This window comes from Canis lupus, chromosome 4 (assembly GCF_048164855.1).
Source record: "Canis lupus baileyi chromosome 4, mCanLup2.hap1, whole genome shotgun sequence".
In the NCBI taxonomy this organism is placed as follows: domain Eukaryota; kingdom Metazoa; phylum Chordata; class Mammalia; order Carnivora; family Canidae; genus Canis; species Canis lupus.
The window spans coordinates 33,903,908-35,057,340 of record NC_132841.1 but is presented as its reverse complement, the minus strand read 5'-3'; the positions used below and the strand labels follow the sequence as shown (position 1 = coordinate 35,057,340).

General features: G+C 48.1%; 3 protein-coding genes, 1 long non-coding RNA gene and 2 pseudogenes across 15 annotated transcripts; 4 read left to right on the top strand and 2 right to left on the bottom strand.

Annotated features, from left to right (window-relative positions):
• Positions 1-7,325: 7,325 nt before the first annotated feature.
• Positions 7,326-7,701, top strand: LOC140631404 (large ribosomal subunit protein eL34-like; annotated as a pseudogene).
• Positions 7,702-40,544: 32,843 nt separating this feature from the next.
• LOC140632148 (uncharacterized) lies at positions 40,545-47,129 on the bottom strand. The gene is made up of 2 exons (XR_012029678.1): positions 46,855-47,129; positions 40,545-43,022 (listed from the first exon to the last, which is right to left on the bottom strand). It is a non-coding gene; the product is annotated as an uncharacterized lncRNA (long non-coding RNA).
• Positions 47,130-47,390: 261 nt separating this feature from the next.
• WAPL (WAPL cohesin release factor) lies at positions 47,391-129,250 on the top strand. Of its 3 annotated transcripts, none has more exons than XM_072823842.1 (19): positions 47,391-47,467; positions 50,276-50,796; positions 73,951-74,994; positions 77,116-77,216; positions 103,041-103,136; positions 104,171-104,323; positions 104,569-104,705; positions 105,402-105,513; positions 106,123-106,350; positions 109,881-109,992; positions 110,361-110,458; positions 111,452-111,528; positions 114,537-114,712; positions 115,054-115,169; positions 115,543-115,707; positions 118,757-118,964; positions 121,190-121,278; positions 126,297-126,392; positions 126,886-129,250. In XM_072823842.1, exons 2-19 carry the CDS (start codon positions 50,298-50,300, stop codon positions 126,949-126,951), a joined length of 3,573 nt encoding a protein of 1,190 aa, XP_072679943.1. In that variant the 5' UTR covers positions 47,391-47,467; positions 50,276-50,297; the 3' UTR covers positions 126,952-129,250. The 3 variants fall into 3 exon arrangements, with proteins under 3 accessions (XP_072679943.1, XP_072679941.1, XP_072679942.1); XM_072823840.1 differs by having other exon boundaries at positions 77,098-77,216; XM_072823841.1 differs by lacking the exon at positions 47,391-47,467 and adding an exon at positions 47,697-47,828 and having other exon boundaries at positions 77,098-77,216.
• A 62,024-nt stretch (positions 129,251-191,274) lies between these two features.
• On the top strand, positions 191,275-830,132 carry GRID1 (glutamate ionotropic receptor delta type subunit 1). 3 transcript variants are annotated; one of them, XM_072823839.1, is made up of 18 exons: positions 191,275-191,430; positions 193,396-193,551; positions 323,151-323,435; positions 379,077-379,282; positions 583,075-583,128; positions 601,221-601,277; positions 615,513-615,683; positions 627,044-627,205; positions 628,694-628,813; positions 715,101-715,202; positions 716,618-716,815; positions 721,082-721,406; positions 722,522-722,660; positions 787,219-787,414; positions 813,269-813,435; positions 819,486-819,726; positions 819,978-820,068; positions 829,417-829,555. In XM_072823839.1, exons 1-17 carry the CDS (start codon positions 191,352-191,354, stop codon positions 820,065-820,067), a joined length of 2,748 nt encoding a protein of 915 aa, XP_072679940.1. In that variant the 5' UTR covers positions 191,275-191,351; the 3' UTR covers position 820,068; positions 829,417-829,555. The 3 variants fall into 3 exon arrangements, with proteins under 3 accessions (XP_072679940.1, XP_072679938.1, XP_072679939.1); XM_072823837.1 differs by lacking the exon at positions 819,978-820,068 and having other exon boundaries at positions 829,417-830,132; XM_072823838.1 differs by lacking the exons at positions 601,221-601,277; positions 819,978-820,068 and having other exon boundaries at positions 829,417-830,132.
• On the bottom strand, positions 273,324-276,912 carry LOC140632145 (uncharacterized). Of its 8 annotated transcripts, none has more exons than XR_012029674.1 (5): positions 276,305-276,791; positions 275,117-275,228; positions 274,898-274,999; positions 274,409-274,792; positions 273,324-274,173 (listed from the first exon to the last, which is right to left on the bottom strand). XR_012029674.1 is itself a non-coding variant. In XM_072823835.1 (5 exons), the coding sequence occupies exons 1-5, from the start codon at positions 276,835-276,837 to the stop codon at positions 273,795-273,797; spliced, it is 1,215 nt and encodes a 404-aa protein (XP_072679936.1). In that variant the 5' UTR covers positions 276,838-276,910; the 3' UTR covers positions 273,324-273,794. The 8 variants fall into 8 exon arrangements, 2 of the variants coding, with proteins under 2 accessions (XP_072679936.1, XP_072679935.1); XR_012029675.1 differs by lacking the exon at positions 276,305-276,791 and adding an exon at positions 275,682-275,800; XM_072823835.1 differs by lacking the exon at positions 274,898-274,999 and having other exon boundaries at positions 273,324-273,839; positions 274,033-274,173; positions 276,305-276,910.
• Positions 564,771-566,390, top strand: LOC140632143 (glutamine synthetase pseudogene; annotated as a pseudogene).
• Positions 830,133-1,153,433: the final 323,301 nt, after the last annotated feature.

The window sequence follows — 1,153,433 nt, the reverse complement described above, 5'->3', positions numbered from 1 at the left end:
GGGTTTTTGGAGTTGGCCGCCAATAGACATAAAGGCCTAAGTCTTCTAGAACTTTCCCTTCCTCCTCTTTCTATTTCTATTATACAGTGGGATGTTGGTCCCCTCATCTCCCTGGGCACGCCCCACACCCCTAGGGCTCGGGGCGTGAGGACTGCACCTGCCGTGTTGGCCACCACGTCCCCGAGGCCTCTCCGGGTGCCCAGCAAGCAGGAGGCGGCGCTAAGTGACTTTGATCAGAAAGGATGTCACGGGGTTTCTGTGAAAACAAGTGTGAAGAGTGAGCCTTATCTCAGCCTGAGCACCCTGGGAAACAGAATCTGAGGCCAGAGCTTGGATGCTGATGCTTTCTGAGGAGTGAAGCCCAGGGCAGCAGGAGTGAGGCAAGCAAAGGGGAGAGAGAGCCCGGGGGAGGGCTGACCGCAGAGCTGGGGCAGGCGGAGATGGCTCGTGTGAGCCTCCCTGACATCAGGAGGTCGGCCTCAGACGAGAAAGGGGCAAATACGCTCTTGTCCCCCCGCTGAGTTTCCTGGATGCCCCCCGGGGCCTCTGTACCCCTGCCCTTACTGCGGTGTCCCCCGGCCCCGTGGGACCTGGGAGCCCTGGCTCCCGGGGTGCAGGGGGACCCCTGGGGCAAGGCAGCCGGACCGAGGCCAGGGCACACCCCGACTGCTGGCTTGCAGCCCCAGCCCTGCAGGCCGTCATGCACACACAGGTGCCAGGGGTCTGCAGGTGCCTGCGTCCCCGCAGGGACAGGCCCTGGGACGGAGGAGAGCCGAGCAGCAAGAGCGTGGGGTGGGGGCGCTACAAGGCGGGACGGGGCGTAGGCTGTGCCCTGCTCAGCACACCCCGCCCGCTGAGGACCCACACCTTCCCCGTCCTCTGGGGTGGGCGGTGCCACCTGTATGCCAGGCGGACAGCGGCCAAGTAAACCCAGGGACACCGTGGACTGGGTCGGCCATAAGCGCTCCCAGCAGCTACAGGAGAAGACCGCGCCTGCCTCGGAGCTGCGGGGCTGGCCCCATGTCACTCAGGTCCTGTAACCCCGGTTCCCACAAGGAGGTTCTGGGAAGCGCCCCGAGAGCCTGAGACCTCGGCCGAGGAGGAGGGAGGCCGGGGCGTGGGGCAGCGCTGAGGATCCCGAGCCCACGGCCCGGGGAGTGGGCGCCCTGGAGACGAGAACTACGCGGGTGGAACTTCACCTCGTTTACGGGTGAGCGAGCCAGGCTCAGGGACGCGAGGGTCACCTGCAGGACTAACGTCCCCGAGGGGGAGGGTCCCAGGTGGGCGAGGACTGGCCAGAGGGCTCCCCTGGGTTTGGATCTGCAGCGCGCGAAGGCAGACTCGGGGTCCCAGGGCCGTTAGCATGGGATGCCCCCGAGGGCCAGCAGCGCCACGGGGCTGGTGGCCGCCATGGGCACGACACACGTGCTAGAGCCTTCGCGACGCTGAAGGAGGCCGAACCGGCAGGCGCTGCACCCCTAGGGTGGGTGGGAGGACAGTCGGGGGGAGTGGAGGCCGCGGTCACCCGGGAGGACACGGCGTGGGGGCTGGAGGAGCGGCGGGCCCATCCTTCAGAGGGTCAGTAGCCGGTGGCCTGCAGTGCCCACCCCCCCTGCATCAGGGCCCCGCACGCGTTCCCGGCCAGAGTGCGGCAAAGCACAAGTGGCCCGCGGCCCCGCGACCACGCGGGCAGACCGGAGCAGCACCGATGGCTCAGGGCCAAAGGCCACGACCAGCTCTAGTGACAGTTGGAGGGTGTTTGATAACCTTGGACATGTTTAGCGGTTTCCTGGCCGTGAGCCTGGGGGCTGGGCGGGAGCCTCCCTGCTGCCATGGGGGTGCGGACGGGGCGAGGGCTGCAGCGGAAACAAGGGTGCCCCAAGCCACGCAGGGGCGGACCGGCCTGTCCCCACCCACGGCGCAGGGTGGTGGGAGTCCAGGAGCCCCATCGCCCCTCCAGGCCGCCTGGGGCCTCCGTGGCAAGCACTAATGGCTGGGACGATGCTCTGCAGAGAGAAAGCCACCACCGGTCACACACCCGCCGGGGGAGCAGAGGGGACCGCCGGCCTGCACCTTTGGCCTGAGCATCGCCAGGCGTGCCCGGGGAGGCTGGAAGCCCTGCTGGCAACCCCGGCCCCTGCGGTCCCTGCAGAGCCTCGTCGGCTTAAGCCCGGGGCGTCCTCTAGGGATCAGCAGGTTGTCTGTGCGCTGTGACCAGAGAACCTCTGGGGGGTCCAGTCCGGGTGACAAGATCCTGACGTGGCGAGGCGTCCGTCCAGGGCACAGGAATGCCAGGCTGTTGGCCTCTGCCCTCAGTCTCTGGGGCCCTATCTAGGATTCTGAGGCTAGCGCGGGCCCCAGGCACTGGCACGCTCACACCTGGCTCCCGGGGTGCCTGTTGTGCTTGCCTCGTCCCCCTCCTCCCCAGCCCTGGGCACCACTGGGTCCCTTGGGGCCCTCTCAGGTGCTTCCGACATCCAGGCTAGAGGCCTGCTCTGGGGCTGGGTGCCGGGGGGACCCGCACTGTGGAGCAGCCTCAGGAGCCTCTGAGACGGACTCAACCCCACCCGGCTTCAGCAAGGAGAACCAGTCACGTGGGGCACCCAGGTAGCTCAGTCGGTCAAGCCTCTGACTCTTGGTTTCAGCTCAGGGCAGGATCTCGGGGCTGTGAGATCGAGTCCTGCATCAGGCTCCATGCTGGGTGTGTTAAGATTCTCTCTCTCTCCCTCCCCCACTAAAAACAAAAACAACAAAATCAGGATGCACGTCCCTTGCCAGGCAACTCTGTGTCCCCCTTTCTGTGTAGTTCGTGCAGGCATTCGTCACAGACCCGACCCCATTGTGTTGCTTCTCTCCCCCCACACGGGGCGGCTCTCCAGGTCACGCTCAGTCACGCTTCAGCTGCGGGGAGGGCAGAGGGCCCCACAGGCCACGGAGCAAGGACACCGGACAGCAGGTGTCCCCCCTTGCTGCCTCACCGGCTCGGCCAACGTGGCCCACGGAACTGGAACTAAAGATGTTCCAGAAGCAAAGGTGGATGGTCCTTGTTGATTTTCTTTCAGACAGCTAGCCAGCATGCCAGCACTACCCACAGCGATGAACTACCTCCTGGGTTACGTGTTCCAGTCTCAGGGGGGCTGCAATGATGTCTGGGCTCTCTCTCTCTTTTCTTTAAAGATTTTATTTATTTACTCATGAGAGACCCAGAGAGAGAGGCAGAGACACAGGCAGAAGGAGAAGCAGGCTCCCTGCAGGGAGCCCAATGCGGGACTTGATCCCAGGACCCTGGGGTCACGCCCTGGGATGAAAGCAGACGCTCAACCAGTGGGCCACCTGGGTGCCCCTGGACAAAATATTTTTAAAAGCCAACTGTTTGAAAGCATTTGAGGACAAACAAAAGTAGGCAGAAACTAGAGGGCATATGATTCTTGAAAAAAAGGGAAAAACTTGGAGTGAGATCCCCATTTACTCAGCTTTTCTCCCAGGTTTCTCAGTCTGCAGTGCGGGACCGGGTGGAGCAGGTGTGGGTGGAGTGGGGGAGGGGATAGATCTCAAGCAGAAGGAAGTCAACATACCTGGCTGAGGAATCACAGGTCAGGGCCTCAGGGCATCTAACAGTGAGGGGGGAACCCCAGAAAGAAGGGCATGCTGGAGGGCCCCAAGATCTGTGCACAGACTCCTCTGGAGTCCTTGGCTGACTCCTGTGCTGCGCACGTGCAGGGCAGGACTCCAAGGAATCCAGAGGAAGGCAAAAGCTAAGCGGAAATTTCAACTGCCATCCAATGCTAGAGAAACAGAATTTTGGAGCTCAAATCCTGTCAAGTTAGAAAAGCCTGGTAAACATTCTACTTTCCACTGAAACCCCAGAAGGTCCACACCTTAAAAGGAAGGGTTCCACTTCCTGGAACCAAGGACTACACCCTAGGACTCGGGGCAAAATTTAAATTTAGATGAAAAAGTCTAAAACCAAGGCTTTGTAGGATCCAAATGATCTGCCTGTGGTTTAAGTTCCTTCAAGAATAAAACCTGACATTTGCAAGTGGAGGATAATGAAATTTAGAGTCTCTAAACTGTATCAACCACAATGTTCAGAAGCCAATAAGAATGTGCTGGCCATGCTGAAAAACGGGAAAATGTGACTCATAATACAGAGGGAAGTGGTCACGAGGACCGTACAAACACATGGTACAGATGTTGAAACTAGCAGACAAGGATTCTAAATACATTGAAGAATGTATGGGAAAGATAAACATAAAAAATAAAGAGATGGGGATTTCAGGAGAGGTGTAGAAATTCTAAGAAAGAAACCAAAGGCAAACTCTAAAACTAAGCACAATAAATAAATAAATAAATAAATAAATAAATAAATAAATATAAAAATAAAAACTAAGCACAAACAATATCCGAAGAACTGTATTATAGGATTTCAGCATCTTGATAGATTAAGTTTGCATATTACTACTAAAATACAGTGCAAAGAGCTCTAGGAAAATGTCAAAAAGGAGATGACATACAGTACTAAAAAAAGTGCTCCGTGGGGCGCCCGGGTAGCTCTCGGTTTCAGCTCAGGCCATGACCTCAGGGTCCCAACGTCAAGCCCCATGGTGGACTCTAAGTTTGGCTTGGGGTCGACTTGAGATTCTCGCCCTCCCCCTCCCCGTTCCCCAATTCGTGCACTGCATGCTTACTCTCTCAAATAAATAAATAGGTTAAAAAATAATAATAAATAAAAATAAATAAATAGATAAATAAATAAATAAATAAAATCTTAAAAAAAAAAACTTGTTTGACCCTAAAGAAACCAAGACAGGTGATGCAAAGCATAAATAAGACAAATAATAAATAGGAAGATGGAGTACTTAAGCTCAATCATATAAAAATTACACTAAATAGGGATCCCTGGGTGGCGCAGCGGTTTAGCGCCTGCCTTTGGCCCAGGGTGTGATCCTGGAGACCCGGGATCAAATCCCACATTGGGCTCCCGGTGCATGGAGCCTGCTTCTCCCTCTGCCTGTGTCTCTGCCTCTCTCTCTGTGACTATATAAAAAAAAAAATTACACTAAATAGAAGTTATTAACTCAAATTAATTTAGAAGGCAAAAGGTAAGGGGTGCCTGGCTGGCTCAGGTAGTAAAGTGTGTGACTCTCCATCTCAGGACCATGAATTCAAGCCCCACATAAAGGAGGCCTGGGGCCTACTTAAACAAATAAACAAGCAAACATAAATAGGCAAGGGCACCTGGCGGCTCAGTCGGTTACGTGTCCCACTCTTGATTTTGGCTCATGTCATGATCTCAGGGTTGTGAGATCAAGTCCTATGTCGGGCTCCATGCTGGGCATGAAGCCTGCTTAGGATTCTCTCTCTCTCCCTCTCCCCTCTTCCCCTCTCTAATAAATAAATAAATGAATAATGAAAACAGTAATCATAAAAAATCTGATAGGACTATACTATTATCAGATTAGACTTTAAGGCAAGGAGTCCTACCACGGGTAGGGAGCGACATTTCATTATCGTTCTAAACAATTTGATTCAATCCACTGTATTCGCAACAACGTACCCACAGCTCTTTCTTCTCATCTCCGTCTATCTCTTTAACTCGGGTACCTTGAACCCATCAGGCATGGTGGGGGAGTGTTGTGGGATGAACTGCACCACCCCCACCCCAAATCCGTATGTTCAAGTCCTGACCCCCAGGACCTCAGATGATTTGGAGACAGAATAATTTTTTTTGACATTTTGTTTATTTAAGTAATCTCTATATCCAGCATAGGGCTCAAACTCACAACCCTGACATCAAGAGTCCTATGCCCCTCTGACTGAGCCAGCCAGGCGCCCTGCAGATGGGGTCTTGAAGAGATAATTGAGGGGCACACGTGGGTGGCTCAGTTGGTTAGGCTCTGACTCTTGATGTAGGCTCAGGTCATGATCTCGGGATCATGAGACCAAGCCCCATGTGGGGCTCTGCGCTCAGCAGGGAGTCTGCTTGAGATTCTCTCTCTCTCCCTTTCTCTCTGTCCCTCCTCCTGCTGGCTCATGCTCTCTTTTTCTAAAATAAATATATATATATTTTTTATTTTTAAGAAGAGATGATTAAAGTAAATGAGGTCCTTGGGGTGGACTCTAATCCAATTTGACTGGTGTCTATATAGGAAGAGGCAATTAGGACATAGGTACATACAGAGGAGAGGCCTCATGAAAACAGGGGGGAGAAGATGGCCCATCTAGAAGCCAAAGGGAGAGGCCTCGGGATGGAAGCAAGACCGCCACAACTCACTGCTCCCTGCCATTCCTGCTTAGGATAACATAGTCCGTTCTTTCCTGAGAATGCCTCTTTACGTATCTTGTCTTATATAGTCAATATCAACCAACACAAGCTACTAACATTTGGTTTTTTAGAATCTTCTGGAGTTACAGGCTTACTGGTATCATGATCTACCTTCCAAGTAATTGTAGGTGATGGTTTTATCAATTGTATCAGTGAGAAACAGCTTCCAAAACCAGCCCCATCAGTGGACTCCTAAGTCAAGGCCACAAAAGTTAGTTTGGTTGTTTTTTTTTTAAGATTTTATTTATTTATTCATGAGAGACCCAGAGAGAGAGACAGAGACACAGGCAGAAGGAGAAGCAGGCTCCATGCAGGGAGCCCCACGTGGAACTCGATCCCAGGACTGAGCCACCCAGGGATCCCAAAAGTTAGGGTTTTGTGAAGGCACACTTCATCTCTTGGCATCAGTTCCTTCTTCTTCTTTTTTTAAAATTTAAATTCAATTAGCCAACATATGGTCCCTCATTGGTTCAGACGTGAGTTCAGTAATTCATCAGTTGTGTATAACACCCAGTGCTCATCCCATCACGTGCCATCCTTCATGCCCGTCACCCAGTGACCCCATCCCCTCCCCCCACCTCCCCTCCAGAGTCCCTCAGTTGTTTCCTACAGTTAGGAGTCTCTCGTGGTTTTTCTCCCTCCCTGATGACTGCCATCCAGGTTTCCCTCCCTTCCCCTACGATCCTCTGTGCTGTTTCTTCTATTCCACACCTGAGTGAAACCATAAGATAATTGTCTTTCTCTGACTGACTTACGTCACTCAGCATAATGCCCTCCAGTTCCATCCACATTGATGCAAACGGTAGGTATCCGTCCATTCTGATGGCTGAGGAATATTCCATTGTGTACGTGGATATCACACCCTCTTAGCCAGTAATCTGATGATGGACGTCTCGGCTCTTTCCACAGTTAGGCTATCGTGGGCATTCTCAGCATCAGTTTCTGTGTCAATCAGAGTATGCCAACTGTCTTCTGGGGACGGCACCTGTAGGCATTCAGAATGTTCCAGGGTTTGATGTACGGCCGTAAGCTGTCCTACAAGACAGCCTCTAACAGAACTAGGCTGTGCTGAACCCCTGGTAATAGAATCGTTTACCTTTGTCCCAAGAAGATTGGGAAAGCACCAAAATCTGCCCGTGCAAGTGCCCAGGCGAACCTCGAGGAGTTTGTGCTGGAGACCCCCAGTGCTCAGGAGCTTGTCTAAAATGAAAAAACACATCAGCGGGGCCTGTAATGGTTCCTTGTGTGCTGAGTGTGTTTGTGACAGGATCAAGCGTGCCTTCCTTCCCAAGGATCAGAAAACCGTTGTGAAAGTGTTGAAGGCGCAAGATCAGAGTCAGAAAGCTAAATTTAAAACTGAAGACTTTTTTGAGTAATAAAAAAGGCAAAAGAAAGAAAAAGAAAGAAAGAAAGAAAGAAAGAAAGAAAGAAAGAAAGAAAGAAAGAACGAACCCCAAACCAGCTATGCTAAATTATGTCAAAACCTTAATGTTATGAAACAACGAAGTTTGGGCAGCCCCGGTGGCTCAGCAGTTTGGTGCCGCCTTCGGCCCAGGGTGTGATCCTGGGGTCCCGGGATCAAGTCCCACTTTGGGCTCCCTGCATGGAGCCTGCTTCTCCCTCTGCCTGTGTCTCTCTCTGCCTTTCTCTGTGTCTCTCATGAATAAGTAAATAAAATCTTTAAAAAACATAAACAAACAAAAGTTTTCTTTCTTGTTCATTCTGTATGTCTATTGCTGGTTACTTGGTCCCTTGACTTTCTCACTCTGGGATCTAGGCTGATGGAGCCGCTACCATCTTGAACACTGCCAGACTCACAAGCAGACAGATTGTTCTGGAGGGTGACAAATTGGCAACTAGATGTTCTGGTCCTGAAGTGACACATCTCATCTGATCATAACTGATAGGCCAGAAGTGCCATGTAGTGCCCTACCCAAGCACAAGGAGACAAGAAGTGCAAACAACCAGATGCCCTAAGGTAGACAGCAGGAGATATTTGACCAACACCATCAACCCCCCCAAATAAATACACAATAAAATAAATAGTTTTTTAAAAACCAGCATCACCCAGCTGCATTTGAAATATATAATCCAATGTACCCTAGGTCTGGTGAGTAGAGGCCCAGCTTTACTAGAGTGGCAGCCCCAGGTGAGCCCACTTCCAGAGCGAAGAGGCCGCTGACCATGTTTAACAGCACGAGTGTGTCCTATACACCCTCCTCCTAGTCTTTCACCAGGAACGTGTGGTGATCGTGCCGGGGAACTGTGCCACGTAAAGAAAATCCCCTCAAACTTTCAGTTACAATTATCCTCACTCTAAGATGGAACTAATTCCTTGATACTCAGACCACCAACGTGGCCCACCAGCCACGGCCTTAGCAGCATCAGATGACAACTGAGGCTTTGACCAGAGTCAGCACCAAGCCCTACGAAGCAGTAATCATCCGGCGCATTCCCGGTTTCAGAGAGTATAGGTGGCGCAGATGGCCTGAGTGCCGCAGACTGCCACGGACTTGAAGAGTATATCCATTGTAGGGACGCCTGGCTCAGGGTGTGACCCCAGGGTCCCGGGATCGAGTCCCGCATCGGGTCCCTGCAGGGAGCCTCCTTCTCCCTCTGCCTGTGTCTCTGCTTTTCTCTCTGTGTCTCTCATGAATAAATAAATAAAATCTTTTTTTTTTTTTTAAAGAGCCAGTCTATTATAATAGGAAATACCAGGGAGAGGCCGCGGCATAGCCCTCCCGCGGAAGGGGGGCAACAGAAAGGAAATGAACTCCCCTAAGGTCTGGGGTCCTTGCAGTTGTGTTTGCCTCGCTCGGCACTTGACTAATTGCTCCCATGTACCATGAAGGGTGCATAAAGCTAGGGGAAGTGCATCGGGGGGAAGCCAGCAGAGCCTCACATAAAAGGGGGCACAGCGAGTGGTACCTGAGGATGGTCACGACCAGGGACCAAATCCAGAGCATATTTAGAAAGTTCTCTGTGAAAAAAAAAAAAAAAAGAAAGTTCTCTGTGTGGTCCAAGTGCAAAACCTAACCAAGAGCAATGGAAAGAGGAGTGACTTCGCAAAGTTCAAAAATAAATAAATAAATAAATAAAAATAAAAATAAAAATAAATGTGGAAGGACAAGGGAAGTCAGAGTCTTCTCTGGAAATTACTCTCCTTCTGTAACTGAAAAAGCACCTTATACGACCCAATGCGCGGCAGCTCCTGATCAAAACATCTCTGTTTTTCCTACTTTCGTTCATCGTGACCATGTAAGACTTTTGAGATGTAGGAGAAATAGTTATGTCTGTGTTTATCTAGTGTACTAATTTAGCTAATCATATTTTTAAATGCGTATTTTATAAAGTAACATTTCAATCTACAAACTTTTGCTTGTTGGTTCCATGTGGCATGAAACAGCCCCAGTGTTTTTATGGCCCCTAGAGCCTCTTGGGGAGTCACCCAACGGGTCTCTTTAAAAAACTCATTTCTTGAGAACAACAAAACCAGAAAGCCTTGAGAATTCCAATTCCCTGCTTACCATCAAAAAGGTCTCCAGGAAACAGGTTTTCATATGGTGCACTTATCATAGGTGGAAATGGGGGCCCCCTTGACAGCTCTGCGGAGGTGTGAAGCTGGCGTGACACCAAGGGAACGCCAGAGCACTGTCTCCTAAAGGGTGGGAAAAGCAAACAACCCTGTAACTCGCGACATGGTCACATCAGATTAGGTTATGGACAAAAGGTCCATATGGCTGCCTAGGTGGGAAAAAACAAAAGAGGGGAACTTTGAGAGATTCAAAGAAATATAACAGTCATGTCAAAAGAATGCAATGAGTGACTGAAACAAACATTTGGTGACAATCAGGGAAATTTGATCCTCAACTAGCTATTAGATGTTTTAAACAAATTATTATTATTATTTTTTTTTTGCAAAAATAAGATGATGGTATGGTGTTTGTGTTAAAAGAGTCCTTTTCTGGGCCACCTGGCTGGTTCCACCAGAAAAGAATGTGACTCTTGATCTCAAGACGGTGAGCTCCAGCCCCATGTTGGGTGCAGAGATTACTTAGGTAAAAACGTTTTGTTAAAAAAAAAAATTCCTTTTTTTTTATAGGTATATAATGTATAGAACTTAATTTAAAATAATCCAGCAGCAGAGGTTGGGGAGGAAACAGGGAGGAAGTCTGTGTGTGTGTGTGTGTGCACGTGCATGTGTGTTGGGGGGGAGAGTAAAGAGGAAACAAGATTGGCCACAACTGATAATTGGTCAAGCTGCATGATGAGCACTTGAGGGGTGATTACACGAATCTATTTTTAAGTATGACATCCTCTAATATTAAAATATAGATTAAAATGTTTGCAAAAATTTGTTTTTCTGAGGTAATTTAGAGGGTGTCCTATAACATGAGAGGCTTTTAAGGACTAGACTACTATTTTTTCCAACTAGGCCATTATTCATTAGTTTCTTGAAGCTTCAGGTATGTATAATAAGTACGGAACGCGGCATAGATATGGTCCCTTTCCCTCCCCTTCGAGCAATTTGCAAAGCTTCAAGAGGCTGGTTGACAGTTGAACAACTCTTTACATTTTCATAAGACCTTGCCAGAAGATGTTGTCATGTGTTATCAAAACCACCTGTCACCCCTTGCTAAAATGCTCTGCCACTTAAAATTGGAAATAAAAGTTGAACCTAATAATAATATTTCTTTCTTTCTTTCTTTCTTTCTTTCTTTCTTTCTTTCTTTCTTTCTTTCTTTCTTTTTTTTTTTTTTTTAACTAGATTGAAATTTTAGCTCTAGAATTTTCTACATGTCTTCACAAGTTCCTCCAGGGGCGCCGGGTGGCTCAGTCAGTTAGGCATCTGGTGTCAGCTCAGGTCGTGACCCCGGGTCCTGGGATCGAGCCCCGCATCGGGCTCCCTGCTCGGCAGGGAGTCTGCTTCTCCCTCTGCCTCTGCCCCCCCATGCCCTCTCTCTGTCTCTGTCTCTCTCTCTCACTCAAATAAATAAGATCTTTAAGAATAACTCCTCTAGCAGGAAAGAAGGCCTGCCACTCGTCCTGCTTGGGGACAGGGAGGAAGCCCTTTGGCCCCAGGCCAGGCAGCTTGAAAACTTCCCAGCTTTAGGCCGCGGCAGAGGAGCCGCAGGGCCCCCATCCCGGGCTCGGGTCACAGACATTGCAGGCGGCCCTTCCCCCTGAAGCAAATGAAGTTGTCTTGTGGGCAGGCAGCTCCGCAGCTGGGAGTCCATCCCCTGCCTTGGATCTAAGGGATCGTCCGCCTCCATTCTACAGGCCCCAGAGCTCCCTCGGCATCGTGCACACTCCATCTGGGATCGCTCTCCTTTCTCCAGCTCGGGGACACATCTAGGCACAGATCTTTCCCGTCTCAGGTCACGGTCAAAGGCCCCCATGGAGTAGGACAGGCTGCAGGGTCGTAGAAGGGCCCGTGGTCCCGGGGCCGGTGCCAGCCGTCAGAGGGTCCTCCTGTCCAGGCAGCGGTCAGGACGGAGGAAGTGGAGGGACCTGTGCTGCCACTCCGGGCTGTGGGGCCGTGTCCTCAGCCGGTGCCAGCAAAGTAGCTCTCAGCGGGACCCACCTTCCCGTCGCGGCTTGTTTTTCTTGCCTTTATCTCCCATGGCCAGGACGACTGCTGACTGGTCTTCCCAGTTCAAAGCACAGAACTCTGTCCCAATGGTGGTGACACAGCCTCCTAAATGGCAAAGGGCCACCAGGCTGGTGGGGCCATACGCAGTCACTTGCTGTACACGTTTGCTGGGCAAACCCCACTGGCAGACCTTTTTTGCAGGAATATCCACAAAGAGCAAGGAGCCCCATACAGGACTCAATCCTAGGACCCTGGGTCATGACCTGAGCTGAAGGTAGATGCTTAGCCAACAAAGCCACCCAGAGGCTGAGCATCTGACTCTTGATTTCAGCTCAGGTCATGATCACAGGGTCATAAGATTGAGCCCCGCATTGGGTTCCATGCTGGGTACGGAGCCTGCTTAAGATCCTCTCTCCCTCTCCCTCTGCCCTTCCCTCCCTCTCTCTCTCTCTCTCTCTCAAAAAAAAAATTAAAATAATAAAACAAAATCTTTTTTTTAAAAAGTACAGTTCAGTTAAGAGAGTTGCTATTGTATTTTTGAGGAAATAATGTATTAGTGAGCTCTGATGTGGTAACAAACAGTCCCCCACCCTAATCTCAGTGACTTGCGACAATGCACATTTCTCATTCACACTGCGTGTTGGTATCCGTGAGTCAGTGGGTGGCCCTGCTTCATGCAGCTTCTCATTCTGGAACCAACCTGAAGGATCAGCCCCAGTTTAGGAAATGCCACCTTTATGGCCAAAGAAAACAAACAAGAAACAGACTGCTGACCCATCTAAGGGCTCTTAAAATTTCTGCTTCTGTGGTGTATATCAGACCTGCTCACGTCCCGCTGTCCTGCAGTGCAAGTCATACTGACAGTGGGGCAGGGGGTACACCTGCCTGCGGGAAGGCACTGCAATTACACGTATAATCCCCTTACAGGAAGAGAGCAGGTGGTTGGAATCAATAACCCGATGGCCTGCATCTTCTACTGTTAACTGTTGCTGCGGTAGATCATAGGAATATTGCCGTCATTTTTCTATTCTCATATTTTCCATTTTTGCAGTATTTATATGCTCTTTATAAGTCAGCATCTGTTCTACTGGGGTACACCATAGTGTCCATTACTTGGCCTTTCGTACCTTGGAGACATTTGCTGACTATGAAAATCGTACCATTTATTTTGCATCAATCAATCACTTCACTTGATTTCTTTTAGAACAGAGCCCAGACTGCCCCACTCCTACCTTTACTGCACTTGTGATTGAATCCTGAATCCTGGACACCTACGAGCATTAGGAAAACTATGTGTATGAAAGAAGCTAACAGGTAGTAGATATTCACAAAGTCTTCTTAAATCTGAATTGTGTGTTATTTGTGTAGATAAAAATTTCAATGCAACATAATAAAAATATCTGATTTTATTTACAACACTTTATTTTGTAATTCAACTTGTGTTACAAAAGTAACAAATGTTCATTTTAGGAAGTGACAAAAATATAGAAACACAAAGAACATTGGGTAAAATCACTAGTCACCTCATACCCCAACATAATCACTGTTAACATTTTAGCGACTATGTTTTTAGTGATATTTCTAGTGTATGTTAATATATGAAAAGGGATCATTTTGTGATTGACTAGTCTCACTTTTCGTATGATGTGACTAGCTGTCGATGCCATTAGGTATTATCCTATATTAGCAATGGTTGCACAATATCCTATCCTACAGAAGCACTATAATTTAACTAATTCTCTATTAATTATCAATAATTCTATAAATGTCCTCATGCTCGCTTCAGTAACACATATTTTATAAATTTCTGCATAAATTATTAACTTCAAACAGCCACAATTAAAATTTCCATAGATCAGCTTTCTAGGATCAGAATCCTGGAGCAAATGGTTATATATAATTTTCAGTGCCACGGTATTGAATTTAAAGAAAAATACTCAAAATCATTTTATTTTGACAAACAAACATAGAAAAAAAGAGACAAACCAAAAAAACACACTCTTAACTATAGAGAACTGCTGGTGACCAGAAGAGAGGGGGGTGGGGGGATGCGAGAGATAGGTGACGGGGATTAAGGGGACACATCATGATGAACACTGAGTAATGTTTAGAATTGGTGAATCATTATACTGTACACCTGAAACTAATATGACACTGTATGTTAATTATACTGGAATTAGAATTAAATCTTATTCATTTATTCATGAGAGACACAGAGAGGCAGAGACACAGGCGGAGGGAAAAGCAGGCTCCAGGACGTGAGCCAAAGGCAGACGCTCAATCTTGAGTCACCCAGGTGCCCCTAAAATAATTTTTTAAAAAAATCCTTGTATTTTGGTATCTAATATGTGATTGCAGATCACCTATGCCTTCAGTCTTCCTGCATTCCTCCATCCTCTATGGAGATACCAAGCTATGACACAATTTTAAACCAAGGAAAAAAACTCTCACTTTCAGAAACAGTGAACTCAATAATTCAGAACTAAGCTCCTCTAGAAGACAATGAAGATAATTCATATGAAAAAGTTTTTTCCTAAAACCAGAAAAAAAGCTAACAAGGAGCAAGGAATCACCTTGCCAATTATTGGCAAGAGACAATTGCTCAGAAAATGTGAAAATTCAGAGACGAGAGCTCAGTTTGGGGGACACTTTTGCAACTAGAAGGAATGGCCAAAAAGCTGAGGGAGCTCACGCCATGTAAGTTGGAATCTAGGGCTTTTCCAGGCAGGGTCAACTCCGGAAAACTGCTGCACGCTCAGGCCTGTAATCCTGAGGGGCTGCACCCTGGAGGTAAGAGCAAACTGAAAGTAAACTAGCTAGCTCTCTCCTGTACTTCAGCTCAGTTTCAAGTGCTCTGGGTGATTCAGAAAAATCTCAAGCGCTGACAACACCTAAGGAGCTTCCAGGCTGCTATTGCCCCTACGCATTTGCAAAAGTCAATGAAAACCCTTTCTGTAAGAAGATATTAGTCTTAACATTACCCCAATAATTTTTCAAGTACAATTTTCAGCACACAATCAAAGATAATCAGACATAGAAGGAAAGAAAGTAAGAGCAAGAGCCAGTATAAACATTAGACAATAGAGTTTCCACACAGATAGTCCAGACAGTGGAATTATTAGACATAAACAAAAAAAAAACTATTATAGCATGGTCATTAGGATAAAATTTGAACTTTTGATACAAAATTAGAAACGAAACAAAATAGAAGGTGGGGCACGTGGCTGGCTCAGTCAGTAGTAGACCATGAGACTCTTGATCTTGAGGTTGTAAGGACAAGTCCCATGTTGAATGGAGAGATTACTTAAAATAAAATTTTTTAAACTTAAAAATATATATTTAATTTATTTATTCCTGAGAGACACACAGGGAGAGACAGAGGCAGAGACACAGGCAGAGGGAGAAGCAGGCTCCATGCAGGGAGCCTGATGCGGGATTTGATCCTGGGACTCCAGGATCACGCCCTGGGGCAAAGGCAGACACTCAACTGCTGAGCCACCTAGGCGTCCCACTTAAAATAAAATCTTAAAAAACAGAAATTGAAGATTCAGAAGCCAAATAATATAATGGGACAAACTAAGAACCGAAGATCCAGGTCTAAAAACAGTTCGATGAAGAAGGTAGCTTTGAAGAATCCATCCAGAATTTAAAAACTCGCATGTGTTTAGACTTTTACTCTCTGTAGGTTATCTTACGAGTCACAGGTTTGTTTAATATAGTTTTTCAGCTGCTCAGGGCCCGTATTTCCCCATTTTCATCAGAGATGACTTTCCTCCTTGCCTGCAGGGTGAGCATCTGTCATATTTGCTACCTGTTTCTCATCAGTTCCTGCGGGTTGGGGAAGCCACACCTGGGCTCCGGCACTGCCCACACCAGGGTGCCTCATTCCCTCCTGGGCCCGCTGTGGTGGTCCCCCCTTTTTCCCTCCATCTGAACCCAGACCTAAGATGTCTCTGCTTCTGGCTTCACCTTAGAGTAGATACATCCTTCCCGGGGGGAGCAGAATGTCCCTCCCCTTTGTCCCAGAGCTGCTCCTTCGTCTCTCAAAGCCAGAATCACTCCTTCTTCTCTGGGATACAGCTACTAGGGATAGCTGATTAGGGAGGCCTACGCTTGTAATGAGTCTTGCCAGTCCCAAAACCAAAAAGGCTGGAAGGTAGGGGTGGCTCAGGGAGAGGAAACAGCCTCTTCTTCTGAGATCAGAAGGCCTGGGCCCCCAACAGTATGACCTAGCGCCTTCTACTCCTCGAGGCCCAGAGACGGTGTGACACTCCCAGGACCGCGCCACGAGGCCACGGCAGCCAGGGCCAGGACGAGGTGGCTCGCCAGGCCCCATGGAAGGCTGACTGTCCTCGCCCAGGCCCGTGCTGCGGGGTGAGAGGGACCCACACAGCCCCCATCCCAGGGCTGCAACTGAGAAACAGGGGCGCAGGGAACAGGCCTGGGCGCGCGGCCTCCCGCGTTCAGGCAGCTTCCCAAGGCCACGGTGTCGGTGGCTTCATCACCCCCGTTTTGCGGGGAAACTGAGACCAGGGAAATTCAGGGACCTGCCTGCAGTGTCAGACGTGTGCAAAGCGGGGCTTTGAATCTAGGCTGCAGGGCCGCAGGTGTGTGGGGGCGGGAGGGGGGCGGGGCGTGGGGGGAGGGAGGGGGCGTGGGGGGAGGCGGCGGCTGAGCCTCGGGGAGGGAGAAGGGACCCCGACGGGGAGACCGAGCACGTGCGCCTCCAGACGCAGCAGCGGGGAGCCCGGCCTCCGTGCGAGGACCCCGAGGGCAGCGGGAGGCTCGCCTGGCGTCCCTGCCCCTTCTGGCCTCGGCTGTGGGGTACTGGCAGGCCCTGGGGAGGGGTCCCCGCCCGGACGAGCGCTCAGCAGCGGAGGTGGGGGGGTGGGGGGGCCCGGCGAGCAGCCGCAACACAGCCGGCCCGCCACTGGGTGGCACTGTGACCGCTCGGGGACCGGACGGGCCGCGGGACGGGGGACGAGGGGGGGGGGGACGGGGGGGGCAGGGGGGCGGGGAGCAGGGCGGGGGAGCGGGCCGTGGGGGCTGGGGGGCTGGGCCGCGGGGTGGCGCGCGCGGGCCGTGGGGGGCCGGGGGCCGGGGGGATGGGGGCGGGGGGGGGCGACGGGGAGTGGGGCGGGGGTAGAGGGCCGCAGGGGTGAAGGGCCGCGAGGGGACGGGGGACGGGGGGTGACGGGGGGCGGGGAGCGAGCCGCAGGGGGAGCGGGGAGCGGGCCGTGGGGGGACGAGCCATGGGGGAGAAGGGCCGCGGGGGGGAAGGGCCACGGGGCGGGGTGGGGAGCGGGTGGCGGGGCGGGGCGGGGGGGCGGGCACCCGGCTCTACTGCACTGGGCATCGGGGTTCCACGAAGCACAAGGCCCGGTCCCCGCCTCCGGGAGCCCGCGACGGGACAGACGGGCACGTGGGTAACTAGCTGCCCCCCCGCCCCGGGGCCGCCGCGGGGGGGGCGCCGATGCAGGACGCGCGCCACCCCAGCACCTGGAGGCCGCGGCGGGTCGGCGCCCGGGGCACAGCGCGCAGCCGATGCTGGAGGATGCTGGAGGATGCTCGAGGATGCTCGAGGATGCTGGAGGATGTTGGAGGATCCTGGAGGATGCTGGAGGATGCTGGAGGATCCTGGAGGATGCTCGAGGATGCTGGAGGGTGCTGGAGGGTGCTGGAGGATGCTGGAGGATCCTGGAGGATGCTGGAGGATGCTGGAGGATCCTGGAGGATGCTCGAGGATGCTGGAGGATGTTGGAGGATCCTGGAGGATGCTGGAGGATGCTGGAGGATCCTGGAGGATGCTGGAGGATGCTCGAGGATGCTGGAGGATCCTGGAGGATGCTGGAGGGTGCTGTAGGGTACTGGAGGATCCTGGAGGGTGCTGGAGGATGCTGGAGGATCCTGGAGGATGCTGGAGGGTGCTGGAGGGTGCTGGAGGATGCTGGAGGATGCTCGGGGATGCTGGGGGCACCGGCAACAGCAGGGCACCGGGGTGCGGTCTCCCCGCCAAGCTCCTCTGGGCTCAGCCTGCAGTCCCAGCGCTGCTACCAACCTGCTGTGGGGTCTGGGATCCCACACGCAGCTCTTGGGGCTCCATGACCACCTGTGTACAGGGGTCTTCGTGGGCACAGATATGTCAAAAAATGGAAAAGTTTAGTCAGAGGCCACAGAGTGGGGGAAAGCTGCCGAACAGCCCGAGATTGGGCGTGCTGTACCCACTCACCTGGGGGCACATCCCAGTCTCCTCCCGGCCGGGGGGCAGCTGCAGAGGAGGCCTGGCTCCCGGCACAAAACCAGGCCGTAGCCGTTCGTCCTTGGAGAACGATTTATCTCCACAAAGTCTGTAAGATTTAATAAGCAGAACTCTGCAGCAGGGAAACAATTTAGTATCTGGTAGATAGGTTTTCATTAAAAGTTTAAACATGGAACAAAGAGTCTTTTCAAATCTCCGATTCAGGAGTTCGCTCATCTGGCATCGAAATCCACACGGATGCGGTTGAACTGAAATGAGCTTCCTAAAGCAGGACGCAAGCAGAGGTGGGTGGGGAAGTTTGGGACCCAGGGCTTCAAACCAGCCCTGGTCTGTTGGCCCGGCCCTGCCTGACTCTGGTCCACATGCACCCGTCCCCACAAAGGGGCGCCTGTTGTGCCCCTTATCCCTCCCTGGGCATTGGCGTCGCCAAGGGTGCTCAGGGCCGCAGACCAGGACCCACAGTATCATCTCAAGCCGATGCTCCCCACCTCCTGTTCCCATTTACCAGTGAAACTGGTAAGAGGTGATAAGGTGCTTGGAGGACCCCAGAGCCTGCCAGGGAGGGCGCCCCCCCCCACCAGGGTCCAGCCCCAGAACCAGACTTGCCCAGCCCAGCTGGGAATCCAGTCCTGGCTTAGAGAGATTATTCCCCTCCCCGTGGAGGCCCCAGAGGAGGCACAGAGCAGAGCACGCACAACCTGCTCATCTAAGTGACACATTACAGTTCGGTTAAGTTACAGTTTTCTGAAGATGCTTTTATTTACACATTTCACTGTAAACAACACAAATTTTATGTGATTATTTCAATAATGATGAGGGGAAGAGGACGGAGGAGAGTTGGTGGAGATTGAGGGAGATAAAGCCCTTCCAGCCCCGCCCTCCCCTCTGCCTTGGTCTCTTTGCTCCTAACCAATTCCTTTTTGGAAGAGTAAAGAGTCAGCAGTAAATCCAGAAATGCTCTTGGCACAGGCTTTGGGGTCCCGCAGTATAGTCAGATGGTACGTAATAACATCCCCAAACTGACACGAAGTCAGCTCAGACCAGACCAGGTGCATAAATGCTTCAGCTCTATGCACAGAAAACTGGCCATGGAGGAGGGCAGCTGGAGTTTCCAGAAGGCACGATACGACGCCCACACACAGATTTATTACCTGCAACTGTGTGTCCCAAAAGAGGCTTTTGAGGCACATGGGGAGTTCTCTATCCCCATCTGTCCCCATCTGTCCTGCAGATTGCTTCGAGTCTCCAGCAGGGCGTCCGTCCTGGCTCCACTGCGGTCCTTTGATATGCTCTAGAGATGGAACTTAACAGCAAGTGACATTGTGACGGTTGGAGCTTACTGTTGACTGTCAGCATCTCGGTGGCGTGTTAACCTTAACCCACAAAGAACACATACAAACCAAATTTCAAAAAAATGAGTGCCCCAATTGAAAAAAGGTGAAAAGACATGAAAAATACAATCCATACAAGGCCGAGAAATGCCCAGTGTTAGCGAGATGCCACGATCCCTCTCCTCCTATGCGTATATGTATAATTTCATACAATTAAGAATTGTTTCCAATGTTTCCAACGTGTACACTCTTGATCAAGCCCTTCCATTTGTGCAAGTGTAGCATGTGGAAACACCTGCCCCATAAGCAGAGATGGAGGTAGCAGGATTTTCCTTGTAGCTTTATTTGCTATAGGAAATCTATTATGGAAAAACTGGGACAAGGCATAAAAGTCCATGGTGGGGGTTCCTCCAAGCCTTGGGAGGCCAGTGCACTTCTTTCCGCCTCGCACCTAGGCCCCTGTGCCCAGGCCCCCAGAGGGGCCCCGCCGAGCCCCCCACAACAGACACCGAGGGCGGCAGGGGAGCCAGCTCCTCGCCCACACACCACCCCGCCCCCACCCTCTGTCCCCGCAGGGCAGGCCCGTCCCATCAGCAGGGCCGCTCTCCAGGTCACCTGCCACCGTGGGGCCGTGGCCTGGGGGCGCAGAGCCGGTGCCAGCTAGCCCCACAGTCCACCTGCACCCCCGTGGCCCTCACTGACCTTCCCCACCTGCCAACCTGTACACTCTTTTTTTTTTTTTAAATATTTTATTTATTCATGAGAGACACACAGAGGCAGAGACACAGGCAGAGGGAGAAGTAGGCTCCATGCAGGGAGCCTGACGTGGGACTAGATCCCGGGACTCCGGGGTCACGCCCTGAGCTGAAGGCAGACACTCAACCACTGAGCCCCTCGGATGCCTCCTGTATGCTCTCTTGATATGTTCACCTTCAGGTTTTCTCAAATGAAGTTCAAAGCAACGCCCCCTCCCAAAAATAATAGATTGGTTAAACTATTGGTAAATTATACACGGCCCACGAGACTATGAAAAAGGATAAAGTAAATCCATACCTCTTGATGTGTGCCAACATGTCCTCAAAATATTGTCAAGCAAAAAAAAAAAAAAAGGCAGATTAAAAACCAGTACATTCCCTATGAGTTCTTCTATGTAAACAAGTAAATTTATATAGACATAAAACCTGGAAAGTTATGCAGCTCATTAAGCTTTTATGATTGGCTACCTTTGGGGTGGATTTAAATTTAAATTTTTGTATTCTCTGGGACATCTGAGTGTCTCAGTGGTTAAAGTGTCTGCCTTCAGCCCAGGCCGTGATCCTGGGTCCCAGGTCAAGTCCTGCATCGGGCTTCCTGCAGGGAGTCTGCTTCTCTCTCTGCCTGTGTCTCTGCCTCACTCTGTATCTCTCAGGAATAAATAAATAAAATCTTTAAAAAAAAATAAACTTTTCTATTCTCTATACATCTGGATTTTTAAAAACCTTCTGTATTTCTTAGTATTATGATCAGTAAAAACAATAGGATTCCCAATTGGGGAAAAAACAAATATTCCAACACTTTAATTCCTGTATCCTGTTACATTTTATGAGCTCTCTGCCTTCTAGAGGTCAGGGAAGAAGCCCGTTGCATCATCACAGTCTTACACACGGGCACCTTGAAGCCCCAAAACAGCAGGTAGCTTGGCCAGGACCACACAGAAGTGCATGCTCACTTCCTCAACTGGATGTTTCACAGTGAACTTTGTTTTGTTTTGTTTTGTTCTTTCTGGGAGCCATCCTCTCTGCCCCAAGGATCTTCAGGCACAGCCACGCTGGAATCCCAGAGTTTCCTGTAACAAATGCTGCCAATGCCCTGCGTGTAGCCTCTTAACCTTTATCATTTCATGGCAAGCCGGCCTGACTTCTGAAGGCCAACAGCTGCAGGTAATTGCCTGAGCGCATCTTCTGGCTGCTGGAGCCCGCTCTGCCTTCAGAACAATCCAGAAGTGACAGAGTGTTAATCCCTCCAGGTAGCAGCACTGAACTTAATCATAGGCGGTAGCTGGTGTATAAATACCCCAGCACCCTCCCCTCACACCTCACAGGGTAACACTGAGGCAGGTGGTCTACACTGCCTTCCAGAGTTTTGTCATGGGACAGACCTCCAGATGCCTGCAGTGGTAACTTGCTTGATAACACACTCTGTGTTGACTTCCTTCCCACTTTCCCACACCCTTTTACTAGTATTTCTGGGAATCTCTTCCCAAACAGAACACTTTCACTGAAATCCTTATCTTAACAGTCTTGGAAAAATTGGACAGCCACATGCAAGAGAATGAAGCTGGACCACTATCTTAGACCATACACGAAAATTAACTCAAAATGGATTGAAGACTTGAATGTAAGGCATGAAACCATAGAACTCCTAGGGAAAAAAACATAGGAGGTAAGTAAGCAGTTTGACATTGGTCTTGGTGATCATTTTTTGGATTTGACACCAAAAGCAAAAGCAACAGGGGGCGCCTGGGTGGCTCAGTCAGCTAAACGTCTGCCTTTGGCTCAGGTGCCTTGACTCTGGGATCAAGCCCCGCATTAGGCTCTGTGCTCAGGAGAGAGCCTGCTTCTTCTTCCTCTGCTGCTCCTCCTGCTTATGCTCTCTCTCTCAAATAAATAAAACCTTAAAAAAAAAAAAAAGCAAAGCAACAAAAAACAAAAACATATTGTACTACATCAAACTGAAAAGCTTCTGCACAAAAAAAAGCTTCTGCACAGCAAAGGAACCCATCAACAAAATGAAAAGACAACCTGCTAAATGGGGTAAAAATTTCCAAATCATATATATATATATATATATATATATATATATATATATATATATATACTTTGAATTATATTATATATTATATTATATATTTATATATATAAATGCTTCTCCCTCTGCCTCTTCCACTGCTCATACTCTCTCTCTGAAATAAACAAAAAATATATTTTAAAGATTTTATTTATTCATGAGAGGCAGAGACACAGGCAGAGGGAGAAGCAGGCTCCCTGTGGGAAGGGAGCCCCCCCCAGGCGCCCCTTAACGAAACCTTTAAAAAAAAAGATGCTCAAAATCACTTGTCCATAGGGAAAGGCAAGTCAAAACCATAATGAGCTATCACCTTACACCTGTTAGAATGGCTATTATCAAAAAGACAAGAAATAACGAGTGTTGGCCAGGAGGTAGAGAAAAGGGAACATTTGTGTAATGTTGGTGGAAATATAAATTTGTATAGCTGCTAGGGAAAACAGTATGGAAGTTCCTCCAAACATTAAAAATAGAACTACCACATGATCTAGCAATTTCACTTTGGTATATTTATCTGAAGGCAACAAAACCACTATCTTGAAAGATATATGCACCCTCACACTCGTCACAGCATTACTTCCAACAGCCAAGACATGGAAGCCGCCTGAGGATCCATCAATAGATGCATAGATAAACAAAATGTGATACAAATAATGGAATATTATTCAGCCATAAAAAAGAAAAAACCTCACCATTTACAACAACATGGGTGGAACTTAAAGGTATTATACTAAGTGAAATGTGGGATAGAGAAAGACAAATACTCTATTATTTCATTTATATGTGGAATCTGAACAACAAAGCAAACCAAAACTCACAGAGAACAGATTGGTGGCGGCCAAAGGTAGGGGTTGGGGAGGGAGGTGAAATAGAGGAAGGACGTCAAAAGGTACAAACGTCCAGTTATAAAATAAGTCCTGGGGATAAAATGTATAGCATGGTGGCTAAAATTAATAATGCCATGCTTTATTAGAAGTTGCTAAGAAAGTAGATCTTAAAAGTTGTCATCACACAAAAAATGTGTAACTATGCGTGGTGACAGATGTTGTGGTCCTTTCACAGTGTATACATATATCGACTCGCTAGGATGTACACCTGAAGCGAACTAGATGTCAACTGTGCCAATTATATCTCAATTTAAAAATATAAGGTGGAAAAGAAAAGGCAGAAACAGGACAGTGTAAATAACATGCTACCTATTTTCGTAAGAAAGAGTAAAAGGGGCACCTGGGAGGCTCAGTTGGTTGAGCATCTGACTTCCGTTCAGGTCACGATCTCAGGGTCCTGGGACTGAGCTCCGAGTGGGGCTCTGCACTTGGGGAGTCTGCGTGTCCCCCTTCCCCCTGCCCTCACTCCTCCCCCTGCCCCCCCATGCACATTCTCACTCTTTCTCTAATAAATAAATTTTTTTTAAAAAGGTGGGGAAATAAGGAAAAATTATGTTTTTAAGCCACTTTATTGAGGTATGATTGATATACAAAAAGGTGTACAAATTTAACATGTACAACTTCATGAGTAACAGATACTTACCTATATTTAATTTTGATTGAGTTATAATTGACATATTAGTTTCGGGTGTGCTACGTAATGACTCACTATTTATACATATTGTCAAATGATCACCTTAATAAGTCTAGCTAACATCTACCACCCCAGGGACACCTGGGTGGCTCAGCGGTGGAGCAACTGCCTTTGGCTCAGGTCGTGACTCCGGGTTCCTGGGATTGAGTCCTGCGTCGCAGGGGGCCTGCTTCTCCCTCTGCCTGTGTCTCTGCCTCTCTCTCTGGGTCTCTCATGAATAAACAAATTCTTAAAAAAAAAAAAATCCATCACCACACATAGTTACAAAACTATTTTTCTCGTGATGGAAACTTTTTTTTTTTAGATGTATTTACTAATTTGATAAAGAGAGAGCAGGCTTGCATGGGGAGGCGGGCAGGGGGGGAGGAGCAGAGGGAGAGGAAACTCAGGCAGACTCTGAACTGAACACAGAGCTGGAGGTGGGGCTCGATCCTAGGACCCTGAAATCACTCGAGCCGAGACCAAGAGTCGGACACTCAACTGACTGTGCCACCCAGCACCTCATGATGGGGACTGCCATGGCCATCCCAGCAGGCGATATACTGTTATTAGCTTCAGTCACCATTCTGTAGGTTATGCCTATATTTACTTTCATTTGCATAAACAAACACTGGACGCATTTGCAACAAACGAATAGGAACGGTGGTTTACAGAAGGCAGCAGGAAGGCAACGGGCCGAAGGCGGCACAGGTGCAACCAAGGCTTCTAAGCATGAACATTGTAATACTGTTTTGATATTTGAAACAGGTGTTACCTTTATGAAACTCCCAGCAACACGGTATCATCAAATCCAGTGAGGGTGCAGAGAAGCCGTTTTACACTCAGACACACACAGTCACCCCTGCCCAAGCAGCGTCACTCATTTGCCAACCTCAGAGGTCATTTTTCAGCTGGTTTTTAATTTCTCTCTTTAAATCTTCTAGAACTCTGCGGTACACTGCAAGGAAACGGGACATCGGGTGATGACTGGCCACGCACCCCAGAAGCGGGGGGAACTGTGGGTACGGATGGCAAGAGGGAGCCTCGGCTTCCCTGGAAGGCTGCGCAGCCCTGCCCAATCTCCCCGGGGAAGGCCGAGGCCACCGCTGGGCCCTGCGGCACACCCAGGCCCGGTGCCCTCCTGTGGCCCGGCGCAGAGGGCACTGACCCCCGGCCCTCTGGCCCCAGCTGCACTCTGTGCTGACCCCGCCGTGACCGCCGTGACCCCTCCAGCTCTGCTGTCACTGTGCAGCGGCCCTGGCCACCGAATCTGCGGCTGCACAGCTTGACCTTCCTGCAGCGTGGCCCGCATCTCTGCGGGTCTCCCCCGATCGCCCTTCCATCTGCCCAGATTGGCTTCTGCGGCTGTGGCACCTGGCTCCGGATGGCATTAGGGGTTCTCTAGCTGCGGATCGGAGGAAATAAGGGAACCGACAGCCTATAGCCAGGTCTCCAGGCCTTTACCTCTGGCGGAAAAGAAAGACAGAAGGGGAAGGGGCACCTGGGTGGCTCAGGCGGGTGAGGGTCTGCCTCCAGCTCAGTCACAATCCAGTCCTGGGATGGATCCCAGGCTCCCTGCTCGGCAGGCCTGCTTCTCCCTCCGCCCCCCACTCCCGCTCATGCTCTCTCTCCCTCTCTCTCTCTGATGAATGAATAAAATATTTAAAAAGAGAAAGAAAGGGATCCCTGGGTGGCTCTGGGGTTTAGTGCCTGCCTTTGGCCCAGGGCACGATCCTGGGGTCCCGCGTTGGGCTCCTGGCATGGAGCCTGCTTCTTCCTCTGCCTGTGTCTCTGCCTCTCTCTCTCTCTCTATCATGAATAAATAAATAAAATATTTAAAAAAATAAAAAGAGAAAGAAAGATAAGAGGGTAAAGCAGTCCCATCAATCTTAAAACTGTGCATGTGCATGCGTGTGCGTGTTTGTGCGTGTTACAGGGCAGCATTGGGGGTGGGAGTCAGACTGAGAACACAGAGTCTTTCCTGAGACAAGGCCTCTGGTCCTGGCTCCCGGCTAAGCCAATTCTAAACGTGTGGGGAAACCGTGACAGCTACACACAGGTGACGGCTGAGGCTAATTAACGATTGCAGGTAAAAACCTGCGAGTGAGGTAGGATGAGGAATCTGTGAGAGTGAGCTTTCTGCCACATAGTTACAGTTTGAAATTGTATGATTTTTTTAAAAAGATTATTTATTTATATGATTTTTTTAAAAGATTATTTGTTTGTTTATTTATTTTAGAGAAAGAGAGAATGCTTGAGCAGTGGGGAGGGGTAGAGGGAGAGAGAGAGAGAAGCACGCTCCACATTGCGGGGCGGGGGTTCGAACCCAGGACCGTGAGATCATAACCTGAGCCAAAGGCAGATGCTTAACTGAGCTGCCCAGGCACCGCACATTGTATGATTTTTTAAAATCGTGATCCTGCGTTCATATGGCACATCTGGCCTTAGAAGCCAGAGGGGACAAAGGGCTGCAGGGGCAAAGGCACGATTGCTCCTCCGTGTATATCCAGAAAGACTGCGATCAGATCTGATTCATTTATTCATTTAACACAAGCTCACTGAGCAGATGCAGAGTGAATTAAAAGTGGGAATCTAATTTCACTCCTCTGAAAACCCCAATAAAACTTCAACAAAACTTCAAGGGTTATAACTCCTGTTTTCTGTGGATCTTTATATCTTTTTTATTGTGGTAAAATATACACAATACAAATTTTTATCATTTTAACCAATCATCCCGTATGCACTTCAATGGCACTAAGTACACTCACGACGCGTGTGGAGCCAAGCCACCACCCAAGTCCGGAACTTCATCTTTGCAGACGGGAGCCAACAGCCCTGCACACCCCGGCCGTGGCCCTGGCACCTCCATGCCTGTGACTTTGCCCACTCCGCACGCCTCACGTAAGCGCGACCCTACAGGATCTGGGGTTTGGCTTTGCTCTGGCTTACTTCCCTTGCAGCATGTTTTCAAGGTTCCTTGCGTTGTAACACGTACCAGAACCTCCTTTCGGAGGCTGGCTGGCACTCATGGTCTAAAGCATCACACAGCCTATCGCTCATCTGTGGGGAGGTCCTTGGGTGGGGCCCCCCAGCTGCTGTGAAGACACTGCTGTCGACGTGGGTGCGCACATACCTGCTGGAGCTCCTGCTTCCTGGTCTCCGGGGATGGCGGGAGGCATTGCTGGGTCACAGGGTAATGCTTTGCTCAACGTTCCGGGGCCCGCCGTGCTGTTTTCTACAGCAACAGCGTCTTTGGTTTCCCCACCAGCAACGTACAAGGGTTCCAAGTTCTCCACATCCCCAGCAGCACTTATTTTCCATTCTCAAAAATAAAAGCCCTCCAAGAGAGCATGAAGCGGTACCTCACTGAGGTGTCATTACTTCTTGATGCATAACCTCACTAAGCCAGGGACATACATCCACGCCTGTCAGACCTGAGCTTTCTTACTCCATATCCTGGTCCTTCTGAGGCCCAAGCACATTCGTTTTAATGAAGTAGAACATCCCCAAACTTTGCAGGACTTAACTTAGATATGCAGTCTTCGGTGTTGATGCCGGGTACCTCATCTTCAGGCCCACACGCTGGAGCCTTGCCTCAGGAACTTTGGGAAACTAAGCCTCAAGGAAGACCCGTGCTGGTGCATAAAAACATCCACCACAACATTTTCTTATAAAGGAAAAGAAAAAAAATCTAAAATAACATAAATGTACACTAGAGGAAGGCCAAATAAATGGCAGTGTATGCTCTTCATGGCTCTCACGCAGTGGTTACAGGACGATCCCTACGAAGCCTTGTTGAGCCACGGAACCACTGAAAACCCCATCAGTGAAGAAAGTGGTCTATATAGCTCTACAATAATATGAAGTCATACGAGCAACGTTGCTGTCTTAGGATGTAGGATTAGGGGTGATTTTCTTTTTTAAAAATGTCACTCGTGGGATCCCTGGGTGGCGCAGCGGTTTAGCGCCTGTCTTTGGCCCAGGGCGCGATCCTGGAGACCCGGGATCGAATCCCACGTCGGGCTCCCGGTGCATGGAGCCTGCTTCTCCCTCTGCCTGTGTCTCTCTCTCTCTCTGTGTGACTATCATAAATAAATAAAAATTAAAAAAAAATTAAAAAATAAAAATTAAAAATGTCACTCGTGTCCTTACTTTGTATTTTCAATAACAACAACAGCAACAAAAGGAAGGACTCAGGGCGCCTGGCTGGCTCAGTTGATAGAGTATGTTATTCTTGATCTCAGGGTCTCGAGGTCAAGTCCCACTTGGGCATAGAGCCCACTTTAAAAGGAGAGAGTAAATAATAAATTTAAAAAAAAGGAATGCCTGGGTGGCTCAGCGGTTGAGTGTCTGCCTTCCGCCCAGGCCGTGACCCCGGGATCCTGGGATCGAGTCCCGCATTGGACTCCCCACTGGGAGCCTGCTTCTCCCTCTACCTGTGTCTCTGCCCCTCTCTCTGTGTGTCTCTCATGAATAAATAAATAAATCTTTTTTTAAAAATTGAATGTACTCTTCCTATTTTTTTAAGATTTTATTTATTTATTGGTGAGAGGGAGAGCATGCATAGGGGGCAGAGGGTAAAGGTGAAGCAGACTCCCCTCTGAGCCGGGAGCACCATGGGGCTCCATCCCAGGACCCCGGGATCACGACCTGACCCGAAGGCAGACGCTCAACCAACTGAGCCCCCAGGTGCCCCAAGAACTTGCTCTTTTCACTTAGTGATATATTGTTAACAACTTTCCAAATGAGTAAATATAGCTATTCTGCATTTTAAATGGTGGCTTCATAATATTAAGCCACAGCTTTTACGAGTTTTCCCAAGCTGAATATGCCACCAAGTAACACCCACCTACAGCCGGATAGCTTGTTGGTTCATTCGTTCTCTCACTCACTCATTCAAAACCGCATGAAATGTTCACTAAATGCCTAGTGGTGGTTTTGAGAGCATCAAGAACTTTTTAGAGCTGTAAGCCTAATTTTCTAAAGATAATTTTTGCTTAAGTTAGGGGAAATGGTCATCTTCTCTAAACAGGGTTGATTATTGTGATGGGCAACCTTTAAGATGATTCCCACAGCTCCTCCCCTCCTGCTGTTTATCTGGATCTAGTGACCTGCTTCTAACAAATATGCAAAAAGTACTGGGGTGATTAAGTTACAAATGGCCGGGACCTCCGTCTTGCCCTATGGCCCTCTGCATTTGCAAGCTTTAATGACGCTGGCTGACACGTTAGAGAGGTCCAAATGGCAAGGAACTAAATCCTGTCAACAGCCACGTGAGTGAGCCTGAACACGGATCCTTCCTCAGTCCTTATCTTCAGATAAAACCACAACCTTGACTGATAGCTGGATTGCCATCTGGAGAGAGACCTTGACATAGAAGATGTAGGTAAGGGACACCCGGGTGGTTCAGTGGTTGAGCTTTGGCCTTCGGCTCAGGGCGTGACCCTGGGTCCTGGGATCGAGTCCCACATCGGGCTCCCTGTGAGGAGCCGGCTTCTCCCTCTGCCTATGTCTCTGCCTCTCTGTGTGTCTCTCATGAATAAATAAATAAAATCTTAAAAAAAAAAAAAAAAAAAAGATAAGCTGTGCCTGGATCCTAACCTGCAGACACTGAAATACCAAGCATGTTGTTTCAATATCCTAAATTGTAGAATAATTTGTTATGCACCAATAGATGACTAACAGTAATTGTTTAGGGATGAGACCTTGCAGATTATGGCATGTGGTTTCAGAATAAGTGATTTAACTATTGCTAGGGGTTGCTTGGGATGCAATATACACTGAGGCAAGGCTCTGGGGGTCCTAGTGGCTGCTGTCAGAAAGCATCATAGAGGAAACAAGGAATTCAAGGACTACAGACGGGTGAGGCCATTGCTTTGAACACTGGACAGTGTAAAGAAGAAGCTCGAGAAGCACAAGTTCACAGCTTCGTATTCCTCTTCCACTTCTGTTTATTTTTACTCTTCTCTTCTCTTCCCTTATGTTCCTGGAAAGTTCAGTCCTAAAGGCACTAGGCAGGACAGAGCGAGGAAGGTACACTGGGTCAGAAGAGCACCTGTGTAGGAGAGAGGCCTGCCACAGAAAGGGGGAACCCGAGCTGCCTGAGGAGGAGCAGGGCGTTTACATTGGACGGTGGCTTAGCATAAGTGTCAGAGCTGGAGAAGGGTCAGAAGGACAGCACTGCCAGGGGGTAGCTCGGTGAGGGTGTCGCAACCTGAGCAGGGTAATGAAAGTGCATTAGTTATCTCTCGTTGCATTAGAAATTACCCCCAATCCTAGTAGGGTAGGACAATAGTCTTTCACTATCTAAGAGTTTCTGGGAGTTGAGAATTCAGACAGGACATAGCAGGAATGACTTGTCTGCTGTGTGTTGTCTGAGGCCTAGCCTGGTGGACTCGATGGCTGAGAGCTGAAATAATCTGAAGTCTTGGCTGAGGCTGCAAGATCTGTTTCTACAGCGGCTCACTTCATGCCTGAAAAGTCGGCTTACAAGTTGATTTCTTTCTATGTGGACCTATCCACACATGACCCCCTCCGCAGGACTGTTGAGTGTCCTTATAACATGGCAACCGTCTTCCCTGAGAGCTAGTGATGCCAGAGAGTGAGCCAGGAAGAAGTTATCTTTTCTTAATGAAGTAACACAGGAAGTCATATGGCATCCTTTCTTTCATATTTTATTCATTAAAAGTGAGTCATGAAATCCAAACCATAGTCAAGGAGAGGAGAATTAGGTTAGACCTTTCGAAGGGAAGAGTATCAGAGAAATTGCAGATATGCTTTTAAACCACTACAGAAGACATGGAGGGGCAGCCTGGTTGGGGCTGGGGGTTCTCAGACCTGGAGTACAGGGGGGAGGGCGTGTATGCACAGAGGGGAAGCATGGCATGGGTTTTCAGAGCCTGAGCAGGATGGAGAAGGCATCCACGTGGGAGAAACAGACTGGCTGGGAAGCTGGAGCCCAAATGTATTTGAAGAAGGCATCTGTGCTAGTGTGGGGGTGGGAGTAGTGCTGGAAGATGGTTTGCATACAGGCGATTGATCACATAAGTAAATATATTAAGGATAATTAGAGCCAGGCTTCAGGCTTCTCACTGTCAGAAGAGTGAGTTACAAATATGGAAAGAGAGAAAATAACATAAATCCTGTGATCTTGGATTGGGGACTGTAGGTATGAGTGTGAACTCATGGCTTTCAAGGCGGAAAGATGGATAGACAGACAGGAGGTGTGTGTGTGTGTGTGTGTGTGTGTGCGCGCGCGCGCGCGCGCGCGCGCATTTCCTGTTGCTATCCAGAGGGCCTGGAAGAGCAGAATCCTAATAGCAATGAGTACCCAGAGCACCCAGGAATACCATTTCCCCTAAAAGGAACTAGCATTCTTTAGAGAAATGGCAGATTCCAGACTTAGAGCAGGGAACATACAAGATGAGCCCAGAACCCCATTTTAAACTAGAAAGCAAGGACTTGCTCAGGAATGTTGGGGGCATGTCAAACAGGGCTACGAGCCAGCATGAAGGGGCTCCCACTGGCCAAATCTGGGACAGTGTGAGCCAGCCAAAATAAAAAATGCCATTAAGAAAATATATCCCGTTGACATAAAATAGGAAAGCATGAATCTATATGTACTAATAAATGAGTAAATTGATGAGGAATGCGGTATTTACAGAGTTTCAAAGCATCTACTAGGTACTTATTCATTTCAAAGGAGAAACAAAAAAAAAAAAAAAAGGAGAAACAGTGGTTTACAGTGGAGAAGCAGGTGCCATCTTCATGAGCGGCCAAAATGAACACCACCGGTAATGTGACAAATCAAAATCACAGGCCACCTGACTGGATGCAGACAGAAGCACGTGGTATCACTTCTGTGACAACCTGAATCTGGTCATGAGGAAACAGCAGACAAACCAAAACTGGGGGCTCCAGAATAACTGGAGAACGACCTTCCAGAGTATCAAGGACATGAAAGTTAAGGAAACATCGAATAATTGTCTCGGACTGAAGGGCACTAAACAGACATGAAAACTCAAAGCGAATTGCCGGTGTGAGATGGATCCTGATGTTTTAAGGGACCTGTGGCAAAGCTTGAATGGGATCTGAGGGTTAGATGGCAGCAACACCAATTTCCTGATTGTGATGTGGCTTGATTCTTTGTAGGATGGACATGCTTAGTGTTCTATCAGAGAAGAACAAGGAGCCCTGATACCTGGGGGCACCCCAGATATAATATGCATAATTCTCTCCTTCGCAGGATGCTAATTATGTACCATCTGTGGGAGAATTGGAATAAATGGTCCCTCAAATCCTTTTCTTCTCTTGCCATATTCCATTGAAGAACCCTGGTTGAGAAAGCCTGCACTTTAGTCTTGTAGGATGATCCTGTCTGGGGAGGGGAAAGAAAGAAGTCTGAGGTTGTTTCAAGGTCAAAAAGAAAGAAAGAGAAAAGGAGGAAAATGCTACAGATTCTTAATCCAAGGCACAGCCCAGGGACTCTCTATAATTCTGCTGAAAGAATCACTAAACCTCTTGTAATCACAGGGCTGAGGGAGCTAAAAATCAGATCCAAAGCTTGAGCAGTAATTTAATAAATTACAGTATCAGTTGGATTCATAGCCTCACCATTTTAAAAAAAAGATTTATTTATTTGAGAGAGAGAGTGAGAAAGAGAGCGGCGTATGTGCATGCACACACACGAGTTGGGGGGAAGGGCAGAGGGAAGGAATCTTCACGTGGACTCACTCTGGGTGTGAGCACAGTGCAAAGCTCGACCTCACTACCCACGAGATCGTGACCGGAGCCGACACCAACAGCCAGTCACTGAACCAACCGACTGGGCCGTGCAGGGCCGCCTGCCTCACCATTTCGTAGGTTAAAGTTAAGGCAGCGATGAAGGAAGAGCGGGCTTCTCACAGTTCAGAGAGGGTTACAGTACCTCAGCCACACTCCGTCTCCCGTGTCTGCGGGGTCACCTCGAGCCTGAAGACCCCCTAGAGAATCGAGAGCCAGCGCCTATGAAAGGAAGCCAGTCCCACTGTGCTGGCCCCACACCTGCTGTTGGCCGCTGGAGTCATCACCTAGGAAATCTTCAAACTCATCAGATCTCTGGATTGCATGCCCAGAAATTTTGATTATTGAACTGGTCTGGGGTCCAACCTAATTTGGGTCTTAGCAGCTCCCAAGGAGATCCTAACTTGCAGCCAAGGCTGAGGACTGCCTGCTGAACTAGAGATAAGACCCAGCATGCCCAAAGCTCAGATGACAACATAAAACCCAGGAGCAGCCTCATACGCAAAAGGAATTGCATTACTCGGCTAATTTATGCCAGCAACATACATTAGTTGGAATTTTTCTTCCAAACGGGAGGTTTGTCTTTTTTTTCCCATTTAAAAATTTTTTTCAATTGTTTATACCAGTATGACTCATGGATGTTTATATTTTGGGTTATAATCTAATGCTACTCAGATGGCTCAGATTGCTCCAGTCTTAGCCATTAGGAGCTCTTTCTGTTGGCTTCTGTGTCCCTTTGGCACCCCACAGCATTGTGGGGTCTTGTTTTTCAGTCCTTCCTTACTTTCTGGCACTCTGAGGTGCTCCAGGTTTATTTGTCACCAGCTACACCTTGAGACCTGACCTTCACCGTCCACCTTCTTGTACTCATGGACGTGTCTCACCTTTTCCCCTTAAACTCTTCTTTCTAGCTTACCTCTTAACTCAGGCAGATGGAAACTGAAACAACCCCTCAAGCCAAAGCAACTGCCTTGACAAGACCTCTGGCCAGCCCAGAGCACCCAGACCAATTTGAACTTAATCCTTGACTCATGCCTGTGCAGAGTCACATGGAGTGACCTGTAGAATGACCCACAACTACCTTTACCCCATTATAGCACTAAAATCTCCACCCAAGAAGGAGCACAAGCCTCATTTGTGTAACAAACAGTGTGTATAGAAGCATGTTTCCTTAAGACACACGTGCAACCTTATGCCTGTGTCTACGTGAGGTGACAAGGCTATCTAGCTAAATATTCATCCTAACCCTAAATAAAAGGAATCTTTTTATTCACCCTTGCTCAAGAGTTACAGCTTTGGAAGTCATTCCCTGTGATCTCCTTATTTGCTGCAAATAAAAGTCTTATTGTGCATGACAACTCAGCCTGGTTCAGTTTCTGACTCACCAAGGAGCAAACTCGTGTTGGTTGGGTTACATTATCTTGCACATTTCTTGTCCCAGTCTTAGAGTCAGCTCTTTCTCCAGGGTCCCTGGTTCCTTTTGTTGCAGAATGGTATTTGAAACCAAAATCTGAGAGCCAGGTGTAATTTTTATACCCTGCTATACTACAAGTAAAAAGCAAAACAAAACAAAAAAAGACTCAAATAAAAAAACCTGTTGGAGTTCCCAGGGCCAAGCTCCCCAGATTGGCATACCCAGCCTAGGAATCCTTTCCCTTTCCTGGCTGTCCTTTGGGAGTCAGAGTTGCAGGCTCTCCTGACCATTACTTGTTTGGTGGCCTTCCTTCAGGGGGGCACCAGTCTGGCTCCGGTGGGCACTGATAAATAATAGTGTAGGAAGTGCCCAAAGAGAGGAAAGTAAAGGTTCACAGAGCAAGGAGAAACTAATGTCGTGGGGAGGAGCTGGAACAATTTTTGAGGCTTGAGGGCAGCTCAGGAAGTGCTGCTTGAGAGCAGACGCCACGGCTGACAGGGCCTTGGTACCCAGAACACTCAACCTGCTGCCTGGCCCACCCCCGTCCTACACAAGCACCTACTGGTGGTTCCACTCCACTGAGCTCAGAGCAGCCCACAGGATACTTGCAGGGCCCTCAGTCTGGGATGCCCGAAATAATGCTCCAGCCCTGCTGCTCGTTCTAGGCAAAAGAATTCTGCAAAATTTCTGATGCTTAAAAATTTATTCTAGGTGCCAGGGAGCCTGACTGGTTCAGTTGGAAGACCATGAGACTCTTGACCTCAGGGTGGTGAGTTCAAGCCCCACAGTGGGTGTAGAGATTACTAAAAAACATAATAATAAACTTTGGGGTGCCTGCGCAGCTCAGCTGGTTAAGTGACTGCCTTTGGCTCAGGTCACGATTCTGGAGTCCTGGGACTGAGCCCCACGTTGGGTTCTCTGCTCAGCAGGGAATCTGCTTCTCCAGCTCCCTCTGCTTGTGCTCTCTCTCTGTCAAATAAATAAATAAATTCTTTAAAAAAATTTAAATTTAAATAATTTTTAAAAAGAATTTATTCTGTGTGCTTTCTGAAGGTGGAGGGGAGGAGGGGAGGGTGATTTCATAGCACCCTTGGTGGCACCAAAGCAGCATTTGAGAGATTATTTTGGAGGTGAAGGTATTGAGTGAGTCCTAAAGTCACCTATGCAACCTGATAAACTAGATGGAGATAAAAGGATGGAGAAGGGAAGTCAAGGCCCTGTCCCAGGCTGTGTCTGTTGTGGGGACTGAGACAAAGCCAACCAAGACTTAACGTGGAGCAGCAGGCTCCAGGTCAGAAGGTTCAACCAGGTGCTGTCGCAGTTGGGAGGTGATGACCCGTGGCTGCGGTGGTGGAAGGTGGAGGGTGAGGGGAAGGAGCTCCAAGTGGGGGCTCTCCTGTAGGCAGCCGATGGGAGCAAAAGCACTGAAGCCGCACAGCCCGGATACCTGCCGGGGGATAGCAAGGCAGGTTGGCAAGAGAAAGGAGGACAAGCAGGTAACAGGAGCCTGGGAAGGTCCTGGAACAGGATTCTTAAACCTGGACACATTTCACGGCCTAGAGCCTGAAACCGGGTGCAGAATTGCGCGTGCATTTTCCAGGGCGCAGAGTTAACAGAGCGTTTCCTTTGCCCAAACCTTGACACGCCTGCGGAGCCTCTGCACCGTCCGAGACCTCCTGCAGCTTCTGGGCAGAGCGAGATAAAGCGAGAAGCTGCCTGGGAGCCGACCCTGCGGTTTACCAACAGCGCCAGGGCCTGGGCCGCCCGCCGCCGGGCTCACCGCGCCTCCTAAAACCCTGGGGGGGGGGGGGGGGCGCGGAATTGCCCTCGTTTTACCCAAACTGACAAGTCATCCCCGCGCACGACCCCCGGGGCCCTCGCGGAGGGGCCTCTGTGATTCCAGGGAAGGGGCGCGGTCGGGGCGGGCGCGGACAGTCCGCCGCAGGCCCTGGGTCTTCGGGGGCAGGGACCCGGGCGCGGACCGGGCGGAGAGGCTCGGGGCCCACAGGCAGGTCGCCCGCGCCGGGGGAGGCCTCGCAGCGGGGGTGCGGGCGGCCGTGGACCTGCACCCGGCGGCCGGGCCTGCGGGGGGCGGGGGCGCGGGGCGCGGGGTCGCGGGGGGCCCGGGGCGGGGGGCGGGGGCGCGGGTCACGGGGTCGCGAGGGCGCGCTCGCTGTCGCCCTGGGGCCGCGCAGGCCGCGCCCCGACGGCGCTCGCGGGCAGCCGGGGAGAGGCGCGGGGTGTGCACGCGGGGGGCCGGCCGAGCCCTCGGGCCCGCGATCCCGGGAAAGCGGCCAAAGCCCAGGCTGGGCTCCCAGGCGGGGCCGCGCCTCCTCGGGTGCGCGCAGCTCCGGGCCGCCTCCGTCCGCCGCCCGCATCCGCCCCCCTCACCCGGGCCCGACGCCCCGCTCAGCTCCCCCTACACCCGCATCGGTCCTCTCCCCTCCCCGCACTCAGCCCGCGGGCCGTCCGCACCACCCAGGCGGCCCCGAGCGGCGCCTCCCGTCTGGTAAATGCCAGCCCCGCCCCCGGGCGAGGGGGGGCTGCGGGGGGCTGCGGGGGGCTGCGGGGGGCACCGGCCCGCCCCGCCCCGCCCCCGAGCGCTCGCGTCTGAAATGTTAATGCTGCGCAGCTTCCTTCGGGGCCAGAATCGAGTCGCGGAAAGGCCGCGGAAGCCTCCGGGATTAATGAACAAACCGGCTTTTGGCCTGGGCGGGAACAGGGTAAACATCGTGGGTCCAAGAGGGGCAGGTGCGCGGAGACAGACGCGGGTAAATGATTACACAGCCCGGGCCACGCGCTTTAGAAAGGCGGCTTTGGGGGCGCCCGGGCGGCTCAGCGGTGAGCGCCGCCCTCGGCCCAGGGCGTGACCCCGGGTCCGGGATCGAGTCCCGCGTCGGGTCCCCGCAGGGAGCCTGCTGCTCCCTCTGCCCGGGACTCCGCCTCTCTCTGGGTCTCTCATGAGTAAATAAGAATCTTAAAAAAAAAAAGAAAAAAGCTGCTTTGTGCACCGACCCCAGGATTTGGTGTTCTCCCCACGAGAAGGCCCGCATTTGCACCCTCAGCCCAGGGCCCGCGGGCGCCCCCCTCCGCTCGCGCCGGCGCAGAGGACCTGCGGGCAGGTGGACGCGCGGCGCTCGGGAGGAGCCAAGGCCGGCCCGCCCAGGTGTGCCCCGCCCAGGTGTCCCCCCGTCCCGCCCAGGTGTCCCCCCGCCCTGATGTCCCCCCCGCCCCGATGTCCCCCCCATCCCGCCCAGGTGTCCCCCCGCCCTGATGTCCCCCCCGCCCCGATGTCCTCCCCCACCCCGCCCAGGTGTCCCCCAGGCCCCGCCCAAGTGTCCCCCCCCGCCCCCACCCAAGTGTCCCCCAGGACACGCCCAGGTGTCCCCTCCCCCCCGCTCCGCCCCCCCCCCCCCCCGCCGCAGGGCTGGAGCCCCGCCCGCAGCCCCGCAGCCCCGCAGCCCCGCAGCCCCACCGCCCGCGGCCGCCAGGGTTCCAGCCTCCCGGGGACCCCGACCCCGGGCACCGCGAGGCTGGATGTCTCGGGGGACACGCAGGGCTGTCCAAGCAGGTGCTTCCTAAAAGTCTAGGCGTGCGTTTCCGTGTCCGCAGGCGATAGTTTGTCGGGGTTCTTGCCCGAATACCATGCAGTCGGATCCGCTGCCCAGCCCGCGCTGGCGGTGGCAACAGTCCCGGGCCCCGTGGGGCGTCCGCACCCGCGCGCAGCGCCCGAAGCCCACCAGGAGCAACCCGTGATGCCCAAGTCAGCGACGTGCTCCTCTCCAGAACGGGGGCATCGCACGCTCCCCCCTGTCCTCGCAGAGTGCAAGCAAACGGGATTTGGGGTCCCGGTTGTACAAGTAGGACTCCACGTGCCGCAGGCTCCGCTGGGCGGCCTGGGGGGGGCGCGGAGGTGACCTGGGCACCACCGTGATCCTGGAACGCGGCGGGTGTCTGCACAATTCCCCAACTTCCGTATTTAATCCACTAAATCCTCCTCCCAGGCACAGCCTGGTCTTCCAAAAGCTTTTGCCCCAAACTGGGAAAACCCAATAAAGGAATGATCATTTTTCAGCCATGGGAGCCAGCCTCGCTCATACATAATGAAGCAAGTCACACAAAGGAAATAATTCTTTCCCATTCTCCTGGGAGAGGCCCCTCAGCCCAGGGAATCTTCGGAGCTGCCCAATCACCCAAACTGTGGGCCAGCCCAGGGGGTTAGAGGGGGGTGGAGGTTCACGGAGGAGCCCTCTTACCGCCCCGACCCCCCCCAAGATGGAGTTGTCACCTGAAGAAATGCCAGCCCAGGTTATTCATGAACATTTCTTACAAATCCCGATTCCTGCATTTTCTCTGCCCCAAGTGCCAGTTTCGGATTCCCTGGGCCAGCTGAGTGACACAAAGAAGGGACAAAGAACAGCTTAGAGGACCACCCCTCTGGATAACACCTGGATGCCGTCAGAGGACCCAGTGGACAGGGTGGGAAGAGGTTGCACATCAACCCCTTTGGCCTCGGACTGGTAAATAAGCCTGGCCTCGTACACACCCCTCTGCCCCTCTGCCCTCAGTGCTCACAGATACTTGGTCTCCCAGGCTAGTTAGACCTTCCTGCAGGCACTAGACCATTCTAACTCCAACCCGGTCTCTTCCACTAAACACCCCTGGGGGCTCAACCAGATCCTTACTCCTCCAGGACCTCTGGCTGGAAAGGACAGCAAAAGAACAGGGTGGTGGTAAGCACCCAGGGGAGCTTCTGCTTCATGCCTGTGACCTGTGGAGGAAAACAGTCACCTATTAAGTAGCTGAGTGATCATGGGCAAGTCATTGATCTTTGTTCAGTATTCCTTGAGTTTCCCATTGGCAAAGTGGCCAGAAATAGAACATTCCTGGGATGCCTGGGTGGCCCAGTTGGTTAAGCATCTGACTCTTGATCTCAGGGTCATGAGTTGAAGCCTATGTTGGGCTCCACACTGGTCTTGGAACCTACTTAAAAAATGATAATAATAAAATAAAAGGAAAGGAAAGAAATAGGAGCACCTGGGTGGCTCAGTGGTTGAGCATCTGCCTTTGGCTCAAGTCATGATCCCGGGGTCCAGGAATGGAGTCCTACATCGGGTTCCCCACAGAGAGCCTGCTTCTCTCTCTCTCTCTCTCTCTCTCTGTCTCTCATGAGTAAATAAAATCTTAAAAAGAGAGAAAGAAATAGAAGATTCCTGGAAAGAAGGAGATGTGGGGAAACCTGCATCGTAAGCTCAGCATCTGGAAGCCTTCTCACACGTTCTCCTGAGGCTCCACTATATGATGGTAGAGAGGGAACTGTCACCACCACACTGTCATCTGCCCTGGAAGTGAAATGTCTGAAACTAAATCACCTTGGCATCCTGACTTGGGTGAGCTGCAGTCACAGGCAGATTGGCTTTCAGAGCAGGTGACAGCCCAGTGGCCTGTCTCCTATCACTGGAGGCAGGCAGTCAGCTAACACCGCCTCACTGCTGGGATGGATCCTACTCCCAGCGTGGCACCCCACGGCCGCCTGCCTGGGAGATGAGCCCAAGCCGATCTTCACTGACATTAAATAGCCTTGTTCTGCTCCCACTGTTTCCATCTCAAGGATATCAATCCCTAGCCTGCCCGTGGCTATCAGACTTCTTTTTCAACATTTCCGTATCCATTTTCCAAACTTAGAAAGAGGCACAAAGCTCCAAGACGACTACTTTTATTTATTTATCTGACAGAGAGAGGGAGTGCGTGTATGGCTACAAGCTGGGAGGAGGGGCAGAGGGAGAAGGAGAGGGAGAAGCAGGAGCTGGGCAAAGTAGGGAGCCCAATGTGGGGCTCGATCCCAGGACCCTGGGATCATGACCTGAGCTGAAGTCAGATGCTTAACCAACTGAGCCACCCAGTGCCCCTGTATCTACTTTTTAGATTTTTTTTTAAAGATTTTATTTATTTGAGATAGAGTCTGTGAGAGAGAGCATAAGCAGGGGAAGAGGCAGGTGAAGAGGGAGAGGAAGACTTCTGCTGAGCAAGCCCAATGTGGGGCTCTATCCCAAGACCCTGAGATCATGACCTGAGCCGACAGTTCACTGGCAGAGCCACCCAGGTGCCCCTTAATTTAGAATTTATAGAAACAAGGAATGGAGAATGATTGACTTACGTGGGGGGGGGGGGGTGTATGACTCACTGGGTTCCACAAAGTGGAGAGGGAAAAGGACTTTCCAGGTTGAGGGGGCTGCATGAGTCCAGTGGAGGCCTAAGCCCATTGGCTGGTCTGGTACAGCTGGAGGGGAGACGCATTGCCTACAGGGTGGAGGGGAAGTGGTAACAACTATAAACACCAAAGCCCATCCCAGTGGATGTGAAGTATCCCATAGATAGTGGGGAGTCTTTTTTAAAAGAGGAAACTGGTTTGCTGAATTTATGCTTTAAATCATTTTGGTAGCTGTGCAAGGGTGAAGTAATTTTTTAAAATAGATTTTTTAATAATAGTTTGAGGTTCACAGAAAAATTGAGCATATAATACAGAGAATTCCTATATTCCCTCCCCTTCCCATAGTTTATTATTTTTGTCTTGAATTAGTGTGGTATATTTGCTACAGTCAAAGAAGCAAGACTATGCATTAACTCAAGTCCATAGTTTATATTAGGCTTCACTCTTGTCTTGTACACTTTTTTTTTTAAGATTTTTTTTATTCATGAGAGACACAGAGAGGCAGAGACACAGGCAGAGGGAGAGGCAGGCTCCCTGCAGGGGGCTCGATGTGGGACTCGATCCCAGGACCCCAGGACCACGCCCTAAGCCAAAGGTAGACGCTAAACCGCTGAGCCCCCCTGGGGGCCCCTGTCTTGTACACTTCCATGGGTTTTGACAAATATGTAATATGTACCCACAATTATAGTATTAGAATCATTTCAAATCCCCTAAAACTTCCCCCGCATTCCACTCCTATTATTCCCAGTTGCGCCCTGTAAGCCCTTGGCAACCACCTACTGCGACACTGTTGCCTTTTCCAGGACACCATATGGTACGTGGACTTTCCAGACTGGCTCCTTTCTCTTAGTCATATGTATTTAAGGTTCTTCTGTGTCTTTATGTGCCTTAATAGAGCAGTTCTTTCAGTAAGCCTTTAAAAAGTCTTTTCCTTTGATAAATATTTACTGTACTTCTGTATCAGTACTGATAGAAATATAATACGGGTCACAAACTTGCTTTTTCTAGTAGCCACTTTAAAAAGGCTAAAAAGAGGGATCCCTGGGTGGCTCAGTGGTTGAGCATCTGCCTTTGGCTCAGGTCGTAATCCCTGGGTCCTGGGATCGAGTCCTGCATCGCGCTCCTGCAGGGAGTCTACTTCTCCCTCTGCCTGTGTCTCTGTTTCTGTGTCTCTCATGAATAAATAAAATCTTAAAAAGCCTAAAAAGCAGAGCAGATGAAATTAATTTTAATAACACATTCTACTTAATATATTCAAAATACTGTCATTTCAGCATTTAATCAGTGTAAAAAGTATTGAGATATTTTATACATATATCTTTTGTACTCATCCTTTTATTTTTTTTTATTTTTAAAGATTTTATTTATTTATTTATGATAGACAGAAAGAGAGAGAGAGAGGGGCAGAGATACAGGCGGAAGGAGAAGCAGGCTCCATGCAGGGAGCCCAACATAGGACTCGATCCCAGAGTCGTGCCCTGGGCCAAAGGCAGGTGCCATCCAGGATCGTGCCCTGGGCCAAAGGCAGGTGCCATCCAGGGATCCCCTGCTCAGCCTTTTAGTATAAAATTCAGTGTGTTCTATTTTTTTCAGCACGTCCCCACTTGGACGGGCCATATTTCCAGCGCTTAGCAGACACACGCAGCAGGACACAGCAGCACTGTGCTGGGTGCTGAAGACAGAGCAGGGGACAAAAGGACAACGTCTCTGTCCTCACATAGTTGACAGTCTAGTCAATGATACAGAAGTAAACACACCATTTTGGAGGGCGAGGTGCCCGTCAGTGGTATCATAGGCTGGGAAGCTGACTTAGTTTGCCGGGGCAGTCAGGGAAGCTTTTCCGAGGCTGGGAACCGAGGAGGAGGCATTAACCATCAATTATCTATTGCCACAATAATGTAGTATAACGAACCACTCCAAAATGCACAGGCTTAGCGTAATAACTATTCATCATCACTCCCGAGTCTAAAGTCACCTGGGCAGCTCGTCTGGCCCCAGGTGGGCTCGCACACGCGTCTGTGGGCAGCAGCGGGTCAGGTAGGTGGCGATGCCAATCCTGGCTTGGCTTGAGTGTCTGAGGCCTGCTGGCTGGACTGGCGTAGGATGACCTCAGCTCTTTTCCATGTGGCTTCTCAGGCTCCAGCAGGCTAGCCCAGGCCTGTTCTTACGGTAGAGGCGGGGACCCAAGAGAGAATGTGCAAGCATTCAAGGTTTCCCGAGACTCCAGCTCAGAACTGTGTCACTTGGGCACGTTCCTTGGGCCACGCCAAGCTACCAGGCCAGCCCAGATCCCGCGAGGAGCTGTGAAGTCCCATTACAAAAGGTGTGCACTCGGGGGGGATGGAAAACTTAGGCGATTTCTGTCTTCCATCCTCCGTATTACTTAAAAGGCTTTCAATTCCACCAGGAAGTTATATGTAAAAAAGAATATTCTAAATTTGTATGTGACCAATAAAATATCCTCAAAATATATAAACACGAAAATAGAACTACAGGAAGAAATGGACACGCTCGCTCCTGACGGCGGCTGGTTTCAGGGGACCTTTTGCCATTATTGACAGGTCCAGCACACACACAGTTAGTGAGGACATAGAAGGGCCGAGCACATTCCCGAGGAATCCAGCGGACACATACAGCAGACGTTGTGTGTGAGGCTCCATTCTAGGTGTGCTGGGCATCTGGCAGTGAACAAGTCAACAATCCCTGTCCTCCTAGAGTTTATAGGCTGGTGGAAGGAAACAAATGATAAGCCAGTTAATAGGTAAGACAACTGTGAAGACTACCATCAAGAAAAACAAAGGGGGTGGATCCCTGGGTGGCGCAGCGGTTTGGCGCCTGCCTTTGGCCCAGGGCGCGATCCTGGAGACCGGGGATCGAATCCCACGTTGGGCTTCCGGTGCATGGAGCCTGCTTCTCCCTCTGCCTATGTCTCTGCCTCTCTCTCTCTCTGTGTGTCACTATCATAAATAAATAAATTAAAAAAAAAGAAAAACAAAGGGGGAAGGGGAGATGAATGCTAGGCTGGCGGGGAGAGGGACTTAATTTAAACGGCACAGTCAGGGTAGATACTACCCAAGAGACACCTGAGGCCTAAAAGCAGTGAGTCAGGTAGGTGCTTATCTCCAGGACTAGAGGAGGGAACAGCAGCACAGAGGCCCTGAGGAGGAGCTGGTTTGGCAGGTTCTAGCAGTAGGCAGAGGCAGGCCTGGTAAGGTGTGCGCCCTGCCAGGAGTGCTCAGGGGCCCAATCACCTGTGGCTTCATAGTTCACAAGACCATTTTGGATTTTAGTCTTGGTGATGGGAAGCTCCAGGAGGGCTTTTGTTGGGGGTGGGGTGGGTAGGAAGGACATCGGGAGCATTAGGGGTGAGAAGATGGCTGTTTGAAGACAATGGTCAGGTCGCCAGACCTTCAGAGGTTGCTGGGTATCAATCCTCGTCAGGCAACGCGTTCCCAGGGACCTTTCCTTGCTTTGCCTTTCAACTACCTAGACAGCAGTTTATTCCCCAAAGGATGTCACCATCTCAGGAGAAACATATTCCAATTATTCTGGAAAACAAGGTAATTGTGACTACAGTAGTGTTCATTTTCTCAATTCTCAGAATGAAAACCGATCCAAGGTGAGAACAAAGGGTAGCTGCAGGTAGCACTCCTCTCCCCCTTGGGAAAACCTAGTCAACTATTTATGGAGCTACAGGTTACTGAAACTATTGTCAGTTCCAAGTCACTTGCAAGATACAATCTTACAACAAAGACAAAGGTAAATGGGGGAGCATTTAAGCAAATACTTACTGAGCACCTACTATGTGCTGATTTAGCAGGACAAAGATCCTTCCCCTCATTGGGAAGATAAACATGTAACATAAACACAAAAATATGTGAGTAGTGAGCATTAGGACTGGGGTGTTACAATTCGAAATGGCCTGCTTGGGAGGGGAGACTACTTGAAAAGTCCTTTCTACCTCCTATGGGCAGAACAAAGAGAAGGGTTGGGGAGTGTCAGGGAGGTAGGGGTAGGGCCTGGCCCTTACACAACCACTATAACATGCAAGGGTGCGATTTGTAATTTATAATTTCATTCGCCGTCCTAAGACAAGGAAACATTTTCTGTAACCAGTGTGATCATCTCTGACTTCTGGTTCTCTGAAGTGAATCGTGTAAATTGTGATACATTTTACTACGCACTATCAGAAAAAGTTTATAGGGCTCTATTTAGCAACTCCAGTTCTGACAGTTCCCATGCCTGGGCTAGAACAGAGACCCAACAATGGCAGAACAGATTGTTCTATTAGTTTTCTTTGCAGGATTTTCTTTTTTCAGCCGAAACAAAGTATGAGTCCACCTGAGTGGCCCTGCCTGAAGAAGGCCCAGGGTTTGAATTTCCTCCAGGAGGGGCCTTAGAATAGGCAGTCTTTATTTTTTTATTTTAAATATTTTATTTCTTTATTCATGGGAGACACAGAGAGAGGGAGGCAGAGACACAGGAGGAGGGAGAAGCAGGCTCCATGCAGGGAGCCCGACGTGGGACTCCATCCCGGGTCTCCAGGATCAGGCCCTGGGCCTAAGGCAGATGCTCCACTGCTGAGCTCCCCGGGCGTCCCAAATAGGCAGTCTTTAGTGTGAGATGCAGGAGAGCAGAGAGCCCTAGCACAGTTCCGTTCAGAATAGACTACGCTTCCACAGACTAAACACACACATATCATTTTGTATTAGATTCAACAGTGTCGTAAGTAGTAATGGGTATCCCACGACCGGTGCGAAAAGATTTGATTTCCTCATTAGCTACCAAGGGAGTAGCAAATGCCAACCTCTCAATTTCCTCACTTGTAAAACAGGGATAACAGGCAGGGATGCAAATGAAAAGCCTGGCATCATACCTGTTGTATAATAGGTTCTCTCTCTCCCTTCCCCCATCTTAACAAAGATCAGAGATTAGGCATATCTATAGGCATCCTTTAAAAACTAGGGCTTCTCGATCCTTAATGTGTAGACCAGTTCCCTGGGGCATCCTGTTGAAAGTGCAGATTCTTTTTTTTTTTTTTTAAGATTTTATTTATTCAGTTATGATAGACACAAAGAGGGGCGGGGGGCAGAGACACAGGCAGAGGGAGAAGCAGGCTCCATGCCGGGAACCTGACGTGGGAATTGACGTGGGACTTGACGTGGGACTTGACCCTGGGGCTGCAGAATCATACCCTGGGCCAAAGACAGGCGCTAAACTGCTGAGCCACCCAGGGATCCCCAAAAGTGCAGATTCTGCTTCAGTGGAGTTGGGGCCCGGGGTTCTGTATTCCCGACAAGCTTCCAGGGTAATGACATGCTGCTGAGCTGGGATCACTCTTTGAGTAGCAAGAATTTAACACAATGCAAATTCCAAAAACACAGTTACTGCACAAAAAGCCCCTCAGTGGGCTCCATGGTTTGTCTCTTTCTATAAAAAAATTAACTCTTCTACTGAACGCCTCATGTGGAGTCACTTCCCCAACCAAGTAACCAGGCCAGGTTATAAAGAATACATCTTTTGGCGCAGGAGGGTTCACAGCACTACTTCTGCGGGAAGATCTTGCAATGGTCTCTCCACCGCTTCTGGCTTTTTGATCTTAGCCTTTTCCTCTGATGATAATTACCCTTTAATTAGCACCCACCACTCTGTCATCTGAGTAATTATAGTAAGTGCAGCTTGCACCTCTGCTGGCAATCTCTAAACGAAAAAATGATAAAATAAGATCCTGTATGCTGATGTTTTTTAAAAAGGCCCAAACTGACCCAAATACAAGTTTCTGCACACACTGCCCAACACAGACCTGCTATAACTTCCAGTCCTGTAAGCCATCGAGAGTTGGTTTATTTTGAAACAACCAGGACAAAGTACGGTCATGATATTTTGGAAAACTGTAGATGTCAGAATACAAATTTTGCCAGCTGCTGCAGCAGCAGCAGCAGTGCAAAAGCAAAAACAATTCAGGCATTATAAACTCCACCTTAAATTCCTAGTGGGAAGGGCCGCAGGATCTCAGAAATTACTTTTTTTTTCTTTATTCGGAGTTTCCCCGAATCTATTGGAGGAATCCGGTTAACTCAAAGCAGATTACCCACATTGGAGGGAGAAGGGGCAGGGTTTTCACTAGAAGCAATTAGTTTTCTAATTTCCCAGGTGCACTCTTCCATTCACCACCCACCCAACAGCAGGGCCGTCCAGGCCCGATGAATCATGAGCCTCTCTCAGCACGAACTGCCTGTACTACTTTCTAGAACGCTGTTTTCCCCACTGCAGTCTTAAAAAAAAAGAAAAAAAAAAGACAGAAATCCTCCCTAAATTTCCAATTTCTGCATCGGGGATACATTGACACGGAAAAAAAAGAGCCCAAGAGCACGGAGGAGCGCCCGGTGTAAGGGACATCCGAGGGGCTGGGGCAGCGGGCCGCGCAGGGATGGGAGGCGCGCCGCTGGCCTGCCTTGCCCCCTCGCCCCGCACCTGCAGGAGCCCTTTGCAAGTGCATCTCGGACTCCAAACGATCTGACAAAGCTGGCAAAACTTTTTTTTTTTTTCGTTCTTACGTAACCGCATCACCGTTATCACACCGCGCAAGGTCAACGGTGGTTCGTGTCGCCGGGGTCAGAGCCGGGGCGGCCCGGGCCGCAGCGGGAGCATCTCCCGGCCGGGGTGACGTCATCCGCGGTCCCCGCCGTCGGGCCGCCGCCCGCCCGGCTCCCGAGCTCCCCGCTCCCGGGCAGGCCTGGCGCAGCTGCACCGCCCGCCGTCCCCAGGCTCCGGCGGGTCCCTGGGGGGGAAGCGATTGACACAGCTGCCTGCGCCGCGCCCCCGGGGCCTCTCCCGCAGCACCTGCGTCTGTCCGCGGGGGGCCGGGCGCTGAAAGGGGGCTGCGAGCCGCCTCCCGGGCCGCCGCCGCCGCCGCCGCCCGCGCCTCCCGCCGCCCGCTCCCGCGCCCCGCGCCCCGCGCGCGCGCGCGCGCGCGGCGGCCTCGCGAACGCGGACTACAACTCCCGTCGGGCCCCGCGGCCGGGCCAATGGCGGGCGCCGGCGCATGCGGGGAGCGGCGCCTGCGCGGCGGGTTGAGTAAGCGGCCGCGTGATTGGCTGCGCGGCGCGCCGGCCGCGCGGGGCCTGTGGGAAGCGGAGTGACGGAGCGAGCGGCTGTTGGAGGAAGGAGGTGGGGGCCGGGAGCGCAAATGGCGTTGAGATGGTCCAGGGCCGCGTTCAAACTCCAGCGCTGACCACCCCCCGGCGGAAGCGGCGGCGCGGGAGGCGGCGGCGGCCTCGCGGGGGCCCGTAGCCGGCGCGGCGGCGGCCAGGGAGGCCTAGGCCCGGCGCGGCCGGCGGCGCTCGAGGCGGGGAGGGAAGTTGCGGGGCCGCCGCTCCCCCCCCGCCGGGCTTCCTATTTACCCCGAGCCGCGGCGCGGGCTCCGACGGCGGCCGAGCGGCGCGCGGGCCGGGCTGCTCTGCCGCGCGGGGCCGCGGGGAGCGGGAGAGGCGGCGGCGGCCCGAGGCCCGAGCACCCGCCCGGCGCCGGGGTAAGTGGGGGGGCGCGGCGGGGCGGGCGGGGGCGGCCGTCGCTCGGGTGCCCGCGTTCCGAGTTGCTTCCGGGCCGGCGCTGCCCGCGGGGCCCGGCGGCGGGGGCTTCCGGGGCGCCGGGGGCCGCATCCAGGTCCCGGCGGGGCGCGGCGGGGGGGCGCGGGGGGCGGGGAGGAAAGTTGCGGCCCGGGGCGCCGGCCCCTCCGCGGCAGCCCGGAGCCCGCGGGGGCCGCTGCGGACGCTGCCCTGCGCGGCGGGCGGGCCTCGGCTCCCCCTCCCCCCCCCGCCCTGCGGCCGCCGCCGCCGCACTTGCCTGCACCTCGGACCCGGCCTGGGTCGGAAGCAAGGGCCCAGCGACCTGGGAAGACTTGGCCGCGAGTCCTGCGCCCCTCCCCGGGGCGGCGGAGCCCTGGGCGCCGTGCTCGGGTGCGGGCTCGGGTGCGGGCTGCCCCCCCCCCCCGGGCTTGCACGCGCGCGGTCCGCCGGGCTCCCGCACATGCCATCAGCGCCGTCCCCGGAAAGACGGGGAGCCCTGGAGGGGGACCCGGGAGGATGGGGTGTTATGTAACGGGCGCCCGTGGCTCACGCTCAGCTCGGCGGCCGCCGGGTGCTAACCGAGCGTCGCCCCTGCACACCCTGCCCGTGCCCGCCCCCCCGCCTTTCCAATCCGGGGCACCGCAGGCGCTGCTCTGTCCGCCTCCGAGCATCCAGGGCGCGCACAGGACGTGGAGTCTTAGGGGGACGGACGCGCGGTTGCTGCCACCTTCCACCGCGCCCCGCGCAGCGACCTCCCGTATGCCCAGGGCTGGTTTGCAGGCTCTGAACTCGCGGCAGGGCCGGTCCCGTGGCTCCTGGACACCCCCCCCCCCCGCCCCCCTCCCGGGGCCCGAAGGAGCTTCAGTCTAGGTTTTTGGTCTGGCCTCTAGTCGACGTTTTTAGGCGATGACTGCTGTGTGAGCGTCTGCGAAAGGTTCCGGCTCCGGTGGTGTGTGCGCGCCGGGGCCCCGCGTTCCCGCAGGACTGAGACGACCCGACTGCGTGGCCCCCACATGACCCCGGGTCCCCGGGCGGGTGGGGGCCGCACCCAACAGGCCATGCAGGCATCCCCCAGCCTGAGTCCGCCTCTCTCAGGAAAAGGGTTTGCCACCTGCCTGAAGGGCCTGCACCGCTGTTCTCGCTCCGCGCAGGTCTGTAGGACGACTCAACGGTCACTTTGTCAAGTTAGTTGGTCTCTCACAAAAGGAGAGGGAAAATCCTCCGCTGCACGCGTAGGAAACTCAGTTCACCAGCGACGGATGTTGTAAGAATTTAAGTTAGCAAAGGAAAAATGGGTTTACAGACCGAAATGTATTCCATGTCATTCCTAGTGCTGTATTTTAGATTTCAGAGTAGAAGAAGGTTGGCTTTTCAAGACCTACACAATGGTTTATTTTTCTCCCTAGATATTTAATATATGGATATTTAAACTTCAGAAGGTTTTAGTGTAGGAGATAGACAAGAATGGAGTGTTTAAAATGTACTGCAACTTGCTTTGAAAATGTTTTGCTCTTAATTTACTGTCCTGAAGTTTGTCATAGATGGGTTACTGTTCTGTAGACGCATCAGATGAGTACAATTTATCTTTTATAAAGCCGAGAGGGAAATAAACTTCTGCGTTTCTGTTGCTTCCTTTAATAGTCGGCAGGCCAGTGTAATTATGCTGCAGTTCACCAGCTTCAGTAACTCAGCAAGTGAGCACAGCACTAGAGGGACAAGGGAGACAGAACAAGTAGGGGTTCTTATGCACAGGGAGAGGACCAGCTGGGGAATATTTTTCAAGTCACAGTTCAGACCACATGAGACCAAGAATCAGAATCTTTACGATTGTGTTAAAAAATTTCAGGTTCTAATAAATGAAAAATAATACGTTTTTCTGGCTTTTCCCACTTTTTTTTCCTTTATATGAATAAATGCTCTAAAGTTTCAAAGACCTGATTGAGTCAGTTATTTGATGTTTCTGAGATCCTGGAAAAAAATTTACATTTCGTGCTTAAGATTTTATATTAGGAGTAATAACCCTAGTCATATTATTTTTTTAAGGTAACAGTGATATTTATGAGAATTGTGCATAGATTAATTTTAAACTTAAAAAAATTGATGTTCTGTTACTAAGTTGGTATTGGGGATAAGTTGGTTAGTCATACTTGCTTACTTTGTCAATAGCATATGAATGTGTACTCTTTGAGATAAGGAGATTAAGTTCTGGAAATCTATAGGATAAAAAAAATGAGTCCCTTTCTTTATATGCCCTTTCCATATTTATTCAAGCATTTTTAAATGTTTGTATCTTGCATGTTGAAAAGCCCCATGGGGAGAATCCCTGGGTTCTTATTTTTACATTCAGTGTTAACATTTGTTAAGTATCTGGTGATTATATGAATTCTTACTTTTTTTTCCCCCCCTACAGAGAATATGAAACAGGTGTCAAAATGACATCCAGATTTGGGAAAACATACAGTAGGAAAGGAGGAAATGGCAGTTCAAAATTCGATGAAGTCTTTTCCAATAAACGGACCACCCTTAGCACAAAATGGGGAGAGACCACATTTATGGCTAAATTAGGGCAGAAGAGGCCCAATTTCAAACCAGATATCCAAGAAATTCCGAAGAAACCTAAGGTGGAAGAAGAAAATACTGGAGATCCTTTTGGATTTGATAGTGATGATGAGTCTCTACCAGTTTCTTCAAAGAATTTAGCCCAGGGTAAGGGTTCCTCTTACTCAGAATCTAGTGAAGCTGCTCAGCTGGAAGAGGTCACTTCTGTACTTGAAGCTAATAGCAAAATTAGTCATGCAGTGGGCGAAGACAGTGTTGTATCTGATAAATGCTTACTTTTGGAAGAAACTTTGGTTGGGAAAGAAAAGAGCACAAACCGAATTTTAGAAGATGATGCAAGCAGAAGTAGCTGTGCTAAATTAGCGACTTCAGGTAAGTTTTGAATTTCTTTATCCTGAGCCAGAAGAGCTTTGTGTAAGCTGTTTTGGTAAATGCTTTAAATTCTAAAATACCGTGCTTCTTGGGTTCTCTTTTTGCATTTATGATTAATGGGGACTATAGACACTCTTGTAGAAGAGACCTAAGAACTTTAAAGAAACCAATTGGGGGTTGAAATTTTACTTAAGCAACTTGGATATGAATGTTTCCAGACTGTTTACTCACGGCACATTTTGGGAACAGTTTTTCCTACGTCTCTAACTCCATTTCCATTAAGAAGCATCTCTTTTTGTTGTGTTAGCGTGACACAGTATCTCGTTTCTGCTACTGTGGAGGGTTTGTATTGTTACTGATAATGGAAATAAGATGAGCATTTACAATGAGGATTAAGTTTAGGAGTGTTAGGCTTTCCTTCAAACCTAGTTTGGAAAGATTAAGGGGGTATTGTGGAAACATTGAAGAATTGAACTTCATTGCAATTTGAGATTTATTTGGAGTCTGGTGCTGGTAGCAACTTGTATTAATAGATTTTAATCCACAAGATCAGTTGTAGTTTTGAAGTGTTAATTTGTAAATCCGGCATCTAGCATTCATTCAAAAAAAAAAAAAACCGGTACGTTTTGTCTGTTGTACCTCTACTCCTTTTGTAAAAGATTTGAGACTTAGAGTAAATGGTAAAAGTGCAATTAATTAAAAGACCGAAGAGCTAAGATCAGAGATAGCAGGAGAGATCGCCTGCTTGGTTTATTAGCAACAGGACAAGGATGGCACTGTAGTTGCAAACAGACCTTAGTTTTTGACTTCCTGGCAAAGTTTGGTGATACAAAAAGTTATGTAGATCTCCTATTTTGAAAGGAAGGAAGAACGAAACTTTCCTAGTACTGAATTCTCAAGAGGAGTTTGCTCCCCTGAGGCTTAATGTAAGTGCTTCAAACAGTATAATAAAAGATGTTGCCTTGCATAGTTTTACAAAAAATGCTGAACGTTTTTCACTCTTTTTCTCACCCTTGGATGAGAGGATGAGCCAGCTGTTATTGTCATTCCCTTGATCCTCCCGGTTAATTTCGATTTGGCTGTCCTTATGCTTTGTCACAGTTCTTCTGAAACATTGTTCAAAACTTAAGGTTAGAATAAACTTTTATTGAAAAAACAGATTAAAAACTGTTTCCCAGATCAGCTCCTAAAAACGTATCATAATCGTAGGACTGTTGAACCTAAATGAACTAATGCAGGTCTCTTTACTTTATAGATGAGGCTCAAAGAGGTCGAGTGACTCTCCAAGGTTGGCTAGTGGCAGAATTGGAATGAGGTTCATTTATCGATTTTTAATGTGTTAAGTGCATACTGCGTACCCTCCACTGTGATAGGCTGTGGGAGTGCCGTTGCACTTCAGTTATCCAGCGTTCCTACTGCTTGCTGTACCTTGTCCTCTGGTAGTTAATCCACAGCGCGGGGCACGTAACCTGGAGGAAGGAAGGTGAGGGTGAGAAAGTGGCGAAACTGGTCAAGGAATGCAGACCCAGCTTCCTCAAGTGCTTTTTGAGAACAGGGTATCCCTGGCAGGCAGGGGGTCACAACAGCAGGATGAACATTTGGGTAGAGGGACAATACGAATTTAGAAATTAAAAATACCTAGACAGCAGTTGCTTATACAGTTTTGCCGGTGTTACATCTGTACTGTGTCCCCACCGCCGTTTGAAGTTGTTTGGTGGGAACTGGAAACAGTTTTCTGTAGAAATGAGATATTAGATTCCCAGTCTGATATAGCTACCTTGTAGTTTTGCTGCTGATACCGTGGACTGAAGGGGAGCCCAAACTCCTGTTATAATAGTTTTGTGAGGAGAAAATGTGTGCTAATGTACAGATAAATAGATATTTAAGAACATCTTGTCCCTCTTCCTCCTTCATGAGGTATATGTAGTGGAAAGGGCGTGGAGCAGCACTATGAATATTTTTTTGCCCTCTCTTTTCCCTTGACCACCTAGAGCTGCAGCAACCCACTTGTAGCATAAGAGGGAACTTTGAAGGAATGCTTTTAGTTCTCATGGTAGTCTTATTCTAAGTTCTTAAAAACCATTTATATGGGCAGCCCTGGGTGGCTCAGCGGTTTAGCGCCGCCTTCGGCCCAGGGCGTGATCTGGGGACCTGAGATTGAGTCCCACGTCGGGTTCCCTGCATGGAGCCTGCTTCTCCCTCTGCCTGCCTGTCTGTGTCTGTCTCTAAAAACAAACAAACAAACAAAACAAAACAAAAAACACACATTTATAGATTTGTGTGTTTATGAGTTGGTTATAGTTTTGGAAATACTTCTGTATGTTATGGCTTTCCTTTTTTTTGCCCCTACTCTCTAACATCTGGGCAGTTCCCTGTATCTAGACTCTTCTTGAATATGACTGTCAGCTTGTCATTGCCTTTACTCTCATTCAGAAAGCCTTCTGGTTTTAGTTGAAGTTTAGAAACCCAAATTTAAATTTCTGATAAAGGCGGTTTTCATAAATCTAAAGTGGTTCCTAACCTTTTTTGAGTTAAAGATCCTTTGAGAGTGATAAAATTTTGGACTTAGAAAAAAAAAACGCTTGTATGTGTGATGTTTCAAATCCTTTGCAGGTCATTTTTGCACACTTTATTCAAGAGCCTTTGAGAAATTTTGTGTTAACATTTGTTCAAAGTGCACAAGCTAAATTCCGTAATATCCTTTCAGTGGAATGTTCCTGCTCATTCAGATCATTTTCACTGTAGAATTATATCACATCAGTGAGAAGGGCTTATCCAAATTCAAATTTGCTGTATTATTTCTCCTGGCATTAAGTTTAAAGTGCATCTCTTTCTCTGTAGGGGAATATGTGGTTAATTTTTAACTACTATTAAGATTTTTTCATATATTATGTATTATGTTTTATACCTGGTAGTACTTTTATTTTTTTTTTTTAAGATCAAGCCCAATCCTGGGACTCAATTCCACGACCCCAGAATCAAGAGTCAGATAGATGCTCAACCATCTGAGCCACCCGGGTGCCCATCAACTCACTTGATTCTTAAAACAACCTCACAAGATAGGTGCTATTATCATCTACATTTTTATTTTATTTATTTCTTAACGATTTTATTTATTTATTCATGAGAGACACAGAGAGAGGGAAAGAGGCAGAGGCACAGGCACAGGTAGAGGGAGAAGCAGGCTCCACGCAGGGAGCCCGACGTGGGACTCTGGGACTCGATCCCCGGTCTCCAGGATCACTCCCCGGGCTGAAGGCGGCGCTAAACCACTGAGCCACTGGGGCTGCCCTAACTCTTTGATTTTTAAAAAACAGAAAACTTAGGGGCACCTAGGTGGCTCAGTCAATTAAGCATCTGCCTTTGGCTCAGGTCATGATCTCAGAGTCTTGGAATGGAGCCCTGTGTGGGACTCCCTGCTCAGTGGAGAGTCTGCTTCTCCCTCTCCCTCGGCGCCCCCTCCCCTTGTGTGTGCACATACGTACGTTCTCTCTCTCTCTGATAAATAAAGTATTAAAAAAAACTTATACCAGCTTCAACAGTTGTCAGTATATGGGAAATCTTGTTTCATTTGCTCTATACTCTTTCTACTTCCCATCCTCTACTCCCTGGATTATTTTAAAGATTTATTTATTTATTTATTTGAGAAAGAGATTTGGAAAGGGAGGGAGAGAAAATGTGTGTATAGGTAGAGGGAGAGAAGCAGGCTTCCCTCTGAAAATGGAGCCCAATACAGGGCTTGGGGCTGATCTCCTGACCTTGAGGTCAAAATTCAAGCCAAAATCAAGAGTCAGATACTCAGCCTACTAAACTACCTGGGCACTTCTCCCTGGATGATGATGATGGTGATTATTATTATTATTAGAGATTTTATTTCTTTATCTGAGAGAGCACAACACGCAACAGAGGGAAGGAGCAAGAGAGAGAAGGAGACTCACTGCTGAGCCTGATGTAGGGCTTGATCTCAGGACCCTGAGATCATGACCCAAGCCAAAGGTGGATGGTTAACTAACTGAGCTATCCAGGCACCCCTCCCTGAATTATCTTTTTTTTTTTTTTTTTAAAGATTTTATTTATTTATTCATGAGACAGACAGAGAGAGAGAGAGAGGCAAGGACACAGGCAGAGACACAGGCAGAGGGAGAAGCAGGCACCATGCAGGGAGCCCGATGTGGGACTTGATCCCAGGACCCCAGGACCACGCCCTGGGCCGAAGGCATGCGCCAAGCTGCTGAGCCACCCAGGCGTCCCTGCTCCCTGAATTATCTTAATGCAGATTCAGGACTTATATTTTTATCTGCAAGTACTTTAGTTGTAATTGCTGTTGAAGTGAGTTCTCAAAACAGGTGTGCCACTTAAAACTGACTGTTAGCAGGACCTAAAGGATTGCCTTTTTAAGAGGTCTTGGAATATTCTTTAAAGTGTGGAATCCAGGGCTGTGTGCATTAGGGGCAAAAGAAGGCTTCTCTTGCCTTTTGTATGAGGCTACTTCCATTTTCCATGTTTGTGCTTTCTGCTATACGTTTTTAATCTGGACTCTAGAATAAAGTATGCAAAGACTTATATTTCTACTTGGCACACTTTCCTTGCCAGCCAGCTGGGATTCAGTCTACACATCCTGCCAAACATTGAGATAACTACTGCATAGGCTCTTAATTTGCATGACTGGTTTTGTAGCCAATACATTTTTTCCATTTGCTTAAAGCTGTACTGAGTGTTTGTATGTTAGAGGGCTGTTATTGTCAGGAATTTAAGAACTTTGATTTGGAACTGAAGATGATTTTTAGCAAGGGATGCATTGTTCTATTCCTGAAAGCTTAAAGTAGGCCAGGAACTTGTGATGTGAGATGAGATTGTCATCTGCTTATTGGATAAAGTGTAGGTGATTAATGAGGATTATTAATTCTGAAAGTATAGTATCACCAACAATTCCTAGCCTTCATTTAGGTATTGAATGCATTTGTTTAGAATATAATCAAGTCATAACTGAAATCCTTTTAAGAGAAATAGATAAGAGACCTATTACTTATTTAGCTCCTACTTTATGTCGAACCCTGTATATATCAATTGATTCTTAATCACAACTATGTAAGTCAAGCTTTATTTCCATTTTATAGAGGTAGAGCACATTTCAGTGAATAATTTGAATTACTAATAGATCTGAGAAACATCCAAAGTGTTCTTTTCATGAATGAACATAATTTTGTCATATTAAAAGACTTATATTTAAAATAACAATGTTACTGGGGCACCTGGGTGGCAGAGTTGCTTAAGCGACTCTTGATTTTGGCTTAGGCTCGGGTCATGATCTCAGAGCAAGCCTGAGTCAGACTCTATGCTCAGTGGGGAGTCTGCTGGAGATTCCCCGCCCCCCACACCTTGTGTGTGTGCTCTCTCAAATCCTCTTAAAGTTGTTTCTTTTTTTTTTTTTTTTTTTTTTTAGATTTTATTTATCTGACAGAGTGAGTGAGCAAGAGAGCGCAAGCAGAGGCAGAGGCAGAGAAACAGACTCCCCTCTGAGCAGGGCCTGGTGCGGGGCTTAATCCCAGGACCTGATCATGACCTGAGCTGAAGGCAGATGCTTAAGCGACTGAGCCATCCAGGCGCCTCGATAAAGAAATCTTTAAAAAAATATCAGTGTCACTGTATAATCAGTTTTATCTTGATGTTGGAAATGACTGATGGGAATGGATTCCCTCTTGCCGTTATTTAAATAGTTTTCTTTTTAATAAGAATTGTGTCCTAAGTAATTATAACAGTGAATAAAACTGACCTTATTTTTATAAGTAATAAGTTTTTTTTTAATTTTTTGTGCTGTGTACAAATGGAAATTCAATAAGCAAATTCTGAAAGACTGTAATTTTAAGTTTCGTTTGTTTTAAAGTAGAATTTTTTTAAAAAAACTATTTATTTAGGGATGCCTGGGTGTGGTTCAGCGGTTGAGCGTCTGCCTTCTTTTTTTTTAAAGATTTTATTTATTTATTCATAGAGACAGAGAGAGAGGCAGAGACACAGGCAGAGGGAGAACCAGGCTCCCTGCGGGGAGCCCGATGTGGGACTCGATCCCGGGACTCCAGGAACATGCTCTGAGCAGAAGGCAGACGCTTGGGTAGCCCCAGTGGCGCAGCGGTTTGGCGCCGCCTGCAGCCCAGGGCGTGATCCTGGAGACCCTGGATCGAGTGGGGCCTGCCTTCTGCTCGGGGCATGTTCCTGGAGTCCCGGGATCGAGTCCCACATCGGGCTCCCCGCAGGGAGCCTGGTTCTCCCTCTGCCTGTGTCTCTGCCTCTCTCTCTGTGTCTCTCATGACTAAATAAATAAAATATTTTTAAGAAAAACAGATTTATTTTTTTTTCTAGTAATTTCTGTACCCAACATGGGGCTTGAACTCATAACCCCAAGATCAAGAGTTGCATGCTCTTCCACCTTAGCCAGTTAGGTGCCCCAGAACTTTAATTTCTTGTAAAATGTTTTTTAGTAAAAAAGAGAGTTAGTTTCAAGGTCTAAGTAATAACAAAAGTGCAGTTGGCTACTAAAATTTCTTTTGGATCCAGGTTGAATATCAGCCAGGAGAGGGTAGGTAGTACATAGAAACTATAAGCATAGTCTTTGCCCTTTAGGAATGGAGCTGTTGATTTCTCCTGGTAATAATAAATAACCTTTTTTTTTTTTAAAATAACTGTTTTTAAAACAGTAACAGTACAATTGTATAATACTTGATACTTTTTAGAGATTTTCCATATGCCATATTTTTAAAATTTAAAGCCAGCCGATACATCCATTGTTTTGGTCCAATATCTGACTCCAGGAAGCGGTCTACAACTTTTCCAGATCCCTGATGGAGAGGAGAATGAATTTGTTCATAAGAGGACCTAGGGGATGCCTTCTTTCCAACCATTCAGCAGTTATTTTAATGCCTCTGTATGCTGAGTGCTCATGTATGTCAGTGAACAAGATCTTGTCTGATTCACATTTTTTTTTTAAAGATTATACTTATTTACTCATGAGAGAGACACACACACACAAAGGCAGAGACACAGGCAGAGGGAGAAGCAGGCTCCATGCAGGGAGCCTGATGTGGGACTCTATCCCGGGTCCCCAAGACCACGCCCCATACTGAAGGTGGCGCTAAACCGCTGAGCTACTCGGGCTGCCCATTATTCACATTTTAGGAGGCAAGACAGTGATTGAATAGAGAATAAGAAGTATATGGAAAATCATGGGAAAATACAGGTTCTGAGGTCCCTGGCTGGCACGGTTGGAAGAGCCATGTGACTCTTGATTTTGGGGTTGTGAGTTGAAGCCCCATGTTGGGTGTAGAAATTACTTAACTAAATAAACTTTTTAAAAAAGAAAATAGGGTCCTATGATAGTGTATAGTGGGCTGTTTGCCTGGTCTGAGTGAGGGGTAAGGGCAAGGCTAACATTTAACTTGGGACCTTCTGCTGTACTGAGCAGGGATGAAAGTGGCAGAGCTTAGTGGCATAGGTAGTGAGGAAAAAGGATACATTAAGAATGATTCTTGGGTATTTAATGTGAGCACCTGAGCAAATGGGTAGTATTACTCATTGAAATAAAGGGATATTTTGTGGGCAGCTTCATCAGTTCAGGTTTGGGCACATTGGATTTGAGGTGTTTGTGAGGGGTAGGATATACTAGTATGGAACTTAGATAAGAAACCTTGGTTGGAGATAATACTTTTGAGATTCAGCATGTAAGTGTTATTTGAGGGGTGCCTGGCTGGCTTAGTCAGTTGAGTGTCCAACTCTTGATCTTAGCTCAGGTCTTGATTTCAGGGTCATGAGTTCAAGCCCCGTGTTGGGCTCCGTGCTGGGTGTGGAGCCTACCTAAAATAAATGAATGAATGAGCGAGTGAATGAATGAATGAATAAGTAAATGCTATTTGAAATTACAGGATTAGATGAAGTCATTAAGGAGAATGTTAGAGGAAAAAGCACTGAGCTATGAAGAACTTGCATTACTTAATTGACAGAAGAGGAAGAAAAACTAGATGAGGAAATTGAATAAGAGCAGCTAGAGCACTAAGTAGGAACATTGAGCCAGTGCTGTGTTATAGAAGCCAGCAGAAAGGAGCTCATGAAGGATCAACTGAACTGTAATGCTATTGCAAAGTTCATCAGAATGAGGATTGCAGGGATCCCTGGGTGGCGCAGCGGTTTGGCGCCTGCCTTTGGCCCAGGGCGCGATCCTGGGGACCCGGGATCGAATCCCACGTCAGGCTCCCGGTGCATGGAGCCTGCTTCTCCCTCTGCCTGTGTCTCTGCCTCATTCTATCTCTCTCTCTCCTTGACTATCACAAATAAAAAAAAAAAAAATGAGGATTGCAAAGCTGGTATTGGAGTGTGCAGCTTGGGTTGGAACAGTCTAAATAGTACATAGTGAGGATGGGAGGGTGACAAGTATACACAACTCTTTAAAGATGTTTGAAGGAGAGGAGAGGTTCTGAAAAGTTACGAGATGATGAGTTTTGGAAGGTTTAATTGCATGGGAGAGCTTCGGAGCATAGGCTTCAAATCACAGAGGGAAAGTGGTCTTGGGAGAAGGGATGCCACATTTTCTGGACAGAGGAAAGATGGATGAGAATGTGAGCTTACTGAGAGGTGGAAGATAAGGTGGTTTATGGAGGAAAGCATTATTTCCCCCCATGAAGTGATAGAAGAGGTTATCTTGGAAAGGGAGAAAGAAGGGTAAGGAAATGCAAGGGCTGGAATGAAGGAACAAGAGATTCAAACTGATGCAGAAAATGTTAGGAAGGAGCCATGTAGAGAGATTTTCTGAACATTAATGAGACCTTAGTGAAGTTTTATCGTAAAAACTCATGGTTATTTACTTCATTGTGTGAGTGGCCTCCCCTCCCCTTAGTAGGCCCTGTTAGCCAGAACCTGCACAGAATATAGAATAATTGGATAGTAAAATTGGATTATCTTGGATTGTCATTTTTGTCTGACAAGATGTAGAGTGAACAGATAGAAAAGAAAGAATTTAGGGTATTGTCTAGAGAATGATTGAAATGATGGACTATGGAATTTAAAATGTTTAGGAACTGGACAAGGCTGGTGGATAGGAAAAAGAAGGGTCAGTATATTGAGTCTTATTAAATAGGTTAAGAGTGGGGGCACAAATTGGATATTTGGTAGGTTGTGATTGAGAAATGGGTTATCTCATTTTAATATTTAAGAGGTGAAGCCTTCTAGGACATGACAGGTTTCTGCATCAAACAGATTTGGTGTCTGAGCTGGAATGTAGAAGACTATGGATGAGAGAAGGTTAAAGAACCGTGAGGTCAGGGGATTGGGATTTGGTGGAATTCAGCATGATGGGAAGACTGGCATGAAGGGTAGATTGTAAGTCCTGTGTAAAAACCCTTAAATGAAGAATAAGGTTGTTAAGAGACAGGTATGGGGAAGATTAGAAGGTAACTAGCTAAGTGGCACAAACCTCAAAAGAATGGGCTTTTATAAGAGGATGGAATAATAATAGTTTTATAAACAGGCTCTGGAGAGCCAGCATACCAGTGACCCCAAAGCATCCTTCTCTCAGATACTAAAAGGCGCTGCAGGAGAATAGGCGCGTGTAGTCAGGGTCCAGCTAGGGCATGGAAGTGGTAGAGGGAATGAATCCCCAGGTATATGTGAGTGTCTTGATCACTGAAGCCTGTGTGTTTGGATTTAAGGGTTTGGGTGGTGGTGGCGGCACTCAGTTGTTGGATTATGAGGTTGGAAAGAAGTACAGATACATTTTGAGTATTAGAGTTCAGGAGAAGGTAGATGGCAAGATGTATTTACATTTTGGATCATGACCCAGAGGAACAGATGAGAAGCATGGTGGCTTTATTTATTTATTTTTAATTTTTTTTAAGATTTTATTTATTCATGAGACACACACACACACACAGAGAGAGAGAGAGAGAGAGGGGCAGACACATAGGCAGAGGGAGAAGCAGGCTCTCCATGGGGAACGCAATCCTTGATCCCAGGACCCCAGATCACAGCCCGAGCCTAGGGCAGACATCCAACTACTGAACCACCCAGGTGCCCTCCATGGTGGCTTTATTTTATTTTTATTTTTATTTTTTAAAAAGATATTACTTATTAATGAGAGACAGAGAGGCTGAGACATAGGCAGAGGGAGAAGCAGGCTCCGTACAAGGAGCTGGATGCAGAACTTGATCCTAGGACCCCCAGGGTCACGACCTGAGCCAAAGACAGATGCTCAACCACTGAGCCACGCAGGTGCCCTATAGCATAATGCTTTTAAAGAGTATTCCATGTAATAGTATTTAATTTCTTTTTGATTGCTGAGTAGTATTCTATTATACATGTACCATAATTCATTCATTAGTTGAAGGACATTTGGATTGTTTGCAGTTTGGGGCAATTATGAATGAAGCTGCTGTCAACATTCACATTTAGGTTTTTGTTAGACGTATGTCCTTATTTCTTTTAAGTACTTAGGTGTGGGATTGCTGGTCATGATAACATTGATCTTAAATTTATATGCTTGCAAAGGATATAATTTCCCATAAAATAATATAATTTTAAAATAAAACTAACATTTTTAACTGTTTTATTGTAAAATAAAACACAGATATAGAAAACCACAGAATATAATGTATAAAAATATGTTTAATGAATTATTTATATAACCAACACCCACATTAAGAAATAGCATTTTGGCAACTACTCTAGAATCTTTCCATCTGTCCCTTCCTTCACCCCAAGAATAACTGGTTTCCTATCTTTTATCATAATCCCCTTCTTACGTGCAAGTGCTGTAATTATTTAGTGTTCACCTTCATATATTAAAAAAATTAATAAAAGAACAAATTGTTCTTTAACAGACAGAAGATTTACAATACCCTTTTTTTTTTTTTTTTAAGATTTATTTATTAATGAGAGACACAGAGAGAGGCAGAGACATAGGCGGAGTAGGCTTCCTGTGGGGAGCCCGATGTGGGACTTGATCCCAAGATCACGACCTCAGCCAAAGGCAGATGCTCAACCACTGAGCCACCCAGTTGCCTCTCCCTTTTTCTTTTTGAGTTTGTGTTTCTTTTTCCTTTTTTTTTTTTTTTTTTTTTAATAATTTTTATTTATTTATGATAGTCATACAGAGAGAGAGAGAGGCAGAGACATAGGCAGAGGGAGAAGCAGGCTCCATGCACCGGGAGCCCGACGTGGGATTCGATCCCGGGTATCCAGGATCGCGCCCTGGGCCAAAGGCAGGCGCTAAACCGCTGCGCCACCCAGGGATCCCTTTCCTTTTTCTTTTTAAAGATTTTTATTTATTTATTCATGAGAGATGCAGAGGCACAGACACAGGCAGAGGGAGAAGCAGGCTCCATTCCATGCAGGGAGCCGGACGTGGGACTGGATTCCAGGTCTCCAGGACCACACCCTGGGCTGAAGGTGACACTAAACCACTGAGCCACCCGGGCTGTCCTGAATTTGTATTTCTATTCCACTTCCCTTTCAGAATTTTATCCTAATGAACATATTTATGCTTAGTCTTTTAATGATCATCCTTTTCATAATTCTTTGTGCAAAAATGTGTGTGTGTGTGTATATATATATATATATTTGTTTGTTTAAGCTTAAGCTTCTACGAACTTTCTGTGATTGTAATACCCTGAGTATTTAAAAATTCTTCTAGATTATTATGAACGCAGTTATTAGTGTGTATTTGATCAAATATGAATGCTATACATTTTAAAGGCAAATTTATTGGAAATGTAGGTCTGAATGATGATGGGTGGGGCTTTTTCCAGTTCATGTGTATGACTGTCATTGCTAGGCTAAGAAAAAGCTTTGGCATCAGTCTGTTCTAGGTTTTTTTTTTTTTTTTTCTCTCTCTTTTTAAAAATATTTTATTTATTTATTCATGAGAGAGACAGAGAGGCAGAGACACAGGCAGAGGGAGAATTAGGCTCCATGCAGGGAGCCTGATTTAGAAATGAATTTCCTTAAACCTCAGTTGTGCCTATGTATGTTTTGGAAGTTTTTAGTGTAACTCTAGGGGTCTGTATATTCAATTTGAAGAGTTAATTGTCATCTGGAAGGGAGGACCACTGCTTGAGGAGTGACTGGAGTATATAGTACATTTCCAGTTTCCTGGTGGTCAAGATGGCCAGCTTGAGCAGGAGCCATGGTAGGAAATAAGCTCCTTGACTTGCTGGTGGGTTGTCACAGTTAACACAGGCTGTTGATTTGGGGATGTGGGAGGTTGAGTTGATGTGGACTGCTCTGTGATTTAGACTGTGTAGTGGGCCCAGCAGAATAGGACTTTTTTTTTTTTTTTAAGATTTTTGTTTATTTATTCATAGAGACAGAGAGAGAGGCAGAGACACAGGCAGAGGGAGAAGCAGGCTCCATGCAGGGAGCCCGACGCGGGACTTGGTCCCTGGTCTCCAGGATCACACCCTGGGCTGCAGGCGGTGCTAAACCGCTGTGCCACCGGGGCTGCCCAGAATAGCACTTTTGAAGTTATTTTATGTTTACTGATTTGTTTGTTTTTTACTGTTTAAATTATAAATAAATTTGGTATTTGATAGGTATGCTTTATAAAATATAAAAATGTTTTAAATTATTAAGAAAAGTTTTTTTTTTTTTTTTAAAGTACCTTTTACCATTCAAATCTTTGAGTAAAATTGAACCACTGAAGATGTGGCATCTTTTTCCTTTGGCTTTTTGGGTGCCTCTGATAAATAGCCACATATTCTTGTTACAGTGAAAAAAATCCACTCCCTTCCACAGAAGCAAATGCTGTTGACAGTTCATTTCTTTCTCTCTCTCTCTCTCTCTCTCTCTCTCTCTCTCTCTCTCGCTTGATTTTATTTATTTATTCATGAGAGACAGAGAGAAGCAGAGACGTAGGCAGAGGGAGAAGCAGGCTCCATGCTGGGAGCCCAATGTGGGACTTGATCCCAGGAGCCTGGGATCATGACCTGAGCTGAAGGCAGATGCTCAACCACTGAGCCACCCAGGCGCCCCTGTTGACAATTTCTTATATAGCTTTTCACAGTCTTCAGTATGCATAGCATATAAATCTATCTATCTATATATATTTAATTTATTCACGAGAGACACACACAGAGGGGGAAGCAGGCTCCTTGCGGGGAGCCTGATATGGGACTCGATCCCTGGACCAGGATCATGCCCTGAGCTGAAGGCAGACGCTCAAACACTGAGCCCCCCAGGCGTCCCAAAAATCTATATATTCTTAAACACACAGGCACATACAAATGATAATGCGATATAGATATAGATATATGTATGAATGTATGTATGGCATATTGTGCCTTAAAAAAACACTTAAATCTTTTAAGATGCACACTTACTAGTATTTATAGATCTACTTGTTTTTTTGTAGCAGTTTCATGGTTTTCCATTGTATGAACATACCATACTTTAAAACTAGTCTGTTAGGATTATTTTGACTGTTTTTAGTTCTTTGTTGTTTTGTTTGTTTTTAGTTCATTATTTGTTGTTACAAATAATGGCTATATTGAACATCTCTCCACTTGTGTTTTTGATCATGTCTCAGTATAGTGGTCAAAGATGTTTCTAGAAGTAGAATGAAAGGGCGTATACATTTAAATTTTCAGTTGATGTTGCCAAATTTCCCATTACCAGTGTGGCGGCTTTTTTTTTTTCCTCCTCTTCCTATCAAACTTTGGACTTGGCCTAACTGAAAGAATACTGTTTATTTTGCAGGGGGGCGGGGGGTGTTAAATTTTTTTCATTTTAGAATAGAAATGGTTGAAAGCTTCCTAGCTCTTTTTCCCAGTCACCCCAGTTCTCCTTGGAGTGGCCATTTTTTGTTTGTTTCAGCCTTTCTGACATACACTGTACACATACAGTCAACACAAGTAGTGACGTGTATTTAAATCCACAAATGTTAACATGCTGTTTTGTACCTTGCTCTTTCTCTTAATGTATCTTGGGTGGTCGTGACGTGGGTATAATTCTTTTTTTTTTTTAATTTTTATTTATTTATGATAGAGAGAGAGAGAGAGAGGCAGAGACACAGGCAGAGGGAGAAGCAGGCTCCATGCACCAGGATCCCGACATGGGACTCGATCCCGGGTCTCCAGGATCGCGCCCTGGGCCAAAGGCAGGCGCCAAACTGCTGCGCCACTCAGGGATCCCTGGGATAATTCTATTGTAATACATTAAAGGGTTCTTTCTGGCCTCTCTACCTTTTTTATTTAAAATACTGCTGCATGGAGGGGTGCCTGGTTGGCTCAGTTGTTTGAGCGTCCGGCTGTCCGGCTCTTGATCTCAGCTCAGCTCTTGATCTCAGGGTCATGAGTTTGGGCCCTGCTTTGGGCTTGGCACTGGGCATGGAGCCTACTTAAGAAAAAAAAGTACTGCTGCGTGGTTATGTCAGTATCTGTGTGCTCTAAATTCCTTAAATGGTTCCTCGTTGATGTGAGACTTTGGTTTGCTTTTTGTCATCTAAGTTGCCTTATTTTTCAAATACCACTCTGTGACTGTCAACCAGTAACATATCTATTATGTTTCATCTGCAAAATGAGGTACAGTTTCACATTTCCTTATCTGAAACCTTAGGGGCCAGATTTGTCTTGGAATTTAGGATTATTTTGGAATAGAGAAAGTATATATTTTACATTAATAACCCATCAAAGTCTGAGGTGGCACTCAACTCAAAGACAGTGTTTAGAAAAAGAAAATACATTCCTAAGTAGGATAAATATTCTAAATAGCTTCATTTAGGTGAGGTCAGGTTTTGCTTCAGAATGTATTATGAAAAAAATTTAGTTTTCAGAGCTTCTTGGGTGTTGGAATTGTAGATAAAGGCTTATGAACTTCTAATAGTACATACTTCACATGGTTGCTATGAGATCAAATGAATTAATATGTGGAAAGTATTTAGAAGCCATTGGGGCACATACTGAGGGCTTAGTAAGTATAAATATTGTTCAGCTTTGTTTTACTTTTTTTTCCTCAACTTTATTGAGATGTAGTTAAACTATAACATTGTGTGCTTTTTTTTTTTTTTTTTTTAAGAGGCCGCAGGGTAGGGGTGTGGGAGGGGAGGGCAAAAGAAGAGGGAGAGAGAATTGCAAGCCGACTCCACACCCAGCATGGAGCCACACGTTGGACTGGTCTGATCTCAGGACCATGAAATCATGACCTGGGCCAAAATCAGGAGCCCGGTTCTTAACTGACTGAGCTACCCAGGTGTCCCATGTACTTTATTAGTTTTTGATATTTTTTTAAAGATTTTATTTTTAAGTAATCTCTACATCCAATGTGGGAATTGAACTCACAACCCCAAGATCAAGAGTTGCATGCTCGTTGCTTGACTGACTGAGCCAGCCAGATGCCCTGCACTTGGACTTTTTTTTTCTTTTCTTTTTTTTTACATTTTTTTTTAATCTATTCTCTTTTTTTTTTATTTTTATTTTTTTATTTATTTATGATAGTCACAGAGAGAGAGAGAGAGAGAGAGAGAGAGAGGCAGAGACATAGGCAGAGGGAGAAGCAGGCTCCATGCACCGGGAGCCCGAAGTGGGATTCGATCCCGGGTCTCCAGGATCGCGCCCTGGGCCAAAGGCAGGCGCTAAACCGCTGCGCCACCCAGGGATCCCTTTTTTTTTACTTTTGATATTTAATTGTTAATGAAATAAAGTTTCTTTTCATAAGTTATTTATTTATATTTCTTTTTCTATAAATTGCCTCTTTATGTCTCTAGCTTTTTTTTTTTTTTTTTACTGAGATGATGGATTTACTGATGTGTAGGATTTTTTTTTTTAATTAAAAATTTTATTTATTTTTCATGAGAGAGAGAAAGAGAGAGAGAGGCAGAGACCCATGCAGGGAGTCTGATGCGGGACTTGATCCTGGAACTCTGGGACCATGCCCTGAGCTGAAGGCAGACACTCAACCACTGAGCCACCCAGGCATCCCAGAAGTTAACTAATTTTAATGAAGTACCATTTTATCAAATATTTCTTTTATAACAAAGGAGTACACACTTTTCCCTAGGTATTCTTTTTGTTGGACAGTTCTAATTTAACTTTAATATTCTTGCTCTTAGCCCTTATAGTTTGTATAAATTGAATGATTTCTACATATCGAGTAAGTTTGTTCCCTCTCCTCATGACAACCACTCCAATATTTAAAGGCAGCTTGCATGTAATGGAAGTTCCTCCTTACCCTATAAATTAATTTTTTTAGTTACCTCCCTGTTATTTAATGAGTAGTGATCTCCAAAAGCTGCTTCTGTATCTGTACAGTCTCCCTAGTCAGAAGTGAAAGGTTTTGTTTGTTTGTTTGTTTGTTTATTTAAAAGATTTATTTGTTCATGAGAAACACAGAGAGAGGGAGAGAGAGAGAGGCAGAGGGAGAAGCAGGCTTCATGCAGGGAGCCTGATGTGGGACTCTGTCCCAGGTCTCCAGGATCAGGCCCTGGACTGAAGGTGGCGCTAAACCGCCGAGCCACCCAGGCTGCGCAAAGGTTTTGTTTAAATTTAGGCCTCAGCACATCATGTGATAAATTTGTTCAAAATATTCAATATTTAACCTCTTCGAGTGGACCTTTTCTATTAATGTGGATTAAGATGATTTACCTGCTTTTAATATTTCAGTTTTTAGCAGCTACTACTATAGGTAGTATAATGTAATAGAGCTCAGTATGGGCCTTTTTATGAGGTCTTTTGGACATTGATTTAATTGGTAACTGTTGCTGTCATTGGCCTCTCTGGGCCTGTTTTTCCACATCTGTTGTAACAATAGGCTTGGTGAAAGTAAAAATATCTTCACTTTTTTTTTTACAAGAAGGATGAAGGAAGTATATATGTTAGTATATACAGACTAGCATGCAGTTGCACAGATGGGTATATATGTCTCTAGCTTGAGTAAACAATAATTCATAATCTTGTTTCATGTCTATCCCTACCTTCTTTTTTTATAATGTATTATTTTAAAGCAGAGTCCACACATTGTATTTCATATGTAAATATAGTTCTTTAACTCACCTGAGATCATGACCTAAGCAGAAATCAAGACTCTGGCACTTAACCAATTGAGCCATCCAGGCACCCTGTACCATTGTTGTTACTCTTTAAGGTTCTTAATATGTATCCTTGTCAGATTTTATAAGCTTTTGAACAGACTATTTTTTAAACAGTATATAATTCAAGAGATAGGAAAGTCTTTTTCATCAACGCCACCCCTCTGTACATAATATAGACCTGCCTCATTCTTGACTAGCTACATAGTATTTACATATGTAGCTGTATGATAATTTAAGTAGTTTTTTGTTTTTTTTAAGATATTACTTTTTATTTGACAGAGCTACAGAGCAACAAGCAGGGGGGGGCCAGGGAGGGAGAGGGAGAAGTAGAAGTAGGCTCCCTGCTCACTAGGGAGCCCAGTGTGGGGCTCAATCCCAAGACTCTGGGATGATGACCTGAGCCAAAGGCAGATACTTAACTGACTAAGCCACCCAGGCATCGCTAAGTAGTTTTTTTTTTTTTTTTTTTTTTTTTTAAGATTTTATTTATTTATGAGAGAGGCAGAGACACAAGCAGAGGGAGAAGCAGGCTCCATGAAGGGACCCTGACGTGGGACTCAATCCCGGGTCTCCAGGATCAGGCCCTGGGCTGAAGGCAGCACTAAACCGCTGAGCCACCGGGCTGCCCTAAGTAGTTCTTTACTGATAGGTGTTTTATTGTTTATAAAGGCAAAACCCAGGAAATTATAGTGAGTTTTCTTGTTTCTTACGTTATTTCACATTTATTGTTTGTAGAGTAAGTACATAATAAAGCTGCTTGCTTCAAAAGGGTAAGTTCATTTCTTTGACATGGACATTTTTAATTGTGGAAGATACTACCCAAATGCTCTTTGTTAGTGGTTATAAGATATGCTCCTATAGAAAGGTAGTTTTTAAATTTTATTTTATTTATTTATTTTTAAAGATTTTATTTATTAGAGAGAGAGAGAGAGGCAGAGACACAGGTAGAGGAAGAAGCAGGCTCCATGCAGGGAGCCTGACGTGGAACTCGATCCCAGGTCCCCAGGATCACGCCTTGGGCTGAAGGCGGCGCTAAACCGCTAAGCCCTCCGGGCTCCCCTGTAGTTTTATTTTTATTGCTCTGAAGTATTTCTTTGACCAGACCACTTTATTGACTGTCCCATTAATGAATATTTAGATTTCATTGGTTTGGAATGATGTTGCTATGAGCATACTTCTCATGCTGAACCATTTGGAATTGCTAATATTCAGTTATTTTTATTTTTATTTACTTGAAATATTTATTTATTTTAGAGAGAGAGAACACACACAAGCGGGAGGGGGAGAGGGAGAGAAAATCCCAAGCAGATTCTGTGCTGAGTGTGGAGCCTGACTTAGGGCTCGAATCCATGACCATGAAATGATGACCTGAGCCGAAACCAAAAGTTGGACACTGAACTGACTGAGCCACCCAGGCACCTCTGTCTCTCTGTCTGTCTGTCTATCTATCTATCTATCTATCGAATGCATGATTGGGGGTAAGGGAGAGGGAGAGAGAGAATCTTAAGCAGACCTCACACCCAGTGCAGAGCCCAGTGTGCTGTGCTTGAACTCATGACCCTGACCTCAAGATCTGAACTGATATCAAGAGCCTGCCAGGTACCCTTATGGAATATCCTTTCTTATTGAGTGAATGGTCAAGTCTCTTGATCATTTTTTGGGGGGGGGCATCTTTTTACTAGTGAGTTATATGCATTATTTATGTAGTGTCAGTACTTAGTGTTTTATGGACAGACTTAATTTTTGATGAAATTTCTTTTCATTTATGGTTAATGGTTTTTGTATCTCTTTGAAGTAAACTTTCCCTCCCTGAGGTCATAAAGATATACTCAGATATTTTAAAAACGTTATATTTTTTCCATACTTAGGTTCTCTTAACTCATCTGGATGTGTAGGAGTTCTTTTAATGAAGGGAATTGACCTCTTTTTTGGTAGTATTAATTGCAATTATGTTTTTTACGTTTTATTGTTCCTTTAACTTGCTGAAATTTTAGATTTTATATAAATTAACATGGATTGGGGATCCCTGGGTGGCGCAGTGGTTTGGCGCCTGCCTTTGGCCCAGGGCGCGATCCTGGAGATCCGGGATCGAATCCCACATCGGGCTCCCGGTGCATGGAGCCTACTTCTCCCTCTGCCTATGTCTCTGCCCCTCTCTCTCTCTCTCTTTCTGTGACTATCATAAAAATAAATAAATTAATTAATTAAAATAAATAAATTAAAATGGATTATGGGCTTTGTCTTAGAGAACTTCCCCATTCCAGAGTAATGTATTTTTTAAAAAGATTTTATTTATTTATTCATGAGAGACACAGGGAAGGAGAGAGAGAGAGAGAGAGGCAGACACACAGGCAGAGGGAGAAGCAGGCTCCGTGCAGGGAACCTAATATGGGACTTGATCCTGGGACTCCAGGATCATGCCCTGGGCCGAAGGCAGGCACCAAACCACTGAGCCTCCCAGGGATCCCCCTAATGTGTTTTTAAAAATTCTGTTTTATTTTATAATATGTATATAGTTTCATTTTCCATATGCAAGTCTTTGTTTAATCTAGAATATATTTATTTTATTTTAAATTTATTTATTCATGAGAAACAGAGAGAGGCAGAGACCCAGGCAGAGGGAGAAGCAGGCTCCATGCAGGGAGCCCGATGTGGGACTTGATTCCGGGTCCTCAGGATCACGCCCTGAGCTGAAGGCAGCGCTAAACCGCTGAGCCACCCGGACCGTCCTAGAATATATTTTAATATTCAGTTTATTTCCCCCAGATGTTTCACTACCCTTGATTGAATAATCCATTTTTCCCATAGAAATTCGAAATTCTAGTCAATATACACTGACATACTGCATATATTTTCCTCCTTCTCTTTTTCCTTTAAACCAATAAAAGTATATTTTAGTTTGAAAACTTGCTGAAACTATACATACTATCCCTGAAAAATGTGTGCACATTTTCATACAGTTTCACAAAATATGAAGAACCTGTGAAACTCATTAATAAATCTCTGCTCACAAACTTACCTTCCTTTAAAATAAAAGATTTTATTTATTTATTCATGAGAGAGAGAGAGAGAGGCAGAGACACAGGCAGAGGGAGAAACAGGCTCCATGCAGGGAGCCTGATGTGGGACTCGATCCCGGGGCTCCGACTCGATCCCGGGTCTCCAGGATCACACCCTGGGCCGAAGGCAGGCGCTAAACCACTGAACCATTGGGGCTGCCCTCAAAACATTTTTTAAAATAAAGTTATATCTATAAGTTTCTTTAGCGAATATAATTTACTCATCTATTCAATTATATGGCAAAAACGGTCTTACAGATGAATTATTAAAGTACATTATGTATTTTTAAGTTTCTGAAATACATTACATAGATAAAAGCCAACGTAACCAACAGTTCTGCCTATGATGTCCAAGTTCTTTATAACCATATTCTAATACACAAAATAAACACTTTCCATAGTCCTTCATCATTTAGCTCTGAAACAAATATTTATAACTATACCTTCAGAAGAGAAAACAATACCTTACCCTGAAATGCAGAACTACTTTCAGCTGTCCTCCTCCCTCAAATACCCCAGCCTCTCTGTCACATAAATCCATTTAGCTTCTTAAAACATCAAGTAGCAAAGAACAAGGTTATTTTTTTGTAATTTTAAAAGATGTTACTTATTTATTCGTAAGAGACACAGAGAGAGCCAGAGACCTAGGAGGGGGAAACAGACTCCTCGCAGGGAGCCGGAAGTGGGACTGGATCCTGGGACTCCAGGATCACACCCTGAGCCGAAGACAGATACTCAACCACTGCTGAGCCTCCTAGGTATCCCATAAACTTTTTAAGTTAGAAGGAGGGACGCCTGGGGGCTCAACAGTTAAGCACCTGCCTTCAGCTCAGGGCGTGATCCTGGAGTCCCGGGATCAAGTCCCACTTCGGGCTCCCTGCATGGAGCCTGCCTTCTCCCTCTGCCTGTGTCTCTGCCTCTCTCTCTTTGGGTCTCTCATGAATAAATAAATAAAATCTTAAAAAAAAAAAAAGAAGGATATTTATTACATAAAGCAATTAGAAACAGCCTAAATTAGTTTTGTAACATTAAGACAATAGAATGCTGTACAATTATAAAAGTGATGTGTAGGGGTGACAGGGTGACTCAGTCGGTGAAGCATCCAAATCCAACTCTTGATTTCTACTCAGGTTGTGATCTCAGGACTGTGAGACTGAGCCAGCGCTCTGGCTGGTAATGGAGCCTGCTTAGTATTCTCTCTCTCCCTCTCCCTCTGTTCCACCTCTGTCTCTTAAAAAAAAGGAGGGGGGTAATACAATGTTTAATGACCTCCCAGAGACCTTCGTGTAGTAAGCATACTAAGTACTCCCATAAGCTATTTATTAGGAAATAATTCCTTCAGTAATGCTGTAAAGTACTCTAGGTCAGTGGCTTCCCTTTTGAACAGATGAAGTTGAAGCCCTCAGGAAAACTCCCAAAGTTAGGGGTCTTGCCTGAGCTCTGAAGAGCTAGTTTAGCCAGGGCAACATAAGTCTCCAGACTCCGCTACCATGCTCTCTCTCCACTTGTTAGTAAAAGCAGTGGTGATATTTTTTCTGGTTTGGTTTTAGCCTTGGTTTTGTTTCTATCCCTTTTAAGATATCAGATGTCAGAGTTAGCTTTTAATTTTTAGCTTTTCAGTATTTTAGGCTTAGCAAATGGTACTTCTGAGATTATGAAAACTATAGTTCTTTGCCTTCTGCTGGGGACTGTTTAAGAATAAAACAGGTCAGGTATTAGATTCCTTCTCTAAAGGTAAGTAAATATAAATCTAACAAGTTAAATTATGTTTAAACCCATTGGGTAGCATTAACAGCTGTGCATTGAATTTATGTTATCATTCCTTTGCCCATACTTGATGGCTTGTTAATTGAGATCTGTAATTGGCTTTTCTTAAATACAAGTGCACTTTTTAAGTACTTTTACTGCTTGGCATAAACGTTTTGCTAGTGTTTTTCTACCACTCAATGCTGGGAGAATTAATCATAATACCAATTCAAATCCTATTTTCATCTCTCATTTAGAAAGGTTAACAGAAATGTTTCTGATGATAAAAATTAAAGATAGCAAAAATGAATTCCTCAAGTTCAAAATGAATAGGAAGTTAAGGTTTACTAAATTGCTGGGGTAGCCAGTTATCCACCAGAGCCACTGTTAAAAAAAGAAAAAAAAAATCTTTGAGGTTACATGGCATATAGGATTAGGAGAAAGACTGGAAAGCGGAAATAGTGAAAGAAACCTGACCCAGAGATGGGTTTCTTGACAGAGTGGCATGCCTTATGGGAGTTCTTACTCCAGAGAGATACATTGCCAGAATATTATAATTTATTGTGTTATACTGTTTATTATTATTTTTTAAATTTTATGTATTTTATTTGAGAGAGAGCACAAGCAGAGGGAAGGGCAAAGGGAGAGGGAGAAGCAGACCTCTCTGCTGAGCAGGGAGCCCAATGCAGGGCTCCTGGGATCACGACCAGAGCCGAAGGCAGATGCTTAACTGACTGAGCTACCCAGGCACCCCTGTGTTATACTCTTTAGATTCTACTAAGTAAATTTCAATTTAAGCATTATTATTTGCAAAACCTCTGAGAAGATTTGGCTTAGTCATTTAATTCTGAATTGATCTAGTTGCTTAACAATGTTGAAATCTCTTGAATTAAGGGTAACAATTTTAAGGGACTTGAATGTCTAGGGAGAGTTCACTAAAAGACATGAGAGCTCTGTGCTAAAAAAAAAAAAAAAAAGGCCTGGGTGGCTCAGTCAGTTAAGCATCCAACTCTTGATTTCAGCTCAGGTCTTGATCTCAAGGTCCTGGAGATGGAGCCCTGTGTAGGCCTCCCATGCTAGGCGTGGAGCCTGCTTAGGATTCTTTCCCTTTTCCTCCCCCCACCCCTTAAAAATAAAAAAGGTGGAAGGGGAAATGTCAGATATGTAAACATCCATTAATTTCTTCATAATTTAATGTAACTGCAGTTATTTCAAGATTGATTCTGTACTGTGAAGTAGCCAGATTTTCCTATTTGTTTTTTACCCTTGACTTATTTTTAATTTTTATAGATAAAGTGGAGAATTTTAGTGAAGAATATGAAAAGAATAGTCACCATATTTACAAAAATGCTGAAGACAGTACTAAGAAACCCAGTGCAGAAACAACAGTAGCTTCTGTATACAAAGCTGATGAAATCAAGGAAACAAATGACACTTGGAACTCTCAACTTGGAAAAAGGTCAGAATCTCCATCAGAAACATCTCCCATTAAGGGATCTGTAAGAACTGGTTTGTATGAATGGGATAATGATTTTGAAGATATCAGATCAGAAGATTGTATTTTAAGTTTGGATAGTGATCCTCTTTTGGAGATGAAGGATGAGGATTTTAAAAACCGGTTGGAAAATCTAAATGAAGCCATTGAGGAAGACATCATGCAAAGTGTTCTTAGGCCAAGCAACTGTAGGACGTACTGTAGGGCCAATAAAGCAAAATCCTCACAAGGAGCTTCAAATTTTGATAAGCTAATGGACGGAACCAGTCAGGCCTTAGCCAAAGCAAACAGTGAATCAAGTAAGGATGGCCTGAATCAGGCAAAGAAAGGCAGTGTAAGTTCTGGGACCAGTTTTAGAGGGACAGTTGGACGGACTAGAGATTACACTGTTTTACATCCATCTTGCTTGTCAGTTTGTAATGTTACCATACAGGATACTATGGAACGGAGCATGGATGAATTCACTGCATCAACCCCTGCAGATTTGGGCGAAGCTGGCCGCCTAAGAAAAAAGGCAGATATTGCGACTTCTAAGACCACTACTAGATTTCGACCTAGTAATACTAAATCTAAAAAGGATGTTAAACTTGAATTTTTTGGTTTTGAAGATCATGATGAGACAGGAGGTGATGAAGGAGGTTCTGGGAGTTCTAATTACAAAATTAAGTATTTTGGTTTTGATGATCTCAGTGAAAGTGAAGATGATGATGAAGATGACTGTCAAGTGGAAAGAAAGACAAGCAAAAAAAGAACTAAAACAGCTCCATCCCCCTCCTTGCAGCCTCCTCCTGAAAGCATTGATAATTCCCAGGACAGTCAGTCTAGTGCTAACAATGCAGGTAAGACTTTAAAAAAAAACAAAAAAATTTAAGTAAATGCCTTTTAGGTTTAAATCAGCAGCTACTTAGTTTCTACTTAGACAATTTTAACTTATGTTCAATTTTAGTAGAAGTACTCTTTAGGACTACAGATTACCTTATCCAGATTTACAGCATTTTAAATGTTAATTCCACATTGTAAGGATCAATTTATAGATTTATAACTGATCCTTATATAATTGTGTTTTAATTCCCATTAGAGAATTTTAAGAGTATGTGTGTATAGGAGTATTAGAGAACTTGATGTTTCCACTTTGAAAATCCAAATGCAGTGGAGACTTAAGGGTAGATTTTGGCAGTTTAGAACTACACTGATAATGGAATGTAATAATGGAAAAATTGGAAAATTAAAATTGATAAAAAGCTTTGTATTTGGCTCAAAATTAATGAACTAATAAATGTTTAAAACATTCTCAAGAAATCTTAAGTCTTAATCTTAAAAATCATCCTCTTGAGTTGATTTAATAAAATTGAAAAGTGCTAGTTAAGTATTTATTCACTCTTAACAGTGAAGTTTGTCTCTTAAAATAGGACGGCCAGTAATGACTAGAGGCTCTCAAAGAGTTGTTAGTCTACTGTGAGAGACAAACAAAAGAAGTAGGTTAGCTTTGCTGCAATTAAGTCATTACCTGACAAGGGTTTTGTGAGGAAGAGTAAGTGAAAGCCTATGGGATATAGGGGCTATATTTATATATATTTAACCAAGTACATAGTTTCTTTGTATTGGTTTACTTGCTACGTAAAGTTTTTGTACTGTAAGTCATACGAGAGGTGTCATTATGGTGAATTAGAATTCTGATAGTATTCTTACGTATAGATTCTCTTGTACATCATCATACTTGAGACTACTCTACCATTTTGTTATATTTGGCCTAAAAATAGTTTTGTTAGAGTCGCTTTTCAAAACTAGAATTTTATAGGAATAGTGCCTAAGGGCTCACTCCTTATTCCCAAAATAAATAAAAGTAATAAATAAAGGGTATTGTCAGAATTCATCCAGTGTTGTCTTGAATCTCTTCTGGAGCACTGAAGTTTGCAGCAGCCTTGCTAGTCACATGAGATCTGACTGGGGAGACAGTTTTACAGTTGGTTTCTTGGGAGGATGATAAAATAATGATGTATGAAACCTGAGCTCCTGTCTTCCCGCAGTTTACTTAGCTCTTATCATTTATTAACTTTGATAGCAAGTTATCTTAATCAGCAATTGAAAATCTCTGGCTGAAATTTACACTTTGGGGTAATATAACTTTTAAGCTTTGAAATGTGAAATCATCAGGTTCAGAAACTTCATGGTGATACCAAATAAAATTTAAAAATTAGACACCATTTGATAGATATAGCCAAAGTTGGAATTTGGGTCTTCATCTGATATATAAAATAGCAAACATTTTTAGGGATTGGGCTAGCAAAAGTCTTCCTGTTTTTCTTTTTTGTGTTTAGGCTAGAAAAAAAAATATAGTCATTTAGGAATTAATCTAATTCTTTGCTTATTTTTTGTATGAAGACCAACAAATCATTGAGCTATATTGTACTAGGTCATTTTCTATCTTTTGCTAAGGATAGCTTCTTTTTTTTTGTTTTGTTTTGTTTTCTTTTTTTTTTCTGTTTTTGTAGATGTAAGCAGACATACTTTGAAGGCCAGCATGATTCAGTTTTACTTAAGTTCTAAGAAAATGTTAAAGGTAGATACCACCTGATATAGTGTGTATGTGTTTAAATTAGACCATCCTAATGTCATTGTCCATAGATATTCAACAGTTATTTTACAGAAAAATTAATTTTTCCATTTACATAAAATAAAACTGAAGCACGTACACTGTAACTAGATTTCTGATTTTCTCTTAGAGTAGGGATCTGATTTTTCTCCTAGAGTAGGGAGCAAACAGGAGGGTGAGAATGGCAAAATGGGACTTAATATTGTTAGGAATATTTTGTCAACTGAGTGGTGATTTTATTCCTTTTATTCTTTTCCCTCCCAATAAATCACTCCCCCAAATGTTCATAGTTTGTTTGGTAGTTAATTTGAAGTATTAGAAAGCTAGCTAGTTTTGATTACCATTTCAGAAAACTTGAATTTTACAGAGGACTTGCCTGGTGTGCCTGAAAGTGTGAAGAAGCCCCCAAATAAACAAGGAGATAAATCAAAAGAAAACACCAGAAAGATTTTTAGTGGTCCCAAACGGGTAAGTAAAGCATTATCAGTGATGTGTGTTATTTATTATTACACTAGGGCGCAGTTTTTACTTTTTCTATTTGAAAATTACTAACAAATTTCATCTTTTGAGGATGTAAGTCAATTTTTCAAACATTTTAAACCATTTTTTAAGTGTGAAAGATATACCTATTAAAATTTTTAGTATATATATAGTTCAGTAACATTAAATACATTCACAGTGTTTTGTAACCATCCCATTATCTATATCCAAAACATTTCATCATCACCAGCAAAAACTCTGTACCCATTAAACAATAATAACTCACCCTTTGTCCTTCCAGCCCCAGCTCCTGGTAAACACTGTTTTACTTTTTGTCTCTATGAATTTGCCTCTTCTGGTTAACTCCTGTAAGTGGAATCATACAATACTTACCTATCTGTGTCTTTATTTCACTAAGCATAGCGTGGTCAGGGTCCATCTATATCATAGCACATATCAAAATTTCATTCCTTTTTTTATGGCTGAAAAACATTATATTGTTGGTATATACTATATTTATTGTTGTTCAAGGGTATTCTGTTTATGAGAAGACCCTACTCTGCCATCCACTGGTACAACTCCTCTATTAGCTGATACTTCAAAAATACTGTTTGTATTAGTTTAAGCCCTAAACTGGCGGATTTAAAAACGTATTTATTCTCTTACAGTTCAACATGCCAGAGGTCCAAAATCAAGATGCTGGGAGGGCTATGCTTTTTCAAAGACTATAGGGGGAAATCCTTCCTTACCTCTTCCAGCTTCTAGTGACTCTGGGTATTTGGTTTGTGCTGCATAACTGCAGTGTATCCCTCTGTCACATGGCCTTCTCATCCTTTTCCCTGTGTCGTCTTTTAGAAGAACATTTTGTATATACAACATTTTGTTTATTCATCATTAGAGTTGTTTTCACCTTTTGGCTATTTGAGTCTCTGCCTTCAATACTTTTGGATATATACCTAAGAGTAGAATTTCTGTTTTAAGCGTCAAACTCTTTTCCACCGTGACTGAACCATTTTACATTTCCACCAGCAGTGCTCAAAGGTTCCATTTTCTCTGTCTTCACCAACACTTATTTTCTGTTTTTGTTGTTTTGTTTTTAAAGATTTATCTATTTGAGAGAACATGGGGGAAGGGGCAGAAAGAGGGGGATACGCAGACTCCCTGCCAACATAGGGGTTGAACTCATGACCCTGAGAGCAAGACCTGAGTTGGCATCAAGTTGGAGCCTAACCAGTTGAGCCACTGAGGAGGCCCTGTGGGGTTTTTTGTTTGTTTGTTTGTTTATTTAATTTTTAAATTTATTTATGATAGTCACACAGAGAGAGAGAGAGAGAGAGGCAGAGACACAGGCAGAGGGAGAAGCAGGCTCCATGCACCGGGAGCCCGACGTGGGACTCGATCCCGGGTCTCCAGGATCGCACCCTGGGCCAAAGGCAGGCGCTAAACCGCTGCGCCACCCAGGGATCCCTGTTTATTTTTTTAATAATAGCTATTCTAATGGGTATGAAATGGTATTTTATTTCCCTAGCTAGAGATATTGAGCATCTTTTTTTGTACTTCTTGGTTATTCTTATATCTTTTTTTGGATAAACAGCTATTCGAGTCCTTTGTGCATATTTGAATCAAGTCATTTATCTTTTTGTTGTTGAGTTATAGGGATTCTTTACATATTAATCCCGTATTAGAGAAATAATTTGCACATTGATACCTCATTCTGTGACTTGTCTCTTTTTAAAAAAAAAAAAAACATTTTATTTATTTATTCATGAGAGAGACAGAGAGAGGCAGAGACACAGGCAGAGGGAGAAGCAGGCTCCATGCAAGGAGCCTGATGCGGGACTCGATCCTGGAAATCTGGGATCACACCCTGAGCCAAAGGCAGATGCTCAACCGCTGAGCCACCCAGGCATCCCAGATTGAATGTTTATAAACAGCAAAAGGATAAGCGTGTCTAAGAATGAATAAGGCTAAGTCATACAGCCTCATTTTATTTTTATTCTTTTATCTCTGTGAAGAGCTAATTGGGAATCATTTCAGAATAATTGTGCTATACTTTTGTACCCCCATATGCCCACCTCCTCACCAAAAAAAAAAAAAAAAAAAAAAATGCTTAATGCTAATTTTAATAAGCTCAAGTTGTTCTGGGGCCAGGGCAGTGTGGAATATAGTGTGTATGGCCTGTATAGACTTTAGTCATTAATGCTGAGATGATGTTTTTGACTTATATGAGATTGTGTATGGCATATATTGGTTTGCAGAGCAATAGTTACCAATTTCTTTGGTCTCGGGACCACTTTACAATCTTTAAAAATTTACTGAGAATCACAAAGAACTTATTTATTTTTAAGATTTTATTTATTTGACAGAGAACACAAGCAGGGAGAGCAGGAGAGGGAAAAGCAGGCTCCCCACTGAACAGGGAGCCCAGTATGGGGCTCCATCCCAGGATCCTGGGATCATGACCTGGGCCAAAGGCAGATGCTTAACTAAGCCACCCAGATGCCCCCCAAATAACTTTTTTTTTTTTTTTAAAGATTTTATTTGTTTATTCATAAGAGACACAGAGAGAGGCAGAGACATGGGCAGAGGGAAAAGCAGGCTCGACGCAGGACTTGATCCCAGGACCCTGGGGTCTCAGCCTGAGCAGAAGGCAGAAGCTTAACCATCAAGCCACCCAGACATCTCTAAAGAACTTGTTGGGCAGCCCCGGTGGCTTAGCGGTTTAGTGCCGCCTGGCCTATTTAACTATTTTAATTTTTTAAATTTTTTAAATTTTAATTTTTTAATTTTTTTAAATTTTTATTTATTTTTATTTATTTTTATTTTTTTTAAGTACAAGCTTTTTTTTTTTTTTGAGAATTTATTTATTCATGAGACAGAGAGAGGCAGAGACACAGGCAGAGGGAGAAGCAGGCCCCTTGCAGGGAGCCCGATGTGGGACTCGATCCTGGGACTTCAGGATCACGCCCTGGGTCCAAAGCAAGCACTCAACCGCTGAGCCACCCAGGTGTCCCCATTTAACTATTTTTAAATAAATAAAATCTTTAAAAAAAAAAGGAATTGTCTAAAGAACTTTTGATTATATGTGCAGAGACAATATTTATCAAGTTAGAGGTAAAAACTGAGAAAAAAAAACTGAGAAAAAGTGAGAAAAATAGGGACTGTTGGGTGGCTCAGAGGTTGAGCATCTGCCTTTGGCTCAGGGCATGATCCCCGGGGTCCGGGGATCGAGTCTCGCATCGGGCTCCTTGTGAGGCGCCTGCTTCTCCCTCTGTGTCTGTGTGTTTGTCTCATGAATAAATAAATAAAATCTTAAAAAAAGAAAGTAGTAAGAAAAATAACATTGTTTTACATTTTTTGCAAATCTTTTAAAAGTGGCTTAATGAAAGACAGCTGGATTCTCAGCCTCCTGCATTCAGTATATTTCATTATGATGTTTTAATTAAAATATATGAAGAAAATTCAGCTTCACACAGATATGTGGACATATTTTAAATAGCCTTTTCAGGTAATTGTGAATGTTCTTTGGTACTACACCAAAACTCAACAAATGGGCATTTTTTAAAGATTAGTTGCAATTGGAATCTAAAACCATGCCAATGAACCTTTCATTCTGTTATATTAAAATCTGTTGGTCTTTTACTTTTTTTTTTTTTTTTTTGGTCTTTTACTTTTATTATTATTATTTATTCCTGAGAGACACAGAGTGAGGCAGAGAGAGAGAAGCAGGCTCCCTGTGGGGAACTAGATGCAGGGTTTGATCCCAGGATCCTGGGATCATGACCTGAGCCACCCAGGCATCCCTGTTGTTGTTTTCTTATTTTTTGGTCTTTGATGTTGGGTGGATTTTTTACACATACATGCTTTGTGACATCATACATTGGGTCATTTGGAAAATATTGGTTACACTGATTTATGTGCATATCTTTCAAATGGTGACACATCTCATTATATGGTATCAAAAAATCGCATTAGTATCACTGCCAAACTCCTTAGAAAAGTCTTTTTTTTAAATTATTTTTAAGCAATCTCTACACCCAGTGTGGGGTTAAACTCATGACCCCAAGATCAAGAGTCTCATGCTCCACCAGCCAGGTGCCCCAAGATAGCATATGTCTTTTAAGCATACATATATATGCATATATATGCATATAACCAATTGCAGTTATATGACTACAGTACTTAAAAACACTAGCCATTCTTTTATATGGTGTGATGTCTAGTCCATATTGTTTCCCCCAACTATCTCTGAATTGTCTTTTAGTGTTTTTGTTTTTCTTTCAAACCATAATCATTTAGTTACATCTTTTAAGTCTTGAACAGTCCCCTTGTCTTTTAAAAATTTTCGTGGCACTGATTTATTTTGAAGAACTCATGATATTTGTCTTGTAGAATATTTCACATTCAGAATATATCTGATTTTTCTTTTTCCTGATGGTGTCCTTTACTATATTAAAGTAGTATAGTGGCATAAAACACTGGAAATTAAGTCTGATTAGGTTCAGGTTAAACATATTTTGGCCTGATTAGGTTCAAGTTAAAGGCTGATTAGGTTCAGGTTAAACATATTTTGGCAAGAATAAGTCTAAGTGATAATTGTGTATGTTGCTTTGCATTAGAAGCTACGTAGTACCTGGTTATTCTGCTCAATATTGTTTGACTACCAAATGAAGTTTGTGATCACCAAGTCTCCAATAAGGGCATATTTTTCCTTTTGTAATTTAGTTAGCTCAATTGGAAGTAAACTTCTAGGTACTACTGTGGCACCATGTGAATATACTGTTCCCCGTTATTGTTTCACTTCATCATTTTAGCATCCATTGTTGATCTTTGCATCATTTATTACATTGACAGTTGCAGAATGGTGAGTTTTCTAATTGCTGTTGCTTCCGCATTTAATAACTGGAATTCTGTAAAAAGTTGTCTTCCTCCTTTCCCCACTCGTTGCTTTTTCTCTCTCCTACACTACAGACTCAATAATTTTTATTTTTTAAATATATTTACAGGGGCACCTGGTTGGCTCAGTTGTTTGGGGGTCCAACTCTTGATTATGGCTCCAGTCATGATCTCAGGGTCAAGAGCTCAAACCCCATTTCAACTTCCATGCTAGGCATAGAGCCTGCTTAGGATTCTCTCTCTCCCTCTGCCGCTCCCCTCAACCTAGAATGGTGCGCGCGCGCGCGCGCGCACACACACACACACACACACACACACACACAGGTGTTCTCTCTCTCTTTCCCTCTCTCTCTCTCTCAAAAAAAAAAAAAAAAGTATTTACAATAGATTGGGCCATTGTGTACCATTTCAGCATATCACTTGTGTCCTATTGCTGTAACTGCATCATCTTTTTTTTCCCTTAGGATTTTATATTGTTTTTGTAGGTAATTTCTGCACCTGGCATGAGGCTTAAACTCACAATCCTGAGATCAAGAGTTGCTTGCTCCACCAGCTGAGCCAGCCAGGTGCCCCAACCCCATCATCTTTGAGTGTTTCCCTTGCATTTTGCACAAAAGATGACTGGGACTCACCTTGTATTTTACCTCTTTCAGTCATGGAACCATTCATTTATGCAAGGCTCCTTGGTTCTTTAGATGGGGATAGTACTTAGAAACCCAGATCTGGGTGCTGGGTGTCTTTGTTGCTTCTAGGTTCTGTTGTTGGACAGAGCTATGAAACATGTTGAAAAATAAACTGAGTTCATATTGTGATAGTTTCATTTCAAATTTAAGATTACAGAATTTTGTACTAGTTTACTTGCTTTATCCTACAGTACATATTACTTTTAAAATTATAATACCAATATTACTATGAACAGTAAATATACCGAGTGAAGTTTAAGATTTTTCCAGTTCTTTTTGTCTTTAGATTATTTCACTGAGGGGGTGCCTGGTTGGCTCGGTTGAGTGGGTGCCTTTGGGCTCAGGTCCTAGGATCTAGTCCTGCATTGGGCACCCTGCTCAGTGGAGAATCTGCTTCTCCCTCTGCCCCTCCCTCTGCTTGTGCTTACACATGTGTGCTCTCTCTCAAATAAATAAAATCTTAAAATTATTTCACTGATGATGAAGTCATGAAGTAACGTGTTCATAAATTCTGAACTCATTTTATCCTATGTGCTTATGTTACCTGATACTCATTTACATTCATTTATATTCCTTAGTGTTCAGTTTTTATTTATTTATTTTTTTTAATTTTTTTTTAAGGTATTTATTTATTTATTTGTGATAGTCACAGAGAGAGAGAGAGGCAGAGACACAGGCAGAGGGAGAAGCAGGCTCCATGCACCGGGAGCCCGACGTGGGATTCGATCCCGGGTCTCCAGTTTTTAAACTTAGTTTTAAACTTAACATTGGAGTCATTTCTTTGCTACTAATGTGGCTTAGAAGACAGCAGTGTACATGTACTTGACCCGATTATGAAGCAGTCTCTCTGGCCTAAAGTAAATAGGTCATACCAACCTAGTATGCAGAAGACCTACTTACTGTTGATGGATAGTGTCTGAGAAAAATTGAGAAAGTGATTGCTAATTTATAAAACCAAGAGAGCTATGAAATTGAACTTACTTGAAAAATGTAATATGGGTAGAGCCCTGCCTTAAAACAATAGTCCTAGATAACATTTATTCCCTGAAGAGGCTCAACTTCAGTAAGTGTTGTTTTAACTTCCTTTTTAACCTCCTACTGAAATATTTGCCAAAGCCCTTTAAAGTGGGATTGTGTCAGAATCTTTTTACATATATTAGTACTATTTAGTTGGATCAGTAATTTTCAAAAATGAAACTTATCCATGTGCTATTGTACTTTTGTACTTTTAAAAATAATAAAAAATGCTTTAGATCCAATGGAAGATATGTATCCTTTCAAAAGTATCTAGGTAAAGAATTTAGAAGTCTACTTCAGGACGAGAGCAACAAGAAGTTAAGCAGTATAAAATAGCTCATAGGAAATAGGTCATCCATTTGCCTTCAAGACACTAAAAGACTACTTCAGAGTTGTTAAAAAGGAGAAAGCCATTGAGAAATAGAAATAAGGGATATTTTACCTGTCAAGTTTTGATGAGTGTAAAGGAAGAGAGGAAATAAATGGATCAAAATTTTAAGCATTTTAAATTATATGTATAAAGTAATACAATGACAATGATAGATTTTTATATATAAGAAATTAGGATTCATGTTGTCTTTGCAAAAAAAAAAAAAATAGAGAAACTCAAGTCTCAAAGGAATTTTTATGTAGGTTACCCCCAAATCTCCAGAGAGAAAAGAAGGGGGGGTAAGTAGGTAGGTATAAGAAATGTTCTCAGCAGTTGTTCCAGTTCTCCTGGAACTGATAGGTCAAGTGGGAGTATCTGGGTCTTCTCTAATCTGATTAAAGACTCTAATGACCTCATTTCCGAGCAAAGAGGTAGTAGCCCATGGCTTGTGGTGGCAAGAGTTTCCCTCCCTACCTTTTGGGAGAGAATACTGTAGATATTTTGGACTGAATAAATCTTTATTTTGGGGTGGGCCCTAGTAAATTGGAGGCTATTTAGCAACACATCTGGCCTCTACCCATTAGATGCTGGTAGAACCTGTACCCCCACCCCCACCCCCAGTTATTTCAACCAAAAATGTCTGCAGATGTTGTCAAATGGCTTGTGAGGGTCAAAGTGGACTTCCCTCCCATTGGGGTGTGTGTGTATCTTGAGAATAAGTTGCAGACCTGATGCTCATTACTCCTAAATCCTTTAGTTTGTACTTTTTTTCTTTTTCTTTTTTTTTTTTTTTTAAAGATTTTATTTATTCATGAAAGGGGCAGAGACACAGGCAGAGGGAGGAGCAGGCTCCTTGCTGGGAGCCTGATGTGTGAGACTCAATCCTGGGACTCGGGGATCATGCCCTGCACCTAGTCTGTACTTTCTAAACACAAGAGCACTCTATAGCTGCAGCATTCCCATCAAAACCAGGGATTTGTTTTGAAATTAATAAAGTAATAGAGATCCCATTCAGATTTTACTAATTGTCTCAGTAATGGCTTTATGGCAAAACAAATACACTCCTCCCTCCCAAAGAAAGAGCTCATGATCCAGTCCAGAATCACATGTTGTGTTTAGTTGTGACAAGTCGCTACTCCTTCAGTGTGGAACATCTGTGTCTTTCCTGGTCTTTCCATCGCGTTGACATCTTTGAAGAGTTAAGATCAGTTATTTGTTGTGTTGTGATTTAGTTATTTGTATTTGGTGGAAATACCACAGAAGAGGTACTACGTTCTCATTGCTTCATATCAGGTGGCACACAGTTGTCGCTTTGTACCATTACTATTGATGTTAACTGATCCCTTGATATCTATCAGGTTCTTTAGCTTTCCTCATCAAACTTTCACCCACTAATTTTAGCATTCATTTTTACCCATGTCAGTTGTTTACTATGGTGGTTGTTGAATGTTTTTTTCTAATTTGCATCATTCCTTCTACGGTTATTAGCAGTTGGCCCTTCTATTTTAAGAGAAATTTTTCTCACCTTCCTGTAAGACTGTGTGTATTTATATATTCATTTCTTTATGTCGGTATGAACATGGATTCCTGTTTTATTTAATCATTTATTGTTGTTATTTAAATAATAATACTATTGATACTTCAGTGCCCAGATTAGATTTGGCGTGTGGATGTTCTTCAAACTTCTTTTTAATGTGTCTAAGTCTTGTTTATTTCTTTACTTAATGACATACTGAGATGTTCAAGACTCATAGTGGGGCACCTGGGTGGCTAGGTGGTTCAGTGTCTGCCTTTGGCTCAGGTTGTGATCCCAGGGTCCTGGGATCAAGTCCCACATCTGGCTCCTTACATGGAGCCTGCTTCTCCCTCTGTCTGTGTCTCTGCCCCTCTCTCTGTGTCTCTCGTGAATAAATAAATAAAATCTTTAAAAAAAAAAAAGACTCATCATATTACTTTCTCAGCCCTGGAATCAACCATTTACCCAAGGACCCCTGGTTGCTTCTTCTTCTTTTTTAATATTTTATTTATTTATTCATGAGAGAGAGAGTGAGAGAGGCAGAGACACAGGCAGAGGGAGAAGCAGGCCCCATGCAGGGAGCCCTACCACGTGGGACTCAATCCGGGGTCTCCAGGATCATGCCCTGGGCTGAAGGCGGCACTAAACTGCTGAGCCACCCAGGCTGCCCCCTTGTTTTCTTTTAGTGGAAAATGGTATTTAGAAATAAAGACTTGGTAGGGGTGCCTGGGTGGTTTAGTTGGTTAGGTGTCTAACTCTTGTTCTCAGCTTAGGTCTTGATCGTAGGGTCCTGAATTTGAGCCCCACGTTGGGCATAGAGATGAATGAATAAAACAAAAAAAGTTAAAAACTAAGAAAGTCTGGTGATTAGGTATGGTCATTTCTTTTGCATTGTCATTGCTTTGAGGAGGACTTTGAATTAAAAGGTAGGAAACATAAATATATGCATCTCCCACCCCCCCACCCTCCACTTACTTTGTATCTATATTTAGAACCATGAGTTCACACGATACCTAATTCAGGTTCAGTGCCATGTTTTATTCTAGGCTTTCCACATTTTGCTTCACTTTGCTGAGAAATCTGGTTTCCATTATCTTCAACATATTTATGTATTTTTTCAGTCTCATGTATATAACCAATTTCCTGACCACACAGGCCATCTCCTTGGCTTTAGTGCAACTAGCCAAGAGGTCCCTCTTGCCTCTCCCTGCCTCCCCATGTTAGAGAACATTACCTTTTTTAAGGATGCTACTCTGGTAATCTCCCCAGCACTTAACCAGGGATGCCAAAAAGGGTTGTTCGTAACAGGCTAGGGGAACACATGTGGCAGAAAGATGAGAAGGGTGAGGAAAACTTCTGGGAAGAATGTAGTTGAAGACACCTGGCTGGCTCAGTTGGTTAAACATCCCAACTCTTGATTTCAGCTCAGGTCATGATCTCTCAGGATCGTGAGTTTGAGCCCTGCATCAGGCTCTGCTCAGCACAGAGTCTGCTCGTCCCTCTCCCTCTGCTTCTCCCCCTGCGCTCACTCTCATTCTCATGAATGAATGAATGAATGAATGAAAAAAATTTTTTAAGATTTTATTTATTTATTCATGAGAGACACAGAGAGAAGGCAGAGACCTAGGCAGAGGGAGAAGCAAGCTCCATGCAGGGAGCCCAATGTGGGACTCTGCCCTGAGCCAAAGGCAGATGCTCAACTGCTTAGCCACCCAGGCATCCCTAAATTTTTTTTTTTTTTTAATGAATGTAAAGATGATTTTAAAGAACGTTGAGATGATTACTCAGAAAAATTTTAACTCGCTAGGGAGAAAATTAGAATTTGAGGGATTAGGTTGGAACATATCGGTATTTAAGTGCCTGTTTCTCCTTATGGTTTTATTGGTCATTTGATGCCTTTTTTAAAAAGTGCCATCCTATTTTTGATAGCTGGGTATAGTTTCCCTCAATTCTGTTATTTGCAGTTGTCATATATGTGCTGAAATACTTAAATCATTTCTATTGCCTTCCCTGCTTTTTGCTTTATTTCTAGCTTCCATTCAGCTGCTGCCTTTCTCCTCTTTCTTAAGGGATTATCTGTGTGACCCTCAGTGCTTGGAGGGTTCTATTTTACCAGAGACTTGGGTCAACTTACTTTGCTAATTAAAACTGCTGCTGGGTCACTGATGAAACTAATAACCGTATTTGTCAATCTCTGTTTCTTTTTTTTTTTTTTTTTTTTAATTTTTATTTATTTACGATAGAGAGAGAGGCAGAGACACAGGCAGAGGGAGAAGCAGGCTCCATGCAGGGAGCCCGACGTGGGACTCGATCCCGGGTCTCCAGGATCGCGCCCTGGGCCAAAGGCAGGCGCCAAACCGCTGCGCCACCCAGGGATCCCCTCAATCTCTGTTTCAATTCCCAAATACTTGTATCTTCATTTTTATCATTTTCCTGTAGTTCAGTGTTGGGCCCATCTGACATTATCTTTTGTCTGACTCTCATAGGAACATTCTGGACTTTAGTTTTTTTCTACCTATCATTAAATATGACACTGGATTGCAGGCTTCTGGATAATTGAATTAAAATTTGCTTATCATTGTAAATTACTTGTTATTACATATTTATTATATTAAGATTACATGAAGCTGCAGTTTCACAGTTCAGTGTAATTTTATAGTTTCATAAACTCATTATTTTGTTCCATAAAATGAATTTAAATGGGTTGTCAAAAACAGAATCTTACAATTGAAGAGATTTTAAAGGACAACTCCTACCCAAGAGCAGATGTTCCTTAACAGTATCCATCATTAGCAGTTAACTCATGAAGCAGCTTATTTTTTTTGTCAGATTATTTTACCCACGATTACCTTTGTTGTTTGGAAATTCACTGACCATCCTGGGACCCAGTCATCAAGATGGCAGTGTGAAATTTACTGTATTGTCATGGACTAGAAACCTGAGATAACAGATGGATGTGCAGCCTTAAAAAAAAACAAAAGAGACTGGCCATTGATTTGCAAATCGGGGATACTGGCCAAAGTATAGGAGTAAAAAGCCATAGCTGCCCATTTATAGTTCCTAAGGTGCTGATCCAAAGAGTTGTCGAAGCTGAGCATATTCTGGCTGAGCCAGGCTGTGGTAGAGGGTCAGTTGTAGCTGGCTTTCTTTAGGATTGGTTTTATTCAGTATATACTACTTGGCTTTCCCAGGGCTAGGTGCTGAGAATTTTAAGCATCTTTAAGAGGCTGTCCAGTGAGGAAGAATATTTTTCTCCCTATGGAAGCTTTTTGGTAGTCTTAATATTTCCTCAAATGCGTTATTTCAAAGCAGAAGCATCTGTCATATTTTTTGTTTTGTTTTTTAAACATTATTTATTTGAGAGCGTGGGCCTGCACCAGCGAGCGGAGGGGCAGAGGGAGAGGGACAAGCAGACTCCCTGCTGAGCATGGGAGCCAGGATCACAAGATTGTGACATGAGCCGAAGTCTATCGCTCAGCTGAGCCACCCCGGTGCCCGTTATCTTTTTATATAGATAGAATTTAACTTAAATAGTAAATCAGGTACTTAAATTGTGGATCTGATTTACATAAAGGTTTAGGGAAGTGTGAATTCTTTTCTTGATTAATTCTTGAGAGGCGTTTTCTTGTAATATTTTTTAAAGATTTTAAAAAATGATTTTATTTATTTGAGAGGGCGAGCATGCAAGCAAGAGAGAGTGAGAGAGTACAAGCGGGGGGAGTAGCAGAGGGGGAGGGAGAAGCAGACTCCCCACTGAGCAGGGAGCCCAACATGGGGCTTGATCCCAGGACTCCGAGATCCGAGATCATGACCTGAGTCGGAAGGCAAATGCTTAACCAACTGAGCTCCTCAGGTACCCTATAGGATTTTTAAAAAGATTTATTAGGGTACTTGGAGTACCTTTAAAGTTTGAAAGTTCAAAATATTTTTCCATAACTTACTTCCCAGAAAATGAAGTTTGAAATGAGGAAATGAAACCATAGGTCAGTCAAACCTGACTCTCAATCAAACCTGAGAACTTGGGCAGCCCCAGTGGTTCAGCGGTTTAGTGCTGCCTGCAGCCCAGGGTGTGATCCTGGAGACTCGGGATCAAGTCCCGTGTCGGGCTCACTGCATGGAGCCTGTTTCTCTCTCTGCCTGTGTCTCTGCCTCTCTCTCTCTCTCTCTGTCTCATGAATAAATAAATCTTTTAAGAAGAAAAAAACTGAGAACTTTGGCATATATTTGAAACTTTGCTAAAGCATGTGTACCTGAGTATATTAGGGTGCTTAGATTTTGGATTTTGTTTTTCCATTTTATGATATATTTTAGTTAGAGTTTATTCAGAAATACAGAAAACTCACTAGGCTTTCTTTCCTTTTTTTCTTTTTCTTTTTTTTTTTTTAAGATTTATTTATTTGTTTTGTTTTAAAGATTTATTTATTCATGAGAGACAGAGGCAGAGACACAGGCAGAGGGAGAAGCAGGCTCCATGCAGGGAGCCTGACGTGGGACACTATCCCTGGTCTCCGGGATCAGGCCCTGGGCTGAAGGTGGCGCTAAACCGCTGAGCCACTTGGGCTGCCCTTATTTATTTGCAAGAATGAGAGCATGCACATGTTGGGTGGGGAGGAACAAAGAGAGAGAATGAATATCTCAAGCAGATTCCCTGCTGAGCCCACCACAGAGCTGTATCCCAAAACCCAAAGATCATGCTATGATCATTATTAAGAGTCAGATGTGTAACTGAGCCACCCAAGTGCCCTTAGACTTTCTTTTCTTGATACTCTGATGACTTCATGCTAATGATTACCACAAATAAACATAAGATGTGTATTTTTTTTGAGGATGGTGACCCTATATATATTAGTTTTACCTTCATATTTTCTGAGATAAAGGAGGAGTTCATAAATGTTTATTTCTGGGATTCTTAGAAGTATCTTTCAGCAAAGAATATGTATTTAGTACTAAATATATATATAATATTTAATGGTTGCCAACCCTATCAAATTTGGAAAAATTTCAACCAGTATTCTTCAGATACTTTTGTCTCTTTGTTCATCTTTTGGTACTGCAGTGACTCTTGTCCTACCTCAGTCAGCCAAAAATCAACTGGTAAAACCTGTCGTCTGACAGAAACAGGCTTATTGACTTAACTGCAGTAAAGCGTACTGCGTAACAGAGGAACGATGAGACCTCTTACCAAGTAAAAGTTTTTGTAGGACAGGGGAGCTTGAGTGAAATTTAAATGAAACACTGAGAGGCTCAGAGCAAAGCGGTGTTATCTACAGAGGGATTGGTATCAGGTCTGGGCTGCAAAATGGACTAGGGTCTGGTTTACTTGAAACTATGAAGTTGGGCAGCCCGGGTGGCTCAGCGGTTTAGCGCTGCCTTCAGTCCAGGGCCTGATCCTGGAGACCTGGGATCGAGTCCCATGTCAGGCTCCCTGCATGGGGCCTGCTTCTCCTGCTTCTTCCTCTGCCTGTGTCTCTGCCTCTCTCTCTCTCTCTCTCTCTCTCTCTGTCTCTCATGAATAAATAAATAAATAAAGTATTAAAAGAAAGAAACTATGAAGTTAAAGTAATTAGGGATGTTGTGTCCAGAAACTGTTTGAAGCTGTCTCTCTCTTCAAAGTAGCTTAATTCTCCAAGTGAAAATGGGATATTTTTAAAAAATTAAAAAAAATTTTTAATATTTATTTACTCATGAGAGAGAGAGAGAGAGAAGCAGAGACACAGGCAGAGGGAGAAGCAGGCTCCACGCCCGATGTGGGACTCGATCCCAGGACTCCAGGATCACGCCCTGTGCCGAAGGGAGATGCCCAACCACTGAGCCACCCAAGCGTCCCTTTTTAAAAATTTTTTTAAAGATTTTATTTATTTGAGAAAGAGCATGAACAGGGGGAGGGGCAGAAGGAGAAGCTGACTTCCCCCTGGGCTAGGAGCCTCAAGTGGGGCTCAATTCCAGGACCCTGGGATCATGACATGAGCCTATGTCATATGCTTAACTGATTGAGCCACCCAGATGCCCCCATCTTTTTTTTTTTTTCTTAGTGAATCAACAGTCTATTGCCTTTTTAGTTTTAATTTCCTTATAGCTAACATACAGTGTTGTATCAGTTTTGGGTGTATAGTATAGTGATTCAACAATCCTGTACGTTACTCAGTGCTCATCGTGAGAAGTATTGTCTTTATCCAACCCTTGCCTATTTTACCCACTCCCCACCACTTCTCTTCTGGTAGCCATAATTTCTCTGTAGTCTTTTGTCCATTGTTTTTTGGTTTGTTTTGGTTTTGGGGTTTTGTTTTTTGTTTTGTTTTGTTTTTTCTGTTTTATTTTGGATGGTTTCTCTTATTACATTTTGAAGTTGTTCTGCAGTATATAGTCAGCTATTAATCTCAACCATTAAAATTTTCATCTTGGGGATCCCTGGGTGGCTCAGTGGTTTAGCACCTGCCTTCAGCCCAGGGCTTGATACTGGAGTCTTGGGATCGAGTCCCACATCAGGCTCCCTGCATGGAGCCTGCTTCTCCTTCTGCCTATGTCTCTCTTTCTCTCTCTCATAAAATTAAAATAAAATAAAATAATAAAATAAAATAATAAAATAATAAATAAAATGAAGTAAAATAAAATAAAATAAAATAGAAAAACAAAATAAAATAAAATAAAAATAAATAAAATAAATACAGACCACAAAAATTTATAAAAAAGTTTTCATCTCTGTAAGTTTAGGTCTGTTTTATGTCTTCATTGTTTCAGTGTTTCCTCTACCTTAAAAATGTGGGATATAGCTACAGTTATTTTTAATGTTCTTGTCTGCTCATTCTGTCATCTGTATTGTTTCTGGGTCTGTTTCTGTGGATTGGTTTTTCTTATGGGTTGTATTTTCCTACTTTGCATGCCGGTTAATTTTTAATTGAATCCTAGTCATTTAGGCTTTTACTTTGTTGGGTGTTGGATGTTTCCGTATAAGATTTGACTTATTCTGAGATGCATCTAAGTTATATTTGATCCTTAAGAAGGTTTTAAATTTTAGGTGAGTGAGAGTCTTTAGGGATCACCCCTCTTCCCCCCAAAATAGATCACCTGATTCCCCTGAATTACAAGGTTTTCCACTATGGCTAGTGGGACCATGAACTTTTTCTAGCTCTGGGAAAGAAGAGTCTGGGGATTATTTCCTTGCTCTTCTGGGGGAAGTTCATGCCCTGCTTCAGGTCCTTTTTTCACGCATTCGCTCATCATTACTCAGCTACGTATTTGATGGGGACCCCTCTGTATGTCCAAAGTACTTTGAGCAGCTCTCTCCTCTGGTACTGTGCTCTACAAACTAGCCACCTTCGTCTTTCTGGTTCTGTCTCAATAAGAGAGAATGCTACTGGTTGAACTGTACTCCCTTCTTGGGCCATTGCCTGGAAACTCAGGCAATTATAGGATTTAGTTCATATTTTTGCCTTCTCAGGGATCATTGTGCTGTGCTGTCTGATGTCCATTTTCCAAAAATGGTTTCATAAATTTTGCCCAGTTATTTTCAGATGAAAAAGTGAATTTGGTCCCTGTTTCAGCATCAAATCCAGAAATGGAAACCCTAGATTCATGTATGTGTTAATGATAATCATTACATTTTTGTACCCTTGTAGTCTAATCATTTTTCTTCATGAGGACTTAAGAATATAAGGATTACCTCCAAAACTAATGGTCCATTCTTATTTCTCTCTCTTATGTTTTTTTTCTCTTTTATCCTTTTAACTGGACTTGATCTGGAATTTTGTATTAAGTTGAAATACAGTTGTATCTATTTATGTTTAGCTATGATTTCTGTGTTGCCCATATAAAAAACATTTGAGAAAGTATACAGATAGAAATTTGGTAGAACCAGGTTGAAAATAAATGAGGAAACTGTTAAGAAATGGTAAGGAATAGAATGAGGTGAAGTCTGAATTCAAGCCTTTTTGTCTTGATGGATTTCATAAGGCCTACCGCGAATAGAACCTTGAGAGTCTTAGAAGCTGGGGCAGAGATGGTTGTCAGTGGCCCCTTTACTTTTTAGGAAGAACCATTAAAAATAGAAAACCCTTACCATCCTTGGGTCAAGTATGTGGGTTATGTTTTAATCATCTTTTTATTACTCTTTGGTTTTTTAGTTGTCTTATCTAAACAACTTTGTCCTTTTTAGTTGTCTTATCTTGTCTGTATTTGATACAGTTGCTTCATGGAAATTAAAATATTAACTGATAGAATGATAAAAGACTTCTATCTTTTCAATTTTTTAAGTTTTCTAAGAGAACTTAAATTTTTAAAAACTGGTTTTATCTGGAAATACTTCGAAAATTACAGGAGAATTGCAAAAATAAACTAATACAAAGCACAGTTCTTATCCTGATTATCTTAGTATTGGGTTTTTCGTTTATTTTTTCTGTCTCTTCTTGTGTGTATGTATACTCATATATGTGCATACTTGATTTTTTCCCCTGAATATTTAAAGGTAAATTACATATATCATAGTTTTTTACCCTTAAATATAGTGTATATTTCCTAGTCAGGTATAGGTCTCCATCTGTAGTAATCAAACTGCAGTAGTAAATTTAACATCGTTCCAATATTTTTACCTAATCTGCTGTTTCAGTTCGGTCATTTGACACAGTAACGTCCTTTATAACATTTTCTTCCCTCCTGGTACAGGGTCCAGTCTAGGGTGAGGTATTTTATTTAACTGCTAAATCTCTTTAGTCTCCTCTAACCTGGAATATTTCTATAATCTCTGTCTTTTATAACATTGGCATCCCCTGATCCCATTAAAAAAAGCATCTCATTTTGGTTTAGTCTCAAGTTTCTCTTGATTAGATTCAAGTTATTCATTCTAGGCCCGGTTACTGTATAAGTGATGATGTGTTCTTTTTTTTTTTCAGTGTATCACATCTGGAGGATATTCATTATGATCATCCAGTCAAGGGGTTGTCTCTTTATATATATATATATATATATATATATATATAAACTATTTTTTTCCCTTGCAACTCAAAAGCAGTCTTTGAAGAGATACTTTAAAACTATTCAAATACCCTATTTTTCATTAGACTATACTTTTAGATTTAGTATATGTGAGGATTCTTTCATGATCCAGTGTTTATTGTGCTGGTTGCAAAATAATCATTTTTCATCTCTCATACTCCCTCCACATTCACCAGTCAGTTCTTAGTACTGCTATAAGCCTGAGCCAACCCTTCTCCCTACTTTTTCTTTTATCAGTATAGACTCATGAATCTCTGTCCCTCTTTTTAAAGGTTGTATTTATTTGAGAGAGAGAAAGTGCACAAGTTGGGGGAGGGTGGGCAGCCCGGGTGGCTCAGCGGTTTAGTGCCGCCTTCAGCCCAGGGCCTGATCCTGGAGACCCTGGATTGAGTCCCACGTTGGGGTCCCTGCATGGAGCCTGCTTCTCCCTCTGCCTGTGTCTCTGCCTGCCCCCTCCCCCCCCCCCCCGTGTATTCTCATGAATAAATAAATAAAATCTTAAAAAAAAAAAAATCACAAGTTGGGGGAGGGGTAGAGGAGAGGGAGAGAATCTCAAGCTGACTGCAGTGAGTGCGGAGCCCAGTGTGGGACTTGATCTCACAACTCCCAAGATCTTGACCTAGGCCACAATCAGGAGTCAGATCCTTAACTGACTGAGCCACCCAGGTATCCCTCTCTCTCTTTTTTAATGGCTCATAATTCATTACTTATTTTGGAGCTAATTTATCTTGATTTGGCTGGTTAAAAGCTGGAACTCTTGTATCTGTGACATGCCATCTTCTGTGAGCACTTCCTTATTTTCTGGCAGAACACAATGTTCCAGGTTCATCTTGTACCTCTGCTCCATCCCTGGAATCAGGCCCATTCTCTGATGAGTCTCTCCATTCCCTCTGGGGAATGGTATTAGAGGCCAAGATCTGGGCACTAAATGTGTTCTCATTGCTTCTTGACCCTTTTAGCAGATGGCAGTAGGAAGCATGCATGTATATGCATATATGTTCACATACATGTATAGGTTTCTTTTTTTTTTAATTTTTTATTTATTTATGATAGTCACAGAGAGAGAGAGAGAGAGAGAGGCAGAGACACAGGCAGAGGGAGAAGCAGGCTCCATGCACCGGGAACCCGACGTGGGATTCGATCCCGGGTCTCCAGGATCACGCCCTGGGCCAAAGGCAGGCGCTAAACCGCTGTGCCACCCACGGATCCCCATGTATAGGTTTCTGCATGTGCACATACCTGTTCTAGAAATCATGAGTTCACAGTATCTCGAAACTGAACTATCTCCACAGGGTTCTTTCTTGCTTTCTCTCTAACCTTGACTCCCAGCAACATCAACACATTCACTCACCTATAACCTAAAATAGTTAGAGAATTGTTTTGTCCATTCTGTTAAAATAAATCTCATGTGTTCAGGATTTTGTTTTACTTTTTTGTTTTTGTAATCCTGTACTTGCCCCACCCTATGTTGCTACCTACCGACTAAGGGTATGAAGTGTAATACTGTGTTCATAAGTTGCTTAGATTAGTTCTGCCTGCCTCTTTGTCTTTCTGTCTTTTCTTCAGTGTTTGCTATTCATTTGAATTATGAATAAGTTTATTTGTTCTGGCTTGCTTTCAGTGTTAGGGTTTTTCCCCCTTTCATTCTTTCTAATTTGTTTTTTGAATATTTACAGCATTAATATGCTTCTAAAAATCACAAATACACAAAAAGTTCAGTGAAGAGTCACTTCATTGAGGTATGTTCCAGCCCATCACCCACCCCTTGTAGGGAACCAATTGCATTGTTATCTCCTTTATCCTTTTTGTGTTTCCTTTCTTATTTTAGGTATATGTGTGTGTGTGTGTGTGTGTGTGTATTTCTTAAAAGTAGGCTCCACACCCAGTGTGGAGCTTGAACTCACAACTCTGAGATCAAGAGTCGCATGCTTTATCAACTGAGCAAGCCAAGTGCTTGTGTTTCCTTTTTAAAAATAAACATGAATTTTCTTATTTTTGTTCCTTTTTATATAAAAAGTAGTATCTATATGTGCTCTTCTGTACTTTGTTTTTTTAAATTTAGTAATAACTCTTGGAAATCACTCTATAGGTTTATCATATATATATATATAATTTTTTTGAAAATTGGATTTGGATTATATTTTTTCCTTAGTTTCTTTCTTCCTCCATTCTCTTACATGTTGTATACGTCCTTTAAATTATAGTTATATATGTATGGATTATGTAAATATATACAATGTTGGGACAATTTTGTATATTCACATTCTTAAAATTATATGTTTTTTTTTTATTTTAATGATATCATTCTAATTTCAGTTGCAGATTTTATTTACATGTTGCTTTCTTAGCATTGGGCTTAGCTACTATAAAAGAAATCCCAAATAAGTTTTTAAACAGGTAGCTTCTTTTTCTCAGGCTTACCAATCCTTGGCTATTTATCTCCAGACTGATTTCAAGTTGCTCGGTTGTTAAGAGTCCAGCTTCCTCTGTGGTGGTGGTCTATCATCTCTACACTATTAAAGAGTATAGAAGGAGTGGGGAGATGAGGCAGCCATCCATCTCTAGGAGGCCAGGACCCATAAGGTGTACTGTACTTCTGTTCACACATCATTGACTAGGACTTAGTCATGTGCCCACATAAGCAGTAAGAGAAGTTGGAAAATCGGGACAAGCTTGTGTCCAGCTTAATATTTTTAAGAAAAAGAAGAGGAGAATGAATATTCTCTAATCATGGGTATCTCAAGATATTTACAGCTTCTCTTGCAACTGGTCCATTACATACTTAATGGCATTTTTAGTTGTAAAACCTGATACCTATTTTAGCTGATATTTTCACTGTGGCTCATTCTAGCATTTTTAATAGTTGCTGAATTGCAGGCTAAGATATATTAGTTTTCATCAAGTGCCAAATATTGAATTTATCTTTTATCTGGATGTTTTATAGTTTATGCTCAAATTTTGATTTTGAATTCTGATGTGATAATGGCTTGCTTCTATAAAATCATTGCAACCAATCATACTTTTGAAGTTACACTCACAACAATCGATTAGTAGTATGCATTGTTCTTCATGTAGATAGGAGTTAACACAATTTTTTATAAAAATAGCCTATTTCTTTAAAAGGTTTATTTGTGGAGTTTAATTGAATGAGGCAGAAAAGATCTTGAGCTCTTTCTCCCTTGTATCTGTGGATTACATTCTCTGCATAGTGCTCTATATTAACCTATTCTAAATGTCTTATTCTTAGCAGTTCATTCTTTTTTTTTTTTATTTCTTTTTTTTTTTTTTTTTTTTTTTTAGCAGTTCATTCTTGATTTTAGTTTAGGGCATGCTTGCATTTTCCCCTTTAAGTAATTTAATAATTTGAATATTTAACAAATTATGAAGATTTACTTAAGGATTCTTTTGGTCACAGGGTGGGACAATTTGAGATTATATAATTATGTTTAAAAGAAATTTCTTAAAGAACTAAAAGTTCTTCTAATCTTGGCAAAACTTTCTCCCTTGAACTCCAACTCCTTCTCCCATCCGTCTTTTAAAAAATTCTTTGTAACTTTTTTTTAAATCAGTAATGTTATTTTAAAGATTTATTTATTTATTTATTCATGAGAGACACAGAGAGGCAGAGACATAGGTAGAGAAGTAGGCTCCCCATAGGGAGCCTGATACGGAATTTGATCCCAGGACCCCCGGGATCATGCCATGAGCTGAAGGATACACTCAACTACTAAGCCACTCAGGCATCCCAAGTCAATAAATTTTTATTTAAGGAATTTTACATATGATTCCTTTCACTACTGATCACCATAGTTCCTCCAAATTAGAATCATAATCTTCAAAATAGCCCTTTTAAAAAGAACTTTAATTCAGTCCAGTTGTCACTGTCAGTCCAGAGTTCTTCTGGTTAGGCTTCTTTGATCTCCACTTGAATATGGACAGACTTTAAATATTCTCCACCTGTAATCTTCGGGATCCAATTGCTTTACTTTAGCGCCCTAGAAATCAAACTGTGGAAGTACATGGATTGCTATTTTGGCAAGTGATCTAAAATTATTAGTCCTTAATTGTTTCTAATATTGAAAAGTCTTGTCATTTCTGCTCTACTCCATGAGCCTAACAGTAAATGCTACAGGTCTCATTGTCATTACTGCAGTAACTTGTGTCTCAGTGTAGCCACATTAACAATTTCTGGACACTGGGACGCCTGGGTGGCTCAGTGGTTGAGCATCTGCCTTGAGCTCAGGTTGTGATCCCGGGGTCCTGGAATCGAGTTCCGCATCAGGCTCCCAACAGTGAGTCTGCTTCTTCTGCCTCAGATTCTGCCTCTCTCTCTGTGTCTCTCATGAATAAATAAAATATAATAAAAAACAACAAAGAGCAATTTCTGGACACTTTAATTTTTTTTTAAAGCCAAATTTAAATTAATTTTCTGCCTTTTTGAATTGCCACTAAAGCCCTGCATATGCACTTTGATTTTTTGGAACTCATTTAGTTGTAGAGCATGCTGATTGAATTACTTGTGAGTGCAATTCTGTTATGATACCCTTGTGTGGGTAAGGCTAGATGAATTCTAATCAATGTACTATATTTGTCTTCATTTAGTACATAGTCTTCTTTAAAACTCAGAAATAGATTTGGTACTGTTGTTAAAAAAATTCATATGGCTTAAAAGCAGTTATTTCAATTTTTTTTTTTCCTTTTAGGAGCCAGCTCAATGAAAGATAGCATAATATTATCATTTCTTCTTAGCTTTTGATGAAGGAGTTCTTTCCTCTGCTTTATAATTGTGATTCAATAAGCCAATCTGTTAAGCATGGTCTTGGCATTAAAATTGTAAAACCCAATTTTATTCATTATTCTCTTAGAAACTGGGTTCTCTGTCATGGATAAATGCTCCATAGGTTTGTTACTGGCATGTTTTTCCTTTCACTGTAATAGAGTGTTGTACTTGGGTTTTTTTCTTTTTTGTTAGGCCCCTGGAGAATTAAATAGAAGAGAATAGTATGTTTAAGATTACTAGGACTGAAATATGCTAAAATAATTCGAAATCATTTTTTAGACTGTTATTCAGGAGCTTTCTTATTTTGTTCTAAATATTCTTCTCATTAGGTTAGATTAGAACAAGCAGAATCCACAAATATTTTAACACTGAGAAAAGTTCAGGAATTTGGTTAATGTGATATGTCTGCTTTTTAAACCTGAACAGAATTAACCAGATTAAAAAGGTAAGCCTAGTGCAATCTGGATGACCTGGTTAAAACTTAGCTGGGCTGCTGAATGATAAGGATGATTTTCATCTCCCTTGAAAAGTTGATTGCTATATGGCGTATTTACAGATACCGTACAGTGATTTTTACTAAGTGACCATAGCATGTAACATAGTATTTTTGTGGAGTCTCCATATACAAATCACTTAGGTGTATGTGGAATTTGGAGTGATGTAAAGAGCTCAAGAATTAATATCACCCTTCTTATCCACCCCCATCTCTTGTGTATGCGAGTGCATACTACATCCAAATGTTATTTTTTATTTTAATTTTTAATTAGTAGTATGTATCTTCATCTTCTCCCCCTCCTTATAATAAACCCTATATTAACCATGTAGAACTTTGAAGTAATAGTCAAGGAACAGTTCTAATTGGATCCACTTTCTTTTAGATGAGCATTAATATGATAAATCATCAAAACCTTTTAAAATAACAGTATTACTAAATTGCTTTATTCAACAGAGTAAACAAAGTTCATTGAATAGGTCCTTTTAACATAAGTTATTTGGTTATTCTATGTACTGTTAGGCTAAATCCATTTTGAGTTGATTTTTGTGTATAGTGTAAGATAATGGTCCAATTTCATTCTTTTGTGTATGAGACCTAGTTTTCCCAGCATCATCTGTTGAAGAGACTATCCCCATTGTGTGTGTAGGTTTGGCACCCTTGGTGAAGATCATTAGACTATGTACATTTATTTCTTAGCTCTCTGTTTTGTTCCATTGGTCTTTATATCTGTTTATGCCAGTACCTCACTGTTTTGCTGGGAGAGACACAGGCAGAGGGAGAAGCAGGCTCCATGCAGGGAGCCCGACATGGGTCTTGGTCCCGGGACTCCAGGATCATGCACTGGGCCAAAGGCAGGTGCTAAACTGCTGAGCCACCCAGGGATCCCCTCCATCAATCCTTTTTAAAAAGAAGTAAAGCACTTGCACTTTGAGGCATCTGTTCTTTCCAAATGTCCTTTATCTTTCTGGGCTCATGACTGTGCTTTGGGTATTAAAGTTGCTTAAATGAGGGATCTAACAACTAGTAGGCATATATAGCTGATGTTTGAGAGAAAAACAGGAATAAAGAGCTGGGTTTTAAAATTTATGTTGAGTCTGTTCTATGTGGTTGTGTCTTAAGAGGCCTGATCAAGTCATTGCCTGGATATATAAATTGCGTTAGATTACCATTGTATCCTCACTTTATGTAAATGTGGTATGTAAGAAAAATGGGTTTATATACATAATACAGGTGAGAGACTTTATGCTCCTACTTTCATAGTAGGATTCCTTTTAGTATTAAGCATCTTCTAACATTTAATATGCAAATCAATTTAAACTTTTAGCTTTTAATAAACCAGTTCTTATGGAGCTTACACTTGTTATCTTCATGTCACAATGTGGTTATTTAAAGATAATATTTGAAAAAAGATAACTTTGATGCTTAATTCTAGTCTGTTAACTGCAGCTGGTAAGGGAAGATGGTTACATTTTTGACGTAGACTTTTTTTTTAAAGATTTATTTATTTATTTATTTATTTATTTATTTACTTACTTACTTACTTACTTACTTACTTACTTATGATCGACATAGAGAGAGGAGAGAGGCAGAGACACAGGAGGAGGGAGAAGCAGGCTCCATGCCGGGAGCCTGATGTGGGACTCGATCCCGGGATTCCAGGATAGTGCCCTGGGCCAAAGGCAGGCGCTAAACCGCTGAGCCACCCAGGGATCCTCTTGACGTAGACTTTTGGCCTATCTTAAAGTATGTTTCCCCACTTGTACTCTTATTTTTTGTAGTACTGAAAATGTGAAGATTATTATACTCTCAAAATCAGAAAATCTCTAGGGACACCATTTCTTTGAAGCTTAAAGGATAAAATTTTTGTTTAAAGATTTTATATATTTGGGGGATGGGGAGAGAGAGCGCAAGCATGGGGAGAGGGAGAAGCAGGCTCCTTGGCTGAGCCTGAGAGCCTGACTTGGGGCTTGATTCCAGGACCCTGGGATCATGACCTGAGCCTACGGCAGGTGCTTCACTGTCTGAGCCACCCAGGCACCTCTTTTTTTTGTTTTTGTTTTTTTCAGGCGCCTCTTAAAGGACAAAATTTAACATTACTTTTGTAAAGGATAGAAAAAAAATGTTCTCCATTGTTTAATCAGTCTCCTTTGGAAAGTGAGGATTTTTTGTGGTTTTTATGCAGATTTAATTCTTTGGATTTGATTATAAAGGTTCATGGTTCTTTATTCTCAATTCTGAAATTCAGAGTGTTAAAACTGAAAATTATTTTCATTAAGTTTGCATTAAATTGATTTGCTAGTACACTGACCTGAACTGAGATGGAGCAGTTTACATCTTTATCCCACTTCATGGAAATATATATTTTGCTGCAGGAATCATATATGTTATTACATAGTACTGCTTTAGATTCCCCTGTGTTATGTAATATATGCTGTATATATACTATAACTACTTTTTAAAACTTTGAAAACTTCTTAGTAATGTTACTCATCTGGCCCCAACAGTTTCACTGAAAAATGAATAATATGGATCTTTGTTACTTTTCATAAGCTGCCTTAACATTATTGGAAGAATAAACAGCATGAATCAGTAGTATGTGGAATAAAGTATATGTTGAATTAACTATCTTTTTTTTTTTTTTTTTTAAGATTTTATTCATGAGAGAGAGGCAGAGACACAGGTAGAGGGAGAAGCAGGCTTCCTTCCTGTTGGGAGCCTGATATAGGGCTCAATCCCAAGACCCTGGGATCACGCCCTGAGCCAAAGGCAGATGCTCAACCACTGAGCCACCCAGGGATCCCGAATTAACTATCTTGATTAGTAAGTTAGTACAGGCTGGTAATAGTTGCCCACAGCACCAATTGTTGATGTGATAGAACACCACAGTGATTCCATAGGCGTGGGGGCACATGCGAATACAAGCCAGGTATGGTCTATCCTGCTCTGTCTAGGATACGTGTTTAAGTATTTAAGTTATTCTTTGTGATTTTATTTTGTTTAGATGAGACACTTATATAAGGATGCAAAATGAGAAGGAAACAGTTAATCTTTTTCTCATTTCTCTAGTCTCCTACAAAAGCTGTATATAATGCTAGACATTGGAACCATCCAGACTCTGAAGAGCTGCCTGGGCCACCAATAGTAAAACCTCAGAGTGCCACAGTAAGTGAACTAAAAATTTTAATTTCATTTTTTTAAAGCTGTTGCTTTTTATTTACAGTTTGAAAATCTTTGACTTTAACAGTTTATTTTGGACTCCTCATTAAAATTGAGCAGCTTCAGTTTAATTCATGGGAAAAGTGAGGGTTGTGGACACGATTACTGAAGTTCTGATGCTACTAGTTTATAGATAAAAGCCTTAAAAACATTGGAACATGTTTTTCTCCTGACCCAGATCTTATGGAATTACTGTACTTAGTGTTTTAAGGGTAAATTATTCCATATTTGAAGTTTATGTTAGCTATTAAGACTATTATAAATTATATCCTATGTAGCTTTGAGTGGTTAATTTACTTTTTGGAGGAGAACTTTTTCCTGCATTCCAGTAATAGCTTTCAATTAAAAGCACATATGAAAAATTCTTATCAAGTTATTTTCTTTAGAATAACTGGAAGGACCATAGATTAATACTTTTAAATTATTGGTAATACCTCAGTCACAGTATGTCAAGGAATGAATCTTTATAACGACAAAAGAATTAGGGATAGAGCTCTTTCTAAAATATAATAACATACAGTTCCTTGTCTTCTTAAATTTGAATATATTAAACTCTGTATACTAGTATAAAATCATCCTTGTGTATATTAGTAATTATATACCAGGCTTTTATTATGATTATTTATACCCTACATTACAGATTCTTTATTTTAAAAGTTCTCTTGTCTATCTGTTGTGATTTTCTTGTCCCATTCCTGGCCTTTTATCAATGCTATTTATGTGTGTAATTGTGGTTCTTTATTCCTTCTAATGGTCTTGGAGACAAGTAACAAATCATGTCATGAGGTTCAAAAAGACCAGAAGGAATTCCTGAGCGGTTCTTTTATGAGTCTTACCTAGCAGTGCATAGAATTTTAAAGTAGCCCTTATGACCTTTCAGAGGCCTCCTTTTTTTAAATTTTTAAGCCAAATTTGCTAGGTAGATGAGATGTTACTATTTTTATATATTTAGAACAATAATTTAATACCTTTATTAATAGGTGAGGCTGTCTTCAAAGGAACCAAATCAAAAAGATGATGGAGTTTTTAAGGCTCCTGCACCACCACCCAAAGTGATAAAAACTGTGACAATACCTACTCAGCCCTACCAAGATATAGTTACTGCACTGAAATGCAGAAAAGAAGACAAAGAAGTAAGCAGCCATATACAGTTTTACTGCACGTGGATAGATTTTTGTATGTAACATTTAGCCTTTAAAAATGTCTTGAACAGATATCCACGAACTTACCTTTCCTAGTACTACCAGTGTTTTTAAAACATTTCTTTTAGTTGCCATATAATGAACTCTTCTATACACTTCTAAATGAAATACAGCTCATAGATTTTAATGTGCTGGTTCATGGTTACCAAAGAAGTGGACTTATTTTTTCTTCGCAGTTGTATACTGTTGTTCAGCATGTGAAGCACTTCAATGATGTGGTGGAATTTGGTGAGAATCAAGAATTCACTGATGACATTGAGTACCTGTTAAGTGGCTTAAAGAGCACTCAGCCTCTAAACACACGTTGCCTTAGGTGAGGTCTTATTTTTATATTTGATAAATGTATGCATGCTCTCACTAAAATTTTCCAACCAAAGAGCCAAACATTTGTGATTTTGTTATCATGAATATAGTTTATAGCCCATGGTAGTAAGTTAAAAGTGGCTGATTTTTTATATAGGGACTTGATTCTGCATGGACAGAGGAAAGGTGGATGCTTGTACCCTATTAGCATAGTATATAGGCTTTAATTTAGAGATGCTTAAAAGAAGTGTTAGGCTAAAAAAATCTTTTTCAGTCCCAGATTTTAGACAAATGATAAATGTGTTTGATTTAAGCATGTTTTGATTTGGATCATCCTTCACATACTATAATGGATTGAATATCTTAATTTGATTGAATTATCCAGTCAGTTGGAATATATCCTTTCAAGTATTATCTATAGTCTTCCATGTATCAGAAGCATTATGAAAGGTAGTTGAGACTTTTTGCTTTTAATGGTAGTAGTAGTGTAAGGAATACAATGATGATCATTGTTATTTATACTAATCACTTAACTATGTATGATTTTTAATAATTAGGTTTGCCCGTGTGTTTTATATTGCTATCCATATGGGCAAGTGGCTTGACACCCCTTCCCTTCCCCATTTGCTTCTCTTGGTATTGTGCTAACAAAAAACTAATGACTACTTATTTTCAATACCCCCTAACCTGGTCTGTTTTCTCCTAGTGTTATTAGCTTGGCTACTAAATGTGCCATGCCCAGTTTTCGAATGCACCTGAGAGCACATGGAATGGTAGCAATGGTCTTTAAAACCTTGGATGATTCCCAGCACCATCAGGTATTTTTAAGTTTCTGGTTTTAGGAAGCATTATTTAAAAATTTTTAGTCTATTTGGCAGCACCTGGTGGCTCAGTCAGTTAAGCGCTTGACTCTTGATTTTGCTTGGGTCATGATCTCTTCTTGGTTGTGGGATTGAGTCATCCTAGCTTTATATTTTTGACAAATTTAGCTGTGTTTATTTTATAGAAAAAATAGCTAAGTGTCTGATGCAGACTTTAAGACCCCTATACATTATTGATTTAAGATTAAAATTCAACTTTATTAACTATATCATAAAGTGAGGTAGAGTATAAAAAATTTTGTGTGTATATGCAAAGCTGGAACAATGGTCTATAAATTCAGCATAGAATGGCTAAAGAGAAATGTATTGCCACTCACATTCTTCTAGTTTGGGAGTTTTGATATGGGGAAGACGTCTAGAAAGGAAAATTTTAAGTAACAGCTTTATTAAATTCATGTTTTCCTAGAGTATTCTAAAGGAGGGGGGGGCATTTTCATTGAATAAAACATTTTCAAGGCTTCCAACATGTGAACAAATGTCAAAACAGTGTCATTAACTGAAATGTCACCAATTACTCACATTAACTTTTATTTTTATCTTTTGAAGAATCTGTCCCTTTGTACAGCTGCCCTCATGTACATACTGAGTAGAGATCGTCTGAACATGGATCTTGATAGAGCTAGCCTAGATCTAATGATTCGACTTCTAGAACTGGAACAAGATGCTTCTTCAGCTAAGCTACTGAATGAAAAAGACATGAACAAAATCAAAGAAAAAATTCGAAGGCTCTGTGAAACTGTACACAACAAGCATCTTGATCTAGAAAATATAACGGTGGGTTCCTTCCACTGTAAAATCTAAAATTACTTTCAGAAATTTTATATTAGTCACAGTAGGTGTGTGACTTTGAGAAATCATTTAACCTCTTGGTCAAAATTGGGAAGCTCTTCTAAAGTTTAGCTCTGAGCATAATTCTGTTCCTAAATTCCTAAACTATCCCGTGTATATTTAGATGGTTTGCCAGTAAATTTTCTTACATTTTGTCTATCCTTTCTCTTGTGTGTGTGTATATATTAACTATATTTAGGCTATTAGGGATTTTAATTCTCAGTCTCTGGGTTTCAGGAATAAAGATGCAGAGGATTTGCAAGGGCCATTTAAATGAGTAATCACTCCAGAGTATCTCAAGGTGTCTGGTTAACTCCTCCAGGGTCCAAGACCCAGAAGGAAGTTTTGTAGGCACCTGCCTTCCCTGGAACAGTGTTTGTCATAATACTGGGGTCTCTTAGGCTCAGCCCACCTCCTGAAGTTTAATCTGGCTGTCTTGCTTCTGGTTGATTCCAATTCTCCTTTCCTCTGGCTTTTTTTACTTATAGAATCAGTAATATCCCCACAGGTTACTAGCCAGTAGAAGATGATTTGCCTTGTCATTTTGAAAAGATAAGATTATTTATTTATATATAACCTGACTTTCAGATATTTCCAACATCAAAACTGTATAAACATTGTTTTTTCTACTGCCTCGTAAACTGAAGATTGCAGCATTTGCTTCAAAATTTATAGAATGCTTTTTGCTAGCCAACTATGACTTAGGGATATTGGTCTGTTTAAGGTAGAGTAAGATATTTGTATAAAACAGGCTTGAGGGAGAGAAGAGCAGGTTAACATTAAAAGGCAAGATACCAAATTGAATATACTCAGTACTTATTAAAGTTGAAAAAATACCTGCTAAGCTCAGGTGGTGTATAAAGATGCCTCTATCTCACTAGACTATTTGTATACTGTGTTTAAAATATATTTCTAGAGCAGCCCAGGTGGCTCAGTGGTTTAGTGCCGCCTTCAGCCCAGGGTGTGATCCTGGAGACCTGGGATGAGTCCCACGTTGGGCTCCCTGCAGGAAGCCTGCTTCTCCCTCTGCCTGTGTCTCTGCCTCTCTCTCTGTGTGCCTCTCATGAATAAATAAATAAAATCTTTAAAAATATATATTTCTAATTTTTAACACTTTTGCTGCCTATACAGATTTTTATTTAATGATATGAAAGAAGAAGTTTGAGATAATTTTTATTTGCTGCATCATTGAATAAATGTACCTTTTTTGCAGAGGTTTCCCATGTTCTTTTTTTTTTTTTTTTTTTTTTTTTTTTTGTTTCCCATGTTCAACATTTTAGATTCTTCCCAGGCATTTGCTGTTAAAATAACATGGTGATAAACTTGTTCACTGAATTTTCTCCATGGTTTGTTGAATTTATTAGGATGGTAAATAGTGATATAATAACTTTCTTATATCATGTTAAGTAATTTACTTACTTGATTAAAATGAGAACACAGTTGCTAATTGCCTCTTTTCCCTCCCAATTTCGGTTTTCTTGAATATTGTATTTGTTTTAAATCTTACAAGAGATGTTATTTTCTATATTGATTATCCCTCTACTCATTAGGGTTTTTTTTTTATTAATTTTTCCTTGATATATGCTATTTTTGAAGTGCCATGGAAGATAATTTAAAATAGTTTTCTCATATAGAATTCATGTAACTGAGAGCTAACAATTGCTGATTAGTATTCTGATTAATGATTTGACTATGCTTTAACTCTCTGAGGACAAGTCCAATTTTTATATAAATTGAATTGTAGGTTATTTTTAATTGCTACCTTACGAGTAGGCTATATCAATATAGCCTAAAACATCAGACAATTCTTTTTATGTCTATAGGAGACAAACTGAAATCCCTTTTTAACATACAAACTTTATGATTTTTTGCTATTTTAACATCAAATTACTGTCCCCTTTCTATAACAAAGAAAGCCTCATTAGGCTTCAGCTTTATTATTACTGTGAGTTAGTATACCTGAATTGATCTCATTAAATTACTTTTTCCGGGACTTAGAATAAGAATTGGGCAAAATAGAATCTTTTTATAGTGACGTTTTCTAATTCTTTGTCACCTTGGACCGCATCAACCTTTTCTTTTTTTTTTTTTTTTTAAGGAATAGACTAAAATAGTCTAGATCTCTTCTAAGTCTATAATACTAAGATTTTTGCTGGTAAGCTCTGGTTTTTACATTTCTCTCTATCTAATCTATCTTCTAAATAGGCCAGGAGGACTTAATGTAAACTTGTATCTTTGAAAGGAAAGATGGTTTGGAAAGAAAACCAGGTCTTATCAGCTTTGCTAATTTTGTTATGCTGTTGTTCCTTATTGCAACAGGAACCAGATTGTTCTTTGTTGGAGGGTGGCCATATGCTTTTAAAAGGAAACACAGTGAGAAAGAAAAATAATAATTAAAGTCAAATCAAGAGGAAGAAAACCTCTAGTCCAGTTGTAACTTACTGTTCTATGTTTCTTCTAGTGGTAGTTCTCAATCATTATTTACATATACTTTTGTCATGATAACTACAAGCTGCTAACCCTGCATATAAAGTTAAAGATTGGTGAATCTGAACCCCTAAAAGTAACAGGGTATTTATTTATTTATTTATTTATTTATTATTATTTTTTTTTTTAGGGTTTTTATTTAGAATAGATAAGAAAATCTACAGAAGAGTAAGAACAAAACAAGTAGCTTTACAAGGAAAATAATGATTGATAGGGGACTCACTTGTAGTAGGAGAAATACAGTTAGTTTATAAATATGTGAAAAAATATACAAGTTTACTGTAGTTAGAAAAATTCAAACCAAAGCAAGAAGAGATCATTGTTTAGCCTTTGGCAAAAATGTAGTGATAATGAGTGCTTTTGAGGATTTGGAGCCACTGACATACCTGCAGTTTGCTCCTGGATTTAAGTGTTACAGCTTTTGTGGTGAATTAATCCAATATAGTGATTTATAGTTAATATACATTTGCACTTTGATTCAACAGTTGTATTTTTGTGCCTCTGTACCAAAAAAATAACAGCACCAATTATTTTATTGGATTGACAAATGATAGACTACTTTAAATAAGGGGTTTTCTCTGTGAAACAAGCCAGTGGTTAAAAATGTTTCTTCAACTTAGACTATTCTGATAAAAATTAGTTCCATTTTGCTTATAAAAGTACTTACTGTATTATATATATATTTTTTAAAGATTTATTTTTATTTATTTATGAGAGAGAGATTGAGAGGCAGAGACACAGGCAGAGGGAGAAACAGGCTCCATGCCGGGAGCCCGACGTGGGACTCGATCCCGGGACTCCAGGATTGCGCCCTGGGCCAAAGGCAGGCGCGAAACCGCTGAGCCACCCAGGGATCCTTACTTACTGTATTATAAAGAATACTATGGGCTGGTCGCGTGCAGTGAACTTGTCTAAAAACAATCTCCAGAAGTGTTGCCTCAGAATTATTGCTAAAAGTCAATATTCATTAATGGTGCCTCTTGTTTTAGACTGGGCATTTAGCTATGGAGACCTTGCTGTCCCTTACTTCTAAACGAGCAGGAGACTGGTTTAAAGAAGAACTCCGGCTTTTGGGTGGTCTGGATCATATTGTAGATAAAGGTATGACATAAACACATACAACATTTTTATATGTTACTTAAAGCCTGAAGAAAATATTCTATGTACATACTTCAGAAAAATTACTGCATTATTTTAAAAGATCTGTTCTTTTTAGTAGCATCTTGTAAAATTTGAACTTTTAAAGGAAAAGCCATTAGATTAGCACTGTGATATTGGGGAATTATGGAAATAATTACAATAAAAGGCTCATATATTTCAACATGTCAGAGTTTTATGAAAGTCAGAATAAATAATGTTCAGAGAGGTTCTTGCATACTCAAATGTATACAGATATCTTTTAATGTTAGTTAAGGGGGCAAATATTGTGATGAGACATACTAATTTTATATCCATTTCATTTCTCCTAGTGAAAGAATGTGTGGATCATTTAAGTAGAGATGAAGATGAAGAGAAACTGGTAGCCTCATTATGGGGAGCAGAGAGATGTTTACGAGTTTTAGAAAGTGTAAGTATGGACAACTGTGTTGAGAAAATTATTTAATTATAACTGTGTGTGGGACACTGTCAAATATTTTATATTAAATGTACCCAAAGTTAGTTAGTTTTACTTCTGTAATCCAAATTGAAACTATTATGCATTCTTTGAGCAGCCAATGTTAATGAACAAGTTAACCAGTTTAGTTTAAGAACATGTATATTGTCACTCTTTGGGAAGCCTTGCATGTTCAGGTTTCATTTTTTTTACTTCAGAATGTTACTGTTCTTCCTTAATGTGGAATTCTGCTTACATATATTAACTTGTTTGTGGAAAATGATAGTTAAGAGGTGTCAGGTTTTTGTTTTTTAATTAATAAGGATTTCCATAACTTAGCTATTTGGGTCACATTGTAATCACAGCTTATATTTGGCTTTGAAGAATGATACTTTTAAACCGCGTGTGCTGTAAGTATATTTGTCCTTTGGCTTTTATGAGTGATTTAACCTAGTTCAGTGTAGGTTACAGTTTATGCTGCCAGTACATTTCAGAATGAATAGATTGGATTAGCTAGGTACTTTTTAAACCTCTGGGAAAATAACCTAGTGTACATTAAAAGTTCCTGGTGTGGGCAAACTGGAAATTGTTCTTCTCACTTTTAGAGTGCTTCAGGTGAATTAAGCCGGTAGTATTTTTTTTATTCTAAATGAATCCACTTAGGAGTTTATTAGTTATAAATTAGAGACTGCTCTTTTCTGACGTTCGGAGTGATTGGTAATTCGTTACAATGAATGTGTAGTGCAAAATTTGTTACTTAATGAGGAAGCAATTATAACAGTGTTTTAATTTTGTAATAAAGGAATAGCTCTCTACTGTAAATTTGGAACATGCTGGTTATTTCCTTAGATGACAAGGGCTGATTCTTTCCTATCTTTGTCTTTTACAGTATAGGGGATAGTATATTGTATGTGAATGAATGATAGCTATGGATTGCCACAGTTATTTCACATTTTCCCCTTTTAGGTAACAGTGCATAATCCAGAGAATCAAAGCTACTTGATAGCATATAAAGATTCACAACTCATTGTTTCTTCAGCTAAGTAAGTTTTTCTTAAATATCATGCTATTTACTCTGGTGCCTGGGTGGTACAGCTGGTTAAGTGTCCAGTTTGGCTCAGGTCATGATCTCAGGGTCCTGGGACCAAGCCCCTGTCCGGCTCCGTGTTCAGCAGGGAGTCTGCTTGAGATTATCTCTCTCTCCCTCTGTCCCTTTTGTTGTGTGCTCACTCTCTCGCTCTCTAAAATAAATAAATTTTAAAAAATAATAAATCTTGCTGTTTATTTAAGGCATTTGAGTTGACCATAAAGGTTTCTACTTCGTAAAATACTTCTGTCAAGTTCTGTGAACCAGAACTAGTATAGTGTAGTACAAAAGTTAGGAATACACATTCTGGAGCCAGAATGACTAAACGTAGTTCCCAGCTTCATGACTTCAGCCCTGTCACTTTGGGCAAGTCATTTACTGGGCTACACGTTCTCTAGAAGGGGGGGTAATAATTGCATCTACCTACCTGGTTTTTTTTTTTTTTTTTTTTTTTTTTTAAGATTTTATGTATTTATTGATGAAAGACAGAGAGAGGCAGAGACACAGGCAGAGGGTGAAGCAGGCTCCCTGCAGGGAACCTGATGTGGGACTCGATCCTGGGACCCCAGGGTCACACCCTGAGCCAAAGGCAGACACTCAACCACTAAGCCACCTAGGCCCTAGGCATCCCTACCTACCTGGTTGTAACAATAAAAAGAAATTTTATATATATGCTTAATATGTGTTAAACTATATACATTTTCAAAAATATGTATTAAATATGTGTATATGTAAAATATTTTAAGTGATTTTTAAATGTCTCATATACTGTGTACAATATGTATTAAGGTGTTAAAGTATAAAGGCCTAAACAATTCTTAGCATATGGTAAAAACTACATATTAATCCTTATTTTTACTGTATATGGTCTTTTTCTTTTTTTTTTTTTTTTATATGGTCTTTTTCTAACCCTCTTCATCCTTCGTACCTGTTCCTGCTGATCTCTGTTGCAGGTCCCCCTCTTTCACACTCTTTGTCCAGTTTATATGACATCAGGCTAATGCTATCACCTCAGTTCACGTAAAATTGCCAGTTTTTCTCCAGCCTTGGTTCAGGCTTACTACAACAGTCTCTTCCTAATATCTCCGTCCTAGTTCTTGGTATCTCTGCCCTAGTTCTCTGGCCTCCAGCATGTCCGACATGATACCACAGGGGCTCCACTTTTTAAAAATAATCCCAAATTCCAAATCTCTTATTGTCTTTCAGTGTGTGTCCAAAGTCCTTGGAATAATATCAGAGGCCCAGTGTTGCCTGACTCAAGTTCGTCTGTTTTTTAATCTCTTATTTTGGTGCATTTCAAACATAGACAAAAATAGACAAAATAGTATGATAAATCCTGATGCACATGCTATTCATCTTGAATAATCATCACCCATTGGCAGTCTTGTTTCCATCTGTAAACCCTATTTCTATATTATTTTGAAGCAAATTACAGATTTCATATAATTTAATCCATTAAAAACTTGAGTATAATTTCTTAAAAGAGGACTCTTTAAAAGATGTAACCACAGCACTATTTTCATACCCTATAAATGACTGATTGCTTAATATTATCATATGTCTAGTCAGTATCCAGATTTCCAATAGTCTTAAATTTCTGGTAGTCTTTAGTTTTCATTAGATCTATAGGTTTCCCCTCTTTTTTGGCCTTATGTTTATAAATTTTGTATCACACGTAGTACCCTAACACTCCTCTCTCTGGCTTTTTAACTTTTCAGTAGGAACCTGATAAATGCAGGGATAGCATATTGAAAGATGAATATACACCCCCACTGTTCTCCTCTCGTTTACCAACCCAAACCATGACAATAACAGCATGGTAGTTCTGGTTAACATCTTCAAACATCTGAACAACAAATTATTTTAGATTAGATATGAGGAACACCTTCCTAACCGTATGGTCTGTTTTAAGGAGAAGCCTCTTAGAGAGGGACTAGATAACACCACAATTTTCTTTAAGGGTTTTGTATAGTATATATAGCACATGAGGAATCAACTGACAGAGTCAGCTTACTTCATCTCTCAGAGACTTTTTTAAATTAACAGACTTGATGATTTAAAGAGAGGCTTCAGGGATCCCTGGGTGGCGCAGAGGTTTGGCGCCTGCCTTTGGCCCAGGGGCGTGATCCTGGAGACCCGGGATCGAATCCCACATCGGGCTCCTGGTGCATGGAGCCTGCTTCTCCCTCTGCCTGTGTCTCTGCCCCCCCCCCCTCTCTCTCTCTCTCTCTCTCTCTCTGTGTGACTATCATAAATAAAAAAAAAAAAAAAAAAAAAAAAAAGCCAGATTATGGAAATGTTAAAAAAATAAATAAATAAATAAATAAATATAAATAAATAAATAAGTAAATAAAGAGAGGCTTCAGAAATACTACACTCACTTAAGGATTACATTTCCTTGTTATTTTGGATAGCATCTTGAGAATCTTTGGGATGCAGCTGATACCCTTATATGGCTGGCAGGAGACATGTCAGTTAAATGACTTCATGTTAAAAAATATGATTTGCTCTAATTTTTATGAACTATTTAATACCATCTATGCAGGATTATTTTTTTTATGCAGGATTATTTATTATGTATTATTTACCTGCTAAGAGCTTGCATCCTAAATAAAGAACATCTGAATGAAATTCAGAAATGTCCAGTGTTAGCTTTTAGAGGTTTTACCTTGTTTGGGGAGGCATTGTTTATTGTGTTGGAGAGATTGGTAAAATGGGGACTTTAGTACAAATGTAAACTTCTGCATTGACTTTATAATTTTAGCTTTACTTAGAAAAATTTAAATTAATTGAGTTTTCTTAAAATTTAATGCTTAGTATGGTATTAATATATGACTAAATAGTTAATACATTATAACTTCTGGAGTAGAAAGAGAAATTAATTTGGCAGCATTTATGACATTTAAAATATTTAAGGTACAAGTAGTAGTTCTTAGTGTATAACTAAATTTGTTTTCTCTTAAGAGCATTACAGCATTGTGAAGGATTGATTCAGCAGTATAACCGTGCTGAGAACAGTATATGCTTACCTGACAGTAAGCCTCTGCCTCACCAGAATGTAACCAACCATGTGGGCAAAGCCGTAGAAGACTGCATGAGGGCCATCATTGGGGTATTGCTCAATTTAACTAATGATAATGGTAAGTAATATTTTCTACACATATTCTCACTGAAATAATGTATATTACATGTAAAAACAAGTTATTACCCTTGTTTCTTTTTTTAATGTAGTGATTTTTTTTTTTTTTTAAATCTCCATCATGTAATTCACTTATGTATATCGGTAGAGCTACTTATAGGGGTGATACTGTCAGGACTGGCCCAGTAGCTTGGTTTACAAGTACAGCCAAAAATATATTTCAATAAAGAAATAGCTATACATTTCTAACTTTTAATATCGATGTTAATGAATATTGTTTAGTATTGTCATATAGAAGAATCCCATTGTATAATTTTCACGTTGTAATCATCTTTATTGCAGAGTGGGGCAGCACCAAAACGGGAGAACAGGATGGCTTGATTGGCACAGCAATGAACTGTGTGCTTCAGGTTCCAAAGTACCTACCTCAGGAGCAGAGATTTGATATTCGAGTGCTGGTGAGTTAGAGGGACTGTTCCAGAAAGGAACATTTGATCTATTAAAATGATAAAAACATCATCTTAGTTTTGGGTTTAAGAACCAGCTGTTTGATATACTGTGGATTTCACTGGTTCCTTGTGAACATAATTCATATCGTACAAAAGGGAGCCATGAGGAGCTCTGTAAAAAATAAAACTGTAGGAACTAAAAGTGGCAATTTTTAAAAAGCGGTAAAATCATCGGAAGCACCACTCTCTTACATACTGGTTTTTAACCTTTAGTGGATGGTAGAGTACTGATTAGTTTTTTAGCTGAACAAAAATTATGTGTGTTGTGTTGCTATGCTTTTAATTCTCACCTGTAGTAATATGCATGTTTTGATTTTTGTAGGGCTTAGGTCTACTGATAAATCTAGTGGAGTATAGTGCTCGGAATCGGCACTGTCTTGTCAACATGGAAACATCATGTTCTTTTGATTCTTCCCTCTGTAGTGGAGAAGGAGATGATAGTTTAAGGATAGCTGGACAAATTCATGCCGTTCAGGCCTTAGTGCAGGTAAGCAGCAACTTAAAAAAAAAGCTAACATCTTCAGGTTGTTGTATTGTCCAACTTGTTCATCAGCTGCACCTCTCCCCCTTCGTCCTCTCCCCCTCCTTGTTTTGTGTGTGTGTGTCTGTCTCTCTCACCATTACCAGTTCACTGAGAGGTACACTGGGTTAAAGTGTATACCCTTCCTTACTTTATTCCACTGACAGTTCAACTGTAATAATCACTCCTTAGGCGTTGTTAGTGAAAAGTAGAAACAAGGTGTATTTGTTGATGAATCAAAAGTTTATTTTTTTCAGATTTTATTTACTCATGAGAGACACAGAGAGGCAGAGACATACATAGGCAGAGAGAGAAGCAGGCTCCCTGTGGGAGCTCAATCCTAGGACCCTGGGATTAATGATTAACTCACTGAGCCACGCAGGTCCCCTCAAAAAAGATCATTAATGACAAATTGTGAATCAAATCTCAGCCCTGATCCCATCCAGTTTCAAATCCTTCAGCATTTATTTCCTGGTCTGATCTAGGTCTAGTACTTTGTGTTCCTGAATATCGGGCCATACCTTTCTGCTTCTTTGGGCAGTGAGAGGGGAGTTACTTTTCAAAGTATGTCTGTGGAGTAATATCCTGGCTTAAGAATTGTGTCAGAGGGCACCTGGGTGGCCCAGTCAGTTAAGTGTCTGCCTTTAATTCAGGTCATGATTCCAGGGTCCTGGGATCAAGCCCAGGAATGGGCTCTCTGCTCAGTGGAGAGCCTCCTTCTTCCTCCCCCTGTCCTCATCCTGCTCACCACCCCCTTGTGCATACATGCACTCTCCCCCACCCCAAATACATAAATAAAATATTTTTATTTATTTTTATTTTTAAAAGATTTTATTTATTTATTCATGAGAGATAGAGGCAGACACAGGCAGAGGGAGAAGCAGGCTCCATGCAGGGAGCCCGACGCAGGACTCGATCCCAGGTGTCCAGGATCAGGTCCTGGGCGGAAGGCAGGCGTCAAACCGCTAAGCTACCCAGGCATCCTGAATAAAATCTCTAAAAAAGAATTGTGTCAGAATATGTATATTTAAAAATTGATGTCTCTGTGGGGTGTCTGGATGCCTCAGTTGGAAGAGCATGTGGCACTTGATTGCAGAGTCATGAGCTCGGGCCCCACGTTGAGTACAGAGATTAATAAATAAACGTAAAAAAAATAAAATTAATGTCCCCAATTCACCTGATCCTAGCCACTAAACATACTCCCTCTCCTCAATTTACATGTCAGTCTTTGTTTCTTAACAGTGGTGGTCATTGCAGTTTTTACTTCTTTTCCAGCCTAATAGGTTCCTAACTACCTTTGTTATTTCTTTCCTTAAATAACAATTGGCTTGTGTTCAGAACTGATAATAAACTATTTCATTGTTTCTGAAACCTTTGCCATTCTGTTAATCCTTTTGGTCTTTTTTCAAACTAGTAATACTTAAAAGAAGGTAATCCACAACAGTTTGATCTTTCCCTGAGTCATAACTAGGACTCCTCATTCTCTTCTCAAATATTTTAATCTCAGGAGTTCTTTTACACTCTTGAAAATTATTGAGGACTCCAGAGAATTTTAGATTATGTGTGTTCGAACAATTGATATTTACTGAATTTGAAATCAAAACAAAATTACAAAACAAAGGCACTTGTTCCATTAGCCATCAGAGCAATATCAATCACACAGTATGTAGATCCTGGAAAACACTGTACACTTTCATTCGTGAGAGAATGAAAGAGGTCAGTTGACCTCTCAGTATTATTATGAATATGATTTTGACCTCATAGTTTTTCCAGAGGGGTTTTGGGGACCACTAAATTTTTAAAGAAATTTAAAAACTACTTTCATATAAGCTCAGATTTTATTTTCTTAAGGGGTTAATAGCTTAAAATCCACTCTTCCATATACTCAGCAAATTTTTGAGATCTAGTTGGCATTTGATTTTTGGTAGTTGTTTTTAGTAACTTGGAGTTTTTGTCAAATCGTAATATAGTAAATGCTTTATATTCACTCAGAGCACTGTATCAGCACAAGGAAGATAAAGCACATGAAAGCAAGGAATTCAGTGTGTTACCTTTTGACTTAAAAGCTTTCACTGTGTACTTCAAATGTTAATAATATTAGTTGGGGTCCAGTTCTGAGTCTGAGACCTTTTGCTTTTTAATTTACTGGTGCTTATTTATCTCTGTTTTTATTTAATTTTTAAATTTTTATCTATTTCCGTTAGAGAAAGCAAGCAGGCGGGGCGGGGGTAGTGATGGTGGGGAGGGGTAGAGGGAGAGAGAGAATCTTAAGCAGGCCCCACACCTACTGCAGAGCCTGACACAGAGCTTGATATCATAACCCTGAGATCATGATCTGAGCCAAAATCAAGAGTCCAACACTTAACCAACTGAGCCACCCAGGCATCACTTATCTCTTATCTTCTTTCTTTTTAAAGAAGTTATGTTGCTTTTTCCCAATATTATGTAGTTTTATTTAGTGTCCTTTCTTAATTTATTCAGTCTGCTTAGGCTTTAAAAACATTGTTTTACATCATTCGTATTTTTTGCTTGATCTATCCGGTCATTATTATCCAATTTAAAGGCAAGTGTCGAGATTTGCATTCTTTAAAACAGAATGTCTGTATTATTAGATACATATAATTTATTTGACTCCCAGTAGCATTTTTTTTTTTAAAGATTTTATTTATTTATTCATGAGAGACACACAGAGAGAGGCAGAGACACAGGCAGAGGGAGAAGCAGGCTCCATGCAGGGAGCCTGACGTGGGACTTGATCCCGGGTCTCCAGGATCAGGCCCTGGGCGAAAGGCGGTGCTAAACTGCTGAGCCACCCGGGCTGCCCCCCAGTATCATTTATACTTCCTTTTTGCCTTCATTTGGATGTAGAGTAAAACTTTTTATTGTAATTTACCCCTTTTAACCAGATAGCATGCTTCTTAGGGTTAGTGATTGTAAAAGCAAACAGACTTTGTATTTGAGTACATACATGTTAGTTGGTATTCTTTTAACGATCTTCAAAAATAATTTTTATCAGCTATTCCTTGAGCGAGAACGAGCAGCCCAGTTGGCAGAAAGTAAAACAGATGAATTGATCAAAGATGCTCCCACCACTCAGCATGATAAGAGTGGAGAGTGGCAAGAGACAAGTGGAGAAATACAGTGGGTATCAACTGAAAAGACTGATGGTACAGAAGAGAAACATAAGAAGGAAGAGGACGATGAAGAACTTGACCTCAATAAAGGTACATTTATTTTAAGTAGTGTATTCGAATTGAAAATGTTTTCTCCCTCTGCAACATATTTTTAATTTGTGTGTTGTCCTAATCTTGAAATTATTTTCCGGTCTCTCTAGCTCAGTGCAGACAAGCTTTAGTATCTCAGTGCACGTAGGAATTCTTCGCCAGCTCCCTTGCAGTGAGGAAGGCACACTCTAGTGCAGGAAAGGTCTGCCTTTCCTTCCTGCTCTGGCCTTTCTTTACTCACCTGAAAAGAGAGTGATGGAAAAATAGGATTCCTAAAGGTTTTCACGGTTTTGACATTTTGAGATTCTTTTATGAGCCTCACTTTATAAATTGAGATCTATTATCATAAATTATAGTAATAGTTCTCAAATGATATGTAGAAGCTTGCAAGCACAGTAAGGAAAACACTGACGGAGACATTACATTTATTATCTGTTGTTAGCAACTGGTATTGGATTTCTGTTTATGCAAGTACTGCAGGATAACCATTTGTAACCTTGTCACTCAAGTTATGAAATTAAATAATATGTTTAGCCTCACCAAATTAGGAAGCAAGTCCCAGCAAATGTCTTTCTGAGCCTAGTCTCTTTCTTATGCCCACTGTTCCACTAATGCCATTAGTTCTAATATTGTAAGAAATTGCCATTCTATTTTCTTATCAAGTATTCATGTTTTCTTTGGCATAATATTTTTGGTTGCTTAGCAGTTTTTTATACTAACAGTTTTATTGGGGTGTTAGCTTGTGAGGACTGCTATAACAAAGTACTATAGACTGAGTGGCTTAAACAACACAAATGGATTTCCTCACAGTGTCAGGGTTGGTCTCAGGCTTGTCTCTCCTTGGAGTGTAGATGGATATCTTTGGCCTTCCCTCTGTGTATATCTTTGTTCTGATCTCCAGTTATGAGGATAGCAGACAGATTAGGACCCACCCCAGTGACCTCATTTAAACTACCTCTTGAATTAAACACCCTAGCCAAATGTGGTCATACCCTGAGGTACTAGGGGTTAGGAGCTCAACATATGCAGGGGGTGGGGCCAATGTTCAGCCCATAACAAGGTCAAATTCACCCTTTTAAAGTAAACAATTGAGTAGTTTTCAGTACATTCACAAGATTGTGCAACCATCACTACTGTCTAGTTTCAGAACATTTTATCCCCGCCCCCGCCCCTCCCCGCCAGAGAAAACCCCTACCTGTTCAGTGGCCATCACCCCCTGTTCTCCCCTCCCCAGCCAGTGGCAACCACTAATTTTGTCTCTGGATTTGCCTATACTGGACATTTCATGTAAGTGGAATAATCTGTAGCCCTTTGTGACTGGCTTCTTTCACTTAGCCTAATGTTTTTCAAGGTTCATTCATGTTATAACATGTTATTAGTACTTAATTCCTTTTTATAGCTAAATAATGCTCCACTGTTGGTATGTACTACACTTTGTTTAGTCATCAATTGATGGATGTTTGGGTTGTGTCCACCTGTGGCACTTAGGATGCTGCTGTGACATGGCATGCATGTACAATTTTTGTGTAAACATATTTTCACTTCTTTTGGGTATATACTTAAGAGTGGAAGTGTTGAATTATTTCTTAACTCAGGATTTAGCGTTTTAAGGAACTACCAAACACTTTTCCAAAATGACTGCTTCATTTAACATTCCTGCTGGCCACGTATAAGGGTTCTGGTTTCTCCAAATCCTTACAAATAGTTATTTGTCTTTTTTATTTTAGCCATCCTAGTGGGTGTGAAGGTATATGTCACTTGATTTGCAGTTCCCTGTTGAATAAATTGTATCAATATCAAGCATGTTTCCACGTGCTTATTGGTCATTTACATGTCTGTCTACGTTGTCTCTTCATTTTCTTGATGTTGTCTTTTGAAACACAAAAATTTTAAGTTCGATGAAGTTCAGTTTATCTTATTTTGTCACTTTTGGTTTTGGTATGGTATCTAAACAGCCATTTCCTAACCCAAGGTCATAAAAAGTGAGTCCTGTATTTTTGTCTAAGAGTTTTATGGTTTTTGTGCTTATATTAAGATCTTTCTTCCCATTTCAGTAATTTTTTGTTAATTTATTTGGAAATCCCATTTTCTTAGTACCATCTATCAGTGTTCAAGCAGTTCTGAAGAAAAGATAGCTAACAGAATTTTTGGTGTTATGGGGTGGAATTGGTTTTTTATTTGTTTAGGTGGTATACTGTTATAGTTCTTTGTTTAAATATTCTCAGCCCTTCAGCATGCTGGCAAACACATGGAGGATTGCATTGTGGCCTCATATACAGCACTACTTCTCGGGTGTCTCTGCCAGGAGAGTCCAGTAAGTAATAGTTCTGTGTTGTTTTATGTGTCTTAATAAGATTCCATTGTGACTTCATACCATTACCTAATTAACTTACATTTTATGTATTTTCCGCCCTCATGTTAAAACTTTCACATATTTGGTGAATTTTTAAAAATTTATTTAATTATTTGGTAAATTTTAGAAGTACATTCCAAAATAATAATTTGGTTTATTTATATATATTTTTTAAAGATTTTATTCATTCATGAGAGACACAGAGAGGCAGAGACACAGGCAGAGGGAGAAGCAGGTTTCCTGGGGGAAGCCTGATGTGGGACTCGATCCCAGGACCCTGGGATCACGACCTGAGCCAAAGATAGATGCTCAACTTCTAGGCCACCCAGGTACCCAAAAGTAATTGGGTTTAATGAGAAAATTTTTTTAAATTTTATTTATTTATTTATTATATTTATTATGATAGTCACAGAGAGAGAGAGGCAGAGACACAGGCAGAGGGAGAAGCAGGCTCCATGCACCGGGAGCCCAATGTGGGACTCGATCCCGGGTCTCCAGGATCGCGCCCTGGGCCAAAGGCAGGCGCCAAACCGCTGCGCCACCCAGGGATCCCGGTTTAATGAGAAAATTTTTGATTGATGGATGAATCCAGTTACATGGCTTCAGTTGAAGTAAAAACATAAAACCTGTGCTCATCTGGCTTAAGATGGAAAAGTCTAGCAGTCTCAGTGATACTGTCAAGGAGTCAGAAAATTTGTCTTTAAACCCTACTCTTGGGGCGCCTGGTGGCTTAGTTGTTAAGTGTCTGCCTTCGGCTCAGGTCACGATCTCAGGGTCCTAGAATCTAGCCCCACATCAGACTCCCTGCTCAGGGAGTCTGCTTCTCCCTTTCCCTCTGCCCCTTCCTTGTGCCCACATTCTCTGTCCTAAATAAATAAATAAAATCTGTAAAAAACAAAACAAAAACATTCTCTGATTGTTGTCTTGTGCTAGGTCTCCTTCTGGCCCCATGCTGGCACTGGCTACATGTTAAATAATGTCAGATGAAAGTGGCCTCCTCTTGTCTTTAAGAGCAGTGCTTTTTTTCCCCCCTAGAATCCCTCCACACCCACTGTGCCAAGTAGACTTTCCCCTTATCTTGGCCAGCATTGGCTCACCTGGCTTTTGTTTAAACCACTTACTGGCAAGGAAAATGGGATTACTATGTGAGATTTAGATTATGATGATTTAACTAGATGTATTAGTGTCCAGATGGTGAGGCTGAGTCAGCATGGAAGTGGATAGTTCTGGCTACTAGGACAGTCATTGGGAAGACTTTTTTTTTTTTAAGATTTTATTTATTTATTCATGAGAGACACACAGAGAGGGGAAGAGACACAGGCAGAGAGAGAAGCAGGCTCTGTGCAGGGAGCCCGATGTGGGACTTGATCCTGGTTTTCCAGGATCACACCCTGGGCCTAAGGCAGGTGCTAAACCACTGAGCCACCCAGGGATCCCCTAGGAGGACTTTTTACAGGAAAGGTCTAATGGAAGAGCCAAAATTTAAAATAAAGGAGGTTCTTTTCCTTAGGAGCCAAGGGTATTCAGGAGGCAAGAATGGAACTCTATTCTATAGTTAAAGGGTTAGCTTCTCTTCTGTGTTAAGTTTTTTTTTCTTTTTGTCTCTTCCATATTTATATTATAGTCAAGCTCTGATCAAATGCATAGTAGCCTGCTCCATTATGGCCCTTGCTGACACCATCGCTTTCAAGAACAAGACCAAAGTTCTCATCATGATTGTGGAGGGCCCTGCAGGATCTTTATCCCCTTTCCTGGAATCTTTTCAGTTCAGTCCTTTTCCTTAAATTCAGAGACCTTTTTTTTTTTCTTTTTTTTTTTAAGGTTTTATTTATTTAGTCATGAGAGAGACAGAAAGAGGTGGAGAAGCAGGCTCCCTGTGGGGAGCCCGATGCGGGACTCATCCCAGGACCTGGAATCATGCCCTGAGCCGAAGGAAGATGCTCAACTGCTGAGCCACCCAGGTGGCCTAAATTCAGAGATTTTAAGGGCAAATGAGAAGCACACATCAAGCAAAGGGGAAAGAGGAAGAGGCAGGTGTCCAAAAAAAAAAAAATAGGCATACTATTTAAATTTAATGATTTTTAGATACTCTGTTTTGCACACACCCTAGTTTCAGTTATGTTCTTTCTTAAATATTGGGTCTAGACATTAACTTGTGATTCTAGCACATGTGATTTATTTTTGGTCATTTTTCTCATGTTAATAAATTCCTATTCGTGTATATCTCTTTAAAGAGATCATAAATTGTCTTTAAGTTCTAGGCAATGTGAATTCATAGAACTCTAATGTCTTTATTGCCTTGGGGGGGAATCATTATGATTAACCCCAGAAAAACTAGCTGATACACAAAATGGAAAGGAAATTGATTTGCCGAATGTATAAGTGGAAGAGAGATGAGACAAGAAAGCAGATGGTTGGGGATCCCTGGGTGGCTCAGCAGCTTAGCGCCTGCCTTCGGCCCAGGGCACGGTCCCAGAGTCCTGGGATCAAGTCCCACATCGGGCTCCCAGAATGGAGCCCGCTTCTCCCTCTGCCTGTGTCTCTGCCTCTCTCTCTCTCTCTCTCTCTCTCTCTCTCTCTCTATGTCTATCATAAATAAATAAATAAATCTTTAAAAAAAAAACAAAAAAACAAGCAGGTGGTTGTACTATAGTAAATGATGCTTTATGGTAAAGGGCTGCATGCTTATGCCCAGGATTCCCTGTGTCATCTTCCATTGCACATCATGGATCTGGTGAATTGCATTGGTCAATCTCCTCACTGGTCTTTGTCTTTCTTGCTTTCTTGGTTCCGTTCCTAAAATCTTGGACACTGCCACCATAGATAACTTCCTTAAGAGCACATCTGACCACTACTCTTCCCAGTCTTTCTTAGCTGACCATCGTTTAGGGAATCATGAACCTTGTTTTAGTACTACAAGTAAAACTTAATAAAACTGCTTCTGTGTTTTCTAAATCTGTCATACCCGTTGGGTACTTTCTAAATTTCCCAAATAGGCCATGCCATTTCTCATTTTTCTTTTTCCTAAGTTTATTTAAGTAATCTCTATACCCAACATGGGGCTCAAACTCACAATTCTGAGATTGAGTTGCATGCTTTTCTGAAAGAGCCTCTCTCATTTTTTTTTTTTTTAACCTGCTGCTGTTTAAAAACACGTGCTATGACTGCCTTTCCCATGCCAGCCACTGTATGCTGCATTCTGTGGAGTATTGATAGGAAAAGGGTTTGCTTATTGAGGATTTCACTCGAAACCTAGGGTCTAATTTATTCTGTATCATAGCAATATACTTTTCTACTGAGCAGCCTCCATGGTCACCATAGCTACTGCTCTTCCCACCACCATGCTGTCATGCTGCCTTCCTGGAAATTGGCTAAAGACATTCTTAAGCCCAACTTTCCTTTAGCTCTGTAGTTTTCATGGGGACTGCCCTTATTACATTCACCTCTTTGGCATAATTTTTAAAGCATTTTGTAAAATCTGTGTGCTTGGGGCACCTAGGTGGCTCAGTCAGTTGAGTATATCTCCTTTTTGCTCAGGTCATGATCTCAGGGTCCTGGGATCGAGCCCCCTATCTGGCTCCCTGCTCAGTGGGAAGCCTGCCTGTCTCCCTCTCTCTCTGCCTGCTGCTCCCTCTGCTCGTTTTCTGTCAAATAAATAAATCTTATCTATATATACACTGTTTTAGCTGCAAGATTAACTCTGTAGGAATAAATATGTACTCTAGCTCACAGCTAGGGACTGGTAGTGGCTTTAGATGGGAAGGTGGCTCACTTAGAATATGGGTGATTCATATTGCATAATGTAGTGTATGGTTACTTTAGTAACGTTGATTAGGTCTTTTCTGAAACTGTATTCTTACTATTTTGTTTCTTTATAATTTCAAAAGTTACCTGACATTTTTTTTTTTTTTTTTTAAAGGTATAGAATGGGCGCTTGGGTAGCTCAGTCGGTTAAGCATCTGCCTTCAGCTCAGGTTATGATCCCAAGGTCCTAAAATAATAAAATCCTAAAAAAAAAAAAAAAGAAAAAAGAAAAAGTGAGGCAGGGAGAGGTGCCTGGGTGGCTTAGTCATTTGAGCATCCGACTCTTGATTTTGTCTCAGGTCATGATCTCAGGTGCAGATCAAGCCCCCTATTGGGGCTTGATCTGCTCTGTAATGGAGCCTAAGATTTTCTCTCTTACCCTCCTCCCACCCCACCCCAACCCCCGTCAAAAATAAATAAATAAAAAGGGAGAGAGGGGACTGGTGGCAGATATCTTAAAAGCATAATATGTTATCTTCCTCCATGCCCCTATCAACAACAATCCAAAACTCCTCCCACCTTGTGGCCTGAAACTCGGGATAAATTTTCTTTTGTGCTTTTTGTTGTAGGTGAACATGCTTAAAAGAGCCTTTCGTTTTATTGTTTATGAACCTTTAAAACATTGAAAAAATATACGGAAATAGAAGAGGTTTTTAAAAGCAAGTAATATATTTTCCTTTAGCAGATTGGTTATAGATGTAGTTTGGCTGCTCCTCCTTAACCATGAAGGGCAACACCTAATGTCCTTTATTGACATTGCTGACTTTCTCTCATGAAACCAGTGTATCTTTGAAAATACCTAGTTAATTCCTAGCCTACATAGGAACATGAGAAGTCCATAAGCACCTGAGTACATCTCAGTTTCCAAAACACATACACTCAACAGTGCATTTTCTGATCTCAGGCATTTTTCTGTATATTTACAAAAATAAATATGGACACAAGTGTACCTTTTGCCAGTTTTACCTTTCTGAGGATGGGATGGGATAGAGAATGGACACACACACTTGTAGAGTTTTGGAGGGTGGAAAGGGAAATAACATGTTAACCAAGGAGTTCAAGGACCTCATAGAAGTTTGAAACAGGGTATGTGCCCAAACCAGCCACATTGTGCAGGGTGCAAACTCCTCTGTTTTCTGCCTCCTGACCAATATTTCTTTCATCTATTTCCTCAGATCAATGTGACCACTGTGCGAGAATATCTGCCAGAAGGCGACTTTTCAATAATGACAGAGATGCTCAAAAAATTCCTGAGCTTCATGAATCTTACTGTAAGTAACTTCTCTTGCAGTTTCTGTGGTCATAAATAGGATACATTAGTAACCATAGAAATTAAAATACTGTGTGGCCTTCGTGACTAGAAGCAAAAACAGGATTCTCTTTTGATGTGTTCTTTTTAAGATAATTTTTATTTATTTTAAGATTTTATTTATTTATTCATGAGAGACACAGGCAGAGGGAGAAGCAGGCTCCATGCAGGGAGCCCGGGACTCAATCCTGGGTCTCTAAGATCAGGCGCTGGGCTGAACGCAGCGCTAAACCGCTGAGCCACCCGGGCTGCCCTCTTTTTAAGATATTTTTTAATACAATATCACTATATATGACCATAGTAATTATCAAAGCCACAATTTAATCTTAGTGTGTTTTGATTCATAGTGTTCAGTTTAGTGAAGCTAAAGAATTTAAGCTTTGATTTGATGCTTGTTAAAATTTGTTAAATATTAACTGTTACTTCCTCTCTACCCCCCCCCCCCCCCCCTTCAGTGTGCTGTTGGAACCACAGGCCAGAAATCTATCTCTAGAGTGATTGAATACTTGGAACATTGCTAGCTGCTTGCTTTACCTTTGCTTCAGGTGCTCGGTAATGCTGGAGCTATTCTTAGACAAAGAAAAGTCATGAAAGAAGTCCTTGAAGATATACCAAGAACATTCATCAGTATCATTCATGTTTGGATTTTTAAGGCCACCTGATTTCTTCGTCATGCATTCTGCATTTGCTAAATGACAGTTACTACATCAATCTGCAACTATCAAAAATGAGGGAAAAGGTTCAGGCTGTTAACAATTCCATGCAGTATTTAAATACACTTACTTTGGCAGAGTTTATACTCTCCCCTTGTTCTCTTGCTTTATTCTGGGCAAGTTGTAAGGGGAAAATTTGTGCTGCTGTTAGTGCAACTGCTGTGTATGTTGAGCCACTGTTGTCATGCCAGCCAGGTGCAGAGGCAGCTTAGCTACTGAGGTATCGAATGTTTTGAGGACATTCTAGACAACAGCTTAGTTCCTTTTTCAGGCTCATTTGCTTTTGCTTTTTGTTGAATGATTCCAATCGTAAATAAAGCTTTTAATAATTTTGTGAATTTTTTTTCTTTGTTGTTCCCTGAACTACTGTCTATATTTAAAATTAGATGGAATCCAAAGACACAAGGGATTAATAGTATATTTTTTTATTTTTCATTTGGTTTGGGTTGTTGAACTATTTTTCACTTTTGAGACCATGACCATATTATCATGCCATGATGAGTCATAGCTGTAGACACAAGAAAACCAACAACAGTTTGAGGGAATATTACATAAGATGATGTGCCCTGTTAAAGGATGAAGCAAAATAGACAAACCCAGGGTAGTTTCAGCTTAATGCTAGAGGAGGCTCTTGAAACATTGTGTTGAGGGAGGACCCTCTAGATATATTTTCTAATGTTCAGTACAATAAATATAAGGAAGCTAAAACACCAATGTGGAATTCATGTTTCCAGAAAATGTGTATATTCTTCTATAGAGTGACAGGATCAAATGCAAAAACGCAAAGCCTTAAATTGCTGGTTCAGAGAAAATCCTTTTTTTTCCCCCCCATTCAGATTCTTAGTTCATAGAACAGTGTGTTTGGAAAACAGTCATGGAACACACAAAACACATTTTATATATTTAATTTCACAACATTGCAAATCTTTCTTGTGTTAATTATTGTTCAGACCACTGGTAAAACTTTTCTTTTTTTGTTGATTGGGCCTGAATACAGGCTTTCCAGAGATCTCTTTCATTAATACTTTTAAATACCTTTCGGGTAGTTATGTCATGTTTCTTCATTGGATTTGTAAAACTTGAAGCCATAAAAATATTAGTTTGGTGTGTATTGAGGAAAATAGCTAAAAGTCTAATTGTTACTCATTTAGACTTTGTTATTTCCTTGTATAAAGTGACAAATCGGGGCTCTTGTATCAGTGCCAGCTGTAATGTTTTTTAAATGCAGTGGCTGCCTTCTATTGTCTTCCTATTTTTGATAATGCAGATTGTTGGGAAATCTATAAGGAAGTAACTGATTCCAGGCAAATTGTTTTCTTCCTCCTACCCACCCAACCCCCACCCATCACCTTCTAACAGCATAGTTATGCCAGTGTAACTTGGGAAAGATTGAGGTCTTATTTGCCCTGAGTATAAAAGCTAGCTTAGCAAACTATTTTAAAAGTATATCAGTAAATGATATTCATAAATTGAATTAGTTAGATATATTTTGTTTAAAAATTTAAAGTGCATTGATATTTATTAATCATTGGATTTAGGAAAAGGAACAGATTTCTGGTAAAACTGACATGCGGCAGATGGTAAAGAATATTATAAAATGTTTGGATGAGAACAATCAGGGCGAACTACATTTTTCTGTTACACTGGTAATCATTTGAGAATTGATTTACCTCAGTGTTTAACAGTTTTTTGTTTTGTTTTGTTTTTTAAATAATAACTAATTGTCAAGCACTGATAGAGATGCAGACTTTGGTGGGGGGGGTGGGGGGAGAAATCACCTCACCAGCTGCAGTGCATTTGTGTGTTTTTAACCCTCAGAGAACTCTGCATTTTAGGGTACTTGAGGCTGACTTGCAAATTAAAGTTTTAAAGTAACCTTTTTTTCCATTGTAAATATTTCTGTAAATACTACCAATTGGAAATTAGAACAGTAGAGTACTTTTCTGAATCCAATCCTATTTTTATTTTATACAGTATTTCTCAGCTGTGATCTTTGGAGCAAAAGCCAACGGCAGGAAAAAAAAATAGTTTGTACCAGTTTCATGAAGTATGTCTTTGGGTTTTTGTAAATAATTTTAACTCAAATAAAATTGCTACTTTCAATACACATGTTGTCTTTAACATAATCTATTGAACTGTTTTTGATGAAGAAATCTCATGAACTTGATATAAATAAGGGGAAACGTGATGTGTACGTGAATTTCCCTTCAACATACATAAAAACCATTTTTTGTTAAATGTTATGTACTTCTCCATGTTTTTAATACTTCTCTGAATATGTTGACTCTCAGAAACTCAGGTTTATTAAGGATGGTGATTTTCTGCTTGTATAGTTATGCCCTTGATGTGTTAAGTTAGTTGCCTTAGTCTTTTTGCCCCTCTGAATATGACCCAAGACTTCTTTGTTTTTTATTTTTTTTTTACAGCTGCTTTTTAGTTTTTCACTTTTCTTGTCAGACTCTTAAGTTTCCCGCACGGAATACAAGTACATTCCTCGACCTCTCCTCACTGCTTTTAATCATAAAACTAGATTGAAGGGCGTCTCCTGTGAGTTCCCCTCCACTCTCCCTTCTTCCAGACGTAAACACAGTGTATCACCATGTTTTAAGAGTGCAGGCTGTGGATTTACAAAGACCTAAACCACACATACATTTGGAAAGCAAGTGCCGATGTGTTAGAGCAATTTCCCAAACTAACTTTTAACCTGCCTACTCAGCTAGAAGATGGGGTTCCTGCTTGCTTCAGAGTTGTGAAGACTCAAACTGCGTGAGAAGCAGTAGCACCGTGTTCCAAATGCAGGTCTTGGTAAATGTTAGCTTTCACCAAACAATTGTTTGGACTCTAAGTAGTTTATACTTGGTAGACTAATAATTTAGAGATAAACATAATAATCCCTAGAGCCAGTTTAAAAAAATGCAAAGACGTATAGGTAGAGCTACTTACAATAAAAATTCGACAGTGACAAATATTTCACTAACAAAAGGAAGATGGGGCAAGAGTAACAATGAGAAAAATAGGAAACAAAAGTAGCAAGAGCAAATAGATTTTAAAAGAATAAAAGCTTTCCTGCAAGACAAACAATATCCACTAAATCGAACAATACCAATAATTATATTAAATGTAGGTATACCAAATACTCCAATTACAAGGCAGAGATCATCAAACTGAAAAAGAGACCTGCTGCATACAAGTAGTTTGAAAGAAAAAAGGATGGGGAGAAAAAGACCATACAAACACTAATCACAAGTTGGAGTGATTATTTAAGACAAAAGATGAATATTAGGCCTAAAAAGCATTTCGTAATAATAATTATGTCTGTGTACCTAGTGGAATTTTAAAAATACAGCAAAAACTAAAAGGTAGAACTAGACAAGGTCACAATCAGATATTTTAACTCTCCACCCCACCCCCCACGGCCCCTGGGAATTGCTAGGATATATATATATTTTTTAAGTCTGTAGGAAACAGGGACGCCTGGGTGGCTCAGCGGTTGGGCATCTGCCTTCGGCTCAGGGAGTGATCCTGGAGTTCTGGGATCGAGTCCCACATCGGGCTCCCTGCATGGAGCCTGCTTCTCCCTCTGCCTTTGTCTCTGTGTCTCTCATGAATAAATAAATAAAATCTTTAAAAAAAAAAAAAAAGTCGGGATCCCTGGGTGGCGCAGCGGTTTGGCGCCTGCCTTTGGCCCAGGGCGCGATCCTGGAGATCCGGGATCGAATCCCACGTCAGGCTCCCGGTACATGGAGCCTGCTTCTCCCTCTGCCTGTGTCTCTGCCTCTCTCTCTCTCTCTCTGTGTGACTATCATAAATAAATAAAAATGTAAAAAAAAAAAAAGTCTGTAGGAAACCGTGATCTGAATGATCACCTACCTTGATATAACTGAAATTTATGGGACACTATTCCACAGTTCTTGGGATGTACCTGAAGCTTTCAGCAACACAAACTGCATGTTGAGTCCTAAAGCAAATCTTGACGTATGTATTTCAGATGACTGGAGCCTTGACCACAAGGACTTCTAGGAGACGTGTCAACATGTAGTACAATATGTAGAAAATAACATTTGAAAATCAAGTATACGTCTAACCTACGACTTATCACAAAGGAAATTCGTAGTTTGAGTCGAATGACAAAATACAAATTAAATCTATGGGATGCAGGTGAAACTGCTTAGAAGAAAATTAGCTTTAATGCTTAGGAAGAAGGCTTAAAATCTAAATACCTGAGGAAACTAGGGGGAGGACAAAAAGCAATTACACCCAAGTAAGCTGAAGGGAAAAAAAAAATAAGTGGAAAGCAATAAAAAAAGTTAAAAGAAAACCCAGAAATTTGGGGCGCCTTGGGTGGCTCAGTCAGTTAAACATCTGCCTTCGGCTGAGATCATGATCCCGGGGTCCTGGGGGCCCTGTGTTGGCTCCCTGCGCGACACGAGTCTGCTCCTCCCTCTGGCCCTCCACCCTGCTTATGATCTATCACTGTGTCTCTCAAATAAATAAAAGTCTTTAAAAAAAAAACAAATTTTACCAAAGCCAATATTCAGTTCTTTGAAAAATTAAATGGATAAACACTTAGCAGGACCAATCAAGAAAGAGAAGTCCCAAATTGCCAGCATCAGGAATGAAAGATGCAATATCAGTATAAACTCTATAGAGACATTTATTATTTAAAAATATATATTTTAGAGCAGAGCTATGGGGGGAGGGGCAAAGGACGAGGGATGGGATCTCAAGCCAACTCCTGCTGCCGAAGGGCTGAACCCATCGGGCTGCTGGGCTGGATCTCACCAGCCTGAGCCGAAATCACGAGTCAGAAGCTCCACTGAGCCTTCCAGGTGCCCTGATCTACAGACATTTAAAAGGATAATATTCTGAGTTAAGCAATCAAGTTTTACAACTTAGACAAAATGAGCAAACTCCTTGAAAAACAAAATTTACTAAGATTGACTTAAAGAACCTGGGGCGCCAGGGTAGCTCAGTTGGTTGAACTGACTGGGTTTCAACTCATGGGTCCTGGGATCAAGCCCACCTGGGGCTCTGTACTCAGTGGGGTGTCTGCTTGATGTTCTCTCCCTCTGCTCCACCCCCACTCGCAATGTACTCACTCCTTGAGTGAATAAACCTTAAAAAAAAAAAGGGGTGAGCAGCCCCGGGGGGCTCGGGGTTTAGCTCTGCCTTCAGCCCAGGGCGTGGTCCTGGAGACCCGGGATCGAGTCCAACATCTGGCTGCCTGGAGCCTGCTTCTCCCTCTGCCTGTGTTTCTGCCTCTCTCTCTCTCTCTCATAAATAAAAAAAAAATATTTTCTTAAAAAAAAGGGAAACCTGACTTGCCCAATATCTAAAAAAAAAGCAAAAACAAAAAAAAATAAATTTTAAAACATACAAATAGAAGTCAGATCAGTGACACATTGTAAAACATTTAAGAAAAATTATTATGAAAAAAACAAAAAAGAAAAATTATTATGAATCTTACATAGACTTATTGAGAAAGCATAGAAAGGATACCAAATCATGGTATAAGGCTTACCCATAAAACCCCTAATATTAAAGGAAAAGGGGAAAAAAGAACATATAGACCAACATTCCATGACTACAGATGCAAAATCTTTAACAAAATATTTAAAAATAAAATCCTTTAGTGTATATACAAAACAATACATCACAACCAAGTGAGATTTATCAAAGGAGTACAAAGTTGGTTTTACAGTCAGAATCAATGTAATAAATTATATCAACAAATTACTAAAATTTATGTGATCATGTTTACATAGAGAAAACGTATGACAGTGCAGTACTCACTTATGATCCTAAAACCTCAGCAAACTAGTATATTGAAATTAAGATAAAAATCTAAAAACCATTTAAAAAAATCTAAAGACCAAACTGGGATTATAGGAGAACTACTAATCAGATAAAGAACATATATAAAAAGTGCTATTATATAATGTATAACATTTTACTCCTAAGATCAAGGCAAAGATATTCAATCTCAACACTTCTATTCTTTGGTTTTCTTAGACTAGAATTGAGAAACTGACCTAAAATTCACATGGAAATGCAAAGGGCCTAAAGTAATCAAAATAATCTTTAAGAATAACAAAGCTGTGGGGCACCTGGGTGAACCCAGGATCAGATGAGTTCCCCATGAGCCCCCCCCCACCCCCCCCCCGCAGGGAACCTGCTTCTCCCTCCGCCTGTGTCTCTGCCTCTCTCTCTGTCTCTCATTCATACACACATACTGATTTTTGGCAGAGGCACCAAAGCAATTTAATGTAGAAACTATTCTAATACATGGTTCTGAAGGAACTGGATGTCAATTAAAACAAAAACGAAACAAAACCCTGACCGCCTACACCTCGTGCCAAACACAAACGTTAATAGCAGATGGATCATACAGACCTAAATGTAAAAGCTAAAACCATGAAGTTTCTGGAAGAAAGGATGAAGGACATATTTATTCATGATTTGGGGATCGGCAAAGATTTTTTTCAGATAACCAATAAAGGAAACAATGGGTTAGACTTCATCCAAATCAAAAACTTCTGCTTTTCAAAATATACCATTAAGAAATGAAAGGGCAAACCTCAGACTGGGAGAAAATACTCACAGATTGTATGTTTGACAAAGGACCTGCGCCCAGGAGAAAAAAACACAACTCAATAATAAAAACCAAACAATCCAATTTTAAAATGGGCAAAAATCCTGAGGAGGTGCCTCACCAAGAATGATATATGAATGACCAATAAATACGTGTAAAAGGGCAAAACATCTTTAGTCATCATTGGAGTGCAAATTTAAATTAGAAGATACTACTTATAAGAACAGATTTCAAAAAATATTAATACTGAATGTTGGCACAAACCAGCAATTGAAACTTTGGTGGGAACGTAAAATAACACCATTTTGGAAAAAATTTGGCAATTCCTTGTAAAATTAAAGATGCAACTGTCCCTCAATCCAGCATTTCCGTTTTGTCCTGAAGAAATGAAAACATTCAGTGGAAAAACTTGTGAAAAAATATTGATATCTACCATATTAACAATACCTACCACTAGAGGGGCACCTGGCTGGCCCTCAGTAGAGCGGGTGACTCTTCATCTCAGGGTCATGAGTTCGAGCACCATGTCAGGTGTAGAGATCGCTTAAAAGCATATGGCTAACACTGGAAAAAAAAAAAATATCTGTCGACAGGCAATGTATAAACAAATTGTGATATATTCAAGCAATTGAATACTACTTAGCAATAAAAAAGGAATAAACTCCTCTTTCAATCAGCAGCATGGATAAATATTTATAATGCTGAAGGGAAGATGAGTAAGAAAGTGAATATGCTTACAGTCTGAATCAATTGAGGCAAAGTTGTAGCGTAGCCAAAACTAGTCTAAGGGAAAAACATTCACAAGTTTATTTAGTAGATAAAAAGTTTGGTGGAAAATACTACATGTTTAGAAATTTTAAAACCCATCTTAATAATTCATAGGTTAAAATGAAATTTTTTAAAAATGTAGAACTCAATAATCGCACAAATAAAAAGGATAAAAAAATTACAGGATACAGCAAAACAGGACCTAACAATAGATGTTAACGTCTATATTTGAAAAACAGAGGAGCTGAAAAAGTCTAAAATACAAACATTCCATTTTAAAGAGAGAATAAACCATTGATGAGTAGAAAGAAGGTAATAGAAATATTTTAAAATTTAGCCTCAAATTGATTATTTGAAAAGGATAACCTAACTTTGAGGACACTGACCAAGAAAGAAGAAATCAAGTATAATTTAAATATTAAATATAAAAATGCATAAGTGCAGGGACAAATTAAAAAGACATTAACTAAATGGTACCTGGCTGGCTCAGTTGGTGGAGTGTGCGACTCTTGATCTCAGTGTCCTCATTTCAAGCTCTACATTGGGTGTGGGGCCTACTTAAAATTAAAATTAAAATTAAAATTAAAAAAAAAAAAAAAAAAAAAGAAGAAGAAGAGGGACATCAGGGTGGTATAGTTAAGTGACTGATTAATGGTTTCAGCTCAGGTTGTGATCTCAGGGTCATGACCCACATCAGGCTCCAGGCTCAGTGTGGCATCTACTTCAGATTCTCTCTCCCTTTCCCTCTGCCCCTCCCACCTATTCTCTAATAAATAAATCAATTCTTATAAAATATATTAACTGAAATAACAAAGATTAGAGGAGAAATAAATGAAACAGAGACTTTGCTTAGGGTTTTCTCTTTCATTGTAAGTAGGCTCCATGCCCAACATGGGGCTTGAACTCAGGACTCTGAGATTAAGAGTTGCATGCTCTACTAGCTGAGCCAGCCAGGCGCCCCTGAAACAGAGACTTTTGTTTTAATTCATTAACTAAGAAGATTTATTTATTTTAGAGAGAAAGAGAGAATGAGTGAAGGGAAGCGGCAGAGGGAGAGGGAGAGAATCTATGGTAGACTCCCTGCTGAGTACAGAGCCTGACACCGTGTTTGCCATGGTGCTCAATCCCACAGCCCCAAGCTCACTGCCCAAGCCAAAATCCAGAGTCAGATGCTAAATGGATTGAGCTACTCAGGTGTCCCTGAAGTAGAGACTTTAAAAAAAAATAGAAAAGATCAATGAATCTAGGAGTTTGTTCTCTGAAAGGATAAACAAACAAATAAAAAAGGACTTGAATAAATAAAATCAACTATGGAGGAGGAATAAGCACTAATACCACAGAAATGTAAATGATTATAAAAGAATACTCTGAAAAATTATATGCCAACAAATTGAACAACATAGAAGAAATGCATAAATTCCTAGAAACCTATAAACTACCAAGAGTAATCAGGAAGAAATAGAAAATTGGAACAGACTGATTATCAGCATTGAAATTGAATCAGTAATCAAGACCAGGACCAGATAGATGGCTTCACAGGGGACTCCTACCAAACATTTAAAGAAGAGTTAATACCTACCTTTTTTTTTTTTTTTTTTAAGATTTATTTATTTGAGAGAGAGCATGCATGCACACAAGGAGGGAGGGGCTGTGGGAGAGAGAGAATCTCAAGCAGACTCTTTGCTGAGCATGGAGACCAATGCAGGTCTCAATCTCATGACCCATGAGATCATGACCTGGGCTGAAATCAAGAGTTGGATGCTTAACTGACTGAGCCACCCAGGTGCCCTGAGTTAATATCTATTCTTAAACTATTCCAAAAAAAAATGGAAGAGGAAGGAGACCTTCCAAATTCATTCTTCAAGACTAGCATTACCCTGATACAAAACCAGTCAAGGAAACTACAAAAAAAGAAAACTATAGATTAATATCTTTGAACATAAATGCAAAAATCCTCAACAACATATTGGCAAACCGAATCCAATAATACATTAAAAAATTGTTCACCATGATCAAGTACGATTTATTCCAGAGATGCGAGGGTACTTCAATATTTACAATCAACAGGATACACTGTGTTAGCAATAGAAAGGATAAAAAACATATGATCATCCCGATAGACGCAAAGGAAGCATGTGACAAAATACAACATCCATTTGTGATTAAAAACTCTCAGCAAAATAGGCTTAAAGGGAACGTATCTCAACATGATAAAGGCCATTTATAAAAAACCCACAGATAACATACTTAATAGTGATCAGGAACAAGACAGGGATGTACACTGTCACCACTTTTATTTAACAAAATCCTGGAAGTCTAAGCTGCAGCAATAAGACAAGGAAAAGAAATAAAAGGCACTCATTTTTTTTTTTCAGAAATAGGTGAAACTGTCACTATTTGCAGATGACATGACACTTTATATAGGAAACCCTAAGGGCAGCCCGGGTGGCTCAGCGGTTTAGCGCCGCCTTCGGCCCAGGGCCTAATCCTGGAGACCCGGGATCAAGTCCCACGTCGGGCTCCCTGCATGGAGCCTGCTTCTCCCTCTGCCTGTGTCTCTGCCTCTCTGCCTCTCTCTCTGTGTCTCTCATGAATAAATAAATAAAATATAAAAAAAAGAAAACCCTAAAGCCTCCACCAAAAAAACTATCAGAACTGATGAATGAATTCAGTAAACTTGTGGGATGCAGAATTAATACATAGAAATCTGTTGCATTTGTACACACTAATAACAAAGTAGCAGAAAGGGAAATTAAGAAAGCAATTCCATTTACAATTGTGCCAAGAATAATAAAATACCTAGGAATAAAGTTAACCAAGGTGGTGAAAGACCTGTACTCTGAAAGCTAAAAGGTCCCAATGATGGAAATTGAAGATGATCAGAAAGGGAGACAGAACGTAAAGACTGCTAACTCTGGGAAACGAACTAGGGGTGGTGGAGGGGGAGGAGGGCGGGGGGTGGGAGTGAATGGGTGACGGGCACTGGGTGTTATTCTGTATGTTAGTAAATTGAACACCAATAAAAAAATAAAAATAAAAAAAAAGAAATTGAAGATGGCACTAACAAATCCAAATCCATGATTATGGATTGGAAGAATTAATATTGTTAAAAAGTCTGTACTACTCAAACCAATCTACAGATTCAATGTAACTGCCATCAAAATATCAATAGCATTTTTCACTTAACTAGAACAAAAATACTAAAATTTGTATGGAACCACAAAAGACCCTAGATAGCCAGTTTTAAAGTTATTTATTGATTTGTTTGACAGAGAGCGAGAGCAAGCGCGCACAAGCAGAGGGAGTGGGAGAAGGAGAAGTAGGCTCCCCACTGAGCAGGGAGCCCGATGTGGGGCTTGATCCCAGAATCCTGGGACCATGACCTCATCCAAAGGCAGATGCTTAACTGACAGAGCCACCCAGGTGCCCCACAGCCAAAGCAATCTTGAGAAAAAAATAACAAAGGTGGAGGTATCACAATCCCAGATTTTGATCACTGCTCGGCCTTTTGGCTAAGATCAAGTGTACAAGTTTATTTGAGATCTACTGCACAGATGTAGTCATCAAAGCACACAAACAGACACATAGATCAATGGAACAGAACAGAGAGCTCAGAAATAAAGGCATGCTTATATGGTCACTTAATGTACGACAGAGAAGGCAAAAACATACAACAGGGCAAAGACGGTCTCTTCCTAAATGGTGCTGGGAAAACTACGTGTAAAAGAAGGAAACTGGACCACTTTCTTACACTATATAGAAAACGTATACACTATACCCAAAAATAATTTCAAAATGGATTATACACATAAACTTGAGACCTGAAACCATAAAATTCCTAGAAGAAAACACAGGCAGTAATTTCTCTGACATTGGCCATAGCAACACTTTTCTAGATACGTCTCCTTGGGCAAGGGAGACAAAAGCAAAAATAAACTATTGAGACTACAGTTAAACAAAAAAAGCTTTTGCACTGCGAAGGAAACCATTGGCATAATGAAAAGGCAACCTTTTCCATCCTGAGTGGTAAAGATATTTGCGAGTGATATATCCAATAAGGGGTTAATATCCAAAATATTTAAAGAGCTTACACAAATCGACACCAAAGAAACAAAGAATCTGACTTAAAAATGGGCAAAAGGGGATCCCTGAGTGGCTCAGCGGTTTAGCGCCTGCCTTTGGCCCAGGGCACGATCCTGGAGTCCTGGGATCGAGTCCTGCATCAGGCTACAGGCATGGAGCCTGCTTCTCCCTCTGCCTGTGTCTCTGCCTCTCTATCATCAATCAATCAATCAATCCATCTATCTATCTTTAAAAATAAAAATAAATAAAAATGGGCAAAGGCCCAGAATAGTCGTTTTTCCAGAGAAGACATACAGATGGCCAACAGACACGTGACAATATTCTCAAAATCACTGATCGTCAGAGAAATGTAAATCAAAATTACAATGAGATAGCACCCGTCAGAATGGCCACAATCAAAAGGAAAAGGAATAACAAGTGTTGGTGAAGATATGGAGGAAAAAAAAAAGCAAAAAGCCCACCTTTGCGCTGCTGGTGGGAGTGCAAACTGGTGCAGCCCCTGCAGAAAACAGTGTGGAGGTTCCTCAGAAATATTAAAAATAGAAATACCACAGGATCCAGTAATTCTACTACTGGGTATTTACCCAAAGAGAATGAAAACACGATTTCAAAAAGATCCGTGTACCCCTATGCTGATTGCGCATTATTTACAATAGCCAAGACGTGGAAGCCGCCGAGGTCCGCGCTGTTCTGTGGCCATGAAAAAGAATGGGATCTTGCCATTTGCGGCAACACGGGTGGACCCGGAGGGCATTACGCTAAATTAAAGAGAGACAGTCAATTGCCACAGGATCTCACGTGCAGAATCTAAAAAACAAAACAAATAAAACCAGACCCTTAAATACAAGGAGCAAACTGATGGTTGCCAGAGGGAAGGTGGGTGGGTGGGGGGGATGAATAAAATAACGGGGATTAGGAGGTGTAAGCTTCAGGTTACAAAATAAGCTGTGGAGATAAAAAATACAGCACAGGGAATAGAGTCGATAATTTGTAATAATGTTTCTTGGTGACACATGGAGACTGCACTTACGGTGAGTAATGAATAATATATAGAATTGTTGAATCATTATATTGCACATCTGAATATAGATGTTGTTGGTTATGGCCGAGCAGTGATCAACCTATGACATTGTAGGTTAATTATACTTCAGTAAAATATATCAATAATATAAAAACACTGAGTCATATAAAATCACTGACTGAATCATATTTCCACCATAAGTAGACTCTGGAAATAAAGGGATAATAAAGAAATTATAGGGGGTCCAGCTTATACTAAGTCTTTTCCAACTTTCACTGGCAATACTGGTTTCCTGGTAAGACTGTTTAAACTGCAGTCGTTCCTTTTCTTTTCTTTTTTTTTAAGATTTTATTTATTTATTCATGAGAGACACACAGAGAGAGAGAGAGGGAGAGACACAGGCAGAGGGAGAAGCAGGCTCCCTGTGGGAAACTCAATGCGGGACTCGATCCCAGGACCCCGGGGGCACGACCTGAGCCTGAGCTGAAGGCAGTCGCTCAATCCCTGAGCCACCCAGGCATCCCTGCAGTCATCTCTTTCAATTGTTAAAACGAAACCAATACTTCCTTCGCAACAGCAGAATTATGCAAATGTATTTGAAGTACTTTCTGGAGCTATTTATTGTTCAGATATTGCCAGAAACTGTAGCAAAGGAATTTGGTAGCTCTCTACTGAAAGCTCTTACTGGATGGGAGGAGAAAAAAAAAAAAAATTAACCAATTACTCCAAGTAAATATATGCTAATGAATTCAATAACTTACATGAGGTGAATAAATTTCTAGAACAATAAAGTGAACAAAAATTGACACAAAAAGAAATGGAAAGAAGAGTTTTTTGACTTCTAAAGAAATTTAATTAGCATTAAAAAAAATTCCATGATGCATGTAATGGAAAGTTCACGGTTTTGAAAGTTGTTACCAATTTTCCAGATGTGGGTAATCTCAAATTTATGCAAATTATTCTGGAGCACCGAAAAAGAGAGAAATCCTCTACATACTCAATGAAGCCTAGGTAAGGTGGATAACAAAACAAGGACAATAGGAAAAAAATGGTAAGGTTATCCCACTCACAACCACAGGCACTAAATTCTTTTAAAATATGCTAGCAAATTGAGTACAGCAATTTTATAAAATGTATAAAAAAATACAACATGTCCACATAGGAGTTGTCACAGGAATGCAATGATAAATTTGCATCAGAAAAACCGGTAACTCCAACTCACCACATTAACAGAGTAAAGGAAGGACACCCATGGGTTCTTCTCAGTGGATGTACAAAAGGCATTCAATTGAATTCAAGTAATAGTCAAAGATCAATATTCAGAATAAACCAAAAGAGCAGCTAAAAGAAATCTTTTAAGATTTGATATCAATAAATCAAATGCAAGGATATATGTATATATATTTCTATTATATATAGATATATATTTAAGGTTTTAATTCCAGTTAACATACAGTGTTCTCTCAGTTGCAGGTGTACAACATAGTAACTTTTTTTTTTTAAGATTTTATTTATTAATTCATGAGAGACACACAGAGAGAGGCAGAGACACAGGCCGAGGGAGAAGCAGGCTCCATGCAGGGAGCCCTACGTGGGACTTGATCCCGGGACTCCAGGATCATGCCCTGGGCCGAAGGCGGGGCTAAAACCCTGAGCCACCTGGGGATCCCATAACTTAACACTTCATATATCACCTGGTCCTCATCACATACGTGCACTCCTTAATCTCCATCACCTATTTTATTTAACCTATCCCCTCTACCCCCTCAAAAGCAAAGATTTTTAAAGAAAAAAAAATCTTTTAACAAAACAGGAATGGGATTTCTTTGAAACAATTGAAGGTATTTAGTAAAAACCTACAGAAATTGACGTTAATAGTAAGATCCTAGAGGCATTTGCTTTAAATGTAGGGACAAAACAAGGATTTTTTAATGTTAATACTTCTTTTCAATATTACATTAGAGGTCCTAACTAGTGTGAAAGGACAAGAGAAATTGTTATAGATGCAAAAGTTTGAAAGGAATAAATAAAGCCTAAAAACTATTTGTAGATGATATGATTGCCTACAAAGAACATCCAAATATCTATAGATGATTGCTTTACAAATAAAAAGAGTGGCGCCTTGGTGACTCAGTCAGTTGAGTGTCAGAAACTCTTCATTTTGGCTCAGGTCGCGATCTCAGGGTCGTGATCTCAGGGTCTTGAGATCAAGCCCCCCGTTTGTCTCCTTGCTGGCCATGAAACCTGCTTAAGACCCTCTCTGCCCTCCTCCCCCTACCCTGCCCCGCACCGGTCATGCACATGCTCTTTCTCTCTCAAAAAAATCTTATACAAAAGCATTGAAGAGGCGACAGGATGAGAGGTCATCGGGCCTGAGAGGCGGGGAGGAGGCAGCCAGCACTCACGATCACTTTTGCCCTGAGGGATTTGCTAGTCCAGAAGGAACAACAGTGAAACGTCAAAGCAAAAAAAAAAAAAAAAAAAAAAAAAAAAAAAAACCCACCACAAATCATAAGCATTAGACTGTCACTTCCTAATGATAAAAATGGTCAATTTACAAGATACAAAAATTTAAAAGTTGGTTTTTTACCTAATATGACCTCAAAATATGAGTACTGATTTCCATAATTCTAATGATAAATTGATAAGCTAGACTTTATCAAAATTAAGGACTTCTATTCTTAAAGCATATTTATTCTTTTTACGTTATCTCTGCGCCCAACGTGGGGTTCAAACTCACAACCCCGAGATTGAGAGCCTCACAGTCCTTTGACCAAGTCAGCCAGTTGCCCCAAGAACTTCCGTTCTCACAGGGACTGTGCTCGGAGAACCGGCATACAAAACCCACCGACTGAGGAAATATTAGCAAATCTCCCATCAGATAAAAGATTTGAATCCATAATATATAAAGAACTGTTAAAACTCAATAAGGAAACAACTCAATTACAAATGGACAAGGTATTTCAATGGAACTTTGAATTAAAGTTTAGTATTTAGAATGTCGGAAAGCATGAGGAGCAGGGATGTGACCCAAAGCCATTCGCCACGGGTGGGAGGACAGGCCCACACCTGCGGGAGGAAAGCAGGGGCAGGAGCAGGAGAGCCCAGCCCAGGGAGGAGCCAGAGGGGCCTCACACCTTCAAAACTGCTCCTTCAGTTTCGAGCGATTCTAAGTGACATTTGGTTGAAAGTGTTTCCTTCCCAGGGCACCGGGCTGGCTTGGTCAGTAGAGCGTGCAACCCTTGACCTCAAGGTTGTGGGCTCCAGCACCGCACTGAGTGTAGAGGTGACTTAAAAATCTAAAGAAAGTCTTTATTTTTAAAGATTTTATTTATTTATTTATCCATGAGAGACACACAGACTGAGGCAGAGACCCAGGCAGAGGGAGAAGCAGGATCCCTGCAGGGAGCCCCATGCGGGACTCGATCCCGGGACCAGGGTCACGGCCTGAGCTGAAGCCAGATGCTCAACCATCAAGCGCCCCCCAAAAAATCTTTAAAAAGAAGTGTATTCTTCCCTTAGAACATGAAACACCAGGATTTTTTTTTTTTTTTTTTTTTTTTTAACTGGGGCTGGTTTTCTCAGCCACCGCGAGGAGTTCCTGACATACAAAATTTGGGTCGAGCTCTGACCTGGGCACAAACTGAAATGAAATCATCACCTTCCAGCAAAATTCAGCTCATCTCTCCCCCAGCCACAAAGCTGTAAAAGTGCGCAACAAAGTCGCGGTGACCTTGGGGAGGAGGCCGGCCGATGTGGGGAAACCCTAAACAGTAAGGGAGGGACCGAGTCCCACAGGGCCGCCTTGCAGTGCTTCGGGGGAACAGGCTCAGGGTGTATGGAGGAGGATGAAGGGAGCTAGTGTTTCTCATCGTAAGCTTTCTCACTTTAAAATTCTTTTTAAGGGGATTCCTGGCTCAGCAGTTGAACACCTGCCTTCAGCCCAGGACGTGACCCCAGGGTCCTGGGATCGAGTCCTGCATCGGGCTCCCTGCATGGAGCCTGCTTCTCCCTCTGCCTCTCTCTCTCTCTCTCATGAATAAATAAATAAAATCTTAAAAAATATATACATTTTTTTAAAGATTTTATTTTTAAGCAATCTCTTCACCCACCGTGGGGCTTGAACTCACAACCCCGCAATGGAGAGTTGTTTGCTCCCCCAACCGAGCCCACCGGGCACCCGTCACTGTGAAACCTTTGACTTTTTAAGGTACCTGCACATATTGCTCTGGGAGGGAGGAAATCTAAATTGTGAAAGCGAGTGGCAGCCGAGCCTGGCTTCCGCGTGGTAACCACATCCTGAGTCGACCCTTTAGACCATGGAACAGTTTCTAAAGTACTTGAGCATGAATTCTTGCATGATGGGTCACGGGGAAAAAATAAAAGGGTCAGGGTCTCCGTACTGTAGCGCCCGCACTCCAGCTGTACAGCGCATCACGGAGAATAAAGTCACGTAGAGCACACAGCCCTTAGGCACATATCGCGGCTCCGACTCTGTTTTCTGCCGCTGCCATCCGAGGGGGAAACACAGGCGTGTCTTCGTAAAAACAGCCCACCTGCACGGAGCGCTCACTATGTACGACGTCCCAGACCCCGCCCCGACCACATCCTGCCCGAAACCTTGGCATCCCTCAACAGTTTCTGAAGTCGTGAGCGTGAGTTGCTGCACGGTCTACCGTGGCCAGCCAGAAATAGTTTCGGTGGACTAATATCAAACACAACATTTATTTTTAGGGTTTTAGGAGTGAGTGACATAGCAAAATCACATACAAGAGAAACTAAAATAGCATAAAGTAAACCATCTATTTAAAGCACCTGTTATTTTTTTTTTTTTTTCAAGCACTACCTCCTCTTCCCTTCCAACCGGGGATGCTATTTTGGAGGATAATTTATTTTTAAAAGGATTTATTTATTTATATTGGGGGAGGGGGAGGGGCAGAGGGAGGGAAGGTCTCAAGCAGACTCCGCATTGAGCTCACAGCCCCATGCGGGACTCGATCTCAGGACCCTGACACCGTGACCTGAGGCGAAACTAAGAGCCGGAGGGTCGGCCAGCTGAGCGCCCCTGGGCGCCCCTGGAGGAGCATTTTTAATAGGGACTGCTAATGTCCGCCCAGCATCTAGGAGGGGTCTGGCGTGGCTTTTCAATTTTTGGAGGCTTTCAGAAGAGCTGACGAGCCAGCGCTGGCGCTCCGGGTCTGTGCCTGAGGAGTTCATAAAGCGTGGACAAGCTATCTTTTAACGAATTTTCAAGGCAATGTAAAGAGAAAAAAGGAAGGAGGAGGCACCTGGCTGGCTCGGTCAGTAGAGCATGTAACTCTCCACCTTGGGGTTGTGAGGTCAAGCCCCACGTTGGGCATAGAGCTTACATTAAAAAAAAAGAAGAAGAAGAAAGGAAAATTAAAAAAAAAAGACAAAAAGAAAAAAAGCTCTATTTTGAGCCTGGCCTGGAAGCTGACGAGGTATTTATGATGCAGGGTGCACATCTCGTCCACACATCACATTCAAGTCTTGGAGCCGGTCAGACGACTGGACGGAGCCGCGCACGCTGGCCAGGGTGTGGAGGGGGTGGGAGCCCCAGGTACAGGGTGGGGGTGGCGGGGCCGGGCCGCTCCACGTGGCCCCTGGAAGCCAGCGTTTTCTGGGCACCTGTGAGGTGCTCGGGAGGGTGCTCGGGGCTTGGTGGGCGCCGTGGGGGCTGTGACCCGGTTCCCAGGCCTGTCCTGCAACAGCGGCCGCTCCCGGGGCTGCAAGCTTCCGCTCGGCTCCGCGGGTGTTTCCTGAAATAAGCGGCTGCATCAGAAGGCCCGGGCCCCCTGCTCTGCGCGGCTGCCACACGCGCCGCTGTCTTGCTCCACCCACGTTTGCACCAAAGCTTTATTTTATGAGGATCCAATGGGCAGAGCAGCTGAGGAAGTGGCTGGGTCCAGGGCAAGAGCCTCGAGGGGGGCCTGACCGGGTTTGCCCAAGACAGTCTCGGCTCTTTCTTAAAAGAGAGAAAAGGAAATCTTTTTAGGCCCATCTGAGTGTCCTCACTGTGGGACGGGCAGGGTCTCAGGTGTCCCAGGCGGGTGGCTCAGCACACACATCGGTGGGGGGCCAGCCCGGGGCCCTGGGGTGCGTCCGCGTGCCTGTGTGCCCCTGCTGCCGCCAGCCGGTGTACTGGAGCCGGTGGGCCTTGAGCCCAGCTGCTGCCTTATGTGCTGCCCTAGGTGCTGCCCAGGGCGGCCAGGGCCCTCCGCTCCAGCTGGGAGGTGGCTTGGGTGCCCGGCCTGAGCCCGCGGGGTGTGCGTGAGGCTGAAAGGGCGGGTGCAGGTGCAGGTGCGTGCGGCCCGGGCCCAGGTTCAGGGAGCCTGGTGCCTGGACCAGTGACTCCATGGGCAACGGGCTCTCCCCTCCGCATGTCCCCACGCCTCTCCACGGGCCTCCAACGACACCCGCTCGCGTTGCTGTGCTGGCGGCGGGCACGGGGCACGCGGGCCAGAGAATCCGGCTGGAAGGAGACCCTGGACGATTTTTGAAAAAAAGGTTTTACCTGGACACAGACTGAATTTAAGCGTCTGCCGATGACTACACTGGGCGACCACCACTCAGACCCAATCTGGAACATTTCCACGGCCAGCAGCACCCCGCGTGCAGTGCCCTGCCCTGGGCACCACGTGGCCCGCCCTCACCTCTATCCTCACTCCGTCCTCACTCCGTCCTCACCGGCTGACTGCGGCCTTGGACTGCATATACACGGGCTCTCACAGTACGCGTCTGACTTCTGCTCAAGTGAGGCCAGAGGCCCATCGCACGGCTGCACCAGCCCTTCCCCGGGACACGGGTGCCCGGATCCAGCCTGACGGCAACACGTGGGTTGTCAGCAGAGGCGCAGCCGGGCCCTTGGCTGCACGTCCAGGGGCCGCGCTGCGGCCCGCGAGCTCCACTGCTGCCCTCACCTCCGGAGGTAGCGCTCACCGGTCTTCAGAAGCGGGGGGACCCGTCGCTCATGCCCCCCGGGGCCCCTGCCCAAGCGCCTCTGGTCCTTTGCCCATTTCCAGTGGAGTTGTCGGCCCTCCTGGGGGCCTGTAGCTGTCCTAGTCCCATAAGCGCCTCGTGAACCCCCCAGTGCGGTTGCGGGCGGGCTGGCTGGGAGGGGGTCTCTGGCTTCACGGAAGCCCTTAACAATCCAAGGCCTCAAAAACCAGACCACGTATATGTACGTTATAATGATAATAAAACGAACACCTACACACTGCCCCCAAGTAGAACATGGGCGGGCTCCCTCAGAGATCTCCTGCTCCTGCCTTCATGCTTTAAAAACAGTGTTAGGTATGAATCCGTCTCTAAACAACCTGTTGCTCAGTCTTGCTTCTTTTTGGGATTTATAAAAATAGTGCCTTACAGTGTTTTTTGTTTTTTTTTGCCTTCTGAGGCCTTCTTTTTTTCCCACTCACTTTTTGCTTTCTAGGATCCATCTTTATTGCTGCAGACAGGAGTAGGTTCATTCCCACAGCTGGAAAATATTCTATTACACGGATTTTTTGCATTTGTACATTAGCGCATCTTTGGAAACAGCGGTCGTTCTCAGTATTTTTTTTTTTTTTAATTTCGAAGAATGCTGTTGTGATCCATCTTGCAAATATCTCCTCATTCACCTGTGCAAGACTTCCTCTAAAGTACATCCCTGAATGGAAAATCCTGCTCATGGGATACGTACATATTGGGTCTTACAAAATAGTGAATTTTCCAGAGCGGTTTTCCAAATGTCTCTGAATGTTTTCCAAAATCCTTTATACTTCCACCTGCACTTAACAGTTGCTCCCACGGCCCCATGTTTCCCCCAACACTGTGAACTATCAGATTTAAAATTTTTTTTTCTGATTTTGTGGGTATAGAATGCCATCTCATCATCTTTTAAAGAAATATTATCTGCTTTTATTTATTTTATTTGGGATGATTTATCTTTTATTGGGCTAAGCATGGAGCCCAATGCAGGACACGAACCCACAACTCCGAGATCAAGGCTTGAGCTGAGATCAAGAGTCAGATGCTTAACCAACGGAGCCTCCAAGACACCCGTTTTTATTTTTAAAAAAACTGTCTTACATAAGCTCTATACCCAACATGAGACTTGAACTCATGGCCCCGGCATCAAGAGTCCTACGCTCTACTAACTGAGCCCACCAAGTGCCCTGCATCATCTGAACCTCCATTTTCCTCATGACTAACGAGGTGGAGCATGTTTATGGACCACTGGTCTCATGTCTGTATTTCTGTTGGGTTATCTTTTCCTTGCTGGCATTATAGTTATTTGTCCTCAGTACTGTTCCTTTGTTGGTTATGTATGTGGTGAATATCTCCTCCCAGTTTGGGGCTGGACCTTCCACTTTCTTTACAGTATCTTCCAACAAACAGAAGTTCTTAATTTTAATGTAGTTGCATTTGCTAATCTTTTCTTTCATGATTATGACTCTTTAATATTATTTAATGCAGGCATGCTCAGGATATATTGGGGGTTCAGTTCCAGACCACCACAATAAAGTGAGTCAAATGAATGTTTGGGGTTCCCAGGGCACATAAAAGATATGCTTATGCTATACTGTAGTCTATTTCGTGTGTGACTGTGTTGGGTCTAAAAAATGTGCCTACCTGAATTAAATACTTCACACTTGCTTTCAGCAAATCGTAATCTTTTTGCTTGTAGAGGGTCCCACCCCCATGTTGATGGCTGCTGAATCCCCAGGTGGTGGCTGCTGAGGGCGGGGGCGGCTGGGGCGTCTCTTACAATAGGACAACAGTGAAAGGTGCTGCACCGGTTGGCTCTTTGACAATTTCTGTGCAGCAAGCGGTGCTGTTTGACAGCATTTTACCCACCGTAGGGCTCCTTTCAGAACTGGAGTCAGTTCCCTCAAAACTTGCCACTGCTTTGTCAAATAAGTTTCTGTAATATTCTAAGTTTTTTGTCATCATTTCAACGATCTTCACAGCATCTTCCCGAGGAGTGGATTCCCCCTCAAGAGACCATGTGCTCCGAGAGGCTGGAGCCGTTCAGTTGCACCTTCAGCCTCCGCTTCTCATTCTAGGTCTCGGGCCATTTCCAGCTCATCTGCAGGTACTTCCTCCACTGAAGTCTCTGCTCCCTCAAAGTCATCCAGGAGGGTTGGAATCCACTTCTAAGTTTTGTGAATGTTGATACTTTGGCCTCTTCCCAAGGATCGTGAATATTTTTAATGGCTTCTAGAATGGCGAATCCTCTGCAGAAGGTTTTCGATGCACTTCTCCCCAAGCCCTTAGAGGAATCACTACCCATGGCAGCTGCAGCCATAAGAAATGTATTTCTTAAATAATAAGACCTGAAAGTTGAAGTTGCTCCGTTGTCCCCAGGGTGCAGAATGGGTGCTGTTAGCCGGCATGAAAACATTAGCCTCGCTGTACATTGCCAGAGCTCTTGGGTGACCGGGTGCCTTGTCAGTGAGCAGTAGTATTTTGAAAGGAATCTTTATTTCTGAGCCCCATGTCTCAACAGTGGGCTTAAAACACTCAGTAAACCATGTTGCAAACAGATGTGCCATCACCAGGCTTGTGCTTCTGTTCACACGGCACAGAGTGGGTGTAACGGGATTCTTCTAGAGCCCGAGGGCCCGCAGGTGGCCAATGAGCGCTGCCTTCAGCTCAAAGGCAACAGCTGCACCAGTACCTACAGAGGGACCCGGCCTGTCCTTTGAAGCCAAGCGTGGACTTCTCTCTAGCTCTGAAAGTCCTGGAAGGGATCTTCTTCCAATTTAAGGCTCTTTTCTCCATATCTAAAATCTGTTGCTGAGGGTAGCTACCTTTGTCTATTATCTTGGCTAGATCTTCCAGATTACGGGCGCTTCACCTGCACTTGCACGTTCTGCAGGTGGCCTCTTTCCTTACGCCTCGGAACCAGCCTCTGCAGCTTCCTCACCTCTCCCAGCCTTCATGCAACGGGAGAAAGCTAGGGCCTCTCCTTGGCCTAATCCATGAAGGAATGTTGTGGCTGGTTTGATCTCTCCAGCCCAATGTTGTGGCTGGTTTGACCGCTCTAACTTTCTCCGTTTCACTCTCTTATCACGTACGTGTCGCTGGAGTGCACTTTTAATTTCCTTCACAGACTTTGCCTTTGCAGTGACAACCTGGCTGTTTGGTGCAAGAGGCCAAACCTTGGCCTGTCTTAGCTTTCGACATGCCTTCCTCACTAAGCTACGTCATTTCCAGCTTTTGATTTAAAGTAAGAGACATGCAACTCTTTCTTTCCCTTGACACTTAGAGGCCATTGTAGGGTTATTAACGGGCCTAATTTTAATATCGCTGGGTCTCTAGGAATAGGGAAGCCGAGGGAGAGGGAGACAGATCGGGGAATGGTCAGTAAGGGGAGCGGTCAGAAGACACACAACATTTGTCAATTGAGTTTACGGCCTTAGATGGACGCGGTTGTGGCATCCCAAAACAATTACAGTAACATCAAAGATCACCAATCACAGATTATCACAATAATGAAAAAATCTGAACTATTGAATTACCAAAACGTGACACAGACACAAAAGTGAGCAAATACTCTAGGGAAAATTGCACCGATAGACTTGCTGGATGCAGGGTTGCCACAAAATTTCAATTTCTAAAAAACACAATTTCTGCAAAGCACAATAAAGCAAGGCACAGGATATGATGGGATATGCCTGTAAATCATTCTCGACCTAAGTTGATAGACATTCTTCTATATTATCTTCTAAAAATATTAAGCTTTCCTTTCCACATTAAAAAAAAAATTTTTAGAGTACGCCAGCCCATGTAGGGGGAAGGACAGACTCCCTACTAAGTGCACAGCCTCACGTGGGGCTTGATCCCATGACCCATGAAATCATGACCTGAGCCAAAACTAAGAGTCCATCTCGCACGACCAACTGAGCCAGCCAGGTGCCCCCTTTTTCACATTTAAGGATGTGATCTATTTGGGATTGATTTTGTGTCACGAAGATCAGTTTCATTTTTCCGTACGAATAACTGACGACCTCGGCTCCATTTCTGCCCTCGCTCTGTCCGTCTCTGTGATCGGCTGAGTAATGGGTCCCCAGAGATGTCTGCTTCCTAATCCTTGAGACCTGCGAGCATGTTACCTGATACTGCAGAAGGGAATCGGCAGGGGTAGTTGGGACCCCAGGGTGGCTCAGTGGTTGAGTGCCAGCCTTCGGCCCAGGGCGTGGTCCTGGGGTCCCAGGATCGAGTCCCACGTCAGGCTCCTGCAGGGAGCCTGCTTCTCCCTCTGCCTGTGTCTCTGCCTCTCTCTCTCTGTGTGTCTCTCATGAATAAATAAATAAAATCTTAAAAAAAAAAAAGGGTGGCGAGGATGGGAGATGATCTTGGATTATGTGGGTGAGGCCCATGCAGCCAGGAGGGCCCCCCAAGGAGGGAGGAGTTAGCGCAATGCTGTGCTCTGGAGAACAAGGAAGAGGTCACGGGCCAAGGGTGAGGGCAGCCTCTGGAAGCTAGAAAAGCCGTAAGACCACATTCTGCCCGAGAGCCTCCAAAAGGAACACAGCCCTGTAGACACACAGAGAGCCCTGCCTTCCAGAACCATCTGACTCAGTGTTGCTTTAACCGCTTAGTGGGTGGCGATTTGTTGCAGCGGTAACGGGAACTATGCAGTGTTCAGTGTCCCCTTCTGTCCTGTGCTAAGGGTTCACACTCCTCGGAGGCCGTTGTGAGCTCTTAATCTGCCCCGTTAGCCGTTAACTGTTCCTCCTGCTCACACCCCACTGTTCTAGTCAGCAGCAGCTTTGTAATAGATACTGATGCCTGGTAAAGCAGATCCTTCCTTTGCCGCCTCCGTATGTCTGGGCCACTTGACTCTCTTAGGCCTCCGCATTTCCAGATAAATTTCAGAATCTGCTTGTCAAGGTCCTTCAAAAGACCCTACTGGGGTTCTGTTCAGAATAACATTAGCTCTACAGTCAATCTGGGGAAATAGATCTCTTTAAATATTGAGTTTTCCTAAGAATATGATATATTCTTTTAAAAAAATATTTATTTGACAGAGAGCGAGCGAGTGAGGACAAGCAGGGGGAGTGGCAGACAGAGGGAGAGGGACAAGTGGGCTCCCCACTGAGCAGGGGCTCAATCCCAGGACCCTGGGATCATGACCTGAGCCGAAGGCAGATGCTTAACCAACTGAGCCACCCAGGTGCCTCTGTATTTCTAGCTTTAAAAGAATTTCACCATTTTCTCATGACAATAACATCTGATGTGGATTCTTTTTAAACTACGGCCTGGTGTTGAACATCATCAAATCGTCCTCCACATGCTTTCCTTTTCAGTGAAATATAGCAACGTTTTCCAGTAAGAACGGACTGTCCCTGCTGTTGTCTTTGATGGCTCTCCCTGTCATCTCTATGAGACACACTGTTCAACTTCTGACCTCATTTGCTTTGCCAAAGCTCAGGAAGGGGCAGCCCTGGGTGACCTCAGCCAAGAGTAGACCTATGACCCTACGCACCTGTGGCTCAGTGCTGGCCAGGTATTCTGATGTCAAGCCCCCAGCCCGTGTTCAAAAGTAGGGAGCGTGGGAGCTTCCAAAGTACAGAGATGAGGAGTCAGAATTGGTCACGGCAACCCTGGATCGTTGCAGGATGAAGTCACAGGGAGCAGAAACCTGGAACCGTGGGACATGGGGTGGAGCCACAGAGAGGAGATACGTGGACCCCACACACATGCAAAGAGCTGCCTCCTCTGGGGGCGCCCGGGGGCTCAGTCTGTTAAGCATCTGCCTTGGGATCAGGTCGTGATCTCGGGTCTTGGGATTGAGTGCCAGGTCTGGGTCCTGCTCAGCAGGAAGGCTGCTTTTCCCTTTCCCTCTGCCCCTCCTGCGCCACCCCCCCCCCGTGATCCTGCCTGTGCTCTGATAAATAAATAAAATCTAAAAAAAAAAAAGTTGGGATCCCTGGGTGGTGCAGCGGTTTGGCGCCTGACTTTGGCCCAGGGCGCGATCCTGGAGACCTGGGATCGAATCCCACGTCGGGCTCCCGGTGCATGGAGCCTGCTTCTCCCTCTGCCTGTGTCTCTGCCTCTCTCTTTCTCTCTCTGTGACTATCATAAATAAATTAAAAAAAAAAAAAAAGTTGCCTGCTCTGTCTGATCTTGATTCCGGTCCCCTCGCCCTCGTCCTCCCACCCGGTCCTCCCGCCCAGTCCCCCCACCGCCGTCCTCCCATCTGGTCTTCCCACCGCCATCCCTCCACCCGGTCCTCCAGCCTCCATCCCCCCACTCCGTCTTCCCACCCGATCCTCCCGCCTGGTCCTCCCAGTCGGTCCTCCCACCGCCATCCTCCTGCCTGGTCCTCCCACCCGGTCCTCCCGCCCGGTCCTCCTGCCGCCATCCTCCCACCCCGTCCTCCCACTTAGTCCTCCCACTCAGTCCTCCCACCGCCATCCTCCTGCCCGGTCCTCCCGCCCGGTCCTCTAGGCGCCATCCCCCTACCCAGTCCCTCCTCCCAGTCTCCCTACCCGGTCTTCCCATCACCATCCTCCCGCCTGGTCCTTCCGCCCACGGGGTCCGCAGCGCCCCCTGCACGAGGCAAGGCCCAACACGGTCCCAGCGCGGGGAGGCAGCCGCAGGGCCTCCCCCTACCTCGCCCTGCATCCCACCCGCAGCTCCCGGCTCTCACTGTGGATCCGACCTCCAACCCCCAATACACAGGGAACAACACCAAGACCAAGGTGAAGCCTAGAAGTTGTGATAAAATGAACGACCTCGCCGTCCCCATCCGGGCCAGGCGATAGGACTTCTCCAGCCTCTCCGGAGCCGCCACCCTAGGCCCCCTCCCAGCCTCAACCACCTCCCTTCCTCCGAAGGTACCCACTGGCCTGACCTATAGTAGTCACTCTCCTTGAGTTTCTTTAGAGGGGCTCCATTTATTATTATTATTCATGAGAGACACAGAGAGAGAGGCAGAGACACAGGCAGAGGGAGAAGCAGGCTCCCTGCGGGGAGCCTCATGTGGGACTCGATCCCGGGACTCCAGGGTGTCACGGCTTGAGCTGAAGGTAGACGCTCAAAGGCTGAGCCCCCCAGGAGCCCCCCACCTTCCTAAAATTCATTCCCGTGTGCCTCTCTAGGTGCTACAGGTTAGTCTTGCTCAGCTGTCTTTCAGGCCTTTGAACCTGCGGGTTCCTTATGCATCTCTCTTTTCCTTACAACATATCCCCGGGGAGACAGTGAGCCATTCCCCCTGCAGAGTTTTCCAGGCCAAATTTTGCAGACCGCATTCCCCGTGAGGTTTAGCACAGCCCTGTGTTCCCTACAGCTCCTGTAGATTGACCCCTGGAACCAGAGGCTTCATGGGACTCAGGATCAAGATTTTTTGATGATGTTCTAGGTGTTGATGTGCTTTCATCAGGGTCACAAAGCGCCTGCTTGTCTCTCTTTTTCTAAGATGCTAGCAGAGAGGATATTCAACTGTTCGATGCTTATATTCATTAACTCGTTGTGAAAAACGGTCAAATTCTAATTACATCATTTCCTTTTCATCTAGAAGCTGGATTGATTTTATAAGGACGACACCTCCTTTCATCTGCTACTTGGTTACCCAGTGAAGCAGTTCATAGAGGAGAGGCAGGACAGAGGTTTCTTTTCATTTATTTACCCATTTTCAAGATAATCAATTGCCACAGTCTCATCCTCCAAAGATGATAAATTAGTTTTTAACAATACCATGAGGGGGTGCCTGCGTGGCTCTGTCCGTTAAGCCTCCAACTCTCGTTTGGCTCAGGTCATGACCTTGTGGGTGGGGAGATCGAGCCCCACATGGGCGGGGAGTCCGCTTGAAGATTCTCTCCCTCAACCCCCCCCCTTGCTCAGGCTCTCTCAAATATATAAACACCATGAGAACCTTAAGGATTTAAATATACTTGATGAATTTCAGTATATTCCAGTTATTATCATTACTGATGTTCAAAATATCCCATCTCTGGCCAATTGGAGCCTCTTCAGGTTAACTTCTAAGTCCTTCTGACACGACCTTCACGGGCTGAGTATTTCCTTGCTATTTGGTTTGGCAAGATTTTTTCCCAGCTCATCTTGTGTATTTTCTGCCCAGGGCTAGGAACAGTCATTTCTCCAAGAAGCCTTGATTTCTTTTAGTGGAGAAATAATAGTGAAGACCACGACTGGGATGTTAGAAATCTTCCTCACTTCTGGGTGGATCATTTTTAGGTCTTTTCAGTGGGAAAAGCTAGAAATGACATATATGACAAAATACTCTGGGAGTTTAGGCTGCTCCATCCAATTCCAGCTGAGGACTGCAGGGTTTTTACTTAACCTCTTTTGTGAAATGTGATTTCCTCTCTTCCACAGTGGGATACCTGGTTCTCAAGGACACAGTGAATAACTGCATTAGAATATGCAATTAGGGGATCCCTGGGTGGCGCAGCGGTTTAGCGCCTGCCTTTGGCCCAGGGTGCGATCCTGGAGACCCGGGATCAAATCCCACGTTGGGCTCCCGGTGCATGGAGCCTGCTTCTCCCTCTGCCTGTGTCTCTGCCTCTCTCTCTCTGTGACTATCATAAATAAATAAAAATTTAAAAAAAAAAGAATATGCAATTAGTCGTTTGTTTTTATCTCATCTTATGCACACATGGGTTTAGAATAACAGTATCAATAATATCACAGAAGACATTGATGATGAAAGAACTTAAAGAAGACACAAATAAGAAAAAAGATATTTCATGGAAGAATATTATTAAAATGTTCATTTTAGGGACGCCTGGGTCACTCGGCAGTTGAGCATCTGCCTTGGGCCCAGGGCGTGACCCCAGCCGGGGTCCTGGGATCGAGTCTCACGTCGGGCTCCCTACATGGAGCCTGCTTCTCCCTCTGCCTGTGTCTCTGCCTTTCTCTCTGTGTCTCTCATGAATAAATAAATAAAATCTTTTTTAAATGTTCATCATACCCAGAGAAATCTACAGATTCAATACAATCCCTATCAAAACTCCAATGGCATTTTTCCATAGAATGAATAATCTCAACATTTTATGGGAATATGAAACACCCTGAATAGCCAAAGCAATCTTAAGAAAGAGACACAAATTCTCTGTAATTTCAAACTGTATCACAAAGCTGCAGTAGTCAAAACAGTATGGTATCAGCATTAAAACAGACCCTTTCATCAGTGGAACAGAATAGAAAGCCCAGAAATAAATCCCTGCATATACAGTCATTTAATTTACAATACAGGTGCCAAGAACATACAATGGGAAAGACAGTCTCTTTAATAAAATGGTGCTGGGAAAACTGAAGAGCCACACATAAAAAATGAAACTGGATCACCAGCTTGCACTATTCACAAAAATTAACTCAAAATAGATGAAAAAATTGGATGTAATACCTGAAACCATAAAGCTCTGAGAGGAAAACATGGGCCATAAACTCCATGACATTGGCCTTGGGAAGATTTTTTTCAGTCTGACTCCAAAAGCAAAGTAAATAAAAGCAAAAAAAAAAAAAAAATCAGACTAAGCTTCTGCAATGGCAAATGAAACCATCCACAAAATGAAGAGGTAACCTGACGAATAGGAGAAAATACTTGCAAATGATTGATAAGTGGTTAATATCGGTGATACATAAAGAATTCATACGAACAACTCAATAGCAAAAAGAAAAAAATTCAATTAGTGGGAAGAAGATCTGAATAGATATTTTCCCCCAAAAAAGGCACACAGATGGCCAGCGGACACACAAAAAGATGCTCAGCATCACTCATCATCAGGGAGATGCAAATGAGACACAATGAGATGTCACCTCACACCTGTTTGGAAGGGCTGTTACCAAACAGACAAGAAATAACAAGCGCTGGGATGTGGAGAAAAGAGGACCCTTGTGTGCAGTTGGTGGGAATGTAAATTGTGCAGCCACAGTAGAAAACAGTACGGAGGTTCCTCAAAAAATTAAAAATAGAGGCATCAGATGATCCAACAATTCTAATTCTGGGTATTCATTGTGAAGAAAACAAAAACGCTAAGTCAAAATGATCCCCGCACCCCCACGTCCACTGCAGCATTATTTACAACAGCCACGATAATGGAGGCCACTGAGTGTCCACAGATGGATGAAAGCTTTACAAAAATGGTGTGTATACACACACACACACACACACACACACACACCCCAACATACCAACACGCAATGGCTGTAAAAAAAAGTTGTAAAAAAAGTTGTAAAAAAAGAATGAAATCTTCCCATTCGCTATAACGGAGGTGGAAATTCAGGGCATTCTGCTGAGTGGAACAAGGGAGACGGAGAACGACAAACCCCGCACCAGCTCGCTTGTGTGCGGCAAGTAAATAAAACACAACAGAACACCGAGCTCACAGATACAGGCCATAGGCTGGTGGTGCCAGAAGCGGGGAGGGTGGGGTGTCGATAAAATGAGTGAAGGTGGGCAAAGTACAAACTCCCGGGCAGCCAGGGGGCTCAGCGGTTCAGCGCCGCCTTCGGCCCAGGCCGTGACCCCCGGGTCCCGGGATCGAGTCCTGCTTCGGGGTCCCTGCTGGGAGCCTGCTTCTCCCTCTGCCTGTGTTATTAAAAATAAAATATTAAAAAAAAACTATTGCAGTAAAATCTCACTTACCTTGATTACTGAGTTGTTTGATGCTCCGTAAATGCTGTGCCCGAGGCTCGTGCCTTCCCCCTCACTCCAGTTCCAGCCTCAAGCGGGACACTGTCCTCGTCTCCGTCATCCCCGTCCTAGTTTCCATCTCCCCCCGGCCACTTGCTGTCTCGTGTGAGGCCCACTGCCAGGGCGGCTCAGGCCGGGCAGGGCGACAATCCCCAGGCCTTCGGACCCTGCCCCTTGCCTCCCCTTGCTGGCTGGCTGGCGAGCCCCCCGGGGCAGCGGCAGGTCCCCACTCAGCTTCCATGCTGTGCCCAGCATGCACAGGGCCCTCCCAGCGACGCATCCTGCTGCTTCCTGCTGCTTTCCCCAGTCCTCACGGGGAGGACAGGTGTCCTGGCTGTCGCCCACCCACCTCTATTTTGTGGTGACAGGGTCATCTTACCACCTAGTTCCGTAAAGACTGTCCACGTGTTTCGGTTTTAATCTCTCACTACTCAGGTGCGTGGGTGGCTCAGTCAGTTGAGCACGTGCCATTGGCTCAGGTCGTGGTCTCAAGTGTCCCTGCTGGCGGGGGTCTGCATCTCCCTCTGCCCTTCCCCACCTGCTCATGATCTATTTTTTAAAAATTTTATTTATTCATGAGAGACACAGAGAGAGGCAGAGACACAGGCAGAGGGAGAAGCAGGCTCCCTGCAGGGAGCCCGATGCGGGACTCGATCCCAGGGCCCCGGGGTCACACCCTGAGCCAAAGGCAGATGCTCAACTGGTGAGCCCCCCAGGAGTCCCTCTTTCTCTCAAATTAAAAAAAAAATCTTACTGCTCTGTGTTTATGTGCAAATTCTGGAAGGCACAAAACTATATTTCCACTACCACCACCGTCTTCCTACAATTCTTATATATTTTTTAAAAAAATTTATCCATTTTTTTATTTGGGAGAGACAAAGAGCCAGCAAGCACAGGCTGGAGGAGGAGCACAGGGAGAGGGATAAGCAGACTCTGCCCTGAGCCTGGTTCGGGGCTCCATCTCACGACCCCCAAATCATGATTTGAACTGAAATCACAAGTTGGACGCTCAACTCACTGAGCCACCCAGGCGCCCTGAGAATGCTTCTATTTTTAAGGGGATACTTTACAAGAGAACAATGGAGAGCCAGGATTATCTTTTCATGTACAGAAAGCATTAAAAAAAAAAAAAAAAAACTATGTAAAAAACCAGACTGCCGTCTGCTCAAGGCCTAGGTCTGGTCTCACTGCTAGGAAGGGCACAGCAGCTCCGAGGGACGTCCGGGGTCCTGGGCCCGGCAGCCCAGTCCCGGCACCCTTGCACCACAGACACGCAGACACGGGATGGCCTGGCTGAGCTCAGATGAGAGAAGAGCAAAGGCCCCTTGAGTGAAGAGCAAGGGGAAAAACCAGGGTGCAGGTGTGCAGGTGTGCGATCCAGTATCTCGGCTGTCGGGGGGGCTCCTGCACCGGTCTACGGAGCCAGGTGATCAGGCTTCACTGCCTTGTGATGGGAGAGCGGACAGGGCCTGGGGACAGAGGGACACACACTGCCAGGTGCCTGGGTGCCCCGCGCTCCTGACATGGGGTCGGCCAGACAGCATTCTGCTCCCCGAGGAAGTGTATTTTCTGGGCTCCGGGTAAGGAAAAGGCCCCCCCCCCCTTCACGGGGGTAAAATTCCTGGGTCCGTGTCACGGGCTGAATATCCCCCAATTCACATGCTGGAGCCCTAACCCCTCTGGTGGTGACGGAAGAATGAGGGGCCTTTGGGGCGTGATTAGGCGGTGAGGGCGAGTCCTCACGAGTGGGGTGAGCGCCCCTGCCCCCCACCCTGCGAGCCCAGCAGGACGATGGCTCCCCGCGCACAGAAGGCGGGCCTTCCAGACTCCAGTCTGCAGGCACCTTGATTTCGCATTTCTGAGCCTCCAGAACTGTGAGAAATACATTTATTTTGGTTTATATGCCACCCAGTCTGGTGGTTTGTTAGAGCAGCCCCAAGGGAGAGAGCCTGTGATTTGGACGGCTAGTGTCTGGGAAGTGTCATGGATATAAATAAAACAGAGGAAGGAGGTGGGGGACATTTTATTTCAACTAGGGTGAGAAGTGAAGCCTCTGTGTCAGGAAGAACATAAAGGAAATATTTAAGAAGAATACTACTTGTTCGCCTCCCTGGGGCCTAGACACGCATTTGAGAAGGTTCAATATCCTTTTTCTGATTGAAACCCCTTTAAGGAAATGTCAAGAGGGAGGATTAGATCCGCGCCCCCCCCCCCATTTTCAGAAATAGAATAATCTGATAAAACCATAAACTACATTGCTCTAAATCTGACCTCAAGGATTGCGGGAAACCACAAGTGAATAAGATAATACGAGAAGCCAACAGGAAAATGGAAAAATATAAACAATAGAAAAAGAATTTCTAAAACTCTCCTCTGCCCCCCAGAAAAGCCCGGGAAGGAGGACACCACAGCGGGATGGGGGAGAACCAGGTTGGCCACAACTGAGGAGAGAGTCAGGAAACCGGAACGCCACGGGCTGTGGAGGGACAAAGTGGTGAAAAATAGAAAGAGATCACTCAGGAGAAGGACAGAATAAGAACATTTTTAGACAAGGAAAGACCGAGTTTGCCACGGCCAGGTTCCCACTGCGAGGCCGAAGGCACCTGCAGGGAAGGAGCCGGAGAGGCCCTGGGGGAGGAGCGGAGGCCAGGACGCGGAGGCAAGGGGTGGGTGAACGAACGCCCGGCCCGGCGGCCCGTCGAGGCCAGAGTCACTGTCGAAAACACCAACCACAGTAGTAATAAATAGCGGTTCCCTTAGAAGGCGTAAAAATAACTCCTTCCTCACATGTTTTCTTTGTTCAGCATTTTTAGTTCTACTTCATTTCTATACCTTCTCAATTAGCCCCTGTTCTTGTATTACTCCTGCTTTTATTGTTGTTTCGCACAGTCAGAGCCGAGTGGGAAGGGGAATGCCAGCCAGACAGCACGTGGGAAGAGTGAGCGGTGCTGAGGCTGAAGCTCTCCTCAAGCCGTGGAATCGTGTGGGCAGCTAGAAATGCTGCGGACTTTCAGGCTTTGCTACCTGCACGTGTTTAAAGTTTAAGGACAATCACTACAGGATAGGAATATAATGTACAACCCTCATGAAACATAAAAACTCATCACATACGACCTGACCAAGCAAATCCCAACAAATCCCAAAGGACTGAGATCATGAAGATTATGTAATGCCAATAAAAATTTAAAACACAAGGGAATCCTGGGTGGCTCAGTGGTTGAGCGTCTGCCTTCAGCCGAGGGCGTGACCCCGGGGTCCCGGGATCGAGTGCCACATCCGGCTCCCTGCGTGGAGCCTGCTTCTCCCTCTGCCTGTGTCTCTGCCTCTCTCTGTGTCTCTCTCATGAATAAATAAATATTTTTTTAAAAATTAAAAATATGAAGTTGTAAAAAATTCCCATACATTTGGAAATTCAAAACCTATTTCTAGAGAGGGGAAGACAGCAGAAGAGGAAGATGCTGAGCTTACCTCCTCCCATGGACACACCAAGGCTGCAACTACATACAGTGCAAATCATTCTAGAATCATCTGAAGACTAGCAGAACAGTTCTTCCATGGCCAAAGGTAGAGGGGGAAAAAAACCCCACATTGAGGCCAGGAGGGGCAGAGATGAGGTGAGGAACGAAATCCCTGGTGTGTTAGCCCCTAAGATTCCATGGCAGAGATCCTCTGCGAGGCGTGGGAGCTCTAAGGTCCATATTGAGCACTCCTGCTACTGGGCATCTGCACTGGGGAGACAAGCCCCACAGTGTCTGGCATGAAAACCGGTGGGACTTGGCTCCAGGAGCACCAGGCTGCGGAGGGACAATATGGCTCACTCCAGACTCAGCCCGGAGCCACAGGTCAAAAAGCACTTGTACTCTACCTGAAGGAGATTTGCCGACTGATTGTAAGGCATGTGCCGAAGGGGCAAGGACCTGTGGGAACTGTCTCTGGGAATGGAAGTGCTGGAAGGTGCCACCCCTTCAGCCTAGCTGGTGTGACGCTGGTGGCTGCTGGTTCTGATGCCACCTGGCTAGGACCGCTTGCTCTGCCCTGCTGTGCTGCTTCAAATCTACGCCCCCCACCTGCCCACCCCATCAGGTGTCCATCCAAAGTGGCTCCCACATGGCCACACCTGATAGACAGCCTAAATCAGGACTCCTGTCCCCACAAAGCAACTAGCACCTTGCCACACCTAGTTGGGAGCCCTCGCTGGGACGGGCACCCTGCCAATGTGACTTCTGCCTTAGGGACAAAGGGGCCAGCCCCACCTACTAGGGTACACATACCATAGCTACAGATAGAGAGAGCTTATAACCTGGAACTTTAAAAATCTGCAGGCTTAGGGGGCCTGGATGGCTCATTCAGTTAAATGTCCAACTCTTGGTTTCAGCTCAGGTCGTGGTCTCATGGGTTGTGGGACTGGGCCCCATGTCAGGCTCCCTGCTCAGCAGAGAGTCTGCTTGAAGATTCTCTCCCTCTCCCCCTCCCCCTACTCATGCAGGTGTGGGCACGTGCACATGCTTGCTCTCTCTATCTCAAATAAAATGAATCTTAAAAATCAGCAGGCTCTGCTCTGGGAGAGCTGGAGGGTGATAGGAAATGGGAATCTCTGCCCTTAAAGGGACAGCATAACAAACAGCTCTGCTGAGATACAGCATCAAAGCATCGGTTTGAGAAATGCCTGGAGTGTACAGAAGGGAGATTTGTGTACTAATCTGAGCATGTGCTGGAGGGGCAGAGAACCTGGGAGACTTCTCCAGGCATAAAGGCTGGTGGGTGCTGTTTCCCTCGTCTGCCCTCTAGCTTAGATTCATGGACACCTGTAAGAACCAACTCAGCTCGAACATTCTCCACCTAACTTGCTAACAGAGTGTTCCTCTCCCATGCTCTCAGATGGATTTGCCCCCTCCAACCTGGCCTCTATAGTTTTCCAAAGTGGTGCCAGTGTGCGAGCAGTCCCTACTGGGATCAGCACCATTCCAAGTTGCTCCTAGCCCAGGAAGAGAGGAAGATAATCACACAGAGCAGTCAGACTGTGGCTTCAGCCATGGGCTAGGACCAGACATCTAGTTTGACTGCAGGCCCCATCCACCAATGAAAGCTTCTCAGGGGACAACACAGGGAGAGCATCCTGCAGCTCAGTGCTGTTGCAGCTTGGGCAAATGCCAGGTTTGACCCAACTCAAGCCCACAGTGGCCCCTGACCAGCCCACTAACAACATAGGGACCAAATCCTGCCTATAATAGGCAAAGAGAGTCATTGCAGATGGCTGGATGAGGGCAAACACAGCTCAATCACAACAGCAGGATGCACACAACACATAGGAGAGATGCCCCTGAAGTGCCAGATTCTGGTGAACAGGCAACATTGCAGTGCGGGGCACTATAAGGCACTACTGGGACGCCTGAGTAGCTCAGTGGTTGAGCGTCTGCCTTTGGCTCAGGGTGTGATCTCAGAGTCCTGGGATCGAGTCCCACATCGGGCTCCCTGCAGGGAACCCACTTCTCCCTCTGCCTATGTCTCTGCCTCTCTTTGTGTGTCTCTCATGAATAAATGAATAAAAAAAAGGCCACTACTTTAAAAAAAAAAAAAAGGGTCACTACTTTCAAGAGCAAGACATGCAGCTGACTTTCACAACATATGGAAACAGACACGACAGGTAAACAAAATGAGGAGACAGAGGAATATGTCCCAAATGAAAGAACAGGACAAAACTACACTGAGAGAGCTAAATGAAACAGAGATAAGTAATATGCCTGATAGAGAATTTAAAGTATTGATCGTAAAGATAATCACTGAACCTGAGAAAGAATTGAGAACCCCCAATGAGACTCTCAAAAAAGAAATTGAAAACATAAAAAAGAATCAATCAGAGGTGAAGAACTCAATAACTGAAATTAAAAATATGCTAGCAGAAGTAAATAGACTAGAGGAAGCAGAACAAATAAGTGATGTGGAGGTCAGAGTAATTGAGTTATGAGCTTTTATTTAAAGAGGGCAGAATAACTGAAAGCAATCAAGCTGAACAGGAGAAAGAAAAAATAATAAAAAATGAGAATAGGGATCCCTGGGTGGTGCAGCAGTTCAGCACCTGCCTTTGGCCCAGGGCATGATCCTGGAGACCCGGGATCGATTCCCACGTCGGGCTCCTGGTGCATGGAGCCTGCTTCTCCCTCTGCCTGTGTCTCTGCCTCTCTCTGTGTGACTATCATAAATAAAAAAAAAATGAGAATATATTAAGGGAATTCAGTGACACCATCAAACATAGTAACATTTGCATTATAGGGATCCAGAAAGAGAAAAACAAAAAGGGGACAGAAATAATAGCCAAAAACTTCCTGGATCTGAGGAAGGAAACAGATATCCAGATTCAGAAGGCAGTGAGAGTCCCCAACAAAGTCAACCCAAGGAAGTCCACACCAAGACACATGGTAAGTAAAATGGCAAAAAGCAGTGATAAAGAGAGAAAAAAAATTTTTTGACAAGTTTTATTTATTTATTCATGAGAGACACACAGAGAGGCAGAGACACAGGCAAAGGGAGAGGCAGGCTCCCTGCAAGTAACCTGTGATGTGGGATTCGATCCTGGGACCCCAGGATCACACCCTGAGCCAGAGGCAGATGCTCAACCACTGAGCCACCCAGGCTTCCTGATCAAGAGAAAAATTTTAAAGTAGCAAGAGAAAAGAAACCAGTTACATACAAGGGGAAATCCCATAAGGCTATCAGCTGATTTTTCAGTAGAAATTTTGTAGGCCAGAAAAAAGTAGCAGGATATATTCAAAATGCTGAAAGGAAAAAAGGTGCAACCAAGAATACTCTATCCATCAAGGCTACCATTCACAATAGAAGGAGAGATAAAGAGTTTCTCACACAAATAAAAGAGGAATTTATGATCTCTTAAACTGGCTCTATAAGAAATGTTAAAGGGGACTCTGAGTGGAAAGGAAAAAGCATAAGCAGGAGAAAGAAAAGTACTAAACAAAAAGCAGTAAAATTATGTAGATCTATAAAAATCAGCCAAAGGTTTCACAAAGTAAAAGGATGTAGAGAGTATGAAACCATACGCCTAAACTGTGGAGAGGGAGAGGAGTAAAAATCTAGTGCTTTTAGAATGGGTTCAAACTTGAGAGAATATCGACTTAATGTAGACGGCTACATGCAGAAGATGTTGTATGGAAATCTAAGTGTAACCAAAACGGTACCAAAAACTGATAATAGATATGCAAAAAAATAAAGAAACACAAGCCTGTCACTAAAGAAAGCCAGCTGACTGAGAGAAGAGAGTAAGAGAAGAAAGAACAGAGAGGAACCACAAAAACAACCATAAAACAAATAACAGAATGGCAATAAGTACATACCTATCAATAATTACTGTGAATGTAAATAGACTAAATGCTCTAAACAAAAGACACAGAGTGATGGCACAGATAAGCAGCAAAGGCCCATCTACCTGTTGTTCATGAGAGTTTCACTTGAAACCTAAAGACACATACCGACTGAAAGTAAAGGAATAGAAAAAGATACCCCATGTAAATGGAAACAAAACAAGACCTGGGGTAGCAGCACTTACATGGGACAAAGCAGACTTCAAAACAAAGACTGTAACAGGAGACAAAGAGGGGATTTACATAATGATGAAAGGGGAGCCCTCCAACAAGAGGACAGAACAACTGTCATTATCTATTCACCCAACACGGGAGCACAAAAATACATAAAGCAAATGTTAACAGACATAAAGGAAGACATAAAGGAAGAAATTGAGGCTAACACAGTAATACTTAACATCCCAAAATTAATACTTTAACACCCCAATCCCATCCATGGATAGAATCATCTAGACAGAAAGGTGATAAGCAAATTGACTTTGAACAACACCATAGACCATATGGACTTAACTGACAAACATAGAACATTCCATCCAAAACAAGCAGACACCGGTTTTTTGTTGTTGTTGTTGTTTGTTTGTATTTTTTTTCCCACATGCACGTGAAATAATCTCCAGGACAGATCATATGTTGGGCCACAGAACAATTCTATAAAAATTTGAGAAGACTGAAATTGTGTCAAGCATCTTTCCCAACCACCACGGGATGAAACTAGAAATCAATTACAAAAACAAAACAAAACATGGGGCACCTGGGTGGCTCAGTAGGTTAGGGTCTGCCTTTGGCTCAGGTCATAATCCCACGGTCCTGGGATTGAGCCCTGTTTCAGGCCCTAGGCATGGTGGGGACCTGGCTTTTCCCTCTCACTCTGCCTGCTGCTCCCCCTGCTTGTGCGTGTGTGCATGTGCTCTGTCAAATAAATAAAATTTTAAAACAAACAAGAAACCTGGAGACAAATGAAAATAGAAACCCAATGGTTCAAAATCCTTGGGATGCACCAAAAGCAGTCCTAAGAAGGAAATTAATAGCAATACAGGTTACCTCAAGAAACACGAAAAATCTCAAATAAACAATCTGACCTTACACCTCAAAGAACTAGAAAAAAGAACAATCAGAGCCCAAAGTTAGTAGAAGGAAAAAAATATTAAAGGGCAGAGTGGAAATACATCAAATAGAGACCAAAAACCAAACCAACCAAAACCAAAATCATTAGGAACGATGAATGATACCAAGAGCTGATTCTTTGAAGACATAAACAAAAATGATAAACCTCTGGTCAGACTCTAGGAAAAAAAAAAAAGGAGAGAAAGAAGACTTAAATAAATAGGATCAGATATAAAAAAGAAGAAGAAATGACTGACAAAGCATTAAAGAAGAGTGCTATGTAAAAGTATATGCCGATGAATTAGACTACAAAGAAGCAATGGGTAAGTTCCTAGAAACACACAATATTCCAAAACAGAATCAGGAAGAAATATGAAATGAACATACCAATTTCTAGACATGAAATGGAACTGGTAATAAAAAAAATTCACAGCAAACAAAATCCAGGACCAGATGGCTTCATAGATGAAATCTACCAAACATTGAGAGGTATAGCATTACTTGTTCTTCAAAACTACTCCAAAAAATAGAAGAGGAAGGATAATTTCTACACTCATTCTTCAAGACCAGCATTACCTTGATACCAAAAACTAGGCAAAAACCCTGCAAGAGGGACACCTGGGTGGTTCAGTGGTTGAGCATCTGCCTTTGGCTCAGGTTGTGACCCCAGGGTCCTGGGATTGAATCCCACATTGGGCTCCCCACAGGGAGCCTGCTTCTCCCTCTAGGTCTCTGCCTTTGTCTCTGGGTCTCTAATGAATAAATAAAGTCTTAAAAAAAAAAAAACACCCTGCAAGAAAACTACAGGCCAATATCCCTCATAAACATACATGCAAAAATTAGCAACAAAGGGGATCCCTGGGTGGCTCAGTGGTTTAGCACCTGCCTTTGGTCCAGGGCACGATCCTGGAGTCCCGGGATCGAGTCCCACATCGGGCTTCTGGCATGGAGCCTGTTTCTCCCTCTGCCTGTGTCTCTGCCCCTCTCTCTCTCTATCATGAATGAATAAATAAAATTAATAAAAAACAAAAAACAAAAAATAAACTAACACCAGAGCTATCTTAAAAAAAATTAGCAACAAAATATTAGCAAACTGACTACAACATATTACAATGTGTTGTAATGAATCAACAATACAATAAGAAGGTCCTTCACCAAGGTCAAGTGGGATTTATTCCAGGAATGCAAGGATGGCTCAATATTTGCAAATTCATCAACATGATATATCACATCAACAAAACAAAGAAAACCATATAATCTCAATAGATGCAGAAATAGAATTCAATAAAATTCAACATTGATTTATGGGAACACTTTTCATAGCAGTGGGTTTAGGTGGGACATGCCTCAACATAAAACAGTAATATTATACTTATTGAGAAAAGATGGAGAGCTTTCCCTTAAGATCAGGGATAAGACAAAGATATCTACTCTCACTGTTTTGATTCGACATAGTACAGGAAGACCTTGCCATGGTATTCAAATAAGAAATAAAAGGCATCCAAATTGGTTTCTATTTGCAGATGACATAGTATTAAATATAGAAAGTCTCAAAGACTCCACAAAACCAAATAAAACGTACTGAAAGTGATAAACGAATTCTGTAAAGTTGTAGGATACAAAATTAATATACAGAAAGATGAAGTATTTCTATAAACTTTTAACAAAGAAGTAGAAAGAGAAATTAAGAAAACAGTGCCATTTACAATTGTATGAAGAATAATAAAATATGTAAGAATAAAGTTAATCAAAGAAGTCAAAGACCTGCATTCTGAAAACTAGATGATACTGATGAAAGAAACAGAAGACTACACCAACAGAAAGGTATACCATGCTCATGGACTGGAAAAATTAATAATGTTGAAGGGTCCATGCTATCCAAATTGATCTACAGATTCATTGCAATCCCCCAAAATACCAATTCAATGCATTTTTCACAGACTAAATAACCCTAAAATTTGCATGCAACCACCAAAGACTCCAGATAGCCAAAGCAATCTTGAGAAAGAACAAAGCTGGAGGTAACTTAATGTCAGATTTCAAGATACTTTACAAAGCTATAATAATCCAAACATTATGGTACTGACACAAAAATAGACACCTAGATCAATGGAACAGAATAGAAAGCCCCCAAATAAACACATGCTTATATGGTCACTTAATGTATGACAAAAGAGGTGAGAACATACAGTGGAAAAAAGGCTTCTCTCCAATAAATGGTGCAGGGAAAATTGGACAGCTAAATGCAAAACAACTGGACCACTTTCATAAACCATATGAAAATAACTCAATGTGGATACAGACTTCAGTGTGAGACTTGAAACCATAAAACTCCAGAAGGACAGGAAATAATCTTTTGACATTGGTTGTAGCAACATTTTCCAGGATAGATCTCCTTGGGCAAAGGAAGCAAAAGCAAAAATAAACTACTGGGAATACACCACAATAAAAGCTTTTGTAAAGCAATAGGAATCATTGACCAATGAAAACACTACCTACTGAATGGGATATTTGCAAATGACATAGCCAATAAGAGGTTAATATCCAAGATATATAAAGAATTTACACAACTCAACACCACCACCCCCACACAGATAAACAATCCAATTAAAAGTGGGCAGAGGACCTAAATAGACATTTTTCCAAAGAAGACAAACGATAGCCAGCAGGTATGTGAAAAGTTGCTTAACATCACTCACCATCAGGAAAATGCAAATAAAAACCACAATGAGATATTACCTCACACCAGTCAGACTGGCTGGTATCAAAAAGACATCCAAAAACAAGAGCTGGCAAGGACGCAGAGAAAAATAGCCCTTGTGCACTGTTGGTGGCAATGTAAATTGGCGCAACCACTGTGGAGAATAGTATGGTGGTTCCTCAGAGTTAGAAGTATCATAGAATCCAGTAATTCCACAACCGAATATCCAAAGAAAATGAAAACTTTGAGTAGATAAATGCACTCATGTTTATTGCAGCATTATTTACTATAGCCAAGATATGGACGTAACCTGATTGTCCATTGATGGATGGATGAAGAAGATGTGGATGGAAGATAAAGAAGATATGGTATGGGGGGTGCTTGGGTAACTAGCTTCGTTAAGTGCCTGCCTTCAGCTCGGGTCATGATCCCAGGAGGCTGGGATCAAGCCTGGCACTGGGCTCCCTACTTGGCAGGAAGCCTGATTCTCCCTCTGCCATTCCCCTTGCTTGTGTTATCTGGCTCTATCTCTCTGCCAAATAAATAAAAGTCTTAAAATAAAATTGTTGACTCACTAGTTGCATATCTGAAAGTAATATGACATTGTATGTCAAGTATACTCATATTTTAAAAACTTGGTTCTAGATAACCTGGGGGTCAAAAAGTAATAACTTATATTAGAAAAACATTTAAAACTAAACGATGCTGGGGTGCCAGGGTGGCTCAGTGGGTTGAGTCCTACTCTTGATCTCAACTGAGGTTTTGATCTCAGAGTCCTGAGTGGAGGCCATGTTGGCCCCACGCTGTGGAGACTACTTAAACAAAGAAACCTAAACTACATGGAAAGCACTGCATATCAAAACTTGTGGCACTGAAAGAGTATTTACAGTGACATTTCCAGATGGATTCAAAACTTAACCATGAAAAGGAGAATTGTAAGATGTTTTATAAGAAATCTAAGAATGAAGGGCACCTGGGTGGCTCAGTCAGTTAAGTGTCTGACTCTTGATTTCAGCTCAGGGCATGATCTCAGGGCTGGGAGATGGAGCCTGCTTAAGATTCTCTCCCTGCCTCTCCCTCTGACTCTCCCCACATTCCCCTCCCTCAAAAAAATATGAATGTTTATTATGCTATTAGGGGTAAGAAGATATAATAAACTGAATGCGTAAAATAATGATACATTCGATATTAAATTTATAAATCAATAATAAACAAAGAGAAAAGTCAAAATACAGGGCCAGGGAAGGTATTTCCAATGCCTATAATAGACCATTAGCCTACGTGTGACAAACTTCCACAAAATAGTAAGAAAAAGATAATCCAATCAAAAATATGTGAAGGATAAGAACGGGCATTTCCCTAAGCAGAAAATATGATCGGCTATGAAGCACCACTTTACTAATAACAAGGAAATGCTAATTAAAAAAAAAGGGATAGATACTTTTACACACCCACACATCTTGCAGAAAAAAAAAAAAAAAAAAAAATCAAGGAGCCTGATAACAGGCGGAGCTGGTAAGAAGTGATGGAGTCAGGGAGCCCGGTACGTTGGTGGCTGAATAAGTGATGGGTCACTTGGAGAGTGCCTGGCCAGGCCCTGTCGGTCTCTGCACTGCCCGGATGGAGCCGCCCCCTGGTGTTGCTCCAGAGAAGTCCTTTCCCACCCTCGCTGGGGCACTCGCACCACGGTGTTTACTGGGTCACTGGTCAGTATGCGGAGGGGAACGACTCCACTCTTGCCGGTAGGGGAGGGGGGACGGGGAGGGAGGAAGGGGGAGGGAGGAGGATGGGGGAGGGGAGGAGGATGGGGGAGGGGAGGAGGATGGGGAGGAGGAGGGGCTGAAGTGCTGCGAGGCCGTGGAGCCAGGGGCAGAGCTCCGCCTGCTGCGAGCAGGAGCGGCGGCAGCACGGAGCACTTCCCACCCGCTAGTTGCCCAAGAACAACTGAAACCCGACGTGGGTGCCGCGGATGGACGCACCCAGCCCCGTGGGCACACGCCCTTGGCTCGCAGCGCCTGCCCTCCCGGCGCCCCTACCGCCCGCCCGAGCCGCGATGCGCACCCCTTCTTTCCAGGGGCGCCCACAGGCTCGGCCCTCTGTTCCCGCAGCGACCTGCCTCCCCGCCCCCGGGGCCCGCGCTGCGGGAAAAACGGGCCCAACTTCCCGTGCGCACATCCCCCTGCAACTGCCGCGACTGCCTCCCTTCTCTGCACCTAACGCTTCCTTTTTAAAAAAATTCATTCATTCATTTCATTCATTCATTCATTCATTCATGAGACACACAGAGGCAGAGACGCAGGCAGAGGGAGAAGCAGGCTCCCTGCGGGGACCCGATGCGGGACTCGATCCCGGGACCCCGGGGTCACGCCCGGCGCTGGGCCCCCCAGGCGCCCCTACACCTACAAGCTTCTAAGGGAAACCGTCTACACCGGCCCGCTCCCCGCCCCCATCTCCCTCTGCGCTTCTACTGCCCGGTTATGGCCTCTATCTGCAACCGGCGTCCCCCGTGACCTCTGGGGACCCCGTCCAAGCCCTGCCGTCACCCCCCCCCTCCCCGCCGCTCTCCCTGCCCGACCCCCTACACCGGAGCTCCCCAGCCCGTGCGCTCCAATCATCCGGGAAGCTCGGTCTACGCCGCGGCCCAGGCGGATCGCGTCGGGTGGTTCCCGAAGCCCCAGGGGGCGCGCCGCCCGCCCCGCCGCCCGCCGGACCCGGGAGAGCGCCCGCGCCGGTGCGACAGCTCCACCTGGCGGCTCCCGCGGGACGAGAGCGGGGAAGCCGTTACACCTGTCACACCTGGGGGAGGGCGCTGAGCTCAGTTAAGGGCACCTGCGGGCTGTTAGGGCGGCCCCGCAGGACACGCCCCCCGCCCCCGCCCCCGCCCCGGTTCTTCCCACCCCAACAGCAAGCCCTTTACGAGAGGCGGGCGCTGTCTGAAGGGTTGTGTCGACACAACCCCGTGCACAACATCGTGCCCATTTCACAGACAAGGAAACGGAGGCACAAACCCTTGGCCAGGGCTGTGCAGGCGGCCGGAGCCGGTGACCAACGCAGCGGGCGCGGAGGTCCGCAGGGCGGGGGCAGCGGGCTGCGTCCTTCCCCGGCTCTGAGGGCGGGGTCACCCCTGGGACGGGCCCGTACTGGGGCACAGGGACAGGCAGGCTGCCGGCCTCGGCCTTTGGGGCACGCGCCCCCGGGCAGGCACCCAGAAGGGGAGTGAGCCTGCCAGGGCGCCCGGGTCGGTAAAGCGCAGTCGCACCCAGCCGCTCCGCTAGCGGACTCCTCGCGGCGCTTGGGGACACGGCCCGGGCCGCCAGCTGGAGCCTGGGCCGCTCCTCCCAGAGCCCTCGAGCCTCGCTGCCTCCCCTCTTGTCCCCCCGCCCCGGCCTCGAGCCCCCGGGCTGCAGACGGAACGCCGGCCCCCTACCTGGACGGCGCCCCATCCCGCGCATCCTCCCGGTGCCTGCGGTCGGGGTCCCCGTCGCTGCGGGTCCAGCAGCCCGGGCCCTGGCGCTCGCACCCAGAAGGCGCGGCACGCTCCGTCGGGCGCCCAGGTGCGCCCCCTGGGGCTCCCCGGCTGGAGCAGCCCGGCGCGGCCCCCACCTGGATGGAGGCGCTCGCAGGTGCTCCTTGCGCCTGCCCCGCCTTCGGACGCGTCCATCAAGCCAAGGGGGCGGAGCTTCTGGACTCGGGCCCCGCCCCCTCCGCTCCCTGGGAGGCTAAACAGGTGCTGGGAGGCGAGCCTCACCCCTGCCTGGCGGGTCTGTGCGGTGGTGGCACCTGTCTTCCCTTGCTGCCCGAGGGCCGGCCCCTCCTGGGTGGTGCCAGGCGCTGTTCCAGGCCCTGGGAGCCCCACGGCGAGTGAAACCTGCGGAAGGCCTGTCTGCTCAGGGCCCACGGTCTAGTGTGGGGAGGCGATGATTAACAAATAGGCTTTAAAAAACAGTTTGTTGGGGCACCTGGGTGGCCCAGTCAGGTGGAGCCTTGGGCTCTTGATTTCCACTCCAGTCCTGAACTCAGGAGTGTGAGGTGCAGCCCCTTGTTGGGCTCCATCCTCTGTAGGGAGTCTGCTTGAGATTCTCTCTTCCTCGCTCTCCTTTTGCCCCTCCCCCCAGAAAGAGAGGAAGAAAAAGAAGAAAGAGAGAGAAAAAAAAAGAGAGAAAATAGTACGCTAACGATAAGTCCTGGGGAGAAAATGAAGCTGTAAAGGAGAACAGGGACTGTGGGAAAGAGGTTGTGAGTTTAGGCAGGGTGATTTGGGAGAAGCTTCCCTGACAGGGAGGAGGGATTAGAATTTGGAGAGAGGTGTGTGGGGGAAGAGCATTCCGGATAGGGCAAACAGCAAGTGCACAGGTGTGGTCAAGGAATTCAAACAGGCTGGGGTGCCTGAGGGGAGGGGGGCATCAAGGACGAGGCTAGGCCAGGGAGGTGAGCTTGTGAGGAGGTGACCTTTTTGTCTGAAAGAAGGAGAAGTGGAAGGGTGGGGAGAGGAGGAGGAGGGAGAGGGAGGAGGGATGGGGAGGGCTCCTGCCCAGGAGGAACTCGATTGACATAAAATTATTGAATCCCTGTGGCTGCTGCTGCTGGGAACAGACTGCTGGGCACAAGAGAGGAGTAGGGGGACTGGTTAGGAAACCAGTGAGGCAGTGGGGGACGCCTGAGAAGCAGGTGGATTCCAGATCTAAGCTGAGGCTAGAGATTTGTATTGGATCGGGCATGGGTTTGAGAGAAGGTCACGAGTTTCTGAACATCAGAAAGGATGGAATTACCTGGGGTGGGGAGGGCTGTGGGAGAAGCATGTTGGGGGCAGAGAGATGAGGAGCTCATCTCTGGACATGTCCAGTTAGAGCTGAATTTTGACCTCTCAGTGGTCATGCTGGTTTGATGCTGGTTGGTTCACCAGAGGATGGGCCTGGAAACCAAGATTGGGAGTCATGGTGTAGAGATGGTGTTTAAAGCCTTGGAACTGGGTGAGCTCATCCAGAGGGTCAGTGAGGAAGGAGCAAAGGCATGTGTGTAGGGATGGAGGGGGAGTGGAGGAGACTGAGCAGGAACAGTCGGGGTGGTAGGGGAAAACCCTGAAGGGAGGCTCCAAGGCCAAGTGAAGACAGCATTTCATAGAGAAAGGGATGGTGAGCCGCCCCACATGCCGATGGGCAATAGAGGACTGAGAGGAGACCCTACCCTTGGCAGCATGGAGGCCGTTGATGACCTTAACAGAGCAGTTTGGGTGAATGATGGGGGTAAAGCCTGGCTGGAGTGGGCTCTAGAGTCAGGGGAGAGCAGTTGGAGGTGAGTCTAGACAGACCTCGGACAGTGTTTGCTTTAAAGGGAAGGAGAGAGATGGGGTCGTAGCTGGAGGGAGACGAGAGGAACAACAGAGAGATAAACATACTGATGCAAGAGAGAGAAAAGTTGCTGGAGGAACGTCCCCTGGTAGAGAGCTTGACCTTCCAGGGGCGAGTGCACTTTATTCACAGCAAGGAGAGAGAGAGCGGATTAGGCGTGCGCAGATGCAGCTGGGGGGGGGGGGGGGAGCTTGTGGATGTTCCCCTCCCCACCCCATTTAACTTGTGAAACATATTTACAGAAAACCACACAAAACACGTGTACCATTTTGTGAATAAGACAAGTACCTATGTAACCATCACCACGGCAAAAAAAAAAAAAAAAAAGGACATTATTAACACCCTAAAAAGTCTTTTTCCAGTATTTCTCTCCAATCGGAATCCTTTCTTAGACGTAACCACCATCCCGGCTTCACTGATAATAGTTTAAAAAATAGCTTTACCACCTAATTGCCTTCCTAAGTCAGTTTTGGTGGATATTTAACGTCATTTGGTTGTTAAAGACCTAATTTAATTCCCTCTCCAGCTTCACTGAAGTGTAATTGGCAGGTAAAATTGTAGGATAGTCCTTTATTTATGTACTTGTTGACACGCAGCGTTACATTAGTTTCAGGTGTTCAACACGAGGGTTTGACCATTTTATACATTACTCAGCGCTCGCCACGTGAGATATTTAAAGTGCACAACATGATGATTTGATACATTGCGAAAGGCTTCCCTCTGAGTTAATTAACATATCCATCACCGCACATATTTATTTTTTCGTGTGAGAACGTTTAATTCCAGTCTCCCATCAAATCTTAATTAGGCAACGGAGGGTTATCAACTATAGTCACCACGTTATAAGTTACGTCCTCAGATCTTAGTCATCTTAAAACTGACAATTTGTACCCTTTTATCACCTGCCCCATTGCCCCCACGCCCAGACCCTGCCTGGCAACCACTTTTCTATTCACTATTTCTAGGATTTCAATTTCTCTCTTTTTAAAAATTTCACATAGAAAAAAGATAAAAAAATAAAAATTTCACGTAGAAGCGATACCATGTGGTATTTATTGGTCTTTGTCCGTCTGGCTCACTTAACTTCATTTCAGTGGAACCCTACTACATAGAGTCTTCTTTGTTTCGTCTAGTTTCTGTCTTTTCAACATTACGCATGTGGCCATCATTCATGTTTTCTGTAGTTTTAGCTTGTTTCTGTGTCTGTCACTCGTGCGCCTGTGCAGGTGTCCCTAGCAGACGGTGGAATGCAGGGCACGTGTGTCTTCAGCTGGAACAGATGCTCAAACTGTTTCCAGAGTGGATATAAGAATGTACACCCCGATAGTTTGATGGGTATCTACCGGTTTCTCATTCTAGTCTGAATTTGCGTTTCTCCCATCGTTCATGGGTTTTCTCTTTTGAAAAGTGCTCGTTCAAATTTTTTGCCCATTTTTCTCTTGGGTCGCTATCCGGGTTCTTTACTGCTGCATAAGGAAACCACCCCAAAGCTTTATGGTTTAAACAGCACCAGTGATTCACTTTGCTCGTGAATTGCCAACGTGAGCAGGGCTGGGCTCCCGCTGGCACGATTCAGCGGCTGCCTTCGGAACCAGCTGGAGAAGGGCTTCCTCGGAGCACGGCTGTCTTAGGGGAGTCAGACTTCTCAGGAGGCAGCCGGTTGGTCTCTCCCCCAGCAGGCCTTGCAAGAGGCGTGATGGAAATGGCCAGGCTTCTGACCTAATCTTGCACACCCCAGCTGTGTTCTATTTGTCAAGTGCGGACTTAGGTGGCAGAGCATGCAGCTCTTGATCTTGGGTCCATGAGTTCAAGCCCCACATTGGGTGTAGAGTTTAATATTCATCAAATGGGTCATAAGGCCAGATTCAAGAGAAGAGGAATTGGATTCCATCTTTCAAGGAGAGGAATAGGAAAAATTTGTAATCATTTTTCGTCTCTTGTGGTCGTATAGCTTTTCCTTATAGTTTGTAGGATTTCTTTATATGTTCTGTATTAGTCCAATGTCAGTTACATGTTTGGGGATGACCTCTTCTATCACGGCTTTCTTTTCACTCATTTTAGGTCTTTTCCTCTGCTTGGTGGCTAATGCTTTTGAATCTTGTTTAGGAAGTTTTTCTCTCCCTCAAAATCATGAAAATATTTTCTTAAAAACTTTCTAAGTTTCAGGGCACCTGGGTGGGTCAGGCATTTATTTAAGTGTCTGCCTTTGGCTCAGGTCACGATCTCATGGGCATGGGGCTCCCTGCTCAGTGGGTAGTCTCCCTCTCCCTCTGTGCTCCCACCCTGTTCTCTCTCTCTCTCTCCTCTCTATATATCTCACTCACTCTCTCACATGCTCTCCCCCCATCAAATAAATAAATAAGATCTTAAGAAAGACCTTTCTATCTTTCTAAACTTTTTTTTAAAAAGATTTTATTTATTCATGAGAGACACACAGAGAGAGAGGCAGAGACACAGGCAGAGGGAGAAGCAGGCTTCATGAAGGGAGCCCGACGTAGGACTTGATCCCAGGTCTCCAGGATCACGCCCTGGGCCAAAGGCAGGCGCTAAACTGCTGAGCCACCCAGGGATCCCCTCTTTCTAAACTTCTAAGAGCTTTTTAATTTTGTCTTTCCTATTTAAGTAATTAATTTACCTGGAATTTCCTTCAGTGCTTGTTGGTCCAGTAGTTTTCCCCGTATGGGTGTTTAAGCACCATCTACTAAGAAGAGAGAAGTCTCCCCTTGCTCTGTGCTGCCACTTCTTCTGGATGTCAGCTGTTGGTGGATGTGAGCATCCTCTCGGGGCCTGCATTCTGTTCCACTCTACTTGTCTGTCCTTCAGTCAATACTACACCAGTGAATCCTGTTGAATTTCTGTAGCATTGTAATGGGTCTTGCCCTGTGGTAGAGTGAGTTTTCCCACCTTGTTCTTTAAGAGTGACTTAGCGATCTTGGCCCTTTACACTCCCCACAAATTTTAGAACCACTTGACACATTCCATAAAAATGTCTGCTGAGGTTTTGATTAGGATTGTCATCTATCCCATACTTTGTTTTCTCATATTTAATTCATGATGTGTTTATTTCCCCAATATTTAGGTGTTCTTTTTTTTTTTTTTAAAGATGTTACTTGTTTATTCACGAGAGACACAGAGAGAGAGAGGCAGAGACACAGGCAGAGGGAGAAGCAGGCTCCATGCAGGGAGCCGGATGCGGGACTTGATCCCGGGACTCCAGGATCACGCCCTGGGTGGAAGGCAGGTGCTAAACCACTGAGCCACCCAGGGATCCCCTGGGTGTTCTTTTAGCCTTATTTATAGTTTTCTTCTTGCCCACTTTTGGTCCCATTTAATGCACAAGTTTTTCATGATTTTTGACTTGACTATAAATTTGATCTCTTTTTTCTCTTTTAATCCAGTACAATGTGGTGAATATAATTGATTGATTTTATTCTTTTTTCTTTCTTTAAAAAGACTTTGAGAGAGGGAGAAGCAGACGCCCCACTCAGCAGGGAGCCCCATGCAGGGCTCGATTCCAGGACCCGGAGATCATGAACTCAGCCCAAGGCAGATGCTTAACCAAATGAGCCACTCAGGGGCCACCACCTCCACCCCCACTAATATTTCTAGGATAGACCAGATTTTGTCATAATGAACTGTCCTCTTCGTATATTATTGGATTTGGTTAGCTAATGTTTTGTTTAGGATTTTTGTGTCTATTGTCATGAAAGTGATTGGCTTGTAATTTTTATTTCTATCTTTGTGAAGTTTTAGTATTAAGGTTAGACTGTTTTCATAAACAAACTGGGCTGAGTTTTCTCTTTTGAATTCTCTGGAAGAGTTTGTGTAGTGTTGATGTTATTTCTTTCTTAAATGTTTGGTAGAATTCACCAATGAAGCCATTTGGGGCTGGAAGATTTACATTTCTTTAATAATTATAGGACTATTTAGATTTTCCATTTCTTTTGGTGTGAGTTTTGAGAATTTGTATTTTTGAATGAAATTTATCCATTTCATCTGCATTTTCAAATAAATATTCATAACATTTTCTCATTATTTGTATTGTCTATAGGATCCTTAGTTTCTCTTTTTCCTTTTTTAATTAACACATGGTATATTAGTTTCTCTTTTTCTTAGACTTGGTTATTTTTGGGGTTATTTCTCTCTCTCCCTTTTTGATCAGTCTTGCCAGGGGCTTTCAACTGTATCAGTAATTTCAGAGAACCAACTTTTGGCATTTTGTTTTGATCTATCATATATATTCTATGCTTGCTTTATATATTTTTAATTTATACTCTATATATTCTTTTCTTTTTTGAGCTATTTTCTTTTTCTTTTTTTACTACCTGAAATGGATACTTCCTCATTAATTTTCCACTTTTCTCTCTTCAAGACCATATAAATATCTAAGTACTCTAAGGATTGTTTTTGACAAAAGCATGTATTTTGATACATAATGTCTTTGTTATTATTCTGTTCTAGGTATTTTCTAATTTCCATTTGTCATTCTCTTGTTCACTGAGTTGTTTAGGAAAATATTTCTTAACTTTCAAATAAGATGGAGATTTTCTAATTACCTTTTTTCTATCAGTTAGCAAGTTAATTACATTACTGTCAGAAATAATTTTTTGTTTGTTTTTTAGAAATCATGTTTAAGGGATGATTGGGTGTCTCAGTTGGTTAAATGTCTGCCTTCGGCTCAGGTCATGATCCTAGGATTGAGCCTCATGTTGGGCTCCCTGCTCAGTGGGGAGCCTGATTCTCCCTCTCCTCCCTGCTTGTGTTTTCTCTCATCATCTCTGTCTCTCTCTTAAATAAATAAATAAATAAGCAAATAAATAATCTTTAAAAAATCATGTTTAATACTTTTGTTATTAAAAAAAAGATTTATTTATTTATTTTAGAGAGAAAGACAGAGGGAGATGGAAAGAGACTCTCCAGCAGACTTCTGGATGAGCGGGGATCCTGATGTGGGGCCAATTTCACAACCCTGAGATCACATCCTGAGCTGAAACTAAGATTTGGGCACTTAACAGACTGAGCCCTCACAGGCACCCACACGGAGGTTTAAAAAAAAAATGTTGCTATTATGTTTATTAGTGGTAGGAAATAGAACTTTTCTGAGCATGATTTACTTTTGGAACTTTCACATTACTTACATATACTGGGTTGGAATACTCTAGATTATTCAGTTATGTGTTTCATATCTACGTGTAGTGAACAGTGTTCTATGGGCACCTGGGGGGCTCAGCTGCTTAGGCCTCTGCCTCTTGATTCCAGCTCAGGTCATGATCTCCAGGTTGTAGGATCGAGTCCCGAGTTGGGCTTGGTGCTCAGTCGGGAGTCTGCTCCGGATCCCTCTCCCTCTGTCCTTCTCCCTGTTCACAAACTCACACATGTGCTCTCTCTCTCAAATAAATAAATCTTTAAAAAACCCAGCATGTTATATGATAAAGTATAAAAAATTTATTTTTTGACTTTTTAAAAAGGATTTTATTTATTTATTCATGAGAGACAGAGAGAAAGAGGCAGAGATACAGGGAGAGGGAGAAGCAGGCTCCTTGCAGGGACCCCGATGTGGGACTCGATCCCGGGACCCCGGGTCACGCCCTGAACCGAAGGCAGATGCTCAACCACGGAGCCCCCCAGGTGCCCTAAATATAAAAAATTCAAACAAATATTTCAAGTCAACTTTGAGTGAGACAGCTGTCACAAAACTGCAGAATTGTACATTTTTCTGGAACTTTTTGATCTTCCCAAATGGAAATTCTGTGTCCATTAGGCAGCTCCCTGTCTCCCTCCCCCAACCCCTGCCAACCACCATCCTACTTTCTGTTTCTATTAATGTGACTCCCCTAAGAAGCTCATTTAAGTGGTGTCGTATGGTGTTTCCTTTTTTGTGACTGGCTTGTTCACTTAGCGTAATGTCCTTGGGGCTCATCCATGTTGTGCCACGTGTAAGAGTTCCCTTCCATTTTAAAGCCAAGTAATATCCCATTTTATGGATGTATCCACCACATTTTGTTTATCCGTGTACCTACTGATAGACATTTGGGTTGCTTCCTCTGTTGGGCTATTATGAATGCCATGAACATTGATTACAAACATCTTTTTTAGATCCTGCTTTCAATTCTTTTGAGTATATACCCAGAAGTGGAATCGCTGCATTACGTGGTAATCTTTTAAAGATTTTATTTATTTATTCATTAGAGACACAGAGAGAGAGAGAGAGAGAGAGAGAGAGAGAGAGAGAGACAGGCGGAGGGAGAAGCAGGCTCCATGCAGGGAGCCTGATGTGGGACTCTATCCTGGGACCCCAGGATCACGCCCTGGGCTGAAGGTGGTGCTAAACTGCTGAGCCACCCTCTTTTTTTTTTAGCTTGTATATTGCTAAGATTTTAAAAATTGAGATACAATTGACATATAACATATTAGTTTCGAGTGTACAATATGATCATTCAAAATGATCACAAGTCTAGTTAATAACATCACCACGCATAATTACAAAGTTTTTCTCTTGTGTAGTAATACTATTTTTTAAAAATTTATTTAATTGAGAGAGAGGGAGAGACTATGTGAGCTTGGGGAGGGGCAGAGGAAGAGGGAGAAGCTTATGCAGCTCCCCCCGCACCACCCGGATCCCTCAGACTTAGGGCTTGATGGGCTTGATCTCACAGCCCTGAGGTCACGAGCTGAGTGGAAATCAAGAGTCAGATGCTCAACCCAATAAGCCACCCAGGTGCCCCTGTGGTAATTCTATTTTTATTTTTTGAAGATTTGCTGTGCTATTTTCTAAAGTGCTGCACCTTTTTACATTCCCATCAACACCGCAGTTTCCAATTACTTCACATCCTTGCCAACAAGTGTTATTTTTTAATTTTTTTGATCCTATGGGTGTGAGGTGCTATCACATTGTGGTTTTGATTTGCATTTCCTTAATGACTAAAGATGCAGAGCATCTTTTCACTTGCTTAATGGCCATTTGTGTATCTTCTTTGGAGAAACATCTGTTTAAGTCCTTTTCCTATTTTTTAAATTAGGTTTCTGTTTTTCTGTTTTTGAGTTGGAGTAAAGGTTCTTTTTTTTTTTTTTAAGATTTTATATATTTATTCATGAGAGACACAGAGAGAAGGCAGAGACACAGGCAGAGGGAGAAGCAGGCAGGACTCGATGCCAGGACACTGGGGTCACGACCTGAGACGAAGGCAGACATTCAACCGCTGAGCCACCCAGGCGCCCCTGGTGTAAAGGGTTTTAAGCAGGGTGTCATAATTCGATCTATGGTTTAGAAGCTTAAAACTTCTGCAGTGACCAGGGTGAGAGAAGAGAACCAGAGCGCCAGCTGTGGAAGGACAGACGCTACGCAGGGTGCTCTTCACAAAGGCCCTCCTGGACCCCCTTCCTGCCCTGGATTTGGGTGGCCCAGGATGAGGGTGACCCAGGTCATTTCCTTGATTCTGGGGCCTGCGGAGATCCTAGCTTTTGAAAGCTTCCAGGGAAGGGTGGCAGGGATCCGGGCTCTCAGCCCTCCACACGGCCCGGGGAAGAGGATTCATAGCTGGGGCAAGAGGACACCTATCTGCTGTTCTGCGGCAATGGCCAGGCCAGGCCATGGGGTTTGGCCTCTAGAAGCCGCAGAACGTGACCGTCTGTTGGGTATATGAAGGCAAACTCTCCCAGTCCCCTTTCTGAGCAAATGGAGCAAAGGGCATGGAGCCAGACAGCGTGGGTCCGAGTCCTACTCTGGCACTCACTAGCTGGGCGGGTGTCCGGGCTTGGAGCATCTCAGGGTCCTCTTCTGCGAGATGGGGATAGTTGGCACAGCGCCCTTCCTGAGGGGTGGGCCGGGTCAGGTGGATCAGAGCGGCACAGGGTCAGAACAATGCCGGGGTCGCAGGTGTTGGAGGGGGTCGTTACTCTCAGGGAGACTAGGACGCGACCGGCTTGGACCACAGCCGATGCCGCCGCTCCCCGCGCCCCGGGGTCACGGTGGAGCCCTGGGGTGGGGGTCAAGGCGGAGGCCCGGGGTCGAGGTGGAGCCCCAGGGTCAAGGCGGAGCCCCAGGGTCACGGCGGAGCCCCAGGGTCACGGCGGAGCCCGGTCGAGGCGCCCGCCCCGCCGCCAGGCCCGCTCCCGGCGGCCGGCAGGGGGCAGCATCGCACCGCGGCTGCGACCCGGCGGCGCGGCGGGTCCCGGGGCGGTCCCTGGTCCCTCGGTCCCCGCGGCGGGGCGCGGACAGGTCGGCGTCCGCGGGCGCCCGGCGCCTGCCCTGCCTCCCACCCCGCCCCCGTCCCTCACCCCGGGCGGTGCAGGTGCCGGGCAGGAGCGGCTGGGGGCCTCCGCGCGGCTGGTCTCGGGGCGGGGCACGGGGCGGCTGCCCCCAGGTGGGGCGGGGCCTGACACCTGCCTCCGCTTCCTGGGCGGGGCCTCACCTGCTCGGCTGTGCCTTGTGCTCCGGGAGGGCGCGCTTGTCCTCTGCTCCTGGGACCGCCCCCCCCCCCCCCCGCTTGTCCTCTGCTCCTGGGACTCCCCCCCAGCTTTTCCTCTGCTCCTTGGGACGCCTCCCAACTTGTCCTCTGCTCCTGGGACCCTGTCCTCTGCTTCCTGGGACCCCCCCGACTTGTCCTCTGCTCCTGGGACCCCCCCCCCACTTGTCCTCTGCTCCCTGGGATGCCCCCACTTGTCCCCTGCTCCCTGGGACACCCCCCCCGCTTGTCCCCTGCTCCCTGGGACGCCCCCTGTTTGTCCTTTGCTCCTTGGGGTGCCCCTGCTTGTCCTCTGCTCCCTGGGACCCCCCCCACTTGTCCCCTGCTCCCTGGGACACCCCCCCCCCCCCGCTTGTCCTCTGCTTCCTGGGATGCCCCCTGCTTGTCCTCTGCCCCTGGGACGGCCCCCCCCCGTTTGTCCTTTGGTCCTTGGGGTGCCCCTGCTTGTCCTCTGCTCCCTGGGATGCCCCCTATTTGTCCTTCTAAGGGAGCTTCTGCCTCTCAGAACTAGGGGTGGTAGAAGGGGAGGAGGGTGGGGGGTGGGAGTGAATGGGTGATGGGCACTGGGGGTTATTCTGTATGTTAGTAAATTGAACACCAATAAAAAATTAAAAAAAAAAAAAAAAAGAACTTCTTAGCAGCCTCCTAGGTCTCTCAGGCGTGGCGTCAGCTTCCCTTGGTCCCCCCAGGCAGCCCCAGCAGCAGTCCTGTCCCTGTCTGTGCTAGCTCGGGCTTCACACAGGGCTCCTGTTGGTGCCACCTTGGCCCTTTGCAGTGAAGCACGGGAGGGGCCTGGCAGGAGTCAAGGACCGCCTCAGGTCAATCCTTAAGATTCCAGGAGTCTAGCCCTTGGCTACCCTCCAGCCCCCTATAACTCCTGGAGGGGCTTGAACGCTGGCCAGGGGGACCCCCACCCGCCCTTCACATCTGTGCTCGCACGCCTCTAGCAGATGACGGCAGATGCAGCCACCCTCTTCAGGAACCTGGGACAGGAAGATGTGTCAAAGAGCCAGAAACTGCCAGAGAACACCCAGTGGCCCCAGTGAGCAGGAAATGCACCTTAAAACAACTTTGAGATGCAACTTTTCACTTACCAAAGTGAGCAAAATGTTAGAAATTAATAATGCCTAGTGTTGTGAAGGCACAGAGACACATTTTCATGAATTGTTCATGGAGATGTAAATTGGTTTTAAAAAACAGCTTTTGAGGGCAATTTTGGAAATACGTATTAAGAGATTTTAAATTATGCATAACCTTTCTAGGCATTTATCCTAAAAAAATAATTGCATAAAAGCTGAATATGTCTGTATAAGTATTTTTACAGTTGCATTGTTTATAATGGTAAAAGTGGGGAGAAGAATGTCCCACAGCAAGTGACTGGTTAAACGGTGTGTGGTAGGGCCGGGAACCGGAACCGCAATCAGCCCTTAAAAATCATGTTTTCTGAAAACGGTTGCGTGGCGTGGGGAAGCGCTCACATGAGAATGTTCATTCACTCATTAATCCATCGATTTAACTCACATTTATTGAACACCCAGCCATGCCCGACGTTGTTCTAGATACAGAGAATCCAATTATAGGCGAGGTAGGAACCCTCCTGCTTCTCGTGAGGCTCGGCGTCTCTCACAGGAGACACACCACAAACAAGCAAAAATTAAACAATTTCAGGTGGTGGTGCTTTTGTCTGCTTCTATGTAAAAATGATATATATATATCTCCGAATAGAAAAAAGCCCGGGGCATCACACCATGGTGTCCACTACAGCTGCGTGTGGTGGGGGGACTTGGCTAGGACTGTGTGACGGTGACGGGTGACGGGACAGTCCCCGCAGCCGCTCAGAGTGGGGGGCCTGAGTGTCTCCCGGGCTGGAAGCTGGAAAAGCCTGCCGCTTTCATCCGGTGGCCCTGCCAGTCCCAGGCTTGGCTTCCAGGGGTCACAGGCTGGCAGCCTGGGTTCTGAGCTCCCGTGCACGTCCCAGGTTGGCGACAGGGCAGGGGACAGCACATCCCTCCCCTCCCGAAGCGTTGCCTCTTGTTCCCAGGAGCAGAGCTTCAGCCAGGGTCTCATGGGTCAGAAGGAGTCACACGGGCGCCCTTTGGGGAAGGAAGGTGCGGGGGGGACATGGAGGTGGTGTTAGGGGTGATTGTCATTTCCTTCTCCACATTTTCTGGCATTTTCTAAATCACACCAGACACTAAAACGAGCTTTTGCATACAGAAAGAAAAAAAGCGGGGGGGGGGGGGCACTTTTTTTTTTTTTTTTTTTGGTTTTAAGGCCTAGGGTGGGGGTGGGTTGCTGCATGAGACACAAGAGCAGAGCAAAGGCAGTGGCACCTGGGTCCCCGAGGCCTCTCCACCCATCCCCGCGGCTCCTGGCTTGCTGCCCAGGTGAGGCGAGGGCAGGTGCGCGGCCGCCCCCTCCGCCTCCACCGCTGGCCCGCAGGGAGCCAGGTGCAGCCGGGCTGATGCTGGGCCGGGCCGCTGGAGCCGTCCCCTGCAGCCTGGTGGCCCAGGCCGGCTGCCTCAGGCTGGCACCCTGGCTTTCCTCGCTCTGTTCCCATCCTGGGGCTGCCCACAGGGCCAGATCCGGCTGCCCTTGAATTCTGGAGGCCAGAGTGTGAAATCTGCTGGGGCCTGTTCCCTGCGGAGGCCCTGGGCAGCACCGGTCCTGGTGGCTTCCCTCACCTGGCAGGGGCCGCCTCTCTCCCATCCCTGCCTGCACAGTCGCGTCGCCTTCCGTCTGTGTGTCCACCTGTCTCTCTCTTGTAATGACACCTGTGACGGCATTTACTGTCCACCCGGGCAACCCAGGGCGGTCTCCTCACCTTGAGTCCCTAACTGACTCGCATCTGCAAAGACGCTTTTTCCCAATAAGGTCACAATTACAGGTTCTGAGGACTGGGATGCGGATCTTTCAGCCTATCACACCCCTTCCCTCACTGACCAGTGGTTTGACTGCTCTGAGCCTCTGTGATGGAATCTGTAGATCGGGGTGAGAAGCCTGTTCTCACAGGGTCTTGTGATGATCACCAACCACATGAATAGGAAGACGGGGCTTCTCTGTGGTTGAGCCCCCCCGGCCCCCGACCTCTGAAGGCTATTCTTAGGGCCTAGGGCAGCTTCTCCTTCCCTCCCTTTTATCTTTGGCCTGTCCTGATCCTGGAGACATTTGTAGAGCACCTGGGAGGTACACACCCTGCGGGGCCTCCGGTCTGCAGACTCTTGTCTCCGTCGCCACTCGCTCCTCCTCCTTGCATTTGGGCCCCCCTCAGGGTGTGCGGCGTTGAGGTGCCCAGGCCTGGAACTGTGAGACATGTGCAGGCTCCCTTCCTCCCCTGGGGGCCCCCCTGTGGGGCTTCTGTGCCCTCCTACCCTCTCTCCCATTTCTCCACTAAAACCCTGGGGCTCTCTATTTTTCAGATGAGTCTCTGGGAAGTTAGGGACCTTGCCCAAGGTTGCACAGCACATGAGGAGTGGATCCAGGGCCCTGTGCCATCTCCCCACCTCATCCAGAGTCACCCTGGGCCACCCCTGTTCCCAGCCAAGTCCCCAGGAACATCCCCGGGGAGGTAGCACCTTCATCCTTTGGGTTTACAGGGTGCTAAATGCGTCATGACAACCAGACTAGGAAAAAATCAATCACAACTTCATTTCATCTCCGGATAAAAGAAGAGGTTTACAGGCCAGAAAACCTCCTCGTGGAAATACGCGTGTCCATAAGCAGGTGCTCTGATCTGTTGGGGGTTGTTTCTAGCGAGGATGCCTAGATTTGGGAAAGGGGTTATTGGCCACCTGAACCAGGGCTGCAGGCAGATGCTCCCCTGGGAAAACGGAGGGGGCTCAGCTCTGGCTGCAGGCCCGGGTTGGTGGGAGCGGCTAGGCTGCACCTGGCTTAGGGTGGGATGAGGGGGGATGTGGCGGGCCTCTCACATTCATTTTACAAAGGGGCTGGGGTCTCCATGGTGTAGTTCCCTGTCGGCCACCCAGGGTGTGGGCTGACATCCCATCGCAGATCTGGAGCCGGCCAGGACTGGGGTCTAGGGAGCCTCACCTCACCTGTGGGCACCTGCTGCCCTTTCCCTGGGGAGGGAACAGAGTGTCCTCTGTAGAGCCAGCCCTGAGAGTCTCCTATGAGCTCCCTGGAGGCCAGGGGGACAAGGGTCTCCCTCACCCCTCTGTCATGACCCTCCATTGCAGATCAGTGGCTTTCTGGCTTCCCTTGGACGCTCACCGAAGACACGATGGTTGGCACATATCTGGCCAGGGCGCCACCCCAGGGTGCTGCTCTGTAGAAGCGTGTCTGGGAACCAGCGGGTCTTGGCCTCAGCCTCTCCTACCAGGACCATTCTGGCAACCTCTGCCCTGGCCACTCCACCCATTCCTCCCTCATGTCCCTTCCCCTCTGCATTCCTTATGTGCTTCTCGCTCTTTCCCTCTTGCTGTTCTCTCTCCTTTTCCCTTCACTCAGCTCCAGTCTCGCTCAACCTGCATGGAGCTCACTGCAGCAGACAGCAGGGGCGGGAAGAGGCGTGGGCCGTGGCGGGAGGGCTGAGGGGCATCTGTGGCGCTCCATGGCCTGGCTCTGGGGCCCTAGACAATGGCTGGTGGAGGTATGGAGACTTGAGTTTGGCTCTGGGGCAGATGGACAGGCCAGGGTGCAGTTCCCTGCTGCTTAGTCCTGCCTGGGGAATTGGGAGCTCCCCCAAATGTAAAGAAGCTGGGTGCAGGGGCTGGGGAAAGGGGGAAAAAACCTTCCCAGGCCTTGTCGTCGGGGAGCAGGGATTCCAACAAGCAGCCTGGCAGGGGCTTTGTGCTCAGGGAGAGACTCCTTGGGGAGGTGGTTTTCACATCTTGGACTCTCAGCTGCAGAATGCTTTCCTTACACGCAACGGACCCAGAGCACCCACCTGCAAGACCCAGGAAGGGAGGTGGAGGCCCTGAGCCTCCCCTGAAGAACCTCCAGGTCTAGGACAGGGAGCACACACCTGGAGAATCACAGCTGTGGGGGAGGTTGGGCTGCCCCAAGGCCTGGGACGACGATGACGGGTCACAGAGATCCTTCCTGGGAGCCTTCCATCCTTCCCTTTTTCTCCCGCGGCATGTGCTCATGCTTTGTGCCAACTTTGGCCTGATCTTCAGAGGGCCTGAGGAAAGGATGGACCTTGTGGGCCTCCCAGGGGGGCGGTGGCAAGGGGACCCTGGATGTCAGTGTGAGAGTCCCAGATGGGCCTGAGCCGGCGTGTGGTTCTCCACCCACCTTGCCTAGACAGTGTGGGTCGTCCAGGGACCAGACCTCTGCGGTCCAGCTCGTTTTTTTTTTTGACGGAAGCAGCTTTTCACGCAGGTAACTGTTGGGACTGAGCACCCAGGCCTGGGCCCCAGTTTCCTGACAGTAAATGGGGATAAAGATGGGTCCTTACCCTGCAAAAATAAGGTGCTCTATCCATCTAGGGAGGACACACTGTGTATGATTTTCTTCCTTGTCACCAGGCAGGGCTCCAGCAAGCAGCAGCCCTCCCCTACCTGGGCTGCCAGCCACGGGCGCCTACACTGTGCCATCGGCAGTGGGGTGGCGAGGGTCCCTGGAAGAGGTGCAGCAGCTGAATGTGGGTGGGGTGGGGGGCAGGGGCATACCAGCAGGTCCGGCCCTGGCGGCTCCACTCCCCCACCCTCAACCTCGGGGGGAAAAGCAAAGACCAAATGAATAGAAGGCCCGAATAGTGGAATGAGCGATGCAAAAGATTGCCAGCTTGGGAAATTGAAAGTAAAAACCCATGAGGCTACCCAAGAGTAAAAATAAAATAAAAAAGATGGCAGTATAAAAGGAGATCAAATAAAATAAATACAAGCTGAGAAACAGTGAGAATGAGATGAGAGAGGTTGGCAAGAAGGGGCAAGGAAGACCAAGTAGAAATGGACAACGGACATACAGAGGGAGGGCCAAAGCCGCCCGCGGTGGAGGGAAAGGGGGAAATAGGTAATAAATAAGGTGTTTTTTTTTTTTAAAGATTATTTATTTATGATAGAGAGAGAGAGAGAGAGAGAGAGAGAGAGAGATTGTGGAGCGACAAAGCTTTCAGTTTTACAATGATCGGGCTTCCCGGTGAAGCACCCCGGCCTCTCCCTCCGTGCTGCCGGTTCCTCCGTAGCTTCAGCAGTAAACTCCTGGAGCACTCTGACGGAGATCCCGATGGGCCAACGGATCTTGTTGCGTCCTTCTTTATTTCCTTGCAGGCAAAACGGGAATGCCACCTCATGGGTAAGACGCAGGGTGCCAGGCACAGTGCCCACATGCGGGCCATGCTCAACAGATGTAGTTAGAATCAGCATAACGGAAGATCTTCGTAAAAGTGGGCACCTGTGCTAGCTGAACTCTGCCAGAGGATTTTTGGACTCAGTTTTAGTTTCTGTGAACTCATCGTTGTGTAGTTAGGAGCACACCAAGAAGGTCGAGTCCTGAGTCTGCCAGCAACTGACCTGGTACCTTGGGGGGCATGTCACTCACTCCCTTCACTGAGCCTCATTTTCCCTCTCTGTGAAAGGGGTATGCATTGTAGGACCCAAGTTTGCCAATCTATCTTTTTTCAGCCCAGTTATATGAATGTAAGGGTGAACTTGCTCATGAGGCAGGGTGGCTTCCCCAGCAGGCAGCTTTTGCAGTCCCAGAGGTTATCAGGGCTTAAGGGGACCAGGCTGGCTGGGATCGATAAGTAATTAAGGGTTCAATGGACCTGATAAAACCCCCAGTCATAGCCCACGTCCCTGGAGCCTGGCAATCCCAACCTCAGGTGGCAGGGAAAACTAAATGTCTGGCCTAGAGGTGGGTGTGCATAGGGACAGGTGTCTTGGGGCCCACCTCCCAGCTCTAGGAGAAATGTGACCTGTGCAGAGTTCCCCCGTGTGGCTGGGCAAGTGCAACCCAGGCCATTCCAGTCTGGCAGGGAAAGCTGGCTTGGGAGTGTAGGCATTTGAGCACCAGGAGATGAGCATTTGGGGATGGTGAAGGACCCCCCCCCCCCACTGTGGGAGGTAGAGGGGGAGGGGGCACCTAGGATATTGCCCCCAGGCAACAGCTTCCAGGGGATTCCAACTGGAGTCACAGCCCCCAGGTCCCAAACCAGAGGGGCCTCATCATCCAAACTACACACTGGTAGACGTCTCCTCAAAACTCTTGGGGTTGGCAGGTTGAAGGGAGTCTTGAGGGCTGTGGCGCTGCCATCACGCCGGCTCTACCTCCCGCACGACACACATCAAGACAATTTCCAACTGGGTCAGAAGCATCACGGGCTTTACTAACACACCGCGGAGGCCCCGACAGGTGAGTCTGGGCATCCCTGACCCTATGGCTCTTGACTTCAGATTTGAGCCCCTCTTGGTGATCACACCCACTCTCTCTCCAAGGCGGAGACAGTCCCATAGGGAGGGACCAGATCGACACACAATAAAATCCATCCTTTATTTCTCTTCTTTCTACAACTTTTTGGCCAGTGAAGGGTGGACTTTTGAGAGAATGAGGATGGGGGAGTGGCGGGGAGGCCGGGTGGGGAGTATTTTAGAACTGGAGGCCCCAGGATACCTAAGCTTCCCCGAGGAAGGGCGTTTGCGCGGCGGAGCACCCAGCTCCAGGCCCAGCCTCCTCCCCGCGCCCGCATTCCCCTCCTCTCGCCCGCGGGCCCTCCTGGAAGCCACCGCGTGCGCTCAGGTGGTTGGGGCCACCCGGCTCTGCCCCCCGCCGCTGAGTCAGCCCCATCAGCCACTGCAAGGGCTGCCCGGCTCGGCCCTGTCTGCACAGCCGCTCCCCCACCCTCTCCAAAGTAACATTTGTCAATGACTCCTGCGTGGTTGGCAGCTTGCGAGGCACACGCGCGCGCACACACTGCATCCTTTACCTCCCTGCCTCGGCTGCCCGGCCGGCGTCAATGCCCCGAGGCCTGTCTTCCTTCTCTCGCGGTGCGCCTCGTTCCCCCTCCCCGCGGCGCCGCTCCCGCTAAGCTTTTAGAGCGGTCACCTCCTCCAGGAAGCCCTCCGGGCTCCTCCTCGCCGGCCGGGCCGCGTGCGTACGGGGCGGCTCCGGGGGCCTCGGCTGCGCCGCGCACCTGTGCCCCTGCGCGGGGAGCTCCCGCCGAGGTCTGCGGCTCGGCCCCGGGCTTTCCCGGGGGGCCCCCGCGCGAGGTGCGCCCCCCCGACCCCGGAGTCTGCGGCGCGGAGCGGGGCCGGCGGGGCCGGGGGCGGCGGGGGCGCGGGCAGGCTCGGCCCCGGCAGCGGGCGCTGCGCCCGGGCCCGCGCGGGAGGCTCCGGGCGCTTGGGAGGCTCCTCACGTCCAGGCGCCGCGGCCACGGCTGCGCCGGTTTCCGGCCATGAATTAGGCTTCAGAGCCCGAGCCTCCGGCCCGACTCCGGGAGCCGCGGCCCGCGGGCGGGGGATGGGCGGCCGAGGTCCGCGCCGCGCCGCGCGGGGGTGCGAGCCGCCCGGGGTCCCCGCGCCGCCGCCTTGGGGGCCCCCGGCCCGCGCCCCGAGGGCAGCGCCCCCGCCCCCGCCCCCTTGCCCCGGGCCCCCCCCCGCCCCCGGCCCGGAGCGCCGAGCCCCGGGCGCCCCCTGCGAGCCGCCGGCCGCCGAGCGCGCGCGGCGGGGCCGAGGCTCCGCAGTCACGTGGCCGGGAGGAGGGCGGGGAGCGGCGGGCGGAGGGGAGGGGGAGCGGCGCCGAGGGGCGGGGGAGGGGAGGGGGCGTCCTCCGCAGCTCGCTCCTCGCCGGGGCTCAGACGCGCCGCGAGCCCGGAGCCGCCCGCCGCCGCCGCCGCCGCCGCCGCCTCCGGAGCCTCCGGAGCCCCGAGCCGCCCCCGCCTCCCGGCCTGGGCCCGGGCCGCCCGCCGCCGCAGCCGCCGCGCAGGGGAGCGCAGGGGAGCGGGAGCCGAGCGCAGGGGAGCGCAGGGGAGCGCAGGGGAGCGGGGCCGGCGGCGGCGGGCGGGCGCGGGGCTGGGCGCGGAGGACCCCGCGGGCTCGCGCTGCACCCGGGCCGGCGCCTCCCGCCGCGCCGCCCTCGGCCTCGCCCCGGCCCGGGCGCAGGAGCCGCGCGCCCGGGGGACATGGAAGCGCTGACGCTGTGGCTTCTCCCCTGGATCTGCCAGTGCGTGTCGGTGCGGGCCGACTCCATCATCCACATCGGTGAGCGCGGGCGGGGGGCGGGGGGCGCGGCGTCCCAACTTGGCGGTCGGCGGGCCCCGCGCCCCCCGCGCCCCCGCGCGCCCCGCGCGCCCCGCGCCCCCGGGGCTCCGGCCCCTGCGGCCTCCTCCGGCGCCGGGGGCCGCGCGTCCACACCCGCGCCCGGGCTCGGGCTGGGGCGGCGGGGGGCGGCGGCGGGCACGGCCCCGGGCGCGCCAAGTTGGCGGGGCGGCATCCCCGAGGCCCGGCCGGACCGGGCGCGGGCGGGCGGGCGGGCGGGCGGGTGTCGCCGCGGGTGTCCGGCCGCTGCCCTCGGAGCCGTGCCGGGCGCGCACGACCGTCAGCCTGTTAGAGTGGACACGGCGCCCGCCTGCCTCCCCGCGCGCGTGTGTGTGCGCGTGTGTGCGCGTGTGTGCGCGCACCTCGGGGGCTGTGTGGGCGTCTGTGCACCTGCCGTGGCCGCCGCAGCCCGAGCCCGGACGGTCCCGGAGTTTCCCGCGGCCCCGGTCCCGGTCCCGGTCCCGGTCCCGGTCCAGGTGGCGGCGGCGGTGGGGGGGGAGCGTGGGCGGCGGGGGGTGGGGAGGACTGTGCGCGCCGAGCGGGAAGGGATGGAGGGAGGGAGGGAACAGGGAGGAGGTGGGGCGAGGCGGAGGGGGCGCGGGGGAGCGCGTGGGAGTCGGTGGCAACAGGGGGGGAATCCCAGGAAGTTGGGCCGGAGGGGGGGTGCCGAGGGCGGCTGCTCTGGGGGAGCCCCTCTGCAGTCGCCTTTCCGGAAGTTAGGAAAGACCAGCGAGCACAGAGAAACTGGGGGCTGGGAGGTGTGAGGAGGCAGGGATGATGGGACAGACGGGAGGGGAAGGGGGGAACTTGGGGGGAGGGGTGGTGAGGCACTAGGACCGGGCTTGAGCTTCGTGAGCTGCATCGCACCGCCCCCCCCACCCCAGGGCCCAGCACCGAACCCGCTTCCCACTCCGGGGAGGGGGGTCGGATCTGGCGGTCAGCATTGCGGCTCTGGGTGTAACGTGGAACCCGGGCCTCCCTCCTCCCAACCAGCCCCCAGCTCAGGGGGATCAGCGGGCCCACCCTGGGACCCTGGGGACCCTGGCGCCCCGGCGAGGGTGGGGAAAGACTCCTGAGTTGCCCAGGCTGCAGGGCTGGGCTCTGGCGAATGGGACGATCTCCCCTGGAAGCGCAGAGTCGCCACCGAGGCGGTGCTAAGCGCGTAAAGGGCCAGCGGGAGGCTGCCCTGGAGATGTTCGTGGTTCTAGAAGGCCCTTTCAAGAGCTGTGCCATAGGAGCTCCTCAGCCCCACCAGGTCCAAAGGCGAGGGGTCTAGGGTACAGTCTCCTGTCCTCCCACATACACGCAGGAAGGAGAGGCGGGGAGGGATGGAGAGCAGGAGGTGGAGCCCCCGGAGCCAGGCTGGGAGCGACCTGCTGGTCATCCAAGGCCCCTGCGCAAACAAGCCCCCAGGCGCAGCGAACTCACTGTGGACCTGCTTGCTCAGCTTCTCTCGAAGGGGGATTTCAGGGCAGAAGGAAGTCATTCCATCGTGGGTTCGGGGCCGGGGACATTGCCCTGCAGGGGAACTTTCTGGCTCCTGCTGTGGGATTCACAGGGCCGTATCAGGGCATTTGGGTGCTGCCCGAGGCCACCCCGGCTTGGCTCAGTCCGTCGTGTGGGGCACGGCTGGGACATGAGGTGGCTTGGTTGCAAGACACGTGTGTGACCTGGTGGCAGCATGTGCGGTGTGCATGTGTAACTCATGTCAACCGCGTGCACATGTGTGCTGTGTGGGGGCTGCACTCCCGCTGTGGTCGGCTGAGGCGAGCTGCAGCCCCAGCCTGAAATTCCCACCTGACAACCAGCTAACCTGCTGGCAGCGCGACCTGAGGGCCAAGGCGGGCTGGGGGGGTGGGGAGGGAGAGTCCCTCCTTGGGCTGAGTGGTAACCCCTCCTCTCCCGCAGGTGCCATCTTCGAGGAGAACGCGGCCAAGGACGACAGGGTGTTCCAGCTGGCCGTGTCCGACCTGAGCCTCAACGATGACATCCTGCAGAGCGAGAAGATCACCTACTCCATCAAGGTCATCGAGGCCAACAACCCGTTCCAGGCGGTGCAGGAAGGTGAGGCCCCAGGTGGCGGGGACACACAGGGGGTGGCGACCCGCTCAGCCGCGGGGAGCCCCCGGTGCGCCGGGGCAGGGTGCGCGTCATCCGACCCACCCCACCAAGTGGTGGTGAGCGGGGCCCCCTGCGGGGCGCGTGGCGCTGAGCGTGTGGGTGCGAGGGCGCCCCGTGCTGCCCGCGCAGGCGTGTGTGGCGCAGGCCCGTCTTTGTTGCCTGTTTGCGGGTGGGCGTGCCTGCGAGCGGGGTACCTGCGTCGTGCACCCCGACCTCCAGGGGCCGCGGGCTTGGTGTGTGAGTGGGGAGCGCCCGGAGCTGGAGCCCGCCGTCCCCGAGCCTGGAGCACCACCCCGGGGCGCGGTGTGTCGTGCCCCGCGGCCCCTCCGGGCTCCTGGCCCTGCTCCTCCTCCCGCTTTGGAGGAGCCGCTCTCGGTTTCGCCGTCCCTGCCGCGGGCGGAGGCGCTGTCGCCTGGGCCAGAGGTGGGCGCTGTTTGACCAGGAAAGGAGCGCAGCTGGGCCGGGCGGCTTCGGGAATCCTGGTCCTGCCGCTGTGCCGCCGGGCTGCAGCCTCTGCCTCGGGTCCAACCCCTGGTGGGGCGACAGGTGTGCGGGCCGCGGTCGCCACAGCGGCACCCTCTGTGGCACCCTCTGTCGTCCCCTTCTCCTTCTCTCGCTGTGACCAGGCTCGAGGCCGGGCTCTGGGACCCGAGTGTTTCCTGCCCGGTGCCAGCCACCCTCCCGGTCAAGGGCCTGTGGCGCTTTCCACTCCTGGCACCTGCTGCCTTTCCCTCTTGGCCTTGCTCCCCAAATCCCTAGGTTGACTCAGGCCCTGACCTGGGAGGGTGGAGATGGGGGACGCAGCTGGTGGCACAGGACTTGGGATTCCTCTCAGGAGGACCGGCAGGACAGTGGGTGTAGGGAGGAGGGGGGCTAGCTCAGGGTTCTAGGCCAGCTCCCCATCCCCAGCCCCATTCTCCGTGTCGCATCCTTCTGCTGCCTGGGGTCATATGCTGGCTGCTGGGCTTCTGGGCACCTGCAAGGGTAGGGCAGTCCGTGTCCAGAAGGTCACAGCTGGTGCTGGGGAGAACTTTGTGCTAGAAGGAGGTCTGCGGGAGTCTCTGTTGTTGGGTGCAGAGGAGGGGAAGGCTCACCTAGCTGTGAGCCCTGCAGGCCTAAGGAGGTCTTGAGATGGGGGTACAGACCTGTGGGTCTGAGTGTTTTTGGAGCAGCCGTGAGTGGGATGAGGCCAGCGGTGCCTATTGTGGGGTCTGCTGCTTCCAGCCTCAGGAGATCTCCATTGGCTGATGTCCACTGAGGTATGGGAGGGAGGATCTGTGTCCTTTGGTGTCTGAGTAGCCTACCAGCAGTCCCTGTCCCCCCCTCAACCCCGGGACTTCTCTTCTGTGTGCCCCCCTTGCATCTCCTTGCAAGTGTTTGCTGGGGGCTCCAGCCAGGGCGAGTGAGCCCTCCTTAGGCAGAATGACCCTAATTGGGGTGGGGATCGGGGGTGATGGACTTCCCCAGTTACATGCCACAGTTTTTACACTGCCTCCTGCTTCCTTTGACACTGTTTTGATATGTTTTTCTCTGTGGACAGTCAGTTTTTGTGCTTCAGAGTTGAGGACACAGGTGGACATATGCATTTCTGTGCTCCCAGGGGCTCCCAGCTCGGTGGAGATCTTGCCTGTGTTTCCCACATGCTGTTTTGGCTCCTCCTCATTCCCTGTTGACATTCCTTGCTTCCTTTGACTTCCCTCTGCCGTGTGGAGTACTCCAAGCTCGTTCATTTTGCTTCTGGATGATGCCCAACCCCCGCCGTCCTCCCCCCACCCCATCAGCAGGTCCCCAGGGAGTGAAGATAATGCTCTTGCCCAGGGTTACAGTCTCAGGCAGGTAACACACATAGGCGAACCGGGCAGCTGGACTCTGCAGGGCCTGGAGTGCGGGGTCTGGAGAGGTCATCACTGTTAAAAGGAGCAGCTGTTACACGGCTTTAGATGATTTTACCATTTGGGAATGAAAATCCTAGGGTTGTAGATGAACTTTTTTTTTTTTTTTTTTTTTTTCCTGAGAGGAGCCCCAAATCTGAACCTTTTTGTAAAATCTGATTTCTAACGGTTGTCAACTAATCAAGCAATTTAAGCAACACAGTGCAAACCAAGCAAAACACACTTACGGCAGCCTTCAAACCCCAGTGTACCTTTGTCCTGGAGACACAGGGCTCCTCTGAGGGCCCGTTTGCGGTTGACACCTTGCTTTTCCGGATCTCTATTTTTATGATTGGAAAGATGTTTCAGGCTCCAGGGATGGCAGGTTGACAGCCTCAGGGGGTGTGAGAGGGAGGGTACGTATCTATCCAGAGGTATGGAGCTGGATTCTGATGACCGAGGGACATCTGAAGCCATCCAGGTAGAAGGATACTGGCCAGGTGTTGCTGGGCTGCCTGCTGCCCATAGAGTGCGTGCTGGTTAAGGCTGGCATGCGCTTTCCTCTGACTAGCCGTGTGGGCAGAAACCCATGACCTTGCACAGCCCTTGGGTATCTACAAGGGATGGGAGCACGCAGCCCCTCGAGGGCTCAGGGAGTGCAAAGCCGTGCTCAGCGGCTCCTTCTCCCCAGCTTGCTGGGGAGGCCCTCAGCTCTCCGCAGGTCCCTCCTTCTGCGCTCTGGGATGCTGTCCATCTTGTGGCCTGGTCCTGCTTGGTGGGCACCTTCTCTGTCTCCTGGACCTGGACAGTCATTGCCGCAGGCTGTGGGTGGTAGACATGGTTTGGGTGGCAGAGGAAAGGACTTCTGGGTGGAGGGTGGACGCTGACGGAGGGCAAAGGCACACCGGGGCTCTGTGTCCATTGTGGACTGGACAGGCTCCCAGTGGATCCCCCCAGCGGGCTTTGGATTGAGGTAATGCTGCCTCCATTTGGCCGGAGTGGCAGCGCCGTGCAGGGACAAAAGCTTGGTTGCCGGAGCCCCAGAAACTGGGTTAAAATTCCTCTTGCCTCATTGGTAGTATGATCCTGGGGGGTGGCCCGGCCCCGCCTTGAGCTTCTGTTCACGTATCTGTTAAAAGGAACCAACCATAGTATCTGGCTCCTGGGATCATCGTGAGGATTAAATGAGATGAGACATGTATAAATCGTCTGCAGATCGCCTGTGAAAGGTGTTCAGTAAACACGAATTCCCTCTCTGTCCCTTGACCCAACTGTGAATCCATCTCGGCTTCTCTTGAGGCTGTTGATATTTCCAGCTGCACCACTTCTTAAGCTGCTGAATTCCTTGAGAGCAGACTCTCGCTGACCTTTTCATTTTCAGCATTTTGCTAAACGCCCCCCCCCCCCCGATTATAAAAGAAATGCATCGCTACAGTGAGCATGAATCAATTAAAGAATGGAGAAAAGGAAAAGGCTATGCACGCTCTTTATATAAAATATGGAAAGTACAGAAGAGCATCATGAAGCAGAACAGAATGCTTCAGAATTTTACCAGTTAGTTCCTTCTAGTCTTTTTTCACTCCCTGTATTTTGTAAGTGCTGAGAGCTCCTGTTCTGTGTCACCGGATAGCCTGTTTTTTTTTTTTTTTTTTTCATTTAACATCTTACTGGGTTTTTCTGAAATCGCTGTAAAGTACGTGTAAACACTACTTTTAGCGGCTGCATATATTTTACGATATTCAAGACAATGTATTTTTTTTTAAAAAAATAGAATCATTTCCATGCTGAGATATGCTTAAGTATTACCGAAGAGAACAAGAGAATCTGCTTTGTTGGTCCTGAGATTTACACCTGCAGTTTCTTTGGTCTGATTTTTTTTTTTAAGGTTTTATTTATTTATTCATGAGAGACACACAGAGAGAGGCAGAGACACAGGCAGAGGGAGAAGCAGGCTCCATGCGGGGAGCCTGACATGGGACTCGGTCCCAGGACCCAGGATCACTCTCTGGGCCGAAGGCGGCGCTCAACCGCTGAGCCCCCCGGGCTGCCCATTCGGTCTGATTTCTGTACAAGCTCCCAACAAACTGCCTTTTGAGACACTTGGTCAGTTGATGTGAGAGAATGGGTCCCGTTTAATAGAAATATGAGTTTGATGAGGATTTGAAGTTAGCAAGCGGTAACACCGCAACAATGTTTAAAACGTGTCTTGGATGGAGCTGGCAAAGTCCGTCTTAACAGTCAGTGAAAATTTGCCTTCTGGGTGCGAGAAGAAACACTCGTGTGTCAAAAAAATTTCATATTGTCTTAAACCGTTTGCCAAGAAGATTATATGAGCACGTAGATGCATCGAAGAAGTGGCTGAGCAGGAGCGTTCTCCGTCCGCGGCATTACCTTCTGGAAGTAAAGGGCCTGGGTTATTGGTTACATAGTAGACATGTATCCCTCATAGGAAGGAGAACAATTTAGGGAAGAGGAAGGAAGGAGAAATGTACGCGAGGCACTCTTCCTTTTTTTTTTTTTTTTTAAAGATTTTATTTATTTATTCATGAGAGACATAGGGGGAGAGGCAGAGGCAAGGCAGAGGGAGAAGCAGGCTCCCTGCGGGGAGCCCTACACGGGACTGGATCCTGGGACCCCGGGGTCACGCCCTGGGCTGCAGGCGGTGCTAAACCGCTGGGCCCCCCGGGCTGCCCTGCACTCTTCCTTTTAATGACAATAAGCACAGAAGTGTTTTAGGGAGACAGGGTCAAAGATTACCCAAGTATAGCTTTGGTGTTCGTAGAATAAAACAATGACACCAAGAAATAAGATGAGGATAAAATGGGAGTGAAGCCCGGTGAGGTTGCCGATGTCCGCCTGACGGTCTTGGCCACTTTGTGTTGGTCCCTCCTGTGGTCAGCCTGCCCCTCCCGGGCCTGCTGCTGCCTGGACACTCTGCTAGGTGTCCCTCTCTGAGCTTTGATGCCCCTGGCATCTTCCTTGGCTTCTGTTCAGGGGGGCACAGCCAGTGAGGCCAAGTCCTCGCAGACCTGCTGGCAGACCCGCTTCTCTCGGGGGGAGCCTACTCGGTCAGTGCCCCGGGGACCCCGGCCTCCCTGGCGTGACGTTAGTGATGTCGTAATGGTGCCCCGAGGCCCACGCCATCCTCCCGTCCACTCGGCTGTATTGATCTTCCCCGGGTGCTGAGACAAGCTTTGCCACTCGGTTAGCTGGTTAAAAGCAGAGATTCCTTGTCACGGTTCTGAGGTCCGAGGCCTGATGGATGGAGGTCTCGTTGGGTTAAAATCCGGATGCCGGCCGCGTGAGTTCCTTCCGGAGGCTCTAGGAGGGTGTCCGTTTTCTTGCCTTTCCAGCTTCCAGCGGCCGCATACCCCCTCAGCCCCGCGCCCCTTCCTCGGCTCCCACCTGCAAGGGTGGGCAGGGCCCTTCTCGCAGGTGTCCCTCGGCCCCCACCCTTCTTCCTCCTCCTCGCCAGCACCCTGTGACTTCCCTGGGCCCGCCTGGACCATCCAGGATGCCCTCCCTGCCCTAAAGTTGGCCGATGAGCAGCCTTGATTCTCCGACATGAAGCCCAACGTATCCCCGTGGCGGGGATCAGGATGTGGGCGTCTTTGCGGCCACCGTCCCGCGACCACGCTGGCAGAGCCGGCAGTGCCCGTCGTCGCCAGGGTGCGTCGTCCCCCTTCCCTTCCTTCTGCACAGCGGCCTGCTCTCCAGCCCTGCTGGAGTCGCGTGGGCCTGTGGCCACGTTTCCACGTGGGCCACCTTGCCCTGGAGATGGCCTGCTGCGGGCCTGTGGCCTTACTCGAGCTCTCTGGTGACGTAGTGACGTCCTTCCTGGGCCTGGAAGCTGCTTGTGCCTGAGGAAGTCCCAGGGAAACCTGCTTTCCCCAGAGCCGGACGGTGAGGCCCCAGTGTGTGCCGCCACGCAGGCCTGTACCCCCTTCCTGTCCGGGCACGTTCTCAGGCCCTCCCGCCTCCCTCACGTCATGCCTGGGCCCACCTGGGGTCCAAGGCGGTGCCTGTGCAGAGGCCATGGGCTCTTCTCGGCCCCAGGCGCGTTCTTGTGCGGGACAATGGCTGTGGCTGCAGGTGGCGGCAGGTGGTCACTAGAGGCAGCTGGGGCAGGGAACCATCTAGTCCCCCTGACCACTCACCAGCCTGTGGCTTCAGCATTCTCCTTCACTCTGGGGTCCACAAATGCTCACTTCGGAGACCCCGCTCCTGCCTACCCACATCCTTGTGGTTTGGGTTCTGGGGGCTTCCCCTTAGCATCCCCGTTGCTGTGGCCTCACCCTTCCTGCCCCCAGATTGGGTGGTTGGACGTAACTGGCAGCGAATAGATGGGCACCTGATGCCAGGCGAGCGGGTTGGAGCCATGTGGGTCCGGGTGACACGCGTGTCCTCCTGCTGCCTCCAAGCTGTGGCAGTCACCTCCCCTGGAGACACAGGAGCTGTCCCGGCCTTCCCGCCTGGAGCCGTGGGCTGGGTCTCCAGGTGTTTTGCAGAGGACGGCGGGCACCCAGAGCTGTAGCCTGTAATGGCAGAGAGACTTTCCCCGCATTCTTGTAGTTGTGAGGTCCCCGGCTTTGTCCCTTCCTCCTTCTCGACTTGGCCGTGCTGCTGCCGCCTAAACACCTGGATCGCGTAGCCTGTATTGCTTCCCCCCGAAGCCCTTATGACCCAGGTGGGTCCCTGAATGTGACTCTTCTGAGGCTCGGCTGCCCAGGCCCCTGCCCGCTGGGTGTTCTGCGGTTCCCGTGTATCAGCTAGGAAGACCGAGCGACGTTGTCGTGACAGACAATCCCGATGTTTCAGTGGCTTTAACGTAACAAAAACGTGTCTCCTGCTCGTGCTGCGTGTCCAGCCCTGGTCGCTGTGGAGTTGGGCTTGTCGTGGCCGCTGGGCTTGAATATTGCCAGTTGCTGTGCCACATGGAAAGGGGCCCTGGGGGGTGGTTCTCAGGCTGGAGGGGACGCCGGTCACTTCTGCTTTACAGCCTGGTGGACAAAGCGAGTCATGTGGTTCCACTGGGGGTCTAGGAAGCCCAGACCTACCGTGTGCCCGGAAGGAGGGACAACTAGAGAGGTTTGCTGAGTGACGGAAAAGTCCTCGTGTTTCCTTGGTGGCTCCGTAAAACAACAACAAAGACACAAAACACCCCAGACAGCTTTGGGTATTGGGTCCTGGTGGGGCCAAAGCCGCGGCTCCTGTGGCTTCCCCTTTGCCCATGCACTCAGCTGTCGCCTGCTCTGGAAAGCTCGGGCTTCGGCATGTGGGGTGAGCGGGGGTGGCCAGGAAGCCTGGGTTCCCGTCCCCCCCAGACTCTCAAAAGAGAGCCAGTCTCGTGTGTGCCCATCTTGTCGTCTGTGAGCCGCGGATGGGACGGGCACAGCCTCAGAGGACTTGGGTCGCTGCCTCCTGAGTGGCCGGGGCAAGATGGGCGAGCAGGCCTGCTCGTTGCCGGGCCCACCCCAGGGGCCCCATGCAGCCGACCGCCCCTTTGCCCTCTGCCCAGGCCCCCCTGCCCGCGTCCTCCCCCGGGGGCAGCTCTGGCCGGCTCCAGCCCTGGGCTCGGGCCAAGGGCACGGCTGCCGTGGGCCGGGCATCCTGACAGGCCTGGGGCCCAGGGAGGCATCTGGGGCCATGTCCAGGGTCCCATCGGCTGGGTTCTGAGACCTTCCTTCCCACCTATGAACAACCGCATTTCTGGCCAGTGGACATGGATGGGGGCGGGGAGCCGCGATGCTCGGTTCCGGGCCGAGGCGTGGGCCGGGTAGTGGGCGGTGGCGAGACGGCCCTCTCCGGCTTGTCTCTGGGTCCAAGCTGTGGGCGAGGCGGGCTCCCGGGGGTGGCGCCAGGACTGCCTGCTGGGCCCCAGGGTGGTCTTCAGCGCGGGCTGCAGCCCCTCCCGGCAGCCCTGGGGCACGTGGCCCTGGCTGCTGCTGTCCATGCGTCCGCGTCCTCACATCAGTCTTTCCCTGGCCCCAGACAGGGGTGGCGGACCCCCAGGTGCGCTGCTGCCTGCCCGGCCTGCTCCCCGCCGCTGCCCAGCCTGGCCCTCCTGCTCCCCACGCGGGAGTGGACGAGATGCCCTGGGGCCACGGTGGGCATGGGGGCCTCGTGCTTCCACTGCGGACCCGGGTTCTCAGCCCTGCTGTGCCGCCCGACCCTGGGCAGGTGCCTCCTCAGCAGGCGGCGGGGTTGATGGCGGGGAGGCCAGCTGGACGGTCAGGCGGGAGAGGCCCCGTACTGCCCCGCCAAGGGCCGAACAGAGGCGCGGTCCCCGCGTGGTCCCACGGGGAACCAGCCCCCTCCTGGTTCCGGCCTGGGTGGGGTGGGCTCCCCAGGCCCCGGCAGCGCTTGGGCAGCGTGGAGCTGGGGTGGCCCTCGCGGGCGGCCCCGGAGGACGCACGCAGACCTCTCGGCTCCCATGGAGCTCGCTGGGGCCATCTCCGTGGGCCAGGGCTCAGGGCTCTGCAGACCGCCGTCCCACGCTGTCACTGTCGCGCGGCAGCTCTGCTCCTTGGCCTGCAGCCTGCCTGGCCCGGCCGCCTGCTCCATGTGGGCGGACAGGGGTCAGGCCGGTCCCAGTTCAGATCCCGGCTCTGTGACTCCCTAGCTGGGTCTTGAAAGGTCACTTGCCCCCATCGGAGCCTCAGTTGCACACCTGTGGAGTGGGGCTGCCTGGCGTTGTGCAGACGGGTGTGGAGGGGTCTCGCCAGCAGGGAGGGGCTATGACAGGCCCAGCCCCACGGTGGCCCAGCAGGAGCGCTCAGCCTTGCACGGGGTACTTAAGCGCGGGCGGGCACGTAGGGTGCGCGGGTGGCCTTTGCTTTTCCTGTGTCCTGGCACCGTGGTGAGGGTACATGACACCCCCTGGTCTCTGGGCCCCCTGGGTGCTGCCCCCCATTGGGGCAGGGACGCGGGCCCTGCAGCCGGCCCCTGCCTCTGCTCCTGGCCTGGGGCCGGGGGCTTTCTTGTGTTCTGTGGTCTGGGTGCGGGCAAGACAGGGAGGGCCGTCTCCTAGGCCCCGGCCTGGGCTCCCCGGGTCTGCCTTGACCGTGTCCTTTCGGGGGGCTGGCGCCCCAGCGGGGTGACCCGACCGAGCTCTGAGCTAGGTTTGGTGGCCTTCTGTCCTTGCCAGGCCTGCGGACGCCTGATGCTGCTGCCCCTCAGCCCCTGTTGGCTCCCAGGGTGCCTGCCATCGCCCGCCCCTCCCTGGGGCTCTTGGGGTCCCAATGAGCCCGTGGGCCGCCCCTGAGGCCTGCAGGCTGCCAGCCTGTGGGTACGTTTGTCCCTGTCCCTGAGCCCCCAGCGGGAGCCTTGGCTTGGGTGGCTCAGGGCCTCTCCTGTGCTCCTGTGTTTGGTGACATCCCCTGGAGGCGGTGGGCCGTGGGAAGGGATGACTTGGTCTCGTGCCTTATTATATCCTTAGTTCCAAGGCAGGGACGTGCGTGGGAAGCGGTCAATAAGCACCATTTTCCCTCCGTCCTCGGGGGGAGCCCTGGGTGGGTACGTGGTCCTGTTCCTGGGACCCTGGACGTCACCCCAGTGGGCGCTTGTTGTGGTTGGTCAGGAGGAGGCTGTGGGTGGCTGCCACGTGGCCCCTTGGTGTCATGGCAGTGGGGTGAGGAGCAGCCCCCCGGGGTCCTGGCCATGAGGGTCGGCAGGTGTCACCGGGTTCTGGTGTCTGGAGCCGGAGGAGGGCAGGCACGGCCGAGGCCAGGGGAGGTGCGGAGGGGCAGGGCTGCGCGGGCACCCGGAGATTCGTGCAGCGGAGACTTCACCCCCGGTGTGGCGGGTTCTGGAATAGGGTTTTGGGAGATGGTCAGGTTAAGATGAGATCTTGAGGGTGGGGCCCTCATGGTGGCATCAGATGCAAGGCCGGAGAACTGGCTGTCTCCTGCTCCTGGCCCCGCGCCCGGCCCCTGCATGCTCCCCGCCTATGCCCCCGCCTCAGCCTGCACCCAGCCCTCCGCGCCCGCACGCCGCTGTCCAGGCGGCACCCGAGCCACTGGAAAACAACCAATGCTGTCATCTCCCCCTCTGGCTGGAACCCTCGGGGGCTCCAGACCCTCGCCAGAGGTGCGGCTCCCAGGACCCCGGCAAGAGCGGGCCCCGGCTGCCTCCCTTTTGCGCTCCCCTCGGCCTCTCCGCTTCAGCCGTGGTGGCTTTCCTCCCGTCTCTCCAACGGGGACGCCTGCCCCTGCCCCGGGGCCTTTGCACATGTTTGTGTCTGGCATCCGGAAGGTGTTTGAATGACGGGCTCTGTCTGCTCCTTTCGGTGGCCTCAGGTCTCAGGGTCCTGGGAGGCCCCTTGGGCACCGCCATCCCCGATCCAGGCCTTCTTCGCGGGCTTCCCACCTGCACCTGGAGGTGTCTGTCTTCCCGAGCGTCGTCAGCTCTGTGGGGGCAGGGGAGCGTCAGCCGGGGCCAAGCCCGGTGCCTGGCCCTGCTCGTGGGTGCTCGGCAAGGCTCCCTGGGTGGCCGACGGGATGGGGGCCCAGGGGCCCTGCCCTCCGACACCCCTGCGAGCTCACAGCCCTGCCTTCAGCCTTGACGCTTGTCGCGTCTATAGCAGCCCCCAGCCCACTTGTGCCAACGCATCTCCTCTGCTCGGCTTCCTCCTGCCAGGAGAAGGGGGGGCCCATGGCACAGCCTCTCCGTGGCCGCGGGCGCTTCTACGGGGTGTCCAAGGGTGCGGTGCAGGGGGCCCAGTCACCAGGAAGGGTTCTTGCACTCACTGGCCAGAGCCAGAGGCCGTGTCAGGAGAAGGCCTTTCCTGACCCGAACTGCTGGGGCAGGGGTGAGGGTGTGCACAGGGGCGAGGAGGTGGAGGGGGCTGCGCAGGGGACTGGAGGCGGGAGGTGGAGACTGGGCTGCAGGTGCCGGCTGTGAGGCCCGTGGCTGGCAGGGTGTGGGGGCTGAGCCAGAACCCGTGTGTTGTTATTATTATTTTTTAAAAAGATTTATTTATTCGAGAATGAGACAGCAGAGGCAGGGGGGGTCTGCTGGGCCAGGCTGTGGAGCTCCTGCCCAGAACCTGAACTTCATTGGGGGCAGGACAGCAGGTGCGCGGGGCTGGTCAGGACTGGTGAGCGCCTGGGGACCTTCTGGACGGTGACATGCGGCTGCACGGGGACCACAGGCCTGCCCTGTCCTGGAGCCTCCCCATGCCCCCTGGTGCCTCCCCGTCCCCCTGGAGCCTCCCCACCCCTGGTACCTCCCTGTGCCCCCTGGAGCCTCCCTGTGCCCCCTGGAGCCTCCCCGTGCCCCCTGGTGCCTCCCTGTCCCCCTTGGAGCCTCCCCATGCCCTGGAGCCCCGCCATACCAGCAGAGAAGGCCGGCTCTCCCCCCTGCCTCGGGCCTCGGTCTCCGCGTCAGCTTGCAGTCCCAGCTGGGCAGGTTCTTCAGGAGGCCTCCCTGGCTGCTCTGCTCCCCTGGCCTGGGCCTCCTGTCCTGTGACCCCTGTTGCGTCGTGCCGCCGCCTGGCAGCGCTGCCTGCGGGGTTCCTGGCATATGTGGGGCTGGAGTCCTGTCCTGCCGTGTCCGTCCCTCTGGTATCACACGTGTGGGCCGCAGACACCTGCGGGAGTGCATACACGTGCGCCCTGCTGAGCTCACGGACATGCGCCTGCAGGCTGGCTGAGACCCCAGGGGTGGGTGGGCCCAGGGGTTGCCTCCCCAGGGAGCCCCGTCCTGGGGGAGCCTGTCTGGGGGCCTGCTAGGGGTGTGCTCGGGGTCCTGGTGGGACTGTGGCAGGGTGGCTGAGCCCGGGTGCCCCCGGGGGGCTGTGGAGAGTTCCTGCCTCTCTTGGCCTAGAAGTTGTTGCCCTCACACATTTGTGGGAATTCTAAGCCGAGTTCCCTAACCTCCTGTCAGGAAAGCCTGCTGGGGTCTGAAGCCACCCTTCGTATTAGCCACGTTCATCGTGTGGGCGTTAGGAGCCCCAGTGCTGGCCTCAGCAAAACGGGGATATTTACCCACCCAGAGGTCATGTAGCTTCAGGCGTGGCTGGATCCAGGAGCTCTGTGGTATCCTGGGACTCTGCTTCCATGTCTGTATCCGTGTTGCTCCCCCAGTGCTGGGTGGGCTTCCTTCCTGGGCTGCCCACCCGATGCCTCACCAGCCCAGCGCCCCCATCCTGCCCGTGGGGAGAGGCTAACAAGAGGCTCACAAGAGTCCCTGGATGGCTGCTCATCGGTCTGGCCTGGGGGTCGGCCCCTCCCGGGGTCCGTCCTGTGCCCATGGAGTGGGTGTCCTGCCTGGCCCGGCCTGTGGCTGCCCCAGCCCCTGTGCCAGGAGTGAAAGGGGTAGAGCGGGTGTGGCGGTGCAGCCCAAGAGGACGATGGATGCCGGCCCTCAGCAGCCTGCTGCCCCAGGGGCTCCCCACACGGAGCCTCTGGGAGACCCCAGACCGCGCTGCCTGGAATCCTCTCTGGGGCAGGTGGGACTTAGAGGGGCAGGAGCCGGGGTCGGAGCCCTGGGCTATGCCCACGGTGGGCAGGGGGGAGAGGAGGCCGGGGGTCCTGGGGGTCCTCCCGTGCTGGCCCGAGGGAGGAGGAGGGAGGCCGTGGGTCAGGTGTGTTGACACGTAGGACACAGCCATCTGAGCTGGGGGCGGGATTTGGGCCGTGGCGTGAGTGGGGGCCAGCCTGGGGTCAGTGCGGCGGGGTGGGAGGGCAGCAAGCGTGGCTGGGCCTTGAGCCCCCTCCTCCCCAGGGTCGCGAGGCCCCCATGGGCCTGGTGAGACCTGGGCTTCCCCATCCTGCCGGGAGGCAGTGCCTCATTCCCAGGAGGTGGCGCTCGCTGCTCCCTGGGCTCGTGCAGCTCCTGGGGTGACTGCGGTCCTGTCCCTCCCGCTGGGTGTGATATGAACACCCTTCCCTGCAGATGGGAGCAGGGGACCCATCTTGGCCGGATACCCTCGACCCCTGCTGTTCATGTAGCCGCAAGCTGGGCCTTGGCCCTAGATGCAGAATCGCCTCCCTGGCTAGTCTGTTCTATCCCCACGTCACCCGTGGCCTGGGCTCCCGCTCCCTTCTCCAGATGGCCCATTGGAGGCCACCCCTGGGAGCTGCCTCCTGGAGGGAGGGCGCCCGGGCTGGCGGCCAGGGACCCGGCCTCGCCCCATCCCCGCCCTGGCTCTGCTCATGCTTCTGCCCAGTGGGGCCGTTGCCCCCGATGTGGGGCCGCCGCCGCAATACTAGGAGCTGGGGGGTCCTCCCGGCCAGGGCTCCTGTGGCCTCCAGGCTCACCTCTGCCCCGCTCTGGATGACCGAGGGAACAAGACCCTCTGCACCGTGAGGCATGGCCCTGGCCCTGCCCGATCCCCAGGGGCCCCCGACGGTCTCGTTAGGCGGCTGGCTGTGTGGGGAGGGTGACCCCTGCCTCAGTGGTCAGGGCCCTGGAGGCTGGACCCGGGAGCAGGCCTGTGCCCCACTGCCCTCCAGATACAGGCCGGGGCGGAGGTGAGGCCGGGCGGTACCTAGTGGATTACAGTTTGCTGCACTCAGTGACAGCTGAGTGATTAACTCAGCTGGAGGAAGCAGGTGGTGGGGTCAAGGAAGACCCACGAGGCCCCTTAGGAGGTGCGGGGGCCCGCCCCGCCGAGGGAGAGGCTGTGCCATCCTGCCTGCTGCAGCCGCGGACCTGGGTTTACGACGTGATCCGGGCTGCCGGAGAGTGAAGCCAGCCCGGGAGACTGCTGTGCTGTCCAACCTGGCCTGGCCTTGGGGGCAATCACGGGAGGCTTTCTGGAAGCAGTGACTCCCGGGCCAGGTCTGAGTAGGGAGCAGGGGGCTGGTCACGTGAGGAAGGGGAGGCCCGCATTCCGAGGGGTGGCTTGGAGGTGAGGAAGAGTGGGATCAGTGAGCTGAGCAGGGTGATGCACAGCGTGGAGGAGGGTCTTGATGGTGCGGTGGGGTCTGTGGGGGGTCTCAGAGCTTCCTCTGTGGTCCTGGAAGTGGCCCAGGTTTGGGGACTGAGCCCGCAGGGCAGGCCGGGAGTGTAGGCTGTAGACCTTGGGGCCCAGAGCCACACTCCTACGTCCAGCTGAGCCGGGGGGAGAGATGGAGGGGGTCGGGGAGCACGAGGGGACAGTCCGCTCCCTGTGCCCCCTGCCTGTATGTGCTCTGGTCCCAGGGACTGAGGATGGGAGCCTGTCCTTGAGGATCCCGCATACAGACCTGGCCATTATTGGAGATTTCAGGGTCGCGGCACGGTGTGGCCCTGCCCCATAGCCCGGTTCCTGTTTCCATGCCCACCGCTGCCTGGACACCCGTGGGGAGGACAGGAGGGTGCTAGGCTCTTCTGGGAATACACCGCCTGGCCCCTTCTGGGCTGGGGGAGCGGGGCCCAGAGCCCCAGATTCCTGCTGGTAGGTGAGGTAGCTGCAACCCAAGCTGGGCCTTGCTTGATGACACTACTGTAGGTGACGAGAGTCCCTGCATTTCACGGAGTCAGCCTGAGGCCCCCCTGCCCAGGACCCAAGCAGAGCCCAAGATGGGCAGACGCATGGCAGCGTCCTGGGCAGTGGACCTGAGGGGATGGGCGGTGTGGACCAGGGAAGGAGGGAGAGCTGGTCACCGCCATGGGCAGCTGCGGTCCTCCCCATCGGGACCGTCCAGGGAGCCACGGAGACTAGCTCTTGGGTCACCTCCCTGCCCGGGGGAAGGCGGAGGGGAGTGTTTATCCAGTGGCCAGCCCCCCAGTGGTCAGCGTGGTCCAAGGGCATCCGTCCCCAGGTCTGTGCAGCAGCCTGGCTGGCTGGGCTCCTGTGGGCGCCTCATGCAGTGCCGGGGGGCGGGGCTGCAGGGGACGTGACCTGGGCCACCAGCATCGTCTGGATACTCAGATTTGGTCAGACTTTTTAGGATGACCTCGTGGTGAAATGTCAGGTGTCAGGTCAGAGACTTTCCTGCAATCATTTCCCGCCAGTGTCCCCGTTCCTCCCGCAGCCTCCGGCCTAGTGGGGGGCACACGACAGCCCTTGGCCAGTTCTGATGGACACGGTCAGGGAGGAGGGGGAAGGATGATGGCAGGTTCCAGAACGGCCTTTGACACTGGACTGTAACCCGGTTGGGCTTGAGTTCCTGCGGCGCTTCCCATCGGCCTGCGAGCCTTGGCACCTTCGCTCCGGTTTCCTGGCTTCTGTTTCCTTGCACGTGAGACGGTGACGCTCCTGTCTACCGTGAAGACTTGTCCACTGTGTCCCGCAGAGCTGCATCTGAAGAGCACAGGCACGCAGCAGGCGCCCGTCACGCCTCGCTTCCCCGCCCGCCGAGCCTTGAGCCCGTGTGGGGCTTGGAAGGCCGACGGCTGGACTCCTTCCTGGCCAGCAGGTGAGCTGACGGGTGCTTGGCGCCACTGGGGTCCTTCATCGCAGCTCTGGGCCGTGCTCCTCCCGGTCCTGCGTTTCCCTCCCCAGACGCTGGGCTCCGATGGCAGGTGCCCTGCTCACGCTGCTGGCGAGGAGGCCTTCGCGACATCTCATCCAGAATGTGCAGCAGTGGAGGGTGGGTGCGTGCGCGTTCTAATTCGTCATTTTACGGTAATTCAAAAAAAAAAAGACCTCAAGATACTGGTTTTCTTTCCATTAGTGAGCTGGTAGCAGACAGGAAAGCCCACTGTCTTTTTATAATCGGATTTAAATTGTTTTTAATTACACAGCCCATATTCTCCCAGTAACATACCATCTCTGTGAGTTAATGGCCTTTGAAATCTCTCTTTGTTCCTTACCCTGTAGATACAGATTTTTTTTGTTGTTAAATGATTTATTCGATACATAGAAATTTAGAGGATTAGCTGTGGGGTCGATTCGGAGGAGTACTGGGCGGTTCGGTCACTGTAGAAGAAGGTCAATCAACGCCTGCGGAAAAGGCCACCCGGATCCTGGGTGGGGTTCTGGGCACCCTGGGGCGGGGCAGGGCTTCGAGAGCACAGGTGACTGCGGAGCTGCCGCGGGGGGACGTTCCTGTGAGTTGCTCAGAGCCCTGCAGCGGAGACGGGACAAGGGCACGTCCGCCCCTTTGTTCATTTCCTGGGCGCCCGCGGGGGGCTCGGCCCTGAATCTGGGGACGTACAAAAGGGGCCAAAAGGGGCTCAGGAATGGTGGGATCTCTGGGGTGGACCGTGTCGCTCCGTTTGACTTCCTTATTTTTCCCCCCTGCCAGGCTTTCTGAGCATAGGGATGTGGCTCGCCCGCCTTAGCAGAGGCGCCAGGTGGTGGACACCTGTTCCCGCCACCTGCTCGGGGGCGGGGCAGCTCGGAGGGCTGTGATTGGCCGGCCGGGGGTCATGTGCCCATCCACGACCCAATCAGGTCTAGCAGGGCTGGGGGCGGCTCAGCCCGAGTCACGTGCCCGCCTGTGAGCCAATCAGCGCTTCGGGGGGCGTGGCATGTTTCCGAGGGGCCAGGTGCTCGCGCCTTTTCGACTCTCCATGGACTCGGAGGGAAGCAGGTGCAAGGGGAGAGGGGAGGCTGTTAGGACGAAGGGACAGGGTCACCCAGGCGGTAAGCGGCACAGTTGCCACCAGCATGGGACTGTGTTGTCCTCACCACGCTGTCTTGAGGGCTGACCTGGGCTCCCCTTGGCTCAGGACAGCACCTGCTACCCTTACCGCTCGGGGGAGGGTCCCAGAGGTGGGTTGGTGTCCCCCCCCCCACAGGGGTTCTGTGCTGGTCCAGCTGGGGCCCAGCTGTGGGGACCTGGCTGTCCCTTACAGGGCAGCGGCCCTGGGGGCATGCCCTCGCCACTGGCTCCTTGGCACACAGGTCAAGAACTGGGGCCCCCCCAGGTCCTGCCCGACTGTGGGGCTGCCTCGGTGCTGGCCTGCCCACACCCAGCTGGGAGGGGTGGGCCGGCTCCCTGGGGGCCTCTCTGGGGGGCGTGGGGACACGTTCTCGGTGGCTGGGCTTGTGGTCACCCTGTTCACCGATTGGTCAGGCGGTGTGCACTGGAGTGGGCCAGGCCGCCAGCCGTGGTGTACGACAGGGTCTTTCTAGAATGTGTACAGATCAATGGGCCACACTCGCATGAAATAAAACAACTGTCAGAAATAATTTGTAGACACGTTCCCGTGGAGCCAGGCCTGGTTATGACTTTGCATGTTGCCTCCTGGCAAATGAGGTTTGTCATTTAATCATCACACTTTAGTACCTATTACGAAGGTCGGCCCTGAAGCCGGGCGGGGAAGGAGCACCGCTGGGCTCTAGGCACCTAGGGGGTGTGGGGCGGGGGGTAGCTGGCCTGTGTCTGGGAAGGCAGGGAGCTGATGTGGGTGGCAAGTAGCCCTAGTTGTCACAGTGGGGATGTCATCATGGGGGACCAGGCTGTGGACAGACTCGGATTTCTTCTTCAGCTGCCTGCTTGGGCTCTAGAAGAGCACCTGAGCCACCGGGCTCCATGTGCTGTGACTCTGCCCAGGATCAGCGATGCTCCCGGAGGTGCTCAGGCCCTGCCCTCCTGTCTCAGGTGCCACAGTTCTCTGTTCCATCACCAAACCCTTTCTGAAGCCTAAATGCGTGCTTGGCCTGGAATTAGGGGCCAGGGATTACAGGGAGATGAACCTTTAGCATTTGCACCTGCTATCCTGATCACCACTACTGTTTACTAATGTGGGCACGTATACGTTTTATTTTTATTTATTTTTATTTTTATTTTTTTAATTTTTATTTACTTATAATAATCACACAGAGAGAGAGAGAGAGAGAGAGAGAGAGAGAGGCAGAGACAGAAGCAGGCTCCATGCACCGGGAGCCCGACGTGGGATTCGATCCTGGGTCTCCAGGATCGCGCCCTGGGCCAAAGGCAGGCGCCAAACCGCTGTGCCACCCAGGGATCCCGATACGTTTTATTGTGAGCATGGTGACACACACCTTCCAGACACGGCCTCGGACTGAGAAGCCCAGTGGCCACAATCCTAGGAGGGCGACTTAAAGTTGTCTGTGGCCGGCATAGGCTTCAGAGAGATGGTGCAGCCCCTGCCACCTTCCCGGCTCTGTTGAGGCTGACATTTGTGATCAACAGTTGTGACAGTCACGTGACCACTAGATTCCTGTCCTTCCACTGGCTGGTGAAGACTCATGGAAACCACGCTCAGCCTAACCCGGGGTGGCCTCCCTCACAGTTTGCTCTGGGCCAGGAACCGGCCAGGTGTCTGTATCTCTGTCCCATTTTATCTTTGTAGGCCCCCATCCCCCTGGGGGGACAGGGAGGGGAGGGCCCTCCTGTCGTCTTCGGAGAGGCAGCTGTGGGAGGGGCAAGGAGTTGGGAATCAGAGGCTTCTAGAGAGCTGTTCCTGCTCTCTCCCCTGTGTGCCATCCACTAGGCATCTCTCCTCAGCTCCCATCTTGGGTGGGGGCCTGCCGTGTGGGCGGGGCCCCTGCGCTGGGTGCTGGGGATCCTGTAGTTGATGGACTGACTCATGAGCTCGTGTCATTTTTCTCCGTGTAGACAGCCATAGCTGCTTTCCAGGGCTGATGAGGAATCAAATGAAGGATCTCTGCACAGCTCGTTCCGTAAACTGTCATGGGAGAAACAGGCTCGGCAGTTGCACACACTGTAGCCCAGGTAGATGCTTCCCCTGGAGACATCACTGTATGCGTGGGTTTCGTTAAGGCTCTGAGAAGTCCTGCAGTAAAGGGGCCTGTTGGCCTGTGTGAACTCTGCGTTTGTGGGCTCGGTTGGATGGGACTTTCTTTGGCAACGCCCTTGGTAACAGCCTGAGTATCTGCTGCTTCACGGAAACCCGTCTGGACATGCAGGCGGCATATGCAGAATACCGCCCAGAGTGCTCTGTGCCTGGAGGTGCTCGGTCACCGTGTGCCGCCCCCACCTCGGTGTCCGGAAGGCGGCAGAGGGACATAGCCGGCCCCGTCTGCCCCCGAGTCAGCGTGGTGGGGCCCACAGTGGCTGTCACTCCGATCTCAGTGGCTACAGCTGCGGAAGGCGAAGGCAGTTGGATGCTGGGAAGGCCGGGGGTGATTTGCCCGCGCTCTGAGCGGGACTTGGGCAGCATCGGGGTGGGTGGGCCGGGGGCCGCCGGTTCCTGGCTGCGAGGTCTGCGCACCGCGCCGGAGCAGGGCCCGCGGAGCTCCCAGGCCACACGCCTGTTCCGGTTGGCAGCATGTGCTGCTTGGCGGTTGCCCTGTCGGTGCCACTGGCTGGGGTGGGATGGCAGAGGGGTTAAAGGCCCGTGCGCTGGAGGGGACGTCCCCGTGGCCACTGAAGTGGGAAGGGACTGAGGGCCCGGGAGTTTCAGCACATGCAGCCACCTCCACACGTGCCCTCCAGCCACGGGGCACGGGCAGAGAGCCTCAGTTTACGTCTGCGGAACACGGGACCGCCGTGCATAGATACTGCATTGACCCAGGGTGTCCCCGAAATCCTGCACGGGTGAGAATCAAAATTGGGCTTTGGAGCATGAGTAGGAGTTTCTGGTGCACGTACAGCAGGAGGAGGGCGTCCAGGCGGGTGGCGCTCCACGTGCAAAGGCATGAATCAGGTCCGAAGGACCCGCCCCGTGATGTGAGCCGCTTGGGACGAGGCACAGGGGCAGCAGGAGGGCTGGGTGAGGAACCGAAAACCCTTGTCCCTCGGGTCGGTGAGGGCAGCCTGGGGGATGTGTTCCCGTAGGAGAAGACACACCAGGGAGGGAAGCACGGTGTATCGGGAGGCGGCGGCGCCTCTGCCCCCATCCCGCTCTGAACAACTGGTTCACTTCATCCTGACAGGCAGTCGCGGCAATAAATGAAGGAGATGGAACGTGTTATTTTAATTATATACTCTCACCACCTAATTATAATTTTAATTGATATGTGAGCAGGTGCTGTGCTCTTCAAAGCAGTTTAAGGCGGGCACGTTCCCTGGAAAAGGAGCACAGGTTGTTCTGTTCATTAGTCAGGCAGATGGATGGGCTCCAGGGGCTGGGAGGGGGCCGTGGAGGCTGGGGGCCAGGGGAGAGCAGCTTTTGCCCTAAGGGGTGAGGGGGTGAGGGTCCTGCCCTGCACAGGCTGAGAGGAGGTGAGAACAGAGGGGAGGGCAGGAGGAAGGGAGGGAGGAGCAGGAGAGGGGATGGCGGGGGAGGGGTAGGGCAGGAGGAGGGCACCTTGGTGGTGCCTGGCATGACATGAGAAAAGGGGGGAAGGAGAGGGGAGAAGGGAGGGGGAGGGGAGAGGGGGAGAGGGGAGGGGAGAGGAGGGAGCAGAGGGGAGGGCAGGGGGAGGGGAGGGCAAGGGAGGAGGAGAGGGGAGAAGTGGGGGAGGGGGAGGGGGAGGGCAGGGGTGAGGAGAGGAGAGGTGGGAGAGGGGAAGGGAACCTGGGAGTGCCTGGCATGATATGAGAAGGAGGGTGGAGGAGAGCGAAGGGGAGAGGAGGGCAGAGGAGGGGACCCGGCAGTGCCTGGCATGACATGAGAAGAGAGGGGAGGGGGAGAGGGAAGTAGAAGGGGGGAGGAGAGGGAGCAGAGGGGAGGGTAGGGGGGAGGAGGGGAGGGGTGGGGGGAAGGGAGGGGAGGACGGAGGAGGAGGAGGGGGAGGGGACCTGGAGGTGCCTGGCAGGACATGAGAATAGAGGGGAGAGCAGCAGGAGGGGGGAGAGGGAGAGGGAAGGGCAGAGGGAGGGCAGGGCAGGGGAGGGGACCCGGCGGTGCCTGGCACTGGCAGGACTTGAGAAGAGAGGGGAAGGCAGAGGGAGGGGAGGGGAGGGGAGGGGACCCATTCATTCTGTCTACTCAGCCGATGTTTCCAGAGAGCTCCCTGGTGAGGCTCAGTGCTGGGCGCAGGGGATGCCAGGCCTGCGGGACTCCTCCCCTCTCCCGGCTGGTGGGGGTGTGGGACTGAGTCACTGCAATCAGGGACCACGTGCGAGGTTGCTGCAGGAGGGCACCGAGCGGGGCAGAGGCGGTGTCGTCTGGGGTGCAGGGGAGGCGTCCTGGAGGACCCCTGACTTGGGTCCTGACGTGCGGTTGCAGTTGGCTGCCGCCTGGCTGTGGTGGCGGTGGTGGCCTGGCTGGGTGGGGCGCCGCGGGCTGCGCCTCGGCTGCGGGGATCGCTGGCACCACGGAAGGTCTGGGACTGGGACCGGGGGGTGCGCAGAGTTGGGTGGTGGGGGTGCCTCACGGGTAGGAGTGGTGCCTCCACGTGGCCACGGACACCTGCGGGGCGACGTCATGGGACTGGTGTTTCCGGGAGGTCATCCTGGTGGATGGCAGGAGGGCAGAGAGGGACTGCTGCATCACGTGGCAGTTCTTCGTCAGGTTGTTCAGGCTCAGCCCTCCCGTGAGGCGGCTGCACCCGCTAACGCTGTCAGGCTTGCAGGGTCCGCCCCTCACCTTGTGGCCTTTGTTTTGGTAATGACCATCCCACCGGACATGAGGTCTCATCGGTGGTTTTCGCTTGCCTATTCCTGCTGACGGACGACGTCGGGCACCTTTTCATGTACTTGTCGGCCCCTTGTCTTCCTTGGAGCGATGTCTAGTCAGGTCCTGTGCCCACTTTTCTGGGTTATCAGTATTTTGGTCATTGTCCATGTTGTTTGTTGGCTCCTGAGACACACAGACCAATGGGACGGTGCAGAGAGCCTAGGATGAGTGTGTCCCCCTACGGTCACCTGGTTGACGAGGGTGCCAGTGATCCGCAGCGGGGAAAGGATAGCCTGTCCGGCCAGCAGTGTTGGTAAAACTGAGTGTCCACACGCAAGACAGTGACACTGGGTCCTTATGTTACCCACACACGGAAGTCACCAAATCAACTCACAATGGGCTTAACCGTAAGACCCAACACTGCGGAACTCATGGAAGAAAGCAGGGGGAAAGTTTCGTGACCTGCGTCTCGACAGTGATTCATACACGTGACCCCAGAAGTATGGGCAACACAACGAAAGATAGACAAACGGGACAACATCAAAACTTACAGACTTGGACGGGAAAGGAAGCCGCCACCAGCGGGGAAGAGGTGGCCCATGGACGGGGAGAAAATATGTGCGCATCACATTACCTAATATGGGGTTCGCTTCGGAAATACATGCAGGGCATGGCTTCTGGGAGGCTCAACAGCAGGCAGTCTGGGGGTCCACACCCGGCACGGGGAGGCCCGGCCTCCATCCCCGAGTCAGAACGCCTCGTTGGGTCTGCTGGGCCTCGCCTGGAAAGGCCTCCCTGCTGGCCCTGCCCCGGCCCAGGCGGGCCCTGCCCCTTTCCTTCCCCTCCCCAGCCTGGTTCACTGGGCGACTGAGCCTCTCCCTGGGTGGGGGTGGGGGGACTCAGGAAGCCACGGAGGTCGTGTCCTGAGGGGGCTCACGGGCACACCCCTGATGGAGGCTCTGATGCCCGACTCCCCCGGGAGGGAGGGGAGGCCTGCCCGCTAGCTTGGGGGCCGGGGGCCAGGGCATCCTGCAGGGGCTGCACGGGGCCGGGGTGGAGCCAGGGGGAGCCATGGAACTGAGCCCACGGGCGGCGAGCAGTCCCCCATGGTGTGCTGGTTTGCACTGGAGGAGGTTCCCTCCCAGGGCTCTGGGCCCTTGGGGCTGGATCCTGCCGTCCCAGGACCTGGAAGGCGGGGTCCACCAGTGAGACTCGGCCTTGGGACAGGTCGGGGCACAGAAGGTGGCACGCACAGGTGGGGCGATGCGCCCTCTGACCTCTGACCCGAAGGCAGGGCCCAGAGCTCGGCCCTGGGGGGCTGGGGGGGCATGGCAGCCCGCGGACCCTGGTTCTCAGGGTGCCATGTCGGGCGCTCCCTCTCCGTCTCCCCGCCGGCGCCCTGCACGCGTGGTGGGGGACGCTCAGGGACGTGGCCCAGGGCGCGGGCAGGTGAGCCGGGCAGCCGCGTTGCTGTTTCACTTCAGAGGTGGGGGGGGACGTTGCCGCGTGTGTCCCCGCACAGGGAGGAGGATGGGCGGCCACGGTCGCTGAGGCCTCGGTGCTGGGGCTCGCTGTCTTGAGCGGGGGCTCTGGGACCCGCCTGGCGGTCCTGGCGGCAGGACTTCGGGCCGGGGGGGCGGTGCTCGGTCCTCGGGGGCTTGGGGGCCTGTGTGGTTCATCCTTGATCCCAGGCCCTGCTCTGTCAGCGCTTGGCAGCAGGAGGAGGTCGGGGCCCCCGACCGGTGGCGGGCGGGGGGCTGGGGTGAGAGGGTGAGAGCAGGGCGGGGGGTCTGCAAGGGGCCACACCCACAGCTGCGGGCCTCGCGCCGTGTCTCTGGGCCCCACAGAAACGGCGTGTCCTGGGCCCGGGTAGGTGCCGAGAGCCCTGGCGCCCTCGGTCCTGAGTTCATTCTCAGATTGTGAGAGAACCTGTGGGGACTCTCCTAGTGGGATGACGGGGCCCTGGCCGTTTGCACACAAAATGTTTCCAGAAATTTTCTGGTTGTAAAAGCGATACATCGGCTTCAAAGAAAAATTAGGACCTAATGAAAAGCACAAGAAAGTAGAAAAATGTTGCCAGGACCCCGACCATGCAGAGAACTGCTGTTCACACCTTCTGGCCTCCGGTCTTCGCAAACTTCCCTGCTGTAGGGTCGAGCTCGTCCTCTTAGTTTTGTCTTGGACCTCAGCACCTGTTTCTCTGACGGTCACAAATAGCACACAGATACGTTTCAGTATAAAGGAGTGAAGAATGATGAAAAGAAGTAAAAGTCCCATTTCTCTCCTCGGAGGGGAAACTGAAGTCCATTTGCTCTATATGCTTCCAGAACTTTCTCTTGGTATTGACATGGATGCACACAACAGAATGGAATACAGGGCGGGCATTTCTAGGAAACCTTTCAAAGTCCTATAAAGCAAACAGTATCACCTGTTTTTCGAAAGTCCGAAGGACACCGTTTTGCTGTTTATGAGAGATCGACGTTAGTATCTATTTTGCTGAGCTAAAGGAGGATTTTCCCCTTTACGAGAACAAGCCATAACTGTACTTACGTAGGCCTTGGGTGACATCGAAGTGACATTCTGGGAACTTTTGGAAACTAGGGATAACTGCATGGAGTTTTGTGTGTTTGGAATATATGAAGAATGCTGATGGCCCATATTCTTGCTCATTTTCATTCCCTGGTGTGTATGTCTTGGTGAGCTCACCGTGCTATTTCCTATAAATCTATCGCTTTTTTAAACAGAGGCTCATAACATGTTCCCCCGTTAATAAATATTTATTGTGGATTTTTCACAGTTACAAACCATATTGTGATTAAAATTCTTACACATGCCTCTGAGTATTAATCTAGGTAGATTCCAAGACGTGCAGTTGGTTGGCTGAATGGCACGCGCAATTAAATTTTTCAATGCTTCTGCCAAATTGCGCTCTAGAAAGCTGAATGAATCAATTTGCACTCCCACTCGGCAGTGTGAGAAGAGCACCAGCTTCCTCACATTCTTGCCAACACTTGATGTTATCAGCCTTTTGAGTCTTGCTAATCTGATGGCTAAGGGGTGGTGCTTCATTGTGATTTTAATTTGCATTTCCCTAATTACTGTGAGTCTTTTTGTAGGGCGGGTATGACGCATGACATCCTAGTAGATCTTGTTAATAAAAATTTATCAGTTGAGTTTACGTATCCAAATAGTTCATTGCAAGTACAATCAGCAGAGGCGCTGTCCTCTGATAGGGCGCTTGATAAGCTTCGGGTCGGGGCGGGGGGCGTCCTGTGCCGCTCCAGGACTCATAGTGCTGCTGACTGGGATGGGGCCCCCTGTTGTTGCTGCTCTGGATGTGCTGAGCATTCTTGCTGCTTGTGTAAGTTCTTTGAGACTCGATCTTGGAAGCCTGGGTTCTCCAGCGGCAGGCCGGCAGGCCGAGTACCCGGGACAGATAACTAACGTGCACCCGGGGTTACATGCAACCCCTGGAATCTCTAGGCCACGGGATTTTAGGCCCCCCTACCTTCAGAGCTAATTCAAAATAAAAACAGCACCAACCTGTAACATAAATATAAGGATGTGCAGCAAAGGTATTATTTTCTCAGGATGGCTTTGAAACCCCTCAAAGGGTTTCAATTCGTTTCATTTTCATTTGAAAATAAATTATTTTCATTTATTTATTTTTACATTTAAAAAAAAGTTTAAATTCAATTTGCTGACGTATAGCATCACACCCAGTGGTCATCCCATCGTGTGCCCTCCTCAGTGCCTGTCACCCAGGCACCCCATCCCCCCACCCACCTCCCCTTCTGCAGCCATTTGTGTTTCCCAGAGTTAGGGGTCTCTCGTAGTTTGTCTCCCTCTCTGATTTTCCCCACTCAGTTCGCCTCCTTACCCATCATTTGCTTCGACGTGTATGGAACTGGAGGGTATTATGCTGAGTGAAGTAAGTCCATCAGAGAAGGACGATCATCATATGATTTCACTCGCATGTGGAATATAAGAAATAGTGAGAGGGATTATAAGGAAAAGGAGGGGAAACCAATTGTTTTTAAAATGTGTTCTTGTTTTGGGGCTCCCTGCTTTGCTGGTTGCCTGCTGGGAGTCTAGCACGTACTTGACTTTTGCCTCCAGTTTTTTGTTTTTTTTTTACATTTTTAAAAATTTAAATTCAATTTGCCAACATATAGAATAACACCCGGTGTGCATCCCATCACGTGCCTCCAGTTTAACCCATGACGTGCCTGCAGTCCCCTGTTATGCGTGTCCCAGGGACTGTCAGCCCACTGGTAATTGGAGCCTGGCACTCCCACTGGCCTGGTCCACTGTGCTCCGTGACGGCTCTTCAGGGACCAACCCTTCTCTTTCTTTTATGCCCTTTGGTGTCATTGTGGCCCTAGATTCTAATTTTCATCCTCTGGTCTATTTGAATTGCCTTTCATTATTTCATTAATGCTCTCCTGTGACTTCGCAGTGTTTGTTCATATGGTTCAGACCATTTTGCCCTTCTTAGAACTTTCAGACATTTGATTAGGTAAGTAAATGCTCGGGAAATGAATGCAGTTCTTCTAAACGATCATCTACTTGTCACCCACCGGTGTCAGCAGTTACAAATGAAACGGTGTGTCTGTCACCGAATGCTTTAAATATATAGGTTAATAAAGGAGGAGCTGTCATTTTCACATGCTGATAGTTACCATCCAGAGGCACAGTGCGTCTCTCCATTTAGTTGGAGTCTTTTAAATGCTTTTAGTAAAGTTTTGTGCTTTTCTTCCGATAGGTCTTGCACATTTCCTATTAGGTTTATCCCCAGGGGTTTTATAGATTTTTTTTTTCTAATATGAATGAGCTTTCTTTTGGATTACATTTTCTAATTGGGAATGCTGGCATACACGGAAGCTATTGATTTCTGCGTATGGATTTTTTTTTATCCGGGAGTTTTGTTGGACTTTCATGGGAGTTTTAACAGTTTATTAGTTGCTTCTCTTGGAGCTTATAGTTAGATGCTCATATTTTCTATAACATGCCGATTTTGTATCCCTTTTCAACGTTTGTCCCTATTTCTTTGTCTAGGACTGATAGTGGTGGAATATTGTGAAATTTCACATTGAAGTATGATGCTTGCTGTAGGTTTCTATCTAGGAGATGGCCTTTATTTGGTTAGGGTAGTTCTTTTTTTTTTTTTTTAAATCTCTTCTTTACTAAGAGTTATCAAGGATTTTACTAAGAGTATTATTTTGGTCAAATACCATAGGTGCCCCAATTCAAATTCATTTCTAAATACTTTGAATTTTTTTTTGGCTGTAATATCATAAGCCAGCAGTTATGAGAAAAAAAGAATGCTTTAAATTTTGTAAGTAGGTAGATTGAAGGGTAAGGTAGTTTTTTTTTTTTTTTTATTCTTTTATTGCCTTGGACTCAATGTACAGTGGGCTTCTGAATAATTTCTCCTCTAGGGTTTTGCCGAGATATCCACTGTTGGAGAGTTGGGTATGCATGGGAGAGGTTGCGTGCTCCCTGTTGGGTCCCATGAAAAAGCGTGGAAGTGTGACATGAGAGCAGATTAGGGCAGGCCTGGGTCCCAGCCTTCCTTCTGCTGGTTGCGCGGTGGTGAAAGGTGGCTGGGCATCAGTTTCATCGTGTGTAAAATGGGCTTGATGTAGTGCCAATGCTGTAGCATCATGGAAGGACTAAACTCAATAAAACAGAAGCTGGGACGCAATTCAAATGTTTAGTAAATAAATATTAATAGGTAAACTTAGAGGTGCGACACGCACATCTTCCATATTACTGCCTTCCGTATTTTTGCCTGCTGAATCAAACGAAAGTGGTGAAGTCACCTTTAGGATCACGGATTTGGCCGTACCCTCTTTAATGATTGTCAGTTTGGCCTTACTTATTTTGAAGTTGTGAGGTTGATAAAATGCCACAACTGTTCTGTTTTTTTTTTTTTTTTGTGTGTGTGTTTTTTGTTTTTTTTGGTGTGGCTTTTATCTTTTATCAATATGGAGTTTCCGTGGCTCTTCCTTTTTTTTTTAATTATTTTTTTATTTTATTTTATTTTTTTCCGTGGCTCTTCCTTTGAGTGCTTTCCACCTGGAATTCCATTTTGTCCGAGAAACAGCTTCTTTTTCTGGCTTATCTTTGGCTTGATATTGCCTTTCTCAACCCATTATTTTAAATCCTTTGGAGAGTTTATCTTCGTATCTTTTGTAAAAATAATTTAAAAAATCTGATCCGTTTATTGAGGTAGTAGGCAGAGTGACCCTATTTACATTTAATGAGATGACTGACACACTTGGACTTTTTCCTTGCCATCTTACGTTGTGTTTCTTATCTACCATGGTTTCTTAGGCAGTTTTCCCCCTTTCTTTCCTCTTCTTGGTTTGATTGGGTTTCTCTTGTCCCAGTTTTTTGTTCCTTAAAGCAATGTTCTCAATAGGAGCACTGCTATCATTTTGGGCAGGACTGTCTTTTGGGATGTGGCACTCTTCCCTTTTTGGAGGACATTTAGTGTTCTTGGCTCTGAATGCTGAATTTTAGTAGACCCCTGCCTGTCATCGTGGCAACCCAAAATGCCCCCTTCCCTCTGTTCCCAGTGGAGAGCCATCTGCTAAGCACTCAAATAATACATTATATTTTTGCTTTCTAGCGGTTACTTGTGTTTTAAAGATATATTGTGGCTCGTATTCATCCCTCACCACATAATCAGGGTTTCCATGGTTTTCCCAAACAAATCAAGAACTTTAATATGCCTTAACGCTTCCACACCTGAGTCTTATCACCACTTAAAAATGAGGCCAACTGGGATTTTTGTTTCGAATTTTAATAACAGCCAATAAATGGTTTTAACAGTAAATTTAAAATTTTTCATGCTGCTGCTTTTGTGTTCCCCATTTTGTTCTTGGATTCATTTTTTTTTTTGCTGCTATTGAGGCAGATTTCACATAAATCATAAGTCATAAACCATAAGTCATGATTTTGACCATTTTAAGGTGTACAATTCAGTAATTCCCAGCGTATTTGCGATGTTGTACAGCCCATCACCACTAATTCCAGAACATTTTCATCACCACCCCCCAGAGAAACCCCTTTCCCCTTAGCAGTCACTCCCTGTTCCTTGCTCCCCCAGCCCCTGGCGACCAGTCATCTGTTCTCTATCTGGACTCATTTTTGCGGTTGCTGGAGCATACCATTTGGTAATCCTTTCCAAGAGGGTTTGTGGGGGATGAACTTCCTATGTCCTCACATGTCGGAAACGTCCTGTTTTCTTTCCAAAGGCTGTGCATTCAAGGTTTATACCATTTCTCCCCTAAGCACATGTTCTGAGATACTGTCTCCCTGGCTTGTGTGTGTCTCACGTCCACATACAGCAAGAGCGGAGTCTTACCTAGTGGGCACTCCGTGCCAGGGCTTATGCCCAGCAACCCACGTAACTCTGGCATCAACGGTGGGAGACTGTTGTGGGCACTGTCCCCCCCCACAATGGACAGGAAGAGTGAGGCAGAGTGAGGAGGAGCCCCGCAGCTGCGGAAGAGGGGTACCCTGCTGATGCCTGGCTCCCAAGAAGTCGACACCAATCACATTGACTTGCGTTCTGCTGTAGGCAGTCTGTGTTGTGTCTTCCCTGGAAGCCTTTGGCATTTTTCCTTTTTCCCTTCAGAAATTTCACCACTTTGTGCCTAAATATTGTCTTTTTTTACAGACTCTCACCTCGCGTGCGATGAATCCTTTCAAAGTGAGGATTGTGTCTTTCTGCAGTTATTTATCTTCCTGGTTTCCTGTGTTTTCCCAGGCCTCTCCCAAGAATTCCTTTTAGGAATTTTAGGGGGTGGTTGAAGCTTATACCCCTCACCCCACATTGCCTCTCCTTTCCTTTCATTCTTTCCATTGCTGAGCTTTTGTACCACCATCCAGGAGAATTCCTATCTCAGTCCTCGGTCAGTAACTGGATCTTCCGATGCTCCAAGCTGCTGCTCAGCCTGTGTTTATACTTTAACAGTGGAGTGTTTGGTTCCCACATCTAGTCCATTCTTCTTCTTCTTCTTTTTTTTTTAATGGATGGTATCCCATCGGCCTCTCCTGTTATTCTTGTTCTAAAGCGTCATCCTGTCTGTCCTGATGTTTCTCTATCCTCTGGTGTGTGTTCCGGTAGGCGCTGCGTTTGGTGTGCCTCTTTCAAATATAGGTGGCTGATTCTGGGTTGTGTTCTCCTTGGGTTTGAAATTTCTGGTTGGAGTCTCTGTGAGGCTGAACCCAGCCTCAGCAATGCGGGGCTGGGTTGGGTCCCTGGGTTACTGTGTTGGTGCTACCAGATTCCAGTGTCTGGGGTGTAGGGATTCCACTTTCCTCCTGGATGTTGGTGCCACTCTAGGGCTCCTGCCCCCGGGGAATCAAGGGCTCCTACTTCTTGCTCCTGTGGGCAGTCACTTTTATAGTTTGCTGCTTTACTCCATGGGAAGGGGCACCTGGATGCATCTCCCAAGGCCCCACCATCACCACCCTCAAATGTTCTTTTTTTTTTTTTTCCTGCTCTCAAATTCCATCATGGATTTCTTCCATGTCTTCATGTCCTCAGCCTCCTGGCCCAGAGCTGCCACCTTCATGGCAGCTATTTCTTGGGTGTCTTTGGGCTTTGGTGCCATTTCCAATCTAAACCCATCAGCCTTTGGCCTTTCACAGATTGCTGATGATTTTCTAGCCTTGTTACGGTTTTTTTTTTTTTTTTAATTATTTACGTTTTATGTCATTTTAAGAGTTTTGTATTGGGAAGGAGAAGAACATGTCCTTAGGCTACCATTTTGATCCAATCTGTGTTCATTTTTTTATGGATGACCTCGTATCAGAGGGCCTCATGATGATGTTGCATGCAGTTCCTTCCATATAATTGCTGTGAGGTGGTAACCATTCCCCAGGTCACTGAGAGCAATCACTAGTTCAGTGATTGCATAACATTTCTTTTAGTAGCTATACCTTAATTGACTCAAATGTTTCCTTCTACTTCCCAACATTTTACTATAATAAAAAATGTAGCAACCAGCATCTTGTACCCGAAACTTTGTCCACATCTGGGACAACACACAGTCTCTGACTAGCAATGGTTTGACTTAACGACTGTTTGATTTTATGTTGGTGCAAAGGCAATAAGCATTCGGTAGAAAGCGCACTTTGAATTTTGAATCGTGGTCCTTAGGCCGGTGGCATGCAGGACAATACTCTTGTGATGCTGGGTGGTGGCACTGAGCCTCAGCTCCCATCAGCCTCACGGACCATTCTGTGCTTCACTCTCAGTCCAGTATTCGATAAATCACAGGAGATACTCAACACTTTATTATAGAATAGGCTTTGTATTAGATGATTTTGTCCAGTCGTAGGCTCATGTAGGTGTTTTGGGCATGTTTAAGGTAGGCTAGGCTAAGCTGTGATGTTCGGTAGGTGAGGAGTATTCAATACGTTTTTGACTTATAATATTCTCATCTTAAAATGGGTTTATTGGGATGTGACCCCATCATATAAGTCAAGGAAGATTGGTGTTTTCCTGGGAGAGAGTCCTCAGAGGATCATCATCGTTTCACACCCGGTAAACAGCTTCTCGTCCACCCTCGCCGCAGCCTGTGACCTCGACCCGTGTACTTGCAGCGTCTGGTTTTCACTTCCCAAGGTGCCTCGTGTAGAGGAGTCGGACGCTATTTGTCCTTGGGGGACCAGCTTACTCACTCAGCGTGTTTCTAGGGTTCGTCTGCGCTGTTAGCGTGTGTTTCACCACGTCCCCACGGTCTCCCCGTGCCCCCAAGCCCGCGCCCCAGCCTGTGTCCGGGAGCCCATGGTGCTCTCCCACGAGGTGGCCTGGGGGTCCATCTCCCTTCACCCATGTGCGGGGAGAAGGCTCAGCCGTCCTCCTCCACGCAGGGCTGCGTCTCGGAGCCAGAGCGGGGTCCTGGCTGGTCCCGAGTCCATGTGGCGGGCTGGCCCTGCACTCCCGCGTCGGTGGCGCCCCGCCGGCCACCCTGCCTCCCCCGCCCCCGCGAGGGGTCGCGACCCATGCTCCAAGGCCTGGGCCCAGCGGTGGCTGCGGTGGTGACAGGGCGGTGGCAGGCGCGGGCGTTTCTGTGCTCACCGCGCTCCCGCATACCGTCCGCCCAGGGAGGGGACTGGACAGGCACCAGGGCGCCGGGTGCCAGGCCCAGCAGGTGCTCCCCGCCCCCTGCGCTTGCACTCAGGGAAACCGAGGCACCTCGGCGGGAGCGGGGCTCAGGTCGCCTCGGCGGGGTGCGTGCCTTCTTGGCTCTGGGACTGATGGGCTGGCGGCGGCCGGGGTCCCGGGGGCCCTGGTGGGGCACGAGCGGTAGGGAGCGGCGGTCCTGGGCTCCGGGGCCCAGCTTGCAGGCCTGGCTGCGATTCGGCCGGGTGCCCTGACTCGGCGCCCCCCCTCCCCCCGACACTGGGCCTGGCGGCCGTCGCTGCTCTGGGGGACCATGGCAGGTCCGGTCTCCAGGCTCTTCGCTGCCTCCTTGGCCGGTGGAGCCTTGGAGAGCGTGGCCCGGGTGCAAGCTCTGCGGAGGGAAGGGGCAGGGCGCCCAGAACGGGCAGCGGGAGCTGGGGCACAGCCCGCAGTCGTGGGACGAACAGCGCCGGCCGGAAGCCCCATGTGAGGGGCCGGGTGACCACACTCGGGCCGTGTCCCTAACCTGCACGACCGTCGGGTCTCTGTTGTGCACCCGAGGATGGCGTAGCGTATGCCCACTATGCTTCGGTAAAAGAAAACGCCCCCCTCAAAACAGACTGAGAATGAGTGACGGCAAGGTCCTGGTCAGTCATCCCGGATGCCCTTGCGTCCCGGGGGAACGTTCCTTTGAGCCTCAGGCCCCTTCCAGCCCTTTTGCACAAGTACTCAGGTGTGTCACTTACATAAAGACACTTTAAGGACCAAAACACGCACACACACCAGAGGCGGCTCACACTGTCCTGCCCCCAGCCTGCCAAGGCTCCCTGCATTTCCCTTGGAGTTCAACCGGGGGGTCCCCGTGATCTGGTCCCCTGTTACCTCCTTTCCCTGTGCTCTCTGCACTCCAGCCACACCAGCTTCCTCCCTGCGCCTCACGCTCCCGGTCATGGTCCCGCCCCAGGGCCTTTGCACTCCCCGTTCCTTGTGTGCGGGGTGCCCTCTACAAGACCCTCCCATGGTTTGTCTCCCCATCTTCTCTGAGTATTTGCTTACATGCCACCTTCTCTGGGACACCTACCCTAACCCTCTGTTCTCAGTTAAAGCCCTCTCCCCAGTCCCTCTTTCCTCTGCCCTAATTTTTCCATAGAACACTTACCACCACCCCATCCTGTGTGTAAGCGTTTGGTTGTTTATTTTTGACACCCTCTTTCCTGCTGGACTGCAAGCTCCATGAGGCTAGGGTTCTAACTCTGTGTGGTTCTCGGTTAAATCCCAAGCGCTGGGTACACAGTAGAGGCTCAGCCGAATGGATGAGTGAGTGAGTGGATGAGAGCATCCAGCAGGTGGTCCTGCCCATGATAGGGCCTCAGGGAGAGCGGGGCCTTTTCTCTCCCACACTCTCTTCTTCTGGCCTCACACCAGCCTCTTGACTCAGATGTGTCCCCAGCAGGGCGTGGGCAGGGAGGACGCGAAGCCTGGCCTGGTTGGGTCCTCAGGAGACGGACCCCAGAACACCCGTGGGATGTGGGAAGTGGGGTTTTCACAGCAGGAGGAGCAGCGATGAGAGCTTGACCCTCAGCTCACCGACCTGGTGGCCTTGGCTGTGGCTGGCCCTGGCAGGCCGGGGGCTGGGGCCTTGGAGCCGCCTTGGGAGCAGAGCACAGAGCTTGACGGGGCGCAGAGGAGGCGTTTTCCAGCCCTGGTGGGGCTTCTGTGGGGCAGCTGTGGCTGTGACCATGTCCAAATTAAGTGAAATGTGTAGAATGAAAGCCAGAATGAGAGATGGTTTCTGGGGTCAGCCTTGTTCCATGGCAGAGAAGGACTTTGGTGGACGGCTTGGGGGCTGGCTGCTTAGGTCCTGTGTGTCCCTCGGGCCCAAAGCCACTGCTCCCTGCCCCTCTCGCCCTCAGGGTCCTATTGATGCCCGACTGTGCTGACTCCTGACAGGGGGCACGGCCCTATGGGGAGCTCCTGCCCCGATGTTTGCTCAGGAATAATAGAACAGCTAGAGAGAGGGGTCAGGGTCCATTAGAATAGTGAAATGCCGGGTCCCTCATGGCCTGAGAGCGGCCCTGACTCCCTGCTGGATGACAAGCAGAAGGAGGCTCAGACCACCAGCAGGGTCGGCAGGGAGGAGCTGTTGAAGACACCTCTGCCCTTGGGTTCCTCACCTGGCAGGTGAGCAGCCCCACCTGGCACCAGCACTCAAGTACCGAGTCAGTGCTAGCACCTGCCCGCATTGAGGTGGGCCGCAGCCCTTCCATGCCTCTGAAGAGGAGGCGGGCAGTGGATGAGGTACTCTCAGCACCGGGGGCCTTCTCTTTCCACCTGGGCAGCCCAGTTGGGCCTTTCAGCCTCCATGAGCTAAACAGACACGGCCCGGGAGGGACCACCTGGCCTCCGTGTCCCTGAGGCACAGCCCAGGAAGGGGCCTGCTTGCCTTTGTGGTCCAGCCGGGTATGCTGGCTCAGATCACCAGGTACAGGGCTCCCAGTGCATGGGGCCTGCTCGCCTCTCCTCGCCGTCCCAGCAGAGGTGGGGCACAGCAATGCCAGATGGGTGCCCCCACGGAAAATGGGAGTGTGGAGATTGCATTTTCAGGAGGTGAGATGTAATGGTGGGTAATTGAAAACACTGTCGAGCTATTTGTCATAATTTTTGCAAGTGCTTTCTCCCCGGGTCATCCATAACACTGGCGGAAGCTTCCAGGCCACAGAGCACACAGATGCTGCATCCCTCTCTCCCGTAGGGTCTGTCTCGTTCTGAGTGGGTGCTTGTGGGTGGGCCAGTCCCTGGGTGGGGACTCGGGTACTTCTCCTCTGGGGTGATTCAGATGTGTAGTTCTTTAGTGGGTGGCCCTGGGGCCGTCGGTATTGGACTTTACAGGGCTGCCTGCGCCCACCTAGCCTACCGAGTCTCTTGGGGAAGGACCTGGGATTCCTGCCAAGGTGGGGCTTGTGACTGTGCACACCACAGTGTGAGGAGCACTGGCTTGGAGTAGGGTGTTCTGAACTGTGGCCTGTCCCTGCCTCGGGGGGAGCCACACAAGACTGAGACGGGCCCCTTACCTGGGGGTGAACAGGTTGGTAGTAGGGGGATTATGCATTACGAGCGATGCCGCAAAGATGATCCTGGAGTGGCCGAAGCCTGGCGTCCAGGAGCCCTCAGGCTTTGCGCGCTCATTGCTGGGCCATTCTCTGCTGGGCTCTGCGTGCCTGTCTCCTGCCCCTGCCAAACCTGAAGGTCTTGCCTGTGCTCTTCTGACGTGGCTGGAGCGGTTTTGAAGGGCCTCTGGGTTAAGTGTTGGCGAAAGTTTCTTTCATCTGGTTTCAGGAGTGTGCAGAGCCTTCGGGGCCAGACTGGCCTTGCCGCATGTGGCTACTCAGCTCTGGAGACTCTGGAGGGGGCAGTGAGTGACACATGATCTGACTCACTTGCAAGTCAGGGCTCCGAAGTCCCTGACACAAAGCAGCTGGCAGTCCTGGCTTATGGGAATGTGCGGATAGGATGCAGGGTGAGCCCGGGGTGATCCTCACAGGACATGCTGGGGGCACAGAATTTGCCTGGGGGATTAGGGGAGTCTTCCAAGAGCGCAGGGCCTAATGGTTGTGAGGAGTGTTGACTGAGTAGAGGGTCCCAGGATCTCCCAGAGTGGACAGGGTTGCCATGGGCTGGGTCTGTGGCCATTGCTAACCCACCGTGTTGCATTCTGTGACACGTTTGCTCAGGCTTAGGAGAAGAGCAGAGGGACGGAGGTTGGCTGGATGAGTAGGTGGGTGGATGATGGTGGATGTGTGGCTGTGTGGATGGGTGGATGGGTAGATGGGGGTTAGATGGATGAGTGGATAGAGTTGATAGATGGCATTGAGAAAGATGTGAGCTGTAGGTGTGTATGGATGGATGAATGGGTGATTGAGTTCATGGCTGGCTGGCTGGGTGGGTGGCCAGTGGGAAGATGTCTAGAGGGAGAGTTGATGGGGATTGGAGTTGGATGGGTAGATGGATGGGGATGGCAGGGTGGATGGAGAAGAGATGGGAATGGACGGATGGCTGGATGATTGGAGGGACAGATGTGAGATGACTGAAGAAGACGGGTAGGTGAGGCTGTAAGTGCGAGTGGCTGGGAAGATGGGTGGGTGAAGAGTAGGTTGAATGGATGGATGGATCTACGGGTGGCTGGTGAGTGGGCATGGAAGAATGGATTGCTGGGTAGGGTAGTAGGCAGCTCAGGTGGGTGATGAGGCTAGATAATACAAGTACATAAGAAATAATATAAAATTAAGCTGCAGCTAGATATGCAAAAATCAAGGTTCAGAGAGGCTGTGGGGGTTCTGGGAGGAGTTGCCCAGCCTCAGACCCATTAGGGGAGGTAGCCCTATACCCCTCCCTGGGCCACCCAGGCCATGTTCCTGCCCTGAAAGTCTCTCTCTTCCCTGTGGCCTCAGCCATCCTTCCTTGGTGGTTGGAGCTCCTACCCAGGATGTGGCTGTGCCTGGCCCGGGTGACAAGGCAAGAGCTGTGACACGGGGCCTGGGGGACAAAGGCTGAGGGCAAGGCGTGACCTTTGCTCAATGGAATTGGAATCAGGTATGCACACTTGGCCTACATTGCACATTTCGTCCTCATGACAGCTGAGGAGGTGTTGGCCCCGCGGAGGAGTCAGAGCTCAGGAGGTTGAGTGACCAGCTCAAGGCTGTGCTGACGGAGACAGAGCCTGGAGGCCTTGCGGAGGCAGGCGGCTCTGGACTGGAGACCTTGCAGTGGGATCAGGGCAGCAGGGGGTCAGTCCTGAGGGACAGGTCGGGTGGGGAGCCCTGGCTGCAGGCTGGGGCAGCAGGTGGGTGCCCAGGAGAGCTCCCTGGGGGGCGGACAGACCCAGGGGCCTGTGGGCTCAGCCACGGGGCCCTGGTCCTCCGTCTGGGCTCCATGCCCACATGGCCTTTCTGGGGCGCCTGGGCAGGGCTATGGAACGGCCGCACCACGTCCCTGCAAGGACACGGAGGGCTGGCGGCTGGCGTACCTGCGAGAAGTGCTGGGGGGAGGGACTGCGGGCCCAAGGGTCCAGGTGGCTTCCTAGGAGGTGCTACGTCCTCAGGCCTCTGGTGAGCAGCAGGTGCCTCCTGAAGCCCACCCCTGGGCCAGCTCCTGCTTTCCCCTGATGTCTTCCCAGGCTGGGCCCTCTGGGCACAGCTGGTGGCATCTCGGGGTGGGACGGGGGGACAGACGGCCCTGGGCAGACACACAGCGATGGGGCGAGCCCTGCTCCCGGAGCCACTCTGGGCCGCCCGGGTTTCTGGGCTCCTCATCACTTAGACCCGGGGCCCAGCTGAAGCGGCCAGGCCCCCCGTCTTGGTGGAAGAGAGCGGAGCCCCGGGAGCCAGGAGCCGAGGCCCGGGTGTTAGGGAGCAAGGAGGGAGGAAGCTGGACCCGAGCTGGCTTTAGCAAAGAAAGATAAAGTAGGAAAAACAGAAGTAATTTGAGTGCATTAGGCTAGAGATGTGAGAATGTTTACGGATCATTTAGTTTACGGATGGTGATAGGTTAGTGGTTAGATTAGCAGGAAGCCAGTCAGCTTGAAAGGAGGGAATTAATTTATGAGATTGCAAAGGGGAAAATTGTTTGCAAGAAATACAGGAGTTTTGTTGTAATAGCATCAAGTTTAGCAGAAACAACAAGCGCTGGCAGGCCCGGCTGTCCGTCAGGGAGCCAGCCACCGGGAGGGCAAGTCCTGGGCTGAGGAAGGGGAAGCAGCCGGCACCCCCCCGCCCTCCCCCCCCCCCCCGGGAGAAAAGGGGGCTCCTCTCCCGTGGATTTCCTGGGCTTTGGCATTGAGGTTGTAGGACCTGGATCAGGGTCAGGGTTGGGGGGGAGCCTGGGTAATATGTGCAGGGCAGGGGACGGCAAGGCCCAGGATGCGACTCAGTCCTGGGTCATCAATACATCGGGGCCAGGTCAGGCTGTGCTGCACGTCCAGATGCGGGCCCTCCCTGCCTGGAGACCTGGGGGGAGGCTCCTGCACACACGGGGAGACCGGGGGGCTGCACAGGGAGCTCTGGAGACCTGGAGGGGAGGCTCCTGCACACGTGGGGAGACCGGGGGGCTGCACAGGGAGCTCTGGAGACCTGGAGGGGAGGCTCCTGCACACGTGGGGAGACTGGGGGGCTGAGGGCTGCACAGGGAGCCCAGGAGACCTGGGGAGGAGGCTCCTGCACACACGGGGAGACCGGGGGGCCGAGGGCTGCACAGGGAGCCCCAGAGACCTGGGGGGAGGCTCCTGCACACGTGGGGAGACTGGGGGGCTGAGGGCTGCACAGGGAGCCCAGGAGACCTGGGGAAGAGGCTCCTGCACACGTGGGGAGACCGGGGGGCCGAGGGCTGCACAGGGAGCCCCAGAGACCTGGAGGGGAGGCTCCTGCACACGTGGGGAGACTGGGGGGCCGAGGACTGCACAGGGAGCCCCGGAGACCTGGGGAGGAGGCTCCTGCACATGTGGGGAGACTGGGGGGCTGCACAGGGAGCCCCAGAGACCTGGGGGGAGGCTCCTGCACATGCGGGGAGACCGGGGAGAGGCTGGGGAGGCCTCTGCTCCTTATAGAGACGCTCCTACCCTCAGCCGAGACCCAGGAGATGGGCACGGAGGGAGAGCCTGGGGCCAGGCCTGGGGCAGCGGCGGGGCCTCTCAGAACCTCTGTGTCCCCCTCTGTAGGCGTCTCCTGTTGGTCTCCTGGCCTGAGACAGTGTCAGGAGCCGGATGCAGTCGGGGCACACGGTTAGTGCAGGGTCACGGCAGCCGTCGCGGTGACCCTGTGCTCTCCATGGCAGGGGTGCTAGTGGGACCCGCTGCAGCCCAGGCCCTGCCGCCCTCCAGCGCTGCCACCCCCGCCCTGCTTTCCTGCGCAGGACGTGCCTCCTGCCCGGCCCCTCGTCCCCAGGCCTGCCCAGCCTGTTGCTGAGCCCGTGGCTTGCGGTGTCGCACCGCTGCTGCGGCGCCCTGTGGTCTGGGGGCAGGAGCTCTTGCGTTCTGCCTCCTCCGTCGTGGGTTCCTGTCCCGGGGCGCTGCTCTGAGGTCCCTGTCCTAGGACGGGGCACAGCCCTGGGCACTGTCGCTGACGTCACCGTTCTTGGTGCCTGGGGCGGTGGTGGGCAGCAGCCCGGACAGCAGGTCACCATTTGCAAGGAGCTCCGTCTCCCTAGTCCCTGTGTGGGCTGTGACCCGCAGTGACGTTGGGGCAGGAACGGGGGGAGCTGGCGAATGACCGCGCGGGGCTCCTGTGCGGGCAGCGCAGCGCCTGAACCCACTGCCCGAGGCTGCCCCGGAGCCCCGGGCTCCAGTGAAGCAGCCGCTCCCCCTTGGCCGATGGCTGGAGGGGACGTGGCGCCGCCATCGGGGCAGGGCTCGGCCGCCCAGTGCGCCTCCTCCGCTCCCCGTCAGCAGCGTGGGAAAGGGTTTCCCCAGGCTGGGCATTGCCGTGTTGAAGGTGAAAGGACTCTGACGTCACCGGGCTTGACGGAGCCACCCCAGCTCGGATATCTGGAGACAGCTTTGCTTTGTTTCCGCGCCCATTTAACTTAGCGGAGGCCAAGGTCACGTGGACCTCACCAAAGTGCCCCCATCAGCAGGAGGCGCCCCACAAATCACAAGGGCAGGGAAGCAGAGGCCGCCCTCGGGAGGCCCTGGGGCCCCCTTCCTCCGTGTGGGGAGGGTGCCCCGGGCTGGGTCCTCGGGGGCCTCAGGACTGTACACCCGTGGGTTTTAAAACTCGCTGATTAAAATAGTGGTGCTGCTCGGGGGATCTGACTCCGCTTCTGAACCGCAGCTCGGCTGGAGGGCCGAGGGCCAGGGAGAGGGAGGCGGAGGCGGAGGTGGGCCAGGCGCCTTCCTTCTCCAGTGCCCCGTGTTCTCGGGGGCTGGGGAGCCCCTGACACCATGTAAGGGGCCTGTGCTGCCTTGGGAGGGGAGGTGCGTGTGGGAACCGGTAAATCTGTGAGGCTTGGATGGAGAGGCGGCCTGTGGACCTGGGGAGGGGGCACAGCCCATGCCTGGTTCGTGGAGCATTACGGGGACTGGCATGGGGCGGCCCAACTGCCGGCACCAGCCCTCCCGGCTGCCCCGGGGCTTTCTCCCCCTGCCCCTTGGCCATGGCCTGGTGCAGTGGCGGGAGCACGGCCCTCACGCCGGACAGTCTGCAGCTGTACGGGACTGGCTGTATGATTTCAAGGACGTTTCTTGGCCTCCCTGAGGCTTGGCTTCCTCGCTGGTAAACAGGGAATAGTTCGTACCAGGCTCTTGGGGGATTGAACGACATAGCAATGCGTGACGACTTGGCTCCCTGCTGGCGCCAAGGAGGACTCTGGGAACACTGGTGTGTCCCTCCAACCCTCCCTGCCTGCTGCTGCTCCTCTTCCCACCACCTTCTCTTGCTCCTCCTCCTCCAACTTGACCCATGAGGCTCTTGCAGGATGGATCAGCTGGGATTGGGTCTCACTCCCCTTCCTGGGTCGATCAGCTGGGGTTGGGTCACGCTCCCTTCCTGCAGCCTCTGCTGTCTGGGCCAACAGACCTGGGCTCAGAGGGTCAGCCTATGGACTGTGCGTGGTGCCGTGCGGTGCTAGCAAACCTGGCCGACTTGTGTGTCTGACTTTGGCCTTTTGGAAACTCCCCGAATAAACGTAGGAACATTTCAGGCTCTGGCCATTGGGAGTGCATGTGGAGTCTGGGGGACAAGGTGGCAGAAGGGCGGCAGGTATGTCTGGCTGAGGCTGAGTGGGGTCAATGGCCTCCTCTGGAATTTCCATCCTCTTTGCAGAAACCACGAGCTACGTGGTGGGAAACATAGATTCTGGACCCACACGTGCACAAGGGTGCACATCCTGTGGGTGCCTGGGGTCCCTGCACGTGCAGGGCTGGCTGCCGCAGCAGACTGTGGTTGAGGTCCTGGGGCCTCCCAGCTCCTTGGTGGGGTCAGGCACGGGCGGTGAGTGGATGCAGCCCTGTTTCTACCGTGGCGCCCTGCCCAGGCCTGGGATACAGCCGCCGCAGATGCTGGCCCTGGCCCTGGTGAGAGTGCTCGGCAAGAGGGGCCCAGCGCACGTGTACGTGGAGCCCTGTGGCTCTGTCCAAGGAGCCCCTTGGGGTTCAGTCCGTTGAGAAGGGCGTTGAAAGCTTTGGGGCATTGGGCTGTGTCTGTTCACAGTGAGAGCTCATTAGTGGCTGTGGGCGTGGTAAGAGGGGTGTCGGTTTGAGGATGGGGAGGGGGGTGCGAGGGCTGCCACTGGATTGCTCTGGATGCGGTGGAGGCCTCAGGAGAGGAGGACAATGGGGCACCGCCCTGGGCCCTGGGCTCTGGCGTGGGGAACGGTGGGAGCAACCTGCAGCGGTCCTGGTGGGAGAGCTGAGGCGGGCACCTGAGGGCTGGGGTAGGCTTGAGCCGCTCCGGCTGCCAGTCCTCAGAATTCTCTGGGGGTGGGGGCGTAGGGTGGAGTGGGCCCGGTGCTAAGTTTGTGCACAGCGCAGGGGTGGGGCGGAGGGCAGGGGTTTAGAGGCTGAGCTCGTGGAGGACGGGCTTCAAGGGAGCCCGGGGAGGACGGTCTCTCCTAGCAAGGGGGCTTTGCAGGAGGGACGTCAGTGCAACCTTCACATGCAAATGGTGCAGCGGTGTCTCAGAAGGAAGGCTGTCATGGGTATTGATCCTCTCCCACTTACTGGGCTCCCCTTGGGGGAAATCTTTGATGGCGCTAACTATGGAGTCTGGAGTTTCCAATGCTGGTAATTCAAGCCCCTCCCAAGAGTTGCCGGGGGAACAAATGCTGCCCTCCCTGGCCCAGGCTTCCTCCCAGCGAGGGGTGCCGTGGACAGAACAGACAGCGCGGTGTGGATGTCTCTGATTCTTCACCCTGGTTCAGACAGGGCCCACAGGGCTGTGATAGACAGATGCCAGGCCCAGAACTCTCCAGAACACAGGCTCAGCCCATTCCTTTATGGATCGCCACGGTCATCTTTGTGGCTCAACGTGTCCCAGCTCCACGCTAGCAGGTCCCCCAGGGTGGTCTGCGGAGGACCGAGTGCCGTTGGTTACTTCAATGCTGTGGCTTTGTGAATTGTCGCTCGTTGGCATGAGTAGGGGCCCCGCTTTGGTCTCAGGGTCAGTTGCTCCTCTTTGTTCACTTTGTCAAATGCAGCTGTTCAGGGCTCACTGTCGTCTCGAGAGCACCGATGCTCTGCAGCTTCCCACCCCTTCTCTCTCCTGTGACTTGATAAATCTTAAGTTCTAAGACAAGTTCTCCTAAATCCTCTAATTTTTTGTATCATCGTCCTATTAACATAAAATACGGACTATTTCCAAACGTAAATAATGGAACGACTGTGTGTTTAGAATCCCTCTAACCGAGAAAATTTCTTATGCTGCTCTCACACCGAATACCTTTTCCTTTTCCTTTTCCAACGGGTTTCTTCTTTGGCCCACAGCAGCCCGTGGGAGGATTTGTGATGTGGGCCTGGGTGTTTTGGTTCTTAGCCCACTGATACACTTGGGCAGGCGTTAGACTCCCACGCTTGTCGGGAGCGATAGCCCACTTGAACCCACTGTTCACAGATTCTGGAAGCGGGTTCTCAGGCTGCTGCCAAGGGCCAGGGCCTCGCGGCAGAATCTGATGGGCCCTGGTGCAGGTCTGGGGGTGGAGGAAGCCAGGGGGCCTCAGTTCACAGGGCTGTGAAGCCAGAGATTGGCTGCCTCTGGGGCAGGGTCCCGCTGGAGAGTTAGCTGTCCGGGGAGGGGACCCCAGAAGGGCAGGGGGGCGGGAAGTGAGGGCAGACCTGGCTCCCGAATTCTGGACAGCACGCTTCACCCCTCGTGGCAGCCAGGTGCGGGTCAGGGGTGTCCCTCCCCATCCTCATGCTCATCGAAGCACTTCTGAGGTGGACCTTCCGAGTCCACGTTGGGTGCGCTGCCCTCTCTGTGGGACTTCCATTGTTGGAGGACCTTAGGTCCCTTTATGTCACGTGCCTTTGGGTTTGGGATCTCTGGTCGGGGGAGGTCCCGTCTCCTGGCCTGGGAAGTGGGCCTCCTTCCTCCCTGTCCCTCTCCGTTTCTCCAGCAACACCCAGACTAGGGTTGGAGCAAACAGCCAGCCGCCACGGCCTGGCCAAAGTGACACCTAGAATCAGCCACTGCTGTTGGGGACAGGGTCACCCAGGGGCTTAAAAATGCTCCTTTAGCTCATGTTTACTTTCAAGGGGCTCAAGTGTGAGGATACCCACACCCCGACCATGGGAACGGCGTGGCCTTTTTCTTTTTTTTTTTTTGTTCATTGCTTTGACTGTTGGCTTCTGGGATCCAGACTCATGGCAAGGGCGGGAGAGGGAGCATGGGGGGAATGAGGCCCAGATCTAGGGAGTCCGACTCTCTGGGAGAGCCTTTGTCTTCTGAGCCCAGATTGCCGCAGGTTTATGTTTGGGCGTTTCTGGATAGCGCCTCTGTCTTTCCCTGGGATTTGGAAGTCTCCTAGAAGGAGATAAGGCAGTGCCAGATGTGATTAGGAGCGATTTTAAATCAATCAGAGGACAGTGTCGGGGAAGGTTACCCAAACGAAGAGCCTTTTCCATTGGCCTTGGCTCAAGAGAACCCTCGACAAGCCATCAGGGCCCATTAACACTCACAGGTCTTGCAGAACTCGGGGCCAGGGCGGGGGGTCAATGGGGATCTGAGGCTGTAGCAGGAGAGGCCCGACAGTGGGCCTGGCAGGGGGAGGACTCTTCCTTTCAAGTTGTGGACTAGAGGCTGGGATTGCAGCTGGTTGAAAGGTTTGTTGAAGGGGTCTGGGGGGGGATGATCCCCAAAGGCACTTCTTCTCTACAGTCTTGTGTTACGTGGAGTCGGCATTTCTCTTGACCAGGAGACACATGAGGAGGGATCGTTTTACTTACTATTTTTAAATTTTTATTTTATTTTTTTAAAAAAGATTTTATTTATTTATTCACGAGAGACACACACACGCACACAGAGGCAGAGACACAGGCAGAGGGAGAAGCAGGCTCCATGCAGGGAGCCCGATGTGGGACTCGATCCTGGGTCTCCAGGATCATGCTCTGGACTGAAGGCGGCGCTAAACCACTGAGCCACCTGGGCTGCCTGAGGGATCGTTTTAAAATGTGGTCAGGGTAAATGTTGGGGGCACTGTGCACCCCCAGGTGTTGGTGGGAGGACCTGGGCTGGAACGCAGAAGCGTGCATTTTGTAAAATCCGTAGAAGCGTGCATTTTGTAAAATCCGTAGGCCTGGCTTCCTACCGTCTTGTTACAAGATCTTCGGAAGGAGGGCTTGTGACAGGTCTTGTTGAGGCTTGTTCCTCAAGCGTAAACGGGGACAGTGTCGCTTACCGAACTGTCATTGTGAAGGTTGGAGACGAAGCAGACAGTGGGAGTCTCAGCCCTCCCTTCCCAGAGTGTCCAAGAAATGTCGCACGATCCTGCTTTCTCAAGTCTTCGGGGCGGCCGTGGTGGTCTGGCCTTGGGGGGAGACCTCAATGGAATTTCCAATTCCCATAGTTTCTGGGAGCTGATGCCCAGACTGCTGAAGACCCCCACCGCCGTCTGTCTGCGTGGAGACGCCTCACAGAGGAGCTTCTCTGCGCAGGGGGTTCTCAGCCGGAGGCCCCTCCCCTTCTGTTCTGCTCCCGCAGCCTTAGGGGCCCCTGATGTACATGCTGGATCTTCTATTGCTTCTGAGGGCAGGAGGCACTGGGGGGGGGGGGGTTGGAGGTCTGAGAGCCACATGGTCGTAAACTAACTCAACACCGTTGAATTTTACATCATCGTAAAGACCAGATCAATCCTTAGCCATTTTACTTTCCGGTCACTTTAAGGGAAATAAAGAAAGCTTTCCGGGGTGGCTTCTCTGCTGGCCCCTCCACACCCCCATACTCCCGACTGACCGGTGGCAGGATCCTGGGCGAGGGCTCTTTCCTGGGACGCGGAGTGTGAGTTAGGGGTTTCCAGAGAAATAGCACCGCCAGGCATGCACGTTTCCCTCTCTCTCTTCTCATCATTTATTGGGAGAAACCGCGACACACAGATATAGAAACAGAGACAAACAGCAAGTGAGAGCGGGAGAAAGATTTATTTTAAGGGACTGGCTCATGTGATTCTGGGTGCCGGCTAATCACAGCATGCAGAGCAGGCCAGCAGGCTAGAGACCCAGGGCTGAGTTGAGGTTGCAGGCCTGGATGTTACAGCCGACTCAAGGCTGAAGCTCTGGAGAGACCTCACTCGATCTTAGCTCTTTTTTTTAAATTTTATTAAATATTTTATTTTATATCAATTTTATTTTATTTTTTTTAAATAATAAATTTATTTTTTATTGGTGTTCAATTTGCCAAGATCTTAGCTCTTAAGGCCTTCGACTGATTAGGTGAGGCCCACCCACACTATGGAGGATGATCTGCTTTGCTCAGAGTCCACTGCTTTAAATGTTAATCACATGTAAAAAAATACCTTTGCAGCAACATGTGGACTGGTGCGTTTGACACAATAACTGGCCACCCAGGCCTAGCCGTGTTGACACACAAAAGTAGCCATCACAGAGAGGGACCATGCCATCCAGTGGCTTAAAAATGCTCCTGTGGCCGTGTTTACATCAAGAAGTTTGGAGGGGATCCCTGGGTGGCTCAGCAGTTTAGCGCCTGCCTTCGGCCCAGGGCATGATCCTGGAGCCCCGGGATCGAGTCCCACATCATGCTCCCTGCATGGAGCCTGCTTCTCCCTCTGCCTCTGTCTCCGTTTCTCTATCTCTCATGAATAAATAAATAAAATCTTAAAAAAAATAAATCAAGAAGTTCAGGTCTGGGAAGTACCCTGCACCCACCACAGAGAGAATGTGGATTTCCGCACGTCCGTCTGGATGCCGATCTTTGCCTCCCCACTTTCTTGGCAATGACAACAAGACATCTCGTCCTTTTATTTTATTTTTCTTGTCAGCCCAGGCCCAGGGAAGACAACGGGCTGTGTTTTACGGGAGTGCGGAGACTGAGGTCACAGATGCGGCAGGGCCAGGCATCGCGTTGGCTTCCTCCACGCTTTCCTGCCTGCCGCTCTGGCACCTGTTGTGCCGCCTGGGCTGCGGGAGGGCGACCAAGCTCCGTGGGGCTCAGCACATGCCCGCTGGGTCCGGATCAGGGGTCCAGGAGCAGGTCTGTGGGACTCCAGCAGCAGACACGACGCACCAAATGCGGCGGCTGAGGATGGGCCACGCGAAGCATGAGTTCAAGTGTGGGGAGTGGGGAGGAGGTCCTCCTGCTGGTGTCCTCACTTACTCCGGTCCCTGCTGGTGCCCCCTCTCTGTCTCGGTGCATTGTCAACACGCCACGTCCGGACTCCCCAGCAAAGGTCACAGGTGGGCCAAGGGGCAGAGCACGTTTTGAAGCAGGTTCTCGAGGGGTCAGGATACGTGGTACGGAACAGTGCCGTGGAGCGAGCTGGGAATTGGGCCCGGGGGCCCCCTCAGTGCTTCCTTTGGTGGAGCTGAGAGCGGAGAGGGTCTCCAGGGTCAGGGGCCTACCAGCTGCCGGGGAAGAGTGGCTGAGGACATTCGGCGTCGCACGTTCCCCCGGCACGGCCTGTGGCTACCCTGTGTGAGCATCCGGTCAGGGGAGAGGTTGGAGACCAAGAAGGCAGTGAGCAGTGGTGATGTGAGCCTGGAAAGAGGTGACTCGTCAGGGCTTCACAAGGTAGTGGCCATGAGCTCGATTACCTGGAGATGCGGTGCCGCGGTGGGGCTGGGAGCATTGTCCCCAGGGCACTGGTGTGGGTCGGAAGCAGCTGAGGACAAGCCTTGGCATCCCTCCTCCAGCACCGCAGCGGCCGGCAGGGAGTCCAGGGGAGGCTTCTGAAGGCCTGTGGAGCCAGGTGGGGAGGACCAGGGCTGCTGCCCAAGTCCTGACCTCTGGGGTGACGTGGTGTCCAGTAGGCAGCTGTTTCCTTACCTGTAAGATGGGGCTGATAAGACCAAGGTCGCGGGGGTGATGTGAAGATAAGTGAGGAGAACAGGTACCAACTACTCTCATGCCTGAGTACGTAGTCAGTGCTCAAGTCGGTGTGTTTGCCTGTTGCCTGTCCCTTCCCCACGCGCCGCCTACCCGCCGAGCCTAATCCCTGCCCAGAAGGGAAGTCACCTGAGCAGGCTCCTACCTGAGCATACTCTACTTTTTGTTTAGAAAAATCCCTCTAATGAAGTAAAAGATTATTTCTAATTTTTATTTTACGAATTTTTCATACACATGGAGAAGTAGTAGAATAGTATCACGGGCGCCCACATGTGCATCACCTACAATCTAATAGTTGCTGCCGTTTTGCTGTGTATCTGCTTTATCTGTTTATTTTTCTTTCCTATCTTTTTTTTTTAATAATAAATTTATTTTTGCTTTATCTGTTATTTTTTTGTGGAAATATTTTAGAGTAAATTACAGGCATCGTGACATTTGGCTCCTAAATACTTTCGTATGTAACCCTAAAAATTTAAGGATGTTTTCCTACGTAATCATACCCCATTCTCATACCTAGCAGAATAATCATAATTTCTTGTTATTGTAATCTAATAGTCCCCAAGTTCAAGTTCCCCTAGTTGCCTCCAAAGTTTCTCTTACAGCCGATTGGTTGAAGTCAGTATCCGATCAAGGACTATCCATTGCCATTGGTTGTTATTTCTTCCAAGTCTCTTCTTATTTAGACCAGTGCTTGTCAGACTTTCATATGTACATATGGTCACCTGGAGTTCTTGCCAAAGTGCAGATTCTGGGGTTGGCGAGGAGCCCAAGCTTCTGCATTTCTAGCAAACTCTTCTCCTTTTTCCTCCTCTTCCTCTTCCTCCTCCTCTTTTTCTCTTCTCCTTCTCCCTCTCCCTCTCCTTCTTCTCTTTTTCTTCTGTTTGTGGATTGATTTATTTAAGCAATCTCTATCCTTGACATGAGGCTTGAACTAGCAACCCTGAGATCAAGAGTTGCACAGCCTGCTGACCGACCCAGCCAGGCACCCCTTTAATGAACTCTTAGGTGATGCTGCGGGAAGCCCATGGAATACAGCTTGAGTAACAAAGATCTAGAACAGGCTCCTCTATTTCTTTCCTTGACATCGACTTCTCGAGGGTGGGCCAGTCGTCCTGTAGAATGGTTCCTCTACTGCGTCCGGCTGGTTGCTTCCTCATGGTGTCATTTCACTTGTTCCTCTATCCGCTTTATTGCCCGGAAACTGGAAGTTCGGTCTGGAGGTGAGTGTCCTCAGTGTAAGTACATCACTGGGCACACTGCATGCTTCCTGTTTTATCACAGCAAGAGGTCCATAAAAACATCTTTCAGTGTGAGTCATGGTCTGGCATCCAGGGGCCCTTGACCACTTGGAATTGCAGGTAGGTGCTGTTGGGTGTGAGTATTACACATCTGGGGAGGAGGGGGAAGGGTTTATCAGTTGTGGAAGGTTCTCAAAGAGGTGTTAGAAGTTCTCACTCATGAAAGATGACCTGGAGTACTTCTCAAAGCCTTGAGGAATGTCAGCGCTGTTCCTGGCTCCTCTTTCTGTCCCCACCTCCTCGCCCATAGAGTGTCTGTGCAGGGTGATGACACAGGGTGACACCTCTAGCAAAGGTGTGTTTGCCTCTGTGGAGTGAGTCCCAGGGAGGACCTTGGTCACAGGTGCTGCTGTTTGTGTCCACGATCTGCCTGCTGGGACCCTGGCTGGCCGTGGTCCATCCTAGGTGCTAGGAAAGAGGCAGACGGTCCAAGAAAGATACGCAGGCAGAGGTGAGGCTTTCAGCAGAGAAACAGGTGTCAGGCCAGGAACCAGGGAGGGTGGGAAGTGGAGTTGGGGACCAGTGGGGTGTGTGACTTAGAGGTGGTGAACCATGCTCTGAGTCAGAAACCGGCTATTTTTGGGGGCGGGTGTGAGGGCTTAAGGGGCTCCTTCAGGTACTGGACAGCCAGAGGCTTCAGAATGTGTTCACTCTGTTCAATCAGAACAGCTGCTCCTCGAAGTGGTACTGAGGCCTCAAGAAGGGGACCCTGGTCTCTGCTACTGGTGATACTTGTCAACCTGGGGGCCAGTGATGCCAGCAGTCCAGGCAAATGCTGCCCAGAGGCCAGGTGAGACGAGGGCTGATGTGCTGGCTCGCTCCTTCCCCAGCCATTGGGGCCCCTCCTGCTCCTTTCCTTGGGAAGGCTGGGATACAGCGTAGGATGCTCTGTGCCTGGGGGCCCATCTGCTGGGCCAGTGGCAGTGGCCCCTTGAGAGATGGGTCTAAATCTGGTTGAGATTTGGCGTCCACTCCCTTCTCTAAAGCGTCAGCAGAGCTGGAGCAAAAAGCACATGGGCTTGGGCTCAGGGGAAAGATAATGCTGTATAATTTTATATCTCCTTTTATGCTGTGGCTTAGCCACACACCATTAGCACAACAGGAAGGAAAATGAATGGAAATGAAGGGTGTCAGTGGCAGATACAGACAGACGGGGCTGATTGATTTTGGGTTTTTCTTCAGTGCAACCCGATGCAGAAAGTCAACGAGCTGCCCTGAGCCTGAGTCAGCTGGGGCCCCGGGCACACAGCTGAGCTAGGGCATCGCGGCCCCGGGTCGTGGGCCTGTGGGCCTCCCAGCTGGTCTGTGACCCCGCAGGGAACCTCTTCAGCTGCCTCTTTTCTGCGCCTTTCGGGGGAGCGGGGTTTGTTTTACTTTCCAAATAAGGATTTATTCCCTTCACCTGCTGTGGACGGTGGGCGGACGCTCCGGGTCCCGCTTGCGTATTTTCGCCCTACAGGATGGACCGGCCATACAGGGCAGCGGGGGCGCCGCGCTCTCACACGATCCCCCCGTTTCAGTGACGTCTCCAGGACCACCCAGCTGGTAGATGATACAACTTGAACTGGCTGCCTGCTTCCCAAGCTCCTGCTGTCCTGGCGCCCCTGGAGGCCGTGGGCCTGTCTTCTCCTAGCTTTTCCTCCTGACACAGACCTCGAGGGCCCCACGCTGGGCTCTGAGCCCATTTCCCAGGTTGAGGTGGGGAGGTTAGGGGTTGGGGTCAGTGGTTGGCTCCAGTGGCGTGGAGCCCAGGCCTCAGAGGCTCTACTGCAGATTGCTACGGCTCCATGCACCTGTTTGATGGCTCTGCTGGGACCTCTGAGAGGTCGGCCCATGTGGCCTTAGGGCACAGGGCAGGGTCTGGCCAGCGGCTGGAGCCCCTAGAGGACTCCATATGAAGAAAGGCTGCTTCTAGGTGAACCAGGGCACTGTCCTGTTCCATCCTGCCAGGGCTGCCGTATCGAATTATCACAAACTGGGTGGCTTAAAATAACAGAAGTGCACTCTTCCCCCAGTGCTGGAGGCTAGAAGTCTGAAATCAGGGTGTCAGCAGGGCCATGCTCCCTCTGAGGGCTCAAGGGACGAATCCTTCCCCGCCTCTTTCCCTAGCTTCTGGTGGCTTCCAGCAGTCCTTGACATTCCATGGCCGGTGGGTGCACCTCCCGGTCTCCACCTCCATCGTCACGAGACCGTCCCTTTCTGTGTTTCAGGCTGTGCTCTCCCCTTCTCATTAAGACCCTGGGCCATGTGAAGACCCAGGATGATCTCCTCTTAACTAATGACATCTGCAAACATCCGATTTCCAAAAATAGGTCACGTTCTGAGGTTGCAGTAAATGTGACGTTTTGGGGGGAGACCGCTGAACCCACCACATGTCCGGTGTGGCTGGGGCAAGGCAGATGCTTGGTGGACCCAGTGACTTGGCGGTGGCCGCACGTCTTGGCAGCCGTCGGGCCGCGGGCGCATCCCTGGTCCCCACACCGCCTCGGGGGTGGGCACAGCTCTCCTAACGACACCGCCGGTGTTTCTCGCCGCAGCTGCGGTTGTCCCGGTCGCCACCTGGGGCCACACGGTGGGTGGTGGCGGCTGTGCCTGGCTGCGAGATCGGCTGTGCCTGGGGTGTCGTCTGTCACGCTGCACTGAACGTCTCGAGGGCACCCATCCTTTCCACCTGTTTTCTCAGGGGACGCGAGCTTGGGCGGTGGCACGCCTGTGGGGCGGCCCGGGGCGGGGGGGACCCTTCCCGCCGCACCCATCGGGGGCCCTGTTGCTGTCTTCATAGACGTGGGCCGACTCCCTGCTCGTTCCTGGGAGCTGGCGCATTTCTGCTCGCGGGTGGCCCGGCCCTGCCCTGCGCGGGTGGCTGTCACCCGTGCACCTGCCGCCATCTCCAGGTGCTCACGCCATGTGTGGGCCCTTCTTGCCACGGCGCGGCCAACACTCAGCCTGACGCGTAGCCGCTAATATTTCTCGTAGACTCTCTTAATTTTAGTCATCTTGTTCCTTTTCTACAAGGCTTTTGTACTTCTGTGATGTTGAATCTGTTCCTTTTTTTTTTTTTTGGTACTTCGTTTTATTGGGCGTGAAACTTGAAAAGTTATCACTCCCTCCAGAGAACACATAAATATTTCCCGAGAAGTTAGTTTCTTTCTTTCTCTTTCTTTCTTTCTTTTTTTTTGCCATTCAACTTCTACATCTGCCTCTCTCATCCTGCTAGGGTTTATTTTTTTGGTGTGAGAGGTAAAGTGCGTTTCTGATTTAATTACTTTTCTTTAAAACGTTCCAGTTATTGCAGCACAGTTTATTAATCACGAATTTCTCTCTGTGTTATTTGGTGATGCCGACTTTGTGATACATTATCACGTGCAGTTGGGTCTATTCCTGGATTTTAAAAATCAGATCCATAGTCTGTATTTGTGCCACTTAGATAGGACTTTAATTATTACTGCCATGTAGTATATTTTTATATCTAGTTTCCTTTCACTTTTTTCCTTTACAGAATTTTGTTTAATATTCTCATCTGTTTTCAAAAAAACGATTCTATAATGATTTTGATTCCTTTAGGAAATCCTTTCAAGATTTTGATTGGGACTGAATTAAATTTATAAATTAACTTTTGGGAAAATTGACATTTCTATAACAAAGTCTTCCCAGCTGGGAATGGTTATTTTCTGTATTCATTCAAATCTAGTTCAAATTTGTCTTTTATAAATCCCGGCAAAGTTTGCTAGTTTTCTTTAGTAGGTTGCGCACATCTCCTGCTAAGTTTATTTCTGGATAGTTAACATTTGTTTTATCTGTATTGTACTTGTTCTATTTTGTATTTGTTACGTTGCTTCTGTGAATGGGCTCTCCTTTCCCTTTATTTTACAAACACGCCTGTCTAGAATAACAGTAGTAGAAGAATTCATTTTAAAAAGTTAGACTTTTTTTTATTTATTGTATGACCAAGATGGCAATAACAATTGCAGAATTTAAAAAAAAAAAAAACCAAAGAAAAGAAAAAAAACCCCAAAAAAACCCCAAAGCAGCAAGTCATAACCTGCAACCTCAGCATTTTACCAGGTAAATGATTTTGATTTTTTTTGTGTGTGTGTGGCTCCTCCTGGAACTCCCCGCAAACAGACGTGCACAGCTGTGACCACAGCGGTGATCGCTCGACAGCCCGTGGCGTCTCTTATGTTGTATCAGAAGCGTTTCCCCCTCTTGCTGAGGAATCTTGCTCGTGATCCCATTGAATGGCGAACGGTGGGGACGGGATGTGGGCTTTCCACTGTCTGGGGGCATGCGGGGCGCGTGGGAGACCGGCTGCGGCTGCCGGAGTGGACACGGGATGGGTGGCCTGGGCCCCAGGGAGGCTTGCCAGGGCCAGCCCAGCCCCACGAGCCTCCCCGGACACCAGAGGACCTAGGAATCGGAAGCCCAGTATGCGGAAGTGGGGGCGGTGACTTTGGAGTCGACCGATCAAAATTGCCCCCCACAGTCCAGATGGACAGGATACGCCCCAGATCTCCTTGGCTTTGGCGCCAGGTGGGCTCAGCGTCTGTCTCCTTGGGGCATCTGCCTCCCCAGCCTTCCTTGTCGCCAACGTCTGCCGAGTACGTGCAGAGTGTTGTTAGGTGCAGAGGACACAGATGAACACGACGGGTGTGACGTTGTCACTGGGAGAAACCCCAACCTTTGCTCCTGGTGGAGAAGAGTGGATGTCCGCGTGGGCGGGCCAGTCTCACCGGAGCCACCATCGGGGGACACTGGGACTGCCGGCCACTCCCAGTGGGCTTCTCTGGCCCATTCACTCGGCCACGGCTCTTGGCTTTCCTTCTCTTCCCTTTGAGACCCTCAGGCGCCTCCCCCTGTGTGCCCCCTGCCCCCGCCCCAGCAGAAGACTTCCTATGAACTTCATGGACCAAAGAGCAGCCCGAGGGATGGAGCTGTTCGCGCTCTCCAGCACTGTGGCAGCCCCGCCTGCCCCGCAGTCCGTGCCCGGGGTCCCTCCTGATGACCGTGCCCCTGTCTGGGAGCCCGTCCCCTGGGGCAGCAGGTGGCCCTGGCTCACTCGGGTCCACTCCCACCTGCAGGGGTGTGCGGCACTCCCGTTGGCTCTGCAGCGGGCCGGGCTGTCTCCTGCCCCCGCCAGCGCCCCGTGTGGCCCCCTCCCTCCACTGCTGCCCTATGTCCTACCCATCTACGGCCAGTCTGTGTGCCCTCGGCTCTGCCCTGGGTCCCGCGGTCAGGGCATGGCCTTGTGACGCTGGGAGAAGGGCCTCTGTCCACTGCACGGTCACCTCAGTCCTCACCTGACCCAGCGGCGTCTGGGGGCCTCGCAACACCGCCCCCCTCTCTCTGGGGCTTAGGGCAGCAGCTCCCTCCTGGCGGCTCTGGGACCACCCTCCTGGCTCTACTGCTTCCTGTCCTCCCGTCGCTGCACACGGTGCTCCCCACATCTCAGCCCTTGAAGCTGCCCTCCCAGGGACCGATCTTCTCATACCTTCACACACCTGTGCGCACCAGGGACCCCTCACTGTCCTGCTCCGGTGGCCTCTGTCCTCAGCTCCTGACTGTCTTGCCACTTGGGTGGCCAGGCTGTCCACCTGGGTGGCTCATGGGCTTCTCGGAGGCGCAGGTGCCCAAGCAGGAGCCCAGATTCTCTTTGCGTGCTCCTTGTTCCCGGTGCTTGTGTTCAACCCCTTGGGGTCCCCGCCACCCTCCTCTTGTCTCACCCTATCTGCCCACCCTGCCTGCGGGGGCCCTCACCTCCGCACGGCCGAGCCTGCAGCGTGGCTCACCTGGGCTATCAGGACGGCCTCCAGCTTCTGTCCTCTGGCTTCTGTCCTCCAGCTTGGTCTGCGTCGGCCTGGTAGCCTGCTCCCACCCCTCCCTGTGCCTCTGACCGATGCCCCTCACCTCACGGGGCAAAGCTAAGGTTGGGGAGGCCAGGCCGCGTCGCCCTGCCCCTGCGCCCGCCCCACAGGTCCCTCCCCCAGCTCCCGAGGCTCCCCCTTGGGCCCCTCTGTCTCCGACCCTTGGCCTACAGGATGCCCTTCTCGGGTTTAGCTCACCCCCCACTGGGACCACCACCAACCCCATCACCTGCGTGGTCATTTTCTACTGTGTTAGCGGGAGCGCAGGCCTGAGACCTCAGAGACGTGTGACCACTGCGACTCGACGGCCCTGGCGTGGCGCTGGACGGGCTGAGTGCTGCGGTGCTCGTGGCATGGATGAGGGACGAGTGAGTCCTCCCCTGCACCTGCTGCCCAGGCGGCTCCGCCTTCTGAACCCTGATGATGACACTCCTCCTGAGGGCTGCGGCTTTGTCCTGCGAGCGTTGTACATGTGCCTTTGCCAGAAGGCGAGGGGGAGACAGTACAGCATCCCCCGAGGTGAGGAGGTGCTTTGAGACCAGGGACCAAAGCAGGCCGCTCTGTGCCGTCTGCACCGAGTTTTATGCAGGGTAACTTACCGAGCGGGGAGCTCGGGTGGAGGACGACGCACGGCAGCTGCATCATGGTTTCTGCACAAAATCCAGACCTCAGTGCACAGACTTGATAGGGTGAGGGACGCGCAGAAGGGCCTGTGGGACTCTCGTGCACCTCGGAGGACTTGCTGCACCTGATGGACTGCGGACCTTTAATGAGGTCTCAGGACACTGCGTCAGGAAGGGGAGGACTGTGTCATCTGGAACAGGACCCTGGGAAGCCAAGGCAGGCCTCCCCCACCAGCCTGGGCTCGGCAGGCATTAACCTTGCAGGGGCCCAGAGCATGTTGCCCCGCGGGAGGGCACCGAGCACACAGGGCCAGGGTGCAGGCCCGAGGTGGAGTCCGTGTGGCCAGCCCCTCTGCAGGGTTGACCCGCGGCGCCCCCTCTCCCGCTGGTGCCACGTGGTGCACCTGGGTCCTGCCGCTGCGACAGCAGCCTGCCTCATGGCAAACGCAGAGGGGTTTTGCTCTGAGCACTGGTTTGGGGCTTTTTTGAGATGTAACATAAAGAATAATGACAATAGGAGGAAAAAAGTCTTTAACATGTAAGTGGCTCTATTTGGAGGAGCCAAGTCATCAAATCAAGTGGCGCTTCTGCTTCCTTTCTGTCCACTGGGGTTCCCAAGGCATTTGCTAGCTCTGGAAAGCTCCTGTGGGGGCGGCCGTGGGGGCGGGGCAGCGGGGCCTTAGGGGTGGCTGCCTGTTGGGGTCGGGGCGGGACATGGGGCTGGGGGCTGCCCCTCCCCCCGTCTGCTGCTGCGCGTGTTGAGCTCCAAGGGACCATGTGGCGGCCCCGGGGGGGCTATGACTGCACGGCTGGTATCGGAGCTTCACTGGACCTTCCCGGTACGATGACGAGTACTGGGCACCGTTGTGGGCTGAGAACTCTGCACGTCCACTCACAGAGCACCTTGTCCCCCCCGAGGAGAGGCAGGAGGGGGCCGGACCAAGGCCTGGCACAGCTGGGCTCCCTCTCAGCCCTGAGGCCCAGGGGAGGAGCCCACGCGGACACTTGTCCCCAAGCCATCAGCACAGCTCACCGACCCATGCACTGGGCTGTGCATGCTGTGGGCTCCGCCATCCTCAGCAGGGAGCCTTTCCTCCTGGGGACCCGATGCTTCCCGGGGGCACGTGGCTGCAGGGCGACGTGGCACTCCATGGTTCTTGCCGCTGTCACCCTGTGCATCTTGGCTGCCGTGGGTCCTGACAGGTCTTGTAGTGGGGCCTGCGGATGAGCAAAGAGCTCCCTGCGGCGTGGGGCCTGTCCCGGCAGTGAGGCTGCTGTGCAGAGCCGGGGGCGCGGTGCCGCTGGGGGTGCTGGGGCTCAGCCTCCTTCCCTGGACGGGCCTGCAGCTCTGCTCCCCCTGTGCCTGCCGGGCTGGGGGCGTCTGTGCGGGGGAAGCAGAGGCCACCTCGCTGCTCTGACGTCTAGGGCTGCAGCCCACACGCCAGGTGATGGTGACAGCGAAGGGGATGAAGAGGCTCTGGCCAGCTTGGAATCCTTCCAGTGGTGGGGTCATTGTCCTGGGTTTTCTTTGTCAAACTGGCATGCTGACACTCCCCTCCCCGCCGCACGCTGGGGCTGGAGGGTGTGGGGCCCTGGGATCCCCTCCATTCTGATGTGCTTACATGGGTTGTGGCCCCGGGGCTCCTGTGCCACACCTGCTGCCCCGGCCGCACCTGCCACCCTCCCGGACCTGTGCTCGTCGCTGCTCTGGCACCGGGACTCCTGCATGTGGCTCGGGGGGCCACAGTCCTGGGGGGCCCTGAGCCTCTGGGCACAGGGTGCAGGGGCTCCCGGTACCTTCATGGGCTCCCCTGGTCCTGGAGACTCATAGGGACAGGTGCATGGTTGCTCTTCGCCGTGCGTTGCTGGACTGGGCACGGGTTGGTCGGGCCCCACGCCCTCCCTGGGGGCTTCCGTCCCAGAGCGGTTCTCCCGGCCGGGGCCTCGGGGATGCAGGGCGGTGGGAGGGCAGGTTTCCTGTCTGTGGTCCAGGAAGGGAGGTATCGGGGCTTCCCAACTGCCCCTTGCCCCGTTGCCCTGGCACGTCACGGTGGCTTTTCATGCTTTGTCTTTGCTGTTCCCTCTCCTGGAACATCTTTGGAGAGATTACTTGGAGGGGTGCCAGGGGTTCGGTCAGTCCGGCGTCCAGCTCCTGGCTTCAGCTGAGGTCGTGATGCCGGGGTCCTGAGCTGTTGCCCCCGCATAAGGCTCTGCACTCAGTGTGGCCTCAGCTCGTGCCTCTCCCTCTGCTCCGCCCCTGCGCGCCCTCTCTCTCTGTTTTATAAATAAATAAAATCTTAAAAAAAAAAAAGACACACAGCTTGGAAGTTTCGGAGCCCCCCGCAGCTCTCAGGGCGTTTGCTCCATCTTCAGTGCTCCCAAGTGCACTTTGCGGTCTCCTTGCCGTGTCAGGCGTCCAGGTCAGGATAATTACCTATTTGTCTCTCACTGAGTCCACTGCCTTTTGGAGTCGTAGGAATCCGTACTCGGCCGGACTGTTTGAGCTATAAGTGACAGAAATCCATGGTAAACTGGTTTAAGAAGGGAAGTCTTCGAAGCTTATAGACTGGGTGGTGTATGGGTATGTCTGGCTTCAGGCCCGGCTGGATCCAGGGGTTAAATATCATCCTGAAGACCCAGGCTTTCTCTTTCTTGCCCTTTCTATGTGTCTTGCTTCTCTCAATTGTCTTCGCTCTCAGGAATGACCTCTGCACCTGGTGACAGATGACCAACGGGTGCCCCAGCTTATCTGGTCTTTGGTGTCCGTAACCCCCCCATGGTTGAGGGTTTCCATCCTGAAAGCTGCAGCACAGGCTCTGGGGGTGTTGTGGTGCCTCAGCTTGGTCGCTGGCCCATGTCTGAACCGTTCCAGGACGACAGGCTCTCTGGGGGGGTGGGTGGGGGTCACCGCTGAGTAGGGCAGTGGGAGCAGCCCACCAGAAGCCTTGGACTGGGGGTGGAGGTGTGTGGCCCTGCAGAGGATGTGGGGGAGAGGAGACTGGGCGGGGGCAGCCCCATAAGAGCCATGGGAGCTCAGCAGGGGATCAGAGATGCGTCTAGAAGGACTGAGCTGGCAGCGGCTATGAGAGCGGGCTGGTCCGGGCGGGCCTTGGTCCACAGAGGCCGGTGGAAGAGGCGGGGGTAAGAGGACTGGAGTGTGGGCTGTGCCGATTCACGAGGGCAAGGAAGGGGGAGGGGCGGACTGCGAACGACGGTGGTTCTGCTCGCCTGTGTGTTTATCAGGGCTCCAGACAGAAGCGACATGATGCTCCCGGTGGCCTCGGAGGCCGTCCTGCCTCGCTCACGCAGCTGCATGCCTCTGGGCCTGTACCTGGCCTGCGGCAGGCCGTGGGGAAGCAGAGGACGCGGGGCCTCGTGGGCTGCATGTCCCCGTACGCAGGGGGCTCCGTGGGTCTCTCCGTCTGCTGACCTCGGGCGACAGACTTAGGCGTCGGCCTCTGGAGCTTCTGGTTCTGCTGAGACTGGGCTCTGGGGCCCAACGGGAGCAAGGGCGTGGGGGGCAGAGCATGTTTCCGTTCACGGGCGAGCTGGGGCGGACGGGAGGGGTGCCAGGCGCGTGTCGGGCCAGCTCCTGCACCGGGCGACTAGGTCCACGCGGCCTGCGGTTTGCGTGTTTGCGTGCTGCGGTCTGGGGCCCCGGGTGGCGATGGTCGCAGCGGAGCTTGGGGGAGCCTGGAGACCCGGTGCCACCTTGAAGAGGCTGCCTTACAGCCGGTCCCTGAGGGGCGGCGGGGCACTTGGCGGGGTGTCGGCGGCCCTCCGGGTTCTGTGAGGCCCTGCCTGCTTTCCAGGGTCTGCGGCGACTGGGAGCAAGGCTCCAAAGTGAACGGGGACCGCGCGCTGGAATCACCCGCCCCCCCGACGCTGCTCAGGGGCCTCTTCCCCCGCTGAGCCGAGTGTTGCTGCTTCACACGTGAGTGACGCTCGCTCCCCACGCCAGCGGCACCGCTGTTATCCTTGTACCGTCCTAGCCGGGGACACAGGCTCTTGGCCTCCCGGGTGCGGTCCCGGCCGGCAGCGCCGGTTAGTGCTCAGGGCGCAGCTCTGGCGGCAGGGAGCGGCCTGGCGGGGCTTCTGAGCTGGGCAGCCCGGGCACTGAGAGTCCTGCCCTCCGCCTGCAAGCGGGCATGCAGGCCTTGCCATCCTCGTGGCCTGGCGCCCGCGAGCGTCTTCAGGCTGCCGGGGGCACCGCCTGGGGCCTTCCCCAGGAGGCGACGGTGGGGCTCAGCAGCCAGCACCGCCAGTGGGGGCAGGACCCGCAGGGACAGAGCGTCGTGGCAGGTGGCCCGGCTGCAGGATGTGAGCCCACGTTTGCGGCCCCGGCTCCGTGCGATGCTGAGCAGGAGCTTCCTGGGGTTTGTGTGCTTCCGCTGTGGCTCAGACTGCAGCCACCCTCACCTCTGGCTTGGGGTCTTCGGAGGACCCTGGGGCGACAAGATTCTCAGCCAGATGCCAGAGCTCAGAGTGAGGCCCATCCGGTTAGATGGCACCCAACAGGGCGCTTCTAGAGTAAAGGAGGTGCCATGCATAGCGACGCCCCGAGGGCGAGCACACAGGCTTGGCCCTGCGGCCTCTGTGGGCCCACCTGTTGGGCTCGGCGGCTGCCCGGTCGGCCTGAGGAGGGAGGGTCGCGTCCTCAGGACCAGCCCACTCGGCAACCCCCGTTGGATGCGGGCGTGGCCCTACAGCCCCTCTGAACCGCTGAGCAGTCATTTGTTTGCATCTTTTCCCTCTGTTGCAAAAAGCACTCGGGGCAACCATCGCAGCTGCTGCCCTGAGGGGGGAGATCCGTGAGGCGGGGCTCCCTGCCTGGTGTGCGGGCGCTGGGCGCTGCGTTCGTGAGCACCCAGCCCGCTCTTGGGGGATAGCAGGGTGTTGGGTGACCCTTCCTCCGCCCAGCATCCTGTGCGGCGTGCCTGCCTTCCGTCCTCGCCCGCCCGCAAGCTGCCTGTGCCTGTCTGCGGACAGGCCCCAGTGCATCCTGCTCCCCGCGCCCCCAGGGCACCAGCAGGAGCCCCGTGTCACGGGGCCGCCTCCCCCCGGCCCGAGGGTGTTCTGAGAGCCGAGAGCCTCCCGGAGGCTGGCTTCACTCCGCGAACACACGCGGCCAAGTGTGCGGCCCAGGGCCTGGGACCTTGTGGGTGCCCGGGCAGCGGTAACCCCTCCCAGGGGCTTCCTGCTGGGGATGGGCCCCAGGGCCCCGAAGTGTCCCCCGATGGCTCTCTGCACGCCCCCTGAGTGCCTCCCAGGGATGAGGGGAGCCAGCAGCACGACCCGGCGTTTGCTGAGCTGAGAGCCATGCGTCCCTTCGGAGGTGTCACGGCTGTCATCCCTGCCGCCCAACCGGGAGCAAGGTTAGGCGTCAGGTAACTTGGTCCCGTAGCTGGTGCTGGCAGGGCCGTGACTTCACCCCGTGTCCTCAGCTGGATCCCGGGGTCCCAGCTGCCCGGGGAGCTACTTAGGCGTGTCCGCTGCCTGCCCTTCCCGGGGGCCTTCCTGCCGCGAATTCCCTGTCGTGCTGAGGCCTCCCCGCAGCTGAGCTGGCGCCTGTGGAGCCCGTGGTGGTTTCTGCAAACCTGGTTAAAAGGCAGGGAGCCCAGGCTGTGTGGCCAGGGCTCTTCCCTGATGACAGCGTGGTGACCTGCCTGCCCGTCCCTGGGCCGTTCAGAGATGGGGGCACACGGGCTGCCCCCCAGGGGTCTTTCCCAGGTCCTCCCTCGACGGGGGCCAGGCCTCCAGAGGCTGGCCTCCAGGCTGGTGGTGGCCCGGGCTCGCTGCCAGCCTGCTTCCTCGTCTGTGGGGTACCTGTCCTGTGCCGGGGCTGTGCTGAGGGTCAGGTAGAGCCGTGCGCCTCGCCCTTGCCACGCCTGATATATGCCTGCATCCGCGCGTGAACACACCCCTGACCCGCCCCACACCTGCGCTCGCCTGTACCTGCCTGCGCCTCTGGCTGCCGGCCCCAGAGCAGGCTGGCCTCGGGCACGCCGTGCACGTGGGAGCAGACCCATGATCATTGTTCCCCCAAGGCCAAGTGCGGGCCACAGCGCTTGGTCTCTGTGAGGGACTGGAAGCACGCTCACCCTATGCCGCCCACCCCACGCTACCCTCTGCGTCCACCCCAGCCTGTGCTGCCTCAGGCCTGACCTGCGGGTTACGTGGCACCTGTGTCCTGTCTCCCTGGATGCATCCCCTCTGGGGGCCATTAGGAATGTCACATTTGGTTTAAGCAAGCAAGTCACCGTAGGGTTTCTCTGCGAGCGTCTCATAGAGCAATCCTGCGGGCACCGCCCAGGAACCGCCGCACCGCAGCCCGAGATGGTGCACGAAGCCCACGTGTCATCCTGGGGGCAGCACTGCCCTGGCTTGGGGGATGCAGGGCCTCACCGGGTGCTAGCGGCTGGTCTGCGGGACCTCCCTGGCCTCTTCCCAGGTCTTCTTGTGTCTCCTCCAGCACGTGGGGCTGGGTAGGTGGTGACACCCCCTCTGTAGCTCTGATGGAATCAGACCTGAAGGACCACAGGTGGGCTTGGCTCCCCCTGAACCACTGCACCTTGCTGGCGGCCTCTGACCTCATCCCTGTGCTGTGATGCTGCCCTTTCCTCAGACTGACCTGAGATGCTGGTGCCTGACAGCAGACGATGTCGTGTCTGGCCTTCTCTGTAGCCTCCGCTTCTTCCTAGGGGGCTTGCTTGGCCTTTCTGCTTGCCCCACTGACACCCCTTGTCACCCCCTGGACCATACTGCAGCGTGGCCTGGGGGCCCACGTCATCATCAGGCCTGCTCCGTCCCGGTGGTACCGGTGGGTGATGGTGCCTGATGGCCTTCTGGCTCCTCTCCCTACCTCGGGGGCTGGCGGAGGGGCTGGTCCATTCCAGCAGCGGGCAGGGGGCCTCAGCTCAGCGGGGGTGGAAGTGGATGCAGTTACACCAGCTGGTTTGTTCAAAGAAGAGCATTTGGAGTTTCTTTGGCTTGGAGAGCGAGCCTCCCAATGTCTGTGCTCCTATGAAGCAGAACCAGGCTACGGGGTGGCTAAGCTGCTGGAGGGGCCTCCATCTGTAACTCCAACATAGTGGTCATTAGAGGCACAGGCCGTGTGCGTGTGTGCATGTGAGGGAGGGAGGGCAGGTGTGTGAGGGGTGTGTGCAGGTGTGTGTGTGAAGTGTGTGTGCAGGTGTGTGTGAGGGCAGGTATGTATGTGCAGGTGTGTGTGAGGGCAGGTATGTGTGTGTGCAGGTGTGTGTGTGTGCAGGTGTGTGTGAGAGGGCAGGTGTGTATGTGCAGGTGTGTGTGCAGGTGTGTGTGAGGGCAGGTATGTGTGTGCAGGTGTGTGTGTGCAGATATATGAGAGGGCAGGTATGTGTGTGCAGGTGTGTGTGTGTGCAGGTGCATGTGCAGGTGTGTGCAAGGGCAGGTGTGTGCGCACATGGGTTATGGGCAGGCCGGAGAGCTGTAGCCTGTTGGGAGAACCCGGTCTGCCCAGGCCTCCGTAACGAGGCAGGTTCCATGGAAACGGCTCCGGGGCCCTGAAGTCTGCCCGCCGGCCGGGCACTGGGCGATAGGCCGCTGCCGCCTGTGGCGAGTGGAGTAGAGTGCGGCCCTGGGCCATGAGAGGCTCCACGGCCTCTGCGGCCTCCCCGGCCTCCGCAGCCTCCCAGGTCCTTCCCGTCTTTGTAAACGCCCGACTGAGGGGACAGCATAGGGCCTGGGCTGGCCCACGGGTCCCCTAACCCAGCCTGGGGAGCGGTTTGCTGACCAGGCTCCCGGGTGGAAGGGGTGGCTGAGTGGGGCCTGGGAGGAAGCCGCTAGGCACACGGGCAGGGAGGGCGTTCCGGGCCCAGGGACAGTGCGGATGGGCACGGGGTGCCCAGGACGGGGGCCCCTGGGCCTCAGAGGAAGAGGAAGCATTTGGAGTTAGCATGGTGTGGGAGACGGGAAGACGTCGGGGGTGGTAGGCAGGGCTCCGGTCGAGCACCAAGGGTCCCGCCACCGCAGCCGACTGCGTGCTCTGAGCAGTGTAGGCTGGGGAGTCACGTGTGAGGCGTGGATTCCAGGAGGACCCCCTTGTTGGCGGTGGAGCGGGGGCTGGAGGCAGGGTTGGTTTGAGCATCTGGGTGGGAGGCGATGGCTGATACGGGCCGTGGCAGTGGGGAGAAGGGGCTCAGAGGTCCTGGGAGGGGATCCTCCAGGGAGGGCTTGGGCCTGGAGAGGTGAAGCAGACGAGGGAGAGGCCGAGACGCCTGCGGTGGGGTGTGTCTGGGGACAGGAATTCGGTGCCCCCGCGGTTGTCCTGGAGGTCCCCCCATCCTAAACAGGATCGTTGCTCACGGTGACTCCTTAATTAGGCACAGACATTCTCCAGGAACCGTCTCTTTTCTGCCTCCACTGGCAGAGACTTAAGAGCTTGCTGACAGATCCTGCTCTTTGAACTCCTGCCCGATGGGCCACAGATCCCCTGCAAGGGTGGGCCCAGGCGGTACCTGGACCCACGGGAGGGCTGTGCCCAAAGGCTCCCTGTGCCTGATTTCCCCGATGCAGCGAAGAAGGGCTCAGATAATAATAATAATAATAATAATAATAATAATAATAATAATAATAATAAAAAAGTCTTGGCTACTGCTTTTAGTTACCTGCATGAAGCCCAGGGAGGTCTGATGACCAATACAGGAAGCGAAGGGGACGCCTGGACATCTGCCTCTGTGTTTAGAGGCTAGGCTGACAGTGTGAGCACTGCTTGAACATGTGCGTGTTCTGGGGTCTCTATGGGGCTCCTGCAGTGTACCTTCCCATTTAATGTTCCTGGCAGCCACGCAAGTGAGGATTGTCTTCTCAATTTGCTGGTGAGCCCACCAAGACTTTATGTGGTAGAGTCGGCGTGCAAGGTCCCACCCTGTAGGATTGGGATGCAAGCCCCGATGACGGATTCTAGGGCCCTTCTACACCACTAGGCTACCTGGCTTTCCACGGAGGGGCCCGGGGTGGAGTGGTGTTTAAGCAGGCCTGGCAGAGAGTGGCAGGTGCCTTCCCTCGGCACCTGTGGGCTGGCTCAGCGGCTCAGCCTGCTCGCCCAGCAGCAGCACTGTGGGAGCTTGTAAGGCGTCATACCTGGGCCCAAGTTCTGATCAGTTAAGATTCCATTGCTGGAGGTGGGACACGGGCAATTATATTTTAAAAACTGCCCCGGCGAATTCTCGTGCCCAGGTAAGGCTTCAGACGTATGTGGGCAGCAGGAGGCCCAGAGTCCGTGCTGCTTCTGCCCTCTAGCTGCTGGACGTGGCTCTCTTGAATCTGGAAAATCTCCTGAAGGACAAAGTCACTTTTCATGATAGTTTTTTTGTGCTGGATTTTCAGATGAAATCTGAAAAGGCCGCATTGAAGCCAAACCACCTGGCTGGGGGGCAGGAGAGGAGAGTAGATGAAGAAACCCGAAAGGCCGCACTTTTCCTCAGTGTAGCACAGCCCCGGCAAGAGACTCCTCGAGCAGCCCCCCTCCCTTGCTGCACCTTGTAACCCCGTAGCCGCTCCTGGCTGTGGTGAGGGCAGCTCCTCTGTGTCCCTCAACCTCTGCAATCCCGGCAGCGCGGGGCCAAGAATGAGACGAATGTCAGATCCCCTCCCACCACCATTTGCTGCCTCCCTTTATCCACGTGTTTCATTTTCTTCCTCCAGAAGGAGCTGCCTTCCGCCTTTCCTTCCAGCACTGACTGATGGTTTCTTCTGTCTGCGCCGGGCCCTGCTGGAGGTGCTTCGGGGTTGTAGACATGAGCCAGATACAGTGTCTGCATCTGCATTTTCAGTACAAGGATCTGACAAGAAACATGTCCCAAAGGGAAAGGTCTCCTGGCCTCCGTTGAGGGACAGAGGGCCTTGGGAGCTCAGAGGAAGTGTGATCCCCTTGACTGGTAGTCAGGAAAGCCTTCTTAGAGGAAGAGGCATTTTCAGCTGGTCTCTGAGTGCAGGGGAGAACAGCGATGTGAGCAAAAGGAGGAGTATTTGAGGTTGGGGCGGGGACCATCCAAGGGCAGAGGAGAGCAAATACTTGGAAGTTTTATGCACTGCTAAGGGACACTCTAGGGAATGTATGGGGAATAGTGAAGGGTGGAAGGGTCAGCGAAGAGGGGAATAATGTTGGAAAGGTGGGTAGGGGCTGGATCACGGCCTTGAAAGCTGTGGTGGTTGGACTTGGTTACATGGTGGGGGGATATGATGAGAACGTCTGTAAAATTAATTAAGAGAGGAGAGGTGGGACATAGGGAGAGCCACTAGCTCATTACCATCCAGGTTACCAGTGACTGAGAGAGGAGGGCTTTGCTCCCTTGGCTTTCCTGAGGGTTCTTATCGTGAAGACTGATACCAAGTAAACTGTAGAGTCCCGTTGCATTCAGTAACATTGATGTTCTGAGTCTGCTGACCACGCTGAGGACTTGTTGGGTTTGGCCTTGACCCCGCTCCTGACATGAAGGAGCAGCAAATAGAAGAGGGAGAAGCAGGGAGGAGTGAGGGCTGAAACTGTCATGGTGGAGCTTTCGTCAGATTTGTCTCTAAATCATGATGCTATGGTGAATCATATTGTATTTTTTTAAAAAAAATTTTGACTTCTGATTGCTCATTGCTGGTATGTTGATAGAGTGGACTTTGTATATTTATCTTGTATCTAACGATGCTGCCAAACTCCCTTAGTTCCTGTGTGTGTGTGTTCCATCCAGTTTTCCATATAAATTATCACATTGTGAATAAAGACCGTTTTATTTTGTCTCCAATCTGGATGTCTTTTATTTCATTTTCTTGCCTTACTGCAATGACTAGAACTTCCAATAGAATATTAAATAAAAGTGATGAGAATGAACATCCCTTTTTCCTAATCCTAGCAGAAATCATTTAGTTTTTTAGGATTAAATATGATTATTAGTTATAGTTTTTTTTCTAGATGTCCTTTATAAGTTTCTTTTTCTGTCTAGTTTTTTGAGAGTTTTTATTATGATCACTGTTTGAATATATATAATGTATATACTTTTGAATCTATGTTGAATATAATGTATATATATTAGTTTGTTAATACGGTGCATTACATCAGCTGATTTTCAAATATTAAATTACTCTTGCGTTCCTGGGATTAAATCCTCCTTAATCTTGATTTATTATCATTTTTATATGTTGTTGGACTTGATTTGCTAAATTAAAAATATCTGTATTCATGAGGGATATTGATATAGTTCATTCTTTTTTTCTTGTAATGTCTTCAGGGTTGTCAGGGTAATTTGTTATCAGGGTAATTTTGGCTTAGCAGAGTGAATTGGGGGAATATTTATTCCTTTAAAATTTTCTGGAAGAGTCTATGTAGAATTGGTATCTTTCTTACATGTTTGATAGAATTTACCAGTGAAGCCACTGGGGTCTAGAGTTTCCTTTATTGGAAGTTATAAGCTAAAAATTCCATTTCTTCAATGCACATTACAGCTGTCTAGGTTATCTATTTAATTTTGAGTGAGCTTTAGTAGTTTATATATTTCGAATCAGTCCATTTCATCTATGTTGCTGAATTTATTGCTGTTCATAATATGCCCTTATTCATTTATTATCTGTGGAATCTATAGTTATGTCACTTCTCTCATTCTCAATACTGGTAATTTTTATCTTCTGGCTTTATCCTGATCAGTGTGGTAGAGGTTTGTCTGTATTATTGATTAAAAAGTTAGGTTTTGGTTTCATTGATTCCCCTTTTGTTTTTCGGTTTCATTCATTTTTGATCTGAACTTTATTATTTCCTTTTTTCTACATATTTTGGATTTAGTTTGCTCTTTTTTTTTAAAGTCATTTTTTTTTTTTTTTAAACAGCAGACTTAGGTTTACAACAGAATCGAGAGGGCGGTACAGAGAATTCCCATATATCTCTGCTTTCACACATGCATAGCCTCCTCCATTAGCAACATTACTCACCAGAATGTCAGCATGATAGTTGTTTTTTTTAAACTGGGGATGAACCTACACTGACATGTTATAACTACTCGGAGTCTGTAGTTTAGCTTAGGATTCACTCTTGGTGTTGTACATTCTGTGGGTTTGGACAAATGTCTAATTAAATTACATAAACAGTCATTATGATGTTTTATCAGTCATTATAGTATACAGACTATTTTTCACTGCCCTAAAACTTCTCTGTATTCTCGTACTCATCTCTTCCTCCCTACCTCTGGCAAACACTAATCTTTTTATTGTCTCTGTAGTTTTGCCTTTTTCATCATGTCATGTACTTGGAATCGTACATTATGCAGCCTTTCCAGATTGGCTTCTTTCACTTAGTACGGAGAGACTTTTATTGTGCTTTGCTTTATTGGGTTTCACAGATAATGCCTTTTTTCCCCTTACAAATTGGAGGTTTATGGTAACCCTGTGTTGAGCAAGTCTATCGGTGTTATTTTCCCAACAGCATTCGCTCATTTTGTGTCTCTGTGTCACATTGTGGTAACTCTTGCAATAACTTTCTCATCATTATTATATCTGAATTGCTGCAGTCTCATGATAAAACTAACAGATGAGGATTTGCTTCTTACGGTTGAGCAAGGAAAGTGGCTTACAGAGATGGAATCTGCTCCTGGTGAAGATGCTGTGAAGATTGTTGAGATGACAACAAAGAATTCAGAATATTACATAAACCTAGTTGATAAAGCAGTGGCAGGGTTTGAGAAGATTGACTCCAATTTTGAAAGAAGATCTACTGTGGGCAAAATGCTAGCAAACAGCATCATGTGTACAGGAAATTTGTTTGTGAAAGGAACAGTCAGTTGATATGGCAAACTTCATCTTGATCTTATTTTAAGCACTTGCCGAAGCTGCCTCAGCCTCCGGCAACCACGCCCCATCAGTCTGCAGCCGTCTGCTTGGAGACAAGACTCTCCACCAGCAAAAAGATTATGACTTGCTGAAAGCTCAGATGATACTTAGCATTTTTTAAGCAGTAAAGTATCTTTAAATTAAGGTATGTGTTTTTTTTTTTTTCTTCACTTGATAGACTGCAGTATCGTGGAAACCTAACTTATGTGGACTGGGAAATCAAAAAGTTTATTTGATTTGCTTTATAGTGATGCTCGCTTTTTGTGGTGGCCTGGCACCAAACCTGTAATAACCTCAGGGATGCCTCTAAAATTTATTTAAAGTTCCTTCGTATCTTTTCATGGCTTGACAGCTCATTTATTTGTAGCACTGGATATTATTCCTTTGTCTGAATGTACCACAGTGCACTTCTCCGTTCACCTACTGATGGACGTCTTGGTTGCTTCCAAGTTTTGGAAATTATGAATTAAGCTACTATAAACATCCTTGTCCAGGTTTTTGTATGAATATAAGTTTTTAATTCTGTCAGGTAAATGCCAAGGAGTGTGATTGCTGGATTGCATGGTAAGAGTATGTTTAGTTTCGTATGACACCTCCAAACTGCCTTCTAGCGTGGCTGTGCCATTTTGCGCTCAATCCCATAGTCATTAGGTGAGAGTTCCTTTTGTTCTGCAACCTTGTCAGCATTTGCTGTTGTCAGTGTTTCAGATTTTGGCCATTTTCATAGGCATGTAGTGGTATTTCATTGTTGTTTTAACTTGCTGATGTGTGACGTGGAACATCTTTTCATATGCCTATTTGCCATCTGTATCTCTTCTTAAGTGAGGTTTCTAGTAAGGTCTTTTGCCCATTTTTAAAAATTGGGTTGTTTGTTTTCTTATTATTAAGTTTTAAGAGTTCTTTGTACTTATCTAAAGCGTACTTTAGATAACAGTCCTTCGTCAAATGTGTCTCTCTTAAGTATTTTCTCCTGGTCTGTAGTTTTTAAATTTTTAAGATTTTTTTTTTTAATTTTTAAGATTTAAATTCAATTTGCTAACATATAGTATCACACCCAGTGCTCATCCCGTCAAGTGCCCCCCTTCACTGCCCGTCACCCAGTCACCCCCACCCCCGCCCTCCTCCCCTTCCACTACCCCTTGTTCGTTTCCCAGAGTCGGGAGTCTCTCATGGTTTGTCTCCCTCTCTCTTTTTTCCCATTCAGTTCCCCTCCTTTCCTTATAGTCCCTTTCACTATTTCTTATATTCCCCGTATGAGTGAGACCATATGATGTTTGTCCTTCTCCGATTGACTTACTTCACTCAACATAATACCCTCCAGTTCCATCCATGTCAAAGCAAATGGTGGGTATTCATCTTTTGAACTGAAGATTTTAATTTTGGTGAAGTCCAGCTTATCAGCTATTTCTTTCATGGATCATAATTTGTATCTAAAAAGGCATCACTAAACCCTAGGTCATCTAGATTTTCTCCTATTTTACCTTCTAGGAGTTTTATAGTTTTGTGCTTTACATTTAAGTCTATGATACATTTTGAGTTAATTTTTGTGAAGTATGTAAAGTCTGTGTCTAGATTCGTTTTTTCTTTGCACGTGGACTGCCAATTATTGAAGAGACTATCTAAAGATAGTGCTTCTTTGTCAAAGATCAGTTGACTGTATTTATGTGGGACAATTTCTGAGCTCTCTGTTCTGTTGATCTATTTGTCTGTTCTCTTGCCAGTACCTCCCTGTCTTGATTACTATAGTTTTATAGTAAGTCTTGAAGTCATGTAGTGTCAGTTCTCCAACTTTGTTCTTTTTCTTCAATATTGTGTTAGCTATTCTGCAACTTTTGCCTCTCCATGTAAACTTTAGAATCAGTTTGTCAATGTCCATAAAATAGCTTGCTGGAATTTTTATTAGGATTGCATTGAATCTTATAGAGCAATGTGGGAAGAACTGATATCTTGATAATATTGAGCTTCCCTATCCATGAACATGGAGAGTCTCTCCATTTAGTTCTTTGATTTTGTTCATCAGAAATTTGTAGCTTTATTCATATAGATTTTATATATATCTTGTTAGGTTCATACCTAAGCATTTCTTTGGGTGCTAATATGAATGATATGTTCAATTTCAAAGTCTAATGCTTATTGTTGGTATATAGGAAAGCAATTGACTTTTGAATATTAACCTTATATCTGGCAAACTTATTGTAATCCTTTAGTTTTGTCCATTCTTTTAGATTTTCTACATAGATGATTATGTCATCTGTGAATAAAGACAGTTTTATATCAATCCATATACTTTTTTTAATATCCTTTTTTTTTTTTTGCATTTTGGTATTTTTAGTAAGGACTCCCACTATGATGTTGAAAAGGAGTGATGAGAGAAGTCATCTTGCTTTGTACCTGATCTTAGTGGGAAAACTTTGAGTTTGATGTTAGTTTGATGTTGATAATTTTTAAAACTTACAAATGGGTGTTGAATATCGTCAAATGCTTTTTCTGCAATTGATGATATGATCATGTGATTTTCTTCTTTAGTATATAATATGATGGATTTTGCTAATTGAGTTTTTGAATATTAAATTAGCCTTGTGTACCTTGGTTAAGTCCCAGTTCATCATGGGGTATGGTTCTTTTTATACATTGTTGGATTTGATGTGCTAATTTGTTGGGGATTTTTGCATCTCTGTTCAGGAGATGTATTGGTCTATAGTTTTCTTTTCTTATAAAGTCTTTGTCTGATTTTGATGTTAGAGTAATACTGGCCTTATAGAATCAGTAAGGAAGTGTTCCCTCTGCTTTCATCTTCTGAAAGAGATTATTGAGAAATGGGGTAATATTTTCTTTATGTTTGGTAGAATTCACCAGTGAATCCATCTGGGCCTTGTACTTTCTGTTTTGGAAGGTTATTAAATATTGACTCAATTTCTTTCTTTTTAAAAAGATTTTATTTATTTATTTGAGAGAGAGAGAGAAAGGGAGAAAGAATTAGCAGGTGGGAGGAGCAGAAGCGGGGAGAGAGAGAGAGAGAGAGAGAGAGCGAGAGCAGACTCCTTGCTGTGCAGGGAGCCCAACTCAGACTCGATCCCAGGACCCAGAGATCATGACCTGAGGTTTAACCAACTGAGCCACCCAGGTGCCTCTCAAATTTCTTTAATAGATATAGATGTAGTCAGATGATCTGTTTCTTCCTTTGTGCAGTTTGTCTTTCAAGGAATTGGTCCATTTCATCAGGGTTATCAAATTCGTGGGCATAGACTTATTCTTAATGTTCCTTTATTATCCTTTTAATTTCCATGGGATCTATAGTGATGTCCACTCTTTCATTTATGATATTAGTAATTTTTGTGTCTTACCTCTTTTTTTTTTTCTAAATTATCCTAGGTAGAGACTTATGGATTTTATTTTATTTCTTTTTTTCAAAGAGCCAGGTTTGGTTTTGTTGATTTTCTCTATTGATTTCCTGTTTTCAATTTCATTGATTTCTGCTCTGATTCTTATTAATTACATTCTTCTGCTTGGCTTAGATTTAATGTGCTCTTCTTTTAGTTTCCTAAAGTGAAGCTTAGATTATTGATTTTAAGTCCTTCCTCTTTTTAAATTTATGCATTGAGTGCTATAAATTTCCCTCTAAGCACCGTTTTCCCTGCATCCCAGAAATTTTGATAAATTGTGCTTTCATTTTTATTTAGTTCAAAATATTGTAAATATTCTTTGACTTATGTTATTTAGAAGGGTGTTGTTTAGTCTAGAAGTACTTGGGATTTTCCAGTTCTCTTTTATTAGTTTCTAGTTTAATTCCATTATGATCTCAGAGCAGACATTGTGTGATTTCTATCCTTTTAAATTTGTTACAGTGTGTTCTGTGGCTGAAAATGTCTGTCTCGAACGTTCCCTGTGAGTCTGAGAAAAATGTGTATTCTGCTGTTGCTGCATGAAGTCGTCTATAGATGTCAATTAAATCCAGTTGACTGATGGTGTTGTTGAGTCCAACTATATCCTTATTGATTTTCTGCCTGCTGGTTTTGTCCATTTCTGAGTGAGGGGTGTTGAAGTCTCCAACTATGATAGTGGATTCATCTATTTTTTCCATACAATTCTATCAGCTTTTGTTTCATGTAATTTGATGCTCTCTCATTAGGTGCATACACATTAAAAACTGTTATGTCTTTTTGGAGAATTGACCCCTTTAGTCATTATGCAATACCTTTTTAAATCCCTGATTTTTTTTTACCTTAGTTTCATGTCTGCTCTGTCTGAAATTAATATAGTTACTCCTGCTTTCTCTTGATTAATGTTAGCACAGTGTATTTTTCTCTACCCATTTTCTTTTGATCTATGTGCATCTTTATATTTAAAGTGGATTTCTTATAGACACCATATAGTTGGCTCATGTTTTTTGATCCACTCTGACAATCTCTAAACTGGTGCATTTAGACCAGACATTCAAAGTGATTATTGATATAGTTGAAATAATATATATTTGTTACTGTTTTCTATTTGTTACCCTGTTCTTTTTTCCTGTTTTTATCTTCTACTCTTTTTCTGCCTTTTGTATTTTTTTTTTTTGAAAGAGAGAGCCCAAGCAGGGGGTGGGGAAGGACAGATGGAGCAGGAGAGAGAATCCCAAGCAGACTCAATGCTCAGCACTGAGCCCACACAGGGCTCAATCTTGTGACCCTGAGATCATTACCTGACCCAAAATCAAGAGTTGGATGCTGGGATCCCTGGGTGGCTCAGTGGTTTGGTGCCTGCCTTTGGCCCAGGGCGTGGTCCTGGAGTCCCGGGGTCGAGTCCCACGTCAGGCTCCTGGCGTGGAGCCTGCTTCTCCCTCTGCCTGTGTCTCTGCCTCTTTCTCTCTCTCTCTCTCTGTGTCTATCATAAGTAAATAAATAAATAAATAAATATTTAAAAAAAAGAGAGTTGGATGCTTAACCAACTGAGCCACCCAGGCATCCTTGCCTTTTGTGGTTTTAATTGAACATGTATTTACATTTTTTCTATTATGTCAATCACATTTAAGTTTTGAGAATTTGTATTTACAAATAGAGCTCAGTACATTTCCAGGAGAATATCTATATCTATATCTATATTTATTATTTTATTTTTTCAAAAATGAAATGAAAGCAAAATACAATTATTATGATAATTAATTAGGTAGCTTAATGAACATCTTGCTTGGTGTCTGATTACTCAGTGTTTAAATGAAAATTCGGATTTTCCTTTTGGTTTTCAGCTAGAGCTGAGAGAGTCTTCCCTTTTCCCAAACTTTGATTTTTTTTTGCATTTTTGAAGGCTAAATAATCCATTATTTAGTGATTTTTCAAACTGCTTTTGAAAAGACTGTATACTGTGTTTTATGTGGTTACTGAAGTCTATCCTTTAGTTTTTGCTCAGGTAATGTTTTGAGAGAGATTTCCTTGAATTCCTGGAGTTCAGAACAAAACAAAACAAGATAAGTAACAGCAGCAATACAACAAACACAGATACAAACAAAACAAAAACTCCAAACTTTTTCCCCAATCTTTATAGGTTGACTTTCTGTTGGAGAACTCCTTCAGCACTTAGCCAGGCTTGCACTGAATCTACAGATCAGTCTGAGCTGAAATCTTAGGGTCTTCTCAGGTCTCTTCTGGGCGTGCAGCTTTCCTTGGGTGTAGTGTGGCTTTCTAAATTGACCCCTATCAGTGGGTGCTTTTGAATGTCTTAATTTCCCAAAAAATCCCTCCCAGATTCTTCTCCTGGGTCTCAGGTAGTTTATTTTATGTCTTGAGTATACCTTTTTCCCCAGGTATCTGGGGGTTCATCTTGCAGTGTTTCAACCAACACCTATGAGTTTCAGTTTCAGTTCTGAGTTGCAGAATGCAGATGAGTGCCTTGCATATGTCCTTCAGGTAGCCTCCAGACAGCCTATGACACACATACAAAATGATTTGTGAACAAAGTTTATTCTACTTTCTCTAGAGTCAGGGATTAAGGTCTCTGTCTGGGAACATGAGCTGTCACCACTTCAAGACTGCTGTCATGCTGGAGATTAAGTGGAGCAAGTTCAAGTGAAAATGTCACAATGCTTTCCTACTGTTTTTAAGGTCCATTTTTTTCAAAACAGATTATTTATTCAACAGAGAAGGAGAGAGAACACAAGCAGGGGAGCAGCAGAGGGAGAGGGATAAACGGGCTCCCTGCTGAGCATGGAGCCTGATGCAGGGCTCCATCCCAGGACCCCAGGATCATGACTCAAGCAGAAAGCAGATGCTTAAACGACTGAGCCACCCAGGTGTCCCTGTTTGTTTGTTTTTAATGAACTGTTCTCTTGGTTGTTGTAAACCTTTGACTCTTTCCCAGAATTCTGACAAAGTTGGTTCTGGCCACTTCTCTCTCTCTCTCTCTCTCTCTCTCTCTGTATTTATCTTTATAGGTATAAGAGCTTAGAGCTGCTTACTCTGCTCGTATTTACTCCACCTTCAGTTTTTTGGAAGATATTTTTGCTGGGTATAAAAATCTAGGTTCAGAGTTTTTCTCTTTCAGAACTTAATGTTGTTGCTCCACTTCTCTTTTGCGTTGTGTCTGATACTAAATTTGTTGTCATCTTTATCCTTGTTCCTCTGTAATAACATGTCTTATTTCTCTGCTGCCTTTATGATTTTGTCTGTATCCCAGTTTTGAGCATTTCAATTATGATGATGTACCTTGATGTAGTTTCCTTCTTTGTGTTTCTTGTGCTTGGGGTTTCTTAAGATTCTTAGATCTGTGGGTTTACAGTTTTCATAAAACTTGGAGATTTTTCATGAGTTATTTCTATAAATATATTTTCCTTTCCCTCTCCCTTTCCTCTCCTTTGGGACTCAAATTACACATATGTTATATTGTGTGAAGTTGTCCCACAGTTCACTAATATGCTTTTCATTTCCTTCCTTCCCTTTTTCTTCTCTTTCTCTCATTCACTTCCTTCCTCCTTCCCTTTTTCCTCTTTTCTACATTTCATTTTGAATGCTTTCTTTTACCATCATTTTAAGTTCTTTTTTCCTGCCATATCTCATCTGACACTAAACCAATTCAGTTTATTTTTTAATCTCCTACATTGCAGTTTTTATTTCTAGAAGTCTCATTTGCATCTTCTTTTCAATTTTTCATGCATTTGTTTAACTTTTGAACATATGGCATATAATAGTAATGACTGTTTTAATATTGTGGTCTGTTAATTCTGACATCTTTGCCAGTTTTGGCTTAGTTTGGATTGATTGATTTTCTTTTCATAGGGGCCATATTGTTGACCCTTAAGCAACATGAATTTGAACTGTGTGGGTCCACTTATTCATGGATTTTTTTTCCCCAAATAAATATAGTACAGTACTGTCAGTATATTTTTTCTCTTTTATGATTTATTAATGATATTTTCTCTAGCTTACTTTATTGTAAGAATACAGTATATAATGCACATAACATACACAATATGGTCAATCAACTATTTAAGTTATTGGTGAGGCTTCCAGTCAACAGTAGGTTGTTACTAGTTAAGTTTTGGGGGAATAAAAAGTTGTATATGAATTTTTGACTGCACAGGAGATTGGCACCTCTATCCCTTATGTTGTTCAAAAGTCAGTGATATTTTCCTGCTTCTTTACATACCTCATGAGTTTTGATTGGGTTACAGATATTGTGATGGATATTTTTGTATTCCTAGAAAATATTTTTGAGTTTTATTCTGGGATGAAGTTAAGTTACTTGGAAGCAGTTTGATTTTTTTTTTTAGGTTTTATTTATTTATTAATGAGACACACACAGAGAGAAGCAGACACACAGGCAGAGGGAGAAGCAGGCTCCCTGTGGGGAGCCCAATGCAGGACTTGATCCCAGGACCTCAGGATCACGCCTGGACCAAAGGCAGACTCTCAACCACGGAGCCACCCAGGCTTCCCTGGTTTGATCCTTTGAGTCTTGCTTTTCCCACTTGTTAGGCAGGAGCACAGCTATTCCTGCTGAGGCAATACCTTTCTATGTACTCTACCCAATGTGAATCATGAGATTCCCATTGAAAATACCACTGTTCTTGGCCCTATGAAGTACTAGACCCTCAAATTTCTGGGGGTGTTTCTTTACCTGACCTTGGAAAAGCTCAACTCTGCTAAATACTTCAGTGAAATCTTTAGAAAAATCCCTAGGTTTCACCTCCTTGGTACTCTGTCTTGGTTCTCTGGCTGCCTTGATCTCCCTGATACTTAGATTCAATTCCTCGACTCAGGGCATCCCCTCCCCCAACACCTGTGTTGTTTTGGAAGCTTAAAGCAGTAAGCTGAGGCAATCGTAGGGTTCACCTTGTTTTATTTTAGTCTCCCAGGCATTGCTGTCCTTTTTTTTGCCTCATCTCTAGTATCTTGAAAAACATTATTTCATATACTTTACCATTTTTTTGAGTTGTTTTGGAAGGAGGGTAAATCTGCCCTGTTATTCCATCTTGATCAAAAGGAGAAATCTGAGGTGTTTTTTAAAATATGGATAATTAAAAAAAATAAAATATGGATAATTTGAGTTTATTTAATGATTGAGGGAATGGAGAGGATGATGATGTGAAGGATGATGGAGAGGAGGCAAATGTTGGAATGAGATGAGAAGGGACAATTTAATGTTTTAATCTGCTATTGATCTTTGCCAGGCTCCTGTGGGTGTTGGGTAGGATAATTCATAGCCCCTGGCTTCAAGGAGCCCATGATCTGAAGGGGCAGGAGAATGGTTTATAGTTGTTTTAATCAAGAGGTACAGTTGCTGAGACAAAGCAGATGTTTCATGTTTCCAAACTATGAAGAATTAGATTCATTTAAAACATTTTTCACCGAATGCAATTATAAATGCTGTTTCAGGAAAGCCTACAAATCAGGATAGATTTGTTCAGCCATTAAGGGAAGAGGGTTGTTAATTTCGTGAGGTTTCTGTAGGAAGGAGCTTGAGACCCACGTGTGAGCCTCCTTGGTCCTTCATCTGCAGGAGCCACGGTGCCCCCACACAGGCAGCTTGCAGAGTTCTTATGGGGTGTGCAGGTAAGGCACCCATTAGGGTGCTGGCACCTAGGAAGTGATCAGCAAATGTGGTTCCCATGTCTGTGCCAATGAGTCCTTGGTTTGTGCCTTTGCACAGTGTGATGTTGTGATGGGCATTTCCTCGTGAGTCCCAAGTCCCTGTGCCCATCAGGGTTGGAGCCTCCCCGGACAGGAGCTGTGGTGGCTTTCTGCATTCTGGAAGATGCCCTTTCTGGCTCCTATGGGACCCTTTGTTAGGAGTCACTTACCCTTATGCCCCTTAACCAGATAAGTCAGAAGGCTTAGAAGGACAATAGGAAGCAACAGGATGTGCCCCTATCCCCAGAAAGCTGCTGCCAACCTGCCTCAAAATTGTCTTCTGAGTTGAACCTGAGGAAAGGGCCAGCTGTGGTCAGGGAGGAAGAGAGGAAGGGCTGAGGACCAGAACAGGCATGAGGATGAGGACAGGAGGACCCCTGATGAACAAAGGGTCCGTGCAGGCCAGAGCTGAGGTGCCCCAGAGGAGGCAGAAATCTCAGGATGCTGCCCTTGTGTGCCCGTGGGGTGGGGGTGGGGGTGGGGATGTAACCTGAGCACTGGCTTGGCGGCCTCCCTGAGTGCAGCTCGCTGGGAGTCCGGGGCCTCTCTGTGCCCTGCGTAGGTGACAGCATCTCTGATGCGGCCTGTCCTGAGGTGGCTGGCTGGTTACCCTGCTCCTCACCCCCCAGGCATCTTGGAGCTAATGTGAGGGACTGGCAGGCACAAGCGATGGAAGGCTCCCAGTGTGCCCCGCACTTTACAGGCAGTTTGTACTCCTGACATCTCAAGAACGCCCTGCGGGGGTAGGTATTGATTTTATGAGAAGAAAGCTGAGGTTCCCAGAGGCGAAGGGACTTGTTCAAGGTCATGGGTGTGTGTTAGCTCGGCTATGCACTCAGGTGTCTGCCTCCAAGGCTCAGTCTTCCTAACATGCCCCACAAGCTTTCTTCCTGTTTTAAACATTTGTTGTGGGGTCGTCATGATGTGACAAGCCTACTTAGAAAGCCAGCTGGGGCGTGCGTCCTGGGCAGGTGCACGAGGCATTTGTTGCTCATTCCTTGCGTCGCTGGAGTAGGCCAGCCTGTGTGGCAGTCGCAGCAGCCCCTGAGCCCACGCAGGCCGCATGTCCGTCCTGGGCTGGCCCGGGGCTGCTGTGAGCCTGTGGTCATCTCCCCCACTTCAGGAACCAGGCTGAGAAGCGAGTGCTCTCCAAAAATGCTTTCAGTGCTATGGGTGGAGAAGCGAGAACCGGCTCAGGCTTCTGCTTGGAATAAACGTGTCTCAGCGGCTGCCGTGGCATCGGCCGGAGCAGGCCACTCACCAGGCTTGACCAAGTAACAGACTGTAACAGTCCTCAGGGGACACTCTGTGCCGTCCCCCCAGTGATGACTTCCTGGGAGCTCCTGTGGGTGCTCCCCCACCCCCTGCTGGGGCTGGAACCGCTTGGTGGAGAAGGGCCCTGCTCCCTGCCTCCAGGGGCTCACCATCCAGTGGAGGGATGGCGCAGCCCCAAGAAAGGGAGGCCTCTGGGAGAGATGGTGTTGTGGGGTACATGGCAGCCGTGACACATTTTGCTTAAAGGGGGAATTACTGAGGGCGGGGCAGGGGCCACATCGGAGCCTCTGGTTCAAGGATGAGAGGTCTCAGCAAGGGATGAGAAAGGAAGGGGCTTTGCAGGCTGAGGGACCGGGGTGCAGAGGTACAGAGAGGGCGTGGTGTTGGGTGAGGGCCTGTGGCCAGGTGTTTGGAGCCACCAGGTCCTATGGGAGTGTGGTGGAGAGCAAGAGGCCCAGCAGTGGGAGGGCCAGCAGTGGGGCTCGCCCTGTGGATCCCTGGTGTGGGGTTCTGGCCAGCGGTGTGGACAGCACTGGGAATGCTGCTTTGGAGCCCAGCTGGGGCATGGGGGCTCCCCGGGGGCATCAGCTGGGCCTGGGCCACTCCTGGCTGCATGGGGTCTAGACCCTCCTCTGCTGCTGCTGGCAGCCCCTGCTGTTCACCCTTTGGGGGGATGAATCAGCTCCATTCTTCAAGAACAAAAGCTCCTGGGTTGCCAGGGAGATGCAGGGGCTGCTGCCTGCACTTCCTGGAGTTGTGGTTTGGAGTCAGGAGGAAATGGGTCCTCCTGTGCCTGGAGCCTGGAGCTGCACTCCGTCCGGCTCTGGCCGCACAGGGCAGGGCTGGGCCGAGCTGCCCTAATGCGTCGTCCCTGTTGCATGGGGCTCTCTGGGGGTCAGCACTGAGCAGAGGCCCTGGACCGGGAGTGCCCTGTGTCTGTGCCTCTGCTGGTTGAGGGCTGCGGGAATTAGGCCTCGTCTGCTCTGTTTCCTCTAATCAGTACCTAGCTTGCGGGGCGGCGAGGGGATTTCACAGGAGCACAGGTCCAAAGGCCTCTGTTCATTTATTCAATAGATGCTTCTTGCTCTCCCCGCATGCCAGGCACTGCTCCGGGGCTGGAGTCCATGCAGTGACGTGAGGCTGGCCTGGCCCCAAGATGGACAGACAGCCTGGCGGGCACCGTGCTGTGCACACGGGAGCACTCACTACATGGTAGTGTTGTTCTTGGGGTCAGGGGCTCCGGGGAGGGTGGGACTAGGAGAGAAGCATTTGGGGAGGTGGAGGGCTGGAGCAGGGTGCAGCCCTGGGTGCCATAGCCCTGCAGGAAAGGGGGTGAGGGTCACTGGAAGACCCTCCCATGAACTTAAGCTTCCTCGTGGCTGTGAGTCCTAGGGTGCAGGGGAGCCCTTGGGGGGTTTCCTGAGCCAGGCTGCTGTGTTTGGCTTTGGGGCCCCCCAGCGAGCCCCAGTCCAGGGCCGGGCTGGCCTTGCTGTCCTTTCTCTTAGCAGGTGCAGAGCTGGCTGTGGCGAACTGCACCTGGTGACTCTGAGCTGAGCCGACGGCCCAGCAGAGATCGGAGGTCGGGAGAGTGGGCAGAGGGCCTTCCTCTGGAGAAGGCTCCATCTCATCTGCCTCTGCCCCCCGCCCCCCCCCCCCCCCCCGCACAGATGGGGGAAGCCTTGGGTGGGACTCAGGGGCTCCCCAGCTGTGTGGGAGTGCTGGGAATCTGTGAGGTGCATTTGGGGGTCAGACATGGTGTTGGGGTTGATGATGACATTGGAGGTGGTCAGGGGTGCCAGGTATTGGAGTGCTCTGCAGTCGGGCCTGGGGACGGAGAAGGGGGTGCTTGGGGGACTTCCCGAGAGCGTCGTTGGTGCTGTGCCTTGAGGGTTGATGGCAGGTGCTGGGGCCAGAGGCATGTTGGGGGGTGTGTGATGATGGAGGTGGGGGTGCGGATCAGTGAGGATGAGGGAGCCATCAGCGCCTGTGCCGGTGGCTTCATGTCTGAGCTCTGCAGTGTCCCAGGGAGGGCGGCTCGGGCTTGATGCCCTGCGACGCGTTCTTGGGCAGAGGGGTGACTCTGTGGGCTCGGTCTGGGGAGCGAGGGGCAGGGGGCTGTTGATCAGGCACAGAAGGGTGGGGGGCGCTGAACCAGGGCAGCCAGGAGCCAGGGGTGTGGGTGGCTGGGCTGCTGCTCCGCGACTTTGCAGATGCCCAGGGTCGTTACCTGCCGTTGTCACCAGGGAAAGTTGCAAAATGAAAATTAACTGTCAGAGAAGATGGATTCGTTTGATGTCTAACCAGGAGCGGCCTTTTATTGCTGCAAAATGCTGATTTCCATTCGCGCTGCCAATGACAGGTGAGTCTTAGCGGCCCTGAAGGAAGCCAGACCCCCAGTTAGAACGCCCAGGACACACGGCCTGCAGGGCCCAGCTCTCCTCCATCCTGCGTGGCTGTGGGAGTGAGGCTCCGTGTCTGATTTCATTCATGGGGAAGAACAGCTGTGTGGGCGGGCTAGCCCCCGCGGCCTGCTGGGAAGGCTTGGGGCTCTGGATTCACACACATCTGGGTTTAAATTCAGGCTGGGCCACTTAGAAGCATTGTGCCTGGGGGCCGGCCTGTGTCCTCCCCTGTAAGACGGGAGGCGTGTTCTCCAGCCGAGCCTGAGACTGCAGAGCACTTGGCACAGTGCCTGGCACGGGGTATCAGGGGCTGGGGCCAGCTGAAGTGGTCCGAAGCCGCTGCGACTCAGGATTCAGATCACTTTCCCAGGAGCAGCACTGGTCGGGGTGCCCATGAGCTGCAGGGTGGACAGGAGTCAAAAGAGAGGGAGCAGCCAGGGAGGTAAAGCAGGGGGCTAGTGAGGACAGTTATTTAAGATGAGACTGTGCTCAGGGCAGGGGTGTCAGGAGCACGAGCCTGCTGGGACTGCTGAGCGGCCCCAGTCTGCCCCACTCTGCCCCCAGTGGGTGGCCTGGGGACTTTCTTCTTGCCTCCAGCACTTTGATGTTCTCCGAGTTGGCTAGGAAGGAAAGGGCTGGGCTGGTTCGGGTCTCGGCAGGCCTCAGGAGCAGATGGCAACGGTCAGAGGGTTTCCTGGAGGTTCGGAGGCAGCCGTTCTCCTCTGGGAGCTTCTGGTTGGCAAAGGGTACAGTTGGTGACAGGTCGGAGGGGCTTCCCCCTCTGTGGGGCCGGGAGGAGGGGGCAGATAGTGACACAGCAATCGAGTGGGAGGTCTCTGTGGTGGGCGTCTGTCTGCCCGCATGCCTGCCTCTTTGTTGCTCGGAAGGAGGCAGGGGCTGGGCCTGCAGCTGCCTGGGCAGAGCGGCTCCTGCGTGGGACAGAGCTTCTCCCTGGTTACAGACTCACCGCTTCACTCTCCACTCGCCTCAGCAGCCTGCGTGGGGCCTCGGGCTGCCTCTCCCGGGCAAGAAGACTGTGGAAGCGTCCTTCTCCAGGTGGAACTCCCGGCCCTCTGGGAGGTGTTTGGGGCTGGGCCTGGCTGGGGAGAGCCCCAGAGGGGTGCGGTGAGCTCAGGCTGGGTGCGTGCGGGCCAGTGCCGCATCCAAGGCTCTGGTGGACGTGGTGGCTGGGCGGGCGCAGCAGGCCCCAGGTGTCACCTAGTGCTGGGTTCCAGCCTGTAGGGCAGGGCACAGACTCAGCCCTGGGGATGAAGGTACAGGGTGCCAAGGGGCAGACAAGATCTAGAGAGGACACATAGGAAATTCCAGCAATTTCTGGGCCAAGGAGATGCTGCAGAGAAGCAGAAGATGAAATGAGAAATGAAGGATATATGTGCAGGGGTGGCCAGCCCCCCGGGGTGTGGGGTGTTAAAGTCTGAGGGTCTCGGGGTTTCACCTGCCATAGGTTAGGTTCTCAGCTCCTGGGGTGGGGGGTGCTCCAGCTGCTGGGAGGGGAGAGGAGGGTGCCCAGCTGGGCATCGTGATGGGTGGTCCTGACCTGGTGATAGGTAGAGAGGCTGCTGAGCTCCTCACTGAAAATGGGGTGAGTGGGCAGGAAGTCTCCTGCTGCAGGGAAACAAAACCGAATCAAAAAGCCCAGAACCAAGAGCTGGACCTGGGGGATAGAAGCCCTGGATTCTCCTTCCAGTTCTGCTGTGAACTTGCTGAACGCTGGACGGGTCCCTTCCCCTCTCTGGCTTTCAGTTTGCTCCTCTGTAAAACACAAGCTGTGGGGCGGAAAAAGGGATTTCAGACACGTTCAAGCAGTGGGACCTTTGCTGGAATGAGCTATTCCATGACCCTCCTACCATGACCACCCTCAACTGAGTGAAGTGGGTGGAGGTGGGTGGGGGGGCAGCAGACCAGTGCCCTACGCCCCTTTGTCACATTTAGGACCCAGAACTGTGGCTCCTCTCCAAAGCCCTGCTTACAACACTTATGTGGATTTTAAACATTATCTATATTTTAAACTAATTTTTATGCAACAACAACCATGTGCCAGGCACTGTTCTAAGCACCTTAAATACATATTAACTCTTTCATTTCTCACAATAGCCCTAAGTAGGAGGTGGTGAAACTGAGGCACAGAAGGTGGTGATATTTTAAGGTCACCCAGCTCCTGAGTGGCACAGCCGGGATTCCAGCCCAGACAGTGGGGGTCCGGGTTTGAGGTGTCCTACCTCTTCCCTACCACCTGTAGATGGTGGCGGAAGGAGGTGGCTTGTCTCCAGGTCCGCCAGCCAGGAGAGGGTCCGGGTCTGGGTGGGGCGGGGAGAGGGGTTCGGGTCCGGGTGGGGTGGAGGCGGGAGAGGGGTTCGGGTCCGGGTGGGGCCGAGAGAAGGGTTTGGGTGGGTCCAGGTGGGGCTGGAGAGGGTCAGGGTCCGGGTGGAGCTGGGTCCGGGTGGAGCTAGGAGAAGGGTTCAGTTGGGGTGGGGCGGGGAGAGGGGTTCGGGTCTGGGCGGGGCCAGAACAGGGTCAGGGTCCGGGTGGGGTGGGGAGAAGGTCCGGGTCTGGGTGGGGCGGGGAGAGGGGTTCATGTCTGGGTGGTGCCGGGAGAGGGTCTGGGTTCGGGAGGGGCTGGGAGAGTGGTTTGGGTTCGGGTCCGGATGGGGCTAGGAGAAGGGTTTGGGTCCGGGTGAGTCGGGGAGAGGGGTCTGGGTCTGGGTCCGGGGGCGTCTGGGAGAGGGGTTCGGGTCCGGGTCCAGGTGGGGCTAGGAGAAGGGTTCGGATCCAGGTCCATGCAGGGCCGGAAGAGGGTCCGGGTCCGGGCGGGTTGGGGTCGGGGTCCGGATTGGGGTCCCACCGAGCGGGCCAGGCGGGGTGCGGGTCGGGGTCCGGGTCGGTCCCGTCGAGCGGGTCGGGCCGGGTCCGGGTCGGGTCCCGCCGAGTGGGTCGGGCCGGGTCGGGGTCTGGGTCGGGGTCCGGGTCGGTCCCGCCGAGCGGGTCGGGCCGGGTCCGGGTCGGGGTCCGGGTCGGGGTCCCGCCGAGCGGGCCGGGTCGGGGTCCGGTTCGGGGTCGGGGTCCGGGTCGGGGTTCCGCCGGGCGGGGTCCGGGTCGGGGTCCGGGTCCGGGTCCGGGCCGGGTCCGGGTCGGGGTCCGGGTCGGGTGCGGCCGCGGCCCCGCAGAGCCCCAGGAGGGTAAGGCGAGCTGGCGAGGCTCGGGCGCACGCGTTGGCGCGTCGGAAATGGGACGCGCGGGTTTCTCCGCCAGGCGCACACTCCACCCACCAAATTTATTTAAGCAGATCAGATGCAGGGGGTGTAATGTCAGATTAATGGATAAATAACCGTCCTGGCTTTTGGCAGGACGGCGGGGAGCGGCAGTGAGAAGCCTCATTATGTGCGGCTCCGCCTCGAGGACCGAGCCTCGCGCTGCCGCCCCACCCCCGGGCCCGCGAACAGAGCATTAAATTGTTGCAAAGGGCTCCCCTTCACTCGCAGAACAAAGATGTTTTCTCCAGAATAAATCGACTCCCTCTCCGCGCGCGGAGCCCGGCTTCCCACAAACGCGGCCTATGCTCGGGCTCCGCTCGCCGGGGGAGGGGGCGGCGGGGCCTGGGAACGCGGGGCGCTTCCTGCCGGGCGGGGGCGGGGGCGGGCCCCGGGGCGCGGAGGGCGCCCCAGCCGAGCATCTGGGCGGGGTCTCTAACTCCTCGGAGCTCCAGGGGCCGCTCCCGTGGACGCGGGTTAGAGAGCGCGGACTGGAGAGCCGGGTCTCTAACCTTGGGGGCGGAGCGGCGGGCGGGCTCCGCCCAGGCCACGCCCACCACAGACCAGGCCACGCCCATTCCAGTCCAGGCCACGCCCACTCCAGCCCAGGCCCCGCCCGTGCCCCTGGAGCCTGATGCCCAAGCAGAGGAGAGGTGTGGGGGACTCTGGAGTCCGGGTGCTGCTGAACCCTGACCCCGGGCCTGGACCAGGGGCCTGGGCTGAAGGACCCAAGATCCTCAGGGTGGCTGGGCCCCCTCCCGGCTCCCCAGGGGTGGCCCAGTGCCTGGCAGGCTCCTGGCAGGGTGGGACCAGGATCTCAGGGGAGACTTGGCTCTGGCCTGAGCTAAATTTTGGCAGATTTGGAGCAGCTGCCCCGGCTGCCCTGGGCTCGGTAGGCACAGGGCTCAGAGAAGCTGCTCGGGGAGAGTAAATACTCTCTCTGTTCCAAAAGAGCCCCTTTCTCGTCCATCCTCACCCTAGGAGGCACGTGTAGCAGTGGAAGGAGCATAGGCCAAGGCCGACTCGCTGCCATCACCCCCTGGCGGTGTTAACTCTAGGCAAATGGCTTCTTCCCCTCTGAGCCTCCCTTTTGCCACCTGGCAACCCTGGTGTAATGCTTCCACTTTGCCCAAGGAGCCTGGTTATGAAGAGTGAAGCTCCTGGAGCAGTGCCCCGCACCCAGTAGGCTCCTTGGGCAGTGATTTCTGTAACAAATATTGATGAAATGCCTACTCTGGACTAGGTCCCGTGCTGGTCTCTGGAGACGTGATGGTGAGCGGGGCGGCCGTGTTGTGCTTCCTGGGGGTCGGACTGGGGAGCAGGGCTGGCTGGTGTGCTGGTGCCGCCCGGACACATACGTCCCCTGGATGCTGCTTCTGTGCGCCCGCCCGGGGCCCTTGAGTTTGGGTTGCCCGTGGTGGGGTCTGGCCTTTGGGGCGGTGTGCTGTCTGCATCTTGCTCTGCCTCCTGCCTCCTTCGTCATGTCTCTTCCCCGCTCACTCCTCACCTGCCACACCAGAATGTCTGACTGATCAAGCCAAGAGCTTGGAAAAGGAAAGTTCTGAAAATGTTCTGGGCTTGGGTCTGGAGTGTGGAGCCTGTCGCAGAACCACAGAGCATCCGTGGGGCCCAGATCCCTAGTTGCTGAGCATCTCCTGGCAGGGCCACCAGGCACCCTTGAGGCCCTGGCATCCCAGGGGGGCAGAGCAGATGAGGTCGCTGCCCTCATGAGGCCTTCAGCCTTCGGGGTAGTGGCAGTTACTGAGCACTTCCCTGGTGCCAGGCTTGGTGCTAGTGTTTTCACACCTAATCCTTGCCACGGCGTGGGACCATCTGTGGCCAGTTTCGAACCCTACCCCCTTCCCATGCTGGCAGGCCCTGTCTGACCTGCCTGTTTCCTGGGCTCCTGCAGGCCCTACCACCTGGAGCTCTGGGCTCTCACAGGGTGACTTTCAACTTGGCTCTGTCTGTGATGCTGCAGAGTCACATGATCCAGGTGAGCCTGTCTCCTCATCCACAAAATTGGGATAATATTCGTACCACCTCCCATGGTGTGAGGAGGAAGCCTCCACGAACAGAGCCTGGACCCTTGTGGGGCTTGCCCGAGGTGGCCACGTGTTCCGATCCCCAGGACGTGGGCCGGGAGGTCCCGGGATGGGCCCTTCCAAGGACGACAGTGATGTCCCCTGCAGCCCCAGCTGTTCCGCTGGTTTCGGAACCCTGTTTGGGAGGCATGGATGGGCTCCCTGGGCAGCACTCCATCTCCCACCTGCCAGGTCTTTGTTTAGCTCAGAATTAAAGCCGAAGCAGAAAACACAAAACATTTCCTGCATCGCAGGCGAGGGAACTGTCTGTCTTGTCAGCTCCAGAGCTGCCGGCGAGCGGCTGGTAATTGTGGAGTCTGGCCGCGGGGCCTCCCCTGGGAGCTCGCCTTCCATCACTGTCCGTGTCTGTTATCATGGTTATCACACTCCTGAGCGGGCTCTGGGGAAGTGGGGCTGACCGGTGATTTTCCATTTTCTGGAGGTGCCGTGCCCACCTCCCCTCACTCGCTTATTCCTTGGGCCCAGCTCCTTGAACACGGCCTCTCCGGCCTCGCGTTGGGCCCGCCGTGATGTCACTTGCTATGGCGTGCTTCATTTCACTGTGTCTGTGTCCCCGCTGGGATCGTGAGCTCCCGGGGACCTTGCTGGGGTCCAGGCTGAAGTGCGCTGCAGGGACCGTTTAAGCAGTGCCCACGAGGAAGGCAGCGGGGCACCTGCGGGTCGCTCAGGCCCCACCTGGCTTCTAAATCTAGCCCTGTCACTTGCTCTGTGACCTTGGGAGAGTCACCTAACTTCCCGAGCCTTGCTTCCTTCATTTCTAAGATGAGGATGATACTGGTACCCGCTGGCTGTAAGAGATGCTGGGAGGATTGTCATGAAGTTGTCTCCACAGCGTGGAGCTTCATGCCTGGCATGTTGTCAGTCTTAGAGGTCACACGGGCCGTGCTTGAATTTCCCCGTGGAAGATAGAAGGGAGAACGGGGCACTGGGGAGGAGGGCGGTTGTTGCCTGGGCCGCCCCACAGGCTGTGGGGTTGAGGGGTGCAGACTCGGGTGTCTAAGGATTAGGTGGGGGTGACTCACAGAAGCTTAGGAGAGACTGATTTTGGTTGAATACATGCCAGCAGGTTAAGAAACCACTGCCTGGGTTCTCACCTCCCCCAGGAAGGACTCATACGGGGAAGTCCTGTGTTGGCCAGCTTCTCCAGGAGCCTGGCGGTCGGGGGCCTCCCACGGCTATGTCCCCTGGGAGGGCCCTACTGCTTGGCTCCAGGGAACAACTACTTCTACTACTACTACTATTAATACTACTACTACTACTATTCTTCTTCTTCTTCTTCCTCCTGGGAAGGCCCTACTGCTTGGCTCCAGGGAACAACAACAACTACCACTTTTATTACTACTACTACTACTACTACTACTACTACTACTACTACTACTACCTCTTCTTCTTCTTCTTCTTCTTCTCCTCCTCCTCTTCCTCCTTTTTAAGATTTTATCTATTTATTTATTTATTTTTTGATTTTATCTATTTAATAATGAGAGACAGAGAGAGGCAGACACAGGCAGAGGGAGAAGCAGGCTCCCTGCAGGGACTTGATCTCGGGTCTCCAGGACCACACTCTGGGCCGAAGGCAGATGCTCCACTGCTGAGCTCCCCAGGTGCTCTAGGGACCTTCTTGCTCACCATCTGCTCTGGATGGAGGTCAGGGCACGGCCTCTAACCGGCCTGCTTCACTTGCTCCCTTTCCTTTACTGGATTCTTTCCATCCTTCTCCTTCCTCTTCTCTCTGCCTCCATCTCTGTCTCTGGTCCGCCCCCTGCTCCCATCTGTGCCCCCACGCAGACATGAGCTCTTAGGGATGCGATTCCCTGGGGGACAGGGGGAAGGAGGGCTCTCAGCTGGATTACATTTGAAGTAATTAACTTTTTCTCTGATTTGAAGATGATTTCACCCGCATGGTGGTGGTCCCCATGCTTCTCCTGTTTTTCTTTGTAATTATATATTCATGTTTTTATTTCTATGCATTTATGTGAGTTCATCATTTTCAATATTTCAGAAACGTTTTGTTTTCTGCATGCAAATAGTTTACAGACGCACCTGAGGAAGGATGGGCCCTAGAGTGTCCTCAGTGAACGTGGGCGGATCCAGATTTATGGGTGAGAGGAGAGAACAATGCTTCTGGGGTCTGAGAGCAGCCATTCTGGTCTTTATGCCTCCGGGGTGGCCTGGGCCGTCTGCCCATCGGCAGGGGCTGAGCTCATTAAAGGAGGCACATCCCATGTTCTTACGGGTTCTCTCCAGGCTTTGAGGCCATGGCCGTGAAGGACGTGGGACGCACTTCCCCTGTCAGCACGCGCCTCTCTGAAGCCCACAAGTGCACCATGTCTCTCATCAGGATACCTCTTTCTCTTTTTCTTTGAGATTTAAACATTTATTCAGTCATGAAATTTAGCATTCCTTTCAGTGCATCAGCGTTTCCTTAGGTGGGTTGTGTCCTTCTGATTTCTAATGTGGGTTCTTTGTTCAGCTCTGGGAACTCTTCCGGTAGACTGGGGCCTATAGCTTCAGTCTGTTTCTTGTGTCTTCTTGGGGAATCAGAGCCCCTACCTTTGGGTTCTTCCAGCATTTTCTCTTATATTTATCACCTTTCCCACGAAACAAAGCTTCTACTCGCTGATTCTGTGTCCTGGCTGGATGTGCTGGGCTGCCTTATTGTTCAAAATATTCAGTGCGGCTCTCAGGGGGAAGCTGCACGGGCTGCTCTGATGGTGTCGTCCCTGCCCATCTGACTTGCTCAGCCGGTGACGCGGGGGCGAGCGTGCCTTAGGCCTCTCCTGGATGGAGGCCTGAGAGCCGTCACACGGTTCTGGCATGTTTGGTTTCCCTTCAGCCAGGAGCGCTGGGGGCTGCTTCCTCAGACCAAGAGCCATGGCCCACCTGCAGCTAACGTGTCGGCCCCTGAGACCTTGGGCTTGCTTATCGTCACAGCGCATCTTAGCTTAAACTGACTAATGTGCTACTAATACTAATTGTCACAGATTTCTTTGTGTGTGTGTGTGTGTGTGTTCCTGGCACGGGTCTGGCAATGTCATTTCTGTTTTTTACTGTTTCCAACAGCAGTCTTATTCAGGGCATAGAGATTATACTGATGTAAAGGTTTATTGGGGTGCAGTTAACATGCAGTGTCCCATTAGTTTCAGGTGTACAGCGTTTGAGTCAGTCATTCTGCGCGTTGCTCAGGGCTCACCACCGTGAGTGTAGTCCCCATCCGTCACCAGTCATTATTACGATATTATTGATTATATTCCCTGTGCCGTACTTTTCATCTCCGTGGCATATTTATTTTATTTTTTATTTTTTAATTTATTTATCTTTTCATATTTATTTTACACCTGAAAGTTTGTACCCTTAATCTCCTCTATTTCTCCCACGCCCCCTCCAGACCTCCCGCCTGGCACCCACCGATTTGTATAGAGATATTAATTTTGTTTTAACCCCTGTTATTCAATTGATGCGTTTCTTGTTCTCTTTGAAAACAACTGGTAGCATTTTCCCAAAGTCTTCTTACGCTCTGTGCTGGAATCTATTTTCAAGTTGGCTATTCCTCTGGAATTGTACTGTTTGCTTTCTTTTATTTATTTATTTATTTTTTATGGGACTAAAGACATTTTACTTCCTTTACCTATTTGTTCATCTTTGCGTTCTCTCTGTTGTTCCTTCCTGCTTTGCCGATGGATTCGGGGGCCTCCTTGGGGTGGGATGCTAGCTTGAAGGCCTGGAGTAAGACCCCCTGCCCCGAACCCTGGCTGGCGGTAGGAAGCTTGTGGTTTGAGGCTGGGCCCGTGTTCTGCGTGTGACTGTTGGTGCTGCTGGTGCTCTTTTTTTTAGTGGCTGCAGACGACTTTAATTGGATCAGAGGGAGAGAGTCCTTGGCACTGCTCCCCTGTTCTTTATCTTCTTGGAGATAATCCCTTTAGGTGTCTGGAGCTGGCTCTCATGTCACCTTCTCACTTGGCTGGCCGCTTGCCAGGCTTTTCTCTGGGCTCCTTAGCCACACTCGGTGATGCGTGCCTGTGTCCTGCACCCTGGCCTGGCTGTCCCCTCCAAGCCTTTCCCAGGGTACCGCTGCCTTTATTGAATTTGAGCACAGAGTGGAGCTCAGCTCTACGCTGATGTCTGGTGATCTTTCTGGATCCCAACACTGCCATTCGGGGTCAGTAGCTGTCACTATCCTCTATCAAATCCCTCTTAAAAGTTGAATGGACAGACCTGAGGACAGGGCCAGCAGGCATCCCTAGGGACACTTTGCTGGTTGTTGTGAATCGTCCTGCTTTGGACCTGGTTAATCCCCGAGTCCACCTAATGGTAACTGGCACCCAGCCCACCTTGGAGAAGGTTCTGGAATACTTTGCTGAAACCCAGCTCTTTAGGCTTTAGCCTGAAGGTGCCGAGTCTCCACGTGAATCAGCCAGCGTTGGGCGAGAAGCAGATCACACATCCCTAAGGGCCACAACAGTTGATGAAGAGGAACCGACCTGGGATAGGGGACCAGCCTTCCCTGTGGGCCGGAGGGGCAGGGGAAGGGCTGTGTTGCTGAGCCTCTGAGGAGGATGCAGCGGGCGGGGGGAAGCTGCGTCCTCAAGTGGACCCACAGCTGTTGCCAGTCTGGGCCCAGCTCAGCTCTCTGTCTGCTGGTGCCTCCGGGTGGCTAAAGCCAAGCAGGAGCCTGGGGGTTAGGGCAGCCCGGGGTGGGGGAGTCCCCGGGGACTCGCTTCATGGGAAACATGCCAGGGTGAACCTGGAGGTGCCGCTAGAGAAGCCGACTGCCCAGTCGGCCGTGACTGCACCTGCTTCTACAGAAGTGCGACCTAATCTCCGTGCGGTTCCCCATCGACGCCCTCCCACCCGATTCTGTGAATGAGATGCTTGTTAGGGAGCTGCGTCCCTGGAGTGGAGACAGGGCTTCTTTGTCTGTCATCACCTGTAGATTCTCTTGCCAATAGGGTGAGTTTAATTATAGTCGTGGGCATGTGATGACACATTTAACTTTTGCAGATTAAATGCCGTGGGAGTAGAGCCCCTGCCTTGGCCAGACGAGAGAGGGAAGCACAGCCGGTCGAGCCCCCAAGAGGGAGAGAGGTTTGGTGGGTGCCTGTGGAATTGCCCCTCTGCCGAGGGCTGTCCTAAGCAAGACAACAGACACACCCGGGGGCGGTAACTTCTGAGGACTTGGGCATTTCTGTTCCAGGCTTGCTTCAAGGGGAGGCAGGGCTGCGGTCTGAATGATCCTGTTTGTCCAGGAGCTCTGGTGACTGACTGTCGTGTGCATCCTGGGGCCAGCTGTATGGTGCTCCAGGGGCGGGTGCGTGGGGTGCAGAGAGCGGAGAAGGAGTCTGTGCTGGGCTGAACAGCCGAGGTGAGGGCCCTGGAAGTCCCCTCGAGTTACCTGTGTACCTGTCGACCCCGCCCAGCACAGGTGAGTAGACGGGCCTGGTGTCCTTAGCTGCCACAGCCAGGGCCTCTGCCCAAGAGGGCCAGGTTATCTTCTTACGGAGACAGTGCTGAGGTACCCCAGGGCTCCTGGGGGCCGTGTGGGATTCCTTTGAGGCCCGAGGCTGGCCGCGGGGTAAGGGAGCTGGTGATGGCCGGAGGAGGAGGGCCCCTAAGCCGTGGGTGCTCCGAGCTCAGCCAGGTGTGCACACAGATGTTGGGAGCTCAGCCAAGGCATCCCAAGGGTGCAGAGGCCAGGGAAGGTGTGCGGCATTGACCTAGGCCCTGAGGTATAGGGAAGATTTGTTTTAATTATTAATTTTAAAGTATAAGTGTAACATAAGAATTATAGGACAGGATCTTTGAAAATGAAAGAAAAGAAGAAAAGCCCACATCCACTTTGACCAGTTGGGGTTGCATTTCGGCTTGTTTTCTTCCGGGCCTTTCTCAATCAAGTTCGTGTTTGTGGGTGACAAGGGAAGAGGGCAGGGGTCACCGTGGGGTGACGTTCAGGTGGGGCTGGAGATAAGGCGGGGAGCATCAGGGAGAGATGCTGGCTACCGAGGATGGGCTGGGTCTTGGGTTTCAGGGTCCCAGCCTAGGCAGGACTTGTCACATGGGTTCCCTCAGGCAGCCTGCCCTGGGGGCCAGCCCTTAATCTGGGTCCTGGACGCTTTCCCATTACTGCAGCCAGCCGTCAGTGGGGTGATGAGCAACACCTCTGCAGGCACGGCTGTGGGGTACCCGGCAGCTCAGGGACACCTGGTGGGGGGGTGGCACACGTGGGTCTGGGCAGGTCTGCTGCCAGGTTCTCTGGTCCCCTGGGCATTTTTGTGGCCTCGAGGCAGCTGTTGGACATCAGACAGGTGATGGCCAGTGTCAGGCATGGGGTGGGAGCTTGTTGGGCCCTAGCTGCCATGCTAGACACGCGTCCGGGCCAGAGCTTGTGCTTCCTGGGGCCGGCTGTGTGGCTCTCCGCTCCAGCTGCACAGAGAGCCACGTGGGAACTTGCACAGTCGGGGACACCAGGGCCCCTGCAGTCTGGGGGGTGCAACCTGGGTCTCAGGGTTTTTGAAAGCTCCCCAGGTGATTTTTTTAAAAAAAGATTTTATTTATTTATTAGAGAGAGCGAGAGAGCACGCAAGGGGAGGGGCAGAGGGAGAAGCAGACGCCCTGCCGGGCAGGGAGCCTGACGCGGGGCTGGATCCCAGGACCCCAGATCATAGCCTGAGCTGAAGGGAGCCGCTCACCCCACTGAGCTGCCCAGGCGCCCCTTCCCCAGGTGAACTTAAAGAGCAATCACTGTGGTTGCATGAGAATCACCTGGAAATCTTGCTAAAAACCACAAATTTCAGGGCCCCACCTCCAAAGTTTCCGACTCATTAGGTTTGGGTGGGGCCTGAGAACTTGGAAGACGTTGAGTTCTGACAAGTTCCCAGGAGACGCTAATGCTGTCGGCCCGAGGACCACGTTTTGAGACCCGCTGGCCCAGAGGAAGATGACTGGGGAAAACCCTGGTCCTTTGCAAGTGATGAGGACAGGCCCGGCGTCTCCTCTCCCGGGGGTGACAGAGGGGCTTGCTGTCACATCCCCAGGTGCCGGCTGACACACGTGTGGAGGAGGGTGTGGCTGGTATCTGGGAATGAGGACGGCTCTCGGCCGGAGGGGTAGGAGGCCCAGGGGGCTTATGCTGTGACAGGTGGCAGCAGAGCGTGTTCGTGTTCATGGGTGACAAGGAAAGCTGGGGGCTTTGTGTGGGGCCGGAGAGGGACGGTACCGGGCCGCCAGGTGCTGGAGAAGCCGTCGCTGGTCACGCACATGAGATGAGGGAAGGTGGTGCTTGTCATAGATGTGAGGGAAGGTGGGGGCAGTTCCAGGTGATGCAGGGACATGCTGGCCCATCTCGCTGGCTAACAGGCTCCTTCCACCAGTTTCACTGCCCCTGAGGCTTCCGGAAGTGCCCCCCAGCCCCTGGGCCTGCTGCGCGTCCTCCCGGTTCCCGGAGCCTTCAGGTGCTGCCTGCACCTGGTGGGTGTGAGCAGCCAGGAGCTCCGAGGCTGCTCTGCGGGGAGGGGCTTGTTCCCTGGTCTTGGAGGGAGGGCTGCGAGGGTCGGGCTGGGAGCCGGGAGCGGGCAGTGTGGGCCCCTGCGTGGGGAAGTGCTTCGCACCACAGAACGCTGCCCGTAAATAATGCATTTGCCTCAGCCGGGGAAGAGGGCCCGGCACCCGTTCTGGAGGCACATTCCCGTGCGGAAGCCACAGGACGAGCATCCTTCCTCGGCTCTGTCTTGGGTCATTCGTTTCCAGTGGAGGATCGCAGCAGCCCGGTCGTGGGGCCCGTGGGGAAAACAGTTCCCCCAAGAGCAGGCTGCTGGGATGCATGACTTAAAGCCTGGTCTTTGGAGACGACAACGTGCAGATGAGCCGTTCTGGGGGGTGGGGTGGGGGGGGGACCGAGATGCCAGCCGGCTCAGCCTCCCGTCCCGTGTTTCTATAGCTACAGGAGATGTAATTACCAGAGAGTAACCCTTTGCGGATTGCGTTGTAACCTCGGATCGCTAATGACATTTACTGGGTTTCTAGCAATCTGGGACAAAATGCTCATTTTTGAATTTAACATGAGTAATGCCATTTTCCATCTTAGTTAAGTACTTTGTGTCATAAAAGAGTTATCTGCACAGAGCCCCCGGTCCTGTCAGTAAACATATTACAAATATTATCACCGCTTCTTCTCTGGATGAAAGATGCGGTGAAGGCCGGGAGAAACGTGCCTCCTTTACGTTTATGACTCTGCTCGGAGACTCAGCAAATTCAGCGTGAAATCGTCGTGGAGGTAACTCAGACTGCGCCAGCGTCTGGCACGCGGCTGGAGGCGCCCGGAGACGCGCCGTTATTTCCAGGGAGCACGGACTGTGCAGACGCCCCCTCCACCTGCGTGCACGGTGGGCGTCAGACGGTGTCCCTCAGCTGCCCCACGGCTCATAAGGCGAGCGTCTCGGGCCTGGGAAAATGGAAGCCTTTGGCTGCAGCCTGTTAGGGGAAGGCTCATCTCGTCTCTGTTCCCAGACTCACGAAGAATGCACGCACCAGAGTGAGTTGGTGCCAAACCACATATATCCGTTCGTTCATCCCTTTAATCTCGCACCCTCCCGATCCATTCGCACGGCCCCGTCGGTGATCAAGGCGCGGTGTGCTCGGTGTTGTGAGGAGGGAGGGGACCGGGAGTGCTGGGGTGGGGGGAAGCTGAGGCATGGGAGCTGCCGGGGGGAGTCCAGGGCGCCCAGGGTCTGAGTGGACGTGACAGCTGTGGGCAGCCCGGGGCTGGAGGCAGATCCTCTGGGTTGGGCATGATGGCAAACGTCTTCGTGGACCAAGTCCAGTGTCTGCCTCCCCGTAGGCCCATCATTGCTTCAGAGGTCTGTGGGACCAGGGGACAGCCCCAGTGGGCTTGGGGCTCAGTAGGGCCTGGACTCTGCACCGGGCTCTGCTGCTTAGTCATGGGGCTCCTGGCGGTCAGCTCACAGCCTCTGTTTCCCTGCGTATAAAACAGGGACACTGACCGTCATCCCCCCGAGGGGCGATAGAGATGACATGAAGCAGTGCCCAACAGGCACATGCTGCCCAAGGTCTTGCTGGAGGCACCTGCTTTAGGACATGAAAGGCCCGTCAGGACGTTCCTGTAGGAGGTTTGGCTCACGGGGCTTTCCCGCACAGCCCTTGGCCCAGCTGGGCCTCGAGAAGCCTCTGCAGGTGCCTGGCCCTGAGCTGTCACCTGCATGCGCAGGTGGGTGGGAGGTGTCCGCGCTCGCTGGTGCCTGGTGATACTGCTGAGTGACCGCAGAGGCAGCTGGGTAATCGAGGGCCTGTTCCCTGTGGCCACCACCTTCCCCGGCTCTGATCCTGATGGCAGGCAAATTCCAAAGCGTGAGGCCTCTGGAGGAGGCCCTCCTGTGGCGCCCTTCTGGGTCGTGGATTGAATAGGCTCGGGGGGCAGTGCCCGCCCCCGACTCCAGACCCGCAGGCCTCCCATCTGGGGCCTGCTGTTACAGGGCACTGCACAGAAGGTCACATATCTAGGATTTTGCAGGAAGAGCTGGGTGGTGACCCTTCAAGGGCCTTCAAGGCCTGATGGCACCAGCTCCTGGCGGAGATGAGGGGCCTGTGAACTGCAGGTGCAGGAGTTGGTGGCAGCCCCAAGACCATGTGTGGTTGGTTGTGATTTTGTCACGTTGCATGTAAGACACACAGAATTCTAAAAGGGCCCCTGGACACGCCTGCTGAGCATCCCTTTGGGAAACTGAGGTGCAGCATACCTGTGTGAGCTGGGTCGGCACCCTGCCACTTACTGGAAGCATCTCCCTTGGCCCACGAAGACCCCCTGATGCTGTGGCCTCCGCACGCCACCCTCCTAGAGGGCCTGTGCACTGAGAAAGTAACTAGAAGTGAAGGGGCTGCTGGCAGGTGGTGGGACGGGGGAGCTCACTGTTGAGGTGCTGCCGGAGAGGTCGCCTCGTCCAGCCCTGAGCCTCTGCACAGAGCTGCCTGAACGCCACGGACAGAGCAAATGTGCTGGTTCTCCCTGCGCTGGGGCCGCTCTGCATGGACGCAGTCTTGGCCCCTGGAGACACGTCCGTGTTGACTCCTGCCTTTGCGGCTTCTTCATGTGGCATCCTTAGTGGGACAGTTCGTCCATCTTGTGCAATCATTCCCTTCTATCTGTCTGTCCATCCATCTATCTCTCCATCCAGGCATCTGTCTGTTCATCTATCTGTCCATCATCCATCTATCCATCCATCCGTCTGTTCATCTGTCCATCATCTGCCCATCCGTCCATCTATCCGTCTATCCGTCTATCCATCATCCATCTATACATCTGTCCATCAATCCATCTGTCCATCCGTCTATCCATCATCCATCTATCCATCCATCTGTCCATCAATCCATCTGTCCATCCGTTATCCATCTATCCGTCCATCCCATCTCTCCATCCGTCTGTCCATCCATCATCCGTCCATTCTCTGTCATCCGTCCATCCATCCATCCATCCATCCATCCATCCGTCCATCCATCTGTCCATCCATCATCCATCCATTCTCTGTCATCTGTCCGTCCATCCGTCCATCCATCCATCTGTCCATCCAGTTATCCATAATCCACTCCTCAAACGATGATGGGCCTCTGTAACTGAGGACTGGAAGAGTCTGTTGTGCAGGGACAGACGTACAAGCAAACTTGTGTGAGGGGACCTGGTGGCCCCGTAACTGGGTGGGATTGGAGGTTTCCTCAGGGAGGGGGCAGTGCCCTGCGTCTGAAATGAAAAGATTCATTGGCCAGATGGGGCGGTGGTCGAGGGCAAGGAGCCCCAGGCGCCCCCGCCTAGAACGCCTCTCTGCTTGCGGCAGGGAAGGGGGGGGGGACGGGTGGAGGTGAGTCAGGGTCAGTGGAGGACAGATGGGGGTGCAGGGTGGGAGAGGAGCCTGGGAGGTGGGCATGGCCCTCAGGGAGGGGTAACTGTTGGACTTGTGGTCTGGGGTTGAGAGGGCAGGGCAGTCAGGTGTGTGTGGGGGCTGCAGGGGGAGGGCTGACGCAGCTCGCGGGGAGTCGTGAAGGCGGGACTGGGGGCAGCTCGCTGGCCTGTGGTGGCCAGGGTGGGTCCTGTCCTGCCTCCCAGTCATCGCCCCAGTGCCCAGGTCCTGTGTCAGGAGGGGGCACTGCAGGAACCCTCCGTCTCTGAGGAGTAGGGACGACTCGGTGTGGGGCCCTCTGCTCATCGGAAGGGGAAAGTGTTCGGGGCTGGGAGGGTTTTTGGGGCTCGTTTGCTGCTCTGCGCCAAGGTCAGCGCCGTTTCAGCCCCCTAGGGTCCTGCTTCCTCCTGCGGAGAGGGGCGGGTACTGGGGGGTCAGCACCCTCGGGGGGGGTCCGGCGGGTGTGTGTCCCATCCTCCCCTCCTCCGCCCCCCTCCCGCTGGTGGGGGGCGCTGACCGCGGGTGAAGGTGACTGCTGGTAGAGGCCGCCCTTTCCATGCTGCCTCTGAGCTTTGCTCCTGGGTTTTTGGGGAAGGAGTTTCACAGGCCAGGATGGAAAGTCTGCATTTCCTGGACTCCAGAAAATGGGTGGAGACAGAGGCGCAAAGGCCAGGGCCTCTTGGCGTGCTCGTTGGGGAGCTCCAGCTCTGCCCAGGCAGCCACCCTCACCCCGGCCGGCTGTGCTGGGCCGCCCGAGCGCTCAGAGCCGGGAGAGGGGTGCGCGTGGCACCCGAGCGTCCTAGGGCCTGGGGGCCTTCCAGCCTCTGCCCCATCCCGTCCGTCTAGCTCATGGCTTGGTGCCCTCGGTGCCTCCTGGGCCCGGCCGGCGGCTCTCCGCGCTGCCTGGTGCACCTGGCTCCCATGCGCCTCTGTCCCTTCCACTTCTCGACCCTGCGCCCCAGCCCCCCCCACTTTGGAGAAACCCTTAGGCGGCAGACCTGCCAGTCCTGGCCCTCTACTGGAGCCCCGGGGCCGGTCTTCCGAACCTTTTGGGGAGATCACTGATTAGTTTGAGAGTTTATCTGTCCATCCGTTTCTCTGTCCGTCCGTCCCTCTGTTCTTACATCCTTCCCCCTACCCGTCGGTCCACCCGTCTGTCCATCTGTGCATTCATCCACGAATCCGTCATCCATTCATCTGTCCATCTGCCTGTCCGTGTGTCTGTGCCATCCTCCCGCCAGCAGGTGTCTAATGAAGCCGACAGTGTGCCAGGCACAGTGCCCTGTACGGGACTCTAAGGTAGACAGTCCTGTCTGCACGTGGGGAGGGGAGCCCTTTCCTCATCTGTGCAGAGGGGCCTTCAGTCACCCTCGGGCCCTTGTGGGGTGACCAAGGCTGCCACGGCCCGGTGAGCTGCCCAAGGGCTCGGCATAGGTGGACTCATCTCAGTGGTTACCAGTGAAGGCTCTGAGCTGGGCGGGCTGGAGGGGCGGGCAGGGGCCTGCACTGGGGGGTGGGGAGGCCCTGGGTGGGGTGTGGCTGTGGAGAGGGACAGTGGTGACACCCATGCTTTCAGAGTGTGTCAGGAAGACGCAGGGGTCCCTTGTGCAGGGTGCACAGGTGGGAAGGGCTCTGGGCAGTGGTGACCTGGAGAGACCCGGGCAGTAGCACCCCTGGGGCGGGGGCGAGTCTGGGGGAGGCAGGGCCAGGGGGCTACAGCGGGCATGTCAGCGAGGGGAGCCTCAGCTCTGTGACCCTGTGTGGCCGGACCGACCCTCAGTTCCTTCAGGGTCACACCGCTCTGCTTGGGAACTGGCCCCGGGGGTGGCTGGGTTTGGGGCAGCGAGAGGCGGCTGAGCCGTCTACGGGAACTCCCTGCCTGTTTCTTCTGGTGGTTGGAGCCCAGCCCCTGCCTGGGCGTCTCTTGGCTCTCAGACACTGTCCCTGGCACCGGGGCGGCCATGGCATGAGGAGGGATGCCTTCAGCATCCCTCGGGGAGCCCAGGTGGGCCATGGGGCTGGTTCCCAGGGGCCTGTGGCTTTGCCTGAGTTGCTGTGGTCAGAGGAGGGCAGGAGGTGGCCGGGCCAGGGAAGAGGTGAGGGCAGAGCATCCTCTGCTTCCCCAGCTGGCCCTGAGCCCAAGGCAGAGAGGCCTGGGTGGGGGGTGGTTCTGGGCGGCTTGGTCCCCGGACTCTAGTGCCTTAAATGTCTGATACATGCTGGCTCTAAGTTGCGGAGTGAGGCTAATGACGATAGGAGCTCTGATAATGATAATGAGCCTTGGGAACAGTCGAGTGTCTGGGGGAGGAGTGCGTGCTGGGAGGTGCGCCTCCGGGTGGGCCGCGTCCTCGCCTCCCAAGACACTAGGCCCACACAGCCTCCCTGCCCTGAGGATTTCCGTGCCAGCCCACCCAGGATGGGGAGGGGGGTCGTGTCTCCGGCTGACTCCACACGGGGGGAGTCGGCTGCCCAGAACCCGGGAGAGGAGCTTCTGGGGGAGGAGAGCGGACACAGGCCCCTGGGGCTGCACCAGGCCACGTTCCTAGCGCCCGAGGGACCCGCCATTGCTTCTGGAAGAGAAAGGAAGAGATGAAAATGCTGAATCAATGAGACAGGGGTCTAATTACTCTGGGTAGCATCAAACCTCCAATTTTGGGCCCGGGTGCTCTCTTTAATTTGGGGTGTTTAAATATTTACCTGAAATGGAGGGGAAAAAATCTTTTGGGCTGCAAGGCTATTCTGGCAGCAGTGCGCTGAGAAATTCATTAAACCACAGTTAATTAGGGGATGAAGGATACATATATAGCTCATTAGCTCAACCCACATAATTTACATCTCTGAGGATATTCGAGTAGGAGCGCAGCTCTGGCTCTCAGAAATGGTGTCTTGAATCACAGCCACTCACTGGGGCGGTGCCTCTGGGCCGTGGGACGCAGAGGGAGCCTGGGCCGCCGTCCGGCTGTCTGTCCGTCTGGGAGAGGGCAAGGTGCCCCTCCCGCCCCCCTCCCCTGGAGGGCGGTGGCCAGGCCTGTGCTCCTGCTGCCAGGATGATGGACGAGGCCTCGTGCAGCCCCCCCACCGCTGAGCTGCTTAGCATAATGGTTCGGAGGAGGCACAGGTCTTAAGCTGCAGCAGCGAATCCAGCTCCTGGATGGGGGACATGATCCCCGTTTAATCTGTAGCAGCCAGAGAAGTCAGGGCTCCCGCATCAAATCCTGTGTCTCTGCCAGACGCTAGTTCTTGCTCTGCAGTGTGTGCCTGGGCCTCCCGGGGGGCTGGGGGCAGCCTGGGCTCTGCTGCTCCCCGGGCCCGCCTTGGACAGAGACCAGGTGGGCCCTGGAAGAAGAGCCTGCCCCTCCCAGGGACCCTGTGCTGCAGTTGGGGGCGATGACGGGATTGCCGACATTGCTGGGCGTTCCCATGTGTTGCTGTGTCCTGGGGGCTGGGGCTGGGGAAGGGGTGCTGTGGGGAGTGGGGTTGCTTTAGAGAGAGTGTCTGCTCTGGCATCACCGCCCAGTGCTCCCTAGTTATGCCTCCGTTTGGGAACAGAGACATGGAGAGGAACAGAGGAGCTGTGTGTGCATGCGCATGTGTGCATGTGTGCGTGCATGTGTGTGTGTGTTCAAGTGCGTGCATGTGTGTATGTGTGTGCACACCTATGCATATATGCATGTGCGCATGTGCACCCGTGTGTGCATGCATGTGCATGTCTGCATATGTGCAGGTGGGTGTGTGCATACGTGTGTGTGCATGCATGTAAACGCGTGCATACAGTGCGCATGCATATGTGCATGTGTGTGCACGTCTGCATAGGAGCATGTGGGTGTGTGCATGTGTGTGCATACATGTACATGCATGCGAGCATGTGTGCATGCATGTGAATGCCTATGCATATGTGCATGTGGGTGCATGTGTGTGCACATATGCATATGTGCATGTGTGCACGTGTATGCATGTGTATGTATATGTGTGCGCATATGTGCATGTGCATACATGTGTGCATGTGAGCATGTTTGTGCACGTGTATGCATGTGTGCGCACATGTGTGTGTGCATGTGTGTGTGTTGTGCATGTGGGTGTGCATGTGTGGAAGGGGCAGCAGCGCGGCCTGGAAGCCCGCATCAGACACCCCAGGGGATCGGGCCCTGCTTCGCCTGGTGCCTGGGCCCTGCTGGGGCAGCGGGGACAGGCCTGGGAACCCTACACCCTAGCACTTTGGGCAGGTGATTCTTGCCTCCGTGCCTTGGTTTCCCCATCTGCAAATGGGCAGCGACAGTGTGGCTCAGAGGCTGTTTCTGCGACGTGCCGGAGGCCTTTAGCTCGCAGCGTGGCCCTGGCTCCCCCAGCCTTAGCGCCTCCCATGGCCACCTCGTTCCCTCCGTCAGGTTCCCCGTCTGGCCGGGCTCGCAGGCTGCGGGGAGGAGCCGAGCCCCATGGCACCTGGTCGCAGGGGCCGTGTGCAGAGGGTGGGCGGGGGCGGCTGAGCCTCAGGCTTCTTGTGCGGATTCCCGGCCCCCGGACTGTCTTCCCCCAGCGGACACCTGCCCCAGGAGCTCCGGTCTGTCGTGTCCTGCCTGTGCCAGGGTCCTTGCTAGGAACATGGCATGCACCCTAGCAGTGGGGGCCCCTGGGTGTGTGCGAGCTGTGAGCCTGGGCGAGGCCCTGCGGGAGGCCGTGACCCCCGCTCGTCCACCGTCAGGGTCCAATCCCTGTGCAGCCCCTGTCGTCGTTGTGCCTGGGGGCAGGTTGCCCTTATGAGCTCGAGCTCCCTGGGCTGTGACCAGGCTGTCATCCCTCGGAGAGATGGTTTAGGCGCAGGCAGCAACTAGCCCCATGCCAGGCACCGGGAGGCTCTGCTTGCTGGGGGATGAGGGGCGCAGAGTGTGTGCTCCTAGTGGGGCCTCTGAGACGAGGGGGCCCGGGGCTGGCACCGAGGTCCTAGGGCCGGCGTGGACCGCGTCCCCTCCTGGGGGCTCCCCAGCTCGGGCCCCCTGCCGTCTGCCGTCTCACCCATGTGGACTGGCAGAAGCCGTCCAAGAGGGGCTGAGCCAGGTCCTTCAGAGGGAGGTTCCCCCGGGGTCCCTCCTCCGACAGCAGCTCTGGGGGCTTCCCCCTCCACCCTTCCCCCCCGGAAGTAGAAGTGTGGGTACCCTGCCTGGCTGACCTTGGGCTGGCCCCCCCAGGCTCGCAGTGGCCGGGGCTGGCCGGGGGAACACCTCTGGGCCCTCCGTAGCCCTCTTTGCTTTGTGTGGGCCCCGGATGCTCCCTCTGGGATCTGGAAACTGGCCGCTGACCCCCAGACCACAGGGGCCTCCTGTCTCCAGGCCTTGTGCACCTGTTCCTCCTGCCCGGGATGCTGGCCCTGTTCCTCACGAGGTCTTCAAAGCTGAGTGATACTCTTAGAGTCCCCCGAGTTCTGCTGAGCGGGGTCATTGCTGCACAGACTGCACCGTGTCACCAGAACCCGGCACCGGGCTTGGCACGTCCTAGATCCACGTGACTCGGCTAGCATACGTTACTTCCATCGGTCTGGGTCCTGTCTCTGTGATTGTCCCCATCGAGCCCCTGGGGCAGGACCCTCCCCCCCTCCCCCCCCCCCCCCCCCCCCGAGTGCGGAGCTGCTGCATCCCTGTGTGCAGGGGCCCCTTGGGCATTGGCATGCGAGGTGCTTCCCGAAGATCTCTTCAGCCCCCAGGCTCTGGCCACGTGGGGCTGGGCATCTCCTGTGTCAGGCCAGGCGGGGCCGGGTGTCCTTCAGCTCCTGGCAGGACAACTGTTTGCTGTCACGGGCTGCCTGGGGGGCAGCCGCCCAGAGTCTGTCCCAGTGGGACTTTGAGTAGGACCTTGTGCTTGCACACTCATAACTAATTAATTATATTGTGGAATTGAGACTTATTCCCATTATGCGCTGATGAGAAAATTAAAGATCTATTGATATTGCAATAATTAATTGAACAAAAAAGTAGAAAAAGCTATGCAAAGTCTGGGATTAGGTCAGTGCTATTAACTCCTTGATGGTCAGATAGTGGGGAAGGAGTCTTGCCTCAGGGGAACGTGGACCGGCCAGGACGTGGGGGCCCTGCTGGGCATCGGGGAGGGGCTGTGCCTGGGCTGTCAGGGCGGTGGGCCCCAAACCTCCCAGGACAAAGGGGTCCTTGCAGCCAGGCCTAGCCAGGGGTCGGAGCCTTTCTGGGGGAGGGTTGGCACCGGGGCTGGAGTCACCAAGCAGACTCCGCGTAACCGCGGGGAGCGCGTGGCCCGGCGTGTGGGAGCCGGTGTGGGGAGCAGGGGCAGCCAGCCCGGTGCGGTGGCTGGGGGCTCGGCAGCGTGACAGCGGCCAGCAGGGCCATGGCGGTGGCTTGAGGTTCAGGCTTGAACCCCTTCTGGGAGCCGGGTCACTCTTCCCAAAGCCGCATCGGCTGGCCTTGCGCATCCGGCTCTCTCCTTGCGTGACCCCATAGAGGGAGCGTGTCCCCTCAGGCTGCAGCTCCCCGGGGCCGGGAGCCTCCTCAGAGGCTCAGACTCCACCGGGCCCTGGGGTTGGGTGCTCAGGGTGCCTTTCCATGGCTGGGTGCTGCTTCACACCTGGCCCGCGGCTGTCCTGAGCGTTTGGCGCCCTGAGGCGGGTCCTGGGTCCTGGGTGTCCGTCTTGTCACCCGCGGAGAATGAAGGCCTGGAGCCACACGGGGGAGCCGCGGCTTGGTGTGGCCTTGGCGTGGTGGCTGGGGCGCTGGCACATTCTGGCCGCGGCTGTGTGGGGGGCTAGGGGGTAGGCTGGTACGGGCTCGGGTGGGGTGCTGTGAGAGCCCCGCGGCTCCTCCGTGTGCGTGGCCGCCCTGGCCCTCCCGTCCACCAGGGAGCACGTCCCACGGTGGGCAATTGGTCTCCCCCCTCTGGGGCTGGAATCCACTTTGTGTGAGTCCTGGGGTGCCCCTCCACGAGGAGGCAGTGCCCTGGGGCACGTCTGTCTTCCCTGCAGGACTTAGTTCCTGAGGTCTTGCTTGGGGTCTGCCTCAGGTTCTCACTGACCTGCGTCCCCTCAGGCCCCCTGAGCCCCCTATGTCCCCTGCCAGGTCCCGTGTCCTAGTGGGGCATGTGCTGGGGTGGCCTGGGGTGGAGGGGCAGGATGGAGACCTAGGTCCTGGAGCCAGGTGCCCTGGGACTGCGTGTTCCCAGCCATGGGCCTCAGGTGCTGTGCCACCCTCTGAGCCTCAGTGTCCGTGTCTGGAAATGGGCTGTTAGCGTGTTGCGGCTGCCATGGCAAGGTCACCGTGCCAGGCGGCCGGGGGGCGGGGGTTAAACAGCAGACACTTATCTTCTCATGGTCCTGGGGCTGAAGATGGGTTCCAGGTGTCCGCAGGGCTGGGCTCTGCTGAGCCGCTCCCCCGCCTACATGGCTGCCTTCCCCTCGTGGTGTGGTCTTCCCTCTGTGTAATTGTGTCCTAATCCCCTCTTCTGATGAGGACTGCAGTCACAGTGGATTAGGACCCACACCGATGGTCTCATTTTGCTCAGTTTTACCTCTTTAAAGGCCCTCTTTACACATTGAGGTGCTGTGGGTTAGGTCTTCAGCATCGCAGTTTGGGGACCCGGTCCGCTCCTAATATGGGGCAGTGTCACCTGGTCTCAGGACCATAGTGAGGGGATGATGCGGTGTCCAGGCGCAGCTCCCGACCCCAGGGCTCACCTCCTGGTTCTCCTGGGCTGTGGGCTCCTTCTCGGGAAGGAGCATGGAAGCAGAAGCACAGGCTGTGTGTGGGATTGAGGATTCCCCGCGAATGCGTCTTTGGCACGTCGCCGTCTCAGCAGAGATGCCCCAGGGGCTCCAGGATGGCCTGGCTCTGCAGGGCGCCCCTCGCCCCCGGGCAACCCTGGGCACTTGCTGTCCTCCCCTGCTGGCATCCTGTCACCTCCGAGGCTGTGCTCCCTTCTTGGTGTTTCCACGAGGCGCTGTCTGCTGCCCTTGCTCTGTGACGTCCAGGGCTGGGCTGCTGAGGGTACCTGGGGGGTCCTGGACACAATATGCAGGGGGGGCAGCACGTGGGGCACCCTTCTCTGCACTAGGCCCCACACGAGCCGCTTCAAGTCCAAGGTAAAGACCGCACCCTGACGTCCAGGGGTGACAGTGACGGCGGCGGCGACGGGGGCGGCTCAGGTACTGAGGGCCTGCTGCGTGGCCGGCCCCGTGCCAGGCTTGCCACACACAGGGAACCGGTGCTGTGCGGACGTGGGGCGACTGGGGCCCTTGTGCGGGGCTGTTAGAGGTACAACGCCGGTGGCTTCTTAACCGTCGCAAGTGCTCGGGGCGCCTGGATGGCTCGGTCACTTTGACATCTGATTCTTGATTTCGGCTCCGGTCACGCTCTGGTGCATCGGGCTCTGCGCTCGGCAGGGAGTCTGCTTGTCCCTGTCCTTCTTCCCCTTCCCTCTGGTCTCTCTCTCTCTGTAAAATAAATAAAATCTTTAAAAGAAGGTAAGCATACATTTAATCATGTTCTTCAGCAACTCCACTGCGAGGACGTCACACGAGAGCTGTGGAGCCGCCGCTCCCACGGAGACCTGCACGAGGGTGCTCCCCTGCATGGGCCGCTGATTGCTCCAGCCCAACAACCGCTTCCGTGTCCGCCAGCCGGCGAGCAGCGGGCCGGTCCGCGTGTCTCCGTCCCGGGACTCTGTCCGGCAGTAACGCGGAGTGAAACGCCGAACCCCGCGGCCACGTGCGCGAACCCCAGAAGCCTACTCGAGGTGGAAAAAAAAAAAAGCCGGGCCCAGAGGACGGCGGCTGGCTCCTGTCCCGTTTGTGGGATCTTTCTTGCAGAGGCTGATGGTGGAGCAGAGGGCCGAGCGCTGGTTGCCTGGGGCGGGGGCTGGAAGCGAGGACTGCTGCAAACCGGGGGTGGGAGGGTGTTCTGGGGGTGATGGTGGGGGGTGGCGACCCAGGTCAGCACAACTACACACACTGGCTAAGACCCAAGGAAGCGCACACTCAGTACGGGTGACTGGTGGCACCTCGAGAGAGACCGAATCTTGCTGACGACCAGACGGCTTACAAAGGGCTGAGGCAGCTTGCAGCCGGGGTTCACCTGGTGCAGAGCCCTGGCCTCAGGCCGTCGGTGCCCGGTGGGGACGGAGAGACAAGCCTGTGCAGGAGCCGAGACAGACCTGGTCTCGGCGCCGGCGGTGGCGGGTGAGGCCACTGTTGCGTTAGGCGGCTGGGAAGGACGTGGGGTCGGGACGTGCCTTCCGGGAGGCCCAGACTCTCAGGAGGTGTGTGCCTGTGTTGGGGGAACCTGCGCCCTCCACGAGGGCGTCCCATGTGTGTCACGCCCCGTCCTGTCTGTGCCGCACCTCCCTCCTCTTGAGGTGTCTCTGGTGCTGCCGAGGGGGCGGGTGGGGGGTGGGGCTCTGCGGCCGGTGCACCTGCAGGTCCATTAAGGTAGCCTGTGGCTCCCGGGGCCTCCGGGAGGGCCCAGGACCGCAGAGGCTGTTTTCCTGCCCTCCCAGTTCCGGTCATTAGCATTCCAAGGTGGAAAACAAGCCTGGTGCTTGCCGCCTAAATATTTATGGACTTCGGCTGGGGTCAGAGGACAGCGCAGCAAATGAAATTAAAGATTTACGCCGAAATACCAGCCAGGGGAGGGCTCAGGCCGCGGCTCGCTTTCCGCGTTGCTTGGAGAAAAGGGTTTTCTTTTTCTCTTCTAAGAAACTTAGTTTTTATAGATTTTCGAAGCAAAATGCATGAAATTTTAATCCATTGCTTCACATCGCATCTTCATAAGTCGTTAGTTACCGAGGAGCGGGCAGGCTGCAGGTTCAGGCACCTCCGTGCGTCTGGATGCACTTGGGGATTTTGGAAAAATCAATTCCTCTGCTTGGCTTTGCTCCTACGGCCCCGCCGGGGAGGAGGCCTGTTCTCCAGTGCAGGGAGCTGTGCCCAGTGTCGGGTAACTTAGCTGGGAGCGCAAGCGGGGCGGGGGGAGGTGGCTTGACAGCCCCGAGCGCCCCGGACTTGTCTTTCTGGGGCTGCCTGTGATGAAGGCACCATTTACCCTGACGGGGTGGGGCCGTGGGAAGGGAGACTGTGCTCAGGGGTGCTGGGAGCCGGGCTGATGAACGGAGGGCTCCCCAAGCGGAAGGCCGCCAGCAGCTCTGCAGAAGCACCTGAGCATGTGCAACGGGGGGGCGGTTCCCTTCCCTGACCCCGCGGGAGCGGAGGGAGGGGACAGTGGTTAGTGCACAGAGGCAGCCCTGCCACCCAGGGAGGGGGGAGGGCTCAGGACCTGCTGCGACCCTGGCCTCAGTGATTAGCCCTGCAGAGCGCCGGGGTGGCTCCCGAGGAGCAGAGCCTGGGACAGGGCTTGGGGGGTGCGGTTTACTGGATGAAGTAGGTCAGAGAAGGTCAAAGACCTGAGCCGGGGTCTGGTGTCATGTAAGCATGACCCTGTGTGGGGGCCACAGGGTTGTCCCCGCTCGGGGAGGGGGGGGAAGGAGGGGCCCTGTGTCTACTACCATGGCCGTCGGTCCCCGGGTGAGAGCTGCCCCGGGTGTGGAGCGGGGCGGTCAGCTGGGCAAGGTGGCTCCCGCAGGGGAGGACAGGGCGCTGGAGAAGGGGTCACTACACTTGAGGCAGGCGGGAGCGGGGGCACCGCCCGGGGAGGAGCACCGCCCCGCCCCGCCCCGCCCCGCACTATGATTTTGGGGACGACAGGCACAGTCAGCAGACACCTCCAGATTGTAGGGACCCGCACCTTGCTTCCCGGCCGTCCCCCGTGGGTGTTGGCCTGACTGTCTTCGCCGCCCCCGGGCCTGGCTGGGGTTGTGGCAGCAGAGCCAAGCCCCCTCCGAGGGGCCACGTTTCCCCGTCTGAGTGCCGCCCCGGCCCCCCGCAGGCTCCGAGGCCCTGCCAGCTCTGGCCAGAGCGCTCCCCCTGGGCGTCCCAAGAAACAATACCGAAGGGTTCCTGCAAGTGAGGAATTTTAGATGAGGGTATTTATCAGAGCCGAGCATTAATAATAAATGCCGCATGATTTTTTTATTAGAGGAGCCACAGAAATGTGGCTGCTTCAACTTTTTAAGTCTCTGGGAAGCTTGAAGTCGGAGACCACTCTGCGGTGGGAAAAAGCGTGGGCTAATCAGTTTCCATTCATATGCAAAGCACTCCCTTCCCCGAGTTCATCAAAATTCAGTTGTTTCTTAAAAAAAAATATTTATAGACTTCCCCTCCCTGCAAAGGAGACCATGAGGAAGATGGATGGTGAGAAGATACAAATGGTTAGCACCCTGCGAGAAGCCTCACTCCGAGCCCCGCCGAGCACTCTTTATTCTTTGAGAAGAAGCCAAGTGGGCGCTCCTCCTTCCCTTCACCAAGGCCTCTCCAGCCTGCTGTGGCCACTGGTGGCGGTGGCCGTGGGCTGGGCAGGACGCAGAGCAAGCCCCACCTTGACCTTGCCGGGCACTGTGCGCCCTCCGGGCTCGCAAAGCATCGCTGAGCTCTGTCCCCATCACGGGGATGCAAGACCGAGGCTCCGAGAGACGCCGGCCGCCGCCAGCTGGACGATCCTCACTGTGCCCGTTCCTAAAGGAGCAGCTTTATGGGATCTGCAGGGCAGCTTCCGCCTTTGCGTGGCCCCAGTGGGATGGCTCCTCTGTTACCCCGTGGCCCGCCGGACCTGGCATTCTGCAGGAGACTGAGGATTTGGGGCCCCCACGACCTCCTCCTTGCTTTCCTCCCCCCCCCACCGCCCTCCAGGTGCAGTGAGAGCAGGGCACCCCGATTCCCGGAGGGAGAGGAGCCGCCAGTGCAGGCGCAGGGGGGCTGTGGAGTCGTGGTCCCAGAGGCCCTGGAGCGCCTGCTCCCATGGGGATGCAGACGGGCAGTGCAGGTCACGCTGGCGGTCTTGCTGTGGAGTAAATGGACCACACAGAACAGGGTGCTGGGTCAGCACGGGCAGCTGGTGACCCCGGGGGGGCTTTACAGCAGCGCTCCCCATCTGCCACCTCCCGTGGGAGCAAATATCCTTGTTTTTTTTTTTTTTTTTAAATTATTTGAGAGGAGGAGGGGGTGGGAGAGAGCGCGGTGGGCAGAGGGAGAGAGCCCCAAGCAGATGCCTCACAGCGCCCAGTGCGGGGCTGGGTCCTGGGACCCCGAAACCACGACCTGAGCCGAGACCAAGAGTCGGATGCTTAACTGACGGAGCCTCCTGGGCACCCCGCGAATATGCTGTTGGGAGGGTTGGAAGGGTCATTCCTGCCACTTGCCAGGCGGGAGGATGGAGAACAGAGAGACCCCGAAAGCCAGCTTCTGGGGGGCGCAGCTTGGACCCTGCGGGTGATACAGGCCCAGGTGGGTCCCGGGCGGGTAGTGGGAGCCATGCCTGCTGAGGCTCAGGGGTGCACGGGGTGGGACTGACGCAGGCTTGGGGGGGGCTGTGGTTCAGGGGTCACCAGGGCTGCACCCCCCGACCTGGGTGCAGACGACTGTCCTCAATTCCCAGCAGAGGGGCTGCGCCCTGAGCACGCGGAGGTCGGGAGCCGGCCCCAGACCCTTGCCACCCCCCCGGGCCATACTCTCGCCAGATCCTTAGGCAAACTGTGGAGCTTCCGCTCACCCACTGTTGCCGCTGGGAATTTTGGACTGATCATAGACTCCTGCGCTTTGCAAAACTGTCTCCCCGGCCCCTCCTGGAAGCCAGGCCAGGGAGGCGGCGTTTCCTCTGTCCCTGGCCACGCCCCGGGTCTCCAGGTTTGCTCGAGCCAGGGTTCTGCTTGGACACCTTGGGAGAGCCGGAGCTGACAGGCTGGGTCCTCAGGAAGGTCTCGGGGAGCCTGGGGGGCAGTGTGGGCAGATGCAGGGCTGCCTGGGGCCCATCCCTGTCCGCAGGTGGGCAGGGTGAGTGTGCATCAGTCCAGAGCCCGTCTGTGGAAGGAGCCACCTGCCAAGGCTCCTTCCTGCCAGCCCCGTGCAGAAGAGGAAGCCATGGCTTGGATGTGGCCCTGTGCCTACAGGAGCTCCTAGACCAGGGCAGGGAGGCAGTTCTGGGATGCAGAGGGGGACCCAGGAGAAACCAGGGAAGGCTTCCTGGAGGAGGCGGCAGCTGAGCACGTTCCTGAGGCATGAGTAGGAGTTTACAGTGTCCGGGGCAGAGTTCTGCAGCCTGAGGTCACGGGTCGCGCAGAATCACACTCTGGGAAGGTAAGGGGGTTCAGGGCACAGATGGGGGCCTGTGTGCGTGCTCTGGGCTGGCAAGGAGGGTGACCCCCAGAATGGATGGGAGCGGCTGCAGGAGCTCTGTCTGCTGCCCTTGCAGTGTCTGTGGTGTGGCCGAGCGTCTGTGAGACGGACGTGGTCGCCCTCAATGTCCCGCAGGGCTGCTGAGGTGGGCAGAGGCTCCGGGAGGGGCAGGAACTCTAGGGCCAGGGTGGGCAGAGTCTGCAGCCGGCTTCCCAGACACATTGGGCTGTGCGAAGGGTGGGGGTGTGGACGGGACAGAGAGGATGGGAGGACAAAGAGGATGGGAGGAGGGGGAGGTCGGGAGGATGGAGAGGATGGGTGGACGGAGGGGATGGGAGGATGAGGAGGACGGGGAGGATGAAGAGGACAGGAGGATGTGGAGGAGGGGGAGGATGAGGAGGATGGGAGGTTGGAGAGGACAGGCAGACGGGCAGGATGGGCAGACGGGGAGGATGGGAGGTCGGGAGGACGGCTGAGGCAGAGACAGGGAGTGTCTTCCATCACCCGGGCCCCGGGAGCTCAGGATGCCCGGACAGTGTAGCTCCATAACTTACCGACAGACACTTTTTCAGTTGACAAACAGCCACGGGGCCTGCGATGGGGAGTCCAGGGTGGTCAGATGTTGGGAGGGTGCCCTGAGCGTGGGGCAGTGTGCATGCAGAGGACACGGCTGGAGCTGGGACGGAGGCCTGGGGGCCCTGGGGGCTGCAGGGCATGGGGGCCGGGGGCCAGGGGGCAGAAAGGGGGGCCGGAGGGCACTGGGGGGCTGCAGGGAGCTGGGGGGCTAGGGGGCTGGGGGGTGGGAGGTGAGAGGGAGGCAGGGGCCTGGGCCAGCACTGGCCCAGGCAGCCTTCCTGGAGATACAGAGGCTGGGCAATGGGCGGGGCCTGAGGACGACTGGGGCTCTCCCCGGGGCCCCCACGACCCGAAGCAGCACCGGGCAGAGGCCTGAGACGTTTGCATGGTTGTGGCTCCCGCGGCACCAGGTCTAATGCACCTGCTCGGGGCTTGGGCTTCCAGGGGATGGGGGGTGGAGCACCTGCTCCTGGAGGTGCCCCTGCCCTATGCGGGTTGTAGCTGAGGTGTGTGTGTGCGTGTGGGGGGTGTGTCTGAGGGCCCAGCTCTGTGCCTAGCGCTTGGTCCTACAGACCCCCGGCTACAGCACGTCGTGCCTCGACAAACCCACTGTGAGCCGACTGCACTTAGCACACTGACCTCGGAGCACCACAGCTCGGCCCAGCCGGCCCTAAATGTGCACGAGCACTTACATGAGGCTGCAGTGGGCCCACGTCGTCTGACCTGAAGCCCAGTGCGTTTTTAGAGGTTTTTTATTAGAGAGAGTTCGAGCGAGCAAGCACGCGCACAGGAGCATGGGCGCAGGTGGGGGCAGAGGGAGCGGAAGAGACCCTCCAGCACACCCTTGCTGCGCTCCATCCCCCGTCCTGAGGTCCTGACCTGAGCTGAACCCAGAGTCGGAGCTCGCTGGACCCACTGAGCCGCCCCCGAGCCGCTCAGAGCCTGTTTATGAGAAGCGCTGAGGGTCTCCTGCAAGTGACTGAAGGGTGGCGGGAAGAGGACCCGAGTGGTCTCGGTGTGTGGGCGCGGACCCCGCGAGCACGGGGCTGACCTGGAGCCCAGGCCTGCGCCGGGAGGGCTGTCCAGCCACATGCTGCTGGCCTGGGCAGAGCCCACGGTTCAGGGTAGGGTTGCTATCGAACGCCTGTCCTTTCTCATCAGCGTGGAATTAGGGAAAGGTTCAGTCCGTCGTTGCAGGTCGGGGACTGTACTCAGCCCGTTCGCTGCTGGGGACGCTGGGCACAGAGGTCGCGTGTCTTGCCCAGGATCGCACTGCTCGTGAACGTGGCAGCCTGACTCCCCTCCCGACTCAGAACCCTGCACGCTCCCTGGTGTTTTGGGGGCTGCCCTTCTGCCCAGGGAGGGGGGCCTGGCCTGCTGCTGCTGAGTGACGGGGTCAGCATGGGAGGCAGGGAGGGCGTACGGCTGGAGAGCCCGGGTGGCCGGGGGCTGGGACAGGTGTGGATGGCCCACGGGAGATCCACGGGCCCCCTCCGGGGTTGTATGCTCTGCCCGTGGGAGGTGCCGAGGGCCCCCCCACCCAACCACGGCAGCCCCTCCCCACGGCGGTGCGGGTCACGTCCCCACCGCCCGCCCTCCCACGGCACCCGTGGGCAGGCCGTCCTCTGCCTCACTCCCTCGCATCCTTACCGAGATGCCGTTGTTACTTTCTGGCTTTGAAGAGGCTCCGTATTCCAACACCTGACGCCCCTGGAAGCCCTCCTGGGGGTCCCGGCTCTTTAGAGCCTTGGACGGTGTCGGGAATTGAGAGGACAGGGGCCGGGGCATGGGGCCAGGTGCTTGTTTCCCAAGGTGCCTAGGCCCCTGGGGGACGGGTAGGGTCTCCTGAGGTCTCTAAGCTCTGCAGCTCCTGCGTCGGGGACCCAGGGGGGTGACTTCTCGGGCCTCGGCTGGAGGCGCTCCAGCCCCTGCGACCTCCAATGGGGCCGACACCTGGCTGCCTTACGGTTCCTGGCGGGGTGTCAGGCGGCATTAGCTGGCGGCGGGGGACAGGTGGGCGTTGATTGAGGCTGATTGCTGGGAGGCGGCGTCTGCAGGCCACGAGCTATTTGCAGCCACTGCAATTGTATCAAGGAGGCTTAATCCTTCTAAGTGCCTTTGTGCTCTATGGTGGGGTGGGGGGCCAAGGCCGGAGCAAGGTCACACGTCCCCTGCTCGTCTGCAGTGCCCTTCCCTATTACCCGCCCGACTGCCCGTCCACCTGTCCACCCTCCGGTCCAGCCACCCCCCCGCCTCTGTGTTCACCGGTTTGCCAATTCCTGGGCCGCCTGGGGGCTCACAGTCTAGTGGTGGCGGCAGTGCCCCGAGGCCCTGTGAGGGAGGAGCTGCCCTGAGCAGCGTCCTGGGACCGAGCAGGGACTCCGTGGGCAGGACGCGGGTCAGGGCGCGGAGGAGGGAGTCCCCCATGTGGCGCAGCATGGGGGGGCAGGCTCTGGGGACAGCGGCGGAGGGCTGGGTAGGAGCCCTTGAGACCCGAAGCAGGGGTTTTAGGGAGCCCGCTCAGGGAGGAGGGAGCCAGAGGGGCAGGAAGACGGAAGGGCCGTGAGCCTTGCTTAGAGTCCCGCTCCCCCCGGTGCCAGGCCCTGTCCCTCCCCCGGTCAGGCTGTGCCCGGCTGCCATCTAGCTGCGCTGCGGGTGTCGGTGCCAGGCCCGCCCTCTGCCCCAGAAGGGCCCCCGTGTGGATGGGGCCACTGGCCTGTGATGTCCCTTCCGTGACCATGCCTCCCCCTGGGTTCAGGGTGCCTGTCATTCCTGTCCCCCCCCCCCCCCCCCCCCGGGAGGAGGACCCGCTGAGGCAACCCTGTGGCCGCCGGGGAGGCCTGTCCGGGAGGTGCCCGCGTTCCCCTGGCAGTTCCGTGAGTGTTGGGGCCGTTGGCCGTTGCCCCAGGAGAACCAGGAGAGGCCAAGCAGAGGGCCCTGCAGCCACGGGCCAGGTGGGGAGGGGGGAGCTGGAGAGGGGAGAGGAGGGGAGGGGAGGGGAGGGGGCGGGTAAACCAGGGAGAGGGCAAGGTTCTCTGGTTCTCCGAGCTGGTCTCTCTCCGTGACATCAGGTGCTCTTTTCCTAAGCAGGGCGCTGGCTGCCTGCACCAGGGCACTGTGGACAGGCGAGGTCGGCTCGGTCTCTGCTCACGCTGCTCCCCAGCTGCTTCTGGTGGGGGGGCCTGGATGTTGGGGCTAGAGCGGGGAGGGCGTGCTGGGGGCGCTCCGGGAGCTCTGGCTCGAGTTTGGCAGGTGAGTGTGTGCGTGTGGGTGTATGTGGCATGAGGTGTACTGTGTGGGTGTGTGAGGTGGCCAGGAGGAGCAGAGTGACCCCTCCAGGTGTCCAGCCCTGGGAGTGTCTGGGATGCCTTGGGGTGACATCTGTGATCCCCTGTCCCTGTTCTCCAGGCTTCTCCATGTACCCCCCCAATCCTGGCACCACTGCCCGGTCCATGTGCCCTCCCAGCCCGGCGGCCCCCCTGGTCTGTGTGCCCCCCCCAGCCCGGCGACCCCCCTGTCCGTGTGCCCCCCAGCCCGGCGGCACCCCCCCCGTCCATGTGTCCCCAGCCCAGTGGCCCCCCGGTCTGCAGCAGGGCCATGACCCCACAAGCATGCCCAGCCTGACCCTGGCTCATGCGTGGCCCCGAGGTCGCCGTGGTCCGTGCTCGGGGCACCCCACGCAGGTTCGCTTGCTGAAGGCTTACCTGTGTGTCAGGAATGTTCACAGTCCGTGGATACTTCACGTCCAACCACCTCGGGTCGGGGCCGGTTTTGAATTTTACAAGCGGGCCTGTTGCTCAGAGCTGTGGGACGGCCATGCCACGAAAACGGATTCCTAGCACGTTATTCTGTGTCTCCTGACGACTGAGGGCGCCTCGACCTCGGTGTCCTCGCTTCAGGGCAGGCGTGGCCTTGCGTGCCAGGACAGGGCCTCCTCGGGCCCCTGCAGGGCCTGCGGGCTCCGGGCCACCGCCCGTGCTCAGCCCTGCTCCCCTGCACACGCGTGTGCTTCGAAGAAGGGTGCAAACTGCTGAGGGGTAATGCCGTCCTCTTCTGATATGAATCTGCTCAGCCTCGCGTGGCCCCTCCTCGGGGTTACCTCCTTCTAGAACCATGCAACAGGTCCACCATTTCGGGCTAACAGGTGTTGTGCTTGCTCTGGGCGGCCTCCCTGGCTGCTGCCTCGGCCGCAGAGATGCAGGCGCGAGTGGAGCTTGGAGCTTGGACGTGCGGCTTACCTGGGGCCTTGGCCAGGCCGCTGGGCACGGCCTGCTCACCCGCTGGCGCTGCAGGAGGGACGGGGAAGTGGCACTGCCCGCCTCCCCACCGCCTCACACCGCTGCTCTGCAGAATTGATCACGGGTGTGTAACTAGCCCTCAGCACCTCCGCTTGATCTGACTCAGCAGTTTCATTCACCCCTCCCGTAATGTTCCCCGGGCGCCTGCACCCCGGGGATCCTGCAGTGGCCTGGACAGTTTGGTGGCGGAGACAGAGGGCGATCATTCAGAGTGACAGGTGCTGGGCTGAGCTGAACTACATGTGTGTGGGGGAAGGTGTGAGGGTCCCAGGAGACTTCACGGAGGGTGTGCTTGAGCAGAGCTTTGGGGGATGACAACGGGGAGCTGGGGTGTTGGTGTGACAATGGCTAGTGCTCTGGACGGCTGTGTCGAGTGGGTGCATAGTGGAAGTCTGCTGGTTGTCTCCCCAGGTGAGGTCAGGGCCCCTGGGGCATGGTGGATGTATGGGGGGGTCAGGTGCAGCATGGAGGTGGGATCTTTGGGAGGAATGGACTGTGTCTGACCTATTTGTGTGTCACGGCCAGCCTCTGTGTGGCCGTGTCAGAGCAGAAGCTGCCATGCTGGGAGGGCAGGGTGGCCATGGATCCAACCGTGGCCTCGATAGCTGCAGCACCCAGTGCCCACACTCCTTGGTGTCTGCGCATTTCTAGGCTCTGAGGTTTAGGGATCATCTTCCTGATAATGGTGTGAGAGTGTGGGCTGCTGGGGTGGGGAGTGGTGTTCCTCTTTAGTAAGGCTCTGCCCAGATAGGTGCTGATGCTTAGTCTCCCTCAGCTGGTTTAAATAGATGCAGGAAGTAGATTTGTTTGTCTATGTTGGGAGTGTTGGGGGGGCTTAAGAGGGTGGGAATTCTGGGGATTCAGTAGGAGGTGGGAAGTGGGGAAGATGGAGCCCAGTTAGTGGAGACCTGTGCCTGGGATGAGAACAGGAAGGTTTTTCTTCTTTCATTTTTGTAGGTGACTTTGAATATCAGTCTTGCCAGCCCTTGGTCTTCACGTGTTGGCTCTTGGTCTTCACGTGTTGGCCCTTGGTCTTCACTTGCTGGCTGTTGGTCTTCACCTGTGGCCCTTGGTCTTCACGTGTTGGCTCTTGATCTTCACGTGTTGGCCCTTGGGCTTCACCTGCTAATCCTTGGTCTTTGCCTTCTGGTCCTCGGTCTTCACCTGCTGGTCCTTGGTCTTCATGTGTTGGCCCTTGGGCTTCACCTGCTGATCCTTGGTCTTCACCTGCTGGTCCTTCTTCTTCACATGTTGGCTCTTGGTCTTTACTTGCTGGCCCTTAGTCTTCACCTGCTGGTCCTTGCTCTTTAGGTGTTGGCTTTTGGTCTTCACCTGCTGGCTCTTGGTCTTCATGTGTTGGCTCTTGGTCTTCACCTGTACCACTTGGGAGAATGGGAATAGCAGGATCAGCAGTGTCAGACCTAACTTGAGTTTGAACTTAGGCTCCATTGTCTTTTGCTGGTGACCTTGGGCAGGCGACTTGGCTGTCTGAGCCTCAGTGTCCTCATTGGAAAAATGTTGACAATCATCCTTACCTCAGAATTATCAGGCAAAACAAATGAGATCAGTGAAGGATGCTGCCATGAGCAGAGTAGTTTGCTCAGTAAGTTAGGTCTTTCCCTTGGTCTGTTTTGCACACAGTATCTCCATACCTCTGTGATGAGGCACAGCATGTGGTTGTCACTTGCTCCCATGCCACCTCACATCTTGGAGAGCAGACTCAGGCCTGGCTGGGGGTCTGCCCACTTGTGTGGGCACTTGCCCAAAGGGCCTAGCTGGACTGCCCTTCCAGGGCAGGTCATGGCATTCAGGTATCTCCACATCCACCTGGAATCATCCTTGCCAAACCCTGGGGAGGCTCAGCTGTCTGGGGTGTGGGGCTGCCTGCATCACATGAGAGCTCCTTGGTACAGAGCAGCCTCTGGTGCATGTGGGGCCATGTGGGTGCAGGTGTGTTTGCTGGGTAGGGATTTGCAGGGACCAAGCTGGACCCTGCAGAGCCCCATTCCTCTCTGGTGTGGGGGTGGCTGCGTCCTCCCACCCTCTGTGTCTCCCTGTCTCTCTCCAGCAAAGGTGTCTGGGCAGAGGACAGGGACACTGTCTTCCCTGGCCAGGCCAGGGCTGGAGCTGGGCTTCCCGTCAGCCTGTGGAGCCTTCTAGGCCTAGCCATCTGGGTGGAGCCTGGTTCGTAGCAAGAAAAGGCCCCGAGGGAGTGCATGGCACCATGAGCATCATGTTGTGTCGGGCTGCCTGGGGATGGAGGGCACTGCTCGGTTGTGTCAGAGCCTCCCACCTGGGCCTGATGAGCCGCAGCGCCCCCCAGAAGCAGGCCTGCAGCGTGGGGACACGTGTCCCAGGCTCGTTTCCGGCCCGCGGGAGCACACCCGGGGACCCCTGAGCTTGCCCCATACACAGCCTCACATGTGCCCCCCCCCCCCAGCGAGATGCTGTCCTGCACGTGTGCCCCTGGCACTGCCACCTCCTGCTCCCCTCGGGCTGGGCCCCAAGGGAAGGCTTGTGGCCCGCTGCGCCCACTCTGACTTGGAGGGCCTGTGACGCAGCTCTACCTGTGTGTCCCCATCAGACGTGGTCACTGGGAGTGATGAGCCTACACGTGGCTCTCCCTTGACCTCCTGCACACCGTGTGGCAAGGCCAGCTCTCTTGTGCTGCGGCACTCTCCTACTGGCTGCCAGGCCAGCCAGTGTCTGTCCCTTGGGTTCGCATGGGCCCCCATGGGTTTCCATTAGGGGCAGAGGTGGCGGACGGGCCCACCTTGCCTTTCCCAACTCCTTCTCTGTCCCTTCCCAGGGGCAGGAGCCTCAGGGGGCATTACAGGTGCTGACTGCAGCTGAAGGGCTGGCCTCACTCCCTGCAGGGCTGGAAGGCACCAGCTCCCATCCTGCCCTGCCCCTTGGGTCCTCAGCCCAGGCTTGGGGTGGGTAGCCTGTGGCTCTTGGGAGGCCTGGGTTCTTGGTCTCATACTAGCTGGGGGGCGGGTCATACCTGGCGAGAGACCTCACGTCGCCAAGCCCCAGCTGTCCCCTCTGTGTGCGGGGGGGACGGTGATACCCTTCTAGGGCCGTGGGACATGCCAGGCGATGGCCTGTAAGGGGAGATGTGCCACCAGGTGACAGGTGTTTCACCGCTATCCTGCTGGCTCTGCAGTGGGGGGCTCGGGCCTCTGGGTTGCCCGCCTGCTTGCTCACATCTGCCGTGGCCCTGACTGTCCTCACTGTCTCCTGCCCCTGCCCTCCTTGGCCCTGGTCCTGCCAGGGCATAGGCGGAGCCTCACCTGTGCTCAGGGGCTCCCCAAGGCTTCCTCATGGGATGGAAACAGAGCCCCTCAGCTGAGCGGACAAGACCTCTGCCCTGCACTCCTCCCTCGTGTATCTGCCCCAGCAGGAGCGGCTCCCTCCTGGCGGATCCACAGGTGCCATTGTGTGCACGTCTTGGCTCCCGCCATGCCGCTAGCCTCGTTCTTCTCTCTTGGTCCCCCTGGTATCTGCGCTCTGTCCCAGCCTCGGCTGTTCTGTGCCCTGTGAAGCCCCCTTGCCACCCGGGGCCGTGTGACGACACACCCGCACCCCTCCTGCCTGATATCCCTCCCTGGACTCCCGGCCCGTGATCCAGTTCCCTCTCCAGGTGGTGCTCCTAGGACCTGGGGCCCGATCCGCATCCTCTCTGCGTTCCCGGCCTGGGCCCTGGCTGGGTGCAGAGTGGGTGCTTGGAGGGGTTTGTGTGGGTTCTGGGAGGCAGTTTGACTGCCTAGTAGGGAGACCTGGTTCCCAGTTGGTTTTCTCAGGGCTGGAGAGGTGCCAAGGGGAAAGCAGCCCTGCTGATCAGGGTTCTCTGAAGTTTCTGATTTGTGAATTTTGTGGTATTGTTTTTCAATTTTCTCCAAGCATCTGCTACTGTGAAATTTTTCATTATCACTGGCAAGGATCCCCTCTCATCCCTGCTGGCTGCAGGAGATTTCTGATGTCTCTCCCCGTCTGCTCCGAAGCACCTGGGAGCCGATGGCTAATGTCCCTGGGCTAGCTGGGCTCTGGCTCGCACATCTCCCGGCTGGGCTCAGCAGGCCCGTCCTCAGTGGCCAGGGTGGCGTGGGCCGTGGCCTGCGTCCTGAGGCTTTGCCTCTGTTCCCTTGGCATGCAGGGTGGTCCAGCTGGGAAGGCTGCCGGCGGGGGCCGAGCCAGCGCCCCCACCAGTCCTTCCTGAGAGGCCGTCAGGTGGTGGCTGCTGGGAGCAGAGCCCACTGCCTCCTCCGGACGCATCCTGTAAGAGTGGCTCCGACTCTTGAGTTTTGCAGGCTGGTATTGTGGTGGCTGCTGGGGTGGTAATGAGGGAACAACCCAGAGCCGCGCAGGGCCTTGGGGGAGGTGAGAGAGGCAGCTGCAGGCCTCGGCAGGTAGATGCTCGGGGGAGCTGCCCTCGCCTCGGGCCAGCAGACCCGCCCCTGGACCCCTGCAGGGGGGACATGCAGGTGGGCCCACGGTGGCCTCTCAGGCACTCGCCCTCAGCCCATTTTGCACCTGGCTGGGCTGCTTTCTTCTCTGGTCCTAGCTCCCTCCTGTGCAGATGCCCAGCCGGTCGTGTTTACCGGTGGGGGCTGGGGTGCTTTCTGGGTTCTGACTCACCTGAGTCTGGTTCCTATCCTGTGAGTCATAGGCACTGTGGGTTTCGTGTGCTCCTTTGCTTCTGCTGGTTGGATGCACTGATTTGATTTGAAAGGACCGTGAGGCCGTTTCTGTGGTGGGACAAGGAGAGGGGGCGACTTGCCCAGAGCCGCTCACAGCCGAAGGCAGAGAGCAGGGATTGGGTCTAGGCAGTGGAGCTCTGGAATGTGCCATCTTCCCAGGGGGCAGCGGGTGCAGCTCTCTGAACAGGCAAGGGCGCTGCGTTTCCTTGGGTTTCAGCCCCCGGGGGGCTGGGCGGCAGCCTTCCCCTCTGTCATTGCATGTCCTCTGCACCAGCGTGTGCTGGGCGGGAGGGTGCTGAGCACCTGATAAGTGAATGGATGATGAATGAGTGAGCAGACACTTCCCAAGGGGCAGGAATTAGCATCGTAGAATTGATTCAAGATGTATTTTGTGCCAGTGGCTTTATTTTCATGTCTTGAGTGTAACGCGGGTGCTGTGACCCATTCCTCCTTTGTCCTCCTACTTTAAAACCTAAATATGTGGATGTTCTGAAAGGAGACGGGCCAGGGCTCCTGGACGCCAAGGGACAGGATAGGGCTTGGGCTTTGCGATTGCCGCCTCCGGGCCGAGAAATGGGAAATGGGCTGAATGGAATGAAGTTCATCTGTAAGATGCAGGTCAGGAATTTGTGGGGCCGCTTCCCCCTGCTGCTCCGTTCGCAGTCAGCTGTGGGTCGGGGCCGGCACGTGTGAGACAGCAGCCTGCTCGGACTGCTCCACGCAGGGAGTGTGACGATGAGGGGAGGGACACGCGGGCCCCGGGGCCCTGGGTGGAGAAGTCCTCCCGAGAGGGAGAGGCACGTGAACTGGGCTGCAAGGCTGAGTGTCTAGCAGGAGAATGCACGTGACAGAGACATGGGCCTGACACGGCAGAGCCTCCGGGACCCCTGCTTCAGGCCTCAGAGCCCGGAGGTGGCCTCTTGGAAGCCCGCTGGGAGGCCAGGCTGCAGGGTGAGTGCAAGGTCTCGGAGCTGGAGCTCCGTGCTGGAGCTTGGCAGGATGGGGACATTTCTGTGGCTCCCCCGCAGGCGTCCTGGAAGGGGCGCTGGCTGAGAGGTGATGCTTCCTTCTGCTACGCTGATCCTGGTGGTTGGAGGGCACGGGGAGCTGAGGGCCTAGCCGGCGGGCATCCGTGGGTCAGCTTCCAAAGCCAGGGAGGAGATTGGGAGTCAAGGCCTGGACGTGGAGCTCTGCCCCTCTGGGCCAGTCAGTCCTATTGGGAGTGGAGGGCATAGGCTGGTGGGGGAGAGATGCATGCACAAGCGTGCACTCTGAGAGAGGACCAACACTCAGAAAGTGAGAAGCAAAAACGGAGAGAGAGACAGAGGCAGAGAGAGCTCAAAAAGTCAGCCATAGGTGGAGATGGGAAGGGAGGTCCCGCAGCCTCAGCGAGCCTCGGTTCTCCTCCAAGAGGCCTGTGCTGGGCCTGCCAGGAGCACTCAGGCCAGGCAGCCCTGGCGACGGGATGGCCTCTGCTTTGGGAAGACAAATGCAGGTGTGGGGAGGGGAGAGGCACCACGGAACCGGCCTTGGCAGCTGGGGGGTGTGGGGAGGGCCGAGGTCAGGCCCTGGGGTCCGGCCTGTTGGCCTATGTCCAGCCTTGGCATCTGGCTCATTCCATCCTCCTGAGGGCCCTGCAGGTGGGGGCTGCAGCTCAGCCAGCTGAAGGGACTTGCTGAGGGCCCTGCCTGTCTCCTGGGCCCCCGCGTTTAACTTGGGGGTCAGAGGCAGCCCAGGGTGTGAACCCCAGCTCCTCTGTGACTTTGGGCAACACCCTAACCCTGGGTCCCTGCTCCTGTCGGGTGTGGGGAGCGGTGCTCCCTTCCCAGGGGAACTGTGGGTTCAGTCTTAGGCGGATGGGCCGGGCCCCATAGGGCATCTGCTGAGATGCAGACGGGCTCCGTGTTCCCTTCTGTGGTCCGGAGCGGCAGAGGGGTTGTGTCCTCAGCTCCAGCCCAACCCTGCCATGGCCCTTCCCTGCTTTTCACCCTGGCTCTAGAGCTGGAAGCACCTTGGATACCTTGGGGTATCCATGCCTGGCCCAGCTGTGGCCACGCAGGGACGCCCCATGTCCCCGGGACACTGAGCTCCCCAAATGGCCTCTGCTGCTGTCTTCTCTGAGCCAGGCTGCCAGCTGGGTTCGGGCCTGAGTTGTCCCGTGGAACCTGTGCTCCTCAGGGCTGGCCGTCTCCCTTGCCTCGCCGGCTGTGGGGTGGCACCGTTCCTTTCTTCACAGTTCTCACTCTCCTTTTTCCCACCTCTAAGCAGTCCCTCCCTCTTGGGCGGAATTAGAGGAAATGAGTGTCCCCTGGCTCATCCACGCCGGTACTGGATTCTGAGCCAAGTCTGGAGGCCCCAGAGCCCAAGATCCTAATTCTCCCTATACTGCTTGTAGGGCGAGGCACGCTTTGTCGTTGCCTGGTTCCTGACGTGCATCCCGCCCACGGATTCTCTGGGTGCCTCGTTCCCCTGGTAGCATGGACATTTCCAGCTGCTTCAGCCAGTCCCCATGCATCTGTGCTTTCCCTCGCTCCTTCCTGCCGTGAACGTTCTCCGGGCATCTCCATATCGGGCCCTGAGCCCGGGCCTCCAGAAAGCCTGGAAGCTTTTCTTGGGACCTGAGGAATGAAGCAGGAAGTCAAATAATACATACTTGATAGAAAGGATAAAGTACTTCCGACCCCCGGGGAAAGGGATGATTAATCTTCCTAAGTGAGGGGAAGTCAAGGAAGGTTCCATGGGGAAAGAAGCATCTGGGATGAGTCTTGGAGGAAGGGGAGGAGTTTGAAGGGCACAGCGTGGAGGAAAGGCCTCAAGAAAGAGGAATCGACACGTGCAAAGTTAGAGATTGGGGGGGCACGGTGGCATGAGCACGCTGCACAGTACTGGGGGCCACGCTGGGGTGGAGTTGGGGGTTCCTGGGGGCTCCCACAGGCTGGACCTGGACTCCCAGGTGGTGGGGAGCACGGCCCGTATTTTGGGGCCACGCTCAGCTGTGGAACTTTGGTCCGCAGGGTGGGTTGGGGAGAGAAATGCTGGAGGCCGGGAGGCCAGGAGGCTGACGGGTGTGGCAGGTGCAGGAGCCCTTCAGAGGCAGGTGGGCGAGCAGCCAAGAGCCGTCTGGGCTGGGGCCGCGGCGAGAGCCGCAGAAGGCCCCTGGGTGCTCTGCTGCTTTCGAGGTTCGAGTCTCCCGGGACTTGTCACCGTCCGGGTTTAGCTTCTACAGCGTGGGCCTCGTGTGCATCGGCCGGAGCCCGGCCCCCACTGGCAGAGCCGTGAGAGCCATGAACGAGGAGCTGGAGGCCTATAAGTACGCCGGCAGGTCCCACCCAGTGTTCCCCGTGTTTCCAGTCTGTGGGAGTGGGGAGTCGGGTTTGATTCATTAACTGGCACGAGGATGAGGCTCCGGAGATCGGCCTGGCACCGCCGGCTCTCCTCCACCCTCCCGCTGGGCTCCATGCCTCCTGCTTGCCCCCGCTGCCCGCTTGTGTTGGGCTGAGGTCCCATGACCAGTGGGGCCCTTGTCCCTGCTCCTGGGGGGGTCCCGGGGGGCTGACGTGAGGCTGGAGGGCGTGGGAGCTCCCAGCGCAGGGTGCTGGGGGCCTGAGGCCCTGCCGACGACCTCAGGGCCCCCCGGCGCCCTAGCCCATGCCCCCTCCCTCCCTCCTGCCCACCCTATCCCATGCCCCCCCCTTCTGGCACCCTATCCCGCAGGACCCCCCATCCCACATATCCTCCCCCAGCCCGCATCCTCCCCCTGCACCCTATCCCATGCCCCCCCCCACACACTAGCCCGCACCCACCCACCACGTCCTATCCCATGCCCCCCCCCAGCCGGCACCCTCCCTCTGTACCCTAGTCCACGCCCCCCCACCCCTGTGCCCTATCTCCCCCCCCCCCCCCGCCCTAGAGCCTCTTGGTGCCACTGTCCTTAGCAGGGCAGGGTGGGGCAGTTCTCGGAAACTGTCCTCCGCGCTGTGGACCGAGGCTGCCCCCAGGGAGGACCTGGGCCGGGGGGGGGGCTCCGCAGACTCGGGAGTTTGGTCACGGAGGGGGTGCGGATGGCGGGGGGCCTATGATGCCGAGGGGTCGGTGCCCCCTGGGCTGCGCTGGGTGCTAGGCAGGCCTCAACGGTGACAGGCCCCCCACGCTGCTGCACCTGCGCTCACAGCTCGGAGACCCTCGGGGCCGTAGCTGCCGCACCCACAGGCCAGGGACGCAGACGTCGGTGGGTGGCGGGTGGGCACAGTAACGGGGAGATGGAGGTTGTGCAAGGTTGTCGGTGGGAGTGACGGTGACCCACAAAACTGCGGGCGAGGGGAGCCAGGCAGTGGGTGCAGGCAGGGCGGGGTGGTGGGGAGCCAGAGCAGGGGGAGCTCGGGGGAGCTGGGCTGGGGCTCCGAGGGGTGGGTGTGGGCCACCCAGGGCTTCGAAGGTGTCGCTGGGGTGATGGTGACTTTAAAGGCAGTGGGGTGCAGTCCTCATGGGGAAGCACGCTGCTTGAGGCTTCAGGAAGGCCACTCGGCCGTGGTGCCTGGAACGGAAGGCGGCAGGTGGAGGAGTCGGATGTACGGGGTCCCGTGGGGACGTCCTAGTGGCTGAAGCCACGGCGGGGGGAGGAAAGCTGGGGAGAAAACCTCGAGGACCTGGCGGTGGCGTGCATGCAGAGGGTCTGGAAGACGGGGTCGCTGGTCTGGGACCAGGGCTCCAGCACCCGCCACCCTTTCCCCCTCATTTCGTGGGTTTGTTTACCTTTTACGTGTCTTAATAAAACATGAAAAAATATTTATTCTCCGTGGATCAATAATTTACTATGAGTTATGACAATACTAAATTTGGTCAATTATTCATGGACTATAAAGTATTTATAAATGCTACCTTAATTTAAAGTATTAGCCATTAGAATTCAAATATTAATAAAGCCGGTGCCAGCTTAAAGGAGGAGAAGGAAGGGCACGGATAATGAGGGCGGCTCGGGGAAGGGGAGGGCTCCTGGCTGTTACGATGATCCCGATAATGGGTTGTCCCCGGGAGCCCCACTTCCGGGGCAGGCAGAGGTGCGGGGGCCCCTGGGGTGGCCTGGGGACCCCCTCGGAGCGGGAGCCCGTGCCCTCTGGAGGGCAGGGTGGAGCCCCCGGCTGCCCAGAGCCTGGCTCCCCCTTCTGTTGCCTGCTGAGATAAGCGGAGTCTTGCCAGGCCTCGCCGGGCACCTCCTTCTACCAGGTGCAGTGCCACCCGCAACACAGGTGGTTCTCGAAGGGGCCACCCGGAGGCCATGGGGTGGAGGGATCCGATCCTCAGAACAGCAGGGCCCCCACGGGTGGACCCTGCCTGTGCCGGGAGCGCCGGGTCTTCTGGGAGGAGCAGGCGTGGAGGTGCCAGGGGCCCCGGTGGAGGGGCTGGGGTAGCTGTGCCAGCAGCGCTGGTGGGTGGTGGCCCCGGGAGTTGTGTGTCTCTTCCAGCTCAAGCCTTCTGGGGCGGCTGCTTCCTCCTCCCTCCCACCTTGGTCTGAGAATTTTCCAGGAACCTCCATGGGGATGGAGAAGCCTGGGTATGAAACAGGGGTGGTGCCTGGAGTGACCTCAGTGCCCGAGGCCGCCTCTCTTACCAACAGCGTCATCTGCAGGCACCAGCCAGGGGTTTGCTATCGGGAGGGAGAGGCCTTGTCCCCCCAGCTCCCTCCCTGGGGTCTGCCCTACGAGTTTCTCCCCAGGAACGTTCTGGGCAGCACGGGCTGCAGGATCCCGCGGGCTCTGTCTGCTGGGCCCGGCTCTAGAGGCTCCTGCTGGTCTGCCTCTGGTGGGCCCTTTGTCGTCGCCCTGCGGCTGTGTGGCCCCAGCCCAGCCAGCCCTCTCCGTGCTTCAGTTTCCTCACTAGGAGATCAGAAGGCTCAGGTGGGACGAGGCTTGTGGAGATCCCATGGTCCTACACCTGCACGTCCTGCCCTGGGGGGCTCGTGTCCGGGAAGGCCTGGGTCAGCGGGATGCTGGCGTCCCCACGGCACAGCGGCAGGAATTTGTGGGGCTGCCCGGGGCCGCCGGCAGAGCTCGTGGGCCCTCTGGTTTGGGTCCCGGCTTGAGCTCTGAGCGCCCTCTTCCTCCAAGTCCCGGGAAGCCAGTGGGCCATGCGGTGACCTTTGCAGACACCTTCCTCTCTCCCAGCCCCCACGGTCAGGCCGGGGCTCGAAGCTGATGGTTGCATCCACCTGGGCTGCTCGTTTCCTGCTGATGAGCCGCCCAGGGTCGAGCCATCAAGCCCGCGTGGTTGCAGTCAGGACCCAGATCTGCTTTATGGCCACGTGGTATTGGAGGCAAAGAATGATAGCAGAGGCCGCTCTCTTGTCATGAGCTGCAGAGCAGTCTCCACAAAGCAGGAGAGGCAGTAACCCTGGTGGCCTCTGCACCCCCCCTGCGTGGGGTGGCTCCACATGCCCGACACCTTTCACGGTCCCGGCTCCGTGGAGGAGGTGCCGTCGTCCTGTGCGTCGGAGGCCCAGCAAGGGCCAGCACTCGGCACGGGTGTGTGCGGCAGGGCCCGACTGAGGCTCTGGCCAGGGCGCCCTGGCGCGGGGGTTCAGCGTGAGCGTGTGCGGCGCAGGTGTGAGTCGTAGAACGTCCTGTCCCGGGGATGAGCGCACAACCTTCATTAAGCTAATAGCTGATTGGCTTTGATCTGATGTATTTTGATCACATTATTTTTATGTTAGGAGCCTCTAAATACCCATCATTTCAACTGTGCCCCAATTAGCAGGCCATTCACCGCGGAGTGCAAATTGACTCGCATCAGGCCTCTCCATTAGTGCCTGCCAGAAGCTTCTAGCCTCGACGGCCCGCCCCGTCCCCCAGCCCGGCGGCCGAGTGGCTCGCGTGGTGCTGCAGGTGGCTGTCCTGGGCAGGCCGCGCTGCTCACCTCCCCGGGGAGGGCTGCCATGCCAGGGGCGAGGCCGTTCTGCTGTCTTGGGCTCCTGGGCACGGCTCGCGTGGGATGGCGGGGGTGGGGGGTGCCCGAGGAGCGGGGCAGGAGACCGGCTCCTATGGAAGTGCTTTCGGGTGCTCAGCGGGGTTCACAGGGCTGTGTCCTAGGTCGGTGCTCCCCGAGCTCTCCCGGGGAAGGATTCAGAGCCTCACTTCGTGGGACACAGGGCTCAGGAAGGAGACAGGCCTGTGGTTGCAGACCGCTGGCCAGATGAGCCTGAACCAGAGCTGTGGTTGGTGAGGCTCTAGGGCCTGTGCTCCTGCCCCCGTGGGCCTGGGCCCCGCCGACAAGGTGGTGTCCCTGGCTGCCAGCAGGACCGGGCGGGTGACCCCCCGGGCAGTGCCTCCCAGAGGGTTCCTGCTGCCCGGCCCTGGGTCTTTGTCACGCTGGCCCCTCTCACGCTGCTCTCCTTCGTCTGCTGGTGTGAATCCTTGTTCCTCGAGGCTCTGCTGTCCCTGCTGTCCAGGCCCAAGGAGCTTGGTCTCTCCCTCCTCATGGGCTGATGCGTGGGTCTGTCTTGGTGGAGTCAAACTCCTCAAAGTTGGGGCTTGGTGTCCTCTTGGTCTTTGCTTTCCCCAACCCACAGGGCAGGGGTTTGCACATCGCGAGGGGGGTGGGTCCTGAGTCTACGTAGGAAGCTTGCAGGAGGGAAGAGGCCAGGCTGCAGTGGGCAGCGGGATGCATGCCCTGATGGGTAAACTGAGGCTCAGAGAGGTTCAGCGACTTCAGAACCTGTGTATGTGGGGCATCTGGGTGGCTCAGCGGTTGAGCATCTGCTTTCGGTCCAGGGTGTGACCCCAGGGTCCCAGGATCGAGTCCCGTGTCGGGCTCCCTGCAGGGAGCCTGCTCCTTCCTCCGCCTGTGTCTCTGCCTCTCTCTCTATGTCTCTCATGAATAAATACATAAAATCTTTAAAAAAAGAACGCTTGTATATGGGGTGGGCAGAGGGTTTGCCGTCGGAGGTCAGGTGATGACGCAGGAGGGAGTTTGAGGGTGGGCGACGGAGAGCCGGAGGGCAGTGTGTGTGGGCAGCTTGACATCCTAGCAATGTGCAGGTTATTTTGTACGGTTACTTCTCAGAGTTAGAAATTCGGGGTATTGGCATCGAAGAAAGCATGTACCAGAGAATAAAGAGAAATCCACTCAGCATCACAGCACTTTGGGTTTTTTTTCTTGCCTTTCGGTGATTTCTCCTGCCTTTTCCATAAGCATGCTTTTTAGTTGCAATCCTGGTGAGCATATAATTTCGTGCCCCGCTGTTGTCACTTAGCTGCCTCTCAGTGTTTTTTAGAGTAGCTGGCATCTCCGTTCAGCCCCGTTCTTATCGGTTGTTTGGTCTCACGACTGGGTTATCTGGAAAATGGACCCAGTGACGCCCGCTCCAACAGGTGTCGTGAGAGTAAGATACACGAAGTACTCAACAGGGTTTGGCACAGGGAAGATTCTCACAGGATCGTCCCTCCTCCCACGTAGCTTCACAACTTACCCATTATTGGAAGATTATTTTCCCCTTCTGAAAGAATTATCTGTTCACGACTTGAAATTTTGGCAAGATACAGAAAGGAAGGAAAACTCAGTTCAGGCCTCTTGTAAAATGCGGTCGCTTTTTAGCATTTTGCAGTATTTCCTTCCGGCTTTTCTTGCGTGTGTGTTGTATTTAATTGACATAATAAAATGCATACAGTTTTGTATTATTTTCACGTGACTTTTTTAGGATAAGCACTTTCCCATGTGATCGTAGCGTCTTTGTAAGTAATTTTAAAGGCCTCACGTGCTGTCAACAAACAGCGGTTTTCGTAACCACTCGCCTATTTGCATCGTTTAGACTGTGAACGCTATTTCGGGAGTCTGGATAAGTATCCTCTGAATGTTTGGGGATCTCAAGCCATTCCCATAATTGGGATAGGTGCCCGAGATGGAATTACGGAGCAGAGGCTCCATGATGAAAATGTTAAGGCTCACTGTAGCCTTGCCCCGGTCTTTGCTGAGTGCCGTGTGTCTGGGGAAGGCACAACCTGTGGCCCCCTGAGTTTGTGGCCTCTGCATCGTGCTGGGATGGGGAAGTGCGGGGTGACGGGGGCCCTTAGCCAGCCTGAGGATGTGGAGTCTGCGTCTTGAGGACTGAGTGCGAAGGTTCAAGAGGCAACAGAAAACGTGGTGGGTCCCGGGGGCTGAAAGGTGGGCTGTTGGCCTGAGCACAATGAGGGCAGGGGCATGTGAAGAGCACGGAGCCCGCAAGACAGCCCTCGGGGGTTTGACTGTGTCCCGAGGCCCCCGGGAGCCACAGAAGGACTAGGCAACGCCCGTGCCTGTCCGAGGACAGCAGGAGCACGACACAGCTGCATCTCTTTAGGAGGAATGCCGCGTGAAGCTTGGATGGGAGGTCAGAGCGTTTGGGTGGCTGCGCGACTCCTGGGGTGGCCTGGGGACTCTCACTGCAGCACGCCCACTCCCGTGCATGGTGCATGGGGGTCGAGGGCCCAGCAGGGAGAACCGCGGGCACCCGGGTCATCATCCTGCCCACTTGTGAGCGTGCCCAGGGAGCAGCCGAGCGTCGGTGTCGGGAAGCCTGCTCTCCTTCCCAGGCCCCCACCGCCCTCTCCTTGGGCCGGTGTCCCCGGCTCCCGCTCTCCTTCCCTTAGCCCTGTCTGAGACGTTACATAAATCCAAAGGCTCTCAACCGAAAGAACCGCATTGTCAAAGTTGTTCAAAAGTCTGCCGTGTGCGGCAGATGGCCTGCTGACACGCGCGGGCTGTGTTTTGAAATTGCATCTGCTTTCCCACATTCCTCCGTCGCATACGCGTTATTAATAAATGTTTGCTTCGAAACTGGTGCAGTGGGTTGCGGTGTCGGGAGGTGCATCTTTCTATGAATTGATGTCTGATGTCCCCAGAGGACGTAAGTGGGCGGCCCAAAGGGGCAACCCTCACAGATCCGGGCTGACTGCTGACCAGGGCGTGCCCCTGAGCTCCTCCTCCACCTCCTGTATTTGCCTTTGTGATTACCAGCTGGGTTTTGAGTAATGCTGGGCTTCTGGAAGCACCTGCTTCTTCTGGGGTTTGGCCCAGTATTTTATGATATGAATCAAGTGGACTTGGCCAGAAGACCTGGGGTTTCTCTCTCTCTTTTTTTTTTTGCCTGCACCCTGAGTCCCCTGGGGTAAGTGTCGCCCTGACTCTCTGATGTAATTCGTTCCCTTCAGCCCTATCAGCTCCGCAGAACACACACAGCATATTCATGGCCTAGGGGGTACAGAGATCCACAAAACGAGTTCTTGGCTCTTTTTAAAGGGCTCAGATCCAGATGGAAGGCAGGGTGGCTACTGTAGCAGCTCTGACGGGCGTCTCAAGCAGATGGGGCTGGATCCTTGTCCTGCCACCCCTCCTTGAGTAGTCTGCAGCAAGTGATGCTGCCTCCCCGGCCTCGTGGACCCACGTGCTGAACGGGTGCCAGCACCCCCAGCCGGCTGGAGCCCTGAAAGCGCCAGTGGGCCTCTGCATGCGGGAGCTGCTGGCCTGGCGGGATGGGTCCGCCTCCGGAGCGAGGCAGCATTCCTCGGGGCCCGGGCGCCGGCTGCCAGGCGTGGGCCGTGTGGGTCGATGTGAGCGCAGCTGTGCCCCCATGCTGACTCCCCCTCTTCTCTCCCCTCTTTCCAGCCTGTGACCTCATGACCCAGGGGATTTTGGCCTTGGTCACATCCACCGGCTGTGCGTCGGCCAACGCCCTGCAGTCTCTCACAGATGCGATGCACATCCCACACCTGTTTGTCCAGCGCAACCCGGGAGGGTCCCCGCGAACCGCCTGCCACCTGAACCCCAGCCCTGACGGTGAGGCGTACACGCTGGCCTCCAGACCGCCCGTGCGCCTCAACGACGTCATGCTCAGGCTGGTGACGGAGCTCCGCTGGCAGAAGTTCGTCATGTTCTACGACAGCGAGTACGGTGAGTTGGGGCGGCGTGTCGGGCGCCGGGGGGCCCGTGAGCCGGGCGTCGCTGTGGTGGCCGAGTCCCTCTGGGTAGGCAGCGCGCACGCGGCGGCGGTGGTCCGCGTGGACTGCGTCCCGGGCTGGTGGGGCCTGACCTTGAGCTTCGCGAGGCGGGGAGGAGCTGCACGGACGCTCTGCAGACAGGCACGGGCGTTGCCTAGCAACAGCACCTTATCATGACAGCTGAAGTTTGAATCATCTTCGAGTTTTCAATAAAATATTAATAAACTGCTGGCAGGGACCCGACGGGCTCACGTAGGTAGCGACAGAAGCAGGTCGGCACGGTCCTCCCGGAAGATTCCTTCTTAAAGACTGGCCCTCACGCAGGGCAGTCAGCTGGCCCTTGCTCCACCCTGGTCTCCCCTCAGTGTCAGGGTCTCAAGCTGGGGCGCAGGTCAGGGCACGGGCACCCCAAGGGTCATAGGGCCGGGCTGGGATCATCGGGGGATGGCTGGACATGGCTTCTTTGAAGACCTCCCGTATGAAAAAAAATTAAAAATCTGTTTCTTAAAAATGCACCAAAATGGGCTTTGGAGAAATAGTTTTAGGTTTTCTTATGGCTGCTCTGCCCAGACAGGCCAGTGCTAGGCCTGAAATGAGATGGTTTCCACATTATGTGTTTTTTTAAAAAAAGACTTTAAACTTTGTAACTGAGATTCCTCTGCAATTATGAGAACTAATGCAGAGAGACTCCATGTGCCCTGCACCCAGGTTCCCCATGGGCAACGCATTGTGACTCCTACAATGCCACGAGCGGGATTTGGCGTTGGTGTACTCTATCGAGCTTTTTCCATACTTCTCTAGTTTAAAGATCTTTGGGCATGTGTCTTCACGTCTGCGAGTTTTATCTTGGGGAAACTCATGTGGCCACGAGAGCAGGGATCCCCGTGCCACCTTTTCGTAGCCATCACCCTTCATATCACAGGTCTTTAAAAGACGTGGGGACGGTAAGGGTCGGCGGCCCCGCTGCTGGGGCCGGGGTAGGGTGGGTGGACCCTCAAAAGTCCTGCCTTGTCTTTTGGCGAAATAATTCCTTTGCCAAGAATGTAACTGAGAAGAGAAACCAGCACATGTTTGCATTTGCCTAAATACTCTGCTTAAGACTGGAATGTTGTCCTCAGCTCTTGAGCAAATAGGCTGTTTGGAGTCTTCCAGAAGGAATTGGAAGAACAAACAGTCACTGTGCTGAAAGGAAGATGAGGTGGTGATGGGGACAAGGGTGACCCGAGGCTCCGGGCGCTGGAGCTAGACGCTGTCCAGCACCTGGTCTCTCCCTCCTGCCCGTATTTAGCCCCTGGCCCTGGGGGCTGTTGGAGGTCGTGGCACAGCCCTGACGAGCCCACAGGCCATCTCTCAAGGGCTGGCCTTCCCCGAGAACCCCTCGTGCTGATGTCGGCATCCAGTGTGCAATGTGGCTGGCCGGTGGGGAGGTGCGGACACCGCCGGGCTGGATGCTGTGGGGGCAGGGTCCAAGGTCCCCTGGCCCCCTTCTTCTGGCATCTTTGCTCCCTTTGCACTGTGGTCTATAGAAACTCTTCAGGCCTTGGTTCTCCTCAAGGCCTGGGAGGAAGGAACCTCAACCACCCTGCCTGGGCTCCTGAAGTCCTTGCACCCGATGAAGGACACCCGATGGCACTTGCTCAAACTACGTGGTTTTGTATTATTGTAGCCCTTCCCCTCAGTCAGCTCAAGGATCAAGACCCCAGGCAGAGGAGCCCCAATTCCTACATGTCTGAAGGTTCCTCTCTTTCCCTGGAGCTGGCTCCTTGGCTTGTTACATGCACTCACAGACCCGTCTCCTTCTCTCAGCCTGCTCTCAGCTTGTCCTGACGCGCTCCTGAGGGCTAATCGCCGACGAACATGGACTCTCGCACTGACTCTCGCACCAGGCTGTCAGCTCCAGGAGAGTGAGCCAGTAGCTGTTTGCTCCTGTGTCCCTGCTGCTTAGCACCATGTCTGGCACAGAGTAGGCCCCAAGAAATTATCACTATGTGAATGAGTCAACTCATTTATGAAGATAGGAGGTTTTCAGACCATTTTCACACAAGACAAAGGAAGGATGGGAAGAAAGACAAAGCGCCGGATAGTCTGGTGCCTGAGGCTGGGGAGGTGGGCTAGGATGTTCTGAAGATGCAGTGCCCTGTCCCTCTCCTCGCCTCTCCTACCCAGAACCTCCAATCAAACCAAGAGGTGTGCCCTCTTTTCTATTATTTTCTTTTTTTAATATTTTATTTATTTATTCATGAGAAACACAGAAAGAGACAGAGGCAGAGACACAGGCAGAGGGAGAAGCAGGCTCCATACAGAGCCCGCTGTGGGACTCGATTCCAGGACCCCAGGGTCACACCCTAGGCCGAAGGCAGACGCTAAACCACTGAGCCATCCAGGGATCTCCTGTGCCCTCCTTTCTGACATGGAACTGTTTGGTGCCTTTAGTGGGGTTGACGTTAGTTTTCTTTTCTTTTCTTTTTTCTTTTTTCTTTTTTTTTTTTTTTAAAGATTTTATTTACTTATTTGGGAGAGAGAGAGCACAAGAGAGTGAGCATGAGCAGGGGGGAGGGGGCAGAGGGAGAAGCAGATTCCCCACTGAGCAGGGAGCCCTAGCAACCCCTGGGCTCAATCCTAGGACCCTGGATCGTGACCTGAGCCAAAGACAGACACTTGACTGACTGAGCCACCCAGGCGCCCCTTGAAGTTAGTTTTCAGCCAGACTGGCCTTTATCAGTGGTTCTGTAAAGACACAGGGAGACCAGTAGCTTTCCTCCTGTGGACAGGCAACTGGTTGAGCCTCAAATGTGCTGTTGGTAAGGATGCTGAGGCTGTATGTGGGCTCAGCAACAGAAGATGCCGTGACTGCTCCATGGGATTTCCATGATGCAGAGGAGGGACTGGCGGCAGCCTGCTGTTTGCTGATTCTGACGGGGGTGGTGGGGGTGCCTGGACACCTCAGCACCGCCATACTGGCCGGGGTGCCGCCGCTATCCTAGGTGCTGATCCACTTGGCTTTAGGCTTTCAAAGCCCTTCCACTGAATTCTGTGCAAGACCTCCTACCTTTGTGGGCTCCGCACATCAGTCCCTTGATTTGACAGCCTCTGCAGCCAGGTTTCTGCCCCAGGATTTAACCACTGTGACCACTCCAGCTCTCACTGCTTGTCCTGACTGTGCCCCTCATGCACAGCCTAGTCTCTGGCCTGCTTTCCCACCTGCCTTGTGTTAGGTGAGCCAAGGTGGTAGAAGCCCATGTGCTGTTTGATGCAGCTCATCCAGTGCCAAGGGTGCGGGATGTGGGTGCTTTCTCAGCACGGCTGGCATTGGCCTGTCTGAAAGCAGTGGGTGGACCTACACTGACTGCTGAGATGCCCAAGACCAGTGGTGCCTCCAGAAGTCCTCGGAGCCCCTCCTCCACCCCACCACTGCAGCACTAGCTGCAGATGAGCCCAATTAAAAAGCAAATTGAGTGTAAAGACTGTTTTATTCCTTCCAAAGTCAAACAGAAGTGGTTTGGGGATATGGTGACTTTTTTTGGATGCTGATCTGCAAGTATCTTTACATATATTAAATGTACATTACACATATGCATGTAAGCCCTTCAATGACTCTCTGAGGTGAGATTATTAGTGTGTTTTACAGGTAAAGAGCATGAGACCCAAAGAGGTTCTTTTTGACTTTAATGCCCATGCACTTAGCCAAGGCACCGTCCTATTTCTGAAATCTGGAGCTTGCTAGGCTCCAGCTTCCTTTTCCTGTCTCCAGCCAGGCAGAGTTGAAGCCAAGAAGTGGGGAAGAGTGATTTGGAATGGACTAGGCTGGTATGCTCAGGACTTCAGTGGATGTTAACGGAAAATCCCACCCCTGCTCAAGGAGCCCTGATTCTTCCTCATTTGCCCCCCAGCCTCCCTCTAAACCCAAGAATGACCTGTCCTGGGTGGAACTTGAGGGCCGGGAATTGGAGTCAGGAGTCGAGGGTCAAAGAAACCAAATCCCTGGTTCTCAAGATGGAGCTTGGCAGAGGGGTGGGAGAGGAGTTTGCATGTATATAGTTTACAAAATGAAAGATGTGCCATTTGGTAAGATTCCATCGAAAATACTTGTGTGCTTGTTGTGACAGTGAAAGGGAAAATAGAAGGGAAGCTGACATTTGGGAAAGAAAATCTGTAACATTAAAATACCAAAAGTTTGGATCGAACAGAACAGAGAACTTTCTGACGTGCCACTTCAAATTCTGGGATATTCATTTGTGTGTCGGGGGAGGTGGTGCTAGAAGCTGTAGCCACAATTTCTCCCTAGTGAATACATTGGGATGAGGGCGGTAGTTAAGAAGGAATCTTAGAAATCATTGACTCATTCATTCAACAAGTATTCACTGAGTCCCTATCATGTACGATGATGTTGCTAGGAACTCAATATAGGTGAAGAAATGAATGGGTAGAGGAAGTTTGCTAAGGCTGCGCAGGGCTGGGGTGTGAGGTCGGGACCCTGGGGCTCTTTCCTCCCTTGTATGTTCAGGGTGCAGAGGTTTGCTCTTGCCCCTGGGCCAGTCTGCAGGCTGGAGATGGGTTAGGATCTGCATGAGTGGCCATCGTCTATGGCTGAGTTATATGCTTCCCTCTCTCTCTCTCCATAGACACACACACACACAGACACACACACACCCCACATCCTCTTTATCCATTCGTCAATTGATGGACACTTGGGCTGCTTCCATAATTTGGCTATTGTAAATAATGCTGCTATAAACCATGTATCCCTTTGAATTAGTGTTTTTATATTTTTTGGGTAAATACTCAGTAGTATGATTACTGGATCGAGGGCCGTTCTATATATATATTTTTAAAGCAGGCTCCATGCCCAACATGGAGCCCAATGGGGGGCTTGAACTCATGACCCTGGGGATCAAGACCTGAGCTGAGATCAAGAGTCAGATGCCGAACCAACTGAGCCCCCCAGGTGCCCCGTGGGAGTTCTGTTTTTAGCTTTTTGAGGGACCTCCGTAATGCTTTCCACAGTGACTGCACCAGCTTATGTGTGCAAGAGTATTTTGAGGGTCTATCCTGAGGAGCAGAATTGCTGGAGCATTTGTTCTAGGCATGTTTCACTTTATTAGGTTATTCCAAATTGTTTCCCAGAGCAAGTGTACTTGTTTGCACTGCCACCTGCTATGTACCAGAGTTCTCAAAGCTCCCCAGCCTCACTAACACCTGGTAGTCTTTTCACATTTAAGATTTTTTTTATGTTTAAGATTTTTATGTGAAATGGTATCTTGCCATGATTTAAATTTACATTTGCCTGATAGCAGATGAAGTTGAGCACCTCTTTATGGGCTGTTTTTGTTTTCTGTGAAAGGCCTGTTTACCATTTTAAGTTTTTGTCCCTTTCAAAAAAATTGAGACTTTTCTTTTTCTAAGTGTGGCAGACAGTCTCTTTGAGTCCATCTCAGTGGATGAGAGTTCTATATTGTATCGTTGTCAGATTTACTCATCTTTTGTAGGGCTAGTTCTCTTTCATCTGAGAAGTCCTCCCCGACCCAAACCTTGTATTCTCTGGCCAAAACTTCACTCTGCATGGAGGGAAGATGTTGCCCTCCTGGCCAGGTGACCTCAGCTAGGTCTCAGCACAGGACACACATGGCTCCTGACACTAGACCACCTGTCTCCCTGAAGCCGTGGGTTCCTCCCATGACTGTGCCATGGCCTCAGAGCCAATCTTGCTCTTGGTGGCGATTGTCTAGCCTGTGGTTAGGGAAAGCTTCCTGGAGGAAGTGATAAGGACCTAAGGACTATTAGGGGTTAGGTAAGCAAAGGGCAAGGTGGGGAAGAGGGTAGGAAGAGTGTCCCGGTCAGAGAGAAGAGCATGCTGGAAGGCCTGGGGAGCAGTGGGGAAGGGAGAGGGCATGTGCTGGATTGTGGGCAGTGGCCAGGGGTGAGGCTGGACTCTAGGTCTTGCAGGCCTGAGAGGCTCACCGAGGAGTTAGAACCGCCCCCCCCCCACATCCCTGGGGGCTGTACCTTGCTACCTCAGGTGGTGCCCTCGACTCCTATTTCTCATGCCCGCCCAGAGACCTGAGGGCAGCAGAGGACGTGGGGGTCTTCATCTCCAGATGGCCCCGGTCCTCCAGCTGCCCATGTGTAGACTCACTGACTGCTTACGAAAGAGAAGGAAGTAATGCACGGAGAGGAGCTGTGATGTGACTGCGTGCAAACCCCAGGCCCGGAGTCCACGCTGAGGGGGGGCCTCAAGCCCCAGGCGGCTCAGGTGCCGTGAGGAACAGCTCACATCTTTCCAGCCTGTGCTCGGTGCTGAGCGCGACGCAGCCTCAGGACCCCGGCTCGCGTCATCTCCTGGCCATTCTTCCAGGCGGATTTGTACTGTTCCTGTTTCACAGGCGAGGATCGAGGCTCAGACGAGTAAAGAGGCTTCCTCTGGGTCGTACGACCGAGGAGTGGGGGGCCGGCCGGGTCTGAGCCCCGGAGCGGGTGTTCCAGCTGTCCCACGGCCTCTGGCTCCTCGCAGCAAACAGTAGGGAGACTCTTCTTCACACGCAAAGGTTTATCGTAGCGTTGTTGGGACCAGCAGAGGTCACTGACAATCCGCCTGCAGCAACGTGGTCCATACGTCGCGATGTGTGTACGCCGGGGCCTTCACGTGCGGGGTGGCGGCAGTTCCAACACGTGGCACCGCTAGGCGACGACAGCTAAGCGAGAACAGGGCTGCGGCGCGTGGTTCTGCGTAAAAGCAAGCTTGCGTGTGTGCGGACTTGACACGCATGGTCAGCGTTCGGAAATGCCGTCTTATGGACAAAAGCATGGGGACTCAGGACATGTAATTTTCACCGCATCACCACGAGAGACCCCTGACTCTGGGAAATAAGCAAAGGGTTGCAGAAGGGGAGGCGGGTGGGGGGTGGGGGTGACTGGGTGACGGGCACTGAGGGGGCACTTGACGGGATGGGCACTGGGGGGTCCTACTCTGTGTTGGCAAATCGAACTTAAATAAAAACAAATGAAAAAAAAATAAAAACACCCTTTGAGTTTTTTGTTCTAAGTGCAAAAAATAAGCAAATAAACAGAAAGTGGGGGTTGCCCTCCCTCCCTCCTTCTTCCCGCCTGTGGCTGCTTCTTGGAGCTTCTGCTCGCCCACCTCTGGAAGCAGGATGGGGGTTCATAAGCTGTACGAGTGAGCGCTCAGCGGAGTTCCTGGCGTGCAGCGGGTGGTCTGTATGATGGTCACAGGCCCTGTGGGGGAACCAGGAGTGGCCCTCGTTGCCCGCCCCCCCTCCCCCGGACTGGGTGTGGGTACAGGGCCTCAGCAGCGTCTTGGCACGAGGGGCCAGCTGTTTGCACGCTTACCATGGTCAGGGTGAGCGGGAGTGTGGTGCGTCCGTGTCATGCAGCAGCCTCTTCATTTGTGGGGTGAGCGTCAAGTGGTGACCCCGCCTGATGGGGTCCCCGCGTGAGGACACTGGTTCATGCATGCTCAGTGCTCAGCGAGACGGACTTCTCAGGAGCCGTGGCCAGTGCTGGTCCCATTGAGCTGGCGAGTCTCTGTTGTGGTGTGTTCTGAGCCCTGGGCCACGTGTTGGTTGTGTTCTTGGTATGTGGCGGGGACAGAGTTCGGGGGTCACCTGTCTGGCCCGCATGGGACACTCAGAGCAGAGTCGCAGGTGAAGCCATCACGCGCTCTCGGCGGTGCGGCCTCACTGGTCCTCACAGTGAACACTCGTCGCCGTTGGGCCTCAGCCCCGAGTCTCCCCACCTTGAAGCTCCCGGGAGGGTCACGTGGCCCAGAGGCTCCCTTAGCGCTCACGCCCACAGTGTGTCTTCCGGTGACTCAGCTGCGCGCCCACGATCTCGCTAACCCACGTCGTATCATCACGGCATTAGCTGAAATTGAAGTAACATACGCTTTTTCCGGGTGAAATGAGTAAGTGCGGTCTAACGGCCAGGAAACCTACCAAGAAGTTCGACGGTCACTTTCCCAGGACGGGTGTCTGGGGTTTCGTTCTTCCGTCTAATTACAAAGTAACTGCACTTCGGGGCGTGGGAATGGTAGCGTTCCCTGGAAGGTTGAAGTTCATTAGCTCTGAAGTTGCTCAGCCCTCGGCCAGATTCCGAGTGTGGCTGGGGACGGGAGGAGGTGCCTGATGCAGGCCCGGATACGGGACGGGAAGGCCGGCCCCGCTGCCTCCACGTGCCCACTGTGCGGCAGCAGCGAGGACCGGCCAGGCCTTCCGTGCTTTCCTCTGCGGCGTCCCCTTGGAAGACGATGTGGCCCCACAGGCCGCCCCTCTGATCCTGGGGGCCCAGCCAGGGTGACAGCTCTGACCATCTGCTCGCTGCCCAGAGGGGGCTGCTTGTCCCTCCCTCAGCAGGGACCAGCTCCTTGGCAGGTGGGATTGGGGTGGTTGTGAACAGGCCGCAGGGTCACAAGGAGCTCGATTCAGGCCCCTGTCGCGCGGTTTGCTGCGTCCCAGGTGAGCCACCTGCCCCTGGAGGCCCGCTGTCCCTGCTCTGTGAGAGGCGCAGCTGGTACTTCCATCCGGGCCGGTGGAGCGGGGCCCCTGTAGGGGCTCGGCGCACAGTCGGGGCGTTAGGACCATAGGCCTTGGAAGGTTTTCCTTTGCTTTTTGCAAGCGGGTCCCCTGGCGGCTGATGCCCCCCAGCTCCGAAGAATCCCAAGAAGCCTTTTGGAGCCTGGGAGGGGGTCCCTGCCTGGCGCTCGGCCCTGGCTTGGCCGGTGGAGCTCCGTGCTCATTGGGGGGGGGGCTGTGGTCCACGCGGCTGGTGCAGGCTCTTGGAGTCAGCTTTCGGAAGGTCCTTCCCCACCAGGAGGCAGGACCGTGCAGGGGGCCCTGAGGGCCTTCCCTGGGGGAGCCTCACTGTGGCCCCTGGAGCTTTCCCTTCTTACTGGAACGACGGCCAGAGCCCTTGCAGCGGCATTCGTGCCCAGCCCGCTGTCACAGCCACCCAGTCCCCAATCCCATCCGTCCCCCTCTCCTTCCATTGCTGCTGCGGTACGATGTGGGGCGCAGTCTGGCCTCAGAACAGTGGTGCGGGCCGCTCCCTCCCTGGGGACCCCCTAGACGAGTCAGTGTCCGCAGGCGGCTCCCTCACCCTCGGGGCCTGGCTGAGCCCCAGCTGCCTTCCCTCGCAGTCCCCGCCCCCCGTTTGAAGACGGCACCCTGTTTCCTCCCGGCACCCTCTCCTCCCTTCCTGCCTTATTTGTTTCCATTAAGTTCACCACCACTTGCATGCTTTTTGGATGTCTGTCTGCCCGCCTAGGAGTTCTGTGCAGGCGGGGACTTTGGTCGCGCAGTGCTGTGTCCCCAGCACTTAGAAGGGCGCCTGGGACGTAGTAGGTGTTCAGTAAATGTTCGGTGAACGCGTGCACGAAGGAAGCTGTGTTTTGGGGCATCTCATCGCCCATTTATTCTTCCAGGAGGCATTTGTTTCTTTGTGGGAGGTTTTGGTTGCCGTTGCCATTGTCGACATGCAGGTGAGTCACGTTACATTGGTTTCAGGGACGCGATAGAGCGACCAGACGACTAGGCGTTGGGCTGTGGTGGCTGCAGGGTAGCTCGCACCTGTCCCCGTACAGCCCTGTCACCGTACCCCGGCCTCTGTTCCCTGCGCTGGGCCTTTTGTCCTAGGACGTGTTCATTCCGTAACTGGAGGCCTGCGTGGAGTCTCCAGGTAGAGCAGTGACCGTCGTCTCCGTGGATGTTCCCGTCCTGTCCGACCCGTACAGTCAGGCCCACGGCTGCCTCAGCTCCCAGCTCGGAACCCCTGTGTCCGCCGCCTGCTTCCTCAGCAGGTGTGCAGGGGCACCTGCGTGTCCAGGCCCGGGCCTGCGGGTGGTTCAGACGGGCTCAGCTCACCGCAAAGCTCTCCGCAGGCTTCGGCAGGCGGCGTGGCTGCTCCTGCCAGGCGAGGGCGGTGGGCGAGCCTGCGGGGGACTGGCATCCCCCCTCTGCCCCCGCCCCTCTGCCCAGGGCGCGCTGACACGTCCTTCCCACCTTCAGCTTCCTGCCTTGGGCAGTGGGGGTAGTAGCGATGCCTCCCTTGGAGACTTCGGGGCTCGAAAGGAAATGCTGGGTCTGAGGGCTCGAGTCCCCCGCGGCCCCACCACCTCTCGCCTTGCCTGCGCCTCCAGGGATCAGGACCCAGGTGGGGCGTGCTGGCCTCTCCCTGAGCCTCGCGGGGAATGGGGTTCCCTGGGGTAGGCGGGCAGGGGCTGGGGGTTCCCGGGAAAGGTGGGGCAGGGGCCGGGGGGTGTTCCGGGGAAGGTGGGCAGGGCCCGGGGGGTGTCCCGGGGGAGGTGTGTAGGGACCCGGGGGGTGTCCCGGGAGAGGTGTCCCATGGGGCCTTCCCTGCTGTCCCCCCGCCCCCCACTCCGCCCCCGCCACACGGGCCTGCACACTGTTTTGATTTTTGGTATAATTGTTTCGGGCTCCTTTGTCTGCGTGTCGGCCTATCCGTGCGTTGCCCGTGCACATCTGCAGAGGGTTTGCCGAGGCTTCTGATGGGGCTCCCGGATGCGGAGCTTAAGAAGGGGGCCATTAGAGAGTGAGGACAAGGCCTCCGAGGCTGTGCTGCTGGGAGGGTGGCAGGGCCCAGCCTGTCACCTTGTCTTGGCTGCAGGGACGGGAGGAAGCCACAGCTTGCAGGGCCTCCTTGTCCTTGGGGAGAAAGAAGCCAGGCAGGGGCAGGTGGCTCCTCGGGGCCCGGCCTCTGCGGTTCTTCTGAGAACCCCCCAGAGGAACCCGATCGTGCCATCGAGCCCGGGACCCACGGGCGGCCACGCAGAGAGAGGTGGGTTTGTTGGGCTGTTCCTCCGTTGAGCGCCGTTCCCCGTCTGTGCAGTAGGCCCTTCTCGCGCCTGGTGGGTCCCTGCTGGTCCCAGTTTCAGAGGAGTGGGGGGGCCCAGAGGGCAGGGCCAGGCCGCCCCACAGGAGCTTCCAGCAGGCCGGCCTTGGAAAAGGCCACGGAACCCGCAGGTGCCTGTCCCGGCATCTTGAGGCCCAGGGAGGGGTCTGGTGTCCAGCCAGTCTGGCCCACCGGGCAGGTGCCGCTGAATTCCAGGTGAGGCCCCAGGGAGCCGGAGGTGAGCGAGGCAGGTGTGGCCTTCTCCTCCTCGGCTGTGAGTGGGGATGAGGCTCGTGATGGAGGCCGGGCTATGGGGCCACCTGAGCGGCAGGCAGTGAGGTCTGGGGAGGCCTCGTGGGGTCCTGCTGAGTCCTGGAGGAGTGAGGAGGGCAGAGCAGGGGTGGGGGTGGCTGGGGAGCCGGGGCTGATAGAGAGCAGAGATGTTCTGGGCTGGCCTGGGTTTGCCCGGCTGGGGCCTTGTCCGCGGGGTCAGCGGCTGCGACACGGAGAGCCCGGCCAGACAGCACAGGGGCCTCCAGTCCTGAGGGCAGTGAGGACACACGGGAGCGCAGGCCACTCTGCTCTCTCTCCTTTGTGATGTTTCTCTTTGAAATTATTTTTTATTACGTAAAGAACACAGGAGAGAAGTATGTTCTTGCTGAAGAAGCGCAAGTGATGTAGGCCCCGAGGGCGAGCTGCCCAGGGCCTGCCGCAGCGCTCCCCGCCCGTCCACCTGCTGCCCTGCCCCGTCCGGGGTCCGGAGAGGGCTGCCCGGGCACGCCTCACCTGTGTGCGCACCCTCACGTTCATGTACACTGTTATTTTCAAAACCAGGAGCAGGATCAGGCCGCAAGTATTGATTGGGGCTGAGCTGGGCTCTGGGGCTTCCGCTGCTCTGGGCTGCTCTGGGGCTTCCGCTCGGCACCGGCCCACGTGGCTCTCCCTGGCTGTCCTCACCTGAGGGCAGTGTTCCATGGGTGGACCGTGGGCTTACTTTATTTCTTTATTTTTTTTAAAGATGTTTTAGAAAATTTATTTATTCTTAAGAGACACACAGAGAGAGGGAGAGACCCAGGCAGAGGGAGACGCAGGCTCCCTGCAGGAGCGCGATCAATGCGGGACTTGATCCAGGGGCCCCGGGGTCACGCCCCGAGCCGGAGGCAGCGGCTCCACCGCGGAGCCCCGGCCGCCCCCTCGGGCTTCTGTGACGGCCCCCCACTGCTGTGGCACGCCCCCACTGAGCGCTCCCACGCGGGGCGCTGAAGGCACAGCCCGGTGCACGGGCCGGGCGTTCCTGTGGGGCCGACCTGCTAGGCAGCAGCGTGGCTGGGCCCGGGGGCCTCCGTGTTCCAGGTGGGAGGCTGGAAGGATAGTGGTGGAGGGCCGGGCACCCGCAGGAGGCAGGCGGTACCAAGCGTTTGGGGGAGAACAGACCTGGTTCTGGCCCCTGGGTTTTTGACGGCGGGAGGAAGGCAGGCTCCGGCTGCCACGCTGCTGGGGAGGCAGAAATTCAGGGGTGCAGCCCTGGGCGGCCCTGCAGGGTCAGTCCCTCCCCGGGACAAGGGGTTTGGGAGTGGACTCGGTGCAGCCGGTGCCCGCAGGGTGTCCCACACCAGAGGGATCACCTGTGTCTCTAGCCGAGGCGTCCAGCCCGATGGGAGCCCGGAGCCGGGGACCCCAGGCTCTGGGCTGGAGCAGCCGAGGGGGCCGCAGGCGGGGCTAATGTGAGCTGAGGGCCCCGGGACCAGGGCCTCCGCCGGGGAGGGGCTCCGGGGTCCGGAGCAGCTGTCTGTGCTGATCTGGGCTGCACGGGGCTGCCTGACGTGGGGCTCGATCCCGGAGCCCGGGATCACGATCTGAGTCAGAGGCAGCCGGTGGTCCAGACGCAGAGGACTCTTAAGGGCAAGGTTTATGCTGGGGGGGAGTAGCACGGGCTGCATCACGACACAGCTTCTGTGGGATCCTCGCTGGACCCTGACAGTCAGGGAGGCTCGGGGTGGGTGGAGACAAGGGCTCCGGGGGGCAGCGGTCTGCGCATAGACAAGCGTCTGGCGTCCGAATCTGGGAGCTGTGGGAGATAGTGTACCCATTTGTGGGTACAAATGAAGGATCTGGAAAGCTAGAGGTTTGGTCTTCACCCTACAGGGCCATCAGCATAGGCCTGGAGGTGGTTCTGGTCTTTACAGCAGGTGTGGGGAGGGGCCGAGGATGCTGCTACATCTCCAGTGCTGCTCTCCCCAGGACAGCCCCCGACAACGCTCACGTGGCCCCTGCTGTTGGGGCTACTGTAGGTTCACAGTCAGGGGTGTACGGAGTCGTGATTCCAGGGCAGGGTGTGTGCGACAGAGAGGGAGAAGGAAGTTTGGTTATGGCGGGGGGTGTGGGGGGCCATCACGTCCTCCTTGAGGGTCTGAGTGCCAGCCTGGAAGGGCAGTGGTTCATTAATGCCAGAGCGGGGAGGGGGAGAGGGAAGGGGAGGGGGAGGAGGGAGGGAGAGAGGGAGGGGGAGAGGAGGGAGGGAGAGTGGGAGGGGGAGGGGAGGGAGGGAGAGTGGGAGGGGGAGGGGGAGGAGGGGGGAGGGGGAGGAAGGGGGAAGGAGGGGAGGAGGGGGGACAGGGAGGGGAGAGGGAGGGGAATGGGGAGAAGCCAAGGCCCAGCCTGCTGAAGTCAAAGCGGGTGCCTGGCACAGCGGGTGCTCTTGTCCCTGTGAGTTCCCTCCTCGCCGTGCCCTCCCTGCAGTCCACGCCCGGGCTGGGCCTGGCTCCGCTCTCCGGGGCCTGGAAGGTGACGTCGGCTGCACGCTGTCCCCTCACCCAGAGCACCAAAGGAAGAGCTCTCAGTGGCTCCTAAAAGTAAACAGCTTTCTCCGGTAACGAGATTATGTGTTTTCTGATTTCTGTAACGGTGTAAACAACACTGATTTATACAAAGTAAACCCCAAATTTCCCTTTTGAAACCCCCCTCACCCCCCCCCCCGCCCCGTGTTCCATCCCCTTCCTGCCCTGGGCACCCGGACGGTGTCTTCTCGAGGTGTGCCTGGGTGGGACAGCCGCAGCTGCTTCTGTCCTGTGTGCGTGTCGAGGGCGCAGGGCCACATATGTTCACTCTCACATTCATTTTGTCACATATGTCCCTTTGCATGTCGCCTGTCGATGCTCTTTGAGGTTCTGTCCTTCTGTGGGCTGCAGAGGATGGACGGGCCAAAGCTTGGAACCCCTGGCTTGGTCCTGGCTGCCATCGCCAGCCGGGCAGGCCGTGGGTAGATCTCTCCTGCTGAGACTCTTCCCCTGCTACTTGTGGGTCTGGGGGGCTTCCCGTGGCTCTGACATTTCTACTTGTGTGTCTTACGTGGCAGCTGCCAAGTGGAAGCTCTTAGGAGTGGGTGGTGGGCACTTGAGTTCATTCTCCCATGAAGCCGCCCTATATGCAAGTGAGCCGGGACGGCCCGTTCCTGGTGCAAATCAGCTCCAGGCTCAGCTCAGCCTGAGCAGACACGACGCCTTCTGCAGGATAAATACCTCTGCTTGCAGGAGGGCAGCCCTGAGAGTGTCCCCAAGGCCTCTTAGCTGCGCAGCCACCAGGAACATCACCTGTTCTGCCTGGGGCTCCCCGGACCTCTGGCTCTTCCCAGGGATCTCGCATTTCCTGGCCTAGTTCAGTGCTGGGCTCCTGGGGTATATTCATTAAATCTCACAAAACCCTGGGAGGATCGTATAATTAGCAGCAATGGATGGTGGTTTCACACTCGGGGCCCTGGGGCCGACTGTCGAGCCCACACTCTGTAGCTGATGTGAACCCGGGTAAGGTGTTTGATCTGTGTCTCAGATTTTGCCAATGATAAAACTGAGCCGCAGGAAGGTGAAGTTACTTGTCTGGGGTCGTAGATCCAGACCATATTTTTCCTACTATGACCCACATGGATCCGTGTTCTCGGAGGATTTGTTGGTTGGAGGGTCAAATGCTAAGGAAAGTTGAAAGGGGCTCGGAGATGCCACCTCTTGGTTATCCTCTGGGGAGGCCCACCAAGCCCACTGGTGTCATGGGAAAGCTGTCTCTGGGTTTCTGCTGGTACCTCTGAAGTTAACCTGCAGGAATAGATGGTTCTGGACGGAGAAGTCAGATCTGGGCTTTTGTGGCTGCACCGATTTCTGTATCTGTGGCTGTGAGCTACTTCCACGCCCTTAGGTGTCACTCAAGGAGGTGATGGGGATGATTGCTTGTGACAGGAAGGGAAGCAGCACAGATCCAACAACTGCTGTGCTAATACTGGCTTTAAAATTTGGCGTTGGGTTTAAAATCTGACATCGGGGCAGCCCGGGTGGCTCAGCAGTTTAGCGCTGCCTTCGGCCCAGGGCCTGATCCTGGAGCCCCGGGATCGAGTCCTACGTCGGGCTCCCTGCATGGAGCCTGCTTCTCCCTCTGCCTGTGTCTCTGCCTCTCTCTCTGTCTCTCATGAATAAATAAAATCTTTAAAAAAAATAAAATCTGACATCAATGAATTGTTATAACAATTCTTTGCCTCCTTTTCGAGATGAGAAAACTGAGGTTCAGACAGTTATTTTATGACTGAGACTAGGGTTTGCACAACCAGAAATTCACGAAAACCAGCTATGGGGCTTCCAGGTCCTTTGCCTCTTAGAATAAGGCAGAAAGGTCTCGAATCAATGACCTGATTAACTTTTCCACCTAAGAAGATGGAAATTAAAAGAGCAAATGAAATTGAAAATAAGTAGAAGAAAAGAAATAAAGATCAGAGCAGAAAGCCAAGATATAGAAAACAGAAAACCAATAGAGGGAAATAAATGAAGCCAAGTGCTGGTTCTTTGTGAAGATAAAATGGATAACAGGCCGAACAGGAAGGAAAAGAAAGAAAGAAAACACAAAATTGCTGACATCAGGAATGAGAAAAGTGACATTACTACAGATTCTATAGGAATTAGAAGAATAATAAGGAAATATTATGAAAAACTTTGTGCCAACAGATTTGACAAACAAGCTGAAATGAGTGAATTTCTCCAAAGACACAAACTACTAAAGCACCTGCAAGAATAGGAAATTTGAATAGCCCTATACTGACAAAGAAATCGAATATGGAGTTAAAAAAACCTCTGAGAAGGAAAACTCTAGACCAAGATGGTTTCACTGTTGAATTCTGCAGTATATTTGAGGAATAAACATTATCAATTCTATATGGTCGCCCAGAAAATTGAAGAGAAGGGAATGCTTCCCCACTCATGCTGTGAGACTAGTGTTCTCCTGAGACTAAAACTGACAACCTTGCAAAAAAAACTAAACCAATATCCTTCATAAACACAGAACTGTAAAAAAAACCTCAACAGAATATTATCAACAGCACATAAAAGAGATGATACATTATGACCAAGTAGGGCTTACTTAGCCGGCGACGCAAGCTTGCTTTAGCGCTCAGAATTCGATTGATGTGATTCCTTCCCCATGACTCTAGACTTTTAAAAGAAAAACCATGTGATTATGTTTTAGGAAAAAAAAAAGCATTTGACAAAATCCAACATCTTATTCTATTGAGACTCTCAGCAAACTAGGGATATAAGGGAACGTCTCTACCTTACAAAGGGCATTTATGGATGACCCCCAAATAACATTATACTTAATGGCAAAAGACTGAGTATTTTCTCTTTAAGATCAGAAACAAGACAGAGATGTTCATTCTCACCACATCTATTCAACACTGTACCTGAGGTTTTAGCCAGTGCAATTAGACGGGGGAAAAAAAAAGAAAAAAAAAGAAAAGGCATCTAGATTAGGAAGGAAAAACTGAAACTTTTTATTTACTGATGACATGATCATCTCTGTGCAAAATTCAGCATGATCTATAAAACTACTGGAATGAACAAGTGAGTTTAGCAGCAATATTGTGATATTAAAAAAATCAATAAGCAAAAATCAATTGTATCTATATCCTGGCAATGGATAGTTGCAGCCAAAATAAAAAAAAATACTGTTTATTATAATAGCATAAAAAATGTGAAATCCTGAGGGATCAATCTGACAAAAATCAGCAAGACCTGTACACTGAGAACCGTGTAACATTGAAAGACATTAAAGAGGACCGAAGTAGATGGAGGGATACATTGTGCTCATGGATCGGAAGACTCATTAGTATCAAAACATCAGTTCTTCTAAAATTACTCTATGGATTCAGTGCATCCCAATAAAAATCCCAGCATGCTTTTTTTTTTTTTTTTTTTTTGTGGAGTAAAAATCGACAAACTGATTTTAATATTCACAGGGAGATGCAAAGCACCGAGAATAGCCAAAACCACTTTGAAAAGGATGAACTCCGTGACTTTGGAACATTAAAAAAGCTGCAGTAATGAAGACAGTGTGTTTTTGGTGTAAACATAGGCAGGCCACTGGAACGGAGTAGAGAACCCCAAAAATAGACTCCCACATATCTAGATGATTGATTTTTCAACAGAGGTACAAAGGTAATTCAATGGAGAAAGTATATTTTGTTCGACAAATGGTGCTGGAACAAGCACATATCTATGTGCAAAGAAAGAAACTTCGATCCATACCTTGTACTATATATAAAAAATAAATTAAAGAAAAATGGATCACAGATGTGAGAAGCCTGAAACCATAATGTTTCTGTGAGAAAGCACAATAGAAAATCGTCACGGCCTTAGGATAGGCAAAGGTTTCTTAGATACAACACGGAAAGCACAATCTGTAAAGGGGAAAAAAAAATTGACTGGATTTCACGACAATTAGGACCTCTTTAAGAATTAAGGGCTCCTTAAGATCTCTCTTTAGGAATTAGACTCTTTGAAGGGCACCGTGAACTGAATGAAAAGACAAGCCATGGCCTTGGGAGGAAATATTTACAAATCACGTAGCTGATGAAGGAATCCCACATAGAAAGTAACGAACTCTTAAAACTCAGTGATAACAAACACCACGAGGAAGTTTGGGGCCGATATTTGAAGACACTTTACAAAAGAGGATCGTGTGGATGGCAGACGGGCACCGGCCAAGATGCTTCTTGGCGATTAGGGGAGCGCTAGTTAGAAGCGCCCCTAAAACCTACCCCATCCCTGTAGAGTGACTTAAATTTAAAAAAGGGAGGCTAAGGGCAGCCCTGGGGGCTCAGCGGTTGAGCATCTTCCTTCGGCCCAGGGCGTGACCCCGGGGTCCCGGGATCGAGTCCCATGTCAGGCTCCTTGCATGGAGCCTGCTTCTCCCCCTGCCTGGGTCTCTGCCTCTCTCTCTGTGTCTCTCATGAATAAATAAATAAAATCTTTAAAAAGAAATAAAAAATAAAAAAAGGGAGGGTAAGAGCAAGCGTTCTGGGGTTCGGAGCAGCTGGAATTCTTAGGCGCTGCCGGGGGGACCTAAGACGGCGCAGCCCCTCTGGAGATGGGGTTCAACAGCTTCTTGAAGGCGTCGTCACACCCGCCGTCGTAGCCAAGCCACTCGGGGGGTTCACCCAGGAGGAGCGTGAGGACCTGTCCACATAAACACTTCCAGGGCCGCTTAAATAAAATCTTTAAAAAACAAAACAAAACAAAAACCAAAGAAGTTCGTTACTGGGCCCTTGATGGGATGAGCACCGGGCGTTATGCTGTATGTTGGCAAATTGAATTTAAATAAAAAAAAAAAAAAGTAAAAAAAAAAAAAACAACAAGAAAAACGAGTTCCTTAGTGGAGACCAGTGGTGAGCAGTGTGCCCCTCCCCCCCATTGCAATCCCAAGGCCTGGCCACAGGCTGGCTCCCGGGCCAGGCAGGGGCAGCAACCTCAGGGCAAGGCTTCCGGGGAGCACCCGCCGACCTGCTGGCTCACCCCAGAATCCGAAGGCAGGGGCCAGCGCTCTGTGGCCCCGGGGCTCTGTGCTCCCGTGGGGGATGCTGTGCACCTGACGCCAGGGTCCGGTTCTGGTGCCAGTGGGTCTGAAGTGGCCGCGTCCTTTCTGTCACTGGTCCCGTGCCATTTTGCTGATTAATGGGAACAAGGCTGCGGTGGCTTCCAAGTGCTGGAGCACAAAAGTTCTCGATGCATTTATTCATCCAGCAAGTGTTAATGATGTGCCTTCTGGATGCCTGGCTCCGTGTGAGATGCTGGGGACCCCGAGGATGACAGAGTCAGGGTTCCTGCTGTCGTGGAGCGTACGGTCTAGCATAGGAGACAGAGAATAAATAGGGAAGGAAGGAAAAGGGGATTAGTAAGACTAGCTCTTTTTAGTGCTCAGAATATGTATGACTTCCTCTCATCCTGAGGTTCTCTTCCTGGGTTCACGGACTCCATAAGCTCCTTGGAATTGTATGGAAGAGAATGCCCGTGTGTGTGTGCATGCGTGTGTGCAGGTGTGTGCATGCACATGCACTTTCTACTTCTTCTCGGGGAAGAGCCTGCAGTTCGTGCCAGAGGCTGAAGCATCCACATCCCAAGGGAGAGCAAGCAGGCTGGTGACTCTGGCTCCCCAGGCCTCACACCCGGGCACCGGTGTCCCTTCCGCAGCCTGCCCGGGGCCCACCACGGCCGCTTCCTCCTTGGCTCTCTGGGTGGGCTCACCGCAGAGAGACCCGCGCTCCTTCCCCCGGTGGGGCCTGGAGCCCTCGCCACGCTCTGTGGCTCTGCATCTGTGTGGCCTGGAGGCTGCTGTTTATCTGGTGCTCTGAGCAGCAGCAGCCAGGGCCCCACAGGCAGCTGGAGGAGGGACCGATCAGCTCCGCCATCCCCCCAAGCCCGGCCGCCCAGGCCTGTACGCTGGCAGCTGCCGTGGGGAGGCCTCGAGTGCCCATCTGCAGGTAGCAGAGCACAGGGCAGGTGCAGGTAGCTAGGTGCACCTGTGGGGGTCTGCGTGAGGGCTCCAAAGGTAAGCCCCCCTCGGGCGGAGTCTTGGGCCTCTCCGGGAACGTGTGCTGCTCTTGCCTCTGCTGGGAGATGACATGGACACTCCAGGAGTCATTCCAGGTGCCTGGTGGGTCGCTGGAGCTGCATCCTGGGTGTCGTGCAGCAGTCCCGGGGCCCCCCGCGGGTGCACCGCCAATGCCAGCCTCTCTCCCATCTCCCTGCCCACCCGGGCAGCCTGAGCATTGCGCCGTGTGCAGAGCCAGGTTCTCAGTGGTGAACCCTTTGCCAGTGCCTGGCACGAATTTCCCAAAGCTGTAGGGCAGGTGTCCGTGGTGTTGGGGTGGACAACCTTGATGTGCTGGGCTCTGTCTCCTCCCCTGGAAGCCTCCCTGAAGCTGCAGGCCCCCAAGTCCAAGTAACCCGTGTGGGTTACAGCCAGGATTTATTTCGGCTTGAGGGCCCCAGGGAGCCATGGAAGGTCTCTTGCCATCTGGTGCTTAGCATCTCAGGACATTTTCTGTAGAACAAAATGCTCAGAAGACCTGAGACATGGTGACTAGCCCTTTTAATTTTTTATTTTTTTTGGTCGGTGCAGAGTGCTGGTGCTGGTTGCAGCCAGGGCGTGGGGGCTTGCAGGCACCCATGGGTACTTTCACTGCCCACTTTCAGGGACGGCCCCTGGGTGGTGGAGAAGCTCTCATAGCTGCTTTCTGAGGAGTTTCCTCCCTAAAAAGCTGGGGATAGAAGTGAGAGTCTGCTGGGGCTGTGGTGAGAGTCAGAGGAGCTAGCCTCGCTCAGGATGGCTGGCACATGGTCAGGGATGGCCTGGGTGCCCTTGATGGCTCCATGTTCCCCTGGGTCCCAGGAGGGTGGGAAGGAAGGGGGGGGGGGTCAGAGCTGCTGGACACTGGTAGGCTCGAGCTGACGAGCCCTGTGCTTCCCGTTACTTCCTCTGCTGTGGCTGGGCTGGGACCCTGGAGGGGCCTGCGGTGGCGAGTGGGGCTGGAATAGGGCCTGAGGATGGACCTGAGCCTGCAGCCTTGACGGTGCTTGCCTGCCCATGGCCAAGGCCCTCTGCTCAAAGCTGAAGAGAAAATCCTTCCTGTTGGACAACTTTTTGAGGCCCGCCTTCTTTGTTGTGGCGCTGGTTTTAGGGATCTCTGGATGGACGATCCTACTGAGATGGAAGCTGGGATGCTGGGGAACAGGTGTCTGCTGGCAGGCAGGTGGGCTGGGGAGGGTAGAGAAAGGAGGGCCTGGAAAGGCCTGGCGGTGGCTCCCAGGCCCCAAAGGTGGACCAAGGGGTGCTTCATCCAAGAGTTCCTGGTTCACCTTGTGCAGAACGTGGTTGTTCTGAGGAGCAAGCCTCGTGTTGGTCCCCTGGAGGCAGGCATGCCAGGGCGAGGCCTCTAATGGGTCCGTCCTCCGTGGCAGGTGTTGGAAACCCTTCGTGGGCCCACCGGCTGCAGCCCCGCGGCCTGCGGACAATTCGCAGGTGTGGATGGGCATTGCCTGCACGTGCTCATCAGTGGCCCTGCGCCCCTTTGCCGACGTCAGGCCGCTTTGTCCTTAGAGCGAGTCACTGAATGACCCGTTTGCTGGAGGCTTGAAGAGGTCTTGGTGAGTTTTGCTTTCGCCGTAGCCCTGGTCTCCGCCTTGGGTGTCTTCCTCCTCCTGGCCGTCCCCCCTCCCGTCCCTGCCGTCCAGGCTTATATGCTAGTGATGGGCGGGAGGAGGGGCCAGCTGAGGCGGCTTCCCCCCCCCCCCCCCCCCCCCCCCCCCCCCCCCGTGGGGTGGCTCAGAAAGCCACTGCGATTGGAGGGAGTGGGGAAAGGACACTAAATAGCCCTCCTCACGGAATGTTAAGTTCTCCAGGAGCGACTCAGCGTTTGCCTTGCTTGGGTTCTCTTACGCCCGCCTGGAAGCGCTTGACCTCAGAGGGTGTACTCAGGTGTACTCACCTCTCCCTGCAGGGTGGGTGGGCCCAGGGAGGGTGCTGCTGAGGCTGTGCAGTGCGTGCCTGGGGCTGACCTCCCCGTGTCTCCCCCGGACCTGGTCCCCTCCTGTCCTGGCTGGTGGCATCACTGTCACCTCCCTTACTTTCTCTCCCGGCGCTCTACTGATCGATCCCCAGCACTTTCTGGGCTTCCCTGACTCTCCTTTCTCTCCATCCCCATGAAGCCAGACCCTCATCATCTCTTGCCTGGTTCATGACGGCGACCTATCAACGTTTCCTCTCTCTCCGATCTGCTCCCATGGCCAAGAGAGGGGACTTGGGAGGTGGGATTTGATCGGTTAGACCCCAGCCTGAAAGTCTTGGGTGGCTGTGTCTCGGCTCAGGATCGAGTTGAGGTTTGCCACACGATGTGTAAGACCCTTTCCAACCTGACCTTCCTGCTCTTGCTGGCGCCATCGGTCCACGCTCCCCGTCTTTGCTGCTATGCTCCGCGGTGTGCGGTGCTTCAGTTCTCAGAACGCCTGTGCACTGCTCCCTACTCGTGCCTCCATCTTTCCGTGCCTCAGTGCCTTTTCATATGCCCATCTCCCTGCCCAGGAGCGCCTTCCTTGCACTTTACAATCCAGTGACTTTGATAGGCTTTCATGACCCAGCTCGGGGAACATCTCTGTTCTTCCTGGTACAGTTAGATGCCCTCCGCCTGTGGTTTTTCTGCTTTTCTTCTTCCAACTCCTTTGCGATGACGACGATATTGCTTCTAGCACCGCTCTCTACCTAACTGGTTTCCGTGCTCTGCTGTCTTGTCGCCCCCGCTGCCCAGAGCATGACATCTCTAGACAGATCCCATGCTTTGTCTACACCTGGCTAGCGTCTGGCCCGGGACTTGGCACATGCTGGTCCTCCAGAATAGAGGCCTCTTCTCCCTGGATGGGCTTGTTTCACAAGTGTCTATCCAACACCTGCCATATGCCAGGCACAGCTCCAGGCACTGGAGCACAGTAATGGACCTGACCCCCCGGAGCCTTCAGTCTAGTGCGGAAAGGTGGGTAGTAGACAAACAAGTAAACGTGTCAGATGAAGCCACCAAAACCCAGCCAAGGACACTGAGAAGAAGCAGCCAAGAAAATAGGAGTAGGATAACTAGAGGGGAGGCCAGGAGGGCATTGCAGGGGAGAGTGGGGGTAAGACAGCCTCTCCGTCCTGCATCCCGGGCACGCGAGTTGTGCGCAGGCCTCACCTGGCCGCCTTGCTGTCTTTGCAGCTGGGTCAGCGCTCATGGGGCATTTAGGGTCTGTGGGGGCTTGTGCTTCTGATGACCGGAGCTCCTTGCTCTCGCTGAGGCTGCCCCTGTCTGGCCTGACGGTTATCAATCATCTACTCCAAGGAAAATACTGAAACCGGGCGTTCTTTATCTGGTTCATTCTCACGGCAAGGTCATTACCTGCTTTTGCAGGTGAGGAAACTGAGGCACAGGAGGGCTGAGTGTTGTCCAAGATCACACAGCTCATGACAGGCAGCGCGGCTGCAGGGGCTGGTCTGCTGGACACCCCCGAATGTCCAGAACCTTTCCTGCTGGCCGTTAAGCCACGAGCTCTTCTGAGGGTGTCCTGCGTTGGTGTATGTGAAGTCGCTCATGGGCAAGCTTGTGGACAAAGCGAGGACCGTCCTTGACAGTTGCAGGCAGTGTCGTGGGATGACAGCTGGTTGAAGGGGGCAGGAAGGATCCTGAAGAGCCCCTGGAGTCGGAGGTGGAGAGGACAGGAGGCAGGGTGAGGGGTACTCGTGGCCGAGTGAACAGCATGAGTCCGGCCCACAGTCGTGGGGTGGCTCAGGCATCCTCCGCCCGCTGCCTGGAGCCCGGTGTGCTCGGAGTCTGTCCCCAGTTCCCTCCAGAGCCAGCCCCTAGTTTGCACATGTGCATACGTGTACGTGTGCAAGCGCATGTGTGGGCAGCAGCGGGGAAAGTGTGCATCCTCCCCCCCCCGCCGTCTCTATGTCTGGCGTTGTGATTCGTCCATCTGTAGCCATCACTGGCTTGTCTCTGTGTCTCCAGTGTTCGGCACAGAAGGTGCTTCCTTAGCGTTCCAGGGCTGATGTCTGTCTCCGTGTCAGCGTGGCTTTACGCCCGTGTGTTACACATGCCGCCCCCGCCCCTGCTAAGAGCTCCCTCTACCTTGGGCGGGTGCCCCACGCCCACTCAGGGCATCCCAGGCCCTGCCCTCTGCTGGGGGTCTCTTGGGCGTGCAGGATGGTGCACAGGTGGGTGGCCTGTGGGAGGTGAGCCAGTGGCGGGGTGGGGGGGCTGTCTTCGGGGGCCCCTCCCACTCTCATCCTCTCTCCCCTGATCCCTCTTAACACAAGCTTTGCCTGGTGCCCTATTTCCTCTCTTTCCAGTTTGCTTTTTTAGTTTCATTTGGCCTTTGCTTTTACTGTCCTCCAAGCTGGATCCATCTAGAATCTCAGAAGTGAGAAATGGAAAAACTAGCCCTGAATCTTCTCAAATGTAGGGCAGACCTTTCTTTGAGGTATTTTATTTTATTTTATTTTTTATTTTATTTTAGATTTATTTTATTTTTTATTTATTTATTTATTTATTTATTTATTTATTTATTTATTTATTTATTTATTTATTTATTTATTTATTTATTTATTTATTTTCTCCCTGCTTTGCAGAGGGCAGGGAAGTGGAAGAAATATGTCCTGGGAGTCAGGGGGTACGAGGAGGGAGAGAAACACCAGGGGATGACCAGATCGATATGCTGGGGCACTGTGTCTATCTGTATTGCCCTCTGTATGTAGATAGGTGTGCCCCCACCCACATGCACACATTCACACGTACATCTTTTAAAAAAAAATTTTTTTTTTCACGTACATCTTTATATAACTTCTCATGATCCTTGGAGACCCTGGGCAATACTCGGTGCTGCTTTAGAGAATGAAAGGAGACAGAGGAGACAAAGGGGGCAAAGTAGAGACAGAAGCGACCGGAGATACATACAGCACTTGGCCACAGGTCATGGACTTTATCAGGATCCTGATTTGACAAAAAAAAAAAAAAAAAAAATTCAAATATCACTTACAGGAAATTAGAAAACCAACGGGATGTTGGGACATATTAAAGGGATTGTTCGCTTTTTTAGGCAGACTCATGATATTGTGTTTGTGTATTTAAAAGATGTCCCTCGTCTTTTTTTTTTTTTTACCCTTGTCTTTAAGAGGTACAATTAAAATGTTTGCGTGAGAAGGATACAGTATTGGGGATCTTTTTCAGAATAATTTGGAAGGGGGGGCGAAGGGGTGCCTGATAGGACCTGACGCTGTGTGATGGGTACCTGGGGGTTTCGTTACATTTTCTCAGTGTGTGAAATTTTCCATAACGTGCAGTAAAGTAAAAATCACACGATGGCAATTTTTCTCCAGTTACGCAAAGACTATTGTTTGTTTTTCGTTTTGGTTTTCATACCTTAACTTTTCTGGAATCTTAGGTGCTGTTATCACTTGCTGGCGAGAGAGGAGCAGATGGCAGGATGAATGGATAAGCAACGAGCAAATATTAATGAGAGCAGGAAACGATCAATCGAGTTTCCTAGACAGCTTGCTTTTAGCCCTGGATACTTCTGCAAAATTACATGCATAGAATATAGCCATTATTTTTTTTTGCAGGAAAATGAGTCATACCATGGGCTTAAACAGGCCAGCACTTGATGGTGGGAGGCCCAAGCGGCTTCAGCGTGGGCCCTGGAGGCAGACTGCCTGGTTCTGCACGGGGCCATCCCCTGACCTTGGGTAGGAACCCCCCGTTTGCAAAGTGAGGACTGATGGCAACCACTGTGCACCCAGACGGTGGAATATCATTCAGCCCCCGAAAGGAATAAAGTGCCAAAAAACGCTGCAGTGGCGGTGAACCTCACGCACGCTGTGTGAAGTGAAAGGACAGTCGTGAAAGGCCCCTTATTGTGGGATCGCATTTGTATGAAATGCCTAAAATGGCAAAATGCATAGAGACAGAAAGTGGTTGTCAGGGGCTAGGGTGGGGGTGCGGGGTATCTGGGGAATATCCTGGACTGGGTGGCTGATGAGCAACAAGCATTTACTTCTGAAAGCTGGGGAGTCCAGGATCGTGGTCACCAGCGGATTCAGGGTCTGGTGAAGGCCTTCTTCTGGGCTGGGGACTGCCAGCGTGTGCTCACGGGGTGGAGACAGGTAGGGAGCTCTGCGGTGTCTGAGCTCACAGGGGGGCTCAAGCCTTGTGACTTAAGGACCTCGCAGTCCTGATGTCACAGGAGGGCACCGCTCTCGTGATCTACGCACGTCCCAACGCCGTGATGTTAGGATTTAACAAATGAATCATGGGGGTGGGGGGTGGGGGGGTATCGACATCTAGACCTTAGCAGGGAGCAGCTGCTAATGGCCACGAGGCTTCCTTTTAAAGATGATGACATGTTCTAAAATTAGATTGTGGTGATGGCTGCACGACTCTGAATATAATTTAAAAAACATTGACTTGTACGCGCATCATGGGTGAGTTTCGGGGCATGTAAATTATATATCAATAAAGCTGTTTGGGGTGGGGGAAAAAAAGCACCCACATCCCAGAGTTGAGTTAAGGATAAAAAAAAAATACTATGCGTAAAGTGTTTAGAAGAGGGCCTGGCGCATCATGTAGGGTTTATAATTCTAAGTGCTTTACTGAAATTATTGTGTGTGTGGGGGGCGCATTTTCCTCTAGCATTTGCTTTCTCAAGTGTTTAATATGTATCATGCTATGAAAACTCTGGAAGTCAGTGGTTTAGGTAGAATTACCATCTCAAGGTTTTAATGACCGTACTCTGGTCTGGAATTAAGAGCCTTCTAAGCGTCCCTAAAATAGACTCTTTATCTCCCTCCATATTTTCGGTCGTTAAAAAACGTCTCTTAGAGAAACCTGAAAATCCTTCGGGCAGTATCTGGGCAGTGGAGTATTTTTGGGGGGTGCTGTCCCCGTTCCTACCCCGTCCTTGAGCTGTCCTTGAGCTGCCCTGTATCCCCCGCCGGTGTTTTTCAGGTCGTAGAACTTGGAACATCCGAATCTTGGTGCCTCTTGAGGTTCTCGCCTGCGTTAACAGATCCCACGCTAACGAGTAGTTCATCGGACTGATTCGCCGTCTCCTAATTCCTCTCTCTTCCTCCAACAGTTCCTTAATTGACTAAACCGAGGCGAGAGAAGGAGAGACACCCGGCTTGACGAATTGGCCTTGAGGTTGGGGTGTCCGGGCCCCAGGCTTGCGGACGGAGCCTGGGCTCGGCGTGGAAGGTCTCCGCGCCCTCACCGGCTCCCTTCCCGGGCGTTCCCGGGTCGGAGGCGGGGGCAGGCAGGGGGCACCATCCCGTTGGTTTGAACTCCCGCTGCGCTGGCAGGGCCAACGCCCGCTGCCTGTAGAGTCTGCCTGTTGGAATCGCTTGGAAAGGTTAAAAAAAAACAAAAAAAACAAAAACTACCGCTGCCTGAGCCCTGCCTGGGCGTGGGGGTGGGGAGGGGGTGCTCTGCTGTAACAGGTGCAGAGCCCAGAGGTTCGTAGACGCTTCTGGGTGGTTTGGATTCGCCGCCAAGCTTGAGAACTGCTGCCTCTGGGGAGGACGCACCGCGTGGGTGGTGGGAAGGCAGGGAAGGCCGCGTCCTGGTCGTAGGGGCAGAGGCGGGGACAGACGTTGCCTGGCGCGTGTAGGGCGACACCTGCGAGTAAACGTGCTGCTTCCAGCTGGCTTTCTGCTGGGGTTGGACGGGAGCCCGGCCCGTGATCCCCTCAGCCTTTGAACGTGGGCCACCCTAGCTTCCCTTCTGCGCGGACACATGCGCCTTTATCAACCAGACGGGTCAGTGGCGTTGTCCTGGGGGCCCGGAATGTGACAGCCGGAGGTGGCTCGGCCTGGGCCCTTTGCCGACGGCCCCTGGGGGCGCAGAGGAGGTAGCGCCCCGAGAGGAGCTGCCCCCGGGAGGGGAGAATGGCTCCAGGAGGAGGGCTGCTGCAGCTCCACTTCACAGGGGGGTAAACTGAGGCTGGGAGAGTGTGTGCGGGGGCTTAGAGAGGCGGGTGCAGCCCGCAGGAGGACATCCCTGCCCCCCAGCTGGGCGGGCACTCGCTCGGCCCACCGTGCAGCTGCCCTTGTCAGTGCAGGCCCGGCCCCGGGGTGCTGGGGTGGGTGCTGCCTTGGATTCCTCATTCCCCAGAGTCCTGGGAGTGCCGGGGGGCTTCCTGGAAGAGGCCTGGGCAGTTTGCTTTCCGTCAAGGGTGGTGGGCAAGGCGCACCTTCCTGGAGGCCAGGTGCCTGTCCCCTCTCCCCCTGCCCGCTCCGCTGACCACCCCCCAAGCCACAGGGCGAGGGACGTGAGTGTACCCTGGAGAAGGTGGGAAGGTGGGTGCTCAGCCCCCAGGCTGGGCTGCGTGGTGGCCGCGGGGGGTTGAACCTTTTGGGGGCGCAGCATCTGCAGGCAGCTCCTCCTGCAGGATGTGGGGATGGGACTGGTTGTAGGGTGGGAGCCCTTCCTCCATGTGGGAGGGGCTGAGTCCCAGAAATCTCCCCTGGATCTCGGCTGGGAAACTTCTGGAGGAGTTTTGCATCTCTCTGACTTGCTCGAATCAGTAGGCCGTCACCCCTGGCTCTCCTGCATCCCCCGGGGGCGCTGTTCCGTTTCCGCCCGTTTTTTTCTTGCCGGCTTCCTCCCGCACCCCACATAGGCCAGGCACCAGCAGGTGCCACCCCGGGGCTGGAGTGCGCAGGACGAGGCCGCAGCACCGCTTCCTGAGTCTGCGCTCGCGGACGTCACTCGGGTAGTTTGGGTGGATTGCGGCGCGGGGGCTGCAGATCCGGGACTCAGCCGCCAGCCACCTGTTTGTTGATCCATCAGCGATCTTCAGCTCTCCGCATCCACTCGCGCAGTGGCGTCCGGTGCAGGCCCCCTGCCCTCGCAGGCCCGGCACCTGGCTCCCCGGAGCATGTGGCCCATGTGCCCTGCGTGGCCCGTCCGGGCGTCAGCTCAGCTCTCCGCCTGGACTGCTGCCCGGAGCCACCCCGCGCCACAGCCTGTGGCCTGGAGCAGCCCCAAGAGGCCGGGGCTGCAGCAAGCCGTCCTCCCCTCACTGGTGCCGGGTGGGTGTGCTGAGCTGCGCCCCTCCTTATGCAGTGCCCCCCCGCCCTCCCCCACCTCCCCCTCTTCTCCCCCCCATGCTAGGGTGGGTGTGCTGAGCCCGCACCCCTCCCTCTTGCAGCGGCCTCCCTCTCCTCTCCCCCCCTCCATTCCTCCTCCCCCTGCTCCCCCCCCAGCCTATGGGCTAGGGTGGGAGTGCTGAGCCTGCACCCCTCCCTCCTGGATCACCCCCTGCCCCAGCAGAGAGGTGAGCTCACAAAATTTTCCTCCCCGTTCAGGCCTGGGAGCTTGGAGCTGTACTGCCCTGCCATCACCCACTGGGGTGCACGCCTCCCCTGTCCCCCTGGCCTGTCCCCCGGGGTGGGGGGAGCAGATGGGGTGGTCAAGAATTCATGTGCATGTCTGAGCTCACCAAGTCTCCATGTGTGGGTGTCACTGCCTCCTTCCCCCGTGTCCCTGGGGCCGCCTCAGGGCTGCAGAGGCTGCCTGGGTCCTCCCACGTCTGTCCAGGCAGGGAGGATGCGCCCCAGCAGTTGCGAGAGTGGCAGGCAGTCACCCTGGGCCCGGAGGTCTTGGGCTGCACTCATGCCGTGAGGGATTCCAAACCACAGAAGCCTGTGTCTGCCTCTTCCAGGCAGCCTGCCCTGACTGCTCCCTTCTCTTGCCCTCGCTGTACTCACGTGGCTCTCGGCCCTGAGCTGTGTGCCCAGACTGTGGGGCCCACGTGGCTGCTTGTGCTCCTCGCTGTCCTGAGAAGCCCGGGTGGGCCTGCGGGGGTGCGTCCCTCGGGGCCCAGTGCCTCCACCCTGGCCCCTCGTCCCCTGGAAGGTGGTACGTGTGGTGTCACACACGTCCCTTGAGATGCTCAGGCAGGATGCCTGCCCGTGTCTGGCCCAGGTCATCCCCGTTGCTTAGTCAACCCGCTTCTGCGTCCCAGAGCCATAGGCTGAGGACCAGACGGGGAGAGAGACCCACAAGGAGGAGGAGGTGGGGCCGCGGCGTCCTCACCTATAAAGCGGGGACTGTGGGGCCCGCAGGCCTGGGGGAGGACTGCATGCGCTGGTCCAGCCCCAGCTTGTTGGCAGAACTGGGGGGTGCTCCGGGGAGCCCTCCCTGCCGCCACCCCTGCGGCAGCCCTTGAGCCCAACTGTGTGCTCCTGGCGTCTGTGGGGAGAACTGGGGCAGGGCTGCGAGTGGCCCCTGGGAGCTCCCCTGTGCACCCGGGGGGGCCCACGTGGCTCTCTTCCGGGGGAGGGGTGAGCGGTCTCTGTGGGGCCGGCTGCGTGGTTCCGGCGGTACAGACATTTAGTGACTGTGGCCTCTCCCCTGCCCACCCCCAGGGAAGAAGCAGCAGGGAGGGCCTGGCCAGGGCTCAGCTGGTGCCGTCGGCTGCTGCCCACAGCTGGAGACCTCTGGGGCCGGGCCTCCGTTGGCTCTCTAACCCACCAGGCCTCTGACGGCGGAATGCTCTGGGCGCCCTGACGGGACGGCTGTGGGGCGGCTGGGGACGACGGCAGTGCTGTAGGGAGGGCAGGACGCCGCTCTTCCTGCCACACTTGCCTGGGCCTTTCCTGGGCTGCAGGGGTGGCCTCCACTCAGCCTCCCTGCCAGCAGAGCCCTGGCCTCCCTCCTGCAGCAGGCAGCCCGCACACCCATCGGGTCCCAGCCACGAAGGCAGGAAGGTTCTGAGCTTGAGAACTCAGGGCTCCGGGTCTGGGGCAAGGCTCAGGCGTCACTGGGACGTGAGCAGGCACAGGTGTAGGGTACGGACGCTCTGCCCCAAACAGTGTGGAAATAGAGACTGCCCAGCACGCTTTGCCGTGGCTGCGGGGACGGGTGGAAACTGCGTCCTGGTCACACTTAACCTTCGGGTGGGAAGGCAAGGGGGGCATGTTTGTTCTTACCTAAACTTCTAAATATCAGCTGGGCCAGCGTCTGAGGGCAGCCATTGGCCATCTAGTCGGCAGGGCCTGCTGTCACGCTACCCAGCTCTGGGACTGCGCTGGGCTGCATGAGTTCTCTGAGCCTCAGTGTGCTCATCAGCAGAATGGGACAGTCCTGTAGACCCTACAGGGTCCTTGTGGGAACTCAGGGAGGAACGGCAGCAGCAGACAGTTTTGTGGACTCTACAGAGTCCTTGTGAGAACTCACTGAGCAACAGCAATAGGGACAGTTGTGTTGACCCTACAGGGTCCTCATGGGAACTCACTGAGCAATAGCAGAAGGGGACAGTCCTGTAGACCCTACAGGGTCTTCGTGAGAATCAGGGAGGAATAGCAGAAGGGGACAGTCGTGTAGACCGTACAGGGTCCTCGTGGGAACTCACTGAACAATAGCAGAAGGGGACAGTTGTGTAGACCCTACAGGGTCCTAGTGAGAACTACTGAGCAACAGCAAATGGGACAGTCATGTAGACCCTACAGTGTCTTCGTGAGAATCAGGGAGGAATAGCAGAAGTGGACAGTGTTGTGGACCCTACAGGATCCTCGTGGGCACTCAGCGAGTGACCGTATGTAACGTGCTGGTAAGTGGCCCCAATCCTAGTACTGGTGCTTCCTGAGGGAGGGACAAGGAGCACAGCTGAGGTGGGCAGATCCCAGCCTGGAGGCCCGCCTGGGGCTGAGGTTGCTCTGTAGTCAGCCCAGGCGTCCTGAGCCTTAAACCTTTTCCTGTGTCTTCCGCAGTCTGGCCTTTCTGTGGGCTCAGATGTCCCACCAACGTGACCCCGGTCTCCTCTCGGGTGTGAGTCAGCAGCACACTGTGCTGCTCAGGAGTTTGGGGTGTGAGTGTCACCTCCTGAATCCCAGGGGCCCCCTGCAGATATGGTCCCGTGGCCACTCACCGCCCCACGCTTCCTCCCCGGCACCCCAGGACATGGAGATCTAGGGGGTGGACTCTCCCTGAGCATTTGGGAATAAAGGAAGGGATTGCGCTCACCATGCTCAGCCCCAGCTCCAAGTCTCCTCCTGCCCCCACCTCAGGCCAACCCTAGTCTTGACCCTTAGTCCTACCCTTAATCCAAACCCAGATCTCGAAACGGTGCCCGTCTGTTTGTAAAGTGCTCCGGCCCAGCGCCCCGAGCCCCAGGCTCCCGCAGGCACTGACCCACGCTGGCCTGTGGGGGTCTGTCCGATGCTCTGTGTCCCCTCCCAGCCCCCAATCTTCAGGACGCCAGCGCCCGGGGCACAGTCCTGCCTCTCGGGGCCTGCTGTCCGCCCTCCTTGGCGTCGCCTGGGCCTGGCCCTTCGTGCGGAAACAGGGCTCCCCGGGCCCTTCCTCAACAAAGCTGGAGCGCGAGTGACACGGTCATCCATCTACCCGGTCCCGGGGCTCCCTGCCCCTCAGCGTAGGATGCCAGGAAGGAGAGCAGGCCGGGTGCCCTGGGAGCGGACCCCCGGGGCCACCGCACGGGTCTCCTGTGGCGGGCGCCCCGGGGCCGGTGGGTCGCCCCGGCCTCTGCTCTGCGGCCCTCTGTCCTGACCAGAGCTCCGTCTGCCTCTGGAGTGCCTGGGGCCAGCGGAGGGCAGCCCCACCGCTCCGGCTCCTGGATTTCCACTTGTGCTCACTCATGTGCCTCTGAGCCCTGTTCCTTGCTCCTCCCCCCGGCTTTGCCCCCACACGTGCCCTGCTGTGAGAGCATCCACCACGGCCCCCGCTGCTGCTGGCAGAGGGAGGCTGCCCACCCGTCCTCGTCCTCTGCGACCTTGGGCCGGGCCGGGTGATGCGACGCCAGGGTCAGGGGAAGGGGCTGCTCTCGGGTCCGTGAGGGAACTGAGCTCCCAGCCTTCGCCTTGCTCTTCCATCACCCGAATGCTGTTCGTCCCCGCCCCGGCCTCCCCCTCCCCGGGGCCTCAGCCTAAGGTCACTGCTCTGGCCCTGAGCCTCCTGAGCGGCAGTGGCGCCTGCACCTGACCCTGCGGTTGCTGGGGATGTGCCGGCCCTTCGGGTCCTCCCCTGTGTCAGCGTCCAGGGGCTGCCTGGACAGGTGTCACGCTTGGCCCGGGGCGTGGGGTGGGGCTGGAGTGGGCGCTCGGCTCTGCCACTGTGGACCCCCCCCCCCCCCCACTCCGCCGCCCCTCCTGGGGCTGCTTCCTCACGGTCCTGGGCTGCTGTTCCAAGTCACTGGGCTGGAGCCTCCCCCAGATTTTGTCCTTTAAAACTCATTGATTTTTGCGCTGACTTTTACAGTACAAATGTCATCGTTAGATAAAGTAATTGAAGCGGGTAATCTATGCGCCGAGCGCCCACGGCCCCCCTCGCTGCCCGGCCCGGGGCGGCCTCAGGAGCGCTGGGGCTCATGTCCCCGGAGGCCCCCCACCCAGGGCCTCAGGTGGAGCCCTTCGCGGGTGCGCGGGGTGGTCGGAGGGCGCCGTCGCCGGCATCTGGGCCCAGGGGCCCTCCTCATCCTCAGCCCTGCGGCTGGGCCGGTGGGACGTCCCCAGGGAGAAGACGCAGGAGGAGGGCGCAGTGGTGGCCCCAGGGCCCCTGCCTCCCAGCCGGGATTTGGCAGGCGCCCTTGTCCCCTGGCCTGAGCAATCCCTCGGGGGGTGCAGCCTGCACCCCATGCCCCGCACACGCCATGTCCCCTATGAACGCAGCCACTGGAGGCCCCGGGGAAGCGCGTTCACCTGCCCACCTCCTTTGTTCTCGGGAGCCTACATCCTAGGTGAGGCCTGTAGTGGTGCCCACGAGCCTCCATCACCGAGTCTGCAGAGTGGCCTGCGGAGCTGCGGGGTTTCCCTTTCCAGTGCGTGACAAGGGTCTTGGGAGCCTTGGGGCGTGAGGCACCTCTCGGCCGCGCCCAACCTCGCCTCCCTTGTCTCTGGAAGGTCGCCCACCTGTGGATGGTGTAGGTGGGAAGGCCCCGGGTGAGGCAGGTGCCGGTTTGGGCCCCACCCCCCGCCCAGCTGAGCGTGTGCACTGCCTCCTTGGTGCCGGGCGGCTGAGCGGGGCCCCGGGGGAGGAGCAGATGACAGGAGGCTGACCTCCAGCCCCCAAGGCAGAGTGAGCGGGTATGCGGGGAGATGCGTGTAGACCCCGGAGCTAGAGCAGGCCTGGGCCTGGGAGCACAGGAGACGGGGGCCCCGGAGGAAGCCGTCAGGCCTGGGCTGATCTACGGGAGTGCCTTAGTGGAGGAACTCTGTCCTTCCAGATGCAGACCCGCATCTGATCCCAGGCTCCGTCCCACATTCACCCCGGGCAGCCTGGAGAAGCGGGACAGGGCGAGCCTGAGGCTTGGGCCGTGGACGGTGACTCCTCTGGGCCCTTCCTGGGGCTCAGTGAGGTTCTGTGGGCCCTGGCTGGCCTGGGGCTTTCTGGCTGCCCTTGCCCCCGCCCCTTGCAGGCCCCAGGAGCCCCTTCTGGGGCCACGAGCTCCTGGGGGAGGGCGGGCAGGGCTGGTCAGGGAGGGCTGGGGGAGACGCTAGCTTGTCCTGGGTGCAGTGTTGCTAACTGAGCATTGATGGGGCGCCTGGGGCAGCTGTACCTGGTAACTTGTTCTCTCTCTCTTTTTTTATTTTAAAGATCTTATTTATTTATTCATGAGAGACACAGAGAGAGGGGCAGAGACATAGGCAGAGGGAGAAGCAGGCGCCATGCAGGGAGCCCGACGCGGGCCTCGATCCCGGGACCCCGGGGTCATGCCCTGAGCAGAAGGCAGACGCTCCACCGTGAGCCCCCAGGTGCCCTGTTCTCAGTGTGGTGTGGGCCTCGAGCTGGCAAGTGGCCCGGAGAAGACATTGCTTGTCCAGGCTTTATTTTTCTGTGGGAGCAGCCCCTCCCCCGACACCCACGCCAGCCCCCAGGGAATGCCGTGGGCCACGGCCGCACACTCCTGAGGCCGGGAAGACAAGCGGGGCTGTGGGGGTTGTTCTCTCCGCTGGCAGCCTGGCGGGACTTGGGGTGCGCATGTGAGCCTCAGGGCCTTCAGGAATCCAGGCTCAGGTCGGGTTGCTGTGTTGGAGAGCCCTGTACGGAGTAGGCCGCGGGAGGGGTAGCGGGCGGCCCCGGGGTGGCAGTGGGCAGGGTCCCTGGGCCTCCACTCCGTCCGGGCCTGTACGGGGCCGCTGAGCCCCTGAGAGGTGGTGGTGGGGGACCGGGCGGGAGCTGCAGCCTGGCCAGGCCCTGACCCTGACCTGTGGGCTGTCCCGGCGGGGCGCCGGGTGGCCCTCCTCGCCCTGGAGGGGGGCAGCGGCTGCATGGCGGGCCGGGGGGACCCCCGTGAGCACCGAGAGCCCAGTGTTGGCGCTGGAGGGGCCGCTGGCCAGCCAACCGCAGCTCCGAGGGTCAAGCCGGAGCGGCTGTGCGGTCGATGCCCAGGTCCCTCGCTCCAGCAGGGCCGTCCTGGGGGCTGCGTGGCCCCAGGCGTGGGCGGAGGGCAGCTGGGGGGATCCTTCCTGCCAAGCAGGGTTCGCTGGCCTGTGTCCTGGCCGTGGGGACCCTTGGGGCAGCGGAGAAGGAGCAGGGCGGGGGGTGGGGGTGCCGACGCTGCCATCCTGTCCCGCCTTCCAGATGCCCCAGGCCCACGGCCTCCTGGAGGGGCCACGGCTGGAGGCGGCCGGGCTCTTGGGGCTCTTGGTCCCCGGTGTCCCCTCCTGGCCTCAGCGCCAACACGGCAAAGGCGGCCCGTGCTTTGCCCTTTGCCCGTTGCTCTGGGTGCGTCCCTCCCTGTGATGCCTGCGCCTCCTCCCCCGACCCCGTGAGCCTTCGGGCCTGGGCCCCGTGGGCAGGACCGGCTCCAGCTCCACAACACACCCGTTTACCTGACGTGGTTTCAGTTAGAAACGTTCCTAATGCCCCCGGGACACGTCCAGGCCCGGCCTCGCCGTCCCCAGAACACGGCGAGGCTCCCTGCGCCCGCCCGCGTTTTCCTCCCGTGAACAGAGTGTGACAATTGGAAGTTGGTAGAAAATAAAGCAGTCTTGTTTTTCTGCCTTCTCTATTGATCCGGTTTTAGCAGGGAGGCGCGGGCTGTAATTTGTTTCATTTTCCCTTTGGTTTCCGAGGGGATGGAGATGTCATCAGGAGCCCCTCCGCCCGCCCTCTCCGCGCGCCACTGCCTTCGGGACCACCGGCACCTGCTCGCAGGCCTCGTGGGCAGGTCGACCAGCGGGTCATCCATCCCCGCCTCCTTTGCCGAGTGCCCTGCCGGGAGCGGCGGACGCGCCGAGAAGCCTGGGGTGCGTTTGGGCGGGCGCCTCCCGGCCCACGCAAACACGGGCCCTGCGGGAGAGCACCCCCAGTAGCTGTGCCCTGGGACGGCCTCCGCTGGAGAGCTTCTTTCCTGGCTCAGTGCACGATCTGAACCTCGGTGCTCTCACGTGTGTCATAGGCTTGCGACATTTCTCCCGGGAACTGGGGATGCTCGGTGGGGGGGACACGCGTCACCATTTGCCCCCACATCTACACCCCGGGCGCAATGAGATTTTCACAGATGCTATCCCTTCCCATGGCTCTGCCTGTCCTGACCCAGCTTCTCAGGCCGTCCCCTCTGCTCGTGTCCCTCCTCTCCTCTTAGGCCACCTACCCCATAAGGCTTCAGAAGCCCCAGCATAGGAATCCCCACACCCCCGAGCCACCTGATTGTGCTAGGATGTCAGACGGTGGCCCTATGTTTGTTTCTCTTTTCTGACCTTCCTTGGTGTATCAGCTTATTTTCTCTTGCCATCTCTGACTGCAGAGTGTGGCTCACAGCGGGTTCTCTGGGCGACTGGGTCACGTGACCAGGGGAAGGGGGCTCTCACGTGGCTGCAGCCTTTCTCAGGTTTCACACACTCAGACTGTCGGTGCTGGTAGTGACAGCAGAGAAGTGGGAAGCCCGTGATGGATGCACAGCTTTCCTGAGAGCCAGCTGGGCAAACGCTTCTTAACAAGAACTCCCTGGTTCTCGAGCATTGGGAGGAACTTCCAAACAGATGTCGAAAGACGGATGAAGGCTTTCGGCCCCAGTGTGTGAGTGTGTACTTGACAGTAGGCTACATGATCCTAAGACGACAGCTTAGGAGCTGGGCTCCCCTAAATCCCATGCCTTGCTTCCCCGCTTACGCCCCGTGTGACCCTGGGCAGGTCACCTGAGGTGAGCCTCAGGTTACTGATCTAAAAAACGAGGGTGCTTATTCCCAGCTGGAAGGATCGTTTTGAGGGCTAAATGGGTAGAGAGTTTCTGGTTCCTGGCACAAGGCAGGCCCTCAATGCACGTGGATAGCTTTCTTCTCCCTGTAGTGCTGGAGGTTGCTGCTGCTGAGCCTCTCTCAGAGCTGTGGGCAGGTCCTCGGGCTGGAGAATGGTGACGCCTAGCAGGTGCTTGGCTCCTGGCCACTCAGCCTTCAGACCCTTTGTGGACCATGCCTCCTTCTTCCCTTCTTCCTTCTCGGTGGCATGGTTGTGTACACTGTTCATCTTTCCCAAAGAGTAACTTGAGAGTGGTCATGCTGCAGTTGGCCTGCAGAAGGCATGGCAGCTGGGAGAGGAAGGGCGGGATAGGTGATCTGGGCCCAGCTGGGAATTCCGCATGGCCGAGATGGAATGTGTGCTTTGGAGAAGTTTCCTCAACAGAGATGAGGCTAGGCACACAGTGGGCGTTCACAGGGTGTCTTTGCCCTCAGCCAGGGACTTCGGCAAGAGCTAGCATAACATATACCTACCTTGGGCCCTCAGGATGGAAATCAGACCCAGCCTGTCCTAGTTTAGAGGTTGAAATCAGACCCACTATCCTAGTTTAGAGATTGAAGTTCATGTAGGGGTGGACAAGTGTACCTTGGCATACATGGTGGTGGTGGTGGTGGTGGTGGTGCTGCTGCTGCTGCTGCTGCTGGTGCTGGTGATGCTGGTGGTGGTGGTGGTGGTGATGATGGGGCTGGTGGTGGTGATGATGATGATGGTGGCGATGGTGGTGGTGATGATGGTGGTGTTGTTGGTGCTGGTGCTGGTGGTGATGGTGGTGGTGGTGGTGGTACTGGTGGTGGTGGTGCTGCTGCTGCTGCTAGTGCTGGTGGTGCTACTCGTGGTGGTGCTATTGGTGGTAGTGATGCTGGTGGTGGTGATGATGATGATGGTGTTGGTGGTGGTGCTGGTGATGCTGGTGGTGGTGGTGGTGGTGATGGTGCTGATGGTGCTGGTGGTGCTGGTGGTGGTGGTGCTGTTGTTGGTGGTGCTGCTGGTGGTGGTGGTGGTGATGGTGGTGCTGGTGATGATGATGATGGTGCTGGTGGTGGTGATGATGGTGCTGGTGGTGGTGGTGATGGTGCTGGTGGTGCTGGTGGTGGTGGTGGTGGTGGTGATGATGATGGTGCTGATGCTGGTGGTGCTGGTGGTAGTGATGGTGGTGGTGGTGGTGGTGCTGGTGGTGGTGACAGATGGGATTCAGCACTTAGTATATGCAAGATACTTATCTACCTGCTTTACGTGGGTGTCAATTCCTTCAACACTCCTAAGAATCCTACGAGCTTACCGCTGCTTGTTATCTTCACGTTACGGATGGAGAACAGGGGCAGAGAGAGATTCAGCCAAGTGTCCAGCGTCAGGGGCTGGAGCGCAGTGTTGAACCCTGGCTGACTTAATTGTGCTGCCACCCTGCCTCTCTCCCAAGCATGCCAACCCGCTATGCTGAGTAAGGCAGCGTCCTGTGGGGCAGACAAGGTTGTGGCCTAATGACGTCTAACAGAAATACAACGTGAACCACATGTATAATTTAAGATTTAGAAAGTAAGAAAGATCCAGGTGAGATTTATTTAACATATTTTATTTAGCTCAATGCATTTATTTAGTTCATTATTATTGTTCCAACATGTAATTAATAGGAAAAATTATTAACGGAATAGTTTATATCCCTTGTTTTGTCCTAAGCCTTTGAAATCTGGTGTCTGCTTTATAACTTACAACGTTTCTCAATCGGGTCAGCCATGTACGTGCTCAGTGGCCACCTGTGGCCTGTGGCTCTCAGAGGATCACCCATCCCTTGTCCTCCTGTGGCTCACAGCCTGACCGGAAGACATATCCCCCTGCTGTTTGCTTCGCCTTTGCTCGGACAGTTTCCCATCTTTCTTGTATCTCTGAGACTTCACGCAGTTGCTCCTTTCTGTGATTTCAGGAGGGGCTGGCGCTGAGTCCTATCGGTCAGAGGAACTTTGGAAAGGTCAGGCCTGGGGGTGCCCATGAAAGTCAAAGCCGGCAGGGGCAAGTCACATCTGCTGCTTTCTGGGGGGTCAGGAGGTGGGAATCTGGGCCGGGGAATTTCTGATGATGCCATTTGCTGGATACCGACACCATATGCTTGACGTTTTTCACTTTATTTTACCCAATAGCCCCATGATGTAATCCCCTCTTTTATTTTAACCAGTGGATCGACTCTAGGGAAACTGAGGCTCAGAGAGGGTGGAGGCACCTCATTCGCCGGGTGGTGGAGCCAAGGTGGAGGCCTGGGGCTGTGTGACTCCCAAGGCCAGGCCTTTCTCTGGTCAACACGCTCTAGCTCAGCTCAGGACAAGGAACGGGAATTATTCTCCATAGGAACCAGGAGGCCCTTGATGCTTGTGGACAGGGGACAAACCTGGCAGCGGGGGGACTGGTGGGGCTGTATTTTCTTTAGCTCGCTGGATACGTTGGGCGTGGTATGACATGACGTAGTAGAAAGTCCCAAGGGTGCTCCCTGGTTTGGATGGGCCCCTCGGGACTCTTCTGGTCCATGCGCCAAGGCCTACAGCACCTCTGCGGGGGAGACACTCTGCCGGCTGTGGGTGCAGCTGGGAGTCGGAGACAAGGCTGCTCCGATGGTCGGGATGCAGCGCCCCCATGAGCCCATCGGTGGCAGGCGGCCCCCGGATGTCCCTGCTCACCACGATGAGGATGGAGAGGACGCTGGTGGGCACCTGTAGTGACCGCCCACTGTCACTAGCATTTATAAACGGAGCAGAGTCCAGCTTATCCTGGGGTAGCCTCACTGCCCCTCTCTGGCCTTTTCCCCTGCTTTATTCCTGGGGAAACAGAGGTGGCCTGAGGACCTAGGTCACTGGGAAGTGTCCTCACCCGGAGGCATCTGTGCAAGGAATTTATGCAGGTGGAAGGCCACCAGTTGTGCTCTCAAGGGAAAGGAGAGCATTGAGCACGGTAGGCCTTGGTCATCCCCCTGCTCCGAGGCCTCTAAACGGGGACGCTGGGTTCCTTGAAGGACCCACCATGTGTCCGGGCTGTCCCGCAGTGGGAGCTTGCAGGACATGAAGACCTGCTCAGAGGTGTGCTGAGCGCTTCTGCTTTGGCTGAGATCTCAGAGGCTCCCTGGCCGGCCGTGGGCGTCGGGGTGGGCTTCCCTTTATTCCGGCTCAGCAGGAGAGAAGGCGGAGGGTCAGCCGTTGGCTGCAGCGTGGGGGCATCTAGGCGCCCGGACGAGACGTAGGAGGCAACATCTAGCACTGCCCCATCCGCTCCTCCTCGTTGTAGCAAGGTCCACAGCCCCCGGCTGCTAGTGGTGGGACCTGATGGCATTGCTCCTTCCGTGCCCTTATCCACAGTCCTGGGCTGGCTCATCTCCTTATGGGGTGTCGAGCAGATTTGGGGCCCAGCATCTGCTTCCGTGCCGGGCTGCTCATGAAGGTTTCGGCTGTCACCCGTCATCTGGTGGCCCATGGAGAACCTGCTGGCTCTCGTCCCCTCGGCTCTCTCCGGGGGCCTTGCCCTCACATCACTTTCTCTGTTTCCTGAAACGTGCGTCTTTCCTTGCCTGGGTTCCTTCCCCATCCACACGGGGCAAGGAGAAACCTCGTGCCTTCCCCACCACCCTGCCTCCCGGCTCGGCGCCCGTGTCCCCCTGGAGCCCGTGCCTGAAAAGCGTCCTCGGTCTTCGGCAGCCTCGCCGCCTCCGCGGAGACGCTCTCCTGAGCGCCTGCCACGGTTGGTTTTGCGTGTCGGGGAGCGAGGCCGTGGCACTCAGTTACTCAGACACGAGTCTAGAGGTCTCCGCGGAGGTGCTTGCAGCCAGAGCTAACGGCCATCGTCGGTTGGCCTCCAATAAAGGCGAGGAGGGTGGACCTCATCCAATCATCGCGAAGCCTTAAGCCCAGAATGTTCCCTGGGGAAGAGGAAATTCTGCTTCCGGGCTGCTGGGTGCTCTACACGGCTCAGACCTGCCGGCCCCGACGGCTCCCTAAGCCAGCTGTTAAATACACACCCAGTCAGGGCTCTGTCCCCCCCTTTTCCTTCCATGTCTCCTGCACGCTGGCCTGTGCCCTCAGCCTTGCTTCCTCCCTCTGGCAAGGGCCCGGCAGCCGTCCCCTCGGGCTCGCTCGGGGAGCCCTGGCGCTGCAGTGCTGGCCGCTCTGCCCTTGGTTCCAGCTTGTGAACGGTCGGGATGGGCTGTTTGGGGCTGGGCTGTTTGGGGCTGGCCTGGGTGGGGAGCAGGGGTGGGTGGCAGCTGCTCCTAGGCCTGCAGGAGAGGGGACACGTTCCTTGGAGCCGGGGCAGGGAGGCATTCCCAGAAGATAGGGGCATGTGTGGTGCACAAGCTGCGCACCACCTGTGCCCTCCTGTCCCCTGTGGCCTCCACGCGCTGCTCACACGGCTTGAGCCAGGCCCTGGTGTCACTGCTGCTGGGACTGCAGGCCAGCATCCCAGTGTCGGGCTTGTCCCCCCGCCAGCCATGGAGGGCAGTGCTCGTGCTGCTGCCCCAGCCTCTCCTGCAGTGGTGAGCGCCGTGCCGGCCGCCTGGCTTGCTTCTCCCCTGCTCATGCATCACTTTTCCAACTCCCGCTCTCACGTGGGTGTGTTGGCATCTGCTGCTGTGGCAGCAATGGGGACTGCGGCCCGGTGTGTCCTGGCGCCTTCCCTTGCTACCCCTGTTGCTCCGGCCGCCCCGCGGAGGCTCTGCGAGCCGCCTCCTCTGGCCGGGAGAGCTGCGGCTTGGAGAGCTCGGCAGCCACAAGCCCAAACCCGGGCTGTCCGCCCCGCAGCCCACCGTCCCTCACTGGCCTGCGCCCCCGCTGACCCTTCTGTCCGAGTCGCCCCGTGTGCTGGCGGCCGCAGAGGGACACAATGCACAAGGACTGGCCAGCGGGGGTGATGGTGTCATGAAGAGGGCATAGGGATGCTCCAGAGCCACAGCTGGGGAGCCCGGCAGCTCGAGGAAGGTCGTCCCCTGAGGAGGCCACGCTGGGGTCCCCACCGCCATGCTTTGCAGGCCTATCAGACCTGTGGATCTTGGCTCTTAATGAGTGGAGATGTGGGTTTAATTTTGGGATTAGCAGCGGGTGGTGTGGGGCTGCAGAGACCCTAGGCCGCTTGCGTGCATCCCCAGGGTGGTGCAGCCACGCCGTCCCTCCTCGCAGGGCTCCCGGTTTCTACTGACCGTCAGCCCCGTCATCCCAGCATGTTGCTTGCTGTGACCAAAGGGTGGCACCTGAGGGAGGGGCTGAGCTTCTGCCTGCGGGGCCGCGTTGAGGGGGGCGCACAGTGTGGACCCCTTCTGGGCCTGGGGAGGCTGGGGGGCCAGGCCCGGCAGGGTGTGCTGCTCTTCACCCTCCGTTCCCGGGGCGTGGGGGGTGGTTCCTGACCCTCTCCACGACACACTCGGAGCTGAAGTGCGGGCACGCAAGTAAGGGGGGAGTGCACCGTGCGTGTGCTTGTGTGCCCATGTGCGCGTGGTGCTCCCGTAGGAGTGGGTGTGCGTGGGCGCGGGCATGTGAGCAGCGCCGTGCTGGTAAGCGTGCGACGACCAGCCCGCTGAGAACACGGGGTGCCCCGGTTTAGGCTGGGCTGCCTTTTGGGGTGGGAACACTCACAGGGTGGCCGGCGTTGGGGTGGAGCGTGGGTGAGGGTACGGGTGTCTCGGGCGGGACGGCGCGGAGCGTGGGGATCCTAGTGAGATGTGGCGGAGGGCTGGGGCCGGGAGCTTTGTGTGTCCGGCAGCGGGTTTGTGACGCGATTTGTTCAATTATACGATTGCACGGTTCCTTCGATAGCGGCTGCGTGCGACGTGTGGCTCATGGAGTCGAAACTTTGACAGCAGGCTGGTCCCAGCACGTGGGCCGTGAGGGCACGAGTGTGCAAGTGAGTGTGTGTGAGCAAGTGCATGTGTCCCTGCAGATACTGGGCGTGCAGGTGTGCACGTGTGATGTGTGTGTGTGTGTGTGTGGGGGGGGTTGCACACCCCTCGGAGGCCGGGCCCGTGTATCCTGTGTCGCCGGGCCGGGCCTCCCGCTGTCCCCTCCCACCTCCTTCTGGTGGTTCTGTCCTTCTGTCCTTCTGTCCCGACCCCACAGGCTTGACCTGGGAGTGCCTCCTGGTGCCCTCCTGGCCTGGCGTCTCCTGGCCGCCTTCTCTGCAGCCAGAGGCCTCCTGTGTGCTCTGTGCCTCTCACCCAGACCCCAGCTCCACTAGGTCCCGCCAGGGCCTCCGCTGGCCCTCTGTCCCCCGGCTCGTGCCCCCACTCGTGCCCCCGCTTGTGCCCCCTCCCAGAGAACTGCCAGAGGAACGGATCAGAAGCAAAGCCTGCCTTCTGGCCCGTGGCTCCTCGGCACTGCCCTGTGTGGTCGGCCCCACCGGGGGTCCAGCGTCACGTGCGTCATGACCAGGCCTGGTCTCTGCAGCTGGGATAGCCCCAGCGGTGCCATCGGTGCGCTCAGGGCTGCCAACTGCAGCTCAGCCCCGCGCCTGGCTCGGCGCCCTCGGCGGCCCACCCTGTGCGAGGGGCTCCTGCCCCCCTGGACCGCCCGCACCTCCCTCCGGGGCTGGCACGAGAGCTGTTGCCGGGCGGGACTTCCTGCGCGTCCCTGTGGCTCAGGCCCCCACGCGGCGGGCAGGGTGCGGGGCGCAGAGGCGGCCCTCGGGGCTCCCGCCCACAGATGGTGGCATCCACGGCCCTGCCGCTCCCCTCGCCTGGCTCTGCTGGCACCGCGTCTTCAGAGGCGAGTTCCAAAGGAAACAAATTAAATCTGAGTAAATATCAGAGAGTAATTATGTAAATTAGACATGCAAGTAAAAGAACTTCTGTCGTGAGGTCAGCGGAGAGCCGCGAACACAGAGGCTTCCTGTCCGGGTCAGCGGGGAGGTGGGGGGGCCAGGTGGCGGAGACGGTGGTGACGCCGCAGACGCGGGCGCATCGTGCCCGGCCCTTGCCACCTTGGGCTGCGTCCCCGGGGCCTGCTGGTCGTCGTGGCTTTGCTCCTCACGGGAGCACCATGGCCCGCGTGCCCCTGCCTGTCTCCTGGGGGTGGCACCCGAGACGCCAAGAGCCGAGGACACGTGCCTGGGTCCGACCCCAGGGCCCGCTCCTTCAGCGTGGTGACTGCAGCCTCGACAGGCCCCCTGGGGGCAGCAGCTGCTGGGGCCGTGTGGCTTGGGTCGTGCAGGGCTCTCCCGGGACTTGGGGGACTCGGGGGCCTGGGGCGGGGTCCGGGGTGCTGCCCTCCGAGGCATGTTGTTCACAGGCAGGAGGGGCTGCCTTGGCTCTGGGTGTGGGCCCCGGGCCCAGCTGACCGGCTGGCCAGCCTGTGCTTCCTGCTCCCGCAGCTCCCTGGGCTGCCCTACGGGTGCCCCGGGGTCCCGCAGGGGGGCCGCCCCCGCAGGTGGGCCGCCGGGCTCCCAGGCCTCTGACCCTGTCGCGTCCCGGCCCCGAGCGCTCGTCCCTCCTGTCCACACAGCCGCGGTGCTCCGGCTGCAGCCTGGCCTCTGTGTTCAGCTCCCGGGGGTTTCCTGGCGGCCCTGGCTCTCCGGACACCACGTGGGAAAGAGGCCGCCCCTCCCCGGGGCCCTCCCGTGGGTCCGTGCACATCCCATGCGCCCGTCCCGTCTCAGCCTCCACGGTGGGCTCTGGGCTCGAGGTGCAGCGGTGAAGCCGTGGGGTCAGCAGCCCCCGGGCTGGTCTGCAGACGGGGACCCCGGCCCGGGGCCGCTTCCACGTGAGGCCGGAAGAGCTGCGGCTCCCGGGAGGGTGGGCTTTTCCTCGGCGCGATAATTCACGGAATCGATGAAGACGCTGCGGCTCACTGTGCGATGCCGTTACCGGTGCCGACGGCGGCTGAACAGCAGGGCGGCGATCCCCGCTTGGCCTGCCGCCTCTTGGGAGCTGGGCCCTGGCCCTTGAGCGGGGTGCGGTGCGGCCTCCCTGGGGCTCCGGGGGCCCTGGTAGCTGTCCCGAAGGCCTGGGCGGGGGCGGGGGCGGCCCCGGCTCTGCCGTGCCTCGGAGGACGCGGCCTCTCCCGGCGGGTGACCTGGAGCAGCGTCTCGGTGCCGTTGTGAGCCTGGGACTTGCCCGGGACGTGGCGTCATCTGGTGCCTCCTGGGAGCTCCAGGCGCAGCTCAGGTGTGTGTCCGGCGCCTGGGTCGGCCTCTGCGGCGGCTGGGGGCCCTGGCCTGCCTCCTCCTCATCCCTTTCCAGGCGTCGCTGGCTGCTTGGCCAAGGTGGGGGAAGAGGCCTGGATTGGAACCCTAGTCCCCCCCAACTGGGCTGCACGACCTTGGGCCTGACAGCAGGGTGTCATGGAGACCGGAAGAGGCAGCGTGGTGTCGCGCCCGGCGTGAGGTCAGGCCCTCGTCACATGTGCCCTCATGTCCTCCTCGCGGGCGGCCCCCATCCTGCCCTGCCGTGGGGGAGGTCATTTCTCTGTGGCATTAGCGAAAAGCAAAGTCACTGGATTTGGGGTCCCTTAGAAATTCAAACGGGGGGCACCTGGAGGTCTCAGCAGTGGAGCATCTGCCTTTGGCCCAGGGCGTGACCCCGGGGTTCCAGGATCGAGTCCCGCGTCGGGCTCCCTGCATGGAGCCTGCTTCTCCCTTTCCCTGGGTCTCTGCCTCTCTCTCTGGGCCTCGTGAATAAATAAACACAATCTTTAAATAAAGAAAAAAAAAATTCAGATGGGTCTCTTCCGGGTAGACACTTGGAAGTTGTTTCTCTAGATTTGCTTCGGGAGCCGATGCAAGTTAGAAGTCTGGGAAAACATCCAGAACTTTCTCAAAGCGCGAGCGCGAGCTGTTGCTCTCGTGGGCCGTGTGGTGTTGCTAGAGGGACCCCCCCCAGCTTCAGTTTGCTCATGTGTGAAATGGGATGGTTATGCCCCCCTCACAGGCTGTGGGGGGAGAGAACACGAGGCATCTAATTGTCCAGTGGCTCTGAGGGAGCGAGTTCCCGCTCTGGGCCCGTCTCCCAGGTCCTCAGCACCCGGAGATGAGGAGCGGCTGCTGGGGCTGCCGGCCAGTGTCCCGAGGGCCGTGTGCTTGGCCTCCCGCGCGCACAGTGGGGTTTGTTCCCTTTCCGGTGCACCTGTTGGCCCAGGGAAGAAGCCGTTATCCCTTATCCTGATCCCTTATCCTGAAGAACCGCAGGGCTTTGCAGACCAGCCCTACAAATCCTGGAGAACTGCTAAAACCAATACCAAATACCCTGTAAGTATGAAATGGCAGGAGCATCTAACTTTATTTGTGAAACTTCTGAGAACGATTAGCTTATCACGGATGCTTTAAAAATATGGCCTCGGGGATCCCTGGGTGACTCAGCAGTTTGGCGCCTGCTTTCGGCCCAGGGCATGACCCCGGGGTCCCCAGATTGAGTCCTGCATGGAGCCTGCTTCTCCCTCTGCCTGTGTCTCTGCCTCTCTCTCTCTCTGTCTCATGAATAAATAAATCTTAAAAAAAAAAAAAATAATATGGCCTCACTCGGTGGAAGGGGATTGCAAATCAGAGGGACTGTTTATCACGGTAAGAGTGAGGGACCCGCCAGATGAGCAAAAAAATATTGAAGGAGCCAGAGCTCTGGAACATGAAGGACAGGAGCGGATCAGCGCCACGGACTTCTACCCAAAGGCCAGAACTTGAGTTGGAGCAGAAGTTGGTGAAGAATTATTTTATAAGCCCATTTTCATCATAACATGTGTAAAATGCAAATTTTGATCATTATGTAAATTAGTTACTTGGTGTAATTTACTTAATTCAAAGCACTTAATGCAGCGTGGTATGTTTTTTTCCAAAGTGCCAGAGTAGATGTTTATTTTAAATTGTTTTTAATCTCGATCTTCCAGCCTGATTATTTAAAATGTTTTTCTCTTCTATTTGTTTTTCACATGGAAGGGAATGGAGCTTGGTGAGAGATGGGTGTGTTCCCATCAGGGGTGCCCTGGGTCTCCGGGCCCCAATGGGGGTGGGGTGGGGGGCAGGAGCTGGCTCGGGGACCCCGGGTCTGAAGGGCCACCGTGCATGTGCGCGTGCCTTGGGGATGTGCACCCGGGGACTTCGCCAGAGCCCCCGTTGCCCCGTGTGGGGTCCACGCTTCTGGGCTTCCCGGCCAGTTCTGAACCCTGGTGGAGGCTCCTCCGTGTTGTGCGCCCGACCGAGGGGGGGATATCTGATGGTCAGAGTCCTCAGGGACCGTTCCTTCAGCCGCTTGGGTGCTTTGTGATTTCCGCAGAGGGAGAGCCCAGCCTCCCCGTGTCCATCGAGTGGGCCTACGGGCCCTGGAGCCCCCAGAGCGGAAGCGCCCATTTCCCCATCTCCAGGGTGCTCTGGGTGCTGAGGTCTGGGCCCACGGGGACGTGGGGTCAGCTCCGACGGCAGGGGCTGTGAGGCGGCCCAGGCTGCACTGCTGCTCCCTGGCTCCGGGGGGTGTCCTGGCAGCTGCCTCCCCCTCTGCCTCCTTGCCCTGGAGGCCACCTGGGGCGAGGGAGGGGAGCGGGGCTGGAGCCCTTCCCCTGACTCCAAGGAAGGGAGGGAAACAGAGCGCATGGGTTCAGGAGGAGCAGGTTTGAATGCCCTGAGCGGGCTCCAGGGCCCCGCGCTGTCCCGGGTCCTCCGGGCGCTGGTTCTAGGGTGGTTAGAGCACCCACGGCCTGAGAGCCAGACTGGGGGGTGGCTCGGGGTGGGGGTGGAGGGGCTAGTTGGCCCCTGAAAGGAGTGGGTTCCTGCCTGTAGGGACCGGCTAACCCTGCAAGGGGGGGGTGTCCCTCAGGGTCAGCAGGGCCCTGGAGGTCATAGCGTCAGACCATAGAATGTGAAAGTCATGTCAGCACAGAGAGCTGTGCTTCCTGGGCGTGGCGGGGTGAGAGGTTGCCCTGCAGGACTCCTGGTGCGACTCATGTCTGGGCAGCTGAGACTGTGACTGGGATGCGGGTGGGGACGCAGGCGGGGTAAGATCTGCCTCCCACGCCAGGCCCTCAGCAAGAGGACATGGAGTAGTGGCCGTGTGCCGCCGGGGCCCGTTCTTGTGCCCTCCTGAAGCAGGCCCCTGCCTGGACGCTGGGGGTCTGCTCCTCCTCTTGCTGAACCCTTGAGGGCCTGCTTTGTGCCCGCCTGACTCCCGGGGAGAGATATACATATATATATTTTAAATCACACCTACATTGACTGCAATGAATTAATTCATCCATGAAATGTAGTCTGCAAACAGAAGGCACTGTGGCACGTCGGAGATGCGCAGCACGTGGAGGAAGGGGAGCTGCGTTCTGCTTCAGGCTCAGTCTTAGCTCAGGACTCAATGCTCCTTGCGGGTGGGGTGGTGAAGTCTTCAAACGCGGCTGCTCCAGGAGCCAGCCTCTGGCCTGGCCCAGAAAGGCTCAGGAAATACTTGAGGAGGGAAGGAAGGAAGGAAGCTTGCATGGTGGCAGGGAGGGGAGGGGAAGGAGGGAAGGAGGGGAGCAAGAATGCAGGGTGAGAGGGTGGAGGGATGGAGGGAAGGATGCAGGGTGGGGGGGAGGGAAGGAAGGAGGGGAGCAAGGATGCAGGGAGGGGGAGGGGGAGGGTGGGAGGGGAGGAAGGATGCAGGGTGGGGGGGAGGGAGGGAGGGGAGGAAGGACACAGGGTGGCAAAGGGGGAGAGAGGAGAGAAAGGATGCAGGGTGGGGGGAGGGGAGGAAGGATGCAGGGTGGGGGGAGGGGAGGGAGGGAAGGAGGGGAGCAAGGATTCAGGGTGGCAAGGGGGCAGGGGGAGGGAGGGAGGGAGAAAGGATGCAGGGTGGGGGAAGGGGGGAGGGGAGGAAGGATATAGAGTGGTGAAGGGGGAGAAAGAGGGGAGCAAGGACTCAGGGTGGGGGGGGGTAGGGGGGAGGGCCGTGAAGCAGAGAGCGCATGGCCCGCAGACCCCAGCGGACTGGGGGCAAAGGAGGGGGAGCTGGTTTTGATGGGAGCCTTTGGGTCTGTCCTCTGGGCCATGCTGGCCCCTCCTCACCTGAAGACCCAGCCTTGGCTTGGCCATTCCTGAGCCCTCCGGGGCCTGGGACAAGCACGGTGGCTTCTGGGTCCCTGGAGCGGGAGGGACGGGCAACCAAGAGAGGAGAGGAGCCGGGCGGGGGTCTTGGGAGTGAACGTGAATGGGGATGAACCTGAACCGAGAACCTTCGGAGAAACTGAGACCTGTATCTGGGCCCAGGTAAGAAAGACGTTTTCAAAGAAGTCAAGGCTGTGTCTCAGCTGGTGGACGGTGTGCTCCCGGCCCTAACGCCTGAGCTGCGAGCTTCCGCGTGTGAGGTGGCGGCCGTGTGTACGCCCGCGTGCACTGGGGATGGCGACGTGCCTTTCGGACGTCCTTGCGGCGCCAGCGCCTTTCTCGGAAATTGAAAATAGTCGGAGAAGCAACGTGAAATGCGTGAAATGCGTGCTTTCATTTCAATTACTTTACGGAAAGACAGGATTTAAAATACCCACAGACTATCTGGTTTTTTCCCAGGAGTGGTGGGTAGTCACAGCCACGAGCTCAGACTTGGATGCGACTTTGGCCCGTTTGAGCTCCTGGGCCTACCGCGTGGCTTTGCGTGGTTGCTGGACGTCAGGCTGGCTCCGGCTTCAGTTCAGTTTGACTCCGCAAACCTCTGCTGTCCTGACCATGTGCCGGGCCCCAAGCCCGGGGTTAGAGCGAGGAGAGGCCTCGCTCCTGCTTCCCGTGTCTGTGAGTCCTGAACCTGTGACGGCTCGGGGAGGCCTGACTCCAGCTCGGTCGTGGTGCAGGCCAGCGGGCGTACGCTTCAGGTTGGGAGCATCCGGGTGGAGAAGGTGTACCCAGGGGCGTGTGCATGGGGTGTGAGTGTGTGGGACGGCGTGTGCATGTGTGTGGGGTGTGTGTGGGGGGGCGAGTACGTAGGGAAGGTCAGAGAGCTTCTGCTTCTGATATTTAGGTGCATGGTTTCTGCTACTGGTAGTGCTGGTGGTGGTGCTGGTGGTGGTGCTGGTGCTGATGGTGCTGGTGGTGGTGCTGCTGGTGCCGCTGCTGGTGCTGGTGGTGCTGGTGCTGCTGGTGCTGCTGCTGGTGCTGGTGGTGGTGCTGCTGGTGGTGATACAAAAGCAGAACAGACAAGCCCCCAGGGCCACGCGGTCCCTTATGTAACACACAGCAGACACCTCGGCCCCACGATGTGGGCATTTTGTTTGTGATCCATCGATGCTCTTGAGGATGTTAATTTCTCTGCAACTTTATTTTTTTTAAAGATTTTATTTACTTATGCATGAGACACACAGAGAGAGAGAGGCAGAGACCCAGGCAGAGGGAGAAGCAGGCTCCCTGCAGGGAGCCCGATGCGGGACTCGATCCCGGGACCCCAGGGTCACGACCGCTGAGCCACCCAGGCGTCTCTCTCTGCAACTTGAAAATAAACCTGTGCTTTTTATGGAAAGAGGAGGGCTCTGCGGTGAGCAGACAGGAGCTTGGAAGCTATCCCGGCCGGAGGCATCGGAGGGGAGGACCCCAGGGTCTGGGGACGTCGCAGGAATCTCTGACAGGAGGCCTGGGGGGGCCCAGGAAGGGGTCGTGGAGATGAGAGGAGCAGCGGGAGCGGGAGCAGGGGTGCGGTCCCGGGAAGTGGAAGCAGAAGGGGCTTCCAGGACCGTGTGGCCGCCCAGGGCGAGGGCCCTTCAAGGACGGTGGTCCCGGCTGGAATTGGCGAGCGCCCGTGAGCAGTGACGGAGAAGCCGACGCGTGCGTGGACAGCTGGCGTGAGCTCCAGCGCAGGGGTGTGGGCAGCCGTGGCAGGGAGCGGAGGGCTGAGGGGTGCTGGGGGTGCAGGGGCCCGGAGTCAGGGGCCGGGCGGTGGGGGCAGGAGGCCCTGGCTCTTGGGACTGTGTCCTTTGCTCTTCTGCTGTGGCGGGTGCTCCCCGGGGACCCCGCTTCCTTCCCTCGTGGCCCCGCGGTCCAGGCTGCGTGGTCCCCATCGTGGGAGTGAGCAAGGCCTCCTTCCCTCCGTGACCCAGATGCCTCATTCTGGAACTTTCCACGTACCGTTCCTGCCGTCGGCGGTGTCCTGGTGTCCTCCCCTGAGGTTTCCAGAGCTGGCTCCTTCTCAGGGACGCCGGTTCCTGCAGCCCAACATCTCCGTTCTTCGGGCTCTTTCCGCTGTTAGAAATTATCTGTTAACGTGGTGATTGTTTGTTCTGGTCTGTTCCCCGGCCCCGAGACGTGAGCCCCGCGCTCTGGGCGGCCCTGGCCTGGAGGAAGCTCTCCGTGAACAGAGGAGAAAAGAGGGAGGCTGGGTCCGGTTCGGGTGCTAGCAAGGCTCCGGGCAAGCAGGTCCCTCGGGATCCCAAGGGCGGGCGGGAGGCTGGGCACCTTGGCGTGGAGGCCTCACGGGGACCCACCCATGCTCCCCCAGCGGTCCCTTGCCCCGGGGCACAGGACGCCTGTCCCCAGGAGATGCCCTTTGCTGCCTCCCCTTGCAGCCCTGGGGAGCCTGGGCTGCCGGCCGCCCCCTGCCCGTCCTGGGTGGGCTGGCATGTGGTCCCCCTGGTGGGCGCAGGTCTGGCTGGGGGGCTGGCCGGTGTGCACGGCACGCTTGCTGGCGACGGCCTGGGGAGGCCCAGGCTCCGTGGGGGCCAGCGGGCGCCTGGCCTGCCCCCTCCGTGGCCCGTGGGAGCAGCCTCAGCCGTGGCCCTAGGCCACCTTCTTGGAGAAACCCCTTCCTGGGGAGCAGCGGAGGGTATCTCTGGGGCGAGGGGGGCGGAGGCCGCTGCACACCAGGCCTGGGAGGGGGAAGGGACTACGTTGGAGGCGGGGGCTTCCTTGGCCCCGTGCCCGGGGGAGAGCAGGACAGCCGCAGAGGTGGCCTGCGCTCCGGGTGGTTCTCTGCCCCCCTCCCCTCCCCGCCCCCCAACAGCAGTAGAGCTCCGAAGACTGTAGATGTCGGGCTGAGGGGACCTGTGTCGCAGCTGGGGGACCGGCCACGCTGGCCCCATGTGTGTGGTCCCTGGAGCCCCACCAGCCGCCTGGGCCCACAGGTGTGCCCACATGGCCACGCGGGGGTCCTCGCTGTGCACACGCTCCCCCGGGGGACAGCCAGCGTGCCTGCTGACGTGGCTGGGCCCGGCCGCTGCAGAGACTTGCTGTGGCCTCACTGGAGCCAGAGAGTGGCCGCTGGCAGATGAGGTCTCTGGAGGCTGGGCCCGGTCGGCGGCCACTGGGCTGCCAGCTGTGCTCAGTGCTCAGATCGGGTGAGCTTCAGGCCGAGGGGCAGGGAGGACGGTGGGGAAGTGGGGGGGGGCTGGGGAAGGGGGGGCTGCAGAGGCCACCAGGGCCTTGGCCCAACAGGCTGACGCTCAGCCCCTTGTGGGCAGCACCACGGGACAGCTGTGTGCGGCGGTGGCTTCTCTTTCCCCCTTCCCTCCCCCTCCTCCCTCCCCCTCCCCCTCCCCTCCCCCTCTCCCTCTCCCTCTCCCTCTCCCTCTCCCTCTCCTTCTCCTTCTCCTTCTCCTTCTCTTCTCCTTCCCCTCCCCTTCCCTTCTCTTCTCTTTCCCTTCCCTTCCCTTCCCTTCCCCTCCCCTCCGCTCCCCTCCCCTCCCCTCCTTCCCTTCTCCTTCCCTCCCCTCCTTCCTTTCCCCCTCCCCTCCCCTCCCCTCCCCTTCCCTCCTTCCCTTCTCCTTCCCTCCCCTCCTTCCTTTCCCCCTCCCCTCCCCTCCCCTCCCCTCCCCTCCCCTCCCCTTCCCTCCCCTCCCCTTCCCTTCCTCCGTTCATTGGGACAGCAAGAGAGAGTGTGAGCAAGCAGGGAGAGAGGGAGAGGGAGAGAATCCCCATCGGGCTGCACACCCAGTGCAGAGCCTCACGTGGGGAAGGATCTCAGGACTCTGAGGTCACGACCGGAGCTGGAATCAAGAGTCAGATGCTCAAGTCTCTGGGCCACCCGGTGCCCCTGTGTGGGGCCACGTTGAGGGTAGCAGCCCTGTTCTTTCACTGCAGTTGTCTTAGGGTAGGCGACACATAGGTGTGTGACAAGCTCAGTGCGTCAGTCTGTTATGCCAAAAAGCAACGCCCCCAAGCTTAGCGACCGAGAGCAGGGGCCACGGACTGTTGTGCGTGTGGAGACGGCCACGGATCCGCTCTAGGCTCGCTGGTGCAGCTCGTCCCTTCAGCAGGACAGCCCGGGGCCTCTGCTTATGCCAAGTCACAGCCGGTCGTAGGTCCAGGGAGGTCGTGTGTCCCAGGGGAGGAGCTCGAGGGCCTTCGGAGGGACAGGCCAGAGGCAGGAGAGCGGGGAGGCGGTCACCACACCCCAGAATTGGGGGCGTCCCTACAGCACTGTGGGCAGCGCTGTGCACCAGAGCCCACGTACGTGCCGTGTATGCGCCACCCAGGGTGGAGCCGCTCACTAGATGTGGCGGTCGAGGACGTAAAATGTGGCCCGTGCGGCCGGGGACGGGAATGGACGTACAGTCTTATTGAATTTCCGTGAATGGAAGTTCAGACTTGAATATGCATGCGTGGCTTGTGGCCACTGCCCTGGCATCCAGGGGAGGGGAAGCCCATCCCGGGCCCGGAGGGGAGGTTCCGTGTGCCCAGCAGAGGAGCGCTGCTGGCCCGGGTCTGCCTGGCGCTGAGACGTCCAAGGTGTGCCGTGCTCAGGACAGGGAGCGGCAGGCTTGACACCAGCTCTGAGGCCTTCGGGGTCCCCCCTCCCCCGGGCACTTCTGTCCCCTGAGCCTCCTGTGCATGCCGCCCTGCCACCCCCTCTGTTGGGCGAGGGCGCTCTGAAGAACCTCCTAGCCTTTCAAGAGGCTTGGGGGTCCCGGCAGGCTGTGGGGGTCGCACGGCCCCCTGGAGTCCAAGGGGCATGGACAGCCCTGGTGTGGCGGGAGCCCCTGGCACGGGGCAGGACCTACTTTGCAGCTGTTTCGGGGGCTTGGTGAAGAGAGCCCGTCCTGCCATCCCGCCGGCTGGCTCGGTTCCCCTGTCCGGCTCAGTGGGCAGAGCAGCAGAGACCCCGACGTGTTGCCGGGCAAGCGGCTCCGGGGCCGGGCCGCTGATGGGTGCAGCTGGCCAAGGTCAGGGCTGCACTTGAGTCCAGCTGCCCCAGGCCTGGGTGTCAGGGATGCCGTTGCTGTCCCTAGGGAGGTGCGTGAGCCCCCGGGCACTTGGCAGTGCCTCCTGCGTCCTGGCCCCAGACCCAAGCAGGTGGGCCCTTCAGGAATCCTGGTTCTCCTTAGTCTCGTGAAAGCGGGAGTCACAGAGTTCTGGTCCCGGTTTACAGGTGAGCAAACTGAGGCACTGTGGTGCTCAGGGCCTGTCCGGGTGGGAGGGAGGGAGCCCGGCACCCGGTCACGACTGCCACGCTCTCGGTCTCCTCCCCGGCGCCGTGTTGGGTGTTCCGGGCCGCCCTGGTTACACCCGCGCCATTGGGACGAGGCTTACCGCTGGGGGTTCGTCCTGGCAAGACGGGCACCGAGGATGTGCTGCAGCGGTGGTGCGGGGGCCCGGAGTGAGAGTCGGGGAGCAGGCTGGGCTGGGGAAGGCAGTCGGGGTGGGCGGGTGCTGTTCCCTACTGTGCATTTGATTTTGGGCGACTGGATGGGCCCGGGCAAGCCTGGGGTGGCCCACGGGCACCGCAGGTGCTGGGAGAGAGCTGCGCGGGTGACCCGGGCTGGCCCAGGGTGTCCTTTGGGGGGGCTGCTCAGGTGTGGGCTTGCCCTCGGGGCCGCAGCACACACGAGCCACGACAGAACAGCCCAGGCTTTGGAAAAGTGGCCTCGGGGTCGGGACTCGGGGCTGCAGGGGACAGAAACGCAGCTCACGTCGGCTGGGGCAGGAGCGGGGCTCTTTGGCTCATCGGAGCCCGGGAGGCCAGATCCGCAGCTGCGCAGAGGCTCCGTGACGCCATCAGGACCGGGCGTCCTGCTGGCCCCAGAGTTGGCTCCAGTTGAGGGGTCTTTCTGTGGAGGACAGAGGTGGCCCATGCAGGGGGCAGAGGAGATTTGGGCCCTGGGGCTCGTGTACGTGACGGGGCCGGGCCCTAGTAACTGGCTCCCTTCCGGCCCTGGCCTCCTCCCCTGCCTCTCGGCAGCCACAGAGGAGAGGGCAGCCTGGCTCCCAGGTGCCCCGTGGACCCGTCAGGATGTGAAGTTCGGGTTGGATTTGGGCAGAGCCATGCGGGGACATCAGGTCCTGGAACAGGCTGGGGTCCCGAGCCTCAGGACCGGAGGGCGAGGGCGGGATGTTCAGCCACTGGCTTGGAGCAGGGCCGAGGCTGGGACGGCCACAGCCGGGTGGGCGGCGGGTCTTAGCTGGCGGCCGAGGGTCAAAGCGCTGGAGCCGAGCACACAGAGCAGGTGCAGGGGGCCGGGGCTGCCACCGCATGTGGCCCCCAGGACACAGCTGTCGGGCCTCTACTCCCGTTGGGTGGGACCAGCGGGACGGACGGGGAGGTCATCATAAAGGGCTCTCGGGCACAGCACGCCCCTCGCGGTGGGAGCCCCTTACCCGGGGCTGGACACGGGGCCCGAGAGAGCCACCCCTGTCGTCCAGCCTCCGTGGGGTGGCCCCCGAGGCACGCGTGCGCCCCGGCCTCTGGCCGTGGTCTGTATCCGGGGGGCCGGGGCGGCGCATCGGGGTTAGAACCTTCCTGCTCAAAGGTCATTCTTTCCTCCCCTTCCTGCTCAGATATCCGTGGGCTCCAAGGCTTTCTGGATCAGGCCTCGCGGCTGGGCCTGGACGTGTCCTTACAAAAGGTGGACAAGAACATTAGCCACGTGTTCACCAGCCTCTTCACCACCATGAAGACGGAGGAACTGAACCGCTACCGGGACACGCTGCGCCGCGCCATCCTGCTGCTCAGCCCGCAGGGGGCCCACTCCTTCATCAACGAGGTAGGTGGCGGGGCGCGGGGCTGCAGGCGCGTCTGCCCGGCACCGTGGTGGCCGGCGGCCCGTGGCCAAGGCAGACGTGGGGACTCCCAGGTGCTGGGGCAGCGGCGCAGGCTGCACAGAGTCAGATTCCCAGCACAGCCTGGCCCCTGCCTGCTCCTAGCAGGTGACCCCAGGCCGACCTGGACTCGGAGAGCTCAGTCCCTGCCAGAGATTCTGGAGGCAAAACTCAGGCGGCTGTTTGCATCGTTGTTGTTTTAATTTTCCCTCTTCGTTAGCGGGTGTGGGCCTCTAGGGCTACAGTAAACCCCCGGCTTCCCGCAGAGGTGGGCAGCCCTGCTGGGTATTTGTCAGCCCCTGGAGGAGGTGTTGGTTGCACGTCACCGGATGATACTTGGTGCGCGGGCTTGTGTTTTTGGTACCTGAGCTAATGAGGGATGGATTTATTTATTTATTTATTTATTTATTTATTTATTTAATCCCTTTGTTAGAAGTCAGGGCCTTCCAAGGAAGACAGGGCCCCGCAGTGTAACGGGCGCTCCCGTAACTTGGAGAAGAGACGGCCGGCGGCGCTCTGGGAGCTGGCTCACGGGGCCAGCCCGTGGGTCTGACGGCAGGAGGGTGATGAGCTGGCGCTGGCAGGTCCCTCTCTGGCCCGGGTCGGCTGTGGGGCGGATGGGCTGGGGTGCATGGCATGCCTGGGATATACTGATTCTACTTGATGTCCTTTGGTTGCTTATTCTGCTTCCCCCTCTAATTAATCGTCACTCAAAACGCTGCCTCATGCATCGGGAGCCAGCACGAGGCCCGCTGCTGGAGAGCTTGAGATTCGGACGCTTAACTTGGTGCCATTGGCCGGCGGCCCCGGTCTGTCAAGTAGGGGTGGAGGAGACCAGGGCCCTGGGCAAGCACTTGGGGCTTCTCAGGAAACGCGGGTCCTCTCTCATCACATCCGTTGTCCCTCCCGCACGACCCCAGCCCTTGCTCGGTCTCTAGGCCCTGCGGGGACTTGACGCGGAGGCCGGACTGGCCTGAGGATGCTATTTACAGGTGGTTCGCTATGCAAACTCCTGCAGCATTGGAAACGCCTGGCCAGGCTGTGGCCTGTTGCGGGTTTGGTCTCCCCACGGCCCCCAACGACTGTGTTTGCAAAGGGATGCAGGGCTCGCGGTGCCTCACGAGCGGCTCCTCTTAATGTCAGGGTGACAAAGACACCCTGGGAGTGGGGGCCGGAGACGGTGGGCGGGGGGGGGGGGTGGCGCGCAGGCTTTGTTGCCTTCAGCTACAGCTGGTCAGGGTCCTGGGGCGGGGAGGGGAGGCTCTGTTTCCTGCGCGCCCACCGAGGTTCTGGCGCCTGGTGCGCTCGCCCTGATTCTCATGCTCTGCAAATGAGGCAGCTGAGGTGGAGGAAGGGAAATGTTGCCTTAGGTCAGGCAAGTAGCCACCAGGGGGTCAAGCGGTGTCCAAGCCGGATGTGACCCACTGTGGGGTCCCTGCCTCCCTGGGGTCCCTGCTGCCCTGTCGCTGTGAGGATGGCGCCGGGAACAGTGTGGCTGTGTTGCCCCATGGGGAGCACGTGGAGCTGCCTCCATCCCAGGTCTGGCAGGGACCCCGGGTGCTTGTGCCTGAAGAGTCTTGGTCCTTCCCAGGGGCCCCGGGTGCTTGTGCCGGAAGAGTCTTGGTCCTTAGCAGGGGCCCCGGGTGCTTGTGCTGGAAGAGTCTTTGTCCTTAACAGGGGCCCCGGGTGCTTGTGCCCGAAGAGTCTTGGTCCTTTGCAGGGGCCCCGGGTGCTTGTGCCTGAAGAGTCTTGGTCCTTAGCAGGGGCCCTGGGTGCTTGTGCCCAAAGAGTCTTGGTCCTTAGCAGGGGCCCCAGGTGCTTGTGCCCAAAGAGTCTTGGTCCTTGGCAGGGGCCCCAGGTGCTTGTGCCTGAAGAGTCTTGGTCCTTGGCAGGGGCCCCAGGTGCTTGTGCCCAAAGAGTCTCGGTCCTTGGCAGGGCCCTTAAGTGCTTGTGCCCAAAGAGTCTCAGTCCTTGGTAGGGGCCCCTGGGTGCTTGTGCCCAAAGAGTCTTGGTCCTTGGCAGGGCCCCCGGGTGCTTGTGCCTGAAAGGTCTTGGTCCTTGGCAGGGCCCTTAAGTGCTTGTACCCAAAGAGATTCAGTCCTTGGTAGGGGCCCCTGGGTGCTTGTGCCTGAAGAGTCTCAGTCCTTGGCAGGGCCCCCGGGTGCTTGTGCCTGAAGGGTCTTGGTCCTTCCCAGGGCCCCCAGGTGCTTGTGCCCAAAGTCTCGGTCCTTGGCAGGGCCCCCGGGTGCTTGTGCCTGAAGAGTCTTGGTCCTTCACAGGGGCCCCGGGTGCTTGTGCCCAAAGAGTCTCGGTCCTTGGCAGGGCCCCCGGGTGCTTGTGCCTGAAGAGTCTCGGTCCTTGCTTGGCAGGGCCCTCTGGTACAAGTTCCAGTGTGTATACTGAGTGCATAGGGGAAGGACACTGGACTCCAAGAGGAGTGGGGCCCGTGTGGCTGGTTGGCCCAGAAGGTCCCTGGGAGGGACCCGGCCAGGCCGTCCCAGCACAAAGCCTTCACTCACTGCCTGGCGGCACTGCTTGGGCTTTTCCAGCTGACGCACCGACCTCTCCTTGGCTGTGACAAGGACACGGAGCTGATCTGCTGCCATGACATGTCCTCAATTTTATGAAACTCAAAACACTGTTATGGGCCAGTAAATGGCCTCAGGGCCCCACGATGTTGGGGACAGGTGGCTTTGTCCCCACTCAGGACGCGTGTGCGTGAGCTACGGTGGGGCGGGGAGTGCGGTCCTCCTGCTGTACCTTCCCCTGGCCCCTGGCCCCCTGCCCCCGGCCCCCTTGTCCCCTTGGCCCCCAGACCCCTGGCCCGGCTGTGGGAGGAGGGACCAAGACGGTGCTGCTTGGATCTTCCTACATTTCATTGTCGTCAGTGCACCTTGCGTCTGACACGGACTTGGCTGCCCGGGAGGTGCCAGGCTGTGCTGGGAGCTGCTCCTCTGTCCAGGCTGGGGTGCAGGCCCCCGCTGCAGCCTCTCTGTGGTCCCCTTACTTTGCGAGGGGCTGTCCCAGCTGGGGGCCCGGGGGAGCCTGGCCTCGGTAGTGGCTGAGGCTTGGGGTGGGCAACGCGTGGGCTCAGACAACAGCCCCACCTCAAGACCCCCTTACCTTCCACTGAATCCACAGGCCCTGACCCGAGAGCTTTTCTTCATCGTCTAAACAAGCGCCTCGTGAGTGCATTATCTTTAAAAGGCTCCCCTTGGGGAGACTGGCTCAGCATGGACAGCACCCTGGGCTCCTGGTGCTGGACCTGGAGCCCCCCGTGCAATGCCCTTGGGTGCTGCTGAGGGTAGGTGGCACCTTTTAATCACCCCAACTGGGAAGGGAGTTGGGCCCCTTCTATCCTCAGCTGGGCCTTGGTTTGCCTCTAGACCATGGACGGCTAAGCGGGGCCTCTGGGCCAAGGATGGGGCGACGCCCTCTGGCCAGGGGTTAGCGATGCTTCCTGGAGTGGGCGACACTGGGGCTGGGTCTACAGGAATGACCCTTCATCAACCCTATAGCCAAGGTGGGGGCTGAGGGCAGGGGTCTGGAGAGCCCCATGTATTCAGGGACCCCTGAGTCAGGCGGTTGCAGTGCTGGGTGTACTGGATAGGGAGAGGCTGGGGCATCAGCAGGAGGGTGTCCCTAATCCAGCGGGGAGAACCTGAACCTCAGGACCAGTTTGTTCTTGGGGCCCCTTTGGGGTGCCTGCAGTACACTCTCCAACTGCGGCCCCAGTGCCGGGGGGTTAGGGTATCGTACTGGTCTGTCTTCTTCAGGCCAGATGTGATGGAGAGACCTCCAGTGCACGTGCAGTTTTGGCTCTGGGCTTTGTCTCATCTTCCTGGAGGGTATTCCATCCATCTGTGCATGTGTCCATCCATGCATCCGCCCATCGATCTGTCCTTCAGCCACCCATCCACCCACCTAAACACTCACCTGTTTAGTACAGACTGGGTGCCTACTGCAGACCAGGAACCATATCAAGTACGGGGTGGGGACACAGAGGTGGCGTCTCCCCCTGGGGACCTTACTTGACGTCACATATTGTGGCAACACACCACCCCCATCGTCCCACGGGCATTCCCAGTGGGTGACTGCGAGGGCGCGCCCCAGGTCTCTCGTCCGCTGAGTCCTCCTCTGGGCGTGGTGGGGGGGCCCCAGGACTCAGTTGTCATTTCTGTGCCCCTGTCACTAGTTGGACGTAGGCCTTCCTCTTTCCTTTGTGTTTCTTCTCCTTTCCCTCCCTGACTCTTTTGTTTTGCTGGAAAGAGTAGAAAACTTGGACTATTTGAAACATTGATGTGCTGTCTGGAGACCACTGGCCTCTCCTTGCTCCTAGTTCTTGCGGCAGACGGAGCAGCCTGCCGGGGCCTGCAGCCCGGGCACCGTCCAGCCCTGGGCGGCCCGCAGATCCTGGGCAGCCTCTCCGCCCTACAAGAAAGCGAGCCCCTCGTGGACAGGGACTGGGTGGCATCCGCCTTTGTATCTTCCAAGAGCAGCATGAGGCTGCTGAGGGAATAAATGCAAGGATATTTTATGTTTCTCACCTCCCATAGGAAGGGCTCGAAGCTAGGTCTTCTGGTGTGTGTGCCTCGGTTGCCTTTTCAGCTTGTCTTCAAGTCCTTGGCCAGCCTGTCAGCAGAGGCTTTGGTCGTAAACCTTGTGCTCTTGGGAAGGCTTGCATTTGCTTAAGAACCCTGCCTGCGGCGTGGGCGGGTCAGCAAACGGGAGTGGCTGCTTCCGTGGGGGGACATTCCCAGGCCCAGCTTTGGTACAGGGTAGGGGAGAGCAGTGTGCAGAAGAGTAGGTGTCTTGGGGGACGACTGACCATCAGCAGCAGTGCAAGCCAGCATGGGAGGCTGGACACGCATGTGCACATACACGCACGTACACGCACGCGGACACAGGTTGGCACAGTCATACCGCTAACTAGCCACATGGCTGGTACAAGCAGACCCCCAGATGAGCACAGCCTAACAGAGACTCCACCCCACCCTGGCCTGTGCAGGCCTGCACACACATATGCACGCACACACGTACCGGATGAAGGCGTTACTGGAGGCAGAGCAGTCTGGGAAGGCCTTGCAACGTTGGAAAAGGCACAGCAGTTGGCGAGTGATGGCGCAGCAGGTGGCTGTTACCTCTGCAGCTAGACAGTGATCAGTGATCTCCTATTGTGGCAAAAGGATGGGCGAAGACACCGGGAGGGGAGCAGCCTGTCATCCAGATTGCGAGGAACGGGTGGAAAAAAGGGACAGAGGTGGAAGGCTGCTCCCCATCTCCCTCCTTGCCCCCACCCACGCTGGCTTCCCGGGCAAGGAGTGTGGCCGGAAGCCACTTTAATCCTTACTAGAGGCACAACCTGGGTTAGCTCCTGGCTTCGAATCAATTGCTTCTCAGACCTCGCTGCAGTGAGTGACTTTGCTCCTGCAATTTGAGTCTAAAGACTGTGTTTTTTTAAATACGTTTATAGCAAAGGAAAATTAGGTAATCTCCGTGTTCTGTTGTCCCACATGATACATGCAAATATTTCTTACTCCAACATGGCGCATCTTCAGCAGGCGACTTTATCACTCAGAGCTAGGATGATTCTCTGCCATTTAAGTATCATTTACCAGAATATTTTAAATTACTAATTAATTACAGAAGATTGATTTTTAAATGTGGCCCTGCATTTGCATTTAATTATATCCTACTGTTTACAGATTTTAAAACCTTAGTACTTCAGCAAAAGTGCTATGAGTCTGAGAAATTCATTTTTTCCCCTTCGAAATTCTTAGAAGTGAGCTCACGAGGAGGAGATATTATGGTGATGAGTTTGTTCTGGTGGGTTTGGAGCTCAGGGATGCTCAAGGCAACCGCAGCTTGGGGCTTGGCTGAGATGGGGAAGGGAACGGAGACTCTCCGTGGCCACTGTCCCCTCCCTTCTCTGCCCTCCCTCCCCATAGTCCTTGCAAACCCCCCCTTCCCTTGCATGCTGGGGAAGCCATTGTGGGCCCCTCCCTGTGGGACCTGCTGCATTCCGGGCATGCCCTCCATGCCCCCGCCATCCCAGGGCCCTCGAGGTGCCCGCTACTTGTGCTGGAACTCTTTCTACTTCCCTCCCCATGGGACCTAGGAACGTGTGAGGGCAGGAGCTGGTTCATCTTTATTATCACCTTTTCGTAGCCCGTGGATGATGGACGAAGGCTGGAATCCCAGGCGCTCCGACCTCTGCTGCATGCAAACCTTCTCTAGAAGCCTGATTGCCCAGCGGGCAGACCAAACACATTCTTGATGCTCAGGCCAAGCAGGAGCACCTGAGCAAGCCAGTGTTTTGAAAGAATTTAATGCTTGGTTTTTAATATTTCAAAGATGCTCGCAAGCCCTCATCAAGGGAAAAATGCTTGACTGTGGCCGGGTCTTCTGGTGTTTGTTTTCTGGTTGAGTGCTGTTTCTGTGTTGAGCTGCACCTTGAATCACGCCACCCCATTCCTGGTGCTCAGGACGGCCTTCCTTGGCTGTCTGGGAGGATGGTCTGCTCCTTCCTGGGGTCAAAGTGTGAGATCATGAACCTCACCCGTGGGCCTGGGGACACCCGGTGTTCTTTCCACCCTTCGTGGGCCGTTAAATAGCCAGCAAAGGGTCTTTGCGGCTTGTTAGCGGGTAGCCGCTTTGGCTGGGGAGCGGGCAGGCGTGAGAAATCAGCATTTACAAAGGGAAATAGCCTGTAGCCGTGGAATGACTCCGTTACCCTTTCTGCTCCTGGATCCCTGAGGATCTTCGGCTTGGGGGCCTGCCCTGAGGGGGTGAGTCAGCCTGCCCTGAGGGGGTGAGTCAGCCCACTTGTTGACTGAAGGGCCGGGTGGGGAGCCCAGCAGGGAGCAGCAGCAGAGTCTCCCCAGGGCTGCAGGAGGCCAGAGGGAGGCTGAGCCGCTGCCTCTGAGAGGCAGAGGGGAGGCGAGGTTGTCCTGGTTGCCTGGATTCATCTCACAGACGCTCTCTGTGCCATGCAGCCCGCATCTGTTGTCGTCCTCTGCACGCTCCCGAGTGGGGCCTTGGCTCCGTGCCGCCAAGAACTCGGCCTTGGTCACCTGACACCTGTGCCCACATGGCCAGTTAGCTTGGAGGAGCGAAGGCCTCTGCATTGGTTAGCTGGTGCGGGCTAACAAACCGCCCCGAAACTAGGGGTCGCGAAGCAGTAAGCCTTTGTTGTTACTCAGTAGGCTCGCCATCTGCAGACCTGGGTCACACACAACTAATCTTGTCTGGGCTTGCTCACGCATCTGCGCTCAGCCGGCCCTTCAGCAGGAGCTGGCTGGTTAGGAGGGCAGTGGGCTGGCTGTAAGTCAGGGTGACAGGGTGACCAGGCCACGGGTCCCTCATCATCACACATGCTAGCCCACACCTACTTATGTGACAGCAGCAGAGTTCCAAGAGAGCAAATGCAAGTGCTCTCGGCCACTGGAGGCCTGGGGGGGGCTCAGACCTGGTGCCTTGTTACTTCTGAACATCTCTTGGCTGAAGCAAGCCAAGAGGTCAGCCCAGATTTAAGGGGTGGGGAGGGAGCCTCCTGGGAAACTTCTGGTGGGGGAAGTGCAAGGTCACATTGCAGAGGCAGCGGGTACACTGGAGGATGGTGCGTTGGGGCCATTCTATAATCTGCCAACCGTGTCCCAGTGTGCAGGTGAGCCTCCCAGGAGCAAGCAGGGGTCCCGCGGCTCTGGGTGGTGGGGGCCCTGCACCTCCTGTCTCCTACTGTGTTTCAACCTGGCTCAACCTTGGGGTGAAAGGGATGAGGGGGGGCATGCGGGCCTGAGGGGGAGCTGGAACGGGCCTTTATTTGTCAAGCTTGCCTGTGTGGCCTCAGCGGCTCCCCTAATCTCAACAGGGCTAGGAAGGAAGGGCTGTTACAGAACGTTGGAACCTGGGGGTTTGGGGACCTATTCACGCCCCCAGATCTAGTGACAGAGCTGGGATGTCAGTTCAGAGCTGCTTGACTCACAGCCCAGCTCTGTTCCACCGCATGCTGTGGGGAGGAGGGGAGGCTTGTTGTCCTTGACAGATCAAGGGAAGCTCATTTTCCTCCTAGAACATGACAAAGGGTGGAGTCTGTGAACATTACCATTAAGGAGCAGGTGGGATGGGGGAAGGTGGACCGGGCACCTTTGCGGGAGCATCTCAGGAACGTGGGACACCCCCTGGACCCTCTGGTCCTATCTCTGCCAACACACCTGCAGAGGGCAGGATGGGGTGGGCAGGCTGCCTGTACCTGCCCCTTGGTAACCAGAAGAGCAGCTTCCGTGAGACTCCAAGGTCACCAGGGAATCTGAGCGCATTTACTTAACCCTTCTGCGGTGTGGTCCATGGGGCAGGGTTCCAGGTAGAGTGGTTCAGGACCCGTGTCCTCCTCATGCAGCTTTCTGAGTTTGGGTTCCCCATCCGTACGGTGCACTTAAAATGCCACTTGACCCCCACAGGCTCCTCTAAGATTTAAGCACGGGGAATCTTCTGGGGCGCAGGTCTCTCCTTGTTCCTCCTCCATAGGGCCGGCAGCCATGGAGACAGGGAGGCAGGTACGTCTTAGGAAATTTAAGGATACGGGGCGCGGAGAACATTGAGGAAAACGGAAATCTTGACTGCAGGCAAGGCTGACGTTCTAAATTTTGAAATGTTTCGTGGTTGACATTAGGGATTCTCGTGGTGACCTGTTGCTGGGTCGATTGACCAAGGGGGGAAGCGGGCACGGTTGATGGCCTGGTAACAGGTGTGTCTGATGCTCATTTCTCGGCTGTTTGCTGTGGCGTCTCCCTCCCCAGGGTGTTACGTGTCCCCAGGGTCTGCGTCCATGAGCCGTGTTATGGGGGAAGTGGGGACGGGGCTGTGGTCCGTGCCTGGGGCCGTGGAACTGGGGGGAAGATGCGGCTGTGGCAGTCCCATGTGAAGGATGGGGGGCGGGAACCGGGTGGGCGTGGGAGGTGGGGGAAGGTGCACGCACTCCAGGTGCAGCCGCGGAGCCCGGAGCCCGGAGGCCGCAGGGCAGAGGGCATAGCTTGGTTCCTACCGTGGCCGACGCAACGCTTTGACCTCAGTCGCAGGGGACGGGCCGGGCCATCTCCCTCCCTCCTCCTCCCCACGCCGGCTCATCCCCTTCCTTGCAGAGGAAATCTGAACATTAGCTGCTTGGCTGGGGGCCCGTGCTGCTTCCTGGGGGTGAGGGCTGCTGGCGGCAGAGGGGGCCGCCCCTGGAGGCTGGGGCACCGTCAGGCCCTGCTCTCCGTGGAGCCGCCATTGGGGCCTGGTTCCTGGTCCTAACTGTATAGAAGGGGAGGTAATCCGTTCCCGGAGGCTTGCCATGGGAATGAGCTAAAGCCTGAGGAGGCCCGCTGCAGGGCTGCACCCTGCATGGGAGAGCGTCACCCCATGGGAGGGTGGTTGCTGGGACCTGCGCCCCAAGGGTGCACCTGTTACAGGCTGGGGGGCCTCACTAGGGCCAGTCTGGCAGGAGGGCGCCTCGTGCGTTCTCCATGGGAAACCATAGCTTCTGGAGCCAGGTGAGGAGAACCCGGTGCGGGGCACCTGCTGGCAGGTGGGGCCAACAAAGGTGACAGGTGCTCAGGGCCCTCAGCGCTGGTGCTGGGATCAGGCCTGGCCTCTCTGCCCAGTGCTCAGCCGGAGAGGCGCTGGAGTCATGCGGGGCAGAGCGGGGAGGGACAGGGAGGAGAGGCCCCCAGTGCCACAGGCCGGGCACGTCCTGCTCCGGCCACCTCCCGTCTGGGCTCTCGGCTGCCCGTCTAGGCAGGCACAGCGGCCAGTGGCTCCTCGGGGCTGTGGGCTGCTGGGCTCCTGGGGGGGAGCTGCTGGCGCTCTCTGGCCACAGACTTACTTTGGGGTGAGAAGCGCTCCTCTAACAGCCTGTCGGGGGGCCAGCCCCCAACAAGACACATGGACAGGCCCCTTCCCAGGACCCCTTGCAAGGACCCAGCTTCTGCTCCCAAAGAGCTGCCACCCTTAACTGGAGGGAAACCTCATGCTGGGGCAGAGCCATGAGCGACCACCGGATGCCCAGTGGGGAGCACCCAGCCCGGCCAGCGTGGCGGAGGGGGCAGAGAGCCAGGGCCTGCGGCTCTGCAGGAGTCATGTGGCCCGTCGAGTGCAGGTAACTGCGTGGGCCTCCCATGGGTCCTCTGCAACTTGGGGCTTTTGAAGCCAATTGTGGGATGGGTAAAATTGGCTAAGAGCCTCTCTTTGGCTTGCCAGCCGGGTGCAACCAAGTTGCAGATCTGAATGCCCGTGCCATCCAGGCAGGAAAATATATTTTTAAAAATATTTTATTTATTCATGAGAGACACACAGAGAGAGGCAGAAACACAGGCAGAGGGAGAAGTGGGCTCCATGCAGGGAGTCCGACGTGGGACTCGATCCCGGGACCCTGGGGTCACGGCCTGGGCCAGAAACAGGTGCTAAACTGCTGAGCCACCCAGGGATCCCCTGTTGGCAACTAATTAGAACAAATCATATGTGCCCCGTTGGCAGCTCTGCCTGCAGCAGGACTGAGAGGCTTGCAGCGAGCCCCGCTCTCCTTGGCCAGGCCTTAGCAAGCCCCGCAGTCGTGCTCCGTGCTCTGGAGAGTTCCCGCTCCCTCCTGGATCCCGGAGCACACCCTCGATCCCTTGAACCCGCCTTGGCTTCGTCCCGTGTAGATGCGGGAAGGTCAGGGTCTGAGCCCGTGGAGGGCAGCTCTGTAGCCGGAGGGTCATTGTGGGTTTTGGTTGGAGCTGCGCTCGTCCCCGACCTCCGGGGGGCCGTGGGGAGTCCCTGGGTGCGGGAAGGGCCACGGGGCTGTTCCTGGGGTCCCTGCTCCTGCCCGTGGTGTGTCGCCGAGCCCTCCCTGCACGGCCCTATCTGAGCACCGGGAAGCATGCGGCTGGGTCCTTCCTGCGAGGAGGGAGACGTGGTTTAGAGGAGTGGGAGGTGAGCCCACCGCCTGGGCAGTGGACGCCTGTGGGCTTGCCTGCCATGCGGCCCCTGCAGACCGGCCTCTCCGGGTCTCCGTGCGCATCTTCACGTGGATCAAACGCTGATCAAGGAGCTGACGCGGCTCGGGCTCTCTTGTCGGCACCGGGCATAGTGGGGCTGAGCCGGGCCAGGTCCCTGACGTCCAGGAGCTGACGTTTCAGCCAAGGCAGGGGCGGTCACTAAATAAAGAAATGAATAAACTTGGAGTAACAGGTAGCGATGAGCCCCACGAAGAAAGACCAAGCAAGGTAAGAAGAGAGGATGGTGGGGACGGCGCTTGGGATGTGGGGTCAGGGATGCTGCTGCCTGGTGCTCGTGGAGGGACGGGGAGGCCTGATGGGACCCGTCAGGCTGGAGCGGCTGCAGAGCGGCAACAGCAGGTGGAGCAGCACGTGCAAGGGCCCTGCAGGTGGGTGATTGTGGCAGGCTGGGGTGAGCCCGGGGACAGTGGTGGAAAGCCCATGCGGAGGGGCCCCAGGTCAGAGCCCACAAGACCCCATGGGCCGCGGCGGGACTTGGGACTTGGTGTCTCTAATGGGCAAGCCTGTGAGCGGGCAGCGGCGAGGCCTGTGAGGGGACCGGGCCAGAGTGTCCTCTGGCCATCCTCTGGCTCTCCGGGGAGTGGCTCAGGGACGTGGGAAGCCTAAGGGGCTGACAGGTCGTAGGTGCCAGGCTCCAGGTAGCCAAGGAACGGGGCCTGGGAAGGGCTGCTCTGGGGCAGGCCCTCGCCTCTCTCCCTGTGGGCCCGAGGGGGCGGCCTCTGTACGTGGGCCCTGCACCAGGCGTCCCTTGGCGTGTTCTTGGGGTGAGCCCGGCCCTGGCCGCTTCCTGCAGAGCCGGCGCTCAGCCTACAGAGCTCCACGCTCCACAAAGGTGTGTGGCGGGGGGGCCGCCTGGCTGTTGCTGGGCCCTCCTGGGAGGGCTGAGCCGCCGCACGGCCCTCTTCCCTCTGCCTTCCCGGGGTTCAGGCCTCAGCCTGCAGCCCACTGTCCTCAGCGGCTGAGCCCCTGCCGGCCTCGCCACCCATGGACCGCTGGGGGTTTACATGTGTGCCGACAGGTAGACAGGTTTGGGCTGGCATGTGTGTTCGTGTGCACGTGTGTGCGATGGGGGCGGTTGGCTCCCATGTCCACCTTGTCTGGCTGCTTCCACGTGGACTTGTGAGCCTCCCCCCGCCTCCACGGTGGGCCCCGCAATGTGGTGGGACAGGTGATGTGGGACTCCTCCTCCTCCTTCACCCACCCTCTGCTGCCCCCAACTGCAGCACCCGCCCCCAGCCCTCAGCACCACCTGTGGGCTCTAGGCTGAGGCTGGGTGGTCAGAGCTGTGACTGCTGCTCTCTGGGTTGGGGTCGTGGCTCTCCCCTTAGGACAGGCCAGCGTGGGTAGTGTCCCTTCTCTGCTGTGACCCAGTGGACTCCAATCCCGCTCCTGCCCCTCCTTCCAGACCCCAGGGGGGCCAGTGGGCAGGCCTGGGTCCCTTGGCTCTGCTGCCTCGAGGCCTCATTCTGAAGTCTGGACTCCACCACGGCCCGGCCCCCCGGGGGGTGGGGGATGCTGTAGAGCTGCAGTGACTGGGACCAGGCGCTCGGGGCTGCCTTGCTTCCCACCTGTCCCCACTGTCCCCCTCCACAGCCAGCTCCAGCTGTCCGGGTGCTTGGACCCGCAGGGGGAGCCCGCAGGGCCAGTCCCGTGGTCCCAGCAGGGGCGGTGACCACAGCCTGGGCATAGTGGGAAGCCTCAGAGGCAAGTAAAAGGTAAAAAAGAAAACCAAAACCCTCTTTCCTGCATAATGGGGAATGCCGTTTGCACACTTACCTCAGTGGCCGCGTACAAAAAAAAATCATGACCTTTTCTTTCTGCGAAGGGAGGTGTCCTTTCAAATCTGGCAAGTTTTAGCTTCCAGAAGAAGGGAAGTTGCATAAGGAGCTAGCTGGGCACCCAGACTGGGCCCTGGAGCCAGGGAGAGGCTGAGCGGGGGTGTCGGCCCGGGGGCCGTGCACATCACTGGCTCGTTACCTACTCCGAGCAAAAGCATGGAGAACAGCTCTGCTTCTCCGACGGGGTCAGGTCGGGGCCTTGGCATGTGGCACGTGGGACCTGTCCTCAAGGTGGAAGGACATTTGGGGCCACAGAAGGAGCACGGGCTTGGAAGTTACACATCTGGGTTTATACTCTGAGTCCCAGCTCGCTGACAAAAAAGGGACACTCATCCCTGCCTCCCCCGAGCCTTGCGGTGAAGTTAATGGGACCGTGTGTGGGGCAAGTGCCCAGTATGATCTGACTTAGAGGAGGTGCTCAGTGACGGGCTGTGCCCTGTCCCCTCTCGTGGCACAATGCTGCTCCCTCTGCTCAATGCTAGGCTGTTGTCACCGCCCCCATTTTCCCGGTGCAGAGACTGAGGCACTGCAGGGTCGTGCTTGGGGGCCTGGGGTCTTCAGTGAAATACTTTTTTCTTTTTTTTTTTTTTCTAGAGGGGGTAGGGGGCGGGGGAGAGGAAAGAGAGAGAATCCCAAGCGGACTCCACACACTGTCGAGCTTGACGCGGGGCTCGATGTCACGATCCCGGCATCATGACCTGAGCCGCAATCAAGAGTCAGATGCCCAACCGACTGAGCCACCCTGGCGCCCCATCCAGTAGAATATATTTTATTTATTTATTTATTTATTTATTTATTTGTTTGTTTGTTTGTTTGTTTATTTATTTATTTTATTTATTTATTTATTTATTTATTTATTTATTTATTTATTTATTTATTTATGATAGTTACACAGAGAGAGAGAGAGAGGCAGAGACACAGGCAGAGGGAGAAGCAGGCTCCATGCACCGGGAGCCAGACATGGGATTCGATCCCGGGTCTCCAGGATCGTGCCCTGGGCCAAAGGCAGGCGCCAAACCACTGCACCACCCAGGGATCCCCAGTGGAATATTTGTAAAGACACTCAGGATGAGGAACCATGGGGTGGGCTTGAAGCCGGAGGATCCAGGCAAGTAAGACTGTGCCCAGCCTTTGGAGTTAGTGCATTTGAGGTGAGAATCCTAGCCTTGCCCTTATGGCTGGTGGCTGTGGGCCAGTTATGAAACTGCTCCAGTCCTTTGTTCTCTCATCTCTAAGGGGATGAGGGGGAGAGTAGCACATGCGTAGGACCACATGGTGAGGATATGATGAACGTTTGAAAAGACGGGGTACCTGACGTGCCCAGGACAGTTTCTGGTGCTCATTACACCTCCCTGGTATCACCTGGTGATGGTGGTGATGGTGGTGGTGGGGAAGGTGATTATGACAGTGGTGTTGATCATGATGATGTGGGTGATTGGTGATGGTGCTCACGATGGCTGTGATGATGGTAGTTGTGATGATGATGATGATGACAGTGATGATGGCGGGGATGATAATAGATATGATGATGATGGTGATCATGAGACTATGATGATCATAGTGGTTATGATGACAGTGCTGGCAGTGGTTATAGTGATGATGGTGATGATGATGGTGATGACGATGATGGTGATGGTGATGATGATGGTGATGATGGTGATGATGATGATGGTGATGATAATGATGGTGGTGATGATGACGGTGGTGATAATGACGGTGATGGTGGTGACGATGATGTGATGATGGTGATGACAGTGATGATGATGACGGTGATGATGATGAAGATGGTGATGATGATGATGGTGATGATGATGATGGTGATGATGATGATGTAGTCTATACTTCCCAGTAGAACCACTGCCTTTGGCATTATCTTTGTCTTACTTGGAGATGCGAGTAAACCGGAGGTCTCAGCTCAATCATAGAGTGCTCAAAGGTGATTTTTGTTTTGTTTCTGGATTGATGGCTGAGAGTGACGTAGGGACAAGGAGTCCTTGCTATGTGGGGCTAAGGGGACCGAGGGAGTCCCAAGCCTTGTGGTTGTGGGGTCTGAATGACTGTTTCAGGGAGATGTTTGCACCATGAGCCTCAGTGCATCCTTCTCTTTCCCATGGCAGGACCAGGGCTCTGTGGGAGGCTGAAGTCCAGTTTGGCTCCTGGAAGAAGGATCTGAGAGCTGTTGGTTCACTACTGTGCCTCTGAGGTTGGACCTTGGTTCTGATCCTCTATTGCTCTGGGAGGAACCACCCCAAAACTTAGCGGCTTAAAACACAAATCATTTTATTATCTCTCATGTTTTCTTTGGATCAAAATTTTGGTAAGGGCTCAGCTTGGTGGTTTTGGCTCAGAGTCTGTCATGTGGTTCCAGTCAGTCATCCAGGGGCTGGATCTGGAAGGGCAAGGGGCAGGAGAAGCTGGAGACTGGCTGGCTGGGCACCTCTCCCTCTTCGTTTGGTTTGTCTGAATAGGCTAGCTGGAGCTTCCTCACGGTGGGGTGGCCTTAGGGTGGCAGGATTCCTTACGTGGCTGCCCAGCTCTGGTATAAGTGCTGCAGGAAGCTAGAGGAGGCTCGGGCTGATCTGTTCCAGAGTTCTGGCTGGGTCCAGGGTGAGAGACGGGCTAGGCTGGGGCACTGCGTCCTGTATTTGAGTTTTGTGGATATATTCATGGTCCTATCACTTGAGAGCGGCCTAAAGACAACTGACAGGTGGCGGTGTCTCAGTCAAGGCACAGAATGAAATCACAGTCACTGTGAGGTTGGAGCCCCAGCCAGGTGTGTGAGGGCCTGGGGGAGAGGGCATGCTGGAACAATGAAGTCCCAAGATGCAGTCTTCCTGTTCCACAGCAAGCTTAGCACCCCCTGACGTGGGTGGTGCTGTCTCTGTCTCTTGCTCCTCATGCTTGCTCTTCCTTCTTGTTTTGGAGGGAAAATGAGGTCATGAAAGGGTACATGACTCAGGGACCTACCAATGGGTCTCGACAGATCCCTCGAGAAATTCCTCTGCCTCAGGACCTCAGCCAGAACCAGGCGAGATCCGTGGTCTGCACTGGGGTGTGTGAGCGATGGAGCCCACCTCAGGGTCATGACTGCTGGGAGCCCAACCTCAAGCTGCCTCGAGGCCAGTGGCAGCCTGCAAACCAGGTGTTCTACTTGGCATCGCTTCCCTTATGACAAAGGCACTTCTCATCAAAAACTGGTGTTTCTAAACCCAGTAATCACACAGTTAGAGAATAGTTACACTGAAGGTAATATTTAATATTTATGTCCAAACGGGCAATACCTTGACATTAATTATCCTGTTATAATTAAATCTAGTAATCCGTTACATTGCCATATAATGGAATGTGGTTATATAGGACTCTAGTGAGCATAATAGAGTTCTGAAGAGTAGAATTTGTAATTTAATACCTAGGAACAAAAGGTCTAGATCGCTGGTTATGATTTCTCACCTCATCTTTTTTCTCTAGTGACTTACTCATCATTAAATAAGCATTCGGTGGAGATTGCACCAGAGATACACGGGGAGAGCCCGTCCTTACGGGAAGTAGGCGACCATTGACAGTGGGCGGTAGGGGTTAGTGGAGGGATGATTGGGGTGCCCACCAAAGCAAACATACCCATCCTGGGGTGAAGGAAGGCTTTCTATAGAAAGCTGTATCTGAGTTCTGTCTTGAAGGACACATACAAGTCAGCCAGGGAAAACAGTGAGGAGAGGCCATCCCAGGTGAGGAACTAGCAAATTCAGGAGCATGGAAGGGGGGAAGCCCAGGAGAGCTGGAGGATTAGAGTGGTGGTTTTTTTTTTCTTCTGGAAAAGCCACTTATATTTTGATATGGCACCATTGAGAGAGGCATGTAAAAGCGAAGGAAACCATGAACAAAACAAAAAAGTCAAGCTATTGAATGAGAGAAGGTATTTGCTAATGATATCTCTCATGGCAGTTTTATGTCCAAAAAAATAAAGAACTTATCCAACTCAATACCAAAAAATACCCCCCAAATAATGCAATGGAAAAATGGGCAGAGGTCCTGAATAGACATTTTTCCAAAGAAGACATCCAAATGGCCAACAGACGACACATCACAAGATGCTCAGCATCCCTCAGCATCAGGGAAACACAAATCAAAACCACAATGAGATATCACTTCATACCTGTCAGACTGGCCAGACTCAAAAAGCCCAGAAATAACAAATGTTGGTGAAGATGTGGAGAATAGAGGAGCCCTTGTGCATTGTTGGTGGGAACGTGACCTGGTGTCACCACTATGGAAAATAGTATGGAGTTTCCTCAAAGAAATTAGAGATAGAATTAATTTTTCTGCTGGGTATTTGCCCAAGGAAAACAAAAGTAATTCAAACAGATGTATATTCACGCCGTGCCTGTTGCAGCATTCTTTACAACAGCCAAGATGTGGAAACAACCAAAGTTTCCATCGGTAGAAATATTACTCAGCCATGAAAGAAAATGAAATCTTGCCATTTGCAACAACACGGATGGATCTAGAGGATATTATGCTACGTGGAGTAAGTCAGATAAAGACAAATACCGTATGGTTTCACTTATAGGTGGAACCTAAAAAAACAAAGCGCAACAACAAAAAGCAGAAAGAGACCCATAAATACAGGTGATGGTTGTCAGAGGGGAGGGGGGCCAGGGGGATGGGCAAAATGGGTGATGGGGAGTCAGAGAGACAGGCCTCCAGGTATGGAACGAACAAGCGACGGGGATAAGAGGCAAGCATAGGGACTGAAGTCATCGGTTTCATAACAGTGCTGTATGGTGACAGATGGGAGCTACACTTCCGAGCACAGCATGACCCGTAGAGTTGTCGGGTCACTGGGTTGTACACCTGAAACTCATGTAACGTCATATGTCAGCTCTACTTCAGTTAAATAAAATGCTAAAGAGAGAGAGAGAGAGAGAGAGAAGTGCGTCAAAGAAGAGTAGGGACGAGGCTGTGTGAGGACACGCGTTCCTGCTAGGGATCAGAAGCCACCCTGAAGGCGGAGGGAGTCGTTGCCACGTGGCTGTGTCTCATCACATCTGAGCTGCCAAAGCTCTGAGTGCCTCAGGGAGTGTGATGGATTGGACGGTGGGCCAGGGGCCAGGGAGGAAGGGTGGTGCCAATACCTGGGTGAGTGTTGACATCGCGCTGAGGAAGCAAGTCGGGGATAACTGGGGAGAAGGGACCACTTTTGAGGCCTGTTTTAGAAGCATATTCTACAGAATTCAGGATGGGAGTCCAATTCTTAAAAATAAACTCTTAATTTTAGAGTAGTTTCTGATTTACAGACAAACTGCCAAGATGGCACAGAGAGTTGTGATTCACGCCACACCCAGTTTCCCCTAATATGAGCATTTACATGCTTATCTTACATCTTATGGTACAGTTGTCACCACTAATGACATTGTTGATACATTTTTGTTAGCTAAAGTTCAGGCTTTATTCAAATTTCCTTAGTTTTTACCCCACTGTGCTTTTTTTCTTTCTTTTTTTTTTTTCCTGCCCCAGGATCCCATCCAGGACACCGCAGTACATTAGTCATCCTGTCACCTTAGGCCACTCTTGGCTGTGACAATTTCCCAGACTTTCCTTGCTTTTGATGACCTTAGCAGTTTTGAGAAGTCCTGGTCAGGTATTTTGTAACATGCCCCACAACTGGGATTTATCTGATATTTTCTCATGATTAGACTGGGATTATGGGTTTCGGGAAGAAAGAGTGCCACGGTAAATTGCCATTCTGGTCACTCTGTATCAAGTGTGCGTGCTCTCAACATGACTGTCACTATTGATGTTGACTTTGACCACCTGGCTGAGGTCGTGTTTGTCAAGTGTGTCTGCTTTGAAGTTCTTCTTTTTTTCCCCTTCTCCGTGCTATTTTCTTTGGAAAGACGTCACTATGTGCAGCCCTCGCTTAGAAGGAGTAGGGGGCTATGTTGTACCCCCTTAAAGGCGGTGTATCTATTTGGAATTCTTTGGCACAGACGATTCCCGATTCCCTTTCTGAAGCGGGGGTGGTTAGCTAGTTGAGGCCTGTGGGGTTGATGGTGGACGAGGTGGTAGGAGAAGACTCAGAGTTTCCTTGGAGAATCATCCTTTGGGCCGCCTGTGCCCCTCCAGGCCTGGCTCCGAAGGACGGTCTGACTGCTGTGGATGGATGACTTGAGCCGCAGCCTGGGCCTCCCAGATGAGTGAGGCTCAGCCTTCTCTGGGTAAGCCGTCGCCCCTGGCACACGGTCTGTCTGTGCTCTTATCCCGGAGTAGAGAAGGCCGTTCAGTCCAACTTGATTCACTGCAGGTAAAACCCACAAGCACTCTTACATACCGACCTTGGGGCTCTTCCCTAAGAAGGAAAGAAGGCAGCGCTGTTGCTTTGGGGCATTTACAGGACAGATTCTGGGGATAGAGGCATTCCGGCCATTTCTCGGCCTCAATGTGAGAGGCCCAGTCCTTTCCAAACACCTCTATTTTTCCTCTTGTTGTGTTTCTACGAAATACAGTTTTGTGAGTACTTAGTGATGATAGCCAAGGAGATGACAGCTGCATTTGGTTGGGTTTTCTGTTCATCCCGAAGCTGTTAGAGCTACACATGTTTTGGCCTCCCCGGGTAACAGCCCTGGGCTCCCTCCTCCAGGAGCGACTGGGTTGGGGCTGACCCCGTAGCTGGCGCTGTAAGGCATTTTTGACCAGGAAGCCGGGTCTCCACACAGGTTGGTGGAGTAGCCAAGCAAGCAAGCCTAGAGCCGTCTTCCTGAGGCAGACTTCTGGTCTACCGCTCACTCGTGGTGGGACCTAAAGGGACTGTCTCACCTGCAATACACGGGGCATGTCATTCCCTACCTGGAGGATGGCCGTCAAGATTAAAGGAGTTAGGACACGTAAACGGGGGCCTCCCCCAGAGCAAACCTTTACCCAGGAAGTGTTAGCTGTTATCATTGCAAACATAGGCAAGAAAGACTTAAGACCCTGGGAGCTGAACGGTGGGTTTGGGGTTCTTATTCACGCATTTGCTCATTCATCTGCTTCAAGATTTTTTTTTTCTTAACGTGACCCAAACGTTCTATTAAATGAATTTACATATATTTGCAGATCTTTTGGTAGTGAGTACTAAAATAGACATTTACAGTTTCAGAATTTTCATTCAAGAGCTTCTTTTTTTTTTTTTTTTTGTGCAAGGGGTGGTGTGGGGGCAATGGGCTTAACTGTGAGATGGAAAAAGAGCTAAGCTGCTTTGTATGACTAATTCTAAATACATCCAACACAGTAAGTCACAGGTGCTTATCCCAGGAGGTAGTGTTTCGTTCCTTTGTGATCCGAATGAAACCGGGGGCGTCTCCCATCCCGGCCTCAGTAGAGTCACATTAGGAAGAAAACCAGGAAAAGTAATGCTGTACCCAGCAAGTCTTTGCTGGTGTCCTTTGAAGACCGTTGGAGGATCCTGTTCATAATTCTGAGCAATGCTGCTTAGACTCTGCCTTCTCTCTCTCCCCGCCCACCCCCCATCTCTTACTGGACATGGTCTCCCTAAACCCCCAGGTATGTCACATAGTTCGCCTGTGCTCTTGCTTCTCTTCCCCTCCCCTCCTTCTTTCTGTCCTTATTTTATCTTTCCCACAAAAGCTCAGGAGCCAGCCTAGGAAGCCCAAGGAAGTAGAGAAGATAAGGGGCTTTATCGGATCCCGTCAGAGGCTGGGGGGGAGGATAGTCGGCTGTGACTTTGTCCTGCCATGGATATTTGGCCCATCGGAGCTGAGCGCCTCCGTGAGCACCTGTGCCAGGTGATGAAGGAGACTGTGGCACGCCCAGGGAACTCTGTGCCTGCACCTGGCTGGGAGGAGGGGTTGTGGGAACACGCGCTTTCTACTAGCTTCCTTCCGCATGGGCCTGGGGCTGGATGATGGAACAGGGAGCTGAATGCAGTTCAGACGGGCTCCACCTGGGGGGATTCAAGGGGCCTCGGTTTCTCAGAAGATGGGGACGCCTTGAGAATGGATCCACCTGGCAGGGAAGCAGCTGATCTGTTGGGGGTTAAGGGGCAGGAACGCAGGCTGTGGCAGCTGTTCGATCTGAGCTCAACCCCGAGCAGCCCAGATGTGCTCTAGGACACAGACAAGCAGCTTGGCCCTTCTAGGCCTTGGTTTCATTGTCTGTGGGAGGTGCCACGTCCCCCGTCCCACCCGGCCCGCCCCATGGGCTGTGGGGAGGACCCACTGAGGCAAGCAGTCAGAGTACAGGTTGTGGCATTCCCTGACTGCCACCTCTCCCGCCTCCTCCCCTGGGCAGTGTCCGGGCTGGTGTCCCCAGAGGGCAGTGGAGGCTCCAAGCTCCCCTCCTTCGGTGGGGGGGCTGCCTCCACTTGGGGCCCCGTGGAGTTGGCCCTGCCTCGAGCCCCCTGCTTCACTGCATGTCTGGTGGACGGGTGCGCCCCATCCCTGCCCATGGTCCTGCCTGTGCCGGGTGCTGTGGGGCCGTGCCCGGGAGCATGTCCCTGCCCTTGTTCAGGGGACTGTGATCTGGGCAGCAAGAAGACCGAGACAGAAGAAACCACAGTGAATGTTGATAACGGCTCGTGGACTTAGGGACTGAGGAGGATGCTCGTCTTCCCAGTACATAGGCTCCAGCAGTGCCCTCTGCTTACATACTTCCAGAGACAGGCAACTCATCATCTTATAAGGAAACCTCTTCTGTTGTTGGGTAGCTCAACAGTGAGAAAACTTACATTTAATATTAGCAGAATCTGTCCCATGGCTTCTCCCTGTTAGTCCTGGATCAGTGTTCTGGGGCTTCCCCGTGTCAGCCCCTCCGTCCCCTGAAGATAGCATGCAGGTACCTCATGGTCCTCTTGGTAAGCAGACCCCACCAGTTCCCCCCCCCCCTGCTGATCTGGAGGCCCTCATTATTGAGCACCTACCATGTGTCAGGTGCTTTCCAATCCTGCAAGGTGCTGGGATAGGACGAAGAACAAGACAGGTGGTGTCTCGATACCTACGAAACCTACATCGTGAGCACAAGAGGAGGAAACAAAAGCAAGGGGACATCAAAGATGAGGAGTTCCATGGGAACAGGCCCAGGTGACAGGGAGTGACTGCAGCTGCTGTACATACAGGGTATGCCACCTGTACTCTGCAGCCCGGGTGAGGAGCTGGGTTTTATTTGAAGCACACCAGGGTGTCATTAGAGGATTTTTATAAGGCAGTGACATGGCCTGTGCCCCATATTGTGATTCCTCTGGCTGTTCTGTGGGGATGGGCCTGTAAGAAGGCAGCAGTGGAGGGAGAATGCATATCATTGCAGACGTGGCAGGAACGGGATCCTTGAAGACTTGCTTTGACAGGCACTGGACAAACCAGAGGCTAAAGGTCTAGTCTCTTCCAAGACTTGGTGTCAACGAGAGCTTCCGAGCCGTGGTACCTCAGATACCCAAATTCTGTGGATATTTCCTACTTGTGCAGAATTATGGGTATATTTTCCACCCTCCAATTCTCAGTAACCCGAGCCAATGCGAAGCCCACACCTCAGCCAAGGACCCCCGGCTCCGAGCACGGCTGGGACCGGGGAGAAGAAATCTCATGATACCTTCACATCAGCAGTCCCCAGAGGCATATCCTTCTGATGATGTGTCGTTAGAAAACATATCCGTGGAAATTGGTCTTTCATCTCCATCAGCATCACTTTTATGTTGTGGAAAAGGCCCATCCTCATTAGGAGGCGAGGAGGAGGTGAGATTCGAAGCAGGAGCTCTGTGGCAGATCCCGCCATCACGTCCCCCACTCCCGCCCCGACTCAGCCACGGCTGTCGTCAATCTGTATTTCACTCCTGCTTTCATCCTTCACTTGCTGTTTGTCATTTTTGGAGAAGGATCCTCTCTGTTAGCACATTTGGAAACCTATTTTATTGCAGAGGAGAAGGGAACAATACAGGTTTTCATCTCAGACTAATTATGCCTCCAATACACTGATGCTAAATAAAACCAAGAGGAAGGTAATTGGAGATTCTTGACGTGACATTCACAGCTTTGAGAAAAACAGATGTTCTCTTCAGGAGCTGGGAAGAGAATGCATATTCCCACAACTGGCCAATGAGATCGGTTCCAGGAAGTTGTGAGTGGGAGCGGGGCCACCCCTCGTCCTGTGGACGTGCGTGAGGATTCTCTGCAAGCCCATCTGTTCTCTGTTGGCCTCGCCTGTACTCTGTCTTCACCTGGGTCGACACGGACGATGCCTGTGTTGAGTCATCTAAGGCATTTAGTGGCAACTCAGGTCTTGCAACAGAGAGAGTTTGCCTACAGCCTTACCCCTGCCGTTCACCAGCTATGAGACTTTGGGCAAGGACTCTGGTGTCTATCATTGGTCATTTCCTCGCCCATCACATGGAGCTAGCACCTCACAGCACCTCATGGGGCTCTTGGGAGAAGCTGATAAGGTCTGTAACATGCCCAGAACATGGAGGGCCCTCCAGAATTTCTATTTTCTTTCCAAAGGATGGTACCTTCCTGCAGATTAAGGCTATGCCTCACCACGAGTGCTTTTTCCCATCAACTTGAATTTTTTGGCCTCCTTCGGGGCATGACTGCTTGGACCAGTCCGGCTCTGGTTTCTGCTAGCCTGGGAAGCTACGCACACCAGGTCCACTTCCCTTACCAAATATACATGTTAGCCAAATGCAAATAATAGCAGAGAACTGAGTGATCGAGTGAGTCTCGGGTGAGCCCCTTTATCCCTCCAAGTTGCCTGTTCTCCACCTGTCACGTGATAGGAGGACTGCCTGGTCTAATTTGTAGATGTCTATATAGGGGGAGTGTGATATGAGATACGTGTCCTTCAGGCTGGAAAGGCCGCAGGTCCCACATGAGGCCCGTGATTGACCCTACTGTGCTTTGGTTATTCTGGACACATGGCCCTCTGTGTGCAGGCCAGTGGGAACTCTTGACGGGCAGAGGCTGGGTGTGGCCTGTTGAATGGTTACCTTCAGTTCTAGATCATACCCTTGCTGTGGCCTCATGGCAGGTAAGGTATACCTTCCTGTGCCTTAGCTTTGGGTTTGGCCATGCAACGGGGTTTATGGCAGCAGCATGTAGGCACGGGTGACAGTGCGTCTGCATGAGGGTTCTGAGCCTGAGTGCCGAGTGTGGGCCCTTAGACACATTGCATATTTCCATCTCTCCTCCTGAGTTTCTACCAGAAAGCAAGACTAAGCCGGGGCCACCTATTGGTCCCAGGAGGATGAGAAAGGTAAGAGTCAGAGCAGAGCCACTAAACTGACTGAGCCACAGGCCCTCAGTGAGAAACATCCCCACCCCCGACACACACACACCTGTGAGGGTAATTGATAGTTGTTGTAGCCACTGAGTTTTTGGGTGCTCTGTTACACAGCAGTATTATAGCAATAGCTAACTGATACACCGAGTCACGTTTGTTTCTGTGTTCCTCATTCCAGCGCTATGCCTGGTACAGACGAGGCTGCTGTGACTGTACTGGCTGAGCGGATGAATGAATGAGGGAGGAATATTTTTTGGTTATGAAACCTCATTATTTCGTTGGTCCTCTCATTGAGTTGTCACATATAGGGACACTCTGAGCCCGAGGGCCTGCTGGCTGCTCCTGAGGAGCCCACCCCGCCTGGCTGACTCTTTCAGAGTTTTGTTCAGATGGAAGATAACGAGGCCAGTTCTTTCCTCAAGGTCAGCTGGGGAGAGTGAGCAGGAGGTATGGGCCATGGGAACCCACAGGGAGCTCTGAGCCTGGTTCTGTTAGGGCCGTCCCTTTGGTGCCCCGAGGAGCACAGCAGTGAACCCTGGGCTTCTGGGTGGTAGAGACTGTACGTCTTGTAGAAGTCACTGCTGGTGTTACAGCTGGTGCCCAGCCTACCGCTTATCCCCCTTGAGGCGATGGTACCCTCCTCCCCAGGACATGGTTGCCCTGTGGCAGGTACTGGGAGCCAGGTCATCTTTCTCACTGCCTGGAGCAGTCAGCTCAACCTCAGAGATGGACTTTACACTTTGCACTTCCCTTTGCACTTCCCTGTGAAAAGCCCTTTGCAGAGCCTGCGCCGAATGGGGAGAGAATTGGATCTTGATGAGATGACCCAGGGGTGAATTAGGAATGGTTATGTTAAATATTTATTGAATGCTTACTTTGTTTTTTTTTTTTAAATTCAAATTAAATTAATACATAATGTCTTACTGGTTTCATATGTAGAGGTGGGTGACTCATCAGTCTTACATAACACCCAGTGCTCATCCCGTCACATGCCCTCCTTCATGCCCATCACCCAGTGACCCCATCCCCCACCCACCTCCCCTCCAGCGACCCTCAGTTTGTTTCCCATGGTTAAGAATCTCTGATGGTTTGTCTCCCTCTCTAATTTTGTCTTGTTTTATTTTTTCCTCTCTTCCCCTATGATCCTCTGTTTTGTTTCTTAAATTCCACGAGTGAGATCATATGATAATTATCTTTCTCTGATTGACTTACTTCGCTTAGCATAATATCCCCCAGTTCCATCCACGTCATTGCAAATGGCAAGATTTCATTTTATTTTTGATGGCTGAGTGGTTGAATGCTTACTTTGTGCGAAGCTCTTTACATGCATTTCCTTCTTCACCTAGTGGAAGTGCTGTTTTAATTCTCATTTTGATAGCTGAGGACACCAAGGCCTAGTGAGGCCAGTAACTTGCTGGAGGCGGTTTGTGGAAGTAGGATTTGGATCCCAGTTGTGCGGATCCAGAGTTCCTGCTGCTGGAAGCCCAGTGATGTCAGCCCAGTTTGCACATCAGAGGTACCTAGAGAGCTTCCAGACGGCACTGAGGCTCAGGCCTCAACATAGCCGAGTAAGAGGGAACCCTAGGGCTGAGGCCGGGCATGCTCTGTGCAGGCCTTGCTGCCTCCAGCTGGGCTGTAGCAGTAGAGCCTGTCGGGCATTGGGACACAGACCCGTGGGTGTGGTTGTCCCTCTGCAGAACTGTGTGTGAGAGGGAGCTGGAGCGCACATGGGGCGGGCCTTGAGCTGTCCTGGCCACTGTGACCTTGAGGGCAGTCATTGTTCCTAGGCTTGGTGATAGAAGCTTCTGGAGCAGGTTAATGAGGCCCCATGTATTGGGAGCCCTGGCTCTTTGCTAAGAACATCCTAAGTGGTGCTCAAGCCTGGCAGGGAGGGGTGAGGGCATCATCTTCCCTCTCTCTCTGCACGCATCAGATTTGCAGCTCCCTCCCTTTGGTCAGCGGGTCCTGGTAGCTGCCGGCCCTGGCTGGAGTTGAGGGAGTGGCTGTTTGAACTTGCAGAGGAAGGAAGCCACCTTGATGCAGGATATATAGGAAGGCAGATCCACGTTGTGAAAGATGCTCACTCTGTAACCACAGCTGGGAGGAAGTTTGCATAGAGAAGGGTTAGGAGGGAAGCAGAAGAAAAAGATGAGAGGAGAACATGCAACGCCCACTGCTCTTGAACGTGGGAGGCCGGCAGGGCTGGGCGGAGGGGGGACTGGGCAGTAGCATGGGGGGAAGGGAGGGGCTGCCCCGAAACGACTCGGGGAGACTGAGTCACAGCCCGGAACCCCAGCCAGACTTCCAGGCGCCACGGGGCCTCTGACGCGTGCGTCTTTTCCAAAGAGAGCTGATGGGGTTTTGAGGGTGATCAGAGGCCTTCCCTGTTAGACCCAGGATGAAGACTCAAATGGGGGAGTCGGGAGGACTGGCGGCCAGGCAGGTCAGGATGGGTAGGCAGCCCCAGGGAGCGGGGGTGACGGGAGACGGGGCGCGTGAGCCCTGCTGCTCCACCCTGGCACCTCTGCCCTTGGCGGGGGCAGAGCTAGGTCCCTGCATGTGTGCATGTGTATGTGTGCATGCGTGCATGTTACGTGTGCACGTGTGTGTGCTTGCACATGTGTGAGCGTGTCTGCAGGTTATGTATGCACACGTGTGTGTATTTGCTCATGGAAGATTCCTGCCCCAGAGAGGACGGCAGGGCCATGTGGTGGACAAAGCCCCATTGCAAGCGGCAGGAGTGACAGCTGCGTTTTGCCGAGGCTACCACAGGCCAAGTGATTTCCGAACATTTATGGGGTCTTGTCTCATTGAGTCCCCTCCATTCTAGGACGTAGATCTTTACATTTTCCCCATGATATTTGGGAAACTGAGATGCAGAGAGGTTAGGTAACCTGGTCAGGACTTGGGGTTCCATAGGCAGGTTAGACCCCAGCCCAGCAGGGTTGTCCGGGTTCACTTGACCTGCTAGCCTTCTCGCCTAACCTCATCCCCTGCCCCCCACCTTGTTGCCGCCACCAGTTCATTTTCTTCTTTGGCTCCAGGTGCCTGTACAGCTTCAGTAGCATCTGCCTTGGCCGCCAACTCCCAATGACCTCATCCTGGAGCTTGCCCAGCCCCAGCCCCGCTCCACCTCTTGCTTCTGCCTTCCAGCCCTCCCATCCTGCTGCAGTGCGTCCCTAGACATGCCCTGTGGTCTCACCGAGGCATGCCCAGCCTCGTCTCCTCACTGAGCAGGAATCAGAAGTAAAGGACTTGGCTCACAGGTGCAGCCCAGGCATAGAGCTTTAATTTGAACTCATGTCTCTCTCCTCCCAACCCCACACCTGCAGGCAGGTCCCCCCCCCCCATCCTCACACCTGCAGGCAGGTCCCCCCTCCCATCCTCACACCTGCAGGAAGGCCCCTCCTCCCATCCGCACACCTGCAGGCAGGTCTCCCATCCCTATTCTTGCAGGCAGGTCCCCCCTCCCATCCTCACACCTGCAGTCAGGTCCCCAGTCCCTATTCCTGCAGGCAGATCTCCCCTCCCATCCTCACATCTACAGGCAGGGCCCCCCTCCCATCCTCATACCTGCAGGCAGGACCCCCGTCCCTATTCCTGCAGGCAGGCCCCTCTTCATACCCTAACGTCTATTTTGCTTATTTTAAAACCACTCTGACACCAGCAGGAAGAACTTCATAACCTCACTGCCTTGCCCAGTTGCTGTTTTCATTTTCTGTGTTCTCTGACCATATGTGCACCTATTTTAGATAGAGATACTCATAATCTAGATGCAATTTTGTGTTCTGCTTTTTTGACCTAACATCCTGGCATAAACATTTCCTGTGTTGCTGCAAAGCCTTCCTAATGATCATTTGTAATGATTGCATTGAGATGAAGAATTGATGTTCCATAACCCACCTAATGTTTCCTGTTATTGGACATTGTGTCTGTTTCCAATTCTTCAGTCAATTTTTTTTTTCTTTTTTAGACGGTGTTTCAGTGACCATCTTTGTGTGTCGTGTTGTCTTTTTCTCCTTAGATTCTTGCTCTTGGGAAATTTCCAGGGGTGGGTCAGGAGGCTCAGAAGGCAGGGCCCTGAGCCTCTGTCTTGGCTACCACACCCGGCAGTGGGTATCATCATCCTCCTGTCACAAATGAGAAAACTGGCCTTTCCAGGATGTTCTTACTCTGGATCCCTTTCTGGAGCAGTCTTCATTGCTCTGTGGGTGCTCTGCACACCTCGATAATCCCGGTCGTCCTTCCTCTCCCAGTCTGGGGAGGAGCAGCCTATCCCGGGCGCCCCATGGAGCCCAGGCCTCTTAGACACGCTCAAGGGTGAGAGTGCATGACTCCTCTGTGCTCACGCATCACTCTTACAATTATTTGCTTAACGTCTGTCTTGCCCCCTGGATCCTAATCTGCCCTGGAGGGGGTTTGTGGTGGCCTTTCATCCCCCGGGGCCAGCCTGGTGCCTGGCGTGTGGAGGGGTCCAACGGGTGCATGTTGATGAGGAACGAAGGCTCCGTGCACCCGGGACACCCAGATGAGGGGCAGGCGGCCCTTTGTGCTCTGCTGTCCTGGAAGGAGACGTCCCCCCGCATGGTCTGGATGCGAGAGCCCAGGGACGCAGGAGGCCAGAGTGGCGGCCAAACCCGTGATGCCCTCGGGAGACAGCGCGGTGTGGGAGGCCCACGAAGCCTCTGTAGCGGAGAGGACCTACCTGTGACCAAGTCTGACTCAGGGACTTCGGGCGGGGCATTCAGGGCGCCCGGGGCCGTGGGCACACGCCTGACAGGCTTGGCGATGGCCTGCCTTCCTCCATGGGCTCCTGGAGCATCTTTTTTTTTTTTTTTTTAAGATTTATTTTTATTTATTTATATAGACAGACAGACAGACAGAGAGAGAGAGAGGCAGAGACACAGGCAGAGGGAGAAGCAGACTCCATGCAGGGAGCCCGACACGGGACTCAATCCCAGGACCCCAAGATCGCGCCCTGGGCCAAAGGCAGGCGCTAACTGCTGAGCCACCCAGGGATCCCTCCTTGAGCATCTTGACGCTGCCCCAGTGCCTGTACCGTTCGGCTTTCTTCCCAGGCGTTTAGAGGAGTGCTTTTTGGGAGAACACAGCCCCTTGAATCAAAAGTACCCCTTCACCCTCCTGGAAGGGAAGGTGCTGTTACTCTCATCCCGAAGTTCAGAGCCACTGTATAGCACAATTTTTTTTTTCAAAAACTCGGGTGTAATTATGTGAATAAATCATGGAGCCAGAAGTGGGCAGGGTCGGGTCGTCAGGTAAATTAATCGGAGCAGCAGGTGGAGCACGTGGGGGCGTGGGACCTGTCACAGCCCTGTCACCTGCTGTGGGTCCTGTTTACCACCAGCTCCCGGTTGCTGCCTTCTGTCCTCCTGTCCTTCTGTCCTCCCGCTCATGGCCCTCCAGCCTGCTGCCCCGCGGTCCGCCACGTGGAAGGACCCGATGCACCATCTCAGGCCCTGGGGGTCATGACAGCAAGGTGCTGGCACTGAGTTTCAGCTGAACTAGGGTGTAGTGTGAGCCTGGGGGCAGGCGTGTGTCTGAAAGGGAAGGACGGGGCAGGGGGTCCCACCCAAGAAGCCATAGCTGGCTTCCCACTTTCAGACTGATGAGGGCTGCCGCTGAAGTGTGGTGTGAGCTGTTCTCTGAATACAGACAGGGTGGCCTCGCCATCTGCCTGCCTGCTTCCAGCTGGGGCTGGGCCTTGGGTCCTCGGGATGCACCGAGTTTGGGGGTGTGACCCCGTCGGGGCTGCCCTTGTAGCAGAGACCTGCACCCTGGGGGGGACCCCAGCCTGCCACCGGCCAAGTGGGTGTGAGCTGTGCCCCCCAGAGGTTAAAAGACACAGGTGTGGGAGACTGGCTGTTCCTGGGCCTTCTCGGGAGCCTCCAGGCCGTCCTGCACTGGCTGAGGCCTGGCCTGCAGAGCGCGGGGGTCTCTAGGGGTGGGGTGGACACCGACGCAGGTGCGCCCTAGGTCCCGAGCTTTGCCAGACCAAGCCCTTCTGCCTGCGGGGCATGCTTACATGTGAGCACGTTTATTTCCTACAGCCCCAGGAGAGACATCCTAACAGGTGAGGAAGCTGAGGCTTGCACAGGGTTACCTGTAACCTGCACGAATCACACAGCCGGCCAGTGGCGGGTTCGGGATTTGAATCCAGGGTCACGTGTCTCCAAGTGCGCCTTTCTCCACGCTGTGATCCCGAAGGGTCCGTCGGGCAGTGGCCGGGCCGTCCCCAGGGGAGGAGGTTGGTCCCCCTCTCTACAGCTGGAGCTGCGGTGTGGCCGGGATGGACCTGCGGCCACATGGCGGGCGATGCCCACGCGGAGAGTCCGGCAGACGGGCCCATCCTCCCCAGGTCCGGGGTGGACACCGCACAACAGATGTCTGCAGGCGGAGTGGGAATGCTGAGGGATGTGGCCGGCGTCCGTCACCGATGGCGAAGTCCTTTCTGAGTGCGCAGGGCTCAACCCGACAGTGCTCAGTAATGATTTTCTGCTTCCCGGTGACGTGGTTGTGGTGTGGGGCCCAGCCCCGCCCTCACAGGCTCATGGGCACTGCTGAGGGGTCTGGGATGCGCCCCTGGGGAGCTCAGGGTGAGCCCAGGCCCTGGTCTGGAGGAGCCAGGCCACTGTGGATGGCTTTGGGGACAGTGTGTGGCTCCTTCCCGGCTGCCCTCCCCGGGATGCACCCCCGCCCCACGGGTCGATGAGCCTGAGTGAGGCCAGGCCCCAGCCCCTCGCCCACCGCCCGCCTCGCGGGACACTTGCTCCCCTGCCCATGGCGCCGTGCTCATTATCAGAAGGCCTCTCAGTTGGCGCCCCCACGAGCGGCCGTCGCCTGCCTGGGTCCTTCCTCGAGGACCCTCTCGCAGCGTGAGTTCTCCCCAGCAGGGAAACACTTGCTCTTGTCCTGGACACTAGGCCAGGGGTATGGTGCACGTACGGCGTCCTCTCCGCTCTAAGCCTGGGTGGCCGCCTCCGTAGGAGGGACCGACTGCCCTTGTTTCCAGTTGCTCAGGTCAGAGATCTCAGTGTTGCGTGCATGCTGTTGCTTCTCGCACGTCCTAAATGGCCCAGCAGCACGTGTGGCAGCTCTGGCCTCCGGGGATCTGGGCTCTGCTTACTCTGAGCCACCGGCCCAGTCTGGCCCGGTCTGAGCCTCCGGTCTTCCAGCCACAGGTGCGATTGGCCTCCCTGCCTCTGCGCTGGCCGCCTGGAGCCAGAGTGATCCTGCTCACATGTCCGCGGACCACACCGCTTCTCTGCTCGGCCTCTTCCCACAGCCAGAGGCCCTCCTGTGGCCCACGTGGGGTGAGCGCCCTTCCCAGGCTGCGTAGGATGCTCCCCCTCCACATCTCTTGCCCCAGAGGGATTACTCGCCCTCGGCCTTGTCCTGGTTTGCTGTAGGCAGATGCTTACGGCGGCTTAATTCACGACAATCCCAGGCTGGAAATAACCTGCATGTCTTTTAGCTGCCGAGTGGATTCCAAACTGCGGTGCATCCGCACAGTGGACCATGGTTCGTGCCGGACGGGAGCAAACCGGTGACACCCACAGCAACGGGATGATCCTCACAAGTGTGTGACACGTGGAAGGAGCCAGACTCAAAACGTCTTTGTTCTCCACGAGTCCATCGAACGATGTTTGGAGGCAGACGGGGCTAGAGGCACAGGCACCTGCTCAGCGTTGGCCGGGGCCGGGGCAGCGGGGGAGGGGAGGGCCTGACTACGTACGACAGGCGGGGGGAGTTTCCACGGGGCGTGGATGTTCCGTATCTTCCTTAGGATATTGGTTCCTGCCTGTCCGAGTTCATCAAACAAAGAGAATCGTACAGAACAGGATGTATTTGACTAGATGCAGATCGTGTTTCAGTTTTCAAAGTGTGTTTTGGTTTGACTGCTAAATGACCTGCTTGCCCAGCCTCTCAAGTCTCATGGGGTCCAGCCATCTCTCTTGTCTCTGACCTCTGTTCCTGCTACAGGCCTCTCTGCTATCTCTCCCGAATACGCCAGGTGGGCCCCTTACTCTCGGCTTCCTCCGTACCTGGAGCAGTCTTCCTCCGGATGGTCACAGTGCTCCTTAAGCTCTTTCCTTGAATTTCCTCTCTTAGTCACCGGTGACTGCACGATGCTGCATAACAAACAACCCCAGATCCCACCGAGACCCAGCATCTCGTGCGTCCCTGCAGGCTGGCGGGGCTGGCTGACCCAGGCTGGCCTCGGTAGGTTCCCTTGCCACCTGTGGGTCTGCTTGCTGGCATCCCATCGGGATCCGAGGGTAGAGGAACAGGAGCCACCAGTGAATGCCTCGTTTGGCCTTGGCAGAGCACCAGGTGGTGAGCACCAGGCAGCGTGTGCAAACGTGCTTGAAGCTCCTGCATGTGTCGTGTCTGTTAACATCCCATTTGCCAAAGAAGTGGAGTTATGCCGTGTATCCCACCTGCGTGGCGGAGAAGTGAATTTATTACCAATGATCCAAACCATCACTGCCAGCTTCCCAGTGAGGCCTTCCCTGGCCAGCTGATTAAAATTTCACCCCCAACCTGACATGGGCTATTCCTCCTCTCCTCAGCACTCACGACGGTAGAGCTTATTGCACATTTTGCTTATTTATCTTATTTATTTTCCGCCTTACAGGAACGTGTGTTCCATCAGAGCAGGGACATCTGTCCCTTTTACACGCTACTGTATCTCCAGTACCTCAAAAATGCTCCGTAAATATTTGGCTAAATGATCGAATGGGGTTATGCTAAGAAATTACGAAGATGATGTATGGGATATGCTTGGGCTACCGCCTTGTGCACAGGAAGTGCTTGGCAGTTGGCGGCTGCTCCTTACTCTACAGCTCACACGCCGTTGGGACAATTGGAGCCTCCGTCACGTACGTGATTGCAGTGATCTGCGTGATAGACCCTTGAAGCCGGGTCTGTTTTTAGTCCTGGCTTCAGAGACAAGGCAGTGAGACACGGAGAGGCCGTCATTTGGCCCGGGTCACCTGAGCAGCCAGGGCCACTTTGATGGGGGGGCTCATGTGTTTCTCTAACCCTGTGCTGCCTCCTGACCTCCCTCCAGGCCGGTTATGGGGCTCCGGCCTCTTGTCCGGCATCTGAGCACCCGTGGAAGGAGAATACGGGACCAGGTTAGAGGCGCCTGGGCCGTCGGTGGGCTTTGAGAGTCAGCCGCCAGCATCCCTCCTGGCTCCCCGGGGGTGGGCGCAGGGGCAGTCCGGCCCTGAGGATGGGGGCTGGGTCTCTGGGCAGAGAGAACCATAGACGCATCTTATCGGGCAAAGCGTAGGCTCCTCCGGCTGAGGGCAGAGGCACGGAGCGCGGGCTTGATGGATGGGACGTGTAAGAATTTATGAGAGTCGTTCCGTTTGGTCTGATGACCCCTCATCGATGGCGATGGGTGGGAGGAGCCAGGCTGCTGCGACGGGAGACTTCAGAAGGATGAACTTGACCCTGCGCGCTGGATTCTGCTCTGCTGGGGGGACAGGGGTCTGGGTCGCGCCCACTCAATGCCTCGTTTGTGCGTAAGCGAGGGCTCTGCCTCAGGGATTGGCGTTGGCAGGGTGTCCGTCTGCTTTCCCTGCCTGCCAGCCTCCGAACTCCTGCTCATCGTGGTGCTCGCTCGGCCAAGCAGAGCGGCCCTGGCGACACCGGCAACCGTGTGTGACGTGAATGATGTACGGGGCGGTCCCTGGGAGCCCGTGATCTCACGCCACCCTTTCCCTCGCCCTTGGAGGAAATTGCTGCTGTGGTCCCTGGGGCCCAGAGAGGTCTGCACTTGTCTGCGGGGTGCAGGTGCCCAGAGCAGAGCTGCTTTGTAGACTTGGACTCTTGACCCCATGCCACCTTTTCTCATGAAATGGGAGGATGTTTCTGGCCCCAGCCCTGCTGGTCGGGTTCCGTGTGGTCCTGGGGGAGCCAAGCCAGTCACTTGGGGCCCCTGCTTTCTGTTTGGTCAAATGGGGGTTCCAAATCCCACGAGTCCTACAAATAGGGCTGCTGTGCGAACCGGACCGGAATGCTTATGTCGAGGGCCTCGTAGATCTGGGATTTCGTAGCTGTCACTATTTCAAGTGGGCACCAGCGGCAGGCGGCGAACAGGGCAGTTGCCGCAGAAGCGGGACCCAGAGAACCCTGAGAAACTGAAATACGGCACTGATCACCCTCGGGTGAGTGTGCAGGCAACATGATCCATCAAATCCAACCACTGAAACTTCAGCTGTAATCAAAGCAAAGCCACCTGAGGTGGGTGCCACCTTTCACCGCTCAGTCACGGGATACCCCGTCGCGGATGCTCGCCTCCCCTGCCGCGCGCCGGTCACCACTTGCCGGCAGATACCTAGTAATGAGTAACATAAAACATTTATATTTTTCGACCTGGAAATCCCAGTGCTAGGAGTCTCTCCTAAGGGATTATCCTAAGGACACAGAAGGCTTCCTGGATGACGTCATTCACAACAGCGGGATAAGAAATTGGCGATAACCAAAGAAGCCAACGTTAGGAGCGTGGTTCCAGAAAGCGTGGCACAGCCGCGTGATGGAGTGTGGTGCCCGTGGCCATCCCGTGGGTGCTTGCCGGGTGTGGATGAGCACCTAGACTCTGAGGGAGAAGGCAAGCCGCCGGGCACCTTACTGCAAACGTACGAGGTGCCCTCGGGAGCTTCGCGTGGAACCACATCTGGACGTCAGTAAAGCAAAAACGGGCCGTGGTGGTGGTTGCGTCAGAGTGGAGTGAATATGGGGATTTAAAAGTATTATTATTTTTTTAATAGTAAGCCGGCTCCCCTTTCATAGGGGAGCAGCAGCGTGGGAGCTACGTTGATCGGGCCGTGTACACGGAGGCCTGGGAAGTGCCACGGTCGGCAAAGCCAGGTCAGGAAACCACCGCTTTCTTATGCAGTCGTTTCATCTAGAATTCATGTTGTTGAAAATCAAGGGATGGTTTCTGATGATGAGCCATGCCGGAGAGTCATCACTTGATTTCATTCTCTTCATGTCTGGAATTTTTTGGGTTTTTATATTATTTATATAAAGATACATATTTTATATTATTTGTTTTATTTTTATATTTTATATTATTTATTATTTTTTTTGTATTTTATATTAAAAATTTTTTTTAAAGATTTTATTTATTTATATGAGACACAGAGAGAGGTAGAGACACAGGCAGAGGGAGAAGCAGGCTCAAGGCGGGGAGCCCGATGCGGAACTCAATCCCGGAACCCCGGGGTCACACCCGGAGCTGAAGGTAGATGCTCAACCACTGAGCCACACAGGCGTCCCATTTTTTCTTTTCTTTCTTTTTTTTTTTTTTCCATTTTTTCTTTTTTTAAAAGAAACTGCCACACTATTTTCCAGAGTGGTTTTTACGTTTTTTAAATTCCCACCAGCAATGTATTGAATTGATCTGGTTTATCCTCATCCTCAGGAGGATGCTGTCACTATTTTTTTCATCTACTGGGTACATGATGATAGATCATTGTGGCTGTAATTTCCATCTCCCTAGTGGCTGATGATGTTGAACATCTTTTCATGTGCTTATTTGCCATCGGTAGAGCCTCTTCAGTGAAATGTCTTCATGTCTTTGGCTCATTTTCTAATTGGAATTTTTTTTTTTTTTTTTGTAACTGTTGAGTTTTGGGATTTCTTTATATTCCTTGTCAGATACGTGATCTGCAAATATTTTCTTCCAGTTTAGTTTGTTTTTTTCATTCCTTTGTAGCTTGACAGGTCCCAGGATCTTTCATAGAAAATATGTTTTTCATTTTGATGGAGTCCGATTTATTAATTTTTAATTTTGGGATCATGTTTTTGATGTTAAGTCTAAGAATTCTCTGCTGCCTCAGCCTCCACTCTGAAGATTGTCTCCTATTTTTTTTTCCTTAAAAGTTTTATAGCTTTAGGTCTTACATTTAAGTCTGTGATGTATATGGAGTTAATTTTGATATATCAGATGAGACTTAGTTCAAGGTTAGATTTTTAATTCAATTTTTTTTTTTTTTTTTTGCCCATGGATGTCCATTGACTCCAGTAGGGTTTGTTAAAAAGGCTGTTCTTCCCCCGTTGAGTTACTTTGTACTTCTGCTAAGGATCTGTTTGGCATATTTGTGCGGGTCTATTTTTGGGTTCTGAATTCTGTTCCATTGATCTGTGGGTTTCTTCTCCCCCTACCAATACCACACAATCTTGATCACTGTAGCTCTATAGTAAGTCTCAAAATCGAGTAGGCTAATCCTTCCCGATCTACTCTTTTAATTTTTTTCCCCTCAAAATTGTCTTAGCTATGCTAGTTCCTTTGCCTTTCAGATTAGTCTTGTCTATATCTGGGAAAATCTTGCTGAGATTTTGCTAGGAATTACTTAAGCCTGTATATCAATTTGGGTAGAATTGATATCTTCACTCTGTTGAGTCTTGCAATCTATAAACATGCTATGTCTCTCCATTTATTTAAATCTCTTTCCTTTTATTTCTTTCATCAGCATCTTGTAGTTCTCAGCACACAAGTCCTATACATGTGTTGTTTAGATTTACATTTAGATATTTCCTTCATTTCTTGCCATTGTACATGGTATTGTATTTCTAATTTCAGTGTCCGTATGTTCACTGCTAGTATATAAAAATATAGTTGATTTTTGTACGTGTACCTTGTATCGTGTGGCCTTGCTAAGCTCATTTATTGTTCCTAAAAGTTCTTTTCTAGGTACCTTGTGATTTTCTTTACAATCATGTCATGTGCAAAAAGGAGCAGTTTTATTTCTTCCTTTCCCATCTGTAGGCTTTCTATTTCCATTTTTTGTTTTATTGAAGTGGCTGAAACTACCTATACTAAGTTGTGTAAGAGTAGCAAGAACATACATTCTTGCTTTGTTCCCTTTCAAATAAGGAGCAAATGAAAGAGGAGAGCATTCGTTTTTTTTTTTTTTTTTTTTTCCTCCTGCTCTTAAATATAATGTTAGCAGTAGGTTTTTTGGTGGATGCACTTTGTCAAGTGGAGGAGTCCGCTCTATTCCTTTTTCCATGTGTTTTTATCATGAATGGGTATTGAAATTCGTGAAATACCCTTTCTGCTTTGATGGATACGATCACGTGACCTTTCTTCTTCTTGCCTGTTAATATGGTGGATTATTACATTGATTGATTTTCAAATATTGAAACATCCTTGCATTCCTGGAATAAGCCCTACTTTGTCATGTTGTGTAGTCCTTTTTATATATTACTGGATTCCATTTGCTAATAGTTTGCTAAGGATTTATGCATCTGGGGACGCCTGGGTGGCTCAGCTGTTTAGCGCCTGCCTTCGGCCCAGGGCATGATCCTGGGGACCCAGGATCGAGTCCCACATCGGGCTCCCTGCAAGGAGCCTACTTCTCCCTCTGCCTATGTCTCTGCCTCTCTCTTTGTGTGTCTCTCATGAATAAATAAATAACATTTAAGAAAAAGGATTTATGCATCCATATGCTTTGGTGATATTGGTGTAATGTTTCCTTCTTTTCTATGATGTCTGGTTTGGTATTAGGGTGATACTAGCTTCATAGATAGAATTGGGAAGTATTTCCTCCTCTTTTATTTTTTGGAGGAGATTGTATAGAATTAGTATTCATTTTTGAACACGTGATAGAATTCTTCGGTGAAACTGTCGGGATCTGGAGATTTCTTTTTGGGGGGTTTTAAGATTATGAATTCAGTTTCTTAATGGTTATAAGATTATCTGTTCCATATTGGGTAAATCATGTGTTTTTTTGTTGTTCTTTTCTTGTCTTTTTTTTTTGAATTGGGCTATTTCACCTAAGTTGTCAAATTTCGACATGTAGAGTTGTTCACAGCATTCTCTTCCTACCTTTTGGTGTCTGCAGGCCTACAACGATATTCCCTGTTTCCTTGCTGATATTGGTCATTTGTGTCTCTTTTTTTTCTTTGTCAGTCTTGCTAGAGGTTTGTCAATTTTATTGATCTCTTCAAAGAACTAACTTTTTAAAAATTTACCCTTTCTATTCTTTTTCTGTTTTCAGTTTCATTGATTTGGGGTTTTCTTTATTAATTACTTTCTTCTGTTTGTTTCTGGTTTATTTTGCTCTTTTTTTTGAGACTCTTGAGGTGGGAGCTTAGGTTACTGATTTGAGGCTTTTCCTTTTCCTAATGTGTGCTTTTAGCATTATACATTTTCCTTTTTTTTTAAAAAAGGTTCTTTTTTTTTTTTAAAGATTTTATTTATTTGAGAGAGAGAGAGAGAGAGTGCACAAGCAGGGGAAGCAGCAAAGGCAGAGGGAGAAGCTGGTTCCCTGCAGGGAACCTGATGTGGGACTCCATCCCAGGACCCGGGATCATGACCTGAGCCAAAGGCAGATGCTCAACCACTGAGCCACCCAGGCATCCCTCCATCTTCCTTTCATTGTGACTTTAACTGTCTCCCACAAATTTGGATTGGTTTTATTTTCATTTTCACGCCGTTAATTATATTTTTCTTTTTCCTCGAGACCTCCTCTTTGACCCATGGACTACTTTGTAGTGTGTTGTTTGATTTCCAAGTGTTTGGAGATTTTACAGTTATTAATTTCTAGTTTGATTCAGTGGTGGTTAGAGAATGAAATTTCAATTCTTTCAAATTTATTGATATTTGCTTTATGGCTCAAAATATTGTTTATCTTGGTAGATGTTCTCTGAGCACTTGAAAAAAATGGGTATTTTGCTCTTATTGAGTGGAGTGTTTTATAAATATGTATATAGGGGCACTTGGGTGGCTCAGTGGTTGAGCGTCTGCTTTCGGCCCAGGCCGTGATCCCGGGGTCCCGGGATCGAGTCCCATGTCGGGCTCCCTACATGGAGCCTGTTTCTCCCTCTGCCTGTGTCTCTGCCTCTTTGTGTCTCTCATGGATAAATAAAATCTTTTAAAAATATATGCATATATATGTATATGGCTGATGACAGTGTTAGGTTCTTGTCTATTCTTGCTAATTTTCTGTCTAGTTCTGCCAACTGTTGAGAGAGTTGGGAGGAAGCCTCCAACTCTAGTTATGGACACAAATTCCCTTCAGTTCTATCAATTTTTCTTTCCATAATTGTAGAGCTCTGTTGTTTGGTGCATATGCCTTAGCGATTGCTGTGTTTTCTTGGTGGATTGACCCTTTTATTATCATGTAATGTCCCTTCTGTCTCTGGCAGTTTTCTTTGATCTAATGTCTACTGTATCGAGTATTATTATGATCACTTCTGCCTTCTTTTATTTATCTATTCATGTTTGAAAAAAGATTTACTTATTTATTTTAGAGAGAGAGTGAGCATGCTTGTGAGCAGGGAGAGTGGCAGAGGGAGAGAGAGGGAGAGAAGCTGACTTCCCACTGAGCGTGGAGCTTTGGCTCTAATTCGATGAGCCTGAAATCCTGACCTGAGCTCAAATGCAGAGTAGGATGCTTACCTACTTGAGCCACCCAGGAGCCCTGCTCCTGCCTTCTTTTTTATTATTTTTTAAGATTTTATTTATTTATTCATGCTCTCATGACACACAGAGAGAGACACAGGCAGAGGGAGAAGCAAGCTCCATGCAGGGAGCCTGATGCAGGACTCGATCTGGCATCTCCAGGATGACTCCCTGGGCTGAAGGCGGCGCTGAGCTGCTGAGCCACCCTGGGATCCCCTCCTGCTTCTTCTGATCAATGTTTGCAGATACGTCTTTTTCCGTTCTTTTACTTTCAACCTCCATATTGTTACACTGGGATGATGTTCCTACAGCAAACCTGAATTTTCTGTGGACAGCAGAGAGGTGCTTATAATTTTCAATCCACTCTGCCAATCTCTATTTTTTAGTGGTTGTATTTAGAACATTTCCATATAATGTCATTTCTGATCTATTTGAGCATTAGGCTGCCATCTTATTTATTGTTTTGTTTGTTTCTGTGTTTCCTGTGTCTGGCCTCCCTCTGGATTACTTGAACATTTTTTTTAGAATTCCATTTTGATTTATCTATAGAGGTTTTATTGTGTATCTCTTTGCTTCATTGTGAAAGTGGTTTCTCTAAGGATGACTCTCGACAGACACACACACACACACACACACACACACACACAGAGTCTTGTCACAATAGGATGATATCGGCATTTTGCCAGTTCAGGTGAAGTGCAGAAATCTCTATTTTTTTTTTACCTGTCCCATTTACAATATATGATATATGTTATCTCACATCTTTATGCTACATACATTTAGAAACACATTAGACAGTGCTGCAATTTTTATCCAACCTTCAAACATAGGTTAGAAAGCTAAAGAGGAGAAGGGAAGTATACTGTGTGTACCCATACTTTGGCTTACTCTGTTCTTTTCTCCTTTGTCATGTTCCAAGGTATTGTGTTTTATCATTGTCTTTCTCTTCAGAGAACTTCCTTTGGCCATTGGGATAGGTCTGCTGGCAACACGTTCTCTTAAATTTTTTCACATGAGAATATCCTTATTTTCCCATCATTCCTGAAGACTATTTTTACTGGTTATAGGATTCTGGGTGACAGGTCTTTTCTTTCAGCACTTGAAAAATGTAGTGTCACTTTCTTATGGGCTGCATGGTTCTGATGAGGAATCTACTGTCATTTGAATTGCTTTTCCTCTGTAGATAAGGTGCTCTTTATCTCTTGCTGCTTTTTTTTTTTTTTTTATCTCTTGCTGCTTTAAAGAATTTTTTCTTTGTCTTTAATTTTCAGAAGTTTGACACTGCTGTGTCTTGATATGGATTTCTTTGTGTTTTTCCTGTTTGGGGTTTACTCATATTTTTGAATCTGTAGATTTATGTCTTTTGCCCAGTTTGAGAAGTTTTCAGCCATAATTTCTTCAAGCAGTTTTACATCCCCACCCTCTTTCTTCTCTCCTTCTAAGACTCTGATGACTCAAACGTAGGATTTTTTTTTTTAGTAGTCCCTCAAGTCCCTGAAGCTATGTTCTGTTTTTTTTTTTTTTTTTTTTTAAGTTCATTTTATCTGTGATGTTTAGACTGAATGATTTCTATTGTACTTCTCTATTCCCTCCGTTCGGCTGTTGATCCCCTCCACTGAGCTTTATTTTCAGTTATTGTATGTTTTGGTTCAAAAATTTCCATTTGCTTCTTCTTAATATCTTCTGCTTCTTTGCTGAGGCTTTTTATTTTTTTCATTTGTTTCAAGCATATTTGCAATTGCTCATTGAAGCATTTGTATGATGGCAGCTTTAAAATCTCTGCCAGACTGTTATGAACATTTTCGATCATCTTACTGTTGGAAACTGTTGCTCGTTTTTTTTCCCATTCACTTTGAGCTCTTCCTGGTTCTTGGTATGAATAGTGATGTTCACTGGAATCCTGGACATTTTTGAGTATTATGTTATAGGGCTCTGGGTCTTCCTGAAGCCTTCTGTTTTCATTGGTTTCTTCTGACACCACTCTGGGGAGGGGGTTGTTCTCTCATTACTGCTGGGAAGGATAAAGTCCAGGATCCCCTCCTGGCCTCTGTTGACATTTGAGGTCTCTTCTGGGCAGGAAACCCGAGAATCTCAGCACCATGTTCCTGTAGTCCCAGGTGGCCTCTACAGGTGGAGAGGAATGTGGCCTTTTTTATCTCTGGCTGGTGGTAAGAGTCCTAACTCACTGCTAAGCCTCCTCTGGGATCTTCTTGGTCAGGGAAGGAAACATGTTGCATGCAGCATGCGTCTTCTATGCCTTTGCTGGTGTGAGTGAGTTCGGGGCCACATGGAGTTTTGTGGTGTTTGGTTAGAGTGGAATGGTTATTGTCTAAGAGTTTTCTGTCTTGCTGAGCTCATCCATTTTCTGGGTCTCTGGCTGGAAAGAGTAGCTTTTTTTTTTCTGCTTGTACCCTTTGGTGTTTCTGGGTGGCCACCTCTTCAGCTCCAAGTCTAGAATATATGAAGTGAATAGAAAACGTGGGGATCTAGTGACTGTGTTCCTAAGGTCCTGCGGTCCTAGCTGGCCTACCCTTTCTCTAGGGCTCAGACTCATCTGAAATTGCTTCCGTTTAACATTGGGGGCTCTTACTTACACTTGGAAGAATAGGGAAGGATGCATCTACTCCATTTCCTGGAAGCAGAGGTTCACACTCTGGCCTGCCCTCAACTACTAATGCATCCTTTTTTTTGAGTTCAGGTTCCCCCTCGTCTCCCAGATTTGTCCTGGAGAAGCAGAGTCACTGCTTCAGAGCTGGAATTCTAATGCTTCTTGGGACATGCCTGCCGTTCTTTAAATGAGGAGATACAAAGTTAGTCAAAGTACAGTTGCTCATGTTTCAGACACGTTTGATTCTAGATGTCATTTGCATGCTAAACAAATGTATCTGGACTCTAAGAAAGTATTTAAGGAATCTCAAGTGGAGGATATTTATTTAGTTCTAAATTAACAGTTGTGATCTCTCTTTTTTCCTTTTTATTTGCTTTTTATCCCATTGTTGTCTTTTAATTAAACAATTCCTTTGCAGGATGTTCTTTCATTGAGAATTATTAAAGATGTCAGCCTTCCTTTATCAAACTGTGAGCTGTGTAATTGTATACACTTTACATTTGGCTCTGGGGAAATTTAAGAGTTGTGGGAGAGAAGGTGCTTCGTTAATTGGTTGAGCAAGATTGCGCCTTTAATGGAGACAAAGCCACGGAAGCGTTTGTGGGGCTGGAACAGTCCGCGGTTGTTGGTGAGGACAGAGGCAGCCAGTGTTGGGAACTCTGCAGACAGTTCCTCCTTCTGCACTGGCCGCAGGACGTGCCCTGCATGAGTGGATGGAGGGTGTTGGGGGCGGGGAGGACGGGCCTCTGCATCCATCCCCTGAATGGGAGCTGGTGATGGCACCACCATCCAGAGCAGACCCTGGAGAACTTTCCAGGGGGGATTATCAGTGGTCCGGGGGGGCTGGGCCAGAGAGTGTCAGGGGGGCTGCAGCATGGGCTGTCTCATAACTCTGGGAAGCCGTGTGGATGGGCATCCAGGGGAAAGGCGAGCCCTGCGCTCATCTGCTATTAATTAACAAATTCATCATTTATGCTTATTGGACCCAGGAAGTGGCCAGTGATGGAAAACAGGGGAAAGCCCACCTGGTCTCTCTGTTGTCAGGACTTCACAGTGTGGAGAGGGAGGCACCATGCACACACAGATGTGCATGGAGAGTCGTAGCCATGGTCTGTCCCCGCGATGCGCCACACTCAGGGCTGCATACACACGCGCATGGACACCCACAGACGGACACCCAGGCCTGCACCCCCAGGGCACGTGCTCACGCAGACACGTACTGTGTCTTCCAGTACAGAGGAGATGCGGGAGGCCGGACACAGAGGCCCAGATGGGGCGAGGGCAGAGCCATTCCAGAGACAGGATCGTGCTGAGTCCATGCCTCCTGCTCTCTGTGTACATGCATTCAGCTTCAACCCCTGGACGATGGCTAATGTGGCCTCTAGAGACGCAGGTGCACTCATTCTCTGACGTCCACACAGAAAAGCAAAGGAATGTCAAACACTGAGAGCTCCCGGGTACACTGCTCTTGAGTATGTAATCGTTCAGTAAGCTTTTGCTGAAGTTCAGTTGAAGGTCCTATGGAATGTTCTGGATGCAGAAATATGAACAAGATAAGGTATCTTTCTTCCAAGAGCACCTGGGCTCGGTGTGGAGCCCTGTCCCACCCCAGGGGCACAGACGCACATGTGCACACCCATGCTCGTGTGCTTCTTGGGTCCTTCTGGGCCCTACAGGACCTTCTGACCCATGTGGCTGTGACTCCAGGCCCTGCCTCTGCCTCGGCGGGTGACTAGCACTCAGCCTCCTGGGGCTCAGTTTCCTCATCGATGATGTGGGGATGGTAATTCCCATCCCAAAGCAGTGACCTGACAGCAAATGAGAGGACAGTCGCAAAAGCACTTGGTAGATAATACTCATTGGTTCTTTTATTCTACAAATATTTTTGACTTCTACGTGCCCGGGACTCAAACTGCGTGCGAGGCCAGAAATGACAGGCAAGGCCCCAGCCCTCATGGAACCATATGCTCGTAGGAGACAAACCGTGAACAAGTGAGTGAATAAAGGGAGACCGTGGGGGTGGGACGGATAATTAGGGAGAGTGATGAGCTCAGTAGGGGAAGGAGCAGGGATGTCAGAGCTGGGCGGTCAGGGAGGGCCTCTCGGAGGTGGTGACGTATGTATAGTTGCCACACTGTTACCTTAGTCGCAGGTGTATAAGGTGATTCAGCAGCTCCTATGTTACGCCCTGCTTACGGCAGGTGCCGTCCGTCACCGCACGTTCTCTTATAGCATCGTGACTCTGTTCCCTCTGCTGTACCTTTCATTCCTGTGACCTACTCATTTTATAGCTGGGGGCCTGTGTCTCCCACTCCCCGTCTCTCATTTTGCATGCCCCCACCCCCTTTCCTCTGGCAACCGTCAGTTTATTTTGTATATTAACAGGTCTGATTCTCCTTTTTGTTGTTAACTTATTCCTTTTTTAAAAAATTCTACTTATGAGTGAAATCATATAGTGTTTGTCTTCCCCTGAATTATTGCACTTAGTGTAATACACCCTAGCTCCATCCATGTGGTTGCAAATAGCAAGATCTCATTCTTTTTGATGGTTGAGTCATATTCCATTATATATATCTACACACACACACACACACACACACACACACATCGTCTTTATCCAGTCGTCACTCGTCGGACATTTGGATTACTTCCATACCTTGACTATCGTAAATAATGCTGCAATAAATATAAGGGTGCATGTATATTTTTGAATTAGCGTTTTTATTTTCTTTAGGCAAATACCCAGTAGTGGAATTACTGGGTCCTATGGTATTTCTATTATTAATTTTCGGGGGAACCTCCATACTATTTTCCACAGTGCCTGCACCAGTTTACCTTCCCACCAACAGTGCACGGGGGTTCCTAAGATTCCAAAAAGCCAAAGCAATCTCGACAGAGAAGAACAAAGCTGGAGGTATAATAATTCCAGTTTTCAAGCTATACCGTAAAGTTGTGGTGATCAAAACAGTATGGTACAGGCACAAAAATAGACACGTTGATCAACGGAACAGATTAGAGAATCTGAAATAATTCCACGCTTATATGGCCAATTAATCGACAACAAAGGGGGCAAAATATCCGATGGGGAAAAGACCATCTTGTCAATAAATGATGCTACGAAAACTGGACAGTTGCATGAAGAATGAAACTGGACCACTTACTTACACCAGATACAGAAATAAACACAAAATACGTTAAAGACCTAAATGTCAGACCTGCAGCCATAAAAATCCTAGAAGAGAGCACAAGCAGTGATTTCTCTGAGATTGGCTGTAGCAACATTTTTCTAGATCTGTCTCCTCAGGCAAAAGCAAAAATAAACTGTTGGCTCTACATCAAGAATGAAAAGTGTTTGCACGACAAGGAAACCATCCACAAAACAAAAAGGCAGCCCACTGAACGGGAGAAGGTATTTGCAAATGGCAGATCTGATGAGGGGTTGATATCCAAAATATATTAAAAACTTACACAACTCAACGCCAAAAAAAAAAAAAAAAAAAACCCAAAGAATCCAATTTTTTAAAAAAAATGGTCAGAGTACCTGAACAGACGTTTCTCCAGAGGAGGCGTGCAGATGGCCAACAGACACGTGGAAAGATGCTCAGCGCCCTTCATCATCCAGGAAGCGCAGATCAAAACCGCTACGAGACGCCCGCACCCCGGTCAGGATGGCTGGGGTCCGGGGTCCGACCAGAGATGGCAGGTGTGGGTGGGGCTGTGAGAACAGGGAGCCCTCGGAGGGGGGCAGGGGAGCTGCGGCCTGAGCACCAGCGGCCCCAGGATCCGGGAGCAGTGGTCCGGGGGTGCGGGGTGGTGCCGAGGCTGTGGCGGGAGCCGAGCGATCCGGGAGGGCTGCAGTCAGGGCCCGGGGCGGGTCGGGCGCCAGGGGGCAGTGGGCGAGGCCTGGGCCTGCCCCTGGGCACCGGGCTCGGGAGGTCAGGGCCTTCTGTTCCTCCCTGCACCTCGCCGTGGAGCACATGGTCCGCAGGGGCCGGGGCGGGTTTCCTGCCTCTGCCTGGAGCCCTGTGCAGAGCTGGGGCCCTGAGGGACGTGGGGGGCGCGGGGGTGGTCTGAGCAGGTGGCCCTCCTGGGCGGGGGCCCCGTAACTCCCGAGGGCACCTGTGGGCGGGTCGCGTGTCCCCTGCCGGCCCAGCACCCCCTTCTGCTGACCTCGCCCAGGCCACGTGCGGTGTTTCCTCACACTGGCCAGCGCCTTCGGCCCCCCGGAACCTCCCGGGGCCCGTGGGGTCGGCCTGCACCCGTGGCCCAGCGGCCTGAGCTCTGTGGGCAGGAGGTGTGGGCGCCCAGACCCCGCGCAGCGCCCCGCCGGTGAGCCCCAGGAGCCAGGGCACAGGCCCCTGCTCGCTCCGAGGGCCCCTGCTCCTCTTCTGTGGTTCTTAGATGCAGTGCGCGAGTCCCCCGGGGCCTCTCTCCAGAAACGCTGGCCCTGGAGCCTCCTCTTTGCACGGATTTTAGTTTTTGAGTGGTGGTGGGGGTGCATGACGTGAACTTTGCCACCTTAACCATTTTTAAGCGTACGCTGTGGCAGCACTGCACTCCCAGGGCCGTGCACCCTCACGGCCGTCCATCCCCACACCTTTCCCAACCTCCCCACTGTAACTCCCCCCCAGGAAACGTTAGCTGCCTGTTTGCTCCCAGCTCTGCAGCCTCGGCGGCGGCGGCCTCCTTTCTAATCCCTCTCTCTCTCTCTCTCTCTGTGAGTCTGACTACGCTTGGTCCCTCATCAGTGGGATCAATTTGTCTTTGGGCTGACTTGTTCTCTACGGTGACCGTGGACCGAGCATCACACCCTCAAGGCCTGTCCATGTAGCATGTGTCGCAATGGTCCTCATGTCTCAGGTTGAAGAGTATCCCAGGGTATGGATGTAGCCCACTGTGTTTATCCGTTCATCCACGGGCGGAAGTTTGGGTTTCTCCCCCTCTGGATGTTGTGAGTGATCTGCTATAAGCACGGATGTGTGGACACCTGTGGGAAACCCGGCCGTCAGTCCCTTTAGACGCTACCCAGGTGTGGAACTGCAGGATCACGTGGTGGTTCCATTATCTAATTTTTTGAGGGACCACCATACTGTTTTCCACGCGGCAGTTCCGTTTTACCTTCCTACCAACAGTGCACGAGGGTTGCGATTTCTCTACATCCTCACCCACACGAGTTCTTTGGTTTTGTTTTGATGGTAGCCAACCTGGTGGGTGTGAGGCCTCTCCTCTCCTCTCCTCTCCTCTCCTCTCCTCTCCTCTCCTCTCCTCTCCTCTCCTCTCCTCTCCTCTCCTCTCCTCTCCTCTCCTCTCCTCTCCTCTCCTCTCCTCTCCTCTCCTCTCCTCTCCTCTCCTCTCTTCCTTTTTTTTTTTTTTTTGCCTCTTCTTAAGACACAGGTCAGCCATCGCCTCTTCCAGGAAGTCTTCCCTGGTGCTCCCAGCCTGGTCAGGCTCCTGTCCTCCATACTTCCGCAGGACCCTGCGCTTCCCTTCATTATGTTTGGTTGTGTGCATGTTTCCTCCCTTGCTGTTCCACAAGCTTCTAGAAGGAACATGCGGTGGCTGTCCAGCTCTATTCTCTCTGTCATGTCAGGGCCTGCCCCCGGGAGGTGCTCAGGATACTTGTGGGATGAATGCGTGGCCCCTAGGGTCTGGCAGCAGGGACTCCAGGCTCAGGGAGGAGAGCCCCCCACCCCTGGGGCTGCAGGGCCTAGGACACCAGCAGAGCTTGTCGGGGGCGCTGACCCCTGTGGGGGTCAGAGCTGGACCTAGGGGCACAGCTTCGTGTGAGCTGAACCTGAGTTTGGTGTGTGGACAGAGGAGGGAGTCCACGCAGACGGCTGCACGCAAGGTGTGTGCTGAGCACAGGTCACTGGCCAAGGTGGCCCGCTTCCCGGTGCCAACGGTGCAGATTTATCATCCTCTTTCCCGGCGATGAAGATGACGCCATAACCTACGTTCCTCGTGATGTATAGCAGCCCCTTCGCTTCTCAGAATGGCCAAGAGACTTGGGTCTGAAGGGAGGATGGCATCACTGCATCACTGGAAAAAGCAGTGTAAGTTGGAGCAAACTGTGACCCCCGTGCCCTCGTCAGACTGCGCAGTTCCCAGCGAGCGACACTCTAGGGACAAGAGATCTAATATTCAAGAGAAGAAGCAAGTGCTGCTTTTTTTTTTTAAGATTTAAAAAAAAGGGATCCCTGGGTGGCACAGCGGTTTGGCACCTGCCTTTGGCCCAGGGCGCGATCCTGGAGACCCGGGATCGAATCCCATGTCGGGCTCCCGGTGCATGGAGCCTGCTTCTCCCTCTGCCTATGTCTCTGCCTCTCTCTCTGTGTGTGACTATCATAAATAAATAAAAACTAAAAAAAAATAAAAAATAAAAAATAAAAAAAAAATAATTTATTCATGACAGAGAGAGGCAGAGACACAGGCAGAGGCAGAAGCAGGCTCCACGCAGGGAGCCCGACGTGGGACTCGATCCCGGGACCCAGGATCACGCCCTGGGCCGAAGGCGGCGCTCAACTGCTGAGCCCCCCGGGCTGCCCAAGTGCTGCTTTTAATTTCGAGTTTGGGTGGGCGGTGGGCGGGGTGTCTCCAGCCCTCTCCATTCACTCGGTCATTCCAGAGTCTCCTGAGTGCCCACCGGGCGTCTGGCTTCACGCGGAGTGTGATGATAGGATCAACAACGTGCTGTCCTCCATCTGAGGCAGCTCGCGGTCCCATGGGCAGCGGGGCACTGGCCCTTCCACGGTGGCCAGAGCAGGAGTGGGAACAGTAGGACCGGGCACACACTGCTGCTTGGGCGCCCTCCCCATGCAACCCCGACGCCCTGCACACCCCTCAAAGCCCTGCAGGGAGGACCACCGACACCTTGCGGGGAGGACGCCTGAAGCCCCGTGGGGAGGATGCCTGATACCCGCCCGATGCCCTGCAAGGAGGACCCTCGAAGCCCCCTGAGGAGGACCCCGGGGGAGGATGCCTGATGCCCGCCTGATGCCCTGCAAGGAGGACCCTCAAAGCACCCTGGGGAGGACCACTGAAGCCCCACAGGGAGGACCCCTGAAGCACCACGGGAGGATGCCCAATGCCCTGCAAGGAGGACCCTTGAAGCCCCCTGGGGAGGACCCCTGAAGTCCCGCAAGGAGGACCACTGACACCTTGCGGGGAGGATCCCTGATGCCCTGCAAGGAAGACCCTCAAAGCCCCCTGGGGAGGACCCTGAACCCTGCAGGGAGGACCACAGAAGCTAGAGCTGAGGATGAGGGCAAAGAGAGGGCAGGAGAGGGGGGGAGAGGTGACAGTGCGTGCGGAAGCAGAGCCGCGGTCTGGGAGGCCCTGCGTGGCAGAGGCAAGAGGCCGTGGGGGGCTGCGGGAGGGGGCGGGAGGGTTCCTGCTGGGTCGTGCACGAGGGAGCCGCGGCTTATCGTGAGGCAGCTCGGGAAGAGGGGCGGTGACCCCTGAGATGAGCTTTCCACGGAGCCCGGGCCGCGATGTTGAGGCTGGACTGGAGCCTCGGGTGGCCGCGGGGAGAAGCACCGGTCCTGGTGCAGGGCAGGCGGGGACGGGAGCCGACGCCGGGAGGCTCAGAGCCCGGGGTCTGGGTCCCCACGTGTTCCGGCTGCGCACCTGCCAGCCCCACAGGAGAGGGGCGCCGAGGCGCCGGGCCCTGTGCCCCACCAGCGCCCGCAGGCCGTCGCCGCTGTCCTGGGCCCCCATGTCACCTGCTGCCTCTCGACTCTCCCAGGCTCCTTCTGTACTGGTTTTCTCGCTGATTTTTTTTTCGGGGGGTGGGGTGCTTTTTTTCCTTTGTAAAAAATTAATATACATTGCTTTTCGGAAGAGTTTTAGGTCTTACAGAAAGATTCCGCAGAAAGCACAGAGGTTCCTTAGCTGCCCTCGGTCCCCTCCATGTCCCCCGCTCGTACCTGCGTCAGTGCCGTACGCTTGTCACGAACGATGAGCTAGGATTGAACCATCGTCCACCCGAGCCCTGGCTGACCTCAGGGTCCGCTCTCGGGGGTGGGTGTTCCGTGGGTCCGCCGCTGGAGCCTCACACAGAGGGTGTCCCTACCCTGGGGCCCTCTGGACGCCACCTTGCCGCCGCCGCCTCCCCAGCCCCTGGTACCCACCAACCGTCTAGTCTCCACGGCCCCGCGTTTCCTGGGGCATCCCGGGGTTGGGGCCCCGCGGGATGTGGCCTTCTCAGCTTGCTTCTGGGCAGTAGTGGGCTTCCTAACACGCATTCCCATTCCCTGCATGTCTTTCACGGCCTGACAGCTCATCTCTTTTTTAGGAGTGAATAATGTTCCTGCGTCTGGATGCGGTGACCTCCCGGAGGGCAGCCGGGTTGCTTGTAGGCTTTGGCAGTGGTGCACGAAGCTGCGATAGACCACAATGACCTTGCTTTTTTAATCACAGGAAAGAGAACGGGAAGGCCGCTGCCCCGCTCTCCGGCCGCCCTTGGCAGTGACCCCCCCACCCCCGTGGGCCCTCGCGTGGGTGCCGGGATCCGTCCCTGCCGCCTGCTCGAGGGTGGATGTCCTGTCCCACTGGCGTCTCCTTGCCAGGCACACGGTGTCCCCCGGCGCTACCCTGCGCCTTTGCATGGCCCTCCCTGGACCCCACGCGTTCTGCCCCATTTCTCGGCTCCTCTTTCAGCGACACGCTCACAAGCAGCTGTCCACGCTTGCTGTCCGCAGCTCGCCGCCTCGGGTTGCCCCCCGGAGCCCCGTGGAGAGGGCGCGGGCGGGAACTGACCCTCCCGTTCCCTGGGGCCCCATCTGTCTGCTCCCCCGTGCCCGGAGGGTTTTTCCTGGACCGTCCAAGCCCGTGCTCTGCTTGCCCTCACGGCCGGGAGGACGTGCTGGGGCGTGAGCATGGATGGCAGTGGGGTTCCTCCTGTGTCTCCGGGCCCCGGGGCGGCACAGTCCCAGGGCCTGCCCTGCTTCTCTGGGCTTCCCTGCAGGAGGAAGCGCCGGTCTCTTCGCGCAAGTCTCCTAGTGAGGTCTGTGATTGGCGCCTTCCCTTCCCTGCCCACCCCCCGTCCAGTGAGGTTCTCTGAGCCTCCCCGGTTAACCCCTGTACTTGAACCCCTGGCTCAGAGTTCGCTTCGGGGGACCCAAGCCCAGACACCTTCCCATCAGGCGATGCCCGCTATCCCAGGTGCTGATCCAGGGCGCTCACCGGGGACCCTGCGGGCCCAGGCTCTCCCCGGGGCCTCACCTGACTCCACCTCTCCGCCCCCGGCACAGGGCACGTTTCCTCACTGGGACGTCGGGACCCCTCGCCTTGGGTTTGCTTGACTGGCTGCTTCCCTTCATCCTGCCCCCACTGCCAAAATGTACAGAAACAAGGTAGCACCCACATCCAGCAGAGCCAGCGTTCATTTTCTCGATGACTTTTAGGTCGAGGGGAGGGGGGCAGTGACCGCGTTGACCGAGGGCTGATGGGTGCCAGGCACTTGGCATCACTGACTCATTTGATCCCGACAAGCAGGCCGCAGTGGAGATGCTATTTGTTGCCACGTACGGAGCGGGAGGCAGAGGGTGAGAGAGGGCGAAGGATGTGGTCGAGGGCGTTCAGGGTGGTGCTGGGACCCCAGGCTGCCGCACCCCTTCCCCTTAGTGGAGGATGCTGCGTCCTGAGCCAGCGCCGCTGTCTGGACCCTGACTTCTTTTCCTCCTTCTTTCTTCCTTGTTTCCTGGTGTGATGGATGCCTTGTTCCCTCCGGCCCAGTGCCCCAGCCCATGATTTGGCTGAGCCACGGAATAAGCCCCAGAGAAAAACGGATGATTAAATCATCAATAGTGCGGAGCCCCAGCCACTTGCAGGCAGACCTCTCCCTCACCCGCCTGAAGCATTCAGCTTCCACCAGGGAGGAGGAGGCCGCCTTCCAAAATCCCTTTTCAGAACTGTGTTCACGGGGAAATCAGCCCTTACCCAGGCCGCTGCCCAAAATGGGGCCGAGTAATTCAGCAGCTCACCCTGGACGGTCCCTGGGACTTGGCCTGAGCTGCTGAGGCTGATGATGGGGTTTCCTGGAAACGACGGGCTCACATCTGTGCCCTCGCTTCTCTGAAGCACACGCGGTGGCCCCATGAGGGAGCACGGGCCTGAGCAGGGAAGCCCCTCCGTGCCAGTGATGGCAAGTGCAGCTGCTGGCCGGTCTCAGCCTCCGGGGCTGTGGCACCATGAGGCACCTCTGCTCGTGGGCCGCCTCTGCTTGTGGCTCTTGAGCCCCTCTGGAGGTGGACCCCAGTCTGTGCAGGTCCCCACACAGGGTCTGGTCGGGGCCGATGGCACCAGGAAGGCCTTGCTGGCTCCCCTCCCTTCCCCCGAGGTTCCCGGGGAAGGTGAACGCAGTCCCCGGGGTTTTGCTGCGATGCCCCGGGAGGGGCTGGGCTCCTGGGGAAGGCTGGGGTTGGCCACCTGCCTCCCCTCCCTAGCTCCCTGCGTGGCTCCTGCTGCCCCGCGGCCCTGGCCCTGGGTCAGGCCTGCCGCCCCATGACTAGTGCTCCCATACAGATCCCGCGTCTGATGCCCTGTTTGGAGGAGATGGGACATGAGGCAAGGCTTTTGAGAGCATCAAGGCTTTGGAGAAAGAAGGTGTGAGCCCTGATTTACATGACGGGGTGGCGAGGAGGGAGCGAGAGGGAAGCAGAGCAAGCAGCCGGTGGTGTGTGGAGAAGCTGCTGCAGGTGCGGGGAACACCCGCTCCGCCTCCTGACTGTGCCCAGGGCGGCCAGCTGCTGACCATCCACAGGGGGACATGTCTGATTTGCAGGTTTTACACTGAGGGGTTTTGCAGCGAGCAAGCAGGAAGCTGAAAGGAGGCACAGAGCCCAGGCAGGAGAGGATTGACTGTGTTGCCCATTCATTTCATTCCAGGGCTTTGCTAAGCATATCCTTGGACGCGTCACCATCTCTTAGCCTTTGGGAAAGGCAAGCCGTGTGATCGCTGCCCTTTGCTACGGGGTTGAAAATCAAGCTCTCTGCATTTCTTTGGCGATGGCCGGTGGGTGCTCATGGTCAGGCCTGCCAAGGGAGAGATGAGTGCCAGCCCTGTGTTGGAGAGCCCTCGAGCATTAAAGCCGCCAGACTGGCTGCAGGTCGGGATGTTGGCTCCTGCAGGCTCCTGGGGAAGCCTCCGAGGAACCTTCTGGATGAGCTTTGGTACTGAAGCTCCCTGGGCTTGCTGTGTAGGTCACGCCAAGTGAGCCACTGTACTTGTCACTGAATGTCCATGCTGTGTCCATGCAGAGGTGATGGGGGGGGGGGGCTCCAAAGCCAAGGCTTCTTCCCATCCATCATTTGTCTGCCTTCCAGCCATGCATTCACCAGCCTCCCATCCTGACATCTGTTTCCCAATATATGTCCCCAGGAGGCCCCCAAGGAGCTCCCAATCTGCAAGGAGGGATGGCTCAGCTAACGGTCACACGAGGGTGTGGACAGACTCCTCCTTCAATGCACACAAATCACCGACCGTAGTCACACAACGTGTGACTTGATGCAGGTCCGTGCAGATGAAGGCGTGCAAAATAAAGACACGATTCTGATTCTGGGGAGCAGGGAACGCTTCGTGCAGCAGGAGTCCCGGATAACAAGGGTCAGATGGGACAGAGCCAGAAGAAGGAGGAGCCTTCCAGGACGGACAAGGACACAGTAGCTGGGGAATTCAAGCAGAGCAGCATGGGTTGGAATTATTAGATCAAGAGGCTTCATGTGAAAAAGTTGGTGGCCACCAGGTCCGGAGGGGTTTTGGAGGCTGTGGTGAGGAGTTGGGCTTATGCTGCAGGTGATCCGGAGGCTGCGGCAAGGTGTGGAAGGAGGGGACAGTGAGTTGCAAATATTAAAGTCTGACCTGTGGGTCCGTTTTGGAGGGGGCTGGATGGGGGGAGGTCAGGAGGGCAGTGAGGGGGTTGGCACAGGGCCCAGCGGTGAAGCCGATGGGGCTCTTCTCCAGATGTGGGGGCCGCTCTGGTCATTAGACTGAAGTCCAGGGAACCATTCCATGGTGGCCTTCAGTCCTCTCCAGCAGCGCCTCAAACGTTCCTTCTCTAGATGTGACGCTTAGTTCTATGGCGACTGGGCTGGCTCATGGTGCTCAGATACGCAAGCAAACATCATTCCGGAAGTTTCTGTGTGGGTGTTTTTGGATGAACCTTGACTAGAACGAAGGACTGACCTCTCTTGAGCAGGAGGGGAATCTGCAGGAGGTACCTGGTTTAGGACTCGAACTTCCCCCCTCCCTTCCCCGGGTCCTTCCCGGGTCCTCAGCCTGACGGCCTTCAGACTTGAACTATAGTGGTACCACCTGTTGTCGGGATCTCCAGCCTCACAGTCCACCTTACGGGTCTTGACTTGCCAGCCTCCATAATCACGTGTGCCAATTCCTCCCAATACATCTCTTTCTCGCTCGCTCTTTCTCTCAACACACTGGTGGTCGGTTTTGTTTCTCCGAGAACCCTGACAAGTACTCCAGGTTTGGCCAGGCTGTGGCCGATGGTGGCAGCAGCAGAGCCTCAGGTACTCCAGACCAGTGGGCCCAAACCCCAGTGACTCATGACTGACTTTCATAATTTGCCCTGTCTTGTCCATTATGTGCCATTTTTCTTTAAACCCACTCACTTCTTAAATGTTTCCTCATCTTCAGAGATAATTTCTGTGAAATCATGGACCCAATATCAATATACTGGCAGTGAATGGTTTCCCAATTAAAACTAACGAGAGTAAATATATACCTATTTTTTTTTTTAAATATATACCTATTAAAAACGTCTGCCTCTGTACCCCTATGTCATGTCTCACACACCCTTAGCTGAGAGCATGCTGACGAACGTAGCGGGGCCTTTTCTGGGAGCTGGGCGCCATCTTGGTTGAGTTCCCACGAGCCTTTCTTTCTTGCTTCTGTCTGTCCTTCAAAACGCTGTGGAGCATCTAGTGAGTGCCCGGCCTGGGGCAAGGGTTGGGGTACTGATGACAGTTCTGGCTTTGACTTGCTTGGCTCCATGGGGAGAGTTAACATGTCAACAGTCACAACAGTATGGGAATGGCCCAGGGCACAGGGGGCAGCGAGCCTGCCTCTGGCAGTCTGATGGTGTCCCTACGTTTCAGTGCTTCTGAATGTATTCCTGGGTAATACCTGAGTGTAATACCTGGCCACCGTCACTGGGTGCAGTGCTTTCCTTCTTTGTGAATGAGCGGAGGGAGCCGCTGTGTTTTCCCTAAGGAGCTGCCATCTGCTCCACAACAAGCTGGTGTCATGGTGGCCGTTGGCACTTCCTGGTGGCATGGTGTCACAGTGGCTGTTGGCGCTTCCCGGTGGCATGGTGTCATGGTGGCCATTGGCGCTTCCCGGTGTCATGGTGTCATGGTGGCCGTTGGCTTTTCCTGGTGTCATGGTGTCCTGGTGGCCGTTGGCGCTTCCCAGTGTCATGGTGTCATGGTAGCTGTTGACGTTTCCTGGTGTCATGGTGGCTGCTGGCGCTTCCCAGTGTCATGGTGTCACGGTGGCTGTTGGCACTTCCTGGTGTCATGGTGTCACAGTGGCCATTGGTGCTTCTTGGTGTCATGGTAGCCGTTGGCGCTTCCTGGTGTCATGGTGTCATGGTGTCATGGTGGCCATTGGCGCTTCCTGGTCCTGAGGAGAATCTCAGCCCGGCCTGTGAGAGCTGGCTGGGGCTGCTGTAACACAGGGCCACCACGGGCATGGCTTACACAGCGGGAGTTTATCGTCTCGCTGCTCTGATGGCTGGACGTCCAGGATTGAGATGTCGGAAGGGCTGGTTCCTTCTGAGGACGGAGAGGGAGAGCCTGCCCCCAGCCTCTCTGGCTCCTGGTGGTTTGCTGGCAGTGTCTGGCCTCCCTTGGCTCATGGAAGCGCTCTGGTCTCTGCCCTTCTCCCTGCATTCCGCCCGTGTGCGCGTCTGTCTCTAAATTCCACCTTTTTATAAGGGCACTGGTCCTGTTCTCACCCTGTCTCCCTAATGACTTCATTTTAACTCAATTATCTCTGTAAAGACTATTTCCAAATAAGGTCATACTCTGAGGCTTTGGGGTTAGGACTCCAACATGTACATTTTGGGGGACCACAATTCACCCCGTCACAGGCTACAAGCGCCATTGAAGTGGCGGGGTTGGGTGGTGTGTGAGTGAGCTGAGCCAGGGCCCCCGCTTCCCATCATCTTTCTGTCATGTGATGCCCAAGTTGAAGCTCATTCCTTCACTGCGTGTAACTCAGTCATTCATTCAACATGCACATACTGCTTAGTGATCCCCCCATTCAGTTCATCAGTCCTGCTTGGTTCGCTCAGTCACACAAGTGTGGACTTCATTCATTCATCAACCACATTATTCAGTCGTCACTGCTTCCCTCCAGCATCCATATATCAACACTTCTTCCCTCCTTCATTCATTTGTTCAACCCCACATTAAAGGTGGTGGGGCCCTCTCTTGCCCCGTCCCTGTGCTAGGAGCTGAGGTCAGAGTGCTTTTTTTTTTTTTTAAGATTTATTTATTTATTTATTTTAGAGATATATAGATAGATGGATAGATAGATAGAAAAAAAAATAAAAAAAAAGATAGAATGATGAGTGGGGGTGGGGCTGAGGGAGAGAGAGAGAGAGAGAGAGAGAGAGAGAATATCCACAAGCAGACTACCTGCTGAGCACGGAGCCCAACACAGGGCTCTATCCGAGCACCCTGAGATCATGATCTAAGTCAAGACCAAGAGTCTGCCGTTTAACTAGCTGGGCCACCCAGATTTTAGTAGGACCCATGCCCTTCCCTTACGGTACTCCCCTGGATTCAGAAGGGAGGGAGGGATTTTTTTTTTTCCTCTACTGTGCTTTGACGATGGGACTGTTTAGCTCTCTTCATGTCTTCAAAGTGGGATGCTTTTCTGAAATGGAGGGGAAGTAATGGTTGGTGAGGATTGGATCTGCAGTCTGTGTCTACACTTGATTTCTTGGCCACCTCTGCTCAGAAGCGTGGGGATGTCCCCGAGGTGGGTGTGGCCAGCTGTGTTCTGCGTTGCCGTCACAGATCCCCGGGAGGCACTCCCCTGAAGCCTGGTCGCTGTCTGCTGCCGTCCTGACTGTCCACACCTCTCTGAGCGAGAGGAGGGCCTGGGAGCTGACACAGGCCAGCTGCGCAGCCCATGTGGATTCTTTCCTCCTATCCTTGCTTTTGTCCAGGTCCTGAGTCTGGCTCTGAGGGTTTGGGCCCAGCCTCACACAGCCATTTGAGTGGCATCTACACTGTAACCTGGCTTTCACTGGAGGCCTGGCAGTGTCCTCGGTTGAACAGCTGGCCCCTGTCTCCCCCCAAATCACCCCAACAGGAGGCAAGAAAACAGCCTCATTGGCAACCTCTGTTTCTAGGCTGTGTAACTGCATCCCCATGAAATCCACCGGACAAAGTTCTGCGGTTGGGTGGACACTGGGAACCAACGACCCCACTTGCAGGAGGCAGGGGCTCCAATCTGAGTGACACCCACCCTCCCAGGACACAGAAAATATCTCCTCGCCCCTCCAGTATGGAAGGGCAGTAAACGCTGGTTCCCTGCTGCATGGATCTGAAGGGATGGGTCCCACCCTGCGGGTCGCTCCGGGGGAGAGCAGGGCGGCATTATGCGCACGTGTGTCAGTCTGTCTAGATGCTTGGGAGTCTCTATTCTGCTAATCATTTTATTCAGAATTTGTTTCTCTTGCTGAGTAATATTTGGGGTCGTTATGTATTATGTCTCCTCCTGAATCCCTTCAACAAGCAAAGAATTTTCCTTTAATAAGTTACCAATAGGAAATGTGAATAGAGCTGCCGCTCTCTGTTCGTTTATTCCTTATTCTCAAGATTCACAAAGCCCATGTCTGGATATGAAGGGAAAATTCGAGGGGCGCCTGGGTGGCTCAGTTGGTTAAGCACCCGACTCTTTATTTCGGTTCAGGTCATGATCTCAGGGTCATGAGATTAGCCTCGCATTGGGCTCCACCCTCAGCACGGAGTCTGCTTGAGATGCTTTCTCCCTCTCCCTCTGTCCCTCCCCCGGCACACACGCGTGCCCTCTCTCAAATAAATTAAATCATAAAAAAGAAGGGAAACTTCTGCCAGCTAGCTCCATGTTTCCAAATATTGTGGCTTTGGCATAGAATAAAAAAAATTTCATCTCATCTGCGTGCTGTGTAGACACAGCGTGTGCTCTCTGGGAACCTGCACCGTTCACAAGCTGCGGTAGTATGGGTGAGGTGGGAGCAAGTAGGGCGGTTGTTTCCCTACACTAGTGAAGTGCAGACTGAGGTCTGAGACCATGAAGGGGTGTGGGGTGGAGACGAAGACTCTTCACTGGATGAAGAGTCTCAGTGGAATGGATTGACGAAAACAGATGAACAAAAGCGCATTAAAAAGGTAAACTCATCATGCTGATCACGTCGGAGCTACTGTTTTAGGTATGGTTCCTAACGCCGGTGTGTGTTTGGATCTTAGCTCTTCTTGTTTTTAAGATTTTATTTATTTATTCCTGAGACACACAGAGAGAGAAGCAGAGACACAGGCAGGGGGAGAAGCAGGCTCCATGCAGGGAGCCCCATGCAGGACTCGATCCCGGGACCCTGGGGTCACGTCCTGGGGTGAAGGCGACGCTCAACTGCAGAGCTGCCCCCCCCCCCCCCGGACGTCCCTGGATTTTACTTCTTGACTCAACTTGAGAACTTACATTTGTCATCCTAAAAGATAGATTTGGTTTTATTTCTGATATTTTACCTTATATATATATTTTTTTTTTTGCTGTTTTTTTTTTTCTGATATGTTATTTGAGCTTCCATAGGGGATTATTTTCCTTAGTAATTTGGAAGGATTACATCTTATTTCATCTCTGCAGTATTGTCTTTAACTTCCGATGCTATTTAAAAAACATAACCTGTGTTTCCCGAAGCGTGCCCGTGTTTCTTTACTGAATAGAGCGCACACGCACACGCACACACACGCACACAGAGAAGGTATTGATTCCTCTGGCTAAGATGAAGGAATACCTGGTTCTGTCTGCAGCAAAAAACACATCTACTGGCCTGAAAAATGGCTGGGCAGTGTCCTGCCCATGAGTCTTCTTTTGGCAACTTAGAGGTTACAAATTGCAGAAGTTTCTCCTGGCATCTGGCCCTTGGTTAGTGATAAATCTTGGTTTACCGTTTTTATCTTGGTCTGGGTCGTCATAGATTTTTTTTTTTTTTTTTTTTTTGGAGGAAGGTTGGCTGAGCTATGGATTGTTGCCAGTCTTTTTTCTTTTTCTTTCTTTCTTTTTTTTTTTTTAAAGATAGATTTATTTATTTATTTATTTATTTATTTATTTATTTATTTATTTATTTATTTATTTATTTATTTATTTATGATAGATATAGAGAGAGAGAGAGGTAGAGACACAGGCAGAGGGAGAAGCAGGCTCCATGCCAGGAGCCCGACGCGGGACTCGATCCTGGGACCCCAGAATCGCGCCCTAGGCCAAAGGCAGGCGCCAAACCACTGAGCCGCCCAGGGATCCCCTGCCAGACAGTCTTAAACGTGAAAGTCTAAAATACAAGACTTACCTTGTCACTCCTCTGCAGGACACCCTTCTGTGGTCCTCCTCTGCCCCAGAATGATGTCTTGTTCCTTTGGCCCCCATGGGGTCCTCAAAGAGCTGCCAACCCTTCCCCTGCACCCCCACCCCGCCCGTTCTCCCATTGCTCTCCCCTTCCCCTTCTCTGCCAGCGACACCCAGTGACCCACAGTCCTGTCTTCTCCACCCTGTCCTCTGCTCTGTGGTCCATCTGTCTGTCTCCACTGGGCCATCACATCCTTCAACACTCTGGTGTCCTCCCCCTCGGAGGCTGTCTCGAGCACCAGGCCCCCTGGCTCCTCTCACGGCCATTTGGGCTGTCCTGTCTTTCCAGGCCACTGTCTTGTATTCACATTATGGATCATTTTGGGGTATCTCTCTCTCTCCAAGCCCCGTAAGGCCCCTGCCTCACCCCCTCACGCATGGAGCACAGAACTCAGCACATAATCGTGCTCAAAAGACGTTTGTCATAACTTGCAAAGAGAAAGGTGTCAGTCTTGGTTTAGCCTGAAGGGAGTTGTGGGAGTTTAATGGAAGGAGACTAAAACTGGAATAAGGACATGGCTTGGGTTTGAAGAAAAGTGCAGCTTTCAGAGGCTGCTGTCTGACTTTCCACTTGCTGAGCATGCACAGCACAGCTTCCAGAGTCTTCTGCACCCCAATCTTCACATGAGGGCCCAAGGCTCCGGGGGACGGGCACGTGGCTGAGCTGCCGCAGCGCGGCCGGCAGAGCCAGGACCCAGTGCGAGGGCCCCCAGCTGCGCATGGGAACTCAGGGCGCTTATGTGGGGTGGGCGTTGTGGGGAGCACGGGGCTCTGCTCCCCGTTTCTGGGACGGGGGTCAGCTGCCCTCCCCTCCCAGCGAGGAGCCTGCTCGGACCAGGCCGGGCGTGGCTGGCTGTGCCTGTGGATCCTGCCGGGCAGGTGCTCTGTTAGAATTTGTTCCTGCTCGGCGCTGCGTGTAGGGATGTGATGGAGACGTCCATACGAGGGAGCCGAGTGCGTGCAGCGGGTTGGCTGGGCGCCACTCACCCAGAGGCCGTCCTGTGTTCTCAAATGTACCTGTAACCTGCCACCTTCGAATTGAGAGACGAGGTGCACAGACCCTGGGGCTGCAGGGACCCGGGCTGCTCCCTCCTCGGAGGCTTTAGGGGGACAGACGGGGGCAGGTGGTAGCTCTCAGCCCTGCCCTGACACTTCTCTCTCTGCTTTTTTTTTTTTTTTTTTTTTTTAAGATTGATTTATTTATTAGAGAGTGCGAGCGAGCAGGGCAGCATATGGAGTGGGGCAAAGGCGGAGGCAGACAGGTGAACTCCACGGAAGCCCGACGTGGGGCTCCATCTCCCCTCCCTCAGATCATGACCTGAGCCCCGGGGCCCCGACACTTCCCTCTTCGTGGGGTCCCCTGCATTAGCCCAGGGCTCCTCCAGGTGGGAAGAGAAACCCAGTCAGTGCCTGGTTCAGCGCCCCGAGGAGGATGAGAGGCTCACGGTTGGCGCGAGTGGAGCGTCCGGGTGGACACACGGGCCGTGCTTGGCGGCTGCGCTGGGAGCCCCAGGGGCGCTGACGAAACCTTGGCTGTGTCCGCTGTGGAGGAAGTGGGGCTTGGGCGACTGTGGGATTTGTCTCCCTCTGTTCTGAGCTGGTCGGGAGCCGGGGTGAGGATTCCGGGGAGCGTCCGGCAGGCAGGATGGATGCGGGAGACCAGGCCTGGGACCCGAGCCCCCCCTCTCCTGGCCGGTCCGGAGGTGCAAACAAACGACCTTGACTTGGGCCCAGGACCCGAGGGCCATGTCCGGGGGAGACTGCGTCCCCGTGGGGCCCCCTTCTCTGTCGGGAGAGGCGGGCCAGGTAGCAGTGGCGGCCCGTGCGGCCCAGCCCGGCCCTCACCAGGTGCCGGGGCCACACGCCACTGTCCTGCCAGCCTGCAGACCTGGTGTCCGCCTGGGTGGACCAGCCAGAGAGCAAGGGCCGAGATCCCAACGGCTTCTCTGAACCTTGAGGGCACATAATGAGGTGGCGCGGGGCGCGTGGAGCAACCGCTGGCCGTCCTGGGGCTGATGCTCTGCTTTCCAACACCTTCCAACGGAGACTCTCTGTGTGGCTGTGACGGCCCCTTGCTTTGCTTCCGCGAGCTTGGCCTCGGGCAGGCCCCCTGTTGGGACTCACGGCAATGCAGGAGTCTCCTCCTGGGCGTCCCCGACTCTCCATGGTCAAGAGCAAGCGACCTCAGCTCCCTCACACACCCGCAGCTGCTTGCGCTTTCAGGGCTCTCTGCACCAGCAGAGACCTTCCCCCTCCATCAGACCCCGACTAAGGTGGAGAGGAAGGTTCAGGCCGACAAGTGAAGGCGGCGCTGGACTAGCTCCTTGTGACTTCCTGAGCGTTGTCTCCACTGGAAACGGGGCTTGGCAGGGTCTTGCTGAGGAGGCTTCTTGGCCGTTCGGGGCGTCTGTGCTCTCGGGGCCTGGCCCCGCGTCCTGGGGGAACCCCCACCCCTGAAGGCTGGGGCCTGTGGAGCATTCTGCTCACCCCTGGGGCCGGGTGCACCCCCAAGCCATTGGCGTGTCTGCAGCACCAGGCAGGGGTGCAGGCCTGGCCCGGGTGAGTGGAGCCCCTTCCTCGGGGCAGCACCCGTCAGGGAGACGGGAACACATCTGCACCCAGCCCAGGGCCCGGCCAGCCCCGGCCGTCTGCACACAGCTCCCTGCCTGCCCCCTTCCCCGAGGTATTCTCGGGGCAGATCAAGCCAGAGGCACAGGGACCGCAGACTCGACTAGAGTTTCTGGCTGTGGCCGTGGGACCAGGACTTGCCCAACCCCATGTGGTCGCAGAGTGGCACGTCATTGAGGAAGGGGCTTCCCACTCAGCTCCTGGCTCCTGCCCCCAGGGTCGTGCCCGCCAGCCGGGCGGCCTTGGGACACACGGGGGGCACATTCCCCCCCCCCGCCGGTGTGCTTGGAGGTTAGGCTGCGTCCCCCTCCCAGGCGCCGCGGCATCCCCGGGGGGCACCGTCCGAGCAGCTTGGTTGCCTCTCCCGAGATGCTCACCCCGGAGCACGTTGCAATGAAGCTACAGCGTCAGGCTGTGCCCGCGGGCTCCATTGCTGGCAGACGTCTTCTTTACGTTTACAGAGACGGTGAGGGCCTCGGGGCGGGAGCCCAGCATGGGAACATTCACCTCCGTGCAGGACCGTGAGCTATGCAGCCAAGTGCAAATGCAGGGTCGCCTCCCAGTCGGGAGCCAGAGACGGGCCAATGATTCGTGTCTTGGCAGGCGGAGTGTGGGGGTCCCCTGGGGGTGTCAGGGGGCATACAGCACGGGGACTCGAGGACCTGAGCGTCTCAGCTTGGGTGGGAGGGTGTCCTCCCTTCCTGCCCGTCTGCCTGCCCTTGGCCTCACGTGTCCTTGCAGATGAGTATCTTTGTCACGAGCTCTGTCCTCTCCTGTCGTTGCGCAGCTAGTCAATGTGTGGAGTGGCCGGAGTCATGGAAACCGACTGGCTTTGACCTCAGCATCGATGACCTGTGCCGTTTAGGCACCGTGTGGCCTTGGCGGAGTCGCCGTGCGGCCCAGAGTCCCTGCCGCCTTCCCCGTGAGCGGTGACGCCGTGCCGGACCTCCCGAGGTGGCCGAGGAAGGCTCATGGAGCAGTGCAGGGCAGGCTCGAACACGGTGTCGGCGCATCCTGGGGCTCACCCATGAGCAGCCCCCGCCTCTCTGCCCCCGGCTGAGTCTGGCTTCCTAGAAGCAGTGCCTGGCACTCCACACGCCCCGGGCTCCAGGGCAGCTCTCAGGGGGGACCCAGGGGTGCGAAGGAAGCGGGAGGGAGCCACGGAGGCGACTCAGCGGAGCCGGGCTTCCTGGGGTAGGAATCGCACCACACAGTTATCCTGACTCGAGGTGGAAGGCCCAGCCCTGTGTGCCCGCTGCAGTCACCCCCACTGTCGGCCACCCCGCTGCGGGGCACAGCTGAGCCTGCAGGACAGCAGCTGGGGACGGCACGCAGCTGGCATGGTGATCTGGGCATGGCACCAGCAGCCTCTTGCCTGCTCCGAACCTTTCCATCCCGTGGGTTTCCCGTCAGTTCTAAGTGTAGGAATGTTCCGGAAAGTTTTAACCGCACCCCCCGACAGCCGACCCCTGCTGGTTCGTTCCCTGGGCTGTGAGGGATGCGGGTCCACCTCTCCGGGCTCTTGGGGTGACGTCCGTCCCTCGGCACTAGGCTCAGACTCTGGCCCATCGGGGCAGCTCTGGGCCGTGGGAGAGGCTCTGGGCTCCCGTCCCTGTGCTGCTGGGCCGCCGCTGCCCAGCACTCGCTAAGGTTATTAGCACCTTATTGGGCCTTGGGATGGCTCAGCGTAGCTGCGTCCTCGATGGCACCGTCTCACTCCGGGAAATCTGAAAACACGAGCCGTTCGGAGCACACTGGGTGTGAGGCCCGGGGAGGGGCAGGGGGCAGCCCGCCAGTGCCACATGATGCTAAAGGAGGGGTGACAGGTGGGGGGTCCTGTCCGGAGGCTCCGCAAGCACCGCCGGTGGCCGGGTGCTGTGACGACAGCCCACGAGAACCTCAGCGAGGTGAGTGTTTCCCCATTAGGGAGAAATGTGACGCCCCTGCCTGGCAGCCTGTCGGAAACTTCCGGACACGTATTAGCTGCTCAACTATTAGTCACCTTTTTATTATTGCTCTCGAGTGTTACTTATTTATTTTTTAAAGATCTTATTTATTTATTCCCGAGAGACATGGAGAGTGAGGCAGAGACTCAGGCAGAGGGAGAAGCAGGCTCCCTGTGGGGAGCCCGACGTGGGACTCGATCCCGGGACCCTGGGGTCACGCCCTGAGCCAAGGGCAGATGCTCAACCGCTGAGCCTCCCAGGGATCCCGGATTGCTCTCAGATTTTAATTCTCAGCTTGGGTTTGAGCTTGTTGGGAGCACACGGTCCCGGTGGGCATGTCTTCGGCCTTGGGAGGGAGCCGCCCGAGGACGGACATCTGGGAATCCCTCGGGCCGGGAAGGGGTGGACAGCTATGACGAATGCCTTTTTTCCCAAATCTTGCATTCCAGTCCACGCAGCCTCCCGCAGTGGGAGGGAAATGGCACCACCTTCGCACCTCTCTCCCCCCTCCTTCAATCCGTCTTTTCAGAGTGCTCTGTCAATTAGAAAATGCTCGTCAGCTAAGAGACTATTCGGAAAACAACCTACACGGCTTCTCTAGCACTTGAAGAATTTGAAATAATGGAAGGGGATTAACTTGCCGGGGATGGCGTCGTGGGGAAGGAGGGCTGCTATTCACAGCCGCCTCCCGGGCTGCACGGTCTCATTAATAACACCTTTCAGGCTCTAGCCCCTCGAATCTGGAGGGATCTCGAGTGATTAGCAGATGCCGGGAATAGGAATTACTTCATCTGCTGCTGCAGTGTGCCTTCTCCTAGAGCTGCAGGCCCCGGAGTCTTGATACCCTCGTCATGTCAGAGGAGGGCTGAGGCTGCCTCGCGGTCACTCTTGCTTCGATGACGGAGGCAGACAGAAATATCACCAGTCGAGTCCCTTCTGTTCCGGAGAAGTCTCTCAGCTGGCCTCGAAGGCCTGGTTCTGTGCTGGGTGCTGGGGCGGGGGGCCTGGAGCAGGACAGCCCAGCTGAAAGGATTTCACGGGGCGGGAAGGTAGACAGGTGAATGGCCTGCGGCCGCGGGGCAGGGGGTGTATGTGCCGGAGGGGCACTGCCTGTGGTCTTGCACATACACAGGGCTGAGCTTTGTGGTGACCGAGGGCGGGAGGGTAGAGGTCCGGGATGGGGAAGGCTGGCAGGAGACGCGCACCGGCTGCTTGGGTGAGATCCTGTGATGGTACAGGACAGACTCACAAATTTGAGTGCGAGCTGTGTGACTTTGGGCGGGCTCCTGGACCCCGGCCTTGCAGTTTCTGCCTCCGTGGATCCAGGGTGGGGCTGGAGATTGTGCAAGTGTCCGGGGGATGCTGATGCCCGTGGACATGCCCCGAGGACCACCAGGCGGGGGTGCTGCATGCAGGGATGGGGCACGGGCGGGGTCCGTGGCCGCCTGAGGGGCCAGCCCCCTGTCGAGGGAGCAGCTGCTACTCAGCCACAGCCGCGGTTGCTGTGCGGAGGTGGGATGAGTATTACTAGATCTTTCATTTGGTCTGGGAAGACTGGGAATCTCCAAGTGTTTACGTGAAATGTCCTTAGTTTTTATACTTTCTCATGGGTCTGAGAAAACATATATGCAGCCTCCGTGTGTCGTTTGTCTGTGACCCGTCCTTTGGAGGACGGAATTTGCCAGGTGGTCAGGGAGGGAAGTGCGGCTCATGCAAAGGGAACCTCGTGTGCATATACCTTGAGTGCAGAAGGGCACGGCCTTCTGAAGGGCCTGAGTAGATGCCCCATGAATGGGTGGCTAGGGATGGGTGGCGAGGAAGCCGGAGGAGGAGGGGGAGGTGGGGAGGGAGGAGCCCCTGCAGCCCTGGGGAGGCTTAGAGCTGCTCCCTGACCTCAGCACGGCGGCTCCTCCCGCTGAGCTCCGTGCTTCTGGGTCCCGGGATACGGGAGCACTTCGGTGCCCACTATGGTGGGCCTGCTGGGTGGAGGTCGGCGCCGCGGGCTCTGAGCCGCATGCAGTGCTCTGAAGCTTTGTGTCTTCCTGAGACGCTTCCTATGGAGGCCGGCTTCCTGGAGGACGGGCTGTGGGTTGACTTGGTGACGCTCCCACAGACGGCCACTTTGTCCCTGTCTTCTGGGGGAGGAGCCTGGGGCCTTTCTTCCATCACGGTCCTGAGAAGGTCCTTGGGTCGGCCAGACCCAGGCTGAGGTCTCACGTGCCCTGCTTGCTGTGTGACTTTGGGCAGATAGCTAGAAGTTTCTCGAATCTGGCTCCTCAGCTGTAACGTGGAGGAGAATCATTGTGAGCATTGTGAAATTAGTAAACATGCCGATTGATCCAATAGATGGTTTTCCTAAGTGACGTGCTTTTTAGGAGATATTCCATGACCGTGGTAGAAAAATATCAATCTATAACTAAGCGTAAAGGAAGAAGGCCACGAAAGGTAAAATCACCCAGCTTTCCACTACGTCGAGATAAACAGCATCAACATGTTGGTATGGGTGCTCACTCTCTACCTGCTAAGCCAGGGCTAGCGGGCTCTTGCGTAGAGACCTGAGTCGCACGTATCACTGGTCGGAAGCCCCTGGGGTCCCTGTTGTATCTCCTCAGCTCTACCTTGTAGCCTGAAAATAGCCACAGGAAATTCCTAAAGGAAGGGGTGTGTGTGTGTCCTTATTGCAACCACAGGCCCACGGGTTGAAGTTGACCCTTCCCAGGCCATCCTGGTGCCTCGCACTCCCTCCCCACTCACTCCTCCATCCCCTGGAGGTGCAGCCCAAGGGCTATGTGGCCACCTGGAGGAAGACACAGGCCGCAGCAGGAGATGTGGGGTCCTGCCCAGCAGAGGGCTGCTCTGGCCCTTTCCTTGGCGGATTCGGATTCGGGAAGGGCAAGGGAAGGGTCCATTGACGACCTGGTTGGTGGCTGAGAGGCCAGAGCTCAGCTCATCCTCCGACTCCATTGGGATGGACTCTACATAGGCCTTGGCCTCTACAAAGGAGAAGGGTGCTGCAGGGGGGAGGACACATTCAAAGGTTAGTCCAAGAGGATCCAAGAGACCCATGGTGCTTGCTTGGGGCCTGGAGGCTGCGAGTGTTGAGCCCGGACCGGGTTTCACGTTCTTGAGAGGGACAGAGACCACCGCTAGGGGTCTAGTTCACCCTGAGCTCCCGAGTGCTCCTCAGGTGCCCACCCCGGCAGGCGGGTGACAAGATTCAGGCTCTGGTCCTGCTTCGTCCTCTGGGCCCGTGCCCTTGAGCAGCTCAGCTTCAGGGCCTCTCGGGACCCGACCCCTTGGTAACCGAGGATGTGCTCCCTGCAAAGCTTGGGTGCACGGGTCGGGTGCTCCAGCTGGCAGGGCCGCTCTGCCTGGTGGGAAGAAGTGGGTGAGCTCCCAGCCCCGTCCCCTGCACCCCTGCAGCTGGTTCCTGTAGACGCCCGAGTAGAGAACAGCTCCATTCCTACTAGAAAGTGCTTTTTTTTTTCTTTTTTTTGCATTTTCGAAGTGGGAAGACCCTGTCCTTAGGAGAGAGGGTCCACTTGACGTTGAACATGGAGACTCAGAGAGGCAGATCAAAGAGCCAGACGTCTATTTGTAGCGTGGGATTTATTAATTTAGCTGCACATACATATTTAAACTCACATGTTATGTAAAACAGCATGTTAATTTAGAAGGGCTGCTTTTTCCCTCCTCTCCCATTGCATGGGATGATTGTATTTGAAGCTTTCCTGGGCCTCTTGGGCAGTCGGGCCACTGTATGCAGTGACTAACCCGGTTTCCCGGGCCATGGAAGTCTCTGCTTCTGCTGTGGATGTTTGAGATCTGCTGCTTTGCGGATTTTGTGTGAAATGCCGTCACTGAAGATTTTATCCTAAGCCCCCCGCGCTTATCTGCTGACCAGCACAAGCGTCTCATCCTACCTGCCCCCACCTCGTTGCATAGGACGTGCATGTTCTACCTGCCCCCACCTTGTTGTGTAGGACGTGCATGACCCTGATCTCCACAATAAAGCTGCTTGTGGTCTTGCTTTCGCAAGTAATTTGTAAGAGACTTGTTTACAATGATGCCCCCAGCTCACAATTCGAAGGTCATACTCAGGAACGATTATTAAGGAGGGTTAACTATCTTTGCCTCTTTTTTTTTTTTTAAATGATTCCATCCGGCAACCTCCTATGGCCATCCCAAACTAGCATTGATTGAGGTCATTTCAGGCTAATGTCTTTTCCCCAAACAGTGCTTTATTGTTGAAAAGAAAGTAAATGAGCGAACTGCCCTTTAATAGGAGAGACTTGGTCAGGAATTTGAATATAAGTTCACTCATTCTTTTTTTTTTTTTTTTTTTGAAGGATGATTTTGGAAAAAACAATTACCCTTGCCTTTCTCTACTTGCCAGTGGAGAAAAGCAGTGACTCGATAGCTATTTGTTGAGTTTGAACGATTGGACGAATGTAAGGGTTTCGTAGATACTTGGTGCCACATGGTGCCTGACACGGAGGAGCGTTCAGGAAAGGCTGGTGCTTTTCCCACTTGCCTGGGTCCTGCTCCATCTGTTTTGCCTCACGTCTGCCTACCCACTATGATGTTGTGGGGCTCCCTAGGAGCGGGGTCCTCTGATGTCGTCCTGTGCGGTGGGACCCAGGACTTGGTCTGGCCAACCTGCTTCCCCGCCTGCCTTGTGTCACAGCACACCTGCTCTCATTGTCTGCTTTGTCGTGATCCTGCCATCAGAGGGCTTTGCACATGCTGTTCCCTCTGCTGTGCTGGCTTTTCCCTGCACCTCCTTCTTTCTCTTACCTCCAGCATCTCTCTGGTGGTGATCCTTCCTCATGGAGGCAACCCTGGCCTCTGGATGGGGTCAGTCCCCCCTGTGACCTGCCCCATGGTATGCTCTCCTAGGGCCAAATACCTGCCTTCCCGGGTGGTAATTGAACATGCATTTTGGTGGTTGATGGATGCATGTCCTCCGCCCTGGATCAGACCCCCCTCAAGGTCAGGGACCTGCTCTGCCTTCACAGCGGCGCTGCCAGCACTCTCTGCGGTGCCGGACACAGTAGGTGCCCAAGACACGTGCTGGACACGTGGTTGAGTGCATGGTGCTTGCAGAGGAACAGGTTTGAGGGAGGAGCAGTGCTCTTTGTAAAATCTTGCCCTGCCTCCTGAACACCTCTGGCAGATGTTGGCTTCTGTCATTTTGCCTCAATATGATAGGAAATAAGGGAAATACAGGTGCGCGGAGGCCTGGAGCCACACCTGTGCATCATGGTCTCCCTATAAGGTGCCCCTTCTTCCTCTGGAAGGAATGAGTTGGACCTTTCAGTGTAGTCAGCCAATGTCGGTATTTTGTGGAGCCAGGAAGTGAGGGCTCTCTGAAAAAGATTCTTGTACTGGCGCACCTGAAATTGTGCTCATGGGAACCAGCAGGAGAAGCAGAGAGGCTGGAGCTGAGAGCTTTCATGTCAGCAAGCCTGGGATTTGGGGCTGGAATCGCTTGAAATCAAGTAGAAAACCCAGCAGACGTGGGCAGATCTCTTCCTTTCTCCGACCTGACCTGTCATGCACATAGGTGCTCCACCCGCCTCTCTCTTCCCCCTTTCCCCCAGCCCTCTGGTCCAGGGGTCTACTGTATGCACCCTGGCTTCCTTCCCTGTCTCTCTTCCCCATTCCCTTAGCAATTCTTCCCGATTTTACTGCAAATAAATACATTAACTTCTACTCAAGTGTTTGAACCCTAGCACCTGCTTTTGGGGACACCCAGCCTAAGACACTGTGGATACTCCATTCTCCAGAGCAGAATTTCCAGTTAGAATTCTTTTTTTTTTTTTAAGATTTTATTTATTCATGAGTGACCTAGAGAGAGGCAGAGACACAGGCAGAGGGAGAAGCAGGCTTCATGCAGGGAGCCCGATGTGGGACTCAATCCCGGGACCCCAGGGTCATGCTCTGAGCCAAAGGCAGATGCTCAACCACTGAGCCACCCAGGCATCCCAGGAATTCTTGTGGTGCTCAGCAGGCTATCCCTCCGTCCATCCATCCATCCATCCATCCATCCATCCATCCATCCATCCATCCAGCAAGTATCTGTTGAGCGTATACCACGTGCCTGGCACTATGTCAGCTATGGAGCATACAGATGTAAGCAAAGGCAGACATGATTCCTACTCTCATGAGGCTTCCTGATTAGTGGGAAAGACAGACATTAAGGGAAAAATTCTAACAGGGATAGAACTTCAAGATGCATTACACACAGTGAAAGAAAGAGGCGTGGTTCCATGGGTTGGGGGTAGACCTGAGGAGGCTGATCCAAGGTGGAAAGTCAAGGGAGACTGCCCTGTTGAAGTGACCCTTGTGCCGAGATGACTGAAGGGCAGTGGAGACACGCATGCATGGGTCTGAGGGTGAGGGTGCCTCGAGGAACTGAGGGAAAGCCATGCTACTGGGAAGATGACGAGGGAGGGGGAGACTGGACGCACTGGAATGGGCAGAGACACAGCTGTAGGCTCCTGTGACCATATGGAAGACTGTAATCTTCATTTAACAAAAACAAAGAAAACCATGGTGTGGTCTCAGGCAGCACAGTGACAGTAAGTAGAGTGGGGACCCCGCCATTTTGTTGGTCGTTGAAGGAGAAGGTGAGCCCAGATGCTGGAGAGCTCGGCACATCTAGGGGGTCAGTGTTTGGGGAACGCAGGAGACAGAGTTCTCATCTGCATCATTCCTGACCTGAATCCTATGCAGCACCAGGGCAACCTCAGAAGTGATGGCAAGAAAGATCTTGAAGGCCCAGCCCAAAGGTCCTGTCCTCCAAAAAAAGCTTGACCTACCTTCCTTCCTTCCTTCCTTCCTTCCTTCCTTCCTTCCTTCCTTCCTTCCTTCCTTCCTTCCTTCCTTCCTTCCTTCCTTCCTTCCTTCCTCCCTCCCTCCCTCCCTCCCTCCCTCCCTTCCTTCCAAATTAAGTAGCTCCATGCCCAATGTGGAGTGTAAACTCATGACCCTGAGATCAAGAGTCGCATGCTCTACCAACTGAACTAGCCAGGAGCCCCCAATAACCTTCTTAAAGGGCCCTTCCTGCCCCCTCTCCCTCCAGAACAGAATTAGGTGTTGTTTATGCATGCCCACAACTGTATCAGCCTCTGTAGGTCGATCACTACTTGACTAGGGGCCCTTGAGGGCCAGAGCCGTATCTTTGTTCGAGAGTGTCCCCAGAGACGCAGCTCTTTGCCTGTGTGCAGAGCGAACTTCATCTTCTCTAAGAGTTCCACCATAGCCTAAAGGCTGGGGCAGTGCTCCAGCTCAGAGGGAAGCACACAGTGTCCTCTGATGCTTCGTGGCATCTGAAATGAAGCTCTATCTTTGCACAGCAGATGGGCCCCAGGCCCTAGGGGCTCCCGATTGCTGTGTGGTTTGCAAGCTCTTAGAAGTAGCTGCCAGGCCGCCATATGCATGGGAACAGCCAAACTGGCTACATAAGCTGCATTCTCTGCTGCAAGATCTTCCATGTGGCCTTGGAGAAGCTGTGAGGGTCACCCAAGAGCCCTGTCTCTTACATGGGTACAGAGTACTGCTGCCTTTACAAGGCTGGTGGGCCGAAGCAGCTGCATTTCCTTGGATGTCCCATAGGGACCCAGGCCCTGCCATCTGCTGTGCTACATCAACTGCATGGCTCAGCGGGCTGATTTGTGGAGAAGAGTTTGGCGAAGGGGCTTGATTGCGTAGGAATTTCTCAGTAGCTCCCAGGAATTGTGGCTCCTGGACCTCAAGACTGGGTCACTTGGGGCACTGGGGTTGGGAGCAAGAGGAGCGTTCCTGAAGGACAGCCCTTCCTCATGTACATGACTCCTGGAGAGGCAGATCAGCCAGTGTGGATCAGTGAGCACTTCCCTGGGAGCTCAGAGACCTTTGCTTTAGCCTTTTCTTTGCCTTTACGTATAGTCTGAACCATTTATTTGGATCACCTGGTCTTCAGCATCATCACCTATTCAGCCAGGCAGCTGGAGTTAATGTCCTCCAGGTCTGTTTCCAGCATTGCAGGTCCAGGTAGCTAGGACATTCAGGTTCCAGGATAGCTCGAGGCAGAGAGCAGCCCCGTGCATGTGGCAGAGAGATTCCCTGCAAGTGGGGTTGCTCTGCTCTGATTGCAGCCCCAAGGCTGGGCAGGAAGTCTTGGACTCTTTCTTGAGAGTGCAGGCTTTGGATCCTCACTCTTGTTGCCTACTGGCTGTGGGATCTGCTTGGGCTCCTGTAACAAAATCCTGCAAGCTGGGGGCGTAGACATAGAAATGTATTTTCTCCCAGTTCCGGAGGCTGAAGTCCAAGATCAGGGTGCCAGCATGGTTGGGTTCCTGGCAAAGCCCCTCTCTGTGGCTTGTAGAGGCCTGACTTCTTGCTGGGTGCTCTCATAGTAGATGGGCAGAGTTGGGGGTGGGGAGAGTGTGAGGGAGATGCTGGTGCTTGCTCTGGCTGTTTGTTCTTATAACGGCAATAATCTCATCAGACCAGCGCCCTCTGTCAATGCTAACTCCCGAAGGCCCCATCGGCAAACACCAACATCTTGAGGGGTAGGGCTTAAGGTGAATTTTGAGGGGACACTGGTTTCACTCACTTCTGTGGTCAGCTGGGGGGTTGACTGGGTTAGGGTGGCCTCCGCTGGGCCATCTCTCTTCTACATGGCCTCTCATGCTCCAGCAGGCTAGCCCAGGCTTGTCCCCACGGAGAGTCAGGATTCCAGGGGAATGAGTGCAAGCGAATGGATGTGAAGGCCTCGGCTTAGAATTGGCACTTCGTCACTTCTTTGGCCATGAAAGTCACGACATCTGCCCAGAGTCAAGGGATGAACAATAGACACGACCTCGTAACAGGAGGAGCTGCAGAGTCCCACGGCGAAGAGTGTGGGTGCCGGAAGGAGTAGGGAGCGGGGCCGCTTTCACAGTGAGTCTGCTACGGTGCCTCTCACCCTTGCTGTTGGGCTTGAATATTGTTGTTTCCGGAGCAGAGGGCCTGACAAATAGAGGAAACCCATTAATTGCGAGCTGCTGTTGTATTAGGTGGATGACTTTGGGGGGTTAGTCCAGGGTCAGCAGCTTCATACAGCCCGGGGCCCACGTGTGAAAAGTGCATCTGACCTCGGCTCTTGCGGGGCACGTGCTCCCTACGAGTGACCTCCTTTTAGAGTCAGGCAGGTGAGCCCGAGTCTTGACTGTCCAGCTCCGAGCCTCCCTCCTGGATGTGGGGTGTGGCTCAGCGCGGTGCGCCACACCTGCTGGGGCTGGGGGGGGGGGGACTGTGCCCCGGCCTCGGGATTCCTGTGCTCCTCAGGTGCCCGCTCTGGTGTCCCCTGCCTGTCAGGGACACCACCCCTCTCCCGTGGAGGCCGACCGGCCCACCCTCTCCTCCCAATGAGTCCTGTCCAATCGCACCTCTGGGCCTTCACTCACGCTTTCATCTGCCCACGATAAAAGCCCTTCAGGCTCATTACCTCGGTTCCGAGAAGCCTTTTTCAGGGGTAATGAGAGTTAAGTGGTTTCTTGGTGCTCAGATGAGGCCTAAGGACAGAGCTTCATGGGGGCAGCACATCTGTGGTTTTTCATCTGCAGGCTCTTTTATTAAAGTTAAATCTTAGGCAGAAAGCCTCTTTACAGAACTTGGGGTGTGTGCGTGTGTAGGGTGGGAGCAACTGGGTGTGGAGCAGAGTCTCCTGCATCCCTCCCTCTCGCCCTTTGCAGCCCCCGAGGAGAGCTTTTGGATTTCACTGTGGCACCATTTAAAAAATAGTGGAGCAGAGAATCCAGACAAGCGGTGGCCATTAGAGCAGTTCTCTTGGCTATCAATCAGCAAAGCAGGGCTTTCCTTTATTCCCCCCCTCTTTTTAAATAACTTTTATTGTTTTTTTTATTACACAAGTAATACATATTCATTGTAGAAAAATTAGAAAATATTAATATGCAGGAAGAATAAAAGTCATCCATAATACTCCTCTCGGAGATAACCGCCGCGAATGTTTTAGTGTATAGCCTTGCCAGCAGAGAGTAAACATCTTTCAGTATCACTAAATATTCTCTGGCATAAATTTGGTGCCTGCTTGGCATCCCGTTGTATAGGAGGGCATGATTTATTTAACGAATCATCTATTGTTGAGCATTTGAGTATGAGATGCTGTGCTGCACCTAAGTCTCTGAGCACATTCTTAATGATTTCCTTGAAGAAGGTGTCTAGATGTACCGTTGCTGGGGGCAAAGGGCATTCACTGCTCACTAAAGTACTTTGAATTATGAAAAATGCAGATGCATATGTGAGTTTTGTACAAAGTACCTAAATAGTTGGGAAACACTGGGGGAGCATCCTCCTTATGTTCTGTTCCTTCCCAGGAATTTTTTTTTTTTGTCTTGCAGAGTTGGCTTTTCTCCCCCCGCCCCCGAACCCCCCCAACCCCCGCCCTTGCATGTTCTCTATCTCTGCAGTTCTGGGGTTTCACTTTACTTTTGTGGACTCTCTCATTTTTCCCATTAACATTTATTTTTCTTTTGAAAAACTAACATGTCTGTTTACTTTTTGAATAGATACTGCATTCCCATGGTTCAGAAATTAACAGATTTTTGTAAAAGGTGCAGAGTGAAAATTCTCCTAAGCTTCATTTTGCTCCGTCCCTTCCCAGTCCCTTCAATAAACACATTGTTAATTTGGAAAGGGGTCCTTCCAGATTTTCACTATGAATTATAAGCACGTATGAACATAAATTCCCATTCCCCACCCCCACCTTCCTATGCAAATGGAGTTGTGCTGTGTGCATAACCTGCTCTACATCTTGTTTTTCCAAACTTGGGGTATCCCATCTTAGAGATATTTCCATATCAGTATATAAAGGGCTTTCCTATTGTCTTCGCTGACTGCACAGTATTTTATCATATGGATGTGCCCTAACCCACTTAGCCAGCCTCCTGATGCCAACACCTAGGTTTTATCCCGTCTTTTGCTGTGAAAAACAGTGCTGCAAAGACTAATCTTGTAATTAGGTCAGTTTGTATTTTTCCAAGTATCAGATAACATCCTAAAAATGGAATTGCAGAGTAAAAGGATTTTTGCATTTGTAATTTTGATAGATATTGCAAAATTCCCTTCCAGAAGGGTTAGGCCAACTTACACTCTCATGAGCAATGAATAAGTGGGCCTGTTTTCCCCTAGTTTGGTCAACAGAATGCGTTATCTAGCTTTTGGATTTTTGCCAATCTGATGGATTAAAAATAGTATGAGAGCAGAGTTTGGATTTGCATTTCTATTTTGAGTGAGATTAAGCATCTTCTCACGTGCTCAGGAGTTGTCTGTATTTCATTTTCTGTGAATCATACGCTTTGCTTATCTTTCTGTTGGTTTGGGGAAGCTCTTTATATGAGGGATTTTAACCACCCTGCCCCATGATCTTTCGTGTGAGTTGAAAGTATTCCACCCAATTGACTATTGTTTTTACTTTGCTTTTTTTTTTTTCCATCCCAAAATCTTAAATTTCTACAGTCAGATTTTCAATCTTTTCTTTTATAGCCTCTGAATTTTAATTCATAGGAAAATACACCCCAGGATAAAGTGAGAAAGACTTTTCTCTACTTCTCCTATGAGTACTTCTATGCTCCCATTTTAAACACTTAAAAATCTAAGATCCATTTAGAAAATGGCTTTGTGTGTACTTTCAATACCATTTACTGAAAATTTTATCTTTTCTCATTGATTTGCAATAGCACCTTTATGATATACCAAAATCCTGTGTATAATTGTATCTGTTTCTGGAAATTCTATTCTGTTTCATCGATCTTCCCTGCAGTCTTTAGCATGTCTGTACCACACTGTTTCAGTGATGTTTTCTAAAATGTGTATTTTCATATCTGGTAGGATTAGGTCTCCCCAAGCCCCCTGATGATGATGATGATGATGATGATGATTTTAGTTTTTTTTTTAAAGATCTTTTCTTATTCTTCTACTCTTTTGAACTTTAAAATTAGCTTGTTTAGTGTCAGAGAAACAGCCTATGGACACTGAGTTGGGATTGCTTTTAACATATAAATGAACTTAAGGAGGATCCAAATCTTTTTTTTTTTTTTAAGATTTTATTTATTTATTCAGGAGAGACACACACACAGAGAGGCAGAGACACAGGCAGAGGGGGAAGCAGGCTCCATGCAGGGAGCCCGATGTGGGGCTCGATCTCGGGTCTCCAGGGTCAGGCCCTGGGCCAAAGGCGGCGCTAAACTGCTGAGCCATCTGGGCTGCCCGGAGGATCCAAATCTTTGTGATGTTGAGTCCTACTCAAGAAAATGGGATGCTTTTCCAGGTTCTTCAAGCCTTCTTTTGCATCCTTTGGTACCATGTAACCATTTTCTTCATACAGATTTGTGCATTTCTATTTCAGGGTATTCCTGGGGATGTTATTGTCTTCCTTGGTTTATAAATCTTTTTCCCTTCCTGAATCTTTATAATTAGTCATTTTTTTTGTATAATTGAGAATCACTGACCTTTTTCAGTTGATTGTGTTTCCTGATATATTACCAAATTTTCTCCTTTTTTTTTGCTTACCAGAAGTAGATCAGCATTTTTTCACTTGTTTCACAGAGCTCTTGTGCCGGGTCAGCCACGTTTACACATTTAAAAGATTTTCCCACCCATTATCAAATAAATAAATGTTCAGAATGTATAAAATCACTTAATTACTAAAACTTTTGAGCACTGCATGGTCCAAATCAATTTTACCAGTTGAGATATTCTGGGCTGCAGTTTTAAAAGCTTAAGGAAATCATCAGAAGCAGACATTCCTTATAAAGTGTCACCACCAACCTGTCACATGGTCACACCCCTCATACGTTTATTGACTTGAGTTTCCAGTCACCCGTGGATGTGCAGGATCTGTGAAATCACACCTGGCTGAGTCTCGTGGGGATGCTTGTGTGCATAGGTCCTGTCATTTTCACACTGCGTTCCAGATCTTGACTGGTTTGGACAAGCAACCCATTTAAGGTTGAGCTCTGGCAAGTGCTGAATACACATGTATGGGCTCTGTGGCAAGGGTGAGAGAACTTCTCACCTTTTAAAACCAGCCACGTCAGGCCCAACACGGACATTCTCTGTGATGCAAGGGGGCGATGTGGTCATTCTGTTAAGGAAAACCTGACAGCAGCCTGACGGGCTGGAGAAGGGGAAGGGTGGAGCTGCAGGCAGGCCCCAAATGTGTTTCGAGAAGAGTTTTGTGCTTCTTGAGGACTCGGACAGGTAAGACTCTTAGAGTGGAATCTGGTCCCAGTAGTAGTCGAAGCCAAGCAATGCAGCCATTCTCACCAACAGGCCTGTGTTTTGGAGGAGGCATGCCATTTGGGGTCACCCCGATGCTGGTGGGGTCCCCACTGCTACCCAAGGGCTGAATTTTCTCCATGCTGGTGAGAAGCAGCCTCTCACTTACCCAGGCACTGGGTCTGTCTGTCCTTGGTTTATGATCCTAGACTTGTTTTCTGCTTTCTGGGTCAGTCCCCCAACCTCACTAGCAGGCCAGGCTTTTCTGGGCCATACAGTAGCTCCATCTATACTACCAGGCCTCCTTCTTCAGGAATAATGTTTTTAAGAAGGAAATTCAATGGGTCAAAAAAATGTATTTTGTTGGAATGTTGGGTCAGATGTAACAAGATAAAGTTCGATAGGGATCAGCGCAACGTGTAAGAGTTAACCTCCCCACCACCATCCCGAGCATCTGATGCATCTGTTGGTGGGGGTGGGGGCAGCAAGGTCTTGGGGCAGCAAGGTCATGACACCACATAGGAACCTGCTGCGGACCTGCCATTCGCTCATTCGCTGAGCATCATGTGGCCGTGACGCACCCCAGACCTGTCGTCAACACACTACATTCCCATCTCAGCCCTGCCCGTTACTAAGTGATGGCTTTTGGACGAAGCTACCTAACTTCTCTCTCTCTCTCTCTGCTTTGCTTCTCTAAACGTCAACTCCGCATCTGTAAAATAGGGGCAATAGTAATGTCTAGCTCACGGAACAACTCGAGTAAGGCAACATCTACGAGGGGACCGGCTCGAGGCTTGACATATATAGAAGGAATCTTTATGTCTATTTTCAGTTCTTATACTAATTCTGTGAGAGGTGAGTCACTATGTCTGTTTTATAGAGGAGACTCTGAGTCTCTGAACAGGGAAGGAATAAAGGATGTGTACCCAGGCCTGCAGGGCTCTGTAGCTGGTACGCTTTCCCACGCCCCGCGGCGCCCCGTGGTCATCGTAGTGGTGTCTCCTGACATTACGAACAAAGTGAGCCTCCGGTGCGATGTGTCATGAATAAACAGCTAACGTGGCTTTAGTCCGTGGATCTGCCACTCTCAGCTCTCCTTCCTCCTCTCCCGAATGGTGTCTCTACGCGCAAGATCTCACTCCGATTCCTGGCTTAGGAGGGGAGGGGCCATTAGCATCGGGGGGAAGGCCTGCCGTGCTGTGGGCCCTGGGTGCGGGATCCTGAGCCCAGCCCACTGACCTAGCCCCACTTTTCCTTGAAATGGTTTCATTTCCAAGTCTTGTGGTGCCCCTGCCTCTGGGTCTGGAGGAGCCGTTCTGAATGCGTGACCTGCGGTTCCTCCAAGTGGCCTTAGACTATTCTGTTGCACTGGTTGCGGTTTTGGTGCTTTTTCTCCCCGGAGGCCCCTGTAAGGCTTTGCAAAGCTCCAAGTAAAATGATGGTGTTGATAGACTCATAATCTCAGGGTGGCTGTCTCTGTGCCCTACTTTTGCCTAAGACTGGCACTCAAGCGGTCCTTCAGAGGTCAGAGAAGTCAGGGTCTCTATTAAAAAAAATAAGGCACTTTGCTTCATATGTCAGTGGACTGGAAATGAAATGAATGCCACTTAGAGCCCTTAACTGGTGACCTCTGATCCTGGAGCCTCAAAATAGTTTGTCTCCTTCACTGGGCATTCGGAGTCCGCTTCCCAAAGTGAGGAGAACCTGCACATGTGTTTATTTATCTGGGGATGATAATAGGCTTGAGGTCGGAGGGCCAGGAGAGCAAAAAGCAAGAGAGGCCAAGGGAATGCAGCCACCGCGTCGCCCCATGGGGTGTTTCCAATGAGGACAAAGCAACCACTATTTTCCTCCTGGGAAGTTCCGGTCAGCCCGGGAAGGAAAGTCCAAATGCTTTCATCAGCACAGTTGATGCCCAGGCGCTGGCTGGCCACGGCCGACGGAAGCTCGATATTACAGCGAGCTCCATTGCTTGTGGTTTTGTGGCTGTTTCTATCTAATTACACATGTAATTCCATTTCCCAGGCTTGATTAAAAGTCATTTTTCTCCCTGGAAACCACATCTGCGGGGCTGCTCGTGCACCGGCGGGGGCGGGGGCACCGCGCGGCTCGGAGGCCCTGGGGCTGGCTCGCCGGCCGTGAGTGCGGGGCTCCAGTTGGCCCAGAGCCGCTTTGAGTTTTCCCGCCCTTTTAAGTTGACTTCATCCCAGCGTCAAGGCAAAGGTTGGGGTGAGGAACTCTGCTTAGGCTGCGTGATGTGGCGGGGCCCCCCGAGTCCTAATGAACCGCCAGGCGGCACGCGTGTGGGGCCGGAATGGGCCGTGCACCTGTCTGTCCATCACTGGCACGATCGCCCCATCCGGCCAAGGGGGCCCCAGTAGTCACCTGGTGCAGAGTGACTGGGTTTCAGCTTCCGTTGGAACAGTGGGCGCCGGGCTCGGGGCCGTGTCCTGGGCATGGCTCGGCCCCACGCGGATTTCGGTTTCAGCCCGTGGCCGCGCTCCCACTGCTCCCCTGCCTGGGGTCCCCGGAGCCCCAGTTGCTCCAACAAGTGGGTTTCCTGCTGGGACTTGTCTCTGATGACAAATTCAGGTTTGGTATTTTCAGCCACTGAGGGTGAGGCTTCAGTGAGCTTAACTAAGATTAATTGGTTTTGAATATGAGCAGCTAATTAGCTGTGAGGCCATCCTCTGTTCTGAGGCTTGGGCGGTGGCTACGCGGGCCACCGTGGTTCCCGTGGGGACGTGGCCTTTGCTGTGGGACAGAGGCCCTGGGCGGTATCCGCACGTGACTGCTTGCTCCCCACGGGCCGCGGCAATGATTCGGCCTCGCCAGGCCTCCATGTCTTCCATGCGAGGTGGGCCTAACACTTCGCAGCTTTGTTGCGGGGTTTCTTGGCATCTGTATACGTGCATCTAAGTGATCGGCGATGGGGAGTTTTATGGGGGTTATTGTCCAGGGATGAGCAAATGGCATTTCCTCCTTTGTCAATGTCACTTGTCGGGATGACGATCTCTCTTTCCTCCGTCATTGGCGTGGGCAGACTAATCCAGATGGATCGAGGTGAATTTTGGGTTTAACTATTACATACAGTATTTATCAAACCAACTCCTTTGGGGGAAGTAAACTGTAAGAAGACAGTGAAGGGAGAAGTTCTTGACTGTCCCATCTGGTGTGGCCATGTTCCCATAACCAAGAACACAGACAAGGGCCACTTCGTGTTTCAAGACCAAGGCATCCAAGTCTGTGGCCGGTGGAAGCCCAAAGCTCATCGCATCACCGAGGGGTTAGAATCTGTTGACCTCTTTTGTCTCTGAGCCACAATTTCAGTACGTGTGGCCTCTCCGGTGGGAACCTTAGCCCTCCTCTGGTTCCAGCAACAAACAGAACCACCCTTACACCCGTGAACAATCATCACACTGATCAGTCATGAGATTGGTAGGTTTTCCTCAAGATTTGCAGGAGGGGTATCCTGAGGACTCAGCCCAGCCTTCCTTTTGTCATCCTGCGCTCTCCTTTCTTCCTCCCTCCATGTCTGCTCCTTATCATTTGTCCCCCCCAGGTCATGTCCCAGGAGCCCCATACTTGTCTCTGTTATATGGGCTTCTCTGAAGCTTGAGGCTGGTCCACACTCAGGCTTTATGTGGCTTGTCCATTGCCCTAAACAAATGTCACCTGCTGTCTCCAGTAGACAATTCTGTCCCTGCGGAAAATCCCAGTCTAACCTGTCCAGATAACGCCCCCGCTCATGACCGTTGACCACCTGTTGATCTCCACATCATATGTTCGTGTGGCTCTGCAGTAACTGTTGGAGAACGTGTAGACGTGGTTAACCCAGTACGTCCAGACCTCTGCTCCATCAAGCTGCCGTAGCGATCGCAAGTGAGGACTTCAGAAGAGGTGCAAAGTCATGAACTGTTGTGTGGCCTTGGGCAAGTGGCGTAGCCTCTCTGTGCCTCAGTTTCCCCACATGAAAAACAGAGATAATGATGGAGTCTACCCACATTGGATTGCTTGTGGATTAAATGAGTCAATACAGATAAAGGTCCAAGAACAGTACCTGGCACCTCATGAGCACTCAGTAAACGTTAGTGATGTTGAAATGATTTCCATCCAACTACAGGATCCACGAACAACGATTTGTACGTCCTTGTGTCCCATTGTTGAGAGAAGGGCCTGGCACGTGACAGGTGCCCAGTAATCATCTGAGGAAGGAACGTGTGATGACTTTGCATGATTTTGCCTGGCGCTGACACAGGCCCAAGGATGTTGTGCACTGGGCCAGGGCTCTTTGGTGCAGCACCCAGTTCGGCAGTGTACACGGAATGGACTTCTGACCTGCGTAGACAGCTTGTCAAAATGAACTGCCATGTTCTACCCAAGAACGAAGGGCTTTGACTCCTCCTTTTGCAGAGGAATGTGTGACTTCCAGGAGGCTCCCTGAAAGTCTGGAAATCACTCACATTCCTCTCCTCCCCGCCCCATATCTCAGGCAGTTGGGACGTTCCAGGGGGACCCTGTAATAGCACCTTTGTGATGCGATTAGTAGTTTTCTTTTCCCCTTTAGCAGGGTCTTCGATGGGAGGTGGGGTGTCCGACTGTGGAAGGACTCGGTGGTCTGTAACGGCTCCCAGTGGCTATGCCATAGACAGAAGCAAGATGCATGGACACCGTTGCCTTGACGAACGCCTCGTTCTTCTTTTCTAATCAAATCCTATATCCTCTGTAGATCAGCAGTGTTCCAGGCCTTCCTGGCTCTGCAGAAGGACTGGCAATTAAAATATAATCAAAGTTAAAATCACTTGCTGGTGTGTCAGAAGTGGTTAGGCCGATGCAGGTTTACAAGTTGTATGCCTGAGGATTGCTGAGTAGCGAAAGGAGGCAGGCTGTGTGGGTGTTTGCCTGGGATTTGAAAATTAAACACTCAATGCATTAGAATGCCATGAGTTTCTTTACTCCTTCGTTCAGCAAACATCGATATGGCACTTATTATGTGCCTGGCACTTATTAGGCACTGGGTAGAGAGACCGAACAAAAGCATAGTTCAATTCTTGACCTCAATCTCGTTGAGTGGTGTTTCCATGTTGGAGCCTGGCTGATGTTTCTTTTGTGGACTATTGAAAACAGATGTGAAACTGGTACAGCGTGAGACTATGTTACTTGCTTTCTTGATGTTGAATATGTATAATGGATGGTGTTCAGCAAGTCTTTAATTGTCATATTAAAGTGTTTTGTTTTCAGTTTCTGTTGTTATGCATTAATTCCCACTGAAATCGAAAATCCCCTAGGTGCACGTCACGTGGGATAATTCACCTTGCAGGTAAAGCTCCAGTTATTTCAAGTTCCAGGAAGTAAAAGAAGTTTTCGTAGATTGGTGAGTCTCAGGAGAAAGCCTGACGTTGGAGGAACAGAAATGGAAGACGTAAGAAGAAATTATTTTTGTAAGAGTGGTCTGGTAGTTGGGTTATTTATGATGCAGCATGCATTTCCGGAGGGGGTTTTCTTAAATTCAATTAGCTGCAAATTTGCCCGAGTTCAAATTGTAGCTCCAGCTGGATGCAGAACGGAGGTGGGTCACCTATAGCCTGCAGCCCGCCCACCTGTGCCCTTCCCTGTGCCTCCAGGCTCCAGCCAGCCGGTAATGAGGGCAGGGCCAGGGGGCCGTGGGCAAGGAGCCTGCAGCCGAGCCTTCGAGTCACATTCCCAGGCAAGGCCTGCCTTGGGCTCCTCAATGCCTTCAGGAAGATCATGGGGATGGAGAGGGAGTGCTTTTCTTGCTTTCAGTGCTCAGATTCTCTGTAGTCTTCTGAGGAAGCTGAAGGGGTGGCGGATTCAGGGTGTGGAGAGAAGAGGGGGTCTGGGTGAGGCCCTGCTGGGTGCCTGGGACAAAGGGCTGGAGCCAAGAGAGGGCATCTCCTGGTCGGGAGTTCCAGGTATGTCAGCCTGGATGCTGCTGTGTTGGAGGAGCACTCTGTTGCCCTCTCAGGAAGCCTTTCCTCTGTGCAGGGATCGTGAGGTCCCTGAGCTGCTCAGACATGAACAGGAAGATGTTCCAGGTGCAGCTTGCATGGTGCAGGAAAGGCGGGACCACCATTTGCTTCTCAATGGCCCCTTGGTTCCCATGGAATTCTCTGGAGGCGACCCTGTAGAGCTGGAGTTTGCTCTTAGTCTGCTGCTTTGGTGTAGGCAGTATCTCCTGCAGCTTTCAAAGCCTCAGGCTTCTAGAAGCTTCTCAGACCACTGAGCAATCCTTCCAGCTCCCAGGGCCTCTGCTTACCCTTGGTTCTGGGGCCCTGGACAGGTGGGGCTTTACTGTTCCTGGTTGAGTCCCTCCTTCTCCCCTTCCTCCAGGCATGTTGGCCCCACTTTGTACCCAGAGGTGACTGTGCCTGTCATGGAGGCTCCCACCCTTCTGCCAGAGGCTGTGTGGGCCACAAGTATGGTGTCTGGGAGCCTAGAGGCCTGACTGCTGGACCAGGCTGACCTCCTCTGGCTGAGGAAAGACTCGAAGCATAGAGACAACCATCCTGACTCATTGGGGCTGGAGACAGTCTTCTGGAAGGAAGCTTTAGGACTAGATGAACCTCTGTGCTTATAGAGAGCTTTGTGATAGATTGGCTGAGGCCCCCTTTGGCACCTACACAGTTCCCCCATTGCATAGATCCAGACCGTCTGAGGGGCTGGTGGACCTGTTCCTATTTCAGGGTGGAGACTGCTTGGAGGGGTCACCACCGGACAAGGTGGTTGGCTTTGCTTGGTGTCCTTGGAGTGGTCCCCAGGATGGGGCTGGAACCAGGGGGATGGGCTCACCTACTCAGGTGGGAAGGCCTGAGAGGCTGTCCCCCAGTGAGAGGCTGTCCCCCAGTGACAGGCTGTGTGAGGCATTAACATCTCAGCTGTCGAAACAGAGGTCACAGTCATCAGAGCTCCAGCAGACGGCTCTGCGCTCGCGTTCCCTTAAGGTACCCAAGCTGGTAACTGTGGGATTTAAGGAGGGACTTTGGGGCCATGAAATGTACATTTGTGCTCCCTGTTGTGCTTCTCAAAGACCTTGACTGACAGAGCAAGGTTTCTAGATTAGGAGGGTAAAGTCTGGTGGAGTCAAGGACCGGCCCAGGTTACCTGACGAGGATGAAGGTGAGCTGGGATTTGAACCCAGGACGTGTGAATGCAGAGCCCCTGCTCTGTGGGAAAGCCAGGCTGTCTCAGGTGGATTCCCCAGCTGGCTCCACCGGGGAAAGCAAACCATCAGGCACCCCTTCCTGCTCTTTTTTAGTGTTGCTACCTCGTAAACAACACTGGCCAGGGAAGTTTCTAAACAAGGTCAGCCTCCTCCCTGTGGGTCACGGGCCAGGCGGTGGCTCATAGACTTGTGCCTCAAAGACCCTTGGTTCTGTCTGAGCCCCTGGTGGTGGTGGTGGTGTAAGCAGATGGACCTTCTGCTCTGCTGCTGTGGTGTTCGCAAGACCTCAGGCCTCGCAAGAGGCCTCACAGGGGCCCAAGGCCTTGCCCCACTACTGACCCTCTGGGTTGATTTGCAGGAACAGATTTCAGCAGATCGGCCTCCAAAACTGCTGGTCTGAGGTATTGCGGGTGGTCTCTGTGTTGATGAGTGGGTGCAACATGAGCCCTCTGCCTCTGACACCCCAGCACCTGTGGGCGGCCACATCACAGACGTGCAGCAAGTGAGAGAGGGGTGGGAGGAGAAGGGACCAAGCAACAGAGCAGGACACAGAGGGGCAGACCTAGAGAGAAAGTGGGCTGGGAGCCGCGTCTGGATCCCTCCATGGTGAGCCCGTCCCTGCCTTGCATGGCGGGCGGCTTGGGCCCTGCAGCCCAGAGACCATCTCGGCTCAGCTCTTCCGAAGCATTCGGGTCCTACCTTGCTTGATGCCCTGCCTGACCTGGGATGGGCGCTCTCTGCTTTTCGAGTGCATTCTGTTCAGTGAAGAAGAGACTCAACCCGTGCCCTCCTCCTGGGGCTCACTGTCGGTGGAAGGAGACCGACACGTTAGCAGATAATTACGACCCTGAGTACAGATCTCCTCCTGCCACACAAGTTCTGGGTTTGGAGGGCTAATTATTCATACTCAAGTCTTCTGTAGGTCCTGGATGATTGAGAAACATATAGAAGAGTCAGATAAAGAGGAAAAGGAGATGTTTTATTGTTGAATAAAACAGCTGCTTTGGAGCTGAGGTCAAAACAGACTTTCTGTTATTTGCCCCCACCCCAACCTCAAATGCATTAGTTGGCCTCACACGTAGGGACAGTGGAGATCCAGCCTCCACTGAGGCAGCTGCTGGGGAACCGGGCTGAGCCTTGGTCCTCACCCTTCTACTCAGTCTTGTAGGGCACTAGAGATAAGTGAGCCAATGGGCATCGAGCTCAAACCTCCCCCTAAGGTGGAGGGACTCAGAGAGGTGAAAGGAAGAGCAGCAGCTTCTCTCTTAATACATTTATTATGAAATTTCTTAATACATTTATTAAGAAGAAATTTCTTCTTTAGATTCTTGGACAAAACACGGGAAGGGGATTGAGCTGTTTCTCATAATGATTTGTCAGTATCGGCTGGGAGAACTCAAAGGGGTGAGGAGGAATCCAGGTGGTCCAGTGGGGGTGAGGACGGGAACTTCAAGTGAAAGGAACTGCATGGGCCAAGATGCAGAGCTGCACACCATCCTGGGGTCCAGCCTAGGGCCTGGAAGTGCTGAAGTCGAGGATGGGATTGGGGGAGCCCAGGGGAATGACCAGGTCAGATTTCCATCTTGAGTTCTCTCTCTAGTTGAGTCGAGGTGGGAAGGACAGAAGAAGTGAGATTAGAGAAATGTGATGAGCTGGAGGACAACTGAGTAGCCTTGGCGGAGATGATGAGGCTCTGAGAGAAGGAAGTAGGGGTAGAGGCAGAGCGTAGGGACAGGTTTCAGTACTTCTTAGAAAGCAGCAGACCGGGACTTGCCGATTGCTTGGTTGGTCACCACCAAACGTTGGCTCTGAGTAGGGTTTGGAGTCACAAACAATGACAATGAGGTGGGTCCCCTACTGCAAAAACCAGGAAATAAGAGCAATAAGACCATATTCTGAAGAGTTACCACTTTGGCCAACACAAAATAGATCTGCATGGACGTGTGCGAGAGAAGGGAATGGCTTTGGCTGCCAGGACAAAATGGGACGTTCAGAAGGACTGGGAAACAGAGGTTGGTCTTCCCAGGGGCAAAGGCAAAGGAGAGCTGTGGGGCCCAGGGTTGGCCATGTCCATCTAAGCACAGTGCCAGTCGGGGAGGGGTACCCTGGGGCTTGCAGGGCATGGTTTCCCTGGTGGCGCCATCGCCACTGTGGGCACAGCACCTGAAGCCAGTGGACTTCCAGGCCCATCTGCAAGCCCATCAGCTCTGCAGAGAATTGTGCCCTCAGCTACCTCCACTCATCCCGTGAGTCATCCGCTGCCTAGGAGCAGCCCAGGGGATCTGCTTTCAGAAGAGGATGCGGCTTGTCTCTTGGAGGCAGGATTGCAATCCCAGGCTCAGTTTTAGCTGGTGCTGTGCTGGACCAACCTATACCGGCTTGTGGGAGTTGACTGTGTGTATCTGTTCCCAGCTTTGTTGTGCTTGGTGCCATCACCTAGATAGCTTGGGATTGGTTATGGTGGGAGGTTGTATAAGGCTGGCAAATCCTACAACTCAGGGCTTCCCTCTCACCTCCACCCCCACCACCTGAGAGTTGGCTGTTCAACATCTACCAGCACGTCACGGGTTGTAGCTCTCACTGCTATTTGTTTATTGGCCTTTTGGCAAGAATATCCATTTCAGTGGGCTTGGTGTTTCCTCCAAGAGGAGCAGTTTTTGAGTTTCTGAATAAATAAGGCTAAGAACAGGTGCCAGAGTGTCCCAGGTGGAAAGGATGAGGCATCTAGGCCACCAGCCCATAAGGCGAAGACAACACCCTCAGAGTCTTCTAGTGGAAGTGTGTCCTCGTCGTACGGACCAGGCCCTGGTCTAAGCCCTTGGCACGAAGTAGCACATCAGTCCTCACTGTAACCCTACAAGGCAGGTATTATTGTTACCATATCAGTTTCTGGATGAGAAACCTGCCTAACACCGCACAGCCAACAGGCGGCTGAGTCAGAGTTCCATCCCCACTGCCCGACGCCCTCCATCATCAGGCTCCTGAGGCTCAGCATTCCTCACTTCGCGTTGCCTCAAGTAACTAATTGTTATTAACGCTTTTCCAGAGGCCAGGTCTCGGTCCTTGACAGCTTTTGTTCCCTTTCCAGGGAAAAAAAAGATAAATCTTTGCAAACACCGTTGTGGTTCGGAGCTTGGATGGCGAGTTTGATGATATTTCTAGCTGCCTTGAACCCCTTGTTCTGTCCCAGAAAGTGGTACCAAAAGGGCACCTTTAGAATTCACTCTGATTGCATAAGTTCTTTTAATAATACATCTGTAATTTGAGACATATATTCTCTAAGCAAAATATAGTAAGCCATGCTTCAGGGAACACACTGTGCTGCTGTACTAATTAATTTGTCAAGTTGTGGCTAATTATAAAATGCAATGTTGCTTATTTTGATTTGTAATGTATCCCACATTGTTTGAACCACTAAATGGGAAGTGGCAGGGTGTGGGAGAGTGGAACATTCCCTCCAGGCTACAGAGCCCTGGGTCTGGCATCCGGGGATGCCAAGGTAACCCCCCCACCCAGCCCTGCCTTTTGAGGTCACACCCAGGGCCACTTGGGCTAGACTGCAGGCGGCTCTCCAAACTTGGCCTGAGGCTCCAAGTGTCTGATGATGCCAATTTTCTGTTAGTCCCCCACATTTTGCCACCTCCAGGTTATTCTATCAAAGCACCTGCTGTTTTCAGCTTATACTTACCTATTTATTAATATTTATGTATTTATGCCATGTATAATGTCGTATTATAAACATTTGTTTACACTGTGCTCATTGTTTGTCCTGGACCATGTCTGTTTCATTCACCTGGGCATGCGTGGTGCCAGCCCGAGACCTGGCATCTAGTGGGCGCTCACTAACATGAGTTTCGGATGCACAAAAAATTCAGCCCCGAGAGAAAGGACCCCAGGAACACCTCATAAACCCACTCTACATGCCAGCTCTTGACTCTGGGCACTGTTCACTGTGCTTGCCAGGCTGGTGCCTCCTCTTCTGGGACCTGCAGGCACCTGGTTGGTGCTGGATCCTGCATAGCACATTCCCATCCTTGGTGCTTTTATAGTCAAGAGGACACTTGATGAAATTAAGAGCCTGCAAATTTAAAATAGACACGCGGGAACCCCTTTTTTGGCAACATACAATTAATCAACCTTTGAAACTCAATCCTGCAGGATATCATTGAGGCAAATAATTCAGCATGACTAAGGAGGGGATTAGAAACCTCTATGAATAAGAATAGCGTCTATTAGCAGAGAGCTTTCCTGTCCAGAGAAATCCATCCACGCTGTTAGGTAAAATCTCATCATCAGCTCTGATGGAGGGATAATAGGCCTATTAGAACAGAGTAGATAAAATAAAGGGGGCTGTAAAGGTTGGCTGTGATCGCTGCCCTTTGACCAGGGAGAGAGGCCCTTGTCGCAGGTGGTGTAGCCCCCAAAGGCTCCTGAACAAATAACCATGATCCCCAAAGGCTAGAACCTAGGCTCACTTAACCCTATGAATCCATGCATCTGTCCTCCCATCCACTTCTTCAACTATCCAACCACCCATCTGCTTACCTGCCTGTCCATCCATCCATCCATCCATCCATCCATCCATCCATCCATCCATGTCTCCATCCATCCATCCATCCATCCATCCATCCATCCATCCATCCGTCCATCCGTCCATCCGTCCATCTGTCCGTCCGTCCATTTATGTCTCCATCCATCCATCCATCCATCCACCTATCCATCCATCATCCCATCCTTCCACTTGCCTGTCTTCTGTCCTTCCATGCAGGCACAGCTGGGCGGGGGGGTAAGTGTGAAAAGATAGACAAGACCCTTGTTCTCAGAAACTGACAGTCCAGGAAAGGAAATCGAAGAGAAAACAGACGGTTGCAGCTGTACATGGTGAATGTGATTACAGGAGGCCTCCGAGCTGCTGTGGGAGCCCAGGCGAGCGCTCCTTAGCAGGAAGTGAACTTTGTCTGGTTCCTGGGAGGCGGTGCAGTTCTGTGGAAAGAACATTTCCTTTGGGCCTAGTTGGCAATGGATTTGAGTGACTTTGCCACTTACGATTTGAGGGACTGTGGGCAAGTTCCGGAAGCCCTCAGGACCTTCATTTTCCTCACCTCTGAAATGGAGACAATGCTCCCCAGCAGGGCTCTGTGGGTTTTCAGTGAAGGGGTGTCTGTGAACGGGGCTCAGCAGAAGCCTGCCATTAGCTTGGGAGGAAGGGAGTGTCCTTCTCTCTCTCTGTCCTGGTCTAAGCCTCTCTTTGGTTAATTTATTAGTGAAATACGGATCTTGTTTAAAGACATCTCTCTCCTGTTTTACACACTCACACTCGCACGCATCCCTAGAAGTTCGAACTCTCAGTTCAGCATCAAAGCCGTCCATTTTCCTGGGCAACTTGGAAGGACATCTGCTACCTCAATGCCATTAGCTGTGTTAGCACACATATAAGTACCTCGTTAAAAAAAAAACAAATATTAACACACAGAGCAGGAGCCCCAGGCTTTCTGTTTGATTACTCTGAAGGGTAAGTTTGCTTAATATAAGCTAACTTATAATTCCGAAGTTGTAAATTTGAATAAGCATGTCTCCTGAAAACTTTTCCCGATGAATCCAAGTCTAGAACGGGTTCTGCATTTTCTGTAGGGGAGACCCCGGGGAAAATGGGGCTGGGGCGGTGCTGGGGGACGCCTCTCTCCGAGGACACATACTTCGCATGTCTTAATGCCAGAGGGGCGACGGCGGGGCTTTGGCCCATGCGGCCGTGCTAAGGGGTGATTGCCATTTCCACCTGGCAGGCCCCCCAGTGGGCCCTTGGTTCTCAGGGTGCAGTGGAAGGAGAGCTGGCGTGCTCACTTGCCGGGTGGCCGGTCCCGTCCAGAGCCCCAGCCCCTCGCTGACAGGGGTCAGGGGATACATCAGCGTGGGGCTGTGGGGGGAGGGAAGGGTGATGCTTCTTTCAGCCCGTGTGCTCCATGGGGCCATCTTCCAGTTCACACGTGTGTAGGACAAGCCTGCTATCCTCTTTTAATGGCTTAGGGAGCTTTCCACGCAGGCTTAAATTGTGTTTTTTTTTTTTTTTCAAAGTAGTGCAATTCCCGTCTTGTCTACACCAATTCCTAGCCGCCTTTGACTCTGCTTTGTTCTCCAGCCCATGGGCAGTACAGAGGCTGAAGCATCATTCATATTAATGGGCCTCCCATTGTCTGCTGTTCTAGTTTTCTCTTATTTCTCTGAGGAGCCTGCCAAGCAGGGCACCATGTGCTCATGGGCCCTTAATAAATGTTTGATGATGATAATTAGATCATGGGCAATTTGTTACCATAACATTTATTTTTCACATTTTTCTTGGAAATGTTATCTGTCTCCAGCTCTGCTTGACTCAGGACAGTGATTTCAATTTCTACGAAGAATGTGGCCCAGAGATGCAATTCATTGTTGAAGAGCAAAGGTTACAGAGCATCACGATCTGGGCTCACAGTGCAGATTTTCTACTTTCTAGCTGGATGGATTTGGGTGAGCTTGAATTTCTGGGCTTAAATTTCCATGACTGGTTAAAGATACTAGCTTCTGAAGATAATTCTCCTCATCTCCAAAGCATTCCAGGGCAGACAAGAGGTATTCATTTTGTTGGCAGGAAGATTGGGGCCCATTCAGTAGGCGGGCTCACTTGAGGTCACACAGTAGAATCAGGGCACATGGAGGACTTGGGCTTCTTCTAGTCCTTGGCAAGGACCCCGATAACCACCCCGCTTTCTCTCTCCCTTATTCTCCCCTCTTACAAATATTTAATGAGCATCTATGATATGCCGGCCATGAGATATGGTGATGAGCCAAACTAACCCCCCCTTTATGATGGCACTTACATTCTGGTGAACTGAGACAGGGAACAGCCAGATAGGCATATAAATATATGAGAGACGTACAGTGAAGGAAAATAAAGACGAGGGAGGAGAAAAGAGAGGAGGATTGGGGAGGCCCCTCTGATGTGGGGCCATTTGAGCTGAGGTCCAAAGGAAATAGCAGGTGCAGAGACTCTGAGCAGGGGTGTCTTTGGCACGTTCAAGAAACTGGAAGCAGCTGGGTGTGGAGCTGTGGTCAGAGAAGCAGGTTGGCAGCACGTCTGGTAGGGCCTCGTGGGCTTAGTAAGGAAATTGGATTTGACTCTAGGATGGAAGCTGTTAGAGGGTTTTGGGCAGGTGCACAGGGAAGAACAGACTATAATGGGAGAGAGAGGGAGACGGCCTCTTAGGACGCTCCCAAAACAATCCAGGCAGAGGTGCTGGGGGCAGGGGAGCAGAGGTGGGAAGCCTGGAGAGTAGTCCGGCTCTGGATGTGTTTTGAAGGCAGATTGACAGGTTTGGCAGCAGCGTGGATGTGAGTCTTGAGGGAAAGAGGAGCCAAGGATGGGGCATTTGGGCTCTAGCACTGAGAACAGTGTGGCCATTAGTGGAGCGAGGAGGATGGCGCAGGAGTGGGCTGTGGGGGGCACGACCGCCAGGAGACCCACCCTAGACATCCATCAGGAGGCGGTTGGATTTTCCATGTTGGGGGTGAAGGGGTGGTCGGTTTGGCAGGTATCCCGCAGATGTCAAAAGCCAGGATACTAGGTGAGGCTGACCTTGGGGGGGAGTGAAGGTGGAGAAGAGATGAGATCAGGGCACTGGTAGCAGAAGGGCTATTTTAAGAACTGAAGGTGGGAAGGGCATCTGGGTGGCTCCGTCGGTTAAGCATCTGCTGTTGGCTCAGGTCATGATCCCGGGGTCCTGGGATCGAGTCCCTCGTTGGGCTCCCTGCTCACTGGGGGATCCTGATTCACCCTCTCCCCTGCTTGAACTCTCTCTCTCTCTCTCTCTCTAATAAATAATAATAAAAAAAAAACCTTAAAAAAAAAAAGAAAAAAGAACGGAAGCCTTCCTGCCTCTCAGCCCTGAGAATTCATGGGAACGTTTTGATCTTTGAACATCTCACTTTGGAAGTCTCCTACTGGAAGGCCTGGGACATTTTCTAAAAAGCATGAGTATTTCTCTCGTGATGATGCGGATATCACAAGGCTGTCATTTGAGACGGACAACACCGCCTTTCCCGGGGGCCCTGACGTCCTACCCTTGGCCCTTCAGAGCCAGTAGGTGCTCCCGGGGCCCCAGGGCTGGCTGACGGGTACCCTGGCTGTTCACATCACCTCGTGTCTGGTAAGTGAACATCACACACTCTCCTCCTCTGGATGCAAGCCCAGGCGTCCCATGTGAGTGTGCACACAAGTAGCTGAAGATGCCAACACGTAAAGACAGTTCTCACCGTTCCCAGGACGTGGCATGGCAGCAACAGACGCCCGCTCTGCTGGCAGGAAGCTGAGGACCGGTTTGGTGAACTGGCTTACCTGACGTCGGACAGAAACTCAGGAGACCTGGGCGCCTCGTGTCTTTTGGGCCAGGGTCCCAATCCCATAACTTTGCTGAGCGCCTGAAATTCCGTTACTTCCCCAGAATGAAGACGGTGAGTTCGCTCTCCTTAGCTGTACCATTTGAGACACATCACTTCGTCTCTCTGAGTTTGATTTTTCTCATTCACGGGACAGAGGGCAGTTGTGAGGATCAAGGATCAAGCACAGCGCCCGGCACAGCCCGGAGCTTGCCCAGTGTCCCTTCTCTCTCTCTGGTCTGTATGTAGCCAACAAGAAGCTCACGATGCCGAGTTACAGGGTAATGATGCGCAGTTTCTGTAATTACTGTTACAGTGATGTGAGGGTGGATTTTGTGTCAATAAATCAGTTAGGAAACACAACGTGGTGGCTGCTGTGGAAGCAAAACAGAGTGTGTACGAACAGAAAAGCCCTCAGCTGCTGGCTTCCCCTGAAGACATCCTGGCCTTCGGGGACGTTGGGAGGAGCAGCCCCAGACCCCACAAGGATGCTAGGCTGTGATGGCGAGAGGTAGTGAACACGGCACCCCGAAATCGAGGCAGTGGGGATCCCATCATGGAAACTGGATGAGGTTTCCCGGCAGCTCCAGAGGGGGAACGACCCAAAAGTACGCTGGCCGTTGAATGGATGCACGGAGAGCGCCGTGTCCACACAGCGCAGTATGAGCCAGCCGTGAGAAGCACGAGCGCGGATCATGGCACAACGTGGATGAAATTTGAACACATTATGCTTCGTGGAGGAAGCCAGACATAAAGGGGCAAATATGATTTGTCATGTGATTCCACTTACGGGAAGCTCCATGGAGAGGAAGCAGGTTGGAGGCTGTTGGGGCTGGGGAGGGGGAAGTAGAGTGTGACAGCTAATGGGCCTGGGGTTTCCTTCGGGAGGATGCGAATGTTCTGGAAGTAGATACAAGGGATGGTTGACGACACTGTGAATGCACTAAATGCCATGAAATCATGCACCTTAGAAGGGCTACGGTGGTGGATTTTTTTATCACGTGTGTTTTCCTGCAGCTGGAAGCTCACACTGGGTGGTCTCTGTGTGGGGCTCCGTTCACTGCCCCTCCGGGGGCCGCATGCAGGGCAGCGCACGTTAGACGTGTCATTTCTTGGTCCCCGCGGCAGGTTTACAAGGGCGGAGGCGTTGGTCCTACCTTACAGGCCCGGAGGCTGAGGCTGGGGGTGGGGGTGGGGGCACTCGGTTCCTCCGGTCACAGAGCCCGTGTGCCCGGAGCTGGCATGCAAGCCCCGCCTGTGTCCGCCTCTGTTTCGGGGCCCGGCCTGCCTCACAGACACATCCTAGTCTTTGCATTTATGGAGCTCCTGCTGTATGCCAGGCTCTGCTCTGGGTGCATGTGGCCGCTCCCCGGTGGCTCCCTCCCGGGCTCCCCGTGGGGGGTGCCGCACCTGACCTCTGGCGCGCGCGTGTGTCATCAATACACGGCAGGTGTCTCGTCATCGAGGTTATTGACTCGGCGGTCGGTCATGGATTGGACAGGGGCACGGCTTCCTCTTCGACAGCCATTAGCATGAGTGATTTTCACAGAAGGGAGCCTGACTCCGACCTTCTCCGAGGTGAAGCTTCTCAAAGCCATCATCCTCCTTTTCCCTGATGCTTGGCAGCCACAGCTCATCAAGCTGTTGGAGATCATTTATGTGCTCAGAGACGGACAGTTTAGTGTTGTAGATTTTAAAATTAACGAACTGTCGAAGGATCAGTGCTGCCCCTCCAAGCTGTGGCAGAAAGGGAGCAGGTCTCAGTTCTCGTGAGAGCAACGTGTGCGTGTTCTGGAGACTTCTACCTAGGGGACATATGCCCGTGCCTGTAGCCTGCCATCTGCGTGCAGATGGGGTGCAGGTATCCCCACAAACCATGTGCAATGTCTATAAATCACACAATAATATAGATGCTGCACATATGTTATTTTGAGCTAATTGTCAGCAAAACTCTGGGCTTAGATGGGCTCCTGATAGGTGTGTTGGCACCACCATCGCCGGCCGGGGCCAGCGGCTCCCTGGTTTCGCTGTACCAGAGCGTGTAGCCCGGGGGGCGACCCGTGGCTGCTGCAGGGTGCACAGGGGCTACATCCCGAGGCCAGAGGCTCGCGGACATGTTCCCCAGGCCCGGCAGGGGCGGGAGGACGGGGCACTTGGCTTCCAATCTTTCAGGCTTGAAATCCAGTTTTGCCGGCGCCCTGGGAAGGGGACAGGCTGGAGGTCCGGCTGCAGGTCAGCTGAAGTCCTGGGACGGTTACTCACAGCGAGGAGGCCGGAATGAGCAGGGCTCCTCTTGGTGACACAGTGCGGGGCACAGACCTCAGGATCTGCTCTGGGTTCACAGTCCGGCCCTGCCCTTGCTGGGTCCATGTGACCCTGGACGGAAACGCTACCCCTTTCTAAAGGTCAATTTTCTCGGTGAAATGCAGAGGGACCAGGTCCTCTCTTAGGGTCGTGGTGGGGACCAAAGGGATGCTATCTGGCAAGAACTTGGTGTGTATGGTGTACGGTGATGCTCAGCTGGTGGCCCCTGGCTGTGACCATCGGAAGGCCACTGGGGGTGGGGGGCATTCTAGTGGGAAGACTGTTGGGTCTCCCGGAGCTGGGTGACGTCAAGGGCTCCACTGCTGAGGGGCGCTGCAGGGTGCAGCCGTCAGCTGGACATGGGAACGGCCTGAATCCTTGCATGCAAGGACCTACTATGTGCCAGGCCCTAAGGGCACTATATGTCTTTTATTTTCCATTCCTCCCAAATAGGAGAGGTGGCACCATTGCCATTCCAGCTCAGCGAGGGGTAGCTGTGTCCCCAGGTCCCAGGGCTGCTCGGGGCCGCCAGGATCTGCTCTGTGGCTGCCTCTCCCTGAATGACGCCGGCCACTTGGGGACACATTTCTGCCTTCGGAGCCTCTCTCCTCACATGATCTGTGTTTAAGGCAATTTCAATACATCAGTGCTGTTCCAGGTTTCTGCTCATGGCTGACATTGCCAGCCTCCCCCCCGCCCCAGGCCTGGTTTCTGGATTTAGCCTGGTGGAAAGAGCCCCTGAGCCTCAGGGGGACATGTTTGACATGTTTGGGTGTTTTTCTCGTTTACAGCTTGGCCGAGGGGGCCGAGGACCTGTCCACCCCCACCCACCGTCTCCCTGGGCTGAGGAACCAGCAGCCCCCTGCACCCCTGGGCTGGCAGCAGGCGATGAGGTTGGGCTGGGTGTTCACCGAAGAGAGACGTCCAGGTCTAGACCTGGGGCCCAGCTAGGTCACTGCGAGGCCACTGGGCCGGAGAGCGGTGCAGCGGCCAGAAGGAAATGGGACTGTGCGCAGGCAGGGAAGCGAGTCTCAGGGGATGGTGGTGCCGTTTGTTGAGAGGAGCTGGCTCGGAAGTGCTCACCTTGCGGACGCCCAGCTCCCACCACGTTGTGCTGGGGTTTCTCACGCCCTCTTATAGAACACTGTGTACCATTTAGAGCATCGCACGAGCAAATTTAGCCAAGCATATTTTGGGCCAATTGAAGTTGTAGGCATGCTGCCTGGGGAAAAAATAGATCTTTTCTTACTTGATGTGTGACAGATGAGAGCGACGGAGAGGCCCGCGCACTCTGTCCTGCACACACAGGGGCGCCGCCCAGGGGCCCCGGACTGGTCCCTCCTTATCCTGCTCCTTGCCGTCACTTCGGAGATGTTTAAACGGGTTGTTTTCTTTCCCCAGACAGCTGGGGGAGAGCGGAAGGGAGGGGGCACAGACAGCGCGGGGAAATTATTCTGCAGGGTGCCCATGAGGTAGAGCTGCTCATCTACTGGAACAGGGTGGGGGCAGGGGATTGCCCCGCACTGACCGTTGCAGCTGTTGCCTCACCGGTCCGTGGCCCACGGGTCGTCCGAGCGTGACACCCGCCTCCTCCCCATCCTCTGGTGGAGGCTGGGGGCCCCTGACAGGGAAATGTGGTAGCTCTTGTGCAGTCTGCGACCCCTGGAGCCGTACCTGGCTGGCCTCGGCTCACAGTGGCCCTAGAGGATGGAAAGGAGAGGAGGGCATGGGGTCCGCACAATGAGGGAGCACTCGATCGCTGTGTGCTAGGCATTCAGACGTGCTCGTGAGTAGTCTGTGTGTAGCTGTTTGTTTTCCCTGCAATCCAAGTGAGAGCTGGTGAGGCCCCTCCCACGTGCAGGGGTGGGTGGGGACAGGAGTCAATATGTGGCACGTGCAGGGGGCGTGCAGTTGACTTTGGTAGGAGCCACATGGGGCAGAGGACGGGCTGCGACGGGGCGGGGGTGCTTGCTGCGTGGCGGTGTAGACCATACGTGATTCATGGACTGTAAGAAGTGAGGAGGGGGCCCCTGGGTGGCTCAGTCATTCAGCATCTGCCTTTGGCTCAGTGCATGACCCCGGGGTCCTGGGATCAAGTCCCACATCGGGTTCTGCATGGAGCCTGCTTCTCCCTCTGCCTGGATCTCTGCCTCTCTCTCCCTCTCTCTCTCTCTCTCTCTCTCTCTCTCTCTATATATATATATATATATATATATATATATATATATGTGTGTGTGTGTGTGTGTGTGTGTCTCTCATGAATAAATAAATAAAATATTTTAAAAAAAGAAGTGAGGAGGAAGCACATGTCCAGCCGGGGCACCTGGGGAGCCCAGTGTCTGCGTGGGAGGCCCGTGCAGGGAATTGCAGTACGTGGTGTTCTAGAGAGGGTCTGGACTGCAGGCCTGGCTGGGAGCAGCAGTGGGTGAGCAACGGGGTTGCTTGGCGAGAGAGATGGTCTAGAAGGAAGGTGACCTGGGGACGGAGCAGGACCCAGGGCCTGGGCAGAGGCTGTGGAGGTCAGGGTTGCTCTGCCAAGTGGGAGCAGAACAGGCTGAGCTGTGGCTCCGTGGGCAGGCATGAGGCGGGGCCCCGCAGCACAGTAAGTCCGCAGGCCGCGCGGCCGCTGTCGTGCATTGTGGTGGCGCCCGCTGGTCTGACTTGATCAGCTCCTGCAGCCCTTCTGGGAGCACACATTTCACCTCTGGAGTGAGTCAGACTTGAGTGGGGGGCGGGAGCTGGGAGTCTGGTCCTTATTCCTCAGCGGGGCAGGGGGCGGTGCAAGGTGGGGGGACCTCTGAGCGCCCGGGGGTGGGCACGAGGCCTCTGGGCGGGAGCGGGCCGCCCGGGGGGCAAAGTTAACGTCTCCTGTGGGCGTCCCCAACGTGTGGCCACGGTTTGGGCCGGGTCTCTTTGCTGGGCATTGGCAGCACTCGTCGCCCAGGAGACCCACAGCCTTGACTAGGCCTTCAAGGAGACCGTGAGAAGGAAGGAACTTCAGGTCTACTATCATTTTTACACCTTTAATCAGCTTTGGGGCCATGGAACAATGACCATTGTGGGCAGAAGCCGGCACCAGCCGACACGTGGGCCGCCCCGGCCTTGCCCCCCACTTCTGCTCTGACCCAGGACCCCCAGCCCCGTGTGGATGCTGAGTGCTTGAGGTGGGGCTAGTGCATCGGAGGACCCGCGTTTATGATAATATTTCATTCTAATCGATCTAGATGAAAAATAATCATATTCAATTTAAGCATTAGAAAAATCGGTTAAGTATGTTTGGAACAACCTGATTATGCGATTCTACTTTTCCAGGGAAAATTCGATGAAACCTAAAATTAGGTCGAGTTTTTCCTGATGAAAACGTAGCATTTAAATGGAGATGTGCTAGAAGTATAAAATACACGTCACTTTGGAAGACGCAGTACGGGGCGCGCCTGGACGGTGCCGTTGGTTGAGCATCTGACTTTGGGTTTTGGCTCAGGTCGTGATCTCGGGGTCGAGGGACTGAGCGCCGTGTGGGGCTGCACACTCAGCAAGGAGCCTGCTGAGATTCCCTCGGCCTGCCCGAGCGCGTCTGTGCTCTCGCACTCTCTCTCTCAAAAAAAAAAAAAAAAAAAAAAAAAAAGATCTTTAAAAAAAAGAATATTCAGTACATTCAGTAATAATTTACTGATTTTTGTATTGATTGCATGTGGAGATGTTAATATTTTGGATATATTGGGCTAAAGAAAAATTTTTTTAAAATATTTTATTTATTTATTCATGAGACACACAAAGGGAGGCAGAGACAGAGGCAGAGGGAGAAGCAGGCTCCATGCATGAAGCCTGATGCAGGATTCGATCCCAGGACCCTGGGATCACGCCCCGAGCCAAAGGCAGATGCTCAACCGCTGAGCCCCCCATGAGGCGTCCCAAGAAAATATGTTTTTGAAATTAATTTCACCCATTGTTTTTTATCTTCTTAAGCCCCCGGCTTCACTGAGAGCCTGTGCTGTGGGGTGAACGAGACGGACATGCAGGCTTGGGGCAGACATCAACTGACGTGAATGATGGAGCTGGGTGATGGCGATGTGTCCGTGTAGGCTTATCAGCCGTAACAAAAGGAACACCCGGGAAGGGGACGGTGATGGTGGCAGAGGATTTGGGTGGGAGGGGCAGGGGCTGTACCGGAGATCTCTGTACCTTCCCTTCAATTGTACTGTGAACCTGAAACTTTAAAAAAAAAAAAAAAGCAACAAAACCTCAAGCAGAAGAGTAAGAAAAGCAAACAACAAACCTAGAAGCAAAAGCCTAAACCCCAGACATCTGAGCGCCATCAGTTTCTTTTGGGGTGAGAAGCAGTGTGCTCAGCGCCCTACTAATCAGGGAAGGCGCCTGCTCGTCCGGGCCCCTTGGCATCCGTGTCCCGAGCACCCAGGACCTGGCACGGCCGAGCCGTGTCGCGTCATCAGCAGGAGCGTGTCCCCAGTCTTGTCACTCACCAAGACCCCAGGAGGGCCCGGAAAGGAAGAGAACGCCTTTCCTTGGTTTGCCTGGCCTCCGTTTAGGAGATCAAGGCCTTAAATCAAGCCCGCGGTTACAGGTGGGCATGCCCCCGGCTTAGATCACGGCCACCGCCTTGGTGTCTGGGGATGGGGGTCCCCAGGGTCCCCGGCACCTGTCCTGCTGCCACGCAGGCGCTGCTGGCAGCCAGTGTCCTCGCCGCTGTGTCTTCTCCTCCGAACGCTCCTCAGGCTTCGGACTCCGCGCTCTTGCGCGGGCGTGACCCGCGGACACGGTCTTCGACAGAAGGCTCCGGGGTCGCTGCCACTGCCACTGCCACTGCAGCGGAGGGGCCGGGCCGGCGCTGCTCCCGGGGTGGGGGGTCCCTTGCTGCCGTTGCACGAGGACGGGGACGGTGGGGCTTTAGGGTTTCACAGGTGGCAGGGCCGGAGGTGATGCTGGGGGTTACAAAGCCGTCCTGTCTCCCCTTTCCTGTCGCGCCCCCTGATGCACAGTTGCGTTGGCGTGCCCGACTCCGTGTCACTAGGCTGGGGAGGGGGGCCGAGGGGAGCCCAGAGATAGCAGCAGGGTCGCCGGGCAGAGCTCTGAGCTCTGGAATCCCCAGAGTCCCCTGGGCCCTGCGGGCTGTGCCTGGGGCCACGGGCACAGAGGGGCCTGCGGGCTGGAGCTGGGGGGTGCTCGTCCTGCTGGGCCCAGTGCACCCGTCTGGCCGTGGCTTGGAGCCATCCTGCCAGTCGCTGGAGGCGGGGTAGCCGGCTCCACCCAGGGCCCCGTCCTGTGCCAGGCTACATCCTGGTGCCTGCTGGGCACTCGCCCCGCGTGAGGCGGTCACCGGGTTTTCTCTCCCCTGTCCGTGGTCTGTGCTGTCTCACCCCGGCCTGGTGTCGCCCGCCCTCTAAGGGCAGAGAGCCGAATGCCCCTCGAGTCCCCCGGGTATGGCACCGGGGACATGTTTGTGTCATGCACAGGGACGAATGGAGTCTGGCTTCGGGTGTGTATGGGGTCTGTCCTGCCTGGCCCCGCAGTAGGACAGCTGGAGGAGAGCTGGTTTGTCCCGGGTTGCGTTGCGCACGTCTAAGCCTTCGGCTGGTCTGCGGCTGCCGGTTCCCTTTGTAAGCAATGGGGAGGGGCCCGCAGCAGCCGGGCCTGCCAGGCTCGGTGCCCTGACCCGCGGCATGCCCACCTGGGGTGCCCACCCGGGGACCCACCGACCCCGAGCAGATGTGCCTCTGCCTCCTGTGGCCCTGTGGCCCCTGAAGACCCAGCTGGGAGCCGGACAGGCCTCTGTTTGGATCCTGTGCTCCTCATCAGCTGCCACCTGGGGCATGGCTCACAGCAGGTCACGACCTGTTCTGGGGCTGGATGCTAACTTCCACTGAGAAGTTTCTGGGAGGATCAGGTGGGCAGTCTGACAGGGGCCTGGAACTGCTTTCCCTCACCGAAAATTCAGAGTGTGGAGCCACCTGCTTGCCCGGCCGAGCTGGAGTGGGGTTGGGGTCACGGGCAGGAAAAGGGGAAGCATTCTGGATCCCAAAGCCTCCCCGCTGTGCCCGCCGGCCCCCACGTCCCATGGAAGCCCGAGCTGGCTGCCTCCTTCCTGACAGGGATGCCATGACCAACCGTGAGGGCCCTGTGCTGAGGCCTCGGGGGCTTGCTTTGTGGGGCCCTGGGGAGTGCCGTCACAGCAAGGGGGGTCTGTGCCGAGGGCAGCTGGGGAGGCACGCAGCTGGGAGGCAGGCTTTGGGGTCGTCAGCACCCAGGGCAGGGGCAGGCTGAGGTTCCAGGTACGTCTGCAATGCAGAAGCCAAGCCTGGTGCAGAGGTGTCCCTGCCTGGGCTTCCAGGCGGCTGCCAGGCTCTGGCTCAAGCCGCTCATGTCCATCCCCTGCCTGCACTCTCCGTGCAGAGAGGGGGCTCCACCTTCCTGAGGCACTTTTGTGTCGGGTCAGGGCCTCCGTGTTCTGGAACGCCCTTGCAGCCTGGCGCCCAGGGTTAGGTCCTGACCGTGCATCCTAATCGGGGTTTGCAAACTCTGCATTCCACGTCCGAGGGTCTTTCGGAGGACTCCATGTGTGTTCCCCCCTGAGTCTCCCGCGTGCAGAGAAATACCTGGTTGCATCATGAGGAGGGAGGGGGTGTGTTTTGTGGATGGTGTCAGAGCCCTCCGTCGGCGGCCAGTGGAAGCCACTGAGCACACCCGTGTGGCAAGTCTGGGGGCGTCGGTAACCCCAGCTTTCCAGGGCGGGCGGGCCCACGGACCCTCCCGGAGGTTGGAGGCTGCAGCTGGAAGGCCGAGGCTGGGCCCTGCAGGAGACCCGGGGCCCAGGGGACCCGTAGTCACGCGGCCTACAGCGAAGCCAGCTCTTGGCCCTTGGCCTTGGGGCCGGAACGAGGAACCCGGGCCTGGCGGTCACGCGGGGCTGAGAGGGATGCGGCGCCGGCAGGTAGGCCCTTCGGCCTGTGGCGGGGTTGCCATCGTCCGCAGCCTCTCCTGACTGCTTCACATGCGCCTGCCTGTCCCTCCCCGCAGAGTTGGGGGCGGCAGAGAGTGGGCCACCATTTCACGGGGGTCCCCGACAGGTGGTTGGGGACCATGACCAGACTGGGGCATTTACGCTGTGCTTCCAGGAGGGTTTCTGGTGGGTTTGGCTGTGGCTCGTGGTGGAGGGGAGCTCCTGAGAAGTCTGTGTTCCCGGGGCCCAGGGGGACAGCCCAGCACCAGGGCACCCCTGCACTTCACCGTGGGGTCATCCTGCCTGGTGTGACATTGCCGCAGATGGTTCCCCGTTTGGCAGAGACGTGAGGCCAGCGTCTGGCAGCGTCTGAGGAGCACGGTGCAGAGGTCTATGGTGCGGTGGCGTGGGTCAGAGCCAAGCGCTGGGGGTGCGCCAATGTCCTCCCTGTCCTTCTCCCTCCTCCTCTCTTGGTAGCTGTCCAAAGTCCACAGAGGACTGGCATCCTCCCACCTCTCATCGTCTTCCCCGCTTGGACTCCCCGCGGTGGCCTCTCTTGCCACACCGTGCGTAGCTCCCAAATTGTCCTCGGTTGTCAAGACTGGCTACATTGACCCAGATGACTCAAGCTTGGAAGGATGTCTGAGCTGTCAGCTGGATCGTGTGGTTCTCCATGCTGGATGTTGGCCATCCATGCCCGACCCTTGTGCCGGGGACGCCAGGACCAACGCGGCCAAACGGGCTGTGACATTGGGCAATGACCCTGGGTGCCTGCTCAAGGGCCCCAGAGAAAGTGGCTGGTGAACCCCAACTTGTGCAAACACAGCTGGGGCTGGGGGCGGCCAGGTGCCCAGGCCTGTCTCTGAGGACTGATGACTGCGAGCGTTGTAGGAGAAGGTGAGGCAGCAGTGGGGGCTGGGTCGGCCCAGGCTTCCCCAGCGATTCATATTTTGAGCGCTTGCTGTATGCCTAGCCATGGATTAGTCTTAAGGAGAGATGCAGGGGAAGGAGCAGGAGAGCAAAGAAACGTGATAGATGTCTCTCGATACTTATCCATATGCCAAGACTTTTAGGTTTAGGTATCCTCCTAGATAAACAGGGGAACCGGGCCTCAGAGAACTCTGTACATTTGCTTAATGTCTCACTCTGGTACATGCAGGGGGAGAATGTGTGTACCCAGAAATACTTGCCAGCAAGTCCAGTTTTTTCCTCTACCCTTTGATCTCCATGGTTGTGTGCACGTGACCTCTTCTTAGGGTTTCAGACTCTTTCTAGCTCAAGGCCCAGCCAGGTGGTCGCACTCAGTAAAGTGAAGGTTTATTGAGTGAATGAATGAGCCAGCGCCAGACTCAAGGCCTGTTTTGTCCGTCATCAGAGCACCCTTGTCCTGTGGATGCTGAGAGTGAGAAATGGTGTCTCAGCTCTCAAGTCTGCGGCCTCTCTGCCACGTGTTTCCGGCCATCAAGGTGCTCACTGTTTTGTGGGGAGACAGGATGGTATACACAGAAGAGGGAGATGATTTTAGAGATCGTAGCCAAGGCTCTGAGAGAGACAGAGAAATGGACCGAAGTATATGGCCAGCTAGTCTTCAGAGTGTCAAAAATAAAGTATTACAGCAGCAGGAAATCATGAAATGAAGGAAAGTGAAATTTCAGTTCATTCATTTATTTTATATTCCATAAGTATTTACTTCGGACCTGTACTGTGTCAGGCACTGTTCTAGGCCTCTAGGTGATAAGACTGAATGAGCCAGTCCTAGAAGTGAGCTCGGGCAGTAATGTCTCCAACATCGGCTGTAACAACATTTTTCTAGATATGTCTCCTGAGGCAAGGGAAGTAAAAGCAAACATAATTATTGAGACTACATCAAAATAAAAAGCTTCTGCACGGTGAAGGGCATGATCAACAGAACTCAAAGGTGACCTACGAAATAGGAGAAGATATTTGCAAATGACATATTCGATAAAGAGTTAGTATCCAGAATATATAAAGAACCCATACAGCTCAACACCCCAAAATTGAATAATCCATTAAAAAATGAGGACACCAACAGACATTTCTCCAAAGAAAACATCCAGATGGCCAACAGACACATGAAGAGAGCTCAACATCACTCGTCGTCAGGGAAATGCACATCAAAAGGACAATGAGCTATCACCTCACACCTGCCAGACTGGCTATAGAACCAACAATATAAGAAACAGGAGGTGTTGGGGAGGATGTGGAGAAAGGGGGGCCCTCCTGCACCGCTGGTGGGAATGCAAGCTGGTGCAACCCCTCTGGGAAACAGTATGGGGGCTTCTCAAGAAGGTAAAAATAGAGCTACCCCATGATCCAGCAATTGCACTGCTGGGTATTTACCCAAATAATGCAAAAACATTAATTTGAAGGGATGTGGGCACGCCTATGTTTATTCCTATTATTTACAATAGCCAATCTAGGGAAGCAGCTAAAGTGTCCATCCATAGATGAATGGATAAAGGAGAGGTGATCGGTCTATCTGTCTATCTATTTATCTATCTATCTATCATCTATCTATCATCTATCATCTATCTATCTAGAGCTACCCTATGATCCAGCAATTGCACTGCTGGGTATTTACCCAAAGAATCTATCTATCTATCTGTCTATCTATCTATCTATCTATCTATCTATCTATCTATCATCTATCTATCTATCTATCTATCATCTATCTATCTATTATTTCTCTATCTATAATGAGATATTATTCAGCCATAAAAAAAGAATAAAATTTTTCTATTTGCAGCAACATGGATGGAAGTAGAGCATATTATTCTAAGTGAGATGTCAGTCAGAGAAAGACAAATACCATATGGTTTCACCAATATGTGGAATATAAGAAACAGAATGAACAAGCAAAGAAAAAAAAAAAAGACAAACCAAGAGATAGACTCTTAGCTGTAGAGAACAAACTGATGGTGACCAGAGGGAAGGTGGTTGGGGGGATGGAAAAACAGGTGAAGGGGATTAAGAGGACACTTACCGTGACTTGCACTGAGTACTGTGTAGACTTGTTGAATCCCTATACTGTACATCAGGAATGAATACGCCGCTGTACGTTCACTATTAAAAACTTAATTACACTTAAAGAAAAAATAATTAAAAAATAACTATGAAAAAAAGAATGAACAAAACAAAAAAAAAATCTGTATACTCACACATGCCCACCTTAAAGAGGAGTCAGAAGGCGAACTCTTATTAGAACTCTTACTTATGTGGTGAAACATGAAGAAGGCTGGCTTCATGTGACTCCCCAGTGCATGTGTGCTATTCTAGGCCCCAGGAATTCGGGAATGGAGCGCTTCGGTGCTCTTGCACGATATCCTGCCTTTGGGACTCATCGACAACTTAGCCCACTCACTGTTTATTCCCGCTCATTCATGTAGGATGTTAGCCCCTGGGTAGCCATCTTCCTCGGCCAGTCCCAGTGCAGGCGTAATGCTGGCTGACTTCACCTCCATAATCTCCTGTTGCTTTGACCTTGTTTCCAGGGACCCCATCCTCCACTGCCCGTGGGCTTCCTCCCTCCACGGCCACCTGATCCTTAGCATCCTCGAAACAGTTCCATTCCAGCTCCTGTGTTCTGGCCACAACCTTGATGCGTGCCTCTCCCCCACTTCCAGTACCTTTGGAGTTATGATCACAAATGATGTAAGTCAGCTCCCACTAGCCTAAAGAGTGAAAATGAATTGTTAGGATGTTGGGCAGCTCCTAGAATTGATGCGAAGTCTGGAAAATCTGATTAAGGAAATGGGCACCAACCAAGGGAATGTGAACCACGGAGAACAGTGAGGTCGCACATTCAGTGACACCTTGGTGAGGTGATAGGGTCATCGCTGAGCTCTAGATGCCACTTCCACTCCTCACCACTGCCATCATGGTGGCCTTCTTGACTGCACTGTCATGGTGCCCAAACTCTCTTAGACCTCTTGGTGCACTTTGCTCAGAGTTGAAGAATTGGGCAAGATTATCCAGTTTCCCCTTTTTACTATAGCTGCCAGGGTGTTGGGAGAGAAAATATCTAGCGCCGTTCGACGTTCTTAGTAAGAGGAATGACCTTTTCCTCTAGAAAGACTAACCCTTTGGTTGAATTTCCCCAAAAGGATGCTGGGCAGCCAAAAACAAAGCCAAGTGTTCACCCCATTATATCCGTTTGGCCACCTGATACCCACAAACATTAATTATGCAACTGTTTTTGAACACCTGCTATACATAGATTGGCTCAGTTTTAGAGGCTTGGGACAGTGAACAAAATATAAGAATTCCTTCTGAGGTGAAACTCTGGGGAGATGGGCAATGAATGGAATAAATAAGGATACAATATGTTATGTGATGGTAAGTTCTATGGGGAGGAAAATACAAGAAAAGATGTAAACCATTAAGAGAGATTCAGTTTTAAATATGGCGGGAAGGGAAGGGCTTCCTAGGAAGTTGAAATTTGAGCAAAGATGTAAAGGATGAAGGCGTGAGCTCTCGGAATGACTGGGAAAGGGCCTTTTGAACCGAGAGGACAAGAAATGAGAAGACTTTAATGTGGGGATGAGGATGGATGTGGAGCATGCTTTACTTGTGTGGGCTCCACGATGCATCCTGAGTTACCGGAGCCACTTTGAATCCTGAGCTAGGAGAGCTGAGTGTCAGCACTATTAGTGCTGCAGCGGGGACAAGGAGAGCCTGCTCTCTTTGGGGGGCCCTACTCAAAGTTGTCAGAATTTCAGCTCCCCCGGTGAGTAGATGAGAGCGGCACACCTAAATCTGGTGTCTATTACCTCTCAAATCCGAGGGGCCCAGCTACTGTTATGCCTCTTTATTAATAACAAGGGATGTGGGGAGCGACATTTATCCTGTATGTCACAGAACATATTCTGGAAGACTCCAGAGCACTGGGACTCCAAAAACCTTGACCAAGTTTTCGAGTTCCCCTATTTTCTTAGAAATTATTTCCTCCCAGATTTAACTATACATGCATATGTGTGTATACTTATTTATGCACACGTTTGGTACCTGCTAACATATGCTGTCTGCATCTTATCAGCATGATGTCACCCGTGTCCTGCACTAGCATGATGGTCTGGTAGATGATTGGAGTCAAAGTCATGTGGACTGTGTGGTTTGGAGCCAGAATGGTGACTTGGCCCTCAGGTAGGATAGTGCAGTTTCATCGTTATGTCCATCCGGAGAAATCTAACTGCTCCTAGCAGTTTTTGTTTCTTAGGAGAGAGGAAAAATATGCTGACAGATCAATAACTGTGTGCCAGTTGCTAGGGTCTGTATTGATTTGATCCAATGAGGAGGTCGTATCAGGAACAACAGATACAAATAGAAGTAACCACTTGATTGAGTTCATGATAATCCACTGTTACTCCATTGGACTCATTATCTTTTGAATCTGCCAACCTAGAAAATTATGTAGGGGTGTGATTGGGATCTTCTGTGTTGCACCTTTCAAATATTTAATAATGACGCTGAGGTCTTTGATTTCCCCAGGGATGTGGCCGTGCTTTTGTTTTCTAATTTTGGCAGGGAGAGGGAAACGGCTTCCACGTTGCCCTTTCTGCCTTATTAGCCCTTGGTCAATTTCTAGGGAGTCAATTAGGAAGTTCATCAGATTGCTGAAGATCTTTTTCAAGTGTTCACTCTGGAAAGGGGGAAACAACCATTGAGGAGGTCTGGGGCCCCTTGGATGTTCTCTGAGGTACCTGCTAACTTGGGTCAAAACTCGATTTCTCATTTGACCTCCATTAGCCCCTACTCTGACGGATGCCCCAGTGCTGTGCCAGGTTTCTAGGAATTAGAATGAGCCAAGATTCAGCATTCAGCAATAATACCCAGGGGGTCACGGTACCTCCTGGCTGCCAGTGCAAAGTGATCTTGATAAGTAGTTTCACGTCCCTTTGAGAAAGGCTAAGAGGGGTAGTCACAGTATTTAACTGTGATGTTCGAGGGAGAGTTCAGGGCTTCTTTCATTTAAAGGGTTCAGGGTTGTTCAAGGGGCTCAGGGTTTGGAGATTGGATGAAAACAGTCTGTGCTTTCATTTTTATGGCTTAAACAGGACCTCTTCCCCCCTGCCCCTCCGTCAGTTTTACACATTAAGTAAGATCTTAGTGAGTCGCCCTTTGACTTTTGTTTTGGGGATCTCAGGGTCAGCTAATCACCGTCAGCCATCCCAGTGGGTGAGAATATTGTGAGGACCCCTCTGGCCCTGCTGCTTCTCCCAGTCCCCGGCTCACGTTACTCCACGTGGCCTCTGCCCTTCTGTTTGAATCACAACTTCCACTGTGGTTGAACCCGTACCTTATAGCCTACAGAGTCCCGGCCCTGAAACGTTTCCCCGCAATGCCGGTGCTTCCCCCACCTTAGTACATATCAGCACTCGGGGGAGGGAGTGGCTTTCGGGGAGTGTGGTTAAGGGAGAGTAGAGGGGATGGCTCCTGTTCAGTGGATTTCAGTATTCTGTGGTCTTTGGACTACTTCGTCTACATTATGTCAAAGTTCTGGCATCTCAAGTTCATTTAGAGTAGCTCACTGCTGAGTTTAGATTTTTAGAGGGCTGAGCAAATGACGAGAGCCGCTCCCAGCTGCTTGAGCTAGGGACACCGGATTTAGGAGTCTTGCAAGCCACCGTAGCAGTGATTTCAGTCTGGTCTGAGACTATATTCGCCTCTCTGCAGTCTAGTCCTCTCAGGGCCCATTCTTATACATTTATTTCTGGTGTAAATTAGCCAAGTCCTGCTATATTTTTTTTTGTATGAGTAAGCCTTCTGCTCCCAGGCTTAACTTTGTAATTGGCCCTCCAGGAGATGCCGAGATGATACTCTCATTACAGATATAGAAACAATGAAGTGTGTGTGTGTGTGTGTGTGTGTGTGCGTGCATGTGATAGTTTGGAGTGGTGTGAGGGCATGTGGAAAATGAGTTTCTTGTTTCAAAATAGAAGCCACAATCAAGGGAGTTTTGAGTCTTCAAACAAAGAAGGATTGTGCCAACAGGGAAGGGAGGAGAGGCGGCTTCAGCCCGTGGTGGGGACTGGCAGGGTTGGGGACAGAGAGGCCACTCTGAGTTGTCTTATTCTCCCGTTGATAACCATTTGAACTCTCAGCTCCTGCCGGGTTCCCTGTCAATGCCGCATCTTCACCATAAGACACTTGGTGAGGTTGTGAATGCAGCTATATTATAATTCAGCACCTACGGGGCCTAAATTCAGAGATCTGAGTTTTTCTTTCTCATTCTTACATTTATACGGTACAGTTAGGACCGCCACTGTGACTTACTCCATTGGCATTATTGCTTTTGGGGAATGGAGCTTTAGTTCCCCAAAACCCTATTACCTTCAGTCCATCCATCCATCCATCCATCCATCCGACAAATATTTAATGAGTATCTATTGTTTATTAGATATTATTCTAGGTGTTAGAATGCTGCAAAGGATACAAAGTAACTGCGAAAAATCCCTGACCTCATGGAGTTTCCCAGTCTGTAGACATTTTATTTCAAATGATCGCAGGCAATAATTAATGAGTTATTTCATGACTGCAAAGTATCTGTTTTCTGCCTCTCATTCCTGAATCCTAGTAAGATTTTCATTACTGTAGCTCCCAATGGGGCCAGGATATCAGTCCCGGATACCATCCATTATCTCTTATTGCAGTAGACTATTAACTTATTCTCACAATTTCACTGTGACCGCCTTTAATTTTTATTCAGAGTGATTTTTATTTTTCAAAAGGCAAAATGAAGAAGTCATTTCCTGCACCTACGGTCTCCTACCTCAGGTTCCTTTTAATATTTCCATTGGATTATGGTAAAGACCAGAGTCTTTTTTTTTTATTCAAGTATAGATAATATACACAATTATATTAGTTTCAGGTATACAGTACAGTGATTCAGTGAGTCCTATACATTTCCCCGTGCTCATCACAATAAATGTGCTCTCAATCTCCTTCATTCCCCCCACCATGCCCCTCCCCACCGGAAAGCATCAGTTTGTTCTCTGTATTTGAGAATTTGTGTCGGTTTTTGTTGTTGTTGTTTGTTTGTCTCTTTTTTTGTTGTTCATTTGTTTGTGTTTTTTTTTCTTAAATTCCACATATGGGTGAAATATCTGGTATTTGTGTTTGACTGACTTGTTTCACTTAGCATTATACCCTCTAGATCCATCCACGTTGTTGCAAATGGCAAGATTTCATTCTTTGTTATGGCTGAGTAATATCCCATTGTGTGTGTACATGTGTGTGTACACAGCACACCTTCTCTATGCATTCCTTTCTCGACAGACACTTGGGAATCTTGAATGTGGCCTTTTTGGTCCATCTAGCAACACAGCTGTGCACTTACTTCTTCTGCTTTATTTGCCCTTCTACTCAAACACACACACGTATACATGCATGTGCACACATACTCCTTCAACAGATTACTTCCTTTTTATCTTTCAAAAAACAATTTAGACATCACTTCCTGACCTCACTCCCACAGCTGCCAACACAATCTGGTCCCTCAGTGCCCTGCCTGCTCTTCATTGCTCTTAGTTTCATTTGTAATCATGACACTATTAGGACTATCTGATGAAGGGCTTTTCCCTTGCCACCAAGTGGCCCCCTGACAGCAGGTGTCCTCTTTGTGTTCATTTACTGCTATAGTCCCAGTTCTCAGCACACTGTCTGGCACATGGCGATATTTAATGGTATTTGTCTAATGAATTAATAACACCATGATACCCATTCTAATGATTGCTCATTGTTTGAGTCCAGGATAGGCACAGTACTGACACCGCTGTCAGTTGGGTAAGAGACCATTCAAAGGTTTCAGGGGCAATCGGGGTTGGCTTCCTGGAGGATAAAGACTTTGAGTCAAGAAGTGAGCTGCATCTGTCTCTAAATGGATGCTTGACAGTAGTGAGGATCTTTTTGTTCTGGACCCAATTCTGTGTCTGGTGACAACTGGATGAGGTAATTGTTGGTTGAAAATAACTGTCTGGAGAGGAGGAAGTGGAAAGAGGTAGCATTTTTGTGACAGCCACTGGGGACCCTTGAGACGCCTTGGGTTTTCAGCCTAGGGCTTTCAGCCTTATAATCTCTCTGTTCATTTATCTGCTGATTGTGACCCAGCCTTTTGGGTTTATCCCCTTTTTTGTCCTTTGTGGTGCCTGATGACAGATAATTTAGGCAGCTTACAGACCTCGGCTTAGGTAGGATTAGGTAATGTGTTCATGTCCCTGGTTCTCGGAAGTCTTTAAGAAACTGAGAAAGGCTTTGCAGAGGAGGAGCACAAACAGTGCTTGCAAGGCTGGAGCCTAACAACAGCTCTTCCCATTCTTCTAGTTCTATTTACCTTCCCTCTTGGCAACAAGGTTACCTCTTTTATCACTGCTGTTTCATTTGTCCAATAAAGTCCCGGTTATCCATCTTCAAGAGCGTGGCCTGGCTTTATCTCAGGCAATCGGTTCCATCAGACAGACTGATTAGAAGCCATTTCCTTCCCAAATTCTGTAGCTTCATGTTCCTGCTCACTTCTACCCTCGCGTTGAAGCATCCTCTCTTCGCTCTGCCTGAATGCATGCATAAGTAAAGATGGCTGCAGTAAGCCCCCGTCCTCTGTCATTTAAATCCCAATTTATCTCATTCTGGGATGCTGGCATAGAAATTTCACTTACAGTTTGGGTGTGAGGAGTGTCAGAAGGGACTCGCTATTAGAAAATTCTCCTGGAATAAACATTTGTGTCTCTTGCAAGGATGAGGTCACTGCATTTGTCTGACCAGGCAAAGATAGGTGTCCTTTCAAAGATTTTTTTTTCTGCTGCTTTTCATTTATGTTTTGGACCTTAGATTGTATTAATCATAATCTCTGGTCTATGACACGCTCTCATTATTACGGTGTGTAGCCAGAGTTCGTCACATAACCCTCGAGTACTGTACGTTACAATGGGATGCTGTTGTGAATGGTGTCGCCTTCCTAATCCATTCTCCTGTTGATGGGCATTAGGCACGATGCCAGGATTTTGCTATTATGAACTGTGCTGCTATGAACATTCTTGTGCATGTTTCCTGCTATACATGTCCAAGTTTCTCTTGGAGTGGCATTATTGGATTGTCGGGGACTGAATGTTTAATTTTACAAGAAAATCACAAATTATTTTCTGAACTCACTGTATCAATCTGTCCTCCTGCCAGCGACATCTAGGAGATACTCTTGCCCCACGCACTCTGCAACACATGGGGGCTTCTTAATCTGTGTGGACAGAATGTATGTAAAGTGGTATTTTATTAGGGTCTTTATTAGCATTTCTCTGACCACCAAGGAGAGTCAAGATCTTACAGCTTTATTTTTCACAGGTGTTTACTTTTCTGTGAACCACCTATTTATGTCTTTTGATCTTTTGATCCTTTTTCTATTGGTTTAAAGATCCTTACTGATTTGTAGTTCTTTATATTTCATGGATATTAATCCATTGTCAGTGATAATGTTAGAAATATTATTTTCCTATTTGCCCTTTTACCATCTTGATTTTTATTGATAAATAGGAGCTCTTAATTGGATATAGTCAAGATTTATCAACCATTTATTTCATGTGCTTTTTTTCTTTTGTTTTAAGAAGTCTTTTTTTTTTCCATCCCCAGACCAGAATATTTAGCTATATGAAAGGGTTAAAGTTGAGTTTCATCATTTAAGTTCTTAATCTAACTACAGTTAATTTTTATGTTTGTCTCACCACTGCTATTCAACACAGTACTAGAAGGCCTAGCCTCAGCAATCAGATGACAAAAAGAAATAAAAGGCATTCAAATTGGCAAAGAAGTCAAACTCTCCCTCTTCACAGATGACATTACACTGTACATAGAAAACCCAAAGACTCCACCCCAAGATTGCTAGAACTCATACAGCAATTCGGCAGTGTGGCAGGATACAAAATCAATGCCCAGAAATCAGTGGCATTTCTATACACTAACAATGAAACAGAAGAAAGAGAAATTAAGGCATCAACCCCATTTACAATTGCACCCAAAAGCATAAGATATTTAGGAGTAAACCTAACCAAAGAGGTAAAGGATCTATACCTTATAAACTACAGAACATTTCTGAAAGAAACTGAGGAAGACACAAAGAGATGGAAAAATATTCCATGCTCATGGATTGGAAGAATTTATATTGTGAAAATGTCTCTGTCACCCAGAACAATTTACACATTTAATGCAATCCGTATCAAAACACCGTGGACTTTCTTCAGAGAGTTGGAACAAATCATCTTAAGATTTGTGTGGAATCAGAAAAGACACCGAATAGCCAGGGGGAATATTGAAAAAGAAAACCAGAGCCGGGGGCATCACAATGCCAGATTTCAGGTTGTACTACAAAGCTGTGGTCATCAAGACAGTGTGGTACTGGTACAAAAACAGACACATAGATCAATGGAACAGAATAGAGAACCCGGAAATGGGCCCTCAACTCTATGGTCAACTACTATTCGACAAAGCAGGAAAGACTATCCACTGGAAAAGGACAGTGTCTTCAATAAATGGTGCTGGGAAAATTGGACAGCCACATGCAGAAGAATGAAACTAGCGCATTATCTTACACCAGACACAAATATAAACTCAAAATGGATTAATGATCTACATGTGATACAAGAATCCACCAAAATCCTAGGGGAGAACACAGGCAACACCCTTTTTGAACTTGGCCACAGCAACTTCTTGCAAGATACATCCATGAAGGCAAAAGAAACAAAAGCAAAAGTGAATTATTGGGACTTAATCAAGATAAAAAGCTTCTGCACAGCAAAAGAAACAGTCACCAAAACTAAAAGACAACCTACAGAATGGGAGAAGATATTTGCAAATGACCTGTCAGATAAAGGGCTAGTATCCAAGATCTATAAAGAACTTATTAAACTCAACAGCAAAGAAACAAACAATCCAATCATGAAATGGGCAAAAGACATGAACAGAAATCTCACAGAGGAAGACATAGACATGGCCAACATGCACATGAGAACATGCTCCTCATCACTTGCCATCAGGGAAATACAAATCAAAACCACAATGAGATACCACCTCACACCAGTGAGAATGGGGAACATTAACAAGACAGGAAACCACAAATGTTGGAGAGGATGTGGAGAAAGGGGAACCCTCTACATTGTCGGTGGGAATGTGAACTGGTGCAGCCACTCTGGAAAACTGTGTGGAGGTTCCTCAAAGAGTTAAAAATAGATCTGCCCTATGACCCAGCAATTGCACTGCTGGGGATTTACCCCAAAGATACAGATGCAGTGAAACGTCGGGACATCTGCACCCCAATGTTCACAGCAGCAATGTCCACAATAGCCAAGCTGTGGAAGGAGCCTCGATGTCCATCGAAAGATGAATGGATAGAGAAGCTGTGGTCTATGTATACAATGGAATGTTACTCAGCCATTAGAAATGACAAATACCCACCATTTGCTTCAACGTGGAGGGAACTGGAGGGTATTGTGCTGAGTGAAGTAAGTCAGTCAGAGAAGGACAATCATTATATGGTTTCATTCATATGGGGAATGTAAGAAATAATGAAAGGGATCATAGGGTAAAGGAGAGAAAATGATTGGGAAAAATCAGAGAGGGTGACAGAACATGAGAGACTCCTAACTCAGGGAAACGAACAAGGGGTATGGAAGGGGATGTGGGTAGGGGGTGGGGGTGACTAGGTGATAGGCACTGAGGCGGGCACTTGATGGATGAGAACGGGGGTGTTATACTTTATGTTGGCAAATTGAACTCCAATAAAAAAATACAAAAAAAATTGTTATGTTTGGATGAGTTAGGAATTGATGTTCACTGTTTTCCCCAAGTGGACAACCATATTTTTTGGCTCCATTCATTGACTGGTTCTTCTTGTTTTACATGACCTGACCTGCCACTCCTGTCATCTAGACAATTTTCATATAATTTTAGCATCTGTTTCAGGGCTTGGTATTCTATTCTGTTGGCTAATTTATCTATTACTACATTAGTGTCACAACATCTTAATCCTTATGACTTCATAATAATTCTTGAGATCTAGTAAAACAAGCCTCTCTTCATCAATCTTCTTTCTCAGAAGTGTATTGGCTCGTCATTGTTCTTTATTCTTCTGTGTAAATTTTAGAATCAGGTTGGTAGGGTCCCTGAAAATATTGTTGGAATCATGAATAGAATTGGTTTAAATATACAGATAAATTTGGGAAGAATTTACATCTACATAACAGTATATATTTCTGTCCATGAGTATGGTATGTATTTTCATTCGTTTAAGGTTTTCAGAGCTCAGCCAGGACTTGTACTGCAATATTTCTGTTGCCTGCTGCTGTGAGAAGTCCCCATCTGTTCCTCCATAGTCCTCACAGGAGTTGCGCCCTGTAGTTACACATTCCTATATATTTTCTTAATTCAGTGTCTGCTCAATTACTCAAGATTACTAGGTGGTAGTGGTGATCTGACACTGAGGATTCTGGGTGTGTGTATTGGAGCCATTATGGTGTCCCTCATCAGGATTTTGACCACACTGTGGGATCCCTTATCTGAACTTGGCAGTTAATGTAATAGTGATTTCTATAGATATTTTCTTTCATTGCTCTTTGTGCTATTTTCTTATAGTCTGGGTACCTTGTGCTTTGTCATTAGGTATTTCAATCAAATCACACTCTCTTCCATCTACTCCCTAATCTACATGATTAACCAGTACACTCCCCAGTAACATTTACCCTTGTCCTTGGTTTCTGTCCTTACAAGGGAAGCCCCATCTGGAGGAGGAGGGTATCTGTAAGTTTTGACTTATTTAACATGTACTTATCCATTTAGCAAGTACTCACTGAGTGGAGCTGACCACTGGAAGACAAAGAAAACTATGATCTGGTTGAGGAAGGCGTGCAGGGAACACAGGGCAGAGCCATTGTGGTTGGTTGGCTAGAGCTGTGGGCCAAGCATAAGGTCTTCTGCAGTGAGAAGCATATTATGTCAGTGACCTTAGTACCCAAACTGGTCAACTCTTAGGATTCCTGGCATTTGCCTTATTTGGGTTTGATTATTGGCAGAATCAAGGTGTACCCACAGGTGGTGCTTCCTGTATGCTTTAGGGGAATGTGCTTTGTCTTTACCTGATGAGAGAATTGGCAAGCTATTTAGCTCCTCTGAGCCTCAGTTTTTCTTCTTATAAGATGGAATTAGCAATAGCTACCTTGGAGTATAATGTTCTGATAATTAATGGCTCCTTTAGGGTTATTTCTCTCAAGACTCCAGACAGGAAGGAGTAGGAGCAACCCAGCCAGGCCTCTTTCCATCTGTCCTTTGACAACTGTACTACATTCTGCTAGGCAAGGGCTGGAGGGAGGGTGTATTAGTTAGGGTTCACCATAGAAACAGCACCAATAGGATATGAACAACACATGTGTGTGTACATTGCAATATTTATATATGCAGTGCGTATCTATCTGTCAATCTGGAGAAAGTGAAAGAGATGTAAAGAATCTTGTACTGCAAGTTCTCATGCAGTTCTGGAGGCTGGCAAGCCCCAAATCTGCAGGGTGGGCCTGCATGCTGGAGCCCCAGGTAGGGCTGATGTTGTAGATCACACCTGAAGGCTGTCTGCTGGGAATTCCCTCTTTTTGGGGGGAAGTCAGCCTTTTGTTCTGTTTGGGCCTTTAACTGATGAGGCCCATTCAAATTATGGAAGGCAATCTACTTTACCCAAAGTCCACTGATTTAAATGTAAATATCATCTGAAAACATCCTCACAGAAATATCCAGAATCACATTTGATGAAATATCTGATCACTCTGGGCCAGCCAAGTTGACACAAAATTAACCATCACAGAGGGGCTTTGGGAGGTTCTTTCTTGTAGCACTTCTAGCTCTTCTTTGATAATTAGGAAAATTTTCAAACATCTAAGCCTCAGGGAGAATTGCAATATACCTCTGTGTCCATTCTGCAGAATCAGGATTCCAGAGTGGTTAAGAGCACAGATTTTGGGCCCGCTGGCCTGAGTTTAAACCCCCAGATGTATGAGTTTGGGCAAATTTTTTGGCATTTCAGTGCCTCAGTTGTCCTATTATGAAATGGGAGTAAATAATATACTTCCCTTACAGAGGTGTAGTCAGGGTCACATGATTAAACATATGTAGAGCATAGACCAGTGCCTGACACACGGCTACTTCCATCATTCACCTCCGAGGGTTGATAAATCTCAACCATTTTGATGTGATGTGTTTGCTTCCAGTTTTTTAAATAAAAAGGAACCTCTAGTTGAAGCCTCCTTTGTTTCCCTCCTTGCTCAAATGCAGCATTGTCTTAAACTTGGCATCTAATTTGGCACTGATTTTTTCTATGTTTTAACTACATATTCATTAACAAGATATAGCAGCCCGCTGGCCTGAGTTTAAACCCCCAGATGTATGAGTTTGGGCAAATTTTTTGGCATTTCAGTGCCTCAGTTGTCCTATTATGAAATGGGAGTAAATAATATACTTCCCTTACAGAGGTGTAGTCAGGGTCACATGATTAAACATATGTAGAGCATAGACCAGTGCCTGACACACGGCTACTTCCATCATTCACCTCCGAGGGTTGATAAATCTCAACCATTTTGATGTGATGTGTTTGCTTCCAGTTTTTTAAATAAAAAGGAACCTCTAGTTGAAGCCTCCTTTGTTTCCCTCCTTGCTCAAATGCAGCATTGTCTTAAACTTGGCATCTAATTTGGCACTGATTTTTTCTATGTTTTAACTACATATTCATTAACAAGATATAGCAGCGTTTTCTCTTTCCGGTGATAGAATGTGGTATCATTTTGTACATAATATTCTCTAACTTGCTTTGTTTTGTCACTCAGCAATATGTTTTGGGGATCTTACAAACCTGAATATACAGAGATTTGCTTTGTTTTACCCGCTGATGGGATTCCCTTGGATGGCTGGTTTACCTTCCCGATCCTCCGCTGCCAGACGCTGGGGAGTTTCTGATGTTGTATGGTAACAAGCAGTGCTATGACAAACGCACCCTGTGGCTTCCTTGTGGCCTGTGTGATGGGCTGCCCTGTGGGCACTCGTGCTGGAAGGTTCCCTGGGTACTGCCCAGGAGCTCTCCAACTTAGTTGTATTTTGTTTTCCACATCCGGGCAAATACGTGGTTGATGTTGTTAGACTTTAAAGTCCTTGCCCACCAGGTGGGCATAAGCAGTGCCTTGTTATAACATACATCCCCCTGTTTGCAGATGTTTGAGCATCTTTTCAGATACTCATTGGCCCCTGGGTTCCAAAGTCTTAGAGAAAGAGAGCCACTCTCATGTTTGGGGTCTGCTACGGCAGCCTCCTCCACGCTCTTGGGCCTGGTGGGGTTGGGACGCAGTCGGGCCCACCTAGGGCTGCGTGAGGACACCCTGTGTCCGGCCGGCTGCTCGTAGCCTTTGTACCTTTGGCACGCTGCCTGAGCTCTTGGGAGTCTGGAGCAGTTGGGCTCCCCGATTAGTGACTGAAGCAATAATTCTAAGTGGGGCACAAGTGCCAGGAATTAAAAATAATTCTTGTTTTTGAATAAGAAGCTGACACGTTCTCAGGACAGCAGAGCTATATCTGGATGAGCAGCTGTCGGCTGCCTCGCGGGCTCTCCCAGCCAGCTCATGTGCCACGGGCTCCCCATTTTCCTAGCTCCCTGGCGTCCTAGGAGCCAGTCTTCTGTAGTCAGGGGCTCAGGGAGGGCCGTGCCCTGTGGTCTTCCTCCTCTAGCTCCACGGCCTGACACCAGGCTTGGCATCTGACAATTATACACTTCAGTTTTTTTTTTTTAAGTAATATCTACACACAACGTGAGGCTCGAACCATGACCCCGAGATTGAGTCACATGCTCTACTTACTGAGATGGCCAGGTGCACCTGTACCCTGCCGTTTGTTAAATGAATGCGTCGGGCGCCTCTGGTTGCTCTAGAGGTTCTGAGCTAGTCCGATTCTGGGCTGCTTCAGGTGGGGGAGAGTTTTTTGTCCTTGGGGGTTTGCCATTGACTTGGTGAAATGAGTCAAACTGGTTGAATGATAGTCACCCTTCACCCTTGGGAGGAGTTAAGAGCCCCAAGATCCCGAGGTACCTTTTCGTAATCCCATGAAAATGCTTAAAACCCTGCATTTTCATCAGTGTTATGGCTTGTCCTATTTGTCTTTGTACCTCTAGTATGACACAGGGTGCAGAGCTAGTGTGTGCTCAGTGACTATTTATGAGGTGAATGTATGAACCAGTGGAGGAAGTTCCAAGCATCCTCACCAGCTGTCGTTTTGACATGTTGCTTTTGTTTCTAAATTTTAAATTCCACGTTTTCATGTATGTGTAGTTGGACATAGTACCTTTAAACAAAGGAACGCAGTGATAAATATGGCTCCTTCTGCCTAGAACACGTGGCTGAGTCTGGGGGGCAGTAAGGGGAGAGAGATTGGTTTATATCCCTCCCAGGCCCACTAAGTACCATGATAATTTTGTGAAAAGGCCAACCGGTTAAATAAGGATTTTGCTGAGACTTGGGAAATCGAAACACAGCAGAAACAAGTGCAAAAAAAAAAAATCATTAAATTTTACATCAGTGAGGGCTGGTTTGAAAAGTTTAAAAAGAGGTGCAGGCTGCATTATATATATATAAAAAATACAACTCAGGGGAGGCTTTGTTTTTCTGAGCAATTCGGAAAGGTGATTCAGGGTAAGGAGAGCAGAGACTTCATGCCAGTCAACCTCTTTAGAATCCATTGCTATGAGTACTTTAAGCAAATGAATGCCGGTGCTATTGTTTTATCTTTCATTTCTGATTTTCTGTGAAATTTTGATGGTATGGGTTGAATTGTATTCTCCCAAAGGTATGTGGAAATTCTAATTCCTCGTACCAGCGAGTATGACCTTGTGTGGAAGTAGAGCCCTTGATGTGATCACGTTGAAATGAGGTCTAATTAGGGTGGGCCTTAATCCAGTATGACTGGTGTCCTTATAAGAGGAGGGACCTTCAGACACACAGGGAGGAGAGCACCACTTGATGACATAGGCACAGAGGGAAGACAGCCGTGTAAAGGGATTGGGAGTCATGTGGCCACAAGCCACGGGATCCCCGAGGAAGAGGCAGGTTCCTCCCGTAGGGGCTTTGGAGAAAGCATGGCCCTGCCAACTCCTTGATTTGGGACTTCTGGTTTCCAGGACCATGAGAGGATAGAGTTCTTGGTTTGAAACCACCCAATTTGTGGTACCTGGTAACAGCAGCCCTAGAAAACTAACATAGTTGCTACACCTGTCGGTTCAACAGTCCTGCTGATTGTCAGACATATATCCCACAGATGATAAGGGAACTTTCCAGATCATCGGATGCTGAAATCACGTGGCCATATCACAGGCACCACTGAAGCTGCACCTCTGCGTTTGTACGGATGCCCTTCTGCTTCAAGGCCAGGTTCCTCTAGGAAGCCTTTGCAGACGCTATATACAAGCAGATTTGAGGGCCGATGCTCTCGGGACTCACGGCGTCCAGGAAAGGGGGCTGAACGGTGCTCCAGGCTGGGGAGGAGGGAGCTTGGACGTGAAGTCAGGAGGTCCTCAAGAGTCTGCGTCTGGCTCTTCTATGCTTTGTCGATCTTTTTCTGGGTCTTCTGGTTTCCAGTGCATTTCTTGTCTTACTTGTAGGTTTTTAGGCTGAGAAGCTCAGGCACGGAGCCTTGGGGACCCACTGAGGGCTGCTGTGGTGCCCCATCCCACTTGGGTCATGTTTCTTGTTGTGATTTCATTTTATTTTGTTTTTTAATTTTTTAATTTTTACATGTAAAAATGTTCCCTGAATCTCAACACACGTGGAGATTCATGGAGTCGCCACCCCAATCGGGAATACACAACAGTTCCATCAGAAAGCTCCTTCATGCTGTTCCTTTATGATCCCAGCATTTCTGAACCCCTGATCTGTTCTGTGTCACAATAGTTTCATAATTTCATGACTATCATATGAGTGGAATCAGCCTGTAGACTTTTGAAACTGTCCTCTTTTACTGAGTATAATGCCTTTGAGGTTCCTCTATGTGTGTGTCAATAGTTCGCTCATCTTGTTGCAGAAGAGCATTTTATTGGATCAACCTTAGCGTGTTTATCATTCTCCTGCGGAAGGATGTTTGGGTTTGTTTCCAATTTTTGGCGACTATGAATAGTGATTCTAAAAACTCTCATGTTTACATTTTTGTCTGAAGATTTCATTCCTCTTGGATAAATACCCAGGAGCAGGTTTGCTGGATCATGTGGTTAAGTGTATATTTGACTTAATTAAAATAGCCAAACTTTTCCAGAATGGCTGATCCATTTTGAGTTAATTTTTGTATAAGTTGTGAGGTTTAATTAGTTCAAGTCTTTTTGTTTGTTTTTGGATGTGTAGTTGTTCTTACACCATTTGTTGAAAAGACTGTCTTTTCTGCATAGAATTTTCTTTTGCAATGTTAAAATCAATTGGCCATTTTTATGTGGTTCTGTTTCTAGACTCTACCCCGTTCCACTGATCTAGCTGTCTACCCGGTCACTAACATGATATCTTAATTTCTGTAGCTCTATTGCTCTATCTCTATTGTAGCTCTTAAAACTGGGTAAAGTGATTCTTTCAACTTATTTTTCAAAATTGTTTTAGCTACTCTAATTCTTTTTGTTTCCACATACATTTTAGAAACAACTTGTCTATATTTAAAAAATCCTTCTGGGACTTTGATCAGAATTAGCTTAATGCCATGGACCAATTTGGGGAGAATTAGCCTCACTGTGATGTTGAGTCTTCCCATCTGTGAACATAGTTTATCCTTCCATTTATTTAGTTCTTTGATTTCCTGTGGCAGTGTTCTGTATAGATCCTTCATAAGTGATATTAGCTTTATAATTTATTTCTTTTGGGGGAACTACTGTAAATAGCATTCTTTTTAAATTTGGTTTTTCAATTCTACATTGCCGGTGTATAGAGAAATACTACTGATTTTTTTTTTTTTTTGAGTGTGTTGACCTTGTATTCTCCAACTTTGATACACTTAATTTTCGATTCTAGGAATTGTTTTGTAGATTAATTGGGTTTTTCTATGTTGAAAATCTTGTTGGTTGTGAATAGGTCAGTTTTATTTCTTCCTTTCAAATCCATGTGCTTTAGATTTTTTATTTTGTTAATGAGGTAAAATTGGTACATGGAATTATATTAGTTTTAGGCGTACAATATAGTAATTTGTTATTTGTATACAGTACAAAGTAATGATCACAGTAAATCTAGTTGCCATCCATCACCATACAGCTGACCCCCTTTAACCTTATTGCCCATCCCTCAACCACCAATCTGTTCCTTGTATCTATGAGGTTTGTTTTGTTCTTTAGATTCCACATGTACCCGGAATCATACTGTATTTATATTTCTCTGTCTGACTTACTTCGCTTAGTGTAATAACTTCAAAGTCAATCCATATTGTAGCAAATAGTAATGGTTCCTTTTTAAAGCTGAGTAGTATTCCGTTGTAGATACGTACTGCATCTTCTTTATCTATTCATCCATCAATAGACACTTAGGTTGTTTCCATATATTGGCTATTGTAAATAATGCTGCAATGAACAGAAGGATGCAGATTTTTTTTTTGATGCAGATTTTTTTTTGTGAATTAGTATTTTTATTTTCTTCAGATAAATACCTGGAAGGGGACTAGCTGGATCATATAGTAAATCTATTTTTAATTTTTTCAGGACCCTCCATACTGTTTTCCATAGTAGATATATTAATTAGCATTCCTACCAACAGTGTAAGAGGGTTCCCTTCTCTCCATATCCTCTTCAATGTTTGTTATCTTTTATCTTTTTGATAATAGCTATTCTAACAAGTATGGGGTAATGTCTCGGTGTGGTTTTAATATGTATTTCCCTGATAGTGATGTTGAACACCTTTTCATGTCTGCTGGCCATCTGGATGTCTTCTTTGGAAAAGTGTTTATTTAGATCTTTTGCTCATTTAAAAATCAGATTGTTTTGTTTTGTTTTTGCTATTGAGTTCTTTGAGTCTGTCCTTCCTACCTTTTTTCCTCCTTCCTAACTTCTTTCCTTTTTTCACAATTTTATTTCCAGTACAGTTAACATACAGTGTTATAGTAGTTTCAGGTGTTTGAATTCTTTATATATTTTGGGTATTGACATTTACAAATATATTCTCCCATTTAGTAGGTTGACTTTTCAATTTGTTGATGATTTACTTTGCTGTGAAAAAGCTCTTTAGTTTGATGTAGTTCCACTTGTTTATTTTTGCTTTTGGAGTCAGATCCAAAAAAAAAAAAAAAAAACCCAACAACACAAAAACCAATGTCAAGAAGGTTACTGCCTGTGTTTTCTTTTAGGAGTTTTATGGTTTCAAGGCTTACATTCAAGTCCTTAATCCAGGTGAGTTTATTTTTGTGTATGATTTAAGACAGTGATCTCTTTCCATTCTTTTGCATGTGGTTGCCCAGTTTTTCCAACATTTATTGAAAAGATTGTCCTTTCTTCATTGTCTATTCTTGGCTGCTTTGTCATAAATCAGTTGACCATATAAGCATGGATTTATTTCCAGGCTTTCTATTCTGTTCCATTTATTTGTGTGTCTGTTGTTATGACAATATCATACTGTTTTGATTACTGTAGTATTGTAGTGTAGTGTGAAATCAGAAAGTGTGGTTTCACCAGCTCTTTTCTTTCCTTTTTTTTTTTCAGGATTGCTTTGGCTATTCTGGGTCTTTTGTGATTCCATACAAATTTTAGAATTATTTGTTCTAATTCTGTGAAAAATGTCATTGGAATTTTGACAGGGATTTTATTGAGTTTGTAGGTTGCTTTGGGTACTATGGACATTTTGGAAATGGTAATTCCTCCCATCCATGTACACAGAATATATTTCCATTTATTTGTGCTGCTTCTATGTCTTACAGTTTTCAGTATATAAGTCTTTTCACCTCCTTGATTAAATTTATTCCTAGGTATTTAATTCCCTTTGATGCAATTGTAAATGGCATTAGTTTTGTAATTTCTCCCTCTGATTGTTATTAGTGTATAGGAACAAAATACATTTCTGTATATTGATTTTGTATCCTGCAACTTTACTGCATTCATCTAGTCTAAATTTTTTTTTAGAGTCTTTAGGATTTTCTATATATAGTATTGTATCATCTGCAAATAGTGATGTCTTACTTTTTCCTTTCCAATTTGGATACCTTTTGTTTCTTTTTTTTTTTTTTTCGCCATGACAAATGATTTCTAATATTATGTTGAATAAAAGTGGTAAGAGTGGGCATCCTTTCTTGTTCCTGATCTTTGAGGAAAAACTTTTATCTTTTGATCATTAGGTATGATGTTAGCTGTGGGTTTGTCATATATGGTTTCTATTAGTTGAGGTATATTCCCTCTATACTCACTTCATTAAGTATTTTTATCCTAAATGGGTATTGAATTTTGTCAAATACTTTTTCTACACCTATTGAGATCATCATATGATTGGATCTTCATTTTGTTAATGTGGTGCATGATGTTGAACCATCCTTGCATCCTGGAATAAAACCCACTTGATCATGGGATATTATCTTTATAATTTGTTGTTGAATTTTGTCTGCTAATATTTTGTTGAGGATTTTTGTATTTATGCGTATTAGGTATATTGGCTTATAACAGTCTTTTTTGGTGTGTTTTTATCTGGTATGTTGGCCTTGTAAAGTGAATTTGGTTGCATTCCCTTCTATCCATTGTTTTGGAAAGAGTTTGAGAAGGATCTTGAAATGTTTGGAAGAATTCACTGGGGAATCTGTCTGGTCCTGGACTTCTGTTTTTTGGGAGGTTGTTTGATTTTTTTTTCAATCTCTTTTTTGGTAGTCTATTTGGTTTTTCTATTTCTTCATGATTCAGTGTTAGAAGATTGTATGTTTCTAGGAATTTATTTCTCCTATATTGTTTATTTTGTTGGCAGATAATTGTTCATAGTAGTAATGATATTTTATATTTCTGTGGTATCAGTTGTAATTTCTCTTTCATTCTGATTTTGTTTGAATCCTCTTTTTTTTTCTTGGTGAGTCTGATTAATGGCATGTCAATTTTATTTATCCTTTCAGAGAACCAGCTTTTAATTTCATTGATCTTTTCTACTTGTTTTAGTCTCTATTTCATTTATTTCCTTTTTTTTTTATTTATTTCCTTTTTAATATTTATTATATCCTTTCTTTTACCAACTTTTGGCTTCATTTGTTCTTTTTTAGTTTCTTTAGGTGTAAAGTTAGACTATTTGAGATTTTTCTTGTTTCTTCAGGTAGGCTCTGTTGCTATGAATTTACTTTTTAGACTCACTTTTTCTACATCCTGTAGATTTTGGATTGTTGTATTTCCATTTTCTTGTATCAAGGTATTTTCCTATTTCCCTTTTAATTTTTTCATTTCTTCATTGAGTCATTGATTGTTCAGTAGTTCTATTTTATCTCACATATTTGTGATTTTTCCACTATTTTTCTTGTAATTGGTTTCTTGTTTCATACTATCATGGTTGTAAAAGATGCTTGATATAACTTCAGTTTTCTTAAATTTATTGAAACCTGTTTTGTGGCCTAACATGTGGTCTACTATGGAGAATGTTCCATGTACAATTGAGAAGACTGTATATTATACTTCTATTGGATGGCATATTCTGTATATATCTATTTAATTCATCTGGTCTAATGTGTTATTTAAGGATGCTGTTTGCTTATTGATTTTCCTTCTGGATGACCTATCCATTGATGTAAGTGGAGTACTAGAGTCCCTTAGTATTGCATTGCTGTTAATTTCTCCCTTTATGTCTGTTAATATTTGCTTTAAATATTTAGGTACTCTTATGTTGTATACGTAAATACTTGCAGGTGTTATTAGCCTCTTGTTGAATTGACACCTTTATCATTATGTAATGCCATTCTTTGTCTTTTAATACAATTTTTGTTTTGAAGTCTATTTTGTCTGATATAAGTATAGCTGTACCAACTTTCTTTTTGTTTCCATTTATATAGAATATTTTTTCTATTACTTCACTTTTAGTTTCTGTGTGTCCTTAGACCTGAAGTGAGTCTCTTATAGGTGACATTATATATATATATATATATATATATATATATATATATATATATATATATATATTCTTATCCATTTAGCAACTCATATCTTTCAATTTCAAAATTTAATCCATTTATATTTAATGTAATTATTGATAGAGATGTACTCACTGCCATTTTGTTAATTGTTTCCTGGCTGTTTCTGTAGTTCTTCTTCGTTCCTTTCTTTTCTTGTTCTCTTCCCTCATTGTCTGATGACTGTTTTTAGTATTATGTTTAGATTTATTTCTCATGATCTTTTTGCATTTACCATATAGGTTTTTGTTTTGTGGTTACCATGAGGATTACATATGACAGTTCATATATATAATAGTTGATAATACCTTAAGTTGAAAGAAACTTAAAAAAAACCTCTTCATTTTTTTTATTGGAGTTCAATTTGCCAACATATAGCATATCACCCAGTGCTCATCCTGTCAAGTGCCCCCCTAAGTGAAACCTCTTCATTTTCATTCCCCATCACAGTTTATGTTTTTGATGTCATATTTTACATTTTTTTGGTGTGTGTATCCTTTAATTGTAGTTATAGTTAGTTTCATTGCTTTTGTTTGCTAACCTTTATACTAGCTTTACAAGTGATTAATCTACAACATTTACTATGTTTTTGAATTTAGCAGTGAGATTTTTATTTTCAAATGTTTTCTTGTTATGAGTTAGTGCTTTTTCTGCTTAAAGAAGTCTTTTTTAAACATTTATTGTAAGGGTGGTTTAGTGGTTAACTCTTCTAGCTTTTGCTTGTCTGGAAAACCTCTTATGTCTTCTTCAATTATGAACAATAGCCTTGTGGGATAGAGTATTCTTGGTTGAAAGTCTTTTCCTTTTAGGACTTTGAATATGCCATGCAAAGTTTCTTTGTTAAAATCAGCTAGTAAAAAAAATAAAATAAGATCAGCTAGTGGTTGCACAGGTGTTCCCTTGTATGTAACAAATTGTTTTTCTCTTGCTCCTTTTATCCCTATCTTTATCTTGGTATGGATCTTTTTGGAGTCATCTTGTTTGGAACTCTCTGTGCATCCTGGATTTAGATGTCTCTTTCCTTTCCCAGGTTAGAAAAGGTTTCAGTCATTATTTCTTCAAATACATTTTTTCTCCTTTCTCTCTCTTTTCTCCTTTTGGGACACCTACAATTCAAATATCATTCCATAGGTCTTTTAAACTATCTTCACTTTTTAAAAAGGTTTTATTTATTTATTCATGAGAGACACACAGAGAGAGGCAGAGACATAGGCAGAGGGAGAAGCAGACTCCCTGCAGGGAGCTCGATTTGGGACTTGATGCCAGGACCCTGGGATCACGACCTGAGCCAAAGGCAGATGCTCAACCACTGAGCCACTCAGGAATCCCAAACTATCTTCACTATTTAAAATTCTTTTTTTTCTCATTGCTACTTTATTTGTGTGAGTTCCACTGATCTGTCTTCTGGGTGATTGATCCCATTCTCCTTCATTTAGTTTGCTGTTGAACCTCTCTAGTGTATTTTTCAGTTCAATGATTATACTCTCCAGCTCTGTATCTTCTGTTTCATACTTTCTTATATTTTATATTTCTTTGTTGAAGTTTTCACATGTTCATTCATTCTTCTCCCAGGCTTGGTAAGCATCTTTAGGACTATTACTTTGAACTCTTTTTCATATAGATTACTTATCTCTGTTTCATTAAGGTGTTTTTCTGAGGTTTTGTCTTTTTCTTTTGCTTGTTACATATCCCTCTGTTTTCTCATTTTTCCTAACTTTCTGTGTTTGTTTCTATGTATTATGCAAGACAACTACCTCTCTCAGTCTTGAAGAAATGGCTTTGTGTAGGAGATGAAACTTATTGTTCAAATCTGCCAATTTTTTTGGTCTCTCAAACCTTTATGATTGTCTAAGTAACCTGACTTTATTCTTGATACGTCCCAGTTGTTGAGGGTGTTCCAAGACCTGTCAGTGTTTTAGAGGGAGGGATTTCCATCAGCGCCTAATTTCAGGCTGATGGGAAGCCAGATCCTCAGGCAGCAGCTTTTAATGTAAGCAAACATATATAATTCCTTGGGGCTACAATTATAAACCTTTCTTATCTCCAGAGCTGGAGATCTGGAGATGTCCCCTTTCCAGAATTAAAGCTTCAGACAAGTGTATAATATCCTTTCTGGGAAGTCCCAGTGAGCTGTGGCAAGGTCAACAGAAGGTGCAAAGAGAGTGTTTCCCTGTCTACATTACCTGAGAGCATCTGTAGCCTCTAGATATGTGGCAAACTTAAAGCCTAACCCTCAGGTTGAAGCTCCAGGAAAAGTAAATGGCCCTTTTTCACAAGCAGACTGGGGGTGTATTTCAGTCTGTTGTCTGTGCAATGGTCTGGTGTGATAGCCTGCCTTGAATTGTCTTTCCAGTGGTTACAGTCCTGAAGGGCCCAGGAGCACAAGCCATCTGGCCACCAAAGCCAGTCAATCTAGAGGCATCTCCTGTTTGGACCACATTCATGACCAACTTTAGTGAGGTTGCAGGAGAATGTTAAGCTTATGACCTGTCCACAGAGTTAACAATGCTGGAGGAGAGTGCTGTTTGCAGGACACATCTGCAGGTTTAGTGAAATTGGGGAAGAACATTGGTGACAAGCATGCCTGTCCTGTGGTTTTAGTGTGGCCAGGAGAAAGCACTGGGGGCAAAGTACACTGGTATCTTTAGTGTCCTAGAAGAGTATCAGAGGCAAAGCACCCTGCAGTGTTAGCAAGGCTGTGTGTGAGCATGCCTGTGTGTGCTAGCAAGGTAGAAGGAGCGTGCAAAAATGGGTGCTAGCCACCAACTCAGTCCCTGAAGAATGTCCCAGTTGATTCCTGCCCCTGTGGCAGATGCCTTAAAATTTGCAAAGGAAACTCCTTCGCATATAATTCAGTCATTTCTCAGACTACTGTCTTTGTACTGGGTCTTGGGATGAGTGAATCTGCATATGAGCCCCTCAAAAGCAATATTTCAGATCCCCACAGCCCCCCAGGTCTCCTTGATGTAAACTCCAGTGATTCCCAGAGCTCAACATTTTTTGGGTCTTTTCTCTCTGGTGCAAGTCGCTAGGATTGGGGTGCCTGATGTAGGGCAGAAAGTCCTTGCTTCTTAGGGAGAAGCCTTGGACCCACGAGATCCCTCCCTATTGTATCCTTGCACTGAGAGAGACTGCATCTCTGCCTTTCCTGTTTCAATATTGTGCTTTTATTTTTTATCTTGAAGAGAGCTATTCAGCTAGTTTTCAGTGGTGTTTTTTTTTTTTTTTTCCATATGTAGCTGTAGATTGTGTGTGTCTGTAGGATGAGGTGAGTTTAGACTATTTCTATGTTGTTATTTTGGACTACCCCTATTTTTCTTGCCATGTTGCTCTGACTATAACTTCTAATAAGATATGAAATAGTAATGATGAGAGTAGAAATCTGCCTTTTTCTTATTTTCGGAGAAAAGCTTTTTCAATGGTAAGTACAATGCTAGCCATAGTTGTGTGTGTGTGTGTGTGTGTGTCTGTGTGTGTGTGTGTGGCATAAATCATGCCAAAATTTATGAAATTATTTTTCTGCATCTTTTGTGTAGGTTTTCTTCTTTGGACTTAAAATGGTGTAATACATTGCTTTATTTTTAAGTATTGAAATTAGTCTTGTATTTCTAAGTTAGATCTTATGTGGTTTTAGTTTTTTCTTTTATATGTTGCTAGAGTCAGTTTGCCAATATTTAACATTTTCTTGAAGATCTTTTTGTCTATGTTCTTTTAAAAAAATATATTTAAATTTTAATTTCAGTTAACATACAGTGTTATATCAATTTCAGGTGTACAAGATAGTGATTCAACAGCTCCATACATCACTCAGTGCTCATCACAACAAGTATACTCCTTAATCCCCATCCCCTATTTAACTCATCCTTCCACCCGCTTCCCCTCTGATAACCATCAGTTTGTTTTCTATAATTAAGAGTCTGTTTCTTATTTCTCTTTTTCGTTATTCCTTTGCGTATTTGTTTTGTTTTTTAAATTTCACACATGAGTGTACAGTTGTTCATTTTATTCCTTTCTTTTCCTTTTAGTATCTGTGGGGAGTCTGTAGTAATGTCTCTTTTTACATGTCTGACATTGATAGTTTGTGTCCTTGCTGTCTTTTTTCTTTGTTAGTTTTTCCAGAGTTTTATCAATTTTGTAGCTCTTCTGAAAGAACCTGTTTTGGTTCTGTTTATCTGTTGTTTCCATGTTTTCAATTTCTTTGATTTCTGATGTTATCTTTTTATTTCCTGCCTTGTGCTTGCTTTGGGTTTAATATGTTCTTCCTTTTCTAGTCTCTTAAGATGGAAGCTTAGATTATTGTTTTGAGTTCTTTTTTCATTTTAATATAAGTATTTCAATGCTACAGTTTTTCTCTAAGCACTGCTTTTTACTTGCATTTCACAAATTGAAAATTTTGAAGTTTTACAATTCATTTTACAATGCAAATTGTGAAATGTTGAAGTTTTATTTTTGTTTAGTTCAAAATATTTTGACTTTTATTTAGACTTTATCTTTGATCTATAGATTATTTATAAGTGTATCCAAGTGTTTGGAGATTTTCATTCTTATTTTTCTATTGCTCAATTCTAGTTTAATTCCATTATGGTCACAAAGCCTTTTTATGATTCAATTATTTTAAATTTTTTAAAAATTATTTTAAATTTTTAAAGATTTCTTTATGATATGAGATATAGTCTTGGGGACCATATCTTGGGGAATGTTCCATGTGCAGTTGATAATAAAGTGTATTCTGTTGTGTGAAGTGTTCTATAAATGTGAATACACATTTAAGATAGTAGGGGGGATTGAACTTTTTATTAGTAAGTAGGGTTTCTCTTTATGGTAATTTTCTTTGCTCTGACGTCTTCTTTGTCTGATATTAATATAGAAGCTCCAGCTTTTTTAAAAAAATACATTTTTTACTTTTTCATAAGAGACACAGAGAAAGGCAGAGACATAGGCAGGGGGAGAGGCAGCTCCCTGCAGGGAACCTGATATGGGACTCCATCCCAGGACCCCAGGATCATGACCTGAGATGAAGGCAAATGCTCAACCACTGAGCCATCCCGTGCCCCTCCAGCTTTTATTTGCTGATGTGGTTACAGGAAGTATCTTCCCACCCTTTTATCTTTAATCTTGCATCATTATATCTGAAGTGAGTTTTTTTTGTAGGAAGTTTGTGTCTGTGTTTGAAACTAATCATTCAAACCATCTGTCTTTTAATTTATATGTTTAGGGCATTTACATTTAATGCATTTGTTGGTATGTTTCCAGTTAGATCTTCCATTTTTGTGTGTTTGTTTTCTTTTTCTTCTGGTTTTCATTCTTCTGTTTTCTCTTTCCTGCCTTTTTTGGGTTATATGAACTTTCTTTAGTATTTCTTTTGGATATATATGTTGTGATTTGACTCTCTTTCTTTGATTGTTTTATATAATGGTTGTCTTAGAGGTAAAAATATACATACTTATATTTTCATAGTGTGTTGAGAATCAATACTTTACACTTTAAATGAATGTATGAATCTTATCAGCATTTCATTCTTTTTACTCTACCCCATTTATAATTGTCTTATATGTTGTATGTATACATCAAAACCCCTACCAGACTATATTATAGTTTTTTTTTTCTTTTAGCCTTCAAACATGAGTTAAAGAACTCAAGAGGAGAATAGTCTATTTATAAACTTGTTTTTTATTTTCTCTTTGTGCCTAGTTTTAAACAATTTGACTATGCTATGTTTGAACATGAGTTTCTTTAGGTTTATCCTATTTGGTATATACTGAACTTGGTTTTCATCTTCCACTGAATTTGAGAAGTTTTCAGTCATTGTTCTTCAAGTAGTTTTTCATTTTCATTTTTCAGAGTCCCAGGATGACCTTTTGTTTTTGTGGTATAGATGTTTGAGGCTCTGTTATTTAAAAAAAAAAACAACAACTTGTTTCTTTCTCTTGTTCTGTTTGGATAATATCTATTAATGTATCTTCAACTATGTCGACTCCTCTGTCTTCTTCATTTCTGCTCTTGAGCTAATCCAGTGAGGTTTTTTTTTATTTATTTTTATTTTTTTTTAAGTTTCTGTATATTTCAGCTTAACTTTTCGATTTGGGTTTTCTTTATCACGTTGATTTCTTTGCTGAGACTTTTTATTTTCTCATTTGTTTTTAGAATACTCATGATTTCTTGTTGGAACTTATTTTAAATAGTCACCTTAAAGCCTTTTCTAGAACATTTCAACATCTCATCTTGGAGTTGATGTGTATTTTGTTTTTGTTTTTGATACGAGTTGAGATTTTTCTGGTTCTTCTTACTCTGAGAATTTTTGGATTTTATCTTAGATATTTTGAATATTATGTGACTCTTGGTCTCATAGGATATTGATATTTTTGTTTTAGCAGGTTAGGTTAAGGCTACAAATTCTAGTGTGTTGCCTGTGGACAGTTTCTAACATCACTTCAGTTTTCAAAGCATTTGCAGTGCTCTTTTGACCAATGACTGGTCTGAAACCCGGGTGCTAATTTGTCTTTAATTTTAGTTCTCATAGTTTTTTTTGTTTTTGTTTTTTTTTAATATCCTGATTAGGACCTTATCCATGTCTGAGCAGTTCAGGGGTATGCTTGAACTGATGGAGCTGCTTTCCTGAGCTCCTCCCTCTGTGTGATATCCCCAGTCTCTCCTGTTCCGGGGATCTCCTTTGATGGTCCTTCAGCCAGAGAACTGTGTTTTTTGTGATCTTGCCCTGCTGTACACTTTTGCAGCCGCACCTGTCTCCAAGGCTAAGTGGCAAGAGGAACAGAAGATAAAAACTTGGTAAACTTCAGGCCGATTTACTGGAACTTCAAATGCATGTCGTCTTCCCTTCCCTGCCTGCCACTGCTTATTTTTCAGATTCCTCTAATAGCTTCCCCTTGCATTCTATCCAGGTTTCATGGCTACATTCTGGGGGAGAATCACGGTGGAACCTGTCATGTCCTATCAGTGCTTCTTAACCAGATGTGTACTTCGCAATTAGCTGTGGAATGGGTTTTCCCTTGCGTAGTTTTAATGGAGCCCTCTAAGGCGGAGACCCTTGAACAGCATAGCCATGGTGGGGAAGTGCCTGGAAACTAAGCCAGAGCCAACAGATGAAGAGCAGAGAATCCAACTGCTCACTAGTTGGGCACTGCTTCCCTAGCCAGATGCTCTTAGAACACTTGGTCTACCCAGAACCAAAATACAAGGTAGCTGATAGAGGGCAAATCAAAGAATTGGCTCATCATACCAGGGAACGACTTTGTTTCTAGATGACTCCTGAATTAGGTTGGTATAGGGGAAGCCTCAATTTCCAGTGGGTACAACATTATTTCCTATGGGTACAGGATTGTACTTTTGGAAAACCACTTTATAAGATAAAACCCCAAGTCTAACATGACCATAAAAATATAAAACACAAATACACGCTTTTCAAACATTTATAGTAAGTTTTTAAAACTGAGCAGGAACTATAAAGGTTACTTTTATATTTGCATCTGTTTCAGCCAGGTCGTGGCCAGCAGAAATGATAAAAAAAATATAAACCCAATGGCATTGGGACCAAAAATACTGTCTTCTTAATAACAGTCCAAGATTAGGCACTTTTTTTTTTTTTACTGCTCCAGGAACCTTTAAACTGCATTTAGAAGTTGGGGATTCTTGTCTAGGAGGTTCTCTCGTTAAAATCAGATGCCACCACTGCTAATCCTGCGTAGGCACCTGGAGATAAGGTTCCAGCGTTGTTCCCAGACCATTGCGATGACCCCAGCATTCCGTCCACTTGCGACACATACTCACGTGCTGAGCACCAATAGCTCGCCAGTAGGTGAAGTGCACGAATGATGCTCTGGCCAAGAAGGGCCTCTATTTCCCCATCCCAAGTCCTCTCAGTATCTCGGGTTCGGTCAGTTTTATAGCTACACGGAAGTGGACAGCTGGGGCTCTTGTGGTCCTCAACCTTTCATTCCAGGTATGTGACTTCAGGGCAGGGATGCTGGATGTAGACGTCACTGTTGTGGGCAGTTTTTGGCTGGATTTCAGGCAACTTCAGTCCTGCAACTTTCTTCCCGGGAAACCACCCTGCCTCACCACTGCCCACTCATAGGCACAGTCACCGTGCGATGCTCGGGACTTCCCTGTGGGGCCAGGCTGCCTGATGGTGGGTCACTGAACAACATCTGTCAGCCCAGATGGAAGGTCTGTTTCTTGGCTGGAAGAGCTATTTGGGGGCATTGGGTCGAGCCTCTTTCTGGGTCTGGTTGATCATTTTTCTTTCCCATTGTTTACTGTGTTTGAAAAATCAAGCACCTTGCAGCCCCTGGTCCAGGACGTGTCTGGTCAGCTGACTCACCATGGAGGATGGCTCGGCAGGGCCAGGGTCCAATGAGGTTAAAAGGTACGGCTTTCAGGTCCATGGCAAGGGGGAGCTGCTCTGTATTTAAACTGGTTTCTTGATGGGGGCAACTACCTGACAAGACTCAGAGCACAGCTTCTATGGGTAGGAGACATCATGTCCAACAACAGGTGGGGGTGTCTGCCTTTGACTTTGGACATGTCTCATTGCTAAGTCACCAGGACATCATCTATAAAATGGGTAGATCATGCAATTTACTTTATTAGTTTTTTCATGAGAATTAAATAAAGACAATACGTGTAAAAGCAATTAGCCATAGGTCGGCCATAAATAAGTTCTAAATAAATCTAAATAATGCTACATCTCATCATTTCCTTCTCCTTCCTCTTCGACTATTACTTGCTAGCTGGGGGCCCCCTGGGGTGGGGTACGTAATTTCTCTGAACCTTGTTCTCACCTATAAAGTGGAACAATCATGCTTTCTCCATGGACTTGCCAGAGGATTCAGGGGGCATAAGTATCCATGTCCTGGGACCAGTAGGTTTCCAATATTCCCTCCGTCATCTTCCTTGATGAACCCACGTGTTTGTCCTTTGAAAATGTTGGCAAAAATAAAAAGAAAGGCGGAGGATGGGCCGAGTGAGGGGGCGTCCTGGGATTAGCCCCCCGTCAGCCAGCGCCCTGGAGATGTCAGCTGCAGAACTGTCCCATGCCCCCTGTGCTCCTTGTACTTCCCATCCTGCTGTTCCTGGGTCACAGCTGTCCCCGAGCCTGCACAAGCTCCACCTGCTGTCCCCTTTCCCACCCTTTGTCTCGCCCTGGGGTTGAGCGCCCTTGTCTTCCCTACTTACCTTCCCTGACACCTGCTTATCCTCTGGGGTTCGCCTGTCAGGTTGAAGGTCTTCCTCCCCTCGGGTTTACCCTGCCCGTCCCAGACCTGCCTCGTTCCTGAGGACGGCCGCATCTTGGCCGCTCGTTTCCGTTACCTTCTTATCCTCTAGTTAGATTCCCCCGGCCTGAGCCTTCCAGCCTCGCGGACCTCATACTCCGGCGACAGCCACCCCGAACCCCACGTCACAGGCACGGTCGACCCTTCTCGCTGGAAGAGGGACACCTCTGACCCCCTCTTCTTCCACAAAGCCCTCGTCCCCGTGTCTTCTGCGCTAGCTTCACCAGGCCACGCGTGATGATCAGCCCTGCCTGCCCGGGCCCGAGCCCATCCCCCTGTGGCATTCAGCGGGACCGCACCTGTGGCGGCCGTGCTGGGCCGGGGACAGTGGGTGGGGCCGTCGCGTCCCTGGCCGCCCTTGCCCTGCCCCAGCCTCTCCTGCAGCCCTCGGGGCTCCGGCCTGCGACCCGCCTGGGCCCCCCACCCACACCCCCGCTCATGGCCGTGGCCTGCTGCTCCCGGGGAGGCAGGTGTCACACAGATCCCACCCTGGGCTCTGAGGCCGAGCCTTGCCCGTCGTCCCCAGGAGCTGGCCTGGCCCAAGTCCCGCCTGCGTCCCGCCTGCGTCCCGCCTTATCCCCCCTTCACTGCTGCTCTGCCTCAAAACCTGTTGCAGAGGTTTGTTTTTCTATCGAAAAAACCAAACCGTGGGGCTCCCGGTGGTTGAGCATCTGCCTTCGGCTCAGGGCATGACCCCAGGGTCCTGGGATCGAGTCCCGCATCCAGCTCCCTGCATGGAGCCTGCTTCTCCCTCGGCCTGTGTCTCTGCCCCTCTCTGTGTATCTCTCATGAATAAATAAGTAAAATTAAAAAAAAATAGAAAAAAGGAAAAGCCAACCCTCAGAGCCGCTCCCTGGCCTTCCCCCTCAGCTTCTCATCGCCAGGCCCTCTCCTCCCATCCACGTACCTCCCCGTGGCCCGGCCGCCTGCCCCTTGCGGAGCCCCCTTTGTGCAGGTCAGCCGTCTTCGTCCCCCACCTGGAGCCCGTCGCCCTGGTTGACAAGGGTGAGCGCCACCTCCGGGACGCAGCCTCCTCCCGGGTCTTCGCTGGCTCTAGCTGCCATCCCCCTGCTGCGTGGCTCCCCGCGGGCCGCTGGTCTCCTGCCTGGACCCCAACTCTCAGCAGTCCCGGGGCAGGGCAGTGCCACTGTCCTTCTCCCTGCCCCTCTCTGGGTGACCTCATCTATCTGGGGGGCTTTGCATGTTGCCACAGCAAAGCACTCCACATGCTGGGCTCCAGCCCAGACCTTGCCTCTGGGCCTTGACACCCTCCAGCTCAGCTCCTACGCACCATGGCCTTTGCAGACCCCAGGGGGCCTCTGTGGCCTCTTCCTCCCCATGGACCTCACCTCACACAACCTCACCTCCACAACCATCCAGATGCTCGAGCCCCAAACAGACATCACCACTGGTCATCCTGTTTGTCACTGTCCACACCCCACGCAGTGGGGGACCCCCCCCCCCCCATGATGAGGAACCAGGTCCAGCCAGAGGGCAACCAGGGGCGCCTCGGCTCATCCCACCGATCAGACACCTGGGACAACGCCAGGCACTCTCTACACTTGCCCCTGCCGCCGCGGGCCAAGGAGGGGGCCTGAGGACAAGGTGGGGGTACGAAAAGCATCTCCTGGAAATCCTGCTTCCTCCCCCAGGACAAAGGTTAGCCGTGGCTCGCGGGGCGGTGGATGGAAGCCCTGAAGGGGCTGAGTGCAGCCTGGACCTCTTGATAATCAACAGCGATGGGAGTTTGGGGTGTCATTCTGGAACTAAGGACAAGGACTAAACGAAAAGAAACTTAATATTTTTGTTCTCCTGGGTTCGGGCTGTTCAATAAGTTAACGACTATACAAGTGACCTCGTCACCTCCTGTGTAAGACTTTTCAATGGTTTTCTATTAAAATAAAACTCAAACTCCTCGCAGGGGCCTCTCTGCCCAGCCTGTGTTAGGAGCAGGGATTCCGCGGTGAGTACACCCAGCTCTTTACCTGCCTCCGTGTGGTTTCGGGGGGGGGGGTAGACATCAGGTAAATAATTGCTCAGTTTCATCAAATAGAGGAAATTCTGATGCCTGTGAAGGAAAAGTCAAGTGTGTTAAGATGGGGCAGTGGTGTTAGGGGTCTGGTCCAGATGCAAGGGCTGCGGAGACCCCTGAGGAAGTGTCACCCACAGCTGGACCTGAAGGGCGAGAGTGCTCCACCCTGGCAGTGATGGCGGGAGCGTCCTGGACCCAGGTGGAAGAAATGGAGGCCTAGAGGGAGAGGGAGCTGAGTGAGGTGAGGTTCGGAGCGGGGAAGTGAGGACGAGAGGAGGCAGGGAGATGAGGGACAGGGAGGTGAGGATGGGGCTAAGTAGGTGAAGCTGGGAGGAAGCAGGGAGGTTAGGAGGGTGCAGGTGAGGCTGAGACGAGGCTGGGAGGAGGGGGTGAAGCTGGGAGGAGGCAGGGAGGTTAGGAGGAGGATGCAGGGAGGTTGGGAGGAGGCTGGGAGGAAGGAGGTGAAGCTGGGAGGAGGCAGGGAGGTTAGGAGGGTGCAGGTGAGGCTGAGAGGACCGAGGTGAAGCTGGGAGGAGGCAGGTGAGGCTGGGAAGAGGCAGGCCCTCTCCGGGTGGGGGGTGCTGCTCCTGGTCAGGGGTGTCGCTCCGGGTCTGGGGTGCTGCTCAGGCTCAGGAGCGTCCCTCCGGGTCAGGGGTCCATCCCGGGTCAGGTGCTGCAGGGGCGCGGGCGGGATTCGGGTCCCGCGGTGAAGCCAGCGCGAGGCGTCCTTCTCCTTCGGGCTCATGTGGGGCTGGGGCGGACCCCGAGTGCCGGGCTGCCCTGGGCCGGGTCCTTGGGGGTCGGCTCCGTGCTCCGCAGACGCGCGTGGCCTGAAGGGCGGTGGCGCCCGCGTGAGGCTCAGGTGCAAGTGCGGGCCGCGCGGCTGTGGAGCCGGGGCGCTTTTAGGGAGGCGCGGGGTCCCTGCCCACGTCCCCCCTGCGGGGGGGTCCCCTCGCGCTCGGGCCGAGCCCTCCTTCCCCGAGGGCGTCGGGGATGCCGAGTCCCAGATGCTATGCCTCCGCCCAGCCCAGTCCTGTGTCCCCGAAGAGCAGTTATCCGCAGGCCACCTCCCGCCCTAGGGGTGTCTTCCTAGGTCTTGGGACCCCCAGCTCCCAGGGCTGTGCTGCCCCCGCCCCCAGCTCCCTGTGCGCCCCCGCCCCCCAGCTCCCTGCGCGCGCCCGCGCCTCCCAGCCCCGTGCGCGCCCCCGCCCCAGCTCCCTGCGCTCGTCCCCCGTCCCAGCTCCCTGTGCGCGCCCAGGCCCCAGCCCCGTGCGCGCCCCTCCCCAGCTCCCTGCGCGCGCCCCCGCCCCCAGCTCCCTGTGTGCGCCGGCCCCAGCTCCCCTGTGCGCCCCCCCCTTAGCTCCCTGCGCGCCTCCCCGCCCCCCAGCTCCCTGCGCACGCCCCCGCCCCCAGCTCCCTGAGCGCGCCGGCCCCAGCTCCCTGTGCGCCCCCTCCCCAGCTCCCTGCGCGCGCCCCCGCCCCCCAGCTCCTTGTGCGCGCCCCCGCCCCAGCTCCCTGCGTGCGCCGGCCCCAGCTCCCCTGTGGGCCCCGCCCCACTTCCCTGTGCGTCCCCGCCCCCCACCTCCCTGTGCGTGCCCCCGCCCCAGCTCCCTGTGCAGGCCCCCGCCCCAGCCACGTGCGCGCCCCCGCCCCAGCCACGTGTGCGCCCCCGCCCCCCAGTTCCCTGCGCGCGCCCCCGCCCCAGCCACGTGCGCGCCCCCGCCCCAGCTCCCTGTGTGACCCCGCCCCCCAGCTCCCTGCGCGCGCCCCCGCCCCAGCTCCCTATGTGACCCCGCCCCCCAGCTCCCTGCGCACGCCCCCTCCCCCAGCTCCCTGTGCGCGCCCCCGCCCCAGCTCCCTGCGCGCCCCCTACCCCAGCTCCCTGTGCGCGCCCCCGCCCCAGCTCCCAGGGCTAGTTACCCGCAGCACCTGGGCTTCGTTGGTGGCCCAGGGCCTGGGTGCCGCGGGGTGTCCAGGCGGTGGGTGGGCGGGTAGGCAGGGGCCGAGGCTCCTGCGTTCCTTCCTGCGGTGCAATGACGCCCGCCAGGGGTGCCTGAGGCCCGGGGGGTGGAAGCTGGGGCGCTGGGTCCGCGAGGCCCCTGGGAGGGCGCCGCCTGCAACACGCTCAAGGAAGCTTCGGGGAGCAGGGAGGCGGCGGGGGCGGCGCGGGGCCTCCCTGCGGGTCGGGAGCGTGGTGAGGCGAGGACGGGGTGCGGGGCTGGACCCGGATCCTTCGAGGCCGCGGCCACTGTGGACCGTGGGGTCCCATGCCTGGGCCCTGCCCGGTCACACGGCTCCGTCTCTGGCTGAACACGGCCACCCGCGAACACCCCCAGACCCCCCTGATCTCACCTCTTAAATACAACCCAGACCAGTCTTGCTTCAAACGCTCCCAGGGATGCCCGTGCCCACTCTATGCCATCCTGAGCCCGTCATCGCCCCCAGGCCCCCGCCTCTGGCCTTGCCTCCCTGTGACTTCCATCCCTCAGGCCTGCCTGCTGCGCCTCTGTGGCCCTCGACTGTGCCCAGCAAACTGCCACCTCGGGACCTTGGCACGGGCTCCTCGAGCTGCACGGCGCTGGCCCAGATGGCCGCAGACTCACTCCGTTGTCCGGCCCGCACCTGCTGTGTGCTGTGGCGTTTGTCACGACCCCGCGGCATGGCCCGTGTTAGCTTGAGAGTCACTTGACGGCCTCTGCCCTCCCAGGCGGCGGTGAGAGGCTGTGCCTTTGCTGCCCCTCCTTCCTCCGTGCTGGCCATGGTGCGTGGTCACTGCTGGTGGACGGAGGCCTCGCTGCGCCATCACCAGGGTCTGGCGTGACGACGGTGACGGGGCTGTGACGCAGCACTGGTCAGGGAAAGGGGAGGCCAGGTCTTCTGGCGGGAACATCCCAGTGTCGGCGTCTATTTGTGGGGCCCGGGCTGCCAGGGCCGGGTGGGAGGCCTGCCTGAGGGGGACCCGCCGGAGCCTTCGACAGGCTTCCAGTGGCTGCTGGGCCCGTCTGAAGCCTGCCAGGCCGTGAGGCCCCTGTGAGGTCGGCGCCCCGGTGGCCGGATGCCTCCAGGTTCCCTCCACGACAGCTGATGACCGTGAGGCCCTTGCCCCGGGGCCACTGTGGCTCGTGTCCCTGCCTGCATGCCTCAAGGCCCAGAACAGAGCAAAACCCGACGGAAAATAGAGCTGCTCATGGGACCAAAGGTGCTGCTCGCAGAGGCGCGGCTCCCCTCTGGGTGGACAGGCCTGGTCCCTGATGGGCTGCGGGAGCCCTTCCTTCCAGGCATCAACCCGGGATGTGCGGCCCGTTGGGCAGTTCTTGATCCTCTGCTCGCAGGCTGCTGCTGCGTGTGGTGGTTGTCGGAGCTGCACCCCACGCAGCGCCTCGTGAGGATCCGCACGGGGTGCCCGAGCTGGGCTTACCCAGGATGAAGGGAGAGACGGTCAGTCACCGCCTGCGTGCCCGCGGGGCCCTGCATCGGGCATCTGTGGTGCCCCGAGTTCTCGTGGAAACTCTCTTTCCCGTATTAGAGGAGCGCAGTGGGATCGAGGGAGCCGTGGGGGTGCTACTTCCCCACGTTCCTGCCCTGTAAGTGGCGGAAGCGACAGCTGAGGCCTCACCCGGGACGCTGGCTCCACGGCTGCACTCGCGGTGATGCCTTTAAGGAGGCAGGCCCCCCACCAGCCCGCGTGGGCACGGCCAGCATGCTTGGCCATTGGCCTCATTACCCTCTTATCTGCTTTCTGCCTCGTGCCCTCTGATGGCACCCAAGGGGGTTTCTCCAGGGAGAAGGTGGCGCAGGGGTTTGTCTGCTGGCCAAGGAACGGCAGAGATGAGCCGTGGGCCGGGGCATCCGAGCCGACCTGAGAAGCCCAGCTTGCAGCGCCAGGAGAGCATGGAGTCGAGAAGTGGGGCTCGGGTCACTCCGCGTGACCTCGAACCCTCGCCTGGTCTCGGAAGTTCCGGATCCTCATCTGTTATACGGAGATAAAGGTGGCGTCTGTGTCCGGGCCTCCTCGTGGGCTGCCTCGTGCACAGTAAGGCCTCAGGAAACATTCCCAGGCAGAGGGAAAGCACCCCAGGGGCGTAGACGCAGCTGTGTCGCCGGCGCACTGTGTTCCCGTGACAGATCCCGAGCGCTGGCATCCTGGGCGCTGCTGTAGGCGCTGGGCATCCAGTGGTGAGCAAGGCCGCCTGGAGCTGTGGGGCTGGGGGCTGGCGAGTGCCATCACACCCTTGGGGAGAAGACCCTGAGCCGGGATCCGGCAGGCGAGGCACTTCACTGGGACGTGGGTGAGTGCCAGGTGGGGGGAGGAGAAAAGGGAGAGCATTCCAGGACCCCGCACCACATTTGGAGCGTCATGAGGATGGAGCGGCTTTGGTCTGTCCCCCGAGCCTGAAGGGCAGCCACTGAAGCCTTCTGAGCAGCAACGGCTATTATGAGGTTTATGTTCGATCGAAAAGCTCCTTCTGGTTCTTGGGTGGGGCCTGGATGCAGGTGACAGTTGTGGACTATGGGAGACCGGGTAGGAGGCCATTGAGGCTGTTTTGGCAACAAAGGAGACTTGGCATAGGCCGGTGGGTGGACCTGGACCCGGGCAGAGGCTTGGCCCCCTGGCCCCTTCCTGATGGCCGTGGACCAGGGTCTGTCACCGAGGATGTCCACGCGGTAGCCCTTGGTTATGAGTTGAGTTGTGTACCCTCAAAAAAGATGTTGGAGTCCTAACCCCGCTACCTGAGCATGTGACCTTATTTGGACCTAGGGTCTTTGTAGATACTCAAGATGGGGCCATTAGGGTGACCATATATGAGATCATTATAAGGTGCCAGTGTCCTTATCAGAAGGAGAACTTTAGACACAGAGACAGACATGCCCAGAGGGAAGACAGGGTGAAGCCACAGGGAGCAGACACCGTCTGGAGGCCAAGGAGAGAGGCCCGGAACAGAGGACCGGCACCGCCAACACCTTGACCTCGGGCTCTGGCCTCTAGAATTGGGAGACAGTACATTTCTGTTGTTTAAGCCACTCAGTCTGTGGTCACTTTTGTCACAGTGACCCCAGCAGAAGAATACCTTGCGTGTCTTTTTACAGAGAACCTTGGGGACCTACAGACCATCAGCACCTGGTTGCCACGCTCGGAGATGCAGCTGTGGTGGTGGGTGGGCCTCTCTGGGGGGTGCTGATGAGTATCCGGGGCGTGGGGAGGGTGGGCCGCAGGGCACGGGTCTCACACCAGCCTCCTTCTGTGCCTTCGCACCCGTAGTGCTCAGATCTGTCCGTGGAGGAGCCCGTCCACCAGAAAGTTGTGCACGTGGCTTTCAGCGTGTCCCTGGGCCCCTCCAGAGCCCCCTACGGTGCCCCTTCTGAGCGGTCACGTGCTCACGGGCTCCTGCAGGCTGGGGCGGCCCTCTGTGCCCAGGTCTCTTAGCTTCCCAGCATACAGCTGGCAGTTTGCTTTTCCCCTTGGAGAAATGTGTCCATCACACAACCTGGAGGGACATCTTGCAGAAGTTAACAAACACTAGGGCGCACGTAACCGGGTGTATCTCTCTTTCTCGTTCTCACCGTCACCATTCCTTCTCAGGTCTGTTCAGTTGTCGTCCTCTTTCCTCCCGTTCCAACTTCTTACATGTTATTTATGTTGTATCGGGGGATCAAATAAGTTCTTTGTGGTAAGCGACCCCATTTCCCTTGAGGAGATGTTTAGAAGTACATGTGGTGCGTTTTCCGACTTTGGCCAGCACATCGTGGGGCCGTCCTGGTCCTTCAGCGTGGCGGCCGGTCTGACATGGGTGAAGCAGCCTGGCAGCTGTGTGGCCTTGAGCCTGAACCCCAAGCATGAGGCCTCAGGGATCGCAGGGTGAGCGGGGAGGCTGCTGCATGGCCTGGAAACATGCCCATCTCCGCATCACCTGTTGATGGCTTTCTTTTCTCTCATGAGCAAGAATTAAAAGGAGGATAACTCCAGGTAATTGGGGGAGCTCCAGGAGGGTAGCAAAGTGCTTTCAGAGAGCTGGATGAGCTCTGGGCCCTTTTGGCCCTCTGGTCCAACTTGACCTGGGCACCTCCCGAGGGCTGTGCAGCGGCCAGCAGTCACCGTCCCTACCATCAGGTCCATCCTCCATGGCACTGGCCGGCCAGCGTCTGCGAGGCTCCTGGGCTGCTCCACGAGGCAGCCTGACGGTCAGCCTTGCCCGTTTGCTTAAACAGTGCCAAGGATTTCACTTTCAGTGGAGGGTTTTTGGCCTCCACCAGATAGTGGGTTTTGGGCCATGTGTAGACTGGCCCGGGGTTTCTACGTGCCGTTTGAGGGTTTGTGATCTGATCCAGGGGAACAAGGAGGGCACCTCCCAGTGTTGCATCCTGAGGGGGAGCCTTGCGTGCCCACGTGCACGAGTGAGAGCTCTGGGCTTAGCAAGTTGTTGTGGGGGCCTCACTCCGACCCACTCACTTTGCATCGCTAAAAATGCCCCCACAGCTATATTATTCTCTGGCTTTCCAGGTTTTCCTCTTGGGCAGAACTGAAACCTCACTGCCCCTGTGCTGGGCTCAGCTTGGGACGCATGCGAGTGGCCAGCACGGTCTCCTACGGCGCACGGCGGAGTAGGTGGCTTTAGGTGGGGTGGATGCCCCCGGGTCAGGCTCCGGCTGGCCCCTCCCTGTGGGCTCTCTGCCTCCCGGTCCCCCTCTCCTCGCCCCGCGATCTGCCTGGGGCACTTGTGTGTTGCACGGTCACCACAACAGGCTGTGGCACGGAAGCCAGACCTTTCCCGATCATCCACCACGTGTCCCTCGCTGTTCCAAGCACGTTTACAGCTCTACCCGTCAATGTTAACTCTACAGTGTAGACATGAGCTACATACACAGCGGAGGGCTGAACCCCAGCCAACTGTGTGGGCAGAGTGTGCTCTGGGATTTGAGCATCTTGGCATCTACACAGGTTTTCTGGGCTTTACCTCTCCCCCCGGGGAGCTGGACTTTGTCAGGGAAGAGACTGCACTGGAATTCATGGGCCAGTGGCTGCTGCTTAGAAGTAAGTCCCCACAAGGGCCGTCCTGGGTCGGGGGGTAGAAGGAGAATGGCTTCTGGGCTCCTGGGCTGATTTCAGGTCCCTTAGGGCTGCGGCTCGCACATCCCTCCCATCCTAGGCGGAGCAAACTGCACCGAGTGGCATATTTTCCAGGGGCCTGGGCAACTCTGGATTTTTGTTTTTGCGTGTCATCTGGGGCCTTTGAGGACTGTCGGGACTGAAGGCGGAGGGTTGCAGAGCACACGCGGAGAGGAGATGGGCGGTGGCTGAAGGGCAGCGGGAGACGGGAGGACTGTCTCCCGGGAATCAGCCCAGAGGCCCGGCGCCCTTCTGCCAGTGCACACCCAGGGCAGGCCGAGGGGCGGCAAGGGGCCGGGGCGAGGCCTGGGGAGGGTTCCTAAGATGAGGAGGCAGGAACCCACCCCGTGGTGTCCGAAAAGAGCCAGGCATGGGTGTGATGAGCAGTGTCTCCCTGCCTTCCCTCGGTCTGGAGGCATCCCCGCTCCTCCGGGCAGCGATTCCAAATCATGTCACTGCTGGCCACTCTAGTAATTGCGCTGTATTGATGGAGAGCGGTCCCCAGTCATGATTAACGGGGATCAAAGTGCTCAGCAGAACACGGCCTTACAGACAGATTAATCGCTGCAGGAAATGATCACAGTTTGATCGCTGGCCATTTTGTTTTTACTTGAAAACAGAACAAAAACCCGATAATCAAATTAGACAAAATAAATGCTTTTATATTAATGAGGAAAAAGGGAGTGAATAGCACAATCACATTCAGATTTGAAGAGGGACGGGACACACCACGCAGAGGCATTAGTGTCTATGAGACAGCACTCACCAACCCAGCGATCAGCTGGCAAAGTGGACAGGGCTCCCCACACGCTCATGTATGACGCACCACTCAAGTGATAGGTTTTGGAACAGTGATAAAGAAAAGGCATATAAATATGTTGATATTTTTCTTAGAGGTAAAATCTATGTTACATGAAAAAAATCGCTATCTTTTTCGGGGAGCGCAAATCAACCTGGTTTTTGGGCAGACGGCCTACGTGAGAGCTTGGCCTCAAGCACTGACTTTCTTGATCACCTTTTGGGTGGTCTCCTGCCTTTTGGGAGCTTGGTTGAAGCCAGGCTGCTTGGAGACCCACATAGCACAAGTCTGGACCAGGGAAAGTCAGTCCTTGGAGTTTCTGGCTCAGCCCCGCCTACTGCAGACTGGCCCCAGCTCATTATCTACACGGAGGCCAGTTGGCTTCCTCCCTTTGAAAATTCCAGGCTGACCCCCTAAGCTGATCCCAATCACAGACAAGCCATCTGCTAGGTCTCATGGAGCATCTTACAGCTTCTTGATGCTTTTATTTCCCATATGACAGAAGGTTTTGATGAGGACAGTTTTTACCTTCGCCCTCAATGTGGCCAATATGGAGGAATCATTTGGTAAAGTGGAAGTGAGGGGAGCCTTGTGGAAGACTTCCCAGATGACCTTTCAGTTTCCAAAGCCAGGAAAGGCTTACTTTATACCTTAATACAAGGGATTTCAAGAGTCCCAAAGAAATCCCAGTATTTTTTGTCAAAATAAGGAAAGATGGCTCTTTGGGCTGTGGAAACTGAGCTGAACATGGGCACATAATCGCGGATGCCTCTAGCAGAGACCGGGAAGGTCAGAATGAAACAACAGAGCCCTATGCAGAGACTTCGGAGAAATTCATACTCAGGACGTGGATACATGATAGGAGTGGGGGTGCCTATTCACATACGTATGAGGCCCTGGGTAGAGCCCTTCTAGAGAAAACAGGGAAACACAGAATTTTAGGCAGGACAGTTAGGTCGATGTGTAACTTTAGACATGTATTCAGAGGCTATTGATCCACTGATCGATGTCAATCAGGAGAAGACATTCAGCATTGGCCCTGTCTCCTTCAACACGTCCACCATCTGTGAAGCTCTGTGGCATGAAGATTGAACACACAAATGACAGCAAGTCAAGAAGGATGGCTGTTGCATCAGTCCCGCACAAGCCTGCCAAATAATAATGTATGGGAACCTATGTAGTGTAGTGCTCTCAGAATTTGTTTATTTGCTTGATAGATGGTGATTCCAAATATCTCCAATGACTGGAACAATGTGTCAGAGATAACAAGATAAAACCCTGAAACATGGGGGAAAAAAAAGAAAGTCTTCCACCTGGGTTTGAAAGGTTAATTGTAGCATTTGGTCTAGAATTAAGAACAATAACACTTGACATTTATTGAGCTCTGTTCCTCATCATTCATGATGCTGAGTGGGTTTTTAGACATTATCCCATTTATTCCTCATGGAAGCCCCACGAATTGGTCGGGTGATAATTTCTGTTTCACAAAAAAAATGGAAATTGAGCCTTGGGTTTTAAGTAAACCTCCCTAGGTCACATGGTACTGTAGGTGAAATTCTTGTACAGTAGATATTCATTCCCAACCCTAAATAGCCATCAAGGAGTTTACTTCCAGGTACCATTGGCCCATGTCACATGAGCAGAAGTGAATGTGTAAGCTCGGAGCCTTTTCAGGGGCAAGGCATGTTTCCACCTGTGCCTCCACTTCTGCCCACAGCAAGAACATGCCCCAGGTGCTCACTCACTGTCCTCACACCTGAGCACAGAGTGAGGCATGTAGAACAGCTGACCCAGAGACCTGCCAGTGGGAGAAATATGTCCTCGATCTTGTATGCCACAGAGATTTTTCTGGTTGTCACTTAGTAATGCTGACGGATATATAGCTCCAGTTGGTAGATGACCTGGCATTCAAACCCAGATAATCTACTCCAGAGCCCCTGTTCTTTGGCATTTCCCCATATTTCATTGAAAGTAATAGGGAAGAATAATGGGGGAGACTTATGATATTCCCAGATACTGTGTTTTGGCTAAATATGAAAAAAATTGCTTTTATTTATTTGCTCAATTTATAATTTAGTTCAACCTCTATCAAAATCCCAATCAGTTCTTTATTGGACTTTTACAAGATAATTAGAAATAGCACTGGAAAAGGAAAACTAGTTAATATAAAAATACCCAGAAAACAGGAAATAATGAAGGGGAATAGTATTAACAGATTTTAGAACATACACACTAATAATTAAATCAAGAGATACTTCGATGCTGTGCAAAACAGACATTTAGAGCAACAGCAAAGACTGAAGGAGATCCTACACCAAATAATTTAATAGAAGATAAAGGAGGAATCACACACTATGGAGTAAGGAAGCATTATTGAATAAATGATTTTAGCGGAATTTGTTAGTGATTGGAGACAGGGAAGCTATATACCTCATCATGATTCAAAACTTAAAAACAGTTCTGTTAAGGAATTAAGTAGGAAAAATAATCATGGAAAATGAGCACATGACAGGCCATAAGATTTTTCAGATAATTTCCTAAAATTTAAAGTGACAAAAAATATTATAGAGGTAAACAGTTGACCTTTGAACAGTGTGAGGGTTAGGGCACCAATCCCACCCCTGCCACCACCACCATGTGCTGTCAAAAATCTGCATTTAACTTTTTGACTCATCCCAACCTTGGCTACCAATAGCCTACTGTCGACTGGACGCCTTACCCGTAACCTAAACGCTTAATTAACACATAGCTTGTATATTACAGGTATTACATATTGTATTCTTAGCATAAAGTAAGCTAGAGAAGAGAAAATGCTAAGAAAACCCTAAGAAGAGAAAGTACATTTACAGTACGAGACTGTATTTGTTGAAAAAAAAAATCCACATATAAAATATAAGCGGGCTTACACACTTCAAACCTGTGTTGTTCTAGGGTCTAGTAGAGACACAACTTTATGAAAATTTAAAACCTCTTTTTCTATCATCTATCTATCTATCTATCATCTATCTATCTATCTATCTATCTATCTATCTATCTATCTATCATCTATTTATCTATATTTTTAGAGACAGAAAGAGTGAGCAGGGGGAGAGGGGCAGAGGAAGAGAGAAAGAGGGAATCCTAAGCAGACTCTGTGCTCGGTGTAGAGCCTGACGTGGGCTCAATCTCACAACCCTAATATCATGGCCTGAGCCAAAATCAAGAGTTGTGTGCTTAACCCATGGCCACCCAGGTGCCCCAAAATTTAAAGCTTCTTTTAAGGAAAACAAAAATGGTAACAGAGGGTAGAGTAGCAGATGTTATGGATACGACACAGTGGAGATGCTTACGTTGCCTCTTTCAGATCCGTCAAGCATACGTTAGAACTTAGATTTAAAAATGGGCAAAGGTTTACCCCAAAGATACAGATGCAATGAAACGTGGGACACCTGCACCCCGATGTTTATAGCAGCAATGTCCACAATAGCCAAACTGTGGAAGGAGCCTCGGTGTCCATCGACAGATGATGGATAAAGAAGCTGTGTTCTCTGTATACAGTGGGATATTCCTCAGCCATTAGAAACGACAAATACCCACCATTTGCTTCGACGTGGATGGACCTGGAGGGTATTATGCTGAGTGAAATAAGTCAATTGGAGAAGGACAAACATTATATGGTCTCATTCATTTGGGGAATATAAGTAATAGTGAAAGGGAATAAAGGGGAAAGGAGAAAAAATAAGTGGGAAATATCAGAAAGGGAGACAGAACATGAGAGACTCCTAACTCTGGGAAACGAACTAGGGGTGGTGGAAGGGGAAGCGGGTGGGGGTGGGGGTGGCTGGGTGGCGGGCACTGAGGTGGGTACTTGACAGGATGAGCACATATTCTGTATGTTGGCAAATTGAACACCAATAAGAAATAAATTTATTAAAAATAATAAAAAATAAATAAAAATGGGCAAAGGCATGAATATAACTGACAACATAAGAAATAAAGCTGAGTTCACTTCAAAAGATGTTTATCACACTCTTCCTCCATACCTGGCTCTGTAGCAGATACCAGCATTTCAAACATACATGGCAGGAAGGACAACAGAATTATAAAATGAAATTTATGAAATAATCATATGTCTATTGCATGTGATTAAAAGTCATAATACTATCATATTATACATATACTAATACTAATACATATACTAATACTGTCACTAAAAGTGATAATACTGTCAAGGTCATGATAAAGCTATATTTCTACATTGTTGGTGGTCATGTTAATTAGGATATCATTTTGCAAAACATACCTAGAATCATACCTTTGACCCAATAATCTTGCTTCTAGGAAGTGGGCCTAATGGTATAATTTAAATGAGAAATACATGAATATATAAGCATTTCATTGCAGTGCTATCTATCATACTGAGAAATTGGAAATAACCTCAACGTTCAATACAGGGAGTAGCTAAGAAAATTATGGGTATAGCTGCACCACAGACTATTCTGCAACCAATAAAAATGATAATTGTAAAGACTATGGGAATTATTTATGATGTAACAGTATGTATATTTAAAACAGAATAGCAGACTTGTATCTATGAGGTGATTATAAGTACATAAAAATTAAATATGTAAGTGGACAGGGAATGGAGGGCCCTGGAACTTGACAATTTGTGGGATGGCTGGCCTGTGGGAAATTTTCCTTTTCCCAATTGCATTTGATTTCCATTAGGGTTGTTACCTCTTGCAGTAAGAAGTAATAATAATAACATTAAAAATGTTTTAAAGATGCAAAAGGACAGAATGAGGACAATGGGCCCTAGCTGTGCATGGGGAAAAAGAGACTTGGAAATTTTAGTGGAAGAGAGTTCACTATGAGCCGTCAACATTTTGAGTCAGTAAAAAATGCTTAGGAGATCCTTGACTGCCTTTACGGAGGCACAGCTGGAGGCCCGTGGGACGTGGGGAGTAGATACGATGTGTGTCGGGTGCAGGGGCGGACTCAGGCCAGAGTCCTAGATACAGTCTTTTAAATAATGTATGCTGTTAGGTATTACTTAATATATTTTAATTTTATCTTTGATGATGTTATCAAAAACTTTTTTTTTTTTTAAGATTTTATTTATTTAGTTGAGAGAAGTAGAGACACAGGCAGAGGGAGAAGCAGGCTCCATGCAGGGAGCCCGATGCGGGACACGATCCTGGGACTCCGTGGTCACACCCTGAGCTGAAGGCAGACGCTCAACCATGGAGTCCCCCAAACATCCTCAGAAAATCATTTTAATCACAGTTGGGTAAAATACATAAAAACATTGATTTTTTTTTTTAAAACATTGATTTTAAGTGCACAGCTTGATTTGTTTTTACCTATGAAACTAGCACCTGGATCAGGGTAATATTGATATTCCAGAAGTTTCCATCATGTTCTAGTCCAGTTCTCATCTATTTCTCACCTGATGGTAACCACTGACTCTTTTCATCATCAATGCAGTTATGCGCAAACTTCGTATAAATGGAATCATAAAGACCATGCTTTTTAATGTCTGACTTTTGTCACGCAACATGACCTCTTGAGACTATTCTGTGTTGTCACGTCTGTCTGGTATTCGTTGCTGTGCAGAATTCCACTGAATGAACACACTGCAATTTACCCATTTCCTAGTTGATGGACATTTGAGTTCGTTCTGATTTTGTGATATAATGAATAGGTCTGCCCTGAATGTTCTTGTCTGTGTCTTTGGTGGAGTCTCTTTCCGTCCAATGCACGGATAGGAATGGGACCATAGTGTCACAAAATAAGCCGATGTCTAGCTGTAGAGGATACAGCCCCTCTTTGGGCCAAAGTGGTTGCAAGAGTTCTTACTCCTGTAAGCAATATAGGCAAACGTCAGCTACTCTACATTCTCACCAGCACTTCGTGTTGTTGGTCTTTTTAATTTTAGGCCTTTGGAAAGCTGTAGAGTCATGTCTCACTATGACTTTAATTCCTATTTCAAAAAAAAAAAAAACCAAAAAAACAAAAAAAATCATTATTAGATATATATTTTATAAATATATATTTTATAGTTTTTAGCTCTCTTAGTTTGTGTGTACCTTAGACTTGTCCGCTTACAAGTTCCTATCATCTACCAATAGAGATAGTCTTGCTTTTTCCTTCTTACTTGTAGATGTCATTTAATTTCTTCACTTGCCTAATTGGCATGACCAGAGCCTCCAGTACAGCGTTGAGTAGAAGTGCGATTCCTCGGTGCATCTCCGTCCTTGCCACGTTCGTAGTCTTAGAGGGAAAGCATCCAATCTTTCATCGTTAAGTATGTTAGCTGTGGGTTTTCTCACAGAGGCCCTTATTCAAGTGGAGAAAGTTTGCTTTTATTCCTAATTTGTTGAGTGTTTTACATGAAAGGGTTGTTGGAGTTTTTCAAAAGCTTTTTCTGTGTCAATGAGGTAAATCATGTGGTTTTTGTGCTTTATCTGTTAATACAGCGTATTACATTGACTGATTTTCAGAAGTTAAACAAATCTTGCATTCCTGGAATAAATGTCCTTGATCATCGTGCATAATCCTTTTTATATGCTGCTAGATTTAGTTTGCTATTTTTTGTGTCTATAGTCATAAGGGATGTTGATTTGTGGTTTTCTTTTCTTGTGATTTTTTTTTTTTTTTGCCTGATTTTAGAATCAGGGTAAGAATACTAGCCTCATAGGATGAGTTGGAAAATATTCCTTCTTTTCGGGGGAGTGAGTGGGTAGAGGAGAGTTTGTGAAAGCCTGGTATTAATTCTTCTTTAAATGAAAATTTGCCAGTGAAGACATCTGGGCCTTGGCTTTTCTTTGTGGGAAGTTTTCAAATTACTAATTCAATTTCCTTACCGGTTAAAAGTCTATTCTGACATTCCATTTCTTCTTGAGACAGTTTCAGTAGTTTGTGTCTTTCCAGGAATTTGTCCATTCACCAAAATTATGTAATTTGTTGCCTGTACAGTGATTCATAGTATTCTCTTGTAATTCTTTTTATTTTGTAAGGTTAGTAATGATATCTTCTCATTCCTGATCCTACTGATTTGAATCCTCTGTCCTTTTTCCCTGGTAAGTCTAGGTAAAAGTTTATTAATTTTGTGGAACTTGTCAAATAACTAATGTTTTGTGTACTGGTTTTCTCTATTGTTTTCTATTTTCTATTTTGTATATTTTCACTCTAAGCTTTATTATTTCCGTCTTTTTTGCTTGCTTTGGGTTTTGTTTAGTCTTCATTTTTTTACAGTTACTTAAGGGGGAAGGTTAGATTGCTGACTTGAGATCTTTCTTTTAAAAAAATAGAGGTGTTTACCACTGCAAATCTCCCTCTAAGCACTTTTTTCATTGCATGGCACATTTTGGTATGTTGTGGGGTTTTCCCCATTTATCTCAAAGCATTTTAAAATTTCCTTTGTGAATTCATATTTGAAACATTGGTTTTTGAGGAGCGTGTTGTCTAATTTTCACACACTCATGGGTTTCCAACATTTCCTTCTGTTCTGGATTTCTTTTCTTTAAAGATTTTATTTTTAAGTAATCCCCATACCCAACCTGGGGTTTGAACTCACAACCCTGAGATCAAGAGTTGCATGCTTTCCTGCCCGAGCCCGCCAGGCACCCGCTGTTCTAGATTTTTAATTTAATTTCACTGAAGCCAGATAACACACTTTATGTGATTTTTAACCCTTTTCATTTGTTGAGGCTTGTTTAATGGCAGAGCATATGATCTATCGGGGAGGAATGTTCCATGTGTGCATGAGAAGAATGTATATTTTTCTTTTTTCAGAGTGTTCTATAGACATGTTAGGTCTACTTAATTCTTCATGTTACTCAGGTCTGTTTCATTGTTGACCTTCCGCTTTATTCTTCCATCAATTATTGAAAGTGAGGTGTTACAGTTTCCAATTATTATTGTTCAATGATCTATTTCTGCTTTCAGTTCTGTCAATTTTTGTTTCATGTGTTTTGGGGCTCTGCTGTTACATATATATATCTCTTATATAACATATATATCTAGTTATATAATATATATGTAATACAATTAGAATTGGATAGCATTATTTATTTAATGCAATTAGATATTATATCTTCTTGATGGATTGACAGTTTTAACATTATGAAGTATCCTTCTATCTATACAAATACTCTTAAAGTCTATTTTGTCTAATATTAGTCTCTTTTGGTTAATGTTCCTATGGTACTTCGTTTCCCATCTTTCACTTTTTACCTATTGTATCTTTGAATCCACAGTGTGTTTCTTGTAGACTGCATCTTTAGATTTTTTTAAAAAGTTGCTAAATCTCAATCTTTGCCTTTTGAATGGAATATTTGAATCACTTACACTTAATGGAATTAAGTGTAATTTGCATCTTACATTTGGATGAAGTATAATTTGCCCCTTCCATTTTGCCATTTGTTCTCTGTATGCCTTATATCTCTGTTCCTCTATTCCTCCATTACTGCCTAATTTTGTGTTAAATAGATGTCTTTTAGTGTAGCCTTTTAATTCTGTTGTTTATTTTATTATATACTGTTTGAGTTATTTTCTTAGTAATTATCCTGCGGATTAAATTAACATTTAACTTAAAACAATGTAGTTCAGATTAATAGTAGTTTAATTTTAATATCATACAAAAACTTTACTCCAGCATAGCTCTTTATAATATGATTGCCATACAAATTAAGCAGAGAGTTGATGACCAGCACCTGGGACTAAAACCGTGGCAGTGGACTAGGGCAGGAGAGGTCAAAGTGGAGAGAGATTATCAGTAGTGGAATCCATAGGCCTGGGACCTGGTTGCATATGGAAGAAAAGGTCAGAAGAATCATTTTGTGTCTGAAAGATGTAGTTTGTTCCATATGAAGAATATCATGGGCTCTGTGCTTGAACTACCTTTAGAAACATGTCTCAGAATCCACAATATGTTTGCAGAGAAGTGAATAGAGGAGAAACACCTTCATCTTAGACATCGGCAACACAGATCAGATTCCCCGGGCTGGGTTGGGCATCTCTTTGTAGGCCCACACAATCTGTATTTTATCTCCTGTGGAGTACTTAGTATAATATTTTAAACTATCTACTTATGTGCCTATCTTTCCCTGTATATTGTGACTGCCTTAAATATAGGAACCATCACTGTGTTGCTAGCTTGTTCCAGAGCAGGGGCTTCACAGTCGTAGGTTGAGCTGAGGTTGGATATAGTAGGTTGGGAGGAAAAGAGAATCTGGCAGACTGGTACTGAGTGAGTCCATCAGTTCCTAAATCCTCTCCCAGTTCAGGACTCCCAAACCTGAGCATTTTGCTCAGTGTCTTCACCCCAAAGGGCTGACAGTCCACAGATTGTGTCCCTGGTATCCTATCCAGTGATCAACATGCCAAGGCTAGGCAGCGTTATGATTATACATTGAGCAAGAAACTTCAGCCTTTTGACTCAGGATGTCTGGTTCCAACTTGTCCACTCCCTGCTTGCATCTGCCATCCTTGTTCTGTTCATCAGCTGAAGTCATGTGAAACTTTGGTCCCTCTCCCAGCCCTGCTGACTCTTTCCCTCTAGGAGCTTAGGAGATCTGCACAGACTTAGGGGAAGGGCTTACTGAACTAGGGCTCCTGTATTTGTTTCCACATGCTTAGCAGAACTGTGGCCACCTTCCAGTACTGGGCCCTTGCATACTAGTTAGGCGTGAGGTTGTCAAGGTCCTCTTCAGTGCTTGAGACCCCTACTCTCCCTGGAACAAGGGTGACCTCTGATGCACAGTGGTTTCTCCAGAGCCCTCATCTTGCTCTTCAGAATCCCTGCTGAGAGCTCCCAGTAGGCCTGGAGGCCCAACCAACAACATGGTGATGTTGTACTCTTCCCTGCCTCCCGATTCGGGGGGCTAATATGGCTCTAAGCAGTTTAACTTAGCTGGACATCAGTAGGGAGTGTGGCTTTTGAACAGTCATGGAGTTTGCTGAGCAGAGGCTGTGCAGGAGCTTTTTCTGATGTGAGAGACAGGCAGCTTCAGGTTGACTCCTTACTTAAGTGAAACAAAGTGGAAACTAGGAGAGAAGGCTGTAGGGAGGACCACCCAGGTCCAGCCCACGGATATGAGGTGTCTTCATAGCCAAAAATGTTAATCTGTGGATGTTGGGAAGGAAGGAAGATTGGTGTTAACCATGAATCCTGGGGTCTGAGGCCTTGGAGTACATGCTTCCTTTGGTCTCAGAGCCCCAGTGATGGGAAACCAACTCTATTGGTCTGGGTCTGACAACATTCCTCGTACAGGGTCACTGGTGGATGCTGACAGTGGGTCTGTCTATAGCTTTTAGGCCAACAGAACATGAGGATTTGTTCAGCACAGCTAATGAGCCTGGTGGCGCTGGTGGGCAGCATGAGGAGAACCAAGTGCTGCATGATAATAGGGCCTAGCATTTGGGGAGCAATTTAGTGTTTTCAGAGCACTATCATGTACACGATCTCATTCCAGCCTCAGAGCGATGCCGTGAATGTGTTATCACCACGCTGTTCTTTCCAGAGGAGAAAACCTGGGTGTAGAATGGTCTTGCCACTTAGCCAAGGTGGCGACCTCTCCTGAGATTCATGAGACCCAGCTCTGGAGCCCTGCACCTCCAGGCCCGGGACAGCCACACAGGAGAGCTGTTTTCTAGTGTGGAAGCAAAGACTGTGTGTGTGGAAAGCAAAGCTCCACCCGGGGGGGACTCCCTGTGTCGGTCCTCAGAGGGACGGCAAGAGTTAGCAGGGAATGCCCCAGAGGCCCCTGCTCTCTCCCCGAGTGGTCAACAACAGGTTAGCTTTCTTCTCGGAAGACTGAGAGAAGTGTTTTCCCCAAGAGAGGCCAGTGCTCAAATCATGAGCCCAAGAGGAGAAAGCAGTGGTCCAAGTGAGTGAGACAGGCATAGAGACAGACGTTATTAAGCCAGATTCCATTTATTCACTCGGTTATTCATCACACATGTACCAGCAAGTGGTAATGCCAGACACGGTGCAAGATTCCTGGGGGGCTGGGGGTCAGAGGGAGAGACCCCAGGTCAGTAAACTGCAGGCCTGTCCTTGAGCCCTTGGCTGCTAGACACATGCAGTGCTCTCCCTCCCCAGCATGGCCAGTGCCACGTGGGTGCACGTGGATCACTGTGCACACCGAGCTGCCGAGGAGCGTGCAAAACTGAAGGCCCGCCATGCTGTGATACCGAAACAACGTCTTCCGGCCCCCATACCCTGTAGGCCCTGCATGAGCACCTGTCCACCTGTCTGTGGGGGCAGAGTGATGTGAAAATTTTGCTCCTGGGAGTGGAAGATGGTGCAGTCACTTTGGGAAACAATCTGTCCGTTGCTTATCAAGTGAAGCATGAACTTATCTTACGAGCTATTCTTCTGCACCTAAATATTTGCTCAGAAGAAATGAAAACACAGGCTCACATGATGACTTGGAGGTGAATGTTTTGAACAGCTTTAATCATAATACGGAAAAAAATGGAAATAATCCAGATGGCCATCAGCTGGTGACTAGACGAAGAAATGGTGAAGTATTCAGGTAACAGAAAACTAAATGGTAATAAAACAGCCCATTGACACACACAATAAGAATGAACCTCGAGAACATTATGATGCAGGAAAGATGTTTACGGTTTGAAGCCAACAGCCACGTGAGATGTCTTTGGTGCCAAAAGGTGGTTTTATTAGTTTTATTAAAGCATGGGGACAGGACCCATGGGCAGAAAGAGCTGTACTGGGGTCCTGAGGAGCGGCCCTTTATATACACTCAAGCTGGAGGGGGTGGTTAGGGAGAGCGTGAGTCTCTAAGGAACTTTGGAAGCAAGGTTTCCAGGACCTCGAGGGGGGCCACCTATTATTAGGACAAGGTCATTTATTACTGTGTAATAAAACCTGGGTCATGAGGCCCTTCAGATGTGTCAGTGGGTCATATGTTGGGGGATGATTGCCAACATGGATCTTAGGGGAGCAGGAAGTAGAAATAAAGGAAGTTTTCAAAGGAATTTTATATGTTCAAGTAGACTTACAGGAGGCCGTGGGCCTGGCTAAGACTGCCTTTTGCCCTCAACAAAGTATTAACAGCAACGCAGCTGAGTTTCTGGAGGAAGGTCACTCTGCCTATTTCAAGGGCTTGTCAGTGGGCTACGGGTAGTGAGGAAATTTAATTTTTCTTCTGCCTTTGGTTCCTACATCATATTATGTTGAGCCAAGGAAGCCAGAGGTGTGTATGATTCCACGTGTGTGAAACCCTAGAAAAGACGGGTCTGATGGATGGTGATGTGTCCGGGTTTCGTGGGCTGAGGTGTGGAGGGAGCTTGGTGGGCCGGGCCTGGGAGCTCTCCAGGGTGATGCTTCTAGTGATGTGTGCACAGGTGTATACCCTTGTCACTCTGTGACCTCTGCACCTCCAGGCGGGTGTCGGCAGACTGGCCTGTGTCCCCGAGACCCCTGCTGCGCCCAGCTCCACCTTGACCTGCTAGATTAGGACGAGGCCCAGGGCTTCCCAGGGAGGATCCAGTGTCACCAAGGGACTTAGTGAGGGGTGCTGTATTCAGGTTCTCCTGAAACACAGAGTTAATAGGATGTATGTGCATAAAGAGATTTATTATGAGGAGTTGGCTCACATGATTAGGGCAGCTGAGACGTCCCAGGCTCTGCAGTCGGCAAGCTGGAGACCCAGAAGAGCCAGTGATGTAATTCCAGCCTGCGGCCAAAGGCCTGGGATTCAAGGAGAGCCAGGGTGCAAATGCCAGCGTGAAACCCAACGGGCTGGAGACCCACGAAGAGCTGATGTGTCGGGCCGAAGGCTGGAGAAGGCGGGTGCCCCAGCTCCAACATCCAGGCAGGAGGAGTTCCCTCTCCCCTTCTAGTTCCATTCAGTCTTCAACTGATTGGGTCAGGCCTGCCCACATTAAGGAGGTCAATTGACTTTCCTCAGTCTATTTATTCAAATGCTAATCTCCTCCAGAACCTCCCTCAAGGACAGCCCCAGAATGATGTCTGACCAAATATCTGGTACCCCATGGCCGGGTCAAGCTGACACATAAAATTACCCGACACAGGAGACACCGGGGGTCTCGGAGTGGCGGGCGGCTGCCGTGCTGCGTGTCGTAGGCGCTCGGGTTCGGGCCCCAGGCGGGGGAGGGAAGGTAGCTGTGAGAACCCCTCGCCCTAAGGCATCTGATCCCTAAGGCATCTGATCCGCCCGCACAAGGGCCCCTTCCACCCCACCCCTTCAGTCCAGGTTTAGATTGCCGCGGTACTACTACCGAGGAAAACTGGCATTTTCTGTGGAGCGTTGGCCACGTGGAGGTAAGAGTGGTGGATGGGGACTGGGCCGTGGAAAACAAGCGAGTCAGGCTCAGCTTGTTTGTTCATTTATTCACTCATTGCCTAATTCACGTATTTCCGGAGTTCCTGCTTCTGCGGATCAGATGCTGAACACCAGGGACATTGGTGGGAACAAAGACCAGACGGGGTCCCTGCTTTTGAGGTCACTCTGCCCCAGGGAGACGCTATCACTGAAATGTCGCCCCCCGAGGAAGCGTTCAGACCGCAGGCCTGGCCCCGAGGACGCGGCGTGGGCTCGAGAGGTGGCCCGGGCTCACCCGACCGCAGGCCGCGCGTGCTGGCGCCGGGGCCGCGGCCTTGCTGCCCTGTCCGCCTGCCGGGTCCTGCCGTCACACACCTGAGGAGCTGGCACCTTGCTGACCCCTCAGGTTCCGTTTTCATTTTAAGCCGAGGTTGTGATCCTCCATTTGGGGGGAAGTTCCCTGTTTCCAGCAGGTCTCAGCCTTGGCCCGTGACTGCTGAGCTTGCAGAGCTGCCTCGGTGGCGGCTCCACCTGGTGGGACACGCAGGACGTCCCCAGCCTCTCTGCCTTCCCACAAACCCCTCGCGTCTCTCCAGCTCTGGGGAAGCCTGTCCTGACCTTCAGGGTGGGTGCGGGGAGAGGGCGGTCTGCACGGCGGGCTGGGGGGCTTTCCAGGCCAACCCTGGCTGGAGGTGGGGTGCCGGTGACCCCACCAGGTGAGCCCGGGGGGCCAGGACCACCCTCTTGGCTTCATTTTCACCTGGGGGGGTGGGTATTTATCCTTTCTTCTTTCCTGCAGCTCTCCGATTTCCTTTTGGAGAGCTGCCACTTGCCCCTGCGGAGAGGCTGAGGGGATGTTCCCATTGACAGGTGCCGGAGGGCCGGATGTTTCTTGTCACCGCCTGGGACAACCGGGGAAGCACCTGGACGTGGCCTCGCTGACCACATGCTTCTTGTGGGGCTTGGGAGATGGGGGGACCAAAGACTGGGGGCGGTGTGAGGCTGGGGACGGATTGGCCACTCTCTCCCCGCTCCAAGAGCCCTTGCTCCCGTTTGCTCTTCAGTCCCCTGGCGCTGCCCTCTGCCCCAGCTCCATCCGCCAGCCTTGGCAGCGACTCCGTGAGCTCCCAGAGTCCTTCCAATAACTCCCCGACTTTAATTAGGATTAATTTTTGTTGCTCACACTAAAACACCCAGGGATGGTGGTAGCAGCTTCCTAGAGCCTTTGCAAATGGACGCTGCCCGTTCCCACCCTGCTCTGCACTGACCTCCCCACTGCGAGAAGCCCAGGATTTGCCTGGCAGGCACCGGCCATTTGAGGCCGCAGCGTATGGTCGGATTCAGGCAGTGATCGTGATTAAAATTCAAACAAGAAGAAAAATATGTGTATGATGGCACATGTGCCCAATGGGTGTGCCCAGGAGAGAGCCTGAGCCTTGCAGCAGGTAGCCAGGCTGCCTGTGTGCCAGGGGCCACGCATCCCCGGCGACCGCGTCTGGACCAGGCCCCGATGAGGAGGATCCGAGGGCAGACTGTCCCCGGCACGGGGGTCTGGAGGCGACTCTGCCAGCCCAGTTTCCTTGCATGCAGAGGATTAGGAAGGGGCCGGGGTTCCCGGGATGGAGGCTGGCCAGCAGGCCACCTGGTGAAGCTGGGCGGGAAGAGCTCCGGGGGGCCCGGCAGCACACGGGTGCTGGGGGTGCAGAGGGCCCACAGGGGAGGCAGGAAGCCCGGTCACAGGGCGTCCACGGCTGGGGCTGAGTGGGGGAGGCGGGGAGGCCCAGAGCCCGCTGGACCCCTGCCCGAGAGCCTAGAGCTCTTCTTTCTCATCCCAGGCGAACCTGGAGACCTGGCAACACTTTTCTCTCCTTTGCTCTGCCCATGTCGTCCGCAGAGGGGTCCCCTGGAGGAGTTCCCGTGGCTGGGCCCTGCCGTTCCTGCGTGGACGGCCGAGACCTCCGCGGACGGTGGGTGGGGGCGCGCCAGGCCTCCTCCACCGGCTTCATCCCTCCACGGCCCTTGCGTGCAGCCCTCGAGTCCGCGTGGCCCGGCCTGGCTGCCTGGATGCGGGCTGCAAGCATCTTCCCACTTTCTCCAGGTGTTGCTTGCTCGGGGCTCGAGGTGGCCTCACCGCAGTCCTTCGCCCCTGTGTCGGAGGACGCGCTTGGGAGGGAGGGAGACCTAACATCCCACGAGCATCTGCAATGGGTTTGATACTTCGTACCTGGGGCCTCATTTAAGTTTCGCAGGGACACCTTGAGGACCTGTGGCTCTGAGGGACTAAGCGGCCTCTCGTGGGTCACACGATTAGTGGGTGTTGAGTTCACACGGCGTCAACACTCAGTCGCGCAATCTCCTCCTTTGATCTGCAGTTTTGGGGTCTCACACAGTTCAGCAAGCCCGTGAGGACCCGGAGACGGGTGGCGGGATGAATGTCACCAGATTTCGTTATTTTTGCTCACGTTAGAGCACAGAGTCTATCAGAAGGGCCACATGGCGTAGTGATGCTGTCGGTCTGGGGATGGCTTTCTCTAATGTAACCAGGGCCAACTCTGTCCTTGGTGAGCTGTTTTGTTTTATAATAAAAAGGTATAAAGTTGTCTTTTTTTTTTTTTTTTTTTTGCTTGCCAGGAGTGTTGATTAAAAGGGTCATTTGTTTCTCCTGTGTCTATGACTCACACGTTCGTGTAGACTTCATTTCTGAAGATTTCCCTTTACAATTGGTTACTCTTGGTCTGTTAAATGGGGCGCGGGGCAAGGAGCGGGGACATTCATAATCACCCGGCAGGCTTGCTTGGTGCGATGACTGGCATCCCCTGGTTTGCAGTGCGAGTGGAGTCCCTTCTGGTATGGTGTATATTTAATTGAACATCCTGAGAGTACCGCTCCGTCATTATCTTTATTAGTGGCATTTCATGGCCTGGTTTTCCGGGGCCGGGGCTTCCCGCTGGCTCCCCTTCTTGCCCCCATTTTGTGCACTTGTTAATTCTGGGGCAGTTGTAGCCACTTTCTGTAATTTGTGGAGCAGCCCTAGGCCCCCCTCCCCCCCGTCCGCCACCCCCCTTTTCTATCTGACTTGGGCGTGAAGTGCCAAAATCCCAAGTTCAGGAGAATTTGTTACTTGGAAATTATTTTTCCCCCCTCTTTTGTAAATTAATTTCCTTTCCCGCAAAGACAGCCAAAACACCACAATGATTTTCTACCACCGAGAGGTAATGAGGCTTAGGGGAGAATGTTTAATAGGAAAACATTGTCCCACACTGAGAATTAGGAATTCTGGGTGGAGGAGGAGCTGATGAATATTAAAACCAGAGAGTGTGAGGAGCGTCCCTGGGAGAGTGTGCTTGCACATATTGTCTGGAAGGAGTTGGCTGTGCCTTCCTGCCTGGCATCGATGGACCTAACTAGGGACACTGTGACACGGCTAAAGACTTTATTTTTATTAATTTATTTTTAAAGATATTATTTCTTCATGGGAGAGAGAGCGAGCGAGCACAGGGAGGGCAGAGGGAGAGGGAGAAGCAGGCTGCCTGCTGAGCAGGGAGCTGATGGATGCAGGGCTGGACCCCAGGGCCCCGGGATCACGACCTGAGCCAGAAGCAGGTGCTTAACCAGCTGAGCCACCCAGATGCCCCTGGTTAAAGACGTTAAAGTGCACAGGGGCTGAACACGAGAGAAGGTACATGCTGAAAGTTGTTTGTTTATTTAAAATATTTTATTTATTTATTCATGAGACACAGAGAGAGAGGCAGAGACACAGGCAGAGGGAGAAGCAGGCTCCATGCAGGGAGCCCAACGCAGGACTCGATCCCAGGATCCCGGGGTCATGGCCTGGGCCCAAGGCAGGCGCTCCACCGCGGAGCCCCCCAGGCATCCCCGTGTTGAAAGTTTAATGTCGGGAAGCCAGCTGTGCTCCGGAGCCCAGGGGTTCTGCTCCGAGGGAAGCCTTTTCCAATTTTATGAGGCCTGCAAGTCTCTTCTTACAAAATATCCCGTGAACCGTACAGTCCTCTCAAGATGATCGCTTCCGTCGGTTGTGTTTGGGGAATGCAGACCCGCGGGTCCACGGCACCAGATGGGGTTCACTGTGTCAGACCCCGTGTCTGTTATGTATTCACTTATTTAGGGGGCAGAGGCTTTATTTGGGAGAGGGAGGCACGTTTTGGAGGAAATCAAAACTCCTCCCAAACCAGATGTGGCATGGATGATGTTGCACTTGAGGCCCACGCGGCCGTGTCATCACAGGTTAGTTGGACACTTTGGGTGCACTGGGAGTTCACTTGAATCCGGGGATTCAGGAGACCCCGGAGAGAATCAGTGCAAGAAAAGAGGAATTCTGAAAACAGTACGTTTGTGTAGCTTTCCCTGTGGACAGACCTTTGAAAAGGGCCGTTTTTGTTGTTTCTCTGACCTGACTTGAAACATGTGCCTGCCCAGGTGACTCCTCCTCGTGTGCCCCAGGTCTTCAGGTCCACGTGGGGTCCCCCGCCCCTTGTTCATGCAGCCCCGGGTTTGCACCTCGCAGCTCCAGGGAAGCCTGCCCTGCGAGGGATGGAAGGGGCTCCAGGTGCAGCTGGTTTTCAAGAGATGTGTTGGGGAGACGAGTGTCACCTGGGTCGTATTCTTGGGGTCCACAGTGGCCTGCAGTGCCCACATGCATTACTTAGGGGGGAGGGTCCTGAGGACGGGGCGGGCGGCTCCAGAACGTGGGCCCCAGACGAACCAAGCTTCAGCCTGACCCCTGCAGTGTGAACGGTGGTGGGGGGCGAGTGTCGCCTTGGGGGGCGAGAGCCAGCCTCGGGTCTCCGGCCAGCGGGTGCTGGTGCGGGGCCCGGCAGAGAAGGAGGCCCCAGGCACCTCAGGCCTTCGGCTGCCCTGGGGAAGGTGCACACCTGAGCCTTCGCCCAGCACCCGGAGCCTTTGGGGCCGCTCACAGCCGCTGATCCCCTAGAGGGGTCCCGGGGCAGGGGTGGGCACCGCCAATGTGTGCAGCGGCCCTGTCCCTGAGCCTTAAGTCAAGGTAGAAAATAAGAAACGTTTAAAGGTTTCAATAATAGAGATTTAAATAGGGTGCGATTGCAGTTTACAAGGCACAGAGGGTACCTGGCCTGGGAGCCTCTGGGAAGGTTGCAGGAGAGAACTAGCATATGAAAAAGCCCGGGGAGGTTTGAGTTTTTGAACATGTGTTGGGGAGGCTCTTTGGGGTTATTTGAGATGGAGCCAGGGTACGAAGAAATGCAGAAATGGAATGTATGAGTGGACTTAGTTGGGAAGCCTAGAGGGCACAACAGGAATCTGTTGGTCCTATTATATGCCCGCTGGTCTAATTTGATCCGGTTTCATTAATTCATTCAACAAATAAGCATGTGCTCTGTGCCCACCAGAACCCCCTGCCCTTGTGGAGTTCGGGGATCAGTTTCCCCGAGGTGGGTAGGATGGTGGCTGGGCGCCCCAGCCCACATTTTAATAGCTTCTCCCCCCAAGGGCCATAGAGGCTGAGTCTGCCCCTGCACTCATCGGCCGCTCTGAGAAAGGCTGGACTTGCTCTGGCTTCAATTACGTGCCTATCCTATGAGCTGGTCGCTGAGAGCAGGAGGCAGGGATCCCCCAGTGGCCAACGGTAGGGTGGTATCTTGAGGGTGCTGTTTGCTCAGAACCAGCTGAGCTCATATAGGGACCATTTCCAGATGGAACGGGGGTGCTAACAGGCCCCAAACTCTAGGTGTCCCCCCGTATACTCCAGGCCCAGCGTGCAGGTCAGGCAGTCCTCCCTGCAGAAGGGGGCTGTGCCACCAGAGTAATCAGAGTGGAGGTAGACGGAGGAGAGCAGTGCAGGTCAGGCTGGGACCACACTTAGGAGGCTTCTGCATGCCAGGCCAGGACTTCAGACTTTATTCTGTAAATCACAGAGGAATAGAGGCCCTGGGCACGATCAACAGTGGGTTTAGGAAGATCACTTCGGCGGGAGGTTTGTACCAGGCATAAGGTTTATGGGATTTGAGAACTGATTAAATTAGAGGATGAATCAAAGGTGGTTGCAAGGCTGTGCTCCTGCTTTTAAATATTTTGTTATCTCATAGGTCTTTTGAGATAGTCCCCTCTTCTGCTCCTTCCCAGGACTATTTATTATAGTCCGGTCAGGTTTGGATTCCAGGAGCCTCCCACATCTGAAGCTTTCTCATTTTTAATAGTCTTAGTCTTGCTTTTCTCTAGGTATTTTACAATCTCTCCAGCCAAAGTCTGGGATGCATTTGTGGTTATATAGAGCTTTACCCTCCCTGGCTAACACACGCTATTAAAATGACAGGGTCACTTTTTCTCAATGTTCTTGCTGTCCCTATTTCTGGAACTACTTCTTCTTAGACCCAGAAGAGTACCATCTCCTCTGACCCTTCCTCCACCTTCTGAGGTGGGTGACTGTCACTTCCAGGTGTCTTATCACTGTCCTTAGTTTAATGAATCTTTAAGCAGATACCTTGGAGGATTTAATCCCCTGTTGCTTTGGTGCTTTGTCGGCTCCCTATTTCTGTGAATGGAAAAGGAAGGAACTTAAGTTTGTTGATCATTGAGATTCCCCACGCCATGTTCTGTGAGTGAAGAATAACTCTTGGGAGTCTTCCTCACATAACAGGTATCTATCCATCTATCTGTTAATTCATCTCTTCATCCATCCATCTCTCCACCCACCCATCCATCTCTCCATCCATCCATGTATCCATCCATCCATCCATCCATCCATCCATCCATCCATGTATTCATCCATCTCTCCATCCATCCATCCATCCATCCATCCATCCATCCATCCATCCATGTATCCATCCATGTACCCATGCATCCATCCATCCATCAGTTTGTCCATTGGTTCATCCATTTTTATCTCTATATTCCTCTGTCTGTCTGTCTCTCCCCTCTCTCCATCTATAGACACACACACACACACACACACACACACACACACACACACAATCAGGGAAACTACCTGACATTTTCTTTCATTCGGTTTCACTTGTTAACACAAACTCATTTAATCCACACAACCTCCCCATAAGGTAGATATTATCTCCAATTAAAATGAGGGCACTGAGTTTCAGGGAGGTTAAATAATCTGTCTAACTGCAGAGTTAGTCTTTGGAAGTACGTGGAAGCTCAGAGGGCTTGATGTAAAGATTGTGCTCATTAGAGCACAATGTGGCAGCATCATCTATAATAGCAAGAAACTGGAAGCACTGTAAATGAAAATCAATAGGAGACTGGATAAATAATTTAAGGTTTATCCATAAAATGGAATACAATGCAGCTTCTCAAAAGAATGACTTAGACCTACAAACACAAAGGGTAGGAAAATGACCACGATCTATTGTTTCATGAAAAAAGCAAATTATACAGTAGTGTATGTATATGACTCCATATCTGTAAAGATTATCTTTATATCTTTATAGATGCATAGAGAGAGTCTGGAAGGATGCCCGAAAGTGTGCAGTTGCCAGCAGTTACTTTGGGGAAATGAGGTTAGGGGATAGAAAGGAGTCTTTAATTAAAACTTGTTTGGAATTTTTATGAATATAATTATTTTAATAATAATAATAGTTATCATTTTTTTAGAGAGAGAGAGAGAGAGAGAGAGAATGAGTGCGCACAACCAGGGAGCTAGAGGGGCAGAGGGTGAGGGGGAAAGAGACCCTAAGCAGGCTCTACACCCAGTGTGGCTCGGGCATGGGACTAGATCTCATTACCCTGAGACCATGACCCGAGCTGAAATCACGAGGCAGATGCTGGACTGACTGGGCCACCCGGGTGCCCCAATGATAGTTATTTTTGTCATAGAAGTATCAGTGCCTTTCTGGCTTTCACACTCTGATCCCGGGGAATGGCTGACATCTCCCCCTCCTTCCCAGGCGTCTTTTCCATCCCTGCAGGGAGAGCCCTTCCTTTGCCCTCTGCTGGAGTTAGCCGTCGGGTCCACATGGCTCCACCTGTCTCCGGTTCTCCTGGCCTGGAAGCCTCTTGCTCTGTATACTGTTTTCCCATCACAAAAGTCATACTTAATAATGACGAAATGCAAACTAAGACAACAGATGCCATCATCTACCTCCCAGAATGGCTGAGGGATCTGGGCAGGGGTTTGTTACATATAAACATTCTTCCATAAAGCACGTGTTTTTATTTAAAGTGCTTAGAATGTCAACAAGATAGTTGCGACTTTCTTTTATTATTAAGCTGGTGTTCCATTCACAGAGCAATGATTTAATAGAAGTTGCATCAAAAGCAAAACTACCCCCCCGCCATGAGTAATTTGTGTTCTACACGACCCGCTTTAAATTTCCAGGCCAGCTGACGGCCTTCATACTGCACTCTACAAGGTTAATGGCGATTGCAAATCTCCCTGAAAGACAGGGTTATCTCAAGGCTAGATTTAGTACTGGACAAACACATGAGCTTTCATACCCTTGTGATTTCAGTTGTATTTTGTGAAAAACACGTGAGATGTGTCCATGAGTGAATTCCTTGTGACAGAAGGAAACCCTGCAGTAGGGCCAACTAGTTTTGACCACTTCATCGTCTTCTTTTTCTTCTTTTTTAAGTTTTTATTTAAATTCCACTTAGCATATCGCCTAATGTTGGTTTCAAGAGTAGAATCTAGTGATTCATCACTTCCGTGCAACACCCCGAGCTCCTCACAAGTGCCCTCCTTCATCCCCTTTGCCCATCTGGCCCATCGGCCTGTCTCTTATCTTTGACAACGTCTCGTCTCAAAAATAAACTCTCTTTGGAATAAGCTTTGATTGTTGAGCACAGTGCAGAGGGCTGCCCCACCTCCCTTTACCCTGTCCCCCCCACCCCCCGTGGTCTTACGTTACCACAGTGCATTTGCCAAAACTAAGAAACCAACCTGGCACGTAACCATTAGTTAAACCCCAGGCTTTATTTGGATTTGACTAGTTTTTCCACTGTTGTCCTTTTTCTGACCCAGCGTCCCAGCAGGGATACCAGCCTGCATTTAGGTCAGTGTCCTCTCTTCCTAGGTCAGAGTCTCTTTCGATCCAGCAAAGCAATACCATTTTCAAAATTTTCCTTGGGATCGTGGACTTGCCATAAGGTTGCTTGTCATCCGCAGAGTTGTTCCACATTCCCCCAGTTATTCTGCAACCTCCCCGAGGCGCTCTCCCGTGATGTCTGGATGACATGCGGAGCGAACCAAGAACAAGGTCGCAGGAGGCTGTTCTTGTATATACTTTGTCACGTGCCCAAGTTTTCCTTTTAGCCGACATGGTGGTTTTCTCCTTATAAAGTATTACGGGGAAAATTCTGTGAGGTTGACTGAAGCATCTGCGTGCTGCCTCCTCCGCGTCTTCCTGTAGAACAACATCTTGTAAGAACATCGCCCGGCTTCCCGCTGCAGCGCTGCTCAGTCCAGGCCTGGCGGCAAAGCACAGCTCCCTCAGGACACCTGCTGGGTCTTCTCGGGGAGAAACCTGTGAACACAGCTTCACGGGCAAAACCAGCCGCAAAACCAGCCGGCCTGTGGGGACACGCCCTACATATATATATTTTTAATTATATTTTATCTGAATCACGAAGCTATCAATGAGCATCAGGAACAATGTAGGGACACCTGGGTGGCTCAGTGGTTAGGTGTCTGCCTTCGGCTCAGGGCATGACCCCGAAGTCCCGGGATCGAGTCCCACGTCGGGCTCTCTGCATGGAGCCTGCTTCTCCCTCTGCCTGGGTCTCTGCCTCTCTCTCTGTGTCTCTCATGAATAAATAAAATCTTAAAAAGAAAAAAGAACTGTGTAAAGCAGCATAAATCAGTGCTTGCACCCCCACCGCATGCCACCCTCCAACCCCAGCCTGCTGGACTAGCCCGTTCATAGCCTGGAGCGAGTCCTTGCACATCTCTGTGTGGGCACAGATGTAGGACATGCATCGTGCAGATTAATCTCAAACCACAAATTCAGACGTGAACGCAATGTCACTTCCTGCGTCTGTAGATGAACTTAATATTTACCTTGAGCTCCTCAGGTCAGAGGCAGGGTCACAGGCATGTTGAGCTTCCCGTCTCTCTGACTGGGGTGGAAGTGCTGGTGGAGGAGGGACACTGATGGCACGGACCGCTCTGCTCCGGGCTCAGCATCTCCCCCTTCCTCTGAGCTGCACACTGGTCTTTCTAGAACGTCCTGGCTCTTGTCCTGCTGTGGTCCCACCTCCACATCTCTAGTTGTTGACGCTTCTCCTGTGCCCTTCTCATCTGCATCTGTGCTTGTTTCTGTCCACAACTCCCGGATCACCAGGCAGTGGTTCTGTCTCACGTCTGCCATCCCAGATGCCAGGGAACACTTGGCTCCTGATTTCGGAGGCCAGCTCAGCTCGCGTGTATCCAGAGCCACTCAACACGGAGCAGCTCTCTCAACACCCCTCTCAGGGATGATTTGGGGTTGGGTGCCGGGCCCGGGGAGCCGACACAGCACAGCCTTCAGACACCTCCTTGGGCTCATTTCTCAGGGGCCTCATGCTCCCTTGCCTTGGCAAGGTGTTTTTATCTCCTTGTGGCATAGGAAGTCTTTTTCCAAGTGGGTTACTTAAAGTAGTGCTCTCCAAAGCAGGTTGTATGGAGGCCCCTGGGGGGCACGGTTGTTTGGGTGTCTGACTCTTCGTAGGGTAGTGGGATCCAGCCCTGCATCCGGCTCAGCACTCAGTGCAGGGTCTGCCTAAAGATGCTCTCCCTTCCTCTCCCTCAGTACCTCCACTCCCCTGAAATAGATAGATAGATAGATCTATAAATCTATCTATCTATCTATCTATCTATCTATCTATCTATCTATCTATCTTAAATAAATCTATCTATCTTTAAAAAAAGCGGGTTGTCACAGTTGATTTTCTGTGGCATGAGAGGAAAATATTAAAATTTCTATTTTTAAAAAAATTTTATTTCTTTGGGAGAGGGCATGAGTAGGGGAGGGAAAGACAGAGAGAGAGAGAAGTAGGCTTCCTGCTGAGTGAGGAGCCCGACATGGAGCTTAATCTCAGGACCCTGAGATCAATCCCAGGACCTCAATTCATGACCTTCATGAATTGAAGTTCGTTGCCTAACCGACTGAGCCTCCCAGGTGCCCCAAAACTTCTGTTTATTTTATTCAAGAAAGGAAGGAAGTAACCTTTGCAAATATTTGCTGTGAGTTGGCACCTGGGCCAATGGAGTGGACAGGGTGGGCCGTGAAGAGTTTGGAGTGACAACCACACCCGTCTGTATCTTCAGGGGCTCACGTTGTGTATCTGTACATCTGTATCAGCATCTGTATCATGGTATGGCTACACCTTCATTGATTGTTTTGCTAAAAACAAGACCTTTAAAAGATAGAATTCTTCATAGTCCTTTGTAATGAAATGGAGAGAAATTTTGAAATCTTTTGTAGTACCCAGGGCTTCGGGGATGATCTTGTGGCAAAGTGTTGAAAAGACTCATTGAAGTTGATGTTAAGATATTTTTGTTCCACAAAATGACAGACGTTCAAGTTTACTGACCTCTGTTGGCGATGACAGTATTAGTTCAATGCTACCTGGCAGCTATTTTTGAAAAATTAAACATATTTAATCTGTTCCTTCAATGGGAGATCCTGTGTTTTAACAATGCATGAGAAAGTAATTGCTTTTTGAAAGAAATTCTTGCTCTTGAGCATTTTGAAAATGAATGTTTGGAAATATTTCTATTATTTTGTTGCTGAAAGCAACATATGTCATTCACAAAGAATAATTTAAAAAAAAAAAAACCTTCTCAGATCTGCCAATTGAAACAAACAAACAAAAAATCCTGGCAAACAGTATTTTCTAACCTGTATGTAACAATCTTTCGGAGTAAAAACCTTCAATGTGTTTTGAAATGATTTCCTAAGAATTTCGGTGTGTTCCGAAGCCTTTGCAAGAAGAAATGATTAACACCTGGGAAGGTGAAAATGTTTTAGCTGACTTTGGATGTATTTTTTTTGGTGGCTGAGACTGAGCAAGCAGTACCACCAACGATGAACTTCCTCCGTTTGGACAAAGGAAACTCTGAAAGTTATAGTAACCATTAAAATCAAATATGAAATTACATTGAAGGTGGAATTAGGACTTTGAATTGCTGTATCACAAAGGGTTAAACCAATATATTTTTTAAAAGTATATTGGGGGCGCCCAGGTGGCTCAGTCAGTGAAGTGTCCGACACCTGGTTTCAGCTCAGGTCATGGTCTCATGGGTCACGAGGGGTTGTGCTATCGAGCTCTGCGTTGGACTCTGCACCCAGTGGAGTCCGCGTGAAGATTCTCACCCTCTGGCCTCCCTCCCGCTTGTGTGCACAAGCACTCCCTCTCTTTCAAATAATAAATCTTAACAAAAAAAAAGTAAAGCCTTTTCAATTCCATTGATATAATTAAAAATTGTTTATGACATGTTTTAATTATAGCAAAACAATTTTGTACTATTAACAAAAATATATATATGAAATATATATTTAATATATAATACTTATATATAATACTATGATGTATTTAAAATAGTCTATTTCCCTTTTTGTCTTTTTTTGAATATTTATATTTTTGTGTATGGTTTTACTCTATAGTACGTCATGTACCTAACTTTTAAGTACCTGATACACTTCTAAGGGGGCACCTGCTTCAAAGGTTTTCCTGACCCGTGTGTACAGTTAGGATGTTTGGTGGTCATAGTTTAGGTGAGGACCTCAGAATTTGAAACTCGCAAGCCATGAACTGACCTCTGCTGTGGCATACATGATTTCCGGGTACTTAGGGGGCCACTGTCGAACAGGAATTGGCAAAATGAAAGCGTGTCAATACTATTCTGCTAAAACTTGTACACATGTATCATCCTTTTTATTTTAGAAAAAAGGAATTATATCCACTACATTGTAAGCTGCTTTAAAAAAATTTAACAGTACATCAAATTCATGCCTTCAAATTAGGAGATATAGCTTGAATTCATTTCTTTAATATTTATATGCTAATCCATAATATGCATGCACTGCATTTTATTATAGTTTCCTTTTGAGAGATAAACATGTTTACCCTGGGTTTCTTTCCTTGTTCCTATCCTTCGCTGTCTTCTTTCCTTCTCCCTCCCCTCCTTTCTTCTTTCTTTCTTTCTGTGATGGTCCCCCCCAAAAAATACAAACAATGCTCCAATAAATATTCTTAAACATTTTTTTCCTTGTAAGATAAATCCCCCAAAGTGGCCAAAGGGTACATGTATTTTCAGTTTTAATCTGTATTGTCACATTGCTTCTCAAGTAAGTTTGCAGCAATTTACACTCTTGTCAGCAATGAATGAAAATATTTATTTCTTCACATCCTTGCCTGAACTGAAGTTTCCATTCTTCTTCATTTTTGTCAATTTGATGGCTAAAAAAAAAAAAAAAAATTATGTTCTGTTTTAAATTTGCTGCTTGTGAATTTGAACATTTTATTTATTAGCTGTTTTTGTTAGCTTTTGCTGCCTCATAAACCACCCCCAAAACTTGGTGGCCCGAAGCAGCAGCTATCCATTCAGCTTACGAGTCCGTGGGTCCGCAGTCTGGGTTGGGTTGGGCCTCGACTCCTGGGCCCGGCGCAGGCCCCTCGGGGGTGGTTAGCAGCTGGCAGCTAAGCAGCTGTGGCCCCTGCAGCCACTAGCTGTTGACTGGGGTCGGGGACGGGAGTGGCTGCGGCCGTCCTCATGCACCAGGGTGGCTGGGCCACGGGGGGCAAGGCGGGTCTGCAGAGCAGCTGCGCCAGGCGAGCCCACCACCAACTACTTGTCTCTGCTCCTGTTAGGACTGTCGCTTTCCCTGGGCCAAAGCAGGTGGAATGGCCAGTGGGCTGGAGGTGGGGCCAGAGGCACAGAAATAGACCCCATCTCCTGATGGGGGAGTCGTGTGGGTGTTGTTGGCAATCGCCCCCATGAGCCTTTTCTTTTTCTTTAAGATTTTATTTATTTATTTGAGAGACAGAGACAGAGAGAGACAGAGAGAGAGAGCGCGCACGGGCAGGGGGAGGGACAAGCAGACTCCCCGTTGAGCAGAAGGCTGAAAGCGGGGCTGGATCCCAAGACCCTGACCTGAGCCGCAGGCAGTGGCTTCACTGACTCAGCCACCCCGGTGGCCCCCACATTAGCCTTTTCTAATTTCTTCTTCTCTGCATTGCATTTTGCAATCTTTGTTCTTCTGTTTTCTTATGAATTCTAAGGGAGTTCTGTGTTTAGTGGTGTTAGCCGGGTGCCTGTCATATCCACTAGAAATAGATTCCCTCATCCTTCATGTATCTCTAGGCTTTGTTTATGATATCTTTTACTGTATTAAAATAATCTGGTTTAAGAAATTCTTCCTCATTTCAAGGTGAGATAATACTCGTGTTCCTAGTATTTTCTCTCCTCAGGGTTTAGTCATTTTATTGTTTCCATTGCATATGATTTTTTAATATACTATATATCTTAGGTAGCTTTGATTTATTCTGATTTATTCAAGCATTCTTTATTACATTTATTTATTAAGTATCATTTTTTACACAGAATTCGATTTCTTAGACTTATAATATTCCCATATATATTTTGTTGACGGGGACTGCAGAACAATATCCTTTGACATAACAACCCCACCTCTAGGAGTTTATCCTGCAGAAATAATTGATCAAGTGGACAAGAGATAACGAACAAGACTGTTCACTGCAGCATTATAATAGTGAAGAATCGGGAACTATTCTATTTTTGGGAGAGGATTAGATAACCAAACAGGACAATAAAATATTACTCAGCTGAAAGTATGTATGGTATGATTCCACTGTGATACTACTCTTCAACTATCTATATATTCATATTTCCCATACCCAAAGGTACAAATACAGCAAGCGAATATTCTAAAATATTCACAGATGTGTTTTTCTGCTCTTTCTGTGCCAGGCCCCCAAACCCCTCAAACAAGGTCATTTCTGGGTCCTGCTGTAAGGAGGAGATGATAATGCTACTGCAGAACATGAAACCACTAGAAGCAAAGGCTTATTATGGGGTCTCCAGGCTGAGTCAAAGGGCTCTCGACCTCAGGCTTATGTCATACGCCTCGGGTATCCCAGCTGGCCATCTGACCCACAGAGAGGAAGTGAAGATCACAGATCATACCCACCTTAGGAACAGAGGATCTGAGTCAAAAGAGTGCTCTTGGAGTGTAGTGGGCATCAGGGAGGACTCGGTGTCTGTGAGGCTCTCCCAGAGTGAAGAATGAAAGCTGGGTCACAGGTCTCAGATCACTGGTCATGGGTGTCAGAGACCCCACCAGAACTCCGTGGGCTTGTAACCCTTGCAAACGTCCCCTGAGCAGAGCCAGCCGGCTGCAGCATCAGAATAGAAATTTCTCTTAGAGCCCTGAGAGAGCCCAAGAAGGTTTGAGGGATGAGTGGGAGAGCATGCAAAAGTTTTCCATGTGAAATAGAGATCCAAAACTGCTGGACCAGAAGGGAGCTCCCAGTCGAGAAAGGTGTTCCAGAATGTTTGACATGATTGATAAGTAGATTTGGGAAACTTGATGTTTCCCAGAGCCTGCCAGTTGGGTTAGATCCTGCAGACCAAAGCCAGACAAAAGGTATCTCTCTGCTTACTCAAGCAAAGTCAGATGGTAAGTGAGGGCCAGACACCCCACAGACCTGGCTACCATGTCAGCCCCCTAAGTTGAAGATGCAAATCCAAGTAAAAGAAGTGGGGAGGGCACCTGGGAGGCTCAGGGATTGAACATCTGCCTTTGGCTTAGGTCGTGACCCCAGGGTCCCGGGATCAAGTTCTGCATCGGGCTCCTTGCATGGAGCCTGCATCTCCCTCTGCCTGTGTCTCTGCTTCTCTCTCTGTGTCTCATGAATAAATACATAAAATCTTAAAAAAAAAAAAGTAGGGGGGTGGGTTAGTTAAAAAACATTTATTTGAGTGTAATCTACTGCTTGAAAAAGTGTCTGCCACTAGGTGGAATGGGGGGCTCGAGATTGAAAGAAAATTCAGGTACAGAAAACTAAAGCTGCCCTCTTTTGCACACCTGAATTTTTGGCCTGTGAAACTCATGCCCTCTACATATATATTTAGACATGCACAGAAAACATCTGCAAGAATTCATAACAAGCTTTTCCCAGTGGTAACAAAGTTTAATTTCCTACACTGAACATGGATCACTTTTGCAATAAAAATGCAAATCTAGAAAAATATTTCAAAGTATGTCATGTTCATTGTAGGCAATTTGGAAAATATGAAAAGTACATTTAAAAATTAAATCATCTGAATTCCCACCATGAAAATAACTATCGTTAATATTTTTATTTTCTTTTATATGTGCATACATTTTATTTTCTTTCATATGTGCATACATAGATGGGCACATATTCAAAGTATATATATTCTTTTTACAAAATCAGAATTATATTAGTATTTGCCATCTACTTTTTATTCTTTTTAATGTTGTTAAAGAAAGAGGATTTTCCCATGCTATTAAATGTTTTTTGAAAACACCCCTTGAAAGGTACATGCTCGGGATACCTGGGTGGCTCAGTGGTTTAGCGCCTGCCTTCGGCCCAGGGTGTGACCCTGGGGTCCTGGGATTGAGTCCCATGTCGGGCTCCCTGCATGGGGCCTGCTTCTCCCTCTGCCTGTGTCTCTGCTTCTCTCTCTGTGTCTCTCATGAATAAATGAATAAAATCTTAAAAAAAAGGTACATGCTCTGTGAGGTATATACTGTATTACATAGAATATATAACTAATTTTATATGTATAAACTTATATATAAAATCTGTGTTTAGAAATTATTATACTATTTATACTATAGAAATTGTTATGCTACTATTTATACTATAATACATTTAATATAGAGTAATATACTATATAGTAATAATATAGTAATAACAATATAGTAATAGACTATATATAGTAATTTTAAAATACATTACTATGTTAAAATAATTTTTACTTTATTTTTTATTTTTTAAAGCTTTTATTTATTTATTCATGAGAGACCCAGAGAGAGAGAGAGGCAGAGACACAGGCAGAGGGAGAAGCAGGCTCCATGCAGGCAGCCCGATGCAGAACTCAATCCCAGGACCCCGGGGTCATGACCTGAGCCAAAGGCAGGCGCTTAACCGCTGAACTACCCAGGCATCCCTTGAAATAATTTTTAAATAAATAGCTACATATTATACACAAAAATTACTATGTATTATATATATATATATATATATATATATATATATATATATATATATATATATGCAGATGAGAAGATGATGGTTATAAAGGGTAATTAACTTACCCAGGGACACTGAGCTAGCATAAGGTACAGCTGGGATTTTAACCTCTACCTTCCTGACTATTAAGACCAATCCTCCCAAGGCTGGAAGAATAAATGAGTAAATGTCACAGGTTGGTGGGAAGTACCTAGCATGTGTCGGTGCTTAATAAATAAAATTCTTCTCCCTCATCCTGCCTTGCAGTCCCCAGGCGGGCAGCTCGTAAGCCCCACCTGGTTTCTGCTTCTGTGTCCTGGTTTGTATCCACCCTCTCACAGTAGTCCTCGTTGCTTAAGCTGCTACTTCAGGAGCTCTTCCCTCTGGACCAGAGCCTTCGCTGTGGTCTGCTCTCTGAGGTTCTGGCCGGCGCCCTTCTCCAGCCCAGCTCTGGCCCTGTCGCCTTTGCATTTCCCACCCCCGCTGGCGCCATGTTGTTACCATGGACCTACAGTGCTTTGTGTTCAGGTCATCCACAAGTATAACAGAACCTTCCACAAAGCACAAGATTTAAACAGTTCAGGCAGCCAAAGTTCTCCCAGTGCCCCTTTAAATTTAAAGCGATCAATCCAATGAGTTATTGTGGAAGCAGTAACTGGGTTTCAGCTGGGAAAAGTCTAGGGTCTATAAAATTCAGATAAATCATTCTGGAGATATATATCTAGAGCTGTAAGTCACCCAGACATCAATAGAAACAAATGCTTCTTGAATTTCTTTTTTGGAAGTCACATCATTGCGTGTGTATCCCAGAATCTGCATTCATTATTCACTCTAGTAGCTTTGGAGAGGCCTGGGGATGGCATGGTGCCAGGAACTCTTGGGGTCCATTCACAAGATCACTCCTCTGAGCTCAGCTTCCTGAGAAAAGAGCTTAAGTTAAGCAAGACTGTCCCTCTCCTGAAGATTCGCTACACCCGGGTTGGAAAACCCAAATGCCTCCTTGGTCTAGGCAGATAAGGTAAATGAGGGCAGAGGACTGGGGAAAGACAGTAGAGAGTGACAGGAACTGGGCAAACTGGACAGGGCATGCCCCATAGCAAGGCCTTCAAATTCTTGTGGGGGCCAACATTCTCTACCAGTTTGCTACCCCATCTAACAGGTGTGTGGTAGCAGAATAATGCCTCCCTGTCCTCTTTTCCCCAAAGTCATGTCTTAACCCCTGGAAACTGTGAATATGGTAGGTTGTATGGCAAAGGAGAGGTTGCAGATGGAATTAAGATTGCTAATCTGCTGACCTTAAAATAAAGAGAGTTGCCTGGATTATTCATGTGGGCCCAGTGTAATCTTGAGGGTCCTGAAAAGTGGAAGAGGGAGCCAGAAGAGTCAGAGGACTGTGTGACTATTGAAGATAGGTCCAGTGAGATGCACTGCTGCTGAATTTGAAGAAAAAGCAGCACCATGTGCCATGGAATGAGAATAGCTTCTGAAAGTTGGAAAGAACAAGGAAACAGGTTCTATCCTCCGGAAGAGCCTCCGGAAAAGAGTAAGCTCTGCTGACATGATTTTTAGCCCAGGGAGACCCATATTGGAATTCCAACTTGCAGGACTCCAAAGTAATAAATCTGTGTTGTTTGAGCTTTTAAATTTGGGGTAATTTTTTGCAACATTAAGAGAGAACTAACCAAAAAGACAACCTACAGGATGGGAGAAGATATTTGCAAATGTCTTATTGATAAAGGACTAGTATTCAAAATCTATAAAGAACTTACCAAACTCAACACCCAAAAAAACAACCCTGTCAAGAAATGGGCAGAAGACATGAACAGGCATTTCTCCAAAGAAGACATAACACATGGCTAAGAGACATGAAAAAATGTTCAACATCACCCGGCATCTGGGAAATACAGATCAAAACCACCTCACGCTGGTCAGAATGGCTATAATTAACAAGTCAGGAAATAAACAAATGTTGATGAGGATGTGGAAAAAGGGAAACCCTCTATCCTGCTGGTGGGAATGCAAGCTGGTGCAGCCACTCTGGGAAACAGTATGGAGGTTCCTATAAACCTCCAATTGCGCTACTGGGTTTTTACCTTAAAGATACAAATGTGGTGTTCTGAAGGAGCACCTGCACCCTGATGTTTATAGAAGCAATGTCCACAATAGCCAAATTATGGAGAGAGCCCAGCTTTCCATTGACAGGTGAATGGATAAAGAAAATGTGGTATAAATATACAATGGAGTATTGTTCAGCCACCCCCCCCCAAAAAAAAGAAAGAAAAAAGAACAAGAAATATTACCATTTGCAATGATGTGGATGGAACTAGAAGGTATTACGCTAAGTGAAATAAGTCGACCAGAGAAACACAATTATCATATTAATTCACTCATGTAGAATTTAAGAAACAAAAGAGAAAATGGAGGGAAAAATAAAATAAGATGAAATCAGAGAGGGAGACAAGTCATAAGAGTCTCTCAACTCTAGGAGACAAACTGAGGGTCACTGGAGGGGAGGGGTGTAGGAGGACAGGGTAACTGGGTGATGAACATGAAGGAGGGCATGTGATGGGATGAGCACTGGGTGTCATATGCAACTGATGAGTCACTGGCCTCTACCTCTGAAATGAATAATACACTATATGTTAACTAATTGAATTTAAATTAAATTAAATTAAATTAAATTTAAGAAACCCCAGAGAACTAACATAGGTGGTGTCTTTTCTATAAACCAATTAAAAGAACATCCCAGTCTGCATCACGGGGCCCAACAAGGCCTTCTTGGATAGAGTGAGGTGGGAAGGAATTGACTTGACTTGGTTGTTGACGCAGGTGAGAGGGATTAACCCCTCCTCCCCTCCCCCTGCCCAGCTGCACACATCCCCACCCCCACCCCCCACCCCGGGCAGTTTGGGCGAGCAGGCAGAGAAGCCAACCTACTAACAAGGCACCAGGTGGAACAGGACCTGAGCAATGACCCATCTGTAGAATTCTGGCCTCAGGGCACAGCCGTTTGGCAAGGCCGAGTTTTCTAGGAGGCCACAACTGTCACTGTCCATTCTTAAACTAACCAGCCTTTGGCAGGTCTGAACAGCTATGCTCAAGTTTATTTGAGCAATTTTTGTTACTTTTAGGGAAATAATTTTAAAAAGGAATTTTACGTAATGCATTTCTGTGTGACTACTTTGGGTTCAATATGAGAGGTTTTTTTTTTTTTTTTTTTTTCTGGTGTTAGCAGATTTTAATTTTTTAAAGCTTTTTGAGTCAAAGATTAAGTGACTATATCTCTGATGCCCATTAGGGGCCAACAAAATTGGTTCCTGGCCTATTTTCCCACAGTTGCTACGTTGTTACAGGTGATGTCCCGTGGGCAACTGGGTTGTTGACAACCACGTGGACCTTCCTATGGGTCATAATTGGAGAGGCTTTTGTACATTTTCGGTGCTTATTCACTCTCCCTGCAGTGAAATCCTGGCTGTGTTGTGTCATGGTGTATCATCATGTGTCTGAGCCTCATATTTCTCATTTGTATAATGGGCATAATAACAGAAACTACCCCATAGGATTGCTCTATGCCTTCAAGGAGCTAAACCACATAAAGCATCGCCTAGCACAGAGTAAGTACTCAGATAAAAATAACAATTTCTCTTCCTTGTTCTTCTAAATTTAGAATCTATAATATGAAAAATTGGAGAATACTTGCTGTATTGAGTTTCAGGGGAGGAGAAGAGGGTAGAGTTTCATCCCAGCTGAGCCTTTAGATGTTGGCGATCCAGGAAGGGGTCTTGAGTGTGACAAAAATCACTCTCTCAGCACTGGGCCCTACATATAGATAAGTTCAGATGGTTTTTCCTGGAGAATTAGCCCTAGGGAGACAGTCTTTCCCATTCGCATTCCCCTGTCAAGAGCTTTGGGTAGCATCCCTGGAATGGAGGCATTCAGACCTCCTGAAGGAACTCCATTGGTTAATATACTAAGTTCAAAATCTTGTCTTGAATTGAGACCAGGTAGCTAACAAATCTGGTATGAGGAGTCTCGATGTTGATAGATCACATTGGTCTTATCTGGGTGATGAATACCTGTGGGAAGAAGAAAGTTCTTGATGAGAATAATTTTCTGATATTTAGTGTCAAGTCTATCAACTGTTAGACTAAACTAGGGTTTCTCAACCTAGGTACTATTGACATTTTGGGCCAGATCGTTCTTTGTGGTGGGGGACTCCCCTGTGCATTGTAGGATGTGTAGCCTCATGCCCACCCTCTACCCACTAGAGGCCAGTTAGTTAGCATCCCCCTCCCCAAGTCTGACAACCCAAAAAATCTCCTGATACTCCCAAATGTTCTCTGGGGGTGGGAGGATCATAATTGCTCCTGGTGGAGGCCCATGGGACTCGGTGATGGGGTCATAGAAATTTATCAGACTCAGCCTTTGCCATCAAAAACCTCACAATTTCTAGGGGAGACCCTCCTCCCCCACCGTGAGCAGTGGGCCATGATGGCATAGTCAGACTCACCACTGGGCTGACGGCATACCGAGGAAAGACTGAGATGGGCCAGGGAGTGGCTGTACCTCCACTACGGCTGCTTTGCTGGACACAAAGGCCAAAGACCCATTTATTGTAGTTATAGGTCAGTGTTTTGAATATCAGTTTTGGTTTCCTGATACCTACAGGGGCCAATCAGAGGGCACTCCTTTTTGTCCCTATTAGCAAATGACCCCAGACGGCTCTATATTTCGACTTCCTGAATCTGGTTTTTGTGTGTGAGAGCAGACACTTCCTATTGCTCAGTAGTCTCTGTCTCTAGCGTTTTTGCTCTTCTCTCAAAATGCTTGTCCTTGCTCAGACCCACTTGGGTTAATTAAATCAGAAGAAGTGGAGCCTGAACTAGGGTATTTTTCTAAAGCTTGCTAGGTGAACCCAGTGTACTTAAGACTGCCAGTATGAGACTGAGGAACTGTTTGGGTGAAGCAGATGGGGATGTGGGCTTGCTGAATCTCTCAAAATCTGCTCTCGGGCCTGGGCCAGCTCACGTCTGTAAAGTGGGGGAATGGCCACTTTGAGGCAATCAACACATTGTTTTAATTTATGAAATTAAATTCTGGTGACGGGCACTGAGGGGGGCACTTGATGGGATGAGCACTGGGTGTTATGCTATATGTTGGCAAATTGAACTCCAATAAAAAAATAAATTCTGTTGATCCAAAAAACAAATATGAATTAAAATTATTAAACTACTGTTAAAGCTTAGTATCAGAAGAGATTTTATTAATGTCATTTTAACCACTGTCTTTTAACTAGATATTTTTTAATTGAATCTCAAAATAGCTCACCAGAGATATTTAATGTCAGCTTTTTCTCTCAAACCAGAGTCAGGCTCTTCTCTTGAATAGAGTCTATGAGCTAGTTTTCAAAAGGTCCAGTTCTCATGAACATGGACTCAGGAATGAGGAGTGAATCATACCCACTTCAAATCAGTTCAGTTGCATTTAGTTCCAGACAGCTCACTTCAGTTTAATAGGACTCTGTGGTGCCCACTGTGGGCCCAGCACAGTCCCAGAAGTTGGGAGGCAGATGGGTAAAGAATCATCTCGTGAGGAATGCATGCATAAAGTGCACGGAACATACACTGTGCCCTACGCCTCTTCATCTTCACGTTCCCTGTGCCAGCCAGGAGGCATGTTGAATCGACAAGGGATCTGAACATTTCCATGTGTCTTCTGGGGAGGGCAGAAGACAGCTGCGTTCAGAATTGCCATGGAGAAGGAGAAAATGTCCTTTGGATAGGGCCATTCTGTGTAATCTGTGGTCAAAGGCAGGACATGGCTGAAATTTGAGAGACGTCTCAATGTCATGGGAGCCAAGTCAGCCAGGCAAGACCACCAGGCCTTCACCTAGCCAGGAAACGGACCACCAACCTCACCAACAAGACCAGCACATGGGGTGAAGAGACGGACAGACTAGCCTAGATGAGCTGGGTCAGAGGAGCATGCTCCATTCCAAGACCCTCCATACCATTAGGTCATGAAAACCTGTCATGGGAAGAAGGAGCAGGGTCAAGGGGAGGATATCTAGAAGACATCCGCTAGAGCCAACAAAACCTGGAATCCTGGAGAGACACACCTATGGATACGTCTGTTTCCCTGGTCCTCAAGGGTGGGGATGGAGAATTGTGAAGAACATTCTGGAAAATAAGAGGCTAGGTTATCTTTGCACATTGAGTAAAAGGAGTAAGTTTGCAACTTAGCTATAGATCATGTCATCTGTTCAGATCTGTTGTTTGTTGTCATTGATTTGTTCCAACAGTATTTATCAAGTGAGTACTGTGTTCTCAGCATGGAGTGTCTGGCTGCTTTTAAGGGCCAGGATTTGCATTAGGCACTGGAGGCTCAAGCAGTGACAGCCCTCATCCTTCTGGAGACTGCAGTCAGCATGGGGAGAGCAAATAAAGAGATCATCTTTATGCCAGCCGATGCCAGGTGCTTCATATGTATCATCTTTGTAATGCTTCATAGCAACCTCATTTTGTAAATGGGGATAAAAGGAGCATTGGTCATGCTGAGATGGAGCAGAAAGGTTAGGGTGGATTTGGGTAGACACAGACACAGACGCCCGTGCGCACACACGCACTTTGTGAAAGACGGCCACACACTCCTTTACACCGTAGTTATCTCAAGTGCCTCTCAGCAGCTGGCCCTGATGCTTGGAGTTCTGGAAAGACATGTCTTCGGGGTTTTCTTGAAGTCCTGGAGAGGGTCACAGCTGCAGAAGTGTGACTTACAACTCTTCTGTTCTGAGAGGAGATGCCGCATCGCAGATCCCACAGGCGGCAGACAGGGGCCGTTTTGGCTCACAGACCTTTCCTATTTGACTGTAGACCTAGACTCATTCCTTCTGGGGTATGGAGGGACACTCACGGTTTGAAGAAAATAACTAATGGGGAATTGTAGGTATCTGCACGTAGGGGAGCAGGGTGGCCTTGAGTGTGAAGCAAGCCTGCTAAACCTGTTTTCCATATGCTGAACTGTTTAACACTAGTGTTGACAACTCGAGGTCTAGTTACAAAATGATATAAAACCTTGGGGATCCCTGGGTGGCCCAGCGGTTTAGCACCTGCCTTCAGCTCAGGGCGTGATCCTGGAGACCCAGGATCGAGTCCCACATCGGGCTCCCTGCATGGAGCCTGCTTCTCCCTCTGCCTGTGTCTCTGCCTCTCTCTGTCTCTGTCTCTGTCTCTCATGAATAAATAAATAAAATCTTTTTTTAACAAAATGATATAAAACCTCAAATCCATTAAAACAAAGGCACGGTGTTGAGCACCAAATAATCAAGGACCGGAAAACTTAGGCTACAGGAGACTCGGAATATGGTTCTGAGCTTCCTGGTAGGCAAGACAATGACGGACGCGGATAGGCTGTGTAGCCCACACTGCCTACCATAAAGAATACCAGTCCACTGGGAGAGAGGTTTCTATTCTGTGTTTTATTTTTTAGTTTAGAGCTCTGGGAGACATTTATCACATCAGTCTGTAGATAAGGGACGGAGAACAACATAATGGATAGTGTCTTTGCTAGCAGTTTTACAAACAATGCAAATGTGATTCATATGACTGCTTCTTATATCAGCCCTGGCTGAAAGCCAAAGGCATAAACAATGTGATATTCTAGTTCAGTGCAAATTCTTCTGTGGAAAGCTGAAATGATATCATTCAGACTTGGAGCTTCCTAGGGATTTGATTTGGCACAAGGTAGAGCTTAAAAGCTTTAGAAGAATTAAAGTGTGTTTCATAGTTTGTCTTGCTGGCCAGCTTCTACTTCATTTTTAAGATGTAGCTCCAGCATCGTCTGCTCCAAGAAACCTTCTCTGACCCCTCCAGGTCGAGTCAGGTGCCCTGCTGTGTGCTCCCCGAAGCCCTGTGTGCTCCTCCTCTCCAGAGCACTCTTACCTCCTCATACCTGATTATGTGCCTGTGCTAAAGGCAGTGAGATCCTGAAAGGCATGCCCGCACTTACGTTTGTATTCCCAGCTTGTACGGTGGTTTGGATATCGTAAGCCTTTGTGATGTCGACTAGCTATGCCCAAACTCAGAGCGGTTCTTGGTATAGGGACACGTGGTACAGAGAGTGGTTCGAATCCGGGCTTTGGTACCAGAGTGCTGGGTTCAAATTAGGGCCTCTGCCACTATCTAGCTTTGCTGCCTTGGATGAGTTAATGAATTACTTTGTGCCTCAGTTTGTTCACCTGAAATACGGGACTAATATTAGTACCTACCTCATAGGATCGCTGGCGGAGTTAAGGGAATGGATGCATGGAATGCACCCAGTGCAGTGCCTGATGCACAGACGCTGCCAAGTGTGTAATTGGCTGCGATGACTGGTGTCTCTGACATCCCAGCAGCTCTTCCGCTAGGGTTAGAGGACAGACGGGCTGAGCTGTGGTCCACGCTGGGCCTGGCACACGGGATACCCACTGGTCACTCCAGAGCAGCACCTGTGCCGGGGGAACCAGGCTGACAGTCTGTGCTCATAGGCTTTCCAGGCTGCCTGTGTTTAGCAGTTGGACATCCCCATGTGTCCTTCTCAGAGCTCCCTGTCCAGCTACACGGGGGCAGGGTTTTGTGATTCCCAGATTGGAACTCCATCTCTGAAGCTTTCCAGCCTCCTCCAGATGGTGTCTTGCCCTGCCTCGGTTTCCCTCAGGTGGCAGTTCAGAAATCTTTGGCTCCCAGCACACTTGGGATCTTCTCTTGCTCAGTCTTTTATTCCCTGTGTGAACTAGGGTGAGTAACATACGTCTGCAATCTCTACTGTCTCATCTTTAATGGTAGGGTTGATGGTACCGCCTGACGGGGTGGCTATTGCAAGGATTCAGTGAGGTCATCCACGTACAGCACTTGGCTGGGACCTGGCGTGTGGTTAGTCCATATTCAGTGTAAGAACCTGCTGTTTTATGAAACTTTTCTGAGGTCTGCACCCAGCATTTCTCCTCATGACATTAACTCACTTTGGAGTTCATCTTTGTCAAAATAGACAGGAAAACTGGCAGAGCCGAGAATGGGAGCGGAGGGGAGCTTCTGAGCAGCGCCCGGGCCTCCTCTCCTCGCCGCACCTCGCTCTCACGGCCTGCCCGCCCTGCTGCCTGCGACCCACCCAGAACAACTTCCACCATGGCCACCTCTGCGAGTTCCCACTTGAACAAAGGCATCAAGCAGGTGTACATGTCCCTGCCTCAGGGCGAGAAAGTGCAAGCTATGTATATTTGGATTGACAGGACTGGAGAAGGATTACGTTGCAAGACCCGGACCTTGGACAGTGAGCCCAAGGGTGTTGAAGAGTTGCCTGAATGGAATTTTGATGGCTCTAGCACCTTTCAATCTGAAGGCTCCAACAGTGACATGTATCTTGTCCCTGCTGCCCTGTTTCGCGACCCTTTCCGCAAGGACCCCAACAAGCTGGTATTCTGTGAAGTCTTCAAATACAACAGAAAGCCTGCAGAAACCAATTTAAGGCATACCTGTAAAAGGATAATGGACATGGTGAGCAACTAGCACCCCTGGTTTGGAATGGAGCAGGAATATACTCTCATGGGCACAGATGGGCACCCTTTTGGTTGGCCTTCCAATGGCTTCCCTGGGCCCTAAGGTCCATACTACTGTGGTGTAGGAGCAGACAAAGCCTATGGCAGGGATATCGTGGAGGCTCACAACCGGGCCTGCTTGTACTCTGGCATCAAGATTGCTGGGACAAACGCTGAGGTCATGCCTGCCCAGTGGGAATTCCAGATAGGACCCTGTGAAGGAATCGACATGGGAGATCATCTCTGGGTGGCCCGTTTCATCTTGCATCGTGTATGTGAAGACTTCGGAGTGATAGCAACCTTTGATCCTAAGCCCATTCCCAGAAGCTGGAATGGTGCAGGCTGCCACACCAATTTCAGCACCAAGGCCATGCGAGAGGAGAATGGTCTAAAGTACATTGAGGAGTCCATTGAGAAACTGAGCAAGCGGCACCAGTACCACATCTGAGCCTACGATCCCAAGGGAGGCCTGGATAATGCCTGGCGCCTAACTGGATTCCATGAGACATCCAACATCAACGACTTTTCCACTGGCGTGGCCAACCCTGGTGCTAGCATCCACATTCCCTGGACTGTCGGCCAGGAGAAAAAGGGTTACTTTGAAGACCGTCGCCCCTCTGCCAACTGCGACCCCTTTTCGGTGACAGAAGCCCTCATCCGCACATGTCTTCTCAACGAAACTGGCGATGAACCCTTCCAGTACAAAAATTAAGCGGACTAGACTTGCAGCCATCGAACCCCTCCTAATTAATTCTCCATCCTGCCTCCGTGTTTGCCCCTCTCTTGACTGTCCTAATAGCTGTAACTCAAAGGGCAGAATATCAAGGTCTTTTTTATTCCTCATGCCCAGTTAATATCTCTTGCTTTCTTTGGCCAGGATAGAGGAGTCAAGTTCTTAATCTTTTTTACACCCCCCCCTTTTTTTTCCCTGTCACTGAAAGCTATCTAGTATGTTAATAGGGAGGGGGGTAGGGAGACATAACCACTGTTCCCATTTCATCAGGTGTGTTTGTCCAATAGGCGTTGCTATCCAGACAGAGAATAGTGTTTGTGAAGGGAGGGGGAGGGCTCTTTCTTCCGAGGTAGCTGAGTGTTGGGGAGAGGGAGGGTTACTTACTCTGGGGTTAGGTTAGGATTTCCCCTCCTGGTGGGAAGTTCCACTTTGAATAAGGTTATAACCAACTTTCTATTAAAAGTGAGACTTAAGAGAGAATCAGGCAGGAATATGCCTCCCGTTGTCCTGGTGCAGGGCTTCCCCAACCTGGGGTGAGATAGCCCTCACCTGAAGACAAGCTCAGCGTAAGGATGGATTGACCTACCTTAGCAGAAAAAGTTCTTATTGCTTGGTCCTCCATTTATAACACAAAGCAGAGTAGTATTTTTATATTTAAATGTAAAAACAAAAAAAATTATATATATGGGTGTGCAGATATGTGTGGTTTTTTTCCTAAAGGAGGAAAAATATTCTGGTCACGGAGAGCCAGACTTGAGGTGAATAGTCTGGAAATAAGGATCTCCTACTGAGTGGAGACTTGGTATTCCCTCACTGCCACTATAGGGCTCCCATGTGCCCTGCCCACCCTTTTGCAATTGGGGGTAGACACCGGTAGGTTGACAGGTGGAAAGCACAGTGTAGAAGGAGGAGTCACCTGAGCCCCGTGGCTTTGGTTTAAAAGACACACATATTTCTAAACACAGAGGTTTAGAAATAAAGAGTTGGCTGGTCAACTTGCATATTACTGACAAGGGGTTATTGGGATTATTTTCTGATGGGACTAGCATGTCACTAAAGCAGGCCTTTTGATATATTAAAATTTTTTAAAAAGCAAAAATAAAACAAACAAACAAACAAACAAACAGGAAAACTCGGGAGGACTCCAAGTTCCCAAGTGGATTTATCCCAACGGTCCCAAGGTCCTTAGGGCTCAGTTGTGCCCGCCAACCTGAGCCTGGAGGTATAGGACTCCCTGCAAGCCCCCTCCCACAAGGCCTTCCTGCAGTAGGTAGACTGCCTGGCACTTGGGCCCCAGCCTGGCCAGCGACCCCAGCTGATCCTCCTGGCTTCCCATCTGCCAATGTTCATCCAGGCCAGGAGAAGCTGTTCACTGCCCTGTTCATACTAACTGCATTTTCCGTTCTAAAAAGGCACAAGGTATTTTATTTGCTAAGAAGGATTAGGAAAAAAATTTAAATACTTTTTATCATAGTTGTACAGAAAGGGATTTGTGAAGTGGTTTTGTTGAGAAAAAACATGATGTTGTTCATGTAAATATGGTAGTTGTGCACTAGAGTCAAAGAAGAAGCCATGAGTTTCGGGTTTGCAGAGAAATCTGAGGCCTGCAGGGACACACACATGCTCCCGAATACGCATGGTGCTGGGGACCACACATGAGCATCTAGACTCGCCGAGGAGTGGCCCAGAGCTGGCTCTGAGCCGCCATTTTGGTTGAGCGTGCTCTAGGTGAGCGGCCATCCCTACTGTGGGTTTTTTGGTGTTTTCCATCCCGGCCACTAGGGGCATTTCCAGCCACTATTTTGGGGCATACTGTAGGCACTTAGGATTCGGAGCAATTTGTCTCTATACTTGTTATATTGAGAGCAGGGGGATGTTTTACTTTCCTGCCTTCACGGTTTTGCTCATCCTTGTTCTTCCTACGCAGGATTTTAATGACGTCCTTTTCCCTTCAGGTCTCTCTAAACGTCCTCACCCTCCCAGCCCAGCCCATCCATGAAGCCTTTCCTACTCCTCTAGCCTGCTCTCCCTTCCCTGTCGGAGGCTGTCCGGACAGCTCGCCTGTCCACAAACAGCACGCCTCATCTGTCCCTCATCTCCCTCCTCCTGATAGAACCTGGACTGACTGGGGAATGAGACATGGTGTTTGGCTTCCCTTGTTGCCCGCAGGCTCACCCTCACCAAGGACAGGATGCCTAGGAAACCCTCACCCTAGATTTATGTTAAAGGAGCCCAGATCCCTGTATTCTGTAGATTTTTAAATCATTCATCCTTCTAGAGGGATGTGTTGATCAAAGTGAGCCAGTGTGTTTGAACTATTTCTTTGAACAGGCTATTATAAATCCCCAGACCTCATGCACATCCATTGATATAATGTCAGTCCTGAGGTTACTGACGGATCTTTCCCTCACCTTACCTTGGGTTGGCTGTTTATTTAAATGGGCGGTGGAATGAAGTTGTCAGATAAGAATCTGACATCCTTCCCCTCGAGCAGTGATAAACAGAACCTAAGCCTAAAATGGACTGTGGGCTTGATCAAGAATTCTCTGTGAAATCGTACCTGTTTGGTTGTATGTTCTCCCAAAGAACACACCGTCCCAAAAAGCCTCCAGGGGCTGTAGATTAGAGTAGAGAAGGCAGCTGTCCCTCTCTCACCCCAAAGTCTGGGCAGGCAGCCTCAGCGCCCCAAAGCTTACGAAAATGCATTCTTATGAGAAGTTTTAGATTTTGGGTTCTCTGCTAGCTTTTCAGGGTTGGTGCAGGAAAACAATGTTCCCTTTGTTTCTAGTTTTGCTAGGAGTTGCCCTTCATACTCAGCCCTGGCAATGGACATACTCATCCCTACTGGGTCCTCCTGCAGCCTTCTGTACCAGTCAGTGTTCTCAGTTGCCTACAAGCACTTACTCTAGCTAGCTTGAGCAAAAAGGGAATTTACTGTCCTCTGATCAACTTCTGACTTATGGGTTTCTGATTGGTGAGCCAATTCTGATTGGTTGCCCATACTATTGCCTACTTTCCCCTACATGATTCTAAAATAACAGTAAAGTTAAATGTTAGAAACCAGCAAGATCAAAGAGTACATGAGAAGAGACAGCAGTGGGGGAGAGCTTGGAGCTAGTTTTTAGAAAAGTAGAAAGTACGTGGAAGAAGGGGACCTGGTTCAACAGATTAAGGATATAATACCTTCAGTGCCTGATGATAGAGATGCAGGGAAATGAGCTGGTTCTCTCTGCTCTGAGAGCCTCGCACCCGGAGACCCCAGAAAGTGGGGATGGGGTGGGTAGCAGAAACGGGGAAATTTGACAAAGATTTGCATTTGCATGGTGGGTAGTGGGACTTGTACTTCTTTCGCCTGCCGTGCTCCCAGAATGCCAGCAGCGGGAGCATACCATTCACAGAATAGTAAAAGAATCTTTTCTGGAGAATCTGAACAACTCTGGAGAAAAGACCTCCAAGAGCTGAGACTGTAGAGGAGAGGGGTGGGCCTTGCGATGCAAAGGCAAGGAAGCCCACCAATCCTGCCATGCACCCACAGGCCACACCCATGCCTGTCAGGGACATTTTGAATGCCTGGGTGGCTCAGTTGGTTGAGCTTCTGACTCTTAATTTCAGCTCAGGTCATGATCTCAGGGTTGTGAGATCACGATGGGCATGGAGCCTGCTTGGATTCAATCTATCTCCCTCTGCCCCGCCCCCTTCTCTCACTTAACAGCAGAAAAAAAACAAAACAAAGAAAAATATAAAAAGACAACTCAAGATCATTATGCATTTGAGGAACTTATAGGAACAAAAAAATACAAAACAAACATAAAAAAGGAATCCAGGACAAAGTTAGTTTAGGGAACAGCACATCAAAATCCTGTCACTGATTATCTTAAAAAGATTTTTAAAAAGTTACATCCTTAAGACATGAACAGGATGCTATGAAAAAGAACAGAGAACACAAAATAGCAGCTGAAGATTAAAAAAAAAAATGTGACAACTACAATTGTAAAAATCCAGTGGAAGTTTTAGACAAAATTGAGGAAAGTAAAACCCAGAGTAACGTAGTATAAAATGAGAGAGAAGAATTGACAGGAGTGAGTGGCTTCATCCAGGAAGTTCAATATTCTTCTGAGAGAAATTCTGGAGAGAGAACTGAAAACAATGGAGAAAGCAAACAAAACAAAACAAAACAAAACAACAATAACAAAAAAAACAAGAATTAAGTCTTAGAGCTAAAGGACCTGTGTCTCCAGGCTACACAGCCCTACCAACCATTTAGCTCTTCACCAAAATAAATGAAAAGAACACCCATATCAAAGCACTGCAATGGTAAGACTCAGAGCATCAGGGAGAGATGGGAAGACAGAGAGAAGAGCAGGAGAAGGACGAAGAGCGGTGGTATTCAAGGAACAGGAGCGAGAGGAATCGGAATGGCATTAGGATGCTGCAGAGGGACACTGGATGCTAGAAGATACTGGAGAGACACTTTCTGTGGAAGAACTCAGATTGCCATAGCCTAAGGTATTAAGTAAAACAATCCATATGGCAGCAAAATTTTTTTTTAAAAAGATTTTATTTATTTATTTAAGAGAGAAAGAGCACAAAGCAGAGAGAGGGAGAAGCAGGCTGCCTGCTCCGTGGACTCTATCCCAGGACCCCGAGGTCATGACCTGAGCTGCAGACAGGCACTTAACTCACGGGCCACCCAGGTGCCCCTGTGGTAGCAAAGTTTAAAAAAAAATTTCATATAGGCAAAGACTAACAAATTTACACCTCATGGACCTTTTCTTAGGAAAATACTCTAAGATGGGCTTCAGAAAAATAAAATAAAAGCCAAAAGAATAGTAAGCAATAAGAGGTACAAAGATTGCAAGCAGTAGAGCAGAAAGGGAGGTGTCAGGATGGTTGCTGGTCATCCAACCCAAGACCAAGGGTCCGCGTGGGAGCAGGGGAGACAGGGCTCTGACAGGCTGTCACTGAGGTGTCAAGGGATGAAAGATTATTTTACACGGTTGAGCATTTAGGCATGTATACTATAGCACTTGTGTAAATAACTACAAATTGAGGCCATTGGCCCCAAAGAAGCAGAAGTTGTATGAGCAAGGAAGTAACCATCATAGTCCACTACTTGGCTCAGTAGGGAATGGTATCTCATGGTCCGAATGGAGTCAACGCTTTTGATTTTATTTAAAAACCGTGATACAAGTCGATGGGGAATATTGGGACAGGAAATGAAAGGCTGAAGGGTTGTGTAAGAAGTTAAGTCCTCATTCCCGTAGCCGGAGGATAATGGACGATGCTAACGTCCAAAACTGAGCGACCAAGTGCAGCAGTGTGAACGTAAGATTGAGAAACACCGAACTGAATCCCAAAGAAATAGCTAAAGCGGTTAGGAGGGTTTGCCTCTGGAGGGCGGGACTAGAGCAGGAGTAGGGCCAGGGACTGCCACCTGTCAACAGGGGGGCTTTTAGTACCACTTATTTTTTTTTAAACATTTTAAAAAAAATTTTTATTTATTTATGATGGTCACAGAGACAGAGAGAGAGAGAGAGAGGCAGAGACATAGGCAGAGGGAGAAGCAGGCTCCATGCACCGGGAGCCCAATGTGGGATTCGATCCCGGGTCTCAAGGATCGCGCCCTGGGCCAAAGGCAGGCGCTAAACCGCTGCGCCACCCAGGGATCCCCCACTTGGTTTTAAGATATAATTTTGTATATAGAATAACAGGTTTATGAACTATGGTTCGTTGTTGTCAAAGTGTGCTTTGAAATTGCTCCATTTATGCTCCCTTAAAAAACCATGTTCTTGTTTAGCACATTGGTCTTACTAGTGTTTGATATTCAGATTTTAAAAATAAATATTATTTTTCCTTATTGCTTGTAAATAAGCAGCTGCAAAAAGTTTTAAAACAGAGTTAATAGGACATGGAAGGAACGTATTCGAATGATATTGGGCAGCTCGCAAAGATGGGCAGAAGGACGGGGAGTCAGGGCTGAAAACCTCTGGGAAGCCAGATGGTGGGGATGTGATCAAGGTCACTTCTAAGCACAGTCTAGACAGGCCACCGTCATTGGACTCACAACGCTACCCTCATTGCTGGGATTAACTTTTCAATTAGATCTTTGGGTCACTTTCTCACGGTTCGAGGGAGTCCATGGAGCTAAGCTTAGGTCTGTGGTGACCTGTGTCGCCTGGGGAGAGGGACCTTCTCCCTCTGCAGCCCCTCACCTCTGGCCGAGACACATACAGTGGGCGTCTCCACAAATCAAGGGTGTTCTGATATTGGATGGCGAAGACCCCACATGTGGCCAAGACCCCCATTCCTTGCATATGGGATGGCCCGAACCACTGGGGACCTGCCCATGGAACCGTAGCATATGCTGAGAACCACACATCGCTCTTGCCTTTCTCTCAGACCTTTCAGATGAAGAAGATGAGGCCCAGAGGAGTTACCTGAGGTAGAGGAGAAGCACGGACTAGCACCCAGGTCTCCTCCACGTACAGGTCTCCCTTGCCTGATCACCAGGAGGCCGGCCTGATAACCGCCCCCCCCTTAATAAATCCAAGAGGAAGAGCATGACGTCACAAGGCAGGAAGAAACCCCAGGCTGGTGTGAACCGTTGGGATAGAGAAGCAGACAGATTCCAACAGCACAGAATTCTCAAGGATGCTGTGGAGCCTTCCTCGAGGTTTAGAGCCCTGTGGGTCAGTCCCGGGTACGGCGGAAGGCAGGGGAGTGTGTGAGTGTGAGTGTGAGTGTGTAACTCCTAATTTACCAACCGTGTTCCGGGCAGCGGGGCAGCCGCTGTGCGCTGCAGCCCCGGGAGGTGGCGGCTTGGCTGCAGCGCCCAAGCGGCCGCCGTCGGAAGGGCCACGTCCCATGGTGGCGGGAGACCGGGGGCGCCTCTAGGCCAAGCTGGCGCCGCTGTTGCGCTGCTGCCCGGGAGAGGCTCTTGCCCGCCCGGGGCTCACAGCCGTGGCTCCGTCTCCCACGCCCTCGGGGCCGCCGCCCTGGCTCCCGCTGTCCCGAGGCTGGGCCCGTCCACCTCTGCTCTGCTGTGGCTGCGCCCCGCATCACATCGGATCTCCTCCTGTCCTTCCCCCTTCGCCCAGTGCCCGGGGACGGCCACATCCGGCCCGCGCTGCCTTCGCAACACTTGCACTGCATCCCCTCCTCTCCAGCCTGGGGCCCCACTCCGGGCCCGCTGCCAGCTGGCCCCCGCGCTCCTCGTGCTGGGGCACTTTCCTCCAGCGGCGGCCCCCCCACAATCCATCCTCTCCCGAGGACGCCTAGACCACCATGTACCCCCTCCCCCCCCGCGCTGTTCTGTTGCAGTCTTGAGATCTCGTGACATGTCTGCGTGTCCCTTGAACAAAGAAACTTCACACTCTGGGCGAGGTGGTCTTGATAAACACGGGGTTCAGCCAAGGTCGATGCTTTTCTGTGAGATGAGGACTTGTCTGATAGCGTGCCCCGCGGTTCCCCGAGGTGGGGATATCAGTGTGTCATATCTCAAACCTCCTGACCACAGTTAGGAGCTTGTGTTTTGCAGGACTTTTAGCATCTCCTGCATTAGGTTGCTGGGACTGCCGGAACAAAGCACCACGGCCTGGGCGGCCTAGACCACAGAAATGAATCGTCTCGTGGTTCTGGGGGCCCGAGGTCCAAGATCAAGGTGTCAGCAGGGGTGGTTTCTTTTGAGGCCTCTCTTCCTGCTTTGTAGATGGCTGTCATCTCATTGTGACCTCACGTGGCCTCTTCTCTATGAGCACGTATCCCTGGTGTCTTGTACTCTTCTTCTTTTTTTTTTTAAAACATTTTATTTATTTAATCATGAGAGAGAGAGAGAGAGAGAGAGAGAGAGAGAGAGAGAGGCAGAGGCACAGGCAGAGGAGGAGGAGAAGCAGGCTCCCTGCAGAGACCCCAATGTGGGACTCTATCCCAGGACCCAGGATCACGCCCCGAGCCGAAGGCAGACGCTCAACCACTGAGCCCCCCAGGAGTCCCTCGTACTCTTCTTATAAGGACACCAGTCATACTGGATTAGGCCCATCCTGATGGCCTCATTTCAACTCAATCATCACTTTAAATACCTTATCAGCAAATACAGTTACATTCGGAGGTACTGGGGATTAGGACTTCAACATAGGAATCTGGAGGGGCCGCAGTGTAGCCCGTCACGTTCCAGCCACATTTCTGTTAGTGTCCTTTATGGTTCTGCAGGGTGCAGTTCATCTCAAAGTTTCTGAGCATAGATTTTTGTTTTTTCTTAAATAGGAGAACTCTTAGCAACCCCTCAGCCTCTTCTATTCCCTTGTACTCAACCTGGGGGCTCCGGATTTACAAGATAAAAGCCTGGCTTGGCTGCGTAAGTCCTGCCTGTTTGGGACCTGGCAATATTTTGGGTCACAGCTCATTCCTCATGCTACTGATTCTCCTGCCTTTGATTTTGAGCCACAGAATGACCAATAGTAGGGATGCTTCCTGTGCAGATTTAACTCCAGTCAATAGGCACGTAGGCAATGCCACAGTGGCCTCCTCAATAGGCAATGGGCACTGTAAAGCTTGACACCGTCGAGAACCTGCTAGAAGGAATGTGTGCATGGTCTCAAGAGCTTCTCCGCACGGCCAGCCTGACCTCCCTAGAATGCGGGGCTGACCATAAACCTCCCATCTTTACTTGCAAGGCAGGAAGAGATTCCAAAATGGTGTGGTCTGACTAACTGGATGGAGCAGCCATCTGGCAGGACAGGATAGGGATCGTGGGTTTCCGGGGCCAGGCAAGTGGGTGATGGTTTAGTCAATACACGCGGGGATGAAAATGAAGCTCTAATTGAGGGCCATAGAGACACATTGATTAATGAAGGTCAGAGGAGTGGATCCAGGATTCTTTACACAGATTATATTTTCTGCACTACACTTTATCCATGAGCTAAGGAGTCTTCATGGCTAATTTTGATTATAATTGATTTTCGCCTCATCTAATGACTTTAGGATCAAATCTTTCTTCACAAGGTGTGAAGATGTGACTCGACCGTCACGCCCTAACCTAATGCCCTTTCTCACCTCCAGGCTTCCACATGCCGTCCCCTTGGCCTGGAATTCCTGACCGCCCCCACTACTGCCCACTCCCAACATGGGGACGTCCCCTCTGCAGGACGGACTTGGTACCTGGCTCCTCGTTCACTGAACATTCTCCCATCACTGCACCTTCTCCTTTTATCCAGGAGCATTTTCTCTCTGTATCGGACTGTCTCTCTAAGTACGCTGGATTCACTCAAGGACAGGGCCCAAGACTTCCTTACATCCTTGTCCAGATTGCTCATAGCACCCGGCACCTAGGAGGAACCCATGTACATGGTTGTTCAGTGGGTGGGTGGATCCTGCTCTTGTCTCTCTCACACTTGTTCATGGATTTTCTCGAGGTTGATACCTGCTTCTTTGACTTTTTAATTCCATGATTTCCCAAAGTGGATGAATCCAAGAAGTCTTTTTTATTTTTTCCTCCTTTGGGCCTCCCGCATGCCTTACTGTTTCTCTAGGTCAGGCAAGTTCCTCAGGAAGCCTATGTGGCTAGTCCCTTTCTAGCCTGAGGCCTCTTGCCTTGTGCCAGTAGTCCTTCCCCTGAGCCCAGACCAGCACCAGTTGGCACTTGGCCTTCCCCCTGGGCTATACCCAACCTGGTCTTAGGGAGCACAGAGTCGAGAAGCATCAAGTCTATAGCGAATGACCACAAAGAAGGGGCCCGAAACCATCACGAGTCTCCCCATTCTTGGGGTCTGGTGGGCCCGATAGCTACTGCAGGTAGGCTGACAGGTTGTCTCCTGCTCTCATTATGGGGCTGTACTTCTGGGTCCTCCAGTCTAGGCAGAGACGATGCTATTCCTGTCTGTGAACCCAAAGAGCTGGCTGTTTTGTCATTTCCTAGTTTGCTTTCCTCTTCTTTTAAAAGGGATCAGAGATGGTCGCCTTTCAGGATTTGTTGCAAGAAATAATGCCAATATAGATAGAGAATCGATATTTTTGGAATAAGCACCTCAGAGGCCACGTGGAAAGTCTGGTCATGAAAGCAAGAAAGACCAGTGTGAATCTGAGGTGGGACTTGAGAGAGATGCGACGTTGCCCATCCTGGGCATTTTGTGTTTGTTGATTCATTGCTATTTCTTTTTATCTGTGCCCCACTTTGCCTACAAAGGTGTATGAAGTGGACTTTGTGTGTGTGTTTATGTGTCTATGCATGTGCACGTGCACGTGGATGGGAGAATTTGGGGAGTTTAAGGTTTAACGTTGTCCTGGGGGTCAGGTAGGGTTGCCTCCTATCTTCATGTCTGTCACCAAGATCATCCAATTAGAGGAAACCAGTGTGATGCTTCAGACCTACAGCTCGAAGGCAAGTAAGCGTAGGGCACAGCTATGGTGGGTTTTCCCCTGCTCTTTCTACTCCAGATACTCAGCCGAGGAGCCCTGCACTCAGAGCGCCCTCCTCAAGCAGGGTCGTTGCATGGGTAGGGCCTTTCTGAGCACCACGTGCTGGTCACCAGAGTGGAGGATGCGGCGGGACAGCCACAGCCCACAGACGAAGCATATGTGTATTTGGCCTAGAGGACTTTGGGCAAAAACCAAGGTCTTGGCCATGCCTGGGCCTGGGACCCAATTGCACAGAAGTTTTGTACTTGGAGAGAAGCTGTTTGAAAGGTTGTAGGGCAGCTTACATTATGGATTCTAAAGAACATAGGTCCCCCTTCTCTCTTTTCACTGAATCTGCAATATCCTCCCCTCCTTACTCCCCAGGACCTCCTGGTCCCATCCCTGGCCTCTCTGAATCACTGTCAGTGGGGCGAGAGGAGAGTGTCGAGGGGAGCTTGAGGCCCCTCTGCTGGTGCAGGGCACTTCCCTGGCTTTCCCACGTCACAAATCAGGGACTTGTTTCCTGACAATTCCCGAGCCAGAGAACCCCTCCCCAGCACCCTGAGGAAGAAGCAGCTCTTGTCTCCAGAACTGAAAAGGAGATATTTTTCTTTCTATTCCATTCTCCGAAAAGTCAGGCTCATAAAAAAGAATACAAATTACACCCAGCAGCTCTTATCAGCTTGGTAAAGAATTGCTACTTTCAACTTTATTGCCTTAAAAAGAATTCAAACGCTTCCATCTTTTAAAAACAATTTAGGTTGAGCAAAGGAATTAGATCCGTGTGCAGAAGCGGCTCGCCTGGCAGGATTGGAAGGGGTCACGGTATTAACCTTGAACGCTGATGCTTTAATTGAGCAGCCCGGGCAGTGTAGATGCTCTCCCGGTGGGTGTGTGCGGGGGTCCGGTCTCCGGGGCCAACGGCCACACAGGGGGGCAGGCCTGGGGGACTGGATGTGACCCAGCGGCCCTGGGAGGGGTTTTCTGCCCCAGATGGTCCCCAGCCCCTCCCTTCTCTCTGTAGCCCTGATGCTCCGGGTCCCCGGGGCCAGTCCTGCGGATGCAGGCAGCGCCTCCTCAGGCTCTGGCACGAACGTGTAAATACTCGTGGGAGGGAGGAGAAAACCTTTTTAATCAGTTTTAGACTTTGCTTTGCTTATATCTGAAAACGGCTGGAAGCTGGAGCTGAGGAGCAGGCTGTGGAGAAGCGGCTCAGCCGCCACCTGCTGCCGAGAGCTGCGTCCCTGGGCCCGTGGGGCCGCATCCAGGACTGTCCTGGGCCCGCTGCACAGGCCGCCGGCTGTTCTCGCCGACCCAGGGCGGAAATACGCTCAGAAGTGCCTGGTTCTGCTGAACGTCGGGGTCCTCGGTAGGACTGTGCGGGAGTGCCCCTGACTCCCGGGGAGGCCCCCTGGCGTCCGGGGCTCCAGGTGGCAGGGCAGTCGGGGGCATCGGGGCCCTCTGATGGAACCCGAGCATCCACCGGCTGCTGCTGGCCGCCAGCTCCCGGCTGCGCTTTCCCCGGGGCTCCCGACCCGCGGCGCATGGGGAGCGGACCCCATTTCATTTTTCTGCTGATATTAACGCCTCCTCATAAATCATCCGCATGTAGCGTGTTCTCACTTTTTATTACACGAAGTTGCACCTGCAGCACAGCCCTGGGACCTGCCTCTCGTTCTTCTGAAGGACCCACAGCTGGTCTGTGGTGAGTCTCCGTCCCTGGAGGCCGTGAGCTGGGGTGCCCGCCCTGTGCGTGGACCACGAGGCCGGGGAGCCACCTGTCTCCCACTTGGTAAACAGTGGGGACCAGGGCCGGGGGGTCTGCTGATTGACTAGGACCACTCAGCCCTATCAAGCTTTTACATGTGTTTAGCCAACGATGCTTTCTTTATTTCTTTTTTTTTTCAATAGCAACGTAATAGGTTTTCTGAGATCAACGCTGGTGCTAAAACAAAAACAAAAAAACAAAAAACAAACCACCCGAGGATGAATACCCTCTCTCCAATGTTACAGTAATATCTTTTAAAATGCCACTGATTGACCAGACTCGTCCAGAACTCACTGTGTCCTAAGCAGGTTATATATGGAGCTCCAGCACTCAGCACAAATGAAGATGCAATTATATCCCCACAGCAAAGCTCTAAAACTTGATCATGTTTCCATCAGCTCCCAAAGGTCACGATGTCTTGCATTTATCCACCTTTCAAGTTCACTTTGTTTCATTTCACCTTCTCTCAGATGTGTAGGAAAACGGTACTATTTTCAATCACAGGCAGCACTTTGCACGGAACAGTGTTAACCAGAAATCAAGTGCACATCCAAACCGCGCAGAACAAGGACACGGGGCCCGGATGCGCGGGTTTCCGTTAAGGCAGGACCACGCAAAGGGAAGAGTACCCGAATGTCAGGACCCCTTTTGACTCTTTGGGGGCTTCCGGCCTGTGTCCTTGGCCGTCGTCATTCTCAGCATCAGGGAAGTGGGCAGTAGTGTGAGTCTGTCGTTCGTTGATTCCAGATGCGTCTTTCAAAGTTCATCGTCTGCCAGGGGCTATGTTGAGAAGGAGCTGCCTGTTATCGACACAAGGCCGTAGCCCTTAAGGAACCCCGATCCAAGAGTTTAGAGGGTTGGTGGTGGGGGGTTGGCGCTGGCAGGAAACTGCAGAATCCAGGACCCCAACCCGAAGTCCCCGGGGCTTCCCAGGCAGGCTGGCCAGGCCTCATCACCATCTGCATTGCCTTCCAGCCTGGCTCTTGCTTTCCTATGAAACATCCCCACGAAGTGACCAGATTGAGTTTGTCTTCAGGTTGGCGCGACGCCCTGGAAGGGGCCTCGGTGACACTTTGGGCAAGCTTCCCCATCCGTCTGCTCAGCTCGGAAGCCACTTTCAGTGGCGTGGCGTGGCGTGGCGTGGTGTGGCGTGAGGACTCGCTGGGGCCTCCTGTGTAGATGCTTCGCTCAGGGCCTGGGTAAGGGAGCTATTCAGAAGGGGTGAGCGGCTGCACCCAGTCTGCAAGCAGCCCTTACCTGCAGCCTTTCCATCCAGTGTCTTCCCTGAATCCCCAACAGCAGGCTCCCATTTCCCACAGCAGCAGCCCTCTGAGCATCCCCCAGAGGAGTGTTTGGACTCCACATGGGCCTAGTTCTCCCACACTTTCCCCCACGGCCCTGTGTGGCTGGACATGACTGCCTTGTCTCCAGTGTCCGCCAGCAACCAAGCCTCCCGCCATCACTTGCATGCCAAGCAGCCCCTGCCTGTGCCCAGGTCACTGAGGCTCCTGCTCCCTCCAAGGGCCCTTGGCTTCAAGGATGCTCCAGCACAATGGCAGGTGAGGTGGGAACACGTGACTCATGCTGGGTCGAGAGGGGCTGTTTCCTAGGAGAAGAAACTGGAAAGGGAACCCACATCCGGTTCAGGATTCCCTGGTGGGACCTAGGACCTAGGGCAGGGCCGGCAGGAGGAGCCGTGGACTTGGGGAGAGCATGGAGGCAGTTTGCCGTCGAGAGCAAGGCTCCAGGAAGTTCTAGAGACGAGGCTGAGGTGAACAGGAGACATATCTGGTCCGGAATCTCAGGCCCCTTGCTCGAGGAGCTGGGCCTCTGGGAAGCCCAGCATGGCCAGGAAGGGTTCCGTGGAGGCTCGTGGTTCTGGACTGTAGCTTGTGAACTTGGGCCTCGCGGTGGTTGCTTTGCCGATTTCCTTGTAAACAGGCTGCTGGGTCGTCTGTAGTCTTGTAGCCAGCTGCTCCCCTTCTTTGCAGATGGGGGAGCTCCAGGGGGTGACGTTGCACAGAGAGCATGGCTCCTAAGCAGCACACTGTTGCAAAAGGCAGCAGCGGGTCTTTGAAGTTAGCGGGCTCTCCATCCTTGGGAAAATGCCAGGGTCTGCGCTCCATGGAAGGAATGTTCTGAAATGTTACGAGTTAGGGCTTTAAAAAGATGCTAATTGTCGACAAGTGTTCATTATCTCGGGCTCCCAGTGTTGGGGGGGTGCTAGAGAAGTGGCCAACAATTAACACATACATAAATAATCGGTGGCACTTGCACTTTGTGAAATAAATCCTCAGCGATGCTGCTGGAAGGCTTCCATGTGGAGGTTTTTTTTTTCTTCTTTTTTTTTTTTTTCCCCATTCCATTTATTATTCCTTTAGGCCCAGATAGAGTAAAACAGGCTCATACTTAAGCAACGCCAGTGGAATAATGGTCTCGGGCTGGTGAGAACAAGTTAACCTGGAGATGGAAGGCGCTGCTGCTCGTAACGTTTTTCTCAGTTGTGAGAAAAAAAGAGATCATTGTGTCCCCATTGTCCGGGGCCGGGGCTGGGTGCAGGCCCGAAGGCTCGCACGCTTGCTCTGACAGCTGTGTAGGCCTTTTGAGCAGCAGCGTGACCGAGGGAAGGAACTCAGGCTTTGGAGACAGACAGACCTGAGTTCAAATCCAGCCCCTGCCAAGTCCTGGCTGAGCGACCTGTGTGAGCTACAGGGTCGGATCTAGGTCTTGGCTCCCCATCCATGTGATGGGGATGAGAACGCTGCCTGGCTCGGTGGGCTGTGTGAACCAAGGGGGGGGTGTGTGGTGAAGTGGGGGAGGTTCAAGTATGCAGTGGGGTGCTCGATCCAAGGGGATGGCTCAGTGTTGGTGCTGTGTGAGTGGTGGGGAACACAGAGGCAGGGGACCCGGCGGGAGGCGCGTCCTGCAGCCCCGTGGAGCCGCTGTCTTCCCGGCCTCCTTTTAGGTGTTTGGGTATCAGAGCCGATCTCTGCCTGCATGCGGCCGGGGCCTCTCCAGCCCTGCCCGGCCGGCCACCCTGCATATACTCCCCGTCAGCAGTAGGCGCTGCTTGCTGTCTAGCGCTGTGGGAGTCAGGAGCTGGGCTCGGGGCTGCACCCACTTCTCTAGGGGAGCTGTGGACTCAGAGTGGCTGAGTAGCCAGGACAGGAGCCCAATGCGCCCTCCCCCAGGAGGACCTGCAGGATGGCATGTTAGTGTCCTGGGTCACTCCTGTTCCAGCTCTGTTGTTGCAGCTGGCCGTGGGAAAACTGTTACAGGCCTGACGTTCAGACAGGGGCTGCTCCTCATGGACAAGGGGGCATACTCCCTTCCTCAGATGGCGGAAGACACGTGCCTCCCACCTCCTTAGCAGGTGTCTAGCTCTGACACTGTACTTGCTTTCTCGAGGAGGTGGTGTGCGGGCGTCGGGTCAAGTGTAGACACCTAGCTCTGCCTCACAAGTGATGCCCTCACCGCTGGCCAGCTGTGTCCACCATCCCAGCCCTCTCCACGGGCTGCATGCCATGGCCAGCTCTTTGGGTCCCCTATAGAAAAAGGGGCTCAAGCAGGAGTCAGCAAGAGCCGTTGGCAGTTTCCACCTTCTCAGATCTTCTCACGTTCTACGTCGGCCAACCTACTGACGGACCACGAGAGCTGGGAAGTCGGTCACTGATGGCTTGGCAAGGCCTCGCAGGGCTCGCGGCAGCGGCTCGACCTGGTGCAGCGTGGAGGCACTGCGCCACTACAGGGGCCGCTGGGGTTCACCGGGATGTGGTCCCCGCCTCCCACGGGGTCTAGGCGGGGTCCTACAGTTGTCAGGACGCTCCCACCTGCCGCCGCATTGCTTTGACGGCTGTCCTGCTGCACGGCCCACGGCCCCAGCAGAGAAGCCCGACTGCAGGTTCCGGGCCCCCCACTTGCCGAAGGCCAGACTGGAGCTGAAGGCCAGCTCCACTCCCTTCGCCCCCGTGGAAGGAAGGGCTGCCCTTTATTTGCCTGGTTAGCTTGACGCTGCTCTGCCTCCTCCCCAGTGGCTCCTCGGCTCCTGGAATCTGTGAGGAGGGCTTCGCGCGCAGCCCTGTTAACCCGCTGTTAGCGTCCTCATGTTAGCGTCCATGCGGTTTAGGCTTCGGGCTTTCCAGCCCTGAGCACGCGTCCCAGCGCCGCATCCTGTGCGCATCTCTGGGGGGTGTCTCCAGGCTTCCCGGAGGCCCTGTGGTCGCGCCGGCCTCCCGCGCCCCCGCCCAGGCCTGCGGGTTTCCGGGGACCTGTGTGGACAGGAGGGAGGCCCTGGGCTGGGCGGTCAGGGCGAGGGCTGCTGGACAGAGCACAGTGTAGACGGGGGGAGCGTATCTGGGCCAGGGACCCCCGGGGGCACCCTTGCCTCGGGTGCAGGTCTGGGCACAGCTGGGGCCTCCTCCCGGGCCTTGCAGACGTACTTGCCCCAGGAGCCGAGAGTTTGGGGGGCTCCCGAGGAGGAAGCCAGGCAGAGAGGAGCCCCGGAATCCGAGACTGGGCGAGGCAAGGCCCGTGGGTGGAGCCTGCAGATGGAGGGGTGGGCAAGGCAGGCCAAGCTGGGGATCGAGCCGCCCGGGGCAGAGGAGAGGCCGCGCCGTCTGCATCTCCGCAGCCCGAGAGCAGGTGCCCGACTGACTGTCCCGCTGTCATCACGGCCACCCCGCTCACTCCCGGGCGGGTGCGTGGAGCTCGGAGGACAGGGGCAGGCAGGGCCCGTGTTCAGAGGATGCGCCCTGTGGCCCTGGGGCCGTGTTTCCTGAAGGCCGCCTCCGAGAGCCACGTCGGTGGGGCCTCGCCTCGGCGGCTCCTGCGTCCGCTGGCTGCTCCTGCTTCGTTCACGTTTGTTTTCCTTTCCTCTCTGCAGGCCGTGGAGACCAACCTGGCTTCCAAGGACAGCCACTGGGTCTTTGTGAATGAGGTAAGAGCCCAGGACGCGGAGGGGCGCAGCCTGCCCCGAACCCCCTGCCCCTGGGGAGTGCCCAGAGGGACGCCCTAGCGCTCCACCGTGTGACACAGGGGTCCAGGGGCTTGGACCTGACCTGCCAGCATGCTCACCTGCGGCAGGTGGGAACCAGTGGAAGGGCTGAAACTGGAGCGCAGGAAGGAGTCAGGAGTGAGAGGTGGTGTCAGGTGTGGATGTGCGGAATGAGGGGAGGCCGCCAGTCAGGGGCCAGGGGCTGCAGAGGTTAGGGCAGGTTAGAGAAGGGGGTGCAGAGGGGGTGGGGTGGAGTAATGAGGGGTGAAGGGGGTGGGGCGGAGGAGTGAGGGGTGCAAAGGGATGGGGTGGAGGAATGAAGGGTGCAGGGCGGTGGAGGGGAGGAATGAGGGATACAGGGGGTGGGGTGGAGGAATGAGGGGTGCAGAGGGATGGGGTGGAGGAATGAAGGGTGCAGGGGGGTGGGGCAGAGGAATGAGGGGTTCAGGGGGTGGGGTGGAGGAATGAAGGGTGCAGGGCAGTGGGACACAGGAATGAGGGGTATAGAGGGGGTAGGGCACAGAAATGAGGGGTGCAGGGGGTGGGATGGAGGAATGAGGGGTGCAGAGGGGGTGGGGCACAGGAATGAGGGGTGTAGAGGGGGTGGGGCACAGAAATGAGGGGTGCAGAGGGGTGGGGTGGAGGATTGAAGGGTGCAGGGGGTGGGGTGGAGGAATGAGGGGTACAGAGGGGTGGGGCACAGGAATGAGGGGTGAAAAGGGGGTGGGGCACAAGAATGGGGGTGCAGGGTTGGGGTGGAGGAATGAGGGGTGCAGAGGGGGTGGGGCACAGGAATGAGGGGTGCAGAGGGGTGGGGTGGAGGATTGAAGGGTGCAGGGGGTTAGGGTGGAGGAATGAGGGGTTCAGGGGGTGTGAGGCACAGGAATGAGGGGTGCAGAGGTGGGTTGGAGGAATGAGGGGTGCAGAGGGGGTGGGGCACAGGGTGAGGTGGTGGAGAAGGCTGATTTCCGGCAGGAGGCGGTGGTGACTGTGTGTGTATGTACGTATGAGAGTGCGCACCCGCATGTAGGTGTGTGTGAGTGTGCTCACCCCTGCGCAGCCGGTGCAGCAGCAATCAGTGTAGCCACTCAAGGGGTGGATCCAAAGTGTCTCCCGAGACAGCCCGTCCCACTGCTTTGGCCCTGGGAGGAGGGGGCGCCTGGGTCTTCCCTGTGCCTGACGGCTCTGGGCCCTCCCACCACGAATGGCCTGCAACCCCGCGCCCTGGCCTTCCCGAGGGAGCCCCTCTGCCCACACACCCCTTGAGGAACCGCCACGGGGGAGGCTGCGTGACCCCAGCACGCCGTTGGCAGAGCTGATTCTAGAAGGCGCTTCTCGGGATGCCTTCCATCAGGCCTTCAGCCTTCAGTTGCTCCCAGAGTAATGGATCAGTTGCTTATGGCCTCTTTCTAGAAGATGCAAGGCCTGTTGCGTGGGCCCTTTACTCTTTGACGGTGTGTGTTTCCTCATTAGCCCATGTTCTGAGGCTGAGAGGTCTGGGTGGCTTATTTTCATGATTTTGCAGGGAGCGTCAGAGAGTAGCTCCTGCAGGCACTTCTCATGGCTTTCCTCCCTAAATTCACACCCTCGGAGCTCTTCCGGGCCTGCTGGAGACACGTGGTAACTGCCCGTTTCCCTCGGTCGCGGGTGGTTGTGCTGCTAATCAGGGGAGACGCGAAGGCCACCACCCCAATCTCTGGGGCCTGTCGGAGTGCTCCTTGGTCCAGGGAAGTTCTGATCCTCTGGGCTTCCTCAGCTTCTCCACAAGCTTTAAAGTCGGGTTTCCTTGGTTCCGGAGAGGGGGTGCATTCCCCATGCCCCATGAGGCCGATGCCTGGTGCTGGCTTTCGTTTAGTGGGGACCCTTCTGAACCGGATCGCCGGTGTTTCTCTGTGGCCAGCCTTCAAAAAGTGTTCTGTCTTTATGTTTCTAACCTGTATCTTTTTTTCCTCCCCTGCATCTGACCCGCCTCCAGAACCCTCTGTCCCTCCTGCCCCCGTCTTCAGGGCTGGGGGTAATTTCAGCATGGCTAGTGGCGAAATGCCCCCGAGGGCATTGCTGGGGCAGCTGGAACAGCCTCCCTTGGGGGGATGGCTATGGGACTGCCCCTGGTCAACAGTCCACTGGGGGCCACACACACATCATGTGAGTGTCCCGCGCTATGTGTGTTCTTCTCCAGAAGTGACCTCCCCACCTCTTGGCTTCCTCTTCTACGGGGAGGCTCTTCCTCTCGAGAGTGAAGTACAACATCTGCTGTATCTCGATCGCCCGTTATATGGCAGGCACTTGCCAGGGCATTTGATATTTGGCACCACCCTTTGTCCTCATCGACAACCCTCTGTGACTGTTATTATCATCCCCATTTTACAGATGGGAAAAGGCAGGCTCTAGAGGTTAAATCATCAGCCCAAGGTCATATAATTATGAAATGGTGCGTTTGGGATTCTGTATGAAGACTGTCTGACTCCAAAGTCCTTTCTAGCAAAGGACATCATCATGCGTGTGGCCCTAACAAAGATCCTTGACCTTTGGTCGGGGTCTGATTCAGTAAAGCCAGTGGTAAGGCTCAGATATGCACACTGGTGGAGACACCCTTGGCTTTGGTGTCAGCTCATGGACATTCTTGAATTCTACGATGTGAAGGTAGGTCCTCCTATAAAGCTTTGGTTCTTAGACCCCAGGGTGGCCTCTGGTTAGTGACCAAGATATTTTCTAAGTTGCATGTAGACTTGCCCTTCGGATCCAGCCGTGTTCAGAACTGCTGTCTCCTGTTGGCCCCAATGGAGACAAAAGTCAGGTTATTCTTCCAATAGTTCTACCGTCTAGACCCTATCTAAATACAGAGCCACAGGTGGAGCTTCCTAGTTGCTTCTCTGTCATACGTGATAGATCAACTAAGGTGGGAAGAAGGGAAGCGGGGGAAGGGACTTGGTGGTTCCAACATGGTCTCTCAAATTCAGCAACTGTACTGGGGCCCCATCTTCCCATTTCCTGAGCTGCTCCCCACGTCTCTGGGGGAAGTTCAGTTTGTCTGCCAGGCTCAGGTTTGTGTGTCTGCATCCCACATCCTTCCCCAGGGGGGCCTGCACTGTGCTCCCCAGCTCTGCCCCTGCTTCTCTCGTTCCTCACTGGCTCTGTCCTCCAGCTTCTCCCTCTGTATCTGACTTTGCTTAGTGTATTTTCCTGGATTCAAGATAAACACTCAAAGGCACATGTTTTTGTTATTTTCTTTTTTTAAAAATAAATTTATTTTTTATTGGTGTTCAATTTGTCAACATATAGAATAACACCCAGTGCTCATCCCATCAAGTGCCCTTTCAGTGCCTGTCACCCAGTCACCCCCACCCCCCGCCCTCCTCCCCTTCCACCACCCTAGTTCGTTTCCCAGAGTTAGGAGTTGTTATTTTCTTAATGGGATAATTTTCTTAATCTGTCTACCCTTTCACTGGTGTATGTTTGAGGTCTGTCTCATTTGGAGAAGGGGTGATTGTATGCAGAGAAAGGCTTGTGAGTGTATGAGCCTCATCGATAGTTTCTAGTCTCTGCAGGTCTCCAGGTTTGACTGTGGGGACACGGGCAAGCAGATGCGCTCTTGGGTATAAACTGTATTTTCACGGATTGATTAAATCACATGTTAGCTTGGAGGAGGGTGGGGGATTTGAAATAACTCGTGGAATGCAGAGTGAGCCACTAATCAAGATGGCTACTAGGTCATGAGTCCCTTGAAGCCACGGCCAGAATCCAGCTCATCCTTGAATGGCATGCCCCATGCAAAGAGTAGGTCCTTAGAAAGGTTTGGTGGAAGGCAGGTCAACACACTTAGGGTAGAGCAAGTTCCTTTGAAAAGCATTTCCCAGGAGGCCTTCAAGGAAAAACAAAGGCAATGATTCAACTCGAGACTCCAGGATGGAGGAGACCACTCTGGGTCATTCATCAGAAGCTGCTGGTTGAGGACCAGTCAAGACTTGACTCTGGATGAGCTAGGTGGCTTCTGGAAACTCTTCTCCAGTGGCTCTGGAGTGCTTCCTCTCCATGTGGCTTTCAGCAGATCCCAGGCCTGAGCCACGGCCGAGGACACATGTCCTTAGTGCCAGGTGGAGTTTGGGTGCAGAAGAGAATGCTCTGTCCATGAAGATCTGTGTCTTGGGAACCTTGTAGAGGAAATTTTTTTATGGAATTTATATGCAGGTCTCCAGCCTCTTCCAGAACTGAGCTTGACTGGACTTGAAGGGCTCTTTGTTGCTGATCAGCTCAGATGGTTAGACTGGTTCTTGCAGACGTGAGACCAAAGCATGTTTTGATGGAAATGGTTTAAGGTGTTTAGAAAGCAGCGCAGAAGCTCATATGTGACCTTTGTGCTTCTGTTTCTCGGTGGGTGAGGCTCTGAGCTGTGGTCTGTGGAAGAGACAGAGTCAGGGGTCCTTGGCACCCCTGCCCATTTCCAGCAGATGTCAATGACCCCCACATTCCATGTTCGTTCCAGACCTTGCCTCTGGGCTCCAGACCCGGAGATTCAGTTGCCTTCTGGACTCAACTGCTTGGAAGCCTCTTGACCACCTCCAGCTCAGTGTGTCTCTCTCTGCACTCATCATCCCCCCACCCCCACCGCCAAGATCTGATTCTCACTTGGTGTTCCAGTCCTGAGGGCCAGTGCCCCCACCCTTCTGGGTGGCTCCCTCCTCAGTGGAGAAAAAGCCAGCATCATGGGCCCTGCCTCAGAGCCTGTCCAGGATGACCCTGACCACACCTGTGCCCCCTCATTTGCTTCTTACCTGTCTGCCCATTCTCCCGTGGCTCATCCCGGCAAGCAGATGAGAGACTTACTTCCTATATTTATCTTCCATTCCTGGCCCTGGCCTTTGCCAGGATTTCCCTTTATACCTGGCATGCTCTTCCTGAATCTCTGACTGCCAAGGACTTCCCTTTCCTGCAGGGATCTGCTAAACCTCTCCTTTGCCAGAAGGTCTTTCTGGATTTGCCCATTATTCTTTCTACCATTGTGCGCTCCTTGCCGCAGCAATGTGCATTGGGGGCCTGGTGCACGTGATGGACTCCTTGAATAGCCTGTAAGTGGGACCTCCTTTCTGTCAGGCTTCCTGGAGTTCCTAGCACGAGGGTCTCACACACAGGCTGTGCCGTGTTAAGGCTCCTGCTTCCTCACCTTGACTGTGCTTTATCTACTTGCCTACATGTGGAAGAAGAGCATTTGTAACCACATCCCAGCCCTTCACAGACTCAGAAAGCCTTCATCCTGCTCTGTGAGCTCCAGCTGTCTGCACCCCCTATTCCCTGCACCCCCTTGCCCTGGGCTTAGGAGTCCCCTGGGGCACAAGCTGTTCCTCTGGGACGAATGCATGTCCCCCTGAGCCCTGGGCCAGGCCATTAGCCAATGGCAGAGCAGCCAGGGAAGAAGGGCAGGGGAAGTGCTGGCTGGGCTTCCTACAGCAGGCTCCAACTTGCATTCGGGAACATATGTTCTGCTAATTTGTAGGTGCTTTGTGGAAAAAGGATTCTGTGCTCAAAGAGGGTGGCTAAGTTAGAGTTAAAGAGTGAGAAACAGGTGTCTCCTGTAGGCATCTTCCGTCTCTGATGCTGGCCGCGCTTTCCAAGGATGAGGCTGTGCACGCTGGCGGCCGCGTGCATTTGTCCCAAACGCACTGGTGGTTTTCTTTTGATGGGCTCTCCTCTGCTCTTGAATAGGTTGCTGGAAGGTGGTGGAGTGTCAAGGCCCATGGGATCGAGTTCACATTCCTCCACATGACTCATGAGGTTGTTCATGAGCCGACCTCCGAGCCCTCTCTGGTCTTAACTCCTGCTGCCTCTGGTCAAGAGAGCTGCTCTGGCTGCATCCTAAGAGACAGCCACCGCCCCAAGCTCAGGGTCATCCCAGTGTCCGGGCCCTTCAGCCAGCCTTTGCCCAGAATTCTCTTGTATTGTTGGCCCCCGGGCCTCAGCCCCCACCTTATTACTTTCCCTGGTTTGCCACCAACACCTACTCCATGAGATCCTCCGGGTGCAGACCTCGGCCTGGCCCAGAGGGGACTTCTGTCAACATCCCATCCCAGAGAATGGCAGTCCAGACTTCCAGATCTTCCCTACCCCCAAACACACAGTGAGGCAAAGCACATGAAAATGAGATTAGGCTACACATGAATCATGTGGGGGAAAGAAATGCTAATGCACTAATTGACGAACACAAGGAAAAAAGAGGCCATGATACGAATGGTGAATCAAATCGCTTTAAGAAATCTCTATTTGGGACACAGAGAGAGATTGGGAAAAGATTTAATTCTTCTCTCTTCATTTTGAAAACTCGAATTCTGTTTGGATATTAAGTCCCTGTACCATTTCCTGTCTACAAATTTAATTTAGTAACACTCAAAACCAATTATGTGTGTTGTAATTGAGCTGCTTGTGTGTCTCCTTCGTCCCACCGACGAGCCCTTGAGGACCAGGGACCACATCCTACCCCCTCTGTAGCCTCAGCTGGAAACCTGGAGCAAGAGTAGGAGTCATTGTTTATCAGACATTGCAGATCCAGGCACTGTTTTTTTGAGCATTACGCTTTTCATCTTTTTTTTTTTTTTTTTTTGCTTAAAAGTTCACAGCTTTATTGAGGTCTAATTCACGTACAATACATGCACATATTTAATGTACAGCTGAGATTTGACACTTGAGTGCACCCATGAACAATGAAGATAGTGAACATGGTCATCCTTGACCCAAAAAGTATCCTTGTGTCCCTTGGCAATCCCACCACCAGCCCCATCTTCTCTTGCTTTCCAGTCCATCACTGATCCGTTCCTGGAGCTATAGATTATTTGTAATTTCTAGAGTCTTACATAAATGGAATCATACAGTATGTACTCTTTTTTTTTTCTATTTTGCTTTGGTTTTTTCTATCTAGATAATTGTTTTGAGATTCACCCATATTGCAATGTATACTGTATTGATGACGGGTATCCAAATATATGGCTACATCATAATTTGAATATCTCTTTACTCATCGATGGACATTTGGGTTGTTCTAGATTTTTAGTGATTACAAATAAGGCTATTATGAACGTTCATCCTTTGTATGGACATATGCTTTCATTTTTCTTGGATTGGCAAGTGGGATTGCTGGGCCATATGGTTAGATGTATGTTTAACTTTTTAAGAAACTTTCAGGTTGTATGAGAGTTCCAATTGCCCCACATTGTGTTAAGGAGTTGGTTTGATCAGGTTTTTGAGATCAGCTATTGGGCTGGTGTGTGTAATGGCAACTCGTTATGATTGTAATTTTAATTTCCCTCAGGACTAATGATACTGAGCATCTTTTCATGCATCTATTTGGCATCTGCACCTATATCTTTCTTAGAGGGAGAAGCTGAGAGCATGGACTCGAGAACTTTAGCTTTAGTGCTATTGACTTCCCCTCAAGTGATTTAATGGCATCCACAAATTTTGCAATCTTGTGTTTTCATTGTTATACAGTTTAAAATACTTTCTGTATTACCTTTTGATTTCTTCTTTGACCCATGGGCTGTTTTAGAAGTATGTTATTTAGTTTCCAAATATTTGGGGATTTTTAAAGGATCTCTCTCTTATTGATTTTTAATTTAGTTCCACTGTGGTCAAAGAACATTGTTTCTATTACTTGCATCTTTTAAAATTTATTGAGACTTATTTGATAGCCTAGTATATTGTCTTTCTTGATAAATGTTTTATGTGCACTTGAAAAAGATGTGTTATCTCTTGTTGCTGTGTGGAATGTTCTATAAATGTCAATTAGGTCAATTTAGTTGGTAGGGTTGTTTATGTCTTCTGTATCCCAGATGATTTTTTTGTCTATTTGTTCTATCAATTATTGAGAGAGGAGTATCAAAATATTCAACTTTAATTGTGAGTTTGCCTGTTTCTTCTTGCGGTTTTATCTGTTGTTCTTTAATGTATTTTGAAGCTTTGTTACAAGAGGCATAAATGTTTAGGATTTTATGTCCTGGTGATTAATCGATCTGTTATTATTACAAAATGACCTTCTTTATCCTTCTGCTCTGAAATTTTCTCTATTTTGAAATATAATTTGATATTACTGCAGCTATTACAGATTTATTTTGACTAGTGTTAGCCTAATATATCTTTTTCCATTCTTTTACTTTTAACCTACGTGTTTCTTTGTGTTTAAAATACAGCATGTTTCTTGAAGGCCATTCATACTTGGATCTTGCTTTTTTATCTATTATAACACCTGGCCTTTTAATTGCAGTTCTTACATAATTTATACTTAATGTGAGTATTGATATGATTAGTAGATATGATTTCTTCACCTGGAAGCCAAGTGAAGAATCAATCTATCTTTCTATCTTTCTTTCTTTCTTTCTTTCTTTCTTTCTTTCTTTCTTTCTTTCTTTCTTTCTTTTTCTTCTTCTTCTTTCTTTCTTTCTTTCTTTCTTTCTTTCTTTCTTTCTTTCTTTCTTTCTTCTTTCTTTCTTTCTTTTTTTCTTTCTTCAAAAGGTTTTACTTATTAATTTGAGAGAGAGAGAGCACAAGTAGGAGGGGCAGAGGGAGAGAGAATCTCAGGCAGATCCTGTGTTGAGGGGGGAGCCCAGCGTGGGGCTTGATCTCAAGACCCTGGGATCATGACCTGAGCTGAAGCCAAGAGTGAGATGCTTAACTGACTGTGCCACACAGGCGCCCTTGAAGAAACCATTTGTAAGGGGAGGGAGAGACCACTGATGCCAAGTGCTACTGTCAAGAGATGTGAGTCATCACATAGGGGGTCAAAAGTGGAACGGAGTTGAGGGGCCAATTCCCCAGGTACTTCAACTTCTATCATTCCATTTCATAGATAAGGAAACAGGCTTAGAGAGATGGGTTGACTTTTCAACATTGCTTGGAAGTGGCAGAGTCAGGACCTGAACTTAGGTGCGGGTGACTCCAAATTTAAGAAAAATATATGCCCTTTGCCATGCTGCTCACTCATACCTTTCCCCCTCATACTCAGCACTAACTAAAAACTAAACACGTGACTGGAATTGCAGTAAAACTTACATGTTTTTGTCATTTGGAAGTGGCAATACAAGTGTTATGGAAAGTCTTATTATAAAACTTCTGTTATTTATTATTAGAGTTCTTCCCTTTATGTGATTTTACATATTACCACCTGGTTTTTTTAGATCTTCTGTGGAAATGATGAAAGACCCCCATGAAAACGCACACAATTAAGCTAATATGTGTCATATGAGTAGCATTGCAAGGGAACAGACCATATTTACTAGAAATGTACTTCCACTCTTCCCTTAGAATGTGTCTATGTTGCTTTCTCAGTGCAAAAGGAATCTGTGAACTTTAACCCTTAAGGTGACTGATCCAAGAGGAAATTTTATTGTCTGGTACCGTTCTTTCACCCTTTTCAAAGCTCCATGGGGAGGGTATTTGGAGCTGCACAGATGGGTTTGGGATAGAACTGAGAGAGCAGTGATGGACAACTGTGTTTTAGTCTTTGGGAATGCACCACGGATACTTCTTTGACTCTTGGTAAACTGTTTTATTTCCTTCCTTGAATCTTATTTTCTTCATCTGCTCAATAGGGCTCGTCAAAGCTACCTCTTAGGACAGGTGTGAAGGTTAAGGACGGTAACTCACCTGAAGTGACCCATCACAGGGTCTGGCATATAGCAAGCGCTACTGGAAGATAGTTCCTCTTATTAACAAATCACTAATGTCCTGCAGGAAAGTTCATCTTTGGAATTTAATCAAGGAACTAGGTAACAGGTCAGTGCATGTCTTTATGAGGACTGCCAGGGGATGGAGGCATGGCTTGACCCTTCACTGGGGTGAACCTGAGTTGCAATATTTCTAACTGTGTGTTGGGCTTGCTGGGACCCTAGTTCTTCCTTTCAAACCCTTACGCCTCTTTTGAGACTCAGCCCAAATTACCCTCCCCTCACTTTGCAACACCTATGAATTTCTTCCATAACCTTTCTTTTTTCCAACACCCCAGAGAACTCAGGCTGTGATTCTTTCCTTGTCCTTAGCTTCTTCTCCCATGTCCTGTCTCCCTCCCGCAATTTGCAGCTCTTAACAACCTATAATTCGCTTATGATACTGTCCTGAACACCTGGGAGGCACTGGGCCGAAGCATGTGCTCATGGATCACTAACCTACAGTGAGGCGGTGCTTACAGGGGCCACTCCAGATCCCCTGCTGCTTGCAACCAACTTCAAGCTCCCTGCAGACAGAACAGCTCAGCCAAATCCCTGCCACTGACATGGAATCAGACTCCATGCTTTAGATGTGAATCAACTGGCCCCAACAAGCACATGGTTGTTTGTAGCATTTTGACAGAAGGATGCTTGGGAAAGAGAGTGTTGACACTTAGGAGTCTTACAAATGGCTTTAAATACTACATGCAGCAAACGTACCTGAAAACTGATGGATAGTGTTTACCCTTGTGCATTCCTATCCATCGCTCTTCCCGCAAATGGGTTCTGATGGATTCCGATGAGCTCACTGCTTGTGCCAGGAAGACCCTTTTATCTGTGCCTTCCACTCCGTTATCACACCTCCTCTGCCGTGCTGACTGGTCACCATGTGCCACACGGAGAGGTGAGAGTGAGCACGCGCGCATGCCGGGGCACCGCTGGGACTCCGGGCCCTGGGGGGCTCCCAGGCCATGTGCTTTCAGCCCCGGTAGGGAAGCGAGGTGGGCCCAGCGGTGCTCGGCGCCGAAACTTCGCGTGCAGGGTCCGTAAGCACGTTTTGGGGCTTTGGCTCTTTGTCCCACTGCCTAAGCCAGGGATGTCCGGGCACCGGGCCCACTGTCTCTGAGCTAGGAACCCCCAGTGAGGGCTGTCTGAGCCAGGTGAAGAACCCCAGGTGAGGATTGTCCACGCCAGGTGAAGAACTCCAGGTGAGGGCTGTCCAAGCCAGGTGAAGAACCCCAAGTGAGGGCTGTCCGAGCCAGATGAAGAACCCCCGGTGAGGGCTGCCCTGTTTTGGAAAGGGGAGCAGAGAGGGCCTTCACCTGGCAGCGGCGCCCAAGGATGGGGTTCTGCACCTTGCAGGCTGGCTCGTTGGCTGTGGAGCAATGAGGGCTGAGGAGCTGGGGCCACCTCGAGGGTGCCTGGCCCTCGGCCCCGCTCGGGCACGGATGGGGCTCCTGGGCCAGCACCACTGAGGAGCCCCCCTTGGGAGGCCAGTGGTGTCCTCACAGCCTCTGTTGCTCTGTGGCAGCGCAGAGCGGGGAGCCCAGGGGCCCTTCAGAGGTGGGGAGGCTTGCATCCAAGTACCTGCTGCAGGCCAGGCCCCACCTGGGATGCTTTGTGGACATTATTTCCAAACAAATTGAATTTATCCATGAAATCCCGCTTACAGGGGTGGCGGGAGATTTGAGCCCATCGTACTGGGATACCTGCCTCCTCGCTTTCACCAAGGTTTTGCAAAGGCCCCTGGATTTCTCAGTGTTAGGATTGATCATAGAACATCTCTGTACACAGATACTCCGGCGGTTCCAACGTACTTTGGGCCTCAAGCCTGGGCATGGGCATGGGATTGTGTTCTTTCCTGAGCCTGCAGGACCCCCATGTGCTGGGCTCAGCCTTCCTGAGTGAGTACCACCTGCTCCTCTCTGACACCCTACCTCGGATTAGCGTGTGTCAGGGGATGGGTAGACCCACAAACCCCTCTTCTGTCTCCTTTCCATCTCAACTGAAAGCTTCCCAGCTCAAGCCTCTGACCACTCCCATCCTCTGAGCCAGAAGCTTTGTAGCCGACATGATTGCAAGTCCACGTACCTGTAGAAAGAAAATATCTTGGGAGAAAGAAGAGCATAAAGTGTTGCTTATTTTTGTAGGTGTACATGGACACAGGCATGGTAGGAAGAGAGGGACAGGGATAGAAGGAAAGCAGTGGAAAATTCCTCTGGTTTTCTTTTTTTCCCTGATTCTTCTACAATAGTAAAACAAAATACAAACTAATATACTAATGAATTATCCTTTCCAAAGCCTTATATATGTAGTTTGTTTTGCCAAATTGAGGGTTCTCTGTTACGTTCAGCTCTGTAGCCTACTGTTTTCAATGAATAATGTACAATTCACATTTTATCATGTCAGTAACTGGCTCTTGGGATAATATTTGATGGTCTTGTAGTAGTCTGTCATTTGGAGGACTCATAGCTTATGCAAATCTTCATCTTTGGAAACTTAGGTTAGTTAGTGCTTCTTGTAAATGATGCTGCAACCAGCATATTTCCACCTACATCTGATGGATCTGGTTCCTAGTGATGGTAAAAAATATTGTTTCAAAGTATGGGAACTCTCAAAGAGCCTGAGCCCCTTTTATCAGAGCGCCTGTCTCATCCCACTCTTGCGTCTTGTGAATATGAATGTAATCGTTTTTCATCTTTGCCAATATTATAGATAAAAAGGCTCACCACATTGTGTTAATTTGTATCTCTTTGCTTATTAGCTAAGCCCAACACTTTGAACATTTATTTTTTTGATCATACCTGTTTCTAATTTTGTGACTTGTGCTTTGTGCAGATGTATTAGTCTTTTGTTATAGGACTGGATCCGTACAACAACCTTCTGAGAGGGATGGTTCACTAACGCCGGAGTAGAGATTACAAACCTGATGGTCATGAAGGGTCTAAGGTATCACAACCGTATTAAGACAGGCCGGAATTTTGAGCTCAAGCTGATTTCGCTCAATGAGGTGCTTCCTCTGCGCCAGCCCAGTCCTACCTTAAAGGGAGATACATGTTCATTTATGCCTTCTAAAGGTCAAAATTTCTGCACCAAAGAAATCTTCCAATTCTTATATTGGATTAGATCATTTTAATTCCTGATTCAAAACTTAGTTTTACGACTTAAAGTGATAGAATTTTCTATTAACCTTGGTTAAGACCCAGAAAAGTCATGAAACTTTTTCTAACTTGTGTTCAATCGAAGGGAGTGAGCGGTGTCAATGGGCCCATGGAAGACACATAAAGGAGCTTTTATGACTCAACCCAAAGAGTCCTGTGTATGGCCCTGGCTCTGTGTTGTGGGATTCATCAATGGCCCCAGTGAAGCCCCTCCAGGAAGACTTGCAGTGAGGGAGCAAGCACGCTCCTTTCTCTTAGGGGGAGTGGAATCACATCCATGTAGATTGCCCCTCAAAGAAATGTTCCCCGCTAAATCCCCTTTCCTTCAGTTTTGACTCTTCTGGTTGTTTTGTTTTGATTTTTCTGTTTTTGGTTTTTTTGGTAGACTCCTTGTGGGTGAGACTTTTTCTCAAGAAACTCATTCTCAGCCATCCTCCTTGGCCAGTCTCCATGTGTACCAACTGCTTGACTATGGAATTTCATATCATTGAAGCTTGGTGCCCCCAAGGGAAATTCCAATTTAGCATAGTGGCTTAGTTTAATATAAAATGCTATTTCCTCTTCCAAATATTGGCTTCAAGAAGAGGGGTTTTATGATCCATTAGGTTTCTGTACCTCTGCTCCCATGCCACAGCCTAGGGATGCAAGTGCACCCAAGTGAAAAGTAGTCACAGCGATGAGCTGCTAAGCCTGGGAAGTGTGGTGACAATTAGGGGATGGTGTGGGCAGGCATCTAATTGGGCAATATTTTGGAGTGTAAGGTGCTAATATGTGAGGAAGGGCACAAAGAGCTTCTGCTACATCTGCTCCTACAAGGATTTTGACTTTTATTCTGAGCGAGCTGAGACACCACTGGAGCATTTTGAGCTGAGAACTGATGTAATCTGAGTTATGTTTTGGAAGAACCCTTAACTTCTGTGTTGAAAATATACTGTGGGCATCGGGGTGGGAAAAGACTGGAAAAAAAAGGGAAAAAAATTAAAAATTAGGGTCTTTAATTAGAGATGATGGTAACTTGGACCAGGGTGGTATGAGCAGAGGCAGTGAAATATGGTCAGATTCTGGAATTTTGAAGGCAAGGCTGACAGGCATTGCTGGACAAACTTATGTATACAGAGGGCAAATGACTAACCCAAGGGCAATCACCTAGCAAGTGTTTAAAGTAGAGGAAAGGAAAAGGAGGTTTTAGGATGTATGGGGGGGTGAGCAGTATTTTTATGGAGGGTGTGCTGGATTTGAACCAGGCAGTCTGGCTCTCGTGCATGCACTAATTATTTTACAAACTGAAATATCATTGACATTAAAAATGCTGCACAATTTGATGGGCTATGGTTTGGAGTTTTGACACATACACTTTGAGATTATTGCCACAGACAGGATAATGCACCTTTCTATTATCCACAAAAGATTTTTTTTATGCCCTTAAATAACCAGTTTCTCTCTCTCTGGCCAATCCCAAGTAAGCTCTGATCTGTTTTCTGTCACTGTAAATTACTTTGCATTTTCTAGGACTTTATATTAGCAGAATCAAACAAGACATATTCTTTTTTGTCTAGCTTTTTTCACTCCACATGATTCTGAGATGAATTCATGTTGTTACGTATACTGATGGTTAATTTTTCTATATTGTGTGAGGTAAAAGTTGAGATTGATTTTTATTTTATTTTGATTTATTTTTGTGCATGAATATTTAATTGTTCCAGCACCATTTGTTGAAAATAAATCTTCTTTCCCCTTTGGATCATTTGTCAAATATCAACTGGCCTTCAATGTTTGGATCTGTTCCTAGATTCTCCCTTCTGTTTCATTGACCTATGTGTCTATTTTCACACCAGTGCCACACTGTCTTTATAACTGTAGCTTTAGTCTTGAAATCAAGTGGAGTAAGTTTTCCACCTTTGTCTTCTTTAAAAATTTGCTTTTCCCCTCTACATCCTTCACATTTTCACAGGACTGGGACTAGAATGAGGCAAGCAAGGCACCTAAGGCACAAAATTTAAGGGGGAATTCGCCCTCCAGTGCTTCACCTTAGTTCAGCCCTACATTTCCATACAAACTTTAGAAAAAGACCTGCTAGGATTTTAATCCATTTGTATTGAATCTAGAGATAATTTGAGGGGGAATTGAGAGCTTCAGTGCTTTGAGTCTTCTGATCCATGAACAAGGCGTATCTTTTCACTTATGTATATCTTCCTTAATTATTTTTAGCAGTGTTCTGCAGTGTTAAATATACAGGTCTTGTTAAATTCATCCCTACGTTTCTGATATTTTTGATCAATTGAGAATGGTGCTGCTTTTTCAATTTAAGTTTATAATTGTTAGTTACTAGTGTGTAGAAAATACAAATGATTTTTGAACATTGACCTTGTATCTCACAACCTTGCTCACCTTACATATTAGTTCCAGTGGCTTTATTTTGTAGATTTACTGAGATTTGCTCTATAGGCAATCATGTCATCTGTGAATAAAGATGGTTCTGCTTCTCCCTTTCTAATCCAGATCTCTCTGATGTCTTTTTCTTGCCCTGTTGCACTGGCTAGAACCTCCAGCATAATGTGGGATAGAGTTAATAAGAGTGTACATCTCTTGCTTTTCCCCTGATATTAGGGGGATACATTCAACTTTCCACCTTCAATTAAGAGTTTACATATAGGTTGATCATAGATACTCTTAATCAGGTTGAAGAAGTTTTCCTTTATTCTTGGTTTACTGAGGGTTTTTCATAGAATTAGAAATTGGATTTTCTCAAATATTTTCTTATGCACCTATTGATATAGTCACATGGTTTTTCTTTTTTCCCCCCCTGTGGATATACAGTACCAAACAGATCCATTTTCAAGTGTGAGACCAACTCTTACAGTTCTGAGATGAACCCCACTTGATCATGATATTGCTGGGTTTTGTTTTGTGTTGTTGAATTTATACTTAACTAAACTATTGGCTAAGATATTTTAAGGAAGTTTTATATCTAAGTTCATGAGGGATGTTAGTTTGTAGTTTTCTTACCGTGTAAACTCTTTGTTTGGTTTTGTTATCAGGGTTGTGGTGGCCCCTTGGAATAAGAATGTGTTTCTTTCTCTTCAGTTTTCTGAAATGATTTGTATAGAATTGACATATCTTCCTTAAACATATGTAGAATTCACCAGTGAAGACATCTGGCTCTAGAGGTTTCCCTACCTGCCCACCCGTCTTCACCATAGGAGGACTTTTAATAACAGATCCAACTTCTTTAGTAGATACAAAGATATATAGATCTCTGCATATTGGATCTTTATCTTCTGGTTGCTTTTAAGATTTTTCTTTTTCTAAGCCTTCTTGACTCACTTTAACTTCTTTAGCTTCACTGCTATGTTTGTTGCCTTCTCACATCTGAGAGAAGATGCCAGCAAGGTGTGTACCTTTTTCTGTAATACGTCAGAAAATACCAGCTGTAGGTGGTTTTGGCAGACAATGGTCTTCACCCAAGGAAATCCCTGTTGTACAAAGTCTACCAGCATTTACCACTTTCTGTCAGAATCTTAAAAATTAGACCATCAAATCATTACATCATACATCTGAAACTTATATAATATGTTAATTATACCTCAGTAATAAAAAAAAAGAAAAAAAGATTTTTCTTTTTCTGATTGTGTGGTTGGGTGTGGTTGTCATCAAATTTAGAAATTGTTTGACCATTATTTCTTCCAATATTTTTTCTGTCCTTCCCTTTCTCTCTTCTCTTTCATGGACTTAAACGACATGTTTATTAGGTTGCTTGAATTGTTCCCCTGTGCACTAATGACTAATGCTCTGTTGTTTTTTTCCCAGTCTTTTATTTTTTTTCCCCCTCTGTGATTCATTTTGGGACTTTTTGTTTTGATACTTTCAGGTTCATTTATTTTTCCTCAAATCTGCTGTTGATTTTATCTAGAGTAATTTTCATCACAGACATTGCATATTTTATTTGTAGAAATTCAATTTGCGTCTTTTCTTTTTCTCCCTATCATGTACATACTTTGCTCTACATTCTTGAACATATGGTGTGTGTTTATACTATTTATAATATCTGTTTTAATGTCCTGTTCTACTAGTTCTGCCGGCTGTATTATTTCTGGGCCTGTTTCAATTGATTGATTCTTCTTCTCATAATAGAAGAGCATTTTCCTGTGTCTTTGCATGCCTGGTAATTTTAGATTAGATGCCAGACACTGAATTTTACATGGCCGAGTGCTTGATGCTTTCCTTCCTTTAACTACTTATCCCCCTACCTTTCTCCCCTTGAACAGAGTTATGTTACTTCGGAACATTTTGATTTTTTGAGCTTGCTCAGAAGCTTTGTTAGGTCAAAAACAGTTTTAGTCTGTTGCTAACCTGACCCATTATTGAGGATGATTAAGCCCTGATCCTTCTAGGTGGTCCTTTCCTTAGACTCTGGTAGTTATCTCACTCACTTGCACTAATCAATATGCAGCTAAAGACTCAAAGGGAACTTTCAATAGATTTCTGGAGGGCATTTTTTTTTGTTTTGTTTTTGTGTAGCTCTTTTTTCTCCATCATTCTGCCTTATGAATTGCAACTGTTGGCCTCCTCAAAACCCAAACTCTCTCTTCAACTCTTGGAGGCCATTAGGCTCCACCTAGGTTTCCTCTTCCTCTGCTGCAACCTGGAAAGTCTGTGAGCATTAAGTTCACGCTCACTTCATTTGTTTTTTGGGGTGGTGTCACTTTCAGCTATGCCTGTTGTCTGATACCTGAAAACTGCCCTTTCATATGTTTTATTTTTTTATTTAAGGTAAATGGTTAGACACCGAAGCTCCTTCCACAATTTGGCTATCGTGGCCATTGCTGCTATAAACATTGGGGTGCAGGTGTCCCGGCGTTTCATTGCATTTGTATCTTTGGGGTAAATCCCCAACAGTCCAACGAAAGATGAATGGATAAAGAAGATGTGGTTTATGTATACAATGGAATATTCCTCAGCTATTAGAAATGACAAATACCCACCATTTGCTTCAACGTGGATGGAACTGGAGGGTATCATGCTGAGTGAAGTAAGTCAGTCGGAGAAGGACAAACATTATATGCTCTCATTCATTTGGGGAATATAAATAATAGTGAAAGGTAAATGGTTAGTTCAGTCCATCATGGTCAGATTTATACATTGACTAACATGCTCTCTATCTTCTGTTCTTCTGAATTTCTATTCTCAGATCTTTATACTTGGTTCTACACAACTGGATCCAGTTCAGATGCAAGAGCTTGATGTGGTAAACATGGGGCTGTAAACTTCAGAGCCATCCACTTCAGGGTCCTGGGTCACACAATTTTATTTTCATATCCTATTTGAAAAAATTTTTAAGTAATATTTCAGGATTTTAAATTATAATGCAATTAAAAATTATAATTTTCTGCCAATTCCTTGGGGATTAAAAAACCATGAAGTATTAATGTGAAACATAAGGTCTCATTTTCCTAGTAGTAGGGATAGTTGTGCACAAATAAAAGCAGATTTAAATATTCTCCTGAGACAAACAAATGGGTATTGCAAACAAAATAATTAAAGTGGTTAGTAGCAAGCAAGCAAATGAGTGCCATGAAGGATCAGCCACTATTATATTTATTTTTCTGTTTGAATATCTGCCTGGGAGTGAGCTGAAAATTGAAACCCTGATCAGCTTTTGAAAATTGAACAGCAGAATGAAGAGCATTGGCTTTATGTTGTAGAATTACTTTAGGTCAGAGTCTCAGATACTAAAATTTTTGAGGTTTACCTTTTTAGTGTGTGAAATTCCAAAGAACTCCTTCTCCCCTTTGCTCCATTTCTCTCTCCGTCCCTCTTTTCTTGTCTCTTTTCCTCCTTCACTCTTTTCTCCTTCTCTTTCTTTCTTCATAAGTATTTCCTAGGCCTGGTGCTCGATACTAGAGACCAGAGAATATGAGAGACACACCCCTCACCCTCAAGGAGCTGTGCTTGGTTCCAAGTCCAGCATATATGGAGCAATGATCAGCCCCTTCAGTTCCCTTCTGGTTCTGCAGGGAACACAGAATTTGCAGTGCCCCCACGTCTGAATCAGGGTTGTGGGTATACAAGAAAGGGCCAGAGGATCCTTACAGATATTGGGTCTGAGTAAATCAAGTTACCTTACTCAGTTCTTCAGACCCCCTTTCCAGGTGAATTATGTAGTGTTCTACTGGGACCATGAGGTTGCATGAAGGGCCACTTTTTTTACTATGACTGTAGAGCCTTATTACCTGGACAAGTCTTACTCAGACTCTGCCCTGAGCTGTTAAACTGTGTAGACACTACTCTATGGCCCTTCCCTCCGAATGGCAGACAAAGCTATGTTTAACTTGTGCTTACAGTTATTAGTGCTTTTAATACTCAGGCCCACACCTGCGAAGAATACATTTCAGGTCCAACTTAGAGCATATTTCAGGAATATCACATCTGAAGAAGGGAGGGTCAGGTTAGCAATCACTGAACAACTTCTGGGAATTGCTGTGCCCTGCCTTAGAGGTTCTGAGTGCCTTGGAATTAAGGGAAACTACCTGAGCAGAGGGGAGTGACATGAGGTGGTGGGAATGCAGAACTTACCAGGCCACAGGGAACAGGAAGGCCTAAAAAGATGGGGGCAGGGAAAAGAGGGAGGAAGGAAGAGTGAGATCCACGGGGGCGGGGAGAGGGGTGAAAATGGGAAAGGAGAAAGTGAAAGGAAGAGACATGAAAGAGAGGAGAGGAGAGAACGGGGTGTAAATCTCACAGACAGCCCACTCCAGCTCAGCCGTCATCCATAAATAACTCACAGCCAGAGGAGCTTTACCGACTGTCTCTCGTAAATGCTGGGGACATGTGTGGGTCCCCTAGCTCATTGGAGGGCAGATGTCCACCTTGTGCTCATGGTCAAATATAATAGAACACAATGTGGTGAAATAAAAACTCAATTAAATAAAATGGAATAAACAGGACACTAAACATGCAAAACCCAGAGGACATTTTTGGACAAGATAGCAGATTCTCCTGTGGAGGCGTTTCCCAGGATTGCACAGGAAGCCTGAGGGGACATGTGTTTCACCCTATGGCCCTGGCCAGGTGTAGGTCTTTAGGAAACAGAGCCAGCGGCTCACTGCTAGCTGGTCTGACGGGACCACTCAGGGGAATGGGCTGTGAGGGAGGAGGAAGAATTGGGGACAGCTCTGCCTCCTGTCCTCTGGGCAGCCCTGGGTAAAAAGGGCAGGCGACACACGCTGGCTTTACTGTGAGCAGAACCCATTTGTGTCACTTACACAAATAAAAGAAGCCATACAAATCTCAAATAATGGGCCATTTGATTTAATGACAGGATGGTGGAGGCCTGATTTGATGTCTTGGCGGGGAGTCAAGTGAAAGCAGGGCCTCTTGGAGATGAGGAACGGGGAACAACCACGTGCGGACTGAGATGCTCGGGAGCCCCCTTAGGGGTTTGCATGGGGCTGCAGGGGCCTTGGGGTGGCAAAGGGCAGGAGGGGGGCTGCTCTGGCTTCCCCAGGGCTGTGCTGTGACAGCTGTTTTGCTGGACTTCAAAGGTTGTACGGAGAGCTTCAGCTTCTGAGTTAGAAGGATCAAGCGTGCTCACTGCGAAGCTCTCCACTAGACATGCTGAATCCCGTTGTATTAGAGTCACCGAATTAAGTCAGAGCCCCGGGGAGCGCTGTTACCCTTCGACAGCTGACACTCAGAGGAATCAAGTGCCTTGTCCAAGCCATACAGCCAGGAAGAGGAGAAGCCAGGACTGGAACGCAAACCCGTTGGACTCCAGATCCTCTCCTCCCTTCACCTCACTGCCTAGTATCTCAGACCAGCGCTTCCTAAAGTTGAGCCTGCCTAGGAGTCGAAGTGCAGACCTCGGTTAGCTAGGTCCAGGAGAAAGCCTGAGCTCTGCATTTTTTAAGAAACTCAGAGATGATGCTGATTCTCTTGGTGCATGGACCACACGCTGGGGAGCAAGGGCTTCTTCTATGGCAATTTTCTACATCTTGTGTAAAATAGGGAAACTCATGCAGACTCCATGAGTTTTCAGGGGATGATGAATGAGAAAGGGCATCTCTGTCCGTCTGAACCACCACTCAGAAAGTGCCCTCCTGCCACCTTCTGTGTCCTGGAGCTGTGACCAGCACCAAGCTTTGGCAGCTTCCTCCCACCCTCTCTTCCTCACCAGGATGTCCTGGTCTCCGCAGAGCCCTAGCTCACTTTGCCGTAAGCACTCCGTAGGGATCTGAGTGCAGCAGATATTCTAAAAAGCCTGTTGGCTTCAATGGGAGGAAATCTTCCATCATGACTTTATTGAATCTTCCTTATTTTTTCTCAGCTTCTCTCAAGCCAGCTTTGTCTGTGGAGTTTCCTTACTATCATCAACTTTAGATTACTGGCACCATGGTTGTTAGGAGGCAAATAAACTTTATTATTCCTCCAGAGATGGAATAATGCTGGTATCACACAGATGTTTGATAGATCTAGGTCCTTCTAAAGAATAAAAGGAAATGACTAATACTGTGATTACACAGCACTATATAAGTTTAGAGCCCTATATAAATGTTTAATAATATTTCCCCCTGATATCAGAAGGTTCAGACATTTTACTGAAGTGTTAAAGATCAGACAGGAACTTATTTGTGCATGCGTTTTGCATCAGATTTGCCCAAGTATATATTTAGAAAAAGGAGATCCTTTCCATTTTAATTGCTGTTTTGAAGATTTCTCCTCATTATGAAAATTTATCCTCTATGCTGCTCAAACAGACATGGAGTAAGACTTCTGCAGTGAGTGTCTCTGTTTTAAACAAAAATTTCCAAGAGGCGTAAAAGATACAGGGAATGGTATTATGAACACTCACGTGTCCACTGTTCAAATTTTGCCGTAATTGAGATCTCAATTTTTAAGAAGCTGACCATTTCAGATATAATTGAAGTCTGCTCTGTACCCACTTACATTAAGTCCCATTAAATTCTGTGTCAGTCAGGTTGTTTTTTACTACAAGTAACAGTAAAATATGAATCCGATTTCCATCAGTGATCTGAGGGCGTATCATCTCACCTTAGCGAAGGCCTGGAGGTAGGTCGGGAGATCACAGGGCAGGGTGATTCAGCGGCTAACTAGTCTCCCTGGGGATCCCTGGGCTGTCTGCTGTGTTCAGTATGCTCAGCCTGCCATCACGGGGAATTTCCCATGACTCAAGCCTCCAGAGGCATGAAAGGTGCTATGTTTTCGTGGTGGTCATCTTAGGATTGAGCAGACCTTCTCAGAATCCCTCAAGGAGAACCCCTTCATACCTCAACAAACAGAGATGGAGTCATGAACCTTCTCCTAGAAGTCCCTAGAGTGGTCGGACCACTTGGCTCAGACCAAGCAAGATGCCCCACGGTTCTGAGTCCAGAGGTCTTTTCCTGCCACTTCAAATCCCAACGTGGAGGGAAGGGCATCTGTTCACACTGGGTTATGCCAGCATAGAAGAGGAGGGATAAGGCTGGCAGGCAGGTAGGCAGCAAATCTATTTGCTGGCCCGCTCTGTTTCCACAGTGTCCACCACTCTCCTGAAGCTGACGTATGTCCTTCACATCTGTTTTTACTGTTGTGCGTATCTCTACTATAAAAGTCCTGCATTTGAGGTGTCATTCTGCAACTTGCTCCGCCTTTCCTTCCTTTCTTGTCTGTTTTCCTTGCCTCTAGTATCCACATGCTGCAGGTGGTGATGTCGTAGTACTGTAGGTGTATTCAGTGATTTTCGTAGCTGCACAGTAGTTCCTCACATAAATCTCATTGTCACCTAGGAGGCCCAAGTGGAAGTGAGGAAGAAGCAGCTGAGTCGGATAGACATGAAGACTCTTGTGTCTCTCAATTATCCTGTTGTTGTTGTCCTCATTGTTTTCATTCTTCTCGTAGTTAGCAATAAGGAGAACTTTCAAAATTGTTACTAGCTTCAATATCAGTTGTTTGCTAGCTTTTTGGGGTCAAAGGCTTCTTTGAAAATCAAATAGAGCTCATGGGCTTTCTCCACAGGAAAAGGCACACATACTTGTATACTTAACATTTTTTTTTTTTTAATGGTGAGCCCCCCTGAAGCCAGCCAGAGACCCTGGCTGAAGACACACATGGCCTCTGAATGGAGGTAATCAGGTCTTATTCTGTTCCATGTTGTGCTCTTTAAGAAGGACAGTTTTGCTTTCAACCAGTGGATTAAATAACACCTGAAAGGATGTGAGGATTCGCTTTTCTTTAGAACTTTTCTGATTTTTCTTTAGTCTTAGTTGTGTGTACAGGGAAATTTGTAGAGGTTTCCTGATAATTTATTTGACTCAAAATGAACATGGTCTAAGTGCATGTGTTCAGTACAAAATTAGAGGGAGTGGGTATTTTTATTATTCCATCTCATGTTTGGTTCTTTTCATAGAAATCTTCCTTTTAGTATGCTGCAAGGCATAAGAGTCTCCCCCCACCCTCGCCCCATCCCGATGTCTAGAAGAATGGATATTTCCTGGGAATTCTATCCCTGTTTTCTTCTCTACTTGTTTTAGTTGTTACAATATTTTTGTTATCAAACTACAAGCATTTCTTACATTGAAAAAGGATTCAGTGGTACTTTGCCATCACTCTGTTCCAATCTCATCAGTCAACCTGTGCTGTAGGTTCTGCATTTCAGCTATCTAAAGATGATCCATTTGCAACAACCCTAGTCCAAGACACCATCATCTTTCACAGAGATGGTCTTTTGAGTGAGCAGTATTGATGAGAAAGGATTTATGGGGGGGTGGGTAGCTATTAGATTGTAGGATTGCAAGGTAACAGAATATTTTAGGGGAGATAGTCCTGGAGCAACAGACAAAATAATTTGGAACCTGTAGAATATTTACCTTTTTGGAAACACAACTGGGAGATAATTAATTGAAGAATGCAATTGGGATTTGACCAAATGGAGAAGATTGTCTTCTCTTGGGCCCCTCAGAGATAGCTTTCCTTCTAACATTAATGACAGTGAACTTAGGGAAAGGCAGTAAAATAAAGCAAATAGAAATTGTAGCACAATCACTAAAGTTTAGTCAAACAGCCAACACATAAGAGGAGTTTGGGAGGTGGGTGTGTGTCCCAGGAAAAGAGTGGGGCATATGCTAAAGAAAGAAAATTCCATATAAAAGGATTAGTGGTATGTCTTTATGGAAGAATAATTAGCCTGAATGACACTCCCAGAAGGAGACCTAGAAAATCTGGGTAGAATATTCTTTAAAAATATTTTTAAATGGATCACTTAGCAGTCAAAAGTAATGTCCACAGAGGCCAAATATAAAGTGAATACTGAAACTTTGGGAAATACAGGAGCTTCAGATTTAGTTTTTGCCTTGAATCTATTGCCCAAACTGTGGGAACTTTGAGCTTTTGTTCTTCTGTCTGTGTGGGGCATGGAACACATGAAATCAATGTAAGAACCAATCAGATGTGGGGCTTAGTGAGAGATTTTATTATAAAGCTGGAAACTCAGATCCTCGATATAAAGGTTAACTAGAAATGAACTCACTGTGCAGAAGAGAATAGCATGGAAAATGTTCTGTCTTAGTCTTGGAGTTGCATGGAAGGGGTAAATTTTCTCGAGAATTGATGAGCCCAATGCAGGTTTGTGACCCAAGTCATACCAACTGTGGTGCCTAATGAAGCTCAGAGGAAAGTTTAATATTAATGTCTGGGGTTATAGATTGGTAGTGCTCCTAGGTAGGCTGTAGGAGCGAGCATAAATATTTCCTGAAGTAATGCAAATTTGAGTCAGATTTCAAGGAATTCATAAGGAAGTTTTGAGGGAAATAAGATTATACACACAAGAAAGGGAAGGAAGGAAAGAAAAAGAAAGAAAGAATAGAGGGAGGGAGGGAGGGAGGAAGGGAGGGAGGGAGGGAGGGAGGGAGGGAGGGAGGGAGGAAGGAAGGAAGGAAACCACCATGAGTGAGAACCAGGGGGCCGGTGGGGGTGGGGACGGTTTAATCAGATCTGAAATGAACTGTAGATTTTAAAATGATCTGACATAAACTATTAAATAAATATGCTTATATATGTTAAAAGAATAAAGAGATGCTGGAAAATATAAGCAAAAAATAAAAGCCATTTAAAATTGAAGTGGAATTGAGAAATAAATGCCTTCAGGCAATTAAAAACCTAATCACTGAAGTTAAAAAATTTAAAGGATTAATTAACTATCAAAGTGGATACATATATAAAGAATTGGTGAATAGGAAAATGTGGAGAGGTTATATAGAAGGCAGCCCAGAGATATAAAGAGATGGAGACTATGAAAGGGAGATGAAAGCACATGGAAGAGAGATGAGAATATTGGATTTCTAGGAGGAAATAGGAGATGATGGGGAAGAAATAATATGAAAGGGTAGTATGGTCTAGAATTCTCTGAAATTACTGAAGGAAACCAAACCCCAGATCTAGGAGGCCACAGGATAAAAATAAAAGCTGCATACCTAGAGACCTCATTGGCCTGATACCACAGAATACCAAAGACAAAGAAAAATCTAGAGAGCATCCAGGGAGAAAACACAGGTCTCCTTCAAAGAAATGGCAGTTAAACGGATTCCTAATATCTGGAGTTAGTAGGCTGGATAATGGTGCACAAAGATATCTAGGGCCTAATCCCTGGACACTGTGTTACCTTATATAGCAGAAGAGATTTTGCAGAAGTGATTAAGTTAATGAGATGGAGAGATTATCTTGGGTTATCTGGGTGGGCGCTTGAAATGCAATTTCAAGTGTCCTTGTGAAAGGAAGCAAAGGGAGATTTAAGAGAAGAGGAGGAATATGCCGCAGAGGAAGAGATTAGAGTGATGTGATGATAAGCCAAGATGTGCTGGCATTCACCAGAAGCTGTGAGAGGCAGGAGCATCTCCCCTAGAGCCTCTGGAAGCTGCGCATCCCTGCCAAAGTCGGGTTCCAGCCTAGTGAGGGACATCAGGCTTCCGGCCTTCAGAACTGTGGCGGAGTGCAGTTCTGTCCTAAGCCGCCCAGCCTGTGATGATTTGTTACTGCCGCCAGAGGAAGTTGACGTAGCGAACAGAAATGGAAGCCGGGAGCCAATGTCATAGTAAATTCAGTGTGCTAAGAGCAAGTAGGAGTCAATTTAGACTTTTATCTTTCAAGAGTAAGACTTAAAAAAAGACACTTTCCAGCATAGAAAACTGAGTGTATGACTCACAAAATGACATTAAAGGAAATTCTAAATGATGTACGTCAGAAGTACTTCTGTCAGATTTGAGTTCAGAAAAGAATGCCTAACAAATGCATTGATAAATATCGGTTAAATGGAAAGCTACTGACTGTATAAAGAAATGGGAGTTATATGTAATAGGAAGGGCCACAGAAAGATAGAATTAAAATACTGGATATTATTATCACATTAGTTGGGATGATGGTGATTAGAAATAAATGTTGGAGGAGAGAGTAAGAATACTGATTGACTTCATGCCTTATTTAGTATGCATTTTGAAATATCTAAGATAGCCAAGAAAAGAATAATGTGGAGAGCCTAACTTCTGAAAGAGGGTAAAATAATGAAAATAGGAAGAATAGTCATTCCATGGGGGAGTGAAGAAGGAGAAAAAAAAGAAATAGGAAGATGTGTAATATGAATAATAGGATAGAAGTCAAAGTAAATGTAAGTAATCATAGTCCAATATAAATAGATTAAGATTTCTACTAAAAAGTCAAAGATGAATGTAAAAACACGTAGTATATTTTGCTTCTAATAGACTCCAACTAAAGTGTGAGACAGAGAAAGATGGAATCGCAAAGAGGCAGAAGAAGTTAGAGCAAGCAGCTAGTAACCAAAATAAAAGTGGTGTCGCTGTGTTAATATTGGATACAATACACGAGGAGGCAGGAGGAGTTACTAGAACTAAGGAGGTTATCTAAATAATGGTAAAAGACTCAATCCAGGAAGGCATTATAGTTTTCCATGTATATGTACCTAATAAAACACTGAAAATATGTTTTTTTTTAATTTTTGAAAATATAGGCTGAATTCAGACAGAAATAGACTAATTCCTAAGCTAACGGACCTAAAAGTAGGCCACTGAAACCTACAGCAATGGGACAGTTAACGCACATGAAACATTCAGGCACACTGACCACATGATAAGCCACAAAGCAAAGCTCAACACATTTTAAAGGATTAGCTTTATACAATCTATATTCTCAGGTCACAGTGCATTCAAGTTAGAAATCAATAGGAAGATACTAAGAAGAATACGCTCGTGTTAGGAAATTTTTGAAAAATCCCTAGTAAAGTACTTATGGGTCAAAAATAAATCAAAATAGGATTTTAAAAAGAGTGATACAATTTATATGTATAACCTGTGGGACACCGCTAAAGCAAGGTTTGGGTGTAGATTGATTGTCTTCATTATTTTTCTAGAAAAGACAAAAGGTGTAAGATTCCACCGCTGAGCTTCATACCTAAAAAGTTGGAAAAATAGCTACTTAATAAAGTCAAAGACAATAGAAAAACAATGAAGAGTAGAAATTAATGAAATAGAAAACCATGGAAACTCATAAAACAGTACCAGTTAAGCCAAAACTTACTTATTAAAAAGAATTTAGGGGTGCTTGGGTGGCTCAGTTGGTTGGGTGTCTGACTCTTGATGTTGGCTTGGGTAGTGGTCCTGGGGTCATGGGATCAAGCCCTGTGTTGGGCTCTGCGATCTGGGCAAAGTCTGCTTGGGATTCTCTCTCTCACTCTCCCATTGCCCCCCACCTCTGCTTTCCTCTCTCTCAAGTGAATTAAAAAAAAATTATTAAATAAACTTTTAGCATCAAAGTAAGAGAGAGGGCACAAATCATGTTGTTCTCAGTGGATGAGCTCACACAGCTTTAGATGCATCAGAGAGAGAGAAGTAGAGAGACATTGTGAAAAACATATTCCAATCAACTAGAAAGTTTGAACAACATGGCTGAATTTTTAGAAGAAAAAAGTGACTTAGGGCAAAGAAGGAGAAACAAGCAAAATCCCTATATTAAAAAAAGGAAATTTAATCAGTAATAAGAGAGAACACCAGGTTAGATGAGTTTATAGGCCAATTCTACCAAACATTCTAGAAAGTGGAGAAGATATTTATGACATGTGACAAAGAATCACCCAGAATTTTTTTTTTTAAAACGTTCCCACAAATCTAAATGCAAGAGACCCAGCCCAATGGAAACTGGACAAAAAGACAAATACAAGAGGAAACACAAATGATTCAGTTATATGAAAGCTATTTAACCATATTAAGAATTAGAGAAGTGGAATTAAAATCCAGTAATGAGGGGATCCCTGGATGGCTCAGCGGCTTAGTGCCTGCCTTCGGCCCAGGGTGTGGTCCTGGAGTCCCGGAATTGAGTCCTGCATCAGGCTCCCCGCATGGAGCCTGCTTCTCCCTCTGCCTGTGTCTCTGCCTCTCTCTTTGTGTGTCTCCCATGAATAAATAAATAAATTAAAAAAAATCCAGTGATGCAATTCCTACTCAACAGGGTGACAGACAAAATGTTAGGTACCAGCAGGGCTGCAGGGGCTCTCTTTACAACACAAGATCATAAATTGGTGCAATTACTTTGGAAATTTGGACATGTCCACATTCTCCTATTGAGGAATTCTAATTCTAGGTGTATACCCTAGAGAAATTCTTACACAGTGCACCAACACATGTGCCCAAGAAGAACGTATGCAGAAGCTTCATAATAGCAAACAAACACGTTCCGATGGTAAGGAGCACTAGGGTAAATAAATGGCGGCCTAGTCATACAGGGTGCAGTTGTGAAAACAAGTAAGCTAATCTGCACCCATCACCGTGAACAGATTACAAAAAATGGTAAACCAGTGGGTTTTAGATGTTCACGAGCATTGGGATTATCTAGAGGGCTCACGGAGAACACCGGCTTCGCTTGTCAAAGTGGGACACGGCTGACCTCTGTAGGGTATCGAGTTCCCGAGGAGATGCAGATACACCACAAAGTTTGTGAACCACTGCGTTAACACACAATTGCGGGGGGCGGGGGATATGCAGAGATTCAGCTTGCACAAAGCTGAACAATATATGTAAGACAAAGTTATACATTATTGGGGCTACACACGTAAGCCGGAGCATGACATTTAGCCGCTGGCAAGGAGGAAGGGGCGAGCATCTGGGGAGGAGGCTTCCAACCAAGAGGCAGGATACACTTTATTTCTTAGCTGGGCGGAAGGCACACTGATCATTTTATGATTCATACTTAGGTTTGTGCCTAAGACCTACTCCACAGTAGAAGCTTACAAAGTCATAAAAGCAAGATTTATTTCCAGCCCGTGCATCCCAGTGGGCATCTGGGTGGGACACGTAATTGCTGCCATGGCCGACTTGCAGACTTGGGTGAGGGGGGTGCAGGTCACGCGGTGTATGCACATTGTCTTTCCTCTGCTGCTCATCAGCAGCACTGTCTGGAAGGCGTGTTCTACTGGGGCAAAGGGCGAGCTGGTTTCCCAGGTGGGTTGTAGACATTGGCTGCTCCATGGGGAGGCCCATAGGTTGGATGTCTTCACATCAGTCTGGGGCTGACCCGGGGTGAAGCCCGGAGGCAGTGCCTGACAGCAGCAAGTAGGGAGTGGGTGGATCCCTGGGGGTCGCCCTGTGCCACTGAAGGGACCCCGGGGGGACCAACGGCACAGGAGAGGGCCCGGCACAGAGCTACTGGAATTGACTGATGATGCCGGGTGGCAATTTTTGGAGGGGAAGGACACATCCCTCGGAGGAGAGGTGACCCTTTTCGTTGCTCCCCTCCCCCCAAGGGATCTAGGGGAATTGTTTCCATGGATTCTTAGATTCTGGGCAACTGTCTCTGTAACGGACATTAAGGATGGACCCAGAAGTGCAGGGAGGCTGGGAGGAGTGTGCTGGGAGGCGGGGTGTGTGCTGTGACCCCGAGTGATGGAGGAGAACCGGGCCAGAGGAGACGGGATCTGCAGACGCCATCACTAATGTAGCTCGTGGGTTGGGTTGAGCTGTTCCAGGTTTGCAAGGGGTTCTGGGCAGGCAGGATGAAGGGTAGTATAAGGCCCACAGCAGCTGGGGGCAGCCCCCCACCCCCTTACGTGGTGGCTGCCCTTGGCTCCCTTAGCCTCTCCCCCCAGGTTCTGCTGCAGCTTGCTGGGGAAGGTGATGGGCGTGCTTTCCAGAGAGGTACCATGCGCCCATAAGTCAGGCTCTCCGCAAGCCCGGGGGTCCTGCGCGGGGTGCAGTGGGCAGTGCGCAGTCCGCTGACCAGCCGGGACGTTGAGAATGTGGGAGGGGTTTAACAAGAGAGCATATCTAGTGGTCCTGCCATTAAGGAGTCAGGGAGGAAAACCAAAGGTAGGTGACCCCCCCACTTCTCCACAGTGCGTGGGCTCTGATTAACCCTCTTGCGTGGAATTGAACTGACCTCATGGTTTTTCGAGATAAAATCCGCTACATTCCTTGTCCAAGGAGTGCCACCGCCTTCGTCGTCGCTGCTCCCTACCACCCTACCGACCGTCAGGCCACAGGTGATTTCGCTCAACCCGCTGTCGTGTGCTCAGGGCCGCTGAGAGCAGAGCCCAAGCATCCTGCTCACTGGGGAGCCCCACGGTGGGAACACTTCGCGGTTGTCCCACCTCTGGCCTGTTGATCCCCATCCAACAAACCATCTTCCTTGAAACAGTCTTTTGTTTGAAATACAAAGTTTAGTGGTTCAAACCCAGATTCACGTTAATTCTTTTGAGATCACTGTGAGTCTGCCCCCTTGGGGACTAGCCGTCATCCCAAAGGGCTGCAAGGCTTCGTGTCCTACTCCTCCGGGCCGGCCCGGGGCGTCAGGCTCCTGGGACAGTCCCGGCCTCGGTGGCGGCCACAGCACACTCTGCTGTGGCCTCCGCGGCTTGAACCGCGGCCGTGGTCGCCGTCCCAGCTCCCTTCAGGACCACTCCACTGCCCCTAAGCTGGGACGTGTGGTCTGCAAGCAGGAGGATTTACGACCTATTCTAAGGCCTAGTGACCCTGACTTGGCGCCAACCACCGGTGTAGATGCGCTTGGCAAATGAGAGCCTCTTCTGGCCAGCCCGGGCCTGGCTCCGCCTCTAAAGCCCTTGATTTCTGTTAGTCCGGATTTTCTGTCACTCCTGTGTCGCGCCTGGCCTGGAAGCCGTTTTGTTACTTCCCTGTCGCCTCGCATCTCCCCACAGCAAGCTTGCAGCCCCAGGTTGGGAAGGCCCGGCGGTGGCTGCCCTGCCTCCCAGCCTGCAGGTGTAGGAGCCCGTCCCGCACCCCGGGTGGCTCCCCCTCTCTGCTGGGGCCTCAGGTCAGAGGGGCCCAACTTCCTGGGCCTCCCCCCTGCCCCCCAAAAGCCCGCGCCCCAGGCTGGGCCCATCCCCAGGCTCGGCTTCAGGGCTGCTTCTCGTGGAAGCCGCCTCAGCCTGCAGGGAGCTCCCGGTGGCCTGCTGCCTCCTCCATTTCCAAGCCTGCGAGTGCTCAGGAAAATGGGGCAATGGTAGGATTTGCCTCATGGAATTCCTGGAGCGTGGGAACCAAAGGAGGTAACGTGTGCAGAGAGCTTAAAGCACGTTCACGTGGAAGCACAATGGTTCGGTTTCCTTGGCTCCTAGATCTCCCGTGGCAGCGCTCAGCACCTTTCATCTAGGAAGGCCTCGAACTTTCCTGGGTGGGATTAGGCCTGACTCCTTCAAGGCCATGTCTGCAGAGCTTGAGACAAAACAAACCACACAGAGGCAGCCCGTGTGGCTCAGGGGTTTATGCCGCCTTCAGCCCAGGGCGTGATCCTGGAGACTCGGGATCAAGTCCCGCGTCAGGCTCCCTCCCTCTGCCTCTGTCTCTCTCTCTCTCTCTTTCTCTCTTTCTCTCTGTTTCTCATTAATAAATAAATAAAATCTTTTTTAAAAAACAAAACAAACCACACAGGAGATGTTGGGTAGGTTTCTGTGCAATGAATGAATGAATGAATGAGTGGATTTAGTTTCAGAATTTGTATGTAGATCTGAAAAAAAAAAAAGCAGCAAATCTAGTTATTAAAGGCTTAAGGGAAACACTGCATTTTGGTCAATGTCAGAGAAAACCAGCATTGTTGCTCTCAGCTAGAGAGAAAATTGGGAAAATTTCCTTTTCCCAATAGGAAACTTAGCTTTTACTCCCCACCCCAATGTCTACCCTGGCATTCGATGGTTCTTGAGCTTGACCCTGTGGAAGCCAATACATCAATGGTTTGGCTGCAGACATTTTTTTTTTTTTCTGGATTTCAGGAAAGCTGCTGAATAGTCCTGTTTGGATTTTAGGGTTAGCAAGTGTCATTTATGACCAACTGACGCACCGTGTGACCTGGGCCCCATCCCTTGACCCCTTTGGCACCAGCTCTTCGGGCCGGTGGCCCTCGGTAGCTCCCGGGGGGCCTTCTGCAGACGTAGTTCATGAGCCAATGGTAAGCATCGGTGTGGTTGTCTTCCCAGGAAATCAGCGACCCGGAGATCCTGGATCTGGTGCACAGCGCCCTGGGCAGGATGACCGTGGTCCGGCAGATTTTCCCGTCTGCAAAGGACAACCAGAAATGCATGAGGAACAACCACCGCATCTCCTCCCTGCTCTGTGACCCCCAGGAAGGCTACCTCCAGATGCTGCAGGTCAGTGCTTCCCTCCTGAGCTCCCTCCAGAAGGAGGTCTCGCCGGTGCCCTTGGCCCGCTGCGGGCGACGGGAGAAGCGTCGGCTGAGTGCCGTTGCCTCTGACTTTAATTACTGGAACCCTGTCATTTGCTGAAATTGAAACCGGTCGGCTGGGCAGTGCCTCCGAGCAGCATTAGCAGGCAGTTATGCCTGTTGCCAGCAGACGGGGCATATTAGCTCACTGGGTGCCTCTTGTATTTAAAAGTTACGTGTTCAGGGGGAAGGAGATGAGATCACCGTCTCTGCGGGTCTGTGCTGGCTGCTCTGTGGGTGGCGGGTTCCCCGGCAGGATGGGGGATGGAGCTTTCCTATGGGGACTCATCACTTTGAACCTGTGTCAGGGTCATCCCCGTAGGAAGGCGATCATGTGGATGTAGCTCTCGTGCAACAACTAGGGCCGGTCCTGGCTCATCTCTGAGCGCTGCGGCTTCGCTCGACCCCACGCTGCTGGAGTCCCGGCTGGGCAGGGAGAGGCCAGCGGGTGGAGAGGACAGGGCCCGCTGTTGCGCTCTTTGCAAGGCAACAGGTAGTGAGTGTTCCCAGACAGTGCTTCTCCCGCATCTCACGCCGCCCTGTGTGCGACCCGCGTCACCTTCTCTTGGGACTAAGAGGTGCAGTCGTGAGCCCATCAAGAGAGGTGGTTTTCTCTCTGGATGAAGCACACTGGAGACTGGCCATTGGCAGATCAGAACCCACTTCTCCGTTAAAAATATTGTGCATAAGAAAACCATCATTGGGAGGCCCCCGGGGGGCTCAGTTGGTTACGCGTCTGACTCTTGGCTTTGGCTCAGGTCACGACCTCACGGCTGTGGGGTGGAGCCCCAGTGGGGCTCTGTGCTCAGTGCAAAGTCCACCTCAGATTCTCTCTGCCTCCCTCTCACTCGCGCAAGCTCTCAGTCTCTCTCTTTCTCAAATAAATAAAATCCTTAAGGGAAACCCAAAAAACGTTCTTTGATGCTTGGTGGGTGACACAGAGCAGAAGGAAGTTTCTCCTAATGGAGTTTGCAAAAATTGCCCAGAAGTTTGTGCATGTGGTAAGCTTGCCACCCGGCACTTGAAAATCACCAGCCCTTCTTTAGCGAGCCGGGCATGAGGCGTGGAAACCAGGGTTTGGGACAGAGATGGGCTGTATCTGCCTCCCGAGTGTCCGTTCCATCCTAGGACACTTTGGTGTTACCTCCTCGGGGCCACACATCCTGGGGAGCAGACTGTTGGAGTCTCCGGAGTGGCCTGGGTACCCGCGTAACTCCCCACAGCATCACATCCGGTCTAGGATCTTATGTCTAGGGAAGGAAGAAGGAAACATCCTGGGACAGGAGGGGGACCCTGACACTCCCGGTGTGGCCAGACCCCAAGAGGATAGCACTCCCAGGCAGGTCTCCCCAGGCCGTCTCACCTTGACGGCTCATCCCTCTCCCGCCCCGCCCCCACCTGGCCCCACCATCGCATCAGCTTCTCCAGTCCTTGCCAGCTTGTCTGTACTCTTTCTCCCTGAGGAGCGCGGGGCCCTTCCACAGCACACTAGTTAGGGTAGCCGCAGCAGGGCAGGGTCAGGACTAGTTAGGGTAGTCAGGACTAGTTAGGGTAGCCGTCGCAGGGCAGTAACAAGCAATAGAAACCGCAGCAGAAGAGCCACATCGCCGGGTTCAAGTCCCTGGAACTGCAGCTACTAATGAAGTATATAATCACGATTATTTATTTGTCACCTAGTTCCCAGCCTCCTGTCCTGTAACCTGGCAGGGTCGTGCCCGCCCCTTAGAGACGTGCGATCCTTGCACGCAGGGGCACACGGAAGGTGTCTAGAGAGGACGGAACTATTCACCGTGTCACTACGGGAGGCACTGCGGTGCGTTCAGCTTCTGCGGAGAGGCCGCCGCGGTCGCCTGGGTCTTGCTGAGCACGCTGTCTGGGGACGTCCCAGCCCCTCTCAGGGCTTCGTACCACTTACTGACCCCGGCCCCTCCGCCCCCACGGGCTGCTCTGTTGGGGGAGGCCGTGTCCCGAGACCGCTTAGCCCCCGTTGCAGACCCCGCTCCTCGCACACCCTCCCTGAGGACTGTGGGGGAGGATCTGTTAATAGTGCAGGTCTTCCCACCACTTTAAGTGTTTCTAGAAGTCTCTTTATGTATCGATACATAAAGCACTTTATTAAAGGAATCTGTCTGCATTTGCTGCCTCTGCCTGGAGCGGGTGTGGCGAGAGGGGACTGGGGATCACTTCCTCGTCCCGCCCCTCCACCCCCTCCATGCAGGGGCAGCTCCTCATTCATCTCATTTACAAGCCATTCTCTTCCAGCTTCCTCAGTAGCTATCACCGCGTCTTTATTTCTTAATGACACTAGAGAAGACAAACTAATTTCTACTAGCCTCTAGCTGTGAGATTTATCGAGAAGGCGCTAACATGTTTAGAACAACTAACTCAAGAAAAAAATAAAACATTTGTGTCATGGATTATTAACTTTGTCTTGATGGAATTAATGAAAATCCTTTTGGAAATGGAGCTCTCAAGTCCATCTTTCAGTTCTTCCCGCAGACGGCTGCTCTTGGGACAATAACTCTGGGTTAGAAGCCTTCCTGAGGGTCATCATGAATCGTCTCTCCCTTGGCTTCTCCACTGAGCTGGTCTCAGAAACTCCATCGTCTTCTATTAGGCCTGTGGTCAGGGCTTTCTGTGCCCCAAAGCCAAGCCAGCAGTCTCACAGCAAATCAGTCTGGTTCCCACTTAGTACAAAGAAAGCCCCTTGGAGGAGAAAATACCTCGGTCAGTGAGTTCTCATGGCTCCGAGCGCCTTGCTTGCCAGTGTGCTGTTGTTTATTTTCCCCTACAAAGTGCCATCTCATTTGGGTGTTTGTCATTCTTGTTTTCCTGACAAGTGGGCCCAGGGCTCGTCTGACTCGGCCAGTAATGGAAGTGATACCCGGTGTCTGAAAACCTCGAGACTTGGCTGCGATTGTGCGGGCGGCCTTGCTTGGAGGAGCGTCTGTAAGGCCCTCGGTCTTCAGAACCACACAGTCCGGTGACTCCGGGGCTGCCAGCCAAGTAACAGACACGTGGTCACGCTGCCACCCCAGTTAGTCACACGGGCTCCCCAAGGGGGACAGGCACGTGATGTAAGTGGTATCTTCTGGTCCCCATGGAGCCTGGTCCTTGAATTAAGCTGTGGGGCCCAAGGCCACATACTAGTATGAAATGCTCCCTCAGGTTGGAATTTCTCCTCTGTGCATTTAAAAGTGGTTGCACGGCTTGATAGATGTGACCACTCTTCCCTCGCTCCGTCTATTAAAACATTTCAAACCTCCCCCTTCCCAGCTATTCCTAGTTCTTCAGGGCTTTCTGTATTATTCTCTGGCTACAAGTTGTTTGTCACCCTGCCAGGATAGTCCTTTACTCTGGGCAACAGCCACCCCACGCCACAGCTACCTTGGGCTTCATGTCGCTTGCCCTGGTTTCCTTCTTTTTTTAAAAAATTTTACCCTAAATGTTCCGATGGAACGTGCAGCCACTGTCAGTCCTGAGGCGCGACGGGAGCGGGGTCGTCGCTGCCTTCGTCGGAGCTGGTTGCGCCCCGGTCTCTGGCCGAGCCTGGCTGCCATCGTGGCCGCGCACAGTTGGCGGCCGGGGAGCCCCAGGCATGCAGCGTGCACCTGCACCCTGCCCACTGTGCACACCGGGCCCTCGGACTCTGTGGGAGCAGGGCCCCTCACGGGACAGGCAGGCGGGCAGCAGTCCGCCCAAAGGCCTCGCCGGAGTGACCTCTCTGGCTGCGACAGCCGGGCGTCAGCGTGTCCTCCCAGGCGGACCCTCCGCTGGCTGCTTGTCTGACATTGCTGGATGACCAGAGCCGTTGAGGACATGGTCGGAGGTCAGTCCCTTGGCTTGATGAGCGATGGAGGGAGGAGAAAGCGGGGCCCAAGACTTGCTGGGTGAAGACATTTCTCGGGTTTCTGCTTTTGGAGCGGGGCAGGTGGCGGCCGGGGGCCGAGGTGCAGTGGCCCGTGCGGGGGGACCAGCCTGCTGGGCGTAGCTGCCCCGAAGAGCCCCGAAGAGCCCCGAAGAGCCTGGCATGGCTCAGGGGCCAGGGGGCTTCTAGTCTGCGTGGCCGGGCGCTTACCCTGCTTCCGGGGCCTCGCGTAAGTACACCGCCCTGCGCCTGCCAGGCCTGCGCCTCCCTCAGTGCTGACCCGGGGGGAAAGCAGCGCCTTCCTGGCTTCACTGGCAAATCCAAGGCTCAACGGTTCTCTTACATGGGGTCGGGGTCCTGGGGGTGGGGGTGGGGTCCCAGCCTGTGGTGGCACAAGCAGCCTGTGAGGTCCTTAGTCCCTTCTTGCTGCAGAATGTTCCCTGCCTGTCCCTCCCCTTGGGGCTCCAACCTCTCTTCCCTGGTGGCCTCCTTATCCAGCCTCGATTTTCTCTCTCTGGGTCTTGACTCCAACGTAGATTCTCCTTATTTTTTTCATGAACATCAACCTAACAGTTTTCCCGGTCGTCTTTGCTCCTGCTGACACAAGGTCTTTTCCTAAACAAAATATGGTTACTGATGTTGCAGGGATTCTGGTGCTAACTCTGAAAAAAAAAAAATCTGTTTTTGTTGTTTTTTTTTTTTTCATCCTGGGTCCTCAGTTGGCTTTGTGCAACTGGTCTTTGGTGATCCAGCAGCCAGGAGGGCCTACCCGGGTTTCTCAAGAGCTTGTGAGCCCCAGTCAGGAGCTCCTGGCCAAGTTCTGTCCTCTACCTCCCAGAAATGTGTCCTTACCTTTCCCATCTCCCTTCTCAGGACCCACTTCCTGCATAGATTTTTGGCTTTGGAAAGGCAAGCCTTGCCAGGACCCCCACCCAACATCTCCCAGATGCACATACCCCAGGTTCTGATTGGAGATGGACACTTCCCCATGGGACATGTTGGGCCAGAGCTCCTGCACCCTTTACCAGGGTGGCTTCTACCTACTGACAACCATATTCTAAGAAGAATCCTTTGTACAAATACCTTGCTGTATCTTTACCTTGCTGTTCTTCTTCTAAGAACGTATTTAAATCTATTCATCTGGCATTCATTAATTCCACAAACACTCATCATGCACTTATTATGTGCCAGTTCCTATGTTAGACATTTCACAGATGCTCTGTCTCTTAATTCTCACCAACTCTAAATAAATGGGGCAAGTTTCATCTCTATTCTGTGGCATAGGCTCCGTAGGAAAACTGGCCTATGCCCCAAACCCGGAGGCCCAGGAGAGCAGGGGCAGAGAGTTCAGTGCGTCTGAGGCTCGGGGTGTGAGGCAAGAAGTGTTGGAGCTCAGTCAGAGAAGAGGGCAGCTGCCAGGGTCCTAAGGATGGGGTGTAGCCCCTGGAGATGTGACGGGGAGGGATGTGCCTCCAAGGAGACAACTGTGTGCAGGGGGGAGGCAGGGGGAGGGCCTGAGGCTGGGAGACAAGGCAACCAGGGGTCACTGTCTCCCTAGGGAGAAATGAGGGCACTTGGACCCTGCTGTGGCCATGGGAGGTGACCACAGAGAGAGGATAAAGGAAGCTTCCTTGCGAGGGAAACCCCTCAGTTGGGATGGGGGACAGGTGGCAGGTGGTGCAGTAGAGAACACAGTGCTCCCGCGGGGCTGGCCTGCAGCTGCCCCTGCCTGCCTCCCCTTGTCTCCTGCACTCCCGGGTGGTCTCACTGTCGGGTGGGCCATGCGGAAGGCTCCTGTGGGCGAGCCAGCCCCACGGTGCAAACGTCAAACCTTTGACTGCAGTGGGCCAAGCCACCTCCCTTGCAGGAACCTGCGTCAGGGCATGGTGAGGCCCCCGCTCTGGGCCCTCCTGTATTGGGACCTTTTATGGAACATCCTGGGGGTGGAGAAGTAGAAGTGGCCTTTCCCATAATGGGGAGCTCTGTAGCCTCTCAGCCCACACAGCCCCTAAAGGCCTGGCTCAGGCTCTGGGGGCCGTGGCAGCTGTAACTTTGCTGCGGGGCCAGGGGGAAACCAGGGACATGTGTCCAGGTGAGCAGTTTTCAGGCCGAGCGGACATGCAAGGCTCAGGAGGATCCTTGCTCAGACTTCCTAGACACAAGCTGCAAAATCCTGATAGGACTCGTGCTCAGACCCAGGGGCACCGGGGGGAGGGTGCACGGTATTGGCAGGTACGAGTTCATTTCCCAGGGGGCCGAAGGCTTCTGTGTACCAGCCCCGTCCTGGGCTCAGAGAGAGGACACCCTGGAGGAGCTCCAGACCATCCACATTGGAGTCTGGAGCCGGTGTAGATCCTTTATCCCCACTTCCCATTTCTTCCTGTCTCTGCTCCCTCCAAAAATAAAGCAGCACACAGAGGGCTTAGGACAGCGCTTGGCCACAGGACTACTGTCATTGCATTTCTTGGGGGGCTAGGTCAGGGCCACCCCTACTGCACTTCTCTGGGGGCATTGGTCATATTGGGTTTGATTGTCGCCAAGATGAATCCAGAGCACCAAATGGCTTGTTCAGCATGACTCTGCAAGCGGGTGTAAGTGGAGATTCGGGTCACCGTTCAGGCAGCATTGACCAAGCACTCACTAGGGGCACGCGCTGGGGGAAAGGGGGGCAGTGACAGGGCCGGCCCAGGTTGGACTGAAGCCCAAGCTCTTGCCCATCCTACTAGGCCACCCGGCTAAGCTGCACACATGGTAGAGCGAGCGTCGCTCTGTATGGCAGTGAGAGAGCCATCAGGTGCTCCTCTCCAGGGTGGCGAACCGAGCTGGCTGGGCCCCGTTCCAGCTCTGACCCCACCGAGGACGGAGGCCACGGGCTCCAGCCTCGGGCCCCTGCCTGGCTCTGGCTCTTGTCTGCCTCTGGCATCCCTGACCTGGCTCCAGGTCTTATGTGCCATGCCCTTGGCCTCAAACTTCAGTCTGTCTTCAGCTTCTCAGGTCTACTTTCACTTGAAATGCCTGTCTGTCCTTCCTTCCTTCCTTCCTTCCTTCCTTCCTTCCTTCCTTCCTTCCTTCCTTCTTTCCTTCCTTCCTTCCTCCCTTCCTTCCTTCCTTCCTTCCGTCCTTCCTTCCTCCTTTCTTCTTTTATTCTTTTGGCTTCTGTGTGCAATGTCTCCAGGCTAGCCAGAGAGGATGAGGGTTTAAACAGTGACAGCACCTGCTCTGCTTGTCTGTCTTCTGTGAATGAGCTCTGTGCTGCACCTTCCCTGAGAAGCGAGGGAAAGAGGCAAGGGTTCCTTCAAACCAGGCCCCTTCTCCCTGCCCCTGTGGCCTGGAGCTCCACCTTGGGGCATGAGCCCCGAGAGCCTGGCAGCGAGTGGGTGTTCATGCAGGTAGGTGTCTTTCTCCTTCTAGATGGCGGCTCTTGGCTCAGGGGCTCATCATGACCCTGCCCTCAGGCTGGGTCTCCACCCACCTCCCCTGAGAAGAGGCCTGCCTTCCGCTTGTCAGGACTCAGATGGACCCCAAGCAGAGGCTGCCTTTCTACTATTTGCTCATGATCCTTCCCCCCAAGGTTCTGTTTCTAATCTCCAATCAGACTGACATGGCCTCATAGTGGGAGAAGGGACAGGAATGGGAGAAGGTGGAGCTCCAAGTGGGCATCAAGAGGACATTTTGAGTGGGCTGTAAATGAGCAGCAAGTTGTTATTTGAACAAAGGGTGTTCCTTCCTGAGTCAAAGTGGAGATGGCCAACCCCTTTTTCCTACTACTTTCTCTTTTTGGGGAACCAAGATCAGTGTGTACCCTTCTAGCAGAAGATCCATCCATCATCCATCCATCCATCCATCCCCTCATCCATCCATCCATCCATCCATCCATCCATCCATCCATCCATCTCCCCCTCCATCCATCCCTCCCATCCATCCATCCATCCATCTATCCATCCATCCATCCATCCATCCATCCATCCATCTCCCCATCTCCCCCTCCATCCATCCATCCCTCCCATCCATCCATCCATCCATCCATCCATCTCCCATCCATCCATCCATCCATCCATCCATCCATCCATCCATCTCCCCCTCCATCCATCCCTCCCATGCATCCATCCATCCATCCATCCATCCATCCATCTATCCATCCATCCATCCCTCCCATCCATCCATCCATCCATCCATCCATCCATCCATCCATCTCCCCCTCCATCCTTCTATCCATCTGCCCCTCGCCTCTCCCATCTACGTACCCCTTCATCCAACTATCCATTTGTCCTTCCATCCATCTACCATGCATCCATCCATCCATCAAACATACGTTAAGCACCACTGTCTGCCTTGGTTGGTGCTGGATGCTGTGTTTAGAGATAGTAAGAAAAAAGTCATATACATACATACGTATACATACCCACTTATATGTAAAAGTCATCTACAAGTCGTAGAGGAGTATGCATACAGTCACACATATAAGATGCATACGCCTAAGTTCTATCTCTAACATACATACATATTTCTAGATATATCTATCTGAAAAAGAGCATTTCTAAAGCCTTTGAACTGAAAGCTTATTTCTTTGACCTGAAATGTGTTCACCTTTCCCAGCAGACATACTTGTGGGAGGGCTGAGGGCTTCCTTTAGTCTTTCTGAGTCACATCCTGTTTTTGCCTCTTCATTGCCAGCCTCTCTGCATTCACACACTCGTTAAGTACCTTAATTCACTGTGAACACAAGTGCTGGAGGCAAACAGGGATATTCTGTTGGGTGTTGGTCGGGGCCTCAGCTGGGGTGGTGCCGTCCCAAGGGGTGTGCATGTGTACGCGTGGGAGGTAATGTGGGTCAGAGGGTCCCGGCTGGTTGAATAGCATCGGCTATGAGTGGGTGGCTGGGAGCCCGATGAATGTCTCAAGAAGAGAAGTCTTCACATCATCAAGGACTCTCAGCTTCGAGTTATTCTTTTGGAAAAAATAAAATAGACCAAGCCAACTCTAAGTGGCCGACACTGTCCTGTAACAACATCTCCATTATGAGTTGGCATTCCAGAGGGGCGCTGGACGTGTCAGAAATAATTTCACGAGTGGTAGGAGCTCCTGGGCCGGCAGAGAGGGGGGCGACCTGCAGAGGGAGCGGGTTCATCCTCAGTGAGGGAACGTGCCCTCAGGGCTCGAGGGGCAGGAGGCCCAGTTCTATCAGGGTGTTCCTGCAGGAGGGAGCCGGCTTCTCTCCACTGTCAGGTAAGCCTCTGTGTACCGCAGGCCCTGGAACGTGTCCCCAGGCACTGAAATGCCTGCCTCTTCTTGGCCTGAGGCCATGGTTGAGTCAGCAGTACTGAGGAGTCCCGGGCACACTCCTGCCACATCTGAAACGTTGCCTGTCCATCCTGCACCCACTGCTTACACAGGCCATAGTGGCACACATCCTTGTGCCCACCGTAAGGATGCGGGTTGAAGGTGGAGAAGACAGGGAATCTGCAGGCATGGCCAGGGCACAGGGACACCCACAGAACAAGTGGCCAGCTCTGCCCGATGTGCCGTGGCACACGAGGGTCCGCGTGAGCTGGGGGACAGTCATGGTGTAGCACGTGCTCTTGATGTCGCACCCTGGCTCCCTCAGCGCACTGCTGAGGCCACTTGCAGAGGGCGGTCCGTGCTGCCCAAGCTCTTGTCTGGGGCTCTGCTTTGGGGGCACCCAGTCCAAGACACGTGAGGAGAGAAATTGCAGGTGCGGCACAGGGCACGCAGGTCCCGGGGGTGTGAAGTCCATACCGGGGGCTGGTGAGACGTGAGGCTGGGAGGCAGTAGGGGTTCTTCCTGCAGACCAAGGATCTTACTTGATTCTCCCGGGAGTCCTGTGAGGTTGACACATTCTCCTATTTATATCCAGTGATTTTGTTTTTCTGAAATATTTTTAGCAGACCCCTTGCTGCTTAGGTGTGCAGAGACTATCCCCTTGACCCACTTTGGCTGATGGTTGTTTGTGCAACAGTTACCCAGGACGGACCACACACCTGAACAGGGGTGGACGTTACCTCCTCTCCACCCGCTCCCCTCACTCCCCCCACCCCGTGTGCTCTGTGACATCCCCTTGGGCGAGAGGGGTAATGGGAAGGTAACACCCGAGAACAGGGCTGCCTTCCTTCCTACAGAGGGCTCTGGGTGGGCCCTGAGAGGATGGGTGCTGGTGTTCAGGCTCATATGGATCAGGGTCTTGAATCCCCGTTAGGAGGGAGAGCCAGACCTGTCCCATCCCTGGATACCAGCGCTAGGGCGGTATCCTCTCCTCACTGTTGTTCCAGTCTCTTCCTCACACTCATGCTCTCAGGGGCTCTGTGAGCCATCTCTACTCATCCAGCAGCTAAGCAGGGGGGTAGTTCTCATATGTGCACAGTTGCAATTCCCAAATGTATCCCCTGGCTGGCAGCGATGCCACTGCAGAGCAGGCTCTATGGGCTCAGGATCTCCATCAACACAAGTGACCAGCATCACTCAGGCCACCGAGGCCCATTTGGGGACCAGAGCAATCTTTCCAAGACACAGATCTGACTCTCGGGCACAGATCCATCCATGGCATCCTCCTCCCTAAAGTCACCTATGTGGTTACTCCTTAGTGTGGCCCATGAGGTTCCCCTTGGCTGGATCCCTGATGCCTGACTCCCCTCGATCCCACTGCCTCTCTCCTGTACCCATAGATGCAGACATTTGGCACTGTTTTCAGTCCCTCTCACCCAGGGCTTGGCCACTTGTGGTCCTCGGGCTGAATCCAGATCATTGCCCATTTTTTTTTTAAATCTAATTTTAACTAAATCTTTATTTTTTTCATAAAGATGTATTGGCACATCCTTTGTTTATGTATTGTCCATGGCTGTTTTCCTGCCCTAACAGCAGAGTTGAGCATTGAGAAAGAGATTTTAGGGTCCACAGGGCCTAAGGTCTTTCATATCTGGTCCTTTATAGGCAGTGCTGCTGGACCCTGCCCTACCTGACTCTGCTCCTTTGTACCTTCATGTCTTTGCATAATGTGACCTCCCCGTAATGCTCCCCATCCTTTATCCTACTAATCCTTCCAGACCAAGCTTTCCGTCCTTCCATCCCGTCCAACGCCCCCCCCTCCCCCCCCGTCCTGTGTCCCCTGAGCAGGATTTCACCTTCTAACCTTGCACCTATCTCAACCATGATGCTGACCATGCTGGTTCTCCTACTGAGGTACAGACCCACCTCTCACTCTAGTTCCTGAAGCAGGCCTAGTGCTTCCTACTTAGGACTCCATCACCTGGTCAGGTTTTTAAGCAAAGTTGGAGGATTGTGGTGTAGGTACTGGACACCACTTGTTGGTGCTGGCACCCTGGATCACCAAAGCCCTCTGCTAGTTTCTCCTCATATCTGAAAATACATCAATGGAAAGGGTTTCACTGCCTTTGTGTTTGCAGATCTCCAACCTCTACCTGTATGACAGTGTCCTGATGTTGGCCAACGCCTTCCACCGGAAGCTGGAGGACCGCAAGTGGCACAGCATGGCCAGCCTGAATTGTATACGCAAGTCCACCAAGCCATGGAATGGAGGACGGTCCATGCTTGACACAATCAAAAAGGTGTGTGCGAGGGAACACCTGCTGGGCTAAGGCTGAAGACAGGCCTTCCGTTGCATATGCACACACACGTTGAGCAGGTGGTCTGAAGCTAAGTTCTCTGTGTGGTTACCCCGCAGGCCTGTCCTAGGCCTCTCTCCATGCCGCTCTTCCTTTTCCAGCATTGAGGGCTGGTGGGCTGGGCTTCATGGATATGCTGCATCATCATCATCATCATCATCATGATCATCATCATTATTATTATCATCTCTGTTTTTCTACAAGGAGATTGGACTTTAGAGAGGTTAAGTAACCCGCCCAAGGTCACAAGTAAGCAAACAATGGAGACCGCTGCCCAGCTCACAGGTGCCACTGTTCCTAAGAGAGGCTGTCTCAGTCAGCAGTGCATGTGCTCATCGCCCAGACCTTAGCTTGTGTGAGCATTTGTGTGTGTGTGAGCATTTGTGTGTGTGCACATGCATTCATTTATGGCATGTGGCCCACACTGAGGCGTGACACCAAGTTGGAAGGCTGGGTTTGGAGAGCATTGGGCAATCCATAGAAGACTTGTTAGAGTGGATTGGCTTTCAGAGGCTTCAGAAGAGCATTTAGGGGAGTCTATGGTGCTGAGGGCTGTGGTCACGGTCACGATAAATTGTGCGTGGTGTCATTAACAGCGAACATATTCTGGTGTTGGTTGAATCTACTGCAGCCGGGGCCGGAGCTGGGCCCCTCCTTGGCCAGTTCGGGCTCCGGGACTCTCCCAGCTTGCAGTCTGTGGGAGACCGAGGCTGGATGACACCCCCACCCTAGGCCTGAGGAGAGAAGGGGCTCCCCACAGGCTCCTTCTGCCATCTGCTCGCAGGGGGCCCACTGAGTGGCCAGAGAGGGGCAGGACTTCCACACCCACCACATCCCATCTGGGCCAGACACCGTGCTTTGTATACATTTCACCCCTTAACCCTTGCAGGCTCTGTGGCGTGGACCTGCTCTAATTAACCCCAGGCTGGAGGTGACAGGCGACGGCTTGCCCCAGGTGGCGCAGGCGGCGGGGCCAGGACTGGAGCTGGTGTGGGCCTCCGGTGTGCACGTTTGCTGCCCTGTAGCTTAGCACCCTGTGACCTCCCTCTTGGCTCTGGCAAAGGGCACCCCTGGAGCAGATCGCAAGGGAAGACCGTACGCTCCGGGGAGGTGGACACGAAGCCATCGTTCTTTGATCTCGTGGCTAGCGTGGTATGTGGCACAGCGCAGGCGCACTAATCATACTGCCCACGGGAGTGCCAAGGGCAAGCCTTAGGAATCTCCCCTGTGAGCAGAGGTCTGGGCGGCGGGGAGCCTACCCGGGGCTTCAGGACTGTGAGGAGCCCTGGCCTCATCACAGCCTCTCCACTGCTTCCTCAGGACCTCGGCTGTCCTCTTCTTGGCCATCCCTCCTTCCTCTTCTTTGTCGTCGGGATTCCATCCCTCACCTCATCCATATTTTCCTCAATGGGTTTTTCTTCTCTCCTGCAGGGCCACATCACTGGTCTCACGGGCGTGATGGAGTTTCGGGAGGACAGCTCAAATCCCTACGTCCAGTTTGAAATCCTGGGCACAACCTACAGTGAGACCTTTGGCAAAGACATGCGGAAGGTGAGTCTCCGCGTGCCTGCCTGCCTCTCCCCGGCGGCAGTGCCCCTGAGTGGGCTCCGAGCGGGCGCTAACCAGCACACGACGTCCCCTCCCCGTGATGCTGCTGTGCACGCTGGTGTTACGGGGCGTGGTGTGGAGAGGGCACGGGCGGTTCTGCTAACGCCATCTCAATACAGTGGGGCCCTGGCACCACCCGGTCCCGCTGCTTGGCCCTGGGCAGCCAGCCAGTGGCCGAGGCCGAGGCTGGAAGGTGCAACACGTTTTCCCAGAGCAGCTGAAATGCGCCCTACCGCAGGGCCAGGTGTCACGGTGGCTGAGGCAGGAGTCCGGGCTTGCAGCCAGCGTCTCCCAGATCTAAGACTGAGACAAAGCCACCAGTGAGACAATGGCCATGAGGAGAATGAGAAGCAGGGGGCAGTGGAGCCCAGTGGAGGGAGAAGGGAGAGGCAGACACGCTACTGCGTAGCTTAGGGTGGGATCGGGCTGTCTTATTTGGTGCTAATGCAAGTGGCAGGCCTGGGATCTCGTTGTCTCTTCCCCCTCTCCCTGCTGAAGGAGCAAAGACGAGGGTGTGGGAGGAGGCAGCCCTTGCCCGGAGGTGGAACCCCCAAGGTTAAGGGGAGGCTTGTGAAGTCAGGGATCTAATGGGTACGGGGACAGAGAGGTCGCTGCAGCAAGCAGGGGTTGGAACAGCTGTCCTAGAACCCCAGATGTGGCTCCTGTGAGCCAGCACGGAGCTGATGTGAGCTGGCAGCCCTGGCCGCCCGCTGGCTCATGTGCACTCCTAGAGTGGACCACATGGAAGGCCCGCGTGTTTGTCGGGGCCTTACCCGCTGGCATATGCTCAGGCGTAGGCTCATGCAACCACACGCATGGAGAGCCTGGCTGGCTGGGGTCCACGTGCAAGGTGGGAACTGGGGAGCTCCGGCCCATCTTTGAACGGAAGGTGAGGTCACAGGACGGTCGTGTAAATCATGGCAGGTCGAATAATTGGTTGTGATGCAGCAGTGATGCTTTGGCACTCAGAGGTTTATTGGTGGCATCATAAAGCGTGTTGGCCATGATGGTGTGATACCCCGGGGGTGCCAAGGTGAGATGTGTGATGTCGGGGGCGTCAGGGATGACGCGTGATATCCATCAGGGACACCTGGGGGTGTGGGGCTTGGTGGGGGTTGTTCGGGACGGCAACAGAAATGGGCTTGTGTTGGGACTCCCAGCCTGGTAAGGAGCAATCAGAGTCAGGGGGCCTCTGAGTCCCTCCATACAAGGGGCTTGCAGAGCGTAGCTACCTGCTGAGGTGGCTGTTGCCTCTGCACTTGCCTCCATCCTGCAGGGGTCCCCCCAACCCCAGGCCCTGCCAGCCGGCTCCCTTGCCACCTCCACAGCAGCGTCCCACCGTCATGGGGGGTTGGCCTTGGGGGTGCCTGCCTGCCAGGGCCTGGGAGCCCGAGAGGCACGGCGCCCTGCACCCCCTTTTCCAGGTGTCCGGGCCTTCCCCGTTGCCGTGGCAACGCTCCTCCAGGACCCGAAGCCACTGGGAGCTGGAGTCGCTCCATGCGAGGAGCTCCGGAGAGCAATAGGCCCGCCTGTAATTGAGTTGCAAGGGAAGCTGATTTTCAAGTGGGCTTTATTTTAAAACGTATCCTTTTGTCATTTTAAAATCTGACCTTAATAACTGCATATCCCAGTTGTTATCTGTCTGCCTGGCGGCTTATCTCGGTTAAGGAGAAGTTATCTGGAAAGCAGGGAATGGGATTTGCCACAGCAAATGTTGGTTATTCAGGCCCGTGGTGCATCCAAGCGAGGTCCGGGAGGTTTCGGGGTGAAGCCAGGCAAGGGGATTGGGACAGAGGGTGTCGCCGGTCCAGAGCAGCATTTGAAGGCAGGACTGAGCTCCAGTCGCCGGTGGAAGACGGGGCCGTGCAGGCGAGGGCTGGGAATTGGGGGTGACCTAAATGCGACGTTTAGGGCAGGCCGCAGGATGGAGGGCAGGGCTAGGGTCCCGAAGCACCCAAAGGCGGTACAAGGGTCATTCGTCCTAAGGAGGCAGGGGCAACCCCGAGGAAGGCCCTCAGGGGCACGTCCCTGGCTGTGCCCCGTTCCAGATGGCTGGAGGAGCCAATGGGGCTGATGCGTCGACGCTGTCGCGTTGGAGCGGAGTCGGGCTCTCTGTGAAGACGACCTACGTCCCAATATGTGTCTATACCCTGATCGCTTCCTCTCCGTCGACATGTATCTAATTTCTCCGTGTTACGTATCACGGGGTCTATTGTGAGCTACGTAACTTGTCGGTATTGGGTGCGTGCACGTGTGTGTATGCGCGTGCGTGCGTGTCGATGTGGCTGTAAGTGTACGTGGGTGCGGAGAAGTCTGCAAACAGCTATAGGGAGACGAGCAAACAGGCCCAACAACAAAAACCAAGTAGCTTCCTTAAGATTTAAACCAAGAGGAACTGTTTAAATTAGGGAGCAAATGGATGTTTTCTTGAAGCAAATGCTCTGGAGGGAAATCTCAGGGAGGGTGAGTCACCCGGACGTTTTAGATTAAGTGGCACCGAGAGGCTGCGGATTACTCAGCCCGTCCAAAGCGGGGAGGGGTCGGCAATGGCCCTTCGCTGCAGGGTGCTGGACAAACACTAATTAAATTATCTCATCCAGGAAGTGCGTTCTGGTTGAGGGACGCCGGGTGGCAAAATCAAAGGTCTGTGTCACCAGCCTGCTGTGCAACTCCAGGCAAAACATCCATCTTCCCCGGGTTCTGCGTGGAGCCGTCTGGCCCCCGTGATCGCCACACAACCCCGCAGGGGGCAGGCTTTGCTGGCAAGTCGCGTCAGGCTCCCACGGGACTCAGCCCGGCGTTTGTCCTGGGGGGACATGCTTGCTGCTGTCACAGCTCCGCAGGCCTCTCCTTGGTTTTCTCTGTGTCCAGACAGAGGTCAGCAGCGGGGAGCCCCCCGGGCCTACCCAGGCAAATGTCCTTGGCTGATAATGTGAGCTGGGGCAGGGTGCTTGGAAGCCTCCCCAACCCCTGCCCTCGCCCCTGTAGGGAGGTTTCCAAGGTGGGGGGGCATGGGCAGCTGGGCAGCAAGGAAGGGAGCAGGGCACAAACTCGTGAGCATCTGTGAACAAAGGGGCCTTGCAAGCCCGGTGTGTCACTGACCCGGGTCCCTTGCGTCCCTCCTGGCCCCGCCTCTCCTGAGCTCCTGCAGCCGCTTCCCTCCTCCGCTCCTCCGTGTTTTCAGATGGGGCCTGCAGATGCCCGAGCCTCCTGATTGAACCGAGGGGCCATCAGTCGTCATGATGACCCTGATGCGGCCCTTGGCCCTGAGCCCCGTCCTGTGTTCCGCGGGCCCTCGCTTCTGGCAGCGGGGCCCTACCCCTTCCCTGTGCAGCCTACTTCCGACCTCATGAAAGCAGAGGCTTGCAGGCGGGCTTCGAGGATGGCCCTCCACCTTGACGCGCCCCGGACCCCCGCGCCTCACCATCACAAGTGCCCAAGCCTGGGGCCCGAGGCAGGAGGAGGCCTCTGTGTGCCCAGCATATCCACTCTCTGTAAAGACCAAGGAGAGTGTGCCGGGAACTTGGGCTCAGATGAAATTGTGTTTTTAGGACATTTTTGGTGTGATTAAAGGAGGAAGGAAAACAAGGTTGCCCCCCCTCCCGCCCCCTGCCCTGTAAGCATGACTTGCCTGCAGTATAGCACCAGCCACGGCCTTGCAGGAACATTGTTCCATGACCTGGTTGCTGAGGATGTCCACCCTGTTCCGTCCTGATGATACTCATGCAGGAGACTCGTTCCCTTGTACCGACGCGGAGTCCCTGCTGTACTGATGTCCAGGAGAAACGGCCAACTGCCTGGATGAAGGCCCTTTGAACCTCATTTCCCACGGGCGCCTCCACCTGATTCACGGTCTCTTTGGCCAGGAGGTGGGGAAGGGGGCGAGAGGCATTGGGGGAGCCTGTGAGTTTGCTCTGGGTGTTGGCATTCCAGGGCGAAGAGCGCTCTGCCGAGAGGACAGGCCCGCCTCTGCTCCCTGAGACAGTGGGATCCAGTTAGAACCAAGAGGCTGAGATGGAATTTAGACCAGTGTCTCCAAGCTTTTCTTTACTCCTAGAAAGTCTGTTCCAGCAGAATCGAACTGGAACCCGACACGTCCAACAGCTGTAGAAGCAGACACGTGCTGGTTGCAGTAGGGGGTGGGGCCTGGGATCCAGGGTCCTGAGGCTCCCCCGTACCCTCGCCCCCGTCCCGAGTATCTCTGCAGTTTTCTGGGCAGCGCCATGTGGGAGACTGAGGCCCAGAGACTGGGAGGACTCAGTCACACAGCACCGCAAGCACGTGGCTGTGCGGGGGCTGGAAGGCGGGTTTCCCGAGGGCCTCAGAGCCCAGGACCCCCTCGCTCCACTCAGTCCGCCTCCCACCCCATCCTCCTATCGCCCCGCCCTACCTGCCCCCACAAAGCCAGCAGTCAGGCCTCAGAGCCCACCCTCCCGTCGGTGTGGAGCCCGCGGATGTCTCACCGATGCCCTCGGCTCAGCCTCCCAGCAGTGACCCAGAGGGGAGGGCGGCCTTTGTTCTCCTCTGACAGCTCAGGACGCTTCTTCTATCTTCTCTGTCAATGTCCATCTTCATGATGTCCAAAGCTGGCTTTGGACAGGAATCAAATGCCCTCCTCGACGTCCTGTTCCTGGGCAGGCCTTGAGGCTGCTAATTCACAAAGTGCTAATTGCTCATCATGTAGTGCTCGTCGCCATAGGACCCACAGGATGCACAGGTGTGTCGCTAGCATCCTCACCCAGGTCTCCTGCGCCGCCTTACAAACCTTCCCACCTTCTCAGGCTCCGGAGCCTGTGGGCGGCGAGGCCAGGGGGGAAGAGGCAGCAGCCAGGAGACGGGATAGCTCTGGTGGTGATGTGGGGGCTGCACTTGGAGCGCAGGTGGGATCCTGTACCCGGTGGCCCCACATCCGCTACCAGGAGCCGCATGGTGGCCTTGGCGAAGAAGAAGGGGAGGTGGGCTGTGGCAGGACTGGGAGTCTCCAGCCTGAGGGGATTGTGCAGTGTCTCTATTAAGCTGCTCTGAGAGAGGCTCCCAGCTGTGCGCAGTGAGTCACAGAAGAGACATAAACTTCAGTCTCTTCGTGGATTAGCATTCTTGCAGCGTATTTCCCGAGTAAAATGTCAACCGTTCCGAACCCTTGTGCAGAACCACTTTCCACGGAGCTGAGAACCAAAACAAACCCTGCCGCTGCATCTGAGCAGAGGGATAAGGAGGAGATACGATTAAGTAGTTCATTTTAAGTGCGTTTATCACTTCGTTTTGAGGAGAGCATCAATACATGCTCATTTAGGGCAGAATGATCAGAAAACACAGATAAATGAAAAGAAGAATGTAAAAGTCAGCTGTCATCTCTGAACCAACAAATAAATACCGTTAGCATTTCTGGTGCATTTACCTTCTTTATTATTTTCTTTCTTTTTTTCCCTTGCTCTGTACATAGAGATACAGAGAGTGATTTGTATATTTATCAAATTGCTATTTATTGTGCATCCATTTTATATCCTGACTTTCTACTTAAGGCTGTATTGGGAGCATTTTTTTTTCATTCTTTCATTCTTTACTGGGATTTTTAATGGAAATACATTCCTCAGCTTACAGGGAGCCATCACTTATTTTATCTTCCTATATGATGACTGTTTAAGGCATTTATGCCATATTATCATGGAATAAGGTAGTAATGAACATCCAAAATATAGGCAGCTTCCTTGCACTTATATCTGTTTCCTTCTACTTTTTAAGAAGTGGAATTACCAAACCAAGAATAATAATTTTTTTAAAGTTCTTTATATTGTTGATACCTATTTTCAAATTGATTACAGAAAAGTATAATCATTTGCACATAGTCTCTGTTGCATCCTGTGCTCAAAACATTGAGTGACATAGTAAACGTTTTTACTCATTTGGTAGCAGTGTGGAAACATAATATTGATAAATTTGCATCTCTGTGGGATTTCGCATTTAAAAATGTAGTCATTGGTCAGTTGCATTTCACATTTTTGTAAACTGCATCTCAGGTCCTTTGCTCTTTTATATCGGGGATGAAGTTTTTTCTTGTCCAGTCCTATAACCTGTCTTTCAGAAGGGGGTTGATAGTTATTTGTGTCGAATATTTTGTTCCCATGAATTGTTTGCCTTTGAAGAAAATAATGTCACACAGGGACATTTAACAATTTATGTATTTGCATTTTTTAGAAAGTCATTTCTAATTCTCAAAGTAGATGCTCTTCATCCATACTTTCTTCTAGTATATTTACGGTTTGGTTTTACTTCAGTGTAACCTGCCGTCTACTTGGGACTGATCTGGGGTAAACTGTGATGCGGTGACCTAGCTTTTACATTTTTCAGTACTGATCTCCTTCCCTTTCTGTCCAGGAACCCTCCCTTTCCCTGTTGACTTGAATGTTGCATCTATCCCGTGTGCTGCCGAATTTCCCAGATCTTGCCATTGATTTTTAAAACATTCTTAGGCCCGTTTCTTCCCTTTGCTCTCCGCTTAAATTTAATCAGTCTTTGCACACTTTTAGAACGTACTTGTCTGCAAGGAACAGAATGCTCATCTCGAGTGGATTCAACAAGAAGGAGGACTTATTATCTCACATAAAAAGAGGCCTGGAGCTAGGGTAGCTCCAGAGTTGGCCAAGGCAGACGTTCTGTGCCCAGATCAAAGGCCCGGGTCTTTTTCATCTCCCTACTTGGTGATCCTCAGGGCGTAGTCTGAGCTGTCTTCATGATTTCAGGATGGCTGTGGTAGTTACAGCTGTCCTACCAGAAAGACAGTAGCAAGTGGAAGGAGAGGCCTGTTTTCTTTCTGTGTGTCATTTCCTTTTTTTTTTTTTTTAAGATTTTATTTATTTATTCATGAGAGACACATAGAGAGAGAGAGGCAGAGACATAGGCAGAGGGAGAAGTAGGCCCCTCACCGGGAGCCCGACGTGGGACTCATCCCAGGTCTCCAGGATCATGCCCTGGGCCGATTGAGCCACCCGGCTGCCCGTTGTTTCCTTTTATAAATGAGGAGACCTCTCCCAGGAGTTGAGCCTGGCCACCTGTTTTTATAGAATGACGGTCTTACTTTTTTTGTTATTACAGGTGAGGTTTTCCAGCTACATATGTATGTGACACTGACCTATGGTTTCCCTCTCAGGTGCTTTTGTTCAACCCACGTTAGGCTTGTACACCCTGCTTAACGTGGGTAGAGAATCGCTTGTAGGGACACAGCTCTTGAGAGCTGGAAATGATTTAACTTGCAAAATTACTTGGGCTAGTTGTTGGGTCTTGGAGCTATTACTTTGCTATCTTGGAAATTCTTTCCTAGTTTCTACATTTCTTTGAGTAATTTTTAGTAATCTGCTTTACAGGAAGTCTTGTATAACCCCGACATTTTCCAATTCATGACTGAAACTCTGTACAATATTGGCAAATAATTTTAAAAGGATCTATCGGTTGAAATAGGCCTCTTTCCATTGCTCCTGTTCTGTATTTGTGTTGTCTCTCTTTGTGGCTTGATTAGCTAGACACAAGGTTTTTTATTGATCTTTTTCAAAGAACTAGGTCTGATTTGTTTAATCAATTCTGTTGTATCTTATGTTTCTCTAATTAATTGATTTGTTTTTCTTCCCGTCTCCCTGCTACCTTGTGTTTGCTTTATTGTTAATTTTTAGACTTATTATAGGAGGTATCTGATGATTTATTCTTTCCAGTTTTGGAATGCTCCCTATTTTATTCTGAATATCGTTGTAGCTGAATCTTAGTGGTTTTTCTAATGTGAACTGACATGTAACACTCATACAGAAAAGGGCCTAAAACCCTGAGTAAATCACAGTGTGTGTTCCAAAAGTGGACGTACCCACGCAGTCTGCACCCACATCAAGAAACAGGACGTTCTCAGTGACTACAGGGGTTGCCCTTGTGCCCCCTTCCCATCACTACACCCACAGGCAGAAACACTATTGACGTCCAAAGCACACGCTCCGCACACTTTTGCCTTCTTTTGACCAACATCATGTTTGTGAGATTCACTATTACTGTTGTATATACTTTAGTTCATTCATTCTTACTGTGTTTAAAAATGTAGGTTTTATTATTATTCCGGTATGGTGAGGACAACAGATCCAGAGATGCCTACCGTTGAAAGACAGTTTGTTACAGTTCCTAAGAAGTGGGCACATGCCCCAGCACCACATGGGGCTGCAAGGGGAAGCACCAGGGTCGGTCAGGCCACAGAGGGAGCCGGAGAAAGAGCTTTTATCATGGTTTTTGTGGGAATGAATAGGTGAGGCCGTGCAAACAGGCTCAGGTCCAGGTAGTTTGAATTGACGTAATGTCAGTGGGCTCTGGAGTTTACGGGTTGCCCCTAGCTGCCTGCTGGCTCACCCTACGGTGAGGGCAGAGGAGTAGTGGCTCAGAGTGGAGGAGCTCCATGAAGCAGGTGTTGGGGCGGGGGTGGGGTGGGGGGGCAGCAGGCTCTGGATTGGTTAGTCTGCACTAGGAAGGCGCACCTGCCAGAGAGTCATTTCCTGAATTGGCTAGCCCTGGGAGGAGCAGCCTCTCCTAGGATTAGCGAGACCCTAGGTAGCAAAGCTTTAGAAACACAGAAATGAAGAAGACGTGATTAATATACTCTGCCTTTTATGACTATTTCCCACTCGGTTTATGTGTTCCATTGTTGAAGACACTTGAGTTGTTTGCAGATTTTATCTATTACCAATAATACTGCTATGAATATTCTTAGATACATCTTTTTGAAGACATATATATGTCTTTCTGTTGGGTATATACCTGAGAGCGGAATTGCTAAGTCAAAAGATAATGTGTATGATTAACAGATACTGCCAAACACTGATCTAAAATACTTGTTTTCGGGCACCAGGGTGGCTCAGTGGTTGGGTGTCTGCCTTTAGCTCAGGGCATGACCTTGGGGTCCTGGGATCGAGTCCTGCATTGGGCTCCCTGCAGGGAGCCTGGTTCTCCCTCTGCCTGTGTCTCCGCCTCTCTCTCTCTGTGTCTCTTCATGAATAAATAAATAAATAAATAAATAAATAAATAAATAAATAAAATCTTTAAAAAATATATAAAATAAAATATATACTTGTTAACAGTTTACATTCCTAGGTTGGTTCCTAAGAGTTTCCCTGATGCTTCACTGACCCTCAGGGAACTAACACGGGTTGTAAGTCTTTACACATTAGCCATTCTGGTGGGTGGGCAATGGTGTTTCACTGTGGCGATTTTATTTCCATGATGATTGATGATGTTGAGCTCCTTTCCATGTGTTTTCTAGTCATTTGGAGATCTCCTTTGTGAGGTGCCTGTTCAAACAGTCTTCATGCCCTTTTCTTTTTACAATTTGGCTTTTGGCCTTTTCCTTAGTGATTTGTAGGTGAACTAGATATATGTCCTTTACAAATATGTATTGGAATTGTTTTCACATGCTGTTCCTTGCCTCTCTAATGCTCTTCAATGCCATCTTTTAATGCATAGAAATTCTGAATTTTAATGCAGTTCAATTTATCCAATATACTATTTTTTTTTCCTATTTGTGTACTGCATTTGGTGGGCTGTTTAAAAATGCGAACCTATTTAAGAACATAGAGCTGTCATCCTATATTTTCTTTTAAATATGTTCTTGTCTTAAACTGCTCATTTTTATCTGCATTACATCTGGAATTGATCTCTGTGCAATGTGTGTTTCAAAGCTAGATGCATTCAAAAAAATACAGATACTTGATTGGCCCAGTACCATTTATTGAAAGAATAAACTCTTTCCTACTGCTTTGCCATATTACTTTTCTTAGAGGTCAGGTAACTGTATATTGTGAGTCTGGTTATGGACATTCTCTTCCATTTCATTTGGTCATTTGCATCTATATCTGTATCATACTGTTCTAATAATTAAAGTTTTTCTTCTTTTTTTTTTAAAGAGAGCATGTAAGCGGGGGTGGGGGGGCAGAGGCATAAAGAGAGAGAATTTTAAGCAGGATCCATACCGAGCAGTGAGCCCAATGCAGGGCTCAATTCCATAACCCTGAGATCATGACCTGAGATGAAATCAAGAGTTGGACACATAACTGACTGAACCACCCAGGCGCCCCAATAATCATAGTTTTATAATAGCTCTTGAGGGATGATAGTGTAAGTCCTCTAGCTTTCTTCTTTTTTTCAAGATAGACTTGATTATATGTGGCCCTTTGCATTTCCTCAGACATTTTAAAATTAGATTTTTCTTTTTGTGAGAAAAATTTAGGATATTGATTGAGATTGCATGGACTCTAGATCAACTTAGGGAGAATTGACACCTGACCAACATTGAGTAACATACTCTGCCCCTCGATTCATTTAGCTCTTCTTGAATTTCTCTCAGGAAAGCTTTGTAGTTTTAACTGCAGAGATCTTGAATAAATTTTGCTTGATTTTTCCCCATATATTAATATTTGTGGTTATCTTATAGATAGTATACATTCAAATTTGTTTTCCTGCTTGTTTGTTGCGTGTATGTAGAAATGTTATGGGTTTTGTGTATTAAACTTACTTTTGGTAAACCAGTCACTGATTTATTCTAATAGTTTGCCTGTAGATTCTTAAGAATTTCTATTTATATAGTCACATCATGTATTCAAAATGAGAGTGATTTTTTCTTTACCATTTTTATGACTTTCATTCCTTTCTCTTTCCTTATTGCATTACTTAGGGTATTTAGTTCAAGTTGAATTAATGGAGTGATAGTGGGCATTCTTATTCTGTTCTTCATCTCAGAGGACAGCTTTTTATAATGCACAATTTTACATCATGTTTGCTACATATTTTTAGTAGCTGCCTATTTTAAGATTGAGAAAATTCAGGACACCTGGGTGGCTCAGCGGTTGAGCATCTGCCTTTGGTTCAGGTCGTGATCCTGGGTCCAGAGATTGAGTCCCGCATTGGGCTCCCCACAGGGAGCCTGCTTCTCCCTCTGTTTGTGTCTCTGCTTCTCTCTGTGTGTCTCTCATGATGAATAAATGGAATCTTAAAAAAATTGTGAACATTCCCCTGAGTTCTTGGCTTGCTAACAGTTTTGTCAAGAAGGCATATTAATCCCGTCAAAGTCTCTTTTACATCTATCAAGATAATTATATAATTTATATTTTCACTTTTTCCTGTAAATATGGTTAAGTTACATTGACTGATTTTTTTTTGCCTTTTTCATGCTGCTTATTATTTCTCTTTTCTATACCAGTTCTATACCTTGCTGTTTTGATTCTTATCATTTTATAATATGTTCCATTATTTGGAAAGGTTGGTACCGTCTGATTTCTCTTTCTTTTCAGAATATTCTCCTTTACATTAAGCTTTTATGTTGAGATTAACATAATTCCCATTCAGTTGTAAGAAATAATAGAGATCCAGAGATCTAGTATGCCCTTATTGAGTTTCCCCCAGTGGTGATGCCCTGTAATACTTATGTACAATAACAACCAGGATATTGATATTGATACAGGTTATGAATCTGATTCAGTTTTAGATTTCCTCAGTTCCATTTGTACTTGTGCACGTGTGTGTGTGTGTGTGTGTGTGTGTGTTTGCTCTGGGCATTACTATATACATGTGTGACTTATGATATGTCTACTCATATCACCATTCTGTCATATCAAGTGACGTCTGGGAATCTTACTTTCATTTAGGTCCTTTTTCCTTCTTCACTTTTAACTATTACTGTCTTGCATATCAGATGGTATTATAATTTATCTTTTAATCATCAAATATGATTTATAAAACTCACGAGGAGGACAGCCTATTGCATATACTCATATCTATGGTCTTTTTGCTCTTCTTTCATCTTTCTGATGCTCCAATAACTAATTTATCCTTTCCTTTTTGTTTAATAAACTTCCTTTGGCAATCTTTAAGGATCTGCTAGCCACACGTTCTTTTAGTTTTCCTTCATCTGATCATGTCTTTATTTCCTCTTCATCCCTGAAAGATAGTTTTGCCAGATATAGAATTTGTGGAGGAGAGTCCTCTTTTCCCTCTGGAGAAGTGAGAAGTGGAGAAATGTTGTGCCATTTCCTACTGGCCTCCATGGTTTCAGATGAGGAATTCACATGTCATGTCACTTGACTTTCTTCTTCATAGCTTCTCTCTGGATGCTTTAAAGATTTTATTTTTCATCTTTAGTTTTCAGAAGTTTTATCATGATGCCTCTTGATATGGATTTCTTTGAATTTATCCTGTTTGCAGTTCCTGTGTTCTTGACTCAGATTTATATGTCTTTTGTGAAATTCAGGAAATTGCTAACAATACTCTTTCAGCCCCCACTCTTTCTTTTCTCCTTCCAGGATTCCAGTGGAATGAAATTTAGGTTTTTTTTGTCCTCCAAGTCCCTAGCTGAGATCCTATTCATCCCTTTTTCAGTCTATTTTCTCTCTGCTGCTCATGTTGGGTTCATTTCATTGCTCTGTTCTCCAGTTGTGGATTGTATTTCCTGTCATTTAAATTCTATGATTGATTCCATCCAGTGGCTTTTAAATTTTTGTTATTATATTTTTTCCAGTGGCATGGCTTCCTTTTCATTCTATTTTATACTCTCTTTGCTGAGATTTTCTACCTTTTTTTGCATTTGTTTCAAGAGAATTTGTAATTGCTTGTTGCAGCATTTTTATGATGACATTTAAAATCCTTATCAGATAATTCTGACATCTGATCTTCTAGTCTTAGCACTAGTTGCTTTTTCTCAACCAAATTGTGATTTTTGCTGGTTCTTGGCATGATGGGTAATTTATTTATTATATTCTGAACATTGTGGTAATTATCTTAGGAGGCTATGTTCTATTTAAATCTTTTTATTTTATTAGGGAGTTACCCTCTTTAGTTTTGGCACACAAGTCTGTACTACTTTTCTCTGCTGGGCTTCCAATGATTACTTAATTTTAAGGGCTGATATTGTTTTGTTCTGCTTTTGGTGTTTATCTGGTGCTTTGGGGGCTTCTTTTGTTTCCTCTTCATGCTGCCTGGGAAGAGCGAATGAGTTTCTCTAGGATGGGTCACCTGGTACCTCTTGTCCAAGGAAGGGAGTCTCTGGCCTATGAAGGTGAGGACCACTTCCCAAGCTGGACATTTGTGGTGGGATCATCCTGTCTCTGAGGAATGGAAGGCACTTCTCTGGCTGAGCCTTGATTATTGTGGCAGGATTCACCCTGTTAATGCTGTCAGGGGAGGTGGGGATTCTCGGGCCCATGGGGACACAGAGGCCTCATGGATTGGGCACTGGTGGAATCACCCCTGTTGGTTTTGCCCAACTGCCCAAGTAGCTCGTGGTGGGTTAGGGGAGGTGCATGCTGACACGGAAGGGAAGGATTTCCTAGGCTGTGCCATTTGTTGCCAGAAGAACTTCTAAAGGATTTCCCTGTCAGGTGCTTCTGGGCTGGGCTGGCTGGGGAAGAATTAACCTCCTCAGGCTACCTCCTGTGGCTATGTTGGGAGTTCCCAATTCCAGGCCTGAGAGGCTTTCTTCTGGTGTTTGGGGACCAAAAGGCACTCTGCCACTGTGTGCTTCCAGTCCTGAGCTCCCTAGCCCATTTTTGTCCTCCTCTCCCTATCTTTCCAAGGTCTCCTTTGGTTGCCTCTTGCATCATGTCCAGGGATTCCAATTGTACTTATTTTACTATGATTTGTTATTCTTTTCAATGGCTTCTTGATATGTTTGGTTACATAATTTATTTTTGTTTTTCTTCTTTTCATTTAAAGCTACTGATATCCTTTTCAATATAGTATAATTCTAGACTTTTGATTGGTGGCATTTTGTCTATTTACATTCTAAGAAATGGCTAATCTATTTGGGCTTATGGCCATCATTTCCAATTTATTTTCTATTTGATCTACATGCTTCATATTCTTTTTTCTTTTTTTGCCTTGACATTGTTTATTTTTATTTTTTTAATGTGGTTTATTTTTAAAAAATTACTTTATTTTCTCTCTCATAACTGTTGAACCTACATGTATTTTAAAACCCTACAGGTTATTACTATTCAGTTTGTACAATCAATATTTTTATATTAGACACAGATAAGTTCTTCCTTCAATTTTCTGGAAGAGATTGTATAAAGTAGTGATTATTTCTTCCTGAAGTCTTTGGTGGATTTCATCAAGGAAATCATCTATGCCTGAAATTTTCTTTTTTGAAAGGTTTTTTTTTTTTTAAGATTTTATTTATTATTCATGAGAGACACATACACACACACAGAGGAAGAGATACAGGCAGAGGGAGAAGCAGGCTCCATGCAGGGAGCCTGAAGTGGGACTCAATCCTGGGACTCCGGGGTCACACCCTGAGCTAAAGATGCTCAACCGCTGAGACACCCAGGCGTCCCTTGAAAGGCTTTTAATGACAATTTTTATGCATTGAATACATATTAGGGATATTCTGGTTATCTATCTCTTTATGAGTAAATTATGATACTTTATGTCTTTCAAGAAACTGGTGCTTATCATTTAAGTTGTTTAATTTATGAGCATATAATTATTTATAATATTTACTTATTGTTTTAGAGTCTGTAGTTATGTCTCATTTTCATGGAGGATTTTGGTCATTTGTGTCATTATTTCTTGATCAGTCTGACTAGTTTTATCAAATTTTTAAAAGATTCTATTTATTTATTCATGAGAGACACAGAGAGAAAGAGAGGCAGAGATATAGGCAGAAGGAGAAGCAGGCACCATGCAGGGAGCCTGATGGGAGACTCCATCCCAGGTCTCCAGGATCACACCCTGGGCCGACAGCAGCACTAAACTGCTAAGCCACTGGAGCTGCCCTAGTTTTAGCAATCTTATTGATTTTTTTCGAAAGCTAGGTTTTAGTTTCATTTATTTCTCTCTGTATTGTTTTTCCTGTTTCCAAATTTAATGACTGTTTCTCTTATCTATATTATTTCCCTTCTTTTGTTTGTTTTGGGTTTAATTTCCTTTTTTTTCTCTAAGGTGGAAACTTAGGTTACTTATTTTATCTCTTAAGTCTTTCTCTATATAAACTTTTAATGCTATACATTTCTCTGTAAGCACTGCTTTGGCTACATTCCATAAAATTTGAGAGGTTTTACCATTATCCACCTATTTATTTTCAGTCTGTTTAGTATTTATGTTTAAATTCTGACTTCTATAGGGAGTTCATACTCCCTACTTTTTGTCTAACCTGTTGATATCTGCTATTAAATCGGAGTTTCAGACCACTACCATTTTAGGTAATTATTGACAGAGTTAGATTTATTTCTACAAGTTTGTTAATTGTTTTATTTTCTTTTTATCTTGGTATTTTGTGCTCCCTTTCTTGCCTTCCTTTAGATTACATGTTTGAATACTTGTAATGTTCCATTTTAGTTTATTTATTTGATTTTAGGGGTTATCTCTTTGTATCAATATTTCAGGACCTTATTTAGGGCTATATTTATCTATATGTCTGTCTCTATATCTGTCCATATTTCATAGTATACCTCGAGCTAATATTGTACTATGCTACATAAAAGGTAACATGGAGGTTCTTATAACTGTCTCAGCTTATCTTTAATATACTTTGTGTTATAAGTGTCATATATATCTACATACATCTCTCATATAATATAATGGTTTTTAAAATTTCAGCAGTCATACATATTTGAAAGTACTTCCGGTGGGGAAAAAAGTCTTTAGATATTTACATTAATCCTAGTCTCCTTCCCCCCAAAGATCCATGTTGCCCTTTGAAACTGTCTTCCTTTTAGCCTGAAACAATTCGTTTAGCATTATTTGTAGTGCAGGTCTGCTGGCAAAAAATTCTCCTGGTCTCCCTTGTTCTGAGAAGATCTTAATTCTTCTATATTCCTGAAGGATATTTTAACTTTGTATAGAATTCTAAGCTGATAGTTTTTTATCCTGGCCTCTCTATTCTCTGAGAGCAATCTATGGTCATCCCAATCCTAGTTTCCAGTGTGTAATGTGCTATTTTCTTCTGGCTGCTTTCAAATTTTTTTCTTTGGTTTTCAGCAACTTAGTTAAGATGCATCGAAGCATAGTTTTCTTTGTGTACATGCCTTTTTAAAAAGATTTTACTTATTCATGAAAGACACAGAGAGAAGGCAGAGGCAGAGACACAGGCAGAGGGAAAAGCAGGCTCCCCACAGGGAGCCCGATGTGGGACTGGATCCCAGGACTCTGGGATCAAGCCCTGAGCCAAAGGTAGACACTCAACCACTGAGCCACCTAGGCATTCCTATGTAAATGCTTTTAAGAGTTCACTGAGTGTCTTGCATTTGTAAATGTATATCTTTTACTAATACTGAGAAATTGTCTGTATTTATTACTTTAAATAGTTTGTGTGTGTTGTGAGAAAACCTTTTTCTTTTCTTCTGGGGTTCCAATGGCACATATATCCATAATAGTATTTATATTGTCTAGTAGGTTCCTGGCCTATTTCATTTTCAAAATTTACTGTCCCTATTTGTTTTTCAGATTGCATAATTTTTGTTCGTTCAGGTTCACTGAATCTAGAGCAGTGATGGGTTTCCATGCTGCCCTTAGGTACCACTGCTATCACCCAAACACTGATGATAACAAGCCCCCCCTTAGGGGTAGAATGGAGGGAGAACAGTAGGGAGAAAAAAATATATATATATATATTCACATGCATATATATGCGATTAATACAACATATATCTCTGTGTCTAGTCCACATCTTTGTCTATGTCTGTACAGAGAGAGAGAGAGAGAGAGAGAGGGAAAGAGGAAACTCATCCATGTACAGTTTGCTTTTCTACATTTTGACATTTTCCCTACACTTTTTTGTCACCCATTAGAATCCTCAGGTGATTGTTTTCTGCATTTTACCCAGAAATTAGAGTTCCATCAAGCAGGAGCTATGAGGTATAGCCACCATTACAGAACTGGAACTCCAGTTATAGGTCTTTTAATAAATTAAGAGAAGAAAGTAAAAAAAATAAAAGTGCTTCTAACAACTTCAGCTGTACAAGAGGGCTTCTACAACTACTTTATTTCATGGCCATTATCACAGGGTATCTCACCATCATTTTTTGAAATATTTTCACTGGGTATCAAATTCAGGTTTTCAGTTATTTTAAAAAGTACTTTATAAATGTAATTTCATTATCTTCTGTCTACCTAGATTTTATTTTGATAAGACAGTCATCAATCTTATTGTTGTACCTTTCCAGGGAGTGTGTGTGTATATATATATATTTTTTTTTTCAAGCTGCCTTTAAGATTTTCTCTGTCTTTGATTTTCAGAAGTTTGAGTATAATATGTCTAGATAGGTATACACTACCTAGGGTAGGTATACCCCCTTTATCCTTTTTTCCCCCTCCTTTCCCCTCCCTCCTTTATCCTGCTGTATTTGTTGAGTCAATGGTTTAATGTATTTCATTAGATTTGGTAAATTCTCAGCCATTATTTCTTTTAATGTTGCTTGTGACACTTTCTCTCCCTTTTTCAGACAATTAAACATTTATGAGGCATGTTTAACAAGAACCCATGTCTTTTGTACTATATTTTCCCCATTTTTCCACTCTCTGAGCTTCATTTGAATATTGGGTATAAACATATCTTTGAGTTAACTAGTCCCATCTTCTCTTGGGCCCTGTTTTTACACTGATTCAGTGAATATCTAATTTTACATTTTTATTTTACAGTTCATGACTGTCTTTATAATTCTTTTTTATGGGTTTAAATTATGCGTGTAAAAATTTCAACTTTATATCCAGACTTTTCTCATTTCTTTTGTTTTTCTTAACATACAGATGTGACCTGGATGTATTATTTATTTTCAAATCTTGGTCTGTTTTCTGCAACATTCATGTACTAAAGATTTAATTTTATTGGCTGTTTTATCTCTTGATTATCATTACTTTAAAAAAAATTAAACTAGTATAACAGTAACTTATGTTTGATCCTCAGCTGTGGGAGGAGATAGGCTGTAGGATCTGGCTTATATTATGTTTTTCTGATGACTGTGAAATGCTGTGCTCAAACACAATCTGAGTTATTAACAAACCATCTTGATACTCTTGAGGTTTGGTTTTAGAACTGGTTACAGTGATTCTATTATAGGTCTTTCCCTCACTCTTAGGACTGGATTCTTACACTTAGGACCTCGCCTCCTGGGGTCTCAATTGAAGGTGAATGGTATTCATCAAGATATTGAAACTCAAGCTTTTAGTCTACAGTTTGACATGTCTCTAGCATTCTGCATCCTCCAAAATATCTACTCATTTCTCCATTCTCCCAGTGGGTCAGTCACATCCTCTTAGATTCTTTGCAAGCTAGACACACATCTGAGGAGTCATCTAAAAACTTCTGTATAATTTTTACAGAGATTTTTTTTACCTTTCCTCTTCATCTCCTTTCCCTCTCGTAACACACTTCAGAGTTTTGTTTCACCTCAATACCACACACTGTCCCCTCCACCTAGTGAGACTGCCTTTCCTTGCTCTTGTTTGATTTCCATCCAAAATGAACCAAAACTGTCTTCAGGTGAGAAGATCTAGCGTGACTATCAGGCTTTTTCTTCTCAGGGTTTTTTCATGATCTCAAACGCAGTCTTGTATTGGTTGATATATAAAGGCCTCAAAACAGTTTTTTACATTTGAATAAGTTTTATAATTGCTTACTGTGGTCAGTTCTGTCATTTTTAAAAATATTTGATTTATTTATTCATGAGAGACTGAGAGAGAGGCAGAGACACGCAGAGGGAGGAGCAGGCTCCCTGTGGGGACCCGATGTGGGACTCGATCCCAGGATTGAGTGGGACTGTGATCCCAGGGGTCACAACCTGAGCCTAAGGCAGACACTCAACAGCTGAGTCACCCGGGTGCTCCAAGTTCCATTATTTTTATGATCCTTTCACATATGATTCTGCCCCCTATCACAGCTTGGCACATTATTCAATTTAAATAGTTTTGAGATTTCAAACAAGGGTATCATGTTGTAAATATTCTCCTAGAACTTAACTTTTAAGTTCAACATAATGTTAATAATGTTTGTTATTTGTAGCCGAGTTGTTTAATTTTTAGGGATATATAATATTTTATTTTCTGAGGACATGATTTATTTATTTTCCTGAACATGGACACTTGATTTATTTCTGGTTGGTTTTTTCCATTTTAGAAATGTTACTGTTATGAACATTATTTGGCATACGTGTGTTTATGTACAAGAGTTTTCCTTGACCGTGTACAGACATGGAATTGCTGGGTTGTGAACAATCAACCTAAAAATCAATTTATAATAATGGTTTGTTTTCCAAAGTGGTAGTTTATACTGCCAGCAATGTATATGATATCCCATTGATCCACATCTTTTTCACCCTTTATTATTTTTTTGATTTATTTTTGCCAGTCAAGACAGTATAAAATGGGGCCATATTTTGATCTCGGTTTGTATACTCCTGATCACTGTGAAGATTGATCATCTCATCCCATGTTTATTGAGCATATTTTTTTCCTGTTAATGTTTACTCCTTCTCATTTTTTCTGTTTATTATTGATTATTGGATTATTTCTGATTTTCTCATGATTAAGTATCTCATTCTTCAGAGTTCTTCAGTTGTTCCTGGAGCTTATACTTTTTGGCTTTAAGTCATGCAGTTACCAGCTATGATTTATATCAGGGTTTTTTCCCCTCCATCTCTTTCTCTGTTTTAAAAGAATCATATATTTATTTCAGAGAGAGCGAGCATGACTAGAGGGTCAGAGGAAGAGGAAGAGAGAATCTCATACAGACTCCATGCTGAGCATGGAGCCCAATGTGGAGCTGATTCCCCAACTATGAAATCATGACCTGAGCTGAAGCCAAGAGTCAGGCATGCTTAACTGATTGAGCTGCCCAGTTGCCCCATTTTTCCTCTATCTCTTCAAGATATCTTTAAAATAATAAATTCTTTTTTTAAAAGATTTTATTTATTTATTCATGAGAGACACACACACAGAGTGAGAGAGAGAGAGAGAGAGAGAGAGGCAGAGACACAGGCAGAGGGAGAAGCAGGCTCCACACAGGAAGCCCGATATGGGACTTGATCCCAGGTCTCCAGGATCATGCCCTGGGCCGAAAGCGGTGCTAAACTGCTGAGCCACCCGGGCTGCCCCCTAAAATAATAAATTCTTAAGAAGATTGATTTCACTTTGCTATCAAAATTAACATCTTTTTAGATTTATCTGTTTATTTTAGAGAGAAAGAGTATGCAAGTGCAAGAGAGGGGAGGGGCAGAGGGAGAAGGAAAGAGAGTCTCAAGCAGACTCTGTGCTGAGTGTGGGGCAGACATAGGGCTTGATCTCACAACCTTGAGATTATTACCTGAGCTGAAACCAAGAGGCTGATGCTTAACCAGCTATGTCACCCAAGTGCCCCTAAAATTAGTACTTTTTGTCTAAATCTAAGGTAAGATATTTTTTTATATTTTCTAGCAAAAGCTTTTAAAATAAATTTTGTTGAGATATAATTTGCAAACAATAATGTGCACCCATTTTAACTGCACAATTAGATGAATGATGATAAATGTGTTCACTACTCTGTTTAAAGGGTAGGACAGTTCCATGGCCCTTTGACTTCAGTGCCCCCTCTGTTGTATGCAAATGATGATCTCATATCTGTCACTATAGATTTGTTATATCGCTTCTGGAACATGTAAGTAAAGTGCATAGTCACTTTTTTTTTTTTTAGAGGTTAATGATTTAATAGTCATCTTTTGTATCAACTTTCTTTACTTGGCTTAATATTTTTGAGTTTTTCTATGTTTTTTTTAACATTTTATTTATCTGAGAGAGAGAGGTGGGGGAGAGAGTGCATGAGAGGGGGAGGGGAAGAGGGAGAAGCAAACTCTCTGCTAAGTAGGGAGCTGGGTGCCGGACTTGATCCCAGGACCCTGAGATCATGACCCGAGCCAAGGGCAGATGCTTAACTGACCCAGCCTCCCAGGCACCCCTCCTATGTTGTTCTGTTCATGAGTAGTTTGTTCCTTGTTATTGATGAATTGCATTCTATCATATGAATATTAGCACAATTTAATGGACATTTGTAGTCTTTCCAACTCTGGATCATGAATACAGGTACTGAGAACATTCACATACAATTTGTTATGTGGATGTGAACTTACGCTTTTATTTCTCTTGGGTAAATAACTAGGGTTATGACAATTGTGTGTCTAGCTTTATAAGAAATTTCCAGAGTATTTTTCAAATTGATTATACCAGCAATACTACCAGCAATGTGTGAAAGTTCTCGTTGCTCCACATTTTGCCAAAACTTGGTATAGCTATTAAATTTTTATCATTCTAGAGGCTGTGCAGTGGTATCTCTGTGTTTTCAAATTCCTCTTCTGTATTGGCTAATGATGTTGAGCACCTTTATTTACTTTCCTAAAGTGTCCTTTTGTGAAGTGTGTATTCAATCTTTTGCCCATTTAGAACATTGGATTGCTTATCTTCTTTTGTTGAGTTGTATGATTTCTTTAATATTCTGGATCCAGTCATTTATTGAAGATATATATTAATAGTTTTTCCAGTCCATAGTTTGCTTTTTTATTTCCTTAATGGTGTTCTTTAAAAGGCTGTTTTTAATAGTTATGCAATCCAGTTTATCTTTTTTTAAAATGGCCATCACCTTTTGTTTCCTTTATATATAAAAATTCTTTGCCTACACAAAGCTACAAATACTGCCCCCTACATTTTCTTCTAGAAGATTTGTAGTTTTAGATTTTGCTTTTTTGTCTGTGATCCTTTTGTGAATTATTGTTTTGCATATGATGTGAGCTACGCATCAAAGTTTTTATTTATTTACAAATGGTATCTAACAGTTGAAAAACTACCTTAATGAGTTACTTTGGCATCTCTGTTGGAAATCAATTGAGCACGTATATGGGATCTTTTTTCTGGACTCTCTTCTGTTTCATTTTTTCCATGCATCTGTCCTTATGCTAATACCACATTTTATTACTGAAACTTTATGGTAAATCTTGAAATTAGGTAATAAAAATTCTCTACTTTTGTTCTCCTCAGTAAAAATTATTTTTTCTGTTTTACGTCCTTTAAATTTTTAGAATCACAGGGGAGTCTGGATGGCTCAGTTGGTTGAGCATCTGACTCTTGCTTTTGGCTTAGGTTGTGATCTCAGGGTTATGGGATAGAGCTCAGTGTGGGATCCTCTCTCTCCCTCTCCCATTGCCCCTCCCCATGCTCATGCATCTTTCTCTCTCTCTTAAAAAAATAAAAATAAAAAATAAAATAAAAAAGTTTTTAGAATCACATAATTTCTTCAGAATTATATCGTTAATTTCTCAAAATACCTACTGGGATATTTTGGAATATTGTCAAATCTTTTGACCACTATGGAGTTTATTAAACATCTTAACAATATTGAGTATATTTCCTCTATGAACATAGCAGATCTTTCCATTAATTTAGGTTTTATTTCATTTCTTTCAACAATATTGTGTAGTTTTTAATGTATAGGTCTTACACATATTTTATTTAACTTGTCGTTATGTATTCTGTGTTGTACAGTTTCAAATGTTATGTTTAAATTTCACTTTTTTAGTTGATAATTGCCGGTATGTAGAAATACACTAGATGTTTACCTATTGACATTGTGCCCAATGATCTTAGTAAAACTACATCTTAGATCTAGTAGTTTTTTCCTAGATTTCTATATACATGACCAAAAAAGACAATCAACTTCTTTCTACCTCCCTTCTTCCTCCCACCTCTCTTTTTCCTCTCTTTTTTTGTTTCCTTCCTTTTACACCTCTAAAAAGATGTTGAAAAGACATGATGAGAGTAGATATCCTTTCTTTGTCTTGGTCTCAGTGGGGAAGTGTTCAGACTCTTCTCATTAAGTATGATGTGAAATGAAAGGTTTTTTTGAGCATAAGCTCTTATCCAGTTCCTACTTTTTAAAATTTCTTTAGTAATTATTGGTCTATTCAGAATTCTTGTTTCTTCTAGTGTCACTTTTGGTTGTTTCAATCTCAAAGTTGTTTGTTTGTTTTGGCTTTACATCTCATTTAGGCTTTCAAACTTATTGGTGTATTTTATTTTTAACATTTCTTCACTATTTTTATCTCTGTAGAATCTGTACTGGTGTTCCCTCCTTTACTCCTTATATCAGTAATTTATTGTTTATTTCATTTTCTTTCTCCCTTTGATCAGTCCAAAAGGGTTTTATCAATTTTCATTGACATTTTCAAGAACTAATTTATGACATCGCTATTTTTTCCCATTTTTTCTATTTCCTTTATTTCCCTTTTTAATGTTTTCTTATTTCTACCTACTTTGTTTCAATTTGTTCTTCTTTTTATCTCCTACTAAACAAAAGCTTGGGCTAGTGATCTTAAGTCTTTTTCTTTTTAGAAATGTTTAAGTATTTAGGACTTAATTATTTGTTAAGTATGGATTTAAATGTTTCCCACAAACTTTGATATACTGGATGTGTATTTTGTTTTAGTTCAAAATATTTTCAAATTTTCACTGTGATTTTTTTGACCCAGTGTTTATTTACATGCATATTTGAACACTTTCATTATTTAGAAAATATTTAGAATATTTTGTTACTAATTTTTAAACTGATTTTGCTCTGGTTACAGAATATTATCTGTATGATTTTAGTTCTTTGAAATTTATTGAAACCTGTTTGATGAAAGAACAGTAGTTTATTGGGGTCAGTAGTAGTTCATTTGCACTGTGGTTACTAGATGTAGTGTGCCATAAATGCCAGCTAGGGTGAAGTTTGTACATAGTGATGTTTCAGTCTTCTGTATACTTACTGATATTGTTTAAATACCAATTGCTGAGAAAAGAATATTGGAATTTTCGGTCATCTTTGGGTCATATATTTCAGTATTCTTTTATCAGATACATACATAGATGAATTATTCTAATTTTAAAGGGGGGGGACAGAGAGAGAGAAAGAGAATCTTAAGCAGGCTCCACACCCAGTGTCCCATGTGGGGCTTGATCCCATGATCCTGAGATCATGACCTGAGCTGAAATCAAGAGTTGGATCCTTAACCAACTGAGCCACCCAGGAGCCCTTCTTTTATTATCATAAAAAGCCCTTCTACTCAGAGCCACAAATGGTGCTCATTCCCTCACTTCTTGATCCACTTTAATTCTTTTTACCCTTAAATGTCACCTCTGCTGGGCTTCATGCTTTATCCAGTGCTATGACCCAAACCCTGACCCTGACAAGTCTGGGCTTCTAGGAATAATACTTCTCAGGCTGGTTGTAATTCACAGCCACAATCGGCCAAGGTAGCACCTAGAGGCACCCAAAGGATCACAGGATTTCCTTCCTGCACCCACCATGGTAACAGGGTTATAACACCTCCCAGTAAGCTTGCTGTCTTCTTTTTTCACTTGCTGGTCCTTGGACGCCAAGAGTTAAAGAGAAAGAAGGAAAGTAAGTAAGCAAGGAAGAAAGGAAGGAAAGGAAAGGGAAAGATTTTGCACGCATGTCATATGTCATTTTTCATCCTTTTATTTTTAACCTGTTTCTTTACATGTGAACACATCTTATAGACAACATATTTGGCTTTAACAAAATCTATTCCAACATTCTTTACCTTTATGTGTGTGTTTATTTTGTTTGCATTTGCTATCAGTATTTATATGGTTAGAGCTAGGTCTATAAGTTTGCTATTTGTCTATTTGTATCATCTGGGTTTTCGTTGTTTCTTTCTCTTTTACTTTCTACTTTGGTTTTCTCTTTTATCTCCTGTATTGGTTTGTTAGATATATGTCTTTAATTTTTAAATGTATTTTTAGCGCTTGTTATAGGGTTTATCATAATCATTTTTATTTTATTACCTTCTACCTTCAAATAATATTATACCAATTCATGTATAATGTAAGAATCTTGTAACGGTATACTTTCAGTTTCCAATATCCTATACTTTATTGTCATTAATTTTGTTTTTACTTATGTTTTAAAGCCACAGTTTAGTCTTATTAATTTTGTTTTACACACTCAAATGTCTTTAGAAATGAAAAAAAAGAAATCAATTATATATATAATTACTATATATATATTAATTACTATATGTATATTATATATATAATTATATATATAATTTCCTTCACTTTTTATTGTTTGGATATAGATTCACATTTCCATGTGATATTACTTCAGCAGTCTGAAAAAAACTTCCTTTAAAAGTTTTTGTTGGGAATTTCACTGTCTGTAAATATGTTTTCTTTTCTCTAAAGGGATTTTATGTTTGCTGCATATAGATTTCTACTTTGATCATTAAATTTTTTTTCACTAACAATTTTGTTTCATTATCCTGTGCCTTGTATTGTAATTGCTAAAAAGTCTGCAGTACCGTTTGCATCTTTTTTTTCTACTCCAAACAGTATTTCTTTCTTCTCTGCCTGATTTTTAAGACTTTCTCTTTATTTTAGCAGTTGTATTATAATGTGCCTTGGTGGGATGTGTGTGTGTGCGTGTGTGTGTTTACTCTGCTTGGGGTTCTAGTGAGGCTGTAAGGCTCTCCTCATTTCTTTTCTCTCAAGGACCACGCCTTGCACTGCTGCCTCTTTTCTAATACCTGACATAGTTGTTTCCAATTATAGAGTGCAACTTTTTAGTGATTTTTGTCGGAAGGGCTACTGTGATAGTGATTACTCTGTTATGACTGGGATTAAGAGTACTCCTTATTAAAGTTTAAATGTTTTTGTTTTATTTTTTAAATAAATTTATTTTTTATTGGTGTTCAATTTGCCAACATACAGAATAACACCCAGTGCTCATCCCGTCAAGTGCCCCCCTCAGTGCCCGTCACCCATTCACCCCCACCCCCCGCCCTCCTCCCCTTCCACCACCCCTAGTTCGTTTCCCAGAGTTAGGAATCTCTCATGTTCTGTCTCCCTTTCTGATATTTCCCACTCATTTTTTCTCCTTTCCCCTTATTTCCTTTCACTCTTTTTATATTCCCTCATTGATTTGGGGAATGTTTTTCTTTTAAACTTCAGGTCTAAATGTATCAGGAAGTGATTTTTATGCATTATGTAAGTTAGATATAATTTTGTTGTTTTTTTAAAGTTATGGACTACCATTTAGCCCAGTTCCATTTATTGAATAGTTCTTTCCCTATTGAGTTATTGTGCCTCCTCCTCCCCCATGACAAATTTCCATATACGTGCGGGTCTGTTTCTGGCTTTCTATGCTATTATGTTGACCAGTTGATCTAACCTTGTACAAATACTGAGGTATCATAATTTCTATGGCCTAATTATACATTATATGGATTTTACTATCTTTTAACTTGGGTCCTCTGTCCCAGTTCTTTGGAAATTTCTTAGGTATTCTTAGCTCTGTATTGTTCCAAGTTCATTGGAAAATACTGCTTTTTTGTTTGGAATTTCTTTGCCTGTATAGATCAACATGAGAAGAATTGATATCTTCAGCATATTATGTCTGTCTTCCTTCAACGTGGGTTAACTGTTCTTCTTTTTTTAGTTCTCTAATGATCTTCAGTAATTTTTAATGATTTTCCCCATATGGATCATGTAAACATTTTGTTAGAATTATCTGCTATTATAAATGCTGTCCTTTAAAGACTTTTTTTCTAATTGTTTGGTGCATAGACAAGCAATTGACTTTAGATGGAACAGATTTTATAATCATTCTTCTTGCTAAATTCATCTGTTATAGCTAGTAATTTTTCTTGAGATTATTTTGTTTTATATATACATGAACATGTAATCTAAAAATAATAACTTTGATTTCCCTCTCTATAATCCTTAAGTCTTTTTTTAATTTCTTTTACTATATATATATTCTGTAACCTCTAGTATAATATTGAATAGATTTGATAATAGTGAGCATCCTCTTGTCTTTCTGATTTTAAAGTAATAGCTTTACTATTTCCCCATTTAGGATTGTGTTTAGTAAGTGTACTTTGCAGATACCTTTTATCAGATTAAAGAACTTTTCTTAATGTATCATGATTTTCATCATGAATAGATATTGAGTATTATGGAGAGCTTTTTCTGACTCTGTGAGGTAAGGACATGGGTTTTTTTCCATTAATTGTTTAGAATTCTATTTCAGATATTTTTGTTTAGATATTTTGCATCTATGTTTATGAATGAAATGTCTTGGTGATATTTTCTTGTACTACTTTTGTGTCTTTGGGGATCAAATTTATAGTGGATCTGGAGATGGTTTAAGTCTGCTCCTTATTATTATTTTTTTAAAAAAACATACTCTATAAATTTACTCTAAGTTGCTTATAAAACTGCCAAGAAATTATTTGTGGGTAAAATATAAACTACGGCTTTAAAATTTCTTGAGAAGCTGTAGAAATTGTCATGTATTATTTCTTCTTGGCTCATTTACGTATTAGTTTTAACAAATATATTTAAAATTTTTTCACAAGCTATTAGTATAAAAGCATTAATATTGTCATACTTTTTATTCTCTGCTATATTGGTAGTTAGGTACTTTTCCATTCACTTTTTTTTGGTTTGTTTTTTAGAGTGAGAGAGTGTAGGCAGAGAGAGAATCTTAGCAGGCTCCACGCCTAGAGTGGTGCCCAACCTGGGGCTTGATCTCACAACCCTTACTTAGAACATGACCTGAGAGGAAACCAAAAGTGCATCATGTAACTAACTGAGCCACCCAGGCTCCCCTCATTCACAGTATTTTTTATTTGTACCTTTTCTCCCTCTCTTTCTTTTTCTTTAAAAATCATTAATCCAAGAAGCCTATGTCATTATTCTTTTTTTTTTAAATTAACTTTCATTCTTGATTTAATGCTTTCTACTTTAACAGAGGAAATAGCCTCAACTTTGTAGTCAGATTCTGACAGTGGCGATTATTAATTGTGTGGTCTTGTGTAAATTACTTAAGCTCTCTGTGCTTCAGTTTCCATCTTTTCCTAAATAATATGGTTGTTATGAAGATTAGATGAGTTACTAAAATATAAGGCACTTAAAACAGCATGTGGCAAATAGTTATATAAAAATAATTTTTGGGATCCCTGGGTGGCGCAGCGGTTTGGTGCCTGCCTTTGGCCCAGGGCACGATCCTGGAGATCCAGGATCGAATCCCACATCAGGCTCCCGGTGCACGGAGCCTGCTTCTCCCTCTGCCTATGTCTCTGCCTCTCTCTCTCTCTGTGACTATCATAAATAAATAAAAATTAAAAAAAATAATAATAATATTTTTTAATAAACAGATTTTTTGGTCTTTTCTGTTCTTATCTTTATCTCCTTTTTAATGTATCTTTGGAATTGTTGTTATCTTCTTTGTAAATATTTAGGTCTTACTTCTCTTTTAAGAATTGGAAGCTATACATTTTCCTCAAGTTACTATTTTTGCTACATTCTATAAATTTTGTTATGTGTGTGGCAGTGCTGATTGTTATTTTATTATTATTTAGTGCTATGTGGTTTTGAATTTTGAACTATGCACTATGAATTTCTTATGATTTCTGAGTTACTTAGAAGTATTTAAAATTTTTTTATATAATACAGGAATATCTTATTTTTGTTTTTATTATTAACTTGTAACTTTTGGTCAAAAACATAAGTTGTTCATGTTTAGTATATAATTGGTTTTAAGAAATGTACCATAATGTATCTGAGAAGAATGTGTATTTTTAAATTATCCAGTACATAATTATATGTTTATTATTTCATGCTATTCACATTTTCTGTATCTTTGGTAATTATTTGGTCTGCTTGACCAGTGATTGAAGTAGCTTCTTAGAAATTAATCACTATGTTGCTAGATTTTCACATTTCTCTTTGCAGTTCTGTCTATGTTTGCTTTATACATTTTGAGGCTAATTATTAGGTACATATTTGTTTAGACATATCTTTTTGATTAGTCTTCAACATTTTATAGTGACTCTCTGTATTCTTTATACTTTCTGCCTTAATGTTTATCATGGCTGATATTGTTTTCATTTTTTTTTCTTAATTAGTATTCCATGATATTTTTTTCTCATCCTTTTTCTTTTAACCTCTCTGTGTTCTTAAACATAATTTGTAAACAAGTCACAGCAGATTCCCTCCCTGCCATTTATGGTCTTTAAACTGGAAATAATATTTATTGTGATTACCAAGAACTTTGAATTTTTCTATCATTTGAGGACTTGATATAAAATTTCCAAATTTTTCTGTCTTTTAAAATATCTTTTGCCTTTTCCCAAGTAATTAAAATGTAACTGCTTTGTACCATTTAGTTTCTCCCGTTGCCCTCATCATCTTGCTGTTTTCTAGAATTTTCATTTTGGTTTCTTATAGATTTACTTTGTCTTTTTCTTTTGGGGGTGCTTTAGACTTTTGAAATACAAAAGGCAACTTTATAAGTATTATTCTCCCCGACTTTATGAATCTCTTACAACATGCTAGATTTGTTCTTTTTCTTATTTGAGTACTTTCTCACAGAGTCTTTTTAAAATGTGCCTTTGTGTGACAAACCTAATGAACCCTTGTATGTCTGACAGTTATTTTATGACATTTGAAAGGCAATTTGGCTGGTTATAAAATTCAAGATTTAATGTTCCTTTGCTTCAAAGCCTGAAGAAATACGACTCCATTGTCTTGTGAACCCAGTGTTGCTGCTGAGAAGTCTGATGTCGAATGGTTCCGATAGGTTATTTGCCCTACCTTTTAGGAAACAGTGAATATTTTCCTTCATTTAGAGTATTCTTAAATTTCATTATAATATTGATTCTTACATTTTCTTGTTTCCCTTTATGCCGTCCTGTGGTGCTTTCAATACCCGGTCATTCAGGGTCTTTAAGTCTTAGAAAACGTATCTCCAGAGTTTCCTCATTATTTTCTCCTCCACATGCTTCACCACATGCTCTCACCCATAGACTGCTTTTCAGTTCCTTTCTTTGCTCTTCCTCTTTCCTTTTCTGTGGTGCCCAGCATGGCTCAGGGATACTTTTACTACCATCCTACACCTTGCATTCCTATGTTCCAAATGAGGGCACTTAATATTGTGTTGTGATTTTTGTTTTGTTTTGTTTTTTGCCTTTTGTTGTTGTTTGTTTTTTGATATTCTGTCTACTGTGGAGAGGAAAGAGGATGACTGGCATATAATTATCAGAAATGCAAAGATTCAAGTTAAAACATATTAAGTAAGTGCTTAAGTTATTTCAGCGTTCAGTGTCATCGTTTTTCTACTGTGATTTGCCAATCTTGATTTCTGGGCTCTGTTATCTCTTTCAGGTGGCTGGATTATATATTCATGCAATTTTTCCAACTATGTCCCTTTTTATTAATTTCTGAGCCTTTTATATCTGGCAGTGCCCTTCTTAACCTACAATGCGTATCTTGTGTTATTACACAAGCTGGAGACATTTACTTTTTTTTTTCTGTTTGTAATGTAAGAAAGGGAAAATCTGAATCTCACTGATTTTAGTAAACAGGATTTTTTTTCCTGTAAAATGTTGTTGTAGCATATATCCTTTCTCTAATTAAAGTACTTTTTACTAGAATAGGTATAGATTTATTTGAAATGATTTTGTTTTGAGCATCATAAGTCCCTTTGATTTCCTGTTGATTCATTTAAAACCCAAAAAACATTTCTTTGTTTGTGTTCTCTTTGGTTTGGTGAAAGTGTGTGTGTTTGCCGGTTTGTACATCTATTTCTCAAGAGTCTTCTGCATTTCTGGTGTTGCTCCCCATTCTTTGTCCTCCCCACACTTTTCACTTTAGCCCTTGTCATTACTGTCTCTCACATTGCCAGAGAGAGAAGGTGTCACCTCACCAATTCTGTCTTCGCTTCGTCGATTCTGATGTAGACTTGAACTTGGGGATTAGAAGTTTGGTATAATTTACAACCCTTCCTTCTTTAACTCACCAACTTCGCTCAAGCTCATTTAAGACATATTTGTGTCTCCTTCTGTGATTTTTTTTTTTTGTCTCAGCTTGTATTCTTCTTTTAGTTCTTTGTAACAGTTTCATAAAAAAAGAAATGTCCTCTGAATTATTTTGCAAATGTTGTTTGCTACATTGTACATTGTTCTATCTATGGTCATTCTCTGGCCCTCAAAATAGATTATCAATAAGCTACTACAATGCCTGCTGTAAGAAGTTAATGATTCTTTCTAAAGTGTCTTGGCCAAATGAGCCTTGCTGGCGGGGACTACATTTCCTGGGACTCAGTATGTCCTCACCTGCTCCCTTTCCTCTCCACTTCTAGCCCAGGAATTCTCAAAAAATTATTTTCCCTGAATGAATAGAGCATTTTCTGAAAATACGTTTGAGGGAACAGTAGTTCTTCTCAATGTGCATAGATGTTAAGTGAAAAGTAAAAATACTATGTATTCAAATGCATTTTAAAAATACTGAATGACAGGAACCCTGGGTGGCGCAGTGGTTTATCGCCTGCCTTTAGCCCAGGGCACGATCCTGGAGACCTGGGATCGAATCCCACGTCGGGCTCCCGGTGCATGGAGCCTGCTTCTCCCTCTCCCTCTACCTATGTCTCTGCCTCTCTCTCTCTCTGTGTGTGACTATCATAAATAAATAAAAATTTTTAAAAATTTTTAAAAATTTTTAAAAATAACAAAATAAAAAAATAAAAATACTGAATGAAACAAAACTCTAAAAGATGTTTATATTGGATGGCTTCTGAGAGTCTTTAGTGGCTCTGTAGGTCTTTGAGATGGGGGCTAGCTGAAGGTCTTTGAGAGATACCTTGTAAGACTGATGTTCTGCAGGATACCTCTTAGGAACCTTTGCTATCAAAAATTTGGGAAGATCCAGAAAATCATCTGGATGCCCAGAAGCAGGAAGCATACACTAAGGGAATTGATGTACACTATAGGAGTCAGTGTAGACCCCAGGCTCCAGTCTTAAGAGCAAGCAAAGAAGGGGAGGGTGATGTTAGAATATCCACTGATGATGTTTCAGAAACGTGGGGCTGCCCTGTCTTTTGCAGAAGAGTATAGGCGGTGCACTGATTATATTTCTCAATCCATATCCATCAACCTTATATTCAATGGAAATTTCCCCAATATTTACAACAAGATGATTGCCAGTATTGTCTTCATCTTTTTTCTTGATTTTTTTTTTTTTAAATCGTTTCTGTGTCTTTGTAAATATTTTAGTTAGAAGTTGGGGGAGAATGTGCCATCTGCCATTTTAAATGAGAGACCTATCTAAATAGTGCAAGGGGTTGGTAAATAATCCACATTGAATTTGCTGTCTCTTTGGGGGCAGGGAAAGCAATCACTTGGAAGTATGCCAGCTTTATGCTTCTCCATGAGTGTTTGACCTCAAGGGCACGGCTGTGTTGCCTCATGATTACAGCAGGCAAATGCACCGTCTTATCTCTGGCTCAGCTGCTTCCACAGCATGGGGCTCTATTGGCACCCAGTGGTAAGTACTGGCTGCGCCCCAGCACTTGTTTAGAAGTAAAACGTTGACCTTGCCCCTACTGGCACCCCATCAGAGGTAGGTGGGGAGAACCGATGCGTTTAGTAGATTACCTGAAAGGTCTTCAAGGTATCCACCCTTTAGGCACTCTAAGGTTTATAATCTGGGAAGGGCTGGGCGGGGAGCATGCCTCCTCTGTTGAGACTCCCTCTCCTTCATGGGCGCCCTGAAATATTTTTGGTCTGATGTCATTGGCTGTCGTTGAGGGGCAGGGTTAGAAACATGCTCAAGAATTAAGAAACTGGGGCAGCCCGGTGGCTCAGCGGTTTAGTGATGCCTTCGGCCCGGGGTGTGATCCTGGGGACCCGGGATTGAGTCCCACGTCGGGCTCCCTGCATGGAGCCTGCTTCTCCCTCTGCCTGTGTCTCTGCCCCTCTCTCTGTGTCTCTCATGAATAAATAAATAAAATCTTTTAAAAAAAGAAACTCATGATCAGCTTTATTGTGGGCATGAGCTTGAAAACACTCTCTGCCTGACATGTTTTCTCCATAAGCCCTGACACACTGAGATCTGGTCTCTTAGAAATAGCTCTGCTTTTCCTTGTCCTGTGATATTATAAATCATGTAAATGATTAAGTTACTGATCATGTTAAGTAGCTAAAATGATGGGTGATAGAGTTGATATTCAAATCATTATCGCAGACTCGGGGAGGCTAACGAAATAACCTCAGCAGGGGAGACTCTGCAGCCTTCATTTGGGTGAAAAACAATCCACTGAAACACCTGTCCTGACAGAGAGATTAATATGGCATTTCCAAGAGTGTGTTCTGAGCAACAGTGCTTCAAGGAAATGCTTCCAGAAGGAGGGGGGCTCGGGGAAAACGCAGTATGGGGAACTCTACATGTTAAATCTATCTTGCGATGATTCACAGCACACGTTAGTGTATTAAAAGTTTGTAGTAAAGAAATCTGTTTAATTTTTGTCAGAGCCATTTTTTTTTCTTCCAAAGTTCATTTACCACGGACTTTCCTGGTTGCTGCTCCTGCTCTTCCCCATAGGGATCTGGTGCTGTTCGAGGACCACTCCATAGGGCTCACTTAGAAAATGTGGGGTTAAATCAGGCAACCTAAGAGCCGTGGATTTTTCCTTATGCCACGGGCTGTCTCCCAGTATAATCGTGCTCGTGTTTTCCATCTGCTCATCCTAATCTGCCTGAAACTTTGTTTTCTCGGCAATAGTCGTGGTAGTTGCCGTCTGTGGGGTGTCTAGGACCCGTTCCCCCTTGGGGCAGAGTTATTATCTGTACGCAAAACAGGAACACTGGAAGATGGGGCCCTGCGGAGACCACCGGGTGCCTGAGTGGGACAACGCGTGACTGCTAGCGGCCTAGAAGCAGGACTGGACTTCTTCGTTCCCATCCTCGCTGGCCTTCCGGGCCTGTGCCAGGTTCTGGGAGTGGTTACACATGCACGAAGATGTAGACGTTGACTCCCAGGGCTGGGCACCTGGAGCGGGGGCAGGTAAGTGAAGGTACGGGGCCTGGCGTGTGACAAGGCCCGGGGAGGAGGCTGCTCTGGAAGACGAAGCGAGGAGTCCGGGGTCCAGGGACACTGGGTGAGGAGAGCACAGCTGGGCTGCTGCGGGAGTCCCGGGCAGAGGACGTGGCAGCCCAGGCTGCAGGGTCAGCAGGTGCCAGTGGCTGCCTCCACCGGGGAGAGCGGGAGGAGGGTGGCCACGCACAGGACCCCGGAGGAAGGGAAGGTCGAAGGAACGAGTTGGGCCTGGAGGGGCTGCCAAGGCCCATCTTTGGGGGCTGACCTGCAGCAGGCGGGGGTGCACCCGCCGTGTGCCAGAAACACGTGAGCTGGGATCTGACCTCTGGCCCTTGACAGCTGCTTAGTCTCGAGAAAGCTACTTAGAGATTTGCTAAAGGTCCTGCTCTTGTGAAGTGCAGACTTTGTACGGGGCTTATTACCTAGGGTGGTGCGGGCGTAGCCCAGGGCCTGGCGTGTCCGCTGAGCTCCAGGCAGGTTGCCTGCTCCCCGATGGCTGGGTTTCATTTTAGAAGATCAGTCCGTGTGGTGAGGGCTTGGGGGGAAGAGGGCCTGGAGGCATGCGGCCAGGTGACAAATGTCTGAGAGAGGAACGTGCCAAGTGTTTAGCGAGGCTCTGGCAGGGGGGCTGGAAAGCATGGAAAGGTTTGAAGGAATCCAAGAAGGGCAATGGGGCTTGAGGGCTGCTTGGGACGACGAGTGACCTTAGATTCTTGAGACCCTGTCTCCTGAAAGCACGCATGTCCCTAGGAGTAGAATGGCCGCGTGTCTTATAGAGGAGCGGGGCTGTGCTCTGTGTTGTTCCAGAAGAAAGAGATTATAGGAAGACAGCTTTCGACGAAAGGAAGTTTCCAACAGAGCTGTCAGGAGAGAGTAGGGAGCGCCCCGTCACTGGGGGTATTCTCGTAGCATCCATACGCCATGGAGGGGCTTTCTGTTGCCTCTGGGGTTTTTCACTATCTCTCCTCCAAAAGGAGAAGTGTCTGTAATTCAGAGCCTCGTGCAGATTCTAAGGTAGTCGCTGGTTCCTACAACCAGTCGTAAGGATGGGGGCAGATTGCAGGCTACACCGTACAGGTAACCATACAGCAGCTTCTCTTCTGTCGTGATGGAGGGACCTGCACACATGGGTTTGGGCTGGGCAAGCTCCTCTCCATCCTGGAGGCCTCTGGAAGCCTAGCAGCTCCCATACGGGGCCATGTGGGTCCTGGTGGCCACGCTCCGGCTGAGGTGCTCAGCGTCAGGCACCGTAAGGGCCAGAGCTAGGTAGGCACCCCGGGCTTTCTGTCTGCATCTCCCTGAGGAGGCCCACGTGGATTTCCTCCTTGGGGGCTTCTGAGCGTCAGGCGCATGACCCACCAGCAAGTAGGTGGTTTGAAGGTGGTAGAAAAAAAGGGTTCCGGCGACAGTCCTGGGGGTGCAGGACCTGGCCTGCCAGGGCTCCCAGAGACCGAACACCTTGGCCACACCAAGTGCTCCTTCCTGGGCCACACCAAGTGCTCCTTCCTGCGGGGCGCCTACCTTGAGTGGGAAGGGGGTGGCTGGGACGCATGTGGGCCAGGGCCGGACAGTCTGAGCAGAGTTGCATTGCTGGGACTGTGGTCGTTTTGTTGGGCAAGGAAGGGCCTGAGCCGCCCTCCGCTTTGCTGGCTGCCTTCTCCCGAGCGCAGCACTCTGGCCTGGCTTTGTGGAAGGGCCATGGCTGCGGGTCCCCCCCGGGGGTGGCATTCTCCGGCCGTGGGGACGGACTCCCACTGCAGGTAGAAGAGGACGGCCTGCACGGAGGAGGCCCTGGGGGGCCCTGCCCGGGAAGCTGCCCCGGGGATCTGGGGGTGCCCGACAGGTGGCCACTGCACTAGCCTGCACCGGGGGGGAGGGGTGCCGAGGCCTCGGGGAGCCCTCAGTGTGGACCCTGAGCTCTGTTCCAGGGTAGTCGGCCCCAAAAGCAATCACTGCGGCAAGAAAGGGCTCTGGCTCTCATGTCTGATAACTTACTATGAGGAAGAACCAAGAGGGAAAATCATCTGAAAAATATTGAAGGGCACCTGGCCGGGGCTCCACTGGCGGTGGAAACATCGGAAACCCCGGTACAGGATTATTCAGGGCCGCGAGCCCCGCGGCATCATCCGGAGCCCCGACAACACTGTCCGCGTTTCGGGGGTGATGGCGGCCTGTGGGTCCCACTGCCCTTTTCAGAGCCTTGCAGGCCCCGGTGCTCAGGTGGCTGGCAGTGGGGTCGCAACCCCAAATGGTCCACCCCTGCCCCTGGGTGGTGCTTCCAGGGAGGCAGGGACCCCAGGCCCGGGAAGGAGGGTTTGGGGGTGCGTGGCCAGGAGGAGGCCGAGAACTTGAGCAACACCCTCGCCCCAAAGGCGCTCCTCCCCTCTGCTGGCACCCCTGCACCTCCCCTCACGCCTCCCCTCCAGCCCCCCTGCAGCCCCTGCACTGGGCCCGGGGTCCCCCGCTTCTCCTTCCTGAGCCCCACTATTTTCCATCGTCCCTGTTGTTTTACAATCTCTCTTCTTTGAAATGGGGTTTCTGCTGTCGCTTCTCTGAGCCCGGAGGGAGCAGCTGTCTGGGCTCTCGGTCTTCTTTCCCTCAGAGATCCCACCTTGCGGGTTGGACCCTGTCAGCCTCTGCCCTTTAGACGCCTTTCTTCCCCGCCTGCCCGGGCGCCCCCCACCCACTGGGGGAAAGTTCTCTTGGTCATTGCTCCTTTTTGGTGGTTGCCCATGTTTGGGGGGCACCCGCCCCCTGCTCCGGGAGGCTGGGGGGAGGCTGGGAGCCAGGATGGGGTGGGGGGAGGCCATGGGGAGGTGGAGGGCCCGGCCTGGGGTGGGGTGGGATGGGGGGAGGCTGGGGTAGGGTGCTTCCTCCACATGATGCCTCCTCCACATGTTGCCAGGTGCCGCAGCAGGGCCGCGAACCCGTCTCACCCCCAGAGGCGGTGTCGTCCCCCAGCCCCGCTTTCCGGGCCAGCGAGCAACTCCTGGTGACTCCCCGGCCTCTGCTGTGCCGCCCCCGGTGCGTCCTGAGCCTCCTGGCGACCCGGGCCCCTCCCAGGCCCTCGGGCCGGGCCACCGGGCGCCCGCCTTGGCAGGTGGCTCCGTCCCACGGCAGCTCCGGGGCTCCTGCTCACGCAGCCTGAATCCTGGAATTCGAAAATAGATCAGAGACACGTGGATGACCTAAATCCAAGTGGAGTGGGGCACCCTGGGGGAAGACGGAGCTTATTTATTTATTTATATTTATTTATTTATATCCTGCCTCATGCCAAGAAAGGATTAGCGGCGGCTTACGGAAATATTAATGTCCGCGTGGAGGTTGGCTCCCCCGCCCCAATCAAAAAAATGGGGGAAATCAGGGCGAAGAGAAAGGAGGGCAGGGATGCGAGATGAAGCCAGTGGGAAGAGGAGTCCAGAAACCGCGTGCGCCCGCGCTGCCCGCCCCCTCCCGCCCGGCTGTCCCTCCGGGCACGTCCTGGCCTGGGCCTAAGCCGTCATGGGCGCCCCCCCAACCGCCCCGCTGGTGCGGTTCTGCTCCCTTGGACCCGGAGCCGACTACCGGCCACACTGAAGAAGGAAACAAGTCCCGGTCAGAGGGCCAGGCTGGTCTATGGAGAAAAGAAATCGGGCACCACTGGAGGAGATGAGCCTTCCCGGATACTCGGGACTTAAGAAATCTTCAGTTGATGGCTTATATTTATTTAGTTTTTAAAGATTTATTTACTTATTTGAGAGAAAGAGCACGAGCAGGAGGGCCGAGGAGGGGAGAGACTCTCAAGCAGGCTCCTCGCCGAGTGTGGAGCCCGACGCAGGGCTCAATCCCAGGACCCCGGGATCAGGGCCTGAGCGGAAACCAAGAGCTGATCGCCTAACCCGCTGTACCCCCTGGGTGCCCCGGAGGTTTCTATTCAGAAACATCTAGGGCTTGTGTTCCGTCGGAGAGTAAAGTCATGTGCCCAGGCCACAAACCCGCCCTGACCCTCCGCGGGGCTGGCCACTGCGCCCGGTGTTGCAGGGAGGACAGCGGGGAGACAGACCGTCGCAAGAACACCCCTAAGCATAAACATTAAAGGTTGTGGTAAGCGTTAAGGAGGAGACGGGAGGGCTTCTGATGGAGCCAGGGTGGTGCTGGGGGCAGGCTCCTCCGAGCCTGATACAAACGGAAGCCCAAACCCTGAGCCGGTGAAAGCCGCGTGAAGAGCCGGCGGAAGTGTGCTGCCAGCCGAGGAAGGGAGGAGGCAAAGGCACCGGGGCGACAAATGTTGGAGAGTCCTAGGGATTGATGGAGGTTGTGGCTTCGACGACTTCTTTGATTCCACAACTTCTGTTTCTATGCTAGGGCTCCTAGGGCTTCTTCCTGAGAGCCTGCCTCTGAGACTAGCCCAGGTGACCATCTTCTGACTCTAGCCCAGGTGACGGTCTGGGTCCTCTGACTGTAGCCCAGGTGATGGTCCGGGTCCTCTGACTCTAGCCCAGGTGACGGTCCGGGTCCCGTGATTCTAGCCCGGGTGACGGTCCAGGTCCTCTGATTCTAGCCCAGGTGACTATCCGGGTCCTCTGACTGTAGCCCAGGTGACGATCCGGGTCCTCTGACTCTAGCCCAGGTGACAGTCCAGGTCCTCTGACTCTAGCCCAGGTGACGGTCCGGGTCCTCTGACTGTAGCCCAGGTGACAGTCCGGGTCCTCTGACTCTAGCCCAGGTGACAGTCCGGGTTCTCTGACTCTAGCCCACGTGACGGTCCGGGTCCTCTGACTGTAGCCCAGGTGATGGTCTCGGTCCTCTGACTCTAGCCCACGTGACGGTCTGGGTCCTCTGACTCTAGCCCAGGTGACGGCCCGGGTCCTCTGACTCTAGCCCAGGTGACAGTCCGGGTCCTCTTGCAGGCACAAGAGGCTCAGGAGGATTCAATGGTTGTGCCCCGTCAAGGAGAGGGAACCCATCGGGCTGGCTGGATGCCGGCTTAGGATGCTGTGCTCCAGCAGGGGGACTTCATCTTCTCTGCTCGGGATTGGCCCCACCTGATGAGAAGGGGAGGTGTTGGAAGAGGAGGCTGCATACCTGAGGCAGCTCTTGATTTGGGGCAAAGGACTGGAGCACAGAACCAAGGCCAGGAAATCAGGCATCCTCCAAACGGTGCCCTCATACCAAGTCATCAGGTGATTCCTCCTAGAAGGACCCACGGTGAGCATGGTCTCCCTGAGGACTGCATGATACAGAGCCGCGTGCAGACACCCTCTGGTCATTGCGTCAGTTTACCCATTACTGGTTAACACGTCCCCAAGATGGAGAAGAGGGGGTCAAACTCAGCGTTCTATTTGGGGCACGAAAGAAAGTGGCCTTGCCTGGTTCCCCAACCAGTGAGATCTGATCGTGGGCATTACGTGGCGCAGAAGGGCCCATATCGGACCTGCCTTATCAGCTACTGCCTTTGGGAGAGGCCATCAGGGGCATCGGGAGAACGTGAAGGGCAGAGAGAGAGGCCCCCCCGGGGGGATCTGTTTCCTGGGAGGCTGGGTCCCAAAAGCCCTTCTGAGGCTCCGTATCGCTGCAGATGCTCCCAGGGCGAGGCTGTTGAGTGTGTGGGAAGCGAGCCTTCAGGTGTGTGGCGGTGGGACATACAGGTGGGGGCGGGGTTGTCCAGGTGATGGAGCAGCGCTGCCCGTGCTCTCGGTTCACCGATACATCTGCACTTTGCTTTTGTATCCGGAGGGCAGGGGCCAACGGACAAACCATTGAGCCCGAACGTAAAAAACTGGCCCGGTCGCAACTCGCAGATCTTCAGAAAAGCATTTAGGCTGAATTCAGTTGTTCTTGGTGAACGTAAGGAGCGAAGACGGTCCTCGAGTAGCGTGAGCCAAGCGTGTGCAAGCTGCATGTCGAGCCTGGGGTTCCCATCCTACCAGGTAGGAGGAGGCCACAGGGAGCCCCCCATCTGCTGGGCTGCTTACCTTCACTAAGGCTTTATCTCCAGGGCTTAGGATTAGCCTGTCAGAGCCGAGGTCTCCCAGGGCTTTCCAGCTCCGTTCACATGCGTTATTTCCCCAGAGAGAATGGAGGCCCCCTTTGTCATTTGCTGCACCTTCCTCCCTCCCAGACTCGTGGGTCCAGGGCCCTGCATGGCATGGCCCCGAGCCCTCCTGACTACGGTTCCCTAAGGAAAGCCCCCCCCACCCCCACTCCACGGAGGAGGAAATGAAGAAAGTTAGAGGCTGGCAAGCTCTAGGCATTAATACTTTCTTTCTTTTTTTTTTTCATTCATTCATCAACTCTTAATTGGAGTCTTCGTGTGTCAGACACTCTGCTGAGGGGTAATTAAAGGCAAAATAACTTTTTTTTTTTAAACGAAGTTTATAGCCTCCAGAGGGTGACCGATGAGTAAGCAGATACTTGTGATAAGCATTTTGCAGGGGTAGGAGATGAGAGCAGAGAGCACAGCTGGGAGCAAACCCTGGGGGAGGAATTTTGGAATGAATTCCATGAGCCCTGGGATCCCTCCTCCGGGACGGGGCAGGATCCTCATGCATGGGAAGAAATGCTGGCAGGGCGTGCTGGCGGCATTGGCCCTCAGCTGATGGGCGTCAACAGGACAGAGCGTCAGAGGGGGTTGGGCTTTGGCAGTAGACTCATCTCCTGAGCCTGGCCAAGGGGCGGTCTGGCCAGGGGATGGCGGAGGCCCAGCTGGTGGGGCAGGGCTCTTGGCTGGACGGACACCTGTTTCAGACAGATAAGTGGCCCTGAGTGTCCCAGTAGCGGTAGGTGTCACTGAAGCTAAGCAGACTCTGGGAAGGGAGATAGGGCTGGGTGGGCAGGAGAGCGCCATGACGTCAGCTCCCAGTTACCCCACGCCAGGACTCAAAATAGGGCTGTAATTCCGGTAGGGGAGACGAGTGAAGGGAGGCTCGGGAGGCTGCCACCAAGGTGGGTCCCCAACCCATGAACAAGCCAGGAGCTGCTCAGGTGGCCCTTCTGTGAATGGGGTCCAGGTAGACAGCAGGGCCTTTGCTCAGAGGGCAGGGCCGATTGGCCTCTGCATGGCCGAGGCAGCTCAGGCTCTGCTCCTTCTAGGGCATTGTTCAGATCAGGGGGCCGGGCTGGCCCTGAGGAATCCAGTGGGGTGGGAGTGGCCAGGACAATGGAAGGAGTAGTCACACTTGCCAGGCCCTTCTCCCTGCTGGGCCCAGGCTGTCCTGGACGCTCCAGGTCTGTGGTCTCACTACCACGTAACGGGTACGGGAACAGGAGCAAGGCTCAGAGGGCGTCCGTGTTGCTTGGTGGGTCCTGTGCTCCCGGCAGACACCGTGGCCCCGTTGCAGGTAGCAGAGCTGGGAGGCCGAGGGGAAAGTCCGTCCAGAGCAGAAGGACTCTGTCCTCGGTTACACTGGATCATCGTGGGAAGCCCGGCCACGACCGTGCCTCTCACCCGGGCTGCGGGGTTGGCTGGCTGTGACCCCGGGGCAGGCTGGCAAGAGACCTCATTCTCTAATGGCTCGTTTATTTGCAGGTTGAAAACTCCTGCCTCCCACTGCCCCTCCTCAGCCTCCCTGCCCTTTGCAGCCTGGGCCCAGGGAGGCTGGAGTGACATCCAACGCTCACAGCGGGTTCATCGCCCTCTGCACAAATCTGCTTCATATCAGCCGGGTCCTGGGGGGGAGGGGTGGGCGTGCTAATCTAATCGGCCCTTTCCCCTCTGTAATTACTGTAATCTATAACAATAATTACAGTCCATTTTATTTTAGTGCCACTTATCTAAATGTGGATGTGCACCACTGAGATTGCCAATAGCAGTAAGCCCCTGGGGGAGGGAGGGAGGGAGGGGGAGGAGGCTGCCTCACAGCTCACAGCGACCACTTTTGCCTTCCCGAGTTCCTTGCTACCCTCCCGGGATGCCCCCCACCCCACTTTCTGCTGGAGTTCAGCTACCTGCAGACAGGTGAGCCATCGAGCCGTTGGGAAGGAGGCAGCACTGTCCCATCAACCGGAGGGGTAACTCACCAGGGACGGGGTCCTCTTGGGTCTGAGAGCCAGAGTGACTACCAGCTCCAGCGGCTGGGGGGTGGCCACTGCCATCTGGGGGCAAAGTCCCCTGAGGACGGGGAGGCCTTCCTCTACGCCCGGTTTCTCAGACGCCACCCTTGCCGTCTGGCACGTGATAGGTGCCTTGCAAGTGTTTGGCTTCTGATTGTCTCTCTGCAAGTCTGTGCTTTACCCATCAGCCTCCACAGCCACATCCGAGGTGGGCACTGTGGTCTACACGTGTATGACTGTGGGCTTGAAAAGTGGTTTACGCAAACCAGCAGTCCGAGTTTGTGTTTGGCGTTCATGTGTGTACTGGTGGAGAAGACACCGGAACCTGCTACTGAGAGGAGTCAAACGTGCTCTGACTTGGAGCTGGCGTGATTTTATCTTTTTTAATTTTAAAAACGTATTTATTTACTTTAGAGTGAGAGTGAGCAGGGGCAGAGGCAGAGGGAGAGGGAGAGAGAATCTCAAGCAGACATGCGGCGCCCAACATGGGGCTCAATCCCGGGACCCTGAGATCAGGACCTGAGCCAAGATCAGGGGTCGGGTGCATGAGTGACTGAGCCGCCCAGGTGCCCCTGGAGCCCACATGCTTTTCACACCTTGAACGGGGAGAGTCCTGATCAGACAATAAACCCTCTGGGAGAGTTATTCCAGAACAAGACCCACGTTTCTTCTACTTTCCTAAAATTCATGCTATTTTCCAGCTCTCCTTCATCTGTAGCAGATTTTGGTGAAGGTCTGACACGGTGGAGACATCACGGCCTCGTGCGGGAAGAGATTCAACGAGACGCGCTCTCGCCCTTACGGGGCACCCCCTGCCACTCCCCGCCCTGTCACACCCGCGGCACCCCGACCTGAACTACCCAACGCCTTGCGCACACCTGGCCTCCTGCACTGTCCTGGTCCAACCGTTCTCAGAGGCTGCACTTTTGTGATGCTCTGGAGAGGGGGCCGGGGAGGGGGCGGTTCTTTTGGCTCAAGCAAGTGTCCCCTGACAATGACTTTACATTTTTTTTCGGAGTAAAATGATTGATTCTGGCCGTGCTAGATGAAAAGGAGGGTTGGTCGGCTCCCGACCGCCCATTTGTCCGGCGCTGAAGCGCTTTCCTGCCGTGATTCCTGGTCCCACCCACGCTAATCCTTGGCACAAGTGAGACACGGTCCTATTAGCATCCATGGTTTCTACAAAAGGACGTCGTCTCTGCCTGGCTCCACCTCCTGCTAAGGCTTCGAGGTCCCTACTTGACTGGCAAGCAGAGAGCTGATCTCCTGGAGCTCGCTGGGCAGCTCCAGGACTGTCCTGAGGTCCCCATCGCTCTTTATGTCTAGCAATCAGCCGCAGGAGGGCCCACTTAGGATCGTAGGGAGGCAAGGGTCTCTCGCCTCTTCTCGGTGTCACAAAGTGCAAGCTGAAGTCCGCGTGTGCATCTCAGGGTGGCACCCTAGAAGGCCTGGCCCTCCCCACCCTGGTGGGGGCAGGACTAGTGTGGGTCCTCGTGCATTGCCACCCGAAAAATGGGATCTGGAAAGCTTTTCCCTGCATTCCTTGCAAGCAGGCTGCTGCTGCTGTTGGCCACTTTTTCCCACGGAGTCTGGGCATTGTCATGCCAAAAATAGTCGTGATCCCCAGGGTGATTTGTCTGCACGCCTCTTCTGGAAATGAGGCACTGGGGGCCAACAACGCTTCCCCGTTGGTGCTGCTTCCGGGGAGCCTGGGAACAGAAGTGGGCTCACCCGTTGGAGATGCAGAGACTGTCTTTGATTTCTAGTCAGGTGCTGGCTCCGGTTCATTTCCACCCTTGCTTATTTCTTTCTTCTCTTGAGCCCAGGTCAGTGTAAGCTGTTGCAGTCAGCTTCGTGCGTTGCCCTAAATCCCTCCTGGAGACAGGTGTGTCCATACAAACACACACAGGCTGGTTCATGAGTCTTGTCTAGCGGAGCCCCCGAGGCCAATGCGACTTGCCACCCCTGACCTCCCTGACTCCACTGAGCTGCCCTGGCCTCCTCCTCCCAGGCACACACTTCCTCAGGGTTTTTGCACCTGCTGTTCCTTTAGCTTGGAATGCTTTCCTTCCATACTTGCTCAAATCCTTCAGGGTTTTACTGAAATATCTCCTCTTCCCCTCCCCCGCCCTCCCCTCTCCTCTTCCTAAAAATTTTTTTTAAATTTATTTGAGAGAGACACAGTGCTCATGAGTAGGGGGGATGCAGGGGTGGGGGAGTGAGCAGGGAGAAGCAGACGTCCCTCTGAACAGGAAGCCTGATGAGGGCTCGATCCCAGGACCTGGAGATGATGACCTGAGCTGAAGGCAGGCGCTTAACCAAGGAAGCCACCCAGGTGCCCCAAATACCTCCTTCAATGAATCCTTCAATGAATCCTTTTTTTTTCTTTTGTCCACTTAAAATTCAACACCTGAACATTCTCCATCCCTCCTCCCCTATAACCATTCACATTAGTCGGCTAGGGCTCTCCAGAGAAACAGAACCAATGGGAGAAATATATATATGTATAATTAAATATATCGAATATGAATATGTTATTAAATATGCATATGTATGAACTGGCTCACGTGGTTATGGAGGCTGACAAGTCCCCAGATCTGCCGGGTGAGTTGGCAAGCGGGAGACTCAGGAGGCCTGAGGGTGTAATTGCAGTCTGAGGCCATAGGCTCAGGACCTAGGGGAAGCTCGTGTTGTAGTTTGAGCACGAAGGCAGGAGAAAGCTGATGACCCAGTGTGAAGGCAGTCAGGCTTCGGGGGGACTTGTCTCTCCCTTGCAGAGGGTCTGCCCTTTTGTTGGATCCAGACCTTCCACGGATTGGATGAGGCCCACCCTCACGGGGGGAGAACCATGTACTTCAGTCTACAGATTCAAATGTGAGCCTCATCCAAAAATAGCCCCACAGAAACACCCAGAATAATGTTTGACCAAATATTTGGCCACCCTGTGGCCCGGTCACCTTGCCCTATGAGCTGAACCATCATGCTCTCTTACCATACTCTCTGTTTTTACTTTCTTTGCTTTGTTTTCGGTCTTACTCCCTCTACTAGATCATAGCGTACAGGAGAGCTGTGAGTTTTTGCTAGTTTAGGTTTAGAATGAGGCCTGGTAGGCTCAACCAACATTTTTAAAATGAAGAGATTCTGTTTTCAAGCTGACAGTAGACGATGATACCGTCCATCCCACAGAGATCTCCGGAAAGGCATCGGTTGCCAGCAATTGAAGCATTTTCCTGGCGTGATGTTACGATACACAGACTACTGTGTGCACACACCTTTCTGATCCTAAGGTTAATTGTTAAGCATTATAATTAGTATCGTTGCTATCATTATCATCCTGTGTTCACTCGAGTGACTCCCAGACCTGGCTGGCTTCTCAACGTAGGGGTGTCATGACATTCTTAAAAGAATATTAATTTGGATTTTTATAATTAAACTTCTCATTCACGCCCCAAGGAAGATTAATCTTGAGACAAAAGACTCACAAAAATAGGTTAAATCCAGTGCTAACCTAGTGAGAATTCCTGGCCTCCTGAATGACTCGCAAGGTGTGTAAGACCTTGTCGGGGCTTCCGAGACCAGACGTGTCAGGGTTCAAATCTAAGTCCGACCCATCACTGACTGTGAAAACTAATCTGCACTATATCTATCTATCTATTTATATATATATATATATTTTTTTATTTTTTATTTTTATTTTTTATTTTTTATATATATATTTTTAAATGCACAATAAATCTCCATTTCTTCACTGGAAATTGGAGAAAGGGATATTTACTTCACAGGCTCACGGAATATGATTCTTGGTGTAATGTGGCTGCTGCAAATTCCGTCGTGTAGTAGGTGTTCATTAAGTACCGGTTCTACTCAGGAGGCTGAAAGGAATGAGTCAGCACTTAGTGAGCCAAGGCCTCGGCTTGGAAGGTGTTGACTAGCCGAGAGGCATTTTCTCAGCTCAGCTGCCTGCTCATGCTGGTCAAGCCCCCCTGTAGGAACGCTTCTGTCATCAATGATGCCACATTTTTATTTTATTTTTTTAAGTATTTATTTTAGAGAGAGAGAAAGAGAGCATATGAGTGGTGAGAGGGGCAGAGAGAGAGAGAGACAGAGAGAGGAAAAGCAGACGCCCCACTGAGTGGGGATAACCATATTGGTTATTCCAATTATGGTTACTCTCTTTACTCAGATGTATGGTGATTTTTTTTTTAAAGATTTTATTTATTTATTCATGAGAGACACACAGAGAGAGAGAGACCCAGGCAGAGGGAGAAGCAGGCTCCCCGTGGGGAGCCCAATGCAGGACTCGATCCCCGGACCCTGGGGTCGCACCCTGGGCCCAAGGCAGACGCTCCACAGCTGAGCCCCCCAGGTGCCCCTCGTCATGTTTTAATTAAAACAGAAAAGCTGGGGCTGGGCAGGGAGAGGAGTGGCTGAGCCCGTCCTTTTGCATTTGCCCAGCAGCTCAGCGTCCTACTGGTCTCTGTCCTTCTGGAACACCCGGGGCGGTGCATGCTGGGCACTCTCCCGAGGCAGGCTTTGCACTTTCCTGAGCCAGGCAAGCCGGAGCAGGAGCAGGAGCGGGAGCAGGAACCGAGCCTCGTGGGTTGGCAGGGCGGCTGGAGGCAGGGTGCTCTGCAAGCTACTCACCTCCTCCCTGACGGTCAGGCTCCACGGCGCCCAGCGACATCTCCGGCAGGAAGTGGGGCGCGGGGACAGCAGGACCGAGCAAGGTAGCCTCCTTGGCCTAAGACACGTGGAGGAGTGACAGGAGGAAAGGGTCCTGGTCCCAAGTCGGCTCCCTGTGGGCCCTGCACACTCTCCTCTGCTCCCATCCGTCCACGCGCCGTGCCACCCCAGCCACCCGGCTAGTCTCACCCTGGCGAGGGGCCTCCCGCAAGCCCCGCTCAGGGGGCCTTGCCTCTGCTTGGGGCTTTCCGTTTCCTGTGCACCCTAAGTTGAGATGCAAACCGTGGGCGCAGCCTGCGTGGCCTGCGTGCCCCCGTGCTCCACAGGCGTTTCTTCTGGGTCCTCCCATCTTCTAGAAGTGAGCTCCCTGAGGCCGGGAACCGCAGCTTTTGCCTGTCCCGGGGCCTCAAGGGCCTCCAGCCACTGGCCGTGAGCAGCACCATGTGCACGTGTGTGGACGTGTACGTATGTAGAGGAACAACTACACGATTCTGGACAACCAGGCAGGTGTCCCCTGCCGCCATCCCACCTCGGTTTCCCCATGTCTCCCTGAGACTCGCTGGCTGGAACCAGACGTCGGATGTGCTTATCCCACCTCTGTTCTCGTGCCTCCGGGACCCCTTCTGCTGGAGCTGGGGCTCTGTGCTCCCCGGGACCCCCTGTCCTCCGTGGTCACCCTCGTCCCATTGCCTCCTGCTTCCATCCCCTGTCTACCCATCGTTGACATCCCCCAGGGCACACAGCCTCTCGCTGGAGATTCTGGGGACAGCACGATCCCGGCACTTAGACGTCTGCCCAGGAATTGGTGAGATGAGTGAGCCCCCCGTGTCCGTGACCATGGACAGACGTGCATCTGGGGTGTGGATTCGTTCTCTCCTCAGTACGTTCCCTAGGATTTCGGTAGAAACTTCTGCACATACGAGTATCTGATGACGTTCAACGTCTGTCCAGGACTGTGACCGACGTGGTGCCCTGAGCTATGGTGACCGACCCCCCAGGTTCACCTGCGAGATAGGGTTTGAAAGGTGCTCACCCTGCCAGAGTCCTGGGCCAGCCTGGTCTGTCTCCTGAGCCGTGGCCAATGAAGAAATCTCCTTAGTAGGTGAAAGGCTGCGTATTTGCTGCTGTAATGATCTTTGGCGCCTCCGTCAGTTTATAATATCCATGAAGACAGGTAATGACACCTTCAAAGAAATAAGACAGTGATAGCATACAGGCTTCTGGAAGCTCTAAAAAATTCCAGTGCCCACGTCCCACCCCATACCAGTTAAATCATATGTCTTGGGGGTGGGAGTGGCCTTCCATCTATTTTAAAGACCTCCGGGGGGGATCTGGGTGGCTCAGGTGGTTGAGCCTTCAGCTCAGGTCATGATCCCAGGGTCCTGGGATGGAGCCCCACGGTGGGCTTGCTTCTCCCTCCGCCCTGCTAATGCTATCTATCTCCCTCTCTCAAATAAATAAATCTTTTTTAAAAAAATAAAGATTCCCGGGAGGTTCTCATGTTGAGCAGGGTTGGGACCCCGATGATGTGGAGCTATGAGGACCCAACTCTGAATGGGTTTGATGATGAGTGGACTGGAGGTGGAAGGTAGGCAGAGCACTGGTAGCAAGATTGTTGGCTGGCTGGGAGGAAGGGGAGGCCCTGGACACGGTGGACCCCTGGTATTGGGCACTCCCATCACCCAGTGATGGGAGTGCTTGCTTCTTTGCAGAGGAGGATCCAAGTGAGACATCCTGAGTTGGGGCTTTGGCCATCGTGCTTGGTGGAAGCCACCCATCTGGGGGTCTGCAACTTCCCTTTGGCCCCTGGGCACTGTAAGTCCTGGCACAGGCCACACCAGCTCATGCCCATGCTTTGCTTAGGCGACCTTCAGCTCTGCCCCAGCCAGGATCCTCACCCTGCCTTGTAAAAGTGTGTTTCTGTATTCCTTATGAGAGGGGTGAGTGAGGAAGCATTTCTTATTTTTAATCTTTGGCATTTTGTCTTCTGTCCATTGTCTCCCATGTCCTTTATTGAGGAAACCATGCTATTGAACTAAGCTTCAGATTTCTTATTTATAAAACAAGATTGCTCTGAATATAAATTTTTACTACACATGTACATGCTAAGCGCTCGTTCTTGAGCCCGTCCTGCCAAGAGCTCCTTGCTGTATCTTCATAGCCTTCTGTCGTCAGAGCAGCAAGGACCGTGGCCACCATCTCCTCCAACATGTGAGGCCCAGGAGTGTTGGGCGAGTTGGGGTTAAGGAACGAGGAGGGGTTAAGGTCAGGAGGTACGCCTCTGTGCCTCGGTCCACAGCTTCTAGCTAGCCACCGTGCCGACACCACCATCAACAGAAAGTATTTGACTGTTTTCCTGATGGTATAGAACTCAGGCAAATATTATTTTAAAAGTTCATCAAGTTCGATTTTTTTTTTTAAGATTTTATTTATTTCCTTGACAGAGAAGAGAGCCAGAGAGCACAAGGCAAGGGGAATGGAAGAGGGAGAAGGAGAAGCAGGCTCCCCACTGAGCAGGGAGGGAGTCTGATGCAGGGCTCCATCCCAGGACCCTGGGGTCATGACCTGACCCGAAGGCAGACCCCTAACTGACTGAGCCACCCAGGACCCCAGAATTTTTTTGATTTTTGAATTGTTTGATCATGTAATATATTTACATGGTTCGAATTTTTTTTTTTAAGGATTAGAAAGATAGGCAGTGAAATTTTCCTCATATTACTTCAGAAAGAACTGCTCGATTCTGTTTTTACAGGTGCATTACTACAGGTTTTTGTTCATTTACCACTGCAGTAGTTTCCTGTGTGTGACTGGAGCAGGATTTATTTTAGCAGTAGTCAGTAGAGGGATGTTGAGGCTGTTTCCAGTCTTTGGTACTGGAAACGTCGTAGAATGAGCAACACGGAACATATATTCATTCACAAGTACGTGAGAACAACTTTAACAGAAATACCTAGGAAGAGAATTTCTGGTTAAAAGGATTTTTGTGCGTGTAATTTTGCTGAATATGGCCAACTTGCCTTCCCGAGGGTCAAGGCTATGTCTCGGGCCATCAACAATATTCGGAGGCAGCGAGTTCCCTCCAGCCTTGTTCACACAGTGCCTTACGTGAGATCTGTGCCAACGTGATAGGCGGAACACTGTAATCTAGAATAATTGGAATTTATGTTTTTCATTGTCCTCCACAAGGCTGTATACCTTTCCAAATACGTTAAAACCATTTTCTGTTAACTGCTATTCGTATACTTGCCCATGTTAAAAATTGGGTTTTTGGTGTGTCTCATTCTTGCTCTTTTTTTTTTTTAATAAAGATTTTTATTTTTTTTTAATTTTTATTTACTTATGATAGGCACACAGTGAGAGAGAGAGAGGCAGAGACACAGGCAGAGGGAGAAGCAGGCTCCATGCACCAGGAGCCCGACGTGGGATTCGATCCTGGGTCTCCAGGATCGCGCCCTGGGCCAAAGGCAGGCGCTAAACCGCTACGCCACCCAGGGATCCCTCATTCTTGCTCTTTTGTAGGTGTTTTGATACATCAGGATACATCAGGGAGATTCCCCTTTAACAAAATTGCGGAGAAAATACTGGCAATATTTTTCTCCGCGATATTGTTAATTTATTGTCATTATTGTTGTTATTGTTACTTTCGTACCACACGGAGGGTTTCTGTGTAGTCCAGTTACCATTCCTTTCCCTTTATGGACCCTAGATCTAAATCGTTTTCTGTGTTTTCTTCTAGTATTTTTAGTTTTAATTTGCTACGTTGAAAGCTTTGATCCTCTTGGAATTCATCCTGGTGTGTCGTGTGCCCCGTGTGAAGAATGGATCCCACTTAATATTTTTCCAGATGGTCACCCAGTTGTCCCAGTACCATTTATTGAATAATTCATACTGTCTGTACTTTCTTAGGGTTTGGTTAAGGGCAACACATTCTCAACTTGCATCCTGCCTTAATGGATTTTTAGCCTGGGATTTCCTGGGAAGGTGATAAATCTCTTTGTTCGGGTCTCTGGTGTTTGCCTTTCCCGTTCTGTCTGGGATTATTGTGCACTTCATAACTCCGGCACCTGATGGATTTCCAAGGTTCTGTGGCCGCCTCCCTCGGCAACAAGATTCGTTTCCTACAAAAAAAGCAAGTTGAAGGCTTTCTGTGTCTGATGTGCCTTCGTGGTGGCCTTAGCACCAGTACCGGCCAGAGCCAATGACCAGCAGAGAGCTTTCCCTTAATACCCCCGGCTCGCTAGGCTTGCAAATTCTACCAAATGATTCTGCCTCGGGATAGAAAGGGTGCTTCCAGCCAAGAGAAATACCCGCAGGTGGCATAGGGGCTACATTTGGGAAGCGAGAGAGTAAAGGTGGAGGAAGGTGTCAGCCGTCAAGCACATGGAATGCGCAGCCCCTTCCCTGAATTCCACCTCCCTGATTTTCCAATTTTCCGTCTCCCACCCCAAACTCTTGCGGATGGAATGACTAACAAAGAGCTGAAAACTCCAGCAAAATGCCAATGACTCAGGACTTCTGGGCCCTGTTTCTCTACTGAGGCGGTTCCCTATAATGTTTATTTCCCCTTAGAAAAATAAGCATGCTTATCGTGTATGAATACACTTTTTAACTTTTTTGCACTGTTAAATGAATCTCATTCAATAAAGAATAGGACGCAGCTAAAGAAATGTCTAAAAAGATAAGAAAGAGTAGCTGGTGGATTTAGCGCCTACATAATGAAGGAGAAGAGATTAATAAAGCCCGGGGCTGGGGGATGGTGGTCTGGGAAGAGGGTGGAGTCACAGAAATGTGAATTATAGGGCAACCTCACACACAAATTTGACGAGTCACAACCTTTACTGTAAGATAAAGAGCCGGCAGGTGAGAAGCCCAGCTTGGCTTGACATCACCTCCCAGGGCCTAGCTCTCCCTCAGGTCCAGATGCTCATGGGACGATGGTCACGTGTGTGGATGTGCTTACAGGGGACGGGAGGAGCGAAAATGTACCCTGACCCCGTGCAGCAAAGATCCTTTACTTCTAGTTGGCTTTGCAAGCTGGGTGGATCCCTGTTTTGTGAGACGTGAAGGGTATGCAGTTCCAAAGGACTTTTTTTTTTTTTTTTTAAGGAAAATAACATGAAATCGTGAATATAAAATCAGGTGTGACATTGAATATTTATACACTGAGAATATAAATCATAACACAAATCATATGCATGAAAAAGTTGACAAATGCAACAGAATCACACACACACAGACATAACACGCTGCCTTGTGCACTGTCCTATGATACTTTTCTCCCCTTTCCTTTTTTATTTTTTATTTTTTTAAAAGATTTTTATTTATTTATTCATGAGAGACACAGAGAGAGAGAGAGTCAGAGACTCAGGCAGAGGGAGAAGCAGGCTCCCTGGATGGAGCCTGATGCGGGACTCGATCCCAGAACCCCAGGATCACGACCTGAGCGGAAGGCAGAGTCTCAACCCAGGTGCCCCTCCCCTTTCCTTTTTTTTTTTTTTTTAAAGTTTTAGTTAGTGCATCATCATTGCTGTGGTTCTGTAAATTCAAGATTCTTGTCGAATGTGGGATTTTTGTGTGTGACCTGTGAGATCTGGGACATTTCCCCATGGCTGGCTTCTGACCTGGTTTCTTTCAAACCTGGTCTCTCCAGCCCTGCCGCCTGCGTCTGGTGGCAGGGGCTGCAGGATGTCCGCAGCACCTTGGTGGTTCGAGGCCAGGTGAGCCGGCATGCAGGGTGGTTAAGAGGAATCCTAGGCTGCAGCCCTGAGACAGGTGACGGCCCACTCACTGCACAGAAGTGAGACCACGGAAACGCGTCCTGCCCAACTCACACCAGAGGTACCCCTTGGCTCCCCCAAGTTTCCACCAGCTGCCCCATGTGCAGTAAGTAGAAGAGCAGGCGGTTGGAGACAGTTGGAGTGGGACAACGGCCCTACTGGTTTCAGTTAACAATCTCACTTTTCACATTTTATAAAACCAAAGGGGCGTGGGGAGCACCCAGCCAGGCCCTTCCCTCGTGGTTGGCCAAGGCCAGAGCAACAGGAGGGCTGCGGGCCCAAGGAATTCCCCGGGGCTCGGGGGCCTGCAGCTTGCGGACTTCACAGGGTGGCCGTGGTCACCGCCAGGCCTCTGTGGGCTTTAACATAGGGGGTTTGGGGGTTGGCCCCAGATCCCAATGGATCGTGCGTGACCCGGCTGAGGCTTGGGTCTCAGATCCCCTGATCCTCCTCTGTTCATCGGCTTGGGCACGGAGATCACTGTCCTACCAGGAATGAGCAGGGTCTAGATTACATGAGATACGTGTCAGCGGTGGTCTTGTGTAGCACCCGGCACTTCATTTGCTTTAAATAAATACCACGTAGGGAGCCAAACCGGGCACTTGGAGAGAGACCATTGAACCATGACCTGTCTGTCCTCTGTGGGGCCAAGAAAAGTCCCTGCTGCTTCTGTGCTGTATTGTCGAACTACCCTTGATATTTGAGAACCATAAAGGTCTGCCCTTTCGACAGGTAGAGCCTGATTTCAACTTTCCCCTTCTCTTTTCCTCGAGTTGTGCTTATGTCCGCGACTCTGACCAACCCTGGACATTAGCCAGAAAGAAGCGTGTAAGTGGAAACCGGAGCAAAGTCTGGCTGCTGTGAAGGGGCTTGCCTAGTGCAGGTGGCAGGGGGCCGACTTGCGGACACAGGTTCACTGACTTAGAGTAGATGTGGGAGTAAGATCCTGGGAGAGTTTTCAAGGGTTTGGGGTGAAGCCTCAGCGCAGGTGTCTCTCCCCACCATAGAGCGGGCCCTGGTTGGCCCTGGGCCCTGTGTGCCTGGGGACCCACAGCGCCCGGGCGGGGGCTGAGTTTCTCCCTGAGGCTGGTCCTTCGGGGGACCACGGAAGCCCACCTGGGTTCGCTCCATCTGTCCCTATAGGGTATCACCCAGGGCTCGTGAATGCCGCCGAGAGGCGTTGCTTGGGGCCAGGCAAAGACACTGCATCTATGTGCAGCTCTGCGATGGGGCGATGTGCCCCATGTGCCCCCTACTAAAAATGGTGCTTCTCAAGGGGACTCTGTGCTGTCCTGTGGGACAACCCCTTTGCAGGACGGCCCCTTTGCCCCGGCCGTGTAGAGAGACATGGATCGCTCTGGTTATTAGACACGGGCTGCCCCTTGGCCCGGGAAGAAGGATTTATTGAGCATTTCGGATCACCTCGTGTCACCCTTCATGGAAAGGGTCCCCATTTGAGAGGCCCATCCTCCCTTTCCGGAACACACTGGATTTCTGCGGGCGGAAGACATATTTATTTAACTTTTACTAAGAGCTAATGCGGGAGCATCCAGCAGTCTCCAGAGGTCTTCTCTGTGGCCTCCTCTGTAATTTATGTATGATTTAATCTTCAGAAGCAGCCTCCCAGAGACTGCTGGATTTTCCTCATCTACCTTCTCACACAGAGAAGCAATTATTCCCCAAGCGTCTTAGATCACGAAATGGTACCTTTTGGAAATGAAAAGATAATACTGTTTATGTACGAGTACGAGAGAATTACTTTACTTGTCTGTAGTAACACTGATTAAATTGAAATGTCAGAGCTAATGTTACAGCTAATAAATGTTATACATATTCAAATCTGTCTAAATACTGAAGATTGTGACTAATGCAAGAGGATGCTATTTAAAATTGCGGGAATACCCGAATCTCCTTGTGAATGCCACTTGTGCTATCCGTTTTCGGTGACTAAGGTACGAACGTGTATTATAAATGAGGCCCGTGTTGGTGATACCTGCCAGCGATGTTTTGTCACTTGGAGTTCCCTTAACCGGATAAATTGGTGCCGTCACAAAAAATCTACCTCGCATTTGGGGAATGTTTTGTGAGATAAGCTGCATTATGGAAATCAGAAGGGAAAGGGCGAGTGGCGTGATGTCCGTCCTGCGCGATGGAAACGTGGAGAGGCAGGCATCGCGGTGCCGAGGTCCACCAATGGGCCTCCCCTCGTGCTCCCCTCTCGGAGTCTCGTGAAGAAGATCTATGGTGCCTTTTCTGCTCCGTAAGATAAAAGGCAGCCAACCGCTGCCTCGGTGGGTGCCCTTGGGAAGACAGCCACAGCGTCCTTTCTTTCAAGGAACAGAATGCAGCAGAAGATGTGAGAGGGAGGAACCCAGAGGGGTGGGGATTAGGGCAGCTGCCTCAGGGTCACTGGCCAACGGGGGCCAAGAACCCATTGCGCTTGGCCTGTCCTCTGATGGCCAAGTCCCAAGTTTTGAAGAAGGGTTGGCCGCCTCTTGCTCTGGCCGCGGGACGGCTTTGTCCGCTTGCTGCCCACCTGCAGCCTCTCCCCAGGTGCTCTGCATTCTGCTGCAGTTTCCCAGCTTCCAGAACGAGCACGAGATTGCCCAGCCCCGTAGATGTAGTTGCACGGTCCAGCCTGTCCCATGCTACGTGTGCGACTTCAGGCTTTAACAGTGAGGCCGCTCAGGAGCCCCGAGGGGTGACCGGGGTAGACCTGAGCCGATGCTGTGATCCTGCTCCTCGCCGTGCACCGCTGTGTGTCAGGCACCTGCTAGATCACCCACTTGAGCTATGCTCGCTCCCACGCGCTCCACACCACTGGCTGTTTTACACGTTTTTACACATGAGGGTTCTCCTCTTCTCCCCTCTGCACCCCTCTGTGCGGGCAAAGCCCACTCAACTTTTCTGATGAGCAGGAAGGGAGCAAGCAGTCTGTCTTCCTTCTTGCTGGCGTGAGGACCGGCCCGGGGCTGAGCTAGAAGGGACGAGGCCAGAGGCAGCACAGTCCTTCAGTCAGGGCAGATCCGGGCGTGGCAGAATGTCCAGGACAGAGGAGCTCATCACCCTTGGAGGATTCTAATTCAGCAGGATTTGGCCAGCAAGTGACTGTAACAAAGAGAGGATATATTAAAGTGTGCATTAGGGATTGTGGTTATTATAAATTCTTTGAAATCTCATTTAGATCCAGGAAACAGACTGCGTCTGGAAGGCTCTGAGGATTAATCCTTTTTGAACAATGGAGTGTCAGTGATCATTTGGAAAAGTGATTATGCCAAATTTAATTAGCGTGCACGTGCGTTTCATCGGCATCATGGTGCGCGCCCAGAGGGCGGTGGGGGGAGCCTGCCCCAGCGCCCGCCCGGGACCGAGGAACGCGGTGGAAAACGGTAACGCGTCGTAAGTGAGCGCCACGTAATGTGAGGCTTGATGGATAGGAGGGAGATGTGGGTGGAGCAAATAGGAGGGGGCCTTTGGCGCGCTCAGCAGATGTTCCAGATATCTGTAAGGCTTTTCAGTGTTTTCAACACGCTGGAGAGAGGAGCAAACCACATTTCAAGCAGCCTGATAAAAACGTTTCCCTGTCCTAAGCATTTCTTTTGTGCTGTGTTCTTGCGGTAGCCTCACCTCTTCTGAATTGCAAAATTTGGTTCGGGACAGTCAAGGGAGCTGCTCAACGGAAGGACCGATGGACCATGACAGTGCAAATCCCAAGATTTTCAGAGCTTGTGATTTTGGAGGGTGACCAGTTGGGGACTCCTGTCAGGTTTATCCATCTCCGGGACCCCATCGCGCTGTCCTCCCTCTGGCTGGCTAGCAGTTATGCTTTCGAACCTACTCTCACGGTCTCTTCTTTAGAGGGCCTCCCCTGATGGCCTTGGGTTGTGTTGAGTGCCAGGCACTGACTTGCACAGCACAGCAATACCATTGCTTGTTGATATGCCTATTATTTCTGTTCACCGTGGGCGCCTGCCCTGAGGGAAGTGGCCACATCCCACACTCAGCACTGGCGCCCCAGCCCCCAGCATCACCACACCGTCTAGAGAGGGCTCAGCAAGTATTTGTTGGAACGGATGATTCCCAAACTGGAAAGAACAGGCGTCAGTTCTTCCTCTGTACACATCCCTATCCGTGCTAAAGCTGGAACAAGCTGCTGGAGGGAGTGATCTATAGCACTCGAGGCAAAACCACTGGTGTTTGGAACATGGATCTTCCACTTGATGTGTGACAGGAGCTCCTGGGTGAGCGTCTCTGGGGCTCAGTGAGCATCGTAAAGTCTACAGCATTGGCTGTAGACTTCCTGAAGAGGACAAACCAAATAGTGTATAGCAGGTGCTCGGGCCTTCTGGGATGCTCATGAAGTGTTGCTTTTTATTTGCTCAGCTGAGCTCAGAATCTCTTTATCTTTTGAAGAGCTGGCCACAAACTTATTAGGGATCTAAAAGTGAGAACCTTTAAGTTCGGGTTAGGAGTGTTTCTGTATTACCAATGCCACGGGGCTGAGGTCAGAGCTCAGAGATGGGAGTGGTCAGTGGGAATACGTGTCCACATTGGAGAAAGACCTCCTGCCTCTGCTCTTGGCAAGAACCTCACTGCCACAAGTGGGTTCGGTGGCCCTGCTGGGGTTTGGTATGCATGAGATCCAGCCTTCCCTGGCAGGGGTGTTTGACCCAGGCCCATAACTCTCAAATCACTCCAGCCAAGCCAACTGGCTACCACGCTGGAAATCCAGGCGTACCCACTCCCTTGCGGAGCTCTTTGGAGAGATAAAGTGGGAAAATTATGGAGGAGGTGCTTGAGAAATCACACAGAGCATCGCAAGTGTACACGACTGTCAACCTCCATCTCACTAGCTAATACAATGAGTGTGACCAACTGCGATTGCTCTTTCAAGATATGGGCGGGCTTAACGACAGAGGGGCGCAAGACCCCTGTGACCTCTGTGGAGTTCATCCAGTCTTCCTGACGGCAAGTGAATGAGGCCAACCCCAAAATAGGCAAAGCAGGGGAACTCAATTACTCAGAATTTGGCTGGCATGTCAAGGCAGAGCACTAAGTACAGTATCTCGCATATTTTCATCCGATTCTCCCGACAACCTGAGAAGTAGGTGCTACTGACTCAATTTATAGGTGAGTAGCCCAGGTCATGCTGTTCATAAAAAGAATAATGGGGAAAAAGAACATCTGAAATATGCTGGGCGCTTGCCTTACGTAGGCATTCAGTAAAACCGGACCCTACGAAATAGCCCTACGTGTAGGTCAAAAACAGTTGATGGTCAACCTTGCGTGTTTCTCTTCTGTGGCTGGACTAACATGGCGGAGAGGGCTGGCGGCCTCCAGATTTTCTTCTATGACACCACCAGAATCGGATGTCAGCATGCTATTTTATAGATTCATAATAACCACCATTGTTATTATTTTATTTATTTATTTATTTATTTATTTATTTATTTATTTATTTAACCACTGTTATTTTTAAACAGCCCTGCCAGCCCCCATGGAGAAGGCAGGGGCCTGGCGGTGGAAGGAGATGGTGAGGATATGGGAGGGGGTGTGAGCACGTCCCCAGGCACCGTGCTTTAGGGATCAATTTCTTAAGCTAATTCTTCACCTGGCATGGCAGGGTGCCCTCAGAGGTGGAAGATGGTTTTGCTGTATTAAGTTTAAAATGTCATCACTAATTAGCTAGGATTGCAGGCTGGAGCGTTATAGCACCAGGCCTGGGGACTTAACTTTATAGACACAGAATCGTAGGGGGGGGAAAATACATTTTACAAACTCATTTTAAAAATAGTTTCCCTTGGAAATTAAAACCATTAAATGTACATCATTATGCAGATCAGTATTCATGCTTTAAAGAAACATAATTTTGCCTTCATTTAATTTGTTTCTCCTAGACCTAATTATGGATTGGATAAAAAGTTATTTTTCTATCTCCGAGCAAATCGCCTTTTACCCCCCAGGAGGACAGTTCTCTCTGGTTTTCCAGAGTTGTTTCCACGCTGTGACTAGCGAAGGAAGAGTCCAGGCGATGTATTCCAGGAGGGAGCTGCGTGTTGGGGGAGAAGAGGAAGCAGGGCAAGTGCACTAAGAAGACAGAGTGGTGGGGACTGGCTGGGCTGGGGCTCCAGGTCTGTCCCCCAAGAACAGGTGCAGTCGGTCACCTGGGCAGGCCCTGCAGGTGTGAGGATGCTGTAGGCCCCGGGGTGATCCAGGGGCCCGGGGCGGGTCCCCTCAAACTGGGCTGCCTGCAGGGGGCCCCAGGAGGCCAGACGGGAGGGCGGGGCGGGGATAGTACTCAGCGACCCCTCCCGACCTTCAGGCAGAAGCCTGGAGGGAGGTGGATCCTGAGATTCGAGTGGGCTCTGATCAGGGTTAGAATAACAGCAGATGCGTCTAGCGTGTGCCCTGTGTGCAGGCCCTTGCGTGTTGTCAGACACCAGTGCTCGTGCATTTTACTGTTGACGTGCATTTGAAACACTTTGCAAACACCCACTAGTCCTCACAGCGACTCCAGAGGCAGGTGTGCTGTTACGGTCTGTGAGCTGCAGGTAAGGACTTCGGGGTGCCCGGGGATAAGGAGATGTCTTGGGTCACGTCGCTGGTGGGCGATGGGAGTTCAGCGCTGCGCTGGGTTCTTTAGCTTTGCCCCCTCCGCCGTCCCACCTCTCCTACGGCAGCTCACCCATGGCCTGCCGAGGCCTGTACCTTCAGGCGTGCGCTAAGGCTTTCACTGAGGCAGACGGAAGGCCGGTGGGCTGTTACCCTGTGGCCTCGGCGTATCACACCTCCTGGTGCTCAAGCCCTTTTCTTGTGCCTCCCCTTGCACTTGGACCGACCTATGCCATGCCTTAATCCATGGAAGCTGGTGGAACTGGCCCTGTGACAGTTCTGGGCCTCGACCTCGTGATGCTCGTCAGCCTCTCCTGTGTTTTCTGGCAGAAGCCAGTCGCCTCGTCAGAAGGCTGACGCTCCCTGCAACCACCACTCTAGGCAACGCGGAGAAGCGACTTGGAGGTAAACGGAGGCCCCAGCCAGCAGCTCCTGCCGGGCTCCCATCGCCTTGCAGCCGGCAAGCGAGGCCACCCCCGTGATCTTTCCCGGCTGATGCCACGCGAGGCAGCGATGAGCTCTTGCCAGACTCTGTCCAAATCACACTAGCGTGAGCAAATAAATGAGCCAACACGAGCTTTGTCTTAAGCCGCCAAGTTTTGCGACTGTTCGACAGTGCAGCAGCAGATCACTGAAACGCCTGTGAACCTCACGTTACAGGTGAGGACTCGGAGGCACAGAGAGGCTGTGGCACTTGCCCCAAGTGATGTCGCTGGGAAGTGGCAGGTGCAGAAATTGAATCAGGGAGTGTGAGTGCAGAGACCCCTCCGAGCACTTCCCGGCTTCCTCTGTTGGTGCCACCGCGAGGGTTTGCCTCTGTTGGTGCCACCGCCATGGTTTGCCGAGGACCGTCTGGTGCCCTCCGGCCCACGGGGCGGGGAGCGCTGTGATTCATGACCCCCTCCCCTTGCCTCCTGGGCCTTCTTGGTCTGGCTGGAGCCCACGTTGCCCCCTGGAATTCTTCCCAGCATTGGGGGGCGCTGCGGGCTTTACTCGACTCCGGGATGCACTAGATGCCTTTAGGCGTCCTGATCACAGGATCTGAGAGCAGGTGAGATGAGCGCTCCCACCTGGCGGCAAGAAAGCTGCGCCTCGGAGGGCTGGTTGGGGCTGGCGCAGCGCGCGGAGAGTGCAGCCGGCGATGGAACCTGCTTCCCGAGCTCGCTCAGGGCCCGGGGCCCAGCCTGGCCTCCCGCACCTGCGGCCAGATGCGGGAGGCCAGACACGCTGTCCCACCATCTCCCCTGTTCCTGGGTCCAAATTCAGCTTCTTCCCCGCGTCACCCAACGCCGGGGGCGGCCGCGGCCCAGAGAGGCTTTGCGGGCCGGTAAGACCGCGCACCTGCCAGCCTCTCCTCCAGCCTCGTCGGGACTGCTGTGTCCCTCTGTCCGTCTGTCCGTGAATGGCAGCTCCCGCGGAGGACAGCTGGAGGATTCCCTGCCCTCACTCTCCCCGCGCCGCTCAGCTCCGCTGTGCATCAACAGAGCTCGGCAGGGCGGTCAGGATGGGCTCTGGCGGGGCCGTGGAGTCCTCCTCCCGTGGGTGATGATGAGCAGGGAGGTGCTCCTGGTGAAGGGCTGTTCCTCCTGGGAGGGGGCGCTGGGGCCTCAAGGGGAATGAGAGGCCTCAGGCTGTGTGGAGGCCCCTGAAGGGGCGGCTGCCAAGAGCCTGAGTCCCCTGGCCTCTCCTCTGGTGGCTTCATGTGTCTCTTGCACCTTAATCCTGCTCCCAGCTCAGGGCATGACCCAACAGCCCAACCCCTGTAGGTCTGTGTGCAAGAAGCTGGCAGACCAGGAGCACATTGGGATGAAACAGGTGCAGCTCACCTCAAGCTTGAAAATGACTCCCTGCCGCCACCTCCCCACTGTACCTGGAATTGGTGATGGTGTGGTGAGGGGGGGCGGGGTTCATGTTTGTGCAGAGCTCAGCAGCGCCTGGCATAACCTGTGTATTTGTTGGTTAAATCCATAAAGGGATGAGTAGCCCTGTGTACGGGACAAGGGGACAAGTGGCTGGATGCCTATGCCTACGTGTCGCTGAGGGATGAGAGACAGGGATGGAGTGGGTGGGAGGGAGAGCAACACAGTGAGGGAACTTCTTTCTTTCTTCCTTTCCTTCTTTTTAAAGATTTTATGTATTTATTCATGAGACACCCAGAGAGAGGCAGAGACGCAGGCAGAGAGAGAAGCAGGCTCCCTGCACGGAGCCCGACGCAGGACTTGATCCTGGGACCCCAGGGTCACACCCCTGGGCTGAAGGCAGATGCTTAACCTCTGAGCCCCCCAGGAGTCCCCGAGGGATGTTTCCAAGCTAGTCTTATCCAGCTCATGAGCCGTGTCCTTGCAGGGCATGGAAGGGCTCTGAGAACTCTGGATTCCATTCCCTTATTTTAGGAAGAGGGGGCTGAGGCCCTGGGCCCTGGGAGAGGCCTATGTCATTTGGAGGTCATGTCAGACCTTTCCCATCAGGTCACGAAGATAAGGGTCCTGGAGGGATGTGGGGGTCAGACCTGGGGATCCTTGGGGGGGGGCATCTGGTGTGGGGTTTGCTGTGCCTTGGGCTTCCTGCACAGGTGCCCAGATGTCCCTGAGCAGAAGTGCCATGTCAGAGCTCGAGGGTGACAATGTCACCGTCCTGGCTGGGTCAGGCTCTCTCAGGGTGACAGCTTCCTCAGCTCTGTATGCACCCTTGGCATTTGCCCTTTGCTGCCCCTTCCTTCCAGACAGGGAGTCTCTTGCTCTGCCCTAGGAGACTAGGCTGGCCAGTGTCACGCTTTGACCCATAGAAAGTGGCACAGGTGACATTGCGGAAGTTTCAGAGCCTCAGGAGGCCACTCAGCTCCTGCTTGGTACACGTGGATGCTGCCCTGAGCCGGGCACATGCAGAGGAGCCCAGGTTGGAACCATAGGAGAGCAGGGCCCGGTGCCTCCCGTGCCCTGCTGGCCCACCCGCTGCATGCAGGTGCCCCAGTGGGCCCCGTTAGCCCGCTGACTTGTTAAAAATAACTGATTGTGGGTGCTTTCAGCCACCAGGCTTTGGGTGGTTGGTTTTGCTGCAGTAGGTAACTCAAACGCCTGCCCAGGTCGTACTAGGCTTGGAGTCTGGCTCCTTTTCTAGGTGCTCCTCTACCAACTGATGAAGTAAAATTGATTAACGTGAAGTAAAAGTAAAAATGGATTGAGTTTGGGCAGGGCCCCTGGGACACTAGCCTCAGGAGGAAGGGTGGGAGGAGCTGGCGAGAAAGCCTGAAGCCTCGAGGCCACAGGGTCAGGCGCTTCGTTTCCTGCCCAGCTGACCCTGACCCTGCAAACAACTTGTTGAGTTGAAGAAGCAGGGAGGCTAAGTGACTGAGCCAGGATCTCCCGGCGTGGGGGGCGGGGGGCACGAGGCTCTGAACCTGGCTTTGACTCCCCAGTTCACCCTCTGTCCCTGAAGGCTCCATCTCCGTCCACGGGATGGGTGGAGCTCAAGGAAAGTTCTGGAAGGAAGGAGGTGCTCTCTCTACCCCCATGATGTTGCGCGTGCCCTTCCTTAAACAGCAGGGACTTTCTCCCGTTCTCTGCTTGGGGAAGTCCCACTCAGCCTTTGGTACCGCAGGGCGCTCTTTGTCCTGCCTCTCCCCAGGGTTCGGGATGCAGAGGTCGTCCTCCCCGCAGACTTCTCGCAGTGCCACCTACAAACCCTCTTCTCCGGGGTCCCCATGATTTTCGATAAGTATTTATTTATTTATTATTTATTAATTTATTAATTTATTTATGTGTTTGTCCATTTAATAAGCATCTTGACAATTCAATAGAAGACAGAAGCCTGTGGGCCCTTTTGCCCAGATTTGGGAAATGACCCTTCGTGTTGGGGGTGAGCTCCCTTCAGCTCTACCTCCACCTGCTGGGGGTCTAAGTAGTCACGGAGGCTCTTGTGGGGTGGCTTCTGAGGCCACGGGAGGATCTTACCAGATCAGGATCTCATGAGCGAAATGGGCCATGGGAGGTAGAGGATAAAATTAGAACATTTCTTCATAGTTTTATTATTATTATTATTATTATTATTATTATTATTATTATTATTTCCTGGAACTTGAGAAGGAAATGACGCTTTACGGTATTTACCGTGCAGAGTGACATGGGGCAGCTGGGGACTGGCTGTCGCTGCGGCTAACGCGGGTCCTCCTGGAAGGAGACGAAGGGAGGCCTGGGAGCAGGTGCTGCGATTGTCTCCCACCCCGTCCCTCTTTCTCCGGGGGGCTGTCCTGGGACAGTTGCTCATCGCTTCTCAGGCTGTGATGTGTACGGGCGTAGCCCAGGCCTGTGAAACTGCCGCATTGAGGTCGGAACGGCCGTCCCGCAGCAGGGCACCCGGCACCCCGCAGTTCCCGGGACAGTACTGCGGGCCCTTTTGCTTCAGGCCTGCATCATTTTCAACGTATGGCAGCAAGACCCAGGAGCTGGTGCATCCTTTCTCTGTCTATATAAGTAACGGACTGTCTGAATTTTTTTAAAGATCATTTACTTATTAATTCATGAGAGACACAGAGAGAGAGGCAGAGACACACGGGCAGAGGGAGAAGCAGGCTCCATGCAGGGAGCCCCATGCAGGACTCGATCCCAGGACCCTGGGGTCCCGCCCTGGGCCGCAGGCAGACGCTCCACCGCCGAGCCACCAGGTGCCCCACGGGGGGTCTGGACCTGGAGGTGGCTGGTTGTATCTTTAGCAGGCCACCCGGTCTAGGCCTTGGCTGCGGCCTCCCTCTGTCCACACGGCCGTCCACCCACGTGTCCGCACAGCGACAGTGCTCAGCTGTCTGTAATAAAGGACGCCTCCTTTTTATGTTTGCTCTGCCCCCGACCAGCATTTTCATGAAGTGTAGTAAAATCAACTTCCGAAAAGATAAAATGGAAAACAAGGCCTGCAAAATGCAAGCCCGTCCCTCTCTCAGTTAAATCAGATTCCACAGTGGAATCCGTCAAACTGCTAGATGTCTACACACACTTTCTTTTGATTTCTCTGCTTATTTCATTGAGGACTAGAAACAGTTTGAGGGCTGGCACCACTCCATGGATGACCCTCCGGGCAGCACCGCTGTGGGGAACGTGGGGTACCCCAGGGGGAGGTGGCGATTTCAGAACGCAGATGGTTTGCCCCCAAGCCCAAGTTTTCATTTGATTTCAGTAAATTATAATATATTCTAATTCGTATCTGCCCGTTAAGGGATTTATGGATAACACTGAATTTATAACTGAAATAGTCCTTAGAGAATGAGAAAAAGAAATGGTTTAAAAGTTATCTGTCAATAATTTACAGGTTAAAGATAATACTAACCAGGCAAATACAGCTAACTGTGTGAAAATGGTTGGAGGGGACATTTCTCCAGATCTAAGACCGAGCTCACTGTTAACCATATTAGGAGGTAAAAGCAGGGACATTATATTCTGATATTACAGGAAGTGCTTTAAAAAATTCCAAGTTATCAGTAGAAGTATTTATGAAGACAAATTAATGTATAGTGGTTGATGATGGACCTTGCCTTAAGTGTATATTGGCTCTTGAAATATTCCCTAATGGTGATATGATCTATCAAGTCCAGCGGGACATTTAACCCGTAGGTTTTTGCATCTGTAGCTCCAGTTGTGAAATTCTACATTTATATACATTTTATAATACATATAATATAATTCCACTTTACACAGTATGTTCGTATACATGTATGTTATATATGGTATATTTATGCGTCATAAGTGAGCATCTGCCTATTGTTTCAAGATTAACCTTCTTCCACTGAAGGAGTGGTATCCAGGAAGTAGGGAGCCGAGGTGGCACGAGGTTACTTACCTTCTTGGCCCCCCCAACCTTGGAGAAGGTGGCCGCCCACATCTCCACCTTTAACCCTACAAGTGCAGGTGGAAATTTCTGGACTTTCTTCAGCTAGAGTGCGTCTCCAAGAGCAGGGCCTCAGTGCTGGGTTGTGTTTCCCAACGATCCTAGCTCATAAAGGGCCTGAGTGCTGGGACTGTGTGTGCTTTGGTCTTGTACCAATTACGAGGATCATAAAGATACACTCGAGGGGCACATCGACTCTTTCCACAGTTTGTCTATTCCAAGCTTCATTAAAGAATGTGGATTAAAGAAAGGCCGTTTGGGGAAGGCTGATGTGGCTTGGTCGTGGCCAGAGTGGGCTGGCCGGCATCAATGCAGGGATGATGGCTTTCAGCTGCTCACTGGCACGGCGCGGTCCGTGGCCTTCTCTGCCAGTGAACGCTGGAGCTTCCTTGCATAATAGCATGGCCCAATTTAAAGTTACAGTTATTTTTCTTATTAGAAAAGCAAGTCAGTCTCGTTATATAGGACGCTTTAAAACTGCATTGAATTCTAAAGAAAAACATTCAGCAATAATTTCGTTATTTAAAGGAATCATTAAAAAAAAAGGAATCATTAACTTTTGTATCTGTATCTGCCTATCAATCTATGTAAGATATATCCCCCCATACTATGTACCATCTATATGTGTGTATGTATATATATATATATATATATATATATATATATATATATATTACTAAATATATATGGTGGCAATAAGAATATATACTTATCATTTACCTTTTCTATTTCTTTTGAAATCATGTAATTTTGATTCCCCACCTGTACCCGCAGTGACCCCCAAAACCACTGAGGACAGTGAGGTGTCCCGGTCTTAGCAGGTGAGGTTTCTTCTCCATGTGACCAAAGGCGCCAGACTGAACAGGTGTGTGTGGACTCAGGCTGCGATGGGGCCGTCTCGGTGGCAGTGACAGCAGATCTGGTGTTCTCCAGCTTTGGACTAGCTGCTCATTCACATGTGGAGCATGCCAGGGTCTCTCCCCAGTCACCCTTTGCGTCCTGCACAAGCCCTTCCCAAACTTCCCCAGACCTGCCTGGAGGCACAGCTTCCTGGAGCCAACCTCTCCCTCCCCCAGTAGCTGCCTCCTGCATTTGCATGTGATTTGGCCCACTTATAATGTCATTATCCAGGAGAGGGAGGACCGTAACCCGGGCAACCAGAAGAGGTAGTTTTGCAATTCAGACTTTCTGCTCCATTTAGTTGGATTCTGATCCCCTCTTGGCTCCCTCCTCTCTTGAGATTGTAAGAATGTAAACACCCAGAATCTTCCTTCATCTCCTGTCCTTTGCTCCCAGGGCCTCCCCTCAGCCCACTGACACAGCACATTCTAGGTCTACTGACTAAACGTTTCTTCAACAGTGACGAGGTTTCCTTTCTCATTACTATTACCCAACATTTAGGATCATCTTTTCTAGTGTTATTATGATCTCTAATAATCATTTTTAATGCTGCATAATATTATACCTGGGGGCGGACCATAACTACTTCACAATTCTCACGTAATGGGCTTTTAAAGTTTCTGTTGTTATTTATTTTAACCATTATATTTATTTCTCTGAGGACCATTTCTGCGGATTTTTTTTTTTTTTTTTTTTGGTTACTTGTATATAGAATTCCTTCCCTATGAAAGTCCCCTAGAATTGAAATGACTGGTCAAGAGCTATGTTTGTTCGGCTCTTGATGGATACTGCTAAGTACCCTCCACAGAGTGTCAATTTAGCCTCTATTATGATCGTGTTCATTTTACTCTATCGGCACCAGGTGGTTTACTATTTAAAAATATTTTTATAAGCAAGAAAGAGCATATCACTACAACTTGTTTTTTATGATATTAAATTGAATATATTCCCATACTTGGTAAGTAATTGCATATTCTCTTTTGTGGAAATTATTTGTTTATTGGTTTTTTTTTCCCTCCATTAAATTACTGGCTTCCTTTCTTTTTGGTTTTTAAAAGTGTTTTATGTTGCAAGGTATTCCTTCTGTGAGGCCAGGGCCTAAGCCCGGTTTTGGACATAAGAGTATGATACCTTCCAAACAATCATGGTGGATGATCAGATGCCCAAACTTGAGATCGGGTCAGAAGAGTCATGTGCTTCTGAGCAGAGCTGAAGCTTCTCTGAACTTTATTTTTTTTTAAAGATTTTATTTATTTATTCATGAGAGAGACAGAGAGAGAGGCAGAGACACAGGCTGAGGGAAAAGCAGGCTCATGCATGGAGCCTGACATGGGACTCGATCCCGGGTCTCTAGGATCAGACCCTGGGCTGAAGGCGGTGCTAAACCGCTGAGCCATCTGGGCCGCCTGTCTCTGAACTTTAGGTGAGGGAAGGCTGCCTATGATCTCACAGTAGGATTCCTCTACATCCGGACTCCAGCCACCCATCTGCACCCGGATTGATGTTCTGTTGGAACTCAGCTAACTATAGGCAGAGGTTTCTGCATTGTTTGTTATTTTTTTTGTATTGTCTGTTATAATAATAGTAATAATCGTTAGCTTTTACTGAATGCTTGATCTGTGTCCAGCATTTAACAAGTGCTGAGCAGACTGCTGAACATGGGTCAAAAGTATTCTATCCTCATGTAGCTTATATTCCGGCTTGGGTAGATACACTCTACGTGTATATAAATTTTATCAATTAAATAATAAGATAAGTTGGATAATTTCACATAGCCACCCTTACTCTTTGGAAATGAATGAGGAAAATAGGATAGAGAGGGACTCAGTAGGAGAGTCTGTTTGGATAGAATTGGCAAGGATTCCCTTCCAAGAAAATGAGGACTAAATAATGCATAAAAGCCAACTCATGATAGTTTAAGGTACAAATGCTTCTAGAAGAAGAACATGTACAAAAGCTCTAAACCAGAAAGAGTCTTAGAATGGTTGACAAACAGAAAGAAGGCCAACGTGGCAGTTTTAGATAACTAGGAGGAAGTGATAGGATGCTGTGGGATAACTAAGCCAGGACAAGAGCTCGGAGAGTAGGTCATGCTTAGGCACTTGGCTCTTATTTTAATTGGGAGCTCAGGGAGCCTTTAACATGAAGGAGTGATATGAAACCATTTATGTTTCTGAAATGTCACTCTGCCTGCTGTGCGAAGGATGGGCTTTGCTCGGGGTAAGCCGGAGTGTGTTATTGTCAGAGGCTTGATAGCGTATGTTTATTTCCTGGTCACACAAAGTTGGTTGCTTAAGAGGACTCATCCTTGATTTCACCTCTTGCAGAAAGCCAGACACGAGTCGTGAGGCCCCCCGTCCCTGAGTCCTAACAAATGAGAATGTTTGCAAAAAGGATTCTGACTTTTGGTCCAGTATGTATAAGTGCTTGTGTGTTTATCATTCTACCTCCTCGTTGGTGCCACAGAGGTCACATGCCGAGAGTGTATAATCATGGGATAGATGTAGTGTGGGTCCCTGAGTCACTGCGTGGAGGAGATATTCCCTAGAGGTGGCCCTAACCTCACTGAAATGAGGCTGAGAAATTTAGGGGAACATACTGATATTCAATAAATAATACCTGCATGTAACCACATGAGCCTGGTCATGAACCTAAGTAATGTCATTTATGTCACAAAACGGTTTTAGTGATGTAAATGATAACCATGGTTGAGATTTGCAAGGTAGAAATAGAGATGGTTCAGTTTCAGGATGTATTTTAGAAGCAGAGTCAAGGGACACCAGGGGGGGCTCAGCAGTTGAGCTTCTGCCTTTAGCTCAGGGTGTGATCCTGGGGTCCCAGGATCGAGTCCCACATCAGGCTCCCTGCAGGGAGCCTGCTTCTCCCCCTGCCTGGGTCTCTGCCTCTCTCTCTCTGTCTCATGAATAAATACATAAAATCTTAAAAAAAAAAAAGCAGAGTCAAAAGCAGATGGTTTTTATATGGGAAGTAGAATCAAGGATGATGCTGCCACGTTTGGCTTATGCAACTGGGTGGATGATGGTGTTTGTCACTGGCACAAGGAAGAAAGCAAAAGACGAGCACATGATGTGTATTTGGGGAGTTAGAGGATCAAAAGTTATGTTTTAGAGGTTTTCAATTCTGAGTTGTCTCTTACGTACTCAAATGGAGTTGTCAAGTTGGAATCTGAACATTGGAGTTGAGAGTCCAGGAAAGAAAGTTGATCCAGGAATAGAAATTTGGAAGTGATCAGAACATTGGTGGATTTTAAAACTCCTAAAAACCTGCCATCAGCACTATTATATCCTCTGCTTTAAAGAAGCAAAACTTGAGACTAAAAAGGGTTCAGTAACTTGCTCAGGATCTTAATTAGCATATGATTGAGGTAGGATTCAAATTCAAGTCTGTCCAAACTCATTCTGCCAAAGATAATGATTACATTAGTATCATTAATACAACATCCACTTTTTGTTCCATTTTATTAGCTCTCAACCCTCTTTTTCATACATGGTTTCACTAGTGGAAGGGGTAGATATAAAAAAATTCCTACCCGCTCCCCCCCACAATTTTCAGGTGATGACAATGAGACATAGAATATTCAAGTTTATTGACTAAGGTCATATAGTATTTCCTGGGCAATCATACCGTTGATTTGCAAGTTTTTCAACCATACCACATTATAATCTATTATACTGCCTTTCAACCAATAGTCACGTGAACATTCTACGCCATTCTATTCATTTCAGTTCAGTTATAAATGTCCTTTTATGAAATGTCCTTACTGAGTTATTTGCTGTGAGTCCAGAGTCTCTGGAGGCTGCAAAGAGGCACCCTTAGTTGCCAGCCTTCAGCTGCACACAGCCAAGATGACCAGATGTCTTTCACTCTAATGACTCATTTCCCTGCACATAGCCTTGAAGCTCATCAAATGCAGAGCCCCCTCCAAATTTTTACAAAATCAAGTACTGATCATTCTGTTTTTTACTATTGTAGAAGTAAAGGTGCTTTATTTGGCTACCATCAGATCTGAGTTAAATGTGTAAGTAAGAATCACTGGTATAGAAGCAAATACCATTTTACCTTCTTATTATGAACTATGAAAGGGAAAATTAGAAACGAAAAAAGCTGTCTTTCTCCTCCTGCTCTGTCTCTGTAGCAGCTCCAGGCTTCCACTATCCCACATAACATGAAATCTCCATCCCTTGGTACCTATTTCCTAATATCACTCCCCAGATTATAATTACAGTCACTTTTAGGTTTTAGCTCTCTCCTTGCCACCCTTATATACATTTTCTGGGTGAGAATGATTGACTCTGGTGCTAAGGGAATGAGAGTCCATTTGCCTTCTGTGCAGTTGGAGAGATTTCTAAAGTATAGGACTTAGAGCCAGGGGCAGGAAGAAGTAGGTCTGAGCCCCGTGAGGTTTCCACATTACACCAGTGTAATGATCTGGCTCCCAGAACATCAAATAAAATTTTGGAAGAATGGGAGCTCGCAAATGCTGACCTCAAGGGTGTCAACCTTTGTAAATCTGGGCTCGATGCCTCATCAGTAACCCCAGAGTCCAGATGAGATTCCATTACTATCAAAATTAGCAGCCTTGGGCACATTCGTTCTTTCTTTCTGTCTTTATGAAATGAGTAAATGCTGTTGTAGACCCTGCTGTGTGCAGAAAAAGTGTTTCACAAGAGAAGTCCAGTGGACTTATATTCAGAAGTCTAGAGTTCACAGCCTCCCCAAACTATTTAATAGACACACAGCAGGTCATGCAACTTCCCTGAGCCTCAATTTCTCCATTGGCAGGACTTCTCTCACAAAGCATTGGTGGCACTCCAATGAGATGTTGGGTATTGGGATCCCTGGGTGGCCCAGTGGTTTAGTGCCTACCTTCAGCCCAGGACATGGTCCTGGGGTCCCAGGATCGAGTCCCACATTGGGCTCCCTGCTTCTCCCTCTGCCTATGTCTCTGCCTCTCTCTCTCTCTCTCTCTCTCTCTGTCTCTCATGAATAAATAAATAAAATCTAAAAAATAAAAGATGTTAGGTACAACAATGCTTTGTGGAGTATAAACAAATAAGTCCACCCATTGTGTGCTGTCAGCCCACCTGTTGGATGCTGTGAGAATGCAGAGATCCAGACATTCTTAGAAGATGAGCATGAGGACAAATGCTTGGGAAACTGTTAGTATTGATGTAAAACAAACTGCCCCAAACTTTAGTGGCTTCAAACAACAATCATTTTATTGTATCTTGCAGATTCTATAGGTCAAGACTTTGAGTAGAGTTCAGACGGGTGATTTTTTTGCTCCTTGTGGCATCAATGAGATCATTTAGTTGTACACAGTCTGCTGATAGACCCAGTTTGGAAAGTTTAAGAGGGCTTCACTCACATGTCTGACACCATGGCAGGGGTGATGGAAGGCTGAGCTCATCTAGATATGCCAGGGCACCTACGTATGGCCTCTTCAGCATATGGTCTCAGGGCTCTTAGGTTTCTTATGTAGTAACTGGCTTCCCCCAGAGCAAATGTCACAACAGAACCAAGTAGATATTGCATGATCATTTAAAATGTAGCCTTAGAAATCACAGTGTTACTTCCACCACAATTTATAAATCACACATGAAACCAGTCAAGATCCAAGGGAGAGGAGAGGGGTTGGGCTCCACGTGTTGATGAGGAAGTGGTGAAGTCATGTTCTAGAAAAGCATATGGTATAGATGATTTTGTTGTTTCCCCTCGAACACACCATCTGGAAGTTTCACTCTTTCCTCTGGCCACAACGATCCACACCCCTTTGCATGAAAAATATTCCTCATTCCTTCCCCTAAGAACCCCAGAGCCTTGCTCCATTGTGTCATTGGCTCATATCTCATCTAGATCAGGTCAAAGTAAGGATGAAGTTCCTCGGTACGGATTCTTGGATGTAGCTCTCTGAGTGCCGTTCGTCTCAATCTGAAGACCTCAGTCTAAAGAGACAGATTGTCCGACCTCCCCACAGTCAATATATGTAAAGGTAAGACGGTGATAGTATAACTGCAATAAACACTCCCCTTCAGAAGAGAGGGAGGAGATAAGAGGCACACGGTGATCACCGGTCCATATCGGTTCCCATAGCCAGCCACCTGGGCTCATGTCATTAGCTCCTTAATTAGGGCCTGTTACTGTTTCCCGGAAGTGATTCTCTATCTGATCTTCTTTGAGGTCTTGATTCTCCCTCCGAAGTCATCTCTACTTTCCATAAAATTTATACTGTGTTGGCAGCTGTACAGTTTTCACAACTGCTTCCTGCCCAGAGGAATCTCTGGTCTCTCTTCCTTTTACATCCTCTCTGTACTATTTAGTTTGAGCTGGCTGTGCTTCTGTCATTACAATTCTGTTAAAAATCATGTGGATTTTTATTAAGTTTATTGTTTGTTCACTACACCAGATGACAACCATGCCCACAACTTTGAGTCAGGCCCGTCTCTATCTGGAGCTCCCTGGCAGGCTGCTATGGAACTCTAGAAGCTCTGTTGTCTAATAGAGAAGGTCTGAGACACACACCTTCAGATTATAGAGGTTGATCTCTCTGAAGGTATACAGGATGCTTTCCTGAGTATTTCTAAGACCTTAAGGAAGGGTATTATCATCATACCTTTGATTTCATGGTGCCACATTTTCTGGGATTTGTTCCTTGCATCAAGAACCTCTATTATTTTAGAATTCTCTGCTAGAAGAGGCTGGGCCTGAGAAGGTTTCATTTTTGAATCCAACATATCATGGCTTCTGTGTATTTTCTCTAAATTTTGCTTGAAAACAAAATTCCTTCTGTAGTTTATTCAAGAATCATCTATGCATATATGCCTACAGGATGACACACAGCTAAGAGAAAATAGAATACAATTCTGCGTGATACCGTCTTAGCCAGGTCTATCAGCTTATTAAGGAGATATGGTTTTCCTTATTATTGCAGATAATGGTTTTGCTAAATTTTCTGCCGCTGTATCACAACAGTATTCTTTCCTGCAGCTTTCAATAAAACTTTCCTCATTTTCCTTTAAACTTTCATCATTTGTCCCCTCAGAGCTTATTTTACTTCCACCAAAGTCTCCTCTAGGTCCTTCTAGGCTTCTCCTGCTACACAATCCCAAAGCCGATTCTACATACTTTATATGTTTGTCATAGTGACACCACATTTCCAGGTACCAAATTCTGTTCAAGTTATTATTGCTGCATAACAAATGTCCACAAGTTTACAATTATAAATAAAAATTTTATTATACCGTATGTATTCTTCACATCAGACATTTGGTCAGGGCTTGGCTTGGCAACTTTTTTGACATTAACTGAGACCACCTGATGCTACTTATCTGGCTGATGGGCTGATCTTAAGGATTCAAAATGGCTTTGCTCACATTTCTAGCACTTTGGCAGAGGTAGCTGGAAGGCTGAATTCATCTGGAACTGTTGCCCAGAATACCTACATGTGATTCTTCAAGTGATTTTTCCGTGTGGTTTCGGGGTGTTGAAACGTTTTCCACGGCAGCTGGCTTCTCCTAGATAAGTGGTCCTAAACGGGAGGCAGTTATGTCCCCCAGAGGATATTTGGCAATGTCTGAAGATATTTCTGGTTATTATTCTGTGGGAAGGGGACGCTACTGGCATCTGGTTAGTAGAGGTCAAAGATGTTGCTAAATAACCTAAAATGCACAGGCCACCCTCTTCCTCCCAACAAAGAACCTCTGGCCCAAAATGTCAGTGATGTCAAGGTGGAGAAGCCTTGTCTTAGAGCAAGTATCTCAAGAATTAGGCAGAAGCTTCGTGGCCTTTTTGTAACCTTGCCTCAAAGACATGTAGCATCAGATGCAGACCAGATTTTAAGAGAGAGGAATTAAACCTCACTTCTTGATAGAGGGTGGTGAAGCCACACTGTAGAGGAACGGGTGGGATGGGAAATATTGTCACAACCATCTTTAGAAAATACAGTGCGCTACAGGAACTGTCAAAGAAACCCGAATGTAATTAGTGCCGTGGAAAAGGGACAAGTATAAGGCTTTAAAGGTGCAGGCGGATCTGTCACCTTTGATTGGAGGGATAAAATGAGGTTTCCTAAAAACATGACAATTAAATATTTTTTAAATGATAAATTAAGTCTTGAAAGAAGGGTAGTGTTTTAAAAAGTTCAACTGGAGGGGAGAACATTCTAGGCAGAGGGAACAAGAGAAATGAAGGTATCAATTATTAGGGATTAGTAAACTATATATAGGCTTTGGGCCAAATCCAGCCTGCCACTTATGTTGTTTATTGGAACCCAACCACACTCATTGGGTGGTTGACCACAGAGACCATATCGCCCAAGAAGACTAAAATATTTCCTGTCTAGCCCTTTCTGGAAAAGTGCTGCCCCTAGCCTAAGTTATTAATTGGTTTGCTTATTCAACAAAAACTCGTTAAGAGCTCGGCTCACTATATGCCAGAAATTGTATCAGATGTTTACTATACGACGCTGGGCAAAAACAAGTAGGACAAACATCATTTCTATTGTGGAGGGTGATTTTTAGAAATTACAACATCTGAGAGCTATAAAGAAAATAACAAAGTCTTGCACTTGAGAATTTAGGAAGAGTGACCTGGGAGGCTTTATCAAGAGGATAACTCAGCGGGTAAGACCTGCCAGGTGGGAAAGAGCCAACCATAGGATGTGAAGGATGGAGATAAGGGTTATCAGGGAAGAGAAGGGTGTACACAGAGTTCCTAAGGCAGGAAAGATGTTGGCTTGAGAGAGCAATTCAAAGGTGATCAGCATCTGCGGGGCACAGTGAGCAAGGTGGGACTCGTGGCCCGAGATGAGGTTGACGGGCAGGTATGGACTAGGTCTCAGAGACTCTCCAGGCCATGAAAAGGAGATATACTTATTTTTGTTTTTGTTTTTCTAAAACGCACTTCATATTTCCTCTTTTATTATGTGGATATCAGTTTAACCTTTTACTGTGAGAATATAAACGTTTTAGGAGGATCTCTGTTATTATTTGTACCAGTTCACAAACAGTACAATGAATTGATAAAGGTCTCTGAGTTTCTTTAACTCCATTGGTCTCGCATGTTGCTCTGGAGGATTCTAAAAAAATAAACAAAAACTCCAAAAAAATATACATTCTACTCAAAAGTGGTTTTTTTAAAAGCCACAAGTCCCAACCCCCACCAAAATAAAGAAAGCCATATATATATATTTTTTGATTATTTAATTATTCATGAGAGACACACAGGGAGAGAGGCAGAGACACAGGCAGAGGGAGACGCAGGCTCCATGCAGGGAACCTGATGCGGGACTCAATCCTGGAATCCCGGGATCACGCCCTGAGCTGGAGGCAGATACTCAACCACTGAGTCACCCAGCTGACCCTAAAGAAAGCCATCTAGTCCTCCATTTAGAAACAGATTTTTGTAAAACCCACAACTCCCGTTTTATTAACAGAACAGAGATAAAACAATAATTTCAGGCTCCTCCCTTTCACGTTGCAGCCCCGGGGGCTCCATAGGCCAACTGTGCTTCTGCTTCCAACAGGAACCCTCCCCACGTGAGCTTTTTGTCGGGAATCTTGGAAGAGGATGAGGCTGGGGCATAATTTGCATATGTAATAATCATTTTTAAGACACAATCTGCATCCCAAATAAACAAAGTTCAACTCTCATTTCTTCCACACATTTGTGCTATAAATTAAGTCAAGATTTATGAACATTCTGGCTGTAAGTTTCTTCTCCTTGCCCATTGGGATTTGAGGATATATGCTTTTAATCTGGATTTAACTGGGAACCACGTGAGAATTTTAAGAAAGAGAATGAAATAAAACAATTTTCATGAAAAGAAGAAAAGGAAACTCTAGCTGCTGTGTAGAATTTCAATAGGAAGCAGATCAGAGAGGAATTGTGAGATGGGTAAAGCAGCTTATGAAGATTCCAGGTAAGGGATAATGATGGCGTGATCTAGAAACTGCTCTCAAACTCCACTGCGCCTATGTGTGACCTGAGATTCTTATCAGAATGCAGACCCCGACTCAGTAGTCATGGGGGTAGGGCCAAGATTCTTGGATTTAAACAAGTTCCCCGGTGACCAGGCACAGACCTCATGTTGTGTAACAAAAGTCTAGGGGTAAAGATGTAAAATGTTTTAAGAAAGGTCTTCTGAATCATTCACTTTACTAACACTTTTTCAATGACTCAAAGTCTTAAAGTAAGTTTGCAAAACAAAACCACGCAAAGGAGAAAATCCAGTGCAGGCACTTCCAACCATCATAAATAAATCAGTGCTGACTAAGAAAGCCTCTTGCAGAGCTTCAGATGTGAGACCTACCTGAAGCTTAAGTTTGCGAAGAGCATGAAATTCCGACCAGTTAATGGGGAAGTGCCCAGGACGTGGTCAATTTTATTAATTTTTCCAATAAATTTTTATCGAGCGAGTCGCAGTGAAGAACAGATCGTCTCTGCCACACAAGAGATAGCAGTCTATTTATGAATAGGTAGACGTGGAATTTAATGTATCATGAAAAGCATTTCCACCAGCAAGTGGTGTAAGGTGGAAGGAGTAGGGTGTAGGGTGCAAGGAGTGATCTTTACTCTTGGTGTAGGGTGCAAGGAGTGATCTTTAAGGGGTAACGAGGCGTCAGAGAACAAAGGAAGAGAAGAGCGGTCTAGAGAGAGGAAAAGAGCCAAAAGCTTATATGGAGTATTTGGTCAGAGACACCTACTTTTATGATGCAGGGACTCCTAGTGCCTGGGATCCACGGGCTGAGGAAGGTATCTTGTCAGACTTCCGACTGATGTATAGTGCGTAAAGTGCATTAATTCTAGTCAATGCAAGCTGGCAAGAATTTCTTGAGCTGCTAATTTCTTGAGCTGCTAGTACGGGCCCGTGCAAAATAGAGACCTGAAAGCAAAGAATGCATTGTCGATGACAAAAGCTCGCGTCTATTAATAACTAATAACAGATTAGGACACTTGAGGACAGAGATAGAATATGACCAAGTCAAGTAACTCTCCAGAGGCATCCGGCCTGCTAGTCGAAGAAACAGAATTCCAGCCTGGCTCGTCTCACTGTAGACGGTGCCCGTGCTGAATGTACCGTTTATCTAGAGAGACAAAACCAATACACCTAAGCAATTAGAGATACAAAATCAACATTACAGTTACAAGCTAGATTGCAGCGCGTTTTCAAAGTGAAAGCAGCTTTATTGTATTTCCTCTGATTATAAAAGCGATGCTTTCTCTCTGTAAAACATTTCAAACAGTACAGGGTAGCGTAGTGCAGGAGACAAACATCCCTACAGTCCCACTGCTCTGTCTAAGGCCGGAAATAGCCATTCAACCTACCGATTCGTCTTAGGTGTGCTTGTGTAGCATCTCACAAAAAGAAATGAGCATTAAAGAGGTGGATCATACTACATACAACGTTAGGAGGTCAGTCCCTGCCCACCCCCCCACAAACACACTAAGAAACTATTTGAAGGTAAAACTGCACTTCTGTTCTTCCTAAACCTTTATGCAGACACACTCAGTTCTTCTGGATTAATAGGTAATTTCTTGGCCACTTGATGCCTGCTTAGCTTCAGCTAGTTCAAGAATGACGGTACCAGAGCGCTAACGTCAGTCATCATTAGTATCATGTCGCCGTCCTTGCTTTAGAAGTCGTCATTCTTGCCAAAGGGTCGTAGGTGGTCCACCTATGAGAGGTTAGTGCTCTACTCCACTTCTCCAGCACACGGCTTCATCGCTTTCCAAATCACTAGCATGTGTGTGTGTGTGTGTGTGTGTGTGTTTGTATAAAACAAGTTAGGCCTATTTGGAGGCAATTTTGTGCAATTAACTCAGCCACTGCAGGTGCACACTGTCCGGTCCAATGCACCCAGTGGTACGTGTACACTTCAGCCCTCAAAACAAGGACTACATCCACTACCCTGCCCTTCTTCCTCTCTGCATCCGACACCTTCCTCCCATTCCTGGCTCCAGGCAACCACTGATCTATTTTCAGGACCAATAATATTGCCTTTTCAAGCAAGTCATGGAAATGGGGTCGTAAAGTCTCTGGTGGCTGGCTTCATTCCCTGGGTGTGATGCATGTGACCTTCATCCGTGCGGTTACACAGGTCAGTAGCTTGTTGCTTTTTATTGTTGAGTAGTGTTCCATTGTATAAGTGCCACATTTTGTCTATCCATTCATGGATCGCCGTGTCCAACATTTGGAGCTTTTCCATTTTGGAGGTAATTGTGAATAAAGCTTCTGGGAACAGCCACACACTGACCTTTGTATGGATGTACTTTAGATCTCCCTTAGGTAAGTGACTAGGAGTGGAATTGCTGGGTGGGAGAGTCAGTGAGTATTTGACTTTATAGGAAATTGCCAAATTGTTGTCTGCTGTGGCTGCACTTTTTGCCTTTCAGATCCTCACCAACACGTGGTAATGTCAGTCTTTGATTTTAGCCTCTCTCGTGAGGCTTAGTGGTGTGTCTTTGTGGTCTTATTTTGCATTTCTCCGATGACATATGATGTTGAGCATACATAGTTTTGTGTTCACATTATCCTTTCACGTATTCCTGGAAAAATAAGTCCTTTTTCAATTTTTAAAAATTACAATTTCTTCTTATAATTGAGTTATAAGACTTACTCAGGTATAACAGACACAAGCCCAATAATAGATAAACTCATATCAGATATTGTCCTATAACTTTTGGACGCTCTGTACCTCTGTCCTGTTTTTGTTTCTCTCACTCCACCTCCCACCCCCCTCCCCCAGGCTTGGAGGAAAGAGCTGATGAGTGGGTGTGGCCTCCCTTGTGTCTGGGCTCCCAGGGAACCTCACTACAACTGGGTCTTTAAAAATCTGGTGAAATTTCAGTCTTTTATTTTTCTTCTTATCTGCTGTTATTAACTACAACTTTTCTTCTTCCATCATCTATCAGAGATGAAACATTCCTTGTGTCCTGTCTGTCCTTAGAGGGGCTTCTCATCTTTTGCAGTTTGCAAATTTACCAGATGGTTGTGTGACCACAGCTCTCTTGGAGGCTAAATTTTTAAAAATATAGTTTTATTGATTATCTGGTTCTTTGTTACAATGGAAGAAACTTTGTCTTGCTGTTTTCCACGTCTTAGGCCGAGTGGAACTGCCTCCATCCTTGCTCTTAACGTGGCAGAGAGACTCCATCACTGGCACCATTGGAGTTGGTCAGTCCTTTTATCCCTTTGTTGGCCCAGTGGGTCCTGCGTGCCTGTACTTTTAGATAGTGGAGGCTAGTACTGGGGCATGTCCATGGTCTCCATCATGAATGACCTGGTTGCCAATGTTGATGGCACTTCTGCTTGTTTTTCTGGTCCCCTTCTCCAGCACTATTGGGGAGAATCCTTCTCCCGTCCTTGCTAAAGGTTTTTCATGAAACCCCCATTTGTGACAGCTCTCTGGCCTATTTTACTCTTCTTTTAGTTTCTCATGGCTCTGCCCTCTGGACGTGTAACACAAGTTCTGTTGAGGCGTGTTTTTAAGAAGTACAAGCTTTTGCCAAATGTATGATTCCTTGCACACATATGTCCTGGGCTGAGACTTTCAGTTCTCCCCTAAATTCTTCACTTCCACATGAGTCTCCTCTTGTTATAGCCTGTCCGGGGCTTCAGGAATGGCCCTGATGATCATCTTCTGTGGTTCATACTCTACGAGGCCCATATCTTAGTGGCTCTGATAGCCTGGAATTCCCAAAATGAAATTTAACTTTTTTATTTTTATTTTTTAATTTTTATTTATGATAGAGAGAGAGATAGAGAGAGAGAGGCAGAGACACAGGCAGAGGGAGAAGCAGGCTCCATGCACCGGGAGCCCGACGTGGGATTCGATCCCGGGTCTCCAGGATCGTGCCCTGGGTCAAAGGCAGGCTCTAAATCGCTGCGCCACCCAGGGATCCCGAAATTTAACTTTTTTAAACAAAGATTTTATGGGGGATCCCTGGGTGGCGCAGCGGTTTAGCGCCTGCCTTCAGCCCAGGGTGTGATCCTGGAGTCCTGGGATTGAGTCCCACGTCGGGCTCCCTGCATGGAGCCTGCTTCTCCCTCTGCCCGTGTCTCTGCCTCTCTCTCTCTCTCTCTCTCTCTCATGAATAAATAAATAAATAAAATCTTTAAATAAAAAGATTTTATTCATTTATTCATGTAGGCAGAGGGAGAAGCAGGGTCCCTGCAGGGATCCTGTTGTGGGACTCCATCCCCGGACACCAGGATCACACCCTGAGCCGAAGGCAGATGCTTAACCACTGAGCCACCCAAGCATCCCTACCAAAATGAACTTTAAAATTAGACCTTACTTTAGACACCCTGGCCACAAATGATATTCTATGCTCCGATTCTTACATTCAGTTCCCAAGATGCATTTTTGTGTCTAAACATGTTGTGCATGCATTTAGCTAAAGCTTAAAATGTGCAATGGACTCTCTGAAGCCAGGGCTGGCTGGATGCCCCAACTCAAGCTGAGTCAAGATGTGGGTGCCCCCTCTACTCCAGACCTCCCCAGGACTGTGATCCTTTGAAATATACATTGAACCCGTCTATTTACCCATAAAAATGGACAATAGAACAACAGCTAATAGAGGATTGTTGCTTTAGAAAAGTCCATGCACTGCCATGAGGATAAACCCACTGTGGCTGTCACTACGGCAGCCCATATCTCAGCCGAGGCCGCGCGCAGCTGAATGCAGTCACCGGTCAATGAGGGTACGGCTCAAACTGGACTCCGGCAATGGCTGTGAGGTCTGAGAGACGTGGTCATAAAAACTTCACTTCCTGCCTTCAGTGCTCTCTTGAGATAAGCTTATCACTGAAGTAGTTGGTCACTTAGTTGTAAAATGCGGCTGTAGGTTATTGATCTATTGTCTTGCTGGATATAGTTAAATATGGGATTTGGAGTTAAGCAAACCTACTTTCTTTCCTTCCCTCACCTCCTCCCCAGGAATTGCTGAGGCTCTCTATATGAAACTGGTCACACTCCGTCGCTGGGCTGTAAAGCAGTTGGATGGCCTCTCCTCTCCCCCCCCACCTCCCCATGGAAAGGGATGACACTTTAAGAAACCTCTGTAACTAGATTATAGACCAGAAAGACCATTCTTCCAAGGAAGGCCTGTCCCATTTATGGTTAATAGCCCTGCATTTATTAAAGACAAGGCCGCAAAGTCCCAAATCCCCACGTCTCACAACTCAAACGCTAACATGAAGAACACCCCGATTGACTCAGGAAATATATTTTCCCGAGACCAGTGGTTTATGAAATTTATTCTCCAATTGGCTGGTCTCTTGAACAGTTGTTTGTCATAATCAGATTTTGAAACCATATATCTCCTTTCAGGGGATGGTTGTGCAGTAACCTCTGGCTCTATCCACACTTCTGGTCTGGGCGCAGTAGACCTCCCGCATGAATGAGAACCACGGCTGTCTTATCAAATCGTGGCAGTTCTCGTTTTGTTTAACAGTGCTGGAAATTAGTTTTTCAGGCACTGATCTTGACAGGTCAGCTGTCAAAAGTGGGTGTCTGTGGCCATAAAATTCATCGATCCCATAAACAAAATCCTGTCTGCAAAATACAAGGGAAAGTCAGAACAGACGCCCTTATGTACAAATGAAATGGTCTGCAGCTGTGTGACTAAGTGTCAGGACTTCTCCGAGGGAAAGGTTTTTCTGGCTTCCCATTTATCAAGTCTATCAGCCTCATTTGGCTCTCGTTGACTGCACCTTTTTCCTCGGCATCCTGAACCAGGAGAACCAGGCGCCCTCGGGAGGGAAGCCGGATACCGTCTCTCTTAATCTGGGTCGGCAGCATGTTTGGGAATCCACTTAAAGGCTTTGTTTTATTTCTTTTCAAAAGAAAAGTCCACTGGAGTCTTCTGTTTGGGCTGTGCTTTTTTTTCCGTGTTCTGGTCTGAACATATCAGGTGTTCAGAGGGATGGCCTCACTCAGAAATGAAGGGTTTCTGCTCTGGTCTTAAGATTTGGGCAAGAACACAAGGCTTTGTGAAAATGGGGGGGATTCACTCAGCCTGGGGCGCTTGGCTTGAGGCTGATGTGAGGGAATAATAAACTTCCCTGCCCAACTCAAGGATCCTGGTTCCTAGAACATGGTTGCACTTTGATGTGTTTGAAGGCGGAATTTTGGTTTCACTTTGAAGTATTTTTTCTTTCTCTGTCAGAGTACAGGATGCCCTGAAGGCCAGGGAGGCAGAGGTCTGTATTAAAAAACAAAAACACACAAAAATAAAAGCCTCTAAGTCCTGAATACTTGCAGGAAAATAAAAATAGGGGTAATTATAGGCTTGGAGGAATTTTTTTTCCCCCTCTCAGGTACTTGCATTTTGATTTAAATGGCTTTGCCTTAGGATTGCTGTCCTTCTTTCTTAGTGGAGAAAGCTTGTCTGTCTTCATGGAGCTGGGCCTCAGCAGTGGCTACTTCCCTGTCTCCAAACCCAGCAGGCTCACCGGGCCCCGTGCCATGTTGAGGAGGTCACAGAATGGGAGACGCCGTGCTGGATGACCCACAATTGCCTCTTCTAGGAGATGGGCACGCCTTGGCCACTGCTCCTTGCAGCCCGAGGACTGATTCATTGGGTTCTGACGCTCAGGCTGGTCTTGACACACCAACTCTGATAATTTAACCCTCCATTCAGTCCTTAGTCGTACAAATGCGTGTGACAGGACCTTGTCACCTATGCTAGTTATTTTGATCAAAAGCATATTTTCCCTCCTGTGAAAGTGGTGAAAAACCTGTTGGAAACACAGAACAATGTCAAGAAGTTGCAATGATTACTCATAATTCCACCACCTGGATGTATCCATATATTACATTTCAACAAAGCTCCACCCATTTTTACCACCACCCTTTTAAAAAACCATAATTGAGGTTTTATTGCACACAGAGGTTTATATCCTGATTTTTTTGTGATTATTATTTTATAGCAGATTATTTCAAAGTGATTTTTTTTTTCCCTTTTGAATAACCCCTAAGTGTTTGGTAGGCAGGGAAAGTATTCTTATTTCACTTTTTAGATAAGAAAATGGAATCTTAATGGAGTCAAATTTATGCAAAATTCTAAGCACCATGGTAAAATGTGCTCTCTGAGGTCACCCAGGTAAGTGGTGGAAACACAGCTAGATATAGGTCAGTCGACTACCAAACTTACGCTGCTTTCATACCTCTGAGTTCCTCTCTTCTTCCCCAGATCTTTACCGAGTGTAGTAAGTTGATCTTTGAGAGGAGAACATGGCGTTCAAATCAAGGTTGGAAACCCTGAGATGGGAATAAGCAAGGCAAGGTCTAGTCCAAGAGCCTGAAATTCTAGACAGTTTCTGAAGACAGGGTTTTGTTCGAAAGGGACAGGGTAACCAACCCAAATTGCACAGCAGGGTCACAACCTTAGGTCCAGCATGGAAGACAATGGGGATCATCTCTACCCAGCTCTGTGTAAATGGTCGAGATTGGGCTCATCAGCATTGCATTCGCTGCGAGCAGTGTGTTACACTAATGTAACATCTTGGATACGGAAAACTGGATGTGGGGAATATGGACAGCCTCTGCACAACCTCTACAACTTTTCTGTAAAACTAAAACTATTCTAAAGTGAAATCTTATTAAAAAAATATGAGTTAAGAATGTACCAGACCCAACCAAAGAGGAATGGTATTACAGGCAGAAGGAACTGGAGGAAGCATGCCATGTGAGGTGCATGAGGAGGGTGAGGCATTTGCTGGGGTGGGAGTGGACTGGGCCTACACAAACCTCAGTGAAGCTGATTGTCAGGCTTGATCTCCATAAGGAAGGCCTTTTTCTTTAAGGCCAGGCTTCAGAGTGTTACGATTTATTCTGCAGGAAATGGGAAGTCGTTTGAAACTTTTCGTTAACACAGTTCATGTTTGGGTTTATTTATTATAAAGGTACAAATCAGCACAATGGGAGAGGCTGTCAGAGAGAGGTTGGGGTTCATGAGATCAAAGGAGAGGCTGCTGCCTTGAGCCAGGCAATGAGCTAGAAGAGGGTTGTACCGTTAGGGACTGAGAGGCAGAGCCCTTCTCGCAGCTGAGCTAAAACTCTAGGACAGAGCTTCATCCCAGCTGCTTTTTCCTGCCTCTCTTCCCCATCCTCAAGACTGATTACAACCCCGGGAGACAGACAGGTAGAGTTTGTTTGCTCAAGGCCAAGCAGAGCCCCATTCCAGGTGCTTACTCATGCAGGTGCTAGCAGGGAGTTGAGGTGCCCCTTTGGCTCTGTCACGGAGGTTTGGCAGCACATGATAGGACGTCAAGTCCTGCTGCAAGGCGAAATATCTGGTACGTGGCACTAACATGTCATTGTTAGGACGAGCTTGCCTTCATTAGGACTTTATCAGTCATTGAGGTGGTCCAGGGGCCTTCTTACCACCACCCAACCCAGGAGGGGCAGCAGATTACCCATCAGGGCTAAGCAGCTCCAAGGCTGGGCCAGCAGGCAGCCCAGATACACATCATGAGTACCCTGGTCCATATCGGAGGGTCCACAGGATGTAGGGAATCAACACCTTGACTCTTTTCATCTAGGTTGGTCTCTTCCCTTTGACCAGCATTTTAATCCAGATGCAAGAATTGATTCTGGATCCCAGGGCTGTTTCCTGAGACCCAAGGGGGAAACAGCCTTGAGCTTTCCTTCTCACGATGCCAGTTCCCAGAGTGTGAATTCTTTGATGTCCTTGAACAGGAGTTTGGGTAGATTTTAACTTTGCCCTTAACTGCAGTGCCCCTCAAATTAATTGGTGGCGGCTGTGAGGAGCTCCTGAGAGCACATGGCCATGCTCTTAACTAAATGATTCATTCATCACTGCCAGGCATCCTATACCTTAGGATGGAGTGGGTCTTAGTTGGTATTGTGTCCAAAGTGACAGCCAGAGTTTCCAGGTTCCTTTTAAACTGCTTCGACAACCATGTGTCTCATCCCGGTGTTCCTGCCTCAGGGTTCTAGTATGTTCCAGATGGAATGGTCCCACAGATTCTGCAACTGTGGCCTCGTAGTCAACGCTCGGAGTGCAGACCCTGCTGCAGATGTCAAGGCTAAGGGACATGCTGGGAGAGTAGAAGTGTCCTGAAGTAGTGCTATTGGTGGCTCCTTTAGGGCAGCTGGTGACATTTCTCCACAGAGGGATGGCTCTGCCCAGCCTAACTAGGGGACTTGTCGGTTTTCTCTGATGAAGTAGATGCTGCCCACAGTGGTCTGATCTTTTAACTCCTTGCTGCTTAAATGGTGGTCATGGAGCAGCAGCAGCAGCAGCATCACCTGGGAGCTTGTTAGACAGGAATAACCACAGGCCCCAGAATCAGAAAGTGCATATAAAATCCCTGGATAATTTGTGTGCATATTACAGTTTGAGAATCACCTGCTTTAATCTAGAGCAGAGGTTTACAATCCTGGCTGTGCATTAGAATCACCTGGGGAGCTGAAATATTCATATCTAGCCCACCACAGACCAATTAAATTCAAATCTCTGGGGATGAGGCCCAGCCTTCGGTATGTTTTAAAAGCCTTCTTAAGAGAACCTAATCTGCAGCGACCTAAAAGGACAGGGTTTCTCAATGATGGTGGCTGGGGTTGCATTACAATCCCTGGCGCCCAAGTGCTGAGATCCTGCTTAAGGTGCCTTGTACCTTTTTACCAATTAATGATGGAGAATCATTGATGAGACCAAGATTTCACCGTGGTTTCCCGGGCCTGCAGGGATGCAGAGAGGGGACGCCGTGTGAAGGACATTGCATCGCCTGTTGTTTCTGAGCCGTAGAGGGGCTCCCCAATCGCCCTGGGGGGCCTATCAGAGCTGTCTCTGGCCGTGGGAGGGACTCCGCAGCCCTGGGGGGCTATGGCAGATCCAGAGCCTGGGTGTTCCAGGCCTGTACCTGTACCTGTACCTGCATATCAAAGAGAATCATGACATCTGCCCCCTCAGCGAAGACAGGCCGCGAGCTCTCGACCCTGCCTGCAGTGGGCATCGGGGCGCAAGGCGAGCCGGACATGCTGCTCAGCCTCATCTTGCCCTGGTGGCAGCATTGGCTGAACTCAGGGGCCCTCCGGCCTGGGCAAGTCACAGGGTAATTAAAGAAAGAAGACACTTTGTGGGAGACGTGGTGATCTGAACCCCATGGGTGGATAGGATAACGTTAGACAGAAATGTTCATTCTGGAAACAATTTCTTACCAACTGGCTTTACTTGAAGGATGTGACAAGTCCTCCGAGTTCCAGATGAGTTGCTGGAGGAAGGGAGACCTTCGTCACTCACGTATTCTTTCTAAGGTTTTAAGGTGGCCTTGAGTCTCCGGGACACGGGGGGACCGCTATCCTCCCAGTGGCGGGACCCAGGATCCCGGTTTGAGGGCCGCAGTCCTGGGCTGCACGCAGATGCCATTCTGCCCCTCACACTCCCTTTTTCCTTCACAGCTGGCGACGTGGGACTCAGAGAAAGGCCTGAATGGCAGCCTGCAAGAGAGGCCCATGGGCAGCCGCCTCCAAGGACTGACTCTCAAAGTGGTGACTGTCTTGGTAGGATCACGGGCATTTTGGGGCGGTTCACCATTTGGGCTTTGGAGTTAGGGGCTTCTCTCTGTTTGGCTTCATGCTGGGCTTGGGGGGAAGGGGATCTCGTGTAGTGGCTTGGGGGCTCATAAGGCCTTTCTGGCAAATAATTTTGCAAGTAATGAAGGAAGAGGAGGGTTGGAGATTCTGTCCCAGGGCCTTCCACGGAGGTGACTGAGCTGCTCGGGAGAAGAACCACTAATCTCCACGGCCAAACTTCCAAGCAGACGCAGCCCTACCTGTTCCTGGACGTAAACAGTATCTTGACCTCCTGGTAGTCCTCTAGAGAGCTTTGCTGGCAGCCAGAGTCCTCAAAGGTGCTTGGAGGAGGCCACTCTTCCGGCACCCAAACTCGCCGATGGCCCCGTGGGACACAAACTTCACAACAAAGACCGTCTGTTGCAGTTTTCCTGCACGGTAGTCTTGGAATCGTAGACTTTTATATCTTTAAGAGACTAGGGGCATCTTCCGGCCAAGTTCTTCCTTCAGCTTTTTAGGGCTGTAGGAGACATTTTAGATTCACACGATTCAAATGGTCCCTGTGTCCCGTCAGATGCTGATGTCTCTTCAGCCCTAGAAGCCTTTAGCAGCAGCGTTCTCCTCCATCCCGTGTGCACATCACAGAATAAGCATTATGCCATAACCCCCCACGGCCCCAGGGACACTAATGAGATATATTCTCCGGGGCCGTTTGCCCAAAGTCTTGTTCGGTTTCATACGAGTGTGATGGGGAAGGCTAAGGCTTTCTCCAGAGGACCACGTGCCCTGCAGAAGCACATATGTCACAGGACAAAATGTGTGAATGTGGCTTTGGGCTCAGGAACGGCGGGCTTTAATTCTGTCCCAGGCTTTGACTTATGGTGTGACCTTCTTCCATGAATCAGAATCCATTTTCTAGTACAATCTGATGGATGTAATATTGTCTTCTCTCAATCTAATATCATAGAGCTTTTATTGTCGCTCTTTATCCTGGATGAGAAGTAACCACATTTCTCATGTGGGTCCTGAAGAATTATGGCATTTCCTAAGAACAGAGTCCTGAATGTCACAAATAAAGGAATGAAAACAAATCATGTCATTCTGGCAATGGGGTTCCGAGCAGAGGCTGGGAAAGTGTCACACAGCACAAGTAAATCTCCGTCCCTCCGTCAATGTGCTGGTGGCAGGGATCTTCCTATCCAGCGCGCGCCAAGTGTCCATAAACTGCTTTAATCCAGGGCCGAGATCTTCAGACCTCAGGCCTAAGTTGGGTGAACACATGCCCACGTCCGCAAACATTCTAAAGCGGATTCATCAGGTTGGTCTCTCCAGCAGTACCCTGGAAAGGTGTGTATCCCGGAACCCGTGATTTAATTGAAGAGCATTCGTTCTGTTGTCCTCAGGAAGAGCCTTTCGTGATGGTGGCTGAGAACATCCTTGGACAGCCCAAGCGCTATAAAGGGTTCTCCATAGATGTCCTGGATGCGCTGGCCAAGGCTCTGGGCTTCAAATATGAGATTTACCAGGCCCCCGATGGCAGGTACGGCCACCAGCTCCATAACACCTCCTGGAACGGGATGATCGGGGAACTCATCAGCAAGGTAGGTCCCGGGGCCGGCCCACGGGGTTGGGGGGGGGCACCTTGCCTGCCTCTGCGGTGATCCCTAAATTTGGCCCATTAGGCATTTAGAACTCTGGAACTAGCTAAGCAGATCACAGGTCACCACTCTTCACCCACTAGAGCTCTCTCTTCTTGAGCCCACCCCGCCCCGCCATGCTCCACCTCTGGGTTCTATCTCTCACTCTGTCTTCCTTCCGTACCTACTGCTGCCATTTCTCCAGAGCCTGCCCTGTAGCACACCCTTCCTGCAACCCACCCCACGTTTGGGCTGAAATAGGAACTTGGTTCTCGCAGGCAGTGTTAGTGAGTGCTGATTCTTTTCCCCCTCGTGGCTCACGGTGGGGTGTGTCTATACAGATGCACGCGTGTGAGTGTGTGCGTGTGTCTGCACTGTCGTGTGTAAGTGATACGACATTCCTCAGATTAATTTCACATAATTACTCTTCCTCTCTCCTGTAGAGCCTGGGTCCTCATTGAGACTCATGGTATGAGGCCAATTCACCGTGTCCCCGTCCTCACCCCTGTCACCCCAGACCCGTGGGTCATCTCCTGACAGTTATTTATGATGGTGGCATCTGCTCCAGGCCTCGTTCCCTAGTGCTGCTGTTGCCGCCATCTCTGACGTTACAGACATCCCCAGGGGACCCCAGTGTTCTGACTGCCCTGCCTCCCTCCGGTGACCTCTGTTTGTGCTCCATGGCAGTGTCTGTACCCATGCGTTCTGTTAACATCTTGCATGTTGCTGTCACTGTTCCACTCTGACACTACCACCTGCTGTGTCCTACCACTACCACGTCTTTTGAACTTTTGCTCCTAAAACATAGGTCCTTTGCTTTATAGACCCACAAAGGCACACACAATCTCTCCAACTTCTCCTAAGTTATTTAAAAAACAATTTTATTGCAGTACTATTTTATTTATTTTTTATAATAAATTTATTTTTTATTGGTGTTCAATTTGCCAACATACAGAATAACACCCAGTGCTCATCCCATCAAGTGCCCCCCTCAGTGCCCGTCACCCATTCACCCCCACCCCCCGCCCTCCTCCCCTTCCACCACCCCTAGTTCATTTCCCAGGGTTAGGAGTCTTCATGTTCTGTCTCCCTTTCTGATATTTCCTACCCATTTCTTCTCCCTTCCCTCTTATTCCCTTTCACTATTATTTATATTCCCCAAATGAATGAGACCATATAATGTTTTATATATAAAATACACCCATTTCAAATAATTCAGTGACTTTTAGGAAATCTACTGAGTTGTGCCAACCATCTTCATAATCTAGTTTTGGGGAGCACCTGGGTGGCTCAGTCGGTTAAATGTCTGCCTTTGATGATCTCAGCCCCTTGTTGGGCTTCCTGCCTCAGTGGGGAGTCTGCTTCTCCCTCTCCCTCTGCTCCCCTCTCCCCCGGCACGTGTGCTCACATACTCTCTCTCTGTCTCAAATAAACAAAATCTTTTTAAAAACAATCTAGTTTTAGGATAATTCCATCAATTCAGTGAGATCCCTCATACTTATTTATAGTTAATTCCATTCCTGACCCCAGACCTAGGCAGCCATCAATCTATTTTCTATTTCCATAGATTTGCTTTGGTGAACATTTAATTTAAATGGAGTCATACATGGTTTTTTGTGTCTGGCCCTTTCTACTTAGCACATGTATTTGAGGTTCATCTTTCTTTAAGATTTTTGTGTCCTTGTGATACCGCATCCTTCCCTGGCTGGCATACCCTCAATATTGGACCAGATAATCCTGTGTCCTTCATCTTTTGTGATTCTCTTTGTTCTTGGTTTCTTACTGTACTGAAACCCCGACTTGATTATATTATCTACCCTCTGAATCTGACATCCAAGTTGCTGCATTCAATTAGAGAAGAAAATCACAAATCTGCCCAAATGGAAGTATGAACATTGTGTGGCCTCCAACCTGAGCTAGGCCTTCAGGACAGACTGAGTTCCTTAACTTGTCCTTTGTTGGACCCCTTGGCTATATCCTTTAGCGACTGTTTCAAAAGTTTGTCTTTCTCTTTAAGCAACCTAAAAGTCTTCTCTCCTAAGTAAAAAAAAAAAAAAAAAAAAAAAAAAAAAAAAATTGTGCTCCTATATTAGGCAAAGAAATGGAGATTTGTGGGCTTGAAATACTATTTCAACTACCTATGAAATTCACATCTGCAGACACCTGCTCTAACCTCCAGTTTCAGAGGTGGGAGTGTTATGACCCCTCTACTGAGGTCATAACTCAATCTCCCTGTGCTTCTTCTAGTCCTGGCTTCATAAATTACTTTCTCTTCTTCCCATGTTATGAACCTGTCCTGCTCCACAAGATCTCTTCTTAGTCCTTACATACGCTTTGAATGCTCCAAATTCTTAAAAGGAAATCTCTGGATCTTGAGTTTTTAAAAAGAGAGGCAAGAACCAGAGATACAAATGTGATAAGTCTAAGAGGAGAGCTTCACCCTCGTTACCTCCAATATTTTTTCTTTTTACTTTAGATATGTTGTTGATTTCACAGTTTATTTATTTAATTTTTTTGGATTTTATAGTTAATTTTTAAAATATTTTATTTATTTATTCATAAGAGACACACAGAGAGACAGAGACACAGGCAGAGGGAGAAGCAGGCTCCCTGCAGGGAGCCCCATGTGGGACTTGATCCCAGGACCCCTGGATCCCGCCCTGAGCCAAAGGCAGAGGCTCGACCACTGAGCCACCCAGGCATCCCTGGATTTCATAGATTAGAATATCAGTTTATTTGTCAGTCTAGTCCACATATTAAACCTGATAAAAATCTTTTCCCGATAAAGTCTTTTTATGTATGTTTTCCCAATGTAATTTATTTTTTTAAAAGATTTTATTTATTAGAGAGAGAGAAGAGAAAGAGGAGGAGAGAGAGAGAAAGAGAAAACCTAAAGCAGACTCCATACTGAACACAGAACCTGACACGGGGCTTGATCCCACAATGGCAGGATCATGACCTGAGCTGAAACCAAGAGTTGGCTGCTTGATCGACTGAGCCACCCAGGCACCCCTCTTTTCCCTATTTATTTATTTATTTATTTATTTATTTATTTATTTTTATTATTTTTTTTTAATATTTTTTTCTTTATTTATTTATGATAGTCACACAGAGAGAGAGAGAGAGAGAGAGAGAGAGAGAGGCAGAGACATAGGCAGAGGGAGAAGCAGGCTCCATGCACCGGGAGCCCGACGTGGGATTCGATCCCGGGTCTCCAGGATCGCGCCCTGGGCCAAAGGCAGGCGCCAAACCGCTGCGCCACCCAGGGATCCCCTTTTTTCCCAATTTAAATATGCACATTGGATCAGTTGTCAGAGCTGATTACTCTAAACTAAGCAGTTCTGATGATGCCTCCTACTTAAAGGTCCAAGAGCCAAGATTAGGATGATCAGTGTATATTTTGATGCTCTTGTGGTTGGAGTGGGGACTGCAGGCCCATTATTACCCACCATCATCCCCTGGGGCCTACTTATCCTAACCTCCACCAGTCTTGGCACTCTCATCTTTCAGTCTAGTTCCATCTTATTGGAGTCTTTGTCTATTTTTAAAATTAAGTCCATCTTAGAAAGCAAAAATATTGCAAGGTGCTTTTTAAAGTCCAGCGTGCCCAGAAAGTTCCCTCCCAACATGGCTTTAGTATATGAAAAATCAACCCATATGTCTGCGAGGCCATGAATTAAGGGCTGATCAATGACAGTACATAACCCCTTTCGTCTTGGAGGATATTACTCTCTGGCATAAAGTCTGCATATAAAACAACCAGAGACTGGGACATTAATGAGATTTCTAGTAGTCGTACAACTTACCACGTAATTCTGAAGCATCTGAAGAGAGGGAGACATCCATGTGGGCTAATGGAAGCTTGGAGAGGCTTGATGAAAGTATAGCAAGGATGCAGATAAGTCTAGAAGAAGATAGAAGGAAGGGCCTTCTTGGTGGGAAGCAGGGCTGGGGTAGAAGGAAGAACCGGCAAAAGAAAGAAGATAGTGGAAGTTTCCGAGAACAACAAGAAAGTGAAGAAAAACTATAATTCAAACAGACAACTTAGTGGGGTTTTTTTTTTTTTTTTTTTTTTTTTTTTTTTACAATATTCGAGGTCACAGGTTGTCACCTCTTGAATCTGTTTCCTCTTGACAAAACAGCCCAAAGGGTAGAGGGCAGGCCTTGCCCCGGGGTGGGACCCTGCAGGAAGTGGGGACCGATGCCTGATGAGTTGGTTTTGCCTTTCAGAGAGCAGACCTGGCCATCTCGGCCATCACAATCACCCCGGAGAGGGAGAGCGTTGTGGACTTCAGCAAGCGCTACATGGACTATTCGGTGGGCATCCTGATCAAGAAGCCCGAGGAGAAAATCAGCATCTTCTCTCTTTTTGCTCCGTTTGATTTTGCCGTGTGGGCCTGCATTGCAGCAGCCATCCCCGTGGTGGGCGTGCTGATATTTGTGTTGAACCGGATCCAGGCCGTGAGGGCTCAGAGTGCTGCCCAGCCCCGACCCTCCGCTTCGGCCACCTTGCACAGTGCCATCTGGATAGTCTACGGGGCCTTCGTACAGCAAGGTACGAGTCCTGGTTTCCTGATGTCGCCGGAGCCCCAGGGGCCTGAGAGAACTTGCCCACTGGCCGAGTTCTTAGATAGGTTTTGGCAAAGTCATTTTAAATGCAGTTTTATTTCATCTCTAGGACAGGACCAATATCAGGCTGCCCCCAATTTCTCTGAGTAATACAGATAGAAATTAAATGAAGTGACAAGGAACTCAACTTCAAAGCCCGGTTCTCCGCTTTAGATAAAATTAACTTTGGAGTTCTGCTTTGCACTCTTCTCCCCTCCCACATTAGGTTGATTGTTATGCATCCGGGGTTGTCAGATGAAACTGAATCTTGCTTAAATTTGCAGTCTTAATAGGAAAAAAAAAAATCACAATTGCTTTTCAATCATCTAAGCAATACTCCATCCATTCTTGAGATACAAAGTCTCCTTCCTCTGTGAAGTCTGGAGAGCACTTGGTAAGTTCCTGGTTCGTGCAGTTTTGACCTAAACTATGAATTGCAAAGTTCCTAATGTGAGTGTTGGCTTTGTTTGCACCATGGCAAAACATGTACCGCCTGTTCACCAGGTTATATAAGATTAGTCGGTGAAACGCTTTCTTCTGCTACCACCGAAGGGACCGAGGAGAAATAATTGGCCTCAACGGGGCAGCTTCAGACTACAAGTCACAGGCAATGACTTCTGAAAATCCTAGGAAAAAAGTCATCTAGTGAGGGCTGAATATTAATAAAAGTGAGATCTCATTTCTGAGGTTTATAAGAAAGCCAGGGAACCCTCCAGGTAGGAGGTAATTCTATATTTACAGAATTCCTGAGACTACTCTCTCTGAATTCGAAATGGGGAAAGGCTCTTACATCAGGTTGCAGCCCTGGAAGTAGGCAACCCAGTGAAGTCCTGGATCTTTGTATTTGGTGGTCCTTCATCCCTTTCCAAGATGGATAATCTTTGGATTCCTTCCCAGAATTGTCACAGTCCCCCATAACCAGCCAGCAACTCAGTTCCCTGCTCCCTAGCCCAACCTCTTGGTGGTTCCTTGAGCCCGGCTGCAGGGTGGAGCTGGAGCATTTCTGTGGGGATGGGAGTGAGCACGAAGTCCAGGGCCAACCACTTTGCTGGCCTCCTGCAGGTGGCGAATCCTCCGTGAACTCCATGGCCATGCGCATCGTGATGGGTAGCTGGTGGCTCTTCACCCTCATTGTGTGCTCCTCCTACACAGCGAATCTTGCTGCATTCCTTACAGTGTCCAGGATGGACAACCCCATAAGGTAAGATCCATTCCTCCCTCCAGATCTGGGATCATGCAGCTCCGAAAAGCTGTAAAGACAATATAGCCTCATGTTATAGAGGTAAACAGACTCAGATCCCAGATCTGCAGTTTGATCATCGTACTCAATGCATTGGAGAGCTTTGCTCCTCTTGTATTTTACTTCATACACAATTATATAAATGCATAAATGAATTAAATAATACTTCTCTGAACATTTAAATGCTGCTTATAAGACTAAGAAATCAAAACATTAAAAATTAACAAATTAAATTTCCTCAGGCATTTAAACGTTGATTACAAACTTATTTAATCAAAATTTTCTAAACATTAAATTAAAATTAATTAAGACCACAAGTCTAAGATATTTTCCCAAATCTTCAAACACCTTAAACTTATTTTTAAAGACATGCCACTATCACGGTGATTAGAAAACTTATTTCACTTATACTTGTGAAATTATTGAAATCAGGGAATAAAAACATTTCTTTGTTTTACCAAAGTTTTAAAAATATGGTGTAAAAGAATTAGTTCAACATAGTGGAATAACATGGGAGCACCTTTGTTTTAGGATCAGAATTCCACATACTGTGTAAATTGCAGATGAACTTGGGCCAAGTGAAGGGGTGTTTGCAATGCTGTTGCTGAAGTGACCGTGGGCACTAGTCTGCGTTTCCTCCGGTACCATATTGGCCGCAATATCCCCTCTCACTGGATTCCTGATTATCGTGTGTAATTTCTCCCTTAATTCATCATACTCACTATCATTATATGGATTCTTTTGATCCACAGCCCTACCTGGTCATCCGTACTTAACTAGCTTCTATGGCTCCCAGCGGCCTATTTAAAAGAGTTCAGACTCTGGCCAGGATTCAAAATTTAGTATGATAGCATCCAGTCTTATTTTTCAGTTGGCATTTTTATTGAGATAATTATAGATTCACATGCAGTTGTAAGAAATAATGCAGAGAGATCTCATAATACCCTTTAACTGGTTTCCCCCCATGGTCACATTTTGCAAAACTGTAGTCATCTTATCACAGCCAGAGTATTGATATTAAGAGAACTGGCTGATTCTATTCAGATTTCCCCTCTTGTACTCATTTCCCTGCGCACGTGCATGTGCGTGCATCTGGTGCTACACAGTCTCGTCAAGTGTGTAGATGTGTGTATTCATCACCACAGTAAAGATGATAAAGAATTTTATTCCTACGAGGATCCCTTGTATTTTCCTCTTATGGCCACACCCATCTCACACACACTTCTTCCCCTCTAGTCCTGCTCTCAACCCCTGGTGACCACTCATGTGTTCTCCATTTCTAAGATGTTATCATTTCAGGGCACCTGGGCGGCTCAGTCAGTGAAGCGTCCAACTTTTGATTTCAGCTCAGGTCACAATGTCAGGGTTCTGGAGTTCTGGAGTTGGGCCCCACCTCGGGCTCATGCTCAGTACCAAGTCTGCTTGTCTCTCTTCCTCTGCTCCTCCCCCCTGCTCACTCATGTTCTCTCTCTCTCTCTCAAATAAATAAGTAAATAAAAATCTTTAAAATGTTGTCATTTTATATATGTTATATGAATGGAATCATAGCTTTTGGATTGCCTTTTTCATTTAGTGCCATTCTCTGGAGGTTCATCCAGGTTGGTGTGTGTATTAATAATTCATTGCCTTTTTGTTGCTTAGTAGTATTACATGCACCACAGCTTGTTCGTGAGTTCACACACTGGAGGATGTCAGCTTGTTTTCGCCCTTATGCAATTATGAAGAAAGCCACTGTACGTATTTGTGCGTAGGTTTTGGTGTGAACACAAGTTTTCATTTGTTTGTGATACATATCCAAGAGTGCAATTGCTGGGTCATGTGGTAATAGCAGGTTTTATAAGAAATTATGTTTTATAAGAAACTATCAACCCATATTCTAGAGTGACTGGAACTTTATATTACTACTAGTGGTATGGTAATGATCCGGTTTCTTTGCATCTTTGCCAGCATTTAGGATTTTCACTATTTTTTTATTTTACCATTCTGATAGGCATGGACTGATATCTCATTCTGGTTTTAATTTGCATTTCCCTAATGAGCAATTGTGTTGAACACCTTTTAATGTGCTTATTGCTAACTATATAGTAACCTCTTTGGTGAAATATCCATTTGAGTATTTTGCCCATTTTCTTTTTCTTCCTTTCTCTCTCTCTCTCTCTCTCTCTCTCTCTCTCTCTCTTTTTTAGAGAGAGAGAAAGAGAGCACACATGCATGAGCAGGGGGAAGAGCAGAGGGAGAGAGAATCCCAAGCAGGTTCCATCGCAGTACAGAGCCTGACTTGGAACTCGAATCTCACGACCCTGAGATCATGACCTAACCCAAAATCCAGAGTGGGGTGCTTACCCAACTGAGCCACCCAGGAGCCCCTTGCCCATTTTCCAAATCGGTTGTTTGACTATTACTCTTGTGTTTTGAAAGTTCTTTATATATTTTAGATACTAGTTCTTTGTCAGACATCTTATTTGTAAATATTTTCCCCACTCTGTACTTTCTCTTTTCAACATCTTAACAAGTTCTTTCACAGAGAAAAAAAATGTTAATTCCTGTGAAGTCCAATTTATAAATTTATTCTTTTGTGGATCATACCTTTGGTGTCAAGTCTAACTCTTGCCTAACCTTAGACCATGAAGATAATCCCCTGTTTTTTCTGTTTTTCCTCAAAGTGTTGTAATTTTACATTTTACGTTTCAGTCTACAGTCAATTTTGAGTTAATTTTTGTATAAGGCATGAGGTTAAGTGAGTTTTAGATACATAATTCTGTTACACACACACACAAACACACATATATGGTTTTGTCTATGAACATCCAATTACTTTAGCATCATTTATTAAAAAGGCTGTTCTTCCTTCATTGAATTGCTTTTGCAATTTGTCAGAAATCAGCTGGGTGCATGTGGGTCTACTTCTGAGTTTTCCATTCAGTTCCATTGATCTATGTGCCTGTGCCTTTGCCGATACCACACTGTCTTGGTTACTATAGCTACAGAGTAAACCTTAATATTGGGCAGAGTGACCCCTCTCATTTTATTCTTCTTTGTTCAGCTTGTTTTAACTATTCTGGGGCCTGCATCTTTCTACTCAAATTTTATAAACATATGTTTATAAAAAATTTTCCAAGATTTTGATAGGAATTGCATTAATTATAGTTAAAATTGCATTAAACCAATAGATCATAACTTGCTGAGACTATCATGAATGGGTATTAGATTTCTCAAATGCTTTTTTTTTTTTCCTTGCTTGACAGGACCATATGATTTTTCTTCTTTGGCTTACTAATATGATAGATTACAGTGATTGTTTTTCAAATGTTGTGTACCTTGAACGAATCTCCCCTGGTCATGATCTATGATTCTTTGCATATATTTCGGATTCTTTCTGCTGATATTCTGGTTGAGGATTTTTACATCTAAATTTATGAGAATTGGGCAACCCAGGTGACTCAGCGGTTTAGCACTGTCTTCAGTCCGGGGTGTGATCCTGGAGACCTGGGATCAAGTCCCATGTCAGGTTCCCTGCATGGAGCCTGCTTCTTCTGCCTGTGTCTGTTCCTCTCTCTCTCTCTCTCTCTCTCTCTCTCTGTGTGTCTCTCATGAATAAATAAAATCTTAAATAAATAAAAAAATTTATGAGAATTATCAGTTTTCACTTTTATTTATTGTGCTATTTTTGTCTAGTTTTGGTTTCAGGGTAGCACTGGCTTCATAAAATGATTTAGGAAGCCTTCTTATCTTCTGTTTTCTGTGAGAGATTATATAAAGTTGGTGTTAATTCATCTTTAAATGTATAATTCTCCAGGGAAACCTTCTAGAAGATCCATGTTCTTGGAGCTTTTAAGTTAATAAATACAATTTTCAAAGTAAAGGGCAATTCATATTGTCTATTTCATCTTCAGGTTTAGTTGGCTTATAGTGTTGTTCATGTTTTTCATTTAGTTGCTGATCTTCTATTGTTGTTGTGGATCAATTATTGAATGTGGGATATTAAAGTCTCTAGCCATTTTTTTCAGAACTGCCTATTTTTCCCTTCAGTTTTATCAATTTTGATCCGTATGTTTTGGGACTCTATTGTTAGATGTACATATGTTTCTAATTGTAATTTTTTATATTCTTATCAAATGACCCTTTTATATACTGCTCTTCTTTGTCTCTTACAAAAACTTTTCCCTTAATGTTTACTTTGTCTGGTATTAGTATCCCATTCCAGTTCTCTTTTGGTTATTGTTTGAACAAAATTTTTTTATTCTTTTATTTTCGATCTATTTGTCTTGGGATCTAAAGTGAGTCACGTCCATATAACATATAGTTCAATCATGTTTTTTCATCTGTTCTACCAATCTCTGCTTTAATTGGATAGTTTAATCCATTTACATCTAATGTAATTAGTGATAAGGAAGAAATTACTTCTGCCATGTTATTATTAGTTCTTTTTCTGTCTTACACCTCTGTTGTTCCTCATTTCCTCCATTACTTCTTTCTTTTGTGTTAAATAGATATATTCCTTATACCATTTTGATTCCCCTGTTTTTCTTTTACTATATAGAGTTTTGAGTTATATTTTTAAGTGGTTGCCCAAGGCATGTCAATTCCCATCTTAATTTACAACAATGTAATTTGGATCAAAGCCAACTTTATTTTAATAGTATGAAAAAATTGAAAAAATGTTTCTCTCTGTTCTACTCCACCTCTGCCCCAGGAATTCCTTTATGAAGCTGTCGGATCCCTTACTTTTTTGGGAAGTAACAAAATTTTTCCCAATTTATTCAATGGATGCTCTTCTATATTTAATTTTTAAATTCTTTTTTTTTGGTTTTTTTTTTTACTTATTGAATAAATTTCATAATTTGTTTCAAAACAACTTTAATTTTAATTTTTAAATCGTGATGAAATATACATAACATAAATTTTATCATTTTAATTATTTTTAAGTGTACAGTTTATTTATTTTTATTTTTTTAAGATTTTATTTATTTATTCATGAGTGACACAGAGAGAGAGGCAGAGACACAGGCAGAGGGAAAAGCAGGCTCCATGCAGGGAGCCCGATGTGGAACTGGATCCCGGGACTTCAGTATCACGCCCTTGGCAGAAGGTAGATGCTCAACCTCTGAGCCACCCAGGTGTCCCTTAAGTGTACAGTTTAATGTCATCAAGTATATTCACATTGTTCTATAAACATCATCACCATCCATCTCTAGAATGCTTCATATTGTAAAACTGAAAGTCTATACAGTACTCCCCATTCCCTACTTTCCCAGACTCTGGAAACCATAGTCCTGTTATCTCTCTATAAATTTGACTACTCTAGGTACCTTGGATAAGTGAAACAATACAGTTTTTGTCCTTTCGTGACTAACTTATTTCACTTAGCATGTCTTAAAGCTTCATTGATGTTGTAGCGTGTGTATAAATATGCAGCATATATATCACATTTTGTTTATACATTCATCTGTTGAGAGATGCATCTGTTGCTTCCATCCTTTGGCTATTTAATAATGCTGTTTTAAACACAGGTGTATAGGTATATGTTCAAGTCCTGGCTTTACGTACTCTTGGGTATATACTCAGAAGTGGAATTGTTGTATCATATGGTAATTCTATGTTTAACTTTTTTTATTAGGAACTACTTTATCATATTCTACAGCAATTCCACCATTTCACAGTCCCACCAGCAACTAACAAGAATTCCAGTTTCTTTACAACCTTACCCATACTTATTTTTTGTTTTGTTTTCATAATAGCTATCCTAATGGGTGTAAAGTGGTATCTCATTTTGGTTATGATTGGCATTTCCCTGATAATTAGTGATACTGAGCATCTTTTCATGTGTTAATGGCCATTTGCATATCTTCTTTGGAGAAATGTCTGTTTAAGTTTATTGCCCATTTTTAATTAGATTGTTTTTATTACTGGGCTGTAGTTTTTTATGTATATCTCAGGTATTAATCTCTCATTAGATATTGTAAATATCTTCTCCCATTTTATGGGTAGCCTTTTAATTCTGTTGGTAGTGTCTTTGGATGCAGAGAAGTTTTTAATTTTGATGAAGCCCATATTATCTATTTTTTGTTATTGTCAGCTTTCCTTTTATTGTCATATCTAAGAAATTATTGCCAGATCCAATGTCATGAAATCCTTCCTGAATGTTTTATTCTAGGAGTTTTATAGTCTTAGGTCTTATATTTAAGATTTTGATCCATTTTGTTAATTTTTATACATGGTGTAAGGTTAGGGTCCTATTTCATTCTTTTGCATGAGGATACTGTGTTTTCCCAGCACCATTTATTAAAAAAGACTGTCCTTTCCTCATTGAGTGGATTTGTTTCAAACCTTTGTTTGAAATGATTTGAATATAAATGAGATCTGGGCTTTTTATTCTATTCCATTGGCCTGTCTGTGCATCTCTCTTCATGTCAGTACACACTATTTTGATTACTATAGCTTTGTAGTACATTTTGAATTCAGGACATTTGAGATCATCAACTTTATTCTTTATCAAAATTGTCTTGACTAATTGGGGATCCTTGAGGGGGAAATTTTACAATGGATTTTTCTATTTCTGCCTGAACCATCATTGGAATTTTGATAGAGATCACACTGAATTTGTAAATTGCTTTAAGTAGTATTGACATTTTAACAATATGAAGTATTTCAATCCATGAGCATAGATAGGTGTCTTATCATTTATTTGTGTCTTTAACTTATTTCAGAAACATTATTTAGTTTTCAGTATATATGTCTTTTGCCTTTTTGATTAAGTTTATTCTTAGGTATTTATTCTTTTTGACATTATTATAACTGGGATTGTTTTTGTATTTCCCTTTCAGAGGATTCACTATTAATGTACAGAAATGCAACTGATCTTGGTTTATTATTTTTTTTTAGCCTACAACTTTGCTGATTTATTTATTCTAGTATTTGTGGTTTTTGTGTGTGTCCAATTTTAAGGTTTTCTACATATCAGGTCATGTTGTCTGACAGCAGAGATACTTCCACTTCTTTCCTTCCAACTTGAAAATCTTTTATTTCTTTTTCTTGCCTAATTGTCTGACTATGACTTCCAGTACTATGTTGAATGGAAGTGGTGAAAATAGGCATTCTTGTCTTGTTCCTGACCTTAGAGGAAAAGCCTTGAGTATAATGTTAGCTTTGAGTTTCTTTTATATGGCCTTTATTACATCAAGGTAGCTTCCTTTTCTTCCTAGCCTGTTAAGTTTTTATCATGAAAGGGTATTTCATTTTGTCAAATGCTTTTCCTGCCTTGAGATGATAATGTGGTTTTTTTCCGCCTTCATTTGGGTAACATAGAATTTTATACTGATGGATCTTGGTATGTTGAACCATCCTTACATTTCAGAATAAATATTGGTTGGTCCATATTTAAAAACATATGCTGTTGAATTCAGTTTCCTAGTATTTTTTAAAAAGATTTTATTTATTTATTCATGAGAGACAGAGAGAGAGAGAGAGAGAGAGAGAGAGAGAGAGAGGCAGAGACACAGGCAGAGGGAGAAGCAGACTCCATGCAGGGATCCAGACGTGGGACTCAATCCCGGGACTCCAGGGTCAGGCCTTGGGCTGAAGGCGGCGCTAAACTGCTAGGCCACCAGGGCTGCCCAGTTTCCTAGTATTTTGTTGAAGATTGTTGAATCCACATTACTCAGGAATATTGGTTTGTAGTTTTCTTTTCTTCTTCTTTTTTTTTTTATTGGAGTTCAATTTGCCAACATATAGCATAACACCCAGTGCTCATCCCATCAGGTTTGCAGTTTTCTTTTCCTGTAATGTGTTTTTAAGGTTCTGACCTCTTAGAATGAGTTAGGAAGCATTCCCTCCTCTTGCATTTTTGGAGTAAGAATTTGAGGAGGATTGGTGTCCATTCTTTAAATGTATATTGTATGTTTCTAGGAATTTGTTTATTTCAACTTATTGGTGGACCACTGACAGGTTGTATAATATAAATATATTTAATTTTCTCTCATGTCTACTTATGCATTCTAAATTATTTTCATGATGTTTAGCATTCTATTACCATTATTATTAATATGGTTCCCTAGGAACCACCACCACCACAACTGGAAGTTAAGGATCCTCTCTTAACCACCAGTGGTTTCCTTTAGGCTTCAATATACATGCACTGTTGTTTCTCTTTCAGAATCAAGCTTGAAACCATATATTTATATCTTTCCCTCGATGGTCCTGGAATACCTTTTTGTCCTTCCCTCCTACTCAATCATGTTTTAGTAATATAATCTGAGATTTGGGGCCCAGTTTACTATTGTTATTTCTTTCCTTCTCCTTCTCCTCCTCCTAATATTTGATGGTTTCTCTAATATATATATAGCATTTCATTCTTTTGTTTTATCACATCTACATTTATAGTCATTATTTGGACTGAAATCTATGTTCCAGGGGTTTCAGTGATTGTTGAATGTTTCTCTACTCTGTGATTTGCCATAGTTCATTTCTTTATTTTGATAAATTTTTGTTCAGCTAGAGTAGTTATTTGAGCAATAGGTCTAGCAAGAATGGTATATGTTGTGAGATAATATATCGGAGAATCTTTTTCTGTTGCATTTATGCATGAATTAAAAAAACTAATCTGGTATAATATTCTAGTTACATCTTTTCCTCTTCATATTGTATAGAATTTCCTCTATTGTCTGAATTCTATAGGATTTGCTCCGTTGTTCTTCCTGTATGTAATGCCTCAGAGAAGCATGAGAATACCCCATTCACCTCCTTTTCCTCTGCTCCTCTTTCCTTTCCTATCTTTTCTTCTCACTCTTTCCTCTACTCTCTTTTTTCTGTCTCCTTTTTCTCCCTTGTCTTCTCCTTCCTCCTTCCCTTTCACTTAACTTCCGTCCTCCTCTCTCCTTCCTACTCTTGTTGCTTTTCCTCTTCCTCCCTCTATTTTAATCCCTCCTTCTCCTTCTTCTCTTCCCTCCTCTTCCTTCTTCTCTACCTCTTCCTTCTCTGTGTCACTTTCCTTTTCACTTTCTCCTCCTCCCCCTCCTTCCTTCTCCCTCTATTCTTCCCCACTGTTCCCCCTTCTTCCTTCCTCTCCATGTCTTCTTCCCATTATTTCCCACTTTTTTCCTTATATCCCTGCTCATCATCATCTTCCTTCTCCCCTTCTCTCCTTATGATCCCTTTTCTTTCTTCTCCCCTCCTTTTTATTTTCTTCCTCATTTACTTCTCCTTTCTTATGCTTTCTTCTTTGCCATTAACCTTAATATCCTTGAATATAAAAACTTCTATCAATATTTAATGAGTTGGCCTACATGTCATTAATTATGATTTGAATTCTGAATTCTTTATTACATGCAAAAAACAACCTGATAGCTTTAGCTCATTAATTTTGTCATTTATTAAATCTTCCCTTATCTATTACATCTTTTGCATTTGTCTTTGTCTTGTTTCCAGGAACATTGAATTTTTGTATGTTGATACTATGAGTCCTTTATGTCTGTTGTACTCTCTGATAATTTCCACTCATTTATCTTTTTCTTTTTATTCAGAGAGTTCTTTATCTTGTCTTTCAAATTTCTGATTATATTTTTTCCAGTGTTCATATGTTTTTCAACATTAATGAGTATATAAATTCTCCTTGTTATTTGTATTTCTCCTTCATTTTTCCTCTCTACCACTGTTAATACCTCTTTTATGTCTCAGCCACTCTTTATGAAATTAATATTTATTTTTTGTTTTAAAGAGTCTTTAATTATAGTGGATTATACCTATAGAAAAACAAATATTTTTAAAACTTAATTTCCCTTAGTATATACTTTTCAAACAGTATGTTTTTAGGGTCTTTGATGCACTATAATATATTTACACATTATTTCTTTCATGCTAAATCCCTTCCTTATACCTACATGTTGTTGTTTTTATGTTTAGTATGCTCTTTCGTGATTCTAGAGAACTCTTTCCATAAACAGGGAGTCCAGAGACTCCCTGAATCTCCTAATATTTCACCTGGCTACCGGTAGAATCATCCTCTCAGATCTTAACCTGATCTTGTGAATTTAGCTGGAGACTGTGATGTAAATCCCCATTACAAGCCCTGTGCCTTGGTGGAAAGCTTCCTTTTTAGAGTTTTTGCCTTGATAAAGTTTCTGTTTCTAGAATCCTGATTGATGCAGCCCCTGCAACAGTATGAAAAGTCACTGTATTTCTTAACCTTCTTTCTGGCAATGCTCTTCTCTCTGTCAGAGACAAATGCCAGTGAATTGGGATTTCTGAATATTGTATCTGCAGAGGCCAGAGGAATTCAAGGGCCTTCCATTATTGCTACTTTGAATTGCTTTGTCTATGTAGGTATAAAAGGAAATCCACTGAGATGATGACTTTCAATGCAAGATGAATTTGAGTCTTGCATTGCTGTGTCCCACTAATTTGCTTCTCCCAAATATCTGATAAATGGGTGGCATCCTTCCCTAGGTTCATGATATATGATCGCCTGTAGTTTACAAAATTACATGGTCATTTCGGAGTTATCTGGAAGGCTTAATGATGGATATCTGTCCTCTTTTTACTGATGAGTCTTTCTTATAAATCCAAATGGTCTCTGGCCTATGCATTTTCAAACTAATATAAAACCATTCAGTAATGATTGTTAAACTCCTTATAAATGTTCATATTCAGTGTCCATGTAAATGTCCTAGTCTTTAAAACCTATAAATTCCTTTACAAGCTTAAGGAAAGCTGGTATTCAAGAGAGACTGATTATATATATATATATATATATATATATATATATATATATATATATATTAGAACAGAAATATACTTAATAATTACCTTAAGCAATTTTTAGCTTTCTTGTTTGGAATGGGTATAAAGTCCATTCAAGGAAGAGGACCTATCTTCATTTTAGTTCACTAAACTTATCTCAAAATATAATTACTTTTATCTCCATTACAATTACAAGTAGATCTTTACCTATTATCATGAAGAAAGCAGAGTCATTTGGAAAAGGTAGCATTGACAGGTAGTTTGGCACTACAAGCATCAATGCCCTATATTTAGGAAATGCTTTGGTTAAAAGTTCTAGATTAGTAGAATTCAGAGGGATCACATTCAGAGGGATCCCAATTATCCTACAGGCTTGTGTTGGCAGGCAGAAGCACAGTGGTATGACTAGGAGATATAACAAAGTGCAGTTGTAATGAGCATAGCCAGTTAAGCTTAATTGCCAGGGTTCACATCTTCTCTCCCACTTACTAACTATGTGATCTTGGGTGATTTACCTAATCTCTATACACCTTTCTTTTCTCATCTATGTATAAGAGTAAGAGTAGCATCTATATCATAGGACTATTGAGGGAGATTAACAAACATATGTTAGAGTTTAGAACATTACCTGGCACATAGAAAGGACCATATATAAGTCTAGAAACAATTGTTGTTGACAAGGACCTTGGCAGTCAAAGTAATAGCTCTGGGATTTGGAATCCTGGATTGAGGAAAAGCAGCATGACTGGAAGATGTGGGTAAGAAGATGACAGTCTAGGAAGTAGAAAACTGTTTTGGTAAAGTCACCAGCTGGCTGGCTGACATTAATCATACCTCCTTTCTCATTCTTAGTTTCTCTATCTGTAAAATGGGGAGGTTGCTATAAATGGCCTTATTATGATATTTTAGATGTCTGTTCATCTTTCCATTGAATTTGGAAACCTCACATTTGTAAACTAAAATGACCAAAAACTTCCTACAGATAAATTCTTGGCTAAGCTGGGGAAAGATAGACCATCCATAATAAGAGCTTTTTCTTGTGTCCACACATTCATATAGTTTCAGAAGGAAAAATAAAATGATTGAACATAACAGCAATCAAATTTATCCCAAGATAATTTTACCTCTAGTCTTCTTGGTTTAAAAATTGATCTTTATTCACATAAACTTGCTGTAACTTTTTATTACAAAATTTTTATGATTATTTGCAATCTTATGATAAACTGGAAATCTAGTTCACCTTGGATGTGGTGATGACTTCTTAGCTACAACACCAAAAGTACAATCAATAAAAGAAAAATTGATAGATTGGGCTTCATTAAAATTTAAAACTTCTGTGACAAAGATACTGGTAAGATAATGAGAAGACAAGTCAGAGATTGGGAAAGAATCTTGGCAAAATATATATCAAATACAGCATTAGTATCTAAAATGGATAAAGAACTCTTAAAATTGAACAATAAGAGAACAAATAACTCATTTAAAAAACAGGCAAAAGAGCTGAACAGGCATCTCACCCAGAAGATTTGCATATGGCAAACAGCCCTGTGGACAGATGCCTAATATCATATATCATTAGGGAACCGAAAAATAAGATAACGAGGTACCACTACATTAGAATGGCCATAGCGCAAAACCACTGACAGCACCAAATACTGGTGAGGATGTGGAGCAAAAACTACTCTCTTTCATTTCATTTCCATTCATTGGGAATGGAAAATGGCCACTTCAGAAGAAATTTTGACAGTTTCTTACAAAACTAAACCTATGCTTATCATATGATCCAGCAGTCACACTCCATGGTATTTACCCAAATGAATTGAAATCACATATCTACACTAAAACTTGCACACGAATTTTTATGACAGCTTTACTTGTGATTACCAAAATATGGAAGCAAGAGATGAATGGATAAACTCAGGTACATCCACTCAATGGAATATTATTCAGTACTAAAAATAAATGAGCTATCAAGATGTAAAAAGACATAGAGGAACTTTAAATATATATTAATAAGTGAAAGTGTTATGCAAGATAAATAAATATATATTTAAAATTATTTATACTTTATTTGTAATATTACTTATATGTAATTATAAATATTTATGTTTATTTGTATACTAGTAAATTATTATTTATATTTGAAAAATATATATGGATTTTACTAAGACCTATCTCAGTTTTAAGATAACTTGTGGATAAAATGAGGAAAAATATGAAGGGCAGGGCTAGTTATCAATTAGGCCAAATGAAGCCAACTTACCAATTTTTCTTTTTTTGATCATGTTTTTGGTATTATATCTAAGAAATCAAACCCAAGGTCAAACCCAAGGTGGATCAGTTGCTGTTTAGAGTTATTTAAAGGCTGTTTACATTTAGATTATTGTTAATTTATATGTGAAGTTTCCATTTTTATAATTACTATATGCTTAAAGACATTGAACGAGAATCATAAACAGTTGGATATGATGTGAATTTACCTTAAAAGCTGTTTGTTTGTTTTTAATCTGGGCAGATAATGTTTTAAATATTTAAATTTGAATGACTTTGATGGTGCTAGTACTCTTCTGATTGCCTCTGGTCCCACCATCCTGTTTTGTTTTTGTTTTTACACCTGCTGGTTTCACACTTTCATATACCCACCTTCCACCATCAAGTTATTAAAGTCGGTAACCTGTGACAGAGAAGACCTGCATGACTCTTGGCGAGTTAGCAAGTCCTATACATTCTTGCTATTCAAACCATGTCCCACAGACCAGCTCTCATCTCAGATCTCCTGATTCAAAATTTTTATCTAAGTCTCTAAGTGATTTCTATTTATGTTAAAGGTTAGAAAGAATTGCCTCTGATTAGAAAAAAATGATCTATAAAATTCTAATAGACTGAAGTGATTGGCTGCATGTAGCAAATGCATTTTAACACAACTACACATCAGTTCCTACCTTTGGGGGACCACAACCTGGAAAAGAATGGTGATGCATATTAATGGTGTTCATAAAAAAAGAATGTGGGACTTCTACCTGCCTTAATGGAGTACCAAGTATCTGACTAAACTTTCCATCATCAACAACAATAAAACATGGGGGAAAAATTGCTGTCTACAAGCATTTTGAACTTAGGGGCACAGGTTGAAAGGGAAGAGAAAATATATACCATGCAAATAGTAAGCAGAAGAAAGTTGGTGAGGCTGTCTTGATGTTAAGGTAGACTTCATAGTTGACCCTTGACCAACATGGGGATTGGGGATGTTGACCTTTGAACAGCCAAAATTTTGCATATCACATTTGACTTCCCAGAAACTTAGCTACTAATAGCCTACTATTGACCAGAAGCCTTACTGATAACATAGTCAACACATATTTTGTATGTTATATGTATTATATATCATATTACTACAATAAAGTAAGCTAGAGAAAAGAAGATGCTATTGAGAATATCATAAGGAACCCTATTTAAAGTACTATACTTTATAAAAAAAAAAATAATCCACAGATAAGTGGACCCACACAGTTCAAACCTATGTTGTTCAAAGGTCAACTGTATACCATACAGTATTACAAGGGAAAAAGAGATATTATCTGATGGTTAAAGGAGCAATTTCACCAGAAAAGCAATTCTAAATATGTATCCATCTAATAAGGAAGCATCAAAATGTATGAGGTAAAATTTGACAAATCTAATGGGAGAAACAGAAAGATCTAAAACAGTTCACATTTTTTAAAAAAGATTTTATTTATTTATTCATGAGAAACACAGAGAGAGGCAGAGACACAGGCAGAGGGAAAAGCAGGCTCCCTGCAGGGAGCCTGATGTGGGACTCGATCCCGGGACTGGGACATGATCTGAGCTGAAGGCAGACACTCAACCGCTGAGCCACCCAGGTGTCCCAAAAACAGTTCACACTTTAACTTCATTCTATTAGAAATTGACCTCTCAAGTAAACAAAAGACCAGTAAGGCTGTAGAAGACCTGAACAACACTATCAACCAACTTGTCAACCAATGTGGTGGACATTTATAGAATACTTCACCCAACAATTGTAGAATACACATTTCTTTTGAGTATACAGGGAACACTCACGAAGACAGATCATTTCTTGGCTCATAAAATTAAATCTCAATCCATTTCAAAAAAGTAAAATCTTACAGAGTATATTCTATCAGTATAATTAACTTAGAATTTTTTTATTTTTTAAAAGATTTTATTTATTTATTTATTTATTTATTTATTTATTTATTTATTTATTCCTGAGAGAGAGAGAGAGAGAGAGAGAGACAGAGACACAGGCAGAGGGAGAAGCAGGCTCCATGCAGGGAGCCACATGTGGGACTTGATCCCAGGACTCCAGGATCACGCCCTGGGCTGAAGGTGGCGCTAAACCATTGAGCCACTCAGGCTGCTCAAGTTAACTTAAAATGCAATGAAAATAAACAATCTAAAAAACCTTCAGTGGCATTTAAATAACATAATTCTAAACCTGTGGGTCAAAGGAAAAACATCAGAAATAAATCACAAAAGATATATAAAAAATATTTCTAACTAATTAATAATGAAAAAATGTATCAAAATTTGTGCAATGTTGTTAAAATAGTGCTTATGGGAAAGTTTATAGTTTTAAATGCCTATTAAAAAGCACAGCAATGCTTAAATTCATGATTCTTAGTTTCCCCTTTAAAAAGAAAGAAAAGTAAGAATAAGCTATACTCAAAGTAATTTTAAAGAAAGAAATGGAATAGGTATGACAGTACAGAAAACTAGCAAAAGTGAAAGTTGGTTTTTTGATAAATTTAATATGTTGATAAACCCTAAGCAAGACTAATCCAGAACAGTAAATGAAAAAAAAAAAAAAAAAAAAAAAAACAGAAAAGAAAAATAAATGAAAGAAAAGTGAAATTATCAATATCAGGAATGACAGGATTTCACCTTAGAAATTTCAGATATTAAAAGGATAATAAGATAATATTTTGAAAGTTGACAACTTTATGCTGAAAAATTAAACAACTTAGATGAATATGGATTTTTTTAAGCCACAATTTATAAAAACTGATTTGGAAAGAGACAGAAATCTGAATATCTTTATAATAAAGATAATGGATTTGTGAGCCTCACCACAAATGAAATTACAGGCCCAGATGGCTTCACTGGTGAGATCTATCCAACATTCAAAGAACTAAGACTAATCATAAGCTCTTTCAGAAAATAAAAGTGGAGAAAATGTTTTTAGATTCATTTAATTAAACTGCCATAACGCTGATACCAAAAGCTAGAAAAGGTAGTAAAAGGAAAGAAAATTGATGGCTGGTATCCTCCGTGAACTTAGATGCAAAAATCCTCAACAAAATAGGAACAGACTGAATTCAGCAATGTGTAAACAGAACACATCATATTCAAGTGAAGTTTTTTTTTCCCTGGGATACAGTTTTGTTTCAGTATCTGAGAACCAATCAATGTGATTCAGCACATTAACAAAGTAAAGGACAAAAATCCCATCATCATCTCAAATGATACAGAAGAGCATCCGACAAAATTCAACACCCATTTATTATTCAAAAATAAGTAAATAAAAGGAAACTTCCCCACCCTGATTAACAGCCCTAGGGAACCGACTGCTAACAACGTACTTAATGGTGACATTTTTACTGTGCTTCTCAGCATTGTCTTATGTGTCCCTGCCTCACCAAGAAGCAATAAAAGAAAAAGAAAGTATACAGTCTTGGGGCATCTGGGGGGCTCAGTCGGTTAAGCATCTGCCTTTAGCTCAGGTCATGATCCCAGGACTCTGGGATGGAGCCCTGGTTGGGCTCCCTGCTCAGTGGGGTGTCAGTTTCTCCCTCTCCCTTTGAACTCCCCCACTCATGTTCTCACCCTCTCTCTCTCTCAAATAAATAAATAAAATATATTTTTTAAAAAGTGTACGGACTTGAAAGGGAGAATTAACCCTGTCTGTATTTTCTGATGGCATGATAGTCTTTGTAGAAAATCCTAACCATCTTCTGATAAAAAATTAAATAAATTTAATAAATAGATTTAATAAAATTAAACCTAATAAATCTTCATAGTTTGCAAGAAATAAAGTCACCATATAAAAATCAATTGTATTTTTATATACTAGCAACTAACATTTTAAAAAATTACAATATTATCAAAAATATAAAATTCTTAGGAACATATGTTTTAAAAAACGTGAAAGAATTATATCCTTAGTGGAAAAATTAGTGGAAGATATTGCTGAGAGAAATTAACCGTCTAAAAATTAAATGGACAGATATCCAATATTCATGGATGGAATTGGAATGCTCAATACTGTGGAGCTGGAAGGCCTTCCTAATTGAGCTATAGATTCAATGAGGTCGCCATCAAAATTTCAGCAGACTTCATACACACACATAAAGGATGTAGAATGGGGAAAGAGTTTTGATGAAGAGCAAAGTTGGGAGACCAACACCGCTTTATTTCAGGACTTTGTACAAGGCTGAGGGGCATTGTACAGCCCTCTCTAGCTTTATCTGCTATAATTTCTTAATGCTCTTACTTTCCTGACTTTGGTATATTCATCAAAGATCATGGGTAGTTTCCTGCTTTGGCCTTCACTTAAGCTAATTCATATTTTTAGAACATTCTTCTCTCTTTCTGTGTTTTTTTTTTTTTTTTTTTAACCTAGTCAACTCTGACTCATCCTTCAAGCCTCTGCTCAAATGTCATTTCCTCTGAATGGCCTTTCTGGATACACCGCAACTTAAATCACCCTTTTCTGTGTTTCTTTCATAGACTCCAGTACTTTTCTTTCTTAGCAGTTATCACATTGTGTAGCTAAATGTTTATGTGCATGTGATACCCATGCAATGAAGGAATTGGCTTTGGAGTTTTTGTTTTTCTCTATTTATTTTTATCTTGAGGGCAAGTGCTTATGTTGGGTATACATATTGGTCTCCTGCTGGGCAAAATGTTGACATACACTTTTTTCTAAAGGTCAAATTGGAGATTTTCCACATCTTTTGATTTTTTTCATCTTTCTTATTCCTCTTTGCTCCTGTATTCATGGATCCATTAGAATTGTGTGAAATGCAGCTTTGCAGTCTGCTTACTGTTTCACATTTGAACCATGAGATTCATGAATTGAAAAGCTCCAGACTTTATAGCTGTGCTAAGTCATCCATATACACAAACTGGCTGTTGAATCGGTATTCACGCTCAGGCTTATGAATGCAAAAATAATACGATTCGAGGGAGCTGGGTTCATCAGGGGCAAATGTATTGTGCAACTCCCGTGATGGGGTGTACGCCCAGTTCTCTCCTGTCACATCTACAGCTGCAATGTCATGTTGTTAAAGAACTTCACAGGCACAGAGTCCAGTCCTCTAAGGCAGACATTGGCTTCCTAAGGAACTTACTCTGTCTACTGTGCTCAAGAGATGGGCCTCCTCAATGCTAACCTAAAGTGCCACGCCCATGGTGCTGGGAGGTCCCAAGCTGGTACTTCTTGCACCTTCATTTTGTCTTTTAACAGTAGATTATTTCCTTGAACAGTTTCACGTTTATAGGAAAATTGAATGGGAAGTATGGAGAGTTCCTTTATATTCTCTCTCACTAATTTCCCCCAACCAATAATGTTTTACATTTGTGTGGTCCATTTGATGAGCCAGCACGCATGCATTAGTATAAAATAAATGTCATGGTTTACTTAAGGCTCACTTGTTTTGTTGCATGTTGCGTAGATTTTGACAAATGTATAGAGATACGTGTCCACCATTATAGCAGCATACACGATAACTTTCACTGCACTAAAACTTTCCTTTGCTCCACCGATTGATCCTACCTTCTTTATCCTCAAATATTATTTTTAACTAAGCAGAAATTGGGATCACTCTAAACACCTACCACGCCATATTCTGTGAGACTGCTCTGTCAATAGATAATATCCATTCTGCCTCCTAAATCTCTTGAATAGTTGTCCTTTCTTTCTTTCTCTTTTTTAAAGAGTTTATTTATTTGAGAGGCAGAAGAAGCGAGAGAGAAAGAGCACAGGAGCAGGGGTGGGGAGGCAGAAGGACAAGCAGGCTCTCTGGCTGAGGAGGGAGCCCAACATGGGGCTCTATCTCAGGACCCTGGGATCATGACTGGAGCCCAAGGCAGATGATTAATGGACTGAGCCACCCAGGGGCCCCATCAAATAGTTGTCATTTCTCTCTCTCTCTCTCTCTCTCTCTACCATATCCAGGTCCTGATGACTACTTAGATTACAGCAGCCTTTTGACTTTCCTTTTCCTTTTTCTCCTCTTTTCACTTCTTCAACCCTTTCTTCATCGAGCCAGCAGAAACACCTTTGTAAAATAAGCTCTGATCAAACCTGGTGTTTAAATCTCCAGTGGCTTTGAATATATTTCCGGTTAAGATTCACATTCCTTAGTACAGCATTTTCACTTGGCCTCGGCCACCTTTCCAGCTTTCCCTTTATTTATCTCCTGCATGTACTGTCCTGCCTCACATGGCTAAGCCCTGGTGGGTATCTTAAGATACGTCCTGTGCTAGCTAGTTTAAGAGTTGAATTCTTCGAGATGCCATTTTGTCTTCTTTTGTTTTTTATCTTGTATGTTTTTTTTTTTTTAAGATTTTATTTATTTATCCATGAGAGACACAGAGGAAGAGAGGCAGAGACACAACACAGGCAGAGGGAGAAGCAGGCTCCAGGCAGGGAGCCCAACGTGGGACTCGATCCCAGGTCTCCAGGATCACGCCCTGGGCTGAAGGCGGCGCTAAACCGCTGAGCCACCCAGGCTGCCCTCTTGTATGGTTTTTAAAATTCTTTTCTATGGCAGCTTCTATGTCGAGCTTCTTAAATTCAATTTTAACCTTTATTCATTTCTTTTCTTTGTGTTTCTGTCATTGGACTTATTAATGGAATTATTACCATTTGTCTATAGGTTATTTCCTGCACTAAACCACAAGCTCGCTGAGGGTGGAAACTGTGTCACAGTCATATTAGAATTCTCCATGCTAAGCAAAGGACTTGGCACTAGGCTAGAATTTAGTAGGGCTGCGGTAAATGCATGAATGAATAAACTGGGAACTTGACAGACTCTGGCAACCTGGAGTCAGGAAGAAAACAAATAATAATAAAAATGAGCATTGAAAGTTGGAAGAAAAGGATGATGGGTGTAGAGAGAAAGTCGCGTACACAGGGCTGCCAGTGAAACCAGGGACAATATTTGCTGCTGAGAACAAGCTCCTCCATGGGCTCGTGCTGTGTGATGGAGGATAGTTGGGTGTCAGAGAGGCTGGCTCAGGAACTACTGAGAGGGACACAGTGACAACTTGAAGTGAGACCCACAGTGTCCAATGGGACTCCGACTCCAGTATCCCCTGGAGTGGAAGCAAGTAGTTCCAAAGGCCACTGTTGTTGGTGTTCAGTGACTGTGGGGACATTTATCTTCCAGCCAGCCCAGGTGTTTTGGGTGTTCAGTGACTGCCTTCTAACGAGACGAGGTCAAAGTATCTTGGAAAACAACCAAGATTTTTATGGCAAATGTGAAACCATGTGAAGCTGTTCTCATTTTAATTATTATGAAAAGAAAATGATTTGTTGATAATGCAAAGTGATGGGAAGTTTGGAAGGAAGAGAAGCTACCTTAATGAAATTTATTGTAACCAACGTGAAAAAGAAGGAAGGGCCAGGCATAATTTGGCTGTTATCTCAGGCTCTAGGAGGTTTCAGAGGGAAAGGTCTTTAAGCCATGAAATGGTAGTAGTCTAATCACACATTACTCCAGCGTGGAAGGGACGGGCAGATGCCCAGGGGCCCTCCCCGGGAGTCAGATGGCGACGAGACAAGTGCTGACGTTGAAAGGCAGTGCCCCGGGTAAGAAAGCAGGGACATCCTGTGATGCAGGTAGGGTCGAGTTAGAGAACTAGCTTCGACTGGGGAAGACCGCCAAAGAAAACAAGTGTAAAGTTTGGGCACAGTTAGTTTCTAAGCCCTAATTTTGCTTAAAAAATGTTTCTCAAGGAAAGAGAAGCTAGTGCTTAAGGCCTACTGGCCCCGTGTGTTAACGGAATACAAAGGAGAATCGTGCTGCAATATAAAAATCATTGGATTTGAATGCTGTGCTAAGCGGGTGGTGTGCTCTCTATGGCTTTAGGTGGTCACTTTACGGGTCAGAGCCTTTGCTTTCTCACCCCCACAACATACACAATTCAGCCAATTCAGTGGTGTACCCTGTCGGTTAAAGTAAACTCTGTGCGGTCCACCATGACATTGGCACGCCACTGGGCCTCAGTAAATAAACCCATTCGTCTTTCGCTTGATGCCTTTTGAGATCTTGCTTCCAGATGCCGTCGGATAGTTTATTCCAAGACATTGGAAACTTAGAGAAATATATGCAAGTACACTGTTCATAATACTTGAAAATGGGAATGGTGTCAGATTATTGTTGATGGTTAAATATTTGAAAAACAGGTGTATTTCTGGATTTTTTTATTTGCTATGCCAGTGAATTTGATGTGCAACCATGGAAAAATTTATAAATGATCCACTTGGAAGGAGATTTGTGAAAATTTAGGAAAGATCCGTAGGAGGTGGTACCAATTTCCCAGGAAAAAGATCATGTTGGGTTAGACTAACCTCTTTCAGTTTGTTTTTGTTTGTTTTTGATAGGCTTATTAGATGGGCAAATTAGAATAAATCTACGGATATAGTGAATCTTGATTTCAGCAGTACCGTTGATGGGTTTCCATAGTCATCTTGTGAATAAGATGGAAAATGTTGTTTATAGTTAAATAGATTTGCAATCGGTTAAAAGTGGTCCCAGAGCATTAATAATACTTGGCTCAACTTGGCAGATGATTCCTAGTTGAGTAGCATAAAGTTCTGACCTTGGAACCATAGCGTTAAGCAATCATCAAAGACTTAGATTAAGATAGCAGAGACACACTAACCAATTTCACAGATGATATAAAATTTAAAGGACTTATAAATACATTTTATACAAAGTCTAGTATTTAAAAAATAAATACACAACTTAAAGCCCCCCAAATAAAAGACCGTGTATTTCAATGCATAATTATGTTATCGCAGATTCAATTCATGGCCAGTTCTAATAGGTATGGATTATCAAAATATTTCTGCTTAAGAAATTTTAATAAGCTGGATATGGCTCCTGCTGATAGGTTTTTAAAAATTTAAATATCATTCTACATACAGTTTTTCTATATTTAGGTTTTTTACTGTCAATTTAACTCTTGATTGGCTAAAATATGTCTTCAGTAGGTGTTTCAACAACAGAATATAGGCATTTTCTCTTCTAATCTCCTTTCTTTACTGCAGATGTGTTTCATTTCTGGTTCTTTATATATGAAGGATAACCGGCTGGACCTAAGTTTATATTCTCTACCTTGTAGGGCTCCACTGGGTGTGAATGACCAGCTTTATTTTTCTTCCTTTGGCTCTGTACCCTACTCCAATTTTTAAGCTTGAATTCCTGTAATTCATTTCCGACAAATTTTTGTTAGTATGTGTACACGTGGTGTATGTTTCTTTTCATTGGATTTCCTTCGAATGTAGTGGACCCTCACAATTTTCATGCTTCTTATTTTGTTCATTGTATTTGAGGATGTTTTCTTCAATTATAACTATGATTATTGTACATGTATACTTACCACTGGTATCTTCTGAGGGTGATGCTCCGGTCTCCAGGCTCGGTAACTATCACCATTGTTTTCTCACTTGCCTTCCATTGCTTTGTTCTTTTATTCTGAATTCAGAGGCAACTTTTGACATGTGTTCTTCACCCTCATGCCACCCATCCTGTTTTCTCTACGTCAGTGTGGATTTCACTTGAGTAACTACAGTTTTTCTCCCTGCAATTCATTTTATTGACCATTTTCCTTTACACTTCATCCTGTTGACTCTTCACTTCTGGCACTTATCCTCTTAGGCTCTAGGTACCAGTTCCAAAAATATTTGTAAAAAGCGGCACATTTGCTATTTTACTAACTTGTAATTATTGAGTGATTGTGTGACATTTTCCCCCCTATTATGGTTATTTCATTAGGAAGTTGAGAGAGTAGTATGTGCTGTGAGAAACCATTTTAAACTGGAAGTTCTGGGATGGCTAATCTGTCGACGGATAGGATCAAGACTCTAAATGATATCAACAAGATGGAAGAAAGTGCTGAAACCAACAAGATGGATAATGTAATCTGACAAGCTGCCTAAAAATAATCAACCACTTAAATACAGCAGAGGCTAGAGGATGCCTGACATAGTATATTTCTAAGCTTACACATTCAGCTCACTGCTTAGCTCACTCTCCTGCCCTTCCTGGGCAATCTAATCTACTCCGAAGGCTTCAATTACCAGCAAATACTGAAGATGTGACATCTGTGGCCCTGGTCCAGGCCAGGCACCTAAACTCAACATGTTCAGTGCCGAGCTCATTAGCTTGACCCCTGAACCATTCCACCAACATTATTCATTAGTTGAAAAGCATCGCCATCCACCTGGTCACGGAATCGTCCCTAACCTAGTCTGTCCGCATTTCCCATGGGCAATCATTTGTTACCTTTAGATGTTTTGTAAATATTTCTCAAAATCTTCCCTTCTTCACTATACTTTGGGAGCAGGTGCTCAGACACCTGGATGATTTCCCCTTTGCCTTTAAATGTATTGAAACCCATCTTTCCTGCTCTTCTTTTACCAGTACTTTCTGAATATCTTTTTATCATTTTACTTGTTTATTTTTTAAAATATGTATTTATTTGAGAGAGGGAGAGAGAGTAAGAGAGCGAGAGAGCCTGAGTAGGGGGAGGGCAGGGGGAGAGAGAGAGAAAGAGAGAATCTCAAGCAGACTCCCCACCGAGCATGGAGCCTTATGCAGGGCTCAGTCTCAGGACCTTGAGATCATGATCTAAGCCACGATCAAGAGTCAGACACTCAACCAACTGAGCCACCCACCTACCCACTGAGTATCTTTACAAAAGGCAAATTGATCATGTTATTTCCCAGCGCCCAAGGAAAAGCCTGTTAGTGTTGCGCCACTCGCAGTCAAAACTCTCTCAGAAAGCCCCAGAAGCAGTAATCTTTCAACCCCTGCTGCCTTTGACACCCCACCCTTCTCCATTCCTCCTCATACATATTATAATTCCAACAAGTTGTCTCCTTCCTGTGTATTTTATTTTGTTTTAGTTTTTACATCTCGGAATACTTTATTCCTCTCACCTTCCTGGAAAACTCATCATTTTCTGTTCAAGAATCTAGTCAAGTGTTCTGTCCTCTGTGCATCTTTCTGGGATCTACCAGACTTGGTGAACAGCCCCCTGTTCCTGTGCTTTCCCAGCACTTTTCACATACAATTTTATTAGCCAGTTTCCTCTACTGAAACTGTGTCATTAACAAACTATCAATCTCCACACCTTTTCTGGGTTTTTAAATTCATTTCAGAAGTAGAATTTAGTGATTCATCAGTTGCATATAACACCCAGTGCTCGTGCCCTCCTTAATGCCCATCATCCAGTCACCCCATCCCTCACCCACCTCCTCTCTAACGACCTTCAGTGTTTCCTAGAGTTAAGAGTCTTTTATGGTTTGTCTGTTTTTATCTTTTTTTTTCCTTCCTTTCCCCTGTATTCATTGGTTTTGTTTCTTAAATTCCACATATGAGTGAAATCATAGGATTTCCGTCTTTCTCTGACTTAATTCACATAATACCTTCTAGTTCCATCCACATTGTGGCAAATAGCAAGATTTCATTCTTTCTGGAGGCTGAGTAATATTCCATATTCTCTCTCTCTCTCTCTCTCATATCTTCTTTATCCATTCATCAGTCAATGGACATCTGGGCTCTTTACATTGTTTGGCTATTGCAGACATTGCTGCTGTGACCATTTAATCCTTACACTTTTAAATGTAGGTGTTTCACTGTTCTTTGAACCAGTTATTTTCAGATTTGCTTTCCTCTACTTCCCACCACACATCCAGTCCTTCAGTTCTTTGTGATACTTGACCATTCCTCCTGGTCTATATACAGACTGCTCTTCCTTAGATTGTTCTTGAACTTTTCCAATTGAGTTAGTATTTCCTACCTTAAAATTCCTTGTCATGTACTATCTAGTTCTTACAGGTTGTACCTAATTCTCATTGCCTTATTAGTCTTAAAATAATGGTGTATTTTTAATAAATATCTTTTATTCATATCATAAAAATTCAAATGAAAAAAGTAATCATCCAAAAATTTTCCCTCTGCCTCAAATACTCAGTATCTTTATTTGGAGAAAATAATTTTGGGTATCTGGCTGTGCATATTTATAGATGGATATAGAGACGTAATGTAGAAAAAAAAAGAGATCATATGATCAAATCTATTTTTAGTAAAATGGTTACGTTTATTTTTACTTTGAGAAAAAATGAACGTAAGTAAAATTAAACATACTACTGAAATTTGATAGCTTTTTTTATCACAGGAAACATTAGTTTCTAAATTATTCTTCTGTGGTTATATAATTAAATCTGAAAACTGAAAATTCATGTACATTTTAACTACCTGCTTCCATTATTTGTATCTCTACTAAGAAATTCTCACACACAATTTGCCTCCCATTTCCCTAAGCATTACTTTTCATTTTTGCAAGTTATCATATTTGTGTTGTAAAAAAATTATGACATTTGCATTCCTTTTCTGTAACCACAATAACCCAGAATTGCCAAATGTTGGTTCTGCAGGTAAATGAATCCAGGACTTGCTCAATATTTGTATTTTCACCACAGTTCACATCTCTTTAGTTATCTCGGATTTGTACAAAACATTTAAATTGTAAGAAATATTTTAAAATAACACAAGAAACACTTATGTCCCACCACCCACATGTAACCAATGTTAATCAATTTCCCTCAAAATATGCTTTTGAAAAAAAATCTTATGCAGTTGAACACACATTCAAACTTATCCTGTTTTATTTTTTTCCTATTCTATCCAGAGCCATTTACTAACATGAATTCAGAGTCTATTAAGTTCACATATATACTATATATATAAAATTGTGCTGTATATAATATGCATCTGTAAAAAATAGGATTATTTTTAATATATCTAATATATTTTTATATATTAATATATTCATATCTATTCAGATATTTCATATATTTAATATACTAGTGTGTTTTTAACATATAAATATATAACATGTAATTTTAATATGTAAATATATGATATATTTATATTTATGTTACCTGTCTCCCTACTGACATTTGGGTTTTTTCCAATATTTTGCCAGAATTAATAGCCCTGCACTATGTATCTTGGTATCTGTCTAATGAACACATGGATGTATTTCTAGGGATCCAAACCTTGAAATAGAATTGCTGGCTCATTGATGTAGGCCTGTTTAATTTTGTTAGATATTGCCAAATTGCTCTCTAATGTGGTTTTGCAAATTTATATTCTTAATAGCTGTGTAACAGTACCCATTGTTTATCAACCTTGTGAATATTTGATGATTTCATACTTTTCACTTTTGAAAATCTGATGGGTATGACATGATATTTTATGTCTATATTAATTTGCAGTTGCCTGGTTACAAGTAGGCTAAGCATTCTTTCATAAATTTATTTTCACTTAGGCTTATCCTTCTGCACATCTCTTATTCATATTCTTTGCTTTTGTTTATTAGATTATTTGTTTTAATCTTATCAATCATACATTTATCTGTCACATTTGTACAAATATTTTCCTCCTGTCTGTGGCTTAAATTTCATTTTGCTTACAGTGTCTTTTACTGTCAAGATTTAATATTAATATGGTCAACTTTATCAGTTACTCCTATTAGGATTTGTTCTACTTGTGTGTTATTTAACAAATATCACTGCTAACTCCAGATCATATAATTTGCTTTAAAAATTGTACACTATTGAGTTTTCACATATATGTTTTTTATCCATCTTGAATTTATTTTGAAGACTATCATTTAACCCATATGAATAAACAATTTTTATGCACCACTTATTGAAGAGATCACACTTTCCCCTCTGCTGCTTTTAAATAAATATTTTATTTTAGAATTATTTACATTTATGTAAAAATTATAACTAGTACAGAGAGTTTTTGTGTACTCTTTACCCAGTTTCCCCTATTGGTAACATCTTACATTATGATGGTATTTTGTTACCACTGAAATTTGACATTAATCTATTACTGTTAACTAAACACCACAGTTTTCCCCAGTGTCCTCCTTCTGTTCTGGGATTCCATGCAGGATACCACATTACATTAAGTTTTCATGTCTTCTTTGTATTTCTGGTCTATTATGGTTTCTCAGACTTTGTTTCTCATGACCTTGGCAGTTCTGAGAAGCATTGGTCTGATATTTTGTAGAATGTTCCTCAGTTCGGGTTTGCCTGATTTCTTTTTTTCATGGGTTTTTGGAAGAATGCCCTTCTCATCACATCATGTCAGATTTACATTCTATGGACATTACTTATCACTGGTGCTATTAGTTTTGTTCTCTGGCCAAAGTAGGGGTCACCAGGTTTCTCCAACGTGGAGTTATTTTCCTTCTTTTCCCTATTCTATGCTTTAGAAACAAGCCATTAAGCACAAAGACTTAATTTCTACTTCCTGGAGGAGAGAGTATCTATGTAAGTTAGTTGGAATTCTTTGAGGGAGGTTTATTCCTTCTCTCTCCCTTTATTTATTTATTCAACCATTAATTTGTGTTACTATGAACTCATGAATCTTTTATCCTTCGAGTTATAATCCAATATTACTGGGATGCCTGCGGGGTTTAGTGGTTGAGCATCTGTCTTTGACTCAAGTCGTGATCCTGTCAGTGTCCTGGGATCGAGTCCCACTTCGGGCCCCCTGCATGGAGCCTGCTTCTCCCTCTGCCTGTGTCTCTGCCTCTCTCTCTGTGTGTTTCTCATGAATAAATAAATAAAATATTAAAAAAATTATCCAATTCTACTATATTTATTTTGTTGCTAAAATGATTTCGGTTTTGGCAGTTGGGAGCTCTTTTGGTTTGGCTCTTGTGTCCCTTTGGTACACCCCCATTCTTTTTCTGCCTTCTGACATTGTAGAGGTGTTCCACGATCACCTCGTGTGTTCCCTGCCCCAGTCCCAGAATCAGTCATTTCTCCAAAGACCTTTATTTATGAATGGTACTAGAAATCTAAGATATGGGCTCTAGGTGTGCTCCTTGCTACTAGACATCACTCCTGCTGGCCCATCTCAGAGGTTAGAGCTAGGAAGTATCTGTATGTGCACTAATGCACGTACATCAATGCAGTTGTTTCATTTGTACCTTCACTGAGCTACACTCGAGTTCATTCTGTTGTCTCTGACTCTCATCTAGTACCACATGGGTCATTCTAGTTTTCTCCCTTTGCTTCTTTGTAATTTCTCTCCCCAACAGTCAGAATCACGTAGCCACCATTCATTTATTTGTTGAACTCCAGCATATGTGCACACCAGTTTCAGAATCATTAACCCATACTCCCATGAGAGACAAATATACCAACTAGAACACAGTGTTTATGGACACTTCCTTTTGCCTTGAGCCTTACACTTTACAGGAAAACACTGTTTACCAAAGTTACTTACATTAGCTTGTTCTTCCCCCAGCCTTTCAGAGGTTCAACCAGACATTTAATTATAGTTAGATTTCTGTCTTGCAACTTACATTCCATTCTGGATTCCCTCCAAATCCTGGTCCATCTGTAAAAACTTGTATGCATTAAAGTTCACTATTTGTGCTGTATACTTATTTAGGGGTTCTGACAAGCCCCACCAGTTTCCAGGGCCTGTTCTATCATACAAGAAGTCTTTGTATCACACAACAGTCCTAGAGACTGTTGCTGGGCTTTATTTTCTCTTCCAGTGATCTATTTGTCTGTCCCTAGACAATGTAATAACTTTTTGTAATTGCCAAACTCATTTTGGCTTTTCTTTCCCAGAACTCCCTTGGACAGTATTCTTTGTTATACATTTTTAAATCCGCTTCTTAGATTTCACAAAAATAGTACATATATTTACAGATAAATTTTGAGATAATTGGCCTCATTAATGAGCCTTTCTACTTATGAACATTGTGTATCTGTCTTTCCATTTTTTATTTATTGTAATTTTCTTCAATATTGAATATTCTAACCTATGTAATGGTACTCTCTCCATTTATATAAGGATTTTTCCCCTCTGTTTAATTTCTCTAATAATGATTTTGCCACAAAGAAAGACAACTTTTGTTAGAATTATTACTTGGTACTGGAAATTTTCATGCCATTTTAAATGATATCAGTTACCACTTTATTTTGAATGTTTATGTTGCTGGTATGTAGAAAAACTATTTGCATGGTGATTTAATTTAATTTAATTTTTATTTTTGTTAAAAGATTTTATTTATTCATGAGAGACAGAGAGAGAGAGAGAGGCAGAGACAAAGGCAGAGGGAGAAGCAGTTTCCATGCAGGGAGCCTGATGTGGGACTCGATCCCAGGACCTCAAGATCTTGACCTGAGCTGAAGGCAGGTGCTCAACTGCTGAGCCCCCCAGGCACCCCTGCACAGTGATTTTAAATCTAGTTATTGTTCAGGACCATCTTAGTAATGATAATAATTTAACTATAGGTTTTCTTGGAATTCCTATGTACATAATCATATCACTCATGAAAAATCAGAATTTCGTTTATTTTTTCCATTCCTTAGAGTTTTATTCCCTCTTCCCTTTAATGCATCAAATAGGACCTCCAGCATAATGTCAAATAAAAGCAATGTTGGTGGGTACTGTAGAGTGAATTGTATCTCCCAAAATTGAAGCCCTAAACTGCAATGTGACTCTATCTGGAGTTAGAGTATCTAGGAATTAAGGTTCAGTGAGGTCATAAAGATGGAGCTCTAATCTGATAATATTATGGCCTTATAAAAAGAGCAAGAGAGATCCCTGTCTCTCTCTATCTCTGTGACATGTGAGGACACAGTGAGAAGGTGGCCATCTGCAAGCCAGAAGAGAGCCCTCAGCAGAATGTGACCCTGCTGGCACTCTGATATTGGACTTCCAGCCTCCAGAACTGGGAGAAAATAAATTTCTGTTTTTTAAGCCATTCCGTCTGGTACTTTGTTAAGGAAATCTGGACTAACACAGATGTTGGTGTGTGAAGTGGGGTGCAACCATAACAAACACCTAAACATCTGGAAGCAGCTTTGGAACTGGGTAATAGTTACAGGCTGGAAGAATTTCGAGGTGCACACTGGAAATACGGATGTTAAGGACAATTCTGGGGAGTTGTCAGATGAAAATATGGAACAGGTTATTGGGAGCTGGAGGAAAGGCAGCTATCAGTTGGCAAAGAACTTGGCTGAACTGTGTTCTGGTGTTTTGTGGAACTAAATCTCGTGAGCAATGCAAGAGATAGTTCACTGAGGAGGTTTCAAAGCAAAGTGTCGAAGGAGCCCCTTGGTTCTTCCTGACTGTGGTTAAGACACGGAAGAAGAGATGGCTTGAAGGAGGTGTAACACAGGATGGAATCAGAACTCAAAGATTTGGAAAATCATCAGCCTACCCATATTGCCAAAAAAAAAAAAAGAGAGAGAGAGAGAGAGAGAGAAAGCTTATTCTAAGTAGAACACTAAGGATGTGCCTGAACAACCATTTAATAAAGAGATCAGGAGTGTGACTCATGGACCTAATCAGCTGTCTCAGCAGAAGCCAGGAATAGATTGGAATATACCGGCAAAGACTCTTCCAGTTTGAGATAAAGGGTACAGAGAAAGCGGGTGGGATGAAGGAAGCCATTTTGTACTTCTTGGGTTCTGCAGGACCGAGCCATAGAGCTGTCTGGCTGAGTGTGTACGGTTCTTCAAGGAGAGAGAAGAATGAATCTGAAGGTGATTCAGAGATCTTAGGGCTGCCAGTCCCACCCCAGGCCCAGGTGGAAAAGATGTTTCCTACCTGGTTTCAAGGAGTGGAGCCCACCTCTCTGGTTTCAGAGGGCTAAGATGACCCTGCCCAGTGCTTTGAGGTGGGAGCACTGCACTCAGAGCCTCTTGGGCAGGGCACTCACCGAGAACCAACGGGGAGGGGTGGCCTGCAGAGCTCCTGATGGGCAAGTAAGCAAAGAGGATGGTTCTCCAGCCTTAAGATCTAATGGGATTTACCTTACTAGGTATTGGACTTGCTTGGGGCCCATCATCCATCCAGCTCGTCCGTCCTTCCTTCCTTCCTTCCTTCCTTCCTTCCTTCCTTCCTTCCTTCCTTCCTCTTTCCAGGTTTTCCCTTTAAAGTGGGTATGCTGATTCAATACCAGATCATTGTATTTTGGAAGTACATAACTTGTCTGGTTTCCTGAGTTCAGAGTAGGAGAGGAATTTTGCCTCAGGATGAATCATATGCGACTTCAAGTCACACCCATATCTGATTTAGACAATATTTAGATGAGACCTTAGGCTTTAGAATTGATCCTGAAATTAGTTAAGACTTTTAGGGCTATAAGGATGTAATACATGAATTTGGAATATGGTAAGGATATTAATTTTGGCAGGCCAGGGATGGAATGTGTCCTTCAGAACCCAGCCGTGATCTCAGACTTCCAGCCTCCAGGACTGTGAGATAATACATCTTTGATATTTAAACCAGGTAGCCTATGGTATTTTGTTATGGCAGCCCAAGCTGACTAATACAGTGGGCCTGTTCATCTTGTTTCGTGTCTCAGAGGGAAAACTTTCAGTATTTTGCCATTTAGGGTGATGTGTGTTATGTTTTACAAATAAAGATTCTTAAGAATCTCCTTCATTCCTATGAAGAAAGTTTTGTTTTGTTTTGTTTCTTTAAAGATGAATAGATATTTTTATTAAATCCTAGAGGATTTAGCCATAGAGGTAGAAACCTCTATGAAGATGATCATAGGGTTTTCTTTTTTCTGTTTTAATGTGTTCACTAGTAAATTATATTGATAGTTCTAAAGCTATACCAACTTTATTTCTGAAAGAAACACAATTAGGTTACAAAGTTTATCTTTAAAAATATAGATTACTGTGTTCATTTTTCTGATATTTTCTTTAGGATGTTTACATCTATATTTATGATTTTGACCTCTAATTTTTCATTCTCTTACTCTCTTTGTCAGATTTTATTATCAAAGTTCTGCTGGTTTCATAAATTGTGTTGGGGGAAGGCTACCTGGGTGGCTCAGTGGTCAAGGGTCTGCCTTTGGCTCAGGTTGTGATCCCAGGGCCATGGGATCGAGTGTCGCATCGGGCTCCCTACAGGGAGCCTGCTTCTCCCTCTGCCCATGTCTTTGCCTGTCTCTCTGTGTTTCTCATGAATAAATAGATAAAAATCTTTTAAAAAATAGATAAATAAATTGTGTTGGGGTATGTATATCTATCAGGTTAGTCTGGGCTATACTGAGTTGATAATCAAATGCCAAAATGTCTTAATACAATTCATTCTGGCTTTTATTAGTATCCAGTACACTTCAGGGGATTCCCCATAGGGATGACTAAGAGATCTGTAATATGTGTATATTGTGAGACTTTCATTTCCTATGTATGGTTTTTCAGAATTATATAACATTCTGCCCATATGCCATTCATTTGAATCTAATCAGATGACCCCAACCCAACTGCAGGATGTAGTGTTGTGTCCAAGAAGAAGAAATAGGTTTAATTAATAAGCGTTCAGCCACTGCTGATCACAGGAGGAAGCCTCCACTGGCTATTATGTATACTGGAATTTATTGAAGACTGGGACTATTTAGTTCCTAAATATTTGGTAGAATGCTAGAGTGAAGTTGTCTGGGCCAAGAGTTTTCAATGTAGGAAGGTTTCAAAATATAGATCTGGTTTCTTTAGTACTTACTTGTAGGACTATTCAAGTTTTCTATTTTTTCTCACATCAGATTTTACCAGAGGCAGTTTCTAGATTTTGCTTGACACAGTTTCAAGCATTTTTTCATGGACAGTGGCCATGAAAAGCTGTAGCCTTGAGGATTGCATGACAAGCTTCTGCTGCTTTTGATGAAGAAAGGAGGAAATGTGAATGCCTTTGAGTTGACTTCATGACCTTTGCATGGTCCATAGCACCATGTCTCAGCTCTCCAATCCTCAGGACACTTCAAATGCCCCATGTCAAGTCTTTACTAAAGGCCTTAAAACAATATTGTGAAGAACCATTCATGTTATTTATCAGATCATAACTTTAAAAAATTCCTCTCTTAAGGTTTAGAGATTATGCCTCTAATGGGATTTGTATATTGCTGCTGAGAGGGACTTGGTTTTCACCCTATTTTGACACTCATGCATCCCTTAAAACATATGGCAAGAGAACACTTCCACTTTTGTCCAGTGAAATTTTGTTTTTCTATTTTTTCCTGTATGTCTAAAACAACCTCTAGAACTTTCTATCTAGTGAGGTCTCTCTTGTTGAGTAGGTTCCAGTTAGAGACAGGAGGATCATCTGTCAGAATTGTTGTTGATGTGGGGTAGTGGTGAGCCGGGTGTGAGAGGGCTACTAGCCCAACATGTTGCCATGGGAACTGAGTGCCACTTAAGTACTGATTGTAGAAAGAAGTTGCTTTACCAGACCAGCTGAGGCAAACTGAGAAAAAAGTAGAAATGAATCCTGAGGGAAAATGCAGGCTGTTTTTCATATCCTTGGAAACTGGGAAATTTCTGAAGAGCTGTCTAGCCATGAGCCATCTTCCTCGGAGGATGCCAGGGGGAGGCTTTTCTTTGAGGAGAATTCTCAGAATAGGCAGGCTTGTGGTTCTTTCCCAGCACCTACATTCCATGAGCTTGGCTGTGCCCCAGATGCAGGGACTAATCCAGTCTGATTTCTGGACTGCTGAGACCATGCAGGCTGTGGGGAGGAGGCCTCAGTCCCTGCCGGCAAGGGTGTCTGAAGTCTCAGTCTCCTATTCACACTCCATTGGATGTCACAGGTCCTGTTTCTCTTCCACCTAGTGAAGAAATCTGTCTGTGTTTACAGGGAGGTGGAGGGAGTGGCAAATGTAATTTTTTTTCTTTCTTTCTTTCTTTCTTTCTTTCTTTCTTTCTTTCTTTCTTTCTTTCTTTTCTTTCTTTCTTTCTGACCCACAAACAATGATATCCTGGAGCTAACTAGCCATAGTTCTGTGACATCATGTTGCTAGCTTGAAATTGGTCACGGTAAGAGCATCTATACCATAGAAATTGGTGAACTCTACAATTCAGAGCTTTTTATTTATTAACTAATTAACTTTTATTTTTTTCTAATTTTACTTTTGCTGATGTAGCTTTAAGAATCTGTTTTTGAATATTTACCTTATCAACCATAGCACAGAATTGCTGCATACCCACTATGTGCTAGACTCTCTAGTAAATATCGTATTTTTTTATGTCTTATAAACATAATCTCATATTATCATCCCAACTCTCTGAGAGGAGTATACTATGTTTTCCCTCATGTCACTGAAGAGGAAACAGAGGATGTAGGAAGTTGGGAGACTTGCTCACTATTACATGACAGCTCATGGACGTGCTGGTCCTGGGCTTCATCCTTTACTGTTGGCTAGGATCCTTGCCTCTTGCTGCTGACAAGGCTGCTGATTCTGAGAGGGCAAGTATGTCTTCCTGGTCCTCATCACCCAGCACCTATTGTTCTCTGCTGCTTCCCTACCTAAAGAAAACTGCAGACCATGATGAGAAAGGGAATGGGATGCTCTCGCCATGCCTGCTAATACATGAGCTCATCCAGGGATGTCACTGAACACACTTTTGAATGAATTGCCTGAGCTACCCCAGTGTTCATTCAACTCTGGTTGAGAATCAGCTCTGTGAAAAACATTGTGCTGCACGTGTATGGGGAGAATGGAGCATCTACTGTCATCCTTGGAAAGGACCCTCCATCAGAAAGATTATTGTGTGAGATGGGAAGTAGGAAAGAAACAGAAATGCCAGCAGAACAACCTAGAATGATGTGTCAGATGCGTGGGCCAAAGGCAGCGTGGAGGAAATAATTATTCTCAGCTGAGGTAGCAGGAAGGGAGCTGGGCTGTGAGGGAGGTGTAAGATCTAGAAAGTGATGGCAAATGGCAGGGCATTCTAGGTAGAGACAGTGCATGTTGGGTAAAAGCAGAGGTGAGAATTCACAGCGTGTTCTGGAGATGCGTCAGGTTGGACCAAAAGGAGCAAAGATATGGAAATTGTCAGACCAAGATCTGAGTCCCTGCCCTAAGAATGAACAAACCCCATGAAAGTAAACTTTTCTTACCTTGTTTTTTTCTTCTTTTCCCTTTTTCCCCGAAATACATGAAAATGCTGATATCTGCTTTATGAGGGTTGTTTGGATTGGGGAAAAAAAAGCTAATGCGTTTAAAAGTGCTGGATGTAGTGCTGGACCCCAAGGAGGTGCCTGGAGAATCCATTCAGGGCTCCTTTTCTCTCTTCCTGGGTTCAGAGTAGGTGGAGAACAGGGCTCATAGGGGAGCTAGGGGATTAAACTTGTTTAATATAAGATATGGCTGAGGAAGAGGGTGGCAGTCTGTGGTTAGAGAGGTGGGAGGGAGGCCCAGGGACCTGGATTGCCATGGTGTTCTAGGGGACAGCAGGGATACAGCAGGGGTAGTGGAGGCGGTTGGCCTGGGGTTGATATCTGTTTCCCTTGGTGTTCTGAGACTACGCTCCCTAACACCACAAGAACCATCTCCAGGAGAGTTAAGCCTTGCTGCCAACAGGCGGATGTTCTCTCCCTGGATGTGATAGGGCCTGCGAAACTAGAACGAACACTGGCTTAAATGACAAATGAAGTCATCAGCATTCTTTGAGAGCCTGTTTTCTCTATGGCAGGTGTAGATTACCTATAATGAGGCATGTTAAGCAGCAGCGTGGGACTTGGCTGAGTGTAGCTCGCTCTCCTTTATCCACTGAGAGAGAAATTTAGTTGCATGCTAAGGGTGTAATTTAAATTTCAAGGAGTATAAACCAAAGTTGAAGAAGTGAGGATATATCATTATTGAGACCTTAAATGGTGAGAGGCAGAGGAAGGGCGGCAGTGGCTTGCAGAGGGGGTGGCAGCAGGGTGGGAGGTGGGGAGGAGCTGTCCAGGGAAATGTGAATGTTGTAGGCATGGGTTTTGGATGAAGAGGACCTGATCATGCTTTTAGATTGAGAGGAACCAGAGGGAAGAGAAAGAGGGCCTGGCTGATCAAGGGGCAAAGTCTCTAAGACTAGATAAAATGAGATTAGCAGCGACATTCGAGTAGAGAAGGGAACCTGAGAATAGACGTACAGAGACCACCCGAGGAGATGAGTCCTCTCCACTGGCCACCAGCTGCTGAAGAAGCCAAGCTTCCAGCCTGCCTTTGGGTATTTGTCCTTCTAGAAGTCCCTATTTACTATTTTTGCTCCTAGGGCTGAGAAAGGGCAGAAGGGGAGCCTGAATTCATAACTGTCTTTGAACATGTTTGAAGAATGCTGGAGGAGAAGTCAAATGAGTGCGTAATGTCCAGCCTCTGTTTGATCTTCTCCTTCAGGGCACCGATAAGAAAAGCCCCTTCTCTGTGAATCATTCCAGTTGAGGTTTCCTCTCGGGGCACACCAGCCAGCAGGAGGGTGGTCATTCCTCTTGGCACTCAGCAGGGCCCTGAGCCTCCTGCCCCACAGAAGCCTCAGTTGAAAAGCTCATTAGAAAAGACTTCCTTTGTGCCAGGAAGCCTGCTCCAGGCCTTGCCTCCACTCTGGCCAACTTCAAGTCTGGGTGTAGGAGTCGGGTGGGGAGGGCAGGAGAAATGGGATTCTTGGCCTTTGAGCACCATGTCACTGAAACAGCATCCTGCCTGCACGTGTCCTAGCTAAAACCCTTCAGCAGATTCCAGATTGCTTGGTGTCTGAGAGGGCCCTGGAAACCATCATGCTCTGAAGTATCTTGATTTTGTGTCTCAAGATGCAGCTCTATCAACTCACTTCTCTAAATCTCCCTAGTCTTCAAAGTGCATCATGTCCTTTACCCCCTCGTTCACGTTGTTCCTATTTCCTGGTTTGTTCTTTGCAGCTTATGTACCTCTAATATTCTACTTTTCATTCTCAGCTCAGCTCATAAGCACTACTTCATAAGGGAGATTCAGAGTCAGACCCAAGATTCCATTCTCACCAGAGAAGTTCCCATCTGACTGGGATTCCAGAAAAGTATTGAGTGTAGAACTATGATGGATGAAAATCACCCTGACTGATGCAGGCTTATGTCTCCTCAGCTCTGTTTCCTTGGGGCTCTTAGATAGAAATATGAATCCCTTCTCTATAAGGCTGAAAAGGTTAATAAGAGATGACTATGGGAACGCATCTAGCACATGCTTGTTTCTCCGTTAGGATTACTGCCTCTTTGTTCTTTCCCTCTCCTTAAGTTTCTGATTCTTGACATATCCAGGAACTCATTGACTTCTGACCTCACTCTTCTCTCACCTCCCAAATCACAAGGGTGACTCAGGCTACAACTTCCTCCTCCTGCTTACTGGCTAGTTGGTACTGAGTATACTGCCCAATGGAGGACTCGATCTACAGCCACCACCCCTGACTGAGTCCCATTTTCTCTCTTTTCCTATTGGATGCTTTGGCTCCGGAGATTTTGCTTCAGAAATAGATTCCAGGCTTAATACTGAAATGATCCTGGCTATTTTGGGGGTCAGGAAGCCCTGCTCTGAGATTACCAGAGGAGACCTTGTCCAGAAGCATCAGGACAGCTTAGCATGTACAGTGCAACGTAGGGGCTAAAGAATTGGTTTCCCGAAACAAAACAGGATTATAGGGGAAAGGAGGAAAAAATAAAATAAGACAAAACCAGAGAGGGAGACAAACTATAAGAGACTCTTAATTCTAGGAAACAAAAAGGGATGCTGGAGGGGTCATGGGTGGGGGGATGGGGTAACTGGGTGATGGGCATTAAAGAGGGGACTTAATGTAATGAGCATTGGGTTATATGCAACTGGTGAATCCCTAAACTCTACCTCTGAACCTAAAAATTAATTAATTAGTTAATTAATCAATTTCTCAGCTTGTCTAAAAACAGCCTCCACTGTGGAGCCAGGTTTCCTCCTAGACCTTAATTATTTATTTTTTCCCCAAACAGAAAAATGATGGTTCCGATAACTGCCTGCCATTAAATAATGGCAAACTCAGTGACTAATTGTGCTTGAATCTGGTGAGCAAGTGAAGTTAATTGTCCTTGTAGATCCTGGTTCCTGCAGACTCAGGGGAGAACAGAGAATCGGGTGTGCAGAGAGCAAACCATATGAAAATAGGGAGTTTTGTCAATCAGGTCAGACCTCTGGGATTTAATGGGTGCCCATGACATGCTCAATTCTGTGCCTCCTAACTTGGAAGTATATGCCTTTCTAGCTTCTACCTGCCTTCCCCGGGCTAGGAGAAGCTCATTGGAGTCTGCATCTTCATTATGGTATGTTCGGCCCCATTGCTCCAGGCCTCTTGCCTCTCACTGGGACCCCTGCAAGCAGAGCCTGAGCCAAGGAATCTTGCACAAATGATTTGGGGGGGGGTGAGCTGAGGGGATGGGAGCAAGAGGGTAGAGTCTCAGGAGAAGCGCAATTAGGGAAATTGGGTGAGACAGGAAAACCTTGTTAAGCCAAAGATGTTCTATCAGTCAGAAACTAGCTCCAGACTGATCCCACAAGAGCTCTGGTGTGAGGGTTGCCCCACAGAGTACGGAGTTGGTCCAACCATCAGGCAAAGGGGCTGGCCTTTTACAAGTCATTCAGTTGTTGGGTGTGGGCTGCCCCTGCAGAGGAGATGGGGAAGAGATCATTTCTAGGAGAAGCAGCAACCTCCAAGGAGGGTGGCGCTCCTGGCCACTAGCAGCCAGCACTCACAGGAGGATGGTACATCCTTGCAGGGTGGGAGCCCAGGCAGGGCCCAGACAGCGGTCTGGCTGCAGGTCTGACTGCCCTTGCTTCCATGAGCAGGGGCTCAGAATATACCCACGTTCTTTGCTGCCATGAAACCCCTCCTGTTAACAGCTGTCCCTTGTGCACTGCATAACCTTTTTAGTAAAAACCACCTGGCCACAGGCAGGGCAGGAGACAGAATTGGACAGCCGCCCTTTGACCAAGCTCAGGATTCTGAACCCATGGCCTGACCCTGGAACTTCAGTTCCCCATCACGGCCTCCCTCACAGGTCCCAGCCCTCACAGGGTGCCTGGAATGCTCACGGTGCCTCCCCATGGCCACCTGACATGGACTCCACCCCGGCCTCAGACTTGGCCTCAGAGGTCCATCACCAGGCCTGCCCTGCTCCTGCACACACACCTTGGGTGGACACCTCCAGTTTTGTCTGTACCGGTTATTGTCACACGTGGCTCTGCAGCATTCTTATGCGGGGGCCCTGCTTTGCAGGGAGAGGGCATGATTCCTCTAATCCCTGAAGTTTGAATGCCGACTTCATTGTGTTTATGATCGTCCTCTGTCTGGGAGAGATAACGATGGAGAGAGCGGTAGGGGTTCATTCTCCACCATGTAAACACATTTTATTTATTTATTTACTTACTTATTTACTTATTTATTTGTTTGTTTGTTTGTTTATTTATTTATTTATTTATTTATTTATTTATTTTGCATTTTAATTAACTTACTCTGTCCTGCCCTCAGACATCTCCCTTAAGGATCTTGAGCCATAGTCCACAAGACCCAATAGACAACCCCTCAAGTGACATGCAGACAATGTCATTCCTCAAAGCAGCTTTCCTTCCAGCAGTCATGTCAAGCTCCCCCTGCAGTGACCTGCCCCAGGTCAAGTTCTTTATTGTCTCCTGACATGGGAGAAACTGGGGGAAGGGGAGGGGGCACTCGCGCCCTAGTCCATCCATGCAGGGCCAGCTGCCAGCCCTGCACGATCCCATCCCTTCCTCCCAGCCACGTCTCTCCTGTGTGCGCCGCCCCAGGGTAGACACTAACAGTAGGCTCCTTCTGGACGCTCTAACAGTGTGAATAATTTCTGGAAACTTTCCCTGAGATAGGTTTCTCCTTTCTTCTGGGCAATTTTCCTAAGAGGAAATGACACAAACCAGCAGCATTGAGCCTGATGGACGGTCTCTTATCTCCTCCGAAACAGCTGTAAAGCCATTGATAGAACATTGAACATGAACCCAGAAATGAGCTCTAAAAAATAATTTTCAATAAACTCCAATGGAATATATCAGCAGTTAAGGCAGAATGATTCTCTGCATCTCCTCAGTTCCACACCCTGGGTTTGTCCTATATATTTATCTCCTCCTGGGGTGAAGGACCTGGTGGGCATTTGGTTATGATTTGCATTAATAATGAATGAGCATCCTATTAACATACACTGGGTGTGTCAGTGGCAGGTAATCCACTTGTCTCTGCCGTGGATGGACTTAGGTAGCACCTGTAAAGTCTACAATGTCAACTCTGAACTTCTTTTGTGTTAGCCGATATGGCAGAGAGGTCAGGTGATGGCGTCCCACAAAGTACTAGCTCCGTGATCCAGAATAACCCGTAACCTCTTAGAACTTTCATTTCCTGATCTTTCAAATGAGGATAATTAATCGTAGTTGATCTCAGGGAATAGTCATCTTGCTCAATCAATGTCACCCATGTGCTGATTCCCAAAATACTGTAAAATGTCACAAGAGATATAACTTATAAGCTTTTATGATTTATCAATCTTTGATATAGGACTTCTATCGTTTTATAATTTGTCTTTCCTGAGCTTTGAGTTGTGCAGCAGGATATGTGGGAGGTGTTCTCCAAGTGGAGAAAGATGCAGACTTCCTCCTCTGGGTAGTACAAGGGGAGAACACGCCAGCCTGCAGCTTTGTAGCTAATGAGCAAGTCACGGCACGTGAGCCAGAGAAGAGAGAAGGGCAAGCTCACACACTCAGTCTGGAAAGGCGGATGGAAAGGAGCAGTAAGGAAGTCACCTCTGAACTGGAACAGGTGTGGCAAGTAGAACACGCAGAGACACAGGAAACAGGAATCAACAATTTTTAATGTGAACCAGGTTAAAAATCTGGATCTTCCCAGGGGCGCCACGATTGTGAAAAGAGATGCTGTCTGTAGAGTGCTCTTCACAGCACCTGGCATGTGGGGAGATCTCAATAAATAGGAGACTCCCCCACCTGCCCCCCTCCATCCTTCCCCTCTACTCACGCCCTGCCCCACCTGCCATGGACTTGGTGGAGCCAGAAGGGAAGACAGTGTCCTAGATTGGGTTATGACCTGAAATAGCCACTGGCAGAGGAAGTCAAGTCAAGCTTGCTTGGTACCACATGCTTGTTCAGGCCTGGCCCTGGGGATCCTGTGATTAGCACTGTCTTATCCTATGGGAACCAAAAGAGGATTCCTGACTTGGATAATTCTTCCCGAACACCTGACTTTGCAGGCAGTTTGGGTCACTTATTTTGCCAGTTTGGGTCACTTCTTTTCCCTCTGGCCTCCTGAGCTCTGGACCCCCTTAGACCACAGTCCACTGTCATGAAGAGTTGTGAGCTGTTGAGAACACCATGACCAACGTGACTCTCTGAGGTGCCACACTGAGTGTGAGTACTGGTGGCCTTCCTCTGCAGCCTTCTCTCACGGCATAGCTGAAGTGTGGGATGAAGTCTGCCTTTGAGCTGCGGCAGGCTCCTTAGCAGCCCCTCAGACATTGCTCAGAGTCCCCTGGATCGGAACTGAGAGTGCTGGCACCCTCACCAGCCACGTGTCCTTGGAAAAGTGACGTCCTTTCTGGGTCTCATTTTCTTGGTGTGTACAATGAGGGGATTTCATAAGACCCCTGAAGAGTCCTCCCACTCCAGTAGTTTGTGAGCTTATCAGCCGTGTGGCTGTGACTCTGGTCTTACAAACTAGTTTCTGTAGAACTTCTCGGAATTGGCTTCTCCTGGCTCAGCACATTAGGAAAATCAGGCCTCAGACTACGGGCAGGAATAGACACATTTTCTTCCCTCTGCTGCAGAGCTCCACATGAAGAGGACACACATCAGCCCACGCACACCCACTCAGAGGGGCCCACCCCCCCCACACACACACAATGTCATAACCATACACTCTGTTGCTCATATGCAGAAGCAAATTTAATCTTTGCTTTGCCTTCTTTTATGTCCCTCTCTGCTTTTGGCTGCTAAGGGCAGGGCTGGAACTGAATTTCTCTGTCTAGGATTTCTCTCGAGCCTCTGCATCAGAGCATTTCCTGTGTCTGATGGGCTGCGAGATGCACGTGCATGCCTGATACCTCCACGTGGCTAATGCACCTTATATTGTAACAACAACAATCAAAATACCCAGCAGGTTAGCATAGGCTTTTCCTCCAGGCATGGGGAGAACTCAGCTGGCAAGATGTACGTGATCTCTGCGGGGCTGGGCTTTGCCCGGGCATGGCGGGTACTCTCCCATGGAGGACACTGGCCCAGCCCGAGGGGATGGTGAGGTGAGGAGGGGATAGGTTTCATGTCTTGCAGGGGAGGGAAGCTGAGTCACGCAGCAGGGCCAGGAGCAGAGAGTCGCTGAACCATTGCAGGGTTTACATAATGCGGTGCACTGCGGTGGGGCAGGCTGGCCTCAGCTACTCACCCACTGACCACCCTCTTGATTACCTACTATGTGCCAGGCACTCTGCTCAGTTTGGGGATGCAACGGGGAAGAAGCCAGACAGGTCAAACGTTTTCATGGAGCTCAAAACACAGAAGCATGGCTAGGAATGCAGGCTGGGGAGCCAGGTGCCCTGATCTTACATCCTGGACCCAGTGGTTTAATGGACGCATCCCTTTGGGCAACTCAAACTTCCGGGCTCCAGATTTGTCTTTTGTAAATTGGGAAGAATAATAGATCCTACCTAAAAAGCTGCTCTGCAAATACTCAGAACAGTGCTCTGTACTGTAATCTGTGCAGTAATAATCTTCTTCCATTTGTCTTTCTTCCTGTTTTTTTGTTTTTAAAAATAACTTATTAGGAGAGCAATCAAGCAAATATGGGACGTATACTATATATAAGACTTTGGTTAAAGAAGACTCTGTGCTACATAGCAGATCGTCGGCCCCAACCTGGGGTCCTCGAATGACACCAGAGGGGTGAGGTCTGTAGTAACGAGACTTCTCTCTCCTCAGTCTGTTCCTCTCTACCTCTGCTTGGATCTCCTGTCCTCACAGCCTAGTGAACATTCTCTGGATTTTCCTGACCTAGGGCAGTGACATTATTTGAGGAGGAGACAGATCTGAGAAAGATGGAGGAAGCTGGGTTGGTCAAGGGTTTCTGGATGTGACAGGTGGGAGGGGGCAGGCAGCTCAGGCTGGAGGGCTGGGGGTGCCGGTGGTGCTTGAACCTGACATGAGGGGTACAAGGGAAGAGCAGATGGGCCCCGCGAGGTCCAGTTGGGACCAGATGTTTTAGATGCGTATGGATGCCCAACAAGTGATGCTGGTGAGGGGGCTCAGGATAAGCTGCGGTTATATCCCTTACGGTTCTGGAACTCAGGGCACACGGCACGGGGGCTGAGAAAACTGATGCACTGACCACAATGGAATTGACCTAAATAAAACCATGCGAGCACGAGAGTCCCTAAAATCATGCATCATCTCCTGAGGTCTTCCGGGTTAACCCCAGCTGAATCTTGGACTTCTCCACCCAGGTGGTGGGAGGGGCGACAGCAGGTGATGGTCCTCTGGAGGGAAGCTCTGACCCCATTCGTTCCACCTGCCCTGCCATTCCTCCCGGTTTACCGCAGCAGTGGCAGGGAGTGGTCTTCCTCAAACCTGGTTTTGAATGCTGGCCAAGACATTGAGTAACCACGGTGGGCCTCAGTGTCTTCATCTATAAAATGGCACCACTCCATCTTTGTCAATATTGTGAGAATTAACGGAGTATATCATAACTACCCATCGCGTGTTAGCTACTCCCCAGGCCGTATCAGGGAGCATTTACAGAGATAATGGTCTAGTTCCTTACGAAAAAGGGGGCTTAATTGGATAGTTGCTCTTGGCTGAGGTTCTTTGTCCGGTCTGGGGGAGCCTTCACCAGCACCAGAGCTGTGACCTCCAGGGGTGAGCTGCGCACACTCCTCTCCACCTTCCCCGTGGTAAAATTATGCTGATCTTGCCTGGCCACGTGCCTCCCTTCCTAAGACAGCCTGGAGATGCATATTTATGTATTTCCAGTCATCACCCCAAGAGCTCAGATTTTCCTGTCCTTGGTGTCACTTTAATTAATACACTCCCGTGTGCTGGGTGACAAAATTAGGTTGCAGGGGTGGCAGGCGTTTATATCACGAAAGGAGAGAAAAAGGTGTTTTGTACCATTTTCCTTCTTAAGCTCCATTATTAATCTTTGCAATCAATACTCCTTTATTTTTGGCTCTAGGAGGTGGTGGGATGGAATCAGACTGTCAAGCAATTTAAGGCCACATCTGCATAAGTAATAGAGATGGTTTGTTACTTTCATTCTAGGTGAGAACATGTGTCCCCGGCCAGATGTGGCAGGGCTTGGCTCTGTGATTCTCATGCCAACTTTATGATATGTTTGATTTAGGTAAAGTGCCTGGAACCTGCTGGGACTAAGTTGTTATTAAACACCATCTGCGGTTTTCACTTTAATTAATATCATAAGAATTAGGATCTCATACTTTAATTACCATGGTAACCCTTTACAGTCATGGGAAGAGGGAGAGAAATCTGGCAGTGGGGACCAGAGTGGCTCTTGAGAGGCCTTTGGATCTATGTGTTGATGCCCTTTACCCTGAGCCCCATGGCTTTGAGCACGTGCTGTGGGCTGGCCGTGCCCCAGTGTGGCCCTGGGCTGCCGGGGTTTGCTCATGTGGAAAGGGAACTGGACTATATGGCCCCAGTGGAGAAGGAGTCTGCTGAAATATCAGCCACACCCATTCCCATCAGGGGGTATTATTTGTCAATGAATTGCTGTTATTTTACTATATTATCTGATATGCACTCTCTCCATCTGCATGTATGTCATATATATACATTGCGTCATACGATACAGTTATGTGCCTTGAGCTGTCTAAGTGCTCTACATGCATTTTTATCATTTTTAATAAGATTTTACTATTTATTTGAGAGAGAGTGCGAGCAAGAGAGAGAGAGAGCATGAGCAGGGTGGGAGGAGGGGCAGAGACAGAGGGAGAAGCAGAATCCTTGTTGAGCAGGGAGCCGGATGTGGGGCCCCAAGATCATGACCTGAGTCAAATGCAGATGCTTAACTGACTGAGCCCACCAGACGCCCTTACATTTTTATCATTTAATTTTTACCGCATTGAGCTATTATTGCCGAAAAGGAAACCAAGGCGGAGATCCAGTCCACACACCGGGTATGTAGCAGAGCCTGGATTCAAATGTCTGCTTGTTTGCAGCAAAGCCAATGCTCTTCCTGACATACACCACTTAATAAAATATTCATGGTGAAAGTTGAGAGGAAATTCTCCAAGTTGAGAGGGGATCTGTTGGGCCCTCCTGAGTTTCATTTTCTTTGATTCTAGTATCACTGCCGCCGCCACCTCTGAGGTACCCATAGCCATGGCTGTGTACTCTACTCTCAGCAGAGACTGAGCTCATTGCTCGGGTTCCCCAAGCACAGCTAAGGTTGGCTGGGACTTTTAAAATGCTTTTTCAGCCCATGTGGAATGATAAAACATGAATACATTAAGACATGACAAGAGATGAAAAACTGAAAACACACAGTGAAATCTGAGGCGGAAGTCTGGCCTCAAAGTAACCCTCCAGGTCCAAGGGAAGAGCATTTTGGAGTCAGACCCCACTGTGAAATCTTTGCCCACACCCTTGCCAGCTGCAGGGCCATAGACAAGTCACCTCTCCCATAATGCCTTGGATTCCTCATAGGAAAATGAAGATGTTCATGCTTAGGTCTCTTGGGGTTCGTGAAGATTTGGCATGTTTCCCGACACATGGTAGGTGTTCTTTAAGCAGCGTAATTCCACTTGCTGAAGGCTTGTCAAAGTGGACTGTCACACTAAATGTGCAAGGGGGCTATGATCTTTGCCTCCTGGGTGGGAGCTCTCCACTGGGCATCTCCATCTCTCTGTGTTCCTGCTCTTCTACAGGTCAAGGACTGTTCATCCCTAAGAGTCTGATGCCAGAAATAAACTCCTCCTAGAGGGGAAACTGAGCTTTCTCCATTCCAGGAAAATCCCAGGCCTCTTCACACATTAGTTGATACGGTTGTTCATTTACTCATTCATCACACAGTTACTAAGCATCGTAGTTATTGGGCTGGGCATTAGTGGGGTGACAGTGCTGTGATGCTACCGCCATGTGATTGACACAATGACCATGATTATAAGAGTTCCCCATAACCAGGGGTTGTTCTATCCACTTGTTAATTCACTCACTCATTCCTACAACAAAGAGATCGTGTGTTATTGTGTGTCTGGTGTTGTGTTAAGCTCTAGAGAAAAAAATGTCAATGAGAAAAACATACGGTCCATCTTCATAGAGTGGCACTTGCCAATTCAGAGGAACCAGCAGACCAGTGACTCAGTGCAGCACAGTGAGGAAAGGGCTGTGAGAGAGGAAGTGTTGCTGATTATCAGAGCACACGGGAGGTATATGTACGTATTTCCTGGGGCCGCTGTTACAGAGTACAGGCACCCCTCAGAGATACTAGGGGTTCAGCTCCAGACTGTCACAATCAAGTGAATATAACAATAAAGTGGATCAAATGAATTTTAGGGGTTCCCAGTGCATATAAAGCTATGTTTACACTATAGTGTAGTCTATTTAAGTGTGTAATAGCATTAGGCCTAACAAAACAATGCATGTATATTAATTTAAAAATACTTTATTGTTAAAAAATCCTAACCATCATCTGAGTTTTCAGTGAATCATAAACTTTTTGCTGGTGGAAGGTCTTACTTCCATGCCGATGGTTGCTGATTGATCAGGATGGTGATTGCTGAAGGCTGGGGTGGCTGGGGCAATTTCTTAAAACAAGACAAAAGTGAAGTTTGCTGCATCAACTGACTCGCTTATGAACAATAGCTCTGTAGTGCGCTGTGCGTATTTGATAGCATTTTACTCACAGTAGAACTTATTTCAGAATTGGAGTCAATCCTCTCAAACCCCGCTGCTGCTTTATCAACTAAGTTTGTGGAGTCCTCTGAATCTTCTGTTGTCATTTCAACAGTCTTCACCAAGAGTGGTTTCCATCATGAGAAATCCCTTGATTTTGCTCATCCGTAAGAGGCACCTACTCATCCATTCAAGTTTGATCGTGGGATTGCAGCAATTCGGTCATGTCTTCAGGCTTCAGGTCTACTTCTCGTTTTCTTGCTGTTGCCACCACATCTCCACTTGCTTCCTCCATGAAGCCTTGAATCCCTCAAAGTCATCCCTGAGGGATGGAATCAACTTCTTCTTTCAAACTCTGGTTAATTGTGACACTTTGACCTCTGCCCATGAGTCCTGAGTGTTCTTCATGGTGTCTAGAATGGTGAATGCTTTCCAGAAGGTTTTCCATTTACTTTGCCCAGATCTGTCAGAGGAATGCCTGTCAATGGCAGCAATGTATTACAGAATATATTTCTTAAATAATAAGACTTGAAAGTTGAAATTATTCTTGATCCATGGGCTGCAGGAGGGCTGTTGTGTTAGCAGGTGTGAAAACAACATTAATCTCATTGTACGTCTCCATTAGTGCTCTTGAGTGACCAGCTGCATTGTCAGGGAGAGTAATATTTTGAAAGGAATCTTTTCTTCTGAGCCATAGGTCTCAACAGTTGCCTTAAAATATTCAGTAAACTGAGTTGTAAACAGATGCACAGTCATTCAAGCTTTGTTGTTCCATTTATTGAGCGCAGGCAGAGTAGATTTAGCATAATTCTTAAGGGCCCCAGGACTTTTGGAATGCTAAATGAGCAGTGCCTTCATCTTAGTCAACAGCTGCATTGGCCCCTGTCCTTTGAGGCTTTGAAGTCCGGCATTGACTTCCCCGTAGCTATTAGAGTCCTAGAAAGCATCTTCACTGGTAGAAGGTGTTTTGTCTTCATTGAAAATCCATTGTGGTGTGTTGCTGCCTTCCTGAATTGCCTTAGCTAGGTCCTCCGCATAACTTGCTGCATCTTCTACATCAGCACCGGCCGCTTCAGCTCGCACTTGCATGTTACGCCGATGGCCTCTTTCCTTAAACCTCGGGAACCTTAAATCTCTGCAGCTTCCAGCTTCCCTCCTGCAGCCTCCTTGCCTCTCCCAGCCTTCACGGCATTGAGGAGAGTTAGCACCTTGCTCTGGATGAGGCTTTGGCTTGAGGGAATGTTGTGGCTGGCTTGATCTTCTCTCCAGACCACGGAAACTTTCTCTCTATCAGCAATAAGGCTGTTTCACTCTCTTATCATTTGTGTGTTCACTGGAGTAGTGCTTTTAATTTCCTTCAAGAACTTTCCCTCTACATTCACAGCTTGGATAACTATTTGGTACAAAAGGCCTAGCTTTTGGCTTATCTCAGCTTCTGACAGGTTCTCCTCACTAAGCTGAATCATTTCTAGCTTTTGATTTAAGGTGAGAGACCTGCAACTCTTCCTTTTGCTTGGACACATAGAGGCAATTGTAGGGTTATTAAATGGCCTAATTTCAATATTGTTGTGTCTCAGGAAATAGGGAAGCCCGGGGAGAGGGAGAGAGATGAGGGGAATGGCTGGTCAGTGGGCAGTCAGAACACACACATTTATTAAGTCTGCCGCCTTCTCTGGGTGCAGTTGTGGTACAATTACAATAGTAGCGTCAAAGATCACTGGTCATAGATCACCACAACAGATATAATAATAATGAAAAAGTTTGAAATATTGTAAGAATTATTGAAATATGACAGGAACATGAAGTGAGCAAATGCTGCTGGGCCAACAGTGCTAGTAGATTTGCTGACACAGGGTTGCCACGATCCTTCAGTCTGTAAAACACGCAATGTCTGCAAAGCCCTGTAGAGTGAAGCGCAGTAAAGCGAGGTATGTCTGCATTGCAACTGGGTGACTGAACAGAGATCCGTTGCCTCCCATTCTGGAGGCTGACAGTTGGAGAACAAGGTGTCGGTGGGGTTGGTTCCTTCCCCGGACTACAGCAGACTCTCTTCCGTGTGTCTCTCCTGGCTTCTGGGGGTTTGCTGGAAATCTTTGGAATTTCTCGGCCTGTGGATGCATTCATTACCCTGATCTCAGCTTCATTTTCGTGTGGCATTCTCCCAGCGTGCATGACGTGTCCAAGTTTCTCTTCTATAAGGACACCAATCATTGGATTACGGCCCATTCTAATGACCTCATTGAGATTGACTGCCTCTGTAAAGATGTAAAGACGCTGTCTCCAAACAGGGTCATGTTCTGAGGTCCTGGGGGTTAGGACGCTGACATACCTATTTTGGGGACATAGTTCAAGCCATAACAGAGAGAGTTTTAAGCTGAGTCCTGGAGGTAGTGATATGTAACCCAAGACCTAGAAGATGAGGGGGTAGCTGTGTGTTTAGGAAGGAGAAGTGGCCACATGGCAGATAGGAAGGACCAGAGGTGAGGGGAAGCCCAGTGGTCTTGAGGAACAGAGTGGCCAGGACAGGAAATATAGACGTGCTGGCTGGAGGACCAGGTAGGCATGAGTTCTAGAGGGCTTAGAAGGCCCTCATGTTTAGGAGGGGCCGCCCTGTTCTGAAAGAAATGGGGATCCGTGGAGGATTGGCCAGACAAGCATCGTGGTCAGAACTCACCATAGCCTCCCACTCAGAACACGGTCATGCCAGCGGCAGGGAGCCGCGCCTCCTGAAACTCAGAATGCAGCTCTGGTCACCCGAGTTCCCCTGGTAGGCCTAACACACTGTACATGGCTCCTTCAGGCACGGGGACAATGTGGCCTCCTCCCTGGAGATAAGTGCTGGCGTGTGCAAGACAGGGGGCTGCCTCTGGTTGGCATTGGCCAACGTCAGCAGGGAGGAGCATGGGAAGAGGGATGAGAGAACCGTGTGCGGGGCTGGAGAGGTGGGCTCCATTGGATGGCCCTGCCCTTCCCACGGCACCATGCTGAGTCCCATGGTGCATGATACCTCTCCTCCTTGCATCTGAGCCCCCTCCCAGCTGGTGGTCTCCTCATGCCAACCTCCCTCAGATCCCTTTACCCTTGTTTTCTCCAGACTGGCTGGTCACACCCATAAGGGGTATTTTTCAAAAAGGCCTTTCTAGGGGATCCCTGGGTGGCTCAGTGGTTTAGCGCCTGCCTTTGGCCCAGGGCGCGATCCTGGAGTCCCGGGATCAAGTTCCGCATCGGGCTCCCGGCATGGAGCCTGCTTCTCCCTCCTCCTGTGTCTCTGCCTCTCTCTCTCTGTATCTGTCATAAATCAATCAATCAATCAATCAATCTTAAAAAAAAAAAAAAAAAAAAAAAAGGCCTTTCTAGAGAGCTTTCAGCAACCCGTTTGTCTGACCGGAACATCCAGAATAGAAAAGAAGGTGAGGAAATGCATGAGGCAGCAGAGGTATGTGGCTTACACGTCATTCGTCCACTCAAACACAGCGAGACGTACTGTGTACTGAGTGACTCTTGTGATCTGGGCATCGACATGCAGATACAGTTGGGTCTCGGTCTCTGGAACGGGAGGCAGCCTCTGCCCTGCCTGGCCCGCTGCCCTGTGACTGTGGCAGGAGGGGGACACTTCAGGGGGACACAGCTATCTGAAGGGACAAAGAAAGCACACCGACTTTGAATAGCACAGGCCTCTGAGGGATCCCATGGCAGGCTCTTTTCTCTTGAAGACGGCAGGCAGCTTCTTCCTAATATTCACTGTCAACCCTTCCTGCCAAGAGCTTCTCTTGCCCTACTGAGGAAGGGAATGGCTCTACCTGGAGTCTGTGGCTGGGTTTGGTGCGTTGTCTTTCATCCCGAGGCCCTGTGGGGACAGTCTTGTGTTGCTGAGAGTCAGGGAGGCCCACGGAGACCTTTGCCCTGTCGAGTGTGGTATGGCCGTGGCCTTGACAGGACTTGAAGACAAGCCCCGGCAGACCCTGATGCCGGGGAGGTGACTGCAGACCCTCCATAGAGGCAAAGCTCCTGGTGTCCAGGCATGCTGAGTTTAAATTGGCAGAGGCCTGTTCTTTGTGAGATCCTCCCCACGGTAGCTCTGAGTCCCGACAGGCTTCAAAATGAGATTCTAGTTTTCAGAGAAAAAACAGCCACGTTTCAGGGAAAACAGTCCACGGTGCTGCTTTGTTGGAGAGAGAATCCTAAATGAGATAAGGATTCAGTGCCAACCCAGGCGATAGAGTCGTGAAATACCACCGTGAGGAGCTCGGAGGGCTCGTCGTGGCCGGGGGTTTCAATCACAGAGGTTTACAGGGCAAGACGAGGGGGTCAGTGTGGGTTTAAGACCGGGGAGAGTGCGAGGGTTCGGGGTGACCGGGAGATGGCGCGCCCACGTTAAAAGCATTCAAATTCGAAACAGACAAACCCTGTGCTAGCCAAGCCAGCCACTTCCGGACCCGTCGCAGAGACGGGCATCCTGTCACCGTAATACAGCACAAATCTCCCGTCGAATCACTGGGCTCGTGGATGCGACCACATACCAGGTGTCCCCCATGGGCCTGCACTGCTCTCGCTGCGTTGGGCTCAACCCGTGGACATCCCCATTGTACAGAGAGGGAAACTGATGCACCGGTGGGGGGGGGGGGCTTACCCCGGGCCCAGGGCTGGCAAGTGTCGGGGGGAAATTCTCCACCATAACCTGACCCCAGTGTCAAAGTTGGGAACCCTAGCCCTGCGTGGCCGTGTGTGCCCCTCAGAGCCGGAACCCAGGCCCCAGACCTCCGGTCTGAGAGCTCCCAAGTGGACCACATTGCTCCCACTTCTCAAGAGCGTAGCAGGTCATGGCAGGGCCAGCCTTCGGAGCCCCATCAGACTGGTTTGTGAGCCCGGCTCTAGTTCTGGCTGGCGGTAGGTCCCAGGTAAGCTGGTGTGCGTCTCTAACTCTTGGGCAACTTAGTTCAGCTCTCGGGGTTCTGAGAATAAGGAGTGTGATAGCTTCCGCCAGGGCCGTCAGGAGGATTCAATAAGGAGGGAATAGCATAGGCCTGCATGTGTTTGGATGCCATACATGCCAGTGCTTTCCTCCCTGTCCTCTGGGCCGTGGAAGCTACGGCGTACTTCCCCAATAGCCACCCTTTGGTGATTCATCTCGTGCTCTGCAGCTGGGGGTGTTGCTCCCGTCGGACAGCTTCCTGGTGGGCGTTGGCAGAGTAGTCCCAAGTGTCCTGCCCAAACCCTAAGAAGTTAATGGGATGGATGATTATCTTAAGCAAAAAGCAGGATCATGGGCAGTCCTGCCAGCATCAGATGCTGCAGTGTAGGCCATGTGTCTCTGATGAAGGCACCCACGGCGACCAGCAGGCCCCACCAGAGAGAGTGCCCGGCGCAGGCCCCGAAGGCTCCCGGGGTGTATGGCTGGCACCCGGCATTGCTAATGGCACTTGAAGAGCCTTTTGTCCAAGTCAAAACCAGTTATCACTGGATGGCCCGTGGCACAGACACCATCCTTGGTCGGAGCTGATAGAGGATCTCGAGTGTCTTAGAAACACAGGCCCGAGAAGCTCAGCATCAGGCCGGCCAGCGAGCCCCACCTGGTTCTCATGCCCAGAAAACCTCATCACTTCCTCATGGATCAGGCGAGATGAATCACTTATCACAAAGGCTGATTCTAGGGATGAAACGAGCCGAGCCTCATGCGGCACTTGACACCGAGTAGGGCCTCTCGCCATCCCTGTGCCCAAACCAGACCGCCAACAATACAGCGTGCCGTTCTCCTCCCGCCGCCCTCCCTTCTCCTCCCCATCAGTCTTGTCTCCTCGTTGAAGTGATTTTTCTGCCCACGGATTCAGAACAGCCAGCGTCTTGTAGCTTCGCGTTTAATTGCAGTCGGTTCTGTGTTGTTCAGTAACAGGCTCGCGCGTGCTCCAGGTTTCTTCCCCGCTTCCCCGTGTGGGGAGAGCCCGGGTCTCTGCTTTCCAGGCCCAGAAACAAGCTCAGGTGGGCAGACGTGGCATGAGACACGATCCCCGCACTGGCTGCTTTGTTTGGCTCCTTGTCACACAAATCTGCCTCCCGTGCGGCCGCTGTTCCACCCGAGGAGCCCCTCGCTGCTCCTTTCTTTTCAAGCCTGTCACAGTGCATGACATCTCTCCGTCTGAGCGTCCCAGCCCCCAGCAGCGCCCCCTCCGCCTGGCCCCCTTCCTCGCACCCTGGGGTCCCGCCAGGCACACTCCTACGTGTACACGCCCAGGCCCTAAACACACGGACACCTGCACACGTGCACACACGTGTACAAGTGCACGGGTTCACCATGGCTCCTCAGCCCTGCTTCCCGCAGTTTCCCCACCGCCTGGTGTACACAGGTGCGCACCTGTTCTCTGGGGCTGGAATCATCTGGGGGACGTCAGCCCTTCCTCCTCCATCAGGTCTGAGCTTCCATCTCATTCCAGTGTCCTCAGTAGTTTCTAAGTAATTAGCCCTTGGTCCTCTCCATAGTAGCTTCCTAGTTATTGACCCTTCCCGCTCCCTTACCTGGTAGTAGTTCCCAGAGGGTTCACCCTCCAAACCCCCGTGGTTTGAGTGTACGGTCACCCTCGCCCAGAACATCTCTTGTCCGTCTCCTCCATGCATCTGCTTCTGGTTGCTCCTTAAGGCGGAACTTAAGCCTCACTTTTCTGCTGACCTTCCCTGCAGGCCCCCACCCCAGTCTCTCTTCCGCGGAGCTGCGGTTGGCTCACCAGCGTGTCCCAACTACCCTGAGCTTCCTGCCAACAGTGCGTTTCGCCTGGTATTTTTGACTGTCTGCTCGTTCATCCTGCCCACGTGGCGGGCTGCTTGACATCACTGCGGGATGACAGTCAGGTGGGTGGAAAGGTGCTGAGTGGAAAGACAGCTCTCCTACTTTCTGCCTCTCCAGCCTTCCATGGGCTGCTTAATCTCCTTGAGCCTTGATTTCTTCATCTCTAAAATGGGGGGTTAATAATGACTTTATGTAAGAGTTCAGCCAAGGTTAATGAAGCAACACAAATGAAGTGTTAGCACAGTGACTGGAAGTTAGCATTATTCCAGCTTTCTTGCAGCCTATCGAGTGACTGCCTGGGAAGCTGACATAATTGAGGGGCTCAGTCAGACATCGAGAAAGGAGAAGAGGGAGGGAAGGACAGTGAAAACAAAAGCCGGCAGTAAGAGGAGAGACTCAGGCTGTTTCTCTGGAGCAGAGGGGGACGCAGGCTGTGCCAGGAGGCAATGAAGGCACCTTCACATCCTCCCGAAGGGCTGCTGCTCCCATTTGCATTTCGGTCACATTTATGACAGCCTCATAATGGATTAAGAGTCCCAGCACTGATATATTAAAGGTTAATGGTGCATCCTGCTTTTGTATTGATTTGTGGCAGCAAATATTTGCGGGTGTCGAGAGCTGGGAGTCAGCCGTGTTCCTGGCGTGGAGGTACTGCCGGCTGGCGGGGCTGTTTTGCGCAGGACTCTCCCGGAGGGCAAGGGGCATGGGAGCCAGGGAAGCAGACTGCATGGAGGGTTCAGGACCAGAGGATTCTCTCTGCCAATGCTGCTTCCCTTAGATCCACAGAGAAGCTGGGTCTTGAAGCTTCAGTATCCTGAGGAGGAAGCCTGGGGATGACCCGGTCCCATCCCCGAGTTCCTCGGTGGCTGGTTCCTGGGCCGACTCTGACCGCATAGCTGTGTGCTGTGTGTCCTGGCTCAAAGCTGCATACAGTTCCTCTATTCAAGTCTCAAGCCGTCATTATGCCTGCCTCTCTGCAGATGACTGACCCGCTTTTGTCCTGAAAGGAGAATGGTCAACTCAAGACAAAGACCTTTCCAACGCAATATCCAACCTACCCATTTGGAAAGTGAGAAAAAAAGCGAATTCATTAATATATTATTCATGCACATAATAATAACCCATATTTATTCGAGTGTCTGCTCTGTGCCGGGCACTGTTGTAAGTAGGGATGCAAATTATCCCAGGTTGGCTGCAACTATCCTGGTTTTAGCACTGGAAGTCCTGTGTCCCAGGAAATCTCTCTGCCCTGTGCAAACCAGGATGATTGGTCATGCAGTTGTCGGCACTGGTGGTGTAGCAGTAAACCCAACGACCAAGTCCCATTCTAGGGAGAGAACTGACATTAAAAACCTGTGATATCTTTCTTTGCTTTTATCCTATAATTTAAGAAGTGTGGTATTTTATATAGGGCTGTCAGCAGAGGCCTCACGGAGAAGGTGACATTTGATCAGAGACCCAAGACAACTGAGGAAGTGAGCCAATTAAAGATGTGAGCGAAGAGTATTTGGGAAGAGGGAAAACAGCTACAGAAACCCTGGGGTGGGAAGGGAAGATAAGCCAGTGTGATGAGAGCAGAGGTGTTGGGTTCTGGTCGTGTGGGACTCTTCAGGCCGTGTGAGGATTTGGGGTGTTTCTTCGAGAGAGAGGAAGCAACTGAGGATTTTGGACAAAGAGGTGACATGATGTGACTTAGACTTTAAAAGGATCATTCTGCCCATCGCCCTGAGGCATAGATTGTTGACTGAAAGGTGGAGGCAGGGAGACCATGGGGAGACGGCCCCAGTATCCACCTAAGACACAGAGTGGTACACGGTGAAGGTGATGAGACATAGTCTGCTTCTGGAGCTCTCTCAATGATAGAAGAGAGAAAATATGCTGAGATAGTGTGTGAGATACACAAGGAAGAGAGGAATCAGCAGGAATTCCAAGGCTTTGTCCACAGCATCTCAAAAAATAGAGGCATGTTCGTTGGACACGGACAAAGGAAAGGAGGAATAGGTTTGGTGGTGGGTTCTTGGGCTCCCAATTCAAGAGCTTGGGTTTGAACATGTTCTGTCTCGGGCCCTATTAACCATCCAAATGGAGATGTCGAGTGTGGGCAATTTGCTAGAATTCAACGGGATGGGTCAGGACTGGGGTGGCCCCTTGGAGGCATCAGGGTGTAGATGTATTTGCAGCCGGTTGACTTGACCAGATCATGGTGAAAGGGATGTCACTAGAGAAGAGAGGGAATCTGTGGGCTGAACCTGTGACACCCCAAGATTCAGAGTCTGGGAAGAGAAGGAGTGGAAAGGAGAGGGATAGGGAGGCACCTGCGAGGTGAGAGAACTAAGAAAGAGTCATGTCCCAGAAGCCAAGTGAGGGAAAGCCTTCAAGAAGGACAGAGTGGTCAAGTTTGTCAAATTCCACTGGAGTGGGGATTTGCTGCCGTCTTTGGGAGATCGTTAATGACCTTGACAAAGACAGTTTCAGTTCAGTGTTGGGATGAAAACTTAATCAAGGTAGGTTGATAAGAAATGGGAACAGTGACTATGGATACCTTCCCAGAAGAACTGGAGAGTGGTTGCAGGAGGGCATGATCTCAAAGAATGAGTTAGTTGGGTTTTATTTTTTCTTCTTTTTTAAAGACAGAAGATGTTTGTGTTCCATGCTGATGGAAATGATCCGTAGAGAGAAGCAATTTGATGATGTAGGAGGTAGAGGTGGCAACTGGAAGAGCAATGTATTTGAGAAGGCAAGGATGTCTGGGCTCCAGGAGACAGAGTAAGACGTCATTTGGAGCAAGGACAGACCGCCATTTAAAAGTAGGGCCAGCAGGTATTCAGTGGTTTTAGGAATGGAAGTTCTTTTTCTTTTTTAATTTTTAAAATAAATTTATTTTTTATTGGTGTTCAATTTGCCAACATATAGAATAGCACCCAGTGCTCATCCCGTCAAGCGCCCCCCTCAGTGCCCGTCACCCAGTCACCCCCACCCCCCGCCCACCTCCCCTTCCACCACCCCTAGTTCATCTCCCAGAGTCAGGAGTCTTTCATGTTCTGCCTCCAGGAAAGGAAGTTCTTGATAGAGAAGCAAAGTTCTCTACTATTGCTTCTACTGTCTTAAGAGATGGGAAGCAGGGTCATCGTCTGAGAGTCATCCAGGGACAGGATGAATCGAGGAGGGGAGTCTGGAAGCCCGACAGGCAGCACGAGGTCCACCTGAGGTTAGTGGTCGTGATTCTACAGTGAGACCTATCACCACGCTGGTCTCCAGCCTAGATTTTGTTCCCCCCATGATATTTAGCTATAAACACAGAGTTGTTGTAAACCAGAGTTGATTCTTCCAGAAAACACGAAGTCAGCACCTCTTGTCTTCAGTCTCAGTGTGGGGTCATAGGGAGCCAGACATGGGCAGAGTTCAGCCCCAGTGGGGCTCACCGTTGAGGTGGGGAGACAGACGTGTCGATGGACACATGAAGTCCAAGGGGGTCGATGTGACAGGGCCTGGATCCTGGGGGTGGGGCATCCGTTGTGCCCGCTGGAGATGTGAGCGGAGATGATCCCTAGGATGGGAGGGAGTATGGGAGGGGTTTAGTCCTGTGCAGAAGGCAGGGCACGGAGGGTGGACAGATAGCGAGCCTGAGTGGAGGCGTGGAGGCTCGGAGAGCTGAGGAACCTGAGGCTGGATGAGACGGATCTGGAATGCAAGAGGCTTCCAGACTGAGCACCCTTTACCGAGGCTTTTAGGGGTCCCCGGTTTTGACTTAGTGGAGGATGTGGATGCTCAGCCTCCGACACACCCCAGGGCCTCCGCTCAGTCCCTGGCCCAGCGCCATCCGACCCGGCCCCCTCCCTTGGGGCCCGTTACTGAGCCCTGCTCACTTCCAGGGTCTAGGCCGAGTTGGCAGACCGGAAGCACCTGAGCACGTGGGCCCACCTTTCAGAAACGTTGCCCCCCCTTCCCCCCAGGACAGCAGGCAGGGCATGTGCCAGAGAGGGAGGTTGCAGCCTTTGTCGGGGAGGGCCCTCCGTCCCATAGGCCCTGGCTGCCCCCAACGGCCCAGCCCTCCGGGTCAGCCTGCAGGGCAGGAGCTCGTGGGGTAGCAGAGGGGCCGCTCTCCCCTCCGCGGGTCCCTGCGGCCCTGCGCAGCTGGCCAGGGTGCACACGGGGCGCACGGAGAGCGTGGATAGCCCACAGCGTCCCTTGGGCAGCAGCAGGGTTTTAAATGTTTAAGGATTTGTGTTGTGTTTAGTGTAATTAAAAAAATGCAAAATTTACAGAAACACGTTTGTAAAAACTGGAAGTCTCGCCACCACTCAGTACTTATCCCCCCCTCCCTCTTTTTGTTCCTCTATTTATTTACCTTTAGTAATGGTTACTTTTTACCCCAATGCAAATATACTGTCTATAAATACAGTCCTTTCATAGGAGTTTATTTGGGGCATCTTTTTATGTCAACAGCATTCCGAAAAATGGAAAGGGAATTGTAGAGAGAAAACAATGCAGGTGGTGGGGTGGGGAGGGGGGTGGATGTGACTGGGCGCTGGGCGCTGAGCGTGTGCCCCCCTCTGTGGCCGCCGCAGGGCTCGCCTTTCAAGGTGAGGACTTGGTCAAGGACGTGGCTCCCTGTCGTGGGCCCCGCCTCCCTCCTCCCGGTGGGTCACCAAGCATCCCCAGGAGGTTGTAGCCTGGCAGTTGTCCCCGCTGGGATTCACACCTGCAGTCACTGCCATGGCCAGCGGCCTCCAGAGGAGTGCGTGCACCACCCCAGGGACCCTTGGGCTTCCACGATGACGGGGGCCCTGCCAAGCTGTGCTAGGGAAGGACAGGCTGACGGACTTGGAGCCTGCCCGTCTCTGCTCCCCGGGAGGCAAGGCTTCTCCAGGTGTCAGCCCACTCCCCAGGGCGCCCTCAGGGGGCCCCGAAGCACCTGCCCCCCGTGTCAGGTTCGGTGGCCATCCCCTCCCACCCCCCGCCCTGTGCACTTGATCTAATCACTTCCTCCCTTATTCTCTAGCATCCTTACTCTGCTTTCTTAATCTTCTAGCACCTTTGGTCACCAGGTATGCCATTAGGGGTCTGCCGACCACGGCCCCGCAGGCCGCAGGAGCAGCCTGTAAGCTGAGACGGTTTTTGTTTTTGGAAACATTTTCAAAGCATTCTAGAAAAACAAAAGCACAAAGGGCCAGAGCGTGCGAGGCCCTTGTCGCCCGCACCTGTGTGCTTCCCCCCCTTTCCAGAAAGCTTGCTGACCCTGGCGTGCCTTAATTATTTGTGTGTTTGTGGCTGTGTCCATGTGTGTCTCCGCCTCCCTACCGCCGCCACACAGAAGCCAGGAGGGCGGGAACTCTGTGCTCCCCACGCTGGCCCCCGAGGGCCACGCTTGATGCAAGCAGATGCCGAGGAAATGGGCTTGTGGATGAATGAATGAATGAATGAATGAATGAATGAATGAATGAACGAAGGCACTTGTGAAGCCTTTCAGAACCCAAGGTTGGGAGGCATCTTGGGGTGTCTCAGCCTTCGCTTGAGGCCCAATCCACCTTGAGGGACCCTGGGGTGGGGGAGGCGAGAACAGGGATTGGCAAAGCCCCGGATGGGAGAGTGCTGTGTGGGGGGAGAGCCAGAGGGGCCCCGTGGGAGGTGGGAGCTGGGGGCACCGATGCCCGATGTCCCCATCAGCGGTCTGGTGAACCCAGCCAGGCAATCCCAAGTGACTCGCACAGCGTCCTTCCTAGAGGATCGGACGGGAGCGATGGGTCCAGGCTGCTGGGTCCACGTCAAGGCATCTGTGGGCCGTAGCTGAAACACCTTCAGATTACGAGGCAGAGCACCCCCACCCTGCCATGCCTTTGGGGTCCTTCCACTATATTCTTTTCCTTTTACGGAACGATAACGGGGCTTTGGGATTTGGATTTGTCGGGCTGTGATTACGGCAGCCCCGCAGTTGTTAAAATCTGCTTTACCTGTACTGTACATTGATTCTGCTCCTGCTACGAGGGCATTTATCTCTATTGCCAACGTAAATCTCTCTGTAACATGCAAAGATGTATTTATAAATTCTGTATCATTGATTTTCCTCATGCTGCAAACGCATTTATCTCTTTGTTAATGAAAACGTATCTAGGAAATAGTAAGACGGATTCACGGAGAAAGGTACAGGGAGGGAGGGGGGCGGCACCGAGCCGGCGGGGCACCCCTGGCCGCAGCCGGAGGAGACCGCGTGGGGCTGCCCGAGTGCCTGTTCCACGCGAGGGCACGGCTCGCAGAGGCGGACGCTGCTTGCAAGGCCCTTTGCCAGGCAGTCGGGTGCATTCGTGGGAGCCAGCCGTGCCTCGTCTAGGGGAGACCCCCCGGATAAGCCCCCCCGGGCAGGAGGTGCAGAGGAGCCCCTCCCCGGGTCTCAAACCTGGTTTCCGTAGAGCACAACCGAGTGAAAGACACTGGCTCAGAAGTGAGCTCGGGGGAAAGGCCGGGCTTTGCCACGGGAGGATTCAACACTGCGTGTTGTCAGAGGACCGACGGCGAGGGACGGGCGCAAACCACAGGGCCACGTTCCTACGGTGTGACCCTGCGCAGTGACCGCAGGCCTCCGCAGGCCAGCCCAGGAAGGACGCTCTTCAGGACTTCTCTCCCTAACACAGACGGCGCTGTCCCCAGAGCATCGCATGGTGACAGGTGGCCACGGCACTCGGGCTGAGCGTCGCCTAAGGTACAGACTTGCTCAGTCACCATGTCATACACCTGAAACCAATGGGACATTGCGTGTCAACTGCACTTCAGTAGAAATAAACGAATAAAGACGCCCTTCCTGGGAGTTCCCCGCCTCCCGCCCCCGGCACTCACTGCGTTCCCAGGGAGCCACTGCAAGCCCTTACCATCGTGCTCTTCACAAGAAACCAAGCTCCATGTGGCCTGCCGGTCGACTTGGGTATCTTCATGCTCCTTCTGAGTTCAGGCTCTTTCCGGTTGTCACTTAGGGCATCCCGGGGACTTAAAATGTGTCCTGCTCACAAGGTGGCCCATCACATGCTGCTCAGGAGCCGTTTGCATGTCCCTTGGCGACAGTCTGGGCAGCAGAAGCTTGAGCGCGGGCTCCTTAGTGGGGAGGCACGTGGGCAGATGCCAAGGCAGCCTTCAGTCTCGTGAGCCCAGAAAAGTCTAGGGGAGCTGCCTGTCCTGGGTTGCTTCCATCCGAGTGTGGCCGTGTCGGCCCCGTCACTGAGGACTCCTGTGTACCATTCTCTGCTTCCACCACTTGAGTTACCTCCTGACAGCCGCACAGAAGGGCTGCCGTTTCTACACAGCGACTCCGTGCGGGGCATATGTCTGTGACCCTTGATTTTCACCACAGATGTGAGAAAGGTGAGAGTTGGGGAGACCAAGTTCTGCTCCGGTGATGCTGAGGCCTGTGTGCACACCCCCTGGGGGGCCGTGAAGGCCATGCGAGCACAGATTGCTGAGGGCCCCCCGACCAAGTGTCAGACTCAGCAGTTCTGAGAGTGGACCCCAGAATCTGCACGTGTTCGAGGCTCCTGGGTGATGCTGATGCCGTGACTCTGAGGACCATACTTTGAGAACTACTGGTCTACCTCCCACAGGCAGGGTTCACACCCACACCTGCAGGATTCCAAAACCTATGTCATCTTAGCCCATAGGAATTGCCCTGGGGCGTGTGTCCCTGCTGGACTCTCAACGCCTGCTCAGGTGATAGCTTGTCTTGCTGGAGCACCTTACCCTCGACTCTCCATCCAGCTACCCCCACCCATCCTTCATGGCTCTGCTTCACGTTTCCTCTTCCGCGAAGCCTTCCCTTAGCTCTGACCATAGCCAGCTGCTCCACCCCTGGGCTTTCCAGGGTCCCCCAGGCAGGACCCTGTTTCACGTTGCTCACGTTTAGTTCCCGATCACTGTTCCACCCCTCCCCGTGAAGCCCGTGAGGATGCCCAACATTCATTCCTTGCTCTCTGAACCTCTGTGCTGTAGCTCGTGGCTGTTCCATAGCTGTAGGATGAGTTGTTGAACGACTGTAGCCAGTGGCGGCATGCATATGGAGGTCACACCGGCTGTGACGGACAGATCTTCATCCCTCTGTGGTGCGGGTGCATCGACACTCTGCAGCAGTTGTTGCTAAAGGGACTAATTTGAGGAAAATGTTAAATTAAGTGTGCTGGTGCTGCCTTCTCCAAGCTCGGCATCTCCCGCTTGTTCGGATGGGTGTCCTATCTGATGTGCACATCTGTTTTCTCTGACTGCCAGTGTTGGCTCGGAGCCTGGCGGGCTAGCTGCTCCCGTCCTCCTTTACTCCTCCCTCTGTGTCCCTTCCAAAGCTGCACACTCTGACGAGAGGGTGAGAGTGCCCCAAGGAGATGATGGCTCTGGTGTATGTATAGTTGGGTCCTCCCGTCTAAACCTTTGATGGTGTTAATTGACTCTGAAAGATGGTGGAAATCCCTACTGTGTGCTGGGCATGTTAGTGAGCTTGGGAAGTTCCCTTGAAAGAGGAGGTGCGCATCTGAGATGAGAGAGGTCCCTCTGCAATGACTCATGGCTTCAGGAGATGAACTATGGAGGCCGTGGGGGCAGAACCATGAGGCTGGCACAGCAAATGGAGGTGGTGTTTGGGGGCGGGAACAATGAGGTCTCCTGGGACAGAAGTGGACATGAAGCCATAAACATTCGGGCTGCCTACTTGTCATCCAGAGATGATCCCTGAGCCTCTGGCCAGGGGCACAGTCATGAATAAATACTGAGAAGAGAGAAGAAATCTCCATTTCAAATGTGGGGATGGAACAGTAGTGCTGAGCTCCTTGGCAGTTACGCATTCATTCCATACTCATGGAAACTGCAGTAATTTAGAGCAGTTCAGTATTTAGACTCAACTGTGTAATTCATCCTGATGTTTCCCATTCATCAAAGCCTTGTGTTTGTTTGTATTACCATGAGAAAAATAAAAAAAATGTGGGAAAAAAGATTCCTCCTCCTTTCATTACAGGCAGATTACGACAGAGTTACAACCCTTGGGGCCCTTCAAGCAAAGGAACATCTTGCTTCAATTAGATATAAATAATGAACAATAATTAGAAAGATTTCTTCATCGAATTTGTTATTTTATGTTTCCTTTCATCTGTAATGTATGGAAACAAATACCGAGCTCTGTTTCTGGGCCATGTAGCAGGGCCTGAAGGAACTCCGTGGAGTGTGTCCCCAGAGCAGAAGGAAGCATCCATGGCTGGCTCCTCTGTGCGCATGCTGTGGAGGCTGGTGTCAGCCCTGGATCCAGGGCCACGGGTGCAGAGAGGAGGCTGCCTCGGCCCCAGCCCTCCAAATTCTTACAGCCTGCTGTGCAGAATAATTGTTACTAGCTACTGGCCACTGAGTTTGTGTCAGGCCCTGCTTTATGAGCTGAGCACACAGCACCTCAGTTAGGCTTAACGGCGACCCCATGCCATGGACTCTGCTTCTTGCCCTGCTTTAAGAGATTTGAAGACTGAGGCACAGAGAGTTTAGAGCTAACCTGCCAGTCCTGCAGTGTCAGTGATGGTGGAGCTTCAAGGTAAGGCAGATGGTTAGACTCCCGAGATCTGCTTCCTCTCGCTCTAGGATGCTGTCCTCTGAAATCACAGTGATATTATGCTGCCATAGAAACCGTGCAAGGTGTAGAGATGGCACGGGAAGGAAAGGGATGGTGATGGCTTTGCACGGGGAAGGAAGGCATCTGGATCTCCAGGGTGTGTGCAGGAAAATATCAGGTGGATAAGTGAGATAAAGGGGTTCCAGGCAGAGGAAGCACCATGGCCTGGTGCCGTAGAGGAGGACTGTGTAGGATTTCTCCTATCAGCATTGGCTCTGGGGCTGCGAGGAGACAGGTGCAGCAGCTGGAGATGAGACCAGAAGATGGAAGGGTGTGCAGGTCAGGTTAAGAAGATGGGATCCCCTCATGGAAAGGGTGGCTCAGGGAGAGGCGGCGATGATGATCCTGGTTGGCACAAAGGAGAAACAGGTTTCTGGAAGAGAAAATGAAGAGTGATCAAGGTGGAGCCCGGAGAGAGAGCATTTAGGGGATTGTTGTTCTTTTTGCCATTTTATTCTACATGTGACGATCTCTCAACACTCTGAACCAGGTGGTGCTCATTTAAGGCGAGGGAGAGCTTTGTGCCAAGTGGTCCTTCCCGGTCTGACTATTGCCCCTACCCCAAGGAAGCCTCTCCTTATCCACCCCCAGCTCAGACATCCGCTGCTGAGCCTTCCTCGTGCTCTCCCTCCCCCCAATATGCACATGGCCTGAGCTGCCTGCTTCTCCTTCGTGTACAACAAACCCCAGGCTCTCAGAAGTGCTTTGTTTTTATCTTTGCCATCTTTTAATAATTGTCAACACCTAAAAATCAGGACACTTCATATAAAATCACAGATTTCTTTGTTTACTGAAGACAAATTGAGGGGTGGTGCTCAAAATGCAACAACTGGGTGGGACTCTAGAAGAGCTGCAAGCTTTGGCGGGGACATGGCTCTTCACTGCACATCCTGAGTGTGTGTCCCTGCCCACACCAGTTCTAAATGGCAGGGACTTGTCATCATCATCATCATCATCAATCTTGCCAACAATGTATTTCCTCCCGGTGCTGTAGGCGCTGGAGTTAGAGACCTTTGACGTCCAGCCACCCATGTTGCCCTGACTCTTATGCTGTGGTTGTCTGTATGCTTCTATGGCTGAGGGCAGGAATGATGGCTTATTCACCCTTTTGTCCCTCGAACTCAGCACAGGACCTGGTTTTGGGTGTTCAGTAACCCTATTGAATTAATCTACACTGAGGAAACATCATTGTGATAGGATTAGGCCCTGGCCAGTCATGCTCTGGGCTGAGGAACTGCAGCTACTTGGGGTTTGGAGTGAAGAATGTGGATAATGGGCCACACTGGGGCTTGGTCCTCAGGAGAACCTTGCAGCCCGTTCATATCCCTGCAGTGTGTGACATACACCCACCCTTCACTGCCTTTTTGCCCTTTCAGGACGTTCCAAGACCTCTCCAAACAAGTCGACATATCTTACGGCACCGTCCGGGATTCTGCCGTGTATGAGTACTTCCGAGCCAAGGGCACCAACCCCCTGGAACAAGACAGCACGTTTGCTGAACTCTGGCGGACCATCAGCAAGAATGGAGGGGCTGACAACTGTGTGTCCAGTCCTTCGGAAGGCATCAGGAAGGTAGGCGGGAGCTGGCCTTGGCCTCGTGTGTGCTGTGACGGGCCGTGGGCACCGTCGACTCCAAGGTAGGAGACACCTTCCTAGAGCATCTCCTCTGAGTAGCCCTGTCACCTGCAGGGCGATCCGTCTTCAGCCAGTTGGATAGAAATTTGTCACAGGCACGTGAGTGCGGTACACACATTCTTTAGGTAAGATGCCCGTTCTTGGCAACAGAAGCAGAGGGGCTGCTCATTAGGTATCTTCTAAGTTTCCAAAGTTTCAGTGAAGAGCAGACAAGTTAAGCCTGAGACATAGACCCCCTGCCTCCTGGGCTTATAGGATGGGGGCCCACAGGGGCCTGCCCAGCCCAAGGGAGAACACTCAGCAAAAGCAGAAGCAGAGGACCAGGTAAGAGGTGGAGGGACTGAGGGCACAAGGTTGAGAAGAGGGTGGGCACACCCCGGGCAGGGTTAGAGTGGGGAAGAGCACACGTGAGGGGCGGAAGGCCCGGAGCGAGAACTGGACAGTTGGCCTGGCGTGTCTGGGGGGCCTGTGCTTTGGAAAAGAGGTGTGTTTGGGGGATGGTGATGAGGATAGCAAACCCAGGATGGAGTCTATGGTGGGGGAAGCTGAAGGGGAGCAGGTGAGAGGGAGCCGGGGCCAGAGAGAGGGAGGACGCAGAAAAGCCATCACCTTCTTCAGCAGCGGGTTAGACTCTGTTCATTTATATCATATAATTGCCCACAATGACCTGAATTAATCATCGTCCTCCCGTTATACAGATGAGGGGGTCAGAGACAGGGGGTCACACTCCGAGGTAGGTTCTGATGCCTGGGGTCCGGGCTGTGTTTGGCATTTATCCACCACGTGCTTGCGGAGCCCTCGAAGGTCAACGCGGAAGAAGATGGCGGGACGAAGGCAGGTGTCGCATCAGGGAGCTGCTGGTGGTGGTGTCCTGTCCGGGGACCCTCCCGTGCAGTAGCTGCTGTCCCTGAGGTTGCTAGTGAATGGTGTGAGAAAGCTGTGCCCCTGTGCAAGGCTGCTGTCTCCGCGCAGACGAGCAGTCCAGCCTGCCTCCGCGCCTCCTCCTTTGCCTTCTGTTCTCACGCAGCAGCTCGCCCGGGATGGCTTCTTGCTGTTGAGCCACACTGAGCAGCGGAACGTGTCTGGGCTCTAAAGCCTGACGCGCTTGGGTGTGAATCCCAGCTCCCTGCTCACCAACGATGTAAAACCGGGGACAGCGCTCTTCCTGTCTGGAACCTTCTCAGAGTAGAGAGAGGCCCTGTGGGGGCCTCCTCAGAAACTTAAAATATTCAGAAGAACGTGTTATGGTGGATACCGCGCCCAAGTGATAACCTGACAAAAATAGTAGAATGCAATATAAAAAATGTGCTATTCCCTTGCTTACAGCATTTATTAAAATCTTTGTTTTTAGTGAATTACAAAGGATGGCGCTCTAACCCCGAGCTCCTAGGTCTTTTTTCATCCCTGACAGTGAATCTTTGCAGCTGTAGGCGACCTTGTTTGGAGAGAATGAATACAAAGTTGACTTAAGGCTTCTTATGAATGTAAGGCCTAGGCCAAATGGCCTTTGAGTTTCTGCTGCCTGCTTGCTTTGTCTCTCAGAGAGAGCCAATAGTCCCATTCACATAGGATTTTTTTTTTTTGAGAATTTTTTTTTATAAATTTATTTTTTATTGGTGTTCAATTTGCCAGCATACAGAATAACACCCAGTGCTCATCCCATCAAGTGCCCCCCTCAGTGCCCGTCACCCAGTCACCCCCACTCCCCGCCCACCTCCCTTTCTACCACCCCTTGTTCGTTTCCCAGAGTTAGGAGTCTCTCATGTTCTGTCTCCCTTTCTGATATTTCCCACTCATTTTTTCTCCTTTCCTCTTTATTCCCTTTCACTATTTTTTTATATTCCCCAAATGAATGAGAACATACACTGTTTGTCCTTCTCCGATTGACTTACTTCACTCAGCATAATACCCTCCAGTTCCATCCATGTCGAAGCAAATGGTGGGTATCTGTCTTTTCTAATGGCTGAGGAATATTCCATCGGATACATAAACCACATCTTCTTTATCCATTCATCTTGGATGTGAGGGCGATCTGGCTGCGACATCTGTCACCCCATTGATCGCCAGGGTTGATTCACATAGGATTCTTATGAGGATTCATTGCAACGGTGCTACAAAAAGTACTCCTTATAAGGGAAAAGATGGCTACTTTTGACTTTATTAAACTTCCATTCATCGTTAGACACTTTAAAGAAAAAAAAAAAGACAAGTCACACACTGGGAGGGGATATTTACGATGCATTATAACCAAGATAGGATTGAATATCAAGGTTATAGGAAGAGCTTTTCCAAATCCATAGGAAAAATTCAAACAATTTAACAGGAAAATGGGCAAAAGACTTGCACAGGCCTTTCACAGAAGAGGCAATGCGTATGGCCAGGAGGCCTAGGAAGAGATGCTCCAAATCATTAGTGATCGAGGATATGCAAATCAAGACCATAAAGGTATATCATTTTACACCAATTAGACTGGCATAAAACGAGAGGTGGTGGAGAGGACGGGAGTAACAGGTGGTTAATTGCTGGTGGGAGTGTACCCAGTACAACCACTTTGGAAATGAGCGTGCTATTCTCTTATAAAACGGAACATTCAAATACCCTGTGACCCAGCGAGGCCACTCCTATGTATCCGCCGAAAGGACACTCCTGCACACACTTCAGAAGTGAGAAAGGTCAGGGTGGTATTGCTTATAGAGTCAGAACCCTGGAAATGATCCAAATGAGCTTTAACAAGGTGAAAAAATATGACCTGCAATGAAATGAATGGCCTACAGCTTCGTGGAATAGCACAGTTGAATCTTCGCAGAATAACACATCGAATCAGAAAAAGCATTAACGGCAATTTCATGTGGGCCCACTAATAGGAAACAACGTACTTCTTAATACCCCATTTAAAATGTATGAAACACATGCACGCACACACATCCCAAGTAACAATGGGGCACAAAATCCACGAGAGTGGCTAATACAGATGGGAGAGCTGGAGCAACAGGGAGCAGAGGAGCAAATGACTGTATGTAAGTCAAGGTCAGTGTTAGCTTCAGATTCACAGGGTCTAAAAAATTTTTTTTACGTTTCTCATTATAAAAAATGATTAATGAGTTAATGAAAAAGAGGGTCATTCCTGGACAAAAGTGATGAGTAAGTCCCAACCAAGCCAGGCAGAGGTTGGCTCCTAGAGACGCCAGGCCGTTTTGTCCTTGCCTGCTGGCCTCGCTCCTGGTGCACCTTAAGAGAACAAACAGCACCGCAGGGCCCTCACCGCAGGGAGATGAATCTGGAGATGGGTCGTCAGGGAAGTGTCTCCCCATCATCCTACTCACCCCTAGCCCATTGCTGGCACATTAAAAATCATCCCCCCATGGTGATGTGTAGGGTCTGAACTCACAATTAAAGCAACGTAGAGAAGGTAAGTAGGGGAAGATGCAAAGAAAGGATTCCTTCCAAGTGCCTGTAGCTTCATGGTACAGAACCTAATCTTTCTCCAGTACATAGGATGTGTTACTTTTATGACACCTTCATTTTATAAACCCCAAACCAGCTTTGGGATCACAAATCTCCCTCGTACATTCAGATCTTTAAGAAAAGAAAAAAAAAAAAAAGACCGACTGCCAGCACTAGACAAATGTTAAGGGTTTTATAACTAGTGTCATAAAAGTGAGTTTATGGTATTGTCAGAAAGTGGAGTGGGCTGCATTTTTTACTGGAAGGAGAGCTCAGCTTTGCTCTCAGATCCTCTTCGTGGGCCTAGGAGGCAGCGGCGAGGAGGGGGCCTCCTATATTTAAATGGTTACCTCAAACTCTCCCTGTCTCCTGCCCCCATGGGGCGGCCCCTCACCTGTCCCCCCACCCCCACCCCCTTGCCAGGCTACAGCTTCAGAAACCTGGAGAATGCCACCCACCAGCTGCAGACCAGGCTGAGGGGGGCGTCGCCCCAAGTGAGGGTCGTGTCCTGAATTCAGGAACTATTAAGGAAAAATCCAGCCAAAGACACCCTGCTTCTGTGCAGCGTAGGCAGCCTGGCAAAGGTGAGGAGGGGGTGCCCTCCCCCCGAGGGACGTCGCCAAAAGCTCTTTTAGCAAGGGGAGGGTGACCTCGCTTCTAATTTCCAGTTACTCTTTGGCGACTCTGGCTCCATTTCTGGAGGGCGCTCGGGAGTGGAGCGATGTCTAATTGCTACTAAAGTCAAGGAGCTTGGAGTAGAGGGTAACCTCAGAGAGCTGCTATTATTTTTTCTTTGGGAGTGCTACAGCTTTTAATGACTTGAAACCAATTTAGGTGGGAAATTGCTTAGCAAGAGGTGATTACTTCTCCGCAACATCAGAACCAGGGGAAGGGATCGTGTCACGGTGGCCCCACCTCTGCGACCCACTCCTTCCTGCTGGTGGCTGCTCAGACGTGGAGGGGGTGGCCCTGGCTGGGCCCTGGAGAGAACTGGAAGGAGTGTGTGAGGGGAAGGCAGTTTTGTTTATTTATTTATTTTTATTATTATTATTATTTTAATAATAAATTTCTTTTTTATTGATGTTCAATTTGCCAACATACAGAATAACACCCAGTGCTCATCCCGTCAAGTGCCCCCCTCAGTGCCCGCCACCCAGTCACCCCCACCCCCCGCCCTCCTCCCCTTCCACCACCCCTAGTTGGTTGCCCAGAGTTAGGAGTCTTTATGTTCTGTCTCCCTTTCTGATATTTCCCACACATTTCTTCTCCCTTCCCCTCTATTCCCTTTCACTATTTTTTATATTCCCCAAATGAATGAGGCCATATAATGTTTGTCCTTCTCCGATTGACTTATTTCACTCAGCATAATACCCTCCAGGTCCATCCACGTCGAAGCAAATGGTGGGTATTTGTCGTTTCTAATGGCCGAGGAATATTCCATTATATACATAGACCACATCTTCTTTATCCATTCATCTTTCGATGGACACCAAGGCTCCTTCCACAGTTGGGCTATTGTGGACGTTGCTGCTATGAACATCGGGGTGCAGGTGTCCCGGCGTTTCACTGCATCTGTATCTTTGGGGTAAATCCCCAGCAGTGCAATTGCTGGGTCATAGGGCAGATCTATTTTTAACTCTTTGAGGAACCTCCACACAGTTTTCCAGAGTGGCTGCACCAGTTCACATTCCCACCAACAGTGCAAGAGGGTTCCCCTTTCTCCGCATCCTCTCCAACATTTGTGGTTTCCTATTAAGTGCCCACAGCATGCAGTTCTACCAACAGTCCTGCCTGCGCTCCGTAAGTCTCCTAAACACGGGGTTGTCCCGGAATGAGTCACGTGCTGGCTGGCTGAGCAGAAATGCATAAATCTGAGATGTAGCTGGTGCCATCGGTTAGCAGGTCACCCCCGTGGATTCCCTGATGGGACTGGGAAGGGAGGTCACTCCGGGCTCCGGCTCAGGCTTGCTGCTTAACGGCCCTGTCTTAGGAAGGAAACCCGGCCGGTCCGCACAGAGGAGAGGGGCTGCCTTCCTCTCCCTCCGCCACCCGCTCCTGTCGGCCCAGGAAGGCGTAGACCCATACGGGCAAACCCCGGTCCATGGGCGAAATCTGGCCTCCCGCCTGCTGTTGTAAATGAAGCTTTACTGGGGCACGGGCCACACTCCTTCACTTACGTGCGGTCTACGATGTCTCCCCTACTGCCTCAGCACAATTGGGTAGTTGTGACAGAGACCATAAGGCCTTCAAAGCCTAGAAGGTACATGGCGTGGCCCTTTGCAGGACACGTTTGCAGATCCCTGGTGTGGGCCAGCAGCGGGGCCGGGGACGCTGCCCTAGTGTGTATCTAAGAGCTCATATGTGTGTCCAGTCCCTTGTCATCTGGCTCTGCATTGTCTCAGGGTGTGCAAGGATACCAAGGCAGGAGCCCGTTCTCTAGTTCTGCGCCATCTAACAGCCCCTAGGTGCCTGCGGCAGCACAGCACCCAGCTCTGGGCCACCCAGTGGTACGCTGGTGTGTCTAGCCGTGCGTCATCTTAGCTCTGTGCCATCTAGTGGCTCACGGGCTCTGCCCACACGCTGTCCTCTCTTGTCCTTCTTAGGTCTAACCCTAGTGGCCCAGGGGCTTCTCCTTCACGATCCCGGGTCCCAGCTCTGCTCCTAGCCCAGCCTTCTTCCCCCTGAAATCTGTTTAGCCGTCTCTGTAGTCCAGGCCCTGTGCCAGACGATCTACGTGTATTATTCTTTTCATCCTAAACGGAACTACTTGATTATCATTATCTACATCGTATAGAACTGGGACCTGAGCCCCAGAGAGATGAAGTGGCTTTTGCCCAAGGTCACAGGGACCTGAGTAAGTCATGGCACAGTCCAAGCCAAGGCTCATTCCAAACTTCCTCTCCCCAGGGGGTAGCATTCCCATCTCTATGCCTCACTGTGCCTCTCTCCCTCGCGTACTCTTTACCTGTGCTTTTATTTCCCTTCCTCTTTTATGCCAAAGTAAGGAGACACCGGCTTTTAAAAGCCTTACCTGTCCTTCTGTACCTTAGCAAAGCTTTCTTCAGTCTCTGATTTTGATCTTTTGATTTCTAAACTACTAAAATATCAATTAAAGACATTTTGAGATGCAGAATTGGGCTGGCAGGTGGTTCAGATTTATACAAGAATAACTTCGTCACATGAAATCAAACTTCCATGTTGTTGGAATTTTTTTCTTCAGCTTTTGATCAACACTAGCAAGTAATATCCAGTGTAACCCAATTTCGGTGCAGTGCCAGGGCTGACCTGGACTGCCAATTTATTAAGGCTTTCCATAAATCAGACCTCATATTTAATAACATTGTCAAATAGAATACGGTGTTAATAGTTCAAATGTCAATCTTTGCAGCTCATTGAGCTCTTCGGATACATACACAAGTTGCTTGTTTCAGACCCTGTGGCTAGAGATAGTATTTTTCTGAGGGAGGTAGCTTTTGAGTCCAGCAGTCGTAACAGAAGGTGGTTTTTTCCACTCGGTAAATACCGCTGAGGTCATAAAGTGTGAATGCAAATTCAGGAAGAAAACAGGCCCACAAATCTTATTTATTTCCACACTGATCTAATGCTTGCCATGGACCAGATTGGGTATCACCCATCAGCCCCTGTGCTTTGTCCCTTCCTCTTGCTCTCTGCTCTGTGACAAGGGCTGCCTCTTTTGCATACGCTGTCTGCTGAATGTCAGGAACTGTACCCTGTGGCAGAAAAGGATAGGGTTAGGGGCCGTACTCTGAGGCGGGAAGGTCCTTCTCGGGGTCCCCAGAAAGACTGCAGCTTTCCATGGGAGGACAGGGAACGTGGGTGCCCCACGGGGTCTTCATCTGGAAGGAGCAAGTTGAGGAAGCATCCTGGTTTCCCAGCCTCTGGAAGTTCTCACTGAGGAGTGAGGGGGAAGAGGCTTCGATGGAACGTGTTCCTTTGTATTTGGGGGATGCTAGGTGCAATGACCAGGGAGATTTGGCCAGTTTGATCAAAGGGACTCTTAATGTGGCTCTGGCCTCCTGGAAAGGGGACCGGTACAGACAGGCAGCCCCTGCAGAGGAAAGGAACAACACAGGCTCGGCAGCAGCCAGGCCTTCGAGGCTTGTCCAGGACACCTGTTCAGCTCTTTCTCTGCTTCCGAGTCCATGCAGAACAGGGATTTGATGTGCCTCCTTCCTTCTGAGATGCTCACATGGGATAACTGTTCATCTCTATATCTTTTATACTTGCTCGAAAGCACCATATCCATTTTTCGAGTTGGATAGTCTCTTTTTATTCGTTCATTTATTCACTTACTCATCCATTCAAGACACGTAGCTTGGATAGCTTCTCCTAGGAGTTTGAAGATGGGAGTTTAAGTCCCACTTTTGACTTAATATAATCTGTGGCTTGTCTCTGGTCAAGTGAATTCACCTTCTGAGCCATCTGTGAGACTGAGAAGAGCCTGCCCAGGTTAGCGGTGAGCCTACCAATGCATTCAGCAGAAAGCGTCCAATATGGTAGCGAAAGATGGACATTCAATTGGAGAAGGACCATCATTATATGGTCTCATTCGTTTGGGGAATATAAAAAATAGTGAAAGGGAATAAAGGGGAAAGGAGAAAAAAATGAGTGGGAAATATCAGAAAGGGAGAAGAAAATGAGAGACTCCTAACTCTGGAAACGAACTAGGGGTGGTGGAAAGGGAGGAGGGCGGGGGGTGGGGGTGAATGGGTGATGGGCACTGAGGGGGGGCACTTGACGGGATGAGCACTGGGTGTTATTCTGTATGTTAGCAAATTGAACACCAATAAAAAATAAATTTATAAAAAAAAAGAAAGTGACATTCGGTAGCTGTCAGCAAACTGCCTCAGCGTCTACTCTTTGTGAGGAAAACAAGATAGCTAACATATAAAGACAAGTATCACCTAGTCCTTTTATGAGGTATAACTGACAGACAATGAAATGCACATGTATTAAGTGTTTGTTGAATGGGTTTAGACAACTGTATACAGTTGTATAATCAACACCGAAAACAAGCTACAGAAGCTCTCCATCATTTGGGGAAATTTTCTCATGTCACTTTCTGGATACTGCTTATGCCCAGAAGCAACCACTTACAACTTTCTAGAAACACAGATTAGATTTACCTGTTCTTGGAGCCCCTTGGTGGCTCAGCGGTTGAGCGTCTGCCTTTGGCTCAAGGTGTGTTCCCAGGGTCCTGGGATCGAGTCCCATATCGAGTCTCCATCCCCCATGGAGCCTGCTTCTCCCTCTGCCTGTGTCTCTGCCTCTCTCTCTCTGTGTCTCTCAGGAATAAATAAAATTAAAAAAATATTTACCTGTTCTTGTAATTCATATAAACAGAATAATATAAAATATGCGTATTGTGCTCAGTTTCTTTCACCCAGTGAAACACCAATGAGATTTAAGTTGTGGATATCAGTACTTCTTTTTCTTTCTTCTTTTTGAGTAGTATTCCATTATATGAAAAAGCCTCAATGTGTTCATCCATTCTCCAGTTGACATGCATTCAGTTGTTGCCAATTTGGGGCTGATACGACTAAGACTGTATGATCATTTTTATACAGATCTTTTGTGGAGATATGTTTCCATTTTTCTTTACTGAATACAAAAGTGGAATTCTTGGGTCATGGGGTAGATGTGTGTTTGCCTCTATAAGGAATTGCCCAAGCACCTCCACCTCTATTTTTGCTCCTACTAGTCGTACCTGAGCCATATACTTGTAAGCTCCAGTTACTGGACATCCTAACCAACATTTAGTGTTGTAGTCTTTTTGACTGTAGACAATTTAGTGGATGTGAAGGATGGTTCTAGATAATTTTGCTGCAGACATCTTGCTGCAAGCATTTTCACTGCAAACATTTTCGCCACATAACTAATTAGCGACCAGGCAATTTTGCCATAAAAGATAGAATAACTGGTTGACAATCTGGTTTCATTTCTCCATTGAAAAATTCTTCTTTTTTTATATTATATAAATCTTAGCTAGCCCTCATAATTTCTACACAGTAACATGTAGAGATGATGGTCTTAAAATAGTGAATGATGACAAATCCATATGTTGACTTGATAGAAAATACAGTGATAAAACTTACTGGAAGTGTGAAATAAGGGAGTGTAAAGCCAGATTGCACTCTAGACAACACTAGAAAATGACGACAGATCAGTTACAATGATCACAAAGCTCAGTTACAAATGTATTACAGCGTTAGCATTTCTTCCACATTTTCCATAGAACTTTAGAGCATCTGTCAGTGGACGTGTGACCCTATGCCTATGGGAGTGTAGGAGGCTCCCATAATGCAATACAAAGCTCAGTTACAAATATGCATCCTAGTATTTGGAAAACCGATATCTATCTTAATAATTAATTTTATTTTTTTTTCATGTTTCATTATGTCCTTTGTAATGTCCTTCTTTTCTTTTTCATTATGTTATCTTTTATAGCAAAATTGCCTTATGGCCAGTTAGTTATGTGGTAGAAATGCTTTCAGCAAAGATGACTGGCAAAGATGCTTATGACAAAAACGTGGACATGGTGAAGGATATCCCATTTTTTAATTGGCATTATTTTGGCGGCTAATGATGGCTGGCATCTCTCATGTGCTTATTGGCCATCCACATAGCCTCTTTCGAGAAGTGTGCACACAATCTTTTGTTAATTTTTACAGGCCACTGCAGCTTTTCATTATAGATTTAGGTGAGTTTTCAATATCTTCTAGATGTAAGTCCTTGATCAAATGCAAGTCCTGCAGCTATAATTTCCAGTCTGTAACTTGCCCGTTCATTTTCTTAATGGTGTTTTTTAAAGAGTAGAATTTTTAAATGTTGATAAAACCCCACATATAAGGTTTTTTTTTTCTTTTATGGTTTTAATGCCTTTTTGTCCTAAGAAAATTTCCTACCTTAAAGTTGCACGTTTTATTCTAGAAGATTTTCACATTTTTTCATCTATTTATGTTTCACACCTATGTTGCATATCATATTAATTTTTGTATATGGAATAAAGAAGTGGTTCAGGTTCACTCCCCCCATACGTATATCCAATTGATTTAGCACCATTTATTAAAATAAAAAATAAAAACATGTTTGCCTAACAAGGAGAATAGATGTGTTGATTGAAAATTAACTGGCCATATATTTGTTGGTCTCTTTCTGGATTCCATATTCTGTTCCACCGATCTATATACTTACACTTTTTTAAAAAGATTTTATTTATTTACCCATGAGAAATACAGAGAGAGAGGCAGAGACAAAGGCAGAGGGAGAAGTAGGCTCCATGCGGGAAACCTTGATGTGGGACTCAATCCCAGGACCCCGGGGTCATGACCTGAGCCAAAGGCAGACGTTCAGCCTCTGAGCCACCCACGTGACCTGATCTATATATTTATTCTTATGCCAATACAATAGTGTCTTGATCACTGTAGCTTTGTAATAATTCTAATACCTCCTTAAATCAGGTAGTGTAAGTCCTTCAACTTTGTTTCTCTCTTATAAGAGTATTTGGGCAATTCTAGATCATTTCCATTTCCATTTAAATTTTAGAATCATCTCATCAAACTTCTTCAAAAATGCTTGAAACTCTGATAGCTCTTATACTGAATCTATAGATCATTTGAAGTAAAATTGATATCTTCACAATTTTGAGTCTTCTAATCCACAACAGTAGTTTTTCCTTTCAAAATACCCAACTTTTGACTTCATTGATTTTTCTCTGTTGTTATAGTTTGTTGATTTCAGATTTTTTGTTAAAATCTTTTTCTCCTATTCACTGTGGTTTTAATTTGCTCTTACTTCTTGCTTCTTAATGTTGAAACTTATACCATTGCATTTTACTCTTGTTCTCTCTCCTGATACAAGCATTTAAAGCTATAAATTTGCTTCTATGCCCTGTTTCAGCTGAATCCCATGGATTTTTATGTTGTATTTTCATTATCATTAAGCTCAAAATATGAAGTGTCAGACTTAGTCTTTTTCTTTACAATGTCCCTATTGAGTTCTGGAGGACAGCAAATGGCTGTGATTTAATGTGGGAAGAGGTTATGGGTATAGAGAGCAGGGATTTATTCTGTTTAGTGAGACTGAGGAAAGCTTCCTAAGGTTCTTCAGTCATGAACTCACATTTACAATCCAAACACCTCAATTCCTTTTCAGTTTTGAGGATGCGAGGGTGAGAATGTGAGAGAAAACTGGCAAGCAGAAAATCAAACACACAGAAAAATAAAGGAAACCGTAGCGGCGAAAAAGAGAGTTGACTGCCGCGCAAACAAAATCCATTTTTATTTCTATGGAACGTATAGGTTCCTTGTAGGAGGATGAAGGCAGTGGTGTTTTCCGTGCTGAGCAGTTGCTGTCTACACAACCCCTTCCTGGGGCCTTGGGCTGAATTCTAAGTGTCTTAGCCATGTAATATACCTCGGCCTTTAACTCTGGCCCAACCCAACTCCAAGCACACTAAGGTTAAATATCCCCCAATCCATGCCAGGGTTTAAAGTAATAAGGGCTTTTAAGAGGAAATCATATAGATTTATAATTTAAATGTAATATATCACCATTAAGAAAAGCTTGAAGTACTCCTAAAAGTAAGCAGAGAAGAACCAGCCAGACTTTTTTTTTCATCACCTAAATAAGCCTCCAGGGATTTCTTGTATACATTCCTGTCTAGTCTTTTTTGAATCTCTACAAATACCTTTTTTTCTACAAAGATTTTATATAATTACAATGTTACAGAAAATATATTTTATCCTGTTTTTCTAATACTATTACAGAACCTCATAAAAATTATTTTTGTGGCTAATTAATATTGCATCAAATAGATGTAAAACAATTTATTTAAATATTTTCTTCTTGTTTATCATTTGGATTATTCCTTAGTTTTCACAAATATAAATAACATTATTATGAACATCTTCAGGTGTAATGGTTTTTTAGGTACTATATTTATTCCTTGTAAGATCAAATTCTCAAAAGTAGAATTATACTATCAGAAAAGAATATATACATTGAAAGCTCTTGACACAATATTGTTGAGTATCGCCAAAAGTAGAATTTTAAATAAATTACATTCTTATTTTTGAGATCAGAAGAATACTCAGGTTTCAAAAATTTTTTTCTCATCAAAACCTTGTGGATTTATCTTTAGTATAAAAGATCTTTTTTATAAAATGGTACTTTTTCTACTTTTCTCATGTCCTCTGTTGTGATTTTCTTCCTTCCTTTCTTTTTCTTTTTATATAGGTACATATATATTTTTGCTTTATTTTGCTTTATTATTCTGGGAATGGAAGTAAAGAAGAAATCACTTCCTTTTCAACTCATTTTCCCCTTGGCCCACATTAGGTATCGCAATCCATGAATTTTGGTGGGTTTGAGAAAGTTAAGATCATGGTTAGATACCTATCTTTATTTAATAATCAGAATTGATGCAAATACAAACCCCTTCCTCAAATATGTATTTTTTCAGCAATTTACTTTGGTCTCTTACTCATTCATTCATTAACTCATTTATGAGTGCTGAGCTCAGTTAATATGTAAAAGTGGGCATGATACTTTCCTTCTAAAATTGAGTTAGAATTGATGTAAGGCCAAAATAAAGACTGAGGCTGATTTTGGACAGTATGTTCTTTCAACATTAAAAAAAAATAATTTATTTCTTTTCTTACTTTATCCATGCCTTTCCTTCCTTCTGTTGGAGCCTGGGGTCAATGTTTGGATAATCAGGAGATTCATATAACATGTTGGCTGCCATCAGAGAGACATGGGATGGCTCAGGTGTGGTGTGAAGCTTCTGCCATGTTTTAGCTGAGTTATGCTTTAGCACAACCTGTTTATTAAAGAGAAAAACTATAATTCGAGGAGGATGAGGGACTTCCTGAAAGTCAGTCTTGAAGTCCGTTTGGGACCTGGGGCTTGAGCTCAGTATTTCCCTCACTCCAGCACTTCCAGGCACATTGCAGAAGTGAGGGAGAGACATGATCAGAGTAAAACTTCACCTCTTGCCTTCCACTCATCTGGTAGCCCGAGTGCTTCCCTTCCCTGTCCCCTCGTTTATACATCACCTGACGCTTGGAACATCCTTCCCTTTCTTGGTTGGCCAGACTGCTTCCTAGTTATTCCTCCACTCTTAGCAGAGGCATTCACTCTTCCTGAAGCTCCTGCCCTCCACCCCATCCCTAACTCCCCCTTCCCCTGGGGCAGGGCCAGAGGCTCCCTTATCACACTGTGTATCCTCGAGCAAGGCTTCATCAGATGCCATCCCGTCCTTAGTGCCCTACTTTGCCACAACCCCAATACACTCAGAGGCTCCTTAGGCCTGTGTCTTAATCATTCATCTGTCCTCAGGGCCTGGAGCAGAGGTAGGCATAGCAGCAAAGCACGTGGATGTCCATCTATCCCTTCTAAAAATCAAACAAAATAAATGCTCAATGAGTAACAAATGAGAGTGTGCAGAAATGTAGGCATGTGCAACTTTCTTCAACACAAATGTGTGGGATTGCTGGTACCCAGTTGCCAAGAGGGCAAGAAGGGGTGAGGAGGGGCAGGGAAGGCGGGGGGTGGGGGGGACTTAGTCAGTCTCCTGGAGCAGGTTCCCATACAATGGACTAAGTTGGCCCCTTCGTAACACCCTGCTGCTTAATTCTGTTTGATGATGATTGGTTTGGGATAATATAGTCCAAAGATCAAGGAAAGCCCCCACTGTGCTTCTCTTATTAAATTACTTTGCTTTGGGTTTTGACCATTGCCAAGCAAATCTCGTTATGAATTCTTCAATTACTTTCTTTTGCGATTTTAATAATTTGGTAGGGTAAGCTCTGGAATCAAACCAATATCCGTGCCATCATGCTAACTTTGATTATTTTCAAATTCTTCATTAGAGGGGTGGGAGGATATTCACTCCCCTTAAATCTGATTTTATTTTTCAGATTTGCTCTGCCCCATAATTTGCTTTGTACCCAGGTCTGATATGCTTCACCTTAGTGCTGGCTGTAAATGTGGGCTGATTCCATTCTGTTTGTTCCACTGAGTATTATTGCTTTGGGTTTTATGATTTAAGTTTTTACATGTTGAATTGAATTGTTTTGTTATTTGATTACATTAAAATCAAAAAGCGATTGCTGATGAAAACAATTTTGATTTATTGCGTCAGCCAGATTGTTGGCAATTTCTGTTTAGCTTAGTTTTATTTCCATTTTGTTGGTATAATGTTGTTTCTGCAGAAACAGGGAGAAAGGGAGGAAGGGAAATAACATTTATAAAGAATGAGTCCATGGGACATTGTGCTTCTGTACTTTATCTTCACCATTGATGGCGTTTTGCGATATTTCCATTTTGCAAATGAGGAACACAAAACACAAGAAGGTTGAACAGTTTGTCCAAAGATTATCGGACTCTTTCTGCCATCCATGTGTTCATTATTATTACTATTATTATTATTACCATCACCATCACCATCATCATCAATAATATAAAACCTATTTGAGTAGAAGTAGTGGTTTCCAGTGGGATGCGTAGCTCTAATGAAGAGTCTCTTTATCTTCCAGTAGAGATATTAAGGTTGGCTTCGAACCTGACATTTGAAAATTTTAGTATGTGTTGGCATGTGTGTGAAAGGCGCACATACACATGCACACACACACACAAACACAGAGAAGGGCAGAGACAGAAGGAATGAGGGGTGGATGAGCTTAAATCAGGAGCGGCCTTAAGAACAGTAAAAGCTCTGAAGGTCGTGCCCCCCAAGAATCAGATCAAGAAAGCAACCAGGGATGGCGCGGAGCTGGTGAAGAGCACGCTGAGCAGGGAGACCCGGTGTCCCTGGGATCTGCAGCACCCCCGCCTGGAAGAGGCCTCGGACCCCCGTGTGCAGCCCAGATCTCAGACCCAGCTTCCTACGCGAGAAGCGGTCTCCGCGCTTTCTCGAGGCCTCGGCACCCCTGGGCCGTGTGCCCACCACGTGCTGCCAGGTGGAGCTCAGAGTTTGTCCACTTCAAGCTCTCTGGTCCGGGTGTGGCCTCTCTTGTAGCTCCTCAAAGCACTTTCAGGCTATTGCGGGAGCTTTTTGTCTCAAGGCCGACATTTCAGCAAAGGCCATAAAGATGGGCTTGGAGAAGGAGACTCCTCACCAGGAACCCCCGGAGATGGCCTCCCAACACCTGAGGCGGTCGTCTTTAATATGAATCATGACCACACACGATTTTACTGCCTCCCTGTCCTTCGGGCACAAGATGCCAATTCCCAACACCTTTTATGGCTAAACTAAAAGTGGGAGGAAGTGACTACAGATGGCAAAGCCACCCTGGCCTGGGGCGGCGTTGCGGGGGGGCGGGGGGGGATTCATGCATCTCCTTTGAACTTTGTCAAGTGCTTGGTTAAAGCACCATAGGTGGGGGGAGTGCTGCAAGGGATTGGGGCTAACAAGAACTGGGTTTGGTTCTGGCCTTCCCTCTTGTGCCAGAGGCGAGACTTTGGGGAGTTAACTCACTCCCAAAGTTATGGCCTCTGAAAAATAGGAATGATCATCCTGTGTCTTTCCAGGTTTACCTTCCAGTTTAGAGGTGATGTGAGGTGATGGGTGCAGTGCCTGAGAGAGCACGTCATTCTCAGAGTGTGGCCCTTGGACCAGCAATACCAGCATCATCCAGAACATGTTAGAAGTGAAATTCTTGAGCTCTGCTTTCAACCCTAGTGAATCAGAAGCTGAGGGTGGGGCACAAGGCAGAGATTAATAATCTGTATTTGAAGATACCCTCCTGGTGATTCTTATTCCTTCTTCAGTTTGAGAACATGCATTTGAATGAGTGGTGTTTATGGTTATTGTTATGATCGATGTTTTGTTAGTATGAATATTTGATTTATTCCTGGATCTTAGAAAGTGACTCTTGGCCAGAGACCCAAGGGTGTCCTCTGATGCTGCCCATGAAGGTCAGCCTCTGGAGGAGAGAACAGGACTGAGAGGAGCAAACCTGATGGGGTGCACAGGACATATCCAGTCCAGCTCCAGTGATGCTGATGCTGCAGGTCCAGGGAACACACTTCGAGAACCACTGGTCCATATCATAGATTTTTGAGGCTATTAAAGCCGCAGAAGACATTAAGGACGATGTCCACTCGCCTTCCATATTTACAAGTCAGTAGTGAGTTGGTAACCGGGCCAAGACTGTGACCCAGGCTAGCAGTCTTTCTAATTTACCAGGCTGATGACTGAGGAAGATCTCAAGTGTTGTTTCCCCCAAGACATTTGTATTTTAATGCAAAAAATCAGGCTTCCCAGATTCTAGCATTTGTGCCTTCAGTTCTTCACTTTATACACATTTATTCAGCACCAACTGTATACCAGATATCATTCTGGGCAGTGACTAGGACATGCATGGCCATGGGGCTGACATTCCTTCCTGTGTGTGTGTGTGTGTGTGTGTGTGTGTGTACATGCGCACACAGGGAGTATCTGCACGGCCCCAGCCCCGGGCTTCTTCGTAGGATGTTTGACCACATGCCTGTCCTCTGTCTGCCAGATTCATCTATTCTTGAGTTGGTTCCCTTTCCTAAGACGACATTTTTCATTCTGTATTCTTTTCTCTTTATAACCTATTTTGTATCTAAGCAAGTCAGTTTTCTCTTTCTTTTAGATCATTCTTAATCTTTCCCATGGAAAAACTCAGATTAGATTGCTGTTTATCATGGTCTTTGGACAATTTAAAGTTTTGACAAATCATCTAAAATCAGTGTGTCCCTCTGCCCTGCTGGGAAAGCTGTTTATAAAGCCCCTGGTTTTGCTGACAGTGAGCAGTTTTAGACTTTGAGGGAGGAGCCATTGATTATTCTAAGTTAGGACTTTTCTTTTTCCTTTGTACTGAACCAGCTCCTTCTCCCTTTGAGATGTGAGAAACCTTCTCCCACTAGGATAGTACTTAATTCACTAAATAAGACTTTCTCCGAGCGTTAGAGGCCCAGAAAAGGAATGCAGCCATAAAGCTTCCATAGGGTCAGATGCTGGAGGCAGACATCATTAACAAAAGCTTGGCCAGAATCTGGTAGCAAAAGAGGAAAGAAAAAATCAGTATGATGACAGAGACAGCTGCTCAGGAAGCTCTGTGTGGCTCTTCGGGGCTACTAGGTCGAACTTTTGATTTGGGAGAGTAGAAGGCCATCTGCAGTCAAGGAGACCTGGGGAGACGTTCAATCTCTGTCAATAGCTGATCCTGTGGTTTTGGGCACAGGCCTTTTTGAGCCTCGGTCCTTTTGGTAAGTGGACAGTTTGTGCTGTGGAAATTTATCCTGAGCTTTCTAGGAAGAGAACGGATGGGAAAGCATCAAGGAGTGCACTTTGCAGGAAGAAGATGCAAAGTGTAACTTTCCTTTAGTGTTAGCTTTCAGTAGTCTTGCTGTCTCAGCTCAGTGCCTTCGCTCCTCCATTTAGTGCCCTAACTCTCGACCCTAGAGCCGTAATGCTCTCCCCTTTCTCAACCTCCTCTCAAGAAAAGATCAGAAATTAACTGACACAGAGGCCGAAATCACTGGATCTCTCAGCTTTAGTAGCACATATCAGCACCACCCAGAGAGATTAGTAGATCTTTGGGCTCCACTCCCAGAGTCTCTTATTCAGTGGCTCTGGTATGGAGTCTGAGCATTTATATTTCTTATTAAGTTCTCCAGTGATGCTGATGCTGCAGGTCCAGTGAACACACTTTGAGAACCACTGGTCCATATCATAGATTTTTGAGGCTGTTAAAGCTGGAGAAGACGTTAAGGACGATGTCCACTCGCCTTCCATATTTACAAGTCAGTAGTGAGTTGGTAACCGGGCCAAGACTGTGACCCAGGCTAGCAGTCTTTCTAATTTACCAGGCTGATGACTGAGGAAGATCTCAAGTGTTGTTTTCCCCAAGACATTTGCATTTTAATGTGGGCCCAAACTCTAAGCTATAAGGATGATGCTGGTGATTATCATGCTCATGAGGACCGTGTCTTATTGTTTGAGTTCTTCAATGCATCAGACACCTGCCATGCTATCTGTTCCTGTGATGGGCCTGTGACGTGGGCTCGTGATTCCTGCCTTCTAGATGAGGTCATGCAGGCTTAGAGGCTTCAGGTGGCTGAAGCTCCACCTGAAGTCCCCTGACTCCAGGGGAAGTCCTGGTCTGCGCATACCCAGACCCCTATTCTCACAGGTACACCACCCCTTGCTCTGTATGAATGGAGCTAAAGATTCTATAAAGTTAAGGTATCAAAGAGAAAATAATAAAGAGTAAGGACATCAGTGGCCTGAGGACTTATGTGCCATTCATTCTCTCTACCCCTTGCTGTGGTCCTCACTATTAACTGTGTTCCTCTAGGACATAGGAATACCAGGATGGAGCAGGCAATCATTGCAGACATCTTGCAGGCCTAACGCCTGGCCATCAGGAGCCATTTGATGCTGCTGTAGCCTTAGGACATTTCCCTTATCCCTCTCTTCTCATTCAGGTAGTGGGCAGCCTCCCTGGGAACCCCATGACAAACCTGCAGCATTGCCCTCAGACCTGCTCTCAGGTCCACACGCAGACACACTACACACAGACACACAGACACACACGCAGGACATCCCAATACCAGAAGGCCTCGTCATCTCCTCTGTTGTGTTATCTCATTATCCAGCTCCATCCCATTCATGCTGGTCTGCAGCCAGGAGCCAGATTGACTGTGCACCCCATGGACACTTTGGAAGAGCAGCCATAAGACTAACTGTTCAGTTGCTATCTCTCCTGCCATGGAACCTCTCTGATTTGCCTGTGTTTTCTGGTCCAGGAGCTGATCCAGGCAAGTGGTCAAGATATCTCATTCCTCAGGTGACAAGTTTCCTTACAGCCTCCTGAGATTGGCTTGTGAACCCTTTGGAGAGTCCTACTGATTGTCTGCCCCACATTTGCACATCATTTTGGACAAACTATCCGTTGTTGTGTCCAGGACAGGCAGGCTGCTTACTGGCTGGTGGTCTACTATCCTCAACCCTTTGTGTTTCTTCAGGCACTTGGTACCTGAGTTCACTTCTCTGCTGCTTCCCTGGGGGCTGTGGTACTCACACACACACATACACACGCACAGTGGCATGCACTCACATGTACACATTCTCAGTACACACTCACTCACATACCACACACTCCCACAGAGTACATGGATGACTTCATCAAGGTGGAAGAATGACTGGCACAGGGGAGTGGATGGGAAGAAAGACGTTCTCTTAAATGCTGACAGATTGGTCTCCTGAATCAAGCTGAGGACTGCAGAAAGGAGGAGAGGAGCACTACCATGCCCTATAATGTCACACTCAAAATAGCCTTCTAGGAAATATTAGTCCCCAAGATTGTAGGTTCACTGAAGGGTTGCGATGTGGTCCTGGGTTTGCCTTTGTCTAGAACTCTACTCTTTTCACTACACTGTGCTCAAGGAAGGAGGCCAAATCCCTAAAAATCTCCCCTTGGACAGCTGTAGTCGCAGAAGAAAAGCTTGCCAAGCTGCCAAAACCATAGACAACATGACAGATTGAAAGAAACCACCAGACGTCACCTGTGGTGGCATCATTCCAAGATGACCATTGTTGGTATTTAGTGCGTGGTTTTGATTCTCCATACACCTAAAAACATTATTTTTACACAATGATTTAAAAAAGATATCACAAATACTCATGCAACAACAGATTCTCATCCACTAAACAGCATAATACTGGTTGTCATTTATTTAGCATCCACCATATGCGAGGCAAGGCCCAAACCATGTCACACTTACTGAAGGGTTTATACCTCATCGGAGCTCTGTGAGGTATGGACCGTGTTTCATCCAGGAGAACAGAGGCCCAGAGATGTTAAGCGACTTGCCTGCAATCACACAGCCAGCAAGCAGTAGAGCTGGGATTCAGATAAATATAGTCAGAGTCCAGAACCCAGTCTGGTCCTTGTGTACCACAATTATTTTCCTTAGTTTCTTAAAACTCCATAGTAACAGTAATGTAATATTCCATCATTTGATACTATCCTTTACCCCGTTGATTCTCAAGTGTTGAACATTTAGTTTATTTCCAATGCTTGCTAGTTTAAACAGTGTTACTCTGAAAATCTTTGTGCAAACATCTTTTCAGAAACTGAATAATTCCTTAGGATAAATCCTTAGGGGTACAATTGCTGCATCCGCACATTTTAAAAGCGTTTGAGTCTCCCCACCAAATTGCCATTCCAGAAATATCACGCCAGCCCGCATTCCTACCAGCAGACTGTAAAATTGTCCTTTCCTCTACAGATGGTCTGGGTTTTCACTGCGCATCTTGTGATTTGGTACCGTGCAAAATACAGGTGTCACTGTAGCCGGGGTTCAGGCTGTGCGTGGCAATGCGTTGCCAGTTTGCAAACATGACCACAGGAGCTAAGACTTGGGATGCTTGAGAGGGCCAAGCTCTACTTTGCTGGAGTGAGAGGTAGATGCCAGGAGAGGCACCGGGGATGCCCCCGGATGGTGGATGCACATGAAGAGGCAACGAGTCCACAGAGTCCCTTGTATCCAACGACTCCATCCAGAGACACGGTATGGGTCCCCGTGACCTCCAGCTCACTGAATTTCAGCAGCTCCACAAGCCGCCTCTGTTTGCAGAGCTGGAGTGGGAGAGCTCCAAGTGCTCTGCCCTGGGAAGTCCCCAGCAGGCGAGAACACCAGGAGCGGCTTCCTTCCCCAGCCCAAGCAGGCAGAGGGGAGAGCCAGAGCGACAGGGCCCTCCCCTTGACCTGGCTCCGCCATTCACGATCTGGGTTTGTTTGGGGCAAGTCACTTTCTTTCTCTGAATCTCAGTTGTTTTGTCTGCAGAAGGGGATTCATGTTCTGCTCCTGACAGTGATCCCAGGGATGGAGAAGGAATCAGGTTCCCGAAGGTCCGGGTAGCCAGCAGGGACTCTACGCCTGCTCTGTCCCTGGCTCTGCAGACACCTGACGTCCTTCAGCACTTCCCTTCCAGTAACATTCACGTTCGACGTTTCAGTACCAGCATTCTTGTTTTGGGGAGCGACGCAGCTGTTTGCCCCTTTCCAAGAGCACTTAGAATGGAGTAGAAGAGCATAATGAAGTTCTTGCTTCCGAGGCTGTTGTCTCTGAAAGCTGGTGCTCCGTGTGAGTTCTGGGAAGGGTGGAATCAGCGGTGCCAAGAAAGGCAGTGCCGTCTCGTTTTAGGATCAGTGTGGAGCAATGGAGTGAGTCGTCCAATATCCCAGCGCACCCTCGGCTTTGTGTATTGCGCCCCAAACGTTCCTCCAGCCATAGAGGTGGGTTGCTTTCCCCCAGATTTTGGGAAGGGTGCTGCAAGCGCTGAGGCCAGGCACCTCATGTCTCCATCCCTTCCCATTCATAGTGTTCCAGCATGGGCGCAGCGCAGCAGAGCAGACTTCAGGGAAGGCCGTGGGTCCTGTTCACTAAGATGCTTGCAGGGACATAGGTCGGGGTGGCCTGTCTACCTGCTGCTTTCCTAACTTCCTGGGGTTGGATGTCCAGACCCCTTTGACTTTCCCTCTTATGGAAGCTGTTCTTGGCCTCCTGCCCCCGAATCTCCACATCTTTTCATTTTTATGTCTGAACCTCGTGTTTTTCCTTTTCCTTCCAGGGAAAAGGGGAAAATGAAACAAAGAAGAACGTTTAGAGGCAGCCCAGGGAAATACGGGTTGGGTTGTATTTGGGTAACGTCTGGAAGATTGGAGAGCTCTGTAGGAGCCCGTGTTCTATTGACAGGCAGTGGCACACGGGGGAGCCAGGATAGTGTGGGATAGCACAGACCGGGCAACAAGATTAAAGAGCAGCCTTTAAGCACCTTGTCCCACGAATCACCAATACCCCTCCGTTAGGTTTTGGCAGATGACATGTGTACAGAACAGTAATAATACTTCATCCATCCTATTGTTTTCTGCTACTTTCACCTTGTATTATGTGCTTTTGCACATGGACGTATCCATGTGCACACACGCCAGGCGTGGTGGATAGGTGGCGCAGGACGAGGAGGTGGATAGGGACCGGGGAGAACTGGTTCTGGCCCTATGAAGGAGAAGCATGTGTTAGAATTTGGGTGTGTGTTGGGGGGGGTGCTGTGCAGACCTCATTCCACGCGGGGACAAAAGGGTCTATAGCAAGGGGACATGACCATGACGGATGGTGTGTTCGGGCTTCTTATAATGAGCGTCTGAAATGTTCCTGAGGGCAGACCCAGAGCTAAGAAGGCTTCTGTGCCGCACAGGAAGATAGGGAGACATCTGCGAGGCCCAGAAAGTTTCCCTGGAAACTATGGGACTGGGAAGCCCAGGGAAGGGTCTGGGGCTGCGTTTACTCCGTGTGGTGCTGAGAGGAGGATGAAGGAAGCTCTGAGAGGCTGGGGTGTGGGGAATGGAGAGTATGTCATAAAGATCGAAGGGGCTCTGGCATGGCTCTCCTACAAGATCCCCTCCGGATCCCCCTGTTGGGCGTCCTCAGGTCAATTCGGGATCGTGCTTCTTGAAGCAAACATAGGAAACAGAAGAGTTAATTTAGTCCCCGTTTACAAATGGGGAGACCGCCTGTGTGGGGTGCCAGGCATCCCGAGAAAGAGAACCACCTTCCCCTCTTCCCTCCGCTGCCTGCTCGCCAGGGGCTCGCCGCTGGGCCATCGTAGCATCTTAGCATCGCTTCTGTGGGCTTCCTGCCGTCTCACGCAGGTCTGACACCAAAGATGCTTCCTTCATGCACCTGCGCTCACCTGTCCCTGAGCCCGCAGTGCGGCCACCAGGGCCGGGGCCAGACGGAAGGAAGGTGGCCCATGGCCGTGCGGCCTTCGTCAGCATCGGTTTCCGCTCGATCGGGGCCAGCTTCTTTCCTCTTCCTCCTTGGAGCCCCACGTGAAAGGCGGCAGCGAACCCCGTCTTCCTTCTTCCTCCACCATGACCTCCCCTTTTGAAATCCTACAAATAACAACGTCTGATTGTCCCGTTGAATCGCGAGCGTGAATGTGAATGGCTCCAAAGGCAGAACGCAGCCAAATATTAGGTCCTAAGTCAACGTTTTGCTGAGAAACTCGGATAGTAAGAGGTTGAAAATGTCTGTCTTTTCCTGAGAAAACTTGTTTGCCGGCAGGAAAAAAATTTCAAAGACTGTTGTCTTCCCATGTGGGGGGCAGGAGAGGAGGGTGATTTCGCGAGCAGGGCCAGAGTCCTTTAGGGGCTTGGCTTGGCTTGGCCCAGGAGCGAGGCTTTGCGGTGATACTTGGATGGCTCCCTGGGGCCGGGCCCACGGCGGCCGGGCACCTGTGAAGAAGGAGGAGGAACGGGTTAAATGGCAAGACCAGAGCACTGCCTATAAAGGGCCCCGTGTCTTGATCAGAGAAACTTCAAGGAAGGAGAACAAGAAGGAGCAATCTAAGATGAGAAGAAAGAAAGAAAGAAAAGAAAGAAAGAAAGAAAGAAAGAAAGAAAGAAAGAAAGAAAGAAAGAAAGAAAGAAAGAAAGAAGAAAGAAAGAAAGAAAGAAAGAAAGAAAGAAAGAAGAAAGAAAGAAAAAAGAAAGAAAGAAAGAAAGAAAGAAAGAAAGAAAGAAAGAAAGAGAAAGAAAGAAAGATAGAAAGGAAAGAAAGAAGAAAGAAAGAAAGAAAGAAAGAAAGAAAGAAAGAAAGAAAGAAAGAAAGAAAGAAAGAAAGAAGAAAGAAAGAAGAAAAGGAAAGGAAAAGAAAGGAAAGGAAAGGATTGGATTTAAGAGGCATATCAACCAAGTGCAACGTATGGACATATGTACATATGATGGGTATTGGGCAACCTGAGCTCTTTGGTCATGTCTGGGATTTGCTCTGCAAAAACCTGGTGGGCCTGGGAGGGAGCCAGGAGAGTCTTGCTGAAACAAGGGTGGCCGCGTCATGGCAACCGTCGGAGCAGAATGGCAGGCTTCGAAGGGGTTCATCCTCCGATTTTCTTTATTTTTACATCTATTTGAATTTTTCCAATCTCTTACAAGGTCCTTGGGCACAATTGTATGAGTGGCCGGGAGCAGCGGCTTCCTGCCGGGGGGGCGGGGGGCACCACACTCTACCCACAAACCTTCTGAAGAGAAAATGAGCTATTCTGGCCTGTGGGCACTTCAAGTTCTAGTAGGCATGGCCCTGGGTGGGACGTCTTGGGGCCCTGAGCCCCCAGCTCAAGGGAGCCCCCAACTCACGGGTGCCCCCACCTCAAGGGAGCCCCCAGCTCATGGGTGCCCCCAGCTCGCGGGTGCCCCCAGCTCACAGACGCCCCCAGCTCACAGGCGCCTCCAGCTCACGGGTGCCCCCAGCTCACGGGAGCCCCAGCTCAAGGGAGCCCCCAGCTCAAGGGCATCCCCAGCTCACGGGCATCCCCAGCTCAAGGGAGCCCCCAGCTCGTGGGCGCCCCCAGCTCACGGGCATCCCCAGCTCAAGGGAGCCCCCAGCTCAAGGGGACCATGCAGCAGGCCCGCGAGGGACTAGTAAGCCTACAGCCCGGGGTCGCAGTGGCCCAGCCCGCCCCCAGCCCTCAGGGGAGGGAGGAAGTGACAAAGGGGCATCTGTGCTCTCTCTGCGGAGTCAGAACCCCGCGCTTGGCCGCATCGGGAACAGTAGGCTCTGTTTTCAGGGGGTCCAGTGACAGCGTCTCGGGTGCTTCTCCTTCCATGGAGCAGAGCCGCTGCCTCCCCTCTGAGTCCGCAGGCGGCGGGCAGAGTCTCGGTTAAGGCCCAGAGAGACCAGATGGGCGCTGCGGCTGCGCGTGAGCGCGTGGGCCTCCGTGTGGCCGCGGGCAGGTGCCTCATGGAAGGGTGTGCAGCCGTCGGGCGACGGGGAAGCCTGCTGCGTGTGCTCCTGCACACGTGGGTGCGCGTGCCCCGGCATCTGCACTTGCATGCACGTGGCAATGTGTGTATGTGTACGTGTTGGTGCAGCTCCGTGTACATGGGGACACTGTGGGGACCCTGAAAGGTGGCACCGCAGTCACCAGGACCCTGAGCTCAAAGGGTCCTCACCTTGCAGGGCGGGACAGGACTTGGCGGTGAAGTCATGGCCACTCGGGTGCTGCAACCAGGGCTGCTTCCACGCTCACCCTGAGCGGGGGCCGGGTTGGGTCCTAAGCAGGAATACCAGGTGGGGACCAACAGATGCCCCTGTGTGTCCGAGGTCCGTGGCTCACCCTCGTGCACTCCCCAAGGACAGGGCCCACCTGAGGGTGAGCCCCCAAGGGGAGCTCGTGGCCAGGCCGGCAGGCGGGGGCTGCGCGAGGGTCCCGCAGATCCCACGGGGGCTGCCCGTGCCCCAGACCGACTAGGGCCTGCCTGACTCGCTGTGATTTTGGTCTTTCAGGCAAAGAAGGGGAGCTACGCCTTTCTGTGGGACGTGGCGGTGGTGGAGTACGCGGCCCTCACGGACGACGACTGCTCCGTGACCGTCACCGGCAACAGCGTCAGCAGCAAGGGCTACGGGATTGCCCTGCAGCACGGCAGCCCCTACAGGGACCTCTTCTCCCAGAGGTGGGCGCCGTCCGCCCGGGCCCGGGGGGTGGCCTTCCCCTGGGATGAGGGCCGCGCGCACCGGCTCCCCGGCTTCCCCAGCACCCGCCCCTGCCCTCCACCTGCTAGGCCCGGGTGGCCCGAGCCAAAGACGCCAAGTACCTGGTCCCTCCTGCGGGGGCACAGGCCGTGCTGTGGCCGTGGGCGCCCACGCGGGGCGCTCAGGGCGGCGGGGAGGCTTCCTCGGGCAGCAAGAGGGCAGAGGAGAGCAGACCAGACCCGCCGGGAGCCCAGGGAGGACTTCCCGGAGGAAGTGACACCTGAGGCCCCAAGGGCGAACAGGACTTAGCGGGTAGGCCCAGTCATAGTTAATTGGATCTCACAAGGACCCAGCAATTACGTACCCCAATAAGTAATAGGAACTCCTCAAGTTGGCTTTCCGTGAGAAAAGTCAATGTGGGAAGTGTCGATGTGGAATCTCGCAAAGTGTGGTCAGAGAAGCACATTGATGCTGTCGTCATGTGCACACGGGCCGGGGGGCAGATGCTGGGGCCTCCAGGGACCTGTGTTCCACGGCACAGTGGACGGCGGCCCACCCCTGCCCCTCCCCATCCCCCCAGATCCGCCTCCTGGTAACCCACAAGCGCGTGGGGGTGGGGTGGGGTGGGGGTGACAGTGGCGGGGAGGGCTGCGTGGGGTGGGCAATGGCCCAAGCAGAGGCACCTGGTACCCTGCACCAGAGACAAACCAGTGTCCAGTGTGGATTGGCCTGGTTAGCTGCCCACGTGATCTGCTGGGAGGCATCCATCCCTTGTTGAGCCTCATCGTCTCTGAGCCCTGAGGCAGAACTCACGCGGAGGGGCAAGAGTGGCTGGAGGTCCTTTGTTTAACACCCCGAAGCTTGGAGAGGGTCCTCAGCCAGCTCCTGGCAGAGTCAGGGTGAGAACACAAGTCCCTGAGCCCCAATCCTGCACCCGTGTTGCCGTCTGGCCCCCGATCCCCACGGCCTCCTTTCCCTCCTTGTAGAGGTGGGTTGGGGTTCTGTGATCATGAGCAGCGGAACCTTAACCCCATCAGGGACAGGCTGAAGAGGACACCCTGTGACCCATCCGTTCAGTGGTTTGTCTGCAAACCTGGAAAAGGGGGTAGAACTAATAACATTAAATGAAGCTTTGGGTTTTTTTCTGAAATTCAGTCAAGTATCCATTCTGTGCCTCCCTCTGCTCCCTGGAGAGACAAGGGGGAAGGAGGAGCAGAGTCCGAGCAATTGCTCAGATAGAAGGTGTAAGGAAGGAAGGGCTTCTCTCCAGGAGGGGTGTTACCTTGGTGTTCGGAGGTTTACCCCACTAGGTTTTCTGAGACAGGAGGCTCAGGGCATTGCACATGCCAGCAGCCTGTGAGCAGTTTTCTGGGGCACATGGTAAGGGAGCTGGTGGGGCCAATGTGGCAGCAGCATCAAGACAGCTGATGGGCCCAAAATAGCACCCGCGGGAGCCCAGGGTCCCCAGTGAGGGATGCTTAGGGTCCCCACATACTTGAACTGTCGAGAGAGCTCCCACGGTCTGCAGAAGCAATCGTTGGTGCCCTGGAGAGAGGAGAGAGCTTGCTTCCCAGCTGGATTATTCAGTGAGTCAGGGCAAGAGAAGGGCCGAAACCGGCTCCGAGGGGAAGCTAAGGATGTTCAACCCAGAGCAGGAAACGGGTGAGAAGAGGGTGGTTTTGCTCACTTCCAATACTTCGAGGCCTGCTGGGCAGAAGGAATGCTGCCTGCTGGGATGCAGAAGGAATTCCGCATCCTTTGTGTGGCCCTAGAGGGCAATGGACCAGGACCAGCGCCAGTGTGTGGGGTCCCAGAATCCAGGCTTGCCCTGGGACAGGCCTGCTCATTATCCATGCACTTGCTGACCGTGAGGTGCTATTGTAAATGTCGCACCATGGAGACTCTGTTGGCTGCTCCCCCAACCCCAAGAGTGACCATAAACAAAGCGCCTGGCCCAGTTTCCTGGTTATTCTGGTCATTACCCTCTGCTTTCACGAGGAAGCCAGGTGCTCCGTGACTGTAAGTAACTGTCCCTAGTGGGCTGCGCCAGCCTCCCGATTATCACCGCCCGTCTCTGTGTTGCAGCCCCTCTTGAGCCCCTTTAAGGGGCTCCGTTGTAAGGTGCATACACAACGGTGAGCTGCCCCTACGCGGGGCGTGCCTCAGAGCAGCAAGGGGGCAGACCCAGGAAGCAACGCTCCATCCCATTGGTAGCAAAAAAGGTCTTATGTAAGTAGCAGAGCCTGGTCTTCCCTGGAGTTTCTGGAACTTCCTTTCCCTTAGTTCTGAGAATTAAGCCATGCAGATATGCTCCCTTGCTTTGGCTGAGGGCGCGGGCCGCGGCCTACACCTTAGGAGTGTGCACGGTGGCGGCTGCGTGCTGCGGCCTGTTCGTGGACCAGGGCATGCCGAGCAGGCATTCGATAAATGTTTAACAACTTAATAGCCATTTATGGGGCACCTACTGTGTAGCCAGCTCCATGACTATTGACCAAAAGAAAGCACCTGCAATTATATCTGTCTGGAAAAATAGAACAACTGGCTCCAAGAAGTGGCTATTATCACTCTGGCTTATTCCTAAGCAGGAGTACGGATTATCACGGCGTGCGTTATGTTTAGCCTCGTTCTAGGCCTCGTTTTGTGCCCGTGACTTGTTTTATCTTTCCTCTGCTGCTTACATATTTAAATTTTCCTTTTGATTTGTTTTTATTTTATTATATGTTTTCCTAATAAATTGCCTTCCATTCTTCCCGGAATAAATATCAGGCATAAAAATGCATACAATTAAAAGGAAGAGAAGCATCAGCAGAACTAAGCTGCCTGCCCGATGTTGCAGTCGATGAGCGGAGGAGCAGGAGTCAGACCCCACAGCCGTGCTCTGGCCAGAGTCCCATGGTCTCCTAGACCAGAACCGAACTCTCCGAGAGCAGGCTGCCTGCACTTACCAGCCTGATGTTCTTGGAAGAGCGTGGCTTCTCGGGACAGCGTGACCCAGCTCTGAAGAGCAGCCTTGCCACCTTCTAATTGCTACCGGGGGCAAGTCATCTAAGATGTTCAGCCTCAGGTCTTCAAGACGTAAAAACTGACATAATAAGACCTACTTTACAGGCTGTTAGGGGATCACAACAATGGAAAATGATCAGTCGGCCCGTGTCTATACTGGACTGGATAGGGCCGCTGGTCAGCGTGGCCATCGGACCATGCAACGGGAACCAGCCTTTATGGAACCCTTACTACTTGCCAGATCTTGAGCTGAGTGGGGCGCACGTGTCCGTTCGTTCGTTCTTTCTTTCTTTCTTTCTTTCTTTCTTTCTTTCTTTCTTTCTTTCTTTCTTCTCTCTTTCTTTCTTATTTATTTTTATTTTTTATTTTTTTAATTTTTATTTTTTACTTATTTTTTTTGTGTCCCCTCTTTCTACTTTGTCACAAGAATTCTGTGATAGGAGTTATTTTGATCTCCGTTGTTTTTTTTTTTTTAAGATTTTATTTATTTATTCATGAGAGACAGACAGACAGAGAGAGAAAGAGGCAGAGACACAGGCAGAGGGAGAAGCAGGCTCCATGCAGGGAGCCCGACGTGGGACTTGATCCCGGGTCTCCAGGATCACACCCTGGGCTGAAGGTGGCACTAAACCGCTGAGCCACCAGGGCTGCCCCTGATCTCCAGTTTTTGTAATAAGGGCTGCAAAGGGCAGAGGTGTCCTGCCACGGCTCGCGTGTCTGCAGGTCTGAGTTTGGACTGGTGTCTGTCAGAGCAGGATCCGCATAATAAATACGAAGCTGTGCTGTCTCTCCTTGGCGAGCCAGCCGTCTGCCCGTGAGGCTTCTCACAGCTCTGAGATCTTGCGTGCCCAGCCCTGGGGTTCCTATAACTGCCAGGAGGCCCAGCTTCCTGGGACCTGCCAACGGAGACTTAGGCGATGGCCTTTCAGCATGAACAAACTGGTGGACCACTTCCCTAACGTGTCCAGAGCCACACGGAGGTAGTGGGATGCAGCAGCTGCCCAGTTAATCATGGCTGTGCCATGGGAGAGGTCTGCGGCACCCAGCAGCCTACTGAGCATGAGCCTGAGTGCGCACCTGCACATGCTGATCATGGATTTATCTCAACGACCAAACCCCTACGTGCACAGTGGCATTTTAGGTCTTTTGTGCCGACTTGTGTCCTTGGCACTTGACAGACATTATCTCATTATCTCACCACGACCATTTCAGTTTAGATTAGTGTTCACGATTCAATTAATGCCTTCATAATATATGGGTGCAACAAACATCCGCCGATGGCCCGAGTTGGGCCCCACTGCGCTTGCTCAGGAGAAACCATGGAGAGTAACACACAGCCCTGGACCTGAAGGATTTGCTCACCTGGCGGGGTTGTGGGTCTGTCTTGCAAAGATGGGACAGCTAGTCACTTGTCCCGTGACACTCGGCTAAGATCTGGTGCCTCCGTAGCCTGCTCTTTGCACCGAGCCAGGCTGTTCACAGCCCGTGAGAGCCATGCTGTGCTGCACCCATGGTGCTGGCAGGTCAGAGGACTCCCTCTGGGCTGTCACCTTCCCTCTCCACCAGTCACAGCTCACGCGGAGTCACAGAGCCCAGCCTCAGCCTGTAGTCGGAGCTGGCCTGCAATGCAGGTGCAGACAGAAACCAGCTCCTCAAGTGGCCACTTGCAAGTGAGCTTCTCCTGACTGCACACCCAGAGGGCTCAGAGCCGCCACCACAGGTGTTATCCCCCGGCTGTGGGGGGGTGAACTAGGTGGGAAGAGGGAAGAGCTCGGGTTGGAGGGGCCTGGGGACGATCAGCTACTACCAGCTCAGTGTTCAGACCCCTGCGCTATGGGGGAAATCCATCAGATACCACAACAAAGGACAACCACCAACCAGACACCTACATGGGAAATAGGAGAGCAGCGCGGGCCGCCCCACCTTGGCCAGCGGGTTGGGATCCAGACTCCCTCTCAGACCTTCTCCGAGCCCACGTTCTTGGCTCTTCCTGCTTTACCGACTTCATCTTCCACCATCCTCCTCCTCAGCCACCATCCTCCAGCCTCAGTGGCCACGTTGTCACATCTCAGACATACTGGGGACATAGCCGAGAGCAGACTCTCAAGCATGGTGGTAGTCTCTCCTTGTTGAATGCCATCCCTGCCAACCATCAAGTGACTTAGTCAAGATGCTCTCTATCTCCCTGTGCCTCCATTTCCTTCTCTGGAAAAATGGGAAAATGGAAGGAACCATCCCAAAGGGTTGACATAAGAACAAAATACTATTTGTCCAGTGCTTAGGATCTGTCCTGGCATGTAGAATGTGCTGGACAAGTACGTGCTATTTGATGACCAACCTTCCTTGAGGCATGTGCCCCCCATCATCTCCTGCAACACCCCAGCCTGGACTACCCTCCCTGTGCACCATGTCTTAGCTCTTCTCTTTCCATATCCTAGTATTGATCACAGCTTCTGTCTCTATACCAATTGCTGTGATTGTTTCGAGGTCCATGTCGGTGTCTCTGATCTCCCCCGCAGCCGTGTGGGACATCCTACACTCACGAGGCAGACACTCCTTAGACCAAATGAACGAATGAGTGAATAATTTGGTGAATCCTAGCAGGAGAGACTCCCGATGCTGTTCCTGAATTTGAAAGAAAGCGTCTTTGTAAATCCGTGGTCTCAGGGTTGCCTCATCCAGTTCTTTATTTTCCGATTTTATCCCCAGAGCCTTGGCCCTGATCCCACGTGAAGGGTCCTTGTGTCCTTTGCTATGGAACTTTATCCCTGGGCAGCAAGACGGGGTGGGAGGGAGCATCGAGGCTTTTGAGGAGGAGAGAGACAAAGGCTGATGTGTTTCGGTCCAGAGCCCTCTGCCTGCAGAGTGGAGAACGGGGTGGGGAAGGGAAAGGCTGGAGCAGCAGAAGCGCTACCGGGGCGGTTCAGCAGCGTCTCAGGAAGGGCCAGCCTGCTGGGGGAGGGCCTGGGGTCCCCAGGACCACATCCGGGGGGCCAGTGGTGTGGCTCATGTGAATCGTGTCTTGCAGGATCCTGGAGTTGCAGGACACCGGGGACCTCGACGTGCTCAAGCAGAAGTGGTGGCCGCACATGGGCCGCTGCGACCTCACCAGCCCTGCCAGTGCCCAGGCCGATGGCAAGTCCCTCAAGCTGCACAGCTTCGCTGGGGTCTTCTGCATCCTGGCCATCGGCCTCCTCCTCGCCTGCCTGGTGGCCGCCCTGGAGTTGTGGTGGAACAGCAACCGGTGCCACCAGGAGACCCCCAAAGAGGTCCGTGCCCTGAGTGCAGCTTCTCCCTTCTGCAGCCTAGAGGCAGGAGAGCCACACTGGGCAGTTTTCTTCCAGTTAGTATTTACCGGAGTCGCTCGTGTGGAGACAGCGGTGTTTTATTTGGGGTGGGGGGCTGGTGTCGTTTTATGTGGATTTTTAAAGCAAGAGAGCAAATGGAGGGGATGTTTTTGTGTTTGAACAAAGGGCCAAGGCACCAGCCATGGCCACTAAAGTCCTGTATTTATCTGTAGAGCGGGTACAGCATGAGCAGCGCCAGAGAGCCCTTCCCTACCCTGCCCCGCCCATGTGCCTCCACCCTGACCTGGAGAGAACAACTGTAGGGTAAGAGAGGAAACGGAATTCCTTCTTGGTTCTCTTTGCTTTCACATCAAGGGCCACAGGGCTCTGCTCTTCCAGCATGCAGGTAGGGACTGGCCCCTGCCCTCATCCCTGCCTCCCCTCCCTGCCTCATCTTCACAGGGTGCAGCCGGGCCCACGTCCATCCAGGCCCTCCCGGCACAGGGATCGCCATGGCTCTGTCCACACTCCAGGTTCTGGCACACGTCCCTCCTCGCGTGTGCCAACCGCAAGCTGATTCTGCCCACGACACTTCCTTCTATTGGGGTTTTACTCTTCAAGCTCTTTGAGGAATTTTTGTTTTGTTTTGTTTTGTTTTTTTATGAAGCCGTCACCAAGGCAGCCTGGAGTCCGCTCCCCAAATGGAGGGTGGCAAGAGTGCCATCTGGGGAATCGGGGGGTGATATCCTGCCAGCAGAAGCCTACACGCAGGCAGCAGGGCGTGAGCCCAGCCACTCCCTGGCAGGGCTGCCATGGTGTGCTGCATACACCTCAGCCTCCTCGGAATCATAATCAGCAGATTATGTGGCGACAGACAGGTGTCAGTTCCAAACAAGATGCAACAGCCCAGAATTGGACCACGTGATGGGCCACAGTGCCAAAGTGGGTCTGTAACGGGGACCCCACGGGTGGAGGTGGTAATACACTCTCCATTCCTCTCAGGCAGCAGCAACTCTCCGTCATCACACTTAGTTTTTGCCGGAAGGACCTTGACGTTGGACTCAGTGTGTTGGAAGTGTTTGGGGACATCCATCTTCTGCCTTCCGTGTGCCTCCTTGCAAGGAAGCACAGGGCTTGGCTCTCCCATGGCCTCCTGCTTCCGCTCCCGCTCCTGGGCTACAGCAGAGGCGGGCTGAGGCGTAAGGGGAGGCCGCTCAGCGGGATGGGTAATGATCTGCCTGCGTGTCTATGGCTCCTGGAGATTTTTTTTGTGAAAAAAGTCACGGGGAGGACCTGCGAATTATTTGAGGAGTCGTTTCAAGGAAAGGCCGCAGATGCGTCCCATTACCGAATTGCGTCTCACCACCCAAGCCTATATGTACAGAAGCATCAGCGTACACCGAGGGTGGAAGGCTGGGCCTGGAGCTTCGCCCCCATGGGACCAGAGAGGACCAGATCCCATTGCGCCCACTCTGTGTTGTTTGCTTTGAGTTTTTTTTTTTCCAAACCCAATGAGCCATAGCTTGATTTCCTCTGTGCAAATGTCCTTGGGTCAGGGGAGCAGAAAGGGTTCCCTGCAAACCTCACTGTCATGGGAGCACTGACGGGGATGGCATGGGCAGAGTGGGTGCCCAGGCTCAGCCCTCCAGGACGCCACTCGTGAGCCAGGTGCAGAGAGAGGCCATTCTTCCCCTGGATCAGGCGTCCTCATCTGCATCCAGTCACCACATCCCTTCACATCCCCTGTTTAGTGTTTAGGGACAAGCCTGGCCTGAGTGGCCCAGAATGAATGATCACAGTGTGTGTGTGTGTGTGTGTGTGTGTGAGAGAGAGAGAGAGAGAGAGAGAGAGAGAGAGAGAAGGGGGAGGAGGAGAAGGACCAGCATCGGGATCAATTATTGGAGAGACATGAAAGGCAGGGGTAAAAGAGAGAAGCGCAGAGAGATGACCAGGAGACCAGGGAGGAACAGCTCCCTGTGGGGAACAGCTCTCTCCTTGCCAGTAAAGCACCCTGCCTTCTCTCCTGGCTTTTGCATAAGCCCAGGATCTCAGGCACGAGAGGTGGGGATGAAATACATTGGTCCTGCCTAGAAAAGTGCGGGAATTTCTGCCTCTGCCACCCACCTGCTTCCAGGTAGGAATGGGGACCAATAAAGAGGTGGGTTGGAAAAGCATAGTTGCTGCCTTTCCTCCAGCCCCTTCTGGTGTTGCTAAGAAGGAGTGCAAGGTGGGAGAGGGAAGTAGCCCGTCTTCTTCCTGGTTTTTGTAGGTTCCCGACTTCCCAGTGAAATTTCTCCCTCCCTCTTCTTCCTTTCATAAATACACCAATAGGGGCACAAGCCTGCGTCCTTGGGGAACGTGCACCCGCAGGGGTGGACGGGGTGGAGAGGTTGACCTCTTCGTTGAGCACGAGCATTCTCAAGTGATCAGAGGCTACCTCGGATGTACCAAGGGGACACCCAGCCCCACTTGGGAGTGGTGGGGACACGGGGGCAGAGGTCCTGGCTAGTGAAGAGCTCGTGGGACTTGGAGTTGCTAGAAGCTGATGCTGAGGGGCTGGTACAGATCCTAGAGCTGGAGGGGAGATTGCGAGTGGCCTTCGGGGCAGGGTGAGCCCAGAGAGGGCAGTAGTCCTCGCGCCTCCAGGAGCTCCGCAGTGTCAGCATTGGCAGCGGGAAGGAGCGGAGCAAGGGGCAGGGGCTTGCTCTGACGGACTCGAGTGCCAGGCCAAGTGGTAGGAACCTCCTCCCAAAGGGAAGAGCCACCAGGAGGGGGCTGGCACACCAGGATAGTCGGGGCACGTCTTTCAAACCTTTGACAAATAATAACGGTATTTAATCCAGAACCACTTTGTGTTACTGGTTGCCCGTGTTTTATGGAGCAGCATTTGCAATTAGGTGAGAGTGTCCGGTTAATCTTAGAGCGCTTCATTTCGGGGCATTGGCCATATTTCTTAGGAGCCCGAAAGCTGTCTTTGGGTGCAGTCCTAGCTGTGTTTAACGGCTTGTGCTGAGATGTCTTCAGACTTTAGACACCTACTTGAGGAAGAGTAGTAATGTGCGTTCAACCCCTTAATATTCATGTGGGTTTGGGCTCATATTTTTTCTAAGGAATCAGACTATTATGTAGTTACCCAGTGCAGGTGAGTGCAGCAGGCACTGCGGCTGCAGGGAAGAGCCACCCTCTAGATTTATGGGGGCGATGGAGCCATTGCTCTGAGAATAAAATATTCATGAAATAAAGATGAGAAGCGCACAAATGGGAGATGACATGAAGAGGGAGGGATGAATCATCTGTCGCTGGGCTGGGAGCCTGGAATGCTTGTGCTTCCTGCCTTGCCTGCCCGGCCCGGGCCCTGCTGCCACCGCAGACGGAGCTGACAGGGGCCAGGGCGCGGAGGGCAGCAGCAGAGTCGCCGCCCCTACAGCACCCCCCTCCCCCTGGGGAAGATTTGTCTCCGGGGACACTCCCTTTGGCTCTGTGCCCTTCTCTGCCTCCACTCCTCTGGCGCTTCTTCAACTCATCGAGGGGTTATTGTCCCCTGTGCCTACCACCCCCCACCCCTGGTCCTTTGAGCAGCCACCCAGTATTGCCCTGAGGTCCCAGGAAGGAAGGTGTGGAAAGGGCCATAAAGAGCACCTGTCCCGGGACGTGCTTGGTGAGCGGGAGCCCACGCGCTGCTGCTTCCCAAGGACCTAGAGGTGGGCAGTCAGGGGGTGGGGAAGGCACGTCACATCCCAGGGCACCTTCTCTGTGCCACATGTTCTCTTCTTAACTGTCCTGATTCTCTTCGAGGACATTGGAGGGAGGCATCCTTAGCTCCAGAGAAACAGGACGCAGAAGTGGCAGGGACAGAAGTGGGATGTGAAGGATGTGTGTGCCGCTGGGCCTCCCCTGGGTTGTGTGCAGGAGCAGGGCATCCTACCTAACGTTCTCCGGGAAATTTGGGGGAACGACAGGTGTTGGGATTTTTCTTGAGCCAGAATGCTGGCTCCCAGCTACGCTCTGACGTCCTCTGACTCCCAGTTTCTCTCTTCTGCTGAGAACTGAGCCTGGCCCCACGGCTATGCTGCCGATACCAGACCTCTCAGTGGGAGGGCGAGGGGAGCGAGTGCACGTTCCGCGCCGGTGATAAGTGTACGCTGACCACACGCCGGCGCGTAGCTCAAGACCAGTTCAGACGTTGACTGCCCCGTAGCACGTCCCACGCTCCCCCGTGGGCTGCCTCCCTGCGCATGCACACTGGTGCTGGCGGCCAACGGTCTGCCGCCTGCCCCCGCTCACAGCCCGCTGGCACTTCTCCACCTCTGCATCCCCATCGCTTAGCCCCGTCTCTGATAGCAGAGCCTCTGGTTACGCGGTGATGGATGTAACTGGAGTATTGAGCGCCTTCTGTATGCCAGGGACCAAGACGGATGCTTTACCCAGAACATTAGCTCGTCTGGTGCTCGGAGCTCAAAAGTGTTTATCGAATGAATGAACCAGCCTGGGCTCCTATAAGGAAAACGTTATTAATGTTAAATTGTGGTGTAATCATTGCAGCTGGATCAATGGCTTTCAATTCTGGCTACACCTCAGAGGTGATTAATCCTGGAGCTTTTTAGAAATACAGATGCTTGGGCTCCGTCCCCCAAGGGGTGGTTTCAGGTAGATCATTTCGAAAGGCTCCACACATGCTTCGGAGATCCTGCCAAGGACGAAAACCACGGGTCTACACCATCCTTCCGAGGGGGAATTGGGAACACACAGCCTGGCATGGTGGAAAAGAGCCCAGTGTTTGGAGCCAGGTAGATGTGAGTTCAGATCCTGATGCTCCACTTACCATGCAGTTGCATGACCTTGAGCAACTGTCTTCACCCCGAGCCTCGGTTCACCCCTTGTGTGCCCGCTGCCACCATCTATGACAGGGAGTTTTCATTAGCTCTCTCCTCTTGTTGCCTTCTCCTGTGAAATCTGTGACGGAGCATCAGAACTCTTTCTCATGATGCTCAGGAAACTGCCCATCATCTCCCAAGACCACTTCATCAACTGTTGAACTGCTTCGCTCTCACCCCACGGCCATCCTCAGCCCTCCAGCCCAGCCCTTTGGAGTTGGGCAAGTCTTTGGAGCAATACTTAAGGAGACCATCTGGATGGTGCTTGTCCCCACCATTGGGTCTCATTTGCAACCCAGCCAGTCTCAGAGCTGAGCAGGGAACCACACCTCTACAACCACCGCAGTCCGGGGGGAAGCTCCTCGTCCCATTTTGTTCCATCCCAGCTTAAAGTAAAAGCCATTGGAAACCACACAAAGCTGGTTCTAACGAGTCCCACGTGTAACCGGCTGCTACATAGATGATAGTTGAGTTAATTACCGTTTTCCAGCGCGCTGAATTATTTCCACGTTGGCGAACAGCGGCTTAATTACAGAACTTCATCTCCCTGCAAGACAATGCCTGGGAGAGGGTCCCTGGTAACCTCAGTTGGTGCATCTGTCATCATGTTTAATGCGAGGTGAGAAGCACAGAGCTGGAATTCAGCCGGACTCGTGGAAAAATGCGGTCTGTGAATTTTCTGTCATATTCAGGGATGTTTGACTAGGTCAGTTACCTGCAGTAAATTAATGAAGACAGCAGCAAGTTTCCGTGCGGTTGAACACCGAAAACTTGAGATAATGAGGATGTAAACTGATGTAGTTCACATAAAAAAGTCCATTATTTGAATTTACATAACATAATAGAATGTCCCGTTTTGTCTAAAATATAGATAATTATTCAAATCACTCCTGCCTCTTTCCTCGAGCAGGCGGGTTATTTCCGCCTCCTCATTCCTTGGCCGGGGGCCCCTGGAGATGACTTCGTGGGGGCGAAGCCTGCGGCCCCAGGTGACCCAGGATCGACCGCACGGGGGTTTCTCCAGTTCTCTGCGTGTCAGCTCCGAGCCCTGGCAGGCCGCTGAGGACGTCACCACGCACGTGGCCCGACTGCAGGTGCTGGCAGGGCGCTAGGCATTTCCCTTCTTGTTTTGCCGTCCAGTTGAACAGTCAAGTATGGGCAGCTCCTGGCGGCGCCTTGCCCTCCTGGGTTCGTCTCGTGTTGGAGCTACCAGCGCTATAGAAGCTGAGTACAATGAGGTCCCGCTGGTGCACAGAGTATTAATGACTTGACTGCCATTTGGGGTGGGAAGGTCTCCCTGGGGAGTCTGTTTGGCTGGCGTGGACCTTCTCTCTGCGTCCTGACACAGGGAGGTCACGGGCTAATGACGAGCCTCCCTGGAAGCCGACACCCGCCACTTCATAGGACGGCTTCATTTGTCCTGAACTTGAGGCAGGAGAAAAGCTCTTTGGATTCAGGAAACGATTCAAGCTCTTTCCTCTCAAAAATACTGATTCTAGGGTAATTGGGCTGTCTCCACACCTCCACTCTGGGCTGGTTTTTATTCTAGATGCTTTGGTATTACCAGGTCAAGTCCTCACAGCCGTGATCAGTATGCTAGGCCGGGGCCCACAGCCGACCCCTTTTAGAATCCTACTCTCGGAGCCTCTTCTCCCTTGTACCTCCCCTGGTGAGGGATTCCATCTCAGAGACCTCTTCTGCTCACGTTCTTCTTCAAGGATTCTGGGTAGTTGGTCTTTCCCCAGGGCTCTCCTTCTGTTTTGTGTCTGTGGCATTAGGGAGAGAGGGGGCTCCCTTCACTGGGCCCCGGCTCTCTGCTCTCTGCCTCCTGGTGGCCTCCTTGGACAGGACGTTCCCCTTCCCCTTTCTCTAGACCCCAGCAAAAGGGGGAGCATCTCCTGGACACTTTCCTTCTGACTTCCAGAGTGAACAGGGCTGGGACCAAGACACTTGCCTCCCACTGCAGACTAGTCCACTTCTAAACTTGACTACTTTCCATTACCCCAAAAGATCCTTAAAGCCCTGGAAAGAAAATCTAAAGGAGGAAAAGGTGAGATTCCGTAACTAACCACTGCTTCTCATGATCCCAAATCCCGTGTCCATCGGTTTTCCTTTGATGGAAACTGAAGGCTCTGCCAATGGGGACATCGGCTCAACCAGCCTTCTACGAGCTTCGCTGTCTGCAAAGAGAAGGGAGGGTTATATTATTAAACCCCAAAATTGTCTGAACTTCTCTTTTAATGTGTCCAGCTTCAAAAGACCTCTGATACTTGTGGCCTGTCCCATATTTTGAAATGAAAATAACCAAGAGATAGAGGTATTTACCCACATTGCTGTGGCACTGACTTTGGGCCAATGCCGATAAAAGAATTGTATCCGTGTTCTATCGGGGGCACACAAGACGGCTGGAGAAGCAGGATGGGTTGGGGGCCAGGAGTCAGGCCTGTCCGCAGACTTGGGGGACAAGATCCAGGAGGACGGTCATGGCACAGAAAGTTTGTTGAAGTACTACTGCTGTATTGGAAGGTCAATCACCTTTTTCTGTCTTTCTCTCTTAGTTCAGGATTCAGATTCAGTCTTATTGCTCTTGCCTGCATCGTGGGCCTGCATCTTATCTACAGGTGGGCAGGACACCTGCCAAACCATCATCCGGTGAGGAAGAAGTAGTTCCCCAAAGCACACAAACCATGGTGTCCTTAGGAAGGGCTAATTGATGCACGGTGGCCTTAAAACAGCCAGGGCCTAATACAGCAGGTTAAAAAACTATTAAAAAGAGTTTCATAGGCAAGAATAAAAACAAAGCAGATAAAACACAGAGAAGGGAAGAAAGGTTGCACAGAGCTGGATCAATATGCTGTAAAGTAATTAAGAGAACTGAATTTGGCGTCTTGTATTTTTTCACGAACTTGAAAGAGTCCATGAAAGACCAACACATGCATCACAGTCAGTCTGGCTGAGTAAAGGCCTGGTACTCTCCAGCCACTCCGTGCAGTTTCACCAGCGACATTCGCCACCCAGAGGTGTCCTCAGCTTGGAGCTGATTTCCTTGCATCGGGACCTGAGCTCTGCTGTGTGGGGCTCAGGTCCCTGGAGTGTTGGCTCCGCCCGTGGGGCTCTGCGAGCCATCTGTTTCCATCCAGGACACAGAGCCGCGGCCCCGTCGTGTCTTCCATCCTCAAGCCAGTTGGCTTTCTGATTCTCAACAAGCAACAAGATGCTTGTTTCTTTGCTCTTGACCCGGAATGAGTTCTTGACTGTCTTGTGGGTGTTGTTAGTTTTTCTGGGAAAGAATCTGGGAAGACGGCAGCTGCCCCACAGAAGCCAACCTCTGTCTACCAGTCATGAACCCCGCAAAGGTGCGGAGAGGGCCGTGGGCCTGCCTTCATGCCAGGGGGCACTGGGAGCAAAGAGTAGACTGCAGAGGCAACGTCCTTGCCGGAGGAAGGCTAGGTTGAGACTTCCCGGGTGTCAGCCCACCCATGGAAGGGAGACTTTCACCACCTACTTGGTGGCCTCTTTCTGGGGAAAACCGTCTCCTACCAGCTTCCTAGGAGCTCAGAGCAGCCACTGGGATGGCCCTCGGATTTGTACAGTTCCTTTTCTCCTTTGAAAGCACATCCAGGCCTTTTCTGTTCTGTGGGATTTTTAACCACCCTACAAGATGGGCAGGGGACAGGTTCTTCTCTCAACCTTATGGGTGTCTCCATTAGACGGCCTGTGATGTTTGATCTTGGAGCGGAGCTTTGACATGGTATTTCTCTAGGAGCTTGGCATCAGAAGCTTGAGCAGTAGGCATGACCTTGCCTGGCACATTGGCACACTCATGCTGCCTGCAAATTGGAGTGAAACTTTGAACCCCTCATCGGGGAGCTGGGGTGGCTATGGACACCTGATCTTCTGCCCCACCTCCTTGGGGACCCCAAGCAAACCAAGTGCATCATCTTTGTCCTTTAGGAGAGCTTCTAAGCAGCTCAGCCTCCTTGATTTATTTTGATGTTGTAGACGAAACATCAAGTTATTTGAAAGGAGTGATAGTTGTTCCGTTTTATTCTCTTTCTTAAGCACACAACCAAACCCATTTCCTTGCCGCCATTTGCCATACGGAGAAAGAGTCAAGGGAGAGGGTCACCCATCTTGGCGGTCTCAACGCTTTGGATACCAGCAACGTCATCTGAGAAGTCCCTTTCCTCACCATCCCCACCCTCTTCCTCATCTAGGAATCGGCCCCGTGAGCCTTGGAGCCAGGGAAATGCCTGTTGGCTGGCGTCTCTGGAGATCCTTCCCTGGGGGGTGGGGGACGGGGGTTTCAGGGTGAGCCAGGACTTCACTTCGTCCTGCAGGCTTCCCAGGCCACCCCTGCCAATCACAAGGGAGGCCACTGACCTTCCTGAACCCAAGCCTCCTTTTGTTGGATGATGGGGATGATCACACAAGGCTTCCTGAACATTGTAAACTCTGTGACAAATACATGGGGGGCCCCAGGGGCTCAAGGACCAATTGTGTTTATTCCCACGGGGACTCCCTCATTCTCCTTTTGTCTCTGCTAGTTCTTCAAGGCATCTCCTCGCAAGGGCTGCATCCGGGTGTGACCTGCTTGCTGGGTCTTCGCGACCTAGGGGCAGTGTGAGGGGGCGCGGGGGGATCAGGGGAATGCTCACCCCCTGCCCGCCCCCCTCTCCCCCCAGTGTCCAGCAGGCTGAGCAGGCCTGAGGTGGTCTCCAGGCCTCCCAAAGTTCGTAGAAAGCCAGCCGTGGCTCATGTTAGGGCTCGGCCTGACCTTCCTGTGCTTTCCCTCCAGGATAAAGAAGTGAATCTGGAGCAGGTTCACCGGCGCATGAACAGCCTGATGGATGAAGACATTGCCCACAAGCAGATTTCCCCAGCGTCCATTGAGCTTTCGGCCCTGGAGATGGGGGGCCTGGCTCCCAGCCAGGCCTTGGAGCCGACGCGCGAGTACCAGAACACACAGCTCTCGGTCAGCACTTTCCTGCCCGAGCAGAGCAGCCACGGCACCAGCCGGACACTGTCGTCAGGGCCGGGCAGCAACCTGCCGCTGCCGCTGAGCAGCTCCGCCACCATGCCCTCCATGCAGTGCAAACACAGGTCGCCCAATGGGGGCCTGTTCCGCCAGAGCCCGGTCAAGACCCCCATCCCCATGTCCTTCCAGCCTGTGCCGGGGGGCGTCCTTCCAGAGGCCTTGGACACCTCCCACGGCACCTCCATCTGACCGCGCCGCCTGCCCTCCCGCCCGCCCATCCACCCACCCGACCAGCAGAGCTTTTTAATACGAGACAACGACAACACACACCACACACACCTGCGCACACACACACAGAGACTCTTTCATTTCTCTTGTACATACGTGTAAATAATGACAGAATGGAGTGGGGTAAAAGTGTATTTTGAATATTCCCAATTTTCGAAGTCAGTAAAAAAAAAAAAAACACAAAAACTGTATGAATGACTTTGTAAATTTTGTTCTATATGAATAAAAAGGCAAATTACTTGTGATCATTCTGAAGTGCCAAAGAAGCCCCGTGTTCCTGGGCCTTTCTGAAGGCAGGAGGTGTGATCAGACCAGGAGCCCCTTCTTGCTGGGGGAGAGGGGAAGACAAGCAGCCACCCCTTTAGAGGAACCCCAGATGCTGCTTGTTGCCATGCCCTGTGGTTTATGGCCACGTCCCCCCGCGCCTGGCCCTCTGTTCCTCTTCAGTCCTCTGGGCTGGATAACGGGGAGCCAGCCTTGGCGCAACCCTGGGCCACTGTGCTGGGAGGTGACCAGCTGTTCCTGTCCGACCAGCTGGGTCCTGGGAGACTCCTGGGACATGGGGCAGTCCTCTTGGTCACTCCCTGCATGACTTGGGGGCTGTGGACCCCAGAGAGGCACCCCAGTGAGCTGACCACCAGAGAGTATTGAGGCTGACGCGCTCTAGGTTCGTACAGTTGGCCTTATTGTTTGACTCTCTTACCCTGATGAGAGAAACCGACAAGGATAGACTGTGGGAGAAGGCAGAGAGGCCCCACCATGGGCCAGCTGGACCTGCGCTTGCACGCTGGGTGTTGAGGTGTGAGGCCAGGTAGGCAGGGAATAGCCCCTGGGGGTTGGGGCCTGTGGTTTCAGGTGGAAGGACTCCGTTGCAGGAGGAGGGACATACCCCGGTGAGCAGGCGAGGCTCCGGGTGGCGGTGAGCCCTGGGATGAGGTCACAGGGGCCGCGGTCCTTCGCAAAGGCAGGAGCCTGGGCCCCTGGAGGAGCAGCTCCTCCGCAGGAAAGAGCCCCCGACGTGAGTGGATGTCTCCAGGTGCAAAACCCAGCGGGCAGACGCCAGTACCCAGTGCCCGTCGGCTTTGCCCGCCTTCTCCGGAGCAGCCCCCAGTGGGGACCCCCTGGCTGGGAGCACCCTGTAGTCTCTGTGGCTTCCAGAACAATCCCCGCCCTGGTGAACCACTGGGCGGCTCTGTCCCCAAAGGCCAGGACAGCAGCCATCTGCCCCCCACCCCGACGTCCTGGCACCGTCAGGAGCAGAGCCGTTGGGTGTCCGCGCTGTGTCGCTCCAGCCCTTCTCCCGAGGGCAAAGGTGACTGTGCCCTCCTGACCTGCCAGGGTGGTGCATGCAGATGACCGGGGCACCCCAAGGCCCGGCCCCCCGACCCCCACCTCCGCGGGCGCTGGGACCCCTGCCGGCCCGCTAGCCACCTGTCCCTGGCCTCGTAGGTGGCTCCAGGGCCGTGGCCAGGCCGGGGTCACCTGCCCGGGGGATTCCTTCCCTGACGTCCCGATGGCTGAGCAGAGAGGACTGGCTGCCCCACGGTCGCCGCAAGCCCCAGGGACAAGTGTTCGTAGTTCTTTATCTGCGGCGGCTGAGTGTGGCCCGACCGTTCCCGCCACCAAGGCCGCCCACGGACATGTCTCGGGTGGGAGCGCGGGCTCACTGTCCCCCAGCAGCACCCAGGGGCCCGGCCCTGCATGGTCAAGGGTTTCATATATATCTATTTTTTTAATCAGATTCTGGTCTCACTGCCTTATCTCACTCCCAAGTCTGGTGTTTCTTTGTCTTTTGTTTTTTTCCCCGAGATGACCAGTCTTCCGGGGCACACCATGGATGTGTTCTCGGGCAGCCTTGCTGAGAATGGGTGTCAGGGAGAGGAGAGACGGCCCGTGTGCGCGTGCACGCGTGTGTGTGCGTGCGTGTGCCTGCGAGAGACACAGAGAGCACACATCTTTGGGGAAAAGGCATTTCTGCTTATATATATATATATAAATCCCTTAACACCTCATGGTGTTATTCTTCACCATGTTTATGTTATTTTTAAAATTCTCTACCCTTGGCATGAGGGGAAATGATCGATATTCAAGGAAGTCCTCCAGAAAACAACGACGACAAAACTTCCCACCTCGGATTTCTGTGTCAGCTCAGAATGTATCTTTTTTTTTTTTTTTTCATGCTTTGCTCTTTGGATTTATAACTCTGTTTAGACGATTCCATACATTTTAGGTATATTTTGTGCCTTCCGACACTGCAAATAATCAGCATTTGGATTAAAGTTGTTTCATAATAAAACTTGCCTCTGCTCCCTACCCTCTTCTCCTCTGGGGTGAGCAAATGCTACCTTTGTGTTCCCGGGGAGGCTGTGGCCGTGAGCTGAGCTCCGCCCCATGGGGACGGGTGGGCATGAAGGAAGCCTCTCGACCGAGTGGGTGTCAGACATGCCTGGGAGGGGGCGCCTTCCCTGCTGGGTGTAGGCCCTCAGCCCCCCACGCCACCCAGGGAGCGAAGCAATTCTAATTTTCAGTTAACCTAATAATTTCCTGCAAAATTATTAGTGAGTCACTAGCAAACTCCTAGGAGACAGTTTGGCCATACTGCATGGAGAAGGGTTCCCGTGGCTTCGGGGAGTGACACTTAAGTGTCAGTGGACTTTGTTTCTTGTCTCATCCCTACACCTACACTCACTCTTACCTCAGAGGAGTTTTTTTCTCGGCGCTTCGGCCTCAGGGCTAAGGGGTGGCCGTTCTCCGGGGACCCCCAGCTTGGCTCTCCTGTCTCAGACCCCCAGAAGCTCTGTGGGTACCGTTCTCCAATGAAGATCCATCAGCCTGGAATCACCAGCCTGGGGCCCGGGACCCTGCAGACTCATAGGCTCCCCGTCCCCACCTTCTGCGTCGTAAGGCTCCCCCTCTGACTTCTGGGCCCTCCGCGGCTCTACCGTCAGCCTTGGGCCAAATGGGGCCCACCCGAGGGGCTTGGTTTTCATGATCAGAACCTCAGCTTCCAGGAGCTGAGACGAGAGTGTCGGGCCCTTGGGCTGTGCTCTGCGCCGGTGAGCAGCTTCTCCAGTGATGGGTACAAACTCGGAAGGCTGGGGGGCGGCAGGCAGAGACCCAGCAGACGCTCCCGATTATCTGGCGGCGCTGGCCCGAGCGCCCAAAAGCTACGTTTTCTTAAGAAACCGCCCAGTTCCTAAATCCTAAATCCCCCAAATCATGCCAAGGTCGAGCCAATTCCACGGAAAGAAGAACAAAGACACACAAAGAAGACAAGATCACCGGGCCTGAAGGCCCCGATGGCGGGGAAGGGATAGCTGCTTCCTCTGGCTTACGCCGTCTCCCATAACCATCACAGGGCCGGGCAAGGCCTGGCGAGGAATGTGTGACCTCGTGCTCGCGCGACAAGGGGGCTGTTTACCCCCAGGCCCCCGCTGGCCTGCATGCTCAGGTGCTCAGGTCCCTCCCTCCAGGAGCTCACCTTTCACTCTCATAGGTATGTGCTCACGAATTAGCATCTTCGTCTCTGCCAAGGCCCTGCTTTGTGCTCCTGGCTTCGGCCACGCGAGCTGTAGGTAAAAGCTCCGAGAATTCTTATTGCTACAGACACAATAAAAGAGACCGCGTTTCCGTTCCTAATGTGACGTTCCTTACATCGAAATCACTATTTTATTTCACCCCCATTAGTTGCTTTTAATAAATGAAATCATGTTTGATTCTTATTACGCTCACCTTTCACACCAGGAAACTCCAGATAGGTAACAATTTTCTATGCTAATAACTTTAATCATTGTCTCCCCCCACCCACCCGCCCATGGTAGGTAGCTGGAGAGATTAATTATGAGAAAAGCGCACAAATTGCGAGCAAATCAGGTGAGCTAACCGTCACATCCTACGAAGGAGGGAGGGACAGTTGTCGGGGATGTGAGTCAGACCCACCCTCCAGCTTTCACTCTTGCACCTCCGAACTTGACCTTGGGTGCTGAACCCCGGGAGAGAGCGTTCTCAGATTCCTACTAGGGAATTTTGCAGTGACCAGCAGCCAGGATCTGGAAGAGGAGGCACCAGGGGAAGTGACCACATGTGTCTCCAGGAGGGTTCAGCTGCTGGCAGACGCATGCGTACGGTTGCCAGGACAACCAGGTGTCCAGGCTCAGAGGGAAACACAATAGTCCCCAACACTGAGACTTGTCAACACACAAAATAAGCATACAGAGGCACACGAACACCTGTGCACATGCTCATGCATGCACTCTGAGGTCCATGCACGCGTACTCGTTAGTTCAGGCTCGTGCACACGGAGTTCTGAGCAGCATTCGGCCGTGGACCTGGGCCACGCAAGCAGGGGAAGTCCTGCTTGTCAGATGTGGGAAGAAGAACCTACGAGAGGAGGGAGCTGCTTCAGGCCTGCCCTGCCCAGCGCATAACCTCAGTGGAAGGTCAGCTGGGGGTGCCGTGGAGGGAGACGCGTCTCCGGCCCAGCGGCTCCCCTCTGGCCAGGGCTGTGCGTGCCAACCGTCCTCTGCCGCCAAACGCCGGCTCTGAAATCCTCCTGATTTGCAACCCAAATCCCCAAAATATGCAGAGAAGTGTCGAGTGCTCCCCAAGCAGCGGAAGGCTCTCTAAACAAGAACACCCTTTATGGTTTCGGCTCAGCGGCTGTGTCCGGCTTGGGCGTCGGGTGGCGTCGCAGGGACTGGCTCACCCTCACAGCAGCCCCGCAAGGTAGAAAGCACTGTCCAATTCTTAGGAAGGGAAAATGAGCCCCGCACAGGCGCCGGGCCAGCGTTGGAGTCCCACGTCCTCACCCACCTCACCCTGCTCCCGTCGCAGCCGCAGGTCCTTGCTGCCCTGTCCCGCAGTGCAGGGCCACCAGCACGGCCACGGCCCGGGCCCACATCCGCGGCCTCCTCCCCACAGCCTCTGAGCACACTGGGGCCTGCTGGGACAGCTCTGTGGTGGCCGCGGCCCTCCCGGCCTAACAGGGTCGCTCTTGGCCCCGCCAACTGCCTCCTGACTCTGCCGCCAGCCACGCAGCGCACCAAGGTCTGCAAGGCTCACCGCGAAGGTGAGATGGGCTGCTCCTCCCAGGCCTCTCCTCCCCTTGCCTCCCCCCACCAGCCGCTCCGCCTGCGGATGGTCAACCGTGCGCCAGGCCAAGGGATGCTCTGGGGCCGATGAGTGCTCTAAAGTGCTCTGGGATTCTCTCTCAGGGCGGGAATGCCTCTCCTGGAGTCGCTGGGTAGGTCTCGGGGTGCTTGAGAACCTTCTGAAATCGCTTGCCAAGGGGTGCCTGGGTGGCTCAGCCGGTTAAGTGCTCTCTGGCCTCTTGGTTCCCACACAGGTCATGCTCTCCGGGTCATGGATGGAGCCCTGGGCTTGGCAGCCAGTCTGCTTGAGAGTCTTTGTCTCCCTTTCTCTGTCCCTCCCCTTGCTTGTGGGCACCTTCCCTGTCTCTCTCTCTCTTTCTCTCTCAAATAAATAGGATCTTGGAAGTTGCTTGCCATATTGCTGAGGGTGTGTCTGCATTTATTCCAGGAACAGGGCCCACATCTACCAATAAATTCTTAGAGTTCCCTTGTAAGGGCTTGAAGCCACTGCCCTGCGGAGCCAGGAGTCAGGCAAGGCCCTGGGTTGCAAACTGTCAGCGGGTGTTTAGGGGCAACCCTGTGTCAGCGCCTTGAGAGGAGGGAGTGTAGGAAATGCACTGCAAGTAAGGCCTGGGTTTGTTTTGTTTTTTTTTAGGCCTGGGTTTTTTTGTTTTTTTGTTTTTTTCTTTTTTAGCTCTAACCTGGAGGCAGGGAAGCCCCACTGGCAGGACACAGGGGAGCTGCGAGGTGCAGGAACACTGGGCCATTGCATTGCCCTATTGCACAGGAAGGTGGCTCCGACAAGGCAAAGAAGATTGAAACTGGCCGAGCCTGGGCTGTCCTGGCCACGCTATCCTCAGCACATAGTTTTGTGTTTTTTTGTCTTTTTTTTTTACTTTTTTTGGACTTCACTGCTTCCATCATATATTGACGACAGTCATATCCATCACGGGCTTTTGCGAGGACCTCTTAACTGGTAATCCTAATGAAAACTGGAAGCCATGGAGAGCTCACTGCGTGCCAGAGCCTTTTCTGTACCATTTCATTTGCTGACGAGGACGTGCTCACCTGGTGGAGAAGGGATGTGACGCTGCCCAAGCCTGTGCCCAGAGCCCGGACCTCCCCGGGACCCAGTCTGAGTACTTTATTTTGCAAGCACCCCCACGGCGCCTACAGTGTACCTGCACTTGCCTCGTTCTGCTGGGTCTGGCTCCGGGGGCGGCAGGCTCGAGAGGAAGGGGTCGGCGCCTCCCAGACTCCGAGCTCGGCCAACGGCGAGCGTCATTGAAGTCGGTGAAACTCGGTTTACATTTTGATTCTGGATATCCTAGCTGTGTGATCTCGGATTTGAAACAACGAGGTGGTGCTGTCCGTGACCCCGTCTCCCAGTTTACAAGCTCCCCTCTTCCGACACCTGAGCCTCTTACGCCACCTACGCGGGTCCCAAAGGCCAGCGCCGGCTCCGACAAGCAAGGCCCTTGCTTCGTGGAGGTCAGACTACTGTCCTCTGCATTAAGGTGGAGCCAGGTGTGTGGTCTAGTGCTCAGACCAGGGGTGCGAACCGGGCATCAGGCACACCCGGCTTAAAAAGCTTAAAATCTGTTTCTTAGCACTCACAAGTGGGTATCTGCAGCCCCGTTGCCATCACCTCCCAGCCTGCATGGTGTCCCCTCCCCGTAGTGAGTCCCGAGTCCTGAGCCGCGCTGAGGATCAGTGATGTCAGGAGAGGCGGTGTCATGCGCCTTGGCAGGAACTGCAAGGCTCTGGGGGCCCCCGGGTGTTCACGGCCCTCCAGCCTGGGCAGGGCGTGGAATTGCCCCCCGGCTCAGGGAGCAGCAGCCCTGGGGTCCTTGGATGCCCCTGTCCTGTCCCGCGGGGCACGGGCAGGCCTCACTGTTCCCGGGACTCGCTCAGGTAGTGGTTCTGGGTGTTCCCAGAAAACGAACGAAGAGCAGCCCGGCGTCCTGTGGGCTGTGGGCCCCGCGCCTCCCGGGCACCTGGCTGCCGCTGCACTGGGGATGGGCCGCAGGGAGCACCCGCCTCGGCCGGAGGACTCCCTCCACTCTCCGAAGGTGGAGGCGCCTGGCAGGCCGGGTCTCGGTCCGTAGGACCTTGGGCCTGGGGCCCTTCCTGGTGTGACAGCCTTTGCTTCTGAGGTAAGATCCAACCAACTTCCTCACATTTCGTGGGAAAAATAAATGCATAAATTTGGAGCGACAAAAAGCACACGGGCTGAGATACCTTTACATTTACTCTGTGCCTTTTTTTTTTTTTTTTAACCTTCTGCCTCTTTCTTCCATCTGCAGCTCACAATAGCCAGGTCACCCTCAGTCAGCAACTTGTGTCCTGGACAAGCCAAGTTATCTCACGGGGAAGGTGCTCCTCACACATGGGAGGACGTGACCGCGTGGGATCAGCGTGGATCCCGCCTGCCCAGGGAGATAGCGCACGCTGAACCGCAGGGACTGGGGCCGGGCTACTCAGAACGATGAACCCCAGGGGGTCGTGGAAAGCCACGGGAGAGTGGAGACAGCTGTAGACAGAAAGAGCAGCATCCCTTTATGCCCTCACGCCAGGCAGGACATTAGGATGCAGGGTGTCTTCTCATTGAGACAGGAAGGGTCGGAGCAACCCACTGGCCTGCTTCCAGAGAATGGGCCATGGATGGTGATCCCACCAGGAGCGTGGGGAGCCCCTCCTCCGAACCCACTGCCCCCTGCCTCCCATGTCCTGCCAAGCACAAGAGCCGAGGACAGGGTGCCACGCTGACCAGCCCGGGGCAGAGGAGGGTAGAGAGGGGTGGCTAATGGGTACAGAGCTGTGGAGGTGTGCAAGACTCAGAGATAAAAGACATTTATGTAATACAGCGGGGGCCGGGGAGGAAAGCAAAGGGATTCACAGGGATTCTATGCCTCTCCTGTCCTAGGACAACTAATTCATTTCTTAACATTGGAAAATCAAGAAATCTCTTTCTGACAAATGAGGAAATTGAGACTCAGAATAATTAAGTGGTTTGCTCCAGGTAATCCAACTCACTGGTCAGCCTAAATAAAACCTGTGCTCCTTCTACCCCGCACGGCCCATGTGTGCAGGAGATGGAGATGTGAGACACCATCAGGCAGAGGGTCACTTCCCAAGACAGCGGGCTCAGCCACCAAGGGTTGTAGGCTTGTGCAGAAGGGCGGGCGGCGTGGAGGAGGTGGCACCTAGAGGAGACACTCACCGGCCTTCTGGCGGCGGAGGCGGGGTGACTCAGTTCTACACAACTGACTTGGTTGTTGGAGGCCAGGCCGCTGAACAGATCCCCAGAGACTACTGAGGCCGAGCTGGGATCAGAAAGCTGTGCTTTCAAAGTCAGGTCCTACTGCTTTCTAGTGACATGATGAGGAGTAAGTCATGAGCCCCTCTGAACGTCGGCTTCCACACCCCTGAGGTCGACACAATGAGGGCAGATGTCCCATCTCAAAAGACGAAGTAAAAAACTCGGGATAAAGCCTCTCGTTCTGGCATCAGTGGGCGGCTCAGCACAAGCGTTCAATCGATGTCGACCCCGATGAGTGTAGGAAATCGGGTGCAAAGGGCCTGATGATGAGCCTCAATTTTTAAATAGGCTTTTAAAAAATATATATCATAAAATATGTGCAGAAAAGTGCACAAATCATAACCGTAGAGCTTGATTCATTTTAACAAGCTGAGTCCTCCTGCGTAACCACCAACCAAAATAAAATTAGAAGGTTACCGCTCTCCTGACTGAAACCTCCAGAACCCCAAAGGTAACCATGACTCTCGGTTCCATAACCACTGATTAATTCCATGTATATTTGAAATCTGTATACTTAGAATCAATTACCTCTTTCTGTCTGGCTTTTCTTCGCTTGACACTGGCTTTAGAGACTTACCTATGTCTCCGCGTGAGGCTCATCTTCGTTGCTGTCGAGGATTTCACTGTGTAAACATCACAATGTATATGTTCTACTGGCGACGGACTTTTGGTTGGTTTTCATTGTGAATTATTACAGGTCGTGTTCCTATGAACGTTTTTTGTATGTGGTTTTGGGTGAATCGATGTATGCCTTTCGGTTGCCGTGCCGGGCCGTCCGTGTGCATCCGCGTGCCCTTAAGAACATACCGCTCAAAAGTTTTCGGAAATAGCTGTTAGTGACTGATGTGCTTTATGTGAGATGTTTGCGATTTGTGATTATTCCACATCCTCACTGTCAGGTCTTTTAATTTCAGCTACTGTAGCGGGAATGCAGTATACCTACTTGTGGCTTTCGCGTGCATTTTCCAGAGGGGTAATGAGATTGAGCCCTGAGGTAGGCCTTTGTGAAATCTGTCTTCCACGCCGTGGCTTGCCTTCTCACTCCCTTCCTGGGGTGTTTTGATGAACACAAGTTCTTCATCTTAATGTAGGTTCACGTATCAACTTTTCCCTTATCCTCAGTGCTGGGTGTGTCCTGTTCTGAAAGCTTTACCTTAACGCAGGCAGGGGAGGCATTCTCTGTTTCTGTTGTTGCCTTTTGTTTTGCCTTTCACATTTACATCTATAACCCTCCTGGAGTTGGTCTTTGACCATGATGTGAGATAGAGGTTGAAGACATTTTCAAAAATACAGATCTTTGCTTATTCTAGCACCCTCCACAGGAGCAAAAAAAAGTCCCTTTGCCATCAACGTCATAGGGTCACGTTATCTTAAATATCTTGTATGTGTTGGCCCATTTTCCTATCCGTCCCATTGGCCTATATGTCCATTTGGCACTAACACCACTCACACCGTGGACGGTCTTGATACCTGGCAGTGTAGGCACATCCTTTGCATTCACACAAAAGTTGTATTTATTGTATTTAATGGATTATTTTATTTGAATTCAATTTGCCAACATACAGTATAACACCCAGTGCTCATCTCATCAAGCCACACGCAAAGTTTAGAATCAACATCCTATTTGCACAGGAATCGTCTTGAGATTTTAATTGACACTGCACTGAATCCAAAATCAAATGAAGAAAATTGACACTTTTTCATTCCTTACTTTCAACTTTTCTGTGCTCTTGTACTTAAGTTCTGGCATTTGTAAGCAGATTAAATTTCATTGTAAGCATGTACAAGGCGAGTGTGTTTAATTTATTATAGTTCCTTAAATCTGTAGTTGAAGTGATTAGTCCCTTCACATTCAATGTAATTGATGACATATTTGGGTTAGATCTATAATCTTACTACTTTTTTCTATTTGCTCCTCTCATTTTAGGTTAATTATAACCCTTTTTGCCTTCTTTTGTACTTAAAATAATGCTTTGTTATTCAATATCTCATCTCGGTTACTTGTTGGTTATGCATTCTTATATTCTCCAAATTCGTAAAGGAAATGCCCTAAAAATAGAAACCTGTATTTTTACTATGCCCAAGGCAAGACCAGGACCTTACAACACTTTAAATTCATTTATCACTTTATTTCCTACCTTTTATTATTTAATTTCTACATATATTTTCAGCAAGATGAGATGTAATCATTGCTGTAGGCAGTCAGGAATCATTTGAGTTTATCAGTGTGTTTATCTTTTCTACATCTCTTCTTTCTGAAAAAAAGTTTTTCTGCCTCAAAAATTCTCTTAAGAATTTCTTTAGCTGTTGGTCTGTTGATGGCAAAAATCAACCCCCTTTTTTGGGAGAAGTCTGGAAATCCATCCTTATTTTTTACTTTCAGGGAATGTTTTCACTGGGTACAGAATTATAGGTTGGTTCTTATTTTTCTCAACATCTTAAAAATATCACTCCTTTGTTGCTCTCAGGCTTCCAGGGTTTCTGCTGAGGTCACTTCTCATTACCTTTGTTTTTCTTTGAACATAATGTCTTCTTTTCTGGCTGCTTTAAGAATTTCAATTTTGTTTGGCTTTTTAGCAATATTACTATGATGTACTTAGGTGTGTTTTTTTTTTTATAAATGTCTTCTGCTTAGTGTTTTTGAGTATGAGCTATTGTCATTCATCAGTATTAGTAAAATATCAACCACTCTTTCTGTGGCTCTACCTGTATTCAAACTTGTGATTTTTAAAAAACATGCCATTATAGGTCTCTTAGGCTTTTTTTTTTTTTTTTTTTGCTACATTTTCTTTTCTTTACTTTTTGTTTTTAACTACCTTCTTCAGTCTAGCTATTCTTAAGACCGAGCACAATTTTTTTCTTTGTCCAAATCCTAGGTCACCTATCAGTCTGATTTTATTATTTATATTTTTCTCTTTTTATGTTTTTAATGTGCTTTTTTGTTCTATATTTTAAAAAACTTTTTCCACCTTTCACATATTACATATACATCCTTATTAGAGTAAGTATTACTATTTTAATAGGCTCTCTTTTTAGAGTACTTTTAGGTTCACAGCAAAATCGAGCGGAAATTAAAGTTCCCACATATTCACCGTTCTCACATGTGCACTGCCTTCTCCACTATCAGCACTCCACACTAGAGTGGTCCATTTGTTATAATTGATGAATATACACCAAGACATCCTATCACCCAAAGTCCATTGTTTACAACGGTGCTGATCACATCCTATGGTTTAACAAACATATAACAAACAAACATTACAGATAGTAATCTGTATCTACCTGACGTATCACACAGGATAACTGCACTGCCCTCAAATCCTCTGCACTCTTTATTCCTCCTTCCCTATCTCCTGACAACCACTGACATTCTTACTGTCTCCATAGTTTTGCCTTTTCCAGACTCTCATGTAGTTGGAATCATACAGTATGCACCTTTTCAGGTTGGCTTCTTTCACTTAGCAATAGGCATTTAAGATTTCTCAGTGTCCTTTTATGATTTGATAGCTCATTTCTCTCTAGCACTGAATAATATTCCATTGACTGGATATACCACAGTTTATTTATCTGGTCACCTATTGAAGGACATCTTGTTTGTTTCGGTAATTGTGAATAGGATTGCAGGTTTTTGTGTGAACATGAATTTTCAATTCTTTGAGGTTGAAATACCAGTGATTATTAGTTCCTTATACCAAGATATACTAAGCATTTTGTATCTGGGCCATTCTGAAAGGTGTGGGGTAGGACCTTGTTTTAATTTGCAATTTCTTGAAGACAGTGATGTGGAGCATCTTTTCACATGCTTGTTTGCCATCTTTCTCCTTTGATGAGATGTCCAAGTTTTTTCCCCATTTTTAACTTGGAATCTTCAGATAGTCTTAGTTGTGGGGAGTCCTCTTGCAAAACACTGAAAGCTGGGGGAAGAGGGCCTGGAAATTCTAAGGACTGAGCAAGCCTAGCAGTAACACCAGAACATGACACAGGGACCTGGATTTAAAGGTCTGAGAGACTCAATACAATACTCAGACTAGCAGCCATCAACCCAATGGCAACTATTCTCAAACCTAAGTGCATGACTGGAGATACTTACGATATCCTATAAGTTTGGGATAATTAGGTCTTCTCTCCCTGTTTGTAAGTAATATTCCTTTGGAGGCATTTCACATGTGTCTTAGAAGAGCTTAGCAGAATCCTTTCTTTGTTATATGAGTCTGGGAGATCTCAGAAGGATGGGGAGAGTGTACCTAAATGGACTGCATGGTGAGGACCACAGAGATGAATGAAAACCAGGATGGGCCAAGAGAGGTGGTCAACATTTATCAAACACAACAGCATGCAGGGTAACAGCTTCTTCTGGGGATGCAGTGATGCATAGAGACTTCTATGGGGATATCAAAGCACACTGTTGTGAGACTACACTGTGAATGACCTTGCATCCTCGCCTGCCAGAGACAGTCCCAGTTGTGCCTATTGTCCCAGAACTTATTAATAGTTTTTAGTTAGAAGGAAAAATTACCTGGTTACTCTAGGTACCATGGATTTTTGGTTAGTTTCATGCATCCACTTGGCCGGGCCACAGCTCCCGGACGTTTAGTCAAATACAGTCTAGATGTCATTGTGACGTTATGTGGTAGAACAGCTCAACATTTAGATGGATAAACTTTGAACAAGGCCGTAAACCTAAACAATGAGAATAGGCCTTGTCCAGTCCGCGGAGGTCCCCAGGGGGTGGGGATCTGCCTCTCTTCTGCCTTCATACTTGAGTTGCCACATCAACTCCTCCTGGCTCTCCAGCCCGCTAGTTTGTCCTGCAGATTTCATACTCGCCAGCCTCCTCCATGAATGCTTGAGCCAATTCTTTAAAATAAATCTCTCTTTTCTTTCTGTGTACACACACCCACACCCACACTCAGATACACCCTATTTCTGTTTCTCTGGAGAATTCTGACTAATACAATGGACTCACACATACGGGGCTATGGGGACATTGTTGCAGGAGGCTTTGTTTCTTCAACACCCAGGCTTTTGAAGGGGATGCTGTCTGAATAACAAGGCTGGGGAGGGAAGAGCTTGAGGATGCTGAGGAGTCCTGTGTGTCTGGTAACTTGGTGGGTGGGGCCTGGTAGAGGGAGGGGGGGTATAAACTCTGAAGGGCCAAAGCCTGTTTACGCTTCTGATAAGGTGCTCCCCAGGTAATGGCCAACTACTGGGGGCTTTTAAGCTGGGGAAAACCTGGGTGGGTTTCCTTTTTCCCAAGCCTCTCCCTTGCAGTGGATCAAGTGGTAGGATGGGGAGAGGGTGACAGTAGGGATGGTGAGGAGGTGCTGGCCAGAGCTCAGAGAGCAAGACCATGATTCCGAGCAGAGGCAGCCGCAGTGAGCATGGCAAGGACAGAGATAGATTTCAGAGTTCTCCCTCCTTTCTTGTTGTTGGGGCGCCTGTTGAGTGACACCTGTATCCTGAATAAATCCAACCACCTGCTTTCTCTATTCCTCCACCCAGACGGTGGAGCTCGAGGGATGTAAGCCACGCAGCTGAGCAGATTGCTGGTGTTAGAAATGCATGATCCCCCGTCTCCAAGAGCCCGGCAACTGCTACCATGACTTTTGGGCCAATTCAAGCCTCACATTTATCCGGAAACTGTTCATATTTTTAAAATTCATGAACATCGCTTTTCTCCCCCACTCAACATTTTTAATTTAATTGTATTTTATTTTATTGCATTATGATTTTATTTATTCATGAGAGACACAGACAGAGGCAGAGACACAGGCAGAGGGAGAAGCAGGCTCCATGCAGGGAGCCCAATGTGGGACTCAATCCTGGGACCCCGGGATCATGCCCTGGGCCAAAGGCAGACGCTCAACTGCTGAGCCACCCAGATGTCCCTCAACATTTTTTAAACTGAAATTTAAAAAATTTTAAAGATAGAGGCACCTGGGTGGTCAGTTCGTTTTTTTTTTTTTTTTTAATTTATTTTTTATTGGTGTTCAATTTACTAACATACAGAATAACACCCAGTGCCCGTCACCCATTCACTCCCACCCCCCGCCCTCCTCCCCTTCTACCACCCCTAGTTCGTTTCCCAGAGTTAGCAGTTCGTTAAGCATCAGACTCTTGGATTTGGCTCACGTTCTGATCTCATGGCTCATGAGATTGAGCCCCGCGTCAGGCTCCCTGCTCAGCAGGAGTCTGCTTGGACATTCTCTTCCTCTGCCTCTCCCCTCTCAAATAAATAAATACATCTTTTAAAGATATTTGAAAGATAATTATAGATTCACACGTAGTTGTAAAGAACAATCCAGAAAGATCCACAGTACCCTTTGGTCAGGTTCTCTAATGGTAATGTTCTGCAAAACTGCAGCACAGTATCCCCACAGGAGGTTGTTAGCTAGCTACCCAGGATGGAGAATGTCTTTGCCATCATTGGACTCTTCATTGTATCTTTTACAGCCACATCCATTTCCTTGTGCAACTCCCTAACTCAGGGCAACCGCGAATCCATTCTTCATTTCCATAATTTTGTCATTTCAAGAATATTACATGTAGAATCATGCAATATATAACTTTTGGGAATTGGCTTTTATCACTCAGGATAATTCTCTGAAGATTCTTCCAAGTTGTTATGTGTATAAGTAGTTTGATTGTTTTTATTGCTGAGTAATATTTCAGGATGTGGATATACCACTATCATTTTAACCATTCACTCATTGAAGGACATTTTGGGTGTTTGCAGTTTTTGCCTATTACAAATAAACCTGCTACAGACATACACACACAGGTTTTAATGTGACCATAAGCATTTGTTTTTATGGAATAAAAATGCAGGAGTGCGATTGCCAGATTGCAATTGCTATGATGGTTACACACTGGTTTTCCAAGAAATGCCACATTGTTTTCCCGAGTGGCTGCACCATTTTACATTCCCACCATCAATTTGGTGGTGATCCAGTTTCTCCATAACCTCTCTAGCATTTGATATTGTCATTATTGTTTATTTTAGTCATTGTGATAGGTTTGTAGTAATAGCTCATTGTGACTTTCATTTTTATTTCCCTAATGGCCAGTTATATTGGACATCTTTCCTTGCCATCTGAACATCCTCTTTGGTGAAATGTCTCTGTGGTTTTTTTGTCTGTTTTCTGAGTAGATTATTTTGCTGTTCAGTTTTGAGAGTTTTTTAAATATATTCTAGATATCAGTCATTCGTCAGGTATGAGGTTTTATTGGGAGAGGTCATTGAAAAGACGTGACTGCCAAGTGACCTATGAGCTAGACCTGGGTGCTGGGAGGTCCCCCCATGCCTCCCCGTCCTTGGGCTGTGGGCTCTGCTTATCTTTCCTACTGCCAGAGGCTGCTCCAGGAACATAGCCTTGAGATAGGGATGTAGTATTGGGAACAGCTGTTAGGTATACACAGCTGAAGCCAACTAAGGCCTCTCTATAAACTCTGTGATTTGGGTGAGCAGTGAGGGTCTTGCTATCCATTGGTCTTGCTGCAGCCCCAAGACAAGCATCATATGTAAGTTCCCTTTACATAACAAAACTGCCACTTGCCAACCTGGAGTTTCCTTGCTTCTTCCTTTGGTCTCTCCCTGCCCTTCCTGTTAGGGGACCAGTGACAGATTTCGCCTGGAAAGCTCCCAAGAAGGTTTTGAACCAACAGGTTTGCAAATGTTTTCTCCCAGCTGTCACTTGTCTTTTCATTCTCTTCGTGGGGTCTCTCAGATGGCAAACATTTTAAATTTTGTTGGACTCTAATTTATCAGTTTTTTTCTTTTATGAATAGTGCTTTGATGTCAAGTTTAAAAGCTCTTTGCCTGGCCTTAGGTCTCAAAGATTTTTTTTCTTTTAATAAGTTGTTTTATGGTTTTATATTTTACATTTAAGTTTGTGATCCATTTTTACTGACTTTTAAAATAAGGTATAATAAGACTTTGGTTGAGTTCCAATTTTTTGCCCGAGGATGTCCACTTGTTCCATCACCATCTTTTAAAAAGGCTTTTTTATCTTTTTATCTTTCCTCTGTTGACTTACTTTTATTCTTTTGTCAAAATCTAGTTGGGGGATCCCTGGGTGGCTCAGCAGTTTAGAGCCTGCCTTTGACCCAGGGCGTGATTCTGGAGTCCCAGGATCAAGTCCCACGTCAGGCTCCCTGCATGGAGCCTGCTTCTCCCTCTGCCTGTGTCTCCGCCTCTCTCTCTCTCTCTCTCTCTCTCTCTCTCTCTCTGTGTGTGTCTCTTGTGAATAAATAAATAAAATATTTTTTAAAAAATCTAGTTAGGCATATTTATGTAAGTGTTTTCTGGGTTCTCTGTTCGATTCCACTGATCTAAATGTGCATCCCTCCATCAATACCACACAGTCTGAATTACTGTAGCTATAAGTCTTGAAACCAGACAGATGAACTTATTACTCTTTATTCTTCTTCAAAATTATTTTGGTATTCTAGTCCTTTGCCTTTTCATTGCATTTAGAACAATCTTTTCCATATTTACAAAATCCTTGCTGTGAATGTTACAGTAATTGCATTAAACTTGTATATTAATTTGGGGAGAATTGACATCTTTACTATATGTGTTCCAACCTATGAACATGGTATGTATCTTCCTTTATCTAGATCTTATATAATTTTATCAACAGTTTGTAGGTTTTTAGCATAAAGTTGTAGACATATTTTATTATATTTATGCCAATGTGTCTTATGTCTAAAGTAAATGATTTGTATTATATTTTCAAATTGTGGTATCCATGTGTTCATTTCTATTATACACAAAATTGATTTTTTGTATGTTTATTTTGCATCCTGCAACCTTACTAAACTCATGTATTAATTCTAACAAGTTTTTTGTAGATTTCTTGAAATTGTCTGTGTAGGCAATCATGTCATTTTCAGATAAAGATAGTTTTATTTCTTCCTTCCCAATCTGTATGTCCTTTGTTTCCTTTTCTTCTCATGGCTAAAACATCCAGGACTATGTTAAATAAGATGCTTTGTTCCTGATTCATTCTTTCATGAATAAGTATAATGTTAGATGTAGATATTTTTGTAGATGTTCTTTATCAAGTTGTAGATTCCCATATGCTCCTCTCAACAATCAAAGACAACCTGACAAGAAGTCTAGAATCCTTATTTGACTTTTGTTGGCAGGAGTTGAGGTGAAGCCATGGTTTTGAGGTTGTTCCTTTCTTCTTTTTCCTGCTGTTTTACTATAGTAGAGTTGTTTTGTCTATAGTTTTCTGCCTTCCTAGGCTATCTCCTGGCCCTTTGGCTAGAAAGATCAGGCTTTTGTTGAATCTCTCTCCTCTCTCTCCCTCTGGTCTGTTTCTATTTGTGTTCCTAGGTTGCAGGCTTCTTGCAATAAGTCTGGACTGTATAAGACAAAAAGAAAACCCAGGAAACTCACTACTGTGTTGTTCCTTCTGATCCCAAAGCCCAGTCTGCCACCTTCTCATACTTCAGAGTCTTCTGCTATTTGCTCTAAGTCTGATGTTAGGATGTATTTTATATACAATGTAGTCGGAGGGAGAAGTAGGGAAAAATATGTCTACCCCATCTTTCTCGAAGTAGAAGTTCTTGCTCAATTTTATTCCATGTCCACTTTACAGAAAAAAAATGAAACAAAATAGAAGCTACCAAACAAGAATTCCCTTGTCTTCCCAATTACAAACCTATAAAATGATCTACATACTCCCAAAACTAATCTCCCTTTTGTTTTTTCTTGTTATAACAGAGGAGACTTCCCACTTGGGAGCCAAGACCAAACCTACTGAACACTAAATCCCATCCACTCCTATTTCCCCAGGAACATTAAAAATAGATTATTTTTCCTTTCCCTTGTACATAGGTTCCTCTTGTTAACTAGATTTTTCTATTAGATTTAAATTGTGCTTGTGCCCTTTCCATTAAATACAAGCCAAATCTTGGTTGCACATTTCTTCCAGCTCTGGCTCCCTTCTTCCTTTATTGAATTTCTCAAAAGAAAATAACTTTATTTCCTTATGTCATATCTACTCCCCAACAATTCCTATGTGGCTTTGGTTCACATAATTTCACCTCTGAGTAGCCTATTGAATAGAAGTATTTCTATATGCTGTCTTTCTTGATCACTCCACATCTTTTAGCTCTGATGATTACTGCCTACTTCTTGAAACACTCTCTGCCCTCAGCTTCTGTAAGACAGCACTCTCCTGGTTTTTCTCTTACATCTCATGCTCCTTCTCTATTTTCCGAGCTCATTCTCTTTTACCCTACCAGTAAATGTTGTTCTCAGAGCTTGGTCACGTGCTTTTTTTTCTCAGATCACTCAAGTTTTTCTCCCTGAACATTTTCACCTACTCCATAACCTGTTATCAACTACATGCAGATAGTTCACACATGTATATCAAGCCTCATTTCTCCTCTGAGTTTCACACTTGTAATGTCTAATCTCTTTTTGAAGGTTGAGAATCCCTACAAACCAATATGCTCTAAATTGAAATTGAGATGTCCTTAACAGTTCCCTGGTACTCTCTGACATCACATAATCCTCTCCCCTTGTTCTTTGAGCTAGTGAATGGCACCAGCTTTCATTCAGTTATAAAAGCCAGGAATCTATGTAGGAATCAGATATGATATTTTTTTTTATCTCTCATATTCAACACACTACTGTGTCCTTTTGATTTTACCTCCCAAATAACTCAATAACCTACTCACTCATCTCCAATCCCACTGCCCTCACTCTAATCCCAAAGGCCATCACCTCTCTTCTGCTCTAGCTGCCTAAACATTCCAAGCATCTAGCCCTGCTCCTCACCAAGCTGGTCACCACATTGAAGAAGAGAAATTTTTTTCAAGCTTCAAGTTTGATTCCCTGTTTCTGTATTTTTATTTATTATTTATTTATTTATTTATTTATTTATTTATTTATTTATGACAAGGGGGAGAGGGGGAGAGGGAAAGAATCTTCAAGCAGATTCCTTGCTGAATGTAGAGTTCAATGTGGGGCTTGATCTTAAGAGCCAGGAAATCATAACCTGAGCCAAAATCAAGAGTCAGATGCTTAGCCAACTAGCTACCAGGCACCCAGCATCTCTCTGTCTTGTTCTCTCCTTCTCTTTCTTTCTCTCACACATACATACTCTAATGCTTAAAATCTGTAGATATCTGCAGTTGTCTTGCCAATACTCTTAGGGCAGAGACCTAACTTGTTTATGTGGTCTAAAGTTCTGTGTGGTCAGATTCTCCCTTAATATTCAATCCTATTTTGTCCAACTTCCCCCATTTACCCCCCAATTTCTGCTTCAGCTACACTGGCCTTTCAGTGACAAGTATGCTTCACAGTGACTCTGCCCTAAGACATTTGCCTGCATGACTTTTGTCCTTCTTTATTCAACTCTTTATCTTTCCCTCATCTTTCAATTTCTGGCTCAGTCATCATTTCCTACTATATCTTTGCAGTGTTTCATTTATTTGATAGCCACTTTATTTATGTCTGTGCTCTTTCGTTAGATTTTAAGAGCCATGCAGGCAGAGAATATCCTTTATTGCATGTTCTTATATCCCCCATGTGTAGCATTATCCCTCACAGAATCATTGTGTTGCACAAAATGCATGATGCCCCTAAAGTTGTGCATTGTTGCAGGTAGAATTTTTTACTTCATATGCAGGGGATTTCAAATAAATACTTTGAAATGAATGAATGAGAGTAAATCAATGGTACTTAATATTGATTAGGCATATGTATGGGAACACCTAATAAGAAAAAGTAAAACATCACTCTTAAGTTTTGACCTTGAGGAATTGTATCCATTTTAATGCCATTAACTAAAACCAAGATTTCAGAAAATTATTTGAGGACAAGGAGGTTGGGCTTAGTTTTTGGCATACAATTTTTTGCTATGTAAGTGCAGATCTCTGTCTTAAGTTAAGATCTGGGCTTGGGAAACTGATTTGAAATCATTAGCTAATAATATTCAGTGGAGGAGTGGGAGCAGGTAAAGTAAGAAGAAAGGAGGGTCAAAGATAAGACCCTGAACAGCCTGCCCTGAGACTTAAAAAAAAAAAAAAAAAAAAAGCATCAGCATAGAAGTCACAGAAGGAGGAAGTATCAAAAGGAGGGCATGATAAGCACTATTAAAAGTTATAAATTTCCATTAAGATGAGGAATGGAGTGGAGACTATGGACTTAGTCCATATCTTTCCAGAGGGACCATGGGGAGATGGCAGGGGACTCAGGAGTGAATGGAATATTTGATGGTCAACCTAAGTACACAGTGGACATTTAATGGCACAGCAGGGTCCAGGGAGCTCTTTGACAAAGTGAGATCCTACTGAAGACTGTTGGGATATTTGAAATCTGGGGGATCGGTTGGTACACAAATAGAGAAGGTAAAGGGATTTTAGAGAAAAATTGAAGTAGTTCATGCTTAGTGATCTCAATTGTCTCAGTGACATAGACTATTTCTTCATCAGCTGAGAGAATGAGGGCAGGAACCTGGTAGGGTGCCTGAAGACAAAGACAAGACTGAGAGTCACCACCATGGTGCATAGGATAAAGCATTTTTGAGTGAGATTGGTACCTTAACAGCAGGTAAATTCACATGTGTGTCATGGATTTTATCCAGCAGCACTGTATCCCCAGGGCAACAAAGGGAAAAGCAGGTGGTTGTATTAATCCAGGGCTAGACATCATCAGAATCTGTGCTGAGAAAGATTAAGGGATCAGAGGAGTGGAGGGAGTTGGTAAACACGAAATGACTGACCTAATAACCAGGTTGACAGGGAAGGAAGTGAGGCTGAGCTGAAGTTTGTAGATGGGGATGATGAAGCAGGACATGGGCCTGGGGTTCTCCGTGAGGCTTAAATTAGAGTAATTTTATTGGGACAGGTGAAGAGAGAGGCTTTAGGCAGGTGCTGCAATGTCAAATCAGAGATCGTAGAAAAGAAGCAATGAGGGCAGCCCCAGTGGCTCAGCGGTTTGGCTCCGCCTTCCGCCCAGGGTGTGATCCTGGGGTTCCAGGATCGAAGTCCGCGTTGGGCTCCCTGCATGGAGCCTGCTTCTCTCTGCCTGTCTCTCTGCCTGTGTCTCTGCCTGTGTCTCTGCCTGTGTCTCTGCCTGTGTCTGCCTGCCTCTCTCTCTCTCTCTCTCTCTCTCTCTCTCTGTGTGTGTGTGTGTGTGTGTGTGTCTCATGAATAAAATAAATAAAATCTTAAAAAAAAACAGAAAAGAAGCAATGAGAAACTGATAAAAAAATATATATCCTGTGATATTAGACACACCTGTGTATAAGTTCTGTCTCTTAGTTATTAGCTGTATGAGCTTGGAACTCAGTTGCTTTATCTGTAGAAGATGATATTAGTTCCTATGTCCAAAGCTTGTGGTGAGAATTTAATGTGATAATGCACATGAAGTGTAGACCGTGGTAAGCTTTGTAGGTATAGGTAGATATTTCTGCTCTTACTATTATGATGGTCATGATGTGACCTTGGAGTGTGGCTATGATGGGGAGTAACTGAAGATGTGCAGTGGTGCAGGATTTAGGAGGGGAGAAGGCTTGAGACCAGCACTACAGGAAGGGTGATTCACATGGATCGGTGAATATCCTTGCTTTGTCTTCATGACTGGCATGGCTGCCACAGCTGTAGATTAGAGACACTTCTTATGCTTCCCCTGCACCACAAAAGGAACTTAGCAGAGGCAGCCCGAGGCTCAACCTATTTGGGATCTCCTTGCAACTGGAGGTACATGTACAGCTTTGTTTGCTCATCGCCATTCCATGTGGATCACGGTGCTTCACTTGCATAAAAAGGATGCCCAGGTTTTAGTAATGAGACCTTTTTAATTGTTTGGTTTCTGCACATAAATTGGTTCTGAGTCAGCCAAATATGCTCATAATTAGGAGACAAACAGCAGAGGCCAGTGAGTAGCATTTCCTTTTGCTTAAATAGTTGGCTTACTTGGAGTCAAGCCATATTGATTCTGAGAAAGCTTTATTCAATTAGTGCCCACATGTGTTTTCAGCACTGTGTAGTCACTAAGGACTCAGGTGGGCTTGGGAGTGACTCCAGGTACTTCCCAGGAGTGTTTGGTCACCACTGGTCCTGCATAGAAGATGAAGAGAGTCTGGTCCCTGCAAGATGTCACTTGTGTTATCTCTTTAGAAACTGACCAAATCAGCACCTGCAAGGTCCCTATAGTCCAGCTGGCAACCCATTAAAGCCCATGGATTTCAGTGCCCAGAGTAGTCTGAAAGACCTGGGGAAGAGAAGTTCTAGTCCCTAGCTTAAGGGAAGAAAGAAACCTAGCAGTTAGTAACTGCCTACTGCTTACCAGGTACTGTTCTAAGTACATTACTGATACCAATAATTTAATCATTGTCCTGTCCTCCAGCAAGGAGAACTAGACTCAAAGAATTGCCTTTCCTAAGATCACACGAAGTGGTGAAACTGGAATATGGCATCTAAGGTGCACATGCTTAATGGACTGCTAGTGTGTTTTTTCCTTTGTGTGTATATGTGTGTTTTTGTTTTGTTTTTCAGGGCTTACCTGGAAATTTGAATAAATTACAAAAAGGGTTTTGTGCTCATAGGTAGAGAGACTGCCTATGTGGGGCACATCCAGGCTCAAGGTGAGACTCTGGCATTTAAGAGCAGGGTCCTTGTCATCCAGGACCCCCAAAGCCTATTGGAAAAGTGATGATGAGACTCACTGGGGCTGATAGTTACCTACAAAGTCCATAAGAAATCTCCTGGCACAGGGGATCCCTGGGTGGCTCAGCGGTTGAGCATCTCCCTTCAGCCAAGGGCGTGATCCTGGGGTTCCAGGATCGAGTCCCACATCGGGCTCCCTGCATGGAGCCTGCTTCTCCCTCTGCCTGTGTCTCTGCCTCTCTTTCTCTCTCTCTTCCTCTCTCTCTCTCTTTGTGTGTGTGTGCCTCTCATGAATAAATAAATAAAATCTTAAAAAAAAGAAATCTGGTACATTTCAAGATCAGAGATCAAGGTCTGTCAGTCTTGGATCTAATAGGAGAATTTCTAATAGGAGATTGCCACACTGGAGGGAGGACAGCCATCTTTCTCTTTGGCTTAAACAACCTTTAAAAGAATTGAGAAAGACCCAGGGGTGGTATCAAGATGTAGTATATGAAGGCTCTAGCGATGTTGGCAGAAGTACTTCATGGAGTTCACTGGTAGGATCAATGAGATCTCCCCTTAGCAGGGAAAAGAACAAAACAGTTAAGTGCAAGAGTAAGGCTTGAGGGTGTTCAGTCGTCTAGTTTGCTTAGATCTGTCATGGTTTTGCACTGAAAACCCTACTTCTGGGAAATCCTTCATTCTGGGTTGAGTCAGGAATGAGTCATCAATGCAGATTTCATGAGAGGCTCAGGAAAAAGGTAGGGAGAGATGATGGGGCAGCTAAGTGCTTCGTCACTATAATGGATTCTCTCTCTCAGCTTCAGTATCCTTAAATATGCAGTAGAGAATGGGATTCCTCTCTTGCGTGGTTACTGTGAGGCCAAGGGTATGATGGGGTTTGGAATGAAAGGAACAAGGGACTAAAATCATGCAGCATTCTCTTTGAACCCATGCTGGCACTACACTCTCTCCTTCAATATGGACTTGTAATATTAATGACAATTTTCCTTATTTTATAGAAAAAAATGAGTTAAATGAATTAACACACTAAGCAACTTGTCCCCCATGACTAGGAAGTAGTAGAGTTACATTTGAGAGCCAGATGCGAGGGATAGGGAATTACACAGAGCTGAAATAATTCACTTGCCAGTAGGACTTGTGAAAAATCCAGAGTTGGTTATCCCACTATTCTAGTGAGGTCTTGCTATTAGGAAGAATGGCTGGGGTTGATGTCATTCTGGTTTAAAGTGTCTAAGCTATAGGATGATGGATGGATCTCAAAGAAGCTGACTTTTTTTACCTGAAACTTTGTATTTCTTTAAAAAAGAAAAATCATCATATTTTTGAATTTCCGTTAAGGAGAGAGTTGGCTATTCCAAGCAAATAAGGCAGAGATAAAATGGAATAAGATCTGCTGCAGTAATGCAAAAGAGTGTTTGTCAGGGATTATTTCTTCTTAACTTGAAAGAGGCTAATCAGCTCAGAGAAGAGAAGATGCCTTTGGGTTTGAAATCTGTTTTTACAGAAGCTGGTTGGCAAGCATTCAATCAGGTGGATATACACACACCTTGATCCACTGCAATCCAGAAGTCCACTCCATTGGGAGTGTTTCCATTGGGAAATTAATCATTTTTAACTGAATTAACAAGGAAGGGGCCTTTCCAAAACCAGCTCATGGGAACTTCAGAGATCCATGGGATATTTCTAGGTCCTGGCTCTTGGAACTTCATGGAGGCCTGGAGATGCCATCCTGCTTTGAGGAAGAAAACTTTAGTCAGACTGGCCTTCACACCTAGCATACAGGACATCTCAAAAAGAACACCTGGCCTGCAAATGTTGCCCTTTGAAATGATAATTTTCTAAGTTTTATTCATTAGCTTTTAATTTCTGTAGAGATATTTCTAAAGGAGAAAAAGTGACAGCTAATCAATATAGAATTTGAAAATTACCAGTTTGCAACCCCTAATATAAAAACTTATTGAAGCAAATATTAACAAATGGATGCAAACTCCTTTGGGTAAAATATTCTTGAGGAAAGAAGATATTCACGTAGTGACAAATATCACTACCCATTTATTTGCCACTTATATAGATATAGGTGTATAATACAGTATTATATTACATATATATGATAATAAAAGTGCAAAGGACAATTAAAAAATAAAACTTAAAAAAAATAAAAAAATAAAACTTATACTATGGCAAGTTTCTTATATTCATGGCAAAGTTAAATAATATTAACCTTTAAAGTAAGATTCTTTTTTTTTAAAGATTTTATTTATTTATTTATGGGAGACACACACATACAGAGGCAGAGACACAGAGAAAGGGAGAAGCAGGCTCCATGCAGAGAGCCCAATGCGGGACTCGATCCCGGGACTCTAGGATCACACCCTGGGCTGAAGGCAGATGCTCAACCACTTGAGCCACCCAGGTATCCCAAATTAAGATTCTTACTATAGGGATCCCTGGGTGGCGCAGCGGTTTAGCGCCTGCCTTTGGCCCAGGGCGCGATCCTGGAGACCCGGGATCGAATCCCACGTCGGGCTCCTGGTGCATGGAGCCTGCTTCTCCCTCTGCCTCTCTCTCTCTCTGTGACTATCATAAATAAATAAAAATTAAAAAAAAAAAAAAGATTCTTACTATAATTTCTAGAATTAATACTAAACATATACAAAGATGTATAACTGAAATCCTAACAGAGAAATTAAAATCAATTACTAAAAAATGTAAACAAAAATGATAGGAAAGGAATAACAGAAAAATTAAAAATATATAGGATGAATTGAAAACAAATAAAATAATACACCTAGATCCAGCATGTCAATAACTACATTAAGTGAAAAGGATAAAACGCTTTAACTAATTAACACAGCCTATCAGGTTAGATTATTTAAAAATGACAACAGGGTTTAGCTATCTATTGTCTATGAAAGATAAAATTGAAATATACTTAGATGGTTGAGTAAAAATTTGAAAAAAATAAACCATGTAGCTAAAGGAAAATTGCAGTGGCAATAGTCATTGTAGACCAAATAGACTTCAAGTCATGGAGATTTGTTTAGAGAAAAAGAGGAATATTTAATAATAACAAAACTATCAACTCATTAGAAATATTCAGCAATCATAAATGATTAGTAATAAGTAACCAAATAGTTAACAATAGTAAGAGCAGAAAGCAATGAGAGTAAACAGAACAACAAAACAGAAAATCAACAAATGTGAAAATTGTCTTAAAAAAATTTTAATGAAGGGACACCTCATTGGCTTAGCTGGTTGAGTGTTGAACTCTTGATTTACAATGAGGTCATGATCTCCGGATTGTGGGATCAGCCCCAAGTCTGGCTTGGGCCTCAGTGGGAGTCTGCTTCTCTCTCCCTTTTCCTCTGCCACTCCCCTACCTCACACATACTTTCTCTAAATAAATAAATAGATAAATAAATAAATAAATAAAATAATTTTAAAAAATTAATAAAATGAAATATATAATCCTTGAGCAAGGCTAATCAAGAAGAGAGGAAAAACAAATATCCACATCAAGTCTGTAAAAGAGAAGATAGCTACAGATTCTACAATTATTAAAGAAAATAAGAAACTATTATTAACAGTTTTATACCAATAAATTTTACCATCTAAATGGACTAATTCCTTGAATGCATGTCTTAAAACTGACACAAAAGGAGTTAGAAATTCTGAATGGTTGTCTATTTAGTAAAAGAATTTAAGCAAAAAAAAAAAAAAAAAGGAATTTAGGTATTATTCAAATATGATTTACATTTGCTTGTGAATTCTACCAAACACTGGAGGAGGAAGCAATACCAATCCTACACAAATTCTTTTAGGAAACAGAGAGGAGGGAAAATTTGTCAACTTATTTTACAAAGAAAACATGACACAGATATCAAAATCTTACAAAGATATTACCAAAACCAAAGAATAACAAGTCAATACCATCATGGATATAGAAACACATCCTTAACATGATACATGCAAATTGAATCTAGAGTATATGAAAAATTATAATAGATTATAATGAAATAGGGTTTATTCCAGGAATGTAAGTTTTTCTATATTTGAAAATCAATGCAATAACCAGATTTTCAGAACAAAGGTAAAGAATCATGATTGTCATTATTGGTGCCTACAAATAATTTGATAAAATTTAAAACCTATTCATGTTGAGAACATACTGAAAGCTATAAATAAAAAGAAAATTCCTCAATCTGAAAAAGGTCATAGGAAAAACACCTAACAATAGACTCAATGACAAACTATTAAACATTGTCAGCTAGTATTCAGATCAAGGCAGAGATGTCTGATATTACCACTCCTATTTAGCATTATGTGGGATTATTATTTATATACGTTATTAATAATTATTTATATAAATTATATTTATTAATTTTATAAATATATTTTATTTATTATTATTTGTATAAATAATCCCAAGAAACCTATGAAAAACCCAACTTGGATGAGTAAATTTAGTAAGATTGCAGGATACCGATTTAGTAAGATTGCAGGATACCTGAGCAATATACAGAAAAAAATTTTTTTTATAGAATAGCAGCAAATAATGAGAAAATGGAATATGAATAAAGGTAAAAGATAATTCAGCTAAAATAGTCTAAAAGCAACACAAAATAAGAATAGGTATAATGAAAGACATGCAATAAAAAATTTAATATGTAGCTGAAAAAAATTGAGACCTAAATAAATGGCAACACCCTTATACCATGTTTATGATTAGAAGTTTCCATATTTTATCATGTCAGTTTCCCCAAATTGATCTGTAGGTTTAAGGTAATACTAGTCATAATCTCAATTAGTGTCTAGTAGAAATTTATAAGCTAACTCTACAGCCATGACAGTCTTGAAAAATAAAAACAAATATAAAGGAATTAAACTTTATGACTTCAAGATTTAATATAAAGCTACATTAATAAGACAGTGTAGATTTTGGCACTGATTATGGAAACAGTAAACAGATTATTGGAAGAGAAAAGGAGAGTCTAGAAAGAGACCCCCACTATTAATTTGTTTAGAGGTGATATTATTATTTTTTAAATTACTTTTTGATGTATGATTGACAAAATTATAAGATATTTAAAGTGTACAAAGTGATGATTTGATGTATATTGTGAAAGCTTTTCCCTCATCAAGTTAATTAACACACCCATCACCTCACATATTTATTATTATTTTAGAACACTTAAGTTCTATTCTCTCAGGAAATTTCAATTATATGATGCAGTATTACCAATATAGTTAGCATGTTTTACTTTAGATCCTCAGGCCTCATTCATCTCATAAGTGAAAGTTTGTACCTTTTATTAACTCTTCTTACTTTCTCCACTTCCAACCCCTTTTGGGCAATCACATTTCTTCTCACTGTTTCTATGAGTTCAGGGTTTTTTCTTTTTTTCTTTTTCTTTTTTTTACACGCGGTATTGGCATGGAATCAATAGAAGGCAGAAAGAAAAGTTAAAAAAAATTGCGTGAGGACACCATTGACAGAATATTCATAAAGGAAAAGCAAATTAACATCAACTCTTACCTCATAAAACTTAATTCAAAAAAGGATGTAAAGGTTAGATATAAAAAGCATATCATAGAAAACAGAAGAGAATATCTTTGTGATGTGGACATAGACAAAAATTTCTTAGAAAGGGCAGAGGCTGTGAAATCCATAAATCATACTTCGAAATTCTGCTAATTGGAAGATATTCTTAATACAATATCTAGGCAAGCCAAAGGTAGAAAATATTTGTACTTACAGCACAGAGCTGATGAAAGACTTGCATCCACTATACCTAAAGGGCAGTAACAACTTAGTGAGAAAAAGTCAAATAATTGAACAGAAACATCACCTAAGTGATGGCGGAATGATCAGTAAGCCCATGTAAGGGTGTTGCACATCATCATCCCTCCTCCCCTCTCAGACCCTTGCTTTGATGAAGCTGCAGTGTTGTGAACCCCCGTTCGGAGAGGCCCACGAGGGAAGGAACGGAGGCCTTGTGTCCAACCACCTGCCAAGAACTGAATCTTGCTCACAACCACGTGAGTGAGCTTGAGTCCTCTCCTTTCCCAGCAGCATTTTGAGCCAACTAAGCTTCCAACTACACCCTGATGGCATTGCAGAGAGACCCGGAGGCAGCAGACCCGGCTTGGCAGTGCCAAGATTCTCTTTTTCTTTTTTAAGATTTTATTTATTTATTCATGAGAGACACACAGAGAGAGGCAGAGACCCAGGCAGAGGGAGAAGCAGGCTCCATGCAGGGAGCCTGATGTGGGACTTGATCCCAGGACCCCAGGGTCACGCCCTGAGCTGAAGGCAGATGCTCAACCACTGAGCCCCCCAGGTGCCCCCAGGGCCAAGATTCTTAACCCACAAAAATTCTGAAATAATAAATGTCTGTTGCTTTGAGCTACTAAGTTTTGTGGTAATTTACAATGAAACAATAGATACCTGATATAGTGACGTTGTAAAAAAAAAAAAAAATCAATTGACTTATTGGCTCCATTTCCAGTCTCTTTATTGACCTATTTGTCTATCTTTACCCCAAGAACATACTCCCATGATTTTTGTAGTTTTCAAATTAGCTATCACAAGTCCTCCAATTTTGTTATTCTTCCTCAAAATCGTTTTATTCTAGGCTCTTTGTTTCTCATGTTGATTTTAGAATTATAGTACCAACTTCTTTTTTCCCCCCACTTTTTTCAGCTCTATTGAGGTATAATTGAAAAATAAAAATTGTCAATATCATAGGTCATAATAATACAAATACATTAAAAAGTTGGACTAGTTTACACTCCAGTTAATAGTAGCTGAGAGTACCTCTTTTTCTGTATCTTGTCAACAGCAAGTATTAACAAACTTTTAAATCTTTATCAATTTGGCAGGTGAAAAATGTATCATTTTAATTTGTTGCTTGTTTACTCATTAGGTAACATTTTCTTTCTTTTTTTTTTGTATTTTTTTTATTGGAGTTCGATTTGCCAACATATATAACACCCAGTGCTCATCCCGTCAAGTGCCCTTTCTAAAGCACGTAAGTAAATAAATAATAAAAGCCTGGTGTGATTTTGACCGAGACGGCATTGGATCTAGATCATTTGAAAAGAGTTGACATCTCAACCACATTGAGTTTTCTAAAATAGGAACATAAGAGATAACCTCTCTCTTTCGCTTGCTCTCCTTTAACTTTTTGCCTTTAATTTTTTTAAAGAAAGATATTAATAATTTCTTTATTTGAAAGAGAGAGAGGGAACAAGCAGAAGCAGAGGGAGAGGGAGCAGCAGACGCCCTGCTGAGCAGGGACACCAACACGGAGCTCAAGCCCAGGACCCCGGGATCAGGACTTGACCCAAAGGCAGATGCTTAACTGACTGAGCCACCCAGGTACCCCTTGTCTTTAATTTCGTTCTGCAATATTTTGTAGTCTTTAGTATAGGAAACTTGCATATTTTAGTTTTTTTTTTCCTAAATATGTTTATGATACTGTTGGTGGCATTATTGTTTTGTTTGTCCATTGTTATTTGCTAGAATTAGAATTATATTCGGTTTCTGTATATTGACACTACCTTCTGTGACCATGCTACATTTAATTTTTACTTCTGGTACATTTTTCAGTAGATTCCACAGGGAATCACGTAAATCATTTTTCTGCAAATAAGCCAATAATTTTTTTAAAAAATTTATTTATTTATTCATGCAGGACAGAGAGAGAGAGAGAGAGAGAGAGGCAGAGACACAGGCAGAGGGAGAAGCAGGCTCCATGCAGGGAGCCCCATGTGGGACTCAATCCCGGGTCTCCAGGATCAGGCCCTGGGCTGAAGGCAGTGCTAAACTGCTGAGCCACTTGGGATGCCCTAAGCCAATAATTTTATGTTTTCTTTTCCAATTTTTTTTTTCCATTCCCCTTCCTCCCAGCTCCTTCCCTGCCCCCGCCCCCCCTTTATTTTCACTGGTTCAGACTTTCAGTACAACGTTAAACACAAATTAGGACAGCAGATATTTTTGCTTTCTTCTCGATCTTTGTGGAAAATCATTCAACATTTCACAATTAAGCATGATGTTAGCTACAGTGGGGTTTGTTTTTGTTTTTGTTGCATAAATGTGCTTTATCAGAATGAGGAATTTCTCTTCTGTTCTTGGTTTCCTGAGAGTTATTATCATGAAGAGGTGGTAAATTCAATCAAATGCTTTCCTGCATTTACTGAAATGATCATTTTTCCCCCTCTTCATTCTGTTAATGTGCTGAATTGCATTGCTTGATTTTCAAATGTTAAAACAACCTTGCACTCCTGAGATAATTTGCACTTGATGATTTATTATCCTTTCTAAAGACTACTGGGAAAGATTTACTAATATTTTATAAAGTATCTTGTGTTCATGTTCATGAAGGATATTGATCTGCAATTGTTTTCCTTTTAATGTCTTTGATAGGTATTGGTATCAAGATTATGTCAGTTTTATAAAATGTGTAAGGAATTGCCTTTTGAATTTTGAAAAAGTTTGTGTTTAATTTGCATCTTCTCTCTTAATGTATTAATGAGTTGTGATGAGGTCATCTGAGCGTGGATTGTTCTTTGTGAAAAGATTTTTTATTATTAAAAAGTTATAAATTATTTTAAAAATTAATTTTGTGATAGATATTGAGATTTTTAGATATCTAGATTTTTAGATTTTCTATTTCTACTTGTTTTAACCTTGGTCGGTTTTACTTTTCAAAAGTTTGTTCATTTAAGCTATGGTAAGGAATTTATTGTCATAATGTTTCTTACACTATTCCCTTATTTGCTTTTAATGTTTATAGACCTATAATGACATCCTTTCTATTATCCCTGACGTTGGCAATTTAGGTTTGCTCTCTTTACCTTAACCATTCTTCCTAAGTTTTTGGCTAATTTTATTACTATTTTCAAAGCACTGAGTTATTGATTTTTGTATTTATCATTTTTCTATTTTATTGACTTCCAGTATGTTTTTCCCTTCTACTTACTTTTGCTATAATTTCCTTTTTTTCTAGCTTCTTAAGGTGAAGCTATTGTAATTGGTTTCAACCCTCTTTTCTTGTCTACTATAGTCATTTAAAGCGATTTCATTTTCTCTAAGCACTTCTTTAGCTATAACCTACACATTTAGGAATGTCATGTTTTCATTATCACTCAGTTTGAAATACGTTTCAATTTTCTTTTGATAACTTGTTTGACTCATGAGTTATTTAAAGTGATATTACTAAATTGCCACATATTTGGGGGTTTTCTGGATCTCTTGATGCTGTTTATTTCTAATTTAAAATCCTTTTGGCCAGATGATACATTCTGGGTAATTCCATCCTTTTATATTGATTGAAACTTGTTTTACGACCTAGAATATTGGTCTACCTTGATGACTGTCCCATATGCAACTGAAAATAATGCATCTCTGCCATTTTGAGGTGCGATGTTCTATAAATGCCACTTAGGTCAAATATCATGATAACATTTTTCACATCTTGTCTTTTACTGATTTTTGTATACTTTATTACTCAGAAAAGAGTGTAAAAATACCCAACTATAGTTTCTCTTAGCTCTCTGCTCTACCCTTAGCCTTTCCTTTGAAAGCCTGGCTGGTCTTGATCATTTAATTTCTCTCAGTTCCCTTCCTGCCTCTGCTCTTGGAGGATATTTGTTTTGCAGTTGAGGAAAGGCCCATGCACCTCGCTGCAATCTCTCCCAGCTCTTATCCTGCTTTCAACCTTTCACATGTTACCCTTGAGCCTTCAGTGAAGATCCATGCCAGAGAGTTGGTGGGTAGAGCGGTGGCTAAGGTGGCTCAAAATTTCAAACTACCATGAAAGCCCACTCACGGCTGTGTCAAGAATGTTAAAAGTTTTTGTATATTCTGGAGTGCCTGGGTGGCTTGATTGGTTAAGTATTGGATTCTTGGTTTCAGCTCAAGTCATGATCTCCGGGTCTTAAGATCAAGCCCCATGTGGGATCAGTGGGGAGTCTGCTTGGGATTCTCTCCCTCTCCCTCTGTCCCTTCCCCTGCTCATGCTCTCTCTCTCTCTCTTTCAGATAAATAAATCTTTAAAAGTTTTTGTATATTCTCCTAAACCTCATCCATGATAGAATATTTTCCCCTTTACAATTCCATGAGCCATCAGTTTCATTTATCCTATAATGTGTTTATCCTTTTCTGGAATATAGTACATTTGCATTCTCAAGTTTCTGATTTTTTTTTAAATATAATTTTGTTGCTTAACCAGCTTGTTTTGGATAATAGTGTAAAAACAATGGATTCATGCAACTTTCTAAACACTAACAGGAGGAGAAAGTCTGTTTCAGTTGATTTTTCATTGTAGGTATTACTTTTTAAAGTTGCTTTTGAATACGTAAAACATTTACTTGGTTCAAAACCAAAAGTGCATAAAAAGTGTACTGTGAGAATTTTTATTTTAATTCTTCTTTTCTCCTTTAAAAAAAAAAAAAAAAAAAAAAAAACGGGATCCCTGGGTGGCGCAGCGGTTTAGCGCCTGCCTTTGGCCCAGGGCGCGATCCTGGAGACCTGGGATCTAATCCCACGTCGGGCTCCTGGTGCATGGAGCCTGCTTCTCCCTCTGCCTATGTCTCTGCCTCTCTCTCTCTCTCTCTCTCTCTCTGTGTGTGTGACTATCATAAATAAATAAACATTTAAAAAAAATAAAAAAATAAAAATAATGGCTGTGCTTTGCTTCTTGTCTGTTTTTTTTTAGTATTTCTATTTTCCAATATAAATGTATGAGTCTATGTGTGTGGTGTGTAGACCAACAGATAGATAGTTTAATTTTAATTTTAATTTCCCTTTGTTTATTTTTTTTAAGACTATTTATTTATCCATGAGAGACACAGAGAGAGAGAGAGAGAGAGAGAGAGGCAGAGACACAGGCAGAGGGAGAAGCAGTCTCCATGTAGGGAACCTGACGTGGGACTCAATCCCGGGACCCCGGGGTCACGCCCTGGGCCAAAGGCAGCACTAAACCACTGAGCCACCCAGGGATCCCTCCCGTCATTTCTTGTAAGAAAAAATTACCATTCTAAAATTGTTTTTTACGTAGTTGGATTGCAAACAACAATAACAAATGTAAAGTTGAGTATAATAGAGAAAAGTAAAAATAAGTAGCAAGAATATAGAGTAGTAAATAATTATAAATGAATACATTTGTGTGATCACTACATTTTCTGAGAAATATTAATTGAAACGCATAACTCTCCCTCATGTCCCCTCTTAATTACTACACTCTTCTTTGCCTCAAATACAGCAAATATCTAGACTTTTACCATCACTAATTAGTCCTGACGGCTTTGAAATTTTATAGGTGAAAGTACACAGACATTCTTTTGTGTCTGACTTATGTAGTCAACCATATTTTTGTAAGAGACAACAGTGACTTGATGAAAAGCCCTTAGTTCATTCATTTTTTTTATAGCTGCACACTATTCCATTGTAGGAATACCATGAAATTTATTTTGCTCTTCTATTCCTCATTGATATTTGCTATTGGAAACTGCATTTGTAAATCATACATCATCTAAAAATAATTGTAGCTTTAATTCTTACTTTCTGATCCTTATATACTTGCTTTCTTTCCTTGCCTTACAATGTCAAATAGAAGGAATAAGAGTGAACAAATTAGTTGCTAAATGTCATAAGTATTTTTTTTTATTTTTTTGAGGACTGAGGTGAATGTTTATATTTTGGATTTACTAGTTTTTTTTTTTTTGATTTGTGTCATCAGTAGAGGTTGAATATTATCAAACAATACCTGAGCATCTTATGAGATAATATTTTTCTCCCTTGTCCTGTTAATGAGTCACATTACATTGAGTTTTAGATGTTAAACCAACCTTGCAGTCCTGTGATAAACTTAAATTGGACATAAAATGTCATTTTTACATACTACTGCATTTTTTGCAAATATTAACTTTTAAAATTATAATTTACATTTATAAGTAGGATGGGCCAATACTTTTACTTTCATATAGTGCCTTCATTGTGTTTTAAAACCAAGTGAATTCTATTTTCTTAAAATCAGAGAGTGAGTGCTCCCTCTTGTCCCATCCTCTGGAATGATTTTAAAAGCTTAGGTTATTCCATCATTACAAGTTTAGCAGGATTTGTCCTGTGAAGTCCTATGGGACTGCCCTTTCATTTTTGGGGAGTTCTTTTTCTTTAAGGATACAATATCCTTTAATATCCTAAGGATATTAAAGAAAAAGAACTATTTACATTTTCTCTTTCTTCCTTCATCAATTTTTTAAAATTATGATTTTTCTAAGAATATATTGATTTCATCTAAATTATGAACTTTATTGTCAAAAAGATTATCATAATACCTTCTATTTTTAATTGTGACTTCCTCCTCTTTCTAATTTAGGGAATTTTTCTTTTCTTTTTTCTCTGTATTAGTATTAAAAATTTTTAAATCAATTTTTTACTCTTTCTAAAGCACCAGTTTTTGTTTTTTATCAATCCTATCTCATATTTTTATTCTCTATTTCATTTATTTCTTTTCTAATGATATTGATATTTCTTCATGGATTCCTTTTGTGCTTTCTTTTTGGATCTCCGATTCACCCTCATGGTGGATCATTTTCCTATTTTATGTAAGCATATCTTCAACAGAGACTATTTTTGTCTATAGATATCTTATACCCTTTAATTTATATAGCACTTAATATGAATTGCTTTGCATTTGATTTTGCCAAAGAGTTTCAATAGTTTGAAGCTAGACTTTACTTTTGTTTTTCTCATTTGTGAATCATCATGAATTTGGTTTTCATAGGAGACAGAGGGCATTTTTACCCACCCAAAGCCCTAGGCAGGAGTATGCTCACTCCTCATTTCCCAGTGTCATAGGGAAGAGGGCAGGTATTCTCTTTCTCTTCTTTCTCTTGTCATTCAGATACAACCCTTCCATGATTCTGGTTCTGAAATAGGCCTCATTTGCCCTCCTTGACTCATTTGAGCCCAAAGCCAAGTATTCTGTTTCTAAGACAGTGCTGAAATGCCAAATTTTTCCTCTGAGGCCTCAATCTGTCATGCTGTTCTTCTACAGTGACATCTAAAGGGCTTATTATTAATTCTACCTAATTTTGCTCCTGGTTTCTGGGTTTTCTTTAGGCTTTGGAATAAGTATTTCATTGGGATAGAGGTTTATGCTAACTCTATGACATTACTGGGCTTCTGATTCTAGGCTACCTTTATAAAAATTAGACTGGAGTCTGATTACTTTGTTTCAAATGAAGGGAGTGGCAATATTCATGGGGATATGATAGAAATGAAAGAATGCATTTGGATGATTAGAAAACAAAACAAAATGGATGAATTGTGTAACATGCATTGTATTCTGTTGCCAAGATAGCCAACATAGAAATATACCACTTCCAAGATATCTGAAATATCAAAAAAGTCTCAGCAAAGAATGTGTCTGTGGAAGTAAAGATAAATTAATCATAACATAAGAGTTACACCTCTCTATAATGCAAATTTATGTGGGATTTGAGGTTTAATATACATCTACATCGGGGAAAAATTTAAGCTCATCAACATGTATTGGGTTTTAGTGAACTTGACTTTACTCACCCCTAATTTAGAGTGTTCTAAAGTTTTCAATTAAAAACTGAAACTGAACAGTGGCTAAACATAGATTCATTAGTACAGAGTTACAAAAGCTTAAGAAAAATCACCTAAATTGTAGACCTTGGCTGTTCACAAGGCTTCAAATTTGGCAAATCAGTGTTTTGGCAAATCAGTGTTTCAAAGGTATAAGTGTCTGGCTGGGGAAGGGATTGTATTTATTGCTTACTGTGTATTTATTTATATCAATCTTCTATTGTATCTCAGACTCAGAGAGATGTGCTTCACTAGAACGCCACCATTCAATCACCCAGTATAAAACCTCCTTCCTTTTTTTTCTTAAAAATTTTAGAGCGGCAATGCCTGGATGGCTCAGCAGTTGAACATCTGCCTCCGGCTCAGGGTATGATCCTGGGGTCTGGGGATCGAGTCCCGCATCGGTCCCCGCAGCAAGCCTGCTTCTCCCTCTACCTATGTCTTTGCCTCCCCCTCTGTCACTCATGAACAAAGAAATAAGATCTTTAAAAATGAGAGCAGTTTTAAGTTCACAGCAAGTTTGAGAGGAAGGTACAGAGATATCTCCTATTGCTTCTACCTCCATACATGTATACCTTCCCTTGTTATCAATATCCCCCACCAGAGTGGTTCATTTGTTACAATTGATAAACCTACAGTGACATATCGAAATCACCCAAAGTCCATAGTTGACAATAGAGTTCACTCTTGATATTATGTATTCTATGGATTTAGACAAAAGTATAATGACATGGATCCACCATTACAGTATCATAGAAAGTATTTTCACATCCTTAAAAATCTTCTCTTCTCTGCCTCTGCACTTTTGCCTTTTCCAGAGTGTCATATAGTTGGGATGTAATTTAGTCTTTTAGATTGGCTTAATGCACTTAGCAATATGCCCTTTGAGTTTTTATTTCACCCATCCCTAACTTCATTTCTTTTTCCCAGAACAGGTACCATAATGCATAAAATTCACATGGTTGGAAGCATATATTCATGCTTAAAAATGAATATATTATAGTAGATAATGTTGGTAGCCTGCAGCATCCCCTAACTGCCACAAATGTTGACTGATAACACCCCTAGTTGCCCCTTGTCTGGAGAACTGCCCTTAGTTACATGGGAGACCTATCTCCCACCCTATTTGCTTCCATCATTCTCTTCTCAAGAGAAGCATTTCCACAAGAACTCCTCTCTCAGGCTCTGCTTTTGTAAAATCTAAACTAAGACACAGGTTTGTCACAGAAATTAACAATGTGATTCATAATATATAATATGCAAATATCATAGATTTATATGCTGTATAAGTTTTAAATTTATATGTAATTTGAATATATTATAAATAATATAAATAAAATAACCACATAAGTTATAAATATATGAATATATTATATATTATATCAAATATTGTATTTATATAAATGTGTAAATTATAAACATTATGCATATGTCAAAAGGGTCAAGAATAATCAGAATAATTTGAAAAAGAGTAACAAGAGGGGGAATTTTCTCTGATAGATGTTATGATTAAGTGAATATTATATTATTTAAAGAGAGCTTCAAAGCTTTGAGGTTTTTAGGAACAGGGATATCAATTTAAATAAGAGAATAGAACAGAAACCCAGAATGAGACTCAGCATTAATTATTTAATCATATATATGTGTGTATATATACACACACACACACACATATATACATATGTATGTAATACATTTATAAAAACATATCCAAATATATGGTAGATAACAAAAACATGCTGAATGAATGGAAAATTGATATATGATAGAATTGATGTAACAAACCAGTTGGGAAAGAAGGGGTAATTCAGTAAATGTTTCTGGAACAATAGTAGGTGAAAAAAATACTGTATTCCATTTCACACTATAAAAACAAATCAGTTCCAGTCAGTTAAAGATCTAAATGTGAAAAGTAAAACTCAAAAATGTTTAGCAGGAAATATAGAAAAATATCTTTATGATCTGGGTATAGGAGAATGTAGTTGGATTTTTATCCACTAAAAAAAAAATGAACAATAGAGGAAAACGTGGATTAGTTTTACTATTAAACAAGTTTTTGTATCAAAAACATAAACCCACTGAAAAGATAAGCCACAAATGAAGAAAGCTATTTGCAATATATAAAACTGACAAAGGATTAGTATTTGCTGTATACAAAAGTTACTATAAATCAGCAAGAAAACAGATGAAAATGGAAAAATAGACAAAAGATATGAAAAGGCAAATCCAAAAGAGTAAACGAAAACAAGATTTTCAACCTCAGATGACTTTTTATATTCATCAGATAAATAAAATTCTAAAACAACATCTACCAATCCCTGAATGTGCCACATGTCACAAGGACGTGCAAAAGCAGGTGCATTTGTGCAGTGCTGATGAGAACGTAAATCCGTATTATCTCTTTGGATAACCATTAGCAATATAGCCAGGGAAATGTGAACACCAATGCCACAGGAATTCCAGTTGTAGTTTTATGCCATAGGTCAGTCCATATGTACAAAAATGTTCATTTCAACATTATTGGTAATGTCAAAAATATTGAAACAATCTGCCCATCAACAAGACAAGGAAAAATAATATATTGCAGTCATACAATGAAATACTCTACAGTCAAAATGAATATACTTGATGTTCAGGAACAACAGAAAAACATTTAAAGATAATGTTGAATAGATCGAGGTAGTTTCAAAAGGATATGTACAGTATGATGTCTTTTTTATAAAGCTTTAAACAGGGAAGTCATGCTATATGTTGCTTCTGCACAAATACGCATTTGGTAAAAGTATGAAAGCATGAATGGAAATGATCAGAAAGTCAGGCTAGCTTTAAACTATTATCACGGGGGAGGGGAGTATGTTCTCAGAGATTTAATTTTCAACAATAAGTGGGTTGAATTTTACCAGTAATGTTTTATTCCTTAAGCTGAGTGGCAGGTATATGGATTTTTTAGTTCTATTATGTAAACATTTGTATGCCCAAAACTTTCTTGATAAGAACAATATATTTTATACTGTTTCCTATGCATTTAAATTTACCTACATATACACACACTGCTTTGTTTTATACTTTATTCCCTCAGGATTTGTTTTGTTACATTTTTTTTGTATTACTTGTGTAGCTCCATGCAGATCTCAATGTTTCTGAGCGCTACTCGGCATTCCTGTGTTCATCCCTCACATTTTTATCTTTATTCTTCCAGTGAGGGACAGATAATTCCCCACCACCTTTTCACCTGTCCTCTTGCCCTTGCACAGGAGTTTGCTTCGTGTATTGCTGGATCGTAGGAGGCACACATATGTAATTTCATGAGATACCCCCAGATAGCTTTATATCAGATAGTTCCAAATGACATCTCATTTCCTACTTCTACCAGAAGGGACTCTATTTTCCCACCATCTTGTAGTCCATCATTGGTTAACAAAACCTACAGCATCCTTTGTCAAAAGGGAGTTCCTAATGTGAGGTAGAAAAATAAATTCATCTTTACTTCATATTATGTACTTTTTTTTTTTTTTTTTTTTTTTTTTTTGCATCTGATTTAGGAAATTCATTGCCACCCATGGTTACAAAGATATTTGGGCCTAAGGATTGTTTGTTCTAAAAGGTCTATCATTCTACCAGAGAAGCACAGCTCTTTGAATGTTCTTGGTCCCAGAACTGTTCTCCTCTATCTGGGGACATGATCCTTCTCTACCATAGGGGCAGTTTCAGGAGGAATGTCCCTGGAATTTGAGGGCGAGGACTGTATTTAGAACACCAGAGTACATGTGCTGTCCAGGACCCCCCGTGGGGCATGAGTCATAGGGCATTCTCACCTGGGAGAGTGAGACACTTGAAGGCAAGACTTAACAAAGCCACACTGGACCCAGCCTTCCCGTTTCTGTACCTAGGGTTCCCATACGTAGTATGAAGAAGCTGGGCAGTAAGATCTCTATTGCCTCCTTTACCTCAAACAGTCCATGATAGAATATTTTTTAAAACCAATTTATAAATTTCATCTCTAGAGCTGTAGAAATAAAGTTTGTTGATAATTTCTCATGTGCCCTAGACCAAGGCATTCGGGAACCAAAGTGATCTGCTATTCTAGGTGAGACCATATTACACTGTTCACAAAGTGCATTACTCTAGCATTCACTGTCTTACATATAAATTCTTAAGCCTCAATAACTTACTGCAATGGAATCCAGTGTCTCATTTCTCATTTCCCATTTCTTTTTAACAAGACTTATTTATCTATTTGAGAGAGAGAGAGAGAGTGAGAATTTGAGCAGGGGCAAGGGGCAGAGGGAGAGGGAGAGAGAATCCTGGAGCGGACTCCATGTTGAGTGCAGAGCCCAGTGCAGGGCTCGATCTCACGACCCTGAGATCATGGCCTGCGCTGAAATCAAGTGTGGCAGCTTGACTGAGCGGCCCAGGCGCTCCAGTCTCATCCATTTAACAATCAAGAACAATCAAGCGTTTCTAGTTGGGTAGCTTTCCAAGCCATTATTCAAGGACCTGAGAGTTCTCCATCTGTGGTTCTTCTCTTTTTAAGATTCTTGAAATTCTTGCTAGTCACCTTCTAGATTAAAAGAGAAGAGAGTTCACCGTGGGAGGCTATCTATTAAGATTTGAAGTGGGACACATCACTACTGTTCACATTGGCTTTGCCAGAACTTAACCCCCTGGCCACATTAACAGAGACGGAGGCAAGTGTGTGCCATGAAGAGAAGCTAACACCTTTTGAATAACACAGAGTAGTCTCTGCTGTGCCAAGAGTACCTGGCAGGCAGCCGCAGAACACATTAGTTTTGTTTTCATTTTAATGTTATTTTAAATTTTTTTAAAGATTTATTTGAGAGAGAGGAAGAGAAAGAGCAAGTGAGTAGAGGGAGAGAGAGAACCCTGAAGCCGACTCCCCACTGAGTACAGAGCCCAATGTGGGGCTCTGTCCTAGGACCGAGAGAGAGATCATGACCTGAGCTGAAACCAAGAGTTGGCTGTTTAATGGCCTGAGCCACCCAGGCACCCAAATTTTATTTTAATTTTTGAAGTAATGTAACAACTTTAAAAACATGGTGCTTCAAATAACCCATAATCCCATGCCAGGAATAAAATATCTGTTAGTATTTATGCAATTTTACATAGCTATAATTTTGGAAGAATTATTCCCTCTCCCTTTCTTCTTCCCTTCCCTTCCCTTCCCTTCCCTTCCCTTCCCTTCCCTTCCCTTCCCTTCCCTTCCCTTCTCTTCCCCTTCATTCCCTTCTCTCCCCTCCCTTCTTCCTTCCCTCTATTTCTCCCTCCCTCCTGATTTTCTAACTTTTTAAAACATTTTTGATTGTCTACTGGGTGGACTAGATGCCAAGAACACAGAGATCAATAAGACATAGCATTTTGAATTTGCCTTCAAGAAGTTCCACTAGTGTGAGAGCAGGCAAGTAACCCCCCATTACACCGTAGTGTGGCAAAGGCTGATAGAAATAAATACAGAGTATTGTGGAAGCCCTTATCCCCACCAGAAAGATGTTTAGAGAAGGTGGTATGTGGCCTGAGCAATAAGGATACATAGACACTTGTGTGTGGTTAAAAACAAAAACAAAAAAGTTGAAGAGCCTTCTGGAATGGCATCATTCTCAAAGGCCGGGAGGCATGAGATAGAACCATGAGCTCTGGGAACTACACAAGGGTGTGATTGATCAGAAAATGGAGTGTGTATGGGCAGTGGTGAGCACTGAGTCAGAAGAGTTCTGGTGGATCAGATTGTGAAAGATTGTTAACTCAGGTAAGGAGATAAAATTTTAAACACAAGAGGGGGTGTGGAAGTATTTTAATCAGAGAAGTGATATGATCAGAACCTTGCTTGAGAACGATAACCCTGGTTGCTGTGTGAAAAGAAGAACTACAGAGGGAAAACAAGGCACGAGGCCAGTTAAGGGACTAGTTTCACAATTCATAGGAGGTATGATGGCGGGGGGCAGGGGGTTGCTTGACTTTGGAGGCAAACATGTGGTATCCAGGAGATATTCAGTGGGACTTCGGAAATGACTGGGTATGAAGGGTCGGAGAGAGAAATATGTTCAGATTGCCCCTCAGGATTCCAGTTTGGGTCATCGGATTGACAATTAATCCAGGAATGATTGGGGAAGAAGAGTGAGTAATGAATTCAGATTTATATTTTAATTTTGAGGTACTTTTGGAAATATAAGCAGAGGAGGCTGGTAGCAGGTAGATTGAAAAACTGAAATTCAGGAGAGAGGCCTACAGGGAAATTAATATTCTTAATTGAACGTATACGAGTGAAAGAGGTTGTCTAGAGACCATGTGTAGAACATGAGGTCTACTCCAATGTTCTCCAGTTTTCAAGTGAAGAGTAAGGAATAAAAGCAGACAGTGGAGGGAGGTTCTGAGGAGGCAAGCAAACAAATAAAAATGAGCCACGGAATAAGAGTGTCATTAAGTCACAGAAACCAAGGGGAAAAAAATTTTAAGGGCTAAGAAGGGATCAAGGCAAATAAAGATGAAAAACTGCCCATTAGATCTGGGATCAGGCTGCTCATTGGCGCCTTTGTGACTACAATTTTTATGGAAAAGAATCAGATGGTTTGGATTGAGCTGTCAATGGAAAGTGAGGAATCAGAGATAATGACAGTAGATAGCTAATAATAAGAAGGAGAGAGAATAGGATAAAAGCTCTAATGTTTATTTGAAGAGGGATTTTTTTCCCCAAGTGGAAAAAATTTGATAAAGTATAATGCTTTATGGAAAAATCTCGCAGAGAGGGGTACTTTGAAAATAATAGAATGATAAGAGAGGATAAGAGAGGAAGAGTAATTAGTAGGATGAGCTTTTGAGGAGACCAGACGGGAGGAATAAACCTTTCATTTTAATAGGCAGAAACAAGGATTCTGGATGGGGCCACTTTTGTGAGCTCAGTAGGGGGAATTGAGGGTGGGTCTCCTGTGGCGGCTCCTATTTCATTTGTGATAAAACCCCAACTGCTGAGAGAAGGCAGGATGATAGGGTCAGATATTTGAGAAAAATGAAGTTGAAAGCCACCATTGAGGATGAAGATCTCATGAGAAATATATAACAGGACCACTGAATAGTGCCGGGCGCTGGGCACCTCCGGGAAGTCCAAGGTGCTGCCATGACCACGTCCCAGGATCTGCTTCAGGGACTTTCTCCAGCAGTGCTCAGGGTCCTCTGTGTGGGAGAGGAAAAGGAAGACAGGTGAATGGCTGCATGCTTGTCAGGTGCATTTGGCAAAGGGAAGTAAAGAAATATCACTCAGAAAATCTAAACTGACTGTGGAAGAAGGAAAAAATCTCCATGGGACTGGTGAGTCTTATAAAATGGAGATTAGCCGACACTAATGGGGTAAAAGAAGAAGAGTACCTGACTTCTATTTTCAACTTGCTTTTTATTTATTTGTTTTTTATTTTTTTCAACTTGCTTTTTTATTTTTTTAATAATAAATTTGTTTTTTATTGGTGTTCAATTTGCCAACATACAGAATAACACCCAGTGCTCATCCTGTCAAGTGCCCCCCTCAGTGCCCGTCACCTCAACTTGCTTTTTAAATGATCAACACAGTAAAATGGATTTTTATTTTAGTGTGTTGCTCTATGACTTTTTAAATAATAGAATGATTTTTTAAAAAAAGATTTTATTTATTTATTCATGAGAGACACACAGAGAGAGGCAGAGACACAGACAGAGGGAGAAGCAGGCTCCCTGTGGGGAGCCCAATATGGGACTTGATCTCGGGACCCCAGGGTCACAGCCTGAGCTGAAGGTGGATACTGCACCACTGAGCCCCCCACAGGCCCCTTAATAGATTATTCTTAGAGCACTTTTAGCTTTGCAGAAAAATCAACACATGGTACAGAGTTCCCATACACCACCGCCTCTTCCCCCCACCCCCCATACACAGTGATCAACATCTTGTATGACTAGTGTTATGATCAACAGAGCGGTACTGATACATTATTATTGATGAAATCCCATAGTTTACATTAGGATTCACCTTTTTGGGTCGTTCGGGTCTATGGGCTTTGAGAAGTGCACATGTGACGCACCCCCCGCCCCCGTACAGTCCAGTTTTACCATTCTAAAAATCTCCTGCGCTCCACCCCTTCACCCCCCCGTCCCTGGCAATCATTGATCTTTTTTCTCTACGGTGTTGCCTAAATGAGAAGGTCATGGGGCAGGAATCATACGGGATGTGGCTCTTTCAGACTGATTTCTTTCACTTAAAACAGGCCTTGAAGTTTCCTCCATGCCTTTTTGTGGCTTGATAGCTCATTCACGTTCAGTGCGAACTACATTTCATCACCTGGATGCACCACGATTTATTTACCCGTTTGCCTCCTGAAAGACATCCTGGCTGCTTCTAAGGTTTAGCAAATTCATGTGTTGGTATTTGTGTGGACCAGCAAGGAGAGTTCTCGCTGGATCGTACGGTTTTGCATTTCCACAAGCAATGGTGGAGGGTCCCGTTGTTCCAAACCCTCAGTGGCACCCGAGATTGTAAGTGTGCTGGATGGAAACTGGGCTGAAGGGTGGCAGTGGTGTAACGTTGTTACTTTAATTTGCCACACTTGATGATATGCGGTGTTTAACATTTTTTTCTTATCTTTATTTACCATCTGTTTATCTTCTTGGGTGAATTGTCGGTTTGAATCTTTTGCCCATTTTAATTGAGTTGTTTGCGTTCTTGCTTTAAAGTTTGAAGAATTCTTCATGTATTTTGAGAGTTCTTCATTGGCCTTTGTTGTATGTTTGGAAACTATTTTGTCCCAGTCTGTGGCTTGTTTTTACATTCCCTTAACAGCGCCTTTTTAGAGCAGAAGTTTTATACTTCAATGAGGTCCAGTTTATCCAGTTCCCTTCTCTTTCTACATTTTTTTTAAGTTCCTGATTTGTTTATTTTATTTTATTTTATTTTTAAATTTTTCTTAAATTTTTTTGTATAATTTTTTATTGAAGTTTGATTTGCCAACATATAGCATAACACCCAGTGCTCATCCCGTCAAGTGCCCCCCTCACTGCCCGTCGCCCAGTCACCTCATCACCCCGCCCACCTCTCTCTTCCTATATTTTTATCATGAATTAATACTGATTTTTAAAAACTAGTTTCCTCCATCACTTGATCCAGTAACATATCTTTTCTTCTTTGGACTTTGAATATTGTGGATCACACTGACTGCTTTTAAAACACCAGCCTTAGTCTCTTGGGATAAATTCCACTTGGTTGTGGTGCATTATGATTATGATTACATCACTTCATCTAATTTGGTAATATGGTGTTGATGGTTTTTGCATCTCTTTTGGTAAAGATTTTATTTATTTATAAGAGAGCGAGAACAGGAGAATGAGGAGCAGAGAGAGAGGGACAGCGACTCCACGCTGAGCACCGAGCCTGACTCGAAGCTTGATCACAGGACCCTGAAATCATGATTCGAGCTGATAGAAGAGACAGATGCTTCGCTGACTGAGCCACCCAGGTGTCCCAGTGTTTGCACCTTTTGATAAAAGATATTGATCTGTAGTTGTCTTTTTTCCCGTGGTCTTTGTCTAGTTTCGGCACAGTGTGATGTGTGCTTCACAATATGATTTATGAAATGTTTCCCTTTGTTCTATTATCTAAGAGACACTGTGTACAATTGGTGTTAATTCTTTGAATCTTTCATGTAATTCACCTGTAAAACCATCTGGGCCTGATAATTTCTTTTTCAGGAGATTTTTAAACTACAAATTCTAATTCTCCAATATTTATTCCATTTCTCTAATATTTATAAGACTATTATTGCCTTCTGTGAGTTGGGTAGTTTATAGTTTTCAAGGAATTGCACCATTTTAAGTAAATTCTTGACCACAGTGCAAAGAGTTGGGCAGAGTATTCACTCATTATCCTTTTAAATGTCTATGGCATCTTTAGGGAAATGTCTTTTTTCATTTCTACAATTAGTAATTTGTGTCTTCTTCCTTTTTTATCATTTTTTAAAAAGATTTTATTTATTTATTCATGAGAGAGAGAGAGAGAGAGAGAGAGGCAGAGACACAGGCAGAGGGAGAAACAGGCTCCATGCGGGAGCCCAACATGGGACTCGATCCCGGGTCTCCAGGATCACACCCTGGGCTGAAGGCGGCGCTAAACTGCTGAGCCACCTAGGCTTCCCTTTTTTCTTATCAGTTTTGATAGAGGTTTGTCAATTTTATTAATAATTCAAAGAACCAACTTTTGCTTTAATTTTTATTTTTTGTTTTCAATTTTATTGAATTTTATTCTTATCTTTATTATTTCCTTCTTTAGGCTTGTTTGAGTTTATTTTACTCTTCCTTTCCGCAGTTATTAAGTTAGAAGCACAGATTACTGATTTGACACATTTTTCTTCTTTAATAAAAGCATTTCTTGCTATGAATTTCACCCCAAGCATTATTTAAATACACTTCAAACTCCTGATATTGTTGTATTTTGATTTTTATTTAAATTCACATTTTTTTTTCTAATTTACCTTGGGACTTCCTCTTTGACCTATGAATTATTTAGAAGTGTTTTGTTTGATGGCATTCGGAGATTTTCCAGTTATCTGTTATTAATTTCCAGTTTAATTTCACTGATATCTGAAAACATACTTAAGATTTAATTATTTTAAATGTATATTGAAGTTTGTTTTATAACCCAAACTATGGAATATCTTGGCGAGTGTTCCATGTGGACTTAAGAAGAGTGTATATTCTGCTATTGTTGGGTGTAGTGTTCTATAGATGTCATTTTGATCCAGTTGGTCGGTGGTTTTGTTTAATTCTTCAAGATCCTTGCTAGTAGCCTGACTTCTAGTTCTATTACTCAGTAATGTGTTTTGAATTCTCCAAATATAACTGTGAATGTTCCCATTTCTCTTTTAATATCTGTAAGGTTTTGCATATTGGATCTGTTCTCGGGTACATATGCACGTAGGATTGTATTTCTTTTCCATGAATTGAATCTCTGATCAACATGCAGTGACCCTCATAACCCCTGGTAACTTTCTCTATCCTGAAGTCTTCTTTGTCTTATTTTTAAAAAGATTTTATTTGAGAGGCAGAGAGAGAGAAAGAGAGAAAGAGAGAGCACGCATGAACAAGCGGTGGAGGATGGGGCGCAAAGGGAGAGGAAGAAGCAGGCTGCGCACTGAGCAGGGAGCCTGGCATGGCCTTGACCCCAGGACCCTGAGCTGAAGGCATATCCTTACCCAACAGAGCCACCCAGGTGTCTTATCTGATATTAATATAGCTACTCCAGCTATCTCTGGACCAATGTTTTCACGAGACATAATTAACTGTATTTTTTTCACCTCTTTCATTGTATTTGTAGTGAGTTTGCTGTAGACAGCATGTAGTTGGGTCATTTTAGAAAATCCACTCTGGAAACTTCTCTCATTTAATTGCTGTGCTTGGACTGTTTGCATTTAATATAATTATTGATAAGTTTAGATTTAGGTCTGCTACTTGATTGTCTGTTTTCTGACTGTTTCCTCTATTTTCATTCCTTTGTCATCGGGTGAATTTTATGTTTTTTAATTACATTTTAATTTATATATTGTGATTTTGACTTTATATAGATTTTTTAGTGGCAAATCTTATAGTTACAATATGCCTATTTAGTTTTTACTGAATCCAAAGTATTTTACCATATCAAGTGGAATATGTAACATTTATCATCATCTAGAATTTTTTTAATCTTTTTTAAATTTTTATTTATTTATGATAGTCACAGAGAGAGAGAGAGAGAGAGAGAGAGAGAGGCAGAGACACAAGCAGGCTCCATGCACCGGGAGCCCGACATGGGATTCGATCCCGGGTCTCCAGGATCACGCCCTGGGCCAAAGGCAGGCGCTAAACCGCTGCGCCATCCAGGGATCCCCCATCATTTATAATTTTTACTCTCCCTCTTTTATAGCAAGTGGTCTTACATACTTCAATTTACATTAAAAACCTAATTAGATAATGTTAAAAAATTTAATTTTCAGTCATTGAATATATTTTTAGAACCCGAGAAGAGGCTACCACATTGACCAAGATATTTAGCATTTTTGTTACTCTTCGTTCACTCCTGATATTCCAAGTTTCCTTCTGATAGCAATTCTTTTCTGTTTGAAGAATGAGCAATTCTTTTTAAGCAAATCTGCTAACAAAAATTGTCTTAATTTTCTTTTATATGGGAGTGTCTTTATTTTATCATAACTCCAGAGAATAATTTTACTGTAGGTAGAATTCTTGGTCAATAGGACTTTTCTTTCATCATTTAAAAAATATGATACTTCTGGCAGGTCTGAAAGTGGTTAAGTTATCTCAACTGATTATTCATAGTCAGTTATGGATCAAACTCTTTGTTCTAATCTTACCCCCTCTTACCACTGCATTCAGTCCCCCCTCCCCCAGAAAAAAAAAGTGCTACTTCTTTCTGGCCTTCATGATTTCTGATGAGGAATATGCAGTCATTTTAAATCACTGCTTCTTTAAAGATAATGTGTTGTTTTCTCCTAAATACTTTCATAATTTCTTTTACTTTAATTTTCAGCAGTTTGGCTATGGATTTCCTTGGGTTTATCCTGGTTAGGGGTTATTGACTTTGGATCTATAGAGTTCTATCTTTTGCCAAAATTGGGACATTTTAAGCCATTTCTTCTCTAAATAGTTTTCTAACACTGTAGTTCTTCACTTTTTAGAATTCCAGTGAAATGAATGTTAACTCTCCTGTTATTGTCACACAGTCTCTGGAGCTCTGTTCATTTTTTCCCCCAGTCTGTTTTCTCTCTGTTGTTGCTCTTAAGCTCATCCAATGGGTTTTCAATTTTGGTTGTTATACATTTCAGTTCCAATATTTCTGTTTGGCTATTCTTCATATATTCTATTTCATTACTGACTTTCTGTTTTGCCCCCCCCCCCCCTTTTTTTGAGTGTTTACTATTGCTTATTGGATTATTCGTGTAATAGCTGCTTTTGTACTCTTTATCAGGTAATTCCAACATCACTGTCATATTGATATTTTTTAATTGTCTTTTCCCATGCAAGTTGAAATATTTCCTGTTTTTCTTCTCTTCGTAAGGCAAGTAATTTTGGATTGTTTCCTGGTATTTTTTTTTTCTAACTTTATTTATGATAGGCATACAGAGAGAAAGAGAGAGGCAGAGACATAGGCAGAGGGAGAAGCAGGCTCCATGCACCAGGAGCCTGATGTGGGATTCGATCCCGGGTCTCCAGGATCGCACCCTGGGCCAAAGGCAGGCACCAAACCGCTGCGCCACCCAGGGATCCCTTTCCTGGTATTTTGAATATTGTATATGTATTTTTGGATCTTATTTAATTCTATGGAATACTTGGTATTGTTCTTTGAGCAGTCAATTGCCTTGGCTTGATATTAGACTACAAGTTCATCCAGTCTCAGTTTAGTGTTCAATGTCTTGCAGTATTATTCGGAATTGTCCCAGGTATGTGCCGCCCTGTACTCAGTATGGGCTCTGGACAATAACCTATTTGTTAGTTCAGTTCTCTAAATCTTTCTTATACTCAGTTGAATCAGATCCATGTGTGTATAGTGTGAAGTGAGCCCAGGAGTTCCGATACCACTTTGTGGGGTAGTTTTCTTGATATCCTCCTTCTTCAGTCTCCTGGGTCCAATATATCCATCAAGTTTTAACAGATTGCAAAGGGTCCCTGGAGCTACTCCTCTTTACCTGCCAGACAAAGTTCTGTGGCATTATTTTCCTTCCTCTGCCCTGCACTTCTGAGACTGCACCTATATCGGGGGTCAAGTGGAAGGAGGATATGGGGGGTAAAAAACAATGGTGGTTCACTCTACACTCCTGAGATCCCAACCTCGATGACTAGAGAGGCCTCTGCCACCATATTATTGCTTGGGGCCTGGGTATGAGATATCAGAGAAAAGAAAACAAACAAAAACAACAGCAAAACTTCAGGGGACTTTCACATTCTCTTTGCAATTTCAGACTTCCTTTCCAGCTCCTGGAGTGAGGACCAGAGGCCCCTTCCTGGAGGTCTCTCTGTGCTGACAGCCACTTCTAAGTTTCAGTTTGATTTACATGCAGGCCAAAGGATCTTGGAGGAAAAAAAACATGCAAACCCACCACTATTTTGATGGTATTTTGAATTCTGGTCCTCTTTCCCAATCCACCTGCTACTATTTACTTTTCAGAGTCCTAAAATAGCTCCTCCAGGTATTGAAGTCACAGCAGTGGGGGAGACATAGGAGCATACTTACTCCACTTAACAGAACTGAAAACTTGCCATCAGGTTCTGTAAAATTTTTTGGCAGTTTTTTTTAACTTTTTAAATTTTAAACTAACTTTAAACTCACAGAAGTTGCAAAAAGAATAGTTTCTGTGGATTCACCCCGCTTTCCCCAGTGATAGTATTTTATATACCATAGTGCATTTTCAAAACCAGGAAGCTGGCAGTGGCACAGTACTATTGATTAAACTATAAACCTTATTTGCTTTTCATCAGGTTTGGATGATGCTGGTGTGTATAGCACTATGAGACTGTAGCACATCACAGTCAAAACAGAGGACTCTTTATCACTACAAAGAAACTCCTTCATGCTACCTCTGAATGGTCATACCCTCCCCCAAACCTATCCCCGGGCAACCACTGATCTGTTCTCCATCACTATAATTTTGTCATTTCAAGGTTATTCTGTAAATGGAATCTTACAGCATATCCATCAGTTTTTTAATAGACTCCAATCTTTGGTACCATGTGTTTTGCTGCTATTGGGCATTCAGACATTCAGCAAGATACCCTTTCTGGGACAAAAGCTGCAAAATACCGCCCTGTCTCCTCAAATCCCTCTAACCAGTATAAGAGTTTAAAAAGAAGGAATTGGGGACACCTGGGTGGCTCGGTGGTTGAGCAGCTGCCTTTGGCTCAGGTCGTGATCCCAGGGTCCCGGGATCGAATCCCACATCGGGCTCCCTGCATGGAGTCTGCTTCTCCCTCTGCCTGTGTCTCTGCCTCTCTCTTTGTGTGTGTCTCTCGTGAATAAATAAGTAAAATCTTTTTTTAAAAAAGAAGGAATTACAGCCTATCATATATAAAGCGACTAGGGTCTGTTAAAGGACCAAATACTCATAACTGCCCATTTCTGAACACCCAGCCACTGGCCTTTGGAAGTCTGAATGAAACCAGCTTCCCGGACATAACACATCTCAGTCATTGCCTCAGTTCCCAGGCTATGTCCAGGGATCCATGCATGCTCTACCCCTAGCGCCAGTGGCTCCTCTGCCTTCCTGTGGCTTTGAGGGCTGGAGAAAGGTATGTTAGCACACCACAGTGAAGCTGTACCAAAAAAAAAAAAAAAAGGCTGGCACATTTAAACACACCGATTATCCCTGTGGCTTTGTCAACAAAATATTTCAACTCCTGATGAATCTCTGTGTTCCTAGATTTATTTTTAGGGGCAGTGCAACAGATTGTTTCTTTGTTTGCTCTTCTATTTGCTCATGGTTATGACTTCCTCCTGAATGGTTCATCATAGCAGCAGTCATGCAGGAACCATCTGACAGTATATTATTATTTATTATGTATCAAGCTCCATAAAGCTTCATAAAGCTTACCAGGTGCCTATTATGATAGAGCAGTAGCCTGCAGAGCTTACTGATGCACGTGGGCACTTACTGGGGAGCAGGAACTGGAGGCCCAGATGGGGCAGGCAGTCCTGGGAGTGTTCTATCATGTCTTGCTTCCTCTTGGCAGGGAAATGGACACAGAGCACAGGAAGCTCCGTGGGGCCGGGGCACGGCGGAGGAAGTAGATGGCACAAGATCTTGATGTGGATCTCACAGGTGAAGGTGGTGGTACCTGTCCTAGCTTGGGTGGCTTGACTCCTTCAGTTATGAAATCACAACTCTGATTGTCCTATCTTCTGAAGTGAGAGTCTATATTTAGGAAAGAGGGTGGGGAAGGAGAAAAGGGAGCCAAGTTAACTCATGTTTATGCATCACCTCTGTCTGCCAGCACTGATGTAGGTGTTGGGGTATGGAGGACAGAACTCATGGTTAGACAGACAGACAATGGATGAATAAATAAATGTACATTGGGATGTTTAAAAAAGTGATGCAAGATGGGCAAGGAGATAAAGCATGGGGAGATGGTTATTTTTGATAGATTGGTCAGCAAATAGTGCTCTGAAGATTGGCCTTGGAGCAGAGACCCTGGTGAACTGAGGGAGTGAGCCAACATCTGAGGAGGAGTACTGTGTAAGGGGGAACAGCACGTGCAAAGGCCCCGAGTTGGGGCACCGTCGGCAGGTGAAGGAGCACGGATTCTATCCGTGGAGCCAGAACCCAGCAGGCAAAGGGGAGGGAGACAAAGATGGGGTTGGAACAGCAGCCGTGGACAGGCTGTGCAGACCACGGGGAGACCTGTAGATTTGCCCGCAGAGTGATGAGGAGCCATGGAAAGCTGAAGTGGGGGAGCTGCATGGTCCTGGCCATGATTTCAAAGGTTCACTTTGAGTGTCGTGTTAACGTGTAGAAAATAGAGTGGGGTGCACAAGGGTAAGGATGGGTCTGCGTGTGGGCGACAGTCGCCTGCTGGACCAGCGTACCTGTCACGTTGGATTCCAACACTGACACGGGAGCTGGGTGATAGTCTCCCCACGCACAAGGGTCTGCCACACGAATAAGTCGGGCAACCTGGTCCCTGCATTCACATAACTGAAGAGTCAAGCTGGCATTTGAACCCAGACCTCCTCTACTTCAGAGCCTCCTTTGCACAGTAATAGCCTGAGTGTGGGTGCCTCGCCCTCGAGAGCCCAGGAAGCCCGCACCCCTGCATCCCCTCTCTGCCCACGGCATTCTCGGCTTAGAGCTCCCAGCCACTTTGTGCCTGTGCACGACACTCCCCAGCTGCCCCCCCGGGGCCCACAGAGGTCACCAGAGGTCACGTGCCCTGGCCAGCTGAGGCTGGGCCTCTGGGGACACCCTTCTCCTCCGGAGTTGCTACCTCCCTGTTGAAGACACTAGGGCTTTTCTCTCGTCCCCATTCACCAGTGCAGTCGTCCCAAGAAGTGTGGTTTCCCTAAATGTGCTCACCCTTGGAGCCCCAATCCTGTGTCAGCCAGTATGGTCCTTTAGCGGAACAGTAACCGGGGTGGGTTGTCAGAGAGTCGTCATGATCTCTGGCCAAGTGCTCCCAGGACACACCAAGGGGGAGAGAAAGGTTCTTTCTAATAATTGATGAAAAAGTCCAGCAATTTTGCAGCACTGAGCAGAGGGAGGAGGGAGCTTGCATAGTCCCACTGGAGCCCTAAGATGCCTGAGATCCTTCTTCTGGGGGGAGGTGATACCAGGGCCAACTCCCTGCGGTGGCTTCCACCTGTGAACATGTGAACGTGTGAACGTGGCTCCCCTTTGTAGCAGCGCTCCCTGTCCTTCCTGAAGGAGGGTTTCCTCCCTCCCTCCTGGGAACATTCCAGTCACAGGAGGGCAGCGCTGTGCTCCGTGGGGGTGTGACGGGTGTTTTTCCTCTTTTCCCTCCTGTGCAGGGTAATATTTCACACTTGTTCCCCCATCTCTTACTCGGCGTTTACAAGCCCCAATCAGCTAAGATTTTGTCAAATTTAATTTTTGAGGTTTGTTTATAAACCAGTGCTCCCACGGACTCTGCTTTATCAGCCGACTCCAAGACCCTCTGGAGATTTAGGCTCGCCTGTTTATTTCCTCCTGGATGAAAATAAGGTATAATTTAGAGATCCCTGAAGGTCATTCTTTACTTTTGATTGCAACTCAAGCCTGATGAAAAATTTTCCCCATTTTTATTACTTAACAATCCTTCTAATGAAATTAATGGAAATAGACGCAGTTAGACCCCTGTGCTCAAATCACTATCTCACCCAAAGTCCTAGGCGAGACCAGTACTTTGAAGGACACAATGGTCACACATTCCTAGATAAACCTGCCCAATGCCTCTAGGTTCACGCTTCCTGTCGGACTCCTCCGCCTTCCCAGGCAGGCTCAGGTGAAGTCTGGAGCTTCTGGGAAGCCATGGAGCTCTCCCCATGCATAACAGGGATACGGCCTTGGTTTTGAACACCCCTCCAGCCAATCTCTAGGCCCGTCACAGGATCTCCAGCCCATGACGCATGTCTGCCTCGGGCCCGGTGCTCACAGCCACCACTGTCCTCTAGGCCCTAACTCTGTATCTGTGTGGCGGCTCAGGTCACAAAGACCTGGAATAGAAGTTCCATGAGGACAGGGTCTGGACTGCCCTTGCTCTTCCAGACCCACGTCAGGGACTTTCCCAAACCCACACTGATGTTTGGCACAGTGTAAATTCTGGACATTTACTGAAAAATGAATGAATGTGATCTGAATTATGAGCTAGATACGTTTCATACTGTATTTTGCCTGGATGGGGGAGGCTTTGTCTGCCCAGAGCACACGGAAGATTTTAACAAACTCTTTTAGCTTTGGTAATAGCGCACTGTAGCATATATTTAAATATAAACAAAGTAGAAAATTACAAAAAATTTTGTAAATCAATTCATAAAGAAATAAACATCTAGTTTTAATGAAAAACTTTCTTACCTTATGGTGGTCCTGTTTTTAACTAATCTGATAGTTGATAGACAAATGTTGATTATCTACTCCTATTGCAGGGCATGGGATTATATACATAATCTGTATGAATGTATATAATCAGGGATTATATACATAATCTAGCACCTGAGACAACCCAACTAAACCACCGGTCTCCATGGGATTGTTCTTCCCAACCTCAGGAAACATTGACTTTGTATATATTCCTCCTGAGTCTTAACCAGGTGCTTCAGAAATTGAGTTTGACTCACTCTCACATGCTCTGATTTTTCAGTGATACTAACTCAAGAAAATTGTTGAACAACCTCTGTTTCTATTTGATTTCTCCCTCTGCCACTGGTGCCCCGCTCACTTTTATTCAATCTCCTGGTCTTTCTTATTTTGCAATGTGAGGCATCCTCTTCGAGAACATTCAAGAGAGCATGGAAGAGGAAACAGGGAGGGAAACCATTCTTCTCTAGAAACATAGCAGTGGTAGGCAAAAGTTCTAGGAACGGCACTCAAGATTCTACACCGTAATCCTTGGAGCCTATGGATTTGCAGAGGTATCATTCCCACGGTTGTGTTGTGTTGTATACGGCACACTTGACCCGTCTAGAGAAGGAAAAATTCTCCCTCTACCCTTCAAGATCTTCTTAGCAAAGAATTACATTGATGTAAGATTAACAGGAGGGAAAAACGAAGTCTCATTACTTGCACATGGAGGCTCAATGATGAAACAGACTTAAAGAAAGGACCAAGGCAGCCAGTTTTTTTTTTTTTTTAAGATTTTATTTATTTATTCATGAGAGACAGGCAAAAGACACAGGCAGAGGGAGAAGCAGGTCCCATGCAGGGAGCCCGACGTGGGACTCGATCCCGGGACTCGATCCCGGGACTCCAGGTTCACACCCTGGGCTGAAGGCGGCGCTAAACCACTGAGCCACCCAGGTTGCCCCAAGGCAGCCAGTTTTTATACTTTTTAGGCAAAGAGACAACAAACCCATGAGGAATTGACAAGACAAAGCAAACTTGGGCATTTCACTTAGTAAGGAATTCTAAACAGTACTTGGACTGGGGTAGTAAATGAGTTAAGAAGAACTAAGGTTGTTGATGCAGCCTCCTTGGCTTTAAATTTTCTATCTCTGGTCGTAAGGATGTGTCTTATGTCCTTGTACGGGTACCTTTCCCACGGGAGATTTCTTTCCTGCTTTCGGAAGGGAGGCAGAGGAGGCTCTCAGTGTCCTGCTTGTCCAGGCTCTTAAGTAACTTTTCTTGAAAATAATCAATACGTCCAAGCAGCACACTTTGAGGTGGCCTGTCCTTGGCCCCTACACATAACAAAAGGGAGATTATCCAGGGGGACCCGATCTGATCATATGAACCTTGAAGCACAGAACTTTCTCTGGTAGCAGAGAGAAGACTCGAGAGCTGTAAAGACAGAGAGGTAGGAGAGCTTGTGAGAAGGGATGTAGACGCTTCTAGCAGCAGAGAGCATCCCCTGCTACAGCCAGGATGGAATTTTGCCAACAATCTCTGCGACCTTGGGAGTGGGTCCTTTCCCAGAGCCTCCAGGAAAGGCCGCAGCCAGGCCGCATTCATCTTGCTTTCCCCTTGTGAGACCCAGAGACCAGCACCCAGAGGAGCCCTCTCAGATGTCTGACTTACAGAGTAGGAGCTAACAAACAAAATTTTGTTTCATGATGCTGACTCCATAGCACTTTATTACAGTGTCGAGGGAAAGCTAACACATCCCTTTCGTGTGTAATTAAACTCTCTACACAGAAGAGGTAAATGGAGCCCCTGAATATACTACCTGTGGACGCTAAATTAGTGGGTGTGGATTCATTTGCGGGAGGAAAACATTCTTTACATTACAAAAGGATGAAGAAGTCCCTCTAAGTGGCCCTTCTTCAAGTGTTTACAGATCATTACTTGCTTAACAGGGGAAGAGATGGAAGGCTGACGTGTTCCAAGCTATTGCTGGTTAAATAGCAATCAGAGATGAAGATAAAGTATGAGATTATCATAGCAAATGGACATTTACACACGCACCTCAAGTATTTTCACTCTGCACAACTGAAAGCAAAAATACCCGCATCTCCTGTTCTTTCCAGAACATGGGCCCTTCTCATCGAAGTCACACCTAGTGGCTGCTCTGGACGCCCTAAGAGTACAAACAGGAGACAAGGGATTCTTGCCCTTGGGTCCTTTGCTCCAAACTAGTGCGCCTCTTAATTCTTTCTAACGCTGAACTTCTGACTAGAGGAGCAGGTAGGGAGCAAAAACCTCAAGAATCTCAAAGGGGGAAGGAATGAATCCCAATAGCAGGGATCTTGATTCTGGGGAAGGAAACGGGAAAACTTTTATTGGTCCCCCATCCCAGGGTCTCGTGGGAAGGGAAAATAAATCCAATGACATTTGTCAAAGATGACAAGGCCGACTATATTTAGGACCATTGCCACGGGCCCACGGTAATGGGGTTTTACAGCAGGGGGAGGGGGAGAGAGGTTGGACACAACTCTGACTACAGGTGTGCAAGTGGGAATTTATAGCCAGGGTGCAAGCTGAGGTTAATGCGTGGGAAATTAAAGAAAACCTCAAGAGTAAGGGCCTTCTGGTTGGATGGATCTAACGGGACTCTTGCTGAAGGCAGGCCAGGTGGCTCAGACATCTCCTGGGGCCCGGCCAGTGGAGGATGGGATATGGAGGATGAGGCTGAGGAGTTACAGAGGGTAAAGGATTCTTGCTAAACCCATGTAGCAGGATTCTGGCTAAAACTGGAGTTTACAAGCCAGGGTGTATACATGAGCCCAGGGAAGGTGCAGGACCCTGGCTGGGGTTTGGCCAACCAAAGAATCTTTGTCACCAGGCCGGGCCCACTGGATTCATCTCATTCGATTCTGCAAGACGGCCAGTTTTGCCCCCATGTTTCAGGTAAATTAACCAAGGTTCCAAGAGGAAAGCCAATTTGCTCAGGTTTACAAACACCAGAACAAAAGGCAGACTCCGTTTGCGTCCCAAGCCCCTGCCGCTTCTGTTTGCTGCTCCAGACGCTTGTGGACGATGACGAGAAGTTACAGAATGAACACTAGGGCAACGTGCCTCAAGTCTACCTTTGTGACAGTGATCTTGGGACTCTGGCCAGGTAGCAACCAATCAAAAATTTTGACTGGAAGATTCCTAAGTGCTTTGGCACTTCCTCTTTCTATCTACATTTTTTAAACACAATTATAGTTAGTCCTGAAAATTTTCACAATTACCTTTGATGGTTAGATTCAGGATTAAGTTGAAGCGGAGACGCATCAGCTGCAAGGGACCCGTTGTCAATCAAAACCTACAGTGGAACTAGGCCCCATCATTGCCAGTGTCTCCTACTGCCCTGAACTCAAATTTTACCTTCAGGATATAATAACTTCTAAAATTTATTCAAACCAAGTACATACATTCATTCTTTTACTCTCAGCTTGGTGAATACTGAGGTAGTTTCTCATAGAAGCTCAGGGTGACTGGGTGATGGGCACTGAGGGGGGCACTTGATGGGATGAGCACTGGGTGTTATACTATATGTTGGCAAATTGAACTCAATAAAAAACATTAAATAAAATAAATTAAAAAAAGATAAAATAGTGCAAAGTGCAGAGCATGGAGCCTGGTACTCAGTAGGTGCTTAATAAGTGCTGAGTGACTGAACTGAAGGAACATTCCCATCTTCTAAGGACAAGCCATATACTCACAGATGACCATGCAGGGGGCCTACCGAGCTCCAGGGCTTTGATTTGGTGTCATGGACCCTGCCTTTCCCTCCCACCCAGACAGCGGATGCCGTTGCCAGCTGTCAGATATGGAATCAAAGATTAAATGTTGAGGCTGCTGTAAAAACAAAAAACGAAAAACAAAAACAAAAAACAAAAAACAGCTCAGGCTTATTAAATATTTCATCAGGCATAAACCAGGCATCCCATAAGTATTAAATTAACAATAGTGGTCTCTAGATAATTCTGGCCCTTTCTTGTAATCCCATGGGTTCTACGATGCCGTCGCTCATACCCTCATTCACACTCTGACTCATGAAATAATTAAAACTCTTATGATCAGTTCTGTTTCATTTATATTCACTTACCTCACTCTCTTGAGTGTTTTGCGTCCAGTTTTGTTTTTCTAGCTCAAGTAAGAGTCCAGCATTTATTGAATGATTTCTATGTGGCAAAGACGTTCTCATGTCTAATTTTGATACTGGTCTTATGCAAGATGGTATGCTTGGTGGCAGTGGGATTCTGAACATAACTACAAAGCGCTCATTCATTCAACAAATATTTACCAAGTGCCAGCTATTTGCCACACACCAGGAATGTGAATACAGAGGTGGCTGACATGTCTTCCGTCCCTTGCAGTGCTTCTAATACGCGTGGGACAGAAAGAAGATCTTACCGATGACAAGAAACACTGGTAAGTACTTCGATGCTGGCAGGATTCAAAGAAGAATGCAAACACAAGGAGGAGGCCTAACAGGTGGGGAGGAGGGTGATAAAAGGGCTTTCTAGAAAAGTTACAAAATGAGTGCAATTGTAAAAAATAAGCAGCATCGAACCAGGTGGATAAGGGAAGAAACGAAGGATGAAGCGTAGGCTTTGGAGAGCATGGTATTCTGAGGGCTGTATTGAGAAGCTCAGACGTGGCTGAGTGATGTGTAGGAACAAAGAAGGTGCGAGGAGGAGCTGGGAAGGTCGGCCTAATTCCCTTGCCCTGTGGCTGCGCTTGCACACAGGCTGAGCTGATGAGCGCCGTGTCCGACAAGGTCCTGGCCGAGAAGCAAGGCCGACGGCTGCCCGGCTCCTGCTTGAAGTGGAGGCTGTCCCCCAAGGTGAGCCTGGGCTTGCCTGCCACCATCCACCCCAGCTGGGGATGGAGTGAGGGACAGGTCGGGAGCTCGCCATGGGACCACTGCGGGCATCTGTGCGCTTATCTGCATATGTGAACTGGGGACTGGGTCCTCCTGGGTCATCAGCCACTGCCCAGAGGCCCCGGAGCCCCGCTCATATCAAGACAAAAGCAGGCAATCTTCAGGCCTGCACGTTGTCTTCAGGCCTGAAATAGTCCTGCCAAATGTCCCAAGAGAGCACGAGATGAACTGCTGCAGCCCAGCTCCTGCTGCACCTGCGGGGCTCCTGCTGCACCTGCTGGCCGTCCCGCCCTCACTGTGTCACTAACACCTTGGGTCTCCTTCCCTGCCCTCAGGGCACGAGGGGTTCCGACCTGGCCTCCGCTGGAAAACACATAACAGAACTCTGGGAGCCACCCGGTCTCCTTGGGGGGACCACCAAACAAAAAGGGGCGGAGGGAGACGGCCGGCTGCTTAGCGCAGAAGCCGAGGTGAGACCCACGAATGCAGTCGGTGTCAGAAGAAGGTCAGGTAAGCCCATCTGCAGCCTCCCCGGGCGGGCGTACACTGAGCAAAACCAAACCCATCCTGTCGGCCCGGGGCATTGTCAGGAATTTTGCATTTTAAGAACCAAGTGTGTTAGAGTCCCTTTGCTTCCTTATTGACTTTTCCGCCAGGAATCTGATTAGTAAAGTTGAGATTTTGTTTCCAACGTCAAGAGCCAAGTCTAGAGGGAGAGCCCTAGTCACCATCTCCCCACGGGCTTCCTGTCCTTGTTCTCCCCACATCTGTCTGTCTTCCCATCCACTCTGGCATCTGTCTGTCTTCCCAACCCCAACCCCCCCTCCCCCACCCCAGGTGAGCTGCATTATCTTTGCCCGTGATTCCCACCTCGGCCGCCCTTCCTGGGACACTCTCCTGCTGCTTTCCCGCGAAGCTGAGTTGATCCGAACCATTTCTGAGAGGTTTTCCCTTCCCCCTGGTCCGTCCTCTGCAGCTGGCCTCATATCAAGGGGCAGCTGGCCTCACAAGACCTGTGCGACGCCTAGACCTTTCCTTCCTCCTTGCTCAGGGGAATCAAAGGCAGAGCCTCCTCACATGGGAAAATGGGAAACATTTGCAAAGATCACTCCTCTGCAGCCTCGTTGCGGGGGGCGGGGGGGGGGGGTGGTGCATCGTCTGGCGATGGTTCCCAGAGACGTGAGGGCGAGGATCCCCCGCCACTTGCCCTAACCAGCCTCATAAGGAAATCCCAAAAGAAACATCGTTCTCCAGGGAGAAGGGGAGGGAAGCCCTGCAACCAAGCAGCCGTCGCTTCCCTGGGGCCCAGCACCCAGAAAGCAAACCCTCCAAGGAGCCCGTATTTTCCATCGTTTTCCTTGCTAGCATTTCACAGCTGGCTTTCTGGATAAGAACGATTCCTAACATCTGTAACATAGCTTCACATCTGCGGATGAATCTCTTACACCTGCTGCAGCCTTGGCTATTCATTGTCTTATTCGATCCCGATAACTGTCATGGATAATCATAATGATGATGATAAAAATTATTTAATACTGAATCTATTCCAAGCAGTGACCTAGAGGTTTTATGCGAACCCCATAAGGGAGAGATTTTATTATCCCCACTTTTCAGATGTGGAAACAGAACTCTGTTATATCCCCCGGGGCAAAGCATCCAGGTTTTCAAGGTCATGCTGTTTCTTGGTCACAGGGCCGTGAGGGGTGATGGAATATGCCAGCCCCAAATTTGGCACTTTGGCATTTTGAACTGAAGGTGCTTGAGAACAAACCAATACAGGGAAAGCTCTCTGCCTTCCCCCGGGGCCTAGGAGTAGGACGGACCTGGTGAAGGTGTCCTAACCCGACCAGGAAGGACAGAAGTCAATCACCAGAAGTAAGTCTAGACCCTTATCAGCCCAGGGGCAGCGCAGAGCAGTGTAGATAGCAGACTTAGCAAAACCAGCCCCTCTGTACCGTGCGTTTCCCTGTGTATTTACTTTTCCATGGTTTGCCAACCCTAGAAACTCAAAAGCCCTTTTCTCTGGTCATGCTACTTCTCTAAAAATGTACTGTTCTTTTGTGAAGATGCCAAACAAGCCCACGCTTTAGGCACCCCTTTGAGTTACTCAACGCAGGCGCTCCCATGTGTATGGCAGCTGCACGTGCTGATCAACGTCTGTTTGTTTTTCTTGTTAATCTGTCTTTTTCGGTCTAATGTATAGGGCCCCAGCCAATGAACCTAAGGCGGGCAGAGGGAAAATTTTGTTTTTCATCCATATAGTTGGTACCAAAGATCAGATACCCCATTGCATCAGTTTGTGCTTCTTATGTTATACCAGGTTCCTGCAAATGTATCCTATAGAATAACACTTATCAAACCTTAATGTGCACGGGAGCCCCTGGGGATCTTAAAATGCAGATTCCAATCTAGTAGGTCTGGGGTGAAGCCCATGAACATGCACTTCTAACAGGCCCCTGGGTGCTGCTGCTGTTGCTGGTCCAGGGACCACACTTTGAGTAGCAAGGCTTTAGGAAACTGGAAATGTGCTCCCAGTCTTCAGTTCCCTTTTGAGATAAAAACGACGTCCAGAGGAAGTGCCACCTGGCCCTCATCTTATTGCTCTGACTCCCCTGCCTTGAGGGGGCAGCTGAGCTGACCATTTGAAAGGCAAAGAGCAATTCCTAAAGAACCTCTGAGAATCTACATTGTGTGGGCATCAGAGCCTCTTTCTGGGGGCTGGGGAAGGTGTTGGTTAGAGAAGCAGCCCAGGGCCCTTCATCTCTAAGGCAGCCGGACCTGGTATAGCAGAAGGAGGAGGCAAGGCAGTAGGTACATCTTTAATTCCAAATGATGCATTTCCCCCTCAGTTTATCGAAGCCTCGTGTATCTTTCACAAATCATTTGCAAGATACTTGGAATAACAAAAGAACTATTTAGCTCACTCAGAGCTTAAAATCTAGCAATAACCACTATTTACAGTTTTTACGTACTCACAATGAGTTTTTAAGCTGGATGTTGCCATCAACTGGTAAAGAAAACAGTTGAGATCACACAGCATTTTTAGATTTATGTGCAGCAACGGGCTTAAAATTCTGCTAGAAGTATCTCCTTACGTTATTAAGGATTCTTTGTAAACATCATTTTTGATGGTTGCATAATTTTCCACCATGATTTCCTAAACTATTCCAATATTTCTATTCTTTCAAGTTACTTTCAAGTTTTCACTGTCATGATCGATATTGAAATAAATCTCAGTTTACATTTCTTTGTGGTTTCCTTACAATAAACTCCTACGAGAGGAGCTAGTGAGGTTTTAGACAGTTTGAAGACTTTGGTGGCATACTGCCAAGTGGCTTTCTAGAAACGCTGTTTTCTGGAGAAGACATTTTTCAGATGTCTTCTTCAAGATGTGATCCTGTGTCATGAGACTGAGCTCACCCACAGAGGCTTCCTCCTGGGGGAAGTTCACATTGGACTCCAGCTATTTGCTTTGTGACTGTGTTCCCAATCTTTGCTCCCTCTCATTTTTGGAAAAGTGGTGGTAGAGGACCAATTTGATTCTTAATGCACTTTTACTAATTGCACTGTATGTTACACATTCAGGTCAAAGTAGTTTTGGATTTTGTGTGCGAGTCTTCAGGGAAGGAGATAAAAATGAGCCAACAGAGGAAGGAACCAGTGATGTGGGGAGCTTGGCTCTGCTCTCCATCTTGAAGGCTGCAAGCCATGCTGAAGGGGACTGGGCACAAAGACCACCACAAGATTGTCTTTTCGGTCCATATTCATCATCTGGCAATTTAACTGTAGTTAAGTTTAACTGTAGCTAAATTGCCTACAATTTAATTGTGGGTTCTTCTCCACCCTTGATGCTGTGTTTTGTCGTTCAGTCACATGTCTTTTGACACATTTCCCCGTGGAAGACGTGAGAATAGCATGGGCTGTACGGGAGATGCTGTCCCCTGGCAGTGTCCTGCATCCCCTGGTATTGCCACTGTGGAGCAGAGCCTGGCCTGTATTGGGCATGAGGTGGGCCAGGGTGCTGGGAACCTCGGGCAGCCTATGTGTGCAGTGGAGCATGGCCACGTGCGGGAGAGGCAGCGGCCACATGCTAATGACTGCCAACTCCGGTGAGGCATTGAGGCACAGGGACAGAAATTAACTCTAAGCCTGCAGGACTTCAATATAGGAATTGGGGGGACACACACATTCATGCGTAACCTTCTCAGTTGACACGGGACAAAGGCTCTGTATCGCCAACCTGGCGAATGTAGGTAGGGGTCACCTGTTAATGACGCCAAATGATCATTCCCGACCCATTAATAATTCAGCCAGTGATGCTAGGCCTCTAGTGGCACATGGGAGCCTGTGACCTCATCAGGCGGACTTCCTCCTTTAAAGGTAAATACCTGGGCATCCTGAACACCTTGCTCTGCATGATACCTGCTATTATGGTAAATTTCCACCCGGCATCAACCCCCCGAGTTCATGGCCACTGTCCAGTAACTCAGAAATGATTCTATTCTGGATAAGCCCTCAATCACCAGATCTCACTGGCATTGCACCTGCAAGAACTGTTCATCTCTCTCAGAGATGCGAGGGAAGGCCGGCATAGGTGAATCCCCTTCCACTCTTCTACGGAGAACTGGGCCGCAGAAACCACCAGAGTGGGGCTCCTTTTTTGTTAGCAACAGACTGGCCCAGATTCATGAAGATGTGGGAGGGAGGAGTTGCAGCCTTCTTATACAAAGCAATGAAAAGATCATATTGCTCGATCCTTAATACAGCGTTTTAAGTCAGTATAATTATCCCCATTTGCTTAAAAAATTGAAGCTCTGAGATGTTCAAGAAATTGCAAGCCCGCACTGTTACCAATCTAAGTGAGGGTTGAAGAGCTAATTTCTACATTGAGGTGGCCGTGCTCTTACATAGAGAAAAACCACAAATCAGTTTGTGGGACACAAGAATGAACCTCAAGTTTTATACATTTTTGTGATGCGTTTTCACTAGGCCCACTCCTCTTGTCCCTGCCTGAGATGTCTGGAACTTTGGAGTATGACAAGGTCTTCCAGACCCCCTAGGTCGATATCCAAGCTCCACAGAATGGGAAACCAAGGTCAGGTTGCTTATGTGACAAGCTGATTACCAGCGAGAGGGATTTTCCAGATCACGGGGAAAAACCCACAAGTTTTGTAGTAGACCAGAGACAAATTTCTTGGCATCTTTCAAACGTCTCTGCTTCCTTATTTGTAAAATGGGAATAATAATAATACCTGCCATCCAGGCCCATGGAAAGAATTAAATGAAAGTACATTTCTGAACCATCTGTCACTGTGCCATAAAGGTTTAAAGAAAAAAATAAAAGTTCCAACTTGCAGAGTGCTTCTAAAGTCTAAGAAGTTGGGAATCCAGTTCCAGTCCCCCGGTGGACGTGTCTCCCCTCCTCTCCCGACCTTTGCCTGCTCCTTCCTGCCGCCGCCCTCTGCAGGGCCGCCCACCTGCTCTTCCTCCCCTCCTGGAAGTGCACTTTATGTGTGCTCGGTCCCCAGGTAGCCTCTCTCCACTACTGCCTGCTTGAGTAAACTATTTCGGGTGTCAGAGGACACCTGTTTGGCCAACTCGAAGCCTGTGACCTCTACCTTCCTTATTGTTTGTTGTATAGTCAAAGACAAGTAATGGCACCAAAAAATGCTTGGTGTGCTCCGCGCCCGGAGTCTTAGAGCTGTTTTATCTGGGGGATTTATAAAGCCCCGACAGGAGGAGCCTTCATTCTCAGCTCAGCGGAGTGCATGCTTCGGCTCAGGAGAGCAGCGCTAGGCCTGCCCTGGCCCCTCAGCCCATCCCGGACCCGAACAGCTTAGAACAGGGCATGGGCTACGGGGGACTGGGGCCTGGGGCGGGAGGTGTCGGACTCTTGGTGTCAGCTCGGGCCATGACCTCAGGGTCATGGGATGGAGCCCCACGTTGGCCTTGTGCTCAGCGTGGAGTCCACTTGAGGTTCCCTCTCCCTCTCTCTTGGCCCTGGCTGCTCACGTTCTCTCTCTCTCAAATAAATAAATAAAACTTCACGAAAAATAAAAGAATATGGAAGAGAAAGGAGGGAGAGAGGTTAGCACCTTCTGCTGTGCTGTTCCTCCTTCCACGGCTCTCCACACTTGCCTTGCGTGCACACTCACACACACCCTCTCATACTTAGCAAAACAGAGCACAGGACTGGACAAGTTGCACAGCAACGTCTTGTGACTGGTTTCTTTGAAGTGTCCTCTTGGGAATCGCCACCTTTATGAACTCAGGTTTCGCCCATGACCGAATTTATCTAAACAAGTCAGGCTAATTTTGTCACTAAAGACTCTAGGCTTTGGCTGATTGCTTAGTGCTCTGACTGATGGAGGAGTCTTGCCTCAGCCGCATGAGGTGCATACGATGAAGAGCGTGAATAAAGAAGCTAACCCACTGGGTTCGTTCCCCTGATGTTGAAAGATTGAGAGAAAATCCGAGCCTAAACACTTTCCAGAAAATTCCATAAGGCTTGCTTTAAACACAGGCCTATCCTGAAGCTACACGCGTATAATCTGACAGGGCACACTTAATTTTCCCCACTCGGAACAGTCTCTCAGTTGTTCCCAATTGCCTCAGAGACGATAGAAAAAGGGAGTCAGAGCAAAATCAGATTACTTCTGATTTGATTTCTTTCTCAGTTTCATGGATCATAGGTTTAGGTTATTTTAAGAACCGCTGCCAAAGAAGAAACGGCAAGGAATCCAATATATAACACTAGTGACATGACGGAATGGGTCTGTGAAAATTTCTGCTTGCCCTTCTTCCTTCCCTTCTTCCCATGTATCCTCTTTTCCTTTCTCGAATACAAGTTATGGAGCGCGAGGCCACAAACTAGGTCCTGAAGACAAGGAGATGAGCAGGAACAACACCTTCTCCACAGGCTAGTGGGCCGGGGGGACAGCCTAGAGGGACCCACTTTCAGATCAAAGCTCTGGCAATAGCTGCAGAGTTATGCTAAGCATGTCCTTCCCTTGCTCCACCCCAGTGTCCCCACTGGGATCACTGGGATTACGGTTATCTTTCAGATTCTGTGGCACCAAAAGGGAGAGACCTTCATGAAGAGGGGGGTTCCAGTGAGAAAGAAGAGATTGCAGCAGCAAGATTATAGCCAATTCTGAATTTCAGGATTCTTCCGTATTTGTTCCTTTTTTGCACTATTTGTTTTTAATAGACTTTCTTCTTACACATAAAAGCTCATGTTAGAACTATTATTTAGAAAATAATAGCTCACGTCCACTAAGTTCCTACTTGGTTGCTGGGCCTTGCACACAGTGCTGTCTGTGAATTACGCCCCTCGTTGCTACTGAGACCGACGGGTTGCGTTACTTAGGTGCTAGAGCAAGTAAATAGCAAACTGGGACTTTAATCAGGGTGTGTTAATGTTAGAATACAGCATTTAACTATGAACCTATTCTGTCAAGAAAAATAGGGTCGCTAAATCCCATTGTGACGTTATCTTGGTTAGTATGTTTTCTACTTTCTAAATTTTACAACTCTTATTTTGACACCAATTATATTGGGTTCCACTTCCACATTGACATTCAGTAATATTGACAATAGCACATCACTTTACCTTGTCTCAGGTTTCAAAGTTTTACCAAGCATAGATGCTTAATTTTATCAAAATCTTTCTTAGGAACCATTAGGATTCTTTTGCCCTGCAAATGTGGTTAATAATATCAATAAGTGTGTGGATATGGAAGCTTCTGTGCATTTCTAGTCAAGGTTGATGTGAAAGTGAATGGCTGATATAGCGTCCTTCCTTCATGGATCATACGTTACTGAGGGAGGTACATATCTCCCCTGGTAGCAGGAGTAATAGATAATGCATAAGAAAAGAAATACAGCATTTAGCACTGTGATTAGTACCACCAAGAGAATAAACAATATCTGTGATAGAGAATAATGGTGAGGAGTTGTTGCTACATTTATAATGTAACCAATGGAGGACTCCTAAGAAGGTGAGATTTAAGCTGACTTCTAGAAACCAAGAAAGAGTGTGTCATGTAAAAAGCGAAGACAGTTGAAATCCAGGAATCTGGCAGGTACAAATAGGCTGAATTCAAATTTTAAAAATCATTGTCAGGTCCCTTTTAGCTAGAGAGGCAGACACAGGTCTGACCATAATCTGGTAGGTCATGGCAAAGTTTTCATGCTAAATACAATGGGTAACCTCTGAAGAGTTTTAAGCAATGAAAGGGTAGGATATAATTAATGTCTTTAAAGCCTTTATTTGGTTACTGTGTAAAATCAGGACTTCTTCTGATAAGGGATTGATATCCAGAATATATAAAGAACTCCCACAACTCAACCACTAAAAACAACCTAAGTCAAAAATGGACAAAGGACTTGAACAGACATTTCTCCAAAAAAGATATACAAATGAACAATAAACACATAAAAGATGCTGAACATCACTAAGGATTAAGGAAATGCAAATCAAAACCACAATGAGATACCACTTCCAACTAATAATGGTTTCTAATGTTGGTGAGAATGTGGAGAAATCGAACCCTTTTCACTGCTAGTGGGGATATAAAATGGCATAACTGCTCTGAAACAACAGTATGGTAGTTACTCAGAAATTAAAAATAGAATTAATATATGATCCAGCAATTCCATTTCTGAGAATAAATTCAAAGGAACTGCAAAGAGAGACACTTGGGATATTTGGGCACCCATGGCCATAACAGCATTATTCGGAATAGCCAAAATGAGGAGGCAACACGAGTCTCTGGCCATAGATATACAGATAAGCAAAATATTGTATAAACATACAATAGAATATTATTTAGCCTTAAAAAGGAAGGAAATTCTGACATAGGCTATGACATGAATGAGTCTTGAAAGCATTACGCCTTATGCTAAGTGCAATAAATCAATCACAAAAGGAAAAATACTATATGATTCCATTTATATGAGGTGCCTAGAATAGTGAAATTCACAGAAACATAAAGTAGAATAATGGCTGCCAGGGGCTAGGGAGAGAAGGGAATGGGAAGTTAGTGTTTAATGGGCCTACAGTTTCAGTTTGGGGAAAATGAAAATGTTCTGAAGATGGATGATGGTGATGGTTGCACAAAAATGTGAATATATTTAATACTACTAAACTTTACACTTAAAAAAGGTTAAAATGGTAAGTTTTATGTTATATATATTTTACCACAATAAAAATGATGGTACTTCTGCTTCTGACTATGACAGAGGAACTGGCATTAGATGATCTGACCTCTCTTGCTGCAAACATAAAACTGGACAAAATGTATGAAGTAATCTTTCAGCCAGGGTAGCACCACACCTGGAAAAGAAGGAATATTCATTAGGCAAACCTCATCATGGCTTCAGGTTTCTTCTGGGAGGTGATTTCCTAATCGCAGTGCCATGAGCTAGAGTCCAAGCAGGGAGCAGCACCACCACTGATCAGAGAAGGCAGACATTAGGGTTTGAGGAAGTGTTGGAGTTTGAGAGGCTGGCAACTTGGAGATGCAGCTGCCACAGAGTACAGGGAGAATGAAACAGGCACTAGAGCTCAAGCACTGCTCAGGGATGCTGGAGGCATTCAGCTGAGACATCAGGAAGGCCTGGCCTCCCGAGGAAGGATTGCACTCTAAAGCAAGACCTGCTTTAGTCCACTCTGACAAAGTCTGAAAGCAAACTCTAACAAGATTCTGAGAAGAGACAGAGTTTGGAGGTTGAGTCTTGCCTGTTGGAGAGGCTAGGGAAACCGATTTGGCTTTCAACACGTCTTCTGTAATAAAATGTAAAACAAACCTAGTCAGTCCCAAGGTGGGCAGCCAATAGTCAGACTACCTATTAGGACATTCTTCACAGGAAGATAACAAAATCTAACATACAACTTTAAGTCCATACAACTTAAAACAACCATGTCCAGTTTACAATAACAAAAATGCTGAATGCAGAAATGAACCAAGACAATGTGACACATAGTTGGGGCAAAAAGTCAACAGAGACTGACCAAACAGTGGCCATTAATACACAGTCAGCAGCAAACAACCAAAGCTTTAAAGCAGCTACCATGAAAGTGTTCAAGAAATGAATGAAAATATTTTCAAAGAATTTAAAGAAATTACTTATGTGAAGGGATCAGGGATCTCCACAGGAAAATGGAAACCATAAAAAGTAATCAAATACAAATTTGGAAATTGACTAAGATGAAAAAATCACTGATGGCTCTATTGGCAGGCTGGAGATAAAGCAAGGGAGAAAGAGACGGTGTGAACTGGAGTTAGATCCAAAGAATCTAATCAGAAGAAGAGATAAAATATAGGAAAAACTCAACAGAGCCTTAAGGATACGTGGGTCAGTGTCCTATCATCTAGCACATACATAAGTAGGATTTCCAGAAGGAGAAGAGATTTATATAATATAGGAAAAAAAACAGTTGAAATACAATAACTGAAAAGTTACAAAATGTGATGAGAAACATCGACTTAATAGAAGCTCAGTGATCTAGAAACAGGATAAATACAAGGAAAGTCACCTGTGTGCATATCATTGTCACATTACAGAAAACCAAAGAGAAAGAGAAAGTCTTGAAAGCACCCAGTGCTAAAAAGTCTTATTCTGCACATGAGAAACAGATGAGACTGTCTACTACCTTCTCCTGAGAATACGATGGAAGGCCAACCTTAAAGCATGGGGGGGTGGGGGGTAGAGCCGGTCTGCCAGCATTCTATCTAAACTAGAACATCTTTCAAAAAATGAGAGTCGAGGGACGCCTGGGTGGCTCAGAGGTTGGGCGTATGCCTTCAGCCCAGGGCGCGATCCTGGAGACCCAAGATTGAGTCCCACGTCGGGCTTCCTGCATGGAGCCTGCTTCTCCCTCTGCCTCTGCCTATGTCTCTGCCTCTCTTCCTATGTGTCTCTCATGAATAAATAAATAAATAAAATCTTTAAAAAACAAAAACAAAAACCCAAAAATGAGAGTCGAATAAAGAAATCTTCAGAGAAACAAAAGGTTAGAGGATTTGTGACCAGCAGGCCTGCAATAGAAGAAATTTGAAATCATATCCCAAGAGCCGAAGCAAATGATATCAGGGAAAAAAACTCCAGACACCTAAGAAGGTAAAAAGGCAAGAGAAATTGAAATTAAGCAGTTAAACACAAAAGAATGTGCATTTTTTTTTATTTAGAATACCTATAAATATGAACCGACTGTTTCAAATGAAAATAATGACATCATAAGAACTCACAGTGTAGGTAGAAATAAACAAGCCCCAGGGCACAAACGAAAGGTTCGTGTACGTAAAATTATACTTTTCATTGGTTATTTCATTTGAAAGGTGGTAAGTAGGAGGTGTGAAGAGTAAAGTGGAAAGTTGTACCATCAGAAATGGAAAGCCTCAGGTGTGAAGTGGCACAGTCTTCATCTAGCTGGATATGGAAAGTGAACAATACATCCTGTTAGCCCTACAGCGACTGTTAAAAGACAACCAAAGAGGTATTGCTAAGGAGTGTAGAGAGAAAGCGAAACCGAGTGTTATGCTCGACTCCCCCCACTACTCCCCCCAAGGAAGAAAGAGAGAAGACAAGAGCAGAACAAAAATAGTAGATCCAAATGGCAACCCAAGGGCAAGACGGTGGCCTTCAACCAGCCACAGGAACAGGAATGTGACCCGACTACACGCTCCCAAGTCAGGGCTTCTCAGCCTGGGGAGAGGCCCCAGAGCCCACCCCATGCACACCGAGCCCGCGTGCTCCCACCTGTCACTTCTATCGTTCAAGGAGGAGAGGATCCCACTGGTGTGCAACTCTTGCAGAGGCTGCCTCGTGTTGTGAATTCCATATTATTCACCCGGATTCCCAAACGAGACGCGTATATCACAAAAACTACACATAGAACAAAAGCTACGGAGGAATGTCCCTCATGAACTTGTCTATGAAATCCCTAAAATATCAGCCAGTTGTTATCTGTCGTTGGGCCCGCCTCCCCACGCCCAACGTTTTCTCCTTAGCCCCTTAGCGAAATGTGTCAGGACGCTGTTTGCTTCCTTGATATTTACGGAGACACGTAAAGGTGTTCATTCTAATTTGGATTTTGTTTTAATAGCATTTCAGCTTTTAGGCTGTATTTAGGGTCTGTGTATGTCTACAGGGTAATATTATGTTTTATTTAGTTTCCAATACCCTACTGTCATTTAAAAAAGATGGCTGAGTACAAAACATATACATCTAGCAAATTAGTTTTATTTACTGTATTATCCAGTTCCCTTAAAACCCATTGTTCTTGTCTACATGATGGATTAAAGATTTAGAGAATTGGCTTGCTTTCCTAACTTGATTATGATTCCACTAATTTCCCCTCATATTTCAGCAGTTTTATATTTACGCTAATGCACTGTTATTCCACATACACACTTTGTGATATGTCTATGGAGAGCAATTATCATTATCAATAATGCTATTAATACTAAATATAGTTCCCACTTATCTTTAAATATCCAGTTCAGGAAGCACCTCCTCCAAGAAGCCTTGCTCTGGTCCCCCAGGCTCCCTTTTTTCTACATCCCTCAGCCCCCATGCTTAATTCTTTTAATTTTTAATTTTTATTTATTTTTTTTATTGAAGTATAGTGACACACACTGTGACATTACTTTCAGGTGTACAACATAATGACTTGGTTAAGCCCAACTGCACTTAATTTTTCTGCTGTACTTAGAGTTCTTTGTTAATATGCTGCATTGTGTGACATTCTTCATCATTAGATTGTGAGAATAGGGTTCATTTTCTTTTAAATTCCAATTCGTTTTTTTTTTTAAGATTTATTTATTTATTCATGAGAGACACAGAGAGAGAGGCAGAGACACAGGCAGAGGGAAACGTAGGTTCCTGCCTCTGAGCCTCCAGGCGTCCCTTAAATTCCAATTCTTAGCCTAGTTCCTGAATTGGGGGTGGAGCTGGGTAAAATTTGTGGAATTAGACTGGAAAAAAAAAAGTGACAAAAAACAATAGCATTTGGAAATAGTCATCACAGGCCTTAGAGGGTGAGCTGGGTATGTCAGACAATGTGAAGAATCTGAAAACAAAGAGAAAAACAGAAGGAAAACTGCAGTCAGCTGAGCACCTGCCCTCACCACCCAGCCCCACCTCACCCCCAGCAGCTTCCCGAATCCCTCTGTTTGCCGGGCCCTTCTGGCCCAGCGTCAACCTGCGCCCTGCAGGCTCTTCCCTCCCCTCGGCCCGGAGTGCAGCAGGTCAGACGGCGGCGTGCGGTTTGTGTGGCACGTCCTCAGGCTAAAACAGAACAAAACCAAAACCAAACCAACCCTCAAGAGCAGTGTTTTCCCAGCTCCGCGGGGTGAAGTCCTTCCTTACGGGCCACCTCTTTGTGCTTCTGCCTTACATGGGGCTGGACAAGGCAGCAGCCGGGGCGCTGTGTGGAGACACGGACGGGCAGGGGAGAGGCCTGTGTTCTCGCTCCAGTGTCAGACCCCATGGACACCCGGCCCGGAGCACTCGGGGGGAGGCCGGCGGCAAGCCTGGGCCTGCAGAGCAGCAACATGGTGCCGTCAGCCCCAGGGGCCCCCCGCTCCCCTCCTGTGCGTTCCTAAGGCCTCCTGAGCTATAGCTTCAGCCGAAGTCACCCCAGGGAGACACGAGTCCAGGCCTAACCTATTCCTTCTCCAGCCCATCCCCCCCCAGGAGGGGAAGGGATCTGACCAAGAAAACTGCATTTAATTCGCGAAAATAGGATTGTGTGCTTTCCACTTTAGCCTCTGCACCTGCTCTTCCCTGATCCCGGAAGGCTCACTGCCCTCCCCATCGGACCTCCTGTGATTCCATACGTCCTCCAGGAACCAGCTCCTCCGTGAAGACTTCCTTTTCTCCTAAGCAGTGTTGATAATGTCCTTCCGTGTGCTTCTAACGCAGCCTGGTTATTTAGCTGTCATAATAAAATTTTAAGATACGCAGTAATGTTCACGGCAGTGAATATTTTTGTTAAGATATCTTTTTCTTAGCCTGTGGGATTCTCACAGACAATGAGATCTTAGTCACCTTTTGCATTCTCAGTACCTGATGGTTGGGACACGCTAGCACACAATGAAAGCTGCGAACGCTCTGGAATCGAGGGTGTAGATGTACTAACCCACTGATAACCCTAGAGAAGCATGCTTTAGTATGGAGGACCGGCCTTTCTGGAAATGTATGGGGTATTTCTGATTCCCAGAACCTTGCCCATGTAAGTTCCCTCTGTCTAAAAAGCCCCCTCTCCTTACTCACGCTTCAAGGAATAATAAGGACCACGTGTACCTGCTGGAAGGAACTCCGGCTCCCCTTAAGCACTAAAGCAACATCGTCTGCAGGCTCTGGATCCCAACCCACACTGAGTCGTGCTTCTGCTCTAGTATCAGTAGAGCCTTGGTCTTGGTCAGGTTATCTCTCTCTCTCTTTTTTTTTTTTTTTTTTTGAGTCAATTTATTCATGTGATAGAATGCAGATATTAACCCCTACTTCTTTTGGTAGAACCACGGCTTGTGACTTCTTTTATTCTAATAATTTTTGTATGAAATCTAGCCTATGACTTAAGGCATCCCTGACCTCCCCGGAGTATCATAGAAATTAAATGAGATGATGGAGAACCCCGATCAGGACAGCACTGGGAGCCCATGCTGCGAATCTCCCTTTGCTTTAAGCACATCAGTGATGGATGAGCTGTGCTCACAAGCAAGAGGAAACGCTTGGGAGCCCAGAGCATAACTGAAGCCCTCTGTGGTGAGCAGGAGAGGTCACAGGCCTGCTGGGCCTAAGTCTGGAAGCAGGCAGAAGCAGCTTGGAGTGGGGTGTGACATCTGTGGGGTAATGGGAACTAAATGCACCCGGTGTGGGGTGGGGGTCCCATGCCAGCAGGTTGCATGAAACAATGGTAATGGCAGGGTTCTTGCACCTGGGGAAGAAGGCTGATGAGATGCCGTTGACCCTGTCCTGTGATCAGTGTGCACAACGTGTCCTGTGGCTCCTCGCGCATGCCTCAGCTGAGAAAGGATTTTACAGTTCACTTAGGACTGGACCCAATCCCCTGCTAACATGGTTGCTGGATCTGCTAGGTGACATTTGCAATATGCGTCCAGGATGGCGCCCCAGGCCACCAATGGAACACCTGCTTATGGACTGGATGACACAGGGACATGCCGATACAGCCGTGAAGACAAATAAATTGCCAAACAATGAAAAGAGTCTCTCCAGATGAGTCTGCAGAAGAGCAGTACCACACAGCCTGGCACGTCCTAGGAGCTTGCCAAATATTAGTACCATCTCTCCCCTCCTGCAGAGACCCTATCACTTTCTCCTTTTCCTTATGTACCTTTAAGTGCTCGTGTTTTCCTTCTAGACCATGCGCTTCTTGAGGACAGTGACTTCTTCTAAGCCCCCGTCCCCAACTCCTCCCTGCAGGGTACAGGACAAACGGTAGGAGCTCAAGAACTGTTTGTTTTCGGCAGAACTCTGTGTACACCAAACACTGTGACTCTGTCGCGGAATCACTGCAAAGAGCACAGGGGGTGTGATCAATGTCTTTGTGAAAGGGAGCTTCAGATACTGTCTTTTCCTTGGACCATTTCTGAAGATTGGGTAGTCGCTCCGGGGAGCTTTGCCTATTTCTTAGCACTAATGACGTCTCCACAACACAGCCTCGGTGCCCAGACATCCTTCTGGCCATGGATATGGCCTCCATCACAGAGCAGAAAAGTCCCAGACCAACCACCTCCCATGTTCAAGGCTCATCAAGTGTGTTTCATCTCTCTGGCCGGCCGGTGTTCAGTGTTATTCTCTCCGCTGCCTCTTCAGATCTTTCTTTTCCCCTCCCCTCTATTTTGCTTGCCTGGCTGGCAGCTGCATGCTCTAAAGTTGAGGAAGCCAGTTTGCCTTCAAAACAGTAGGATGGTTTCTTTTGTTTCTTCCTCTTTTCCCCCCTTCCAAGTGTTTGATATTTTCTGCGAATCTGACATCCTTGGGTAGCATCTGTCACTGCCTACCCTGGGGCTGCAGTTTAGGAGTGAAATTAATTTTTTGCCTCTGAAATTCTCTCCATTAATTATTGCTGTTTTGCTCCTGGTCCGTTAGCTCCTCTCCGCTCATCAGCTCTGGTCCTGTTCACGTCTGGTCTAGCTCCCTGTCACTTCTCTTTGCTCTGAAGGGCCTGGTTTCCAGAGGCAGAGCCTGCGCCTTGCTAAGGTAGTCCTCTTCTATTAAGTCTCCTCTTCACTGTATCGAAATCTTGGCCAGGGGTCACACACTATTCACGTCCTGCTTTGAACTCACAACATTCTCAACTGAGTCCGAATAAGACAAAATCCAGGCAAGGAAGGCAAACGACAAGGTGATGGCTTTTAGACTCCAGGCCAGACCTCCCTGACTCCAGAGTTTGAGTTTCCTCCATCCCTGCGGGATGACCCCTCTCCCTGACCACCACACACGGTGGCCAGCCTTCTCTCGGCCTGACCATGTCGTGCCCCATGCTTCTTTCTGGTGTTGCCAGTCTGTCTGCTTAGAATGCATCAGCATGTTTGAAAGAAGGATCTAAATCTTCTGCTTGGGGGATGCCTGGGTGGCTCATGGGACGTCTGGGTGGCTCAGCGGTTGAGCATCTTCCTTCCTCCCTGGAGTCCTGGGATCAAGTCCCACATTGGGCTCCCTGCATTGAGCCTGCTTCTCCCTCTGCCTGTGTCTCTGCCTCCCTCTCTGTGTCTCTCATGAATAAATAAATAAAATCTTTAAAAAAGATAAATCTTCTGCTTGGGTGGACATATTCACACAGTCTGCTACGGCCCTGACCAATTTATCGGAATTAGAATCCTGGCTTTTTCTCCTCGGTCCTCACCCTATTGTTGAAAACTTTACTCTTCTCTAGTCCATAGCTTTGCCTTTTCCTAATACTGTGTCTGCGCCCTCCCATGGCTTCCTTTCTGGACTCCGGTGTGAAAGCAAGCAGATGTTAGACTAACGCAGTCTGCTTTTCTGCTTCTCAGCATTCGTCCTTAACTTCTGCCTTCATTTAACCTGCATACAGCAGCGACTTCATGAGGCAGAGGGGAAGCAACATGTCCTGCTATCGGCTGTGCCCAGAGCAGAGTCTAGCATCTCCAGGTATCCATTGCCTTCCCTACTACATCTGGATGCAGTTTTTATATGGTCTATTGATCCACGAAGTGAAATGTAAATATAAGCACCACTTAACATACCTCAAAATAATAGGGGGAGGGAAAAATAAAAGAAAGAATTGATTGATGTATACTTTTACACTTAAAAACAGCATAGCTGCTGCAGTCTTGTTTCTGTACCTGGTCATGGGCTATAATGTCTTCCCTACAACACTTTCCATATTGTTAATTTTCGCCATATTGATAAGGTATAGATATATTCCATTTTGGTTTTAATTTTTATTTCTCTGATGACTGAAGATGATGAACACATTCTCATATAGTCTTTGGACATTTAGATAGCCCCTCTGTAAAATACTGTTGAAGTATTTTTCCCACTTTTAGTTCTATACATTAAGCTGAATTGTTTGTTTTATTCTTATTGATTCATACATATTCTTATGTAAAATCTCTAGACAAGAGGTGATGATAGATCAATAGGTGATAGATAGATCGATAGAATATCCTCCCACAGGCATGCATATTCATTTTCTCATTGCTGTTTTGGACTAAAAGAAACTCATTCTATTAAAGTCCAGTTTATAGATTTTTTTTCTTTAATTATTTGTTTTGCTTATGAAATTTTTGATTTCAAGTGTTGATGAGAATTTCGAACAGTCAAAACCATCTATATGTTGGATAACTGGCAGTTATCTGTTAAAGCTAGGAATCATCTATTTTTATTTTTTTTAATGATTTTATTTATTTATTCATGAGAGACACACAGAGAGACAGGCAGAGACAGAGGCAGAGGGAGAAGCAGGCTCAATGCAGGAGCCTGATGTGGGACTCGATCCCGAGTCTCCAGGATCACGCCCTGAGCTGAAGGCAGATGCTCAACTGCTGAGCCACCCAGGTGCCCCTAAAGCTAGGAGTCATCTAACCACAATTCCACTTGTAAGTATACAATCAAAAGAAGTGTATTTATATGCTTACTAAAACACACACGAACACACATACATGTACGCTGATAAAGATTTATATAATAGTCCAAAACTGAAAAAAAATTCTATGGTGGATTATTTCCAAAGATAACCAAAGCAATATCCCCCCCCTTTTTTTTACATTTTTAAAATTTAAATTCAGTTTGTCAACATATAGTATATAACACCCAGTGCTCATCCCATCAAGTGCCCTCCTTAGTGCCCATCACCCAGTTACCACATCTCTCCACCCACCTCCCCTTCTGGAACTCTTTGTTTCCCAGAGTTAGGAGTCTCTCATATTTTCCCTTCTTTAAGAATTTTAATTCCAGGGGTGCCTAATTGGCTGAGTTGAGGTCAGCCCTGGACTCATGTCATGATCCTGGGGTCCTGGGATAGAGCCCCTTGTCAGGCTCCTTGTTCAGCAGGGAACCTGCTTCATTAGTTTCAGGCGTACAATATAATGATTTAATGCTTCCTTCCATACAACACCTGGTGCTCACTACAGGTGCGCTCCTTAATCCCCATAACCCGTCTCCCCCATGTCCCCACCCACCTCCCCTCTGGTAACAGTTCATTCTCCATAGTTAAGAGTCTGCTTCTTGGTTTGTCTCATTCTCTCTCTCTCTCTCTCTCTTCTTTTTTTCTTTTGCCCATTTGTTTTGTTTCCTATTCTTTATACTTTCTGAAACGAGATTGTGCCACTGCTATCAAGTGGTAGGGCCTATTTATTTTTTCTCTCCTGAATCTGCACTGGCCTTGTGATTTGCTCAAACCAGTATCTTCTATTTTTCTTCTTCTTGGAGCCTAAACAAAATTATGTGAAGAAATCCAGGCTAGTCTTGGTACAAGAGTACCAAAATGCGAGAAAAGCCTTCTTAGATCTTCAAGTTCAACCCAACTACAGCTGAATAGATATATTCCATTTTGGATTCAACCGAAGAATGACCCCAGCCAAAGCTATTTGGATCAAGCAGAGGTGTACAGTTCTACCCTGCTTGAATTTCTGAACTAGAGAAACAAAAGAAAGATTATAAGTCATTGTTCAAAGAGCTAAAAAAGCTAATTAGAGGACAATGAGGTGACCTAGAATTGACCACTGTACTCCAAGAGATAGATGGAAACAGGTGGTATTATTATAGGGCAGGGGCCAGTCTGTGGAAGTTGGTGCAGTGGCAGTGCTGTTTTGTGGTCCCAAGACCACAATGGGAGGCTTGTGGAAATGGAAATCGTGGAGAAGATGCAGCCACAGACAGTTTCTGCTTCTGATTGACTTAATTTAAAACAAAGAAGGGGGGAAATACCCTGGCTTCTCCCTCCCTCCCTCCTTCCTACCTTTCAGTAGCCCTCTAGTGTTTCCGTTTGCCTGAATTTATCTGGAAACCAGTTAGGGAGTTTTGGAAAGGTAGTCTGAAGGGTTCAATTGTTCAGTCCCTTGTGATGTTGAAGAGCCAGTGAAGGTCATGAAAAGTATGAGAGCTAACAAGAAAAACCATAAAAGCATAGACTCTTTTGACCTTCAGAAGAGAGAATATATGGAGCATCTTTGCAAAAGTTTGCGTAAGAATATTTTATTTAGGGAAGGAGAGCGAATTCTATTTGAAACACAATTTCCTACTAAAAATGGTGAAATGGCTTCTTATTTTGCTGAATACTTTGAAGGTTGTTTTGAAGGTTGTTTTAGAGATAAGGGTGGGGAGAATTGAATGAGTTTGCCTAAAGTAGGGAGTAAAATATGGAGTTTCTGAAATAACTAGAAAGAGGGGAAGAAACCTGAAAAAATAGTGTGAGGCCAAGAGCTCTGTGAAGAAAAGTGCCAGTGCCAGCTCTGTGGTGGTAAGTCAAGTCAAGTGAAGAAAATTTTACCACTTTGAGCTAAGTGTGGAATTTTTGTTTCAATCATCAAATGTGATTTTAAAAACTCATGAAGAGAAAGATTGCCTATTGTATGTATCCATATTTATGTTCATTCCATATTTTTTTTTCTTCCTTCAAAATGCCCCAGGTCTCTTTCTTTTGTCATTTCTTTCTTATTTGAAGAAGTTCCTTTAGTTACTTTTTAAAGACAGGCCTGTTGGTGAGAAATTACTTTTAGTTTTCTTTCATCTAAGAATGTCTTTTGTTTCCTCTTTATTTCTGAAGGAAAGTTTCACTGAATATAGAAATCCCAGTTAATAATTCTTTTCTTCAAGCACTTGAAAAATATTATGCCATTTCCTTCTGGCCTCAGTGATATCAGAAAAGAAAGAAGTTTGGTTCAGACTGAGCCAATTCCTGTCTTTAGGAAATATGTTGTTTCTCTTTGAATGGTTTCAATATGTTGTCTTTAGTTTTCAGAAATTTAATTGTTAGGTGCATTAGTGCGGATTTCTTTAGGTTCATCCTGTTTAGCCTTTGATTAGCTTCATGAATCCAAAGTTTTATGTCTCTCATTAAATTTGGGATATATTCAGCCATTATTTCTTCGAATACCCTTGTAGACACTCTTTTTCCTTGTTTTCTGGGACTCTGATCATGTAAATGTTGGATATTTTGTTATTGTTTCACAAGTAGCAGAGACTTTATTTTTTTAATCTGTTTTTTTCTATGTTTTTCAAATTGGAATGATCATAGTGATGTCTTCTCAAATTTACTGACTCTATCTTTTGTCATATCCTCCCTAGTATTGAGTCTATCCCATGAATTTTAAAAATTTCTGTTACTGCATTATTCAGGTTTATCAATTCTCTTTTGTTTCTTTTTCATAATTTCTTTTTTTTTTTTTTTTTGGTTGATCTTTTCTATCACTTGTTTCAAATGAATTGTTACCTACTTGTTGAAGCGGTTTTATGATGGCTCATTTAAAGTCCTTGTCAGATAATTCCAATATCTGATTCATCTCAATGTTGTTATGAGTTGGCTGTCTTGCCTTTCAAATTGTAATCTTGGTATGAATGAGTGATTTTTAAATTTTGTCCTGACGTTTTTATTATTATGTTACGATATTCAGGATCCTATGGAAATCTGTTATTTTAGCAGGCAGTCACCTGTTTAGGTTTCACATGTGGGTTTTGGACTACTTTGGTGACTTTTGGTTTCAAAGATCATTTAATTTGAAGAGTCATTTTGGTGTACTCAGTTTATCATGTTTGGTAGGACTCTCACTGCTCCCTGCTGATAATTCTTGAGGAACTGGAAGGTTTTCACCAGGCAGGAATGCCTGGTGACTCTAGGTGGGCAAATGATTATAAGCCATGGGAATGAAGAGTGCTTCCCAGACTGGGCTTCTTGTTATGGGAAGATATCCTTTAGCAGTGCTTTCAAACTTACCCAGTGTTGTGAGAGGGACTTTCACTCAGTCTGGTGGAGGAATGACCCTACCCTGCATGGCTTTCTGTTGCTAAGTTGGGGATTGGAAAGGGCTGAGCCTGAACTGCTTTCCTTTGTTGGATGGGATACGGGGATCTAAGACTACTTACCTCTACCTTTTTCTCTGGTTCCTGTTTCTCTAACCAGTTTGCCTTTCTCTTTCCACCTTTCAGAGTTCCTGATTGGCTCTTGCATTATTTCCAAGGGTTATAGTTGTTCTGAAGAGAGAAACTAGTTTATGACATCTTCTCTGAATAGGAATTTCTCAAGAGAAGAAATTTTAAGCACTAAGGTGTCTATAGTTTCACATTGTTGCTAAATCAAATCTTTCTTAATCTCTCCATTCCCATCGACAACCAGTTTTCATAAAGTCTATCATACACTCAAAGATACACAGTTGTCAGTAAAATCCATGCCTAAGAATACCGGGGTCTGTGTGTATATGAGAGAGTGAGAGCAAGAGAGTAAGTGTGCAAGAGAGAGAATAATCTAAGAGAATTTTTTTTTAATTAGAGAGAGGGAGAGCAGAGTGACAGAGCAGGAGCCGGAGGGGGGCGGTAAAAGGAGAGGGTGGAATAGGCCTCCCCCCCCCCCCCCCCCCCCCGAGCAGGGAGCCCAAAGCTGGGCTCAATCCCAGGATCCTTGGTCCTGGTTAGGAACTAAGCCACCCAGACACCCCTAAGAGAATGTTTCTCACAGCAGTATGCTATAGAGCCAGCAATAATATTTATAGAAGGAATCATTAACCCAGAAACTATTGAACTCCAGTGCTAGCTGAAATCAGAGGAAAGGCTATCATAAGAACCTCAGCCTATTGTGTATTTAAAAACAATCTCTGAGAAAACAAACATTTGACCAAATATAGAATAGGGTATCTTAATAAGGTATCAAAGGCCAGAAGATGCCAGCTGATGTGTGAAGTAATGTGTTTTTCCTTATCACAGTCAGGACTTGTGCTGTTACTAATTGTAAAATTGCTAACGTGTTTGGAAATAAGTTGGATATGTAAGTAAAGTCACTCTGGATTCATTATAATCACCTGTTTGTGATGTCTGTGTTTGAGTTGAAAGGTAGCCAGCTAATGTAAATTGTCCCTTTGATGCCATGAGCTGTCAAGAGAATCAAAGCTATGCTCACTTGTCTATTCATAACCCATGTACATGACTGTGAATTTTGAGTAGGAACAAGCATTTCTACCCAAGTGCTCAACATCTGGTTGGTGGCTGGTTCTGTGGGCATGGTTGGAATTACTAGCAGGAATATACAGAGAGAGGGGACACTGGAGTAGTCTCAGGAGACCAACATATCTACGGGGCAAGGTAAGGGCAAAGATCTAAGGATGGCGACTAATTACAGAACAGGAAAATAGTGACAAGGAAATGGTCATATTGTTTATCATATTACTCCAGGGAGAGAGAAATGGTAAGAAGGTCAAGGAGTTGCTCTTGTAGCCGTCTGAGATGGCCTAGGGGAGGCCAGTCCCAGTGAGCGGTGGGAAAGGAAGACAGATTGTAGCGGTTGCACAGGGTTCATGACACAAAGAAGACTGATCTTTAAGGACAAATAATAATCTTGGTGAATTTTGCGTTCTCAATAATTCCCTGTAGAGAATTGGCATATGGCAGATGTTTAATAATATTCTCATTGCCCCTCAGAGTCTGGGTTTCTTTGCCTCCTCTAGGGAGCGGGTCTGAGCCTCCTTCTAGGACTGGCTAGGTTTCCTGCGGCGGGGCTGGTGATGGCGCCTCCTAATGGAGCTTGACGTGCACCTGGGTATTGGGCCCTGAGCCCGAGCTCTGCAGTGCCCGACCCGCAGCCTGCTCACTAGCCAGGGCTTGATGCTTATTATCCCACAGAGGATAGAGAGGGCATTGCAATGCACGCAAGCTTTTGCTTAGATAATTTCACACAGTAATGACAAGTCATCCATTATATGTACAAATGTTAGGATAAGGGAAACACACTGTTTAACAGCTGTAGGGTTAAGAGACGGTGTTGTCAATCATGGCTCCTCACTGGGCAAAGACATTTTTAATTAGCTGGTTTGGGGAAATAATCAAATATAGGACATTGTTCTAGAATTGATGAGTTAGTATCGGGTGCTGTGCAAATTTTACGTTTTCCCTCTGTGATGCTGACCACATGATCAGCAGTTCTTTGCCACCATTTTTCATCTCAGTGGTCTGTCTCTTCTGGAGTAGAGCTTCTTCCTCAGCCATGACCTCAATGCCACTTAGCCTCACCATTCAGTCTCTCTCGTCAACAGCAAATGGGTTGTGGTTTCTCTGGATTTTCTCCCCTGGCTCCTCCTTCCTGTGTCCCTTTGAGTCTTAGAAGTATGCTTTTGAAATAAAGGAGTGCACAGAAGAAGCATTATGTTCCTTGCCTTTCCAAGAAAAAGAGCCTAAAATGCATTGCTTCTCTACTATATGCTAAGCACTTCCGCATATTTTATCTAATTTAATCTTCACCACACTATAATGAAGTGTATTTTATCCCACTTCAGAGATAAAGAAATTGAGTCTCAGGTAAGTGACTTGCTTATGCTGATATATTCATTTTATAATAAAACCATTATTTATAGCCAAGTCTGTCTTATCCAGTGCATTCCATACAGCATATTAAATCCACATGATAACAAGTGGCATCTTGTACCACTTGCTATTTGCTTTACCTGGAATGGTCTTCTCCTGTGGCCAGATTCTTCTTTTCATTTGGACATATGCTTAAAAATCATCTCTTTATAGAGCCTCTTATGACCACTCTAGGCCTCCAGTACTTTCAATTATCAATACTGGACAGTTTGCTTTTTATTTTGTGACCTCATCATGTGTTTTCCCCTTTTAGGATGAAAATTAACTAGTCACCAGCATATCTAGTCTCTATAATAGTGTCTGGCATGTCCTAGCCATCCAATAATTTCTTGGTGAATGAGTCAATAAGTAAATGGATTATGGATGAAGCAAATGATGGAATAAATGAATCAGTAGAAATTTTCTTTTCCACAAACTATATATTTTAACTATTAAGTTTTACCTAATAATATAAATTATAAATTGATAGTTCTAGGAAGGAATGAAGCATTCTTTTCAAACTGAATGAAGTTTAGTTGACTTAAAAAATATACACAGCTTTGGTAAATAATGGCCAGTAGGAAAAAAATGAACACTGATGGGGACATAAGGGGCCTGGGTACTATCACTTAGTTAGCAATGTCTGGCTATGTGATTCAAATAAGTAACTTTTGTGGAATCAAATTTTCCATTCTTTCTTGGTTTTAAAATATAAAAGTGTGTGTAAATATTTGCCTAGTTTTTTTTTTTAAGGGAAAGCCCCAATTGGCATTCAGGGACTTGGCACGTAGAATATGTTTCTTGAAAAGAATCCTTGATATGAATGCAGAACATGAAAAAGTGCATATCAATTTACATTCCTGGGTGTGTGGGCATATTAGTTTCCTATTGTTATTGTAATAAATTACCATAAACTTAGTGACTTAAAACAGCACATATTTTTTCTCTTAAATTTCTGGAGGTTAGAATTCCCAAATGGGTCATTTTCTTTGTAAGGTTCATAGGCTTGGCAAATAGTATGAGGGCATGTTCGAGAGTCCATTATTCTGTGTACCCCAAACTTTTGGGTATTCTTAGCATGGCCTGCAAAGCTGTACACTATCTGACCTACATGTTTCCTGCATTGTTTTGTATTGTTTTCCCCTTTATGAACTATATTTGCTATGTTACATTTTTCAGCTCCCCATGGTCTTTTCCATTCTTACCTTTCTTTCCCCTCATTCTTACCTTTTTGCTTATTCCATCAAGTATCTCATTGTCTTGTTTATTCCCATTATTTTTTATCATATCTTAGAATTATTTTATGTCTTTTGCTTTGTTGTTTTTTTTTCATTTTTTGATCCTCCAGTAGAAAACATTCTCTTAAAAAAGAACTGTGTTTGCTTTTCTCTTTTGCTCAAGGCACCTCCAGTGCTTGTACAGAGCAACCAGTCAACAGGAGTCTGTTAAATAAATAAACCAACAAATGGCTTGAAGTTCTTTTAAAGACATTCTTCTTTATTTTAATAGTGAGGAAGACTTTAAAGGGAATAGGACTGAGATGGATTTGACATGATCTTTTTACATTTTGAAAATATTATTTTGACTGATGTGTAGAGAAGGGTTCCAAGACAAGCAAGAATGGGTGCATAAAGGCCAGTCCACAAAAGAAGTGATGTTCACTTGACATAGGTATATGAAATTGAAGAGGGAGGGAAATCTTGATGTCATGGAGAAACAGGTATAAAGAATGACAATTAGGCTTCTTCTTTACTCAACTGAATGTTGATGCCATTCCCTGAGGTTGGTAAGAAGAGATTGCTTTTTGGTAGAGAAGAGTGAATTTAATCTTAAAAATATTGAGTCTGAGAGATCTCAGGGACATCCAAGTGGAAAAGTCAAAGAGGAAATTGTTATACCTTGGGTGGCCATGTGTTCAGGTTTGCAAGACAGATCATAAAATGAGCATAAGGTGAGAAAAGAAAAAGATCAAGTACCAAGGCTTTGAAAATTCCAGTGATGGCATTGAAAATATTGATCTTACACAGGAGACAGAGAAGATAGGACTAGTCCTAGAGAAGATAAGGAAAGAGAAAATAAATCTTACATTTCTTTTTTTTTCTTTTTTTAAATAATTTTTTTAGTTAAGTGCTCTCTATGCCTAATGTGGGGCTTGAACTCACAACCCTGAGATCAAGAGTCACATGCTCTACCAACTGAACCAGGCAGCTGCCCCTCTTACTTTCTATGTAAAAAATATCAAATGCCTCCAAGTTGACAGTCTTGATAGATTTAAGGTCAATATGCAATATTAATACATTTGATCCAAGACCCCTATCATCTTTTCCAAAGTAGTGCTCTTGAGACAGTGCTACTATATGATGAAAAGGAGGAAATCAGAGCATAGAAAAAAGCATACAGAAGAGAGGGAGGGAAAAATGTTGATCCAGGCCTGAGCCAGGAAGGATATCTGGTCATTCTGTTTGGTTAAACAAATAGTGAAGAAGCTTGGAGAGGTTTGAATTTTAGGCTATAAAGACTTCAAACCATCTTCCAGAGTTGCTGGATATCCACAGCACACATAACAGTGATATGAACACATCAGAAGCTCTATAAATATTGGGTTGCAGAGGAAGTAATTTGCTTGCTTGGCTTTTATTATAAAGTCTTAGTCTTCACACCAACTGTGGTAGGTGGAATAATGGACTCTTTAAGATGCCCAAGTACTAATTCCCAAGCCTGTGAATATGCTGCTTTACACAGAAAATGGAATTTTGTATATGTGATTAAGTTAAGGCTGTTGAGGTGGGAAGATTACCCTGCACCATATGAATAGGTTCTTTGTATCAGAGTAGGAATATCAGAGTAGGGGAGATATTTAGAGATGGTAGCCTGCTGGCTTTGAACATGGAAGGAAGGGCCACAAGCCAGAGAAAGTAAGCAGCACATAGAAACTGGAAAGGACAAAGAAATCCATTCTCTCCTACAGCCTCCAGAGGAGTGTATCTTGGTCAACATTTTGGTAGCAAATTGAGGGGAAAGGGAGAAATCATGAAGTATTTCTAAGATTATGGTTTGAGTACCTGGAGGAATGGCAGTTCTATGAGAGAAATCTAGAGGAAGAGTGAGTTTTTCAGGTATGTAATGCCCATTACACCATCAGGAAGAAGCGTTGAGTGGCCAGTTGGATATAGAAGTCTGGAGTTCAAGACAGTGATTAGGTGTGGAAACATTCAGTGAGGGAAAGACATTTCCTCATGCTAACAGTTTAATTACCAATTCTAATATGCATGCTCCTACTAAGGGCATGTTTGAGAGTCCATTACTTTGAATGCAAAGCCCGACAAGTACAAAGGGAAAGAGACTAATCTAAATTAGATCTGGAAATTTTAACATTCCTCTCTCAGTAACTGGTCAAAGAAGTAGCAAAATAATCAATAAGGATATGAAAGATTTGAACAGAATGATTAGCAAATTTGACAAAATAAGCAACATATAGAACATTGCAAACAGCAAACACAGAATGAACCTCATTTTCAAGAATACATGGAATTTTTACCCAATATTGACACGTGCTGAGTGGTAAAGGGAATCTGAACAAATTTTGAAGGATTGAAATTCTACAGAGTGGCTCATTGACCAGAGTGACATTGAGCTAGAACTCAATAACAAAAATGATTAGGAAATTCCCAGATGTCTTCCAGTTAAGGAGCACAGTTCCAAATACCCATGTGTCAACATAAATATCAAATAATGTTTGAACTGAATGATAATGAAAGTTCATATCAAAATTTGTAGAATGTATGTAAACACAATCTTAGAGTAAAATTTATGACTTTAAATATGGATATCATAAAAAAATAAAAGTTGAAAAGTTAGTATCCTAAGTATCTTTCGCAGGAAGTTAGGAAAGTAAAACAAGTTAAACTCACATAAAGCAAACTTCAATAAAAAAATATGCAAAAAAAAAAAAAACCAAAAAACAAAAACCAACCCACAGGACTACGAATCAGGACTGAGTTTTACTGTATGTAAATTACAAATAAAAATCTCTAATAGAATAGATATATTTTTACCTATTCAATGAGCAGAGATTTATAAAACGAGAGAAAGGTCATATTTTATGAATGTGTGGAGAAATACACACATTTATACACCACTGATAGGAATGTAATTTGTACAACTATACTGAGGACAATTCAACAACATCTTTCAGATGCCCGAATAATGGTCTCATCACTTAAACTCAGTAATTCCAATTCTAGAAATTTGACTGCAAAGAAATAATTAGGAATGTACATAATGATTAATGTACAATGTTTATTACATTTTATAGGCAAAATTGGTAATATGCAAAATGTCCAAGAGCATGCAATCATTTACCTAAATTTTGTGAGATCCATATGAAATATTATGTAACACTTAATACTGTGTTTTCAAAGGATGCTAATGACATGGAAATACATTGTTTATTTTCAAATGAAAAAAATGGAGAACAACATATACAGTATGATGTCAATATTTGTTTTTAAATTATACACCTAAAACTAATATAACACTGTATACGAACTGAAATTAAAATAAAAACTTAAAAGGAAACACACACACACAAAAACCTCACATAAAGCTTAGAGAAGGAAACTACAGAGGTATGAAAAGAAAGCACATGAGATTGAAAACATGCAAGGAGGGGATTAAAAGTAAAAGTTTTTCCTTGAAAAAATTAATAAAATTTTTAGGGGTCTGACATAAACACACGTGCACGTGTGCACACACAAACATGCTTGTGTGCACACAAAAGAAGACTCAATTATTCATTTTGAGGAATGAAAAGGAAACGTCAGTACAGGTGCTAAAGACTCAGGGTAGATAATGAGAGTGTATGATGAATGGCATTACAACAATACATTTGAAAATAAATACCCACAAAATTAAATGCTATAATAAATACCTAAAAAATAGAAATGTTTTAATTGATCAAAGGAAAAAAATAGTAGAGTATCCTAAATGCTAAAGAGGTGAATCTGGAATTTAAAACCATCTAGCCAAGGAAACTTCACACCCAAGTAGAATGTCCTTGGAAAATTCTATCAATATTTAGGGAAAAATAATGGTGAAAGTTGAAAACTTTCTTTCTTTATTTTCCCCCCATTAATGTTGTATTATTTTTATCTTTAAAAATGTCAAACCCATAAAAAAGTTAAAAGCTGTACAGTGAAAACTTAAATAAGTTTACCCCTTACCCACATAGTCCTTAATGTCTTGCCACGACCATTCCATCCCATTCCATCTCTCCTTATATATACAGGCACTCTTTTGCCAACTACAGGCATCATGACACATCACTAAATATCTTGGCATGTTTTTCCTTGAGAAAGGATATTTTACTGCACAACCATACCACTTTTACCATACCTTAAAAAAATAATATACACTTTATTGATTGATTGATTGATTTGATTTGATTTAGAGAGAGAGAGTATGGGGGGAGGTGGGAGTAGAGGGAGAGCAAAAGATTCTTAAGCAGGCTCCACCCTGAGTGCAGAGCCTTTTGTGGGGCTTGATCTCAGGATCCTGAGGTCATGACCTGAGCTGAAATCAACAGTTGGTTGCTCAACTGACCTAGCCACCCAGCCACACCAAAAATCAATATTATTTTAACTTATACTCACTTGTAAAGGTAGATCCAGAGAACTTACCACATTTTTGCAAACAGAGCCTGTTTTATTTCTATATATATACACATATATATACATTTGCATGCATTGAATATTAAAAAGTGTATATAAATGTATATATACAAATGTATTTATTGAATGTTAAAAAATTAAGTAATGTGATTTATTACATTAACAGAATAAAGAAGAATAAATATGTGATCACTGCAAAAGAGGCAAAGATGCTGATAAAATATAACATCCATCCATCTTTGATGTCTTAGTGCCTATGAATAGAAGGGATTTGCCTTGATCTGATAAAGAAATTCTTTAAAGAATGTTATTCCAAATATCATGCATAATGCAGTATGATGTTTTATAAATTATACAAGTAGACCAAAGGAATAACAGACAGCCCAGATTCATACCTACTCATAAAGAGTCTTTTGATTTAAACAAAGGAGGAATTATAGAGCAATAGGAAAACAAACCTAATATAAATATAATACATAATAAATGGCAGTGGGTCAATTGTCCAAGCGGAGAAAAATGAGACTTGAGCCCTATCTTGTACCTAACACAAAAATAAATTTCAAGGAGGCTGTAAATCTCTATATGAATTATAAAACACTAAACATTTTCTAGGAGATAATGAAAGTATGTGCATGATCTTAGTGTAGGAAAAGCCTTTTATTTATGTAAATATCTGTAAGTCTAGAGGAAAATATTGAAAATAGAGCTATATTAAAGTGAAGCACTTTGGTTTAACAAAAGGCCAGTATTGAGAAAGGAAAAAAACAAACAAAAAAACAAGCTACAAAGTAGAAGAAGATATCTGTAGCCTGTATAACCAATAAAGCACTTATATAGAGAATCTATAACTACTTCATTGAGAAAACATAATAAACTAGAAAAATGGGCAAGAGACCTGAACAAACACTTTACCAAAGTTGTTTGTCCAATTGGCCATTAATATATTTCAAAAAGTGCTCTACTTTAAGACAATAATCAGAGAACTGCAAATTAAATCACAGTGTAATACAAGATTCCATACACCGGAATGGCTAAGAGAGAAAGTAAAAATGACTCCTGTTTCTAAGTGCCGACAAATTTGATGTGCCGTGAAGAAACTCTCATACACGGCTGGTGGGAGTGTAAGGTGGTCTAAGTATTTTGGAAAACATTTGGCATTATCTATTAAAGTCGAAGATATATAAAGCCTGCAATCCCTCATTTTAATGTCTATACATGCAAAACGGGTCTCTATAGGTACATACCACAGGCATGTGCAAGGATGTTCATAAGCATTATTCCTAAGAGCCCCAAACGGTGAACAATCCAGTGTTCTATCAAAAATAGAATAAAGAGGTACATTCATATAACCGAAGATTTCTTTAGTAATGCAAATGTATAAGTTACAGCTTTGTGCAACAACATGATGAATCTCACAAGCATGGTATTGATCGGAAGGAAGCGGATCCAAATAATTTCCTACCATATGGTTACGTTTATATAAATATACAACTTCAGGCAAGCTAAACTGTAGCGTTTAGGGATGCAAGCATAGGTGGTAAAACTACAAAGCAAAGTAAAAAAAAAAAATGTCGAATAAAATAAGAATAGTTAAATTGGGAGTGCAGAGAGAGACCGGCAGGGAAGGGCGGTTCTTCTAAGGCGGTGACAGGGTTCTGTTACTCTGTTTTTGACCTGGGTGGTGATTAATTGGCTGTTGGATTTATATGAAAGGGTGCTATATTTTACAATTTAAATAAAATTGTGCTCCTGTGTGTGTGTGTGTGTGTGTATGGGAGAGAGACAGAGACAGAGACAGAGACAGAGACAGAGACAGAGAAGAAAGGTGGAAAATTGCTCATGAAGACAATTTTATCTTTTATTTTTTAAAAGATTTTATTGATTTGAAATAGAGGGAGTGAGGGGTAGCGAGGGCCCCAGAAGAGGCTCTGCCCTGAACAGGGTCCCAGGCCCCGAGGTCGCGGCAGGTGCTTCCCCCACCGAGCGGCCGGCGCCCTAAAGAATCGTATTTAGAAAAGGGCAAAGGAGAGCACGGGGGAGAGGTCAGAGGCCTGTGGTCTCCAGGCAGTGAGTGTGGAGGCCAGGAGGCGGCCGCAGTGCTTCCTTCTCACAACGATTCTGCGGCAGAGAAACGAGGGAAAGGGTCCTCGGTGGGTGATGCGGAACCCAGGGGAGCCCTGGGAGGGAGGCGCGGGCAGGAGTGGAGGGTGGGCCCGGAGGGAGGAGCGCCCGCGGGGGTGCGGAGGGGCGGGGCTGGGTGCGGTGGCGGGGGGGAGTGCGGGAGGGGCCGGCCTGGGTGCAGGGGGCTGTGCGGGAGGGGATGGGCTGGGTGCACGAGGGTGCGGAAGGGGCCGGGCTGGGTGCAGGGGGGTGTGCGGGAGGGGCCGGGCTGGGTGCACGAGGGTGCGGAAGGGGCCGGGCTGGGCGCCCTTGAGGGCTGCGGGAGGGGCCGGGCTGGGTGCAGGGGGCGGTGTGCGGGAGGGGGGGGGGTGCGGAGGGGGCGGGGTGGGAGTGGGAGGTGGGGGCACGGCCTAGGAGCCTCAGCAGGCCGCGCTGTGCTCCCCTGGGAGGATGTGCACCTGCCTCCCTTGCTCAGAGCGCCCCGGGGCCATCGGGGTCCTGGAGCACCGAGCTCCTGCCCCTGCAGCTCCTGCCCCTAAAGCCCGGGGCCCAGACCTGGTGGCACAGGGCGGCGGGGCCTGCAGGTGGGCTCAGGCCTCAGAGCCCGGCTCCCGGGGCGAGGCCGCAGCACTTCCGGAGGCTGTCGGGCTCGAGGCAGCAGGCGCTCCATTCGGGGAGCCTGCTCTCGGGGCGCACCCCTGCACAGCGCCCACGCCGCGGAGGTGCCGTGTTTTAAACGCATGAACGCCTGAAGAAATGAAGGTCGCACCGAGTATTTTTAGAAATACTGTTTGAAGGAGTCAGAACGTGTTGGCAAAAAAATGTTATTAGTGATGATGTTTCTGCTCACTGATCAAATGCTCTAATATATCTAACCTAATAAATCATACATTCATTGAGACAGCCACTCATTAATAAACATGTATTTAGTAATGACATTATGGGAATGGTCAAAGGCAATCCCGTCTGCACAGAGGTAGGAGAGCTCTGGAAACAGCCCTGGCTTTGGGGCTGGGGGTGTAAATTTTAATTCCAGCTCTTCTTACAAATTTATAGGCATTGGGTGTCTTGTTATTGGGAAAATGGGACTCCTCGTTCATCCGTTGCATTATTTTTTTATCTTCCAATATTTTAAAGCCTTGTAAGGCGCCTGGTCCGAAGCTGTGTCTTGCCCTTGGTCAACATCTAAGAGGAGAAATGAGGCAAGAAGCGTGGGCCCTAAGCATGTCCAGCCTCTGCACATTCATGGGGAAGGGGGACCGGGGCTAAAGGAGGGCTTGGGTTGATCCTCAGGTCCTGGGCCACACGGAACTTAGGATTCACGTAGTCAGAAGACCTTCTTCACAGGTGAGGCCTCGGTGGCTCCGAGCCGGAAGGGCTGATGCAGGCCTGCGGCTCCGTCTTGGAGCAGAGGGCAGCCTGTATCTTAGAGACGGCACACTTCTTCCCGCTTTGCCTGTGGGGGCTCTCAGCTGGGGCGCTAACAGGCAAGCTATTTTGAGCCAGGAGTCATAGAAAGAAAGGCTCCCAGCAGTGCCTGGCCTTGGTCTTGCCATTCTGTTGGCCTCCTGTGATGCTTCCCTCCTTGCGAGGCACTTTGTGTCAGCAGGAACGGGAGGCAAGTTGCGAAATTCAATTAATTCTACAGCCAGCCCACACCCCTCCTTCCGGGGCTGGCCGCGGACTGGGAGGCAGGACCTGCTCTGGAGCACCAGGTTTTCTGACCAGCACCCTCCCCTTCCCCTCCCTTCCACCAGCTCTCTGTTAGGTCTTCCCTCATCCTCTCTCTCCGTCCTGTTCTTGCTGGAAGATGAAGCTGATCTGCGGGGATATGTTGCAATATTAAAAAAAAATGTTGCATACTTAATTTTGATTTGCAATCTCTGAAAGCCTGAATTAAAGATTTGCTTTTGTTGACTTTGGGAGAGAGGGACTAAGATATCCTCTCCTTCTCTCTAGAGTTCTAACAGAGAGAAGGCAAAAACATGACTATCTATATGACTGCTGTGTTTCTGGGATGCACCTGTAATCCTTAAGTCTAAGGCTTCCAGTAAAGCAGAGGCAAAATAGGACCACCGGTTCTCTCTTCTATGAAGGAGAGGGCAAGGAGCAAAGACTTGCCTGAGTTTTCAGTGCATGAGGTGAGGAAACAGAGTCCAATGCTCTTGTAATAGATCTACATGTCAGGAGGTAGGGGTGTGGGGTGTGGGGAGGAGGTGAGGAAGTAGGGGGGCATCTTATTACAGCCTGGAGCAAATTAAGTGCTCCGTCCCTCAAAGCTAGGGAGTGTTCTAGACTCTAATTAAGTACAGTAAGAGAAAATACAAGAGTTCAGAGAAGAGCTCAAGTATTCAGACCACTATTTTCATCTTCTGGGAAGTTAAATAAAAGTCCCCCTTTTTATGGATAAAGTGAACACAGGGAAACACTGGATATCTGCTGACATTCTCCAAAATATTTGACATTCATATATTGAATTTGGGAGTATGCAGTGAACCAAAACTGTAGCTATCATTTTTGAGGCTAAAGCTCTATGACTTTTCAGAACAGGCCCGTCTTTCCTTTCATGAGGTCACTCTTGATTAGAGGTGGAAGCTCAGATATGCTCTCCCACCCAGAAGATTGAAATGGATTAGAGTGAGTCATTAATTAAATCAGATTTTAAGGTCAGTTTTTGCTCTTGGGAAGTGGTTTACCCGTGATTCTGTCTCCATCCCACATGAAGCCCAGCAGAGAAGACCACGGAAGGCGGTATAACAAACAGGGCATATAGTGCATATTACCGGCACCTTCAGAGCTGAGTGCCCATCTCCAAACCGCTTATGCTTCCACATTTGTGAAAAGTCCACAGCAATGTTCCCAGCAGCATTATTCCAATGCCACAAAGTAGAAACAGTTGAACTAATGAATAGGTAACACATGCGGTGGGGGGTGGGGGTGGGGTGGATAGCTACACCAATGGAATATTGTTCAGCAATAAAGTTGCGTGAAGTACTGATACATACTATTACGTGGATAAACCTTGAACATATTAAGCTAAGTGAAACAAGCCAGACACAAAAGGACATATATGGCTCCTTTTATGTGGCCTGTCCAGAAAAGGCAAGTCCATGCACACAGAAGGTTGGTTCAGGGATCCCTGGGTGGCGCAGCGGTTTGGCGCCTGCCTTTGGCCCAGGGCGCGATCCTGGAGACCTGGGATCGAATCCCACGTCAGGCTCCCGGTGCATGGAGCCTGCTTCTCCCTCTGCCTGTGTCTCTGCCTCTTTGTGTGTCTCTCATGAATAAAAAAATAAAATCTTAAAAAAAAATTTTGAATATACCAAAACCCACTCATTATTCACTTTAAAACTTTTATTGGTGAATTTTATGTTATGTGAATTATATCTCAGTAAAACATATGTCTCTATTGGCATTTCCTCACTTAATAGCACAGAATGATGATCCAGATTGATTCTGTATTTTTCCTTCTTCCACCCTGGAACCAGACTGTTCTTCAAAGAGCTCTGATTTCTTTTGGTTGAAAACACATTTAGAAACTAAGATGTGGGTTTAAGTACGTTTATTACTATAATGGTGTTATTGCTTCGTCTTCCTTCCTTCCTTTTCACCTCCTTCCTTCCATCCATCCATCCATCCATCCATCCATCCATCCATCCATATCTATCATCTGTCTATCTATGTAATCTATTTATCTCTTTTTATGTTAAAAAAGCATGAGTTTGTACTCATCCTTCCCAAGGAAAACCAAACCAAACATGAGTCCCATTATCTGCAATAAGCTTACTTACTTGATTAAACTAGAGTACATAATTCTATCAGTGTTTGCTACTTAATTTTTTATTTTGAGTGTATTACTGGGCTCATAAATTGAATTTTTATATATTCCTAGACATGTAGAATTGTTATATGACATTTTTATCATAATGATTATCATTTTTTTTCTTTAGTAAATCTGTCTTTGGGTCTTTGTCAGGCTACATAAGAGTTTTGGTTAATTTATATGATACATATAAATTTATTTTTACTTGTAAACTCTCTATGTCTTTATATTTAACCTGTGAAATCTTCAAACTAGTTAATGCATCCTGCTTCATGTCCACACAATTCTTTATGCTATCACATGGCACAAGCCTTTTCTTAACCTCAGGTTATTTTAGAGTTCTTCTGATTCCAATAATCTACCTGTGTGCTCTGTTGACCTTCCCTCAGGCACTGGTGTCTTTAAGGTCTTGTTATATGTGAAATAGGTACATACCCATCATCAAAGTCCTCACTGGATCTTCCTTCTACTTGATAAACTATGATTCCACATCTCTTCTTTCTCTTTTTTTTGGGGGGGGGGGTAGGGAGAGAGAGAGAGTGCATGAGCTGCAGAGAGGGGCAGAGGGAAAGGGAGAAGCAGACTCCCTGCTGAACAGGGAGCCCCATGCGGGGCTGGATCCCAACCCAAGACTGAGCCACCCGGGTGCCCCCCACAGCCTCTATTTCTTGCCACTCTCATCAGCAGGTGTTCATCATCCCCTTACTCCTCAGCACCCCTTTCAATCCTTCACCCTATATTCACATTCACCACGCCTCCCAATTGCAGCAGTGGCTAAATGTGCCCAACTGGGAGTCAGATAGCCTGGAAGAAAATCCTGCTGTACTGCTTACTGAAAGGTTATTTGACCAGTGCTCATTTGTAAATTGGGGAGAATAACAGTAGATTCCCCCATAGGGACATTTTGAGGATTAAGTTAATAGAGGTATTACTGCCTGGCTCACAGAAAGTACTTCATAAATGTTAGCAATTACGGTGGTATTGTTTGAGGCTCATGATGTCCAAATATAACATTTTCTGCTGCTTTCTTTTTACTATCAGGTTAGTCATTCATCACAATTTGGGTGATTTGGCCACCTGGTCTACAGTGTTCTATACCTTCAAGACCTGCTTTCACTCCAGGTCACATGCAAAAATATCCACTTGACTTCCTTGCGTCTGGGATCCTCCCATTTCTGGATCCTACTACTCTCTGAATTCTTTCTTCTATGCCTTCAGCCATTTAGGCCCTGCATCAAATCTTTCAGTTTATTGAGATGACAGACCTTTGCTTTTCTATGCTCTCCCATCTATCAATGTCCTTTCAAATTCATCCTTTTTCTATAGAGCATTCTGCCCAATACCTTCATCCCCTCCCCCCCCACCCCACCCCCCCGTCTGTAAATAATTCCATGAGCCTAGATAAATAAAAACATCTGCCATCATTTTTCTTGCATTGGAACTGCTGGGTATACCTACAGAACAGTAGACAGACCTGAACATTGGTGCTACTTTGGATTCATGGTCACCAGTAGCTATTGGGACCTTAGTATTTTCTGATAATCTTTCCAGATAGCCCTTCCTTAACTGTTTTTTCATTTATCTTTCCACTCTCATTTAAGAGTATAACTATTTAGAAAAAAATTTTCTCTGATACCAAGCTAGGTGGGTGTTTCTCCTTCATGCTTATATACCATCCTGGCTTGTCTCTTCCACAGCTCATGTTAAATGGGGTGGTAATTTATTCCTTAATTATCTCAATCTACTACTAGACTGTAAGCTCCTTACCAGCAGGGTACTCATTTGAATAGTGTTACCCCCAAATTAATGTCCACTTGGAACCCCTGAATGTATTTGGAAAGAGGGTTTTGCAGATATAATTACTTGATTTAGGATGAGGTCATATTGAATTAGGGTGGACTCCAAATCCATGAAAGAAGACCATGTGAAGACAGGTAGAGATTGGAGTGATGCATTTGCAAATCAAGAAATGCCAAGAATTAGCAGCAACAATCGGAAACTGGGACAAAGCAATGGAACAGATTTTCCTTCAGAGACTCCTGAAGAAAACAACGCTGCTTACACACTGACTTTGGATTTCTGTACTTCAGGAGAGTGAGACAGTAAATTTCTGTAATTTAAGCCTCCCAGTTCCTGGTATTTGCTAAAGCAGTCTAGGAAACTAATGCAAATGGAAACCCTATCTTTCACATCCATACATTTAGCTTCTAACTCGGAGCATGGCACAAGGTGAATTCTCAGTAAATGACTGTTGAATGAATGATCAAAGCAAAAAAGGAAATCTAGCTTGTAAGCTTGGTACTAGTATTCGGGTTGATTTAGTCTAGTTTGCTGAGTGTAGTAAAGGCTGAGCCACAAAGATTAGATCAGAAAGACCATATGGCAGTTCTGCTTCTGGCCCTCTGCTCAAGGGGATTCTGGGAAATAGGAAAGATTTTCCCTACTTTGTCGTCGTCATGGGAAAAGTTGGGTGGATGCATGAATGTGGGAGCCAAAAGAGCTGACACATCACAACAGGAAACTCGGAAGTAATGTGGCCAATGCCTGGGGTTGAGAGAAGACCAGATTCTGTGCAACAAACCAAGTTATTAGGAGGGGAGAGTAGAAGGATCATCATCAGTAGGGGAAACGGAACGAGCATAAAGAGGAACAGAGAGGGATGGCGGTTCTTAGCCATAAGGTGAATTTATTTGAACACAGATAAAACAATCATATCACAAACATGTCACAAGCATGCTTCAGGAAGAGAAATTATTCCTGGAGTTCTCAGGATTCTGAAACTGGAGGAAATATTCTGTTTCTATTACTAGGGTGTTAGCTTTCATAAAACTAGGTGCAACTTGTGATTCAATTATCTCCACCCAGAGGCCCATACAACTTGCAGATAGAATGAGAATTCACTTCCTCACACCCAGGAAGGCTTAACCTCTCTAATGCAGATGAGAATTTGACTAAAAACACTTGGCTTATAGCACCTGGAGAGGCAAGCACAGTCATCTCATTTAGTGGTTGTTTCACTGCTAAGTGTTATTAAAGGAAAGCATTTGCTTAGAACTTCAGGCCGGTTATTTGGTCATTCTTCTGCTCCTTTTGTTTCCTTTGTCTTTTTGCAAATGCACCCCTGGGCTAGAAGCCATTCTTGTTTCCATTTTGCTAGAATCCTAAATCCAGACAAATAAAGGTGGCGTTTGGCATAATCACACACGAACCATCTCAGTAATTAGAATAGCCCATGGATTCCAGCAAAACAAGAGGACTATTGGACTGGAGCCTGGGACTTGTTAACGACAACCCCATCCACGAATCTGTTGTTTTCTTGCTTGGAGATCAGCGGCAGGTGAAATCCATTGTAGTTCCCTTTTGAGCCTGTGCAAGTCCCATCAGAGAATTTTGGTTCATATGTACAATTTCCTTACCTGTTTGCTGTTTGGGTTCAGGAGTGTGCGTGCTGCAGGTGGGCTACTGTTGAGGCACAGATTTGGCAAATCAAGCAAAGATGTTGCCTCCCCACAGGGTAGGCTGAACTATGGAAGGAGTCCGTAGAGTAACTGAAAAAAAAAAAAATGGCTAAGGATACAAGGAAGAGAAGGAAGTCTGTGGAACTCAAGCTGCTAGCCAGTGGCGGTTCCCTGTTTATGGAAACAGGGGCTAAGGGATATCAGCATGAATGGAAGGGAAATGGCGGGTAGCAGAGAATTCTAATGAATCTGTAATAATGTAGTTATTTGGATTCTAAAACTCAGGTCGACCCCACTTACTGTGTTCTCACTATGTGCTATAGACTGTGTAAGTGCTTTATATATTGACAGGTTTGATGTCACAAGGTAAAGACTATTCTTTTACAGATGAGGGTATTGAAGCAAGGTCGCACAGACCCCAATGGCATGACACCAGGATCCAGTCTCTTAAACCCTCAAGCTATATTCTCTTTCATGCCTCCTGTTTATGTGTATGTGTTTAGCTGGTCATGGAGATAACATGATGATCCATCCTTGGCACTGGATGATTACCAGTTCAAGGTCAGGCATTGAGGAAGTTGTCGGTGAGGCTGACCATATAATTTACTGAATAAAATAGGATAATTTTTGACCAGCAATTTGGACTTATTATATTTGTAACATAGAAAATGGTTCTTTTCAAAAATATTTTTTATGATTACTTCTAAAGCAAATATAATGCTGTCTTTCTGTGTCCATTAAAACAAGACAAACTTTATATTGATTATCTGAAATGAAAAAAGTAACATTAAACAAAATAACGTATTATTGGGTGTACTCTCACCCATCTAGTCACAGAGAGAGAGAGAGAGAGAGAGAGAGAGGCAGAGACACAGGCAGAGGGAGAAGCAGGCTCCATGCACCGGGAGCCCGATGTGGGATTCGATCCCGGGTCTCCAGGATCGTGCCCTGGGCCAAAGGCAGGCGCCAAACCGCTGCGCCACCCAGGGATCCCTACTCTCACCCATCTTAAGCGATTTTGTTGCTTTATGTATCTCCCTTGGATTTTTAAAAACCGCATTTTTCATATGATCTTAATTGTATTATTACATAAAATTATCTTAAAATTCTTCAAGGTTACATTTCATGGTTACTAAATTCCAAATTGTGATATTTTGAATCAATCTTCTGTTGACCATAATATATATTTTTTTGACCACAATATTTTTAAATGAAAAAGTACTGTCTTTACAAGCTTTGAGATACTTGGCAATTTCAAAGATAATGTTTACATTTAGCAGTCTAAATGGAAGTTATTCATAATTCTAATTTTTGCAGTAAAATTGGTGTCTATTTTAGACTACATATTTTCACAGGACTGTTACTTTGCCTTAATCAAGTGTACCTTTCTTTGAAAAATATTTTTACCAGTAAAATCATGTCAAATTATGTTGAATGTTTCACCAAATGTGGATGCTCCAAAAACAGAGGACATCTCAATTTTATTCTGCTCTGGTGTTAAATATCAATTTATTGAAACAAATATAGAAACTCTATCAAAAGATCCTTCCCACAGTTGAGATATTTGAAAGAGTAATTACAGAATTTGAAACTTAAATCTTGAACACCATTTGAATTCTCTTTGTTTAATTTGTTCAATTTTACTTTTGCTTTTGCAAGATTAAATTTAAATGTCTACCTGTTTGCAAGCGTGGCTTTCAAAAGTCTCAATTTACTGAAAATTGAAAGGCTAAATTTTTTTGTACTCTTCTTGTTGAATATGCTGGTTAAAGATTTACAGCTCATTTTTAATAGAATGCATCCCATATATAGAAGGTTGATTTAAAACAATGTTTAATACCATTGTAGGACATTTAAATGGACTTACAAAGTACTATGTTCAAAAGTCCAAACAGTACTAAAAACTGGCTGATGTTAAGAAACAAAGAGGGAAAATACGTGCTGTCAAAGCTGAATTTTTAAAGTCAACATTCTTGTCACACTAATTCTGTAATTAATTTGCTCTGTGTATATGTAAATATTTATTTTTTCTATAGTTTTTACCTCAACCTTTGAAATGTTGGTGCTTCTTTGAAAGCAGCTGGGAATACACAAGTATACTGCAAACAATTTTGAGTGCATTTTTGTTCCATCAGTACATTAACTTAGTGAAAATAATCTACTTGTCATGATGCTATGCTTCACAGAGTATTCGGTATTTTTACTGAAAACAAATTATTTCTTAAAGTTGAATTTTTAGCTGAATTTAAATTGCACTAGTGGGATACCCGGGTGGCTCAGTGGTTGAGCATCTGCCTTCAGCTCAGGTTGTGACACCAGGATCCTGGGATCGAGTCCTACATCGGCCTCCCCACAGGGATCCTGCTTCTCTCTCTGCCTGTGTCTCTGCCTCTCTCTCTGTGTCTCTCATGAATAAATAAATAAAATCTTTAAAAAATAAATAAATGAAATTGCATTCATAGTAACATCAGATGTTTTACCTTCCACAAAATGAACTTCAAACCAGCTTTTGTTTAGCTTCTCTGAAAGGACTTAAATCCAGCCCATTATTGGAATCAACTTCACTGGTTTCCTTTTTGAAGCATCTAATAATACTTATGTAAGTCTTACTTCATTTAACTATTTGCAAAATCTACCTTCTGCTATTGAAGGTAACTTAATAGCAACTATTCTTCACCCCTTTTTATGTTCCTAAGAAGATTTGAAACCAAATACAAATGAAATCAATTTAGAAAATCAGTCATTTGAAAAGTTATGAAAAGTCATGGTCATTATATAAATATAACTTTTGCATGAATGAATTAAATTAGGCTTCATTTAATTTATTTTTTTAAATTTATTTTAAAAAATGTTTATTTATTTATTTATTTATTTATTTATTTATTTAATTTATTTATTCATGCCTATACAACAATTTGTTTATCCATTTTCACTAGTTAAGAGACACTTGAGTTGTTCCCATCTTTGAGTGCTACTATACACACGCACATACATATACTTGTTTGAGTCCCTTTTTTTACCTTTTGGGGGTATGTATTCAGGAGGAAAGTTGCAGGGTCATGTGATCATTCTTTACTGAATTTTTTGACAAATTGCCAAACGTTCAGTGCTTTGTGGGCGATGGCTAATGGTGATGCCTAATGGTCAGGGACTTGGAATGATAAGATTTGAAGATTAGTGACAAAGAATCTAGAAAAATAAAGAGATATAGGGAAAGATCTCTCAACATGAGCACTGGAGAGGATATTTATTTTCTTTGTGTGAATGCACACCAAAGGGAATCCACTGTAGTTTTTCAATAATCAGGGTGAAAAAAATGACAAAATGACAAAATTGTGGCTGTTGTTGATCTCTTTTCTTGGCCACTGAAGTGCTCGTTCATAGAATTCAAGGATGAAGAGGCTAAGGTAGCTGGGATGGAGGATTATACGTGGGCTTGACAACACAGTTTTCCCCTGACTGAAACTGACCTGGCCATCTTTTCTTTTATGTGTTTACCTGCCAATGACAGAGACCAATGGTAAGCCCCCAGTACAATCACATCTTACAGGGGGATCAGTCATCTACCTAGTGGCAGATGAATTACAATGACCTCTTCCATCATGAGTGGGCTTTCCATCATGGATATATTTGTATTCAGTAGAGAACCTTTTTGCTTTAGGTATGGACTTGCTTTAATATCCCAATACTTTTGCCAGCATCACCACCAAGAGATTTATGGAACACCTTATTCATTCACTATCCTTTTATCCCAAACAATATTGCTTCTGAGCATGGGACTCATTTCTATACTGTTTTTTTAAAGTGGTTTTTATCATTACATGTTTCTGTTCAAGTAGATGATAGTCTTCATTGCCACACATCCCCAACAGCACTGATTATCATCCTATTCAATTTAGGGGTAAACAATTTGTCATTTTCTGGTGAAACTGAAATGAGAATACCTTACAGCTTAGCAAATAATTTCATTGGTACATACTCTAAAATACTCTTGAGAAAGTTCATGAGAACATACATATACAAATGTTCATATCACCATCATTCATAATACCAAACAAATGGGAAAAAATCTGTATTTACTTCAACAGTAGAACAGACAAATAAATGTTGGTATATTTATACAATACAACACTTGCAAGCAATGAAAATAAATAAATTAGAGCTGTATGTTTCAGTGTGAATAAATTTCAACAGCATAATATTGAGCCAAAACAGCAGCCATGAAAGAATATATGCATTTTGACTTATTTATATAAGGTTCAAGAACAGAAAATCTTGCCCTCTCTCTCTATTTTTTTAGGAAGTACAGATAAATGTTGGCATCTATATAGATGAGTAAGGGATTGATTGGTCAACACAAAATTTAAGATTGCACTTTCCAATTTTAGTATATGTGCTGCCGAAGCAAGCACTAGATTGCACTTTCCAACGGGAGGGTGATGAAATGGAGCATGTTTGCGCTTCTACAATACTGTAGAAGTCCTTGTTGAGCTGAGTGATAAGTGCCTGCATATTCACTTTATTATTTTCTTTAAGCTGTGTTTTCCGAAGAATATACTCTGTGCTCACTAGACCTTTTCCTCTTCCTGGTTGCATAAGGGCACAATGTCTCCTAGCTTCCTTCTCAGTAGGGGAAACCATGACATCAATTCTAGCCAAGGAATTGTGAGGGCTGTCCATCATTTCCAGGCTGAGAGAGTAAAAGCAGCTACATGACTCTCTTCTCCTGTCCCCTTGGTTCATGTCATGATGAGGACAGCTTGGACCTCTGAGTTACTCAGAAGGGGTATCCTGTGGAACCTCTGGGTCTGCAGTGGACTGTGTGGGTAAGAGCTATAGTGTATGTGCCAAGCTACTGAGATATGATTGTTATTGCAGTATAAACTAGTTATTCCTGTCTAATGCAATGCACTTACATGATTTATGTATTTACTCTCGTATGTAGTACATTTCTCAATATAAAAAGAAAGCTTCTGCTTTGGAGCCAAGCGTGGAGAGAGAAGTTATGAGGAGCAGCATCACTCACAGCTCCATTCCATAGCAGGCAGGCTCTTTATTCAAGTAAGGAATTCCCTGGAGCATCAGTTGCTTCATTAAAGAGGAAGAAGAAGAAGAAGAAGAAGAAGAAGAAGAAGAAGAAGAAGAAGGAGGAGGAGGAGGAGGAGGAGGAGGAGGAGGAGGAGGAGGAGGAGGAAGAAGAAGAAGAAGAAGAAGAAGAAGAAGAAGAAGAAGAAGAAGAAGAAGAAGAAGAAGAAGAAGAAGAAGAAGGAGAATGTCTACCTTGTAGGGTTGTCTGGGTATGGCATGGGATAATGTATGTCATTGGCTTGGTGAAATGGCAGTATGTAGTGAATGTCGAATGAGTACATCTTAATTTGTCCCTTTCTTCTCAGAAAGGAAGTGAGAGATGGTACAGAAAAGGTAAAAGGGCCATGGTTTATTAGATGAAGATATTGTGGTGGTATGACTGAATTAAGACCAAACAACAAGGAAGCCGAGAGAACTAAAATCTCTCTCTCTCTCTCTCTCTCTCTATCTCTATCTCTCTCTATATATAGGTATTTATATATATATAAATGTATATGTGTATACATATATATATATGTATATAGAGAGATACATAATATATATCAGTCAAAGGAAAGCCCAAGTAAACCTCAGGTGTGGATGGTTAGGATTTTCCTCCTCCCCGTGCTAGAATCTGATACTGGGAAAACATGAGGGTCGTCACAAAGGTGATATTGGGTCACGATTCACGGTCTCCACAACTAGAACTAACTTGAATGCTAAGAAATCCATTGTGACTTCGAACCAGCCTCCGCAGAGTTACGTCTTTTCTGGGGCCTTTCTGGTTAGAGCTGTGACTAGTGGGCTTCAGGGTAGGGTCAGCCAGTGGTCTGTCCCTGGCCAGCCAGTTCCTAATGACCAGAAGGTCTCATGCTTCTCTATGTATATACTTCTTGCCACAGCTTTCCTTTCCTTCCCAGAGTCCTAGCAACTTTAAAAAGAGCTAAGATTTCTGGACCAGTGGATTCCAAACTTGTGTGTACATAAAAATCACCTGGAAATTCTTGTTAAAACACAAATGGTTCGGCTTCTCTCTCAGAACTTTGGACTCAGTAGGTGACACTGAGGCCCCAGAATTTGCATTTTGAATAAATTCTCCTGTGATTCAGATGCTGCTAGTCTGGGAACCCCACTGTGAGAACCATTGCTCAAGAGCCTCTTATCTTTTGATTTTCTCCAGTGCTCAGAAAGGTTGGGGAAGGCAGGAGCCCCAACTTTACTAGAGGGTCCGATTCGCAGGGCTCTGCATTTCAACCTGGATATGCATTTGCCGGGTCCCGCAGTCTAGGGCTGGATGTCTGCCCTCCTGATTCGGGAGTAATCCCAGCATTTACTTTGGCTTCTTTCATGTGATTAGATTAAACCGCAGGAAGTGATGGAAGAAACCAGGGAAGAGGCAGGAGCTGGACTCCTTGAAATGGACTTTTTCATGAGAAAATCTGTTAGCCTTTGTGTTTCTCAGAAGCCGTTGCTGTAGGCTGATTGTGGAACAACCCTTTTTAGGAAAAGGGAGAAGGCAGCTTTGGGCACCCAGTGGGACCCTCCCGGCTCTAATTTCTCTCATTGTAATGAAGACTGATGGGTTACAGGATCAGCTTTTTGCCCAAAGGCCTGTATGGTTCTACAGGAACCGCCTCCCACTGTGGCACATTTAGTCCATGGGGAGAGGATGGATGCTGGAGGCAGGCCTGCTGACAGGAAGCCAAATTCAGGCTGGCCTCCTATCATCTGATTCCCTGTGTATTTGGCTGGCCCAAGGGAACCACATGCCCTCCTTCTTACTCAAGGTCGAGCAAGGAACAGCAAGAGCTGATGGCTGCCCCTAGTTACAGCCCTTCAGGGCAGGCGCTGTGGAGGATTGTGATTCCATTAAAACATAGCCATCCCCTTGGGGCAGCTGAAGGAGACAGTAATAATCTTTAAATCCAACCCTGAAGTTTAAAGAAATTACTGAGAATAAAAACATGTCAGCACACTTTGAAAAAAAAAAAAAAAAAAAACTAGACCAAGTCTAAGCCAGTTAGGAAAGTTGGGATGAAGGAGAAGAACTAAGATTTCTTGAGCATTTTCTAAGTACCTGGTGATTTAAATACCTTCTCTAAATGCACATTTAGGGAAACCCTGGAAACTAGAATTTATCATCTTAATTATATAAGGACGTAAACTCGAGTCAGAGTGAGTAATTGATTTGCTGAAGTGTGATAAGCGGCAGAGCCACATCCATGGCCCTACAGCCCTGCTTTCCAAAATGTTAGGTGGCATTTGGATCAGAATTAAGCCGGCCACCAGGGAACAAAATGCCTATACACATTGAGTATATGTCTTTAATGCTTTCTGGAAGGTTCACATGTTTGACAAACTCCATGCTTTGTTCTTGGTGCAAATGGAATATTCCATTTCTATTATCCTTAATCTTACCTTAAGAATCAGCACAAATGCCTAATGCCTAACAATTTCTTCCTTAGCTTTGTGCTACCAGGAATCTTTCCCTCTCAACTTTTGTGTTTCACGATGGTATTTTTCACCTCATTCATTCGTTGAATAGATATTTATTGAGAGTCACCTACTGTATTCCAGACACTTGTTCTAGGTTTTAGGGATGCAGAGATGTACAAAATAGGCCAAGGCCTTACTTCCCTGGACCTCTATCATCATAATAAAATATATATTATTTGATTTCAGCTGGTAAAGCTTGTTATGATGAAAAATACATTAGAATAAGGAGTTTGAGAGTATTTGGGGGAAGGACCCATTAGAGAAAAAAAGGTCATTAAAGGCCTTGATGAAGAGAGGACATCTGAGAGGACAACTTAAAACTATGGAGTGAGGGATGTGAATACATGGAGGGCAGAAGAATATTCTGGGTGGATAGAGCAACACATTCAAAAGGGCTGTGTTGGAAATGAGTTAGTGTGTTTCATGGAACAGCATGAAGTCATGTGTGGCTGGGGTGGGGACCTCTAAGGGGATAGTTGACAGTACAGTGGTAGAGCAGGCAGGGTGTGGACAGCTCAGAGCTTCCTAGCTCAACCTTGGACAAGGCAATTGTCTTTTTTGAGCCCAGTCTGCTCACGTATATAGTAAGGGCTACAAATGCCTATTGTGCTGGATTGTTTGGAAGATGAACCTAGAAAATATGTTAAAGGCCCTGGCTCAAATAGGACTCAACTGTATTTACTTTTCTTCCAATTTTTCTCTTATTTTCCATTTTTTCCTCTTCTTCTCTCCCTTTTTATCTTCTAGAAAACAATCTATCCATCCTGGAAACCAGAACCTGTGCTGGTCCTTGAGCTTATAGAAATGATTGAATTTCTTGCTCTGTCAGAGGGAGAGGTCACAGGGACAGGAGAACTTGCCTGATGGTCTGAGAACAGGATCTGATCCTGCCATACCAGGGAGAAGAAAGGGAGTATCTCTGCCGGGGGTGGGGGGTGTTACTGAATGAATGCTAGAGGATGTGCTATTTGAGCTATATATTGAAGAAGGTGTGAAATATTCCAGGACACTCCAAGTAGGGAAAAGCGTATTTCTCATGACAATAAGAACAGTGGACTCCCAAAATGTCTGCATCTTAACCCTCAGAACCTGTGAATAGGTTCCCTTCTGTGGCAAGTTGGATATGATTAGGGTTAGGATCTTAAGATGGGAAGAGTATCCTGGATCATCCAGGTAGGCCTAATGTGATCATAAGCATCCTTATAAGTGAGGGTAGCAAGAGAGTCGTAACCAGAGAGGGAACCGCAGATGCTAGTTGGTTGGCTTTGCAGATGAGGGAAAGGGATAATGAGCCCAAGAATGCTGGCAGCACCTACAAGCTGGAAAAGCTTCTCGTCTAGAGTCTCCAGAAAGAACATAACACTACCCAAACCTTGGTAGTGGCCCTAGAAGACCCATTTCAGACTTCTGACCTCCAGAAGCATAAGATAATAACTTTGGATTGTTTGAAGCCACTACCTTTGTGGGAATTTGTTACAGCAGCAACAGGAAACTAATACATTCTCATTCCAAAAGCAAGGAAATGGTGAGTCGGATCCAGAGAGAGGAGTGGGCTTCAAACTGGGAAGGGTCTGGTCCTCCATGCAACTGAATCCTGTCATCCGGGGACATTTACCCTTTTCCTCTGCTTTATCTTAGAGCATTTTAGCATCTAGCAAACGACACTTCTAAAATCCTGGTTACCTAGTTCAAAATCCTCTTCACGACTGGAGCCCTCCTTCCTCACTTCCCCTTCAAAATTCATCATCGTATCTGTCAGGCAATCTGTAGAACCATTCCCAGGCCAGAGCTGCTTTATATCAGACATCTCAAGCCCATAACTGGTCCCAGACTACAGCTTCCTTATCTTGCTTTTCACTCCTTTGAAACACCCATCACCACGTTGTAGTTCTCATATCAGACCCATACTTCCAGTTACCAAATTTAGCATCTCAATTTGGATGTCTTGAGGCAAATTAATTTTGTAACTGAATTATACTCCCCTCTCAAATAACCCTGCTATGTTATAATGATGGACATAAATATCTTCATGGAAAGATGCTCAAATGTCAGAGGCATACTTGGTTTCTCCCTTTCCACCCTACCCTGATGTCTAGGTGCCAATGTGCTTTGATGCCAACCTTTTTGTTTGTTTGTTTGTTTGTTTGTTTGTTTGTTTTTGCAGCTGTCCCTCCTTCCACTGTCCACAGTCATTTTCCCTCTTTACTGTTTGCCTCTTGCCTGACCTTCTGCAGCCAGCCTCAGTGTCCTCCAGCCTACACCGGAGGTATCCAGTGAGGTTGGTGCCACAACACATCTCAGACGGAGCAAGTCACTCCCCGTCAAGCGTATCCTGTCGCATACATAATGAAGTCTCTTATTCTTTGTCTGGCATTTCAAAACCTCCCCAATTTGGCACCAGCCTACTTTGTCATACGAAGCTCACCACATTTCCTTCCCAGCCTACTATGCATTGCACCATTCCTGGCAATTCTCCAATCCTTGAATATACGTTTATTCTTCTGATTCCATGCCTTTGTTCAAACCACATCCTCCATGCTATGACCTTCTCCCTATTGAAGTGCTTCCTCTTACAGATCTACAGGAAATATTAACATATTTTTCCAAACCCTTATGCGATTTTCTTATTGATCTTCTTAATTAACATCCCTCTCTCTTATTTCTCAGTACTGAATATGGAAGTGGAGCTCTCATTGTAATGAGAAATGAGTCATCTGGTATAATTTTATGTCTCATAACCCTTAAAGTTCATAGCAACATTTTATTTCATTTGAAAGACCACTAGATGGGATGCCTGGGTGGCTCAGCGGTTGAGCATCTGCCTTCAGCTCAGGCCATGACCCCGGGGTCCTGGGATCGAGTCCCACATCGGGCTCCCTGCGGGGAGCCTGCTTCTCCCTCTGCCTGTGTCTCTGCCTCTCTCTCTGGTTCTCTCATGAATAAATAAATACAATCTTAAAAAAAGAAAGAGAAAGACTATTGAGGTTCCTAGGTTGGGTAGTTATGAATTGGGGTAGACTCCCTCTTCTCCCCACCTTCCTATGTGGAACTAAATGCCTATCCTCAAGGTTCCCTTTCTCTCAAATATAGCTCTAGTCTTGGGAAATGTGCTAGACCCCTTCCATTCACCCCACTAATTCTGCTCCCCAACCTTCTCTACCCTGCTCTGTATCCCTGGAGGCAGAGCTGTATGGATTCCATTGATCATTTCCATTGCCCACTGGCTTTGGGTTGAATTAGTCCAGTGAGGAGCCTCAGTAGGAGATTAGAGCGAAGAAGATTAGAGAAGAAGAGAGACTTTTTTTTCTTTTTTTCTGGCTGTTCCTTCTGGTGGCATCATTGAAGGCTGGCTACATCCTTGCTTAAAGGCCATGACTCCTTTCAGGCCTCCCCACCTTCATACCTCAGTGTTTTATGGGAGGTAAAGGCCCATTCTGCTCTTCCAAATAGGACACTGCACCATTATTTGTTTCACTTTTCCTAAACCCTGCCTATATCTTTTCAAATATTCCTGTTGCTAAGCTCTCCTAAAACTATCAAATGTGAGTATGCAATGCCTTTTCTAGCAGGACTCTAACAGGCAGCCTAATTGTGTGCTATCCTTTGAGCCCCTGCTCCGCCCTCTCCCGATCCATGGTGCACAGAGCACGGCCCAGCATGTAGGCTCCAGCAAATCTTTGTAATGGGAAGGCCGTGTGGAAGCTGCCCAAGCTCTTTCTGCTGCCACAGATCCTACAATGATGGTAGTGCAGATGTCACTGTGGTCATTCTTATGAACTTCTGGAGCAATAGTCACCGAGCATCTCTGGGTCTCCACAGTGCACAGTACGTGATGATCGTTTGGGAAAGCAGGGTGGAAAGGACCTACGGCTGACTTCTCTTTTCCCTACAGTTGTTGGAACTCAGAAATGCCTACTGCTGGCGGCAGAATGATATACCTGGGTCACATAATCTCATTCTCGCCCAAACCTCACTGCTTTCATATATGTGATAAAATTGCCCCAAAGGCCATTCTGATTCTTTCTTGGATCAAAAGAGCATGGAGATATTTGCTTGGTAGTCTAGAAAAGGCAGCTTCTCTGGGAAACAAGGCTAGATGGCTCTGAGGGAGTGAAACAGGGACATCTCTGGGGACATGGAACCCCAGCCCTTGGCTGACACACAATTGTGGAGAACAGCTCCCCAGAAAGAAACCCCACTCAACCTGCCGAATAAAGATGCTCACTCCACTCCAGTCCTTGCGCTAATCACAGGGAGAGAAGAGTAGTTCAGAGAAACCCCCATATATGGTGTTGGGACAAGGAAGAAGCCTTTCTGGAGGAGATGGGGCAACAGAAGGCCAAAGTGTTGGAAAGGAGCCTCACAGAACAAGTCTAAAGTGGAGATACTTGGGTCCGCCCGGGCATGGTCTCCGGGGTGCACCGACATTTGAGCCTGGAGTGGGTTCCAGCAGCCAAGTTCTGGCACTTTGAGGAAGACGGTGAGGTCCTCAAAGTGTGGGCCTGGAACGGAAGCCTGGGCATCGCCTGGGAATGTGTAAGGGATTCAAATCCTCAGGCTCCGTCAGCTGTTCAGAATCGGAAGCTCTGACGGAGGGGGCCAGGGAGGGGTTCTCTGAGCCGTCCAGTGATTCTGAGGCTTGCTACAGTGTGACAGCTGAGTCAGACCAACATATTGGGACGGTGGCTCCTGGGACCCCGGGTCTATTAGGCGCCCTCCTCCTGCCTCTTGGAGCCTTGGTGTGGGAAGATAGAAGGCACTTATTAAAAAAAAAAAAAAAAAAAAAGTCAGCTTTTTTGCCCCAAATGCCGTTCACAATTCTTTCTTTGTGCAGCCTGGGATGGCTGGAGGCTGGGGATTCCTCCGCAAAGACGGAGGAGTAGGTTGGAGTCAAGCCCCACTTAGCAGGCATGGTCCCCTTGCTTGGGATCAAGCAGCCTCTTGCTTAGGATCACACAAAGGGTCTAGGTCACACCACATTTTTTTTTTTTGTAAATTTATTTTTAATTGGTGTTCAATTTTCCAACATATAGAATAACACCCAGTGCTCATCCCATCAAGTGCCCCACTCAGTGCCCGTCACCCATTCACCCCCACCCCCGCCCTCCGCCCCTTCCACCACCCCTAGTTCGTTTCCCAGAGTTAGGAGTCTTCCATGTCTCCCTTTCTGATATTTCCCAATCATTTTTTCTCCTTTCCCCTTTATTCCTTTTCACTATTATTTATATTACCCAAATGAATGAGACCATATAATGCTTGTCCTTCTCCAATTGACTTATTTCACTCAGCATAATACCCTCCAGGTCCATCCACGTCGAAGCAAATGGTGGGTATTTGTCTTTTGTAATGGGTCACGCCACATTTCTGCGACCGAGAAGCTAGGTGGAGCTGGGACAGCCTTAGTGTCCAGCGATTGCTAAATAAGAGCAACGCGAGGGAGATGCTCAGGTGTAGACATCTCAGGGAAGGAGTCAAGACCCTGGCATCAGGGCAGGAGCCTCACATTCCAGAGGCTGCGAGCAAGGGAAGGGAGGCTGAAGGCCGGAGGCCCGAGGAAACACCATCAGCTGAATGCTTCGGCCCGTGGGTCTCATCAGGTGGACGCAGCTCTGTTTCTTTGGCTGATGTATGACTCGGGACAGACAAGATCAATGCTCAGGTCAGTAAGAGCTCAGCTCTGCATTCTCGGAACCCCTCAGCTCGGTCGGAGGTCCTTTTATTGGGGCTTTTGAATAGACGCAAAATGTTAATCCTGTTATAGCTGTAACTATGCTGGATGTCAGGGCTGTTTGAAGATATTCAGCTGATATTTTTGTGATATTTGGGAACAGTCAAATCAGCTGTAGATGCCATTGACACGTCACCTCTCCCTACGAGGCTCTCGTGGGACATACGTGTGCAGAGAATAAAGCCAGGCAAAGCAGCACTTTTTTTTTCCTGACACAGTTTGGTTCCAATCACTGCGAATAAGTGCAGAGTGTCTCCTGCACGTTGGAGAACCTTTGACCTCGGCCGGGTCATCTGCTCTGACCTCCTCCTCCTGGAAACCTGTGTCACAGAGGTTCATTCCATAGCCCTGGAAAGGTCACATGGGCAGGAAGGGAGAGAGAAGGATGCCAGAGATGGGAGACAGATGCCAGGGAAAGCGGCTGGGAAAAAGGGGGAGGTCAACCCCCACAGGGCCACTGAGAAGTTAATCGAGGTCCGAGATACTCTTTAGGCTTCTTATTATTAGAAACACGAAGAAATTGAAAAGAGGGTCATAAAGATGAGAGATTACATGTTTCCTTTGAGCAAAGTGATGCTTTAGCACAAATGAAGCGGAGATTAGCCTGTGCAGCCTCCGGAGTTTAAGGAGATCCCAAGCGTGGAGCAGATGCCCTAGGAGGGTGGTGCAGGAAAGCAGGGCCCGGGAGGGCTTGGTTGGGGTCTCCTGCCTCCGGTCGGCCCGGTTAGTTCTCTGACTGCCCGTGCATGGTACCTGATGAACCATCCGAGGCGTGGCGCCTTCCTGCGTGATCCGCTTCCCGACGGGCCCAGAGGCGGCCCGAGCACGACTGTCGTTGCAGGCGGCAGCCTTCGTGCTGAATTGCCCTCCCAGAGCGCCACAGGCTGGCCGCGTAGACGGCAGGAGTGTCTCCCGTCCCGGCCTGGAGGCTGGAGGTCCACTGTCAGGGCATTGGCAGCGGGTGGCAGCTCCTGGAGTCCGTGCCCTCGGCTTGGGGACGGGGGTCCCTTCTCGCGCCACCCCGAGGCTTCCTGCCAGGCAAGCTTGTCCGAATCTCCTCTGCGGACAAGGACCCCAGTTACGGTGGATCAGGGCCCGCCCGGAGGACATCGATGCCACTGAGTTACCTCTGGAGGGACCGGATCTCCCAATAGGTCCTGGGATGCGGGGAGCGGGACGGGCGGGGACACCACCTGGCCGATCCGGCAAATGAAACAGGGCCCCCCAGTTCGGCCAGGCCCGTCAGTGACAGCTGGCGTGCGGGAGGGACGCCTCAGGCTGAGGCCAGGGATGAACAGGAGCAGAGGCCTCCACTCCCCTTCTAGAAGCAGCCGGAGCCTTGGGACACAGCGAGGTCTCGGGAAGCCAAGAGATGAGGCCTGGGTGGAGGTGACAAAGGGAGAAACACCGCTGCTGAACCCGGGCTCCCCTGGCCCATGGTTTCTCCGAGCAGGGGGGCATCGGTGGCATCCCTGGGACTGGCCATGTCTGTCACCGTTGCGCCCTTGAGCAAACCCGAGTTTGCCTGGTGTCCAATGCACACACAGCGCTTTTGTCCTGCTGTCAGGTCCCTCACGGCTTCCTGGAGGCTTCCAGGGCTGTCGCCTGCCAGTTGGAGAGAGGCAGGGGTGACGGGGCCCCGCTGTCCCCTCCCCTGCTGCCACCCTGGCCCTGGGAGCCTGCGGGGACATTAAGCTGCTCCCTGGGCAGCAGCGGGGAGCGGGGAGCGGAGAGCTGGGGTGGGGGAGACACCCTGTCCCCGGGCCGTCACCTTGAGTGCCCATCAAGCTCCGTTGGTCTAAAACACGATCTGGAGACTGGATCTCTCTGGAAGTGTGGAACTGGTTCCTCTAGCAAGGGAGGAGCACACGACGGGGCCCAAGGGCAAGGACGCCCTGGGCCAGGCCTGCAGCGTCTGGGTCCCCAGCCAGAAGCTCAGGAAGGTACAGGCGGGTTATCTGTCGTGTATTGAGCACCTGCCGGGCGCTCATGGAATCTTCCAGCTGCCTCGTAGGAGGAGTATCCTCCCTGCCCCCCGAGTTCTATACGAAGAGACTAGGGGGGAAAAGGAAAGAAAGAGATTGAGGGTCGAGAGGGAGGCCTGGGTGGCTCAGTGGTTGAGCGTCTGCTTTTGGCTCAGGGTGTGACCCCGGGGTCCTGGGATCGAGTCTCGCGTCGGGCTCCCTGCATGGAGCCTGCTTCTCCCTCGCCTGGGTCTCTGCCTCTCTCCCTGTGTCTCTCATGAATTAACAAATGTAACCTTAAAAAATAAATAAAAGAAAGGGATTGAGGGTGTCAGAGAAGCTAAAACATTTGCCTGAAGTGACCTGGCTCGGCCTTGGAGAGAGGGATGGAACCCGAGGTGATTGGACTTCTGAGCCATGCTCCCTCCGGAGCGCTCTGTTTTGGGGCCACATGACACCTGAACCGCGTGTGAAACGAGGCTCCCCGGCTGGACCCGAGCCAAGAAGTGGTGGCGGAGGGAAGACAGACCCAGAGAAGGGACGTGTCCCCTGCGCAGGGCAGGCCAGCCAGGCCGCAGGAAACACGGAAGCCGAGGCAGCCGCGCCAAAGCTCCTTCAGCTCCCAGGCCCCTTGGGGACAACGTGAGATTTGTGAGGCTTTTCCCTGGAAAAGAATCACACTGAGCTCCGCGAGTCGGCTCCCACTGTGCAGCACGCCCACCCTGGGGCCTCGGTCTTGCCTAACGGAGGGGACAGAGGGGACAGAGGCGATGGAAGGGATGGAGGGGCCTGAGGGGACACAGGAGAAGGAGGGCACAGAGGGGACAGAGGGGCTGGAGGGGACGGAGGGGATGGAGAGGCCTGAGGGGATGCAGGGGATGCAGGGGACAGGGGGCTGGAGGGGATGGAAGGGCCGGAGGGGATGCAGGGGCCAGAGGGGCCAGGCCTGGAAGGCCACGGGCCCCCCCGTAGCTTTCAAGAATTCATTCCGCCGCCTGTGGCCCGGCTCAGGGGAAGCCAGAGACGCGCTCAGCTCCTGGGTGGGCACCGCGCCTGCAGCCCCGAGGCCAGGCTCTTCCTCGTCGGTGTTGGGGAGCATGAGGATGTGCATCCGGTGCCCTGTGCCTCCTCGGCCCGTCACCCGCACCCCATGCACCTGCGATGACAGTGGGGCATGACCAGTGAGCAGAGTGGAGGCCCGAGTGTTCGTGGGCTTCGGGGCACATGGTGGCCACCTGGTCCGGGTGTCCCGTGGGCGCCGTCCAGCGGCCCCAGCACCCCCGAAGCCGGGGTGCCCACACGCTGACCCCGGCCCGGCTCCCAGCGCCGGAGAGCAAGACGGAGCACTGGCTGGCGGCGGGCAGGCCCTGGCTCCCGCGGAGGCACGGCGGCCCAGGCGCGGGAGGTGGCGGCCCCTGCAGATCTCCAGGTGCAGGGGACACAGCACCTCGAGCTCGCCCACGGTGCGCCCCAGCCTCCCGAGGGGCTGCCTGCCATCCGACCTTGTCCCCCACGCCTTCCTCACCAGGCCCGGCCACCTGTCCCCTGCAGCCTTGATGACCTCACTGGGCATTGGCCTTGCAGCACCTGCTGGGGGCCCTGCTGTGGAGGCCCTGCTAGAGGCCCTGCCCCGCACACAGGCCGCATCCTCCACCCTCTCCCACCGACCGGCCCCCTCTCCCTCTGCTTCTTCCTCTCTTTACCCCATTACGTGTCAGCTGTGGATCTGGCCATCCTCTGGTCTGACCTGTCACTTGCATCTCACCTGTTGGAGATCCCGTCTCTTGCTAAAGGGAAAGTCCGCAGAGCAGGGCGCTCGGGTCCCCTCTTAACGGTCTATCCCCAGCACGGGGAGGAAGCACACGGAGCCAGTTTTGTTGAACCAAGCGCTCGTGACCATACAGGGCCATCTATGGGTTCAAGACTTTGCCCCGAGTCTTGTCTTACCAGGGCTTTTATCTGTCCGGGAGGGAAGGATTCAGGAAGCTTTGTAGACGAGGCGCTGAGGTCGGTTGTAGCTCTCAGATGACATGAGCTCCCAGATCCTACGTCTGATTTCTGCCTGTTTCTCTTGCTTCTCAAACTCAGCCTCACCATCGTGCATGTGATTTCTGGCTCCCGGGAATGGCCTGTCGGCCCGGCCACGGCATCTGACCCCAGCCTTTGCCGTGCCCCTGCCATGGGTCTCCGCCTGACCACCTGGCATGCTGGCTCCCACGAGGGAGCTCGTGGACCGGAGGGAGCTCGGAGCAAGGTCAGCTCCTCCCTTAACTGTGACACATGGAGCCACGGAGGGTCACGAAGCTCTGTGGCCTGTCACCAGGAGAAGCTGGGCTGACTGGTATCCGAGCATAGCATGGTGATGGTGGCTGATGATCACGGTGGTGATGATGGTTAGATTATGTCAAATGCTTACACTCTGATGAGAGCTCTGCTAATTATTCTATATTATTCTATATGTAATTGCATCCAGCACCCACAGCAACCTGACAACATAGGTCTTATTCATAGTTTTTCAGATGAGGAAACTGAGGTCCAAAGACATTAAGTAACTAGGACTCGAGTGTGACTCTAAAGCCTGCCCTTTTAACCACTGTGTTCTGTGGCTTTGGGTCCCACGGATGGGGGAGCCTGGATGGGCAGGAGCGTGCTTGAGAGTGGAGAGGCTGTCTGGGAGGCTCCTGCAGCCTCTCAGGTGGGGTCGTGGGTGGCTGAAGCTGGGCAGGAGCATGAAGTGGTTTTCCTGAGGTGCCCCTCTTGACCAAGGGGGCAGAAACAGGGAAGAAGAGGTTTAGTGAGAGGAGGATTTTGGGAAAATGTCCTAAGATGTGAAGCAGAGAACATGAAGGTGGCCAAGGCCAGGGGGGAGGACATGTGTGCCCCTGAGTAATGGTGGCGGGGGTGGGACAAGAAAGCCTTGGGTCTACAGCGAGCTGGGGAGTTCCAAAGAGATCGGGACACAGTATGCTGGGGGGTGTGCGGAGTGGGAGATAGGCAGGGTTATGGGGCCTTGGAGACCTAGTGGCAGCTGGGAAGTGACAGGAGCGACTGTCCACCTGGTGCCATGAACGATGCTGGGTTGAGGTGCCAGTTGCAGATTTCAGAGAAGGTAAGATGTTTTCCAGATAGTTGGTCAGAGCTGCCAAGTTGGGAAACCAGGCTTCCAAGCTCTCACCTTAAAGACTTTTTCAGAACTGCGTTATTCTCTTCATTTGTCCCATACACTCTTCCCTACATGTGGCATTTTCTTAGATTAGACTCTACAGTATCATGATCTTCTGAAGGTCTGTGAGCACCAAAACAAAACAAAACACCCCAAAAAACCTTTTTGTTTTGTTTCTTATATAAACACATATGATTCTTCCCTGTTCAATTTTGAGGGCAAAATGATTTACCGACACTACTGACAAAATGATCACAAAGCATTTGTTCAGTGCACATTGTCCTGGTGTCTTCCCAACACGGGGCTGAGTTGAGGGAATCCAGCTCTTTGCGTTTTCCTAGACGACTGGAAGAGATAGCCAGCATGCACCCAGATGTAGGTCCTCTCTCTCCTCCATACTGTGAGAAAAGCACTTCCCATTTCCCTGGCAGTTAGGTGAGGTCCAGTGACTAGTTCCAGTCAATTAAATAGGGATGGGGAAAATGCGTCACTTCTGGGCTGCATTACTGCACAGCCAGGTTTCTCCCGTGTGACCCTGGGGGTCATCACCTATCTCAACTTGGTTCTTTTAGTGACCAAGTGGAGCAGCATCCAGATCCTCTCAACCCCGTCCCAGACCCTCACTGGATATGCAAAGTAAACTACTGTGAATTTTTTTAAAGATTTTATTTATTTATTCATGAGAGAGAGAGAGAGAGAGAGAGAAAGAGAGAGAGACAGAGGAAGAAGCAGGCTCCACGCAGGGAGCCCAATGTGGAACCCGATCCCTGGACTCCAGGATCATGCCCAACCGCTGAGCCACCCAGGCATCCCTACTGTGAATCTTTGTTATCTTAAGCCCCTGATATTTTAGGGATTGTTACTAATACACTCTCCACTTACATGCTCTTTCCTTTGTCTGGAATGTTTCCCTTTTCCTTTTCTGCATGACAAATAGCTACATTTTTTTATATACCCAGCTGACATAGCACCATCTTGTAGGGGATTTTCACCACTTTTAGGCACAATTACTTGCTCCCTTTGTCCCCTATACACTTTGCATGTACCTTATTATTACTTTGCCTTGTGCCTATCTGTCCCTTATGAGGCTGTGAGCTCTTTGGAGACCAGGACCATGCACTGTTCATCTCCCCATCCTTAGCGCCAGCACAGGCAGGGCTCTCCGAAGGAAGTCACACAATTTGGGTGATTGAGCTTCAGCAGGACACTGTTATATCTCTGATAGATTAACTGAGACTTTTCCTCAGAATTTCTTTCAGTTTTGTTCATTCAGATTTTTATTCCTGGCATCTTCATGGCCAACGAGGCCCCACACATTTTGCCTTAATACCAGGTCCTCTGGATATTTAGGAAACCACTCCTGAGAATGGATTCCTTCTTTCTTCTTCTCAGTTAACATCCTACTATTATTACTTGGCTATTAAGTCTTAGAACCTGCATCACAGCTTGATTGTGGCTACACCACACTGGAATATTAAATTAAAGCATAAGATTTGGGCGTGGATTTGGTTCCTGATTGTTTCACCTATTGATGTTGCCTTGACCAAGTCACATCTGTCTTAGGCTCCCACATCATAATCTGGAATCAAGAACAACATCCTCCTTCTCAGATTTGTTATGGGGTTTAAATAGATAGAACCAATTTGTATTTTTCTCTAATTGAAATGCCTCCAAGTAAGCAAACAAGAAAGTATGGGAAAAAATGCCTGGACTCTCCTATCTCCACCTATATCAGATATGATCTTCCATCCAGGCCTTGTTGGGTGAGAATGGGTGAGAACTCTGCACATCCCAACATAGGCATTTACCACTCACATTGCAGGGGAGGCCCTACAATTCAAATGTGGGGTGCCAATGGGGCAGATGCTGGCTGATGAACACATTGCTGCCATGGAAGCTTGCATTTTCATATAGAATATCTACCACGGAGGATGAGGGGATGGACTTGCCTGTTGCCCACCATCCTCCAGATCTGGGTTTTCACATGTTGTCTGAGGATAGGCTTCACGTGGAGTGTCTGTGGCATCCGAGTTGCGTATACATAGTTACGAAAAGCTTTGTGTTCATCTTTCTGAGGTACAGATCCAGTGCATTCACCAGTTTCTCAAGGAGCTCTGTGATCCAGAAGAATTGAAGGAAGGCCAAGTCCTAGATGACAATCCACAACAGAGAGAGCAGCCTGGTACCCAGCCACACTGTGGGCTCCAATAAACACTGAAACAGAGGCGAGGGGACAGGGATGTGAGATGTGTGACAGCCTCCTCACACTCTAATGTCTTCTCTTTTTGAAGATGTCCGTGCTAGATGAGGCCAGTCGAAACAAATCTGGTGGCGGGGAGTGAGGTGGGGCAGCTTCCTGCATCCTCTGGGTCAGCCTTTGCCTCTGTAATCCCCTGGAGCCTCGTGGATAACCTCGAAGGGTGGTGCTGTACAGTGGGGAGAAGCAGCTCAGCAAACAAGGCAATTTTTTTTTTAAGGTAACCAGCTAATAAGTATAAGATCAAGGATCTTAAACTCAAATGTGCCTGACTCCCTTGTCAGAATTTTTTGAAAAGAGAAGTGAGAATAGAGAAGAACAGTTATCATCATTAGAAGCAACCCCTCATATCTTAGCAAATATGAGAGCTGTGATAGACTCAGGGACTAACATCACCATGGGTGACACGGAAAAAATAATCAATTTTTGAATAAATGATTAAAAACACATTTTTAATTTTTCTTCCTTTCCACCCATTCTTTTTCCCTTTTTCCACCTTCCTCTCTCTCTGTCTTTTTCTCTCTTCTTCTTTTCTCTCTTCCATCTTTTTTCCTTTCCCCTTCCTCCCACAAATGTCTCCTGCACCACTTTTAGGTGAAATATAGAGTATAGTGCATCGGGGGTCAGACAAGGACCAGAAAACCTGCTTGATGTCTCCCACTCTCAAGAAAATCTTAAAGTACTGGGACACTTATATCTAACCCAATATCCCAGGAGAGAAACTACTTAACTGCTTTACTAAAAAAAAAAAAATTCTAGGTGAAAATTTAGAATACTTGTTGAATGGTTGGGTGGAGACATATTTTAGGGAAGAAAACTCAGTTTGTATGGCTGGAGAAATGCCGTTATAGCAAAATAGATAGGGTATTAGTCAGGTCTCTTTCTTTTGCAAGTGAAAAAATACAAGTAAAGCTAATTTAAGTTAAAAGAAAATTTAGAGGCATTCATAGCTGGAAATCCAAATTGAACATGGTACCAAAGGTTAATTCCCTAAATATATCAGAAGTTCCCACATCTTGATATGGTGCCTACCTGGAAACACCTGCGTGAGTTTAGGTATGGGGAAATGTACACATTGCTGAAGGATCTGTAAATCCATGTAACTTGTTAGAAGAGCAACATTGGAGTTTTAAGGGCAATTGAAAATATCCATATATTTTGACCTTCTGGAAGTTGATAGTAGGAGCATACATGGACCAGGACGTTTAACGCAACATTTGCAGTATCCTAAGGAAATGGAAAAATAAAAAACCATAAAGATAATACAATGACATATCCACTGGAAGGGGAATAAGCCATGGAACATTCTTACCATGAGATTTTATGCTGTTGTTTAAAAGGCAGAATGAGGTCCATGTGCGGGTCAGAGGGCTGCCTATGAGGGGTTAGTATGTGAATGCAAATCAAGGTACAGAGCTGTGTACAACATCTTCACACTTCTGTAAAATAATGCAAATGGAAAACAGCATTTGTGCATCACATATATGGTGTGTGTGTCTTCATCCAATCAGAGAGAAGGTGAGGGACAATGCATGTAGATTCCACTGCTAATGCTCAATTCAGTGGAATTAGAGGTGGAGAGAAGTCGCAATCCTAGTATTTCTATTTTTCCAACTGCATTTTTAAATGTCTTAGAACTACCATGCCTTTTTTTTTTCCATTTCTACAAGCAACCGAAAAAGGGAAAAATAGAAAATCAAACAGGGAGGTGAAATTCAACATAGTTTTCTGCATTAAGAGGGAATGTGTGTGTGTGGGGGAGACGGGGGTCGTTGAGGCTGAGGCATAGGAAGACTGGGCCTTTTGTGGAAGTCAGTGTGGTGCTGTTGTGTCAGTGTCGGGGTGGCTGCGCTGACTCGGGACCCACCCTGCAGACAGGAAGATGGCCTGACTCTCCAGAGGCATCAGGGGTGGGGGGAGATGCACAAGACCCCCCACATTTCACGGCCCCTTGATGTTAAGAAGTGAGACAATGGTGATACGCTGTTTGTCATGTGATTGAAAAGCTTCCAATTTTTATTGTAATCGTTAAAAAAAAGGAAAGTATTTTTTTAAGAGTATGGTTTTTTTAATCTTTGTTATAACTCAGCATAATTTCTCTGTTGTCTGTTGCAGACCATTCCTTGTAAAGCAATTCATGGTCCTCAGTCCCAGCAAGTGTCTATCTTACCTTCAGCAGTTGCAGCAAGTTGGATCACGATAGACATCAATTTAAAAACCATGAGACACTTGCCGAAGTGAGAAGACTTGGGGACATTTTTTCAAAGTGCAAATTAGATGGAAGACACAGATCCTAGCTGGTTGTATTGGTGCCAAAGGACAAGTTCGTCTTCTCGGATGCTACCGAGCGGCATAATAAAGGCTGTGTCACGGGCCTCCAAGTCATGTAAGCTGTTTGATTTCAAACCCCACCTGTCTTATAAGCAACTGGATCATTAACCTTAAAAATGTCAACTTGTTCATGTTAATGGGAAGTGCATTCCAAGCCGAGGGAGCCTGCAGGACCGGCAGGTGTTAGGGACGTGTACCAACATTCTGCCTCACGTCCTCAGGCCGGAGGTCAAGAGACGGGCAGAGAGCGGCGTCACCTGTGGGAGCCTGTGTCTGTCAGCACTGTGTCCAGGGGGAGGAGGGACGGCAGGATGGGAGGAGCCGGGATGGAGCCATCGTGGAAGGTCCAGGGCATGGGCTGAAGCTGAACTGAAGGCTGACCATGAGCATGGACTAGGGGAGGAGCCCAGAAATAGGGGTTCAACAGGCAGGAAAAGGGGGTGTTGCACCAGAAGGACCTTGTGGGGTGAAGAGCATGCAAATGTGCCCCCAGCTCAGCCTTTCCCCCATAGTTCTGTGGCCCCGACCCTCCACCCTCTACTTCAAGGATCCTGACCTGGGAAAAGCAGGAAATTCTTTACAGGAATTCATTTAGAGTTAATGGCCAATTATAGACTGTGTTAATTTGCTCAGGCTGCCTTTACATGGTACCACGGGCTGAGTGGCTTAAACAACAGAAATTGATTTTCTTATAGTTCTGGAGGTGAGAAGACTAAGATCAAGATGTCAACAGGGTTGGTTTCTTCCGAGGCTTCTACCCTTGGTTTTTGGATGGTCGTCATCCCTTTCTGTCCTCATAGGATCTTCCCTCTGTGTGCATCTGTGTCCTAATATTTTCTTCTTGTAAGGACACTGGCCGTGTTGGGGTAGGGCCCACCCACAGGACCTCAGTTTAACTTAATCACATCTTTAAAGGCCCTATCGTAAGGGATCCCTGGGTGGCTCAGCAGTTTGGTGCCTGTCTTTGGCACGGGGCGTGATCCTGGAGTCCTGGGATCGAGTCCCATGTTGGGCTCCCGGCATGGAGCCTGCTTCTCCCTCTGCCTGTGTCTCTGCCTCTCTCTCTCTATGTCTATCATGAATAAATAAATAAAATCTTAAAAAAAAATAAAGGCCCTATTGCTAAGTACAGTCACATTCTGAGGTGTTAGGGCTTAGGACTTCAACATTTGAACTTAGGGAGACACCATTCGACCCATAACATCAGCTTTTCCCATCTTCCCCTCAAATAACACCAAATGCCCAGTAAAAAGTGCATGCATTTGTGTAGATGTGTGTGTATTTATGCATGAATATGAAACAGTTATTTTCTTCCTCATAGTCTATTTTCCCTAGGTTTCAACAACTACACATAAGCAACCCCCGAGCTACATACCTCCGAAGAGCATGACAGCAAGATCCCTCAGAGGGACAACAGACCTCCAGGCATATTCACATAAACGAGCTTTGAAACCCATTTCCATCACTGGCCCCGAGCTGGGCAGAAGCACTAACTCCTTACAGAGGGCCTGAGGTCAGGATCTGATTTTGATGACAGCCCCCTCAGTCTGCCTAGACCCTAAAGGTGCAGCCATCATTTACCAAGTGCTCGCTCTGTGCTCAGCCCTTCGCCAGGTTCTCTATGGGGTTTGGTGCACTGACATAGAGAGGATAGGATCCTCTCTATCTCTGTGTCACCATAGGTATGTATACATATTTGCATGTTGACTGTCCTATGCTTCTTTTTGGATTTCTGGACCCAATTCCAGCATGAAGGGTCCCTCCTTCTGTAACACCAAGCAGGTTATCCTCAAATTCAACTCAATTCTGACACTATCTACTTGGAAATAGCATCAGAGTCTACAGGTGAAGAGTTTAATCCTACAAGATTGCCCCCCATCCATCACTTTCGACACCAGTCAGAAGCCCCAGCCTGTTAACCTGTGCTTCTGATTGATTGGCTACAGATTGGAGGTTCCAATGACCTCTTCCTTAGGTTCAACTAATTTGCTGGAACAGCTTACAGAATTCAGGGACACACTTATTCTCATTTATCAGCTTATTAAAGGATATAATAAAGGACACGAGTCACCAGCTAGATGAAGAGATACAAAGGGTGAGACCCTGAACAAATGAGCTTCCGTCTTCTTGCTGCTTAGGGTCCAGCTCAGTGGCACAGAGAAGCATTCTGGTTCCCCAAGTATGGAAGCTCTCCAAGAAGGGCTGTTGTCTAGTGTTTGCTGGAGGCCTCGTTACGTAGTCCTGATTGACTAAGTTATTGGCCAGTGGCTGATTCACCATCCAGCCCCCTCTCCCATCCCAGGAGGTCAGGACAACTGAAAGTTTCAACCCTCGGATCACACCCATCCTTGGGTGGGGTCCAAAGGTCATCCATATTACTAACAACACATCCACTTCACCTTTACGGCTCTGAAGCATGTTCAGGAACTGTGGGTGAAGACCAAATATATCTAAGAAATATATATTTGGCCATTTCTTATAAGTCATTTTGTTCCAATACCACTTACTTGGGGCCAGATATTCTGGGTGCGGTGTACGTGTTAATTCATCTAATCTTCACAACAACCTGGAACACATTATGCCCATTCTTGGGTTGAAGATGGAAGCAGGGGGAAGCAAAGCCCCTTCTCTGAGGTTAAACACCCGCCAGCCAGTGCTGGAGCCTGCACCCAAAACCAGGTGGTCCAGAGCATATTTATTCTTCATATAGTCTTGTGAGGGAGTATCTGCCATCACTGTCTCGCAGATGAAGAAAGAGATTTATCGCTGGTTAGGCCTAGGGGTGTCGAATTCTAAAACCATTTTTCTTTCCATTGTGCCAGCCTGTTTGCTTGGACACTGCCTATTCCCCAGAGCCTAGGCTAATCCTCCCCCTTGTCACACATCCCTCGTGAACACCCAGAGACAAGCACAGTTGCTTCTTCACATCAATATTTCAGAGCGTCAAGTGCTGTCAGGTCCATTTGGTGAGATGGAAAAAGCGCAGGCTTTAGAGTCAAGTAAATCTTGCTTCAAATCTCAGGTCTCTGGATCTCCAGCAGTGTGGTCTTTGCCAAGTTATTTAGCTCCTCTGAGTCTCTGTTTTCTCATCATCAAAATAAAGCTACTAATAACTAGGTAATAGTGGGTCTTAAGTGTTTCCCAGGTGGTGGTTAACCCGCTCACCGTGTCACCACTGACCACTGTGGTAGGTTGATGGCAACGTGACTCTGCAGTTCTCCCCAGCAAGAAATGACACTCGCTTCTCTACCCTGAAATCTGAGTCGGCCTTGGGGTTCGTTTTAGCCAAACGCTGATGACAGAAGTGATGGCGTGTCAATTCCGAGTATTAGGAGACCTTGTACTTCCACTTTTCTCTTAGACTCGTACGGCCATCGTGAGAACAAGCCAGGACTAACATGCTGGAAAATTAAAAAACAAGCAAACAAACAATAAAAACCACGTGGAACAGAACAGAGTCATTTCAGCTGAGGCCATCCGAGACCAGCAAGTCCCACCTGACTGGCCATCTGTTCCACAGATGTAGGAACAAACCCAGCTGAGATCAACCGACCACCCGGCCATCCTGTCTGACTCCTGAGAAATAAGACACTTGTTATTTCAATTGTTAATTCTGGTGTGGTTTGTTATGCAGCAAGAGCTAACTGATAACCATTAGAAATAATACTATCAGGAGCTCAGAAACATGCTCAGCCGTACCCGGGACAGTGCTCCCCATCTTGTGCACAGTATCGTGAGCAGACTCCTATTCTCCCCACGTGTTCACAAGAGAAGATCACGCAGGCTAATGGATGATGATTCTAACAACAAATGAGAGCAGTGGATTTTTGTTTCCATAGAAATAGTTTCAAATAAACGTTCTTTACACATGCTTCTCATTGTCCTTATGTCAATATTGGCTTATGGAACTGGAATGTTTTTATGAGGCCTTTAGAGTTTGATTTTAGCAAAGAGGCTAACATTTCTTTTTGGCAAAGAAGACACAATTCAAATGGCATTAGAGCGTTAGAACGTGTCAGCTTCCTTCCAACCTGGTCAGTTCAATGGGGCCGGAGGCCCACAGTCATGGTTCTGCATCCTTGCTACAGTCAGAGTCCTAGGGGTACTCGTTTGGATGGCCGAGGTACACCCCAAGTCCTTGCAACAACCGCTGGCCTCACATGAGCCTGCAGGGCTGATAGCGTTCAGCAGCCCGATGTGGCTATTGCTCATGTGTGTGCACGTGCATGTGTCTTCCTCCCACATTACACTACGTGGCAGCGAGTTTGAAGACGGCTGTCCTTTATGGGGGCCTGTGTATTTACAACAGATGCTTCCTACCGCAGTTGGAAGCTGGATCAGGAGTTCCCACCAAAGCTGCCTGACTTTGGGGAACCTGGCAGCCCCAGCTCTAGAAGAACAAACACAGGGACCCTTGTGAGGATTCTCACGCCGCATCCACACAGCCCCCTGGTCAACGTCTGCTGCATGACTGAGTGAACCTGCAACCACGGTCCATGCAGAACCCTTCCAGCGCTCCCCACCCTCAGACAAAGTGTTCATTTCTTGGACACCAGCATGATCGTTAGGAGCCTAGGTTGCATTCAGATCTCTGCTCCAGCACTTTCTACGAGACACAGCTTTTACGAGCCCATTAACACTGATGAGCCTCAGGGTGCTCACATGTAAAATACCCAATATTTACCGTGTGGTGGTGAGGAAGTGCACGCAGGGTTGGTGTGAGTCCATGCAGGATGCTTAGACCCCTGCCTGGTGCATGGTAGGCGCTGGATGCCCATCACCTCCTCTCCATTCATACATCTGTTTAAATCCCATTTTCAGAGCAGCAATTATTTGCCAGCTGCGAAGTAGGCAGAGATACAGGGGTTAGAGACCTGGTCCCCCGTGTGCAGCTCTCCTGCTAAGGGGGAAAGTGACAGTAAATAAGCACATCCGGATTGATGGGGGGGAAGTTGTTTCAGAGATGACATTGCAGAGGGGGGCACTCGGGCGGGAGCATCCAAGTCCTTCTCTGTCCCCAGTCCTGGGGAGAAGCTGCCCACGAGGTGGTATGTGAGCCCAGTTGAGGAGGAAGAGGGGGATTTGACCTTTGTAAAGGCAGAGGGAAGGGCCCGTGGGAAGGGGCAGGGCACGTGGGGCCCGGGGTGCTTTGTGGGGGGATCCGGGCAGCTCGATGGTCAGAGGGCTGCTGGGAAGAGGGTGCATGGGCCTCCGTGGGCTGTGGGGTGCGTGGCCTCCAAGGGGAGCAGGTGGGGAGCACCGAGGGTGCTGGTGGGGAGTCGGGGAGCGGGACGGCCGAGCTCCGGGCAGAGGTGAGCCAGCAAGGGGGCACAGGCCAGGGTGCCCGCTGGTCCCCGGGGTGCGGGCCTGCCTTCGGGCCAGGGCCCCATGGGCGTCCCTGCTCAGCGGAGGCGCTGCCCTGCCGCCCGACTCATGCTCTCTCTCTCTCTCTCTCTAATAAATAAAACCTTGAACAGAGAGGCACGCCTCGCAGGCAGGCGACAAACGCAGGGCCCCGGGAAGTCACTGAGGCGTCGGGCTCGTGTCACCCCCCGAACGGACTTAGCGGAAAGTCCTGACTCGGTTTCGCCTTTGGCCTGAAGAGCTAAGACAGCGAAGCGGGCGCTGCCGCCTCCCACGTATGTCGCGTGTCCCCCGCGGTATTGGCCGGCGTGACGTCGTCTCTAGGACACAAGTGCGGCTGTCACCTCTTCAGGCCAGGGTGGGGGGGACGGCAGATTGTGAGGCGACTTAAGCTCGGGGCCTGCCCTCTCGCGGTGTCACGGTGCCTTTCCTGCGCAGAGAGGCTGGGACGCCCTGGGCTTTCACCGTCCCCCGGAACTCACGGTCAAGAGCATGGGCCGCGGGTGGCCCAAGGTCTGCGGCCACATCCAGGAGCGAACAAACAGACCTGGAAAGTCAGGGCAAGGTCGCAGCCCGCTGTCAAGGGGCCACGCGGTGTCCCGCTTCTCCAGCTGCACTCCTGTGGACTGGGCCTTCGGGGGCTCCCCAGGCTGGTGCCTCTCCACCTCCCTTCGGGTTCCTGGGTTGTCACTGTGCACGGGCTGCTGGGTTGGAGTCCCCGTCCCTCCCTGGGCCTGGACAGGGCGGCAGGTCACAGGGAAGGGGAACCTCACACACCAAAGGAGCTGGTTGCAAAGAAATAAGATAAATAAAAATGCCCTCCTGGCTGTTGAGGGGAATTGCTGCAAGTGATGAGGTGTCCCCCGCAAGAAGGGGACACTGGTTTGTAGAGCACTGTGTCGCAGGGCCCCACGCCCCACACTTCCCTCTTACCTCGCTTCCTCCTGCCTCGGGGCGGGGACGTGGCGGCCCTCCTTTCCCAAGGAGGAACTTGCTCACACCTTAGGGCCTTATTAGGGGGGTCACAGGTCATCCTGTAGGTGTCCCCATTCTTCCCGAATGGGAGCAAGCTGACAGCACCACTCTGTCGCCCGAGATTGGCTCTTGGCACCCCGGGCCCTCCTAGCCCCTGGCTCCACCGGCCTCTGGAAGGTGCTAGACGTGTAGTGGGGGCCTTGCCACCACCCCGGGCTGGTGGTCGCTTATGAGTGTGCAGCAGCAGCTCTTCAGGGGCCACAGATACACAGTCGTCCTGTGAACAGCCAGCTGAGGGAAGGAAGGGCTTTTAGATCAACGAGTGAGCGCAGGCGGCCAGTCCACACGGCCACGCAGGGTGATCCCGCTTGTGCACCACGGTCAAGGCCTGGGCGTGCACCCTGACCCGGTCTTTCACAGACCTATGCATGCGCGCACACACACGTCCCTACACAACGTGCACGGAGATACACACATTTGCCTCCTACATCGTGCACACACACACACACACACACACAACCACACACGATACACTGGGTTTACAGGGCATGAGGCCGGGGGTTTCATCTCAGCTTTGCCTCTGCTGCCCGCCCGAGTGATCCTGGACAAATCTTCCCATCGCTCTGATGCACACTTTCAGCATCAACAAAATGAAAGTAATTATAGATCCTCAAAGGTGGTATGAGGATCAACTGAGATGGAACCTGTAGAAAACCCAATGCCTCCCATGCATTTAGCTATGTATACATTTAAATTAAATAAAAAGTCTTATTAAGCTACATGTACATAGACCCACACGCGTACACATTCATTCACAGGACGCACACACACACTCTGTACACAGTCGTCTCTGCATACGTACAAGCACGTGTACAACCGTAAATACTATGACGATTTTATGCACATGCGTGTATGAACATTTATAATCATTCATATCCCTGTGTTTGCATATATACACCTGAGCATAGACTTATCGGGCGCCCAGGAGGCTCAGTGGTGGAGCGTCTACCTTCAGCCCAGGGCGTGGCCTCGGGGTCCTGGGATCGAGTTCCGCATCGGGCTCCTTGGATGGAGCCTGCTTCTCCCTCTGCCTGTGTCTCTGCCTCTCTCTCTGTGTCTCTCATGAGTAAATAAATAAAAAAATCCTAATAAAGCACATAGACTCCGTTCGCATACATCGACTTGCTCTCGGATGCACCACAGTGCTAGCCTTATACACACGCACACATACACATGATATGTACCATGCACATGTATGCATATCGGGCACGCATCTGTGAATATACATGTACATATATGCCCTATAAACACATTTTACAGAGTTAGGATTTATCTCCAATGTGAAGACAAGTGGAGACAATTCACAGCTCTGAAAATAACCCTCCGAGGTGTTGATCTTATTGCCATCTGTATGGGAAGCCATTCCTGTTGCTTCTTTTGGGGAAAAACACCATGGCTCGGGACATGGATCCCCTGATCTTCATCGGCCTGTTGGTGGTGGCGAAGGCCATCACTTCCTGCCAGGTGTGGGGGAGACGCACCTGCTCCCCAGGTTCGGGAGGGGACCTGGGCACTGCTCCACCGGCCTGAGGAGCCAGGGTACATTTGGGGTAGCCCTGGCCATTGGTGAGCGGGGCTGGGCGTGCTGGATGCACGGAGGGCTTGCACTCTCAGCGACAGGCTGCAGGGAGAGGCCTGCCTTCGGTGCGTCTGCAGTGGGGGTGCACGGGCAAGGCTCCGGCATCCCGCTAGCTGCGCATCCCAGTGTGTCTGGGGGCTCAGGGGCTCTGGCTGGAGGCGGCCGGCCTGTCCCCTGGCCTTGGGGGAGCCCCCAGCCGTCAGGCCTGCCTCATTGGTAGGACTGCGCGTCCACTTGTGAGTTTCAGGAGGGATGGGGAAGAAGACTTTGGTCCATCAGATTCAGGGATTCAACAACTGCTGCCATCTCAGACAGCTGGATCCCTGAGAATTCTTTTTGCAAGTATGCGTGGGGAGCAGAGAGGAGAGGCAGGTGCTAAGTGTGCCGCCTGTTTATGAAATGTCACACGTGCTTGCCGGGGTCATTACGTGCGGACGGCACAGCCCCGCTGGGGTTTACAGCCCCCTGCAGCTGCCACATCCCCCGGCCCAGAGCCCCCCGGGAGCAGGAGCCCCCCAGGAGCAGCAGCCAGGGCCTGCCCGCCCTGCCCAGTGGCCCAGATAGCGCCTGGCTGCGGCCCTGTCAGGCCCGGGGCATCCACAGCATAAGGAAGACACGGAGATGACCTTAAGCAGCCCAGGGCACTTCTCAAGGAGGGGTTTTATGGTGACTTTCCCAGAGCTGGTGGGACAGCACACAGCGTAGGAGAACCTAGGGCTGTTCTCCGGGGTGCGTGTGGGGGGGGTGAATCATTCCTTTCCTGGTTTTTCCAAAATCTTGGCATCTTCTTTGACGAAGAAAGACACCCTAGATTTTGGCAGGCACAATAGCTCCGTATTATCTGAGGCCAAGTCACTCGGACTTGCCCAGCTGCAAGCCTAGGGAGGTACTAAGACATGGGGGTGTGTGCTAGTCCCGGTTTTTGTTAAGTCAGTTGACTAGTCTGGGGGGTGCTCTCAAGTCCTCTTTCACTTTGATCACTGATAACTTTTGTCACAGACGTGACTGCTTGAACCTCAAGAGGGTCTCTCAGAGGCCTGGTTTGCTTTGCCACCGTCTTTCCTCAGGCCTCCCAGGATGACCTGAATGACATCTTATTTGTCCCTCTGCCTCTAGTTCATCCTTCACTTATCTCCCAGGGTGGCTTTGTCTTTAGGATGTCGTGGTTATACTTACATGCACACCACCCCCTGCCTCCCCTAAACCCTGTGCCACGGCTCCTCTTTGCCTCTCACTTTGCTTCCTCAGTCCCCACGGGCTCCCCAAACCTCAGCACCTTTTTCCATGTGGCCTCCACTGCGCAGAGGGCCCCTTTCTTTTTTTTTCTTTTTTTGAAGATTTATTTATTTATTTATTTATTTATTTATTTATTTATTTATTATAGACATAGAGAAAGAGAGAGAGGTGCAGAGACACAGGAGGAGGGAGAAGCAGGCTCCATGCCGGGAGCCTGACACAGGACTCAATCCCGGGACTCCAGGGTCCCGCCCTGGGCCAAAGGCAGGCGCCAAACTGCTGAGCCACCCAGGGATCCCTACCCCTTCCTTTTCTACACCCAACTCAGTCCTACTGACCCACTGACGTATCTCGTTCAGACGCTAAAAATGACTGCTCTGCTGAGAGCACTTGGCCACCGAATATAAAATCTCCTTTTTCCAGGGCCCACCCAGATATGGGCCAGTCCAAGATAGAGTCCTGTGAGAATTTCAGTTATTATGCTGACATGCCAGAAGTTTGGAGGCAAAGGGAAGAGAAGAGGGAGACAGTCCTAAGGGAGATGATTGAATGATGTGTGGGATCAGAACTGATTGGTCCCAGAGTGAAGGATAAGGATGAGTCCAGGACGGTTCCTACTGTCCCAGGCAAGGAAGGGACCTGGGGGGGAAGGATGGATGGTGTGGTGACAAGTAGGGTGAAGCTGGGGAGTGTTGGAGAAAGGACGGCACAGATGTCCCAACCGGGCCATCCAAGTGGACCCGAAGAGGGTTAGTAATATCGGGAACACTGTCCACTGTTATAATTTATAGGCTTAGGCAACTTGCCTTTGCTTGCATTTGGGTAACATGTTCTAGCAGTCAGTTCCAGGGATCATAGCCCCTAGCTGTAATCATCCCCTCTTTTAGGATAATTATAGGATTCCTCAGTGGTTACATTCTTCCCTCTGATCCTATTGTGCTTCATCCACGCTGAGAGGGCTCCAGAGAGATGTAGGGAAGCTCTACTCATCTCTGTGCTAAAGCTCTGAGCACCTGGCATATATCTGCCTTTGATAAGACCGTGTCCTGGCCTTCCCTCACCACCCACTAAAGAATGCCACCCTGTGGTCATCGAAGCTTCTCATCTCAAGAGCTTTGCCTACACCTCTGCTTGAGGTCTCAGGCCGTGTTAAGCACTTTCCTCCTGTCGTCTACTCTTGTTCATTTGGGAGGCATTTCTCTTCTCAGTGCCAAGGAAGTAGAGAGCCCTTATTTAACTGAAAAACACAGAACAAAGACACGCTTAATTCTTCTAGCCATATGCTACATTTCAAGAATGCCTAAGGCCTCAAGTTGGCAAATTAGATCCAAGATAAGGCTCTTGAGTATAAACATCTCGTCCAGGGGCAGACTGAAGTCTACACTTCAGACCCACGTCTCTCTCTCTCTCTCTGGATAATGCCCTAGACATCCATAATGGATGTTGGTATTAAAACAGTGAAAGAAACCTGAACCAAGAGGGAATTAAACCTGAACTGGGAGGGGATTATGCAATCCTGAAGGGGATAGGTCAGATTTCTTCCATTATTTTAGTATCTGCATTCTACGATCGCGATCTACATACATACATACATAGATGTGTGTGCATATATAAACTATACGTGTGTGCACATGCACATGTAAATATATACACACACACGTTACTAGAAGGGAGTACTTTGAGCCATGATCCAGTCTGTTCCTACGATGGCAACGAGCATGATGAGACGAAAACAAGAAACAAAGCAAATAAAATTTCCAAATGACTGCAAGACAGATTGACCTTTCTGTTCTCTGTATGACCAAAAACTCTCCACAACATGGACCACCAAAGGACTGGAGATGAGGAAGGCGGGCTTCTTGTGCCGGGGACCTCTCCAGCACCACAATTCCAACACGTTCAATACATCAGAATGGAGACGCCGATTCCCACTTGTTTTCCTCAAGATACCACATCCCCTCAGGATTGGAGTGCGACGTTCTCACCTCTGCATTCCTCATGCTAACTATAGAACCTGGTACATACTCATCCAATTTATATATATTATATATATATATATATAATATATATAAATTCATATTTGGACTGAAAAATGTCCTTGGCTAATTGTCATGTATTTTCATGAAATTTGATCTTGCTAAATTGTATATGCACAGATGGAATAGGGTCTTACTAATAAAATTTTGAGACAATTTCTTCTTCCATGAATTTTGAGGAAAGGCAGGGAAGGGCCAGCTTAAATAAGCTATGGAAAATGGAGACATTATAGATACTCTTAAAGGCCTTTCAACTTGAGGGCCCAGCAATTAATTTTAAAAGCCTTCTGTGTTTCTGAGATTCTGTTATATAATATAGGCATATAATGAATATCTTCGCTTTTACTTATTATATTTTTGTCTATCTACCCGTCTCTCTGTCATCTATCATCATGGCTCGCTGTGTATATTGGCACCTGTGTATAGGCACAGTAACTACAGAGGAGAGGCTTTTTACTATTTCCCCAACTGCTAGACCTCTGTGGGTAGAGACTTCCCCTTCTACATTGTACAGAAAGACTGCACGAGCTAACACCATTGGATCATGATTGGGGAGGGGGGTGTTTTCTCATTCTCGAAAACACCTGTTCCATCTTTCCCAAAGTGCCATCTGGAAGCCCTGCCACTCTCCATGATGCCGAACATGAATCTCAGCTGCTGGATGCAGTTACTTCTCCGCTTGTCTTTGGTTTCAGCCCATTGTTCACGGTCCGTACATTTCTAAGAGCGCAATCTGGACTCATTGTATCAGCCCCGAACCAGCAATGCAAGACTCTATGGGAAGGGAGTGTAAACCAATCTTGTCTGACAGGTTCACCTAATGAAATGTTTTCAAGGCCATGCAAGGTGAATGTAACCATGTTCTGCTCCGAAGGGGCATAAAGCTTCACGGGCCTGAACTGCCTCCCCTCCTTCCTTGGGTGTCCCCATTTCCCCTTGTCTTCCTGTATTCTTCTTGCTTGCAGCCCTCTCCCGGTGTCCTGAAACTCTTTCTCCCCCTGCTCTGTGACAGTAACCTTAGTCTTTCCAGTCTTTAGGTCCTCTTATAAGTCCCAGAGCCTCACGGTTTATTCTGTTGATTCCAAATGAGCTCTGGACAAGAAAATTGGTGATGATCAGGGAACTTCCAACCGTGGCTGTGCAAAGAAATATTAATTTTATGAGAATGAATTGCATTCAGAAGACCATCTAGCCTGACCTTTGTCCTTAGGGTTCTGGTAATGCTAACAATGGCCTTAAGGTGCCAAGGGCAGAGGCCCCTCTCCTTACCTTAGAGTTTAGTCTAGAACCATCTTGTGTTAATAGACAGAGTGTACCATGCTCAAACAGTTTCTGCCAAATCACTGGTAAGAAAGAGGGAACAACTCTGATTTCCAAACCCAAACCCTCCCAGTTCTTTTTTTTTTTTTTCCAGAGCAGTACGTGGTGGACTAAGCCTTTATCTTTGTGACTCAGCCAGCCATTAACCATAAGGTTATTGGCTGGCCCTTATTGTGCATTTCAAGCAGATTAATAGATTGAAAGTCAAGATCCCCTTCCCATAGATTCTTGCATTGCTGGTTCTGTGCTGATACAATGAGTCCAGATTGCGCTCTTAGAAATGTATGGACCGTGAACAATGGGCTGAGACCAAAGAGAAGCAGCGAAATAACTGCATCCAGCAGCTGAGATTCATGCTGGGCATCATGGAGAGTGGCAGGGCTTCCAGATGGCAGCCCAGACTGCTGCACACCCTGTATCTCTAGTGCCTTGGACAATAAGCCTCCTTGAAAAATATTAATAAATGAAAGAATGGATAAACTGATTAAAGTTTAGTGCCCTACTTACCCTATCCCAAAGTGATTGCTTCCGGGAAAATATTATGGTAACAAAGGATAGTTAAAACATCTTTTATTATCTTTTGACAGAAATCTTCCAGTCTTTGGTTGAAACAGTATGTTTCAATCTATGAGCAATCTGCTAAGGAATCTTACTTTCAGAAACTGAATTTGTTCTGGAAAATCTATTGGGAATAAATGACAAGGTAACTCAAAACAGCACTTTTCAGGCTGTAATGTACACTTGGATCATCTTGGGGATCTTGTTAAAATGCACATTCTGGTTCTGTAGGACCAAGAAGAGGCATGAAATTCTTTATTCTTAATAAGCTCTTAGATGATGTGGATGCTGAAGCTGTTGGTCCCTGGACCACACTTTGAGTGGCCAGGCTTTAGAGGCAGACGCTACAGGGTCTTAATATGCGGTAGGGGTGGGGAAAAAGGGTTTGCCTCTCCTTTGGTCAGATATTTGGTCATGTCTGGGGATTTTTTCGATTGCCACAATTAGAAGGATGCCACCATCCTTCTAATTGCCACCAAATTAGAAGTAATTTGGTAGTAGAAGTGAGGAAAGCTGCTAAACATCCTACAAAGCACAGGATGGGACCCACACGAAGGCATTCTCTGGCCCAACATGTCGATAGTGCTGAGGTTGAGAAATTCTGCTGTAGAGGAAGGAACATAGATATGCAGTCTGCTTGACCTGGGATCAATCCATGAACATTCCACTTCACTGCCATAACCCTTAACAATACTCTCAGAAGCTCAGTTCTTTGGAGAACTACCTAACTAGGATCAGTAGAGTGTCTGGATATGCAGTAAGTGCTCAATAACACTTGATATCAATTAAAAGGTCAAAGAATCGTCTTCCTTAGAGACTTATAGAAAAGCAATTACGGTTATTGAGTACCTATTATTGTATATCTAGATAAATATTTTGGGTATTTCAGAGATACTTCAGATTACACGGGCTGAGCCAGGGGCATACACTGCCTCTTGACAGTCTCTTGAGTCTGTAATTTTAGACTTAAAAAAAATAGTGCTCCAATCCCCATTGTTAGACACATATTGACAGCAGCTGTTTTCTCAAAGTAACCAATTGTAATGGCCAGTAGATGGAGAGAGCTGAGCACTGGGTCTTTGACCATCCCAACAGCAACGGTGTTTTCTCATCTCAGGGACACCCGGCTTTGACCTGGCAAAGGCCTGGGTACCACAGAGCCCCACTGCTGGTGATTTCATAGGCTGGCTTGGCTTGGTGTCAGAACAAGACAAAGCTCTAGCCCAATAGAGAGGTCCCAGCAAGGGTGGTGGGGTGGTGTCTGAGAGTATTTTCCACATGTTTTTCCCATGCCAGACCCACCCTGCCGCTCCTCTGCCCACTGCATAAACAGATGAGCACAAACGTACATAGACCCCCTCTACCTTCCTCCCCATATTCCCCCGTCTACATCTCAACAGATGAGTCTTTCTGCTGACTGCCTGTAAAAAAGAAAAAAACAACCAGATGGCACAGCTGGAAAAAAATGTCTGTGTTTTAGAGGGTATACAGAGCTCTTTATCATCCCAGCAGGAATGGGTAAGAACCTGGCAGGACACGGGGGTGCTCAAGAAGAATGTGAGCATCTGCTTGACATGTTGGTGGAGCTTTCAAAAATCATCTCCAGGCTGCTCTCTTGCTAAAGATACCTGCATGATAATCCTGGGACCCGGGGGCTGCCCTTTCCTTCTTCCTCCATTGTTTACTGTGTTGCTCTCCAGCTTGTCTGCCCGTGGAATCTCATGGAGATTGTTCCTGAGTCAGACCAGTTCATGCGGTAAGGTGGTAGGGTAGACAGTCAGGGATGTGGGACTGGCTTAGCCAGGGGTACTGGCAGGACTGGTGCACGGTCATCCTTGTGGCTGTGACGTTCTACAAGCAAAAGGCTACTAAGTACCATCAGCCAAGGGAAGAGGCACAGGAGGCAAGGTCTGGAGGAGGCCAGCTGCAGCATTTAGGGTCCTCTCCCGCTAGAATCACACAGGATACTTACCCATCCCCCCCCCAGCAACATGGGTGAAGGGTTGCTAACCAAGAAAGCTCATTAGAGACTCAGGGCAGAGGTTTTCTGTTGGGGGCTGGTCCCATTGGCAGCCTCTAGGTGGATGTGCCCAAATTCCAGACTCCCAGAAAGAAAGCAGGTGTTCAGCATAAACCATGTTGTTCACACAAACAGCACAGTGAGCCACTCTCATCACGTTATGGTGGGAACCTTCTTGAAATATGGGTTTCCAGACACCAGCAAGGAGCCCACACTGCAAGCCGGCCTTTCCTGGGGTCACAGTTGAGACCTGACATGTTTTCTGCACAATCATGGATCCTATGCTGGTTCCTCTCGCTTCTTCCCCGGGACAGGTGACAGCTCAGTGGGACCCCAGAGCTCCAGAGCCGTGACAAGGTGCCTTGGGGCCCACATTCCTCCCACCAAGGCAGAGGCAGCTGGTTCTCCTCCATGCTGCCTGGAGTCTTTGAAGATGGAGGTCCCGCGGGAGAGCACCACAATTCCTAGGGATAACAGGTTATGCCAAAAAAAAAAAAAAAAAAAGGCAATCTCTTCTCTTCTCAAAACCTCTGTCTGTAAGATGAGCTGCTCCATTTTCTTCTTTGTTGAATTAGGAACACTCAGGGTTTTATTCCTGTAAGTCAAAGGATCTTTTTGAAGGATGGCTTGTAAGTTTTTTTCCCTCCTATTTGGCCTAAAAGCTTCCAGGAGTCTTTCTTTATCTTTGAAATTGAAAGCTTTTCCCTCCTTCCCGTAGGATATGGTTGGGCATAGTTCCTTACCATTAACTCTGTCCAGCATGCGATGATCCCTCTAAATTTCTTATCTCACATCTTTTTAAATATTTTCTTTTCAGTTCTGCACCGTTTCCTTTTATTAGGCCTGTGATTATTGATGCTCATCCTTGAGATACTGACCATTCGGGAGCTGAATGTTCCTGTTCTGCTTTGTCATTCATTCTCTAACTCATTCATGTATTTAAGTCAGAGATGTGTTCATTGATTCAATCAACAGTTCCCAAACATTCATATCCGTTAGAGGTGCTACCAGACGCTGGAGATTCAGAGACAACGGTCTTAGTTCAGGTTGCTGTAACAAACTGGGTGGCTTATATGGCAAACCTTATTTCTCATAGTTCTGGAGGTTGGGACATCCGAGATAAAGGTAGCAGCAGATCCAGGGGCTGGTGAGGGCGCAGATGGCTGTCTTCTGGTAGCCTTGTAGGGTGGAGGGCAGAGCTAGCTAGCTCTCTGCTCTCTTCTTATAAGGGCATTAATCCTATTCATGACAACTCCATCCTCAAGACCTTGTTATTTTTCAAAGGCTCCACTTCCAAATACCATCGCATTTGGATTTGAGTTTCGACATACAAACTTTGCAGGAGGTGGAGGTGGGGGGCACCCAAACATTCAGTGCATTATAATAACTAAGGTGTATTGTTGGCCACTTAAGATCTCAATAGTGAAAACACATGCACACAAATCCCTGGAACAATGAGGGCTTTAGTGGAGGCTTACCCAGCATTCCGGGAGCACAAAGAATGGGGGGCTTTTGAGTGGTGGGGTCCTATTTGTGGACTGTTTTTCTTTTTTTTAATTTTAATTTTTAAAAATTTTTATTGGAGTTTAATTTGCCAACATATAGCATAACACCCAGTGCTCATCCCTACAAGTGCTCCCCTCAGTGTCCATCACCCGGTCACCCCAACCCCCACCCACCTCCCCTTCCACTACCCCTTGTTCATTTCCCAGAGTTAGGTGTCTCTCATGTTTTGTCACCCTCACTGATATTTTCACTCATTTTCTCTCCTTTCCCTTTATTCCTTTTCACTAATTTTTATATTCTCCAAATGAATGAGACCATATAATGTTTGTCCTTTTCCGGTGGACTCTATTTCTTAAGTTTATCCTCTATGTTAACATTTGGTTCTCTGGGGAGCCACACTTTGCTTAGTCCAAGATCACCTGTCTTTGGTTGGCTGTGGTGTCTATTCTTTCACATTTCATTCATAAAAGCCAGGATTTTGTATTTAGTGTGAGGTGTGGGTGTCCATTCTTCCCTAACTGTCTTAAGGAGATGCTTTAAGGCTAGTTCCCACCCTGTCCTGCATGGATCTAGTCCTAAAGAAGAAGGCAATGAGAGAAGCCACTTTTTGCTCTTTCTTCTACACCTTGGGGCTGACAATGCCCTCACCTCAACCCAGATGCAGAAAGTAGAACAGGGAGAGGCTTGAGTGCTTTTACTCATCTGCCTAGAGCCACCAGATGTGGAGGGTGTCATCTGGGACTGAGCCTGGAGAGATGGTCTGAGAGCCTTGGGGAGAAAGCCACAGAGACATCATCAGTCTGGCTGCACTGGGGAGCCTCCCACTGGATCACAGGTGGGATGAGAGGTGGGAGCTGCTCCTGAACCAGCCCCAGGGGCCAGGCACTTTCAGATGGTCTCCTAGACCCTCAAGGGTACCACTGCTGGGGAAGGGGAGCGGGTTCCTACCACCACCAAGGAGGCAAGGCTGCACAGAGAGTCCGCCCTTCAGTGCTGCGGGAGTGGTGTGGCTGAAAGGAAAAATGGGATGTGTCTTCCATCCCCGAGAGTCCCCATGAGTCCCTGTAATTGCTGTTGCTGCAAACTCCTTGGATTGGATGATTTAATAGTAATAACGGTGAGCATTAGGGGGAACGGATTCCTTGTTATTCATCTTACTCTACCTCTCTTCGGGATTCTTTTTACCAGTTTATCTTCAAATAGAGGTAATTGAAAATTAATTTTTTGTCATAAAAAATAAAAGCTCTCTTGATATAATTGGAGCCACTGGAGAGGGTCTGTTTAATCAAAAAAAAAAAACAATCCCTCCCAGTTACCGCTTTCCGGGGGGTGTTTGGAGGGATTATTTCAGGTTATCTTGCTAGAAAAAAGGGTCGGCTGCCCTCTATTGAGTACTTACCACCAGTTGGGTGCTGGGAGCAAATCTCTACCTGTGTTACTTCATGGAGGCCACAAAACAAACCAACAAATGAAATCATAGTATCCCTACCTGGCAGATGATGAAACAGGTTGGTATAGGTGAGGCTGGGAGAGCTATACCTGAAGAAAGTTGAGGAGTTTCAGTGGTTTCTGGCCCATGGTATCTAGAAGCACACTTATCTCAAAAGGTTAACTCACCTCTCAACTGCACAGGTTACGGAGGTCCTTCCCAAGAGGAAGGATCTCTCCATTTGCTTTGCCTAGTTCCGGGTCAACATCCTTCCTCATTAGAGCTTGCTGAGTCTTTTAGGGACCAGGAAGAACCTTCACACGATCCCCACCCCCCAAACCGAAGCTCATGGTTGGCTCTCCAACCTAACCCTGGTACTGGTTTGTCGGCAGGCTGAGTTTACGATGTGCCTCTTGGTCATTTGGCTGCTCAACGTTCACCATGAGTGGCCATTTTTCATTAGTTTCCATTCTAATTACTTATCTGGAACTGTTTTTTTTTTTTTTTTTTTTTAATCACTAGATCATTTTCAGATGCATTACCACGACATTTCTTTTTCTAAAAAGACCTTTAATCTAGGCATCTCACTGCTTGCATAGGTCCTGAAGGCTGGACAGTATACCCGTGCCCTAGGTGGGGCTAGCTCCAGGAAGCAGAAGACTCAGTATGTGCTCATGCCTCTTGGATTACACAGATGTCATATAAATGGAGGAGCTAGTTATTTGTTTCAAGGGCTAAAACTGTTTTTGGTCCTGTCAGGAAAAAAGTAAAAAAAAAAAAAAAAGTGTTTGGGAAAAGAAATCCAAAGCAAGGCTCTGGGGTACCTGGGGATGGTGAGTATGCTCTCCGGTTGTTGATGGGCTTGAGGCTCCATCAAAGGGGTACTCTGATGGCCCTAGAGTAGAACACATTTGCAGCTCCTTCCAAGCTGCTGCTTTTGCCACTAACAGTACTGCCCCTGGCCTCACATGGGAAACCTTCCCATATATGTGGTTGTGAGACTGTCAATTCAAGACATTGTTTGGAACCTTTGGGGGGAGAAAACATCTTTGCTGAGGTCAGCTCTGAAGGTTGCACTGTCCTTTTTTTTTATTAAGACTTTATTTATGTATGAGAGAGAGTGAATGAGTGAGAGCATGAGCAGTGGGGAGGGGAGAGGCAAAGGGAGAGGGCCAAGCAGACTCCCCATGGAGCAGGGAGATGAACAGGGCCTGATCCCAGAACCCTGAGATCCTGACCTGAGCCCAAGGCAGACACGACCTACTGAACCACCCAGCGTCCCAGAGCGCCAACAGTCTTTCATCTACATGTTTGTCATGTGGATTTTCCCAGCCACCATGTTACCTTGTGGACGAGAATATTTTTGCCCTAGGTTGTCATGATCAAAGAAGGGCATCAATGATGCACCCAAAACAAATCCATGTCTCCAGTTTTCTTGTTTGTCATTTGTTTTCCCTTTCTCTTTTCATTTGATGATGCATTTGTCTGCCTGGTAGGGGTGAGAAGAGGGTCATCTAGCACTAGATGGAGGGTCTTTGCAAGACTAGTCAAACCTTAATCACAGTTTTAGTCATTTGTTCCTCCCAGGGTTCATAAACAGGAACCACCTGTTAGCACTGCATGTCATAATATAGCATTGCTTCTTCACTTTTTTAGTTTTTTTAGTGTGATGGATCCATTCCAGTGCCTGACGTCAGCAGTAGGCAGCATCCTACTTTTCAAGGTGTGATTACCTTGACACTAATATATGGGCCCAAATCAAGAAACCACAAGCTAGATCAACTCCAATGTCTCTTCTGATTTTTAGTGCCTATGATTCATTTTTAATTATGCATATATAAATAATGAGATTTCTAGGTAGGGAATTAAAAAATAAACAACCCTCCTCTCCATCCCTTCCATCACTACTCAATTTAAAAAAAAAAAAAAACAGCCTCAGGGTGCCTGGGTAGCACAGTAGGTTAGGTCATGATCTCAGGGTCTTTACCCTCAGTGTGGAGTCTGCTTAAGACTCTCTCTCTTTCTGTCTCTCTCTGCCCATCCCTCCCTCTCTCAAATAAATAAATAACTTAAAACAAACAAACAAACAACGTCTTTGATTTGACCCTAAAAGTGGCCAGCTTCAACGTGTGAAATCTAAAATGTGTATTTGATAGCGTAAGGCAGAAACTGGCCAACGTCTCCGTTGGGAAGGGCTAAGGGAGGCAAGCACCACACCTGTGCAAAGCCGTGTGGGGGTGGGAGCCACTCTACTGAAAGCCTCTCAGCAATCACAGCCCCTTCCACTCCGAGCCAAGTGCCCCTCATTATGTGTGTAGGCGTCAAAAAGCAATGAAACCCTAATTAAGGAGCTGCTACCGTTTTTAAGTACGGGCTCACAGGCCTAGCCTGCTGCCATTTCAGAACTAATTCAGACCATTCATCTGGAGGGGAGTAAGTCCTGGAAGTTTTAATTCCCAGCCAAAATATGTCCTGATTGGATCCTCTCCTTTTCTCTCTCTCGAGCTTATTGAGATGAACCTTCCAATTACTTGGGAAAGTAAAGGAGGCTTGTGGAGGGTAATTGAGGCAGGTGGGGGCCCTTAATTGAGGAGCCCACATGCATGTTAACTCCAAGGGACAGCTAAAGGAAAATGAACAGGAGGGAAAATTTCCCCTTCAAACCAGTTGATTCTTCAACAACAACAGGAAAATTGAAGCTGAAAAATCAATGGAGCTCCAGCTCATGAAAAGCTCCAGTGAGGGCTCTGGGGAAGACAGGAGACACCTGCTAATGAGAAGAGTTTAAAAACAATTGCAAGTCTGAGTTTTTATTATTTAAAAAAAAAAAAGCACCCCTAGAATGACAATTTCTAAAACTGGAGGGGAAGATAGAAAGGGTTGAGATTTTTTTAAAGATGGAATCTCTTGCTGAGAGAAACTGTCAAATTTTTCATTATATCCGTTTCAAGGCAGGCATTTATTACCTTTCCAGTGACTATATATCTCCTGTAATGTTCTTACTGGGGTTTGCCTCTTAATTACCTGCAAAATTTGCATTTAAACGGAGTTAAAGTGTGCTCTCCACTCTTCCTCTTCCCACAGTTGTTTCCATGGTAACCAAAGGGGTCTCCCAGAGCCGGGCTGGGCTGGAATGTCTGCTTCAGCAGGCCTGGAAACATCTCGCCTTCACCATCTCCTGCACTTCACGGAGGAAGGGAATGGAAAGCACCAAAGGATCCACTGACCCCTGTCGGATTCTTCTGGAAACTACTTTCAGTAGCAAAATTTTCCCTTTTTGGAAGAGTCTTTCAGGACTGGGATCTGGGCCGATTTCTCCCTATGTGGTCTGCCCGGATTGCTCCCCGTAGCTCCAGATACATGAACTGATCAGACCCAATGTCCGGTCTTCTCCGTTGACCCAGAGACCTTAGCACAGGTCCCAAGCCAGGGCCCCTCCTTGCCTGGAGTGTGTAAGTGGACCCTCTTCTGATGGGGAAGCAGCGTGACCCTACATCAGCAACATTAAGATGTCATTGCCCAACTTGCACAAAATTGGTTCAGTGCACCAAAGCTAAGCAAAAGTGAAAGGAAGGTAGATTTGTACTGGGTGATTTTCCTTGATCCCTTTGGCACTGAAAGCACATATTTCTAAGGCCACTTTTTTTCTCAAAGAGAAATGGATTAAAAGCAAACAGGCAAAGGTACAGCATAATCATTTTGGAAAAAAATCTGTGGTACGGCCCTCTGCCTACCACCAGGGAAGAAACACAAATTCCTGACCCAACCCGTGGAATGGCCTAGGACTTTGAGACAAGGAAGCAAGAAGGGAACCACGCAGCTCTCTGTGTGATTCTTGGCCTCAGCTCTCTGAAAAGGCTAACACTATGCTCACACTTCCAATAGCCCAGCTCCTCAATATTTGCCCGTAATGCTCTCTACTAACCCGTTGCTGGGGTTGGGCTGAGAAAAGGCACACATCTAAGTCTGCCATGTGCTTTTTTTATATAACATCTCATAATGGAAGAAGGAACCCACATGGGTGGGGGGCATGGTAAAAAGACTCCCAAACCACATGGATGGGAAGTCTGTGAGAATAAGCAGCCAGTCTGGGATTCTAACTAATTCTACTTGATTATCCTGACAACCAACTTTCTAACACAACCAGATTTCAGAAGGTAAGAGTATGGGTCACGTCAGTTATTATATCTCCATATTTATTAACATCCTTCAGAAAAGCTGCTTTTTTTGGGGTGACTGGGTGGCCCAGTTGGTTAAGTATCTGACTCTTGGTTTCAGCTCAGATTGTGGCCTCAGGGTCATGAGATCTGTCTCTCTCTCCCTTTGCCCCTGCTCTTGTATCACCTCACATGTGCCCTCTCTCTCTCAAATAAACAAACAAAAAAAAAAAAGGGAAAAAAGAAACATTGGTTTGTTGGATCAAAACACTTAATCTGGTTTGTCCTCATAATTAATCGTATGTGGACCTGTAATAATGTTTTTTACTGTACGGCTTTCTTTTCTCATTTGATGCTGCAATAAACTTATTTCAAGTACCTCTTGAAATACTTTTTTTTTTAATGCCTTTTTTTTAAAAATAATAATTTCAAGTACCTCAATTTCAAATTCATCTGTGATTTAGACTGAATGTCTGTGGCATGTGGGGGTTGTTACACATCTTCTTAGCATAATTCCCTAGTGATCTCTGGGCTGACTTCCTGAGAGAGAATGTGCTCCCTGTACTCATCTTGGCCTGTTTCCATTGGGCCCCAGAGTGGACCACAAGTGGTATGTATCTGTCTGGTATGTGCTCATCAGGGTGGTAATTATGAATATAAAACTTTCAGCAACTTGGATTTAGAAAAAAGCCTGCCTGGCAAGCACTTAAGCAGTTGGATGGTTGGGGTAAAATTTGGGAACCTCCGGGGCCTGTAGGCATGGAGGCTGAGTCTTTTTATGAACTGAGTAATCACAGACCTGTATCTACCACTCTTAGTTCCTCTCTCTTCTTACAACTATTGGAAAATGAAACTTTCTCTAGGTTTTCTGTCCCCTGAGCTTTAGGTGTCATTTTTCTGAGGCCTGACTTCAATGGCTTCCATTTTGGTTCCTGCTCCAAAGAGATTCAAAACAAATATAACCCTACTGAAGACTAGGAGACACAGAGGCTAATGACTTGTCTTTTTTTTTTTTCTTTCTTTCTCTTAAGTCTTTTAAAATCTAACCTTTGAAGGTACATAATTTGAGTCCCAGGATATAAGTTTCATGGATATATTGAGTTATATATATATATATATATACATATTTGTGTGGCTCATGTCTACATGATATGAGTGAACAACTTCCCATCCAGTAATGGAGGGGTTCCCTTGATCTTCCAGTGAAACAGTCAGTGCTATCTTAAAGGTAATCACTTTTAATAGCTCACTCCTGATTTTAATTATCTCATTAATTATTTCTCTTTCTGATGCAATTAAGAGAGACTCAACCTAAAATATCCTAAAAAAAAAAAAAGATGGGAAGCAATATATTGGTTCATGGAGTTGAAACTACCATGGAAGAGCTGACTTAGAATGGATGGATCCATGGACTCACATGAGGCCATTTGGAGCATGTGTCTCATCTCCTGGCTCTGTTTCTCTTTGTATTGCTTTCACAGTCAGGTAGGTTTTTCATTTGAGGTGGCAAGATGGTAGTCACAGTTCCAAGCTTATAGGGTATCTTCCTTCCACTAACAACAGACAGAAGAAAGGGAAGTTCTCTTTCTCACTAAAAATTTAAGAGGTGCTACTCATTGGATCAAGTTAGGTCACATTATACATATTTGACCCAACAACCACTGTGGCCACAGAGATGAAGAACAATGATTGGTTTAGGTTTGGTCCCTCTGATGGGTAGGCTGGGACCAATCCCACATAAACAATATGGAGCAGAAAAATCAGAATACTACAACAAGAAGTATAACTAACCCATTTTTTTCTTTATTTCACCAGTGTGAAAAAAAAGAGTTATTTTCCTTATGCAAATAAAGCAAGTAATGCCATGGGTAGTAACATTACAATACTGCGGAGCTAATAGACTGTGATCGGGACACCTGTCTTTCTGGCACCACAGTCCGTTTCTTGATACTCGGTTCTCATGCTCGGTTTTCTCATGGTCACATTGTGGACATTAGGCTCAGATAACTTTCAGGTTTGGCTCCTCAAAGTATGCTAACTTCAGTACTCTGAATCTTACACAATGATGATAATGATTTCTTTAGTTGGTATTACAGTATGCATTTCTAAATATGTTCCCATCCATTATTTTCCTACTCGCTGGTGATTTAAGCAAGCGTTTTTGCCCCCATTTGTGTTTTGAAGCTGAACAAGACATAGGCAATTTGCATGGTCACCCAGTTAGTGAGGGGGTGAGCCAGGATTACAAACTGGGTCTCTGGTTTTTTATTTCAGAAATTCTTCCAATCCTTTGTTTTCATTTCCTTTCCTTTGCCCAGCACAGATACCCTGAGGAGTTGAGTGAAACCCTAAGCATCCGTATAGAAGAGGTCTTAACTAGTCCTGTTGGAAAAGCCAGGTGAAATGGTCTGCAGGTAAGTGGATGAACACGTATGAGGGTTTATAAATGGCTGTATGACCCGAGAAGCCACCTTTGCTATGAGACTAAGAATTGCAGGCCCCACCAGACATCTCTGTTGGCCCTAGTTTGTTTTCGTTTCTCTGAAGGATTTCTAGAATACTGTGAGGACGAGGAGCTCTTGGCACCCCCCCTTCCCTTGTTCCCAAGATCCCTCTATTTCTGCAGCAACCCCAGTGGTCCACACCTAAGGCAGAGTACATGCCAATCTGAGAGGTCTGATCCTATGACAGGGACTGGCCATGTGAACTCATGAGCAAGATCACTGATGTCCAGGTGGGTAGTGGTGTCTCACAGGTAAGGCGGTGGGGACGTCGGCCTTGGCTGGACACCATAAGGGGATACACGGTCTGCCCGGGGTTGAAAAACAATGCTAACATTGACAGCTAGAAGGTGGTTTGCTTTTCATTACCACTATGCTCCTGCAATTGTAAACTCAAAGTCAGTGATAAAACCCTTCTCCTCATGGAAGCATCTGCCCCCACTACCCCCTCATCCTTTATATACCACTGCAGGTGGGTCAAACAGGTGTAGAGGTCAGGGGAGTCGGATAGAAACCTGCAACTCTTAGCATTTACTGAAGCTGAACCCGCCTCCTCCCCCTGCCAGCCCCTCCCCCAGCCTGCCCACAGATGTTCTGGAGGAGCACACTCCACGGGAGATTTCTACTGATCTATAATTGAAAACCGTCTGAGCTCCCTTTGGGGTGTTTGCCTCTCTCAAGCAACTCCCGGCCAGAAAGTGCTCAGCAGCGGGATTCCCAGGGGCAGCATAATGGCCCAGACTGTACATGCAGTTATTGGCACCGCAGCCCTAGAGAGAGAGGAGGAGGGGGACGGGGAGAGCGAGAGCGAGGGGGCCTCTGGGGTGAGTACAGGAGCAGGGGGCACAAGGGCATTGAGTCAGCGGAGACAGCGAGTGGGTGAGTGTGGATGCGGGTGGCTACACCTGAGGGGTGGGGAAGGAGGTGGGGGCATGCAAGAGAGGGTCATTGCGGCATGAGCCCACCCTGCCTTCCGACCCTCAGCTCCTGGATAAGCGGGGCCTTCACTTTCTATTCTTTGCCTTTCTCAGCAACCTGTCCTCACCAGGGTCACCACCTACACCTCCTAACCCCACTGTTCTAGGGAAGAGCTGGCTGCCTTAGGAAAGGAAGCAGGGCGTTGGGGGAGCCTTTCCAGGCTCCCTGGGTCCGCGGCACACGCTCACGCCCCGTGCGATGGCCTCGCGCCGTGTCCCGGGACGGTGGCTTTCCTGCTTCCCGAGTCCCGGAGGCCGCAGGCCCAAGGTTGAGGCATCGGTGGGGTCGGCGGGGTCGCGCCCCCCTCCTCGGCTGTAGATGGTGTGGTCTCGTCTCTCCGTGTCCTCACGCAGCCTCTCCTCTGCTGTGCGTGCTTCCCTGCTGTCCGCTTGGTGTCTTCGAATCTCCTCTTCTCATAAGGACACCGGTCACATTGGCTTAAGGTCCCACTCAAGGCTTCATTTTAACTTAATTACCTCTTTAGAGGCCCTATCTCCAAGAAACACTCACATTTGAGGCGCTGGGGGTTAGGGCTTCCACATAGGAATTTTGAAGGCTCACAATGCAGCCCATAACAACATCCGTCTCATGCTCCAGTAATCCTAAACAATTTCAGTAATAACATTTTCTTTGCCCCAAAATTCTCTTTGTGATCTAAGTTCTAAGCAATTGCTCTCATTATTATTGATTTTTTATTACCTAAGCTTTAATAAAAAGATACGTAATGTTGAAATTAATGTAAAGAAACACCAGTTACATGTTTGGCCCCTGGAACACACGGACTGAAGCTATATGTCGTTAATTTTAAGAGTTCGTTCTTAGAAGTTTGAATCCTTTAAGCTCCCATCTGGTACAGTTTATGTCCCCAACCCTTCTAGCTCCTCCATACACCTGTGTTTAAACGATCAATTAGAAATTAAGGGTAATTTTAAAGATGAACAAGTACAACTCACGTTACTTCAGTTGAAATTAATGTTTAAATTTTAAAACAGTGAAACAAATGGTTATTTTAGTCTTACCTCCAGAAATTCATAGTTGAAATTCCATAAGAGATTTGCATTGTCTGTAGGTAGTCTATAGACACAGTCTATAATTTCTGGCCATCGCCATCACATGACTGACAATGGACATAACTCGACATAAGACTGGGAACGTTAAGACAAAAATGTCAACATGTGAAGATCTTTAGTGCCAGGAAAGCAGTTGGCATTGAGATTTAGAGGAAAAGGCGAGAGGGAGCCCGCAGGTGGGCACAGGTTCAAATGAAGACAGCCAGTGACTAGGGTGAAGGCAGGAAACTCGGGATTCAGTGCGCACACACCCATGCTCACGCCCACGCCCATGCCCACACCCACGCACACACCCATGCACACCCACACGCACACACCCAGGCACACGCCCAGGCACACACCTATGCACACACACACACACGCACACACCCAGGCACACACCCATGCACTTGCCCAGGCACACCCACGCACGCACCCACGCCCACGCACACACCCATGCACATGCCCAGGCACACCCACACACACATCCATGCACACACCCGTGGAGATGAGTGAGATCGTAGCAGTGACACCAGACAGATGTCCACTTCCCTGGGGCCAGGTGTAGGGGCCCTAACGGGGCTGCGTCTCCTGCAGGTCACAGCCACGTCGGACCCTCTGTCACTGCAGGGAAGGTGGTGGCCAGGACCCCAAGGGAGGCTCAGGGCCTGCCTCTGGGTTTCAGGCAGGACCCGCAGGGACTGTCAACTCCCACTTGCCCCTTCACTGAGCTGAACCCCCCCACCCTTGTGTTGCCTGCTGCAGAGTACCAGGCAGGGCCACAGCGATGACCGGTGGGTGGGACGGGAGGTTGCCCTCAGGGAACCAGTGCCCGGGGCACCAGAGATGTAAAGGAACACCCTCCCTGGGGCTGGATCTCCCCCTCTGCCCAAGAGCAAAGTGGGGAATGCGTGTGGGGTCAGCGGAGACCTTCTGGCACCCAGGGCTCGTTCCAGCCTCTGGGGAGCAGGGGCCCTGGGTGTCTGCCTGGGGTCATGTCCCTCGAGCCCACAGCCGTGCCCCAACCGGCTGGGCCAGGCTGGCGCAGTGCCCGGCCTGCTCTCCCGCACCACCCCGGGGTGCTGGGCCCGGGGCTTGGGGCTGCCTGCGAAGCCAGCTGTCAGGACAAAATCACTTACCTCGGTCGAGGGAACGAGAAGGACAAGGGGGGCGCAGCAGTGGGTGCCGGGGAGCTCCCCGTGGGGCTGCTCCCTGGGGTGGAAAGGATTCAGTTTGGGCAAGAGCAGGAGAAGACAGGCAGGTCCCAGGAAGAGGCGTTCAGGGAGCCGACCTGGTCCTGGGGGTCCCCCGGGGGAGCTACTGTGCGGCCAAGCACCTGTGGACACTGGAAACACAAAGCCCACGCTGGCTCTGGGCTCCAGAACATTCCGTGCCTCCTGCAGAAAGACAAGGAGTCAGGCCAGCAGTGCCGGAGCTCCGTGTTCTAGGTCAGTCCTCAGGGAGGGTGACTCTGGCCCCGCCACCTGGCTGCCCCAGGAATTGGGGCAGGACGGCCCCTGCAGGTGGAGAGATGAGAGGCTCAGCAGGGGAGGCAAGGCAGGACTGGCTGGCTTCTGTAATGGCCTCAGTGGGGTGTATCCAGCTTGTTAAAATGCAGGTTGAATTAAGCTTCAGGCATTATCTCCTCTCTGTCCTCTGATCCTGGGTTAACTTTCTTCAATTACTGCAAGAGATAAGAAAAAGCTCAAATGAGAAAGAGGCAGGTGGAGGCCGGTGCCTCTTCACCCCACTAAGAAGGAAATGTAGGGGGAAGAAGTCAGGCCTTGGGAAAGTGGATTCACTCCTGAGCAAATTAAAATCAACAAATTGGCCAAACTCTAGGATGTGCTCATTATGGCTACTTGAGACAGGAATTCCCAGGAACCTGAGCATTCACTGTTGACCTCCAGAGATCAGCTAGGTCGCTCCTCCCTACTGAAAACTTTTACTTAAAATTTATGTCTTTTTAAAAAATAACTTTTTTTTCTTATTATTCAAGAAATATATGCATTGTAGAATCTTTGGGAAATAGAAAAAACTTGAGACCCTCCACAAAACCTAATACTTGGCCACAGCCAATGTTAAGATCTTGTTTTAATCTTTCCAATCTTTTTACATACACACACCCACCCTCCACACACACACACACACACACGTGTGCACGCTCATTCAGTACATCTTGTTTTACCAGTAGAATGGGATGGTACTGTTTAAAAACCTGATCTTTAACGTTAATTAATCCATTCATAAAGCACGTACTAAAGCCTCTTGTAAAAAAAAAAAAAAAAGCCTCTTGTGAAGGCCCCCTCTAGGCTTGAGGATGCAGGGGCATCAACAGCCCTCCTGGAACTGAATGGGTGTAGAAGGATATAACATCCTATAAACCCAAAACCAGAGCTTACGATCAAGTATTCTGATGGTCTGAGGTGCTGAAGCAGAGCTTAGCAGGGCTGGAGCAGGGCTTCTGGAGCCAGGTGATGTGACACCTGAGATCTGTTTGAGATGGGACAGTCAGAAGAGTGTCCCAGGTAGAGGAACAGCAATCTGAACTCCACAGGTCTTGGTGTGGGAGAGAACTTGGTAAGTGTGACACACCGGAGGGAGGGCAGTGTGGCCAAAGCAGAGGGAACTATGAAACTGGAGACACAAGGTCAAGCTGGAGGGGGCGGCTAGGGCCTCATGAGTCACAGAAGGATTTAATTTAAATAAAGTAGGAAGACAGGAATGGGTTTTAAGCAATAGAATTTGTTAAATAATCATATAAATTATCTTAAAACGTCACTTTGGCTAGCTGTGTGAAGAACATAGTGAAGGGAGCTCATCAAGAGTAGAGAGAGGCTGTCCTAGGGGTGCAGGCAACGTGCTACGCATTGTGGCTTGGCCTGGGTCAGTAGCATCAGAGATGGAGAAAAGCACATGCTTCTGAGATATACTTTGGAGGTTAGACCAAATGTCTGTGCTAGCGGCTTGGAGGTGAGTGGTCAGTTGTGTCCTCCACGTTTCTAAAAGGGTGTGATGTTTACTAATACGGGCCAGGTTGAATGAAGACTAACTTTGAGTTGCTTTCTTTCGGGGGAGGGGGGTAGGAACGGGGAAATAAAGATAATCCATTTTGGGCATTTGTTATTATTTGAGACGCTGTGAAATACCCAAGTGGGGGTTTTAAGGAGGCAGTTAGATCTGCTCATCTGGAGTTCATAGGAAAGGTCCGGACTGGATATATGAAGGTGGGGCATTGACCTTGGCACTGGTCTAGGCACTGGAGTTGGAGAACAGAGTATATGCACAATCAGTGGAGACCTTGGAAGGAAGTTCTGCAGTTGTCAAGGGAGGGAAAAGTCAATGAAGAAGACAGAAAAAAGAGAGGCCAGTGGGGCTGGGATGGGGACAGTATGAGAACACGGTTTCATAGAGGCAGAGAGAGGAGCGTGTCTTACCTTTCACGTGACTAAATACATCAACCTTAGGTTTTAAGACCTGTACGATAGTTTATTGAGTGGCTGTACCAAAGATTATTGAAGCCCCCTCACTCCCCGCACCTGCATGCACACACCTGTATTAGAGGATATTTTGACTGTTTACAACTTTTTTGCCCCGGTAAGTAAGGATGCGATGAACATTATGGCAGTAAACCTTTGGGCACATACACGATTCATTCTGAAGGTAGATATTAGAAACAGTCCTGTAGACTAAATGGTAATGTATGACGTCTTGTCAATATGTTTATGAAAGCACTGAGGAGATTAAATGGCATAATTTCCATTGGAAAAAAGCTCATAGTCTAGCAAAGCCAATCCAGAAAGAACACACACAAAAAAAGCATGAACTAAATACTATGGAGTCTTACATATCATGAGATATGTTAGAACTCCTACTTCCTAGGTGTAGCACTGAGATTCAGGCATCTCCCTGAGCCCTCAAATGACCTGTTTTGTTATAAAGTTGTAAAGACTGGAGCTGATGTGTGTCCGTCTCTGTATTATTTATTTAGCTAACCTAAATCTCTCTAATCATTTCTTTCAACTGTTCCTCCTCTATCTATTCCAAAGTCTGCGTTGTCCCTTCCCATAGTGGACACATTCACACTCCAGCACCTTCTTTCCAATGTTGGACAACTCCTTCTGGTTTTGTCCTAGTCAGTCTCCTGTCCTCACCCACTTTCATGAGTGACTGATCCTCACCAATTCCTCCTTACAGCCTCTTCTCCATTATGAGGTCGTTTTCTGCAGACTGTAGTGTTGCGTGCTCCTTACCCCAACATCACTAGACAGAGCCCCCAAACCACATCTAATTCGTCTCTGTAAGGCTTCAGTAATTCTAGAATGCATACATGTTCGTTAAAACTAATCAATACTCATCTTATGGATTAACAAATATAATAACCATCACATCATGACAATCATTTCTCCAACGTACCATGCTTTGTGCTCATCAGTTTACATATAAAAATACTAATCCTAGAATCAACACTGTAACACAAATGAGATCTCCATTTAAAAAAATAAGGGAAGCCAACCCTGCAATAAAAAAAAAAATCTTCATTTTAGATGAGAAATGTTAAGAGAGATAAAATATATTATCTGAAGTATCACTGGTTCTCTAGGGACAGAATTTAATTCAAATCTGCCTGACTCTGAAGTCCATGCATTTTATCATCGCACAATCTTGCTTGCATGCATACAGAAAGTACCATTTACAGGTTTACCATAAAATTGTTCTGAGAAAAATCTTGGAATCTTCAATTAATACAACCTTATTTCACATTTTCCAAAGACTGGAATATTTTTCCATGAATAAGTATAGCAAAATGCCTTATTACCTACCGTGAAACATGAGCGATAGGAGCCACTCTGAATGAATGTTTTGTAAATGAATGAGTACAACCACAGCAATGGAGTTTTCACCTCGGGGGAGACCTGTCCATTCTTCCCAAAAATCACCTTTCCTTTTCTCACTCCTGCCACCATGCCTTGGCCCTACTCTCGCTTCTAGGGTCTTTGAATTCTGGGGCACATTTGAAGAGAATGGAGCAGAATCTTGTAGGACTGATCAACTTAACGCCTGTGTGAAAGTCAACAGGGCACATGCTAGCTGCTGTCCACAGAAGCAGAGACTGCAGCGGACCAGGAATTAAGACAGCACCTCCATAGAGGTGATGCGCGGCCCTTCTCCAAAAAGGAACTGTGTTAATAAGGGTTGTCTAGAGAAACAGAATCAATGGGAGATTTTTAAAAATAAAATCCTTCTTTTTAAAAAGATTTTATTTATGTATTTGACAGAGAGAACCACAGAGAGAGAGCACAAGCAGGGGGAGGGACAGATGCAGGCTTCTCTCTGAGCGGGGAGCTGGCTCCGGGCTTGATCCCAGGATCATAGCCTGAGCCAAAGGCAGACGCTTAACTGACTGAGCCCCCCAGGCGCCCCTCAATTGGAGATTATATATATATATATATATCTGTATCAGAAAGAGAAAAAGGATGTATTATAGGAATTGGCTCACGTAGTTTTAGAGGCTGAGAAGTTTCATAATTTTCCATCTGCAAATCGGAGAACCAGGAAAACCTTCAATGTAATTCAGTCCAAATCCAAGGCCTGAGAACTAGAGGAAGCAAGAGTGTAAACACAATCTAAGGCTGAAGGCCAGGGAAGCAGGGGAGCCACTGATATCAATCTCACAGTCCAAAGGCTGGAGAACTAGGAGCTCAGATGACTGAGGGCAGAAGACGGATATTGCAACTTAAGAAGAGAAAGAAATAATTCGTTCTTCGGTCCCTTTGTTCTACTCAGGCATTTAGTGGATTGGATGATGCCCATCCACATGGTGCCAGTGGATCTTCTATACTCAGTCTACAGATTCAAACAGTAATCTCTTCCAGAAGCACCCTTACAGACACACCAGAAATAATGTTTTACCAGTAACCTGGGCAATCTTCAGTGCAGTCAGGTTGACACATAAAATTATCACAATAACTCCTGGCAGGTGGGCTCAGGACGTGCTTCCATGATTCTCGATCAGATGGAGGCTGGACTTCCCTTGATGCTAACTGGGTTTATCATCAATGTTTCTCAGAGATTGTCACTTCCCTCCTCTTTCCAGGCATGTGGAGAATGGCTCCTCTGGATCCTTGAGTTTGGGCAGAACTATGTGACCACATCTGGCCAGTGACTTTTAAGTATATACATAGGGGATATATATCATCTTGGCCGGAGGATTTTTTTTTTAATTTTTATTTATTTATGATAGTCACAGAGAGAGAAAGAGAGAGAGACAGAGAAATAGGCAGAGGGAGAAGCAGGCTCCATGCACCGGGAGCCCGATGTGGGATTCGATCCCGGGTCTCCAGGATCGCGCCCTGGGCCAAAGGCAGGCGCCAAACCACTGCACCATTGACAAGGCGACTGGCCACATTCAAGATGGTAACTGCTTGGTCAGCCAAGGTCTGATTAATTGGAATGGATAGATTTCTCCAAATGACCCTTAATAGACATATTTAAATATATATATAAATATATTTATAAATTTATTTATATAAATATTATATATATTATATATATATTTAAGCCTCTGAGATCTAGGGGTTGTTACTGCAGCATGTCCTAACCTAATTCACTATTTCCTTTTCTGCCTCTTTGTTCCCTTGAGATCTAGTCACCTCAAGTCCAGCTTCATCAACCTCTACTCCAGGCCCTGTGCCTCGTAGCCTTTTTCCTCTCCATGACTTGAGGAACCTTATCTAGCATGTGGCTGGAGGTGGAAACCATATTCAGACCATATGCTTTTCTTTTTCTTTTTTTTCTTTTGATGCCTTGTATCCTTTCAGGATTAAGGTTTTGAAGCTTTAGAAGGCTCTAATAACCCTTCTCTGAGGCTTCACTGGGGAAGGCCAGGGACTAAAAAATATCTGGGAAAAAAAAAAGAAACACACCATTTAATATATTAAAATGTTGTTCCAACTCAGGTATATCACACTGAATCCCTATAAACCACTTTATTAAACTGTGCTTTTGTGTGGCACTATATGATTAAATTTAAGGACACTATAAGGAATAATTCATTCTTGTGAGTGCTGTCAAAATGTTACTGAGGACCCTATTTATTTTATCATATATGGTTCTCTGTGTGAAGATACTCAGGAAAAATTTTGAACTAAGAATGATCATAACTTTTGGCAATTTTTAGAATATTATTGATACCGTGAGCCATGCAAATAATTAGATGCAGATCCATTTATCTAACTACCTGTGATTATTGAATAAGATAATCCTCATTGTACATATAGTCAAGCAAACCCAGTAGTAGGATTGAACTTGGCTATTCCTGCTCCACGGCGCACTATAACCCTGGGTTGTCCCCTGAGCCAGGGCCAGCTGGCCTTCAGCTTTTGCATTTTGGGAAGAAGGGCTCTGTCAAACTTGAATTTGGGTCACTTCTCAGTAGCTTCAAAGGATTAATAGAGGCTATAACAGCTTAAGCCCAAGATTTAAGTGTTCCTTGTTAAGAGTAACAGATTGACCATGGAATTATCCCAGATATCCAATATTGTTTTGATGCATCAGGTATCCAGCTGCAGTAAGAAGTAATCACACCTCAGAGCTTCCAAGATCCTCTTCTTTAACTCCAACATCAATATTTCTGGGCGTTGCATCTTTGCAAGATGACGTCAGTGTGGTTAGGCTGAGCTATCCTTCCCCAAATTCCCTTTCATCTACGTTCTCAGTAAGGGCGGGCCACAGGAAGCTTCCTGAAATATTTGGAGGCAGAAAGGAAGCATCAGCCAAGTGGCAGCTCACACACATTGTTGCCTATCAAACCACTCACCTCGACATGAGGCTTCAACTGGGTCCACCATTGCTCCACCTGGCCCTGGAGACTCCTTTGCTTCTCTTGATTCTTGGCCCATGTGTGTGTTTAGTTCCAAACAAAGGGCCCTGGCTTCTGCAGGACATCCATACCTCCTTGATTCTGCTTCTCTGGCTGAGCCCTGACTGGTACCCTGGGATCCGCATAACACAGGGTAAGGAATCCGCATGGCCAGTCTGCAATAAGAGGCTCTTCTAAGTCCTTCCTGGGCAGCTCCATTCCCCAGGATATTCTATTTCTGCCAAATGTGATGTTTCATTTCTGACTCACAGCCTTGCCTGTTGGTGCGTAGATTTGTACGTATCCCTTAATTCAGGACATAGGGATTCAGCCTCTAATATCTAACGTACCTCAGTCGCTTAGATTCTGGGAGTACAAAGATAGATGATGTGGGTAGAGATAGTGTGCAAATCACGGATAAAACATGGTAGGAGGCAACAAACAGATGCATGTTTTCATAATAGGAAATGGGAGAGAACGACTGCTGTTTCCTAGGAAAGACCTGAGATCAGAGAGGGCCTCACAGGGAGATAAGCAATGTCAGGCCTTACGTGACCCATTCATCTGGCATTGGTATTCTTTGAAATCACAGAAAAATCCCTTGCAAGGTGACCCTTGCACTTGGCTGTTAAGTGAAGAAGGGTACATAGGAGCAGCAGTGAGGTGTAGACGGATAGAAGCTGTTAATTCTCTTTTGTTGATGCCAGGGCAGCAGCCAAAGAAAGCCGTCCCAGAGAATGTTGTCTGTCTTAGCCCAGGCCTTCTGAGAGAGGGTTTTGGGCTGGAGGTACAGATTTGAAGGCTTTCAGCGCAGAGCTGGGACGTGGAGTCATGGACTCAATCCCAAGCCAGGCAGCTTGCCTCAGCCCGTGTCTCTGCTCACTGCGGCGGGAACCACAGACTCCAGCTCCTTGCTCGGTTTCCCAAGATCCATGTCCCCCCGTTCGCCCCGGGCTTTGACTCCCCAGTTCCAACTCTGCCGGCTTCATGTCTTGGTTCATGCTTCTTATCATATGCCTCCCCAGTGTGGTGCCCTAGCCATAGCGTCTGCTTACATATTCCATTTGGAGATCACATGGGTCCACCTTCCGAATGTCCCCTAGCATTCCTGGGATCTGGCATCGGGGACTCCGGTGTTCTCTGCTGCCGTCTCGAATCCTGTCCTAGTGATGCTAGCTGCTTCCAAAACATGCTCTGCTGCTGTGAGTGCCATTGCTGCTGCGGCCCCGGTCTAAGCTACCCATCGTATTTCATCCGGATGGGACTGTGGCCTCGTCACCACCTCCCTGCTGCCAAACTAGGCCCCTATAATTCACTCCCTACACAGCCGCCGGGGTGATCCCTTCAAAATAAATCGGATCCTTTTCCTCCCCCACTTTAGCAGCGGTTAGTGGCCTCCCATTACACTTCGTATAACTCCAATTCCTCACCATGGCAGAGATGGCCTTGCGTCATCTGTCTCCTGGCCTCTTTTCAAAGGTTGTCATGTGTCCCTTCCATCCTGGAGTGGCACCTGCTTCGGCCACACTGGCCCCGCTCCTGCTCCTGGAATGCGCCAAGACCTTCCTCCCTTCACGTTGGCTGCTTGCCCCACTACGTACAATTCCTTCTCCCGGCTCTCCGAAGGCCCTGTTCACCCTTCAGCCGCCGGCTTCAATGTCTGTCCCTCAGCGCGCGGTCCAGAAGAGCGCCACCGCCGTCCCGCACCCTCGCCATTGCCATGCTCCTCTCTCACTCCCCACAGCCAGGGAGCGCGTGTTCTCTCGCCTGCTTTCTTGTTGGTCTGCGGCGCCCCACACCTCGCTGAGCTTGTGAAGACACACGTTTACCCCTTCTCTTCCCGTCTCCACTGCTCAGGTCAGTGTTTCGCACAGGAGGTTGCTCGGATTTGTGCCGTGATGTTTGTGAGTCATCTGGAGGTAGTAAGGGGTGTGTGTGTGTGTGTGTGTGTGTGCACGCGCGTGTGTAGGGGGGTAACCTTCTCCGTATCTGAGGAAGATGACTTGATTTGATTGTTTATGAGCCAAGGAAGAAAGGCTGAGTCCTAGAATATGTTCTTACCATTCCGCGGTCTCTACTATTTGCATTTTGCTTTACTTCACACTTATTCCAAGCCGGACATTGCCCGAATAATTTTTTTATTTGGAAAGTAAATCATGTCTCTTTGTGTTGATTTATCATCCTCTGCATTTGCTTGGTTGGTGATTGGATTATTTACCAGAGTTGTGGTTTTTTTTTTTTTTTTTCTTTTCTTCTATTTTCAATTGTATTCCTAGGAAAACCTAAATTTTCGTTTACTTTATCCAGGAGAATTTCTTGGGGGATATAATCACAGAATTAGAGTTTCTGGGTCAAAACTGTGAATAATCTTAAAGGTCTTATTTCACAGCCACACGTTTCTCCTTAGAAAGATGGGCCCAATTTGCTAAGCCAAAAGCAATGCACAGCTGTGCCTGTTTCCCCATGGCCTTTTCAACATGGACTTTAAATATATATATTTTTTTTTTATCACTCGTACCTTGTTTTGCTAATTAGGTACGTCAGGAGGCACCACGGACCATTTCACAGGGGAGAAGTCGCACAGCAGTCACTTGCTCTGAGACAGTCATTTCTGCAATCCTAGAGACTTGACCTTGTCAGAGGCCGTGTCTGTTAGAATGTTCTAGGCCACAGGGAACAGAAACACCAATTCAGACGCGCTGGCTTCAGGAAGCAGATGTCCTGAGGCAGGCGGGGGTTCTGGGCAGGGGGCCGGGCTGCATGTCGCTGTCATTCGTGCTCTGGGCTTTGGCTTCCCGTCAGGGTCCTCTTGGCGGGCGAGGGAAGCCTGCTGAAGCCACGCTAAGCCTCACATTGGCGTGTGACAATCCCCAGCTGATGAAGGAATCCTGATTTCCGGCGACTCTCTTGTAAGATTGAGGAGACTTTCCAAAAATCGCTCCTCTCCTCTCTCCGGTAGATCCCTTGGGTCTTGTTGAACTCAACTGGGTCCCCTGCTTATTTCTGAACTAATTGCTGCATGTCAGCAGTAAGTGCGGGGATTATTTTAAGCCTCCTTTATAGTCCTTTCTCTTGTAAACGGCTCAAGAATCTGATTTTCTCTTTTTAAAAATGAATTAGTTAATTTATTTTACATTTTTTAATTTAAATTCTATTTGCCAACATATAGTATTGCTGCCATGCTCATCCCGTCAAGTGTCCTCCTCAGTGCCCGTCGCTCGATCACCCCATCCCTCCACCCACCTCCCCTTCCGCAACCTTTTGTGTGTTTCCCAGAGTTAGGGGTCTCCGACTTGCTTTTGTAGGTTTCCCCACTTTGGTTTTAGTACCTGTGGGTGATTCAGACTGTTCCCAGGTTTTGCAGCCAGATAAGCAAATTTTATTTTTATATTTTTCCCATTATTTATTATCTCCAAGATGTTTGGCTTATGCGGGGAATTTATAGCAGTATCAGTGAAATTACTTTTACCAGTGTTTTTTTTTTTTTTTTTTTAATAGAATTGTCAAAATTGTAATGATTTGTAGGAATTCTTTGTTTTGGATACAATCTTTTTGTTGGATATATGTGTTGCAAAAAGGCTTATCTTTTCACTTTTTAAAGTCTATCTTTCAGGTTAATCTCCAGAAAACATATTTATTTACTCCAAGTCATGACAATATTTTTTCCTATTTTATCCAGTTTTGTAATATACATGTAAGTTTTTTGGATTTCAGTGATATATGCTAAACTCCAAAACTTGGGAAGTTTTGATGTATGTTTATACTTGTGAAGGCACTTCCACAATTTAAAAAAATGAACATAGTGTGATGCCGGGGTGGCTCAGTGGTCAGGCGTCTGCCTTCAGCTCAGGGCGTAGCCCGGAGGTCCTGGGATCAAGTCCCGCATCGAGCTCCCTGCGAGGAGACTGCTTCTCCCTCTGCCTGTGTCTCTGCCTCTCTCTGTGTGTCTCTCATGAATAAATAAATAAAATCTTTAAAGAAAAAAAGTGAACATATTCATGCCCCCTAAGTTTCCTCCTACTCCTTGGTAGTTCCTCCCCCTGGCCCTGCTGGATCCACTGTCCTCCTGAAGCTTTTTGGCCACTATTCATTTCTATTACTGATCTGTTTTCCATCATTGGTTGTTAGCTTATTTTTTGAAATATTTATTATACATATTATAAGTGGAATAATATAGTATGCAAGGATTATTTTGACCTTTTTGCTTATTTTGGTTTTGCTCCTTTCCTTTGGCATAGTTGTTCTAAAATTTATCCATGTTGTTGCTCTTTATTGCTGAGAACTCACTCTTGCATGGACATACAGCAATTTGCTTATTTATTAATCTGTTTATGGACATTTAGGTTGTTTCCATTCCAGGACTATTACAAATGAACTTACTATGAACATTTGTGCAAAAAAAAAAAGCAACATGCTTTCATTTCTCTTGAGTAAATACTTAGGATGTTTATTACCGGATCATGTGTTAGGTATATAATTAAATATTTTTAAAACTGCCAAAATTTGGGGTTCCTGGGTGGATCAGTCAGTTAAATGTTGAATTCTTGATTTTAGCTTGGGCCATGATCTCCGGGTCATGAGATTGAGGCTCAAATTAGGCTCTGGGCTGGGCATGCAGCCTACTTAAGACTCTCTCCTTCTCCCTTCGCTCCCCACCTCTGCTTGAGTGCATGCACTCTTTTATCTCCTTTCTCCAAAAAACAAACAAACATAAAAATCTGCCAAGCTTTAATCTGTTAATCTTGGGCTTTATTTCTTCTTTATTTTCATTTTTATTTTAGTTTCCTAAAATGACAATTTAAGTCATCAATTTGAGCTCTTTGTCCTTCTGTAATATAAATGTTTAGTGCTATAAATTTCCCTCTACGCACTGAATTGGCAGCATCCCACAAACTCTATATTGTATTTTCATTTTCATTAAACTCTGAGTGGGTCTTAACTCCCCTGTTAATTACCATATTTACTAAATAGGAGTGCATTAGTTAATTTCCAAGCATTTGGGGATTTTCCAGATAATTTTTTGTTCTTGATTCAAATTTAATTCCACCGTGGCTAGAGAAAATACTTTGCATGATTTAAATCATGTTAAATTTATTGAGACTAGCTTTATGACCCAGACGATGGGCTATCTTGGTAAATGCTTCAGGTGTCCTGGAAGATGTGTGCACTCTACTGCTGTGCGGTAGAGTGTTACAGAAATGTCAGTCAGGTCAAATTGTCACTGGGGTCACTCAAGTCTTCTATATCCTTCATGGAATTTCTGTCTAGTTGTCCTATCAATTATTGAAAGAAGGGCATTGAAGTGTTTGTCTATTCCTTCTTTACGGTTTTGTCAGCTTTTGCTTCATGTATGTCAGAACTCCTTAATTAAGTGCATAAACATTTAGAGTTGTATTTTTTCTTTATGAATTGACTGCTCTATCATGATGAAATGCATTTATTACTGGTAATACTCTTCTCTGAAATCTGCTTTGTCTACTGTTATTAGCTATTCCAGCTTTCTTTCATTTAGCTTGACCATGGTATGTATGTTTCTTGATCTCTTTACACTTAATCTGTTTGCTTAATTATTTTTAAATTGAGTTTTTTAAAAAAGATATTTATTTATTTATTTATTTATTTATTTATTTATGAAAGACACAGATTGAGAGAGGCAGAGACACAGGCAGAGGGAGAAGCAGGCTCCTCACAGGGAGCCTGATGTGGGACAAGATCCTGGGACTCCAAGATCACGACCTGAACCAAAGGCAGGCACTCAACCACTGAGCCATCCAGGGGCCCCCTTTAAAGTGAGATTTTTGGGATGTCTGGGTGGTGCAGCGGTTGAGCACCTGCCTTTGGCCCAGGGCATGATCCTGGAGTCCCCGGATCGAGTCCCATGTCGGGGTCCCTGCGAGGAACCTGCTTCTCCCTCTGCCTGTGTCTCTGCCTCTCTCTCTGTGTCTCTGCCTCTCTCTCTGTGTCTCTCATGAATAAATAAATAAAATCTTTAAAAAAAAATAAAGTGAGTTTTTGTGTCCAGTATTTCTATGTTGCTTTTTCATTCAGTCTGACAATTGCTTCTTTGTATTTGGGAGAGATGGTGATTTAGACCATTTAAAATGAATGTATTTATTGATATGCTTAGCTTTAAATTTACCATCTTGTTTTTGTTTTTTATTTTTTCTATTTCTTTTCTTCTTTTTTTCTCTTCTTTTGAATAAACTGAATACTATTTGTGATTCTATTTATCTCCTTGTTGTCTTACTAGCTATGATTCTTTGATTTGTTATTTTACATTTGCTCTAGATTTTGAAGAATACATTTTTCCTTTAACATTGTCTACCTTCAAGTGACATATCATTTCCTCTGTGGTATGAAAATCTAATAAAAATAGACTTCCATTCCTCCAGTCTCTGGTTTTCTTATTTTTGTCATTCACTTTACTTCTACATAAATTATGAGCTCACACTACCATGTTATTGTATTTTAGTTAATTATCCTTTAAAATATTTACATAATAAACATTTCTCCTATATCTGCCCCCAGAATAACCATTTTAAAAATTTTCTTCAGTCTTTCATATAAATTATTATTTTCATCTAATATCATCTTTCTTTTGTCCCAAGGACTTCCTTAACATTTTTTTGTAGTGTAGGTCTGCTGGTGATGAATTCTTTCAGCTTTTGTATGTTTGCAGAGAGACCATTTTTCCTGATTTTGAACAGTATTTTCAAATTGTATAGACTTCTTGTTTAGCTGAATTTTTTATTTTACTGTTTAAAACATTTAACTCAATGAGTAGTCTGCTGTTATTTTCATCTTTCTCCTCTAGTACTTAGATTGTCCTTTTTTTCTAGCTACTTTGATGATTTCTTTCTATCGCTGGCTTTGAGCAGTGATATCTATCTATCCACCTATCTATCATCTATCAATTCTATAATCCATCTATCTACCCACCTACTTACCTATCTATCTACCTATGTTCTGACATCTTTGCCTAGCTCCTACATCTATTGCTTTTTTTCTAATAATTTTTACTTCTTTATTTCACTTTCCTATCCTTGGAAATTTTCATTTATTTCTTCAATATCTCATCTATTGTATATATTCACTCTCCTCTGGGGATTATGCAATGTGTTCTTTATTATTGAGATGATAGCTCTTCTTTTTTTTTCTTTTTTTTTTTGATAGCTCTTCTTATTTAATTTTATTTCCTGACGTCAATCAGCTCCTTACATCTTTTCTTTGAACATTTCTTTTTTGTTTTAAAGATTTTATTTATTTATCCATGAGAGAGAGAGAGAGAGAGAGAGAGAGAGAGGCAGAGATACAGGGAGAGGGAGAAGCAGGCTCCATGCAGGGAGCCTGACGTGGGACTCGATTCTGGGTCTCCAGGATCATGCCCTGGGCTGAAGGCAGTGCTGCCCTCCCTGAACATTTCTAATTCAAGTTTGATATCACAAGTTAATATATATAATTTTATTTATAATTTTCAATTATTTGTATTAACTTCTTTCATTTAAAATAATGTTTTTGAGAGTTAGCTGCATGTATCATTAGCCCATTATTTTTTATTGTATGGATATACTGCAATTTGTTCTCATCTACTGGTGGGCTAGAAATTTGGGTTATTTCCAATTTGGGGTTATTTTTGATTAAGTGCCTAAACTTTTGCATGCAAGCTTTCATGTGGACAGAAGTTTCATTTCTTCTGGAGTGGGATTCCTGAGTCTACTGTTGCAAGTACACGTTTAACTTTATAAGAAATCATCAAATTGCATTCTCAGAAATGACATATGCGTGTGTCAGTTACTCTAGATCATCAGTATGAGTTGGTAGTGTGAGTCTAACATTTCTAGTGACTGTGTAGTAGCAGTGACTCATTGTGGTCACAATTTGAATTTCCCTAATGTTTAATTTTATTTTTATTCTTTTCACTTGGTTATTTGCTCTTCATCTACCTTCGTTGGTAAATTTCTATTCTAATCCTTTGCCTAATTTTTTAAATTTATTTTTTATTTTTGCTTGTTTTATACATATATAACTTTTATACATAAAAGTTCTTTACATATTCTGGATAAAGGCATTTATGTTATAAATATTTCCCCCTACTTTGTGACTTATCTTTTCTTTTTATTACTTTACTAGTAGTGACTTGAAAAACAAGGGAAAACTGGGTCACAAGATTTTCTCCTCTATTTTCTTCCAGAAGGTTTATAGGTTTAAGTTTTACATTTAGATCTTAGTGACTTGGATTAGGCAGAGATTTCTTAGATAAGACACAAATACATGAACCTTAAAAGAGAGAAAAAATACATTAGACTTCTCCTTGGAAATAATATAAGGCAGAAGACACTGGAGAAATATCTTTACAGTACTGAAAGAAACAAAGCAAAACAAAACTGTCAACCTAGAATTCAATGCCTAATAAGATTTCCTGCAATGTTGAAGATGAAATGAAGATTTTTTTTTCTGAACGCACAGAAGATGAAGGAATTTATAAGCAGCAGACTTACACTATAAAAAAATATTAAAGGAAGTCCTTCTAACAGAAGGAAAAATGATGTGAGATGGAAGTTAGATCTCCATGAAATAATGAATACCACTGAAATTGTCAAATATGTGGGGAAATACAAAAGGATTTTTTCTAGCTTTGTAAAAATCTCTTTATAAGATAATTGAGTATTTAAAGTAGAAACAGGGCAGCCCCGGTGGCTCAGCAGTTTAGCGCCGCCTTTAGCCCAGGGCATGATCCTGGAGACCGGGGATCGAGTCCCATGTTGGGCTCCCTGCATGGAGCCTGCTTCTCCTTCTGCCTGTGTCTCTGCCTCTCTCTCTGTGTTTCTCATGAATAAATAAATAAAATATTAAAAAAAATAAAAAAGAAAGTAAAAACAATGTATGATGGTTTATAACACGTGTAGAAGCGAAAGTATGTTAATAATAGCACAAAGTCCAATAAAGGGAAAATGGAAGTATACTGTTGTAAGGTTCCTATACAATATGTCGAATGTTATGATGTTACTTGAAGGGTGTGCTAAGTTAAAGATGCATACTGTAAACCCAAAAGAAACCATTAAAAACAAAATAAACCAGCATAGCTAATAAACCAATTAGAGAAGTAAAGTAAAATTATAAAATATTTTATGTCTGAACACAGGCACACACGCATAAAACTTGGAACTTTTTTACATGTGTAGGAATTTTCCAAATATAGAAGTTCAATGAATGTTGAGCAAATTTATTAAAATAGCAAAATGAAATATCTTCTCATTAGTGTGTAGGAACTGCTGATTGACTTCAGGAAACATGGAAATATACAAGTCCAATTTCTGCAAATACCACTGCATAATTGGAATGGAAAATGATGCTATGATTAATTACATACAGCCAATGATGACCTTCTTCATTTAGATTCATGAATGTTTGTGAGGCATCTTTTTCAGATACTATAAGCCATCTTTTTTAGATACTATAATCCAAGGATCAAAATAAACTGAACTTAGAACCAGACTTTTGAATTTCTACATCACCAGTAGTGAAACAAATATTATTTTAAAATGGCACATATTCAAACACATTGTTCCTATTACAATTTTATTATTTATGAGAATATTTACTGTAAGAAGGTTTTATGTATATTTAATATGCAAAATAAATTTTAAAATAGAAACATGGGTTATTTCATCTTTATCTCATTGTTTTACTTTTATGTCATCTATAATTTACACAATGCAGTATCTACTTCTGTATTTTACAACTGCAATTTATTCTATTATATATCATTTATCATAAGAATTGTCTTACATGTAACATATACATATATAGTATAAAATACATGTAAAATATGTAACATAAGTCTACTTTACAATATCACATAACCATAAGAATGAGCATTATATAATATTAATAATTTGGACAGTAAAACAAATAAGCATAATAAGGTTTTAATTCATGAGAGGTTCTGTTCCAAAAGCTTGGCACCTTTGCCTGTGAGACACAATGTAACTGGATGGTCAAGCATGAACTTCCAGAGAGAGACTTGCATGGATTCAGGTCCAGTTTTAGCATTTTCCAGTACAAGAAAATTCCTTTTCAAGTCTTTAATTCAGTGCCTTTAATTCATGCATTGTAGCCTTTTCCCCCTTTTTCATAAAAAGGAGCATGTGTTAATACCTATCTCAGTGAATTACTGAAGGGCTTAAACAACATATGCAAAATAATTAGGATTTGTAATTAAACCATGTAAATTAATTAGAATAGTGCACGATACACAGAGCTTACAGCTATGACTATTGTTACTACCAATAATGATTGCTAATATTTATATAGCATTTAATAATTGCTAGGCACTATTTTGAAAGGAATTTACGTACATCAACTCACTGAATTCTCATTTTTAAAAACCCAAAATGTATGCAGAGCCACTGCATGAGACAGTATTCCCACTTTAGAGATGAGAAAATTGGCATACAGGACTTAAATTTCATTATTATAGTGTGGTGTGTTAAAGTAACCTTCTATTTGGAGAATGAGTGATTTTGATCATAGCAGATAAATAAGATTTTATGTTGGTTAAGGTAAGCTTGAAAAATAATTTTGCATTGATTGCCACAAGTTAGGTGAGAATATAATGCAATAGCAATATTTTTTGTTCTCAACATCATATTTGACAGTCAAAGTCAGATTTGCTTCATAATAAGAGAGCATATTTGCCTTAATCTTTTAAATCTACTTTGAAATAGTTTATGTAATATAGGAATTATTTCATCTTTGATATAAAAAAATCTGGAAAAAATTAAATTAAGGCCAGCTGTGTGTGTGTGTATTAACACACAACTAATTATAGCATGCTGTGAGGCATATTTCTTTGAACTCAAATGATGATGGAAAAATATAACCACTCCATACATATAAGCATCCGACAACCGAAGATTTTCAAGGCACCTTTGGGTATACTGTGTGAATGATCATTATGATTTCTATTAGCTCTTAATAATTAATCCTTCTCTAGCCAACGACTTATTGAAGGCATAGATCCATCAGATCAATGACTGCAACCTTTATTTTTAGAAATAAAGCAGTAGATACCTCATGATGTCTTTTCAATTAGCATTTATTGTGTACCTACTTTTATGCCTAGCACTGTGATAAGTTATGGGCAGCTACCAATGGGAGAAATCAGAATTCTTGTCCAGAGCAACTCACACTAAGTGAGACAGTCGTGCAGGAAAATAATGACGATACACAGTCATAGGTGCTGTAATAGGTGAATGCAGTTATGGATTCAAGAAGGTCTCCATAAAGGAGCTGACATTTCAGTTTCATCCTCAAGACAAAAGTTCCCCCTCCCTCTCGCATGAACTAGACATTCAACACAGTAGATGTGAAAAGGTATCAGGTATATTTTTTTAATGATTTTATTTTATTATTCATGAGACACACAGAGAGGGAGGCAGAGACATAGGCAGAGGGGGAAGCAGGCTCCCTGCAGGGAGCCTGATGTGGGACTTGATCCCAGGACCCTGGGATCATGCCCTGGGCCAAGGGCAGAAGCTCAACTACTGAGTCACCTGGGCGTCCCAAAAGTGATCAGATTTTGAAAGAACAGGGCAGGTATAGAAGTAGTTCACAGTGTCTGGGGCTAGTTGCTGGAGGTAAAGATGGACAGGCAAGCTGGGGTTCATTCATGAATGAACGGTTTAGTTTTGTTCCTTATAGAGAATAGGAAACCAATTAAGGTAATTTCCACATCAGATGTGTTCTTTTGATCAACAAAAAGTCAGTTCAAATGTCACCTCCTCAAAGAGGGCTTCTATGGCCACCTTAGACAAAGAAAATGCTTTCCCTAGTCACTTTCTACCCCGCGACCCTAATTTATTTTCTGAACACATTTTCCTGCCTGGAATCATCTTATTTATCTATTTGTTCATCTCCTGTTTTCCTCGGCTGGAATGGGAACTGTATGAGGGCAGAGAAGTGGTCTGTTTTGCTCACCACTTGATCCCAGGGATGGGAGCATCACAGGCTCTCAGGACACTTTTGTTCTGTGTTGAGTTGATGGACATAAGAGAGAGGGCTCTGGTGAAATTGGAAGTCAATGGTGTTAAGCTCCCTGTGGGTAAAGGTGTTGAGGAGGATAAAGTCAGTCTTTTGAGACACATTTCTGGCATTTTTTTTTTTTTTTTTTTTACTTCCTCCTCTTCTCTAAAGGGCAAGATGACTTACAGAGGCCATTTTGTTCATCATGATGGGAGGAACCACATTGTTCATTCTCCAAACTAGAGGATTTTTGAAAGTGAGAAAGTGTTGTGTTAATAACTAAATCAGGATAACAAGTATAAACAGAACCATTCCAGGCAAACCAGAATACACAGCAGCCACATAACTCTTCATGCTTCCTTGTATTGGATTAAAATTTAGTGCCAGATGCCAGCTAGGCCATTTGAAGTCTTTTTTTCTAGGGATTTTAGGACTGGTGGTACATATGGCTGTCCTTCTCTTTCTGGCTAATAAAGCTAATCATGCCAATCTACCAGTGGCCATGTTTTCCACAGTGTCACCTGAAGGACTATGGGTGTAGGTATGGGGACAGAGTGAAAGACCCTAGAACAACACATGATCTGCACATGTGGTCACCACGTGGTTGGCACTCAACCCCTAGGAAGATGACTGGGTTGGGCTGATTGGAGAAGGTAGCTGAAAACACTAGATGACCAAGAGGTGGGTGAACCCTTCAGAAAGGCCAAGTGCGGCCTCTATCCCTTTGACCATCAATGCCACCCCTAGTGGGCCTCTTCCAGACATAGTGTCTGGAGCTATCAGAGCCCCAGTCCACTTCATGACGTGCCCATAGATGTGGTGGTCACTTAAAAGCCTCACTCTTCTCATGATACCACAAGGCGGGGTTGGATGGTAGGTCATATGATAGCATCCACTTGAAGTCTGCTGCTAAACGTTTTCTCCACTTTAGGACTTTCCTCTCCTGGAGGAGTCTGTAGTTTTCCCTCAGAAGTGACATGTCTGATCAGGATTTCCCCCCAAAGTCTCCTCCTCTCAGGCCTGAGGAGGGTCTTGAGTTTCCTGGAAAACAACGTGAATGTAGTTTTAGGGCAATACCTAGGATATCACACTTGTACTTCATCTCTTACCCCAAATGAGTGGGCTTGAAGGCAACTGAGAGTTCTGGGTGAGTTCCTGTGCTCTCCCTGGAAATCACAAAAAAGAACCATCAAGATAAGAAGCATCCACGGGCACCACCCAGCCGGAGAGAGGGAACCAGGAATCCTGGGACATTTGCAACTTTACCTAGTTGTTTGCATTTTTTTTTTCTTAAAACTCTTCAATCTTCATCTTTTACTTTATGCTCTCTTTTTATAGTTTTTCCCTCTCTCATTTCATTCTCCTTGTCCTTTATATCTATCTGCCTCTCAGCCATCACACCTTCTTTCCTATTCCCCTATTCCTTTGCTTCTTCTCTTCCTTCCTCCTCATTGTCTCTCTACCCGTCTTTCCTCCATGAGTAGACACTGTCCACCTACCAAATACATTTGCCCCTGGCCCTACCTGCTGCTTGAAATGAGACGCACTCCTGGCTCTGAGGACACTGTTCTGCTTCACCACTTAGGGGCTGTGGTGTCAGCATTGGTGTGAGTTAAATGACAGCTGGTCTTGGAGGAGCACCATCCCCTGAGGGTCCTTTAGAAGGAACTCAGTGAATCATGCAATCCTAGGTCCTCTCTCTACAGCTGGGCTTGGAGGTTCAGAACTGATCGGCCTGAGCTCCTTTGGGGGCAGGCATTTCCTGCGGCCTGACCCTTTCCACAGAGCCTGCTTCCTCGGCTGAACTCCAGCTTTGACCGCGGTCTCTTTGGTGTACGATTTGCCCGTGGGCCACATGCACATAGACTGTGGTCAGCAGCAGATCTTCAGTCGCCACTCCACAGTTTCAGCACAGCACCAGGAAGTGAGCAGAGAAGGAAACACAGAAACTCAATGACAGCTATGAGGATCAGGAAAAGCTAATTCGGAAAATGAAAAAGAAACTGTAAAGAGACCTCTCCTTCTCCTGAGAAGAAAAAAACGATATTCACAGCCTTTCCTGTTGAACTTGAAAAATACTTCATAATATACTTTTCTCTCATGTTACAGTAAAATTCTGTATTCAGGACTTTGGAGGGAGCATGTGCTTTACTACTCGACCATGGTGAATACCCCCTATTCATTCATTGGACAAATATGCCTTGAGCTCCCATAATGTGTTGGCTACTATAGCACACGCCGGGTTAGAGAGGCAACCGGGACAGGTCAGTTTTCTGCTATTCAAAGTGCTTTTGTTCTCTTGACTAAAGATACAAACAATTGAATCAACATGTGATTTCAGATTACTGCATTTATGAAATAGAAGGAAGGCCAATATGGCCTTAGTGTTGTGAATAGGGTCTTGATTGTGTAGGATGAAGCTGGAACGGGCAGCGACGGGTCATGACATGTCATTGTAAGGAGCATAGACTATTCTCGGTGGAAGTGATGCTTCAAAATCATGACTTTATCTTCAAGGCCAAAGCCAGAGACCTGGTCCTCTAACGCCTCTCCCTCTCCTCACTACCTCCTTTAACTGAATGTGGCAAAAATCACCCACTTCAGAACCCCTTTCAGCAGAATTAATTCCAATTGCCCCTTGATCTCCCACAACTTATTTCACAAAACTCAGCTCTCTAGTAGCATGTCTGCTTTCACCGCGAGCTTCCAGGGGCTGCTTATCTCCTCCTGATCTCCTGTTCACTCTCTGTCTCTGTGATTATGGGTAAAATCTGTCATGTGCATTTTTCTGGCTCTTCCTCCACCCAGTGCTTGATGGAATAAAATATGAATTAAAGAATAAGCCATTTCAGTTACTTTCCCTTTAATCTTTACAGACAGCTGGGGAATGTGCCATATCAAGCATCTTGTTTAGTATCCTCTCAGAGGCATGAAATATCTGCAGTTTGTCAAACATCGCCAAGTATGACAAAGTGGATTGAGCACTTTTAATGTCTCTTTTACCCAAATTGACCTCTCGATCCCCCCAAAATGTGTGTAATATTTCACAATAAAAGTAAAACTTGGCTGCAATTTTCTAAGAGTCAGAATCCAGTTTAGTGGATCTTGGCTTTATGTTTTCCCTGTTTAGCTCTTATAGAATTTTCATATTTACTACATTTTTTAATTAAAGGAAAGTTGCAGAAGTTTGATCCTGTGTATTCAGCTAGTCTTCATGGAATTGTGCGTTTTAATAGAAACTTCTCATTTTAAGAGCTCTACTCGGAGAAACTCCTTAATGGAGGAGCACTTTCCAGTAAGATCAAGAGTCAGTAGATGCAAGCAAACTGCAGCTGAATTCAGGCTTTCATGTGGCTGAGTTACTATGAGCCATGCATTGTTCCTATTGTTCTGTAGATCTTTGCTGGAATGTTGTTGATGCTTATTGATTTCTCAAGGCAAGTACTGGAGCTCAGTGAAATTTCTTTCTAAAAAGAAAAGTGTACAACAGGAGAACTCAGATGTCCTTACACTACCTTATTTGTACCTCTGACTTCACCTCCCTCCAAGGAAGGAGAATTATGTGGGCAGCAGAAAGTATGGAATGGTGGATAAAAAATAGGATAAGGGAAATGACGGAAAGGGGAAGAGTCTAATGGACAGGTAGAGAGTGCGAGAAGAGATGTGAGGAGTTGAAGTTGGAAGAAGGTGAGTATGGGACCACCTCCAAAGTAGGAGGTGGAAGTGAGAGGAAAAAGCTGAAGGAGGTAAGAGGTGAGCAAAAAGAGATTGGGGTTTTAAGAATTAATGGGGACGGGGTGCCTGGGTAGCTCAGTCTGTTAAGTGCCTGTCTTTGATCGAGTCCTGGGATTGAGCCCTGTGTTAGGTTCCCTGCCCCACGGGGATCCTGCTTCTCACTCTCCCTCTGATCCCCCACCCCCTGCTCCTGCTCTCTCAGTTTCTCTCTTTCTCAAATAAATAAGTTGAATCTTAAAAAAAAAAAAAAAAAAAAAAAAAAAAAAGAGTTAATGAGGAGAAAGGATGCAATTTTTTGGCCTGAAATTGACCTACCCTTGTATTAGTATCCTGTGGCTGCTTAACAAATTATCATAAATGCAGTGGCTTACACATCACAAATACATTGTCTTATATCTTTTGAGTTCAGATGTCTGAAATTGGTCTCAGTGGTCTAAAAGTAAGGTGTTGGCTGAGCCATGTTTCTTTTTTGAGGTGGTAAGGGAGAATCTGACTCCTAATTTTCCAACCTTCTAGAGGATGCCCACACTACTAAATCATCAAAAGCCAGTAATGCCGATGTTGTCTTTCTCAAACCAAATTTCTCTGACCTCTGCTCCACATCTCTGTCTCTGACTCTCTCTTTTGTCTCCCTCTCCTACTTATAAGACATTTGTGATTACATCCAGGTAATTCAGGATCATCTCTTTATCTCAAGATCAGATGATTAACAATCTTAATTCTATCTTCCACCTTAATTCTTCTTTGCCATGTAACCTAACATAGGCACAGATTCTGAGGATTAGTATGTAGACATCTTCTGGTGGGGGAATGTTATTCTATCCATAGTAATCCTTGTATTATGATAGGGATCTGCCTGACTCTTGGACTTCTGAGGCCAACAACTCCACAACTGATCTATTTGTTGTCACATTTTCATCTAGAAAATGAAGGTTGGTACAAGGTTGGTCTTCATTGGCTTCCTTACAGAGGCCACAGGGAATCACTCTTCCCATACATCTAGTATCTGGAATCTATTTTCCAAGTTCTACTTCTGTTCATAAACTCCACCAAACGTGATACAGTTTTTAAGCAAGATGAGTTCTCATTTGGCAAACTTAACTCCTGGGAAGGCAAGGATAAGGTGAAGGGTATGAAAATGCATAGGGATGTTTTGATCTCTCTAACTGGTTACCACATTCTGTAAAGAGAAAGTCCTTGCATTCTATGTGAACAACACCAACTAAAGGAAGAACTGGCCCATAAGGCCGAGGGACCTAGGCTGGGGTTAGAGGAGGTGCTCTAATAAAAACTTCAGGAAAATACCAGAGAAAGTGTTATACAACTTCTTTGCAGTTTTTGCATTTCCTGCCTGGCTCGGAGGATATAATTATTATTTAATAATTGATATATTAACTGACAAAACAAGACAAGCTAATATTGTAATGGTTGAGAGCCTAATATTTTAGATAATAGAAAAACAAAGTAGAATTTAAAAATTAATGGGGATATTGAAGAGAAAATGGTCTAAGCCAACAAAAATAAGGGTGAGAAAGGAGCAAACAACAACATCAATAAATAATAGAGAGTTTAATAAATAGAAAATACAAATTAGGATGAAAGGAACAAAACCAAATAATTTAGCCAGCACGATAAATACTAATGAATGAAATATTCTATTATGATGTTGGTTTTTAGAATATTATACACAAATATACATATGCATACATGATTTGCTAGATATTTTCAAGTAGTATGCTCAATGAAACTATCCAAGAAAAATTTTAAAGAAATAATCTAGCAAGGATAAGTCAAACAAGCTTAATATAATGAAAGTAGGATGAATGGCCAAGGCCAAAGCTGAACACGAAGCCAAATGCATGAGCCAGGAAGAAGAAAGATATGATGTGTAAAGAATTATGATTACATCTTTTTTATGGAAAAACAAAATGGCAGCCAAATACATAAAGCAAAACTACAGGAAATAAAACTCACTAACATTATTATATACGATATCAATAAAACTTTCAGAATGGAAAAATTAAGTGGACAATAAATGAACACAGATAAAGAGAATGTAGATGATCAAATAAAATAATTTCATAGACTTAGACAGAGATAATTTTCTCTATTGATTATGTGTTGTTTTGCATGTACAGAATTAAATAACATTTAAAATTCCAAGTTGAGATCTTATTAGCCTCCTTAATTGCTCATACATTTGTAAAAAATGCCAACCTTAAAATTAAATGAAAAATTAATACGGCAATGAAGACACTCCTTAAATAATCTCTGAGGCAAAAAGGATATCATTTATGGAACTGAAGCTATTTGAAGAAAAGCTTAACTCCTGGGGTATGTATGTGCTAAAATATATATGGCACAGTGAAATATATACCTATAGGAAATTTAGGATGGCATATTTATCATTATTTTTAAAGATTTATTTATTTATTTGAAAGAGAACATATGCAGTGGTGAGAGGCAGAGGGGGAGAGAGAGAGAGAGAGAGAATCTCAAGCAGACTCTCGGCTGAGCACAGAGTCTGATACGGGGCTGGATCTCACAACCCTGAGATCATGACCTGAGCTGAAATCAAGAGTCCCACACTCACCCAACTGAGCCATCCAGGCTCCCCTGGCATTTTTATTATTAAAAAATAATTAAGAATGCATTGAGTATTTGCCTACAAAATTAACAATATAAGAATAAGAGAGGGAGATTATTCAAGATTAAGAGCTAAAATTGAAGGAATAGAAAACAACTACAGTGGTGATACAGGACAATTAATAAAATACTTTCTCTTCCAGCAATAGTAAAATAAATAAAATCCTAACAGGCTATGTTTACAAGAAGAGACTACAAACATTAGGAATGATAAGGGAGGTGTAAGCTCAAGTACAAATAAATTAAAATATTGATTTAAAAAATTATTAAGCTTAGCACTTTGACTGTGACAATCACGTAGAAATAGATAATTGCCTAGCCAAAGAAGAAATTTTCCTGTTTTATGATGGAAAGGTGAGCTTTATGACTTACCCCACACTTAACCCCACCACTGCCATGAATGGCTTCACAGAGTAGAGGATATTAAAAGAAAAACTGACCAAACTAAACCAAACAACAGCAACACATGAACAGCAATGAGTGGTAAAGAAATAGAGTTAATCCAAAAAGTCACTGAAATCATAAAAGGTTATTTTTGGGAGAAAGTAGACAAATACCTGAAACCCGTAAACATATACTTTTAGATGAAAAAATAAACCACTGGCAAACGTGAAAAATGGGCACAGAAGAAGATTGCTAATATGGTGGAAGTGTTTTCAGAATCTCTCTTAGCCTGCAGATGGAAGATTCTGGTAATAGATGGGGGCCTACTGTTCATAAGCAGGATGATCGGTTGTGACACCCAACTAGGCCAGGTTTTTGACACCTGTTTCATCTGTCCCATGCAGCATTTGCGATACCACAAAGCTGCCTTGGAGGGCTCAGGGCAGGGGCAGTGAATTGGGTGCTGGGGTCAACATTTCGGGCCTATCCCAGAAATCCATGGGCGGAGGTGGCACACGGCTGCCTCCAAGCACCCTGCATGGATCACAGAGTGCTCCCAATCACACCAAGTAACTCTCACTAAAAAATATGCTCAGCATAACTACTTAAGAAAAATTTGTAGCATGATAGAGATCACATTCAACCAATGAAAATCCTTATATTGAGTTGAAAATAAAAGGGATTTTTCTTTGTTGTCCTGGATAAGGATTTGAAAGGGTTGGTGGGAGGAGGGCAATACAGGTATAGATTAATGTTAGCCAGATTTTGTTTGACAAATATAACTTCAAGTACAAGTGTTAGCACCTTAGGATAAACACTTGAAAAATGGAAATAGAATTCATAACTTGCAGATCATTAGAGGAACAAAAACAACAAAAAAATCCTTGAAGGAAGTGTGGTAAGTAAAGACATACGTAAAAATCCAAAAAGTGAAGGGGAAAGGGGGTTAGATATCAGGATAAGTATAAATCACTAAATAGGGCAGAGGATGTGTCCAGATTATTTGTAATAATGTATCACATTATTTTTGAGTGGATAAAATTTATGTATTAAAAACAGATTTTTAAATTGCAAGAAAAAATAAAGCAAGCAGTATCAAGTAAAATTCAGGATGAAAATCTTTAAAAGCAAAAACAAAATTTTTCATTTTGATGAAAGGAACAATCCAGCGTGAAAATATTACAGTCAATAATATTTATGTACCCAACAACATAGCTTGAAATATATAAAGGAGAAATGATTAGCCATGGAGAACAAATTGACTAAGCTACAAACCTAGTGAGAGAGTTTATTACACCTCTCAGAAATGACAGAACAGATAAGTAGACCAAAATAAGTCTAGGTGTATTGAATAATAAAATGTTTGAACAAAGAATTTGAATTCAGTAGAAATAGCACATTGTTTTGTGAATTTGAATAATGAAAAAATTAAGCAAATACATATTACTTCAAATTTCACAAAACTGTACTTCTAAAAAATATATAAAAAACATCCACACATATTAATTATGAATCAGAACCCAAAGGAATCTCAATAAATTACAAAAAGCTGATTTCATGTAATCTATAGCCATTAAACAAAGCATGATACAATTTAGAATTAACAACAAAATAGAAGCCAAAAATTGCATTCGCTGAAAAATAAAGCACATAAAACACAGTTTTACCGAACTTCTATACTGAGTCAGAGAAAATATAAAAATGGCAATTATTACTTAGAAGACTTTTGTCAAAGATAATGCCTAGATATAAAAAACAATAAACACTGAATAATTTATGGCCTCAAAATAATACGTTAGAAAAATAAGAAATTTTGTAAATAAATGAACTTTCAATTTATTTATTTATTTATTTTTAGAATTATAAATTTATTTTTTTATTGGTGTTCAATTTGCCAACATATAGAATAACACCCAGTGCTCATCCCATCAAGCGCCCCCCTCAGTGCCCGCCACCCGGTCACCCCCACCGCCCGCCCACCTCCCCTTCCACCACCCCTAGTTCGCCTCCCAGAGTTAGGAGTCTCTCATGTTCTGTCTCCCATTCTGATATTTCCCACTCATTTTTTCTCCTTTCCCATTTATTCCCTTTCACTATTTTTTATATTCCCCAAATGAATGAGACCATATAATGTTTGTCCTCTGATTGACTTATTTCACTCAGCATCATACCCTCCAGGTCTATCCACGTCGAAGTAAATGGTGGGTGTCCATCGAAAGATGAATGGATAAAGAAGATGTGGTCTATGTATACAATAGAATATTCCTCAGCCATTAGAAACGACAAATACCCACCATTTGCTTTGCCGTGGATGACCTTTCAATTTAAAAAGCTAGAATAGGACAATTTTAAAAAGCGGAAATAATAAGGTAATAGCTAAAAATAATAACATAAAAAAGTAAAACATAAAGTTAAACAAAAAAGACAGAGAAGTCTTTATTTATATTAATACTTATAGCATTAATATATAATAATATTTATACAACTTCAACGTATTTGAGGTTACTTCTCAGCGTCCTGGGGAAGTGCCTGGTTTATATAATCCTCGGCAGAAATTGCGTGCTTTATAGCCAATAACTGACTAATCGTCTGGTTGATCCATCTTACTGTCCGGAGGCCCAACACACTGAACTACCCTTGTCCTTACAGAGAAATGCAGAGAAGGTGAGGAGCTCCATTCACCTGCTGAAAATGCTGATGATCGGACCCAAAACAAGACAAGTTGGGGAGCCCTGAGCAGGGCGATGGATTGCATTTCATACAACCCCAAATCGTCGGTGCCCAGGTACCAACCCGGAGGGCCCTCGTCAGGCCGAGGGAGCTCTTCCAGGAAGTAGACACTAAAGCGGTGACCTTGAATCTTGGCTGGCTGATGATGGACCACAAAGAATTGACAAAATCCAGCAGCTCGCCGGAAGATACATGGCTTCCTTCAGCGGGCAGTGAAAGATGAACTAGATTGGCTTTAAAAAAAACACCAAAGAGCTTTGGGCTTATTGATTTTTTATAAACAAAACCCTTTGGGTGCCCTATGAGTAGAAAGACACTATGACTATTTGTCTTCCTGGAATAAAAGTAGAAACATGTATAAATTAAATATACTTTACCCCTGAAATATATGCTAAGGTAGGAGTAGCCTTAATGACTGCTGGACCTTTTCCTTTTGTTGTTTGTTAAATGAAAAAGAAGCTTATTTAGCTCTTTCTTTCTAATGAAGTGGAGACCAAGGAGGCAAGGTCTCTCCAGATCCTTGATTTTCACAGAGATCAGGAGTTGGATTGAAGCTGGATCTTTCACATCTTCATCCACCCTCAATCTTCACTAGACAAACCCATACGCATTTCATAAGTTTTCATGTAAATGGACATTTTGTAGTATCCTGGGCAGTTAAAATATTCTCCATTTCTGGGTTTATAAAAATTTTGTTCATTTTTCCATTATGAAATTTGTTAGGTGATATTGTCTGTTTGTCAACCCTTCCTCCCCACAACTCCCAGCCCCCTTCTTGAGGAAGCAAACTAAAAGTTCACTGTGTATACAAGAGGTGAAAAACCAATTTTTTTTTTTTTTTAAGATTCTATTTATGTGAGAGAGGGCTCCTCAGAGCACAAGTTGGGTGGGGGGCGCAGAGGGAGAGAAGCAGACTCCTCGCTGAGCAGGGAGCCCACGGGGGACCCCAGGCTCATGACCTGAGCCGAAGACAGATGCTTAACCAACTGAGCCACCCAGGAGCCCAAAACCAAATCTCATTTTTGTTTCTAAGACCAGAGAGAAAGAGCAAAGAAAGGAGGGAGTAGGATCATGAAGTTAAATTTTAGTGAGCGATTACTCTGTATAAGACATTATCCAGGTCATTTCACATTATATTACATTTAATCTGTACACCAACCTAGCTGTATTGACGCTGATCTCTTCAGATCATATATAAAGCTCACAAAATTTAAGGGCGTTAGCCCAGGTCACGGAGTTGGTTAACATTATACCTTTCATCTCATTCCAAAGAGTGTGCTCTCTTTGCTGCTACATAATCATGCCAAATTTGAAAGCAAAAAAGTTCCCTTCAATATTGTCATTCCCCACAGGAGACGAGCCTCTAAGATGTACAGCGGGCCTTTCAATTGCCAATGATCATGAGAAAAATCAGAGCAGGTGATATGACACCTTTTGATGATGGTGTTTATTTAAGTGGAACAAGCCTGAATTTAAAACATAGCCCAGATAAGATAGAGAAGACCTTGCTAGCATTGAATGGAGTTGTCAAAGAAAATGCACAATTTAACTGTTTGTCACTCAGTAGGAATCGGAACACAAATCCATTGAAGGTATTTCTAGATCTGATTTGATATTTAAAGTTAGGGCAGCCCGGGTGGCTCAGCGGTTTAGCGCCGCCTTGGGCCCAGGGCGTGATCCTGGAGTCCCGGGATCAAGTCCCACGTCGGGCTCCCTGCATGGAGCCTGCTTCTCCCTCTGCCTGTGTCTCTGCCTCTCTCTGTCTCTCATGAATAAATAAATAAAATCTTTTTAAAAAAAGTTACAGCAAGATCATTCTCTTTGGCATGACATTAAATTAACAAAATAAATATATAAAAATGAATCTATAAAGTTAATTTGCCAGCTTCATAGCCTTCAGTTTTGATGAAGCTGAATGCCCGAGTAATTTCTTTCTGGCCACAAAAAGATTTTGACCACTCAATTTTAATTATACGTTTTTTACATATTATTAAATATATATCCATACTACAATACATGTATTTATATACATAAATAGTATATACATACCTATGTACATATAGCATATACCACATGTATATAGGTGTATATATATGTGGTGTACATGTGTGTATGAATCATAGGTATACATATTCATACATGGGTATAGAGAGAGATCATTTTGTTTCAAATGACATGAAGCAATTTTAAGTAGTTTAAGTTAAACATAAATGGGAATGATGTTCTGCCATCTTATGAAATCAAAGAAAATAGTGAATCAAACATTATTAGGGAGGCAACAAGAACGTATCTAACCCAAGGTATTTGGTATCAGAAATACATCAACCAGGGGCACCCGGGGGGCTCAGGGGTTGAGCATCTGCCTTTGGCCCAGGACGTGACCCCGGGGTCCCGGTATCGAGTCCTACCTGGGGCCCCTGCAGGGAGCCTACTTCTCCCTCTGTCTGTGTCTCTGCCTCTCTCTCTCTCTCTCTCTCTCATGAATAAATAAATAAAATATTAAAAAGAAGAAATGCATCAAACTTCTGCCCAACTGTTAATACAAATAGATTCAGCTCTCAATATGATCGACCCACCTCGGACCAATCGGAACTGTCTGCTGGTGCAAAGTCATTTCATACGGATGCGGCTGATGGGGGTGGGAGAGAGTCCCCACTGTTCCCAGGGAGGGAGTCTTGAATCTGAGTGATACATCCTGTTATGAGTATCTTGATGAAAGTTTTCTCCAAACTTTATTTTTATGTTTCCAATATGTTCCACATTCCACGTTAAGCACCGAGCAAGCATTTTCACCAGACTGGAAACTCTGATTCTACTTAGCTGGGCCCACCTGCTGTAGCGATCGTCCTAACGGTGACATGGTATATGAAGAAACCAGAATGATGTATTCAGGATGACTAAGCCCCTACTCTTTGAGAACTGTCTAGACTGCAGTTCTTAATCTGTTCAATTCTCAGTATTTTTTTTTTTTTTTCCAAGCCAGGCCCACCATGCTTGGCTTCTCTAGCATTGCTACCTGCTGACTTCCCACGTCTCCGGGGACTGTCTGGGTGAAGCTGTGGCTCTCCGTCTCCTTAGCGGGAGAGCGCTGTCTCCGTGTGGTCTGTCCATCAGCAACGTCCTGTTGCAGCTTTGGAATACGAGCCGGGCCTCCAGGAACGTCCGCGGGAGAAGCTGATGAGAGCAGATGCCCAGTGTGCGGAAGGCTGGAGCCTCCTGCATCCTACCTTTGCACAACCCTCCAGCAGCCACAGCTCAAGGGCGTCCTTGCTGGTTTACACCCAGTGTCACGGTCTGTTTCATGTGCAAATACCTTTGCTTTAATCAAAGTGTTCATTCTATATAACACTTTTTTCTTCCTCAGCTGAAACTAATGTATGTCAATTTCCTACACGATTTTTGAAAACATAATTTTAACATTTGCATGTAACATTCGATTCCGTGGATCAACTGTAATTTACTCAACCACTCCACTATCATCGAAACAGCGGATTGTGTCCTTTCACTACTGTGAATCCTACATACGTGCAGACCCGGATAATGGTTCTTCCCAAATAGTGGACCATTCATTTAATCCTGTCAAGAAGTAAAAATCTGTTTATGTTTTCTAACACTGATTGTCATTTCTTATTCCTCGACATTTTCAGTTCTCATTTTCATTGTCACTTTCATTATACGGGACAGAATTTTTCTTTTTCTTCCTAGGATCAGATATTTATTTACATCCTGCTGGTTTCATAAATGTAAAAAGTGCTGGTTGCCCCTTTTTCCCCCCTTAATTATCAGCAAAGGTGAACCATTTTTTTCATGTCCTTGCTTAAAATATTTACTAGTTCCTATTTCTCCAGCGAAATGTCTAATTTTTGTTGTTGTTGTTGTTGTTGTTGTTGATTTACCTTTGCCAAGGGTCATTAGCATGACTTCCCTGCACGGTCTAGGTTTGAAGCCAGGATTGTCAGACCTTGGGCAAGTCATGTCATGTCTTTTCTCATCTATATGCCTCAGGGACGTATGGCATTTCAATGACATAATAGATGTAAGACTAAAATTTGAAAATATTGGATATTCAAGAAATGGTTCTTGATAATTATATCGTTATTTTTGTTGTTCTTATTACATAAGTGACCTGATGATCCAGAGAGTACTAAAGACCAGTGATGGCACAGTCATCCTTATTTGATTCTTCATGTTTATTGATTTATTGCTTCATTGCTTCACATTGGTAATTATCATCTTGAATATTGGCCCTTGGTATATACCGCTTATTAGAAGGAATTTAATAATTTAACAAGGCTTTTTGGTTTCTATTGTGATAAATTTTGTTTTGCTTTGTTTTTGATTTGACCAATTGATTTCGTGTTTCATTATGATAAAGTTATTGAGACTTAACCATTTTTGTGTTTGAAAGATTATTAAACCTTATTTGGGTATGGTGGAACTGTTTTAGTGAGACACTAGCTGCTATTAAGAAAGACTTGAGGGTTTTCAAATCTATATTTATTGATCTGTTTTTGGCTTATATTAACCTGGTAGTTTTTGATATCAGGACCATATTCCTTTATAAGTCAAACTGGTCTGCTTTATTTCTTCTGGGTGTTAGATCATTTTCTGTTCTGTGAAAAATGTTCTGCTGCTGAATATTTAGAAGAACTAGCTTTTATAACCAACAAGACCTGAGGCTTCAAGTGGATCACTCTATAACACATTTCTGAACCACGTTTCATGTTATATATGTATTCTGTGTTTCTACTTGATTTGGTAGTAACTTACATATTTTGAATTTTTAACATTCTGTGAAAATTACCTGTGCATAAGATTTCAGATTAATCAATATACGCTGTTTTATTTTATTATCAATTAGATATCTCTTCTGAAATCACCATCCCATCTCCTTTCTTCTCACTTTATTTGCATATTTTTCCATTTTTAAAATTTGTTTTGCTGGACATTTATTTTTCAAAACACAGAATATTATTGCTTTCTAATTCACTTTAACATTTCTAATATTCATTTTTATAAGCTCAAGTCTTTTGTTAATTTCCAGTGCTGACATTATTATTATTTTATCATTATCGTTATTGTTAAAAATGTTAATCTGCAAATTCACCTTTTCTTGCATCTTTGCAATAAGATATAACTCTAGATAAGGTGCTTTTATAAATTGCATTCATTGAAGTAGTATTTATTTATTACCGACTCTGTACTAGGCCATTACTAGGAATTTACGATATAATTATGACTATGATGTTTATTTTACCACTTGGAGCTTACACAGGAAAAAAGGAGATTACTAAGTAGGGATGCTTTAAATACCATGGTAAGTATTAAAATAATAACCATATGGAAACACAGAAAAAGAAGCACATATAAGCAGTACCATAAAATGCTGTATAAATATTAAATACTGCTTTTGCTTTGCTTTATTTTTTGCCCGTGTCATCCTTAAGGCATTACACAAAATACTTGAGTGTGTCTGTCCTCCACCACCCCTCTGTCACTCATTTGATAGGATACTAATGAAATATGTCCAAACGGTGGCTCCTATCTATCTATTCTCCTTCTCTCCCTCTCTGTCTACCTCCGTCCCTATCATTTATCTGTATATCGAATCTGTCTATCCATGCAGCCACAGCGTATTCTGTTTCTTATAACACAATGTTTACCAAACTGGCTTCCACAATTGATAGGTATTATATGAAAAAAAAAATAACCTGGGAATCTCTAAGTCACATAATTATATTTCCTATTAGATTGTTAAGGACTTGAATGTGCTTTGAAGCCCCTGCAAAGGGATATAATATATAGAATTTTTTGTATTAATTTCATCATGGGTTTCTTTGATTTGGGGCCTTCTTGAGAGAACAATGTTCCTTGTTCTTCTTGTGAAGAGCTCTTTTATATTCCCATGGATATATTTGGGTTGGAATCCTGCCAGCCTCAGAGAGGGAGACGTAGAAAGGCTACTGAATGTATCTACATGTATTGGGAAATGTTAATTGCATGATAAATCACAAGTAAAAAGGAAAGCATACACATAATAAAATGTACAATATGATATGTAAATATGTATACCATTTAGAATACAAATCCTATAGTGCTTTGCAGTGTCATACAAAACGATTTTTTTTAAAATGAGACATAGCATGTGTGTGATGCATTGCCTAAGAATGCCTATTAGACAATTTAGGAGGAAAAAAAGTGGATCTTTCATGAGACAGTCAGCAAAATGGCCCAGACGATGTAAAAAAATGATCGGAAGACTGACTTTTTATTTTTAAATTGGTGAAACTTATGATTCACATTTACAGGAACCAAACCATATCCAGCTGGGTAAATGGTATAACAAATTGAATCTACCCCTACTTGGATGACACCAAAGAGAAATTCATAGTGAGAAGAGAACTTCTATACTCTTAGGGCATGGAGACCAGGAGGATTGACTGAAGTTTGGTGATAAGCAAAGCAGGACAACGACACGGCACATCAACCCAGAGGATCTTTATTTCCAAAGCAGAATATTATCAGACTCTGTATCACTCTTTTCTTTAATTTTTTTGAGATGATTTCAGACATAGAGAAGAGTTGCAAAGATGGTTTCTGTAGACCATGCGCACAGCTTCTCCTAATGTTAACATCTTACATAATCGTGGCTCAATGATTAAAACTAAGAAATTAACATGTGAATGATACTATGAATCATGAAAATTACAGACTTTATCTAGATTTCCTCAGTTTTCCCAGTAGTGCCCTTTTCTTTTTAAATTATTAGGATCCAATCCTGCATTGTACATTGCATTTAGTTGCTAGATATCCTTAATCTAATCTATAATAATTCTTCAATTGTTCCTTGTCTAGTGACCTTGACACTTCTGAAATGTATTAGTCAGCTATTTTATAAAATGCTCCCTGATTTATGTTTGTGTGTTTCTCATGATTAGAATGAGGTTGTACATTTTGAGGAATAACATTCGAGAGCTGATGTCCCCTTGCTATGGCATCATTATCAGACCCATGTGATCCTAATACGACAGGTGCTTTTCACCTTGATCACTGGGTCACAGACTCTGCCAGATTTATCTATTGTAAAGTCATTATTTTTTCCTGTCCTTATTCTACTTATTAGCTGTGACTGCCTAAATCTAACCCATGCCTTGTGGTGAGGAGTTAACTGCCACTACCTGGAAGGAGTATCAATGAGTTGGTACCCATATGTTAAAATCACCATACCAGTTAATAAATATTTCAGGAGAGATACTTTGAAGATATTCAAATATCCTAATTCTCTTTAATATTGCCTCCGGTAAATTTAGCATTTATTAGTGGGTTTTGTTTGCAGTGATTATTACAGTGGCATTTCAATGGCGATTTTTTCATTTCTCTCATTCTTCTATGTTTATCAATTGGGATTCTTCTCTAAGGACACATGGCCCTTTATACCTCATTTATTTATTCAGTCATGTATTCTCTGGGTTGTAACCCAAAACTACAATTTTTCATTTTCTTGCTCAAATAATTCCAACTTTGGTCACTGGGAGCTCTTTAAGATTAGTTCCTGTGAACCTTGGACAGGCCCCATACTTTGTGTTTCTTCCTTTTAAATCATTTCCTTATTTCTGGCACCAAAAGATGCTCCATGTTTATCTTGTTTTCATCTTTTTTCCAGCCCTGGAATCATCTATTCCCCCCAAGGAACCCAGTTTGGTTGTTAGAAACCAAGGTGTCTGCCTGTGGATCTGTCTGCCTCTCTCTAATTTTCATTCTGGTTCCAGAAATATATAGACTCTTACTTACGTATCTCTGTATCTGTGCACATATCAAGAGTCTTATGTTCTATCAATTGAGCTAGGCAGGCGGCCCAAGTACATTTATTAAAAAATATAAATTCATACTGATTTATTCAACCCCAATCCAGCTTCATGGGTTCATTCTAACATTACCTCATTATTTATTTGTTTCACTCTGACAATGATAAACCTGGCTTTCTGCTGTCTACATAGATATTGTTTTGTCCAAACTTAGTGTGCGTGTAACCTAGTTTCAGCATAACTAACTTGTACTCCTGTGAGGAACAAATTTACCAATTAGAATACAGCATTTACATATAGTCTTTTTTTTTTTAAGATTTTATTTATCTATTTGAGAGGGAGAGAGCGCTTGCATGCACGTTGAGGTGTGAAAGGGGCAGAGGGAGAGAAAGAGGGAGAGACTCTCCAAGACTCTGCTCTGAGACCATAGCCTGACGTTGGGCTCAGTCCCAGGACCCTGAGGTTGTGACCTGAGCTGAAATCAGGAGTCAGGCGCTCACTGAGCTGTGCAGGGGCCCCATACGTATGGTTCTTTCTGTTTTCAGCCCCATGATATACTGGGTTGACCTCATTGTTTCTCAGAGACAACGAGGTCCGATCCTTTCTCGCCTACATCCTTCGGCCTGGTTATGTTATACATTTGTAATACAGTTAGAGTCGTTTGTCAAAGCCTAGATTGCATTTTGGAGTGCGAGGATCTACTGATTTTCTGCCTACTTATACTATCAAGGGAGAAGTGTAGGAGCCTCTGCTCTGATCCTAGGCATGGATTTGTTGATGTCTCAATTCAGTTCTGCCAATTTCTCCTTATGTGTTTTGAGGCTCTGTTGTTAGATGCACATACTTTTATAATTAATATGTCTTCTTGAGGGTCCTGGGACTGAACCCTGAGTCGAGTTCCCTGCGCAGTGGGGAGTCTGCTTTTCCCTCTCCCTCTGCCCTCCCCTCCCACCTGTGCTCTCTCTCACTCTCTCTCAAACAAATACATAAAATATCTTTAAAAACCATATGTCTTCTTGGACAACTGAGCTCTTTCATCTTTAATTAATGTCCATTTTGTTCCTGAAAATGTTCCTTGTTTTGAAGTCCACTTTGTGTGAAATTAATATGGCTACTACAGCTTTCTTTGGTCTGTCTTTGGATGGTACATTCTTTGGTCCTTTACTTTTAACTCACCTCTTTTTTAATTTAATGTGATTTCTTGTAGATAGCATTTGTCAGGTCTTGCTTTGTGTCCAATTTGACCATTTCCATCTTTTAAATAATTTATTTATTCCATTCACCTTCAATGTGTGATTTTATTTTATTTTATTTTTATTTTTCAATGTGTGATTTTAAATAGAATTAGATAGATATCTACCACCTTGTTGGCTTTTCCATCTTTCTGTCCGTTTTGTCCTCTTCTTCTGACTTCTGTTGGGTTATATGAGTTTTATTTCATTTATTTATTTATTTATTTATTTATTTATTTATTTATTTATTTATTTATTATTTATGGCATTTAGAATATTTTAGGGGTAGCCCAAGGGTTTACAATATATAGTTTTAATTAATCTAAGTCTACCTTGAAATAGCAATACACTGCTTCACATAATGTCAGGATTTTACAGGAGTATATTCTCAACCCACATCTTTTGTGATATTGTTGGCATATATTTTACTTTTACACTTGTTATGAACACACACTATGTTCATATTAAAATTACCTCAGGATGTCATTTATCCTCTATAGCAATTAGAAATAAATTTAAAATATGAATTTCATTATACCACTATATATTTTCTTTCCCTTGAGCTCTTCATTTCTTTTTCTAGATCCAGATTTCCAAACAATATTTCCTTCCTTTTGCCTCAAGATCTTCTATTAATATTTCCTGTTGGATAGGTCTGTTAGCAACGTGTGATCTAAGGTTTTGTTTGTGAGAAAATGTTTTATTTCTTTTTCCTTTAAAAAAAAATGGTTACCAAAAAAAAAAAAAATGGTTACCATACAGAAAAACTGACCCGTTTTTGGTGTATATTTCTATGTATAGATTTATGTAACCACCTACACAATAAGGAAACAGGATAATTTTGTTCCCCAACGGTTCTCCATCCCTTTGCAGTGATTCTTTGGGTTTAGATTGTGGTCTGGTCTTCCAGAGGTGATTTCTCAATGTCTGCTTCCTTCTTGGCTTTGAATCTTCCCTTTTGCTCTGTGTTTCAGGAGGAATTTGTCTCCTACAGTTCTACAGCTAGCTAGCATTATACTGTTATTTATTACTCTATATGTATTAGCCTGTTGGAGGGCAGCAGGTGAGGGGTGTTCTCGGATGTTCTGATTAAGTATCAATCTTGGGTAAGTATCATATCCCTACCTTCCTAGCATGTAGCCTTCCTTATGATCTTGTACCTCCTCTAGCTTTTGTGCTATGCTTAACACATATTTCTGCCCCTCACACAGAGTTAGTTTCTTTTTTTGTTTTTCTTTTTTTTTTTTTTTCTGTCTGCTTTACCCAGCTGTCATGGATGCCTATGAGGACCTCTGGGCACACTGTTTGATCATCTCTCACTGCAGACAAGGGTTTTAATATGCATAGGCAGTAGGGGAGATGCAAAACCTAGAACTTAAATAGGCCATTGAATTTAAAAACTTCTATTTGGGTTGGTCAGCAAGTTGGCCACAAGTAAAGAAAGAATTAGTCAATGAAACATCAGAAGAAAATATTCATACTGAAAAATGGGAAGGTAAAAGCAAAGAAAACACAAAAAATAGAATAAAGGGCATATGGAGTATGGTGAAAAGCTGTAACATATGTATAATTCAACTCCCAGGAACAGAGAAGAAAGAGAAAATGTGGGAGATCCGTATTTCAGTACATAATGGCCTAAAATTTTCCATAAACTGGCAAGTAATATAAAGCCACATATTCAGAAGCTGAATCTCAAAAGAAGTTCTTTGGAAACCATACACAGGCACGTAATAGTTAAACCATGATCCAAAGACAAGGAAAAATATCAAAATCAGCCTGGACTTGGGGGGTGGTATATACATTTAAAGCATCAATAAGGCCAGCAGATGATTTCTTAACATAGTTAATGGAAAGGGAAGACAATTGAATTATATATTCAAAGTGCTGAAAGAAAGCATAAATCCGTCAATTTAGAATTCTAGACTCAATACAAATAGCCTTCAGATATAAAGCAAAAACAAAGATATCTTCAAATACAAATAAACATACAATACCAAAACCTTTATCACTAGTAAGCATAGCCTGAGTCAAATGCTAAAGCCAGTTTTTGAGGAAGAAGGAAAAAGTCATCCCAGATAGAAGCTCAAGAAATATATGGGAATAAAAAGCAATGCAAAGAGGGCGCAGGTAGATAGATTTAAATGAATGTTACATGTATTAAAATAGTAACAATGTATTACAGGAATTAAACATATATTGAATTCAAATAATTTTTAAAAACAGCATGTAAGGTAGAAGAAGATCAAATATAGATAGAAAAGAAGAATGAAAAGGTGCAGAGATATATGATGGAAATGTTAAAAAGAAAGAAGGAGTAATAATAATATCCAAGTCGACTTTAAGGTAAAAAGCACGGACCCTCAAGAATATGCAATCATGACAGGAGTTTCATTTCACCAGGGAATGCTACAAACCTTCAGTTTCTATGAATCTGGTAACATACCCTGTCTGCTGGTCTCTCTGCCCCGCATCTCTGCTTCCTCTTCTTAGAAGGACAATCACTTTGGGGTAGGGCCTGCCCTAATCCAGCATGACTTCATCTTAACTTATATCTGAAAAGACCCTATTTCCAAATAAGTTTATATTCACAGATTCCAGGAGTTAGGGCTTCAACATATCTTTCAGAGACTCGGTTTAACCCATGACAGCCTCAAAATATGTAAAGCAAATATTGATGGAACTAAAACAATTGCATAAAAACCCAAAACAATGAAACCAAGATTAATGTGGGTGATAGTAACTTACTCTTCTATTGCTGACACGAATAAGAATCCAACAAACCAGCAAGAATCTTGATTAAAATAATGATTAAAGGCATGCATATCACAGCAATAAAGTATATATTCATTTTTAAGAGCACATGGGCTATTCACCAAAATTGACCAATTGCTGGTATAAATTAAAATTCCAAATAATTGAGCTTTTCAATTGGAGAGATTCAGTAGAAAAAAAAATACAAACAGAATTACAAAGAAAAAAGAGAGAGAGAGAGAGAGAGAGAAAGAGAATATGTTCTCTGACTCGACAGGAGCTATGGTGGAAGTCAGTAGCAAAATGACAATTGAAATTTCCTACGTGTTTGGAAATCAAGCAGTACACTTCTACATCATCACTAGATGAGAGAAGACATGAAAATGGAAATTGGAACAAAAACAAATGGGAGGCGCCAGGGTGGCTGAGTCAGTTAAGCATCAGACTCTTGATTTCGGCTTAGGTCATGATCTCAGGGCTGTGAGATGGAGCCCTGTGTCCGGAGTGTGCTTGGGATTCTCTCCTTCCCCCTCTGCCCCTTGCCCACCCTAAAAAATAAAGAAAAAAAATCATGAACTGAATGACAATACAAATACTATGTTTTCAAATTTGTGATACATGATGAGAGCTGTGATTATAAGTACGTTTATAACCTTAGAATGTAGAATATAGGGTAAGGACTTTATTTCAAGAAGTTCAAAAGGAATTATCAGGGACACCTGGGTGGCTCAGTTGGTTAAGCATGTGCCTTCGGCTCAGGTTATGATCCCGGGGTCCTGGGATCGAGTTCTGCATCGGGCTCCTTGCTCTGCAGGGAGCCTGCCGCTCCCCTGCCAGTGCTCTTTCTTTCTCTCTGACAAATAAATAAATAAAATCTTTTCTAAAAAAGAGATTACCAAATTAAACACCCCGTAAGAATAGAAGGTGGTTACAGTGAAGACTAGAACAAACTTAGTAGAGTCAAAAATAAATCCATCACCCAGAGAAGAAGCACAGGCAAAGCTTTTCGAAAAGACATAATCGATAGCCTTCTAGAAGCAATGAGCACGACGGAAAAGTGTGGGTGGCTGGAACAACTCCACTGTTAGAGATGAAAACCGTCCCAACAGCATCCGTACTCACTTTTAAAGGGTAATAAGGGGGCACTCTGAACCACTATCTGCCAATAATTTTGAAGATTTTGGTGAGATGAGTTCCTAGAGACTATAGTTGAACCAAACATGACATGAAGAGTATAAATGATCTTCGGCCTAAAAGAAATGTAATTAAATTAAATCTCTGGGAGATACACTTCCCGCCAAACAACAACACAACCACCCCCCGCAGGCTGACAAGCTTTGACCAGTGAAATCCAGCAGGCACCCAGGAAAGCAATGGCCCAGATGTTGAACAACAAAGTTGTCTGCGTAGGAGAAGAAGAAGGATTCCTTCCCAACCCATATTTTATGAGATCCGTATAACTTGATACCAAAAGCTGAGAAGGAGTTTGCAGGGAAGGGCAAACCTCTTGAGGGACAGAGGTGCAATATTCTTTTTTTTTATATAAATTTATTTTTTATTGGTGTTCAATTTGCCAACATACAGAATAACACCCAGTGCTCATCCCGTCAAGTGCACTTACACACTCATTCTTGAGCCAGATCCAGAGTTACAGGAAAGCAAAGGTACTCTTTTAACTAAGCTGGGAATTTTTAATTCCAGGAATTAAAGTCTGCTTTAACACTTGAAAATCAAGTGCTGTGATCTATCACGGTGATAAAGGACAGAAATCACGGGATCCCATGGAAAATAGCAGGTATGGCAGGAAAAAGATGCCATTAGTAAAATCTCAGACACGCATGCTCCTGAGCTCGGGTGCACACGGTCCCCCCCAACCCCCACCCCACACACATTCTGCTCATCAATTCTTTATTTCCTGTGTGAATCTTCAAAGTCTTAGCAGGAAGGAAATTTGGCCCTCAGGACCTGCTGGCGTGCCTTTAGTAGCAGCGACTTCGAAGATGCAGTCAACGCGGAGAATCCACTTGCCAGAGCGGAGTAGCTGACGGTGGCGGCAGGATCTTCAGGAAAGCTTTTGGGTAAAGCTGCTACTTTGGATAGGATGCAACAGAGGATTCCAAGTGACACAGATGCCTGCTCCCTCGGATGGGGCCCAGGGAAGTGATCAAACCCAGAACAGAAACGGCTGAGGGCATGTCTGTGCCTGAAAGCATCTCAGATCTTTCCTAGCATAGGAAGCTTCCAGCAAAGGGGAACCTCTCTCTGCACCGGGAGTATCCTGACCCTGGTAAGAGGCCAGATTTTCTTTTGCTATTTGTTTTTTTAAAGATTGTATTTATTTATTCATGAGAGACACAGAGAGAGGCAGAGACCCAGGCAGAGAGAGAAGCAGGCTCCCTGCAGGGAGCCCGATGCAGGACTCGATCCCGGGACCTCAGGGTCATGCCCTGAGCCAAAGGCAGATGCTCTACCGTGGACCCCCCTTGGCATCCCAAAGGCCAGATTTTCAGGCCACTGTGCTGTGGTTACAGGCAACCTGTCTCCTGTGCCATAAAAAGGCTCCACAGTCCGCGGAGGGCCAGCTGCCCAGCGGGGAGCCTGAGGACAGGAGCCCAGAGACCCCAAGACTGTAGTGGCCCGTGTGGACCAAGGAGCGAACCCTGAATGTGGTCAGTCAATGTGAGCACACGCAGCACGGTGCACAAGCACACGGACGGGCCACCTGCCGTCCTATCCGACCCTAAAATTTCGACGCAGGCAAAACTTTGGAATCCTGGACAAAACTTTGAGCAAGGGTGGCGGGTATCCCTGAATTGGCTCCTAGGTTCTCAACTCTAAGCTACCGGCAAATCATATCTCACAAGACAGAAAAAAAGAAGAAAGAAAAAGAAAAAGAAGAAAGAAAGAAAGAAAGAAAGAAAGAAAGAAAGAAAGAAAGAAAGAAAGAAAGAAAGAAAGAAAGTTACAAGGAACGCTGTCCGCTTCGTGCACCTGCTCATCGTGGGCAAAGTGAGCCTTCTGGGCAGAGACTCCGGGGTGGCCAGGCCCGGAGTGGGAGGCCAGGGCACCCCTGCAGGACGGGGAGCACAGGGCATCCCTGCAGGACTGCAGTCCAGGTGGAAATTCCCTTCCCAGCTGCAAGGTCCGGCAGCGGGGGGATGCGCAGGCAGCTCAGGCTCAGACGGGGCAACAGTCTGGGGCCCGGCCGGAGACACGCCGGCAGCTCCCCGTCCCGTGTGTGGCTCGACGTCTCAGGCGTGTCTGCAGCTGGCCTCCAGGAGGAAGGGCCCAAGGCCCATGAGGAGCTGAGATCGGCTCACCCAGAGGAGCCGCGTCCCCGTCCCGGCCTCCAGCGGCATCTGTCCTTCAGGCTGCCACCTGCCAGGGGTCTCCCGTGAGCCCAGGGACTTGGCGGGTCTCATCTCAGGGCCACACCGACTTGTTCGACGTTGTCCCCAGCCCGCGAGATTCAGCAGGAGCAGTAAGCGCTCTGGCCCGGACTCTCGTCCGTGCTATGCTGTCCCACAGCTGGGCGACCCTGAGCGACGCCGCTGGATTCCTTCAAACTCTAATCTGCAAAATGGGCACACGGCGGCCGCGCTCCTGAGAGCAGGGGAGCCCGCTGAGACCTCCCGGTGTCGCTTGGCTCCTCTTTTTATATCATTAATTATCATAATATGGAAGTTAGTATTTGTCATCCTAAAATAGGAAGGGCCCATATGTCGGGATTTAAACATAGAATAAAGTTTGCATGTCTCGCTCCCCCTTCCCTCCAAATCCATCCCCTCCGGGCTGACATATTTCTTGTTTGCTCTGAACTTGGAAATAGAATGTTTGTGGCTCTGTGACTCCTCTTGTTTCCTTCTTTTACAGGAACAGGGTAACACACGCTTCTATTTTGGATGGAGGCCTTCTGTCTGGAAAGTTTTGGGGAGAGAAAGGCCTGCGGCCCTTTGTCAGCGCAGCATATGTCCGCGTGGCGCAGAATTCACTTTCTGAGGCGGAGAACGCGTGTGTCTCCCACCTTTGAGGGAGCTCCCGCCCAGGCCCCACCGTGGCTTCGGGGACCGCAGGGAGGCCGGTTCTCCGCAGGGGGAGTAGAGAGGTGTGGGGAGAACCCAGGCCGAGGCTTCTCTGAGGGCCCTGGGGGTGAAGCCGGAATTGGCACGACTCCTAGAGGGTGCTCCGCACGTGCTGACGGGCTTCCGAGTCCAGGGTGCTGGGTGCTCGGAGACGGGCAGACGGTTCCCTCTGCTGAAAACCTGCCACCGTCCTGATGGGTCCACGTCTCTGGCAAAGCACTTCTCTGAAAGGCGTGACAGTGAATCCTGCCTTCACGGTCCTGACTCTGTGACTGTCGCGAGGCCGACGGTGCAGTGGCAGGTGCCCAGAATCAGCTCCCGAGGCAGCCGGGGGCTCGGGGACGCAGCCTGCCCTCACCGGGCTTCCCTTCTCGTTCTGCGCCCTGCGAGTGGCCCCAGGGGGCGAGGCCTCGCCGCGCAGATTCGGTTCGAAGCCGACAGCATCCTGTTCAGGCGCGCGGGGCCCAGGACACGCCAAGGCGCCTGGGCTCCTTGTATCGGGAGACGGGACAGGCGCCCTCTGCAAAGACCGCAGGCCACCTGACTGATTGTCACTGCTGATCCACCCAAGTAGGGTGACCGGTCTCCTCTCCCCCCACTGCTGTCATTAGGCTGCCGGGAAGTGCAATCTATCCCTTCTCCGATGAGCGTGGTCAGCTCGCCGAGGGTGGCTGTGCAACGTGTGCACAGGGTGGGCTTCGGTGTACGGTTCATTTACCGTCTCTCTCTTTTTTTTAAAGATTTATTTATTTATTTATTTATTTATTTATTTATTTATTTATTTATTTATTTATTTATTTATGATAGAGAGAGAGAGAGGCAGAGACACAGGAGGAGGGAGAAGCAGGCTCCACGCTGGGAGCCCCATGCAGGATTCGATCCTGGGACCCCAGGACTGTGCCCTGGGCCAAAGGCAGGCGCTAAACCACCGAGCCACAGGGATCCCCTCCCTCTCTCTCTCTCTCACACATGCACACAGATCTATGAAATTGGAAGCATTTGTATAGGCCTGGGATAAAGTAACACTGAGAGTCATTTTTTTAAAAAAGACTTTATGTAATTATTCATGAGAGCCACAGAGAGAGAGACAGAGACTCGGGCAGAGGGAGAAGCAGGCTCCCTGTGGGGACCCAATGTGGGACTCGATCCCAGGACCCGAGGGTCATGCCCTGGGCTGAAGGCAGATGCTCCACCGCTGAGCCCTCCAGGCGCCCCAACACTGAGAGTTTATCGGAGGCTTTTTTTTTTTCTTTTTTCTTTTCTAACAGACATGTACTCATTTTTTTAAAAGAAAGTTTCTTTTTTTTTCTTTTTAAGATTTTATTTATTTATTTCTGAGAGACCCAGAGAGAGAGAGGTAGAGACACAGGCAGAGGGAGAAGCAGGCTCCATGCAGGGAGCCCGAAGTGGGACTCGATCCCAGGACCCCAGGATCACACCCTGGGCGGAAGGCAGGCACTTAAACCGCTGAGCCCCCCGGGCGCCCTAACACTGAGAGTTTAAATACACAGTTGACTGGACTTGGCTGGAAATGACCCCAAGAGAAGCTGGAACCCGCCGCAGGAGGCCGTCCCTCTACAGACCCCGTGACAAGTCCCCTGCCCTGCTGCTAACCCCTCTGTGGAAGCGGCCTCTACAGGGGCTCCAGGGGCCGGTCACCAGCTGCAAGCGTGGGGACCCTGGTTTCCTGTTCATGTCAACTGAGAGCTGCCCCCTGAAGCGCTCAGTCTCGGCCCAGCCCCGGGTCCCCCACAGGAGGGGCGTCACTCCTGTCTGTCATCCCGGGGGCACCACAGCCCCGGTCTGGTCCCCAGGTGGTCACCTGCCCTGTCCCGGCTGGTTCCCTGAATGGCCTAGTCCATGATCCGCAGGGACAAGCGAGTGGTGCGGCCTGGACAGCAGATGCAACCCGGGAGCTCGTGCTGCTGCTTTGTGATGTGGGGTCAGAGTCACCACCTCGCTCGCACTTCTTATGGGAAACGCAGCAAACCCAAGACTTCCTTCGCCTCCTCCCTCTTCTGAACCCGCGTGATTTAACCAGAGATGTATTATTAACTGAACCAGGAGGAGCGACTGCTGGAAACCCAGGAGTTAGCTATTGGTCCACGGCTAAGGGTAAACCCCAAAATTAAGAAAATGAGCAAGAAAGAGAGAGCCATTGTGTCGCATTCATTTTTTTTCTTTCAAAAACTGTGGCATAATTACGTTGCCTCAAAGCTATATAATTAGAGCTTATAATTCTTATCCTATTATAGTAGCTTCGAGCTTTAGTGGATTTTAAATTTAAGCAATATTTATAAGGCCTATTATGTTTATAAAAATAAGGAAAAAAATAAAAATACAATCAACCTGCAATTTAAGTAATGATTGTTTTTATGGATCTTCCCTTCCCCCCCTCCCCGGGCTGCAAGATAAAGGCAGGAGCTTATGGTTGCAGATGATCTTCATCCAGCTTGACTATGCGGTGCCTTGTTTTTTTTTTTTTTTTTCCTGAAAGTCACAAAAAATAAATCCTTAGCACCTTAGCAAATGATTTGAAATTTATTTTATTTATTTATTTATTTATTTATTTATTTATTTATTGAGCAGTGGGGAGGGACAGAAGGGGACTGAGAGAGGATTTTAACCAGGCTCCAAGCTGATGTGGGCGGGGTTCGATCTCGTGATCCGGGATCATGACCTGAGCTGCAATCAAGCATTCAGGTGCCCCTGAATTTCAATTTTTTTACACAAACTTTACTGAGGGTCTGTCAAACTCCAAACACAATGATGACTGTGTTGGATTTTCTTTTCTTTCTTTCTTTCTTTCTTTCTTTCTTTCTTTCTTTCTTTCTTTCTTTCTTTCTTTTTCTTTCTTTCTTTCTTTCTTCTTTCTTTCTCTCTCTCTCTTTCTTTCTCTCTCTCTCTCTTTCTTTCTTCTTTCTTTCTTTCTTTCTTTCTTTCTTTCTTTCTTTCTTTCTTCTTTCTTCTTTTTAAAAATTTTATTTATTTATTCATGAGAGACACAGGGAAAGAGGCAGAGACACAGGCAGAGGGAGAAGCAGGCTCCCTGCAGGGGGCTCGATGTGGGACTCGATCCCGGGACCCCGGGGTCAGGACCTGGGCTGAAGGTGGACACTAAACTGCTGAGCCACCCAGGAATCCCTCCTTTCTCTCTCTTTCTCTTTCTCTTTCTCTTTCTCTTTCTCTTTCTCTTTCTCTTTCTCTTTCTCTTTCTCTTTCTCTTTCTTTCTCTTTCTCTTTCTCTTTCTCTCTTTCTTCTCTTTCTCTTTCTCTTTCTCTTTCTCTTTCTCTTTCTCTTTCTCCTTCTCTTTCTTTCTCTTTCTCCTCTTTCTTTCTCTTTCTCTTTCTCTTTCTCTTTCTCTTTCTCTTTCTCTTTCTCTCTCTCTCTTTCTCTCCTTCTTTCCTTTTCATGATGTGTTGTGATGTCTGGGGCTAACAGGGGCCTGCGCAGCCACTAGGAAGCATCTAGTATCAAGAGCAGAGGAGCAAGGTGCCCTTCCCCTTGGCCCGCGGCCAGCATTCTGGTCTGGGCCATGGGCTCCTGCCCTGGCTGGCGTGGCCCCAGATGCCACCTGTGGAGCTCCAGCCAGCAGCAGAGCACGCTGAGGAAAGAATGGGGAGTGGGCAGAGGTATGTGTCCCCCCAAGAGGGCAAGGCAACACTCCCATTGCTCAGGGGGATGGAGCAAAAAACCCGACCCCACTGGAGGCTAAAATGATGTCTGCTTACTGTGTCTGATGTCAGGCCCAGGCAGGGGCCTCGACGACACAGGGTCTGGGAGCCCAGGGTTTCCGGTACCTGGTAAAGGGGGAGACAGAGGTCTTATAAGGTTGAGTCGCTATGAGCGAAGCCAGGAATTGGATCCCACCCCAGGAAAAAGGAGAAAGTAGAGACGAGCAAATGTACATCAACCTAAGAAGTGAGGAGACAGCGTGGCGGCAGATGGAGGGCCCCGGGTGGCTCAGCAGTGGCTGCTCCCGGCTCCAGGGTGGCACCGGGAGGTCCTCCTCCCTCCAGGCCTTCATGGGCCTCACGCTGTGGGGGCACAACTGCCAGCCCCACAGCCCAACAGGTGCGGCTCACAGGCCCTGCCTGGGACACATGATCCCAGGCTCCTGGGTCCTGAAGCCAAGGGACTGGTCCCGGGAAGCAGCTTCTGCTTTAATGCCAAGGAGTGGCTTGGGCACCTGCCACGGGCCGCTCCCTGCCCCCTGGGACCTCCCGGTACTTTACCCACTGAGATGCTCGCCGCTGGTGCAGGGGGGCCCACCACTGGCCACCCAGTTCCAGGAGGGGCCGGTATTTCTGACGATGAAGAGTTTCATGTAACTGCTAAGTATTATTATAATTAGGGAGCTGAGCAGATACATTTATCCTGCATCTACTAATTAGGCAGGGGAGCAAATTAATTTCTCCCTATCCATGCTCATTTTGCTTGTTGGTTATTTTTATATCTAGTACAAGGAGAAAGCCTTATCTCTTTCAGGATGGATCATACACATGGAGCTCCTCTGTCCAACCACTGAGATAAGGCCGGATCCGCCCAAGAAACTTGGGGGGGGGTGTGGGGGGCGGGGGAGGGGAGGAGATAAGACCTTCTCGTCTGAGTGGGTTATAAATAGCAGACAAATAAATAGAAAGTCCCAGCTGCTGCTGGGAGGGAAAAAAAGTGTATTTTTCTATTTCTCCCGCTACTGTATAATTAGCCTGAGTCACTGTCCTCTCCCTGAGAGCGGAGGGAGTGGACGGGGAGGCCGCTGAGCGGCCGGGCACAGAGGGGCACGGTCCCCAGTCCCCTCCCCGAGGGCCGGGCCGGGGTCGGGGTCGCAGCCCAGTCGGGCAGCCCAGGTCTCTGTCCCTGCTCACCCTGGATGGCACCTCAGCTCCCTGCCTGCCCAGGGTCTGGGGCACGGATGGGGCGCCCCAGGGCAGCTGCTGGAGGGGGAACCTTAGGACGGCCGTCTCTGTGCTCGCCCCGCACATCCTGCTGCTCCGTCCTCCTCCATGTCCCTTACTCTGTCCTGCTGCACACGCGCACGCACATGGGAATGCACACACACGCGCACACACATGCACATGCACGCATGCACACACGTGCAGACATGAACACATGTGCAAACACGCAGACATGAATACATGTGCACACAGGTATGCACACACGCACATGCATGCACACACATACATGCATGCACACATGCACAGACATGAACACGTGTGCACACATGCATGCACACACGAACACAGATGCACATACACTTGCACGTGCACGCACACAACACATGCACACACACAGATGCACATACTTACATGCACACACGCACATCATGAACACATGTGCAAACACGTAGACATGAACACATATGCTGCACACATGCATGCATATACACACACAGACGCACATACACTCACACATGCATGCGCACACATGCATGCACACACACAGAGATACGAACACATACACACACGTGCACATAGACATATGCTCACACATGTATGCACGCACATCATGAACACTAGTGCAAACACGTAGACATGAACACATATGCTGCACACATGCATGCATATACACACACACAGACGCACATACACTCACACATGCATGCGCACACATGCATGCACACATGCAGAGACATGAAGACATACACACACGTGCACATAGACATACGCTCACACATGCACGCACACACATACATGCACGCATGCACAAGCGTGGACATGAACACATGCGCAAACATGTGCACGCACACACTCATAGACATATGGTCGTACATGCATGTGCACACATGCAGATATGAACACATGTGCACACGTGCATGTACACAGAGACATGAACACATACATGTGCATACACAGAGACAGATGCACATATGCTCGCACATGCATGCACGCACGCACATGGGCGCAGACATGAACACGTGCACACACATACACGTGTGCACACACGACACATGAGCACAAGCACACATGCATGTACGCGTGTGTATGCACACACATGCCCAGCTCCCGAGCCAGCAGGAAGGTTCCTGGACCGGCCTAGCCCCAAACCCGCCCACCTCTGTCCTGGCTCTGCTCTGTGATGTCTGAGCACGAAGCACCCCAAGCCGCCTGCACCACGGGGAGGTGAGTAAGGCCCTTCGTGCGTGGAAGTTAAGGACCTGCCCATCCTCCGGAGCTGGGGGCTCCCTCTGGAGGACCTGAGAGTGTCAGGCTCCTGAAGCGGAGTGCCTAAGCACCTTGCTCTCCTCACCCTCCTCTGGGCAACTCCGGGGCCTTTCCTCTCTGGAGGAGCCCTGTGGGACGATTCATTTCCACGTTCACAACTTGTCAATATGATACCTTAAATGGAAGCAAGCTCAGGGCCTGTTGACATGAATAAATAAAGACGAGGTGCATAGAAGATCTATGTACACACACATACAAGGGACTGTTATGTAGCCATGGAAAGGAATAGTCTTGCCATTTGTGCCAACGTGGATGGACCTAGAGGGTCTTAGGCTCCGTGAAATAAGCTAGACAGAAAAAAATAGATGCCACGTGATTGTACTTATATGTAGCATCTAAAAAACAAAAAGAACAAACAGAAAACTAGAGATGAATCCATAGCTGGAGAGAACAAACTGGCGGTTGCCAGAAGGGAGAGGGGTGGGAGGTGGGGTGAAATGGGGGATTAAGAGGCACAAAATCCTAGTTATTAAAAAAAAATAAGTCACGGGGATGACGAAAGGTACAGTATAGGGAAAGTAGTCGATAGTGCAGCAACGGCTTCGTGTGGCGACAGCGTCGAGTCCAGCAGCGTGGACCGTGACTGTCAAACCACCTGCTGTACACGTGAAATGAATATGATGTTGCATGTCACCTATACTCCAATTAAAAATTGAGAACAAGCAAGAAAATAAACAATAAGCAAAGAAGGTCTTTGCAGGTGTTGGCTGACATGCAGATCTTGAGTTGGGGAAGGTTATCTGGACCCCGCTGGGCCCGCACTGTGATCGTGGTGTCCTCAGAAGAGGGGTGTTCTGCAGAGGGACATCTGGGGACCCGGCAGAAGAGGGGGCAACCACACCGCCGTCCTGGTTGAGAGAATGAGACTTGAAGATGCTCTTCTGTGGGATTCGAAGGTGGAGGGCGACACTGGCCAAAGAATGTGGTCAGCCTCCAGCACGTGACAAGCGACATTGTCCCCTTGAGCCCTCGGGGGAGCACGGCCCCTTTGATTCTGACCCACAGAGATTATAAGGGAATAAAGGGGTGCCCTTCGAAGCACCGGCTGTGGCAGCCTGAGGGGGTGAGGCAGGAGCGAGCTCCCGCTAGCCTGGGCTCTCCCCGGACTCTGGGAGGTGCGCCGTCCGGCCCAGAGCAGGGAGCCAGACAGAAGGACGCAGACATCTCCACGGCCTGCCGGCCCTCGGCCTCGGCTCTTGCGGTTACCGCTAGAGATGTGCCTTTGGCGCGTGCAAGCTCAGCACGGGGCCCGGGGTGAAGGGGACATCTGGGCAAATGTCACGGCGCCGCCTCTCCACGAAGGCCTTGGGCGAGGCTCTGATGCCCCGAGATATTTACCGAGCGGGGCCGCTCAGCTCGCCTTCAATACTCAAATGAGTAAACAGAGGGGACTTAATGTACTTGTTCTGGCCTCTCGGTTAATAAATAGCAGGACAGGGATTCCCTCCTAAGGCCGGGGATGGAGAGCCCCTCTAGAGCCTGTGGGATCTGGAGCTGGACAGGGCACAGACCCTGACCGCCTGGGCAAGGCAGGGGTGCGGGCACCGGCCCGGGGTGGGGGGGACACCCGCAGGACAGGCCCTGACCGCTGCACGGGCCCCTCTGTGGCCCTTCCCTGCCTTGGCCGGGCTGCTCCCGCGGCCTCCCGTGGCTTCCGGCACCAGGCTGTCAGCACAAGATCCTGCCCTGGTCGCCCCTCTCGCCCCCGGTTTCCCGCAGACACACCGGCTTGCGTGCCTGCCCTCTCTGGTGTACTCTGCAAGCACTAAGTCCAGAGCGCCTTCCTCGGCTCAGCCTCGGGGCCCACGAGGCGCCCTGGGGTTCCCCCTGCAGCCCTATCTCTCCCGGGGTTCCCCCTGCAGCCCTATCTCTCCACTCGCTGGCTGTCTACTTGCCTCCTTCCCAGACAGGCAGGATCTCTATCTTACAGGCTTGATCTCTGCTCCCTCCGGGGACCGGCTCGATGCCCGGGATGCCAAGGTCACTCCACGGACGTGTGCTCCGCAAGGGACCGAGTTAAGACACAGAGAGAACAAGGCGTGCTGTTCTTAGGATAGGAAATTAATCCTGGGATCTCCAAGTAGCACCGTGGAAGGCACGCCCGGGGGGAGCCGAAGCCCGAGAGCATCCTTGCAGGACAGCTTCCAGCCTGACCCTTCGGAAATGGGGCGAGGGAGCGCCGCAGCGGTTCTGTCTTCTTGGGTTTTATATTTCATTTTGGTGACCACATCCCGTGTCAGCCCCGGTGGAGCCGTGTGCCCCAGAGAGCACATCGACGTGGAGTGAGTGTGCCTGCGAGACTATGCGGGCAGTTGGAGATGAGCATCAATTTACCTGGGCTTGAAAATAAAAGTTTCATGCTAAGAAAAATCCACAACGTGCATCTTTCCTGAACCCGGAGGTAGATGAGTGGGTGCGTGGAAGCAGTGATACTTTAAAACCACACAGCCGACTCCGGGCGAGCGGAAGACTCGGCGACAGGCCCGGGGCAGGTGGGGGGGGTGCGGGGGGTGGGGCGCAGCCTGACCACAGGGGCAAACCCGGAGGGCTCTATGCAACTTCTCCCGCCTTCGCCGTGCGGCTGCCTTAGCGGTGGACCGGGCTCAGAAAACCCCTGTGTCCAGAGTCTGGTCCCTTCAGCTTCTTAGCTTAGTGATTATATATCTGAGTCTCAAAATTCTGCAATTTCAAAAGCTGCGGAGTCTGGCGGAGCGTGAGTCCGGGGAATCGCGACAAGCAGAGCGAGGAATAAGCTTCAATCTTTGATCACAGCAAAACGAGCCCTTCCAAACGGATTTGGCTTAAGGGTAAGTGCAGAAAGGCCCTGCTCATTGAAGCATTTTCTGCTTCCAGACCCAGTGGCAATAGGACAGGTGTAAGTCAGAGGGAAGAGGGGAGCGGGGATGCCCCCGGGGCCTCCAGGCACGTACTCCAGCCCTACCCCTCGCTCACAGAGGGATGTGCCACGGCCTCAACTTCCCTCACCAGGGGAAGGACCCGTGTCCCCACCACAAAGAACCGCTGTGGCTATAATCCACGGAGGACACACGCACCAACCCTGACGCATGCAAAGCCCGCCGGGGAGTCACAACCAGCAACGTTCCCACTTCCCGGTGATCACCTGTCTGCTAAATCAGAGGCAGAGACACAGTCGCGGGGTGTACGAGTGTTCTATGACGGGCTTTATTGTTTCCGTGCCGTGACTTCACCCTCCCTGACCTTTCCCAACGAAGCTAATTTTTTTACATTTCTCTGGATGAAGTTTTACGTTTGCTACAAATATCATCTACATTATTTTCTTTCTTTCTTTTTTCTTTCTTTTTTTTTTTTTTTTACGATATTATATTTCCAGAGGTGAAGTGATCGATTTGCTTCTCGTGTTCTTCTCTCTTTGGGCTTCAGGACATGGAAGGGTAGCATCAAGTCCTACCTGCGGCAGCCAACGCTGGCCTTCGAATCCTTGATGGGCCTATCAGAAGACTAGTCCTGAGTGGTACGTGTATGTAAATACACACCCCTACATGTGCACAGACGTGTGCATATATATATATGTCCGTGATAACAAAATGTATGCAACAAATGCGCATGGATACCTGTTACGTGTATCTAGAAGTGCACACACAGATGCAAGTGTGTATATGTTTACACATGGAGCCTGGGTGAGTGGCTCTCAAGTCGCTGTCAGCCCCGAAGCCGTAATCCTATATCCATTACATTTGGCTTCTCCAGAAGCTCTTGAGAAATTGGAAACGGTTCTACGCGAAACGCTGTCCCTTTTGGCACCGACTTGTGCTGCGTCAGGGATTTTCGGATGCGAGGAGCGGAAACCCACTCAGAGAAGCTTAAGGAAACAGGAGCTTGATTATAAGAAGAGGGGAAAGTGCAGCCAGGCCTCGTGGGGAGTGCAAACCCTCTAGGCTGACATGATTTCCTATCTCAGACTCTCCTGGCCTCCGGAGCTACGTGACTTCTTGTCTCGGTGAAAACTGGCTTCCAGAAGCCTCCTGCTTTTCTCTTGTGGTTTCTGTGTCCTCATCCCCCATGTCTTTGGTTTGCCTGTGATGGGATTCCAGCCAGTCCTGGCGCCACCGTGCACACCACCGCAGAGCACAAGTCTGCTGTGTTTTAGGTTCCTCGGAGCAAAATGTGATGCAAAAAAGAGAGGGAGATTTCTTCTGGTTTGGCTCAGGTGCCATCTGTTGTGGGCAGGGGTAGGTTTGAAGTCAGGGTGGTGGCATATGTTCCATGAGAGACTCAGGCTGGAGGAATGTGTTTGCATTTCTATTACAGGAGGTACAAGCACATGGTCCAACCTTTTTGGAAAAAAAAAAAAAAAAAAAAGAAAGTTGGAGAAAGGAGTTTTAAATTTGCTCCAAATCTTTGATCTTTGATCCGTACATTCTACTGGTGGGACTGGAGAGTCAGAACATTATCCTCAATTCAAAACCAGTCACGACAAAAAAAAAAAAAAAAAAAAAAAAAAAAAAAAAGTTACAACAATGTTCAATGGAATATTCACAAAAGTGCAAAAGGAAGCGGGTTCTAAATTCACAGTGATAAGGAAATGATCCCTTACGTTATCAGCTGCTCCTGATGCATTATTCAACCGTTAAATGTTTAAGGATGAGGACTACCCCTTGAGTTCGTTTTTTAAAATTGCAAAATTGTACCTACAGTAACATCTAAAATATGCTAAGAATATGCACAAATCAAACACAGAGCATAATACATCAAGATATTTGCATATGGTGGCTTTGGTATACAGACTTCTGTTTCCCCCCCTTTTTCCCTCTGCATTGTCATGTTTTACAAATTCTGTGTTATGAGTATGTACATTTTATATGTACAAATTTACCCTAGGTTCTGTGACTGTTTAAGAGAGAAAAAGAGAAAGAGAGAGAGAGAGCTCTTCTGGCTTCTTCTTCCATTTTAGCTCCTGTACTGAGATTGGAAACAAACCGAGACACGGGACTAGAAAAGGTGATGAGCAGAGTCATGCTGATGAGATGTTCGAGGAGTACATCTCCGATTTGTGGCAGGAAAAGTATACTAAACACGGCTTTCATTTTGCCAAATATCAATTAACCTTAGGCCCTTTTTAGATACGTTGACACTTTTTTTTTTTTTTTTTTTGGCCATCTAAATGATGATTACTCAGTCTGCATGTCTCCAAACCCTCATTAAGTCTTCTACTGAAGGCCTCACAAATTACAGCGTTTCGGAGACACATTCCGCTACGCAATCGTGAGAAACCTTAGAAAATGTCATTGATCACTTCTTCCTTCTTGGGGAGGAGAAAAACCTCAATAGAGTTATCGGAGATGTATCAATATAGCCTAAAACAGCATCCGAGCTGGCACAGAAGGTGGTCTCTGACAAAGGGCCGGTGATTCGTTTGCGTTCTAAGAAGGCCTTCCCTCTGCTTGGGCCCCCACGTGCATTCCCCTGCCCTGGACAGTAGGGCTCCTTCATGAATGAAGGCGTCTTACTTGCGTACTCCCTCTGGAACCTGATGGTCAATAAGATCAATTTTAATACCACTGGGAAGAAAGAATTGTCAACACAGCTCTGTTACAGGCCAAACTGTACTTCTGTCTCTCCCTGAAGCTCACATTGTGCCCACGCCACTGTGATTTGCAAAGTTTCACTGTAATGTATGCATCCATGTATCCACTCATTTACTCAACAAACATTGGAAGAAATGCTTCGGAAAGCTACGCAAACACTAGAAAACTATCAGAAGGAACTATTTGATGAAGTATAAAGAGTATCTTGGTGCATTTGGGCTAAGTGGGCCCCAGGTGCTCGGGGTATGGTAGTTAACAAGGCACGATCCCTGCCCTCAGGGGACTTACAGTCCATGGAGGAGACACAGAAAGAAGCGGACACATGTTATAGATTCAAGGCATAGTAGATACGCATAAATCTAATAATCACTATATTATGTATGGAGTAACACGTGCATCTGTAGTTGACATGATGCCTGTAAGCGTGAATGTACTTATGTGGAGCCTCACTCCACAGAAACTAGGAGACTACGTGCTGCTAGGATGAATGGGTTTGAGAGTCCCAGAGGCTTGTTTAAACCCTGGCTCAGTTAAGTCCTGACCTCATGGACTTCAGCGTGAGTAATAACGAAGCAGGAAAAGGACAGATGACACCCAGAGCAGCGTTCTCAGCATCTGAGACTGGCCAAGATCCACAGTGGTGGCCAGAGTTCTCACAAGGCAGAGAGATCCAGTCTTCACCTGAGCCCTTAGGCTATACCCAGACTGTGCCAGGTACGCCTTTAACACTTCATTTAATAATACTAGCAATACAGGACCCCTCGGGGGCTCAGCAGTTTAGCGCTGCCTTCGGCCCAGGGCGTGATCCTGGAGTCCCAGGATCGAGTCCCGGGATCAAGTCCCACATCAGGCTGCGTGCATGGAGCCTGCTTCTCCCTCTGCCTGTGTCTCTGCCTCTCTCTCTCTCTCTCTCATGAATAAATAAATAAAATCTTTAAAAAAATAGCAATAATCGATTAGGAAGGTGTTGTGTATTCACTTAAGCCTTGTCTGAGGCTCAGAATGTTGAATTTGCCCAAGGCCAAGGAGTCGGTCGTAGTAACACATGACTGCCCACGTCAGATTCTGTGTTCTATTTGCCCATACTGAACTATGATTTGCACTCCATTGATTCAAATATCACCCCATTGATTCCGGGACACTTGTGCAAGGTACAAAAGAACTGGAGACATTGTTTAAGGATGTTGGGATTAAGCCACAAAAAGGAATAAACGAGCCAAATGAGCAGAATTCTCAAGTAGTACGACATTTCTGATGTCCGAAGAAGTGTGTAGGCTGTGTTTGTTTTTCTGATCTCCCATCTGTTGGTTTGGCTACCTTTGGGCACCTGGTAGGACCGAGGACCCCTGGGTTTTCAATGAGCTCCTCGATACTCCCTCTCTCTATAGCCTGTGTTGTGCATTCTCTCAGTATTTACTAGTTTTCCAGAATGTGCATCTTGGTAACTCTTTTTATTCATCATGGAAGCCAGAGAACCTCTCTGAAAGATTGATGTGTCGATGAATGGGGGGATGGAAGCGTTTCAACTTTTAAGCTGTTCTTGAGAAACGCTGCAAGCTGTCTGCCGAAAGAGGCTTTAGTTTGGGAAACCAGGTGGTCAATATCACCATAATAGACATGATAAAGAAGAGGATTTAGAGAAAGGTTAAGGAGAAGAAAGCCTCTTTGGTTTCCATGATAATAACTTCCAGGATATTTCACATCATTGAGGAGGACTTGCAAGTGCTTTGTAGATTTTAACCTGTGTACAAGTCCTTGTAGGTGGGAAGGGCTTTTCAAGAACGCTCCCAACACTGATACTCTGTGTTTCCACCTCTCAGTATTTATAGTACCAAGATTTCTGATATTCACTGTTTTTATGATCAGTATTTCTGGTATTACATATTTCCATTTGGGGAGATTATTGTACTCAGCATATTAATAGTAAATGTTTCTCTTATTTGGGATTCATAGTTCTGAGATTAGGAGTTTTTTTCTAAGGTCTCTCCAACTTCATGTAACATTGAGGTCAAATGTACTTTAATTTGGGGATTCTCTAGGTCACCGTCTTAGATATGTCACTTTTGTGGGAGTATTTCTTTCTCAGAATTCCTGGAAACAGCTACAAACTGGAGCTAATGTAAATTTCACTAACATTCTTGGTATAGGGTATTGAAAAAATAGCAACAGGAAAAATATAACCTCATCGCTAAATCTCTATTCTCCTTGTCTGACCACTGTTACAGAAGAACAGGTCAATGTCTTGGGTACCAGCACCTCTCACCTTCATGGTGGAGTCTCTCCCTGTCCCCAGGACAACATACACCCCTAAGGAACCTCTTTATGAATATGGGTCACCAAAGACTAAGGATCTTCCAGTAAGGTTGCCCTGTTGAACTGTACAGTGTAGTATTTTGAATTTATTGTTTTTTTCATCTTTATTTTAATGTTGGTGTGGTCTGTGACATAGCACAGATCTGGATAGTCCTGCTTGCTCTCCGACCTTGCTTCTAGATTCATAGACCGACTTGTGGGTTGTGACTTGTGCTTTGTTTGTGGTTTCCTTAGGAAAGCCTGAGCCCTTCTTAAGCATCAGAGTAGGCAGTTTTATATGCAACAGACCACCGGCATGGAGCCGAATCCAATTGCATTCCCGTTTTCTACTGTCTGGTAACTGTGCAACTATGCAGGAGTGTGCCCTATTTTCATTTTTTTAAATGGAAGTTCAGGACAAGATTGTCCTCTGCATGGCCTCCGTATTTATTTTGCATTACTTTTTAAAGATAATATATTTAGCATGTCACTTAGTAATTCTGTTTAGGGGAGACCCCAGAGTTGTCTTTATTCAAAATTATTGATCTTGGACTTCTCAGCCTCCAGAACCATGAAAGATAAATGTTTGTTCTTTAAGTTTTTAAAATGGACTAAGACACTAAGTATTCTAATTTCCTTGATACACATTTATTAGGTACTTTAGATATTTTTATTGAAGCTTTTTGGAGCAAGGCCAATCAGAACTTTTTCTTTATGCATATCAGCTTTCATATTCTTTGGCATGTTGACTTTTTTTGTGGTATTCTGCTAGAAATAAATTTACCTTTTAAATTTGTGCTCTTGGGAAAGTTATTTCTTTTCTCATTAGACAACGTGGTTGCCAAGGGTGCCTGGATGGCTCAGTTGGTGAAGGGCCCAGTTCTTGCTTTCAGCTCAGGGTGGTGAGATCAAGCACCATGCCCAGCCTGCTTAAGATTCTCTCTTTCCTTCTCCCTCTGTCCCTACCCCTCTCCTTTCTCTCTTTCTCAAAAGTAAGTAAGTAAGTTAATAAATAAATAAATAAATAACAGAAAACTATGGTTGTCAGAAATCTTCCCTTGCTGCTCCATTGTTCCCATAATGGAAAGGTCAGTGGTCAAACTTGTCAGCTAATGTTTAGTATCCACTTCCCTATGCATTATTAGTGCATAGATAAACTTATCCTAGCACTTGATATTTCAAGTTTATGCTATATTCTTTTCTCTATAATTCGAAGTCTGGATTTAGGATCTTCATGATTTGTGATGTGTGAAAGTATATCTGATCCTTATTTCATAAGTTAGCTCCATAGAACTTGTCTCATTATTATTGGTAATTATATTTCTAGTAATTAGAGTTTTCATTAACCCTGCTTTAAAAACTCTGTATGATCATCCTAATTAATAGAGAAACTTAAAGCTTTCCTACCAAAATTAGGTATAAGAGAAGGTTGGCCTTTCTCACCACTCCTTTTTAACATTATACTGCAAGTTCTGGCCAATGCAGTAAGTCCAGAAAAGAAAAGAAAATGTACAAAGATTAAAAAAAAGAGAGAGAAAGAAACTGATTTTGTTCACCAACAGCATGATCATCTCTAAAATCCAAAAGAATTGGCAAAAACCCCTCCTGAAACTAATAAATGATTATGGCATGGTTGTAGGATACAAGGTTAATATACAAAAGTGGGTCACCTTTCTATATACCAGCAATGAACACATGGAATTTGGAATTAAAAATACAATAATATTTACATTAATACCCCACAAAATGAAAACTTAGGTATAAACCTAACAAAGTGTATACAAGATCTATATGAGGGAAACCACAAAACTCTGATGAATATGATAAAAGAACTAAATAAGTGGAGAGATAGTTCATGTTCATGATAAGAAGACTCAATATTGTCAAGATGCCAGTTCTTTCCAACTGATCCATAGATTGAGAGCAAACCCAATCATAATCCCAGTAAATTATTTTGTGAATATTGACAAAATATGTCTACAATTTACATGGAGGAACAAATACCCCAGAATGGCCAAGATGATACTGAAAGAGAAGAACAAAGTTGGAGGACTGACACTATCCAACTTGACACTTACTCTATAGCTATAATAATCTGGACAGTTTGGGATTGACAAAAGCATAGACAAATATATCAATAGAGTAAAATGTAGAGCCCAGAAATAATCTCACGTAAATATTATCAACTGATCTTCAACAGTGGAGCAAAGATAGTCTTTTCAATAAGCAGTGCTGGAACAACTGGATATCCAAGTACAAAAGACGAATCTAGACTCAGACTTTACACCCTTCATACACACACACACACACACACACACACAGAGAAACAATTAAAATTGGGTCACAGATCTAAATGTAAAACACAAAACTGTAAAACTTCCAGAAGATAACATAAGAGAAAACTTAGATAATCTTGGGTATGTGACAACTTTTTAGATAGAACACCAAAGATATGATCTAGGAAATAAATAATTGATAAGCTGGACTTCTTTAAAATCAAAAACTCTGTCCTGTGAAAGACAATGTCAAGAGAATGAAAAGACAAGCCAAAGATTGGTAAAGTATATATATATATATATATATATATATATATATATATATATATATTCAAAAGACACATCTGTTATAAAACTGCTATCCAAAATAAACTACAAACTTTTAAAACTTCAGAATAAGATAACAAACATCATAATTTTAAAAAATGGATCAAAGACCTCAATAGAGATGATATATAGACAGCAAATATGCATATTAAAAGATGCTCCATATCACCTGTCATCAGGGAAATGCAAATTAAAATAACAAGATGCCACTACACACCTGTTAGAACAGGCAAGATCCAAACCACTGACATGGAATGCTGGTGAGGACGTAGAGCAAACAGCGGTGAGGAACTCCCATTTGCCGCTAAAGGGAATGCAAGATGGTACAGCCACTTTGGAGGACAGTTTGGTAGTTTCTTACAAAACTAATCACACTCTTACCATACAATCCAGCAATTGTGCTCTTCGGTATTTACTCTCAAGAGATAAAAATTTGTGTCCACACGAAAACTTGCACAAGGTTATTTATCACAGTTTTATTCATAATTGCCTTAACTTAGAAGCAACCAAGATGTCCTTTGGTACCTAAATGGATAAATAAACTGTGGTACATCGAGACAATGGAATAGTATTCAGTGCTTAAGGGAAATGAACTATTAGAATAGCCAGGAAAAGTATGTGGGAACCTTAAATGCATATTGCCAAGTCAAGGAAGCCAATCTGAAAAGGCCACACACTTTATGATTCTACCTATACGACATCCTGGAAATGCACACTTTGGAGACGGTGAAAAGATTGGGGGTGACCAGAGGCTGGGGGGAGGGAGGGATGAATATACAGAGCATAGAGGAGTTTTAGGGTGGCGAAACTCTTCTGTGTGATTCCACAGTGATAGATACTTATCAACGTAGTTTTGTCCAAACCAGTAAAATGTACACCAAGGAGAACTGTAAACTGTGGACTTTTGGGTGATGCTAATATGTCAATGGAGGTTTAACAATAACAACAAATATGTCACTGTGGTTGGGGATTTTGAAGGTAATAGGTATTACCATTGAAGGTAATAGGGGAGGCGGTGCATATGTGCACCCTCAATTTTGCTGCGAAACTTAAACTTCTCTACAAAATAGTCTTAAAGAGAAGTATGGTGGAGACTAGTCCTTTGGCATTATTTTTGGAAGAGAATTGCCATCCTCACTCCCACATTTCTAAGCACGTTTGCACTCAGTGGATGTCATCAACCCTTAGAGAGGCACAGTTAAATACAAGCTGTTTGTCTTATTCCTCCCCTTTGACCCTACCTACGTCATAATACCCCTATTTCTTGGCAGAAAACTCTCAATTTAGAAAACAGATGAATCGCTATACTTTGAAGATTATATATTTTGTCATTAATTCAGGCATCTGACCATCTTATACTGTATATACACTAGGTGCCAGGCTCCTCAGTGTGTTTTGCAGGACACAGGTGTGGGCTCCTACGTAGAATACACCATCATCACTTCTCTCAAAGAGGGTAAAAAAAAAAAAAAAAAGGAAATATTAGAAGGGGGAATTTGGAAATAAAACACAAAAACAATAGAGAAGATTAAAAAAAAGACCAACATTTGTGTGTTTGTTTTTTCTTTTAAAAGATTAACAAAATAGACCTCAGGCAAGACTGAACAAGAAAAATTAGAAAATACAAATAAATAACAAATGAAATGGGGCAATAATTTAGAGACATTAGGGATTTAAATACATTAACACCACAATTAGGGAGAGGAAACCAGATAGCATGTGCATGACAAGCTGCTCCAACTCATTAGTAACATGAAAAATGCAAATGAAAACAGCAGAGATCTCTCTCTCATCCCTGTGGACTGGCAAAATTAGAAGGCTGGGTGACACCAAGTGTCAGCAGGGACTAAGAGCTCTGGGAGAAGAGCCCTGATTGTGAGTGGGAAAAGATGAGGCCCACCAATCGGGGGAGTACGGGGACAGTATCTGATCCAAATAAGGGTACACGTGCACTTCTGGTTTCACCCGCTGCGATAAGCCAGTCTATGTTTCCACTTGGCCAGGTTGTGGGATGCCCAGATATTCGGCCCAGTGTTACTCTGGGTGTATTTATGAAGGCGTTTCTGGATGAGATGAACATTTGAATTGATAGACTGAGTAAAGCAGATTCCCCTCCATAATGTGAGCGGGCCTAGTCCAATCCATTGAAGGCCTGGACAGAACAAAAAGACTCCTCTTTCCCTGAGTAAGGGAGCCTCTTTCCTGACAGCTTTCAAACTGGGGGGACACCAGCTTTTCCTTGCCTTTGGACCAGAACTGAGACACATCAGTTCTCTCTGGATCTTGAGCCTGAAGCCTACACCATCATGTTTCCTGAGTCTCCAGTTGGTGACTCACCCTGCAGACCCGGCCGGCGACTTACCAGTCTCCATAATCATGCGAGCCAATTCCTGGTAATAGATTTCTACACGCACACAGGCACAGACACACACACACACACCCCTTGGTTCTATTTTTCAGGAGAACCCTGACATACATGCCATGGTCTTCATTCCCCAGTCCGTAAGAGGACATAGGTGAGGCTGTGTTCATTTTATTTGTTCAGGTAGTGAGTGGGTTGGTCACATATGGGACAGTCCACACCAGGGAAGGCTATACCATAGTTGGAAGCAAAGGACCAAAAAGAGCAAAATGGATGGATAGTGGAGACTGAGTGCCTAATGCAAAAAGTTAGAAACAGAACGAGCTTATATTACACAATATCATTAGCGTAAATTGAAAATGCATGCATGTAAAACAACAGTATACATTTTGCCAAATGAATGCCTTTTTTGCAAGGGTACGGTTTTTCATATAAACAGGAAGATATATACCAACTACATTAGAATTTTCCCTAATGTGGGAGAAGGAAATGGGAACAGATCATGTAGAAATAAGAGGGAATAACTAAATGATTGAATTAATAAACAAGAGGAGAGCTCTGCATAGACCGGAGGAAACACTGTACCGAGAACTAAGTAGTGTGATTTACTCAACTCTCTGCACTTTAAAGGGGATTTTTAAAAATCAGGTATCAGCTAGTATCTAATTAGATTGCTTAGACAAGGCAACTAAAAAAAAGTCAAGCATCCTAGGATGGGAGACCTGCTGATTCTCAGAGTTGGAGAAGTCCCCTAAGGCTACGGGCTGCTGTGCCATGATCCTGACCTGCCTCCCTAACCTCTCCGGAAGCAGCTGTGCAGCCTGAGCCCGCAATCAGAGCCACCTGCAGCAGAGAGTGTTCTGTCTTCGGATGGCCGTAGCTTCTAGAATGATCTCCTTCAAAATGTGATTGAAAATCTGTCTCCACAAGGTTCCTGGCGGGCTCTGGGCTTTGGCTCATAATTTCTCGGTTTCCTTTTTCCTGGTTCCATTACCTCATTACAGTCTCAGCATAACACCATAGATGTGAAAAATTGTCTTTCTGTTCCTCAATCTTCACTGTCAGGATGCTGTCTTGGGAACGCTGGGATAAAGGATGTTCCCCAAATACCCAACCTCACTGTACAACATGAAAACACACTTTTCTAGCTCACAAAAGCCCTGGGAGGCATAAAATTATGTTTAATTCTTTCCTAATTGGATTGAAAGTGTAATGAAAACCACATCGATGATGGCACTGGAGATCTGTATAAAGAGATAAATAATACTTAAAGGGGCACCTGGGGGACTCAGTCAGTTAAGAGCCTGACTCTTGATTTTGGCTCAGGTCATGATCTTGGGGTCCTGAGATCAAGCCCCACGTAGGGTTCTGCACTCAGTAGGAAGTGTGCTTCAAGATTCTCTCTCCCTCTTCCCCTCCACTTGCTGTCTTTCTCTCTCAAATCAATAAATACGTATATATTTTAAAGATTTTATTTATTTATTCATGAGAGAGGCAGAGACACAGGCAGAGGGAAAAGCAGGCTCCCCATGGGGACTCGATCCAGGACCCGGGATCACGCCCAGAGCCAAAGGCAGACGCTCAACCACTGAGCCACCCAGGTGCCACAAACAAATCTTTAAACAAAATAAATAATACCTAAAGATAAAAGTCTAATCTTACATTCATATCTATGATTTATTAGATATTTTTTTATCCAGATGGGTCACCTAGTCCAGAACTGAAACATCGGTTAGAAATGAAGTTCGATAACTATTTGGGATTGGACCAGCAAATACAATATTTAATCCTTCCTGGAGGGAGTCAGTCATTCCCTATCATTGGCGCCCATTGGCCTAACAGTAAGAATGACACAGTTTTGGTCTTAGAAAGAGTCGATGTAGATAAAATAGCAGCAGTAGCTATAGCAAAATACCAGGTACTGAACACCACCAAAGCATGGCCATGCGATGCCAGCCTGGAGGTTCCGAACCAAACAGTTTGATTAACAGCAAGTAGGTGGAAAAATGCAGAAAGTTTTTCCTTCCTGGCAGCCAAGAGCAAACAAGGTCCTGAAGATTACTGGAGACTGGGTCATGGGCTGAGAATAAGCACAAGATGTCCAGCAGAATGCTCTGTCCACGCTTGTCGCCCCAGGATCAGGAGGGAGACGACCGGCCCGGAGCTCCCGAGCACACAGGAGGCGGGTAGTGTTGAGCCGGGGACACGATGTGACAAGGATGAGAGGGCCCTCTGTGCCTCACACACGCACACGCACGCTCTCTGTGATCCTGTCCCCCATCTGTGCCCTGACAAACAGCGGAGAGGGGAGTAAGCGCTTGGTTGACACTTGGGGTTGACAGGCTGGAAGCTCACATCCACCAGCGGCAGAAGCCAAGGGTAAAGCCCTTCGTGCGACACAGATTCCTTTCCTTGTTCTGTTTTTCTAACAGTCTGACCAAGCTTATGGTTACCTACTCAGAGTAATTTTTTTAGTTGCATGTAATGAAATAGTTACAAATACTAAGAAACCAATTATACTGAAAACGTTAACTAAAGTGTGTTCTACAGTAAAATGTACTCCCGCTAGTGTATGATTCTATGATTTTTGACAAATACATATAGCTCAGGAACCACCAGAACAAATAAGATACAAAACAGTCCTGTCACTTCAAAAAAAACTCCCATATCTCTAGTTCCGTAACCTCTCCTCCAAGCCCCAATCCCGGCCATCACTTTTCTCTTTCTCCTCCTATAATTTTGTCTTTTCCACAATGTCGGGTAAATGTCAATGGAGTCATAACGAGTCAGTCTTTTGAGTCAGTCTTGCTTCATTCAGGATAACGCACCCGAGAACCACCTAAGTTTATTTCTCTGTAGTACTCCGTTGTACCGATGTACCATTATTTACTTACCCATCCACCCCTTGAAGGGCATTTTGGCTTTTTTCCCCAGATGTTTTTGATCGGGAAAAGAAGATGCTATAAATATTTGAGAACATAAATTTTTAGTTCTTTTCGGTAATAAGGGTGACTGGGTCTATTCATTTATTTCATTGAAAACCCTAAGTTTTAGAGTATTCTTCAAAAAATGCAGAACGATTTCTCCTAAATCTATAACCAGTCTTCAAAGATGAGACTACTTTCCTTGGATTTTCTATGTTTCAATCATTAGACAAGGGGAATGGCCTAGAAATTAGCCAAGTCACTGTTTGCTTATAATTGCTCTATTCATAATAATTTCATTAGCACTTAAAAAAAGTTCCTTGGTCTTCATTATGAAGGATAAAGGATTTTTATAGGTAAAAAGTTCTTCATTTGAGCAGTGTGATTATCTTGTTGTGGATGAGGTCTTAACTGGTTATCATGCTATGACCAAATTGGAGTTTACGGTCTTATCCAGGCTAAGGGGCTGACCACGCTGTCTTGAGAGAATTTCCTTGGGGCAGTGCCAAGGGTGAAGGCAGCCAAATACAGGAGGCAAGATTCCAGATCTGCATTGGAGGATCTGTATTAGTTCCAGCTGTGTCATCAACTAGCCACGTGAGCTAACCAGAAGCTTTGTAACCGTGGACATCAGTTTCGAAGCTCGAATTAAGGAGAGGTGAGTAAGGTGCTTTAGGGCACAAAAACTCAGAGGGCAGTCACGGTCAGGACAGGCCCTGTACCTGCACAGTCCTGTAGCAAGTGCCTCTCAAGCTTTGCACCCAATGTGCCTTACTTACCCAACCCCAGTCCAGGCCGTGACCATTTCACCCGTCAGTACAAGAAGAAGTGCTAAATTTCATGTCCCAACCTAAACCTTATGCCAACATAGAACTAGTCAGGGTAAGACATATGGAATTATTCAGCTGGGTTTGGTCAATAGCCAGCCTCAATAATTCAGACCAAATAATTCAGACCAAAATACTGTCTTTTCCTGTAACAGGAGGGTGGATTTTCTTTGATTTCCACTTTAGAAAGGTTGTATATATGAAGGTTTCTCCAACACCGTATGACTTAATTACACCCAGAGTCATCAGCTGACTGGCTCCAGTGCTTTCCTTTGACTTTTGGCCCAAGGAGGCCTTCTCTCACCCCATGATGGTATATATTTACCTGTGCAGTTTAGAAAATTCTCAAAATGTGTCTGTGTAATACATGTGTATGTTGGTGGGGAAAGAGGTCTTAAGAGGTTATGATAGCTGCACCCTCAGAGTGATTCTTGTTTTATTTTGAATTTCAAATAACTGGAAATAAGGGTATCAGAATATTTTTAAAGTGCTAATTTGTGATATGATAGTATATTTGCTTTTTAATTTAGACATTCAATAACAAGATAAAATGGTGAGTCTTAAAACTATAAAGTTTTGAAAGCAGTGATAAGATAAATGATGTTTTGAGAAATTTGTGATCACCGTAATGTGCATTTTCAGGAGAGATTCTAGAGGACGAATTGCTGAATCCCAGGATAAATGTGCTCATCTAATTTTCCTAGATATTGCCAAATTCCTCTATAAAGAGATTACACCCTTTTGCATTCCCATCAGTAATGTTCGAGAGTGCACAGCTTCATCATGCAGTATATTGGCAAACTTTGAGGTTTTTGTCATTCTGATAGATGAAGAAAAATTTATCATTATAATTTTAATTTACATTTATCATATTGTATAAACAAGTTTGAACATATTTTTATTGGTTTTCAAGTCATTTTTGTTTCTTTTCCTATAAATTTTCCATTTATTTCCTTAGTCTCCTTTTCTGTGAAGTTGCTGGCTTTCCTCTTCCCTATGTTTGAGAGCTCTATGGTAAAAAGATCCAGAATTTGTTTATCTCATTAGTACTAGTCTTTTTTCCCCTCAGTACATAATTTTCCCTTCTATTTTGAATACAGTATTTTTCTCACAAAAAGTCTTAATATAATCAAAATTGTCTATCTTATTTCTATTTGTTGCTTCTGGAATTTGAATAATAGATTTAAAAGATTTCCTGGGGTACCTAAGGTGTCTCAGTCTGTTGAACATCCAGCTCTTGGTTTTGGCTCAGGTCTGATCACAGGGTCATGACATCAAGTCCAGTGACTGGCTCCACACTCAGTAGGGCATCTGCTTGGGTTTATCTCTCCCCCTTCCTCTATCTACCCTGTCCCCATGTGCTCTCTCCCTCCTGGAAATAAATGTTTTTAAAAAATGAAAAAATAAAACATTTCACAACTCACAAATTATAGAAAGATTTACTCATATTTTCTTCTGATATTTTCATCATTTCATTAAAATTTTGTAATCCATTTGAAAACTTGGTGCACATACAGGGGATTGCCATATTTTTTTTCCAGCTACACCAAAACCAATAATTTAAATGTCTATCGTCTTTATTGGTCTGAGATTTTTTCAGTATCATGTACTAATTTCAATATATAATAAGGTCTACTTACAGATTTTCTATTAAGTTCTAATGGTACATCTGCCAATACATCACTATTCAATTATAGAAAGTTTAGAGGGTTTTTTTTTTTTAGAGTTTTTTCTTAAGAGAAGGATGGAGAGAGAAAAAAGGAGAGGAAAGGGCAGATGGAGAGAGAGAATCTCAAGCAGACTCCCTCTGAGCGAAGAGCCCTATGTGGGGCTCGATCTCACAACCCTGAGATCATGACCTGAGCTGAAATCAAGAGTCAGGTGCTTAATTGACTGAGGCCCCCAGGTGCCCCTCACTGCTCTTTTTGAAAAAGAATAAATTGGGAGGAATCAGTCCACCTGATTATAATAATTACTATGCATCTATAATAACCAAAAGCAAAGGCAGTGTGGTATTGGCGGAAGAATAGATACAGAGATGCATGAAACCGAATAGAGATCCAAGACATAGTCCTATGCAGGTATGTGTAACTGATTTTTGATGAAGTAGCAACACTTCAACTGAAGAATTATATCCTTTCAACAAATGGTATTAGAACAATTGAACATCCATGGACAAGAAAAGGAACCTCAACCTAAGTTCATACTTGATACACAGATTAACTCAAAATGGATCACATCATTAAATATAAAATGCACACACAAAATCCTTTAGAAGAAAACATAGGAGGAAATCTTCAGGACACATGACCACATGAAGATGTCTTAGATGTGAAGCCCAAAGCATGATCCTAAGGAAAAATATTGAAAAAGCAGGCCTCATCAAAATTAAAGCTTTTGCTCTGAAAAAAAAAAAAAAAGATAGGTAAAGGACTGAAAAGACAAGCTATGGACTAGAAGGAAATGTTTGCACATTATATATATCACCAAGAACTCATATTTAGAATATATAAAGGATTCACAACGGAACAGAGAAAATAAATAATCAGAGAATAGTAAAATATTCTGTATGTTGGCAAATTGAACACTGATAAAAATAAATTTATTATTTAAAAAAAGATAATAGTAAAATACATGGAGAGATATTTCACTCAAGAGGATATGTGGATAGCGAGCAAGCCCAAGATAAGAGGCGCAGCTTCATTAGCCATTAAGGAAATGCAAATTAAAATCATATCAGAAAGGGAGACAGAACATAAAGACTCCTAACTCTGGGAAACGAACTAGGGGTGATTGGGAGGGGAAGAGGGCGGGGGGTGGGGGTGAATGGGTGACGGGCACTGAGGGGGACACTTGATAGGATGAGCACTGGGTGTTATTCTGTATGTTGGTAAACTGAACACCAATAAAAAATTAATTTATTAAAAAAATAAAATAAAATAAAATCATGATGAGATATTACTACACATCTATCACAATAGGGGGAAAATAGCGACAATATCACACACTGATGAGGATGTATAGAAACTAGATCTATCATTTGCCACCATTGAGGCTATAAAATGGCATATCATAGTCACTCTGGAAAATACTTAACATTTTCAATGTAGTCAGAGTAATGGTCCCCAAAAGATGACCCCCTGCCCGCCATCCCTGAACCTGTGAATATGTCCCATTACTTAGCAAAAGGGACTTTGCAGATGAGATTAAGGTTAAGGACTTTGAGAAGATATTATCCTGGATAATCTGGATGGGCCCAAGCTAATCACTGGAGCTCTTAAAGGCAGAGAACTCTTCCCAGCTTTATTCAGAGATAAAGATGGAGGGCAGGGTAAGAGCTGGAAGGATGTGACATTTTTGTCTTTAAAGCTTGAAGAATAGAGCCATGAGCCAAGAAACACAGACAGCCTCTAGAAGCCGGCGAAGGCAAGGAAATGAATTCCTTCTCAGGGCCTTCAGAAAGGCGCTGCCACCTGCCTGATGTGAGTCCAGGAAGACCTATTTTGGACCTCTGGCTTCCAGAACTATAAAATGAGAAATTTGAGGTACTTAAGCCACTAAATTTGGGTTAAGTTGTTAAAGCAGCAACAGAAAACTAACAAAGTTTCTTTTCTAAAAAACACGAAATATAGTGTCAAGTATAAATATAAATGTCTATAAATAAAAATATATATTTATATTTACATAAATAAATATATATTTACTGTACAACTCAGCAATCACACTCCTGTGCATTTATATCTTGGAGAAAAGAAAATTTGTGTCCACACAACAAACTTTACATGAAAGGTCATAGCAGCTTTATTTGTATTAGCCAAATATTGACAACAGCTCAAATGCTCTTTAGTGGGTGAACACTTTATTATCTCCAAACCATGGAATACTACTCAGCAATAAAGCAGGAACAAACTATTTGTTTTAAGGTTTTATTTATTTATTCATGAGAGACACAGAGAGAGAGGCAGAGACACAGGCAGATGGAGAAGCAGGCTCCCAGGACCTTGGGGTCATGCCCTGAGCCAAAGGCAGATGCTCAACCACTGAGCCCCCTAGTTGTCCCAGGGACAAACTATTGATACAAGGAACAACTTGGAGGGATCTTGATGGCAATATGTTGAATGAAAATGCCAATCTCAAAGCATTACATATGGTAGGATTCAGTTTATATAGCATTCCTGAAATGACAATATTGTAGAGATAAAAAAAAAATGGATCTGTGATTATCAGCAGTTAGGGACAAGGTGTTGAGGGAAGGGATGAGTGTATCTATAAAGAGGAAGTTTGCATAGGATATTTGAGGCAATGAAACAATTCTGTGCCCTGAATGTGTTGGTGAATCTATACATGTGATAAAATCATATCATATGATTTACACACGCACACAAATTAATGCATATAAAATTGATGAAATTGAATATGATGTGGATTATACTAATGTTAATTTGATTATTTGGAGATTGTACTATAATTATGTAAGATGCTGCCATTAGGGAAATCTGGGTGAAGGGCATTTGGGACCTTTTTGATTAATTACGCAATCTTTTTGTGATCGATCATAATTTCAAAGTAAAAATTGAAAATATAATAGAAGAATATTTGAGGGAAGTTCCTTCGTCATCTGGAACTGTGAACGACTTTTCTAACTATTACTCAAATTCTAGAGGTCATAAGTGAAGTGATAGATGGACGTAGTACCATGAAAATAAAAACATCCGCATGGTTACAAAAAAAGAAAGCCAAATAAAATACATCGAAATTTGACAAATTGGAAAAGTATCCGCAACTTATATCACAAAAGTTCGATATTTCTAATTGAGAAAGTGCTTATAAAAATAGAGAAAAAAATGAGAACATCTATAAGGATAATGAATTAACAAATGAACATTAAGTTTATAGAAAAGAAAATTTATTTAACGAACCATTTGAAAATATGCTTATATACACTTACAATAAGAGAGATGAAAGTTAAAATTTAATAATAAGATACCATTTCTCAACTAGTAGGTGGGCAGCATGAGATATGTTTGGTAACATGCTCCACTGTCAGAGCTATGAGGAAAACCAGTCATTCTCCATGTGTCCCTGGTGGAAATGCAGATTACTAAACACCATAGGCCTAGGTGATAATTTTTAGGAAAAGTACATATTCATTTACCCTTTGGCCGAGCAATCAGAATTTTTAGGAGTTGATGCCAAAAAACGCACAGGCAAAAATATTAAAAGTCATATGCCCAGGCATTCTTTGCAGGAATATTTTAAATATCAGTAGAATTGAAACAACTCAGTGGCCAACAGTCTCCACATAGGAGATAGAATGAAGAAACGGCGATATTCCATAGTAGAGAAGAAAGTATGTGAGTCATGAAAAGTAGCAAGGGATATAACTATGTCTTAATGTGGAAGTTCTTGAGAGTATCTTTTAAAATAATGGGTAGTAAGGGGTATAGCTTGTTACCATGTATCTAAAGAAAAGTGAGGTGTGTGTGTGTGTGTGTGTGTGTGTGTGTGTGTGTGTGTGTGTGTGGGTGCGTGTAGTTGGGGGATGAAATAGGAATCTGATAGGAGGGGCTTGGTTAGAAAGTCATAAAATTGTGATGGATTTTGGAATCCATCCTTGAAAACTTGAAAGGAGAGGTTGAACAAATGATTCTAAATGTTTGTCTATTTGGTGACTAATCAGTCAGAGTGAAACCGGTTCTCAAACCTTCATCACTAGACTGTACATGTCCTAGAGACATATTATTGGCAATACTGCTGTTATTTATTTGTTGTTTGTTTGTTTTGGGGACTGTTGGGTATGTGTATTTGGGGATTTATCAAATGAGTAAGCACATGACGTTCTATCGTTCCTGTGTCCCGGAGTCCTGAGATTCAGACTAAAATGTCTAAGCAAATGATAGATCGATCAGTAGCTGGCTATAGATAGGGGTGGATACAAACTCATACGCACATGTGTATACATACATACCTATATAAATATATACATATGTATGTGTCTGCATATTTTCTAGCACGTTTCCCTGAAAACGTCTTGACATCATCATATGCCAGTAGCAAGGAACACCCATCGTTCGCAGGCTGCAGTCTTGAAACACCATTTCTCATCCAAGGAAGCAGAACTCCTTTCAGAGTGACTGATTCCAAGCAAGGGGCAAGGAACGTACAAGGTGATCTTGGAATATATTGCTATACTGGATAATAAGAACCCTACTAAGACGAGGAAAGTTCTAGCTAAACAAGTTTGAAGTCATCTCAAGGAAGTCTCTATTGGCCAAAATGTTACAATTTCAGAATCACTAAAATTAATTTCTGCTATGAATTTAAGCACATGAAATATGTATAAAACTATAGAGTGCAATGTGATACTGAAAGAAAAAATAACCTTGGTTACCATTGGAAACTTGAAAATAAAAGGAAAGAATTCAGCATCTTATCATGTCTTCCCACACTACTAGGTCACCAAAAAGTAGACGAAGCAAAGTTTCTCTTTATAGAAGTATTCTAGCAAATGAATAAGGAAGAAATGAAAGAATTGGAGCATCGTCGCTGCGTAACACATAATGAATTCTTAGACGCAGAAGCACTGGTCATTAACTACCGCGAACATTACAAGAAGTGGAAGTAAACATTTCATATATCCTGATGGAAAAAACCCCCACAAGCCTATGTGTACACTAGTCATCCAAATCAATCCTGAATCTGATCAAGCCTCCAGATTCAATCTAGGAAAAAGTACAGAAGAGAGAACAATATGTTGGACAACGTGTTATATATTAAACAACAGATGCGAAAAAAAAAATCATAGGGCTGTCATCAGCAGAATGCAGCTCATGGGGAGCTCTACAGGACAAAATGATCCAGTTTCTTTGACAAATATATTGCGAGGTGGATGGGGGAAGATGGAAAGGAACTCAAGGTCTAACAAGACTCTTAAGAGTCACAATATCAAACTGTAACATATGGAATTTATCTGAATGCTGATTTGAAGAAACTTTTAAAAATGACACTTATAAGACAGTTGGAAATTCAAACACTGCCTATTATTTTTGGTCTGTGATGGCAGTTACTCGACTCTCTATATTTGTCAATATTCACAGAACTGTACATCAAGTAGAGTGAATTTTCCTATTCATTAATTTTTTTGAAGCTCTAAATTAATGGGAGCAAAGCAGATCTAGGAATATGCAAGACAGGGCGCCTGGGGGGCATAGAGGGTGAGCATCTGCCTCTGGCTCAGGGCGTGATCCCAGGGTCCCAGGATCGAGTCCCGCGTCGGGCTCCCTGCATGGAGCCTGCTTCTTCCTCTGTCCGTGTCTCTGCCTCTCTCTGTGTCTCTCATGAATAAATAAATAAAATCTTTTAAAAAAATATGCAAGCCAGATTATACTGTGAACACAACGGCTTTTCTTTTTGACATTAGAAAAGTCAAACAATTTAATATAGACATTAATAAATTAATAGAAGTACATAAACACCTCGATAATATTTTGTGGAACCTAACATTTGTGTTAAGACTCTTACTAAAAGATGAATAGGATTCCCTTCACCTGACAAGTAAATCTACAAAAGTCATATAACAAATATCACATTTAGTGCTGAAATGTTGAAAGCTCTTTGAGATCTAGAGCGAGACAAGAATACCCACTGTCACAGACTGAGTCTTCTTGAAAGCAGGCACTGAGATAGAATCATAACCAGTATCTAAAACATGAAATAGAGTAAAATGGAAATAATAGGAACTTGGGTGCTTAATGAGGTCAAAAAGTATTTCATGAAAAATTTGTTTGAGTTCTATGTATATCTAGCAGATCCTGATGTACAATCTATTTCTTGCTGTGGTTCCCATCTCAGAAGTATGAGGAAAACCACAGAGAATGGGGTCCAATAATTGTGTAAGTCAGAGAAGGCTCCCCATAACCCTCACTCAGCCTACCCCCACCCCACCCTCATCCTACTCCCCATTTCCTTTCTTTTTTAAAGATTTTATTTGTTTTTTCCTGAGAGACACAGAGAGGGAGGCAGAGACACAGGCAGAGGGAGAAGCAGGCTCCACGCAGGGAGCCCGATGTGGGACTCGATCCCAGGACCTTGAGGTCACTCCCTGGGCTGAAGGAAGACGCTCAACCACTGAGCCCCCCAGGCACCCCATTCCCCATTTCCATACCTCCCTTAGCTTTCTTTCCAGCATTATTTAACTACTTGTGGTTTCTTTTGCTATTTAAAGTCTGGCTAGCTAAGCGCAGTGTGACACTAGTTTCAGGCGCACACTGTAGGGCTCTGCACTCCCCCGCAGCCCTGGATGCTCATCACACGTGCCCTCCTTTTTTTTTTTTTAAGATTTTATTTACTTATTCCTGAGAGACACAGAGAGAAGCAGAGATATAGACAGAGGGAGAAGCAGGCTCTATGCAGGGAGCCCCATATGGGACTCAATCCCAGGACCCCAGGATCAGGTACTGGGCCAAAGGTAGACGCTCAACCGCTGAGCCACCCAGGAGTCCCACACGTGCCCTCCTTAATCACCATCACCTGCTTCACCTCCCGCCCCCACTGGAAACCATCAATTGCTTCTCTCTGGTTGGGAGACTGTCCCCGGCTTGCCTCTCTTTCTCTTCTTTGCCCCTATGGTTGTTTGTTTTGTGTCTTAAATTCCACATATAAGTGAGATAACATGGTATTTGTCTTTCTCTCACTGACTTATTTCACTTAGCGTAATGCACCCTAGCTCCATGGCAAGATTCCATTCATCAGTCATTGGCCATTTGGGCTCTATCCAAACTCGGCTACTGTTGATAATCCTGCTGTAAACATTGGGGTGCATATATCCCTTCAAATGACTAGTTTTGTATGCTTTGGGCAAATACCCAGGAGTGTGATTGTGGGATCATAGGGTAAGTTCTATTTTTAATTCCAGAGTTTGCATTCCCACCAACAGGCCGAGAGGGCTCCCCTTTCTCCGTATCCTCACCAACACCTGGTGGTTCTTATGCTGTTAAATTTTAGCCCGTCTGACTGGTGTGAGGGTTTATCTCATTGGGATTTTGCAGTTTCTGGAGTGCACAGTACACCTCCAGGTCCTGCATGTTTGCAAATGAGCATCATCCCCGAGTCACCCACCGAGTGCGTGGTTTTCACAGGCAAGCTAATGCCCAGCCCTAGGGCCCTGCCTGCCAAGCGGGCGCTCTCCACCTCTCTGCGCCCTCGAGGACACCTTCCCTCTACTTGGCTCAGGCCATTTCCATAATTGCCACAGGCTTCTTTATGTCTGCGCAGGGTGCTCTTTGAAGCATTTTGAAGGGTTGTGCCTCAACTATATTCTTAATTGGGATAATCGATACTTGATGAAAGTAGCAACTTTCTTTTGGGAGAAAGAAGGGAGAAAAGGAGGGAAGAAAGAACTGAGCCCGGAGTAACAGAAGAGCATTTCCAGCAATGTCTTTATTTAGGCTCGAGCAGAGGGTCTGGGGTTGAAGACAACAGAGAATCTTCCCAACACCCCCAGTCACTCACTGCCTGCCAAGCCCAGCAGCCAACATGCTGAGCTGCACTTTCCCACATGGACCCCTGTCACCCAGACACAGTGACATGCCCCCACGGGGCTACTTTCCTTAATGAGACGCGAGCCACAGAAGTATTTTGGCAAACATGCAGTGTTGAGCTGTCAAATTATCCTCTGCTCTGGGGTAGCCGGGGAAGCTCAGCTTCTGCAGTCATCTGCGTTTCATTACTTTGTTAGCTTTATTAGTTTCCTGATGCTGTGTAGACCCTGATGGTGGCACTCAGGGAGTTACCTGAGCATGGACTCTAGCATTTTCTCCACCAAAGCTCCAAAGGTATTCCACTGGCGAACTGGAAAAAGAGCTCTTCTTGGGGGATTGTAGAAACCACTCTAATAATTCTGAAAGTACTTTCTAAGAAGATGGGAGCTCAGAACTTCTCCTTTTTTTGTATTTTCTTTTAAAGATTTTTTTTTTATTTATTCATGAGACACACACACAGAGAGGCAGAGACACAGGCAGAGGGAGAAGCAGGCTCCCTGTGGGGGGAGCCTGATGTGGGACTCGATCCCAGGACCCCAGGGTCATGCCCTGAGCCACAGACAGATGCTCAACCACTGAGCCACCCAGGCGTTCCAGAGCTTCCCTTTTGGAAAGAAGCCACGAGCCATAATGATCCAAGTTCTAGTGACTTTATGAACTCTTATTTGTAAATAGGCAGTGGAGGAAAAGGAATCAGCAATTAGTTCTTTTAGTAAAGCTGTTCATGAAACCCATTTAGGGATGTGGGGCTACAGGGCAAAAGGGTGCATTTAACAAAGATTGAGTAAATACCAGATTGACTCTCCTTGCATAAACAAATAGAAAAGTGGGCAAAATACCTGAGGGAATTGTTTCATATGAGCAGGGGAAGACTATGAGCTTTGAGTGAAGAGAAACAAATGAGGTGAGCCCTACAATCACACGAGACTTCTGAGCTGCTTTCCAGAGAATGGCTTTCTTGTGGAAGGAAAGGGGAGTCCTACTTAAATTAAAAAAAGAGAATAAATAAATAAATAAATAAATAAATAAATAAATAAATAAATTTAAAAAAAAAGAGAAAAGAAAAGAAAGGAGAGTCCAAGCACAGAACCTCGGTCTTACTGAGTTGAGGGTAGGTACCAGACTTCGTGGAGGCTGAGTCAGCTAGAAGTTCCAGGGCAGATGCCAGAGAGGGAGAAGCCACAGAGAGAAAAAGTGACAGACATTTTTAGAAGTTTCCCTTTGAATCTTTGCGTGTGCACAGAGGGTGATTCTCCACAAGGCCAGGTGAAGACTGACTAAGGACTTGTAAACTGAGCCATTGTCAGAACTCATGCAGGGATAAGAAACTTCTTAGCTCCCACCAGCCAGAGTAGAGGGACCTCGCTGAATGTCCAAGGCATCCAGAAAGCAGCCCCGTAGGGAATCTCACTGGTAGAGCTAAACACTTCAAAAACAAACCTGGAAGGGAAAACATGCAGCGTTTTGAAAGCTTTGCTGAGATATAATTCCCCCCATTTAGATCCTGCAACTTGGCAGTTCCTTGAAATGCTAAACGTGGGGCTGCCATAGTCCCGACTAGTCCAGTATCTATCCTAAAGAAAAGAAAAGCACAAGTCCACACACAAACTCGAGCACGAATGTTCATAGCAGCCTTAGTCACACATACTTACAAAGTAGAAACCATCCAATGAGCATCAGCTGATGAGTGAATACATAAGAGGGAGATATTATTTGACCGTAGAAAGGAATGAAGTGCTGACACATCCTCAAATGTGAGCAACCCTTGAAAACATGATCCTTAGTGACAGAGGTCAAACACAAAAGGCTACGTATTGAATGGTTTCATTTATGTGAAATGTCAGAACAGGCAAATATATACAGACAGAGGCTGGGGAGGGGCAGGTGGGGGAGTGGAAGTGATTGGTAATTTAGGGAGTGATGAAACACTCTAAAATTAGATTATAATGGCTGTACAATTCTATGAATATACTAAAAAATGCTGAATTGTATGCTCTAAAGAGGCGGTTATATACTATGGAAATTACGTCTCAGTTAAAACTGGGTTTTTTTTTCCCCCATGAGTTTTAAAGGGTATAAAAACTAGATACACTACCTGGTCCTATATTGGATGCTCACAGACAAATGATGAATTATTAAAAATGATTACAGAAATTTGAATATAGAATGGGCATTATTGAAACAATAAATACTAAATATTGGCACAGCACCATGGAGAGGTAAGTGTTGCTCCTCCCAAATGATAAAATAAATGCAGTAGGAATAACAGAAAAATCCCATATAATTTTTTTATTTTTTTTAAGATTTTATTTATTTATTCATGAGAGACATAGAGAGAGAGGCAGAGACACAGGAAGAGGGAGAAGCAGGCTCCATGCAGGGAGCCTGATGTGGGACTCGATCCCGGAACTCTAGGATGGCGCCCTGGGCCAAAGGCAGGTGCTAAACCGCTGAGCCACCCAGGCTGCCCACACATAATTTTTTTAAATGCGTACTTAAAAAACTGGTTAAACAAAAGGCAAAAAATAACAATTGTGTGTGTGTATGCATATATAAAGGTTTGGAAGGACATACAAGAATATACATTAAACTGCTGTAAACTGTGTGTAGCAGAAATACGATGTTTTAATTTTCTCATTATTTCTTCTTCAATTCTTTATACTCTACACATTGCTAATGTCATAATAATATTGTATTTTATTTTTATATGTTTTATATATTTCAAACACGTGCATCGTAGAGAACAGAGAGATGAACCTCCGTGTTCCCACCATGCTGCTTTGACGATTATCAACAAAGCCCGTTCTGTTTTATCTGAACCCCACCAACAGTCTCTTCTCATGACTCCTTGTGCTGTTTGGAAGCAAATTAAAATGTTATTTTTAATTCAAAGATTATTATCGACTTGATACTTAATTAACTTTACATAAATTCTTGGAGGAAGGTCTATTAGGGTACATATCAAACTGTGATTGAGAATAGAACAGGAGTACAGTGGAAGACGTGGACCTTTTATGATGAAAAAGCATTCATGTAGAATTTTTTAAATCATGAAGCATAGAAAAATAACTTAAAAAAAAGAATCAGCCCTCCATATGTACAAGAGGCATAAGATTTTCCTCACATTAGTAAAGGTCTGTGGAAAATAATGGAAGGTGCCCTGAACTAGAGCTCAAGAGATGAGAATTTTACTTCTTTTTCAGTCACTGTGACCATCGTGTCTCTGAGTCACTGCTTGTAATTGCTCAAGAGGATCAAGTATATTATTCACTCATTCCAATAATATCCTTGAGCATCTACTGTATGCCCTGCATTGTCCTCGTTGCCGGAGATCCAGCATGACTTCATTTCCATATTAGGCAGGACTCTTTTGGTTGTAAGTAAAAATAATTCAAACCCAAACTAAGCTAAAGCCAAAGAGGAAATGCAACGGCTTGCACAAACACAGAATCCAGGGCTGACCTGACTTTACACGCACCTGGACTGAGGCTTACAGAACGTCATAGGGACCTAGCCTCCTATCCCTCCACCCGTTCTCCTCAGCTCTGCTTTTCTGTGTGACCTTGCAAGTCATGCAGGTTCTCTAAGTATAAGGACCCATGGTGGCTCCAGGATTATATCCCCATTGCATCAAGACCAAGAGCTCTGGGCAGTGCCCTTCCTCCTCTGCGTCTATCGTGATCCTGTCTCAATATCCTCTTGTATAAAGTCCAATCAGTGGGCATCAAGCACAGTGTCCGGCACCTTAACTGCTATGTAAATATTACCTCCTTCCACCTTCTATCTACCAGGCTGCATTCCTCAGGTTTGCCAACCACATTCTTTGCATTTTTTTAAAATTTTAAAAAATAATTTTTTTTTTAGTATTTTTATCTATGATCTGTTTTCTGAGGCCACTATTTGGGAAAGAATGGTCCATTTACTCATGAAGATATTGCGGGCTAATTTCCAATTAAGTAATCATCATTGGATGCTTCCACATGGAGCCATCAGAGATCCTACATGAAGCTACTTTACAGAACGTCCGTGTTATGCACGCTCAGCACTGAGGAGTGAAGCTGGGCTCTGTTCTCACAACTGTCATTTCAGGGCATATGTGCCTGCAATTCCCACCCCTCTTTTGCAGAAGTGCCTATAGTTTCCCTATCACCCTAGGGCCAGTGAGAAGGTCTTTCCTCCTTATTTCCTCTCTCCTCAGTGTCAATGAGGTTTTCCAGAAAGGATAGAACTGAAGGGGCAGACAGTATAAAATCCCGTTCATCCCCTACTCGTTGGGGCTTCTTAGAGAGCCATTTGGTTCTTCTAGTCTTCTAGTCTTGAGTTCTGGCAACTGCTGATGGACCTACCCCTGTAGGTCCCCGTAGTTGGCAGGGTTGCATGAAAAATAAGGCTTACAAGCTTGTAGCATAGTGCCCAGGGCAGGGTGGCCACGGACACACAGAAACCCCCGTCCTCCTCCAACTGCACAGTGTTTTCAGATTTCTTTCTCTAATCTCCCTTTACTTCTTGTCTGACCATATTTTTTTCTGATCTCGGCTGCTCATTCACAAATCCTCAGAGCTTATGAATCATGCTTTGTTTCTTTTTATTGCCCGTGGAACTGAGCACCATGTCTTTTCATAAGAGGGGCCCTAACAAATGATTCACAGGTGTATAAAATACGATGACGGTGATACTCCTGTTCCTCAACTATATGTGTGAGGATACAGCCATCTAACAACCCTACTGTTTGTGAGACTGTGTTCTTACGTGATTTCTGTTTATTTTCTCATCTAATCTAATGTCGTGGACCCAGGTATGGCTCCTTTCTCATTTTACCAACGAGGAAACGGAGGTTTGCACATGCTAAGGACTTGCTGCAAAGTCATACAGCAGGTGTGAGGTGGGCTTTGTCCTTAAGCTCAGTTCTGGTCAGTCCGGACACTCAGCCCCTCTGACCCAATTGGGCTGTGACACATCGCCCCCATCTCCCAGGTGGGCCCATGCCCAGAACGTCAACATCTCAGCCTGGTGCACTCCTAGCAGGGTAAAAAGATTGGGCTGAGCCATGAAGGGACTTCAAGACCCTTACCTCGTGGTACAGGTGTACAGCACGTGGGAGCAGAGTCGTGAGTCTGGGAGGAACCTAGGCTGCAAGAATTCTTCTCCAGCCCTCCAGCCAGTCAGTTATGCACACAGACCCTCTTGTTCCGAGGCTCACGCCCAGTGCCCATTCCCTGCTCTGTTCCCTCCTCCGAGGACCTTCCATGTTAGGGGCCCACGCCTAGCCTGGGGTCTCCGTGGATATCTTGTTTTGAGTCTCAGGTCTGTGGCCACAAGCACAGCCCTCCTTGCCCTCCTGCCTCACCCTGATGTCTCAGCTCCTTTCCAGCTTTTAGATCTACGTCCAGGTGATCTAGTTACACTCTAAATTGTTGTGGGAACTCGTTTCCCCCACCTCTGTCCTGGAAAGTAGCATCATGCCTCATTCCCGAGACCTAAAACTTACCAGCAGGCATATATTCCTAACAGCAGGAAAACAGTTTAGCTCCCTTTCCACTGGCTCTTTGCCACTTCATACCTTCAAGCTTTCTCTTCTCTATGTCAAATTGGGTCATTGCAAGCCCAGCCCGGTCACGGTTGGGTAGAGTGCGATCTGGGTTTGCCATCACCTTCCATATATCACTACTTTTCATCTTCCAAACAGGTCTTTGATATACATTCTGATGAAAAAAAAAATTGAGATTCGAGGAGGTGAGGTAATTTGTGCAAAACTTTGGTGTAGACGTGTCTGCTTCCCGAGCCCATGGTGACCTTCTGGAGATAGTAGGGGGCTGTACATCAGCCCCCTGGAGGCCAAGATGGGTTCCCAGCCTGATGAACTGATGGGGCAGGAGCTTCCTGACGTGTTGCCCAGTCAGATCCCTGCCAGGGTGCGACTCAGGTGACTGAGGTGGTGTCTGGCTGCACCTGCAGGAGCTCACACACATGGATAAAGGGGGCCCTGGAGGTCTTGGCCTGGGTGGCATCCACCTGCACCCGCAGGAGTTCACACACATGGATAAAGGGGGCCCTGGAGGTCTTGACCCAGGTGGCATCTGGCTACACCCACAGGAGCTCACACACATGGATAAAGGGGGCCCTGGACGTCTTGACCCGGGTGGTGTCCGGCTGCACCCGCAGGAGCTCACACACATGGATAAAGGGAGCCCTGGAGGTCTTGACCCGGGCAGAGACATTCTCCTCGGGGCCCCTGGTGGCTGGCCAATCGCGTCGCCCTCCGTATCGCCCACTCTTCGACAGTTCATTCCCCTTGCAGGCCTTCCCTCTCGTGCCCCCATAACATGTCTACGGTGATTTAAGAAGGTTCATGTGCTTCCCTGCGTCCCTCCAAGCTTGTAATTCCACAGGGCATGTTCTAAAAATAAAATGAATCTATTCTGAAGTAGGAACATTCGTTTGCTGAGAGCTGAGCTTCTGGGCAGCTCCAGGCAGTCAGCGACATATTTGCAGAAACTGCCCCGTCTCTTGTCAGCCCTGTATCTACTCTAACCTAGAAACATTGCAGCTGTGCTTCGTAGCACTGTGCGGCCGGTGCGGGTTCTCTGCGTGTTAGGAGAGAGAAAACGCAGATTTAGTGAGGATCAAAGCAGATGACACTCTGAGCATCTCTAGAGCAACGTAGTAACTTGGAAGCCACTAGAGAGTAATTGGGGGAGGGGGACGGTGTAGGGAAGGGAAGCCAAATGGACCTGCAGAACCAGGAGCTGTGGCAGATGTGATAGAGACGTGGCTGTGGTCACACGAGGACATTCCAACAGCCAGGGCTGTTCCAACGAGAAATGGATTCTTCTGGAAGGTGGTGAGTGGGGCTGGGAGTGGGGCTGGGCAACTGGAGCATAACTGTGGTTGGGGAAGGGTTCACCCAGTGAAATCCTGGTGCACAGGCAGGCTGAGCTTTCCATGCTGGCTGGGGCCAGGGCTCAACTCGCCAGGCACAACGTGGACGGGGCTAGCTCTTAGCCCAACCTTGCCATCTCGAGGGGCCCCTGCAGTCTACACTGGGGTCGGAAAGGCAGCAGGTCCTGGCATCAGGGATCTGGTGGGCGATGCTAACACACCTTCGCAGGGAGCATAAGAAGCAACAAAGCAGGATGTTTGCCGGCATCTGAACGGGGGGCGGGCTCCTCCTTGTGAGCAGAGCACTGGGCCAAGCCCTAGGAGCAGACAAGGCCGACACGCATGCTGTGCCCTTGACGTAAGTGGTGTGGACGAAGGTGGAGGAGACTGAGAGGGAGTGTCGGGGGCCCGTGGGCATGAGGTTCTGGCAAAGGAAGACCGGGACCCTGCCCAGGGCAGAGCCTTTGTGTCTGTGCCGAGCGAGGCGGGAGCGTGGGAGCCGACTGCCAGCACCTGGGTGACTGCACCTTACCTTGCCTTCAGCTCAGAGACCACAGCAACCCATGGCCTGAGGGATTTGGGATTTAGCCTAAGCTGTGTTCGATTTGCTCAGTGGTGTCCGTCGTAGGTCTAAAATGGTGATTCTCAAAGCTTAGCTTGTGTCAGGATCACCCGAAAGCTTTCTAACCCCAGATGGCTGGCCTCACCCCTACATTTCCAATTCAGCGAGTCTGGAAGGGGCCTGAGAATCTGCATTCTTAACCGGCTCCAGGGGTGCTCCTGCTGCTGGTCCAGAGAGCACTCTTTGAGTAGCTCCGGTCTAAAGTAATGTTAAGCCCAGGAGCACCCAAGAAAATGGTGCTTGCTTTCCTCCAAACCTTATTCAACAAAGGCAGCAACTTCTTTTTTTTTTTTTTTAAGATTTTATTTATTTATTCATGAGAGGCACAGAGAGAGAGAGACAGAGAGACAGAGAGACACAGGCAAAGGGAGAAGCAGGCTCCATGCAGGGAGCTCGATGGGGAACTCGATCCCGGGACTCCAGGATCACGCCCTGGGCCGAAGGCAGGTGCTAAACCGCTGAGCCACCCAGGGATCCCAAGGCAGCAATTTCTTGATTGTAGTCCCCGTGCCAAGAACTAGAGATGTTCCAGGGAGTGATACGGAGTCCCTGAGGTCAAGTGGCTTCAAGTCTATCAACATATGAGCAGGCGGTAACAAAGCAGGGTAAGTGCCGGGAAGGGGTGATGACTGGGGGCAGTAAACCTGTGAGCATTTGTACACATGAGTACTGAGACATGCAGTCTTGGGGATGCTAGAAAAAATGTCTAGAACATGTGACCCTGGGCCCGGAAGCTGTTTTTAGGGCCGGGAAACCCTGCATCAGCTCCTGGCTCTGCTCCTTGGTACCTGGCTGACCTTAGGCCAGTCAATTTTCTTTGAGTCGCAGGTTCCTCATCAACCGCATGGTCCTGAGTCATTCACCACCATGACCGTGGGCACGCTCGAAGCACAGGGCCGCAGAATGAACAAGCCTGACAACCTGACCCCTGCTCCAGAGGAGCTCACGCTCTGCTAACAGCAGCAAGATTGGAGATGGGGCGTTGTCTGCAGATGCATAAATGAGCTGTGACAGATGAAAAGAGGATTGTAAAAACAGGGAAGGAGAAGGAAGGTGGATGATTTTAGAGGGGATCATCAAGGAAGGCCTTCCGGAGGAGGGGTGCTTGGGCTGAGACCTGGATGCTAGATGACAAGGAGGTTGTATTTGCCACATCAGCTGTGTGCTGTGGGGTGGACATGTGACTAGAGGGGACCTTGAGAACTCTGATGGTTGGGGCATCTAGTAGCACAGCTGGTTGGGAAACTGACTCTTGGTTTAGGCTCGGGGGTGATCTCAGGGTCATGAGATTAAGCCTCGCCTTGGGCTCCCTGTTTGGCCTGGACTCTGCTTGAGGTTCTCTCCCTCTCCCTCTGCCCCTCCCACTTATGTGAACTCTCTCTCAAATAAATAAATAACTTAAAAAAAAAAAAAAGAACTTGTGGACACCTGGGTGGCTCAGCCCATTAAGCATCTCCCTTTGGCTCAGGCCAGGGTCCCATGGAGTTCCCCAGTGGCTCCTGGCTCAGCGGGGAGCCGGCTTCTCCCTCTCCCCTGCTCACGTTCTCTCTTGCTCCCTCTCACTCTCTCTCTGTCTCTGTCTCAAATAAATAAATTAAATCTTAAAAAAAAAAAAAGAACTCTGATGGTCAGCCGTCAATAAAATACGCTTCTCTTCCTCACCAGCGTGCTCTTCATCATCATGACTGCTGCTATTGTATCACAGGTGCTGCAAGGCCATGGAGGCGGGCACGGGGGCAAGGCCCAGAGGAGCGAGGTCTCCCGGGCACATTTGGAGAGGTCAGAGCTCAGCAGCACCAAGGCCTGAGCCCTCCTGGGTAAACAGCAGCCTGGAGAGCCCAGTAGGGGATTGGTGGCCTAGACCCGTCCTGGACATGGTCTTCGGGAGCCACGGGAGAAATCTGGGTGGAGGTGATAGGTTCGTATTTATTTGTGTCTTAGGAGAAGCCCCTGTGGTCTTGTCTGCAGCGTGGGCAGTAGGGAGACCTCGGGGACAAGACCAGGGGGTGCCCCAGGCTGCAGCAGTGGGGGAGCCACAGGGGTTATGGGGAGTGGCTGCGGGGTGCATGGGTGGGGGGTGACGGGTGGCCCACGGCTCAGGCCCCCGACCTGGGGTCCCAGGCCCTCAACCCGGGGAGGTCACGCAGGTGACCTCGCCGCACAGGGCTTCTTTCTGCCAAATAAGATTTTCTGCTGCTTCACGGGAAAGGGGATTGTGAGGACCGAGTCCAAGGACAGGTATGAAAGGCACCTTGGTGACTGTGGACCGCTTTTCAAATGCAAGGTGCTATTTTTATTGTCCTGGGCTTCCCCGGATAGAAGGTGACCCAGTAACTGGAGGGCAGCATCGGGCACTTGGGAGGGAGCCCCGAGAGGACAGGGGGCCCACAGCTGCACGTGCCAGCCCCCGGGACCCGCCCCACACTGCCCTGCAGGGCCTCTCATTGTGCCCGGGGCCATGCTGTGTAGATGGGCACCCCCAGAGTAGACGGGCCCCCAGCTGGCCGTGCCCCGCAGGGGAATTCCTGTCCTTGGGGGTGGAAAGGGACACCTGCCAAGGGCGATCCTCGGCCCAGCTCAGCGGCCCTGCCTTCCGCCGGGGAAGGTGCCCGGTGTCCCGCAGCCCGGCCTCCCATCCCCGCCCCGCCTCGGCCTGAGCACCTGCCGGGGCTCCGCGGGGACCTGCAGACGTCGGCCACCTTGTTGGCTGCCAAGGATTTTCTATCATGACTCCCCCAAGGGCCACAGCACAACGGCTCAACCCCAAGCTGCAGCCCCAGCCACGGGCCCCCCCCCCGGGGGTCGTCACCTGCCGCCCCAAGGGCTGAGCCGACCTGCCTGCACCTGCCTGCACCTGCCCGCACCTGCACACCGGACCCTGCAGGCAGGGCGGGCTCCGAGCAACGGTCCCTGCGCTGCGCCCCCTTCTCAGGCCGCTTGGCCTGGTCCTGGGGCCTCAGCCCTGCTGGCTCCCCCAGCACAGCTCCCCCCTTCCCCAGGCCAAGCCACTGTGCGGCCAGGCTGCCCTGTTCCCTGCAGTGGGGACCCCTGTCCTGGTCCGAGGCTCCCCGAGCCCGGCTGACATTTGCACTAGTCCAACAAATATTTACTTCCTGGCAATTACGGGGGATAAAAGGGGAAATAAGACACAGCTCCTGCCTGCAAGAAATCCAGTCTAGAGGAGCGAGAGACGTGTAGACAAATAAGGACAGTAGATTATCCTAAGATTCCTTTATGAGTCGAAGATGTTTGCATTTACCAGGATTGGCTCGTGTCTGAAGAAGGCGAAGCGCAAGAGGGCCCCTGATTCCGAATTCCTGGGGATCTCCTGTTACTGCCAAGAGTGGCAGTAATATCGGACGCCTTCCCGCCACCGCACCCTGTCTGGAGCACTAGCTCCTGTATACAGTGGGGAAACTGAGGCACGGAGCAGTTAAATGACTTGCCTAAGGCCAGACACGGACTAAATGGCCGAGCGGTACGTGAGAGGCTTGCGGCTTTGGGGCTGCTAGCCTCTTCCTTGACCCTGCCCTACCCCGCCCCCGTGTGGCCTTCCTCCTTTCCTGTTGCTACTTGCCCCCAGCCCGCCAACTGGTGGGGGGCGGCCCTTTTCAGCTTCTGAAATCAGGCCAGCAGCAGACATGGGACATGACAAGGGGAACGTTTCCCCATTCCCAGGATCATTAAAGGAAATGAAAGCCTGCAGATCATTGTTATGCACCAGGAGACAACATAAATGGAAAACTCTAGGAATATCATATCCACACGTCTCTGGGAAATTTGCAGTGGAAACGAAGGGGCCAGAGTCTGGATGAGTAATGCTTCAGCAGTGGGAACCCCGGGAGCTATGGGGCCGAGCTTAGAGCGGCCTGAGCCCTTCTGTTCAGCATGGTGTGAATTCTCGGGTGAAACAGAGGAGAGGCTGTTTAGCCATAAGCACTAGCTCCTTGGCCATAAGGTCTGTGCATGTGGGTTTTGACTTCTGGAAGGTGAAGGGATGCTTTAGCATATTCCTCTGGGCACGTGGGAGGATGCACAGTGGCTTTTTCTGCAGGTGGGTGGGAGCCCTTTGGCCGCATCCCCACAAACCGGGCAGTGTTTGGACATCAGGGTTTTGTTCCATGCTCCTCAATTTCTTCCTAAAGATGGGAATTAGGAGATAAGGCCACTTCAGGACGTTGGAGGTGGCATCTGACTCAGTGCCTCGAAGAGCATTATCCTTTCAGATAAAAGGACAGTTCTGGGTTGATTAGGGGAATATTTGTGTTTTTTTTATTATTTTTTATTTAATTTTTAATTTTTTAATTTTTTTTCTTTTCTTTCTTTCTTTCTTTTTTTTTTTTTTTTTGATTAGGGGAATATTTGACTGTCAGGCCAATGTTTCCATTCTGTCCCTACTTAAGCACATTCTGAATTTTCTACAAGTCCCTGTCTACTTGGGAATCTAGTTCCACGTCTCCAAAACGTATCTTCCTTGTGTAGATATGATTGATGCCCTGGTGGCAAGCCATCAGCCCCTCCCACAGGGTCTTACACATCCACTGGGAAGGGTGGATCTCGAGCAAAGCACACCGGATTCTGTCCCTGCCCAGAACCCACCCTCACTTTGTGGAATAGCTCCAGGATTCTTGAACGAGCATCTTCCAGACAGTTATTTGTTCTCTTTGTAGGATATTCTGTAATTTTGCAGAAGAGAGGTTCGGGGCCACTTCCATAATATAGTATCATCTCATCTCCTTTTTAAAAAGGAGAAAAAAATAAAAAAATAAAAAGAAGGAGAATAATCACGAGTTAACCTTTAAGAATCAATCTACGCACAGATACGGTAGGAAGTACTTCTCATATATGACCTCGTGTAATCCTAACACATGCATTTATCACAGAAATACTATGGTTTCCATTTTATAGATGCACAGACTAAAAGTCAAGAGGCCAGTAGTGCAGAACCAGGTATTTGCACCCAAGTGCCTCTGACTTCAAAAGTCTGCACCCATGACCACTATGCTGTGGGCTGACTCATGACTCCCCTTTTTTTTTTCAGGTTCAAAATACAAACCAGAGGATTAAATGCTCTGAGCTGCTCTCAGTAAAGACGCCCAGTTACCATTGCTTAACATGAAACAACATTAGCAGCTTTGCCAAGCTCTGCCAGGGACCTCAGTCAGCAGGTACCTCCCTTCCTGACCTATGCGCTCAGAACGGGACAACTGTGTAGAAACTGGAATAGCGGCCTTGGTGCTGGCGGCGGTGGTGATAGTGATGCTAGAACTTACTGAGAGGCCGGTGTGTGCTAGGTGCTTTCCAGGCTTTATCTCATCTAATGCTCACAACTACGATAGAGTGAGTAGTATTATAATCCTACTCAGTAGAGGGGGACCCTGGAACGTCGAGAACTGCCTCGCCCAAAGCCATACCAACAGCAAACGGTAGAACAGGGATTTGGCCCGAGACCTGCCTGAATGCTCAGCCCCCTGGACAGTCTCTGCTTTTGTCTTTCCCTCGGAGGGTGGCCAGCTTCCAGCCTAGGGGACCTCCACCCACCCCGGTAGCTCAAACTCTCAAAGGACCTGTTGATCTTCTTTCAAGGTCCTCAGCACGTCAGAACAGGCAGGCCCCCCTGTCCCTCTGTCCCTCTGCCTTCTAGAATGCAAAATATCAGAGTCTGTGGAGGCTCTGCTGTCAGCCGAGAGCTCTTCTGCAGGAGCCGGTGAGGGAAAGGCAGTCCCACGAGCCCCATTGCGGCAGCGTGGGCATGGCTCGATGTGGAGCCCTACGGACCAGGAGTAGATTAAAGTTCCAAGATACACGAATTTCAAAATTGAAGCAATAAAGCACATTTTTTTTTTCTCAGCTTGCAATTGCCCCTTAATTGGACCATGAATAGCAATTACACCATAAAGCCTAACAGGAATGTGAGGGTAATTAGAGAATGTCTTGGGCGGTGGGTTTTAATGGAGGAACCCGGGTAATCATTGAGTGACTTTCACCCTCTACCAAGTGATAAAATCATCATGAAACGCCTATCAATCACTCAGAAAAATTGCAAGTGTGAATTTAATTCCTGCTACAACAGGACTAAGAAGGCTGGAAAGCCACTCTGCCCAGAAGGCTTTGTCTTGAAGGCTCTGTATCCTTGAAGAAGCGGGAGAAGCAGCAGCAGAGGTACCCCCACATTCTGGGAGCTTACGGTGTCCTGTCTGCAGCCGCTTGCATGCACGGCTTTCTTTAGTCCTCAGCACGGCCTTATGGGCCTTAGCTTTATGCCCATTGCCCAGACGGACACAGTGAGGCTCAGAGTAATTTGGACTCATACAGCTAGTAAGTGACTAATCCAGAATTTAAATCCAGGTGTTTGACTTGGGTCAAGCTTGACGTTCATGACCTTTCAACTCTACAGCAGCTCAACACTTAGCACTTAACGATGGGCAATGCCTTCTATAAATCATGTGACTTAGGACTTTCAAGCTATATGAGGTAGGTTTTTTTTTTTTAATCACATTTACAAGTGAAAGTAGATATGTGATAGGACTGGTAATTCTCATCTTTTCTATCACCCTCCTCTACCCTTCTCATCACACCCACCCACCCACACCCACACATACACACACCACATTTTTCCTGTCCCTCTATCTCTATTTTCCAGTAACTGAAGCCCCATTTGAGGAGTTCTCTCAAAAGCAGTCTGTGAGATAATACAAGAGATAACTTAAGAAGCACCACCGGGGGGATGGACAAATGGCACAAGAAAGGGAAAGTCCTCCAGAAAGGAGAAGTTAGCAGAACATCTACCAATATCAGAACCTGAGGCTTCACCTCACAGGGGCCAGAGAATGAGGTAGACCGCTCAACGAGGGAGCAACGGAACGGGGTGTTCATCTACCAACTTCGCTAGTCCTGGTTGGGGGAATCCTGGAGGTGGGATAGTTAATTCTCCAATGCTTCCAGCTCATAGTGAATACAGCGAAATGGGTTCCAAAGACGGAGAAGACCCTCAGCAAAACAATTCAGGGACTCAGAGGCGGTACGGCAGGGGCAGGACACCGTCCGACGACAAAGGAACAGACTGGTCTTCAATGAACTAAGAAGCGATGGAGAGACAACAGAAAGCACAGCTCTGGAACCGGGTAGATCTGGCTAGGTGGGCTGAGTACGTCACCTCCTGGCAGTGGGGGCCCTTAACTAATGCACTCACTGTTTTTTTCTTTTTTTTTCAGTTCAGTTCACTCACATGTGAGCCAGGGGACTGAGGCCCCCATCACAGAGTAGAAGAATCCAAAGGATAAAACTCGCCAGATCTTGACTTAACACTTGCCTGGCCTAGGGCTCAAGATATTCATTCATCTGTGCCTGGAAAACTGCCTTAAAACCAAACGATCAGAGGCCGTTTCTGGCCTAGCCAAAATATCAAATCGCTCTTCATATAGGTCCTCCGAAGTAGGAAAATGTGATTGATAACTTCTCTGTCCAGGGGCTCAGAGATTCCCATGGCAATCTGTTGAAATCTCCCATCTCTCATCCCAGAAACACACAGGGAAGATACAGAAAGACGCCTTACAGAAAGCAGGAGAGACGCTATCGCAATCATCTGGGGGAACCAATGTGCGAGCTCAGATACATTTAGTGAATTTGCTGGGTCCTTGCTGCCGTGTACATTCCCAAGTGGTGATCCCAGTCTTGATGTGAGCCCACCACGTATGAACGCCTGGAAGAAAAGCATCCCGAAGGGGGTCTACGAGTGGCTGAGGGCCAGAGAGAAGAACCCTTATTATTTATCCCAGTTCCCAGCAGCATCATGACCACATGCTTCAGCAGGGACAAAAGCATTTTGTGAATCATTTGCTCAGTTCGGCTCTGGGCCATTGGTTTCTCTTCATGTCAGCGTCCTCCCAGAAAATGATTTAGGTCAAACTCAAGGATAAATGCTGACTGGTTCATTCCAAGCTCTCAAGTATAAGAAAAGCCGTGATGGAAAATAGAAACCAAGATTGGAGTTACTTAACCTGGCTAAGAGATATCAGTCTTTCCTTAGGGGGATAAAACCCACCAATCTGCTGACATCTTGGACCTAAGTCTTAGCTTGTTCCTTTTGGGAAAGGAAATCTCCAGATGGGGGTGATACGGTATTTCACTACCTTTTTATAATCGAATTCCTAAATTTTGCTTGCTGAGGTCCCTCTTCCTTATGAAGCAGAATAGATGAAAACTACACAGCGTGGGACCCATAACTTGACAATGCCCTGTGTCCTCATTTTCTTCTCCCTTTATTCCCTCTTAAAACATTCCAGGACGGAGAGACCCATTCGACGCATCGGAGGAGGAGTCCTACTATTTCTACTCTGTGCCAAGGGGCTCTTCAGTGTAAGAATAGACTCTGTCCCACTGGGACTTGGGGGGACTGATGAGGGATCACTTCACCACAAGCTTAATGCGGAGCAGTCCCTCGCCTCCCCCGACTAAGCTCTCCTTCTGTGGAAGAGGAATCTGCGACCATCTGTATGTGACAAGAGCAAGTGGCTAGGGGACTGTTTGAGTCACTGGTAAGGATTTATTCCTCCTTTCGAGATTAAAATAGAGGCATATTTTATGTCTTTTCCCCCATCTTCCGTGTTTCTCTCTTACCTTCATTTGTCCTCCATAAAGTATATAGTTATCAGCAGGCCTCTCAAATGTCATGCAACGAGGGAACATGCTGGGGACACAAGAGTGATGGAAAAATAACAAGAACTTTACCTGTCCTCATACCCCCAATCTCTTGGTGCACATCCCTACAGGTCAGCACGTGATGGGGCTGTGGACACAGGGGCTTGGGAACCAGGTGGTCGGAGAGCTGCGTGACCCTGGGCAAATTTTTCTCTGAGTATCTGTTTCCTCAGAGCAAAATGGTGACACTCGCATCTGTTGGGGTTGTTGAGAGGAACATGTAAAATTACATACGTGAAATATTGGGTGTATTTGGAGTGCCTGATAGATGTGAGGGCCCTTTCCCACTGCTCTGGGTTCCTGGAAGTCTCTACCACCTTTCCCATGCCACATGTTAAAGTATACCCACGTTACAGTGGATCCCGCAAAAGTAGAAAAAGGGACACATTTCTTTTTTTTTTTTTTTGTATATTTTTTAACACGTAGCATAACACCCAGTGCTCATCCTGTCAAGAAGGGACACGTTTCTAAAAAGGATGCATAACCGAAGGGAAAACACCTGGCTTCCGAGACCTTCCTGAACCGTGCGATAGGGGTGCCAGGGAAACATCCCGTTAATTATGTTTTTAGTTTAAGTGTGTCCAAACAGTGCAGGGGGTATATTTGCACTAAAAATAAAAATATGTATTGTTGATTCAAACTTCAAATTTAACTGGATGTCCTGTATTTTTCCTAATTCTGGCAAACCTCTGTGTGCCTGCCGTTCACGGCTCTGAGCTGCCCTTCCTGGCTGCCGGGTGCAAGAGCTCAAGAGCAACAGCCAAATTAGGTTGCCTTAATTTGGATCCTGAGCCACGATGACTGTCCTGCATAACCTTACTCGTGTTTTAGGTGACTCTGGAAAGGTATTAACAAGCTTCAGGCAAGGAGAAACAAATATCTTCTTATGATATGTAGATTTGCCAAAAGCAATACAATAGCAAAAATGAAAACAGGGCAGCTAGAACTAGATAAACCACGTTACCTCTTCATTCAGTCGCATCGATCTATAAAGGAAATTTAAAATTTTTGTCCTCGGAGTGTGGAGATATACTCTTAGAATATGTAGATTTGCCAGTAGCAATATAAAAGCAAAATGAAAACAGAGTGGCTAGAACCCGTAGGATGTTTGTTACTTCTCTATCCGGGAGCATCAATCTCCAAGGGAAATTTCAATATTTTAAGAGTGTTTCTTTGTCTGTGCTAACATCAGAAATTGGAGAGGAAGGACAGAGAAAATTCATCCAGAGAGAAGATGCAACGTGTCCATCCAGATGCCAGATTTGTGGCTGCCCTTCTCTAGAGGAAGGTGGTTCTTTGCAGACGGGTAGAGACGAGTAGAGTCTGAAGGATGTGCAGTGCGAAAATATGGGCTCACAGGGTAGATTCTATAATCTTACTTCTAGATTAATATTTTTGAGGCATTTACATGGTTGCTGTCTTCATGCTGTTTCATCTAGCACCCCAGCGAGGCCTGGGTGAGCTCTAGAATTTTGAGATGATAAATGGTGGTTCTTGTTCTTAAGCCATGAGAGTGAGGGTTGCTACATAGCGAGGGATAGATGAAGCACTTTTGTGTGGCTGCTGCCTTTGAGGGACTGTAGACAAGTGTCCCATGGGACCACTGGGTCACTACTGGCTGGGACCCTATTGGAGGACAGAGCCAGTATCCGGAAGATCTGTACGCAGAGCAGATGAGCACAAGGATCGGTTGGAAGCCATCTCTGTTGGACCTCCATCAAATCTTTGGCATGTTTGCCTTTACTCCATTCAGTTTTTCTCTCCTTTGAGAGGACGGGGCTCCCCACGTCTGTGACAGGAGATGATTTCTGCTTCTCTGACTCCTTGTGGGCAGAGTCGGTTCGTGTGTTTAAGTCACCCTCACTGAGCATTGTCTACCCTGCCTTATCCTGTGGTCCAAGACAGAGCACGTGCTCAGCAGACTGTAATATAATTTAAATCTTGACCCCCTGGAGCTCATTCCTTCTCTTTCCTCCCTCCTTTTCTTCTTGCTCTCTATCTGTTCTTTATGCAAGAGCTGTGCACTAAGTAGCTGTGATACACCCAACGCTGGGCTGGGTGTTGGAGCAGATCACAACATGAGTAAATCTGTGCTTGCCTGCCTTACACATTCACCTAACGGTTGTCATTTGAGATAGTTTTTATTTTTATTTTTTTCTTTATTGTTTTAATTGTTTCAATTACAGTTGTGTGGTTTATTTCTTTTCTTTTTTTTAATAAATTTATTTTTTATTGGTGTTCAATTTGCCAACATATAGAATAACACCCAGTGCTCATCCCGTCAAGTGCCCCCCTCAGTGCCCACCACCCAGTCACCCCCACCCCCCGCCCACCTTCCCTTCCACCACCTCTAGTTCATTTCCCGAGTTAGGAGCCTCTCATGTTCCGTCTCCCTTTCTGATATTTCCCACTCATTTTTTCTCCTTTCCCCTTTATTCCCTTTCACTATTTTTTATATTCCCCAAATGAATGAGAACATATAACGTTTGTCCTTCTCCGATTGACTTATTTCACTCAACATCATACCCTCCAGTTCCTTCCACGTCGAAGCAAATGGTGGGTATTTGTCGTTTCTAATGGCTGAGGAATATTCCATTGTATACATAGACCACATCTTCTTTATCCATTATCTTTCGATGGACACTGAGGCTCCTTCCACAGTTTGGCTATTGTGGACATTGCTGCTAGAAATGTCGGGGTGCAGGTGTCCCGGCATTTCACTGCATCTGTATCTTTGGGGTAAATCCCCAGCAGGGCAATTGCTGGGTCGTAGGGCAGGTCTATTTTTAACTCTTTGAGGAACCTCCACACAGTTTTCCAGAGTGGCTGCACCAGGTCACATTCCCACCAACAGTGAGATAGTGTTTGCAGGACTTTGTGTTGGGGTGAGGGAGGCACCCAGCCCCTTCTCTAGCAGAGAACTAAAGACTCAGACACTTGCTAAGAGGCAAAGCTGATACTGAGAAAAGGCCGCAGGAGAGTTGAAGACAAACTGCTGGAAGGCATTGAGGTTGAAAAGATACATTAAAGTCAGATTATGGGAGTCCTTTAATGCTTGTCTAAGGATTTGGGCCTTTTTCTGTGCCTAATGGGAAGTCATTAAAGATTTTTGAGATGCAGAAGCCTATGGTAAGAGCTGAACGAGAGAGAAGTGTGGGGCCATGGGAGAATTCTGGGATGGGGGTGGTGAGTTAGGCTTATCAGCTGGGGGGTGAGGAAGCAGAGTTGTCATTGAGTTATTTGTCGCGGGAGTCTTGGAACTGGAGTCCCGGTGGTGTGCGTCGCCTTGGGCTGACCGACAGTAGCTCCAAGCGTTCAGGTCCTGAGGTCCTGAGGAGGTCCTGAGGAGGTCCTGAGGAGCAGTTGTGCCATCCTGTTGATGGCAGTGGGGCATCAAGATTCCAGGATGCTGGGATTTAAGGCCTGATGAAGGCCAGGGTTTACGTAGGACTTGGGAGACCGTGTCACACAAGACAAATTCACTTGGTCACACAAGGCCAGCAAACTGTTCTTTTGGCCATGTCCACTCTGACAAATGAATCTTTTCTTGCTTCCAGATCAATAGTCACTGAGCTAAAGAATTGTTAGAGATAATTTTTGACTCAGTGGAGCCTATTTCTTATAAATCATATTTATTTATACATCCATTCATTCACAAATATTGGTTAAGCAGGTGCCGTGGCATCATGATAGGTAGCACATTGGTGGTGGGGGTGGGAGTGTCTGTCCTCTCTCTCATGGAATAATGGTGATGGTAGATGGCAGGATTTTCTCTCCTTTTTTTTCTCTTTTTTTAAAAAATAAATATGCCTTTGTTTGGCAAAATAAAATATTGACAAGCTTATGTTAATATCCCACCTCCTTCCCTGGTCCGCGAGTCTCAGGATAGAAATCATTGCTTCATGACACAGGCTGCACATAGTTTTTAGCCTGTCCAAATGTTTATTACGGACTTAGAAAGGCAATGATGATACTCCCGTCAAGTTGCTGCATGACAGGAATAGGAAAGGGTCCTAATATGCAGGTATCCGATATGCTGGCTCACGGTCCAAAGCTTTCTGAACAAACGGCCGGTGCCATCGGGAGCCGGACTGTGGAAGCGGCTGACAACACAGAGGCAGGTGGCGGTTACGGCAGAGGCACCGTGGCTCGGACCAGAGCTGGCCTGGGGTCTGGACTGGCCAGCCTCCTCCTGGAGAGCAACGCTGACGGACAAGGGGCATCTAGGAAAGAACGGCCAGCATGGGCAAGGCATTATTTTGGAACAGAAACAGGTGTCCTTCACTGTCCTTCAAACAGGATGCCACTGGCCTCTGAGTCTGGGGGAGCTTGAGGCAAAATAAAAGGGGGAGGATAGCTTGAGGCAAAAGGTAGCAAAGCCTAAGAGTGCTTTTAAGAAGAACAACCAAAACCCAAAGTTGTACTGTTGTAGTATAGAGGCTTCTGAATGTTTTGTGGATCCCACCAGGAGGCAGAACTAGGATGGAGGATGGAGGCTCCAGGAGACCCAGCTCGTCTCATGCTCAGAAAGCAAAACAGAACACCCAAGCCCAACGATTAGCACTTACCCCACGTGGGACCTATTGCTGTTTTGCCTACTTCCTCATTCCGTATCTAGCTCCTCAATGAACAGACCTCATATTTGACCATTTGGTGCCTCTCCAGACCAGCAGCCATGAAAGTGCCTGGCTCCTAGTGGGGGACAGGCAAGCATCTTGAATTTAATTCAATGCTTCACTGCTCAAGTGTTGATTGGCGTCCAGAATGGCAAGTTCTCATAAAATTCTTTTGAGGCTCCCTCTGTATCGTTGATCCATAAGTAGAGATTGCTCAGTACACTAAAATCTTAACTTGTAATCCCCGTGGTACATGACTTCTGGAGGCAAAAACAGCACTCTGCCTCAGTTTCTCCATATATACAAAAGAAACTCCCAGGAGACCATAGCCTACATGGAGAATAATTGGAGGAATGTAAAGATACGTCACTCATGGACATTGATTGACAATGATGGAGACTCAGCAGGGTCAGGCTGAAAGAGCAGGGGGGAAGGTCACACAGCCGCTGTGGGGTCACATAAGGTTCATGGAGGAGGTGGTATTTGTGCTGAATTTCCTAGTGGGGAGAGGGGTGGAGGGTTGAGGCATGAGATGAGAGGGGAGAGCATGGGTAGACCCAACCTGGAAGTATTAGGAACAAGATGGTTTGGGGAAGCTGAAGACATGATCTGACGGGCTGTGAGCACAGATTTTGAGAGGGAAGGGATTGAAATGACAAAAGGCGGGTATTTGTCATTTCTAATGGCTGAGTAATATCCCATTGTATACATAAACCACATCTTTATCCATTCATCTTTTGATGGACACCCACCATTTGCTTCGACGTGGATGGAACTGGAGGGTATGAGTGAAATAAGTCAATCGGAGAAGGACAAACATTATATGGTCTCATTCATTTGGGGAATATAAAAAATAGTGAAAGGGAGTAAGGGGAAAGGAGAAAAAAATGAGTGGGAAATATCAGAAAGGGAGACAGCACATGAGAGGCTCCAAACTCTGGGAAATGAACTAGAGGTGGTGGAAGGGGAGGTGGGCGGGGGATGGGGGTGACTGGGGGACGGGCACTGAGGGGGGCACTTGATGGGATGAGCACAGGGTGTTATTCTATATGTTGGCAAATTGAACACCAATAAAAAATAAATTTATTAAAAAAATAAATAAATGACAAAAGGCAAAGCTGGGTGGCTCGGCAGTTAGGGGGACGTCCGCCTTAGGCTCGGGTATGATCCTGGGGTCCCAGGATTGAGTCCCCCACTGGGTTTCCTGCAGGGAGCCTGCTTCTCCCTCTGCCTGTGTCCCTGTCTCACTCTGTGTCTCTCATGAATAAATAAATAAAATCTTTAAAAAAATTTACAAAAAGCTGTACAGATAGATAAGGGTCACGATGGTCTTCTAAGGGCAGACCAGGGGCTAGGGACATCCTGTGGGCAACGGGGCTTCTTCTCAGGGCAGACCGCTCTTTGGGCCTGGAGGCTTCCCCTGACCTGCGTTTCTGTCTTTAACCCCCGTCTACCTAGACTATCTACAGGTGGAAAGGAGCCTCCCGCCAAGGATTCAGATTTCTGGGGTGCAGCCTGCCGTCAGAGACAGAACCTCGGCAAACGTGTTAGAAAAAGATCTCTATTTTCCCCTTCAAAATAAATGCTTTCTCTCTTCTCTTTTCAGCCTGTTTCTCTCATTTTGTTGGCAGTAGGAATCCGAGCTTTGACAAATGATCGGGTGAGCTGCCTTCAGATGAACAACAAAGGCAGTTTTTAAAAATTATTATTTTATATTTAAAAATAAGCCTGGCTTCTGCAAGTGTTCGTGTTCTCTATACGGATGATATTTCAGGTGGGCCTCTTGCGAGGAGTAAACACTCCAAATTGCTCCTCCTCCTTGTCGGCTCCTTACAGCCGAGACCCTTTGCTTGCAGAATCACGTTTTGATAATTATATTTCTTTTTTGTAGTTGTTAAATATTTATTTATTTATTCATGAGAGACACAGAGAGAGAGAGAGAGAGAGGCAGAGACAGGCAGAGGGAGAAGCAGGCTCCATGCACCGGGAGCCCAACGTGGGACTCGATCCCGGGACTCCAGGATCGTGCCCTGGGCCAAAGGCAGGCGCTAAACTGCTGAGCCACCCAGGGATCCTGATAAATATATTTCTTAGAGCAAAGTTCCCTTCACCTCATACCCAACAGCAGGTATTAAAACTTCACTGAAAACAGACTTCAGAAAGTAGGAATATTGTCCTAGGGCCACGGGCATAAAAGGCTTAAGGACTCCTGATAGTTTTAATAAGATAATTAAAAGCCGCAGCCAGAGTTGAGGATTAGTCCTCTTCTCTCTTTTGCTTTTTTCAGTAGAAAGCACAAGAGAAATAATGATTCTTAAAGCCATCAGAGCAAGAAAAAAAAAAAAAAGGAAAAAAAAAAAGACCGCGGGGGGGGGGGGGGGCAGATGGAGGAGGAGGAGGAGGAGGAGTGATGCCAAGCAGAAAATTTGCAACCGTTTGCATGATAAGCAAACACGTCCAGACAGCTTGTCTGGACCTGGATCCCTGGAGGGACGCCCCTGGTCTGAAAGGAGGTGGTTTGGAATCCAGATAAAGCAGCAGGAGAGACTGCCCTGGGCCAGGTCACCTCAGCGACACCCGCTCGGCCTGTGTCCTAAGAATGCGACCTTGCACATAAGTTTCCTCACCCAGCGCTGCTGTTCCCCGGTCTGGATGCTCAGCCCCTGACCCCCAGACCCTGCTGCCTCCTGCGAAGGCCTCTGGGACTGAACGAGGTCCCGCCTGCCTGCTTGAGCATCACCCACCGGCTCGCCTGTCCTTAGTGTCTTGTCCCCTTTCTTCCCTCTCACCTCTTCTTTCCAGGGGTGACGCCGAATATCCCTGCATCAATATGACGACCCTCTGCAGCAACCCGCCATCCAGGGAAACACTGTGGTAAAGAACTAGTTAGTGCACAACCAGGACTAGTGCTGAGACCTCCCAGCAGACAGTCCACGTGGAGCTCCAGGCCATGGGGCAGTGTCTCCTGCCACCCTCACACCAAACCTGCGAGGAGCTGGGCCCTGTACCCGGGGGGTGCACAGCTGCCACCGGACTGGCTGAGGTGAGCAAGGCCACACAGCCTGTGGGCGGCAGAGCCAGGCCCGGGCCCTGCACATGGTAAGTCCCGCAGCCCGTGGGCAGCAGAGTCAGGCCCGGGGCCGTGCACACAGTAGGTCCCGCAGCCCGTGGGTGGCAGAGCCAGGCCGGACCATGCACACAGTAGGTCCTCTTGGAATGGCGGGAATCGGCCTACCAGCACCTTCGCCGTCGCTCGCCTCCCTGCCCCCTGGGAGCCCAGGAAGCCTCTCCTGCACCTTCCTACCTCAGCAGTTCTGACAAGTGTGATTTCCTGATTTAATATCTGTGCCTGTTGATGGATAGGATGGGAGAGGCCTTTTTGACCTGGCTCAGGCGACAGGAGCAGGGCTCCGGGTGAAGAGGCTGCGGGCCGGGCCTCCTCCTCCTCCTCGAGGCTGCCCATGGGCTCGCATAGACGCTGGGGCTGCCTCTTCTTCCCGGAACAACTCCGTCCTCACGGGGCTCTGACCGCTGGGGCATGGGGGGTATGATCTCAAAGACCAAATCTTTGTGATATGCCAGAAAATGCAAGTCCCTGGTCTCCCGCCCCTGCTCCCTGGCCATCCGGGCACGCTCTGGGGCGGTGGCGGGGCAGTCTGTGGCAGTGCCACGTGTGGAAGGCTCCCAGGGGCCCGGGCTGAACGGCCCCTCCCCGGGGCCTGGGCCGCAGCAGCGAGGGGAGGGGATGGGCCTCGGGGTACCTAGCTGGGGCTGGGGCCAGGGCCTGGGCAAGACCCCTTTTCCAGTCCCGCAGGCTGGCCCGTCCATCCACGACGGGGACAAGGGTTGTGCGGTGGCACCCGGGGTTGTCCTTTCTGCCTTCGAGCTGCTCTTCCGCCGGGATTGAGGCCTGTGCCAGGGCTGGGAGCGGGCAGCAGGCGTCCTGGGCCAGGGGAGTGTCCCTGTCCTTGGCCGGGCTGGGAGGCAGCAAGTCACTGTCACCAGTGCGTCACCATCTCCGTTTTCTGCCGTGGAATTTGGGAGGATCATCTTCACCCAGCGTCATCGCCGGGAAGAGAAGGAGCCACTCTGTGTATTGACTCAGATTTCCCACGGAAAGGAAACCCTGATGGGCCACCCCTTGGCCCCTGCCATTGGCCCTTCCCACGTGGCCCAGCCGAGCCACCCGTCACCTTCTCCCTGCCGCGCTCACGGCACAGCCCACCGCGGGTTGCGTCTGTCATTCCCAGTCGTACCTTCAGCTCGGGATTCCTGGGGGTGCTCCTTTTCTGACGCCCTCTGTCACCGGGGCAGGGGGGGGCTCTCTGGAGTTTCTTGTTTCTACTTCCTACCCCATGAATGCCATCTAAGGGGCTCTGGAACACCCCCGCGGGGTCCCTGCTGTCAGCCTTGCTCTTGAGCCACGGGGTCCCCTACATCCCTCATTTCCCTTTTGCTAGGGCTTGAGAAATTATAACTCTGTGCCCTAGGCTACGACCCCAATGGGGCACCTTGCTAAACTGCCTTGAGGACCTTGACCTGAGACCGTGTCGGCTTCGTTTAAGCCTTTAGAACTTCTCCGTCAGGGTTTTTCTAGCGGGATGACCATTTGCTTCACCCCAGCCCACAGGCAAAGCCCGAGTAGAGCGTGAACACTGTAAGGATGAGCCGTCCCTAGTCCCCCCCACCGCTGCCCTCCTCGAAAAAGCCCATTTCGTGGGTCACCTGCACCATTGTGACGACCACCTGCCTTGTGCGTTGGCCTCTATCTCGCTCGCCCTCCCCACGCTCCTCCAGTCTGTTCTCAGAGCACGGGCCACATGGGACCCATTAAACTTGAGAGAGAGCAGCTCAAAGCCCACGGGTGGCTCATTCCCCTTGGGAGGAGAAAGCCTTTGGGTTTTGAGCCACCCCACCCCACCCCACCCCGGCCTTGTGCCAGGCCGCCTATGCTCTGACCTCCCTCCATCCCTCCTCCCCTGCCCCTGGCTGTTTCCAGCATCTGGGGCTGACCTCTACTTCAGAGGAATGCTCTTCTCCCAGAAATCCACGCAGGGTTGATTTTCCTTCCTTTTCTTTACCTCCTTCATTGGTTTCCCCTCAAAAAAACCCATCTTTTCACCGAGGTCTTCACCAAACACTCTTTTAAATTGCAACCTTTACTTCCTGCACGCTGGTATCTATCATTCTTATTCCCCTTCCTGGCTTTATTGTTTTCTTCACAAGGCTTATCATTTCCTGACATACGATATATTTTACTTAATGTTTTTCTGTCTCCTCCCAAACAATTTTAGGCTCCGTGAGGATGCAAGCGTTTCCATTACCCCAGCACCTAGAGCACTTTCTGGTACAGAGCGGGTCCTCAGGAAATGCATGTGGAATCAATGAGGTCTGGTAACGGCAGCCACGACCAGGTCCATCCATCCCCTTGCAGTGTGATTCCTCGTGAAAGTGCACATCACCCTTGACTCACTGGCCCCCTAGGTTGCCCACAGTGGGACAATGAGAAAGGCATAGACTCTTCCTTTGGGAAATAAATCTATTCCAACTTTTTTCCAGTCATTGTTTATACCCTAACTCCAACTAGATTTTTCATTACCATGTGTCACTGACTTTAAGCAACTCTTGCGAGTGCTGATGACCTTGTACACACCTGTTCCCCCTTCAAGGGTCAGGATGGAGATGAAGGATGGCCCTGCTATTATTACAACTTGTCAAGAAACCTCATTGGTTTGATCAATCCAGACAACCTTCATTCGGAGGGAAGAGACAAATCAGTCAAATCAGTTATTTGACAAGGTGTCAAAGACACAATTGGTTATTTGGCTGAAATGAAACACCCTATCAGGTGGGTTGGTTTTGTTTAGAAACATGACTTCCCTCTAAGACCCTGTAAAGTCTACACATACACCCAGTTATTCAAATCCCCAGACAATAAGCCCAAACTTGCCTTGTTTACTTGTCCTAACATCAGGAGCTTCTATTTCTGGGTGGAGATGGGGTGGGGGTGATTCCTAGGCACTTCCGTGTAATAGTATTTGTGAGTTTCAATAGCCAGAGTCAGATAGGCTGCACCTGAGACGGGCTGGGGAACTAATAGACTGCATGGAGTGGCAATACTGGCTGAGCACTTCCCATGCATGCCGTTACTTATTTCTCAGAATAGCCCTAGGAGGTAGGTTTTACCGTCACATTTTACTGATGAGAAAACTGAGGTGTAGTGAGATCCAGGAATACGCCAGAGTTATCTGATCTGTAGCATCAGAGCTGAGATTCGAACTCAGGATGATCTGATTCCAAGCCCGATTCCTTCAGTGTTTCAATCCCTATTCTCATTCTTTCTCTTCTAGGCTAGTTCTGTGGCCAGCTGGGTAAGGGTTGTTCCCTGGATATGCTCCTGTTCTGACACCCTGTGTCACCTGTTGGGGCTCCCTGAAGTAGACAAAAGTTCAAAAGGCAAAGTGGATTGACTATCCAATCCCTTCCCCGTGCATGATCCTTGGAATGTATCTGTTTTCCAGCTACGTGCATGAGCATTGAGGGATCAGCCCTTCTTCAGCTAATACCCAAGGTCAACCATCACTTACTTCATCCTCTATTAAGATTTATTCAGTTGCTAGAAAGAGAAATCCACCTTAAATGTCTTAAAGAATAAAGCAAATGTATTTGGTCTCCTAAAAAGTCCCACACGGGTAGCGCCAACTTCAGCAACGGTGGAATTCGGGTCCTAACGTGATGGCACCTGAAATACACGTCTCTATATCTTGTTTCTATTTTCTTCCATGTTAGTATTTTGTCACAAAACTCTCCCCATCAGGTAGCAGCTTGGTTACAATTAGCTACACTTATCTTGCCCAAGCAATCCCAGAAGAAAGAGGTATTTTTCTTTCTTCACATTTCCAGGAAAACTCAGGAACTGAGTCTCACTGGTCTGGCTAGGGCCGTGAGCCCATCCTGAACTCGAACGGCCAGCACGATGGAACGGTTTGATTAGCTAGACGTAGAATTGGAATGGAGTCAGCCCCGCTTGAACAACATGGATAAAAAGTTGCGGAAAGGCATTTGCAAAAGCAAATCAGAGTATTATGACTTCAGTAATGGCGAGTGGACACCGGACATCCAACAAAAATAATCCAGAACAAGACAAAACATCCAGCCAAAATGATAGCCATCACACCAACTGTGTGATATAGGGCAGCTTGCATATGCTCGATGGCCATCGGTTTGCTCAGCCATAAAATAAGCGTACTGTGTGTCTCGCAGCACTAGTTAAGGATCCAACGACACCGTGTTTAAAATTGCTTAGCATGATTATCAATGCTTTGTAAGTCTTCCAGATAGCATTTTATTATTTTGTATTATAATGCCCCAGGCGTCCCGACTCTTCTTACACCTTCCTATATGCAACTTGATTGCTTTATTTTCCTCATGCCTCTAGCTCCTTATTTAAAATGACCCAGAATTTCTCAGACAATTTTGATGATTTTTTTTGATGGCCACAGGGGCCATGGGAAGCTGGAACTCTCAGAAAGGCTGCTACAAAAGCGGTTGGCAGCCATCATTTTTCAACGAGGGCTGTGTGTGTATGATTTGCGTGGGCACAGTATGAGGCAGAGGTACACATCTCATTATCCTGTTAATCCTCTCACATGTTGCTGTTTCTCCATAATCTCCTTTCCCCAAAGACAAGGAGGAAGAGAGAGAGAGACAACAACAGTAACACACGTAACAGATTGTGCTTTGATATACATGAAAGATCTGGGGTGGGGAATAGCATCTTCTGTAGAAAATACTCCATAAAATTTGGCCCCGGTAGCAATTAACTGGTTGGGGACTATCTTTTGGGGAAAGTCATATTAAATAAGCTGTGGAGATGAGCTTCTGGGGACAGCCTCTTCTTTCTCTTTCTTCAAATCTGTTCTGAAAATATTTCAGGATAAGTGCTGAAAGCTGCCTCCCTGGTGGTGGATAGCATTGCTTTTTAGAAAACAGTTTATAAGCAATGTTCTTCGGAATGCTTAATAACAAAAGAAAAAAAATCAGCCGCCTTTCCACTGATGGAACATGAAAATGGGACAGAAAACAAAGGAACTCCAGGGAGTAGGTGACCATGACACAGAGGATTCAGTCTTCTCACTTTGTTTTTGACACGTTCTTCGTCTGAAGGTAAATTTTTTTCCCATTTTAGAAGAAGGGAAGTGCTTGCTAATTAACATTCACTCATTAAACCAGGGTTTGTTCTAGAGTCAGGAGATACAGCCATGAACAAAACAGACATGGTTGTTGCTCTCAAAATCCTATACTCTAGTCAGGGAGACAGAAAGATCAACAGATAATTAAGCAAGAAAAATATCAGAGAATATATGTAAGCCGAAGCGTTGGATCGGATTTATGTGACAGAGTGTGCGCATGGCAAAGCTGGACCAGGTGTTTGCAGCAGGTGAGTTGATGCTCTGCTAGATCCTATTTACAAGCCAGTACACACATCTTCCATCTGCAAGGGGTGGGGGTGGGGTAATTCTGTGGCCAGAGGCTTAAACCTGCAACCTTTCCTTGAGAATTGTCCTTGGCTGGTAGGAGATGCCTGTGAGGCAGCCAGTGACTGATTGATTCCGTGATACAAAAGCCTGGCTCCTTACTTCAAGGCAGGCCACCTATGAGCAATGATTTATGTGCCAGATGTTTCCCCCACTACAACCCATAGATCAGTCCAAGGCTAGACATTACCGAAGACCACACTGAAGACAATGTCCTTGTTCTGTTTTTCTCTTCCTCTCTCTGTTCCCTCACTCCGTAGTAGGTTTCCCCTGAGCACACCTTCAAATAAACCATGTGCTCCCAAACCCCTCCCTTAGGCTCTATTTTTAGGAAACTCAACCAAGACAGTGGGCAACGAAGGCTTCTTTTGAGTTATTACATTTAAACTGGGAAGTGAGTGGCGGGAAGGATCCAGGAATGCAAACACTTAGGGGAAAGAACTTGGCATGCTTAAGGAAACAAGAGAAAATCTTGGGTGGAGGGCACTGGAAAGGGGAATGTGGGAGAAGAGGGAGTTGGACGAAAAGTCCTAAGAGCTGAGCCTAGATCTTGTAGGATTAAGAATCTTGGATTTTAATCCAAGAGTAATGTGAAGCTACTTGAAAGTTTTGAGCAGTTGTGTGTTCTGACTTATGTTTATAAAAAAATTCCTCCGGGGAACAGATAATCCTGGGGTCAGAACGGAAGCAGGGAGGCCAGGTGGGAGATTGCCATCACCTTGGTTTGGACTAGAAACTAATTGTGCACCTGTTATATGCTAGACAATTGACCTACACTTTCCCAGTTTTACTAACAACTCCACGAGGTGGTATTGTAGCCATTTTAGAGATAAGGACACTGAGACACAGATTTCTTAAAGAACTAATCTGAAATCACCCAGCTATTAAGTGGTATGTCTGCGATTTAAACCAGTCTCTCTGGTTCCAAAACCAATGCTTTTTCTTACTATACTGTCCTCCTCGTCTGGTTTCCATGTGTATCGTTTTGTCTGAAAATAGCACAATCTCTTTGGCTTGCCATGTTTGAGTTATCAGAGGTGTTGAAGCATCTCCGTAGCACCGGGGATAGGAGTCCCTGCTGAAGCTTCAGTGTGTTGGGCCCCCTGAAAGGCCAGTCGCCATTATTCAAACACATCTGTTTATAATTATGAGGTGCCCTTATACTTCCCCTCTTTGTCAACATAATTACTCTCAATTATATGAACACTCTGCCCTGACCAGCTCAGGGATCCACTCCCCTGCCAACTACAATGGTTGATTTCCAAAGCCCCTGCCATCCAGTCCAAACATATGGATCCTCTACTCAGATCCAAGCACAAGAGCGTTCAGGTCCAAAAAACAGTGTGACTAGAAGCTCCTTGCTTTGCCTGGATCACTGCGGCCATGCAAGAGATGGTTAACTTACCTGGGGCCAGGTTTGCAATTTGTCATGACTTGGTCAACTAGTGGGAAATTTTTAATGGGCACTTAATTTGAAAGTGGCCTCATGCCATGAAAAGCCACGATAATCCCAAAACTCGTCCTCCCATCATGATGCATATAGAAAAAGAAAAGCCAAATCTGTTTCCAGTGATCATTTTAGAATTAGGGCAGAGGAGATCTCCCAGGATTCAAGGAGGGCACAGGTCTGAATAGCAAAATAGGAAAAGCAGTAGCTAGAGCTTTTTACACAGTCGATGAAGATTCCAGATCGAAACCCAAACTTTGCAAAAGGGCAGGTTGGAAAGTTCTCTGTAGTTAGTGTGAAACTTTGAAGTAGAAGGTAAGTCCAAAAAAAAAAAAAAAAAAGAAGGTAAGTCCAATGTGCACTACAATATGGAAGGGAGGAAAAAAGAGGGGGATTATCATTTACTTAGCCTTCCTCTTGCCAGGCATATTTTAAGGTATTTACCTCTATGAGGACATATAATCCTTACACCAGTCCTATGGGGAGGGGGGCAGGGTTATCATTCTGGTTTTCTGAAGGAAATGGACACAGAGTTTAACAATTTGCCAGAAGCTATACACTTAGTGACTTCTGTCATTTCAAAGGCTACCATAACTCCCCCACTCGCAATGGTCAAGACGGAAGTGGATTCCAGCAAGGGAGAAGTCCAGAAGGGGAAGAAAACACGACCAGGAAAGATTGTCCTTGGAGATTCCTGACCAACAGGATTGAGCAGCTCTTTAATTTGTTGCTCAGGGAACGGGTAGGGAAAATACACAATCCCAATAAAATAGCTTGGTATGAGAGAGACAGAGACAGAGAGATAGAGATAGAGAGAGAGCGCACGCCAAGTGCTTGCACGCAGACCCACCAAAAACAAGTGCCTATAACTGCCTCTCATTCCTTGTATCGTGTATGGCCTGGTTGTGCTCAAATATTCAACTTCGACTCTATTAGTACAGAAATCTCTGTAATCCACGTACCACGCAGCTTGCAGAGTAGGCCCCCACTTCCCCCTGCCGGACAGTCCCTAAACAACTCCGTCTCCACTGGAGTAGGGCAGAGCTGAGTCCGGTACTACTCAAAGGAAGTCCTTCACTATCCCAGGTCAGATTCCAGATCGGCAGCAATCACCTGAAGTTAAATCCACAAGCAGTGCCGAGCTGTTGATGGGTAGGAGTCTTTCCAAAGAACTTCCAGTGCTCTACTTGGCTTCTCTCTGCTCTACCCTATATTTTTGTCAGAGTTTCTTTAAGCAATTCCTCTTGTTCCAGCAGAAGCAGAGGCATGAATCCTGCTTGCAGGCTGATGATGCAGATCCTCCGTCTGAGAATAAGGGGACGCTGTTGGGCTCCTTCAAAGGAGTCTCAGCCTTCTCTTTGTAATGTCCTATTCCAAGAAATATGATGGGAGAACCTTGACTGCAGCAGGGACTCCTCCCTCGTTCTTCCCATTACGGTGGTCGTGCCTGTATTCAGGAACTCGGTTACAGTCTGTCCCTGATGGCAAAAATTATATGTTTCTTTTTAAAAATTTTTTTTCTTTTCATTTCTTTTTTTGCCCACTGTCTTTGTTCATCTATTTGGCTCATCCTTCGCAATTTTTTTCCTTGTCCACCTAGAACTCAAGCTGGTCTCCTATGAACTCTTTTCTGAGTAATACACAGCCAACTACAGTGGATAGAATTTTCCTTTATCCTCTGGTGTGTCCTTTGAGAATTGAGAAATGCAATTGCCAATCTTAGCAGGGTTCAAAGAGAGCTGTATTCAGAAAGAATAAGTGGGAATATGATCAAGCAAGCATTTTCAAGTCAAGGTAAAATGCATTTTGCTGAATTGACAAGGCTGAGAAACCGACTTACAAAAGGCAATCCTCTCACCAAAACAGCATGGGGATGCTCCCCTGGCTTTGAGAAATGGTCCTCGCCTGGCCAGAGAGACAGCCACCTAGCTGATTCAACTGTATGGGATCCACAATATTTGGCTCATGGTAAACTCTGCACCAGTTTTCATAATTCCTCTCCCATGAGTCCCAGTGGTAGAGATAAATCTAATAACAGCAAACACCAAATCCTGACCAGCTCATGTCAGAAACCGTTGCAAGCACTGTTGCATGTGTCATCAATGACAACTCCATGAGACAAGTATTATGAAAATCCCCACTTTACAGGTGAGAAAGTGAGGCTTGAGTGAGGCCAAGTATTAACATGGCCATACCACAGGTCAATTTGACATCAAGGTCAATGCTCCTGGCGCTCTGTGTTTCTGTTAAGGTAAGTATAGATTAGAGCCCCGAGCAGGGGGAAGGTCTCAGAAGGTATGGGGGCCACCATGGGCCAGGTACCATGTGGGGAGATTTATAAGTGATTTATGATTTAATCCTTAAGACAGGGGCGCCTGGGTAGCTCAGTCGGTTAAGTGTCTGCCTTTGACTAAGGTCATGATCACAGGGTCCTGAGATTGAGCCCCCCATCAGGCTCCCTGCTCAGCAGGGAGCTTGCTTCTCCCTCTTCCTCCTCCTGCTCATTCTTTCTCTCTCTCTCTCTCTCTCTCTCTCTCTATATATATATATATATATATATATATATATATATATATATATATCCCTCCCACTCAAATAAATAAATAAAATCCTTAAAAATAATTTAATCCTTACCACAATCCCTCTGGCAGTTTACTTTCATTATCCTCCTTCTGTTCCACATGTATGGAAACGTAGGCTCTGGGCCGTGTGTTCCCCAAGGACACTGATTCAACAGCTCTTCACTGGACATCTGTGAGGTATCCTGTCCTATGCTAGACATGAGAGTGGATGGAGTGAGTGACATTATAGCTCAGAGAAGGAGTTGGACACTAACCAAGGAGCCACATAAATGGGCCAATCACAACCATCACGCAGGCAGGCCCAGGTGCTGCTCTCAGGGGGAGCACCTGCCTCATGAGCCCATCAGAGGAGACATCCTCCAGGAAGGGACAGACGAGCCGTAATCTAAAGGATGCCTGGCAGGTGCTGAGCAGGAGAGGGAGGGTCATTGCAGGCAGACAAGAGAGCAAGTACCAGGACGCGGTGGGCATAGGGGAGTGTGACCCGAGTGCAGGGTGGGGGGGAGCTTGAGAGCTACGGCTGCCAGGGCCACGCAACCGGAGAGGTCAGAGCAGCGAGGCGTGGCTGAGTCACTAAAAGCCCACCTGCAGCCGGCCTGTTGCGTGCCACCTCCCGTGGGGCCTCAGGGTCCCCCCCGCAGGACTGCCTGTGGCCTGCTCGGGTCCGCTCTGCAGGGGGTTAGGGAGCAAGCGCAGGGCAGTCAGAGGCGGACTTAGAGGGGGCGGCAATGGGGTGACTGAGACACCCCTGGCAGGAAACATTGGCTGCGGCGAAGTAGGACGAAAGAAGCAGTGATCCTGCAAGGGAGAAAAATGCCAATTGTGGGACAAATTGCGCAGAAAGGGTGTGTGTGTATAGAATGGAGTGGTGGTGGGGGGATTCCTGGTTTGATTTCTCTCATTATCAAGTATGGCAACATTGGAAAAATTTAAAAAATAATAATAATAATAAACATCAGAAAATCCCTTGAGGGCCTAGGCTCGGCTTGACCCTCCTCACATCAGCATGTCTCAGAGCTCTGTTCTGGGTGCAGCGGTGCCACACAACGGGGCGGGATCTCTACGGAAGCTGTCATTGCAGCTGGTGTGCAATCACTTTCCACTGGTGGGTCCACTCCTCTCCGCGCCAGGAGGGCCTTGGGCCGTGTGGGGAATGGGGGCAAGGGAATTAGAACTTTAAATAGTCATGCTGTCCAGTGGATTCAGACATGGTAGTCTGTCCAACTGGCCGATAGGGTGGTGGAGACTTCACAGGCAAGTCCGCATGACGCATATTTGGGAATCCTATGCTCACTAACCTCGCATCTGGTCCTTCTTAATCCTTCCAGTTTCAGGATAATCTCCACAAAACCCAGTCTCCCTAACACTGGGCCCCTGGTACCAGAATTCCTACCCATCCCACCCTATTCAAGACTAGGGATTGGATAACAGAGAGTTTGGATAGTGAGGCATATATGTGCCGCCTGATGGGATCCTACTATGCTATTTGAATGCCTGGTCGTCTTGCGGGGCCATCACTCCACTCACCTGTGCCTCTGCTGACCTCTGGCCTCATCAGCGAGTTTCCTGGACCTCTTGTGGACCATAGGCACTTGTTGCCAATTGTCTTTATACCTGCACCTCTGGTAATCAACAGGTACCATCTGGCTGCCCACCTGTAGGTACTCTGAATACCTGATGCCACCCATCTGCCAATTATCTGTTCCTCCTCTGCCTGAACGGCCACTCTGGGTACCGGATTCCATCTTAGCCTTTTGCCAGGACCATTGCCTGACACCTGTTTTCTCTTCCCTAGGACAGAGAGCTCGCTCTCTGGCTCTTCTTTGCATACTTGTGTTGAGTTCAGCCATCAGCCTTCATGCTCTTTCTGAGTCCTTGAGACCTGGAGCCTTCACATCGAGGCCATCCAGACCCCAAGCAAAGCCAGCTGAATTTCAGCAAGCCAGGCCATTTGCAGACAGGGACTGAATTTGTCTCGCTGCCCTAACCTTGGATCATAGCTTATCCATGGTAGATTGTTCACTAAGCCCTGCCACATGTTCCCAGAGCAATCTGTCTTTCATCTCTTGCTTTGCTTTCTGGCTCTCCACACTCCTCTGGCATCTTGACTTTTTGCTCTGTCACTGCCACATCCCTCTTACTGGGGGAAGTCTTTGCTCCTTAAATCCAGGGGTTTTCTACCAAACTGAATGGACTGCCTTGAGCCACAAACCACATCCCACCTGACTGTACATCATTCCCATCATTCCTTTCCTGGGGATTCCCACGTCCATGTTCTTCCTCAAGGACAGCCTCCATCTGGTTATGGTATTCAGACTATGGTTATTGCTAGTGGCATCAGTCTTAGCAGGGTATCTTTGAGCAACTTACTTCCTTTTTCTGGGTTTCAGTTTTCTCATCTGTTAAGGGGTTAATAACCGTGTCTATAACACAGAGGTGGTGTGAAGATTAAAAGGTTAAGACATGAGGTACACTTGAAAGAGAGCCCGAGAGACAGTGTGCTCTGAACCCAGCTTACTCATTGTCCCCGCTTCCTGTCTTTCCACACGAGCTGTGCACAGGGACCCTGCTAGGTGAGGTTGCTATTGTCAACCTACAGTCAGCTCTGCAGCGATTGGTCACCTCAGCAGGATCACTTAGGATCCTTGCGTGGTCTCAAAACATAGACCCTACAGGAATCAGAATGTGTAAAGGGAATAAACTTGCATCCATCCATTCATTCTTTTAATCATTCACGAAATATTTATTGGGGCACCTGGGGGGCTCAGTGGTTGAGCATCTGCCTTTGGCTCAGGTCGTGATCCCAGGGTCCTGGGATCGAGTCTCACATCAGGCTCTCTGCATGGAGCCTGCTTCTCCCTCTGCCTGGGTCTCTGCTTCTCTCATGACTAAATAAATAAAATCTTATAAAAATATTTATCAAGCCTCTGCTCCATGGAGGGTGTTGGGCTCTCTGTGTTGCATGCCTTGTTTCCTCCTGTATACAACTCTCTGGGTTGGGCATTTCCCAGGAGCTGGAATCCCCCAGGTGGAAAACTGACCCCAAAGGGGTTCTGCTTTGTGAGCCAATGAATCCCATGTCAGATAGTAGGGGTCTGTCTAGAGTGAGGGAGCTGAAATGCTCCACACATGCCACATGCTCTCCATCCTTGCTGGTGTCTCCACATCCAGAGTTGGAGTGGGAGGGGCATTTAAACCAAATCCTTGACAGAGTTCCCCCCAGCCTTATTTTCTAACATCCATGGGGCTCTGACTCATTTCCATTATTTCTTCCTGAAAGAGTGCTCCCTGAACCCCACCTTACTGTCCTCTGGCATGTCTGCAGCCACGCCTGTGTCTCTCTGCACCCCTAAAGCCCTTCAAGGCAAGGTCTCCATCTGTCTGAATTACCCATGTCCTTCACCAATTCAATGCTCTTAATTGTCACTATGCTAAGCAAGCACTCTGAGCAAACTGAAAGGAGACATTTTTCCTCCTGGAGTAAAACTTAAAGCCACAATCCAATATATGTTGAATACTCTGATCAGATTCAGAAATATGTCCATAATTAAGATTGCCAAATTGAACACTAGTTCTAAAAGTTGGTTTCATTAGTAATGGGGGAAACTATTTTAATTCACCAGATTACAGATAGTGTTGCTGCTTTTTAAAAAGAAATTAATTTTTGAGAGAAAGAACAGAATAAGAAGCTAGAAAATAACACATCCCAGGCAACGAGTAAGAAAGTTCCTCTGAAGTTTTGCATGCTTGCCCCTTCATGCTTATTTAAAAACAAAACAAAACAAACAAACAAAAAACAGGTGCAAATGTTCTGCAGTGATAGAGATGCTAAAAGGAATGATTGAAAGACATGGGTGCCCTTTGGAAAATGTTGTCTTACTAATTTACAAAGTTGCTTGATCGATTGACGGAAGGATGGATAGTACTGGGGAAGAGTGAAGAAGTTTTCCGAGTGGCCTGCCAACTCATCTGGGTTGGCCAACATCCATCTGGTGCTTACCTGGGTATTAATCTAGACCACATCTAAGTGCAGCTGAAAGGCTCAGGAATACAGTGGCTGTTGTGAGCAGATCCGGGAGGAGAGAGGTGAGTTCTCTTCTAAAAGTAGACTCCGTCGCAGGCTCACTGGGGATCAAGGTCAAATTGCTTCACCTCACTTGGTCTTGTTAACTGAGATGGAAAATTGGGTTAGAAGCAGATCACATATGTGGATGATAAAGGCAGCTACCCAGGGCAGCTTTTAGAGGGTAGCAGGGTCTCTGAGGAAGGAAGGGTAGTTTAGCTGGATGGATAGACAGGAATGAGAAAGTGGTACAGGCTCTCGGGGAAGCGGGAATCCCCATTACCACGAGGAGTGTCATGCTGGAAAATATTTTCTGTTTCCTACTATGAATTGTTGCCCCAGCTCTCTGCGTCCTCTCAGACCCACGGGAGGATTACTGCCCAAACTGGTGTTGGGCTTCCGTGGGCTGCAGGAAATGAAGGGCACTTGGGGAATGAGCAGTGCTCTTGGGATGAAAGGCACTCGATGTAGGCCTGGCCAATGAAAGAAAAGGAACAGGCTCACTTCTCCCTCCCTCTGTCTCGCAAATTAGCTCCAACCTGAAGTTCTGGTTCCCTGGCTCTGGCTGGAGTGGCTCTGAACTTCTCAGATTAAATTTTGCTCAACGCTGATTTGGTGCCACAAATCTCAGAGCATGACGGGCAACTGTGTGCTCTGGCTGTACTTCAGCATCCTCTCCCATTTCTGCCACACTCATTTCTGCCCAAGGGATCTGGGACCCAAGTCTGAGAGGAATGACCAACAAAACTTCCCGTATGAAGCAAATGCATGGCTGGATATTTTCCTAAAGTGGATTTATCGAATCCCTTTCTATGAAGATAGTGATGGAAGAGCCTAAGTTAGGTGTGCTCACTCTCTGCACCTCCAGTCAAGCGTAACCTCTGAAAGAGAGATAAATTGGTGTCCTCCACTCACCATAGAAAATGAAAATTTTCTGCTGGGCACCTAAAGCCAGACAGGAAACCATTGATCATCCTCAACAAACATCCTTCAATAAATCTTTATCTCTTCTGAAGATAATTGGGAGGACAGTGGCTTTTGAGTTTACTCTCAGCAATCGCCTCCCTTTCACTCTTCCGGGTCTATTTGTTTTCAAAGCCAAAATGTACTACGTGGCCCCATCAATCAAGGCGAAGGAACCCCAAATGATTTCCTGTTTCAGCTCCAATGTGTCAAGCTTGAAAATTCTCTTAATCCACTGGCTTTGTGAGGTGCCTGGCATTTTCCATTACAGGTAAGCATGTCATGTTGCCTCGTCCCTCACGAAGGATATATCCACACTACTAACCCCATTTCTCTGTTTGGACTGAAGACTTCCACTCCTTCTCTTCTTTTAATTCACTTATTCAGGTTTTCATTTCACATGTAACTCATCATACGCCCATCACTGTGCCAGGATGCCCAGTTGCTAAAGTGGACCTGGTGACAGATGTGAATGTGCCTAACGCCTACCCAAAAAAATGTCCCTGGCGTCCTGGCTTCCTTGTCAGTAGCCCCTCAGGTGTGCAACTAAAGCAAAGAAAATCATTTTGGTTGTCCACATTTATAATCAACCCCATACCTTTCCAGTTTTAAAAACCACTGGAGTCTTAATCTTGGTATTTTTTTTATTTTCTGAACTCTTAATTAGCTATATAGCTGGTACATCAATATCCTAATATCCATATTCATGTTTTTAAAAATCTAGGTTATTATAATGTATAACTTTTAATAAAACTATCCCACTCTAGTAATGCAAATCATAGCCCCCTTGAAAGGTCCATGAATCAAAGCCATCACCTCACACCCAGCAGTGGTAGTTATTTGGTATTTGCACAATAACCTTCAAGTAGAAGAGTGTGTTCTTAAACATCTTAGGCCTCTGCAAGAGCCGCCCCCCACATGATTAAGAGGCCCAGCCTTTGTGTCACACTGTTATGTGCAAATGTAAGGGAAAGAATTTTTCATGCGACAGAAACAAATGTTGACTCTTAAAAGATGATTTCATAAGTATCTATTGAGTTCGAAGGTCACCAATACAATGCAGCTGGTCCTTTTTTGTAAGTGTATAAAATGCAGAAAATAATGGTTTCTATGCACAAAGGAAGATGTCAGATTGCACCGTGAAGGCTGTTTCAATAGGTTAGAAAATAAATGAAAAGTGATGAACCAAGTTACTTTTAGAGTGGAAAAATCTGGAAAATGTCATGTTTACCAAGTGGTCAATGCTCACGTCACCAATCATGGAATAAATTGATATCACGTGTCTCCTGACAGGATGTGCTCAATGAGACAGAATGTCACTTTTATAGTCGTTCTACCAAAAGTCATAGTGTGAATCTAATTCCGAGACAAATACAAATTGAGGGCTATGTTACTAAAAGAAACTTAGCTTGACTCTTTGAAAATATCAAAGTCATGAAAGAGAGAGAAATGAAGAGAAACCATTCTCCATTAAGGAGGATGGAATGAAATGCATGACCCTGCATTAGAGTCGGGATCAGAAAAAAAAAGTGATATAGATCAGCTAAAGATCTATCACCTGCCTACCTATCCACCCATAATATCCATTTGTGTATATTTGTGTGTGTGTATTTGTGTGTATCTCCTAAGAAGAAGGATGTTCTCTTAGATAACCATCGCATAGTTATCAATTTTAGGAAGTTTGGCACTGACAAAACAAAATAAAAATATTATCTGATACTCCCTCCATATTCAAATTTTGCTAATTGTCCCAATGCCCTTTAGAGGTGGGATCTGTAAACTACAGCCCACCTGCCATCTGTTTCCATAAGTAAAGTTTTATTGTAATAAAATCAAGCCCATTTGTTTACATGTTGTCTATGGCAGCTTTTGCATTACAACCACAGAGTTAAGTAGTTGCAACAGAGACCATATGGTCCATAAAGCTTAAAATATTTATTATCGGGCTCTTTACAGAAATAGTTTGCCAACCCCTGCTTTAGAGCTAGTTTACTCCAGCTCTATCTAGGCTTCTGTACTGCACTCAGTTGTCAGGTCCTTAAGAAGTCCTTTAACTTATGTTGGTTCCTCACCCTTTGTTTCCCAACTTTGACATTTTTAAAGGAGCCAGTTATAGCATAGAATTTCATTCAGCTTGGGTCCATCCGATATTTCCTCACGATCAGATTCAGGTTATGCATTTTTGGCAGGACGACTACTGAAGTGACATTGGATCCTTTTCAGTGCATCATATCAAGAATATGCAACCATATCTGTGATGTGGTTTTGTCCCAATATGGATGATGTTACCTTTGGCCAGTTGGCTAAGGTGGTGCCTGCCAGAAGAAAAAAAAAAATATTTTGCTCTAAAGCACAGTATTAAGATTAGTAACGTGCACATATGGGCTATATATTAGGTGATCTCAATCCACTAATATTAAATTTTCATTTGGCAATTGTGCTGTGGTTATACAAAGGAATGCCCTCGTTCTTAGGAAGTCTTTACTAATGTATTTAGGGATGTAGGGTCATTATAACTACCACGTATCAAATAATTCAGTATATATACTCTCACATTGTAAATGTGGAAAATGCTACCATTTGGCCAATCTAGGTAAAGAGTATGTAGATTTCCAATGCACCAATCTTATAACTTTTGTGTAATTTTTTTAAATTTAAATTTTAATTAATTAATTAATTTAGGGAAGAAAGATGCAAGCCGGGGGAGGCAGGAGCAGAGGGAGAGAGAATCTTAGACAGACTCCATGCTGAGCAGGGAGCCAGACACAGGGCTTGATCTCAGGACCCTGAGATCATGATCTGAGCTGAAATCAAGAATCTGAGGCTTAACCAACTGAGCCACCCAGACAGTTTGGTTTAATTTTTAAAAATAATACATTACAATAATAACGAACTTCTATTACCTGGCACACAAGACAGAAACGAGTGGTAGAGGAGAGTTAAGAATCAAGGTTGAGCATGAAGATCATCCCTTAGCCCTGTGAGGAGCATTTGAGGGCATTTGTGTCACCACAAATGGCAACAGTGGATGATAAGGGAAAGCCCAGGCCATTGTCACCTTCGCAGCCATGGGCATTCACTCACGGCTCGGATAAAGTAGGTTTTTACTTAATTAAATAGAATGCTCAGTGTGGTTTTGATTTACCCAGAAAGTCTACAACTTTGAAAAGAAATTAATAAAGAAAAGAAAAAGGGAAAATAAAAGTGACAGTAAGGAATTAGAGTTTAAGCTAAAACATATCAGTTATAAAAATAATGCAAAATTAGTTAAGGGTAATGTCTCAGATATGGTCCAACACAAACAAGCTAGAATATAAGATATCTGCAAACAGATAAGCCTGAAACATAAACTGCAGAAGGGACAGATTGTGGAAAAGTGGTTGCCAGGGGTCAATTGGGGGGAGGGGGCAGAATGAGGAAGTGGGGAAAGGTACATGGGGGACACAAACTTCCAGCTATAAGATGAATAAGGTCTGAGAACCTAAGGCATAACATGGTGACGAGGCATGATTACACCGTATTGTATAATTACACTTGCTAAGAGAGTAAAGCTTAAACATTCTCACCAAAAGAAAAGGTAATATGTCTGGCAAGAGATGTGTTAATTACCTTGACTCACACACGTGTGCATCCCTGCACAAGGCACATGTATATCAAATCATCATGTTGCACACGTCAAATATTTTACAACTTTATTTGCCAGTTATACCTCAGTAAAGCTGGGTGGGGGGGGAATTACAAAAGGAAAGAGTAGCAATAGGTCAGGCAAATGAAAATGAAGAAAACAGATGTAACAAAATTAATAACAGCAAAAGAGAATGGAAGGGCAAAAGCATGAAAAGATACCAAGAATGCTATTTTTTTTTTTTTTTTTTTTTTTTAAGAATGCTATTTTATATCTTAAAATAAATAATCCACAACAAAGGCATAATATTCACAAAATGAATAGTAAAACATCCAAAAATGTAAAAAAAAAAACTGTTAGAAATCTAAGGAGAAATTGACAACACTATAATTATAGTAAAAGCCAAAAATGCAAATTTTAGTGTTTGACACACTCAGCTGACAAAACTGTTTTTTTTTTTTTTAATTTATTTATTTAAGAGAGAGAGCATGCGAGAGCATGGGAGGAGGGAAAGAAGGAGAGAATCTTTAAGCAGACTTCCCCCTGAGTGCGGAGCCTGAGGTGGGCTCCATCCCACCACCTGAGACCACGACCTGAGCAGACACCGAGAGTCACCCCTAACTGACTGAGCCATCAAGGTGCCCTGACAACATTTTAAAATACGAGATAGAAAAAATAAAAAATCTTTAAAAAAATAAAATAAAATACGAGATAGAGCTTCATTAATTAGTCTCAGTACTAGGTATATATCAAATATGTAACTACAGGAAATAGCTACAGAAAATACACTTTTTTTGACACCACTATATACAAAGGAAGATCAGATCCAATACTAAAAAGGAAAAAGAACCTCCTTGACTCCAAAAGTAAAAATTCTACAAGCCGTAATTGACTAATTATAGTACAAACAAAACAAATACTTAATATTAAATAACAACCTTTAACAAAATACCCACTTAATAATTATAATTATAAAAATCATCAATAGATTTAAAATTAAACAAGAGGATTAAACAAATACCTCCACTTATTTTTTGATTTTTAATTTTGATTGAAGAATGAAATGAAAAATTCTGTCAAAATTAGTGTCAAGCTATCATTACAGTTCAGATTATCCCACACAAAGCTAGTCTCAAGAAAATTCATATGCTTATACAGTGTGCTATTACATATGAAAATACTTGTAAAATAAACTTTAATTCTAGAAGCAAAGAAAAATGAAAACTTTCTACAAAAGTCATAGAAAACATTTAATAAAACCAAACATAAATAAATTAGAATTGCATATGATGCAATAAAATTGCAAAATCAAAGACCCAGTTCTTATAAGAGAACAATAATACAGATGCATCTCTGGCAATATGAAAAATGGCAAAAATAAAGCACAAAAATGTATAACATTATGCGTTCAAAGAAGGATACACACACAGACATGAGAATGAATGAAATAATTACAATGGAATACAATATGTCATTACAAGTTTAATAATATGCAGCTCATTGACAAATGCATGACTTTCTTGAAATATGTAAATTCCCCAAATTTATTGAAGAAAAGTTAGAAGAGGAAAATAGGCCATTAACTATGGTAGAAAATGAAAGTTTCCAATGAACTTCTTCCAAAACAAGTGTTCAAGCCAAATCATTCTTTGAAATAATTTTATTCAATGTTACTTAAACTGTCAAAGTGTAAGAAACTAACAAACTGCTCAATTACCTGTATAAAACTCTCAGGAAACTGATGTAAAACTTTAAAAGAAGATAGCACCGAAAGAAAACGTGTAACTCAATCTTACTATGAATACATCTATTTGTGTGTGTGTTCGTAAATAAAACACTCAAAACTGTAAAAATGATATACTATAGACTGGCAAGTGTAAATCCCAGTAAAAGAGCAAGGCAAAGGAATTTGAAATTTCGTAGATCCTTTAATAGGAAAAAGAGTCCAATAGGATTATCGGAAAGATAAACAGAAAAGGTATTTGATAAAATCTTGCATCCACTATATTATTTTAATATAGACCACCAGGAAAATAAGAAAAAGTCTTCAGTTTGAGATCAGTAGCCATCATTATGCTTAAGTGATGTGCTCGTGCCACTACCACCAGAGCCCCACGGGGTCTCAGGTGCACGGCTGCCACTTAACATGGCTAAAACCAGTGCAAGCCACCAGGAAAAATAAATATAACATATGTACAGGAAAATGGAAAAGGGACAGGCAATTGACTGCATGGCAAATCAAAACAATTTAACCAACAAATTTAGACATGGTCAAATTATCTAAAAAAGCTACTCTACATATAATTACGTTTAGAAATTCATCCTCCAATTCAGAATTGACCATTTGGAAAAAGATGAAAGAAATCCCTTTTCTATATCTAGTATATATGATACCCAGTATGCAGTATACACAGAAGATATATCGATATTATACAAACTTAGTAAGTGATCTTCAGAATAGTCTTCAGTAAAACCGCCAATTTTACTGAAGAAAATAAACACTTTATATGCATCATATAATGTAATCCTTGTAAGTAGCCTGTGAAATAGATATGATTATCTTCATTTCACAAAAAATACTGAGATTCAGAGTGATTCAGTAACTGGATCAAAGTCTTAGGATTGATCCATCGTATTATAGGTTTTATTTGAGTTTAGTAAATAATAAAAATATGTAGTAACCAATATAGGAAAAGACAATAATGAGCAATAAAAGGAAATCCAAAGACATTCAACACAGTATTTAGATAATATAATTATGATAAAGAGGTTTTTTTTAAGATTTATTTATTCACTTATTCATGATAGATAGATATATATATAGAGAGAGGCAGAGACACAGGAGGAGGGAGAAGCAGGCTCCATGCCGGGGGCCTGACGTGGGACTCGATCCCGGGACCCCAGGATTGCGCCCTGGGCCAAAGGCAGGAGCCTAACCGCTCCGTATGCCCCTAGAGCAAAGTGTCCTTTAGATGCTCACTCCACAGTATACACCAAAAATTTTCCACTAGGTCATGAGTTAGGTGATAAATTAAGGCGTGAATGCAGTTAAATAATGGCAAATATACGTTAAATGTCAGGCTGAGAAAACTGTCTAAAAATAACATCAAAAGCAGAATCCATGAAGAAAAAACATGAATAGATTTTACTAAATAAAAATGGGAAAGTCGCAGAGGAAGAAAGTCACTATAAGTCAATTCGAGAAGTAAGCAGAGAACCGCAGGCGCGTGGTAAGACAGAGAGTCCATGTCTTTAATCTTGAAATCTAAGAATTGCAAATTTATTAGCAAAAGACCAATACGGAATAATGCAGCTGAGCTATGGTTTTTGGTAACTAGGCCAGGTAATGTCTTAGGCATTGGTAATCGCACCATAACGTGCCCCTCGGCCTTCTACTCCCCGTCCAGACACGACCTCGGGGAAGCTAGAGATGCAGCGCTCATCCAGACAGACCCTGTCCTTGTCCTTGTCCTTCCCTTCCGGGGGTGGGGGGGAGGTGGCCAGCAAACAAGCAAGCTCCGAAGTCAGTAAGGCCGTTAGGTACAGAGGCGGGCGAGAGCTCTGAAGGAAGGGGCAGCAGTCACCGGCCGTTCCCGCGGGGGACGCAGTCAGGGTGGGCCTGCTGCTCCGAGGAGGCAATTGCTGAGATGAGGACGAGCTTGAATCTGCCTGGAAGATGCTGGAAGATGAGACGACATAACCTCTGGGAGGTGCTGAGGAAGGAGTGTGGGCGCCGAGGGAACAGTGGGCATCAGGTCTGGGGGGGGGCGGCGCCGTCAGAGGGGACGCGAGACGGCAACGGAGACCAGGGTAGCCGGCTGGCGGGAGGCCATGGCCGGGACAGGCTTGCGTTGTTTCGTTCTTATTCCAAGTTGAAGGGAAGTCTGGGAGTAGCGCGGGCTCGGGCCCACCCCAAGATGCGGAGGGAGCTGGGCGGCGGGGCCGAGAGAGGCCGCGCTGGCCCGGAGGCTGCGGCTCTGTCCAGGGCGAGGCCTGGTCCCCGTCACGCCGAGTGTCAGACAAAAAGTGGAAACGAGTTGTGACGGTAGGTACAACGGGATTCCGGGGTGCAGGGAAAACAGAGTAAAGGCTACGGCGTGAGAGGGGAGTCCTTCTAGAATTCCCCTTCCGAGGCCACCTGGCGGCTTTGTTCCCCACGAGTGCCAATTTTAAAGGGAATATAGACAGACGGGAAGTATCCCGATGGAAGAAGCTAGGTGAGCAAAGGAGTGAGGGTGCAGGCCGGGCTGCTGGGAAGTGTCAGGAGAGACATGGTCATGGGCGCCCGACGGGGACTCAGGGGAGGACGCCCACGGCTGCACCCGAGAATGTGCTGGGCTGCAGCGGATGCAGAAGGTGGGGAGCTCAAAGAGGGGCGGTGGGACGGCAGGCCTGGCCATTGGGTAGCTCGGTGAGCGGATGGCTGGGGCCCCACTGGTCCCTGAGCGGTGGCCCTTCCACCACCGCCGCTCTCCCGGCAGACATCAGAGCTCCGGCTTCCCGGGGCGCCACTGCTTCGCCCACAAGCCAGCCCAGGGAGCTTACTTGCAGGCGGTGCCCGGAGCCAGGGCCACCCTCGTCTCCAGGTCTCCCACGGCCCGCCCGCCCCCTTCCTCGGCCCTCACAGCCCTTGGGAAACCTAAGCCAGGGTCTGCTACTCCTCTGTGCAAATGCTGCAGTGGCAGTTCATCCAGCACGCGCCCCCCGTACGGCCCCTCGCCATGTGCCCCCCTGCCCCGTGCCTCAGTGTCCCCGAGGCCTCATGCATGGCTTCACCTTGGGGATGGTGCGAGGCCTCAGCCGGCGGCTCCTCGACCAGCGGCTCCTCGACCGAAGGATGGGGAGGCCTCACCCCACACTTCCTAGGCTAGCGCGGGAGGCCCAGGGGCGCCCCTGGGTTCCAGGCTGTGCTTTCGTCGTGCCCCAAGCAGTTCTCCTCGACGGACGGCGGGACAGGTGAACCCTCCCACACCTTCCCAAGGGGCCTGCGAGGAGCCAGATGCCGCACACCTGTTGGAGGATGCAGGCCCGCATAAGGAAAGGCAGTGGCAGGGGGTGGGGGGGACAGGTGAGGGGCTGCGAGGTGCCGGGACAGCCCTGCACTGGCCGCCGGCTCGGGATGCTCACCCCATTAGGGCATCGCGTCCACTTGGGCACATGCTTTTTGTCCTCGAGAGAAAGCTGGGGGCCGCTGTAGGAGGTCCTTCAGGGCAAGTTTGTATTTTTTTTTTTTAAGATTTTTTAAGAATTTACTTACTTGAGAGAGAGGAGAGCGCAGGGGGAGGCCCAGAGGGCAGACTCCACGCCGTGCCCACAGCCCGACGCGGGGCTCGATCCCAGGGCCCATGACATCCTGACCTGAGCCCAAATCCAGACCCGGCCCCTTGGCCGACTGAGCCCCTGGGCGCCCTGGAGGTTATGTATTCCGGGAAGACTATTCTAGAGGCACCGGGGAGCCGGGAGGCAGGGGTGCACACAGGCCGCAGTGACCGGCCGGGGAGGACAGGTCCCCCTGGAAACGAAGAGGCTCCATGGGGGCCACGGAGAGGAAATGGTTCCCAGAGACCGGGGAGGTGGGGCCCGGGCATCCCGTCCCCCCCGGACCCTGGGGGCAGCGATGGTTCCGGAGCCAGGGCACTTCACCTGCCAGACCTGGTTGTTTCATCCCTTCCAGTAAAGGCCACTAGAGAGACCTTCCGAAGGTGTTCAGCGTCAGGAAGAGGCTGTGGCTGGGGACACTCTGGGGCGACGGTCGCGGCTGGAACCCCCCTGCCCTGTGACTGGGCGGCCCAGCGGGCGGGCAGGCCCTCCGGGAAGGGGTGCGCTCGCCACTGCGGGCGTCACAGCTGAAGTCTCTGCCCCTTGTCACTCGCCCAGAGGCCTCTGTCCCCGCTCGGTGTGACAACGGCAGCCAGGCCCTGCCTCCCCCGCGCTCACCGTCTCAGGCCATGCTCGGCCTTGGCTGCCTCCCGAGTGTCAGGGGGAGGCGGGGCTCGGCTGTCCCACGGGGCGCGCCCCCGGGGCACAAGCGGCGCCCAAGCAACCCGGCGCCAGGGAAGCATCGCGGGGTCTGCCAGCCGTTTTCTTCTAACCCCGGGGTCGCAAGAAACCCTGGGGACTTTGGTGATACACAGAGGGTTGCAGGGGTTGGGGCAACTGAATGAGGGGCGCCGAGGAGGGCACGTGATGGGGTGAGCACTGGGGGTCACACTCTACATTGGCAAGTGGACTTTAAATTTAAAAAATTAAAAAAAAATTAAATTTTAAAAAAGGAGAGGAAAACAAAACAACAAAAAATAAAGCTGCAAAACCAAGGCTGCGGCAGGTGAAGCCAGTGGGGGAGAGAACCGGACAAATGGGCGGACGTCCGGGCAGAGGCACCAAGTCCCAGGAGGGCCTGGGCGGGCGCCTGGTGAGCTCTGCCCTGGGGGTCACCGCCGCCCGGCCAGGTCCCCATGCTGGGCCCCAGGACAGAGCACAGCCCCATGACCGTAGCCCTGGGCCCCACACAGCCGCCCTTGCCACCTGGCACCACCCAGCCGGCCCCTCGGGTGCGCTCGCTTCTGCGAATCCAGGTGCCCGAGACCCCGCCGCCGGCCTCCGCTTGCCTCCCAGAAGCAGGCGTGACCCATCCCTGCGTGCAGCCCCCAGGCCATGGCATCGTTTGTACCAAGGCCTTGGCCAGCTCCCTCCCGAGTGTCCCCTGGCCAGCTCCCTCCTGAGTGTCCCCCGGCCAGCTCCATCCCCAGTGACTCCCGGCCAGCTCCATCCGGACTGACCCTCGGCCGGCTCCCCGACCCAGTGACCCCTGGCCAGCTCCCTCCCCAGTGACCTCTGGCCATCCCCCCCCACCCACGTGACCCCCGGCCTCCTCCTTCCCCAGTGACCCCCAGTCAGCTCCCCCTCACCCCCCAGTGACCCCCAGCCAGCTCCTTCCTGAGTGTCCTGTGGCCAGCTCCCTCCCCAGTGACCCCCAGCCACCTCCTTCCCGAGTGTCCCCGGCGCTCTCTGCAGAGGTGCTGTCTTTTCCGAGATGAGGGAAGCCACACAGCCCGTGGCAGGGCAGCGTGACAATGACACTGCTCCGATGTGGTGGGGGAAGCTCAGCGCACCACTTATCTACACTTTATTTTCTTGCTTTTGAATTCGCAGGTCATAATAAAGCATCGCATGTCCACAGTCCAGCAAGAAGAATTAATTAAGGGGAGACTTTTAATGTCGAAAGCAGCTTTACTGAGATAATGAAATAGGCTTCGGTAAGACTTGGCTTAATTGGAATTTCCAGCAATTCCTCGCGTGTTGTACCAGGGATTTTTACTGTTAGAGACAGGATGAGCAAGCTGTTTAAAGAGCTTATGGGCAGAACCGGACTCCGAGGTTTGGGGAGCGATGGATTTGGCTCAAGCGATCAGGGCAGCCTCCGAAAACAGCAAGCAGGGAGCCCGGACTGGCCCCGGGTCCCCGAATGGCTAGGATCGCGGGAGGCCTCTACTGTCCAGATCACCCAGAAGCCAGGAGAGCACCCAGAGGCTCAGGCTCCCCTTGTCAAAACTGCTGCCTATTTGCAGGTAGAGCCACGGGATGAGCAAAGAGGACCCAGGGCCAGAACACGGGCTCTGGAGTTTGAAAATGCACGGGTTTGTGCCCCGATCCTGCCTTGCGCATCCTGATGAATCCCTGGGGCTAACTGTCACCTTACGGGAGCCATGTGCACGCTGTCCTGTCACAGGATACGGTAAACGCAGGGCTCTGCTGCGGTTCGCGGCCTTATCTGGGTCGGACACCTTAGTGGACACAACACAGACACGTCCTTGGAGAAGTTGAGAGTGGGATGCAGATGGCAGACAAATTATATGGGCCGAGATGAGACCTTTTCCGTCTGACTCACTAACTGCTCATTACCTTAACTGAACGAGTGGAAGTCAAGGCCGACTGAAATTATGCCTTTCAAGGACACAACAGGGCTTCCGGGAAGAAGTGACTCTGTCTCCCTGTGGCCTCGCTAAGGCAGGTGGGGGCACCGGAAGGTGACGAGGGTTTGGTATCGCTTCCCTGTCCACTGCCCCACAGTAAGGCCTTTGCCTTTAGCCTGGGTCTACAGGCCGCTAGTCCTGAACACCGAGGCCCATATCAATGGGACCCTCAGAAGGGCTGTTTGCCTGGCAATTAGCTTGATTCACATCTGAATCCCCAATGATTACCAATGATCCGTTGATTATGTCTTGACTTGAGCTCTTGATTGCCATAAAGTGCCACACATCACCCTAAAGTACATTCCACTGGAGACCGATTCTCTTTGCTTCTTGTTGTCTCACCGGGGCTAAACTTTTCAAAATTCTCTTACCACACTTTACGGGCAGCTCCGGGGAACAAGTGTGTATTCATCTTTTGTGACGTTCAGTCCCCTTACTAGGTCAGGGAGTGCAAAGAGCAATCAATCCCTTAGTTCCAAGATGGGGGTGAGAACTCTTTCCAGGATGGCAAGTTCCCCAGTAAAAATACTATTTCTGTTCTTGTGATTACAAAAGAGGATGAAACTGAATCCAGGGCATTGTCCTGAAGCTTTTTCCAAGTAGCAGATACTTATGACTTTGAAAATAAGCAGCCTTAAATAAGTGAGACCCTGAGGCAAGAAAGAATCCAGAAGAATATGTATGTGATTGGAATAATGGCCTTCTAAATATAGCAGCACAAAGCTTCCCCAGTGCCGCAGAAAATTCCAGAATGTGCCATTTAGAAGACGACAGATTGTAGCAGTTTATGTGAAGGAGAAGTGGACCCATATCTCTTATTGCCCTCCGTCTACGTGTACCAGTGCTTAACATGACTCCATTGCTGTAGCAGCTTTCATGTTTGTCCTCTGGCTTTCCGTGCACTGCAACGTTGAGAAGTACATATTTTTATTCCCACTTACTAGAAAGGCTGAGGGAGGCAGATGATTTTTTCCAGGTTCACACAGCTCTCAAGACCCTCCCAGCCTGGACCGGGGATTTTCAAATGTGCGTGCACCTCAGAGTTGCCTGGAGGGCTTATTAAACCCCATCCTTGGACCCTATTCCAGTCTTTGACTCAGTAGGTTGAGGATGCAGGTGGCACTCAGAGAACTTGCTTTTTTTTTTTTTTTCCTTTTTAACAACTTCATTGCGATATACTTTACATACCATAAAATTCAACCATTTTAAGTGTACATTTCAATGAGTTTTAATAACATGACCTACTTGCACAACCATCCCTACAGTCCTGCTGTAGAACATCTCCATCACCCTAGGAAGATCCTCTATGCCAGTTTGCTGTCACTGCCAGTTCCCACTCTCTTGCCCCCAGCAACTACTAATCTACTTTCTATCCCTATAGATTTGCTTATTCTGGAACCACCCAATGCATGGTCTTTTGCATCTACTTTCTTTCATTTAGTGTAATACTTTCCAGATCCATCCATGTTGCAGCATGCATCAGTACTTAGTTCCTTTTGCGATTGCTGAATAATATTCCATTCATTGGATATACTGCATTTATTTATCTAGTCATTGAAATGTTGCATTTCTAACAAGTTCCACGGTGATGCTGATGCTACTGTTCTGGTGATGTTTGGAGAACCACTGATTTAGGCCAACATTCTCAATCTTGGCTGCCCACTGAAATCTTTGGGACACATCTCACAAAATACCACTCCCAGGCATCATCCATAATCTGATCTAAATGGTCTGAGGTGGGATTAAGGAACTGGCACTTTAAAAAAAAATGTTTATTTATTCATGAGAGACACAGAGAGAGAAGCAGAGACACGGGCAGAGGGAGAAGCAGGCTTCCTGCAGGGAGTCAGACATGGGACTCCATCTGGGAACCCCAGGGTCATGACCTGAGCCAAAGGCAGACACTCAACCGCTGAGCCACCCAGGTATCCCAGGAATTGGGACTTTTATCAAACTTCCCAGGGGATTCGACTGCATAGCTGAAGCTAAAAATTACATTAAACTCCTTGCTACTCAAAGTGTTGACCAGTAACAGCAGTGCTTAACCTGGAAGCCCACTGTAATTTCCAAATCTCAGAAGCTATTCTTACACTCCTGAATGAGAAGCAGCATTTAGCAATATGCTAAGTAGGTAATTCTTTATATATATATGTGTATATATATATATATATATATATAATGTTCATTTATTTATTGAATGTTCTTTTAAAGTTTTTATGCAAATTCCAGTTAGTTAACATACAGTGTAATATTAGTTTGAGATCTATAATATAGTGATTCACTTCCCCACAACAGCCAGTGCTCATCACAAGTGTCTCCTTAATCTCACCACCTATTTAATCCATCCCCGTACCCCTCTCCTCTCTGGTAACCATCAGTTTATTCATTTAAGAGTCTGCTTCTTGGTTTGCCTCTCTCTTTTTTTTCCCCTTTGCTTGGTTTTTTTTTTTTTTTTTTTAGATTTTATTTATTTACTCATGAGAAACAGAGAGACAGAGAGACAGAGAGGCAGAGACACAGGTGGAGGGAAGAGCAGGCTCCATGCAGGGAGCCTCACATGGGACTCGATCCCGGGTCTCCAGGATCAGGCCCTGGGCTGAAGGCAGCGCTAAACCACTGAGCCACCCGGGCTGCCTGCTTGTTTGTTTTGTTTTCTAATTTCACATACGAGTAAAATCATATGGTATTTGTCTTTCTCTGACTGACTTATTTAACTTAGCATTATACTCAAGCTCCAATCATGTTATTGCAAATGACAAGATTTCATTCTTTTTATGGCTGAGTGATACTCCATTGCATATATACTACATTTTAAAATTATTATATCTATTTATTTATTTGAGAAAGAGAAAGCAGTAGGGAGGAGGAGGTAGGGGCAAAGGGAGAAAGAGAAGCAAGTTCCCCGCTGAGCAGGGAGCCCAACGCGGGATTCAACCCCTGGATCATGACCTGAACCATTAACCAAATGAGCCACCCAGTCGGCCCTATAACACATCTTCTCTATCCACTCATCAGCCAATGAACACGTAGGCTGTTTTCATATTTTGGCCATTGTAAGCAATGCTGCTATAAACATTGGGGTGCATGTATCCCTTTGAACTAGTGTTTTGTATTCTTCAGGTAAATTCTCATTACTGCAATTGCTGGATCATAGTGGAGATTTATTTTTTACCTTTTTGAGGAGCCTCCATACTGTTTTCCAGAGTGTCTGCACCAGTTTCCATTCACACCAACAGTGTAAGAGGGTTCCTCATTCTCTGCATCCTCACCAACACCTATTGTTTCTTGTGTTATTGATTTTCTCCATTCTGATAGTTATGAGGTGATGTCTTATTATACTTTTGATTTGCATTTAGTTGATGATCAGTGATATTGAGAATCTTTTCATGTGTCTGTATGTCTTTGTGGAAAAATGTCTATTCATGTCTATTACCTATTTTGGTTGGATAAAATAGGTGATTCGATTCTTAGACATTTGGGATTTGAGAGGCTCTATTCCATAGCACAACAAAATGCCAAGGGGCAGAAACCAGGAACAAGAGGAAAATACCACTTTCAGACTGAACTGTAACAAGATCTAAACAAAAGGCCACTAATGAACAGGTGGTTTCTTTAGTAAGAATTGCCAAGATTACTTCTTACATTGATTAAACTATGGGGCAGTTGATGGCCTTACTCTTTGATTCCTATGGCTATAGATGAACTTAGTGAAACAAGCTGGGTTGAACTGCTTGCCTTAAATAGATCTCATTCTTTTTCAAGAGACCACAGTTTTAAAAAAAATTATTTATTCATTTTATATGAGAATGGGGCAGAGGGAGAGGGAGAGAGAATCCTTCAGCAGACTTCTCACTGAGGGTGGAGCACAATGCGGGGGAGCCCAATCTCACAACCCTGAGATCATGACCTGGGCTGAAATCAAGAGTCGGCTGCTTAACCAACTGAGCCACACCCAAGCACCCTTCAAGAGACCACATGGTTATGAGTTCCATCTGTTTCCACCCTAATCTAGATGGGCTAGAATTGTTCCAACAACTTCTTGTCTGAACTGCTGAGGACGTGTTTAGATTCCACGGAACCTCAACATCTTGATCACATTGACTATGACAACTTTGTCAGAGAATCTGTTTAGTTCTGGCCATGGGTAGATAGACATTAGGGCACAGAGATCAAGACATGGTGCCTAAATGGAGGTGTTTGGTATACCGAGGGGTTCAGAGGCTCCAAAAGACAGGTAATCCTCGGCCCCAGAAGGAGAGATGACTCCCTCATGGAACCACATACTGAGGGGAAAGCATAGTAGCCAAGAAAGGCACTCAAGGGCAGTAATTGCTGGCATAATTATTGAATAATTTATAATAATTAACCAGGTTAGGAGGATGAGAAGGTGCAAGGGGCACTAATGAAGCACAGAGAAGTAGGGCAAAGGCCTAGAAACATGAGCACTTTGAAATCCTGCCTCATTTTTAGGACACAGATCTGTTACAAAAAAAAAATTTAGATACAGAATCTTGAATTAATATTGTTTGTGGAGCATCACGAGAGGGATTTATGCTAAGTTTTGAGCTTGAAGCCCAAAGTGCTTTCAATGCAAATATAGAGACCTAACTACATTTCTAATAAGGCAGCATGCTGTAAAGAAGGTAGGATTGAACTAGAGAGATGCAGGGGATCTGGCAAATAATGATCTATACAGAGTCACCTCCCATCTCCTCACCCAGGGTGACAACCCGACAGTTTCTTTCTGGAGCTTCCTTGACTTGGGGACACCCAAGAACATGTTGGCTGGTGGAGCTGAGAACCAGCCAAATGGATGCTCTGTTCCTCAGGACATGAACAGTCCCAATAGGCAAAAGGAGGCTAGACTGGAAGCTGAAGGTCCTGACCACCAGGATTCTAAAATCAGAGACTGAGACATAGGTTCAAATTAGCGCCTTGTACTCACTAACAGTGTGCAAGGGTGTGAGTTAAACATCAGATGTAGGGTCAAATTTGATATAGATAATCAGCCAATGATAATTTCCTCCTCTGCATGGTTCCTTCCATGATGATATTCTGGAACTCATGCCCAGATTCCAAATATCCCTGCACTATTCACTTTCCTTATATTGTCTGGTACATTTACAGCCTGACATTTATCCATACAACCAGAGCTTCTCAACACTGGAGACTACAAATCCCTGCAGCACTCAGGAACTTAAAGTTTGTTTTCCTTCCTTCCCCCCATCCCTTCCTTTCAAGTTAAATTTTTTTCTGCTGCAGCTGTCTGAATACTGAGGGCTTAAAAAACATTCAAAATGAGCAGAAGGGAATTAATGGTCAAAGGATTATTTCATTTCAGTCCTCAAAATCACTCCATGAAGAATATAATAACACATGACTCCATTTTATAAGTCTAGAAACATTGAGGCATATTACTTTGCCCAAGACCACCCAGATACTAACCTGCTCAGTTCCAGGTTTTCCCCAGATCCGGCCGCCCCTCAAAGGTGCTATTTTATGTGGTGGTGGCTCAACAGACACTACAGGAATGTGGGTTCTCAAAGGCCCTACTTGCAGTGGTGGTTGGGTCACTATCCTCGGAGATAGACTGTGATAGTCTTGGGAACGGTCCTGGATGTGTGAGGTGTCACCCTGACTTTGAGCAAATGGGAGAGTCTCCTCAATTTGCTAGGACTGTGGCCCTGGGCCAGGCAACTGAGGTGCTGGCTGGTGAGTGTGCTCACTCTCCTTCATGTTTTCATGTGTTCTACTTAGAAACCGTATCGTGGGGTCAATGCAGGACTCGGTTCCAAGGAAGAGTACATGAATCACAGCTGCAAAACAATTCCATTTTGTTGGATACCAGCAGGCGAGTTAGCTTGAAAACAAATTATGTGTGCGAAAGGGTTGGATGAGTCCATTGTGGACAGGCCTGTAGTATAGCAGGTTATTTCTTGTCCTTAATTACACTGTCCTCTGGTGGGGACAAGAAATAAGGTAAATCTATTACATTCTGTCCTGAGCGCTGAGACCCCCTTTGATTATTTCAACTTTTAAAATACTTATTTTGTTCTAATGAATGTGATTGTTGTTTTAAATTTGTAAATTAATATAATTAACAAATAAATCCTAACTGAAGTGTGGGATTACATTTATTTGGCATCTACTCCATTAATGTCTAGCATCTAAAAAGCATTGTTAATCGTGTGCACACTGTTAATTATCTCAACATGTTTAATTGCTGTTTTCTTAAATAACTAGTAGGCCATATGTAAATGATCTTTCAAGCATTAACATTTCATTTTGTGAAAAACTAAAACATTGATTGCGTGATACATTACACTGAACATGATCTTTGGGCCATTCATGCTGTATTATGAAAATGGGAAACCAAGTAAATGATTCCTTCTTACCACTCCAACTCCCAGTCATCAGGCAAACATAACAACACTTGGAAATACTGCAGAATTGTCAAAAGAACAGTTAGTCTGCAGCATAAATTGGGAAACATATGTTAAAATTCTATTTTTCCTGTTAATGTAAACTTTGCAACTTTTTGTCACACTAGGAAACAAAAATAATGATCCCTAATATTCAGGGAGCACTTGCTATATTCCAAGCACTGCACATAAGCTTAGTGGATTTTCTTTCCTTCTTTTTAAAAATTATTTATTTATTTATTTATTTATTTATTTATTTATTTATGCTAGAAAGAGAGAAAGCATGAGGATGGAGGGGGCAAAGGGAGAGAATCTCAAGCAGACTCCCTGCTGAGCGCAGAGCCCAACTCGGGGTTCAATCTCACAACCCTGAGATCATGACCTGAGTTCAAACCGAGAATCAGACACTTAAGCAACTGTGCCACCCAGTCGCTGCAAGCTTAGTGCATTTTCACTTCTCACTTCATTTTCCCAAAAGGACCTATGATGGAGATAATGTGATTACCCCCCGCCTCCCATTTTATAAACCCAGGCACGGATAAGTAGAATCATGGTCACTTACTGGTGTGGTGGCCATTTGGGATGCTTGTCTAATATTTCCTAGTTTCCCCCTTTCCTGTGGGATTGCCCAGCAGCCTCATGGGTCCAGCATAAAGCAAGACTCAGAAACACAGGCTTTAGGAGGCCATGAAAGACCCTACCAGGATCTAGGCTCTAATCCTGCCCTGTTAAATATAGCTCAGTGTTCTCCACCAACTTCCAGGCATAATAAGGATTGTGCCGCTGGGATGACTGCTTCTTAAAGCTACGCTCCTGGGGTGCAGCCCTGCCTCGGGTGAGACTGCTGGAAACCGTAATGTTTCACAGCCCTCTGATTCTCTGTGTGCTCTTCACTCTGCTTTGGAGAGAGTCTATCTGCGCACCCCTACCTTCACCATCAGCCCATCCCACCCTACTTGAGAAGGGTGAGAAGGCTCCCAATCATTCTTCAGGACTCAGCCTACAAGTTCCATGTCCTGTGAAGCCTTTCCTAATTGCCCCAAATCATGTTACCTGATTCCTGTGTCAACTCTTTCTCAGGCAATACATTTGTGGCCATACCTACCGTAGCACATTTCTCCCTGTAACCCTAGGACCCAGCAAATGATCCATGAAGCATATCGAATGCATGAGGAAAGGCAGTTAGGAAAGGAAAAGGAGAGGAAAGGGGAGGAAGGGGCAATGGGAAAGGATAGAGAGAGGAAAGAAGGAAAGGAAAGAAAGCTTAGGCTCCAGCCTTACCCACTTTGTAGTACCAACTGGAGCCCAGAGCTATAGCCCAGGTGGCCCCGAGAGGCTGTCCCCAGCATCCAGGGCTGCTTTCTCTGTGGCCATCCGACGACCACTGCCTGAGGCTGGCTGTACTTGGGGAAAGAGGCTTCTCCCGGGGTCTCTGAAAGATTGTTGACGTCTGGGGGTTCTGGTTGACAACACAAATGGCCTATGGATTTATTTCTTTCTACATCAACAACTTAGACCAGTCATGAACCTGCAGCCCTCTCTAATCAGAGCACCCTGTAGTCTCTGAGCTGTGCCCGCCATGAGACCTGAAAGCAGCCCTCCATCGCCTATCAGAATGAGGACAATAGCATGAGCTCCTCAGACAGCTCTGGAACTCCCAGCTTGTGCTCCAGGAGCCAAGACCATAAACCCTCCAGAGCATGGAAATCTTTAATCCAGAATTTGGGGTCCCCTGTCAAGGCAAGTTGGGCCTCTTCTAATGGTTAATATGGTAAAATTATAAATAACAGATGACCTGACATATCTCTGTGTCAGAGGAACTTGAAGGAGAAGTCTTTCAAACCAGAGACCAGACTCACTTCCTGAGGCCCAAACACTTGAAAACTAGGGCTTGCCCAAGATGCCAAATGCTGGCGGAAATTGGAATGAGGCTAAATGGAGCCCTTTACTTAGAGAAATAACATAATCTGGGCCTTTCCAGTCTTCACTCCACTGATGACATGGCAAGAGGTGTTGCTGAGCTAGATGTTTGTTTGTTTGTTTTAAGATTTATTTATTTATTTGTATATCTGAGAGAGAGCGAGCGAGCATGAGGGTGGAGGAGGGGCAGAGGGAGAGGGAGGGAATCTCAAGCACACTCCAGGCTGAGCATGGAGCCAGATGTGGTGCTGGATCCCACGACCCCAGGATCACAACCTGAACCAAAGGCAAAAGTCGGACACTTAACCGACTGCACCACCCAGGCACCCCATCCTCTGCTAAGTGTTTTACACAACTGTCTTGTTCATCCTCACCACAGCAACAGATTGTTGTTTGAATTTATTATGCCCAATTTACAGATGAGGAAATTGAGGCATAGGGCCATGGCACTGGTGGGGCTCTGGGGAGCAGATGCTGAGATGGAGTTAGGAGTAGATGTTAATTATGAAGTAACATAGGAGGAACAACGAGGAAGGCAGCAGGATTGGTCAAGGGGAGTCATCAGGCAACTGTGTGGACTAAACAGACACCATTGCTAGTCCAGGGGAGGAGACCAAAGACTGGCCAGCAGAGGAGATCCGCTGTTGGAGGAAAGCCTGTACACCACTGTGCCTGGTCACTGTGCCTGGTCACATGCCTCTGCGGTGGCCTGATCTTGGCCTGGAAGCTGAGGTGGACCTGGCAACAGCCAGACACTGTCCACTCTTCACAGGCCTCCCACCTGAATGGGAGCCCATAGTTGAAGGGGAAGCTGGGAGACACATCTCCGTGTCTGCCACAGGCAGTGGACCTTTCCAATCTAATAACTGGTAGTAAGTGGCGGGACCAGCACTTGACCCCGAGTGGTAGGACTCCAGCCCTAGCACTCGTAGCCTCGGCTTTGCTACAGTCGTGTCGAGTCGCCAGTACAGGGAGGTGCTCCCACCTCGCCTCTCCACCAAGCTCCCCTGGGCCCACTCAGGCCATGGAAAGCACCGCCGAGTCTCTCTGGTAGCCAGGACAGCCCTGCTGGTGGCCACCACGGTGAAGTCCTTATGTGGCCTCTTTGCCACATAACCGTTGGCTGCAAAAGATGGGCCCTGAGCTCTTTCCAAAAGATTGCCTGCTCTGTTGGCAGCTCTCTCTCCTTCCTTCCCTTGTAGGTCTAGATCATCCCACTTTCCAGCCTAAACTCTTCCAGGAAAGAGAAAAAATAAAATAAAAAGCTTTATTTTAGTCTTTGTCAGTATCTTGACACATGGAACTCTCTCTCCATTTTTTGCAACAATTCTATCGGTGTTGTGAGCCTGCTTTTTCACACCACCCCCTCTCTCAAAAATCTCAAGAAATGGCTTGAAGAAAACACTTAGGCCTACCCCCATCACATCCAAAGTCAACCCTTCTGGCTGCCCTGAGTCCCAGCATCATCCTTCTCCTGCTAAGGGGTGACGTTTCCATTGGAATCTTACTGACCATGAATTAAACTTCAAAGTGTCCAGTGGTTGCCCTCTCTCTCCCAAAATGCCTATAGAGCCCTTCTACAAAGAAAACCCCTGGTGACCAGCCCTGTTCCCATGCACCGTTCGGGGTCCCTGCTCGGATGGAAGCACAGGAGAGACCCAGCCCTGCCATCCTTACTACGTGACCAAAGGGCCGTCAGAGAAGGAGCTGGGGAGGCACTTGGGGGAGACTGTCCCCCACCCCGATTGGGTATGGAATAGCTTCCAGGATGGCTTTCTACCCGGTGGTTCTCCTACAGAGTCAGCTGCCGGTGTATTAACGCAATTCCCTGCAGCCAGCCCCAGGTGACTAATGACAACGTGGCATGGACGCAGCTACGCGTTGACAATTTCAGGGCTGCTTCTGTCCCGCCAACTGCCCCAGTGGCTCGCAGCTCTCCAGGCCTCATTCTCTGTGGTTCCTAAACCATTCATGACCCGGAAGAGGACAGCCAGCCAACAGGGGTGTGGCTCCTGTCTCAGTAAGGTCATTGCAAGCATGATGGGGCTGTGCCTTGAGCATCCCGTCTCCGTCCCCACGGGGCAGCAAGGCCTCACTGAGGCTGTCCACAGCGTGATACTGCTTCTCCCAATTGTTTTGACATTGAGGCGAGGGCTGTGGCAATAACCCAATGGAAATGGAGCTAAAGAGATGGTAACGTGCCACCCAGGAAATGAAGCAGCATAAAAAAAAATCTAATTTCCATGAACAAATTTTCAGAGCAGTCACTGATGGGACAATCATATTCACCTAAATCTTTAACTGAACATTTACAAACTATAATTCCATTAGATTTTGAACCAGACTATACTTGCAAATGTGTTTTCATAGAAATCTAATTAAAAGAACCTGATACCATATCATGTGAGAATTAAAAAGAAAAGACTATAAGCTACAGAACAAGAATAAGCTGCAGCTCTCTTTCTCCTGGTGAATATTATGAACCAATGAGATCTTAAAGCCCTCCTGGAAATTAGGATAAAACCTGAAAAAAAGTGTGTGTGCCCATTTTAATCTTCTAGTTATATTTCATTATACCGCTCCTCTTGGGCATGTCTTCATGTTTTTTTGTGAAGGGCACACTCAGGGCCTGGTATCTCCTCAGGGACCTCTTGCTTCGATCTCTGAACTGGGCCTCAGGGCCCAGCAGAGAGATCAATCACTCAGGCATCTCCCGGGACACCAGGTCAGGTGGCAAAAGTTCACCCTCCAGGATTCCTGGTCCTCGAGACCTCTGTGGCATCGATTGTCAGCTTGACAAAGCAGCTGACTTTTTGTGTGCAATTCAAAGACAGCATAAGGCAGAGCAAATCATGAGCAGCCAACACTAGACTTCAGGCTTTCTCAAGAGGAAGAGTGATGGGGCATCACTGAAGGTGGGAAAAAAAACACATATATCCAGCACCATTTAATAATGGTGCAAACATAGATAAGTTGGGTAGCCCCTTAAGGCCTGTTTGCTCATCTGTGGGTGGGCTGCAGGGGGTGAGTTGTCTCTGTAGAGCTCTAGCCTCATGTCTTGTGGCCCTGGAGCATCCACCCACTGGGAGCACTCAGAGGGGCTGTCATTGGCAGCCCCCCTCGCCCCACCTCCCCAGTCATTCAGTAACATAGACAAAGGTCACATCAAATCTTTATGTGACCGTAATGGAAGATGGTGGAAGACCAATTAGACATAGGAGGAAGGTCTTTGAATAACATCCTCACCCTGTCATTGCTCTAAGAAGAAAAGAATCCATTGCCAAAAACCAAACATGTCCTATTAAATGATGAATGCAGGAAGGTCACAGTGGAGCCAGTCACTTGGGCAGTTTCTCAGATTATCATAGGCTCCTGTAGCCACCCAGGAAAAGAGCCCCCAAGGGACCCCCAAAGAGAGTTCACAATATTTTGACATCCAATCCTAGCCCGAGGCAAAGAATTTGTAATGACCCAGCTTAAGGTTCTGTATCACATTCATAGAGGAAAGGGGAGATGAGAAATGGGGATCAGCAGGTGGGGACAGCTGGAGTTTTCCCAAGTATTGTATGTGATATTAATGGGCAGTTAGATGAGAGAGAGAAAGACAAAGGAGTTCTGTAGTCAGAATTCTTTAATTCCACACACAGTCAATTCCTTAGTGCTGGATGAAGGAAAATGCTAGACTTCTGATATATATCATTAACTCCTCATCTCAACATTTCAAAGTCCAGGTTGATATCATCTCTCTCTACACTGGGAGATGCATGACTTATCTAAGGTCATAGTTACTTGGATTTTATCTCAAGTCTGCTTCACTCTCATACTGATAGTTTTCTATAAGATTATGTTCCCTAAAGAAAAAAAAAGGAGCAGGGAGTTTCTTGAGGGGTGCTTTAAGAATTAAAAAGAAAACTTGCTAGAAAGGCCACAGAAATCACAAGACCTGCATGTGTATGGGCAGTATGTATTTTGATGGTCTCCTATATCTTCAAGCTTGGGCCAAATTAACAACTCAAGGACTGGTATAGGTCACATTCTCTGTTCCTGCCCAGGACAGAGCCAGGGCAAGTGATATAATCACTGTGTTGAGTACAGAGGCCGCATCTAACTAGAAAGTGTCAGTAGAGAATTTTTGCCCTGCCTTGTGGTCGATTTCATGGTAAGCTCCTGCCTAGCTGGGCACCATAATGAGCCAGGTGGCCACAGAAAGGACCACCCTTTTCCAAACCCAGAGCCAACAGGCCCATCAGGCCTCAGAGATTCCATCTAAAGGATGCAGAGCCTCCCCCTGCCACCCACACCCCCCCACATTCAGAGGGACAGCCTAGGCTTCTCTGTCCCTCTGGTTCTTCCAAATCTGGGAAAACACACGCCATGCCTTTCTCCTTTCCTGGAAAACCTGCCCTGCCCTTTCCAGCCCAGATCCTGTTTTTCATCATTAATGCTGAATCTCCAATGGCCATCCCTGGACACAACTTCACTCTGCATGTCTGGACTTTGAAAGTGAGGCTCACACTGCCCTCCCTTAGAACTACACCCCTCACCCTACCTCCACAGAAAATGGGTTTGCCAATAAATGGACTCAAGCTTTTTTGCAACCATTGGTCTTCCTCTACTGTGATTGGGGTCTCCCTGGACTTGAAGGGCTTGCAAGTCCTCATCTTTCCTTCTTAGTCTGTGCCCTTCTTACTGATGGTGCACACAGGTGGTGAGACCACCAATGGTCAGTACCTTTCCCCCCTGGACATGGAATCTCATAACTGGTTGAAGTGTCTTAAAATAAATTTTAATATCTAGACAGAACTTTTCTTAAAAGAGTTTGTTTGAGCCATGACACTGTAAATGTATTTTTGTGAGAAGCCTACTGTGTCAGAGGACAGTGTCCCTGTCACTCAGGTAAGGAAGGCATCAGTCATGTGGAAGATCCTTGGAAATTCTCCTCATCCGAGCGGGGGCAAAGAATCCCCGAGTCTGGAACTCTCAGAGGTGGGAGCAGGAGGGAAGAAGGGCACCTGGCCAGTATTGTGCCTGAGGGATGGCGTGGCTCGGGAGGCCCCACAGTCCTGTCTGTAAGTTACTAGAGGAAACGTCCACGTGGAGCAGGGGTTGGGGGGGGCATATAAATGGTACCAGTGTTAAGTGGTGGGGTGTAAAGCCATTGTCCAACTGCTCATTATTTGGAAATCAAGTGCTATTTTCTAATATGGAGAAATTGCAGGTTGATGATGTGATCCCAATGGAAACAAAATATAGTGGCTGATCCCTTCCGTCATTCAAAGCCTGGTGTCAGCAGGGAATCCCTTTGCCGAGGGTTAAAATATGATGCCTTGAAAGGGCAGACTTTAAAATACAAATAGCAGGTATTTGTGTTTTACTTTATGGAAATTCTTGACCATTTAGCTGTTTGGTAATTGCTATGCACAGCTGAGTAAATACATAGTGAGTTCCAAATCATTCAGTACTGAGAAAATGGATCTCTCTCTCTCTCTCTCTCTCTCTCTCTCTCCCTCTCCCCCCTCTCGTTCTATATATATATATATATATATATATATATATATATATATATATATATATAACTTTTCCTTAGAACAACTTCTTTTGACACTGTGGTTTTCCGTTCTCTCCAGCTATGACTGGAAGTCAGCTAGGATATTGTGAAATGTTCTAACTGCCAAATATTCTCCTTGATTTCCAATTCAGAAACATCGACCAAAGTGAGGAGAAATAGGAAGGAAAGCCGATTTCTCTGAGTTTGTTTATCTCTCTCTAGTTTATTTTCCCCCATTACTCCAGCTCCACTCATCTGAGCACATCGGACATTTCTACAAATAAATACCTTCATTCCCTTCCTTTGTCCCCTTCGGCCACTGTCGGCAGGGCAGGGACTAGGCAGGGCCTATTCGGGAGACGTTGACCCAGGACACAGAACCAGCTGCCTGCTAGTTTTGTGATTCAGGATCTGTGCACAGGCCATGACTTCTGGCTGGGAAACTGCCCCCACCTGCCACCCTTCTGGCCAAATTCTTTCTCATCCTTCAGATCTCATGCTACGTGCCCCGCAGGCTTTATCTGACCGCGATAGACCAGGCCATATCCCTTGTGATTGGTTCTCTCTGTACTCTGGACTTCTCTTTATAACCTACCATGAGGAGTAACAAAGGGATTCTGAGTGGCTGGCAGGAACCAAGAGGAAGAACATGGGAGTCTTAGAAGGCCAAGGGAACCAACCAGCATCTCAACAACACTCATGCAATGGATTGGTCCCCTCTACAACCTCATCATCAAAGCAAACCATATGGGGTGGGGGGTAACATTCAATTAAAGATAGCTGGGATAGGCCTTTGGGCAAACTTATTTCTGTCTTTGCGCTCTGTGGAAATTTTTATTCTGCAAGCAGACCCGTTTTTATACTTATGTAGTATTTCAACTGATTTCTGCTGGATCAAAGTATATATATATATATATATATTCTGCTGGCTTTAAGATAATTTTCTGGCATGGATCTATTTCACATTCTGACTCATCTTCTTTACCTTTGTTCTCAGAACCTATATCCTCTTACAAGTGAACTCAGCTCCTTGATGTTATGGTGGGCTCCTTGATGGCCCTGAGCACACCTGTCATATCCATAGCTGGGGTCTGGCCCAGAGCCAGCCATTCTCAGCTAGACCTTAAAAAAAGGGCCAGGACTTGGTTTGTGCTCGGGGCTTTAGGGGGGAATTAAAATCCAAGAGAATTAAAAGCAAGACAAGGCCTCGATCTTTGAGAAGACTGAACTTTAGAATAAGTAGTTTTATTTCTCTACTATGAGGTAGACACTCACCTCTTGAATTCAATAACCAGAGCTCCAAGCCACCTAGGGCAAGAGTCTTAATGACAGGTTCTGAGGGTGGGAGAGGAGCTCCTGAGTTTAGAATTAATTCTGAGTCTGGCATCCAGAGTCAGACGTCTTCATCTGTGGGCAGGTGCGGGTGCTATGTTCTCACGATGCCGCCATCTTTGTATCTTGCCAAGGCTGCTCTCCGTCTGATGTCCAGGTCACCCCTGGGGAATACTGACAAACTTCAAAAGATCAGAAGCCTCAGCCGGTGTCATTTCTTTCTAAGGGACATTGTGGCAGCTGACAAGAGTGACTTTATTGCTACCTACCAGGAATGACTGTGCATGTGGAAATGTGCCTACCTCACCTTAGAAGGAGTGCTACCCAACAGTTCCTTTGGGCTTTCACAGCTCATTATCACCTTGTTAGAGAGGATTGCGGGTTAAACTCTGGCACCAAAAATCCACTGTAGATAGGTCCTTAGTGACATGATTATTTGTGTTCTCCTCTTCAGAATTCAATTTACATGCTAATTACCTTTTGTGCATCTAAGCACATTTAACACATTTACCTGTATATAGTAGTGCTTCTCTTCTTCCTCCTTGAACTTCAGTTTTGTTACGTTACCATCTCACCAAGAAGTAATCATACTCATTGGGTGTTTTTTAGCTCAGAATTGGAGGCATTCCTATTTCAAAACTCAGGAAGCCACGTTCATTAATTTAACTTCCAGAAATGAGGAGCAAGGACAGAACTGTCTGCATTCCTCAATAAGAGAGGACTTTTTTTCTGCCTGAGTCATTGTGCAAGGCAATATGGAAATTGGTTGTCTAACATTCAATACTGGAGATCAAGTGACTTCTCTCTATCCAAATGTGGCTCCAAAGTCTTCAAATTGTTACTAAGGGAACCATTTTGGCCTCTTTAGTGTGTTTGTGTGCAAGCGTTCTCAAGCACGAAATGCCAAACTGTGTGCATTAACCGTGGTCTGCTCCTTTGCAGATTTTACTCTACAGTTTTAATTCAAACGTAATTGACCATGACAATGCTGAAGGCGCTAAAACTCGTCCTTTATTGGACCTAACTACAAAACATTTCACCCATTGGTGAGATATGCTACATAGGAGAGGCTTATGCAAACATCCTGTTAAAAATTCATAGATAGGAAAATTTCCTGGAAAAGCATAGAAATGAAACTCAGGACAGTGGCACAAAAGCGAGGCCTGAAGACCACATGGGTAGGCTCTTACTCCTCTTTGATTTCCATCCTATATTTTTATGGACATTTAATAAGACAGACTTGCTGTGACAAGATAAGCTGCTCTTGTGATGCTGATGCCTCCCAATTGCCTTGATGCTGCTTTTCCCTGAATGATTTATAGATTCCGCCCACACCGGGCACTCTACTAGGGACCTCAGCGTGGGAGTGAGAAGAAGGATGACATATTTGGGATTCTATGAAACCACTTCCAGCATTTCTCCTAAATTGGATCCTACGAGTCTTTCTCAGAAAATGTAATTGAAATTGGAATCTGTATCTCTGGCTGAATAAGACATTATATGAGAAACTTAGCAAGACCCCAAAAGGCCAAATGGTGTTTGAATGGGTGTTTCAGCAGGGTGAGAAAGCCCTGATGTTGAACACGGGGTCTTGGAGACACCTTTAAAAGCATGCAAGTAAGTGCAGCAAACCCATTTGGGATGACCTTAGAGGATGCCCTTATCAGAAAACATTTCTTGATCACCACCATCCCTACCACCACCCTCTGCCCCAAATGACCTCCCTGAACATGCCACAAGGGAGTCCTCAGATTTCTGTCACAACAGCTATGAACTAACCCACACTTAGCTTTTTACATAAGTGTCTCTCCCACTAGAAAGAGAGCTCTTCGACACCATAACTGTGTTTCCTTTCTTTATCTTTCCATATCTTACCACTTAGTAGGTGTTCAGTCAATGCTTGAGCTGAATAATAAAAAACCATCTATATTTCCTATGATTTATGGAAATATGCTCTTGTTATATTACCTGCTTAGGTTTATTTTCCCATGCCCCCATTTCCCAGACAGGTTAGTACTGAGGGAGAATTTCCTACAACCTTTATGTGACACTAGGCCCTCTGGCCCTTTCACCAGTGAGTACCACCACAGACTCATGCGTCCAACTGATGATAATGATATGGTGTCTGTTATCATGAAAGGAAGCTGGGGCATTGCACTTAGAAACCCGCCCAGTTTCCGAGTTCCAGAATTGTCTGGAAGAGGGTTAGATAATCTAAGGCAGGTGTCTGTCTGCCATAGAAGGAATGGACAAACCTCAAGTCTGGACTTTTAAGGAAGGAGAAATGATTGTCATTGCTAGTTGACCCCCAGGCACCATCCATGTACAAGATTCCTTGAGTTTTTGTAAATGGCATTGAGCCACCCCCTCATCAGACAGTTTATGCCCTGGAAGCCACTTGAATCTGGAGAACCTCACACTTTAATCATCTCTGGTGTAAAGGAATGAAGCTGGTAAAATCCAAGTAAATGAAGTAGAGGCACGTGGGCGGTTGAGAGTTGGATGAGGTAACAGGAGAGGTGGTGGTGTTTTGAGGGTAGGAGACCAATATAGAATATCTCTCAACTTATCCTCCATTCTCTGCTGCTGAAAAGTTACTGGACATTTCAAAGATTGGCTTCAGGCAAGTAGAGCTTTATGGCTTGTCTAGTCTGGGACTCCCAGAAAAACTCTCCCTAGTAGTGAACCTAGGAGGGAGGTGAGCTCTGAGGGAGAAGGGACCTATGATTTCCTGAGCTCCTACTATCGCCAAGCATTTTACATTCATTATTTCATTTAATACACACAAAATCTTAGCAGCTAAGTATTCTCGTCTCCATTTTACAGAAGTGAAAACTGTGGCTCTTAAACAATTTATGTAAGATGTAAGAGTCATTGAGTAGCTGACCTGACTGCACTGTCCCATTCCAAAACCTATGGTCCATTCATTTTACCTGGAGAGGAAAGGCAAAAATGAAGAAAAGGCAAGGGATGAATAGGAAGGAAAGAGAAGAGAAAATACAGAAAAGAATAAAAGAAGAGGCGTTGGGACTAATGAGCCCCTTCCCCTTTGTCTATATGGGTAAGAGGTCCCAGATCTGACAATGAGCAGATCCACTGGCCTTCTGATTCTTCCTGCCTTACCTCAAGCTAGTTCTCTTCTACATGTGGTTCTCCATTTCTTTCAGAAAATAATCCAAACTTTGGTGAACCTCTGTACCAATATGAGTGATGAATTAGGCATAATGACTACAAAAATTGCATGGATTTTTAGGTTATTATAGTAAATCCACTTATAGCTTCATGAGTTGCAATTCCTTATGGGAGAAAGATTGTTTCAGAACAACCATACACTTTTTTCTTGAATCAAGGGGCATGCCATAGGGTGGCCCTCCACAGTGTGGACTTGTTCATGGTCAACGCACACAGTGCAATCTATCCCCGAACTTAGGAACTGGGGGAATTGGGTCCTAGTTCTCATACCCATCACTAGTTGAATAAATTCACTTGGGAAGGAACATTGAGATCCCATTGTTAGTCATATTTACTGAAACATCATTCCCAGATTGACTTTGCCTTTTTAAACTTGAACATATTCTGATTGTATTATTTTTAAATTTTAATTTAGCCATATCTGTCCATTCTTTTTATTGAGAATTCTTTTACTGAATCTAAGATTAGAAAATTCTCCTTCATGCCTAAACTTTATAAATATTGATTTCTATTTTAATCAATTTTTGTGCAATTTTTAAAATATTTAAGTCCATTAAATTCATTTTGCAGTTTTGTATGAAATAGGGATCTCATTTATTCCAGCAATAGTTATCAAATAATTAACCTTATCCCCATTGACTTACAATGCTTCTTTTAGGTAGTCTTTATCAGCTCAAATTTCTTGTATATTGTAACCTTATTCTCTAGACATTATGGCTCATTTTATAGAGGAAGATCCTCTATAGGAATGCCTTTAATTTATAAATGGTTTCTTTTTTTTGCCTTTTCCATTTATCTGTCTGTCTCTCTCTCAATATTTTTTTCTTTTGTCTGTTCCTCCCACTTCCCAATCCCTTCCAGGCAGCACTATAAATCTTTGTCTTCCTGCTATCATCTTTGGCTCTTCCTTCAACATTAATTCTATTTTCTATACCATCAATTGTATCCCCTTTTGATCCCAATACCAATTTTAAACCTGATGTAACAAGCAAACAAATAAAACTGACATATAGCTTTTTTGTGTGTGTGGGGAGAGTAAGGTTGTGGCAAACTTTAAAATTATAGCTTATGCTATTTTATCTCAAAATTTTCCCTTTTTATTTCACTTGTTCTTAATGTCATTTTATTATTTCATTGTTCCTCTTTAACTTACTGAGACTTCAAATCAGGTATTTTTTAAAACCTAAGCTATTTTCACAGCAACTGTCCAAGATACACTTTTCCTCTGAGTCTGTCGTATCTGTTATGCTGCAGAATTTTCTCATAAGGCACAATATTACACACAATGAGACAGCCAAATAGTTGGCAGAGATCCAAATTCCCTCAGCTCTTTCTTCATAGCTTGTTGCCTCTGAAAGTTCTCAGAGAAAGACTGTAGAGAACACATTAGTTAGTATCTAATTTGTCACCAGCCTCTACTTGGCCCATCCGGGTCTGGAGGCCCTCTCAAGTAAGAGGTCAGCCCAGGTCTCCAGCCCCAAGGATGCATAAGAGTCAAAGTTTTGTACATGACCTCTCTGTCCTCCTCCCCCCACAAAAAACAGAAGACATAATTTTAACCTTTTTTTTTTTTTCCCTGCAGTCAAAGCCTCATCTTCAAATCTCTATGTGAGGACTTTATCAGCCTGTGAATAGGTAGCCACCTTCAGGGACTATTCCTCACCAATGGATTGGGTATGTGGACAGCTCTACACGGCTGTAAAGATAAAGCTAGAGAGAGGGTACCCATCCCTTGGCCCACATTCTGTTGCAGGCAACTCCACTAGCCTGAAATATAACTGTATCATGCTGTCAACACCTAATTCTCCCCATAGAGGATGAAGATTAGACAATGAAGAATATGTGGTGATCTGGAATCATCTTTCTGTTTCCCTTTTTAAAATAAGTGTGCACCCAAAACACTACTTCTATGCTCTTCCTGTAGTTCTCACCATCCCCAGTCTAATATACTGACCACAGGAGGACTCTAACTCCCATAATGTCTCATCCCACCTTCTATCATGGATAGAGATGCTGAGTATAGATCACTACTTCTGAGGGGATTTAGAAAGCCAGAAACAGGTGAGCTGCAGGGGTTGGGAATGGAGGGTAGATCTTGAATCCCAGCTCAGTGTGTCACTTGCTTCATGCCTGCACTACCTCATACTCCAGTACAGTGTTGGTCAAACTTCAATGCACATAAGCATCACTGGGAATTTAGTTAAAATGAAGATTCAAATTCAGTAGATCTGGATGGAACATGAGAGTCTGTGTTTCTTAGAAATCTCCAGAGGACACTGGTACTGTTGGTCCATGAAGCATACTTTGAGTTGTAAGACTGTGAGCTCCTTGAGGGCAGGGACCATATGATATGAATTTATTAGCTCGGGTCAGGATTATGGGTCAGGATTATGATAGACAGCTTTTAAGATGTTCATCTGCTGAACTGAAATAGTGTTCTGAAAGAGCACACAGAAAATATAACGTGTTTTTTTTTTTTTTTTATTCTGGCCATGTTGGTGCCACAGTTAATATCTCTTTGTCTTAAAAGATGACTTTCAGGCACTTTCAAATCCTAATGGCTGTGAGTAATGGGTTTAGGGGAGAATTGATGAGGAAATGCTAAATTGATTTGGTCTCAAAACCAATTTTTCTTTCCTGTGTATTTGAGTCCTTTCTGGCCCTTGTGCCCCTGGGCTGGCGAGCACCCTGCTGAGCACAAGTATGTTCACAAACATAGGTGACCAACGGGTGTGTTCACACAGACACACGCTGACCTGTCACATCCCATCACCAACCTCACAGTCCCACCAACAAATGGTGCTGTTCATCATGGCTGTCACACAATGCTAGTTCTGGGGGAACTTGAATCAGTTTGGATCTAGTCAGGAGATTGAAATCATACTAGTAATTTTAACAGAGGATATTTAATATATAGAATCACACACAAGATATCAAGAAATTAACTAGATATCACAGAGGTGGCAAATGCAAGAAGCAGCTCCTGCTCTAGAGCTGGGCATCAGAGGGAAGAGCTTGAACCTGTAAGTTTAGAAGCTTAGAGAAGGGGCCCTGGAAACTGAAACCCAGACCACCAGCGCTGGTGTCTGAGCAGCAACAAGAGGATCCATGGGCCTGGGCCTGACTATCTAAGGAGATGGTGCCTGGTCAGTGCTGGGGTCTCTGAGAGGGATGTAACATAGTTGGTTCTGCAAGTGTTGGGAAAACTGCAAACTGGCAAGAGCTGCTGCTATAGGAAGGACATGCCTATGCTCAAGTAGGAAGTGTGGCTGGGATGACACAGGAAAAGGAAAGAAACAGGAAGGAGCACACCTACCTTTCCCTCCTCCAGCCCTATGTCTTCTTCTATTTGAAGATCCTAACAAGGAGCATTTAGTGAAACAGAAACATGGTTTGCAGAGACCCTGCCTCAACAACACAAAATATGAAAAGTACAGAAAGGGTTTGGAGACACACGGTAGCTAGTATCTCAGTAACTGACACATACATGGGAGGGTGTATAATTACATAGATTTGGGGAAATTTGGGTTAAGTAAATGTGAAAAATCAAATTAAAATTGTAAAGTATCCTGTTTATTAAATCATGACATACTGTGGCTTTTCACCAGCTGAACAAAGCTTTTCATCGCTGTAGGGAAAAAGTGGTTGCCATCCAAGAACACAGAAGCCCTCTGGAGGGAAGAAGGGGCATATACCTTAGAGACATTCTCATTTTCCATCAAAAGAGGAGAGGAGATAAAAATTCTTCAGGTTCTGGGAGGTGAAAATGAGAAGAGGATAAATGAAAGAAGTCAAGAGATTAGGTACAAGAATCTTGGTTGCTGAAGCTCCAGGAGAAGAAGATGTAAGAGTGACAGAAACCTCAAGGAGGCTGAAGGGAAGCTGTGTTTGGAGCTCCTGGGGGGACTACCCCACCTCAGGCCTGGGAAATGCCCTAGAAATAATCATAGTGTGTGTTTAGGAAGAGGGCCATCCAGAGACAGCATCCTGCTCTCTGGCTGCTCTCACGTGCCATGGAAGACATCCAAGATTCCCTGTGCTTCCAGGATGCAGGGGAAGTTGGTCTAGAATTAAGATCCATGTGCTTTCTCTGGGTCTATGTGTGTAGGAAAAGGAGTTTCTGTGGCTGGAAAGGAGCTTCGTCTCTTGGCCAACATACGGGGATTTTGAAGGGCAGTAGGAGCCATAGTGAGGCTAGGTTATCAATGGAACCTCCAGGGAGCTATGATATAAAAAGAGGTCATGAATTTCAACAGCCATGACCTTGAGCAGCTGATGCTAGCTGGATGCCAAGTGTCCAGACAAAGTAATGGACATCGCCAGAGAGGCGTAATGATTCCAGAGGGTGGGTCAAGAACCCTCTTGTGAAGCAGTAGGTTCAGCCTCCCTGATGACCTTGGGAAACCTTCAGCAAAAGAAGAATCAACTCTGGTAAGGACTTTGAACTTTGAATTTGACTAAATATTTATTAGCTTATCAAACAGCATCCAACTGAAAGTGATTTTTTTAATGGGAAAACAATGAGATGGCTTGGATGACAAGGTTTTCACCATCCCCTACACACATGCATGCACACATGCACATTCTAGGAGTTCACAGAATTGAGAATAAGAGGTAAAAAAGAAAACCAATCATTCAGAAACCTTCCTCCTTTTTTCTACCCCTGAGCATAGCATGCAAGTTGCAAAAGCTTCGCCACACAATCAGATGCCTCCGTCTCTCAACTTCTCCAAACCTCTAATATAATAGTGAGCGCATGACTTTCCAAGAGAGGGAAGGACGCTGTTCCCCCAGGAAACATCCTCAGACAAGTGCATCGTTGACCACCGTTTGGGAAATCTGGATCATAATGAATGATAACACCCCCCAATGGCCAAACACCTACCATATGCAAATCACTGTGGAGTTTGAGAACGTGGATCATCACCAGTCTTCAGAAAGGGGAGGTCGTGTTACACCCATGCTACTGCTGAGGAAACTGAGTCTCAGAGAGTTTAATTCTTAGTCAAGATCACACACTTCAGAGCAATTCTAGTAAAACTAAAATTCAAGTTCAGATCTATTCTGTCTCAAACCTACTATATTGGCCTCCAGATGCTACTAAAATAGCCACAAATGACCAAAACAAAACAAAACCCCTCAGACCACATCCTCTGTGATTGGGCGGCCAATATCATCTCCGTCCTTAAGACAAATACCAGAAAATACTGTTAGAGATATAATGGTACAGAGGTCTAGGAGAAAGCATTTGCCACTTCATCCCAGATCATCTGCGGAAAGATTGTTTGCATTTTGCTGTATCTGCCCAATTTTTCTTACACAATTGTCAAGTGTTATCTCTAGATCTAAATTAATTAGAGTTGGCCAAAGGGGACAAAGAAACATTTCGTAAGAGCATATTGGATGCTGCTACCCACAGCGCGACTCTCAATCGCTGTGGGAGACTCGGAGGGGAGTGTCAAGCTGACTTCTCTTCTGCTTCCCCAGTAGCTCCTATTCCTATTATCCCTGGCACCTCACATTCCTTCAGTTCCTCCATTCCACACTGGCACCTCTCTTCCCATCCAGCCCTCCGCCTCCCTCCGTCCCTTCTGCAATATTTTAGGAGCCGAGACAGGATTCCCTGCTTTTAATTTGTTGCTTTTCATTCACTCCCTGTGGCATCCTGACTCCTGAGCCCCTCTTTCCACTAAACAGTTCGGGCAAAAAGCCATTTATGATTGACTAATGATCAAATGCAGTGGACTCTTCAGTTCCCATCTTATTTGGTTTCTCTGCAGAAGTTGACCCTGGTATCGACCCCATCATTTCAGAAAACTTCTCCTTCCTTTCTTGATTCCTTTGATGTCATTCTCTCCTGCTTCTGATACCTCTGACAGCTCTTTTTTTTTCCTGTTTATCAAGCTCTCTTCCTTTTACTTCTCTAAAATGATTTTCAGTATCTGTCTCTACCTCCTTAGAACTAACCTTAATAATACAAATCTTTCCCCAACTCTTACCTCCCGAACAGCTGCACTAGCGACTTTAAAGCCAGCTTCATGTTCTTCCCCTCAGCCCCAGAGTTCATCCTTGGCCTGGCTTTGTGAAAGTGGTCTCGTGAGCCACATGAGGTCCTCAAGCCAGGCAGTCTGAGTGCTGCTCTGAGCTACTCCTTTTTGGTTATCCTCACCTTCTGCTCAGTCCCAAGGCAGCAAACCCATCTCAGTGGCCTCTGTCCTGCTCCAGATGAGAATCGCCTCTCAACAGCGCCGCCCCAGCTGCTCCCCAAATATGCCTCTGCCTCTTCTCTTTGTCCCTCCCACATCTCCTCCAATGTACTGAGAAGATGATCCTTCTAAAACACAAATACTTTCATAAAACTCCTTGATAACTAGGAATTTGATAGCTTCCCGCTACCTCATTATCATGTTTTAAATTTACATGGCACAAGGGATTTTTAATACACTGGTCTGCGGTTGCTTTTGCAAACTCACCTTTCTCCTCCTGCAAACCCTACTGTCTATATGCATCATAATTCTCCCCATTGCCTGTAACAAGCTGTGAAACATCAAAACTCTGTGTCTTTGCTCATATTGCTTTCTTTCTTTACTATCCCACACCGTTAAGACCCATTTCAAATGTCACATCCTTTCCGCTGTGCTTCAAGATCCTCAAACAAAATCGATTGCTCACCTCTTCTCCATGTACAGTTGCCCAAACACAAACCGTGGTGTATAACTAGAAAAAGGACTGTTTTTCACTCCCGTGTCTCAATATTGGTTAGATTCCATGACTGACTGCTTTAATCTTAGGTAATAATAATTTCTCGCATTTCTTTAGTTTGCAAACATAGCTTTAATTCAGCAATTAGAAATGTCAAGTTCCAAAAATGTAATGATCTTCAAAGATAATATCGGCTCCTTGCAATGGAAGAAATCACCATGGTTCTTCCCTTCTTACTGATCTTTTGAGGGAACTCGAAGAAGAAAACATGACAAGGAAGTTCTTACTAGGACGGGAACTTCTACCAAATGTCTTTGCCATCTCAGGCCCCAGCAGATGTCGACAGTGACGCCCCTGGGTATTTGTGCACAGTTCGAGGCCCCCTTCTGAGGCACACCACGTGCAGTTTCCTGCACTTTTCCCCAGTCCACTGTCTTTAGAGATCCACGTTCACTCTTGCTATTGGAGCTCCACCGCCTTTTTACAGTGTTCTCAGAGGGCCACCAAATAGCTCTGGGAGGGTCCCCTCTTCCGTGAAGTATGCATCTAGTTCCCAGAACATGCTCCTTCCTCTTTGACTCACCAGCAGAGGTGAATTCCGTTGCTTCCCAGAAGCAACAGCAACTTACCTCCTTTGCTACTAGTGGAGCAGTTTTCTTTTCTTGCCCTTAACATACCTTGACAGGATTCAATCTCCTCTCTGCCTCTCTCACTTCTCAAGCCCTGTGTGAGGTTCCTGTGGAAGTCCCATCTCCAGCTCGAAGTGAAAAGACGCAGTGTCCTCACGAACCTAACACCCCCACGCCCACCCCGTGGGTACCAGGTAAATCAGGTACCACGTCGGTTCTTGCCAAATAGTTCATCATGAAATCTTACTTTTTCTCCACTTTCTCAGTCTTTTATAGTCTAGATCTTTGTCAGGATTTGCTGTTTAAGATGACCATGAGTCATGAAATCAGTTACCAGCTGTTCATTGCGAAATCCTGTCTTTAAGCATGACATGATTCACTTGATAAGCAGCAGCCTTAGTACTTTGGTTTTTTGGTTAAAATTTTTATTTTAATATCCCGTTACATGGAAATTCATCCAAATGCTTATAGCATAGTTGAGAGTACACAAATGTTTCTTCTAAATCATCTCAAGTCTGGATTAGTCCCACTTCCTGAGATTAACAAGAAATCTAGTACCGAGCAATCATTTATGGCAGGAAGATTGCATAGATTTTTGCTCCTGGGCTGCGACAGTTGAAAAAGTCTGGGGTTGGCCTCCAGTAATGAGGAGTGTACTCCTAACAAACTGATGTACCCCAAATTAATAACTATGAACTCTGATATAGCTTCAAAACAAAATGAGAGAAAAACCACAAATACTCTTTTTAAACATTCCACTGAATTTGATTCGCTGTCATATGTTTAGGGTTTTTGTATTAGAACTATTTTATAAACATACAATATGATAAAACCAACTTGTCCATTAATAAAAAGATTTTAATTGATGTAAATTAATTATTTTAAATGATGTAGTTTTATTATGTAGGTACCCTCTTTCTCTTTCAAAATTGTCTTATTGTGGATGATAACCTATAAAGTGACTCTAACAATAAATAAAAGAGAAAAAGAAAACACAACAAGGGCACCTAACAAAACACCACAGTGAAACAGGAAGAGACAGTCCAAGGATCCAGAAAAGGAACAATGCTCTGGGGATGATAAGGAAATTATCAACAATGAGTTGAGAATAAAATATCAAGAACATTTTGGCATCTTCAATAAAATAGGAGACGTATCTTCAGTGAAACAAGTGTAGAAAACGTGAAGCCAATGAGAAATAGAGACAGAAATTCAATAGAATGAGATAGGGAATGAAGACGGTGAGGTTTACAGGGAAGTGGATGATCAGAGAAGGATTTGCAAGGCATCTAAACAACCAAACAATGAAATTAAAATCCATGGTAGAGAATAAAAAAGAGCCGAACTGAAATACTTGAACATAACATCAGTAGGGCTTGCAGATCCAAGGGCAATTTAAAAACCACACATTTAACTTGCCTTCCTAACAACCTTACTAGAATGCATAATGAAATATAAAATTGGGAGAAACCTGTATCGCCACTTAGAACTAAGGAAACATGGCACTCAAAGGCAAAACAAAAATTCAAAGACTCTGTGAACTAGCGTGCAAAAGCTCTGGCTAAAATAAAGGGCCAACTGGCTCTTGCAGAGCTCCCTGTGCTTGGGAGTGGGTGGAAGCCTCCAGCAAACTCCCATCGTCAATTCCAAGTTTCAAGAAGCAGAGCCTGAAGGCAAGTTTTGGCCATTACGTACCTGGCACAGTTCAAATGCAGCCCTGCAAGAGCCAGTGGTAAGCAGCACTCCAGAACTATTCTTGTCGACGCTGCACCAAAGAAAGGAGAATTTGCTCCAACTGGCTCCTACTGGAGGAAGATCTATTTCCTCCCAAAGCATGAATGCTAACCCAGGAATCTCTGAGCTCTCAGCACCACCAGCAACAATAACAGGAATGACAAGGAAAGGGGCAGGGGTGAGACAGAGAAGTCCTTCACCAGAGTGTGCAGATACACTTTTCTCTCTGTCACTCTCTCATGTGCTCAGACCACTATCCATCCATGCACAAAAGAAAGAGTCAGCAAATCTAAATATGTTCCCCTCAATCATCCAGCCCTAGAAACCTGAAGGATGCTCTGCATCACCTCTAACCATGTCCATCTTGAATTCCAATGTCAGACACTGAGATCCCTCTTGAATGAGAATGAACAGAAAACAAAATAACACATGATTTCTCAAGAAACTGAGAGATGACGTAAAAGGTTCTTTTCCAAAACAAAGTATTCTAAGGGGAAAAAAACCCGAGGAAGTATTTTGCTTCCTGTATTTATCAAGATCTGAGTTCAAAATAAATGTGTGAAAGAAAAAATGAACAATCATTAAGTACTGTGTTCAGGTGAAAAAATGAGATTATCTGAAAAGTATAAAGTCAACGAAGGTCAGAAACACCAGGTTAGAAACTGTGGAAAATAAATAGTGGATTAAAAATCTAGTTTGTGGGCAGCCTGGGTGGCTCAGTGGTTTATCGCCGCCTTCAGCCCAGGGCCTGATCCTGGAGACCCGGGATCGAGTCCCGTGTCGGGCTCCCTGCATGGAGCCTCCTTCTCCCTCTGCCTGTGTCTCTGCCTCTCTCTGTCTTTCATGAATAAATAAATACAATATTTTTTAAAAAAATCTAGTTTGTAGGATGTCAGAAAGAGCTCAGCCAGAAATGGTAAGAAGAAAAATATTAAGTTCAAGAAGAGAATCTACAAAGACAGAGTATTTCTGTGGAAAGACACACACATCCAAGACTACTGCAGAACACATGAATAAGCAATAGATAAAGAAAACAAATTCTATTGAGTCGAGGATTGAGACTTAACATTGAAAATGTTATTAAAGAGGTCTATCCAAAATGGATGACAGTGAACTTTCTGAACCTAAAAATATTAAAGGAAAAAAATGAACCTGAGTTCTCAGGTAAATGACTCACTATGCATACATATTTTCTCTTTCTTTCTCTCAGAATCTTCTGAGAATAACAACATTACTCCGAGATGGGGGAAAATGGTGATGAAACAAATATTAAGAAGGATCTCTTCAAAAATCAAAGAAATAGAGAGGATTATTAGAATATATTATGCTAATGGAATAATATTGATACTTAAAATTCATACAGCCGAGAAACCTTGAAATCTATAAAATAGAAGAAGGAATCTTCTGAAATTGAGTTTTTTTTTTAAAAAAAAAAGGTCTCTCAAAGATAAGCTGATAGCGATCAAGAGCAAGGAGCTGGGAGAGTGTGAGCATCCTTACTGTGTAATTACAGGATTACAAAGTAGTTGCTGCAACCCCTGCTCTCTGTCTTGCTGTCTGCTGAATTTTCCAAGTGGATAAAGCCTGCAGGACCACTCTTTGTAGACTGTGGGAAGTCTGCAAAGGGACCTATATGGGCATGACTTGCGGGGCCTGGTGTGGGAGACAGGGCCACTTACATTGTCCAAATAGCCTTCCTCTGCACCTCTAAGTAAAGCGAGTCTGCTTTTACCCTCCTGTCCACTGGGCACAGTTGGCTTCAGCACTTGTTGCTGCGGCAGTATTAAGTGTCACGTGTACCTAGGCAACTCCTATAAGCAATGATCACAGCTGAAGCTATAAAGCTCAGTAATACATGGAAATGAGGAAGCAAAAAAATATATATATCAGACATTGGAGGAAAAAGTAATTTAAAAAACTTAATACCATGAAAGGGGAGAAATCAAAATAAACAAACAGAATAACTAATACCAACAGGATCAGAGTCAGCACTGAACACAGAAAGATTTTGACTATTTTATATTCATATTTTCATAGAGATGAAAGGATTGCTCAGAAAAATAGAAAGTAATTATTTGTTTCTTTAAAAACATGATTACTAAGATTAAAAATTACAACAACAATACAAAGATTGGATAGCAGAATTGTCACCAATGAAGATTATTTTGGTGATTGGGAAGATAAAACTGAAAAATGATTCCATGGTACAGTGTAAATGTCAAACCAATAAGAATTAAAAGACACAAAGCAGAAGACATGGTTGTTAGATCTACAATAGCCAATGGCCTCTTAAGATTCCTACTGACATCCAACATTTTATCTAAAACCCTGGAGTCTAGAAAATAGCAAACAAGAATAAAGGAGTTTGAATGCGATAATCCTACCCCTATCAAAACTTTGATCTGACTATGAGGGGGGAAATGGACGTTTTAGACACCAATGGAAAGAAACTACGTATTGTTTACACTGACTTTTTAAAAAACGTATTCATTAATATATGAACTGAGAAATGAATCTTTGTATGTGGAGGATATATAAAGACAAAAATCATTAACTTTAGTTATAGATAATGAAGCAATGGACCTTAAGTAAATGGTCTCTTTCCAAAAAATAAGGGTCCAGGAGGAAGAGAAAAATTCAAAACATACTAGAATTCCAACCTTGTTACAGGAGCCTACGGGGTGGCTATAGTTAACCACCCACTTTTCACGTCGACAGGAAATTCTAAGTTCAAATGAATTTGCTTAAAAGTTAACGTAACAACTAGCAGGACAGATATGTGGAGCCTAGTCCGTGAAAACAGTAGCAAAAGGATCAACCTAATAAAACTCAGGTGAAGGAACAAGAATCCATTGTAACTTAATGGAACAAAACCTGATAAAGAAGGAACATATCTCCTGCATCCAGAAATGTTGTTGATTATATTTGATGAAAGGACTCTCATTTAAAACCACCTGGAGGGGATCCCTGGGCGGTGCAGCGGTTTGGCGCCTGTCTTTGGCCCAGGGCGCGATCCTGGAGACCCGGGATCGAATCCCACGTCGGGCTCCTGGTGCATGGAGCCTGCTTCTCCCTCTGCCTGTGTCTCTGCCTCTCATTCTCTCTCTCTCTCTCTCTCTCTCTCTCTCTGTGACTATCATAAATAAATAAAAATTAAAAAAATAAATAAAAAATAAATAAAACCACTTGGAAATATCAGAAAAAATGCAATCAAGTTTATTTGCTTAGCTGAATTCTCAAGAACATTAGAGAAATCTTCATGCTCTAACATCTAAGTGGAACACTATAGAGATCATAAGCTATAATCGAAGACCTGGCTTTTCTAAGAACACATCTCAGTAATAATAAGCCCAGGTTTGACCCTTAACCTCAGGAGAAAATGCCTTCGGTGCATATAGATGAGAGTTTGACTGAATCCAGTGTATGAATTCCTCAGAGGGTTTACACTTCAGAGACAGTTACCTGTTTTGAAAGATAAATAACAAGAAATTTTGATTGCCTTGATCATGGTGCTGGGTAAATAAACCAGTCCCTTCCAAAAAGTCATAATTGCTATCCTTGCCCATTTGCAGGTAAGGGGTTTAAATTTATTTTAATGTTTCAGAAAGTACAAATTCTGGATATTAACTTAAAGTGATTCTACGTCCTTGATATCCTTTCCAGGAGGAAAAAGAAGGTAGCCTTCTCAACTTTGTCAGAAATAAATACCTGGTAAAAATGAGCTCCCACATAGAAAGTCACTCTGAGCTAAAGTGAGCCGAAACAATCATCAAGAGAATTAAATCTCCAAGGAGTTCAGACAGAGAAATTATTAGATACAGAACATAAAACCTTTACTTAAATGGTTTAGAGAAATAAAAGAGAATCTAAAATATGCAAGGGAAGATTCTGTTTATGAAGAACATGAGTATGTGAAAAGTAAGCCAAATCAAATTCCTGGAAATTAAAACTTATATTCACTTAAATAAAAATTCAGTGAAGAGGTTGAAAAGCAGAATAGATAACTGGATAGAGAAATAGTCAAATAAGAGAGTGATCTCAAGAAATTACCCAGGAGGCAGCATAGAAATTAAATGTATGAAAGATAGGTTGAGAGACAAATGGTGGCTAGACTGATAAGGATCAACTACGTGCAACTGGGGTCTAGAAAAAGAGATTAGAGAGAGTGAAGAAAAAATAATATATTAGGAGTTCATTCTAGGATCAATCAAATACCTTGCTCTTCAAATCTTAGCAGTAAAACAAATCCTAATCAGGAAAAATAAAAATGATTATCTGAGTGTAGCTACTGTTAGAAACCCTAAAATTGGGATCCCTGAGTGGCGCAGCGGTTTGGCGCCTGCCTTTGGCCCAGGGCGCGATTCTGGAGACCCGGGATCGAATCCCACATCGGGCTCCTGGTGCACGGAGCCTGCTTCTCCCTCTGCCTGTGTCTCTGCCTCTCTCTCTCTCTGTGACTATCATAAATACATTAAAAAAATTTGAAAAAAAAAAAAGAAACCCTAAAATTTTTAATGACTCAAACTTGATAAAAGTTTATTTCTTGCTCATATAAAATCCAAAATGAGCACCATGATTATTGAGTGTCATCTATCATTTCTGCTCACGTTCTTTTAGGTAGAAAACACACAACATATTCCAAAGAAGGATGGGAAATGCAGTGCAGCTTTGAAGCCAGGAAAAGTAAGAAAGGGACATTGATGAATGCATAGCATTTTATCTGGTACATCTTACCTTTCTCATCATGAAATATTAATTTTATCTTTCCCCTGTGCAAGGAGATAACCCAAATGCCCATCCAGTCCTTGAATCTGGTTCAAAGTTGAGTATTTCCGGATGATTCTCGTTCCTCCCATCAGGTTTGTTTGGAGCTCCCCATGGGTCAGTGATCTATGAATAAAAATAATATGTTATCTGCTCTCTCTAATACACAAAGGTGGAGAAGGCACACCGTATCCATAATAAACACTTCCACTGTGAAAAGATAAGTCACTCGTTCATAGGACTAACAAAATCTGGCTGCGCAGGCTTTGTGAAAACTACCTCCTTGTCGGTGGGGAAAGTTCCTCAGAGTGATTTTCATTCTTCTCTCTGGCCACGTGTGAAATGCATGAAGGCACACAGGTCCTCGCAGATATTAGGAGTTATTACGAACTTATGTAGTAACCAAACCGTAGTACTAACACGGCACTAGCCAACGTGCCAAGGTTTTGATGGTGGCACTTGAATGATAGAACAAGTCTTTTTGTATTGTTTAAGGTATTTCAGAGCATCAAAAAGAATTCTAAACTTGTAACATAAAAGGTACAAAAATGTATAGACATAGACGAGTAGGTCATTGAAATGGAACAAGACAGCCTAGGTATATACACCAGTTAAATACATGCACCAGGTGCTTTTTCAAATCAGTGAGAAAGGGGTAGATTATTCAATTATTCAATAAATGGCATTGGGACAATTCACTATTCATATAGGAACAAGATATAAATACCTCACACCACACAGAGAAACAGATTCTAGATAGACAGAATAACTTCCCTTCTTTAATACTATAAAATACACTATAAGATGCATCAGAGAATATTCTCAGATTCTCAGAAAGGGTAAGATCTTTCCTAATCAATATAAAAAAATTTCAGCAGCTGCAAAGTGAATGATTGACAAATCTGATTATATACACTTTTAATATTTTTTTCTTTTCTTCTTCCTTTTTTTTTTTTTTTTACAGAGGATTTAATAAACAAAACCAGCAGGCAAAGAAGCCTAGAAAATATAGTCCTCTGAAATACAAGGCAGGAGGAATAAGAAGAAAGGATCTGATAACAGATCCAAATAGACTGAGGCAGAGCTCATTTTAGACTGAAGAATGGAGTTCATTAAATGAGCGGGTCAATTCACACAAAAGGCAACTCTTATTGACATTCCGCACAAGGGAAAAGCTAACCGGGCCACGCAATCCGTATCATATCAGTTATGGAAAAAGACAAGATTGAAAACAACGACCTAAGGTTTAGAGCTTGAGATCATCCATGTTCAGATGTAGAACGTTTTGCTTACATGAAAGATAGATGGTTGTGTCTATTTCCGGCTGAGAAACACACCAGGCCCTCTTGGAAACCCTGTGATCACAAAGGGCCACTTAAATTTGAATGGTGCTTTGGTTCCTGCCCAGAGCCTTCAGTTGTGTTATCTCATTTAATCCTCTCAAAACTATTAGTCAGATAATATCGACCTTTTTTTTTTAATCTAAGAGACATAAAAGCTCAGAGAGATTTAGACAACCTCCAGAAAGTCAGTGAGCAGAGGAGTTGGGATTCAAATCCAGACCTTCCTCCAACATCGAGACAGTGACATTCCTATCCTGTCACAGTGACCTCTCCTTGTTTATTCCAGGGAGTTTAAAAGACTCTGTAAACAAGTCTAAAAGGCATCACAGTTTGAAGTAAATGATTTGCAACACATGCAACCCACAAAGCACTCCTGAGCTTGCACTCTACAACGTGCTCCTTTGTACCAAGAGAAAAGGCAAACAGACAGAAAAATGGGTAAATGACAGAAACGGACAACTTAAAGATAAAAAATATAAAGGCCCAGAAATACATGAAATTCTGTTCTCCAATACAGATAATCTAAAAATGCAAATCAAAAATGTAAAGCTCCATCACTTCCTGTCCACCGACTTGGTAAAGACCTGGAGGTTCGGTTATACTCAGTGTTGCGTATTTTATTTATTTGAATTTTATATGATGTCTCACCTTGGTAATCAAAATTCAAGAGAAGCAGTACTGATTGATTAGCAATTGATTAGAAAGCAGCTTACGTGGTATTTTCTGCTAACCAAGACCAAGAACTTGCCAGAGAAGAGAGTAAGGCTTTGGCTTCCCTTCCCGTCTCTTCCAGGAAAGGCCTGAGTATATGTTAAATCTCTGGGTAAGAGTCCGTTGAAAGACAAAAACAAAGATTGTTCTGTCAAGGAGGGAGAGAAGGTGAGAGAGGAGGGAGATGAAGACAGAATAGGGAGGAGGAGAAGGAGGAGGAGGAGGAGGAGGAGGAGGAGGAGGAGGGAGCGAAAAGCAAGCAGTGATCAAGGCAGAGTCGGTGTTGGCCAACCTGCGGGCACAGGCGGTGTGGGAGGCAGGTTCGGTCCCAGACCTCTTCCAGCTCCGGTTGTCTGCATGGACACACATACTTGGCGTCGCGTGTACGAATCCCACCCAGTCTAGTCATCTATACCGATATTACGGGATTTCCATGAAAGCTAAAAGAAGGAGGAGGAGGAGGAGGAGGAGGAGGAGGAGGAGGAGGAGAAATCTGAGTGAGGCCCGGTGTGGGCAACACCTGTTCTTCCCATCATGCACCTGCCTTTGTGCAGAGTATCTGAACTTGGCCACCAGGTGTCCTCCCCCGTCCTCAGGTGATCTGGCCGCAGGGCCCTGGCCGGCCAGCGTGGCCCGCGCAGTCATTCTCTGTCTTGGTCTCTGCTGTCCCTGGGCCACTGGGCCCTGCACTCTTCCCCGGACATCTTCCTGCGGCCGGACAAGGCGGCTGCGGTCCTGCAGCTCTACCTGTCGGGCAGAGGGTGGGCGACAGGCGTCTCAAAGCCACCTCCGGACCTGCCTCCCCTGCCCGTGCTTGTCCCTGCACAAAAGGCAACGGTAGTGGGGCCGGGCCCGCCTGCAGGGCTGCAGCCACTCTCCCATCGGAGAAGAGGGTGGCGGGAGGACGTGTGCGGCGGGTGCCCTGCACGGGGACAGGCCACGAGGGGCAGGAGACGGCGCACACCAGGATCCTTCCCCAGAGGACGGAGAGTGTTGAGAGGGACGAAGGCCGCGGGCCCCGCGGGGTTGACCGGCGTCGCTGGACCTAGCGACGGGGCATCACAGGTGAGGGCTCAGGCGAGCCTCCGAGGAGGCTGTGGGCGTGCCAGCAGGATGGCCCAAGGCAGCCACACCTGAAAGCAGGATGCTGTTGGCAACAGGTGAGGGCTCAGGTGAGCCGCCGAGGAGGCAGTGGGTGTGCCTGCGGGAGGGCCCGAGGCGGCCACACCTGAGGGCAGGATGCCCCGCCTGACCGACCCCCGCTGTACACTGACCAGCTCAGGGAGCCGGGCCATGACAGGGCTGGGATGTAGGGTGGGGTGCAAGGCAGCAGGCAGTGCTCGGGGACAGCGCTGCACCTCTTCTTCCGACTGCTGTTTGGACACCCACAGGAAAGACCCATGGCATTGATACACCTAAATAAGATGCCTTGGCTCCAAGCACCTGCCAGAAACCGTCCCATATTCCTCCTGCCATGCTGAGCTGCCCTTCCACACCTGTAACACTCCTGGGGTCTCCAGCTTGCTTCCCTTACAAGGTGAGCAAGGAGTGTGGGTAAAGGCATAGGCTGCAGAGGTTAGTTCCACCCCTGAGGACCTCGTGATCTTGAACAAGCTATTTAAATGATTAACATTTAGTTTTATCATGTAAAATTTAAAAATGAAAAGTCCTCGCTGTTAGGGTTATTGGCATTAGAAAGCGTATGTAGCACATAACGTATGAGGTGCTTAACCAGCACCTAGTAGGTGTTCAATGCACAGTTATTATGTGGAGGGTTTGCAGATTGCAGGATTTCCAGAAATGCGTGTTTTTAATTTTAGGTCACTTTTGTATTTGTTTGGCATGTTTCGTTTTCTTATGTCATCAGTTGTGGTTTTGGCAGGAAGTTAGGAGAAGTTGACCCACAGAAAGTTATATACTATCTAGTAAGATGCTGTGTTTAACGGGAGCCTCAGAGAAGCTATGTTACTGTAGTTTTGATTTTTAAAGTATTTAATTATATTTTAATTATTTGCAATTTGATCATCCAAAATGCCATAGCTCGTATATTCCATATATTTAATAATCTACAAATTGCATTTTCTGTCTGGTGTTCTGAGCACACAATTTCCAAAAAGCAGGTCTCAGGATACCAGTCTGAGAATTCAGCTCAATTCTGACACTGTCTACCTGAGGATGGCCTTAGATTTCACAGGTCAAGGGCTCAGTCCTACAAGATGGGATGTGTGTACATGGTCACAAGCACACACACACACACACACACCCCTACACACTTCAGATGGCAGTGGGTTCCTCAGGTTCAATCAATTTGCTACAGCAGCAACTCACAGAACTCAGAGAACATGTTACAGACTAGATTATTGTAAAAGGGTATAACTCAGGAGAGGCCCAGATGGACAAGATGCATAGGGCAAAATGGGTGGGGACGGGGTGTGGATCTTCCAAGCCCTCTCCACGGCCACCACTCTCCCCACATCTCCAGGTGTTCACCAACCTAGAAGTTCTCCAAACCAGTCCTTTTGGGTTTTCATGGAAGCTTCGTTACAGAGGCACTCTTAGTTAAATCATTGGCCGTTGGTAATTGATTCAACCTCTAGGCCTTCTCCTGTCCCTGGAGGTCTGGAGTTAGCCTGAGAGTTCCAACCCTCCAATCACTTGGTTGGGTCTCCAGGTAATTTCCAAAAATCATCTCATCGACGTTACAGCTCTACAACTCTCAACACTTGAGAGTTGGAAACCCAACTTGGAAATTCCAAGGGTTTGGGGAGCTGTGAGCCAGCCAAGAACTGTGGTCAAAGACCAAATAAATTTGAGAGGTACATTTATTTTAGTCATCTGAATGACCAATTTTATATTTCTTATAAATCACAATATCACACATTTCTTTACTCAGTATTCTGGGAAATGTCTTAATTGATTTTCTGACTTGATGACATTTTGAGCACTTTATTATCACTAAACATTTAAATGAAAGAACAAAATGGACTACTCCTATGTTAAATGCCTTGTCACAAAGAGTTAAGGCACTGTCAACACCTATGTTTATAAAATTGTTTTAAAAAACAAACCAGGGGCATCTGGGAGGGGGCACAGTTGGTTAAGCATCTGACTCTTGGTTTTGGTTCAGGTCATGACCTCAGGGTCATGAGATTGAGCCCCTCATCAGGCTCCATGTTCATAGCAGAGTCTGCTTGAGTCTCTCTCTCTCTCTCTCTCTCTCTCTCTCTCTCCTTCTCCCTCTGCCGTTCCCCCCTGTGCTCTCTCTCCTCTCTCTCTGTCTCTCTCTCTCAAATAAATAAATAAATCTTCAAAAAACAAACAGACAAAACCAAACTAGAGCCTTTGGCAGCTTTCCACCTTCCAGAATCTCTGATGGTGCACATGGTCTGGATCCTGTCTGAGTTCTTCTCCATCTATGTGGATTTTGGGCTCTTCAGGAGTGCAGACTCTCTGCCTCATCCTCCTCTCTTCCCTCTCTGTCTGTCTCCATGGTCCAGCGACATTGGCCTTCCTTACTCCTGGTTTCTGGATCTCTGCCTGGCACTCTTTCCCCTTCTTTTGAAGCTAATGTCTACCTGGGTTTAGGTCCCAACTTACGTGCCTCCTTCTCGGGGACACCTCTGGTACCAATATTACCCTCCTCAATCTTTTTATAGCACCCTGTGCTTTTCATCATAGTCCGTATCACAAATGCACTCAGAGCTGGCCCTTGAACAGCACGAGAAGTGAGGAGCACCAATCCTCTGCACAATTGAAAACCCATGTATCACTTTTGACTCCTCAGAACCTTAATTACTAATAGCCTACTGTTGATGGGAAGCCTTACCAATAATATAAAGTCAATGAATCCCTATTTTGTATGTTATATGTATTATATACTGTATTCTTATAATAAGTAAGCTACATAGAAGAAAATGTTAAGAAAAGCATAAGGAAGGGAAAATCCATTTACAGTACCACACCGTGAAAGAGCCACATGCAAGTAAACATGCACAGTGCAAACCCATGTTGTTCAAGGGTCAACAGTAAGTGGTTATTTATAATTTTAACTTAATTTCAGCCATCCCTATTAACATGTATTTTTCATACTGAGAGATACTGTATCTTTTAGTTTATTGCTCTATTATTCTCAGCATCTAACTCAGTACCTCTTCAATACATATTTATGGATTGGGTAAATAAGTGAGGAAGCTTGTAGAAGAAGCCAAAGCTGACTCACCTTAAGGCTGAGGCCCAGGCTTGGGTACAAAAATATATTTGCTATTTAGTTGTCCTGCGGATTTGAGCAAGAAACTGAACATCTCTAAGCCTTGGTGTCTTCTCTTCTGTAATATAGAGATGCTATATTATCCCCTCCCAAGTTTATTGTAAGATATAAATTTGGGTGTGTCATGTTCACAAAAACTTATTATAGTGCCTGGCACATAGTAAGCACTCGACAAGTCATCAGTGCTCAAGGACTACTACTATTCCTTGTAGGGATCTAAAATAGGGATCTAAATATGTCCATGATCTGGGCCTTGCGCATGTGCCACTAAAACCCAAACAGCTGATGTCACTTGAGTGAACAGCAAATCTTCCTCAAAGCTGATCAAGAGTATGAGGATCCTGATACGGCACAAGAAGACCTTCATCTGCCTCTTCACACGTAGTCTGAGAGACAAGTCGTCATTCGGGGTGTGGCATCGCACAGCTTCTCCCACGAGAGCTGCTGGCTTTCCAGACGGAGCCAAAATCTGACCCTCAATTACATTGTTTAACATGATGGGTGGTGTCTCTCCTTCTGGGAGGGCTCGACAGGATCTTATACTCATCACCTTAGCAACTTCTAGTTACTAGCCAGCATCACAAGAGGAAGAGACTATTCCAGTAACACACAGTCTGGGCAGACACTTAGACTTCACATCTAAATTCACAACACATAACACTCTCCCACCCCCAGGAGTCCACACCGTCTAGTAGAACACAGGAATATCCAGTTCCTTGGAACCCAGCCTCTCCAACATTTCCGTTTCAGATGCAGTTTGTCCTCTACATTAGCACAACAAAACCTTTTCTAAACGTCTATTTAATAATCTTTCATCTCTGATTAAACCTTGTCGAAGATTATGTTGTACCAGGAAGAGAGCACTGTTCCTTGTAGAATACAACCTCTGAGAAACTTTGGAGGGGGAGAAAGCAAGGTAAAAATGAAATGTTCATGGGGTCAACTATTATTATTAAGTGAATTCACTTAATAATAAAATATCAAGTAGTGCGGCGGAGAGAAAACCATGGCTAAATAGCTGTGAAGACAAAGGCAGGATTTGTTCAGACAGAGATGGTTTAGGAGAAAGAACTTCTTGGCCAATCTCCATCATTATGGAGAACAAATACATTATATGCATATAAAAGGGAATTTCACGTTGAAGCTAGTCTCAGGGTTTGGAACTACCTAACAAGGAGAAAAAAAACAAGACAAGACAAAACAAACAACCCAGCTTTGCCATCGAGTTGATGCTAGAAAGCTGATCCTCAGGCAGGGATTACAGTTGCCAACTCTCTGACCTCTTGAATCTAGATGAGGTCATGCAGTGACCGAGCCTCACCAAGGACAAATGAGCAGAAGTGCTTCTTATTCCTTTGGGGCAGGAACATTGACAAAGTGGGGATGCTGTCTCTGTCCTCTATTCCCCGTCTGTTACCTATTTTCTGAAGAATCTGAGGGGATGGGGAAACCACAAATTGGAAGGAGTCTGGATTTTATAATAAGTGTCTGGAGAAAAACCACTTACGGACCAGGAACATCCACACTGTACTGTCGCGTTGTAAAAAATACATTTCTCTTGTCTAAAGGCATTGAAATTTTATGAGCAATTATTATAGCAGTTAACATTGTCCCAATTAATATATGCTTTTAAAAGGAAAGAAAGTCATATATTTTTTAAAAGGTTCTTGAGAACTTGAAGTCATCCAAGACGTGGAAACATCTGACAGGGTGAGTGGGATCCAAATTCTATAAAGAGGCAGCTCTGTGTTTAATATGCGACAAGATTTATCCCTGGCACATGTTTGTTCTACTCACATAATTTCTCTGGTCTTTTTGACTTTGTCACACTTTGGGATTCTGATAACCATTTCTGTAATATTACCAGTTACCAATTTACAACACTTTTTAGTTTTTGACATTTGGCTCCTTGACTTCATGCCCTGTAATGGACATTGGGGACCAGAGAGTCACCATATATGAGCTCATTATTTCTTCCCCAGTGTATAGAAGGCATGATACGTGCAACAGTCAGCACTTTCGCTGAGACACAGGCCAGAAAGCCATCCCTCTAATCATCCAAAATATATGAAGCAAATAAACTGCAGGCAGGCAGACAAAGCCATTACCAACTCTCAGAACAGCAAGAACTTGGAGAACCAGGGGCACCTGGGTGGCTCAGTGGCTGAGCGTCTGCCTTCGGCTCACATTGTGATCCTGGGGTCCTAGGATCGTGTCTTGCATTGGGCTCCCCACAGGGAGCTTTCTTCTCCCTCTGCCTGTGTCTTTGCCTCCTTCTCTGTGTCTCTCATGAATAAATAAATAAAATCTTTTAAAAAAATTAAGAACTTGGAGAACCAGATCCTAGCCCACTCATAGGATATGCTTGGTCCCAGGACTGAATGAAGTCAGGGTGATTTTTAAAGAAGAGTTCAAGGGCAGCCCCAGTGGCGCAGCAGTTTAATGCTGCCTGCAGCCCAGGGCGTGATCCTAGAGACCCTGGATCGAGTCCCATGTCAGGCTCCCTGCATGGTGCCTACTTCTCCCTCTGCCTGTGTCTCTGCCTCTCTCTCTCTCTCTCTCTATCTATCTATCTCTATCTCTATGAATAAATAAATAAAATCTTAAAAAAAAAATAAAAATAAAGAAGAGTTCAAGTTGATAAAGACAATGGTGATTATCAAAATCAGAATTATTGTGATTATTTTGTTTTGTTTTGTCTTTTTCATCATCTAGGGACTCTGTTTGGGTAAGTTTGGAGCTGGACTTGGGTAATTGCAGTTTAGACCAATTTCCCGTGTGCTTATAATATACATTAACACTTGAGAACTACTATTAGTTGAGAACTACTATTTTGCTGTAAGTTGTAATACATAAGCAGCCAGGAAAATTTAGTATAATGGCTGATACAAAAACGTAAACAAAATTATTTTGTTCTAACATCAAATAGGAAATGGAAGGATACAGCTTCTTTTTTTTTTCTTTTTTTTTTTTTTTAAATACGGCTTCTTAAAGAAGAAAAACACATCACATATAACCTACTAGAAGCTACATGAATTATAGGTCCTGTCCTATACCACAGAGTCTTGCCCAGGTACCTCAGCACCATGGAGATAACACACTCCACTGTAGGCTCTTAAATGGGTGAATAAGTGTCTATAAGGGAGAGGCTAAATCCTGAAGCAGTATCACAATGCATGATGGCACTGGCATAAGGAAAGAGTATATCCAGAAAAGGATGAGTGCCATTGGGTTGTCCATCCTTTGTGGACACATTTCAACCCGATGCTAAGTTGGTTTTATAAGCTCTCTACTGGAAAAATCTAGTGTGGTGGAGCAGTGGAGTCATTAAAATGAGCATAGATATGGAACTTCAGGTCTAAACTATAAGCATCCATACTACTACCCAGAGTTGGTCTGAAGGAAAAGGTAGGATAATAATTACCTTGTTCTCCGCATTATGCTGAATACTTCATCCACAATGTAAGACTTCACCTTCCAAAGGTAAGTGCTCTACTATATGTAATTCAACGTATATACTTATACTATATATTTATATATATTTTTTGAATATCTGGGCTCTTAGCCCTATCCTTCCCTAGATGAATTAAATCAATACTTGATAAAAGTTCTTTTCTAGTCCCAGAAATTCATTGATATGCAGCATCCTGTCCATTCTCCTTGCCAATACCCTAAAAGCAACATAATATCAAGGGGCATAGGTAATAGAGAATAAACAAGTTTCAAATACGCAGAGTAGGCATCCAGACTCAAAGCCTCATTCTTCCTTTTTACTGCTGCTGTTAGGCTCACAAAACCACTGCTCTTGAGTGTGAGGTTTCACTTCTTACACTCATAGACGATGTCAAGACTACATGGATCAGTGGCTTTCTGGTTCCAAAATGCAAAAATCAAGGCCTTCTTCTGTCACAGGACATCCACTGGTAAGTATTTATTCCTTGGGGTCAATATTTTGTGTGCAATTTTGGTGGCTTATTTATCATCTTCTCCTGGCCTACCTTTTGTTATCCTCTCTTTCCAGTTCAACTTCTCTCTGGAAATTGTAGCCCTGCAGCAATAATATAGTCCCAAAGTTGCCATCATTCATTCCGCTGAAGGCCCTGCTCCCTCTGACTCCTCCCTGCACACATCCCATCATTACCTGTGCTTATTTATAAGCAGATCTATGTTTTTTCAACAACCTTACTGAGGCTTGGAAAAGCTCTTCTATGTGATTAAATATTCAGAGAAACAGTGACTTTTCCGGTGGTCAGGCTCAGGGTGAGTGCCACTTGGAAGAACACTGCGTTCTTTCCGGGTGAACTGCTGTGTCAAAGAGCCATGAACGCAGCTGAGGGTTGCTCACCAGGGCCAGTGAAAGGCAGCATCAAAGGAATGATCTGAAATGTGAAAAAGAATCAATAATCATTCTTCAAAATAAGGCCTTTTCAAACATGGCAAATGTCACTGGCTCTTGGCAACACTACTTGGGATTTATTCTCTCAAAAAGGGCACCACCACAGGGCTGGAATAAAAAGCCCTGGTATGTTATTCTTTGAAATGGCAAAATGACAGAAAGGCAGGCACAGGAATTCATACTCAGATGCAAATTAAATGTGCATAATTCCTTGGGGGGTTTTGATCCATCTTCTCTTAAAGGCCGTGCTGCTAAGGTAAGAGTGGGGCTGGCAGGGGCCACTTGGGTGCAGACTGGTAAGGACAGAAGGTGTCACAGCACAGCCTGGATACCTTCACTCACACCCCAGTTTCAAATAAACACCCAAAGTGGGAGCTAATTTCTTGCTTCCTCAGCTGCTTCTGTCTCACATGACGCAGCTCAGCATCTGACCCCTTCCCTGTGCCCACCTCTGAACATCTCGAGCTCCCTCTGATTAGTCCTCTTTTCTCCTTCCCTTGACCCCAAATCAAGCCCTCCGGGTCACCCTGATGGCCTATCCTCTGGTTCCCTAATGCTGGTTTCTCATTGCTTCCATGCATTCCTCATGTTTACATCAGAAGAACGGGCCCGACACGAGTCTGATCATACCACACCTCCCGCTTACCTCTGAATCTGTTGGGGGTGATCTACAGAAACAGACATTCTGCATCCTTTCCAGTGTAGCTTTGGTCTTTTTTTTTTTTTTTTTTAGCACAGTCTCCTCTATGAACCCCCCAATCCCTGTAATGTCACTAGAGCTACCTTCCAAACACACCATGCTCAAATGTATGCCATGCCTCCTCCCAGCCATCCACCAGGGAGCAACTTGTATCCGCCCTTCAAATACCAATGTTTATAACAGAAGACTTCATAGTGATAAAAAGAGCTACAGGTACACACTGTACCTGGAGGGATCTCACAGATGAATGCTGAGCTAAAGAAAAATGTCACAAAAGAGAACATACCCTACAAAACCCACTTATATGAAACTCAAAACCAGGCAAAATAAACCCATAGTGATAAAATGGAAGTGCAGAGAGCTGACTTAGGGGGCTCCAAAGAAGCCCACTTGGGAGAGAGAAATGCCCCGTCCAAGACTTTGGTCAGGGCGGTAATTATGTGGGCACACACGTACAGGAATGGGGGGCGATTACACGGGCGTGTAGGTACATGGAAATGCCCGCTGGCCAGTGAGGGTCTGTGTGCCACACCTCACTCCGGAAGGAGGCAAACGCCAGCAGGGGGGTGACGCTTGTGGGAAGCATATCTTATGTTCAGCTGGTTGCCACATCCCAACCTCTGCTCATAAAATCAGTGACCCTCTTCTTCACGCTCCCACGGCCTGTTATAGCTACAGTTCCAACAGATGCTCCTTATCTGTGTCTCTTTTGCTCTTAGCCTGTGAAAAAAGGATCGAGAAGCATTTTCTTTTCATCCCCAGCACTTAACACAGAGTCTGGTCCAATGTTGCCAGACGAATGCAATAAAAATCACAAATAGAAACGAGTGGGCCCCTGTGCGTGCGGGGCCCTCCAGCTGCAAACGTCCACGAGCGCGGCTGCGGACTTCTCAACGGGGAGAACTCGGACCCTCCATCCTCTATGGATAAACGGCCCTGTCTTCCCCACCAAGAAGCTGAGGGAAGGCCCCATGACTTACCCTCCCTGGAGACGTCCAGGCCACGCGGCGCTGGGCCAAGAGAGCGCACAGGCCGGGGTCACGCAAGTCAGCTGCACAAGCATCAGGCCGGTTCGTTGTTTAAAGCAAGCAGGACTAATTTGCAGCTGTCAGTCAGTTCAGTGAGATCTGCCTCACTCCTGAAATTTATTGACAGGCTCTAATAACTGGCACCTAAATTGTCTTTTCTGGAAGCAAAGCGACGAAAGGCAAGATCCGGAAATGGGACGCGCACCTCTGGTTCCCAAGCAAAACAGAAAGAGGCCGTTGTGTTCATATAGTTTTTATACCATTTTCAAATCCTTACAGACATTTCTGCTATTGGAAGTTGCCCAGATTAGCTTGCTGTTTTTCTTTATTACTGCAGGGCTAATACAGTCTGAGTGTTTTGGCAAGGTTTACCGCTCAGAGAGTGAGGGGGAAAGGAGTCGTGATTGCCTGTAATAAAGAGGGTGGCGAAGACTCAGGCTCAACAGCCATTTTATTGAGGGACTTCTGGTGATGGGCACTTTGACATATTTTAATTCAGATACTCTCCACAATAATGCTGTGCAGAGGGATTTGTGAGACCAAATTTACAGATGAGGAAATTGAGAGTAGGGAGGTAAAATAATTGCTCGGTACCACATAATGATGCTAAAGTCAAAATGTAAATTCATATATCTCATGCTAACTCCTATGAAGTCTGATGAGGTAATAACTCGCGATTTTAGGACAGGAAAGGTCCTTCCTAGCTTCCCTCAAAACTCATCATCTATGTTTACTCTACTTCAATAAACCAGCCTCCTCAACCAAGAGGCCTCTATCATATCAATCAACCCGAGGCAGTATTTGCAGACAACTACTAAAAAAACAAGCAATTACACATCCGTTTATTTTTGTATATGGTAGGGAGACATAAGAGGCAGAGAAATCAGCCCTTGCTCTCAAGGAGCCCCCCGTCTAAAATTAAGAGAATTGGCCACTTCTCCAACATGCACAGGAAGTCAGGGAATGGTGTCCGCATGATGATCTCTGCACTTGTTTCTCAAGACAGCAAAAAGCAGCCCCCTCCTCTGCCATCGCTCCTGCCTATGCTCACACTGGCTGTTGCTATTGTGAGATCTTGAGGGATGGCAATGGGCTGCATGACTCTGGGTGTCCAAGGTAGCCATCTCCGTCTCCTGGACTTCATGCTGGAGGTTAGGACAACACTCTAAATGCAGAAGGAATTGATGGGATAATAATGCTTGGATGTTGGGGCCTCAGTGGGGAGCATGCAGGACTTGAGTTCTTTTTTTTTTAATAATAAATTTATTTTTTATTGGTGTTCAATTTGCCAACATACAGAATAACACCCAGTGCTCATCCCATCAAGTGCCCCCCTCAGTGCCCATCACCCATTCACCCCCACCCCCCGCACTCCTCCCCTTCAATCACCCCTAGTTCATTTCCCAGAGTTAAGAGTCTTTATGTTCTGTCTCCCTTTCTGATATTTCCCACACATTTCTTCTCCCTTCCCTTATATTGCCTTTCACTATTATTTATATTCCCCAAATGAATGAGAACATACAATGTTTGTCCTTCTCCGATTGACTTACTTCACTCAGCATAATACCTTCCAGTTCCATCCAGGTTGAAGCAAATGGTGGGTATTTGTCATTTCTAATGGCTGAGGAATATTTCATTGTATACATAAACCACATCTTCTTTATCCATTCATCTTTCGATGGACACCGAGGCTCCTTCCACAGTTGGGCTATTGTGGACATTGCTGCTATAAACATCGGGGTGCAGGTGTCCCAGCGTTTCATTGCATCTGAATCTTTGGGGTAAATCCCCAACAGTGCAATTGCTGGGTCGTAGGGCAGGCCTAATTTTAACTCTTTGAGGAACCTCCACACAGTTTTCCAGAGTGGCTGCACCAGTTCACATTCATAGCTGAAAACTTTCCTAATCTGGGAAGGGAAACAGCCATTCAGATCCAGGAAATAGAGAGATCCCCCCTAAAATCAATAAAAACCGTTCAACACCTCGACATCTAATAGTGAAGCTTGCAAATTCCAAAGATAAAGAGAAGATCCTTAAAGCAGCAAGAGACAAGAAATCCCTGACTTTTATGGGGAGGAGTATTAGGGTAACAGCAGACCTCTCCACAGAGACCTGGCAGGCCAGAAAGGGCTGGCAGGATATATTCAGGGTCCTAAATGAGAAGAACATGCAACCAAGAATACTTTATCCAGCAAGACTCTCATTCAAAATGGAAGGAGAGACAAAGAGCTTCCAAGACAGG

Excerpts from the sequence above, each read along its gene's own strand:
- GRID1 (XM_072823837.1), top strand. The coding sequence starts at position 191,352 with ATGGAAGCGCTGACGCTGTGGCTTCTCCCCTGGATCTGCCAGTGCGTG. Across the intron at positions 379,283-583,074 it reads CCCACTCCTTCATCAACGAG|GCCGTGGAGACCAACCTGGC; the intron begins GTAGGTGGCGGG and ends TCCTCTCTGCAG. Across the intron at positions 615,684-627,043 it reads GCTACCTCCAGATGCTGCAG|ATCTCCAACCTCTACCTGTA; the intron begins GTCAGTGCTTCC and ends TTGTGTTTGCAG.
- LOC140632145 (XM_072823834.1), bottom strand. The coding sequence starts at position 276,837 with ATGAGGCTTCTCACTGCCGCTCCCCGCCGTCCTGCCAAAAGCCAGGAC. Across the intron at positions 274,793-275,116 it reads CCAGGGCTTCTATCCCCCAG|CATCTCCTTGGCCCAGAAAT; the intron begins GTCCAGCTCTTG and ends GCTTCTCTGCAG. Across the intron at positions 274,171-274,408 it reads GGCGAGTGGAGAGTGAAGCG|CTCCCAGAGGAGAACGGCTG; the intron begins GTGAGTCTGTAA and ends GCCAACCAGAAG.
- WAPL (XM_072823840.1), top strand. The coding sequence starts at position 50,298 with ATGACATCCAGATTTGGGAAAACATACAGTAGGAAAGGAGGAAATGGC. Across the intron at positions 103,137-104,170 it reads TAAAACCTCAGAGTGCCACA|GTGAGGCTGTCTTCAAAGGA; the intron begins GTAAGTGAACTA and ends CTTTATTAATAG. Across the intron at positions 105,514-106,122 it reads ATGATTCCCAGCACCATCAG|AATCTGTCCCTTTGTACAGC; the intron begins GTATTTTTAAGT and ends TATCTTTTGAAG.